The sequence below is a fragment of the Heloderma suspectum genome, chromosome 1 (genome assembly GCF_057233095.1).
Source record: "Heloderma suspectum isolate Gila_16-S chromosome 1, 16-S_ref, whole genome shotgun sequence".
Classification (NCBI taxonomy): domain Eukaryota; kingdom Metazoa; phylum Chordata; class Lepidosauria; order Squamata; family Helodermatidae; genus Heloderma; species Heloderma suspectum.
Genome location: NC_139458.1, coordinates 262,242,807 through 263,396,239, shown reverse-complemented (window position 1 = coordinate 263,396,239; position 1,153,433 = coordinate 262,242,807). Strand labels below are relative to the sequence as shown.

General features: G+C 42.8%; 6 protein-coding genes and 1 pseudogene across 24 annotated transcripts; 3 read left to right on the top strand and 4 right to left on the bottom strand.

Annotated features, from left to right (window-relative positions):
• Positions 1 to 122,861: 122,861 nt before the first annotated feature.
• On the bottom strand, positions 122,862 to 124,073 carry LOC146359062 (myosin-9-like; annotated as a pseudogene).
• A 176,502-nt stretch (positions 124,074 to 300,575) lies between these two features.
• On the top strand, positions 300,576 to 850,429 carry KLHL29 (kelch like family member 29). Of its 3 annotated transcripts, none has more exons than XM_084826507.1 (14): positions 300,576 to 301,171; positions 400,936 to 401,042; positions 529,204 to 529,514; positions 645,362 to 645,503; positions 646,260 to 646,802; positions 751,989 to 752,127; positions 767,569 to 767,768; positions 774,112 to 774,371; positions 803,304 to 803,502; positions 807,117 to 807,299; positions 810,066 to 810,246; positions 818,573 to 818,766; positions 832,414 to 832,558; positions 847,722 to 850,429. In XM_084826507.1, the coding sequence occupies exons 3-14, from the start codon at positions 529,254 to 529,256 to the stop codon at positions 847,903 to 847,905; spliced, it is 2,631 nt and encodes an 876-aa protein (XP_084682633.1). In that variant the 5' UTR covers positions 300,576 to 301,171; positions 400,936 to 401,042; positions 529,204 to 529,253; the 3' UTR covers positions 847,906 to 850,429. The 3 variants fall into 3 exon arrangements, with proteins under 3 accessions (XP_084682633.1, XP_084682632.1, XP_084682635.1); XM_084826506.1 differs by having other exon boundaries at positions 300,625 to 300,986; XM_084826509.1 differs by lacking the exon at positions 400,936 to 401,042 and having other exon boundaries at positions 300,629 to 300,986.
• Positions 850,430 to 858,050: 7,621 nt separating this feature from the next.
• On the bottom strand, positions 858,051 to 959,389 carry ATAD2B (ATPase family AAA domain containing 2B). 2 transcript variants are annotated; one of them, XM_084826504.1, is made up of 28 exons: positions 959,038 to 959,389; positions 948,385 to 948,539; positions 944,867 to 944,913; positions 943,383 to 943,536; positions 938,531 to 938,633; positions 935,130 to 935,238; positions 933,512 to 933,628; positions 930,666 to 930,741; positions 925,098 to 925,196; positions 923,961 to 924,072; positions 923,429 to 923,544; positions 921,150 to 921,324; positions 919,936 to 920,024; positions 917,657 to 917,816; positions 915,204 to 915,294; positions 905,467 to 905,778; positions 899,852 to 899,984; positions 897,396 to 897,582; positions 894,340 to 894,525; positions 888,419 to 888,554; positions 885,684 to 885,880; positions 878,398 to 878,557; positions 869,541 to 869,663; positions 868,414 to 868,551; positions 863,886 to 864,566; positions 863,047 to 863,150; positions 860,996 to 861,124; positions 858,051 to 859,822 (listed from the first exon to the last, which is right to left on the bottom strand). In XM_084826504.1, the coding sequence occupies exons 1-28, from the start codon at positions 959,209 to 959,211 to the stop codon at positions 859,781 to 859,783; spliced, it is 4,305 nt and encodes a 1,434-aa protein (XP_084682630.1). In that variant the 5' UTR covers positions 959,212 to 959,389; the 3' UTR covers positions 858,051 to 859,780. The 2 variants fall into 2 exon arrangements, with proteins under 2 accessions (XP_084682630.1, XP_084682631.1); XM_084826505.1 differs by having other exon boundaries at positions 885,699 to 885,880.
• An 18,630-nt stretch (positions 959,390 to 978,019) lies between these two features.
• Positions 978,020 to 1,009,092, top strand: UBXN2A (UBX domain protein 2A). Of its 6 annotated transcripts, none has more exons than XR_014786532.1 (9): positions 978,020 to 978,218; positions 983,055 to 983,158; positions 987,475 to 987,525; positions 991,800 to 991,938; positions 994,199 to 994,308; positions 996,020 to 996,157; positions 997,487 to 997,645; positions 1,002,745 to 1,003,075; positions 1,004,958 to 1,009,092. XR_014786532.1 is itself a non-coding variant. In XM_084826501.1 (8 exons), the coding sequence occupies exons 3-8, from the start codon at positions 987,485 to 987,487 to the stop codon at positions 1,002,932 to 1,002,934; spliced, it is 777 nt and encodes a 258-aa protein (XP_084682627.1). In that variant the 5' UTR covers positions 978,020 to 978,218; positions 983,055 to 983,158; positions 987,475 to 987,484; the 3' UTR covers positions 1,002,935 to 1,009,092. The 6 variants fall into 6 exon arrangements, 4 of the variants coding, with proteins under 4 accessions (XP_084682627.1, XP_084682626.1, XP_084682629.1 ...); XR_014786531.1 differs by having other exon boundaries at positions 983,052 to 983,158; XM_084826501.1 differs by having other exon boundaries at positions 1,002,745 to 1,009,092.
• A 1,134-nt stretch (positions 1,009,093 to 1,010,226) lies between these two features.
• MFSD2B (MFSD2 lysolipid transporter B, sphingolipid) lies at positions 1,010,227 to 1,073,342 on the top strand. Of its 9 annotated transcripts, none has more exons than XM_084826490.1 (14): positions 1,010,227 to 1,010,452; positions 1,022,506 to 1,022,631; positions 1,024,330 to 1,024,454; positions 1,032,330 to 1,032,453; positions 1,038,626 to 1,038,704; positions 1,041,457 to 1,041,620; positions 1,045,031 to 1,045,121; positions 1,045,243 to 1,045,364; positions 1,057,844 to 1,057,927; positions 1,060,032 to 1,060,112; positions 1,064,609 to 1,064,718; positions 1,067,237 to 1,067,380; positions 1,070,484 to 1,070,660; positions 1,073,154 to 1,073,342. In XM_084826490.1, the coding sequence occupies exons 1-14, from the start codon at positions 1,010,345 to 1,010,347 to the stop codon at positions 1,073,209 to 1,073,211; spliced, it is 1,593 nt and encodes a 530-aa protein (XP_084682616.1). In that variant the 5' UTR covers positions 1,010,227 to 1,010,344; the 3' UTR covers positions 1,073,212 to 1,073,342. The 9 variants fall into 9 exon arrangements, with proteins under 9 accessions (XP_084682616.1, XP_084682623.1, XP_084682620.1 ...); XM_084826499.1 differs by lacking the exon at positions 1,010,227 to 1,010,452 and adding an exon at positions 1,010,561 to 1,010,745; XM_084826493.1 differs by lacking the exon at positions 1,010,227 to 1,010,452 and adding an exon at positions 1,010,561 to 1,010,745 and having other exon boundaries at positions 1,024,305 to 1,024,454.
• Positions 1,073,343 to 1,074,796: 1,454 nt separating this feature from the next.
• On the bottom strand, positions 1,074,797 to 1,092,376 carry LOC146359057 (WD repeat and coiled-coil-containing protein-like). 3 transcript variants are annotated; one of them, XM_084826486.1, is made up of 4 exons: positions 1,092,139 to 1,092,376; positions 1,087,052 to 1,088,967; positions 1,085,075 to 1,085,192; positions 1,074,797 to 1,080,111 (listed from the first exon to the last, which is right to left on the bottom strand). In XM_084826486.1, exons 2-4 carry the CDS (start codon positions 1,088,942 to 1,088,944, stop codon positions 1,079,819 to 1,079,821), a joined length of 2,304 nt encoding a protein of 767 aa, XP_084682612.1. In that variant the 5' UTR covers positions 1,088,945 to 1,088,967; positions 1,092,139 to 1,092,376; the 3' UTR covers positions 1,074,797 to 1,079,818. The 3 variants fall into 3 exon arrangements, with proteins under 3 accessions (XP_084682612.1, XP_084682614.1, XP_084682613.1); XM_084826488.1 differs by having other exon boundaries at positions 1,074,797 to 1,080,043; positions 1,092,139 to 1,092,332; XM_084826487.1 differs by having other exon boundaries at positions 1,085,075 to 1,085,189; positions 1,092,139 to 1,092,332.
• Positions 1,092,377 to 1,099,175: 6,799 nt separating this feature from the next.
• On the bottom strand, positions 1,099,176 to 1,133,411 carry WDCP (WD repeat and coiled coil containing). Its single transcript, XM_084826489.1, has 3 exons — positions 1,131,504 to 1,133,411; positions 1,109,445 to 1,109,562; positions 1,099,176 to 1,100,102 (listed from the first exon to the last, which is right to left on the bottom strand). Exons 1-3 carry the CDS (start codon positions 1,133,409 to 1,133,411, stop codon positions 1,099,936 to 1,099,938), a joined length of 2,193 nt encoding a protein of 730 aa, XP_084682615.1. The 3' UTR covers positions 1,099,176 to 1,099,935.
• Positions 1,133,412 to 1,153,433: the final 20,022 nt, after the last annotated feature.

The following is a 1,153,433-nucleotide window of genomic DNA, read 5'->3' as shown; positions in this document are numbered from 1 at the left end:
TTGGAGCCTACTCAGTTGACATTACGTTGTTTTGGAGAGGGGTGGTCACCTTTTGGAGAGGGGTGGTCACCTTTGCCTCAGGATTCAGCCAAGCATGCTGATATCTCTCCGTTCTTTCCCAGTGGCCGAGTTAGGCTCTAATCCCTTTGGCACTCAACCACCTGCATTTGCTGTTAGAGGGAATAATAGTATACAGTCATATATTTACATATCATCCATTTCACAGCTGAAAATGCAGACATAGTTGTAATTTACTTATTCTTATTCCATCATTCACTATGAAAGGCCTTCCTACTCCGCCCCACCATCACTGCATGTTAAGGATGTTCAAGGAATCTGACTGTTGCAAATTCTGACATGAATGCACTGAATCACATTATTGACACAAGCGTGCAGATCAGAACATACATATCCATCAGATTTTTCACTACCCAAATGTGATGCTGTTCTTAGTGCAAAAAAAAAATTATAAAAAGCATTTAAAGTGCATATTTTTAAAAGAGAAAACATGTCTAAAATGTTTTATGTGTTTTATTGCTGTAGGCTGCCTTGGGAGAACTTCTGCCCGGGAAAGGAAGCCAAAAAATATTTTAAATGATAATAATTTAACAACAACAGCAACAACGATGATGATGCATATTTTGAGAGAAAATGTGTTCAATAATATATATTTAAATACATGTTTAAATGTGAATTTTCATGTGGACTAAAAAAAAACCAAACAGATTAGTGCAGCAGCGGATTTATCAGTGAGTACATGCAAACCTGACACAGACTGGAAATGGACTGATTGTCAGGAGCGCCCTAGCTACCTCTTGCAGTCCCCAACAATAGCCAAGTCAGGACACAGACGACGAGGATTCTTTCCGAGACTTTATTCCTTTATTACTTTATGACTCTTTCAGATACTAATCACTAGCGACATAGCAAGGAACAGCACTGGGGAAAGATAGCTGAGTAGCCTAAGCTCCAGGTAAGGCAGCTGGTCCTCGTTTGAAGGAGAACCATGGGAAGACCCTGAACTTATGGGCTAGGGAGAGATTCTCCCTTTTTCCCTTGGGTCCTCGGGACGCGACCATTGTTTGAGCGCCAAATGAGCGGTACGCCTCCTTTCCGCACCCTCCATCTGTCATCGCTCCCTGCATTGGTGCCGAGTGTCCAGCAAGCCCCCCTCCAGTGCTCTCTCGCTGCCAGGGTCACTATCTATCCCAGGAATGCTGGCTGGAGGAATCTCTGCCAGCTGCTGTGCTTGTGAGAGATGAGCGAGCTCCTCTCCCATGGATTGCTGTTCCTCCTCAGAATCAGAACTGCTCTGGGGCTCTATGGGCTCAGTTTCCACCCTGACACTGATCTCTCCATTCGATTTACAATGCAATTTCCCCTCACTGTTTTAAAAGTGAAAGGGTTGTTTGTTCTTTGGGAGAAAGGTATTCAAGAAAAAAACTTAATAGTTATACAGTGTGTTGGGACCATTCAAAATACACTTTGGCAGCTGCAGTGTGTGAAACAGGGATGCTCAAGGAATTTGTTTGCTCCACATTTTTAAGTGAACTGACCTGGTTTGCACTTCCTGGACTAATACATGGATTGGAACACAATTATCCTTTTGTTTTCACATTTCTCCAAATTTCATAGTCCAGTTCACGGCTCAAAATATGTACCAAAATGCCTGTAACATGCGTATTTTCAGATAAAATGCTTACAAAAATTCATATTTGGTGGGAAAAAGTAGGTTCATATTTAAATGCACATTTACATGCATTTTAAAACAATGCAGACTGAAGCAGAAGCAAGATAGAACAGACTTCTGATTGAACACATGCGTAACTGATACAAACTGGAAGTAGACTAATCTGTCTATCTCCACCGTGAAATGGCACCCTGTGCCTGTCACAGTGCCTTAGCATTCATGTGCATGCATTTTTACATGCATGTGCAAGAGAGACAGGATGTGTTGACTCCCCATGTGGATATTTAAGAGCCGGAAAACAGAAAGAAGCTGACCTCTCTAGAGCAAGTACTCTAGCAACACAATTTAATAAGGCATCCTAAAAAGTAAAGGGGGGGGGGGAATAGGGATGTCTGTCACTGGGAAACGCATCTCTCCTTCCACTCGACGGAGTTCTCAGCTTGCATTTGCAGGCCATGCCACAGGTTTTTTCTATACTCGGGAACCTTTTTCATTATTGGGAGGGGGGTGGCAGCTGTAATTTTGCTCAAATAGAGATGTGCACAAATTGCAGCTGAAATTTGCACAAATTTCTATTTGCGCAAATTACAGCTCACCACAAAGAAAATATGCAAAATCCGCAAACTGGCCTGACTTGATGCAGATCGAGACAGGCTCCATAGCAGAAAGTGGATCGAAGTCCAGGGGGCTGAACTAAGGGAAGCTCAGTGAGTTTCATCACCACCACCCCAGATGGATTCCTTTGACATCCCTAGAGGGAAATGGGCAGTATCCCATGCTGTCATTCCATGAGCCCTGCTGACTTGTCCCATGCTGGAAGTGGTAGTTTCAGCTAGTTTCCGATTGCACTAGCAGATGTTCTTGCTAGTGCAGTTGTAGCATCACATACTGCCCAGAAAAAGAAAATAGTGATGCATCAGGAACAAGGATCAGAAGGCTTTCACGGGTAAATAGGAACAGTTGGAACATATGTATTTATTATTTGTTATATGTCCATCCTGCCTTCATGACCCTCAAAGGAGCTTACATGGGTCTCCCAGGCAGTTCCCCATTCAGACATTAACCAGGGTGAAACTTGCTTAGATTAAACAAGATAACAACATCATGGTCCGTTTCTCTGGGTACCACAAAGTGTGCTGAGGTCACAGAGGTTCTTTCAACACTGCTGCCTGTAGGCAGGTAGGAGCATGGCTCATGATATATACATAGGTATTCTCTGGTTCAGCCAACACTATCTCCAGGCTTAAAGGATCTCTCCTTTTAGGGGATTTTACCTGAAACCAGGTCTGGAGCATGGGCCATCCTCTGTCCATTCCTGCGCTGGTCCATCCCCATGACTCATCTGAAAATCAAGCCAGAGTAACCTTTTCTGCAGCATTCTTGCTAGCAGTCACTGTTGGTAGCTCTGAAGGCCTAACTACAACCCACCTGGACCCAATGACTTAGATGTGAATCCCAGTGCCCTATCTGGGGATCCTTAGTTCAAGCAATTCAGACATCAAATCCCCTGTTTTCCTCCTTTCCTGGAGTGCGAGCTCTGTGCCCCAAACCCTAGACCTGGAAGTGAAGAATCTCAGCCAATATATCTCCCCCAAGCACCCTTTGATGTCACATTGTGGTTTTATGTCCTCTCTAGCATAACGAACAGTACAAGTGCCCTTTCTGAGTAAGCCAATGTCTGCTTGTGGCTTCCTTAACATTCTCGCATTCTTTTGTTCACTAGGAGGTTTATTTGGGGGCATTAGTTCCAGATGCTAAACTTCCATATGCAGGATTGACATTTCGATAGCTAGTCATCTGCAAATATCATTTATTTCAGGCATTTCTCATTTTTATTTTATTTTCTATTAGAAAATATCCTTAAAAATATTTCTAATGTATTCTGAAGGTCTTCTCACCATACGAAAGGTGTGTGTGCGTGTGGGGGGTAAAATGATCTTCAGTGACAGGCAATCCACCGGCTATCTGCTTCTAATTCATATGCTCTGCTTGATAACATTCATTTCAAATGCTTGGCAAACCACACGCCTGCCTTTTAAGAGGAAATGGTGGAGACGAAAGACAGGGGGGACGTTCCACTTCATTATGATATTGTAAATGAGCTACAACCAAGTAGTTAAACTAATAAATAGCTTTGAAAATCCAAGCAGTTGGGGGTTATTCTTTCGGTATGTAACCTAACGTTGCACAACAAAGTAGTTTTTTTTCTCTTCCTCTGAGCTTATGTTGTGTTGTAATGATGGAAACTTAAAGAGGAACCAGTTTTCTTGACTTGTTGCAGGTTTTGCTCAGTAATACACCGTCAGAGGAAGCTGGTAGAGAATTCTTCACTATAACAAACAAAATGTGGTTCAAATCCCACTTTCCTTGTTACACAAAACACACACGCACAAAGAGAGAGAGAGATCTTCTAAACACAGGCAATTCGAAACCATAATGGGTAGCAGAACTTGAGCAAGGGCGGGCCCAAAAGGTTCTGGGCCTGGCTCAACCACCCATCTTCTCTACTATTGACCTGCAGGTGGCTCTGATCTGGTTGAAATGTGTAGGACTTGCCCCAACCCACCCCACCCCAACTGGCATCAAGGGTAGAGATGGTTGGGTACCTGCAAAAGGACCACATCCCAGCAGAGCCCCACTGACAAGAGCCCCCTGGACTTGCTCCCCTTCTTCACCATTGCAACCGTGCTTGTTCACCTGCCTCTCACTTTAGCCCAGACTGTGGTGGGGAGAAGAACGAGCAGTAGTTGCCACTGCTTACTTGCTCACTGCCTCTCTGCCTCTCAAGCAATCTAATGGTAGCAATGATGAAAAAGAGGATGAGGAGCAATAGCAGCTGGTGACAATGGCAATGAGAAGGTAGACTCTCTGAGGAGAGGGCCCACTGAGGGTGTCTCACTCAAGGGCCCTCAAAAACCTGGAGGTGGCACTGGTGGTCAGGTGTCCTACTTTACAAAGGACAGTCCTCTGTTTAGGAGAGCTGGCAGGGGAGAGTCCTTTATCGGAAGAGGTGCCCAGTCCAAGTCTGGTTTAAAGTCAAAGGACCATAAGGAGAGAGATCAGGGGCCTGGAAGTTGCCCATCCACAGTTGGCACCTGCACAGCAGACTGAGCAGGCACACAGGTCACCTAGACAGTCTTCTCCAATATGGTGAAATGTATTGCATCTATTATAATCTATTATAATCTATTCAGATTATAGTTACTATTTGTAAATTTGCACCTATACATAAAAATGTGCATATGCAAATGTTATGCAAATTGGTGTGCTCTTTTACCCTCTTTTTTTCATGATGTGTAAGTAGCCATCCTACTTGCCTATGGTCCCCAATCTTCCATTAATGTTTCTGGGTAGCTTTTTATTTTTGACTGAGGGCCAAAAACAAATGTGACACAGAATACCCATGCTCAGATTTTCTGATCCCACATACATACACACACACACACCAGCTTGGCAGGGGGTGGGGGGCTCCAATTTGTTATTGGGGAGGAGGTTTTTAACTCTTTTCTGCTGCACTATCCTCCAACTGAAATTGCCTCCCCCTCAAAAGATGCTTTTAACCCACTAGGGGAGAAAGACAACAGGACTAATAGTGTGGGGAGGGAGGGTGATTGAAGAAACAGAGGAAGTTAAACACCCCCTCCCTCACATGTATCATGAGCTGTGATCCTACAATCCTCATCCTGCATGGATCTCTACATCTGCAAGAACAACCCTGCAAGTCCCCCTATGGCCCAATATGTGTCAGACTCATTGTTCTCCAAACAGTGCAATAATGGATTTCCCATCCAGAAAGTATATTGTTGTTGTTGTTGTTGTTGTTGTTGCTGCTGCCAAAGGTACCTGGGCAGGTTTAGAAAAGATTAAAACCTTAAAAATGCAATATGAACAATTTAAAACAATCAACAATAAAAATCCTAGGACCAGTTAAAACCTTCTCATATGCTGTCAAATGCCTGGGAGTAGAGGAATGTCTTAACCTGGCACCAAAAGGATGTAAGTGTTGGTGCCAGACAGACCTGGGGAGGGCATTCCATAATTGGGGGCCACCACTGAAAAAGCCCTCTTCGTTGCTGCCATCCTCCAAACCTCCCTTGAAATACTGAAAGAGAATGGATTGACTAAGGCAGTGTTGAGGAAGGTGTGGGCCTCCAGATCTTGTTGGACTACAATTTATCATGTGTCCTTTTCATGCTGAATCCATGTGATGTACATGTGCTGAGGACACAGCCAATCTTGGTTTCATAATATATGTGGATGTAGTGAACAGACATGTCTGCCACCATGATCACACGTAACTATCTACATATGGCTTTCACATATCTTCCTAAATGGAAGAGCTTTTCACATAGGCAAAATTTAATGTTTGGTGTGGGCCTCAGTCAAACTTAGCTCTGGATTTCTTTAGCTGCACATTTGCCCTACTACAGAGCAGCAGAGATAGGAGCTGATAAATTAAACTGAAGGAAGACATCCTGTCAACTTTCACCTCAGCCTTTTCACCTCCTGTGTCTTCTTCGAAGCAAGCAAGCATAATTGAGCAAGTTCTTTCCTTCAGTCCTGCTTTCTAGTCTTAATCTTCCAGTTCTTTCCCCCTCTGTTCAATTGACCAGCAGAGAAGCAGGCAGAGGGTGCCTTAATGAACCACAAATTTTGCTCAGATCATTAGCTGCCCCAGAAAGAAAGTTAATGAACCCTGTATATATAAAGACAAGAATCAAGTTTTCTTTTAATGGCCTCCATACCAAGAGTATCATTTTAGGTTAGTCTAATCCTTGGATGATTTACTTTTGAGACCCATCTTTCTTTTCTTTTTTGCAGTCAGTGGTGAAGAACATCTGTTCATTAAGTGTACACGGACAATGTTAGAAGACAGTGCAGAGGGATTGATGGCGAAAGCCTGGTGATAGAAAATAAGCCATCTATTTCAAAAAAGACTTGCAAGGCAGAAAAGGTGGATTTAGATTTCTTTCATTTTTTACAAGTATGAGAAAGGGATACCTCTTGGTGAACATTTTGCACCCCTGGGACAAGTTGGAGAACTAAAATTGAAAATCAGCAGTAGCCCATAATAATAGCCAAAGCAGACATTACTTTAAATGTGTGTCTAGCAGCAATGTCCTTTTTTTCAGTTTTATTCTAGAGTAGCTGCAGGGGTTTGATTTGGAACATAAAAGCCCCCTGTGCCTACTCTAGAGTAAAAATGAAAACGTCACAGCTGCTCGACACACATTCCAAGTAATGCCTGTTTAGGCCATGAGAATACCTTTGCATATGTTTCTATATGCTTCAGGAGCTGTGCTTAAACAGCATGGTGGAGGAGACACATGAGTCCTTTCTGTCCACCACACAGTAACCTGTTGCATAGACAAAGCCTCTACAGAAACACCAGATTATTTGGAGGCCCTGTTTGTATATTTTCTCCTCATTTCCCTTTATTGAGAAGGATCAGTTGTGCAAACAGATGGTTGTGTGGAGGTCTGAGCTCACATGGAAGATTATCTGCCTGGTGGATAATACTCCACATAAGACCATAAGAAGAGCCATACTGGACCAGACTAAAGACCTCTCTAGTTCAGCCTTCTGTCCCCCCACAGCGGCCAGTCAGATGCCCCAGTGAGAAGCCCACAAGTAAAACATGAGTGCAATAGCCCCCTTCTGCTTCTGTTCTCCAGCAGCTGGTATACAGGGGCATTCTGCCTCTGATACTGGAGGTACGATATAGCCATCTCAACTGGTAGCCATTGATAGCCTTATCCTCCATGGTGCTATTTCAGCATTGGTACCCAGAGCATGTATAAACTGGAAGCCTGAGTATCTGAAGGAATGTGTCGAATATGCAATGTGTCTAATATACAATAGCATGCTATTGTATATTAGCTTTATCTAATCCATCTTGAGCCCAACCTGCACCATTAGGATAGGGCAGGAGCTGCCAAACTCAGCTCCTGAGTCATTGGAAGAGAAAGATGAAGGTGAGGCAGAGGCAAAAGAAAAGGACAGCCTTTCATGGGGAAAATAAGAAGGTGTAAGAGCAATGGTGACAGTGGCAGTGCCACAGGGAGAGCACAGATGGGCAGACTTCCCCCCAGGAAACTGACTTCCCTGGTGTTTCCCCCTCCCCGGAGCTAGTGGTGGTACATAGATCGCTTGTGTCTGTTATATCTATTATGGAAGGGCTGTAGCTCAGTGGTAGAGTGCGTGCTTTGCATTTGCACTCATAAAAGGTTTCCGGTTCAATCTCTGGCATCTCCAGATAGAACTGGGAAAGACTGAACAACAAAGGCTGCCACTCAAATCCTGGAGAGCTGCTGTCAGTTAGGATAGATCAGGGGTGTTGAACCTCTTTCAGCCAGAGGGGCTGGATTCCATTTCAGAGAAGCTCTTGGGGGCTGCATTCCAGTGGTGGGCGGGGCTGTAGGCAAAGAGGGTGGGGCCAAAATACCAGCATATTTTAGCTTAAAGTTCTTACTGCCAGTAACTACCTTTTAGAATAAAAAAAAAAAAAACTGTGCTAAATCCAGGAAACCACCAAACAATTGGCAGGTGGGGAAGGTGGGCAGGGTGTGGGGAAGGGGCAAGGCCATGTGGGAAACCCAGGAGAGCTGGATTGGGGCTCCAGGTGGGCCGGATTTGGCCTGTAGGCCTGAGATTCAGCACCCCTGGTACAAACAATATTAAGCTAGATGGACCAATAATCTGGCTCAGTATAAAGTAGTTCCTTATGTTTAATTCTCAAGATACTTCTGACACAACTTGGAATCTGCAGTTAATACGTGCCACCCTTTTTTTGCCACCCTTTTAAAAGCTGCAAAACTGGCAGATGGCCAATGTGTTAAAACTTTCCATAGAGACAAGAGGCAACGTCTGACACAGAGCTTCCCCCACTCAAAATCCTCTTTGGCTCTTCCTCCTCTCCACCATCCTTTTTCTGTGCTGCCCCTGGGTGGTGGCGACAGCAGCAGTGGCGGCAGCCTTTGTTACCAGTGAGCAAGTTTGATCATAGCCCTCAGGTAGTAAGTAATACATGGCCCATCCTAATCTATTGCTGTTATTGTCAGCTTTCTTCCTGATATGCCTGTTGTTACCCCCCTTTGATCAACTTTCAATGGGAGTGCACAGGTTGTCCTGTTGTCTGACATCAGGCTCCACTTTCACTGCAGGCTACAATGGAACATAAATTAAAATAAGAAACTGTGAAGAGGTGGCTCTGTGTTACTCTTAGTTCAAAAGGAAAGGAAGGAATCTGATGTGGAAATAAAGAGCTACTCTGTTTATGAGAAATCTATGGCCTGCAAAACGAATGCAGAACCTTAGAAGTATCTTTCTATTAGCAAAATTTGCCTCGACTTACACTATATTGAATCTGATCAGCAGAAGCCATGATGACAGACACCATGTTGTTCCTTTCCAGCATGGCAACAGCATGATAAACACATGGGAAGTAATTGAATATTTTTCACCTTGTTAAACTACTTAACAAGCGACTTGATTGCATATTGTACCTTTAAAAGGCAGAAACCAAAGAGCAAGTTCCAAGAGTGACATTTCTCTGAGATGAGAAGACGGTAGGATGCTGGAGGCTGTGGAAAGAGGAGCAAAGCCGGCAACTTCGCAAGCTTTTAACGGTGATAAGTTTTCAGCACCTTCCAAAAGCCTAAACAGAATTTGGGTACTATTTATTTCAAAAAGAGAAGAAAAGAAACAGATCTTGGATGGTGTGATACAACAAATGTAGTCTCACTTCTTAAAGGCATATTATATTTTCACCATAGGGCTGTATCTAATGTTAGTCCTACTGAGAGTAGACCCATTGAAATAAATGGGGCATAAGTGATACTAACATTGTACACAATGCATCGGATACAACCTGTGATCTCCACAATCTACACTGTGATCAACCCAATGCCAGTTGGCCTTAACTACAGATTTGCTTCCAATAGGGAGATTTGCTTTCCTGTAGCAAGATCCGTGATCACATACCTCAGGGAGTTCAAGATCTGGGCTACAATGCAAAGCAGACATGCCAGGCAGTCAGGCCTATTGAAATCCACTGGATTTTAATCTAATGTTTAGGAATGTGCTGAAGCTCCCCCAGATTCACACATTGCTGGGGGTACCATGTGATTAAGCCCAACATTAGCACAGCTGCTCGAAAATCCACAGAAGCAAAGGGACAGCAACGCTGCCTTCACCCATGCAGTTATAAGCTAGAGGTGACTGCATCCCCCACATGACAAGCTTTTCTGTGGCTATCCCATGGCTCCTGTTTGTCGGATTCCTCTCTTAGGAACTAGCTTTCAGTGCTGGCTTTAGGCATTTGTGTACCCGCACAGTCAAAAGGACATACACACCCCTGCTCTGGAGTGGGTGCTTGAATCTTTTTTTATATAATGGAACGCCAAGCCCACAAGCCAAATTCACAATACAGTATTCATTTTCACATCCCAGTCTTAGCCTGAGCCCCTCTTGTGCTGCAAATCTCTCAGCTGCAGAGGTGCTCTACCTCTCGCAGCCTGAAGGCTGAATTCCATGTTGGAGAAGCTCTTGGGGACTGCGTTCCAGTGGTGAGCAAAAGGAACAGAGCCAGAATTCCAAAAATGCCAGCCTAGGTTAGTTTCAATCTCTTCCTGCCAGTAACTAAGCCTTATGAGAGGTATTTCAGCCTTCTAGAATGGGGAGAAACTGCACAAGAACAGGAAAACCACCCAGTGACAGGTGCTTGGGGGAAAGGGGGTAGGAGCAGGGGGCATGACCTTCTGGGGACCCCAAGAGGCCCAAGTTAAAACCCCTGCAGGGATAGATTTGGCCCCCAGGCCTGAGGTTTTACACAGCTGCTCTGCTGTACTCATTCAAAAGGCTGTTAGAACTCTTGGTTTGGTCTTTCAACAGATTTGCTGGAGGTGGGGGCATCCAGTGGCTGTTTCTATCCCCTTGTGATCCATGCACTGCTGCACTGCGTAAAAGATCAACAGCTTTCATGCTGTCATTTTCTATATCTGTGACCCTGGATCCCATCTTCTGCCTCAGCAATCATCCTTTCTCCCCCCGATGTGGCTGCTTCCTGCCATTAGCTAAACAGAAGTGATCAGGTCATGCTTCTGTTGATAATACAAGCTGTATTCTAACCTAGTCGTTTAGCCTCAGAATCTGAAACCCTGCTGGAAAACTTGCTTGCAACCCTAATAACCTAACACTCAACTTTAGACCCACCCTTCAGTAAGAATCCTTAACAGGGAGGCTTAACCTGGTTGAAATGGAGTTATGCCATGCAGGACGCTGAGTAGTGTGCAGCTTCAGTCAACAGAACTTGCCATCAAGCGTATGGCATATCCATCCATATCAAATTGTAAGAGCAAATTTAAAGCTAGAATATAAAAATCCACAAAAACATTCCTTGTCTGGGGAGCAGAAATAGTTTCCTTATATATGAACTACTATGTTTCTTTCTGAGACTCTTGCCCCCTACTTAAGGGTCTGAGTCACTTTTTATGGGAGTCACTTTTCCCCCTCCCCAATGTCAGAGAGATACAGGCTGTGGAGGATTCCACATGGCATGAGGGGAGGCATCCAAGGATCGAATTGGACCCAAGGAGAGCTGCATTTGGCCTTGTCAGGGTGGAAACGGAGCCCAGAGAGCCTCAGAGCAGTTCGGATTCTGAGGAGGAATAGCTATGCATGGGAGAGGGGCCAGCTCATCCCTCACAGGCTCAGCACCTGGCAGAGATTCCTCCTGCCAGCATTCCAGAGATAGAGAGCAACCCAGGTAGTGAGGGAATGTGGGAGGGGGGCTTCTTAGACACTCGACGCAGACGCAAACAGCGACGAGCGATGGAGGGCGCGGAAAGGAGGCGTAGCGCCCGTTTGGCGTGCAAGCAACGGTTGCCTCCCGTGGACCCAAGGGAAAGAGGGAGGATCTCTCCCTAGCCCATAAGTTCTGGGTCTTCAAGTGACTCTCTTTCAAACGGGGATCAACTGCCTGCCTGAAGCGTAGTCCACGCTGCTGTTTCTTTGCTTTAGCCGCTGGTGATTAGCACCTGAAAGAGTCATTAAGCTGTAATGGGATTAAAGCTTTGAAAAGAAATCCTTTCGTCTGTGTCTTGAGTTGGCTATTGGAATCTACTGGGAGAAGCCGCCAGAGCACTTCTGACAGGCCTGTAGCCCTGAGGTTCCCCACCCCTGTTCTAAACCTTGCCAATTCACACTGGCCAGGGCAGAAAATATTGACACTAATGGGAGGGGAAATCAGTGTTCCATCTCCAGGGCTAGTATACTTTTTCACCCTTTCTGGGGGCATGTCAGAGGAATGAGGGAGGCTTTGGATTCAGTGGATCCAAGGACTCCCCGAATACACCTTTTTACCCCCTTATAGAAACTGCTGGCAGTACATCAACACCAGTGGAGCTTTCTACTGCCATATCAGGGGTTCCTCTGGGAGCAGACAACCCATCCCACTAGCAGGGCATCACTTCTGTAGACTCCTACAGCTGGTTGATGGGCTGTAAGACTGCAGCCTTAGAATAGGCTTCTTCTTTTTCCTGAAGTATTTTCCACCACTTTAGAGAGTGCTGCAGTGTTTCACACTGGGCAGTCTTCCATGCAGAATTGGCTGCTTCCCTGTGTTTGAAGTATTGAAGGCACGGGCAAGAGCAAGAGTTTCACGGGACAGCCTTGCAGGTGTTGCAGGCTTGAGATTGGGCATCTCCAGCTCCATCATCCAAGAGAGGCAGCAGTGGGGAAGGCCTCTTCCTGGGACCTGGAAGAGCCTCGGCCAGCTGTGTACATTGTGCAGAGATCAACCAAGCATGCCTGCCCGATCGGTGCAGCCATATGTTACATGTCTTTGTAAAGCATATGTTTGTATACTTCCAGTTGGCCAAGAGTTTTCACCTTTGCTTGCAACGTAAAGCATCTTCTTGCTTTAACAACTCCATGGAAGCAGTTGCGATGGCTGGCAGGGCCCAGTTTGCACTTCCTGCGAAGGGTGGCTTGATAGACAGGAGGCGTGGATGCATTTAGGACAAGGTATATGCTCAGTCAAAATGGCGACCACATCCTTGGATTCCTGCATTGAGCAAGGGGTTGGACTCGATGGTCTGATAGGCCCCTTCCAGCCCTACTATTCTATGATTCCATGATTCCTAGGACCTAACAGCTGCAAAGCTGTACAAACTTACCTGGGCATAAGTTTCATTGAACTCAGTGCATCTTACTTCTGAGTAGACATGCTTAAGATTGCACTGTATGGCAACCAATAATTAAGCTGGGAGATGTGGAAAGATTTCCAGATGTCCAGTGAACTTGTCAGTAATTAATCCATTTTTCCTAGATTAATTACAAAACAGATATGAGGGTGTTCATCCTTCCTGAAGAAAATGCCACCAGAAGCAGCAACGACAACAACAACAACAAAACAGGGCCTGGAGAAATAGCAGAAGACTCAGGAGGCATTCTCCTGTTTTTCAGAAGCTGTTATTTATCTCAGAGCACTAAGGAAGACACTAGTCTACAAATCCAACATGGAAATACTGATAATGCAGTCTGGAGTGAGACTTTGTATTACATCAGTGTCTTTGTCATTATAATAGCAAAATATCTTATGTGTAGGAGCACAATACACTGCATTTTGCCAATGTATTACATTGGCCACTAATCTGTTGAGAAGGTCATGTACACATTTTCGATGAGCTTTTATTATTGCTTTCTGTATTGTATTGATAACCCAGTTTCTGACCCAGTCTCTTATTCACCATTCTTTCAGAATAGTAATTGAGGGTTGGTTTTTATATATAATCAAACCCTTTAAAAATATATTCTTAATGCTAATGAGTAGGATTTTACTTTCCTTTATGTCTAAGCAGGGTGATTTATTAGAAAGTATTTCCACCCCCTATCTCCTCCTGTCGGATCACGTATTGAAGCACTGCTGTATCATTTTCCTGGGCTTTTAATAATTGTTTGCAAAAAAATATTAAAAAACAGAACTAATCACAGTGCGTTGTAATTGTGCAAATGGCAGCAGGAGGCACACAGTCAGGAGAAATTACTACATCTTTAATTTAGAAAGCTGTCTGAAATTTAGGGCCCAATCCTGACCCACATTTGCCAGCTCAGAATGATTTACCATATCCTTTCCTAATAACACCATCTTGGGTAACATTTGTGGAAAGGAGGAATATAGATATTATAAATTAATGTCAGTTCTTCTGGTTGTTCCTCAGAAACCATGTTATGGAATGCAAAAACCAAGATACTTCTTGTGTCCTGCCTATCCTCCAGGAAACTAGGTGGCAGTGGCACACATTGGGTTATCTATGATGACGTAGATTAGACTGAAAGAGGGCGAGAAACAGGGGTGAGCAACTTATGGCCCTCCAGATGTTTTGGCCTACAACTCCGATCAGTCCTAGCCAACATAGATCATGGTGAGGGATGATGTAAGATATAGGCCAAAAAATACCTGGAAGGCCACAAGGGTTGCTTGTATGTCACGCTCTGACATACAATTTTGACAGCCTGTTTACTTGTTCAGTTGGGCATACTCCATGTTCTGTTGCGCAAACTCCCATACAATTGCAACCTGAGTCTGTGTTTTCCTCATCCAAACCCAAGACTCTAGCCACTGTAGAACACTTAGCAGTACCTCCATTAAACAATAGCCTGGTTCAGATGTACCACTAAATTAAATGAAGTTTATAGTTACACCTGAAGTGGACCAAACTGTGATTCATTTAAACTATGGTTTACTGAAATAAGCCAAGATCAAACCATGGTTTGTGAGCTAGGGTTGTTCCAATAACCTCAACTAACCACAGTTCCCAGTTTGACTGTAAAAATAAACTGCAGTTAGTTTAAACCAGGAAGTGAATGCTTCTAATCTCCTCCTCATGGCTATGGTGGGAGGAGAAGAGGACAAGGGAGCACTTGTGTACAATGCTTGAGCAAGCTTATTCATGTAATGCTAAAGGATGGTTTAATGTTCTGTCTGCATTAAGCCAATATCTAAGATGCTCCATCAGCATGTAATAGTCTGAACAATGCGGGTCTGATCTTGGAATATTTTCATTCAAGAAGTATGAATGGTCAAATTCAAAGGCATACAGGTCTTTTCTTCCAAAAAGGTTGCAGCCACATGGGACAGAACCATCAATATGTAACATTCCAGACCAAGCTTTAACACTTCATCAGTGTGGAAGAGTTCTACTCACATTCAAGTGAATGCAAGTAGAATTCCTGTGCAGCCCTTGCTGCTAAACACAGCAAGGTTGGAAATAAGGGGGTGGGGGCAGAGCATACTGGGACACAGGGGGCATGGCCAGTTTGTACAGTCCTGTACCCCTAGTCCCATGTTCCCCTACCCTATTAAGGCTTAACATCTGATCAGGGTTGAAGTGAAAATGATTATGCTGACTTACAGCGCAATCCTATACTAGTCTACTCAGAAGTTAGACTGAGTTCAATGGGTCTGAGAGCCAGTGTGGTCTGAGAGCCAGTGTGGTGTAGTGGTGAGAGTGTCGCACTGGGAACCAGGAGATCTGGGTTCTAATCTCCACTTGGGTGTGGAAGCTCACTGGGTGACTTTGGGCCAGTCACAGACTCTCAGCCCAACCCACAGGGTTGTTGTTGTGAGGATAAAATGGAGAGGAGGAGGATTATGTATGCCACTTTGGGTTCCTTGCAAGAGGAAAAAAGGCGGGATATAAATACAATAAATAAATAAATAAAAATGGGACTTAGTATAGGATTGCAGGCTTACATCCCAGTCCTCTACATATCTACTCAGAAGTAAGTTCCATTGACTTTAATGGGCTTACTTCCAGGTGAGTGCGTATAGGACAGCAGCCTCAAGTTTTCAAGGTTCAGCTTTATTTTTTTAAAAAACAAGCCTTGCCGACAGCGAAAAATTCTGTCACAAAAACTCAGGTATTTAGCCTGGTAGATGAAAGAAAGAAAGAAAGAAAGAAAGAAAGAAAGAAAGAAAGAAAGAAAGAAAACCTGGGCCATTTTTTTTCTTGTTAGCTGGCCACCCTAGAGTCAAATCTCAGACATATGACTGCTAAGAAGAAAGACTGCTTTGTGAATCAGCCCATATTGAATTATCTTTTCACAGACGAGGAAGATGAAGGGAAAAGGTTCCATGGGATAGTAATTATGCCCTAAATTATTGTCCCAATTTTTAAAAAGGAGGAGGAGAAGGAGGAGGAAGAGGACAAGGAAAGGGAATGGGTTTGTTGTGTATTTAATGAAAGCTGGGCAGGGTGGTGGGGAGAGACTTGCTCCATGTGAGACCCTGCATGCTCTCATTATGTTTTAACACATGCAAGTCAGTCTGAATAATCTGGCCTCTCATCCTCAAAGGAGAGCATTCCTATCCTGCCTGTGTTCATTATAGGCCTCTGTGCCCCACTGGAATAAAGTCATGTCTTTATTTCCACAGGATGACGTCCTGCTTAATCATTCAGTATAACAGGAATCGCAACGGACACACTTCATTGAAATGACTGGGAATTTCAGCATATGAGCTCCTTTCTTCTTACTATCGCTTTATCAGGAAGTCGCTCATTACTTGTTTGTTGGCACAGGGCTGGCACTGCCACCTGGCTTCCATGGCAGCTGCTAGGAGGCCCGGCCCTGGCAGAAGCCCCTGCTACTATCAGGTATTACAATCTGCATTTCCCATATGAGGCCACTTTCCCTATCCCATCCTCCCATCCATGAAAAGAGGACAGCACTGACCATATGCAGACAGGGTTTGCCTAACCACAAAATTTGCCTTAGCCAGTTCTCATCTTTTTGAGGTTTGGGGTATACTGTCATCAGGTTGCCATTCTACTGTGATTTTAATGTGTTTTTTTTAATATTTTATATTGTTTTACTGTGTGCTTTTTGGTTTTAATTTTTGTGAACTGCCCAGAGAGCTTTGGCTACTGGGTGGTATAGAAATGAAATGAAATGAAATGAAAGAATAAATAAATGTATGTTTTGGTTTTGTTTTGCTTGTTCTTTTTTCTGGTTGTATTTCTATGCTTTTAATAGCCCTACAAGAGACAACTGTGTGTGTGTGTGGGGGGGGGTCACATCTTGAATTTCTACCTGCCACACAACCTTTAAATAGTTCAGGAAGAGTTGAACTTCTATTATAAGTAAGCACTGATTCAATAGTGGCATTTGTGTGTACTGGTGCCTCATGATTCTCTGCATAATGGAACATATATAAATCTTATTCAGGTGTGAAGGAGATACATTTATTTCTTTAGTTATTAGGCATGCCTAAATACAAGACAACTTTCTTATTCAAGTTCACTGTAAGGAAAAACAATATTCCATCAAAGTGATCTAAGGCCACCTAAAAGGACTTCCCTTGCTGTTGCTTTAGCCACTAATCATCCAGAAACAATTCAGAGGGACAGAGACATCAGGAACCGGCTTATCACTGTTGGCAGAAAAAAGGTTATCATAATCCCCCCATGAAACCATTGGAAGAGAGGTTAAGTGGCTAAACAGATTTCACATCACACTCTCGGCAAACCTTCACCCCCCCATAGAGTATATACATCTCCAGGGGGACACACACACCCTGCAAAAGGGAGCCTGGATCATCGCTAGCCATTAACTTCAAAATGAGTGATTGGGCAACATGATGGTCTTTGTAGAAATTGCACCAAGAGGTATGGCAGAGCACCCGAAGATTAGCTAATGACTGGAAACGGCGGGAAACAGCTTTCAAGAGAGGAACGTACAATATTCAGCTTTTGATCATTGCTTTACGAACATAGCCTGCCTTCTTGTTAGGAACAGAAAAGCATATTTATGAGATCATCTACCAGGCAGCTCTGCGACAGAAGCTAAGCAGGGCTGGCGCCCAGCAGTGCTAGTGCCTCGATGGGAAACATCCTGGGAGCTATATGTGAACCATATAGTCAGAGCAGGGTACAGATATAACAAATTCAATGGGTTGGTTACCCTTTAACACACTTGTAACCTGTGCAGAAGGGGTATTGCCCACTGGTAGATGGGTACTGTTTTGCATGTGGAAATAGCCAGATTCAGTCTCAACCACCTCTGGTGAAAAGACACTCAAACAGCAGGTGATGGCAAAGACCTCTGCTTGAGGCTTTGGAGAGCCAGTGCCAATCAGAGTAGACAATACCCCTCTAAATGAACCAGTGGTCTGTCTCAGAAATAGGTGACTAGGGAGAATAGTCATGGTGAATAGCCCTGCCCCCTAATGATGGGGTGTGCACCAGCCACACACCCTGCTGGCTGTGTGTACAGCAGCCACATGAAGGGGCACTACATGCATATAAGGTTCTTCCGTGTGAGGAGGAATCCTAGATGTGCATGGAGACACTGCAATGGCCACCAAATGTGCAGCCAGTGAAGGGCATGGCCAATGCATGTGCGCTTTTGACACAAGATGTGATTCATGAGAATCGTCCCAGCATACAAACCCAGCATCAGTTTTGTAGTGGGGATGGTACCACTCCATTGCATGAACTGAAAGAGCACAAAGAGGGAACTGCAGGGCTGTGTTTACTAGTCCCGCCAGTGCCATGCACTATCTGCCCTGATGAACATCTGATGGATGTTCATGAGAAAGAGTTCCTCATGTGAGTGCTCCTCCACTTGAGGAGGGATAATGCCCAATCAGGATCCCTCCTCTTATAGGGATGTACGGATTCTGCACCATCCGTTCTGGTGGGGAATCCACCTGCGGGGGAGGCGATCCGTTCCTCCCCCCCAGAATCCTTCGGAGTGGCTCTGCTCTGCAAGGATTCCGCAGAGCCACTCAGCTTGAGGGCCACTTACCTGGTCCTGGACCCATTTGCCTCCACGCCAATCTCCATGTTGCTTTAAAAAATGGCGATCAGCAGGATGTGCCCATACACTTAGATGCAAAATAGAGCCGTGAATCTTGCATATAGGTCTATGTGTCCATAGACTTATATGCACGATTCATGGCTCTATTTTGCATCTCAGTCTATGGGCACATCCTGCCAATCGCCTTTTTTTTTTTTTAAAGGTGATTGGCAAGGAGGTGAATGGCTGCAGTTAAGCAAGTAGCCAAGAGCCGTTCCGTGCGGAATCCTCCTGGAGCGGTGGTAAGTGGAGCCATCTTGCTGCGGATTCCAGAGGCCAGATGCCAAAGAATCTGGCCTCATTTGAATCTGCAGTAGATTTCTCTAACATCCCTACTCCTCTAGTACAGCAGATCTGCATAGTGCTGTGCGAAAAATTTCTCCTACATTTTTTTCGACCATTCTCATTCAATTTGACAGGAGAGAAATGGCTTCCAAAAAGAAATTCAATGGTGGAGAAATTATGGAGAAATTGTCATGGGTTGGGTTGAGTTGGGTTGGGTTTTCTCGGGCTTACCTTGCTTAGGAGGTGGCCAAGGAGTGAGCACAAGCGTCCTGTCTTTCCCTGTACAGTCATCTCTTTTGCCACCTGTAGCCTCCTATACTTCGATTAAAGCCTAGTTTAAGGCACTGTGAGGTAATTCCTCCTATGGAGCTTTTTCAGATCAGGACATCCAGGCAGCCTGGGAGGCTAACTGTGATTAGGTAAGCTCAAAAACACCATAAAAATACATTATAAAATATCCTGAATGAGGCAGAACAATGGAAGCCCCTTTCGTGGGGGGAGAAAACTTTCAGGAAATTGGGAGGGCAGTTTTTGGCAGAGCACTATCTCCACTCCATCCCTGGAGCCAGACACCACACTGCCTCCACCTCCATTGCAGTGGATGCAAACTGGGGGTTAGCCTGCCAACAGACCTGATGCCATTGCAGCACCACCCCCCACCCTGCAAAAAACCTTTAGGAAAAAAGAAAGAAGCTGTGCTGCAAGCCCTGCCAATGGGGAGCCCTACCTAGGAGAAACTGTTGAGAATTTCTCCTTCCCTGGAGAAATTCAGTGGAATTGTCTCCCCTATTTCTCTACCAACAAGTAAAGTGGAGAATTTCAAGGTGCCATTTGCACACAGCTCTAGCTCTGCATGTGTACATCTATATGGACAAAGAACTCCTTCCAATAAAGGTTCAGCAGCAGAGTGGGGGAGGGTTCATACAATACCAGCAGTGGGTGAGGCTTGGGGACCCCAAGAATCCCTCTGTGCATTCTTTGAATGGATGGGGGGGGGAACCTTTCATGAAGCCCTCCTCCTCAACATCAGTAATACATAACTTCTGTCCAAATAATCAGGGTGGTAAAACAGGTGTGTTTGTTTTCAACCCTTTAGTTTTGTTTTATGTGTGCCATGTTAATTCAAATATATGCTTACGATGGCAGAACAGCACGTAGGAGGCAACAGTAACAGCATATTACTTAACCTGTAACTAAACAGTGCGCAGTCTTGTAGAATCTCCCCTTCAGGCCTCTGATCACCTCAATATATTTACCTGGACATAATAGATCTGTATAAGTATTATTACACCCTGATACTCAATACATGATTTCATAGAAGTATATGCCCTTGATTTCAGTGGAACTCACTTCCACATAATCTTTATATGATTAGGGTGTCTATGACTGAAGAAGTAATTGAAACAATTAAGCTAGTAGTATAATCCCATTATATTCACAAGCCACTTACATAGGTGTAGGATCATCAACATAGGAATACTAGTTAGAGAAATGTTTTGTGAACTGCATTTTCACAAAGACCAATCTAATCATGGGAAAGGCCAAAGGTCCTTTCTAAAACACTAAATTTGGACTATGACTTATGGGAAACCAATTGTATGGCCAAGGAAAGGATGAATCTGTCAATTTCAGTTTCTCATTTTTACAGTCTTAAATTCAGTTCATCCCAAACTTTGAGAATGTTTCCATTCTTAAGTTAGTTTGTCCTAAACTTTGAGAATTTTTTGAAAAGTCCATGTGAAAAATTGTACGTTTGTGTGCATTTTTCCAAATACATACATTTTTGTGTACCATTTACCTAATGTACACATTTTTGCAAGCAATTTCCCTAACAGAATGCATTTAATGCTGTTTTCACAATATATGTATTTTTGTGTGCACTTCCCCCTAATATATGCATTTTTGTATACATTGTTTGATTGGAAACTCCCACTGCAGAATTCGGAAAAGTACAAATTTCAAAGGATAACTGAGTTTCAGCTCATATTCTGGTTCAAAAGTAACAAATTAGGTAAGTTTGCATTAAAATGTGAAGTAAACACATTTCTCCGTCATCCCTAGTACAACCCGCGGGCCACCAAGCCCACTAGGATATGCGCTGAAAGCAGCAGAGTTATTCAAGTGTGATTTCCTCAGCAACCACCCCAGACTAAAGGAGGATCATTAGATATGTAGGGCTGGACGGTAGTGGGAGCATCCAGCACTATATAAACCGAAATGCCTAGATTTCTGGGACAATGAAAAATCCAAGGGCATTTCTTGACATCCAGGCAAGTACTGTATAAAATGTAAAAGACTGGATGTTTCTAGCTACTGTGCATTTTATTGATACTGTGCTATTTCCTCCAGCAAACTGCACTTTTAAAACTCTGAAGACTATATTGTCTGCGTAAGCAAGTTCAGAGCAGCTACCTACAGCAGCAATATGATGACAGTCCAAAGAAGTTGTACACAAAGAACCTTTGCTCTGGGTTGTTGTTTTTTTTCCTTCTTCATTCAGTCTAGAATAACAGACATCTGAAAGTACTTGCTTGTTGTATGTGAAAAGAAAGTCATCTAACTACCAGACTCCCTGTACCTTAATGTTGAGTCTCCATTAGTTCCTTTTCTCTGTGCTGTAGCAGTTATATCACATTCACAAGATCATACGCTTGCAGCACCATCCACTTTTCTTTCTTTCTTTCTTTCTTTCTTTCTTTCCCCAGGCATTTTAAATCCCGCTAGTGCCTTTCTGTTGCTTTACTGTGTGATTTTATTATACAGTTATTTTTGTTGTGTTTTTAGTTCATTGTAAACAGCCCTGGAACTGGGGTACATAGAAGGAGCCTCCTTGAAGATTGTTGAAATAATACAATTGGGTGTACCCTGGAAACGGTGAATTGCACCAGCTAATCCTTCTAACACCAGATCAAACCACAGCTAAGTGGAAGATGAACCCATCAAAACGGTCATTGTCACGACCAACACTGATGATGATTTCAATAAATATTGAGAGATTTTCTACTCATAAGAGTATTCTATTAGCAGACATGTGTAGGAAGCACAAATGTGATATACTTTTAGTCCAGGAAACACATCGGGGAATGACTAGTCATAGACCCAGAATTGCTGAAATGGAGGTGGCGATTGAGAGACCACATGACCAGTACGGGAGGGTAATTTTTACACGGCCTGGGCTTCATATAATATCAATGGCATTGACAGAAAGGAATAACATAGAAGTCCTTACCATTCGAACTCCCAAATTCTCAGTTACTTCGATATATAAGCCACCAGAAGCTACCTTTGTTTTTAATGAACCTGATAATTTTATGTATGATCAGATAAATTTTATTATGAGTGATTTCAATTGTCATAGTGAAGCATGGGGATATACCCAGACTAATGAAGACGAGGCGCAACTTGAAGCATGGGCAGATGCTAATGATTTTCAACTTATAAATGACCCGAAACTAGGGATGGCGGAGAATTTCTCCCTGAATCTTCGGGAGGCCGAATGCCAACGCATTTGGCCCCCCGAAATTGGTGGGGAAATTCTCCTCCAGCCCCCCGCCTCCCCGGGATGGGACTTACCGTGGCCGAATGTCCCTCTCAGCGGTGGGTCCCAGCGGCGGTTTGGCGGCATTTCGGTGGGGGCGGGGGCGGCAGCTGGTCTCCCGACCGGCTGGTGCCGCCGCCATTGCAAAAAAAAAAGTAAAGTAAAAAAAAAACACACACAGCCGTGATAGGCTACGTAACGATTTACGTAGCCTATCACGGCTAGATTTCCAAAGTCAGCCGTGATAGGCTACGTAAATCGTCATGTAGCCTATCACGGGTGACTTTGAGGAAAAAAAAAAAGCACGTACGCAAATGGCGGCGGCCCATGGGCGCCACCATTTGCGTTCCTTATTTTGGCACGTCTAGTCTACGTAAAGATTTACGTAGACTACGGCGAAAATAAGGAACGCTATTTGCGTTGCCCTTATTTTCGCCGTAGTCTACGTAAATCTTTATGTAGACTAGATGTGTCAAAAAAAGGAAAGCAAATGGCAGTCCCCATGGGAGCCACCACTTGCGTACGCACTTTTTTTTTTTCAAAGTCACCCGTGATAGGCTACGTGACGATTTACATAGCCTTTCACAGCTGACTTTGGAAATCTAGCCGTGATAGGCTACGTAAATCGTTACGTAGCCTATCACGGGTGTGTGTGTGAGTGTGTGTGTTTTATTTTTTTTTTCGCGGCCGGGTAGACGGGGCGCTTCTACCTGGCCTGAATTTCACCAGCGAGGGATGGGGCGCCTCCCCCCCGGCCTGAATTTCGGCCAGGCGAGGCGGGGTGCCTCCCCCCACTCGCCTGAACTTCGGGGGAGAACTGAAGCGCCTCCCCCCCACCGTGAAGTAAGCTTCGAGAACAGGTAAGGGACTTTCGTCCATCCCTACCCGAAACTGCCCACATCCTTCAATAGCGTTAGATGGAAGAGGGGATATAACCTGGATAACATCTTTGTGAGCAGGAAAATGGCAGCACAATGTATGAAATTTGTTGATGTCTCGATTCCTCGTACTCAGCATAGACCTATTGGGTGTGTGGTTAACACCGTAGTGAGACCACAAGCGGTCCCTTTTCGTAGACGATTCAATTTTAGGGAAGCTAACTGGATAAACTTCTGAGAACAACTGGACAAAGATGTAGGGAGAATACCCCCATGTCCAGAGAAGTACGATCAATTCATTGACCTTGTGAAACAAATCTCAAAGAAAAATTTCCCAAGAGGATGCTGTACCCATTATATCCTGGGCTTGACTAAGGAGACCAAGCCTCTGTTAGATAGATACCAGTCCTTAATTGACCAAGATCCATTTAGGGAGGATACAGTCAGGGCTGGGGAACAACTGATGGAAGCAATTGCTGAAGATAGGAGATTACGATGGTGTACGTTAGTAGAGAATCTGGATATGAAGCAGAATAGCAGATGTGCATAGAAACTGCTTAAAAACTTAGGTGGGGATCCAACCAAACCTCAACAAAACAAAACCAATGTAAAAGCAGACCAAATAGCTAGTCTACTCCTGAAAAATGGGAAAATTCAAGGGAAAAAAGAATGAGAACCGGCTATCAGAGTGGAAGAGCAAAATGATGGATTCCTTAGTGTCCCTTTTACAATACTTGAATTAGAAGCAGCCATAAATAGTCTGAAGCAAAACAAAGCCACGGGTATTGATTATTTAAAGGCGGAACAGATAAAACAGTTTGGACCTAATACCTTGGAGTGACTCCGGCAAATGATGACGACCTGTATTACTGAACTTAAGATTCCGAGGCTTTGGAGACAGGCTAGAGTGGTAGCCTTGTTGAAGCCAGGAAAGGAACTAAATGATCCAAAGAACTATCGACCAGTATCACTCCTCTGTCATCTTTACAAGGTGTTGGAGCAAATGATTCTTAATCGAGTGGCAGAGATTCTTGATCATAGACTCATAGAATAGTAGGGTTGGAAGGGGCCTACAAGGCCATTGAGTCCAACCCCCTGCTCAATGCAGGAATCCAATGCAGGATTCCTGCTCAATGCAGGAATTGATGAAAGATCATGAATGAGCAAGCTGGTTTTAGACCAGGAAGGTCATGTTGCAGACAAATATTGAATCTTATACAACACATAGAGGATGGATATGAAAGAAAACTAATCACTGGAGTGGTGTTCATTGACCTTACTGCAGCATATGATACGGTCAATCATAGAAAATTGCTGCGCAAGATAGACAACTTTACTGGAGACCATAAGCTCACCAGGGTTATAGGGAGTTTCCTTCAAAATAGAAGGTTCTATGTGACTCTGAATGATAAGAACAGTAGATGGAGGAAGCAAAAGAATGGATTACCACAAGGCAGCATACTCTCTCCGATTTTATACAATATATATACTAACGATCAACCCATCCCGGCCAATACATGAATGTTTATATATGCGGATGATACAGCAATGGCCATACAAGAACCGAGTTTCAATGAGTGTGCTGTAAAATTACCACGGGCTTTAGACAAACTGGAGCGATATTATGATAATAATCACTTAAATCCAAATCCAAGTAAAACTCAAGTATGTGCCTTTCATCTTTGTAAATTACTACTCGCCACGAATCTCAGGGAGGCCGAATGCCAGCGCACTTGGCCCCCTGAAATCGGTGGCAAAACGGTCTGCCACCCCCCCACCCCCCCGGGACGGGACTTACCTTGGGCGAATCTCCCTGGCGGCGGCGGCTCCGGCGGTGGTGCGACGGCGGTGTGGCGGTGCAGCAGCAGCGGCGGCCGGTCTTATGACCGGCCGCCACCGCCACCATTTCCAAATTTAAAAAAAAAAAAATGTGATAGGCTACGTAAAGATTTACGCAGCCTATCACAGCTAGATTTTTAAAAAATACCGTGATAGGCTATGTAAATGTTTACATAGCCTATCACGGCTGAGTTTTAAAAAAAAACACCACGCGTACGCAAATGGCAGCGCCCATGGGCGCCGCCATTTGCGTTCCTTATTTTGGCATGTCTAGTCTACGTAAACATTTACGTAGACTACAGCGAAAATAAGGGGAACACAAATAGCGTAGCGTCTACGCTATTTGCATTCCCCTTATTTTCACCGTAGTCTACGTAAATGTTTATGTAGACTAGACGTGCCAAAATAAGGAACGTAAATGGCGGTGCCCACGGGTGCCGCCATTTGCGTACATGCGGTTGTTTGTTTGTTTTTTAACTCAGCCATGATAGGCTACGTAAACATTTACGTAGCCTATCACGGCTGACTGCAGGGACGCAAACGGCGGCGGCTACGGCTGCTGCCATTTGCAGACCCAGCCGGCCAGGATTTGCGGCGGGAGGGACAGGGCACCTCCCCCCCGGCCAGAATTTCATGGGGGAGGGATGGGGCGCCTCCCCCCTGGCCAGAATTTCGGGGGGGAGGGATGGGACGCCTCCCCCCTGGCCAGAATTTCAGGGGGAGGGACAGAGCGCCTCCCCCCCACTGCAAATCAAATTTTGTAAAAGGTAAGTGACTTTCGTACATCCCTATTTGTAATCGAGATGCAAGAGTTGAACTGGATATTACGTGGAGAGGGAATAGATTACAACATTGCCCAACACCTAAATACTTGGGATAAAACGCTTTCTTTTAAGCAATATTGCCTGAATACTAAGGCTAAAGTATGTGCTAGGAATAACATTATCCGACGATTGACAAACTATACATGGGGAGCCCAGCCAGCTACATTACGAACATCAGCTATGGCTTTGAGTGTCTCTACTGCTGAATATGCAGCACCAGTATGGAACGCATCGGCACATGCGAAGCAAGTAGGTATTGCTGTGAATGAGGCAATGCGCATAGTGATGGGATGCCTCAAACCCGACTCCCATTAATAAACTACATCCTCTTTTTGGCATTGCTGCACCTAAAATTAGAAGGAAAGTAGAAGCAGATGCTAAAAGAACTAAGCAAGAGACTGACTCTCGTCACCCTTTGAGTGGTTATATTCCCCCAATTTCTTGACTTAGAGCTAAAAAGAGCTTTATGTCAGGAACTAATATCCTAGAGGGGACCAAAGAACAGAATCGGATAAATAAATGGAGGAATGAGCGTACCAACTTGAGTATTTTAATGAAAGAAGAAATGGCTGCTGGAAATACTCTCCCTTATATAGTTTGGAGGACAATGAATAAGATGAGGGTGGGGGTACCAAGGTGTAAGATGAATTTATTTAAGTGGGGGTTGCTGCTTGTCGACAATACATTATGTGAATGTGGAGAAACCCAAGACCCAGCGCATCTGATGGTGTGTTGATTACTGCCGGAGTCTTGTACTGTTGATGATCTAGAGCAAGCTAATGACAAAGCTGTGGCGGTGGCTACATTTTGGCAGAGCAAAGTTTGATCTGGACATGAAATAAATAAAGCCCTGGAATTTACAAGGGGAGTATGTTAATATTTCAGAGATTAGATAGATAGATAGATAGATAGATAGATAGATAGATAGATAGATAGATAGATAGGAGCCCCACTATGTACAATAAGATTTACTTCAGGGTAATTGTGCATAGGATTGCACCCTTAGACTCTGGGTTAATTTAACATGGAATAATGATCACCCCTCACTTCTGTTTTTACAATCACAAACAGAAATTAGAAGCCCCACACAGCACTGTATTGAAATACACTCAAAGAATATGCAACATCAGTCCTTTAGCCAGCTTAACTACAAGAAAGGGTGATTAAAGAGGTAATTAATATGTCTTATGCTGAGCCAATTATCTCCATTTTCCAGAGTCATCTGTCCCTTCTCCAACTAGGGTGGCCCCTTGTGAATCGCCCCAAAAGAGGATATGCATCATCAGAAAAAAGGACAAGAGGGGCCCAAACTGCCATAAAAATTGTGTATGCTAATTTATATGTATAGATGCAGGTTTAGCAATAATGATTATAATTTAAATAGAAATGCAGCACATCTCCCCATAGTGTGGAAGGTGGTGAGCAGGTGTGGCTTGCTCAGTCTGCTGTCCAGGTGCAGTTGATGGGCAGTCAAGACCCAGCCCTTCCTTCTGATGGTTCATTATCTTCAAACTAGGTGTGGAGTGGAAGGCTCTTCATATAGGGGGGGGCCTTCAAAATAGAGAATAGTCCTCTGGCAGCCCTTCAAAAATGAATTGTCCTCTGTAAAAGAAGTTATATGGTCACCCTACCTCCAACAGCCCAGTAGGCAGGGAGGGAAAGGTGGGGAGAGAGAAGGGGGTGTTGGAACCATGAGAGAGAAAGAGAAGAGGGTGACTGAAAGAGAGAGATAAAGAAAAGGGGTGACCCCACACACTGGTTCTTCCCACCTCTGCCTTCATCCCTGACCACCACTGGCATGTGCCCACAGACAGGTTACCTCTGAGGGAATGCAGCCCTCAACAGAAAAAAAAAGAGGTTCACCATGCCTGCTTTATATTGCATTGTTATGTAGGCAACACACGCAAGCAGGTGGTACCAGCCCTGTTCCAGCAACCAATGTGGGTAGACTGACCATGCAATCCTACATACGTCTACTCAAAAGTAAGCCCAATGAGTTCAATAGGACTTACATCCAGGAAAATGTGTATAGGATTATAGCCTGGACCTGCAGAAGAGTGGAAGGGGGAATCATAGCAGCAGCTTGCTCCCTGCTGTCCACGCATTTGCAGCCCCTCGTGCACAGGGCCTATATACAGACAAGCTGTGAATGTGTACCTTGTGCACACACAGTCTTGTTCCTCATCACACAGATACAGGCTATGCAAGTAAATCTTGTACACATGTAAACACTGTGAAGTATACACGGAGTACAGGGACATGTCCCGTCATTGCAATCCTGCTTCTCTGCCTGCCCCCATTCATTCAGTTCCACATTCAGCACTAATTTCTTCTCTTTTTCTCAGACTGAAACTAAACATAACCTTTAATACGGGGGTAGAGAAACTCAATCCCTGCCCACTTTGCCTTTGGGTCTGCCCCATTTTGCCCTCAGTCCCGCCCACCACTGGAATGTGCCCCCCCCCGTTGTATCCAATGCTAATCCTACATAGAGTAGACCTATTGAAATAAGACTTAAGCTAGTCAAGACTTACTTGTCCCATTCATTCCAATAGGTCTACTCTACATAGGACTAACATCGGATACTACCCCATGGTTTCATTTCTCTGAAACTGAATTCAGCCCTTGGGCTAAAAGAGGTTCAACACCCCTGCTTTCATACATAGCATGCAGATAAGTCTGTTCTTTGTAGTCTGGCTTTAAAAAAAATTCTTATGGTTTTTAAGGTTGTTTTTAAGATTTTACTATGTTTTTATTTGTTTGCAACTCTCGTTTTTTGTTTTGTTTTTGTAAAAACCTTGATCAGCTTTTCCATAAAGGCCATTTAGAAATGTCTTAAGTAGATACATTTATACATTTTTCTTTACTCAAAAGTGCAGAAGATCCAGTTTGGATTGGGAGGGACCCTAGTGGCGGAGGGGAGGTTAACATTTTGTCGTCGTCCCCCCACACTCTAGCCCCAGTCCAGACCAGGTTGCCCACACCTGCAATTTGCAAGGCAAAATAAGCCTTTAGAGTACGCTAATATTAATAAAACATGGTGGTCATTCTCTGGTCATAGTGATAGATTTCTTTTTTATGATTATGCTGATGGTGATAGCTATTGCTGCTACTAGGTATTTGTATTAAAATATATGCCCTGCCTTTCTAGGCAAAAAGCCTACTCAAGGCAACTTACAAAATCTTAAAATGAAAAATTAAGCTAAGGGCACAAACAGATAACGGTCTATGAAGGTCCTCTTGACAAACCTGTGCTTTTTACCTTCTTTTCTACTTTTATTTTCCATCTGCTGGCTCCAGTTCTCTTGATCTTATTACAGTATGATGTACTATGAGGGGACAATGGGAGTCTGATACTTCCAAGTGAGTTTTCCACCTGTCATTGGCTCAGCTGCTCTGATGTCCCAACTCAGCCTACTTTGATGTCCTGAAGTGCCATCCCTTGACATGGGCCTCATTTGACAGCTTAGGAGCAACGCAGAAATCCTGGACTGTAAACAATCAGGTTTATTAAGTATTTCCACTAAATTAGACGATCTAAAGTCAATGGGCTTTTAAACAAAACCTTGAGAGAGCACATCAACTATGCAGGTTTGGACTTCGGAGCCTTTCAAAGGACAAACCTACATGCTGCTTATTGTATGTGATTATGATCTCTCTTGAGCCAATTCAACAGAGAGCTCCCAGGCACTCAAGTCTGGACAGGGAAGTTAACTGAAAAATACTCTACATGTAATGGGCAGATTTCCTTATGTTTCAAATTGGTGTGAGCATGAGGCTATTAATAGCTACTAGTCCTGATGGCTATACACTACCCCTAATATCAGACGTAGTATGCGTATGTATACCAGTTGCTGGGAACATGACATGACTCATGTCCTGCTTGTCAGTTTCCCACAGGCATCTGATTGGCCACTGTGGGACCAGAATGCTGGACTAGATAGGCCTTTTGTCTGATCCAGCATGGCTGTTCTTATGTTCTTATGAAATAAAGCCTTTCATCTTCCTTTCCCAGATTCCTTTCTGTTCCTCATGTTTACAACTTTAAAGAGCAATAACAGTATTCTTCTTTTGTGTGGGTGACTCACTGGAGTGTTGAGTACCCAGAAATATAGTAGACTTTTATGTTCTTGGGGACTCAAGTATTACATTCCTACAGCCCATACATAAACAGTTGATTAGATGGGATTTCAGTGACAGAACGAGTAAAAGCAAAGACCTCGCCAGAGATGCATGTTCACTGTTTACCCTCCTTTCTCTCTTCTCTTCCATCCCACACTTCTCAATCCTTGACAAGGTTCAAAAAGTAGAGCAGGGCCAGAAATATGGGTCGCTTGGCTTCCAAGTTGGCTTTCACAAGCTATAGGGCAGCAGGAGAGCCAATCCTTCCTTATATTCCTAAAAGGACGTGATAAGCCCTTCTGTATTGAATGTGAGCACTCTACAGACAGGAAGATAGAAGCTTGGAAGTGAAATCCCTGCAGTGAGGGGATTTGAGGGATTTGGCAGAAAATCTGCATCAGGATACTGAGCTCTTTTTCACAAGGTTGAGGAAAGAAGCTCACCGACCCTCGCTGAAGAAAGACATAAACGATCTCCTGCTACTGCCACTCTGCCAGGGATGCGGGAGAGGCAAAAGAAACAAGTGCCTGTCAAAAAGAAGTTATCTGCTTCCCGCATCTGCCTCACACGGAAAATGCATGAGTACAGGTCTTACATGTCAAGATCCTGCAGCTTGTTGTCTTACACAGAATAGAAATCCTAAAGGCATTGGGCCTTTGCGGATAAGATGGCTACAAGCTGTAAATCCTGTTATTTGTTACACTATTTTGAGTGAACGTAGAAAGCTGCCTTATACTGAGTCAGTCCTTGGTCCATCTAGTCCTGTAGAGTGCTGCACTGCAACTTGATTCTGTTTAAAACACAAATAATAACAGCAGCATAGCAACATATCCTAAATCCTAGCTGAATTTAGAGACATATCAGAATGATTGCACTTTGGTGTTGACTCAAGTAACTTCTTTATTGGTTCTGCCCAATTTTAAAAAAAGTCTTAATGCTTCAAGAATGAATTGCACCATCTTTCCTGACACCAAGCCCTATTGATATTTACAACAGAGTTATTTAAAAGAAAATAGCTTCACCAGTAGCATCTCTCTGTATTGTTTGTGCAGAGTTTGATCTGATGTAAGTGGTACAGAAGGGGTTATCTCTCTTTTGATGAAGACCATGGAGTTCATCACACGGAGCTCTTATCCTGCTATTGAGATGGCTCAGTCACAGAAGTCTGCAGGCTCTTTAGATGATGCCGTGAACCTCCAGGGCGCCTCCCGCAATTTCCCCCAGCCTATCCCGTGTTTTCCCCAAACGCAATAAATGTGGTATTTTTTCCAGCCCACGGAACAGGAGCGTCATGACCTCCTCATGAAATTCTCCAATAGTGGGAGAAAGCACTCTGTCCGCTTGCCATGGGCATTTGTTTTCAGTTGCTGGGGGTGCACGCGGTCAGGATGAGGAAAGCATTGAGGATTGGAGCTGGGCATGCAGGAGCAGATTTGACAGGCCCAGGGGCACAAATTGCCTGTCAGTTGCAACTCATGCCTACGCTCAAGTCTTGACGAGGAAGGACTTTCCTCAGTTCTCAGGTGTCTGCCATGTAAATGCTTAATAGGCACATTTTTCAGTTGGAGGGAGAAGAGGGTAAAAGGCCTCCCTGCAATGAAGGAAGACACATCTGATCTGATCCCCAGCTCCACCAAGCTCAGAAGCAACGTCCTCTGTTGATTCAGAGCACCCCACTAAGTTCAATGGGGCTTCCTCCCAAGTAAGTGTGCTGAGGGTTGCAGATTTACATGGTGATCTTATGTCTACTCAGAAGTAAGTCAGAGGTTTCCTGGGGGCTGTGAGCTATGAAAACAAGACTCACCCCCCTCCTTTGCATACATGCCAATGAGGGAGGGAGGCACTCCCCCAGTTCATACCATGTGTCTGCCGTGTAAAGGAGCCCTTCCTAATCCCACAAAGAAACCAAAAGCAGGAAACTCCAGAAAAGATGTGGATTGGGGGGGGGGGGGTTGCTTAATGTAGAAACACCCCATGAGTGTGATCCCATAAGGAGTACTTCATTGGAAGTATGTCCTACTGGACTTGCCGGGACTATTTCCAAATGAATGCATTTAGAATGGAGAGGTCCCAGGTCAAGATCTCTTGTTCTCTTACTATATCCATAAGAATGACATATTGGACTGGATCGAGATTTATTCTGGATCAACACTGAGGGAAATGGACTTCCCTGCCTACTCCTTCCCATAGCAGCTCCTCCAGCCCCCCAAAAATTCAACACAGAGAGTCAGAAGATGCTGCTGAATGGGGTGAGCTATGTTGTGGGGGGAAGAAAGATCCTCCAAAATTGAGTAGAGGCAGCGGAGGCTAGTGGCTCAGATTTCAGTGGGGCTGTGAATCCATTCTCGGTTTCAGTCAGAACCAGCCAGAAATCTTAATGAGCTATCCAACGTGCTTAACCCTATCCCCAAAATAGTTTCAGCACCTTGGATAGCTCTTTTAGAATTCGGGCTGGTTCTGACTGAAGTGCAGAATGGATTCACAGCCCAACCAAAACCTGAGCTACCAGCCTTCACTGGGTAGAATGACTTTCCAGGAGAAGAACCTGTGCTGTCACAGAAGGCAGATTCTGGATACAACCCATTCTGTCTTTTTTGCCCTTCTTTCTCTAATAGTACTCATAGAATCATAGAATCATAGAATAGTAGGGTTGGAAGGGGTCTACAAGGCCTTCGAGTCCAACCCCCTGCTCAATGCAGGAATCCAAGTCAGAGCATCTCTGACAGATGGCTGTCCAGCCTCGTCTTGAAGGCCTCCAGTGTGGGAGAGCCCACCGCCTCCCTAGGGAATTGGTTCCATTGTCGTATTGCTCTAACAGTCAGGAAGTTTTTCCTGATGTTCAGCCGGAATCTGGCTTCCTGTCACTTGAGCCCATTATTCCATGTCCTGCACTCTGGGATGATCAAGAAGAGATCCTGGCCTTCCTCTCTGTGACAACCTCTCAAGTACTTGAAGAGCACTATCATATCCCCCCTCAGTCTTCTCTTCTCAAGGCTAAACATGCCCAGTTCTTTCAGTCTCTCTTCATAGGGCTTTGTTTCCAGTCCCCTGATCATCTTTGTTGACCTCCTCTGAACCCTCTCCAGCTTGTTTGCAACCTTCTTAAAGTGCGGTGCCCAGAACTGGACACAGTACTCCAGATGAGGCCTAACCAGTGCTGAGTAGAGGGGAACTAGTACTTCCCAGGATTTGGAAGCTATGCTTCTATTCATGCAGCCCAAAATAGCATTTGCCTTTTTTGCAGCCACATCACATTGTTGGCTCATATTCCGCTTCTGATCGACAACAATTCCAAGATCTTTCTCGTTTGTCATGTTGTTGAGCCACGTATCCCCCATCTTGTAACTGTGCATTTGGTTTCTTTTTCCTATGTGCAGAACTTTGCATGTATCCCTATTAAATGTCATTCTGTTGTTTTCTGCCCAGTGCTCCAGTCTATCCAGATCACTTTGAATTTTGTTTCTGTCTTCCAAAGTATTAGCTATCCCGCCCAATTTTGTGTCTTCTGCAAATTTGATCAGCATTCCCTGCACCTCCTCCTCCAAGTCATTAATAAAAATGTTGAAGAGCATTGGGCACAGGACTAGGGATGTATGAACCCCTTACCTGGCTCCGCACTGGGGCATCCGCGGTGGGGGGGGAGGCACTCCGTCCCTCCCCCCGAAATCCTCCCCAGCTGGCTCTGCTCCGCAGCGGCTCCACAGAGCCGCCAGCCGGGCTGCTGCGGCCGCAAATGGTGGCTGTCGTAGCGGCCACCATTTGCATCCTTGCAAGCAGCCGTGATAGGCTACATAAGTATTTATATAGCCTATCACGGCAAACAGCAGGGACACAAATGGTGGCTGCTATGCCATTTGCGCCCCTGCTCTTTGCCGTGATAGGCTACGTAAGTTTTTACATAGCCTATCACGGTAAAGGCAGCCATGCAAATGGAGTAGCGGCCGCCATTTGCGTGGCTGCCTTTACTGCGATAGGCTATGTAAATACTTACGTAGCCTATCATGGCAAAGAGCAGGGGCGCAAATGGCGTAGCGGCCACCATTTACATCCTGCTCTTTGCCGTGATAGGCTAAGTAAATACTTCAATAGCCTATCACAGCTGCAAGGCCACAAATGGTGGCCGCAGCAGCCCAGCCGCAGCCAGCCAGGACACCAACCGCCGCCACCGCTGCCGCCGGAGCCACCGCCGCCTCATCACCCCAGGTAAGTTCCGTACCAGGGGGATTCCATGGGGGGGCGGGGGGTGGGAGGCCATTCCGCCACAGATTCCAGGGGGGTGGATTCTAAAGAATCCGGCCTCACTGGAATCTGTGGCGGAATTCTCTGACATCCCTACCCAGGACTGAGCCCTGCGGTACCCCACTCGTTACCTCTCCCCAGTTTGAGACAGTCCCATTGATAAGCACTCTTTGAGTCCGTTTCTGTAGCTAACTATGGATCCACCGGATCGTTGTTTCATCTAACCCACTTTCAGCTAGTTTGCTCATCAGGATATCATGGGGCACTTTGTCAAAAGCTTTGCTGAAGTTGAGGTATATGATGTCTACAGCATTCCTACAGTCCACAAGGGAGGTTACTCGATCAAAAAATGAGATCAGATTCATCTGGCAGGACTTGTTTTTGACAAATCCATGTTGGCTTCGAGTAATCACTGCATTGTTTTCAAGGTGCTTCCAGATGGATTGCTTGATCATCTGCTCCAGAATTTTCCCAGGGATTGATGTCAGACTGACTGGTCTGTAGTTCCCAGGCTCCTCCTTTTTGCCCTTTCTGAAGATAGGGACAACATTAGCCCTCCTCCCAGTCATCTGGCACTTCCCCCATCCTCCATGATTTCCCAAAGAGAATAGACAGCGGTTCTGAGAGTTCTTCTGCCAGTTCCTTTATTACTCTAGGATGCAGTTCATCTGGTCCTGGAGATTTGAACTCATTCAAAGTAATTAGGTGTTCCTTGACCATATGCCTATCGATCTCAAGCTTAGGGGTGGACGAAAGTCCCTTACCTGTCCTTGAAGGATGTTCGCGGTGGGGGGGAGGCGCTTCGCTGCTCCCCCCGCGAAGTTCAGGCCGGGGGGGGAGGCTTCCCGCCTTGCCCCGGCCGAAATTCAGGCCGGGGAGGAGGCTTCCCGCCTCACCTGGCCGAAATTCAGGCCAGGGAGGAGGCTTCCCGCCTCGCCCGGTCGCGAACGCGAAAGTTTAAAAAAAAAAAACGCCCCCTGATAGGCTACGTGACGATTAACATAGCCTATCACGGCTGACTTTGCAAATCTAGCCGTGATAGGCTACGTTAATCGTCACGTAGCCTATCAGGGGGCGTTTTTTTTTTTTCTTTGATTGCAAAGAAAGACCGGTGGAAAGACCAGCTGCCGCTCCCGCCTTGCTCGAACAGCCGCCGAACCGCCGGCCGGACCCGCCGCCGGGAGGGACATTCAGCGAAGGTAAGTCCCGTCCTGGGGGGGGGCGGGGGCGGGGGGGCGGAGGATTTCTCCCCGAAACTTGTTCGGGGGGCCGAACACGTTGGCGCTCGGCCCCCCGAAGTTTCGGGGAGAAATTCTCTGCCATCCCTACTCAAGCTGCAATCCTGCCCCTTCAGCCTGTACTTTGCCTTTGCCAGGGGGGTCATAGACCGTCTTTTGGGAGAAGAATGAGCCAAAGTTGGAATTGAGCACTTCTGCCTTTTCTTTGTCATCTGTAGGGATGTGGGAGAATTTCTCCCCGAAACTTCAGGGGGCTGAGTGCCAACGCATTCGGTCCTCCAAAGGTTCGTAAATCTTTACGTAGACTACAGGGACCAAATAAGGAACGCGAATGGCAGCTCCCTATGGGGGCTGCCATTTGCGTACGCGCTTTTTTTTCTTTTTTTTTAAAGTCACCCGTGATAGGCTACGTGATGATTAACGTACCCTATCACGGCTGACTTTGCAGATCTAGCCGTGATAGGCTACGTAAATCGTTACATAGCCTATCACGGGGCTTTTTTTTTTTTTCTTTTGAAGTTCGCGGCCAGGGAGATGGGGCGCTTCTGGCGGGAAGCCTCCCCCCCGACCTGAACTTCAGGGGGAGAAGCGAAGCGCCTCCCCCCCACCGCGAAGCAAGCTGCGAGACCAGGTAAGTGACTTTCGTACATCCCTAGATCTGTTATCATTTTGGCATTCTTATTTAATAGCTGAACAACCATTTCTTTCCCCTGTCTTTTACTATGCACGTAGATGAAGAAAGCCTTTTTGTTGTTTTTAGCATCCCTCATTTACCTCAGCTTGTTCTCAGCTTTAGCCTTCCTGATGCCATCCCTGCCATTCTGTGCTACCTGCCTGTAGTCTTCCTTTGTTACTTGGCCTTCTTTCCACTTCCTATATGTGTCCTTTTTTGTTTTCAGGTCATCTCTAAACTTTTTGTGAAGCCTCATTGGCTTCTTCTGTTGTCTTCCACCTTTTCTTCTTGTTGGAATTGTTTGTAATTGTGCCTTGAGAATTTCCTTTTTTAAAAGCTCCCACCCATCTTGGACTCTTTTTCTCATTAGAGTCACTTGCCATGGGACCATACTGATCATTGTTCTGAGTTTATTAAAATCAGCTTTCTTAAATTAGGGTACACATTTGACTACACTCGGCTTTTGCTTCCCTTAGAACCAAGAACTCAAGTACAACATGGTTGCTTTCACCCAGAGTTCTTGTAACTGCTACTTTATCCACTAAGTCATCTCTGTTGGTTAGGATCAAGTCAAGGATAGCCAATCCTCTAGTTCCTTCCTCTACTTTCTGTAGGAGGAAGTTATCCTCCACACAAGTCAGGAATTTCCTGGAGGGGCCATGTTTTGCAGGATTTGTCTCCCAACAAATATCGGGGAAATTGAAGTCCCCCATTACTACTACATCATGCTTCATTGAAACACTGTCTATTTGCTTTTCAAACATTTCATCTTCGTCTTCTCCTTGATTGGGTGGCTGGTAGTAGACTCCTACCACCAAGTTCCTTTTATTCTTTGCTCCATTTATTTTGATCCAGATGCTCTCGATGGGGCTACTAAGCTCATCCTCCTGTATTTCTGTGCAGAGATATGTATTTTTAACATACAGTGCAACCCCACCTCCCTTTCTGTTCTGCCTGTTCTTTTTGAACAAGTTATATCCTTCAATTGCTGTATTCCAGTCATGAGGATCATCCCACCAAGTCTCATTTATACCTATCAAGTCATAATTTCCCTCCTGTATTAAGAGTTCAAGTTCGTTCTGTTTGTTTCCCATACTCTGGGCATTAGTATATAGACATCGAAGACCATGTGCTTCATAGTCTGGCTTTCTTCCTACATGTGTCTGAAGACTATTATTGGGCGCTATCAGAGCTGTTCTCTCCGTTGCAGTGCATGCGCCTACATCCATTGTTACCCCTAACTTTACATCTCCCTTCCCCGTAGGATTCAGTTTAAAGCCCTCCTGATGAAGTTCTTCATGCTGTGGCCAAACACATTCTTCCCATCCTTTGTGAGGTGCAACCCATCCCTTGCCAACAGCCCATCTTCCAGGAAGTATAGCCTATGGTCTCAGAATCCAAATCTCTCTCGTCAGCACCACCTTCATAGCCAGTCATTCATCCGGAGTATTTTTTGTTCCCTTTCTATCCCTCTTCTAACTACTGGAAGGATGGATGAGAAAACTATCTGGGCCCCAAAGTTCTTGAGTTTCCTTCCCAAAGCTTCAAAGGCTGATGTGATTTCTTCGTAGCTCCGCTTGGCGGTATCATTTGTTCCCACATGGATGAGAAGAAAGGGATACCTGTCAGTGGGCTTTATGAGTGCAGGCAACCTTTCAGTCATGTCTCTAATCTGTCCTCCCAGGAGACAACATACCTGGCAAGCCCACAGGTCTTCGCGACATACTTGGGTCTCAATCCCACACAGCAAGGAGTCTCCCACTACTCCCACTCTTCTCTTCTTCTTGTTGTAGGCCTAGGTTTCATCACCTCTGTTTGACTGACCTTCAGCCTCTTGCTCACTCTCCTGTAGGTTCCCCTGTGATTCTTCCTCTGCAGGCTGTCCTCCAGTCTCATCCGCAAGTACCTGGAATCGGTTCCACAGCTCCACTGCTTCCACTGGTGCAGAGTGGCGTCTAGTTCTTCTTCTCCTGTCACCCTTTTCCAAGGAGTATCCTCTACTCCATTTTTCTTCACCTCATCATTTCCCACTGCCTCATCTTGCTGTTGCTCTTCAAGCTTCTGGTCTTCCCTTTGCTGCTGTAGTTCCCTCATTCTGTCCAAGAACTCTTCATGTTCTTATTCCCCGGAGGGTCAACAGTCGCCGCTCCAGTCCACTTACTTTTTCTTCCAGCACAGCAGCGTGATCAACTTGCACTTATTGCAGGTGTAGGCCATGTTGTTCTCAGGCAAGAAAACAAACATTGCACACACCTTGCAGGTCACCACCACTGGAGAGTCTTGTCCTTCCATTGCCTCTTTTCCCTTTTTGTGTCTAGCTTTCTGATTGTTCTAGACTAGCCTGTGCCTGCTCCTCTACTCAGTAGAGGTTAAAAGCAGAGTCCCACTGGTGTGAAAGTGTGTGTTACAAGACAAATAAATGAAAAAAAGTTAGTTAAAAAATAATAAAAATAAAAAAACATGTTAAGGTCCTCCCCCTTGACCTCCCCTGCTGAACTCCCCTGGCCAACTCCTGTTTGCTCCCCCTGTCCACTCGCTCTGGTCACTCACTCTCTGGGAGCTTGCTTGCTTCTGTAGCCCCTGGACCAGCTGAAGTAGCTTGCTCTGCTCTGCTCTGCTCTGCTCAGCTGGGAGGCGGGAAACAGACTGAAGCTTCCCGCCCACTCAGCTGCTGGGAGTACTCAGGCCACACACACTCAGTTCAGTTGGAGCTCTCAGAAGCACCTGGTGAGCTCACAGCCACTCAGAAGGATAAAAGGCAGCCCCCTGGGCTTCCTGCAGCCCACTTACCTCTTAGCCTCTGTCTCCTTTGTCTCCTTTGTCTCTTCTACCACTGCAACTCCCCTGGACAACTCCTGTTTGCTCCCCCTGTCCGCTCGCTCTGGTCGCTCACTCTCTGGGAGCTTGCTTGCTTCTGTAGTCCCTGGACCAGCTGGACCAGCTTGCTCTGCTCTGCTCAGCTGGGAGGTGGGAAACAGACTGACCGCTACTTGGGTGTTTTTCATCTCAAATAAGTGTCACACTTTTGTTTTGAAAAAAATCTTCCCTCCTTATGGTTTTGTAAGAGTCCTGTCACATATGCCAGTCAACTTCCTGACAGTCAGAGTGAGGTCAGGGAATGTGGCCAACAGCTCCTCAAAGCCAGGGTCAAAATAAATGTGAGGTTCAATGTACCTTTGAATTTAACTTGCAGGTTTTAAACATGCAAATAGCATCAGTGGGGGGGGGGGCTGATCGTTGTCTGGATTCTCCCCCTTTCACCAGATTCTCCTCCCAATGCAAATAGTGGATTCAGAGGATGGGGTTTTCCTTGGGACCAAAACAGGGGAAAGAGTTAAATCCCCCTTCCCTGCCTGCTGTGATCCCAGTCATTGTTAACATGCACACCCAAGCCTGCTATTTGCATTCTAAAAATCCTGCACCTTCATTGCAAAGACACATTGAACTTCACACATCGAGGATTAAATCCAGACTTCCCCACCTTCTCCTGACCACAACAGCCGCTCCAGCCCCCTGAAAATGGTACCCAGCAAGCCAGGAAACCCTGCTGAATGGGGTGGAGTGAGCTGGGGTAAAGAGGGGAAGGGGGCTCCCTAAAAATCAGGCTCTCATGGAAGAGTTCCTTCCTGGATCCAAGCCCTAGTTCCACCCTGAGAGATACCTGAGAGCCAAATGACACGCTCAATTACACTAATTGCACAGCTCAGGCATGGGGAACCTCTTTCAGCGGACAAAATCACCTCCGCAGGTGCTCTCAGCAGCTGCATTCCAGTGGTTGGCAGGGAGGAAGGCAAAGGGGGTGGGGTCCCAAATCCCCTCCAAATCCCCAGCCTATTGTAGTTTAAAGCTCTTAACTGCCAGGAACTAAGTCTTAGGAGAGGCATTTCACCCTTTTAGAACGGGGGAAAAACTGCGCAAAAGCCAGAAAACTACCAAATGGCCAGCGTCTGGGGGAAATGGGGTGAGGCCTGGGGAAGGACACCTGGCTGTCTGGGGAACCCAGGAGGGCCAGATTTGGGCCCCAAACCTGAGGTTGCCCACCCTGGCATAGGATGTAGCTGAGGGTTAGCTGTGTATTTACTCCAGTGTAAGTGCACATAGCCTCAATTTGGATCAGAAACATTGCACCCTGGAAGAGGAGGATTAAACCTTTCCTCCACACAACTTTTTCCTGAAATCCCCCACACCACTTTTAATAAGTCTCTATTGGTGCCTATAGAGGCCTTTTTCTTTTTTCTCCTATGTGGGCGGGGGGAGAGATTTGGGAGGAAATGGTGGGGGAAAGGTTTAACCCTCCCATCCTAATGCAAGGTGGTCCTAATCTGAATTCGGGCTGCACGCGCTTACTCGAGTGTAAATAAAAAGCTAACCTTCAGCTACACGGTACGCAATTAGCGTTAGGTGTATGTTGGCTCTAAGAGGTTATGTTACGAGCATCTGTGGGTCACATAAAGTTTTCTAAACCATCATGGTACAGTTTTCTAAGGCTACATTTCAGTGCTACCCCATAAAAACACTTTACAGCTATGAATTCGTACCATACTCCCTCACATTTCCATCTGACTCATTTATGATATTATAATCTTCCTGAAACAATTTGTAAATTCCGAGTGATTCATGCATGGGAATTATTACATCCTACTAATGTGGGCAGAGTGCCCCCCTTTTAACTCAGTATGACATAGTGAAGTGACATTTCCAAACATTCCACATCAATGGATGTTAGCTGCAGAGTCTAAACTTTGCAGGCATCCTTACCTTCATGGTTACTGAAGTCCTCTTATGTGGCATGCAAAACGTTTCTCTTCAGCAGTGTGATGCAACTGCAAAAAAGGTAAATGCGACTTCAGGCTGCATTAATAGAACCATCGTTTCCAAGTCATGAGAAGTCATCATTCCACTTTATGAGAAGTCATCGTTCCACTGGTGAGACTTCATCTGGTCTGGAATACTGGGTCTAGGCCTGGGAGCCACACTTTAAGGAGGATGCAGACAACTTGGAAGAGGTTTGGAGGAAGGCCACAAAATGAAGGTGGTCAGGAATATGGAAAACAAGTCCTATGAGGAAAGGTTGAAGGAATTGGGTATGTTTTGCCTGGAGAAAAGAAGACTGGGGAAAGGGGGATGAGAATGCTCTTCAGCTTTAAGGCTTTCACATACAAGAGGTCAGAGACTTGCTCTCTGCTACTTGAAAGGGCAGAACTAGATCTAATGGACTTACTGTAAGTTACAGACAGGAGGGTAGATTTTGGTTGAATATTAGGAGTAACTTCTTAATGGTAAGAGCAGTTCAACAATGGAACCAAGTATCGGGGGTCTTTAAGCAGAGGCAGGTCTGTGTACCATTTTAGGACATGAATTCTGATGAGACTCTGAGATGTAGCTTCTGCTAGGGATCAGATCTTGAGCGGGGGTCAGGTTTCTCAGGAAACAAGGTAGAAAAAGATCAGCACCACAAAAAACTCCAAATGGTGCTGGAGCTGGAAGTCAGACAGGATGGTCTGCTGGTTGCTCCAACAAAGATCAGAGGCTAAATGGGAAGTTGCTGGCCTCTAGGCTGGTTCGCTCTGCCTCTGCATTCACTGAGACTTTGACCCTTAAAGGGGCCTGGTCTGTTTTAGCAGCCTCAAGCTGCAGTGATGTGGGAGTGGTTGTGGCATGCTAGTGCCTTCATGACCAGAGCCTTCAGAGTCTGAGGATGGTAATGGAGCCTCCTGGATGCAAGAGAGACCCTCTTGTGGTTCCTCTGAAGAACTAGAGCCTGGAGAGATAGAAGCCTCGCAATGCCTTCCCATGGCTGTGCCTTCTCCTATCTCTTCTGAGGATGAGAGGTCGGAATCCTCTGAGGGTCCTGGGCCATGAAAGCCAGTCATCTGTAGGGAGGGATGGACTCACCTCGGTCTATGCTGCTGCCCGTTCACTGAACCCCCCCGGCCGGCCCTGGTCATCGTGCTGCGCAATCTGCCACACAGTACTCAGGCGCGCAGTGGTTCCCAGCAACCACCCAGTGAGTGCCCAGTGGCCAGCTGTCCCCTCAACAAGCTACCTTTTTTTTTTCACAAAATGGCAGCTTGGGTTTTTCCATGAATGTAATGTGCGTAAATGGCATCTGTAAAGGGGCCATTTACACAATATTACAGGCATAAATGGACCATTTATGCCTGTACAGCCACCATTTATGTAACATTACATTTACAGACAGGGCTGCGGTGGCTTAATGGTTAAGACACTGAACTGAAGACCGGAAGGTCGGCAGGACAGCAGTTCGAGACCCAAGTGCCACGTGACGGAGTGAGCTCCCATCTTCAGTCCCAGCTCCTGCCAACCTAGCAGTTCGAAAGCAAGAAATTGCAAGTAGATAAATAGGTACCGCCTCGGCGGGAAAGGTAACAGCGTTCCGTGCACCTCGGTGTTCACTCATGCCGGCCACATGACCACAGAAGCGTCTTCGGACAGCGCTGGCTCTTCGGCTTAGAAACCGGGATGAGCACCGCACCCTAGAGTCGGACACAACTTTACCTCTTTTTTTTTTACATTTACAGAAAAACCCGAGCTTTTTTTTTTTTTTTTGCAAAATGGCAGCTCGCTGAAAGAATAAGCAGCCTGGACTGCTGCTGGACTGTGTGGCAGCTTGGCCAGTGGGACTGGTAAGCACAGCGGCTCACCAAGCAGGGTCCAGGAGGCCAAACGGGGGGGGGAGTCCACCGGACTCCACCCCCCGTTCAGACTCCCACAACATCCCTAGTCATCTGTTGGGGGTACTTTAGCTCTGGGTTTCCTGCATCGAGCAGGTGGCTGGACCATATGGCCTTCAAGGCCCCCTCCAGTTCTATGGTACCCCTAGCAAAGGGGTCGGTCATTATTTAGTATTGATGCCTCCTGTTAGAAAGGCAGCTAGCAGAGAAAAACAAAAGGCAGAAGAGAACGAATGTATACCAGTCCCATATGCACACAGAGCTAAAAAGGGCACCACACCCTCCTTTAGTGAACAAAGGTAAAAATGGTTTGCTCACAATATAATCTTGCACATAATATGCAGGTACAGCATACTGTTTCAAAAAAGGAGTTTGTTCAGTCCATTTTGTGTTCTGTAATACCGGCAGGAGCAAGAGAGCAAACGCTTGTGCTACCAGCAATGGAGAAGGTCAGATAGAGGGGGAGGGGAGGGAGGGGAGGAGGAAAAGGAACACATCACAGGAAGCCACACTGTAGGCTATAGTGATCCTGAGGCTAGCTGTGGTCAAAATTCCCATGAATCAACTAACTGCAACACTGCCCCTTGCAGTAACTCGCAGAAGGTAAGGTTGCAATATTCCCAACAGTCAGCAACCTTTTTGGGCCTGTGGGCACATCTGGCAATTTGAGAAACTCTCCTGGGTGCACTGCAGACGAAAGCCTCGGCCTGCAGCCACTGGCCATCTTCATTGCCTAAGAATGTCTCTGAGCCCCACATGTGGCCCAGAGGCATTTGGGGTGGGGTGGGGTGGGGAGATGGGGAAAGCTAGAGGCCCTCACTTTGCTTTAAAGCGATCCCAGTGGCCAATAAGAAAGTTTGCACACAAGGTAGGCCACCTCGGCGGGTGCCTAGTGGTGCAGTGCACTATATGTGGAAATTAAATTTAAATATCAACAAGACAATTAATGAATTCTAAAAATCGCCCTATTATTTGGATAAACAAAATGCTCCTTTCTGTAGCAGTTGTGAGATTTATTCTTTGGTTTCCACCACCTCCACCTCCCCTCCCCATTTACTGCCGCTACAAATGACAGACTCGTGCACTACTAAAATATGAAGAAAGAGAAAGAAAACTCTGATTATCTTCTCAGTGTACTGGCCTGGAGGTCTACAATGCTCCTAAAGTGAACATACCCTTTGGGAGCATGAGTCATACAGTGTTGCTGGGTTTCGATGCTTGTTTTTCTTTGGGGCTACATTTTTGATACTTAATGCATCATTCTCCCCTTAGTTTTCTTGGAAATGCTGCTGCAAAGCAAGGCACTTTTAACACCATAAAAATGTCCCCGAGGAACATGTCTGAAATCTCAACAATCCACTTTTTGGTAGTTCCTGAGAATCAAGAGAGTTCAGTGGGACGCTAAAGACCATCAGTATTATGCCATAATAACGGAATGACAGTAGCTATGATGGAAATAGCGAAAGGTCGTTTAAATGTAATTCCCTGCTCCATACAACAGGTCATCTCTGTGTGTCCTGAGCATAAGCAAGGTGCATACAGAAATCAACACAGATACCAAGGCATGGACAAAAAGAATTTCTAAAAGATGTTACTAGCTACAGCCAAAAGAAATATAGCTTGATGTACACAACAATATTTCCAGGCCTGCCCACACAGTGCCATGTTAAAGAAGTACGGTGCTTCCAGATGTGGTTTAATTCATTGAATAATTGCCTTGCCTCAAACACAGAATTTTAGGGGGGGGGGTCAGATAATGTTGGCTTCCATTTATTTTCCCTCTGCCTCTTCTGTCTTTTTCCTGCACACCAACACACACAACATCTATGAAGGAGGAAAAGATGGAATAGCTGCCCAGTGCCTTTTGATTGGTAGCCTTCCATCTGGAAGCATACCTTAAAAGGGTATTCTGCAGGGCTAGCATCAAGGGTAGTCATGGGATGAATCGACGCACAGCAGTTATACCGTTATCATAACATTATCATAACTATTGGTGCCCATTGGTGTCATGTGTACCAATAGTTATGATAGAGGTATAACTGCTATATGTGGATTCAGCCATGGTCAGGCACCTGCCAAGGGCCCACACCCCAGCAGGAGCCCACTGACAATAGTCTCCTGGCCTTGCTCCTCCTCTTCCTCATTGGAAATGGCTTGTTCACCTGTCCCTCGCTCTGGCCCAGGCAAAGGCGGCGAGGTAGACGACACTGCCTGCTTGCTCACTGCCTCTCTGCCTATCAAGAAAGCAAGTGGTAGCAATGATGGGGGGGGGAGCTACAGCAGTTGGTGACAATGGTGGGGAGAAGGTAGACTCACTGAGGGAGGGGACCCATTGAGGGTGTCTTGCCCGAGGGCCCTCAAAACCAGCACTGGTATTCTGGGTGTTGCTTTATCAAAATCAACCCCAGATTCCCTTACCTTGTTGCCTGAATCGACACTCATTTCACAATCTTCATTGAAAATGGAATTTCAGATGCGTTTGAAGCTCTTAAGTATCATTCTATTCAGCACATTTCAATCCTGATAGAAGCAAAGCTCAGTCTGGCCTTCAAGCACTATCATTTTACCTGACTGGCAATCATTCTGGTTTGTTTAAATGAACCAGCCATCTGCTCAGTATTTTTGACAGATGAATGGTTATTGCTCAGATAATTTCCTCTGACACATAAAACTTTTTTTTAACAGCCAATTCTTTGGGGCACATTCTGATGTACCATTTCATACTTATGCAATTAATTTTGAAAGTCATCCTGTGAATCCATACATGTGGTGAAGTTTTATGTTGGGGAGGGTTGTCTTACTTCACTTTTCCAGTGGTGATACAGCAAGGAGGATCTAAAAGGATTCTGCTTAAAGGACATGGGCACCTTGCAGATGAGTGATTATAAGAGATCAAATGAGTAACTTGGGGCTTATTGTTTCTTCTTATGGGTAAATTTTGCATCTGCCAGAATCTTCTATTCACCCATAGCTCCTATTCAAAAGGGGGGATTTTCTTAAAACCGGGAGTATAACTTGGCCCTGTTTTATACTTGCATGTTCACCACTTCCTCAGTATTACATCTACTGTCACTGACATCATTTTTATCACCTCATATTGCTTAAGAACATAAGAAGAACCCTGCTGGATCAGACCAAGGGTCCATCTCATCCAGCATTCTGTTCACACAGTGGCCAACCAGCTGTCTGTGGGAAACCCACAAGTAGGACATGAATGCAAGGGCACCTTCCCAGTCATGTTCCCCAGAAACTGGTGTACATGGGCTCACTGCCTCTGGTACTGGAGGTAGGACATAGCCATCAGGACTAGTAGCCATTGATAGCCTTTTCCTTTAGGAATTTGTCTAACCCCCTTTTAAAGCCCTTCAAACTGATGGCCATCACTACATCCTGTGGTAGATAATTACATAGTTTGACTATGCTCTGTGTAAAGAAGAACTTCCTGTTATCTGGCCTGAATCTCCCACCAATCAGCTTCATAGGATGACCCTGGGTTCTGGTATGATGAAAGAGGGAGAAAAATGTCTCCCTATCCACTTTCTCCACACCAGGCATAATTTTGCTTCTAGTGCAGTTCTTTTCAGTGGAGTCAGTTCACGCACATTCAGCTGAGAGCCATCAAGTGCCAAGGAACCAAGTGATAAGAAATCAAATGATGCCCATGCATGTGAGTCCTCATCCTTTGTTATACTTCGGTAACTGTTTTGCTTATCTTGAAGACTTCATTTACTTTTTCAATAGGACACAGGATTGGTTTGCTGAAGCACTGATCAGAAAGATAGTTGTTTGACATGTGGAAAGTTAAGATGATGGCACCATAGAATGCTTGTTTGTTTTGTTCGTTTTATTTTGAAGATCTACATGTCACCCTGCAGTATCAATATTATACAGGAAGACTCAGAAGACAGCAGATAAAAAAAGTGTAAAACAGCAGAGATAGTTGGTTTTGTTTGTTTGCTAAATTTATATTAATTTATATCCTCCCTAGGGAACTCCGCCATGCCCCCTCTTTAATGAGCTTCCACCGTGCATTAAAAACGTGGTTGTTCAGGCAGGCATTTGGGGTGGGTTAGGGTATTTTAGAAAACGTCTTTATTGTAGAATTTTATTGTTTTAAACTGTTTTATTATATGCTGTACATTGCCCAGAGTGGCTGGGTGACCAGCCAGATGGGCGATTAATAACGTTAATAAATAAATAAATAAAATATTCTGTTCCTTCAGCGCAGACAGATCCAAAGGCAACAAAACATATAAAAACAATACAATCCACCAATAATAATCAATAAAATGACAAAGATCAACAAAGAAAACTGAGCCAATATATAAAACAGGGGTGGCAACTTGTGGCTTTCTGGATGTTTTGGCCTACAACTCCCATCAGCCCTAGACAGCACCTCGAGTGGTGAGGGATCCTGGGAGTTGTAGGCCACAATTTGCCCAACCCTAATATAAATGAACAAACACATAAATAAATAAAGGAGGTTTTTAAAACAACAACAACAACAACAACAATGACGACTTTAAAAGATCTAGAATTTAAAAGATCTAAAAGGCCTGGGAGAATAAGGATGTCTTAGCCTGGTGCTGAAAAGATAGTAGCATGGGCACCAGTGGAGGCTGATGGCTCCAATCAATGTCAGTGGGCTGGAGAATTCCCTCCGGGTTTCAGTCAGAACTCTCAAGGGGTGAAAAACCTTGGATAGCTCCTTAAGTGTTCTAGCTGGTCCAGACTGAAACCCAGAGCAGATTCCCCACCCCATTGACATCAGAGCCACTAGCCTCCACTGCACATACCAGCAGATCATGTGCCTGTCTCTCTTACACATGCACATCCAAATCCTCAAAGGTCCACGACCATTCCTAACAAGGCTGGCCAACTGGCCAGAATACACATCTGTGGGCCCAAACAGACATTACTTTAAATCTGTGTCTAGCAGCAATATCTTTTTTTTTTTTTTTTTACTCTAGTATAGGCACACAGGGCCCTCTCTGGATCTTAAAAGCCGCTCTGCCCCTCAATCCAGATGAGGGGTCCTGTGCTTACTCTAGAGTAAAAATGAAAAAAGACATAGCTGTTAGACACAGATTTAAAGCAATGTCTGTTTCGGCCCTGAGTAAGGCGCCCGAGGAGGTCTTGAACCGGAACTCCTGGCAGCCAGGCTCCAGTGCCTGATGCGCCCAGCCCCGCCGGCTGCCAGTGCTCTATTCTTACCGCAAGCCTACTGGACTAAGCTCTCACTTCAAGGGCGCCCCCTAGGCTGCAGTACCAGTCTGCCTGAGTGTCCAGTCAGCTGACCCAAGGGCCAAACCCAGTGTGCCAGGCTCCATAAAGCCCGGGCGTCAACATTCGCTCCACTGTCTGACAGATTTGTTTCCAGTGTGAACACTTTGACTAGCTCCTGCTCCTTTTTCCTGATAGGTCATCTTTGATCTCTTGACCTCTGCTCATCTCCCCACACCCTCCTTCCCACGGTAGTCCCTCCAGACCCTGAACATGATACACAGAGAGTCAGGACACCCTACTGAATGGGGGTGAGCTGTGGTGTGGTGTGGCAAGGGGACCCCAACAATCGGGTGGAGGGACCTTTCACTTTCTACTTGTGCAAGGTCTCTTCCTCTTGAGAAAGGCAGATCCTATATCCAACCCATGGAATTCTGTTTTGAAATATAAAGTTAAAATTACAGGCAACAAAAAGGAAGGGCCCATATAGCAACACTACGAGATAACAGATGAAGGGGAAATGCAGATTACAGTTCTGGGCAGTGGAGGTGGGTGGCTCCGATTTCACTGGGGCTGTAAATCCATTCTGGGTTTCAGTCAAAAGCAGCCAGAAGACTAAAGGAGCTATCCAATATGCTGAACCATATCCCTGAAATGGGTTCAGCCCCTTGGATAGCTCCTTTAGAGTTCTGGCTGGTTCTGACTCAAACCCAGAAAGGAATCACAGCCCCACCGAAATCAGATCCCCCAGCCTCCACTGGTTCTCAATATATCTTGGCTACGTTTGTGGGACAATTAGAGTAAAACAGCTTAAGGAGAAGCTCACTGACTATTCAGAGAGTCTGCATGTGTAAGTTAAGTAGCCGGATCATAGTCGGAAAAATGTATATGCATCTGCATCAGATTGGAATGTGATCAGAAAGGCCTGGGGGGCAGGGATCAGAAAAACTAGGGAGGAAACTTTTTTTTTCCTCCAGGGGAAATCCACTCACTTATTTCAGGACCACTTGGATGGGCAACCAGTTCCTTGTGTCCTGGGACATGTTGGCCTAGCAGCAGCCCCGACAGAAGCCAACCTATGCAAGAGCCCCCATGCACCCTGGATTTGTTTCAGACAGATTTAGTGGTGCTACAGGCAGCCTAACCATGATAATAAACCCCATGCACAAAACGCACCAGGTTCCCCATGAACTGCACTGTGGGCAGTTGTCTCAGACCCTGCTCAATAAGAAAAACTACTCACATTTTTAAAGAAAAGTAATATTGACTTGAAAGTGTTCTAAGTATGTGTGAAAAGTTCTGTGCCACATTTCCATATCAGTTAACAGAACTTAAAATATCATAACAGCTACCACCCTAGAGAATTAAATATTCACATGCAGGTAACATATTAGCTGTGCCAGCAAGCAACATTAAATAATCATGTATAGGTGACAAATTAACTCAGCCATCGAGGAGCATTAAATAACCATATATGGGTGACAAATGAATTGTTCAAGCTAATAAATTTGAGAGCTAGCTTAAAAGCCAAGAATGTCCCCAGGAATAATTCCTCAGCTTTATAAAAGATTTTTAAAAGCACATTGAATACCAGTCTAGTTAGTTGATATTTGAATATTCCTGAAGAGTGGCTTTGAAGTCCATAAAAGCAAGAAGACAAAGAGTGGGATCCAAGGAATCGCACAATTCATTCCTGACGCAAGGGAGCTTTGGGCAAGCCCATCCTAAGACATTCTGCTGCCTGAGGCAAAAGACCCCCCTCACCAATTAAACATACAGAAGCTGACCAGCTGGGCAGTTGAAACTTACATTGAAGGAGCAATCTACATTACAACTTTAAACTGGTTTCAGACCTGTTTTTAGGGATTACAGCTACCAAATACAGGAATTTTGGGAATTGTAGCTCTAGGAAGAGGGGCCGCTTGGGCAGGGGACAGGGGTCTCTAGCAAAGAATTCTCAGTACCCTCATGAAACTGCAGGATCCCTTTAGATAAACTGGTTTGAAACCAGTTTAAAGTTGTAATGTAGATTGGCTAATATTTGCAATGGGACAGCATTCTCCACCACACTCAGGGGCAGGAGGCTAGCTTAGGAGATGCAGGGAAGGCCACATGGCACACAGCTCTGTTCTCCAGCACATCATTGCCACTGTCTGGCCCCCAGCATCCATCTGAGGCAGCCCTCTCCCACCGCCTAATGGTAGGGCTGGCCCTCTGTGTTCCCCAAGCAGAAACCCTCAGTGCTGCATGGCAAAACTCTTTGGAAACAGAGGGGAATTCCAAAAACAGTTTTAGATACAAAATGCGGAATCTCCTTTTCAAAGTAGGAGAAAGTCACAAATCACAAGGTTTTGCCAAAAATAATTCTTTGAATCTCTTTGAAGGGCTATGGTCTCTCACACAGTTCATCTGTATACATTCCATTAAAGTCAATGGTGTCTAAGCGGCCTAACTGTATTTGGGACTGGTTAAAAAAAAAAGGAAGTTGGGACAGCCTAAAGACTGATTCATTGTGCTTATTCATTAAACACAGAAGGGTTGGGGTTTTTTAATGCAGTTCCATTTCAGTTTATTTTCTTAACCAAAGGGATAGTGGGCACCAACTTGGCACCAACACTCCCCCTAACACAGTGCAGTCCCCAACGTCTGCAATGACATACATGGTACACAGATTAGAGTCAGTTCCAGGCTGATGCATATCCACTCCACAACTGAGATGCGGTGCGATGTTAATGCTGTGAGACAATTGTGCAACACAGCACACGCAATACTAATTTGTCCACAGCTTTGCAGGAATGCTGGCTTAAGACTAATAATTCACACATCCCCAAATGGCCTACAGAGAAATAGACAAATTTCTTGTAAACCCAGGACAGTATCCAACATTGGCACCAATCATGTTGTGCTAGTGGACATGACTGCTAACACAACAGGAGGCTCGCTCTCCATAGCACAACCCGGGAAGCTAGCTGAAACCAGCGCTTCTGGAACGGGACAAGCCAGCAGAGCTCCCTTCCGCAAGCTCTGCTGACATGTCCCATTCCAGAAGCGCTAATTTCAGCTAGTTTCCAGTTGCACTCTCAAACACTAGCTTTCTGTTGAACTAGCAGTCGTTCCCGCTAGTGAAAGGGCAGTGTTGGATACTGCCCCTGGGTTTCCCACTGTGGCATATTTGCTCATCTGGTGAGCTACAGGAAGCTTAGGGCACAATCCTAACTAGATAGGTGGCCGCCTCCAACCTCAGAGGTGGCTGCCTATCCAAAGCAAAGCAGGAGAGGCACGGGGGGATTGTTCCTCCGCACCTTTCCTGCCTTGCTATTTTTCGCTAGACAGATGTTTTCGGCTGTCTAGCAGCGGGGGCGGGGGGGGCCAGGAGAGGAAGCTGCCGTACAACGCATTGGATGTGTCATACATGCAGCTCTGCTCTCCCCGCCCCAGAACACCCCCCCAGCCCCAGCCCTTTTCATTCGCTCCATGCTTGTCTTCCAAGCGCAGAGGATGGGGCTTCTCCACGCTGCCTCTGAGGGCCACAGGATTGCTCTCTTAGTGTATTTGTAGAAGTTTTATAGTCGTTACTGACCTTTCCATACTGGATACTGGAAGATACTAGAAACAAATGTTCAGTCTTACATAAATTCACGGCCCTGGGATATGTGATTGCAAACTAAACCTATGAACAGAAGTGCTGCACAGACCTCCATGTGGAAGGAATGTGGGCTGCTTGAAAGATAACTCCTCTAGGGCTTCTACATATCTTTTCCCCAAGCTATGAGAGTTAGCTTCCCATTTACTTCAATGGAGGTCGAAGCTTCACATACACATACGTGCAAGGCAGCTTCACATACAGATCCATTTACAAACATAATCTGTTCCTTCCATTGAAGTGAATGGAGAAGCCTTCACATAGTGCTTGTGCCCTTCTGAGCTCCTGCACCCACAAGGACTCTTTGAATCAAAGTGCTTGTGTTTTTCAGGATTCATATCCATTCATTAATTTGCACCCCAAGGTAGGGACCAGCTTTTCTCAAATCACATTACATATAAAGTGATGTTACTTCCAGTAAGTTGGACTAGTACCAGTGTAGCACTGAACTGCTCAGATGAAGAGCCAACAGTATGCATGTTTTCCTCCCATCTCTTCCTCTCCGGAACAAATCCCCCCACCCGCACTGCCTTAACTATCATTAAGAGAAACATTGACACCAAACACAATGACAGTTAATGCTACCAGGGTTCCTATTTAACCAGGATCTGAAACAATGGTTTAAATTAGCAAAAATAACAAAGAGTCTCATGGAACCTTAAAGACTGACAAATTTATTCTGGCATAAGTTTTCATGGACTGTGTTTATGGAGTATGTTTTGTCTGCAATAGATTAACATGGTTTAAATTTGGAGTCAGATCCTGTCTTAAGAGGAAGCCTGGCTAGTGTTAAGCACAGCTAACTTCAGTGCCAACACTTCATTACACTGTGGTTAAAGCAGAAGGAGGAATTTGCTCCAGAGAGGCAAGGACAGAGTGTATGTTCTAAAGGCTAGCTCTTGATTTCACAACTACCTGTGCACTGGCCCGTTCCGTCTGTGCTACCTCTAGTGAAATGCCTCTAGCTACTACTTAACTGCAGTTAATGAACTTGCAAGAACTGAGAGATAAACACAGCAGTTACTAATTGATACAGCAACTGAGAGATAAGATGCAGTGTGTTTCAACAAACTCCTCAGATTACTGTCTTTGGCACGAGCAGTTGAGGTAACTGCGTGATTTCTGGCATGGCAACAATTAAGGCCACTGTGTTCTGTGGCAATGCCAATAAATAATCATCGTGGCTGCAGTCCTAAAACCACTTACACTGGAGTATTCCCACCTGTGTGCTCCAGAGTGAGTGGTTTCATCAACCCAGTTTATGACTGTCATTTATATAGTTTTCAAGGAAACAGGGGAAAGAAGCCAGCCACTTATACCAAGGCTGCCAGAGGCTGCAGAGGGAAAGGGAAAGGAGGACAGGCTCAAACTGGTCACTCGAGTCGCAACTAGTGTGGATTTGGGCTAATAAATCAAACAGTCCTCATTCGGACACAGGTTTCATTAGCGTTACACAGGTTTTACCAAAAAGGGCAACCCAAATGACCAAGGGGCTGGAGCAACTCCCCTATGAAGCTTCAGCTATTGGGCGGGATAAAAATGTAAGAAAGAAAGAAAGAAAGAAAGAAAGAAAGAAAGAAAGAAAGAAAGAAAGAAAGAAAGGTTACAACGTCTGGGGCTGTTTAGTTTAGAAAAAAAAGGTGGACACACACGCAATAGAAATACATAAAATTATGTATGGTGTAGAAAAAGTGGATAGAGAGATGTCTTTCTCCCTCTCTCAAAATATTGGAATCCAGGGTGATTCAATGGAGCTGAATGATGGAGGATTCAGGACAGAAACAAGGAAGCACTTCTTTGCTACCACAAGTTGTAGTGATGGCTACCAACTTGGATGGCTTTAAAATGTGATAAGGAGGAAAAGGCTATCAACAGATAGTCGTCATGATGACTATATTACCTCCAGCATCAGGGTCCTCTGAACACCAGCTGCTGGCAACATGAGCAGGAAGGTGCTACTGCACTCATGTTCTCCTTGTGGGTTTCCCGTACACATTTAGTTGTCCACAGTGTGATGCTGGACTAGACAGACTTTTGATCTGATCCAGCATGGCTCTTCTTAAACTGAGCACTTTAGGAAGGAAACTAATATAAACAAATACACTGCTTCTTTCCCCCCTCTCTGTCTAAATTCATATTTCTCAAGTGGGACCTGCAAGAAGATGTTGCAGTGTGGGGTGCTGCTTTTGAAGATACTACATTCCATTCCTCCCCCCTTGCAGTCTTTACCCCCCTCCCCCAGTCAGTTAGCATCCCATGGCCGCTGAGCATGCTCAGGGTCCCCACATGAAGCTTTTTGTCTGTAAAGACTACATCTGCAAACCTGGAGGTTTCCCCCTGCCTGCATGGATGGTGCTTTTCCACAAAGCATAGATGGTGCCTTTTTAGCAACAAAAGCAATGGCACTCACCTCTGAACATGGGAAATAGAGTGAATGACAAATATGTTGGCCATATTTGATATGAAGGGCTCAATCCTATTCAGATAGGCGGCTGCCTCCAAACTCGGAGGCGACCGCCTATCCAATGCAGGGGATAGGCGGATCATCCCCTCTGTGCTTATCCTGCCCCGCATTTTCGGCTAGACAGCCGATTGCAGCTGTCTAGCCGCAGGAGGGCTGAGAGGGGAAGGAGGCTGCTGTACGACACATAGGATGTGTCGTACACTGGATGTGTTGTACAGGCATTTCCACCCTCCCTGCCCTGGAACACCCCCCAAATGCCCCTTTTCACCCGCTCTGCACTCCTCTTGTGAGTGTGGAGGACGGGGCTCTTCCACACTGCCTGTGCTCCGAGGTCAGTTCCCAGAAAAGCAGATATCCTATGGCTGTCTAGCCACTGTCTAGCAGCCATAGGATTGCTTCCTAAGGCTTCCTTTATAAATAGTTCATCAGTGGATAATTCATTATTAATCAACTCTATAAACATATTACTGCATACACTGCAGATTATTAAAATCATCTTAGTAAAGTGACTTTAGCAATCCTGTCCATTCTGCATCCAGAAAAAAATGCAATCATTGTCTACATGCTATGAAGTTATGCCAGGGCTGCTAGTGCACCAATGCTCTGGTGAAAAGGCTGAGACTGAAGACACTGAGGGTAGCAAAATATCACAGAAACACCTTACTAACTCACAAACCATTTAGCTGTAGATATTCTTACCTCCTCCTTGGAAGCATCAAAGTAGCCAAGAGCTGAATGATCAAATTCTATCCAATTGCAAACCCGTGGACGTTTTAAACAGTCCTTAAACTAGTCCTTAAACTTAACAGTCTTTAAACTATGTACAGCGTCTAGCAAGGCTGTAATCTCCAGCATATTCCTGTCCACAGTGATACTTACTTCCAAGCATATATGCATAGGATTGTGATGCACAAATCACAAACAATACTAATAAAAAGGCATCCTGGACTGGGATGAACCTGAGCTAGAATAAGGTTTTATTTAACTGGCTTTGTTGGAAGAACCAAAAACAGTGGGCTCTTCACTAACCAGGTTGTTGCTAATGCTTCTCCAATCTCTTCAGGCTCATACTGGTTGGAACCAATTCCATTATGGGATAACAAATGGGACAGCCTGTTTCTGAATACAGTATAGGTCTGAGGGAATATAGTATAGCACCAATGGAAACGTATGCTCCAGGTAAGTTTCCATTCATGCTCCATGCATCTCTGAGTGACAAGCATAATATAGGGAGGGGCAATTCACTGAGGTTCTTGAGCACACATTTACAATGCGTTGTCAAATCCAAGTCTCCCATACATGACAGTGTTTGTCACATAGACAGGTACTTGGAAAACTAGGAATTCATCTTTTCCATAAGGTGTGATGCAAGTAGCCATGAGATGTGAAACTGAAGGACAAACATTTGAGAACATTGCCAAAACTGTGTGTCAATATTCACAGGTGATGCATACATCACAAAGATTTGTACCTACAGCCATGTTCCATCCTTCCTCTCTCTGCATTTTAAGAACATGAGTTTATTTAGTTCTGTTACTTTATTTCATAATATTTATGCCCTGCATTTCCACAGTTGCTCAAAGCAGCTCACACTGGAATGGTTTGCACAACTGGTGCAGCCCACCATGGCTTATTTAAGCCGTGGTGGCTTGCGGAGCATGCCAGGAGCCATTATGAATATTCAAGCCATGGCAGGCAGTCACCACAGCTTATAATTATGTCCAAACCCATCGAGTGTGGTTTTATTGCCATGGGCCTGCAGGAGAAGCCACCACCACCGGGGAAGAGGCGTGCTTGCCGCCGCTGGGCCTGCTGCTGCCGCCGCTGGGCCTGCTGCCGCCGCCGCTGCCACCACCACCAGGCCTTCCCTGTGGACTTCTGCCTCGCAGACTGCCAGTCCCTGCAGGACCAGGCCCCCAGGTACCGAGCCAGCTGTGCTGCTCCACCTGCCCCTCCCTGGAGGGGCTACATAAGCTGGCTGGCTGAGGTGGCCTGGGAGAGCCAGGGCATGCAGGAGAAGCCACCACCACTGGGGAAGAGGCGTGCTTGCCGCCGCCGCCACCGGGCCTGCGGCCGCCGGGCCTGCTGCCGCCGCCGCCGCCGGGCCTGCTGCCGCCGCCGCCACCACCGCCGGGCCTGCTGCTGCCGCCGCTGCCACCACCACCAGGCCTTCCTTGGGGACTTCTGCCTGGCAGACCGCCAGTCCCTGCAGGACCAGGCCCCCAGGTACTGAGCCAGCTGTGCTGCTCCACCTGCCCCTCCCTGGAGGGGCTACATAAGCTGGCTGGCTGAGGTGGCCTGGGAGAGCCAGGGCCTGCAGGAGAAGCCACCACCACCACCACCACCACCACCACCACCACCACCGGGGAAGAGGCGTGCTTGCTGCTGCTGGGCCTGCTGCCGCTGCCACCGCCACCAGGCGTTCCCTGAGGACTCCTGCCTGGCATTTTTAAGGGGATTTTAATTGTTTTGTTTGTTTGTTTTATTTTGTTGGGGGGGATTTTGTTGTGTTTTTACGGGTGGGTAGCCTGCCTGATAGGCGGGAGCGAGGGGGCATGTGTCCACCTGATGGAGGCAGTGGGGGGAGTGTTGGGGGCCAGAAGATACCGAGGCTGGGCAGCAGGCGCTGGCGGAGCGCTAGGGGCAGGCCATGCCAGGTAAGGGGAACAAGGGAGAGATGTGTAGTATTTGTCCCCTGCTCCGGGCCTGTCCAGAGCCAAAGGATGGCTGGGGGAGGCGTGACTCCATCTTCTGGCCTTCGTTTGCTGCTCTGCAATGCCAGGTCTGTTACCCAGAAAACCTCCCTCATCCATGACATGATCCTGGATGAGGGTGCAGACCTGGCATGTATTACGGAGACCTGGCTGGCCGAGGCTGCTGCCCCAACCCTTGCAGCCATGTGTCCAGCTGGATTTTCGTATGCACAGCAGCCGAGGGCTGGGGATCAGGGAGGGGGAGTGGCTGTTATCTACCGAGAGTCCTTGGTCTTCACCAAACCCCCTCTCCGGGAGACCAAGGTTGCTGAGTGCATGTACTGGAGGTTGGGCCCGAAGGGCAGTCTGGGGATTCTGCTTGTGTACCGTCCACCCCGCTGCACGACTGACTCCCTGGCCGAGGTGTTTGAGGTGGTCTCTGATGTGCATGTACAGTCCCCTAACTTACTGGTGTTGGGGGACTTCAACGTACATTCGGAGGCCATCCTCACAGGAGCACCTCGGGACTTCATGGAGACCATGGCCTCCTGGGAGCTGCACCATATTCTAACTGGGCCCACCCATGTAGCCGGTCATGCACTAGACCTTGTGTTTGTTTCTGGAGAAGTGGGGAGTGATCTGGAAGTCGGGGGTATATCCACCACCCCCTTGTGATGGTCAGATCACTATCTGGTGACGTTGGACTTCTCGGTTCCACAACCCCTCCGCAGGGGTGGAGGACCCATTAAAATGGTCCGCCCCAGGCGTCTTATGGATCCAAATGGATTCCTGAACGTGCTTGGGGATTCTCTGGGGCATGCCAACGGCCACTCGGTCGAGACCCTGGTGGGTGGCTGGAATGCCGCAATCGCTGGGGCATTAGATCGGGTGACTCCGAAACGCCCTCTCCCCCTGAACAGGGCTCGGACTGCACCATGGTTCAATCTGCGGTTATGAGCTCTGAAACAGGAGGTGAGACAGCTAGAGCGCCGGTGGCGGAAGTCTCGCTCCAAAGACGATCAGACACGGGCTAGAGCTATATCTTCAGCCTATCACGTGGCGGTGAAGGCAGCAAAAAAGGAATATTATGCTGCCTCCATCACGTCTGCAGAGTGCTGCCCCAGGAGGCTGTTCCAAGTGGTCCAGAGCCTGGTCGGTCCTGTGGCTCCGGAACCACTGGAGCATTCTAAGGCCTCCTGTGAGGCTTTGGCAAGGCACTTTGCAGATAAAATTGATCAGATTAGGTGTATTACTCTGCACACTGTGGATACAGTTAGTGAGCAAGAGGCGGCCTGTGGCAAACCGGTTTTGTGGGATCGGTTCCAGCTTCTTCCTCCTGATGAAGTGGACAAGGTGGTTTCATCTGTAAGGCCGACCACCTGCTTACTTGATCCTTGCCCATCTTGGCTCATTATGAGCTGCAGAGAGAGACTGGGTGAGGGGATCAAGGTGGTGGTGAATGCCTCCCTTGAGGAGGGAGTGATGCCATCAGCCCTCAAGGAGGCAGTGATAAGACCGCTCTTAAAGAAGCCCTCCTTGGATCCTCAAGTTCTGAACAACTTTCGCCCAGTCTCAAATCTGCCATTTTTGGGCAAGGTGATTGAGCGGGTGGTGGCGGTGCAGTTGAAGGCACACTTGGAAGAAACTAATTATCTAGACCCATTTCAGTCGGGCTTCAGGCCTGGGCATGGGACAGAAATGGCCTTGGTCGCCTTGGTGGATGATATGAGGAGGGCTCTGGATAGGGGTGAATGCTCCTTCCTTGTTCTCCTCGACCTCTCAGCAGCTTTTGATACCGTTGACCACGGTATCCTCCTGGACCGCCTGGAGGGGTTGGGCATTGGAGACACTGTATTGCGGTGGTTCCGGTCCTTCCTCTCCGGCAGGTACCAGAGGGTAGCACTGGGAGAGGAGGTTTCGGACCCGTGGCCACTTACTTGTGGGGTGCCACAGGGTTCCATCCTCTCCCCGATGCTATTTAACATCTATGTGAAGCCACTGGGGGCTATCATCAGGAGGTTTGGGGTGCAGTGTCATCAATATGTGGATGACACGCAGCTCTACTTCTCATTCAAATCTTCACCAAGGTTGGCCGTAGAATCCCTGTCCAAATGTCTGGAGACGGTGAGTGGCTGGATGGGGAGGAATAAGCTGAAGCTCAACCCTGACAAGACCGAGGTACTTTCGGTGAGAGACAAGAGGAGGCTGGGGGATGTTGACCTGGTGTTGAATGGGGTACGGCTGCCCTTGAAAGACCAGGTCCGCAGCCTGGGGGTCATTTTGGACTCCCAGCTGTCCATGGAGGCTCAGGTGTCAGCAGTGAGCCGGACAGCGCTGTATCAACTCCATCTGATACGGTGGCTGCGCCCCTTCCTTCCCGACCATCTGCTCCCATCGGTAGTACATGCCCTGGTCTCCTCTCGTTTAGACTACTGTAATGCGCTCTACGTGGGGTTACCCTTGAAGACAGTTCGGAAGCTGCAGCTGGTACAGAATGCGGCGGCTCGCCTGATTAAAGGCAGCCACCGGCGAGATCACATCACTCCAGTGCTGAAGGAGTTGCACTGGTTACCAGTTGTTTTCTGGGCCAAATTCAAGGTGTTGGTTTTGACCTTTAAAATCCTATATGGTTCCGGCCCAGCCTACCTTAAGGAGCGCCTCCAGCAACACCAGACAGGCCGCTTAACAAGATCAGCCTCAGATGGCCTTCTCTCTGTCCCATCAGCCAGGACAGCTAGACTGGTGGGGACGAGGGAGAGGGCCTTCTCTGTGGTGGCCCCCACTCTGTGGAACTCCCTCCCTAGGGAACTCTGTCATGCCCCCTCTTTAATGAGCTTCCGTCATGCATTAAAAACATGGTTGTTCAGGAAGGCATTTGGGGTGGGTTAGGGTATTTAAAAAAAAAAAATTATGGTAAAATTTTATTGTTTTAAATTGTTTTATGGTGGGTTGTACATCGCCCAGAGTGGCTGGGTGACCAGTCAGATGGGCGATTAATAAATTTAATAAATAAAAAATAAATAAAATAATGGGCTGTTTTGGGGCTGGGGGGGTGTTGTTAACCATGACAAACATGATAAGCCATGGTGACCACGCACCATGAATATTCATAATGGCAGCCAGCACACACCATAACCCACTGTGGTGTATTTAAATAGGCCGCCATGGGTTGTGGCAAGTGTGCAAACCAGGTCATTGTCACTTGAAACAATTCATAATGTGCAATGAAAGAAACTACAATAAACACTAAGCTTAATCAAATTAAAGCTTAAACCAGCAACAATGCCAGAAACCAAAGTATATTCCTCCCTCCATCTAACCCAGTCTTCCCAACCTGGTGCTCTCCAGCTTTGTTAGACTGCCAAGAAATCCCACCATCCATAACCTTCATAGTCAAGGGCCATGCTGCCTGCAGATGGTGGGAGTTGTACACCAACACAACTGGAAGGCTCCAGGATGTAGAAGGTGATCTAACCAAGGCCTTCTGAAACAGATGGGGCTTACAGGTGTGATGGGTGGAAACTGCAGGATAATCTTTTGGAGGAGATCATTCCATAAAACCAGGGCAGCCACTGAGAAAGCCCCGCGCCCTTCTTTAACTAAGCAAATGTGACAGCTGTCACAGATCTGAACCTGTGTCTGGAAGCTATGGCCAGGTGGATGCACTGGGTGGCTACCAAGCATCATGGCTCCCGCTTCAGGAAAAGGCTTGAACAAAGGAAGGGAGACTCTTTGTCCTATCTCAGTTCAAGGGTCCTTTCTGGACCATACAAACCAATTTTGGTTTGAAGATGCAGACAGAAGCTCCTGAAAAAGTAATCATATGACTTGGAGAGCTGTGGTGCATTGTGGGTAGGAGGGCTGGGGTAGCTATGTGTCCTACTTTACAAAGGGCAGTCCCCCATTTGAATAAAAAATTAGTGACTAAATAAATAGCTGAAGGGCTGTCCAATCCAAATCTTGTTTAAAGGTAAAGAAGTATTAGAAGGAAGAGCTGGGCCTTGAAGCTGCCCATCAACAGCACCTGGGCTGCAGATTGAACAGGCACACAGGTCAGCATGGTATTTCTATTTAAATTATACTAAATGATTTCTAAATTTGCATCTATACATATAAATTAGCATATGTACTGTTTATGCAAATCGGAGTCCTGTTTTGTCTGCTTTTTTTGGAAATGCATTTCCTCTTTTTTTGGCGATGCATAAGTAGCCACCATAGATGGGTTGGGGTCATGAAAAATTATATAGGTCCAGACTTAGCGACTGTTCAAGAAGGGTGACTGGACCAAGGAAGTTCCCAAAATGTGGCTCCCAAACTGCTTGTTAAACATGGCAACAAGGAGCCAAAAAGTTGTGACAACCATTCTCTCAGGACTGGGGCTGCTGGCAGAGCCAGCAACTGGTTTGAGGAGACCCTGAACAAAGTACCACTCTCCAGTGCCACCATTGTGGGTCCTCCCAAAGTAAGCTTATCAGGGTATACAGGGGCCAGGGGGTAGTGGGAACGAATGGGGGTTGCCACCATCTTCATTTTGCCAGAATGCCTCTGGGCTCTGAGGCATTGGAGATCATGCATATGGTGGCAGCTGTAGCCACCTGCTCTGACACTTCTCTTCACAGCAATCAGGCCCTAAAAATAAATTTAAAACAAAAAAAGGAAAGGGGTGCTGGCATCAGCAGCATTGGGCCTTCTAGGGTCCATAGTTCCCAGCATTTGATTCACCAAGCTGGGTGCTGATGCTGGGCCAGGCCCTTGGGATTTCTCCTTTCATGACTCCACAACACCACCACCACTCAGATAAAGAACTGGCCCTGTTTGAATCCTCAGCTCCAACCGAAGAGTACTCCTTTTTCTATCATATGGATGGTTCAACTCATATCCCAGTGATGCCTCGGGCATCAGGCGAAGGAGTTTGCAACAAACTGTCTAGTATTTAAAAAAAAATTAAAAAGAGCTAAAGCATTTTATATTGGACATGTCAAATGTTAGCCTAGAAGACAGAGATAATTCAGTCTCCTCCCAATAGAATCTGAGCCAAAAATGGCAGCTTCTTGATACCCACAAAAGCGTGCTTTAGCATGAACCGCCTGTTCACCTAAGAGTTCAACACATGTCTCATATACATTTAATTGGTCTTTTCAGTGAAACCCAATACCCAAAAGAGGTATGTGTATTGGGGGGGCTGCTAATTAGCATTAGTGATGCTCAAGGGCTTCGGTATGAAGACCCACCTGCCGCCAGTGGGCAAGCTTCATTATGTGAATGACAGATACTCCACTAACTAATTGGCGTTAAAAGTGCGGGCACACAGAGCCCCATGCCGTTGTGTCAACTTGCAACCAGTTAACTCCTGACTGAACTAGAGCAATTTGCCCCTGAAAGAAACTGCAAAGCAGTCCTCATCATGATGGGAACACTGGAACTTATAATTGGACTTTTTTAAAAAAATGCTATCTGCTTGTTATATTTTATTTTTTGCATGGTTAAAGTTGTTACTTGCTTCAGCAGCTTGCCTGCCTCATTTGTGGAGACTTGGAGAGACTGCTGCCTCAGCACTATTGAAGGCCAGAGTTAAAGTGGTCTTAAACTGTTTTGGACTATAGAAAACTATCTGGGCAATGAATCTGAAAATTGGACTCAAGTTTCTCAGCCATCTGTAAACACAGCTATCTATAGGTGTATGGGCTAGGCTTCAAAAAGTGCACTTCGATAAATAATGAATGGAAGTATTCACACTCCCGAAAACCCTGAAAAATGAAATACCAGCTCATGTGCATTGTTGCAGGGTTTTGTAATTTTAAAATAAACTATGAAGTCATGGCAAGTAATGTGCTTTTAGCAAGTGTGAATTACTTTATATGGATCTTGAGCCTCTGGGTGTTTACTCAGAAATAAGTGTCACTAAATTCAGTGGGGCTTACTCCCAGGTAAGTGTGCATATTATTGCAGCTTTAATTCTGAAATTTCAAGTCCTCTTCAGCTTATGTAAATCTGAAACAGAAACTATGCTTTTTGGTTTCATATCTTCTTTTTGTGGGGAGAGGAAGGGAGGTAGAGTCCCTTCCTCTCTCTTTTTTAAGTGTATTGATTTATATGTCTTTTTGTAAATTGGCTCTTTTTGTATTTAAAAGAAATACTTAAAATTCTCACTTAAAGATTGAGGCTACAATTCTATCTATATATGCTAACCTGGAAGTACCAGCTGAACTGTATGGGGCTTACTTCTGGGTAGATGTGCATAGGATTTCACTGTATGAAAGTGTGTGGTTATTGCCAGAATCAAGAGGTTGGGGACACGCAGGTGTTCAAAATGTTCTCCCCCAAATTCTTTGCAAAACCTGATGGTGAATGTTCTCTGCAGGTACAAATATTCAGCAAATGTTGTCTATGCAGCATCATAATTTGACGTCCAAAGATTCTGAAGTAGCAGTCGGCATTTGACAGTATCAGACACATAGCAGTTGGTATTTGACAACATTTGACAATGGACCTGCATTTGCGGTCAGGATTTGAACTGGCTTCTGACATGCAATAGCTGTTGGTATTTGACAATATCTGATGAGTACTGGTGAGTATTTGACAAGATTTGACAACTGGCATGGAGTCACGGTCAATATTTGACAGCACATGATATATACCAGTCAGCGTTTGACAAGATTTTTACATATGGTATGAAGTAGATGTCAACACAATCATACAACAAACTACTTTAGAAATTTCAAAGTTTTGCAGAATATAGTTTTACCTCTACCACAACACAGGGATGGGAAGATCTGTCAAGTGCATGCCATGGATTTTTTCCTTTTCCCGCCTCCAAGTCCATTCCATCCAAGGATTGGGGGGGTTATGGGGAAAAAAATCAATATGCATTTTTGTGCACATTTTTCAAATTGGATGCATTAATGGACACATTCCCCCATTGACTAAAGCAGGTTTATGCACATTTTAAAAATGTATGCAGGGGGCTTGTGCATTTTTTAATTCTGCATGTGCTGCTGAATGCATTTTTTTCTTGTTCAGGATGCATCACAAGCCCAGAAATGTAGGAGTTTCTGACCACAAATTGTGGTCATTCCCATGTTGGGTTCCAGGAGGTGCAGATTCGGTAAATCCATTAAAAAAGACTCAATTGAGCAAGATTCTCACTCACCCCTAGCCACATGTGGTTTGCCTCATCTCCACTCCCCTTCCACCATATTTGAGGAGGTGGGGCAAGGATCACCAAGATCAGGCACATCATGTGTACATTCATATGCTCATTCATCCAGGTCTCACATTACTGCCTGTGTGCGTTTGTGGGAGATTGGACTTCTGAAGCTTTGAGTCATGCTCCATCACACATAATGCAAAACTGGGTTTGACAACAGCATGAATTCAAAGCCAAATAGTGACCTAATGGATCCCACCACCACCATATCCAGCTGGAGGCTTTAATCACCCTTAGGCTTAGCCAAATTTAAATCTGCAATTATTGTCACTGACATATGCAGATGAGCAATGGGATGGGTCCTTGGCCACTTTGATAGGCAATACTCTTTCATCTTCCCAGTAAGACATAACACAGATTCCTGCTTCAGGACTACAGATATACCAGCCCTGACATTTTAAGCAAGACAGAGCTAGTCAAGCGCAAAATAGCTGAACCAATTTTCTTAACAGCTGAAAAACACTCGGCTAAGTAGAAAATAGCTGAACCAATTTTCGTCAAACTTTCCAGAGCAACACACCTCTGGGCGAACAGCAAAGCAACTAAACTTGAGCACCTGATAGAAGTTCCTTCTTTCAATGTTAACTGTATTTATTTATGCATTTATTTATGAGCTGCTTTTCTATTCAAAATACACAAAGAGTTGTAGATAAAATCAGCTACAAAAGAAAATGCAGTTTTATATTTTTTAAAAAACAATCCAAATTCAACAAAATAAATACATTGACAGCTGAATATCAGCCGCAGAGATGAAGACAAAGCCAGCCTAAGGTGTGCTCTCTCAAACAGCCAGTTTTCTGCATTTTTATGGCAGGAAGAGTATAGAGCCGCTGTGTATTGGGAGGTAGGCTTTTCTGAATGGGGAGTACCAGAGAGTCAGTGTTACTACAAAACAGGCCCTGGTCCAAGTCTCCATCAAGCCCAACTCCGAGAAGGAGAAATATGTGGGACTCCTTCAGGTAAACAGGGACAAGGTTACATAGGGCTTCAAAGTCATAACCAGCACCTTGAATTGCAGGGCCAGCCCTACCAGTAGGCAGAATGAGACAGCTGGATCTGACAGCAGATGCTGGGATTGGCAGTGTGGGGTTGAAAGACAGAGCTTTGTGTGTATGCCACGTGGCCTGACCAAACACCCCCTAAGGTAGCCTGCTGCCCTTAGGTGCCCATCACCAGTTTTGAAGATTCAACTGCCAGGCCTGTCAGCTTCTATATGTGGAGGGGGGGGGCATCTTATCCTTTGTCTCAGGCAGTAAAGTGCCTTGGGCCAGCCCTGTTAAACTGTGCCTGGAAGCTAAAAAGTGCCTGTGCAGATGACCTAGATTAGGTACAATATGTTCCTTGCAGTCCACTCTGAATAAAAGACTGTTGATGGAATTCTGCAACAGCTGCAGCTTCTGAAACATCTTCAAGGAAATGTATCACAGTAAGCCAAACTGGAGGTCACCAAACCATGTATGACAGTAGCAAGGTCTGAGTCCAATACATCATGGGGTCCTTCCCTTTAAATATTTGACAAGCTTTCTCTTTGTGCTACTTTAAGGAATTGTGTTTTGCTCTTTTCTTTCCTTCTTAATGTTCTTTTTCATTTCTCTGGTTCTTTTCCTTGTGTTAGTTATTGTACATGTTTTATTTGAATTCTTTTTGCTTCCTTTTTGTTTCATTCAGCAAGTGAAAAGTTTTCCCTCTCCCATTATCTCATGCTTTTCAGTTGTGAGGCTACTGAACAGCACCTAGTATTTTTTAGGGCCTTGTATAAGGAGGTACATTGAGCTTTCGCAAAAGACTGGGCCCATTTGAGGGTGAGCACAGAGATGCTCATGTACCCCTATCAAACTCCAAGCTCCCAACTGATATGGAGCAAGATAAACAACTAAAACCAATATTTCATTTCACAGCAGTATGATGAGGATAGCTGAGATCAGGACTGCACTTTGAACTCTACAAATATTTTAATCAACAACAACCACCAACATAGATCTGAATCAAAACTAAAGAACTTGGATAGGTTGATGACTAGTCTGAGTTCTCTTTGAAGCTGCATGGTTGTGATGGAATATCTGGGGTACTCTATAGCATGTGTGGGCAACTTGTGGCCCTCCAGATGTTTTGGCCTAAATGTCCCATCATGCCTCACTATTGGCTATGCTGGCTAGGGGTGATGAGAGCTGTACGCTGAAACATCTGGAAGGCCACAAGTTGCCCACCCCTTCTCTATGGGTTTTCTTTCAGCTGCAATCCTATACACCCTTACCTGGGAGTAAGTTCCTCTGAATGCAATGGCACTGAGTAGACACATATAAGATTGCATTGTTCTTCTACTTTTCTAAAAATGACAGCCACAGGGGAGAAAAAACATTCTATGTTTCCCTTACGGTCTTCTTTTGTGGAATGCACATTCTTTAAAAAAAATAAGTAATAAGGTTGTGTCTTATACAGTAAGTATTCATGTCCCTTTAATATTCACATAATTTGTTTTTTGCTTCCATCTACTTTTCCCCATGAGAAAAAGTCTGAGTTGTATTACATGAATTTACACAGTTTTCTCCTTTATTCTCCATAGCACCATAGAAAATGAGATTTAAATGCAAAATACAGAATTCCAAAATTGTAGCAATGTTAAAGGAAGGAACATTTTTACCTAAGACTGGTGACACCCTGACTGTACGCTTACGCCTCCATCTAAAAAACCTTTATTATGGCAGAAACTTCTCACCACCTGCTACATTCATGGACACAGAGCTCTTTCAGATGTTAATACAGACACATGGAACAGTCCTCCACAAAACCATGCTACGCCTAGAAGTACACATAGAGGGTTGCTTCTTTGAAACCACTCAATCATATAAAAATCAATCTTCATTGCATATGCACACCTAACCCAGTAATCTCCTTCTTCTGACACATTACCTTTCATATCCATTCTGGAGATGGTACAGCCTTATGAAGATTGTACGATGTGTCAGCATTCCTATTTAAACTAGTTCTTCTTACTACCATATTCAGGATTGATGGTATTTAGGATCAAGCTGTAAGAAAGGAAGGTCAAAAGATAAATTGTTTTCAGGGATTCGTTAACATGTCCAGAACATGATTCACCATGACTTCAAATATCTCCAGAAGATGAGCTGAATCAGGAAAAGTGATGAAACATACTCAGCAGAAGTTCAACATGCCAAAATCCACTGACAAGTGATTCCAACATGGAGGAAAAGTCACGTTCCCAGAGTCTATGGAAATGTGAAGTATATCTGAAAACAGATCTTGCACAGTGATAGCCAGTGCTAAATTCATTATAGGGTTGAAATGATTTGAAATTGCCAGTGCTTCTGGGGAAAGCAAAAAAGAATGGGGAAAGGGAATGAATGATTCAGTATATTATCTCTTCGGGATCTAATAAACGGAACTGCCAGTCTCATCTTTACAAGCACTTTAATTTCAAGAGACAAAGGTCTCATTTCTAATATTAGTATTCTATTCATTGAAAATTACATTTTAACCTAGTGAGCCCCACATGCCAACTGGTGTCAGCAGCAACCAATTTACACCTGGAAAGGAAATATTAGGAGTGTACAATTTGCTCTAGAAAGTAAAACCACTGGTCCATCTAAAATCAGCATGGTGTCTTGGTGTTGCTTAATAATTAATGCTCAATATGCAGGCTGAACCAATTAGACACACAACACAATAGCTTCTCATTTCAATAAGGTCTATTCGCTTCTATTTATGCTCTCCTATACACACATTAATTTGAAACTGAGACCATGATCGGAATGTTGCAGATTGGTTCAATACTGGATACAAAAATCTGCTATTGTTCTTCTACAGAAGCTTCCATTCTGATGCCAGGGCTTCATGAGTATCTGAAATCCACAAAGATTTGTTTCTTTGCGAAAAGCTCAGTCTTCCTTTGAGAAAACTCAGTCACTTTCTTTTAAAAGAAAAAAAAAACTCATTTTCTGCCCTCTCATTACTTCTCCATAATCCACGAATCCTGACCGGGTGATAGGAGTGAACTCTATAAAAGTCTTGCATTAAAACAAGTAATGCAGCATAAAACCCTCGCTGGTTTCTTATCCTAACTGAATTATAAAACACCATGTTTACATTTGATGCATTTGTGATAACGTGACTGAGCATAGCACAAGCAAAATGAGCTGACTGAGGGCAGCCGATTCATATTCAAGTTGTCTGAATTATTTATAACAAATAGCTGGGTGATATACACTAGCAATATGCATTCAAATCTCTTTGGGGCTGTGCTTTCTTCATGTTGGAGACTGACATGAAAATCTCTTCGCACATTCTGGAAACTGCTGTAAAAAATATACTGGTGTACATTATACAGCAAGAGCCAAAGGACCTTGCGTGGGCTTCTACATGTACACTGGGAGTTTTCAGGCCTCCCCTTCACACAGCTCCCAACCAAAAAAACACTTTGGATGTTGCAGAACATTCAAGAGTAGACCTGTGACACTGCCTCAACCCAAGTCAGGCCTTTGCTCTGTTTAGCCCAGTACTGTCTACTCCCAGACACACAACATTCCCAGCCTCGATCTCCGAAATCCTTTCCCTTGCAGATTTCTTTTAATTATTAAATAAATATCCCACTTTTGTTCCACGGAGATCAAGGCAGATTGTTTTATTTTTACAGCAATCCTTTGAAGTTGGATAAACTGTGAGATCCCTCCCTTCATGGATCGCTGCCTTGTTGTGGCGAAGGGGCTTGCGTAACTCAGTGAAGCCATAAGCTATGCCGTGCAGGGCCACCCAAGACGGACAGGTCATGGCAGAGAGTTCTGACAAAATGTGGTCCACTGGAGAAGGAAATGGCAACCCACTCCAGTATTCTTGCCAAGAAAACCCCATGGAACGTATCACAAGGCTAAAAGAGATGATGCCGGAAGATGAGCCCCTCAGGTTGGAAGGTGTCTATTGGGGAAGAGCAGAGGGTATTTCCAAGTAGCGCCAGAAAGAGTGAAGCGGCTGGGCCAAAGCCGAAAGGACACGCAGCTGTGGATTTGTCTGGTGGTGAAAAGAAAATCCAATGCTGTAAAGAACAATATTGTTTAGGAACCTGGAATGTAAGATCAATGAATCAAGGTAAGCTGGAGGTGGTCAAACATGAGATGGCAAGATTGAACATTGACATCTTTGGAATCAGTGAATTAAAATGGACAGGAATGGGCGAATTTAATTCAGGTGACCATCGTATCTACTACTGTGGGCAAGAATCCCTTAGAAGAAATGAAGTAGCACTCATAGTCAACAAAAGGGTGGGAAAAGCAGTACTGGGGTACAATCTTAAAAATGATAGAATGATCTCAGTACGAATCCAAGGCAAACCATTCAACATCACAGTAATTCAAGTCTATGCCCCAACCACTGATGCCGAAGAAGCTGAGGTGGATCCATTCTATGAAGACCTACAACACCTTCTAGAACTAACACCAAAAAAAGATGTCCTCTTCATCATAGGGGATTGGAATGCTAAAGTAGGAAGTCAAGAAATCACGGGATAACAGGCAGGCATGGCCTTGGTGTACAAAATGAAGCAGGACAAAAGCTAATAGTGTTCTGCCAAGAGAACACACTGATCATAGCAAACACTCTTTTCCAACAGGACAAGAGACGACTCTACACATGGACGTCACCAGATGGTCAATATCGAAATCAGATGGATTATGTCCTTTGCAGCCAAAGATGGAGAAGCTCTATACAGTCAGTAAAAACAAGACCTGGAGCTGACTGTGGCTCAGATTACGAGCTTCTTGTTGCAAAATTTCGGCTTAAATTGAAGAACGTTGGGAAAACCACTAAACCATTCAGGTATGACCTCAATCATATCCCTTATGAATATACAGTAGAGGTGAGGAATAGATTTCAGGGATTAGACCTGATAGACAGAGTGCCTGAGGAACTATGGATGGAGGTCCGTAACATTGTTCAGGAGGCAGCAACTCAATCCATCGCAAAGAAAAAGAAATGCAAGAAGCCAAGTGGCTGTCTGATGAGGTTTTACAAGTAGCTGAGGAAAGAAGGGAAGTGAAAAGCAAGGGAGAACAGGGAAGATATATCCAACTCAATGCAGAGTTCCAGAGAATAGCAAGGAGAGACAAGAAGGCCTTCTTAAATGAACAATGCAAAGAAATCGAGAAAAACAACAGAATAGGAAAGACTAGAGATCTCTTCAAGAAAATTGGAGATCTCAAGGGAACGTTTTGTGCAAAGACAGCCATGATAAAGGACAAAGAAGGCAGGGACCTAACAGAAGCAGATGAGATTAAGAAGAGGTGGAAAGAATACACAGAAGAACTAACTATACAGGAAAGATCTAAATGTCCCTGATAGCCATGAGAGTGAGGTCACTGAACTTGAGCCGGACATCCTAGAGAGTGAAGTCAAGTGGGCCTTAGGAAGCATTACTAACAACAAAGCTAGCGGAGATGACAGTATTCCAGCTGAGCTATTTAAAATCCTAAAAGATGATGCTGTGAAAGTGCTGCACTCAATATGCCAACAAATTTGGAACACTCAACAATGGCCACAAGACTGGAAAAGGTCAGTTTACATTCCAATTCCAAAGAAGGACAACACCAAAGAGTGTTCAAACTACCGCACAATTGCGCTCATTTCACATGCCAGCAAGGTGATGCTCAAAATCCTACAAGCTAGGCTTCAGCAGTATGCGAACCGAGAACTACCGGAAGTACAAGCTGGGTTTCGAAGAGGCAGAGGAACTAGAGATCAAATCGCCAACATTCGCTGGATCATGGAGAAAGCAAGAGAATTCCAGAAAAACGTCTATTTCTGCTTCATTGACTATGCTAAAACCTTTGATTGTGTGGATCACAACAAACTGTGGCAAACTCTTAAAGTGATGGGAGTACCAGACCACCCTACCTGTCTCCTGAGAAACCTGTCAAGAAGCAACAGTAAGAACCAGACATGGAACAACCGATTGGTTCAAAATTGGGAAAGGAGTACGACAAGGCTGCATATTGTCACCCTGCTTATTTAACTTATATGCAGAGTACATCATGAGAAATGCCGGGTTGGATGAATCACAGGTCGGAATTAAGATTGCTGGGAGAATTATCAGCAACCTCCGATATGCAGACGATACCACCCTAATGGCAGAAAGTGAAGAGGATCTAAAGAGCCTGTTGTTGAGGGTGAAAGAGGAGAGTGCAAAAGCTGATTTGAAACTCAACATTAAAAAAATGAAGATCATGGCATCTGGCCCCATCACTTCCTGGCATATAGAAGGGGAAGCAATGGAAGCAGTGACAGATTTTATTTTCTTGGGCTCCAAGATCACCGCAGACGGTGACTGTAGCCATGAAATTAAAAGACGCTTGCTCCTTGGGAGGAAAGCTATGGCAAACCTAGACAGCATAGTAAGACACCTTGCTGACAAAGGTTCGTATAATCAGAGGTATGGTTTTCCCAGTAGCAACGTATGGCTGTGAGAGTTGGCCTATAAGGAAGGCTGAGCGCCGAAGAATTGATGCTTTCGAACTGTGGTGCTGGAGAAGACTCTTACGAGTCCCCTGGACTGCAAGGAGGTCAAATCAGTCCATACTAAAGGAAATCAACCCTGAGTGTTTATTGGAAGGACAGATACTGAAGCTGAAGCTGAAATATTTTGGCCACCTAATGCGAAGAGAAAACTGTCTGGAAAAGACCCTGATGCTGGGAAAGACTGAAGGCAAAAGGAGAAGGGGACGGCAGAGGATGAGATGGCTAGATAGCATCACCGATGCAATGAATATGAACTTCAGCCCACTCCGGGAGAGAGCGCAGGACAGGAAGGCCTGGCGTGCTATGGTCCATGGGGCCACGAAGAGTCGGACACGACTGAACGACTGAACAACAACAAACTGTGAGATGATGACTGGCCACAGATCACCCTGTGATTATCATGGCTGAGTGGGGATATAAATCTCCCCAAACCTTGTCTAACCATTACACTGCACTGTCTTAATGCCAGAGGCTGAACCTAGGACCTTCTGTATGCAAAGCATATACTCTGTCCCTAAACAATTACCCTTTCCCAAACGGACAATAAGAAGGCCTGCAGAAGTAGTAAAAACCAAGGATATCTCCCTGGGTACATGGAAAAGCTTTAGATGCATGCACAGGGTTATTAGGATCCTAGCCATTATATGCAAAGCCACCCTTTTCAAGACCCTGGTGACCAAAGTAGAGATGGTTTATTTTATTTATTACTATATTTAAATGCCACCCCATAACAAAAGCTCTCTGAGCGGCTCACAAAACAAATACAGGATTATAATACAATATAAAACAAATGGCTAAATAGTTGTTTTATTCTTCAATTATACCTTTTAAACAACATAAACGCAGCTCTGCAATCACCATACATCAAAACGATTTTACAACTTATCAAAACAACATTTCAAGTCAAGTTTAAAACACACACATGGTAAGATTAGAATCTCTCATTCACAATCTCCAGTTTTACAAACGGAATTCACGCTTTCATCGCAAAAAAATTAAAATTTTCAGGTGAGCTGTTTGTGTTGTTCTTTCAGAGAGAAACCAAAATCATCTTCCATATCACCTCCAAATGTGTTGGTTTCTCTTCAAAAGAATGACATTGCAGATGCACCCAAGAAAGAGTTGCAATACACAAAACACATCAGGCAAGAAATTATCTTCTGTGCACCTCTGAGCTCTCTTCCCTTTCCGCTCTTGCATGTGGAGCCTCCCTTCTTTCCTTCGTTAAATAATAGTGTTAAGCACCAGAGAGGGGAAAACTTGCAGGGGCTTCAGCACTTATGCAGACTTCAGTTTCCTGGAAGGAGGGCGCTGGACACTTGTGGAGTTTCTTTTGCAAAGGCTTATTTACACTGTCCTCAGGGTGAAGGCGTGCAGTGTCACAACTCCAAGCCATCCCTGCTCCCTCTTGGTTGCCTAGGGATCTTCTTCTGCAAGACAAAAGCTGCTCTCCTTTTGTCTTAGATTCACACTTCCCCCAGATCCATTTCCTCCTACCCGCTCAGGCCTTGTAGAACAAAGGTTACCAATTCAACATAACCTTTGGGTAACTTGCCCAAAAGATTGCAGTGGGGGAAATCCCCAGTCTCTTTGTACTCAGCAGCACTGAATAGTAAGGTATCTCTGGAGGTAATATAGACTGTCCCCAAACACATAACACTAGGTAAAGCCCAACCCAGCCATATCAATATGCATCATCCAGTAACATGGGAAGCACCCTTGTACCAAGCTCAGTATTGTCTACACTGATGAGCAGTAGGTCTCCAAGGTTTCAGGCAGGAGCACATTTTCAGCTCCTACCTGGAGACAGCAGGCATTCAACTGGGGACCTTTTGCATGCAAAGCAGGAACTCTGTACTGAGCCACAGCTCCTCCACAGTTTATCCATGAGTCAACAAGTTCCTGCAAGGTGGAGAGGGGGGAATGTGATTTTTACAGATTCTCCCTTCCCTCTGCAGCCCCGAGCACCAGCTCCTACACTGGTCCCGAGTGTGACTTTTACAGGTTCTCACCTGCCCTCTAGAGCGGCTTTTTTGAAGGTGCAGGGGCTTCAGGGGAGGAGGAGGAACTCTGCTCATGTGATGCTCCCACTAGAGAAGCAGAGAGGTGAATTCCACAAATTCCTTCTTCCTCATGCACTCTCCCCCCCCCCATCATGAACTGGAGAGAAACCCCCAGAACCAGTGTGGGAGGCAGTGCAGAGGGCTGCAAGGGAAAGGGAGTTGGTGAAAATTGCCTCCCCTCTTCCTCTAGCGAGTGTCTTCTCTGGATCTCTCTCCCTTCGGTGAATGGAAGGAGCCCTTCCATTTGTGCAAGTGAAATTCTGGATCCAACCCATTACTATCAGCCCCCGCCCCCCCGCGCGCCCTACCCACAGGGTTTGTGAGCCATGTTATCACAGGATTAGAGTTTTGTAGGAACACAAAGCAGCACAAACCTAAATATAAGTAGTCTAATGTGTTTAACATTCAAATTTTAGTTGTTGTTGTTTTTTAAAAAAAATATTAAATACAACTGTGCAAGTGCTTCTTGATCATCCAGACACATCTAAAATAAACAAATCAATACATTATGTTATTTCCTTCTGGATCATGGCCATTATCTGAAAGGTAAAGTATGTATCATATTAATTAACATGTCAATGAGCAAACATAAACACTTTATTCTTTTTCTACTCTTTTCAGCTTTGCAAAATTCAATTTTCTGAAACACATTTGTGAAAAGAAAAGCTGCTTCCAAAGAATAAAGGATGTAAATCCAGGAAAATGGCCAATCTGATGTGGGAGTGTTTATGTGTTATACATTTCTGAGACAACCCACTGATTACTTTTTTCCTATTCAGTGCCACTTGCTATACTTCATGGCAGTTTCCTTCTATGGCATAGAATTCAAGTGAAGCTCTTTTATGAGTCTTTATGACCCAGCATCAACACCTGAGTTATCCCTGAAGTGCCATTTTTAATATTACTGTGACCAATATGACACTGACTTGTCTTTAGACCACCTTCCATTAGACTGTGGTCTTCTGGAGATCCTTTCATTCATACATACTACCATTATTTCTCATTCTAAGTAGGGACAAATCTCTCAAGTTCAATTGCTCATTTTTCCAGCAATAAGATCCCGCCATCCCATTTTGCATCAGTAAGGGATTTCCCCCCCTCTAAAAAGTCCACATGGAAATCCACACATATTTTTGTGTTTCTCAAAATGTATACATTTTTGCACACTTGTCTAAATATACACATTTTTACATGCACGTATACAAATATACGCATCTTTACCCCCAGGTGATTTCCCCTAATATAAGGTATTTTTGTGTGTACCTTTACATTTGCATTTTGTGCAATTTTTTTATTTGCAAACTGCATCGCAAAATTCTGAAAAGTGCAAATACCATTGTGTTCTGGTTCACAACACAATGAAGTGCAAATTTGCATTAAAATGCAAACCCAATAAATATCTCACCCATCCCTAATTGTAACCATTTGCAGAGACAGTATAGCACTGACTACAAGTTGCTGGAGACAATCCATGGGGCAGAATTGTTGGCTTCATGCTCTGCTTGTGGGTTTCCCTCAAATAGCTCACCATCTATTGATGGGAAAAGAAGACTGGGCTACAACGACACTAGGTCTGATTCTGAAAGGGGGGGTGCACATTTTTTTTCCTTTCTACACCACTTAATTAAAGAAAAATGATGCTAATTATACTCTACATTCCTGTCCTCAATTTCCAATATTCTTTGATGAGAGGAGGTGAGCAGGGTCACTTCCACAAATGTCATCTTTTCGTCAAGCTCTTTCTAACACAGAGCCTTGTTGCTAGATGCCAGAAATGTTGCATATTGATTATACAGCCTGGAGAACCTTTCACTGGTTCACTTGTGATGAATGTAAGAAATGTTCTTATCCAGCTCTGCCACATTGAAGGATAGATGGGGCAGCAGTCTGCTGTGACGTCACGTGTTTTCTTACTGTCAGGGATGATGTGTTGAGGAGCTGGGGGATTTGTCTCCCACTGAATTAGTAATGTGGCAGATTATAAAGGCGTTATGTTTGAGTGTATGCCTGGGCAGTTTGCCTAGCAGTCCATTAGGCATTCAGACCTTTGGCAGAAACTCATCTCACAGGAAAAATGGCCTCCGCCCAGACTGTACTTTGACAGATGTCATGCCAATGACGAAGCTTGCCTGTTTTTATTTACATTTTAAAAATTCTAATAAGTACTATGATTCATTTTTTTAGGCAAAACCATAACCGAGACTTTGTTTTTGCACCACATTTGGGGGCATGCCATGCAGATTCTAATGTATATCTTTCTTAAACGTAATTCAAACTGTTATGTAAAAATGCCATTCTCCCAAGATAATTCTATTTAGCACATTTTCTAGGTATTTTGTTACAGCCAAAGTCTCATTACCCAAGAAACCATGCAAAGAGGGGTAGAGAGGAACCATACTGCAATATATACAAACAATATATTGTAGAGGTACATTCACCGTAACTGAAACTCTTAACACAGACTGATTAAAAAGATAACTGTTAAAAGCAGAGCAACCCATGACTCTGCAAATAGCGTTCCCCTTATTTTCACCATAGTCTACGTAAATGTTTACGTAGACTACACGTGCCAAAATAAGGAACGCAAATGGCGGCACCCACAGGCGCCGCCATTTGCATACGCGCGGTGTTGTTGTTTTCACTCAGCCGTGATAGGCTACGTAAACATTTAGGTAGCCTATCACGGCTGACTGCAGGGACGCAAACGGCGGCGGCTACGGCTACTGCCATTTGCGTCCCGGCAGGACAGGATTCGCGGCAGGAGGGGTGGGGCGCCTCCCCCCCTGCCAGAATTTGGGGGGGGAGGGATGGGGCGCCTCCCCCCGCCGTGAATCAACTTTCAGGTTCAGGTAAGTGACTTTCATACATCCCTAATGTAGGCTTCTTCACAGGTTCAGTTGAAGTTGTGGAAGGTAGTACCTGTGGACATGATCTTGCCCTCCTCCATGCATTCATTTCTACACAGATGAATGTGTAAATGGTCCTGGAATATACTTGGCAGATACAGTTAGAGTGGCATCAGAAATTCTATGCAGTAAAATGATATCAGAACACCATGGAGTTGGGTTCAGTGCATTGATGTCGGAGGCATGGCTACCTGGCCTGGCACTGCACACATGATCACTGGATGCATGATGAGTACTTTGTGTGAGGAGCATGCACATTTCACCTAATCAAGTGATGAAGAACGAATAACATGCTGCAATCCTACATGCTCTTACCTGGAAGTACGTTCCCTTAAACTCAGTGGGCCAGTTGGTACAACATGACAGCCCACTGTGGGTTATCTAACCCACAGTGAGGTTGCGGTGTGTGCAGGGCACATGTGGCCACCACTGATCCTGATCTTTCAGAGGCTTTTGATATCGTTGACCACGGTATTCCTTTGGATTGTCTCAATTAGTTGGGAATTGGAGGCACTGTGTTACAGTGGTTCTGCTCCTATTTGTAGGGACGGGTTCAGAAAGTAGCATTGGGGGAATGTGCCTCTGCTAGTGATGGTGGAGAATTCTGCCACGGACTCCAATGAAGCCAGATTCTTAGAATCCGGCCCGCTGGAGTCCGTGGCGGAATGGACCACTCATGTCTGCCTCCCTGCAGGATCTGTCCAAGTCAGATCCCTGTCCACATCGAACCTGTGGAGCCGGCCGCCAGCTCCGCAGGTCTGGAGAAAAGTCGATACGGCTGGCAGCCCCCAGACGCAAATGGCGGAGTGGGCACCATTTGCGTCCCTGTTTTTGGCTGTGATAGGCTACACAAATATTTGCGTAGCCTATCACGTGAACAGGGATGCAAATGGCATACTGGATGCTATTTGCATCCCTATTCATGCGATAGGCTATGCAAATATTAGGCAAATATGCATAGGCCTAACTATGACCAGGTTACCTGGCAGATCACCTTCCCCAATACAGACCCGTGCAAGCATTATGATCATTGCAGGAGGTCTTGCTGGCTGTACTTCAACCTGCAGATTGCCACCTTGCAGCAACCAGGAAGCAAACCTCCTCCATGCAAGTGCCGAATGTATGGAGTGATCTCCCCCTGGTATTCAGGAGGTACCAACTATATCATGCTTTACATGCCAATTAAAGACCCATTTCTTTATCCAGGCCTTCCCTGAGTGAATGTGCTACCCAGTCTGTTTGTTGGTAATTATGGTGTTATATTGGTTTTAATTTATTTTAATGCTTTTATTTGTGTTTTATATAAAGTTCTGCCAATTGTATGCATTTTAATTGTATTTTAATGTATATTACATATATATTTTGTGAACCATGTAGAGATGTTTTTAAATATGTTCAGCAGTATATACATCTAATAAATAAATAAATAAATCTTGCCTATGCAACCACCTCTTGGGGATTGTCATGTCATGCTAACACAGCAAGCGTTAACAGACCACAGACCACAACAGACCCTGCATAACCCACTCTTGCTGGGTTCGCACAACATGACATCCCCCGAGGGTTGGATATGCAAAGTGGCAACCATGGGTGTCATGGCTCATCATGGCTCATCATAAACCACAATGAGCCTAGCCATGTTGTGCAAACCTGGTCAATATGGCTTAATTCTGAATAGACATGTACAGGATGCATTGTAAGTTATGAAGAAAATTAGATAATGAAACTGGGTATATCAAACTAATCAGTAAATTAGAGGATTAGGGAGCACTCCCGTGCATGTTTAGACAGAAAAACGTCCTATAGCTCCCAACATTCCCCAGCCAGCTGGCTAGGGAATGCTGAGAGTTGTAGGACTTTTTTCTGTCTAAACATGCATGGGATTGCACCCTCAACTATTCATTGTTTAAACCATTCAGTACTGCATTTTTCATATTGTGTGAGTCACAAACTCTATGGATAAAATATTAACTTGGGGTTATTCTCTGGAAGAAAGCAAACTTTTCCATCTAGAATAATTTCTTATCACATGATTTTCATTCTGGGGTTACAGAGGAGTGGGAAGAAAAGGAAACTGCCCCTAAACAATATCAGTATATTGCCCTTTGTTGGTACTGATGGTAATTCCTCCTTATGGTTTTTCATATTTGATTAACATTTTAATGGCTGTTACTTGATTTCAATCTGCCTCAATACATTACACGACTTGTTCTCTAACTTTATGTCTTGTGCTATCCACTAACGTCCTCTTGTCAGTGACCCATCAGTTTGTTACTATTGCTTCATTATTGGTTTTATGTATCATTATTATTCTACTAACCCAATTTTCCTTTCATGGAGAAATCATTGTCTCAATAAAAAATATTGGATTGGATCCAGAGTAATGCTTAGCAGAGTACTGCTCACGCTTGGAGGAAGGAGATGGGCAAGTGATCTACTAGGTCCCTCCTAATCCCTGTAGCCCCCTGTGCCTCCTGAAAAGCTGCTCTTGTGGGATGGGAGACCCTCCAGAGCAGCATGAGAAACAACACAGAGGCAAGGAGGAACTGGCGAAGATCGCCTTCCCTGCCCCTTCCTCCAGCAAGAAGCCTCTGCTGTATCTCAGTGTCTTTCCTGAACAGAAGAAGCCCTCCTGTTCATGGAACTGACTTCATAAAAGGGGAAGTCAATAATAACATTGCCAGTTCTTCAGGAACAAAATGGAGGATAGAATACTAAGTGCTTGGATCAACATAGCACCTGCCACATGATCAATTTCAAGCACATGACTATAGGCATGTCTATGTTCTTACACTGCCCTCAGAGCTACTGACACTAGGTCAAGCTCACTCTGTGTACTTCTGAGAGCTCTAAACTTAGAGGTAATTTAAGGCCTGAGGACAAGCTGACTGTTGCTACCTCACAAGGCACTGTTAATAAGCTGTTTCACCAAACCTGTGTTTCACCAAAGAAAATAGCCCAGGGTCAAAAGGTTTATATTCCTTTCAAATGACTATGTCTATACAGTAGGGTTATAATAAATGTAAGTGCAATTTCACTGAAGTTGAGGTGACATGACCACAGATCTCTTCCCCGCCCCCCATGCCCCTTTTGTGTGAATAAACCATTTGACAAAAGATAGAAATTAACAGCTTGGAAGTTGAAGACATTTGTTTACCCCAAGGACAACTAAGCAGCAAATGCTCTTCAGCAGTCTGCTCTTTTGTTAACAAGCCTCTGTCTTGTCGGCACAAACGCTATCAGGTAGACATTCTGCACCGATGGGCAATTATTGTAAAAAATAAAAATAAAAAGTTTTCCCCTTGTTATGTGCTCATTTTCAGCTGATAATTGAACTGAGGTCACTATTCTAATTCCAAATGCTTTCTAAAGAAAGTTCATACAAATTCATAATGACCTTTGGTCACTTCTTAGCTGAAATGAAGAATAAAATAGCAATGGGAGTTATTGCTGCAATCCTTATACACTTTCCTGGGAGGAAACCCCACTGAACTCAATGGGATTTATTTACTTACTTACTTACTTACAATATTTATATACCACTCCACATCAGAAGATTTCGGAGTGGTGAACAACACGGTAAAAGAATAAAACAGCAGGTTAAAAGAGTCAAAACATTTTTACTCTTGAGCTCAGTGGGGACATGTATAGCATTGTACAGCACATTTAGCAAAAACAAATGGAGTTGCATAATTAAACTACCAAATTCCACCTAAAACAGGATTCAGAATGATATCTTGGATTCCACTAGTATGGAACTGCATTAGAAATGATGAAAATTTTGTAAATTTTCACAGACATGTTCAATGCATATATTTAAAATTATCAGCAAAAATTTGTTTTGAGTTTTGAGCATTTGCCACACTGAGATTTTTTCTAAGGTCCTAATTTGATATTACATACAGCAGGGGACAAGTGTTTGATCCATAGAACAGCATGGGTCATTACACATGTAGAAGGAGAGAGGCAGGGGTGCTTGGAGTAGGGACTACTAACTATGCCAAATGTAGAAGTACCACCCTTTTACTTTTAGGAGCCCACCACCACAGCACCAATATGGCTAAGCAGATTTCCAGAATCCCCCTCTGTAGTTTTGTCCTTATATTAGTTTGAGCACCAGGCTTTAGGAAGCCAAACATGCAAGTTCTTGAAGCTTCCTCCTAGTTCCTCAAAATTAATAAACACAATCTTCACAAAAACTCACAAAGGGCTTGTTTCAAGGAAGTGAGAGAACAGACAAAAACAGATAACTGTTCAAAGTCCACTCCCTTCGAACAGGTATAATTCTGGCCTGTGATATTAACCCACTGGGACTTCCTTATCAGTGCTGGAGCCTCAAGCAACTAATGCTGTTTTCCACCGCAGTGTGTGTGTGTGTGTGTGTGTTTCTCATGTCCTTATTGCCTTCATTCTTTGAGTGCATTACTGGAAGCTACTGTAGTATAGTGGCTAAGAGACTGAGCTTTGAACTAAAAAGTCACTGGTTCAAATATTACCTCTGCTGTGAGCTCAGCAAGTTAACTTAGGCAAAAAACTCTCTGTCAGCATCAACTGCCCATACAGACTATGGGGAAAATAATATTTACCTACCTTAATTGTTCTGCACATGCCCACCCATGATATACTGAGGACTAGAATGGGTGAATTTCCTTTCCCTCTTAGTTAGGGGTCTTTTTGTATTATTATTCAGTGTTCTTCCTTCTTGTTGCCTCTATTTTCAACTGCAAAATAAAATTTCATGTCCAAAACAAAAAGGCTGCACCTGAGACAGACACCAGCTAGTGAGTTTATCACTGAGCATGAATCTGAAACTTATGTTTCTAGCACACTAACTGCTGGACAACACTGGCTCCACAAATGCTCTCTTGACTGCTAGATTAGATAATGGCCTAGATATAATTGTCTTAGAGAGCAATCCTATGGCTGCTAGATAGCCATAAGATATGCTGTTTTCTGGGCACCGACCTCGGAGCCCACGCTCCGAGTTTGGTTCCCAGAAAACCGACATCCCCCCACATCCGTGCTGCCTTGGAGGCAGTGCGGAGAAGCCCCGTCCTCCATGCTTGGAAGAGGAGCATGGAGAGGCTGAAAAGGGGTGTGGCTGGGGGTGTTCCGGCATGGGGAGAGCGGATCTGCGTGTACGACACATCCTATGTGTCGTACAGCAGCCTCCTCGCCGCTTGGCTCCCCCACGGCTAGAAAGCCGCAATTGGCTGTCTAGCAGAAATAGCAGGGCAAGAGACGCATGAAGGGAACAATCCCCCCATCCTTCTCCTGCCTTGCTTTGGATAGGCAGTCACCTGTGAGTTCAGAGGCGGCCGCCTATCTAGATACGATTGCGCCCTTAATATCCAAATATCAAACCGATTGATGTGTTACATGTAAAAATACTATGGGAAGTATCCAACATGGCCACTGCACTTATGCAACTGACATAGTACTGGCATAAGTGACCTCTAGTGCAACACTAATAGCAAAAGCCAGAGCAATGGGATTTCCAGGGAAACTCATCATGCCTGCTTATGCTATTGGCTTTGTGCTAGAGGTCACTTAACTCGCACTACGTCAATTGCATAAGTGCAGTAGTCCTGTTGGATACTGCCCTGTATAATCATTTCTTCTGTTTTCCTAAGAGTTTTCCCTTAGCTGGGATATTTTGTATATAAGCATGAACATGGCGTCCTTGTAATGGAGGGCTTGGTGTCCTCAGGTTGAGAGACTGGGCCGGTAATTATTATAATGATATAAGCATGGATGTAATCATGTCCTTTGAAGGACCCGAGGAGCAATTCAGTCCTACACCTTTCCACACAGAAATGTATAATAAATAAGAAACAGACATGACCACTTGAAACTGGAAAGTGACAAATAAATAAGGCAGAGCTCCCCAGCCAAACATACTGAAGTCTTGACCCTCTGACTAGCAACTGAACACCTCAGTCCCCAGAGGGGATGTTTCTTATTCAATACACAATGTATATGTGCTTAATGATATTCCGTAATACTAATTCCCACCTACATCAAGGGTGAGCAACCCATATCCTGCAGGCTGCATGTGGTCCTTGCCGTCCCCTGGTGCGGCCCTGCTAAACTACCAATATTTGCGGCGGCAAAAACAGCAGTTCACTATCACTACGGAAGTCTAAAATGGTCAAATTTCACTTGAAAACACCTGCCGAGCTATCAAAATTTGTGATGGCAAAAACATTGCTTCACCACTGCTATGGAAACCTAAATTGGCCAAATCGCACTTGAAAACAAGCAACATTTGGCTGCTGTAGGCTTCCTTAGCAGTTTGTTGCCAAAAATCAGTGGCAAACTGGTGGGGAGCCCTGGACCCCTTGAAGTTGCCCACCCTAGCCCTCCATCAACCGTCCAACTGCTGAACAGCACCAGCATTGGCACCTGGCAACCTTAGACAGCTGCCAGGGCTGCAGCATCCTGGCAAGACCCACTGTGATGTCCGTCTTGGGGCCCCTTTATTTATTTTTTCTAAGCAGAAGCAGCAGACTGGATCTCGCCATTGTTTCAAATTTCCCACAGTGCATCACTCTGGGCCACCGTGAGAAATGTCAAGGACAGCTAGACCCTATTTCCCAGTGCTGCTCAGAGCAGTGCCACTGCAGCTAGGTAAGTCCGACAGGGCCCACCAGAGGGTGCTTTGCCCAGGGCCTCCTCAAGTGTGGCGCTGGCACTGCCTCTAGATCCTCCAAATATTCCTCCAAATATTTCATAAGCCATCAGAGAAATTCCCAAGCAGATGGCCAACGAGTTTCAAGGAGAGGGCACACTTCTTTTTATCAAGAGGTTCATGATACAGTCTAGAGTTTTATTTTAATATGCCCAGAGAATTAATTTTCTGTCCCTTACATTCCAGCAGCCACCATATCTGTTTACAGTCCTGTGACACCAATGGTATAAGCCAGCAGCTTTCTAATTAAGCTCTCGTTACAGTTCTGTTGAGGACTCTAGTTAAATATAATGAAAGCAATCAATCTGCAAGTGTCAAGATGTATTTTATTTCCATTTCTGAACACAGGTATAATGCTACTGACCCTCACTGGTGGTAAAAGGATCAAGCATTACACTGATATGCACATCAAACAAGTCGTGAGCTGCAGATTAAAGCCATGAAGTGGCAGTCCAACTAAATTAAAGGATAGCTTCCAACTTACTAATTCTGGCATAAAAGTTTTCTTTCTATTAAACTTTTTTATACATGGTATCAAATCAGTGCAGGATATAAGTCTTTCTACCTGACTACCATCTAAGGTGTCAGTTTAGCACAAAATAGCTGAGTTGCTGCAATATATTCATATAAATTTTTAAAGAGATTCAAAACTGGATTTTTTAACAGTATGTATTAAGCTTGTTAATAAGAAGCTAGGTGTGGAAAAACTCAAATGTAAAAAATCTAGTGAGACTGGAAGATTCTTGAACACTTTCTTTAGATCCACCTTGGAATAATCTCTAGTGGTTAGCCTTAGGACTTGCTATCAATTCTAATAATTCATTCAGTGGAGGCTGGTAGCTCTGATTTCAGTGGGGCTGTGATTCGATTCTGGGTTTCAGTCTGACCCAGACAGAACTCAAAAGGAGCTATCTGGGCTCCTTTAGAGTTCTGGCTGGTTCTGACTGAAACCCAGAATAGATTCACATCTCCAGCAAAATAAGTACTGAACCAAGGTGCTATCCAAGGTGCTGAACCCTATCCCCAAAATAGGGTGACTACCTTGGATAGCTCCTTTAGGGTGTGATCCTATTCAGATAGGTGGCCGCCTCCAAACTCAGAGGGTGACCACCTATCCAATGCAGGGCAGGAGAAGCACAGAGGGGATTGTTGCCATCATGCTTCTCCTGCCCTGCATTTTCGGCTAGACAGCTGACTGAGGCTGTCTAGCTGTGGGAGGGCTGAGTGGACAAGGAGGCTGCTGTATGACACACTGGATGTGTCGTACAGGTATTTCCACCCTCCCCGCCCCAGAACACCTCCCGGAATCCCCTTTTTTGGCCACTCCATATTCCTCTTGCGAGCGTGGAGGACAGGGCTCTTCCACGCTGCCTCTGAGGCAGCGCAGAAGTTGGGGGAGGTCAGTTCCCGGAAAACCAGATATCCTGTGGCCATCTAGCTGCTGTCTAGCAGCCATAGGATTGCTCTCTCCGAGTTCTTACTGGTTCTCACTGATACCCAGAATGGATCCACAGCCCCACCAATATCAGAGCCACCACCCTCCACTGAATTCATTCTACGATCATGGCATCATAGAATTATGGAGTTGGATGGGACAATGAAGTTCATCTAGTGCAGTATCTGCAGTGCAGAAGGCAACTACACCATCTCTGGCAGATGATAATCCAGAGTCTGAAAATACCTCCAGTGAAAAGAGAGCCCACCCCCTCCCCAAGGCAGCCAAAATGTACTTACTTGACATTTCCACCCATTGGTCCTAGTCCTGTATAAAATACTAGATTCAGTGGAAATCTGGGAAAACACCATTGTAATATTTTAAAAAACAAACTCACAGCAAGCCCCTCAGCTGTGATGCAACTCTGATTTGCATTCAGCTTTGAAAATCGAGAAGACAAATGTGCATATCAGCAAACTGAGCACTGGGTCAGCCATCAGTTTTTTCCCTTTCCCCATGGCTTCAGACACATGTAGAGCTGTTCATGTATAGCTCTTCATGCACTGGAAAGGACGGATTCATCCTATTTTTCTCTGAGAATGTACAGAAGGCTGCAACAAGGAATCAATATATTGGTTACATTTATCAATTTAAACATCTTTGATCAACAAAAAGGCACTGCAGTTAAAAGGGCAGAAGTATTATAATTTTTAATACAGGTACTTATAAAAATTGCAGATGATGAGTGCTATCTTAGATAAGGCATTCTCCCTTCTCTCACACAGAATCATAAAGGTTCTCCTCAGATGATGCTCGATATGACACATGCATGCATCATGTAAAGACAGAAAAATAATTATTTTTGTTTCAGAACTATTGCATTTTCTCATTTGTAAATTTAGACCAATTTAATTAATCAATTAAAATTCATATGATTAATCAAGATTTCTTTAATAAGGTGGAATTTACACCAATTCTAATCTTTCAAATGCTAGATCAGAAATGGGTTTGAACTTTGAACGAGAACCAGAGAAGAGAAAAGAAAGTCAAATGGCTAAGAAGTGTTTGAACAGTACTCTTGCAAGCAGACTAGCCTCTGTTTTGGTGTTGCACATGCATTCAGTAAGTGGAAGTGTCTAGTATCGATGCTCAATATATGAAAGTGCCTAACATTGATTTTAGGAGATGGGGTTAATTACCAGAGTGGGGTGAAAATACTACGGACCAGAAATAGCTCCTTTGAAAATGGAATGCTATGTAGTGCAGCCACCTCACTTTTATGGAACAAATACATCCAAAAGAAGGCTACCTTCATAAAGTATGTGGGAAAAGTTGCCATCTTCTCCCATATACTTTATTTTTAGACACCACGAAGTTGGACTCTAGAGTCAATTTGAAGACATGAAGAAGTATGTTAAGGCAATCCTATACATTCTTCCATGGGAGTAAGCCCCATTGATCTCAGTGGGGCTTCTGAGTAGACATGCATAGGATTGCACTATAACAGAACTATTCAGAAGTAAGTCCTATTGAGTTCAGTGAGGCTTACTCCCAAGACAGTCGGCACAGAATTGCAGCCCAAGTTACCTTGCAAAATGCAAGGCTTAGAGTGCAATCCTATGGCTGCTAGTCAGAGGCTAGACAGCCATAGGATAGGTCAGTTCCTGGAGAACCAACCCCCACCCCCTCCTGTGCTGCTTCGTAGGCAGTGCAAACCAGCCCCACCCTCCATGCTCATAAAAGCAGTGCAGAGTGGCAAAAATGGGGCATTCCCAGTAGGGATGGACTGATTCCCTACCTTCCATTCCATCGTTGGGGTCCGCGGAGGGGCGGCAATCCGTTCCTCCCCCCCCCCCGGAATCCTCCAGAGCGGCTCCGCATCCGGAGGCTTTCAAGAAGCCGCACTTCAGCTCTGTAGTGTTTATGATATGGTAATGGCAACCGCCATTACCATATTCATGGGAGAAATACAGCCGCAAGTGGTGTAGTGGACGCCACTCGTGGCCGTAAAGCCCTGAGTTTAACCTAATTGCAGCCGTTTACAGCTCTATTTAGGTAAAAAAAACAGCGCTTTACAGCCACAAGTGGCGTCCACCACGCCATTTGCGGCTGTATTTCTCCCAGGAATACGGTAATGGCGGCCGCCATTACTGTATCACAAACACTACAGAGCCGGAGTGCCGGTCTGTGGAAAATCCTCCTGAGCTGGAGGTAAGTGGTTCCGTTCCACCATGGATTCCAGAGGCCGGATTCCACAGAATCCAGCCTCATTTGAGTCCGCAGCGGAATTCTCCAACATCCCTAATTCCCAGGGGCGGGCCAGGGCATGGAAGTTGGAAATCCAGTACGACACATCCTATGTGTCCTCTGGCCGCTGCTTCCCATGCTCCAAAATCTGCAGGGCAGGGGGAGCGAGGAGGATATCTGCTCCTCACCACTCCTCCCACCCTGCACTGGATAGGCGGTTGCCTCTGGGGTTGGAGGCAAGTGTTGATCCTGATAGGATTGCTCCCTTAGTTTCCAAATTTCAATAGTCTTAAGGAACAGGGTATTAATATAGTCTAAGCATTGCAAATATCAGCCAACCAATGAAAAAAACTTGCTAGATAGCAATCCTAGTACTTATCTACTTACTCTCAGTCTTTACATTTTCTCATCAACCAAATTTGGCAAGTAATTTCAGATATGGAGTATCTCTTTCTGCATCTGTGGATCTATGCCAGTTACTCTTAGTACAAATATTGAACTAAACATTATCTTCCTAGTATCGCCAAGTAGATGACATTTGTAAATCTATTATGTTATGATCAGTAGCATCCATAGGCTCACGCAGATGTATAGGGGTCCTTTAGTGATATCAATGTCTTAAAGAAGAAATGATGACAAACTCTTCTGACATTTTACTGCATCTAGCAAAAATATTTCTGTCACTTCATTATGTTTCCTGTTGCATTCCTGCAGGAAGTAACACAAAGAATATTTGCAAGTCTTCAGTAAATCATGTGTAACTATATTGAAAAGCTAGCATGGAAGAAAAAGTTCAGGGTAGATAAGAATTCAGTATTATATGGTACTGTTGATTCTAGCACATGTAAGTTACCAAACTTCTGTTCATCACATAGAGTAAATCAATTTCTTGACACCCAAGAGAGGAGAACACCATGAGGAAAATGGCCTTTCCATCCTGATGTGCAGTAAAACATTTAGACAGAGTTTCGGGGGGTGGGGGAAGTAGACAGAATCTCGTGGACAGCTGAAGGCAAATAGTTACTGAAGTTCAATGAGACAAAAACTAGAAATTGCACAGATACTTTTAGATTTCAGGTTCAGTGAGGGGGGAAAGACAATTCAGTCATTTAGAAAACTATTTCCATAATGTTTTGAATTTATGCAGCTAAAATTCAAGCATTTGAAGGATGAAAGGGTTAGAAAGAATGTGTAAAATGGTAAAAACATGCTTAGATTAGGTGCTCTGATGGCAAGATCCTATAAGAAAAGGTTGCCATTCAGTTTCAGACCTGGCCAGAAATTGCAATTACAGTTGAAAAAAGATTAAATCACACACACAGAACATCTCAAGACAAGAGTGAGGAGCTTCTTAGCTCTTTCCTTGGACTGGTTCACTTCATAATGCATGTTCACCATTTGATGACTGCAACAGTGAAGAGCAATGCAGAGGAAACAACAGGGTAGAGATAGGCCGAAGGAATGCTATTATTACTATCTGCCAGCAAGTCTATTTTTATTTTCCTTTTTGCTCTCTCTTTTTTGTTCAACAGCTTACAGCAACAGTTTTTATGACCTTCGCTCTACCCTTTTTAGCAGCCACACCAAATAAAGCTATTTGAGTGGTTACGTATCTAGAAGAAGTTAACACATTTGCTCAGCGAAAGTTCTATCAGACATTCCTCCCAACAAAGGTACAAGAAATCTTTTCCTGGGACCAGCATACAATTCACAGAAGAATATAAATCATACTCTCTATTTGTGGGGGCCCACATATACAAAGACACTGAAATATACGATCATTTGAATACTTCCCGACTAAATACGAAGAAGGCATAGTCTGGAAGCGTAATTTCATAAAGGCCTTCCTTAGCTCAAAATGAGTCAAGGAATTAAGCTAATGAGAGAAGAATTGTTCATCCTTATAATGATGGTACTACCTACTAAATCCTGTTTGTTGGATGGTTTCCAAATCTCTCTTAGCATCCTAGGAGTATAAGTGATCTCTAATGTTTGAACCAGCCCAAGAAAAGGATAATCAAGAGTTTTGCTCTTAAAAGCCTGTGTTGGAACCATGTTAGTGCTCAGTTAGGGTTGCCACCTCTTTTTACTTACAGGCTCCTCATCTCTACTCTAACAGTTACATGGCAGGCCAGTACATCAGAGCCCTCTCCATGCTGGGAACAGCTGAACCTGTTGAATTTGGCTGGTACAGATGGGTGAGAATTTCATTTCAGCTCAGTTTTTAATAAGAATTTACCATAACAGAAAGAACCTGAGATTTTTTTAAAAAATGCAAATGCAGGAAAAAAGGAAAATGGACAGATTTTGCCTAAGCCAAGGGCTGATGGATGGGAGGCTGTCAGAAAGCTCTGAAGGGCATTCTCACGAGCCAAACATTTCCCATCCTGGTCTGGAGAGTCAAATTCATTTACAGCTAAACAATGCTCTAGATTTGGGTTGAACCATAGGCCTGAATGGATATTGCACATTAATAATAACCTTTAGTTACTCCTAGAAACTCAGTGACTGCTTCAGATTTATAGATCACAAGTAGCAGAGTGGAGGAAGACCTTTGCCCCAAACTCTGGAGAACTATTGTAATAATTGGGCTAGTGGTATGATAATATATAAGATAATTTCTCATATCCTTATTAATACTTCTTAACACATTCATCATTGTTTTTCCTCAGAATGCAATAAACTTCCATTATTACATTTATAGAGGGGTAAGCTGGGGTCACTGGAAAGCTTGATTTTCAAGGTACAGTCCCCAGAAGACTTCATCCAGAAGTACAATATTGAGGAATATTCTAGAAAAGGTAGTTTCTCAGTTGCAGCCTCATAGTGAGCAGGAACATTTTGATGTGTACTTTCATTCAAGAAGGTTTATTTTTGGTTTTGTTGTTTAAAAATACATAATCTGGAAACAGAGTTAGCCATATCCTTTCCTTAAAGTTTCAATGGGCAATTTTCACAAATTTAGCTGTTTAGTGCATTAGTCACAACATTTTTTCACAACACAAAATATTTTGCCAGATACAAATATTTGTATCTAGCATATTGTGTCTAGCATTTGTATCTAGCATATTACCATCCATGCTATGCCCATATATAGTCACCAGAGGTAATTTATCTGAAGACTTTTACATTCTAAGAGAGTGGATTGATTTAAATCAAGGTGATTTAAATCAATGTTTTGAATCAGCAAGAAAAATAGTTGATTTAAATCACTGCTTTAAATCAAGTTTCCTCTGAAACTTTTGTATGTATTTCCTGAACAATGATACAAATCTGACCACTAAAGCCATCTTAATTTACAGCAAAATAGAGTATTATTTGCACAGTTTCATTCTTACAAGCAGGCTTTGCATCTCTTTGTCTCACTTTATATATTTTGCATGCTTTGCTTTCCTTTTACCTATAGAGAGAATGTCTTTAATATATTCCAATACAGGGACTTTCTTATGACCAGCACCCAACACAGTTTGAGGTTAGCAGCACAATCCTATATATGTCTCCTCAGAGATAAGTCCCATTGTGTTCAATGGGGCTTATTCCCAGGTAAATGGGTGCAGGATTGCAGCCGTAGTATATGAGTACAAGAAGATGCAGACTGGACAATTTTGTCTTCTCTGTTTCTGATTTTGCTCCTTTCTGTTTCTCTCTGACTTGGCCCAGCCTCGCCTCACAAAAAAACAAAGTAGCAAAAATAAAATGCCCATGACTGATAGGTCAAAACAAGGTTTGACAGTTACTGAGCTGAAAAACCCAATTGAAAAAAAAAAAAAAAAAAAAAAGCTGATTTGGGGGATTTTTTAAAACCATCATTGTTTATCCACCCTGCTATATTGTCTTTCTGTCTTAACTCCTCTGCCTTGCTTGGCCCAACTCCACCACCACATAAGCAAAGAGCAACAGTCCTATCTAGCCTGTGTTAGATAGGTGACTTGAGTGAGAAAAACTGAAAGCCCAGAACTTTCAAGATGCAAGAGGTGTTAGACTGGACAGATCCATTTTCATGAAATGTAAAGCTGCAATTAATACCCATATTTGATTGGTAGGTAACTTCATTTTTATGAGAATGTAAGTGTAGATTTAGGATGCAATCCTATGAGATGAGCCCTGGGTATTACTCATAAGCCTCTGAACTTGGAGACTTATGAGTAGCCATTGCAGAGTGGGAGGCGCGCCACACCTCCTGCTCTGCCTTTTAGCTAGACAGGCGATTTTGCAGGGGGAGAGGGAGGGAAGCATGGTTTCCTGGATCCGAGCTTGGATCCTTGTCTCCTAGATCAGAACCAGAAAACTGAAATATCCTGTGTCCCCCAGACACTGTCTAGGGGGCATGGGATTGCTCTCCCAAAATGCTTATGAGGAGGTTTAATTATAACTATGTTATTTTTAAGTTAGAGAGAAATTTAGTATCTTATTTATGACTGTTAAAAAAATCCAAAAAATCAGTTTAAATTTAAAAAATCAGATTTAAATTTTTAAAATCTGATTTTTTAAAAAAAATTAAAAAGCACTGATTTTTATCCACCCTGGAAACTAAAGGATTTCAAAATGTCATTATCTCACAATACACCCACCACCCTCCCACAATATATAATTAAATTAAGGCATTTGTTTTCATGGCTTTGTTTAATTTATTATATTTGTTCATCATTTTATGAAATATATTCTCTAAGAGATGTACAAAATGAAATGTAAAACCAAATTAAAACAATAAAATACAGCTATTAATAATAATCTCCAAATCCAACATAAAGGATAAAACAGATACCACCACCAGAAAAAGCCAATCACATAAATGAGTTAAAAAATTAAAATGCAGCCAGTAACCATCATCAGCATAATAAAATCATGTCAACATGGTGTTAAAAAGTTCTGAGAAAATAAAAATGTATTGTCTTTTTGGCAGCAAGCTATCTAAGAGGGTAGCAGGTGACCCTCTCTTGGGAGAGCATTTCACAAATGGGGGTACCACCAAAAAGCGTTCTCCCTTTCGGTCACCCCTGGAGTTCCGAGTGAGAGAAATGAAGGATCCTGCTAATGATCTTAAAACACTGGTAGATATATGTGATGTACTATCCTTCCCCCACCTGCGATTATGATAACATCACCACTCCTAATAAATATTTTTACAACACCAAGTACATATTTTAGCCCCAGAATTTCAGTACCTCTGTATTCTCTTAACTTCTTCTTTGAGGTAATACCTTAGAGTGAGAGTGTGTGGAAGGAATACATTGATGATAACCTAAGCAACCACTTTATTAGGATGCTGCCACCACCCTCCTCCTCCTGAGGAGAGACCCTTCAGTTTATCTCTCTGTGTGGGTAGACTTTGGCCTGTGCCTTTCACAGTTCCATTTAACTCTTTTACTGGTAACAAATGAAACTGAGAATGGCGTGGTTTGAAAGAACAAATTAAGAATGAAACTTTATTTACACGGTATAAGATGTTTCAATACAGTTTGAGTTTCATGTAGTAAAATTTGAGCTCTTATTCATTCCTTACATACTCTACCCTTTCTAATAATAAGACATCAAAATAATATACCTCCCAGGGGAATCGAACCACCCCCAGAGCTAGAGCCCAGTTCCCTAACCCTAGCCCTCAGAAAGCCAATCCCTATCTCCCTCTAAAGAAAAACCAAGTGCCTGTTATTCCGTCTCTCTCCCAACCGAAAAAGCAACAGCCAATCAGGAGACACCATTTAAATCTAAACATTCTAACTCCCCCCTCCCACCTACTTACCATAGCCTTTAGGAGAAAGGATATGTTAGAATATGTCAATCAAGCAAATAAACATTAAAATATACAATTAAACAACAAAACAAAATACCATTTCATCACTGCATACATGGGAAGAGGTGTTCTGTTAGGTACTGAGGTCCCAAGCTGTGTAGGGCTTTGTAGTTCAGTACTTTGAACTGAGCCTGGAAATGAACAGGAAGCCCGTTCAGGCGAGAATGGTTGGGTGTAATATATTCATAACACCTGGTCTCAGTTAACAATCTCACTGCCATAATCTGCACCAGCCAGAGTTTGTGAACTGTCTTCAAAGGCAGCCTACATACAATGCAGTACGTCATTCAGGCGGAAGCTTACAAGAGCATGGAAAGCAGGTTATCCACATCCGAATATGATTGTAGTTGAGATACCAGCCTTAACTGGTAAAAGGCAATCCATGCCGCCCTCTAATCACAGTTGTGGATCTGAGACTACCCACAACCTATGAGCCTGTAGTGGGAGTGTCTTTTCTGAACTGAGGATCAGTTTGTTAGCCCTCATCCAGTCCATTACAGCAGCCAACCGCTAATCTAGCACACTGATGACCTCATCCGGTTGAGACGAAAAAACAAAATACAGTGGCGAGAAAAAGTTAGTAAACCCCTTAGGATTGTCACATATTTCCAACCTAAAATGTTAGTAGATCTTAATCTGACCCCATAATCGTAGATAACTAACAATAGATAACCTGATTAAACAAATGACACACAAACATGATGCTTGTTCAAAATTTATTTATCCAATTCAATATCCATGTGTGAAAAAATATGTAAACCTTTACATTCATTACCTGGTGGCATCCCCTTCAGCAGCAATGACTTCAAGTAAGCATTTCCTGTAACTGTTGATCAGTCTCTCACATCTGTTTTGAGGAATTTTGGCCCATTCCTCCTTACAGAACTGCTTCGGCTCAGTGACATTTGAGGGCTTCTTTGCATGAACAGCTTGCTTCAGGTCCTGCTACAACATTTTGATGGGGTTTAGGTCCAGACTTTGACTAGGCCATTCTAAAACACCAAATATCTTCTTCGGCAGCCATTCTTTTGTAGATCTGCTTGTATGTTTAGGATCATTGTCTTGTTGCATGACTCACTTTCGATTCAGGTTCAGCTCACAAACAGATAGCCTGACAGTCTCCTTTAGAATCTTTTGATGCTCTGCAGAATTCATGGTTGGGTCAATGGTGACAAGCCATCCAGGTCCTGAAGCAGCAAAGCAGGTCCAAACCATCACATTCCTACCAACATGCTTGACAGTTGGGATGAGGTTCTTCTGTTCGAACTCAGTGTTTGGTTTTTGCCAAACATAAAGTTTCTCATTGAGGCCAAAAAGTTCTACCTTTGATTCATCTGTCAAGAGAAAATTGTTCCAGAAGTCTTGGGGATCATCTATGTGATCTTTAGTGAACTTCAGACAGGCAGCAATGTTATTTTTAGAGAGCTGGGGTTCCCTCCTGGCTATCCTCCCATGAACACCATTCTTGTTCAGTCTTCTTCTGATTGCTGAGTCATGAACACTCACATTAGTCAAGGCAAGAGTACCTGCAGATCCTTGGATGTTATTCTGGCGTTCTTTTTTACTTCCTGGATTATGCGCCAGTTTGTTCTTGGAGAGATTTAGGTAGAACAACTGCTCCTGGGTAGGGTGACTGTGGTCTTGAACATTCTCCATTTGTAGACTCTCTGACAGTGCATTGGTGGAGCCCCAAATCCTTAGAAATGGTCTTGTAACCCTTTCTAGACTGTTGAGCAGCAATAACTGCTTTTCTGAGGTCCTCAGAGATATCTTTTGATCATGGCATGACAATGTTTCCACACAACCATGCCGTGAAGACCAAACTCACAAAGTTTCTGATCCTTTTATAGTGTGGGGCCTCTCAAACTCACCCCTGAAGATCTACCTTATTACTTAAACACCTAATTCCAATTATTCCCTTTAATTGAGCTGATACTTTTGCACAAACCCTGACTCTGTTTGCCTAATTTATACATCATTTTATTTCACAAGACATGGAATTGGTTAATATAAATCCTATTGGATATTTGGAAAAGGACTTGTTCTGATTCATGAGGGCTATCATGGTAAAACTATGGAATTTCTGTAATTAGCATTAAGATTCATAAACTTTTCTCACCACTGTAGAGTTGTGTGTCATATTGCTGTCTTGCGATTTCAGACTCATTGATGCTAGGTTTCCCAGAATGCAGCTTTTCATCTATGGAAAACAACTAAGTTCTCCTTAATTATCTTCCCAGAAGGGATTTAAATTTTTTCTCATGATACTGATTATGCATTTGCCTGCCACATGTAATAATGCGCCCACTTCATTGTCTTTCTATTGGACCATTTGGTTGAATAGCCCATTTCTGGGAGTAGGCAATGCTAGAGGTGACAAATAAAATGTCATGGCACAGGGTATGAACAGAATGTTTCAGTCTCTGTAAATTCCTCCTAGGTTCCTGCCGACTAATGGTTAGGGCCACATTCAAAAAGGCAGTGCCCAACAACCTCAGTTAATAGTCACAAATGCTGAAACACAAGCTGTGGTTTTTCCCCTCCTTGATTTCGGCAGGCTAAAATCCCTGTGTGCAAAACACATTATTCATCCTTTATTAATTAGCGTTCATAAAATCCTAGTGAAGAAAATTCCTTTTTTAAAGAAAGGGAGCTCAGCAAGTGACAGCCTTGCCACCATCACACATCTCCTACCTCCTCTCTCTAAGATCCAGTCATACCAGTATATTACTACTACTACTATCATTATTATTACATATTGGTTGCTTCCCACTGCAAAAAGCAGTCTCAAAGCATCCTAGGGAGCATTCTTATGCATATTTAGACAGAAAAAAGAACTACATGCTGACTGGGGAATGCTGGGAGCTGCAGTCCTTTTTTCTATTTAACAGAAAAAATCTAAAATCAGTATAAACCATAATCAGCCCAATGCTACAAATAAAAACAAACACCATAAAACATAATCTAAAAACAATACAATATGAAAAAAGTTCATCCACAATACACAACATCTCCCCCACCCCCAGCCTAAAATGAATATCACAAAAGCAGCCTACAACAGTTGGGCCATAACTAATGTCCAAATGCCTGGGAAAGTAAGTATGTCTTTGCCTGACTGACACCAAAAAGATTGCAGGGGCGGTGCCAGATCAGTTTCCTTGGGGGAATGTATTCAAACCTATGTCTATATGTAAAGCCATGATGCCATCTTCTCTGCCTCCAAATAATCAGTTAAGATGTCACTTTCTAACCTAATATCAGAACAGTAATTATTTCCCCCAGAGTTCATTTTTTCTACCATTCTCATTTCTTTCAGTCTATACATGCTTGCCCACCCACTGAAATATTCACTTGAGGCTGTACATCTCGTTGCCATTGGAGATTCAGCTAGCCAAGAAATTATGGGGCGGGACCTTCTCAGCTGTGGTATCTGGCCAAGGGTGGGCAACTTGTGGTCCTCCATATGTTTCGGCCTACAACTCCCATCATTTTTCACCCTTAGTTATGCTGGCTAGGGTTGATGGGAATTGTAGACCAACACCTCTGGAGGGCCACAAGTTGTCCACCCTTCTATAATTAGGGCCAGTCAAATGTCATATGTTTCAGGGGATGGACAGAAACACCTTGTTACATATGCCTGTGATATTAATGTATGTGTTTGCACCGTTAAATGTGACCCAGGTGAGATAGGGTAATAGTGTTAGAGAGTGAAGGAAAGGTGGGAGGGGCTTGTATGTGGGTGTGAGGATTCTGAGGTTTTAAAAGGAGAGTGCTGACAGTAAGAAGTCAGATAGGGCCTTAGGGATGGAAGAAGCTACATCTAGTGAGTGGGGTTTTGGAACCAGGATTTAGAAGGTGTAGAGTAGATAGGTTAGAACCCACCAAGAATAGATGTATTAATAATAGTATATATAACTCTTTTGTGTTTAATAAATTGTATTTGTTTGTTTTTAATAAAAAAAAAATCCCATGTGTTTGTTTGGCTTATTGCACTACCATTAGAAAATCTATTTCCTTGTTCCTTCTCCTGTATTGGGTAGAGGGAACCAATTAGGCATACCGGGTGTCTCCTTTAAGCCAGAGAGTTAAAGGGCTGAAGCTTTGAGTGTCAGAGAGGACAACTGACCAAAGGGGAAATGGGCATGGGGGGCGGGGGGTTCTGCTCAGCTTCATCAAGTGGAAGCTGGGGAGAGTAGAACCCAGGGCAGGAATGTCACACGCCTCTTGAAGATTGGAGTAATCACTGAGATGAGATTTTGGGGGCGGAGGGGAGAGGTCTTCCCTTTAAAGGTGAGGCAGACAAAGTCTTGGGTTTATTAAAAAAAAAAAAACCCAGCTTCGCTGCCAGTTCAAATGGCAGCTTGGCAGCTCCCAGCAGCCCTGCCATGTTGCTGTGTTAAATGCATGAAACAGACAGTGGAGAATTAAGAGTTAATATTTGTAGGAGGGGGCATCCGCCTCCCAGAGGCAGGGTGAGAAGAAGAGCCCTTTGTTGTTGGATGTTGCTGTTAAGGTGGCTGATGGTAGTCAAGAAGCTCTAGGCCTCCACTGTCTCATACTAAAAAAAATAGTCGAAGTGCATTCCTTTGATATTGTATTATAATAGCTCCCAATGGCATTCTTGGCAGGGGAGACAACTGCCCCCACTGTGGCTGTGATAAAAGCAAACCACCCCTTTCCTTATAAACAATCCCTTGCCTGCCAGGGACTCTTTTCTTCCATCACAGCCAGGTGGTGGAGGCACACAGATCAAGAGGTGTTTGCATTAATGCACAAAAAGATATCCCCCTGCCCTCATCCCCGCTTCCTGAACACCATCTGGCAGGACATCAAGAGGGAATCCTGCCTGATTCACACTTACCCTTCCCTAGGGTATTCATCTTCCCTAAGGTGAAGGACATCTTAAACAACCATCTCCTGAGACACTCAGCTTATGAATGAACAGCTCACACTTCCTTCAGCACTTTTTGAATAGCTGGGTGGCCCCTATCTGTCAATCATGGCCCTTCCAGGAAGCACCATAAAGTGGAGAGGGGATGGGGTGATTTCTGAGTATATCTCCATCTCCTTTTGTCTGAGGCATATCTCAGGAATGGGTCCTGAGCCGCCTCTTCATCACTTATGTATGTTTTACTGAACAAAGGGCCGATCTACATTGTGCCCGCCACCACACTGAAGTCGGGGCCTTGTCGGGTTAAACACTCTCACATTATTACGTGATTATCCTCACTCACCCATTTTCCCCGCTCCACCCCCTCCGCGAACACGGGAGCTTGGTTCACACTCCGGCGCCTCGCAGTTCCCCAGCTCCAAAGCAGGCCGCCCTGATTGGAGGAGCGGCAACTCCTCCCACCTCCGCCAAAAAACTGCCTACCCTCATGTCCCCTCCCCTCCCTGTGTCCTTCCTCAGCCGTTCGCTGGAAACCTCACCGCGCCTGTGTCACCTCGCCCCATTGATCCCTGTTGCTCTTTCTGGACACATTGTATCTTGTTTTGGATCCAAATCCCGGTGGGAGCCATGGGTCCAGACTGGCAATGTTCTACAGGCTGCTGTTTGTCTCCGCAAATGCCCTGATATGTACTCTCCAGGCACTGATCGCCCTGGAGAGGCTGTTGTCCCAGTGGTGGAGGTCTCAGCTCCAGGTCCTGCGATGGTACCGCCATCACCGTCAGAGATTGTGTTCAAGGATGCTTCAAAACACGTTGACCGTGGTGCACAACGTGGCTCTTCTCCCCATGCCAAAGGTTTTCTGGAGGTATTGGGTGCGCCTGAGCAGCCAGGACTGGTGGGAGAGGCTTGTTCTGCAGGTGCAGAACAATGAGTGCTGGATCAAGCATTTCAGGATGCTTCATTGTACCTTCTTTCAGGTGGTGGGCGAGGTGGCCCTGCTCTTGGCCCAACACTCAACACAAATGTGGAGAGCGATCCTGTGGAGAAGAGAGTGGCCATCACCATTTGGAAGCTTGCCAATCATGCCTTGTACAAGAGTGCGGCAGAGCAGTTCGGGTTGGGGAAATCCACCATCGCAGGAATCTTTGTGGAGGTGTGCCTTGCCCTGGAACATGCTCTACTGCAGAGAATGGTGACCCTGGGTGACGTGGATGCAGTGAGTGCAGTTCGGGGCTGGTGGGGCAGTGCGTGCGGCTTTTGGGGGGTGAGGGAGCATCTTTGGAGAATTGGATCTTCGAAGAATTGAAGCCCCATCTAATGTAGTGGCTTAGAGGACAGGTTTGCGTCTTTGAGGAATCGAAGCTGCACTCACTGCAGTACTGTATAGGTGAGATTCATGTGGGGGGGAACTGTTCTGCATGGTTTTTGAGAGGTAGTTCCCCGTTCATGGTGATCGCCATCTTTCTGGACATGTGTGTGTGTGTCATGAGCACGTCACACAACCCTCACGGCGAGTGCTGTGTGCTTTGTGCTTGACGGGGCTTGTCTGGGCAAGTGTGTGGGGAGATGGGGGCATGAACAGGATGCATCTGATGCTTGGCAATGGCCAGTCACGCTTCACCTGCCTCCCAACAAATATGCTCTCTCCTCGCTCTCCAGGTGATGCTCAGCTTCTCTGCCCTTGGCTTTCCTGGGGCATTTGCGGCTTGCGACGGGACACATGTGTCGATCATATCCCTGATTAGACAGGGCAGTGAGTTTATCAATCGGAAGCACTACTGCTCAGTGCTTCTGCAAGGCACCACGGACCACGCTGGACGATTCATCAATGTGGAGATCGGGTGGAGTGGGCGAAACCATGACACCTATGTCTTCCAGAACTCCGCACTGTGCGAAGCGATGGATGCTGGGGCGTTTGTGCCTGGGAACCTGACGTGGAGAGCGGGCGGTGTGCTTATCCCACTGCTGATACTGGCCAACAGAGCTTACCCCGTGCAACGTTGGCTGATGCAGCCTTTTGGGGGACACCTCTCACCAGAGGAGGCTCATTCAACCAGCGCCTCAGCAGAGCTAGAAACATGGTGAAGCACGCCTTTGGCAGGCTGAAGAGCAGGTGGAGATGTCTCGCAGGACAACTGGACGTGGTGGAGGAAAACGTCCCATCAGTGATTTCTGCCTGTGTCATTCTCCACAACATCTGCGAGACTAACGGGGCTGCTTTGACAGAGGCATATGGGGACAGTAACCGCATTGTGTTGGACACCCTGGGGCTTGCCTACGTGAATGACGACCAGCTGCATAATGAGCAGGGGAACAAGGTCCAGAGGCTGCTGTGCGACTTCATGTGGGAGAACAGGGGAGGATTACGTTGAGGGGACATGTCCTGGGAAGCCCGTTGGGGCTGGTCATGTGTTGGAGGTGGGTTGGGTTGTGGTTTCTATGTCTGCCTTGTTTTTAGTTCATTCCTGATTACTTCCCTGTTTTTGTTCATGTTTTTTTTCCTCTGATTAAAAGTGTTCGAACAACCATAAGTGGCTCCCGCCCCTCTCTCCTTCGTGCGTGCGAGAGACGGCAGCCACCACCCGCACTTCTCTAACAGCTTCTTCAAAGAATCGGAGATTCAGAGCTTCATCAACAGGTGGCACTGCCGGGAGATAGGGGAGGAGGAATGCTCTATGGTGTTGTCAAAACTGCCCCACTGTCATTCTCCTGCCAGCAAAATGGCGCCAAGACGGCTTGTGTATTGGCAGGAGAGGGAGGTGGAGCTGATGCTCCAGATGCTGCTCCAGGGCCGTCATGCGGAGATGGTAATGAGGAGCTCCACACGAGGCAACGAGGTGGTCTACAGGTCAGTAGCGAGGGGGCTCTCGTAGGCAGGGTTCCCTTGCTCTTCCCTGCAGGCCCACACAAAGTTTAAGGCCTTGAAGGCCCGTTTCTTCGAGGCCCTGGAGCAGCACTCCGGGACACCTCCTCCTGCAGCGCAGCCTGCCTACTACTGTGAGCTGCACACACTCTGGGTGCGCGCTGGGCAGCCAAGCCCCACTGATAGGCGCAGTGCAGGTCAGCCATGGGGTGTTGCCGCAACTGTGTCTTTGGTGCTGTGCCTGTGAAATGCGTTGTGGGGGGGTGTCCTGGAACAGTGGTCCTCCCAGGGGAAGGAAGCAGGGCAATGATGCCCAGGTTTAAGCCCTGGTGGCGACTCCAGCCGGGCTTGGTGCTGGTATGGCCCCCTTGCCCACGTTTGCCACAGTGGTGCCCCCTGGCCTGTGCTGAGCATGCAGCACACCCCAATACACCACAGACCAGATGGGCCCCCCCGCTGCACGGTCCCCACTGGTAGGGGGGGGCTTTTTCCGGGGCTGCCTGGGCAAGCAGTGGGTGGGAGATGGGGTGTGGCCTGGGCATGCAAGAACAATACCTGGGATTGCCCCTCTCAATGGCCCCTCTGGACAGCACAGCACTCCTCACCTCAGTGCCATATTGCCAGGCAGATTTGGCGGCACAAGCTAAGGAAACCGTGCACTCACTCAAGCGTTGCGGAGCGCTGCAGGCCTTGCGCATGTGCATGTTCTCTCATGCGTGCACCTGTGGGGCGACTTGTGGGCAGATTGCTGCAGGACAGGTGGAAATGCCACCAGGCCTGCACATGAGGTCAGAGATGTCACCCCCCCAACCCCTGGGCCCGCTGTGGTCCTTACCCCAACCCTTTTTCTTCCAGCACTGCAGAGAGCACTGGCTGGGCAGCAAGTTACCCCTTCGGCAGGTCCAGGGGGGGTGCCCTCCACCTCATGTGGTGGAGGTGGACCTGGGAGCCACCCCCCCCACAGCAGCCACCGTGGGGCAGGTCGCATCCAGGAGGAGGACCGCAGGTGAGTCTGAAAAGAATGCAGTGGAAGCCCTTCCCGGCATGGCCTTGTCCTGGGGACACCGCTCCTGGAGAGGGGCCCGGCCCTGCATGCCCCACGGACAGTGTGGCATGGGTGGGGGAACAGCCAGCTGTCTGGGAGCAGCCCATTGCTGCACACCAAGGGAATGAGGGGAAAAGGTGAAAGGGTGCCTGGCCTGCCGCAGGGCGAGCCCGCCATCCTGTGGGCAGCCCTATGCTGTCTCCCTGCTCCACTCACACACCAAATTATGGCAAGAACAACCCAGTGACGTTGCATCACACCCTCCACGGGTGTCCAATCACTAGAGTCGTACTAATGCCACTTCCCCTTCTGCTACCACAGGTGCCGCCGCACCAGGGATGGTGGGGCAGCCCGCACCAGGCTCTGCAGGGGCTGCTGTTGTGGGGCCCAGTGGAGCAGCTTCGGGGCAGACAACCACCACCATCCTTGGAGCCGTCATCTGCCTGGAGGGCTCTGTGAAGAAGACCAGTGAGTATCTCAGTCCGGCGGCTTCTGTGTTTGGGAAGTGCGCTGATTGCTCTATGCGGGGGCCCTGATCAGGATCTCTCCCTTTTTTTCAGTGGGCAAGATGGAGAAGCTGCTCTCCCGCCTGGAGAGAGATGCATGCGAAGGAAAGAATAGGGGTGGACGAAAGTCACTTACCTGTCCTCGAAGCTTGTTCGCGGTGGGGGGGGAGGTGCTTCACTGCTCCCCCCACGAAGTTCAGGCCGGAGGGGAGGCTTCCCGCCTCGCCCGGCCAAAATTCAGGCCAAGGGGGAGGCTTCCCGCCTTGCCCGGCCGAAATTCAGGCCGGGGAAGAGGCGCCTCGCCTTGCCCAGCCGCGAACTCCAAAGTTTAAAAAAAAAAAAAAAAAGCCCCCGTGATAGGCTACGTGACGATTAACGTAGCCTATCACGGCTAGATCTGCAAAGTCAGCCGTGATAGGCTACGTTAATCGTCATGTAGCCTATCACGGGTGACTTTAAAGAAAGAAAATAAAAGCGCGTACGCAAATGGCGGCCCCCATAGGGAGCCGCCATTCACGTTCCTTATTTGGTCGCTGTAGTCTACGTAAAGATTTACGTAGACTACGGCGAAAATAAGGGCAACACTATTTGCGTTGCCCTTATTTTCGCCGTAGTCTACGTAAATCTTTACGTAGACTACAGCGACCAAATAAGGAACGCGAATGGCGGCTCCCTATGGGGGCCGCCATTATCCGTACATGCTTTTTTTTTTAAGTCACCCATGATAGGCTACGTGACGATTAACGTAGCCTATCACGGCTGACTTTGCAGATCTAGCTGTGATAGGCTACGTAAATCGACACGTAGCCTATCACAGGGGTGTTTTTTTTTTTCTTTTATTGGAATGGCGGGGGCAGCAGCCGGTCAAAAGACCGGCTGCCGCTCCTGCCCCGGACGAACACCCGCCGAACCGCCGGCCGGACCCGCCGCCGGGAGGGACATTTGGCAAAGGTAAGTCCCGCCCTGGGGGGGGTGCGGGGGGCGGGGGTGCGGAGAATTTCTCCCCGAAACTTGTTCGGGGGGCCGAACACATTGGGGCTCGGCCCCCCCAAAGTTTCGGGGAGAAATTCTCCGCCATCCCTAGGAAAGAAGAGCTGTCGGGAGAAGGCTTGGGGGAGGGGGGGAAGTGTTAAGCTGGGGTTGTTGGCATCAGGGGGGTGGGGTGGGCACTTTTCTTCTGTAAATAGCATTTATAAAGAACATGAGCACTTAAATTTTTTTTTTTATATAAACCCTCCTTTGTGGTGTCGCCCTGCTTTTGTCACGTCACACAACTTGTGGAAGAGACTTTTTTTCTTTCTATAGAACTTTACTATTGGGATGACAGGGGACACACAGGGGAGATACTGGAGCAGGGCCCCGCACAGCGGTGTGGGAGACTTTTCTTTGGGTGTCCGAGTCTCTCTGGGGCCTCTCTCCGGTGCACAGCCTCTCTCGCCATCCAAGATGCAATTCTGGCCAGCTCCAGACATGTTCTGTCCTGGTATCCCCCTGAACCCCAAAGAAAACATAACCACAACATGGGGGTGAAACATAGCCTTGGGCAAACAATGTTGGGGGACAGTACCAGGGCTCAGCAGCTGTGGCAATCACATGCTAAAATTTAAGGGCTCACTGAACAGAGGGGGGAAGCTGGGAACCTTCCCGGGGAGTCTCTCATGGGGAGAACTGTCTGGGGCATTTGTGCAGCCATGCAGGCCTTATCCAAGCACCCACAATGAGCCTTGGTGTGGATGTTTGGGGGGAAGGAACTTCCGTGTGACCCCGGAAGGAGGTTCCTGCGGTGGCCAACCCTGGGCTCAGTGGGCTCCTGTCATGTTCTTGGAACTCAGAGAGTCCCCGAGTGTGCAATCATGGAGCTGGTCCCGGATGTTCTGGGGTATATCTATGCTGCACCCCCTCCTCCCCTGGGGGCAAAGTTTCCCGCCCTGAGAAGTGATCAGGCATCTTTTCTAGCATTGCCCAGAGAATGTCAACATGGGCATCTATGGAGGTGATGAGTGCCCTCCTATCCCTGCTCGCAGCCTCCTCATCCAGAGCAGATCTTCTCATATATTCCCTAAACACCTCCACATCTCCTTCCATGACTGTGAGGGCACTATCATTATCCTCGGTAGCGTGACTCATGATGCATTCAGCAATCTCATTGGCCATTCTACGGCTCTTTCTATTTCTGATCTGTGACAGGTGCATAGCGGGGAATAATATGGCCTGCCTGTTGGTAGGGATGTCAGAGAATTCCACCACGGACTCCGGAATCTGTGGCAGAATGGTCTCCCCCCCCCCCGCCACCCTGCAGAATCCCCCTGGGACGGAGCTTACCTGGCGGCAGATGCAGTGGCGGCTCCGGCTGGTCTCCCGGCCAGTACCGGGCTGCTGCGGCCGCAAATGGCGGCTGTCGTAGTGGCCGCCATTTGCGTGGCTGCCTTTTGCTGTGATAGGCTATGTAAATACTTACGTCGCCTATCACAGCAAAGAGCAGGGGCGCAAATGGCGGCTGCTACGCCATTTGCACCCCTGCTCTTTGCCATAATATCACGGCAATACGGTAATATTACGGCAAATAAATTAAGTATTTACGTAGCCTATCACAGCAAAAGGCAGCCATGCAAATGGCGCAGAGGCTGCCATTTGTGGCTGCAGCAGCCCAGCCACAGCCGGAATTCCGGCTGTGGCCGTCCCCAGCCAGCGGCTCTGCAGAGTCGCCTCAGAGCAGAGCCGGCCAGGGAGGATTCCCGGGGGAGGGACGGAGCGCCTCCCTCCCAATGTGGATGCCCCAGAACGGATGGGTGAGTGGGATTCGTACATCCCTACCTGCTGGTTACTAGATGCTCTGTTAGAGAGAGTTGAAAGGGTTTAAGCATGTGGTGCAGTACAGCCTCTGGGGGCCAGCATAGAGCAGTAGCCACGCACAGGAGCTGCGTGTGAAAGTCTTCTCGCCCGAACCCACGGTTGTCCCCCACTAACAGCCATCCCTGCTCCAGGTAAAGCCCAGGTATGAGAGGTGTCACGGGTGGTGCTGCATTAGAATTTCTGGGCAGAGACCAGGGTGGAAGAATCTCTATGCTTTGGACCTCAGGCAGGTATAGATCCTTCCACCCACCACGATTACAGCTAGCTTCCCTCCCTACCCTGCAGTGAATGAACACCGCAATCAGCCCCCGGCGTTCTCCCTGAGGGTGTGTCGGGGGGATTGGGACATGGAGGGCTTCCTGATGCTGATTGGTGACCACCAGCAGCAGACCTTTGCCAGGGCTCAGACCTATGGGCGAGCCGGCTTGTCAGTCAGGGGGGGAATTGCCACGGAGGGGCAGTCTGAGGGGGCCCTGGCAGTACACACGTTGCATACCTGCTCTCAGATCTCCTTCCCCGGGACCCAACACATGGGTGTAGAGACGTACGAAAGTCACTTATCTTTTGACGAAATGTGATTCGAGGTGGGGGGGAGGCACCCCATCCCTCCCCCTGAAATTCTGGCCGGGGGGGAGGTGCCCCGTCCCTCCCCCCTGAAATTCTGGCCGGGGGGGAGGCGCCCCGTCCCTCCCGCCGCGAATCCTGGCCAGCCGGGTCTGCAAATGGCGGCAGCCATAGCCACCGCCGTTTGCGTCCCTGCAGTCAGCCGTGATAGGCTACGTAAATGTTTACGTAGCCTATCACGGCTGAGTTAAAAAAAAAACCACGCATACGCAAATGGCGGCGCCCATGGGCACCGCCATTTGCGTTCCTTATGTTGGCACGTCTAGTCTACGTAAACATTTACGTAGACTACAGCGAAAATAAGGGGAATGCAAATAGCGTAGACGCTACGCTATTTGCGTTCCTCTTATTTTCGCCGTAGTCTACGTAAATGTTTACGTAGACTAGACATGCCAAAATAAGGAATGCAAATGGCGGTGCCCATGGGCGCCGCCATTTGCATACGCGTGGTCTTTGGGGGGTTTTTTACTCAGCCGTGATAGGCTATGTAAACATTTACGTAGCCTATCATGGTATCTTTTAAAAATCTAGCCGTGATAGGCTACGTAAATCTTTACGTAGCCTATCACTTTTTTTGGTTTTGGGTTTTTTTACTGGAAATGGTGGCGGCGGCAGCCAGTCGGAAGACCAGCTGCCGCAGCTGCCGCCACCAAACCACCGCCGCCAGGGAGATTCGCCCAAGGTAAGTCCCATCCCGGGGGGGTGGGGGGGTGGCAGACCATTTCACCACCAATTTCAGGGGGCCAAATGTGCTGGCATTCGGCCTCCCCAAGATTTGTGGCGAAATTCTCTGACATCCCTACATGGGAGTATGCTAATCCCCTTGCTTACCTGTGTCATCCAGCTCCCCTGGAGCGCCCCCGCTTCCCTTATGAGCACGTGCGCTCCGCCCCTCACCTGGAAAAGCATGGAGGATATCAGCCAAGCAAAAGCAAAACCCACGTTTTTGAAACCTGTATTGTCCACCTCTCACCCGAGATCCACCCAGAAATTTTAACCCCCAGCGCAGGCAGGGTTTCGAGGTGGGGCTGTGATGCACCCAGATGGGGACACCAGAGCAACCCAGGCTGGTCATTACAGGAAGTTAGGGAACAGCTCATCTAGGTCCCCGAGCTGGCTAGGCACATCACACGGTGAGGGGCTTCAACATAGCGCCATGTGCCACGGTGGGAGGGCCCCCTGCTAACTCTGTGTGAACCGCTCGAGGCACCAGAGCAGCGGAGCGTGGCCACCGCTCCCTCCCCGCACAGTGACCAGCTGGTGCACGGAAAGGCTTTGGTGCACCCCCCATCTCACCGCTTCCATCATGGTGGCAGGCATCCTCTTCCTGGGAGGGCCCTTCACATTCCAGCTCCAGGCTGACCAGCCCTGTGAAAAGTGTGTCTCGTATTGGCCGCGGTGTCCTTGGGCATGTACTTGTTTCAGGAACCAGAGACACCCCCCTTCTTGTTCCCAGACCACTCCCCACACGCCCCCCGAAATCTCCCCAACACACAGTGAGGCAGTAATGTCAAGTATGCGGGTGGGCCCGGGCCTGTGTAGCTGATGGTGCAGCCTATGGTTGTAGGTGGCAGGGCTACATACATGGGGCTACCATGGGACCATGCGGAGCGGAGTATGTGGCCATGCCCCCGTAGGACAACCAGTGCACCACGCACACCACCCCAGACACCGAACCAGGCCCCAGCACCTACCCACGTCATGCACCTCCAAGAGAAGGCGATCCCCCTCTTCCTGTAATCCTTCGGATGTCTCCAATGGTGGTCCTTCCTGAGGTTCTGTCTCCAGGGTCTCTGTGCACATGGCGCCACGAGCAATCTGCAAACTTCTGGAGACACGCTTGGGGGGAATGGTGGCATCCCCCCGGAGAATGCTGTGGAGCTCCGCGTAATATGGACAGGTGGTGGCGTTGTTCCCTGACCTGGAGTTATGGTTAACCACCCTCCTGTACTCCTGGCGCATGGACTTGGCCTTTCCCCTGCACTCAGTGGTGCTACGGTGGTAGCCCTGCTCAGTCATCTGCCTGGAGATCTCCTCAAAGAAGTCCAGGTTCCTGTGGCTGCTATGAAGCTGCTCCTGGATCTTCTCCTCCCCCCAAATGTCCAGCAAGTCCACTATCTCTGCCCGCCTCCATGACACCCCTCTTCCCTTGCTACTTAATGCCATCCTCTGTTGATGTGGATGGTGGAAAGAAGGGGGGCACGATGCAGATCTTTCCGAGAATGACATGGGTCGGGATTTCAAGTGGCGGCAGTGGGATTTCCCCACCGTTGAGGCTCACTCAGAGCTCTGCACCATAAGAGCCTAAGAAAGGAACTCATGGAAGTAAATATCAGAGTGGGGACTGGCCCACATAGCTGTCACAGTCCGGGGGGGGGCATTGCAGGGCAGCCGCAAGTCATGGGCCGGATTTGGAGCACCTTCTGCGCAGGGTGCACACCACCCATGGTACTGGCTGGAGGCTCTCATGGTGGCCCGCGAAAGTGAGATACAGCACGGTGCCGAGGCAGGGGAAAAAATGACAGAGTAGCAGGTGGGCTTTGCAGGCTTTTCCAGGGTAGGAGAAGCAGGAGAAGCCACCCTGACTCACGCACCAGGACAAATGCCATCACCCAGCGCAGTGTGCCAAGACACGTTACGTGTCCCCCACAGGCTGATCGGCACTTCAGCACACAATCCTCATAATGCCATTCCAGCTGGGTCAGCCCGCATTGTTTTCAAAACAACAGGCGTTCCTCAACATTCGCAGGGAGGGGGGGACATACCTCTAGTGCAGAGGGAAATAACACCCACAAAACTCTGGGGAAGGTGGTGAGGGGGAGACAGGGCCACCTCATGCAGTAGACAGGGGCACTCTTGGAGAAGGGGTGGCATTTGTGGTGGTGAGAGCAGCGCGGAAGTCTCCCAAAGAAAAATCTATCCATGCTGCCACGGAGGGAGCAGCTCGAGGCACCGCGATACACGTCCAGCAGGGGGGGAAGCCAGGCGAGGAAGAGAGCAGTATCCAGACGAAGGGGGGGAGGGCACAGTGTGTGCCGAGCAATGGCAACACGGGGGAAGAACAGAGTAGGGCGGGACTACACAGGGCAGAATGCAACGTGGGCACAAAAGGTGGGAAGTGTTATTTAAGCACTTACCATAAGATCCCGGCAGACCGGGAGGCTGCAGCGATACCTCCAAGCCCCAAACTTCGATTCTTCGAAGATTTGAAGATTTCTCCTTGTTTTAAAAAAAAAAGGCCGCGTACAGGGGCGCAGGGGGGGCTACCTGTTTGCTCATGGATGCCAGCTGCTCTGGAAGAGACGTGATGGATAGCTGGAAGATGACCTGGGGGAGTGGTGCACACTGATTGGCCAGTGGGAAAATATAAACACCACCTTAAATGGGTGCTCAGGAGAGGTGACAACGACCATATATGGTGGCGAAGGTTGAAAATCGGAGTACATTAGGGGGAAATAACGGGATAACAGGGTGTTGAAAGCGGGAGCACGGACCCCAGCAACTCTGGGTCCAATTCGAGGCAGGTACTGCGTAGTGTGAAAGGTGGGTGGTGAAATCGAATTGGAAGTGAAAAAAGGCGGTAAGTGTAGATCAACCCAAAGTTAGAACTGTAATGGAGTGAACCTAAGCTAGAAGAATAACTGGTTCATTTTAATTTGATGCAACTTCCCTTTCCCTACTTGCTTTATTTTAAAACGTCTTTAATTAAAACTACTTAAATCGGAATACTGGAAGTGACTAAGTGCTTTGCAAACAGGATCTTTTTCACCTACTTGCCTTACCAATCATCCAAGCTCTAAATTGTTAAGAAGAATTAAAGACAACCTGCTAACAGGTCTGTCTCTTTCTCCAAAAGTAAACTGATCTGGATTCTTTGTGTCCAGATTTTGGAAAGTTAATGTGATGGTGGCAGCAAAAGTTTTAAGGATGCGTATACCAACCTGTTCTACTTTACAAGAAACATATGAGTACTCCGTCTGTTACACTGGCTAATTGTGGCACACGTTTTGTTGTAGTACCCCATTGGTGGAACTCCCTTCCTCCAGAGATTCAGTTGGTCCCCTCACTAATAGCTTTTTTGGCATTCTATTAAAACTTTTATATTTGGTTTGATATAGCTTTTTCTTCCTTGTGTGGGCATGTTTCCAGAACCAGATCCAGTTTTTAGGTGTTTTCATTTCATTGTTTATACTAAATTTTGTTTTCATGTGTGTTTGCGATCTGCCACGGAGGAGGGAGTATAAGGGGCCAAAAGACAGGTTCCAAATACATCAAGGTCTCTCTTTAAAACATTACAGCCCCTTTAAAATGTGCATGGCTTTATAACAGCTCAGATCAGTTTTAATGTGAATGAAAGAGGCCCCACTACAGACCACTGAATTGCATCCAGCCAGCTGCATGCAATCCAGATTTCCCCATGATGCTATCCTGAAAATCTTAACCATTTCACTCTTCATCATGCCAAACAGCCCTGCTTCAAGGGGCAGAATCTAAAAGGTTGCTGTGTTATGATGCAGCCCCTCCAAAACAAATTCAGTTTGAGGCATTTAAGCCATATGAAATTCCATATCTGAGAATGAAGGAAAGGTGGTCTTGTCTGTAAATGTTTCCTATCTATGGAAAATTCCCAGCAACAACTTTAATACATCTCACCTCTTTGGTTTTCTTCAATAGAGCTATTATGATACATAAACATAAAATTATTCCTTCTGGTTCATTTTTTCCTCCCTTCTTCTCAAGGTTATCTTTATGTGTGAGCCATATGTGTGCCCATGGAAAGTCCTAGAGGTACCTTTTTACATCTTTTATGGCTGAGGCTTGCTTATGAATCCTAAGAAGGAGAGTGTGCTATTCCAGATAGGCTGAACTTAACTTTCACTCCTCCTAGGACACCAGCTACCTACATGCATCTATCTACTGCAACTTTGACTACAGTAAAATTGTGCTCTTTTGCAACCAAAGCTGCTCTGCAACTCATGTCATTAACATTCATGATTCCAACTTTTGTGTCTTTCTCCTGACATTTGTTTACAATAGATTCCTGAGAGCTTAAAAAAAATTAAATTAAATTATCACTGCCAGATGTTTAAAATGTTATTATTTTGTCTCTTTGTTTCAGATTAATATGAAAAAGGGAAATCAAGAAATTGGAGCACATTGTGCTAAAACAAACATTTATTATTTTGACAAATCATGCAAGAAAACCTACTTATAACAACAAGTGACATTTAAATGGTGCCTTTCATCCAGTGGTCCCAGGACATTTGACAAACTTTACATACTGATTCTATTCCTCCCTGAGCTTTTGTGGAGAATTTAAATTGACTGCAGTGGGAGTTCTACATATGGTAGACTAGAAGCCAAATTAAAATGTACACAGCTGACTTCACTTACAGATGTGAAGATATCGCATATGCTTCAATTGTCCCTGTTTACCAAGGAAGGCCCCAATTTTCTGGTAACGGTCTTTGGTAAGTCACTGTCCCTGTTTGTTGCCTTTGCGGAATGCCTTGTAGAACTGTTGCGAATGTGAATTGCTCAAGACGTCATTCTTCAGGATTCAACTCTTCCCCAAGTGTCTCTAGAAGTTCAGTCTCAAGAAGAGGGGAGTGGATAATCTTGACTTTAATCAAGGCTGACTCAAGACATTTTGCTGCCTGAGACAAAAGACAATATGCCCCCCACCCCAGTGCTCAAGGTTTTTTGAGGGCCCACGAGCAAGGCACCTTCAATGGGCCCTCTCCCTCAACGAGTCTACCTTCTCACTGCCATTGTCACCAGCAACTATTGTGCCTCATCCCCTCTCTTATCATTGCCACCACTCCCTTGCTTGACAGGCAGAGAGCCGGGGAGCAAGTAGGCAATGGCGTCTACTGTTCCTCCTTACCACCACCATTGCCCGGGCCAGAGCAAGACATAGCTAAGCAAGCAGGTCACAACAGTGAAGAGGAGAAGCAAATCCAGAGAGCTCTTGTCAGTGGGCCCCTGCTGGGGTGTGGTCCCTCAGCAGGTGCCCAACCATGCCTACCTTTGATGCCAGCCCTGCTCCCCCCCAAATTCCATATACAGAAACTGACTGCACTGGCAGTGGCATCTTACTTCATCCCCAGTAATGAGAGAGCCTCTTGCACCACATCTAGCTTAGGAGGTGCAGGGCACGCTGCCTGGAATGCACAGCTCTGTCCTCCAACCCCTCACTGCTACCACCCGCCCCCCAGTATCCATCACCTGATGCGAGGGCTGACCCTGCCTAGTAAAAGCACGCACATGAACAGTAAGGCGCCACAAGTTCACTAAGGCACAGTCCGCCGCCGCAGCTGCTGAAGTTTGCTGGAGGACCCACCCATGGATGAAAAATAAGCAGCCAAATCACTGACTGCTGGCTCTAGTAACTTTGAATATGGAGGATTCTTAGAGCCCACAAACAAGAAGTCCCACGGTAAGACTGTTCCTGGACTATACAACTTTAGACTCCAGGTATGTTGTCAGGGAGGATTCACATCTTCTCCATACAAAATAAAATCATATACACAGAGAAACACATCGAGGTTATGTTAGAACCTCTCTCCCTGACATCTAGTTTCCTATGTATAGAGGGGGGGGAAAGGTGTGGAAACATTCAGTCCTGTTTCACCTGCTAATTTATTCAGGGCTGTATCCAGAAATGTTCTTTTGGTAGGACCCAAGAAATTCTTCTAAGGGCACAATCCTATGGCCGCTAGGCAGAGGCTAGATGGCCATAGGATTGTTCGGTTTCCAGGACCCGACCTCGGAGCCCGCACTTCCAGGTCGGTTCCCAGAAAACTGCCTCCATGCCCCCTCCCTCGCTGCCTTGTAGGCAGTGTGGATCGTCCCTGGGCTTCACGCTTGGAAGAGCAGCGTGGAGCAGGGCAAAAGGGGGCATTCCTGGGGGCGGGCAGTGCAGAAGGGCTGGTACAATGCTTCCTATGTTTCATCCGATCTCCCCCTCCCACCGCTCTGAAATCGGCCATCTAGCCACAAATGCAGGGCAGCCAGAGTGCAGAGGAGAAGATTCCCTCCACTACAGATGTGCAAACTGACTGGGGAGCCCGCCCAGCCCCTGATCCCACTCGCTGGTCTCCAGACTGCACTCAAGCCCCACCCATGCTCGCCAAGCAGCCCACACTCTCTCTGGCAGCTGCATCAATCTCTGCAGTCAACATTTTTAGAAAAATAAAACGGGGATTGCAAAAATGCGCATATTTGTGTACGCATATTTGTGTATGCGTGAAAATTCACTTTTTGTGAAAGCGCAGATTTGTGTATGTGCAAAAATGTGCATTTTTGCAAAAATGTGCATTTCTCACATAGGCAATCATGCACATTCGCATAAATGCACATTTTCCCACATATGCAAATACGCACATTTGGAAAAATGCGCATTTTCCCACATATGCAAATACGCGCATTTTTGCGATTGCCATTTTCTTTTTTTAAAAAATGGCAACTGCAGAGCTCAACAAGGCCACCAAGGTGAGTGTGGACCGCTCGCCGAGCGCAGGCAGGAGACAAGCAGGGGCAGAGCTTGGCAAGTGGGGCTCAGGGGTGTGGGCAGGGGGGTTCTGCCAGATTCCTGGACAGAATCGGGCACCCATGCCATCCCTACCCTCCGCACTCCATCTGCCCTGCATTGGATAGGTGGTTGCCTCTGAGTTCGGAGGTCACCACCTATCCCGATGGGATAGCTCTCTAAGGTTGGTTTTGGCATGTAATCATAATAGGCATGAATAACATGCACCACTACAACCCACTTATGCATTTTCTTTGCATGTGTGTGTGCATAAATTTTGTTGCTTAGAGTCATATTCCATGACATTTTGAGCCCTGCACTGAATGTAGGCATCTCCAGGGAGCATCTTTGGTAGGAGCAAGACAAATTTGAACGCTTGATCAGGATTTAGGTTTCTAGAAAAGCCTGGACTACTCTGCTTACTTTTTACATCATTCTCAGTCACTTTTTTTACATAATACAAATGTTGCATGACTTGAATTTTGAACTGCACAAGTGTTTTGGAATTGCACATATGTCTGGTTGCACATTTGAAAAAGCCCTGCTATACGGAGACTGGAGAAAACCTTTATTACGGTGTATAATTATTGCATGTGTTTATAAACCTTCCACAATACTAAACAATACCATCCACAAATATTATCAGGCCCTACAGATCAACATAACTCAGTCCAGACTATATCTGCACTTCACTCAGATAGCAGCAAACACCTACCCAAGCAGCAGAAGCCTCAAGAGCAACTGAGCCAAGCCACAGATCACAGGTCATGTCACACATGACATGCCTTATATAACTGAGGAATTACACATTTAGATTTCCTAGAAAATATATACCCACTTTAGAGATGGGGTGCATAAGACTTGATGTGTCACTTAGAGATTACAGCATACATAGCCTTATTTTTTCCTCATGAACACACAGGCAGCCATAACACACACCCTTCTCTTTCCCTTTCTCTGAACATCAAATGCTGTGGACAAACAGGAGAATGGTGTTGTCCTCATGCCCTGCTTTTTAAGGTTCCAGAGAAATACTTCAGGGATGGGCAGAAAACTCTATACATACAGGTACATGTATTAAAAGGGAGTTCTTCACTTCATACATGCCAGTAAAAGGCATAGCCTTATACAGCAGGGGTGCACAACCTTTTCAGCCCCGAGGACCACATCTGATGTCTGCTGGGGAGCTCTGGGCTACACTCAGCCTCCTGCCTGCCCCAGAGTCCCTGATATTAGCAGGAGTAAAGCATCCTCCAGGCTAGTTGCAGGGTAGGGAGGATGGTGCCATTAGCAGTGCACTGCTGCTTTTTTTTGGCAGTGCCGGTTTTCACAGCAGCAGCTGGGGGTCTTGGGGAGCCACACACTAGGGCTTGCAAGGGAGGCGGGCAGGTTGTGCACCCTTGTTATAAGCAATATAATCAACATTCCAAACAATTGGAGAGACAGAGTGTTAAAATTCTTCAAGCATACCAGGATAAACCAAAACACCCATTTTACGGAACACCAAGCAACTATACATGGGCCCAAAGAAGAACATGATACATAGTCAATGTGGCCAAAATCAAGAGCATCTCTTTAAATGCCTTATAGTGCAATCCTAAGCGTGTTTACTCAGATATAAATGCTACTGTATTAATAAGGCTCACTCCCAGGTAAGTGTAAGTCCAAGGCTGCAACACTGAGAATAGAATAGAATCATAGGGTTGGAAGGGGCCTACAAGACCATCGAGTCCAACCCCTGCTCAATGCAGGAAGCCTGATTCCCAGGAGGTCTCCCATCCAAGTACTAACCAGGGCTGACCCTGCTTAGCTTCCGAGATCAGACAAGATCAGGCGCATCCAGCCTTGGGAGTAAGCCCCCTTGAACGCAACAGGACTTGATAGATCTACATAGGCTTAATTGCTCTCGCTCTCTCTCATACATATGAATTTGTTCTTACCTGCTTAAGGGAGGAGAACCCCTAAGAGCTGGGCCTCTGGAGAAGGAGAAAGAGAAGAAAGAAAGAAAGAAAGAAAGAAAGAAAGAAAGAAAGAAAGAAAGAAAGAGAAAATGGAGTGTGGAGGAAGGCAAAAGAGGCACTGGGGAGGGAAAGCAAAGCTCATCCCTTCTCCTACTGGGGTGGAAAAGATCCTCTTATCTGGATGAGTCATGTGTAGGCCAAGCAGGAGAACAAGCAAGCAGAGGCAGCCCTTGTTTGTCTACCCACCGCACTATCAACCCCTTCTCCTCTTCTTCTTCCAAGCCAACAGGAAGTGAGGAATTTGTGGAGAAGCTTAAATTGCGGGCTGTGTGCCTGTGTCGGAGCACAATGTGGATGTAAGCAGCCGCTGCCATTGCAACTGCCTCTGGGAGAACTATACCCCCCACAAGTGACAGGGCAGGCTCCAGTCTGTAGCTCAGGCCAGTATGCCAAGAAGGAAGAGATGGAGCCGCCACACAGCTGATTAGCTGTCTGAGGCCTTGTGCTCTCTTCCCCACCCACCTTGCAGCCGCTTCACACAGCCCAGGAGCAGGGGCAGCTGGCAGGGAGGGGAACTGATCAGAGGCTTAGAGCCAGAGCACCACCCCAGACCTTTGCCCCGAGGTTTGTGGCTAGCGGGGTCAGTGCCCTAGCAATACCACTCAGCGCCACCTCATGAAATAGGCAGGAAAGGCGCCTCATAGGGCCAGAGACTAGTGGTCAGAGAACTACCAGTTCACGTGAATGATCATAGGAGCCCTGAGATTGTGAATAACCATCATCTAGATGTTTCTGCCCATAAGCTACACTCTGTTCTCTGCCCGTCACACAGAGGCCATACAGGTACACAGAGGAAGGCGCTACCCAAACGGAAGGCACAAAAGCAAGAGAGCGTCCAAAACGGACCCACGAATTAAAAAGAAAGGTCTCAAGATGCTGGAGCAAAGGTTGTGTTTGTTTAAAAAAATGCCCAACACGTTTCAGCCTATTTTTATTTCTTCAAGGGGTTATAAAAACGCCTGCAGAAAGAAAGTCCTGTAATGACTCCTACTAAATTAACCATCGCCAGTGAGTTTTAGTAGGAGACGTTATTACAGGAACTTCTGCAGACATTTTTGAAATCCCTTGAAGAAGACCTCAAAATAGAAATAGGCCAAAACATGTTGGGCTTTTTTACAAATACTATCCGAACTAGCCATTCCAGCTAACGGAACTCCTGGAATCTTTCTATGCTCAGCTAATGCAATTACTCTGTCCTATAATACGGCACAGCAGCAGAAAGCTCCCATGACTTTTCATACAACGCTGAATCCCTAGGCCTGACAACATGCCACATTGCCCCCTTTTCCCACATGGATGTAAGTAATTTACAGCTTTGCCCTTAATGAGGAACAGTTTAGCAAAGACAAAACCATTTATTTTTTGCTATTTCCCACTTCTTTATGGTTATACAGATGGTCTCATAAATCCTCCTAATTAATTCTTAAGGGTTTTTATTCATTTACTTCTTATTTACATTGCAAAATATCAGGTGGGCCTGACTACAATCTTTCTTTTGCTGAAGGACTTTAGCTAGGTATTCGGAGGCCTGAATGTCAACATCACAAAACACAGAAGCCTGTGTCCAGCAAAAGAAAATAATAACAATTGACAAGCCCAGTCAAATTACCAAATCAGTTCTGTATCTTGTGTTTAGTTTCCTTTGGAATACAGCTGGAGTTGAATTTGTAGACACCAAGAGTAAGAATTTCTTTCAGCAGCTGTAGCAAAAATGAAACAAAATGTTTTGTTTCCACTGCTATGGCACAGGTGAGATATACTCAAAGAACTCAATGTTTCATTATTGAAGTGTCTGGCATACACACACACACACACACACACATACAGCACAAATAATTATAAATGTCACCAAGTGAGTCACAGTTGAAGTGGAGACAGACAATACTTTAAGGGAATTGAATATGGCAGGAGACAGACAATACTTTAAGAGAATTGAATGTGACATGACATCACTTCCTATTTCTTTTCTCCCAGTATTGTCTCTAGTCACATAAGGATCGGGGGGGGGGGGGGGGCGTTGCTTGTTTTTGTTTCCATGTTATTGAAGCACTACAGAAATATGAAAAATGTAGACACTTGTTTATTTATAACATCGTGAAACTGCATTTCCAAACCATTTGGTCCCTTTAAAGCTATGCAGTCATGCTGTTAGGACAGGAATTTGGGGCAGAAGTCCAAGGTCCCACTTAACAGAATTAGCAGGAGGGCTCCCAAATGTTGTAGGGCTGAACTATCACAGTTTGAAGTAAGTGAAGCAATACACATAACTAAATTTTAGATTCTGAACAGAGGAACCATTTAAGACCATTAAGTCCAGAGTCTAAAATTACCAAATTGCACAATAAAAAGAAAAAGAAAAATGGCTTCATCCAAATTTACAACTTAAAATCTGCACATATGGAGATAATAATGGGATGGACATGTACACCCCACAGGCAATAATGTCTCAGCCATAGCATCTTCTCCCATTGAAAAAGGCTGTCATCTATCTTCATCCTTTGTCAAGTTTGAGTAATAAATTGCACATTCGCAAACATTGAATACACCACTGAAGAATACATGGGGTGCAAGTCACACCCCATAGATGTCAATAGCAAAACGCCCATTGATTTTAATGGTTCTTGACAGGGTCATTCTTGCCATGAAGCAATCACTTCAGGGGGCAACTTCCAAAGGCGGAAGAGGAGGCTTTTTTCCTGCCTCTAGCCTCCATCTCTATGTATAGTTTTAAAAAAATGAGTAGTGGAGAAGATGTCATTTTGACTTTTTGCTTCATGCACAAAAATACCAAAGGCCAGCTCTAGCTCGAGACTGCACTGATTATTGAACAGCATTGTTAGAATATAATAATAGTGAAGGAGGAAAATCCCTCTGATGTTTTCAGAGGCCACGCTGACAAGAAATTCGAACCATATGAATTCATGCAATTTGGCAAATTCAAATGAATGCTCATCTGCACCAGATGGTGTACACTTAAAAGCGTACGTGGTATCAGAATTTAGATCCTCGAAGGAATTCCTGAAAGCTAGCCAGCAAAAAGAGAGCACAGAGTTTTAACCACCAAATATTTAATATTTAATCAAACAGATTCACTTTTTGTTTTGTTTTTCAAAAAGTCAGAATACTTAGAGCCATGATGAGTATAAAGGGCCATCTAACTGCCCCAAAAATGACTGGGAAAGGGCACTTACAGCTAATGCACAGCATGACGAACAATTTGAAGGGACACCTGGCCAAATGGGATGACAAGGCTCAGCTTGAGATCCAATAATGGACAGAATAACTGTGCTAAGTAGCACTAAGTCAAGCCTTCCCTGGCACCATGAATCTGTCATTTCACCCATTTATGTATAAGTACCAGCCCTGGAGGGCTCACCAACTTGTAATATAAAATGGATCCATCTCCACCAGCAAAATGCAGTCTCTCCCTGCACACACATGCACGTACACACGCACGCACACACACACACACACACACACACATACAGAGTCCTTAATTCATTCTCAGGAGCTTATATGCCATGACTTACTGCAGTCAAGTGTTGCCAGGCCATAAAACTGTACAAAATTACAGAATAATAGTGCCTGACAAAGAGTACTAAGGTTAAAGATTTGTTAAGGCTATATTTGCTGGTATTTCAGAAGCTATGAATAAGTAATTCCCTATGGACAACACCCCAATTCTCCGAATACCCCACCATGCCCCAGCTCGTAAGATGCAGCATTGTCATTTTCTTGTCAATAGATTTTCATTTTGACCCAGTCTTAGTGATAAAATGTATGAAGTAGGCATTCATTTTTGGCTACTTCGAATCACAAGAGTGATAGTTCAGTGTTCTTTCTAATCACTGAATAGAATTCTTTGTTCCAAAAGAAGTTGTCTTCTGCCTGATCATGTGAATGGACTCCTAAGTATATCGTTGGAAGGACTAGAACTTCCAGATGTACTGAAAATGAACTCGGTGACTGAGAATGAACACACTGCATTTGAGAAGTTAATTAAGAGACTTCTGTGAAATTACAAGAAACAAAAAAGATATAAATGTAGCTAGCTTTAATTAATACCCAAGTTAAATCTAATGAAATTGTCATGATTGTGACATTTTTTGCTTTTAATGGTGTCATACAGTCTGCATACACATTTCCACACAAGTGCAAAGGGCTTTAACCCTCATCCCTCTAAAAATTACCCCCAGAAGACCCACCCAAACTCCTGACTCACAATTTCAATCCCTGGGGCAAACTTACTTTATTTATTTATTTATTTATTTATTTATTTAGAACATTTGTATCCCGCCCTATATCATTAAGATCTCAGGGTGGCGTACAGATAAAATCAATTTAAACAGTATAAAACAATAAATAATTTAAACACCTAAAACATATTAAACCATTAAACAAACTAATACCAATTAAAATCTAAAACAATAAAGCACTTAAAACAGTGTGCTACTTTAGGGAATTCATTTAGCCCTCAAAGGCTTTGGTAAAAAGCCATGTTTTTACTTGGCGCCGAAATGAAACCAACGTCTGCGCCAATCGGGCCTCCAAGGGGAGGGCCTTATTTTGCAGCTGTGGTTGAATGGGAATTTCTCTCTCCTTCAGCCTGTAATCAGATGGGAGGCCAAGCAGAGCCAGGCTCTCACCATTCTGACATCCACAGCCTGAGCAGGCCCAAACCATCCCCGCTCCCTCAGCCTGCCGTCAGATAAGAAACCAAGCAGAGCTAAGCTCTTAGGTCCCAGGCTTCCCACAACCGAACTGGGTTTTCAATCATCCTGGGCTACTTCTGAATAAGATTCTGATTCCAAAATTATAGGGCCCACAGTAGCACTTGGGCTAGGCCTGACAAATACTAGAAACCTGGGTTCACTCCATGAAGTTGAATGGTAGGAGGTTTCAGACAGATAAATGGAGATGCATCTTCCACAGCTAGCTTAAACTATAGTAGTTTAAGTAGTTGTGATGGCTACTAACTTAGATGAATTTAAAGGGGGTCTAGACAAATTCATGGAGGATAAGACTACCAAGGGCTACTAGTAACGATGGAGATATATTACCTCCAGTATCAGAAGTAGTATGCCTATGTTCACTAGTTGCTGGGGAACATGAGCAAGCAGTTGCTATTGTGCTCATGTCCTACCTGTGGGCTTCCCACAGGCAGCCGGTTGGCCACCATGTGTGAACAAAATGCTGAACTAGATAAGACTTTGTTCTGCTCCAGCATGACTATTCTTATGTTCTTAGGCCTATTTATGCACATGGATTTTTCTATAAAGCAAATGTCTATTTGTTGTCCTTTAATCCATATAAGTCTGGTTAACTTAGTCATTACAGTCATATCCCAGACTTTGTAAAAACAATTCTGAGAGATGTTTCCAGGAGAAAGATGTTGCCAACTTTGCTGCTGTCAGTAAGTTGCTTCTATTCTTATATCATCCTTCCTACTACTAGAAAAGCAAATTAACAGCAGGACACAGATTAAAACAGGAGTGTGTGTGTTTCTGTATAAGTAACCAATCTGTTCATAAATATTATTGTCTATGTTTGTGTGCCATATTCCTTATGTGTATATAAATAACTATTCCTTTTTCCCTTCCCACTCTAACACATCTTTGGTTTGTATTTATAATTTTAACGTGTTAATGGATTGTCATTATTACTCATTTTTCATTCTTATTATATATTTTTATATTATATTTTCTCTTATTATATTTTCTCATTTTAGAAGTGAGAAGGAGATCTACTCAAGGAGTTTAGATGTCATGTTTTTCAGCATTCTGAAGTTCCAGTTTCTGTAGCAACTCCAGCCCTAGATTCAGTTATTTCTGAGTCTTTCCACAAGTCGGATGAAGTGTGGCATTTCCTGCCCTGCTTTCAATTAAACTAGCCTATTACATTTTACCTCTCTGAATCATTTTCTGTCCATCAAGTATGCCACTGTAGTGTGCTGCTGGAGCTAGAACTGGAAATCCTTAGCTTTACTGATCTGAGCTTGTTCTCTGGTCTGACCCCTCAGCTCTGATGTCTGGATCTCACTAAACTTCTTTAGTGCTTAAATGAATGTAGTGTCTGCTACTTTTTATTCATCAGTGGAAAAACTCCAGGGGGACAGATCAGGGGATGAGCTATTGTGAACACTGACTGAGCACAATCACCTGTCCAAACAACAGCAGGTGATTGAATCTGGGGGATTCAGTTGATCAGGCTGCCCTTTAACATATATGCAGGACCTGCAACAAAATATTGCAGTGTGGAGTGCTGCTGTTCAGGATTCCACCCATTCTGTTCCATTCCACCTCACCCCTCTGGTTTTCCACATCCCCCCCCCCACACACACACACAGTCATTCAGCATTCTATGCCTACTGCGCATGCTCAGTGATCATTTGGCTATATATTGGAGGCTGTATCCCTCTGAATACTGGTTGGTGGGGAACATGAGCAGGAGGGTGCTATTGCATTCATGTTCTACTTGTGGGCTTCCCATAGGTACATGGTTTGCCATGGTAGGAGCAGAATGCTGGACTAAGAAGGCCTTTGGTCTGATTCAGCATGGCTCATCTTATGTTCTTATTACTATTTGGGGGTGAGTTTTCCACTAAATACTTCTAGTACTTTTCCAAATATCAGGGTCAATACCATACTAACACCTACTAACACTGAGCACACATATGGTGATGTCATTTTGGCTACATAAGGACCAGCAATTGGAGAACTGAGTCAATATTATAGAAGGGATTAGTTTAATAAGTACTCTCATAGAGCCTGAGATTTAGTTAACAGACATCTCTGTGCTAAAAGGGTATACTATGTACTTGGAGTATTCAGATTACACACAGGCTTCACTACTTGCTGCAATAGAACAGGCAGTTATACTTATCCCAATTTGTGCATTAAATCACACGTAGAACCTACACATGGATATGGGGATCAAAGCCACACCACTGACACCATAACTGCCACTGTGTCCCCCCTGCCACACCCCACACATTAGTGCCAAAAGTCTGCAAGGGGGTACCTACACCTACATCACACCTGTGTGATGTGTGGGGGGTATAACTAGGATGAGGAGGGGCAGGTTGCAATCCCTGCAGAGACAAACAAATCAATATTTAACAATATTTACTTAAGAAGGTTTGATGAATAATAACATTAAGAAAACAATTAACAGAACTATGAACCAAATATGTTCAACTCTGATTTCAAGCCACAGTTTACTGTAAAGAGCAGTGTTATCGTTGCTGGACCAACATCGGTCGCTTATCCCAGTTCTCTAGTCCTTGGTTACCCATTCCTGTGTGGAACCGCCCACTTCGTTGAGCTGCAGACTGTCTCATTCTCCACCATGCTGCTGGTTTCTCCATCCCTGTGCGGAGCTGCACTCTTCGTTGAGCTGCAGACTGTCTCTTTCTCCATCACACTGCTGGCTTCTCCATCCTTTTTTCTCCTCCTTCGCTCTCTTTCTGCATCCTCTTCCTCCCAGCCACCAACCGCCTTCTTCAAACCAACCTCTCCTCTCTCCATTCCATGTGCCTCCCACTTTACTCCCCCCACATTCCAAGGCCCTTAGAGACAGGCATTACATACTTCTCCCCCCTCTAATGATATATGTCCTCATGTATCCTGTATGGTAAACCAGAGATCTCATTATTTTCATCTGTGACCCACCCCCACTACATTGCTGAATCAACCTCTTGGGGAGAAACACACGTGTTGGACCTCATGGAGTGCCTCCAATTCAAAGTCGGCCAAGTTTACCCCTGCCCTCGTAGGTATCCCAAACACTGGTCCACAGGAATTCCACTTGGGATCACCTTATTAGCATTACAACTGTCATCCTCTCCTTGAAGGACAATGTCCTTCAGTTCCTTCTTCATATGTTACATATGTTTGCTGGTATTCTGGCAGTCTTTTGTCTCTGCATCCAGCTGTTCTTCCAGTTGTGCTATCTTTGCCTCCAAAGCAGTGCCAGAAGATTTGTATCCAGACTTCACACTACTCTCCGTTTCTTGCAGCTTGGCTTTGTTCCTTGTTCTGATGCTCAAGTTGCTAGCAAGCATGTTAGGTCTTCTGTGCATTGTTGCGCTCTGTATTCTGGTCCATGTTTATCTGGTCAATCTGAAGACTGCTTTCCTGAGGCAGTCATTCACCAGCTCTGTATTGCTCCGTTCTTCCTCCAGTTCTTCCTCCAGCAGAGCTATCTGAGCTTCCAAGCAGAGCTTTTCCTCTAAAGCCAGAGCTGCTATGCCACTCTGGTCGGCAATTTCAGCAGCAAATTCTTCCCACTCTTGCTGAGCCTGCTGCTTGGCAGGTTCAGCAGCTGCCAATTCCTCTTGCATTTGCACCATCTCTGCTTCCATATTCTTCAACTTCTTTTCATACTCTTTGGCCTGTGCCAGCATTTCTACTCTGAAGGCACATGCATCATCCAGCTCCCTTCATTTGAGCCTGCAACTTCTGGAATTGTTCACTGGCTTCATCACAATTCTTGTTAGAAGGGCTTATGTTGGCCTTCAGATCCTTTAGCTCCCTTTCAAGTTTCTTTCTGACAGCCACAGCAATGGAGCACTGCTTCTTCTCATCTTCCAGGGCCATTTCCATCTCTCGCAGCTGTCTCATCAGCTGCTTTCCCTTTCTTTCATTCTCTCCATCAAAAGCTCACAGTTCCCGCTCAAACTGTGCTTTCACAACTTGATAGTTCACTTCCAGATGCAACTCGGCACCATTTATTTCATTTCATTTCATTTCTTATATTTCTATACCGCCCCATAGCCAAAGCTCTCTGGGTGGTTCACAAAAATTAAAACCCATTAAAATACATTATATAAAGTGAAATGTTTTATGGCCTGCATATCATCCTCCCACTCTTCCAGCTGAATTTTCATCTCTTCCAACTGGTGTTCCAGAGCGTGTTTAGACTTTTCCAACTCATGAATATTCTTGCCAACATCACCCTTCTCTACCATACATCTTCTGGCAATGTGCCCTATATTTCTACATCTTCTGCAGATAGGCTTGCCATTCTCAGCAAACTTATCCTGTGACCAATAATCCCTTCCACCATGACTCCATCCTCTAGTCCTCATGAATTCTGGCTTTAAATCTACTTTTATCTTTTGCATCTCCTTCTGTACCTTTTCCAAAATTCTCTCACTGATTTCCCCCATCATTCTTCTCAAGTCTTGTCTAGTCTCTTTTTCATTCAAGGTCTTTGCCTTTATTCATCTTTCCACTTGTGCAGGATTAACATCACCCACCCCTGACTGTACAACACTTATGCAACCATTTTCCAGACTCATCTGTTCCACTGGACACCCATCTTGTCTAAGGCTACTAAGAAGCCTTAGAATCAAAGAATCATAGGGTTGGAAGGGGCCAATAAGACCATTGAGTTCAACACCCTGCTCAATGCAGGAATCCACGTTGGAGTATCCCTGACAGGTGGCTGTCCAGCCTCATCTTGAATGCCTCCAGTGTGGGAGAGCCCACTACCTCCCTAGGTAATTGGTTCCACTGTCGTATTGCTCTAACAGTCGGGAAGTTTTTCCTGATGTTCAGCCGGAATCTGGCTTCCTGTCACTTGAGCCCATTATGATCAAGAAGAGATCCTGGCCTTCCTCTCTCTGACAACCTTTCAAATACTTGAAAAGTGCTATTGTATCTCCTCTCAGTCTTCTCTTCTCAAGGTTAAACATGCCCAGTTCTTTCACTCTCTCCTCATAGGGCTTTGTTTCCAGTCCCCTGATCTTCGTTGCCCTCCACTGAACCTTTTCCAGTTTGTCTGCATCCTTCTTAAAGTGTGGTGCCCAGAGTTGGACACAGTACTCAAGATGAGGCCTAACCAGTGCTGAGTAGAGGGGAACTAGTACTTCCTGGGATTTGGAAGCTATACTTCTATTAATGCAGCCCCAAATAGCATTTGCCTTTTTTGCAGCCACATCACATTGTTGGCTCATATTCTACAACAATTCCAAGAGCCTTCTCACTTGGAGTATTGCTGAGCCAAATATTCCCCATCTTGTAACTCTGCATTTGGTTTCTTTTTCCTAGGTGCAGAACTTGGCATTTATGCCTATTAAATTTCATTCTGTTGTTTTCAGCCCAGTACTCCATCCTATCAGGATCATTTTGAAGTTTGTTTCTGTCTTCCAGGTATTAGCTATCACACCCAATTTTGTCTCTTCTGCAAATTTAATAAGCGTTCCCTACACCTCCTCATCCAAGTCATTAATAAAAATGTTGAACAGCACTGGGCCCAGGACTGAGCCCTGCGGTATCCCAATCACTACCTCTCCCCAGTTTGAGAAGCTCCCATTGATAAGCACACTTTGAGTCCAGTTCTGTAGCCAACTGAGGATCCACCTGATAGTTGTTTAATTTAGCCTACTTTTAACTAGTTTGCTAATCTAATCATGGGGCACTTTTTTGAAAGCTTGCTGAAGTCAAGATATATTATGTCCACAGCATTCCCACAGTCCACAAGGGAAGTTACCTGATCAAAAAATGAGATCAGATTTGTCTGGCAGGACTTGTTTTTGACAAATCCATGTTGGCTTCGAGTAATCACTGCATTGTTGTCAAGGTGCTTCCAGATGGATTGCTTTATGATCTGCTCCAGAATTTTCCCAGGGATTGATGTCAGCCTGACTGGCCTGTAGTTCCCAGGTTCCTCCTTTTTGCCCTTTTTGAAGATAGGGACAACATTAGCCCTCCTCCAGTCATCTGGCACTTCACCCATCCTCCATGGTTTCTCAAAGATAATAGACAGTGGTTCTTAGAGTTCTTCTGCCAGTTCCTTTGTTATTCTAGGATGCAGTTCATCTCGCCCTGGAGATTTGAACTCATTTAAAGTAATTTGGTGTTCCTTGTGTCAAGTTCCCTTGGCCCCCACCTTCCTCATGCACACACATAAGAAGAGAGGCTTCAGTCTCACATCTTTAATTCACTATCAACAGGTTCATTACAGATGCAAATCCCTGAAGACTCTCAGGCTACAAAGGAATAACAGCGGGGAATCCAAATGGAAACGACAATGTTGCTAGCAATTTGAACAGGGACTTGTTTGCTAGAATAACTTAGGGAGAGAAACCCAGTGATGCTCCTGTACGTCGACCCTCACGCATCGCCAACCGGGTCGACCATCTGAGCTCCGCCTCTAGCGTCCCTCAGGTCTCACACTCTCCTTCTCCTCCTGGATTTTCATGGAGGGGGGGGCTTCAGGCCCAGCCATCTGGGTGCTAGCATCCTGAGAAGCACACCTAATCATATTGGAACTGGCTGGGGAAGATACCTCCCTGGTTCTGGCTGTTCCCCGTCTGAATCTGAACTGCTAACAATCTCCATATGCTCAGAATCAATCCTGACACCTTGCCCATATGCCTATCAATCTCAAGCTGCAATCCTGGCCCTTCAGCCTGTACTTCACCTTTGCCAGGGGGGTCATTTGCCCTCTTTCGGGAGAAGACTGAGCCAAAGTAGGAATTGAGCACTTCTGCCTTTTCTTTGTCATCTGTTATCATTTTGCCATCCTCTTTAATAGTTGAACCACCATTTATTTTCTCTGTCTTTTACTATGCACGTATCTGAAGAAAGCCTTTTTGTTGTTTTTAGCATCCCTTGCTAACCTCAGCTTGTTCTCAGCTTTAGCCTTCCTGACGCCATCCCTGCAATTCTGTGCTACCTGCCTGTACTCTTCCTTTGTAGCTTGGCCTTCCTTCCACTTCCTATATGTGTCCTTTTTTGTTTTCAGGTCATTCCTAAGCTTTTTGTGAAGCCACATTGGCTTCTTCTGTTGTCATCCACCTTTTCTTCTTGTTGGAATTCTTTGTAATTGTGCCTTGAGAATTTCCTTTTTTAAAAGCTCCCACCCATCTTGGACTCCTTTTCTCATTAGAGTTTATTCCATGGGACCTTACTGATCATTGTTCTGACTTTCCTAAATCCAGGGTACATGTTTGGCTGCATTCAGTTTTTGCTTCCTTTAGAACCAAGAACTCAAGTATAACATAGTCACTTTCCCCCAGAGTTCCCATAACTGCTACTTTATCCACTAAGTCATCTCTATTGGTTAGGATCAAGTCAAGGATAGCCGATCCTCTAATTCCTTCCTCCACTTTTTGTAGGAGGAAGTTATCCGCAACACAAGTCAGAAATTTCTTTGAAGGGCCATGTTTTGCAGAATTTGTCTCCCAACAAATATTGGGGAAATTGAAGTCCCCCATAACTACTACATCATGCTTCCTTGAAACATTTGCTATTTGCTTTTCAAAAGTTTCATCCTCATCTTCTCCTTGATTGGGTGGCCAGTAGTAGACTCCGACCACCATGTTCCTTTTATTCTTTGCTCCATTTATTTTAACCCAGATGATCTCGATGGGGCTACCAAGCTCATCCTCCTGTATTTTTGTGCAGAGATTAGGGGTGTATGAAACCCCGCTTACCTGGCTCCGCCAGGTTCCGCTGGGGGGGAGAGGTGCTCCGTCCCTCTCCCTGGAATCCTGGCCGGCCAGCTCCGCTCCACGGGGATTCCGTGGAGCCGCCGGCCAGCTCCACCAGCAGCCAGACATCCGGCCGCTGGCTAGCAGGGACACAAATGGCGGCGGCCATAGCCGCCACCGTTTGTGTCCCTGAATTCAGCCATGATAGGCTACGCAAAGACTTATGTAGCCTATCACGTCTGGGTTAAAAAAAAAAACCGCGTACGCAAATGGTGGCTATGGCCGCCGCCATTTGCGTTCCTTATTTTTGGCCATCTTAGTCTACGTAAATATTTACGTAGACTAAGACGGCCAAAAATAAGGAACGCAAATGGCGGCGGCCGTAGCTGCTGCCATTTGCGTACGCATTTTTTTTTTTAACCCAGACGTGATAGGCTACATAAGTCTTTACGTAGCCTATCACGAATGGGGGGGGAAACAGACTGCAAATGGCGGTGGCAGCCAGTCGGAAGACCAGCCGCCACTGCCACCGCCACCGCTGAAGCCGCTGCTGGAGCTGCCGCCATCCGGAACATCCGCCCCAGGTAAGTCTCGTCCCGGGGGGGATCCGCGGGGGGGCGGGGGATGGCAGGCCATTCAGCCACGGAGTTCGGGGGGCATTCGGCCTCACCGAGATCCGTGGCGGAATTCTCTGACATCCCTATGTATTTTTCACTTATAGTGCAACTCCACCTCCCTTTAGAATTTCTGTTCCTTCTTTTCTTTTTGAACAAGTTATATCCTTCTATTGCTGTATTCCAGTCATGGGAGACATCCCACCAAGTTTCAGTTACACCTATCAAGTCGTAATTTCCCTCCTGTATTAAGAGTTCAAGTTTGTTCTGTTTGTTTCCTAAACCCTGGGCATATAGACATCGAAGGCCATGTGCTTTATAGTCTGGCTTTCTTCCTACCTGTTTTTGAAGACTATTATTGGGCACTATTAGAGCTCTTCTCTCCATTGTGGTGCATAAGCCTTCATCCATTGCTACCCCCAACTTTACATCTCCCTCCCCCGTAGGATTCAGTTTAAAGCCCTCCTGATGATGTTCTTCATGCTGTGGCCAAACACATTCTTCCCAGCCCTTGTGAGGTGCAACCCATCCCTTGCCAGCAGTCCATCTTCCAGGAAGTATAGCCCATGATCCCAAAATCCAAATCTCTTGCATTGGCACCACCTTCATAGCCACTCATTCACCCAGAGTATTTTTTTTTTTTTTGCCGCTATCCCTCTTCTAACTACTGGAAGGATGGATGAGAAAACTATCTGGGCCCCAAAGTTCTTGAGTTTCCTTCCCAAAGCTTCAAAGTCTGACATGATTTCTTCATAGCTCTGCTTGGCAGTATCATTTGTTCCCACATGGATGAGAAGAAAGGGATACCTGTCAGTGGGCTTTATGCTTTATGACATCTTCCTTAAAATCCAAGGAAGGTGTTTCCCCTTTTGCCAAAGAAACAGTTTTAATTGCCTCTGCATAGCATCATCATGCACGCCTTCCACAAATCACTCCTTAAGGAGGTGATCTGTGTCTTGGACCCCATTTGCTTCTAATTGTTGAACTGCTGCGAAATCCTCCTAAAGCCCCAGGGCATATTCCCTCAGGCTTTCAGCAGGCCCCAGGACTCTTGAATAAAACCTTCACTTCAATTCAGACAAGGTGTTAGTCTCAAACATACACTCCAACCTCTTAAAGATTTGTTCTACTGTCTCTTTCTATTTGATGGTAAAGCCAGCACCTTCCTTTTTGCCACTCCCTCCAGTTGGCCAATCAATATTTCTACTTTCTTCCTTTTGGGCAACTCATACAATCAAAACATAGACTGTAGAGTAGCTTTAAATTCCCCAAACAGTATACCATTTCTCTGCATATTTTCCCCTGAAACCTTAGGTAACTAGGGCAATCCAAAGAAGTAGAGTAGGGTTAATGGGACTTCACCGCAGATGACTGAATCTGTTCCCTGGCCATGTCATCAACAGCATTGTCACCAGTGGGTTCATGATGCCTCTCAGCTGATTGTCTTCTGCTTTAGAGTCCTCTATCCTGTTTGTGATACCAAATGTGACATTTCAGGTTTTTTATAACTAGGATGAGGAGGGGCAGGTTTGCAATCACCTCCGAGGCAAACAAATGAATATTTAACAATATTTACTTAAGAACGTTAAGTGAATAATAACATTAAGAAAACAATTAACAGAACTATGAGCTAAATAGGTCACAAGGCATGGCCTGAAGGCTCATGAAGGCGAAGCAGCCACCTTGCTGAAGCTAAGCAGGTCTGGGTCTGGATAGTGCTGGGAGGGGAGACCACCTGGGAACCACATGTAGCCACCTTGAGTTCCACGATGGAAGAAAGGTGGGATATAAATATAAGAAATTAACAAATAAATAATAAATATGTTCAATTCCGATTTCAAGCCACAGTTCACTGTGAAGAGCAGAGTTATCGATGCTAGACCAACAACAGTTGCTTATCCCAGTTCTCTAGTCCTTGGTTGCCTGTCCGTGCGTGGACGTGCACTCTTCATTGAGCTAAAGACTGTCTCCTTCTTCTCCACCATGCTGCTGGTTTCTCCGTCCTTTTTTCGCCTCCTTCACTCTCTTTCTGCCTCCTTTTCCTCCCGGCCACCAACCACCTTCTTCAATCTCTCCACCCTCCATTCCATGCCCCTTCCACTTTACTCAGCCCAGATTCCAAGGCCATAGAGACAAGCATTACATAAGCACTCCATGTGTATATTAGGATACAGTGAAGCGTGGAGTACATCACTGCTATTCTCAGCCACCCAACGCCAACTAGAGCTTTGCTGTTCTCTTCAGAATCCATTCATCAGGAGAGATGTCTATCATCTGCTAATATCTTTTCAGGAAAGATTAAAAACTGGTTCTAAGTAATGATGGACAAATCTGTCCATTGCAGTTTCTTTCAGTTTCTCATTTTTCCAGTCTTAAGTTTGGTTTGGCCCAAATTTTAAGATTTTTTTTTAAACTTCTCATGAACATCCATATGTATTTTTGTGTGCATTTCTCCAAATACATGCATCTTTGTACACAATTTTGCCTAATATACACATTTTTGTGAGCAGTTTTCCTGATGTAATGCATTTTCATATTACTTTCACTAATACTACTTTCAGTAAGGGCATTTTGTGTGCCCTTTTCCCTAATATGCATATTTTTGTATGCATATTTTGATTGGAGAACTCCACTGCAAAATCTCAAGGGATTACTGATCCTTGGCTTGCTTATTGGTCTGAAAGTGCAAAATTAGGTAATATCACATTAAAATATGAACTGAACGAATTTTCCCCCCATCCCTAATTCTGAGTGAAAATCTGCTTCAGTTTTTCCTCTTTGGTGCCTAGTTAAAAGTATTGTCCATCTTCAGCTGTCATGTCATAGCCAGCCTATTTCTTGCATCACCTCTGCATGGATCAATATATGGTACATGTAACAACCAACATTACTAGGAAGAAATTAAGGCTCTGAAATAATAATATTTTATTTATTTTTTGCTTGCTTCTCAAAATCTCTCATATTGAGTTTCTATTTTATCTAAGTTTTAGAGGACTCAAAATGTATGTGCAGTGTGGTGCTTTTAATGAACACCTTTTCCCCCCTTGCAAAAGGCACCTTCAGTAAGCAAGAGTGAAAGCATTCAAATATTCAAAGTGAGGGCAATTCTTCATGGTCTTACTCTGAATTGGCTTTGTGACGTTGTCACATGGCCAAATCTGATTTGGCTACATGGCGTATTGGTATAATCATGCTGACTACATCACTCCTCATTTGCTGGAATCATATGCAACAGGAAGATGATAAAAAAAGTGAGCATTGGTGAAACATTTTAAGCTCTGTGCAAGCCCCTCAGTTGCAGCAAAAAATGTTTGCTAATGAAAATTTAGTGCAACTAATCACTTTCCTCTTTTTAACCCACCAGTTACATGTGCCTATGCATCCACACCCATCTTCTATGCCATGTTCATCACACATACCATGCACTGAATGGTTATACTGTGAGCACTATAAGTGTTTCCACATTTGCTTGGACAGACATGGCATTTTCTTTCAACTGAAGTCATAGGTGCAACCTCCATTTTCTCTTCATGATTGGCATTTTCTGTGGTTTTTTTAATCATCAGGTTGTGTTCATTTACCTAGATTTCTCTTCTCTCTGTCCAAAAACTATTTCTAGATCTTCTTCTGTTTTTGTCTGTAATCCTTTTTTTCAATGTAAGTTTTATAGTAGCAGTGTATGAACCCCGCCCCCCACTGTCCAGTCTGGGGGGGGGGTCCATTGAGAGGCAATTAGAGCAGCTTGGGGCCCTGCAAAGTCCCCCTGGTGCCCTGGCATGTCTGCTGGAGTTGGCGGAGCAGATCTCTGGCTTCCTATAAAACATAATATGCTAATGATGGCTGCCATTAGCCTATCGTGGGAAAATTACAGCTGTAAATGGCGTATTTTATGCCATTTGCAGCCATAAAGCACTTACTTTTACCTAAATTGCCATTTTTTACAGCTGTATTTAGGTAAAAGTAAGTGCTTTACAGCCACAAATGGTGTACAATACGCTATTTACAGCTGTAACATTCCTGCGATAAGCTAATGGCAGCTGCTATTAGCTTATCGTGTTTTATAGGATGCCGGAGAGCTGCCTCACGGGAACTCCTCTAGACCTGGAGGTGAGTGTGGTCAGTCCACTGTGGACTCCGGAGCTCAGATTCTTTGGAATCTGGCCTCATTTGTTTTTTGTTTTGTTTTTTCCTTTTTATATATATACAGTGCTGACAACAGTACATAAAAATATACAACAAATAATAATACCAAATATTATCAACAATTTAAACAATATAGAATATAATCAAATTTATCAACAAAACCAGCAAATATCACAAAGTTCCCAATAACACAAAAGGCTGTACATTCTCTTGATTCTTGTTACACCAATACTTTACAAATAATGACCATTTCTCTATAAATCTATTATTTTGCTGTCTTCCCTCTCTAACCCTTACTATGTTAGTTAACTTAACCATATATATTATTTCCCATACTTTAATAATCCAGTCATCAACTGTAGGGGCTTTCGGTGTTTCCTAGTTTGCCAATATCAGCATTCTGGCAGCTGTTAATAAATGCACTATCCTCTCTATGTCATCAGATAGAACAACTTCCTTGACAGAACCAAAAAGAAAAAGTATTGGATCCGAAGGTAGTCTAAATCCTGATATAATTTCAATTTAATCTCTTCTCTTTAGCCAATAGTCCTTAATGACTGGGCAAAACCAAAAAACATGGGCCATATCTGTGTTAGGCATTTTAGGAATCTGGCCTCATTTGAGTCCGTGGCGGATTTCTCCAGCATCCCTAGTTTATAGTGCTAATTTCTGTTCACTTATGTTAAGCCAGTAGTCAGGTGAAATTATGCCTTGCATTTACCTTAATAAGTAACATATGTAAATCAGTTGGCTCTGTCACACACAATATGTAGCCAATACTAATTGAAACAGAAGCTTTCATCTGAAATATTCCCTTCTTTGGGGGGTAAGGAATTATTTTTCTCTCTCTCCCTCATTTCCATTTCTTTTGGCAGCTCTTCTGCAGCAGTTAACATCAGCGAACATCTGTCTAGCAGGCAAGTGATTATTGACTCCAACCAAGCATTAGCTTAAAGATTTGTAGGAGATAACTCCCTCGTCTTCTTTACTCTCTAAAGAATGTCCCTAATGCATAATATATTGGCTGAAAGGGGAAATCTGCAAGTCTGTTTCTTTTTAATTTCAGGAATTGTTGTGGAAGCTGATGAAACAGCATGGATGTCCAAATTTGCTGCCTTCTCAAAGTAAGTGGCGGGGGGGCGACACTCCACTTAAAGTCATTTAATAATCAGTTTGTTTGTTAAGGATTTATATCCCACCTTTCTATGGAAAATATTCAAGGTAGCAGACTCTACAACAAAATTAAAACAATATATCAGACATTAAACATTCATTACTAGTCCACTGCTGGCATTCCAGAGCAGACCCATCACATCATCAGAGAGCACGATTTCGGTAGCATGTTTTTCTACACAATGCTCTTTTGCTTAGAGCCAGGAGCTCGAGCTTTGGTCCATCTAACAGAGCCCAGCCTCCGCATGGCAGTGGGCTCTGTAGTTTACAGTCAGAAAATGATCAGAAGGGGTCCAGAAGGGTTTGGAACCCGGATCAGTAGTGAGAAGCCTGGGGCATAAGAGTTTGGCTCTGCCTAGTTACTCATGTAATGGCAAGAGGAAAAGGGAGGGGGCTGGTTTGGGCCTGCTCAGCCTGAAGTATGTCAGAATCAGTGCAAACTTATCTCTGTCCATTTTCTCAGAGGAAAGCAGGTGGAACTTAAATTGCTCCTGTCCAGCTGCTAGCTTCAACCTTGACAGGGAAGAAAGCTGGCAGGTTCTCACAGAGAACCTAACAGAAGGGCAGGGGGGTCAGAGGTGTCATACAGATTGAAGTGTCACCCCTGGAGGGCAGAATGGAGATGCCCTGTTTGGGCAGGGGCCTCGTTGGTGGACTAAAATCCCTTGTCAGTTAGATATTTTAAGAGGAGGGCTATTGCAGCCACACCTTCACTTTTAAGCCGATGCCCAGGCTGAGAGCCTTTGCTAGGAACATTCTCGTCTTCACTGCCCCAAATCCTCTTTGTCTGGACTTACTACTTCTGAGCCTCTTGAAGCACTCTGCACATGAACTCTCCATCCAGTTTGGACCCTTGTCTCTTCAAACTTTGTATTGTCAAGAACCTGCCATGGAAAGTATTGTTGAACCTTTCATAGGCCTTCCATTCTTGCTTGCTATAGATTGTGCATCTTCAGTGTAGATGAGCCCAGGTTTGGACTAATCCTGACTCTTAGACTTTTCTATGCCTGGACTCACGTAGTGTGGAGATAACCAAAGTGGAAGCTTTGTGCAATTAAATCTCTGCATGTGTGGGATTTCTCTGGACTTACTCTTGTACCTATGTCTTGATTTTTGGTTTTGATAGGCCTTGACCCATGAGGTGAGGAGGTTCCAATGAAAAATTCAAGGTTGAGCTAAATCTCTCATGTGTGGATTTGTTTAGGTCTTTTTCTAGAACTTTTGCCTTTGATCGCTTATGCCAGGAATCAGCCGAGCCCCTGCCCTGTATTTGGAAATGCTTGTCTTGGACTGACTGGGATGGATCGTGCCAGGAATCTTTTGAGCCCCTTGCCCTGTATTCTGAGCTGTAGAGACTACAACAGGGAAACCAAGTCGTATGGATCTCTGACAAGGTTACAGTTATTAGCTTTTGATAGTTTTGGAATGACTTATGGAGCCTTTAGCTAATTGTCTCCAGCAATATGATTTCTGAAGAACGTAACCATTAAGCTTTTGCTACAATAAAAGAGCCTCACTGATTTCAGCTGTCCTGTGTCAGAATGTCAGAGTGTTTGCCTGAAGGATCGGGCCCATGATACTACCATTCTGAGTAAGGGTCTAAGAAGAACAAGAGTTGCCATCCCTGCTTTCAGCCAAGTTACATTATGTAGTTATTTGCTTAGCAACAACAGATGTCCTGCTCACACAACCAATGTATGTACAAGGAACACATGGAAGGGAGGGAGGGAGGGAGGGAGGGAGGGAGGGAGGGAGGGAGGGAGGGAAGACCTCCAACCCCCACCCCACCCCTTTATCCCCTACACATCCTACTCCCAACCTCCACATGTTCATCCAGAGGACTAAACAGACCCTACACATCTACAAGATGTATGTGTGTAGTTTGTGTTCTGATCTCCAAATTCATGCCTGAATGTTTGGGGCAGAATCAGTTGTATACACACAGGGTCAGTATTTGGGCTGTGTTTTGCAAGAGCCCAGACCACAGCCTTTATCTGATCTGGCAACAATTATCCATGCCTTGGTAACATCACAGTTAAACTACTGCAATGCACTCTGCATGGGACTACCCTTGAAGAGTGTCCAGGACCTTCCACTGGTGCAAAAAGTGACAGCTCAACTGCTAACTGGTGCAAGGTATCATGATCACATCACCTGAAAGATCTGATGTGCTGAAAGATGTACTAAAAGATCCTCACTGGCTGAAAGTTGTTTTCAGGGCTCAATTCAAGGTGTGAGTCTTAACCTTTTAAATCTCTAAACAGCTTAGGGCCTGGCTATCTGACCTTGCTACGCCTTTGCTGATAATCAACCCTTGCCTGTTCCTGATGATGCCTTTGCCTCTGGCCCTGCAGCACCTTGCCAGTAGGGATGGACGAAAGTCACTTACCTGATCCCGAAGCTTGCTTCGTGGTGGGGGGGAGGTGCTCTGTCCCTCCCCCCGAAATTCTGGGCGGGGGAAGGCGCCCCGTCCCTCCCCGCCGAAATTCTGGGCGGGGGGGAGGCGCCCCGTCCCTCCCCGCCGAAATTCTGGCCAGGAGGGAGGCGCCCCATCCCTCCCCGCCGAAATTCTGGCCAGGGGGGAGCGCCCCATCTCTCCGGCCGTGAAACCCCTTCTCCTGCCGGGACGCTATTTGCGTTGCCCTTATTTTTGCCGTAGTCTACGTAAATCTTTGCGTAGACTACCCGGGCCCAAATAAGGAACCCAAATGACGGCGCCCATGGGCGCCACCATTTGCGTACGCGCTTTTTTTTTTTTTTTCAAAGTCACCTGTGATAGGCTACGTAACGATTTACGTAGCCTATCATGGCTGACTTTGGAAATCTAGCCATGATAGGCTACGTAAATCATTACATAGCCTATCACGGGTGTGTGTGTGTTTTTTTAAATTCACTTTTTTATTTCGCGGCCGGGGAGACGGGGCGCTTCTCCCCGGCCTTAATTTCGGCCGGGCGAGGCGGGGCGCCTCCCCCCCCGGCCTGAACTTCGGGGGGAGAACCGAAGCGCCTCCCCCCCACCGCAAAGCAAGCTGCGGGACCAGGTAAGTGACTTTCGTACATCCCTAGATTTGTATAGGGGCAGTATGATGTTGGCAGTTTCACTCTCAATTCCTTTTCTAATTATGCCTAACATGGTATTTGTGTTTTTTACAGCAGCTGCACACTGGGTTGACATCTTCATTGAGCTGTCCACCACAACCCCAAGATCTCTTTCCTGGTCGGTCACCGCTAGCTCAGATCCCCCATCAGGCTATACTTGAAGTCAGGATTTTTTGCCCCAACATGCATCACTTTACACTTGCTTACATTGAACCACATTTGCCATTTAGATGCCCATTCAAAGTTAGTATACAAATACCATAAATGCATAATTAATTAAATTAATTTCCAGCTGGACAGATTCTGAGTGGCACCAGGGCCTACAGCCAGTCCTGGAGCTTGGAAAACATTGCAGTTACTAGAGACTCCAACAGTCTTGGCCTCCCCGTCTTCTATCTGTTCCCTACATCCCAGTAACCATCAGCTCCCCTTGAATCAGTGTGACTGCACTGTGCTTTGTAAGCTCTCAGTTTCCCCCCATCCCCACCAATCTGTCTGTTTCCAGTTTAATATCACAACTGACTTATGCGTATCCATACTATAAATGCATGTTTATGTGATATTATACTGTGGTTCCGTTTTTTCCCTGGAGTTCATTCCTATATGCATCAATGGTCAAGAAGTAACTGCCTTTGTCAGTTTTGCTCCCCACATCCTTTCCAGTGTGTGCAGTGCAGCCTTCCCCAATCTGGCGCCCTCCAGATGTGTTGGATGACAAGCCAACATGGCCAATGGGGGGGTGATGGGGGTCGAAATCCAACACAACTGGAGAGGACCAGGTTGGGAATGGTTGGTGTAGTGGATAGAGCAGGGGTCCCCAACCTTTTTGGGCCTGTGGGCATGTTTGAGAATTTGAGAAACTGCTGTGGGCACCACCACAAAATGGCTCCCATTGAGGATGTGGCTAGTCACATAATGTCTGCTGTGGGGGCCTGACTAGTCAAAAGTGAGCTAAAGAAAAGAGGTGGGGGAGGAGGAGAAATGGCTGGGCTGGGAAAGAAGAAGAAATAGCAAGGCAAGGGGATAGAGGGGAGAGAAAGAGCAAGGCTAGAGGCTGGGTGGGGGAGAAACAGTGAGGTGAAGAGCTGAGGAGAGACATAGTGAGGCTAGAGGCTGAGAGGGGAAAAGAGCAAGGTAAAGGGGAGAGAAAGAACAAGGCTAGAGGCTAGAAAGGGAGAGAAAGAAGAAGGTTAGGGATGGGGAAGGGACAGAAAGGGCAAGGAAAGTGGTTGGGAGGATAAAAGAGGCAAGGCTAGAGACTGGGAGTGGGGACAGAGAAAACAAAATGGAAAGGTCTGTGTGGGTGGAAGATGGGCAGGGCCAGAAAGCAACTCTTTCCATCTCTGCCTGATCACCAGCAGCTGATCTGCAGCAAGTACAGAAACAGAAAGGAGAACCTGGTACCCTAATACTTTTCAAGGTTTGTATCAAAAATAAGTTTTTGAAGGGGACAGGGAGCGGAGAGCTTCATGGGTGCCGTTGGAGGTCTCTGTGGGCACCATGTCGCTCACAGGCATTGTGTTGAGGACCCCAGGACAGAGCATTGTACTTCATGTAGGAAGACCTAGGTCGAAAGCCACTAAGCTCAGTAAGCACACGGGGCCTGTCAGTATCTCTGTCTAGCCTACCTCAAAAGTTTGTTGTAAGGATAAAAATGGGGGAAAGATCCCTGTATACCACATGAAAGCTACTTGAAAGGAGGGTAAGAAACAAATTAAAATATTACAGATGAGCCTTTGCGGCCTGCTGACTAATAGGAGGGTTGTGGGGGTGTTAACTCAATTTGAGCCAAACACTAGGGGCTAAACTATACAATAACAATGATCTGGATTGGTGCCCCATGTGCTTACTTGTAAGTTAAAAAAACCCACAAAATACAGGCTAAGCTGCACACTGCATATTTAATTCATTGTGTACTTTGGCCCTAGCTGGAGCATTTGAAAGTTCACTTAGCACTATCCTAATAAGCCCTCTTCTCATTGGCTTTTCAATATAGTTTTCACTACAAAAGCTATTTTGACTCTTACCCTTTACAGGGAATATGTTAACATGATGATTACTCATGTAATCATGTAGTAAAGTCTGTCAACAACAGCCAAACTAGCTGACTTAATATGAGGTGAAGGCCATCTGATACCCAGTAGGTACAATCTCTTACCTACAAAATCCCCTACTTCTGCCCTTTCATTTTGGTGGCAGCAACAACTTGGGAGATTCAGTTTTTCAGCCTTCCAAAAAGAACGGCCAGCAAGAGCAGCCATTATCCCACCAGAGCACGTGAAACTATTTCTGAAAATAGACTAGCCTCTTCAGAAGCCTGGTCTTTCCTAGGAATTCAAGTGAATTCTGTGTACATAGGTATGGTTTAGAAAGTGTGGCAAACAGACTCAGATACATGCCTTCCTCTGAACAACATCTCCCTCGACTAAACAGAATGAAATCAGCATCCAGAACTGACTTGTGCAGGGGAAAAGGCTATGTTGCTCAAGTTACATAGTTCAGCTACACTGTTTTCCAGCTGGCATTTGTTTATAAGATTCTGGACAGTGTTCAGGTATTTGGCAAATGCTTCCACCTTTCCAGACTTATTCAGAATAGCTTTGTCAAGCGTCTTCCCACTGGACATGCATTTATACTTAAATGCATTTCATATTTATCATCCCCTCTAATAGCGAACTCAGGTGGCTGAGTCCTGACAGGATTGAAACCAAAACCAGGCCAGTGAGGGCCAAATGAGATGTGAGATTCTTCACATGGTTTGGCCTTGTGTGCATGGCTTTTAAGAAGTAAATAGTTGGTGCCAATGAGAACTTTCCTTCCATTGTGAATAGGCAGCATGGGGGAAGGTTGGAACCACAGTGGGGGCAAAGGGTTGAATCCTTCCTCCCCCTTCATGCCATGGTCCCAATCCAGCTTCCCCTTCCTTGCACCAGCTTTTTAAAAAAAATCTTGCACACAAAGCCAAACATGTGACAAAGGTCACATCTAGCTTGGCCTTGAGAAACAAGAGATAGGTATCAGCATGTTTGGGTGAACCCCAAGGTATCAAAAGTTGTTTTTTTAAAAAAAAAAATCTGTTTAAATTTCCCAAAGGGGCAAAACAAAACAAAACCATTAAAAACAGCCCAAAGGGGACTGAGCATGCCCAGTGGCTTCCAGGAACCACAGAATGTTGAATGAAATTGGGGGGAGGGGTATGCTTGAGCCCTTTAGAGCTTATAGCATCCTGAAGGAGGGTGTAGACAACTGGCTGAATAACAGCATTTTTTATAGTAAGGGGGTGTTGAAGAGGGCCCTCCAAAGGTGACCTCCAGCCCACACACACACCAGCATCACTCTGGCCCTCCAAAATAAGCTTTCCAGGGGGCAGAGGAATGGGCAGCAGAGGACAAGAGGTGGCGCTCAGCCTGGCACTGGAAGAGAAGCACTAGCTGAAGCAGCTGCAGGTGGTGCTATCTTTGTTTCCCCAGAATGCTTCTGGGCTCCAGTGTAGTGTACGTTGGGGGTACAGCCCAGAGGCACTGGGGTTGATGGAGACGGAAGTGGCTGCAGCTGTGAAGCATTTGTCTTCACAGCACCAGGTGCTAAAACAAGTTTTCTTAAAACAAAAATTACGTGACCAGCCATGGTGGGCCCTGGCATTTGCCCCACCACGCCGGGTGCTGAGGCCAGGCTGTATGGGATAACAATCCACTGCAACCTATTATTATTATTATTATTATTATTATTATTATTATTATTATTATTATTATTTTGCATGTCTTGCTGGTTTTATTCTATGAATAGGCCATCCCATTCCAAGGGCCTAAGGAAAGGAAAGGAAAGGAAAGGAAAGGAAAGGAAAGGAAAGGAAAGGTTCCTCCTGTGCAAGCACCGGGTCATTGCTGACTCCTAGAAGGACGCTGCTTTCGCTGGTGTTTTCATGGCAGACTATAGCGGGGTAGTTTGCCATTGCCTTCCCCAGTCGTGACTACCTTTCCCCCAGTAAGCTGGGTACTCATTTTACTGACCTCGGAAGGATGGAAGGCTGAGTTGACCTGAGCCGGCTACCTGGGACCCAGCTTCTGCTAGGATCGAACTCAGGTCATGGGGAGAGTTTCGGTTGCAATACTGTCGCCTACCACTCTGATTTTGTGAATATATTACTCACAAAGCTCCCAGTTAATTGCTTAAACCCCCACCTTACCATCTCCCACCCTCTTCCTGTCCACTCAAAGCCAATTTGAATTAAAGCAAAGGCAATCACTTCTGGAAGACGCTTAGATCTGGAAGGATGTTCCAGAATTATACTCCTGCACTCCTGATTTGGCAGATAGACAGATTCATGTCACATGCTGTTTGAGCCCTAGCCATTTCTGGGAAATTGAGGCTGCTGGTCCCAGACCCTAAGACAGGCAGCTGACATGAGAGTAAGGCTTGGAAAATTATACTGCCTTTTTCTATAATCTCTAGCAGGTAGAAGCCTAACAGTACATACTGCCCCAAGCAGATTTTTTGTGTGCTGATTAAGGGAGAGTGGTGTGTGTGTGTGTGTGTTCTGGGGTTGCTGGATTTTGTTTTGCTTTATTAATTGAAATCAAAATTATTTCACTCTGTACTTTAAATAAGAGCCACTGATTTTGTTCTGTTAGGGTCTGACAAAGAAAAATCTCTGTCAAAACACAAAGGTTGCTCACCTTTAAGTACAAGCAAAGGGCTAGTTGACCTCAGCCAAGTTGTTAATGAGAAGGAAGCTAGTGGGGGGAAATTGATCTCTTCATAATTTATCAAGTGAAATGGGGATGCTGCAAATGTGAAATCTCATTATTAACACAGTTTGGGGGAATAATAACAAAAAATCTGGAGAAGTCAAAGTTATTAGCTTCTTCCCAGGCAGAAACTTTTAGCAGCAGCAAAAAACAGAGTTGGCCTGTTTTAAATCAGCCCTGCATGCTGAGCGCTGTTTCCCTTCACTGGATAAAACCATCTGATGCTTTAATAAAGCTGTGCTCACGTACTAGCAGATTTGCCAACTCTCCCAGAAATCCACGGGGCTGGCGTAGGAGAAGTAGAAGATGGAGCAGAAAATCTGAGGGATGTGATCTTGGTTCTGGTTCAAATTTACCTGGCCTAGAATTTAGGGATGGCAGAGAATTCTGCCATGGATCTTGGTGAGGCCGAATGCCAGTGCATTCAGCCCCCCGAAAACTGTGGCGGAACAGCCTGCCACCCCCCCACGGATCCCCCCCGGGATGAGACTTACCTGGGGCGGATCTCCCGGGTGGCGGCGGCTCCAGCGGCGGGTTCGGCAGCGGCGGCGGCGGTGTCCGGTCTTCCGACCGGCTGCCACCGCCGCCATTTGCAGTCTTGTCGGGGGGTTGTGTTTTTTTTACAAGACGTGATAGGCTACGTAAAGACTTACATAACCTATCACGTCTGGCTTAAAAAAACAAAACAAAAACGTGCGTACGCAAATGGCGCCGGCTACGGCCGCCGCCATTTGCATTCCTTATTTTTGGCCGTCTTAGTCTACGTAAATATTTACGTAGACTAAGACGGCAAAAATAAGGGGAACGCAAATAGCATAGCGGACACTATTTGTGTTCCACCTTATTTTTGCTGTCTTAGTCTACGTAGCCACCGCTATTTGCGTACGCGCGTTTTTGTTTTGTTTTTTTAAGCCAGACATGATAGGCTACATAAGTCTTTATGTAGCCTATCACGGCTGACTACAGGGACACAAACGGCGGCGGCTACAGCCACCGCCATTTGCGTCCCTGCTAGCCAGCAGCCGGATGTCCAGCTGCTGGCGGAGCCGGCTGGAGGCTCCGCGGAATTCCCGCAGAGCGCAGCCAGCCGGCCAGGATTCCGGGGGGAGAGACAGAGCGCCTCCCCCCCCCCCCAGCGGAACCTGGCGGAGCCAGGCAAGAGGACTTTCGTACATCCCTACTAGAATTACACCTGGAACGAAACTTTGCAACAATGCAAGAATTCGGCAGCATTATGCATTTTGTACTGGACTCCACTTTACAGCGTTCACTATGATTCTGGGTAGAATAGCTTCAGACTGGAATCTTGAGAATGGACCGAAGCAGAGGGGTCCTGAATGGCTAAGTAGATTATGCTCTGAGAATGGAATCTTGGGTGGAAGAGCTTGTGGGCCTACCACTAAAAGAGGCACTACAACAGGAGAGGCACTTCTGTGAAATACCTTCATCGGTGGACTCTGTTTTTTGAATTATTCCAACTGTTATCATGTGATGCTGTATTGCTAGACAGTGTATGGCAGGGGTGGGCAACCTCTGGCATGCGGGCCTAATCTGGCCTGTGAACATTCCCCATCTGGCCTGACTCATCCATACATCCCTCTCTGCTCCAGGGCTTCAGTCCTGAATCCTGCCCAGAGAGGGAATGGTTGGGCCTCAAGATGCTTTGAAGTCTCAACAACAACAACAACAAGTAGGTATGGAAGTCTTAGGGTACGCAGTGGGTTGCATAGCTAAGCTTTCTACTGAATCTGTAAGATGATGATGATGATGATGATGAAGATGATGATGATCCTCCCAACAAGATTCCACAATTTGAATGGTGTTTTTGAAATACTGTTTTAGTAACACTGTTTGAATGGGGCCGCGGTGGCTTAGTGGTTAAGACACTGAACTGCAGACCGGAAGGTCGGCAGGTCAGCAGTTCGAGACCCGAGTGCCGCGTGACGGAGTGAGCTCCCGTCTTCAGTCCCAGCTTCTGCCAACCTAGCAGTTCGAAAGCAAGAAATTGCAAGTAGATAAATAGGTACCGCCTCGGCGGGAAAGGTAACAGCGTTCCGTGCACCTTGGTGTTTAGTCATGCCAGCCACATGACCACGGAAGCATCTTCAGACAGCGCTGGCTCTTCGGCTTAGAAACGGGGATGAGCACCGCACCCTAGAGTCGGATGCGACTGGTTGGGGACACCTTAACACTGTTTGAACACCAGCTCAAGGTTCGCTTAAAGTGCTTTTTATTCCTAAAAGTCACAGGCAAAGTCACACTTCCCCCTTCTAATTAAGGTGATGTATCGGACAAGGGGTTTCCTCATCTTACCTTTTTCTCAGGTTAGCTGTAAAACCATTCAGCCAAGTAGTGAGACAATGAGAGCTAATTAAAAGCACCAGTGTGGTAGTAGTAAAGTAGCACAGTATGCAGATAAGTTCCTGCTCTTCTAAGTGTTGAAATTTAAATATCTATGCCCTGAATTAGTGAGCTTACCTGTTTTTTACCTGTTTACTCAGGGAGGGAGGGAGGGAGACAGACAGACAGACATGATTATATATCAGGATTATACATATAAGGGTTGTATCCTAAATATATATAAATCCTATCTAGATCCAGCATGGTGTAGTGATGAGAGTGTTGGATGGGGAGCCGGGAGATCCGAGTTCTAGCCGCCACTCGGCCATGGAAGCTCACTGGGTGACTTTGGGCCAGTCACAGACTCTCAGTCCAACCCACCTCACAGGGTTGTTGTTGTGAGGATAAAATAGAGAGGAGGAGGATAATTTAAGCCACCTTGGTTTCCTTAAGGAGGAAAAAAGGTGGGATATAAATGCAATAAATAAATAAATCAGATATAGTTATATAGATATAGATAGGTCACATACATACACACACACACACTTCTTAAAATATAATGATCAATATTGTAGCTTTTCTTTTCATCATCTACAAGCAAAATTAAATGCTCAGAGATTCATTTAACCTCAGGTGACCAGTACATGGATAAAGCAAATTTTGTTGAGATAATTAATCAGCTTCAAGCAAAGCATGCATAAGGGCACCTTTATTCATTAGCTAGCTGGAAGGAGCCAATAAAGCATAAATTGATTACTTAGACTACATTATCTTTTCTAGTTGCTGCCAACTCTGCCTTCATTTTCCTTATATTTAGTACATTAAAAAGAATCATGATTTCTATTATTTAGGATGGAACAAGATAGAGAAATGAGACATGTTTTGAATTGATAGAAAAATCAATAGTAACCAAAGGGACTGACTAGCCCTTCTTTTCAAAAACATGACCATTAAATTCAGTAAACTCAAAAAGGGGACTCCTTGTTCACCTTAAAGACTAACAGATTTATTGTTGCATTAGCTTTTGTAGACTACAGCCCACTTCATCAGATGCTTAATAATGCCATCTTAGATAGCACAATAATATTTTTTGTTTTAGCTGTAATGAAGTAGCATGGCTGCATCTCCAGAATGAAATTTGCCATAAAACTGCCTTGTATAAAGAACATTAAAGATAGATTTGCATAAACAATACTCATGGGCTGCAATCTTGTGTGCAGTTAGGCTGCCTAAATCCAATTGATGTCAATGAAACTACAGTGATTTTCATCTCCAGCACTTATCCCATATTACATATAGGTAGACATATCTAATAAATGGATGGATATAATATTTGTCTTGGGCAGGCATCTGTGGCAACAACGCTTGAACTCTGGCCTCATCCCTGCCAGGCCTTTCTTTGCTCCAACAGCCGCATGACACCTTATAGCATGTCCACAAATTGCCAATGTCTAAGAAAGGGTTGATTCGTGTCCCAAATAAGAAAATGTATCTAAATTATAAACTATCACTACATCTTGGTGTCTGGGTTAGCATCTGAACTAGGCCTGGGTAAAACTGACAATACATTTTTACAGATGGTGATAACTGTGCCTCTTACATCAGGCAGAATGAGTTTGTGCTAATAGTGCTGTTATGAGAGGTGTAAACTCTCCAAAGTTTTCCAAAGATTTTACAGGAGAAGAATCATGTGGAGGTTAGATGCTGGTGCTGATGCTGATGATGCATCTGATGAAGTGGACCCCAGTCCACAAAAGCTTGTGCCGTTAGGGATGTCAGAGAATTCTGCCACAGATCTCAGTGAAGCCGAATGCCAGTGCATTTGGCCTCCCAAAATCCATGGCGGAACAAAGCCCCCTGCCCCACCACCCTGCGAAAGGCGTGCAAAATGGAGCACTTACCTGGTGCTGTTCGCTTCCCCATTTAGGCCGTGATAGGCTACGTAAATACTTACGTAGACTATCACGGCTAACGCAGGGATGCCATTTGCGTCCCAGCGGAGGGCATGATAAGCTACATAAGTATTTATGTAGCCTATCACGGCAAAAAAAAGGGGACGAAAATAGCGGCCGCCAGAGCTGCTGCCATTTGTGTTCCTGGTTTTTTTGCCATCATAGGCTATGTAAATATTTACATAGCCTATCACAGTAAAAAAAGAGCCATTTGTGGCCCTGTCTTTCACCATGATAGGCTATGCAAATATTTATGTAGCCTATCACGGCCATAAACAGGAACGCAAATGGCGGCCGCCATAGCCGCCTCCATTTGCATCCGCAGGCTCCAGACGCCTGCGAATGCACCCAGCCAGCGGCTCCGCGGAGTTACTGTGGAGCAGAGCCGGCCAGGTTAGGATTTCGGGGGGAGGTGCAGAGCGCCTCCCCCCCACCGCGAATCACCCCTACGAAAAGGTAAGTGACTTTCATACATCCCTATGTGCCGTAATAAATGTGTTGCTCTTTAAGCTGCTATAAAACTCTTTGATATTGTTGAACTTCTTGTTTGTTGTTCCCTCTTCCACTTTCATTTTTTGTCATCAAGCTGCATCTTAGCCCAGAAGTGATCATCTAAAGTGACTATGCCATTCTCATCAGCTTCCTGAATTATCAGTACCTAGTCAAGCAGGGCAGTAGAAACAGATCCCATATGCCAATTTTCCTCCCCTTGGTTACCGTTTTCTAATCACTAGGGGAAACAGCAAAGACCAATCTTTTTCTTGCATGATAGAAGTTAGTCATACTCAATAATTTAGCAGTTGTTCATGGCCAGTAGGTAGTCCAAGGAAATACAGGGAAGACACAATTCAGCATTAGTGTTACACTTGTTTGTCATCATACTGTTAAAACAACTATTTACAAGTTTCTTCCAAACTCTAAAAACAAAGAATTATAATCCCATACACTACAGAACAAATTCTTTTAATAATGGCTTCTTTTCCTACCATGTATGTTTACTACAAAAACTCATTCATACTGCAGATCAATAGGCATTTGCTAAGGTGAAAAAAAAAAGTTGGCTAAATACTGCTTATATTCTCCTTCTATTCTACTAGGTAAAGTGAATTCAAACCAGTGTGTTCAGTGGCTTGCTGGATATTAATACCATGAACTACACAGAGTGTTATCTGGAAAACTGTTGTTTCATCATGTATATCAGCAAATGAAGCTTCCACTCTCCCTTATGTAGTTACTTAACCTGTGGAGAAGCTCCTCTGGAAGATCTGGACCCAGAAAGTAAACCAATACACTGGGAGCTGACAGATATTGGAAGTCCAACCTAGCATTCCAGTACTGGGTGGGAAAGTACTCCTACACTCCAACCTGCTACTCATATTTCTGAGGATTATGGGTTCATACACCATGAATACTTAGCAATATTACCCTCAGATATTGTCCCATTGTCCTTTCAGGAGCATCTGAGTCTGACCACCACCCAGAAGTACAGCTGTGCTGCCACATCTTTATTGTCTGGAGGACTCTAGAAAGTAACCCTTAAGTTACTTTCCTTCCTGTTTCCAGTCTATGCTGATTGAGGAGCCTCGTGTGGCGCAGAGTGGTAGGTGGCAGTATTGCAACTGAAACTGTCCCCATGACCTGAGTTCGATCCCAGCGGAAGCTGGGTCCCAGCCAGGTAGCCAGCTCAGGTCAACTCAGCCTTCCATCCTTCTGAGGTCGGTAAAATGAGTGCCCAACCTTGCCAGGGGGAAAGGTAATCACGACTGAGGAAGGCAATGGCAAACCACCCCGCTATAGTCTGCCATGAAAATGCCAGCGTAAGCGGCGTCCCTCTAGGGGTCAGTGATGACCCAGTGCTTGAACAGGATGAACCTTTCCTTTCCTATGCTGATTGAGTTTGTCCTTCCCTCTTCCTTCCAGAATTTTGGGAGTCCAAGTAAGCTCCCACTGTGGGTTCTTCACAGCGGACAATTCTCTTCATCTGTTGTGTCAAATACTGGGGAATCAGCTTGGATTATACATGTGGGGATGAGAGGCAATGAATCAGGGCATCATAGCCTCCCTAAGGACCCCATGCAAATGTACCCTAAATATGAAAGCAAAAACCCAACTATTGAGTGTCCAACGTTTTGCAGATATAGAAGTTCTACTGCAATTTATTCTGTCAACTAGACCTCTCTGTGTAGTATGTGTGCAAACTGAAACTAAAACGCTGAGTTGGAATTCTTCACTGATGTACACAGGTGATAGCCTTTTAAAATCCATTTCACATGCTCTTTTAAGAGCAATAATTGACAGAGCAGTGAGGTGCAAAGCACTAAAGAATGAGGCTCAGTAGCAATGCTTAATTTGGTACAAGAGCTTGTCTTCTCAAGAGTGTTATCATTTAGACGCAGCTGTCTTCTGAATTCTAGATGCTAGTTTCTGAAACATGTTGACACCTTGAATCTACAACAGCATTAGAAAGCTCAAGAGGCTTAAATGGCTGAGTAAAAACAAAAGCTCTAGACCAGAGGGAAAGAGGAGTCTAGACTAGGAACAGGGAAATCTACCTTATACTAAGTCCAACTGTTGATCTATCTAGCTATATATTGTCTATACTGACTAGCTGTAGCTCTCCAAGTTTCAGACAGAAACCTTTCCCAGCTGTACCTGAAGATGCTGGGGGTTGAACCTGGACCTTCTGCATACAAAGCAGATGTTCTACAACTGAGCTGTGGCCCATTTTTCAAGCCACAATATTGCACCCATTTTATTCTAGAAAAATAATGTGCAAATTCACATTGTCTAGGGTAAGAAGTGTCACTACAACCAGTAACATAACATTGTCCATTCCCATCTTTGGGAAAGGAACATCCAATCAAGGGCAATTATATCAATATCAGGGCATGGAAACCCAGCAAGACACTGTTACAAATTGAAAACATTAGAGGAAAATGAAATGCTGTAGCTGCATAATACTATCAGATGAGTTGGCCAGGTGGGAAGGGAAAGGTAAGTCACTGTGGTGTGATGGGTGGTAATGGACATGGTTCAAGTAAACTTGGGTTCAATTCCCTACTTGGCTATGCAAGTACGGCACGAACTTCAGTCTGCCACTTATTTCCACAGTTTATACTTTGCAGGTTCCATTATAGATGCAAGGGCATCATCCAGTTCCATGCCAATGTTGCTAAAGATGAAAGACTGCTGCACCAAAATGACCCTCTATCTGTCAGCTAGTTTCTCCAAGAAAGTATGCCATAAATTTGAAGAGAGCCCTATGTGTCTCCAAAAGTGAAAGCAACCCAGGATTGATGACAAATGAACTCGAGTTGAACTCTCCGAGTGGCAACTCAGTGAGGAATAACAATGAGATATGCATGAGGATAATGGTGTGAAATAATTCTCTGGGACACAGGTGGCTGACCTAGTGTTCTGGTGTCAAGACAAACAAGGATCAAGTCTGACGTGCTAACCAACCTGTCTCCTTGGCAGCTTATATAAGGAAGAAATGATGTTCTCCATATGAGCCTCTTCTAATTTAATAACAAATGATCATATGCTTAAAATGCAGAGGGAACTTTCACAACTCACTTAGTGCTTCTAAATTACTGCTAATACTGTATACTAAAAATAAAACATGCCAGATGTTGATTCATGAATAAAACTTATAAGGCAGGTGAAGGCCTGCATAGCAATTCTCAGCACCTTTGACTTCAGATATCTTTCCCCTCACTCCCTGTGTTTTATTTTCAGGGCTACTTCTTAAAATATAATTTTGGAGCACTGAAATCTGCATGGACAAGAATCCCATGATCTTGATTTCTGGCATGGAATGTGAAATGTGGAATGGGATAGCTTCTTTAGAATCCAGGGAATCATGATTTTTATTGAACAGTCTGGTTATTTCCCATTTCCTGAGACATACTACACATGCCTGTCACCCCTGCAGTGACCTGTGTTCCACACCTCCTGCCCTCAATTACTACAAACATTCCAAATTTAGCAAAGGTCTCCGGCAGAAATTGTATACAACCAAAACTCTGTATACTATTAAGGTTATGCAAATCATGCCTGTGACCTATAATATAGTAGAATCACAGGATAAAGAATTCTAAACCACCCTGACGATCACATCTTTACGTTTTTCTTACTGTTTGCCTAAACTTTCACCCTTTCTCTTCAGCATGATGTCTCCAAAACATATGTTGAATTTCTTGCTTCAAGTGCACATCATATTATTATTTGGCCGGTAATCTTGGATTATCTACTATCTATCTATCTACTGCTTTTCAATGCTCTGCTTTAAACTCTATTCTGTTAGCAGCGGGTTTGCTTTCTATAAATCACGAAATAATTTAAGCAGGAGCCACTTTGAACTCCCTTGGGAAAGAAAAGTAGAGTACAAATATGAAATTAATACAATGTACATAGGTTCTGTAGCTGGAATCACATACAATCCAACCTACCTTTTTCAGCAGGTTTGGGATAATTAGGTCTTTTCCTAGAGACAACTAAATGTACATAGAGTTGTAGGGACCCAGCCTCCATTCGGGACAAAGAGCGTAGGCATTTGGGCCAATAGAGGTTTAAATCTCTGGAATTCTGAAGCTAAATAAAAATTATTTCAGTGTAAAGGAAGTAACAGAAAAGCTTAGCTTGGTCAAGCAAGAGAAAGAAACAAAGCCAGATAAGCTCAGTAACCAATATTCAAATTGTGCATATCAAGTGGCAAGAAGATTTGTATTAAAAATTTGTTTAAACAAAATATTCATGGAACAATTTCAGGCAACAACCAAATGTGTAAATATGGCCATCTGCTTGTGGGCCGATTAATACAAACAACAGCAACACATGCCACTGACATCATATGCCAACCATCACCTTGATCATCTTATGTTAGTTCCTGTCTCCGTCCTTTCCCTGAACTGTTGCATATGTATGTGCATAGAAAAATCACTCAGCACAGTTGGAGCCCAATCCTTACGGCAGCCTTAGGTGCTTCTCCAGCATACGTGATAACTAATCACAATAGTCAAACATTTCCAAACAAGAAGAGGAGCTACAGTCACCAAATGACTTATTTACTGCAAATCCAGCTCTAATTAGAACACAAGGGGTTGCCAGCTTTCCAGTGCCCTACATCTCAACCCTCACGACTAAACAACCTGATGCTCTGAACAAAGGAAAAGAAACACTGAAAGGTACTGGTATTATAAAATACACAGCGATGGTTGTCTGTTGTCCTCTGCAGCAACAACAACAACAAAAATTTTAATGAAATAACATGTTAATGTGATTATGAGCCACCTTCCTTCTAGAAAAACTAATGACTCATTGCTGAGAATAAAGTGAGCCAAAAATGCTTTTCTTCCTCCTCTTAACAATATAAGACAACCCAAATTTGCTTCCTCATTTTCTGAGTGCATCAGCTGAATTCGTTATGGCAACCCGTGCCAGTGGCTGTTCTGAATCGATGCCGGGGCACGGTAATGGACTACATGAGGGCCTATACTCTGAGACTCAGTCCAGACAAGACAGAGGTACTGTTAGTGGGTGGTTTGTCTGCCCAGCTAAGTGAGATTCAACCTGTTCTGGAGGGGGTTGCACTCCCCCTAAAGGATCAGGTTCATAATTTGGGGGTGCTCTTGGACCCAGAACTGTCACTTGAGGCACAGGTGGACTTGGTGGCACGGAGCACCTTTTATCAGCTTCAGCTGATATACCAACTACGCTCTTATCTGGATAGAAATAGCCTAGCTAGAGTTACCCATGCTCTGATAACTTCTCATCTGGATTACTGTAATGAGTTATATGTGGAGCTGCCTTCGAAAATGATCCAGAAACTTCAGCTGGTCCAAAACAGGGCACCGAGACTGGCCAACGTGATCATATTATGCCAGTACTTTTCCATCTGCACTGGCTGCCAGTCCGTGTCCAGGCCTGATTCAAAGTGCATTCAAAGCCTGGGGCCAGGTTATCTGAAGGATCATCTCCTCCCATATGTACTGGCTCAAACCCTAAGTTCATCTTCAGCGGTCCTTCTCCAGGAGCCCCTGCCAAAGGAAGTGAGGCGGGTGGCTACCAAGAAGTGGGCCTTTTCTGCTGTGGCACCCCACTTGTGGAATAAGCTTCCCAGAGAGGCTTGCCTGGCACTTACATTGTACTCTTTCTGGCACCAGGTGAAGACCTCTATTTTCCCAGGCAGTTTAGTCTTTTAGCTCTGTAGTTTTAAATCTGTTATTGTGTTTTAAATGTCTGCACTGCTGCTAGGTTTTATTTTGGTTTGTACTTTTATACTGTCATTTTAAACTTTTACATTTTATATTGCATTTTGTGATGTATTTTGTGGTTTCTATTGTTGTGAACTGCCTAGAATGCTGCAGCTATTAGAAATCTAAGAAATAAATAAATCCCCCACACAATCGCCTCAGGATTTATTTGAATGTGTGACCGTACTTTGAAGGGCACCGTTTAGATTTGAGGAAGCCAGGTTCAAAGAGATCAATAGGCAGTAGGAGAAAGAACACCTGCCAATACCAGTTCTTAATAAGGACTGTTTTATTTAAGGCCTATTGATGCCTCATCCCCGGACATTAAAGAACACAGAGAGTGTCTGGGATTTCTGCCGTGCCCACAGCTCACAACACTCAAACATTTGCGAGAACCTGCAGTGGCTTGTTTTTGAGTTGCTGTAGTCATCGAACCAGCAACAACCACGTGTGATGTTCTCACACAGAGGTACCAGTTCTCACAAATGCTGTCTCTGTATGAGTGCTACTAGGCTACTAGCTTGGGGGCATTCCCACATGCTCCTGAGCCATTTCACAATGAGAAGTGTCCAATGCTGCACTATCACTATCATAGATGACATTGCGCTAGCGCAGACTATGTCTAGCACAATGGCAATAGTGCTTGCTAGCACAGCAAGTTTCCCCAGAAACTCACTGCACCAGCAAGCGCACACCTTTTCCCTATCGTCACACTCTGTTTTCCAAGCATGGAGAGGTACTCAGCATGGTTCTCTCCACGAGAGAGGGAGAGCATGGCTATGAGGGGAGCATGGCTTCCTGGCTCTAAGACTGGAGCTCTGTCTCCAACCTCAGAGCCAGGAAACTGAACTATGCTATTCCCCCACCCCTGTCCCCCAGGCACCATCTGGGGGGCATAGGATTGCTCTCTTATTTTATTTAATTTATTTTATTATTTATTTACTTTCTTTACAACATTTGTATACCACTCCACAGCTAAATAGATTCCAGAGCGATGAACAACAAGAGATAAAATGAACAAAAGATAAAAAAGAAGAAACACGATATTAAGATTATTTTTTAAAAAACAGAGTGCCAATAAACCCAATGCTGGTTAACCAAGGAAGGCTTCCTGGAAAAGAGCTGTTTCCAGGAAATGTCGGAAACAACTCAGTGTTGGCATCTGCCTGACCTCCAGAGGCAGGGAGTTCCATAGGATGGGAGCCACAACACTGAAGGCTCTTGTCCTTTTTAGTCTCTGAAACAGGGCAATCTGAGGGTAGCAAAAGAACAGAAGTCTAATTGCACTCAGATTCATTTTTGACACAGTGAATTCAACACAACTTGCCCACCATTTTCACATGGCAGAGAATGGACTCCTACCTTGCTTTGAAAGTTTAATTTAGGAATTTCTAGGGCATGGTAAATCCAACAACTAGGAACACACTTCAATGAAACATTCCGCATTTGGATTATAAGTGCAATATTTTTAGTCATGTTTCCAGACAAATAGCCTAATTTTTAAAACAACAACCCCTGGCCCTTAAATACACTGTGTGGTGTGACTGTCATCTAAAGTTCGCTTGCATTCAGAACTGGGGGGGGGGGTAGATGGTGTTTATAATGACAATAAAATGGGACCATATTACCCTTTGTGGTGATGTTTTTTGGTCTGCGTAAAGCCTCAATCTGATGACCCCAGAAGCAGATAGTAAGCTGTGGGTGGTTGCTAGGGAACTAATGGTATGGTTTATCCAGTGAAAAAGTGAAAATAAGAACAAAAGAATTCCCTTGTTGGATAAGACCACAGTCTGTCATGTCCAGCATTCTGTTTCCAGAAGATGCCAGTCAGAAGCCACAGACAGGATAGGAAAGTGATGGCTCTCATCCCATGATGTCAAAACATTTGAGTTTCCCTGTCGTCACCAGCAACAGCCAATGATATGGAGTAGGGGTGGTAAAACACACAGTACGATGGCACCACATCACATGCTGAATGCATGTAAGGGGGAAGAAAGATAACTTGCCAGGAGGGTGCCATTTCCAGCAGCACACTGTACCAGGTATCACATGCACTCATACTCTCATTCTGTACTCTCCACAGTCAGATATGGCTGACAAGAGTTTCTGTGGGATGCAGTATTACTTCATGCAAATTGCATGTTTAAATATAAACAGGAATGTGAACAGGAATGCTGAGTGGACATGGAAATGCAGGTTATAAATTCAAGACATAAAATAAATATTCTGAAGTTAAATATTTAACACTGTATTCTTTTTTTAGGAGTTACACTATAATGGTAAGAATTCTAAGACATTAATCTGTATGAAATGTCACTGGACTGATTCAAAACTGGTTCAAAGTGTCTGAACTGGAACCAAACTGGAACCTGAGCTAGAACTGAACCCACATTTTTAATGCTTCAACTTCCTTGATTTCAGCCCTGTGTGTTGCTGGAGCTACTGAGAAACGGAATCCATTTACTTTGGAATGTAAATGCCAGGATCGTAACTAACTACCATAGCATTCTAAAGTTGACTTTTACTCCACAAAGCATTTTCAAATATGTTAAAATATGTCCTCAAACAATTCCTGCATCTTGGAACCTTACATCATTGTCACTTCAAAGCCAAATATTGTGAAGTGTGTTCCTGACTCACTAGGAGAAATCACTCACGGAACTAGCAGGCAAGATGCCATTGTACTGAGCAGGGAACACCGTGCTGTGCATGCTATAGAATAAAGGCAAACATCATGTGAAAGTTGTGGCATATGACGATGTGAAGTGCCTTTTCCATTTTCTGTCAGTGAGTGGTCTTTTCCTCCTCCTTCTCCTAAGGGCTAGATGAGATGCAGTGGTGGTGGCAGATTAATATATTTAATCACAGGCCTGCCCCAATCACACAAAAAGTGCAGTTGAGGGATCCAATTTTAACAGCAAAAGGGATATGCAGGTGAAGAGAGCAGAAGACTTTTCCTGCCTATGGTTGACCCACCCACAGCAAGCGCTAGGGTAGCCAAGTGCCCTACTTTGCAGAGGACAGTGTTCTGTTCGAAGGCCAGAGGGCAGTTCTTTCTCTGTTTAAAGGGCTGTCCAGTCCAAGTGTGGTTTAAGAATCCTCTTTCTTGGAGATGCATTCCTTCTTTTCTGATGATACGTAAGTGGCCATGTGAGCGGCTGCCCTACTGAGCAATGAGTTGACCAGGCTGAGGCAGGCAGTAGCACAGGATTGGCTCTCTAGAATCCCCTGGCTTCCGGTGCCCAGGAGGATACTGGGCTGTTGTAATAAAGTCCCACCTGCAGCTCTCATCTCTGACCAGTGGTCCAGTATCAATGCATGAGTCACAAGTCTGCCAGGTCAAGGCCCCCACCCCTCATTTGCCAGGAAGCCCAGCTCCAGCTGTATGTCACTCTCACCCTTACATTCTGTAGGCCATATCCTAGGCATATTTAAATCAACACTGTTCTATTGACTTCATCTTTGAAACTACACCAGCTGAGGATTCAGAGACATATGTTTTACACACACACCTGCCGAAGAAAGGATTATTCTTCGAAAAGGAGCTTAGCTTTTCTTTGAATTGAAGAGTTTGTGGGCTTCGGAAAGCTGCCATGGTTGCTGAATCCCAGAAGCACAGGCTCCTTTGTGGCATTATTGTTGTCGTTGTTGTTTTTTAAAAGGAAGATCTTTTCCTAAGCAGAATAAAAATGACTCGTCATGCTGAAGCATAATATCTATAGGTTGTTCTTTTATGAAAGCATCACCACACATTTGCACTATAAATGCACAATAATGCTTCTATACATTAATCTATATTCCCAGCTACATCTCTTCTCACTATATTCATATTGGAAGACAACTGATCTCAGAAAATGAGAACCTGACTTTAAAGAGTGAATTAGGGTGGGTGGGAGAGTAGCCAGCCCAAACAAATAGCATTACATTTTCCTAGGAAAGAGAACCTCATTTGCTTTAAAACTATTCAGAGATATTTTCTGTCGATACAGGCCAGAGAGATGGTCTGTGGATTCTGGGAAAGGAGATTTGAATACACTATTCAATACAAATCAGATAACTTAAAAATCAATTTTGTTCCAGGGAAAAAGTTCTCTCAAACCAGAAGAGACTCAACTAATTACATCAAGCAAGGAGATGTAATATAGTCTATATGCACTTCAATAGATTTTTGTCTACGTGCCAAACAGACAGCTAGAAAACTATGGCATCTTGGGCCAGACATGTTCAGAATGTTTAATCTGGTGCCTTTTGTGAAGAAATGGAGCACACACTATGAATGCCATGGTGATGGCACTGAAAATGGTCTGCTATGGAGGTCCCTTGCATAACACCACATGGATTGGGGCCATCATGTCACATGTCCCTGTGCTATTTCTAGCAGCAAGAACTCAACATGGGGGCAAGGAGACTTGCAATGTGGCATGGCCCTGATCCACATGCTGAGTACTTCTACATGGTTGTTTTTGTTGGCATCCCATGACAACCCATCCAATATGCATCCCATCTAAGAAACAACCATGCAATTCTTTTAGATACAGAGGGGAAACTGGAAGTCGTTGACCACTTGGTGGACACACCTAACAACATCTTATGGAATGGCATGATCTCCATCACACTTTCCACAAATCCTGGGAAAGTGTGGGGTGAGGGAATGTTTGATGATGATGATGATGATGATGATGATTGTTCTACTGTGAGCCACCTTGAGAGGGTTTTGCTCTGAAAACTTGAACGAAAGAATGAATGAAATTCTCAGCTCACCATGGAACTGGAGTTTATGGGCAAACTGCTCTTCACACAGTAAGAGTGCTGGGGTTAGATCCTGATTTATGCTGGATCAACTATCCAGATGGAAGTGGGCTTCCCTGCCACCTTTTTTCCCACAGCAGTCTCCTGAAAATGCTACACAAAGAGTCAGGAAAACCTGCTGAACAGGGTAAACTGTGGTTCACTTTTGGGAGGATTCCCAAAAATCGGGCAGAGGGACCTGAAACCAAAACAGACATCTTCATCTCCGCCTGAGGCAGTGTGGACTGTGCTACAGAGGTAGCTGCCGGATACCAAGTCAGATCATTGGTCCATCTAGTTCAGAGTTGTCTACACTAGGGATGGGTGAGAAATTTTCTCTCTTCAGGTTGTCTTACAGATTTACCCAGTTTGCGCTTCCTGAGACTTTCAGCAAGCCCAGGCAGAGTTATGTTCTGAAATCCACATTTTTGCAAGCTTCCCAACACAGCCTGTCTTGGGAAAAGCGCGCACACAAATGTTCATATGAGTGGGAACTACACGCAAAATGCATATATCTGAGAAAGGTGTACGTAAAACAGCACTTCAACAATGCAGAGTACTTGGGGGGAAGGGAATACGTAGGTTTAAAAATGAGCATTGAAATGCATACATTAATGTGCACATTATGAAAAATGCACACACAAAAGTACAAATTTCTGTGTGGATTTTTTTTTTTTTTAATTGCAAGCTCCTCTGGAAACTGGACAGCAAGACCAAGTCTGATAGATCCGTCCATCCCTATTCTACACTGACTGGCAGGGGCTCTCCAGGATTTCAAACAGGAGTCTTTCCCAACCCGACCTCGAGACTGAACCTGGGACTTTCTGCATGCAAAGCATATGCTTTGCCACCGAGCTAGAGCCCTTCCCATGCACCTGTGTCCTGCTCAGACTTTGAATTGCCACTGAGATATACATTCTTGCGTCAAGTTGTGCCCTTCCCCCTCCTTCCAAGGGCATGAATACAAGGCTGTTTATTAAATTGACTTTTTCATTCTCCTTGGATGGGGAGGGTTTGACTAAGAGGCAGACTGAGTGAAAAGAAAATATTCTGGACTGGTTCCAGATCGACTTAGGGTTTGGAGGTAGAAAGGTAATTTCAAACAGCTCACTAGGCCTGCACTTGCTAGAATCGGAGCAAATGACACTACATATATTGTCCTCTCTAAGGACAAAAGTAATCCCTGTGCCTTGCTTGCCTCTGAGGTAATCTTTCATACAACCTGCTTGAATATAAGTATGCCTTGGCTAAGCAAACAATAGCTTAGCATTTTCGTCAGCACCTAGGAAGGGAAAATGAAAGATTCACCAAGCTGGGTCTGTACCAGCCACAAAAACAAAATCATTTTACTTTTGAGCCATTTCACTCTTGTACAGTCTGGCTGAAGCAGGACTGGGATGGGGAGGAAGGCTTGTGGGAAAAATCCTTCCTCCTCAGCTAAATCACACTCCGGACAGCCCACCAAACAGCTGTTTGGTGGGCTGGCAGAAGTACAATTTATAAAGGGGGAAATTCAGCTGCAAGGGGTGAATTCCGCAGAGAGGGTGGCTTGGGCACCCAAGGGGCCACACCGAAGGCCTCTATGAGGCATGGGTTACCCACATGTGATGGAAAGGGTGCCTTCAGGCTCACTACTGGGCAGCACTCATGCACCGGCACTGATTGCTAGAATCAGTGCAAGTTCAACATTTTTTTTTTTTCTGAATGCCAAAGTGACAGAATATCTAGGTGTTATTTTGTTGGCATACCCCTAGCACCTTGTCTAATACATCTAACATGTCTTTGTTCTGGGAAAGACTATATGGGTAAGAGGTTCATGGGAGCTAGGAGCAAAAGCTTCCTGATGATAGCATGCTAGCTACCTGCTTCTATTATAATTGAACTTCTTGACCTATGTGTCCTCTACTGTATCTCAGTCAACAAGAGTTGCCCTCATGTGATTAGAACAACAATGAGAATAAGATAAATGCAACACTCTTTCTGATCTCTAAGTCACAACCCTAGTCAAGCAACCCACAAGGTAACCTGCATATAGGTCAATCTAAAGCCTTGGTAGGAAATATGATCCTGAAGTGTCCACACCTCAAATTAAATCACTAAGTTGAAGCACGTAGGTGTCTCTCGTGATCTCTTTTGTTCTAGGAACTTCTGCTTGTTTGTCCCATGGAAGTCTAGCTTTGGTCATGTTGAATCAGCTAGCCCAAACGCAACTTAAAAGCCAGGAATCTAAGGAAGGCTTCTATTCAGTCTCCAGAACCAAGCTACGAAACCTTTGTTTAGCCTCATTCTGAGTATGCCTAAAGTCGTTGCCTCTTTTGTGCTCTTAGCCTGAAATCTATAACTGCACTTGAGTCCAGAAGGCTTTGAAGAAATTGATGAGGCCTTTCACAGAACCAAACACACCTTGAATATCCGAACAGAGCTTCACACCATATTGTTGCATTTAGGCAATGGCTATATTTTACTGGTGCTGCCTAGTCCTGTGGGAACTCAGCCAACTTCCTGAGACCACTGCACTGCATACATGAGCACAACATTGGGGCCAGTCACTCAGGGCTCAGGGGGCCTGTGGGTCATAGTGGAAAGTCAGCAGTGTGACTGTTAAGGTGTAACCTTTAAGCTCAGTGGTTTACCCACCCTGGTCACCAAGCAAAGAGCCGAGGGCTTTCTGCAAGGATTTTGCAGGATCTTGAGCCTAGTGCATCCTAGTTAGCTTTATTATTATTAGTGTTTATTTACTGCCTCATCTGCTAAAAAGCTACCAAGGTAAAAAATATAAAACAATAAAACCTTGAAACAATAAACATGTGAAACATAACAAGAAGGACATTAAAAACAGTAAAACAAAATATTTAAAACTACACATTTGGAAAAGTTGAAAAGAAGCAACTTTACACCCTTAAGGCCAAGCGAGTCACAACTCCAAAGTCAGTGCATTCCAGAATTTGGGAGCCACACAGGAGAAAGCCCTTTCCCATGTGCCCAGCAAGTGGGCCTCTGCAAGCAGATGTGTCTTCAAAGGGGTCACTCCTGCAGTTCTCAGTACTTGGGCAGATTCATAGCAATAGATGCAATCCCTCAAATAGGCAGGTAGTAAGCCGTTTAGCTTTAAAGATTAAATCCAACACTTTTAATTGAGCAGGGAAAATAATTGGCAACCAGCCCAGGTCTTTCAGGACAAGTGTACTATGGTCCTGATACCATGCACCACTCAGCAGCCTAGCTGCTTCCCTCCCTTGCCTGGTTCCTCTCACTTCCCTTGCCTCTGTCCATGTTTGTTATTTTCCTTGGGTTAGTCAGGGACCCAGGAGAGGTATTACTTCACAGCCCTCCATTCCAAATTCTATTTCTGAACTGCATTCCACACTATGCAGGGCTCAGGGCTTCCTCATAATAGATCAGCCTTCCAAAGGTCCCTCAACATCATCCGTATCATCCTTAGTCTGCATGGGAAGGAAGGCCATTGTACACACACTAGTTTTCTCGCCTGTGTAGGTTTCCCAGTTGTACATGGAGAATTGGTATCCAAAAGCCCTGAGAAGCTGTGGGTTTCCAAATGACTGTGACCAACCAGTCAGTGAATCCCTTTATATACCCACTCTGATTTTATTTTTCTTTCATTCATTATCACTCAAAATCTATCCATTCTACCCCTTATGTGGCCCACCCTATGCCACTGAAACTTGAGGTAGCCCATTGCAGCTAGACCACTAAGTACTGCCTTGCCATTTCCCCCACACCCTCCCTGCTCCTTATGTAGTGAATCATTACTCCTAGACTACATCTTCTCTTGCTGTATCACTCTGTTACAGGGCTGGCCCTACCATGAGGCAAAGTGAAGCAGTTGCTTCAGGCAGCAGATGCTGCCACCAGGTGTTGGAGAAGAGAGGTGTGTGCCAAGCAGCCTGCCCTGTGCCCCCTAAGCTAGCCTGCTGCCTTTAGAAGCAGTGCAGGATGCTGTCCCATCACCTGTTTTGAAGAATTGGCTTTTGTATCCATATAGGAGAGGGTGCCATCCTGTTTTTTGCCTCAAGCACCAAATGTCTTGGGCCAGCCCTACTCTATTAGGAATAATCTGCCTGTCCAGTGTTAGGGAGTGATATACTAATTAATACTTTCTTTAAACATTCATGGTGCAATCATACGTCAGTGCTTTAATCTGAGTCGTTGTTGGTGAGCTTTCTCCACAGTGCATAAAATACCATGTGCATGCCGCACCTCTTCAAAAGTTCCTGATATTAGTGTGTCAGTCAAGTACATATTTTCATATACACATGCAAACACATGTGTTTGCACAGTAAAAAGATGTGTTTATTGTGCAAACACAGTAATATACTGTAACACACTGTAATATAGCCTAAACCTCCTCCTCTCTCAAATACATGGTAATTCAGGTAGTAAACATATTTCCTTGCTAATCACCCTGAATGAACTGTATTGCCTTCTGTCACTTTCTTTTTTATATATCTGTTTTACTTAAGAGTACAATTTACCTCCAAAGCCTTATGGAATGTGTGTTGTGTATATAGTGCGGAACCATGAGATGGAAATGAAAGAATTAACTCAAAAGCCATGGACCAAGTGGCTGTTTAAATCTATTCAGATGTCTATTAAAAGTTCATTTTAAATGTGCCTTCTTTACACCAAGACATTTTTCCACACAATTTATTTCCCAGACAAAAGCACTGTTTTGTTGGTTTTTTTAAAACTAGAAATGCCATGCTGATCTCTGGAGCAATGTAGCTTTTTTCTCTTTCAGTTATGGTTGCTTCTTAGCACTGTAATTAAGTTTGAATAATGCTGCCAAAGTAAATCATGCATTTTGCACAATTACTGTATGGCATGTAAGGGGAAAAATATGATGTGAGCTTTGTTAAACTTACAATACACTTGGCAATCACTTAACTTAATCAGCTCCTTTCTCATTCTGAAAAACTGCAAGGTTTTTTTATTTATTTATTTATTATTAAATTTATTAATCGCCCATCTGGCTGGTCACCCAGCCACTCTGGGCGATGTACAACATACAATAAAAACAGTTTAAAACAATAAAATTCTACAATAAAAACATTTTCTAAAATACCCTAGCCCACCCCAAATGCCTGCCTGAACAGCCACGTTTTTAATGCATGATGGAAGCTCATTAAAGAGGGGGCATGACGGAGTTCCCTAGGGAGGGAGTTCCACAGAGTGGGGGCCACCACAGAAAAGGCCCTCTCCCTCGTCCCCACCAGTCTAGCTGTCCTGGCTGATGGCACAGAGAGAAGGCCATCCGAGGCTGATCTTGTTAAGCAGCCTGTCTGGTGCTGCTGGAGGCGCTCCTTAAGATAGGCTGGGCCGGAACCATATAGGGTTTTAAAGGTCAAAACCAACACCTTGAATTTGGCCCGGAAAACAACTGGTAACCAGTGCAACTCCTTCAGCACTGGAGTGATGTGATCTCGCCGGCGGCTGCCTTTAATCAGGCGAGCCGCCGCATTCTGTACCAGCTGCAGCTTCCGAACCATCTTCAAGGGTAACCCCATGTACAGCGCATTACAGTAGTCTAAACGAGAGAAGACCAGGGCATGTACTACCGATGGGAGCAGATGGTCGGGAAGGAAGGGGCGCAGCCACCGTATCAGATGGAGTTGATACAGCGCTGTCCGGCTCACAGCTGACACCTGAGCCTCCATGGACAGCTGGGAGTCCAAAATGACCCCCAGGCTGCAGACCTGGTCTTTCAAGGGTAGCCGTACCCCATTCAACACCAGGTCAACATCCCCCAGCCTCCTCTTGTCTCCCACCAAAAGTACCTCGGTCTTGTCAGGGTTCAGCTTCAGCCTATTCCTCCCCATCCAGCCACTCACCGTCTCCAGACATTTGGACAGGGATTCTACGGCCAACCTTGGTGAAGATTTAAACGAGAGGCAGAGCTGCGTGTCATCCGCATATTGATGACACTGCACCCCAAACCTCCTGATGATAGCCCCCAGCAGCTTCACATAGATGTTAAATAGCATCGGGGAGAGGATGGAACCCTGTGGCACCCCACAAGTAAGTGGCCACGGGTCCGAAACCTCCTCTCCCAGTGCTACCCTCTGGTACCTGCCAGAGAGGAAGGACCGGAACCACCGCAATACAGTGTCCCCAGTGCCCAACCTCTCCAGGTGATCCAGGAGGATACCATGGTCAACGGTATCGAAAGCCGCTGAGAGGTCGAGGAGAACAAGGAAGAAGCATTCACCCCTATCCAGAGCCCTCCTCATATCATCTACCAAGGCGACCAAGGCTGTTTCTGTCCCATGCCCAGGCCTGAAGCCCGACTGAAATGGGTCTAGATAATCAGTTTCTTCCAAGTGTGCCTTCAACTGCACTGCCACCACCCGCTCAATCACCTTGCCCAAAAATGGCAGATTTGAGACTGGGCGAAAGTTGTTCAGAACTTGAGGATCCAAGGAGGGCTTCTTTAAGAGCGGTCTTATCACTGCCTCCTTGAGGGCTGATGGCATCACTCCCTCCTCAAGGGAGGCATTCACCACCGCCTTGATCCCCTCACCCAGTCTCTCTCTGCAGCTCATAATGAGCCAAGATGGGCAAGGATCAAGTAAGAAGGTGGTCGGCCATACCGATGAAAGCACCTTGTCCACTTCATCAGGAGGAAGAAGCTGGAACCGATCCCACAAAACCGGTTTGCCACAGGCCGCCTCTTGCTCACTAACTGTATCCACAGCGTGCAGAGTAACACACCTAATCTGATCAATTTTATCCGCAAAGTGCCTTGCCAAGGCCTCACAGGAGGCCTTAGAATGCTCCAGTGGTTCCGGAGCCACAGGACCGACCAGGCTCCGGACCACTTGGAACAGCCTCCTGGGACAGCACTCTGCAGACGCGATGGAGGCAGCATAATGTTCCTTTTTTGCTGCCTTCACCGCCACATGATAGGCTGAAGATACAGCTCTAGCCCGTGTCTGATCGTCTTTGGAGCAAGACGTCCGCCACCGGCGCTCTAGCCATCTCACCTCCTGTTTCAGAGCTCGTAACCGCGGATTGAACCATGGTGCAGTCCGAGCCCTGTTCAGGGGGAGAGGGCGTTTCGGAGCCACCTGATCTAATGCCCCAGTGATTGCGGCATTCCAGCCACCCACCAGGGTCTCGACCGAGTGGCCGTTGGCATGCCCCAGAGAATCCCCAAGCACGTTCAGGAATCCATTTGGATCCATAAGATGCCTGGGGCGGACCATTTTAATGGGTCCTCCACCCCTGCGGAGGGGTTGTGGAACCGAGAAGTCCAACGTCACCAGATAGTGATCTGACCATGACAAGGGGGTGGTGGATATACCCCCGACTTCCAGATCACTCCCCACTTCTCCAGAAACAAACACAAGGTCTAGTGCATGACTGGCTACATGGGTGGGCCCAGTTAGAATATGGTGCAGCTCCCAGGAGGCCATGGTCTCCATGAAGTCCCGAGGTGCTCCCATGAGGATGGCCTCCGAATGTACGTTGAAGTCCCCCAACACCAGTAAGTTAGGGGACTGTACATGCACATCAGAGACCACCTCAAGCACCTTGGCCAGGGAGTCAGTCGTGCAGCGGGGTGGACGGTACACGAGCAGAATCCCCAGACTGCCCTTCGGGCCCAACCTCCAGTACATGCACTCAGCAACCTTGGTCTCCCAGAGAGGGGGTTTGGTGAAGACCAAGGACTCTCGGTAGATAACAGCCACTCCCCCTCCCCGATCCCCAGCCCTCAGCTGCTGTGCATACGAAAATCCAGCTGGACACATGGCTGCAAGGGTTGGAGCAGCAGCCTCGGCCAGCCAGGTCTCCGTAATACATGCCAGGTCTGCACCCTCATCCAGGATCATGTCATGGATGAGGGAGGTTTTCTGGGTAACAGACCTGGCATTGCAGAGCAGCAAACGAAGGCCAGAAGATGGGGTCACGCCTCCCCCAGCCATCCTTTGGCTCTGGACAGGCCCGGAGCAGGGGACAGATACTACACATCTCTCCCTTGTTCCCCTTACCTGGCATGGCCTGCCCCTAGCACTCCGCCAGCGCCTGCCGCCCAGCCTCGGTATCTTCTGGCCCCCAACACTCCCCCCACTGCCTCCATCAGGTGGACACATGCCCCCTCGCTCCTGCCTATCAGGCAGGCTACCCACCCCTAAAACCACAACAAAATCCTCCAGGAAAAAGAAAACACACACACACACAAAACAATTAAAAATCCCCTTAAAAATAATGCCAGGCCGGAGTCCACAGGGAAGGCCAGGTGGTGGTGGTGGTGGTGGCGGCGGCGGCAGCAGCAGCAGCAGCAGCCACCGCTGCCGGCCCAGCAGCAGCAGGCGCGCCTCTTCCCCGGTGATGGTGGTGGCCTCTCCTGCAGGCCCTGGCTCTCCCAGGCCACCTCAGCCAGCCAGCTTATGTAGCCCCTCCAGGGAGGGCAGGTGGAGCAGCACAGCTGGCTCGGTACCTGGGGGCCTGGTCCTGCAGGGACTGGCGGTCTGCCAGGCAGAAGTCTCCAGGGAAGGCCTGGTGGTGGTGGCAGCGGCGGCAGCGGCAGCAGGGGCAGCAGCGGCAGCAGGCCCGGCGGCAGCAGGCCCGGCTCTTCCCCGGTGGTGGTGGTGGTGGCCTCTCCTGTAGGCGGCGGCGGCGGCAGCAGCGGCAGCAGCAGCAGGAGGAGGAGGCCTGCCTCTTCCCCAGTGATGGTGGTGACCTCTCCTGCAGGCCCTGGTTGTTAAAGCTTATGCCTTCCACTGCTCAAGAGTAAAATGCTGTTCTTCCAGGTCTGAATTGACGTACCCTGACCCATTAGCTGCCATTCCATTTTTTGCCAGATGTTTTTAGGAAAGAAGACACTCTGGAATTTTAACCAGGAGACATAGGTGTAGTTCCTGTTTGTGCCCCTAATGGACCACAAGACTCTGAACCCATCATTTTCTCTTTTGGGCGCACTTCACATGATACAACCCGAAGACATTAGACTCCAAATAGGAGAACACGGTGAGGAGAGATGAAGTAAATTGGGACCTCCTTTCTACATATCTTGCTATTAGCATGTTTTAACACAAATATTTGCAAGTATTATAGCTTACTTTTTTAGTGTGACCACTAAAAGAGTTGCAGAGGACTCATACTCCAGGGACAAAAGAAACCAAGCTGAATGCAAGAAGACTGGAAGGTGCATTGCCAAAGGTCTAGGATTAGCTGAAATAAATTGCTTTATTATCACCTGAATAGGAAAAAAGCCTACACAAGATTTAGATTGATGCATTTTTTAATGTTTGTATATTAGTATCATGGCGTATTTACCCTGATGGCTAACTGCTAACACTGTTTTTACCCCCCACCCCTGCTGGAAAAATTAATACAATAACTGTCTAATTAGTGTTTTTCAAAACTTTTAGTACCAACTAAATTTCATTTGGTTTAACCTTTGGCTGATGCCTTGATTCTCACCCCACATTTCACTGCCTTCCCATTCTACCCAGTATAAAAGGTTGGCCACGTGAGTAAGGAAGTCCATAGGTAACACCAAAATTATGGGGCTGTTTAGTGGAAGCATCCTGGAAAAATAAAATGTTCACTTGGTGCAAGCAGTGTGGACCACAGGAGTGGGAGGGCAAATAGGGGGTTTTGTTACTTGGTTTGCTTACCTTCCCTCCCTGTCATGGTACAGGCTACAGCCTGCACTATGACAGTCTCTTATTTCCGCTTCCTGTACCTGGTATCTGTGAGAAACAAACCAGAGGTGGCTGTAGGGAATTGCTCCTGGTTGACAAGGTCATAGATTGAGATACAAATGCTAAAATGTTCTCTGTGGATCAACAAAAACACTTGGAAGTGTATGTCCCAAACCATTACCCACCTGGACCAAGTGAGCTGTATGCCTCATAAACTATTGCCCATCTCAGGTACTTCATAGGTATAATAATGGAAAGTGATGAAAGGAGACAGATGGACAGACAGACAGACAGACAGACAACACAGTATTCAAAAAATATGTTAAGCTAAATATTTCACCCTCATCAGTAGCTGTGCTGTTAAATGGATATCAGGAGTGGCCTGAGGATGAGAGTTCCTTAGGAGAAAAAACAGAGATATGAGTGGTATAATGCTTATGAATTGTCCTCCAAATTAAGGCCATTGGGACTAAGAGTTTTCAGTCTATAGATAAAAAAAAAAATTCCCTTTTGTCAAGCATGTCATTGCCTTTTGTTTGTTCTGTTGGAAGCAACTGTAATCCAAGAGACAATGTGAAGGTGAGTTGAAATGTCTTGCAACAGGCTGCTCCAGTTTTTTGGTAAGACTTGCAGATTTGTGGTTACGGAATATTGCAAGTCCGTTGTAGTTTTCCCTACATACTGCATTCAACATCCAGTTTTTTTCCTTTCAATTAATTAAACCACAAAAGTAGAAGTGCATGTCAACTATTGTCTAACGTAATAAGTTTTGTTAGAAACTGTGCTTTTGAAAGAAGTGGTTTCTTGGAGGTAAATGCAGGTAATGCAACACATTGATTTACAATGGTATGATCCTGGGTTGCAAGTATCATGTTTAAGTGCAGCTTTAGGTAACAATTATGCAGATTGGGTAGTTTTCTGAATGCGATGCATGGTGGAGAATTAATGGCATCCATTAAACGATCACAATAGGATATAATAGGGTAACTATCTTTAATTATCTTGCAGTAATTAGGGGCAGCAGGATGGTAGTTCACAACAAATGAAATGTGATTTTCTTTCAAAGAGTCAGCCTTTGCTTCATAAAGAAGTGTGTATCCATGGATATTACTGATGCTTGATTGATGTTGTAGTCAATGATGTGACTAGGGTGTCCGCATCACTGGAGATGTTCTTTAAGTTCATTACAGCTTGAGAAGTTTTCTTTGTTATTACAAATGTGTTTTATCCTAACAGCCAAACTACACATAACATATTATTATGGGCCCAATTATCAGAACTGGCCCAGTATCATCTGAAATCTAGGTTCGTCAGCCTAGCTGGTGTATGCGCTAGAATAGCCTTCTGCAAGCTGGAGCTCTTCACATACTCCAGCTACGACCCCATCACCCCCAGCCATGGGATGATGGGAGTTGTAGACCAACACATATGGAAGGCACCAGCTTGACGAGGACTGTACCAGACTCAAATCTCTCATTTTTCCCACCTGTAATGATCCTTCTTATTTCTCTTCAGCCTACCATCTTCAAATACCCTGTCCAAACTTTAATCACTAGTTATTCTCCCAATTAGTTTGTAAGCATATTTGTCAACGGGAGAGAGTAAGAAAACTCTTTCAGAATGATTTTGCAGAGTTTGGACTGACACTCAAGCAGTTTTCCACACCTTTAATAACCAGTATTCCTGTTAACTCATCTAAACAATATGCATTTACTATAGCTATACATGGTCTCTGCTCACAATGGCCCAGTTCGCATGATCACAGCTGAAGAAACAAGCCACAGTGGCTTATTTCCTCTGCCATGCATGTTGGTCACATGCCAGGGGGAGTAGCATAATTATTCCCGCCAGTGTGGCTTGCTGTATCATGTGAACCTGGCCAGGGTGGCTTGTTACCCTACAACAGCCCATGGATTCTGGGTGGCTTGTTACCCACGGCAACAAGCCACCCTGGCCAGGTTCACACAACACAGCAAGTCATGCTGCCAAGGGTAATTATGCTAATCCCTCCAGTATGCAACTGGCACACATGGCAGGAGAAATAAGCCACTGTAGCTTATAACCACCACGTGATGATATGAACCACATCAATGTGGAAATGCCCACTTCCTGAAAGAGAAAGTGGAGGGGGGAAAGAGGGAGAGGGCAGGAGAAAGAAGAGAGTAGGGGGAAGAAAGAGAGAGACAGTAAGGGGAGAAAGAGGGAGAGAGAGAAAAGGGGGAAGAGAGGAGATGGATGTGTCTGTATGTCTGTGTGAATAAATGGGTGTGTGAATATGAAACAGAGACTGTGACATAGCTCTGGTCCTATCTGCTTTTGGTTCCAACCCACCCACTGCTGTCTTGTTGCCCCCAACAGCCTTCACCCAGGGGAATGTGGCCATGTTTCCCTACCCATGTCCTTGTTTGTCAAGAACAAATCCTGCCAGACTAATCTGATCTCATTTTTTGATCAGGTAACCACCCTTGTGGACTGTGGGAATGCTGTGGACATAATATGGGTGTTTCTACATTAAGCAACCCCCCCCCCAAAAAAAAAAACACATCCTTTCCAGAGCTTCCTGCTTTCGGTTTCTTTGCGGGATTAGGAAGGGTCCTTTACATGGCAGACACATGGTTTGAACTGGGGGAGTGCCTTCCTCCCTCCCTGGCATGTGTGCAAAGGAGCGGGGGGGGGTGTGTGTCTTGTTTTCTTAGCTTAACTTCTGCTGTATTGTTTTCTCGCAGCCCCCAGGAAACCTCTGACTTACTTCTGAGTAGACATAAAATGAAAGATTGTTCCATAAGACTGCAACCTTGGCACACTTACGTGGGAGTAAACACCATTGAACTCAATGGGACTTACTTCTGAGCAGACGTAAGTTCACCCTGTAAGTCTGCAAACCTCAGCACACTTACCTGGGAGTAAGCCCCATTGAACTTAATGGGGTGCTCTGAATCAACAAAGGACGTTGCTTCTGAGCTTGGTGGAACGGGGGATCAGATGTGTCTCCCTTGGTTGCAGGGAGGTATTTTACCCTCTTCTCCCTCCAACTGAGAAATGTGCTCAAGCATTTACATGGCAGACACCTGAGAATCGAGGAAAGTCCTTCCTCAGCAGCAGTTTCAATTGGCGGGCGATTCTTGCTGTTGCACCTGTAATATCTGCTCCTGCACACCCTGCAGCCCATCCTCAATGCCTTCTTTCCTGACCATGCCCCCAACAACTGAAAACAAACACCCACAGCAGGCAGACACAGTGGTTTCTTCCACTACTGAAGCATTTCACAGGGAGGTCATGGCGCTTCTGTTCCATGGACTGGAAAAAAAATACCACATGTTTTGCACTTGAGGAAAACACAGGATAGGCTGGGGGAAATTGTAGGAGATGCGCTGGAGGGTAACAGCATCATCTAAAGAGCCCGCAAACTTCCATGACAGAGCCATCTCAATAGCAGGATAAAAGCTCGGTGTGATGCTTTCAACAAAGTGCCCCATGAGATCCTGATTAGCAAACTACTAAAAGTGGGCTAGATGAAGCAAGGATCAGGTGGATCCACAGCTAGCTACAGAATCGGGCTCAAAGAGTGCTTATCAGTGGGATCTGCTCAAACTGGGGAGAGGTAACGAGCGGAGTGCCGCAGGTCTCAGTCCTGGACCCAGTGCTCTTCAACATTTTTATTAACAACTTGGAGGAAAAGGTGCAGGGAATGCTGATCAGATTTGCAGATGACACAAAATTGGGCGGGATAGCTAATACCCTGGAAGACAGAAACAAAATTCAAAGTGAACTTGAGAGGCTGGAACACTGGGCTGAAAACAACAGAGGATAAATGCCAAGTTCTGCATCCAGGAAAAAGAAACCAAATGCACTGTTACAAGATGGGGGATGCTTGGTTCAACAATACTACAAGTGAGAAGGATCTAGGAATTGTTGTAGATCACAAGCAGAATTTGAGCCAACAACATGATGTGGCTGCAAAAAAGGCAAATGCTATTTGGGGCTGCATTAATAGAAGTATAGCTTCCAAATCACACCAAGTACTAGTTCCCCTCTAGTCAGCACTGGGACACTCAGCTGTGGATGTGTCTGGTGGTGAAAAGAAAATCCGATGCTGTAAAGAACAGTATTGTTTAGGAACCTGGAATGTAAGATCAATGAATCAAGGTAAGCTGGAGGTGGTCAAACATGAGATGGCAAGATTGAACATCGACATTTTGGGAATCAGCAAACTAAAGTGGACAAGCATGGGCGAATTTAATTCAGGTGACCATCATATCTACTACTGTGGGCAAGAATCCCTTAGAAGAAATGGAGTAGCACTCATAGTCAATCAAAGGGAGGAAAAGCAGTACCGGGATACAATCTTAAAAACTACAGAATGATCTCAGTATGAATCCACCGCAAACCATTCAACATCACAGTAATTCAAGTCTATGCCCAACCACTGATGCCGAAGAAGCTGAGGTTGATCTGTTCTATGAAGACCTACAACACCTTCTAGAACTGACACCAAAAAAAGATGTCCTCTTCATCATAGGGGATTGGAATGCTAAAGTAGGAAATCAAGAAATCACCGGGATAATAGGCAAGCATGGCCTTGGTGTACAAAATGAAGCAGTTTTGTCAAGAGAATACGCTGATCATAGCAAACACTCTTTTCCAACAGCACAAGAGGCGACTCTACACATGGATATCACCAGATGGTCAATATCGAAATCAGATAGATTATGTCCTTTGCAGCCAAAGATGGAGAAGCTCTATACAGTCAGTAAAAACAAGACCTGGAGCTGACTGTGGCTCAGATCATGAGCTTCTTGTTGTTGCAACATTTCGGCTTAAATTGAAGAACATAGGGAAAACTACTAAACCATTCAGGTATGACCTAAATCATATCCCTTATGAATATACAGTGGAGGTGAGGAATAGATTTCAGGGATTAGACCTGATAGACAGAGTGCCTGAGGAACTATGGACAGAGGTCCGTAACAATGTTCAGGAGGTAGCAACTAAATCCATCCCAAAGAAAAAGAAATGCAAGAAAGCAAAGTGGCTGTCTGATGAGGCTTTACAAGTAGCTTAGGAAAGAAGGGAAGTGAAAAGCAAAGGAGAAAGGGGAAGATACATCCAACTGAATGCAGAGTTCCAGAGAATAACAAGGAGAGACAAGAAGGCCTTCTTAAATGAACAATGCAAAGAAATCTAGGAAAACAACAGAATGGGAAAGACTAGAGATCTCTTCAAGAAAATTGGAGATCTCAAGGGAACGTTTTGTGCAAAGACGGGCATGATAAAGGACAAAGAAGGCAGGGACCTAACTGAAGCAGATGAGATTAAGAAGAGGTGGAAACAATACACAGAAGAACTATACAGGAAAGATCTGAATGTCCCTGATAGCCATGATAGTGCGGTCACTGAACTTGAGCCTGACATCCTAGAGAGTGAAGTCAAGTGGGCCTTAGGAAGCATTAGTAACAACAAAGGTAGCAGAGATGACAGTCTTCCAGCTGAACTATTTAAGATCCTAAAAGATGATGCTGTGAAAGTGCTGCACTCAATATGCCAAGACATTTGGAACACTCAACAGTGGCCACAAGACTGGAAAAGGTCAGTTCACATTCCAATTCCAAAGAAGGGCAATGCCAAAGAGTGTTCAAACTACCGCACAATTGCGCTCATTTCACATGCCAGCAAGGTGATGCTCAAAATCCTACAAGCTAGGCTTCAGCAGTATGTGAACCGAGAACTACTGGAAGTACAAGCTGGGTTCCGAAGAGGCAGAGGAACTAGAGATCAAATCGCCAACATTCGCTGGATCATGGAGAAAGCAAGAGAATTCCAGAAAAACGTCTATTTCTGCTTCATTGACTATGCTAAAGCCTTTGATTGTGTGGATCACAACAAACACTGGAAAATTCTTAAAGAGATGGGAGTACCAGACCACCTTACCTGTCTCCTGAGAAACCTGTACGAGGGTCAAGAAGCAACAGTAAGAACCAGACATGGAACAACCAAGTGGTTCAAAATGGGGAAAGGAGAACGACAAGGCTGCATATTGTCACCCTGCTTATTTAACTTATATGCAGAGTACATCATGAGAAACGCCGGGCTGGATGAATCACAGGTCAGAATTAAGATTGCCGGGAGAATTATCAACAACCTCCGATATGCAGACAATACCACCCTAATGGCAGAAAGCGAAGAAGATCTAAAGAGCCTCTTGTTGAAAGTGAAAGTGGAGAGTGCAGAAGCTGGTTTGAAACTCAACACATGGCATCTGGCCCCATCACTTCCTGGCATATAGAAGGGGAAGAAATGGAAGCAGTGACAGATTTTATTTTCTCTGGCTCCAAGATCACTGCAGACGATGACTGTAGCCATGAAATTAAAAGACGCTTGCTCCTTGGGAGGAAAGCTATGGCAAACCTAGACAGCATAGTAAGAAGCAGAGACATCACCTTGCCGACAAAGGTCCGTCTAATCAAAGCTATGGTTTTCCTAGTAGTAATGTATGGCTGTGAGAGCTGGACTATAAGGAAGGCTGAGCGCCGAAGAATTGATGCTTTCGAACTGTGGTGCTGGAGAAGACTCTTACGAGTCCCCTGGACTGCAAGGAGGTGAAATCAGTCAATCCTAAAGGAAATCAACCCTGAGTGCTCGTTGGAAGGACAGATACTGAAGCTGAAGCTCAAATATTTTGGCCACCTAATGCGAAGAGAAAACTCCCTGGAAAAGACCCTGATGCTGGCAAAGATTGAAGGCAAAAGGAGAAGGGGACGGCAGAGGATGAGATGGCTAGATAGCATCACCAATGCAATGAATATGAACTTGAGCACACTCCGGGAGAGAGCGCAGGACAGGAAGCCCTGGCGTGCTTTGGTCCATGGGGTCACGAAGAGTCGGACACGACTTAACGACTGAACAACAACAACAGCAGCAGCAGCAGCACTGGTTAGGCCTCATGTTCAGTATTGTGTCCAGTTCTGGGCACTGTACTTTAAGAAGGATGCAGACAAGCTGGAGATGGTTCAGAGGAGAGCAATGAAGATGATCAGGGGACTAGAAACAAAGCCCTATGAGGAGAGACTGAAAGAACTGGGCATGTTTAGCCTTGAGAAGAGAAGACTGAGGGGAGATATGATAGCGCTCTTCAAGTACTTGAAAGATTCCTGCATTAAGCAGGGGGTTGAACTCTATAATCTTATAGGCCCCTTCCAACCCTACTATTCTATGATTCTGCAATTCTATGATTCTATGAAAGGTTGCCACAGAGAGGAAGGCCAGGATCTCTTCTCGATCATTCCAGAGTGCAGGACATGGAATAATGGGCTCAAGTTACAGGAAGCCAGATTCTGGCTGAACATCAAGAAAAACATCCTGACTGTTAGAGCAATATGACAATGGAACCAATGACCTAGGGAGGTGGTGGGCTCTCCCACACTGCAGGCATTCAAGATGAAGCTGGACAGCCATCTGTCAGGGATTCTTTGACTTGGATTCCTGCACTGAGCAGGGTGTTGGACTCGATGGTCTTATAGGCCCCTTGCAACTAGGGATGTACAGATTCCCCACCGTCAGTTCTGGCTCAAAATAGGGCTGTGAATCTTACGTATAAGTCTATGGACACATAGACTTATACACAAGATTCATGGCTCTAGTTTGCGTATAGGTCTAGATGCAGAGGCGAACGGGACGGGTCCAGGAGCAAGCAGCCGGAGCCGTTCCGCGCTGAATCCTCCTGGAACGGAGGTAAGTGGGGCTGTTGCGCCACGGAATCCGGCCTCACTTGAATCCGCGGTGGAATTCTCTAACATCCCTACTTGCAACCCTACTATTCTATGATTCTATGATTCCTAAATGGGTAGTACAGGCCAAAATCACAGGAAGAAATCTCTTTCCATCCCAAACTGGAACAGATACTCTTCTCAAGGAACTGGCAGCATCAGAAGGGAATTCAATGTAAGGAAGAAGGGAAGGATGAGAAGACAAGTGAGTTCAGGTTAATGTATATTTTGTCTTGCCAGAAAGTAAATCAATAGATACTTGCCTAGATCAATTTTCTGTCATATCTATGCAACACGCTCAGGAAATGCAACAATCATTTCCAGCCGCAGCAAGTAAGTGTAAAACTGGCATTTAGATAATCACCCAAGCTGCTGCTGCTACAGAGTTTTGAATGACTAGTATTTTTTGTTAAGGGAGGGAGGAGTTCATCGATAAGGCCGAAAACACATGTACCCAGACCCTATAATATGCCATGTCCCACCGACTGTTTATGTTCTCTTTCAGTGAAAAAATGTTGTGTCATCGGAATCTGAAGGTACCCCATAAACTTGCAGCAATCTATTTATGGGAGACACAATACCTGCAGAAGTTGTTTACTAAGGTCACTGATACAAAATGTATGGCAGAGGCAAAGACAGTTTATCATTACAACAGCAAGCATAAAAAATACTCCATGAAGCAGCTTGCCAAAAGCAATCGGCCTTTGGGTCTTAAAAGGTTGTTTTTAAAGCCAAGACAGCAGGACCTCCAGTAGGAAGCATAGGAAGCTCCCTTATATAAACTCAGACTGTTTGTCCAACTGCTTCCAGATTGTGTACTCCAGGGGTAGTCACCCTAGTGCCCTCCAGATATTTTGGACTACAACTCCCATAATTCCTGGCTGAGACTGATTAGAGTTGTAGTCTAAAACATCTGGAAGGCATCAGGTCTACTTTAACTCCTAGCAGCTTTCCAAAGCCTCAGGCAGAGATTTTCCCCATCTCCTGCAACCTGACCCTTTTACTTGGATATGGCAAGGGCAGTGGAGGCTGGTGGCTCCAATTTCAATGGGGCAGAGAATCCATTCTGGGTTTTAGTCAGAGCCAGCCAGGACTCTAAAGGAGTTATCCAAGGTAATGAACATATTTGGGGGATAGGATTCAGCACCTTGGATAGTTCCTTTGGAGTTCTGGCTGGTTCTGACTGAAATCCAGAATGGATTCACAGCCCCACCAAAATCAGACCCACCAGCCTCTGCTGGGCATGTACTCTGCCACTGAGCTATGGCCCCTCTCTTTGTTGCCTGATATTTCATATAGAGCTGCTAGCCTGGGTGGCCTGTTAAGCATTGTCTCAACCATTCCTACCAGTACAGCCAGTGTCAGCATCTAGTGTCCTTTGCAGACTCCCAGAGCCCTGGCAGGGCCAGCTGGTGATGCCTGCCCTGGCATATCTGGCCACTCTTTTAATTCCCCACCATGCCCACAACCTTGTGTTGCTCTGGGGCATGGTGGGAAATTAAAGGGGGTGGATAGACCCAGCCATCCAGTGCTGATCAGGGCACTGCCACTGCAGCCAGGTAAGAGGACCACAAGGGCCCACTGACCATCTCAGGTGTCTCTGCCTACTAGACTAAACTGGCCGTCAGTCACGCAGACATCTAAAGGGAATGGAAATCCATGTTCCGGACAGCCCTGGAATACTCTGTTTTCATGTCCAAGTTTGGGTATTAGTTCACTCAGCCCTCAGTGGGATACAATAGGGTATAGAGAAACTGTCCCAGGACCCTCTGAGAGCACATGCACAGATGTTCTAATGTGTGTCAGTGTGGCACTGTGTTAGGTTTGTACAATGGGGAGTCATGATGGGAAGAGAGAAAAACAGGCATTCCCGTAATCACAATCAGCAGCTACATCTGAGTCCCTTCCCCACACAGCAGCCATTTTAATTACCAACTACTCTACTGAGAAGGACAGGAAAATACGGACAGTTAACCTGCCATCACCACCATCACCAACTGATGTTGCTCTTCCCAGCTGAGACAGGCCCTCTCCCAACAGTCAGTGTGCATATGGATTTGTTGGGGACTGTTTGTTGAACTAGACAAACCCTCAGTCTGACCCAATATGGAAATCTTTCTTAAGGCCCAGATGTAACAGCCCATTAAAAATGTAAGGTTTGTGGAGGAGAACATGTATATATTCTTCTCTCCACCACCACCCACTTTTTTTTTAACTGTATGTGATTTGAAGAAGGGGGAAAGTTAAATATTTTTTTAAACCTTGAGCAAAGTGTGGGTCTGTGCATGTGTGTTCCTGTGTCTGTATATGGCCTACCACACCAGTGGTGACCTTATTAATCAATGTGCAGAAGGTGTGGGGGTTTGTGGTTAAATTAATCATTTATTTCAATGGTTTGTCTAAACATTTGAATGTAATATTTGCTCATCTTTCCCCTCATTCCACCCCTTCCCTGCCCTACCCCTGTCCCCCGGACAATAGGACAGAGAAAAGAAATAAGTATATAATTCGTAGAGATGTGTTGATACCACCGCATATATCCTGTCTGCTGTACACCATTCAGGCTCGTACAAAAATCATTTGATCCTTCCTCTAATATGTTTGCCTCTTAGCTTCTTCACATGTGTCTGTAAAAACAAATATTTGCCTTGCTGCATAAGCCAAGTTGCAAGATCACTTTGTGTGCTTGATTATGCAAATGCTTTGAACTCTGCAGTGTAGCAGTGATCAGTTTTAATTTATTAATTATGAATATTAATGAAATAAAAGATACTTGAATGGTTAGCCTTTTTCTTTTCCAAATATGATGATTGCTAAGTCATTCCAGGCAAATCACAGGAAAGAGGAACCACTGGAAGACATTTTCCCATTTTTGCTCACCTGTGTCATGTTTTATAAGTATCTTGTTTACTGAAAATGGAATTCAAATGGAAACAGGCCAAGAGACATGCCCAAAGCCAGGAATAAATCAATGGTAACATGAATCTGTAAATTTAAGGCTTCCAATTCACCTCTCTACAAGTGTTTCGTGTTCAGTTTTGATATATGGAAATGATTAGGATCCTGCTTCATCTCCATACAAAGCAAACTTAGCCCTGCTTTTTATATAAAGCAAATAGCCTGTGACCCTAAACATGTTCAATTACAAATTAGTTCCACAAAAAGAAATGTGTTTAATATTTGGTGGACAGGAACCCAAATAACTTAGGGAGCCAAGCAATAAGACCAAGGAGATACAGATCATATTTGTACTGTTTGGCTGCTTCATCGGATACATTTCTTTATTTATAGTGATCGTAAAGTTTGGCTTTGGCAGAAAACATATTAATAATGGAGCACCTCTGCATACGAAGGTCAGTGGCATTGGGAATAGGTTCCTAGTCCTGACATCTTATTAATTCATTAATTAATAGTGTAGTGGAAAATTGACTACCTAGCAATGTCATTAGAGCCACCATTCATATATAGTCAAAGGCAGCATATTGAAGCACATATATTTGGAGGAAAGTTGTAGCAAAATCAATGGAGCTTATTGAGATGGCTTTGTATCAGGGTGTTAGGCCTTATCAATCCCAATTAATATAGCACACATCCAATTTTATAATAAATAAGAGAGGATGTGTGTCTCTATGTCTGTCAGCACCACAGCTCGAAGACCATGAAACCTAGACATCTGAAATTTGGCATGCATACTAAGTTGATACTAGAATTGTTCACCTCATGGTTCTTTGGTTTTTAAAATGCATTCATTAATTTTAATAAGTTGAAATATGTTTGCATGTTTGAAGCATGCTGTACCAACTTTAGTCACTAGGTGAAAGACTTCCCTAACCTGTATATAGCTCTGCAGTCAATACAGTTTGACGCCAAAGGGAGTAGTCCAAACTACAGAGTTATACGGTTGTCCACTTCCCCTAGCGGTGGGCAGTCCCCCGCTCAGGGGAGTGGAGAGGGCAAACTTCTCCCTCAGGGGGCTATAGGGATGCATCATGGCAGGGGCCATGCCTAGGAATACCAGCAGGTGTCGCTTCATTCAGACAAGGTAGTTACAATGAAGCAGCTGTGTAACTTTGTTTGAAGGCTTTGTGTATCAAAACATGGGCTATTCCAACCCGTGCAAAGCTGGATACACTCACCAGTTATTGACCAATCTACAACGTATCCTTTTGGTATAAGGACACTGAGAAGCTGGTTGAGCCACAGTTTCAGTCATACCTGGTTGTTATCTATTTCTTGGATCCCAGCCAGCCTAATTTTTAACCCAGCCATAGTGCTGGGACTACAGATTACCTTGGTTGAGGATCTCTGCTTGGTTTTGTCAGGAGACATTGTACTCCGTTATTTTTATTATAAACTTTGGTGACACAGCTGAAAGGGCAGGCAGGGGTTCTGAGACCCTTCTTGAAAGGTTCCATGAATTCTTGTCTGAGAGAGTGGGGAAAGATGATGGCTCACCATTACTAGAAAGGACACCAAAGTCTAAAATGGAGCATGGGCTCCTAATGGAGAACATAACAGTTCACTGCTCCTAAGCTGATTATGAGCCAAGCCCAAATTCCACCAAAGAAGAGGCTCAATTCATAAAGAGCTCACCCTGGTGACATAATTTCCCATCACTGCACCCCTTCGCCTTTCCCTGGATCTTAGCTGTCAGTGGCTGTAGCAATGAGGAGGAGTTCCTAGGGCAAGCAACCATGAAATGCTGATGCCCCCAAAAGTAGCTATGTTAGGTGCCCTGGAAACTACTGTCCTTTCCCAGAAATTGGTATTCAGAGGCATACTGCTTCTAGAACTGGAGATGTAACTATGATGACTATAAGCTTTTGATAGATTTATCCTCCATAAATATAGCTCAGGGACTGGCCACCGCCACATGTCTGGCAGTGAATTCCATAAATTAGTTGTGCTGTGCATTGTGTCAAGATGTACTTTCTCTTATCTGTCCTGACTTTCCTGCCCCAAGTTCCAGTATCATGGAAGAGGGAGAAAAATGTCTCTATCCACTTTCTCCACATCGTACATAATTCTATAAACTTTTATTAAAATTCTATAAACATATATTGTTTTATAAACTTCTGTCATGTCATCTCTTAACTAAACTTTCTAAACTAAAAAGCTACAAACACTTTAGCCTTTTGTCGTCGGAAAGAGGCTCCAATTCCCCAGTCATTTTGGTTGCCCTTTTCTGTGCTTTTACCAGTATTTCAAACGTGGGAGACACCACAGATCTACCTAAGGCCATTACAATACTGGAAAGTTTGAACGTTCTATCTCTTTTTTAATAACCCCTAGCATGGAAATTGCCTTTTTCACAACTGCCAAACACTGAATTCATGACAGGCCAGAAAGGGATGGGGAAGCAACTCCAACTATAAAGGTGCTCATTTGGAAGCCTAGCCAGCACTGAAGCAACATCTAATCTTGTTGTGTTCCCTGTTGGACAGTTCTGATCTTTGCTATCCTGACCTTTGACTCACTAGAGACCTCCTGATATGTCAAGATTTGAGCCACATGGCAGGTGTTGCATGAATTAGACAAAAATATATAGGGAAGAGACCTTGCTTGACTTTTTGCAAAAGATCTACAAGAAATCACTGCTCAAGAAGCTGGAGATAGTTTTCTTTTATGAGGAACATTTTCTTATGAGGAAATTGCTATCATGCTGTGGGAATCCAAATGGGAGCAACTTAACACTGTTAACAACCACAAATGCTTTTATTTATTCATTAAACTGCCATTGTTCTCAGAGTAATAGCTCATACTGTTGTATATAAGTAAAGCAGGATTGGGCAGATTTTGACAAAACTAACAAACTAAACAATGAAATAAGTAAAAGTAAAACAACAGCAGCTGATATGTGTTGAAGTGGGCTTCCCACAGGCAGCTGGTTTGCCATTGTGTGAACAGAACACTGGACCAGCCAGACCTTTGGTCTGATTCAGCAGAGCTCTTCTTATGTTCTTATGTATGTGTGGCAGAGATCAAGGCTGAAGCTGGAGCATATGAAGTGTGCAGAATTAACAGGGTTTGAGCGGTATCAGAGTGCAACTTCTAGGGCTGTGACACTTGGACCCTGCCACGTCAGCTCTCAGATCTGCAGATGGTTTGGAGTGCTCTCCCCAAAGATAGCAATGCTGAACTACATCTGCCATTGTGAGGCTCCAGACGTGCCCAAAAGAACATCCTCTACACAAATGACATCAATCTTCTCTCTACACTTCTGGCTCGTTTTCTGGTGTAGTGACAAGCACACTATTCTCACAGTGTGATCTGCAAGTTCTAGATGTTCATCAAGGTCATGCAACTCCCCATGGAGCAGATGCACAAGCCACCACTTCAAACATCCCAGAAGCTTGGAAAGAGGATGCAGGAGTCATTTTTTGCTCATCTTCTTTTTTGGCTGCCCTTGGTTTCTTTGTTCTGCCACAAAACTGAAGGTTAAAGTCTGTGGTTTCTTGCTGAGTGCACTAAAGCAAGCTAGTTTCTGGGAACTGAATTCCACTGATGTTTCATCAGTTATGGGCAAGAATGTGAAGAATAATTAGCCAGAGAATTGGGGCAAAATGAGATCAGAAGTAGAAGTGCAGGACACAAAATATATGTGAAACAGAGATATTGCTAGAGAATGTGGAACAGAGGAAGCTTCCGGAGTCAGACCGCTGTCCATCAAGCTCAGGGGAAGGCAGAAGGTAGATCTCCAGGTAGTTTGGCTTCAACTCCCAGAAGCCCCTGCCAGCATGGCCAATGATTAGGAACGCTAGTTTAACTTAGTCCAAAGCACCTGAAGATCTTCTTTCTTCCCACCCCTGATATAGCCCAGTAATGTTGACAATGACAGGCAGTAGCTCTCCAAGGCTTCACACAGGGGTCTTTCTCAGCCCTACCTGGAGATGTCAGGGATTCAATCTGGGACCTTCTGCATGTGCCCTACCAATGAGTTATGGCTGCCCCCAAAGGGCTATAGCACAAAATAACTTCTAGGAATGATATTATCCCTATTAATGATGTGCAACTTTCCAGGCCCTCTAAAAGTAATGATGTATTTATTTGTAAGGATTAAGTTAACCTGATTAAAATTCATAGAAGCCTTAAAAGCTGTCCTCCAAAGTGGCTTGCTCTCCTCATGTCAGTGACAGAGCCATAGGGAAGCCTCTGGGACACCACATCTGGAGGGAGTGGTTGTGGAAAAATGAGCAGATCCTAACACTAGAAATATGTATTGCCTATTGTACATAGACTTGCTGTGATCACTGCACAAGAAGGAAAACAACTGTATTCTTTTAAACATCATAGAAGACGGAGTAGTTTTATTTTTATTTTAAGGCAAATACATGACAGTAAATTCATTTAGGGAAATGAAGTATATTTTCCTATGGTTTCCATACTCTATCCATGTTGGGTCATCGTGTTAGGTTCCCTGTGCCATTGAGAAAACATCCAAGATGTACTGTGTACATAGAGTTGAGGAGATGCCTTATGTTATGTACTATTTCATTTATAACATGAAATAGTACATAACTTGTAATTTATAACTTGTGGTAAGTTACCACTTGGTAAATGGTGCTGTTGCACTCAAGTCCTGCTTATGGGTTCCCCATGGGCAGCTGGTTGGCCACCATGGCCAAAACAGAATGCTGGACTAGATGGACCCTTGGTCTGATGTAGCATGGCTCTTCTTATATTCTTATCCCTTGAGTACTCACAGGTCCACAGGTATGGGAACAGAGTGATGTGGCCCTGTGCCACATGTCTCAATTTGTGAGTTATATTCATCTGATGCAACTTACACAGCAGTGAGTTGTGCTGTGCTGTGACTGACAAGGCCAGCTGCAATCCTGTCTTCAAACTTGCTTAGTCATGGGATGGGGGAGGAGGATCTGAGCATTGAGTATCTTAACCTGGTACTAAAAGGGTTAAATAATTTTTGCTAACAAAAGACTGAAGATGGCTAATTTGATCTGGAATGGTCAAATCACCTGAATGTGGGTTTTGGGGAGACCTACAAGAAGACCCCTAAAAGACCTCAGACTCATATTTAAGAAGACCTCAGACTTATGTTCCAGACCCCTGACCCATGGGCATGAAGACTTTGAAGTTTTGATGTTCTGCTAATTGATGTTGTGGCATTATAATACTTCTAACTGTAATACGTCTAGCAGGACTGGCTAGTATTAGAAGTATTAGTCCTTCGGCCTCGCCGAAGCAAGCTCAAGGTCACAAAGCCAATGTGTGAAATGAGAAGAACTGAGCATGCTCAGACACTTACTAGGAGGAGGAAAATACTGTTCCACATCTCATGGTGTACACCTGCAGATAAAAGAATGTCCTTACTTGACACTAATTGGGCAGGGAAAGCCGTAGTACTGAGCACGAGTGACACTTGGGAGGAGGTGTTCAGGCAGATATGACCAAATATGACTGAAGATGACTGTGAGTTCAAAAAAGATGTACCAAGGAGAAATACATCAATCAAGATAACATGCCCAGATGGCAGACTTTTAGCCATGTTTTAGTAAACTTCAAATTAACCTGTTAGTGGTAATGCCAGAGATGTTCCCAAAACCCGTGATATAAAACATGTGAGACTGTGGGAGATAAATAAGACACCTTACTTCTGATTGGTGAATGGGTGGTCTAATCACTCATGCACCCCATTTCTGATTGGAAGATGGTGTCATTACTCATTGGAGCCCGCACCTTTGGCTAGAACAACTATATAAAAGCACAGGTAGCAAGGGCTGCAGCTCACTTCGCTGCTTTGCTCTTTTGCCACTTCACCTCTGATCTTCTCTGGACCACCGGACCCAAGGATTTGGGTAACTATGGACCTCTTTAGACTCTTAGGCTTTAGAGCTTAGAATTATTTCTGAAGTTGGGCCTCAGAATTATTACTGAGCTTGAGACTTGGGAGTTATTCCTGAAGATGAGACTCAAAATTATGTCCAATTTCTTTGTTTTTTTCCTTTCACTCTAACTTCTACTTACTTAGTAATGCTTTAGCATAGTTTTTGTATTCAAGTAATGTGCAGGAGGGAGATAAGGGAGAGTTAACAATTATGTTTTAGTTTAGTTTAGATTTGTTTTAGTTTATCTTTAAAAATGACAAGTAGTAAGCAGGAGGATAGGAAAGAGGAGTCATAAGAATGTTAGAAGCTCAAGCCATTATCTCATTAGCAGATAATTCACAGTACCAGCTTTGGCGATTGCAATTTTTTAATTACTCTCCTATTTTTGTTGCATTCTCTTTCCCTGTAATCCCAGAGACAGTTTCTAACGCTGATATAACCACTATGCCATTAATTTTGTCATTTTTCTAAAATAAATAGATTTTAATTTACAGTTTTGTCCATAGTGATGTTTGTCTGTTTGGATTAGCTTGGTCACCCACGGGGGTGCTTCAGACCCATTTGGTGTCAGTTCTGAGCTTAAACAGAACCAAATTTACGGGGTACAGTGGCACGTGTTTTAATATTACTCATGTTGTCAGCATCAGCAAGAGTGGAATGATGGATAAGATGGAAACTAATTTGGCCACTGACCCCCCCTCTCCCCAACCATTCACCCAATTTACTCTGGTGCAATTTGGGTTGAGATAGACATAGAGCATAAAGCTGCGCATCGAATGAAACTTTCACACAGCTTTGCTAGCACCATGCAATGACTAGCTACATTATACCAGCATGAGAAATCTTGTGTGATCTTATTCCATTCCCATGCACAGGGTAGAATTAGCACAATTTTGTTGTTCACTCGTTCAGTCGTGTCCGACTCTTCGTGACCCCATGGACCATAGCACGCCAGGCCTTCCTGTCCTGTGCTCTCTCCCAGAGTGTGCTCAAGTCCATATTCATTGCATCAGTGATGCTATCTAGCCATCTCATCCTCTGCCATCCCCTTCTCCTTTTGCCTTCAGTCTTTCCTAGCATCAGGGTCTTTTCCAGAGAGTTTTCTCTTCGCATTAGGTGGCCAAAAGATTTGAGCTTCAGCTTCAGGATCTGTCCTTCCAATAAACACTCAGGGTTGATTTCCTTTAGGATTGACTGATTTGTCCTCCTTGCAGTCCAGGAGACTCGTAAGAGTCTTCTCCAGCACCACAGTTCGAAAGCATCAATTCTTCAGCGCTCAGCCTTCCTTATAGTCCAGCTCATAGCCATACGTTACTATTGGGAAAACGATAGCTTTGATTAGACAGACCTTTGTCGGCAAGGTGATGTCACTGCTTCTTACTATGCTGTCAAGGTTTGCCATAGCTTTCCTCCCAAGGAGCAAGCGTCTTTTAATTTCATGGCTACAGTCACCGTCTGCGGTGATCTTGGAGCCCAAGAAAATAAAATCTGTCACTGCTTCCATTTCTTCCCCTTCCATATGCCAGGAAGTGATGGGGCCAGATGCCATGATTTTAGTTTTTTTAATGTTGAATTTCAAACCAGCTTTTGCACTCTCCTCTTTCACTCTCAACAAGAGGCTCTTCAGATCCTCTTCGCTTTCTGCCACTAGGGTGGTATCATCAGCGTATCCGAGGTTGTTGATAATTCTCCCAGCAATCTTAATTCCGACCTGTGATTCATCCAACCCGGCGTTTCTCATGATGTACTCTGCATAGAAGTTAAATAAGTAGGGCGACAATATACAGCCTTGTCGTACTCCTTTCCCAATTTTGAACCAATCGGTTGTTCCATGTCTGGTTCTTACTGTTGCTTCTTGATCCTCGTACAGGTTTCTCAGGAGACAGGTAAGGTCGTCTGGTACCCCCATCACTTTCAGAATTTGCCACAGTTTGTTGTAATCCACACAATCAAAGGCTTTAGCATAGTCAATGAAGCAGAAATAGACATTTTTCTGGAATTCTCTTGCTTTCTCCATGATCCAGCGAAAGTTTGGATCATGATCTCTAGATTTGATCTCTAGTTCCTCTGCCTCTTTGAAACCCAGCTTGTACTTCCAGTAGTTCTCGGTTCGCATACTGCTGAAGCCTAGCTTGTAGGATTTTGAGCATAACCTTGCTAGCATGTGAAATGAGAACGATTGTACGGTAGTTTGAACACTCTTTGGCATTGCCCTTCTTTGGAACTGGCATGTAAACTGACCTTTTCCAGTCTTGTGGCCACTGTTGAGCGTTCCAAATGTCTTGGCATATTGAATGCAGCACTTTAACAGCATCATCTTTTAGGATTTTAAATAGCTCAGCTGGAAGACTGTCATCTCCGCTAGCTTTGTTGTTAGGAATGCTTCCTAAGGCCCACTTGACTTCACTCTCTAGGATGTCCGGCTCAAGTTCAGTGACCGCACTATCATGGCTATCAGGGACATTCAGATCTTTCCTGTATAGTTCTTCTGTGTATTCTTGCCACCTCTTCTTAATCTCATCTGCTTCTGTTAGGTCCCTGTCTTCTTTGTCCTTTATCATGCCCATCTTTGCACAAAACGTTCCCTTGAGATCTCCAATTTTCTTGAAGAGATCTCTAGTCTTTCCCATTCTGTTGTTTTCCTCGATTTCTTTGCATTGTTCATTTAAGAAGGCCTTCTTGTCTCTCCTTGCTATTCTCTGGAACTCTGCATTCAGTTGGCTATATCTTCCCCTTTCTCCCTTGCTTTTCGCTTCCCTTCTTTCCTCAGCTACTTGTAAAGCCTCATCAGACAGCCACTTGGCTTTCTTGCATTTCTTTTTCCTTTGGGATGGATTGAGTTGCTACCTCCTGAACAATGTTACGGACCTCCGTCCATAGTTCCTCAGGCACTCTGTCTATCAGGTCTAATCCCTTAAATCTATTCCTCACCTCTACTGTATATTCATAAGGGATATGATTTAGGTCATACCTGAATGGTTTAGTGGTTTTCCCTACATTCTTCAATTTAAGCCGAAATTTTGCAACAACAAGCTCATGATCTGAGCCACAGTCAGCTCCAGGTCTTGTTTTTACTGACTGTATAGAGCTTCTCCATCTTTGGCTGCAAAGGACATAATCCATCTGATTTCGATATTGACCATCTGGTGATGTCCATGTGTAGAGTCGCCTCTTGTGCTGTTGGAAAAGAGTGTTTGCTAGGGATGTCGGAGAATTTCTCCACGAATCTCCGGGAGGCTGAATGCCAACGCATTCGGCCCCCCGAAATTGGTGGAGAAACGGTCCCCCCCCCGGAATGGGACTTACCTTTGTCGAATGTCCCTGGCACTGGCGGCTCCCGGCGGCAGTTCGGCGGCAGCAGCCAGTCTTCTGACCAGCTGCCACCACCGCCATTTCCAAGGTGAAAAAAAACAACAACAACAAATGTAATAGGCTACGTAAAGATTTAGGTAGCCTATCATGGCTAGATTTTCAAAAAACACCGTGATAGGCTACGTAAATCCTTACGTAGCCTATCACGGCTGACTTTGAGGGGGGGGAAAACACGTACACAAATGGCGGCGCCCACGGGCGCTGCCATTTGCGTTCCTTATTTGGGCACGTGTAGTCTACGTAAACATTTACGTAGACTACGGCGAAAATAAGGACAACTCTATTTGCGTTGCCCTTATTTTTGCCGTAGTCTACATAAATGTTTATGTAGACTACACGTGCCCAAATAAGGAATGCAAATGGTGGCGCCCATGGGTGCCACCATTTGCATACGCGCTTTCCCCCCCCCCCAAGTCAGCCATGATAGGCTACATAAAGATTTACATAGCCTATCACGGCTGACTGCAGGAACACAAAGGGCGGCGGCTACGGCCACCGCCATTTGCTTCCCGGCAGGAGACGAGGTTCGCGGCCGGAGGGACAGGGCGCCTCCCCCCCAGCCAGAATTTTGGCTGGAGGGACGGGTCACCTCCCCCCCGGCCAGAATTTCGGCCGGAGGAATTGGGCGCCTCCCCCCCACCGCGAAGCAAGCTGTGGGATCAGGTAAGGGACTTTCGTCCATCCCTAGTGTTTGCTATGATCAGCGTGTTCTCTTGGCAAAATTCTATTAGCCTTTGTCCTGCTTCATTTTGTACACCAAGGCCATGCTTGCCTGTTATCCCGGTGATTTCTTGACTTCCTACTTTAGCATTCCAATCCCCTATGATGAAGGGGACATCTTTTTTTGGTGTTAGTTCTAGAAGGTGTTGTAGGTCTTCATAGAACCGATCAACCTCAGCTTCTTCGGCATCAGTGGTTGGGGCATAGACTTGAATTACTGTGATGTTGAATGGTTTGCCTTGGATTCGTACTGAGATCATTCTGTAGTTTTTGAGAATGTACCCCGGTACTGCTTTTCCCACCCTTTGATTGACTATGAGTGCTACTCCATTTCTTCTAAGGGATTCTTGCCCACAGTAGTAGATACGATGGTCACCTGAATTAAATTCGCCCACGCTTGTCCACTTTAGTTTGCTGATTCCCAAGATGTCGATGTTCAATCTTGCCATCTCATGTTTGACCACCTCCAGCTTACCTTGATTCATTGATCTTACATTCCAGGTTCCTAAACAATATTGTTCTTTACAGCATCAGATTTTCTTTTCACCACCAGACACATCCACTGCTGAGTGTCCTTTCGGCTTTGGCCCAGCCGCTTCACTCTTTCTGGCACTACTTGGAAATACCCTCTGCTCTTCCCCAGTAGTATATTGGACACCTTCCGACCTGAGGGGCTCATCTTCCGGCGTCATATCTTTTAGCCTTGTAATACGTTCCATGGGGTTTTCTTGGCAAGAATACTGGAGTGGGTTGCCATTTCCTTCCCCAGTGGACCACATTTTGTCAGAACTCTCTGCCATGAACTGTCCATCTTGGGTGGCCCTGCACAGCATAGATTATGGCTTCACTGAGTTACGCAAGCCCCTTCGCCACAACAAGGCAGTGATCCATGAAGGGGTAGCACAATTTACCAAGTGGTAATTTACCAAGTGGTAATTTGCCACAACATCCATAAACACATACCGTGAGAATTAACGATACCCCTTCAGGCTGCAGGGGGTGGGAGGCAAACGGGGAAATTGCCAATGTAGATGGCAAACAGCACTATGCAAGTGGGATCTGCAACAAAATGTTGTTGACTGGAATGCTCCTGTTCAGCCATACCTTCTGTTCAGCCACACCATTCCATTCTCCCTCTCTCTTCCTGGCTTTCCTTCCCCACCCCTTTCAGCATTCTCTGGCCACTGTACATGCTCAGTTCTTTCCGTCCTGTTTTTGGATCTTTCCCTCCTTAGGATTTCCTTCCCCCCCGCCCAAGATTTCTTGGTACTTCTGAAAACCTTGGGGTTCCCTCATGCCTGCAGATACCTCCCTCTTGTGTGGAGATGGTGCCATTTTGACTATATAAGGATCAGCACTTGGAGAATGAATTTGCTATTAGTGAACAGGATTTCACTCTTTGAAATGATCAAACGGAAAGGAGAGATCAAAGTGAGAATTTTAAAAATCGCCTGCAGATACCTGATTGTACAGATGTGTGGTCGAGTCCCCTGATCATATAGCCGGATGTTACAAATTGCCAACTCTCCCCATGGCTGTATGCTTGCTAGGGTAAGATGCCACTACTAGGCAAATGGTTATCTGTATTCACCCTCAATATCAACTACTGAAATATCCCATCCTTGAGCAAGGTGAGTAATAAATAACAGTATGTTCACATTTCTCAGTCTGCTCTTTCGGTGTATCAGTTCCATTCCATCATCCTATACTGGACATTTGAGCATCTTATAATACATTTTAAGGCTCAGCTAAATTAGGAAACAAAGTAAAGGAAATAGGAAAGAATGTGGTAATAAGTTCTTTAAAAAAAACTGGTTTCGAAGTTATAATTTGTTATATTAAATAAGATTGGGAGCAAAAGGAGGCCAGACTTTGGAATGTTTCCCCAGGCTAAGTATAAGCTTGCACATGTGATACAAATAATAACCCACTCACACATCTATCCAGCTTTTGTTACCACCTCCAACAGGATGAAAAGCATCCTGCTAGAGTTATCCCCCAATGCTGAAAGGCTGCACTTGCCACAACGTGAAAGCTGCAATTAACCAATATTATGGCAGCGACACAAACAAAATTATTTTGATGTGAAGACCGATGGCCTTTCTCTATTCTCCTTTGTTGGGGTTTTCTTTCCCACTGTGGCATGATGAGATAAAAAGACAGACCCACATTCTTCTCTGGATTAAATGACATGAAGCCCATCGAAACAGGTTGCTTTGGATGCAATTAGTTAAGGATTGAGCATCAGCCTGATGTCTGAATACCCTGGCTCCTGGCCAGCCTGAGTCAACCAACTAATGAGCGTAGAAGCAGAATTTTAAATATGTAATTCTAATAAAGACAACTCACAACCTCGGCAACTATTGATAACGTGTCATCTCTAAGGCAGACATGCCTTAGATTAGTGTAAACCAGGAATCTTAAGTTGTCTCTGTGTGTGCCTCTGTGTGTGAAGGATTCAGTTTCCTAACCTCTTCTCCTGTGGGGTCCCATCGTACAAAAAAGCGAAAAGCCTCATTACAAACTGGGCCAGTTCACACAGCATGACAGCAGGGCATGTGCAGCCACCATTTTGCATACCCAACCCCAACTTGGGGGTTGTCATGTCGTGTGAACCCAGCAAGGGTGGGTCATGAGAGGGTTGTTTAACCCTTGCTTGCTGGGTTCACATGACATGACAAGCCCCAAGCAAGGGTTGGATATGCAAAGTGGCACCTGTGGGTACTGTGGCTCACCGTGGGTATTGTGTGAACCAGGTCAACGTCTGTCAAATGAGACCTGCTCATCCATTTCCCCAGGACTAGACTGCCGTTACTGACTTACTACAGGTATGGCATGGTGTTTATAAAGGTAAGGGATATGAAGCTGAGGAAAATTAAAATCCCATCCCAAAGGCTATGAAGCTATAGAAAAAGAGTGGGTAACTTGAGAGTCAGTGTGTTGTAGTGGTTAGAGTGTAGGACTAGGGCTGGGGAGACCAAGGTTGTAGTCCTTACTCCCCATTAAGCTCACTGGGTGACTTTGGGCCAGTCACTGACTCTCAGCCTGGCCTACCTCGCAGGGTTGTTGTGAGGATAAAACGGAGAGGTTCATGTACACCATGGCCCTCCAGATTTTTTGGCCTACAACTCCCATGATCCCTTACTACTGAGTAGGATAGGGCTGATGGGAGTTGTAGGCCAGAACATCGGGAGGGCCACAACGTGCTCATCCCTGCCTTAGATGGTATCATTTGAACCAATATTTATGACTCCTGACTGCCAGGACTCATGTTTACACAATAGCAGAACCATGGTGGAATTCTAGTATCTCTGTTATAGACACTGTAATGTCTAAAAATTTCAAAAGAACCCACAAGCATGTATTTCAACAATGAGAAATTTTTCATTTTCATTATTTCAAATGTTGAAATCTCAAGGCCTGAAGAACTAAAAGAGAAGGCTAAGCTTTACAGTTTGAAATTGACTGCTGGATTCAAACCCCCTTCATTCAATATAGAGGGCCCATGATCAAGACTCTCTCTTTCTTTCTCTCTCTCTCTCTCTCTCTCTCTCTCTTTCTCTCTCTCTCTCTCTCTCTCACACACACACACCCCAATCTGGAGCTAGCATACCTAATTCCTCCTCCCCACTTTAGTTCTAGGTGTGGTAATAAAGTGAAAAGAATCATGACAGACAGGTAAATGGAAAACTGCAGCCCCACACACACCTAGCCTGGCTGGTATAAGCCAACAGGTCTTTGGAAGCAGCCAAGGATCCACTACTTCATATTTCCCGTCCTGCTGACCCCCTTAGGATTGCAACCAAACAGAGCGGTCTTCTACACATGTCCCATTGAACTTAATGAGGCTTACTTCTGAGTAGAAATACACAAGTGATCATTTTAAAGACAATCAGTTAATTTTTGTTTCTTGGATTGCTACTACTTTTCTTAACTGCTCTATTTTACATAAATAAAGTTTTCGCTTGGCCTCCTTCTGCAGTTCCATACATTTATGTTCTATGCCTGTAAGCATTAAAAGAAAATAACTAACAACTAAGAAAACTGCAAATATGCATAAAAAGTACACACAGCTGTTTATAACAGCATGCTGTAAAACAGCCCTGTATTTCAATAAAACTGAAGGCAATAATTAATTTCCTAAGATTTTGAAAAGGCTGTTTCCTTTGTTAGTCTAACGGACTGAATAGCTTCCCTCCCACTATAAATATAGGTTTTAAAAAGACATATCATGATTATTATTAGTATTCCAGCAACAAAGAGACCAAAGATCAGAACCTCATTGTGTCAAGAACTGTGTAAACAGAACAGCAAGGGAGGATTCCTACCCTAAAGAAAAGCCACACAATAGGCGGGACAAACAAATATCAACAGTGCAATCCTACAGATGACGTCTACTCAAAACTAAGCCTCACTAAGTTCAGTGGAACTTACTACCAGGAACTTACTCCTAGGTACTCCTCTGCCATACTGTTGTTGGACCTTATTACGTTGCCTTAAAATAGCCTTCCCCAATCTGGTAGCATCCATGTTGTCTGGATGACAACAATCTCAAGCAATTGGCCATGCCGGCTGGGGCTTACGGGTGTTGTAGTCCAAAACATCTCGATAGCAGCAGGTTGCCTACCCCTGCCTTAAAATGTTATCAATCTCTCTCTCTCTCTCTCTCTCCTTTTTTTCTGAGTGGGGGAGGTGTCCAAGCACTAACCTCAGCTCATTCTAAAACTAAGGCTGGATCTACACTTAACGCCTTTTTTTCGCTTCCAATGAGGTTTCACCGCCAGCCTTTCACACTACGCAGTAGCCGCCTCGAATTGGAACCGGCATTTCCTACTTCCGTGCTCCCACTTTCAATAGCCTAATATCCCGGTATTTCCCCTTAATGTGCTCTGATTTTCCACCTTCGCTACCATATCCAGTTGTATTCCCCTCCCCCACCTGTCCATATGCGGCGGTGTTTGTATTTCCCTCCTGTCCAAACACAGCTCTCAACGGCCCCATGTCTTCTTCCAGCTACTGATGGCATAGCTTCCTCAGCAGCCCCCATTTCCTCAACAACAAGCAAAGGGCTGGATGTGCGCGCACTTGTCTGAACTTGGAAGATAAGCGGGGTCGGTCCCGGTCAGTGCTTGGATGGGAGACTGCCTGGGAATCAGGCTTCCTGCACTGAGCAGAGGGTTGTTCTATCCCTTCAAATGAGACTAAGTTTTACCCCCTCCTATCCCCCGCTCCGGATGTGTGTTTTTTAAATTAAGGCGTTATCCTCGCAAAATCAAGGCTTCTTCACTATGTTTTTTTTTCTAATTGAGGCATGATCTTCGAAGCTTCGAAGTTGTGAAGCTTCACAACTTCGAGTCTTCGAAGATCATGCCTGAATTAGAAAAAAAACTAGGGATGTACGAAAGTGACTTACCTTTACCGAAATTTGATTTGAGGTGGGGGGGAGGCGCTCCATCCCTCCCCCAGAAATTCTGGCCGGGGGAAGGCGCTCCGTCCCTCCCCCCAGAAATTCTGGCAGTGGGGAGGCGCTCCGTCCCTCCCCCCCCGAGATTCTGGCGGGGGGGGGGAGGTGCTCCGTCCCTCCCCCCCGAATCTTGGCCGGCCGGGTGCGCAAATGGCGGTGGCTGTAGCCGCCGCCGTTTGCATCCCTGCAGTCAGCCGTGATAGGCTACATAAATGTTTACGTAGCCTATCATGGCTGATTTAAAAGAAAAAATGTGCGTACGCAAAATTTGCGTTCCTTATTTTGACACGTCTTAGTCTACGTAAACATTTACGTTGACTATGGCGAAAATAAGGGGAACGCAAATAGCGTAGCGTCTACGCTATTTGCGTTCCCCTTATTTTCGCTGTCTTAGTCTACGTAAATGTTTACGTAGACTAAGATGTGTCAAAATAAGGAATGCCCATGGGCGCCGCCATTTGCGTACGTGCATGTTTTTTTTTCCTTTAAATCAGCCCATGATAGGCTACGTAAACATTTACGTAGCCTATCATGGTATTTTTTAAAAATCTAGCTGTGATGAGCTACGTAAATCTTTACGTAGCCTATCACGTTTGTTTTTTGTTTTTTTACTGGAAATGGCGGCGGTGGCAGCCGGTCAGAAGACCGGCTGCCGCAGCTGCCGCCGCCACCAAACCGCTGCCAAACCGCCGCCGGAGCCGCCGCCGCCGCCAGGAGGATTCGCCCAAGGTAAGTCCCATCCCGGGGGGGGGCAGACCATTTTGCCACCGATTTCGGGGGGCCGAATGCGCTGGCATTTGGCTTCCCCGAGATTCGTGGCGAAATTCTCTGACATCCCTAAAAAAAACATCGCAGAGAAGCCCCAATTCTGCGAGGATAACGCCATAATTTTAAAAAAAAACATCCGGAGCAAGGGATAGGAGGGGGTAAAACTTAGTCTCATTTGAAGGGATAGAACAACCCCCTGCTCAATGCAGGAAGCCAGATTCCCAGGCGGTCGCCCATCCAACTACTGACTGGGGCCGACCCCGCTTAGCATCCGAGATCAGACAAGCGCGTGCAGGAAAACAGCAGGAAAACAGCACAGCGCTCAAGTGTGAACCAAGCTTACACAGTCGATGAAGCACTGCAATGGGGAAAATGGGTGAGTGTGAATAATCACATTTTAATACGAGAGCATTTAACCCGACGGGACACCGAATTCATTGCGATGGCGGGCGCAATGTAGATCGGCCCGAAAACTAAAATGCAAAATATGGTTTTGTCCTGTATGTAATATGGCTTTGACCTATACATAGCATGGCGATCCCCATTGCAGCAACAGTACCATTCTTCATTAGGGAAATTATACACCTGTTTGGGGCTAAATGCAAAGGTGGTTTAGTGGGTTCTTTATTAAGCTGGAAATCCCCTTTCAGTATATGATAACATAGATGAGGTGATGCCTTTATTGAATTGGTATCTATACATACTTTCATGTTCAACAGAACGCTCCATTATTAAAACTAGCCAAGAGGTTTGACTGGAAGAGAGGAATCAAGAGCGCCAATCTTTTCCTCAGCCCCATTCTCTTATTACTTCTCTCTCATTCCACATTCTCCCAGTCCTCACTGAGGCTATTAACTCAATTCAGAACAAGCAATTCCTACATTCCCACAAAGCTGCTGATCCTATATTCTCCCAAACTAAACGTGGCCTCTGGACCCTAAGCATGAGATAAGGAACACATCGCAGAAGGTGTATTTTGAGTGGAGGTGGGAAAAGAGACAATGCTACTAACTCTTTTGGGGGGGGCGACGCTGGGGAGTGCAGAAAATGTATTGCTCCAGCACACACCCTTGTAGCGGCCATTAGGAGAAGGAGGGGCATAAGGTCCCTCCCATAAGGTCTGTGTTAGTGGCAATCAGGCCACCTAGAGATGTTGCCCCCATGTGCACCAATTATATACAATACAAAGTCGATAAGTATTGTTAGTATTGTGGTAAGGTACAAATTTAAAAAATCAAAACATAAAAAAAAGCACAGACAAGGAGCAGGGAGACCAATAGCATAAGCTGGCGCAACAGGTTTCCCTGGAAAACTCATCACGCCAGCTTACGCTATTGCCATACCGCTAAGGGTTGCTTATCCTAGCGATACACCAACAGCATAAGCGGACCAGTAGCATTGGATACTGCCCTGGGATTACTGACAATGGAAAGTACTAGGAATGTAATGTTTGTACTGGTATATTCAACATGATCTTGAGTGTTAATTTCCAAGTTGATCTTTTAAAGTTATCATGGGGTGGCCTAAGAGGTGATTTATACTCCCAAAGGAAATAAACTCACACAGCGGCATCATTCTTCCCTAGCCCACCATTTAGGAGAAAGACTTTATTTCAGGACAAAAGCTGACAAGTTGTTCTGGTCTGCAGTTTGGCTGTAGCAAATCTTCTGTAGCACAATATGCTCCAAAACTGGATTTAAAGTTTACAGCTCTACACACTTTGAGTGTGAGCTGGGCAAAGTTAGACATTTTTTAGTCCCACTGACCTCAGTGGGAGAATTAAGCACATACTCAACATTCTCCCATTGGTGTTAACAGGACTTAAAAGTGCCTGTGTCCTGGGTCAATACTGATAGGTGTACCCAATCAGTATGTTCCAAGATCTGCCTAGCATGAGCTTGCTAGAAATAGGACAGTTCCAAAATTCTATGCATATTAATTGTTTACTTTTTAAAGCCTCTCTCTCTGAATGTTATCTTTCAAGCAGTCAGTGTTTAGCGCCCAGTGTAATCTGAAGGTGGGAGGGATGGGGAACCAGAGTAATTTAACTGCAGGAGTAGATAAAGAGTTTCTCTGCCTGCCCAGCATGTAAATTTGGAGAACTGCTTTATTATACTTGGCAGATTTGGTGGAGAAAAGGATGAAACTATCTCAATGAGATGACTGATAAAACTTGGAGGGCTGTTATGTCTGCCTGATGATTTGAGGTGGGGGTTTTTTAAAGCAGAGTAGATACAGATCTATATTATGCCAAAGTAATATACTGACAGGACATCCAGGTCTAATAAATACACTGAACTAGGAATGACGTGAGCAACATAAACAAGTCATTGTCCAGAGCGTTCTTTAGAAGTTTGTAATGCATATGCTAAATCAAATAACTTGTAAAAACTGCCAACAGACAAGGACTTCAAGAGCTAATTCAAAACATTACACCTCCTACCTGGAGGCTAAGCAGTGGGCTGCAATGTTCGTAAAGCTTCTTAAAGCATGCACTGCCTGGCGACGTAGAAAATCTCTGCTCCAGAAGCATGATATCCTAGGCAAATGTCTGCTCTGCAGAAGTGGTTTTTGATGAACTCCATACAGGAGCCGAAATGTATAAGTCAGCCATGCTGGCTGGGAATTATGGGACTTGCAGTTAACTCATCTGGAGTGTGCCAGGTTGTGGAAGGCTGGTATACATTTTCCTTAAGACCTCCTAAGCTCTGGAGGGAACTGACCACACAAGACAGGTAGCTCAGATGAATATTTAGCTTTCTCACTTGTTCAAAAGCCATTTCGGTAACTGCTTAAGAAGAAAAAGACACATGAGTAGAATGTCTGAACAGAGTGGGAGCGTTTCTAGTCCATTTAGTGCAATAAACGCACAATCGTTACTCATTTGTTACCGGAGATCCAGATGTCCTTTCTGTCAAGGCACTGCTCCTGCTGCAAGGTACTTACATTTTCCCAGCACTTAGTTAAAACTACAATATGGGTGCTTTCAGATGAGGCTTTTGTCATGCAATCACCCTGCCTCATTCAAGACATTTTATAGAGGTCCAGCTGACATCTTCAACATGTAACCTTCCCAGGCTGCCCCACTGCTTCTTCCATCCTTTTTCTTGGCACAAAAAATCTGTTAGGGTGCAATCCTATGCATGTTTAGACAGAAAAAGGTCCTACAATTCCCAGCATGCCCCAGCATTCTGCCCTTTCCAAAACATGGAATTCCATCCATTGGCAGTCAATTGTAACATATAGAAATACATTTCAAAAACATAAATTAACATCATATCAGAAAAGTCCAAAAAACAGAGATTAAATATGTCTAATACAGAAAACCAAGATTGCTTTAAGTCAATAATATTTTAGCTTATATTGCTTTTAGCAAAATAACAGACTCTTTTACCACATTGAAAAAAAATCACTGAAAAACAGGGCCAGGCATCCCTACCATTAGGTAGAGTGAAACAGCCACCTCAGGCAGCAGATTTTTGGTGTCATGAAAAGGCAGCAAATTTTGAGTTATTAATTTATTGAGTTGGATCCAGTCTGTCATACTTAAAATAGAGTAGACCCACTGATTTACTGCCAGGGAGGGGAGAAGTGCTTGTGGGATTGTTTGTCTGTTTATTTTTGCCTTAGGTGGCCAAGCTAATTTGATTGGCCTTCGGTTCTATGCACCTAACAGGAGAGGGGGCACTTTTTGTTGCTCCACCTCAGGCAGCAAAATGTCTTGGGCCAGCCCTGCTAAGAAACCTCTTAACTGTGGGATGTTTGGAGTTTTGATGTTAGTGATACACACCACTCTTGGGTATGAACAGTCTCTTAATACAAAAAAATGTGTGGGAGGGAGAGAGAGGGGAGCAACCCATTCCTTATACAAAGGCATTCTAAAACATTTGCAGTACAAAGGAAGGAATAGTGATTCCTACAAATAGCCCCAAACTTTGAAGATCAGAAAACAAATGTGAATTTGGAAGGGGAAAAAAAGATATAGTTAAAGTTCAAAATTTGTTATGTCTTTCCTCCTGAAAACCAGAGAGCTGACTTTTTCTTCAAATGAAATTACTGTCAACGCAGCGTACTCAGGTTGACAAAGGGGCTTGTTTAAAGTTTAGTCAATTAAAGATTCAAGTGAAAAGTACTTCAGACATCACTGACCCATTTTTTTTGAGAGGCATTTATATTCATATAAGAACAGGGATGGCCATGACCGCTTGCGAGGAAAATTCCCAGTACAGATGGTTAACTTGCCACTTTGCCCTTCGATAGTTAAAATGCCAGAAAGGTGACAAGAGTTTGATGTAGAGGGCTATTCCCTGAAACAAATGTAGGCTATTTTAATAATCATTAAGCTGCTGAGGAGGTTTCTTTAAGTTGAGGCCCAACTGGATTGTGCTCTCACTTAGATTCATTTTATAAACTAGTTAGAATTGAAATTGGATACTGGAGTGTCTGCGGTTCCTTTTCCATCTTCAAGCCGTGTATGGTTTCCAAATTCATCTGCAGTCAGCAAATTGGACTCATGTTCTATCCTTATTAGCATTTAGAGTCACTTCACCCTCTCAAATTACTCCACAGGATCCTATACATGTGGCAGGCATTTCAGTGATCACAAAATGGCGCCCTTGCATATATGTTTATTGCTCTCTTTTTTCCATGTAGTCATATATCTGCCCATATGCACAACAATCACATGAGAGAATTTGACACTGTCTACCAACCCGCTGGTCATTGTATTATTAAGCCCCTTGGCACTGACAGGAGTACACTGTGCTCCTTGCTTCAAAGAGCTCACGTTGAACACCCAAGATGTTCCTTTCTGCTCCACAGGATGGGCTGAACTCATTATCATGCACACAGCAGTAGCCTCAAGGAGTCCAAAGGAAGGCCAGGGAAAGCCGACACAAAGCTGTCCTGACACTCTCATAGTTAAGTGAATAATATATTTATATCCTAGTGCCCCAAGTGGGTTGGGGAAGGCCAAGAGATGAAATCTCAGTCAGGAGCACTCTTGGCTGGAACAGCATGCTCCAGTTAAAAGGGCTGCCTTTTGAGAAGCAGGGTCCTTTAAGGCTGGGTTTGCTCTCTGTCATGGTAAGGCAATAAAGCAGAAGGAAAAGTTATGAGAGACGGTATACCGCAGAATAAGTAAGAGCAGTGTGGCACAGGGCTGCCAAGCAATGACGCTCTGAGGGCATGCAGATTCCTGAAGCCTGATCACTCCATTGATTGTGCCTGTCTCCAGATCTGAAGCATAGCACTTGCTCAATGCTGAGTCATTGCCATATGCAAAAATGCTGGTGCAAACATCTTTTTTTCCCTTTCTAATTCTAGACAGAACTAACAAGGAAGGCACACATGTAAGTGTGGCAAAAATAAACCACAGTCTCCCGTGGAAAATCAAAAGAGCAATTGTTTGGGCCTAAAAAGAGCAAGTATTAGAAGTGGGCCGTTATAGTAGGTGCATTGCCAACTTTCCTATTGGCCCTGCTCCTGTGCCTTTAATAGCAACCTGGCTCTGTGTTAAATGGATGAAACATTTCACATCATTTCACCACCATGCTAGAAAAAGATTTACCTACTTTATTCCTGTGTGCCAGGTGTTAAGGTCATATCCAAGGCAGGTTAGGTTGAACAGTCAGAAATTTTATTAAAGCACATCACAGCTGAGGGAGAGACAGCTGACCCTGTGTCTCGCCAAATAAAAAGAAACAGGATGCATTTATACAGACTGAAAGTTGGAGAACAAATAAATACACCACGCACGCTCAAGAGCTAATTTAACTCAGCAACAGTCTTATCAGCACAGCTGCCTTTTTATCTTTAGGGATGAGCTTACTTTGGTGGATAGGAATTTCCTACTGTCTTGATCCCATCAGACACTTTGGTTGGTTGCTTGAACCAAACTACTCAAGAGGCCTAGTCAGACCTACCTTCATACAGGTTACTGTTAATTAAAGTCAGTCAAAAGGAACCCTAGGTGATGGCTACATCAAAATCTTTTAGAACAAAGGAAACTGGGAACAGACAGAATAGAAAGGGGACACATTTCAGTTTAATTACCTACAATGGGACTTACTTCTGAGTAGACATCTATAGGATTGTGTGCTAGTCTGTTTCCTAAAGCCAGATTCCAGCTTTGCTAATAGACGGCCTATCACATTTTTCTTTACTTTGTTCTTTGCCTTGCAAGTTACCCATAAGTTCTGACAGTGCTAAAGACATACTCAAATAACTGCTGGTTTTTGCATTTCTGAAGGAAGAACTGCTGTTATCCACTGTCCTGGCATGCCTCTATGTAATCTGAAATCTTTTTTACAAGGTGCAAGTCTAACAGATTTAGTATGCAAAAGAAAGCCTCCATTGCCATCTGAAGACTCAGACTGTTAACTCTGTTGTAATCGAGATTCAGTTGTGTTCTCTGGCTTCCACCAAGAAGAGATACAGCTGCTAACAAATGAACTTAAACTATCTAACTATGCTCAGCCATCTTAACAGTAACAACAACCCTAACTAAAGGTTCTTCTTCCCATGCTGCCTCTGGGAGGCAGATGGCCTCTGCTACAGGTATTGTCTTCCCTCACCACAGTACTGTTGCATGCACTTTACTTCTCATACACACACACACACACACACACACACACAAGATATCTTTTTCTCCCTTTTTAAAACAGAGGGGTCAGGGTTTTTTTAATTTGTATCAGTTTCAATGCATTAATTCATAGGTCCGTTCCATGACCCACCCTTCTTATGCATTAATCTCCATTTTAAAATTTTATCTATTTTAATACAGATTTCATAGTAAAATATGCATTACACACATTTTATGGAAAAATACACATTTTATACATATTTTGGCCTTTTTTTAAGCCAAAAACTGCATTGCAAAATTCAGACAAGTGCGGGATCCGAAGGATAACTGTTCTAATCCATACATTAGTTTGGGAGGTTTGAATCAGGTTGGTTTGGTTCCAAACACATATCAAATAAAATCCTAGCACATCCCTAATCCAGCCTAAGGAAGAGTTATTTGTATCTTGAAAGCTTGCAAGCATCAGTCTATATATCTTACATCAGCACAGGCTCTATTAACAATCTGGGAAGAACAACATGCAAAAGTGACATCTAAGGACTTCTATTCATGCTGATGGCAGCTTGTAGGGTAATAGCTAAAAGCTGGAAAACTGCAGAACTTCTGACACTGAAGTCTTGGTAAATGGAGCTGTGGCAAATAGCCATGGCAGAAAAATTGACTGAAATTAGCTAAAGACAAATGCAAAATTTCTGATTTTTTAAATAAAATATGGCATGATTTTATTGTATAAACACATCAGGGACATACGCAGCAATACCTGTCAAAGCCTTTCTTCGGATTATGGAAAAGAGACTAATTAAGGGTGCAATTCTATCTGCTGTGCCCTCGTTGGACGGAAGCCTCTGCTCTCTGAGTCATCTGAGTATTCGGTGCCCAACCCAGCTGCTACCAGCAGGGTAGGAGGCACAACAGAGGCGGTCTCCACCTCTCCTTCCTCCTTTGTTGTTGTTTTCTTCTAGATGGTCCTCTGAGCTAGGGATGTACGAAAGTTCTGCCACGGATCTCGGGCAGGCTGAATGCCAGCGCATTCGGCCCCCCGAAATCGGTGGCAGAACGGCCCACCACCACCCGCCACCCCCCCGGGACGGGACTTACCTGGGGCGGATCTTCCTGGCGGCAGCGGCTCCGGCGGCAGCTCCGGTGGCGGGGCGGCGGCGAATCGCTGCAGACCACAGCCGGCAGGCCAGGATTCCGGGGGGGGAGGAACGGAGCGCCTCCCCCTGGCGAGGATTCCGGGGAGAGGGACGGAGCGCTTCCCCCCCAACCATCAGCATAATCCCCGAAAGGTAAGTGATTTTCATATATCCCTACTCTGAGCCCATCTAGCGGAGGCACTGTGGCAGAGGCAGGACTGGAGCTGGAGAGGCCGTAGGATTATTTGTATCCTGACCTCTCCTCCCCTCCATGCCCACCACACTGCCCCCTTTCAGAATTCTCCAAGGTCCTCCAGGCCACTGTTGCAACCTCATAATGCAGCAAGTGCAGTTCTTTCCAGGGGAGGGGAGAGGGATCGGATTTTAGCGTTTCCGCCCCCCACCCTCTTGAGGTCATAGCAGTGTCTATGGCCTCAGAGTGGGGATTCCAAAGGACCCTATGGTCCCCAGGACACTCTCCAGGGACCATAGGATTGCTCTCTAAATATGATTTGTTATTATGAAGAACCATAATGAAAACCTCCAAGTAGTCAATGAATTGCAACTATATTTTAGTCTGTAAAGTAAAGTGTGGGGGGGAAACATTAAATGTATTACCCTCCGGCAACAATTAGATTTAAATCTGATGTATTTGCCTGTCATTATACTTTTTTTAAAAAAATGAAATGAAAGAAAGTGTGCATACCACTTTGTGCAACTTGGTGGGTTCCAATACAGATACATGGCTCTCATGTTCCCTGAGCATTGAGAAAGTTCAAGGTCATCCTCCTGGTTGATCTTGAAAGTGACCTTGGTCACTTCCCTCATGAGGAGACAGTTCACAAGAATTAATGGTGTTTTTAAAAAGAAGAAAGAACCTTGTGGCACCTTAAAGACTAACAAATTTATTCTGGCATTAGCTTTCGTGGACACTGTCTACTTCATCAGATGCATAAATTGTTAATGTCAAATGAGCAGATTTATATACACATGCTGCTGGTGTGGGGGTGATGTAAACTGTATTGTCAGAATGAATTTAAATGTAAACAATATAGACAGTAATGATTACCTTAACAGTTGCCATTCACAAAACAGTTGTTGGGTGATAACACAAATCTTATTGCAGTGGTGAGCCAATTAACATATGTAGTGTATTAATAATAATAATAAACCCTTCTTCCTCATTCAAACCACAGGAAATAGAGTTGAATCACCTGATGAACTGTACTTCAGCAATTTCACATTGATATCTGTCTTTGAAATTCCTTTGTTTGAGAGTGACTTAAAGGCCATTTAAGGTGTATTATCTGTTTATTTACAATAGACAAACTGTGATAGACGAACAATATCAGTCCCTGCCCCCCCCGGCCAGACAACAGCATTTGCTTGGAACCTTTTTCTTGGTTATTTTCAAGCTCCACAATTGTTTCCTTCGAGCAACATACACCAAAACAGAACTCTCATGCCACCCTCTCACCCTGGCTAATACATACATTCTGTAATCAGTAGCCACCAGCCATCAAAAGCATGTGAAGAAATGAAATACGATGCTTATGATTTTTTCATCCCTGTGCTATTTCTTATAATACACCAACACAACTGTCTAGGTTTTTTAAAAAATTATTTTGATCCTCTCCTCGCAGATACAAAGTGTGATGTGACAGAAGAAGGTGACTTGAATACACCCCTAGGCAGATCTAAATGGCTTGGCCCTGTTTGCCAAAACAGAATGCTACCTTAGTTGTTGCAGCACAAACCTCTACATGTTCTGCAATAGCAGAACACAGGATCAAGTTGCCTTATAGAGTTGTCCATCTGCTAGGCCACAAATACCATAATTCGTATTAATAGTCCAGTCCAGGTCCTTGACTTGGCTTGGTGCTATAAAGACATTGAAGAAAATTAAATCTCCTTCCTCCCCAGCTATCTCACAATAAACTGTAGATATCAAAGAGACAATGATGTGAGGTTTGCTGGTTATATCAAATCGTTGGAAAAGTTACAATGAAAGCAGCTCTATAAATGAGAAATGCCATCCTCAAAGAAAATCGACTCCTTTGTGGTTCCAAGGTGGCGGGGGAGAGCAAACAAAAATAAATACAGATCAGCATATAAAATTAAGAAAGTGGGAGGAAAAGCTTTGCCAAACAGACATCATCAAAGCAATTCTTCTGGAACCTGCCCCGCAAGAATTTGTGAGGTGGACATCAGTTCAATAGTTCAATTATACAATTTTAGATTCAAAGGGAACTTCAGCGCAGCAATTGCTGGGTGATTCTATTACTGAAACCTTGAAAGAATGAAATTGAGTTTGAATGGTATATACAGTCAGGGCCAGAAATATTGGAACAAGGATAACTGTTTTGGTAGTTAGCCTCTGAACACCACCACACTGAAGTTGAAAGTAAACACACCCAGATGGGAGCGAAGTCAGGACTTTCAGCTGTAATTTGAGGGGTTTGACAAAAGTGGGGCACTAACCATTCAGGAAGTACAGCCAGTGGCATACATACACACCCATCGTTGGTGGCTCATAAGTAATGGAACGAATGGCTGACAAGCAGCTGCATGGCCAGGTGTGGCCTGTTTCCTGGGCACCCCATGACCAATCAAGCAGATAAAAAGCCTGGAGGTGATTCTGAGTGTTACATTTGCATTTGGTAGCTGTTCACTGGAACTCCCAACATGAGGTCCAAAGAGGTGTCCATGAGAGTGAAGGAGGCCATCATTAGGCTGAGGAAACAAAATAAACCCATTAGAGAGAGGGCAAAAACAGTGGGAGTGGCCAACACAACAGTTTGGAACAACCTGAAAAAGAAGGAATTAACTGGAAAGCTCAGCAGCAGCAAAAGGCCTGGAAGACCACGGAAGACAACTAAAGTGGATGACCGCAGAATTCTGCTCATGATGAAGAGGAACCCTTTCACAACATCTAGCCAGGTCAAGAACGCTCTTGTGGAGGTAGGCATGTCATTGTCAACATCTACAGTCAAGAGACGGCTTTATGAATGTAAATGCTCAAGAACAGAAAGGCCAGATTAGCCTTCGCCAGAAAACACCTAAAAAAGCCTGCCTAGTTCTGGAATAAGATTCTTTGGACTGATGAAACCAAGATTAACTTGTACCAGAATGCTGGGAAGAGAAAAGTATGGAGAAAGAAAGGAACAGCTCATGATCCAAAGCATACCACATCATCTGTCAAACATGGTGGAGGCAGTGTTATGGCATGGGCATGTATGGCTGCCAATGGAACCGGGTCACTGGTGGTTATTGATGACCTGACTGCTGAGAAAAGCAGCAGGGTGAATTCTGAAGTGTATAGGGCTATACTTTCTGCTCAGATTCAGCCAAATGCTGCCAAACTGACAGGATGCTGCTTCATATTGCAGATGGATAATGACCCAAAACATACAGCAAAAGCTACCCAAGAGTTTCTCAAGGCAAAGAAGTGGGATGTTCTTCAATGGCCAAGTCAGTCACATGATCTCCACCCAATAGAGCATGCTTTTCACTTACTGAAGACAAGACTGAAGGCAGAAAGACTCACAAACAAGCAGCATCTGAAGGTAGCTGCAGTAAAGGCCTGGCAAAGCATCTCGAGGGAGGAAACTCAGCATTTGGTCATGTCCATGGGTTCCAGACTTCAGGCAGTCATTGACTGCAAAGGATTTTCATCCAGGTATTAAAGGAGATCCTTAAGTTTGAAATGATGTTGGTTTGTTCCAGTACTTATGAGCCACCAACGATGGGTGTGTGTGTGTATGCCACTGGCTGTCCTTCCTGAATCATTAGTGCCCCACTTTTGTCAAACCCCTTGAATTACAGCTGAAAGTCCTGACTTCGCTCCCATCTCAGTGTGTTTCCTTTCAACTTCAATGTGGTGGTGTACAGAGGCCAACTGCCAAAACAGTTATCCTTGTTCCAATATTTCTGGCCCTGACTGTAGGAGCAGTCATTGACTAGATGGAGTATTTGGGAGATATTAACCCCAGAAGTGCCAATGGTGCAGGGGCACACTGTGCCTTCACTGTGTTGCTCTGCTCCAAAGAGTTTGGACACATCACTGTGTTTATACTGCGTTTAATAGCACAAAACCAAGAGGAACTATACTTATACAGAGTAGTGCAGCTCCTGGTGCCCTCCAGATGTGTTGGACTACAACTCCCAAAATCCCCCAGCCACCTATGCTGGGATTGTGGGAGTTGTAGTTCTACAAAACTGGAAAGCACCAAGTAGGGGAAGGCTGGAGTAGTGCAAAAAAGATAAGGGGTTGGGAGACAACAGAAGAACAATTCAGCTTTGCACAAGCTGATGTTCCATAATGATCAACTTCTGCTTGTCAGTACTAGGCTGTAGCAACCATTATTTGGGGGTTCTCTCCAGGGATGTCAGAGAATTCCTCCATGAATCTCGGTGAGGCCGAATGCCAGTGCATTCGGCGGGATGGCCTGCCACCCCTGCGGATCCCCCCCGGGACGAGATTTACCTGGGGCGGATCTTCTGGGCGGCGGTGGCTCCGGCGGCGGCGGCTGGTCTTCCAACCGGCTGCCGCCGCCGCTATTTGTCTTGTAAAAAAACAAAAAACGACATGATAGGCTACGTAAAGATTTACGTAGCCTATAATGGCTGGGTTAAAAAACAAACAAACAAAACAACGTGATAGGTTACGTAAAGATTTATGTAGCCTATCATGGCTGGGTTAAAAATTAAAAAAAAAACACGTATGCAGATGGGCGGCAGCTATGGCCGCCACCATTTGCATTCCTTATTTTTGGCCATCTTAATCTGCGTAAATATTTACATAGACTATGACAGCAAAAATAAAGGGGAATGCAAATAGCGTAGCGGACGCTATTTGCATCCCTTTTTGATTCGCTGTTTTAGCCTACGTAAAGATTTACATAGGCTAAAATGGTGAATCAAAAAGGGACGCAAATAGCGCCAGCTACGCTATTTGCGTTCCCCTTTATTTTCACCGTCATAGTCTACGTAAATATTTATGTAGATTAAGACGGCCAAAAAGAAGGAATGCCAATGGCGGCGGCCGTAGCTGCCGCCATTTGCGTACGCGGGTTTGTTTGTTTGTTTTCCCCAGAGCCCCTCGCGGCTGGAAATCCGGCTGCAGACGGCTCTGGGCTGGGCTGGGCCTGGCCGGCTGCTCCGTGGAGCTGCCGCGGAGCACAGCCGGCCGTGGAGGATTCCGGGGGGGAGGAACGGATCGCCTCCCCCCCCCCCGTCGAGGATTCTGGGGGGAGGGACGGAACGCCTCTCCTCCCACCATCAGCATAATCCGCGGAAAGGTAAGTGACTTTCGTACATCCCTAGTTCTCTCGTGGCTGTTTTCACTATGTGCTGCTCCCCCTACTGGTCCTGAAAAGGGAAATCGGCCTTGAATATCCATTGCATTTGTGAACACCCTAAATGTGTCCAGAACCAGTGCTCTAAGATCTCACATTCCTGAATATTAAAATATGACCCTACAAAAATACAAAAGGCAACTCCTATGACTAAGCCTAGTCAAGAGGCTGTTATGCGTGACCTTTCAAAATCACATCATGGGATTGTGACATGCCATAATCTATCAAGCACTACTCCAGCGCAAACTTCATTCATGTCAATGAAGATTTCCTGAAAGCTTTGCTCAGTGCATCGTGCTGTTAAGTTGCAGCCCTCAAAGTAATTGCTTCAGTATGGTCCCACTGGCTTTTTTTTGGGGGGGGGATTCCAGAGTAAGTTGCTCAGTTGCTCTTACTACTTCATGGAAACCTGTGAAGGTTGTTCTGTGAAGAGCCTCCCTGGGTCTGTCGAGGGAGCATGGCAGAAGTAAAGCTCTTAATCTTGCTAGACAGCTGGGCTAAACATTTATATAGGAGACATTTTCAAAAGACTAGGCAGATTATAAAGGCAACAGGAGTCATGGAAATCTTGTTAAACATTGTTCACTGCATCACTTTAGATTTTAGTTGGAACTTGCACTGTCAGATAAATTCTATTTATCTCTTGAATGCCTTTTTCGGCGTGAGCATTTGTTGATCTGAATTCTCACCTTCAGCAAAGATTTACATTTCTGTCCTTGATCAAGTTAAAAGATAATGCTCAATTTCCACCTTTCTTAGGGGTTTGTTTTTTAAATTAAAAAGAAACAATTTTATGGTATCTTAGAGCCAGATCTGCAGTAACACAGTTTCCCCTTTTATTATGTTCATTTGTATGTCTGAGAATTGCATTCACTGATTTTTTAATACCTATCTTCTAGGATCTCTCCAGAAAGTTAGTAAGTGTGTGTGTGTGTGTGTGTGTGTGTGCGCCTTTAACTAAACTGAAATATATCAAATGGTTATGCAATGATAGATTACTTTGGGAGTGCATCCGTATTAGAGACAATAAATGCAAGATCAAAGAAACAGGAAAGCATCCTAGCTACTGCAGTGTTGGGGAGGGAACAGTTCTTTCTGGTAATTGAAAACTACTAAAAACTCAAATTGGTCACCTGCCTCAACTTGTTGATAGGCAAAAGGAGATATCAGTGAATGACACTGATCAGTCATTCATCTGATGAATGGGCCCAGTGCTCTTCAACATTTTTATTAATGACTTGGAGGAGGAGGTGCAGGGAATGCTGATAAAATTTGCAGATGACACAAAATTGGGCGGGATAGCTAATACTTTGGAAGACAGAAACAAAATTCAAAGTGATCTGGATAGACTGGAGCGCTGGGCAGAAAACAACAGAATGACATTTAATAGGGATACATGCCAAGTTCTGCACCTAAGAAAAAGAAACCAAATGCACAGTTACAAGATGGGGGATACGTGGCTCAACAACACTACAAGCGAGAAGGATCTTGGAATTGTTGTCGATCACAAGCTGCATATGAGCCAACAATGTGATGTGGCTGCAAAAAAGGCCAATGCTATTTTGGGCTGCATTAATAGAAGCATAGCTTCCAAATCCCGGGAAGTACTAGTTTCCCTCTACTCAGCACTGGTTAGGCCTCATCTGGACTACTGTGTCCAGTTCTGGGCACCACACTTGAAGAAGGATGCAGACAAGCTGGAGAGGGTTCAGAGGAGGGCAACAAAGATGATCAGGGGACTGGAAACAAATCCCTATGAAGAAAGACTGAAAGAACTGGGCATTAGAACTGGGTTTAGCCTTGAGAAGAGAAGACTGAGGGGAGATAGGATAGCGCTCTTCAAGTACTTGAAAGGTTGTCACAGAGAAGAAGGCCAGGATCTCCTCTTGATCATCCCAGAGTGCAGGACACGGAATAATGGGCTCAAGTTACAGGAAGCCAGATTCCGGCTGACCATCAGGAAAAACTTCCTGACTGTTAGAGCAATACGACAATGGAACCAATGACCTAGGGAGGTGGTGGGCTCTCCCACACTGGAGGCATTCGAGACGAGGCTGGACAGCCATTTGTCAGGGATGCTCTGACTTGGATTCCTGCATTGAGCAGGGGGTTGGACTCGATGGCCTTGTAGGCCCCTTCCAACCCTACTATTCTATGGTTCTATGATTCTATGACGCTAAGATTTTAAAGATCTCTAGCACTGTCACTAATGGGATGAGCACATGATAAGGCAGTCAAACTACTTTTCTTTATTAAATGCATTATTGCAGTGATTAAGATTCATAGTGATTACCTGTCATGTTGTTAACATCTTTCAGATAAACTGATTGTAGCTATATTAAGTGTCAAGCTAAACATATATTTGTGTCACAGATTGCCAATGCATAATTCCTATTTTGTTCACGGTCATCCCTTGTTATCCTTATCTCTCCCTTTCATCCCCTTCTCTCACTGTGCTGTCTATCTCAGATTCTGCACTTCTTGGGGTTGGGGCCCTTCTATTTTGTGATTGCTTTTAAGGTCAGGGAAACTTTTACCCTATGAAGTGCTGTGTACAATGATGGCAATGATTCTTTGTCATCATAGCAATAAGAAATTCAGCTTTTCACATACTACTCTTCTACCAGAAGAGAAGCGGTGGTGGAGTTAAGAGGAAAGGAAATCCCAAGCAGGGGGAAGGAGGAGGAAGAAATCCTAAGTGGGGGATGAAGGAGGAGAACCAAGATGAGTGCAGTGGTAGGCTGCAGAAGCGGGGAACTGGAGGGAGGGGATGGGGAGGAAATCCTGAGTTGAGAGAAAGAAAGTGGAAGAAATCTGAGGTGAGCACAGCAGTAGGCTGCAAAAGTGGGGGATAGGGATGGATGGGGAAGAAATCCCAAGTGGGGAGAAAGAAGGTGGAAGAAATCTGAGGTGAGCACAGCAGTAGCCTGCAAAGTGGGGGACAGGGGGATGGGGAGTAAATCCTGAGGAGGGGAGGAGGAGGAGGAGGAAACCCCAGGAAAGGGTTGGGAAAATTTTGCCCACCCCCATGGCAATTTGTGATGGCACCCATGGACACTTTTTCAAAAAATCAAATGTGGCCATGGGTCCTAAAACATTGACTACCCCTGCAGCAGAAGCCTTCCTAAATAATACGTGGGCATCATGGAAACACCTTTTGTCAGAACCAGATCATGACTGTTTACCCTCAGTGCTGGCTCCAGGGTTCTGTAGGCCCTAAGACACAACACCCTCACTGAGGGAGGGGGTCTCTAACCAAGAAGATGCAAGATATGCAAACAGAGACTTTTCTTAGGCTGCATTTGATCTTCATCCTCTGTGCAAACTGGAAATGGTAGTATTTGGACAGTGGGCATAATATCTGTTGCTTTTGTATGCATTTAGGTAAATCTCAGGAGATCCAAGCCTTTTGTAAGCATCATTTATTAAGATGGCCAATAGATAGAAGGCCTCAACAAACACTCTCAGGCCAGGACTACTAAGCACTGAGGGAGCATTTGCTAGTTTTACTTTCACATTAGTTGGATGACAATTTCCTACAATTCTCTTAAAGGAACAATACTAAGAACTATACTGGTCTTAGGGCCCTGGCAAATGCCCAACCTTGCTTATCCCCTCAACTATGAATGTCCATCACATTTGGATAAAGCCCGAAGCCCAAGCAGAATTGGGCCCCTTAAGACCATTTCTGGTGCTTCCCAAGGCAAAGCAAGCTTCCCTCAGAAGCCACCAGAACCGAAGCTGGGCCAGAACGAGGCTTCATTACCAAATCATGCTCAGAAGTCATTCTGTCTCCTCTCCAAGTAGGATCTTTTGGTTTTGTTTCTCTGAAACTTTGATGAGTGGGGTGTGAGGGAGTGCATGGAACATAGCAGGATAAGCATGTCTCCTTTGGGATACCTTCAAAATATCAAGTCTGCTCTTCCATGAAAACACTTGCACCTATTCATCTGAAACTTGACAGGCTCGACCCTCCAAGAAGGGGTGACAGTCTCTGCAAATTTCATCTAATTCTGCCCACAGATTAAAAAGTCATCAGCACATCCCTTTTTTAAAAAAATTAAAATTGAAAGGCTCATTGCCCAAAAACCCCTTGCACCTATTTTTTCTGACATTTAGAAGGTGTAATCCCCTTCTAAGGGGCTACTATGCCTACAAATACCAAATTTCTCACAAAGAATATTATAGCCATTTTTAAAATTTCCCATGATAATCAATGAGAGGTACAAAGCCTCAAATTTCCCAGTCCCAGGTCAGGTTTGGTACCTGAGTTGAAAGAGATGGCCTCCAAATCAGTATGAGCAGAATCAGGCCATTTCCCCGATGGCCCCATTTTCCAAAGTGCCAAATAAGGTTCCAAGTTGAATCTGGGGGTAGGTGCACACCTCTACCCTCAACCCAATGAGATTTTAGCCTTATTTCTGGGATTAGAAGGCTGAAAGGTTTGAAGAGCATTTGTAGAACTGATTGTACATTTTCTACTTGACAGGTGTTTTTCTTGATTGTTTTTTAATTTCTTTAGAGACTAAAGATTATGATGTGGTTGGCGGATAGTAACTGTAGAAAACAAGAAAATATGTATAGCTTAGTTTTGCCGTGTTTCATCCTCTCTAGGAGACATTTTCATACCCCCAGTTTTTAGACAACACTAATTTGCTCAGCTAAGTAGTCAGTATGGAATCTCCCATGAAGATAGTGTGCCTGTCTTTTGTGGGTTAGCAGGATTGCACTGACAGAAATGTTTAAATTAAGGGGAGAGGGACCTGAAAGATGGAAGAAATGTGTTTTGCTTCTCAAAACAATCAAACAGAAATTTTACATGATGCAGGATATGATACAGAAGAGCACAGAACATAGATATCCACTTTTTGAAAAGCTTAGTAGTGGCAAGCAAAAACATATTTCAAAAACTATCTAAAGATTCTAAAGAAGCATGTCCTTAAATCAAGAATCTTACCCAAATGATTTGTCTCAAGAAGGAAAAGAGAAATCAAGATGAGGACAGGTGATCTTGTCAAGAAACCTCTTTGTATTGAGCCTCATATTTATATGCTAAATTTGCATGAGCTTGCAAGTAATAGCTCATTTGGAAAGGGTCTTCTTGGGCACCATCTCTTGTTTGCTCAAGATTTCCAAACAATATATTTCCATAGTCACAATTTTGAATTACGGTGATGTTTGAGTTTCTATCCTTTGATTCCCAGGTTTCTCTGGCAATGGTGTAAGTGGTAAATTTCGAAATGCAGGTGTTCATCATGACAGCCCCTGTAGCCACACCAGCAAGGAAACTCCTAAAAATTAAGGCAGCTGTGTTGATCCATATCAACAAATTAGTTCCTTGAGTTTTATCTCTGCCAAGAGCAGACCTTTTGTAAAGCTAATGTGTTTTCATTGAACACTCAAGACCAAGCCAAAATACTTTACATTACAATAGGGAACAGTATATTGTGCTGGGAAAATTCATTTCCCCCCAGCTACTGTGAGGATTGCAACTAATCCCAGAGAGAACAGGGAATTCCGATGGGGGTGGCAGATAATGACAGCTTCTCTGGTAATAAAAAAATCCTGGAGCTGCATCCCCATGAACCCTGGCTCCACTACACAACTAATCTCTGGGCCAGTATTATTATGAATTGCTCTGAACTCTTTTTACTCCCCAAAACATTCCCTCTCATTTTCATTATTTCAACATCATAAACAGAAATACTAACAATATGATCTTTACCAGCTAATCAACCTTCCTCTGAATTCATTCTTACCAAAGCCATTGTTCTCTTTTCCGAGAGATAGGGAGATGCCCTGAGTTAACAGAAAATAACCTGGTTCACACTTCACAACAACCCATAGTATAGGTTGTTGAATTTTGGGTTGTCGTGATGTGTGAACGCAGCCGTGCTAACAAGCCATAGCTAAAAACAGTTGAAAAAGACAGAGACAAAAGACTGAATCTTAAGACTGAATCAAGCTTAAAATGAGAGTTAATCTAACTTGTATTTTATCTTATTTATTTATTATTTACAATATTTATATACCACTCCACATCAAAGATTTCGGAGCGGTGAACAACAAGATAAAAGGGGAAAAAAACACCATAATTAAAACAAGCATTTTAAAAGAACAGATTCTCAACTTACTAAACCACAGCTGGTCACTCAGGGAAGTATCTCGCAATAAAAATGTCTTCAGGAAGCGCCAAAAACAACACAACGTTGGTACCTGCCTGACCTCCAAAGGCAGGGAGTTCCACAGGAAGGGGGCCACCATGCTGAAGGCTCTTTTCCCGGTGGACTCCAACCGGACCATAGGTGCATGTGGAACCACCAGGAGCAAGCCTCCGATGGCCTCAGTGACCAGGCAGGTTGGTAAAGAAGAAGGAGTTCTCTCAGGTATCCTGGTCCCAAGTTGTCTCGGGCTTTGTACACTAGTACTAATACCTTAAATCTGGCCTGGTAACGAATAGGCAGCCAGTGTGGTTCCCTCAGCAAAGGAGTTACACGCTGGAAAGGGGCAGCTCCTGAAAACAGCCGAGCTGCTACATTCTGCACTAGCTCCAGCTTCCGGACCAACCTTAAGGGCAGCCTCACATAGAGCACATTGCAGTAATCCAGTCTTGAGGTTACTAATGCCTGTACCACTATCCCTGTCCAGGAGAGGCCACAGCTGATGAACCAGCCGAAGCTGGTAAAAGGCACTCTGAGCTGCAGCAGCCTCTTGGGCTTCCAGCAACAGTTATGGATGTAGGAATACCCCCAAACTACAAACCTGATCTTTCAGAGGGAGTGCAACCCCATCCAGAACAGGCAATGAGCCTATCTCCCAGACTCAGGAACCACTCACCTTCCGTCTTGCCAAGATTCACGTTCAGTTTATTGGCCTTCATATCCAGCCCATTACTGAGTCTAGGCACTGATTCAGGACTTGCACAGTGTCTCCTGATTCAGATGTCACAGGGAGATAGAGCTGTGTGTCACCAGCATACTGAGGGCACTTGGCTCCAAATCCCCTAATGACCTCTCCCAGCAGCTTCATGTAGATGTTAAACAACATTGGGGACAAGACTGTACCCTGCAGCAGCCCATAGCTCAATTGCCAAGAGGCTGAGGAATAGTCACCCAATGTTACTGTCTCAAATCTGCCCCATAAGTAGGACCGGAACCACTATAACAGAGTGCTTCCGATACCCATCCCACGGAGTCAATCCAGGAGGATGCCATGGTCAATGATATCAAAAGCTAATAGAGGTCAAGCAGAATTAAAAGGGTTGTACTCCCACTGTCCCTCTCTTGATAAAGGTCATGCATCAGGGCAACCAAGGCTGATTCAGTCCCGTAACCAGATCGAAACCCAGACTGGGTCTAGATAATCAGTATCCTCCAAAAGTTCCTGAAGTTGCTCTGCCACAACTCTCTCAAGTACCTTCCCTAAGAAAGGGGTATTTGTGACTGGGAGGTAGTTATCTAATACTGCTGGGTCCATAGTGGGCTTCTTCAGGAGTGGCCGCACTACTGCCTCCTTAAGGACAGCAGGGACCACCTCTTCCCACAGGGAAGCACCCAATCATACCTCCTTGGCTATCTTTTTTTAGCCAAGAGTGGCAAGGATCAAGAGGGCATGTGGTTGGTCGCATTGCTACAAGTACCTTGTCCACATCATCAGGCTGCAGTAGGAATGTCAGAGAATTCCGCCACGGATCTCGGTGAGGCCAAATGCCAGTGCATTCGGCCCCTCGAACTCCGTGGCAGAACGGCCTGCCCCCCCGCCCCCCCCCCCCGCGGATCCCCCCCGGGATGAGACTTACCTGGGGCGGATGTTCTGGATGGCGGCGGCTCTGGCAGCGGTGGCAGCAGCGGTGGCTGGTCTTCTGACCGGCTGCCGCTGCTGCCATTTGCAGTCTGTTTCCCCACTCCCATTCGTGATAGGCTATGTAAAGACTTATGTAGCCTATCACGTCTGGGTTAAAAAAAAAAAAAACGTGTACGCAAATGGCGGCAGCTACAGCCGCCGCCATTTGCGTTCCTTATTTTTGGCCGTCTTAGTCTACGTAAATATTTACGTAGACTAAGATGGCAAATATAAGGGGGAACGCAAATAGCATCCGCTACGCTATTTGCATTCCCCTTTCTTGTCTTCGTCTTAGTCTACGTAAATATTTACGTAGACTAAGACGGTGAAAATAAGGGGGAACGCAAATAGCGTCTGCTATGCTATTTGCGTTCCCCCTTATTTTCACTGTCTTAGTCTATGTAAATATTTACATAGACTAAGACGGCCAAAAATAAGGAACGCAAATGGCGGCGGCCACAGCCGCCGCCATTTGCATACGCGTTTTTTTGTGTGAGTTTTTAACCCAGACGTAATAGGCTACGTAAGTCTTTACGTCGTAGCCTATCACGGCTGAATTCAGGGACGCAAACGGCAGCAGCTACGGCCGCCGCCATTTGTGTCCCTGTTAGCCAGCGGCCGGATGTCCGTCTGCTGGCAGAGCCGGCCGGCGGCTCCGTGGAATACCTGCGGAGCGGAGCCGGCCGGCCAGGATTCCAGGGGGAGGGACGGAGCGCTTCCCCCCCCCAGCAGAACCCGGCGGAGCCAGGTAAGCGGGGTTTCATACACCCCTAGGCTGCAGGAATTGGAACTGATCCCACAAAATCAGGCAGATGGTGGCATCAGACACCTCAGCTGGAACTGTGATAACACTGTCAAGTTCGTTGCAGAGACAAGCGATTTTGTCCTCAAAGTGTGATGCAAAAAGGTCACAGCAGGTCCTCGACGGGGCCAGGGCCCCATTTGCTGGAGAGGGTGTTAACAACCCCTGGACCCACCTGGAAGGGTTCCATTGGACAGCTACTCGAGGACACAATGGAGGCAGCAAAATAAGCCTTCTTTGCTGCCCACACAGCCACACAATAGGCATGATGATGTGCTCTAGAGTGTGCTCAGTCAGCTTTGCTTTGAGTCTTACTCTAGCCGACGTCCAGCCTGTTTCATTGATGGCAGCTCCCCAGTATACCAAGGAGCAGAGCAGGCTCTACAGTGCTGGAGAGGACACTGCAGTGCAATCAAGTCGATGACCCTCCTCATCTCACAGTTCCACAGTGAGGTTAGGGCCTTGGCTGGATCACCAGCTCTCTCCACTGGAAAATCCCTAAGAGCATTCAGAAATCCATTGGATTCCATCAATCTCCTGGGGCGGACCATCCTAATGGGTCCCCCACCCCTGCAGGAGGGAAGTAACACGGTGAGTTCAAATCTCATCAGGAAATGGTCTGACCATGACAATGGGGCTACTTGGTAGGGGTGCACGAAAGCCACTTACCTGGTCTTGCAGCTTGCTTCGCGGTGGGGGGGAGGCGCTTCGTTGCTCCCCCCGAAGTTCAGGCCGGGGAGGAGGCGCCTCGCCTCGCCCGGCCGCGAAATAAAAAGTAAAAAAAAAAAAACGCCCCCGTGATAGGCTACGTGACAATTAATGTAGCCTATCACGGCTAGATCTGTAAAGTCAGCCATGATAGGCTACATAAATCGTCACGTAGCCTATCACGGGTGACTTTGAAAAAAAAAAAAAGCGTTTAGGCAAATGGCGGCCCCCATAGGGAGCCGCCATTCGCGTTCCTTATTTGGTCCCTGTAGTCTACGTAATCTTTACATAGACTACGGCGAAAATAAGGGCAACGCAAATAGAATTTCTCCCCGAAACTACTTCGGGGGGCCGAATACATTGGCACTCGGCCCCCCGAAGTTTCAGGGAGAAATTCTCCCCCATCCCTACTACTTGGACCCCCCAATCTTCAGACCACCCAACTCACAACTTGGAGCAAAAACCAAATCAAGGGTATGCCCTGCTTTATGTGTCGGGCCAATGATAAACTGAGACAGCCCCATGGTTGTCATGGAGGCCATGAAGTCCTGAGGTGGAACTCCAGAGACAGCCTCAGCATGAAAGTTGAAGTCACCCAGAACCACTCTCCTGGGTTCCTCCAACACCACACTTGAGACTGCCTCTACCAGCTCAGTCAGGGAGGATGCTGGGCAGCAGGGTGGGTGGTACAACAGCAGCATCCCCCATCTGTCTCTGTGTCTCAACAGCAGACGTAACCCCTCAAGGTGGAGTGGTTTCCTGGTGATGGAAATGGAGGTTTTATGAACCACAGCGACTCCCCCCCTCCCTGGCCCTCCAACCTGTGCTGGTGCTGCACTGAGTACCCAGGTGGGCAGGGCTGATTCAGGTCAATCCCACCCAGCTCACCCACCCAAGTCTCAGTAATGTACACCAGGTCAGCTTTCTCATCCACGATTATAATCTTAATATACTCTGCAGGATATAAGGCAAAAATCAACTTAAAGACATGAAGTAAGGATTATTAAGCAGGTTGTTTATAATTCAAGAATCATACAGAGTTCAAGAATGCCAGAATAAGAGTACCTTAAGGAAGAGTACAAATCTTGGCTGACCATCTCTAATATCTAATATATATTTAGCCTATCCCAGCTGGTGAAATCCTCCCAAGAAACAACTCAAATGTGAGAAGCTAAAGAACACATGAAAGTATTTTACTACAACAGAAACAACAGTTGAGGGATGGTATGTGCTCATATTGTGTGGAACTACATCACCCACAGTGCTTAGTAGGACAGCTCCATGACACAAAAGAGGCCAGAAAAAGGGTATTGCTGACCCAGACAGCAACTCAGGCAAGCAGCAACAGAGGCCCCCACAACAAAGGGTACAGCAAACTATTATAGAGCCCCCCGGAACAAATTTATGTATGTATTTATTTATACTACATTTTTATACCACCCCATAGCTGAAGTTGTCTGGGCAGTTCACAACAATTAAAACCATAAAATACCAGCCAATAAAATACAGATGATAAAACACAATATAAAAGTTTAAAACTACAATATAAAACTGTCAATGTCACCCCGAAGTCAAGAGAAGTGGCATGATGAGAGGCATGCTAGACACATGAGGCAACATTCCCACTCCAACACCACAATAACAGAGGCATCTTATTAGCTGTTCGCATGCGAGCGTTCCTCTCAATGCCAATAGCAACTTCAGAGGAATTATTTTCATCAGGACCATAGCAGAGGAGGAAAGGGTTAAACTCCCCCTCCCTGTTGAGATTCTGATAATTATCAGCTGAGCCCCAGCAGCTGCTGTTTACACATGTTAAAAATACAAGGCACATCAATACAAGACACATTTCATGTAATGCAGGGTGGGCAACATGAGGCCTGCAGACCGCATGTGCCCCCCCCCCCGGCCCATCCTCTTCGACTCTTGAAATTACCATCATTGCATTGTGTGGCGACAAAAAGATATCACCAGCTTACTGCCAAAATTCAATGGCAAACGGCTTACGGATCCTTGAGAAGGATAAATTTAGTTTACTTTTAAGCTAAATTTGTCCTTTTTAAGGATCTGTTGCAGTTTGCCTCTGAATTTTGGTGGCCAACCATAGCTTTTTGGGCGGGGTTGCCACCCCTTAATGCCCACCCCTGATATATTGTCTCATTTGCCCCTTAGCTGAGTTGTGTTCACTTGCCTAAAGAAAGGAACAGCCCTGTCCCATCAGAAAGTCTTACCTCACCACCCTATTGGCTTCAGCAGGCCAGGCATATCTCATTCCAATACATGATGCAAAATGACAAAATTGCAGCCAAACAAAGGAATACTATAAGTAAGATTCTGACACAGGAGAGCCAACTATTTATGCTTAATCCCACCAGAAAGTTAAGAACACAAAATTGTTTGTGTTTGGTTCAGTGGAGACCAAGGGCGTTGCTAGGTTCTTAAAAGATCCGGGGCACAGGCCCATAACACAAATGTGCATCTATCTATCTATCTATCTATCTATCTATCTATCTATCTATCATCTTCATAATATATCCGAGTCTAAGTGCACCTCTAATGTGTGTGTGTGTGTGTGTGTGTGTGTGTGGTGTGTGTGTGTGGTGTGTTTGCATGTGTGTATAGATTACATACATACATACATACATAAGAAGTGTGCACTGACCCCCCACCCCACTTCAACTCAGACCCCGATTCAGCATTTTGGAAAACATCCCACTTCTGCTCAGGCCGATTTGTAGTCGGACCATTTCAGCTCAGCACCAAACCTGAGTCAAGGTTTGGAAAAATGAATCTTTATGCTTCCTGTTGACTACCATTGGAAATTAAAAAAAAAACTGTAACTTTTTTCTCTTGGTCAGAAATGGATGATAATTTCAGGCATAGTAGCCCCCTATAAGGGGATTACACCTGCCCAATATCAGAAAAATAGGTGCAGGGTTTATATTTTGATTTTCTTTTAAAGGAAACTGCCAATAATTTTTTTATTACTTGGAAGAATAGGATAAAAATTTCAGGATTCATTGCCCCATCTGAGGAGATCATGTCTCCAAATTTCACAATGATAGCCACAAGGATTTTTGTGCAAGGGTGGCCTTGACATTTTGAGGCCTCCAAAAGAGGACATACTTCTGTCCTTATTTTCCTTGTGGACCATTGTTCTGAAAATTACAGACAGCCTACAGTTGTCTCTAAGTAAGAAACCAGCAATGTTTCAGAAGGATAAGTGCAGCAGTTCATGTGGAAGGGAGTTCTCCAATTTGGGGGAGGGAGTGATTTGCTTTCCCTTCACCCCTTCCCTAATCTTTTTTGGGGAAATTTGTATGAAAATGCATAGGTTATTAGAGGTGTCCCCCAGGCAAGAAACCTGCAAAGTTTCTGAAGGATATACGTGCGTGCAAATTTAGAATGACTAGAATTTATTTGCATTTCACCAATGTTAGCAGCAGGGGAACATGGGTGGGAAGGTGCTATTGCACTCATGTTCTACTTGTGGGTTTCCCATGGCCATCTGATTGGCCACTGTGTGACAGAATGCTGGACTAGATGGACCTTGATGCATCTAGCATCAAATCTAGATGGAGCATGGCTCTTCGTATGTTCTTAAATAGAAAGTGCCTCTGAGCATGTGCAGAATGTTTTTCTTTCACCACTGAGCACTTACATTCTCCCCCTACCAATTCTATTCCCCTCCATGCAACCATCCCTCCTCATCCTACTGTCCTCTAGCAACTCTTCATAAAAACAGATGTCTTGTTTGTGCAACCCTCCTCTACCTCCTCCTCGTTATGCACAAGCTCTCATTGTATCTTCCTCCCCATAACTTCATTTGTGCAAGACTTCACCAGGATTCAGCCAATGAGTCTGTTTTCAAAACTAGGGCTAAGTTATGGAGAAACTCTGAGCATGTACTAAGTGCCTTTCCCTCACCAATGAAACTAGAGTTCATGCAAAACAACAACAACCCCTAAACCCACAAATGACAAAACATGCATAGGACTGAGCTGAAAGAGTAGTCACTTCATTAGAATGGAATTGGGTAGGGACTGTATTAATCCTGCAATACCACACTCACAACTCAGGACTTATTTCTGAGTAAACATCCAGAACATCAAAGTGCCAACATCCCTGCAAAAGTAACTCATGATGGAATCCTATGCACACTTTCCTGAAGGTAAGCTTCATTAAACATAATGGGGCTTCTGAGTAGGCATACATAGGATTGTATAAATGAGCAGTATTTATCTCCCCTCCACTTAAAAAACAAACCAAAACCTTCTATTTTTATTCAAACTTTATGTTCATAGGAACATAGGAAGCTGCCTTATACTGAGTCAGACCCTGGGTCCATCTAGCCTGGTATTGTCGACACTGACTGGCAGCAGCAGCTCTCTAGGATTTTAGGCGGGATTCTTTCGTAGCCATACCTGGAGATGCTGGGGATTGAACCCGGGACCTTCTGCATGCCAAGCACGTGCTCTACCACTGAGCTACAGCCCTTCCTATTGCTGGATAATGGCAACTGACAAACAAAACAGCCCCAAGATTTGTTTCTCTGCAACCATGTGAACCCACTCTTCTCAAAGACTTGAGTGAGGAGGAGAAAATCCAACCTTCTTGTCTGTTTATATAAAGTCAAATACCGTTCAGAACTTCTCTTGCCCACCAAAGAGAATTCTCTTTAAGAATTCCCCAAGATATGCTCTGGGTGGAATAAAGAAGAGAAAGAAAGAACAGGATAAGGGAGGGGAGGGGAGGGGAGGGGAGGGGAGGGGAGGGGAGGGGAGGGAAGAAGAAAAGAAGAATGGTGACTGGAAATGAAGGGTGGGGGGTATAGAGAATTCCCTAAGCCAAGTGGCTCCTTTCAGAGAGGTAGTACTTCAGAGGAATTTAGGAGGCTGTGGAGGTTTTGTAAGGATTGCATGTACTTAAATGAACTTTATGAGGTGAGGTGGCTGAGGGCTTTTTCTAGCTTTTTTAAAACTGTAGAAACTGTTTAAAAGCCTTAGCAGTTCCTCAATCATGATGCCACATACTCCTAACCCTCCTTTTGAAATAATATGAGTCCTACAGCTATTTAGGAGAAATTAAAGTGGAGGGGGAGAAAGAAGTTTGTGGAGGCTGATTGGATCCTTGATGCTACTAAACTTCTGCAGAAGCCAAAGTTTCCAGTCTGGGGCAGTAAAATCAGGTGCTGTGTGAAATACCAGTATTTCACATGAAGCTCTTTCTTCCCTTCCTTCTCCCTCTTTAAAATTTCATTGCAAGCAAGCTCCCAACAGTGGGCATGTAAGAACAGAAAAGAAAAGTAGGGGAGAGAGGGTTTTTGCACCTCAAAAAACCCCTACACCAGAGATTAGGGATAGTGACCTCCTAATGGTCACCTTAAATACCTTCTGATTAGGATTTCTAATCCCCTGTGTAGCTTGGCAATTTTTACTTTTTGTTTTAGTCTTTGAGAAAAGGAAACTTTACACATGGCTAGCACAAAAGCACTGGACCTAACTGTCTGAAATTTGGCAGGTTCAGTCATCTCCATAGGGGCTGCCAAGTCCCCAAATTCCATGAACGTATGTGGAAGCACACAAAAAAAATATAGCTCTTTGGTTTGACAGATTTTCTTGAGAATAGCAAATCTACCTGTGACTAGCATAAAAGCCACTGGATCTAACTGCCTGAAATTTGGCAAGTTCAATCAGCTCCATGGGGACTGCCAGGTCCCCCAGTTCCATGCACTTGTGTGAAAGAACAAAAAGAATTATAGCTCTTTGCTTTGACACATTTTCTTGAAAAAATCAAATTTTATCTGTGGCTAGAACAAAAGCCACCAGTCCTAACTGTCTGAAATTTGGCAGATTCAGTCATCTATGTAGGGGCTGCCAGGTCTCCAAATGTCATGCATTTATCCTCTAAAAGAAAGAAGTTATGGCTGTTCCTGTTTTCCAATGCAAGTCAATGGGAAAATGTAAAAAAAAAGGCAATTAGGACAGCTCAAAAGATCTGGGGCACAGCTCAAAAAAGATCCAGGGCCCGTGCCCAGGTGAGCCGTTCTCTAACGACACCCCTGGTGGAGACAATAACTAAATCTGGGCATAATTCTGGAATGTGACTCAGTCTATAATGCAAGGGCAGGCCTGTAGCCAGGGGGTAAGGGGGTCCTGGCCCCCCTAATTTTTTTCTGTCCCCCTTCATTTTTTTTTGCCAACATGCAGTTTACAATTTTGTCTTTAAAGGGTCTGCACACCAGATGAACTGCCCCACCTACCTTTTTTGGTGGCCCCCTCAGACTTCTTAGGCTGGCCAAGGGCCTGTGCAGGGATGCTGAACCTCAGGCCTGGAGGCCAAATCTGGCTCTCCTGGGGTTTCCTGATGGCCCCATCCCTTTCCCCTGGCCCTGCCCCTTCCCCCCGATCACCAATCATTTTGTGGTTTCCTGATTTTTATGCAGTTCCCCCCCCCCAATTCTAAAAGACTGAAATGCCTCTTCTAAGGTATAGTTGCTGGCAGGAAGAGCTTTAACCTAAAATATGTTGGCATTTTGACTCCACCCCTTTTGCCTTTGGTCCCACCTACCACTAGGATGCGGCCCCCAAGAGCTTATCGAAAATGTATTACAGCCATCAGCCTGAAAGAGGTTCAACACCATGGCTAAAATGGGTGCAAATGGTATGATTCTTTGTTAAATTCTTGTTCCTCTGCTCAAATCGTGGTGCAGTGTGGGCTAAACACTTTAAACTGTCACTTGCCTTTCAGCACAAAGGATATTGCCATTCAGGAGAGAGAAGGTGGATAATGTTCTACTAGAGTGAGTTTGTGAAGTGCTCTGATTTCTTTTGGAGAGGAAAGTGCTATTTGGGGGGGGGGGAGGCAAGGTGCTACATTATGATTAAAGTGACTGGCCGAGGTACCATTAAAACTACAGGAGCAACTGACAGGGTGGACGTTTTTCTCTTTGTCAATTAGAAGAATTGTGTTCTCAAAGCCATATTCAGTCCTGAAATTGCTAGCCTCAGATGTCATGTATATAATACAGCCAAACAACCATGAAGATGCCACTAGCCTGCATCAGCTAGGGCAGCATAATATATGGGGTCTGATTGTCCCACGCTCAGGAAAGAACACTCCAGTTATATTCATCCTTGAGAGCATAGGGATATAGGATCAAAACACATAAATAATACCAAATATGAGAACCATTACGGAGCTCTGCAAGTCTGCCACCATTTCCCTCATGCCGAGGCTCAGAGCAAGAATTGTCTAATGAGATAAACTGAGCTCAGATAGGGGAGAAAAGGTTTAAAGTACTTAAAAGCAGCAGCTGAAAGAACCTCAAGTTGCACCATGATCTTGAGAGGCCAGAACAATTTAAACAATTGGAATAACAGGAGAAAGACAGCACTCAGCGACATGTAGAGAATGGCAAAATACTTCGGGCTTTCTTTATCCTAGTGATCTATAGGGGATTAGCGAGGACCTCATATAGCTGAAGGGAAGAAGATGTTAGCCTTTGATTGGGACACCAGACAAAGCTAGCACGGCTGGAGAAGTAAGAGTATTCACAGGCAGAATAAATCAAGTGCATAGTAGCACACTGGAGAAAAATAGAGCTGTGGGGTGGAGTAGGGAGGGGACGACAAAGACTATAGATAGAAGGACAAATGGAGGAGGAGGGATGTTAGACCCACAGGACCCTTGTAGCTGGACCTGTCACTGGTCTGGGAGTGCCTGTAGCCTCGGTGAAGCTAAGCAGCTATGAAATCAGATCAGTGCCTCTACAGGGCATCACAAGGAAAGCCCTGTAAGTCACTTTGAGCTTTCTAGAAAGAAACAGTGGGGCAAAAGGGCAATGGATAAATAATGGATGTTGGAGATCATGTAGCATACTAAGGCAGGACAGGAGTAGGCAGCCTGGCACCCTCCAGATATATTGGACTAGGACTCCCATAATCCCTGACCATTAGCTGTGCTAGCTGGGGTTAGCGGAGCTGCAGTCCAAAACATCTGGCAGGCACCAGGTTGCCTGAACCTGCACTAAGGGCTAGGAAGCTTAAAAAAACAGGAGATTTAGGTGAAGAAGGCTCCCCTAAGGAGGCACAGACAGTAGCTAGAGATGGTGCAATCTCCTCCTTGACTCCCCTGTCTTGTCTCCATTTTTGTGAAATTAGTAGACTAGGAGGTAATCCTAGGACACACCTGGTCAGAGCAACTTAAATAGGAACAGTTTTTAATGTGCTGTTTTCTTCATTGAACTCACCCTGGCTGAAATCAACTGCAGTTTCTCTCTCTCTCTCTCTCTCTCTCTCTCTCTCTGTCTGTCTGTCTGTCTGTCTGAAATCTGCCTCTTGCAAGAATCAGCCTTCTTCCTCTCCCCTAAAAAAAAACCCGTCCCTTCATTTCAACAAGCTTCATGCATGTCTTGTATTTGCATAAATAAAGCATACAGGCAGGCTTCCACACATCCATCCATCCATCCTTGGCTTTCTCCCCTGTGTACTCTTATCCATTCTAATGTGTTTCAATATCTCAGCTTTGTAATCTATTAGCCTTTGTTCAGAGTCCCTCCTTCTGGATGACACAGTTGGGTCTTTTCCTGACAGGTGATTAACCTGCAGTCACACTGCAAGTGGAAGAATCTGGCCTTTAGCACAGACTCCCATGCAAACATGAGATACCTGAGAATCTCAGTTTGATAAAGAAAAGCACATTTCAAAGACATTGATGAGGAAAGTTGAAAAAGATGAATGGAGCTTCTAATAACCATGAGGAGCAACTTCTTTATACTTGCCCACCAATATCCCAGGAGTGCCATCATCTTCCCCTCTACCATTCCATTGCTGTGCTGTTTTGGAATTAGAACATAGCACCTAATTTTAGCCCAGACAGGGCTTGTCTTGGCTGATACCACCTCTCCTGCGGTATAATAGACTGTGTGTCCACATTGAAATAACTGATTTGATTGGTCTGCCGTGTCAAACAAAAATGCAAATGGCAGCCTCCTTAATGTTGGATTTGCTCCCAAAGGAGCCCTACTAGATTTGTTCCCAGTGCTTTACAGAGTGGAGCTGATGAAAACATGGCTGTTCAGACTAGGGATGGGTGAGAAATTTGCTCCATAGTGAAATTTGCTCCGTCAAGGGTTTGTTGTTGTTGTTTTAATGGATTTTACCTGATCCTCCCTTTTGGGATTGAAGGCAAAAATGAACAGAATTTGCAGTCAGCAATACGTACATTTCCAGGCATGCAATACATTCCACAAAAGAAAACAAATGTGTTCAGCAACACGCACACATTTGAAAAATGCACAAAAAATACTGTACATTTTTAAAATGCATGCAAACACACCTCAGTCAATATTCAATAGGGCAGGGTGGGGGGGGGGAGTCATCCATTAGTGCATCCATTTGGGAAAAGTGCACAAAATATGTTCAGTCTTTCCCCGTTAAAAAATATGCATGAAACTGGGACAGAATGGACTTGAAGGTGGGCAAAAGAGGAAGTCCATGGAAAGACTTAACAAATCCACTCATCCCTACTTTAGACTATCTATGATAGTGTACTCCTAGTGACCAATGGTAATCGGTATATTGATTATTTTCTGAGAACATAAGATTATAACAGCTGTGCTGGATCAAACCAGAGGCCTACTTAGACCAGCATCCTGTTCCGACAGTGGCCATCCTATGGGAATCCCAAACCAGGACTTGAGTGCAGTGGCAACCTCCTGCACATGTTCCCCAGCAACTGTTATTGAGAGGCATGCTGCTTTCAATACTAAAGGTAACCCATAGCCATCATGATTAGTAGCCATTGAGTGGTTTATCCTCCTTGAATTTGTCTAACCCCTTTTTAAAGCCGTCCTAGTTGGTTCCATCTCTATGTTTTGTGGTAGCAAACTCCATAGTTTAGCTATGCACTGTGTTGCACTTTCCTGCATCTTTTCCAACTCAGCAGTATCCTTTTTGAAGTGACCAGAACGGTATGTAGTACTCCAAGTCTGGTTGCACCATACATTTGTATAATATAAAGGCATTGTGATATTGGCAAGTTTATTTTTGATTCCTTTCATAACAATCCCCAACATGGAATTTACCTTTTCTTTTTTACAGCAGCTGCACACTGCATTAACAACATTCTCCCTGAGCTATTCACTGCAGCTCCAATATCCCTTTCCTGATCAGTCTCTGCCAGCTCAGATCCCATCAACATATACATGAAGTTAGGGTGTATATGTTTTGTGTCATTGTGCATCACTATGGACTTGCTTACATGGATCTGCATTTGCCATTTTGATGCCCACTTCCCCGGTTTGGAGAGATCCTTTTGAAGCTCTTCATAATCCCTTTTTGTTCTACCCACCCTCAATCATTTGGTGTTGTGAGCAAACTTGGCCACATCACTGCTCATCCCTAACCCCAGATCAGATAGGGAGGTAGAAACATAGAAAGCTGTGTTATACCGGCTCAGACTAGTTGCCTATCTTAGTACTGTCTGTTGTGACTGGCAGGTGCTCTCTCAGCCCATTCCCATCACATGTTACCTGATCTAACTAGAGATGCCAGGGTTAAACCTGACATGCAAAGCATCTACTCTGCCACTGATCTATTGTTCTTCCTTTCACTTGTCCTCGTATGGTCAGTTTTAAATAATTTGTAAGCTGCCTTGAGCTACCTTTGAGTTGGAAGATGGGATATAAGCCTTGAATTAAATTTACTCTGGCTAAGATGTACCTGCAAACAGTGCCATCCTGTCCTCTACTTAAACCAGATGGACTATAGTAGCGACTAAGTCTTGTTGCAGGATACTGTGAATCCTAAAGATGCTTTGGCATCGCAGGACCATGGGCTTGCCTTGCCTGTTGGATTTGCTCACATGCAGAAGTTTGGCTATTCATTCCCATTGTCCTTATCCCAGTCAACTTTATACTTAATAATATCATGTTACATGGCCAAAACACTCTAGTAAAGAGAGACCTACTATATATCTCTTAACAATAACTTCAACTTTTCTTTATTCAGTATAAAGTATCAAGGATATACTTTTCCTTATTTTGTTTTTTTAAGAAGTTTCATGAGTCCCCTTCCAAAATTGTGGTCGTCACAATATAAAAGGTGCCTGACAGTACAGTCTTATGAAGGTTTACTCAGAAGTAAGTACCACTTTATTCCATAGGGCATACACCCAGGAAAAGGGGCACAGGTTTGTGGCCTCAGTCACCTTGACAGAAATCTGCACACTTGCCTTATACTTAATATCTTCATCGAAATAGCTATTTGAACTCATCTGTGTCCAGGTGGTCAATTACCCTTGTTTCTTTAATGTGAAATGGGTATGCCCAATGTTGCTAGCAATTAGGACCAGCTTTAGCCATAGGCAAAACAGGTTTGTGGCCCAGAGCAGCAGATTGCAGACTTTGATTTTTCTACTGCAGTCAAGGCCAGTTTTCTCTTTTGGATTGTACAGTGGCATTTCTGAGATGAGCATATTTTCATAGTTCTATATTTATCACAATGATGTCTGGTTTCAGGTGTTGGGTATTTGTTTTATACATTCTAATATTTCTTTGCTACCCAATATAGCTAATTTCTCCTTTTTCTTCATCCTTATACAGGTGTCTCTGCAGGCTACAATTCTAATTTGCCCACATTACAAATTATGCTTTCTATGTTAGTAACTTTTACACATTAGAAGATGACTCCACTACTCAACACCATTACCTCCTGACAGCTTGTGCGAACTGTGGTTTCTTGTCTCAATTTCCACTCATTTTTTGCAACCTTTCCTTGTAAGCACTCAAAAAAAAAATCTGGAATAATTTCAAGTGCTCACAAAAAGTGAATGAGTTAAGAAACCCTTCTTCCTCCATCTGTCCATGAACCCTTAGACACAACACCACCATTCCTCCCTTTCTCCCTAACTTGCACGGCAATGAGGCACAAGCAGCAACAACAGCAGAAAGATATCTCTCTCCCTCACACTCTCCCCTTCCCCATTGCTCCCTCCCGAGGCCTCGGCATCCCTTTCTCATTCAATCCCTCCCTCACCCAGTGCCTGGACTTAGTTTTTCAGGACTACCAGTTCAATAGTATGAGCTCAGGAGCCCCAGATAACTATGTTTCCCAGGTCTTTTGATCTCTGGGATTTGTTTTACTAAGTGCCTTGGTGGAGCAAGGAATGGACCTCCCAGCTATCACAGCTGCCCCTTCACCAAATACATTTGGGAGAAAGGAAGGGAAGAGGTGGCAGGAAAGGGAAGGAGGCACAAATGCAGGCTGGCTCAAGTTATTTTGCTGCCTGAGTCAAAGGACAAGATGCCCCCCCCCCCTCCATTTCATATACAGAAGCCAACCAGACTGGTAGTTAAATCTTAATTAAGCACTGGCAATGGCATAGCATTCTCCACCACACCTGATGGCAGCCAGGCTGGTTTAGGGGATGCAAGAAAGTCTGTGTGGTGCACACAAATCTGGCCTCCAAGAGTGGGGAATGCCCGAGGGAGGGGACTCAAGAGGAATGACATGGGGAGCTGCCACTGCTGCTCTCCCCACCCAGCATCTGCTGCCTGAGGCGGTTGCTTCGCTCTGCCTAATGGTAGGGCCGGCCCTGCAGAAATATCAAAGGGTCTTGGCTTTCCTCAGCTTGGGGTGAGGCTTTTTGATACTCCAAGCTTCTGCAACTTGGACTTCACAACCTTCGAACCCTACTACTCCATGATTCTATGATATTCCTTCACATAACCTTGAGATCATTATAATGCATAGTACATGTCAATGAACCTGACTTGATGAGGCAGTCTTTCCAAACATAGTTTCTTCTTCATCATTCTCTTCACTTAGGCTGCAATCTGATCCACACTCACTAGGGAGAAAGCCCCATTGAACTTGGTAGAATCTACTTCTGAGAAGCTATATGTAGGATTACCTTGTTAGTCATCCTCACAACATACTCTGTAAGATGGGTCACTACTCCACCCACAGACTTCTTCCTCAATCCACAGACTTCTTCCTCAAGGACACCCAGTAGTGGAGGAAACATATGAAAGCTAGATCCCTCAGGACTAGGGTGACCAGATGCAAAAGAGGATAAAGATCCTGCATCTTTAATCACTGGGGCTGTTTGCATGACATGACAAGCCACAAGTACTTATGGGCACCATCCTGAATATTCAGCCCTTGACTGTTGGTTGTCATGTCGTGTGGGCCATGGGTTATGCGAGGATTGTATAACTGCACCTGGCTAGTTTCACATCACGACAGACAACTCACGGCTGGGGGTTAAATATTCAGGATGGCGCCATGGCTAATTGGCTTAAATAAGCCATGATGAGCCACGGCATGTCGTGCAAACCCAGTCATTGTCTAGAAGAGGGAATTCTAGCAGAAGTGTCTTCTACACAATGATTAAAAGTGCAGGAGCCCTGTTCTTATTTGCATCTGGCTCTTCTACTCAGGTTCAAGTGCAATTAAAAGGGCTGAAGCCCTGCCCTATCATCTTTTCATCTGGCCATCCTATTGAGGTCCAAGCTCAGTTAATCTGTCCTCTGAGCACATTGCTCATAAAGAAATAGAAAAACAAAACCAGCACCACTGTTTCCTGAGAAAATAGGTCTGATTAGTATGTTCTTTGTAGAATTGTTCTGTTTTTAACCCTTATTCTGCAGGACGTAGATGTAGCTGCAACTAAAGAAAAAAACATTCAGTTAGGTATAACCACTTTGGATTCAGTAGATCCACACTGACCAAATCCTGTGAGGGAAGGTTGAAGGGCTTTGGTGTGTCTAGACTGGAGTAGAGTGATTAAAAGATAATATGATAGCCATCTTCAACTATTTGAAGGCCTGTCACATAGATAATAGAATAAATGTTTTCTTTTACTCCACTGGCCCCAAATCACAAGAAAAAGAATTTTGACTAAATATTAGGAAGAATGTCCTGATGGTACCAGCTGTTTGACAGTGGAACAGACTGCCACAGAAGGTGATGGACTTTCCTTCATTAGACGTTTTTAAGCAGAGGCTGGATGGCCATCTATCAGGGTTGCTGTATCAGCAGGGGTTTGGACTAGGTGACCTTTCAGGTCTCTTCCAACTCTATGATTCGTTGACATCCTAAGGATATACTTGTATGCTATTAATATGGAATAGCTATGAACATATATAGGATGTCAGCATCCTAGTTCAATCACTCCATGCATTGTCAGGATATTGAGGACTTTATTGAAGACTATATGCCTTGACTCAGCTTAAGTGACCTTCATTGTTACTTTCTCTCATTTCTTCAGCTACAAAATCATAAACTAGAGCAAGCAAATGAGTCCTTTGGTCCAAATCTAGCTCCTGAGGCATGCCACTTGTCCCCATGTGGGATCAACTGAGGAGTATGGAGGCAGTATAATCTCTGGCAATAGGATCTGTCAGAAAGCCATTTGAGAGACGTAAGATGGGGCAGTGCTTTGACATCATTTTCAAAGTAGCCCTCCATGAAATCTAGCTGTTCACTGCGCTCCTAAGTTCTTCAAGATGGTTGTCTCTCATAGGTTACACAAAAGGAAGGGAGTATTCACCAAGTGTAGATCCTCCAGAAGAGTGTGGAAGGTGGTTCTGGGTGCTGGAAATGGAAGGGAGTATTGGTGAAACTCACCATCCCCTCATTCATCCAGCAGGATCCTAACTCCACTGGATCCCAATTTCTTCCATGAATGGAAGGAGCCCTTCGGTGTGTGTGTGTGTGTGGGGGGGTATTTATTTACTTCACTTGTATCCCACACCTTCAACTTCCAAAGGTTAACAGGGCAGGTACCAATACAAAGCATAAAAACATAAAATGCAATCTCAATAAAATAAAACTACAAAAACTAAAAGAGCAGGAACATCTCCCCAACAGCTTCAAAGTTAAGAAAATGTAGAATTTCTAACAGTTCTTAAAACGCTTCGGAAAATTAAAATAAAAATCTTTACCTGGCACCTAAAGGACAGGAGCATAAGCACCAGGGTACACAGATCAAGTAAAATATTTTAATTGTTTGGCAGTCCTAATGATAATGCGTGAAAATAACCCTGGTCACAAGCAGTGAGACCACTTCTGCCCAACACCTCTTCACCTTCATTTTTATTGTCAAAGATGTTTGGAAAGCTTTTATACATTTTCCAGACACAGTGCACTGTACAGACACCTGCTCACGCTCTCTTTCCCTCTCTCTGACATATTGCACATGCTGTGCGCTAGATCACAAATATGCATTTACATGACGGAGATGCTGATAACAGATATGAAGCAAATAGAAAATCTCACATTCAACAAGAGAAGGCTTCATTCTTTCTTTCTTTTCATCAGCCTATATGTCTTGCTCTCAGATTCATTTCTTTCCACTGGATACAATCTAATACACCACGAGAGCAGCCCAGCTGCCTCTGTGGCGGTACCTGTTGAAATATACATGGCCACCACCTGGGGTGAGGATAAAACCTCAAAATGGAGAATAAATAACTTATTGTAAAGAACTAGGTATCCAGTTGTTATTCACAGTAATAGAAAAAGAACTCCTGCTTTATAATTTAGGGACTCCATCAGGTTCACATCTTTACAATGCACTGAAGTCATATATCACATAAAAGGGAGAATAAGCATTTACTTTTCCATTAGAAAAGGAAGGAAGAAAACAAGGCGGTTCAATATAGAAATGCTAGCTCTACCACGGCAGTAGCTGGGCAAGTCCTCTAGGGCTGAAAAAGCTGTGATTGGTATTGCACAAATGAATAGAGATTTAATTTAATGGGATCATGAGAATATATGAAAATCAGCTGAATGGGAGGAAGTGTTAAACAGGGGGAGATAAAGCTAGTAAAATAATCTACTAAAGCCTGAGGTCAAACAGGCACAAGACATCAACATGAGAACGGATTTGTGCTTCTGGCCCCAAGCCAGCTGGAGAATGAATTCTTAATGGAGGTGATGTCTTCTTCTTATTCCATGCAAGGTAGGATACCGGGTTACATTAATCATCGACAGTGCCCTAACAGCAAATCCATGGACCTGTAAGGTAGCTAGTGCTGAACTGAGCACCTCACACTCTTGGCAAGAAGAAAAATCAAATGCCACAACATCACAGCAAGTGGAAACAGGGAGGGGATGTTGGCAACAAAATGTCAACAACAACTACACAAGAATAAAATAAAATAAATATACAGGAAAGAGATTTGAAGATACCTGCAGTAAGCTGACATTTGGACATTGTGTTTCATTTTTTAGAACAGATGGCTATTATGTGAAAGGCATGAAATATGACATTTCCCACTAGCTAGCAGTGGAATTCTTGTTATATCTGTTACTGGCTCTCCATGTGAGAGTCAGAGAGAGAAAGACAGAGAAAGAGAGAAAGGGTATTTATTCCCTGAACCTTTGCCTTGCCAAAAGCAATCTCATTGCCTGAGACCTAACCTAGTTCTGAGATTCTCCTCCTCCCCTGTCTAGATTGGACTGGGATTTTCAAAGCTGCTGAAGGCTGTGCCTCGAGCACCTTCCACAGCTTCACCTGCGACATCGCAAGGAAGTTGAAGGAAGGTTCCCCAAGGTGCCTGGATCCTTGAAGAAAACAGGGATAGTGTGGCATGGGAACCCCCGACACAACTTTGCTTTGGACCTCATATAGATGCCAGCACAGCAACTGCAGAGTGGATCCCACAGTTCAGTTATTAATTAGCACAAAACTGCATTATGATGTCATTATGTAATCAATTTATCCACCATTTGATTATATATATAAAGGCATCTCAAAGCAATTTACAACATAATTATGTAAATAAAAAACATTAGGATTTGCAGCCTTGCAAACATAGCCTAAGATTGCACATCATATTTTCATTCATTTTAATGGTAATTATCTAGATATTAATACAGAGCACCAAATTTGTTCATTCTATTTCAACCCCTAAATATTATCTGATTGAGTTTGGAATGATCTCATATTAAAGCTGCCAATGCTTATATTTGCAGAAAAATAACTGAACCTCCAAAAATAAATTGACAGCTTCACAATTAATTGTTAAAATGTATAATAATTTGTATCACAGAGCCAAAGGGGTATTATCTGATCGAGTTCGGAACTGTCTCAAATTAAAGCTGCCAGTGCCTAGATTTGCAGAGAAATTATCACACCCCTGAAAATAAATTGACAGCTTTGCAATTAATTGCTCAAGTTTATAATAATTTGTATAGTGGAGCCAAACAGGTACGCAATACAGTTTAATACAAATTTTATACGAAGTTGTGAAATCTCGAGATTGGGTAAAACAGCTGATTAACGAAGTTACTAAATCACAAGTTGTACACACATAGTTACAAAAATTTTCACAACAGGTACAGCTAGTTAGACGTTAAATTTCAGAGACAATTTACCTCTGAGTACCAGGTGCTGGGAACAAGTAGTGGGGAAGACTATAACCTTCACAGCCTGCTTATGAGCTTCCAGAGACATTAGGCTGGACACTCTTGGAAACAGCATACTCAGCTAGATGAACAGTGCAATCCTATGCATTGGGGTGAGGAAGGTGTGGCCCTCCTGATGTTGTTAGACTACAACCCCCACTAGCTATAGTGGGTGGGGCTGATGAGAGTTGGAGTCCAACAACATCTAGAAGGCCACAACATCCCCAGCTCTTCTTTTACTGTCTATTCTTGACTTTCTTGGACAGATTGCAGCTCCTAAAGTTATCTCGAGCCTTACGTCTCTAAAATATTCAGAATCCTTTACAAATGAAAATTTTCTTCAGATTTTATAAAGGTGTAGATGGTTGGGATTCCTTACTGTGCAATCTTATACATCCCTATGGAGACATAAGCCCTATTGAATGTAGTGGGGCTTATCTCCAGGTAAGCAGGTATAGGTTTGCAAGCTTAATTAAGCAAATTCATCAGTCAATGCAGATTTTAACTGGCTTTCCTTTAGGACCATCTAAGAGTGTTTAAGGCCAATTACATGTTGTAAGCAACTTATGCACATCTCTCAGTTCTAGCAGCAAAATTTCAGCAAACTTAATTAGTGAAAATAAACTACTGACTTCATTATATCTTCTAAAAATATCACCGGTTCAGAGATATTGTAATTTTTTTTTATCTTAACGTGTGTTCAGTAGTTAAAATACAATCTGTACCATGAAAGCATCAGTCTAGAATGCAATTAGTGACTCACTTCCTACTTGGGGGTGGCAGGGAGGCAGTGTACTATAGGTGTTAGAGTGCCAGTCCAGAACTAGGATGACTCCATTAAGCTGTGAAATCCACAGACTGACTTTGGGCCAGTCACTTGCTTTCAAAGCCAAGCTACATATTACTCTGAAGATGTAGCTAGCAGTTACAGCTTTCTTTCTTATTTACTTACTCTAAAGTACGTGTAGGGTGGTGATCTGGCTTGAGGGCAAAGGGCTTTATCCTGATGTAATCTCAATCCATAACAAGCACTGTTAATTTTCAGTGCCTAAAAGAAATCCAGCAACTATGTATTCAAAGTAATGTGTAGTTTGGGTTTCAACTTAGCCTACATCATGGGGTCATTGTGAAGATAAATGGGAAGAAGCATGTACACAGCCATGAGCTCCTTAGAGGAGGGTGAGATAAAAATGTAACCGAGACATAGTAAGCTGGCTGCGTATTTCCTCTATGAGATCCCTATGAGTATTGTGTGACAAAACCTCTGTTTGAACCACATTATCTGCAAATACCATTTGCAGAGTCCCGCGTCTGTTTCTGTTATCATAATGGCACTTTCCTAGCTTCCATGAGCATGGATATGGCTTCCAGATGCTGGCTGTATCTTTCTACAGACCCTTTTCACCCCAAGGTTACTACGGAGACAAAGAGCAAGTTGCAAATGGGCAGCACCCATGCTGTCAGGAGCGCCCTAGCTGCCTCTTGCAATCCCCTCCAATAGCCAACTCAGGACACAGACGATGAGGATTCTTTCCAAAGCTTTATTCCTTTATTACTTTATGACTCTTACATATACTAATCACTAGCGACTAAGCAAGGAACTGCACTGGGAATAGATAGCAGAGTAGCCTAAGTTCCAGGTAAGGCAGTTGGTCCCCATTTGAAGAAGAACCGTGGGAAGACTCTGAACTTATGGGCTATGGAGAGATCCTCCCTCTTTCCCTTGGGTCCTTGGGACGCGACTGTTGTTTTAGCGCCAAACGAGCGGAGCGCCTCCTTTCGGTGCCCTCCATCTGTCGTCGCTCCCTGCATCTGCGCCGAGCATCCAGCAAGCCCCCTCCAGCGCTCTCTCACTGCCAGGGTCACTATCTGTCCCAGGAATGCTGGCAGGAGGAATCTCTGCCACCTGCTGTGCCTGTGAGAGATAAGCTGTCTCCCACGGATTGCTGTTCCTCCTCAGAATCAGAACTGCTCTGGGGCTCTATGGGCTCAATTTCCACCCTGACACATGCATCTTCCCGTAACTTGTAGCTTGGGCCTTAGTGTTAATCCTAACTCAGTGGGGAGATAACAAAAAACATCATATGACATTTAGAAACCACAGCTGTCCATTCTGTCTAGAAGCAACTTCAGCTGGAGAAAAACATACTAATTGCCTTAATGAACCATCCTAATTTGGCCATGGAGCAACTGCAGTGTGGACTGCTATACAGGTTTTCAGAAGCAGAGTATTGACAGAATTCCAAAAAGCATTTTGAGCTGGGTGAAAATGTGAGACATCTAGGGTCATACTGATAACAGGGGCAAGGTTGCTGCTCTTAGGGTGGGTCATATACCGCTACACATATATGTCAAACAAATGTGGACCTGCAAACATTTGCACACAGACTTTAAAACATGCTCTTCCCATGGGTGACTGTGGAGGGGGGAAGGTGGCACCAGTGGTGTAGTGGAGCCAGGGTTCAGAGGGACACACTTTTTTATTAGCAGGGATGCTGACTTCAGCTGCCACCCCCCTCAGATTTCCCTGTTCCCTCTGAGCTTAGCTGTACTTCTCACAGTAGATGGGGGGAAATGAATTTTCCGAGCAACAGTATATTGTTCCCTGTTGTATTTTTTCTTTTAATCTTTTTATTTGAAGCACAATGATAACAACAACAAACACACACACACACACACACCCCGAAAACATTCACATCATGAAGCATATCAATATGCAGGTAATCATTACCTATAGCAAAAAGGGTGGGGGAGAAAAATAAAAGAAAATACAAGTAGGGAAAGAAAAAAGATTAACATTCCCATGTCAAACATATGTTAATATAAGCAGTTCATATATCTAAATAAGCATCCATACAACTTTGACAGTTGTAGGAGATACTTTCAAACATAGCCAGAATTGTAAGATCTTCTGTCCATTGAGTGATGGCTGGTGGGTGTTTTTCCTTCCAGGCTTGAACTATAAGTCTCTTTGCAACTGTAATGGCTCTTAGCATACACTTTTGCTGTCCATCTGTTAATCCCCACATCACAGGGATATAATTTAGAAGTGCATGTACATCCGCTATTATCACAGATGTTTCAAGAACAAAATTTATATGAGCAGTGATTTCCAATCATAAAGAAGCCATGACTTGGCTGATAAGAAACATTTTCAGCAAACGCTGAAAACAAAGTAACACAGATGCACGCTTGATCTCAATTGATGCCTTGACTTAGATTCCTGCACTGAGCAGGGGGTTGGACTCAATGGTCTTACAGGCCCCTTGCAACTAGGGATGTCAGAGAATTCCACCATGGATCCCAGGGAGGCCGAATTCCAGTGAATTCAGCCCCCCGGAATCTGTGGCAGAATGAAGCAACCCCCCCCCCCGTCACCCTGCAAAATGGGCCCGGAATGGAGCCTACCTTGTGTTGGCCGTCCGGTGCTCCGCGAATGGCGGCCGCAACTGTGGCTGCCATTCGCATTCCGTCGAATGGCCGTCATAGGCTACATAAGTACTTATATACTTACGTAGCCTATCACAGCAAAATACAGGGGCGCAAATGGCGGCAGCTACGGCGGCTTCCATTTGCGTCCCTGCACAGCCCAGCGCCTGGATGTCCGACTGCGGGTGGCCCCAGCTGGCGGCTCCACAGAGTCGCCATGGAGCAGAGCCGGCCGGGGAGAATTTCGGGGGGAGGAACGGAGCACCTCCCCCCCACCATGAATGACCCCACGTTCTTACCCCATGTCCTTAAGGGATTCGTACATCCCTACTTGCAACTATACTATTCTATGGTTCCATGGTTCTATCACTGGACTTGCCCACATCATATGCCTCAATGCGGCATTGTCCTCATTACATAACCAACATCTGGCAAAGCTAGCCATCTTCTTCTTAATAAGCCTCTGTGGTGTCCAATATACACAAAACATCAATTTTTGTTGAATCAATCTCAATTTTACATCTACAAAAATAGTACTTATGGAAACTAAGGCAACTTTCCATTGATTAAATTGTATAGAGCATTCCACTTCCTTATTCCATTCAACTCTGGCCTTCTGAACATCTACTTTACTACATTCCAGAAGACTTTTATAGACAGCTATTGTGGACTTAACTTTCTGTAAGGAGCCAATTAATTCCTCCAACAGTGCAGGAGGCACTGAAGCACTCATCACTGATGGGTCATATATAGACTCTAACAAATGCTGAAGCTGAATATACTGCCAACTAGTACTAGATGATAAATGATATCTAATCCACAGTACTGAAAATGGTAGGAATTCATCTTCCAAACCTATTAGTGATCTAAAGTATAAATCCCATTGTCAGCCCAACTCCTCCACAAAAAAAAGGTTGTCTCTCTATTCAAACTGGATTCTCCCATAAGGTTAGTTTAGCATGAGAATATGGATCAAACTGCAGCTGTTGAACCATTGCATTCCAAACCTCACTTGCTGCTAAGATTGTGGGTGGAGCCATTTCTTTTAATGTACCTAGACCCTAATGCCATCCATCCAGAAAGGGGCATCAAATAATTTGACTCCAAAATAGCCCATGGAGGAGTATTAAAAGGAAAAGTATTTGAGGATGGCTTGGTCATGAATGGACAATTAAGACTCATTCACTTTACAAAAGGCCTGTTCCTGGTGGTAATGAAAACTACTAGAACTGGTTTGTTGATATGGATCAACACAGCTGCTTGGACTCTCCTTGGGGGCATAACTATGGGGACTGCCCTGATGAGTGTCTGCACTTCAAAATTCACCACTACACCACTGAGTAATGCAGCGCAGTTTGCACTCTCTTTGCCTCAGTCCACCTCTGAAATCAGAAGTAATAAGATGGTGACCCTGGAGCAGCAGAGACAGGCAAGCCATAACAATAGGAAGTGTTGGGAAAGGCTTAAACTGAGCACAGGTTCATTCTTTGAACATGAGAAATAATACAAGGAATGCCTCTGAGCATATGCAGTATGGATTTTATTCACAACTGAGTAATTCAAAATGACATCCCCAGACTCAAACTGGAGATCTAGGGTGTGGTGTGGTGTGGTATATGCAAAACATTCAGTCCTGGTATTTATCTATTTGGAAAATAACTGCTGGACCCAGGGAATCTATGCATGAGAGACAAGTAGAAGGGGCAGGGGAGAAAAGAAGAGAAAGGAGCAGCCCTCAGAGTGAAGCCAAGCACTGATAAGGGAGCTGCCATCCAGTCTCCTGCCCTCTAGGGGTGGGCATAATAATCAAGCTTGATCTTGTTGAGGTTCTAGCTTTTCTACCACCAAGCTTATTCCATCCTGGTTTCTCTATGGATTTTTCCCCACACAGAAATCTGCATATATTTTGTGCATATTTTTCAAATGTACATATTTTTTTTACATGTGCACACTTTGACTAAAGCCTGTTTATGTGCATTTTTGAAATGTATGGTTTTCTTTGCACATTTTCAAATGTGCACATGTTAACAAACCCTCTTTGTTGTTGTTGTTGTTGTTTCATGGAACACATTGCAAGCTCAGAACTGTACAGATTTCTGACCTCACATGGCGTTTGGGTCTGCATTTGTGTCTAGGAGGTACGAACTGAGTAAATCTGGAGGAAGAAGAAGAAGAAGAAGAAGAAGAAGAAGAAGAAGAAGAAGAAGAAGAAGAAGAAGAAGAAGAAAGGACACTATCCTATTTGACACTAGCGCTAATGTAAATAACATTGTGCTAGTGTACACGACCCCTAGCACAACACCAATAGTGTTTGCCGGCATGACAGAGATTTGCCCAAAACCTCAACAGAGTGAATTCCTCACCCATCCCTACTGCCCTCTACTTTCTAATGTTGGGAATTTATACCTGGAGTCAGCCCTGGAAGAAAATCACTATGGAATCTTATTGTCCCAGCTCCAGACCATGTGCCAGAACCCTTCGTTGAGAAATCCAAATGACAGCACTTGTTCCCAGCCAGTCTATTTGTGCGTGGAAATGCTGTTACTTCTTGGGTCAATGCAACAGCAGCAAGACCACTTCTAGGCCCAGGCTAAAGGCTGGATTCAATTTCTTTGTTGCATCTGTGGAATGGATACTGCTGGCAGAACAGGACTTCTGCATCCTCTACCCCTACACTCACATGTTTCCCACATGCCCCCTATATCTCCTCTGAAGGATTCCCCAACCCTGAAGAGCAGATTTGGAGGGTGTGCAGAGGGCTGCAGGAGACAGAAGAGGACATCAGCGGTATTCATTTCATGGAAGCAATGAAGAAACTGGATCCAACCCTAAATCAGATAGGTGTGTGTTGCATTTTGTTTGCATTTGGTGTGTTGCATTTTGGATAGAATTTTATGTGTTGCTATCACAACTTCTAGCAGGACTTAAACTCAACATCACCACCTCTGTCTCCAGTGAGAGATGACAGAAGTGGGAAACAGGCCTCACAAGTTATTCCTTGTTTAATAAGAGGAGGAGGGTGCCCCAGACTCAGTTCCACCACCCTCTCCTTCAGTATATTGACAGTATATCAATATACTGATATATATTATCAGTATAATTAGAGGCTTCTCATGTGCAAGCACCTTATGTGGACATGTACATTTTCTTGTAATTAGAATTCCAGCTTCTGCCGTTGGTTCATTCTTTTAAGCTGGTATCTGATATGATTATTGTTGTGTCAATGGTCACAGTCTGGCTCTCACAAAGACCTCAGTGACACCGATCTCTGACCCTGGTACCCATTTAACTGCATCTGAAGTGAACCTGGAAGGGCTGAGAAACCTATGGCAATAATTCAGATTTAAAAGTGATAAATAAAAAGGTCAGCTTGTATAAAATACAAGCATTCATTTTGTTTAGAATTGTGGCTTGAATGTTTCTAGCCAAAACCACTAGGGAAAAGCTTTAAATATATCTCAGCGGTAACCCCAGTACACAATAGGACCTGAACTGGCTGGCTGCATTCTACTAACTGGGCTTTGTCAAAAGCTGGATTTACTGATGTCTCTTGGAAAAGTCTCTTTCCAAAGGCCACCTAAGAAAGCCAGACAACACACCAATAAATTAAGGTGGGATCCAGACTTAGCCATGCTTAGAGTAGACCTACTGAAATCAATGAAACTTAAGACCAACTGAAGTCTCGTTGATTTCAATGGGTCTACTCTAAGCATGACAAAGTCTAGATCCAGCCCATTGACTATTCTGAGTTGGTAATACTTTCATAGTAGTCAGTAGTGTAGTGGCACATTCAGAAGTGCAGTGCCACTACACTACTGACTACTATGATTGTACAACCATACAATCTGTACTGACTTCTAAGATTGTACAACCTTGTAAGATATACAGCCTTCAACTGGGATCTAAAAACAGTGCAGCTGAGAGTAAGGCAGTGGTATTTCAACTGGATGTCTGAGGAAAAAATGCAGGGGTATTAATCTTTTTCACTCACTCAAACACAAACATTTTAGGTTTTCAAAATATGATACTCTGTGGAAGCTTCACTCTCTCAACTCAGCCCTCATGGACAGATCCCTTCTCATTTGAACAGCCCCCTGACACATTCCCTTAGCACCCCAACGTTACCCACTAGCCTTTACTAAGCTCCTTCATTATATCTCTCCCATCCTGCAACAGAAACGTCCACACACCCAGCTGGATTGAAACACACACACACACCCCTTCTTTCTCCCTTCCCCCCAACTTATTTTTTTCTGTTTCCCTTTCCTCCACCAGCGTTTGTTTGCTCAGGTACATGCCAACCTTGTACCAAAAAGTGTAGCTGACAGAGCAGGTTGCTGCAGTCCTATGCACACTTACCCAGGAGAAAGCCTAATTGGCAATTGAACATAGTGGGACCGACGTCTGAGTAAACATGCATAGGATGGTGTGATAAATCCTAAAAACTGGCACAAACCAGCCACCTGCCCTGCCCCATATGTAAATAATGGTTCCCAGTATTGCAGGAGACGGGGGCAGAAGCCAAGAGCTGAAGAGGAGAATGGGGAGGGGGCAGAGGAGGCTGCAGAGCTCCCTCAGGCTCCCTCTCCTGCTCACTCCCTTCCTCTGGCTGGCTCTGCATAGTAGACGAGAGGCAGCCAAGAGGCAGGCCCGCACTCCCTCTGCTCCCTTTGCCTTCCCTAGCAGACTGCGACCTGGCTGGGGGCTGGCTTCAAAAAAAGTGCCGGAGCAAAGCCCTGGCACAACCTGCCACCACTATACCACTGATAGTAGTAGATCGATACTGGATCTGTCTGTCAAGTCAAGATCAAATGCTAATGTGGTCCTGCTAGGTGTCCTCTAGCATACTTGGGGCTTTGCAGGGACAAGTTAAAGAGTTGAAGCTCAATTGAAGGGATTTTACTACCCAGCAGACCGATGGGTAGTTCTTCCCACACACATCTTTCTTCCCACAGTATAATATCTAATGAAAGCAGAAGCGTACATATTATTGAATAGTACATAAAGTGGGTTTTTTTATCCATTCTTTTTCCCCTTTTGACAGATAGCATAGTTCTACTTTCTCTCATTTATGAACATTTTTCTCAAATGAACTATGAATAATTAAGATCTAACTCAGTTTGGCCTTTTATTTTCCTTAATTGAAGAAATTAAAGATGTATGTGCTAAGGATGTATGCACTAAGACTTCAAGGACAGCGTACAAATATATATATACATTATTTTGTTCAGACAGCATGCTTTAACAGTGCAGTGCATTTTTAAAAACATAATTCTTTATCCAGCGTGGCAAATTAACCAAATAAAAGCAATTTTATCAAACTCGGTATGCCAAGCATTCAAGACAGGGCATACCAACAGCTACATCGACACAATCTTACAAAACTATCATTGTCTGGACGACCTACACATTTTTTACATACATTGGATTCAAAACGACACAAAAAGCTCTCTCATGTACAACAGCTTCTTCTTTCACCTCAGCGTAGAGGGCACCTCTCCATGCAAAAAGAGATGATGGCAAAGAGTTGCTACATCCATTGAAATAAATTAGTGCATAACTTGCATAAAAGCTCCTTGTGTGATTTAGAGCAGAGATGCACAACCTGTGGCCAGGGGCTGCATGCAGCCCCCTGAGGCCTTAAGTGCAGCCCTTCAAATACCCTGATAACACCCCACTGCCCATTTTCCCCTGATTGTACCATTGCTACAAACTATGCAAATTGCTCTTTCCAGTGAGGAAAGAGTGATCTGTATGAGGATCCCTGGGTGAGGCTCTCTGTTCCCACCTCCACTGATCCTCACACACATTATTTCTCTGCTTCTGCTAGCAGTGAAGAAAGAGTGACTTGTATGAGGATCGCTAGGATGTGTGCGCACGTGTGTGTGTGTGCGCGCGCGCGCGTGCACTCCTGGCCCCTGAGCCAGCATCACATGTAGCCCTCAGGGCTGAAAAGTGGTTTAAAGTGTTCATGGGCATGCCCATGGACTTGGGCAAATGTCCATGCCCATGGACTTGGGCAAATGCAATTTCAATACCCCAGCAACAATATATATGTTAAGGTCCAGAGCATTAGTTATGCCTCTCCCACATGCCCAGCCTTGTCTTGCTTCCCCCCTCCCCCTTATTTTAATACTCCCAAAATATTGTTGGGAAAAACTGATAGATATAAAAATCCGTATGAACACTCAAGTTTAGATTTGACATGGACGTTGGGCCCAGCTCTACTTCCTACAATGTTAATACCGCTTCACACATTACAGAACTTCAGTATGGTATGTACTTCCAAGAACAAATTAATGTAAAACTCACATGATAGGGTAACATTCAATGCCACACAGACAGTCTTCCCTTTGTGTCCTCCCCCACCCCCACATCCCCCAAGCCCTCTCTAAGTCTGGTGCAGAGAGTTCCTCAACCCTCTGGAGGAGATTTGGGGGGCTCAGATGGGAGGGGTAATCTGTTCAGCCAGCAGAGTCTATTCCACTGGCAGACAGACACAGTTGGATAGAACCCATGTCATCATCTTACATTTAAAGATTTCGTTGTGTGCTGGAAGCCTGTGATTGGTCATGGCTTTCTAGAATGTTTACACCATGTAAATGAGCAGCAAATCCACTTCAGATTTAAGATAGCCAGTTCTGGGCACCACACTTTAAGAAGGATGCAGACAAACTGGAGAGGGTTCAGAGGAGGGCAACAAAGATGATCGGGGGACTGGAAACAAAGCCCTATGAAGACAGACTGAAAGAACTGGGCATGTTTAGCCTTGAAAAGAGAAGACTGAGGGGAGATACAATAGCGCTCTTCAAGTACTTGAAAGGTTGTCACAGAGAGGAAGGCCAGGATCTCTTCCCGATCATCCCAGAGTGCAGGACACGGAATAATGGGCTCAAGTTACAGGAAGCCAGGTTCCGGCTGAACATCAGGAAAAACTTCCTGACTGTTAGAGTAATACGACAATGGAACCAATGACCTAGGGAGGTGGTGGGCTCTCCCACACTGGAGGCATTCAAGACGAGGCTGGACAGCCATTTGTCAGGGATGCTCTGACTTGGATTCCTGCATTGAGCAGGGGGTTGGACTCGATGGCTTTGTAGGCCCCTTCCAACCCTACTATTCTATGGTTCTATGATTCTATGACACTAAGATTTTAAAGATCTCTAGCACTGTCACTAATGGGATGGGCTCAAGTTACAGGAAGCCAGGTTCCGGCTGAACATCAGGAAAAACTTCCCGACTGTTAGAGCAATACAATGGAACCAATTACCTAGGGAGGTGGTGGGTTGTCCCACACTGGAGGCATTCGAGACGAGGCTGGACAGCCACTTGTCAGGGATGCTTTGACTTGGATTCCTGCATTGAGCAGGGGGTTGTACTCGATGGTGTTATAGGCCCCCTCCAACCCTACTATTCTGTGATTCTATGATATCGAAGGAACTGACAGTCTCGTTATGAACCCGTTTGTTATGAATCTGCAGTGGAGGCCCCCTTGAGGACACCATTATGCAAAGAGGGCCATTGGTTGGGCATGCGTAAAAGGACTTTCTCTTGTGTCACTCCCAAACTGTGGAATGCACTCCCTCAAAAACTATGACTGACTCCCATTCTCCTGGCTTTTAGAAAGGGTGCATAGACACATGCAGCTGTTTTAATGTTTTACTGCTTTTACTGTTTTTGTTTTTTATTGTGTTAAGGTTTCATTGTTTTACATTTTTGTACACCCCCTTGATGCCCTTTTATCAAACAAGGTGGTATATAAATGTTAATAAATAATAATGAATAAATATAGATTTTGTGTTAATTCCTACTCAAAAGTGATGAACATGTAGGAATTGCATTAAAATGTGACGCACCTTGGGTGATATATCTTACCTGTTCCAATTATGCTCTCACTGATCACAGTCATTCCAAATACAAGTGATACATCGCTTGTAGCCACTACATTTACTTTGACAGCTTTTCCAATATTGGTTGCAAAGCTCCTAGGGAAATATGAATTTGATTTCTGTGGTTAGCCATCACTCCTGTATATAACTGAACAGTATATACTAAAACATTTCTACAGTAAAACTACCTAGGACTTTGTTGTAAAAAATGCACTGAAGTTGCTAAGTGATGGCAATGTACTTGTCTGTTATGTGTCATTTCACAAAGTCAAGTGCATAAAAGCAAGAAAACCAATGGCTGAAAACATCATAAATCTTGCAGTGCTTACATGATGTACAAAGGCACATTATTGTTGCCAAATAGAATGGATTGTACATGCCTCTTACCCCAAATCTTACAATCTTTCTTAAAGTCCACCTTCAGAATCTCATCCTCTATTTGTTTGTGTTTTAAGAATTATAAAATGAATCATTACCGCATTGTAGCATTATGGACCTTTATTCCCTCTGCCATAAACATTATCTAATGCTTTTTCTTATGCCAGCTGCACATAGAAAAGAATGCTGAAACTTATTTTTTTCAGAATATGCATACAAAGTTTGCACCAAGCAAACTATGTAAGTCTACCTAATTGCTCTATTCTCTGATCCTGGTTTCTCCCTCCCACCCTTATTGTCTAGAATGTAACACTAACTTCTTTACAGGTTTTCAATATGCAAACCTACACTGATAGAAAACCCATTCCCAGAAACCTTAAAAGCCAAGAATCAAAGTTCACCCCAAGAGGTCATCCAGCCCAACCCCAAATCCCATAACAATATAGTAGGGCTCTGATGCACTGGAGTATTAAGAATAGAATTGATTTATTTCCATCTTCAAGCTGAGGAGAAATGCTACTTTATTTTCTTGGAAGAGGTTGTTGCTCTATACTGTGAGTTTTCTTACTTGTTCTATAGCACTGGAGCTAGTCATTCACTGCATTTATATTTTATTTATTTGTTTGTTTATTTATTTATTTCTATACCACCTAATAGCCAAAGCTCTCTAGGCAGTTCACAAAAATTAAAACAAAATGGCACACAATGAAACAATATAAAATATATAGAACATTAAAAACACAATATGACACTACAACCACAATAAAACCTAACAGCAGTGCAGGAATTTAAAATACAGATTTAAAACAGCAAAGCTAAAAGTCTAGAAAGCTAAAATGCCTAGGAAAATAAAAAGGTCTTCACCTGGCGCCGAAAGGAATACAATGTAGGTGCCAGGCGAACCTCACCAGGGAGCTCATTCCAGAGCCGGGGTGCCACAGCAGAAAAAGCCTTCCTCCTAGTAGCTACCCACCTCACTTCCTTTGCCAGGGGCTCACGGAGAAGAGTCGCTGAGGATGATCTTAAGGTCCGGGCAGGCACATATGGGAGGAGGCGATCCTTCAGATAACCTGGCCCCAAGCCATTAAGGGCTTTAAATGTTAATACCAGCACTTTGAATTGGGTCCAGAAATGGACTGGCAGCCAGTGCAGCTGAAAAAGTACTGGCGTAATATGAGCTCGCAGGCCAGTCCCTGTTAACAATCTTGCTGCCCTATTTTGGACCAGCTGAAGTTTCCGGAACGTTTTCAAAGGGAGCCCCACATATAATGCACTGCAGTAATCCAGACGAGAAGTTATCAGAGCATGGATAACTGTAGCTAGGCGATCTCTGTCCAGATAAGGGCGTAGTTGGAATACCAGCCTAAGCTGATAAAAAGTGCTCCGTGCCACTGAGTTCACCTGTGCCTCAAGTGACAGTTCTGGGTCCAAGAGCACCCCCAAACTACGAACGTGATCCTTTAGAGGGAGTGCAACCCCCTCCAGAACAGGTTGAGTATCACCTAGCCGGGCAGACGAACCATCCACTAACAGTACCTCCCTCTTGTCTGGATTGAGTTTCAGTTTATTGGCCCCATCCAGTCCATTACTGTGCCCAGGCACCCAGGCACCTCGGTTTGATGAGAAAGAGAGGTAGAGCTGGGTGTCATCCGCATATTGACGGCACCTCAGCCCACACCTCTGGATAACCTCCCCCAGCGGTTTCATGTGGATGTTAAACAGCATGTGGGATAAAACAGAGCCCTGCGGAACCCCATGGCACAATTGCCATGGCACAGAGCAATAATCCCTCAGCACCACCTTCTGGAATCGGCCATCCAAGTAGGAGTGGAACCACTGCAGTGCAGTGCCTCCAACTCCTAACCCAGACAACCTATCCATAACTATCCATAAGGATACCTATACATAACTATCCATAACAATAAGGATGGTATTGAAAGCCACTGAGAGGTCCAGGAGAATCAAGAGGGTCACACTCCCCCTGTCCCTCTCCCAGCAGAGGTCATCCCACAGGGCGACCAAGGCAGTTTCTGTTCCAAAACCATTCCTGAAGCCCAATTGAAATGGATCTAGATAATCCACTTCATTCAACAGTGCCTGGAGCCTGCAACCACCCGCTCAAGCACCTTGCCCAGGAAGGGGATGTTGGCCACTGGCCTATAATTGTTAACATCCTCCGGGTCCAGGTTAGGCTTTTTCAGGAGTGGTCTGATTACCGCCTCTTTTAAAGTGGTAGAAATGAAATGAAATAGAAAGAAAGAAAGAAAGAAAGAAAGAAAGAAAGAAAGAAAGAAAGAAAGAAAGAGGCTGGCACCACTCCCTCTCTCAAGGAGGAATTTACAGCCTCCTGAACCCAGCCGGACATCCCCTCCTTGTTTGATTTAATAAGCCATGAAGGGCAAGGGTCAAGCACACAAGTGGTCGATCGGACTTGGCCAAGCACCTTGTCCACATCCTCAGGCCTCAATAACTGAAACTCATCCAATAAAACTGGACCAGACGGTGCTTTGAACACCTCTACCAATGGAACTGCATTAATTGTGGTGTCCAATTCATGATGAACCTGAGTGACTTTATCTTCAAAGTGCCTTGCAAATTCATCACAGCATGCCACCGAGGGTTCCACCATCTCTCTCCCTGGCCCAGAATGGAACAGGCCACAAACCACTTGGAAAATCTCCGCTGGACGATACTGAGAAGATGCAATGCTGGTGGAAAAGAACTGTTTCTTTTCCACCCTCACTGCCACAAAGTAGGCTCGATAGTGAGCTCTTACCTGTGTTCGGTCAGCACGAGTTTTCCATCCCGCCTTTCTTCCATGGAACTGACGGTAGCATACATGGGTCTCCCAGGGGGGTGTCTTCCCAGGGCTGAGTCCAGGTTTTTGAGGGCCTTTGAGCAAGACAACCCTTAATGGGGCCCCTTCCTCAGCAAGTCTACCTTGTCGTCACCATGGTCACCAGCTGCTATTGCTGCTCCTCGTCTTTCTCATCATGGCTGCCACTTGCTTGCTTGACACGCAGAGAGCCACTGAGCAAGTAGGCTGTGGCATTTACTATTCCTCTTTTTCACCACTACCACTGGCTGGGCCGAGCAAGAGGCAGGTGCACAAGCAGGTTATAAAGATGAAGAGGAGTGAGTCCAGGGGGCCCTTGTCAGTGGGCTGAGGCAGGTGCCCAACCATGCTACCCTTGACGCAGGCTCTGGCCCTCCCATCCATGCACTCACCCAATCTAGTCTTGCTTAGCTTCAGCATCATGTGCATTCAGACTATACCTACCTCTTGTGCACTTTGAAATATTCTAACCATCTTCTGGCTTGTTTTTAGCTTTTTCCTTGCTGTACTATCATCATCACTGGTCATTTGGGTACAGTTCAGATGGCTCTTTGGCAGTGCTTTACTTCCATTTCTATGCCACCTTTCATACCCAGAGCTCAGGGTGATGTGCATATGGTGAGATATAGTTACTTTCCAAAGGCCATCCAGTGAATTTCATGGCTGGATGAGGACTTGAAATCAGATCTCCTCGGCCCAAGCCCAACTCAGCCACCACACCACACTAGCTATAAAGCTGACTATGACCCAGGCTGGTTATAAAGAGAGAAAGATTCCTCTCCTTTATTGCATAACCAGTGGGGTGAGGAATGATTGCATAGGGGTGGGGAAGTGGAAAAAGGCATCATTAGGTGGGACACATTGTTTTATTTATTTATTTATTGCATTTATATCCCGCCTTTTTCCTCTTGCAAGGAACCCAAGGCGGCTTACATTATCCTCCTCCTCTCCATTTTATCCTCACAACAACAACCCTGTGAGGTGGGTTGGGCTGAGAGTCTGTGACTGGCCCAGAGTCACCCAGTGAGCTTCCATGGCCGAGTGGGGACTAGAACCCGGCTCTCCCGGCTCCTAGTCCATCACTCTCACCACTACACTACACTGGCTCTATGAAAGGCTTAATGCTTGGGCTGGACAGAAGCCCAGGTTTGGGCTTTGAAGGCATCATGAGATTTCAGGTGAGAGTCAGCAAAGAGTCCTGTCCTACCTTGCACTGTGTCACTTGGACTAGGTGGGCAATGCAACCCTCCCAATCACCTGGTGGACTTTAGGGGTCTTTTGTGAAGACCACGAAGGACTGATGTCTGCCTTGGTTGGCCATTGGGTGGGGAAGTTTTTCATAGCCTTTAGGGGGCGTTCCTTCTCATCCTCATCATGATGCCTCTGAATACCAGCTCCTAGGCAGCAACACCGGGACAGAGCCATTGTGTTGAAGACAAGGCAATAGATGCATCTAGTTGGCCACTGTGGAAAGCAGGATGCTGGACTAGCTGGACCATCGGTCTGATCCAGCAAGACTCTTCTTATATTCTCACATTCTCTTATCTTCTTATGTTCTGGTGGATATGCTGTATATTTGGCGGACAGGTTAGGTTTAATGATTAATTGGATCATTGTATTTGTCACAGCTTTGGCAAGTGGACTCATGTGGATGTGGAGAAGGGCCCTAGATTGGGGAGCATGGGAAGGTGCCTGGAAGGTTCATTCCTATATTAGTAAAGTATGGATGGACACTCATTGGGCTGAGTGGTTCTGGAGTGGTGTTGCTGTCCTTGATGATGGAGGTATCACCCAACAGAGTATATAAAAGCTTCCCTGAACATAAGCTGTTTTGGAAATCAGCAAGAAACTGTGAAAAGAAAATTTCAAAGCAGGCCTGTATTGTCTTTAAAAAAAGAGAAAAGTGCCCACCCACCCCAAATGCCACATTATGGGTGCAATCCTATGCATGTTTAGACACGAAAAGTCCTACAAATCCCTACAACTACATGGCTGGCTGGGGCATGCTGGAAGCTGTAGAACTTTCTTCTGTCTAAACATGCATAGGATTCGCCCTAAGAACACTTTCTTCTTTATTTTTTAATCCTTTTTTCCAGCCAGTCTCTAGCACATTCAGGAACTTTGGTAGTGAAACTGATTAGACCAGAAGCTGCCTGTGATCCACTCCAGTCAATTTCACCCAACACCCTTGACTTGTAAAGGGCCAGGAAATAGCTGCAATTTGGAATGAGGGGAGATGAAAAAGCCCATTTCTCTGGCTGCAAGTCTTTTTGCCCACCCATTACTTTTGTACAGTACAGTTAAGCAGTAATGGAAAAGTTGTTCCCCTTAATCTACAGAAATGATTATCTGTATTCAACCTATTGGCCCCTGATGCAGCATTGTAAGCTAATTTTTAAACTCCTCTGAGTAATTTCAAAGGAGGATGCCATGCAATGCTTTCTATGGAAAAACTCAGAAGCCCCTCTGGAATACAGGAACCTCACATGATTATCCAGGTGGGGGCTTCTGACATTCTAATCCAAATAGGGACTAATCCATGTGGAAATATCCCTAGCTAGATGAAGAGCCCTGCATGCAAAACACACGGATTTATTTATTTCTCTCCTGCCTTTACACACACACGCGCACACGCACGCGAGCACACACAATGGCACTGTAGGCAGCCAATAATCCAGTTTAAAAAAACAAAATCTCAATTAAAACAGGGCATAAAAACAAATCAATTGAAAGCACAGAAACACACACACACACAAGAAATAAACAGTACCAACCAATTAAACCCCTCTTCTCCAACAGACCAGCTTATATGCCAAAGGCCTGCCTAAATAAAAATGGCTTTGCCTGCTGGTTGAAGGACAACACAGAGGGCGCTGAACTAGTCTCCCTTAGCAGGGAGTTCCAAAACCTGGGAGTGGCCACTGAAAAGGCCCTCTCTCAGATCACCACCAAACGTGCCTCTCTGATGGTGGTGGGACTGAGAGAATGCGCTCCTCTGAACCAGCCACCAGGGCAGCTCACATGTTGTCCTGATCAGATTAATCAATAATACTACAAAAATCTTGTTCAGGAGGAGAAGCAAGGCCCCAACCCTTCCCTGTCAAACAGCTGATCAGCACAATTGCTGGATATCTGCCTAGGGCTAGGGACATGGCATCCTGCCTTCTGTGTTCACATACCTGTGGACAGGGCCAATGTGAGAAGTAGCTGTGAAAACAAGAGCATCTACCTGTGATTAGAGTAAAATTAATCCTTGATGACTGAACAGAAATAAAATAAGCCAGGTGCTAAACCTATTTTGCTAATCGCTGGAATGAACGTGAGGGGAGGATGAGAAAACATTGCTGCAGATGAATCTTTCATTATATCTTCCATGTAGTAACCTATTGTGGAGCTGTTTCTCATTCATTCATGACTCTTTTTTTAGTGTTTTCTCTCAAAGTAAAACAAACCTACTATAAATGGGAATATGGCCTAAAGCACAAATGCTTGAGGAATTCCATCTTTGAGAATTTTGATACGAACTAATTTTGATAAGAGCTTCGGCTATTGGGCAGCATTCATTTCATACAGAAATAAATAAATAAATAAATAAATGAAATAATACATAAGCTAACTAGTGACAGGTGAACTTACCAAGTGAGTTTGTTATTTACCTAGAAAATAATGAACTCACCCATGTAGGCTTGGATGAGAGTTTTCCCTCAGTGCAAACTCTTGTTCCATGGAAACAAGCTTTTGCACATGTGCAGTATCAAAATGCATCTTCGGAGCTGTAGTTTGGAATCGCATAGGGCCTCCTTGGAGCCAGAGCTGTAGTGGTCATGGCAATGACCAAAGAAGCTGTTGAGGAGCCTGTAGAATGAATGACTAAGGATTTAGAAGGCTCCTCCCAAGCCCTCCTCCTTCTTGTGGAGCTAGAGTGGCAGCAGCGAGGAGGGAAGCAGCACTGGATTAGGCAAGGAAAGGGTTAATCCAACCAATGCAGTACATGAGAGCCAGTGTGGTGTAGTGGCTAGAGTGTTGGACTGGGAGCCGGGAGATCCAGGTTCTAGTCCCCACTCGGCCATGGAAGCTCACTGGGTGACTTTGGGCCAGTCACAGACTCTCAGCCCAACCCACCTCACAGGGTTGTTGTTGTGAGGATAAAATGGAGGAGGAGGATTATGTATGCCACCTTGGGTTCCTTAAGGAGGAAAAAAGGCGGAATATAAAGGTAATAAATAAATAAATGCATAGAAATGGTATTGTTTAGATACAGACTGAACATGCACAGAAGCTTACAATCACTTCTGAACTTAAAAGCAAATTCATAAATCCAGGCCGGTCCAGGCTCATTAAAAAGGTGAGCATTACAAACAGGTTTGCCCAGCGAGCGGCCTAATTATGAAATTCAGTGGCATCACTAGAACTAACCTTGTTCTGCACCTCCTGAACAATCGTACAGATTGGAACTTTGTTATCCAACTGACCTTTGCACTTCCGGAATGTGCCACTGTTCTTGGCTCGAGGACTGTATCGAAACAGGTCTTTAAGTGCATATTTTGGGAGAAAATATATTTAGAAATGTGTTTTTCCCTGAAATTACACACACACACACACACACACGGAAGGGGGGAGGTTAAAAAAAGGAAACAAGCTTCCATTGATTCCAGCAACTCAGTTGTTCAACGGACATGTGGAAGGGTAATTGCAATCAGAGCAGCAGACACCCGCTCCCCTTCCACACATCCAGTGCCACATGTTTTGTTGTTTATTCGTTCAGTCGCTTCCGACTCTTCGTGACTTCATGGACCAGCCCACGCCAGAGCTTCCTGTCGGCCGTCGCCACTCCCAGCTCCCCCAAGGTCGAGTCCGTCACCTCCAGAATATCATCCATCCATCTTGCCCTTGGTCGGCCCCTCTTCCTTTTGCCTTCCACTTTCCCTAGCATCAGCATCTTCTCCAGGGTATCCTGTCTTCTCATTATGTGGCCAAAGTACTTCAGTTTTGCCTTTAATATCATTCCCTTAAGTGAGCAGTCTGGCTTTATTGCCTGGAGTATGGACTGGTTTGATCTTCTTGCAGTCCAAGGCACTCTCAGAATTTTCCTCCAATACCACAGTTCAAAAGCATCTATCTTCCTTCGCTCAGCCTTCCTTATGGTCCAGCTCTCACAACCATAGGTTACTACAGGGAAGTGTGCTTTAACTATGCGGACCTTTATTGTCAGTGTGATGTCTCTGCTCTTCACTCTTTTATCAAGATTTGTCATTGCTCTTCTCCCAAGAAGTAAACGTCTTCTGATTTCCTGGTTGCAGTCAGAGACTGCAGTAATCTTTGCACCTAGAAATTCAAAGTCTGTCACTGCCTCCATGTTTTCTCCCTCTACTTCCCAGTTATCAATTCAGCTGGTTGCCACAGTCTTGGTGTTTGTTTTTTTTTTTTTTTGAGGTTTAACTGCAACCCAGCTTTTGCACTTTCTTCTTTCACCTTCGTCATGAGGTTCCTCAGCTCCTCCTCGCTTTCAGCCATCAAAGTGGTATCACCTGCATATCTGAGATTGTTAATGTTTCTTCCAGCAATTTTAACTCCAGCCTTGGATTCATCAAGCCCAGCGCGTTGCATGATGTGTTCTGCGTACAGGTTGAATAGGTAGGGTGAGAGTATACAACCATGCTGTTCTCCTTTCCCAATCTTAAACCAGTCTGTTGTTCCGTGGTCTGTTCTTACCATTGCTACTTGTACACAGATTCCTCAGGAGGCAGACAAGATGATTTGGTATCCCCATGCCACCAAGAACTTGCCACAATTTGTTATGATCCACACAGTCAAAGGCTTTAGAATAGTCAATAAAACAGAAATAGATGTTTTTCTGAAACTCCTTGGCTTTCTCCATTATCCAGCAGATATTGGCAATTTGGTCTCTAGTTCCTCTGCCTTTTCTAAACCCAGCTTGTACACCTAGCCTGAATGTCACCTATCTTAGAGTGTACAGATTGTACATGTAGGGCCCTCTGCAAATGTATGCCTGAACATTGAGAGAACAGAGGAGACAGGGCCTCCTGCCACAATCACAATCCTCCTCACTAAAAGACTAGGGATATCTGCAGAGGATGCTTAAAAGCTCCACATATATGTTTAAATTTTCCTATCCTAAAGAAATCTCATTAAGAAATGGAAAAACACACTCATATGCAAATCAGAACAGAGAGGATGGCTCTTAATGTATTGTTTGGATAGTAGGGACTGTGACAAGATAAGTCACATGATGCATAATTGTCCCTGTAATAGAATGTATACACTTTTATTAAAGTACAAGAAGAAAATTATTTTGTCAATCATTGCTAGAGAAAAAAGGGCCCTGGAGGAAGCATTAATTCATCTACTGTCACTTGGTGCCAATGTAGCCCTCTTTATGCAGAACTGCACTTTAAAAAAAATGTTGCTACTACACTTTGAATTTAACCCCACGCAGTGTGTGTGTAGATTAAAACAAAGTATGAACACAATCCAGTCAAAGCTGAGAGGTGTGCAGCCCAGTCCTATGAATATTACCTCTTCCCACCCCCCATCCTCCACCCTGCTTTGCTTAACATCCAGCCTGATTAAGAGTTCTGGAAAGCACAAAAGCTTGCATTCTATTTTGTGACATTTTAATTGGTCCTAATAAAGGTTTTGCCTGACGGTGAATTTTGCAACTACTGTGAAGAAGTAAAAGTGTTTATCCTGGCTGGATCATGCCTTACTTTTATTTATTTTAGTTTTGAAGTGGTATGCATAGATGTGAAGAATTTTTTTCTTCCTTCCTTCCTTCCTTTCTTTCTGCATTTCTAATGAGGCAACTGTGACCATGTTCCCAGCCTACATTTCTCTGTATATCTTTCTGATGTTCTTCCACCTGTTCAGAATTAAGCATAAAAAGACTGATCAAATTAAATAAAAATGCATTTCCTTATCTTTGTTCTTGCTTTTAGCATTATCAGGGTTAATTGGGTTCACATACCTCTAACAAATAGACCATCTCTAAAAGCAGAAAAAGAGGGAAAAGGCCTTCTTTCCTTAAGGACTTGTTCAATAATGGAGAAGAGTCAGACAAAATGAACCCTCGTTCAATGAAGGCGCATCCCAGATGTCTTCGTTCCATCTAGTCGACATTTTAAAAAGCAATTCCTTTCTGTTATTTCCATTCCTCCAATTTCATATATAAGCAATAGACAGAGAGTTACATGACAAGTACATTGGACATTCTCTATATTCCCTAGGGATTTCCTACAGAACTGAGATGTGTTGGGGCAAAGAAACACTCATAAACAGACACCAGGACTATATTCTTTGGCACTGCATCTTTACAGGCCAATTGCATGCCATAGTACATTTCAGTCCCATATGTTGCATGGAATCAGTGTGAAGGTGACCAGAGACCATCATGTGGTCAATAAAGCAGTATGTTTACAGGTATGAGAATTCTTTCATTGGGCTGTTCTGTAGCCCATTTCACAATGTATAAAAATATCTGAAATGGAGTAAAAGTAGCGGCATTTCTTATAGACAGTATAAAATGCCCAGGCATTGTGTGAACACAGTCATTCAATATTGTAGTATCTGTTTTTTAAAGCTTTACAATAACTAGACATTCTATATCTAATTCTATATTTTCCTCCACATTCCAGCTAACAGTTAAGTGTGTTTACATCCCACTTAAATTAATGGGGATTTCAATGAGCATAACAGTATACTAGATTGCAGCCTTTGCTTGTTAATGGTGCTGTATTGTTCATCTCTCTCTCTCTCTCAAACACACACACACACACACACACACACACTTCAAATTAACCAGGAGGAAGACATTTTGATTGTTTGCTTGGTGGGATCAGTTTTGTTTTAAAGGTAGCCAATATTCTTCTACCTTATTTAAGCTTAATTTAATTCAGACTCCCATCTGCCTCTGTTTGATTGTGTTTTGAAAGCCTAAATAAAAGCAATAACTCTTTCTGCCAATGGTACTTTGAGGGTGGGGTGATACCCTTAAATATACAGCTGGCAACTTTCTACCAAACAAAAGGAAAATGCCAGCCCTCCCCACTCCACCCCACCCTCCCCACTCCTGGCCTTTCAAAATGGCACCATATATTTGTAACAAACCATTTACCAATTTCATGTGTCTTCTTTATTGTTCTTCATAAACAGTCTGTTGGATCTTACTAGCTTCCAGTGTGAAAAATGAAAGAATTTCCTCCCATTCGTGCCTCTCTTATCTCATAATTGTTTTGTTCAGAGCAATAGGGAAAACCAATATAAATGTCTTGGCTGTTTTATTTGTCCTTTCCAAGCTCATTCATGCTTTTCTCTGGGGCATTTCCCCCCCCCCCTTCCATTCGACTTTTGTATCTGTTTACTGTTAGCGTCCGTGTAGCAAGCAAAATGGTTTGAGGTTTTACTGCTAAGTCTTATATAATGAAGGAGATATGAGGAGGAGGGTTGTGATATATTCAGTTCACTGAGCCTTGTAGCACTGGTAAAAGACAGAATAGTAACACATACCTAAGACCCTATCCTTGCACTTCACATTCATTAAGCTAATGAGATAAGGTGGATGACTACTAAGGAGATGGCCTTTTCAGTGCTGGCACCCCAGTTGTGGAGTGCCGCCCCCCCTCCTGCCCCAAGAAGCTCACTTGACACCTATGTTGTGGTCTTTTTAGCACCAAGTGAAGACCTTTTCACATTCCTAGGCTTTTTAAGTCCTTCAGTTTTAAAAATTATGTTAGTGCATTTTTATATCTTTGCCCTCCACTGGTTTTTAATTTGGTTTTTACATTGGTTTTATTCTTTTTTTTTTTAGCTTAGGGTTTTTATATTATGTTTTACTATGTTATATTTTATGGTTTTAAGTTTTGTTTTGTGAACTGCCCAGAAAGCAGTATATAAATGTAATAAATAACATTATTACTCTTCAACTGAATGGTCATAACCTAGAACTGGGTATCATAGAATCATCGAATAGTAGGGTTGGAAGGGGCCTATAAGACCATCGAGTCCAGCCGCAGCATGGGGTAAGGTGGGGTGTATGATGGAGACTATAATACAGACCTCTTCTTTCCAACAAACCATGTCCAAATACTTTTCAGTTACTCCCACTGCCATCCTTAACACCACTTTCACAAAGTGGAGGGGCCATAGCTCAGTGCCAGAGCACATGGTTGCACGCAGACAGTGCGAGGTGCAATTCCTGTCATCGCCAGTTTTAAAAGGATCAGGTGGCAAATGATAGGAAAGACCCCTACCAAAGTCCCTGGTGAGTACAGCTGGCCAGGACAGATAATACTGAGCTAGTTGGACAAAGCTTCCTATTTAAAATGTCCTTTGTTGTTGTTCATATTTTTTATATAGTGTCAACCTTGTATGTAGTACTTTACAAAGAATGAGAGGACAGGTTTCTGCCCCCAAGAGGCTTACAATTGAGAAAACAACTCAAGGGAGACCACAGGGGAAGGGGAGGGGAGAGAGATTGGGGGTTAACAGGGGAAGAATGTTATTTTAATTACATTGTATGATTCTTCAGGGACCCAGGAAAATGTAGAGAATTGGTGTAAGCAGGGGATTATTTTATTACAACTTTAGTATCAAACAAGTACTTAAACTGAGTCCTACCAAAGTCTTTCATGACTGCCTAAACAGTTCCAATATGTTGAGACAGAGAGAGCTTTGAGTAACAGAAAATGAGAAAAATAGAGCACATGTTTGAAGACAAGGAAACGTATACAGTAGCAACTTTGAAGTGAGCATTATAGGTTGGAGTTTAAAGTGGCCCCTGGCTGTAAATTAGGGATACTTGAAGAATTTGGTCTTTGCAAATTCTGAGGCAAAGTGACCTGATTCACACCTCTTGGACTAATGTGCAGATCAGAAAATAATTATCCTTTGGATTTTGCACTTCTCCAAATTTGCAGTGCAGTTCCCGGCTCAAAAAACATACAAAACTTTGTTTAAAAATATGCATTTTGGGATAAAGTAGTTTAGAAATGCAAAGTCTGAGATAAAAATGTTTTAAATGTGTATTTTGTGAGAAAACATGATAAAAATACATGTTTAAATACAAATGTTCATGCAGAACTTTTTAAAATTGCAAAGTAAGGCAGAATTGGGACAGAATGTGTTTATGAATAAACACATGTGAAATTGGCATAGACCAGAAACAGACTGATCTGTCCATCCCTACTCTGAGAAGTTGAAGACTATTTGTCCTAGAGCCAGGCTCACACATTTAGCTGGCTAAGCAACCAATACAGAGGGTGGAGAAATACCTATGTCTTCCCTTCCCCACCATGAATACAAGGCAATATAGTTTTTAAGCAAGTTGAAAGTGGTTTGAAAAAGGGATTGATTCACATGGTATACACACATGTTTTTCCCTTATGTCATTGTTGCTTCTCTTCATTTTTTTTTGTTTTGATACAATACCAAAGCCTGCCAAACGCAATAGGTAAAAGAGAGATGAATAATGCACACACCATGAGGAGCAATCCCTCTTTAAACAACCTTCCTCTCTCTCTCTCTCTCTCTCTCTCTCTCTTTCTCTCTCTCTCTCAATGAAAGAAAGAAAGAAAGAAAGAAAGAAAGAAAGAAAGAAAGAAAGACATCCCTTTAATCTATCTCCTGTCTGGGGGTTGGCAGGCAGGTCGGGGAGTGCTAGGATATTCTGTGGGAGTTACTTCCAAGTCAATATGCTCAGGATCAAAGTGTAAGGGCTATAGGTGATCCTGTCTCCCTATTGATCATTCTCCATGGGTATCATCAGGTACGTTGTGGAGGTATGGACTAGGAAAAGGGCTGCATTTGAAGGAACCAAGTCTGCATTTGTGTTCCTGAGTAATGTCAGGTAGAGAAACACGATTCAAGGCAGAAGCTAAAAAGATCTCCAACCCCGAGGCCTTCTTTTTGTTAAAATTCCCCACTGACACATCCTCAGTTTTTAATCCTGAAAACGGTGAAAGCTGAGGACCTTGTGAGCCTTTCACCATTTCAACTAGTACCATGCTGAGTGCACAGTCCCTGAAACAGAAATTCTGAAACGTCATGTTTTGTTCACATGTAAAGAACAAGGCAAAAAGGTAACACACTGGATTTATGACTAATATAGTAAAGTGGGATTTGTAGGGGGCCTTATTGAAGGGATGGCAAGCAAGATGTACCTTGAGGGAAACTTATTCCTAGCTGTTGAGAATTTGATTTGCAAAAGCACAAATGAATCAAATGGAAGGTGGTGGTGGTGGTGGTGTGTTTTCCCCCCTATTTTCTATTTTTTACTTATCTTTCACTGAAATGTCAAAGATCAAGTCTAGAAATAATTATATTTTGGGGGAGACAAGGAAGAGCACAAGATGTTTCATATACTCGGGGAGCTGCCATTGCACTTGAGAGATTATGAGGAACTTATTGGGCTGGAGGCAATCTGATGGGACATGGAAGAACAGCCACATACTCAAGATGGCGTGTATGTGTCCCACCTGAGTCATATGACTACTGGATTGCTGAGTCACTGCTCAATGTGGAGGACTGTGCATGTGCCCCTCTCCTCCATCAAATCACTGCAATTTCCCCCCTGGCCCCACCAGACCATTGTGCATATGGCAATGCACACAAAACCTTCTGCTTAATACAGGGGTAAGCAGCCTGATGCCCTGCAGTTCTTTTAGATTACAACCCCCATAATCCATGACCTTTGGCCATGCTGGCTGGGGCTTATGGGAGTTGTAGTCCAAAACAGCTGAAAGGCACCAGGCTGCCTACTCCTGGCTTAACACATTGTTCCAGGGGAGTGGGGTAGGGATAGGGGTGGAGGCGAGGGTATGAAATGCAAGCAAAACTAGCAATCAAAAACTATTTGCTTTGGGGTGATACATTGTAAAAATGCACTCATTATCAACAAACAGGCAGGAGTGTGATCATCACAGACAAATGCTGGAGTGGAAGTTGAATGTAAGACCTCATCCATCTGACTCCATGCTATCTATCCGGATTGGTAGCATCTCCCTAGGGCCTCAGGCAAAGGTGTTTCCCAGCACTGGTAACCTGAGATAGTTTACCTGGAGAGAGTACTGGCAATGGAATGCTGGTCCCTTTAGCTGCAGCTAAAATGGACTCAGGCTCTGATATTCAGAAATGCTGAATAACTTGCAAATGGTCTAAGAAACAGAACTGGACTGCAGTTGCTGGAATTGTGCCCATTACATTAGTCACAAGGGCATATTTACAATGCAGTCCTATACATATCTATTCAGAAGTAAATCCCATTGAGTTCAGTGGGGCTTACTCCCTGGTAACTGGATACAGGATAGTAGCCTTAATCTCTTTCCATTTTCTCTGTGAACAAGACACCACACAATATTTCTGGTAAAGGTCAGCAAATGTAGTATTTTCCAGAAAACTGGCAGTTTTAAAATACAGCATTTCCCCCTCATAATAGCCATAATAATGCTAATACACGGCACTTAAATGGTGCTTCACATCTCCAAAGCTCTGCAAAAACATTAGCTAATTTAACCCAAGCAGTCTCCTGTGAGGTCAGTAAGTAAGTATAATCTGCCATTCTCAAATGTACTTTCTGACTTTCTCCTTTTCCCTTGCTAAGTGTGCAGTTGAAATTACAAACAAGGTGAATAATGCAGCTGTGTGGTAACCATGGTAATCAGCTGTATTAACAATTTTAAATGACAGTGTATCTGCCAGGACTTCACAGAAGCAGACCAGCCCTTGAATCCGACTTCAGGATTTTTGCCTTTCAGCCTGATCACGGACACATTCCTTGGAAGTAAGTCCCATTGAGTTAATGCAAGCCGATGCCATGTAAGTGTTCTTTGGGTTGCAGCCATAGATACACTTGGGGAGGCTTGAAGAGTTTCATTTGGAATTAAGGGAGCTCACTATGAAAAAGATCTAAAAATCTATAATAACTTCATCCCCGCCCCCCTTTATCTTGGCCCTAATTTCCTTGCTTGCCAGTCTTTGTGCTGCCATTCTTTTATCCTACTGACTTTTTTTGTGTGATCAAGACATTTGGGAAAATGATACAGCTCTGCATGTGATGGTTTAAGGTGGGAAATGATGTCAAGGAAGGTTAATATAAGGATTGCCAAAACTCAACTTTCCCCTTCATGGATCACTGCCTTGTTGTGGCGAAGGGGCTTGCGTAACTCAGTGAAGCCATAAGCTATGCCGTGCAGGGCCACCCAAGACGGACAGGTCATGGCAGAGAGTTCTGACAAAATGTGGTCCACTGGAGAAGGAAATGGCAACCCACTCCAGTATTCTTGCCAAGAAAACCCCATGGAATGTATCACAAGGCTAAATGATATGACAAGGGAAGATGAGCCCCTCAGGTCGGAAGATGTCCAATATACTACTGGGGAAGAGCAGAGGGTATTTCCAAGTCGCACCAGAAAGAGTGAAGCAGCTGGGCCAAAGCCGAAAGGACACTCAGCTGTGGATGTGTCTGGTGGTGAAAATAAAGTCCGATGCTGTAAAGAACAATATTGTTTAGGAACCTGGAATGTCAGATCAATGAATCAAGGTAAGCTGGAGGTGGTCAAATATGAGATGGCAAGACTGAACATCGACATCTTGGGAATCAGCGAACTAAAATGGACAGACATGGGCGAATTTAATGCAGGTGACCATCATATCTACTACTGTGGGCAAGAATCCCTTAGAAGAAATGGAGTAGCACTCATAGTCAACAAAAGGGCAGGAAAAGCAGTACTGGGGTACAATCTGAAAAATGATAGAATGATCTCAGTACGAATCCAAGGCAAACCATTCAACATCACAGTAATTCAAGTCTATGCCCCAACCACTGATGCTGAAGAAGCTGAGGTTGATCGGTTCTATGAAGACCTACAACACTTTCTAGAACTAACACCAAAAAAAGATGTCCTCTTCATCATAGGGGATTGGAATGCTAAAGTAGGAAGTCAAGAAATCACCGGGATAACAGGCAAGCATGGCCTTGGTGTACAAAATGAAGCAGGAAAAAGGCTAATAGAGTTTTGCCAAGAGAATACGCTGATCATAGCAAACACTCTTTTCCAACAGCACAAGAGACGACTCTATACATGGACATCACCAGATGGTCAATATCGAAATCAGATTGATAATGTCCTTTGCAGCCAAAGATGGAGAAGCTCTATATAGTCAGTAAAAACAAGACCTGGAGCTGACTGTGGCTCAGATCATGAGCTTCTTGTTGCAAAATTTCGGCTTAAATTGAAGAATGTCGGGAAAACCACTAAACCATTCAGGTATGACCTAAATCATATCCCTTATGAATATACAGTGGAGGTGAGGAATAGATTTCAGGGATTAGACCTGATAGACAGAGTGCCTGAGGAACTATGGACAGAGGTCCGTAACAATGTTCAGGAGGTAGCAACTAAATCCATCCCAAAGAATAAGAAATGCAAGAAAGCAAAGTGGCTGTCTGATGAGGCTTTACAAGTAGCTTAGGAAAGAAGGGAAGTGAAAAGCAAAGGAGAAAGGGGAAGATACATCCAACTGAATGCAGAGTTCCAGAGAATAGCAAGGAGAGACAAGAAGGCCTTCTTAAATGAACAATGCAAAGAAATCGAGGAAAACAACAGAATGGGAAAGACTAGAGATCTCTTCAAGAAAATTGGAGATCTCAAGGGAACGTTTTGTGCAAAGACGGCCATGATAAAGGACAAAGAAGGCAGGGACCTAACAGAAGCAGATGAGATTAAGAAGAGGTGGCAAGAATACACAGAAGAACTATACAGGAAAGATCTGAATGTCCCTGATAGCCATGATAGTGCGGTCACTGAACTTGAGCCTGACATCCTCGAGAGTGAAGTCAAGTGGGCCTTAGGAAGCATTAGTAATAACAAAGCTAGTGGAGATGACAGTATTCCAGCTGAGCTATTTAAAATCCTAAAAGATGATGCTGTTAAAGTGCTGCACTCAATATGCCAACAAATTTGGAACACTCAACAATGGCCGCAAGACTGGAAAAGGTCAGTTTACATTCCAATTCCAAAGAAGGGCAACGCCAAAGAGTGTTCAAACTACCGCACAATTGCGCTCATTTCACATGCCAGCAAGGTTATGCTCAAAATCCTACAAGATAGGCTTCAGCAGTATGTGAACCAAGAAGTACCGGAAGTACAAGCTGGGTTCTGAAGAGGCAGGGGAACTAGAGATCAAATCGCCAACATTCACTGGATCATGGAGAAAGCAAGAGAATTCCAGAAAAACGTCTATTTCTGCTTCATTGACTACGCTAAAGCCTTTGATTGTGTGGATCACAACAAACTGTGGCAAATTCTGAAAGTGATGGGAGTACCAGACCACCTTACCTGTCTCCTGAGAAACCTGTACGAGGGTCAAGAAGCAACAGTAAGAACTAGACATGGAACAACCGAGTGGTTCAAAATTGGGAAAGGAGTACGACAAGGCTGCATATTGTCACCCTGCTTATTTAACTTATATGCAGAGTACATCATGAGAAACGCCGGGTTGGATGAATCACAGGTCGGAATTAAGATCGCCGGGAGAATTATCAACAACCTCCGATATGCAGACGATACCACCCTAATGGCAGAAAGCGAAGAGGATCTAAAGAGCCTCTTGTTGAGGGTGAAAGTGGAGAGTGCAAAAGCTGGTTTGAAACTCAACATTAAAAAAACTAAGATCATGGCATCTGGCCCCATCACTTCCTGGCATATAGAAGGGGAAGAAATGGAAGCAGTGACAGATTTTACTTTCTTGGGCTCCAAGATCACCGCAGACGGTGACTGTAGCCATGAAATTAAAAGACGCTTGCTCCTTGGGAGGAAGGCTATGGCAAACCTAGACAGCATAGTAAGAAGCAGAGACATCACCTTGCCGACAAAGGTTCATATAATCAAAGCTATGGTTTTCCCAGTAGTAATGTATGGCTGTGAGAGCTGGACTATAAGGAAGGCTGAGCGCCGAAGAATTGATGCTTTCGAACTGTGGTGCTGGAGAAGACTCTTACGTTTCCCCTGGACTTCAAGGAGGTCAAATCAGTCCATCCTAAAGGAAATCAACCCTGAGTGCTCATTGGAAGGACAGATATTGAAGGTGAAGCTCAAATATTTTGGCCACCTAATGCGAAGAGAAAACTCTCTGGAAAAGACCCTGATGCTGGGAAAGACTGAAGGCAAAAGGAGAAGGGGACGGCAGAGGATGAGATGGCTAGATAGCATCACCGATGCAATGAATATGAACTTGAGCACGCTCTGGGAGAGAGCACAGGACAGGAAGGCCTGGCGTGCTATGGTCCATGGGGTCACGAAGAGTCGGACACAACTGAACAACAACAACAAAACTCAACTTTAGGATAAGAAAGTTTTGTGAGCCAGCCCTGAGCAAAATAAATGTGCTGAGATATGAAGTTCAAATTAAAAATTAGACCTGAAGTACACATTGAGAAAATATCGTGTGGTACAGGTCCTACTAGTCTGTACCTCTTCAGACTAGAGATGGGGAAAATCACATGTTTGAATGTCATCACCCCCGTGTATAAAGCTCCTGCACTACCACACTGCCCGCCACAGACTTCAGGGTGGAAGTCTGGGGCTCCAGCTCAGCCTCTGTGCGGATAGGGTTCCACCACAGCCTCCAATCACTCATGGTGAGCCTCGGCAACATACTGTGCTTTCAAATGTAGCTGCTGCTGCTCCTTGCTCAACTTGGACATACTGATTGACAATGCACACTGCCACTGGTGCAAGTAGGCTGCAATAGCATCTAGTCGGATCAGAGGTAGCAGCAGCAGCTCTGCTCCGAGCGGCTGCCCTGCCCTGCCTTCTCATGCTCGTGCCAGTAGCGTTGTTGATCATTTGTAGCCATGTGAGCAGCAGCTACATTTGGAAGCAAATGTCCTCATGCCCCCTTCCCCAATAACATCCTTTCCTAGAAGCAACAAGATGACCTGAAATGTGAGCCTGCACCCCTTGGAATTGCTTGTAGTAGTTTTTGTAAGCCAGACTTACTACTGTGAAGGGGAAAGGGGGAAAGAACCAGAGGCAGCACAATCCTAGTGTATTCACTCAGAATTAATCTCCAATATAGTGTTCAGTGATACAAGCAAGTGTGCACAGGATTGCAGCCAGAAGCAGCATCGTAAGCTGATCAGCAAACCAAGCAGGAGTTCTTGCCCTGAAGAAGCAGGCAGACGGCAAACAGTCATCCTGTGGCCAGATATTCCACCACCACCCCAGCCCTTTCTCACAAGGCAGCCTTAATTCAGTGCAAATGACTCCTGAGTAAGCATGCATAGGGCCGGTTGCAGGGCAGCAATCCTATGCATACTTCCTGGTGGGTAAGTCCCACTTAAGTGGGAATAGCTATTAAGTAGTGTACATGTACAGACAGAATCAGTCTGCAAGGCAGCCACCCTCATTTGTGTGACTGCACCTTTAAATTCCCAGGGACACAGTTCGTTGCTTCCATGGATGGCTATGGAGGTGGGCATGGCTGGCAATGGCATGCGCCTCCAGTGCTGCATCATCCAAGGCTCCGAGCCTTGCAAACAGTGGCAAGTGATCTCACACCCACCTATCCCCATGTCCTCATCCCTCCTGCACCTGCCTCATTCCAAGGAGTACACCCATTGCATTGCATCTTGCAGTTGCACACCAGAGCCAGCCACCAGGTGGGCACATCTGCCCCTCCTCATCGTACTCGTTAGGCCTCCAACACCCAAAATCTAATGATAACACGCGTCTGAAAATAAATGGAATTTTAAAATCCTTGAGTTTGGCTTGGAGAGGTGGGCTGGGGAGGACAGAAATGCACCATTTGGGGATCAAAATGAGAGAAGATAAGCATATAAAATAAGGAAAGGGAGAAATAGCTTGTGTGGGAAGAACTCCCTTTAGTGCTGATACGCAAAATAAGAGTGCCTCTAAGCATGTATAGCATGTCATGCCTTCCCTCCAACATGGCTCTCTTGACTCTCAAAGCATGTTTAAGACATTAGATGAACAAATGCAAAGATTTATTGCATTGTTCCCATACTAAAGTATGGATCAAAACTTAGTTATGTTTTGCACCACTTTTGCGCTTCCTGAACATTTCAACACAGTTCTCAACTCAAAGGGATATCAAAATACATGTAGAAATGCATCTTTTGCTGGGAAAGACCTTTTAAAATACATACTTTAATGTATTCTTATGCAAACATCTTGCTCATTTTTTTTAAGAAAGTGCAGATTAATGTGGAAACGGTGCAGAACAGCATAAGAATAAGATTCATCCATCCCTACTCTAGCCTGTAAGCAATCTTTGCCTGCACATGTATTTATTAATGTAGGCAAGGAAGGTCTCCAAACCCTTGGGGTATTGTGATGGCAATTAACCGATCATACTTGGAATGAAAAAGTTCATAAGCTCTCTACTTTTTTGAGAAAGGTTTGAAAACCAGACATTTCTGGAAGTCTCTGGAACCAGCTCTTTCCTCTTATCATGACCTTGGTCTTTATCAGTTAATTGGAGCCATTCCACTATAACTTACTCTTCCTAGACAACATCTCATTATTTCAGGCAATTAGTTGCAATACCTGGTAATGGCAGCCTCATCTTTGAGGAAAAGTTATTTTCTCTTATAAAATGGCTTAACTTGTTTAATTTTTATTTTATTTTATTGCTTTCTTATACTGGGCTGAAACCAAGGTTCAGTCCTCTGCAAGCAGACTGAATAGCTGGCTAACGTTCATGATTTCCTAATAGCAAACTTAGCACCTACTGATAAAGGGAAACAGAATTTTACATTAGGACTAAATATGATGAACACTGATCTTCAGCTGTTGGCATCTACTTCTCTTCTAAAAGAAAATGGTTGAGTTAACCTTTGATGGAGTGCATCTAAAGTGCAACTTTTGAGCACTATCTTAGACAACCATTTTAATAATACTGAAAAGCATAATACCCAATCATTAATGTATGAAAAACGGGGGGGGGGGATCCCCATTACAAAAGTGCATTTCAAAAGACCTACACATAGGTTTACTTTTTAAAAACAATAAAGAGTCATTGCAGGAAGAATTTGAGACTACATCATGCCATCAACTTATTGAAGCTAAGCAGGTTTAGATCTGGTCAGTGCCTGGATGGGAGACCACCTGGGAACCCATGTACACCACCTTGCGTTCCATGAAGGAAGAAAAGTGGGATATGAATGTACTAAATAAATGCATACCTAGCAGGTTGACCTTACTCACACTGCTAGAAATAGTGGTGGTGGACATGCAACCTCTATACCCCAAATAAAGGACAAAGACATTACTGAATATACCCATGCACAATCACCGCAGCCCACTGTGGCTGATTTAAGCCATGGTGGGTTGCAGCACATGCCTATGGCCATTTTTAATATTCAGTCCCTGATGCAGGGTTCCCATGGTTTGTCATGATGTCCAAACCCAGGTGGCAGGGGTTGTTTGAAAGTTAAACCCTACCATAGGTTATTTGAGGGTTGTTTAACCCTCAAACAACCCCTGCCGCCTCGGTTCAGACCACACGATAAGCTGCACCAGGGCGGGTAATTAGGCTAATGGTGCCAGGTAGGCACTGGCATGTGCCACAATTCAAATGGTGATTGTGCAGTGATTGTGCAAACCAGTGCATTCGTTCAAAGGGTTCACCACTTAGTGTAATGGAGAAAAAGGAATTACAAGTAAAGATATTAATCACTAACCACTCAGGGTAAAATCCAACATAAATCCAATTTATGTCCCATTTATTTCAGTGGGTCTACTCTATGTAGGACTTATGTTGGAGTTTACTCTCAGAATTGTAAAATATATTTCTCTTATCTGATAATTAAAATATAACCAGAATAGTATATAATTTCCAAGGGAAAAAATGTTCTTATTATACTGTGTATGTGAGCACGCGCTACATTTGTACACCAGTTTTAAATTAAAAATGCCCAAGGTGGTTAATAACAATAAAATCCACAAGTATCTATCCAGTATGAGGGACAATATTTGCCAGGCTGCCATATGGCTGCCTTTCACTCTCTAAGATTATCTTTCCTGAACAAAATGTACAGCATTTACTTCCACACAGGAATGAATGGCAGCCATTCACTGATCTGAGAGAATATAAACAAGTGCAGTCAGGGACCTCACTGGGATGGGAACGATATCTGTCCCCTACTGGATTCTGTTGCATGGTTAAACTGAGAGAATGTTGGGAGAGTGGACAGAAAGATGGGGAACTGCCTTTTATATAATTCAATGATTTTTTAAAAACCAGGTTATTTAAGAGCAGAGTTAAAACTATCTCATGTTGGCTTAAGCTCCACAGAGAGTCCCCTCCCCACTTTACTTCCTTGTTTACTTGCTTTCTTACAGCAACTATACCCTATCCTTTAGCCAAAAAGACTCCAAGAGTGCCTTACAAAGATAAGTAGCGTAAGAGTCCCTGCTGTCAGGCATATGGAGAGAGAGAGAGAGAGAGAGAGAGAAAAGCCTACTTGAAGAAGTGATGAAGGTGACAGTTTACTTCTTCCTGTCCTGCTCACAGGGTAGTTGGTTGGAACTGGAGCCGCCCAGCCCCCTATAAGCCACCAAGATCCTGTAAGTCCTGGCACCTCACAGTTGCTTGTCAGACCATTGGCGGGAGGGGTGTTTCCTAACATTTTCTTTTTAATTTACAAACTTCTATCCTTTTGCATACCTAGGGAGGCCCCTGTGTATGTAATCACTTACTTTCTTTTGGGTGGCCTCATTTGTCTGCAAAACTGGGAATCCTCCAAGTTTGCTATTAGAGGGGCTGATAAAAGTCACTTACTGAGGGGATTTTAGAACCTTCCCTCTTTTCACATTGTTCTAGTGTGGGGCAGGAAATGAAGGAAGCAACTACAGATGGAGTTGCATTTTTATTTAAATTACCAATATGGAGAATTTGGAACCTTAAGATAGTTCAAACAACATGTAAGGGCTTCTCAGTTTACTGAAGAACCATTTATTTAGTGCCTATTATGTAAGTCTATTTTCTTTTGTGACAGAGAAGAGTAAAATTCATCTCCTCCTGGTGGCCAACATTATAAAGAGAAGACTTGACCTTCTGACCTAATGATAAATTCCAATTTACATAAAGATTGGCAAATTCCAAATAACACTCCACCATCTCTTATAGCTATAATTATGTGGTGCTGATTTGTTTCATTTGGCAAGCAGAAACTTTTTTTTTTAATGCCAAAAGGTGTTTCTGCTGTTGAGTTGTAGTATTGTAATTTTAGCCTGCTGCTGCTGCTGCTGAGATGCTGATTTAGTCTTTGCTACTTCAGCTTGCATTAGATGTTATTTATTGCATTTTATTTAAGTTTTTATTAATTGCATTGCATATTAGCTTCGTTTTAAAACTTTTGTACAGTGTTATGAGTGCCACTGCTAGCAAAGAATGTGGCTAAAATGTTTTAGAAATAACAAATTAATCGGGCTCTTTATATTTTTTAATGTTCGGGGGACTATATTAAGTCTCCTATCTGCATGCTTCTATAGAAAAATGACAAGTGTCCACTGAAGCTGCTACTTTAAACTTTATAATGTGCCTTTCTGTACATAAGTGACTCTGGTTAGATTTGTTTATTATTATTTTTAGTGTATTCCATGAATTAGATATGGCTGTCTCCACAAGACAGAGTAATACTGAAATCTTATTATCTGGGAGTAAGTCTCACTGATCATAGTGGGATTTACTTCTGGGTAAACAGCTATAGGATTGCACTGTAAGGAACCAAAGCGGAGATTCAGGAACAGCAATTGTAGCATCAAAGAAAACAAAGAATCAAGGCAACCTAATAATGCACCATTCAACAAAAACTAGCACAAAAGGAAGGATCTAAGGAGCAGTATGGAAGATGCCTTGATTCATCTGACTTTTACATTCTGAAATGCAAACACATGTAATTGTTCACAAAAGAGAAAAGGATGCCTCTGCCCAGAACAAAACAAGAAACAAAAATAAACAAGATTGGAGATCACTTGAATGAAAATCAAAAGGGAATATAGTTTCAGACAGAGAGAGAGAGAGAGAGAGAATATTTAATCTCCTCTGTCACAGTATTTCAGTTTTGTTTTTTAACCCTTGCAGTATAAATTTTTTCATGCATCATTACTAACTCACAGCTTGGATAAGACAAGATTAGCCTTCACTTTCAAAACTCTACACAAACTCCTCCATGCCTATGTTTAAAAACCTCGCCTTCTATTAAATTTAATAATTTCCCCCTGTGGGCTTAAATTGAGGGCATCTCCTGTTTAAATTCAATTACTTACCCATTTAGATTGTATGCTGATAATAGTAATAATAATAGTTTAACTTTGCATAAAAGTACCCTGTAAAAGTGAATCGGGAAAGTATGGCAATGGAACAGAGTGGCTACTAAACAATGATATATGAATTTATTAATAAAAAGAGAAACATTTATTGCTGCTTTTGTGAAGATTTAATATTCCCTTTCTATTAATAAAGGGAATGAACCATTGATCACCAGGGCAAGACACACTTGAATGCAACAGAGGTAAGGGGTCATTTTTTTCCCTCGGAAATCAATTATATTCCCTTAAGTGCATGCTGTTATATAAAATCAGTATATTATTGCTGAGGCTTATTTTATGGATTCCTGTTATAAGATTATTTCTGATTCCAGGAGAGGTGAAAATACATGAAACATGTTTCAATTAAGAAGAGGTCTAATGAAGGGTGTTTTTTGGAGGTTTGGGCACAGGAGGTTGTATCCAATGGTGTCCATTCACCAGTGAAATGGACATGGATGTCAGAATAGATTCCCCCACCCAGCAGACCCCCAGGTGCCTCCAAAACATCTTGAGAGGGTTGGGGGTGGGGGCTCCAGAGCAGATTTGGGGTCACAGAGGAGGTTATGAGGAGGAAAAGAAGGAGAAGTCCCATTGCACAAGTGGAAGACCACTCATGTAACACTGGATGGAGCCCAATGAAGGATACCAAAGTGTTTAAGCATCATTCAAAATATTCACTGTCTGCATCTCTGTTCAAAAATTCCACAAATTTATTTTAAACAGCATGTAGCTTCAAAACCATTCATAAGTTGAAAACAACTACCAGAGATGCCTACTATCTATGGCTGGGGTGGCAACTTGAGTCCCTCCATATGTTTTCACCTACAACTTCCATCAGTCTAACCAGCATAACCAATGGTGAGGGATCATGGGAGTTGTAGGCCAAAAATCTGGAAGGCCACAAGTTCTTCACCGCTGGTCTATGAGATTCTATAAAAGTTGTTCTGGACAAGAGGATATAGATATATAGATCCCTACACATGGCCATTGTGTCTCAATTGCCATTGGCATGGGCTCCAAACATCAGATTGTTTCTACCACTTAAGAAGCAGAAAATTCCACAAGTGTTAACATGACCAATAAAGAAAACCAATTATTGCAAAAGTGAAAACTGTTTCTTTCCACTGGTGATATTTAATTGTGTCCATTGAACTAAGGTAGTAAATTAACTTTATGACACATCTTAACTTGCAAACACTTGCCTTTTACAGAAATGAATGGGTGTTCTTTCCCCCTTTCTTTGAAGGCTATCTTTGAAGGGCCCAGACAGAATGTCCTAAATGGCTAACAGGGCTGGGCCATGGGCAGCCTGGAGTTAGTCAGGACCAAAAAGCCATCAGGATCAGAGGGCAAACCAGAAGGCAGAACCAGAGAACAAGCCAAGAGTCAAGACTGAAGACACACCAGAACTCAGGTAGATTTTGCTACTCAAGCAAAGTTCCACTGAGACAGATCCTCTTATACTACTTTCTGGCCTGAGCGAACTCAGTCTAGAACGTTCTTCACTAAGAAGCTGCAGTGACATGGCTTGCCACATGAGGCACTGGTCAGCAGTTTGTGCTTGTCATATAGAAAATTGCTCTGGGATGACTTTTCACATGCAAGACTAGGCCAACCAGATTTCATTCTGGGATCTAGCTTGCCTTTGTTTATAATGTGAATACCTTTGTTTACATCCATGCATACAAGAGTTCTTGGGGATCCAAAGACAGTCGGCTCATAGCAGTAAAATTGTGTACACTTTTCTTACTGAAATCAGGTGCTGTTACAAACGAACAATTGTCATTTTATATCAAGAGTAATGTGTTTCAAGCAAATGTGATTACCCTGAATTAGTAAAATGCCTCCATTATCAAAGAAGGAATGACTTTGAAATAAAGTGATGTCACACATCCATGTTGGGGAATAAACATTTTCTCTATAGCTAGAATTGATGACAAACCAAATTCCTGGTTTGTTATCCTGGTTTGTGAATAAACTGTAGTTTGAACAAACCACAGTTTCCCAAATTTGAATGAAACAGGAAGCTGTTTATCACAGTTAGCCACTGTCACCTCCCAAATAAATAGGATGGTGCAGACTGGACTTCAGTGGTGAATGTAAAACCTCTGTGACTGCTCTTTTTTTGGCAGGAAGGCAGGATATAACTAAAATAAACACATGTGAAATTCCTATACACATTTCAGGCACAAAGGACAGCAGAATCTGGGCAGTGCAACTTTCAACATATTAATATATAGAACAGACAGATCCATCTTTGAGGGGTAAAGGTTTACCTAATAAAATGAAAGGTGAGTCATAACCATTAGACACAAGTAGGGATAAGAGGTATATTAAGACTATCAGATAAATCAGTTTAATAAAATGTTTACGTAATTCCAAATCACATTTTAAAAAACCATTTTATATGTGGCATTACAACTATAGAAGGATGCCAACTACAGGATTATGTGCATAATATTATGTAAATCTATAACTGAATTATCTTACTGTATATGCATCATTAACACATCCACTGATGTGCTATTATTATGTTTATGCTTCAAGATGCATGTGCTGGAGATTTTTTTTTTCAAGGTATAAGCCAAATGTTTGGAATCTCCAAATCAAGTATTCTTTGAGTTGCATTGTCATCGCTTCTTGCTTTCCTAAAAGCTTGAACCTATGGATTAGTTCTTTGCCTCCAGAGCACACAGGGATTGTAATAAAAATCCCAACATTCAGTGCCAGTTCCAGGTTGTTGAGGACCCTCCGACAAGACACCTTCAATGGCCCCCCTCCTTCAGTGAGTCTACCTTCTCACTGCCATTGTCACCAGCTGCTATTGCTCCTCATCCACTTTCTCATCATTGCTACCACTTGCTTGCTTGACAGGCAGAGTGCCAGGGAGCAAGTAGGCAGTGGTATCTCATGCTCTTCCTTTTCACCACCACTGTTGGCTGAGCCAGAGCTACAAGCAGCTAAACAAGCAGGTTGCAACAGTGAAGAGCAGGAGTAATCCAGGGGACTCTTCAGTCAGCCCCTGCTGGGGTGTGGGCCCTTAGCAGGTGCCTGACCATGCCTACCCTTGATGCTGGCCCTGTGTGAGTCAACTGATTCCCTCTTGCCAGGGCTAGGACCCAACGTAGATCTTGATGAAGTTACACCAAGCCCTATTGCTTTTCCCTATCTAAGCCTGCTCCAGTGGTTCCATACAAACCCCAGTGAACCACTCTGGTGGGGGCAGAGCAAGGAGCAGGGATAAAAAAGCCCTTCCACCCACTTGTGTTACACACCATGGGCGTTTACCCCACAGGAGCTACAGAAACTAGTGCATGTATATATGAGTCATTCCTTGTAATGACAGAGGGGAGAGCTAAACAGAAGAGGAATTGGGCAGAACCAGCAGGTTCTATGTTTCTTACACCAGGGAAGGCAACTTGTGCCCCCCCCCAAGATGTGTTAGCCTACAACTCCCATTATCCCTCACCTGTGGTGCTGCCAGAGAGAAACCATGAGCAGCTATCTCACCCCTGCTCATTTGCTCCCTCTATCTAGGCGGTGAACACAAAGAGTGTGCAGGCACCTCTCCCTCACACACCAAAATTCTCCCTTCAGGTGGTGCAGTCAAGGCTGAAGGATCCAATCCTTCCCACCACATCACCCAGTGAGAGAGGATGAGTGAACAGGAAGAGGTTACAGCTGCTCCTCCAAGGAGCAGCAACTGCCTCCTTTTGCTTGCTTGCTTTGGGTGGTCCCCATTGGGGCCAATCCTCCCTTCTGCATCAGGATGGGCAACTGGGGGCCCTCCAGAAGTGTTGGCCTACAACTCCCATCATTCCTCAGCTGGCTAAGGCTGATGGGAGTTGCAGACCAAAAAGTCTGGAGCATCTCAAGTTGCCCACAACTCCCTTACACAAATCATCTTAAGTCAACCCTTCCAATCAATCCACTTAAAATTCTTCTTTCAAATCCTCTTAAATTAGATCAAGGGTAGAAAACTTGTGGCCTTCCAGTTGTTGAACACTAATTCCCATCAGCCCCAGCCAGCATGGGCAATGATCAGGGATGATGGGAGTTTTAGTCCAGCAACAGCTGGAGTGCCAGCTCTTCCCCAACCCTGGATTAGATGTTCACTATATGTGATAATAGCCACTAGCTTAGTTGTTGATTTTTTAAAAAACGATTAGACAAATTTGTGGGAGATAAGTCTGTCAATAGATATTAGCCATGACAAGCCAAATCCAAGATTAGGGGCAGAAAACACATGATTGAACAATGCTAGGGAGAAACAACTGGGGAATGGTTGATAATACATCTTGCCCTGACTATGAATTTCCCCTGGCATGCTGGAGACAGAGGGAGCTGGCGAGGTATACTGCAGTCTGATTCAGAAGGCAATTGTTAAATTTTTAGTTTCTCTTCTGTTATCAACAGACCCCAGGTTTTTTTCCATCAGCCAGACACCATGTACAAATAGTCAAAGTTATTGTGTCCATGACCAGGAAAGGCAGTTCCTTTAAAAAAAAATTTAAAAATGAGATGACGAGGACTGTCCCATAACAGAATCCATCCAAACATTAGCATTCAGCTTAACTTGGTGCTCCTCTGGTAAGCCAAGAGCAATGTTTACAAGGCGTTTTAAGAAGTTATACTAATTCTTACCTGCATCTCACGTTCCATAATAGCCAGAACATGACTTTCCAGGATGTGTTTTTAGGGCAATTACTACAATTCTCGGGTGGTCACTTTGCATTAGTTTTCAAGACTTATAAAACAACATGAGGTGTGTGATAATCACTCTGAAATATACAGTCTTTCATTTCCTATTGCCCAATTATAGAAGGTATTTCACAGTGCAGATACAATTACTAGACTGAGTTTTTCTTGTTGTTGCTGGGGGGGGGGGGGAATTAACTAAACAACAAAAAGAAAAACCTCACATTCAACTGGCAAAGACTACAAATGGATGTGTTTTATGAATTAGAAAGGAAATAAATGCATTAAACAATATAAGGGTAATATACCAATTTAGTGCACTGGTCTCCCTTCCTTGCATTCTGAACTACAATAGTTCTTCATACTAAGGACAGTGGATATTTGTCTGAGGCTTGAATCTTAATCCCACAATAGGTCTTTTGTCCTGCTTTATTATTGAGCACCAGATCTCTTTACAGATTCCAAGGTTCAGAGAATAGTCTGTCACATTAGTCCTGCCTTCTGCAACCTGATGCCCTCCAGTTGGTTGACTGCAAAGCCATCATCCACACCCAGTAAGAATGATGGGAATTGTAGTCCAACACATTTGGAAGGCACCACATTGAGGAAGGCTGCACTTATCCTTTCTGGGTGGTGATGTTCTCAGTTCTTTTACTGGTTCTTTTACCTCCAAAACCTATTGACTGCTTTTTAAGAGTGGAGTTTGTAATATAAGGTAGTATACGCTTGCATCTCCATCTGAAGGGGGGGGGGGAATGCTTGGAGTTTGAAAAGCAACAAAAATAAATCCCTCTGTAAACTTCCTCACACATTTAGACCCTAAATAAAAATATGCAGAGTGGAGAAAAGGATATCCAGAAATGACCAAATGTTTGTGTAATTATATATAAGGGGTTGGCTCCAGGTTTAGTCCTACTTAGAGTAGACCCATTTAAATCAATGAGAGTTCAGTTACCTATAACTAACCGGTCCCATTGATTTCAGTGGGTCTACTCCAAGTATGACAAAATCTGGAGTCAACTCAGTGTGTTTATATAGTGGGAAAACCACTAAGACCGCAATTCTATACCCACTTACCCGGTAGTAAGCCTTAATGAGCTTCTTTAATGAGCTTCCTCCATGCATTAAAAATGTGGTTGTTCAGGCAGGCATTTGAGGTGGGTTAGGGTATTTTAGAAAATGTTTTTATTGTAGAATTTTATTGTTTTAAACTGTTTTATTATATGTTGTACATCGCCCACAGTGGCTGGGTGACCAGCCAGATGGGCGATTAATAAATTTAATAATAATAATAATAATAATAATAATAATAATGAAATCAATGGGACTTATTCTGAGTGGAGAAGTATAGGATTGCAGCAGTGGGGGCTGGTGGCTCCGATTTCGGTGGGACTGTGATTCCATTCCATTCTAGTCAGAACCAGCCAGAACTCTAAAGGAGCTATCCAAGGTGCTGAACTATATCCCTGAAATGGGTTCAGAATGGAATCACAGCACCACCAAAATTGGAGTCACAAGCCTCTCCTGGATTGCAATGTAAGTTGCTTTTTCTCCTTTGGTAGACATCAGGATTGCACGGGCTAAAAATCTGCTGTACAACATCATTACATTCTTCAATTATACAGTAATAACAAAAGCAAGACGTGAAGCCCCCAGTGTTCTAATTACCCTTCCACGCATGAAATTCACATATACAGATAACCCTGACATGGGATTCGGCTACAATTTAGGATCCAGTAATGATTTTATGTAGTTACACCATAGGCATACTTCTAATGGGCTCCCATTGATAGGAAATAGCTTCGTCTGTACATAAAAATTAAGGTCTGTCGATTCAAATGAGTCAAGGAAAAGGGAGATTTTTCTTCTGTGTGATTGGTGTGCACTTCAGTAAATTGTCAGATAGATGACAATTTACCTCCAGCACAACCAGCACCATTACCTGATGCCTAAAGAGTCATCCAGGCAGCTCTTTCTCAGAGTGGATACCGAAGTAGTTATTGATCTGCAATCAACTCTGGCGAGACTGGACATTTCAAATGTTTGGTTGTTTGGGACACAGGCCAAACAAATGCAACATCTTTATCTCTTCCAGGGTAGATCTCTAACCGTGCAACCTTGTGCATGTTTACTCAGAAGGAAATCCCACTGTTTTCAGTGGAGCTTATTCCCAGGTAAGTATCCATTTATGTATGTAAGTACATACGTACGTACGTATTTCTGAATTTATATCCTGCCTTTCTGCCAAAAAATGGGACTCAAGATGGCTAGCCACAGTCTGATAATAAATGTATCAGACTACAGCCTTACACTGTCTTCTTTCTACCCATTCTATCAGAGATAGAGAACCTTTTTTTTTTTTTTTTTTGAAGGTTGTATTCCCTTGGGGATGATCTCTGTGTGTGTGGCGGGGGGGGGGGGGCTGCATAACAGCAGTGGGCGGGGCCATAAAAGTAAGAGAGGGCACTCCTCCTCCTCTCTCTCTCTCTCTCTCTTTACATCTCTGTCTCCACCTTCTTCCTCTCCCTCTCTCTTCCACCCTGTCCAATGGGCTGCTGGGAAGGGCAGATCACTTTTGTTGGAGGTCTGAACTAGTCGCTTGCAGAGGACATTTGGAATTAAGCCAGGGAGCACAGGTTGCCCAACCCTGCTTTCAGGGTTTGTAACACTGCAGATCCGGGATGCCAAACCTCTTTCAGCCTGAGAGCCAAATGTAATTTTGGAGACACTGCACTGTGGGGGGGAGGGGGGTGCATTCTAGTGGTGGGCGAGGCTGAAAGCAAGTGGTGGGGCCAAAGGCAAAAGTGGCTCCTGCCATTCTCTAAATGTGACTGACATTTCTCGTATTTGTACATGTAAAAACAAAAGCAAAAGTACATTGTGACCATTGTGATATGCTTCCTGTTTCTGAGCTGAATTGTGGCCAAAATAAGGGAAACGAGCAGAGAACAGCAGGGAGGTCTCACCCACCCTGAACCAGAGACTACATAAGAGCAGCTGTGCTGGATCCAGCCAAAGGCCTATCTAGTCCAGCATTCTGTTTGCACAGTGGACAACCAGATGCCCACAAGAAGCATTGGGCTGAGCCATCTCTGATTATTCCACCTATGCTGGTAGAGAAAATAACAAGATGGTGGAGGGTGGATGTACATATTGCATTGGAGACCCAGCAAGTTGGGTGTACGTTGCAACCAGCATCAGTCTGCTTACAGCAGAAGGAAATAGCAGAGGCCTGCTTCAGCTGGACTGTCCCCCCCACCCCACACACACACACACATACAGCCAGCTATCACCAGCTGGCCTTGGGAAGGGTCCTCAACAGGGAACACTCCACAACGCAGCATTCTTCTGCCAGTCCGATTTGTGAGTAAGACAGTGGCCCAGCATAAGGGGTTCCCTGGTCTCTAATTTGGCAGTGCACAATGTCAGCCATTTCTAGGTAATCTAGAAAAAGTAAGGGGACAGTTGTATGGCATTATGAACCACCCATAACAGCATATTATAACTTTCCCCAGCTGGGCTGTAGTCCAACACATTTGGAGGGAAATGAACTGCTAATATCCATCATGAACTATTACAAAATTTAGCTTGGGGACAAATGTGTACAGTGAATAGTGTATGAGAAAGGGGGCGGGGTGAGGGGAAGAGAGACAGACAGACACTGATAGACAGGAAAGAAAGGAAACCATGAGAAATAAAAACTTCTATATAGGACAAATGTCAGAGCAGGGGGCTTTTTTTTAATTAATTGTCCTTAGGCTGTCCCTTTAAGTTGGAAGTGCTGTGTGTCTGCAATCAACCTACATTCCTAAGAGCAGTTATAGCAGATAGTCTCTGAACCGAAATGGTAATTTATGCATATTAAAGTGGGTTTCTTTTTAAAGAAAGGAAAAACCAGCCTGAGAAGGCCTCTTTGTATATTTGAAACAAAGATGCTGAAAATAAGTGACAGAAGCATCTATCATCAGCTGTCCAGTAAATAACAGAATAATCTTTTCAGACAGGGAGCGCTGGTGATGCATCCATGAGTGTGGGACCAGAGACTGCTCCTCTTCAGGAAGGAAAAGGGATGGATGTTTGGAGCCTACAGTTCAGTTTAGAACAGCCTTCCCCAGCTTTCTGCCCTCCAGATGTGCTGTACTGTAACTCTCATCATCCCCAGCCAACATGGTCACTGGTATGTTGAGAGTTGCAATCCAACACATCTGGAGGGCACCAGGCTGGGGAAGATGGAGCCCTATCTCTCCTTGCCTATGAACTTTTGAAAGGAATGATGCTCATGTACCAACTCCCATCATCCCCAGCCAGCATGGCCAATGGGAGTTGTAGTCCAACACCTCTGGAGGGCATTGAGTACAGGAAGGCTGAGCTAACTCACTTTAGAATTTTTGCTTTAAAAAAAAGTGGGGGAAATGTGTGCATTCCAGGTGTAGCATGGATGGCTATGCTATATTCCACCATAGCATCATGGCTAAGGGGCTGAGCTACAAATCAGGATTGTCCCCAGTTTGAATCTTGTTCTGACAGGAACTGATTAGGTGGCCTTAATCAGGTGGCTAGCTGTCAGCCTCTGCCTCTCCCACCCTATCCCCAATATGGGGATAATAATGCAGACTCACCTTATAGGTTTGTTGGAAGGATGTACGCATTTTTTATTTAGTCATTACATTTCTATAGTGCCCAATAGCTGAAGCTCTCTGGGAGGTTCACAACAACTGAAACTCTAAAATACAACATGATAAAATGCAATATAAACCTTTAAAGGATTACAAACAAATATCTCTCAGTATAGGGGTGTTGAAACTCTTTCAGCCTGAAGGCTGAATTTCCTTATGAAGACGCTCTCAGGGGTCACAGACAGTCTAGTGGTAGGTGGGGCCGAAGGCTAAAAATGAAAAATACCAGCATAGTTTAGCTTGAAGCTCTGGCTTCCAGTAACTAAGCCTTAGGAGAGGCATTTCAACCTTTTAGAATGAGGTGGGGTACTGCACAGAAGCCGAGAAACCACCAAACAATTAGCAGCTGGAGGAAAGAGGGTGAGGCCATCAGGGGAACTCTGGAGGGCCAGATTGAAACCCCCGGGTGTGCCAGATTGGGACCCTGGGCCTGAGATTCTCCACCCCTGTGTTAATACTTTGAAAACTCTGAAGTGGTGTATATATACTAAGTATAATGAGTCGTTCCAAATCAAGCGTTAAATCAGTCTGACCAAAATACCAAAAATGTTGGTATTATCCTATACCATGTTAGGCAATTTTAATTTGCAGACAGGAGGCATGTTTGTATATAGGTTTTTCAGAGTACAGTATGATATCACAGGTTTTCCCTACCTTTCTTTGCCCTTACCCCACCCCAATAATCTATGTATATAATCTTTTCATAACTTACCCTTAGAGGTAGAAACTAGCCATTTTAAGAAGTGTGTATATGTATAAATAAAAAAGAGACAGAAGATTTGCCTGCACTCTGTCAAACTATCTTCCTCTTTCCCTTTAATTCCTTTCACAGAGTCATTTTTTCGCTACAAAGCTTTTCCTGGCCCATTATACCTTCCTTGCTTTTGGTTGGCGGTGCTCCCCTCACACACCTTTTGATATCCATGCTCAGCCAAAGGACTCTAAGAGCTTGGGATGTGGAGTATACTCTTATGATTCTCATTGTATGGGTGCTCTGCTTTCACCATTGTTCACATTTTTTGGCCATGGGAAAAATGTGAACCTGTCTTAGCGAAGATGAGCAAGATAGTAGTAGAGGTTTATTATTTACGGTCTGCCGACTACATACATACATACATAATAAAAGAAAATATAAAATACATACTGAAAAAATATGATACATAAGAGTTAAGAGCAGAATCAAGAAACAATCATAGAAGGACTGAGCCGGTTGGCTACATTTAGAAATTTAGCAACTTGCTCTGTAATTCAAATCTTAGAACCTTCAAGTAAAATAATCAGCAAAGATTCTAAGGACTGACCAGGGAAAAACTGCAAGGAAACAAGATATTATGTGAAATTTTCAAATCCTCACTCCTACATGTAATATTTAACAGAATTCACCCCCACCTCGATTTGGTCTCATATTGAAATGCTTCTGTAAAATACCACATAGGCTAGAAGCCATTTCAGTGGCAAAAGAACAATAGATTATGCATTTTTAACTCTTGGGTTTTTTTCAGATTTGTTTTGAAAATCAACATGTAGAAGCAGTGCTGGCTTCAGGGTTTGGGGGTTAGGACAAGATGCCCTGAGTGAGCCCTCCTCTTTGAGTGGGTCCACCTTCTCCTTGCCGCTGTCACAAGAGCAGCAGAGCCAGGAGGTTTCAGGAGTCGGCACAGGACCCCCTTGCAGGGGCATGAGCCTTGGCCGGTGCCTCATGATGCCAACCCCCAATAACAACCCTGTGTAGAACAATGCTTTCTCCTCTTTGTAAATAATCTTCTTTAAAGTATATAAGTCACTGAACATTAGTAACATATATAAACATGTTTCTCCGCTCCTTCTCCTAAAGAAGCTGACCCTGCACTCAGTTCCCCGCCGGAAGTTGCTTGAAACCTCCTGTAGATAAGCCATACCTTACTGTCTGAAATCAAGATGGGTGTTTACAAGTAAGCAATTTCTAGGGGGAAAATAACATAAGTAATGGGATTTTTTAAGTCCTTCTAGAAAATGACATATTATTAGTTAAGTGAAAAGATAGCACTACACTAAACACTATCTCTGAAGCAGCTAAATTGGCAGAAAACCACTTTTTAGAGGAAATTGCTCCAGACATAAAAATACTGCTGTGCCTCCAAAAATACCCAGCAGCCACAAAGTACAGAAATATTCTCCAGAAATATAATTGACTCTCATTTTCTGAACACTATGGAACGTACAGGGATGATGTCTCTCTGTAATGTTCTGTATACATTATATAAACATCACCCACTACTCAAGAGGTCAGCTCTGGTTGTATTTAAAACTTTACTTAAATGCATAGCCATGCTGAGACAGACCATCTTCTGCCACATTTATGACCACAAGAGTTACCAGGGGGCAAGGGACACTTTCTAAAGTTCACATAAATGTATTTCCCACTACTGTGTCTTTGCTCTTGATATAGCATCGATCACAACCACCTCCTGAGTAAAATACACAGGTGCCAGGAGGTCCAGGTCATTGTGTTGCTGTAGGCATCCAAGCTGACACTTTAAATGTAAGTAAAGGGATTGAGCTATAGTGTATTGCCAACAAGCTGCATGAAAACTCATTGCCTACGCTTCCTTCTCTGTATCCCTCCAACCACAGATGGTTTCTATCTATTCCTTGTTGGCTAAAGTGCCAGGGCCAATTATAGGTCCACACATTTGCCATTCGATTTATTATTTTGTTTTTTAACTGTATCTGTGAACTTTCCAAACACCTGTTGCTCAAAAAAGGTTACAATATAAAAGTATGGGTTTAAAATAAAAATGTTAAAATAAAATGCAGCCATAAAACATGATAACCTATACGGCAACCTTCCCCAACCTGCCCAATGGGTAGTCTAACAGATCAGGAGGGCACCAGGTTATGGAAGGCTACAATATGGCAATATAAGACTGTTTTCACTTCCTTCTTGAGCCCTAGATATGGGGTGCAGAGAAGCCCCTACCCTGACATGCCTAACCTGGTGAAGAGGTCTCAAATTCTCAAGACAGACATAATATAAAAAGAAGGCTCCCAGCATTGCAAGCCTGCCTCCACAACTTAACAGACAACTGGAGGTCCAAAGTAGATGTGATGCTCAAAGGTAGTTAAAGATATTTTGCTGCTGGAGGCAAAGGATAAGATGGTGTCCATCACACATTCCACATATAGAATCTGACTGGACTGGCAGTTGAATCTTACTTCAACACTAGTGATGGGACACTATCCTCCACTCTACCTAGTGAAATAAGGACCATTAAGCACCCTAATCTCTGACATATCGGAAACCATCATCAGTCTTTTGATTCTTATCCATTAAGAGAGAGAGAGACAGAGAGTCAAGTTGACTTCTATGAGCCTAGCTTTATTTTTACAGAATTTCCCTAGACGAGATCCAGGATAAATTTATGAGCCTCGCTTATTCATTCTTGATTAAACCTCTGCTATTCAATGTGATAGTTCAGGCTGCTATTCTAAATATACTTACTAAGGACTAAGCCTTCTTGAATGCAATGGGCCTTAATTCTCAGTGAACATGCATATAATTGGGCTGTCAGCACAGCAGCAATATTGGACAGTGCCCCAAATGCTGAATTTATTTCGTAAAAAGATTTCTGATGTCATTATGTATGAAAGGAGTTTGGAAAGGCAGATTTATAAGGGTTAAAGCAAAAAAAACCATCTAAATAAGATGCTTGTTTTATATTCTCAAAAGTGTGTTGTTTAGATATTAGAATATCTGTATCCAATGCGAGCCGTTTCCTTAATACAGCTCACAGAGAAGCGTTGAAAGTTGCTGACAAACTTCAGGAAAAGGTGCCCTTTCCTGTTTGCTGTCAAACTGAGGTGATTCTGTCAATTTCTCCCTGCCTGTAGTGGTTTTGTCATGTCTGAGGCTAGTTTTCAGCTTCTTAAACATGACTTGGGCTGTTCATGAAACGCAAAACAAACATCAACGATCAGCATCAACTTCAGCAAAGGAGCCTAGGGCGAAGGCATACTCAAAACTGTATTTTTTCCTCCCACAATGAAAAGGTGGGGGGCTATATTCAGCCATTACCTAAGGGCTTTCATAGCCTTGGGCACTAAAGGAATCCATATTTAGAGACTGCAGTCTAAACAGTTTCCCCTTCACTGTTTTCATCATTTGCTTCAGTGTCAGTCTTCCCTGGTGTAAATCACAGGTCCATTTTTAGGTTGAACATGAACAGGTCTGCTCTCCCTTCAGTGTACAGTAGATTTATGTAGCCAAAATTAGAGTCAAAATTATCACTGGCAGAACAGAAACTTATGTTTTTGCAGCAGTACAAAATATTGGTTGAGCTTGACAGCGACCTGGATCTATCAAAGCTCTAGTGTTCAGGTAAATGGACCATCTTTGAATTAGCTGTGTGGGTGACCCATTCTGATTAAGGGCAGCTTCATACTTTTATTTGGCAAATGTAATGGCTACATGTACACTTCATGTATTTACATGTACAGTGCAGACACCATAGACCCATGCACTTATATGGTTAAACACTCATGTATGTTACCAGACATATCAGTGTTTCAAAACACATGTACACAGGCCCATGACATCTAGACTTCACAAGTTCGCAGTAGGAAATATGCAGAAATGGAGTTTGCTGAGTGGGACTGCTGTATGTATCATCCTACACACTAATAGTGAACTCATGTGATGTGTTATGCCGCCTTGAATACCCTTTTTAGTAGCAAGACAGGGTACAAGTCAAAGAAAGGAAGGAAGGAAGGTATATAACCAAAACAGGGCTACTGAGAAACAAACAGGATGTATAAGCATGCTCAGGGGAAACCCAAGTGTTGCAGAAGTTACTGTATTTGAGGGCAGAAATGGCAGTTTATGGAACAGAGAGTTGCTATCTTTCTTCTGGGATAAAGATAGCAACAATGTGGAAGTCTCTGAGTGAACCATCTGTACAGTGCTGGTTGACCAAAATGTGGAACCTGTCTGTTTGTCTGTCTGTCTATCTATAGTATTTCTTGGCCACCTTTCAGGGCAGAAGCCCTCCCAAGGAGGCTTACAATGCCTAATGAGGTTGTAAGGGGTTGTCATGAGGTTGAACCTAATGAGGACTGAGCATGCTTTGTGGCCACATAAGACCTAGTGCCTGTTGCATATGTGGCAGGGGAAGGGGAGAACAGAAAACCTGAGAGGAGGCCCAATGGAATGGTATATCCGGAAAGAAGGCCTGGCTGACTGGAACACTGAACTGGAGCACTCCACACTGAAACCTTTTGTTGCACACTGAAACCTTTTGTTGTTCTCCTCTAGTGGGAGGAGAAGACTAGTCTGCCTGCTAAATGGTGGTTCAGTTCTCATCCTTTGAAAAAATGGAATGAGATTTATTCTGCTCAATGTAAGCAGACATGATAGAGTCACCATGAAGTGACTTTTCTCTTTACTATTCAGTAAAGTCATCTTGTGAAGGTGACCCTAATCATAAGATTGTAAGTGACAATGTCCTTTAAAATGTTTTCCTTTCTTCTTCTTTTCAGGATATAGAAATTTGTGAGGCTTCCAAGTGGGGATGTTTCTTCACTTCCAAAATTATCTTGTGAATAAGCTCTCATTCTGATTACATTGTTCTTCCTTGCAATGTTTTCAGATATACAGGTGACTTGTGGAAACACTTCTGTGTGCTTAACTCAGAACAATGTGAGCAACACACGTCAGATCAAAAATAATTACAACGCATTTGTACTTCTTAGAACTATTCCCTCAAAGCTGGTCACAAATGGTGCCTGTGATACTTGAAACTCCCTTAGGGTGCAATCCTATGCATGTTTAGGCAGAAAACAGTCCTACAACTTCCAGCATTCCCCAGCCAGCTTTAAGATTGTGCCCTTATTGTATTTCATTTTCCATGTTAGGTTTAGCTACCTTCCAAAGTAAAATACTAGAGCTGCAGTTCTATGCCCATTGATCTGGGAGTAAGCCCCATTGAATTCAATAGGACTTACTTCTGAATAAACATGCCTAGGATTGCACTAGGCTACTTTTTTTTCTGTACCTACTTACCATGAACCTGGAGGGCAAGGGTGATCATTTAACCTTAAAAACATCAAAGGCGAAGGAATAGCTTCCACCCCCATAGGCACTGGCATGTCACAGCCTCTCACCCTGGCCTACACTCCCAACTGTTAAACACTAACAAAATACATTATAATGGTGTGTGTGAGAGAGAAAGTCAATTAGGAAGACTTATATTTCGCAGGAACCCCTACAGCAAGAATGGGGAATGTGTGGCCCTCCAGATGTTGTTGGACTGCAACTCCCATCATCCCTCACCATTGGCTGTGCTGGATAGGGCTGAAGGGAGCTGCAGACCAACAACTTCTGGAGGAACATGCATTCCCCACCCCTGCCTAGACAGTCCAGCATGTTTCATCCATGCCTATGGGAGAAGGCAAAGGAATGCACTTGGGGACACCATTGAGGAACAGGCTAACCCTGTTCCTAGTTCCTGAGAAGCAAGCCTGCTCCTATCCACATAGCCCCCATACCAGGCTCTGTCTCATAAAGCTGCTTCCCATGTGGTCGTACAACTAGTCCTGACCCCAACATCAGCACAGAAGTAAGCTCTCATGCTTTAATTCCAAATTGAACCAAATCAAAAAATAAAATTGTTCCATGCAAACTGTATAATGTTATCATGTGAGTATTAGGGAAATAGTTGTTTATTATTGCAATGATGTACTACAGTAATGATGTAGTGGTATGCTTTTTTGTTTTTGTATTGCTGTTTTGTGAGGTGCTTTGGACAGTTTTTGTGAAAAAGCAGCATATAAATTAAATGATGATAATGAAATGATAAACTGTAACACAAAAGGTAAACACACACACACACCCAAAGCCAAGGCACAGGTAAGTAAGGCACAAAACTAAACCAGTTTATTTTTATAATATAGAAGGACCTGATGCAGAGGATTGTTTAAAAAATGAACTGCTATATTTTGAAGTCACAAAATATCCATATGAAAATCTCTGTTTCATTTGCTTTTTTTTTAAGGCCTTAGCTCAGTGGTAGAGTGCATGATTTGCATGCAGAAGGTCTCTGGTTCAATCCTGGCATCTCCAGGTATGCTGAGAAAGACTCCTGCCTGAAACCCTGGAGAGCTACTGCTCATCAGTGCAATAACACTGGACCAATGGGCTGACTCAGTTCCTATGTTCTTATACTTCCAAATAAGAAATCCTGCATCCAGTAGAGACCAAACTCAATAATGGTGAAGGGGTAGAACTAAGGCTTTTACCAAAGTTCAAAGATAATTACCATTTGCAATGTAAAAACTCATCTGTAGTAGAACAACCAGCCACCTGTTGTTGTTGTTGTTGTTGTTGTTTTGGTTACTTAAGAAAACTGTGTATTGTTGCTCCCAAGTTTGCAAAAAGGTTTTCTGTTAAAGATAGGGTTTATTTGTTACAGTGAAGTGTTATGTGTTCTTTTGAACTTTGAAGATTGCCCCTACTGGACGCCTTATATTCTACCCCTCTGCCTATAAGAATTATAGACTTCAAGGATGCAATCCTATGCAGATAGGCAGCCGCCTCCAAACTTGGAGGCGACCACCTATCCAATGCAGGGCAGGAGAAGCACAGAGGGGATCGTTACCAGAGGTACTGCTCTTGCCCTGCATTTTCAGCTAGACAGCCACTTTTGGCTGTTTAGCCGCGGGACAGCAGAGTGGGGGAGGAGGCTGCCGTACGACACACAGGATGTGTCATACTGGAATTTCTGCCTTCCCGCCCCGGAAGGCCCTCCAGAACGCCCCATTTCGGCCACTCCGAACTCCTCTTGTGAGCAAGGAGCACGGGGCTTCTCTGCACTAGGCGGGGGGGGGGGGTCAGTTCTCCAGGAACCAATCTCGGACCACAGTCTCCAAGGTTGGTTCCCCGAAAACAAGATATCCTATGGCCATCTAGCTGCTGATTAGCGGCCATTGGATTTCTCCCTAAGGGTGTGATATATTATCAGCATCAAAAAATTGTGAGACTTTTATTGCAATAGTTATTCTACTTGTTTACTTTTTTACCATGTGGAGGATTAATATGGGCTGCTGAAGTTCAGTTTAATTCAGCTCCTCATTAAGATTTTGTAGATTCAAATCCAGTGACTACCCATCAGCCGTTATTGACTTCATTTAATTTTGTACACTTCCAGGGCTGTCTGTAATTTTGCAATGTATCAGATCAGTCAGGGGTTTTCATAAGGACATTTTTTGACTTTGCAATATAGTCTCTAAGGGCGCAATCCTATGGCCGCTAGTCAGTGGCTAGACAGCCATAGGATAGGTCGGTTCCTAGAGAACCAACCCCCACCCCTCCCGCACCGCCTTGTAGGCAATGCGGATCGACTCCATGCTCCACGCTTGTAAGAGCAGTGTGGAGTGGCGAAAATAGGGTCCTCCCAGGGACAGGCTGGGACGGGGAAGTCGGAAATGCCAGTACGGTCTGGCCGCCACTTCCCGTGCTCAAAGGTCCCGCGGCTAGACAGCCAAAATCAGCTGTCTAGCTGCGAAAGCAGGGTGGAGGAGAGTGAGGAGGAGATCCACTGCTCACCACTCCTCCTGCCCTGCCCTGGATAGGCGGTTGCCCTGGGGTCAGAGGCAACCATCGATCCAGATAGGATTGCTCCCTTAATTTTTTAAAAGAATCTTTGTATCACATCCTTGTATCTTATAAAAACTTATTGTACTGCTCTTTCAGTTACCCTTTTCAAAAAGATTTTTTTTAAAGCTTGCTTAAAGAAACCATCCAAATTGGTTATTTCCTATTATGCCTCTCCTTTCCTCCCCCAAACTTCTTCTGCTATGTTAAAATATAATTTCTGAAACTCCTTGAGAGATATGTCAGTGAGGAAAATAAACTACACTAGTATGAGCTAAGGCTGCATTATTCATAGGTTACTATGAACCCTGCATAAAAGCATGGCATTTTTACAATTAATACATACCATGCACAAATTATCAATGCTGGTTTATATCATCAAAATGAAAACAGGAGAAAGAATGCCGTCCTTCTATTATTTCATAAGGAAGTCCGGAAACACTTGACAGGCTTCCCTGGATCCCAACGTTCTTTCTCCAAAGCAAGATCCCAGATAGATAATATTTAGGCCTGTTAATAATCACAAAACCAGTCTATCAACATATAAGCAGTACTGGAAATGTAGCATAAAGTTAATTCAAAAGAGGGCCAATTCCATGGTCACATATGCTGCAGGGGGGCAGGGGGGAGACTGTTTTCTTTTAGCACACCAAGACCTAAGCCAAGGGGGTTATTATTGCATGGCATATGGGGAACTGTTTGTGAAAATCTTGTTAAAATACCACAGCTTATCACTCTACTGAAACCTGTTTTGTGCTGCCAGTAGTTCATCTGGCTGCAGTGACATCAGGTGTTTTGAAGGCTCATAGAAAAACACAGCAAAAGAAAGTAGCGCTATATATCATCTAGTGCTCTGTCAAAATAAAGTCCTGCCATAATGATCCTTGGTTGGTACTGACTCTGATCGAACTGAAATTACTCACCGTATTTTGTGTTTGTTTTCATGAGTGAAATTGTCTGCACCCACCATATTAGTGATGTGCTTTCTGTTCCAATTTCCTTCTTTTTTTCTGTCATTATTTATTTATTGCAGTTATCCTCAAATGGAAGCATACATGGTCTTCTCCCTCCATTTTATCCTCACAACAACCTTCAGAAATAGGTTATGCTGAGAGTTAGTGGGTTGTATCCAATGTTAGTCTAACTTAATTGCCATTCATTTCAATAGATTTCAACTCCCATTCTATATAGGACAAATTGGATATAACATAGTGACTGGGCCAACATCACCCAGTGAACTTCATGGCTCAACAGGGATCTTATGTTTTCCAAAATGAAGGCACACAATCAAGGCCCCATCTACATGGAAATTTACTCTGAGCTACAGTGCCTTCGAGACCATCATGGCACATGATAATATGCCCCTCTCTGCAGCAAGTGTGTTTTTTCCTGCTGTAAAACCCACATTTTCGGAAAGACATTCTGTGTCAGATTTTCCCATCGCACCAGCTTCAGTGTGGTTTGGGAGTCTGTGTGACCTCGACTGACTTTGGCACAGGCTGGAGGGAGCAGCGCGGAAAGGTGGAAGGGAAAGCTGCATCATGAAAGGGTGGACATGAGGAGTCTACTTGGAAGTAACTTGTCTTCCACTGCACTTCACTGAGCACTGGGTGAGGAGAGGGGTGGGGATCAAGCCTGTCATTTCAAAACTCCACTCTTAATGGAAGTGCGAACAGCTACAGAACCTTAATGATTTTAAAAGCAGATCACCCCCAAATGACCACTATTCCTGCTGAGAAAGAGTGGACACAAGGAGAGGTGTTGGCTAAACATGGTTACTTGGAAGTAACTCATTTGCTTCCATTGCACTTCACTGAGCACAGGGTGAGGAGAGGGGCAGGGAGCAAGCTTCTGCTCATTCACCGCCCACACCTATGCAGTTGATGATGTTCAGTTCTACTCATGGGACTCCGCCCACCCAACCCCAAACTAATGTGGTTTCAAGTGTCATTTGCCCCATGAAAGCGGGTTTATTTTTAACGTATACACTGCTTTACTGGCTATGTTTTTCACTGGAGGAGCAAACCTGATCTCATGAAAATCTGGATTTAAGCAGAATCGCTGTATTTCCATGTAGATGGGGCCCAAGTCACACCCTCTCTATTTAACTTACCTTTTAGAGTTGTTGTGAAGTTATAATGCTGAGCTCCTTAGAGGAAGAATGGGACTCAGATGTAATAAACAGGCAGAGAGAGTAAAATCTTTTTCTGGAAAAAGTTGATTTAGTTGTATTATGATTTAAAGAACTACATAGGGTTGTGTTTTTTTTGGACTTTGTATATTCTGAGATGTTTAGTGCATGGCAGTCTTTTAAAAGGTTTTTTTAAACTGTCTTTTATGTATTAAAAATAATTTGAAGCCTTGCCTGCCTTAAAACAGATTGGGAATATTTATTTAATTTGAAATTTGGTGCACCCACTGGAAGTAGATGTCTTTTTGTTGACTGCAGCGTGTTCCTCTCTTACTGTGGGATAAAAACATTCCCCAATGGCCAGAGCACAAAACTGGCGCACACATACATATACATCACTTGATTATTCCAAACCATGGCATATATTAATTTTAACAAATGTGCCTGTTGTCTGATTAAGGCTTTCTTACACAAGCAAAATTTGTTGTTATTCTTTTAGCAGGGTGGGGTGGGAGTATTATTTCAAAGAGATCATGCTTGGATTCCCTACCACCAATTAACAATCTTGTTTCCAGCTATTATACTAAAACTAATATTGTGACCTCAAATGCCAATTTAACATGGCCAGGATTACAGGAAGCAGAGAGAAGTACCCCTTCAGGCTGCAAGACTGGGTCTGAGAGTGCAGTGCAGAATGCTCTACAGAGCTCTGAGAGTCCTTGTCCTGAAGCACTGAAGTGGTGAGAAGGTCTCCCCCTGGCTCTCCTAACAGCAGGAATGGGGAATGTGTGGCCTTCCAGATGTTGTTGGACTGTAACTCCCATCACCATTTACCATTGGGTATGGTGGCTAGGGCTGATAGGAGCTGCAATCCAACAATATTTGGAGGGCCACATGGCCCCCACCCCTGGTGTACATCCTGAGCATAATAGATGGGGAACCAGGAAGTAAGGGTGGTCCGGCTCATTTCTTGCAGTAGAAAGGCAATGCACATTCTTGTCTTAGTGGACTGGCACACTTTCCTTATCCATTGGATAATTATTTGATATATTCTGAATTCTGAATTTTGCTTTTTATATTGGGCATTTAAAATTACTGTAGTTTGCTTTAATTCTTTTATTTTGAATCATCAGTGTTATTGACTTACATATATGCTACTCTTAAGCATCTAAAGGTGCACTCTTATGCATGCTGGCTGGGGAATGCTTGGGGTTGTAGGACTTTTTTCTTTCTAAACATGCATAGGATTGCTCCCTAAGATGCCTAAGAAGATGCTGCTCTGCCAGTAACCCCAATCCCACCTGTATTGGAAGACCAAGGTGAAAAATGACTGTGATGAAGAAAGAGCCTGTGAAGAACCGTTCCTTGCTTTCTAATAGCTTCAGCTTTGGATTTAGTCCTGATCATGTGTATAAATCTAAGGAACAAGTCTGTCCTCTTTGATTAAGTATCCATGAGAAACAGTGCTTAAAAGCAAAGTTTGGAAATTAATCAGTTAGGCTCTATTGTGTTTTTCCCCAGAACAATCCATTCTATAGGTTGGATCACCATAATGTGGCTTGTGGGTCACCGCAATCCAGGCCGGGGCGCCTCTTGGGGTTCCTCCAGGGAGCAGGGCTTAGGCTCCAAGCCCCACCCCTGGAGAAATTCCCTCAGAGGGCATCTCCACTGCTATCTCCCATACAAGATAGGTGCTGGTGCGTGCCAGCAGCAGAACCCCCACTGTTATCTCCGATCTCATATTGGAAATAGCAGCAGGAATGCTGGGCAGCCTGGGCTCTCTCCATGCTGGAAGGAGGCACAGTTCCATGCCTCCTTCCAATGCAAAGAAAAAAGAGATGCTGTCAGGGGCGAGGCCACACCCTGTGATGTCATTCAGCTCATGGGGTGGGGGCAATCTGGCCCCCCATCCCAAAACACTTTTGTACCCCTGCTTTAATTAGTGCAGACTTTAGCTGCCAGAATTCTAACTGGTACAGCCAGGTTTGTTCATATCACACCAATTTTAAGAGAACTGCACTGGTTGCCTAATTTGTTTCCAGGTCCAATTCAAGATGCTGGTACTTAACTTGAAAGCCCTAAATGAGACCCAAATACCTGACAGTGATGTACAGAATTATGCATGGGGTGGAGAATGTGGATAGGGAGACATTTTTCTCCCTCTTTCAAAATACTAGAACCCGGGGTCATCCTATGCAGCTGACTGGTGGGAGATTCAGGACAGATAAAAGGAAGTACTTCTTCACACAGAGCATAGTCAAACTATGTAATTCCCTTCCACACGATGTAGTGATGGCCACCAATTTGGATGGCTTTAAAAGGGGATTAGGCAAATCCCTGGAAGAAAGGGCTATCAATGGCTACTAGTCCTGATGGCTGTGTGCTACCTCCAGTACCAGAGGCGGTGGGCCTGTATACACCAGTTACTGGGGAACATGGGTGGGAGGGTGCTGTTGCGCTCACATCCTGCTTGTGGGTTCCTGGTCAACAGCTGGTTGGCCACTGTGTGAACAGAATGCTGGATTAGATGGACCTTTGGTCTGATCCAGCAGGGCTCTTCTTATGTTTTTATGAAGGTGACTGCCTTTTTCCATTCCAGCCTGCCCATGCCTTAAGACCTTCTACTGAAGGCCTTTCTCTGAGTGCCTTCTTTAGGGGAAGTACATTGTGTATCTACAAAGAAGTGGGCTTTTTCTATGATGGCACCATGACTTTGGAACACCTTCCCAAGAGAAGTACACGTGGCATCAACATTACAGTTTTTCAGCATCAAGTTAAGACTATTTTTATTTGCCGAGGCATTTTAAAAAGTAAGGTTGCTTCTGCCTGCTTTATGGTTTTTATATCTGCCTTTTCTTTATTTTAATTGTGATTGATATTTTATTGTATTGTTCTGGTATGACTAATTTAATTCATGCCTTTATACGCAGCCCTGGAATCCATCTGGATGAAGGGCAGTTTAGCAAGATTTTAAATAAAGTAAATGAATAATGGCGTATATTTATATTTTTAGCTACAAGAAATAGGTGAGAACAGTAACTCTAAATTCCATAAAGTAGCATGAATTACAATACTTCAAGAAGATAGCCACTGATCATGATATTTGTCTTGTAGGAATTCCAACTTTCTTTTCTCAATAGTTATATACCAGCTTTCAACAACAAAAATTTTATCAAAGTGACTGATAAATATAGACAATTAAAACATCCTAAAACATCTTAATTTTTATTATTTATTCAATTTTATTCTTTATTCAAACCTTCCTATATACAAAATACTCTAGGCAGCGGAGAAAGTTAAAAACAATTTAACAAGAAACCCAACAACAAAAACAATACAGCATAAAACAGTACATAACAATCAACAAAGAGAAACAAGAGTTCTAAAAAGGGGAGGCCTGCCAGAATAACATACTCTTTAATTCCTGCTTAAAAATATTCAAAGATCTTCTACTGAAGGCGTATTTCAACCAGCAGGTCATTCCACAACTGAGGGATGGCAAAAGAAAAGGTCCTCTGGTATGCGGCTGCTAATCTCACATTAGGCAGCTGCAGCAGATAGCCTTCAGAGGACCTTAGGTGGCAGACTGGGACATGGGGGAGGGGGGAGGAACTCCTTAAGGTACTTTGGACCTAGACCATGCAAAGCTTTAAAGGTAAGAACCAGCACTTTATATTTTGCCCAGAAACAAATTGGCAGCCAGTGTAAAGATTTTAAAACTGGTGTAATATGGTCTACGCAGGATGTCCTTTCTCCTCCTTGCCAGAGTTTATCCCATGTTAACCAATGCTAAATTACACCTTTGTCACAACTTTATGTCTCCATCCCTTGATATGCAGTATACATTTATGTAAAATACTTTTATTCCACAGAATTGGATCTCCAGAAATGGTCTTGCTGTCCTCACCGTATCTATTAGACATAGATGCCCATTTACACATCGCCAAAAAGAGGACAAAAGAGAGCACAGATCTGCACAAAATGTACATATGCTCATGTATATGTATAGATGCAAATTTAAAAATAATAACTATAATTTAAATAGAAATGCAAGACATCTCACCATAGTGGGAAAGGCTGTGTGACCAGGCGAACTGCGTGTCTGCTGTCCAGGTGCTAACTGTTGATGGGCAACTTCAAGGCCCCTGTTTGCTTTCTTTTCTGATGGCTCTTTATCTTCATCTTTGACAAGACAGTCCTTCAAACAGAGGACACTTTCAAATAGGGGATTGTCCTCTGTAAAATAGAACATATGGCCACCTTAATTAGCAGGTTAAAAAAGTTGATTCTCTCATAGGTTAGACTGTATGTCCATTTAGTCCAGTATTGATTAAATACTGTTCATCTGACTGGCAGCAGTTTTCCAGGGTGTCATGCAGGGGACTTGCCTGTGATTTGCAACATGGGGTCCTTTTGGTGTTATTTGTTTGTTAGTAACTGGAGATGCCAAGAATTTACCCTGAAATCTTTTGCATGCAAAGCGTGCACGCTACCACTGAGCTACAATCTCTTCCCCTAGGTTGCATGACCTTATAAAATCCATTCTATGTTCAAACAGACTGGATTATTCTAACCCACAAAAGATAGTCTTTGGATGTGCCAGACAACTAGCCCTCCCCTAATTTAATCGAATCAAAGAGTTTCAGAATTGTGATGGTTACAACCAGGGGCGTCGTTATAAAAGGGCCCATTTGGGCACGGGCCATGGATCTTCTGAGCAGTCCTTATTGCCATTTGTTTTATATTTTCCCTTTGACTTGCATTGGAAAACAAAAACGACCATAACTTTTTTAGTTTGTAGGAGAAATACATAAAATATGGAGGCTTGGTAGCCCCCATGGTGCTAATTGAATATGCCAAATTTCAGGCAGTTAGATCCAGTGGCTTTTGTGCTAGTCACTGGTATAATTTGCTATTTTCAAGAAACTCTGTCAAAGTGAAGAGCTATAATTTTTTTGTGTGTGCTTCCACATATGTGCATGGAATTTGGGGACCTGGAAGCTCCCACAGAGCTGACTGAGCCTGCCAAATTTCAGACAGTTAGGTCCAATGGCTTTTGCACTAGCCATGTGTAAAGTTTCCTTTTCTCAAAGTCTAAAACAAAAAGTAAAAACTGTCAAGACACCCAGAGGATTAGAGATCCTAATCAGAAGGTGTTTAAGGTGGCCATTAGGAGGTCACTATCCCTGAGGTGCAAAAAACCTCTCTCTCCCTACTTTTCTTTTCTGCCCACTGTTGGGAGCTTGCCTGCAATGAAATTTTGAAGAGTGAGAAGGAAGGGAAGGAACAGCGCCATGTGAAATACTGGTATTTTGCTCAGCACCTGATTTTACTGCCCCAAAGTGGAACCTTTGGCTTCTGCAGAAGTTTAGTAGCTCCAGTACAGCAAAGGATCCAATCAGCCTCCACAAACTTCTTTCTCCCCCTTCCCCTTAATTTCTCCTAAATAGCTGTAGGACTCATATTATTCCAAAAGGAGGGTTAGGACTATGTGGCATCATGATTAAGGAACTCCTAAGGCTTTTAACAGGTTCTACAGTTTTTAAAAAGCTAGAAAAAGCCCTCTACCACCTCACCTCATAAAGTTAATTTAAGTACATGCAATCCTTGCAAACCCTGCACAGCCTCCTAAATTCCTCTGAAGGTACTACCTCTCTGAAAGGAGCCACTTGGCTAAGGGAATTCTCTCTACCCCCCCCACCCCGCATTTCCAGTCACCATTCTGTTCTTCTTCCTTCCCCTATCCTGTTCTTTCTTTCTCTTCTTTATTCCACCCAGAGTATATCCTGGGGAATTCTTAAAGGGAATTCTCTTTGGCGGGCAAGATAAGTACTGAATGGTATTTGACTTTATACAAACAGACAAGAGGGCTGGTTTTTCTCCTTCTCCTCACTCAAGTCTTTGAGAAGAGTGGGTTCACATGGTCACAGAGAAACAAATCTGGGGCTGTTTTGTTTGTCACTTGCCATTATCCAGCAATAGGAAGGGCTGTAGCTCAGTGGTAGAGCACGTGCTTGGCATGCAGAAGGTCCTGGGTTCAATCCCCAGCATTGCCACGTATGGCTATGAAAGAATCCTGCCTGAAACTCTGAAGAGCTGCTGTTGCCAGTCAGTGTCAACAATTCTAGATGGACTAGGGTCTGACTCAATATAAGGCAGCTTCCTAAGTTTCTATGAACAGAAAGCTTTAATTTTTAAGAAAGGAGTCTTTGGTTTGTTTTTTAAGTGGAGGGACGGGGTAAATCTTGCTAATTTATGCAATCTTATGTAAGCCTACTGAGAAGTCCCATTCTGTTTAATGAGGTTTATCCTCAGGAAAGTGTGCATAGGATTCTAGCACAAGTTACTTTTGCAGGGAGGTTTGCACCTTGATGTTCTGCATATTTACTCAGAAATAAGTCCTGAGTTGTGAGCATGGTACTGCAAGCTTAATACAGCGCTTACCCAATTCCTCCTAATGAATTGACTACCCTTTCAGCTCAGTCCTATGCATGTTTTGTCATTTGTGGGTTTGGGGTTTGTTTGTTTTTTGCATGAACTCTAGTTTCATTGGTGAGGGAAAGGCACTTAGTACATGCTCAGAGTTTCTCCATAACTTAGCCCTAGTTTTGAAAACAGACTACTTGACTGAATCCTGGTGAAGTCTTGGCACAAATGAAGTTATGGGGAGGAAGATACAATGAGAGCTTGTGCATAACAAGGAGGAGGCAGAGAGCAGTTGCACAAAGCAAGACATCTGTTTTTATGTAGAGTTGCTGGAGGACAGTAGGATGAGGAGGGATGGTTGCATGGAGGGGAATATAATTGGTAGGGGGAGAATGTAAGTGCTCGGTGGTGAAAGAAAAACATTCTGCACATGCTCAGAGGCACTTTCTATTTAAGAACATAAGAAGAGCCATGCTGCATCAGACCAAGGTCCATCTAGTCCAGCATTCTGTTCACACAGTGGCCAATCAGATGCCCATGGGAAACCTACAAGTAGAACATGAGTGCAATAGCACCTTCCCACCCATGTTCCCCTGCTGCTAATACTGGTGAAATGTAAATAAATCCTAGTCATTCTAAATTTGCATGTATGTACAGTATATCCTTCAGAAACTTTGCAGGTGGGGGACACCTCTAATGACCTGTGCATTTTCATACAAATTTACCGAAAAACTATCTGGGAAGGGGTGAATGGAAGGAAAAGCAAATAACTCCCTCCCCCAAATTGGAGAACTCCCCTTCCACATGAACTGCTGCACCTATCCTTCTGAAACTTTGCTGGTTTCTTACTTAGGGACACCTCTGGGCTGTCTGTAATTTTCAGAACAATGGTCCACAAGGAACATAGGGAGATAAGTATGTGCTCTTTTGGAGACCTCAAAATGTCAAGGCTACCCTTGCACAAAAAACCTTGTGGCTAGCATTCTGAAATTTGGCAGACATGATCTCCTCTGATGAGGCAATGAAATCTGAACTTTTTATCCAATTCTTCCAAGGAATTAAAATGTTATTGGCAGTTTCCTTTAAAAGAAAATCAAAATATAAACCCTGCACCTATTTTTCTGACATTGGGCAGGTGTAATCCCCTTCTAGGGGGCTACTATGCCTGAAATTATCATCCAGTTCTGACCAAGAGAAAAAAGTTACAGGGTTTTTTTTCTAATTTCCCATGGTAGTCAACAGGAAGCATAAAGACTCATTTTTCCAAACATTGACTCAGGTTTGGTGCTGAGCTGAAGTGGTCTGACTACAAATTGGCCAGAGCAGATGCGGGATGCTTCCAAAATGCTGAATCGGGGTCTGAGTTGAAGTGGGGTGGTATGTATGTACATACATACATTCTTATGTATGTATGTAATCTGTACACGCATGCAAGCACACTGCATGCACACATCACACACACACATATTAGACACGTGCTTAGACATACAGTATATGCACATTTGTGTTATGGACCTGTGCCCCGGATCTTTTAAGAAACTAGCAATGCCCCTGGTTGCAACTTAAAGTGGTGGAAAAATCAGGGCAGCAGAAAATGCTGCCCACTTTTATAGCACACAAATATCAAACAATCAGACTTCACAATTGCCTTGTATGGAGGCAAAGAGATTTTAAAAAGATAACATCTTTAAATATGCCTGTTTAATAGTATTGGAGTTTTTTTATTTTTGCTCTTTGTTTTTAGACAGTAAACAGAGCTGCTTGGTTTCTTTAGACCATATCATAAAGGCCAGGCAACAATAAGCCAACAATAATACAAGGGCTCTCAATGATCACACAGCCTTTGTATGACTGTATGCGCTTTCCAAAGAATTTTCACTCCATGCCCTCTACAGCCTTGAAGTCATTCTGTGAACATTTAAATGCCACAGAGAGACTGTGATGCTACTTATCAGGTCAACAGTCCCAGTGAGGTTTCTCATCAGATTCCAGGTCAAGTATGTGCAATCAGCCAATAACTTTTGACTAGGGCAAATTTTGTTTGACTGCTCTCCCTCTCTCTTTAAAAGGGCCTAAGGAAAATATGGCATGGAACTTAGGAAAGTGTTTTGTGCATGCGTGTGCGTGCGCGTGTGTGTCTATTACGTAATTCACATTTGAGCAAATCTGAACTCCTGATCCCACATATTACACGGTGGTATAGAAGTATGACAAGTTCACTGGTGAGACACTCAGTGTATCATCTACAGGAACCGATCACATTTCCCCATTTCAGATGGTGTGATATTCAGCCAAAATAATTTCAATTGTAATAGCAGTACTGGCAATGTATATGAGCAAGCGTGGATGGAAGAGAAATCATCACCTTTCCAATCTCCTTGTTACTTTCCAGCCATTAAAGTGTTTGTCCTTTATTAAAGCTCACTCGTTCGCTTTCATTACTCCTTTGTACAAGCTGCTGATTTCCATACTTCCCTTCCACTGCTCATCATTGCTCTGATTGCTATTATGACTATTACTTAGCGTGGCTCTCTTACTTTCAGAATGTTAGAGCACATCTGTCTGTCGAAGGCATTCAAGTGCGTGGATTGCACCTCACTTCTTCTCCAGTATGATTTGATAACATTTAAATCAAGGACGGTAATCTACAAATCACTTACTCTGGAGAAGGTGTATTGAAGTCAATAAATCAGCTCTTATACAAGATCCAAGTTCCACTATCTTAAAAATATTTGTTTTAGAGACTATAGTACATTTAGTGGGCTGGCATATGATAATACAGAAAACATCCTTGAGATAAACAGGAACCACAATCCAACACAAAGTTAAGTGTTCTTAAACTATTGTTTTTACACTCAACATCAGTGGTTCAAGTGCACTTAACTCTGGACTGTGGCCAGCATATGCACGTTTCAAATCTAATCTTCTATATAGAATATTTTACATTATGTGGATACATAGCTGGGTTCTTTAAAAAACAAAATAGCCTTTTCCCATCAGAATCAATAAAAGACACCCATCCACTGACTTTAACGTAATTCAGACCCCAGTCCATTGGGAAATAGCTATTTCTCTTTCGAAAGTTACTCGGGCTGCTAGCTGTCTTACGAAGACTTACTCAGGAGAGCAAGCCTTATTGAACACGGTGCTGGAGCGGCTTCGAGCGGAACCAAGATAGATAGGATCGGGCCGCGTCAGTGATCGCTGACACGATAGCGACACGATGACGTTGCTTTTCTGGATTATTTCGGGGCGTGAGCGAAGTTGAATTCTCAAGAGCGAGGCAACGGCGTAGCGATGCACGGCGGGGGTTGCGTTCCGCCCCGAGAGGAGTATATACGGAGGAAGTAATAGTAGTAGTAGCGATATAGTTCCATTAGAATCGCGAGTCGGGAACGTTCAGCCGCAAGTCACGGAAAACGCAGAAGAACCAGCTCTCCCCGGGAAGATGTGTACAGTAGCGCTTCGCGAGCGCTGCCGGATTAGAAAGTCCAGGGAAATACAGTACAGCGCAGCTATAAAAAGCATGCATGAGTCAGAGCGCCAGTGGCAGAGAGAAGCACGCTCAGTGTATCAGGTGGCTGTTTCGCGCTCCCCCCTCCCCGCCCCGGTAGCTGCTCTGCTTTTCCCTGCCTCTGTGCGTGTGTAACTTTACCAGAAGTGGAGCCATTGATCTCTTTCTCCTCCCGCTCCGCATCCTCCGTAGGGAGGAGAACAAACCTCCCTGCCTGCAGGCGCCGTTTCCCGCAGGATGGCACGGTGGGCTCGGTCGCCGGCTGCTTCGGAGGAGGAAGATCACGCTAGGCGGTTGGAGCAAAGGAGAGGGCGACCCGGGCAAACCCACCCAGCTGCTCGCTCCGGCGTGCGGATTGCCCGCGCCAAACCCCTCCCCGTGGGGGAAGCAGGGCTGGGCCGACACATCGGCGGAGAGAAGGATGGGGGGGGAGGAGGAGGAAAAGCGGCAGAAGCGGGAGCGCGGAGCCCGTCCCCGCCCCCCCGCGGCTTGTCCCGCCCCCCCGCGGCCGTGATTGGTTTCGCCCGCCCCTCGCTCGGGCTCCGAGGCCGCCTCCCTCGCCAGCTAAAGCGGCCAGTCTGCGAACAGGGAGCCAGAAGGGAGCATGGTATCGGCTCTGCACCAGCTGCCGCCGCCGCCGCCGCCTCCCGAAGTCGCCCCGCCGCGGCTCCCGCTCGGCGCCCCGGCGCCCCTCTCTCGCCGCTCGGAGGAGGTGCGCGGCAGCCCCGGCTGTGCGGGGCTCTGCGCTGGCGGGGGAGGGAAGAGCGGCTGCAATGCCTGAGCCGCCTCCTTCTCCTCCCCCCGCTGTTTCTGTGCATCCTCCTTCCCCGCCAGCCTGAAGACGGTGGAGGGAGGAAGGAGCCGCTGCCGCCCGCCAAGGACACGCGCACTCGCGCGCGTGTCGTCGCCGGCCCTCCCTGTGGGGAGAAGAAGGTGAGGACCGCGAGACGAGCGGCGGAAGGTGCGGGGAGGACCGGGAAGGGGGGCGGGGGGCGGGGGCGCCCGGAGCGCCGCCCTCGGAGAGGCTCTGGGGCGGCCCGAGGAGGAGGCGGGCCGGCGCACCTTCGGCGTGCCCCGCGGCTCGCTGTCGCTGCAGCCCAGCTCGCGCTTCGCCAAGAGTAAGTAACCTCGAGTGGATTGAACGGCGGGCTAATGAATCCCCTGCGCCTGCGCTCGCTGCCTGCGTGGAAAACTTCCTGCTTGGGTGTTTGTGTGAGGTGCAAGACCAGAAGCAGTAGCGCGGGGGTGCTCTGAGGTAGCAGGAGGGTTTCGCGGGGCGGGGGCGATGGGGAGAGACCTGTAAGGAGGCGCCCACCCTTCCTTTCTCTGCTCAATTCAGCCATCCCTCCCCAGTCGCTCGTGTTCTCTCTCTCTCTCTCTCTCTCTCTCTCTCTCTCCGTGCTCCACAAAACCTTCAACTTCCTTCTCGGTGCGGGCTCAAGACACCTTCTCACCCCACACATGCACGGGCTCAAAAGGCTGTCGACTTCTCTTTTAAACTGAAGAGGCATGGGATCAGAGAACGTCATCTTGTTGGTTGGGTCTGTCTCTATGTTTTAAAGGGCTCTGTTTTGTAGATGGTTGCCTCCTTTTTTTTAAAGCACACCACTGCAAAATCATCCATCATCACCAGAAGGCAGAGGCTATCTTTAATTAAAACTGTCTAGAAAGGAATAAAAAATGACAGTCTCCCACCTCAGAATTAAATTTGCCAAGTCTCTCTTTGTGCACGTCGGTCACTTCTCACTTACTTTCTTTGGATTATTTTAAAATGTATTTAGACTTATTTAAAAACACGGGTTGAGTAGACTTGGTAACTTCTAGGTATGTTAGTCTCTGCTGCTGCTTAACTCTCTCTCATCATGTCTCGGCTACATCATCAAGCTTCCCTCTTTCTTTCTCCCCCCCCCCCCCCCGCATCTTATTCTTCTTGAATAACAGCCTACCTCAGCCTGCTTCTCCGCAGATGCTTTGGACTACAGTTCCCAGCATTCCTGACAATTAGCCATGCTGGCTGGGTCTGATGAAGTTGAAAACATCTAGAAGGCAGCAGGTTGGGGAATGCTGCTGTCTAATGTAGATTATGAGTCTTCTGGGCAGTGACTGAATTGCTTGTGTTGTGTACAGTGCCTTGCAGACTTTGGGCAGTATGTAAATAAATAGCGTTATACCAAAAGGTGTGTCCAAGAATCACTTATTGTAAAACATGCATGGATTATAGAATAAGTTTTATTGTGCTTCATAGGTCTTAACTGAAAGTAAATATGTGTAGGTTTAGGCAGGACATCTCTGCTGACAGGACTTGGTTCTATGGCTTAGCTCTCCCTCACCCTCCAAAACTAATTCTTTGTGGAGCTTTGTTAATAATTTTCAAATTGTGTATGTTCTTGTGCTTATGATGGGGAGGGGTTCACTGTTTGTGTCATAGGGCTTGAATATGTATAAAGACATTAAATTCTGGGGTGACAATGATACACTCCAAGGGTTGTATCCAGTGTTAGCCCTACTTAAAGTAGATCAATTGAAATGAATGAGAATTAACTTAGACTAACATTACATACAGCCCACTGGATACAACCCTAAGCGTTTTTGTTGTATATTATAAAAGTGTGACCTCTAAAATCTACTGTTCTAATAATGTGACTAAGAAGATTAATAGATTTTAAATGAACACAAGCTGAAGCCTTTAATGTATAAAAATGAATGCATAAAGTTGATGAAAATATACCTTTAATAAAAGCTGTCTTATTTTTCTGGGATAGCAAGTGGTTCTTGAACAAATTTGTTTGAACATTCTTGCATTACTCTTCACCAGAGATAATTTTCAGGGTTTTTCAAAGCAATCTGTTGTGGCTTTAAGGTTACAAGAGACAGTAATGCTGGTATTTGCAATCTAGCAATTGGATGAAACTTTGAGTCCTCCTTCATAGATTATATGATTGTATGAGAGAAGCAATACCATGTTCTTTCTCTTCCTTTAAATAAGGTAGCCGTGGCTATCTTGTTATGACTGGATAAACTGGTAAAACCATTTACTTTATAAAGTGAAGTACAGCCATATTTTACTCTTATTCAACAGTTTGGGACTTTGGCTATGCACAGTGGGTTACCTACTCTTATTTGAATGAGTAACAAGGTTTTATTCTTCTCTTTATAACCGCCCCTCACTGTGGCTGTCTGTAGAAGGTTTTTTCCCAGCTTGCAATGAAACATGGCATTTCATATATTGGCTTATATAAGAGAAAAATAATTATCAGTACAGTCGTTACAACTATCTTTTAATGGGATTTTTTCAAATGCAAGTCTGTTTCTTTGGAGTGTAAACGTTTAAAAGATATAGAATTGAGTATTGCAGCCAACATAATAAACCTGGAAGGTGATGGTTTTAATACGACTTTCTAATACGATGATGGTAAGAAAAACAAGTTCTTACCAGCCACATCAGTGTATTAGACCCTTATTTGCAGAGTGCTTGCGTTAGCTTAAACTACATGATGGCCCCACGGTGAATTCAAATCCCTTGTTTGTATATTTGAAAGAACCAATGCACTTGAAAGTTTCCTACACTCCCAAGTTTTCGGTGGTAACTGGTCTTCTGAAGCTTAAAAAGCACGTTCACTGTATTTTGAGCTTCCTCTTGACAACAGAACCCGTGAACAAGCGTTCAGCGTGAATTATTGCTGGAACAGAATATTTTATGGTTGTCATGACTACAAATAGAGCAATGGTTGCTGGTTTTCACATAAATGCAGTGGTAAAAAAGGGGTAGAATTCAAGTTCTTTGTTACTTTTAATTATTTTTCTAATGAATGATAGCCAAACTTCAGTTGTCCAATACAGAAAGAACCGTGAATTTGGTTTGAGTAAAAATCCTTGCTGGAGCAAAACTGCAGAAGAAAAAGCTGCCTTCTCTGTTGCTAGATTTCTTCTGCAAATCATAAGATAATAGAATTGGAGGGAAACAGAAGGTCATCCAATCCACCCCTCTCTTAATGTGACATTTTGTATAACTTAGATGACAGTTGCAAGTTGTTAGAAGCCTCAAACAATACACATTACAGCGAGTTGCCTTTAAGGTGATAAGCTGCAAATAACACTAGCTGCAAGCTACTGGTAAGTCATGTGGAACCATGTATTATACTGTTTTATTAAGAGCAGTGTCATCTTTGAATCTTTAGAAATATATGTAGTTACGATGGCAGTCCCGCCCTTCCACTTTTTTCCAAGAAGTGTCTCTGTTACCTACGGTTTGGTACCATTCTGTTCATAAACATCTTCTTATAGTGAATCACTTATTTTTGTATTGTGTTTCCTGATCATCATTGACCTCCCTTAAGCTACTGGTTTCTTGTATGCCAAACCTCTTGGCCAGTGGCACCTGTCCTTGCATTTTGCATCTGTTTGGTCATTTGGAGTTCAGCCTTGGCCAGTTATTACTTTTTTTTCTTCCTTGTCCTTTAGGAAATAGGTTCCAGTTTTTGAGGAATACTAAGGAGACAGTTCTTCCTAACCAGACATTCTAAAGGAAGTACATGGAGCTGGAGTGATGATAAACGTGCAGCCCCATCCTATGCATATTTTCTTAGAAGTAGGGTCCCACTGAGTTTATTGGGATTTGAATAAATTTGCAGACAAATCTGATATGTTTTACAAGTGCTCTTAAGGTGAAACAAATCTAAGGAGTGAAAGAATAATCTCTCTCCTTGGGTTTTCCAGAAAATGTTGAACTGGAAAATTTTCTAGTGCAGATTAGGTTAATTTGCAAAGGGTCATCTACATTGGGGGAGTGGGGGGGGGTTGTGTAGGAAAATGTTCTGATGCCCTAAAAGTGGGCAACTTGTGTCCCTCCAAAAGTTTTGGCCTACAACTCCCATCATTTGTCACCATTGGCTATGCTGGCTAGAGCTCATGGGAGCCATAGGCCAAAACATCTGGAGGGCCACACATTGTCCATCCCTGCCCTAGAGAGATCTAACTTAGAATGTTTATTTTACTTGCAGTTACTAGATCAAGCTAAAAAAGGTACTTCATGTTATTTTATTTGTCCCAATACACCACAAGTACTTGACCTGAAATATTTGAAGGGAAGACGTAAATCACATTTAGGGTGCACTCTTATGCAGTGCTGGGAGTTGTTTAGACAGAAAAAAGTCCTACGTACAGTTGCACGCTTACTGTGATTTAAACATTATATTATGTAGAAAATTTTACTGGAATACTTGTAAAAATGTAAAGGCAAGCACATGAACTTCCCTTGCATTGTTTAAATTTGAGGGAAAAAACAGTTATGAAGAACTCGTGACACACTGGGGGCGCAATCCTGTGGCCGCTAGTCAGCGGCTAGATGGCCATAGTATAGGTCGGTTCCCTGAGGAACGACCTCCACCCCCTCCCACGCTGCCTCGTAGGCAGTGCAGATTGGCCCCACGCTTGGAAGAGATGTGCGGAGCAGCGAAAATAGGGCATTCCTGGGGGCGTGCTGAGGCGGGGAAGTCGGAAATCTGGTACGACGCATCCAGTGTGTCCAGCTGCTGCTTCCCATGCTCCGACGTCCTAAGGCGAGACAGCTGAAATTGGCTGTCTAGCCGCAAATGTAGGGCGGCTGAAGCGTGGAGGGGACGATCCCCTCCATGGTTCTCCTGCCGTGCCTTGGATAGGCAGAGTTAGTTGCCTCTGAGTTCGGAGGCAGCTGCCTATCCTGGTAGGATTGCTCCCTTACTCATTTTAGCAACCGGTAGAGCTGTGCATTATATGCTGACAACTACTCGTCTATTTCAACAGAGTGCAACTTTCAAAGGACAGGAGGATTAGAAATAACCCCAACTCTTGATTTGATGATCATATCGAATGTGATTCCATAGAGTTCTAGTAAATGCCTTGATGTATAATGATTTCAGCTGATTCTGGGTTTGCGTTCAAATATCTTGATTTGACTTGAAAGAAGAAAATATTTTACTGAAAAGTCTACTACCTATTAAGTATACCAAGCAAAAAGTAAAATAAAAAATGGTTAAAAGCTGAGCATGTCGGGAAAACATAACACACTTCATATAGTTGAGAAACTGGACTGGAAATAAGGGGAAATGTTACTCCATAGACTGAGGAGGCCAGTCTTTCAGATGTCTTTCTCCCCCCATATTTAGGTACTTACGTGTTGGACTGCTCCCATCATCTCCAGTCAGATTGAGTAATGGCAATACTATTTGGGGATATTGGGAGTTGTAGTACAGCACTTCTGGAAGGCACCAAGTTGAAGGCTGTTCCAGCTATCCAAAAGGTACCAACAGTTACAAGGCGGTCCCTGAGACAACCTCTCAGTAATGCTGCACTTACTGTCCAGATATGGAGCTTATATAGTACTGAGAAAGAGGGTGTGCTTTTCTTGCAGTGGACGCAGGAAAGAAAGTGGCCTCCTAGAAGGAACGTAAATGCCAAACCTTTTAGGAACAGAACAGTGAATTGTTTAATAAGGAACCAGTGTGGAAACTGGTGGAAAAACATTCTGGACACCCTGTCCACATCCAAAGTGGGCCACTACTTTCCATACTGTCTGAAGATGCTAAGAGATAAGCAAGGATGGTCCTGAACAAAGTGTTCTGTCAGTAAGTCATATGTATATGACTGCTACTGGGTCTGAATCTGACCAAAAAAAAGAAAGACGTTGCAATCTTTTCCAGAGGCAATTGATGAAAAAGTATTAATGCCTGCTATGCCAACATGACTTCCCAGGTTAGTGATGCATCCAAGAGCTTTCCAGGAAGTGAACCCGGGAAGGCAGTACAGTATAGTGATCCACATGGCTGAGTGACCATAACCGCCTAAGTCCTGACTGAGTTCTGTCAGTTAGCTTTCTTTCACTTGGTCCTCAGCCATGGCTGTGTTGATAGGCTTCAAAGCAACCTGGCTACAAGACCTGATTTGGATGAAAACACGGGGTAGAATTGTAGGTCACCAGCATCAGTGGGCCTATTGCCTTAAATCCAGTGAATTCCCAGTAGAACCCTGCAGGGCACAGAAAGCCTGCGGGAGTGATGAACAATACCTCCCACCAGGAATAAGCAGAGCCACTTGAATGGTCTTACTCAGGGGTGGGCAGAAGGTAGATCTCCAGATGTTTTGGTCTTCAACTCTCAGGAGCCCTGGTCAGCAGTGCTGGGAGTTGAAGTCCAGTACATCTGGAGATCTGCGCTCAGCCCATTCCTAGCCTTATGAAATTATTGGGCGTTGCAGACACATCTACCAGCTGTTTGTGGACAAGGATAATTGAAAGTGATGGGAGGAACCAATAGGTTGCAGTTGCCCCTGTTGATTTCTAGGCAGATCATCAGCCAAGGTCACAGGTGTAGTTTGGTCTGTGGCCAAGCCAAAAGCTAGAGTGGCAGTGGTCCAGAGCGTTTCATATGCCCCCCCCCCCCCCCGGTTGTACATTTGCAATAGTTATGGAATACACCTTTTGGATGCTGATCAGTCAGTGTGCAAACAAAAAACAACTGCAGATTAGTTGACATCCAGCATTTTGTTTTCTTTAGGAAAAAGCCTAATAAGCTTAACCAGGATGGGATCCACCCTCTTCTGACTAGCTTTTACCAAGCCAAAGTCCAGTTTGCTGGTAGCTGCCTCCTACTTCCAAGCACACACCCTTCCTTGGTGCAGGAGAGGCAATTTAAATAGGAAATGATTAAGGCTCCAAATTCTCACTGTGATGCAGCTTCTAGCCTCCAAGTGGAGCCAAATAAGAGTTGTTGGTTTTTTTTGTGTGTGTGTTTTTTCTTTATAAGAAAGAGGTGACATTTCTTACAGTGGGCAAAAGAGTTCAGTTTACAGATGGAAACAGCACAGATTTAATAGGGTATTCTCTAGCCAGAATAGCTCCCTTCAATGGTACTCTGCAGACATAATAGCAGAGAATAAAGGCTATTTCTGTCGCCACCACTGCAACATAATTTACAAAATGCTTATGCATCTGGTTTCAGCACACGTCAAGTGCCTCCTGCTACTCATTTTCCTCCCACTTTATCCTGCCTTGGAGCTTCTATTTGCCTGTGGTATCTCTGTTGACAAAAATGTGAGGCAAGACACTTAAGAGCAATATTTTCAATAGCCAAACCCATTCTTTTGTTTCCCCCCAGAAATCAACGGAAAAGCTGTCAAAATTGGCAGGGGTACCTCTCCACCCCTCACTGCCTTTTCTCTTCATTTTCTCCTTTAAGAATAAGTTTTCCTTTGTGCTTGGGGAAAACAAACAAGACGCATGCAGCTCAATTGGTCAGTGAAACAAACCTGAGTTTGGTATCTCCAGAGTTGTAACTGACTTGCAAGTGGGCCAATAAAAGCTTGGTACCTATCCCATGTCTCCTTTTGGAGACTTTTTCCCATATCCACCCCTCTTTCGCCTTAATCCCATGCTATTGACACAAGCTATAAGCCTGACATAATTGTGAAAGGGTGATCCTAATTTGGCCCTTCCACCTGGATATTGTCGTAACAGCAGCCACCCTTTTAAAGAGGGCTCTGAAGCCTTTAGGAACCATTGTTCAGGCAGGTGGGTTGATGTAGTAGAATACTCCAACCCCAAGCAGTATAGTTCCATGTGAAATAACTGTTCTTGACCTTCCTGAATCACTAGATTTCAAACATCTCTAGAGGAAAAAAATGGTGTTAGTGTCCATTTGTTGGCCTCTGATCTGCTGTTAAACAATCCAGTGTTGCAATATATTTATTGCCCAGCAAAAAACACAAAGTGAATAGAAGGGCCCAAATCAGTGGGGCGTGTGTTTTCAGATGACTGATTATATGCATTTAAATAAAATACACAGATTCTGAATGGTACGAGGGCCGCGGAGTATGAATTATTGATAATTTACTACAAGGATGTTGACTTTGTAGATTATTGTCCTGCCAATAGGTTTTATTCTAAATGTGAGTCAACTGTGAACAGCTCTGATACGCTATTGCTAAGGGGGAACCCCCCAAAATAGCCCAATAAGAACCAAGGTTGCTCATTGGGCATGGAATACTGATTTGAATGAGTGGGGGAGAATGGAAAACAAGGGGAGGGGGTATAGAATGGAATATCCCAGAACAGGGGTGATCAAAAAGTAGATCTCCAGATGTTTTGGATTTCAACTCCCAACATTCCTGAGCATTGGCCATGCTTGGTAGGGGCTTCTGGGTGTTGAAGACCAAAACATCTGGAGATCTACCTTTGCCCGCCCCTGTCATAGAAGAGGCTGGCTGCAATCCTGAGTGGGAGCATTCCACACTGCAACATTGTGTTGCAGGTCTTATACTTCCATACTTAAAAAAAGAAAAATGTTACTTCTGTTGCTATGGAGAATGTTTGAAATGTGTGAATAGTTTCTGCTAAAAGTTCAAATTAGGGATGGTATGTGCCTGGCTTTTCATGGGGCAGTACATAAAACGTGTTCTTCCCCTTGGCTCTTGAGTGCTTTCTCCTAGTCAATAAACTTATAGGGTTGATTATTTCCTGAGCTGCTGTAAATTTTTATCGAATGGACTTTTTGTGCTGTGCTTTTTGTTATTTGTAATGTTTGTAGCTTTTAGTTGTATACCGCCCTGGGAATGCCAATTCACTACTGAAGGCCAGATACACATTTTTAGAAACAAAATATTTCTGGGTGGAAAATCAAAATTTTATTTTAATGGAGAGTTCCCCCCCCCCACCTACTTGTTTCTTACATCATTACACCTTTGACATATGAATCTAGCTGCCACAACTTGCTTTCACAGGCTGTGGTTAATAAAACAAATAGCAAAGCATAAGGAGGCCTATAAATATGAAGGAAATAATAATATTTGTTTGTGGGGAAACTAAATCCCTTGGAGAAACTCAGATGCCTTTTTCAGCACTTAAGAATGCTGAAAAGGGGTGGGAGAGAAGGGTAGCTCCTATGTTGGATGGTTATGATGAGGAAAGACAATTGCCAGTCTGTTACTTTCCCTCCTCTAACCTGCACGTTAGGATAGCGCTTCATACATCTGAAGTGGACTAGGAAAGTTTATGCCTTTATATATTCATCTTTAAGGTGCCACAATACTCTTGGTAAATGAGTACCATAGCTATCTCTCTGGAAATTAGATATCTTTGGGTACTTTAACTGTCACCAAGCACAACCTGCATAAAAGAAATGGTCAATAAACTGTTGGGTATGAAATTTGTTTATATATTTGTTATAAATTATTCCAGCACTACTTCACCTCCCCTCCCCAACACATACTCTCCCTGTATGCAATGTCTGAAGTATTCCAGAGTTGGACCATGAAGTATTATTCAGCAAGTCAAGCTTACTTGCAGTGAAATGTAGGATGTTTTATGTTGAAAGTATTTTAAATGACAAGTCCATATCAGAAATATTAACAAGAAGTGTTGTCAAGTAACAGACAAACGTACAGCTTCTGGAGTGGAAGCGTTACAGATTCCAAGATATACCTAATTTTTTTGAACTGGACTTCAATCATATCTCTATTGATGGTTTTGAACCCTGCAAGAGACTTATTAACAGTGTTCGCTTGAACAAACACGATCTGCATCACAATGCAGAGAGTAAAAAGAAGTGCTTTGCTCTTGGGGTCTGTAGTGATGAGTAATTAACTGAGGAGTATGGTCTGACTTTCAAGGAAATACACCTTTTCACACCTTGTTATAAGATTTCATTTTGGGGCTGGGCTTGCTGCACCAGTGGATTTGAACATCACAGCATGCTATAAAAGCTGAAAGAAAAGCTTCTTTTCACTCCAATATTTCAACATGCTGGCTCCTTAATGACAGCAAATGCATAAAACGCAAATGCCATCATACTGTGTCTTAGCAGGCACATCTAAACTGCACATGAAAAGAAAGGGATGTTCCACAAAGGATTAATTGAATTTTTAGAAAAGCAGTTTCGCACCAACTTAAATGCTCACATGCTGAAACAAACACAGCCATACTTCACCGTGCAGGAAAAATGGACAGATATATTTAACAACTGGTATGTAAAAATAAAATGTGCAAAGTATCTATAAAATTCATTTTCAGCCAGTACTTCTATTCTTTCTTAAAGGAAAAATGCCAAGTTGGGATGTTCTCACAATCAGATGTTACAATATAATGTAAATATGAAGAAAGCAATTGCAATACTTTGCAGCATATTAGAAGATCTTGCCCTCCATATGCATTTACAAAATAGAAAACCAAGCATCAAGAATAAAATGATTCCAAAGGTCACTTTTTAATTCTTTAACTTTTTCAAGTGGCAACATATTTCTAGGGACTGACCTCAAGCTTAAATTCTCTACTTGGATGCATTTTCCCTTTGATTTTGAACCAGTGTAGCTCCACATGAATACTTGAGATCTGTGTTTAAGGTGAATTCACCAGACACTCTTGTTCAATGGGACAATCTCATTGAGATGATATAGGATATGCCACAGCAGTGTTTGGCAGACTGTCAGAGTGGTTGCTCAGCAATTTAGAGCTCAATCCTTCCACGTGTTTACAAGCATGTCTCATTGGGTTCAGTGGTGCTTACTCCCAGGTAAGTCTGCACAGGACTATAGCTGTACTGATTTATGAACATGTCCGTTGAATCAGATAGCAAGGATTGACTGATACGAGGAAGAGGACCGGGAATTACAGGCCTGCAGTTGTATTTTATACATACTGATTTGACAGTAAAAGCATTCACATATTACTTTCCTGCTGCATGGGGGTAACTTGATGTAGAGGAGAGCATGCACTTCATTGTCTTGCATGAAATATAATGCACAATTTTATTTTCCTAAAAGTCCACTGAACAGCTACTCAATTTGTTGAATATTCACAACAAGTAAATGTTTACTTAATATATTTACTGCATTTTTATCCCGCTTTTCAGACAAGTATTGTTTCCCAAAGTGGGTCATATCATAATTAAAAAAGAGAGACAGGCTCTGTCATCAGGCTTACAAACTAAAATGGCAAGACATGTAAGGGAAGGGAAGTGGAGGAGAAAGAAGAGGAGGGAGATCAGCTTTTCAAGGCCAGAACAAGGTGGTGAGCTATAAGCAGGCATTTTAGGGCACTCTGGGCCAGCCTGATCTTCCCTTGCTGGTGCTCTTGCTAGAATGAGGCTCTTGTTCCTCAAGCCAATGGATAGATCCAGAACGTTCTTTCCCCCTTACCTTCTGCAGTCCCAAGGCTACTGTCAGTTGGAGCTGAGTGTTCTTCTTGCAGGGAGGGGGAAAGCAAGCTCCTTGCAACTGCTGCTCTGGCTGATGGATGGCCAGACTTTGATGCTGTATGTTCATGCATAACTGTATAGATGCCTTTTGTCCCTACATGGATTTAGCTCTGTAGCTATTTCTACAGCTGGAAATAGCCTTTCAGTAGATCTTGGTCTCTAACTAAAACTAATCCAACTCACCACTTTTCATAACATCTGTTCCCGGGAAGATACAAATAGAAAAACCCAGAGCAAGAAGGGTAAGGCTAGTGACAATGTTGATCCCCCCTCCCCCTTGTGTGTGTGCATATGTGTTGGCAAAGGTGAAGGTGGCAACTACCAGTAAAGCTGATGAAATTAGAAGAAAGGAAGCAAGTGTGAAATATTTAGCATACTCATATGCACAACAGTGGGGAACAACATCTTCCTAGGAGATTTCTTGAGATTTCACGATGGGAGTTAAAAATGATAAACCTCAGGTTAGGATCAGCATGTTGGTCAAGTGACCAGTTGAAAAGACTGCCTATTTGACCATAATCAAATATTTCAAGAATGCCACTGTGTACATGGCAGCTTGTCTTTAATTTCATCACGGCGCCATTTGTTACCAAGGGCAGGAGTGTGGACACCTTGCCCCATAGCCCCGCAGCAGTCAGGGATAAACCTAGCAGCGTAGCAAAGCTTCTTCCATTGGTTCACCTGATATAACTGCAGTGATCTCCAAACAGGAACACAAGCAGTCCTCTGTGGCAAAGGCCACTGCATAGTGGGTAGAGTGTTGGTCCAAGATCAATTGCACTTGGGTTCAAATTATCACTTGGCCACAAAGCTCACTGGGTGGTGTGCCAGTCAGACATTTCCAACCTAGCCTACCTTAGAGGGTTGTTGTGATTATAATAATGTATACACCACCCCAAGCCTCTTAGGGAAGGGTAGAGTAAAAATCTAACTCTCTAATGAATCTCTTTATCTTCTTTAATGAATCTCTTTGCAATAATAGTTTAAGTATCAAACCTCTTGATCATCTTTGCTCTTAAAACGTTAATGCTTTAAACATATTCAAGCATTATTTGACCAGTCAGTTGACCAATCCTACGTTGCTACATGGTCTGAGATTCTGCGATGGATTATTTTGAAAATGCTCTTAGTGGTGCATCTTGATCTTGTGGGATGTTCCTATTTGATGAAAGGCAGGGGGAACTGATACGGATTCCTAACTTACTGATTTTGGTATCCTGTATCATTCTTCACTAACATGGTGCCCTCTGGAGGTAGGGTACTACAACTCCCAGCATCCCCATGCTGTCTGGGAATGCTCAGAGTTGTAGTCCAACATATCTGGGTGTCACCAGGTTGGGGAAGGCTGTCCTACATCTAGAACACTTACAAGATTATTGTGTAATCTATTCCTCTGTGCAAATCTGCATATATTATAAAAAAAGGTAAAGGTGTCCCCAACCAGTCGTGTCCGACTCTAGGGTGCTGTGCTCATCCCCGTTTCTAAGCCGAAGAGCCAGCGCTGTCCGAAGACGCTTCCGTGGTCATGTGGCTGGCATGACTGAACACCAAGGTGCACGGAACGCTGTTACCTTTCCCGCCGAGGCGGTACCTATTTATCTACTTGCAATTTCTTGCTTTAGAACTGCTAGGTTGGCAGAAGCTGGGACTGAAGACGGGAGCTCTCTCCGTCACGCAGCACTCGGGTCTCGAACTGCTGACCTGTCGACCTTCCAGTGTGCAGTTCAGCATCTTAACCACGAAGCCATGTTGTATAACTAGAGATTATGTGAAACACTATAGGACTTTAGGAGAGTGAAGAAGGAGGCATGAGAGGTTAACTTTTTTAGATCAGATCTGGCTTCTCACTTCCACCTCACAACCCCAAGGAAGTTTGTTTGTTCATCCAATCAATATATTTCTACATTGCCCAATAGCCAAAGCTCTTTGAGTAGTTTAGAAAGATTAAAAACTTAAAAATACAATATAATTGCATAATGTAAAGCCATTAACATATAAAATATAAAACATTTTTAAAACAACCAACAGTAAAAATCCCAGGACTTGTTAAAGCTTTATTATATGCTAGTAAATGCCTGGAGGTAGAGGAAGGTCTTCTTAACCTGGCACCAAAAAGCTAACAGCGTTGGCACCAGATAGACCTCACTGAGGAGAGTGTTCCACAGGTGGGGGCAGGGGCACTGCCAAGAAGGCCCTCTACCTTGTTGCCATCCTCTGAAACTCCCTTGGAGGAGGGCCTGCAGATGATGATCTTAGTGTATAGCAGGTATATAGTTTACAGTGTGAAAATCCTACAAACGTGCATTACATTTTTCATATGAAATGTTGGTTACGTAACCAGGTATGATGCTCAGCATTCCATTTGCAGAGAAATAAGAGTAAAGGCAGGCAATGCTTTAACAGAGCAATTCTGTGGATGTTTACTCAGAAGTAACTCACTGTGTTCTGTAGGGCTTACTCCTGAGAAATTCTGCATAGGATTGTGGCCTTAGGCTGAAATGCTATGCACACTGACTCCTCAGTAAACATGCACAGACTTTGTTTGAGCACACGTTTGTTGCCTTAAAAACATACTTGTTTTCAGGGCACTGAATTATATATATTCAAACCACTTCTACCACACTTTAAAAAGTTATGTCTGGCTTCTTCACCCTTAAGTGATCATACAGTTTCTCCTAGGAAAGAGAAAGCAGACACCATGTAGCTCACTTTAAAAGCTAAATATTTATGTACTGACTTCTAATACAGCTTGATTGGAATGCCAGACATCTTAAAATGCCATTGTTGCTGCTGCAATACTGTTCTTGGGGAAACTCAGCAGGCGATGAAATATGCAAGAATATATTGTCTGTCAGGCATTGCTTTAGTAGGTTAGGAACTCTGCTAAAATTGTTTCAGTCCCCAGACACTGATAGTAAACAAAACTGCCTCTGTGTAAAAAGCAACCCTTTTGGGAGGTCCCCCCCCCCCGCTCTCCCCTTAACAGAAATTTCAATCTAGAGTTCCACTCTGAATGTGTACAATTAGAACTGAGAATGGTATTTGACTTTAAAGAGCTTTAAATCAGCCTCTAAAAGGCTTAAGATTGGCTTTACGATATGGCTGTTGTGGAGAAGGTGAGCTGCACGGGTTCCTTTCTGCTTGGGAAGCTGCTTGTGGGGTTTGGGCTAGCAGGGAAGCAGCAAACAGGGAAAGATGTGAAATCCTGGTGCAGGTTTCCCTGACAGCGTCTTCAGAGCTCAGACTACTATTTCTATTCATAGAAAGGCAACATGGTTGCAGTTTTGAACCAATACTTGCCCCTTGTGCTCTCCCCACCCCCACCGCACCCCAGTGCAACACTTAAGATTTCTAAGACCTGTGAGCATGGTTAACTGATTTTGTGAATCCTTGGCTTTCAGCAATGGCTGAGAATTTTTATAACTGTCACTGAAATTACTGTTCTTGGAATAGATAGAAAATGGCTAATTCTACTACATGGAGGTTTCCACATATATTTTATCCAAATATGTTCTAGAATCAAATCTGTTGAAGTATATAGAGTTGTATTTGGTACTGTGTATTGGGTTAGATAATCTTAGAAAGCAGACCTTAGTATTTATCAAATTTCAAAAGTTGGTCTATTTCCTAGTACGTTTCCTGCCTTTCAAAATACAGGTTTATGATTAAATTTCTGGTTGGCAGTCAGAGTTTTGCAGTCTTATCTTCCACTGAACCAACCCCAAAAGAAGCTAACAGCTGATGAATGTCTGAACCGTTATTTTGCAGTGGGTGGAAAATGCTGGTATGTGAGGTAGGGACACAAAGGTGCTCTCCTGAAATGTGCAAAATACAGACCCACATCTTGGAGCTGTTGAAGCACTGCACATCAGAATCTAAGCTCTGGAAGTAGGCAGTGGTCCATTTTCCTGACATCAAATATTATTTGTCTGATACTCATCTCAATTAGATAAAAAGGAGCATTCTCTAAATGTTCTGTTTGTGCTGTTTTATAACTGCAAATGTGCTGTTTCTCTTTCTAAAGAGAAACAGCAACAAGCCTGCTGAAAATTGATTGTTACTTCTATATTTTAAAAATAAACCTGCAGCGGATTAGTCTCAGAAAGTCTCCATGCTCAAGGGACAGTCAAAGTTTGGATAATTAGTAGCTTAGCGGAAGAGCAGTTCTTGTTCCCTTATATTCCACATGGAGTTATACAGCATACAGCAAATTTTGGATAAAAATTTTAGAGGAGAGAGACTGGCAGTTTATTTAAGAATATGTATACGCTGCTTCCCATTTTAAAAATCCCCAAGCGGTTCACAACATATTACAGTTACATCATTAAAAGCACAGCAGCATTTAGATAAGTTAATGGTTGGGAAAAGCCAGGGTAAACACGTCAATTTTTAATAGTTGTCAAAAGCACATGATCGTCAGTGCCTGATGTATCGCAAAGGGGAGGTCATTCTGGAGTAGGTAAATTAATTCATATATAAACAAATTTAAAAGATTGGCCATTAGCTTGGATGGCTTAAATAATTTGTGGAGGTCAATTAATGGCTATTAACTATGATAGCAAACAAGAAGCAAGGGCAACACGAAATAAACCAAAGGCAGGAGCTGAACCTAAAACAGGTGCTGAAGTTTTATTACTATTAAAGCACCCAGCCCGTTTTGGCAAGTTCCACATTTGATGGGACTCATACACCCAGGGGGAATTTGAATGTGTCAGCAGCATAGAGGGATTAGTTCTTGCAAGCTGCTTCAGTGACCAAGCATCATCCTAAACTGTACTAATTGTGATTGCTACTCTTATCACAGAGCAACTGCTAATGTGTTGGTGGATGAACCTAGCAATTGGAAGAATGGGGCCCCATTTATGGAATGACCTCAAGGAGGTCTGCCTGGTGCCTGCACTGTTATTTTCTTGGTGCCAGGCAAAGAGCTTTCTTTTCTCCCAGGCATTTTAGATTTTATGGTGGTTCTGATATATTTTGTATTTTTCTTGTGCTGTTTGTTTTTTGTATTGTATTTTATTCTTTTAGCTTTATGTAATCCACCCAGAAAAACTTTTGTTTGCTATATTTTAAATCTGCCCAATATCAAGCCTGGCAATCAGAAAAAAATGGCACAATTTCCTATTATACAACAGCTTTCCCCAACCTGATGCCCTCCAGATGTGTTGGTCTACAACTCTCAGCATCCCCAGTCAGACATGGAGGACGCTGTTACGCAACAGCTGTCTTCTGTGGCACGATACTGGGTTTTCCTTGCAGCGGCTATCTCACCACAACAGACAACGAGGTTCAGTATCATTAGATACTTAATCATTAGGGTTGGGGAAGGAGATGCTGCTGGAAGAATGGGAGAGGGAACCAAGGTACTTAGGATTATGAGGTCAGGTAGTCATTGCACTGGTCGGGGTTCACATTATCCTGAGTAACTTGCTCCTGATGAACTTAACTACTGGTTCATCTCACATTTTTTTTGGATCTGGCTCAGGGTGGGGTGTTGATAGGTGTTAAGTATTATAAAGTGAAAAGGATTTTCAACCATGTTAATAGGGATGCAGAGATGATTATGAGGACAATGCCTTTTATGTAAGACTTTCGTTGTAAAACTCTAAATTTCTACTAGTATATCGTGAACAAAGTTGTCTTTGTTCAGCAAATGCATGTTACACACAGAACAAGTTATCTTTATTAATTGCACTTCTTGCTTAAATTGTCCCATGCAAAAGTGCAGGGGGGGCAATGGAGGTGAAAGAAACAGTGACATTGCAGCACCATAGAGCTGAACAGAGGCATTCTGAACCACATACTGTTCTTCAAGTAGAGGACTAATGCTGGTGGGTTTTTCCCCAGCATTGAACTAGGCACTCCTACTCCCCACAGGTGATACCTCTGCCAAAACTAAAACTGTTGCCATCATTTGTTCTGTGGGGAGATGGCCTTTGGTGTAGAGAAGTATACGTACAGCATATTGTTGTATGTGACATCCCTGGATCCAGTCCATAGTAAGCAAGGCAATGGAATGTTTGGAATGTATGCACTCAAGCCATGCACAATAAACTTAATCTTTACCTTAAGCAGCTTTTTAATTTGTGGAATTTGCCCAGTTATTTAAAAACAGGCTTAGAAGAAAGCTAAAATAACAAGGCTTAAAAATATGTTACGTTTTCTGTTTCTTGATTTGAGAATGAAAACTTTATTTGCTTATTTAATTGTGCTACAATTAATTATTTGTTAGTTGTGATAGCTCCCAGTAAATGCTGACCTAGTTACCATGATACTTGCCTTGGTAATCTCCAGTATGGACTACTATAACATGCTTAATGTAGGGCTGTATTCTGAACACTGTTCAATTGTTCAGAATGCAGCAGTCCCCTTAATAATAGTTGTTTTGGAGCATGTAAACTCTGTGCTAAGATATATTGACGTTGGCTTCTGAGAACTGCATTTAATCAGGAGATGAAAGCATTGAGTTTTTCATTGTTCAGTCTGCAGGATTATTATGGGCCCTTCTAATCACCTGCTGGAACTTGAATACACAGTGCTTTCTGCCAGGTTTCTGTTGTCATCATTTAATTCTTCCTTCAGATTGATACTGGATTACGGGAGGCTGCACTAAGGGGTGTAGTAGGTAAGGATGGCTGAAATGAAAAGGGTCCTCCTGAATCTCAGGACAGATTTTGTGTAGAACTCCTAGAGCTGTATATAGATCCTGTTGGAAGAGGTACACCAGAACCCAGAGGGCTTGCCTTTTGCATCATTAGGCCTTTTACATGGGGTTTCTCGGTGGTGGTATTGGCACATAGCAGTGCCTCTGCAAAGTCTTCATGCTCTAGATTGGGTTTTCTTTACTCTGTGATAGCATTTGGGAGCATTGGTGAGGTTCTGTTTGCACTGTGCAGGGCAAAGTTCTGCACAGAGGTTTTTTAATGAGTATGTGTAGTCCATTTAGGGTATTGTTCCCATTTATAGTAGTGATATCTATAATTCATCAAGTCTGAAAATATTATTTAGATGCTTCATGGAATACAAATCTGGGTATGAAATTTCCTAGCTTTTACTGAGGACTGTATTGCACCCCTTTTATATTAACCCCCCCCCCCGCCGCCAAATGCAGCATTATCTGTGGTTGCCACTGTCTGTGTCCCATTTCCAAGTTGTCTTGCGGCAAGTGTTGTGCACCTAGCTTTGCCCTGAATATTGAAAGGACGATGAGCAGCAGATTGAGAAGTCCAGTGCAAAGTGAAAAGACAATAAACCCCTCCTGAGTTCCCTGTGTTTTCCCCTCTAGACTTGGGTGGGAAATTTTGTCTTGCACCAAGGACAAGGTGAGATACTGTCTTCTGAATTTTTCCCTCCCCATGTATTATAGGTATCTGTGGACCTGTGTATATTGTACATGCATGCTTGTGGATCTGACACCACCATGTACTAGAGATTGGTGGTATCCAAATACTTGGTTATGACCAATTGGTGGGCTTCTGGTGCCCTCTAGAGTGCAGTGGGGTGAGTGGGCAGACACGAGACTCAAATTTTTAGTAAATGTAACTTTCTTATTATTCCTTGGATATAAAAGTGTTTAGTCTGACAGTCCTGCCCACAATTCTGGTATCTTCTAAATTACATGTTGTTTTGAAGTTAAGGTACTTCGTGTCACTGTATTCTATTTTAAAATATAAATAGTATTTCTAAAATAAAGAAATGTATATGCTGCCTTTCAGGGCAAAACTCTCCCAAGGTGGTTTACAAATAATAAAATTGTAAGACAATCCAATTTGAATGCTAAAAACAGCAGCAGTTTAAAGCCCAGAACAACATTTCCATTAAAATACAGATTACAGAAATACAAACTAAAAAAGAATTAAGATCTGTTTAGATGCTAACAAAGATGGGGACATAAATACTTCCTTTATGCCACGACTAAACAGTCCCTGTGTCTAGTGCCCACCAGTCTAAAGGACCTTGACAGCTTGCTTGTAAGTACAGCTCCTGAGGCTGAACTTAAGATGTAATACTTCTTTCAATCTTGTAATGCTACCACTATCTCTGAAAACTCTAAAGTATTTAGGAACCTGTTGGAAAGAAATCCAACTTCTAGGCAACCAACTGTCTAGACATCTTGAAGGACTTTGAGTAATATGAGCAGGACTTTGGGGAGTATGTGCTACCTATTTCTGTTACAGATTTTTCTCTCTGTATGCTTCTGTATTTTACTAAACTGTGTTTTGGGGGTGAGGGGAGGGACTTTTAATTCTAGTGTAGTATTCCATATTTACAATCCTAATTTAGATTTCATAATCTGTATAAGGCTAAAAAGAACATCAGATTCTTAAAGGCGACAGTGATGAGTATCATGAAAAGCTTATAGCTTCTAACCATCCTTATGTAACTTATTTCCTTTTCCATGTTTGCTGTGGTAAAGATCAGATATGTCAAGATGTATTTACCCTGTGTCACGGATTGATGGGCAACTAATACTGTATGTAGAGAGGCACTTTTTTTAAGTATTCCACTGCTGATGCGGTTATTAGTCATTGTGAGCTTGTATGTGCTGGAGGCATTTCAAAGCCCTCTGTCTAAGCTGTATGTGCCTCTTTAGTGCTCTGGAAGGAAGTCACCAGTTCAGGAACCTTGCTATAGAGGAGACTGGAATCTGCAGGAAAGCCACAGAATATTAAGGAAATACTTGGCAGTCATGGAGCACATATCTACCAGATAAATGTGACATCTTCTATTTGGTTGAAGTTAATGCTAGGGAATAAAGTGGAGCAGAAAATGAGCATGCTTTTCTTTTTCCTTTTCTTTTAAAGGAAACCTCTCCCCCGCCCCCAATGCCTGGTATGTTTTTACTCTCCTTGTAGGCCGGGATCCAAAGAACTGCGCAATGAGTTCTGCATGCCCTATGGAGTTTTGGGCACATGTTTCCTCAACTTCTGTTCAAGAAGTAGCACTGCTTTTGAAATGCTGAGATATAGCATGGGGGTGTGCTGTTCAAGGGGTGGGGATCAAATATCCCACTGGACTTGCCCACATCTTTGGGCATATCTAAAGTAGCTCTTCAGAGTCCAGCCATACAAATTTATTTTCACAAAATTGTATGGTGAAAAGCGTTCTCTGTATGTCCTCTTGTGGGCTCTTCTGGTAGAGGTGGAGTATGCCATAGCACCCACTTAATTAATTAGTGTGGGAATCTTGAGGGGAAAAACCCAGCACCTTTTAAACAAATAACTTTAGCATGGGCAAAGGAATAAATTGCTGTTGTCAACTTTCTATAAAAAGCAGCAAAACCAACAGTGATCTTTCTAGGACAGGGCTGAGAGCAGCTTGTCAAGTCAAAAACAGTAGATATTTTTTGTCAATAATAATTTTTGTCTCTGGGTAAGACAGTGAGCTGGTATTTTATTATTCTTATACAATTTCCTTTAAAGCAAAAAAGCCATATACCTTCATGGTATGTCAAACCTCTTTCTCATCTCCTTCCTAGCCCAACATTAAATTCAAATGCTCATTAGTGGTGCAGATTTGCATGGCTCTTGGTCTGTACTTTTCTATTTAGGTAGCTGCAATACTTGCATAATGGGTCTGTTAATGTATAATAAGGCTTCATCCTGGCTTCCTTAGAACCCACAGTTTCTCATTTTCAAGAGCATCATTGTAGCAGCCTAACCCTGAAAGTGTTGCATTGAAATAAAGCCCCATTGAAATGACTCTTGCTGATATGGATCAGACTTAAAGTAGTAGACCAGGGCTGCACAACATGTGGCCTCTTCCAGTGTGGCCCACAGAGCCATGGGGACCCCACCCAGAGCTTCCCTTGTTAGCATCATTGTGGAAAAGTCTGCTAGCATGAGTGAGGGAGACCCTTCCCTTACCTCTCCTGAGAGATCGGAGATAAGGATCTGTTTCCCTTGCTAGAGTTAGCAAAGGAAAGCCCTGACTTCAGTGGGGGGGAGTGAGAGTGAGTGTAGGTGATAGTGTGAATGAATGTGTGTGTTTGTATGCCTGTGCACACATGTATTACCCCTGGCACTCCGGCAGACACCCAATGCGGCCTTCATGGTAAAAAGCATTGTGCACCCCTGTAGTACTCATTGAAATCATTGGGACTTCAGTTAGTCATGACTAAAAGTCCACTGATTTCTGTTGGTTTACTCCAAGTATGACTAAGTCTGCATCCAGCCCATAGTCTTTAGGATACAGGTGAAAGATGAATAGCCAGGCTTTTCAATGTGCTCCCATGATGATTTCTGTTTGTACTATCTTGGAATAGATAAAATGATTGGAGGTGAAGAGAAGCAATAGGTGTGTGTGTATGTGTTTGGAGAGACTGCCACTGGGAAACAACAACCTAACAGTTTTTTTAAAATTACTGTGGAGTCACCAGCACTCCAATGTTAGTATTAGCAGCTAAGATTCATTTCAGACTATTGTGTTGTTCTTTCTAGGCTGTTCTGACAAAAGCATTTAATATTATAAAAAACTACTTATCACCTTTGTAAAGTTGTGGACTTCATTTCAATCTGATTTTAAATAATATTTTGGAATGCTTCTCAAAAACAACATCTGTAGCCAGACTGATTTTGTTTTTTCAAAAATAATTCTAAATAAAACCTTTGTTTTCATACTAAGCAGCTTCCTTGTACAGTTTTGTTTTTAAAAAAACCCAAACAACTAATTTCAGTGAGAAGTTGATTGCTTGTGACATTCTGAAATGCAGCTTCACAGTGAGTGACAACTGTTAATTTCAATCTGCATAAGGAAGCCATTTCCTACTGAAGTTTCCAAATGAAGGCTTTTGCAGCTTCCTCCTTTTCTGAAAATCTTTATGCATCTTTATTCCTCTCTTTCTCATGGGGACAATCAATATGTTGATGATGAAAGTGTGGAGTTGATTAGCTCCTTAATATCTCAAAATCATGATGATTTCTGTACTTCTGGAGATTTTCTTTTTAATGATTTAGAGGCCATAAATTACCTCTGAAAGGAGTAAACCAATAATACCCCTTTGCAGTAGAGTGGTTTCAGCTGACTTCAGATATTGGGATGCTTCAGGCTCATAACACTTGTTTTTAAATATAGTATCTAACAGTTTGAAGTGTGGGGAAGAAAAGCATTTGTTGCATTGTCAGAGCTCAGTTTTAATGTAAAGTTTCTTGCCTGGTTGTAACTTGGAGATCAAGCCTATGGTCCGTGGAGAGCATGTCGGGGTCCATAGGATTTGTTCCTCTCCTGAAGCTATAGACATTGCTACTACTTCTGGAAGAGGACTCCAAAATCTGATCCCTCCTCCTGCCCCCTCACAGCTGCTGCAGAAAGAACCATGGTTGCCTCCTTTCCAAGGTTGCAAAAGTAGCCTCTGAGAGCCTCGGAGAGCTCAGAAAGGGGGGTTCTGGTGGGAGGGGAGAGGGAGAGGCCAGATTACATTGAATCCTATGGCCTCTCCAGCCCCAGCCCCACCAATGCACCTCCTGTAGACAGAGCTCCATATAGAGGAAAAAGAAACAACAGGAGGACAGAGAGACGAAAATCACCTCCATTGCTCTTCCCACCCTTGCAGCAGCCTGGCAGGGCACTGGATACTTGGTATCCAATATATGCTTCTAACAGGGACACATCCCCAAAGACTGCAGCCTTAGGGTATTTCCCCCCCTCAGTTAAAAAGCCCCAGCTGCTGCTTAGGGAAGGTGCTCCATCCATCTGATCATTTACTGGCTTTGATATACTACCAGCAATGGGTTACTACAGCTGCACTCAGTATTCTAAAATCATAGATCTATATAATGGCATGATATCTGCTCTCTCTCTCTCTTACTTAATCATTCTTCCAGTATGGAATGTACCTTTTATTTTTATTGCTGCAGTACATAGAGTTCATTTCGGTAAGCTTTCTGTTACGACCCCAGGATCTGTTGCCTATGTAGTTACAGCTAGTTTAAGCCACAGTCCTATGCATGTTTATACAGAAAAAAGCCCTACAACTCCCAGCATTCCCTGGATGGGGTATGCTGGAGTTGTAGGACTTTTTTCTGTCTAAACATGCATAAGATTTCTCCCTGCATCAGTTTATTTTTGAAAATAGTTGGCAGGGCAGGGGTGTTATTTCTAATATATATTGCTGTATATGTTGCATATTTTTTGCTATTCTGTAGCACATTTGCCAGGTTCGGTCCTGATTAGTTATTTCACAATTAAGAACACAGGTCTTGATACATTTCAGTGAAGGACTCCACCATTTACTTCCCCAAACTGCAACAAATTTCAGTTTATTCCTGTTGTCTGCTTCCTGTGTTAACCAGATTTCGATCATAAAAAGGCCCATCCTTTTATCTCATGTTGTAATTTTCTTAGTTTTTGGGAAGAACTTCATATATTTTGACAATGTCTACTGGAATATCTCTGTTATGTATGTCCTAGAAATAAGACTCCAGGGGGTGCTGGTGGGTTAGGTTAGAGCTCCTGACTCCAAAGCAGCGACTTTATCAAAAATAGCATAATCTAAACAAAAACAAACAAAATAACAAAGAAAGCACAGGTCACATGAGATCCCCTCAAAACATCAAGAATGCAGCCCGGAATTGTGCTTTGGATCCAGAAATACCATCTTGAGTATGATCCAGTCATGTGACGAGGAGTGCTCAAACATAGTGCACATACCTAAAGTCAGCAAAAGAGAGCTGAGAGTTTCTGGCAGTCATATCAGGATAGATAAAAGAACTGAAATAGAAACTGAAGTCAAAATGGTTAGATGAAAACCCTCAGAGACCAAAATCTCAGACCTAACTGAACCCCGCCCCCTCAGGTGATAGCTGAGGCCATCATAACATCAAACACCAAACATCATAACAAAACTTAAGATGTCCAGAGTTGACATCAAAGTCCAAGTCTTAAAGACTCTATAGTAGGTGAAGAGTTAACTAAATTCCTACTAGAACTATTCTTTCAGATTTTCCCAGACCTAAGGAGAAATCCTATAGACGTAGTGTTTACATAGAGCCCTGATCTTTAAACTGCAAAATGGAGGACAAGCAAAGAGACATAATGTGGTACACCAGCAGCTGTCTGAAATATGAAGTTCTCCATGCTGATAGACAGCTTGAAACAATACAATATAAGAGAAACCGATATGTTTTTCCACAACCTATGTCCAGAATCCTTACAAAAATGAAAAGGCTACAGCTATTCTATTGAACAAAACAGAAAAGTGGGAATCACCTCCCATTGTGGATTCCCTTTTTAAGATAATCATCCATCAAGGCAACACAGCGTATATTACCAGCACTCAAACATAAAGCAATAAAATTGCTTGGTTTCCTTGATCTTGACCCAGCGAAGAAGTCACAGCAGATTAAAATGGCATTTCCATAGTGGAAAGCATGGAAACAATTCTAAGAATAGGCACAAATGGACACAAATAACAAGAAGAAAAGATTCCATTGCACAGGAGGCTCAACAACTTATGAACAACAAAGATTATTGTTGCCACTGTGACTCCCCATGTAAAGAAAAATAAAAAGCCATGAAAATGGCATCAGGTTTATTACATAATAAAACTATGAAAGTGCTAAGCTAATGTACTATCTTGCTTTAAAAAAGGGATCTGATACAAATGCTTAAAACAAGGTATTTGTTATAGAAATAGTTGCTGTTTGTTGAAGGTAGCCAAACTATATCACAATGCTGGATGGGGGAAGGGTGCCACATTCTCCAAAGTCACTTTTGCTGGAGCAAACATATTAAAAATGGTAGTATGGAGAGACAACTCTGGGGTTAAGATAGGGTCCCAGCCTATCTTAAGGAGCGCCTCCAGCAGCACCAGACAGGCCGCTTAACAAGATCAGCCTTGGATTGCCTTCTCTCTGTCCCATCAGCCAGGACAGCTAGAATGGAGGGGACGAGGGAGAGGGCCTTTTCTGTGGTGGTCCCCACTCTGTGGAACTCCCTCCCTAGGGAACTCCGCCATGCCCCCTCTTTAATGAGCTTCCGTCATGCATTAAAAATGTGGTTGTTCAGGCAGGCATTTGGGGTGGGTTAGGGTATTTTAGAAAATGTTTTTACTGTAGAATTTGATGTTTTAAACTGTTTTATTATACGCTGTACATCGCCCAGAATGGCTGGGTGACCAGCCAGATGGGCGATTAATAAATTTAATAATTATAATAAAAAAAAATCCAGGGAGTAAAAACTTATTGGGTTACATGGAAGTTTAAATCACAAAGAATAATACAAGGGGGAAAATGAGAGGCTTGAGCCAAAGAAGTGGCTATTCTAGATGCCAGACATTAATATGCCTATGTTAACATCAGACACGAAGTACTCTCTTTAATGTGTGTGGGCTGGGCGCACCAATTAAATGGAGGAGATAATCATAGTGTAATTCAAAAAGAAAAACCAGGTATACTTTTATTACAAGAGATCCACTATAGGAAAAAACAAAGAAATTATTATACATTTCATGGATTGGGAATTATTTCACAGTACCAGGAAACCTTACATCCTGTGGGTGCTGATTCTTTTGTCTCAGGAAACATCAATAATTTTTTAAAAAACAAAACATATACAAGCTACCTTTTGCATCGCATTGGGACACAATGAAGGCTGTGATGAGAGTATAGGCATTAGTTTCATTAGATGCCACCAAGGCTTTTGATAAATTGGAATGGCCATTTCTGATAGAACTCCAGTGGGTTGTATCCAAATAACTGTTCCAACTGTTAGAACAGCTTATGTCAGCGGAAGAGGGAAGAGGGCGATTCTCCCCCCTCCCCCAACAGCCCCTCACTTGCCCTCAAAATCTACTCCAGAGGATTTTGGGACCCTCCAGAGCAGATTTTTTGAGGCAAGCTGAGGAGAGGAGGGGAAAGTCCTTTTGTGTACTTCCATGACATTGGTTTCACCCACAGAGATGGCAATTTTCCCCAAATTTCCATTCTTCCCCCAAGGACTACAAAGTCATTGCTAAGCAAAGCACAGTGTACAGGAACATGATAAAACAAAGATGACTGGGCATCCCAAACCCTAAAATAATGCTATGCATCATACAGATTAAAACAAATAATGACAATAATACAATACAAAGAAAAAGCCTGGACATATATGGGATACACAAAATAAATAGAACACGCTATCCAAGGACTGCCGTTTTTAATCTACAAACCTAAAATACTAGCAGAGGAAAAAAATGTTAATATCAAATATTTAGAATATAGAAAAAATGCCATAAACTACTCCCTCAAATCTCATCCTTTTTCTACTGCACCCACTCTTCTATGATGTAGATTAAAATCATGGCAAGATGGTATGCAACTCCTATGACAATAAGCAAAATCAATAAGATTTACAACCTTTGATGCTGGAAATTTCAAAAATTGAGGTGATTTTTATTATATGTGGTGGACATGCCAACTTGCCAAAAAAAATGGAAAACCTAAACATAATTTAAAAAATACTAGGCTGTACAAGATTGGTACGATTACTTTTTATTTTGACTTATATAAATCCTCCTTCAGTCCATTCTGATTTATGGAGAGCTGAACTGGTTACAGTAACAATACAAACAATACAAACAGTTGCATATAAAATGATGTTAAATTATTGGTTAAAATTATCTTTAGTGAGCCTTTGTGTCTCCTTAGGATAGCCTTTGAGGAAATGAATATTCATTCTCCAAAGGGTTTGTTCCATCCTTAGTGGCTTTTCTGAAGTATATATAAAGAATTTATATTCTTTGTTCTTGGATTCCTGCATTGAGCAGGGGGTTGGACTCAATGGCCATGTAGGCCCCTTCCAACCCTACTATTCTATGATTCTATGAATTTGGGGATGGAGCTCGCCAAAAAGTTTGAGGCAAAGATTGACTGACGTATCTTTACAGACGGACAGAAGCATTGTATAAGAGTTTCCCTTACACTCCTTTTGTTCTATTTTGTTTCAAGGATTTGCAGACTTAGGGATGGCATTTATTAAATCTCACTTAAATCTGATGCCTACAAGGAAGGTACAGGAATAGGCCATATTCTAAGCACACCTGTCCTTGTGGCTTAAAACAGGTAGAAAATCTTGTACATATTTATGATACATTATCCTTTGAATAATGTGCTGAGGGAACAATATTTTGGTCAGATTTTAGAGAGATATTTGCAGAGCTCTGCCCATGCAACGTATTTGCGAAGACTGCATGTTTTCTGTCAATAGGAATTGATGGAGGGGAAATGCTTAAAGGAGAATGCTGTGCCTTTTCGGGGAGATTCAGAACTTAAAATTTCATGAGTTATTTTATATAATTTTATACAGGTTTGTGTACACTTTATTTGTTTTAGCTAGAGATCCAGAATTGTAAGTTTATTATGTTCTGCGTTGGTGTTAGTTTTACTGATGTAAATGTTATTCTCTTATTGGTATCTAGTATTTTTTGTTGAACATTTGTTTTTGTGATGGTCTGAAGGCTATATACAAATAAACAAATCTGAATCTGCCCTGTATAAAAGGTTATATATGTAAATAGTATCATGAACTGACCAGTATGATACTATTTATCATACTGGTCAAGAACTGATATGATAACAGCTGCTAGGTTGGTGTGAGATTTCAGATAAAAGAATGGATGGCAAAGCTATGAGTTTTTGCAGCAATGGCTAAGCTTACTTCATATGTAAGGATGCAACAAAACTGACACAAAGGTGATCATTTTAGTGCTAATTGGTTATTGTTCATTGAATGTTACAGGGCTAATTTAATACCTTATGTGCATCTGTGTTTTAAGGTGATTTGAGTAGATGAATTGTTATATCACTAAAAAACAAAACAAATAAAAACCATGGTATTGGGGAGGGGGTTAAGGGTCTCTGCCTGTACCTGGAGGACCTGCTTCTCCAGGTGCTAGCTGAGTCGCACAGCAGGGAAAGGGACTCAACCAATGCCTAGAAGAGCTACTGTGCCTTCCCTGACTGGGAAAGGCAAAGAAGGAATGAAATGGACTTGGCCACAGCTTCAAGGCCGAGGCTGAGTCCCTAGCTGGCTTTGCTGCCCACTCTCCTTTCTCAATTGGGGAATGGGATAGGGGAGCAAAGCCAACTGAGTCATGGCCTTGAAGGTGTGACTCACTTGCTCTACCAATCCCTTTCCCTCTGGAGGGGGGCTGGGCTTGGGGAAAGGCCTCACCTGAACTCCTGTGGGCTGAATTCAGCCCGAGGGCCAGAGGTTCCCAGTCCTTGCTCTAAAGTGCTGTAAAAATGCATAATCTGTTTGCACTGTGATTAAATTACCTCTTAAGTGTCTTCACTTGTAGTGTTGGAATGATCTCTGGTGGTAGTTTTACATATTCAGATAATGTTTACAGTTATATCTTGTGATATAATGTAAACACTCCATAATGCAAAAGCATTGGTAGTATGGACTGAATTGATCAATTCATGGACTAAATGTATTACTCCAGTATGCATGGCTTTGGCACCTTACCCAAGACATCCCTGCAATGGGGCTCCTGAGGTTGCCCACGTCTCTTGTGGGAGTGGGGTTTGCTCAGGAATCAAAATTTGCTCCTCTCCCCTGGGCTTGGCTGGCTGGGAGCCTGACCCATGCTGGCATCTTCATTTCTCCATAGAAACTCTAGGTGGCGCCACTTGGGCCCAGAGGCACTCTGGGGAAATCGAGATACCAGCTGTGATTGGAGCTTCACTCTGCTGCATTTCTGAACTCCTCTAAAAGCTGAAAGAAATAAAGGAAGAGGGAAAAGTGCTGCTGCCTGATAAAAGGGCGGGCAGGGAGGAGAGAAGAGGGGCAGGGGAGGGAGCAGACTAAAAGACAGAGCTTTGGGGAGAAATGGGGAATGGAGCACCCAGGAGTTTGTGTGTGTGTGCGGGCCCCCTCAACCTGATCAGTACCACTGGGTCATTCAGTATACCGGACTGTAACGTGAATATGTTACAGCACTCTTTTCCCCCAAAATATAACCATCTATTTGAAGTAATAGATGAAATTTGCTGATATTCATTCTGTGCTGAGTGGTGGTCTTAACCTTGTTGTTTTGGAATACCAAAATCTTTCACAGTTTTGTGGGGTATTAGGGATAGTAGTAAGTTTTACTCTTTTGGAATTTGACAGTGGGAAATTGGATGCTTATCTATTCTGGAACGGGACTTCCTACTTGTAAGAGAAGCCATTTTTCTCATTATTGCTCTCTCATAAAAACTGGGGCCCAGTCCTGCTGCTTGTAAACGCCTGTTCTTGGTAGGAAATATCTGCAGGTGTAATAACTATAAGTGCTGTGAAACTATGATGACTCCAATCAATTAAGCCTATACTGAGAGATTATAATGTAGAGGCCTTGTATATGTAACCATGCCCCCTCTAGTGGCTGGCTGTGGTGATTTGTTTTGTTGCTCAGATAGCTTCAGGCATCCTGCTGCTGTTGTATTGGTGGGCAGCAGACATAAAATCGCTGCAAGATGTCCCTTTGAGTCTACAAAGCTCCTGATAATGCCACAGCAGTACACAAAATCAAGCTATTTATAATCTTTAATAAGAGAAATGGAGAGTAAAACCTCTCCAGAAGTGCAGAAAAACAGGCATAAGCAGCAGATATAAGGCTGCATCTTCAGTATTTTCTGTTTGGGCATGAGGGCTCAACTTCTATAGTCTGAAAGCTGGTAGGCTTGGATTTTCACAAGCATTCTGCAGGCTCTATAAGAAGCCATCTTGAACCATGTTTGTGGGGAGCCTGGTAACTCCATTGGTCTACAACTTTTTAAGTTCTCAGGCTCAAAACAATTCAATAGGTGCTGCTTTTGCAAGGGGGAGAAACTGCTTTGCAGTTATCAGAGTAAGGATTACGTTGAGACTAGAGGTCAAGTAGTGCTATTCAAGACCCAAACTGGCAGTCCTACCACAGTCTAACTTTGTGTTAAAATGGTCTGGTAGCATGCAAAACAAAGTAAGCTAGGAAACCCACTGTCCTCTTTAGAATACATGATCTCTAAGAAGTACTGCATGAAGACTTCATGATCTAGGTTAGCGATAGACATTCTTTCCATATGCTAAATTTAATCTGATGGAAATTCCTAATGCTGACCACCCCTTTAGGTGAATTGCACTGACGCTAGCCGGCAAACTGTTTTTTTGTGTTTTTTTTTTAAAGTTTGGCTTTGATTTCTGCCTTTCACTTCAGGTCTTGGCAGATTATTCTGAGTCTGGGTTATGCTGACAGGACTGATTGAACAGAACATGTGCTAAGCAGTTGGATGGATTTTAATAAAAAGAAACCTTGTACAGCTCTGGGAAAATAGATTACATTAGAAAAATTACCTTGTGAAACAACAATATCTGAGCATTACCTAAAATTACATATAAATTCTCCCCCCACCCACCCCTGCCTACCCCACAGTAATAGAAAGAGGCTTAGCAATGCATGGCCGGTGGGCTGAATGCAACCTTCAGAGTAGTTCAGAGAATCTTGGTCCTTGGGGTTTGGGGAACAAAAATGAGAGCACAAGGGCAGTGTGAGCTGAAGCCTTAGTAGGCAAGTAAGCGGGCTGCTTAACAAACTTTGAGGCTCAATGCTGTGAGCACATAAGAATTTGCATCACTGGTGGGATACATATGATTGCTTTCTCTTTCCTTCAAAACTGGCCTCCACCATGTGGTCTTAGCATTTTGACCACCAACAGGATGATCGGATAGCATCTTTCTGACAGGAAAGGACTTTACAGAGCTGAATGTATAAAGCTATTCATTCTATAGCTATGTCACAGCATAGTCGCTCTTTATATTTGGGTAGAACTATGTATTGGCTTGGTAAACATGTGTTTCTAATCCTGTGTTTTCAGGTAATGCTAGTGACAGAGGGGTGTATAGGCATTCACAGAAGAGAATTGGCAGGTGAACAGGAGGGGCAAAAATCTTCTACAATCCTTCCTCCCGGGCACTTTGTCTCTCTCTCTGGCCTCAATAGTTGACTTCTGGTCTTTGGGCTTGGCTGAAAGGTGGGATGACAACCATTCACTGTAATTTTAAAAGGTCAGATTAGGATAGGTTTCACCAAATCGGAGTATTTTACAAACAATGTAATTCCAAGAATCTACTTCCTATGTAGAGTGTGTTGCAATAATCCAGCCCTGATGTAACAAAGGCATACATGATCATGGCTAGGTCCACCTTCACCAGAAATGGGTGCAGCTGATGCAGCAATCTCAACTGGGCAAATGCAGACCTGGTCATAATTGCCATTCTTTTCTACCTGGGCATCCAGGAGGGTACCCAGACTGAGAACCTGATTCTTAAAGGGTAGTGCAACCTTACCCAGAATATATTACATTCTTGTTGCTGGATTGGAAGACCTACTAATCAATAGCACTTCTGTCATTTCTGGATGAAACTTCTGATTCAGAACTTCTGTAGCCTTCTTGGATTTATATGTAAAGTTGCATGTCATCAGTGTGTTTGTGACAGCAATTTCTAAATTTCCAGATGGTCTCTCCCAGGGATTTCATGTGAAGACTGTCCAACAGATTTGTAGTTCACTTTTAGAGTTCAGGGATGAGGAGGGGAAGAACAGATATTCTATAACTGCCTAAAATCATTCCACAGAATAAACAGATCCTGACTTCTCCATCAGTTATTTATAAAGCACTGGATACGTGCTAGGTACTGTTCTGAAACAGAGCAAAACACAAGTCCCTACTTTATATGTTGATAAAATAGTTATACTTCCATTCTACAACAGTGTTTGGAAGTGTTAACATGTTAAAGAATCATATGAGGTAATCCAGGACATATTACTTTTTAAAAGAAATTCACACTTCAAGGAAGTCTTTTCAAAGCCCAAATTATAGTTTAAAGATATGGGGTTGGATTCATTGCCTCCCCCCAGCCAGCGGAATGGAAATAGTTGGTAGAATGGATTTCCCCCTTGTGCCACTTGACTCTCAGATCTGCTCTGGAGGATTGGGCGATTCTCTAGAGCAGACTTGGTCATGCAGGGGGCTGTAGTGGGGAGGAGAGAGGGAAAGTCCTATTGTGCAACTTTGGATTTAACCCATATGTTCCTATCTTTGGTTAAAAATAATCCAATTATTGTGTTTATTTAATTTATTATTTATCCCAAATGTCTGATAAACTTTGAAATAAGTACACACTTTTTATCAAGGAAGGTGTGTAATCTATCTATCATCTATCTATCAATCTTTGGGTGATCTTTAGAATTGATACAAAACCAATATTGTTTGTTTCTAACTTAAAACCGCGGTTGTCAGCTCATCACAAAATCCAGTTAGTTAACTTCACTCTTGTCAATTCCCAGTTTACTAATTTGCTGTGAGTCACTGAGTTGGATTCAATTTGTGTGTGTGTTAGTTCTTTCACTTCCCCTCACTTAATTTTTTTTTAAAAATTCATGCAAGCTTATAAATACTGTAATACGCATCTCTAAATTTAAAATAATAGATTAATGTGAGATGTCCTGTGAGATGTCCTTGACCCACTTTTTGTGGTGGTCTCCTTTCTTCTCACTATCCTGAGATGATATATAATATCTCTAGCTGTGCTTTTGTTCTGAAAATACAGTCCGGTTTATTGCTTCTTAACTTAGGTTTGTATTTGTCATAAATAATGTATGCTGGTATTGAGGGAGTGCGGGGGGAGAGAGAGAATCCATATTCTTTTTTTCTTTTTCTGTTCAGTCCTTTTTGGGTATTTGGGGAAGGATTCTTCTTTTTTCACTCCTCTGGCAAATCATATCAGTGCCTCCTTCTGACTGAACTCTTAGAAAAAGCTGATAGAATTCTTGCTAGCTTTTCCATAGTCTACAAAGTTGGGACCAGCAGCAGGGAAAACTGATCAGAATGATATCAGTCCTACCCTGCTGTTTGAAAAGCTAATAATGACTTTGGAAATGGGGAAGAAATTCTTGTGTATCTAAGAGGAAAGCATTGTATTGGATCACATACATGGTTGCTTCTATTTCTATAAACAACATTTTCTTTTTAATTGGAAGGTTTTGTTTTGTGTCTTCTTTTTTGTTTGTCTATTCCTGTACTCCATTTACCAGAGAAGATTTTCTGTTTGTTAATGGACATAAACATTTCCCATTATTGGCCATTGGTCCAAAGAGTCATGAAGACAGGGAAGCTATTGCCCATTATACCATCCAGGAAGTTGGGATCGTGTGTCTCCTGAATATGGGGAAAGAGATGCTACTCGATTGGGGTTCTTCACTTGTTTTGTACAAAGTTGAATTGGCTCCCTGGAAAATATCTGAGTTTTGTACACCCGTCCCCAATGGTAGGGAAGAGACTGAACTAGGATGTCCTTCGTTCATTTGAACATGGCATCTTCCTGACTACGCAGCTAAAAAGCCTCCTCCTTTTCAAGGACAGATTTGAGGTTGAAGAGATGTCACAGTCACACATATGCTGTAGAATGGAGTTCACATTTTGTATTCTTGCTACAGTGAGGATGAGACTGTGTCTAGAGACAGAGGCTAGTACCAGATGGAGATTTTCTTGTAAAAAGTAGGTGTTTCCCAAGCATATTTACTGGTATATAATCCCTGTTATCTCTTAGTGGCATGTGAAATCCATCCTGTTCAACCAAGCTTTTAAAGGCGCTTAAAATCCTTTTATCTAGCTTTTATCTGTTTTGTGTGCTAATGTGTGTTTAAATTCTTTGATACTGTTTTTACTGTTCCCCACTTTGAACATTCAGTTTGTTTCTTTTTTTAACAAAGGAAGGATACACACATCCTTAAATACATTAAACCAGGTCTTTTGTTTGTGACAAAAGCAAAACAGAGTAGTTCTGGAAAATGACACATTGTGGGTGCTAAAATCAGCAGTTCATAAGGTTTTAGCCCAGAGTTTTGCAAGGAGATGATCTGGTTGGATACCTACTGAGGCACATGGCCCCACAAAGGGGGTGCACCACCAACTGGAGATGTCAGGTATGGTCCTATTTTGTGCATAAACCCTCGTCCCTGCCCTGGAACTTTCTGAAGATTTCACTAGTTTAGAACCTGCCACATTGACTACAAATAGAATGAGATCATCTATTATAAAGCTCAGTTTGAGAGGGAAAGGGTGGGTCTGCAGCAACCAGCCTGTTCACAGTATGTGGCTCACCAAATGCTTATTGGAAAAGAAGTCACATGGGTTCTGAGGCTTGGTACTATAACCCTATAAGGGTTAAATGCTAACTTGAAGCATATAGTTCACCAAATATCCAGAAGCAGTGGGCAAAACTCTCTTCATCCCTTGAAAACTCTATCCATTTTCTAGCATGTTCTTAATGAATCTGACTATCTGGGTGGGTGGGTGTGTTTCATACTGGAGACTTCTAAACATATCTTTTTCTAAACATATTTTTTTCTAAAGATATTTGTCTGTTGTCAGAAGAAAATACATAGTGGCCCAAAAGTAGGTATACAGTATAGTTTATTTGCATTTTATTACATTGTTTATTACATTTACATTTGTTTAACACTATTTAATCTTGTAAGTGCACTAAATGTATTCCATCAACGTTGCAACATTCCTCGAACCTGTCCAGAACACTGTGACACACAGTACGACACAAATTCCGGTCCGCATCCATGTCCATAAATGCTTCTGAGATGAACTCTTCTAATTCGTCAACTGTCCAGGGATTCCTCTCAAAAACCTTATTCTTTACTACGCCCCCCAAAAAGAAGTACATTGGTGTTAAGTCGGGTGAACGTGGCGGCCATTCAATGCTGCCACGTTGTCCAATCCAATGCTGTGGGAAGGTGTTGTCAAGATAGTCCCTTACTACAAAAGCATAATGAGGAGGTGCCCCATCTTGTTGGAAGAGCAGTTCGGCGAAGTTAGCCCTGGTTCTGAGTTGTGGCACTACCATGTTGCGTAACATGTTTAGGTAGTTGTTACTATCCACAGTTGTATCGAAGAAAACTGGTCCTACAACACCTTCACTGGACAGTACACCACACACTGTGATGACGCCTGGCTGGTTCAGTTGAGATGTGATAGTCAAATGAGGATTTTCATCTGCCCAATACACACAATTATGCCTGTTCACGTGGCCTGACAACTTGAAAGAAGCCTCATTTGACCAGATGATCTTATCAAGAAGGTCTGGTTCATTACAGATTTGGTTATGCAGCATCTCACAGAATTGCAACCGACGGTCCGGGTCGTCCTCCAGAAGACCATGTAATAATTTTGGACGGTACGGCTTCAATTTCAATTTACGCATTAAGCGTTGCAAGGATGCTCTAGGTATGGATAGCTGCTTAGACGCACGTCATGTGGACTTTTTCGGACAGTTCACAAATGTCAGAGCGACTCTCATCTCATTTTCTTCTGTCATAGATGTCCAAGGATGTCCAGATTTCAGTGCATTAGCCACTGCACCAGTTGCTTCAAATTTATCTCTAAGACGATAAATTGTCAGATGTGTTGGTGGAGGAGTGTCAGATGCTTCTTGCCACACTGTGCGCACCCGCTTGACATTTTCAGTCTTCCAGTACTGCTTTAGAATCCACTTTCTTTGTTCTTGATTCAAGTTCGCTGCCATCATTCACAATATCAGTAAAAAAAAAAAAAAAACCTAAACAACTGTATACCTACTTAAGGGCCTCACTCCCCTCACTCTCTACACTTAACTGATTTAACTGTCACTCCCTGTCACTTACTCTTCCCAACTGTCATTCTGACTCTACCCACACATCTTCTACTCACACATTCTCTCCCCCTCCCATCAACATTCTAAACAACTGTGTACCTACTTTTGGGCCACCTGGTAGATGGTCTTCGTTTTTAAACCCAATCCTGACATATGCCTTCTTATGCCATGGTATTTGACAATTCTAACAAATTTATAGATGTGATTTAAGGTGCAATCCTATGGCTGCTAGTCAGCGACTAGATGGCTATAGGATAGGTCAGTTCCTAGAGAACCGCCCTTCACCCCCTCCCATGCTGTCTCATAGGCAGCGCGGATTGGCCCGCACTCTGCTTGTAAGAGCAGCGAAAATGGGGTGTTCCTGGAGGTGGGGCAGGGAGGGCAGAAGTGCCTTTCCGATGCTTCATATGCGTTGTCCAGCGTCCCATCCCCCCCGCCACTCCAACTTCCCGCAGCTGGACAGCTGAAATTGGCTGTCTAGCTGTGAATGTAGGGTGGCTCAAGCGTGGAGGGGATGATTCCCTCTGCGCGGCTCCTACCCTGCATTGGATAGGCGGTCACCTCCAAGTTTGGAGGCAGTCACCTATCCAAATAGGATTTTATCCTTCTTATTTAAAAGGGTAAAAAAAAAAAAAAAAACTTTTGGCAAAAAATTGGTCTGGAAAGTACCTTTTAGAATCAGTGCTAGACCAAAAAGGATGGTTGTAGTATGAAAAGATAAGGATTTCTAAAGAGCATGCTTCTGTTTTAAAGACCCAAGAAGGTAGTGTTACCACTATCAGAAGAATGATTTGTGTCTGTATGTCTCTATGTGTGTGGTAAGCAAAGTTCTGCGAAGCATCGTTCTCTATTGTAAGCATTAAGTAATTAATAGTACTTTATTACTGAGGTAGATCTTACCAGTTGTATTGGTCACTGATCGGTAAGAAACCACCTCTGCTTTAGAAACAAACACAAAATAGAATTCTGAATTGAGATGACAAGGAGGTCTGCTGACATTATCACAAAACAATGCTAGATCTTTGGAGCTGAAGGCCGCATACAGCTTCATGGCCACAGGCCAGGATAGATTTAAGGTGTCTTATAATATTTTGTCTCCAGCATTTTTTGTGGCTGAGGGAATGCATAAGGCAAAGGAAGGAAACAAACTCTTCTGAAGCTCTAGAAGGGCATGAAGGAGGATTAGGCTGAAGTTGAGTTAGGCATGGGAGTATAGGAAAGTCTGTCATGGTAGTCTCTCTGGCAGAAGGAGAGAAAGTAGCAGACCTTTATTTTTGCAAGGGAGGAACTATGTTTGAAAGGGGAAAGCATTCTGTTGAAGAGCTGTATAGGAGACTTTTCAGATCAGGAATGATGTCCCGATTGAGCACCTGATTAAGATGACACTACAGTGAAACATTATATTTCAAACTCCACAGCTCAACAATATTGTACAACTATCTTTCATTTTCTGATCAGAGGTGGAACACGTTGTTGTATATTAAGCCCACGAACCTTTACCTGTGTTTCACAATTGGGTATTAAATTCAGTCATTTACTGTTGTTTGATATATGTCACAGACAAACTGTTCACCAGAGTACCTTGGTTATGTTCACAACATCTTGACATATGTTGGTCTGATTTCTAATAGCAGGAACCCAATATGTTGTTTGGTTATACAGTTATACAGAGACGGTGTGGTGTAGTGGTTAGAGTGCTAGACTGGGACTTGGGAGCCCTGGGCTCTAGTTTGGCCATGAAGCTCACTGGGTGACTTTGGGCCAGTCACTGACTTTCAGCCTAACCTACCTCACAGGGTTGTTGTGAGGATAATATGGAGAGGAGGACTGTCCGACTTGGGTTCCTTGCAAGAGGAAAAAAGGGTGGAATATAAATATAATAAATAAAACAAAAATTTATTTAAGATGTTGATGTAGACTGCAAGTATCCATGGAGACATAAAAGAAGTTGCATGACAAGGGATGGAATGCATGATCCGGCTATGTAAGGAATTATTTAAAAAAGGTATCTCTATGGATTTTTGAAGCGATATATGAAAAGCTTGTATAATAAAACAAGAGCCATGAGGTGAAAGCAAGATGGACTGGAAGTGGTTCTAAGTAAATAGAGCTGTGGTCTGGTCACCATAACCAAGACTTAATGAGATTTCAGTCATGCAAATGTTATGTTGTCTAGTGTTTTCTAACTTATCCTGGATGTGTAGGCAAAGAAACTGGTGAGCAGACGCTACCATGAAGTGGCCATTAAGGGTGCTGAATTTCTATTACAATTTTTTTATTGCAGGGTTACCATCATGGAAACTCCTATTAGGGAGGGCAAGAAGGGTAGTTACACCTTATCCCAATGTTTAAGGCCATATTTGCCTCTATCATTGGGAAATGCACTAGTACTGCACACTGCAGGACGATTGTTTGTATAAATAATTAAATGTGCTTGTGTACTAGCCAATGCTGTTTTAGGTTGCATCAACAGGAGCTTTGTTTTCCCTAACGGAGGAAGGAAAAGTGACATCTGGTATTAATAAGACTTTGCCTGGAGTCCTGCATTCATAATCCAAACATCACCTCAACTAAATTGAAAGCATTTGTAGGAATGTTATGAGTAAGATAAAAGGGGTCTAGGTGGTGGTTCATTTGGGGAAAGGCAAAGGGATTGGGGATTTAAAGAAAATAACATTATATGAAGTAGTATGAGGACTGATTTTCAGACTTCACAAAGAATTTTGGGAGGAACTTTCTCCTGAGGATAGAGCAAGATATAGTTTATGCACGAGGGAAATCTAATCTTAAAAGTACTTCAGCAATGAAGATCTGGTACTAAGGTTGCAAATCCTTTCCTTGCAGGTGTTCTAGAAAATATCAGACAGGCATCTGCTGCAGAAACCATATTTCAGCTGTCATGTTTTGTGCAGGGGTTTACATTGGATAATACACTGCGTTGTTTCCTGCTGTGTACCATGCTATGAAAATCAACTTTAAACATAGTAGCCTAGCAAGAACCATGTATTCTTAAAGTGTCCCTTCCATGTTGATACTAGTTCCTTAGATCAGCCTTCCCCAACCTGATGTCATCCAGATGAGTTGGCCATACTGGCTGGGGATGATGGGAGCTGTGGTTCAAAACATCTGGAGGGCACCAGCTTGGGAAGGCTGCCTTGTTGTTGTTGTTGTTGTTCAGTTGTTCGGTCATGTCCAACTCTTCGTGACCCCATGGACCATAGCACGCCAGGCCTTTTTGTCCTGCGCTCTCTCCCGGAGTGTGCTCAAGTCCATATTCATTGCATCGGTGATGCTATCTAGCCATCTCATCCTCTGCCATCCCCTTCTCCTTTTGCCTTCAATCTTTGCCAGCATCAGGGTCTTTTCCAGGGAGCTTTCTCTTCGCGTTAGGTGGCCAAAATATTTGAGCTTCAGCTTCAGTATCTGTCCTTTCAATGAGCAGTCAGGGTTGATTTCCTTTAGGATTGACTGATTTGACCTCCTTGCAGTCCAGGGGAAACGTAGGAGTCTTCTCCAGCACCACAGTTCGAAAGCATCAATTCTTCGGCGCTCAGCCTTCCTTATAGTCCAGCTCTCACAGCCATACATTGCTACTGGGAAAACCATAGCTTTGATTACACGGACCTTTGTCAGCAAGGTGATGTCTCTGCTTCTTACTATGCTGTCTAGGTTTTCCATAGCTTTCCTCCCAAGGAGCAAGCGTCTTTTATGGCTATAAAAGCTACATGGAAAGTCACCGTCTGCGGTGATCTTGGAGCCCAAGAAAATAAAAAGGCTGCCTTAGATGTTAATAATTGAACTGTTGTTGTGCTTGCTTTATCTTCTGTTCCTGTTCCCTTTAAAATTCAGGTCAGCTACTTATTTCAATATGACAAGTTTGTTTTGCTCTGTCTCTGAAACCTGCGATCCTAACTTCATTTATCTGGGAATCAGCCCCATTGAACTTAGTGGGACTGATATCTGTGTAGACAAAGGATTGCATTGTAAAGGTGACAACTTCCTGCCTGATCTCTTTTTAAAAAAACCTTATTTGAAGGGCTGAGCATATTTAATTGGTCGACTAGATTAGATAGTTAAAAAAATTTCAATTAAACAGTTTATCTGGGCAGCAGATCTTAAAAATAAGCAACATATTAAGTCTCTCTCTCTTTTCTATGCAATGGAGAAATCCCTATTCTAGGCCTGCTGGAACAAGCACATATATCCTCCCTATTAAAAAAAATAGTATGCTGTTAGTTTCAAAACTATTATTTTGATTAAATTTGTATATTAATCTCCTAAAATGAATATTAATTGACAAAGATTTTTAAAAGTATGTGAGTCCTCTAATCTTTCACTCTTTGCTTCTTCTTCCCCCACCCCCCTCAGAATTTTCTAAGGTAATTCATGTAAATATTTAGATTATTACTGGTGGGGGTGGGGGAAATCTTATTTGTGGCAATAGAGAAATACTCTTATTTCAGATGCTATCACTTGGAAAGCCGTTCTTCCAACTTCTCAACAAGTTTGAGTGTATGTGTGAGATTTGGTTTTGGCAAATTTACAACTGCACTGAATTTTGGCATAATGTTTTCAGGGCTCTGGTTCTTAGACACAGGAATTGTGTTTAACTTGCCTTGCATAGTTAAACTATAGTGGTGGCAACCTTTCAAAAATAGCAAAAAAATGGGTAGCCAACATACATCTAAAATAGCAGTGCAAATCTGCAAGAATGTATACTAGTTCATCTTAACCAGTATTAATAATTTATTGCCACAGATACCCAGAAAGAGAAAGCAGACATACACTTTTTCAGTTTAGAACACATTTTCTGCCTAGTCATCTGAAGGAGATTCTCTTCTTAATACTTTCTTACAAGGCAAATGGGCATTTACAAGCCTGGTTTAAAAATGTAAAAGGATCCAGGTTCTAGATACTTGTTAAATCAATCTATTAGAAAAACATCAACCCACCTGTTTACTTAGAGCCTCTAGAGAAGGACACCACATATCCAGGAGCTCTAATGCACACATGATGCTCCCGGGTGCGCAAGGATTCTTCTGATCGTTGCAATATGAAGGACATCTCTCTGCATGCAGTCCTTGAATGCACAGGATTGCTCTCAAAGTGACAATAAGCAGGGAAAACCTATCCTTGCTGAAAGCCCTGCACACACTTGTACTTTGGGAATTTTGGATTGGGCTTGCAGTATCTAGACTTGATTTAAACCCTTTTTTGAGGCTAATGATAAAACCCATGAAAGTGGTACCACACTGCTATGCCGACAAAGTTCTGCAATAGTTCACAAAGCTATTAGGCCTAGAGTGCGTCCTCAGCAGTGTGGTGAATATAGGCCCCTTTGTATGTAGGATTGTTCAGGATCAGGGCAGATTTTTTTTTTAAAAAAAACAACACATGATGCCTTAATTTTCTGAGCAAGAATCTTTTTCTAGCAACCCTAAAAGGAAATCTGGATTTAATACATAAACCTATTCAAACCTACATTTATAATCCTTTAAAATTGAACCATGAACATAAAACATTACATTTAAAAGCTGTTTTGCTATATAAAAGAGAGAAATGTGTGGAGAAAATATCTCATTTTTAAGATTAGGTGTTACAAATGACACAAAATAATGTACTGTATATATTATTGTCTGGTTCCCATTGTATTTGAGGATTAGCACATCTACAGGCACTAGTATCCAGGAGATGCCATCCTGTATCTTACCAGGCTTATCCGTGAAGCCCATATGGATGATCTTGTACGCCTGTATACCGTCCAGCTGCTTGAGCTCTCAATAGTGTCAGTTCTCAAACTCTGCATATCTATGACATTACCAACCAAAGAGTATGGGCATCTGTTTTCCATCTTATGGGAACAAATGCTATTTGGTATGGTAACTGCCTTCCCCTGCTTCTGTAAAGTTCTGGATCCTTACTACAGCTTGAACCTAAGTATGCTTACTTAGAAGGAAGACCCACTTTGTTCAGTAGGACTTGTTTCCAAATACGTGTGCTTAGGATTGTATAGCTTTTCAGGTAACTGATCTTGCTTTGTATGTACAGAGAAAACCACACGGAAATCTCTTCCTTGTCTTTCAAGCAATGTGATTTAGCAGTACAAAAGCCACGTGGGCAGGGATGTTAGGAGGGACAGAGCCCTAGGTCTTCTGGCCCTGTCCCTGGCTCTGGCTGTGCCAGCAGCCACTGCGGTAGTGTGTGTGGCGGGGGGGGGAGGGGAGTTGAGCACTAGTGCCACTCCTCAGTTGTGTGGCAGGGCCACTTTTTCTTTTAAACTCTTAAAGGCAAAAATGGGCTGCTGAACTGAGCTGCTGTGCACTGAAAGCTATGTTGGAACAACCATTTATTTTTCCTTTGAACTGAATTAAGGGGAGAAATCATTAGCAATGTGCATTTTCTGGAAAGTTTTGAATTATGGTAATTTGGTTCTGGAAATTTTTAGATTGCAGTGGAAAAATTTCCAATCTCTTGAGAGTGATCTAATTGAGCATACTTATTTTTCTTATATTTAGACAACAAAGCTTTAAAAAAAAGTGCCCCAAGTTATTTCCCCACACACACACACCCATTCGCTACAAGTATTTGACCAGAAATATTTGAGGGGGGAAATTCAATAATTATATAATTTAATGTGAAAAATGTTATAGTATGTAGAACTTGTACTGGAATTCTTGTAAAAATCTAAAGATTATAGCATGTACTTCCCTCACATTGTTTAAATGTAAGGGGAAGAAACCCAATGGTACTGAAAACTGTTGACACACACGTTTCAGTAACCCAAAGAATTGTGCATGATATACTGACAACCTCTCATCTATTTCAATGTTTATAACTTGTACAGTAATTCAAGCCAGTACAATACATAATCATTCCTGATGAACACTTTGTTGTTTTTTAATCCTCCCACCCCCTGCTTACAAATCAGTGACATACATGTATTCTCTCACATACTTGCTAGGGATAATCATCTGAAAACCATTAATTACTATTTCAAAACTGACAAACTTGCTTAATACTGTGTTTGCAGTTGGCATCCATTCATTGTAACTAATGAACTTCTGAAAGGGAAAATTTTCCATGGAAAAATAAAGCACTGGGTTTTGGAAAATTTTCTGTCCCTCATCACTGGTAATGATGTGCTGATTAATGAGAGGGGGTAATGGAAAATAAATTGGTTCTGGATTAGGATCTGGATCACCTGAGTGGGAAATTAATTGGGTGTAACTAGTAAATGTAATTGAAATTATTTTGGTGTTCTGGAGGTGGAATTATTTGAGGTTACTTGGATGAGAAATTAATTGGCTTGCCTTCTGTGAAATATAATTTCCAGTAATTACTTCACAATTACAATTCATGCATATACATTTTACATATACATATGCATGTATGTACATTTTACGTCATTTTATGTCTGTGGGCCAGGAGTGCTGATCTTTCAGACACATAGCAACACCCCTTATGCGGGTGTGTACCCAAAACTTTTGGATAGTGCTGTTTGGTTATATAAAGGTTCTGTTTAGTTGCAATATGTCTGTATTAATCAGCAACCAGTTTAGTAAACATGCTTATTCAGGAAACACATGAATTTCAATATGGGAAGTATGATTTGCAGTAACTACTTTAATCAGTCTTTTTCTTTCTTTCTTGGTGATTTTAAATCACATTGATTTAAAATCCACCTTGCTCACAGCGTGTCAATTAGTGGACACCACACATGAGTTTGTCCTGTTTCTGCTCTTACTGTCTGATCTGAAACACGTTGATTCATCCTTTTTAAACTCAATCAGATCTACATGCCTAAGGATGGTATCCAATTAACTCCTCCTGCTGACAAAACACCTTCTGTCAGTAAAATGGGTAGAGTGATTTCCTCCTCTTGCATACCCTTAAAATCTTCTCTAGAGACTGGGGGTTTGTGGGGGAGGAAAGGAGTGGAAAGTGAATTGACTTCCTGTGAGTGAATTTGCCCCTAAGTAGCTAAGTATTCTATACTGCTGCCCCACCTCTTCTGTTTGTGTTGCTCACAGTTGACGAAGTGCTGAACTACCCTTTTGCACTTGTATTTACAGCATTGCAGGATTGCTAGCAATATCAGTGTAACTCAGTATGTTTTGTGTTTCTTCTCTGACACAGTGACCCACAGTGGTTGATGAGCTGCTTAAAAAAAAAAAAAAAAGTATCGCCTTTAAATGACTTGTAGCCTCTATAAGTAGGAGAGGTTGCTAAAATGTTCTCAGCCCAAGATGAATAGACCTGGCTTTTGATCTGGGCTGAGAATTTATCACCCACTCCTTGTATACTGATGCTGTCCTACAGCAAATCTTGAATTGGCGGTCAGTTCCAAGAAGCCGTCTCTTTTCCGCTAAATTAAAATCTAGAGCGTAGTTGTATCTTGGCTGTTAAATTATGCCTGTTACTTTATTGTATGCTGTAAAACCTGTATAAATTACTCTTCTAAAACTTGTTACTGCATTGATTATATAGCATCTAAATGTTGTATAGTAACAACATGTAACATTGCCTTGTTTTTTCTGTGTCTTCATCCCAGTTCCAAATAGTTATTACTCCAAGAAACTGCCTATGTTCATGGTGGAACATAGGAAGTTATTTTATATCAGACTATTTGTCCTTATACCAGACTATTGATCCTGTTGAACTGGGGAAGCATGGGCCTTCTGCACAGAAAGCATGTGTTCTACCACTGAGTGATGGCCCCTATCCATTATGAGCTTTCATATTCACAAGGAAAGAAGAGAGAAACAAAGGGAAGCCATTCTAAAGATTAAGAAATAACCTGAAGTGAATGCTATACTGCAAGTGTTGATAGGACAGATTTGATTAAGGAGGCTTGTGTCACTATAATACACGTTTTGTTCCCAAACAGTAGCATGCATATAAAGTCCCACTTCTTTGTGGCTAATCATGTTTGCATTGTAAAACATATCCATAGCACAGCAGTGTTCTCAGTGCTGCATTAGATTAGATTAGCAACACACTGTGTTGAATAAAAACATTTGAGTACCGAAGTGTCAAATGACACAGCCTGAAGAGAAAATGAAGTCTGCTCTCTCCCTCTGTCCAAAACCTGCAGGTTAAAACACTAGGGTTTTTATTCATTATTTTAACTGAGGGTTAACTGCTGAGAACTTAATCTGTGGGGAAAAGGGACCCTCCTTTTTTTCTTCTTGAATGAATAAATTAAAAGAAAATGATACACAACTAGGACCAAATGACTTCCCAGCCCCCACTTAAATTTTTAGCTGTAACTTAGCCATACTTGGCTATAGTCAGTCAGCCATCAGTCTGATCTCGGTACTGTATGTCCTTGTAGCAAAATGCGAGTTGCATGGTTTTGTAGGAAGAAAAATATTGGCAGCCCTTCAGGGCCTTTCAAAATGGTATATTTACATTTATTCAGGGTGGGGAAGGGTAGGGGGGGAAGAGCGAAACGTGTGTTTGAATCAGTCTTGCAATAATGCAGCTTCCTTGGTGGTGGAACTATGTTTCTGAATTTATTTTTACTGTGTATGATTACAGTTATATCATGCCTTTTTTCCTCTTGCAAGGAACCCAAGGCAGCTTACATGGCCCTCCTTCTCTCCATTTTATCCTCACAACAACCCTGTGAGGTCAGTTAGTCTGAGAGTCAGTGACTGGCCCAAAGTCACCCAGTGAGCTTCATGGATGAATGGGGACTGCAACCCAGGTCTCCTGTGTCCCACTCCAACACTCTAACCACTATGCCACACTGGCACATGTAGCAGCTGTGTGGGTGATGTCACATGACATGTGCACTGCCCCTTGCTCCCTAGTATAATCCAGCCGAAGCAGCTTCTGCCAATGCTTGACTTGGACCCCAAAACTCTTTGGGCATGATGATGTCACATGGTTGGAGCCAGATTTAGTTATACCTGGAGAAGACCCATTGAAATTAATAGGACTTAAGTTAGTTACGTCTAACTTAAACTCCATTGATTTTGATGGGTCTGCACTTAAGCATGACTAAATCTGGCTCCAGCCCATAGTACTGATTAGTCCTTTTTGGGGTGGGATACCTTTGCAGAGAGGAATTCCAGATCCTGAAAATTGTAATCCCTGAATGATCCACCCTGAACTTTGTGAAGTACCCTCTTTGTACTGGAAATCATGTTACTTATTGTACATGTGCAGTTCACCTTTCAACCAATGTTTACCTAGTTCCAGACAGAATCCTATTTAAGCCTCAATAAATTGCAAGAAATAATTGCCCCTCTCTTCATAACGCCAATATGGTAGTGGTTTATTTATGAACAGTGGATTATTTATCTTGAAAAATATCAATATAAGAAGTAGTATCTCTTATATTTCAGAGGGTATAAACAATGCTATCAATGTCTCTTTAAAAATCTGGAAAATAAAACATTGCTCTGCAAAACCAAGTTGAAATACATTAAACAGCTCTGACTGGGAACATGTTAATTTTCTTCTAAGATATTTCAAGCAGTGATCCCTTAGCTGCAGACAATTGTTCTAATTTAATGTCTGGACTATATTCCTTTTTTACTTGGGAAAAGATTTTCTCCCTCAAGCTATTCTCAGTGAACCAGTTACTAGACTTTTTTTTTATTGGAAAAGAGAATATTTAGGTCACATGAAGAATGCTGTTGGAAGCTTGATTTATATGTACTGTGAATATCATAGCAACAGTTTCAAAATGTGGAAAACTAAAGTGGCTTAGCTAAGCTGTTAGTTGAAATGTGCTAAGAGCCAAATACCACAGGCCATCTAGATAGCTTTTGAGATAGTGCTGGGGTGGAATCAGTGGTTGTGTTGGTACCAGTGATGTGGGGAAATGTAGTCATGAGGTCCTGGAAGCCAAATTTGGCTTGCTAGGTAGAAGTTTGAAATCCAAAACCACCATGGTAGCTTTTTCTGAAATGTTACCTGTTCCATGCACAGGGCCAACAAGGCAGGCAAAGCTGAGGAGTCTCAGTGTATGGATGAGACACAGGTGTAGGGAGGAAGAGTTCAGATTTGTTCGGCACCAGGAACATTTTGGGGCAAGCTGGGCCTGTGCAAGAGGGACGGGCTCCAGTTGAACCAAAATGGGGCCAAATTGCTGGCACAAAACATAAAAAGGTGGCAGAGCAGCTTTTAAACTGAACCCAGGGGAAAGCCTACAGGAGCTGGGAAGCCTCTGGTTCAGCATGCATCATCCTTAGGGGATGAAAATGTTTCCAATTGCCCAAATGTAGAGAGGGAGGAAATAGGCCATGACCATATGGTGAACATGATAGTCAGTCAGAGGCCTAAGTGCCATAGTAGAAGATGCACACGCCAGAGACATTTGAGGAGGGACACTGTGTATAGGTGTTTCTGTGCTAATGCTAGAAGCCTCTGAGCCATAATGGGAGAGTTGGAGTGCCTGGTCTTAAAGGGGAACCTAGATATAGTGGGCATTATGGAAACCAGGTGGAATGGAGAAATATGGTCAGTGGGATATGGTCATCTCTGGATATAAACTCTACAGGAAGAACAGGGAGGGGCATACTGGGGAAAATGTTGCTCAAAGAGAACATAGTGTTGAGCAGACTAGAACACCTAAAAGGGGTAGGCTGTTCCACAGAAGCACTGTGGGTGACAATAGCAGGCTGCAAAACTAATCTAGTACTAGGAACATGCTATCACCCCCCATACCAGAATGCCCAGGATGATCTTGAGATGGAAATGAAATCAGGGAGGCCTCTAAATGAGTAAGTGTAATAATGGGTGACTTCAATTACCCCCACATTGACTGGATAAATTCATGTTCCAGTCATGACAAAGAGGTTAAATTTCTCAGTGCCCTAAATGACTGTGCCCTAAAACAGTTGGTCATGGAACTGACCAGAGAGGAGGCAGTCCTGGATTTAATCCTAAGTGACGTCATCCATGACTCAGGACCTAGTACAAGATGTAAATGTTGTAGAACCAGTTGGAAACAGTGACCACAGTGCTATCAGATTGAATATATATTTAAGTAGGAAATTGCCCAGGAAGTCCAACACAGTCACATTTGACTTAGAGGAAAAGAGGAAACGTCTCTAAAATGAGGGAACTGGTAAAAAGGGAGTTGAAATGGGGAGTCAAGAGGGGTAAATCCCTTCAGAATGCTTGGAGGTTACACAAAACCACAATAGCAGAAGCTCAGCTAAAATGCATACTACAGATTCGGAAAGATAGCACCACATCCAGTAGGTCACTCCATATTCCCATACCACCTCTGAACCTATGAACCTGAAACAGCATTTTGTGCTGTTTTGTGCCACAACGTGCCCTGATACATCAAATAGGGATTGTTGATTACACAGAAAAAAACCTTACATTCTCATATTGCCTCCAAACCTGTGCCAAATTTGTGTGCTGTTTTCTGCAGCAAATCCCAAAATTTTGTGCTGCTGCTATTTACTTAAGTCTTGCTGAGTTCAGTGTGGCTTTCGCCCTCATGTATATGGGGAACGTTTCACCTTTTAAAATGTTTGCCTGCCAGTCTGCCTATTAAAGTCACAAGGATGCAGACAAGAAAAGCTATCCACCCTAAATGTGCCATATCAAAGTCCTCACCTTCCCATTTCTTTCAGTGTAGAAGAGTATTTTAAAGACTCATAATGGAACCAAGGCTACTGTTGAGATTCTCTTCGGGTCCACAAGTCAACCTCACGTATGAGTTTTGTAGCCCAATCATGTATATATCCCAGTCGTATGTATGTTTACCCATGTATGCTCCATTACATGTGAGTAGCTGTATGTGTGTGGAGTTAAGCAACCAGTGTACATTGCACCTAGACTGTACACAGAATGAAAGTTGTGTGTGCATATCTGTACTTGCGTCAGATCTCTCTGTGTACACATGTATAGACTGTACATCAGAAATAAGCAACCTTTGTGGCTCATGAGCATATTTGGATTTTTGAGGGATCTGGCAATCACATTGGGTCCAGGTGCCAAGTTGCCAACCCATGCTGTACATGAATTGAATGTAATGTGTAACCTAAACACCCCTTGTATGTACAATGCACAGAGATGGAAAACTTGTTTAATGTAATGTGATCACCCTGTTTGTCTTTCTCATCTGGCAATTAGAAAGTCAAAGTAACATAATGAACATATAACATAGGTTAGGAAAGGTAGCACCAAGTCCAACAGGTCATTAGCATGGTTAATGAACAATGTCAATGAAGCTATTAGAGAAAAGAAGTTTTCCTTCAAAAAATGGAAGTCTTGCCGAAATGAGGAGAAGAAAAGGAAACATAAACTTGCAGAAAGGGGATGCAAGCAGACAATAAGAAATGCAAAATGCATTTTGAGGAGCATATCGCTAGCAGTATCGAGGCCAAACAATTAAGAATTCTTTAAACGTATCAGAAGCAAGAAAGCAGCTGGGAGGCAGTTGGACCATTGGGTGACAGTGGAGTTAAAGGAGTACTAACGGAGGATAAAGCGATTATGGAGAAGCTGGATTTTTTCAGTCTGAGAAACTAAGATAAATAGTGGTGACAAAAGATGAATTTCCCAACTTTATTGACATATTGAAAATTAATAAATCACCAGGCCCAGAACTCAAACAACTCAAATATGAATTTGCTGATCTTCTAACACAAATATGTAGCATGTTCCTAAGATGGGCCTCTGTACCTGGGGACTGGAGAATGGCCAATATAACACCAGTTTTTAACAATAGCTCTGGGGGAATCTGGAAATTACAGGCCAGTTAGCTTAATGTGTGTTCTGGGTAATTGGTTGAAAGCATTATTAAAGACAAAATTAGTAAACATATAGAAGGATAAGCCCTGCTGAAGAACAATCAACATGGGTTCTGAAATGGTAAGTCCTATCTCACTAACCTTTTAGAGTTCTTTGAGGGTGTCAATAAACATACAGATAGGAATGATCCAGTAGACATTATGTACTTCGACTTCCAAAAGGCTTTTGACAAAGTCTCTCACCAAAGACTCCTGAGCAAACTTAGCAGTCATGGAATAAGAGGAGAGGTCCTCTTATGGATCAGTAACTGGTTTAAGAACAGAAAGCAGAGAGTAAGAATAAATGGTAAATTATCCCAATTTAGGGATGTAAACAGTGGGGTCACTTATTCACAAATGATCTGTAATTAGGACTGAGCCGTGAAGTGGCCAAAGTGGTCACTGACAACACCAAATTATTTTGTTGTTCTTCAGTCATTCAGTCGTGTCCATCTCTTCGTGACCCCATGGACCATAGCACGCCAGGCCTTCCTGTCCTGCGCTCTCTCCCGGAGCGTGCTCAAGTCCATATTCATTGCATCAGTGATGCTATCTAGCCATCTCATCCTCTGCCGTCCCCTTCTCCTTTTGCCTTCAGTCTTTCCCAGCATCAGGGTCTTTTCCAGAGAGTTTTCTCTTCGCATTAGGTGGCCAAAATATTTGAGCTTCAGTATCTGTCCTTCCAATGAGCACTCAGGGTTGATTTCCTTTAGGATTGACTGATTTGACCTCTTTGCAGTCCAGGGGACTCGTAAGAGTCTTCTCCAGCACCACAGTTCGAAAGCATCAATTCTTCAGTGCTCAGCCTTCCTTATAGTCCAGCTCTCACAGCCATACGTTACTACTGGGAAAACCATAGCTTTAATTAGACAGACCTTTGTCAGCAAGGTGATGTCTCTGCTTCTTACTATGCTTCTTACTATGGTTTGCCATAGCTTTCCTCCCAAGGAGCAAGCGTCTTTTAATTTCATGGCTACAGTCACCATCTGTGGTGATCTTGGAGCCCAAGAAAATAAAATCTGTCAGTGCTTCCATTTCTTCCCCTTCCATATGTCAGGAAGTGATGGGGCCAGATGCCATGATCTTCATTTTTTTAATGTTGAGTTTCAAACCAGCTTTTGCACTCTCCTCTTTCACCCTGAACAAGAGGCTCTTTAGATCCTCTTCGCTTTCTGCCATTAGGGTGGTATCATCTGCATATCGGAGGTTGTTGATAATTCTCCCGGCAATCTTAATTCCGACCTGTGATTCATCCAACCCCGCTTTTCTCATGATGTACTCTGCATATAAGTTAAATAAGCAGGGCGACAATATGCAGCCTTGTCGTACTCCTTTCCCACTTTTGAACCAATTGGTTGTTCTATGTCTGGTTCTTACTGTTGCTTCTTGACCCTCGTACAGGTTTCTCAGAAGACAGGTAAGGTGGTCTGGTACCCCCATCTCTTTCAGAATTTGCCGGAGTTTGTTGTGATCCACACAATCAAAGGCTTTAGCGTAGTCAATGAAGCAAAAATAGACGTTTTTCTGGAATTCTCCTAAATTATTTAGGATGGTTTAAAAAATTGGGATTGCGAGGGGCTCCAAAAGGATCTCTCCAAACTGGGTGAATGGCCAGCAAAATGGCAAATATGGTTCAATGTAAGCAAGTGCAAAGTGATGCACATTAGGGCAAAAAATCCCAACTTCAAGTATAAACTGATGGGATCAGAGCTAGCAGTGACTGACCAAGAAACAGCTCGTGCGGTTGTGGTGGACAGCTCAGTGAAAATGTCATCCTAGTGTACAGCTGCTGTGAAAAAACCAAATTCCATGTTAGGCATAATTAGGAAAAGAATCGAGAATAAAACTGACAAAATCATACTGCCCCTATACAAATCTATGGCGCGACCACACTTGGAATACTGTGTACAATTCAGATCGCTACACTAAAAAAAAATTGTACAGTTGGGAAAAGTGCAGAAAAGGACAACATATAATACTAGAACCCAGGTTCATCCCATGAAGCTTAATTGGTGAGAGATTCCGGACAGATGAAAGGAAGTACTTATTCACACAGTGCATAGTTAAACTATGGAATTCACTTCCACAAGAAGTAGTGATGGCCACCACTTTGCATGGCTTTAAAGGGGATTGGATAGAAGAGAGGTGGGCAACTTGTGGCCTACAACTCTCATAAGCTCAGACCACTGACTCTGCTGGCTAGGACTGAGGGGAGTTGTAGACCAAAACATCTGGAGAGCCACAAATTGCCCAGCTCTGTACTGAATCATTTATAGAGTTCTTCAGTAACTGTGATTATACTAACTTGGCTAAAATGAATAGGTAGAAAAGAAGAATACTGGTATGAAGGGAACCTAAATTCATTGGGTTGGATCCAAAGTTGTGCTAAGTGGAGTACTGGAGGAAGGAGACATGGTGGCAATTTTTGCTGATTCCTCCTTCCCTCCTGTGTTTCCTGAAAAGCTGCTCTGGAGGGTTGGGCCCCCCTCTTGGAACAGCATGGGCAGGTGTTGGGGGCTGCAGGGAGATGGAGGAATAAGCTAAAATTGCCACCTGCCTCCTCCAGCTGGAAGCCTCTGCTCGATCCTGGTTCCCTCTGAAAATGGAAGGAGGTGCAAGAGTCAAGTCTGGATCCAACCCATATTGTGTGTCCTGTAATTGCAGCATCTGCTTAGCTTATGGAATCTTCAGGACATTCTTCTGAGATGTGCTGGAAGCTTCCATAGGCATCTGTTACTAGAAGCCACCTTTGCAAGTGAGATGTAAGAAGGGGTTCTACCCAATTTCCTGAGTGGTCAAATGTTCCAGAACTCACTCTTTTAAGGCAAGACTGAATACTTTTATGGTGCCCATCATATCCTGTTTGTTTACAAATACAGTTTTAGCAGGTATCCAGCAACCAAGCATATGAGCAGGCAATGCTAGTCTCAGAGCAGTGGAAGCAGCAGCCCTAGAGGCTCTAAAAACTTAGGCCAGCAAGAAAAAAGCAGCTCTGACTCAAAACAGTTCTCCTTTTTCAGATGTCTTGGCTCACACCTACCCTCAGACTAGGGAACCACTTTTACAAGCTCTTCCTACTCTGCAGATGTATGTCAACAGACCATGCTTTAGATGGCCTGGGTGACCTGCTCTGTTTGCCCATTAATTAGCGCTCATCCGTAGTGGCAAAGTCATGCAAAAGTCAAAGGAAGCTTTAAATAAAAAGGGAAGCATAGTTCATAATTTGTATAAATTTTACTGTGGTACAGCCTTCTCCTTAGAATCATAGAATAGTAGGGTTGGAAGGGGCCTACAAGGCCATCGAGTCCAACCCCCTGCTCAATGCAGGAATCCAAGTCAGAGCATCCCTGACAGATGGCTGTCCAGCCTCGTCTTAAATGCCTCCAGTGTGGGAGAGCCCACCACCTCCCTAGGTTCCATTGTCATATTGCTCTAACAGTCAGGAAGTTTTTCCTGATGTTCAGCCGGAATCTGGCTTCCTGTCACTTGAGCCCATTATTCCGTGTCCTACACTCTGGGATAATCGAGAAGAGATCCTGGCCTTCCTCTCGGTGACAACCTCTCAAGTACTTGAAGAGCGCTATCCTATCTCCCCTCAGTCTTCTCTTCTCAAGGCTAAACATGCCCAGTTCTTTCAGTCTCTCTTCATAGGGCTTTGTTTCCAGTCCTCTGATCATCTTTGTTGCCCTCCTCTGAACCCTCTCCAGTTTGTCTTCATCCTTCTTAAAGTGTGGTGCTCAGAACTGGGCACAGTACTCCAGATGAGGCCTAACCAGTGCTGAGTAGAGGGGAACTAGTACTTCCCGGGATTTGGAAGCTATGCTTCTATGAATGCAGCCCAAAATAGCATTGGCCTTTTTTGCAGCCACATCACATTGTTGGTTCATATTCAGCTTGTGATCGACAACAATTCCAAGATCCTTCTCGCTTGTGGTGTTGTTGAGCCACGTATCCCCCATCTTGTAACTGTGCATTTGGTTTCTTGTTCCTAGGTGCAGAAGTTGGCATTTATCCCTATTAAATGTCATTCTGTTGTTTTCTGCCCAGCGCTCCAGTCTATCCAGATCACTTTGAATTTTGTTTCTGTCTTCCAAAGTATTAGCTATCCTGCCCAATTTTGTGTCAGCTGCAAATTTGATCAGCATTCCCTGCACCTCCTCCTCCAAGTCATTCATAAAAATGTTGAAGAGCACTGGGCCCAGGACTGAGCCCTGCGGTACCCCGCTCATTACCTCTCCCCAGTTTGAGAAGGTCCCATTGATAAGCACTCTTTGAGTCTGATTCTGTAGCCAACTGTGGATCCACTGGATCACTGTTTCATCTAGCCCACTTTTCACTAGTTTGCTCATCAGGATATCATGGAGTACTTTGTCGAAAGCTTTGCTGAAGTCGAGGTATGTTACGTCCACAGCATTCCCACGGTCTACAAGGGAGGTTACTTGATCAAAAAATGAGATCAGATTCATCTGGCAGGACTTGTTTTTGACAAAGCCCTTCCTGCTGCCCTCCAGATGTTTTGGACTTCAATTCCCATCAGCTGTAGGCAGCATGACCAATGGTCAGGAATGCTGGGAGTTGTAATACAAAATATCAGGCAGGTACTAGGTTGGGGAAGGCTGCTGTAGTATAATCTTCGATTTCTCATGCAGCCCAAAGTGGCTTACCGTTAAAATTCAGTACAATAATAACTCCTCTCTTAAAACATTTTGCTTCTTTTGAGACTTCTGTCATGTATTGGTTGTGTCTCTGATGGTATTTTCCAGAGTTCCAAGTGGTACTTGTCATATGTGTACTTCAGTGTACTCCCTCACTGTCTGTTTTGACTTTGGTTGAGTGTAAGTGCAAGCTAGTTTTTCTTCTCAATAGACTATAACATTTTTTGAGTTCTACATATATTGGATTTTTCATTCAGAATGTTTGTGTCCAACAAAGACAGGCCAATATCTTCCATTGTCTCAGAGCAAGTCATAGATGGGGCAAGGAGCATGTGCAGAGATGGGCCCCTCTTTGCAGCAGTATTCATCCCCCCCCACATGCTCGGAAGTGGGAAACATCTGGACAGCTGAAGGAAGGAATCTGTACTCCTTGGGCAGTATCCAACACTCTGGTCTGCTTACACTATTAGTGTACCAGTAGAGGTTGCTCGCTCTAGAGGTAGTCAGTAGCAAAAGCAGCCCAACGGTGATGGATACAGCCCATAGTAATAGCACGAAGATGTGGAATCTCTTTCTTTCTGGATAGTTTGGACTTCGTAGTCTAGTTAAAGCAAAGATAGAAGTCTGACAAAAAAGGAGTTATCTGCACTGATGGTATATCACATTCTTCTTACCTGATCATAGTCATTACCATTGGTATGCCAACGGTAATAACTACCATCAGTGTTTTTACTATCCTAATACTGGAGATTTTCAGCTACAGTGATATTTGTGTATTTGGGGTCCTTTCTCATAGTCTTTTGACTGTGTGTGGCTCAACCACATTTTTCCTTTTTCTCTTGATGTGTTTCCAGCTGTTGTAGGTAACTAGAATTGAAAACAAGACTTGTCAAACAGTCAGTTTCCTCTCAGAAATTGATTTTAGACTGCAGACAACAGATACATGATCATATCCATGACCACTACTTTCCTGTTTCCCCAACTTTGCATTAGTGTCCTTGAAAACCAAAATAGTGTAATAATATAACTGTTGTAACCAAAAGACAGCATAGTATTCTAGCACTTCCAACCTTTTTGGTATTATAGTACATAGATGCAACTGTGTCCCAGAACTAGGGGCTGGGCCCCCACCTTGTCTCTGCCCTCCACCCCCCACCCCCCAATATCTGTTGGAAGTTTTGCTATAAAAGGAGCTTAGGAAATAAAATATAGATGAGTTTAAGTATACTTTGAATAAGGAGGAGGTGAATCTAGAAACAATATGTATCTTCCACCCTCCCTCCCTCCCTCCCCAAACATATAGAAAATGATCAAATCAGGAAGATGATTGTGGTAGAGGAAAGATCATTTTGAAAAATAGAGCACTTATGTCACAGTAAAGCAATACATAGCTGCTGCTTACCTTTTCCATTCCAGCATTCTGCATGTGATGGAATTGTAAATGTCTTGTTCAGTACTAAAATCTATGCAAACCAAATTGTATAAAGCAATGATTTTTAAAACCGTCTTTCAACTCTGACAAGACAAGGAAATACTAAGAACATCTAAATTGTCTGAAAAGAGTGGTTTATCTTGATGGTGTTGCATCTCCAAGATTCTTGGATGAAGCTCATTATTTGCATCCTTGTCTGTCTGGGTTCAGGCCTCGGTTTGGAACGGAACCCACCTTGATATAACTTATGCTGGGAACTGGAGTGTGTGTTCCTGTTAGTTCTGCTGGACCTCTCAACAGCATCTTTCTCCATCAACCATGGTATCCTTCTGAGACATTTAGCCAATATGGGATGCGAGTCACCATTTTACGGTGGTTCTGGCCATATTTGGCTGGACTTTCCCAGCACTGCTGGCAAACTATTACTCAACCCCTTGGCTATCGGCCTGTGGGGTTTTTCCAGTGCACTGTTTTGTCCCCTGTGCTTTTTAACAGCTATATGAAGCTGCTGGGGGAGTTCATATGGCATTTGGGGGTTGGGAGCATTATGCTCATATGCATCTCTTTCTTTTTCAACGAATGCCACAAGATCTGTGGAAATCCGGAACCAGTGCCTGGATACAGTGAGGAATTGGATGTGGGTGAACATACTGAGTCTCAAACCAGACAAGATGGAAGTCCTGTTGGTCGTTAGGGCACTAGCCTGGGATTGGGAGTACAGTCCGTTCTGGATGGTGTAGCACTCCGCTGGGGGTGGGTGCTCTTGGATCCAGTGCTGGAAGGTCAGATGATGGCAGTGGTGCCAGGAGTGCGTTTGCCCAGCTTGTCTGGTATGCCAGTTATGCCCTTTTGGGGGGAAGGGAGGTTTGGCCAGAGTGCTTCATGGAACTCCCTCCCTAGCGAGGTTAGATCGGCCCCTTCTTTAGACTGGCAGTGAAGACTGCTCTGTTCCACCCAGCTTTCAACAGCTTTTAATGGTTTCTAATGCTGCTCTCCAATTAAACTGTGTGAATGTTTTGTGCCTGCGTGTGTCCTCACTTCTATGATGCGTGAATTTGTTTCTATTGATATTTAATTGTATATTGCCTTGTGTGCCTGGTCGGTAGAGGGGGCGATTCATAAATATGTTTATAAAATTTTAAAAATCAAATCCTGACTTTTTTTTTGCATCTGGCATGCATTAAAATGTTAAATTCTTCCTTTGGAGAACAGGTTTATTGAAATAGAAGGATCTCTTGGACAGCTTTTATAACTTGTTAAAAATTTTCACTGCAGTGCCAGACTCCTACCTTTTGTATGTACTCTCCCCCTACTACGTCATATCATTTTGAAGAAATATTTGCTCACTCCAGTACTTTCAATCATAGCAGTTGCTATGCATTAGGAATTGGGGTGTGTGCACATTTAATTAAGATATCCTCCACGTCCATTCAAGCCCCAATAAAATCACATTATCTCTTTGCAGAGCTTCTACAGAATTGGTGCTAATTATCACTAACAGTGTTTGAGCAAGTTGGATCTAGTATGTTTATAATGTATTTTGAAAATACCAGTAGGCCAAGGTAAGAGTATTACTAGTGCATTCTTGTTCATGCTGCTTCCTTCTCCCAGAAATGTTCTGATATGGTACTAAACAAACAAGAGATGGAATGTTTAAAATGGGCACGGCAGCGAAGTGGATTGTCTAATATTCTGCTTTAATACCTTACGCAGCTGTATTACCTTCCTGTGCACAACCTAACAATTCTTACGGCAGCTTTCCCCAGTCCTGGCACCCTCCAGATGCTTTTGCCTACAACTCCCATCATCTCTGATCTTTGGCCATGCTACCTGAGCCTGATGGGAGTTGTAGTCCAAAATATCTGGAGGGTACCACATTGGGGAAGGCTGCCATAGGGCAACATGTTTTCAATTACCGGTATTAATTCCTCGTTCTCCTTTAGATTTCCTTGCAGTTCCTCTGGTTGGACTTCTGCATACTTATCCTCTGTCAGGGTGGACACTGAGCCCATAGAATCCCAGAGTAGTTCTGATTCTGAGGAAGAGCAGTCGCTCCTGGGAGAGGAGCGCGCTCCTCTTTCCCAGGACCAACAGCTGACGGAGATTCCTCCCACCAGCATTCCTAGTTTAGTTAGCAGTCCAGGGAGTGACCAAGCACAGATAGCAGACTTGGTGGATGCGCGACGCAGACGCAGAGAGCGGCGCCAGATGGAGGGCGCGGAAAGGAGGCGAAGTGCCAGGTTGGCGTGCAGACAACGGCTGCGCCCAAAGGGGAGGGACTCTCCCTAGTCCTTAAATTCAGGGGTCTGCCAGTAATTCCCTTTCAAACGGGGACCAACTGTTCCAACTTAGGGCATAGGTACTGTGCTGCTCAGATCTAGTTGCAATCGGTATAGTTGTTAAGTTGTAAAAGAAGAATAAAGCTTTGAAAGGAATTCCTTTGTCTGTGTCTGGACTTGGCTACTGGTTTAGACAGAGAGAGACCTCCAAGGAGCCCTTGACATCCTCTGACAATTTGCTTACACCTTGACAGTATATCATGAATCTATTTTTGTCCATGCCTTTATAATACATTCAGTTTCACTCCCTTTCTGCTGTTTTGAAGTCTGAGCTCTGGTTGGCTGTTCAGATACCTCTGGTGTCTTTTGTCATCTCTTTCCTCCCTTTCCCCACCAGTTTTTACACTGGAGACTAAGGATACATTTGTCCTTTCTGGGCCCATCTGCTTCCATACTCAAAGGAGATTCGTGTGTTCCTCCCGCCTGCCCCTGGTGTGTATGTTGCCATGTTCTGTACTTGTTTCACCATCCAGTCAAATTTTGCATAACAATTTCTTACATGCATGCTTTTTAATTTTTTAATTTTCAGAAATTACCTAAGTCAGTGAGCAACACTTTTTTTTAGTGGTAGAAAATAATGTGTGCAGCGCAACTTCTGTCACTGTGGTGAGCCTGTTCAACTATCATTCTTTTGATGAAAACTACAGCTAAGCATCTTTTATCTGCTCCCAAGAGCTGATCAATTCTTACAGGATGTGTCATTCTTTTCACCTGGTGATGAAAATGTTTCTGGGCACATCAGCAGTGTCTCTTGGGCCTCATCAGATACCAGTCTTTAGTAGCCATTTCATGTTATGACCTTGCATAACTAGCATTCCTGGGTCTCTGTGAGCATTAGTCTTGTGCTTTCTGAAGATGCTGTAAACCATCAGGATTGATCTAAGGCACAATACCATGAAAGATCCTAAGGTAAGATAAACAGATCAAGCATGTATGGGTATTTATGATAAGAAAAGCAGTTGTTCTACACAAAGGATACTTTCTTCAGCACGAAGGCCTGCATGAGAAGACTGAACAGAATTTATTCTGTACTTTAGGCATCTCTTAACAGATGTCTTTCTAACAGCTTAAAGCTCCAGCAGTTGCCTTTCTGCAACTTGTACAGATGATCTTCACTGAATTGCTTACCTTGGATTCGAATACAGGATCCGTCATGCTCAGCACAGCCTTGGTATTGCCTTTGGAAAAACTTATCTTTGGTCAAGAAAGTAGAATAGAGAATAGAGCTGTCAGGGATCAGTCCCAGTCGTTTCAGATGTCTGACAGCTCCAATTCAGAGTCAGAGTTACAACTGCGAGATCAAAGCCTGGGGGAGGGACCCTCCCTAGAGCACCTAGACGCTGGGAGAGATTCCTCTGAAGGCCTTGACAAACAGATAGGCCAGGCTGAGTCGTTGCCCCCTCCTTCTACCATGGGAACTCAAGTTTCTGAGGAGGAGGAGGAAGAGGGGCCTGACTTGAGAGACGCTAGGGCACATTACAAAGCATAGCAGGAGAAGTTAGGAGCAGAGCTCAGATGCTCGGCCATGATAGCCAATCTTCGAAGCCAGTGTAGGAGGGAACCATCCCAAGGGAGGGGTGTCACTACAAAGCACATTTGGCCATGAGGTTCATACCCAAACTGTTGGCAACTTCACTACCCACTGGTTGTCTCCTCTGCTTAGAGATTGTTGATTACTTGTTTAAGGCCTGAGGCAGTCTGAGCCTGTTCCTTGAATCTGCATTTGTAGAGAGGCTAGTCTCTGGAAGAATAAAGTCCTATTAGCCTGAAGCTTTGTCTATTGTGGTGTTGATTGTGCAGGGGAAGGACAATCCATTTCTGACAAGAGCATAGCCAATTAAGTTTGATTTATAGATAGTTGGAAATAGTACACCAAGCTGTGGGATGTTTTGGTGGTAAAATGGGTTCCGGTGTGAAAAAGGGTGAAATGCCAGAGTTATGAACATAATTCTGGCATCTGCTTGTACACAGGTTGCACAACTACTGGGAAGGTAGAGCAGTCCAGATGGGTCAATCATGCTGACCTAAAGCTGTGTCTCTACTTTTAGCAGATCTAACTTTGGAAGACTTCCAGGATTTATGTCAGATAGATATGTAACTCAAACTTCTGCAGTGGCAGAAATACATTGATTTTGTTTGTTTGTTTAGAGAAGGGTCACAATTAGGGCATGATCCAGTTAAGTATTTTAATCCTATTCAGTTCAGATAGGATGTTAAGCATGTGCTTAATACACTCCCATTTAAATTAATGGGATTTAAAAGTACTGGATTGTGCCCTTAGGCCAATTAAAAACATACATTACAGGTTATGAAATGTTAATAATTAATGTTAGGGCAATATTAACTCTTTTACTTGCCATTAGTAGGGTATTCCCTTTTTTACATTTATGTATAAGATTATTTGAGTTGCCTTTTGGCTAATGGCAACAGAATTAATTTTTAATGCTGGGTGTGTGTGTGTGTGTGTCATAAAATGGACTTGCATGAAGTGCATTCATGCTCCATTGCAGAAACATGTTTTTTATTGGTGTAGAAAATCTTGTTTATGGTGTGTGTGTTGTGTGTTTTCTTTTTAAGGATTTATAACCTGCCCTTCAATAACCTTCCCACAGCAGCTTACATGGTAGTAATATAAGAAACAATAATATAAAAAACAGTTTAAAAACATAAAACAGCAATGTCAAAACACCATAAACAATATTTGAGATAAAACACTTACTCAAAATGCCTTGGAAAATAAAAAGGGGTTGCCTGGCACCAAAATGATAATTATGTAGGAGCCAGGCAAACTTGTCTAAGGAGAATATTGCATAATCAGGGTGGTGCCACTTAAAATTTTTCGTCTCTGGTTGCCGCCCGCTGTAATCTGTGACATTAGGAGCACCTGAAAAATACCCTCAGACAATTATCTTGGTGGATAGACAATCCTTCAAGGATTCATATTCCAAGCTTTAAAGGGGTTTAACAGTAAGCACGAGCACTTGGAATTGGGCCTGGTAACTGACCAGGAGTCAGCATGATTGTCCAGGCACAGGGGAAATACATTCTGAATGCCTTATCCCAGTTAGCGGTCTTGCTGTATTCTGACCTATATATGCAGTTTCCAGACTCCCTTTAAAAGCAGCAGCATGTATAGTGCGTGCATCACAGTAGTGTAACCTACAGGTTACCAGAACATTGATAACTGAATATCCCTGACCAGAAAGGGATGCGGTTGGTTTACCAGCTGAAGCTGGTGGAAGGCACTTGGTGCATAGAGGTCACTTGCACATCCTGTGACAAAGCTTTGTCATTGCAAACTTGTCCCATTAGGGGAGGGCAACCCCATCCAGAACAGGTTGGATTCCACCAGCCTGGGCAGACATATTGCCCATCAACAGCACCTCTGGCTTATCTGGATTGAGCTTATTTATTGGCCTTCCATCCTGTCAATTACCAAGTGCAAGTATTTGTACTCCCATCACCTGAATCAGATGAAAGGGGAAACTGGTTTTGGGCATCATCTGCATATTGGTGACACCTCACTCTAAATCTCCAGATGACTTCACTTAGCACAGGGATGGGGAACCTCCAGCCTGAGGGGGATTCCCATCTGGCTCTCCAGCTTCAGCCCCTGCAGTGTTGTGCACCCATTCCAAATCCAGATAGCCCATCCTGAAGGATACCATGGTAGATGACTCACCTGGACTTCTAGTAGCCTTCGATACCAACAAGGTCACACATACCCTGTATCTCTCCTGGCATAGGTCATTCATCAGGGCAATCAAGGCAGTATCTATGCCAAATCCAAGCCAAAAGCCTGATTGAAATGGATGTAGATCATTGGTGTCATCCATGAGTTGTTGGAGTTGCAGTACTCCACCAGTTCAACCACCTTGCCCAGGAAGGGAATATCAGCAACTGGCTCATTAGTTATTAGGATTTTCCAGGTCTAATGATGGTTTAAGGAGTAACTGCATAGCCCCCTCCTTAAAGGTAGCCCGAACTGCTTCCTCTCAAAGACGGTGTGCATATTCAGCCATTCCAGTCACACATTTTGAGTGCTCTTGGCTATTGCTTTTTCCTGTCTGTGTTCTCTCTGTCCTCCCAAAATAAGGCACCAGTAAACCCAGACGTGCCACAGAAACGAGCTCTATATATCATGGTACTTGATGTCCCACATTATATGCTTCACCATTGATTTTCGACATCCAGGCTCTGTTGTGAAGGCTTCCATTTATGAATTTTGCGAGTCAAGAGTGTCTCTTTACTTCTAAAGCTAGAAAGTATTGGAATTCCTTATCCAGCTTTCCCACTATCCCTGGCAGAACACTTCACCAGGTGTACAGTTAAGTGTCTGCCTTGGGCTATTTTGAATTAGATAAGCTTATTTCTAATGCACAATGAATTTTGTGAGCCACCCATGTTTGGTATGGTACCTTGAGTACTGAATGCTTGAACAGGGCTGCTATCTTCACGCTAATTCAGGCATTCAAGAGGAACCTGTGATAGAGTCCAGTAAGGCCTAGATTCTGCCTTCTTTCTCCCCTCCTAGGTGGGTATTCAAACCCTTTCAGTGTGGGTCCCTGCAAGAAAAGAAACAATTCAGTCCTGGATACTTTCATAGACAGGATCTATTTTAGATCTATTTTGGATTGTTGAATATGTTACTGTTTGTATGTTTTTATAAGTTTAACATCAGTTAAACTATATATTTTTAAAAAGATACAGCAGTATTTGAACATGCACTTCTGAATTTGAAGAACAAAAGACTTGTGTATTATGAATACTAAGTACTAATCCTCTGGACATATAACCCTAATCATCCCACACAGTGGGTAAAATCCAACATAAATCCTATTTAGAGTAGAGTATTTCTGCTTGACTGACTTTCAGTCTCTTGTTTGCTCTCACGTGGAGTCCCCTGTAATTCTTCCTCTGCAGGCTGTCCTCCAGTCTCATCCTCAAGTACCTGAAAACGGTTCTATAGTTCCACTGCTTCCACTGGTACAGACTGGCTTCTAGTTCTTTTGCCCCTAACTGTGACCCTTTTCCCCAGAGTATCCTCTACTTCATTTTTCCTCCCCTCAGCATTTTCCTTTTCTGCCTCAGCTTGCTCTTTATCTTCTAGCTTCTGTACTTGGTTTTGTTGCTGTAGTTCCATCGTTCTGTCCAAGAACTCTTCATCTTCTCTTATTCCCTGGTGGGTCGACACTTGCTGCTCCAGTCCTCTTACCTTTTCTTCCAGCAGAGTGATCAACTTGCACTTGTTGCAGGTGTAGTCCATGTTGATCTCGGGCAAGAAATCAAACATTGCACACACCTTGCAGGTAACCACCACTGGAGAGTCTTTTCCTTCCATAGTCTCTATTCCCTTTATGTTCCTAGCTTTCTGATGGTACTGGGATAGCCTGTGCTTTGTCCTCTGTTCACTGGGGGTTAACACTGGTATGGAAGTGTGTGTGTTAAAAGAAAAGAGATTGAAAACAAAATTTGTTAGGGACCTCCCCCTTGACCTCCTCTGCCAAACTCCTGTTTGCTCGCCCTGTTTGCTTGCTCTCTGGGAGCTTGCTTGCTTGTATAGCCCCCAGACCAGCTGGAGCAGCTTCCTCTGCTATGCTCAGCTAGGAGGTGGGAAACAGACTGGAAATAGTCAGACAGGAAACAGACCAGGGACACTCTAGGCAAGTTCCATACATCGCCCCTAGGGGGAGTCCTTTTCCTTAGGCCTGTGACACAAAATGGTGGATAGTGCATGAAATGGCTACTATGCTTCGGACGTCTGAATCGGTGCACAGGCCTGCTTTAGAGCTGCTGAGCTATGGGGGCTTTTTCTGCTCAGCATCAGTCAAGGAATCTTTCTTTTCTTCCTGCCATAAAGTCCAAGAAAGCGGAGATCTGTCTCCACCAGACAAAGCCTTCCCCTTGGTGTTCAGGAAGAGTTTCCCAAGGATGAGACTAATCTAATGCTGGGCCAAATGTTTTGACACAGATGAGTTCTGGATGTTTTGGAGATGTTTAGCAGCATGAAGTGAGGCAGATGTTTGGATGGGACACAATTTGTAAACTAACGAACAATTATGACGTGGTCTGAGGGCTTTTTTGTGTGTTGTAAAAGTAAGAGCCGCTCCAAGCGGCTAGAAAGAGCAGCTCCTGCCACATGCTTTGAAAACTGTTCCAGAAAAGGGAGCTCCTGCGGATGACATTACATGAATGACACTAAAGAGTTAGGTTTGTCACTTTTTACCCTTTCTGCCATTTGACATTGCCCTCTGGGTTCTCTCGTTTCCTTGGCAACTGGAACTAGCCAGCCGCCTGCTTTCCTTTCTCCTTGGGTTAACTTTTAGTTGGCCATTGCTCTCATAAGGTTCACTACAAGCAGTGGTGATGAATAAAATGTAGAACCGCCAAGGCTAAAGGCGGGCAGTTTATGTGCACACATGTATGTGATGAATATAGCTTTAAGGACGGTGACCTTTGCTAATCTACCACTTGAACTAAGCTGTACCCTTCCTAGGTCGTGTTAATAATCTAACTTGATAAAATACTTCAAGAATATTGTAAAAAATAAGGTATTAATTGAATGAAGACCATTACTTGGCTACCTTATTCAAGGAATCATTTGGCATTTTTACCTAAACCAAACCCCAAGCAGACCTGAAAAGAGGCATTAAAAATGTTTGCAACTGCTTTTGCAGCAGGGTTTTTTGTGGCGATAACTTCAACTTGCTGATGAGAGAATCAAATATTTTAATGTTCCTGCATGTTTCAGTTTGTGTTTGTGTTTCAACTCCTTGCCTGTGGAAATCTAGCATGTCTGGAGCAAAGACAGCCTGGAAATCCCCCCTGTCCCCAGTAGGCTATTTTTCTGCATGCAGTGGGGGAGATACATTTTCTGGACATTTTGTAGCCAGAAAAGATACAGGAGGAAAGGTGGTCTCTTTTGGGGGGTAGGTGGGGATAGGACTACATGGAACCATTATTTGCAAAAATTAAACTTTAGTGCTTTTCCTTAATGCATTTCTTAACTGCCTTTAGATATTATTTTATATATTTGAGGGAGAGAAACAAACTAGTTCATACTAAAACAATGATTACAAATGTACAGTACTGGACATAGGAGTTGCAAGCAATGCTGCCTGAAAAATTGTGCCTGAAAAAAACCAAGCCTTTTTGCACACTGATTAAATAAGAAAGTTGAATATGGAAGGTATCAACATTGTAATAAACAAAGGAAGGTTATGACATTTGCGTTTAGTAATGCTGCATAGAGCTTAAAACAGAAACAGAAGAAATGCATACTTCTAGAGAGAGAACTCAGAGGATCCCCATTATGCAATAGACATGATGAGTTTGTTGCAGACTTAGTCGTACTTGCAGTAAACCCATTGAAATCAGTGTGACTTAAGTCATGTCTAAGTCTCATTGATTGCAATAGGTTTACTCTTAAGTATGACCAAGTCTGGATCCAGCCCGGTGTCACTGATCATTCTGGAAGAAGAAATGCTTCATAGGACTTTTTGCAAGTCTGGGAAGGGGATAGAGCATTTCCTCTTGATTTTCGTTTTATTTTCTGGCCCTTCATATTTCTAGTGCAGGGAGTTCCTTATGTGAGAGAGCATTCAACCACACAATACCCAGGTTGAATTCTGAAATGGTAATGTTCTCCTAGTTTTTTTTCCTTGAGTGTGTAGATTGGCTTTAACTAACTATTAATGCCCACTTTGTTCATGCCCCAAGTGTACAGCATTAACAGTTTTCCCAACATCTGAAACCTTAAGTTATGTGAGACTTTAAAAATTACAGGGTTCAATTTACTAAATTAACTTGCTTATCCAAGAGATTAAATGCTGCTGTATGTTTTCCAGTAGAACTGGCTGCTGTAGTTTCTCCATCAAAGTTTACAAACAAGCAAAGTTTAGTTTTCTGGGTATGTGGGGAGGTGATTAGCTCACTCTTAAGTCCTCCCCTGCCACCTGCTGCTGGCGTGCTTTGTCCCATCAAGAGAAATTCTGGAAGAAAGTGATAATGGGAACTTAACCTTGATTAGATTGAACGTTACAGATATTTAGCTTGGCTGAAACAGAGGCATAAAGTTTTGTGGCGGTTTGTTATTAAAATTCAAAGTAGGTCACACTGCCTCTGCTGAATTCTTCTAACAGTATAACTCCCTCTCTTTCCAGAGTTTAATTACAGCAGTGGCTCCCATAGGGTGGGAGTTTCATGGTACAGTGTTAGACAGCTCTCTTGCTTCAAGTCATTTATACGGGCTCCAGGTATGTCTGTCATCCCACAAATGGCAATGAAAGAATGAAGAATGTTAATTTAACTGATGCTCTTTTTGCTGTTAATGGTAAGTACCACCAGCTGCAGATCATAAACATTGCTGTTCATCTGCCTCAGTTCTGTGTTATTCACTAAGGCCTAGTATGATTGATAGAGGCAGAATTGGAATGAAGGGCTGAGCGTAGCAACTTTTTCAGTAGCGCTACTTCTGATTGTGTTTTTATTGCAGGAGACAGTTCAGAATTTTTTAATTGCTTTTCAAACTAGCAAGTGCTGATTGTGTCAAATGCTGATAATTGGTTTATGACATAGAGGTGTACTATAAATTAAGCTGAGGTCAACACAGATAATTTGTGTTATTATCTAGTTTGGGGGAGGGCGTGGGGAGTTCTATTGAAATGACAACTAACCGCTAGGAGAACTTCACTTCTGTGCACTAAAGTGTCCATTACCTGTAAGGTACAGAGCTTCTTAAACAACATATTATATTAGGAAATGGACAGTCTAGAACAATACTAATGTGCAAAGTACCTTTATAATTGCTGAAGTTACTGAATAATGTAGAGCTTCATGAAGCACTTCTCTCCAGTATATTAAACATTCATGTTAACTTGAAAAATATAAGTATAGACCTCTCTTCATCCAGCAGAGATTAGATGCATTAAATATATATCTGTTTTTGTTCCATATTATCCCACTATATTGGCAGTGATTAGTGAAGCAGTTTAATATAGGACACCTGTGATTCTGAGGCCAACCTCAGCATTTTTAGGTACGTAGAATGTTCATCTTCAGTAAAGAAATGGAGAGCAGGACTTGAAACTGTATCTGGTTCAGAATTCCATCTCAGAGATGGATGCTTCCTAGACCTCATTTCCTCCTCATAAAATAGGAGTAATAACTTGGATCCTAATCACTGTGAGCAGAGTTCTGCTCATATAAATGGGTTTCTCCACCTTCTCCTTCTTGTTGCAACTCCCTGTTGTTGTTGTTCAGTCGTTAAGTCGTGTCCGACTCTACTTTGCAGTCAAAGATGGAGAAGCTGTATACAGTCAGTAAAAACAAGACCTGGAGCTGACTGTGGCAACTCCCTGTACCCACCAAAAAGCCACTTCTGATGGTCAGAGGAGACACTAATGATGTGGCATGGGGCTGAAGGTCGGTTTTGGTGAGAAGCCCTGCCTCCCTCCCTCCCAGAAATTCATGTCACATCACTGGGTACTAGTCATAGACTGAGTTCACGCGTAACAGCAATTTCTGGGTTGTTTAACACAGAAATTTCTGGGTTGCTGCCTCCTGTGTGCACATCACTTCTACTTTCTATTAACAACCCAGGAACACACCATTCCTGGGCTGTTACCATGATGCCTAAACCCAGAAATTGTACATTTTTTGAACCTGTAACACGTAACAGCAATTTCTGGTTTGTTTAACCCAGGAATTACCATGGGATAGAGAGAGAGCACTGTCTCCTGTTTGCTCGTTGCTTCCACTCTGTATAACTCAGCAATGCCCCATTCCTGGGTTGTTATCCTGATGTCCAAACCCAGAAATTGTGCATTTTTTGACCCTGAAAAATGGGCAGTTGTTGGATTAATTCTGGGTTGTTTAATCCCTAAACAACCCAGAGTTCCAGGTTCAGACATTATGATAACCTAGCAATGGCGTTCTTGGGTCATTAATTAAAAGTGGAAGCGATGAGCACGCAGATGGCAGCATACTTGTTGCTCTTACATCAGGGGTGGAGAACATGTGGCCTTCCAGATATTGGTGCACTGCAGTTCCTATCAGCCCTAGGCATAATAGCCAATTGTGAAGGATGATGGAGCTGCAGTTCAACATCTGGAAGGCCACATGTTCCCTATCCCTGTCTTACATAGTCAGAAAGCTGAGACAGTAAATGATTTTAGTTGTGAGTCTGAGTGAGGAATACCAGTTTGGATTGTGCATTGGTTCTGGGTACTATTCCCAAGTTGCCTCTGCTGTTCTTATTTACAAACTGGAAAATTTTGTTTTACAAGTATCAAAATGGAAACACCTTTCCTTTTGGTTTTTATAGCCCAAGAAAACTTGTATGCTTTTCCGGACACCCCAAGGAAGAGCTGGGCAATCCTAACTCTTTGTCAAGTATTCTGTGAAGGCCTCTTCTATGCTTTTATATGGCAACTTGTTTTTATTGCTTATTTCTTCTGGTTGGTTTCATAAACTAACCTTTACTGCCAGTAAAGCTACTATAGTGTGGCCATTTGAGCACTTTTATTAGATTCCCCCCCTTTAAAATAAAAGAAGTATGTTGCAAAAAGAGATCTAGCTCTTTAAACTCCTACTCATATATGAGATGCAATTATGAACTTGAGATGCCCTGCATAGATTGAACAAACAAACAGAACTCTTAACAACTCCATTAACACTGTGTTCATTTTCATCAGGCATGGATTCCACCTAATGTACCACTAACCATTATTTTCTCACCTAGTTTGCTCAGCAGTGACAGATAATAGATGAACCCATTACAAATATATTTGACACTGCATCCATGAAGATGTGAAAATTGGAGTCTCTCATCATGATTTAAAATGTGTGCTCACTCGCTCAAATGAGGTGGAAGAGGCTGCGATGGAAATAAAGCAAGCCAAATTGCCAGAAAGACTGTCTCAGTGTCATTCGGGTTAATGTACATGCATTGTGCCTTCATAGAGCCCATCCGAGCTTAGGATGAATCTTGTGCTTCATCAAGAGTTCTTATGACTACGCTTTTCTTGTGGTGTGAAACACTTAATCAATAAAGATGATTTATTCTCTTGCTGATGTAAGGCCAGATAGGAATGGCCACTAGACATCTTGTCTGTGACCTTGGGAGTGGAATCCCAATATAATCATGACCAAATCTATTAACTTCTTTCTGCATCACCTGTGTGTGTGTGTGTGAGGATGTATATGAACTCACCCAGGAATTTTATATAAATGGAGTACTCTGCAATTCAATACATGTGACCACAAAGCAGCAAGACATTGGTTGTTCTGCAGTACTGATAATGAGTGCCTGTCCACTTGGTCATGAAGCTATGGGGACAGTTTGAGCAAATCTATGCATATTTGCCTTAATTTACTTCCTGTAAGAGGGGCATGAAAGAGACTCCCCCCCACCCAATATTGTGGGAATGAATGGAATAGGAAACAGATTAGGTCTGGTCCCTTGGGAAACTGTGGATTTTTCATCTAAATAAAGTTCGAAGCAAAATTACTTTTACCAATTTCTCCTTGGAAGGCATCACTTTGCCAGTGTGAAAAGAATCAAGACTATATTTTTTGTTTTAAAACCAGCTCTTCCTTAGCGTGTTCTATTACTTGTCATGGTCTTGTTCTTATTTAGTTAAACTCTGTAGCTCAGATTTAGCTGATTGTTCCCATGTACCTTACTTATTTTGAATATCCTGGCACAGTTACTGCATTTGTTGGTTTGCTTCCTCACTTGTTAAAACTGCATGATTTTGCAGCTGTTTTGAACAGCATAACTGGTGCAACAATGCCATAAGGACAGACAAGGTTCTTGTCATTTGGTTAACCTTGCAAAAACTGACCACTGGTATACTGTCTATAAGCCAATGATTTTTGGGCCACAACTTGAGAAATTATGTAGTACTGACTCCTAGAGTTGCTAACATGTGAAAGGCAGAATACTGGTACTGTTCGTTAGGTAGGTGGCATCCAGACCAGTGCCTGATGCTAAAAGGGAAGAATGAACAGAAATTGTCTGTCTGTTCCCTGTCACCAAGAAGCATCATTCACATATGATACCAGGCCACCACAGATCATCCTAACATAATCCAGATGAGAACTGTGTCATAAGCACAAAGCAAGAAGCCATGATGTACAGCAGGTAAGCTCAGATGCAAACTACAAACCAGTTCAGAGGAATATTATTAGAAAACTAAGCATTTAGAAAATATTTGAGGAAACTATGGATAATAGCTAGGGTGAGTCTGGTCCCAAGGATTATCAATGAATACATGGTTTAAACAGGGGCATCATTAGAAGAGGCTTAGCTGGGCATGTGCCTGGGATCTTTTTTGAGCTGTGCCCCGGATCTTTTGACCTGTCCTAATCACCATTTTTTTACATTTTCCTATTGACTTGCATTGGAAAACAAAACAGAAACAGCCATAGATTTTTTAGTTTATATGATAAATAAATTAAATTTGGACACCGGATATCCCCCATGAAGCTTATTAAACCTGCCCAATTTCAGGCAGTTAGGTCTGGTGGCTTTTGTGCTAGCGACAGGTCAATTTGCTTTTTCCCCCGCAAGAAAATCTGTCAAAGTAAAGAGCTATACTTTTTTTGTGTGCTTCCATATGCATTCATGGAATTTGGGGACCTGGCAGCCCCTATGGAGATGACTGAAGCTACCAAATTTCAGACAGCTAGGTCCAGTGGCTTTTGTGCTAGCCATGCATAAAGTTTCCTTTTCTCAAAGAATAAAGCAAAAAGTAAAAACTGTCAAGCCATAGAGGGGATTAGAGATTCTAATCAGAAAGTGTTTAAGGTGAACATTAGGAAGTCACTATCCCTAATCTCCGGTGTAGGGTTTTTCTTGAGGTGCAAAAAATCTCCCCTACTTTTCTGCTGTTACATGCCCACTGTTGGGAGCTTGCCTGCAATGAAATTTTGAAGAGGGAGAAGGAAGGGAAGAAAGGGCTTCATGTGAAATACTGGTATTTCACACAGCACCTGATTTTACTGTCCCAAACTGGGACCTTTGGCTTCTGCAGAAGTTTAGTAGCTTCAGTACAGCAAAGGGTCCAGTCAGCCTCCACAAACTCTTTCTCCCCTTCCACTTTAATTTCTCCTAAATAGGACTCAAATTATTCCAAAAGGAGGGTTAGGACCATGTGGTATCATGATAGAGAAACTGCTGAGGCTTTCAAATAGGTTCTACAGTTTTAAAAACGCTAGAAAAAGCCCTCAGCCACCTCACCTCACCTCATAAAGTTAATTTAAGTACATGCAATTCTTACAAACCCTCCACAGCCTCCTAAATTCCTCTGAAGTACTGCCTCTCTGAAAGGAGCCACTTGGCTTAGGAAATCCACTTTTAAAAAACCCACCCCCATGCATTTCCAGTCACCATTCTCCTGCTTCCCTCCCCTATTCTGTTCTTCCTTTCTCTACTTTATTCCACCCAGAGCATATCTTGAGGAATTCTTAAAGATACTTTTCTTCATTGGGAAGAGAAGTTCTGAACTTTATTTGACTTTATACAAACAGACAAGAGGGTTGGTTTTTCTCCTTCTCACTCAAGTCTCACTCAAGAGAGCCAGTGTAGTGTAGTGGTGAAAGTGACGGACTGGGAACGGGGAGATCCGGGTTCTAGTCCCCACTTGGCCATGGAAGCTCACTGGGTGACTTTGGGCTAGTCACAGACTCTCAGCCCAACCAACCTCACAGGGTGGTTGTTGTGAGGATACAATGGAGAGGAGGAGGATAATGTAAGCTGCCTTGGATTCCTTGCAAGAGGAAAAAAGGCGGGATATAAATGCAATAATAAATAAATAAATAAAAATAAAGTCTTTGAGAAAAGTAGGTTCACATGGTTGCAGAGGAACAAATTGGGGCTGTTTTGTTTGCAGTTGTCATTATCCATCAATCAAATCATAGAATCATAGAATAGTAGGGTTGGAAGGGGCCTACAAGGCCATCGAATCCAACCCCCTGCGCAATGCAGGAATCCAAGTCAAAGCATCCCTGACAGATGGCTGTCCAGCTTCATCTTGAACGCCTCCAGTGAGGGAGAGCCCACTACCTCCCTAGGTAATTGGTTCCATTGTCGTATTGCTCTAACAGTCAGGAAGTTTTTCCTGATGTTCAGCCGGAATCTGGCATCCTGTAACTTGAGCCTGTTATTCCGTGTCCTTCATTCTGGGATGATCGAGAAGAGATCCTGGCCTTCTTCTCTGTAACAACCTTTCAAGTACTTGAAGAGCGTTATCCTATCTCCCCTCAGTCTTCTCTTCTCAAGGCTTAATATGCCCAGTTCTTTCAGTCTCTCTTCATAGGGTGTTGTTTCGAGTCCCCTGATCATCTTTGTTGCCCTCCTCTGAACCCTCTCCAGTTTGTCTGCATCCTTCTTAAAGTGGGGTGCCCAGAACTGGACACAGTACTCCAGATGAGGCCTAACCAGTGCTGAGTAGAGGGGAACTAGTACTTCATGTGATTTGGAAGCCATGCTTCTATTAATGCAACCCAAAATAGCATTTGCCTTTTTTGCAGCCAAATCACATTGTTGGCTCATGTTCAGCTTGTGATCTACAACAATTCCAAGATCCTTATCGCTTGTAGTATTGTTGAGCCAAATATCACCCACTGTCAGGAGCACCCTTGCTGCCTTCTGAAATCCTCAAGTAGCCCAGAATCAACATGAAGACAAAAGGGCTCTTTTCCAAGGCTTTATTTCCATTCAACCTAATGATGCTCACAGATGCTAATTGTCTTAGTCTAAGAGGAAAACTTAAGAGGGAGCAGCCTACCAGGGGATTCTAGCCTTAGGGAGTCAGTTGGTCTCCATTTGGAGGGGAAGGGCGGGAAGGCTCTGAACTTAAGGGCTAGGAGGAGAGAGTCCACCCCCTTCCCGTGGGGCACCGGGGCGCAGCTGTTGTCATCGTGCCAAGTGGGCTGAGTGCCTCCTCTCGGCGCCCACAACCTCTCTCTTGTCCCTGCGTCAGCGCCTCGCATCCAGAAGCTCCAGTTGTAACTCCCTCTCCCTGCCAGGGTCACTGTCACTCTCACGAATGTGAGCAGGGAGGGACTCTCCCTCCAGCTGCGCCTCTGAAGAGTGAGCGGGTTCTTCTCCCACAGTTTCTATCTCTTCCTCAGAATCAGAACTGCTTAGGGGCTGTATGGGCTCTGATCCAACCCTGACACCCATCTTGTTACTGTGCATTTGGTTTCTTTTTCCTGGGTGCAGAACTTGGCATTTATCCCTATTAAATTTTATTCTGTTGTTTTCTGCCCAGCACTCTAGCCTATCAAGATCACTTTGAATTCTGTTTCTGTCTTCCAGGGTGTTAACTATCACACCCAATTTTGTGTCATCTGCAAATTTGATAAGCATTCCTTGCACTTCCTCCTCCAAGTCATTAATAAAAATGTTGAAGAGCGCTGGGCCCAGGACTGAGCCCCGCGGTACCCCACTCGTTACCTCTCCCAGTTTGAGAAGATCCCATTGATAAGCACTCTTTGAGTCTGAATCTGTAGCAAACTGTGGATCCACCTGATCGTTGTTTCATCTAGCCCACTTTTCGCTAGTTTGCTCATCAGGATATCATAGGGCACTTCGTCGAAAGCTTTGCTGAAGTCGAGGTATATGATGTCCACAGTATTCCCACAGTCCACAAGGGAGGTTACCTGATCAAAAAATGAGATCAGATTTGTCTGGCAGGATTTGTTCTTGACAAATCCATGTTGGCTTCGAGTAATCACTGCATTGTTTTCAAGGTGCTTCCAGATGGATTGCTTTATAATCTGCTCCAGAATTTTCCCAGGGATTGATGTCAGCCTGACTGGTCTGTAGTTCCCAGGTTCCTCCTTTTTGCCCTTTTTGAAGATCTGGACAACATTCCTCCTCCAGTCATCTGGCACTTCCCCCGTCCTCCATGATTTCTCAAAGATAATAGACAGCAGTTCTGAGAGTTCTTCTGCCAGTTCCTTTATGACTCTAGGATGCAGTTCATCTGGTCCTGGAGTTTTGAACTCATTCAAAGTAATTAGGTGTTCCTTGACCTATTGATCTCAAGCTCTAATCCTGCCCCTTCAGCCTCTACTTCGCCTTTGCCGGGGGTGGGGTGGTCATAGACCCTCTTTCAGGAGAAGACTGAGTTGAAGTAGGAATTGAGCACGTCTACCTTTTCCTTGTCATCTGTTATCATTTTGCCATCCTTATTTAATAGTCAAACCACCATTTTACCAATAGGAAGGCTGTAACTCAGTGGTAGAGCACATGTTTGGTATGCAAACGGTCCCAGCTTCAATCCCCAGCATCTCCAGATAGGCTAGGAAAGAATCCTGACTGAAACTCTGGAGAGCTGCTGCCGCCAGTCAGTGTCAACAATACTGGGCTAGATGGACCCAGGGTTTGACTCAGTATAAGGCAGCTTCCTATTAACATAAAGTTTGAATAAAAATAAGAGGGTTTGGTTTGTTTTTTAAGTGGAGGGGAGATAAATACTGCTCATTTATACCAGCCTATGTATGCCTACTCAGAAGCCCCATTATGTTTAAGGAGGCTTACCCTCAGGAACGTGTGCATAGGGTTCCAGCATGAGTTACTTTTGCAGGGAGGTTTGCACCTTGATTTTCTGCATGTTTACTCAGAAATAAGTCCTGAATTGTGAGCACGGTACTGCAGGCGTAATACAGTGCCTGCCCAATTCCAGTCTAATGAATTGACTATCCTTTCAGCTCAGTCCTATGCATGCTTTGTCATTTGTGTTTTTTTCGGTTTGCATGAACTCTAGTTTCATTGGTGAGGAAAAGGCACTTAGTACATGCTCAGAGTTTCTCCATAACTTAGCCCTAGTTTTGAAGACAGACTCATTGGCTGAATCTTGATGAAATCTTGGCACAAATGAAGTTATGTGGTGGAAGATACAGCGGGAGCTTGTGCATAATAAGGAGGAGGTAGAGGAGGGTTGCCCCCTTCATGGATCACTGCCTTGTTGTGGCGAAGGGGCTTGCGTAACTCAGTGAAGCCATAAGCTATGCCGTGCAGGGCCACCCAAGACGGACAGGTCATGGCAGAGAGTTCTGACAAAATGTGGTCCACTGGAGAAGGAAATGGCAACCCACTCCAGTATTCTTTCTAAGAAAATCCCATGGAACGTATCACAAGGCTAAAAGATATGACGCCGGAAGATGAGCCCCTCAGGTCGGAAGGTGTCCAATATGCTACTGGGGAAGAGCAGAGGGTATTTCCAAGTAGCGCCAGAAAGAGTGAAGCGGCTGGGCCAAACCCGAAAGGACACTCAGCTGTGGATGTGTCTGGCGGTGAAAAGAAAATCCGATGCTGTAAAGAACAATATTGTTTAGGAACCTGGAATGTCAGATCACTGAATCAAGGTAAGCTGGAGGTGGTCAAATATGAGATGGCAAGATTGAACATCGACATCTTGGGAATCAGCGAACTAAAATGGACAGGAATGGGCGAATTTAATTCAGGTGACCATCATATCTACTATTGTGGGCAAGAATCCCTTAGAAGAAATGGAGTAGCACTCATAGTCAACAAAAGGGTGGGAAAAGCAGTACTGGGGTACAATCTTAAAAATGATAGAATGATCTCAGTACGAATCCAAGGCAAACCATTCAACATCACAGTAATTCAAGTCTATGCCCCAACCACTGAGGCCAAAGAAGCTGAGGTTGATCGGTTCTATGAAGACCTACAACACCTTCTAGAACTAACACCAAAAAAAGATGTCCTCTTCATCATAGGGGATTGGAATGCTAAAGTAGGAAGTCAAGAAATCACCGGGATAACAGGCAGGCATGGCCTTGGTGTACAAAATGAAGCAGGACAAAAGCTAATAGAGTTTTGCCAAGAGAACATGCTGATCATAGCAAACACTCTTTTCCAACAGCACAAGAGGCGACTCTACACATGGACATCACCAGATGGTCGATATCGAAATCAGATTGATTATGTCCTTTGCAGCCAAAGATGGAGAAGCTCCATACAGTCAGTAAAAACAAGACCTGGAGCTGACTGTGGCTCAGATCATGAGCTGCTTCTTGCAAAATTTCAGCTTAAATTGAAGAACGTTGGGAAAACCACTAAACCGTTCAGGTATGACCTAAATCATATCCGTGATGAATATACAGTGGAGGTGAGGAATAGATTTCAGGGATTAGACCTGATAGACAGAGTGCCTGAGAACTATGGACGGAGGTCTGTAACATTGTTCAGGAGGCAGCAACGAAATCCGTCCCAAAGAAAAAGAAATGCAAGAAAGCCAAGTGGCTGTCTGATGAGGCTTTACAAGTAGCTGAGGAAAGAAGGGAAGTGAAAAGCAAAGGAGAAAGGGGAAGATATATCCAACTGAATGCAGAGTTCCAGAGAATAGCAAGGAGAGACAAGAAGGCCTTCTTAAATGAACAATGCAAAGAAATCGAGGAAAACAACAGAATGGGAAAGACTAGAGATCTCTTCAAGAAAATTGGAGATCTCAAGGGAACGTTTTGTGCAAAGACGGGCATGATAAAGGACAAAGAAGGCAGGGACCTAACAGAAGCAGATGAGATTAAGAAGAGGTGGCAAGAATACACAGAAGAACTATACAGGAAAGATCTGAATGTCCCTGATAGCCATGATAGTGCGGTCACTGAACTTGAGCCGGACATCCTCGAGAGTGAAGTCAAGTGGGCCTTAGGAAGCATTAGTAACAACAAAGCTAGCGGAGATGACAGTATTCCAGCCGAGCTATTTAAAATCCTAAAAGATGATGCTGTTAAAGTGCTGCATTCAATATGCCAACAAATCTGGAACACTCAACAGTGGCCACAAGACTGGAAAAGGTCAGTTTACATTCCAATTCCAAAGAAGGGCAACGCCAAAGAGTGTTCAAACTACCGCACAATTGCGCTCATTTCACATGCCAGCAAGGTGATGCTCAAAATCCTACAAGCTAGGCTTCAGCAGTATGCGAATCGAGAACTACCGGAAGTACAAGCTGGGTTTCGAAGAGGCAGAGGAACTAGAGATCAAATCGCCAACATTCGCTGCATCATGGAGAAAGCAAGAGAATTCCAGAAAAACATCTATTTCTGCTTCATTGACTACGCTAAAGCCTTTGATTGTGTGGATCACAACAAACTGTGGCAAATTCTGAAAGTGATGGGAGTACCAGACCACCTTACCTGTCTCCTGAGAAACCTGTACGAGGGTCAAGAAGCAACAGTAAGAACCAGACATGGAACAACCGATTGGTTCAAAATTGGGAAAGGAGTACGACAAGGCTGCATATTGTCACCCTGCTTATTTAACTTATATGCAGAGTACATCATGAGAAATGCCAGGTTGGATGAATCAGAGGTCGGAATAAAGATTGCTGGGAGAATTATCAACAACCTCCGATATGCAGACGATACCACCCTAATGGCAGAAAGCGAAGAGGATCTCAAGAGCCTCTTGTTGAGGGTGAAAGAGGAGAGTGCAAAAGCTGGTTTGAAACTCAACATTAAAAAAACTAAGATCATGTCATCTGGCCCTATCACTTCCTGGCATATAGAAGGGGAAGAAATGGAAGCAGTGACAGATTTTACTTTCTTGGGCTCCAAGATCACCGCAGACGGTGACTGTAGCCATGAAATTAAAAGACGCTTGCTCCATGGGAGGAAAGCTATGGCAAACCTAGACAGCATAGTAAGAAGCAGAGACATCACCTTGCCGACAAAGGTCCGTCTAATCAAAGCTATGGTTTTCCCAGTAGTAATGTATGGCTGTGAGAGCTGGACTGTAAGGAAGGCTGAGCGCCGAAGAATTGATGCTTTCGAACTGTGGTGCTGGAGAAGACTCTTACGAGTCCCCTGGACTGCAAGGAGGTCAAATCAGTCCATCCTAAAGGAAATCAACCCTGAGTGCTCATTGGAAGGACAGATACTGAAGCTGAAGCTCCAATATTTTGGCCACCTAATGCGAAGAGAAAACTACCTGGAAAAGACCCTGATGCTGGGAAAGAGTGAAGGCAAAAGGAGAAGGGGACGGCAGAGGATGAGATGGCTAGATAGCATCACGGATGCAATGAATATGAACTTGAGCACGCTCCGGGAGAGAGCGCAGGACAGGAAGGCCTGGCGTGCTATGGTCCATGGGGTCACGAAGAGTCGGGAACGACTGAACAACAACAACAACAAGAAGAGGGTTGCACAAAACAAGACATCTGTTTTTATGAAGAGTTGCTGGAGGATGGTAGGGTGAGGAGGGATGGTTGCATGGAGGGGAATAGAATTGGTAGGGGGAGAATGTAAGTGCTCAGTGGTGAAAGAAAAGCATTCTGCGTATGCTCGGAGGCACTGTATATTTAAGAACATAAGAAGAGCTGTACTGCACCAGACCAAGGCCCATCCAGTCCAGCATTCTATTCACACAATGGCTAACCAGATGCCCACAGGAAACTCACAAGCAGGACATGAGTGCAATAGCGCCTTCCCACCCATGTTCCCCTGCTGCTAACATTGGTGAAATGCAAATAAATTCTAGTCATTCTAAATTTGCACGCACATATATCCTTCAGGAACTTTGCAGGTTTCTTGTTTGAGGGACACTTCTAATGAGCTGTGCATTTTCATACAAATTTACCCAAAAGTTATTGGGGTGGAGTGAAGGAAAGGGAAAGCAAATCCCTCCCTCCCCCAAATTGGAGAACTGCTGCATGATCTGCTGCACGTATCCTTCTGAAACTTTGCTGGTTTCTTACTTAGGGACACCTCTAGGCTGTCTGTAATTTTCAGAACATTGGTCCACAAGGAAAATAAGGAGATTAGTATGTGCTCTTTCAGAGACCTCAAAATGTCAAGGCCACCCTTGCACAAAAACCCCTGTGGCTATCATTCTGAAATTTGGAGACATGATCTCCTCTGATGGGGCAATGAATCCTGAAATTTTTATCCAATTCTTCCAAAGAATAAAAATGTTATTGGCAGTTCCCTTTAAAAGAAAATCAAAATATAAACCCTGCACTTATTTTTCTGACATTGGGCAGGTGTAATCCCCTTCTAGGGGGCTACTATGCCTGAAATGATCATCCAGTTCTGACCAAGAGAAAAAAGTAATAGCTTTTTTCCTAATTTCCCATGGTAGTCAACAGGAAACATAAAGACTCATTTTTCTAAACCTTGACTCAGGTTTGGTGCTGAGCTGAAGTGGTCTGACTACAAATTGGCCAAGCAGAAATGGGATGTTTTCCAAAACGCTGAATCGGGGTCTGAGTTGAAGTGGGGTTGGTGGTCAGTGTACACTTCTTATGTATGTATATAATCTATACACACATCACACGCACACAGCACACGCACAGATTGTATGTGTGTGTATTAGAGGTGGGCTTAGACTCATATATTTGCAAACATGTGTTATGGGCCTGTGCCCTGGATCTTTTAAGAACCTAGCAACTCCCCTGGGCTCAAAACTGAAAATGCAGACAGAGCATTTCAAGGAAGTGAAGTTGTTACAGATTAAGTCACAATATGCATTTCTGTGGTCAAGAAATGTTAAGCCTCTAAAAAACATTTATCCAGTACACACTTCTCATCTCTACTGGCTTACAGATATATAAATAAGATGCTGTCCCCACCTGCTTTCCTGTAAGCTGTGTTGGCAGCAAGACCACACTGCTCTCCTCCTTGCCAGTGGGTAGCTGGACTATTGGCAATGCCAAGCTCGAGTGAGTGGAGTAAGCTTTAGATCGCTAGGTCAGCACAGCTACTCTTCACCACCTGTCTCTCATCCTCTTACGATTTTGCTTGCAGCCTACAATGGTTGCAGCTCCAGAAATATCAGCTGCTGATTGCTATCTTTCTAGGGGTTAATTTGCAGGATTATGTTAGAGTTTGTGCAGTATGGTAAAATGGGGAGAAAACGGCATACAATATAAAACATTACACATTTAATGTTGGCAAACAGTCTACCTTTCAACTGTTTTTCTGTCTGGCTTTCTTTGAAAAAATTGGAAGGCCAATACAAAGCTTTAAAGCAATGGCCTTGCCAAGTTGGTGATCCCACCACATACAACTGAGGCCTACTGCTGTCATTGCTGCATATGGACTCCTCATCCCAAGAATGGGTAGGTGGAGAAATGCAGAGCATTGCTATGGAGAACTGGAAAAAATGACACAATCTGAATGCAGTGACAAAATGGGTGGACCAGGCTCATAATTTGCTGTTCAACTGTTCACCTTGGGGCAGTGGCTGCATCCCCCAAATAAGTGGCCAAAGAAAAAGTCCTTACACGAGCCTTCTCCAACCTGGTGCCCTCCAGATGTGTTGGACTACAACCCGCAGTCCCCAGTCAGTATGGCTAATGGTCATGTCTAGAGGGCATCAGGTTGTGAGAAGGCTGCCTTTGTTGTTGTTGTTGTTGTTGTTGTTGTTCAGTCGTTTAGTCGTGTCCGACTCTTCATGACCCCATGGACCATAGCACGCCAGGCCTTCCTGTCCTGCGCTCTCTCCTGGAGCATGCTCAAGTTCCAAAAGTATGTGTGTGTTTAAAAGGGTCTGTGGGTTTGTGTGTACCGCTTCTGCAAAGTTAACATCTTGCTACTGAAACTCTTCAATCCTTTGTTAGTTTTAGAGCCTCCCCCACCCCCCCGTCTCCCAGTTCTGATTTAACCACAGTCAATAAGCTTAAGATTCTTAAAAGTATATAGCTTGCAGTAATGTCAAAAGTGTTGGCAGCATCTTGAAAGCTCTGTGTGGTTTGAAACAACCCTACTTCCTAGTGTCTAATTTTCCATCTAAATATGTCACACTGACCTGTATTTTTATGTTTCACATCTATCACAACATCAGTTTTCACCCAGTGTGTACTGAAAAGTTTTAAGAAAAAAAATAAGAGCAGCTAATTTTTCTCCCTCTAATTTCACTGCAGTCATCCAAATCTATTTACCAGTACACCTTTTGAGAAAATAGTCTGAATAATGTGTTGTGTCACCACCAAAATGGGGAGAAATAACTCTCTGCCCTCTTATTAATATACAGTGCATATTAGAACCAAATGTGTTACGGTAGTACAAATAATCTATGAATGGTTTTGCCTGAATGACCCAGAGCAGAAGATTGTCACATGCTGATTTGAGAAGCAGCAATATACTTGAAGAATTGCCATTCTCAATTTAGCAGTATTAATAAGTTGACTTTAGCCTGTCTCTGGGCAGAGGAGGGAGAACTACATGTCAAACTTAAGAGATCAGTGGAGAGCATCCTACATGAGTTGACCTCCACTCACGCAACATGACTTCCTCTTCCTCTCCCTCTCCTCCACTGCAGTGCTCCACCCCCCCCCCCAAATCTGCTTTGGAGGGCCCACCAACATCCCAGAGTAGATTGAGGGAGGCATGGGGGACTGCATGGGGAGAGGGAATGCATTCTGCCACCAGTGTCTGTTCTGCTGGAAGACTGGCACAGTTGGATACAACCCAATATATTGCAGTGCATCGAAGTTGAGTATTGATAAGATGCACACTTAACTGAAATGATTTTCATATGTAATAAACCTCTCATTTTGTAAAGGTATGTGTTATTCTGTTTGTGCAATAAAGTTTCATTTATGATCAAATCATAGCATGTTTCTTCAGGGAGGGGGAATGTTTCTTTTAAATTCAGAAGTAGCATATGTGTGATTTTATGCCCCTTCTTTTTTAAAAGCTAGACTAATCCAGCTACCTATTTAAAGGAGAGTTTTTTGGTTGCTAACTTTAGATTTATCCTTTTCCTAACTTTTGTGAGATGTTTAAAAGGCCTAAGTAAAAAAACACATAAAACCTTGATATGTGCACTTGGGCTATATAATCCATTTAATATAAGGAATTAAGGTTGGATACAAGTGGAAAGAAAAATGAATTTGCACATTGCAATAAGTATGTACTATGGCAGTTATGCTTCTGCTCCTGCTCCTGCTCCTGCATCTGGCTCTGTTAACTACAACCCCCCCAAACTAGTATCTCCTCCAAATATATTCCAAAGTTTTATGCCAGTTTTGTTCTGTTATGTGCCATAAATCCTGAGGTTTATGCCACTACCCACAAGTGTGTACTGAGACACCAAGTGTGGGTTGTAATTAACCCAAACAAAAAAAACCCGCGCATTCTCACATCACCTCCAAACCTGTACCAAAATGTTGTCTAGTTCTGTGCCACCACCAAAACTATGAAAATGACATACCCTTAGATGGGTCCTGGCCAATGCTAAACAAAATGCATATTCTCATATCACCTCTGAACTATACCAAAGTTTTTTTGTGCCACAAGTCCTGAGTTTGTGCTATCACCTATGAGTATGTACTGAGACATCCAATGTGGGTTCATAGATAACATACAAAGCCCGACATTCTCATATCACCTCTGAACCTATGCCAACGTTTTGTGCTGTTTTGTGTTGCCAACCACAGTGTGTCCTGTCACATCAAATAGGAATTGTAGGTAACACAGAAAAAAACCCTTCTCATTATGCCTCCGAACCTGTGCCAAAATTTTATGCTGTTTTGCGCAGCAAATCCTGAATTTTGTGCTGCTATTTACTTAAGTCTTGCTGAGTTCAATGGGGCTTTCTCCCTCATGTGTAAGGGGAATGTTTCACCTTTTAAAATGTTTGCCTGCCAGTCTGCCTATTAAAGTCACAAGGATGCAGACAAGAAAAGCTATCCACCCTAAATGTGCCATATCAAAGTCCTCACCTTCCCATTTCTTTCAGTGTAGAAGAGTATTTTAAAGACTCATAATGGAACCAAGGCTACTGTTGAGATTCTCTTTGGGTCCACAAGTCAACCTCACGTATGAGTTTTGTAGCCCAATCATGTATATATCCCAGTCGTATGTATGTTTACCCATGTATGCTCCATTACATGTGAGTAGCTGTATGTGTGTGGAGTTAAGCAACCAGTGTACATTGCACCTAGACTGTACACAGACTGAAAGTTATGTGTGCATATCTGTACTTGAGTCAGATCTGTCTATGTATACATGTATAGACTGTACATCAGGAATAAGCAACCTTTGTGGCTCATGAGCATATTTGGATATTTGAGGGATCTGGCAATCACATTGGGGGGTCTTAGCAGGTGCAGGTGCGCTCATAGGTGCTAAGTTACCGACACATGTTGTACATGAATTGAATGTAATGTGTAAACTAAACACCCTTTGTATGTACAATGCACAGAAATGGTAAACTTGTGAGGAGCATATCGCTAACAATATGAAGGCAAATAATAAAGAATTCTTTAAATATATCAGAAACAGGAAACCAGATAGGCAAGCAGTTGGACCACTGGATGACAATGGAGTTAAAGGGGTACTGAAGTAGAAGGATGAGATTGCAGAGAAACTGAATCTGTCTTCACTGCACACCTGTACCTGAACTGAAGTTTTCAGGAGTCAGAGGAACTGAGGGAAGTAATAGTGACAAAAGATGAAGTTCTTGACCTTATTTACGAAAGCTAATAAACCACCAGCCCAGATTTTATCCCTCCTAGAGTTCTTACAGAAATCTAAGATCAGCATCAATAAACATACAGACAAGGATGTTCCAGTAAACACTGTGTTCTTGGACTTCCAAAAGGCTTTTGACAAAGTCCCTCACCAAACACTGAGCAAACGTAGCAGTCATGGAATAAGATGAGAACCCCTATTATGGATTGGCAACTAGTTAAAGAACAGAAAGCAGAGAGTAGGAATAAGTGGTAAATTCTCCCAATAGAGGGATGTAAACAGTGGGATTCCACAGGGATCTGTATTGGGATCAGTACTTTTCAGCTTGTTCATACATGATCTAGAATTAGAAGTGAGCAGTGAGGTGACCAAGTTTGTTGATTACACAAGCGTGGCTAAAACAAAAAGGGTGGAAAGAGCCCCAAAGGGTCTCTCCAAACTGGGAGAATGAGCATCAAAATGGCAAATGCAGTTTGGTGTAAGCAAGTGTAAAATGATGCAAGTTGGGGTAAAAAAATCCCATTTTCACATATATACTGATGGGATTTGAACTAGCAGTGTCCAAGAAAGAGATCTTGGGGTTGTGGTGGCTAGTTAAATGAAAATGTCAACTCAGTGTGCAACAGCTGTGAAAAAGGCAAATTCCTTGTTAGGGACAATTAGGAAAGGAATTGAAAATAAAACTGCCAAGATCACCCTGCCGTTATACAAACCTATGGTGCGACCATACTTGCAATACTGTGTACAGTTCTGGTCACCGCACCTGGAAAAGGATATTGTAAACTTGGAAAAAGTGCAGAAAAGGGCAACTAAAATGATCAAGGGGCTGGAGCATCTCCACTATGAGAGGAGGTTACAACAGCTGGGATTGTTTAGCTTGGAAAAAAGGAGGGTAAGGGGAAACATGATAGAGGTCTACAAAATTATGCAAGGTGTGGAGAATATGGGTAGGGAGACATTTTTCTCCCTTTCTCATAATAGTAGAACCTGGGGTTATCCCATGAAGCCGATTGGTGGGAGATTCAGGTCATATAAAAGAAAATACTTCACACAGTGCATAATTAAATTATGCCATTCAGAAGATGTAATGATGGCCACCTATTTGGATGGTTTTAAAAGGGGTTCAACAGATTTCTGGAGGATAATGCTACTAGTCCTAATGGCTATATCCTACCTCCAGTATCAGAGGTAGTATGCCTATGTATATCAGTTGGTGGAGAACACAAGCAGGAGAGTGCTATTGCACTCATGTCCTGCTTGTGACTTTCCCACAGGCAGCTGGTTGGCCACTGTTGTGAACAGAATGCTGGACTAGATGGACCTTCTTATGTTTTAGGTGGCTCTTATATTTTTATGTTAGTCTTCTCCTTTATACCATAACCTGGAAATGAGAGATCCTTTGTTATTGTCATAAGGTATCCCTAAAATTAATGCAGAAAGCTGCAGTATCCTTCATAATGTGCAGCTGCTACTCAAGTGAATTAGTATCTGTTCTTGAGGGTGAAGGAATGTACCTCAATGGGCAAAAGGCCAGAAAACCTTTGTATGAATACATATAAACTCCATTATATGTGAATAAATGTACAGGTATACAAATCCACAATCTTTGTACAGTGTTCATAGAGACTGATCAGAGACAGCTTAATCACTCTTTCACCTGCATTCTCAGGTTTGCAAGTGAGTGTGTGTGTGTGTGTGTGGTGGGGAGTCTTTTTCCAAATCTTCATTTGGTCTGGAGAAACTGTGAAAAGGGGGTTTCAGAGAACTTGGAATTTTAGCAGTATACATGTCAGAGGCTAGCCCTGGGAGCAGCACAAAACTTTGGCGTAGGTTTGGAGGTGATAGGAGAATGTGGGTTTTTTTTAGCATTCCCCATGACCCCATCTCTGGGTATGCCATTTTCACTCTTTGGTAGTGGCATGACATTCGGCATTTGTTGCACTAAACAGCACAAAACTAGCACAAAATATTGGCACAGGTTTGGAGGTATTATGGCAATGTTGAATTTTTAGCATTTGCCAGGCCCTGCCTAAGGATTATGCCATTTTCATGCTTTTGGTGGCAGCACAAAATTTGGGATTTGTGATACAAAACTTTGGCACAAGTTTCAAGGTGATATGACTGTGTTGGGTATTGTGTGTGTTAACTATGAACTTGCATTTGATGCGTCAGTACACATTTTTGGGTGGCAGCACAAAACTCGGGAATTGTGACCCAAAGCTTTGGCATGTATTTGGGGATATACTAGTTGCGGGGGCTGATAGTTAACAGAGCTTGTACATCTTTGTATTTTTGTACTATGCTCCATCATGAGGTGTAAGAGGGACGGGGGGAGTGCAACCCTGTTAATTCTGCTCGATCTCTCATCTGCTTTTGATACCACTGACCATGGTATCCTTCTGGATCGACTCTGTGGGATGAGTATTGGAAGCACTGTGTTACAGAGGCTCCAGTCCTGCCTGCAGGGCTGATTTCAGAGAGTAACGTTGGGTGACCGTTCCTCAGCCCCTTGGCAGTTGAGCTATGGGGTTCTGCAGGGTACAGTCTTGTCCCCAATGTTATGTAACAGTATGAAGCCACTGGGAGTGGTCATTAGGGGATTTGGAGCCAAGTGCCATCAGTATGCTGATGACACACATAGGAACATAGGAAGCAGCCTTATACTGAGTCAGACCATTGGCCATCTAGCCCAGTACTGTCAACACTGACTGGCAGCGGCTCTCAAGGGTTTCAGGCAGGAATCTTCCCTCACCCTACCTGGAGAAGCAGAGGATCGAACCCATGTTCTCTATCACACAGCTCTATCTCCCTGTGAAGGCTGCATATTGTCACCCTGCTTATTTAACTTCTGTGCAGAGTACATCATGAGAAACGCCGGGTTGGATGAATCACAGGTAAGAATTAAGATTGCCGGGAGAATTATCAACAACCTCCGATATGCAGACGATACCACCCTAATGGCAGAAAGCGAAGAGGATCTCAAGAGCCTCTTGTTGAGGGTGAAAGTGGAGAGTGCAAAAGCTGGTTTGAAACTCAACATTAAAAAAACTAAGATCATGGCATCTGGCCCCATCACTTCCTGGCATATGGAAGGGGAAGAAATGGAAGCGGTGACAGATTTTATTTTCTTGGGCTCCAAGATCACCGCAGACGGTGACTGTAGCCATGAAATTAAAAGACGCTTGCTCCTTGGGAGGAAAGCTATGGCAAACCTAGACAGCACAGTGAGAAGCAGAGACATCACCTTGCTGACAAAGGTCCGTCTAATCAGAGCTATGGTTTTCCCAGTAGCAACGTATGGCTATGAGAGCTGGACTATAAGGAAGGCTGAGCGCCGAAGAATTGATGCTTTCGAACTGTGGTGCTGGAGAAGACTCTTACGAGTCCCCTGGACTGCAAGGAGGTCAAATCAGTCAGTCCTAAAGGAAATCAACCCTGAGTGCTCATTGGAAGGACAGATACTGAAGCTAAAGCTCAAATATTTTGGCCACCTAATGCGAAGAGAAAACTCTCTGGAAAAGACCCTGATGCTGGGAAAGAGTGAAGGCAAAAGGAGAAGGGGACGGCAGAGGATGAGATGGCTAGATAGCATCACCGATGCAATGAATATGAACTTGAGCACGCTCTGGGAGAGAGCGCAGGACAGGAAGGCCTGGCGTGCTATGGTCCATGGGGTCACGAAGAGTCGGACACGACTGAACGACTGAACAACAAAATCTCCCTGTGACATCTGAATCAGGAGAGGCTGTGCAATTCCTGGACCAGGATCTGAACTCAGTAATGGCCTGGATGAGGGCCGATAGACTGAAACTGAATACTGGCAAGACAGAAGCCCTGTGGGTGAGTGGTTCCCGAGTTTGGGAGATAGGCTCATTGACTGTTCTGGATGGGCTTGCACTCCCTCTGCAAGATCAGGTCCATAGTTTGGGGATACCCCTACATCCATCATTGTTGCGGGAAATCCAAGTGGCCGCTGCGGCTTGGAGTGCCTTTTACCAGGTCTGGCTAGGTCACCAGTTATGGCCTCTCCTGGACAGGGATAGCTTGGGCACAGTGGTATAGGCGCTAGTAACCTCAAGAAGGGATTACTGCAATGTGCTCTATGTGAGGCTGCTCTGGAAGCTGGAGCTAGTGCAGAACGCAGCAACTCAGCTGTTGTACATGCCCCTTTCCAGCATGTAACTCCTTTGCTGAGGGAACTGTACTGGCTGCCTATTCAGTACCAAGCCAGGTTAAGGTTTTAGTACTGGTGTACAAAGCCCTAAACAACTGGGGACCAGGATACCTGAGAGAGCACCTTCTCCCTTACCAACCTGCCTGGTCCCTGAGGCCATTGGAGGGCATGTTCCTGGTGGTTCCACATGGGCCTATGGTCCACTTGGAGTCCATCAGGAGAAGAGCCTTCAGTGTGGCAGCCCCCTTTCTTTGGAACTCCCTGCCCCTGGAGGTTAGGCAAGCATCAACACTGCGTTGTTTCCAGTGAAACAACACTGTTCTGAAAACAGCACTGTTCCAGGAGGCATTCCTTAATTGAGCAGTTATGGTTTTTATTGAAATGGCGTTTTTAAACAAGTATAATTTTAATGTGGTTTTTTAATCTTTTTATACTTTTACTGTTTTATTTCTTGTGTTCACCACTCCAAAATCTGTTATAGATATGGAGCGGTATGTAAATATTGTAAATCAATAATAAATATATCAATCAATCAATCAATAAAACAACCCTTCAGTGAGCACTAGCAGTTTTCACATGGCATCCTTCCCCAATCCGGTATGTTCCTGGTAGTTCGGACTCCAACTCGTGTCATCCCTAGTCAGCATGATTAGAACAATGTGAGTTAGAGTCCAAAACAACTGGAGAGCGTCAGGTTGGAGAAGGCTGCCATGTGGAATGGGGGGGGGGGAATCAGACAAAGGAATGCATGCGATATCTGTGCTCCTGATGTCCATTTCTTCAGCTTAACATACACATAGGTCCTATGCTCACGCATAATGTCATGTGCATTGAACCCTGGAAAAGCATGATTTCTAATTATCTGGAAAGAGCATATGCACATAGGATCTATGCACATGTTAAACTGAACTCATGGAGGTCAGGGACAGTGTGCCTGAGCCCGCTGCTCCTTCCCCCTGCCCCAAATGTTCAGTGTAATGTGGGGAAATTGCTACCTTCTGCATGCTGAAGGAAATCCACCTACCCTGTTTGTAATAATCTTTACATCTTGTTTTTTGGGCTATAAGATAAAGAATTCTTTGTGTGTATTAAAATATAAATTCTGGGATATCTCTCTGGCTCATTTCTGTGGGAAATTTTCTGTTTTCTCTCTTGAGAGCCTTAAGAGAGAGGCATTTTTAATAATTCCTTTTTGAATAACTATTTCTTTTAACTGGCCATTAGATGTATAGTAAAGGTTTTCTCTTGTGTCTGCATATTCTCTTGCATGGGAACAGTGTATTTTCCACAAGTGCTGATGTTCCTGTTTTCATGTTCTCCAGGTACTTGTCAGGGTGGTATATTTCTATTGAAATTGGGCATTCAGCAATAATTTAATGTATCAGGGAGAAAAAAAGCTTATTCTCGGATGAGCCTCAGCCAATTAAACTCCAAGCTATTTCTTATACAAAAAACTCAAGTTCTAGACTGAAGTTATGCAGATTCCTCCCACCCTCTGCTGCCAACTTTGTACGCTTCATTCTATTATGCAGAATCATTTAGTCAGTCCTTGTGATACTACATGGGGAAGGAGATTGAAGGTTTAATATAACAAAACAAAAATATTGAGACCCTTGACCCATCGCAAATTAATCCTTTTCCAGTTAGATCTTGGGGGAAGTGGTACTGTAAGCAGATTGTGAAGTAACCACTTACAAGTGTTAGGGGATCTTCTGATCTTTGGTTTTCTGGGTGGGTATTTCTATTATGGAGGACCGCGGTGGCTTAGTGGTTAAGACGCTGAACTGCAGACTGGAAGGTCGGCAGGTCAGCAGTTCGAGACCCGAGTGCTGCGTGACGGAGTGAGCTCCCGTCTTCAGTCCCAGCTCCTGCCAACCTAGCAGTTCTAAAGCAAGAAATTGCAAGTAGATAAATAGGTACCGCCTCGGCGGGAAAGGTAACAGCGTTCCGTGCACCTCGGTGTTCAGTCATGCCGGCCACATGACCACGGAAGCGTCTTCGGACAGCGCTGGCTCTTCGGCTTAGAAACGGGGATGAGCACCGCACCCTAGAGTTGGATGCGACTGGTTGGGGACACCTTGACCTTGATTTCTATTATGACCGCCACTGACAAATGGAACTCTAGCCAGCAAAAGCTACTGCCACAATAAAGTTGCTGGCCTTTCAGGTGCCACAGCACACTGTTAGAAGAGATTAACATTTACACCTGTAGAAATTGCCTCAAAATTGGCTCTAAGTAATTTTTACCTGACTCCCACTCAGAGAGCAGTAGCAGCACCTTTTCAATCTGTTTTGTCTTTTAATTTCAATTAATTGGTTGCATAGTTGTATGTTGTATGAATATTAACAAAATGGAGATGACTAAGGGAACAAACCACTGTTATTAAGAAAAACATGTTCTGGGCAGCTTCATATGTTATCCTGTTTAGTATTTTCTACACACATACGAGGAAGAACATGAGACTGTTATATATGACAGTATTCCATGCTGCTTTGCAATGTGTATTGCTCACATGTATATTACTGCTTGAACACATACAGTGTAAGTGTGAAAACACCAGCTCCCAGCATGTGTTATGGTGAAAACACTTCACGTACAATTGTGCATGCGGATTTTGCTTTTCACTCCTATGCATGTAGGAAAAACATAACTGTGAAATGACCCTAAGTTTCTGGAACTAAACTATGGTAGCTCATTTACTATACTATAAGCTAGAGTAACTTATTTGCAAGGCTCTGTTCTCTTGTCTCTCTAAAATCTTTGTTACGCAGGGCCGAAATGCATTGTACTCAAAATACAAAATCGATATGTGGTGTTACATTCACTTTAAAAGAAAAAAATATATATTGATTCTGAGGTAGTAGCAGCAGTTCATTTTGCAGGAATACGTGCCACCTCCTGTCATAAGGATTGTTTTCACATTTATTACTTCTGAGATAGGGGTGCTTGTAAGATTGCCGGGAGAATTATCAACAACCTCAGATACACAGACGATACCATCCTAATGGCAGAAAGCAAAGAGGATCTAAAGAGCCTCTTTTTGAGGGTGAAAGTGGAGAGTGTAAAAGCTGGTTTGAAACTCAACATTAAAAAAAACTAAGATCATGGCATCTGGCCCCATCACTTCCTGGCATATAGAAGGGGAAGAAATGGAAGCAGTGACAGATTTTACTTTCTTGGGCTCCAAGATCACTGCAGACGGTGACTGTAGCCATGAAATTAAAAGACGCTTGCTCCTTGGGAGGAAAGCTATGGCAAACCTAGACAGCATAGTAAGAAGCAGAGACATCGCCTTGCTGACAAAGATTCATATAATCAAAGCTATGGTTTTCCCAGTAGCAACGTATGGCTGTGAGAGCTGGACTGTAAGGAAGGCTAAGCGCCGAAGAATTGATGCTTTCGAACTGTGGTGCTGCAGAAGACGCTTACGAGTCCTCTGGAGTGCAAAGAGGTCAAATCAGTCAATCCTAAAGGAAATCAACCCTGAGTGCTCATTGGAAGGACAGATACTGAAGCTGAAGCTCAAATATTTTGGCCACCTAATGCGAAGAGAAAACTCTCTGGAAAAGACCCTGATGCTGGGAAAGATTGAAGGCAAAAGGAGAAGGGGACGGCAGAGGATGAGATGGCTAGATAGCATCACCGATGCAATGAATATGAACTTGAGCACACTCCAGGACAGAGCGGAGGACAGGAGGCCTGGCATGCTGTGGTCCATGGGGTCACGAAGAGTCGGACACGACTTAATGACTGAACAACAACAGGGGTGATCGGATATAAGATTGTCTTGTTAGCTTATAACTTTTTTTCTGGGCACCAAAACAGGTGTGTGTGTATTCTAAAAATATTAAACTGAAGCTTGTGTTTACTGCTTGAGCATCCTTCTCTAAGATCAAATGTTTCTTTCGATAATTCTCTAGTTTCCCTCCATATTATATACAGTCAGGGCCAGAAATATTGGAACAAGGATAACTGTTCTGGCAGTTGACCTCTGTACACTACCACATTGAAACTAAAAGGAAACACACCGAGATGGGAGCGAAGTCAGGACTTTCAGCTGTAATTCAAGGGGTTTGACAAAAGTGGGGCACTAACCATTCAGGAAGGACAGCCAGTGGCATACGCACACACCCATCGTTGGTGGCACATAAGTACTGGAACAAACCAACATCATTTCAAACTTAAGGATCTCCTTTAATACCTGGATGAAAATCCTTTGCAGTCAATGACTGCCTGAAGTCTGGAACGCATGGACATGACCCAATGCTGAGTTTCCTCCCTCAAGATGCTTTGCCAGGCCTTTACTGCAGCTGCCTTCAGCCGCTGCTTGTTTGTGGGTCTTTCTGCCTTCAATCTTGTCTTCAGTAAGGGAAAAGCATGCTCTATTGAGTGGAGATCATGTGACTGACTTGGCCATTGAAGAACATCCTACTTCTTTGCCTTGAGAAACTCTTGGGTAGCTTTTGCTGTATGTTTTGGGTCATTATGCATCTGCCATACGAAGAGGCGTCCTATCAGTTTGGCAGCATTTTGCTGAATCTGAGCAGAAAGTATAGCCCTATACACTTCAGAATTCGTTCTGCTGCTTTTCTCAGCAGTCAGGTCATCAATAAACACCGGTGACCCGGTTCCATTGGCAGCCATACATTCCCATGCCATAACACTGCCTCCACCATGTTTGACAGATGATGTGGTATGCTTTGGATCATGAGCTGTTCCTTTCCTTCTCCAAACTTTTCTCTTCCCATCATTCTGGTACAAGTTAATCTTGGTTTCATCAGTCCAAAGAATCTTATTCCAGAACTGGGCAGGCTTTTTTAGGTGTTTTCTGGCGAAGGCTAATCTGGCCTTTCTGTTTTTGAGCGTTCCCAGTGGTTTGCACCTTGTTGTGACACCTCTGTATTTACATTCATAAATCCGTCACTTGACTGGTGCAGTTGTTAAGTCATGTCTGACTCTTCGTGACCCCGAAGTTTTCTCTTCGCATTAGGTGGCCAAAATATTTGAGCTTCAGCTTCAGTATCTGTCCTTCCAATGAGCACTCAGGGTTGATTTCCTTTAGGATTGACTGATTTGACCTCCTTGCAGTCCAGGGGACTCGTAAGAGTCTTCTCCAGCACCACAGTTCGAAAGCATCAATTCTTTGGCGTTCAGCCTTCCTTACAGTCCATCTCTCACAGCGATATGTTACTACTGGGAAAACCATAGCTTTAATTATACGGACCTTTGTCGGCAAGGTGATGTCTCTGCTTCTTACTATGCTGTCTAGGTTTGCCATAGCTTTCCTCCCAAGGAGCAAGCGTCTTTTAATTTCATGGCTACAGTCACCGTCTGCGGTGATCTTGGAGCCCAAGAAAGTAAAATCTGTCACTGCTTCCATTTCTTCCCCTTCTATATGCCAGGAAGTGATGGGGCCAGATGCCATGATCTTAGTTTTTTAATGTTGAGTTTCAAACCAGCTTTTGCTCTCTCAACTTTCACCCTCAACAAGAGGCTCTTTAGATCCTCTTCGCTTTCTGCCACTAGGGTGGCATCATCTGCATATCTGAAGTTGTTGATAATTCTCCGGCAATCTTAATTCCGACCTGTGATTCATCCAACCCGGCGTTTCTCATGATGCATTCTGCATATAAGTTAAATAAGCAGGGCGACAATATGCAGCCTTGTCGTACTCCTTTCCCAATTTTGAACCACTCGGTTGTTCCATGTCTGGTTCTTACTGTTGCTTCTTGACCCTCATACAGGTTTCTCAGGAGACAGGTAAGATGGTCTGGTAGTCCCATCTCTTTAAGAATTTGCCAGAGTTTGTTGTGATCCACACAATCAAAGGCTTTAGCGTAGTCAATGAAGCAGAAATAGACGTTTTTCTGGAATTCTCTTGCTTTCTCCATGATCCATCGAAAGTTGGCGATTTGATCTCTAGTTCCCCTGCCTCTTCGGAACCCAGCTTGTACTTCCGGTAGTTCTCGGTTCACATACTGCTGAAGCCTAGCTTGTAGGATTTTGAGCATAACCTTGCTGGCATGTGAAATGAGCGCAATTGTAGGGTAGTTTGAACACTCTTTGGCATTGCCCTTCTTGGAATTGGAATGTAAACTGAACTTTTCCAGTCTTGTGGCCACTGTTGAGTGTTCCAGATTTGTTGGCATATTGAATGCAGCACTTTAACAGCATCATCTTGTAGGATTTTAAATAGCTCAGCTAGAATACTGTCATCTCTGTTAGCTTTGTTGTTAGTAATGCTTCCTAAGGCCCACTTGACTTCACTCTCAAGGATGTCCGGCTCAAGTTCAGTGACTGCACTATCATGTCTATCAGGAACATTAAGATCTTTCCTGTATAGTTCTTCTGTGTATTCTTTCCACCTCTTCTTAATCTCATCTGCTTCTGTTAGGTCCCTGCCTTCTTTGCTCTTTATCATGCCCATCTTTGCACAAAATGTTCCCTTGAGATCTCCAATTTTCTTGAAAAGATCTCTAGTCTTTCCCATTCTATTGTTTTCCTCGATTTTTTTGCATTGTTCATTTAAGAAAGCCTTCTTGTCTCTCCTTGCTATTCTCTGGAACTCTGCATTCAGTTGGATATATCTTCCCATTCCTCCCTTGCTTTTCACTTCCCTTCTTTCCTCAGCTACTTGTAAAGCCTCATCAGACAGCCACTTTGCTTTCTTGCATTTCTTTTTCTTTGGGATGGATTGAGTTGCTACCTCCTGAACAATGTTACAGACCTCCGTCCATAGTTCCTCAGGCACTCTGTCTATCAGGTCTAATCCCTTAAATCTATTCCTCACCTCCACTGTATATTCATAAGGGATATGTTTTAGGTCATACCTGAATGGTTTAGTGGTTTTCCCTACATCCTCCAATTTAAGCCGAAATTTTGCAAGAAGCAGCTCATGATCTGAGCCACAGTCAGCTCCAGGTCTTGTTTTTACTGACTGTATAGAGCTTCTCCATCTTTGGCTGCAAAGGACATAATCTATCTGATTTCAATATTGACCATCTGGTGATGTCCGTGTGTAGAGTCGCCTCTTGTGCTGTTGGAAAAGCGTGTTTGCTATGATCTTCGTGTTCTCTTGGCAGAACTCTATTAGTCTTTGTCCTGCTTCGTTTTGTACACCAAGGCCATGCTTACCTGTTATCCCGGTGATTTCTTGACTTCCTACTTTAGCATTCCAATCCCCTATGATGAAGAGGACATCTTTTTTTGGTGTTAGTTCTAGAAGGTGTTATAGGTCTTCATAGAACCGATCAACCTCAGCTTCTTTGGCCTCAGTGGTTGGGGCATAGACTTGAATTACTGTGATGTTGAATGGTTTGCCTTGGATTCGTACTGAGATCATTCTATCATTTTTAAGATTGTACCCCAGTACTGCTTTTCCCACCCTTTTGTTGACTATGAGTGCTACTCCATTTCTTCTAAGGGATTCTTGCCCACAGTAGTAGATACGATGGTCACCTGAATTAAATTCGCCCACGCTTGTCCACTTTAGTTCGCTGATTCCCAAGATGTCGATGTTCAATCTTGCCATCTCATGTTTGACCACCTCCAGCTTACCTTGATTCATTGATCTTACATTCCAGGTTCCGAAACAATATTGTTCTTTACAGCATCGGATTTTCTTTTCACCACCAGACACATCCACAGCTGAGTGTCCTTTTGGCTTTGGCCCAGCCGCTTCGCTCCTTCTGGTGCTACTTGGAAAACCCTCTGCTCTTCCCCAGTAGTATATTGGACACCTTCTGACCTGAGGGGCTCATCTTCCGGCGTCATATCTTTTAGCCTTGTGATATGTTCCATGGGGTTTTCTTGGCAAGAATACTGGAGTGGGTTGCCATTTCCTTCTCCAGCGGACCACATTTTGTCAAAACTCTCTGCCATGACCTGTCCGTCTTGGGTGGCCCTGCACGGCATAGCTTATGGCTTCACTGTTACGCAAGCCCCTTCGCCACCACAAGGCAGTGATCCATGAAGGGGCTCTTGACTGTAAATGTTGACAATGACATGCCTACCTCCGCAAGAGCGTTCTTGACCTGGCTTGATTTTGTGAAAGGGTTCCTCGTCACCATGAGCAGCATTCTGCGGTCATCCACTTTAGTTTTCTTCCGTGGTCTTCCAGGCTTTTTGCTGTTGCTGAGCTTGCCAGTTAATTCCTTCTTTTCCAGGATGTTCCAAACTGTTGTGTTGGCCACCCCCACTGTTTTTGCTATCTCTCTGATGGGTTTATTTTGTTTCCTCAGCCTGATGATGGCCTCCTTCACTCGCACGGACACCTCTTTGGACCTCATGTCGGGAGTTCCAGTGAACAGCTACCAAATGCAAATGTAACACTCAGAACCACCTCCAGGCCTTTTATCTGCTTGATTGGTCATGGGGCCCCCAGGAAACAGGCCACACCTGGCCATGCAGCTGCTTGTCAGCCACTCATTCCATTACTTATGAGCCACCAACAATGAGTGTGTGTGTATGCCACTGGCTGTACTTCCTGAATGGTTAGTGCCCCACTTTTGTCAAACCCCTTGAATTACAGCTGGAAGTCCTGACTTCGCTCCCATCTGGCTGTGTTTCCTTTCAACTTCAGTGTGGTGGTGTACAGAGGCCAACTGCCAAAACAGTTATCCTTGTTCTGATATTTCTGGCCCTGACTGTATATAATCTCTCTCTTGCTTCTCTTCAGTACTGTGTCAAGTAATGTGTTTGCATATAATCTTTGACTTTAGGTGCTGTTTATAAGGGGCGTTTTTACATTTTTAGGAAGCTACTGTGCCTCCCATCCTGCTCAGAACCTGCCTGCCAACAACATCGAATTGTAAAGCTTATTTTTGTGGACTGTACTATTTCAGGCTGCAGGGGTGTGTATGTAGGCAGCTGTGTCTGAATATGCTCTCACTCACACATTTAACTCTGTGCACATGCATGTACATTTTCACAAAATGCATCAATGTAGGAAGCTAGTATGTCAGAAAACAAGCCTGAATTATTTTCCCCTGACATGCTAATTTTCTACATGCATATAAAGATGGATCCTTCATACATGCAGCTGCTCACCGAGTCTAAAGCCATACAATTTAGAAAAGTATTTGCTGTCCATTTCTCCTAAAAACATAAATAAGTTTCCATCCAGAGGTTAATAATAAGTACCACCCAGTGGCAAATACCACCTTTTGGGGCAAGGTGCTCAAGAAGGTGGTGGTGATTCAGCTACAGGCATTCTTGAAGAATACTGATTATATAAACCCATTTGAGCCTGGGTTCTGGCCCAGTTATGGAATGGAAATAGCCTTTGTTGCCCTGATAGATTATCTTTATTGGGAGAAGGATAGCGGAATTGTATCTCTGTAACTTGCTCTCACAGCAAGTTTTGATACCATTAATCATGGTAACCTCCTGGATCAGTTCTGTGGTTTGGGAGTTAGTGACACCATTTTGCAATTGCTATCGACAGATCAGGTTCTGGACAATAATATTTGGGGTCTATATATCAGCCCCCTGGCAGCCTTGCTGTGGGGTGCTTTAAGGTACCATCTTGTCTCCAATGCTATTTTTGTGAAGCAACTGGATAAGTCATTAGGGGATTGGTGGCGAAGTACCATCAGTATGCTGAGGACACCCAACTCTATTTCTCCATTACATCTGAATTAGGAGAGGCCATGCACAACCTAGAATGGTGCTTGAATGCACCAGTCTAGGTTGTGCTGGATAATGGCCAATAAGCTAAAGCTGAATCCTGATAGAAGCACTGTGGGTGAGAGATTCCTAGTTCTGGGAATTACCAGCTCTGGATAGGGTTGTAGTCCCCCTGAAGAAACAGGTTAGGAGTCTGGAAATGCTCCTGGATCCATCACTGTCATTGGAAGCCCAAATGACCTCCTTGGCTAGGTACTACAAGCTTAGGTTGGTATGCCAACCGTACCCGTTCCTGAACATGGATAGCCATGGCCAGCCACCCTGTGGAATGATTAGAAATGTAACATTTCTGGAAATATTGAAGCATTGGGGAAAAAACGGGGGGAGGGGATGGAAAATTTGGGATAGAAAATAGAAAAAATAAGCAATACTTAGGGTTTTTAGTGCTCCTTACAGATCTAAAGTCACTTTGTTGCTTTAGGACACCCTTCCCCAACCTGGTGCCCTCCAGATATTTTGGACTGCCTCAGGCAGCATGGCCAGTGGTCAGGAATGCTGGGCATTGTAGTCCAAAACATCTGGAGGGCACCAGGTTGTGGAGGACTGTTTTAAGACCATAAAGCAGCCTTCATGTTCCTAAAGTTATATTATGTATGATTTGGTTTGCTCATAAAATTATCATTATATTTAAAATCTTTCAAAAGTAAACTCAATTAGTAAATTTGTAACTATTGTCTGAATAAAGTATACTTTTAAAGTCAATATACTAAACATGAAAATTTATGAGCAAACGAAGATATACATAACATATTTTTAGGTTCCTATTTAATGTCTGACCAGAGGGAACGTCAGCAAGTAGTCCCTGAAACATCTTAAGAATCCTAGAGGCCAGAAGAAGCAGGAAGAACTGGAGGCAGAGGAAGACTGGTATACAGCATCTGTTCCTATTTGTGAGGAAGTTTAGAGAAATTCCTAAACCTATTCCCTAAGCTCCTGGGGTGGAGCTTAGGGAAATCTGATCTGAAGGAAAAGCTATCAAGATTTTATTTAGCTGGCAAAGACTCAGGTTAGGAATGATAAGCAACCATATTTAATTTAAGAACCTTTCAGCAATCTCAGCCTATTATTTGAAGAGTGAAATGTTATTCATTTTGTAAATATTTCTGTTAGTTAACATCTTATTTTTTTCATTTTGAAATGATGTCTCTAGTGGTAGTGTCAATCCCATGCCTACTGAGTTTCTTTTAGATAGAGAGGGTTGTGCCAGCAGTTAAAAGGTTTTATAGCAGAGGCAGTATTCCCTAGTGATGAGGTCTAATTGAGAACTTCATTAAAAACTGTGTCAGTGAATTCTATAGACCCAAGCCTCAAAATTAATTTAAAAAAAGAAAAGAAACATAGGTGGGATAACTCACATGCTGTTCCATCACATCTGGTGACAGTGGCGGGATAACCTTCAGTGTTTCCTCACATGTGGAGTTTTAGATTAGAACTACGTTGAGTGCTACAGCATCTAACTAGAACAAGCCCAGAAACATTTTATTCCGTATTTTGATATGGTGACTCTACTCACATGTTGGGAAACTGAGCATGACTTGGAGCATCCCTAAGTGTCTATCAGTAAAAGGTACATTAGATCAATACTTTTAATATGGAATGGAAGAAATAACAATGCTGGGAATCTTACAGAGAGGATTAAAAAATGTTTTCCCCATAGCTTCATTATTTTCAGACGTTTTACATCTCTAGTCTTTCTATAAAAGTGTTCTTACGGCTTTAATATACTGTGTGTGTGTGTGTGTACTTAAAGGCTTTTGTATACTGTATATATAAACAGTATATAAACACCTTGTCTTAAATTCTAGAAGAAAATATTTCCTTTATAAAAAATATTTCTTAATCCAAAGCTGTTCAATGTTTCCAATTTTTCAGAAAAAATGAAAATGTTCCTTGGGAAAAAAATGAGTTTTTTTCTGATTTTTTTCTGGGTCTTCATATTTCTAGGAATGATCTCCCCTCTGAGGTATGGCAGGCCTCAAGACTGACATGTTTGAAGTGTTTATTGAAAACGTATCTGTTTGCTTTGGCTTTCTCTCAGCCATGAGCTATCTTTGTACCAACCCCATGATACTCATGCGCGCATGTGTGCGTGTGTGTGATTTGTGTGTTTGCTTTCATTCCTTTGTAAACTGCTTCAGGATTTGTTTCAAATGAGAACTGGTATATAGGTATTGATAATAAATAAAAAATCCTTCTCAAAGCTTGTGTAAAACAATGCAATTACCAATATTTTAACATGATACAGGGTTGTAGTTAAAGGTGGCCTACAGTAGTAGTGGAGGCAACCAAAGAACCTACCATGCTCCTTGCATACAGATTTTTGTGTCTCTCATGTTGGAAACAAAGTTCCCCAAACTAATAAGCAGAATTTGAAACTTTTGCTACCATGGAATTATTTTTATTGTTGATCTGTGATTGTTAGAAAGACCTTCTTTCCTTCCTTCCTCCTCAGGTACAGTTTCATTGAAAATTTCATCTGTACAAACAAATGTACTTTTTTCATATTTTTCTAGGTGATCTGGTTTCACATAGACCCTCTGCTTTCAGTGTAAGGAGTTTGAAGTCTTGGGGCTACTTTTATTGCAAGAGATTGAAGTAAATACAGAATCTGGAAACTACGGTGAGTTTGGGGGCACTTAAAATGTGGAATGTACTATGTGTTGTCATTGGTGAGCCTATGAAGTGGTGTGAGCTTCTGAATTTGTGATTGTTGGACATCTGACCTGGGTTCACTGGGCTCTTTTGAGGCTTATGCACATGAGGCACATCTCAGGGGTGACTTGCAGTGGTTTAGAATAATGGATGAACGCATACACACACATGGCATTGCTAATCCATAGCAAGCCACTGTGCCTATTTCGTGGTGTGGTAATTCTTATTTCACTTTTACATTAGAGCAGTTTAAACCATTGTCCAAGTGGTGGTCTGTCATGTATTCTGGACTTCTGTTCGCTTTATTTTTTCATTAGAGCAGCCATTTTTGGATGGATCTAAAGTGCTAGGCATGCTGTGGTAAGTGGTTTTAGATTAGAATACTGGTATAGATACGTAAACTACTGCTTCTATAGAATTTAAAACTATGGTCAGTCCTTTTTGTGATGTTGTTTTTGGAGCTGCTTTTCTGTTCATCGCTGCAGTAGCCTAATCCTGTCAAAGTTTGGGGTTTCCCAGTGTTCATGTCAACTCTGCTTTGAGCCGTATTTTCACAGCAGGACAGTAACTTGCAAGAGCACTGCAGCCTGTGCAAACATGTCAAGTTGCTAATCTCTTCAGTTGTAACTCCATGAACATCTGATTTTGTGCACTGCATAGTAGTGCTTTCCAGCAGTTGACACAGATGCTGCTTCACTGAGAAAGAAAGGAAAATCTATTCTTGTTTATTCCTTCATTAATGGTGATTGTTGTTCTTGTTGTTGTTGCTCAGTCGTTAAGTCGTGTGTGACTCTTCGTGACCCCATGGGCCAGGCCTTCCTGTCCTCCGCTCTCTCACGGAGTGTGCTCAAATTCATATTCATTGCATCGGTGATGCTATCTAGCCATCTCATCCTCTGCCGTCCCCTTCTCCTTTTGCCTTCGATCTTTCCCAGCATCAGGGTCTTTTCCAGAGAGTTTTCTCTTCGCATTAGGTGGCCAAAATATTTGAGCTTCAGTATCTGTCCTTCCAATGAGCACTCAGGGTTGATTTCCTTTAGGATTGACTGATTTGACCTCCTTGCAGTCCAGAGGACTTGTAAGAGTCTTCTCCAGCACCACAGTTCAAAAGCATCAATTCTTCGGCGCTCAGCCTTCCTTACAGTCCAGCTCTCACAGCCATACGTTACTACTGGGAAAACCATAGCTTTGATTATACAGACCTTTGTCAGCAAGGTGATGTCTCTGCTTCTTACTATGCTGTCTAGGTTTGCCATAGCTTTCCTCCCAAGGAGCAAGCGTCTTTTAATTTCATGGCTACAGTCACTGTCTGCGGTGATCTTGGAGCCTAAGAAAGTAAAATCTGTCACTGCTTCCATTTCTTCCCCTTCTATATGCCAGGAAGTGATGGGGCCAGATGCCATGATCTTAGTTTTTTAATGTTGAGTTTCAAACCAGCTTTTACACTCTCCACTTTCACCCTCAACAAGAGGCTCTTTAGATCCTCTTCGCTTTCTGCCATTAGGGTGGTATCGTCTGCATATCGGAGGTTGTTGAACATTCTCCCGGCAATCTTAATTCCGACCTCTGATTCATCCAACCCGGCATTTCTCATGATGTACTCTGCAAATAAGTTAAATAAGCCGGGCGACAGTATACAGCCTTATCGTACTCCTTTCCCACTTTTGAACCACTCGGTTGTTCCATGTCTGGTTCTTACTGTTGCTTCTTGACCCTCATACAGGTTTCTCAGGAGACAGGTAAGGTGGTCTGGTACTCCCATCTCTTTAAGAATTTGCCACAGTTTGTTGTGATCCACACAATCAAAGGCTTTAGCGTAGTCAATGAAGCAGAAATAGATGTTTTTCTGGAATTCTCTTGCTTTCTCCATGATCCAGCGAATGTTGGCGATTTGATCTCTAGTTCCTCTGGCTCTTCGAAACCCCGCTTGTACTTCCGGTAGTTCTCGGTTCGCATACTGCTGAAGCCTAGCTTGTAGGATTTTGAGCATAACCTTGCTGGCATGTGAAATGAGCGCAATTGTAGGGTAGTTTGAACACTCTTTGGCATTGCCCTTCTTTGTAACTGGAACATAAACTGACCTTTTCCAGTTTTGTGGCCACTGTTGAGTGTTCCAAATTTGTTGGCATATTGAGTGTAGCACTTTAACAGCATCATCTTGTAGGATTTTAAATAGCTCAGCTGGAATACTGTCATCTCGGCTAACTTTGTTGTTAGTAATGCTTCCTAAGCCCCATTTGACTTTGCTCTCTAGGATGTCAGGCTCAAGTTGAGTGACCGCACTATCATGGCTATCCGGGACATTAAGATCTTCCCTGTATAGTTCTTCTGTGTATTCTTTCCACCTCTTCTTAATCTCATCTGCTTCTGTTAGGTCCCTGCCTTCTTTTTCCTTTATCATGCCCATCTTTGCACAAAATGTTCCCTTGATATCTCCGATTTTCTTGAAGAGATCTCTAGTCTTTCCCATTCTATTGTTTTCCTCGATTTCTTTGCATTGTTCATTTAAGAAAGCCTTCTTGTCTCTCCTTGCTATTCTCTGGAAATCTGCATTCAGTTGGGTGAACTTCCCCTTTCTCTCTTGCTTTTCACTTCCCTTCTTTCCTCAGCTACTTGTAAAGCCTCATCAGACAGCCACTTTGCTTTCTTGCATTTCTTTTTCTTTGTGATGGATTGAGTTGCTGCCTCCTGAACAATGTTACGGGCCTCCGTCCATAGTTCCTCAGGCACTCTGTCTATCAGGTCTAATCCCTTAAATCTATTCCTCACCTCCACTGTATATTCATAAGGGATATGTTTTAGGTCATACCTGAATGGTTTAGTGGTTTTCCCTACATCCTCCAATTTAAGCCGAAATTTTGCAAGAAGCAGCTCATGATCTGAGCCACAGTCAGCTCCAGGTCTTGTTTTTACTGACTGTATAGAGCTTCTCCATCTTTGGCTGCAAAGTACATAATCTATCTGATTTCGATATTGACCATCTGGTGATGTCCGTGCGTAGAGTCGCCTCTTGTGCTGTTGGAAAAGCGTGTTTGCTATGATCTTCGTGTTCTCTTGGCAGAACTCTATTAGTCCTGCTTCGTTTTGTACACCAAGGCCATGCTTACCTGTTATCCCGGTGATTTCTTGACTTCCTACTTTAGCATTCCAATCCCCTATGATGAAGAGGACATCTTTTTTTGGTGTTAGTTCTAGAAGGTGTTATAGGTCTTCATAGAACTGATCAACCTCAGCTTCTTTGGCATCAGTGGTTGGGGCATAGACTTGAATTACTGTGATGTTGAATGGTTTGCCTTGGATTCATACTGAGATCATTCTATCGTTTTTGAGATTGTACCCCAGTATTGCTTTTCCCATCCTTTGATTGACTATGAGTGCTACTCCATTTCTTCTAAGGGATTCTTGCCCACAGCAGTAGATATGATGGTCACCTGAATTAAATTCGCCCATGCTTGTCCATTTTAGTTTGCTGATTCCCAAGATGTCCATGTTCAATCTTGCCATCTCATGTTTGACCACCTCCAGCTTACCTTGATTCATTGATCTTACATTCCAGGTTCCGAAACAATATTGTTCTTTACAGCATCGGATTTTCTTTTCACCACCAAACACTTCCACAGCTGAGTGTCCTTTTGGCTTTGGCCCAGCCCCTTCACTCTTTCTGGCGCTACTTGGAAATTCCCTCTGCTCTTCCCCAGTAGTATATTGGACACCTTCCGACCTGAGGGGCTCATCTTCCGGCGTCATATCTTTTAGCCTTGTGATACGTTCCATGGGGTTTTCTTGGCAAGAATACTGGAGTGGGTTGCCATTTCCTTCTCCAGCGGACCACATTTTGTCAAAACTCTCTGCCATGACCTGTCCGTCTTGGGTGGCCCTGCCCGGCATAGCTTATGGCTTCACTGAGTTACGCAAGCCCCTTCGCCACAACAAGGCAGTGACCCACGAAGGGGTTAATGGTGATACCTTATGGAATATATGAGCCATGATTATCTCTGCTTGCCCCTTAGTGTAAATTGGAGTAGTAGAATGTGCCTGCTTTGATGTCTGCCTGTTATCCAAAACTCCTTTTAAGTTTTGGAGGGGGAGAGATTATTATTTTTTGTATATTTTCTTCTTTATATAAAACAAAAAGTGTATCTGTTTATGGCTCTGTGAAATCCTATTCATGGTGCAAAGTGTGTATACAGTGCAGTATAGAAAACAGATATTTGTTCCAGTAAAATAAATCAGAGAACAAAGGATAGTTTTAAAACTTTTATCTTTCTTCTCTTCCCCTCTGCCCTGGAGCAGACAGTTCCCATTGCAGTTAGCAATCTGCAGTCTGGAATAGGAACAAATATTAGAACGTAAGGCCATGATGCTGTTGTTTTTAATAACTTTAATTTTTACCTTGGGGACGTTATGGGTGGCCAGTGAGTAAACTAGAAGTGAAACTTCAGTTGGCCATATACTATTAGAGGTTTGTACATTGTACTAATGAATTAGTGTCGTTATTAGAAGTATATTGCAGGGGAATGGGTCCTTTTCATTGGGGCATTGTAGCTCAGCAAGCAAAAAACGTTGGGAAGGAAAAGTTGCTACAAGAAGGCCTCTAACTTTTATTTTCAAGGTGTCTGCTGCTATTACATTTCCATTCCAGGATTGTAACATGGTTCAAACAGAGCTCTTACTTGGTTGTTTGCTCATGTTATCTGTATCTGCTACGCTGCTTAAAAAAACCCAAACAGATTACAGAGCTTTTAATACCTTGCAACAAAATTAGATGCTTTTATCTAAATTACTCATAAAAATCCAGATTGCTACTTGAAAAACAGAGGTGAGATACAGATAGTAAGGCTGCTAAGATGCCTTGATCTTGTACAGTCAAGCTTTGGGACCAGAAATAGATCTTGGGAACAGATGCTAGGAACATGGCACTATTTACAAATGTAACTTTTTTCACAGAAGCCAGAGAGAATAATGATGAATGGAGCACAAACTTTCAAGAACTTAGTGTTGCTATGATATTGGATATTTTAAATAAAACCTTTAAAAATACTTTCCCTCTTCCCTGTAAAAGCTTTTAAGCCAATAAAAACATGTATAAATACTTTGTTTTTGAAGAAAATAACAGTTTGAAGTCCTTTGAAGTTCTTCTCCTCTAGTTGTAGTTTCTTTTCTAAAGGTATCATTCCTGCAACGTCTTCAGTTTACCTATGTTGCTAGACTAATAAGCTCACTTGACAGCTGCTTGCACAGGTATCTTGCCAAATTCTTTCCGTGTTTTATCTTGCTGCCTTTTTTTTTTTTTTAATGAACAGCCTCAGTAAATAATAAACTCTCTTTAACCAGGGTTCAATCTAGGAAGAAGACAGATGTACCAAAGCCCAACTGAACTTGATGACATTTAAAGAGTTTAACTCTAGACTTAAGTCCCACTGATCTCAAGAAGGATTGAGCACACCTGTCTTTCCTCCGTATGATATCAAAGGAACTAGAAGCCAAGCACGGGCTGTCCACACTTACACCTCCTGTGTGTTTGATTCATGCAGTCTTTCCCTTCTGCTTACAGTGGTGCTGGGACAGAATAGGGTCTAAAATGAAGCACCTGGGTCACCTGTTACTGTGAACATGGGAGGCCTCCACCCAGTCCATCATGACTCACTGACCACCCTTGGCCCACTGAAGTGCCCACTGAGGCTCGTGGGGTGGAGTACAGGGTCATGAGATGCAGAGTCAAGGGGGTCAGTGGAAGCAGGGCAGTCTTTGAATCCCCAATAACCAGCAGGTCATAACACAGAAAGCGAAAACTGAGGCACATGAACGTTAAGATCATACATGCAAAGGAGGGGTGGGCAGATCACACAGCCACACAAAAGCACTCCTTTTGAATCCATATTCTTTCTCTTGTTCTAGCAACAATTACACAGAGAATTTACCATTTATTTGCCATGTGTGTTTCTTTTTGTGTCTGTGTGCTGTATGCTGAAAAAGGGGAAGCTTGTGTTTGAATTTGAGTTCTCCACCATGGAAGAGATACTAGTGTTTTGCTTCCAGGAAAGCATGGAAAATGATTCCCACGAAAATATGTAGTGAAAAATGTTTTTGCATTATTATTGTACATTGTTGACTGTGTGTGTATGTATGCACAAATGTCATGTGTGACCTAAGTATTGAGAGTAGAGTAGGGGCTCAGTACAAATGACTACCTCCAGGGTGCATCATGGCCTTGCTGTGTGGCTCTAAGGATATCATCATAGGATATAATCATTAGCAGTGGCAGCATCATGATTTGTGTGATTGTGTAATTTCTCGCCCCCCTCCCCACTCAGCACTCATGATCTTGAAGTCACTTGATTCTCCCAATGGAGGGATGTAAACAGTGGGGTCTCACAGGGATCTGTATTGGGACCAATGCTTTTCAACTTGTTCATAAATGATATGGAATTAGGAGTGAGCAGTGAAGTGGCCAAGTTTGCCGATGACACCAAATTATTTATTGTGGTTAAAACAAAAAGAGATTATGAGGAGCTCCAAAAGGTTCTCTCCAAACTGGGAAAATGGATGTCTAAATGGCAAATGTGGTTCAATGTAAGCAAGTGTAAAGTGATGCATGTTGGGGCAAAAAATCCCAACTTCAAGTATAACCTGATGGGATCTGAGCTAGTACTGACCCACCAAGAAAGATATCTTGGGGTTGTGGTGTACAGCTTGATGAAAATGTCAGCCCAATTTACGGCTGCTATGAAAAAGGCCAATTCCATGTTAGGCATAATTAGGAAAAGAATTGAGAATAAATTAGCTTGGAAAAAAGAGGAGTAAGCGGTGACATGATAGAGGTGCACAAAATTATGCCTGGTGTGGAGACATTTTTCTCCCTCTTTCATAATACTAGAACCCCGGGGTATCCCATGAAGCTGATTGGTGGGAGGTTCAGGGCAGATGAAAGGAAGTAGTTCTTCACACAGTGCATTGTCAAACTATGGAATTCACTTCCACAAGACATAGTGATGGCCATCAATTTGGATGGCTTTAGAAGGGGGTTAGACAAATCCCTGGAGGTGAAGGCTGTCAATGGCTACTAGTCCTGATGTCTCTATGCTACCTCCAGTATCAGAAACAGTAAACCTATGTACACCAGTTGGTGGGGAACATGAGTGGGAGGGTGCTTTTGCGCTCATGTCCTGCTTGTGGGTTTCCTGTGCGCAGCTGGCTGGCCACTGTGTGAACAGAATGCTGGACTGGATGGACCCTTGGTCTGATCCAGCATGGCTCACTGACTCAGTCAGATACAACAGCCAAACAGCACACATGCATACACAGCCAGTGCTGTCCTGGGACATTTTGGTGCCTAAGGAGGACCAGCAAATGCCTCCCATTTCTCATTGGCTGATCTGGGCCAGTTACTACCTCTCAGCCTAACCTACATAGGACTGTTGTGAGGGTAAAAATGGGGAGATCTTTAATTGCTGGTAGAAAGGCAAAACATAAATATCATAAAATTAAGTAAAGAATTCTATACTAGAAAACATAAGTTTTACAATATGTTCATAACAAGCCGCCCTAACATGTAAAATGGCCATTTGTGCATTGCATTACTGTTTGCACTCATTTACATGCATGTGCAGTAGAGGTAAGATGCATCAATCACCCCACTTGGAAATTTATCTTATAGAGGCCTAGGGAAGGGAGCCTGAAGACTGACACCAATTCTTATAACTCATGTTAAACATTTGAAATTTGAAAAACATCCTCTTCCTTCTCATATGCCCCACCCATATCCTCCCATCTTGTGCATTGCACATCAACTCAAGTAAACTTTATTAACAGCAAAACAAAAAACAAAGTCTTGTTGCATCTTAAAGACTAACAAATTTATTCTGGCATAAGCTTTCGTGGACTATAGCCCACTTCATCGGATTCATGGAGTATCATGTGGATTTCAGGTTTAAATACAGTACATAGGGGGAGCGGGGGCACGGGCTTGTAAACAATGAAGTCAGAAGGAAATTAAATGTAGGAAGTACGTAATGAAGAGAAGTATCTTTCTTGTCATTTAATACTTCACAGCCCCCACTACACTGCATTTCCCTAAAAGCAAAAACATACCCCCCCCCCCACCACCACCCACAACAATTCTAACCCACTAGCAGGTTAGATAACAACTCTGGATTACACTGCAGTGATGTCATACATTACTCTCCCTCCCAGCAATATGGGTATAACTGCCACAGACTGCTTTGCACTACCGATGTAACCCATAGACAACCAGAGCTGCACATTCTCAAAACAACAACCAGAATCCATCTTTTTGCATGTTGTAACAACAACAACCTCAACTCACACAAAAGCACGTTTTTGGTGCCACATTGTTTTGTACCAGCATCAAACCACATTGCACAGAGAAGGAAACGGAATCAAGTATCGAGGTGCCAGGTGGGGGTAAGAATCACACAACGCAGCCCACACAGAAGCACTTCTTTGGACCCTATTTCCCTGCTCCAGCAGCAACTCCCATTGCACAGAGAATCAAATGACTTTAAGATCACGAGCATGGGGAGGGGGAAATCACACAGATCACACAAAAGCCCTGTTTTGGACCCACATTCTCCTGCTCCAGCAGCAACTCCCATTGCACAGAGACTCAAATGACTAAGATTACGTGTGTGTCGGGGGGGAAGAATCACACAGCCCACACAAAAGCCCTGTTTTGGACCCATATTCTCCTGCTCCAGCAGGCAACTGCCATTGCACAGAGAATTAAGTGACTTTAAGATCATGAGTGGGAGGGGAGAAACCACACAGCCACACATCATCATAAACGATGATGACGATATCATCATCATGAAGGAAAAGGAAGAGTATCACATAGGAATGCACTCCTCCTGTGTTCTATTAATGATTAATAAAATTACCCTCCTCATTCCTGAATATAATGATTTTCAGGCTTTTTTTTCCTTTTTAGACCCCCCCCTGCTCCTGCCCCCAGCCTTCTACCCTCCTCTGAGGCACTGAGCAGAGTGCAGGCTGTGCCGAGAGGGCTGCCAGCCAAGGGAGTTGCTGCCATGACCAGGAGGCCTGCTGGGCCCGAGAAGGGGGGGGGGAAAGGAAGACAGCCATGGCCCAGTGAGCAAGGATGGCAGAGAGACAACATTGGCAACCAACCCAGCGCCGGCACCAACCACTGTCCATGCCCCCCAGATGAAGGAGAAAGCAAGCAAGGGTGGCAGCTGTGGTGCAGTCCTCCCCCAACCCCTGTTTCATCCATCCATATTGCTGCTCTCTCCCACCATCCCATGTTGTGGCCAAAGCAAACTGAGACACTAACTCAGTTCACATGCATCCAGTCATCAGCAAAGACTCCTCCTTGCTACTGGCTACTTTTTCACCACACATGTCCAGCCCTTAAATTTTGAATAGAACTGCACTCATTGGCTTCAGGGTGCCTGTTCTTGTGCCCCAACTCCTCCTCCTCTGATATTATTTATATATAATCATTTATCTTCTGACCTAGCCTGCATCATGTAGACTAAACACAAACAGTTAATAAAGCTTGTTTAAAGATTCCAGTTCATGGGGTTGTAACAGGAATCTCATGCATTTTTACGTTCAACCATGCCTCCGCCATGTCATGATTTATAAACTTCTTCATCTGACCTTCAGACACGATACAAAGTGTAGCAAGATATTTTAAGTAATATTGTAAGTTCACTTGTTTTGCCATTTAAAACAAATTTGTGTCGAAGTTTCATTCGCTGCTATTCAGTCTTCTAGCTCGTTAATTCTTGTCTCCATTTTTTTGCCATGATGCATTAATTAAATTGACGGCTCCTTGCAAGGCGGTGATGGAATTTTGGATTAAATCCAGCCTTCTGGCTTGCTCTGTAAATTGCAAATATAAAGTCTTTATCAGAGTAACTAATTCCCCTATATCTTCTATTTTTGAAACTTTTGACACAGGAGGTACGGGGGGAGTTGGCAGTGAAGCCATCCCCTTTCTTCTCCTCGGTGCATTCATGTTTCTCTCAAACAGATCTTACAGGTCCTCAGATGTTCTCAGATGTTGTTAATATTTCTTAAATCATCCCACAGGAGTTGTTGATATTTCTTGAAGCATATATTATTATGGAACACGTCAGCCCTGTTTTCTCCTATGAAATAGGAGTCTCATCACAGCTTTTTGCGTTGGTAAAGCTCTGGGGAGATAATCCTGGAATCCAGTCCCCCCACAAAGCCTCAATTCCATCGAGGGGGGTATTTTTCTCCAAGATGTTGTCCAGATTCTGTCCCCTCTTTAATTCCAGGGGAGAGATGAAAAGGTTTTTCAACCTTTTAAAAAGCTGTTTGAGAAAGCTCCCATGGGACAACCCATGGGAAGCTGCCAGAGCGACATCGGTTCCAACCGGAAGTCAAAAAGATAGATTGTACTTCCATAGAAATACTTCCCTATATCTTATTTAGAGTGTTAAGACTTGCAACCTTAAAATCCCAGTCATAAATGATTTCCATTAAAACTAATATTTTAAGAAAATGTTATTGATGAATATGCTTTTTACTGTAACATATTTCTCCTCTTCCCCTAAGTGGAACTCAAAAGATTATTGCATGTTATTAGAAAATAAATTATAGTGTGAAAAGAGCATTGTTAAAGGTCAAAGTGCCTGCATGCTTTCTTTCTAACAATGGTAAGATTTTCCCCAAACTATCAGAATAACTGTTGTTGCAAACAAAACAAATTGAGACTTTAAAGTTAATAATAAAACATGAATTACTCTGAGGTAGCAGTGAGAACTATGCCTTCAGCTAGAAGGAATCAGAAATGAAATTTACTCTGTTCATATTACTAAACAGCCTATTATTCCCATGAGCTATTTCAGAAACTTTTTCTCTTGTTTTGGGATTAGAACTAATTTATACATATTCAGTACCACACACAGCACTGTTCTCACTGAGCTATTACTGGGATTTATGTGGGAACAGCACTTTGTGGCTTTTATCACTTTCTATCCATATACGTACACGCTGCATTGTATTTTAAGAAGACCTTTAAAGGGGGACAAATACAATTTCTCTTCAAGGAAAGCAATTTTAATGGACATATATAACTGCCTTATTGTCAAACTTGGGGACAAACTACATGTTACTGTAGCTTTGTAGTTCTGGCCTAGAGTGTAGGGATTATTTTTTTCAAAAATTGCCTCTGTGTGTGTGTGGAAGGGAGGGAGGCAGATCAAGATTGGGACCCTAGTAGGGAGAGTAGGGGGCTTTATATCTTTGCCCCCTGATGCAGTCCTGATCTGGATTAGAGGACCCATGCCTGCAATTTGTATTGCCAAAAATGCCCCATTTGTTTCCAAAAAAAATTGCAAATTTATTCACCCATCTGCTAATTCAGGATAACATTCTATGCACCTGAAAGTGGCACTGGTTCATGAAAGCTTATAAGAACATAAGAACATATGCCATAATACATTTGTAATTGATCTTTAAGGTGTCACGAGACTCTTTATTTTTGTTGCAGCAGACTAACACGGGTACCCTTCTGGAAATTATAACAAATGATTAGTCAGTGGAGGCTCCCCCTCCTTTTTTTTTTTTTTAACACCACCCTGCGGTCCTGATCCACATTGGGGCCATGCTTGCATCTTCTTCTTTTTTTAAATACTTTTTATTCTATTTTTTAACTTTATAAATTAAATAAACAATACCAACAACCTAATCAATAACTACAATTTCCCAACAATACAGTATTCTTAAGAGGACACAGCAATAACGGAAAAGAAAGAGAAAACAGAAGAGGGAGAAGGAGAAGGAAGAAAAAAAACATGAAAAAATATATATAAAGGATTATTTAAATAAATTAAATTTAAACTCCATTGCACAGAAACTTCAAATCCCATTCTGCATAAAAATTATACCTATGGCATTGGCAATATTACAATTCAGTACAGCATAAATAATCAACCTACCATTTCAGTATCATATCAGTCTTCTAGCAAGGAAGCAGGCCTACAATTCATTTCCAGTAACCATATATTGCCCTTCAGCTAACATATAGTAATAAAGCTTAACAATTTAACCAGCCAAAGATCTTACTAACCAGTAATAATGGTAATAATAATTAAAAAAGGAGATTTAAAAGGATACATAATAATAATAATAACAAATCACTAATAAATTTTATAATGTTATATAATAATAAAGCTTAAAATCAGCCTCACAACAATCACTAATATATTTTGTACTAGATATATAAATGAGTGTGCACATTGTACAGTATATCATGAAGGAATTAAAGAAAAGAGAAAAAGAGAAAAATAAGAAAGTGGGGTGGAATCATCTCTGGCCTAGCCTATATCTTCCAGACTAAACATAGTTAGCAAAACATGTTTGTAGATTCCAGTTCATGGTGCTGGAACAGAAATTTCACATGATTTTCCATTTAGCCACGCTTCCGCCATTTCATGATTTAGAAACTTCTTCATCTGACCTTCAGAAAAAAAAAGCAAAATGTAGCAGGATATTTTAAGTGATATTGTAAGTTCATTTGTTTTGCCATATTTTTCGCCTTGGTACAGCAATTTCTTTGATGTAATCTGGAAATAGCATAACTTTATCTTGTTTCCAAAAAAGGTTTCCAGCCTCTCTTGCCAAACGCAGTATATAATTTTTTATGGAGATTCTTGCAAATTGGACTATAATCGTATAACCAGTCCCTTTGGCATTTGACACACGGAATGCCTGCTCAATATCAAATGAATAATCAGATGGCACAGGGGGTATCTCATGCAGGAACTTATCCACAAAAGTAGACAGATTTACATCAGTAGGTAAATATTTAATACCAATAATATGTACATTTCTCCTGCGCGCTAACGCTTCCAGTTGAGAAATTCTGACAGAAAAATTGTTGAAATAAGCTTGTGATGTAGTTTCATTCCCTGCCGGCCGATCTTGCAACTTGTTAACCTTCGCCTCCATTTTTTGCCAAGAAGTGTTAATTAAATCCACAGTCCCTTGCAGGGCAGTGATGGAATTTTGGATGGTATCCAGCCTCTTAGCCTGTTCCACAAATTGCAAGGACAAAGTTTTTATCAAAGCAACTAACTCCTCTGTATCTCCACTTCTTGAAACCTTTGCCAAGGGAGGCGTGGGGGGTGGGGTGGGCAGAGATCCTTTTTTTCACCTTAGTGTAGTCATCCTTCTCTTCAAACAAATCTTGCAGGTCCTCAAATATTATTGATATTTCTTAATCCAGTCCTCAGATGTTGTTGGCATTCCTTAATCCAAAAACTACAATGGAGTACGTCAGCCCTAGTTTCTCCTAATTAATTAGGAGGTTCAAACAGCTTTGAGCATTGATTAAGCTCTGGCAGACTAGCCCTGGAGTACAGCCCCCCTGCTACCACGCCGAGAGAGCTGTTCTTCCAAAACGTCATCCAGAGCTGCTCCCACCTCCCCTTTTAATTCCAGGGGAGAGATAGAAAGGTTTTTCAACCTTTTAAAAAGCTGTTTGAGATAGCATCCCACGGAGACCCCGCAGGAAGCTGCAAGGGTGACATTGGCTCTGACTGGAAGTCGGGGCCATGCTTGCTTGAGAGTAAGTAAAGCTATCACACATAGTTACACTATGTGTGATTAGACAAACCTTTAGTTTGGACCCTAGTCTCAAAACCTGAAGTGTCATTCGTTTTTAAGTGAGGGCCAGTTTATTTTATTCTAATGAAATTGTCAAAAATCTCTCTTGGAAAGACTGTCTAATCCAAGGACCAAAGAAAGGAGCCTCACATAGTTTAATAAAGCAGTTCACAAAAAGATCAGGGGATTTCATAGAATCATAGAATAGTAGGGTTGGAAGGGGCCTATAAGACCGTCGAGTCCAACCTCCGGCTCAATGCAGGAATCCAAGTCAAAGCATCCCTGACAGATGGCTGTCCAGCTTCATCTTGAATGCCTCCATTGTGGGAGAGCCCACCATTTCAAAGCGTGAATCTTATCACATCAGTAGTATAACCAAAGGCCTCACCCCTATAGACACCCATGAATTTGGACTCCCACTGCTATAACTTTTCAGCCTGGCTGCATCCAGTCTGTGACCCAGTTTGCATGATATGACAACCCACAGTGGATGAATTTTAGCTGCAGAGGTTGTCGTTTTGTGCTGGGCACCCACGGGCGACGTTGCTTGTAATTTCACGTGAACTTGCCATTGTGGGTTGTTTGAGGGGATAAACAACCCTCAAATAACCCTAAAATAAGCTATTGGTTATTTTAGGTTGTCTACCCCCTCAAACAACCCGTGATGTCAGGTTTGCATTACTTGGCAAGCTATGAGCGTGCTGCTGCTTGCATATTCAAAAGGGTGCCTGGCATGCTCCGCTAAACCCCATGGGGAAATTAACCCAGGTGGCTTAGCATTATGTGTGGAAAGCCCCACTGTGTGTTACCTGGTGGCTTATTTGTGTTACCGTTTCCTCCTCTGTCCTTAGATTGTGAATTCTTTTACAGAAAGAGCTAATCTTTAAATATACGTCTTTAATACACACGCGTACTCATGTACAGCGCATAAGCACTAATGATTTGCTCCTTCATTTCTGTTGTGCTGAAGCACAGGCTGAACTTTTTGTCTGGCCTTTTGAGATGGAAGGACAAGTTGCTTTTTAGTGTTACTTTTAGAAACGTCTGTAGTATGGAAAGACTTTGTCACAAACTGAAGCACCAGTTTGACAACTTTGAAGGTTGTGCTATCCATCCTTTTGAGTGTAAAATTTACAAAAATACATCCTCTTGCTTGTATGCATCAATATACAATATAAAAATCAGAATCTTTTTGTGTGCAGAAGCAATTCTGTAAGAGAAAGCTGCAATTTACCAGCAGGAGATCCCTGGTAATGTGCCTACTTGGCCATAAGTTTTAAGATTAGGAACAGTTTCGACACATGATGAGGCATCTCAAAAGCTTCCCTACAAACACAGCTGCTCCTGTGTTTTCTATAAACCTTCTGTGACCAGCTCTTCTTTAGTGGAGTGTTTAAAATGCTGCTTGAATCAGCTAAATCAGACTTGCACTATGAATGAACTGTGGTGCATAGTTAGACGTGACTGTGAATACATGAATTATTAAAATGTAAATTGTTTTTAGTCACTTGTTTCTGTGGTCATGTACTGTGTGAAGAGGGATGAGTTGAAGGCTACTGTGAGAGACAGACTGTTCATAATGAATCTTGAGCTTCTTATCTACATTTGTTCTCAGTTCAAAAATCTATCTCACCTTGTCTGGAGTGAAACTTCCACTTGCATATGAAAAAGTTTTTCATGTTAGAATTATTTTAGCCACTACTTAAAAGAACTGTTTTATGAAAGGGAAGACATTGGCTCTAAGAACCGCAGTCAGTTTCTTCATACTGTTTTATAATGAATGTGATGAAGTGCTCTTTACAGTTCCTGAAATCATACATATAAAAGTATTTTGATCTCTTTCTTAAGCCCTTTAGCACCTTCCTCCCCACCACACACCCCTTTCCACACACGCAGTATAAATGAGAGAGGCAGATTTCTGTCCCCTTTTTGGAAGCATTATTCTTTATGTAGGAGTTTCTTAGCGAGATTAAAGTATGCCACTGCCTAGTCATAAGCCTACTCAGAATTGCTTTATACATCCGTATGAAGAGAAAATCTTCAAGATATTTGAATACTGGAATTGCCACTAATCTCCAACGTAAATACATGATTGGCTGTATATATAATTTATCAGTTTGGAATTGGGAAAGCGCATGTAGCCCATGATGGGATGTTTATGCTTATAACCTTCTAAGAGAAACCCTATCTAGTTCTAATACAGAATACAGTGTTTTAAGTAGCTGAAATGATGGGTTTATGCTATGGTAAAACAGTTAACTATCCTCACGGCTTTTGTTCAGTTTTGTGTGTAGCTGTGCAGTCTTTCTGTGTACCAACCTTAGAAGCCCACCGTGTAGTCTTCTTACAATCCACAGCAGAATTATTTAACATTGAATTGAAGGGAATATTGTGAGGTTTTGTTGTCTATTCCCAGTCAGATTATGCAGGAATTAGTTCATTTTTATTTATGTACAAGTACATACTCCAAATGTGTTACTGCGATTTCACCATTCTTTATTTCTTTTTGTTATAAAATGATTATCTTTTGCTACACTATGTTGCACATAAGCTTTGTGCCTCCTCAGTTTACCTCTTTCTGCAATAAGTAAGAGTGTCTCTGGCTGGGTGCTTTTTTCTATGGCTGCCTTCCAAATAAGGTACCCATAAAGATGTAATTTCATCTGAGCATTTGAAAAAGTTCTTAAACGTCAGATTCAATTTGGTTTAAAAAACCTTCTTGTGGTATGAAAGAGTGTTCCACGTGTCTGAATCTGTATGTGCTTTTTAAATTCTTCATGCTAATTCCCACCTAGTAATCCATATTTGTCTACCTACTGTTTCCGTCCCCCCCCCAAATCAAGGGTTTACCCCTGATCAGCTGTTGAAAGCATAACAGAAAATACTCCAGAGCTTTACCACATGGACTTGGTTCACATGACATGACAGCCCATCAAGGGTTCATTTACCCTCGAGGAGCTGTGGCACATGCTGGCCACCATTATGAATATGAAGCCCCCAAGCAGAGGTTATTTGATGGCTAAACAACCCTCACATAACCCATGGTCTGTTGTAGGGCTGTTTAATGTTTTTAATGCTAGAATTGTTTAATGTGAGGGTCGCATGACATAACAACTCCTGGTTGGGGATTGCATATTCCTAATGGTGGCCAGCACACCACAGCTCCTCAAGGATAAAATAAGCCTCGATGGGCTGTCATATCTTGTGAACTGGCCCTTGACAGCTTTTACCCATCCCATCATACTCAGACTTCTGAAGGGTTCATTATAGTCCATCCTTTTAGTGTGTAATAACTGGCAAAGTGGAGATTCTGATCTGTGATTATGGAACTATGGTGGGGTAGTTAGCCTGAACAGACTTGCTATTAAATGCAACAATCTGACCTACATTGCAGGCCATTTGGGCTTGTGAGATTAGAACACCAATTCTAAAACACTTGCAGTAGAATATGTGCCTGCAATGCCAAACATCATGAGATATGAGATCAAACCATTTGCAGGTGTCCTTAAATAATATTTTCCAGCTTTTCTGTAACACTAGAAATCAGGCATACCTCTAAAGGAAAAACCAAACCAAACCTGAATCCTCAGATTATCACCTGATGTTTCTAGAAGTTGATTTTATTTTACAGAACTTGATACAACATCTGGAATACACTTCATAAATTTGAGCCTGGCTTTTAGATAGTACTGTGTGTTCCATATAGGTGCTCAAATGCCTCATGGAATGGGTGTTTGCATTGTATCTAGAAGTGCTAGTTCAGATCATTTAAGAAATCTGGGGGCAAGTCTCTGTCTTGGTTCCAGTACCCTATCTGTAGCATGGAAATAATTTGCGTCCAATCTCTCAGGAAATCTTATCTGCCCTGAGTTTGGATAGCAGGCTATAAATGTAGAGTAGTCCGAAGGAGAAAGATGGTGTATCATGTTGTTCGATAATACTGAATAGTGACTCATGTTGTTGAGAGCCATCTACCATTAGGCAAATTTCCCAGTCGGGAGTTGTTATAAATAGCTTGTGTCAAAAAAGTCTAAAAGCTTCCTTCCAAAATTCTCCTTTGCAACCCAAACATTGTGTGAAAAACTGTATGCACCATCTGTTTAAAGGATAAAAACTATCCACCCCCCGCCCCTTTAATCATTCAAATAAAAGTTTGGGATATCGAATCTTTTAAACTTATTTTTAATTCAGCAAATAGTTGGCTCAAGGTAATAATATCAACTGCAAGTGATATGACTTCAGCTTTATTTAGTATGAAATGAGATGTGTAACATCCTTGTTTTTCATCTGCAGAGCCATTGTAACTTCTCAGGACTCTTATAATTGGATATCAGCCTAAAGTAGGAATGATGTAATAAATACACAGGGTACTGATTGGGCTGTATTTATCCAATGTCTTATCTTCTGATTAGTACTTTAGAGTGCAGTCTAAGGGGATGGCTGGAAGCTTCCAAACTCGGAGACTTATGGCCATCCAATGCAGAGTGGGAGGAGCAGCGGAGGCAAACTTCACCTCTGTGCTCCTCCCACTTTGCATTTCAGCTAGACAGTTTTTTTTGTCCATCTAGCTAGAGGCGTCAGGGAGGGGGAGGGAAGGAGGCTGGGGATTCCTCATAAGCCAGCCTTGCCAGTCCCCATCCATGGGAACGTCCCGTTTATCTTCACTCCGAGGTCACTTTTTCGACCTTGGAGAGGAAGCTGGCGCAGTTATCTCCACACCGGCTGCAAAGTGGAGGAGGTGGAGAGCTTGGATTCCTGGATCTGAGGTTGGAGTGCTATCTCTGACCTTGGATCCAGGAATCTGAGCTATCCTATGGCTCCCCATTCACTATTTAGGGGGCATAGGATTGCTCACTTTATTTGTCAAAGAATGACATTTCCCACCTTTGAAGAGCTGCCTAACCCTTTCCCCTCTAGCCTTGACTTCTTTCCCAGTCTGCATCCCCCCCCCCGCCCCCAACTATAGATCACAGGGCTCGCATCATTTTCCCTCATGAAGCGAAAAGCACGTAGGGGTTGATTTTGAGTTGACAAGGAGCCAGGGGGAAGAAGTTAAGTAGCCCCTTCCCATCTCTCCCGCCTCCACTGCTCAAATGGTCAGCTTCTCAAAGCTGCTGTTCACTTTAAAAAAAGACAGGGGTGGTGGGGGAGATAAGTCTAGTTTGGGCTTTAGACTGAGCCTGTAGGTAGGGTACGTTTTCTGATTTTTGTATTTATTGTACAACTACTAATGTACTTAGCTGCTCAACAAATAATATTTTAGAATTGGTGATAAGTGGCCGTTCTTCAGAGCAGAAAGTGTGTTCCTTGTATTTGTTTTGTACTCTAGTATATGCACTTGACTTCCAAAAGTAGTGTTCTTTTATCATCAGAGTGTTGTATTTTGTCTTGTCTTTCATTAAGTGAACGTCTCCCTAATGCACACCAAGCTTAATGGTTAAAACTGTTAAGGTTTGCTGGCCCACTTGATTTGTAATAATTACAAGTGCCATGGTTTTTATAATATTATACCATATATAGGTAATAAAATGTGCATCGTTGTTGATACTCAAGGTTTGTAAGGAATGTCACCACAATTTCTCAGATGCAAAAATCCAGCTACCAGCACCCTGCACTCTCTCTCTCTTTTTTGTTATCAAGAGTACATTAGATTTGTTTCATTTTCCAATACAGTACAGACAATAAACTCTCCCCCCACATTTCTCCCTGTTCCCTCCCCTTTAGGTTCCCTCCTTCTTCATCCTGTATTTAAAGAGTAAAAGGTTTCATGTCTATAAATAAAATCATTAACAAAAAATTGGATAAATTAATAGTTCCATAGAAAAAATAAAGTAAAAACCTAAAAAATAAATAAAATAAAAGAGCAGTGTCAATCACTTCTATTTGCTGGCCTAAACTGGTTTTGCACTGCATCCCCCCTCTCTCTCTTTAATAATTTCTTTGCACAGTTATCAGAAGTTGAGGCAAAGACTAAACCTGACTTCCCCTCAACCTGGTATCCTCCAGATGTTTTGGTCCACAGCCAACATCAACCCTAATCATTGGTCATGCTGGGGGCGTGCTGATGGACATTGTAGCTAGGGAAGTACGGATTGCATAAAATCCGTTCCATCTGTGTTTTGCAGATTGTCAGGCACCTTTCGTTCTGTCATCCACCCATTACAGAATCGGGGGGTGTGTGTGTTCCAAACTTGCGCAAATCTGCATGTGCAAAAATTCACAAATCCCCTTAAAATGTGCATTTTCACGCTTTAGTCTATGGGGAAAATGCGCATTTTGGCCGTTTTTTATTTTGCGTATTTCTCTATGGCGAAATTTGCACAAAATTTGGGAAAGTTACAAAACTGGTCTGCAAGTCTGCAGAATCCACCCAACAGGGGGAAGGCCGGTCCGCTGTGGAATCCACGGGTCAGATTCATGAAAATCCAAACTCATTTGGGTCAGTTGCATATTTCTCTGACATCCCTAGTTGTAGCCCACAATAACTGGAGGACACCAGGATGAGGAAGGCTGGATTAGAAGGTGTGGTGTTCCCCCCACCCCAAGGAGCCTCATCCAATCTTGGTGATCTGGGACAACTAAGTGGGAGATGTGGGTTCATCATTTTTTGGTGAAAGATGAACAGCTCCATGAAAGTTTTGCTTTCTGTAGCATGTGCTGCCTTTCCTTCTAGGTTCCAATGTTTACTGCCAACTTAACATAGTGCCTGTTGGCAAAGTTGTTGTAGGCAAGAGACAAGTTTTTATAAGGAATGAACATGCTGCACAATCGTATTCAGATGAACGTGATTTAGATACTGATTGTTGATATTGTGCTAATTATTTAATGCTGGGCATGTGAGATGTGCCATGGACTTCTGGGTCCACATGTATAAACTTCTAGACTTCTAGGTCCACAATAAAAAAAAAGAACTAAATTCTAAATCAAATTCTAAGGTTGCTCAAATGGGGTTTCAGTCACCTGGGTTTACCAGTCTACTAGACATTAATCTATGTATTCAAGGTGTGTGTTCAGAAGCGTAACTACATTCTTTCTTGCCATTTTTGATATCTGTCTTGGCTTTGAGCTCCCTAATTTTAGAGTAATTAATTCTTGGTACCATGTGTTAATACAAACTAAGTCTTTCTTTGCTACTTAGGGTACATTTGTTATATGAACGAACATCCTGTTACCATTAACGTGCATTACATTACCTTGAGAGTGGTAGGGTTTTTGGTGGTGGTGGTGGTACGGAACTTAATAAGCTTTGTGGCAACTGCTACTGCATTTTTTCACCTATGTCTGCTGCTGGCCAGTAACCCTAGCAGAAACACCGTAAGCTGTAAAAAAGGAAGTGCAGTCAATTCTAATCCTTCTAGCGGTCTCAAACCAGCATTACATTTTATCACTATGAACGTGTCATCTGTACACTCAGTACTGCAGCAATTCTGTCTCTCTCCCTCTGAAACCCACCCCACTCTGCATTTATGATGATTAGCATGTGTATATTAAGACTTCCTTTGTCTCACCCCCCCCCCCGCCCCCGCAACATATTGGTATTCCAGCCATGGACAAGTGGTTGGTTTGTTCAGGCTCAGTATAGTTTATTAAAAGTCCCATCTTGATGCAGCACTGCTTGAAGAAGATTTGTTGACTTTACTGAGACTTGTTCTGATAAAGCACTTTGACAGTTGGGCTGTGAGAAAGCCAATATAGTTGCTGGCATGCCAGGAGTTGTTTGGGCTTGACAGGCTTAGAGGAGGGAAACTTTGTTTGATTCTGCAAAAGGCATGCGAGTATACCCGTCACTGCACCAGTATATACGCTAGCACAGAGTGCCTTGCACCATCTAGATAAAGGATGGCCAAGTTGCACATTCCTAAGGGTTATCCGAGTCTCCCAAACAGCCATCTTGGGGCCAGATTTGTATTTTGCTTCACAAACTGATCTCATATGGTCAGATTACATATTAATGGCAAAGTGGTGCCATTTAAGAAGGAAGAACATCATTTACGCCAGTTCCAATGTGGTGTAGTGCCAGCATGGTGTAGTAGTGAGAGTGTTGGACTGGGAGCCAGGAGATCCGGGTTGTTGTGGTGAGGATAAAATGGAGAAGAGGATAATGTATGCTGCCTTGGGTTCCTTGCAAGAGAAAAAAAAGGCAGGATGTAAATGCAATTAAATAAATAAATACATTCCAAGGCTGGTGTAAATGTCCCTCAGTGTTAGGGGCACATCTGGGAAATGGGAGAACGTTGGATCTCCTCCCCCAATCTGCCTATGTCACGTCTCAATCCACCTCCAGTGTTGGGGAGGTAAGTCCTGGGGAAGTTTCTGTGGGGCTGGGAGAGGGTATTGAAAGGAGATTTGAACCCTCCTATGGCCCCTAGGACCCTCTCCTAAGGACCGTAGGATTGCAGCTTTAATACATGAAACAGGCATATCTTCTTAAACTTTATTTTGTAGTCATAGTGTACAGAATCTCTCTTTTTCTCTGGAAGCTAAACTTAGAGCAATTCTTTTTTTCTTTTCTTTTTTAAACAACTTAGAATTTGGTAGTTCCCTAGGGGCCAGAATAAAATAGATTTGGGATTGGACCTAGCCTGCAAGCAGCAAGTTACTTCTTGCTGATCTAGATTAATGAAACTGTGATTCCCCCGCTCCCCCAAGGATGATTATATTTCCATGGAAACTTGTAGCAATATCAGGTTGTATCCAATTGTATCCATCCACCAGCAGATTTGGGGAGCATGGGGAGGTGCAAGGGGGAGGAGAAGAAGGGGAAATCCTCTTGCACGAGCAGAAGTCTGTTGGCACTGGATGCCACCCCCACAAAACAATTATATAAATTACTTTCATCAAGTTGAGGAAACAATATGCTTTAGTAGACTCCCCAATTACACTCTTCGACTACATGTTCTGTATTGAGCAGCATTTGAAAGTACTTTAGTTACATCCAGGCTCAACATCTCCAATTTTTACAATTTATTTTTACATTTGTGAATCAAAACATTGTAAAAGCACAGAAAGCATTGGGTGGGGGAAAATAATAACATCTTAATCTCTATCTAGACTTTATTCCATTGAGAACACCAGTTGAATCACCAAAGCAACAAGAGATCATAAGAACTCGTTCTCAAACAATTCTTCTTTAAAATAATTTTAATTTAAGAATTGAAACTAATTCTTATGTCTAAGAAATAACTTCTTCCCTCATTGTTAAAATTACCTATTACTAAAAATGGAAACCAAATGTGTAACGCTTAAGGGATTTATGACAGACCTTTCAAAAATCCAATACGCTAGCATTAGTGCAAACTACTCCCAGTCATTATGGATATGATATATCTTGGATAGAGGCAGCATAGATACTACTTTGGTAGCGCTAGGAGACACTTGATCCTGATTACTGATGTCTTCACTGGTATGCTGTCAACAGCAATTCAAATCAAGGCAAAGGAGAGTGACAGCTGGGACTCACACAGAAAAAATGTAGAGAAATGTGATCAGTAACTACCTAAGGCAGGGTTGTTCTGTGTCTTGATAACCTGGGGCCAAAACTGTGTTTGGGTAGGTTTTGGAAAGGGTCTGTAGACGCTATTTGAGTCTTTCTGTTATTTTAACTGAGGTGTAAATGGGCCACATGTCAGTATTCAGTTTCACGAATGTACATCTTACAATTGTGAAAGGAAGAAAGGAATGGAGAAGAGGAGTATAGTGTTTTAGGGTGTATGCTCTTGCTATTTTAAGTATATTTCACTTAGGATAGCCCACAGTGTTTAGTATCTATAGTTATGCATGTCCATTCAAGACTGTTTTTTTTTTAAAATGGGAACATGCTTTTATAAATTAATAATTCTTACATTTCTAGTTCCTAATTGAATTAATGGCAATCATTATATAGGGTTGGATCCAAATGTTATGTAAGGAGAAGAGCATTTATGTCCCCTGAAAAGCTTCTCTAAGGTTCAGGGGCCTCCTGAACAGCATAGAGTATGTTGCAGGGGACTGCAGTGGGAAAGGGGAATTGTCCCAAACTGGCCAGAGAGAACTTGCAAGAGAGGCTTTTTGAGGGGTGTGCAGGGGGCAGCAGGGGGAAGATGGGGGTGGGAAATATGCTGGATCCATCAACTTTTGGATCCAACCCATAGGATTTAAATCTTCAGGGGGAAAAACAAGTTTAAACATGCTGCCCTCTGGGCTGGGAAAAAACGCTGTTTGGAGAAATATGTAAAGCAGGGATCGTCAACCTTTCTGGGCGACACATTTGGAACTTTGAGGAAGTGTTGTGGGAACTCTAACAAATAGCTGCCATGGGGGTGGGGGTGCTTGCCCATTCATAAAATGGCTCTCATGGTGAGCATGATCTTTCACAAAACATTTCCCAGAAGGCAAACTGTTGAGACTAAAAGAAAAGTAACTTGCCCCAGAACCTAAATACAAGGCAGTGGTGGAGTCTGAGCTCTAAAACACAAAACCACTCTTTTGAACCCACATAAAGGTGGTACTGGAGGGCAGCGCTTCACTTTGCAGCATGCCAGCTTCCCCGTTAAAAATGTTTTTTTAATAATTTTAAAAAACCCTTAAAATAAAAATCAGGAAGAACAGGGAGCCTGGGGGGGACCAAGAGAGGTGCCCAGGGACACACTGGTGCCACACAGGTAGTACGTTGGATTCTACCTGTGGTGGCGTACATAATCCTCCTCTCCATTTTATCCTCACAACAACCCTGTGAGGTGGGTTGGGCTGAGAGTCTGTAACTGGCCCAAATTCACCTAGTGAGCTTCCATGGCCGAGTGGAGACTAAAACCCAGAATTCCCAGCTCCCAGTCCAACACTCTAGCCACTATACCACACTGGCTCTCTATTTAGTCCCCTTAGGGTGCAAGCATATCTGCATTTTTGCCAAGATGGGTGCAGCTTGGGAGAGGGAAGGGGCCTGGAGACACAATAGGAAGCTGTGTAAAGCAGCTTCTGCAGTCTCCCCGGGACTGTCCCCTTTTACCTGGCTTGGCTCTCCGTTTCTGAGCACAGAGACGTAGACAGCACAGAGAGAACCACGCTGGCTACAAGGGGGAGAGGGCAGGGAGTGCAGTTTCTGGGGACCATGGTCAGAGCCCTGGCTCCGACCTCGGTTTCCAGAAACTGAATAATCCTATGGCCCTCTAGACAGTGTCTGGTGGCCATAGGATTGCTCCCTCTGGCATTGTATGTAAAACATTTTAAACTTGTTTAGCAAACATTTTTGCAAGAATGCTGTAATTTAAGGAAGCAAAAATTGTGCTACAAAATTGTGCTACAAATATGGTGCTTATAAATAAAGAAAACATAATACTTCGAATAGAAAAATAAGAGTTAGCAAAATTGGCCACTGAGTTCAGCTTTTGTCAAAGAAAAAAACAGTCTCTAAGTGATAGCAGTCCTGTGTTCTACATTTCTTGCTACACATTTGTGTTTTGCACTCCCTCCTACACCACCTCTTTCAGAGGTTGAGAGGTTTGGACTCCAGCAGCCAGAAAATCAGACTTCATAGCGAGATGCCTGCAGAGGAAAGCTTGCACACCTGTTAGGCTGTCTGTGCAGCTCCAGCAGGATTCTGAATTCAAGCACCTACAGCTTTGGGAAAGGAGGATGAAATGAGATCTGATCTAGAGAAATTCTAGAGATGATAATCCTGGTTCTAATTTTACATCTTGGGAAGGCTTGTTTATATGCTGCTCTGAACAGAACGGAGGTGGGGGAGGGGGAATTAGTTTAGTCATACATTTCATATTGGAAGAGTTGTGCTCAGAGTTTTGATGCTGAAGTTCAGGAGCTTCACCAGTGGCTGCTTCATATGTTAAGAATAGATTAAACTCATGGGAGTGCTCCTGTGTTGTTGTTTGCCTGTGACTGAAACATGTGGGACTTATTATCACTTACGTCTACCTTAGGAAGAAGACATGAGATCTGCCAAGCTGCTTCCAGATTATTTATATCTTGATCTGTAAAGCAGATGGTTTGAGCATCTTCCCCACTAAATTTTAAAGGAGACATAGGGCTAAGAGGCTGGTTCATTTGTAACAGTAAACAATGTTTTAATGTTGCAAAAACATAGGTGAGCAGTATGACTGCAAGGAGGAGCTTGGAAACGTTTGTTTCCATTTTTTTAAACCACAGCCTTTTGGGTCATCTGAACCTGAAAAACTGTAGTTAATCTTAACTATTGTTTGTTGAAACATGCCAGTTTTAAACTATAATGTACCAGAAAATTATTGTTAAGTTTAACCAAGATTTAGCATTTCTATATGACACTAAACTGTAGCTAATGTAAAATGGATGCAGAAGCTTTTGATCTCCTTGTGGCCATGCTAGCAGAGGAGAGGGTATCCCAAAGCTTGCTGAAGCACTCTTTGTAATGCTAAACCATGGGTTACTATTATGTGTGAACCCTCCCAGAGACATAAGAACATAAGGAGAACTATGCTGGATTAAACCAAAGGCCTATCTAATCCAGCATTTGGTTTGAACAGTGACTAAATACATGACTGCAGGGAGCCTACAGCAGAACATGAATGCAATAGCACCCTCCTGTTCATGTTCCCCAGCAACTGGTTTATAGAGGCATACTTCCTGTAGTACTAGAGATAATATATAGCCATAATGACTAGTAGCCACTGATAGTCCTAGCTTCCATGAATTTGTTTAATCCTCATTTATTCATTTATTTATCCCACTCCTTATAAAACTGCCAGGGCAGGTTGTAACAATATTAAAAATAACGTGCAATAAAATAAAGTTCTAATAAAACCAATAAATAGGAGAAAAAAAATAATCAACAATAAGTGATACCGTATTCATTGCAGGCTTACTCATTTATTTACCAGGCTCATGAATGCCCGGGTAAGTAAATGGGTCTTACCCTGGTGCTGAAATGTTAATAAAATTGGTGACAGGTGTATCTCCTTGGGGGATGGCATTCCAACATGAGGCGCCACATGGAGAAGGCCTTATCTTGTGTTACCACGTGATGGACTTCCCCCAGTGGTGGGACAATGAGATAATCTTCCCCCACAGATCCAAGAGTGCAGGCAGGCTGGTACATGAGGGTGTTCTTTCAGTTACCAAAGTTCTAGGAACTTTAAGACTTTGTAGGTCCACACCAGCACCTTGAAATCATCGTGGAAAAAGGTAGGCAACCAAAGCAGTTCTTTCAGGATTTGTGTTATATGATCCCTGACAGCTGTGCCTGTCGGCATCCTCCCAGTCACATTTTGCACCAACTATAATTTCTGGATCATCTTTAAGGGTGGCCCTACATAAAGCACATTACAATAATCCAAATAAGAGCATGTGTCACTGTGGCTATCCCTGTCCAGGAATGGCCATAGCTGGCATACCAGCCAAAGCTGGGCAAAGGCACTCCATACCACTGAGGTCACGTGGACCTCCAGTGACAAAGCTGGATCTAAGAGTGCCCCCAGACTACGCACCTGTTCTTTCAGGGGAATTGCAATCCTATCCAGAACAGGCCTCCTACCCAATTTCCAGACCCAAGAACTGTCCATCCAAAGGATCTCCATCTTGTCAGGATTCATTCGAACTTCCTTGACACTGTTTGTTAACTATGCTGGTGACCTCTTGCATTTTGCTAGCTTTCCTGACCCTGTGGTATACAGACTTAGGTCTGAATTGTTTCCAAAACATGACCAAACCCAGTACTAAATCCCCCAAAATGGGTGGTATAACTTGGAGACCATAGAAAGGACTTCAAGTTAGCAGGTGCCCTTTGTGGGGAGTTCAACCGCATCCATGACAGGTAAATTGCCCTACTTGTGCAAGGCCATACCTGATTTGGATGTAACAGAGAAATAGGGCTGGGTGTCATCCACATATGAATGACACCCAGCTCGCCCCAAATCCCCTAATGATCGCACCCAGTGGCTTCACCACACAGTACAATTTCCAAGAGACCAAGACACAATTCCCCAGTGCCACTCTGCAACTGATCCTGCAGGTAGGAATGGAACCAATGCAATACCGTGCCTCATATTCCAACCTCACAGAGCTAGTCCAGGAGAATACAATGGCTGACGGTATCAAAAGCCGCTGAGAGATCAAGGAGAAGTAACAAGGTCACACACCCTGTTCCTTTCTCTGGTCATAGGTGTACCTGCTTCTGTGACGTGCAAAAGTGCAATCTCTACTGGTAAGTGTACTACTTTCAGTATGTCTTGGACCTATTTTTTTTGTTGGTCTCCATATCAAAAGTTGGCTGATCTTTCCTTGTGATGCCATATCTGTACACTTGAGAAGTTGGAATAAATTTTCCATAAAGCTTCTCAAGGCTACTTAGGAGAGATTTTGCTCATAGGTACAGGTACCACAGTACAAAATACACATGTATATGTCAGTTTACAAAAGGCACATGCATGTAATCTCTCTCTCTCTCTCTCTCTCTCTCTCTCTCTCTCTCTCTCTCAATAACATGAAAGGAGACTCCAGCATCTTTCATTGTTACTGCTCATATGTACCTTGAAGGTCCACAGTTGTCACAAGAATGTATTATGCCGGCCCTTCCTCACCCTGGTGCTCTCTAGACATTGTGAACTTCATGAGACCCAGCCAGCATGGAAAATGGTCAGAAATGCTGAGAGTTGTCATCCAAAATATCTGGAGGGCACCAGGTTTGGGAAGGCTGATGTAATCTAATATCTGTATTGGAGTACAAAAGATCTGAAGAAGTCATCCACGGAGCAGGGCCATTTGCACTGTTGGTTCGGTGCTTTTCTTGTGACCACCAGACAGACTAACTACACTTGATCATCACAAACTGTAGCTACAACACTTTTTAAAAAGAGTTCTGCCTCTGACATTTTATTCTTGATGGGCCACGTAAGGCATTTGACCTCTGCGGTGAGAAGCATGAATGCTAGCCCATCTCTGAGGGCCTTTTTGTTCAGAAGACTTATTCATCATCCGGGATGACCTTAATTTCCAAGGAGGTCTCTGTGGGAAGAGGTGATCCTTTATGTACCCAGGTCCCAAGTCATTTTGAGTCCTAATATTGGGAGCAGGCTCTTGGACTCATACAGTGCCTTTTCCCTCACTGTAGAAAGAACCTTAAGTTTACATGCGTGTTAAACACAGGACCTCCCAGTCTTGCTAGTTAACTTCTAATTGTGGAGAGGGGAGAAGGAGAGTGAGCCCACAGGTTTGAGACCAGTTTTCAGTCTCATCCCAGGGATCAAGCAACATCTAAATAGGCCCTGTACCAGACCACCTTACCTGTCTCCTGAGAAACCTGTACGAGAGTCAAGAAGCAACAGTAAGAACCGGACATGGAACAACCGATTGGTTCAAAATTGGGAAAGGAGTACAACAAGGCTGTATATTGTCGCCCTGCTTATTTAACTTATATGCAGAGTACATCATGAGAAACGCCGGGTTGGATGAATCACAGGTTGGAATTAAGATTGCCGGGAGAATTATCAACAACCTCAGATACGCAGACGATACCACCCTAATGGCAGAAAGCGAAGAGGATCTAAAGAGCCTCTTGTTGAGAGTGAAAGTGGAGAGTGCAAAAGCTGGTTTGAAACTCAACATTAAAAAAACTAAGATCATGGCATCTGGCCCCATAACTTCCTGGCATACAGAAGAGGAAGAAATGGAAGCAGTGACAGATTTTACTTTCTTGGGCTCCACGATCACCGCAGACGGTGACTGTAGCCATGAAATTAAAAGACGCTTGCTCCTTTGGGAGGAAAGCTATGGCAAACCTGGACAGCATAGTAAGAAGCAGAGACATCACCTTGCCGACAAAGGTTCGTATAATCAAAGCTATGGTTTTCCCAGTAGCAATGTATGGCTGTGAGAGCTGGACTATAAGGAAGGCTGAGCGCCGAAGAATTGATGCTTTCGAACTGTGGTGCTGGAGAAGACGCTTACGAGTCCCCTGGAGGTCAAATCAGTCAATCCTAAAGGAAATGGACCCTGAGTGCTCATTGGAAGGACAGATACTGAAGTTGAAGCTCAAATATTTTGGCCACCTAATGCGAAGAGAAAACTCCCTGGAAAAGACCCTGATGCTGGGAAAGATTGAAGGCGAAAGGAGAAGGGGACGGCAGAGGATGAGATGGCTGGATAGCATCACCGATGCAATGAATATGAACTTGAGCACACTCTGGGAGAGAGCGCAGGACAGGAAGGCCTGGCGTGCTTTGGTCCATGGGGTCACGAAGAGTTGGACACGACTGAACGACTGAACAACAAATTCCCTTTCTTTGTAAGCATACCCTAGCAGCCGAAGGTAAATTCCACTCCTCAAATTGGCCATGTGGTTATTTTATTGGAATGCTGTTTCTAAGGCCTGCGACTTCCAGCAGTTTCTGAAACATGAAAGAAAAGCAAACTATTGAGTGCCTCTGTGCAGAAAATGTTGACTTTGTAAAGACAACTGTTGTACAAAGTTTATTTTTAACCCTCTTCCTTACGCACTGAGTGATTCATCTTCAAGGAGAGATGGGGGACAGTGGCAACAAGATTACTGGCAAAGTGCCATTGTAATTAACTGTAGACAATATCTGTCTGACAATATAATAATCCTAATAATTAAATTAATCAAAACAATAAACAAGGGGTAAATGTAAGTACTCTGAAAGAAAAATAACTGACATACTTACTTTCATGGAAGCTGAATAGTTGCACAGTAAGCCAATCTTCATTTGTGTTTTCCCATCTGCCCAAGTCTGAATGTTGGTGATATGAGCAGAATCTTTCATGGGGCGCTTTTTGCTTTTAATCTTTCTAAAGGAACAATTGCTGTGCTTTTCTAGCATTTGTAGTTATTTTAACTTCTCCATCTGTCATTGTTGCACAGAAGTGGTCAATAAGAAATGTGTGTTTTAATTCCCCCCCCCCCCCAATAATCCTTCGACTGGATTTGACATCTCACGTATAGGCCCAATTTTATACATAGCAGTTATTTAATTTCCATCATTGCTATTCGAAAATCAGTTTTTCATACCTGTTGCTGATTTTCCTTTAGGGAAAGGATGTCAGGGTCATGTTGTAAAATGATGGTCAGAGAACATAGCAAAATAATATGGACAGGCCACATAACAAAATATATGATGGAAAAAGTTTTGATGTCAGACTTATGCCATTGCAGGCAAATTCGCTGCATTTCCCTTACTTTATGGTATATTCCATCTTTACAGTATCCACTTTGGAATACTTTCTTCTAAGCATTTATAATGTTCTTCAGAAGATTGTTATTATTGTTTCTTCCTTCTAAGTTAACACAATCTAACTTTGTGTGTGTGTTTGGACAAGGGCATGTATTATTTTGTTGCTTGAGTCTGCTTTCATTTTTAATTACATTGAATTTGAAGCAAAATTACTTTAAAATGCTGCATTCTGTTTAATACCATACAAAATTAAGACAATTTACAGTTGTGAACATGATACATGGTAGAGATATGGCTCCCAAGGCACTGATTATATACATATATTTTTGCATTGTATGAAATTAGACCTTATTGGAATTTGATGTTCGTTTATATTGAGCAGGATAAGAGGATCCTCTTAGGATACATCTTAATTATTTGAAGGATTGTGTGGAAAAAGAGGATTTGGAATTGGTTATTAATCTCTTAACAGCAGCAAAAATCTCAATTGCTTCATTTGGGAGGAAGATAATTGCTCCTCTCTTGTCTGATTGTTTTTTTAGGATCAGGGATGTTGCAATAATGATGAAGTTAACTTATTATGTAAAAGTGAGAGAAGACCAAATGTTTGAAACAGGTTTATTGAGAGATGGAGTGTCTTTGTGATGGGGGGGGAGATGATAAATTTGGTGGTAATGTCCATCCGTATTCTTTCTTCTCTTTTATTTGAAGTTCTGTTGAAGGATAATGTGTATTTGATATCTGTGTTAACAAAGAGAGAGAAAGAGTAATCTAATTTCCATCAGGGCAAGAGCTGGTATAACTACCCCCCACCCCCCACACAATTGAGTTTGATGGGAGGGGGGAAACAGTGGCCAAAAACTGCTCCCATCCCTCTCCAGCCATGCCCACCCTTGGAATGAATTCCATTCATTCTCTGGAATGACAGATCCAGAGCTCTGGATGCAGCATAATTGGAGCCCAATTACTGAGTACACATACACAGCAGTATATAAACCCCCACATGGTCAGACCATAACTCAGATCACTGATCATGTGGTGTGGGGCTTTATTTCTTTCACCCATGTCATTCACACTTTCAGCTCACAAGGACAAACTCTGGTGATGGGTTTTAAGGAGAACTGCACTTTGCATAATGCAGACGAGCACTCTGCTCTCAAACACGGGACTTTGCAACACCACACAAGTGGGAGTCTATCTGCTCTGCTAACACCTCTTTGTTTAGAACCTACACATCAGCATATCCAGGGCCAGATCTACACAGGGCTTTTATGCCAGTCCTAGTGCAACCTGAAATTGATAGAGTCAGATGATGCACACCCTTCTCTGTAGCCAACGTGCTGTTTCTAGCTCTAAAATCTGGTGTTACTGAAGCTGCCTCTATGATGGATTATCCATCACGGTGCTTTCACGACACTTTCAGAGTCTGTGTGAGCTGAACTGGCCTTGTTGCGGGCTGCGGGAGCAGTGCTGATTGGCGTAGGGGAAAGGCGCGGGGGGTATGCATGGGAGAGCAGAGTCATGTCTACCCAGAAGCGACTTCAACTTGCACTTTGCTGAGCACAGGAGCAGAGGGGTTGGGAGAATTCTTCTTTCTGTTGTTAAAATATTCATTGAGCGCAGGAGTGGGGAGCAAGCCTCAAACCTGCCATTTAAAACTATGCATTCCTACTTGGAAGTAACTGATCCTCTTTTGCAGTTCACCTCCTGCAGTGCGGTGGGGGGGGGGAGTGGCAGAGAGCAAGCCTCAAACAGTGCGAGAGGGAGGGAGGGAAGGAGTTACCCTTCCTCTTCTCCCTATCTGCACACCTTCGAATATGAGTGGGGCCCGATTCTCCCCGTTCTCCCTTTTAATTTCTTTGCCTCAAGGAACACTGAGCAGGCTTGGATAACCATGTCTACTCAGAAGTAAATAACATTTTTTCAATGAGACTTACTCCTGAGAAAGTCAGCTGATTGCTTTTGAGTTTCCTTGGGGGGGGGGAATCTTGCAGCTACACTCATTCCTGCAGTGCCCTCCCCCTCCCCCTCTCTTCCTAATTCTCAAGTATGCAGAGCTTTATTGATTTTAAGAGCTGATGGCCCCCAAATCACCCTTGATCCAGCCAGGACCATTATTATTATTAGCACTGCTGCTGCTCAGTCATTCACAATATTGCTTTCAGGAGGAGCGTTGTTGCACACCTTTGCTGCCGCTTCCGGGGGGAGTGAGGAGGGCGGGAGGGAGGCTGTTTGCATGTCTACTCGGACAAGCGAGGGGAGGAAAGCCTGTTGATTCAAAGCTGCATGGGGTTGGGCGGAGGGAGCAGAGTGCTAAAAAATGGAGATGCACAGGTACACAGAGCTTTATTGAGTTTGAGCTGATCGTTCAAATGTATGCATATATGGGATCATCCCCAACCCCCTCTCATTCTTGTCCATTTCACTTGACTGAATGTGGAAAGGAGAGCAGGGGTAGAAGTAACTGGGTTCCTCTTATTGACTTAATGAAGCACCGGAGTCTGGAGGGGGGGGGAGCCTGTCTGTCAACACGTCCGTAGCAATTTAATTCAAGTACTTTAATTCACCACGACTTCCCCTGAGAGAGGGAGCACGCGAGGGGAGGTGTTCGCTAAATGCGAGTACTGGGAAGTAAGTCATGCAGCTCCATTGCACTTGACTGAGCAGGGAAAGGAGAGCGAGCCTCCGCTCATTCGCTGTGCCGCACCTACGCAATTCGTGAGGTTTTTCTACTTGCCCACCCAACCCCAAACTAATGTGGCTTCAGGTGCCCTTTGCCCAGTGCAAGCAGTTTTTTTTAAGCTATACATTGCTTTACTGGCTACCATGTGCCACTGGAGAGGCAAACCCGAATTGATGAAACTCCAGATTAAACCAGAAATGGATCAGGAAGCGCCTCCGTGTGGATGGGGCCCAGGACTGCAGCCATGAACAGATGAGCCCTGTTCGACACAGTGAGGTAGCCTCAGTGTCCACATCATGCTCCAACCCAAGAGAGGCACTCTGCACCTCCCACTCTGCTCTTGCCAGGCATCATCCAAGGCCAGGAACCATGCTGTAGGGAAGGCTTGACAACCATCCACTTGTTCAACTTTCCTACAGATGCCACATTATTTCCACTATTGCTCATCGAAGATCATTGATGTTTGACTCAGTACCATTGAACTCCATGTCATCTTTATTTGCAGTCAGAGCCTAGCAAGGGTGGAATTCCACAGATCATCCCTCCATTCTGGCCAGGGCTATCCATATCCAGCAGAGTTCTATGTCATAGGACCACTTTTTGCAGCACTGTGCACTCGAAGCATGGTCTTTGACACAATGAGGAATTTCCTCTCCCCACTACTGCTACCATCTATGGGGAAATGGCTCCTTTTAATGGGCAGCCCCACCTATGGGGTTTCTTATTTATAGCAAATGCTTATATTTCTGGGCCTAAGGAACTCTCTGTCACTGTAACACGGAGTTCAACAAGGTGACCCTCTCTCACTGCCACCAATTCTGTTAGAAACGCTGGAGACATGTTAAACAATTAAACAAGTGATTTTTTAAAGGGGTCTTTTGTACATTAATAATGTTTACCTGGGGTTTTTCAAAAGACTGCTTAGTGACAGTTCTGTAGGACTCAAGAGGCAGTGTTGCTGTTGCAAGCCTCTAAGGACTTCTTTTACCTCAGGCCAAATTACCTAAACCTCCATCCCAGCCAATACAGTTACAATGAGGTCCAGCTTTTGAGTAGTCTTCACCTGACACCCATTGTATTCTTCCTCCTGCTGTTGTGTTACTGGCTGATTGGACAGTTTATCTATTTTTTAATGCCTGCTTATATAACCTTCCTCTGGCAAGATTTTAGGGCAGCCTCTTGGCATAACACAGCCACCTGCTCCCTACTCCTGATCTTCACCAGCCACCTAAGATTATCCCACAAAGAACAGTTTAATATTCGGACCTTCACTTTCTCCTCGGCTTTGTCAGAACACCATTCTTCAATGAGATAGAAAGTGAATCACCATGTTGGTTATTAAATTCATAATTTGAGAACTGACCACATTGCAGTAGTTAACATAAAATAGAAATTTAGCACCATCCATGTGGGAACTTTGGGCAAACCTTCCCAAAGGGCAGCTCTCCCCACCCACTCAGTGAGTTGTTCATCTGTTTAGAATATTCTCTTTCCTTTCATCTGTTTTCAGTTGTGGGGACTTTCCTTCTTTTTGTGGGCCAGGCAGCTATGGCACAGTGGGTCTTCTTCAAATGTATGTTGTTAATTCTTTTGCAGTAAACACATAATTTAATATAAGAGTATTTTTTGTGTGTCATGTATTAAGTGTAATTTTTACTTAAAGTCAGCCTTAATTTTGTTTCAGTTTTCATTTTAAACCAACATCAACATTTCATTTTTAGAGACATCATATTTGAAATATTTACCTCAAAAACATTTTTAATACACCCTGTTTGAAATAAATGATACTCTTCTGTACCTAATAGTGGGGTAATATAAAATTTGTATTGTTAATTCTGTTTTATCATTTATTTTTCCCTGCAGCCCTCTTCAGTTCTTTGTGTCTGTTCTTTAAACTTACAGCGCCATTGTTGCCTTATTGTCCCAGCTCATGCATGTTCTTTTCACTTTTTTTCTTTTATGCATATACGTCATCGAATGTGATATTTAAATGTATTGGTAAGGCATTGAAAACAGAGGCAGATTACTGCTGTGAGTGTTTAATCACCTAGTGTGCTGGAGTTCCAATCTTTATTTGTGTCTGTAAATATGATCATACTACAGATAATGCCTGCTTATAAAAGACATTCTCTTGCTCTCTTAGGAATACAATTCTTTGTGGGGTCTCAAGAAATGAATTTGTGCTGGCAATCCATCAGAGAGAGAGAGAGAGAGAGAGAGAGATCATTCATAGATCTCTTGTTTTACTTCATAAAGTGGAAAATCTTAGGCTTCATATACATGACCATTTTAACATGAATATTAGTTCCTTTCAGTGTTGTATGTTCAAGTATTGCAATAATTACTGTCAGTAGATATAGCAGTTACTCTGATGCAAAGGGCGGGTTGGGTCTCAGTGCTACTGAATAGCTTCATATATGCAGTCAAATACCACTGGTGCTGTACCAACAATGCCCTTAAGCAAACCTGTTTGCAAACAGAGTTCTGGTGATTAATATTGCTGTGGTAGGTAGGGTGGAGTTGTGACCTCAAGCACAGAGGTATCAGTCCAGCAAAAAAGCAGTCCGAGGTAGGAGTCCATAAACAGGCAGTGGTCAAAGGCACAGTATTACCAGGCAGGAGGGAGAGTTCCAAGAGAGGAGTCTGAAGTGCAGACAAGGTCAAAGCACAGGTAAGCAGTCCAACAGAAACACAGTCCAAAGAGCAGAGTAAAGCATGGGTCCAAAGGTCAGCAGCAGAGGAAGAACCTAACAATAAGCTATGGGTTTTCAGGATGGCTTGTGCATGGTTAACAAATCATGCTGAGGAAACTGTTTCAGTTTCAGATGTCATGACAAGCTACCCTGAAACAAAGAAGGGTAGGTTGTTGTATCGTGCGAACCAGGTGTTTCCAGTAGTGCTCAAGTACTAACAGAGAGCTGATGTAGCCAGAGCCCCATTCAGAGGCTCAACTGCAAGTCTTCTGCACTTTAGTAAGAGTCTTACTTATGAGGACTACCCTTACTCCTGAATAGACCTTTACTCATGTTTTAGGACTTGAGATGCACACTTTGCCTCCGAGTAGCAACCTTTGCCTGCACTTTCTGGCACCAGCGCTCTCTTGGGCTGGACAGTTGCTCATCTCTTTCTCTGACACCACGGGTGAGGCACACTCCTCAGGGCCGATGTCCATGGGTTCGTCAGGGTCCACTACCATTGAAGGGCCCAATGTAGCTTTCCTACAGGTGCTGGAGGGGCCTGGGGTAGCACTAGCATCAAGGGTTCCCATGTTGTCTTCAGGATCTGCAATCTCAGGCTCTTCATCTGAAGAGTCATCCTGGCCTCGGTCTGAGTCAGGCATGACAGGCACAGAGAGAAACTTTGTTTTTAGGGCTTGGAGGTCCTTTGTATAAATTGTGTTAATACTTAACGATAGCAACAAAACAGTGTAAAAATGAACAATGAAACTATCATGGAAAGGTTTTCCACACTAGAAACAATTATGGGTATCATTTCTACAACAACTGATGTGCTTTTTCAAAACATTTGCTCTGATACTTGCAGCTAAGTGTGGAAACACCTGGCTTGTGTTACCGAAACCTGGTTGGATGAATGGGGAGGTGCCAGTCTCTCCCAAATGTGTCCGCCAGGATTTCTTGTGCAGCACCAAGCTCGACTATAGGGGCGAGGGGCAGGGATAGCCTTGGTCTATAGGGATTCTATCCCCTTGGTCAGATTCCCTATCCACAGGCAGCCAGTTTTGAGTGTCTGTACCTGGTGTTGGGTATCCAAGACAGGATAGGGATTCTGTTGGTGTACCGCCCACCCTGCTGCCCGATAATCTCCCTGCCTGAGTGACTGAGGTGGTCTTGAGCATGATGTTGAGGACCTCAAAGCTTATGGTCTTGGGGGACTTTAATATTCATGCTGAGGCTACTTTGTCAGGAGCAGCTGAGGATTTCATGGCTGCCATGTCAACCATGGGCCTGTCTCAAATAATAGCTTGCCCAACACATGTGGTAGGAAACACTTTGGACCTGGTTTTCTGTGCTGGATTGGGACAAAATTATCTGCAGGTGAGAGAGCCAGTGGTGACTCCTTTGGCATGGACAGATCATTATCTGATCAGTTTTGACCTTCAAGCCACCTTCAAGCCATCTGTAACTTCCACAGGGGTGGGGGACCAAATTTGATGGTCCTCCCCTGGAGACTGATGAATTCGGATGGATTTTTGAGGTCTCTTGGGGATTCTCCTGCAGGCTTAGCTGGCGGTTCTGCCAAGGTCCTGGTCACCGCTTGGAATGAGGAGATGACCCAGGCTATTGATATAATCATGCAATGAATATGGACTTGAGCACACTCTGGGAGACAGCGCAGGACAGGAAGGCCTGGCGTGGTATGGTCCATGGGGTCACGAAGAGTCGGACATGACTGAACATTGATATAATCGTTCCCAAACGTCTTCGACCTACTCGTAGAACTGTGTCAGCTCCTTGGTATTCTGAGGAGCTGAGGGCGATGAAATGATTGAGTCGACGATTAGAGCACAAATGGCAGAAGACTCGGAACGAATACGATCAAACACGGGTAAGAATCCATTTGCGATCTTATTCCATGGTGGTGATGGCAGTGAAGAAATCCTACTTTGCCACCATTGCATTTGCTCAGTGTCATCCAGCGGAGCTCTTTCATGTGGTTAAAGGCCTCTTGGGTATAGGTCTTGGAACACAAGAACTTGAACCCTCAAAGGCCCGCTGTGAACAATTTGCCAGACACTTTGCAGATAAAATTGCTAGTATTCATGCTGACTTGGATGCCATTGTTTTGACAGAGTCTGATATAGATGGGGCTGTTGCACCATCTAGTCATGTTATGGATACCTTTTGGCTTGTGCAACCTGAGGATGTGGACAAACTGCTTGGTGGACTAAGGCCTACTACTTGCCCTTTAGATCCTTGCCCATCCTAGCTTGTGAAATCTGCCAGAGCTGGGTTGGATATCTGGACCTCAGAGGTGGTAAATGCCTCCTTGAGGGACGACAAGGTCTCCGCAGCTTTGAAAGAAGTTGTGGTGAGGCCCTTGTTGAAGAAACCAAATTTAGATCCCATGGTTCCAGATAATTACCGCCCTATGTCAAATTTGCCATTCTTGGGCAAGGTGCTAGAGTGTGTGGTGGCCTCACAACTGCAAGCAGTTGTGGATGAAACTGATTATTTAGATCCATTCCAATCAGGTTTCAGGCCTGGTTAGGGGATGGAAATGGCCTTGGTCGCCCTGGTTGATGACTTACGCCAGGGACTGGATGGGGGGAGTGCTACCCTGTTGGTTCTTCTGGACCTCTCAGTGGCTTTCAGTACCACTGACCATGGTATTCTCCTGGATTGTTTATCTGGATTGGGTTTGGGAGGAACAGTTTTAAAGTGGTTCTGGTCCTTTCTGGAGGAGCAGTCTCAGAAGGTGGTGCTGGGGGACTTCTGTTCCACCCCATGGCCCTTAGCCTGTGCGGTGCTGCAAGGTTCTATCTTATCCCCCATGCTTTTTAACATCTACATGAAACTGCTGGGAGAAGTCATCAAGAGGTTTGGGCTGAAATGTCATCAGTATGCGGATGATACTCAGCTCTACCTCTCATTTCCATCTGCACATCCCAGGGAGGCTGTGGAACTCTTGAACCAGTGTCTGGAGGCTGTTTTGGGATGGATGAGGGTGAACAAGCTGAAACTTAATCCAGACAAGATGGAGGTACTGAGGGTTGGGAAACCAAGTATTTCAGGTGGAGGTTTACAACTGGTCTTAGATGAGGTTGCACTCCCTCTGAAAGACCAAGTGTGCAGTTTGGGAGTCCTCCTGGACTCTGAGCTAACTAGGGAAGCCAAGGTGGCTGCAGTGTCCAGGAGTGCTTTTTACCAGCTTAGGCTGGTACGCTAACTGCGGCCCTGTCTGGAGAGGACAGACCTTGCCTCAGTTATCCATGCGCTAGTCATGTTCAGGCTGGACTACTGTAATGCACTATGGGGCTGCCTTTGAAGATGGTTCAGAAACTCCAGCTTGTGCAGAATGTGGCTGCCTGAGTATTAGTGGGGGCAATTCGATTCGATCATATAACACCTGTACTGTGCCAGCTGCACTGGTTACCTTTGCGTTTCCGAGCCCAATTCAAAGTGCTGGTTTTGACCTTTAAAGCCTTAAATGGTTTGGGACCAAGTTACTTGAAGAACTGCCTACACCCATATCAGCCTGCCCGCACTTTAAGATCAGAAAGAGAAGCGCTTCTCATTTGCCCACCTGTGAGAGCAGTCAGGTGGGTGACCACACATGAGAGGGCCTTCTCTGCAGTGGCCCCACACCTTTAGAACAAGCTGCCATCAGAGGTCCGCTAAGCTCCGTCATTGCAGACTTTTAAGAAGGCCTTGAAAACATATTATTTTACCTTGGCCTTCTATTGATTGATATGATTGCTACTGTTGCTGCTGTTAGCATCATTGTTGGCTTTTATTGTTGGCTTTTATTGTTGGCTTTTATTGTTGGCTTTTATTATTTTTATGTTTTAACACTTTTAATATTTTAACTGTTTTTATGTATCTTATTGTTGTAAGCCACCGTGGGAGGGCTTCTGTCCTGAAAGACAGCCAAGGAATATTTTAAATAAATAAATAAACACCACCACATTATAAATAAGTGTGGCCCTTGTCACTGATGAGAAATTTGCTCTTCCTTATTATTGGCGATATTAAATTTTCCTAAATAGAAGTGGAGAGTAATTTGTTCCTAATGTCCTGAGATGCAAACAAAATAAATAATGGTCTAAAATATCCACCATCTTTTCAACACAAACACATGAACTTAATCTAGATCTAACCCAAAACCATGGGGTTACCAAGGGTGTGCACTCTCCTTTCCCCCTCAGCATAGACCACTACTCCATTTCATGTAGAGTAGTTGGCTAAGATGTCTAAACTGAACACACTTCTTTCAAATTATGGTTTTGAAATTAGGCACCATTAGATCAAATTTGAATGTCATGGCATACTATACTTCGTGAAAACTAGGAAGTGGAGGAGGGGACCCATAGGCTAGAGTGGGGAGTGCTAACCACTTTGGGAGGTGGGAGAGTATTCCATAATTTAGTGTTGCATCTGAATTGAGCCAGTTTCTTTTCTTGACTGCTAGTTACACATAGTAATAGTCCAACAGAATAGTTTCCACTCCTTTGGAAGTGCAAAGCAGAAAAAATTCCTCAAACAGTGGTTTGCAATGTGACTCTTCCAAACCAAGGCATTACTGGATGTCTTTGAGGCATGGAGAAAACCTAGAGTTACATACATCTGCTCACCAGTCGCATCCCTCCTATTTTTAATCTGAATTTTAGTTTCTTCATATCCCAACTTGGTTATAAATTTCAGAGAATCCATAGTGATTGATAGTATCACTGGAGTACCAAGTGTTTGCTTTTTAACAGGTCTTGCAGATTTATTTTAGAAGATGCATTTTATAGATATATAGATATATATATCAAGTTTTAAGAAAGAGACATTTCTCACACTTGTATCCCAACGTTTCTTCTAGAAACTCGGGATTATAAACACAGGATTCTCATTTTATCCTCATAAATCCATGCTATGAACTAAGGCTAGGCTATAAGACAGTGACCTGGTTTGCACATACCCCTAACCCATGGTTTAACCCATGGATTGTTGCCCTCCCCAAAGTTTGTCTGGCAGACGATCGAACAAACTGCAGTTTGTTTTCTCATTCTCTGAGTTGTTTCCCTCCTCCTTCACTTCCTCCCTTCCTGTATCCTAAATGCCCTTGTGGCATTGTAGTACTGGTGTGTAGAGCAGCTGGGGTTTCTCTTACTACTCTTTCCTAATGCCTCTGGAGCCTGGTGAAAGAACCCATAAACAACCCACAGTTCTGCGTTTGCACGTAATGACAGTCCATGGTTTAAACAAGTTAGACTTCACAACCCATAACTATGGGTTCTCTTCCTGGGTTGTTTGTGGTTAACAAACCATGGTTTGTTAGCATGGCTGGGTTCGCACATCACAATAACCCAGGATTCAATGACTCATATCATGGATTAGCATTATGTGCAAATTTAGCTAATGACCTGGTTCACATATCATGGAGTTTAACCCAGAAATTGCCAGGATGAGCTGAGCACCCATGTCACGTGTTGTCATTTCTGCTTTCAATTAAGAACCCAGGAACTCCTCATTATTTTGTGACATGTGAATCCAGAAACTCTGGGTTGTTTATGAGTTAAACAACCCAGAGTTAACCCAACAGTTGCCCTGGGCACATAACAAAACTGGAAGAATATGCTTTTTATGTTCTAAAAACAAAGGGTCCTGAAAGATGAAACTGATACCCTACCCTTTTTCCTTAAAACTTCAGAAGAATAGCCCTTTCCTTTTTTCTGCCATATGCCATAACTTGAGCTCTACTTTTTTTAAATAAAAGAAATATAAATTAACATTTAAATTAGAAGTTAATACATATGTAGTACATTCTTTGTGTCTGGTTAAGAAAGACACCATAGTTGTGTGTGGTGAATTGTTCTGACAATCAACTGTCAGAAGACTTATAGCCTAGATCTACTTGTATAACTATTATAGAAAAAACGAATAATCTTACAGGAGAAGTTCCATTTCCAAGAACTATTTGTACATTCTGACTCCACTCCGCATAATAGGATTACATATTTCTTATCACATCCACAAACTGGATGCATGCCAACTATATGTAGGAATGTGACTTGAGGCAATTTATTTCTGTCTCTCTCCTTGCCTCTTCCTTTTTCATCATATTCTTATTCATAGTAAAGAAAAAATATCAGCACATGTGACTATGTATTTATAAGTTATCACTTAAAACGTCAGTATGGATTGGCACACACAAGGAAAACCATTCAGCCTGCTGGAAACTCGCATTTTAGATAAAGACACAGTATTAGGTAAGGCAGAAAATCTCACAATGGAGAGTACAAATATTTAAATTTTAAATTTAGGAGCAGGGTGCCATTTAGGCTAATGTGATGTCAGGGCAAATAAATATGGTTTCTGAAAGCCCTTTACACACCTATAGTAAGCACCCTAGAAAGTACTGCATTGTCTTTTGCTCCACAGTAATATCCAGTTTTCACACTCTTTTTCATTCATAATTTCCACAAGTGGTTCAGTTCTAGTGTGTTAGATCTCTGAGAGACTGCATGACAACCACAAATCAGTACATGGTATCTAGTGTTCTAACCACTCTGCGTGTATATTGTTTTATGATAACAAGTTAAATGTAGCATTAGGTTGAGATTTTCACCTTCTGCCTCAGTTGCAAATGCATTATTTAAACAAGAAGTAAGTAATCCTATATGCTTCTAGATATGATTAGATTCAATGCTAATAGCTATTATGTTACGTTATTCTCCACACAAAACTAAGGTGTCTGTCTAACCAGATACAAGCGATTACTTCCTTACCAAAGTAAAGACTTTTTCTTCGTGGCTTCAAAAGATGATCATACCCCAATTTCTCTGCTGTCTTCTTTTATTGACCAAAAGGAAATAGTATTAAACATTTAGGTAGTGCATTGATTACTCTCAACCATAGATATAAAACACAAGTTATTATCCAGAGACAGGATTAGCTCATATTTAGATGACAGAGTGACATTCCTAATCAGGTATATTAAGAAGCTAATCTTCTGCATGCTCAGGTTTGGCCTACCACTTAAGACTTACGTTTACAGTCTGTGTTTGGTTAATTTGTGTACTGCGCTTTTAACTAAAGTTCTAATTGCTGCTTATTTATTGGATTTTATTTAATAAATAAATCTTATTTATTGGATTTTTTAATTGAATATTTATTTTTGATTATTTTGTATTTTAAGGAATGCTGTAATCTGCTTTGTGAGGGTTTTACTCTAAAACGTGAGCTATATATATTAAGCTAACAAATAAATATACAAGCTGTAATAAATCAAGGAAAACACTTCATAAATCAACGTTTAAGGAATAGCAGAGTTGGTGTCACTTAGGCCAAGAAAAGAATCTCCCCCACACAAGTGCAAAAAAACAAATGGGAATTTATAATTTTCTTTGTCACAACTCATAGCTTTTAAAGGTTATACAATTCTACTCCAGTGTTTGCTATGAATTCCCTTTTTAAATGGAATGGAAAGAAGGTATCCCAAGGAACAGTACATATAATCCCAAGTCAAGTATTGACCAAAAGCATTGTGTTTTGGGAAACTCCCCTTGAAGTTCTTTGGAAGCACAAAAGTAATATTAGTTTGCTCCTGAGACACAATTATAGCTACTTTTCCACTGTGTGCTGGAAAAAAAGGATCTCTGTTTGCTACAACTTCTAGTCTGAAAGACGTCAACAAGTTGATTTAGAATGCATCTGACTCAGTGTCAAAATAAGGAATAACTGTTACTTTATCCAGAAAATATGAGATGGCGAAGATCCAGCATGGCTAACGCCCAAGGTGAAACAACAGAATGGGAATGGATCTGTAAGTTAATTGTGAATTACTGAAGACTACATATGAAGACTAGCTACCTGTGCTGTGCTGAAGAATTATCAGTGAGTTCCACTTGCTTGAGTAGAATTGATTTCTATAGATCTTTATGGAAATTGTGGATCACTGAAGGAACTACACTAGCATATTCAGAATGAATGGAAATAAAGCAACTGAAAAGGAATGCATAGTTTTGGTAATGTTTCATTGATCTAACTATAGTCACGTGGAAATAGGAAAAAGATGGTGCATGTCCTTTGCCCAGAGTCATTTTTGCTGAAAAGAGAGACTCTCATTCAGTTCCATCCAGTCTTTTGGCTCCATGTAGGGACTCCCCCAAAGGAGCTAATTATTGTTATTATGTGGGCTTCTGGATATATTTCCATTGGGGATATGTAAAACATTTCATTTGGATCATAACTAGGGCTCTCAGTCTTGTCCTATAGGTCTGAGATACAGTATTTAACTGTTTGGTAAGCTATAGTACCAATTCCCTTTAAGTTACTCTGCCAGCTTTAGGATTTCTGTTTAATTTTTAATCTTGGTTTCCCTAAAGTGTCATCTCCTCATGAAAACTGGGTGAACAAGCCTCAGTGAAATATTGTCTGTCTTTATTTATTTTAAATAATTATTAATTATTAAATCTAACTCTATGAAACATAATTTTCCTAAGTGAACAAAAAGTTCACTTTAAAGTTCAGTCTTCATATATAGTTCCCCATTAGATTGGTTAGGTTATTCAGTTAATTGACTAAAAAGGTGCCTTGACTGATTAATTGAGCAAGACATCTAGAAGACATATTGGGTTGGATCCTGCCTTAGTCAAAGTAGAGCCACTAATAGGCTCTATTGACCACAGTAGGTATACTCTAAATGTGACTAAGGCTGCATCCAACCTAGTAATTTTAATACAAGTACTTATAAAAGCTACACAGTCCAAGTGCAATCTTAAGAGGCATTCCACTGTTTCTTCCATGTAGGAAAGGATGCCTCTTCTAAAATACCTGCTACAACACGTAATGCTTTATCTAAAAACAAAGTATGCTTCTTGCTTAAGAATTCTTTCTCTTATCCATATGTCAGTTGATCAACTAAAATAGTCACCTAAAACTCATCTGATTAACTGAACTAACATGTCTTTAATCGGGTTGCAGGCCTGCTCCCAATGTAACAGACAGACAGACAGAAAGAAAAAGAAAGGCTGTTGGTAAATGTTCAGAGGGCAGGAAGTGCTCTGACTTGTGGTGGGAATGTGGGAAAGTGAAGAAAATATGGGACTTTGTTTTTCTAGAAATTAGTAAAATAACAGGATAAAGCATATCAAAAGCACCGGAATTAGCATTACTGGGAATATTTCAAGGTAATAATGACTATTACATAAAACACTTATAAGATTTCTAATAACTGCAGCTAGATTGTTGAGAGCCAGCAAATGCAAATATCTAAAAGGAATCTCCCTTAAAGAATGGTACAACAGAGTATGGCAGATTGCATTATTAGACAAATTGACAGATAATATTAAATTAGCAGAAGGACAAAGAAAAAAGGACAGTTTTATGGAAGAATGGTACAATTTTATTGTTTATACAAATGCAGAGAAATGATGGAGTGTTCTCGCTTACAATAAAACTCTGTGGTTATCATAGAACACAAGAAGGATACATGATTAAAATAACAAATAAGAAGGTATATGTATTAACAAATTGTAATGCATGTTTTCAAACAGAAAAAATTGCAGTGAAAGTTTAATTTAGGTTATATGTTTGTTCCTAAGAATAAAATATATACATCTTATTAATAGCATGGATAACTTGTAAATTGTTGTACAATTAATTATGCGTTCGTTGAACAAAGTTGTACAGATAGATAACACACATGTATTGTAATGGAAATGAAATAAAGAACAGTTAAAATAAAATAAAAACGGAAGTGCTCTGACTCAGAACAACCCTTCTGCTTTCTTTGCCCTCAGAATAGTACAAGCCTGGCAGGAGCTCACCAAGGAATGAGAGATTACTTGCGATGCAAGAGGAATGGAAAAATATTCTCTTTCATTCCATGGCTTCATAGCTGTACTGTTTTAAACAAGACAAACAAGAAAGAACCCTGCTTTATTCCAAAATATTTTGAAGTGAACAGTATCAGTTACGGTAAAGTGATACTGAATTTATTAGTGTACTGCCAGGACCTACTTCACAGCTTTCATTCATAAACCCCCACCACAAGCAGTAAACTGACCTTTACTGTGTACTTAAGAACAACCAAGCTTTGCAAACACTTCTATAACTAGCCCACCTGAGTCTACTCCCAATAGGTCCTTCAGCTTCTACCCAAGAAGTGAACATTAATATTGTTCCAAAGAGATGCATTAAAAATAATGTAAGACACTCAGAATAAAGAACAGGCAAGTTTACTTTATGTATCTATGAAAGTCTCAGACTCCGTTCAGTGTCATTATAGATGCCTCACTACTTAGAAATCCTCTCACACACTGTACAAAGGAATGGAATTTTTCGTTGTCCAAAATGACAAGAGACTGTAATGCACAAAAACAATAAACACAGGTTCTGCTAGCAATCAGATAACATGCACTGTAATAAAGTTGTTTAAACCATTGTTTACATTTAAAGCGGGTTAGCGCTACTTTCTTAAAAGGATTTGGTTATTCTTTTTTAGCTGTTGACAGAGCTTCCAACTGCTAGTTGAGTTAGGCGTGTCACTAGAATAATTCTAAAGACGTCGATTTGAAACTGTTATCAAATGACATTATTCTAAAAGAGGGGTGTGAAGTGTTTGGGGAAATCTTCCACTGATCTCTGCAGCCTTGAGATTGTCCATAACACATGACTTCAGACCTTCTATAGCCCAGTTATTAAGTGTTAGTGTTCCTGCAGGCATGCTATGGTTGTGTCTATCAGGTGAGTGCAGCCAGCAATGCCTGAAGGGCAGTGTGTGGGCATATGTAACAATTATCCTGTGAATGCAGCAAGTGTTGACATTCTGGAGATCCACCAAGTAAGCCAAATTTGGAGCCCATCTAAATGTCCCACTCAGCCACTAGATACCTGTGTCCACTTTCTGTACCATATCAGTGTAACTCCCCTAAGTCTTTGTATTTAAAATGAAACTGTGGAGATCACTACAGCCTTAATTCTAGTTGTGAAATAACTTTGTAAATGTCTCATTTTGTTCTTTCAGAATTCACGGGAAGTTCAGGGTGTGTGTGTGTAAATTTTAAATATCTTAGCCAATAAGTCCAGCTCTGTTAAAACTACAAAACCATTCACATTATCATGAATATGTATAGTGCTGGAAGCCCAGGAGAGACAAAAGGCCTGCTGCATGGTAGACTCTCTGCCTGAGCTTGCAAATCTGGTTTCTGACGTGACACTGGGCTTGAAATACTGGAGGGTAAGGGCAGGAGGCAGGACACTGGCATTGAAACTTGGGAGCAGGAGGAGAAGAATGACATGTTCTCCTGGCCAGATCATTACCTTCTGAAGGAATAACCTTGAGCACTATTACTACTTTTTAAGATCCACCAAGAGCATCCCTAAAGTTTACTATCTCTGCACCAAGTTAGGACTACAAGGGGATACAGAGGTGCTGGATACTCTTCACCTGTGAAGTACTCTTCTCTTTAAAGCAGGGGAGGGCAACTTGTGGCCTTCCAGAAGTTTTGGCGTACAACTACCATCAGCCCTAGCCAGCAGAGCCAGTGGTGAGGCATGATGGGGGCTGTAGGCCAAACCATCTGGAGGACCATAAGTTCCCCACCCCTATTTTAATAGTTTCTGCAAGTTTGTGTGTGAACATTCTTCTAAACATGGCAGAAAACTTTTTTAAAAAAAGATCAGTTGATTTTTAGTGGCCAGAGTTAGGTAGATGTTCTTCTGGAATACAATTTACAGTAAGGTTGGAATTAGATGTTAAACACAGAGCATGTCTGGCTCTCATCAAAAACTTTGGGCAGAATCCAATGAAGCACGTATGCTTCTGCTGATTCCCTTATGTTTCACCACTTCCTATGCTCAAGCGGGACCCACCGCTTGCAGAAGGAAGATTTCTAGGGCAACTGGAAACAAGCAAAAACACTCATTTCTGGAATGAGGCAGGTCAGGGGAGCACATATAACGGAGCTCTGCCAACCTGCCCTAATCGAGAATCAAGCATTTCCACTCATTACAGGGTTTCTCCTGGAAAGCGCTAAATCACTGTTACACAAGCGGTGGGTCCCATTTGTGCAATGGAATTGAAGGGTCACCACTTGTGCAACAGAACCAATGGGGTGCTAGACAATCAGCAGAGGTATAAGTGCCCTGTTGGGTTCTGCCCAGTGGCTCCACATCTTCTCCCCCGTAACAGCTAATAGTAACAAAGCTGTGATATGATGTAATCATACTTCAGATTTCCCTCTAGTTCCACTTTCAGGGTCAGGAAAACCCAGAGCAATGGTGATGCCAATGCACACACTTTTTATTACCAGCTGTTACTGGTAGAGTAACAATTAAACTTATTTGCATATTAGATACTTGTATTTAGGTAGATCTACACTTTTTTTGTTATAAAACTTCATCTAATACAAAAATAATAAGATCTAAAACAAGCTAATGAAAAGTTCAGTCTGAAGATTTGAAGGTGCTAGCTAGAACACACAAATGATATAACTCACTATGATTATAACTCAGTCTTCCTTGGCAGATGAAAGTCTTTGTGTTTCAGTATTTGCTGAGAAATTTATTGCTTAATATATATGTAGTATGACAGAGTTACAGTTACTTGGGGAACTATAACTTTCAATTCTATGACTTTTAAGCATTTTTTTTGTACACTCCATTCCCCTTAGCTTAAAAATATGAGCATAAAGATAGTAGCTGATCATAATAATATGCTACAATAAATACCAATTAATCTTATTGAATTTCATAGTGGGACTTTGGTAACATCTACATTTACTCAAATCTCAGATGAACCTTTATCTTTAAAACCATGTGTCAAATGTACACACCTGTACAGATATTCAGAGTATGTGGATTTCATTATGGCTGTATGGGAGATAGCATATTACTCAATTGGACTGAGTATCCACTATGTGTGCATGCACGTGTGGTTCTGTATTTTGGGAAGTGGCCCAACACAATTGCCTAAAAACTATTGGTGTTTACTGGGAACTACATTTATAAGACAAGATTGGTTGTGAACTATAGTAAGAAGCCCTATAACTTTCTCAGCTGTGGACCTGTTTGTCTTGGTGATGGTCCCCAGGATTTGTTGTTGTCGCCACATGCAAGTAAATTTAATTTCTAAGCTTTAAAGGATAGTTTGTGGGGAGATCACATGAATGCTATTCATGTCATGGCTTTATCCTGCCTTCTCTAGGACATTCATTTCTCTGTCTCTGATTTCTACAATGCTGTATTTATTTTGTGGGTATGAGTCTCATTGTGCCACCTTATAGGAAATGCCAGTTAATAGTTGGTGCAGACCCAGTGCTTTCCATTTCTTGAGCATGGCTGAAGGGTAAGGAACGGTCTTCAGGATTGAGCATCTTGAACAGGTGCATGGCACAGAATGCGTGTAATTCTCGTGCCTAGCAAACTAGAGTAATTAAGGACGATCTGCAGTAAGGTGTTGTAGTTGAGAGTGCTTCTTTCTGAGTTCCAGCCAGCCATGCCCTTTTCCATGATACTCCATTCCATAACACACACGGCCTGCTCACAGTAGATTCTTAGTGTTCTATGCTCGGTCCTCATTGAGCTGTTTTTTGTACTTCAGAAAACATTGAGGTTCTGCCAAGCCCACTGATGTGCATGGATGGTGCATTTTGGGGTATATAAGGATCCACAGTTGGAGAATGAATTCCTGTTAGTATAGGATTGTGCCTTTTCATATCCGTGATAATGTCACTATTTTGACTAGGAACTACCAAAGTATTCTGGGCCAGTTGTTTACTGAGTAGTTAATATGTCTTAAACTCCCTCAAAGAGCACAGTTCAATTGGCTTTCACTCCTAAGAGCATTACCAGTGCATAATACTGATACTTCATAGGTACTCTCTCTGACCTATCATCATAGTATAGGCTTTAGCTGATGTAAACAACCCCTGGTATAGCATCCACAAACATCTTAAGAAAAGAATGCTATCAACATGGGAAGCTTATCTGCAGACATAAATGTGGGTGGCTAAGCAAAGGTTTCTATTGAGCTTTCAGTGGGTTCTGGGACACCTATTCATTGTCCCTTCGTAGAAATGAATGTGTGTTGAATTGTGGAGTTAAAGAACTGGGTTCAAATCCTATTCAGTTTTTAGTGAAGGCAAGTTACAGATCTGTAGATAATGCTCCTTATGTGTAACATTAGAATAGCAGCAACCTTTCTTTCAAAGTTGCTGTGGGGGCAAGCAAGAGGGATTGTGATTTAAGAATTACCTGATAGGTCACATTTCAATATGTTAAGACTTTGCAATATGAAGATAATTTTTATTTAGATACTTCATAGTGGAAGTGCGGGGAGGTAATGGTGAGTACAGATTCCGATGCATCCACAGCCTCCTTGCTTTAAACAAATAACTGGAGAGTGTTATTATATGTTACAAACATTTCTCAAGGGGAAAAAAGCATGTGGCTCTCTCCAGGCTATTATGCCACTCATGCTACTGAGAGAGGGCATGCTTTTTATTCTTTTCATCTGTGTTTTTATGTAACATTACCTTTCATCTTGTGCTGGCACCCTTAACCAGCTTCTGAATTGCCAGAAAGTATAAGGCTCTCTCAAATTTTATATATAGGCTTTTCTCCATGCTGTCACTATGCACTAATATCAGTTGAGTGAAACTGGCTAAGATCCTGATCTCTGGAGCACTGGCATAGAGTGCTTTAGAGATTAAGATTTAAGTGTATCATCCTCACCTGCTCCCAGAGCATAGCAGTGTGACAAGAAAACACAATAGCAAGCTCCAAAGGTTCTGGCCTGGAACCTTAGCTTTTAGTCCCCAGAGCTTTTCATTGAACATGTTTCATTATTGTTTGTCACCTTTTTGAGGCCATTTCCTAACAATAGGGTGGGAAGGGAGGAGATGTGTGCATCTTTTTGCTTTTGTTTGTCTCCTCTATGCTTTTCATTATTGTTAGGAAATATCCTACTCAAAGGTTACCTTCAAGTATTCTTTGAATAAACCATGTCCATTTGCCAGTTTTTAGTTTTCTGCTATTTTACTGTAATACTTTTTGCTTGTTCTGTCAGCCACTTCTTATGGTGTGGCATGTATACTCAAATACAAAACAGATGTGGATTGCTTCAGATATAAATGCCAGTGTGTGTTTTACTCCTTCCTTTGCCTTTCCAAATGCATGCATGTAGGACGGGAGGAAGATTCAGTGAAAGTTGCCACACACCCTTCCTCCAACAGGAAGTCTTCACTGCATAAGAACAAAAGAGGAAGCTGTGCTGGATCAGACCAAGGGTCCATCTAGTCCAGCTTTCTGTTCACACAGTGGCCAACAGCTGCCAACAAGGAACCCACAAGCAGGGCATGAGCGCAACAGCATCCTCCCACCCATGTTTCCCACCAACTAATGTACATAGGCTCACTGCCTCTGGTACTAGAGTTAGCACATAGCCTTCAAGACTAGTAGCCATTGATAGCCTTCTCCTCCAAGAATTTGTCCAACCCCCTTTTAAAGCCATCCAAACTGGTGGCCATCGCTATATCCTGTGGTAGTGAATTCCATAGTTTAACTATGTGCTGTGTGAAGAAGTACTTTCTTCTATATGTCCTGAACCTCCCACCAGTCAGCTTCATAGGGTGACCCTGGGTTCTAGTATTTTGAAAGAGGGAGAAAAATGTCTCCCTCTCCACATTCTCCATACCTTGCATAATTTTGTAGACCTCTCTCATGTTTCCCCTTACCCTCCTTTTTTCTAAACTAAACAATCCCAGCTGTTGTAACCTTCTCTCATAGGGGAGATGCTCCAGCCCCATGATAATTTTAGTTGCCTTTTTCTGCACTTTTTCCACCCCTACAACATCTTTGTTTTAGGTGTGGTGACCAGAACTGTACACAGTATTGCAAGTGTGGCTGCACCATTGATTTGTATAGGGGCAGTATGATATTGGCAGTTTTATTCTCAATTCTTTTTCTAATTATGCCTAACATGGAGTTTGCCTTTTTTACAGTGGCTGCACACTGGGTTGACATCTTCATTGAACTGTCCACCACAACCCCAAGATTGCTTTCCTGGTCAGTCACTGCTAGCTCAGGTCCCATCAGGCTATACTTGAAGTTTGGGACTTTTTACCCCAGCCCACATCACTTTAGACTTGCTTACACTGAACCTCATTTGTCATTTAGATGCCAATTCTCCCAGTTTGGAGAGATCCTTTTGGAGCTCTTCACAATCCCTTTGTCAGGAGGCCCTAGTCGACCTCTTTCAGTCTACTCCAGTATCCAACTCCAGACACAGACAAAGGATTCTTTTCAAGGCTTTATTCCTTTTACAACTTAATAACTCTATCACCAGCGACTAAGCTATGAACAGCAGAGTAATCTATGCCCCGGGTTGGAAACAGTTGGTCCCCTTTTGAACGAGAATCACTTGCAGACCCTGAACTTATGGGCTAGGGAGAGTCCCTCCCCTTTTCCTTTGGGTCCTCTGGACGCAACCGTTGCTTGTGCGCCAAACGGGTGCTATGCCTCCTTTCCGCGCCCTCCATAGCTCGTCGCTCTCTGTGTCTGCATCGAGTATCCAGCCAGTCCTCCTCCCATGCTCTGTCACTCCCAGGACTGCTATCTATGTCTGGAATGCTGGTAGGAGGAATCTGTGCCAGCTGCAGGGCCTAGGAGGGAAGAGCGCGCTCCTCTCCCATGGACGGCTATTCCTCCTCATAATCGGAACTGCTCTGAGGTTCTATGGGCTCAGTGTCCACCTTGACATCATCTCCGCTCCCATGAGGGCTCCCCCCTGGGCTTGTGGGGGTACAGCTGGTGGAAACGCCTCAGCAGCAACAGAGCATGTACCTATTCCGTGGGTTCCCAGGATTGCTCATATGGCCCGTACCCCTTCCAGTCCACCAGATATTGCAAGTGTCCGCGAGAAAGGCGAGAATCCAGAATCTCCGTGACCTCAAACTCCTCCTCCCCCTCCACCAGCACTGGCGGCAGGGGGGGGGAACGGGTCGAGTGATGAGGGTCGCCAGAAACCAGGGGGGACAGCAAGGACCGATGAAAAACAGGATAGATCTTCACGGAGGGGGGGAGAGCCAGGCGAAAAACAACAGGGTTAATCTGGGCAGTAATCTGGAAAGGCCCCATGTGACGAGGCACGAGCTTCCTTGCGGGTGAGTGAGAGGGGAGGTAGTGGGTGGACAACCAAACCCAGTCCCCCGGTTGCAGAGACGGACCTGGCTGGTGCTGTTGGTCCGCAGAGGCCTTGTAGGCTGTCTTGGCTTGCTCAAGGAGTCCCGTAAGAGGTGGTGTACCACTCTCAACTCCTCTAAAAAGTCATGGGCCGCCGGCACTGAAGAGGGAGCTAGGGTGGACGGGAAGGCCTTGGGGTGGTAACCAAAATTGGCAAAAAATGGAATTTGGTGGGTGGAAGCATGGCAGGCTTTGTTATAAGCAAATTCCGCGAGAGGCAGCAAGGAAAACCAGTCATCTTGCTGGTAATTGACATAACAGCGCAAATATTGCTCCAGAGTCGCATTGGTGCACTCGGTCGGACTGTCCATCTGTGGATGGTAGGCTGAGGAAAGACGGAGCATCACATGTAGAAGCCCAAGTAGCTCCCTCCAGAAATGGGCAGTGAATTGGGCCCCCCTATCCGAAATGAGACCCTCGGGCCATCTGTGGAGTCGGAAAACATGCGCCAAAAAACAGCTCTGCCGTCTCCCTGACTGTGGGCAGCCCAGAGCAGGGGATGAAATGGGCCATCTTAGAAAATAAACCCACCGCCACCAGAATGGTGGTCTTACCATGTGAGGGAGGCAAGTCAGTGATGAAGTCAAGGGAGAGCAGTTTCCAAGGTCCTGAGGGGGTAGGCAGGGGGTGAAGCAAGCCTGTGGGCCTGCCTGAGGGGGCCTTCGCCTGCTGGCAGGTTGGGCAGGAGGCGACATAGGACTTGACGTCCCGACACACACGAGGCCACCAAAAATCCCATGTCACTCCGTGCAGGGTCTTGGCGACGCCAAAATGCCCAGCTGTGCGGGAGTCATGGCACTGATGGAGGACCTTCTCACAGAGAGGTCTAGAAGGCACATAGACCCAGCCGAAATGGTAAAGCAGGCCACCTTGCAAAGGGGAAGGGGGGGACAGAGGCTAGCCCCAATTCCTCCACTTTTGTGCGAACAAAATCATCCTGAGCCTGTACAGAGTGAAGGAGCTCCTCCCAGAGCAAGGCACCTCAGCTGCCACCAGGCTCTGGGGGGGAAGAATCAGAGAGGGGGGGATTTCCCTCACCCCCTGGCTGGAGGTCGGGCTTACAAGAAAGGGCATCCGCTTGTAGGTTGTCGGAGGCCTTCACATGGCAAATCTTAAGGTGGAACCGGGGGCGGGGGGAAGCAACCACCTAATCTGCCTCTGGTTTAAGGCATGGGCTGTCTGAAGATGTTCGAGGTTGCGATGGTCAGTTCTAACTTCGACTGGGTGCTGTGCCCCCTCTAGAAGATGACGCCAGGTCTCCAAAGCGGACTTGGTGGCCAACAGTTTCACTTCAACTTCCTGGAGTGGTAGGCGCAGGGTTGCAACCCGCTGCCCACCCAATCTGGCTGAAAGAGCACCGCCCCCACCGCAAAGTCAGAGGCATCAGTTTGCACTACAAAAGGTCTCCTTGGGTCGGGATGTAACAGGATCAGCTCAGAACTGAAAAGCCTCTTAAGGTCCTCGAGCCTGTTGGGCAGATGCCGTCCAATGAAAAGGAGATTTCCTGCCCTTAAGGAGGTCCGTGAGAGGAGATGTCAGCCGAGCAAAGCTGGGCAGGAACTTTCTGTAAAAATTTGCAAAACCCAGAAAACGTTGCAAGTCCTTCTTGGTGAATGGAGCCTGCCAGGAGAGGACAGCCTGGACTTTGCAGGATCCATCCTGATTCCGTCAGCTGAGATAATGTAGTCAAGAAAGTCCAAAGAGGTTAGGTCTTTCTCCAGCTTGGCAGACAGATGGTTCTTGCGGAGGCGCTGGAGGACAGCGGAGACATGATGCTGATGGGCGTGGGGGTCCTCAGAAAATATAAGTAAATCATCGAGATATACAATGAGGAAAGTGTCCAAATAGTCCCGGAAGATGGCATTCATAAAATGCGAAAAAGTGGGGAGGGGGGCCGCAGGCGAGCCCAAATGGCATCACTAGGTATTCATATGCTCCATACCGGGTTCCGAAAGAGGTCTTCCACTCATCCTCCTCCCGGATGCGAATCAGATTGTAGGCGCCACACAGGTCCAAATTTGTGAAAATCTTGGCTCGCCCCAGGCGCTCCAGCATCTCAGGTATGAGGGGGAGGGGGTACTTGTCAGGGATGGAGACCGAATTGAGGTCTCTATAGTCGTGCACCGGGCGGAGTTCTCCAGATCATTTGGCAACAAGAAAGGTAGGGGCGCAGGCAGGGAAGGAGGAAGGATGAATGAAGCCACATTTGAGATTTGTGTCCAAAAACTCGCGCAGCGCCCCAAGTTCCAGCTCCGACATCGAATACAGCCGGCCAGCGGGGATGGTCGCCCCCAGAATGAGGTTAATGGCACAGTCAAAAGGGTGGTGGTGGGGGAGCTGGTTGGCCTCCTTCTTGTCAAAAACATCCCCAAAAGCTGCATACTTCTCTGGGAGGATGACGGTAGCTGAAGAACCGCCAGAAACAGACGAGGAGGGAGAGGAAAGGGTTAAGGCCTGGACTGGGACAGGTACCTCCTCCGGGAGGCAATGCTGCCGGCAGTAGGGAGACGCAAACTCCACTTGCTGAAGCCCCCAAGAAATCTGAGGGTTGTGCTTAGAGAGCCAGGAAACACCCAGCACGATTAGGTATAGGGGAACCTTGGCCAAGTGAAACTCTATCTGCTCAACGTGGGACTGGGCGCACAGAGTGAGTGGAATTGTAATACGGGTCACCGAGCTCGAAGAGAGAGGACCCCTCTCGATGGTCTCCACTGCCAAGGGGGCAGGAAGGGGCAGGGTAGGAATCTTGTGGAAGAGAGCAAACGTTTTGTCCATGAAACTGGTCGTAGCTCCAGAGTCCACTAAAGCCAGGGCTTCCACCCCACCCCACCCCACTGGGAGGTAGGGATGTACGAAAGTCACTTACCTTTCCACGGATTACGTTGATGGTGGGGGGGGCAGGCGTTCCGTCCCTCCCCCCGGAATCTTCAGCGGGGGGGAGGTGATCCATTCCTCCCCCCGGAATCCTCCATGGTTGGCTGTGCTCCACGGCAGCTCCGTGGACCAGCCGGCCAGGCCCAGGCCAGAGCCGTCCGCAGCCGGATTTCCGGCCGTGGAGAGCTCTGGGTAAAAAACAAAACACCGCGTACGCAAATGACGACGGCTGTGGCCGCCGCCATTTGCGTTCCTTATTTTTGGCCGTCTTAGTCTACGTAAATATTTACGTAGACTATGTTGGCAAAAATAAAGGGGAACGCAAATAGCATAGCGGGCGCTATTTGCGTCTCTTTTTGATTCACCGTTTTAGCCTACGTAAATATTTACGTAGGCTAAAACGGCAAATCAAACAGGGACGCAAATAGCACCCGCTACGCTATTTGCATTCCCCTTTATTTTTGCTGTCATAGTCTACGTAAATATTTACGTAGACTAAGATGGCCAAAAATAAGGAACGCAAATGGCGGCGGCTGTAGCCGCCGCCATTTGCATACGCAATTTTGTTTTTTGGGTTTTTTTACCCAGCCATGATAGGCTACACAAATCTTTACTTAGCCTATCACGTCTTGTAAAAAAAAAAAAATGACAAGACTGCAAATGGGCCGCCGGAGCTGCTGCCGCCCGGAAGATCCGCCCCAGGTGATTCTCGTCCCGGGGGGGATCCGCGGGGGGCAGGCCGTTCCGCCATGGAGTTCGGAGGGCCGAATGCACTGGCATTTGGCCTCACCGAGATCCGTGGCAGAATTCTCTGACATCCCTACTGGCAGGAGCGTAGGTGAACCGGCAATACCAGGTGGAAGGGTGGGGAGGGTTGCGGAAGGCACCCACCTGGTGGGGAACCGATCCCCACACTGGAGGCCCCCAACAGGCTTGGGGGGTAGTCTAGTCAGGCCTGGGGACGAGGAGGAGGGGGAGGCAGAGGAGCTGAGGATCTAACGCGGCAGGTCCTGGCGAAATGGCCCAGTTTTCCACACCGAAAGCAGTGGCACTCAGCTCGCCGGCGCTCAAACTCCGCTGGTGGCAGCGGGGCTCGGGTAGCTCCCAGCTGCATTGGGGTCTCCTCCGCCCCCACTGCACGGGTGGGGGGTGGGGGAGGGGGCAGGAAACGTGGGGGAATGGAAGGAGGGAAATCTCGGCCCCCGGCACCCTGCCGGGTCTGCCGGCGCCCCTCCAGCTGACTACCTATCTGGAGGCAGGTCTGGATGAGGTCCTCCAAAGTTGGCATGCTGGGCGTGCTTGCCAACTCGTCCAAGATCTCGTCGTTTAAACCATCCAAAAACTGAGCCATCAGCGTGGCATCATTCCGCTGTAAATCCTGCATCAGCAAGCAAAAAGTTGTCAACTGAGTCCTTGCCCTGCCTGAGGTGGCGAATCTCCCGAGAAGCTGTCTTCGTACGCAGGGGGTCTCTGAAAAAACTGGCTATTGCTGTCATGAAACCTTGATAGTCCCCGAGTAGGGGGTCGTTAGCGAGAAGGAGTCCCAAAGCCCATTTAGCAGCCACGCCAGAAAGTATGTTAATGATGAAACCCACACGAACCTGTTCCGTCAGGAAATCCTTAGGTCGAAAGTGCATGTACAGCTCCGATTGGGCCCTGAAAATCTGAAAAAGTCCCTTCTCCCGAGAAAACTTCTCTGGCGAGGCCACCGGCCACTTGCGGCGGGGGGGAATCGGAGGTGACGGGGGTTGAACCACAGCTTGTAGATTCTGTACGGCAGCCGGCAGTTGAGCCATTTGATCACGGAGAATCTGGTTCTCTTGCGCCTGAGCCTGCACCGTCGGGTCTCTGGCACCCTCCATTTGGCAGTAGGAGGAGAGCGAGAGAGAGAGAGAGAAAAAAAGAGGAACGGGGACCAAGCTGTCAGGGGGCCCTAGCCAGCCTCTTTCAGTCTACTCCAGTAGCCAACTCCAGACACAGACAAAGGATTCTTTTCAAGGCTTTATTCCTTTTACAACTTAATAACTCTATCACCAGCGACTAAGCTATGAACAGCAGAGTAATCTATGCCCCGGGTTGGAAACAGTTGGTCCCCGTTTGAACGGGAATCACTTGCAGACCCTGAACGTATAGGCTAGGGAGAGTCCCTCCCCTTTTCCCTTGGGTCCTCTGGACGCGACCGTTGCTTGCGCGCCAAACGGGCGCTACACCTCCTTTCCGCGCCCTCCATAGCTCGTCGCTCTCTGCGTCGAGCATCCAGCCAGTTCCTCCTCCCGCGCTTTTTCACTCCCAGGACTGCTATCTATGTCTGGAATGCCGGTAGGAGGAATCTGTGCCAGCTGCAGGGCCTGGGAGGGAAGAGCGTGCTCCTCTCCGACGGACGGCTGTTCCTCCTCAGAATCAGAACTGCTGAGGTTCTGTGGGCCTAGTGTCCACCCTGACATTCTTTTTGTTTTAATCACCCTAAATAATTTGGTGTCATCCACAAACTTGGCCACTTCACTCCTAATTACAGATCACTATTTACTTCCCTCCATTGGGAGAATTTACCATTTATTCCTACTGTCTGCTTTCTGTTCTTTAACCAGTTACTGATCCATAAGAGGACCTGTCCTCTTATTCCATGACTGCTAAGTTTGCTCAAGAGTCTTTGGTGAGGGACTTTGTCAAAAGCCTTTTGGAAGTCAAAGTAAACAGTGTCTACCAGATCACCGCTGTCTACATGTATACTGACACTCTCAAAGAACTCTAAAAGGTTAGTGCGACAGGACTTACCTTTGTGGAAGCCGTGTTGATTCTTTTTCAGCAGGGCTTGTCCTTCTATATGCTTACTAACTTTATCTTTAATAATGCCTTCAACCAATTTTCCTGGAACAGACGTTAAGCTAACGGGCCTGTAATTTCCCCAGATCCCTTTTTGAAAATTGGTGTTACATTGGCTATCTTCCAGTCCTCTGGTACAGAGGCTGATCTTAGGGTCATGTTACATATTTTGGTTAGAAGATGAGCAATTTCATATTTGAATTCTTTGAGAACTCCAGGATGGGTACCATCTAGGCCCAGTGATTTATTTGCTTTCCATTTATCAATAAGGTTGAGAACTTCATCTTTTGTCACCAAGGTTTGTCTCAGTTCCTCAGACTCTCTTCATGAAAACAGCAGTTCAGGCACAGGTATCTGCCCTATATCTTTTGCAGTGAAGACGGATGAAATGAATTCTTATTCTTATCCTCCTTCAGTCCTCCTTTAACTCCATTGTCATCCAGTGGTCCAACTGCCTCCCTAGCTGGTTTTCTGCTTCTGATATATTTAAAGAATTCTTTATTGTTGGCCTTGATGCTGTTATGATATGCTCTTCAAAATGCTTTTTTGCATCTCTTATTTTCTGATTGTGCTGCCGTTGTACAAGCTTGTGCTGCCTTTTGTTTTCCTCACTTGGCAAGACTTCCATTTTCTTCCTTTTTGCTCTAATAGCTCCCTTAACACTGCATGTTAACCATGCCAGTGACTTGATCCTGGTTCCCTCTGTGAATGGAAGGAGACCTTCTGTTCATGAAGGGCCAAATCTGAATCCAATGCAGTGTGTTGAGATGCCAAAGTGGTATATCATAGTGGCTAAAAGACATAAAATCAGGAAGTCCCTGGACCCTATCTCTCCTTTTTGCCATGGACTCCATTAGGGGCCCTTAGGTATGCCCCTCTTTTTCAGCCTTGGTCTGCAATATGGAGATAATACAGGCCCACATGACAGGGTTGATGTAAGGGTGATAAAATGATGAAGCACTCTGGACATTCTTAAATAGTGTCTAAGTACATTGTTATTAATAGTATTAGTATCAGGTGGCTGGGAAATGCTGGGAATTGTAGGCATTTTCTCTGTCTAAACATGCATCGGGTTGCGCCCTTGGGTCTCAATCCTATGGCCACTAGTCAGTGGCTAGAAGGCGATAGGATAGGTTGGTTCCCGGGAACCAACCTCGGAGCCTGCGCTCTGAGGTCGGTTCCTGGAGAACCAACCTCCACCCCCTCCTGCACCGCCTTGTAGTCAGCGTGGATCAGCCCTGTGCTTCAAATAGCAGTGCAGAGCAGGGGGGGGAGGGCGTTCCCCGGGGCAAGTCAGGGTGGGGAGGTCAGAAGTGCCAGTATGACACATCCCATGTGTTGTCCAGCCACCTCTCCCTGCGCTCTGAGGTCCTGTGGCTAGACAGCTGAAATTGGCTGTCTAGCCACAAAAGCAGGGCAGCAGGGGCAGGGAGGAGATCCACTCCTCACCACTCCTCCTGCCCTGCACTGGATAGGTGGGCTTGGAGGCGACCGTCGATCCACATAGGATTACTCCCTCCATGTTGTTGTTAGTAGTAGTAATATTAGTATTAATAATGTCCAACCAGAGACTTGGGCATTATTCCTGCCCAACCAGGATTACCAAAAGAAGTCTTGCAGCCATAGAAAACCCAGGATGTGAAGTAGGGACGGGTAGGAAGAGAAATACTGCTGCTGATGTGCTAAAGAAGTCAAGGGTTGTGAAAATCCAGTGCTAAATTATTATGTCTGCTCTGTATCCCTTAATGCCTCGAGCTAGCACAGCAGCTTTCTGTACCTAACAATATAGAAGGATTCTTTCCCCCCCTTCACATCCCAAACAAATGCCACATTACTTTTTTTCATTAATGAACATTTATAATCTAATATTGTAATATAGATATTTTGCAAATGTAAAAATGAATGTTCTCCTAAAGGTATTATTCAAAATTATTCTTAATAATGTTATTAAAAATAATATGAAACAACTGCATCTAAACTAATACCCAGTTGCATTAGATTCTTAAACAAATCTGTTTTGTAATATGCCTGATGTACATATTTTAATATTTTGATAGGAAGTATTAAAGTTGTGTGATACAAGCTGACTTTTAATAAAAGGCTGTCTGAATAAGTTTTTGGAGTAGTCTCTGTTAATAATCCTTTGTGTCTGGCTGTAATGTTGACTCTTTCACTTCTGAGACCTTTGGGGTTCTAGATAGAATTGTATAAGTTATTGATGATGCATTGTTAGTTAAATAATTTGCATTTAGATTCTTTTTTTTTAAAGTAATATCTTGTCACCCTAGCTGAGCATGAGAGCCTAGAAATCTTGGTTAAATCTATTGTACACAAGTACACAAGAGCTTCTCCTTGCTGTCCTCCCCCCGGAGCCCCTGCATACCCCCCAAATCTTCTCCAGAGGAAGGGGAATTCTGTTCCACCAGTGGTTTCCATTTTGCTGGTGGATGGCCAGCATTAGATACAATCCCTTGACTACAAACGTTAACATACAATGGTGAACTTTGAACGTTTGTTTTAAATGAAAAGAAAAATTCTAGCCCCCCTCCCAAAAAAATTCAAATGAAATTGGAAATATAAATGTTATTTATATACCACAGGTAATTTACCACAGGTAATTATCCAAGCTGACAAAGAATGTGACTGGCTTGCTCATTGGGTCTATAAATCCATCGTTAGAAGTCTTTTGAGATGGGGGCGGATCCCATTGAGTTTGTGTTTGCATAAGGCTACTACTACTAAGTGCTAGATCCTATTAATTTTGATAGCAGAGTGAGATTTTATCCTGAGCAGCCAGGGTAGCCATGGTCACAGAAAGGAAACGGGGTTCACGAGGGAACCTGTGTCCTGCGTTCGTTTCTGTGCCTGTCAAACTTGCAGCCATGTTTATCATCTCTCCATTTTCCAAATGGTTTCCAACAGGGGATGAAACCTGCCAACATTAAAAAAAACCCTGGAAATTACATGTCTGACTCAATAGAATCAGTTGGGGCAGGCTGTCTCCACGTATTGCTTAAAAATAGGGCTAGGTAGGGCTGGAGTAGGTTGGGATCTGGTGTGCTAGAATGCTATATCTGTTGATAGAATGAACTCTGGCAACTCTTTCTGCCAAGTTTCCTTCAGAAATATCTGTCTACAAAATCTTGAGTGAGTAATAATAGTTTTGTAAAACATAGAATGCAACATGGAAGTGAGAGTCTGTGGAATATCCATTGAGTAGCTCTGCCATTACTATTTTTCTTGCTATTTTATTTCATGTCCAGCTGAGCAAACTTCCTAGAATGTCCAATTGTCCAATAGACCAAGCCATCTATTTTGTAATTTCCTTTCAGATTTATCAAGGAAGTGGCCCTATTGTCTGGGAAATACTGAGAATCTTTACATTTGTAGAGTTGCATTTCAGTTACAATGTACGCATGGAAATCTGTTCAGAGATCTCTTATTTTATTGGCCAGAGTGTAACTTGTCCTTATCAGCTAGGAGGGCAGCCTGTGAGATTAGCTGGTTTCCCTACAAAGTTATGGATTTTAGAGTGTTAGTCCAATTCAGACATCACACAAAACCATGATGTGGTCTAACCATAGTTTAGGACCTACATTGAACTTCTAAATGTACAACAGGGAAATTATAGTTCAGAACTAATTGTCTGCTTCCACTTTCCATCTGTGCAGTGTTACAAGTTCACTTCTGTCTCCATTATGCAGCAGCTTCTTGAGGCAAACTGATGGCTATAACTATGGTTTGTTAATTCAAACACCATACCAAAGCTTCCTTAACCATGGTTTGGCAGGATGCCTGAATTGAGCCTGTTTGTCTTTGAGGCATTTCACACACCACGCAACCTGGATTTGCCACTAAATGTGCACTTGACATGGATCTGCAGTCATTCATGGCTGATTGTAGTTGTAAGATACATGTTTGCTGGATACCATAGTTTGTCATATTCGTGCATTACATTTTTCAGTGCACGCCTTAAAAGCATAATTTGTGAAAAGCTTGTTACGTCTCCTAGTTTACTTACATTCATATTTCTAATCTGAGTCCTCTCCTTTGGGAATTTTATCTAGAGCTTCTCCAAGTGTTTGCTTGCAAACAGTTTTGGTACAGAATTACCACACTTGGGCATGCCCCACTAGTCTCTGCCTTCCCAAATATTCTTTTGCTTTTGTTTGCAACCACTGTGTGCCCCTCCTTGCTGCTCCTTTGGTGCCATTATTACAGGGCTGTTACTTTCTCACTATGTGATTCCAGCCAATCAGGGATTACATAGTGAATGCAATGACATCACTTCGCAACATAGCCAATCAAATTTCACTAAGGGGAAATTAAGCCACTAAAGAGCAAAGGTAATGCTTCCTGAACTGTATTGCTTTCACTCTGAATAGGTGTTGGAGACGGGCATAGAATACAATAGTTGCCTGTAATTGTTTGGTCAGTGGGTGTTGGGGGATCCAAATGAGAGAGTTGAACCTCAAGCTGCTGAAGATTGATTTATTTGAATACACTGTTTTTTTGTGATGCCTCCCATGTTTTAAGCAATCACTGTTCATCAGAGCTAACTAAAAATAGTACAGAATGTAACTATTTAAATACATGGACAGAGCCAACCAGGTGAATATTTTTGGTTGCATCCAGCTGTGTTTGGCTGCCAGCAGGATTGACACCACTGGTGGACAAGATTCACCCTTCCCTTTGCAGCACCCCCCCAATATGCTCCCCAAAAATCTGCTCTGAAGAGTTGGAGGACCCTCTGGAGCAGATTTGATGGGTGCACAGAGGGATGTAAAAGGGGGAGGAGAGGAAGGGGAAGTCAGTTGCACAAGTGGAAGTCTGCTTGTGTGACATTAGATGGAACCGTTTTTTAATCTGGCAAAAGTGTTTAGGAAAAGCATCCCACTTCAGTCAAACCTTCGTTTTAATCTGTTGGAATCACTGGGGGACTGATACAAAAATAATGGGGTGAATACGCTTAAAAAAACCCTTTTGTTAATACATAAAACAACATGCAATGTATCATTATACTACAAAATATACATATTCAATTATATTAGTTACTCAACAAAAACACCCAGCATAGCACCACGTATAGACATCTAAGAATGATTTGAGTATGAAATAGATTAAATAGCTCATAACACCACATATAAATGACTAAGAATGAATTAAATATCAAATACTTTAATAGATTAAATAATACGCAAGATCAAGTTTTACATATCTTCCAACACCAATGATTTTAGACATAGCAAAACAAGAATATATATTAATTTCTGTGTCATGATTATGTTTCCAAAATTCATTAAAAGGTTTCCATTCCTCTGTAAATTTGGAAGTCCTTTGTCTACCATCTCTCAGTCTAACTACCTCACTTCTTCAATAATGGTGCAATTTGCCAAACTTTATTAAGCCATTCTTTACATGTGATTGGTTTTGTATTTTTCCAGTTCTTGGCAGTAGTCATTTTTGCTACTGTTAACAAAATAGGTATCATTGGCTGATTGGGACCTCAGATTGAAAAAGCACTAATAACACTGTTTTAGGGTTGAGGGATAAGTTATATCCTGTTATCCTATTTAGTTCCCTCTTAACTAGTTTCCAAAAAACCTTTTTGAAAAATGTTTTTGGAATTTGGATTTTTTTTGGAATCTGGCAAAACTATTTATGAAAAGCATCCCATTTCAGTCAAACCTTCTTCTAATCTGTTGGAATCTGGGGGGACTGATACAAGAACAATGGGATGAATACCCTTTTATAGGTGAAGTTGATTCTGCCTGCAGCATTCTGTTGGGCTAAATGGTCAAAACTTTGACAAATAGTGACAGTGGTTAAAGAGTTTAATCCCTCTTGCTGTTTCAAGTCAGGATGCATTGTAAATTTCTGTAAATTGGACTGGCAATCTTCAGATGCCATTACAAATGCATAGTAATGTCTGTGCATGCCTGCTTTTTAGGTACTGTGTTTGAATGCAGGTTTTCAGTGAAGTTTTATCTGATGTCCCTGTCTCTCTCTCTTTCTCTCTTGTGTGAGTAATAGTTATCATGTGTTATTGATTGATTGTTACCTAGTATACATTGTTTTTTAAAGTATGTTGTAAGCTGAATAAGATAGGCAGGATGTGTTTTATAAATAAATAAATAAGCAAGCAAGCAAGCATGTGGGGACAGGCAGAGTGCAATCTTGCAGCTCACTTATCCACCGAGTTAGCACATTTCACCAAATGTGTGAGATTGGCATTATCTAGATCAGTTGAGCTGCAAAATATAAATTGTCCTGTCTAATGTAAAAGGTAGACAATTAGAGCAAAAACAGATTGTTGGCTTCTGTGTAAAGGGTTAAGAAGTTTCCATTCAATATGAGCTGCTGTGTACAGTTGGCATGCGTTGTATAAATATTATCCAGTGTATGAAAGAAAATGTGAGGGGTTAAATATTCTCTGGCCTGGCCTTCTGTGTGAGATAAGATTTGTGTGTCTCTAGCTTAAACTTTCTGAGGAACACTTGTTCTGTCTCTGCTAAACTTGAACCAGTGAGAACCATTACTACTTTGATTTAAAGGTGGAGGAAAATAATGTTAGAGCTTGTTGTTGTGGTCGGGATGGGGGGGTGCGAGGTGCGACACTTTTGGTCTAAATTTTTGAGCTTTGCCTTTTTCTACAATTTAAAAGAAACATTCAGCTATTGTTGAAAGGAAAATGATAATTATATGGCAAAATTGTTTCTGTTCTCTTGAAAGACAAAAAAAAACCCTACTAGAAGAGATGGGATTTGGCAGACCTGTAGTATTCAAGAATAATTATTGTCCCCAATGCAAGGAACTATTTTGCTATAATTTCAGTGTGACTTTCCTTGCACACTTTCTGGAGCACAGTGCTTTTTGATAAGCTACTCTGCATTAAACTATACATTTTCTTGGCAAGATTAATCTCTCTCTCTCTCTCTCTCGCGCACACACACACACCCTGGTGTGCTCTCCCCCCCATGTTTTCACAGCAGAAGGCAATGTGTGTGTGTGACTAACTTTAACATCTATGTATGCCATGAATGTAGTTAGACTTGTAGGTGAACGTCAGTGGAATGACAAGCCTAACAACGTCCTACTGACATTAGACAGGTATTGTAATATCATTTTAAATGGTAATTTTAGTTAATGCATTTCCTGCTAGTTCAACCAATAAAATGTTGCAATAGCCAAGGAGTTGGTTGGACTTTGAAATTAAAACTGTAACTCAGAGTGGAGCAGGAATCCTGAGCTGAGGTAAGGGTATGTGTGTGTGTGTGTGTGTGTGTGTATGCGCATACATGTGGTGTGTATATTTATATAATATGTAAATACACACTTCTGTGAAGGTGGATTTGTTGAGGAATTTTTAATATTCCCTTCTTACCCCCTTCTAATCTATTCCTTTGATTTATTTTCTTATCTTCTGTAATAAGATAAAGAATATTGTACTTTATATAATTGACTGGTACATTTTTACAGCCAGGAGAGGAAACAATGGATATGCCTTTGTGTGTGTTCTTGATAGATGCAGATAATGGCTTCGAAGTTGTTTTGGTGTTTTCTTCATTTCTTTTTTCTTATAAATAGAGAATAGAGAATAAGGAAATATGTAAACAGAGAATAAAGAAATACGTTAAAAAAATCACTACCCAGGGAACTGGGTAGGCAATCTGGTACCTTCCAGATGTTTTGGACTACAACTCCCATAATCACTGCTCATTGCCCATGCTTGCTGGAGCTTATGGGAGCTGTAGACCAAAATATCTGGAGAGCACCAGGTTGCTGACCACTGACCTAGGTATGATTATTGGTAATAATGCTAAGCATTAATACAGCACTTTGGAGTATTCAAAGAATGCCTTGCATGTGTTATCTCAGTAATCCTTACAACAGCCCTGTAAGTGTTACCCCCATTTTTCAGGTGGAACTGAGGCTAAGACTGGTGTGCCTAAGTCTTAGGCCCTAAGACCACTTAGTCTGTTAATAGCTGATATGGAATTAGAACTGGGGACTTCCAGCTCACAGTCTGTCACTATGCTACACCACAGAAATCCCATTAACTTACATGCTTCAATCTTTGTATTTGATTTTGCTCATTCTAAATAAGTTCAGAAATAGTACAGATAGTAATATCTGCACAGGAATTACTCTATTATAACAATGTCTGACTTTAAGGCTGTGATTTGGGCCCCATCTACGTAGAGAGACATTATTGCTTGCCTCCTCCACGGCCTCTCCCAACCTGTTCTAAGTAATGCCTGCCTTTTAATCCACATGGATAGAAAATGGCTACATATCATTATCTCCAACCTGTGGTTGCACTTCTAGTTAAGTTATCCTAGTCAATCTTAAGCATTTCCAAACTGCCATCTGTCTGTCAGCAGAAAGGGTACAGCATAGTCCTAAGCATGTTTTGCTGAATTCAAGGGAATTTGCTTTATGATAAGTATGCTTGAGATTGCAGCCCTAGACTAGTTTTGATATTTTTCAAAATGGAAATGTAGGGCTCCTAGGAGTTTACTTGTTGACTACATATATGAATCGTTTCTTGGAAATAGTATGAGATAAGGCCTTTCTGGACTACACCATTTCAGAGTGGTTGTGAGGGCTGCATGTTTGAATGCTTCCCTATATATGTGTTTTTAAAAATATGTCCTTTGAACAGAAAAAGTAGCTAGCAATCCTCCCTGAAATACTAATTTTCCACATGTAGAAAGGGTACATGTGGAAAATTAGTCATAATCATATTTTAATCATATTAAAAGTGAATGTTCAGTCCCCCACCTGCATGTTGAAGTGGTCAAACCCAGGCTCAATTTACGACGTTTCAAGGCTCAATTTATTATTGATTTGTATAACCTTCCAAGACAATAAGGTCCATCAGATAAGCCACTGCTTATGAAGACTTTGAAAAATGCATGCTATCTACTCAGAGATAGCGTTATATATAGACTTTGTGTAAGATAATGTAGCCATTACTTCCTGGGAGAATATGTTAAAAATAATTACAGAATGTATTGGAGTAATAGTTAATTAATTTTAAAGGAGACCAATATTTTGTCCTCTTTCTTGTTAATGAGCACCATTCTATATCCTGCTTCTCTAGTTCAAATTCGAACCACTCAAGGGAGCTTACAAAATGTATTTAAAATCAACCAATACAATAACAGCAAATAAGCACGAACACGGGCAAATTATAACAAAGAAGAGAACCAGAAGAATTGTGTTCTTGTTTTGTTTTGTTTTGTTTTGTTTTGACTTGCTGGCTATCTGCCTAAATAAGAATATTTTCAGCAGGTGGCAATATACCATTATGGATGTCCTTGGGTGAAGAATTCCACAGAGTGTGCCCCACAACTAAGAGAAGTCAGATGTTCCTGCCAACCGCACCTTGGATATGGGTGACACCCATAAGTGGGGCTCTCCAGAATATAAATTCTGTTATCTAAGCCAAAGAACACACTTTGAGTATCGAGCAAACATACAGTCAGAAGGAGCCAGATCTGTTTAGATTAGCACATAATATATGTAGTAACGGAAGGAATGCCAAAACTGAGATTTAAGCAGCCTGGGGACAGTACTTGACAGATTTTGCTGGGCACATGACAGTACTGCACAACTGACTATTGTTCCATGATCCCCTGTGTTTGATGTTACGTACGTGTGTATGTGTGTGTTGGGGGAGCTTGTAGGAATAAACATGTAAACAGCAGCAGAAAGGCATCCGTCTCTCCATTAAAATATTTGTATTGTGACCAGTATATGAGGGATTGAGTTCTTCAACATTCATACTAGGGAGTAAGTCCCATTGAACTCTATTAGTTCTTAATAAACATGTTTAGAACTGTATTGTGGCTCAAATCACATATATTTTAGCAGAATGGGTTGTATCCAACTATATCTGTCAGCAAGTAGACAGGAGACAACTGGGGGAACAGAGTCTTCCCTCTCCTTGCAACCCCCATGGATTTCCAGAAATCAGATCTGCAGGTTGGGAGACCCACTGGAGCTTATTTGGAGGGCACAGAAAAGTACAGAGGGGAAGAAATCAAGGGGAAATCCCATTGTGTGAGCAGACCTTCACTTAACCCAATATGCTTAGTATAACAGCCTTATGGAGGGTTTTTATATGGTGATTGCAGTGATTGCTTGATAACTAGAACATGTCTGCCAGTATCATTCAGTATGTGCAAGTCAACATGAATCATTGCTCTTGTCTCTCTCAAGCTGAGGCAAATACTTCCACACAGGGGCCAAATTAATAATGGTGATAGGCTGTGATCTGTGGCTTACTTCACAGATGTTAGCAGTTGATGGGAAGTTTCTTATATTGTCATAATCAGCAACTCTGCTGCACCACACAGCTCTGAGGAACAAATCATTCCCCACAGCCCCAACAACACTGGGTCAGAAAGACTTGGCTGCCAGTGGTGACAGCCCATTGTTGAAATTGTAGGTAAGCATTCTTTAACCACCTGAACTAAACTTTCTGTAAGTCATCTGATGGAATAATATCAGTCACATCTAGAGAAAAAAACAAAAATTCAGGAAACAACTTTTTTCTGTCCCCCCACCCCCACCCCAGAGGACACTTTCTATTTTTTTCTGAAAAACTGGAAAAATTGAACAGCTTTGGTTTATGAAATATTTTCTTTTAGAATTTAAGACAAAGTATTTAGATACTGTTACCCAGACTTTACTCCTCCCAAAATGATTTCTAAAAACTATGTAGTAAGAGTGAGTACTTTTATAGAAAGACTAGAAATGTAAAATGTCTGGAAACAATGAAGCCATGGGGAAAATGTTTTTTTAATCCGCTCTGGAAGATTCCTAGGATAGTTATTTCTTTCATTCCTTATTAAAATTATTGATCTAAAGTATATTTTACTGATAGACATTTATGCTCAGTTTCCCAACATGCGAATAGAGTCACCATTGTGCATGCTGGACAGTAAATGGGTTGTGTTCTATAGAGTCCTGTGTTTCTGATGCTGTAGCAGTCATTTAATGTAGTTCTAATCTATTCAGACAATAATTACAAATCTACTAACTGAATTTACTTTTAAGTTTTAAAATATAATGATAGTTTTATGAGCAAACTAAGTTATACATAAAATAGCTTTAGGAATGGAAAGGCTGCTTCATGTTCCTAAAGCAGCCCTCCCTAACCTAGTGCCCTCTGGATGTTTTGGACTGGAGTGCCCAGCATTCCTTGGCCATGCTGCCTGAGGTTGATGGAAACTGAAGTCCAAAATATCGGGAGGGCACCCGGTCGGGGAAGGCTGTCTTAAAGCAGCAAAGTGACTTGAGATCTGTAAAGAGCGCTAAGAAAAAAAAAGTACTGCTTATTTTCCAGTTTTCCCCCAAATTTCCATTTTTTTTTTTTTTCGAAACCCCTCGGAAAGTTTTTTTCCGAAGGCCTCAGAATTTCTGGAAATTTTACATCTGTATACACATCACATAATAGTCTGGTTCTGTCCACTGGGCAGCTTGCCGGAGTGGGGACAGGACTACGAAGCTTGCTGGGCTACAAAGTAAGCAACAATAATCATCTGATTAATAATGCCTGACTTGCTCTGTAATGTACTGTAGCGAATGCCGTTTAAAAAAATATCTTCAGTCTTCTTTAACAAAACGTGAAAGAAGTGGAATGCCTATATTGTAAGATATTGTTGTATCTCCATTTCAAGAGATTATGTAGCGGTGCATTCAAAATAGATATTTCTTATTGTTGGATGTTGTGTTTGATTTTAGCCCAGAATAAATATAGACAGTGATGCTGTAAACCATCAAATGTCAGGGCTTAACGTCAGATTTTCAACTGTATATGGAAGATGTTACAAATATGTTAATCATTTGAAGCCTTTATTGTTGCAATATCTTTTTGTGTATTATGTATACTATTGCTTTTTCTTAAGCAGGGAGAGAGAGAGAGAGAGAGAGAGAGAGAGAAAAGAAGCCTTTGATAATTGCACTCTGCATTGGTGAATATGCCCTTTTTTCTGACAGTTGGATTCTAAATTGCTACTTAAAAACACTCAAATGATTTCCTACAGTGTTTCTCCATTGCAGTCACTTGATTTTAGAGTGTAGTTCTGTGTAAACGAGTGTGCTTCTGTCATTATATACTTAGCTTATACCCAGACTCTATATATAGGACATTAAGTGTGACTTCCTACATATCTATATGGGATCAGAGTACACAAGACAAGCTTTGCCAGTTTCTTCCTATCCTTGTTTCCACTGATTACTGAGATGGGATCTCTCTCTCCATCCACTCCACCCCCTGGTCTCTTAGATAAAACACCACAAGGCTTGCATAAACCACCCCACCAATTCTCCCTTTAGAATTTTAGCCATTCTGTCCAACTGTACCCAAATATTGTATTTTACACGGGAAGCATTAAAACCTACTTTCTATAAGGGTTAACTGTATTTAATAACGAATTACTCTAATGATCCTACAGAAGTGGTTGAGACCTGTTTCAGTAATGGTGTCAATTGCAGCCATCTGCATGATGAATGAAAGGAACCGTGGCCCAGCTGTAGAGTTGAAACATGTTGGCATTTTCCTGGGGGCAGCCATATGGTACTTCACGGAAACGAATTGTTCACACCGCAAACTGTTCTCCGCTCCTAATGAATGTTCACATTTTTGCCTGGGAAATATTTTTCCACAAATCGGTATTTTTAAAATGTCTATAAGTGCCAGGATATAAATGGAAAAGCCCTTTGGGGAATAGGCAGTGGGCTCAAGGTGGCAGCAGGAGCCTCATGTGGCGCAGAGTGGTAGGCGGCAGTATTGCAACCGAAACTCTCCCCATGACCTGAGTTCGATCCCAGCGGAAGCCGGGTCTCGGGTAGCCAGCTCAGGTCGACTCAGCCTTCCATCCTTCCGAGGTCGGTAAAATGAGGACCCAGCTTGCTGGGGGAAAGGTAGTCACGACTGGGGAAGGCAATGGCAAACCACCCCGCTACAGTCTGCCATGAAAACGCCAGCGCAAGCGGCGTCCCTCTAGGAGTCAGCAATGACTCGGTGCTTGCACAGGAGGAACCTTTCCTTTCCTCAAGGTGGCAGCTGTAGTGGGTGGGGAGTTTTCCTTTTTGCCTCCGGAGGTGTTTACCATGGCAATCTTATTTTTATCAGCACTGTCACTTTGTGCATATATTCACAAATGATAAGTGTATACTTTTTGGGACAGGAAGGTGATATTTACAAATGTAGCTCTCATTTGCCATAAATGTGCTCACACTTTAAAGTAACCTGAGTTAATAACAGCTTTCTTTCATATACATTTGCATACCCAACTGAGACAGCTGCCATCTTGATCATCACACCAGGGAGCTGAACCTGTAATACTAAATAGGCAAGTCTTTATAGCTGAAGCTGCAGGCCGTCCTCTAGTAGCACTTAGTTCTTTTCCAGCTGAGGTCTTCTGCAATATTCTGGGTGTTTTATATGACTGAATGTCTAATTTCACTATTTACCAAATGGCAAGTCCCATTCTTCTGGCTGATGAATTGCAGAAACAGCAGCTCAGATGGCCGGGGCACATACTATGGAAGCAACATCTGATTCCTCTTCAGTTGTTGGCAGTTTGTTCTCTGAAGCATGGCAAATGGGAACAAGGAGAGCCTATACAATTTGAATGCTCAGTATATCACCAAACTAATTAGTCCTGACCAGCTACCAATGCCTGAGGAAACTACAACTGGTGCTATATGAGGAGCGTTGGATAAATTGTGTTTTGCTTGCTTGTTACCACATAAAATTGTTATAAATGTGTAATCATTTCTAGAAGGTTATTAATGTGGGATTTGAAGTAGTCTTCCCTCCCAAACAAATATAACCTAAGGAGTTCATAAGAATAAAAAGACATTCTTAAGTAACAGTCTGTTAGAAAAGGACTAACATGAGGGGTGACATCTCAATGCATTGCTACATTTTATGACCTTGGCAAATCAGGGTGCTGCTTGAGTGTTACAGGCATATATGCTAGCACAAATATTGAGGGTAGGGGTGTTGATGAGCTACCTAGCTGTACTTTCCAAATCTATGTATTTATGTAGTTTTATTTAACAGATCCCCTTCATGGATCACTGCCTTGTTGTGGCGAAGGGGCTTGCGTAACTCAGTGAAGCCATAAGCTATGCCGTGCAGGGCCACCCAAGACGGACAGGTCATGGCAGAGAGTTCTGACAAAATGTGGTCCACTGGAGAAGGAAATGGCAACCCACTCCAGTATTCTTGCCAAGAAAACCCCATGGAACGTATCACAAGGCTAAAAGAGATGATGCTGGAAGATGAGCCCCTCAGGTCGGAAGGTGTCCAATATACTACTGGGGAAGAGCAGAGGGTATTTCCAAGTAGCGCCAGAAAGAGTGAAGCAGCTGGGCCAAAGCCGAAAGGACACTCAGCTGTGGATGTGTCTGGTGGTGAAAAGAAAATCCGATGCTGTAAAGAACAATATTGTTTAGGAACCTGGAATGTTAGATCAATGAATCAAGGTAAGCTGGAGGTGGTCAAACAAGAGATGGCAAGATTGAACATCGACATCTTGGGAATCAGCGAACTAAAATGGACAGGCATGGGCAAATTTAATTCAGGTGACCATCATATCTACTATTGTGGGCAAGAATCCCTTAGAAGAAATGGAGTAGCACTCATAGTCAACAAAAAGGTGGGAAAAGCAGTACTGGGGTACAATCTGAAAAATGATAGAATGATCTCAGTACGAATCCAAGGCAAACCATTCAACATCACAGTAATTCAAGTCTATGCCCCAACCACTGATGCCGAAGAAGCTGAGGTTGATCGGTTCTATGAAGACCTCCAACACCTTCTAGAACTAACACCAAAAAAAGATGTCCTCTTCATCATAGGGACTGGAATGCTAAAGTAGGAAGTCAAGAAATCACCGGGATAACAGGCAGGCATGGCCTTGGTGTACAAAATGAAGCAGGACAAAAGCTAATAGAGTTTTGCCAAGAGAACACGCTGATCATAGCAAACACTCTTTTCCAACAGCACAAGAGACGACTCTACACATGGACATCACCAGATGGTCAATATCGAAATCAGATTGATTATGTACTTTGCAGCCAAAGATGGAGAAGCTCCATACAGTCAGTCAAAACAAGACCTGGAGCTGACTGTGGCTCAGATCATGAGCTTCTTGTTGCAAAATTTCGGCTGAAATTGAAGAACGTAGGGAAAACCATTAAACCATTCAGGTATGACCTAAATCATATCCCTTATGAATATACAGTGGAGGTGAGGAATAGATTTCAGGGATTAGACCTGATAGACAGAGTGTCTGAGGAACTATGGACGGAGGTCCGTAACATTGTTCAGGAGGCAGCAACGAAATCCATCCCAAAGAAAAAGAAATGCAAGAAAGCCAAGTGGCTGTCTGATGAGGCTTTACAAGTAGTTGAGGAAAGAAGGGAAGCAAAAAGCAAGGGAGAAAGGGGAAGATATATCCAACTGAATGCAGAGTTCCAGAGAATAGCAAGGAGAGACAAGAAGGCCTTCTTAAATGAACAATGCAAAGAAATCGAGGAAAACAACAGAATGGGAAAGACTAGAGATCTCTTCAAGAAAATTGGAGACCTCAAGGGAACGTTTTGTGCAAAGACGGGCATGATAAAGGACAAAGAAGGCAGGGACCTCACAGAAGCAGATGAGATTAAGAAGAGGTGGCAAGAATACACAGAAGAACTATACAGGAAAGATCTTAATGTCCTTGATAGCCATGATAGTAATGTCCTTGATAGCCATGATAGTGCGGTCACTGAACTTGAGCCGGACATCCTCGAGAGTGAAGTCAAGTGGGCCTTAGGAAGCATTAGTAACAACAAAGCTAGTCGAGATGACAGTATTCCAGCTGAGCTATTTAAGATCCTAAAAGATGATGCTGTTAAAGTGCTGCATTCAATATGCCAACAAATTTGGAACACTCAACAATGGCCACAAGACTGGAAAAGGTCAGTTTACATTCCAATTCCAAAGAAGGGCAACGCCAAAGAGTGTTCAAACTACCGCACAATTGCGCTCATTTCACATGCCAGCAAGGTGATGCTCAAAATCCTACAAGCTAGGCTTCAGCAGCATGCGAACCGAGAACTACTGGAAGTACAAGCTGGGTTTCGAAGAGGCAGAGGAACTAGAGATCAAATCGCCAACATTCGCTGCATCATGGAGAAAGCAAGAGAATTCCAGAAAAACTTCTATTTCTGCTTCATTGACTATGCTAAAGCCTTTGATTGTGTGGATCACAACAAACTGTGGCAAATTCTTAAAGTGATGGGAGTACCAGACCACCTTACCTGTCTCCTGAGAAACCTGTACGAGGGTCAAGAAGCAACAGTAAGAACCGGACATGGAACAACCGAGTGGTTCAAAATTGGGAAAGGAGTACGACAAGGCTGCATATTGTCACCCTGCTTATTTAACTTATATGCAGAGTACATCATGAGAAATGCCGGGTTGGATGAATCAGAGGTCGGAATTAAGATTGCTGGGAGAATTATCAACAACCTCCGATATGCAGACGATACCACCCTAATGGCAGAAAGTGAAGAGGATCTAAAGAGCCTCTTGTTGAGGGTGAAAGTGGAGAGTGCAAAAGCTGGTTTGAAACTCAACATTAAAAAAACTAAGATTATGTCATCTGGCCCTATCACTTCCTGGCATATAGAAGGGGAAGAAATGGAAGCAGTGACAGATTTTACTTTCTTGGGCTCCAAGATCACCGCAGACGGTGACTGTAGCCATGAAATTAAAAGACGCTTGCTCCTTGGGAGGAAAGCTATGGCAAACCTAGACAGCATAGTAAGAAGCAGAGACATCACCTTGCCAACAAAGGTCCGTCTAATCAAAGCTATGGTTTTCCCAGTAGTAATGTATGGCTGTGAGAGCTGGACTATAAGGAAGGCTGAGCGCCGAAGAATTGATGCTTTCGAACTGTGGTGCTGGAGAAGACTCTTACGAGTCCCCTGGACTGCAAGGAGGTCAAATCAGTCCATCCTAAAGGAAATCAACCCTGACTGCTCATTGGAAGGGCAGATACTGAAGCTGAAGCTGAAATATTTTGGCCACCTAATGCGAAGAGAAAACTCTCTGGAAAAGACCCTGATGCTGGGAAAGACTGAAGGCAAAAGGAGAAGGGGACGGCAGAGGACGAGATGGCTAGATAGCATCACCGATGCAATGAATATGAACCTGAGCACACTCCGGGAGAGTGCGCAGGACAGGAAGGCCTGGCGTGCTATGGTCCATGGGTCACAAAGAGTCGGACACGACTGAACGACTGAACAACAACAAAAATTTAACAGATCGCAAAAGAATATAAAATATTTCTCAGGTAGTTATTAAAGTACAAAAATACAACAGAGATAAAAACAAAACTTCATATCTGTTCTCCATTTATATCCTATATTAAATATTGAACCACTCTTTTCTATATCACTCTGACAGTTTCACAATTCTACATATAAATTTTAAGTATTTATAGTTCCAGTTCATATCAGCTACTTGATTGTTTCTAATACAATACTGAAAATATTTCTCTAATTCATTTTTTCATCTTATGGTTTCTCCCTTCTCTAGCTTTCATCAAATATATCAATTTAGGGAGCAATACTATGGCCGCTAGACAGCAGCCAGACGGCCATAGGGTATGTTGTTTTCCAGGAAACGACCTTGGAGCCCACACTCCGAGGTCGGTTCCCGGAGAACCGACCTGCCCCTACTTCCGTGCTTTCTCCGAGGCAGCACGGAACAGCCCTGTTCTCTGCACTCGCAAAAGGAGTGTGGAGCGGACAGAAAGGTGCATGGCTGGGGGCATTCTGGGGTGGGGAAAGCGTAACTGCCTGTATTACACATCCTATGTATTGTACAGCAGCATCCTTTTCCACTCCGTCCTCCCATGGCTAGACAGCCGCAATCGGCTGTCTAGCCGAAAAAGCAGGGCAGAAGAAGCGCGGAGGGAACGGTCCCCTCCATGCTTCTCCTGCCCTGCTTTGGATAGGTGGTCACCTCTGACTTCGAAGGCGGCCGCCTATCTAGATAGGATTGCTCCCTTAATATATCTAATTAAGAAACAGCTCTTAAGTTCCCATTCAGTGACAGTTGTTTAAACCCTCGCATAACCTATGTTTGTCAGGTTCGCACAACATGACAACTCCTGAGTTGAATATGTCAAATAGTGGCTGCTTGCACCAAAGCCTCAGTGGCTTAAATAACCCACGGTGGTTTGTCCTGTAGTGCATACTGGCCCAGTGTATCTACAAAAACTGCAGCATTTCTTCCCAAGCTTTCCATATAAGAAAAATGCCAGGGAGGAGAGGAGGGAGTGTAATGTATGATTGACAGGTCCAACTTCTAACCACAGGGAATAATTTAAAAGGGATTTCCAATCACAATGTTTTGTGGGTGGGACATTGAACTTTAGTCTGTTTTGTGCTCTTTGCTAGTTTTCCCTCTTCTGAGCAGGAATGTGTCAGGAGCGCCCTAGCGGCCTCTTTCAGTAGACTCCAATAGCCAACTCAAGACACAGAAAGGATTCTTTTCAAGGCTTTAATCCTTTTACAACTTAATGACTCTTTCAGATGCTAATCACCAGCGACTAAGCAATGAACAGCAGAGTAGCCTATGCTCCGAATAGAGACACTTCCGAATGAAGGAGAGTCACTTGAAGACCCTGAACTTATGGGCTAGGGAGAGATCCTCCCTCTTTCCCTTGGGTCCATGGGAGGCAGCTGTTGCTTGCGCAACAGATGGGTGCTACGCCTCCTTTCTGCGCCCTCCATGGCTTGTTGCTCTCTGCGTCGAGTGTCCAGCAAGCCCCCCTCCCGCACTTTCTCACTGCTAGGATTACTATCTCAGGAATGCCGGCAGGAGGAATCTCTGCCAGCTGCTGTGCCTGTGAGGAGTGAGCTGGCTCCTCTCCAACGGATTGCTGATCCTCCTCAGAATCAGAACTGCTCTGGGGTTCTATCGGCTCAGTTTCCACCCTGACAGAATGTTTCATAAGGAGATATGGTTGAGTTTTGGAAGATTTTGGCTTGCGTTTCTCAACTAAACCAGTTTCCTACCTTATTTCAGCCAATCCTTTCCTTTCCAATCCAGTCCTATCCTAAAAACCTTATCTTTTCCTAAATTCATTTCCTATTAGGCCCTCCTTCAAGCACAGGTGATAAACCAGTCTCAAACAGCAGTGGAAATTAGGGTGGCCATGAAATACATGGTGCATATATGGATGGGCACCAACTCACCTGCAGTTGCATGGTGACAGATGGTGTGTGGAGGGGAGGGGGTTCCACCATGCTGAAGGCAGTGCATGATGGTGGGTTTGTGGGCATCTGCTGCAGCGCTTGCAAATTATTTCTCTGCCTGTCTTCTTGGTGCCAGATGGTGTAGCAGGCCGTGGTGATCATCATGCTGAATATGAAAAATCACAGACCTAAGGTTTACTTGTAGCTGCCATGCACACATACTGCTGCCTTCCTCTGCCTACCACCACTTCTGTTGGCCTGTCTACCTGTTTCAGTGCAATACCTCAACTCTGAACTTTAAACATGTTTTGGTGCTTCCTGCACAAGCACACAGAATTGTGCCCACCTGGTAAAGGTGTTTCAGTTACCCGTCTTGCCCACTAGCCTCCTCAGCAAATCTTGCATGCTACTCTGGGTCTGTGTGTAGTACCTTAACTCTGAATGTGAGACACTTTGCTGCTCTGACATGGTACCCTTTCAGTAGTACAAGGACTTATCAGGGAGTTCCTGCCCCTTGTACCTGGCCTTTTAAGTTTCATGCCAGAGAGGACTGGGAAGATGTAGCAATGGGTGCTTGTTTGGAAAATGCTCGACGTTCAAGTCATTCTGCCTCTGCCCCATGCACATATCTGCATCTTTCCTACCAGCTCTGTACTTTCTGCGACTTTGGTGTCAGTTGAGCAGGGAAAAAAACCCTCAAACTGTTTTTTATTCATCATAGCTCCCTAGCCGTTGCATCTATCCATCTGAAATATTATTGGGTAATTACTTAGGATCATCTCTCTGATGTATGTATACAAATTGCCCACAAAATATTGGGGAGAAGTGAATCCCTTTTTAATCATGCCCCAAATCAACCTTAAAGGTCTATAGAAAAAAAACCCATCTATCCTTCTGAAACAGCTTTATTCCCTAGTGGAACCTCCATGATGTATGTCAATTGCTCACAGAAAACTACAGTGAGGGTAAGCAAATCCTGTTTATGAACCCCCCAAAATGTTATGGCTATTCTTGTACAGACCTCCTGGTCCTATCTGACTGACACTTGGCATGGTTCATCCCCTCAGAAGAGGAAATAATTCCTGTAAATTTTATCCAATTCCACCAAGAAATAAAAGGCTATTAGCATTTGTCTTTTGTTTTTGTTTTTATAAAAGTCAAAATGTAAAGGCTACTTGCACCCCTGCCCCCAGTGCCTATTGGTCTGGCATTTGGGAGGATTCATCCCCTCAGAAGAGGCTACTGTGCCTGCAAATTTCATCTAATTTTGTCAAGAGGCAAAAAAAATTGATATCCATTTGTTGTTTTCCCAATAATAGTCAAAGGGGAAACATGAAACTCTGGATTTCCCAAAGCAAGATTATGATTCGGATCTGAGTTGAATCAGGAGACTTCCAAAGCAATCCAGACTGAATTGGACTGCTTTCCTAATTGCTGAAGTGGGGTCCAAACCAAACTTTGTGGTTGGTGCATACCTTTAATAAAAAGACTGCCATGGGGACATTTCAGACTTTATCTTACTTTAGAATGTATTTGGAGTTTTTAAGATGGATTTTATGACTTGATTCTTCACTTTGTGTCACTTTTTTCCCATTAAGCTTTGACCATGGTGACATGTTTTAAAACAAGATCAAATTCCTGTTTCTGAAGTAATAAGATTTTTCATCTGATTTAATCTATTGTAACATAACAGGGCAGCATAGTAATAATACATTAAAATAAGAAATGCTAATCTACAAAAAAAATCCCCACTAAAGAATTTTTTTTAGATAACTTTCAGTCATTCATTTCAGTATGAGACATTTCCATAGTTAGATTTTTTAAAAGAAAAAAGTAATTTTTGAATTTTTACAAAAGGAATTCACTCAAACCAATGTCAAAAATCTTTCTGTATTAGTTTAAGAAGTGCAACATATTATAAGAAAATTATTTGGGTCAGTTTAGGAGTTAATAATTTTCTGAGATACCTGATTAGTGTTGATATCCAGGAGCATCCAAACACGGCTTGTATGACTGTACATTGAAAATGTATTGTGCGGCTCCAGATCGGCATGGAAGGTTCTTGGGTTTAGAGTTCCAGCTTTCTTTTTAGGTTGCTCAGAATTCTTAAATATGTCTTTGTAAGTATATTTTCTTTTATCCTTTCTTTTTTGAAAATGCTTTTTATTCTATTTTTTTAATAAATAAAATAAACAGTACCAACAACCTAATCAGTAACTACAATTTCCCATCAATACAGTATTCTTAGGAGGACACAGCAATAAAAGAGAAAAAGAAAAAAAAGAAAAAAATCAGGAGAAGGAAGAAGAAAGCATGAAAAATATATATAAGAAGTTATTAAAAGGATTAAATTTAAACTCCATTACACAAAAACTTCAAATCCCATTCTACTTAAAGATTATACCTATAACATTGGCAATATTACAATTCAATACAATTGAATAAATAATCAACCTTACATTTCAATATCATCAGTCTTATAACAAGGAAGCAGGGCTACAATTCATTTCCAGTAACCATATATTGCCCTTCAGCTAACATATAATAGTAAAACTTAACAATTTAACCAGCCAAAAATCTAACTAACCAGTCTCGTAATAATGATAATAATAGTAATAAAAAAGAAGATTAAAAAGGATAAATAATAATAACAAATCACTAAAAAAAATTATGTTATATAATAATAAAGCTTAAAAGCAACCTTACAACAATCACTAATGTATTTTGTACTAGATATAGAAATGAGTGTGCACATCTCTATACACCCTCAAACAGTAAATTTAAGTACAGTATATCATACCCATTTTAAAAAGAAAGGATTTAAAGAGAGAAAGAAAGAAAGAAAAGAAGAAAAAAAGGACGGATATATATATGAGCCAACCATCTCTGGCCTAGCCTGACCCTTACAGACTAAACATAGCCAGTTAACAAAATATGTTTGTAGATTCCAGTTCATGGGGCTGGAACAGAAATCTCACGCGATTTTCCATTTAGCCATGCCTCTGCCATTTCGTGATTTAGAAACTTCTTGATCTGGCCTTCAGAAAAAATGCAAAATGTAACAGGATATTTTAAGTGATATTGTAAGTTCATTTGTTTTGCCAAATTTTTCACCTTGCTAAATTGCCATCTTTTATCAGCAACTTCTTTGGTGTAATCCAGAAATAGCATAACTTTATCTTGTTTCCAAAAAAGATTTCCGCCCTCTTTTGCCAAACGCAGTATATAATTTTTGTGGAGATTCTTGCAAATTGGACTATAATCGTATAGCCAGTCCCTTTGGCATTTGACACACGGAATGCCTGCTCAATATCAAATGAATAATCAGATGGCACAGGGGGTATCTCATACAGGAACTTATCTACAAAAGTAGACAAATTTACATCAGTAGGTAAATCTTTAATACCAATGATACATACATTTGCCCTGCATGCAAAAGCCTCCAGTTGAGAAATTCTAACAGAAAAATTATTGAAAAAAGTTTGTGACGTAGTCTAGTTCCCTGCCACCCAATCTTGCAGCTTGTTAATCTTCGCCTCCATTTTTTGCCAAGAAGTGTTGATTAAATCCACAGCCCCTTGCAGGGCAGTGATGGAATTTTGAATTGTATCCAACCTCTTAGCCTGCTCAGCAAATTGTGAAGACAAAGTTTTTATCAGAGCAAGTAACTCCCCTGTATCTTCGGTTCTCAAAGCCTTTGCCAAGGGAGGTATGGGGGGGAGAGGGTAGGCAGAGATCCTTTCTTTCGCCTTGATGTAGCCATCCTTCTCTTCAAACAGATCTTGCAGGTCCTCAGATATTGTTGATATTTCTTAATCCATTCCTCAAATATTGTTGGTATTTCTTAATCCATAAACTACAATGGAGCACGTCAGCCCTGATTTCTCCTAATTAGATTGGAGGTTCAAAACAACTTTGAGCGATGATTAAGCTCTGGCGGGCTAGTCTCGGAGTCCAGCCCCCCTGCTAATTAGCACAGAGGATTATCTTCCAAAACTTCATCCAGATGCTGCTCCTGCCTCCCCTTTTAATTCCAGGGGAGAGATGAAAAGGGTTTTCAACCTTTTAAAAAGCTGTTTGAGATAGCGTCCTGCAGAGGCTCCGCGGAATGCTGCCAGGGAGACATTGGCTCTGACCGGAAGTTGTAAGTATATTTTCTAATTCCAAATAATAATTTCCTTACCCACCCCCCAGTATAACTGCAGTTGGACAAAATAATGAAGGTACCTTTAGAGGTGCTTTTGATACAAGGGTCAAGTAAGAGACAAGTGAATTTAACATCTTGCAGGTAGTCATTGTATTTCTGAATAGCTTAGAAGCTTAATCCTTATTCCCTTGCACTGTTATATGGCATGTTTATAACAGTTGCATTATGCAGCAGTAAATGTTGTTCTATCCTGTTTTGTCAGGCATTCTCCAGTAGAAGAGGACTATTTGGAGAGTAAGAACCCATCTGTCTTGCATAGATTTAAAAAAAGCAAAAGAAAAGACTCTTCTGCAGAGGTGGAGTTCCTGACAGAGGTTAACAGTAAAGGGAGATGAGATTACTCTGCTTGCAATAGGATAAAAACTCAACATTTCATTCAAGGAACCTAGAACACTTACTGTAGTTCCCTTCAAACATCAGTAGTTAAGGAGTGTTTGTGCCATTGGAGCTGCTGCTTATATTGGCAGTATATGCATCATGCCATAATCTACCTCATCTTTGCCCAGGGCTTAATTCGCACGTTTTATTTATTTTTATTTATTAAATTTATTAATCGCTCATCTGGCTGGGTGATTTATGCTGTTGCATCCTCTCTTCAAAATTAAAGGAGAAAGGGCATTATGAAGGGGGCTTCGTAGGCCATGCATTTAAATTGCACTCTCCAACCTATGCATGTTAGCATTTCATTTAAAGCACTTGAGAGAGAAATCCATCGGCTTTGACCACTGCATAAATGGAGGCAAAACAAAGCCAGCATTTCCAAAAGTATACAGCAACAGTTGAATGCACTTAGTGAAATGGAGCACCATGGGATGTTTGAATTAGAGAAAATCTTGATAAGCACACTAATTCTCTAAAATGAATTTTGGCCAGGAGTAAAGGGCTAATGTCATCACGGGAAGCCAGGTATCAATTGTTATGCAGTATGTAATTAGCATCAGTTGTCTCATCTGCACAGGGCTATTACCATGAGGGAGGAAAGGAAGATTTGCCAGATGAAGCACCTGTGCTCTTTCCAGCAGAGTTTGCCTATTATTGCAGCCTAAGGCAAGGCAGCTGCCATAGATAAGCTAGAAGGAAGTATTGTGTAGTCCTCTGTAGACATTCTTGAGTGATGTGCATGCATTTAATGTGTGTCCCCTAGAACTTACCTCTATCCAGACTCATGTGTCTTAAGGTATGAAAACCAAGGATACAATTCCTTTTGAAGGGGGGAAGTTAGATACCCCTTTTTATGAGTAATGAGCAAACAGACCTGGCTTCACACAGGTTGGAATAGTTTGATACAGCAAAGCCTTCAAGCAAACTTACACAGCTGTCAGAGTTGGACACACTGTGCCCCTCTCTTTGAGTGAAGCCATGCCTGCTGGCACCCCTAGGCACAGCCCCTGCCATGGTATGTCCCTGTTGCCCCCGAGGGAGCAAGTCTGTCCACTCCTGTGCCTTGAGGAGGGTTGCCCCACAGGAGGGGGCAGGGAGCAGGCGTACAACTCTGTCTCTCAGCCTACTAATCTGGCTTCAAACTGTATGAACTTCAAAGTTATGTGCTGGTTAGGAAAGTCTGCCCTTAGTGGCTGAAGATATTACTGCAGGATTTAACCACATGGACACATTTAATTTAATCAAAATTAATTAATGCATTTTAAAAACAAAATAAACTTGAGGTGCATGCTCCTAGAGTTCCCTTAGTATGCATGCCAATTTTCAGGTGTCTGGGATTCATGGTCTGGGCATTATGGTGCAGGTGGGCAGACAGACGGGGACACGCATCTTTTATTATTATAGATTAGGGTGCTTTCAGATGGAGGGGTCCTAGTACTAACAATCGGAAGGCATAGTGAAGCTATTCCATCTTTTCTTAAAGGATTTTCCACAGTAAGAAAAAGACAGAAGTAGTGGTGAGTAAACATGGGAGGGCTATGAGTGGAAGAAGATTTTGTCTGGACCCCTCTAAAATTCTGTGAATGAGACAGGGCAAAGGCATGCTAAAAAGCCACATCTGGAAGTACTCTGTTGAAAAGAGAGAGAAAAAAAAAAGAACCACTAAAGAGAGATGGGTAACAACAGTACGTTTCACATCTGAAGTACACATGTAAAATTGAGGAACACATATTAGCAATCCTACCTGCAGGAGCTGCTAGCTTGAATAAAAACAGTGTGGTTAAAACACACTTGCACATGAGATAATCTTTCACTAGCATCTGTGTGGGTGTGTGAATGAGAAAAGTCCAAGTAGCATACACAGTGATCCAGGTTTTAGGATTACAGTCCTAATTTATCATCAACTGTGGAACTTTTAATTCCCTAAATAAGCTTCATCCGTTTGGTGTGAGACAGCCTTCCCCAATGTGGCATCTTTCAGATGCTTTGGACTACAACTCTGAGCATCCGTAATGGATTATGCTGTCTGGGAATGATGGGAGTTGGCCTCCAGATGCTCTGGACCACACCAGGTTTGGGAAGGCTGGCCTAAGAGATGTTGCTTAATATAAAATTATTCAAAAGATAATTTAAAATTCTGTTTTCAGCAGGTTGCCCCCCCCCCAAATACTGGGGGAGAATTCATATGGCGTAGGCTGCAATATAACTTTATTTTTGATGTGTTTTTGAGAGAGGGAAGAATAAATTAGACTATTCCATTAACTTATGTTTCCTTAATCCACTAGTCTTTTGCTTCTAGCTTCATAGTCTGCACTAGTCTGTCACCCTTGCTTAGCTTGGGTAGAGGGTCCCTACCTTTGCATTGAATGTGGATCAAACAAAACTGATCTGCAGCGGAGATGGCCGTCATTACAGCATCTGCGGGCTGCACTGTGTCTGAAGCACAGTTGCAACTGGATTGTCATGCATCCTTTCTGTTCTCGATGGTTCATCCCATGGCAGCTCCAAGAGCACCGCTCTTAGATGCCAAACTAGCCATGATTAATTTGCCTCTGAACTTCAGGGATTCCCTCATCTCATAATACATTGGTGTATAATTTAGTTAGCAAGTGCCAAGAGATACGGGGCGCTGAGGCTTTGCTATTACCCGGTGTCATTGGGGTGTAGAGTGGAGAGCTACTGCAGCCATTTGAACTGGGTGGTTAGGGCTGTGGTTTCTAGTTCTCCACTATGGCTGTTGGTTTGTTTTCTGTTCTGTTTTGTTTTTTTAATTAACTTCTGTAGGAAGCTAATCCAAATTCTCTGCCAAGAGAATCTGAATGGGACCTCTGAATGTTGTGCTAATTAAGCAAAAGTATGTACGTATTTACTTAAATTGCTTGATTTTATTCTGTTTCCCCTACTCATGAGAGGAGCACAAAGCTATGTAGGGCACCAAATCCATGATTCGAACGAGTAGAAATCTTACACGGTCCACTCACTACACCCCCAGATTCTGAGACGTCCCCCTCAGGCATTGTCTTACAGATTTTCAAACCTACCTTTAGTCACAAAAAACTTGTGGTACCTTGAATTTAGTACACATCTAAGCAAAAATAAAAACCAACAGTGCCTGATTGCGTGGCTCCTAAGTCAAACAGCCTTGATTCTGAAGAGTTGAATTCTACTCCTAGTACTAGCAACTCAAACAGCAGCTGTGGTTTTCCCTCAAACTGCAAGGAAGAAGGGGTTTAATATTTTTGTGTACAAAGCTACATCTCTGTGTTAATAGTTTCATATTTCATAGTTCCTCAGTTCCAGAAAACAATAACAATGCCAACTACTGAAAGCTGTCCTTGTTTTTCAGCAGTGGAACTGGTGAGCAAGTCTCCAAAGGTAAAACCAGGTTACTCAGATTTTCATGGCATGGTTTCACAGCTGAAATTCTTATAGGGGGTTTTCAACGTATATTGTATTGTGATGCCTTTTAAATGTACATTTTGATTAAATGTATAAAAACTATGTGATTTCCTCCCCATTTTTATTCTCTTGCACGAAATGGACACAAACATACAGCTGGAGTAAAAAGAGGGATGGGCAAATTATTTATATTTAAATAAAAATACATTTAAAAATGTGTGTGTACGTGTGCACATGCATGCCTAACATTGGGTATGTCCTCAGCCAGCTTTTCTTAGTCCCACTTCAGTCTGCAGGTGTGAAGTGAGGTAGTTACCTGAACTTTACAGATTTTTTTCCCCCCTGAATGGAAGTGCAGAGTTTTAAAAGGTGGGTGCGGTTAGAATATGAGCTTCAGTTTTGATGTCAAAGAGATCTGATAGAAGGGAGGTCCCAACTAGGATTTCAGTAAGAGGAAACCTAGAATAAACAGGGAGGATTTAATACAAAATCTTGAACAAAAAAGCCTGCTGCACAGTCATTTATTAGACACCCATGATGAAGTTGATGCAATGAAGTAGAGTCTGGTGCTGTGCAGAGCTTTCATTGCTGTGATGCAGCCTTAATGGGTGTGCTGTATTTACCTTCCACCAGCCCCACAACATGCCCCCCCAACCCCTCTGAGAGACTCAAATATTCCTAGATATCACTCATGCATAGTAAAATAGTAATCTCGTGTATTACACAGAGGGCGCAATCCTATGTGGATAGGCGGTCGCCTCTGAACTCAGAGGCAGCCACCTATCCAATGCAGGGTGGGAGGAGCGCAGAGGGGATCTTCTCCTCTGCGTTCCGGCTGCCCTGCATTACTGGCTAGACAGCTGATTTTGGCTGTCTAGCTGGAGCAGTCTGAGGCGGGGGGAGGATAGATGGTGCATAGGAAGCCTCGTAAGGAGGCTTCCGCCATCACTGCCTCTCTCCACCCCCGGGAACACCCCCTTTTGCCCCACTCTGTGCTGCTCTTATGAGCCCGGAGCCTGGGGACGAGCCATGCCACCTTCAAGGCAGCGGGGGACGGGGTAGGGAGATGGTTCTCTAGGAACTGACCATGGAGTGTGGGCTCTGAGGTTGGTTCCTGGAAACCCACCATTCCTATAGCTGTCTAGCCACTGTCTAGCAGCCATAGGATTGTGTCCTAAGTTGCCTTGTATAGCAGGGATGGCCAACAGGATTGCTGTGGGCTGCATGCCAGCCCTGAAGCAATTTATTATGCCCTGTGATAACCCTGCCAGAAATATTTGCAAGTTGAAAGAAACAGAAGTAAAATTCAAATGTAGAATCTCTCTGACTTCCTTTTGTCCTGCCTGCCTGACCACTCCTGTGAGTGGGTCAGCATTGCATCACAATACACTACTGGCCCCCAGGCTGAGCAGTCCCTGAAAGTACAGAGGTTGGCTGTCTGACTTGTATATGAAGACCTTTGTGTTGTACTTCAAGACTGACTCATGCTTGGGGCACCCAACCGCCTACAATGGTTGGAAAACTCAAACACACCCTGATAGTAGAAAAGTCTGAAAACATTTGATATATTTGTAAAGCCTCTTGCCTGCAGTGTGAGATGTAATGGAAGTATACTTCACAACAAGACAGCAAGCAAAGCTGCGTCTCTGATAGAATTCAGAGGATCGGGGTTGTCATCTTCTCACACTTAACAATCCTTCAGTTGTTGTGTACGTGGGTGGGAGGCATTTGTGGTAGGAGCCAGGAATGTGTTTATATTGACAGAATACAAAAGCTGTATTTCCTATTGTTAAAGTAGCAAATAATTTATTCTGAAAGCAGCTAACTACTGCAGATCTTTTTATTTCCCATAAAATGTGTTTTTCTTTCCCAGCTCCCTAAGAAAATCCGTTCCACCCCTTAAAACTACTATGAATTTTACTTCTGGCCTGTAGCATAACACTTTTCTTAGACACTGGAGATCTGTCACTATTCAATCAAATATACCATCTACATAATCCAATTTTTGTTGCTGATATTTAATACTAATATTTAGACTAGTTTTCTTAAAGTTGCCATCAAGGAAAGTAAGTGATAGATTGATGCCTTTAAATTCCCACAAGCCGGAGTTACCCTTGATCTTACGTCAGTCAGGAAAAACATTTGTCTGATTAGTATAGCTGAGTAATTCCTCTCTCTGTAATGTATCTGCAAAAAAGACAACTTATTTTCCCTGCTAAATCTTTATATCAACTGTTCTTCAGTAATGCCCTTTTCCATTTTCATTAATGGAAAGCTACATTGTTCTCCTATAGATAATCTGCCTAATGTCTACATTGTGAAATGCAGAGATTCTGAGCAGTATCCACTGCCAGCTTTCCATAAGCACTAAACACATTGTGCTAGCAGAAATGATTGCTAGAGCAATGGGGAGCTAGCACTTGCTAGTACAATCTCAGAAACATGCCCAACTTAGCACTTCTGGAATGAGACAAGTCAGTGGAGCTTCTGTGAGTTCAGCTTCTAGTTATGCTAGCATTCCTTTCCCCTAGCACAGTGGCAGTGCTGGATCCTGCCCTACACAAAGGAAGTGAACTTGGGCCTCTCCTAGCCACGTTTCATACTTCCATAGGAACCTGGATTTCCCAGTTCACCTTGTGACCAATGGATGTGATGACAGCAGAACCATCTGTTTAAACATACCTCAGTCATGTATAATGCAACTGGAGTCAGAGGGTTAAAGAACCCTCCTTGCATCTACTGCTAGCCTTCTTGTTGTCTTCCTCCTGCCCCAAACACTTTTCTCCTAGCTGGGTTCATTCCCGATACTAGTGTGATGTCAGAGGACAGACTGCAGGGAGGAGAGCTGCTGGCAGGAGCTGTGGATTCAGCACCCCTTTTTCTCTTCAAATCAAGACTCCCACCTTGTTTTATGCCTGGTGCCTAGTCTGGCCTTTACTTCTGCCTCTTCTGCACAGTTAACATTTTCAAATACACCTGTTAATTTCTTGACACGCAATTATTTATGCATACACACCTGTTCATTCGAATAAATTCTAACCTTTAGAACCTTTTTATTGTTCAGTACTTAATTATATAGCTACTGTTTTGAAATAATGTGATTGATTGCAATTTATAGTTTTGCAAAATCAAGGGATCCTAAATCAAAAATGTGTTGCATCCAGAATGATCCTAATGTGCATGGAAGACACTTAATTTCTGCCAAGTCCACTCTCCAACTGCAAGCAGCCCCTGTGCCACATCCCAATCCATTCCCAAGTGTGACCCTTAATCCAGAAGATTAGCTGTTTGGGTGCTTTAGGAGGCTTCATGGGGGGAAGGGGGAGTCAGGATAGCCCCTGTCTGCAAGTGGATTGAATCCAAGTCATTGGTGTTGATATTGAACACAAGCAATGTCTCCATCTTGAAGTACATTTATATAACTGTGAAGTCTGCTAGAATGTTTGGATATGATTACTTTAAGATAGTTGTGATTACATAAGCTACTATCTCAATTTTTGTGGCATTTTGAATTTAGGGAAATAATACACATCCTGTGTACATGTGAATGGTTTCTGTTTTTTTGCTCTTGCCTCCAAATATTGAATTATATTTTAATTGTTCAAGGGTTTTACCTATTGCCCCATTCCCCACCCAAACCTATAGATGTTAAAATCAAAATGAAAAGAGTACAAAGAACTTGTGTTTTGAGAAAACCACTTGAAGAAATTCAATAACTGAACTTCAAAGTGCTTCTTATTCTCTCTCTCATATCTAACAGAAATACAAGCCAATAAGTTATAATGTTTGTAGCTAGTTGAAGAAGGCATTCTTGGGGTCAAACTACACGTTACATTAATTTGTAATGTGTAGCTGAGAATTAATTCTCCCCTTCTGATGCATGGTGGTCCTGATCCAATTTGGGGCCATGTGCGCTTAATAACAACAGCAACAACAACAATTATCCTTAGCTGCATGCTATGTAATTAACAGAACGTGTAATATGACCTTTAAACCAACTAAAACCTTCCCAAACTATAATGAAGTACACAAATTAAATGGACACATTCCTGTAAATGGCATAATTTTATTCTGGTAACAGCATTTGAGGCAACAGAAAGTAGTGAGGTGTGCACGCGCACACACACACACACACACACTTTCACCTGCACTTAATTGACCTCAGACATAACCTGCCTTTATGCTTCATCACCAGAGAATGGCCAATCAACAGTGTATTTCATTGGGATCCAAGGTTTAATATGCACCTGGGCGTAGATCTGTGTTACAGTTGAAAAGGGGTGACCTGTTCTGCACTGTCTTGCATCTCCCCCCCAACCGATGTTTCCTGCTGACGAATAACCCAACAGAGCTGCAGTTTTGATATGCAGTAAACTAACCGTACCTCAATATGTGCACCGCATGGGTTGAGGCTGTGGAATCTCTTGTGCTGGTGAGCCTGGAACAAGTGGCCATTTCCTGCACTGTAAATCCTGAAGAGACGATTGGGGTTGTATCAAGTGTTAGTCTAACTTAAGTCAAATTCATTTCAATGGGTGTACTCCTAAGTAGAACTAATATTGGCTAGAACCTTAGTGAGTAAGACTGCAGTCTATTGTACAATGTATTCTCCCCCTTCCCCCCGCCCCACGCCATGTACCATGAATGTCTCCATTTGTTGTTAGCGTATTTCACACATTTTGTGAAATATTTTGAAAGTGGTTGCTTTAAAACCTATGAAATGGCAATAAAGATCTGACCTGAAAGGGTACAGAGAGATCATTCAGAGTTCAAAGCTGTTAGTTCATCCATAATTCAGACGGTGTTATCACAGGGTTGATAACTGAGGTGGTTTTTAAAGATCCTCTGGAGTCTTGGGGCAAAGTTGTAACTGACTTTAAGGATGCTAAGGGGGTGGAGCTGAAGATAGTGCTGGTGCTTTGATTCTAATGTATTACATTAATTTTTAATAGTAATTTTTAATAGTAACATGCGTACATGTTCCATCTATACATTATATATTCGTGTGCATAAAATATTTATTGGTTGAAGCATACATAGATGCATGATATTGATTGCTGTTCTGCATATGTAAATGTCCATTTTCCAAGAGGTTGTTTTTACAGTACTACCATCTGGAATAATTATGGGAAAGGACTTTCTGACAATAGAAGCACAAGGATGACAAAAACTTCAAAGAACTTATTCCATTATACTTTCTGCTTTATAATGATTGGGTCTAAGGCTGTCAGTCCCTCCTGCTGAGTCGCCTCCTCTCCCTCCCGCACACTCATCCTTTCTTCTTGCATTTTAATACTGCCATTTGAGCTGTCGACCCAGACGTCATTGCTGGAAAACTTGCAATGGATTGTTGCTTTTTTTCTTTCTTGGCAAGCATACCTTATATCTTTTGTTTGGGCCTGATTATATAAAATGGAGTTTAATGGATTGTCTTGGAAACCTGAACAATTAGAGGTCATGCAGTCTTAGAAAAGAAATGAATTTAAAGCTGGATAGGAAACACTTCCTAATTTTTTTTACTCTTCTGGATGAATATTGCTTTATTTATTTCTGGTTATTGACTGTTGTTAAGTCAGTACAGCATTTAGGTCAGGAGAATCTTGAAGAAGAATTGGAAGTTTCCAGGAATAATAATGATGATCTAAAAAGGAAACAACAGTATAGATCTAGAACTCCTTTCAAAGGGAATGTTTTCTCCCCCCTTTTTGTTAGTACTCTTTGCATTATAATGTCAAATAACTGGAAAAGGGTTGCCAACTAATGAGTCTTAATAGTACCAAACAGTGACTTAACTGGTCTTCACATCTCTGCAAGACACTCATTAAATTAATATGCATCATTATGTAGGTGGTTTGGAAGCAATGCCATGATCCCTCTTTGGTGTTGCAATAATAATAATATGCAGTAGATCGTGCTGCGGCCGTATTAAACAAAATCAACATTAGCAGTCTCAGGTAGCAAATCTGAAAATGTATTTTTTCATCGATTAGAGACTTGGAACAGACGCAAACGCCACATCTGAACAGTTGTGAGATAGGTTAGGATTTGAAATGCAAATTCATAGACACAGTTCTTCTTGAATATTCTCCTTTTCTATGCAAAGCCCCAAAGCAAAAGTCCCAAAGTGTGAACTGGTTGATAAGCACTAAGGTTTAAAGGATCCCACATATTCAGGTTCTTCCTTTTTCTTAAGCCAGCCTGCCTTATCGTACTTTCACTTGGCTAACACAGATGTATTGGTGTTTTTGCACATGTTTTTGTATCAGTGTCCTAGTAATGAGTGCAGATTGGTATGCTTGTGATTTCTGTTTTTCTCAACAGCATTCTTCTATTTGTTGGAACATTGTCAGTATATGCTCTTGTTGCCCAAGGGCTCACAGGAAGATGGAGACGGCTCTGCCCGCATTTTTCTCCTTGCCAGATTATAGATTCTGGGGAAAGGTAAAAGCATTGTTACACTGAGAACACCGTGCCTTTGGGAAGCCCACAAGCAAGAAACGAGGGTGGTAGTGCCTTCCCGCCTGTGTTCTTCAGCAGCTGGTATTCAGAGGCACATTGGAGGTAGCTACTGGTAGCCTTAACTTTAAAGTCATCCCAAGTTGGTAGCCATCGCTACATCTTGTGGTAGCATATTCCATAGCTTAATTAGTCATAATTAGTCATTAGTCATTGATTAGTCATTAATTAGTGACTAATTAGTGACTTAAATGAGTCACTTAAATTAGTGACTTAAATTAAATTAGTGACTTAAATTAAAATGACTTAATTAATTAAATTAGTGACTTAAATTAGTGACTTAATTAGTCATTAGTCATTGATAGCCTTAACTTTAAAGTCATCCCAAGTTGGTAGCCATCGCTACATCTTGTGGTAGCGTATTCCATAGCTTAATTAGTCATAATTAGTCATTAGTCATTGATTAGTCATTAATTAGTGACTAATTAGTGACTTAGATGAGTCACTTAAATTAGCAACTTAAATTAAATTAGCTTAAATTAAATTAAATTAAAATGATGTAATTAATTAATTTAGTGACTTGAATTAAATTAGTGACTTAAATTAAATTAAATTAGTGATTTAAATTAAAATGACAAATTAAAATGTCTTAAATTAAATTAAAGTAATTAATTAATTAAATTAGTGACTTAAATTACATTAGTGACTTAAATTAGTGACTTAAATTAGTGACTTAAATAGTCATTAGTCATTGATAGCCTTAACTTTAAAGTCATCTAATTAGTGACTTAAATGAGTCACTTAAATTAGTGACTTAAATTAAATTAGTGACTTAAATTAAAATGACTTAATTAATTAAATTAGTGACTTAAATTAGTGACTTAATTAGTCATTAGTCATTGATAGCCTTAACTTTAAAGTCATCCCAAGTTGGTAGCCATCGCTACATCTTGTGGTAGCGTATTCCATAGCTTAATTAGGCATAATTAGTCATTAGTCATTGATTAGTAATTAATTAGTGACTAATTCCCCTTCATGGATCACTGCCTTGTTGTGGCGAAGGGGCTTGCGTAACTCAGTGAAGCCATAAGCTATGCCGTGCAGGGCCACCCAAGACGGACAGGTCATGGCAGAGGGTTCTGACAAAATGTGGTCCACTGGAGAAGGAAATGGCAACCCACTCCAGTATTCTTGCCAAGAAAACCCCATGGAACGTATCACAAGGCTAAAAGATATGACGCCGGAAGATGAGCCCCTCAGGTCGGAAGGTGTCCAATATGCTACTGGGGAAGAGCAGAGGGTATTTCCAAGTAGCGCCAGAAAGAGTGAAGCGGCTGGGCCAAACCCGAAAGGACACTCAGCTGTGGATGTGTCTGGCGGTGAAAAGAAAATCCGATGCTGTAAAGAACAATATTGTTTAGGAACCTGGAATGTCAGATCAATGAATCAAGGTAAGCTGGAGGTGGTCAAACATGAGATGGCAAGATTGAACATCGACATCTTGGGAATCAGTGAACTAAAATGGACAGGCATGGGCGAATTTAATTCAGGTGACCATCATATCTACTATTGTGGGCAAGAATCCCTTAGAAGAAATGGAGTAGCACTCATAGTCAACAAAAGGGTGGGAAAAGCAGTACTGGGGTACAATCTGAAAAATGATAGAATGATCTCAGTACGAATCCAAGGCAAACCATTCAACATCACAGTAATTCAAGTCTATGCCCCAACCACTGAGGCCGAAGAAGCTGAGGTTGATCGGTTCTATGAAGGCCTACAACACCTTCTAGAACTAACACCAAAAAAAGATGTCCTCTTCATCATAGGGGATTGGAATGCTAAAGTAGGAAGTCAAGAAATCACCGGGATAACAGGCAGGCATGGCCTTGGTGTACAAAATGAAGCAGGACAAAAGCTAATAGAGTTTTGCCAAGAGAACATGCTGATCATAGCAAACACTCTTTTCCAACAGCACAAGAGGCGACTCTACACATGGACGTCACCAGATGGTCAATATCGAAATCAGATTGATTATGTCCTTTGCAGCCAAAGATGGAGAAGCTCCATACAGTCAGTAAAAACAAGACCTGGAGCTGACTGTGGCTCAGATCATGAGCTGCTTCTTGCAAAATTTCGGCTTAAATTGAAGAACGTCGGGAAAACCACTAAACCGTTCAGGTATGACCTCAGTCATATCCCTGATGAATATACAGTGGAGGTGAGGAATAGATTTCAGGGATTAGACCTGATAGACAGAGTGCCTGAGGAACTATGGACGGAGGTCCGTAACATTGTTCAGGAGGCAGCAACGAAATCCATCCCAAAGAAAAAGAAATGCAAGAAAGCCAAGTGGCTGTCTGATGAGGCTTTACAAGTAGCTGAGGAAAGAAGGGAAGCGAAAAGCAAGGGAGAAAGGGGAAGATATACCCAACTCAATGCAGAGTTCCAGAGAATAGCAAGGAGAGACAAGAAGGCCTTCTTAAATGAACAATGCAAAGAAATCGAGGAAAACAACAGAATGGGGAAGACTAGAGATCTCTTCAAGAAAATTGGAGATCTCAAGGGAACGTTTTGTGCAAAGACGGGCATGATAAAGGACAAAGAAGGCAGGGACCTCACAGAAGCAGATGAGATTAAGAAGAGGTGGCAAGAATACACAGAAGAACTATACAGGAAAGATCTGAATGTCCCTGATAGCCATGATAGTGCGGTCACTGAACTTGAGCCGGACATCCTCGAGAGTGAAGTCAAGTGGGCCTTAGGAAGCATTAGTAACAACAAAGCTAGCGGAGATGACAGTATTCCAGCCGAGCTATTTAAAATCCTAAAAGATGATGCTGTTAAAGTGCTGCATTCAATATGCCAACAAATCTGGAACACTCAACAGTGGCCACAAGACTGGAAAAGGTCAGTTTACATTCCAATTCCAAAGAAGGGCAACGCCAAAGAGTGTTCAAACTACCGCACCATTGCGCTCATTTCACATGCCAGCAAGGTGATGCTCAAAATCCTACAAGCTAGGCTTCAGCAGTATGCGAACCGAGAACTACCGGAAGTACAAGCTGGGTTTAGAAGAGGCAGAGGAACTAGAGATCAAATCGCCAACATTCGCTGCATCATGGAGAAAGCAAGAGAATTCCAGAAAAACGTCTATTTCTGCTTCATTGACTACGCTAAAGCCTTTGATTGTGTGGATCACAACAAACTGTGGCAAATTCTGAAAGTGATGGGAGTACCAGACCACCTTACCTGTCTCCTGAGAAACCTGTACGAGGGTCAAGAAGCAACAGTAAGAACCAGACATGGAACAACCGATTGGTTCAAAATTGGGAAAGGAGTACGACAAGGCTGCATATTGTCACCCTGCTTATTTAACTTATATGCAGAGTACATCATGAGAAATGCCGGGTTGGATGAATCACAGGTCGGAATTAAGATTGCCGGGAGAATTATCAACAACCTCCGATATGCAGACGATACCACCCTAATGGCAGAAAGCGAAGAGGATCTCAAGAGCCTCTTGTTGAGGGTGAAAGAGGAGAGTGCAAAAGCTGGTTTGAAACTCAACATTAAAAAAACAAGGATCATATCATCTGGCCCTATCACTTCCTGGCATATAGAAGGGGAAGAAATGGAAGCAGTGACAGATTTTACTTTCTTGGGCTCCAAGATCACCGCAGACGGTGACTGTAGCCATGAAATTAAAAGACACTTGCTCCTTGGGAGGAAAGCTATGGCAAACCTAGACAGCATAGTAAGAAGCAGAGACATCACCTTGCCGACAAAGGTCCGTCTAATCAAAGCTATGGTTTTCCCAGTAGTAATGTATGGCTGTGAGAGCTGGACTATAAGGAAGGCTGAGCGCCGAAGAATTGATGCTTTCGAACTGTGGTGCTGGAGAAGACTCTTACGAGTCCCCTGGACTGCAAGGAGGTCAAATCAGTCCATCCTAAAGGAAATCAACCCTGAGTGCTCATTGGAAGGACAGATACTGAAGCTGAAGCTCCAATATTTTGGCCACCTAATGCGAAGAGAAAACTCCCTGGAAAAGACCCTGATGCTGGGAAAGACTGAAGGCAAAAGGAGAAGGGGACGGCAGAGGATGAGATGGCTAGATAGCATCACGGATGCAATGAATATGAACTTGAGCACGCTCCGGGAGAGAGCGCAGGACAGGAAGGCCTGGCGTGCTATGGTCCATGGGGTCACGAAGAGTCGGACACGACTGAACGACTGAACAACAACAACAACAAGTGACTAATTAGTGACTTAGATGAGTCACTTAAATTAGCAACTTAAATTAAATTAGCGACTTAAATTAAAATGATGTAATTAATTAATTTAGTGACTTGAATTAAATTAGTGACTTAAATTAAATTAAATTAGTGATTTAAATTAAAATGACAAATTAAAATGTCTTAAATTAAATTAAAGTAATTAATTAAATTAGTGACTTAAATTACATTAGTGACTTAAATTAGTGACTTAAATTAGTGACTTAAATAGTCATTAGTCATTGATAGCCTTAACATCCCAAGTCGGTAGCCATCGCTACATTTTGTGGTAGCGTATTCCATAGCTTAATTAGGTGCTATTCGAAGAAATCCTTTCTTTTGTCTGTCATGGATCTCTCACCATTCAGCTTCACTGGAGGAGCCCAGGTTTTAGCATTACGAGAGATGGAGAAAAAATTTTTTCCTCTGTCTCCACTTTCTGCACACCATGCATAATTTTATACACCTCTATCATATACACCGTTACACTTCTTTTTTTTAAGCTAAAAAGCCCCATTCATTGAAATCTCTCCTCATAGAGGAGTTGCTTCAGCCCCTTGATCATTTTGGTTGCCTTTTTCTGCACCTTTTCCATCTCTTTTCCATCCTTTTTGAGGTGCAATGATCAGAACTGTATACAATATTCCAAGTGTGGTCACACCATAGATTTGTATGACGGCATTATGATACTGGCAATTTATTTTCGATTCCTTTCTTAATGGTCCCCAACATGGAATTTAGCTTTTTCCACAGGAACTGCACACTGGGTTGAAGTTTTCGTCAAACCATCGAGCACAAACCCAAGATCCCTTTCCTGGTCAGTCACTGCCAGCTCTGATGCCATCAGTGTATACGTGAAGTTAAGATTTTTCACTTCAAGAGATTTAACATATAGTGAGAGCAGAACTATTGCCTGTAATGGAACTTCAATCTCTGTGCTCCAGCTGTTTGTTTGTTTGTTTGTTTGTTTTTGGAGTGGTGGTTTAGAGTTTTACAAAAGAGCTGTCTTTTGACCTACTTGGCATTCTCCTTTTTTCTGCATCTGGCTAAGGAAGATCAGTCTATCACACATTATACTTTATATAGGGAGGTATTTTTCTAGTCTCCATATTCATAATGTCTAAGAAAAATCACCTTTACTGCTCTGTAGACAAGGGGAAAGTCAGGCTCAGTATGAGTAAAATAGTTCTGAATTGGGGTAGAAATGCTGTTTGTTATTCCTGAATGGGTCCCATTACATTGTGTATGAATAGAGAATAATAGGAAGGGGGAGTATTTTTATTGGGTGGAAGTGAGGACAAATCAAGCAGGAAGATACTTAATACTCTCTTTGTGGGGGAGGCAAATCTAGTAGGTAATAATGATGCAAATCCTCTGAACAATTTGTATAAAGGATGCGACACCTGCATTCACAGAGGAAATACAAACACTAATGAACAAAAATACATGGCTTAGCTAAAAATAAACAAAAAGGAAACAGAAATCTATGCTTAATTTTTCACACACAAGCTGTTCAAACAGCTAGGCATAATACTAGAATGCAGAGCGTGTCAACAAGAATAGCCTTGTTTTTTCATGGTTAGAACTTGGCAGTGGATTTAGTAGAATGAGTTGTAACGCTAACACGAAAAGGTTTCTAACCAAATAGAAGAAGGCAGTGGGGAAAAAGATCCATGCCCCCGCCCCCATATATGGACAAGTATCTCTTGACCTGAGAATGGCAGGTATCTATTCTAAGCTGATGTGATGAGGCTGTCCTTGAAGAAAGAAAAATCCATGATCACTGTGTTGGTTAACCATGGAACTTTGAAAGGTCAAAAGATAACTGCCCTCTTCCGGTTAAGTTCTGTTATGGTTGTTTTGTAGAAACAATAGGTTTTCAACAAGATCACTTTATGCAGTATCTTTCCTCCCCATCTCTCAAATCCCCATTTCCTTACACTTAACATAATGTTGTACAAGGGAAAATAATAGGACTTTCTTTTAAAAGGGAAAAAGGGCTGAAGTTATCCATGGTATAATCCTTCTAAATCCTGTGTTCCATGCCAAAGATGCTGGAACAGAACACTAGCAATAAATATTTCACATCACCCAAGATTAAACTACCCTGATACACTCTTGTAAATTGAAGTGGCTGCTGTTGGTGTTTAAGGTTGATTTTAAAACATGTTTTGGGCGGCATTGACATCTACTAGATACATTTTGCAACTGGCAAGACAAATGCTATGCATTTAATAGTGGAAGAAAGTAGCTCCTCTTTCCCTCTCAAGAAATTTATGTTCTCTACAGTTTCTAGCCATACAGAATGCTGTATACTCTGGCGTCATCTTTATTCTCATCGGAGCCCCAGCCAGAATTATCAACTGAATTTAAAAAATTGAATTAAAAGATAACAAATTGCAAGAGGGTTTGGGCAACAAACAGATAAAGCAGTCTTTCTTCTCTGAGACTTCAGTTTTTGAGAACAGCCTAGGGTAGTGAGCAAAATTGGTTTATTAGTTTCACTTTGGTCACTGGCTAACATCACTCCACATCCAAAAAATGTCACATTTAATTCTGCCTGATTTGGAATAATTGACTGATCAGAAGCAAGACCCATGAAGTGAGCTTTAAATTACATTGCACCCTTAAGAGAGTTGATTGGTTGAGAAGGGTGCTAGTGTAGGTAGAGTTGTATTACACCTCTCTCCACATTACATTCAGCCTGTCAAAATTATCATGGTATTCTAATGTAGAACTATGCATGTCAAAACTAGGTCAAGAGTTGTGCACTGCTGCTACTCAAGTTAAGTTGGGAGTAAATAAGCAACCTACACTGCACATATTCATCTGTGTATATTCAGCTCATTTGCTGTAACTGTATACATATTTCTCTTCATTGTATGCCATTGTTTGTTGCCAACTGCACTTTTTTATGTTACTGATTTAGGTGTAAAAATAATGCAGTTTTCTGGGGAAAGCAATTGCTACTGGTGTGCTTTGCTTTTCCATCTTCATTGCTAGTTGTGTGTTTTTTTTTAGTAATATGACTATTTTAAAAGATATGAGAGAAACCCTTTTCTTTGATAAATATACAAGACAGAAAATGAGTGCATTTTATAAATGTAGAAAGCTGACATTTATGATATGTAGGTTTAGTTCAGACATAAAGCCAGATCATGTTTTGTACGAATCATAGTCTAGAACCAAACCAGTTTTTAAATATGTCATAGTTCTAAACTTTTGGGTTAGAACTGCTTGTCTTGCATTTTGTATTCTGTCACCATTCACCAGGGGCGTTGCTAGGTTCTTAAAAGATCTGGGGCACAGGCCCATAGCACAAATTTGCATGTACGTCCAAGTCTAAGTATGCCTCTAATATATGCGTGTGTGTGTGTGTGTTGTGCATGTGGTGTGCTTGCATGTGTGTATGTGTGTGTATAGATTACATACATACATAAGACATTTGCATGACCCCACACCCCACTTCAACTCAGACCCTGATTCAGCGTTTTGGAAAGCATCCCGCTTCTGCTTGAGACAATTTATAGTCAGTCCACTTCAGCTCAGCACCAAACCTGAGACAAGGTTTGGAAAAATGAGTCTTTATGTTTCCTGTTGACTACCATGGGAAATTAGGAAAAAAGCTATTACTTTTTTCTCTTGGTCAGAACTGGATGATCATTTCAGGCATAGTAGCCCCCTAGAAGGGGATTACACCTGCCCAATGTCAGAAAAATAAGTGCAGGGTTTATATTTTGATTTTCTTTTAAAGGGAACTGCCAATAACATTTTTATTCTTTGGAAGAATTGGATAAACACTTCAGGATTCATTGCCCCATCAGAGGAGATCATGTCTCCAAATTTCAGAATGATAGCCACAGGGGTTTTTGTGCAAGGGTGGCCTTGACATTTTGAGGTCTCTGAAAGAGGACATACTTCTCTCTATGTTCCTTGTGGACCATTGTTCTGAAAATTACAGACAGCCCAGAGGTGTCCCTAAGTAAGAAACCAGCAAAGTTTCAGAAGAATAGGTGCAGCAGTTCACGTGGAAGGGGAGTTTTCCAATTTGGGGGAGGGAGTGATTTGCTTTCTTTTCCCTTCATTCCCCCCCCCCCCAGTAGTTTTTGGGTAAATTTGTATGAAAATGCACAGGTCATTAGAACTGTCCCTCAAACAAGAAACCCCGCAAAGTTCCTGAAGGATATACATGCATGCAAATTTAGAATGACTAGAATTTATTTACATTTCACCAATGTTAGCAGCAGGGAAACATGGGAGGAAAGGTGCTATTGCACTCATGTCCTGCTTGTGGGTTTTCCTGTGGGCATCTGGTAAGCCACTGTGTGAACAGAATGATGAACTGTATGGACCTTGGTCTGATGCAGCACAGCTCTTCTTATGTTCTTAAATATAGAGTGCCTCTGAGCATATGCAGAATGCTTTTCTTTCACCACTGAACACTTAAATTCTCCCCCTACCAATTCATTTCTCTCCATGCAACCATCCCTCCTCATCCTACCATCCTCCAGCAACTCTTCATAAAAACAAATGTCTTGTTTTGTGCAACTCTCCTCTACCTCCTCTTTATTATGCACAAGCTCTCACTGTATCTTCCGCCCCATAACGTCATTTGTGCCAAGACTTCACCAGGATTCAGCCAGTGAGTCTGTCTTCAAAATGAGGGCTAAGTTATGGAGAAGCTCTGAGCATGTACTAAGTGCCTTTCCCTCACCAGTGAAGCTAGAGTTCATGCAAACCGAAAAAAACACAAATGACAAAACATTTATTTATTTATTTATTGCATTTATATCCCGCCTCTTTTCCTCCAAGGAACTCAAGGCAGCGTACATGATCCTCCTCCTTCCTCCATTTTATCCTCACAACAACAACCCTATGAGGTAGGTTGGGCTGAGAGTCTGTGACTGGCCCAAAGTCACCCAGTGAGCTTCCATGGCCGAGTGTGGACTAGAACCCGGATCTCCCGACTCCCAGTCCAGCTCTCTAGCCACTACACCACACTGGCTCTATGCATGCAAAACATGCATAGGACTGAGCTGAAAGGGTAGTCAATTAATTAGACTGGAATTGGGCAGGCCCAGTTGTGAGCATGGTACTGTATTAAGCCTGCAGTAGCATGCTCACAATTCAGGACTTATTTCTGAGTAAACATGCAGAATATCAAGGTGCAAACCTCCCTGCAAAAGTAACTTGTGCTGGAACCCTATGCACATTTTCCTGAGGGTAAGTCTCCTTAAACATAATGGGGCTTCTGAGTAGGCATACGTAGGATTGTATAAATGAGCAGTATTTATCTCCCTCCATTTAAAAAAACAAACCAAAACCTCCTATTTTTATTCATACTTTCTGTTCATAGGAAGCTGCCTTATACTGAGTCAGACCCTGGATTCATCTAGCCCAGTATTGTTGACACTGACTGGCAGCAGCAGCTCTCCAGGGTTTCAAGCAGGATATTTTCCTAGCCCTACCTAGAGATGCTGGGAATTGAACTTGGGACTAGTCCCCACTCGGCCATGGAAGCTCACTGGGTGACTTTGGGCCAGTCACAGACTCTCAGCCCAACCCACCTCACAGGGTTGTTGTTGTTGTGAGGATAAAAATGGAGAAGAGGAGGATCATGTAAGCCGCCTTGGGTTCCTTGCAAGAGGAAAAAAGGTGGGATATACATGCAATTTAAAAAAAAAATGTGCTCTACCACTGAGCTACAGCCCTCCCGATTGCTGGATAATGGCAAACGACAAACAAAACAGCCCCAGATTTGTTTCTCTACAACCAAGTGAACCCACTTTTCTCAAATGCTTGAGTGAGGAGGAGGGAAAAAAAACAAACCCTCTTGTCTGTTTGTATAAAGTCAAATACAGTTCAGAACTTCTTTTGCCCCACTGAAGAGAATTCTCTTTAAGAATTCCTCAAGGTATGCTCTGGGTGGAATAAAGTAGAGAAAGAAAGAACAGGATAGGGGTGGGAAGAAGAAAAGGAGAATGATGATTGGAAATGCAAAGGGGAGGGTGTTAAAGTGTATTCCCTAAGCCAAGTGGCTCCTTTCAGAGAGGTAATACTTGAGAGGAATTTAGGAGGCTGTGGAGGGTTAGTAAGAATTGTGTGTACTTAAATTAAATTAAGTTAACTTTATGAGGTGAGATGGCTGACGGTTTTTTCTAGCTTTTTTTAACCATAGAATCTATTTAAAAGCCCCAGCAGTTTCTCGATCATGACACCACATAGTTCTAACCCTCCTTTTGGAATAATTTGAGACCTACAGCTATTTAGGACAAAATAAAGGGGCAGGAGAGAAAGAAATTTATGGAGGCTGATTGAGTCCTTTGCTGTACTGAAGCTACTAAACTTCTGTAGAAGCCAAAGGTTCCAGTTTAGGGCAGTAAAATCAGGTGCTGTGTGAAATACCAGTATTTCACATGGAGCTCTTTCTTTCCTTCCTTCCTTCCTTCCTTCCTTCCTTCCTTCCTTCCTTCCTTCTCCCTCTTCAAAATTTCATTGCAAGCAAGCTCCCAACAGTGGGCATTTAAGAACAGAAAAGTGGGGAGGGGGGAGAGAAAACACAATGAGCTGACTGTGGAAGGAAAGGTGGTGGTCTCCCCTCTAGTTGAAAAGGCTGGTGCATTCACACTGTAGTCCCTGTTGGTCTGCCAAGGGAGTGAGTCCTAAGGCCTCCTCGTAAACAGCAAGGCTACTGAGCTCAGAGGGAAGAAGCAGGTTTGTATTAAGTAGCGCTGTGCACTCCTTCGGATCTGGATCCAAATTCCGAACTGAAGAAGGGTGATTTGGACCAGATCTGTATGGATCTGAAGCTGGTCTGGATCAGTCAGAAGTGGGTTGGATGAATCTGAATTGATTTAAATTGCTTCAGACAATTTTGAAGCCCAGACAGCCTGTCTGGTAAACATAATAATTTCCTTAAGATTAGAAGGAGGAGTTGGAGGGGGAAACTAAGCCTTGGCAAGTAACATCTTGCTGCCATTAGGGTTGAACTTTTAACCCAGCAGTCTCCAATCACAGTGGGGTGATTGAGAGTGGGGTGCAATCACTACTCTATAAGGAAAGGCTTCAATGTTTGGGCTATTTAATTTAGAAGAAAGGCAAATAAGGGGGAGGTTTACAAAAATTATATGGAGTAGTGAAAGTTAAGCAGTGCAATAAATAAGCTGAGTTCAGTGTGATTTTTTCCCAGGTAATGTGTATTGCAGCCAAAAAGATATTTAACTTTTTTCTTCCCTTAATGAGGAGCCTCAGGTCATCCAGTGAAACTGAATAGTGGCAGATTCAGGACACACAAAAGGATAGTACTATTTGCACTTCAAAAAACCCTACACCAGAGATTAGGGATAGTGCCCTCCTAATGGTCACCTTAAACTCCTTCTGACTAGGATCTCTAATCCCCTGTGTGGCTTAACAGCTTTTACTTTTTGTTTTAATCTTTGAGAAAAGGAAAAATTATGTATGGCTAGCACAAAAGTCGCTGGACCTAACTGCCTGAAATGTGGCAGGTTCAACCAGCTCCATGGGGGCTTCCAGATTTCATGCATTTATCGTACGAATTTAAAAAGTTATGGCCATTTCTTTTTTCTAATGCAAGTCAATGGGAAAATGTAAAAAAAAAAAGCAATTGGGACAGCTCAAAAGATCTGGGGCATAGCTCATAAGATCCGGTACCCATGCCCAGGTGGGCTTGTCTTAACAATGCCCCTGCCATTCATGCCTTTCTCCATGGTATAGCAGCTTCTGGAGATGGAGTGAGGGCCATAACTAGTTTTATCAGTTTTATCAGTTTCATCAGACCAAACCATAGTTAATCATTGAAGAAAGCTTAAGGAAAAAGTGGGTGGCATAATACATGAATTGATTCAAGTTGTCTGGATGAAATGGATATATTGGTTTCCTAGAAATGTTAGGAATCCTGCCTCAGTACAGTCAACTTTAGTGCATGACCTTTTAAAGTTCTTTCCTATGCTACAAGCCTACCACTGAATTACAGGAACATGACTAGATGTGATAAGTCATAGTGTATAATATATATATACCACTGCAAGTTCTATTGAAGATGCTGGTGCTTATCTTTTTGAAGACCTACATAGCCTGGAACCTGGGTATTTCTCCTGTAGTAAGCCCCTGGATATCTAAGACTTCATCTGAGACACCTGCTCCTTCCAAAGTAAAGAAGATGGTGAAAAGGAGCAGAGCCTTCTCAGTGCTAGTAGATTTGTGTTGTGGAACCCGCTCCCTAGAAAAGCTCACTAGGTCAGTGTGCTTGTGGCATGCTGGCAATGACGTTTCCTTTTTAGGAAGACTGTTGGGGAGTGATTCTGGGTCTATGGTTCATAGAGTGTGTGTGTGTGTGTGTGTGTGTGTGTGTACAAACACACACAGAGTGTAAAAGTGAACTCAGGTGAGTAATGATATCTGTGTAGCCTAAATGAAGCTACTAAGAAACAAGAGGGAAAAGTATCAGCATGCTGGAGGGAACCCCAAGGTTTGCAGATGTAGAAAATCAAAGGGAAGCCAGATATGGCCCGTGGTACCTTTGGATCCAGTCTGCAGTGTCCCATCCTTTGCCCCACCAGCCGACCAGCAGTTGGGCAAAGAAAAGAGAGCTCCCATTCTCATCAGTGTGACCTGTAAGTCTAACTGTTGTGGGAGGAGGACCTTTGGTTAGGTAGCAGCTAGGGAAAGGAAGGGTTAATCCTCCACCACACATGTTGCCAACCCCTTAAAATCACCCACCACATGACAATTAGATTTCGGGGGGAAAGTCCCATTACCAAAATTTGACTTCTGTTGCATGTGGCAGGGCGTGGGAAGGGGAGTTGATGGGAAGGGGAGCAGATGAAAGAGATAGAAGGAGAGAAAGAGAAAAGAGGTGGCGAAGAAAGAAGAGGGGGCATGACAAAAATTGGTTGTCCCGCTGCTAGTTCTGGCTCCAGCAACCTCTGGTATGCAGCCCTCAAGAGATTTCTTCCAAGAAATGCAACCCTTGACAAAAACAACAAACAAAAACTTGACACAGTAAAAGCAGAACATCAATCTGTTTTGGTGATGTATATGATCTGTGTCCATGTCCTACTGGCCTTATTGAACCTTCTGTGCTTAGTTTAGCATACTTTTGCCATCTTGCTCAGCTGAATGCAGATTTCAATTGACTTAAACTCATGAATGATAAATACAATATTTCCAAACCTCGGATTTCTAGCTTGCAGCATTTTAGCTCCTAAACAAAGGTTAACTGTTCCATTAAAAGTCTGAATATCCTCAAATCAAAAGTAGATGAAAACAGATAGTTGCACGTATACTTGCAACTTTTACTTGCAAGTTTATAGATAAATGTTGTGAAGACCTAAGGCAACCAGGCTTTTAAAAGTTTAGTCAGATTTTATTTTTAAACAGTGCATATGCTAGTAAATATTTCAAAAAGAAAACTCAAGTTGTGTTGGCCTATTTAACGTAAAAAGAATAGTGTAGCAGGCATATGTGATTGCTTTCAGCAAACAGTGGAAGAGTGCTTTGGAGTCAGATGAAAAATGCTTAATTTTGCAATTAAGCCTGTGCTGTTAATTCATTAGGGTAGTTGGCATTGACCCTGTTGTTCTTCAGGCATGGTCTTTCAGGTAAAGGAAAAATAACTAGGAGATAAAATCAATACTATTTTTCTCTATATATTTGACTAAAAATAATAGGATAGGAAGATCAATGATCTGTGGTTGGATATGTACAGTTAACAACCAATTGCACATTGAGATAAAACTGATGACTATACATGTTAAAATGACACACTGCAATCTACTAAACAAAACCAAAACCCAGAAAAATCTGCTTGTTCATTCATTATATATAATAACTGTGTGTGTGTATGTGTATGAATATGAGGAAGGAAGGAAGTTTGCTTTATTATATATCATTAGATTATGCCCTTAAGCCAAACTCCTTTTATTTTTATATGTTCCATTTATTTCCTGCATTTCACTGTAGATTAGCTTTTGAAGAGTAAGCTAATACTGTCCTTTTCCTGTTAATAACTGCTGGTAGAATATAATGGACCCCCAAAGCTGCATTATATGTGAAAAACTAAAGCCTGTCTACAGTGATCCATGCTCTGATAACCTCCAAGTTGGGTTACTGTAATGCATCATGTGGAGCTGCCCTTGAAAACAGTATGGAAGCTCTGACTTGTACAGAATCTGGCTGCAGAATTGTACAGAATTCTCAACCAGAATTCTGGTTGATTTGCTACCAATTCAAGGTGCTAGTACTTTACCTTTAGAGCTCTAAATGGTTTGGGGCTCAAATATCTGAAGGAGTGCCTCCTTCCTATCAGTGTACCCATGCATTAAGATTATCAGGGGACACCCTTTTCGGTATTCCATCTATAAGAGAAGTATATTATTCATCTACAAAAGAATGGGTCTTCTCTGTGGTGATGCCTGACTTTGGAATGCTTGCCCATGAGAGGTACACCTGGCACTGCTATTGTATTCTTTTTTGGCACTAGGTTATTTGTTTTTTATTGTATCAAATATTTCATCTGTATACAGTCCTGAAATCCTTTTTTCTGGATGAGGGTGCGGTTTATACATTTAAAAAATAAATGAGTTATGGGATACAGTGATGTCCAAGGTGGTTGACACAATCATGCCTAAAAGTTTTCCCCTTCGGTGCAAAGGCCATGTAGCTCTTTGGTATACGTCTGGAATGAGGACAAGTGCAGCAACGGCTAGAACACAACTGGAGGGAGGCTCATGTCAGATCCAATTGAACAGAGGATGGAGCCCGTCACCGAGCGTATTCTGTGACATTGAGGGTGGCAAAGAAGGATTTCTTTTCCATCTGCAAGCAGACAATAAGGGATGAAAAAAGTATTTTGAAGAGCATATCACTAACAACATCAAGGCCAACAATAAAGAATTCTTTAAATATATCAGAAGCAGAAAACCAGCTAGGGAGGCAGTTGGACCACTGGATGACAATGGAGATAAAGGAGGACTGAAGGAGGACAAGGAGATTGCAGAGAAGCTGAATTAATTCTTTTCATCTGTCTTCACTGCAGAAGATATAGGACAGATACCAGTGCCTGAGCTGCTGTTTTCAGGAAGGGGGTCTGAGGAACTGAGGCAAATGGTGGCGACAAAAGATGAAGTTCTCAACCTTGTTGATAAATTGAAAGCAAATAAATCTCCGGGCCCAGATGGTACCCGTCCTAGAATTCTCAAAGAATTCAAATATGAAATTGCTCATCTTCTAACCAAAATATGCAACATGTCCCTAAGATCAGCGTCTATACCAGAGGACTGGAAGATGGCCAATGTAACACCAATTTTCAAAAAGGGATCTGGGGGGATCTGGGAAATTACAGGCCCATTAGCTTAATGTCTGTTCCAGATAAATTGGTTGAAGGCATTATTAAAGATAAAATTAATAAACATATTGAAGGACAAGCCCTGCTGAAAAAGAATCAACACAGCTTCTACAAACGCAAGTCTTGTCTCACTAACCTTTTAGAGTTCTTTGAGAGTGTCATTATACATGTAGACAGCGGTGATCTGGTAGACACTGTTTACTTCGACTTCCAAAAGGCTTTTGACAAAGTCCCTTACCAAAGACTCCTGAGCAAACTTAGCATTCATGGAATAAGAGGACAGGTCCTCTTATGGATCAGTAACTGGTTAAAGAACAGAAAGCAGAGAGTAGGAGTAAATGGTAAATTCTCCCAATGGAGAGAAGTAAATAGTGGGGCTCCACAGGGATCTCTGTTAGGACCAATGCTTTTCAACCTGTTCATAAATGATCTGGAATTAGGAGTGAGCAGTGAAGTGGCCAAGTTTGCGGATGACATTAAATTATTTAGGGTGGTTAAAACAAAAAGGATCGTGAAGAGTTCCAAAAAGATCTCCCCAAACTGGAAGAATGGGCATCTAAATGGCAAATGCGGTTTAATGTAAGCAAGTCTAAAGTGATGCAGGCTGGGGCAAAAAATCCCAAACTTCAAGTATAGCCTGATGGGATCTGAGCTAGCAGTGACTGACCAGGAAAGCGATCTTGGGCTTGTGGCGGACAGTTCAATGAAGATGTCAGCCCAGTGTGTGGCCACTGTAAACAAGGCAAACTCCATGTTAGACATAATTAGAAAAGGGATTGAGAATAAAACTGCCAATATCATACTGCCACTATACAAATCAATGGTGCGACCACACTTGCAATAGTGTGTCCAGTTCTGGTCACCACACCTAAAACAAAGATGTTGTAGAGGTGGAAAAAGTGCAGAAAAGGGCAACTAAAATGATCACAGGGCTGGAGCATCTCCCCTATGAGAGAAGGTTACAACAGCTGGGATTGTTTAGCTTAGAAAAAAGGAGGGTGAGGGGAAACATGAGAGAGGTCTACAAAAGTATGCATGGTGTGGAGAATGTGGATAGGGAGACATTTTTCTCCCTCTTTCAAAATACTAGAACCCGGGGTCACCCTATGAAGCTGACTGGTGGGAGGTTCAGGATATATAGAAGAAAGTACTTCTTCACACAGCACATAGTTAAACTATGGAATTCACTACCACAGGATATAGCGATGGCCACTAATTTAGATGGCTTTAAAAGGGGGTTGGACAAATTCCTGGAGGAAAAGGCTATCTGTCAGGGCCCAGCATCAGTTCTGCAGTGGGCCTTGTAGGTTATAGCCAGGATTTGGTTAGAAGTAGCCTGGAAGGGCTTGGGCCTATTCAGCCTCTGGAATGTCAGAGTCTGTGTTTGCTTATCTCTGTCAGTGTTCTCAGAGCAGAGGCAAGGGGAGTCACCCAACTCCCTGTCCCCCTGCTGGTCTGGCCTTGGCAGGCAGGGAGGCTGGAAGCTGTCCGTGAGAACCTGACAGAGGTGGGGTGGGGTTTGCAGAAGGGTCACCGTGGTTGAAGCGTCACTGCTGGAGGGCTGAGCAGTGATGCCCTGTTTAGAGAGGGGCCTTGCTGAAAGGCCAAAGTCCCTTGTCTGTCTGGAGGGGGTGTCCTACAGTCACGCCTTCCCTTTTAAGCTGATGCAAAGGCGTAGAGCCTTTGCTAGGAACATCTTGTCTTCATTGCCCAAAGCCTTCTCTGTTTGGATCCATCATTGTCTGGGCTTTTGGAGGCACTCTGCACATGGACTGGAACTTTGGATTGTTAAGGACTTGCCATGAAAAGTACTGTGAGGCTTTTCATAGACTTGAACTCACATTGATGCGGATTGTGTGTCTGTTTTTGTAGTCAGCTCAGTGTTCTGCAGGCTGGGTTTGATCCATGACTTTTGGACTTCCTTCTGCCAGAACTCATGCAGCGTGGAGTTGCCAATGCAAAAGCGGTGGCCTGAAACTCCTTGCGTGTGTGGGTATGCCCTTCCCTTGATCTTGATGGGCCTTGACCATGTAGCCTGGAGTTATCAACAAAAGATTCAAGGTTGGACAGTCTATGGTTGTGGGTTGTTTAGGCCTTTCAAGAAGTTATCCCTTGATTGCCTGATCAGTTCATTCCAGGAATCATTGCCTTTCCATGTCCGGGGTTGGAACCCTGTGAAAAGATTGTCTTAGGTACCCAGGAATCCAGAGTCCCTTCCCTTGTGTTCAGAACCGTGGAGATGGCAATGGAGAAACCACGTTGATGAGGATCACAGTAACAGTAGTAGTGTTTAGTTTTGGACTGTCCTAGAATTACATAGAGCCTATAGCTACTGACCATCAGCTATATGATTTCTGAAGAGTGTAACCATTAAGCTTTGGCCTTACAGAGATGACTTAGTGGATAAAGTAGCAGTTACAGGAACTCTGGAGGAAAGCGACCAAGTTGTACTTGAGTTCTTGGTTCTAAGGGAAGCAAAAGCCGACTGTAGTCAAGCGCGTACCCTGGATTTTAAGAAAGCTGATTTTAATAAACTCAGAACAATGATCAGTAAGGTCCCATGGCAAGCAACGCTAGCGAGAAAAGGAGTTCAAGATGGGTGGGAGCTTTTAAAAAAGGAAATTCTCAAGGCACAATTACAAACAATTCCAACAAGAAGAAAAGGTGGAAGACAACAGAAGAAGCCAATGTGGCTTCACAAAAAGCTTAGAGATGACCTGAAAACAAAAAAGGACACATATAGGAAGTGGAAAGAAGGCCAAGTAACAAAGGAAGAGTACAGGCAGATAGCACAGAATTGCAGGGATGGCGTCAGGAAGGCTAAAGCTGAGAATGAGCTGAGGTTAGCGAGGGATGTTAAAAACAACAAAAAGGCTTTCTTCAGCTACGTGCATAGTAAAAGGCAGAGGAAAGAAATGGTGGTTCAGCTATTAAATAAGGATGGCAAAACGATAACAGGTGACAAAGATAAGGCAGAGGAGCTCAATTCCTACTTTGGCTCAGTCTTCTCCCAAAAGAGGGTCTATGACCCCCCTGGCAAAAGCGAAGTACAGGCTGAAGGGGCAGGATTGCAGCTTGAGATCGATAGGCCTATGGTCAAGGAACACCTCATTACTTTGAATGAGTTCAAATCTCCAGGGCCAGATGAACTGCATCCTAGAGTCATAAAGGAACTGGCAGAAGAACTCTCAGAACCGCTGTCTATTCTCTTTGAGAAATCATGGAGGACGGGGGAAGTGCCAGATGACTGGAGGAGGGCTAATGTTGTCCCTATCTTCAAAAAGGGTAAAAAGGAGGAACCTGGGAACTACAGACCAGTCAGTCTGACATCAATCCCTGGGAAAATTCTGGAGCAGATGATCAAGCAATCCATCTGGAAGCACCTTGAAAACAATGCAGTGATTACTCAAAGCCAACATGGATTTGTCAGAAACAAGTCCTGCCAGACGAATCTGATCTCATTTTTTGATCGAGTAACCTCCCTTGTGGACTGTGGGAATGCTGTAGACATCATATACCTCGACTTCAGCAAAGCTTTCGACAAAGTGCCCCATGATATCCTGATGAGCAAACTAGCTCAAAGTGGGCTAGATGAAACATCGATCCAGTGGCTCCATAGTTGGCTACAGAATCGGACTCAAAGATTGCTTATCAATGGGACCTTCTCAAACTTAGGAGAGGTAACGAGTGGGGTACCGCAGGGCTCGGTCCTGGGCCCAGTGCTCTTCAACATTTTTGTTAATGACTTGGAGGAGAAGGTGCAGGGAATGCTGATCAGATTTGCAGATGACACAAAATTGGGAGGGATAGATAATACTTTGGAAGACAGAAACAAAATTCAAAGTGATCTGGATAGACTGGAGCTCTAGGCTGAAAACAACAGAATGACATTTAATAGGGACAAATGCCAAGTTCTGCACCTAGGAACAAGAAACCAAATGCACAGTTACAAGATGGGGGATACGTTGCTCAACAACACTACAAGCGAGAAGGATCTTGGAATTGTTGTCGATCACAAGCTGCATATGAGCCAACAATGTGATGTGGCTGTAAAAAAGGCCAATCCTATTTTGGGCTGCATTAATAGAAGCATAGCTTCCAAATCCTGGGAAGTACTACTTCCCCTCTACTCAGCACTGGTTAGGCCTCATCTGGAGTACTGTGTCCAGTTCTGGGCACCACACTTTAAGAAGGATGCAGACAAACTGGAGAGGGTTCAGAGGAGGGCAACAAAGATGATCAGGGGACTGGAAACAAATGCCTATGAAGAGAGGCTAAAAGAACTGGGCATGTTTAGCCTTGAGAAGAGAAGACTGAGGGGAGATATGATAGTGCTCTTCAAGTACTTGAGAGGTTGTCACCAAGAGGAAGGCCAGGATCTCCTCTTTATCATCCCAGAGTGCAGGATGATCTGCGCGGAATAATGGGCTCAAGTTACAGGAAGCCAGATTCTGGTTGACCATCAGGAAAAACTTCCTGACTGTTAGAGCAATACGACAATGGAACCAATTCCCTAGGGAGGTAGTGGGCTCTCCCACACTGGAGGCGTTCAAGACGAGGCTGGACAGCCATCTGTCGGGGATGCTCTGACTTGGATTCCTGCAGTGAGCAGGGGGTTGTACTCGATAGGCTTGTAGGCCCCTTCCAACCCTACTATTCTATGATTCTATGATTCTATGGCCATGGGATTCCCTGCAATAAAGAAATCTCACTGATCGGGGTGTCTGTTGTCAGATTGCCCGAGAGTGTGCGCTGGGAGGAAACCTGACACTATCAATGGCTACTAGTCCTGATGGCTGTGTGCTTCCTCCAGTACCAGAGGCAATGAGCCTATGTACACCAGCTGCTATGGGGTTCCACTGGCTGTATTTTATCCCGCATGCTTTCAACAACTACATGAAATTGCTGTGACAGGTTATTTGGGTATACTGTTTGTGGGTGGTTAGTGTGTCCAACTGAGTGTTGTTGTTCAGCCACTCTTCGAGGTGGTTTCACTCCACTAAAGAATCAGATGTATAGTTAGAGGGTGCTCTCGGATCCCACATTGTCACTACAGGCACAGATAGTCTTGGTGACTCAGAGTGGCTTTTATTAACTTAGGGTGATATACCAACAAGGACCATAACCGGACGGAGATCTCCTTTTGATGGTTATTCATGCTCTGGTAGCCTACCATTTCAATTACTGCAATGCATGAAATGTGGGACTGCCTTTGAAAACAGTCCAGAAACTTCAGCTAGTCCAAAATAGGGCAGCTAGATTGTTAATGGGGACTGGCTAGTTTGATCACATTGTGCTGTTACTTTGCCAACTTCATTGGCTGCCAATCTATTTCTGGGCCCAATTCAAAGTGCTGGTTTTAACTGTTAATGCTCCAAACGGCTCAGGGTCAGGTTACATGGAGGTGCATCTCATTCCGTATTTACTTATCATCTGAGGCACTATTTATTTATTTTTATTTATTATTTAAAATATTTATATACGGTCCACATCTAAACAGATTCTGGAGAAGTGAACAATAAGATAAAAGGAATAAAACACAATATTAAATGTTAAAAAAAGCAAAAACAGAATACCACTGAAAACCGTGGCTGGTCAATTGGGGAAGGCTTATTGAAATAAGAATGTCTTCAGCAGGTGCCGGAAACAAAACAATGTTGGTGCCTGCCTGACCTCCAAAGGCAGGGAGTTTCACTGAAAGGGAGCTACTATACTGAAGGCTCTTCTCCTGGTGGACCCCAACTGGTCCATACATAGGTCCATGCGGAACCACCAGGAGCATCTCATCTGATGATCTCAGTGACCTTGTAGGTTGATAAGGGAGAAGGCGCTCTATCAAGTATTCTAGTCCCAACTTGTTTAGGGCTTCATACACTAGTAACAAAACCTTAAACCTGGCCCAGCAATAGGCAGCAAATAGGCACCCGGTGCAGTTCCTTCAGCAAAAGAGTTGCATGCTGAAAAGGGGAAGCTCCTGACAACAGACGAGCTGCTGCATTTTGTACTAGCTGCAGCTTCTGGACCAGCCTTGAGGTTGCTAGTGCCTGCACCACTGTGGCCAAGCTATCCCTGTCCAGGAGAGGCTGTAGCTGTGTATCAGCTGAAGCTGGTAAAAGGCTTGTCTAGGTGTCCCCACCAAATGTGGTAATGCAGGTGGCTACAAGAAGGCCTTATTAGTGGTGGCACCTCATCTGTGGAATGCCCTCCCCAGAGAGGCACACCTGATGCCTCCATTGCTTTTCTCCTGAGGCATTTCTGGAACTGTTTTCAGTGATTTTAGATCTTCACACGGCTTTATCCCTGCTGCTGGTTTTACTTTTGGTTTTATTATGTGCTGCTGCTGGTGGTGGTTTTGTCTGAAGGACAAATAAAAATGTTTTCATCTGATGCTGAAAAGACCACAATGTAGGCACTAGGCAAGTTTCTCTGGGGAGGGCACTCCACAACTGGGGTGCCATCACTGAAAAAGCCCTCTCCTTAGTAGTCATCTGCCTCAGCTAATTTGGCAGGGGTATATGGAGGAGGACCTCTGAAGTTGGACTTAGGGTCTGGACAGGGGTGTGTGTGTGTGTGTGTATACACACACACACACACACACGGATTATATATGGATATATATATCCATGAAAGAGAGCTCTATCAAAGACCAAAGTAGCTAAATTGGAATTCCATTTTTAGAGGCAGTATACTTCTGAAAACCAATTGCTGGTGACCAGACAAAAGGGGAAGTCCACTGCCTTCATGCCCGGCTTTCAGTTTTCTTGGAAGCGTCTGGCTGGCTCCTGGTTCAAACCATAATGGTGGACTTGATAGACTTTTGATCTAACCCAGCAGGGCTTCCATGATGAATCTCATGAATCTTTACAAGGAAAGGCTAGATGTATTTGCTACTCTTTTTTTGATACCAAAGAGGAGCAGAAATGAGACAGATTCAGTTCCTTGAAGGGAAATAGTAAGGTTGTAATGCAAGTAAAATCTATAAAATAAAGACAAGGAAGAGCGTGTGTATGTTGGCAAGGGGGTTGGTGTTGGTGTGGTTTTGACTGAGTTGCTGGAAGTGTAGCTGAGTTATAGGACATATTGCTAGGGGCTTGAATGGCTTATTAAATCAATCAGTCGAGAGATAATATTTTAATTCACCATATTTTAGGATATGGAGAGATTCTGAGGGAGCTTTTCCTGGCTACATTTTTGGAGATTATGACATATGGCCTAATTTGTTTTAACAGGACACTGTCTGGGTAGATTTACTGGTCCCATGAGCAATTCCTTTCATCTTGAGTACAGTATAGTGTCAGACTGACACAGAGAAATCCCTAGCTTCTGTGTGTAACTCATTCTCTTTAAAGGCCTCTGGAAATGCTAGCCTAGGCCTTGGAAAGTTGCCAATAGAAACACTCAGGCCTCAGGCAATGCCAGCTGCCAAAGAAAGGGAGGAAAGACGAAAAAGAGGGAGTGCCCATTCTCATCAGCCCTTCAGTTTTTGAGAAAATTCCATGTATTTGCCCTGATTTGAGCCATACCTACATCATCTGGGCACTTTTGGGGCCCCGTTAAGAGGTTAATCTTGTTAGTAAGGCAAGTCAGCAAAAGGAAAGACAATTCAAGTGAGACTTGTTTTCTGTGTGGCCCTCAGCTGTTCAGTAGCTGAGGGCCACACAGCCCAAGTCCAACCTTCTCTGTTCTGGGAGAGTACCAGTGCCTTAGCTGCATTCTCTAGTTTGGCACTCCAGTTCTGTCTGCATCATTTGTGTATGTTTCAGGGTCAAACAGTTAAAGACAGCAAGGAACTCTGGTGGATAAATACATAGGATTGGCATGTTTCAGGATAGACATGGAGCCTAAGAGAGGGTAGGGGGGCAGGAAGGGTTCAGGAGGTCTTGCCATGTTGATGGATTGAGCCTGACTGGGGCTATTCATCATGTCTGGTATGTAGAGGAAAGAGATGGATGACTGAAGGGCAAGGTTAAGGTGTTTGTGTATGGGTGTGTGTGTGCGTGTGCGTGCGAGAGAGAGAGAGAGAGCTCAAAATAAAGGAATATGTTCCTTTATTTTGAGCAGAGCAAGCTGCTCCAGAGCAAGCTGCTCAGAGCAGAGCAGAGCAAGCTGCTCCAGCTGGTCCAGGGACTACAGAAGCAGGCAAGCTCCCAGAGAGCGAGTGAACAGGGGGAGCAAACAGGGGGAGCAAACAGGAGTTGGCCAGGGGAGTTGCAGTGGTTGAAGAGACAAAGGAGACAGAGGCTAAGAGGTAAGTGGGTTGCAGGAAGCCCAGGGGGCTGCCCTTTATCCTTCTGATTGGCTGTGAGCTCACCAGGTGCTTCTGAGAGCTCCAACTGAATTGGAGGGGTGTGGCCTGAGTACTCCCAGCAGCTGACTGGGCGGGAAGCTTCAGTCTGTTTCCCGCCTCCCAGCTGAGCAGAGCAGAGCAAGCTGCTCCAGCTGGTCCAGGGACTACAGAAGCAGGCAAGCTCCCAGACAGCGAGCAACCAAAGCGAACGAACAGGGGGAGCAAACAGGAGTTGGCCAGGGGAGTTTGGCAGGGGAGGTCAAGGGGGAGGCCCCTAACATTTTTTTTTAAATTATTTTTATTTTTTATTTTAACTAACTTTTTTCCATTTATTTGTCTTGTAACACACACTTTCACACCAGTGGGACTCTGCTTTTAACCTCTACTGAGTAGAGGAGCAGGCACAGGCTAGTCTAGAACAATCACAAAGCTAGACACAAAAAGGGAAAAGAGGCTATGGAAGGACAAGACTCTCCAGTGGTGGTGACCTGCAAGGTGTGTGCAATGTTTGTTTTCTTGCCTGAGAACAACATGGCCTACACCTGCAACAAGTGCAAGTTGATCACGCTGCTGGAGGAAAAAGTAAGTGGACTGGAGCGGCGACTGTCGACCCTCCGGGGAATAAGAGAACATGAAGAGTTCTTGGACAGAATGGGGGAACTACAGCAGCAAAGGGCAGACCAGAAGCTTGAAGAGCAACAGCAAGATGAGGCAGTGGGAAATGCTGAGGTGAAGAAAAATGGAATAGAGGATACTCCTTGGAAAAGGGTGACAGGAGAAGAAGAACTAGACGCCACTCTGCACCAGTGGAAGCAGTGGAGCTGTGGAACCGATTCCAGGTACTTGCGGATGAGACTGGAGGACAGCCTGCAGAGGAAGAATCACAGGGGAACCTGCATGAGAGTGAGCAAGAGGCTAAAGGTCAGTCAAACAGAGGCGATGAAACCCAGGCCTACAACAAGAAGAAGAGAAGAGTGGTAGTAGTGGGAGACTCCTTGCTGCGTGGGATCGAGACCCAAGTATGTCGCGAAGACCCATGGACTCGCCAGGTATGTTGTCTCCCGGGAGGACAGATTAGAGACGTGACTGAAAGGTTGCCTGCACTCATAAAGCCCACTGACAGGTATCCCTTTCTTCTCATCCATGTGGGAACAAATGATACCGCCAAGCGGAGCTACGAAGAGATCACGTCAGACTTTGAAGCTTTGGGAAGGAAACTCAAGAACTTTGGGGCCTAGATAGTTTTCCCATCCATCCTTCCAGTAGTTAGAAGAGGGATAGAAAGGGAACGAAAAATACTCCGGGTGAATGACTGGCTACGAAGGTGGTGCCGACGAGAGAGATTTGGATTCTGGGACCACGGGCTATACTTCCTGGAAGATGGGCTGTTGGCTAGGGATGGGTTGCACCTCACAAAGGCTGGGAAGACTGTGTTTGGCCACAGCATGAAGAACTTCATCAGGAGGGCTTTAAACTGAATCCTACGGGGAAGGCAGATGTAATGTTGGGGGTAACAATGGACATAGGCGCATGCACTGTAATGGAGAGAACAGCTCTGATAGCGCCCAATAATAGTCTTCAGACACATGTAGGAAGAAAGCCAGACTATGAAGCACATGGTCTTTGATGTCTATATACTAATGCCCAGAGTATGGGAAACAAACAGAACGAACTTGAACTCTTAATACAAGAGGGAAATTATGACCTGATAGGTATAACTGAGACTTGGTGGGATGACTCTCATGACTGGAATACAGCAATTGAAGGATATAACTTGTTCAAAAAGAACAGGAGGAACAGAAAGGGAGGTGGGGTTGCACTGTATGTGAAAAATACATATCTCTGCACAGAAATACAGGAGGAGGAGCTTGGTAGCCCCATCGAGAGCATCTGGGTTGAAATAAATGGAGCAAAGAATAAAAAGAACCTGGTGGTCGGAGTCTACTACCAGCCACCCAATCAAGGAGAAGACAAGGATGAAACTTTTGAAAAGCAAACAGCCAATGTTTTAAGGAAGCATGATGTAGTAGTAATGGGGGACTTCAATTTCCCCGATATTTGTTGGGAGACAAATTCTGCAAAACATGGCCCCTCCAGGAAATTCCTGACTTGTGTGGCGGATAACTTCCTCCTACAGAAAGTAGAGGAAGGAACTAGAGGATCGGCTATCCTTGACTTGATCCTAACCAACAGAGATGACTTAGTGGATAAAGTAGCAGTTACAGGAACTCTGGGGGAAAGCGACCATGTTGTACTTGAGTTCTTGGTTCTAAGGGAAGCAAAAGCCGAGTGTAGTCAAATGCGTACCCTGGATTTTAGGAAAGCTGATTTTCATAAACTCAGAACAATGATCAGTAAGGTCCCATGGCAAGCGATGCTAGCGAGAGAAGGAGTCCAAGATGGGTGGGAGCTTTTAAAAAAGGAAATTCTCAAGGCACAATTACAAGCAATTCCAACAAGAAGAAAAGGTGGAAGACAACAGAAGAAGCCAATGTGGCTTCACAAAAAGCTTAGGGATGACCTGAAAACAAAAAAGGACACATATAGGAAGTGGAAAGAAGGCCAAGTAACAAAGGAAGAGTACAGGCAGATAGCACAGAATTGGCCAGGATCTCTTCTTGATCATCCCAGAGTGCAGGACACGGAATAATGGGCTCAAGTTACAGGAAGCCAGATTCCGGCTGAACATCAGGAAAAACGTCCTGACTGTAAGAGCAATACGACAATGGAACCAATTACCTGGGGAGGTGGTGGGCTCTCCCACACTGGAGGCCTTCAAGATGAGGCTGGACAGCCATTTGTCAGGGATGCTCTGACTTGGATTCCTGCACTGAGCAGGGGGTTGGACTCGATGGCCTTGTAGGCCCCTTCCAACCCTACTATTCTATGATTCTATGTTAATTGAATTTTACAGGACCCCAAAGGACCTATAACAGCATAACATGAGAACCTATAAAAGCATAACATAGACCCTGTTCAGACATAATGGCAGTATACTGCAGTAATTTGTGGGTTAATTAGTTAACCCATGAATTGCAGGGATGTGTTCTGCTTGCGAGCCACTTCCCTGGAACAACCCACAAATGCAGCATTCATAGGTTGTTTCCATGACATTCAAACCCAGCACTTGGGGTTGTTCATGGGTTAAATAACCCCAAGTTAATACCTGGTTTGTTCTTGAGTGACCTATAAATTGCCACTGGATGCTGCCGTATGTCCAAACAGGGCCATATACTCTCTAACTGTTACTTGCACTGGGAAAAGTCAGGTTCAGATCCGCACTCATCCATGACTGACCTTGGGCCGGTCACAATCTCACAACCCAATCTACTAAATAGGGTTCTTGTGAGGATAAAATGAGAATGCTGTTGTGAGTGCATTGGAGGAAAGGTGAAATTTAAATGTAATTAATAATGAAAATGAAAAGAATGTAAGAAGAGTCCTAGTGGACCTGACAAAGTCCCACATCCTGTTTTCTGAAGTGGATGTTATAGACTTATCCTTCCTGATTATTATTATTTTATTTATTATTTATTAGATTTCTATGCTGCCTAATAGCCTAAGCTCTTTAGGCGGTTTACAAAGATTAAAAACATTAAAAATACAGTATACCAAGATTAAAAGCCATTTACATTAAAAACAAAACAAAACACAGACAATATACATAAGAGAACATGTATCTAAAACAACTTCAAACAAGCAATCTCAAGCAAACAGCCATAACCATAAGACAATCCAGGATCGACTAAAACTTATCATATGCTGCCAAATGCCTGAGAGAAGAGAAAGGTCTTAACCTGCCGCTAAAAGTTAACAATGTTGGTGCCAGGTGGGCCTCATCGGGGAGATGATTCTATAATTGGGGAGCCACCACCGAAAAGGCCCTCTCTCTTGTTGCTGTCCTCCGAGCTTCCCTCTGAGTAGGCAGCTGGAGGAGGACCTTAGATGTTGAGCGTAGCGTACAGGTAGGTTCGTGTCGGGAGAGGCACTCCATCAGATATTGGGGTCCCAAGCTGTGTAAAGCTTTATAGGTTAAAACCAGCACCTTGAATCGGCCTCAGAAACATACAAGCAGCCAGTGCAAGTAGGCCAGAGTCAGTCTTGTATCTTCTGGTCCGTATTATAAATCTGGCCACTGCATTTTGCATGAGCTGCAGCTTCTGAACCATCTTCAAAGGCAGCCCCACATAAAATGCATTGCAGTAATCTAATTTGGAGATTACCAGAGCATAGGCAACTGAAGCCAGGTTATCCCTGTCCAGATAGGGGCATAAGTAGACCACCACCCAAAGTTGGTAGAAGGCACTCAGTGCCAGTGAGGCCACCTGAGCCTCAAGTGACAAAGATGGCTCAAGGAGAACCCCCAAGCTATGTACCTGCTCCTTCAGGAGGAGTGCAACCCCATCCAGAACAGATTGAGCACCCTCCATCCAGTCAGAAGAACCACCAACTAACAGCATCTCAGTCTTGTCTGGATTGAGTTTCAGTTTATTAGCCCTCATCCAGTCCATTGTCGTAGCCAGGCACCGATTTACCACATTCACAGCCTCACCTGAAGAAGATGAAAAAGAGAAATAGAGCTGTGTGTCATCAGTGTACTGATGACAATGCGCTCCAAAAGTCTGGATGACAGCACTCAGTGGTTTCATATAGATGTTAAAAAGCATGGGGGACAAAAGCGACCCCTGTGGAACCCCATACCGGAGAATCCACGAGGCTGAGCAATATTCCCCAAGCACCACCTTCTGGAGCCGACCCTCCAAGTAGGAGCAAAAACGCTGCAGTGCAGTGCCTCCCACTCCCAGCTCAATCGTCTCAGAAGGATACCATGGTCGATGGCAGGAGAATCAACAAGGTCACACGCCCCCTGTCTCTCTCCTAACATAGGTTATCATACAGGGCAACCAAGGCTATTTCCATGCCAAAACCTGGCCTGAACCCTGACTGAAATGGCTCGAAATAATTGGTCTCATCCAAGAGTATCTGGATCTGGTTGGCAACCACCCGCTCAAGAACCTTGCCCAAGAAAGGGGCATTTGCCACTGGCCTAACATTATTAAGATTTTCTGGGCCCAGTGAGGGTTTCTTCAGGAGTGGTCTTTGAGGCGGCCTGAGATCGCTCCCTCTCTCCAGGAGGCATCAATCACCTCCCTGGCCTAGCTAGTTGTTCCTTCCCTGCCAGTTTTTATAATCCAAGAGGGGCAGGGATCCAGTACTGGAAGTGGTTGCACGAGCCTGTCCAAGCACCTTGTCAACATCCCTGAGATGTACCAACTGAAATTAGATTGTGTCTAATCTTCTTTTAAGGCCATCTAAGCAAGTGGCCATCACAACATCTTGCAGCAGCAAATTTTATCAATGAATTATGTTCAGAAGTGAAGAAGTGCTTCCTTTGGCCTGTCCTTACTCTCCCTAACCAATTTATCCACACCATGCATAATTTTATAAAGCTGTATCATGTCCTTCTTAGTCACCTCCTTTCTAAACAAAAGTGCCTGAATAATTGTAAATTTTCCTAATAGAGAAGGTGCTCCAGCCCCTGATTATTTTGATCAGTCTTTTCTGCACCTTTTCTAGTTCTACAGTATCCTTTTTGAGATGCATTAACCAGAACTGCACATAGTATTGCACCATATATTTGCATAGACCTGACAATTTTAGACCAGCATTCTATTTGCCCTAGAATATAACAAAAAAGATGAATAAATAGTTACATTTCAAAAATGTTGGCTCCATGTAGTATTTAAAGTTTATTTCATTACGTTGTTATGGTAGGAGTATGTATTTGTTTATACATATTTGATAATTTGTTAGGAATTTAGGAAGAAGGTTTTATTAAGATTTAAATGGTGAAACACAAGGCTCTTTATGATCTAGTTATCAGTTACATTTCATGTATTGATATTTATTGCTATGAACAATGTGTCTATTCTCTCTCTCTCCATTCAAAATTTTAAAAAAATCAAATTTCAAAAAACATTTGTTTTTGGAGTTTTGTAAAATTACGTTAGAAAAATTACAGACTTGATCTAATATAACATTCAGCATCTTGTTTTTGAGTTATAAAACCCTAAATAGCTTTGGTACTGCATACCAAGAAGCTGTTTTCTTCCCCAAATCCCATCCATTACAATTTTTACATTTGATGGAAAATTCTTGGATTTGTGACCATCTTACCTGTGTTCTAGGCAAGGAGCATAGGTCACGGGGATGAAGTCTTGATAGCTACTCTGTAGTTATGTGATTCTTGCTATGGTAGACTACACAAGAGCATAAGATTAATTGTATGATGTTCATGCTGGAATTTGCTTTTGGTGGAAAAAGGCTTGTGATACTTAGTCTCTCTTTTTGTTAGTAAACTGCTGTTTTTTCCTACAGACTTAAACTTTAAGCCTTCCATATTCTTTCTAGTACACCACTGATAGCACAGTCCTATGCGTGTTTACTCAGAATTTAGTCCTATTGTGTTTTAATGGGGCTTACTCCCTAGTAATGCATACAGGATTGTAGACTAAGGGCACAATCCTAACTAGATACGTGGCCGCCTCCATCATCGAAGGCGACCACCTATCCAAAGCAAGGCAGGAGAGGCACTAGGAGGGATCCAAAGCAAGGCAGGAGAGGCGCCTCTCCTGCCTTGCTATTTTTCGCTAGACAGCCATTTTTGGGGCGACCAGGAGAGGAAGCTGCTGTACGACACACTGGATGTGTCGTACGCACAGCTCCGCTCTCCCCGCCCTGGAACGTCCCCAGCCCTGCCCCTTTTCAGTCGCTCCATGCTCCTCTTCCGAGCACGGAGGATGGGGGCTTCTCTGTGCTGCCTCAGAAGCAGTGCAGATGAGGGGGGTGGTTGGTTTTCCCATAACTGACCTCAGAGCGTGGGCTCCGAGGTCAATTCCCAGAAATGAGCATATCCTATGGCCCTCTAGACAGTGTCTAGTGGCCATAGGATTGCTCCCTAAATGTTCTAACATCTCATTCACATGTTGGCCTGTGTTTATTATTACAGTTATACAGTAAACTGTGTCCATCCATCTCATTTACCCAATACATGAAATGCTTCCCTGGTAGAAATCCCATTAACATTAATAGATCTTACACTGGTGAAGCAGCCAAGGATTCCTGCTTTTAGATCATTAAAAATGTTCCAGTGAAAATGTCAGAAAAAACAAATGTGGGGTAATAACGTTTACACTGTGTTAGGGATTCACTTAGGAAAATGGTTTTGTGGTTTAGAAAGTAGTTTCCAAATACGAGGAATGCTTTGGCTTGGATAGAGTACAAAACAGTTACTAACACCTAGAAAAGCATGATGACAGCAGCATAACCAACTTTGATTTGGTTCAACAGAAACTCCTGTGTTTGGTGGTATGTAGCCCTTGTAAAACCTGAATATTTTGTTACTTAAGATAAAATCCATAACTCAGCACATATATAGTCATTTAACACTTCATAATATGTCTTTTTCATGTTTTTAAGAAAAGCCATGCTGATTTGGTTTTAATGTGCTGCTGTAGTCCTAGAATAAAAGTTTTTCCATGTGTCTAAATATTAGCACATTTGACGTGAACTGTAGTATCTTTGTCCTTAGTGTTGTGTTTCACGTTGCACTGGTATTCTCCAATAAAATCATATCCACCCTACTTTTTAATATCTCTCTGAAATGATGCTGGTATGAAGATTTTTTTTTTTCCCACAGTGATCAGATACAGTTCTTGGCATTAGATCTGATTACAGATAGGCTCTCACCTCCCGTTTTTGTAAAAAATTAAATCTCACTTGAGCTGTGAGCAAAGAAAATAGGACCTGTCTAAGTAACTGTTTGATAACTTTTAATGCAGTGTAGGTACTTATCTGTAAGTTTACTTGTGTGTGAGCGTGTGTGTCTGTCCCCTTGATAATGAAGCAGCTATTTCTGTAAAACTATTTGTGGTCATATGTGTTTGTGTTGTATTCTCATTTGCAAATAGAAACAGAAATCTAAACTTTCTAGGGGGGTTAATTTAATTAAAGCTGACATTTGATTTTGAGGTCACTTAATAAAGTTGAATCCCTGTTAGCATGAGAAATATGGTTCTTCAGTTCTAGACTGGCTGAAAGCCTATATTTACTTACATTTATAACTCCAAAGACAGAGACTTAAGAAGCTTGGAGAAAAAGTATTCAGTGACAGATCTAAAGGAAAATGAAGGGGAAATAGTACTCCTACAAGAGAGTAAGTCTGGGGGATTTGGTATGAGGAAGAAGATGGCTATGATAAATGTGCTGTACAAATAAAATATTAAGTGCTAAATTTTATTCCATTTGTTTTTAGTCATGTCATTCTTCATGCAATGCAATCCCAATTGCCTCTTATGTTGCCGTTGCATCTCAGAATATGTGTGCTAAGTGTAGCACCAGCTATTATGTCAGTTTATAAAAGGATACAAAATTGTTAGAGTAAGCATGGGGAGAGAACAATGACCTCAAACTAGAACTGGTCTGGAATTTATCTGCAAATCTTACCTATAGTAATGGTTTGTAAAGATGATCAGGTTTTTCTGGGAAATGGGAGCAGCATTCGCCTTTATGCATTGGCTACAGCCGACAGTCACAGTACAAATTGCTGCTCCTTTTCGGAACAGGGTGGAGAATGATTCAAGTTGATCTGTAATTAGCTCGCTCTTCAGTGAGAGAGGGCATCTAAAAGAAGAAAGGAAAGGAAAATAAAGTTGTTGATGGTGATTTATTTGTTGCAGACACATGTAGCTTTGTACTATTTTTCTTCTGAAAAGATTACAAGATTATAAAACATTTGCCACACTGAACAAGAGCTCTTCTATTACCAACTTAAAATAAACAAAAAACAACACTTTCAAAAATTGCCAGGCATGGAAGGATGGAATCTGTATTGCTTTGCTTGTCATTGGTGGTGTAATGGGTACTGTCACATGTGGACAGGAGAATCGACTATGCTCGATCTTGTCCAGGTTTTCAGCTTTCTACCGCTACCCAGTTTCTACCTTCCCAGTTCTGTACAATCCATTTTTTCCCTGCACAGAAATTCATACACATTTTTCAAATATATGCATTTTTGTATGCATGCATCCATTTACTAAAGCATGTTTGTGTGCATTTTAGAAATGTATGCATTTTTCCTTGCACATTTTTGAAAAGTGTGCATGTTGCCAAACACTTCCTTTTGTTTGCAAAACACATCACAAACTTGGAAATGTATGCATTTCTGACCGCAAATTGCATTCAGGTCCACGTTCAGTTCCAGCGAATTGGGTAATCTTGCATTAAATATGAAACAAACGTATTTCTCACCTATCCCTACTATATAGATGTCTGTGTCTGGAACAGAACAAAATCAAACAGTGCTGATTCTTTTGTCTGGGGATATTGCTTTTGGCAGTGACAAAATTGTGAAGAACAGGTTTGTGTCCACCCCACCCCGGAAAAAAGCTGGGGGAAATGTGTGCTGCTCTTGCAGCAGGAGGAAGGAAAGTGTACTACCACCTCTCTCAATGATACTATCTGTGCAGAGTCTAATATTTGGTGCTGTGGCACATAAGAAGAGGTCAGGTTGGGCTGTACCATTACCTATACTACATGCTGTGTGTCAATATTGTGAAGGGATGATGATGATGACATATGTTGGTTCCCCTATGGAGAACTGGGATGCCAGCCTATTAAAACTGGAAGGACTTTCTGTATTCAAAAGCCCATAAAACCCATGGCTTGGCTCCTAAGATAAGTGAATGGAAGTAAGTTCATGGAAAGAAAGTTGGCTATCCTCTCTTTATTTTATTTTATTTTATTTTATTTAAAATTATTTTTAGGCCACCTTTAAGGGGCCATTTGCATCCCCCCAAAAGATTATGCCAAGAGTTGAGGGGCTGTCCTGAACAATGTGGGATGGGATATGGGGAGACTAATGGGGATGTGGGAAATTTCACCAAATTGGGTAGATCTCCACCATATATCTTAGACACCACCAATATCTCTGTCCTGATACTGTGAGCATTCCATCAGGAATTATTGTATCATTCTGCTTTTCTTTAGGAAAAAAATTTGCTTCAGAAATAATAATACAAATGTTTTTGTTTTTGTTTAGTTTGAATGTTCTGTTTAACCTATGAATATGACTTCCAGATCAAAATGAATTGCATTTTAAAAAAAACCTATCACAGACTTGAACTAGATAACTGGAACACAATATTTTATTGGACTAAAATAAAGTCAGAATGAATGGGAGGTGGAGGGAGGGAGGGAGGGGCTTACAGAAAATTGATTCTCCTGAAAAGAAGGTGAGTTTTAGGAATTTTGAAGGGAAAAGCATTACCTGGGATTCTACATCAAATTATATTTGCTCATGACGTTCCAATAAGCCCATATATAAAAGAGTTTCCTCAAGCATTTAGTTCATAGATGCTGTCCTTTTGGATAAAGAACCACTCACATTTACAATACCCAATCCTAAAACCTTTATTGGAAGTAAATTATCTGGAAAAGGTAAACAAGATTAGGGTATTCCAGAAATATTACTTTAATGACTAGGTCATTTTGGAAGGCACTTAAATTTTAATGGGTATGACAATGTTATTTTGTTGATTATATAATTAAAAGCTTAAACGACAATGTTTAAAAAAAAAAGAAAAAAAAAGCCCCGTATATAAGACCAGTTTTCTTTTTCAGATACTGGTGACACAATTGCATGGGAAGCCAAATACATGTCAGTAATTTCTAAATGTAATGATCAGCAAGTTGTCGTTTTATTGTTGGTAGAAACTATATTAGAAGCAGGGACACAAAAATACTTTTGTCACAAGATTTACTATTTGATGGTAAGGCTTGTATTAACTATTTTAAATCCAGAGTATTTCTCTGCCATTTGTAATTCACTCGTAGTCATAAAGTGAATGTCACTGTCCCCATTCTGCTGTATGTGTGAGTGTGTAAAGCAAATGAATTGCCATAGTGAAGCACTTCTATGCATTATTCCTATGCACTGTTTCTCCCAAACACCATGGTTTTTTGCAATACAAGACCCAAATGGAGTATTTTTAGGAAGCTGCTAGAAATATAATCCTGCTGTCAGAAGCTAACGGTCCTCACTGAGAGTTCAAGTGGCAGATTACTTCAGGTGTGCTGTTTCATTGTCTGTAAACTGTCATCTGATATCTCAATGGGCAGTTTGGGGAACCTCCTTGGAGGACCACAGATCCATTCTGGTTTTGTTTTCTTTGCCTTGGATTTCTCATTAGAACTTCTTGAAATGCAGCTTGAAGCTGGCTGCAAAATAGAATTATTCTGCCCCTTTATTGGGCCCAAGAGTTAAAGCAGAGAAATGACCCTGATGGTTTAGCAGAACTTATTTCTTTGTTGAAGCATAATTTAACCACACCCTTTTGTTTCTCATCTTGGTTCTTCATAGGCAACCTCTGGAAATCCCTGTGAGAAGAGGGGAAGCCACCTTTGGCCGAGATGTCACGGCACCACAGCCGGTTTGAAAGAGATTATCGTACAGGATGGGACCGCCGGGAATGGAGCGCCAATGGGAATCATGCAAATAGCACTAATTGTAACAGCACAGTGAACAGCAATAGCAACAATAGACCAGGGCTTCTGCCTGTGCCAATTGTGCCCTCCCGACTACATGCTCCAGCCACAGTTGCTTGTACCACAGTGAACAGTGATGTGATAACCACCCTTGTGGCCAACTCTTCTGCAGCTTCAACAACCAAAGTAAGATTCACCTTCTGTGTGCTCTGTACTGATGACTAATTAAGGACAACCTCCTGAGAGTACCAACTTTTGCTTTCAGATAATGTTATCTCCTGATAAGTGCACTGGGATTTCGCTCTCGTAGATGCACCATAGGTGTTGATAAGGCTTCCTTAGCTCTTACTGCATTACACACATTCAACAATAATTTCAGAAACAAATTGAGTAAGCTTTTCTGTGCATTTCTAAGCTTAAATTATATAAGCATCTGAAATATTGGTCACTTTGGTTAAAATAGTCTTGAATATAAAAACAAAATATTTACCACCACCACCTCTCATTTTGCATGTGACCATTTTGTTTTTGTTTGTTTCCGGCACATACCTTTATGTTACAAGGTGATGTAAGCAGTACGAATGATTATCTGCTTGGCCCAGTTAGTGTGCAGTAAACTGTAAATCTTATCTGTTTCTCCACTTTATGATTACTACTTCCTAAAACTTCTTAGTAAAGTGTGTTATAAAAGATCAGCATATCACTCATGAGCACAAATCACCAACATTTCTTCCCAACAACTTCTCATCTTTGCACCCACAAGTACTTACAACTTTCTGTTGCTGTTGAAGACACTGGCCTAGCTCACACGTAATGACAACTCAGAGTATGGGTTGGGTATGGATTGAGTATGGGCTGTCACTGAATTGTGGGTTGTTGTTATGTGCGAATCATGTACTGTGGTTTAACTAATGGGTTGTTAAACTACCCAGGAAGAAAACGTATGGTTTGTTGTTGTGTTATGAGCTCTGGGTTGTTTGTGGTTAACAGCCCGTAGTTAAACTATAGTGCAGGGTTCACATGTAACGACAACCTACAGTTCAACAACAAGCAATGATTTAATGACAATCCATACTCAACTCATGCTCTGGGTTTTCATTACATGGGAAGTAGGTCAGTGTCATCTCCAGATATCTCAAGCATGAAACTTTGAAGCCACATTCACACCTCCATTTACTTCTGTACCCACTTTGTTGCTGTGTCCTATGACTTCATCCTATTCAACAACTCTGTTTCTTTCTGCACAGCCATGTTCTGATTATATCTCATGTAAAATTTTAACCATTTCCTTGTTGGCCCTAATCATTTCACAATCTATTTCCTCACTTGGTTCAGAATACCAGTGCTGCTAAACGACTGTTTTCTCCAAAATATTGTCATATTTTACAAATGTATACACTGAAGCAACTGCAGTGTGCCCTAAAAGGAAGGCACTGGGTTCTGTGAGGAATAGTCTTGTCGGTTAGAGGCTGTTTTCTATGAGATTTCTATATTTTAAGTTCAAGATATTTAGGTAGCTTGGGACAATTTTTGCCCATAGTTCTTAACTATGTTTTCCAGGATGCTCAGTTTCACATGTGCTCTGCCCTCACTGCCCTGTGGATTCCAGTGTAAAAACAGTTCAAGCCATGTGAACTGTTCCCTACAAACTTTATAGTCTTTTTGGTGATCTCAGAATACCACACATGGAGTCCTGGCTTGTGCAGATATCTGCAGAACTTTCTAGAGCTCTCCTCTCCTTGCGTAGAGTGATTTGTCCTCTCTTATCATTTCCCCACATGCCTACTGCAAATGCAGCATTGCTGAAGACATTCTCCAAGTGTTCAGCTTTTTATAGTTAGGTAGATTTCTGTAGCTCCAATATTTTGGCCACCTAATGCGAAGAGAAAACTCCCTGGAAAAGACCCCGATGCTGGGAAAGACTGAAGGCAAAAGGAGAAGGGAACGGCAGAGGATGAGATGGCTAGATAGCATCACCGATGCAATGAATATGGACTTGAGCACGCTCCGGGAGAGAGCGCAGGACAGGAAGGCCTGGTGTGCTATGGTCCATGGGGTCACGAAGAGTCAGACACGACTGAACGACTGAACAACAACAAAGATTTCTATAGTGTGGCCTCACCGCTGTGTGATTATTGTGGGAATAGTTTGGTATGGGGTAGTTTTCCTCCACTTGAGAACTTATGATGGAGTGGGTTACATTGATTGATTGATTGATTGATTGATTGTGTATTGACAGGAGGATGCATCCCTGGTTCTGACAGATATGGTCAGATAAGGTCTCCTTTTGTTTGGGAGAACAACACAGCATAGTGTTGTCCTCAATGTGAAGGATTAATGAAACAAGCTAGAAAGAATCATTCATGTCCATTTGTGTGTGTTTTTAAAAGTGCTTTTGTAGCAGCCTGTTCTAATATGATTTTGGCCGGTGACAGTATCAAGACTTCTTCTGAGCATCTAAGTCAACCTCAAAGCTGATACCTCCTAATACATTACCTTTCATCCCTAGTGTGTAATCAGCTTCTGAGGGATCGGCTCTAGCCTCTAAACATAAATGTGTATTCAACTCATTTATAAATATCTGAAAGGGGCTTAAAAAGATAGGACTGAGACTAAAGCACTTTCAGTTTGTCACAGGAGAAAAAATGGTGTTAAAGAGATGTTGATAAACATACTATCAGTGTCAGTATCAAGCCCTAGTTCAACTTTAACCTTGCCCTCCAAAGACCTTCAGAAGGTACATCCCAGGGTCTTTACCACAAGATCAGATCCAGCCTGAACCAGTGCTGCGGTATCTTAAACATCCTCCTCCCCTGCTGCGAACTCCATCTCTAGTTGTTAGTGTTGCCTCAGATGTCCAGGTTTGGATTCTGTGCTGGAAGGAAACATTGAAAAATTGACAACCCCATCAGCTGTGGGTCGTGCTCCGGTTGTTCCACTCTGCTGCACTTGAGGTAGAACCAATTTATGGTACAGAGTTCACAATTAACAACCCAATTGATTGCAACTCCACATTTGGAACTGTGAGCATGCCTTAGATTGGAAGCTACTAGATTGCTGGGACCACAAACGCTTCCTGGGACATGTGTAGATGGCATCCTACAATGCTGATGGGGATTAATAAAGTACTGATGGGGATTAATAAAGTAAATTAGTAAAGTACTGTGAGGGGAATTGGTGTATGTATCTTGATCAAGCTCAGTGTCTTGATCTCCTAGAGGGCTATCTATCAAACCAAGGCTTTAGGGAGGATTTCCCCTTTTACCTGGAAGACTGTTGCTTCACGTCTTGCTCTTGTGTATACTCGGCATCTACACAGACGTCTTAGTGTCACCTGCCTTCTGCTTCAGAAGCTGTCCCAGGAGTATCCAAAGCCACAGCGCTTCGTATGTCAGCTTCACTGTAGCAGCCTAAACTAGTTTCACAACCATGCACCGTCTTCTTTCTATACTGACACAGCACCACCTGCTGCTGCTGCCTCCTACAGTGTGCCATCTGCACTGTAGGAGATACCACCACCACCACCTCTGATATCAGTTTCCAGCTTTGGTACCAACACAACCTGTACTAAGCCAACCATCTTCGATACCTTCCATGATACTTCAGTTCCCCCACCAATCATGTAAAACGTCTTTGGGAGCCTTCAATCTGGGCTTGAAGAGGTTAGGCTCTTCTTTGGATGGCATGGACTGTGGCTCTGAACTCTCTCCAGACCATGAAGTGGGAGATGCTAAACCAGGCTCACTGATAGAAAGTCTCCAAGTCTGCTCAGAGCCAGTCTTTCAGGTTAAGTCCCTAGGGCTTGAGGTTCAACAAGTCCCCCCCCCCACCCACATACACACACCCATTAACAGTCAAGGCTTTCAGCTTGCCTCTTCAGACCCTGCAGAGTGACACTGCATTTGCTGGATTTGTGAAATAAACCATCTTCTACCCTACCTACATCGCAAAACTTAGAACATATATACAGAGTTCAAGACCAGGACTGTGTGTTCTTTCTTTACATCTGCCTCCAAATTCATTGGTAGTGGAGCATGTTGTAGGCAAGAAGCAATTAACCTCCATTCAGCTTCCACTAGCAAGAAGGGTAGAAAAATTTTGATGCTATGGTTAGGAAATTCCATTAATTATTCATCAGCTTTTTCAGCCCTATCTGTTTCCAGTTACCAGATGTGCATAGCCAGATACCATATTTTGTATGCTCTTCTGGATAGGAAGATATTGGCTCAGTTCTTCTAGGCTGAACCCTTTTGCTTGGCCAAGCAATGGATTTGACACTAAATGACAGATTATTCACATTGCTATCACACTGAAATCACAAGTCTAGTTTTGTTGCTCTTTATGCCTGGTGGGTTTTGTTTTCCATTGGGTGGGTTTTGTTTGGAAAGTCATAATGGCAAAGTCTACTGCCCGCTCTTTGGAGGTTACTTCGACTTCTTACACTACATATTACAAAGAAGTTCAACCCTCCATGCACCCACACTTTTCATTGGTCAGCAAAGATGCCCCACGTTGACCTGATCCTATATTGCCTTATTAAGCATCTAGCCTTACTGCTAGAAGAGGGCTACCTCTCTCTGTTTAACCTGTCCTGCCAAGTACTGATGTAAGCAAGAAACTCTCATGGGTCAACTCACAGGAGGATTCCTCTAGAAAAAGAGTAAGGCTCAGATGCTTCATAAGGCAACATAGGACCAGGACAAAATGGGGCATCTTTACTGGTCTCAGGCACTCCATCCTCCCCATCTGGATTTGGGACTGAATGAGTCAGGAAAACTGTGGGTGCATGGAGGGTAAGTTGTAAGTAAATACAATTGGTGACATTGCACAACATCATCACTGATCATGGGGCATGCCAGTTAAGGCATCAGCTTTAGTTTCCAGTTTCCTGGCTTTGTGGAGCTTGAGTCAACATGAGATAGCCTTAACTCTGGTCTTAAATTGGCAGGTTTTAAAAATCATTTAATAAATATATTTAATTAATGAACAGTTGTTCCTTTTTAACTTATAAAAATGGTTAGGAAAGAGAAATCATGTTGGAGAACAAAAGGAAAACTATCAGATTTTTAGGAGTGTTTGCGGCAATAGAATGGGAATCCAAATGCAGCTCTGGTTTTCACTTTATGATAGGAAAAAGGTTTTCCCAACTCTTTTTAATAACTGTAAGTGCCAAATAAAACAGATGCAGAAAAGGGAAAGAGAAACAATAAAGTTATTTTAAGAAAGTCAAGCTTAAATTTTTTACTGCATTTCCATATTACATTGGTCCCAGAAATAAGAAATAAGTTAGTACTGCAGAAAGAAAGTTACTTTGGCTAGATTTATAATACAAACATAATTTTAAAAATGACTACAGTGTAGAGAAATTATTTCCATTTGTTAACAGCCAAATTGAAGTACTGTTTCACTAAGCTTCGACATTATGTAGTTGCTGTTTGGATATGTTTAGTCTGGAGATCAGAAGTCAAGTTCCAAAGCCAGCACAGTGGTTTCATTCGTCTTGACCTCTGCTCCTGGATATTTTAAGTAAAGTCCATCTGTTGGCTGTTGATGAGCTGTCTCTCCTCCAGATGTTTAAGTCTGTTTGAAGCTGAGCTGTGATAATAAACTCTGCTCTTGTTTTTGAAAGGAATCAGTGATCTAAACAGTGATTCTTCAGACAAAAAAGTCGATGTGATACATTGTAATCTTGAAGGGAGTTTTTCATATAATATTTTGTCATCAGAATACTGTCATTAGCCTACTCACTCGGGAATAAAAATAAAATATTTTGAAAGAAGCAGATTATCATTTGTTTCTTGATGTTTCCGGATAAAATTTGTGTAGCTTCCTCCTCTGTTTACTGATCAAATCTTGGAATTCAATGCTTGTATTAGAAGAGGAAGGATATGGATAAATATTTGGACATCCGAATAGTTTCTTTTTTTTTCTTTTAAAGTGCATTTTGGGGCAACATCACTATGAAAGACATAGATGTCTTAAGTTATTGGTGTTGGTAGAGCTCTAGGCCTACAACTTTCCTGCTCTTCCCCTCCAATAAAGGGAGCTTGATTAGGTGTAAGGAGTTGGGTCTTCTTCATACCCACAACTTCTTCTACAAGTGATCTTTAGGATCTGCTCCTAATTGGGGCACTACCTTACATGATTTCACTCCTACCTTTGCTAATGTTAAAACCAACTCTCAGGCCACTCCCCTTGTGTCACGTAGAGTTTGGACTCTTCCCCCGTTCCCCGTTTTCATCAAGACATGAACAAGCTTCTTGAGCCCACTAAGCAGCATGGCAGAGAGGAGCATTTTGGCAGGAAGTGCCAAAATCCAACTTTGGCCTGCCGACCTCTTCTTAAAGGATGCAGTGTCCCACCCAAATGCTGTTTCTCTCATTTTTACAGCTAGAAGAAGGGTCAGAAAGCCACTATGTCAAGATGGTCTCATTCCCCCCACAACCAGTGTAGGGCTAGAGACCGTTTCCCATCAATCCAGGTTGCTTGTGAGGCCACTGTTGGCCCCTTCAGTATCTTCCCACCAAGGAAAGCTCAGTGTGATAGCTCCTCCTCCGCAAACTGCCAAGTTCAGCTTTCAGGGCACCTCTTCCCTTAAGAACTGACCATCTCTTTCTCCAGGATATTTTGTTGGGATTGATTCCTAAAAAAATTCCTGTCTGCTTTTCAAATGGGACTCCCCACAGTCAGCTGTAAGATCCTGCTCTGTCTCTTTCTGGGGCTCCAACAGAGAGGAAGGGAAAGGGAGGGGGAAAGGGGAGGGAAGGTTAATAAGTCCTTGAAACTACCTTAGGACAGACTCTTTCCATCGAAGCACTTTCTAACGCTGCTGGCTGAGGCCACTGGAATCCTCCAGCTGGTGCTCCTGCTCCCCAGAAAGATCCTCCAGCATCTCCATCCAGATCCTTCAAGCCAATAGGCATATACCTTGCCTTCTCATTGGCTCCCTTCAAGCATGTTGCTCCTTTTGGAACTTGGATGTTGCAATTACTGTCCTAACCTGAAGGCCATTCTTCCCATTGACATAGATGAAGTGCTAGCAGTCCAGAATGATCACAGAGCAGACATCACACCTGGCAGAAGTGTTAATGTTTTTGCAATAACAAGCCCTGGTTCTACTTGGGCATTTGTCTGTTTGTTTGTTTGTTTGTTTGTTTGTTTGTTTATTGTTGCCAAGAGCTACATTCATATGGACTAATGAATTGGCCATACTACTCAGTACTCTCAGATTGGTTAAGGACTGACTGCTGGCTTCCAACATTGTTACTGAGTACAGGTGGAGCGGATGTCTGTTCATAAGCCAACAATGAATGATGGATCCCTGGGAGTATTAAGAGACCTGATTCATCAGGGCTCTCCAACCTCATCTTTGGTTGTTGCATTTGACTGCCTGGAAATTTAGAGGCAGACCCTGCAAGTGTCCACCTAGGGTGGTAAAGGCATACATTGCTACATACAAATACAACACTTGGGAAGCCTTCCTGCTTTGATGTAGCTGTTTTGGAAAGCCCACCCAGGAAGCCACAGTTAACAACATCTTGCCACTTCCTTCAGGGATGGTTTGGATTCAGCTTTGCATCCAAGCACTGTTGGCTCTTTCAGGCATTTTAGGAGGCAAAAGTAGTCAGATTAGTTCTACACACCCTCTGCAGCTTTCTGGGAAAGTCTGTACCTCCCCAAAGAGATTTGTAGGGTGGCTACCTGGGCCTCAAGTCTTGGCTTCATGAGGTACTACAACATATAACCTTTGGCTATAAGGCCCTATCTAGGATTCCCAAGCCGTGATGTGATGCTCAGTAACCACCAGACCATTTAGGAGAGGGAGGTTTATTCCTCTCTGGGACATATTGCTTTTAAACATCATAATCTTAAATATCCTAATCTCTGGAGGGGAAGAAAAACAAGTTCTTATTTAGTAACTTCTTGTGATGTTTATAGACAGGAGTGCATTCTGCCATCTCAGTGTAATGACTCAAATCTTGATCTGTGGATGTTAATTTATATATTTATTTCTAGAAATTTCTATACTGTCCTTCAATTGCATTTTCCAGGGTAGTTTACATAAAAGGAAAATACCAAAAATAAAAGAATATATTAATGAAAACACAAAGACGAAAAAGAAGCAAGATCATAAAAGCCAGATAAAAACACACAGTAGTGCTAAATTAAGTTTAAAAGCCCTGGTGCTGAAAAGACAACAAAGAAGGAATGAGACGGTCTTCTCTGGGAAGAGCATTCCACAATTGGGATGCCACCACTGAGAAGACCCCCCTCTCTGATAGCCACCCCTTACCCCACTTTAGACAGGTGGGGCACCTGCAGAAGCCTCTCTACTGAACACCTTAACATATGGGTTGGTATATGCAGAAATAGGAAGTCTATTCCCATATTCCAGGGCTTTAAAGGTCAAAACCAGGACTTTGAATTGTTCCAGGAAATGGACTGGGAGAACCAATGCAACTGGTCTAGCATCAATCTAATACAATTACATTGTCCAGTCCCAGTTCATAATCTAGCCTCTGCTTTCTGAATTAAGTGCCATTTCCGAACCATCTTCAAAGGTAGAACGCATTACGGTAGTCTTACCCATATCATCTTTGTCAGCCCAAGTTTAGCATTGGTACATAAGGTAAAGTTTTTCATATGCTGCATTTTAGTCATAGTCCCCCCAAAATAGCATATGAACAATTAACATACAGATAAAACAATAGATCAAATTGCAACAATCACATTCAATAAACCCCAATGCATTAATAGATTACTAGCAGTACTGGAAGGCTGTATTCTCACCCATTTTGTTGTCTTTCGCAGATTTGGGCTAATTACTATGTTTTTGTAGCCAATCTTAGCCCCCTAGAGTTTCAGTTTGTGTAGATTTCTCTGTATATTTTTTTCAACTCTTACATTGCTTAGCCATTTTTAACCCTGTTTTCCTGTTCCTAGAAGAGTACCTAGTTGTCTATGGAATGCCTATGAGAAAAACAGAAAATCACGAAGAATTCCCTTTTCTCAGTTAATGCCTACTTTAGCATGGGTCAAGCTAGCTACAACAGTTATAGAATGTACTGTCTTACTTTTTATGCATTATAAGATACTTGCATAAGTGGAGAGGTTATAAATATGGGACTGCCTACTAGGAATACTTATTAAATGTAAACGAGGACATAATTGTTCAGGAGACTAGCTGTTTTGCCATGGGTTGCTAATGGTTCCTACAAATCAGTTGATGCTGTTATGGTCACTATCTCTACCTAAGGTTGCTGGTTTTCACGCACTAACAGATTTAACTGTATACATATTGTTCAAAGGATATATTTCATTGCTGTAGAACAAAAGCAAAAATATCGAAGAGACAAAACTAATAAAAATGCTGGTGCCAGCTTTTTAGAAATGTTGGTTGAAATTTTTGTTATGATTTCTGTGCCCTGGAAAATAAAATTGCTCCCCACAAATTGAAGGCAGGTCAGTTACTTTTGCCTGCCATGTTCACAGAGCTTATGCTAGAGACATTTGGATTGTGTTTTAGCTGTATATTTTACAGTACATAGTGTTTTATTAATTGTTTATAAGCCAGAAAGTCTGCTTAAAACACTTTTAAAGAGCAGATTAAAGAGAATATCCAGAACTTTGTGCTTCTTTTTGATAAATTAAACTTCCCCCACACCTCAGGTTATTTTGTTTAGATGATTAACTCAAAGAACCGATGTCTCAATCTATACAGTCAGCCCATACGAATACTTGTTTTATTGACTTGCAATGTGTTTATCATATGTTGAAAGAACTAAGAGGTCTGGCTAGACTCTACTCCTACCCCCATTTGAAGATGAAAGGCCCTGGTTTCAAGCACTAATTTACATCACGAAGCACTTAGAAGATCACACATATAACATGTTTTGGTATACAAAGAGGGTGTTTCCAGTCTTTGGCACCTCGATCAAAAAATATTTTGACTTCAGAAAGGGAAAACAGTCTGTAGTATCCAGCAAGCCAGTCAAAGTGAGTGTTAGTCAGGAGCTAGTTACTTTGAGTCTTCTACAATTTTTTCATTTTTCTTCCTGCATGTATCTTCAGTTTTTCTTTTAAGTTTACTTTAATCTATCTGTTGAATCAAGTGAAACAAGAAATCCCTTACATATAAAAGGCACTGCTGTCATCTACATTTATCTTATTTTAGAAATCTTTTTTTCTCCTGTATATGAAAAGGGAATTGCATTTGCAAAAAGCTTTAACTTTCCCCCCACTTCCCCACCTGCCCCAGTTTCGAAGTTCCTGTTTTGCAAGAGGGGCACTTATAAACACTTACAGTGCTTTCTGAAGCAGTACTGGAAAAAACAGTTGAATTTCCAGAGCATCCATTTAATGTTTTTAGGCAAGTAGATGTGCTGGTTATATCTTAGGCTTGAACTAAACAACTGGGACCAGCAAACAAAAGGAAGGATTTCTCCCCCTAGCAATACAAGTGACCTTTAGCATTCACTTTGACAGTGTGTGATATTGCCCAGTAATATAATGCAGTTCGGAAAATCTCTGAGCAAACCCATGACAGATCTTTTTTTGGTGCTTTCTATGTTCTCATAGGTAAATAAGAGTATTCTATCTTATGCTGTCTTAACACAGATATATACTTAAATCATTTTCTGTCATCATAGGAACCTAGCAAGTTGTCTTATACTAAGTCAGAACAATGGAACATCTAGCCCATTCTGGTGTATACTGACTGGGAGCAGATCTCTAGGGCTTCAGAGAGGAGTTTCTCCCAGCCCTACTTGGAGATGGCAGGGACTGAAACTGGGACCTTTTGCCTCCAACCCATGTGAGATCCCATGTATGACTGCATACCACAAACTTTTATTGCATTTCCAAATTAGGCTCCATCTGGACAGAAGTGTAATAGGTGGTAGGCTGGATTGATGTAAATCAAAGTAATTTAAATTATTAGGGGAGGGGGGAAGAGTTATTTAAATCAGTGAGTGAAAATGATTTTCTGTTTTACAGTTCTTATTCTTCCTGAACGTTCCTGAGCATCCATACTACCTGACTGCTATAACTGAATTGCTGGGTTGCAACTTGATAAGAGTATTTATGTAATCTAGCAGCATAATCCAAAACCTTGCTCAGATTGTCTACATGCAGTGCTTAGAGACCAAAGACGGATTTCTGTTTGGATTTGTCTCTACACATGCAAGAATGCTAAGAAAGATTCTAAAAGCTATAGCTGTAATCCTACAGATGGTTGTTGGGAAGTAAGTCCCATTGAAAAAAGTGAGATTTCCTTCTCAGTTAACATGCTTAGGGTCAGGCTATAATAAGCATCCAGAACTTTACAGGAGTGAGGGATGGCATTTACAAAGCAAAATAGTATTTTTCTGATGAGATGGAATAGATATCTGTGCCATTTCCATTTACAAAGCAAAATAGTATTTTTCTGATGAGATGGAATAGATATCCATGCCATTTGGTTGGTAGAGTCATGCATATTCTTAATTTGAGAAGTGAAAGCATTGATCAAAAAGCTGGGGGTTATAAAACAGGAGCACATGATCACCTGTTCGGGCTCCGTGGCTGATCCTGGTGTGATGCAGCATAGCATCCCCTGCGTTCTAGTACCTTGAAGACTTGCTATTCCTATTGTAGGGTAGCCTACAATAATAAATATATGACCTATTGTGTCATTTTGTAATTATCTGATGTAAAAATCAGATAATTTACCCCAAGGTATTCGTTCATACGCAGAAAAGCAACCTTTAACTCAATGACTGGGTTCACACAACACGACAACCCATACTCAACCTTGAGTGTGTGTTGTTGAACCATGCATTGTGGTGTTGTGTGAACCCAGCAGCACTAACAAACCAAGAACAACCCATCCTTCACAACCCAACAACAAACCATAGGTTCTCTTCATGGGTTGTTCATGGTTAACAAACCACAGTTCGTTACTGTGGCTGGGTTCATACAACAACCCACAGTTCAACAACATCTCATGGTTCAGCAACTCACTCTGAACCCATACTCCACCTTGAGTATGGGTTGTGGTGTTGTGTGAAGCCAGCCATTATTTGATAGGTGGTCATGGCGCACTTTTGAGAGATTATAAATGTAGGGTTTAATAGCTATTTTTGTAGTGTTTGTATGCAGAAAACATTACTTATTTTGGGGTGGCCTCCTTTTGCTTCCAAACCAAGGGGTACTCATTTGCTGTTAGAGGGCATGATTTTTAGGAGGTGTTGAGAGAATAGAATGTAGGCTTTTGGTTCAGTATTTGAAACCTTAATTTACATCTGGATTTGCTCTTCACCCCGATCGTGGCCATGTTTATCTCAGGGAAATGAGATGGCTTAGTGAAATTCTGTTTCCCCAGACCCAAAAATGCCCAGGGCTTGCCTAAACAATTATATATAGGAAGGGGCAGATAAGAGATAACCCAATGATAGCTGCTTCATGACTCTCTCTCATTTCACTAATTGCCATTCTTTTCCAACATCTCTCATCCCACCCCCATCCTACCCTGTTTCCTTAGATCAGTCAATATTGATTGCCCATTCCTGGACCAGTTTAACTGAAAACAATTAAATAACAAGTTCATAAGTAAACTTTTAAATGGTCATCTAATGATTTAAACTAATATATTCTGACACACACACATTCGTTCTTATGTAGGTCACTCTCTGTGAATCATTTACTGCTATAACACATGGCTTAAAAATAGAGCAAGTTTAAAAACAAGAAACCACAGTATGTGGAATTTGGGCTGAAAGGTGAATAATGAATCACTTTTGTTCCCTCCCTCCCCCCACCCCACTTGCTATGTATCTTTTTATCAATTTGTCCACTACTGCTGATCCTGATGCTATCTTTAGAGTGTGTAGGCATGACACTGAGCGACTGAAGTTTTGCATTATATTATAGTGGCGTGCTGAAACTGATCTGAACATATAAGCCAGGGATACATGGAAGGTAGATCCGGATCTTTTGGTAAATCTTAGGTGAGCTTCTGACTCCCAGTACTTTTAACGATAGCAATTAAAACCGCAAGTTTAAAAACGAACTCTTCCATGGCTGGCCTTGTGCTAATTGCTTATTGCTCAGCTTCAGTGTTTATCTGTAAAATAAGAGTATTAATTAGTTATCTTTGACCTGGTCTTGGAACATCTCTGTTAGCAATTTTGAGTTCTATGTTAAACTCAAATTTCTAGTAACTCAAATGTAGATTTATACTTGCATACACAAGTCATCACAGTGTGGCTCATCATGGGGTCCAATAGATAACTCCAGTAGGTGGAACTTGGGTTTCATGGGGGGTGGGGGGGATGAGGGGAAAGACCCCACCAGCCTGATATCTGCCTATCCCTTCTGTAAGGGATATTCTCATTATGCTGTTTTTATACTGTTGATTGAACAAGGGTAATTGATTTGGCATTGTAAGTACTATTGCAACCAGAAGAAGTTATGAGGTAATTTCCTCCTTAAATGTAACTTTAATAAGCCACTGGGTACAAACCAGCTGGTCAGTAACCATCATGGAACTGCATACCCTACCAGGTTTCACGTTTCTCAGCTTAGAGTTAAAACAGTGTGTGTGTCATTATAGGTTTTTGGATCCAGGGAATGAAATCTGTGGCACTGGAAATGAAGGAGCAAGTTGGCTATCAAATGAATGGTGACACATCCCTAACATTAAGGAGCATGTTATCCATGAAGTGTTGAAGCGGAACTGTCTCCCACTACCTGCACAATTGATTTTTCACTTAGCGGATTGTCTATTCGCTGTCTCTTCTGCTATAGCTTTGAATAAAAAAGCAACTCGTTTCTGTTTCCACTGCTGGCCCCCTCCATGTGCATCTATTAATTTGATCTCCAAGAGACAAATATGTATTTGTTTGCATTTACAGTGCACATATATGTATCATATTTTTATGTGATATAAGAACATAAGAGCCATGCTGTATCAGACTAAGGATCCATCTGGTCCAACATTCTGTTCACACAGTGGCCAACCAGCTGTCGACCAGGAACCCACAAGCAGGGCATGAGCGCAACAGCACTCTTGGCCCGCATTTGTGCGCTATGACATCAGTGACTCAGTAAGATTCCCCACACACACTTTCATCCTCTAATTTGAAATTTGATTTATTTTACCAGACCCATAGTATTTGTTTTATATAACTTTTAATTTCATGTTGTTACTACCTGTGTTCAGACAATAGCATTCTGCTATGATTGTTGCTCATTCTGGCAGCCAGCCAAAAGCAGAAAACTGGCTCTGCCTCTACAATTCTGTCCACCCACCAGCTCCATTCTTTCACACCACCCTGTGTTACAGAGTACATAATTTCCCTTAAATGAATATGAATCATCAGAACTGCAAAGTGAAAGGTAGCTTTGTGTCAGCAGGTCCTGAGGTTTTAAAGAAGATCATATGGGGGGGGGTGAGAGAGAGAGAGAGAGAGAGAGAGAGAGAGATGGTGTTGTCTGGTTGCCAAGGAACCACCCCAAACATTCTCTGCCACAACCAATAGGGGATGCTTTGGCAATTACTACATAAGAGTCTACATAAGCCTTCCCCAACCAGGTGGTGGACTTCAATTCCCATTAGCCCCAGCCAGCATCACCAATGGTCAGGAATGCTGCGAGTCTAAAACCTCTGGAGGGCATTAGGTTGGAGAAGGCTGGTCTACATAACCCCTCCTAGCTTTTTTCTACCTCTCATAATTAAGCATGAGGTGGTTGATCAACAGGAGGACTTAAATTCCTCCTCCTGCTACTGCCCGAATTTTCATACCTCATTCCTTGCTGGTACGAATCTGTTTGAAGCAGGAAGCGAGAAGGGGGTGAGGAGGATTAGGGAAATACTGGGACTAACAGCACATCTTTTCCCATAGGAATCTCCCACTTTCCTTCCATTATTAAAGTTTTAAAGCCCTGCTGGCCTGCAGCTAGCAGTAAGTTTATCTTATCTGCATCTTTAGAGTACATGTTTGTTACATGACTGCTGCCAAAGGTAGTGCAAAGATGTTCCCAAGATGCTCCCTCCCTGCAATGGATTAGTAGATCTCTATGTTGAGTAAAGTATTAAACGCATCTTCATTCAGTGCCCAGGATGTATTTGCGGCCCTTTTTAAAAATGAGGACTCAAGTGTTATAGTTGAGCTGATTGAACCAACTTGAAAGTGATGTGGGTGCTCAGTCTCTCTTTTCTTTTCTTTTTTAATTGATTACAAAACAGAATATACACATGTAAAGCAAAGATAAACTAAGAATAATATCAAAACAGACAAAGTGGGGGGGAATCTTTGTAGTTCAACAGTTTCACAGTAAACTTATAAATTACATTTTAAACCATTCTTTACACAGTTACGAAATAATTCAATATCATTGGATTAACTTAACCATGCCTTTTCAACTTGATGAACCTGCTCAGCCTTTTCTGAAACCCATCTCATTCTGCCACAAAACATTTTGCGGGGTCTTATGTATAGGGTAATGTAATAGACCCAATGGCAATCGTTACGTACTAAGATACTAGTTCAATCCAGTGTGCCACTTATGTTTTCCCAGAACAGTCCTGGTTTTCCTGGTCCTGCATGGACTCTGGTCCTTCTCTTCTTAAAACCAGTGTCAAGTGCCTAGCCTCTGGTCTCGTTTGTGGTGAGTCAGAGAAGCCAAGTGCAATAATAAAAGGGCTTTTATTATGCAAACCACAGTGCCTCAACAGTGCCTCAGGTTACATTTGGAATTTATGAACAGCAGTGAAGTCCTAAGTCTCTAGACAGCTTTGCATAATACAGGACCACGTAGGCTCCCTTTGGTTAGTGCACTATGTTAGATAGTTGCAATGAAAACTGGTGCCGGCCAGGGACCTTCCCTGGGCTGGCTAGCCTTTTGAAACAGCTCACAAGTTGACATTGCTCCTCTCGCCTAGCCCGACGTCTCACCATGGGATCTCATACTTTTAACTCCTCCAGCTCTGGCATTCCTATGGGTGAAGTGGGCCCTGGCTGGCCACTTTCCAACTGCTGAGTTTGCACTTGGACAACCTCTGGTCTAGGACTGTTAGTCTCCTGCAACCTTGGTGCTTCAACACGCTCCTCTGCCTCCTCTTCCCCCTCTTGATTCTGGATCAGCTCCCACGTCTTCTTTGGGTGCCTCTGCAGAGGTGCTGGGCCCAATCCCTACACCCAGGTTATCAGTGTAACCCCACTTTCCCTACCAGTAACTGTGGGGTGGTTGAAACTATGGGACCTGGGTTCGTACAGGAGTGGGATAGGTGTTTATTCTGTGGTAAGAAACTTGTAAAGGGTGCTGTAACCATTTCTCATTCCACACCGCAACCATTATGGTTCATTGTGAAGTTTAATCAGATTTTGATCTTAAACTGTGTGACTTTACATTCATAGGTGTTTCAAGGGTGGTGCTTTTTTCTTTTTCTTTTGTTGCTTTAATGTATAATTTGCATCATTTTTACTTAACGGTTCTGCTTGCTAAGCATTCAACAAGCATACTGAGTAGTTCTGATAATTAGGTAATTTGAATTCAGGCATGGATGCTGTATAATGCATCCTGGGATGGTAGCTGGTTTGCTGTAAAGGTGATGCATTCAGTCTTTAGTTGAGAGTGTAATGGCCTTTATATCATTGTTGCTTGCCTGCCTTCAAGCTGCTTTGAGTGCAAAAGCATGTGTGTGCTCTGTTTGCCCTCTTTCCCAGGAGAAGCAGCAGATGTTGACAGTGAATATAGTGTAGAGGGAATGGGTAAGATAATGAACTGAAGTAGTAGCTTAATGGGATTATTAATGGGATTTGAGTTCATATAATGAACAAGAACTAGTTCTATTAATATAGGTTTTACACACCTAAACCTGCACCAAAGTTTTATAAAATTCTCATCCTTCTCCAGCCAGGCATTTGTATGGTACAGCGTGCAAGCAGAATTCTTTGTTGTAATTCTTTTATTCTACCAGTAGTTCTCTTTCTACCAGTGTGAGATTCCTTTTGGAGTATAAATCAGTATACAATCATGTTAAGCGTTAATAGAGGTGCAAAGCAGAATGTGGATATTCAAATGTTAACAGCATAGCTGTTCTCTGCAATCTTCAAACTTTTTTGTGGGGGCGTCATCTTTTAACAATTTTATCTACACTTTCTAGCATTGTATTATGTGCATCAACAAAATGTGGCAAATTCTGAAAGAGATGGGGGTACCAGACCACCTTACCTGTCTCCTGAGAAACCTGTACGAGGGTCAAGAAGCAACAGTAAGAACCAGACATGGAACAACCGATTGGTTCAAAATTGGGAAAGGAGTACGACAAGGCTGCATATTGTCGCCCTGCTTATTTAACTTATATGCAGAGTACATCATGAGAAACGCCGGGTTGGATGAATTACAGGTCAGAATTAAGATTGCCGGGAGAATTATCAACAACCTCAGATACGCAGACGATACCACCCTAATGGCAGAAAGCGAAGAGGATCTCAAGAGCCTCTTGTTGAGGGTGAAAGAGGAGAGTGCAAAAGCTGGTTTGAAACTCAACATTAAAAAAACTAAAATCATGGCATCTGGCCCCATCACTTCCTGGCATATGGAAGGGGAAAAAAGGAAGCAGTGACAGATTTTATTTTCTTGGGCTCCAAGATCACCTCAGATGGTGACTGTAGCCATGAAATTAAAAGACGCTTGCTCCTTGGGAGGAAAGCTATGGCAAACCTAGACAGCATAGTAAGAAGCAGAGACATCACCTTGCCGACAAAGGTCTGTCTAATCAAAGCTATGGTTTTCCCAGTAGTAACGTATGGCTGTGAGAGCTGGACTATAAGGAAAGCTGAGCGCTGAAGAATTGATGCTTTCGAACTGTGGTGCTGGAGAAGACTCTTGAGAGTCCCCTGGACTGCAAGGAGGTCAAATCAGTCCATCCTAAAGGAAATCAACCCTGAGTGCTCATTGGAAGGACAGATACTGAAGCTGAAGCTCAAATATTTTGGCCACCTAATGCGAAGAGAAAACTCTCTGGAAAAGACCCTGATGCTGGGAAAGACTGAAGGTAAAAGGAGAAGGGGACGGCAGAGGATGAGATGGCTAGATAGCATCACCGATGCAATGAATATGGACTTGAGCACGCTCCGGGAGAGAGCGCAGGACAGGAAGGCCTGGCGTGCCATGGTCCATGGGGTCACGAAGAGTCGGACACGACTTAACGACTGAACAACAAATTATGTGCATATAAGACTGTCCTTTGTGGGCTTATTGTTGAACTCTCAGGATTCTCCAAATGTATCTTAGAAGACAGCATGCTCGAAGATATTGGGCAGTATCCAACGGTGTCATTTTGCAAATTGAAATACCACTAGCGGAGCTCCACCAAATCTTTCCATTGCTCAACTGGGTCTACAAGCACTTGCACAACAAGTTGTGCAAGCATAATGCACAACCGAATATGCAATCGTGCTTGTACAAATGTAATTTTAGTTGGATTCTCCTGTTGTGCGTAGTTTGGAACCTAGTTGCTAGTGCAGCACCATTTATGCTAACAGAATGACATCGTTGGATTCTGCCAATTAATTGAACGATGTCTTAGCTCAGAGTACTTTATTGTCATGGGGAAGAAGGGAATTTTCTCTCTCTCTTACACTTGGAATATAGAGAATATACCAACCCATGCAGAAATGATGTTGAAGCACAAGCAAAACATAATATTTAAGAATGAAAATTTTAAACATCTAGTTTAAAAAATTTGTTTAAAATGGTGGCCAGTGGTTCTTGAGAACTTAATTTTTACAACGAATAGATAATATTCTTGTTTTTTGTGTCCATTCAAGCTGAGTACTTGTTCCTTGAGAGCAGCCAGATAACATTATAGATCACACACTGTGCCAGGTCTTGACCATGCCTAAATTTTTAAGTTGGCATCATAAACCCATATATAGTTCCACAAGGATCAGTTAAACACTCTGCTTGTTAAAAGTAGGAATTTAATTACTTTGTTGAATAGGAATAGACCATGATATTTCAAATCTCACTGTGTGGCAGGGCTGATAAATTTGGCTTTGTCCATAGTTGTAACTTATTGTCTATTCTTGACATACATAAAGTCAAGATCAAGTGTACAGTATTGTCCATAAAGTCTGGTTTGTAATTGTTGAAGATGATTTCTATTTTGTAAATATGCTGACTCTTTGATATTTTATTGTGCATTTGTGCTTAGCCCAAGGTGAATGATACTGGGTAAAATATACTATACCTATAATTTGTATTAATGGAAATTCAGTAATAGCAATCTGTCATATACTGAGATTAGAAATGAGTGCAAATGTTATGCTATAAAGCATTAAAAAGCATTACAATTTAGGTTCTACCACACACAATATTTTGTTGCTTATAAATAATTTATAGCAAAGCTGGTTCTTGAAGTCTTTTGGATTGTCCATTTGTGGAAGCCCACCAGCAGTTACCCTCTGGACCTGACTGTGCACCAATGATCAGATTTATGGATTTCATAAATACCGTGGCCTTCTAATTTAATAAACTTATTCAGTCTATGTTTTTAAACAGTGAAGTACTTTGGGAGAACATTTCCTTCAAACTAAAATGGAATACTGTGGCGTGTAATCATCACACTGTAATATTTCGCTCTATTTTTTTCATGGAAACATACTATGCTTTCAAAATGTGGGTGAATGATTTTGTGTTGCTTTATCATGAATACCCATACTTTGTTTATGAGTATTATGAGCATTTAACAGCCTTTGTATGATTTCTTAAACCTTCTTGTTTATTCTATTTCTGTTGCTATCCTGCTCTCTCCTTGAGGCTTGGGGTGGCTGGCAACAATTTAAAACCATAAACCACTATGATATTAAAAAACAATGACAACCCAGCAACAGAACAAACACCAAATTAAAAGGAGTTTACATTAAAAATAAAAATGAACCTTTGGGATGGATCCAAAGGTGACCTTCCTCATGTTAAGAGCATCTTCCACTTATGGAAGAGCTGTTCTGTACCTGATACTGGCAAGGAGTGTTTTTTCTTAGTTTTGGCTGGTGCACCAGCTGCATCCTTTTCTGGAGAAGGATCTACCTGACACATGCCTTAGTCACCTCCCATTGAGATTACTGCAGCATGCTCTATGTGGGCTGTCCCTGAAGAGTCTTTGAAAATTGCAGCTGGGATAAAATGCAGCAGCCAGACAGTTGTCTGGTGTGCATTATGTGGACCATATTACATTGGCCTTACAATAACTGTACTGGCTGTCAAATTGTTTTCTGACTCAATTGAAGGTGCTGGCTCTTACCTATAAAGCCCCAAATGGCTTGGGACCAGGATATCTGAAGGACCATCTGCTTCCATATGAGCCTGCCTGTACCTTACAGTCATCATCTGAGGCCCTAGTCTGTGCCCCTCCCCCGTGAGGTTAGGATGCTGGGAACATGGGAAAAGGGCCTTTTCTGTGGTGGCATCTGTTTGTGGAATTCTCTTCCCAGAGGGAATAGAGTGGTTCCCTCAGTATTTACCTTTCGGCAAGCTGTGAAGACATTTTTTTTGGCTTAGCTTTCCATGATTGCTTGTGTTGATTAATTATCTTATTCCTGATTGTGGCATTTTGCTTTTAAACTTTTATGTTCAGTGGGTTGAAGTGTTTTAAATTATATCACCTTGGGAATCTTGGACCACAAGGCAGTATGGAAATCTATCTATCTATCTATCTATCTATCTATCAACAGATTGAGAGGGTATGCTCAGTTGATCTTTAGGATGGAACAAAGGAAACCTGTATAATATGTAATCCCATTTAGATATTTAAAAATCTAAACCATCCCTTACAACTGCACCCAGTTATTGGAGCAGTTATTGGAGCACTAATATAATATGCTATTCACAATTCATCCCTGTAAATAGGCAGCTAAATCTGCCACACACACACAAAAAATCAAGGGCAACTCAGCATAGAGTTATGGTACAGTAATCTCGCCTTGAGATTATGAAGGTATGAATATCATATACCAGATATGAATCTGTCATGACCTGTATCTTTGGTCAAAGGTGCTTCTTGTCACAAGCTGGGGTACCAGACATACAGTGATGAATTTAACAGACTACTGTGAACCTGAGTGACCAGGAGATGGAACACTATAATGGGTATCCTTATCCTCTCTCTAAGTCACAAGGCCTAGAGAGCTTTGGCTAATGGGCAGTTTGAAAATGTAAGAAAGAAAGAAAGAAAGAAAGAAAGAAAGAAAGAAAGAAAGGCCTGCTGGCCATCATTATTTCTGTCTTGCTTTGACACAAGTTTGATCACAATTAATAGGATTTTCTGCAGTGCACTGCATCAGTCCCCAGTACTTAAATCAGAATGCTCCTGTTTAGTAATTTATGAGCAGGAAGCACCTGTGGTATAGTTCAAACTCTGCTTTAGTTTTATCTGGGGCTCAGTGCAGAGCAGGAAAAAGCCCCATTGATTAATACTGTGTTTGTCAGGGTGTCCTGTAGCAAAGGTTTGACACAAAATCTGTACTTTATACTGATGCAGTATGGATTTTTTTCCTCCATGCATTGATGTACTATGAGTTATCACTGAAAAAGTAACTTGATCCTTGATCAAGTGCCAGGTTTCAATTGTTATCAAGACAAAGAAATGAATGTGACATTGGCTGTAATAATTATGTTCAGTTGAAAGAAATTTAGAGGGGGAAACCTTAGTCTCTTAAGCTGAAACTGCAAATAACAGAAAGTTTGGCAATTGCATATATCATTCTTCTAGTTTGTGCTTTTATTGCTCTTGACAGCCTTGCAAGGCATTAAGGTACATCACAGTTGAGTCTTTTGCATTGGGTTTGGCTAGAAATCTAAATGAGAAGAATAAAGTCCTCCATGGGATTACTGTAGATGGAAATACGAGGCCCAAGATATAATTTAGTACAGAAGATGTACAATCTCACCATCTCTCTCTCTCTCTCTCTCTCTCTCGCTCTCACTCTCTCCAGAACTATGGGAACGATCTTGAGATGGAGTGGGGGTGGGGGCGGAAATCTGGGAAGCAGCCAACAGAGAAAGTGTGATAATAATGGGCAGCTTTAATTATTGGGTAAATGCTCATTCAGCTTGCAACAAAGACAAAATTTCAGGCACAATAAAGGACTGGCTCGGAGCAGTTGTACATATAAGTGACTAGAGGGGAGGCAATCCTGAGTGATGCTCAGAGAACCTGGCGTGAGATGTAAGTGTTGCTGAACCAGCTGGTGACCTCTTTGAGCGATCAAATTCAACTTGTGTTAAGCGGAGAATCGCCCAGAAAATCAGACACAGTCACATTTAATTTCAAAAGAGGAAACTTTTCAGAAGTGAGTGGATTAATTAAAAGAAGGTTGAAAGTAATGATGGGCCAAATATTTCCTCTCCCCCTTTTTTTGTGAAACCATATGAAAGGAGGGATATTCTGCAACTTTAATGGGTGGTGGTGGTGCATGAAATTTTAAGACTTTTTCTGTTGCTGGGGGGTGAGGTGTTCTTTAATATGAGTGTTTTTTCATTTTTCATTTTTTTCCTTAAAAAAAGTGCCGCTGCTTTAAGGGGCAGCAGCCCAGCAGCATTCCAGGCTGGAACAGAATCCCCCATGGGAATGACACCACATCAGGTGCCAGAATCTCCGGGTCAAACTTAAGCATTCTGCCAAGTGTAGTGTAAGCACACGTGGAGCTGATTCATATAGAGACCAGGGCAATTCAGGAGGGGAAATTTAAGCTTCCTCCTTCCCATTTTCTGTCTGAAATTTCACCCCGGGGGGGGGGGGGAGGTTAAAAAAAGAAAAAAGACGCTTTTACTGCTATCCAAAATCCAATGGAGACATTTTTTTTCTTTTTTAACCCTCCCCCGCCCTGTGTGTTGCAGGGGTGGTATTTCAGGCCGAAAATGGGAGGGAAGACGCTTGTATCTCCCACCCCCCCGCATTGCCGTAGTCCCAATCCGAATTGGGCCTGTGCTCGCTTACCGTAAAGTAAATTAGGAGAATGTTTAGTTTGGTCATCGTTGCACTGAACACATGTCCAGGCCTTCTGCCTAGCAAGCACACAGTCATACATTGTGGCACTCAGTGCCAACATGTCCCCATAGCCCTGCTGGCTTTCCAGGTTCATTGCTTTTTTTTTTTTGTCTTTGGAGCTGATTTATGGTAATAAATTTGTTATTTGTTTGTCTTATAGCACTAATGGAAGGCATTTTGGTTTGTGAGTTTGATGTTTCTCCAGGGATAGGGAGCGCAATAAGAATGGGGCAGCCACATAGTGAACCTTCCTGCATGTCATGTCCTTGCTGCTTGAGTATTTATTTATTTATTTATTTATTATATTTCTATCCTGCCTTTCCACTAAAAATAGTGCTCAAAGTGTATGGATCTATGTAGCATGTGGATAGTACCATCAAGGGCATTCTTGGTTGTTTAGTTCTATTGGCTACTTGTTTTGTAAATCTAGGGTTTTGTCTTCTGTGGCTCATATAGATGATTTCCAAACCATAGCTTGAAGAACTGAAAATGAGCTACAGGTTTGCACGCTTCCACCTTCCCTCTCACATGCAGCTTATTTTCAGTTCGGTGCTGATAATTATTTGCAAATAATTGTCCAAATCAGGAAATTGTGGGTGGCACTTAACTTTCAAACCAGAATTGGAAAGAGCCATTGGTGGTAACCATACTTTTCTAATTCATATGCCATGACAAAGTATTATTAGTACTAAATTACAAATTGAAAATAAACTGTGTAGAAAAAGATGAAGGGAAGCACACAAGTCTGTGGCTCATTGCAAAAGGATTGTTTGAACTGAGTCTACATCTCATTTTGGCTACTCACTTTTATTTTCATTTCTGTGGCATATTCTCTCTCTCTTGGCATTGGACAGCCTCATCACATCCTGTATCTAAAAAGCGGCTTAGAAATTATCTCTCCCTTCCACCCCCACCAATAGGTCTCTCCTCTAGCCTTAATCCTTCTCGTGTTGTCATTCCATTCCATATTGATATGTCTTATAGTTAGATCATGAGCCTGTGGACAGGGCATGATCAGTTTTGTACTGTGCTTAGTTGCTGGTGCTATATAAATACTAATTATATTAATATCATTGTGGGTTTAACTTACATGATTCATATATAGACAGTCTCTAAACTGATGAATTATATGAGGGAAATTAATTTTTTTAACCCAAAATGGTAACTTTGGACATTTCTGGAACACCTTTGGCCTAAAACAAAATACAATTAGCATTTGATAAATGTATTTCTGCCCTACTTGATCAACGCCCAGCATATGCTGAGAGAAGATTGTTATAATGTTAATGATAATAATAGGGTAGCTGGACTTAGGTTAACTTTAAGAGATGGGCCTAGAAAACACAACCTTTAATGGGCGGGAACATAGGGCATGAAATATTCATAAGTACTTTTCCTAAACTACCACATCTTTGGAAGCTGTTTCTTATGACTAATTGGACTGATGGGAGTTTAGAGTTTAGAGAACCAGAATTTGCTAGATGATGTTAAGAAATGGAAAAACCTCAGGGGAACATTAAAATTGCTAGTGATAATCTAATAGTGATAATGTCTGCTTAGATGCTCAAAGGGTGTGATGGAAGCTTCATCGCTTTGAATTGTTAGAAATTATGAGGCAGTCGTTATCCATTATTTAATATGATGGGACTGAAGTGGGCTGTTAAGGAGTTTTTACATAATCATTTTATTAAAAAGAATCTAGTAGTTCTGCATATATTAGTCATGGATTTATGTAAGTGATGGTCGGGAAGAGCCCTTACAAAAAATCAACACAACTCCCAGGGCAAGTTACATTCACAGTAGTAAAGCCTCAGTTTGTTCAGTCTTGGCTTCTGCCAATCCAGCTTAGCATATCATTCTGTCCTGACTTCAGATACCCATTCTCTCACCTCTCACCTACATTGGACTGGAAATCATAGAGGTGTGACTTAAAAGAAACCAACATGGGTACCATGTTTTAGTGTTACATGTGACCTGGCCCAGTGTGTCTTTATCATGAAGCTGTATAGTGGTGCCCACTTCAAGCAAAATATTTTCATGCAGTTTGTGGCCTTTACACACTTTAGTTTTGTTATTTTTAAAGAAAAAAGGAGTTTGCTTTCTTCCCCTTGAAATGTCTACTCTCATGGTGTCAGTCTCCCCCAGGCAAGTTTTATTCTAGTTTTATCTTTTATGGCTTAATTCCTGCAATATAGCTGTCTTTTCCACAATAGTGCTTGCTTTATCTCTGAAGATCCAGTTATTTAAAGTCAGTGTAAAAAAATTATTGCTTGGAGAAATTTGTCAATCTGAAGGCATAAGGAGGAAAGGCTGACATCTTAAATGCCTCACTTGGTTGTCTATTATTGGGGTAAGAGGCTAGAAACGTTTCCTAGTTCCTGCCCTTTTTTTTTAGTTCCATTTACCATAGTTGACAGTGTTAACACTACTAAAGGCTTTTCCAGTAGTTTTCAAATATACATCAACTGTAATTAATGACAGTTTATTTGAATCCTCATCTAAAGTTTGTGAACCGGGCGCTGTATGTGAGGAAGGAAGAGCCGGGTTTGCAAACGTTTTACAGATATGCAAAGAAAAAGATTCATTATTAATTTTTGATAATGGAAATCTTGTTCCTTCCTCTTGAAAGGACTTGTGTACAACGTCATCCCTATCCTTCCTGTTTACTTCCTTATCTTTATCAAGGAAACCTTGGAGGTGGGGGGACGTTTTCAGTATACATTTCTGTGTTTTATTTATAGCCTGAACCCTGATAATGCCCTCTGAAGACAGTTTGGTTTCTTCCCCTTGTATCCTTTTTCAAAACCATTGCTTATTTGATATGTATTGGGTAGTTGATGTGTAAATAACGAGTAACTACTGTTTATTTAGTCTACTTTATATCCTGTCTTCTTCCATCAAGGAACACAAAGTGATGTACATGGGGTTCCCATATGGTCTCCCATTCAGGCACTGACAGGTGCAGACCTGCTTAGCTTCAGCAAAGTGGCTGCCTCATGTGCCCTATTGGTTAGTTGAACTATTGGTTAGCTGATGCTAGTTGAAGGGTGGGCTGTGGGGAGAGAGACTGAATGAGCAGTCTTGTGCTTTTCCTTCGCCTGCTTACTGTTTGTTTTGTGCCTTCACAGAGTTTGTTGCTTGGAAAGGTCAGCTGGAAAAGATGACCTTACTTGCTTGCCATTTGACACTCCACTGGTGTGTACTGCTAAGCAGTGTTTACAGTCTAGCGCTCACTCCTATGTTTCATAAATGTTTTAAAATATTTGCTGGTAGAACTTTTGCAGTACTTCAAATTCCCTATATTACATTCACACATGGACATTATATTATAATTGAAACAGGGATGCTATATGTGAAAAATAATATTTCTCCATTGGCCCACACACCCAGTTGATCAGCACCATCTTCGCTGGAGAATCAAAGGCAGAAACCTCAAATTGTTTTTTCAGAGATGGTCTCTGCAGAGATGGAAGAAATTAACTTTGAAATAGAAGTACATACTTAAGACTTTATTCTCTTGTGATATGGTCTCCTCTTCTTCCATTTAACAGAGCATCAGCTTCTTTTCAAATGGGTACAAAACTACCAATCTCTTGTGGAACTGTTAAAGTTTAATAAATCAATTGTGGCCTAAACTTCTGTGACTCAGAAGCATAAAAAAGTGTATGCCACAATAAATGTGTTCATCTTTAAGAAAGTCAGAAGAGTCTTTATTGTTTTACAGAGCAATCCCATGGTCCCTTGGATAGTGTCCCATAGAATCATAGAACAGTAGGGTTGGAAGGGGTCTATAAGACCATCAAGTCCAACCCCCTGCTCAATACAGGAATCCAAGTCCATATCCATAGGATATGTCAGGTTCCCCCTCCCAAGGCCGTAGACACTTCTACGACTTTGGGAGGGGAAACCTGATATTGGGCTGCCCCAGCCCGTCACAGCCACCATAGAAAGTACCACAGCAGTTGCTCCTCTGAGGCTGCAACAACAACCTCAGAGCAGCTCAGGGAGGGCAAAAAAGATGGCAGGATGGTAGAAATGGAGGGAAGAGGAGAGGCAGGATCCTGAGGATCCAATGGCCTTTCCATTATCACTGCCCACTGTCAGTAAGTCAGCTAGATGGGGTCAGAGGCCTTTCTAGCTGAAATTTGGGGAGGGGTAGGAGGAATGGGAGACGAAATCACTTCTGTCCTCCTCCCACCCTGTCTTGCTTTTGCTGGCTGGTCATGGACAGAAAGCTCTAACCCAGAAGTACTTCCAAGGTGTGGACCGGGTCTTTGTAAGGTAGTACAAGTCCCATCCAGAACAGGACATATCCACACTCACATTCAGCTTTCCTAAACTACATTGAAATTTACATTAGCTGTTAAGAATATGAAATCAGGATGGTAGTTATTCCAAATCAGTGAATGGGAACTGCGTTGATTTTGTGGTGTTGAGAATAGTCCCCTACCTAACAGACATGACAACGGTGATATCTCTTGATGTACTTGGCAGATGTTTCCAATACAATAACATCATCATTTTGCATTTATCTGCTGTGTGGCTGCCATGGAGTATAAAGTTATGTAATACAGTTGACATTGTCCATTAGGACACCTGTTGTTTTGTTAACTAGATCGGATTTGGCATGCGAAAGATATTTATGTAACTTTTCTGGAGTCCTTTCCCCAGTATTTTTCTTGCACTGTTCCATCTCTTCTCCATATACTAGCTTACTGGATGAGTTTTTATGTTAGTTTTGTTTTTCCCTGTACGGCTGCAAATATTATCCCTGCGATGCTCATTTCATTATTATTTATGGCCTGCCTCAGTAATGTTATTACGTTGATTACTCACAATAGGTTATTTCATCAAACTGTTTTCAGAAAGCTTGAGAAAAGAATAAGAGGTGAAATTCCATAATTAATGCAGCCAGCATGATTTGTAGTGTTGTGTGGTTGATGTCTTTTTTTCAGTATTCAGAAAGAAATAAACACTTGAATGCCTCTTGTTTGATTTCTAATGGCCTTGCTGTCAAAACAGTAACCCCTTTTTGAAGCCTTCTCTTTTTAGCCCCCAGTTAATAATTTGTAAGAAGCAAGCTAATTTCAATAAATGTAAGGAGCGTAAAGTATGTATTTATACTGTACATACATACAGCAGAGAGCTGCAGCAAAACCCAGCTCCCTGCCTATATGATATATATGTAAACATGGGGTGGGGGGTGGGTGCTCCCATTTCAGTTGTAGATGCAAACATTTGAAAATGCAATGTGTGACGGAAGTGACCCCTAAAACCTGTTCACACATGCATATAGATTACTTGACACCTGATGATTCACAGCTGAATGTGAGAACTGACTCCTTTGAGGTGGGTATGAAATAATATGAATGTTATCTCTTCCTGTTTGTTCTGAGTAGTTGATTGACCCATGTAAGATACTATCTGTGATGAATAGATTCAGATTTATCATATTATATGCAGTTCAAATTAATTCTTCTATTGTGCACTATGCTAAAGGTTTTTTTTTGGGGGGGGGGTTATTCTTGGTTTGTCCCCTCAAGATGTTTTTGTTTGGTTGGCTTTAGTCTGAAATTTCTATTGGGTTACTTAATACCTGCCAAGACCAAGGTTCAGATTCCTTTATTTTCTCAGCCATCACTGATGAATTACTGAAAATCTGACAAGAAAGTGGGAAGCTCAATACCTTACAAGGCCATCAGTTTTCATGATTTATCCACAACAGCAAGACAAAGGAACCAGAACTTTGAAGTCAGTGTTTGATAAATCAAGGAGGACCTTTGGTTCAAATATTTCTCCTAAGATTGTGTTTTCATTTAAGCCTTTAAATACTTCATAAATGTTCTTGAAATCCTTGTGATTTAAAGAAAACAATAAATTTTAGCTTTTCTATTTGGCTTTTATGATATACATTTATTATGAACATAAGAACAGCCATGCTGGATCACACAGTTGCCAACCAGCTGCCCGTGGGAAACCGACCAGCAGGACATGAGTACAATAGCACCCTCTCACCCATGTTCCCCAGCAACTGGTGTACATAGGCTCACTGCCTCTGATACTGGAGGTAGCACAGAGCCATCAGGACTAGTACCCATTGATAGCCTTATCCGGCATAAATTTGTCTAATTGCCTTTTAAAGCCATCCAAATTAGTGACCATCACTATATCTTGTGGTAGCAAACTTCACAGTTTAACTATGTGCTCTGTAAAGAAGTTCTTCCTGTTATGTGTCCTGAATCTCCCACCAATCAGCTTCATGGGATGACCCTGGGGTTCTAGTATTATGAGAGAGGGAAAAAATTGTCTCCCTATCCATTTTCTCCACACTATGCATAATTTTGTATATCTCTATCATGTCTCTCTTCCCTTGCTTTTTCTCTAAGCTAAACAGTCCCAGATGTTGTAACCTTTCCTCATAGGGGAGATGCTCCAGCCCCTTGATTATTTTAGTCACCCTTTTCTGCACTTTTTCCACCCTACAATATCCTTTCTTAGGTGTGGTGACCCGTACTGTACACAGTATGCCAAGTATGGTCACACCATAAATTTGTATAAGGGCAATATGATATTGGCAGTTTTATTTTTGATTCCTTACCTAATTATGCCTAACATGGAATTTACCTTTTTCACAGCAGCTGCACACTAGTTTGACATTTTAATTGAGCTGTCCATATTGTTCTATGAATCTTTCTATACATCAGAAACATCTGTTCAACTTGGTTAGGCAATTCGGTCAGCTTAATTTTCTAGCCATACATACATAAAAACTGCTACTCTGCAGGTAAACTGACTTGCTTACAGTTGCTATGTATTTAATTGTGTAAATTTCATTTTATTCAACAATGAAGGATATTACAATGAAGTTTAATTAACACATCTTTATGTTTCACATTTGTACAGTATAAAAGCATACATGTTTTAGGGATTTGCGTAGATGTCTATTTTGCATCTTTAGATAACGATATATTATTTGCTTCGGTCCTAATGGTCGGTCTTTCTTTCTTTCTTTCTTTCTTTCTTTCTTTCTTTCTTTCTTTCTTATAACACATGGCAGGTGTTCTCCGGAACCACGGTCCACCAAGTTACATGACTGAAGTTCACCCACATCTTAAGATCCTACAATAGTCTAGCTCTGCTGTGGGAAGTTGTTTTGAATGTCAGTGTGATTCCTGAGTGAATAAAAGTGAAGTTCAAAAGAAAAATCCACATTTTTTTTTTTTTTAAAGAAGCTTAGCGCTGTTTAAGTGTTCATCTCATGTGGTATGCAAGAGAGTGGGATGGATGCTTCAGTGTTGACAGTTAACTTGCATTTAGAACTACCCTATGCAACAGAGCTGTCAGCCAAAAATATACGTGAGCTAGGCAGAACCTTTAACAGTTTTACCCAGCTGAAGGGACGCAGGTCAGCCAAGGAAGACCTTGGTTTAAGAGTTTGAGGGATAAACAAAACCTGACTAGCAGATTCTCAACAACTGTAGTTGAATGTTGAGAAAGCTATTTATGAACCTTGTTTGCCAGCAAAATGAGATCGTCAGCCTTCTTATGTTTAGGGAGTAACTTTGTGTGGCATAGGTACTGATGAACTTCTGTGTGTTCACTCTGACACTGAGGAGGAAAAACAAAGGGTTCTTTCAGTGATGTAAGACCTAGTGTAAATTACATGCTATGTGAAGTCCCAACTGCTGCTTTTCTAAGATTACCTCAGAACAGGGTTCTGGCTTTAAGTAATAGCTGAAGAGAAGCAGAAAATACACTCTTTTCAGCTTTGGCTCTTTAGTTTTATTTATTTACAACATTTATATACCTCTCTACATGCAATAAAATATCCAAGCTGTGAACAATAAAAAAGGGAGAAGAAATAGCAGTAGCAGCAGCAGCAACAACAACAACAATACAGATTTAAAACCATTAAAATCAGATGGTACTTTGGAGGAATGGAATTGAGAGGCCACAAGTCTGTTTATCTCTGTGTGTGTCTTAGTGCAGCTAAGCTTTTTTTTTCTTCTGTATCTTATTTTAGGGTACAGTTTCTATGTGATATCACACTCTCCAGGATAGAATCTTAAACTAAAATTTCATAGGTGGAGAAGAAAAGTAGTAAAGCATTGGTACATCCTGGCATTATAGTTATGTATGATATAGCTGCTATCAAGGAAATTAGAGGCAGGAAATTGTTCTCATACAAATTTGAAATCAAATCCTGTGCCGGTATTTATTTTGTATTCACACTCTGTTTTTAGAAAGAATAGTCTTAAGATCATGTTTTATTCTTTTTATCTTCTTATCATTTTAACTCTTATTGTTCACCACTCCGAAATCTAGGTGTTGTAAATAAATAAATAAATATTGTATTTTATTATTTTACCTTTCATTGTTTTATATCGCATTTTGTTCTTTTAGTTCTTGTGATCCTCCAGAGAACTTCTGTTATTGGACAGATCAAAAATAAATAACTGAAGATCATTGCCGTGCTGAGAAAAAGTAATGATCTCTGTTAGCTGCAGAATATGGTTTCCAGAATTTTGACTGGGGCAGCCTTATTCACCTATATTACACCAATATTAAAAGGGCTTAATTCCTGCCTTTTTGCTTCTGGGCCTCATTCAGGGTTCTAATTTACCTTTAAACCCTTAAACACCTTTGGACCTGAATCCCCCAAAAAGCTCTTACTCCCATATCAGCCTGCTTGTTCTTTAAGATCATCTACCAAAGACCTTCTCTATGTACCTCTTCCACCAGTGGTACGAAGATCATTTGCATGAGAAAGGGGCTTTCTCAGCAGTTGCACTCCAATTATGGAATGCCCCCCCTAGAGAGGCTCGCCTGGCGCCAACATTGCTATCATTTATGTGCCAGGATTTTTAATAGATTTTATTGAGCAAGTGATCTTGTTGAGCAAGTGGTAGTTCGCTTAAACATTTACTTGCATTTTTTTTTTAGTTTTTGTGTCTTTGTTTTATGTTGTACACTGCACTGAAGTCTGATCTGATGGTCAGCATATAAATGTTTTAAATAAAATGTTTTAAATAAATACTAGCTTCTTTTCTTAGGTTTTGTGATTGTAACCATTCCAAACTACACTGATGTGACATAAGAATAGTACTGACATCATCTATCTATCTATCTATCTATCTATCTATCTATCTGCACACATTTGTATACTGTCCATCAGCAAGAAATCACTTGGATTTTTGGGATGTGGGGAGAGTGATAATGAAGAGAGTGAAAGCATTATTCATCATGATTGAATGCAGAAGTAGATTCAGCACAAGAATTGAAATGTAGTGAAGAACGTAAATGAATGGGTGTAGGCAGCATGCATCAATATATCTAATAGGGATTGTGTTTTGTTCCAAGCTCTGTTGCTGTTTGATTCTTTGCTCACTTACATAGTTTTTCCCTTTGAAGAAATGCCATACTTCAAATACAAAGGAGACAAATTCTGGGCGGACCACTTCTACTGGTGTAGTGGTGGTCACAGTCATTTGGAGCGAATGTTCCTGGATGGTAAACTTCAGATATGCTCTTTGCTCATTTCCTTTGGGAAAAGCACCATTGAAGTCAGTGGGGCTTACTTTTAAACAGACACACCTTGCATTGGGCAATTGGTCTAATCTTGAAAATGAATATGAGAAGTGATCTGTGCATAATATGCACACAGTTGTTTTTTCTACCAGAACAATATCCTCAAAACTTTCAAATGTATCACCTTGTTAAATAGTTTTGTAATTGTCCATTAAACATAACCCTTCCTCATTTTCTATTAATTTTGTACATTATGTCCTGGTTTCTCTTTTTATTTTATTTCTTGATTGATTTCATTGATTGATTTGAAACCCTGGCTTTCTACCACAAAATGTCACTCAGGGCAGCTAACAGGCATAACTAAAAGTGATTAAAACAATGCAGTTTGATGGATTAAATTGATTAAAACAACAGTTACAGAAAAAAATTAATGATTCCAATTCCATCTGGATTTTATCAGACTTTTTTTTATGAGGACTGCCAGTAGACAAAAAGTTTTTTCTTGATTAGATATAGTTATCTAATACCCTGGGATAACTTCTATCTGGTCCTAGAGATTTGTTACTTTTAAGTTTCTCTAGATTATTTCCCTTCTGCTTCATTGGCCCTTGAAATCAACTGGAATAGTGGTTAAAACACTAGCAGGTTTTTGAATAAAAGACATTTGGAATACATTGCAGTTTGATTTTTAGCGCTCTGGATTTCTCAAGTATCCAATTTTTGTGGTTTTAGTTCTCTTGTAATTGCTTAAAATAGCAAAAGCAATGACCTTCATTTGATTTTTTGCTGTAACATGTCTTGCTATCATTTCTGCAGATTTATGCACCTGGTGCACTTGAATACAATTTTTCAGCTAAATGTTGTGCAACACAAATTTATTACTGTTGAAACACATGGTTTTAATTACATGTGTGCTACTTATGCACCTCTCTGTAGCTTCAAGCTCCTCAACTTTTATGTTTTTTGTTGATACTATTATTAAGCATTGTTTGAACTACGTGAAGATTCACACTAGCTAAGCTGAGGAAATTAAAACAGCAATTCATAACAGGAATATAATTTTCCAGAAGGGTTTTCCAAAGTCTTTCTTTCCCACTGTAGCTTGCTAGTTTATTTTGTACATTTAAAAACTATTCATTCAAATCTCATCAGAACTATAAGCGTCGTTCCAGATGATGTCTTCTTGTTGTTGCTGATTTTCACCATCTTCTTGAATGTGAACTGTGAACAGCTCCTGACATTTTGTTGATAATTTAGACATTTTGATCTCCTGATCCATACACTGTCAGGGCTAATGCCCTGGAGGCAGGTAGATAGTTCAGCAAAGAAGGGAGGTGGCAGTTCAGTGGGGATTCTGTCTGTGAGCATCTCTGACTGAATTGCTGGGGCAAGTGGGTTGCAGAAGGTAGATCTCCAAATGCTTTGGACTTCAGGTAAGATCCAACTGTGCCCTACTGCTGGCAGTGAATACCACCGGTTCCTGGTGCACATGCGGCAAGCCCGCAAATGACCAGAAATTCAAGTTTCTGGAAGGCATGACCTACCCCTCCCAGAACACTGTGGTTCTGGTCGTTCGGAAGCTTGCCCCCAGAAGTGCTACATAGCTGCCACCAGTAGCAATGGCCATGCTCGCACTGGGAACCAGCAGTGCTCGCCACCAGTGGTATAGCACCATTGGATCCTACCCTTCAACTCCTAGAAGCCCCTAAAGCATAGGCAGTGGTGAAGAATGCTGGGAGTTGAAGTCCAAAACATCTGCAGATCTACTTTCTGCCTGCACCTTCTTTAGTAGCTCCTCATTTGACCTGATCACTGCTGAGCTGAAATTGTGATATGCCCCATAGCCATATGTAGAGCTAGTGCTGCAATGCAGCAGAGGTCAGGCCAGCAATTCCCTCTGTTTGCAAGCTTACCAGTGCATCAGTTACCAGCAAACATAGAAAGTAGCTACACATAAGAAGCAACCATGCTGGTTACGTAACACGTGTACTCTCTGTTTGAGTTGTCAGGACTGACTTTAAAGCTTCAGAGTGCAGGTGAAGGAATTGTTTGTTATGCTGCTCCACAGTCTAAAGGTCTGCTCCTCAGTGTAAAAATTTATCTGGAATAGCAAGCAAGCATTTCAGGGGAAGGGTTGGCTGGAACCTTTCACTGTCTTTAAACATATCGTCCCTCACCTGCTCCCTTTTGAAGTGGGCATAGTTCAAGACGGGGCAATCAGCTTGTTTTTGTTGCATTTGTTTTACAGTAGCGCAAAGAAAGAAAAACCTCTTCACAGTAACTGCTTTTTAATAATTTAAATACGATAACTTATTCAATATATATGAAGATCTGTTTTTTTAATCAACTGACACTGAGATGAGCATTAAACCCATCCAGACAGGTCTCATGTGTGTGACCCCTACCAGACAAATATGAGTTGCTAATGGGAGTGAACATGAGCCTATTCATGTTCATGGTAACACGTGTGTTCTTTTTAGATTATGATAACGTATCTGTTCCATATAGCTATGCTATGTTCAGTATCAGTGCTTCGTTCCAAGTTTTAATTTTGTAAGTACTTGTGCCCATTGCACAAGCAGACTTCTGTGTGTGTAACTCTGGATCCAAAACTGCAGGTAAAATGAATTTAAAGAGCAACATATTATACACCTAGCACTCACAGCATTTCAGGCATCATGTATAATTTTATGTCAAATAAACTCAATGTATATGTGGTTACTGGGGAAGCCTATGGGACTTGGAATCATTAATCTACTTTTTAAAAGATGCCTTCTTGTTGCCTATGGCAGTAGTCTAACAATACCCTGTGGGAGTATGTTTTTAAGGCAACAGAGTAAAAACTTTCAGAAAACTTGCTCTTATGACTCTAATGTGAGGATATTCAGCTAAGGAGCAGTGCTCTTAAAGAGTCGTATCAACTCTAATCCTTTAGAGTATAATCCTTTAAAATTATACTGACTTCAGCTTAACTTTGATCCTATGCTGTCCTCAGAATGTCTAGTATTAGAATCAATACAAGCTGTTGCTAAGAATGAATGTGCATCAGTCCTCAAACACATTAGAAAATAATTGTTGGAATTATGCTATTCATTTATTTAAGTTTTTAGCATTAGTTTGATTTGCTGAAGGGTGGGAGAAGGCTGGATTCTACTATATATTATTTTCCCCCTCAGTAAGTAATTCTTCTCCCAAAGCAGACTGCCAAACTCACACTGGGGTCAAAAACACCTTTTGGTCTTGGTAACTCCTGCTTTGTCAATTCAACGTGTTCTATGAATTAGTACAAAATTTATCACATCAGGAGGATATTTTTCTGTGGCAGGATGCACATTAAATTAACCAAATCATACAAAATTGTAAACCACATTAAAGATGCTAGAAAAGTGTGTATTACAGTGAAAGCCTTTCAAAACCTTTGACCAGCCTGTGTTGTCAATGTGAATGGTTTTGACATATGCTGAAACCCATACATGCCTTGCGTGTGAAATACTAACCTTAACTTGTCATGGTTTGAGGATTCCAGCTGCATCCTATCAATATCAACACAAGACTTGCAGGAGCAGGTTTTTTTGCAAGTCCTTTGAACTTTTTTTTTGCAAACTAAAGAAGCTGAATAGATAAGGGTATAGAAAATATCCTGAATGGGTTGCCCTACCAGTAATTAGCGTTTTCCGTCATATAAGCATAGTTGGTATCCGCTCAGCTAAAGTGTCAGTATCTCATTTAATATCAACAGTTTATCATTTTGAAAAGGAGAATAGAGGCCTGGTGTACAGAATGGGCGGTATCAAATTAATGTCTCTTGATGGCAACCCCTCCTCCTCCTCACAGTCTCCCACACACCCTCAAAATCTGCTCTGGATTGTTGGGTGAGCCTTCAAAACAGTTTTTATTGGGGGGCAGGGGGGCTGCAGTAGGAAAAAGAGGAAAGTCCTGTTGTGCAAAGAGCCTTGTGTGGCGCAGAGTGGTAGGCAGCAGTACCGCAACTGAAACTCTCCCCACGACCTGAGTTCAATCCCAGCGGAAGCCGGGTCTCGGGTAGCCGGCTCAGGTCGACTCAGCCCTCCATCCTTCCGAGGTCGGTAAAATGAGTACCCAGCTTGCTGGGGGAAAGGTAGCCACGACTGGGGAAGGCAATGGCAAACCACCCCACTATAGTCTGCAATGAAAACGCCAGCGCAAGCGGCGTCCCTCTAGGGGTCAGTAATGACCCAGTGCTTGCACAGGAGGAACCTTTCCTTTCCTTTTCCTGTTGTGCAAGCTGAAGTCCGTATGTTGGCTTCTCTGATTGCTGGCATTTCTCCTCCCCTCCTTGGGGTAAGTTCCCTCTTTGCAGTAAGTCGCCTCCTTGCTTCCCTTTCCCGTGTTACCGAAGGTTTTGCATTACATGTCCACTGACACAAATGGTGGTTTGTCATAAATCACCACTCATTTGAAGTAAATCTGCAAATTATCATCATGAGACAACCTGGTTAGCATTACCCATGGTTTGTTTCAATGCACATGTAGAACCAAACCCTGGCTAATGTTGGGAGGGGGAAAGTGTAGAAAATCAGTCCAGAGATGGAGGGTGCATGTGTTTTGAGGTTGCTTCCTGATTTGCAAAGTGTGGTTTTCTGGGAGTCAGCATTACATCTTAGGTCCGTAAATCAAGATATTCTTTGAGAGGTGTGCAGGCTTTCTTTAAAGTATGTACTTTATTAAATAGAAAACCAGACCTGTTTTTTAGTGATTCTTGTTATTGTTGCTTTCATTGTAAAAGTTATTCCTCTTCATTGTAATAGACTTCAGTAATATCTTACAATGAATCTAACTTCAGTACCAATGTAGGGTGTCTTTCTTCTTCTTCTTGTACACCATACTGAATAATTTCAAGTTATCTGACTTTTCTTATTGAATTCATGTCATTTAACCATTTTCTCCCATCCTAGCTCCTGTTCTCTAAAGAAGATAACCCTTTTGGCAATTTTCATTCTTCTGTTTCAACTCATTCATGAAGTATATAGACACCCTTTGAAGCATTGTTTTTGTTATGTCACAGCACCACTTAAAACCTGATTGATCCACAAGATTCCTATAATCTGTGTTTTTATCTTGGGCTGTATGGTATGAAGATATGATCTGTAGTGGTATAAAGATACCAGAAAGACCTTGCTACATCATTGCAAACTTGGGGACACATTAAATATTACCCTAAATTCTTGGGAGAAGCTTTTTGATAAGTGGTGCCTATACTAGCATAACATTTAAATAACCCATCCACATAGGGTAGGGTCTGATTGCATGGGTCCAGTGCCAGCTCAAGGTTTTGGAGGGCCCTTGAACATGACACACTCAATAGCTACCCTTCCCCAGTGAGTCTACCTTCTCACCACTATTGTCACCAGCTGCTATTGCTCATCTTCTTTCTTATCATTGCTACCACTTGCTTGCTTGACAGGCAGCCAGCCAGTGAGCAAGTAGGCAGTGACAGTGGAATCTGCAGCTGCTCCTTTTTACCATCACCGTTGTCTGGGCCAAGGCAAGAGGCAGATGAACAAGCAGGTTGCAATGGTGAAGAGGAGGAGAGACTTCAGGGGGCTCTGATCAGTGGGCCTCTGGTGGGGTGTGGCCCTTAGGCAGGTGCCTAACCATGCCTACTCTTGATGCCTTGCATGGGTCTGCAAATATCTCCTAGTGGGGCACCAGTATTGTAAATTAACTCTGCCCTCTGAGTAGGGCCGGGGAACTCTGCTGACTGTCTAAAAGTCAGGGCTTTCAGAGTTCTGCACATGCTGTTGGACAACATACAATTGCCTCCATTCAGGGCATTCCTGCTTAGAAACTGGTACAAGCCACAATACCACACAATTATGAGAAGTTTTCTTCAAAACCATAAGTAAGAGGTAGGCAGTAGACAAGTGAAGTGAGTGTGAAGTTGATTTTCATTACTTTAGAAATGTTATTAATTTAGATTCCGCTATTTTTTTCTCTATCACACACGCATGCAGAGTCTAAAATTAGAGGTGTAGGCTGTGTTCCATTTGGTTTCCAATGAGCTTGTGTATTTGTAAAATAGTGATGAAGAGCCCTAGTTTTCCCTTTCACCTCCCTCAGTACTTGAAAAAGGAGATGATGATGATGATGATGACGATGACGACGATGATTTCTGTCATTGTGTTAACTTAGAATTCTTTCATTTCTGGGCCTAACATCAATAAATGGCATTGGTTTCTATGCACCCACAGTGTCTGCCCCTTCCTACGCAGCTTCCACTAAGAGCTCCAGTAGTGTTTGCATACCAGATAGCATAGGATGGTGAAAAAAAATTATCTCTAGCATATGATCTCCAGTCCTGCAAGTCTCAAAATCTGATGATATAGGAAATAATTGAAAGTAAGTATTGCGGGGCTGTTGAAATACATTTTGACATAAAAATATAGGTTGGTTCATAGAAGGTGGTGGTGACAATAGGTTATAGTGACAGCTTTTCAACAACTGTGTAAGCCTCCACCAGATGGAAGGGAATTTGGCTTAATGAATTATAGGCATCCTAGGTAGCACAAGCTTCTTTATAAAAGCAAATCAGAAAGAAGAATAAAGTTACTCATACTGGCATGTGTTAAATAGCATCATTGGTACAAATATGAAGTGGGAAAATGGTGGAGAGAAAATGTTAAGGGCTTAAAAATTCTGTGCTAAAGTTGGAAGACCTTTGGGCCCTCCGCAGGGCATTGCTCAGTCATTGTTCCTTTTACTGTCTGATAATGTATGTTGTTGTCAGCAGACACTGGAGGCTGAATGCCTTCTTGTGTCAAGATGACAGTGTTACGGTCAGCCTGTTCCTTGGAGACCATTTATTCTAAACTGGATGGTGCTTCCAGAAAATCATTCCTCTACAGAGAGAGAGAGAGAGAGAGAGAGAGAGAGGGAAATGAATCACCAAAGTATTGTGTTTGGTTTTGCTTGATGTTTACCAGAATGGTGGTTGGGTGATGGGTGTTACAATGCAGATGAAGATTTAGGGGGGGGAGAGGTGGCAATAAAGAGGCAGGGTCGGGGGTTATCATGTAGTACACTAAGGTTTTTGTTTGGTTTTAATTTAGGCATTATCAAAGGCTGACTACATAAATAATGATTTAACAACAGGGGTAAGCAACTGGAGCGCCCTGGACCAAAACTTCCACCCTTATGTCTTCTGCTTGCCAGCCTAGAGCCAAAAGTGGCATTTGTGGCATCAGGAAACATTTAAGGGGATGGGGGTTGAGAAGGTGGACCACTATCCTTCATGTGCTTTTAAAACAGGATAACTAGTTACTGATTTCTGCTTTTCTACATTTCAAGTGAGGAATGAGTACTTAGATTTTTTTTAATTTGAGGAATGAAAAGTTACTATATATCATTTTTAATTACTTAATATTCTACATGGAGACTTAAACATCTTTTAAACATATAACTAAGAATAGTCTTGCCTGGAGAATGAGCACCTAATTATTAGGTCCTAATAGAACAAAGAAGTCTAAGGTATGTTTTGAAACTGTTGCCTACAATCTAATTTCCCCCTTTTTAAAGAAATAAAATACTGTCACATCTTTACCAAGGGAAATTAGCTATTGCAATTTAATCCCGTAAAATCTTCTGTATGCGGTGAGCTGAGTAAAGGATAGGATTTGCAGGTAGAATTAATCCAGAAGTTCTGATCCACTAGCTGTGTCTAATATATACTCTACTAAAACATAATAAAAGTAACAATAATAAGAGTTCTCTCTTGTGTTCCACATCACACAGGGTTGTATCCAATACTATTTGTCTGTCATCAGAGAAACACATTCCTCATCCGCCAATTCATACAAAATCTGATCCAGAGGTTAGAAGGGGCTGTGACAGGGGTGGGGGGGATGATGGGAAATTCCACTGTGTAAGCAGAAATCTGCTGCCACAACTTTGAATGTAACTCATGACTCTTCCTCTGCGATCCATAAGATACAATCCTGAAACTTGCTGCATTTCAAAGCTAGTGCCCTCTTTTTGTCTGGCACTAGATTGTATTCACCTCACCCCACCCCAAACAACTAGAAGCAAATATTGAGAGTGGAGAGAACTTGGTATCAACTACAGCAGGGAATTGGGCTGAATTCAATTTCGGAACCACTCTTGCATCCTGCATTCCAGTCATGGGCAGGGCCAAAGGCAAATGGGGCAGGGCAAAAGGGGTAGGACCAAAAATACAAGCAATACGAGCATATTACAGGATAAAGTTCTTAGCACCAGCAACCAAGTCTTAGGAGAGGCATTTTGACCTATTAGAATGTGGGGGGAAGGGGACTGCACAAAAACTGAGGAACCACCAAATGATTGGTGGCTGAGGGAGAGGGGGTGGGACTGGAGAAGGGGCGGAGCTATCTAGAGAACCCCAGAGGCCTAGATTTGGCCCCCAAGAGGGATAGATTTGGCCCCCAGGCCTGAGATTCCCTACCCCTGCACTACAGACTCTGTAGTGCACTACCCCTGTGTTGCCATCAAGGCAAATGTTATATAGGCAATGGTAATACAGTGACCAGAGTCCAGAGAGCAGCTTACATCTTTAGTTTCTTATGAAGCAGTGTTTTAAATCACTGGCTTTCTTTGGAATCTTCCTTTGGCTTATGTTATTCTAGCTCTTGATGTATCCTTTGCTTGAGGTTCTTAGCAGTATGTACAGCTGTGGCAGACCCTAACATTTAGGTAGGACTGATCAGAAGTCTGGGGGGGGGACGGACGACAAAAAAAAGTTGTATCTTCTTTCCTGAAAGTATTCACTTGGTTGAGTGCTGAACATTAGCCTTTCCCATGAAACATGTAGTATGATTGGGTCAGAACAAATTCTGAGAGAAACCTCTGGAGGTTTGGTACATATCTATCCATCTGAGGGCACTTCTTGCATGTTTGTTAAAAGTGTAGTTGTGAGTGTGTCCAGGTGACCTTGCCCAATCTGACAGAATACTGGAGGGTGGGGGTGGGAAGGAGGAGCTGTGTACAATTAATTACGGCTGAAAACACTCCTGATGAGCCAAGTCATCCAACGGAGTCTCAGTTGTGTTGATGCTAGCTGACCCAGAAACAACCTGGGCTAGCAGGAGCCCTTTAAACTTCAGTTATCTGATACCACAGTGGGGAGTCCTGTGTTCATTCAGCAATCCCATCACCCTGAGTCAAGTTGTGACTTGGATCTCTTGGTCCACGGTTGTGCTGCCACCTGTAACAACTTTTAGTTTGTCCTGTGGTGAATGTTAAAGATCGCGGCAAGCCCAGAAGTGAGCAAATTCAGCTGTGAAGAGGAAAAGCCCCTCCAGCCTGCCCTTTAAGGAGTGCAGAGGCTAAGTGGCCTGGGTGAACAAGTAATCCTTCAGGTTAGAACTAGTGCCCAGGAACCTATGGAGCAGCCTTTGCCTTCATCAACTTGGCAACCTCCAGATGGGTTGGACTACAAGCCCCAGCATCACCAGCCACAGCCATGCTGACTGGGGATGATGGGAGTTTTACCTCAATGCAACTGGAGAACACCAGGTTAGGGAAGGCTGGAGAGAAAGTAAACCATGTTAAAGAGAAAATGTTCTGCTTATATTAAGGATGAGCAGCTTTTCCTGGCTGTGTACCAGGATATCAACCCTATTTGCCTTCTTTTGTGACTTCCCCATAGCTTGTGTCGTGGACGTGTGAATTCATCCTTAGGTATCTTCATAGCATCTCAACACTGATTTGTTACTATTACTAATTTTCTACATTATATACTTGAACCACTTGCAGTCCACATAGGTGGGCTAAAGAGCAGAGTAGGGTAAAATCTGTTGTTTTTACTTCTTAAATCTTCTGAAGAACATTGAAACTCTGGGTTGATTTTGTGAGCGTGCCATCTTAACTAATACAAGGTTAAAGTAGGAAATGTTAGTACAGGAGTGTGGGAATGTTTTTTGTAGACAGGAAGTGAAAGGGTGTTTTATCTTTTAATCGCCTTGATTGTGTGAATAAATGGAAGGCTAAAGCATGCAAAGGATTAATGTGTTCAAGAGGTTGGCATGGGGATTTTAATCCACGCAAATGATTTGTGAGGATAATACCTGTGGTGGTGTTTTGGATTCGTTCATTCTGGGCAAAAGAATGGAATTTCATGAACTTTCAGTTTGCTTTTTAGACGCATTTAAGTAAATATTGGTTTATTTCAGTTTCTAAGTTAATTATTTTTCAAGCTAAATCTGAAGGGCAGTCTCTTACAGTCTTGCAAGTTCAACACAATACTGCCTTCCCCCTCCCCATGAAAAGTAATGGATGCTTGCCACAAATCAGGTGTTGTTGTTTAATTGCATTACTGTTGGACAGCTCACCCAAATTCCTGATTCATGTATTCAGACAATTTCATTGTGCTTTATAAATAATGGATTAGAATTTTAAGTGCATACTGTTGTGCATAGAAATGTATTGTAAAAATGTGAGTCTGGGAGCTCCAAGAGAGGCCCTTTTCTGATATTTGTTTTTGGATCATCTAGATATTGGCTTAAGTGACAGCACTGAATATGCAACCTTTTTAAAAAATTAGGAGTTAAACATTTACTCTTACAACTGGAGCCTTTGGAACATTTCAGAATAAAGAACTTCTGTGTGGTGGATACTGCTCTTTGTAGTATCAAGGAAGGATTTCACAGCACCAAATTTCCCCTCACATGTGTGTTTAATAGCATGACAGATTTTGCTGAAATAGTTTTTATTAGGGTTGCTTGACCTCTGTACAGAAGCACTCTATGTTTCAGTCCAAAGGCGAGCACAGAGATGGTGCCATTCTGCATTTGCTCACCAACCTGCACAAAAGGGGGCTGGTAAGAACCATGGCGGGCTCCATGGTGTCATTGTCAGGCTTTTCCTTGCTGCTAGGCATTTATGTCTCTACAAAGGGGTATTGTGCACCACTGAATGACAAGCAGTTCTATATTAAGTAAGACATGGAAATGCAGCTCATTTAGAAGCCATGGGGCCTGACTTGAACACATACTAAATGGCAGTGTACTGACAAGAGATGGTTGTTCTGTGTAGATAATCTGATTAGTAAATACTTATTTCATAAGAAAGGCTTTAAAAATATTTGGGATCCAAGTTCAGTTGACCAAATTAAGTGACCCCCTGCCACACTCCACTCCATCAGACCCACTTCAGCATTTTAAATTGCACACAGATGTTCTCTATAGCATCAATCAAAGCATTTTAAATTGCATGTTAGACATTCTCTGTAGCATCAACCAGATATGTAAAACAGGATGTGGGCCTTAGAGAACTAAGGAAAAGTGTCAAGTGCATTTGTGAAGCGACATCTCACCACACAGTGTGACTATTGCCTTGGTATAGTGAGTCTAGTTGCTCTGAATAGTTTAAAACCAACACAGATTTTGGGGAAAGGGTGTATGTTGAATGGATGTGAAAATAAATAATTAGTGAACTGATTTTTTATGCCTGCTGATGCTTTTTGAGTTGGTTCTTGGAAATCAATGATGCCTACCACATTCAGGCAGCGCAAAACATGCATTCTCTTTGGGGCTGTCCATGGAAAGTTTTGGGATTATGATAATGCTCTGTAGCCTGAAAAATAAATTGGGAATTGCCTGTACAGAATAAGAACAGTTCTTTATAAAGCTTTTAATTAACCAGTTTGAAGTCAGCTTCTAATTTCTGTATAGCTTAATCTGGCCTAGAGGCAAACAAGCGGTTGATTAGTGAAATCTGGTGTTGTCTTTTGAACTGATATAAGGAGTGAGGAGAACTGTGATCTTTTCTGTCAATGGGCTGGTATATTAGGCATACCAAACTGCAGATCAGATCGCTATTATAAATGCATATTGGTCAGCAGCTGCTATATTATCTTAATTAACTCTTCAGTTTAATGTACAAGGAGCTGCTGGAAATAGACGCTGTTTCTTTCTCTTCCCCTTGTCCAATGGGAATGATTCAGAGAAATGAATGGCTACTTAAGTATGGAAGTATAGTGCATTTGCTTTCTGTGGCTTTATCATTGAGTTCAGAAATCCTTTGTAGGACCTTAGAAATTCTAATTATGTTGTAACCCCCTTCTACCTCAGCCCAGCACACACTTCCTCAATTTGATATAGAATTGTGTGTGATTCATTACATTTCTTCCAGAGAATGGAGCTTATTACTTAGATGCTACAGGGACCCTGTTGATGTATAAAGATTTAAATTCTAAGGGGAAATAAATGTGGCACTCCACCTTATTATCAAGCAATATTGCAGAGACTCTGCAATATCTAGAAAATCATTCTTGCTGCCCCAATTTTCATTTTGGTTTTTCCACACACACCCCAAATTGCTTTCACTTTTTTCCCAGTCTCCTGGGCACTGACTTTAAGTGCTCATTATTATCAATATGGGTGATTATGTTAATTCATAGACATTACCAGATTAAATGTTAGGAAATCATTGATAACAAAGGAGAACAATTTAGTTTCTAAAAGCTTTTTCCTAGCTTCTCCCTGGCTTAGAATAGGATTGGTGCAGCCTGGTTCTGTTCCAGATGGTGGTCACAGTCAGATGGCGATTTCAGCCCAAGTGCAAGTTGCAGGAGGAGTTCAAGTTAGTACCCTGGACAGCTCCATGTGGAGCTTAGGCTGGAACCTCACACAAGCAGGCTCAAATATTGCTCAAATATAGGACTGAGACTTAAATGGGGCTGCGGCTCAAACTTGATGGCTTGCTCTGTCTCAGTTGGGAGAAACCTCTTGTAGGGCCCTTGCCCATTTTAGCAGCTGCTGGCTCTGACAGCGTTCAGGAGACTGGGGCTATGCTGTGATTTTTGGGTTGGAGTTCTCAAATTCTAAGGACAATAGTGTACCTCCCCATGTTGGGAGGTGATGACAAGACAGGTTCCTCGTGCACTGGTGCTTTTGGAGAAGTGGGTTTATCCAAGTAATTTCATCCCCTTCCCCATCACCTCGGACTCTGTGGCCTCCCCCACCCCTCAAGACAGAATCCATGTTCATGACAAGATGTAAAATCTTCCAGTTTCTATTGTGAGCACCCACAAGTGTGAGCCTCTTCATCCTCCCTTCCATGTCAATATTAACTATTGTGTAGCATTAAGTCTGCACTTAGGTTAATGCTAATGGTGGTTAACTTTAAACCAGAATATGAAACCAACTTCAAATGATGCTACATCACAGCTATCTCTAGGAAAGGAGGGCTGAATTTGTATGATTCAAATGGGGATAAGTTGGGGAGGGGGAAGAAGGGAGCACACAATGCTGGAAAGCTACCAGGTTCCACCATTGAGCATTGCTGCTTGCAGGAGGTGGACTTGACAATCTTACCAGAGTAGGTCACAACAGAGAGACATGGAGCTCTGGCCCTGACAGGGCATGGCTAATCACTCGGCATGGTGCTGCAGTTTTTAACCCCCATCTCACCACCTCACAGCACCCTCCAGTATGGATATCAGATCTGAGTGGTAGCAACAGTAAGCTTTGAACCTCAAGTCACATAAGCTGCCACTGATACTCATTGCACTTGAACACCTAATAGCTACTGGTTCTCTTACTACTTCAGGAATGATGGTAATTGCAATTTTCAGTTCCTTTGTTGAGCTGCATTCTCCTTTTAGCAGGTCAAGTGTTTCAATTATCTCAGACCTTCTCCATTAATTATTTGCTTTGCTTCCCAAGATCATATCCCTGACAGAATTAGAACAACAGAATTACTTACAGGAACAGGAAAAATAATGATGATAGCTTGAAGTACCAATATTGATTTTCAACACCTTTGTCTAGCCTGTTATATTTCCAATTATAACTCTTCCACATCTCTTGCTTTCTAGTTTTTATTTTTGCACAATAACTTTCCTTGTAGTCCACACATTTACCTTGTTGGTTTGTCAAAGGTTAAGGAGTTCTTAAAACCCAAGCATGGAATTTTGTTCTTTTCTTGTCAGTGGTATCTAGTACATGGAATATGATATCTCTCTCTTTCTATGATATCTCTCAGAAAACAACTGGTAACCAGTACAACTCCTTCAGCCCCAGAGTGATGTGATCATGCTAGCAGCTGCCTTTAATCAGGTGAGCCACTGCATTCTGTACCAGCTGCAGCTTCCGAACCGTCTTCGAGGGTAACCCCACGTAGAGCGCATTAAAGTAGTCTAGACGAGAGGAGACCAGGGCATGTACTACCGATGGGAGCAGATGGTCGGGAAATTAGGGGCGCAGCTGCCATGTCAGATGGAGTTGGTACAGCGCTGTCTGGCTCACAGCTGACACCTGAGCCTCCATGGACAGCTGGGAGTCCAAAATGATGCCCAGGCTGTGGACCTGGTCTTTCAAGGGTAGCTGTACCCCATTCAGCACCAGGTCAACATCCCCCGACCTCCTCTTGTCTCCCACCAAAAGTACCTCGGTCTTGTCAGGGTTCAGCTTCAGCTTGTTCCTCCCCATCCAGCCACTCACCATCTCCAGACATTTGGACAGGGATTCTACGGCCAACCTTGGTGAAGATTTGAATGAGAGGTAGAGCTGCGTGTCATCCGCATATTGATGACACCACACCCCAAACCTCCTGCTGATAGCCCCTAGCAGCTTCACACAGATGTTAACTAGCATCGGGGAGAAGATGGAACCCTGTGGCACCCCACAAATGAGCAGCCATGGGTCTGGAACCTCCTCTCCCAGTGCTACCCTCTGGTACCTGCAGGAGAGGAAGGACCGGAACCACCACAATACGGTGTCTCCAATGCCCAACCCCTCCAGGTGGTCCAGGAGGATACCGTGGTCCACTGTATCAAAAGCCTCTGAGAGGTCAAGGAGAACAAGGAAGGAGCATTCACCCCTATCCAAAGCCCTCCTCATATCATCCACCAAAGCGACCAAGGCCATTTCTGTCCCATGCCCAGGCCTGAAGCCCGATTGAAATGGATCTAGATAATCAGCTTTCCAAGCATGCCTTCAACTGCATCGCCACCACCCGCTCAATCACCTTGCCCCAAAATGGCAGATTCAAAACTGGGCGAAAGTTGTTCAAAACTTGGGGATCCAAGGAGGGCTTTTTAAAAGTGGTCTTATCACTGCCTCCTTGAGGCATCACTCCCTCCTCAAGGGAGGCGTTCACCACCGCCTTGATCCCCTCACCCAGTCTCTCTCTGCAGCCCATAATGAGCCAAGATGGGCAAGGATCAAGTAAGCAGGTGGTCGGCCTTACAGATGAAACCACCTTGTCCACTTCATCAGGAGGAAGAAGCTGGAACCGATCCCACAAAACCGGTTTGCCACAGGCCGCCTCTTGCTCACTAACTGTATCCACAGCGCATGGAGTAACACTCCTAACCCGATCAATTTTAACCGGAAAGTGCCTTGCCAAGGCCTCACAGGAGGCCTTAAAATGCTCCCGCGGTTCCTGAGCATAAATGTTTATTCATGATTTCTTCATGATGCAAATATTTTATAGGTATCTTAAGTTAAAAAAATAATTGTAATAGCACTGTCTTCTAGCTCAAGGCAGTCAAACCTGAGCCTGAGAAGTGCAGATGAGCCATTTGAGAGCATATAGAGGTTGGGCCCAGCACCTCTGCGGATGCACCCCAAGAAGACATGAGAACTGATCCTGAGTCAGACAGGGAAGGGGGGGTAGAAGGCATCATCAAGGTTGCAGAAGCAGGGGGCTGGCGAGAATGACTTGGACAGGGGGGATGACGCCCAGTGGCTGCTGATCATTTAGATGACAGCCAGGCCGACCTCTCTGAACCTGTAGGATTGCAGGCTCCTAATAAATAGAAAGAAGGGGTAGAAATAAGAGGCCCAAGAATTAGATGGAAAGGGAGGAGCAACACAAGATCATGAGGCACTCCAAGAGATTTGCAGCAAGGAAGGGAACCCCGTAGAATGACTCGCCTTGAGGTTGGGACTTGGTAGCCCACTCAGTTTGAGAAGGGGGTCTATAGACGCCAACAGCAGTTTAGGTAGCAACTCTAATTCTTGGTGCTTTATACTGGGAGCTACCTGAAGCCTACTGTTATTATGCAAAACCTGCTAAGAAAGGTTGTTGCTGATTGCTTCAGGAGGATACTGTCTGTAGCCTAAGGCAAGGCAAGGCCTGTTTGTTTGTAGTTGGCATAATAAAGAGAATTGCCTGAAAACACAACTTGTCAGCTTGGATGACAAAGAAAGCCAGGGACTGAGCACCTGACAGAGAGGCAGCCGATAGTAGGATAAATTGTTCTTGGACCTTCCTTCAGCCTAGTCACACCAAGACTGAGGGAGTTCCAGAGGTAATATGAGGAGGACTTGAGAGAAACTGAGGAAGTGGCAGCAGCCTCCTCTGCAGTGCCCAAAGGTAGAGGCCCCTGAGAATTATAGCCAGGAGGTGGTGGGATTGACAACACTGCAGGAGTGTGCAGAGCAGCAGGTTTCATTGTTATGCATCTATACCAGGCAGGACTGCAAACTCTAATCAATTTATTCAGCAGGATAATCTTGGTGTCGCCAAGTTTTAATTGGTGGGACTATGAGTTAAGGGTGCACTTTTTTGTTCTCTTGGAGGCTATTTTGTTTTTCATGTCTTATAATAAAAAATGAAAGAAAATATTAAGGGTGACCTTAATGATTAATGAAAGGTAATAGCTTTCTTTAAATAGTAAGTTGCCTTATACGTCAGTATCTCAAAGTGGCATACACTGGTTTTGGCAACATGCAAGTTTATTTAAATTTAGATTGATTTTAATCCATTAAACATTTAAAACTATTTTAATTGGTTGACAGCCCGAAAGGGACATGGCCCACATATGCAGCACATGGAAGTGAGGATTATCCTCTTGCAAATCTTTCAGCCCATGTATAACTGGATTTGTTCATAATGTTCTTATGTTCATAATGTTCTTATGAACATTACATATTATGAACATACAAAGAGCCCAGCTGGATCAGACCAAATGCCTATATAATCCAACATCCTGTTCTTTACTAGGCCCAACCAGATGCCTCTGGGAAGCCTACAAGCAAGACATGAGAATGGCCCTATCCCATTGTTGTTCCCCAACAACTGGTGCCTCTGATCCTGAAGGCTACATGTAACCACCAGTACTACTAGACATTGATAGCCCTATCCTGCATGTACTTGTTTATTATCTTTCTAAAGTTGGGGGCTGTCATCACAGCTTGTGGCAATTAATTCCATAGCGTAACTACATGCTGTGTGAAGAAGTCCTGAATTCCTCATCATTCAGCTTCATTAGATAAACCTGGGTTGTTGTGTTATGAGAGAGGGAGAAATACTCAACTCTGTCCACTTTCTCCACAATGTCCATAACTTTATACACCTCTGTCATGTCCACCACCCTTGCCTTTTTTCCTAGAAAGCCCGAAACATAACCTTTTCTTGTAGGGGAGGTACTCTCCTTCCTCTGTGACCAGCATAGAAACACAAAAGGCGGGCAAAGAAGAGACTGAGCCCTCTGTCCCTTCTCTGCCAGTCTACTGAGAATTGGGGGCCTTTGAATAATGTCATAAACCTTGAAGCCGCCACTCATGGGGTTGTTTAAGTGGAGCACTATGGTGCAGCCACATTTAGAATGCAGTCTACAGTTCTGGTCACCACGAGGGATGGCTGAGCATTCCAGTCTGCAACCTGAAAATGAATTGGGTCCCCTTGAGTCTCCAGCTGAAGCCCCCTCAAGTGGCATTACAATATTCCCAGTTTTATACGAGACATTTTCCCTAGCAGACTGCTTATAGATCACACAGCTGTCCATCTTTCTATGTTTTCTTAAAACACCCTTAATGTAGTTCAATAGTGCTGCTCGCATACGCATGGTTTAATTAATATGTTTTCCACTGCCCCTGTTAGTAGCTTCTTGCCCTCTCTTAGTAGGGATGGCATGGGCACCCAATTCAGTCCGGGAATCCGGCGGACCTGCTCTTGCTTGCACCCCCGAGTCCCGCTCGCTGAGCCCCTGCCCCTGCTCACCCCCTGGCTGCACTCGGCGAATGGCCTGCACTCACCCCAGCAGCCTTGTTGAACTTTACAGTCGTCATTTTCTGAATAACAAAATGGTGATAGCAAAAATGCGCAAATTTGCACACACGCAAAAATGTGCATTTTGCGGTTGCACATATTCGCACATGCGAAAATGCGCATTTTGCAAATGTGCATGTTTCCATATACATGGAAATGCATATTTTTACAAAAATGCACATTTTTGTACACACACTAATGTGTGCTTTCGCAAAAATGTGCATTTCACACATGAGAATATGCACAATCGCAAAAATGTGCATTTCGCGCATACAAAAACATGCACATTTTTGCGATCGCCATTTCATTTTTTTTAGAAATGGTGACTACAGAGCTCGACGAGGCTGCTGGGGTGAGTGCAGACTGCTCGCTGAGAGTGGGAGGGACTCGAGCGCATTCCGGGGACCAGCAAGCGGGGGCAGGGCCTGGGCAGGAGTCTGGAGAACCTGGAAGGGGGTGAGCTCGCACATCCCTATCTCTTCGTGAAGCATTTTGGCAAACTGAGTATCCAGTACAAATCTTCTGTTAAGAGTTGCATGTAGCAAGCCTAATGTGTTATTTTATTTTTTTCTTGTATGGAGTGTTTTGGACTGTTTCAAGGTTAAGATGCAAGATGACAGTAGTCACATAAATTTGAAGCTGCTTTAAATTTACGTCTATAATGCTAAAGAACAGTTTTATAAAAACTACCGATAGAGAATGTGTGTTTTGAAATAACTCCTGTACTGTGTGGTGATAGAGGAGATTGTGGTCTAAAAATATTAACTTGCAGCCAAGCTGCTGAACACACAAGGATAACTTCCTTTTATTTTTGGCAGAAAATCAATGTATAGCATCAAGACTGTATATTGACAACTTGATTATAAAGGACACCGAATAAGCTTAACCCTGAAATAACACTATTGTGGAATAGAAAAAGGTGTTTATTCAGCATCAACAATTCTAGAATCTATTAAATCTCCTCTTATTCCTTTCCACTATAGCTGATGGTGGCATTTTGTTGTGTTTCACCCTACTATCCACATCTCATAATGTAGCTGTTCAATTTCTGTATCTGCTCCATTTCTGAAATAAAGGCCACAGTCCTATATATGCTCACCTGGGTGTCAATCATACTGAACACAGTAGGGCTTACTTCTTAGTAGATATGTTTTGGATTGCACTGTGTCAGTGTGTTAGCTTTATAGTGGCAAGGAGGATGAAATGGCCTTCTAGTTACATAGCAAATATGTGTGTCAGATATGTGCCATCCAGAGATATAAACGACTAAAGCCACATTGTTGATTTACTCATTAGACAGAAGTTGAATTCTGTCTAATTGCCATGGCAGTCGTGGCTTGTCTATCACTTTAATCCTACTACACTCTGCAGGGAGCCAGTGTAGGCTCAATAGTTAGATGTTTCAGACATACCTATTCAGGGCAGGCACTTTCAGGGTGATGAGCACCAAGCACTTGTCCAGTATCCTGTGTTCTTCATAACGATCAAAGAACCTTTCACCACCATCTTTTCATTCAGTAAATACAGGTCCCAAGCGTCTTGGGGCTTGGAAGTCACTTCATTGCAAAATAGTATATGGATTAGCAGCAATCCAACATACAAGTACCCTTGACTGCAATTAGAGGCTTACTCATTGCTGGCTATAAAACAGCTCAGTCTTCTATTAACACTAATAGGAGCCAGTTGCATATACAATTCATTGGAAAACTGTTGATACCTATTTACTGAAATAGGCATTGAATGGAACATTATTCTCATAGGGCTTTACATTCTGCTGCTTCTGCTAGTGCTTGGTGGCCTAGCACTTCTACCACTAGGTAACAAAACTGATTTAAAACTGTTGTTGTTGTTCAGTCGTTAAGTCGTGTCCTACTCTTCGTGACCCCATAGACCATAGCAAGCCAGGGCTTCCTGTCCTCCACTCTCTCCCGGAGTGTGCTCAAGTTCATATTCATTGCATCGGTGATGCTATCTAGCCATCTCATCCTCTGCCGTCCCCTTCTCCTTTTGCCTTCAGGCTTTCCCAGCATCAGGGTCTTTTCCAGGGAGTTTTCTCTTCACATTAGGTGGCCAAAATATTTGAGCTTCAGCTTCAGTATCTGTCCTTCCAATGAGCACTCAGGGTTGATTTCCTTTAGGATTGACTGATTTGACCTCCTTGCAGTCCAGGGGACTCATAAGAGTCTTCTCCAGCACCACAGTTCGAAAACATCAATTCTTTGGCACTCAGTCTTCCTTATAGTCCAGCTCTCACAGCCATACGTTACTGTTGGGAAAACCATAGCTTTGATTATACGGACCTTTGTCGGCAAGGTGATGTCTCTGCTTCTTACTATTCTGTCTAGGTTTGCCATAGCTTTCCTCCCAAGGAGCAAGCGTCTTTTATTTATTTTATTTATTTATTAAATTTATTAATCGCCCATCTGGCGGGTCACCCAGCCATTCTGGGCTATGTACAGCAATAAAAACAGTTCATACAATAAAATTCAACATTAAAAACATCACATTTCTAAAATTACCCTAGCCCACCCCAAATGCCTTCCTGAACAACCACATTTTTAATGCGTGATAGAAGCTCATTAAAGAGGGGGCATGGGGGAGTTCCCTAGGGAGGGAGTTCCACAGAGCGGGGTCTACCACAGAGAAGGCCCTCTCCCTCGGCCTCACCAACTGTCCTGGCTGATGGGACAGAGAGAAGGCCATCCGAGGCTGATCTTGTTGAGCAGCCTATCTGGTGTTGCTGGAGGCGCTCCTTGAGATAGGCTGGGCTGGAAACATATAGGGTTTTAAAGGTCAGAACAACACCTTGAATTTGGCCCGGAAAACAACTGGTAGCCACTGCAGCTCCTTCAGCAAGTGATGTGATGTCGCCGGCGGCTGCCTTTAATCAGGCGAGCCGCCACATTCTGTACCAGCTGCAGCTTCCGAACCGTCTTCGAGGGTAACCCCACATAGAGTGCATTACAGTAGTCTAAACGAGAGGAGACCAGGGCATGTACTATCTAAGGGAGCAGATGGTCAGGAAGGTAGGGGCGCAGCCGCCGTATCAGATGGAGTTGGTACAGCGCTGTCTGGCTCACAGCTGACACCTGAGCCTCCATGGACAGCTGGGAGTCTAAGATGACCCCCAAGCTGCGGACCTGGTCTTTCAAGAGTAACTGTACCCCATTCAACACCAGGTCAACATCCCCCAACCTCCTCGTCTCCCACCAAAAGTACCTCGGTCTTGTCAGGGTTCAGCTTCAGCTTGTTCCTCCCCATCCAGCCACCCACTGTCTCCAGACATTTGGACAGAGATTCTACGGCCAACCTTGGTGAAGATTTGAACGAGAGGTAGAGCTGCATGTCATCTGCATACTGATGACACTGCACCCCAAACCTCCTGATGATAGCCCCCAGCGGCTTCACACAGATGTTAAATAGCATCGGGGAGAGGATGGAACCCTGTGGCACCCCACAAGTGAGCAGCCACGGGTCCGAAACTTCCTCCCCCAGTGCTACCCTCTAGTACCTGCTGGAGAGGAAGGACCGGAACCACCGTAATATGGTGTCTCCAGTGCCCAACCCCTCCAGGCGGTCCAGGAGGATACCATGGTCAATGGTATCAAAAGCCTCTGAGAGGTCGAGGAGAACAAGGAAGGAGCATTCGCCCCTATCCAGATCCCTCCTCATATCATCCACCAAAGCAACTAAGGCCATTTCTGTCCCATGCCCAGGCCTGAAGCCCGACTGAAATGGATCTAGATAATCAGCTTTCCAAGCATGCCTTCAACTGCATCGCCACCACCCGCTCAATCACCTTGCCCAAAAATGGCAGATTCGAGACTGGGCGAAACTTGTTCAGAACTTGGGGATCCAAGGAGGGCTTTTTTAAAAGTGGTCTTATCACTGCCTCCTTGAGGGCTGATGACATCACTCCTCCTCAAGGGAGGCGTTCACTACTGCCTTGATCCCCTCACCCAGCCTCTCTCTGCAGCTCATAATGAGCCAAGATGGGCAAGGAACAAGTAAGCAGGTGGTCGGCCTTACAGATGAAAGCACCTTGTCCACTTTTAATTTCATCGCTACAGTCACCGTCTGCAGTGATCTTGGAGCCCAAGAAAATAAAATCTGTCACTGCTTCCATTTCTTCCCCTTCTGTATGCCAGAAAGTGATGGGGCCAGATGCCATGATCTGAGTTTTTTTAATATTGAGTTTCAAATCAGCTTTTGTACTCTCCACTTTCACCCTCAACAGGAGGCTCTTTAGATCCTCTTCGCTTTCTGCCATTAGAGTGGTATCGTCTGCGTATCTGAGGTTGTGGATAATTCTCCCGGCAATCTTAATTCCGACCTGTGATTCATCCAGCTCGGCGTTTCTCATGATGTACTCTGTATATAAGTTAAATAAGCAGGGTGACAATATGCAGCTTTGTCGTACTCCTTCCCCAATTTTGAATCGGTTGTTCCATGTCCAGTTCTTACTGTTGCTTCTTGACCCTCGTACAGGTTTCTCAGGAGACAGGTAAGGTGGTCTGGTACTGCCATCTCTTTAAGAATTGGCCACAGTTTGTTGTGATCCACACAATCAAAGGCTTTAGCGTAGTTAATGAAGCAGAAATAGACGTTTTTCTGGAATTCTCTTGCTTTCTCCATGATCCAGCGAATGTTGGCGATTTGATCTCTAGTTCCCCTGCCTCTTCGAAACCCTGCTTGTACTTCCAGTAGTTCTCGGTTCACATACTGCTGAAGCCTATCTTGTAGGATTTTGAGCATCACCTTGCTGGCATGTGAAATAAGCGCAATTGTATGGTAGTTTGAGCACTCTTTGGTATTGCTCTTCTTTGGAATTGGAATGTAAACTGACCTTTTCCGGTCTTGTGGCCACTGTTGAGTGTTCCATATTTGTTGGCATATTGAGTGCAGCACTTTAACAGCTTGTAGGATTTTAAATAGCTCGGCTGGAATACTGTCATCTCCGCTAGCTTTGTTGTTAGTAATGCTTCCTAAGGCCCACTTGACTTCACTCTCTAGGATGTCCTGCTCAATTTCAGTGACCGCACTATCATGGCTATCAGGGACATTCAGATCTTTCCTGTATAGTTCTTCTGTGTATTCTTTCCACCTCTTTTTAATTGTGTCTGCTTCTGTTAGGTCCCTGCCTTCTTTGTCCTTTATCATGCCCGTCTTTGCACAAAACGTTCCCTTGATACCTCCGATTTTCTTGAAAAGATCTCTAGTCTTTCCCCTTCTATTGTTTTCCTCGATTTCTTTGCATTGTTCATTTAAGAAGGCCTTCTTGTCTCTCCTTGCTATTCTCTGGAACTCTGCATTGAGTTGGATATATCTTCCCCTTTCTCCCTTGCTTTTCGCTTCCCTTCTTTCCTCAGCTACTTGTAAAGCCTCATCAGACAGCAACTTTGCTTTCTTGCATTTCTTTTTCTTTGGGATGGATTTCGTTGCTGCCTCCTGAACAATGTTATGGACCTCCGTCCATAGTTCCTCAGGCACTCTGTCTGTCAGGTCTAATCCCTGAAATCTATTCCTCACCCCCACTGTATATTCATAAGGGATATGATTTAGGTCATACCTGAATGGTTTAGTGGTTTTCCCTACGTTCTTCAATTGAAGCTGAAATTTTGCAAGAAGCAGCTCATGATCTGAGCCACAGTCAGCTCCAGGTCTTGTTTTTACTGATTGTGTAGAGCTTCTCCATCTTTGGCTGCAAAGGACATAATCCATCTGATTTCGATATTGACCATCTGGTGATGTCCATGTGTAGAGTTGCCTCTTGTGCTGTTGGAAAAGAGTGTTTGCTATGATCAGCGTGTTCTCTCGGCAAAACTCTATTAGCCTTTGTCCTGCTTCATTTTGTACACCAAGGCCATGCTTGCCTGCAGTGATCCATGAAGGGGAATTAAAATTGTAATCAATGCTTAATTGAAATTATAATTTTGTGTTTTGAAAAATTAAGCATAACACAATGTGGTTTGGCCATAGCCTTTCCCTGCCTTATATAACTGAAGATTGAATAAGACATAAATCGAGTTTTTTGAGAGTATTCAGTTAGATCTAGAGTAAGCTAGTTTCACTTAGGTACCATTGAAATCAATGTGAAAAATTAGTCAGGACTAAGTGAGGTCCCACTGATTTCAGTCGGAAGTAGGTTCAGGTAACTTAGTCTGGATCCAACCCATTATCTACAGCACTGTTCCTAGAAAACTTAAAACCCATGCCATTCTCTTGTTGCTTAATCTGGAATTAAGCCAATTCAACGGGATTCTTTCTACTTATCCCCTGTATCTACCACAATATTTTTTTCCTCATGACCACTACCAATGTCTGTGTTTGCACCTTAGAACCCCTTCTCCCCTAACTATATTACATCCTCTAAAATTTAATGTTTAAATGGTCAAGTGGCAAGATAGTAGGCCTGGATATATAAAGCACACAGAAATAATTTTATATTTGGTCTGGACTCTTGGGCTGTTTGAACGCCTGCAGAAAGTGGTACTTTTGTACAGTAGTGGTCTACAGAATTTGTGTTTCAGAATCCCAAGGCTAATTCTGTCATTAGTTCTTCCGACAACACTCATAACAGGAAAAGCATTTGTTTTCTAATGTGAGAAAGGACATGTCTATCTTATTTTGCTCCCAAGATATAAGTTGAGGAGGTAAATCCACATATGCTTTATTTTCCCCACTGTTTAAGAATCAGCCATGTTTTTTGGAATAAACTAGATGTTGTAAGACAGAGCCAAACTAAACGTTCTCTCTAGCATTCTAGAGCTATGCACATGCATGCTAGATCTCTTCACCTTTGTGTAAGTATGCACAGCCCTATTTCAGATCAGAACTGTGATGCTTCATGAGAGGAGGCTTTAATTCTCCCCCCCCTCTGCATTTTCATTCCAAAATTCCACCCGATACCAGTGGTTAAACAAAGGCTCCACTGGATTCCAATGGAGCTAGTTTTTCATTTTTAACCCCCCTCCCATGCGGGGTGGTGGAATTTTACAACAAAAATGTGGGTGGTGGTGGTAAAGCCTCCTCTCCGGAAGTGCTGTAGTCCCGATTTGAATCGGGGTCACATGTGCTTACACAGATGTAAAGAGATGTATCACACATAGCTCCACAATGGCTTGCTAGAGAGAACATTTCATTTGGCTAAGAGAGAGCTTCGATTCTGTGCCTTCCTTTGATGATGGGTTGCCTTTGCTTTCTGTTCCACTGTCAATAAATTGAACTGTGGACTTTTATGAAAAGGGGAACCAGACTTGAAAAAGTTCTGACAAGAATGTATTCTGAGCTGTTTCAGTAAAAGTCTAAGCGTTGAAAATATAAGCATCAAATTTCACACATCACTGCAAGCTTGAGGGGGGGGGTGTCAGGGTGGAAACTGAGCCGATAGAACCTCAGAGCAGTTGTGATTCTGAGGAGGATCAGCAATCCATGGGAGAGGAGCCAGCTCATCCCTCACAGGCACAGCAGCTGGCAGAGATTCCTTCTGCCAGCATTCCTGAGATAGATAGTGACCCTGGCAGTGAGAAAGTGTGGGAGGGGGGCTTGCTAGAGGCTTGACGCAGACGCAGGGAGCGACGAGCGAGGGCGCAGAAAGGAGGCATAGCGCCCGTTGGCGCACAAGCAACGGCCGCCTCCCATGGACCCAAGGGAAAGTGGGAGGATCTCTCCCTAGCCCATAAGTTCAGGGTCTTCAAGTGAGTCTCCTTCGAACAGGGATCAACTGCCTACTCGGAGCATAAGCTACTCTGCTGTTCCTTGCTTAGTCGCTGGTGATTAGCATCTGAAAGAGTCATTAAGTTGTAAAAGGATTAAAGCCTTGAAAAGAATCCTTTCATCTGTGTCTTGAGTTGGCTATTGGAGTCTACTGAAAGAGGCCGCTAGGGCACTCCTGACAGGGGGCTTAAAAAATGGAATCATAATAATCCTGTGCAGTGTGGAGATCACAACAAGGTGACTATGGGTCTGGCAGTACAACATGGACACTCTCTTTATACACATTTGGGAATAATTGCACGGAGAGCCAGTGTGGTTTAGTGGTGAGAGTGACGGACTGGGAGCCGGGAGATCTGGGTTCTAGTCCCCACTCAGCCATGGAAGCTCACTGGGTGACTTTGAGCCAGTCATAGACTCTCAGCCCAACCTATCTTGCAGGTTTGTTGTTGTGAGGATAAAACGGAAAGGAGGAGGATAATGTAAGCCGCCTTGGGTTCCTTGCAAGAGGGAAAAAGGCAGGATATAAATGCAATAAATAAATTTCACCATTGCTAAGCATTTATGTTAAAGTACTAGTTCAGGAAATGTCCAGACACTAAAGCCCTATTCAGGCATTCTAAAAGAGATAACAGTTAAAGCATGAAGGGAAGGGAGCACTCTAGCCCCATCAAACTTCTTCCATCACATTTGTTACCCTCTACTCATGGAAGGTGACCTTCTGAAGAGGAGAGCCTCCTGTATCCATGGAGGTTTTCCACACAATCTAGAACACTGGAAAATGTTCCAAAACATTGTGATTTACAGCACTAGTGCGGGTTTTCTGTAAAGATAAGTGCTGTTTGATAAGCAGTGGCAACCGTATACTGAGAATTTGTACCTGCTAATGTTGTGTGGAGTGGTATTTTCAAGAGTTGATAATTTGAGTAAAACATGGCTCTGTCCCTAGAGCTGAGAGATCAGATGGCATTAAAAATGTGCACCTTTCCCTACAAAGAGTATGTAAGCAAAATAGAATTGGATACCAATTCTGTGGTGAGAATATGAGGATAAAATTGTCTACAGTACTGGCCTATATACACAACCTGGTTTATTCATTAGTTTACCTTATATTTTACTGTAGGGATGTGGATACATTAAGTGTTCAAAGTTAAGTTTAAAATTAAGTTATTTCAAAATTCACTCTTAGATGTTTGAATGCAATTATTTATGCTTAATACTTAGGATCAACATAAGTAGTATTTATTTCCACCATGCATATGGGCCAGCAACCTGAGTGGTTAAAAAGAAAAGGAAAGAGATGTATAATTTCTAACAGATATACTCTGTATATATGCATTTTTAGATGCTCTATCAGTAGTGAAAAAAATGTATTATATAACATTAGCTTTAAGATGGATTAATTTGGTTACTGCTTGTGTTTTGAAGCGTCATATATTGGCATTCAAAACACTAGATAGCAATATAGAAAGGAACTTAGCCAAACCAGTCATACTTCATCAGAAGAATAGCCAAGAGCTTTAAAGGAAATTAAAATGAGCCGTAACAATTGGAATTCACACAGGAGCATAAAGGATCTTTCTGAGATAAATAAAACATGCCTTATAAAGCACTGAGCAGAAAAGACTGTGATAATGGAAACTGTATCTCAAGGAAAACAACTGGAAAAATAAAAATAAGACTTCAGACATCAGGCCAGAACTTTGTGTCAGCGTGCTTACCAAAACAACTACTTCAAACACCATCTCCTGATTCTTTTCTTCCTGTAGTCTTATCTTCATGCAATGAAAGGGCTTATTTCTATGAAATGTCTACCTGCTGGGGTTATTTGGGTGCACAAATATGTAGGAAGCCCATGAACAGGTTCTCAAGTTCTGTTACTGTAAGATTCATAATGAGCAATCTTTAAAAACTAACTTTTCAAGTTTCTCCAAATAACTGTGGCAAAACAAGTGCATATGGTGTGCTGGGCAGTAATCAGTCCTGTGTCACAGAAATGTATCAAAAATAGTGACTGTAGTGAAGTAGAAATCCTACTAACATAGGAAACCTTATTGATCTGCAGCATTGATAATTGAAACAAGGTAAGTAACATTGCTTCCTTTGTTGCATTGCTAAGAACGTGGTAGGAGCAGGATTAGCACTCTGCCTCCTGGCCATGTCAAGGTACCTCTCTTTGTTGTTGTTGTTGTTCAGTCGTTCAGTCGTGTCCGACTCTTTGTGACCCCATGGACCATAGCATGCCAGGCCTTCCTGTCCTGCGCTCTCTCCCGGAGTGTGCTCAAGTTCATATTCATTGCATCGGTGATGCTATCTAGCCATCTCATCCTCTGCCGTCCCCTTCTCCTTTTGCCTTCAGGCTTTCCCAGCATCAGGGTCTTTTCCAGAGAGTTTTCTCTTCACATTAGGTGGCCAAAATATTTGAGCTTCAGCTTCAGTATCTGTCCTTCCAATGAGCAGTCAGGGTTGATTTCCTTTAGGATGGACTGATTTGACCTCCTTGCAGTCCAGGGAACTCGTAAGAGTCTTCTCCAGCACCACAGTTCAAAAGCATCAATTCTTCGGCACTCAGCCTTCCTTATAGTCCAGCTCTCTCAGCCATACATTACTACTGGGAAAACCATAGCTTTGATTAGACGGACCTTCGTCGGCAAGGTGATGTCTCTGCTTCTTACTATGCTGTCTAGGTTTGCCATAGCTTTCCTCCCAAGGAGCAAGTGTCTTTTAATTTCATGGCTACAGTCACCGTCTGCGGTGATCTTGGAGCCCAAGAAAGTAAAATCTGTCACTGCTTCCATTTCTTCCCCTTCTATATGCCAGGAAGTGATGGGGCCAGATGCCATGATCTTAGTTTTTTTAATGTTGAGTTTCAAACCAGCTTTTGCACTCTCCTCTTTCACCCTCAACAAGAAGCTCTTGAGATCCTCTTCGCTTTCTGCCATTAGGGTGGGATCGTCTGCATATCGGAGGTTGTTGATAATTCTCCCGGCAATCTTAATTCCGACCTGTGATTCATCCAACCCGGCGTTTCTCATGATGTACTCTGCATATAAGTTAAATAAGCAGGGTGACAATATGCAGCCTTGTCGTACTCCTTTCCCAAATTTGAACCACTCGGTTGTTCCATGTCTGGTTCTTACTGTTGCTTCTTGACCCTCGTACAGGTTTCTCAGGAGACAGGTAAGGTGGTCTGGTACTCCCATCACTTTAAGAATTTGCCACAGTTTGTTGTGATCCGCACAATCAAAGGCTTTAGCGTAGTCAATGAAGTAGAAATAGACATTTTTCTGAAATTCTCTTGCTTTCTCCATGATGCAGTGAATGTTGGCGATTTGATCTCTAGTTCTTCTGCCTCTTCGAAACCCAGCTTGTACTTCCGGTAGTTCTCGGTTCGCATACTGCTGAAGCCTAGCTTGTAGGATTTTGAGCATCACCTTGCTGGCATGTGAAATGAGTGCAATTGTGCGGTAGTTTGAACACTCTTTGGCATTGCCCTTCTTTGGAATTGGAATGTAAACTGACCTTTTCCAGTCTTGTGGCCACTGTTGAGTGTTCCAGATTTGTTGGCATGTTAAATGCAGCACTTTAACAGCATCATCTTTTAGGATTTTAAATAGCTCAGCTGGAATACTGTCATCTCCGCTAGCTTTGTTGTTAGTAATGCTTCCTAAGGCCCACTTGACTTCACTCTCGAGGATGTCCGGCTCAAGTTCAGTGACCGCACTATCATGGCTATCAGGGACATTCAGATCTTTCCTGTATAGTTCTTCTGTGTATTCTTGCCACCTCTTCTTAATCTCATCTGCTTCTGTTAGGTCCCTGCCTTCTTTGTCCTTTATCATGGCCGTCTTTGCACAAAACGTTCCCTTGAGATCTCCAATTTTCTTGAAAAGATCTCTAGTCTTTCCCATTCTGTTGTTTTCCTCGATTGGGGAGAAATTAGGATCAGTCTCATACCTAGCAACTATGTACACTTTCTTAAATGCTGCTACTTTGTGTTGGTGAGCAATTATTCTGTGGGTTAGAACACTTCGCTCAGTCAGAGCAGTACAATCTCTGCCTCCCCTGCCACCACCCAGCAGCAATAAGCATGTAGAAAGAGTGCATGGATATTTCAAAATGGCATTCAGTTCATACACAAACCCCCTGGGTGACTGGTGACACTGAATGTAAGAAGCATTTTCCTAAGCCAAAGAGCTTTGTGGTTAGAGTTTTCTTTTTAAGGAAAGTTTGTCTTCCCTGCTTTCTTGTCCATGAATTTCAGATTTCACACTTTCAAATGTTACTTATATACTTTCTTTATAAGGCATCTTAATTTTGTTTATTTCTCTGTTTATATATTTTTAAAATCAAGATGGGCATTTTTTTAAGACCAAGAAACTGTAGCCACAAATTTCTGTTACGCTTGTGTGTATGTTATGTGATGACGGGGGTGAAGGGGGGAGCATGTATATGCCATTAACCTTGTTTTCAACCTGTATCATTAATATGGGGGATGGGAACAAAAAAGGAACACAATATTAGGCAAAATCCACTCAACCCATGCATGTAGAGCATGTGCATGGATAATTCCAGGCATGGCCAACAGGAAGTTTTTTTAAAGCCAATTTTTTTCAAACTCATATTTGAAATGAATAATTTCCTGTCACCCCCACTCAAAAGACAGTAAAATGGTGTATTGAAAGCATTACAGTTCTTAAAACTAATGCAAATGTGATTATCAGTATGCACTCATTTTTAATACGGCTAGAACAAAATAATCTACTTTATAAACAAAAAGTCAAGAAATAGTGACAACAAAATGATACAGTAATGCATGGAGGGATCGCTAGAGACAACATTTTCACTTCATAGTGACAGAATGAGGTAGTATCAAATGGTGGATCAATACATGTGGAATGCTACCACACCAACCACAGCCTGTATTGAAGTAATTTGGCATATGACTTTAAGGAATACGCAAACTTTCCCACACTTGCTATGTGATCAGATGGTCAAATGTACTCAGTGAAAAGCCATAGTAGAGTAATACATTTTATTAGTACCAACTAAAATGTCACAAAATAGCGAACAAGGTTTCAAGCTCCAGAAATCTTCCTCAAGCTGGATGTAAAGCAAAAAAAAGAAGAAGCGGGGGTTTGTTTTTTTTCATCCAACGGGGTTATATAACCTCCACTACTTGCAAGGTTCTTTGGGGTTTTTTAATCCAATTAAGCACTGAAGACAGATCTGAATGACTGCTGCATTCACCCAATCTCTTTACAACTGCCACTATTTTATTTTAAAATTCTACAATAGTTGATGTATGGAAGATGCCACTGACATTGCTTTCACCCTCCATGTGGCAATGCAAAAGGGCTAATTTGTAAGAACTGAAGTCTTTGATGCCATAGGAACATAGGAAGCTGCCTTATCCTGAGTCAGGCCCTTGGTCCATCTAGCCCTTTTTATTCACCCAGGCATTTTAGCTTCCTAGTCGTTTAGCTTTGGTGTTTTAAATCTCCATTTTAAATCTCTGCATTGCTGCTAGGTTTTATGCTGGTTGTATTGTTATATTTTAGTTTTAAGGCTTTTATATTTTATATTGTTTTATAATGGTTTTTTTGTTTCAATTTTTGTGAACCGCCCAGAGAGCTTTGGCTGTTGGGTGGTACAGAAATGAAATGAAATGAAATGAATGAATGAATGAATGAATAAATAAGTGTCAGCACTAACTGGCAGCAGCTCTCCAGGGTTCCAGGCAGGAGTTCTTCTTGCCCTACCTGCACGTGTTGGGGATCGAACCTGGGACCTTCTGCATGCAAAGCAGGGGCTCTGCCACTGAGCCACAGCTCCTCCCCTACATTTCCCTTAGAGCTCAGATATTTTTCTGTTCATTTTGTGAACTTCTCATTGTATGTACCATGTGAAACCTCAGAGTTTCAGAATAAACCTGATTTAAAAACACACACACACACAACTCCTTATTCTGGCAAAATCCTAATTCTATTAATTCCTCTTTATCCAGAGTCTAAACCAAATGCACCCGAGAGGACAGTTCTTTAGTTTTCTTCTGACATTCCATGTTCAGCTATTTTATGCTCAACAATGGTTGGCTCTTTGGATGGATGGTACTCCTCCTGGCAGTTTTTGAGGCTTAAAAAACAAAAAAGACCAACTATTTCCTTTAAAAGAACTTGTACAAACCTCTGATGCTTCATAAACCTTGGATTAAAATCAATGCAACAGCAACAACAGAAGAAAACAATTACCAATACTGTGTACAGTCCATACATTTCTAAAACAAATGCTTTCTAGTCTTTTGTATGCTAAAAGGCTAGAGACAAGGGAGGGCTTTGACCTGATTCTCCAGGGATATTTTCTTGAGAATTTTTTTCTTTGATTCTTTCTTGTCAGGTTTTTATGTCATGCCCATCTTAGACTCAGACTTTTTTAAAAAGCACCACAAAACAAAGTGGAAGATAAAGAGAATAGGTTATAAAGAGAGACTAGGGTCTCAACAATGGTAATAGAGGATTGTAGGATAAACCAATTTCTGAGCAGTAGAAATTCAGACCGGGAGTCATGTATTATTCTCCTTTACGACCACCACCCCAGTCCTTTAAGACTGAAATCTAGTTGTGGATAAGAGTTCTAACGCCCTGCTCCCTGAAATGCTTGTGAATGGGGACTGGGGATTTTCTTCTGGTGGGAGAGCATCCATGCATGAGTCCCCAACTAATGATCTGAAATGATATGGTGCAAGAAAAGTTTTACCACATGATCTGCTGTTTATGTAGACAAGGCATAAGAGCCCTAATGTCAAGCAAACTATAGCTGAAATAAAGAACATATAATAAGATAACTTGAGTGTTGGTATATACCCTGTGGAAGTATTATGAGATCATTTTCCACCACTCAGTATAAATTCAGTCTACCTAGTTGTATCCAGTTTTTCAGCATTTGTTTTTGCTGCGAATGTAAGTTCCTGAGAGTCCTTTTACTGTTTTCAAAGATCTGATGCTAGAAAGTTGAAAGCTCCTTAATCTTTGAAATAAGAATGGGTTATCACCAAAGTATTGGTGATAATACCAGTCTTTTCAGCTTCTTGAAGTTGAAGAAGTTCTTTTCGACTTCTTTGACCTGTGTGATAGATGCCTGTTCATCTCTTCCCACCTGGTTGCCCTCCCTTTCATTCACTCAGTGTTTCTCACGTTATCTCATCCTTTTTCCTCCCTATGCACAGTTTGCCTGGATAAGCTCCATGCTTACCAAGCAAGCCAGAAATAGTAATTAAATAGCCAGATCCACTGAAACAACTTAGCCCTTCACCTATTCCTCTTTCTCCTCCTTTCCCCCCTCCCCAAATTTTAGAAGAAGTCCAGTTCAGTCTTGGGAGCTCAAAAATCATGAGATCCCAGACTTTTTCATTGTTGGATGCTTTGACAATGGATATGTAATACGATGCATCAACAGGAGAGATGCCCAGTTTTGTCATAACACAGTAAACATCTTGACTTACTTGAAGAGGTAGCCTTAATGCCATCTGTTAGTTTGTTCAAAGATGGAACTTGCATAATTGGGGGAAGGGGAGAGAATAAAATACATCCCCTCACAAGAATTATGCAGCTGTTGATTCCAACTCTGTGTATTTGTGGCAGAAAAAACCCATGGGCTGTACTACATATAAATGCCATGTGCATGTTTTGTTTTGTTTTCAAGACAGAAATGGTCTCCATCATGTATGAAATGTCTCTAGGGACATTTGAACAAATGTCAGTGTGTCTTTTTTTCTGTATGTTACTTGCTACATGTTTTGTAGTTTGAACTTGAGAATTTCCATTGTGTTGACTTGTTAGGTAGACAGAGTGTAAATTCTTTTCCAGCACACAAAATATTGAGGGCACAAAATGGGTTATGTTTGCACACCCTTATTGATTTTTCATACTTTTTTTGTGCCAAAATGGCAGCATATTTGGTCTACAGTCGAATAGCTGTAGCCTTTGTAATTTCATATGCCCAATTTGTCAGATCTCTCCCCCTCACACCACCGCTTTCTCCTCCCCCCCTTCCCCACCCCCCACCCCCAGTTGGTTAGGCTGCTTATGTTCAGTTATGAGAAGCTACTCTTCGTCTATTTCTTTGGCAAATAGGTACCATGCATCCATCTACTTCTGGCTGGAACTAGATATTTGGGGGCCAATGTTTATGTTCTCTGTTTCTTACAAAGAAAGTCTTCAGATTCTCCTAAGTGAGCTAAAGTGCCAATTCATTAGGTTGTTTTTAATGACCACAGAAGCATTTTAAGAATAAGGCAGGTTTTTTCCAGCTGCAACTTGTTAGTTAAATTTCATTTGCCTTATTATGAAGTAGTTGGTGAAAATTAAAAGTGGACTTTTCAGAATTGATGAAATCAATTGATTGGCTGTCAGGCTGCATTGTCGCACTTGATAAAGTAGCAACTTGTGGCTTGTTGATCATAAATATATGAGGCAATGATGTTCAGAGGTGTCATCCTGAAGTTGCAGCCCCTGTTAACAGGTACTAGGAATGTAAGAGGTTTTTTGACACATCTCCTTCCTTCCATGCCACTTAGGTTTTAAAACCTAGCAAGGAATTAATCCACTCCATGAACCTCTGCCAAGCACAAGTAATATTCTTGTTGTTTATGTAATCTCGGGATAAAATCAGGGATGAGTCAAGAGCAGTTAATCACAAGATTCATTTCAACTTACTTCATTCAGCATCTGAGTCCTAGAATGTATAAATAAATTGATGAGCAAAAAGAATTCAGGGGCTGTTGTACTTGGCCCTAGAGCAGTGGTAGGCAACTTGTTGTCTGTGGGCACCAATGCACCGTTCTTGGCACTCACCAAGGTGGCTTAACCCTCCCACTTTTTTTAATTAACACATTTTCTTATGAGCAGCTGGGATTGCTGGGAAATAGGTGCTGAAACCTGTGGGTTCAAAGGAATTGTTTAGTGTGGTGAGGCTCATACCCCCACCTCTGCCTTGTCCTAAGTGTTTTGGGCCGGTTACTTGTCCTTTGCCACACCTCCCGTGGGAACCATTTTGTGATGGTGCCCAGGATAGTTTCTCAAATTGTCAAATGTGCCTAAGGCCCAAAAAGGTTGCCTACCCCTGCCCTAGGGTAACTAATCATGCTAATAAGCAATGGCTGTGATCCTAAACACACTTGTATGAGAGTGTCATTGAAATCAATGGAACTGACTTCCACGTAATCTTTTAGCATGGGAGTATATATTTATCTAATTCTGTGTTGATCTTCCAGCTAGCTATAACCTTTTAGGATGGGAGCATATATTTAATTCTCTGTTGATCTTTCAGCTAGCTAATTTGCTTAAAGACAACAGAATGAATAAAAACTAAGCACCATACATTCTAATAAAATATTGGGCTTACCATAGTTGGCTTATGCTTGCTGTTTTGCACTTAATAAAGCTTGTTAATAAAGCCCCAGCAACCCATTAAAATCAGTTCTTAAACCAATGTTTAACCCCCAGCAATGGCTTAGTTCACTGGCTTAATGGTTAGGAACATTCAGGACAAGTGCTGGCCTCAGTCTTTTAGCATCTTTTCTCTAGTTTTTCTTCTTTAAGTAGCCACAGAACTCAACCCAATTATTTCCTTCTCCAGCTATAATTGCAAGTGACATTTATATTCAAGCAGTTGTTGGGGATTGTATTACTGCCGCTGCTCTTATTCAATGGTTGTTCATTTTATTTTAGTTATTTGTGGTCTCATTGTAACTTATGAGCATGTTATTGCTTATGTGGTATGATTATTTTATCAAAGTCAGGATATAAATTCTAGAAATAACGAAATAACATTGTCCATGGCGTCTTTCTTTCCAGAGTCAGAATATATGTTAATCTGTCTTGGATTCATCACAAAGGCACTTAAAGCCCATGGAGGAGTTATGAATGTCCCTTAGATGTTACTGAGGATCAGTAGGCCCATTGGGTTACGCTTGCTACTTATTCCTCATTTCAAAGACTGGTTCCTTTTTATTTTAAAATCTAGTATTACTAACAGTGCAGTCCGATGCATGTTTACTTCGAAGGATGTTCCACTGTGTTCAATGGAATTTATTTCCATGTAAGTATGAATGAGTTTGTATTCTGTATAAAGATCAATTCCTTGAAGTAAGGAGATGTCTGTGTTAGTTCATCTAGAGCCCTTATAGGCTAAGAACAAAAGATGGTATTGGACAGGAGAGTGTAACTATACTTCATCTCAATACTTATGACCACCGAGTTTTCCTAGGCTGTGTGGCATTTTAGCTAGGGGACTGCAAGCAGCCAGGTAACTGGGAAGAATAGGCTTTGATGATGGCTGCTTCTCATCACTGACTCCATGCTGCTTCTGTCTGCAGAATGTTATCTCAAACAATAGAACCAGGGGCCTTACAAATCTGAGTTGCTCACAGCCTGGGGCACTTCCTGAAGATGTCCGCATGAGCTTGCTGACCCTGGCTGCTTCCCAGTCATACTGCCCTACCACGGTCAACTTTGGCTTGCTCATGAGGCTTAACAAGCAGCATATTCTGCAGAGCAGATCAATATTTATATTTGCAAAGGGTAAGGTATTGCAGGGGTGCCATTATTTATTTATTTAAAATATTTATATATCCCCTTTCATCTTATTGTACCAGGGCAGTTTACAAAATGCAATTAAAAAATTAAAATTCTAATAAAACCACAACAAAGTGCAACAAAAAGGGGAGGTGATACAAGAAATATGGCCCTTTCGGTTGTCCATGAGGAAAAAAGTGGACCACATAAAGCGGGGGGGGGGGGCACGATCAGGCCCAGGAGCCAAATGTGCCCTCATGGAGTCCCAGTCTGGCCCTGCAGGGTTCCCCAGACAGCCCTATGCCTTCCCCTGTCTCCTCTCCCTTTCCCCCAACCACCAACTATTGGTTTCGTGGCTTTTGTGCAATTTTTTCCACATCCTAAAAGGTTGAAAGGCCTCTCTTAAGGTTTAGTTAGAGCTTTAAGCTAAAATATGTTGGTACTATTTGTATTTATGGCCTCACTACTTTTCCTTTCAGCCCCACACCTTTTGCTTTCATCCCCACCCACCACTGGAATGTGGCCCCTGAGAGCTTCTCCAAAATTGATTTTGGCCTTTGGGCTGAAAGAGGTTCCCTACCCCTAAAACAAAGGGCACTTTGACTCTTTTTTCCCTAAAGCATTATATATAATACTTTTTGATAGGTTCAGATAAGGTTTGGCTTAAGGGTATACTGTTCCAGTTCATGTCCAGGTTTATTTAAGGCTTGACTGTATAAAGTCTAGAGTTCTGTGGCTCAGCTTTGGCTTATCAAAACACTTCAGCACAATGATTTTAGCTTATGATTTATATCCTTCATGCAGTCAAGGTCAGAGCACTCTAAATGGGAACAGTCAATTCATTTGTTGTATACATTATATATTGATGCCAGAAAAGTATTTATAACTCTGTCTGGGCTCTTGGATGTACTTCCAAGTGCTCCTTTGAAGAGTATCTGGAAAAACAGGACTTGTATTTCTGCAAATGTTTCAGTATTCTCAGAGCTCTTAGGATGAGTTCAACTAGGCAGGTCCTTTGGTTTGTATGATTAAAAGACTGTGAATGTGCATATAATTCATACTTAAAGTTACAACATCATCATACCTGCCCTTAAGTATAGTTTGGTGTTACATCTGCAGATGCATTAACTATGGTTAACCCTAACTTGAGTTGACCACAAGATGTAATGCTGGCTACCAACTTGGTCAACTTTAAAAGATGGTTAGATAAATTCATGGAGAGTAAGGCTACCAGTGGTGACTAGTCTATATGGCTGTTTGCTACCTCCAGAATTAGAGGCAGCACACCTCTCAAAACCAATTGCTGGTGAACACAAGTGGGAGAGTGTTGTCGTTACATTCATTTCCTGCTATGGGCTTCCCTTAGGCATCGGGTTGGCCACTGTGGGAACTGTATTAGATAGGCCTTTGGTCTGATCCAGAACAACTCTTCTTGTCTTCTTAAGTTGAGTGCATTTGAAACCAGGAATGCATTATGTGTCTGTACTGGCTTTCCATATTACATCCTCCTGAGTTCAATGAGGATCTAGCAAAATCTGACCAACTATACTGGTTCATATATGGATGATGTGTATGATTTTTTTCTGTGGATTGACACATTCATATTATAGACCCTATATGAAAATGTGGAACATAAATTATGGAATATAGAACCATGTGGAATATGGTGAGAGTATTTTAAATGTTTACATGCTGTTCAACATTGACGTGAAACCACTGAGCAAAGTCGTGTGGACATTTGGAGTGAGTGTCATCGCTATGCAGATAATACCCAACTCTGCTTCTATAATGCCCAACTCTACATCAGACCCAGGTGAGGCAGTGGGGGTGCTAATCAGGACCTGGATATGGTAATGGACTAGATGAGGGAAAATAGACTGAATCTCAGTCCAGACAAGATTGTTGTACTGTTAGTAGTTTGCCTGTTCAAGTGAGTGGGGTTCAGTCTGTTCTAGAGGCGCATAGTCTGGGTGAGTCACTGATCCATCTTTGTCACTAGAGGTGCAAGTAGCTTCTGTGGCACAGACCTCCTTCTAGTAGCTTAAACTAGTAGACTGTGGATAGGGAGACATTTTTCTCCCTGCCTCAAAATAATGGAACCCAGGGTCATCCTATGAAGCTGTTGTTGTTGCTGTTGTTGTTGTTCAGTCGTTCAGTCGTGTCCGACTCTTCGTGACCCCATGGACCATAGCACGCCAGGCCTTCCTGTCCTGCGCTCTCTCCCGGAGCGTGCTCAAGTCCATATTCATTGCATAGGTGATGCTATCTAGCCATCTCATCCTCTGTCGTCCCCTTCTCCTTTTGCCTTCAGTCTTTCTCAGCATCAGGGTCTTTTCCAGAGAGTTTTCTCTTCGCATTAGGTGGCCAAAATATTTGAGCTTCAGCTTCAGTATCTGTCCTTCCAATGAGCACTCAGGGTTGATTTCCTTTAGGATTGACTGATTTGACCTCCTTGCAGTCCAGGGGACTCGTAAGAGTCTTCTCCAGCACCACAGTTCGAAAGCATCAATTCTTCGGCGCTCAGCCTTCCTTATAGTCCAGCTCTCACAGCCATACATTACTACTGGGAAAACCATAGCTTTGATTAGACGGACCTTTGTCAGCAAGGTGATGTCTCTGCTTCTTACTATGCTGTCTAGGTTTGCCATAGCTTTCCTCCCAAGGAGCAAGCGTCTTTTAATTTCATGGCTACAGTCACCATCTGTGGTGATCTTGGAGCCCAAGAAAGTAAAATCTGTCACTGCTCCTATGAAGCTGATTGGTGGGCTATTCAGGACAGATAACAGGAAGTACTTCACACAGCGCATAGTTAAACTATGGAATTTGTTACCACAGGATGTAGCAATAGCCACCAATTTGGATGGCCTTAAAAGGGGGTTGGACAAATTCCTGGAGGAAAAGGCTATCAATGGCTACTAGTCCTGATGGCTGTGTGCTACCTCCAGTACCAGAGGCAGTGAGCCTATGTACACGAATTGCTGGGGGACATGGGTGGGAAAGTGCTGTTGTGTTCATGCCCTGCTTGTGGGTTCCTGGTCAACGCCTGCTTGGCCACTGTGTGAACAGTCTGCTGGACAGTCTGTGTGAACAGTCTGCTGGACCCTTGGTCTGATCCAGCGTGTCTCTTCTTACGTTCTTATGTTTTATGTTTTTAAATTGATATGTCAGCTACAACTGTAACTAGGCAGAGATAGTCTTGCTTCAGTTATCCATGCCCCGGTAAACTCCTGCTTGGATTACTGTGTTGCATGTGAGGCTGCCTTTGGAAGTGGACTGGAAATTTCATTCAGAATATGTCTGTGAGATTGCGAACTGGGATTGGGCAATATAAACACATAATGCCAGTGGTTCATCATCTTCCAGTGGTTTTTGGTCCGTTTCCAGGCTAGCGTCAAAGTGCTGGTTTTGACTTTAAGCCCCTTCATGGTTTGGGGCCAGGATACCTGAAGGATCACCTCTTTCCATATCGCCCAGACCCTGAGAACTTCTTTCGAGGCCCTTCTCCAGGTGCCCCATCAGGTGAGTTCCGATGGGTGGCTATTTCTGAAAGAATATTATCATTCATGGCTCCCTGGTTGTAGACTGCCCTCCTCAGAGATGTTTAAGTGGCACCCACATTATTTTCTTTTCTGTACCAGGCAAAGACTTTAAAAAGATTCTCAAGCCTTTTAAATCTGTTCCATCTTTTAATTGTGTTTGACCCTTATTGTATTTTAGTTGACATTATTTTTTAGTTTTTATTTCACTGTAAATGAATTTGCAACTTTTTAGATCTTCTGCTGTAAGTCACCCGGAGAACATTTTGTTATGGGATAGCCTATAAAAGCTGTAAATAAATACATGAAATTTTAATTACTTTTATTTTGAAACTGAGAAAGACAGTGTGCAAACTAAGAATTGGGTGAAGATAAAAAGAGTTCCTTATCACATCACTTTGAGAGCAACGCTAAGTTAGAAATCATTTTATAGTCATGTGAGAGAATGTTTCCTCAGCTCCCAGGCCTGCACAACTTCGAGCATACCAAACTGAGCGCAGGCCAACAGCTGTGTATTATGGCCCGCTAGCAGTTTGACAACCACCTTGTTTCTTTATTTTTTTATTTTTTACAAACCCAGGCAGGCAGCAAACCCGGGTGGGTTATCAAACCTGTGGTGGGCTGCATTCTGCTTGGTGGGTTGCAAGTTGTGAAACTCTCTCAGGTGTTTTTATATTTGTTATACTTTCTAAAAAATTAACATAATATCTCTAATTTATTTTAATAATAAATAAATGTAATAAATAATAAAGCCCCTTGTTGTCTTTTCAGAATGTAACTTGGATCCTGATCACTCTTTACATTCTGGGAAGAAATCTTTGAATCTGAAGTACATATGTCTGAATCTCAGTACATGTATGTTCCTCCCCATTGGGAGAAATACCAAGTGAACCAGGCTAATTTATTTGAGTGTGGCATCTTCCTGGCCATCTTATCCATTCATAGAAAGAGAAGGTGCTTTTGATTGTATTGACAGGGTGATACCATATTCAAACAAATGCAGTACAGCAACTTCACTGATTACATTCCCCCGTAACTTCTATTGAGCTAAGATTTCTCCCTGTAACAAGTGAACATCAATTAGTTTGGGGAAGCTCATGTGAGATTTAGAAATGTAAGCATTTTGTTCTCTACGTTTATATTTTGGGGTTTGTGCCAGGTGAGGGTAAGATACCTTATTGTGACCCCTCTACATTCATTTAAAAATTTCTAATTGACATTTCACTTCAGACTGAGTAGACATATAATGGGTTGGATCTAGAGTTTGCATTCTGTGAACAGAAGGCTTTGATACAATGGAGGGATCCCACTGGCACAAAGGATGTGAGAAGGTGACTTTTGCCAATTCCTCCCCACCCCCACCCACCCCTCTCAGCCCCTCCAAAAATCTGCTCCAGAGAAACCCTCTGGAGCAGATTTTTAGAGAGTATAAGCAGCTGCAAAGGGGGGGGGGGAATCAGTGAAAGCCATCTCCCTCCTCTTCTGCCAATGGGAGTGTTCCCCTGAGTGGAACTTTGTTCAAGGGGTGTTCCTGCCGGTGGAAGCAAAGTCTGCATCCAAGGCAGTGTCAAGAGTTCTGTGCTTTAAATATATAACAAATGTTTATTCAAATAACAATATTGTATTATGAGCATTTGTACAAAGTTGTTATGAACAGTATGAAAGAAACATGGTAATTCATGTTACTTTTACGAATAGTTAATTTCAAGATGGCTACCACTTCACAGCTGATTAGGTTTATTAAGACGGTTACCCACACAACTTTTTCCTTAGGCTCAGAAATATGTTTTAAATATATTTTAGTTTATCTCTATAGTTTAAAAAAAATCAGAAGATGTTCCTTTGTCTTGAGCAGTTTTTATCATTTTTAGCTGGTTACATAAGAGTCTGCAAGTACAGACCTTTTCTAGTGCATTACAAAAATAAATATTGGTCCATAATAAGAAATCATAGAGAGCATGGATGATGGGACAGGGAATTCATTCCAGTTTAACCAAGGAATAGCTTTCTGGTGTCTTTAATAGCCTCCTTCAGCTTCCATTTCAGAGATTTTAATTCTCCCAAAATTGCCATATTGGAGTCTTAATTCCTTTCTATTACTGTGCTCTGAGACCTTTTATTATGATGAGCAAAATTAGTCTTTTTAGCAAGTAATTACTTAAATTACCTTAATTATCTAATAATGTAATGTCAGCAACAAAAATTTATATATACTCCAGCAGAATCATTATAATGCTGATTAAAGTAATTGTCAGATCCTAAATACAAGCTTCTCTTTTCCCAAAGCCAAGAATTTTTACAATTTCAGTGTGCCTTACTTGGTGCAATTTGGCTTGAGGTGTTTATCATAACAGTCAGTGATGGCCAGAAAGGTATTTGGAATAATTACTTAAGTGGTTCATAATTGCTGAAACATCTGTCTGAATTAATCCCAGCAAGGTAACAGTTTTATTGAACTAAAAATATTCTCATAATATATTTGGCCAAATTGCCCTCTTGGAATAAGTGGAAAGGCACATGGGAGAAATTCAGCTCACTGTCTCATTGCTTCTTTGTATGCTGTGTATGCCATAGCCTTTATTTCCTTATGTTTGGGGATGAAGCTTTTGGGCTACAATTTGGTCGCATCTTGTGGATCCTTGTAGTAAAACTAATTTATTGTCCTTCAGCTGCTTTGTTCACCTGAATAGCCTGGGCTGCTCATACTGGGCTTGGTATCAGCTGTAATGTTCTCTCCAGTTCAATTCACATCGTGTGGTCCTCCCTTGTTAGGGCTTCAATAAGGATTGAGAAGAATATGGTATCTATTTGATACCAGATTCTCTGACTTCTTAACAACACCTGTAACCATGCTTGCGTTGCTGAAGCAAGTAATTGTATCTAAGAACAAACCAAGGGCGGTATCCAACTGTGTCATTCTGTTAGTGCAAATAGCAGAAACTAGGTTCCAAACTGTGCACAAGAGCTAAAATTATGTTTGCACAAGTGGTTGTTCATTACACTTGTGCAGCCCATTGTGCAATTGGGTGCTCATCATGCTTGTGCAACCTATTATGCAACCTGGTGAGCATTATGCTTATGCAACCCTTTGTGCAACTGGGCACGCATTATGCTTTTGCAATCTATTGTGCAACTGGTTGCACAAACATAATGCACAACTACTGCACAACAGAAAAACTTGGCAGTTGAAGTTCGGCTAGCACTATTTGAGTTTATGGAATGACGCCGTTGGACACTACCCCAAGTTTCCTTTTTAAAATCAGGTATTTTTATAAATTGGCTAAAATAGAGTTATCCTTGATATTAAATCAATTTTGTATTTATGGTAAGGAGAAAATATGGTTGGTGGAATCTCACTTTTAAGCTGCTTTGAGTTTGATTTTATCATAGGAAATGAGGTTATAAATGCCCCAATAAAAAAAAATTATTGAGGAATCACAATTTGAGCCAGTGGCACAATTACCATTTCTGTGCTATAATCTGTTCCTTGCATTTTAAAATATAAGGGACAACCCTGAAGACAGAATGTGCTTATTACACCAGACTTGGTGTTGCCTAAGATTTTCCCCCCCATTTTGTAGCTCATTAATCATTTATCATCACCATTCCTGTTTTCTGATATCCAAATTCTTCCCAAGTTATTTGAGGAAATGAGACTGTACCTTTGCTGTAATTGGGATAAAAATACAACACATTTCAGCTCTAGTTTGCCTGTTAATTTGGGATTGTAGTTTAAAGTGACAAACTCTAACCTTAAATGTCAATTTAATGTCAAGCAGAAAATAGCTTTGCCCATGTAGTGAGATGTTCCTGTGCTCATACTGCAGGTTTGTGTGTGTGTGTTTTCTCTCCTCATATGCCACCGCAGACGTTCCAAAAGAGATTTGTGATGCCATAGGGACAATTGCACAACCTTATCATCATACAGTAAGGGCTACTATGTAGAAGAATTTTAAAAAGCATTTCTGGTCATAACATGTAAATGGGTCCAGAGAATGGTCTAGGGAAAAAAACATTCAAATAACCACACACAATGTGACTTGAAGTGCCATTCTCTGTTCAATGGAATTCAGCTTTGAGACTATGCTCACTGATGTGACTGGAAACAATATTGACATGGATGGCTTTAATGCAGCAAAATCCGGGTTTAGTACTTCTGGAATTGTTACATCAAAGAAGCAGTGATCATTCCTTTATGTGCGTGTTTAAATAAAGGAATGAAAGAAAGTGCCTTCTTCTCCACATACTCTGCCATTAGCTTTAAAATAGTAACCGATCCTCATAGAGATCTTCAAGCATGTGGATAAGGTTAGAGAGATTTCTGGCAGGCCATTGGTTTCTATACCACTTTCAAGAAATGCTGTAAGGTTATTTGTCAGGTTTGAATGGGGGGAAATTTTTTTTGATAGAAGTAGTATCAATGGTCTTCAAAGGAATATCGCAAGATATCTCTATTTAAGTGTAAGATGGCCTGTCTTTCTTTCTGCATCACAGGCATCATTGCAGAGGGAAACATCCATGTTCCTGAGCCATCTTCAGATGAATAAATGTGTGAAACGATCCTAAACATATATATATGTCTTTTTAAAATTTCAAAAAATGCTTAGGTTTTATTTTACTCTTGAGCTGATATTATTTCAAAGCCACTTTGAAATCTTAGCAATTTGTGATATATAAAACTCCTTTGGAAATAAGCAGAGAAGTTCCTTTAAAAATGGTAGAGATGTGTGCCATTATTAACCATCAGTTTTTCTTAGCATCTTCATCTCAGCTTTTCTTAAAAGATAACCTTTGTGAGCTTCCTGGTACTATATAGTATGATCCCCAAACAATTTTGCTGTAGCCAAGATTTAATCTGAAATACTGTATTAGGCATATGCAAATAAATATGAAAATATGAATGTTACCTTCTATATAGCATTTAAATTTATTCTAAAACACTTCAGCATTGCAAAGCATTTCCATTCAAGTTCCAAAATAATGCAAATTGTTATCTACATTTGCAGCAAGTCATCAAATGCTGTCCCCACTCCACACCACCTCGTTTGCAAGCACTCCAGAGGGTTTTTTTAGTAGTTGATAAATGATTTGTTCTGAATTCTAATTCTTTCTGTTTTCCATACTGCATTTCCAGATTAGTACTAATTAAGAGATTAGTAGAATAGTAAATATTGTGCAATCAGCAGAAATGTGTGTTGGAACTAGCAGAGTTAGATCAAAGAAAAATGGTTAAACAGATTCAAAATCCTTATTTGGATAGTGGTTACCAGAGGGAACTTAGAATGCTATATGCAGTTAGAGGTGTATCTTAAAATGGATACCCAACCATTTCCTTCTGCAGTATGACCCACCAAACCAAATGCAGCCAAGACACCATGTATTATAGCTTGGCAGCTGCTTGAGGACAGACTTGCGGATGTGCAGATATGTGTGCACACAGACACACCTTTTCTCAGATATGCAGGCAGACAACGAAGCCAACCAGTACTTCGCTGTTTGGCTTAATTGGCTTTGTGGATCACAAGCTGTGCAGGCCTGTTCTAGTGTAGATCAGCCTCCCCCAACCTGGTGCCCTCCAGATGTTTTGAACTCCCAACTCCCATGGTTCCTGTCCATTGCCCATGCTGGCTGGGGCTGATGAGATTTGAAGTCCAGAACATCTGGAGGACACCAGATTTGAGAAGATTGGTATAGACTAACGTTTAGTCTTGAATAACTTCACTCCACGGTGATGTGTTTCATTGCAGTCACTCTATAAATATGAACCAAAAAAGTAGGGGAATATCCCCCATTTTGTCATTCTGTTACCACCAAGAGTAGCTATTTCATGTTGTGATCTGAATGGTCTCTGAATATTAATTAAATCCTTCCAGAAATAGGGAACCAAAATTACCAGTATTTTAGGAGGAAAATGAATGCATTTGACACATAGCTGACTTTCAGTATAGAGATTAACAAGAAGAAAATGGCGTGTGGGCTTATATGCATTGGTAATTTAGCACAAATCAGCGTATCATCAACTAAATTCATTTAACATAAGTACATTGTCTGCATGGAAATTATTTGGAAATAGGTGTGGGTACATTAGAAAGCTCTTTCAGCACATTTGAATTCTGTGCCATTGTGAAGGACAGATTTTCCAGGTTCATCGTATTCTAATGTTTCTGGGCAGAAATTGCATGTTGACTGCTATCTTGATTTGTTCATGTAGGCCCATATCACTGATATCCTATCCCCACACTTCTGTTCCCCTTTTCTCCTGCCACATGAGGTGATGCTTTTACCCTAATGAACTAATTGTTCAACTGCGTTACACTCTTTATATTGTGAAGTCATATAATTTTGTAGCTTGATTTGTTACTACAGCTGCCTGGTTTCATAAGTCCAGGCACTCATGGATGAGACTTATTTTCTGGATCCATTTCATTCGGGGTTCAGAGCCAGTTTTGATACTGAGACTGCTTTGGTTGCCCGGTATGATGACCTGTATTGAGAGAGAGACAGGGGGAGTATGTGCCTGTTGATACTCGATCTCTCGGCAGTGTTCCATGCCATCAGTCATGGCGTCCTTCTGGAGCAGCTGTCTGAGTTGGGAGTTGGTGACACTGCTTTGCAGTGGTGCTGCTCCTACCTAGACAGTCATTTCAAGAGGGTAGTTCTTGGGGGTTATTGCTCAGCTCTGTGGCATTTCCACAGGGGGCAGTTTTACACCCAATGTTGTTTAACATCTACATGAAACTGCTGTATGGGCTCATTTGGACTTTTTGGGTGCTTTGTCATCAGTATGCTGATGACATGCAACTCTGCTTCTCCTTTTCATCTCAGGCAGGTGCGGCACTGGATGTGCTGAATTGGTGTCTAGCCTCAGTAATGGATTGGATGACAGCCAATAAGCTAAGGCTCAGTGTAGACAAAACTGAGGCTCTGGTGGTGGGTGGTTCCTCTGTCCAGATGGGGGAAGTGCAGCCAGCTCTGAATGGGGTCATACTCTGCCTGAAGGAGCGGGTGCACAGCTTTGAGGTAGTCCTGGATCCATCATTGTCACTGAAGGCTCAGGTGACCTCCATGGGACAAAATGCCTGACAAAAGTTCAGTACAGTGTCAGTACGGGAATGGACCTTTTTTTAGATAGCCCCATATTTATGGAACGCTCTCCCCAAGGACGCTTGTCTGGTGCCAACACTGTCATCTTTTCAGCATCAAAGACATACTTATTTTCACAGGTATTTGGACAGTAGTTATGGCCAAATTGTTGTTGGTTGTTTTTGTGGCGTTCATTCCAGGCTGTGAGCAGGGGGAAATTTTGTTTATTTGTGGATGAACACTTTTTATAGTGTATTGTTTTTATATTATGTTTTTATTATGTTTATTTGTTGTGGTTGTGGTTTATTTTGATTTTAAGTTTTTTGTTTCTTCCTCCTCCTCCTCCTCCTCTTCTTCTTCTTCTTCTTCTTCCAGTTATATTAATCACAGATTTCTGTATTGTGTGTGTGTCACTTCGAGACTGCTTTTTTCAGTGGGAAGTGATGCGTAAATTTTAATAATAATAATAATAATAATAATAATAATAATACATAGCCTGGACAATATTTTGTACATTTGGACCCAAAACTGATAGTGTTGCTATAAAAGGAATCTCATCTCTTTGTGCCACTGCCAAGACCCAGTTCCCAGGGTATATCCTGCTCAAGTTGTATTCCTTCCCTCCCCCTATGCACCACAGTTCTGCTGTGCAGTGTATTTACTTCGGATTTAGATAGGGCTGAGTTGGACTGTCCTTTGATCAGATCTTAGATCTGTGGGGAAGGCCCATCTCACTTCCCACCACTGTGGGAAGTATATCCAGTGGTGACAGGAGATAAGGCCTTCTCTGTGGTGGTGCCCTGACTTTGGAATACCCTCTCCCAACAGGTACACCCGGTGCCAGCCTTGCTAACATTTTGGAGTCAAGTTAAAACCTCTTTCTTCACTTAGACATTTGTGATTGGCCACCTTTGCTGTGGATTGATTGATTTATTGTGTGTGTGTCTATTAATCAGCCAGTTTTTGAACAGCCAGTTCACGTTTCCTTGCTTCGAAAACAAAGGGTTTGTGTGTTCCTAACATCTGTGCATAACATTCTTTTCCATGCAGGTGTTAGTGCTTTCCGCTTAAAAGTGCTTGCAGTGCTTCCTTTTAAGCTACTTCAACCTACCCATTAGCACTGGTCATTCACCCTTGAAATGTCTTCTATTAAACCTTGTATTTAGAATCCTGGGGAACCAGCCATACTTGGTATAAGATCTTGTAACTTCAATGGGTGCACAGCAGGGATTAATTTATCTTCAGCTGCACAGTTTGTTTGCTGGCAGGACTGAAATTATTTAGGGCCTATGGCTTCAAAACTGCAAATATTGCAAAAATAGAACTAATGAGCTTAGTGTATTTTGATTGGCTGAGGGCTGTGAATGCCCAAGCTAAATGGGACATTAATCACAGAACTAATTTTAAAATTTCTTACTTTTACGTTCTTCAGCTTGCATCGCCCAGCTTCTTCTTATGTTGCAAGGCCATGTTTATATTTACAGTGATAGCTCTGTAGTAGTGTAGAACAGTTTAGCAGAGATAACTCTTGCACCGTAACAATATGGCTAAATCAGTACATATGTTGTAGAAATGCAGGATAATGCTGCCCAGCCACCAAACACGGTCTGGAGTGCAGAATAATCTTGTGAGTAGAGGCTAGACTAACTCCAAACAAATTGAAGTGCTTTGCTGGATCCTTCTTCCAAAAGGATTATTTGGGCCGTTTAACAATAGAACGTCACTTCACATTTATAACTCTAATTTTTATATTATTTCATTTTGGTACCATAACACTTTAATTTTGAATGGGTAAAGTTATAATTTCAGGTCTTAGCAAGCAGGTAACAGTAGACTGTGATGGTGACTAATCCATCATTGCTAGATGCAGAAACACAATCTAACAGATTCCTGAGTAGAGTTTGCCTTGAAAGTGATAGCCGGATGGGAAAAAGTTTAGCAAAAAGTGGTAAGAGAAGATAAGTGATGGTTAAACCACTAAATACATAGAGCACAGCAGTGAGCTATTTAATTTGCAAAATGAGTATGGGAGTAGACTGAAGTACAGTAGTATTGATTTAAAGTTGCAAATGCCACCTTTGTTTGGGAACCTACCTGTCAATTGATTTAACATTACAGTAAAATTCCCATCCTGCGGAGTTGTTTTACAACTTGGCAAGTTGGCCCTTGAACGATCATTTTGGAATGGCTCTTTTAGACAATTTTTGAAGCCTGGCACAACTTTTCACAATGGTGCTAAGGTCCTCAGATCTGGACGATCCTACATTTATGGGAACCCAGGATCTCTGAGATCTTGTGAGATAGATTCTGCACCCATTACCTATTCCCTGTGGAAAGGGTAGAGTGGGAGGAGCAAGGTAAAAGAGCAGAAGCTGAGCTCTACTCACACTCTCTCCCCAGGTACATTGTCTCTGGGGCCAAGTGACAATGGTTTGTATTCAACGTTATTTGTCCCATTCATTTCAATGGGTCTACTCTATGTAGGGCTAACATTAGATACTATACAACCCAGTGGAACAGGCCTTACATTCTATACATAAATCATAAACTACTGGGTGTTCCATGCACTGGTAACGTCACGATTAGACTACTGTAAGGCACTCTAGGTGAGGCTGCCCTTGGAAGCTGCAGCTAGTGCAGAATGTAGCAGCTAGGGTGCTCACTGGCTACACCCAGCTATGTTCACATAACACATGTGTTAAAAGAACTGCACTGGCTATCTAATAGCTGCTGAGCCACGTTCAAGGTTATGTCGTTGTCATACAAAGCCCTAAACAACATGGGGCCAGGTTATCAAGCAGACCTCCTTCTCCTATATATGCCCAGCCAACCTTTAAGATCTTCAGAGGAGGCCTTGCTGGTTGTTCCGCAACCAACATAATGTTGCCATGTAATATCTCAAAGGTGGGCCATTATGGTGGCAGTACCTACCCTCTGGAAAACCCTCCCCCGTGCAATTCAGGAGGCAGAAAATGTGACACATTTCAAACATCTCCTGAAAACTCATGTTTACTCAGGCTTTCTCTGGATCACAATTACTTGCAATTAATCATATCCTGCTCCATCTTACTGCTTCTTGTATTGTTTTGTATTGCTATTGTAGTTGGAATTCTTTTAATAGTGTATTTTAAATTTGTGTTGTTACTGCAATTGAAATGGTTTTAGTAGCATGTTTTAAATGTGTTTTTTAATATTTATATGTGAACGGCTCAGAGATTTTATGATATTAAGTGGTATAGAAGTATTACTAATACATAAATAAATAATATTGAAGGCATGCATGGATGAAACTGTCTCTTACCCAAGTTTCCATTTTGGAGAAGGCAATTCCTGCCCTGGAGAATAGATACACTCGGTGCTTTTATTTAAGGCATTTACTAGATGTTTTTAATGGGGCTAGAAAAGGCTTGTAGGCAGTTGAGAGTAAAAGGAGCCTTCCATTCCTCTGATGTCCCAAACATCTTGTGTAATCCCCCTGCCTTGTCTTGATGTCTTTATAAGTTGATTTATCCTTGTTCATGTCTCCTTTTGTTCAGTCAACTCACTACTCGTTCCAAATATCCGTGTGTTTATTTAGGAAATCAAATGGAGTCTGAACATGTGTTTATTTTTAAAATGACAAGCGTTGATGTACCATTGCAATTTTAAATAATAAGCACCCTTTTTGGTAAATTGTTCCAGAAGCAATAAATTAACAGTAAAGTGACAGAGAAAGGTAAGCACAAATCATTTAAATCATAGTGAAACTTCTGGCATTCGAGCTGGAAGCTTCTCAATTTAACACATCGTTGCTTAGTATGATTAGACATTTTGCTGGCTTGTGAGGCATACTCTCTTTATGCTCTAAAATGGAAGTCCGTCTGCTCAAGAATACTACTGCAGTGGACCAGAGTCTTGTGCAGCTACTGATTAGTGTGCAGCAGTTGCTTCGCAAGCCTCTAGCGCCCTGCTCGACACAGCAGAGTAAGATTTTTCTCAACAGTACTTGCTTGCCTGTTTTATAGCTGGATATCAATCATGACATGGGAAGTCGGTGACTGGTAAATGTCACCTACTACTTCTCAAGTGGTGTAAATTTACTGTCTGGGTTGCATTTCATCACATTAATCCCCCTCCTCCCCATCTAAACATGGATAGAGGATTAGAGTCAAGAGTAAGTTGAATCACTGTGATGGCCGCTTAGTTTAGTAACACAAATTAAAGGAGAGAAATTGTTCTAATTAGTATTTAGCACACTGGAGATGCTCTGACCTCTGCATTTTATTCATGTGACCTATATTATCTGAAAACAGTTCAGGCATTTGCCTCCCACCCCATGAGATGCCAAAAAAAGATAAAAAGACTGCCTGCTGAGGAAATGAAAGCAATCTGAAAGTAATTTCCAAATTCCAGAGGTTTTAAAGTTGATAACCCCTGTTTGCTTCCAACAGTAAACTTGACTTTTTTGCTGGAAGGGCTAAAAAGGTATTGTATGCCTTGATAATACAACTGTTGGGTAGAATGAACACTTGTCCAAGGAACCATAACTAGACCCTTCATATCTGACACCTTTCATTAAAGACCCTTGTAACAGCAAAATTTTAATACAGGATACTGGGGTACTGTTATGCTCTGTGTATGTGGAGTGCCAGGAAGCTGAGTGATCTATGGAATGAGAGACATTCACTTGAGGCTTACAATTGGGAGCCCATGCAGGGCATACTTCCTTATAAGGTGTGAATCTAAGTTTCAATGGGTTACTAGGAGTACTTCCCATTTGCTGGCAGCAGCCAAAATTTGCTAAAGGGGGGTGGGAGGGGCAGAGCAGTTCTGTAATTCTGTGCTGTCCAGTAATGACTAGTTGCAGTTTCATTTCTTGTTGTTTCCTCCATCATTGGCTGACAGCCACCCCAAAGCAGATTCTACTTGCAAATATGAAAGAGGGCCATGCCACTTGAGCACAGTTCAGAAGTATCTTAGACCTGACCAATGTGCCCTTGAGTTCCAAGGAAGGAGCCTCCACAACCTTAAAGTTAGGTTATTCCATTGCTGAACAGAGTGACTTGGTTTGCACGACATGACAACCCACCATGGGTGACCACCAATGGTGGGTTGTCATGACGTTTGAACCTGCTGCAGTTTCCACAGGGTGGCTTACTTTTCATGAACAAGTCATCCTGACAACCCATGGCTTGTTGTTGGGTTGTTCAGGGGATTTTGTTTTCAGCGTGCCTTTTTGTGACAGCTGAAACTGGCAGGGCGACTTCATTGTGGATTGTTGGGAATGGCTAGAGAGTTGCCTGGCAAGAGTGACAAAAACCCCTGCCACTCCTCACAATCTCGCTAGTGCCACTGCCATCCTCCTTCGTCTCTTGTCAGTGCCCTCTGCCCCATGCTCCTAAAAATCGAGAAGAAAGAACACCAAAGAGTGTCCTGATGTAAGGCCCCAGGCCTGAACCAAACTATCAGTAGTTGTAGAGGGGCTTGGATGATCAATATTGCTCTCTGACTTTGGTTCAGAAGGCTACTGTTTTCCCCAACAGGGATTTACCAAGATGAGTCAAAGAGCAATAAGGCCAAGACAGCAGCCTCAGCGCATTCCATACTAACAAGCTAGAGGGTATTTTATCAAGATGTGCCTGGGAAGTGAGGCCTGTTTGTCTTAAAGCTGCAAGTGTCTGTAGTGGGAAAGCTCTGACTGTGTCCCTTCTGACCATGCACTGTTATGCCTATGCTAGGAATGAACGCTAGTGTCAAGGGCTCCTTGAGGGCTCTCTCAGTCTAATCTAGTAGCCAAGTCCAGACACGGACAAAGGGATTCTTTTCAAAGCTTTATTCTTCTTTTATAACTTAATAACTCTACAGGTAGCAACTAGATCTGAGCAGCAGCATCCCTATGCCCTAAGTTGGAACAGTTGGTCCCCATTTGAAAGGCAATTACTGGCAGACCCCTGAATATAAGGACTAGGGAGAATCCCTCCCCTTTTCCCTTGGATCCTCTTGGCGCAACCGTTCTTTGAGCGCGAAGCATTTGGCGCCGCTCTCTGCGTCTGCGCCGCGCATCCCCCCCAGTCTGCTATCTGTGCTGAGTCACTCCCTGGACTGCCTTCTAAACTAGGAATGTGGGTGGGAGGAATCTCCGTCAGCTGTTGGTCCTGGGAAAAAAGGAGCGCGCTCCTCTCCTGAAGGAGCGACTGCTCTTCCTCAGCATCAGAACTACTCTGGGATTCTATGGGCTCAGTGTCCACCCTGACATCTAGTGGCGCTTGCTAGTGTCGTGCTGCCTCATTGCTAACATGTATTAGTATAAGACCCATTTTACCCCATGGCTCTGGGTTCAGAGAAGCTGTGTGATCCAACCATTGGGTACCCCTGTGTGCTGATTGTACTCAAGAAAGTCATCTCCTTGTAAGTAAACCTGGGTCTGATTTATCACTATCTTGGCACCTCTAAATTAAGAGTTCGAAGCCTGTGGCTCGGGCAATACACCTGAACACATTTGCAACTTTTATTTTATTTTAATTTGGGGGGTCTTGCACAAGTGTGCACGTTCAGAAGTCCATGGCTATGAAATTTGCATAATTTCCCCTCCGCTTTACTGCTCTGCCATGAAATTTGGGTATATTTACCGATCCCAGTCACTGCTCTGCCTTGAAATTTGCGTATATTTACCAACCCCCCTCACTGCTCTGTAACCCATATGTGTATCTGACAGCTAACAACAGAGACCAGGGGAGGGAAGTGACAAGCATGAAGGGAGAGGGGAGCCAAAAGTGGCTGCAGGAGAAGAGAAGTGGCTGCAGAGCACCTGGGATACATGCCAAGAGCTGGAGGGAGGACTGAATGAGGAAACAAGCTATGGAAAGCCACAGAGTGCCTGACTGTCTGTCGGGTTGGTGAGCAAACAGACAACCCAAGGTGGCTTATTCTCAGTGTGGCTTAGCGTGATGTGAAAATTTGCCCAGTGTCTAGTGAAAACGTACATTGCATTTTGCAACACTTAATGTTTACACATCTCTTCTTCAGAAGAAAATCTTGATGGGAAATGCTTATCTGACATACACAGAGATGGGAAGAAAACAAATGCAATATATGGTGCCATTGTTCTAGCTAAATTGCTGCGCCTTATTACAGCAAACAATGGCTCACTCATTGTTCAAGATGGGCTGGAATGGGCATCTTTCAACCAGACTTTCAGTGCACATCTTTCAACAAGTCAGGAGGTATTTGTCAGGGTGGACACTGAGCCCATAGAATCCCAGAGTAGTTCTGATTCTGAGGAAGAGCAGTCGCTCCTGGGAGAGGAGCGCGCTCCACTTTCCCAGGGCCCACAGCTGACGGAGATTCCTCCCACCAGCATTCCTAGATTAGAAAGCAGTCCAGGGAGTGACCGAGCAGAGATAGCAGACTTGGTGGATGCGCGACGCAGACGCAGAGAGCGGCGCCAGATGGAGGGCGCGGAAAGGAGGCGAAGTGCCCGGTTGGCGCGCAAACAAAGGCTGCGCCCAGAGGCTCCAAGGGAAAAGGGGAGGGACTCTCCCTAGTCCTTAAGTTCAGGGGTCTGCCAGTAATTCCCTTTCGAACGGGGACCAACTGTTTCAACTTAGGGCATAGGTACTCTGCTGCTCAGATCTAGTTGCTACCTGTAGAGTTGTTAAGTTGTAAAAGAAGAATAAAGCTTTGAAAGGAATCCCTTTGTCTGTGTCTGGAGTTGGCTACTGGATTAGACTGAGAGAGGCCTCCAAGGAGCACTTGACAGCATTATTCCTTTGAGTAGTCCCAACATTATCCAGTGCTCAGGCTGAATCTTCACATTCAGCGGCCACGATTTTTCCAAAGCACAGCAGCATTGGCGGTGGTGAACTGCCTGTTGCTTCTACCCTGCAAGAGGAGGGGTGGTGATGGAAACACAACTCTGAAATTTTGGCTGGGGGAAAAGTCAGAGGGATGATCATGGAGAAGAAAGGGTTATGCAACTCTTCTCCCATCTCTCACCTGGGCCCTGTATAGTTCTCTGACACCACTTTGCTTCACTAAAGTGGTTGAGCTTCCCAGACACATGATGGTTGCCAAACACCTTCTTCCAGTCCAGACAATTCCCTATACATATAACGATGAAGGGCACCCCTTACAGCTATGATAGATGCATGTTTGGCTAACTACAGATAGCAATAATGGTCCCTATATGAGAACATATACTAAGATAAGGTGCACTAGAATGCTTTATGGGGCAATTATGCTCTATAGCACAACTACCCCAGATGTCATCTGTTTGTACAGAGGCAAAACTACACTCCAAACTGCCTGTATGGAAAAATGGCTTTTTATGCTTTTAATTAGTGCTGGTCGAACACTTTTAGTTGAATAATGTATTTGATGAATATAATAATGCTGTTGCCCATCAAATTAATTATTCAGTAAGATTATTTTTGTAGATGGTTGAAAGATATCCATTGAATAATATATTGGAATTATTCATAGCTAGGGTTTTGTGAATTCCACGTCTATGATGCAATGGATTTGACATCTAAAGAATCCAATATTTTCATTGATAATCAAACAGGTTTCTAGCACTCATGGTTGGAAGAAGAAGCTGAAAATGTTCCTTAGCATCTGGAGAATGCTAAGAAACCAGAAATGGATTAGACGGAGCTTCAGTGAACTGTGTGTTGCACTTTCAGTTCTCTAAATAACTCTGTTCCTTTTCCATAGGTAACACTTTCTAGCTCTCATAAATCTATTTGCTAACTTGCATGAAGCTTTCCCATCAGCTTCTGCCTTTTGCCCCACTAATTCTTGCAAACATATTCTAAATTCTTATAAAACCATATTTTTGGAAGCAGAATAACTTATGCAAAACAGGCAGATATATGCAGATTGACTTAATTTGCATAGATCTGGGCATAGAATGTTATTTTCCTGAGTAAAGAGTACACAGAGTACTGTTCAGAGTTTTTCCAAATGTGTTAGTGAATAAATAATTTCATTCTGTTCCCAGCCAAATTTGTTATTTTAATAAATGTGGCAGTTTTTTTCCTGAAGGTCATGATGTTGGATAGGTTAGATGACAGAGGGATTGGGAGAAAAACATTGTTTTTTTAAAAAAAATACAGTCTCCTTCCCATCTCTCCATATTTCAGTTAGAGGTTTTTTGTGTCTTTAAGTGTCCAGGAGCTAGGACAATTAATGGTGTGGAACTGTCTGTAGGTGAATGCCAGGTTAAATGCATCTGGCCCATAGTTAAAATGTAGACTCCTCTGCAGGAAAAGTTAATATACCACTGGCAAATTGCACAACAAACGGTTTAATGTTTCAAGAAGTAAGGGGGAGGAAATGGATTTAAATTTCTATTGTCATGGAAATATTGACCTGGTTCATACGACACTGTAGCCCATTGTGGGTTAATTACCCCTCGAGGTGCTGTGGTGCGTGCTGGCTGCCATTATGAATATGCAACCCCTAACCAGGGGTTGTCATGTTGTGCAAACCCAGGTAGTGGGGGTTATTTGAGGGCTAAACAATCCTTGCATAACCCATGGTCTGTTGTAGGGTTATGCGAAGGTTGTTTAGCTCTCAAATAACCCCTGCTGGCCAGATTTCCATGACCCAAGACCACCCAATTGGGGGTTGCATATTCATCATGGCAGCTGGCATGTGCCACAGCTCCTCAAGGGGTAATTAACCCACGATGGGCTGCCATGTCATATGAACTGGCCCAGTGTGTAACACTTAGTGCTCTGAAACAGTGTAGATCTTTATATATTGGTTTAGGGTCTGAAATATGAAAAAAGAGGCCAATAATGGCATTGGATCTGGGTCCCTTCTTATTCTAAGAGTGGGAAGTTTGCTAATATTTCCGCTAGATTGTCTTCTAGTAAGTCTGGATCACATTCATTCAATTTGCAATTAAAAAACAAAACAAATTAATGTATTCTTTTTTTTTTAAAGGGGAAATGAGACTCATGCCATTACATTTTTTCCCTATATTACACTGCCAGTTCGTAGAATAAAAGCATAATTTAAAGGTTTAGAGGTTCTCTGTGAAGTATGAAATAAGCCACAGGCACAGTAGTGGCTTGAAGCCTTGAATAATTGACAGTACTCCTGGGTTGAAGCCCATTAAGGTCATCAGTCTCCCCAAAATAAAGAGGGTGTTAATATCCAACATTTGTCCAAGGACAACTTTAAAAAAGGGAGGGGGCACTGGAATTCCTTCTAATCTGTATAATTCTCTGTTCTGCCTTGGGGGAAGTGCTTACAATAGCTGACTTCCTTGTTTTGGCTGTTTCTCCAACAATTGTGGATTGGCAAACTGACTAACTCAGCTGTATCTCCTTTGTATTAGCGTGGAAGATCCTCCAATGGTAAATTTAATTTAAGGCAAACTAAATCACGTCTAGACAAATATATCTGTTATGGAAACGCATGTAATGAATTCCTTGGGCACTAAATAACAGCTTTGATGTAGCATACTAATATAGAAATTATTTGTATAACTCTCAGTACAATAGTGATAATAAAATTAAAAATGAAGCCAAGGTTGGGAATTTACGTGTAAATTCTGGCAAACATGATTAATTTTATTGCAGATGTGACTGTGAGAGCAAAAACAGTAAACTAATGCTTACAGGGAGGGAAATAATTCCTGAAAACAAGGTTCAGTTTTCCAAACAGAGCTGAATGCAGTATGAAGGAATAATTTCAACTCAAAAGCAATTGAGTAATCTTACTGTTAACCCTTCCAGTTTGTGTTACTTCATGTACAGCTTCTGTTTTGATTAGATCTTTGATTAGATCTTTGTTCATGGAATTACTCTGAAATATTGTGTGAGCAGTGAATTTAAAAATAAATAGTGATTAAGAGCAAATACTGAAAGCTTTTGTTGAGCATAAGGTTATAATCATACACCCATTGTTAAGCACTTTCCACTAAATTTTTTAATGCATTTATTTGGAAGTTAGTATTACTGATTTAAATTAAGTAAGGGCACAATCCTAACCATATTTAGACACACACAAAAAAGCCCTACATTGTGCTGGTTGGAGCATGCTGGGAGTTGTAGGATTTTTTTTCTGTCTAAATATGCATCAGATTCCAAACCAAGTGTGTTAGAAAAAATGTGTAGCCCTGCATTCAGTTATACATGTTTACAACATTGATCAATCCTGTGTATTTATTAGTATTCCAAGATGGTCAGCAGAATTACTCTTGAATAAGAATTTGTGGACATAAGCTGCAATTACGATGTATATAAATCTCATTCAATCATTGGGAAAACTGCTTGGCTGAATCATCCCATATGAAAACAAATCCCAGCAAATAAATGCTTAGTATAGGGACCCATGGACCTCCAATGGTGCACACGAAACTCTCCCCTCCTTTCTCCCCTTCAAAAAAATAGTTTTAAGAAGAACCTTGGAAAATGTTACAGCAGTCTTCTTTCTCTCCCTTTCTAGCTTCTAACCTTGCTCTTTCCCTACCACTTTACCTTGCTATTTCCCCCTCCCGGCCTCTAGTATCGCTATTTCTCTTCCCACCACCACCACCTCTTTAGGTCACTTTTGACTAGCCAGGCCCCCAAAGCAGCTATTATGTGACTTGCCACATCCTCCATAAGTGCTCTTTTGTGGTGGTGCCCACAGCAGTTTCTCAAATTCCCAAATGTGCCCAGAGATCCAAAAAGGTTGAGGACCCATGGCTTAGTATATCAGGAAGACTGGTACTTTGAACCTGTCTCTTTGGTACGCTATTTTTCTCTTTGTAGAGTGCATGTGTGTGTGTGTGGTGGTGGGGGGGGGACGTTTAAACATGCAGTCTCCCACTGCTAGAAGTCTAAGAGGGTAGAGTCGCAGAGAAGTTACACCACATGATTTTACGGTGTGTTCAGATAGTATTGGGTTCAAGAGTGATGTGTGTGTTTTTAACAGATAGGGTCTTCTTTTGTTTCCTTGCAGACCCTTGACCTCCAGCTGTAGGTTTCTGCCCCTCCTTCATTGTGAATTGCTGAGAATAAGTTCTAACTGTGACTGCCTCATGGTTAGCTCTGAGAAATGGATGGGTTCAAGAACCAAAACACTTTCCTGCTTCCCACAGAGCTTTGTTCTTTTAAGAACTGTTCAATGCTCCTTCCTGTCCCAGCTCATATCCCCTGAGCAAAGAAATGCTTTTAGGACACAATGCTGGGCCAACATCATTGTGTAGTAGAATGGGGAAGGGGCAGATTGGAATGCCCAGGAGATCAATGTTGCTTTGTAACATATTCTTAAGGTTCGATATGGTTTGGGCCCTGAGTACGCAAAGGACCGCTCGCTTCCACATGAACATGCCCTAACACTAAGATCTTCTTTCAAGGCCCTTCCCCAGTGCCCCCACCTTCTGCAATTACTTACTGATTTTATTTATTTAAAATATTTATATACCACCTGTCATGTAAAATATATCCAGGTGGTATAAAACCATAATACAAAAATATACAATATACAATACTACTAAAATGTACTAAAACATAACCAGTGGCCATCAAAAAACAAACAGATAAAAAATGATAGGCATTACAAATCATCAAAAGCCAATGGAAATATATATTAAAAAAAGCCTTCAACGTGCACCTGAACTGCATCAGAGTTGGCACATGTTTTATTTCGAGGGAAAGGGTATTCCAGAGAGGGAGCACCACCACAAAGAAGGCCCTCTTCCTGGTTGTCGCCAGATGGAAATCTGCAGGATGTGGCACAACCAGGAGGCCTCTGAGGATGATTGCAGAAGCCGGGTAGGTCTGTATAATACATTAGGTTGGTAATGACTGGGAATTGGGGGGGTTTAATTGTATTTTTAATATTTCAAATGTCCTCGCCAGGGAGGTTCACCTTGGCACTGGCTCTTGTCTTTGCAGCAGCAGGTGAAGACCTTTTTTTATTTTCCCAGGCTTCTAGAAAATTTAACTTAATTTATTTGAAATTATTATTTCATTTATATTCTGCCTTTCCCCCAAGGAGCTTGAGGCTGAGTATGTGATTCTTCATTGCAATACCATTTTATTCTCTCAACACCCCTGTGGGGCAGGTGAAGCTGAGAGAGAGGAATGGACACAAGGTCACCCACCGAGCATCATGGCTGTGGGAATTTGAACCTGGGCCTCCTGAGCCACAATCCAACAGTCTAACCGCTACACTGTACTGGGGTGTTATGAGTTCAGGCAAGGGTGGGGGTTCAGACAGGAGAGAGTTAATGGGTCCAGAATTATTGCAAATGTTCCTTACTAGTTAGTGGCAAAGTTTCCAGCCACATCTTCTGTTAGTGAAATTATGGATCAATGGTCCAAGAAGGCTAGGAGATTATTGGAGAAGATGACTATTCCTACACACTTCAGCCAGAAAAGGGTTGCAAACTAAGCATGAGTGGAAAAACAAGAGAAATGTTTTGTGAGAGAGACCCCAATTTTTGAGTGAGACACAGAAAGAGAAGCCAGGAGAGAGCAAGCTCTGGAAAGTGCCTTTTGCAGCAGGTGTGTGTGCATGTTTGTGCTGAGATCTGATCTGGGGCAGTAGATTGGGCTGTCTATTGGAGCGTGAAGCCTCCTCATTTGCTCAACCTATATTTTTGCAATTTTTAGTCGATTATGGTTGGCTGCTGCTTTCTTGTTGTTTTGCTGATTTGTTGGTATCTTAAACTTTTGAATTTGTTAGCTAGCCCAAGAGCACTCGTGCTGAAGGGTGAGATAAAAAATTGCCAAACTAACGGGAAACCGCATCCACGCTTCGAGAGTTGCTCTCACCTAGCATTTAATTTCTGTTGTGAAAATAGTAGGATTATAGGTCAAACAATTAATCTGGATCCTTACACGGGTTTACTGGGTATTTATCGTGGCAAGTTAAAGGAGCAAATATCTCATAGCATCACTTCTCTGCACTGCCCAAATGGAAGTTGGTTAGCATTGGAAAGCTGCAAGACCACCATCTATTTACTGTTGAGATCAGTACACTGGAGATTATGTGTTTATGGAAGGAATAAATGCACTGGGAAAAACTAGCGTTGTGAAACCAGCAACTTTTTCCACCAAGTGGTTTCTTTCATCTCCATCTAATGAAGTCTTTAATAATTGGCCATCGTCAAAGTATGCATCCTTTTGCCCCAATTTAGTTACCATATAAGATGGTGATAATTCTTCTGTTTCTGTGTTTGTAACACCAACACTGACATGTATGTCTTAATCCCTCAGTAATAAATAATCTTTCTCTTGTACTACCACTACTACTAGTAGTAGTACGTTGCCCTTTTCTTCTTTTGTTACTATTTATAAAAACAAAGAAACAAACATGTAGTTCCTAGGCTCTGCAAGAACTTCGCTTCACAACTCTGAGATAATGGCCCTGTTCAGACATCACACTAAGCCATAATAGTTAGGAGTTTTGAGCTAACCATGTTGGCTTAGCATGATGTCTGAACAGGTGTCTGTCCCAACCATGGTGGTTTATTTACGGACTAACCACATTCACTCACCACTTGCTGCAAGATGGTTAGTGGGCTCTGCCATGGCTTAGCATGATGTCTGAACAGCTTCCGTGGTTAACTGATAGCTGCCATAGAGCTCCTCAGCAAGAGTGGCCAAAGAAGGAGTAGCCACCGAACACCAAAATGGCCAACAGCGCAAAGGCCACTTGGATGGATTGTGGGTTCCTGTGGGAGGGAGGGTGATTAGAGAATGGTTAGTCTAACCACATTGTGGAACATGGTTACCTGCACGTCTGGCAGTAGCACACACTAACCACCCTTCCCCAATGTACATCTGAACAGGGCCAACATCTTTAGTGACATTTCTTGTTGAAAAAGGGTTTGTTTTTTGGTCTAGTTCAGCTCTTCTTAGCTTATGAGATCCATAACGAAGTAGCCTCATCGGGTGTTATGTTCTGTCTTCCAGGTAATAATACGTTTTAATTCCAGCAATCTTTATTTCATGGAAACAAATATAATCTAAAGGGGTTCTTTAACTTCTTTTACATAAGGCTGTTCTTTAAATAGATACGTGCTTGTGAAAAACTTAACACAATCATGTTCTGATCTGTCGCAGGAGTTCTTAAGCACTTTTATAATTCATACATCACACTTCGGATAGAACAAGATTTGCATTCTGATCTGTTGTTATTTCTATTACATCTGACAAATGATTCAAGAACCTATACAAACTACCTATTTGTATTTTTGACACAGTTTGTTATCTCCTTGCAGTACTTCCTTTTCTTGAAAGAATTTACATGAAATGTATTTATCCATATGAATGAATTGATTGATTGATTTTGTCTAATTCTGAGCCCATTTGCACTTTGTGGGCACAGTCTCAGCTTTATCTAAGTAATTTCCCACATCCAGTTAGGAAATATTTTAGCAGAGGGAAGATTGGGTAAAATAATACAATGAAAAAGAAAACAGAGGAGAGGATGGATAAAAAGTAATACTGGCACGCATGGAGAAAAGAATAAAGAGGAAAAAGAATGAGATATACTAAAGGTGTTAAGACAGAGCAACATGCTTATCTGTAAAAAAGGAAAGGAGAGGAAAAGGATTCACGTAGCTTACGGTTCCAGTTCTTGAAGTGTCTGTATGGAGGAATGCCTGGTGCTGACACTTAAGAAAAATCATCATAAACCAAACTATTTGCAGTCTAAAAATTACATATTAAGCTGAATGACTAGAAATGCTTGCACAAATCAGAAGTATGGGCGGTCGGTTACATCATTATTAATTAGCATCTCATATTCAGAGGTGATACTACCTTATAAAAATCTTTTGATGTGTGATTACATGCTGGATTGTAATGGCTATTCAGTAGAATGGCAAAATCATGAAACTAAATGACTAAGACTGAAAGCCATTCCTTAGACCTTTGCACTCAGTGAGTTGAGGTCTTAACAGTAATAGTGTAACTGTATGAGATGATTCGTTCTTCAGTAATTCTACTGCTGTTAGCCTGTCAAGTAAAAGACCTTGGCCAGACATCTAGAATGGGAGCAGTTCTTAACATGCTATTTAGTTTTGATTTTAATGGCGCTGATGCACTCTTCTACACTCATTGTTGCAGACAAGGGACTGCTTTGTGTCTTTGCCTTTAAAATATCACAGTTGATTTCTGTTACCAATTTTCATAGAAGTTGAGGGTTGAACTCTGGCAGAAAATTAGGTTTGTCTTCTTAGCAAAGCTGGACACAACTTATCAGACACCTTTGACCATTGGGTGGCTTTGTTTTGTTACACCTTCTGGTCAACAACTGTCCAGTGTTCCTGGGTAAAATACATCTAAACCTTACTTCTGAAAATAATGGGTTGGATCCAAAAGTGCCCTTTCACTAGCAGAAAGGGCAGTTCCTGACCTGCCGGAAGAGCATTGTATGAGAAAAATGACCCCAAACCTCAGGTGTTTTTCAATTTGCAGAAGCTGTTATGTAAGACTTTGCAACAAGCCTCCACGATGGCTAATAATAAAGTAAAAATATAATAAGCAAAATACAGTAATAATAGTCAAACCTAAAAAGATATGTGAGAAATGATTCTAACTGTATCCACTGTACAAGTAGCAATCAACGATAGCCACTACTGCAAATACATCTACCCCCTTTTTCCAAAGACTTTTCTAAAAGGAATATCTTGACCTGCCTTTGGAAGGCAAGTTGTTTGTCATGATTCAAGCATGTATGCAGATATATAAATGAGCATAGTTTAACTGTTACTTTCATACTGTTGTTTAGTAATGTCTTCATGTTGTTCACAGATACTGTGGCTCAGATAACTTCGACTTTTTCCCTCATTGCTTAGGTATATGTTGTTGTTGTTGTTCAGTCGTTCAGTCGTGTCCGACTCTTCGTGACCCCATGGACCATAGCACGCCAGGCATTCCTGTCCTGCGCTCTCTCCCGGAGCGTGCTCAAGTTCATATTCATTGCATCCGTGATGCTATCTAGCCATCTCATCCTCTGCCGTCCCCTTCTCCTTTTGCCTTCAGTCTTTCCCAGCATCAGGGTCTTTTCCAGGGAGTTTTCTCTTCGCATTAGGTGGCCAAAATATTGGAGCTTCAGCTTCATTATCTGTCCTTCCAATGAGCACTCAGGGTTGATTTCCTTTAGGATGGACTGATTTGACCTCCTTGCAGTCCAGGGGACTCGTAAGAGTCTTCTCCAGCACCACAGTTCGAAAGCATCAATTCTTCGGCGCTCAGCCTTCCTTATAGTCCAGCTCTCACAGCCATACATTACTACTGGGAAAACCATAGCTTTGATTAGACGGACCTTTGTCGGCAAGGTGATGTCTCTGCTACTTACTATGCTGTCTAGGTTGGCCATAGCTTTCCTCCCAAGGAGCAAGCGTCTTTTAATTTCATGGCTACAGTCACCGTCTGCGGTGATCATGGAGCCCAAGAAAGTAAAATCTGTCACTGCTTCCATTTCTTCCCCTTCTATATGCCAGGAAGTGATAGGGCCAGATGCCATGATCTTAGTTTTTTTAATGTTGAGTTTCAAACCAGCTTTTGCACTCTCCTCTTTCACCCTCAACAAGAGGCTCTTGAGATCCTCTTCGCTTTCTGCCATTAGGGTGGTATCGTCTGCATATCGGAGGTTGTTGATAATTCTCCCAGCAATCTTAATTCCGACCTCTGATTCATCCAACCCGGCATTTCTCATGATGTACTCTGCATATAAGTTAAATAAGCAGGGTGACAATATGCAGCCTTGTCGTACTCCTTTCCCAATTTTGAACCAATTGGTTGTTCCATGTCTGGTTCTTACTGTTGCTTCTTGACCCTTGTACAGGTTTCTCAGGAGACAGGTAAGGTGGTCTGGTACTCCCATCACTTTAAGAATTTGCCACAGTTTGTTGTGATCCACACAATCAAAGGCTTTAGCGTAGTCAATGAAGCAGAAATAGACGTTTTTCTGGAATTCTCTTGCTTTCTCCATGATGCAGCGAATGTTGGCGATTTGATCTCTAGTTCCTCTGCCTCTTCTAAACCCAGCTTGTACTTCCGGTAGTTCTCGGTTCGCATACTGCTGAAGCCTAGCTTGTAGGATTTTGAGCATCACCTTGCTGGCATGTGAAATGAGCGCAATTGTGCGGTAGTTTGAACACTCTTTGGCGTTGCCCTTCTTTGGAATTGGAATGTAAACTGACCTTTTCCAGTCTTGTGGCCACTGTTGAGTGTTCCAGATTTGTTGGCATATTGAATGCAGCACTTTAACAGCATCAAGGTCATTTAACACAGATTACCTACCCATCAGTGCCAATTACACTTGCAGTGAAGGTAGCAAAAAAATTACAGTGGCTCTGTGTCCTACTTTACAGAGGACAGTCTTCTGTTTGAAGGCACTCTTTGTTTCATGGATGGGCAGACTTTTAGCGTGCAGGGTCTGCCTTTGTTTTTGTTTTTCCTTTTGCCAGTGTCTCAAGATTCTACCACCCACAGCCAGTCACAAAATGGCAGCGGGGGAGAGTTTGGCCTGCCATGTGGACGTGGTGGAGTGAGGCCTGCCCAAACAGCAGAGCCTGCGAAGGTTGGCAGTGGTCTCCATTTGCACACACCCCCGTCGAAGGAGAACAGGAGTAACATGGGAGGGTGAGTCCAGGAAACAGAGGGCTCTCTCCAGTTGGGGCTTGGCTGTAGTTCCAACCCACAGGGCCAACCCTCACCCCAGCTCTGGGCAGGGAAAAGGTTTATGCTGCAACCACTGCTGGGCCCAATGAGCAGTCCCACAGGAGTGCATCCAGAGAAAGGGCCCAACTCAAGCAGCATACCTGCTCATTCTTGCTCATCTAGCTACAGCTCCATGGACGACCAGCACAGCAGGTCACACTCTAAACAGGGATGCACCCCCTCCCCCAGGCCCACTCCAGGAGAAGCAGGCAGAAGGAGAGGGGGAGGAGAGATGTCTCGGGTGGATCCCAATCCACCACAGCCAGGGACCCTTCCAGGAGGAAGCGCACCAGATCCTCATTGTCCTCTAACTGTAAAAGAAGGCAAGGAGGTATGGAGAGGGGTGTGGAAGGGCAGATCCCCTTCCTCATCCCCCACCTGCTGCTCTGACTCCCAGAGCTCCAGATCCCCTTCCCCCAGAGCAAGCTCATCGGAATCTGATGAGGAGAGCCTTCAGAAGGAGGCACAAGGGAAAAGCCCCCCCCCCCCCCCGGCTGACTTTTCCCTTCGGAGGCCTTTACCAAGCTGATGTGCAAATGTCTCAACATCCTGGAGCTTACAGACTGCAATACCTTCCCTTCCAGGGCCAGGCAAAGAGGGCCGGGGCAGTGGCAGCCTTCCCTGCCCCCCACTAACCTGAATGTGCCACTCCCACTAAACCTGGAAGAAAGAAATACTGCTTAAGAAGTGGTCAAAGCCAACCAGGTCAAAGATGCTCCACCACCGCTGCAGAAAGTTCTACTACCTACAAGAGGGCACCATACAGGACCTGGTCACCCCGAGAGTAGACGAACCCATCGCAGCCCTCAATTCCAAGGCACTCCTGACCTCATAACATGACAAGCTCCCTTTGGACCAGCACAACCGAAGGGCTGGGGCAGCACTCCACAGAGGCTTCAAGGCCTCAACCACATCCAGCGTGCAGCACCCTGTCAAATATTGTCACTAGGGGCATCTTCATGATTACAAACAGACCACTCCACGACAGAGGCCTAGGGAAAGAGGCTTATAAAACCATACAAGATATAGCCACGGCAGCATCATTTCTGGATGACACTTCACTGGATTCCTTCTAGCTGGGAGCAAAAGCCACAGCAGCAAATGTCATGGCAAGAAGGAATATCTGGCTATCCACTTTGGGGTGGATACCAAAACTAAATCTAATCTGGCGAGCGTTCCCTTCTCAGGTAAGCTCCTGTTTGGGGAGGCCTTGGACAAGGTCCTAGTGGAGACAATGGATAAGAAGAAAGCTTTGCCAAACCCACTGAAGAAAGAAACAAAGTGCTTCCAGGCAAAGCCCAAGCCCTTTTGTCCCTTCAGGCCATCCTTCTCCTCCACCTACGTGCCCAGAGAGGGTAAGTCCAAGTGGCAGCAGGACGCCAGGGCCAAGCTGGGCACCCTCAGAGGACCGCCCCGGCAAGGCAAGAAACCCGGTACAGCATGACTTGCTATCTCCCCCAGTGGAAGGGCAACTGCAGGACTTCTCAGTTGCTTGGAGGCAGCTCTGTTCAGACAGCTGGGTACCGGAAACGGTGGAAGAAGGCTACTCCATAGAGCTCCAGAGGCCACCCAGGGAGTGCTTCCTCAGCTGTCCTGAGCAGAAGGACCGAGCCAAGCATTTGAGGACTCTCACAGTGATACAACACCTACGACACATCCGAGCCATCAAGAAGGAACCACAGAGACTGGGGGGACAGGGTGTACTCTCCGTCTTCACAGTCTTGAAGAGAAACGGGGGGACCGGGCCCATTATGAACTTAAAGAGACTCAATCACTGCTTGAGGAAACAGAAGTTCTGAATGGAGACGTTCAAGTCCATAAAGGAGAGCCTCCGAAGAGGGGACTTCTTAACATTGATGGATCTGTCAGAGGCCTACCTGCACATCCCCATCTGGCCATCTCACCTCAAGTTCCTGTGCTTCAGCTATGGAACAAAGCAATTCCCATTCATGGCTCTCCCTTTTGGCCTAGCCAAAGAGTGTTCTGAGAGTGTTCACAAAGGTCCTCCTGACCCTAGTAGCCCACCTGAGGTCAAAGGGAATCCAACTGCACTCCTATCTGGAAAATATCCTGATCCATTCCCCATCATGGGAGCAGTGCATTCAGGACCCTAGCAACACTCTTTCAACCCTACAGTCCCGGGGGTTCATCATCAATGAGAAGGAGTTCTCCCTGTCACCCTCACAATCTCTGCTCCACCTGGGAGTGACCCTGGGCACAACCAAAGACACTATGACTCTATCACCAGACAGGCAAGCAACAGTAAGCAGGCTGATGGCCTGGATCCAGACCAAGAAGAAGCCCTGCCTCAGAGAACTTCTGGGCATGATGGTTACATGCCAAGAGACTGTCCAGTGGGCAAGATTCTATGCAAGGCCTCTACAGTCATTCCTCCTGGCCTTCCAGATAGTAATAGCACGCAACCACAATCCAGCGTTGCCACTCCCAGTGGAAGCCTCTTGCTCCCTGTCCTGGTGGTCATACCCAACCAACCTTGCGGAGGGTGTTCTCATCCAGACTCCGACATTCACGCTAACCACAGACACTTGCCTCATGGGATGGGGCTCTGTCTACAAGGACCAACACACCCAGGACCTGTAGATCAAGGAGGAATTTCACCTCAGCATCAATTTACTGGAACTGAAGGCCATCCGTCTGGCACTGAGACATTTAGCCCCACAGCTAGAGTTGAAAGACATCCTAATCATAACAAACAGCGTGGTAGCAAAGGCCTATGTGAACAAACAAGGAGGAAGTCGGTCCAAATCCCTTCAGAAGGAGACCATGATACTATTCAAGTGGGCACAAAATCACCTCTGCTCCATCAAGGCAGATCACCTAAAAGGCATGTTGAACACCCAGGCCAACTGGCTCAGAAAGATGTCCCTAGACCCAGGGGAATGGTCCCTCCATCTGGACTCATTCAGATGGCTGATGAGCCAGTTGGGCCTGCCCTGCTTTGACCTCTTCACCTCTCAGCAGAATGCCAAGCTCCCCAGCTTAGCCACCCTCTACCTCATGAGAGGCGCCAAATTCACAGATGCCCTGACCAGCAGATGGCCCAGGGGTCTTCCTTAGGCCTTCCCCCCCTTGCTCTTCATCCCAAAGGTGATCCAGAAGTCAAGGGACCAGTGGGCAGAGCTAATCTTGGTAGCACCCAATTGGCCAAGGAGGCCGTGGTACGCCGACCTTATAAACCTATCTACGGATAAACCACTGATCCTCCCAGCCCAGCACAACCTACTGACCCAGGGCCGATCACACACAAAGACCTAGGCTTCCTGAAACTGACCACCTGGAGATTGAGCAGAAACTGCTCAGGGACTGGGGCTACTCATCAAAGGTGGTTTCCACCCTCCTGGCCTCCAGGAGATCCTCCACTAACAGGTCATATGAGCGCACCTGGAGGGTCTTCCTCAAATGGACTCAGAGAGGGACCCCTTAGCCACTAATATAGGCAATGTCCTGGAGTTCCTCCAGGAGGGCCTGTCAGCAGGACACAAAACAAACACCCTAAAAAGTCAGGTTTCTGCCTTGGGGTCCATACTAGGAGAGTTAGGCAGGGGGGCCCTAGGGATCCACCCCCACATTAAGATATTCCTCAAGGCGGCCTCACTGATCATTCCTCTCCTGGTGAGAAGATTCCCCATATGAAGCCTCAACACTACCCTCAAAGCACTGACAAAAGCTCCTGGGGGCAGCCACCCTTACCCTCAAAATGATTTTCCTTCTAGCCGTCACGTCTGCCAAAAGGGTCTCTGAGCTGGGAGTCCTTTTGGCAGAAAAGGAGCTTTGCATTTTTCACAGGGACAAAGTGGTCCTCCACCCATACCCTACCTTCATCCCCAAGATCAACTCAGGCTTCCATAGAGCCCAGGAGCTGGTCATCCCATCCTTCTGCCCTCACCCTTCCAACCCCCAGGAGAGGGAATGGCACACTCTGGATTCTAAATGGGCATTCAAGTTCTACCTAGATAGGACCAGGCCCCAGAGGCAACATAGTGCCCTATTGGTGTCCTTTAGACCATCCTCCATGGGCAAGAAGATGTCAGTAGCCTCTCTGGCATGTCGGCTATGTGAGTGCATCACACTCGGATACACCTCCAGCAGCCTAACAGTACCAGAGGAAATATTGGCCCACTCAGTGAGAGGGATGGCCATATCAGTGGCTTTCTGGGGGACAGCTCTGCTAGAGGAGATCTGCAAGGTGGCCATGTGGTCATCTGTACATACATTCACATGCTACTATAAGATCAACGTGTTTGCCTTTGTGGAGGGCATCCTCAGCAGGAGGGTCCTCCAGAGGGTCTTACAATCCCAGCAGGGGGCCAGCCTGAGAGTTTATTGGCCCACCCAGGGATGAACTGCTTTTTCCCCATCCCCATCCCATCTGGCCTCCTGAACTTGGTGGGAGAAATAGAAATTCTTTATTCACTGGTGAATTTCTGTTCTCATTGAGTGAAGGAGGCCAGCCAGGCCAGCCCAGGCTGGCCTCCTTCCAAGTGACTCATAGGCTAGACAGGCTTCACCACTGTTGCTTCCTCAGCCTGATCGACAGTCAAGGTACCCAATCGAGGGTCATCAGGCCCAGTGGGCTACGAGGCAATACAACAACTTGGAAGACTCAACTGGCAAGTTTCGGGGAGGCTCCGCCTCCTCCAGAAGATCCAGTTGGAGACTGCTTTCCCAGCCCTGGAGGCGGGGCCTTCCTCATACTGGCTGGCCTCCTTCACTCACTGAGAACAGAAATTCACATGTGAGTGAAGAAACCTATGATTCCAGGTTTGGACATCACAATAAACAACCCAGGGATTGAGCGTTCCTGGGTTGTTTAGCTCCATCCAGGTGCAGCGGGAACGATCAAGCAGCAAGAACTAGCATGTTCTCTTGTTCCCACTTCATTCTCAACATTCCTGTTTCATTCTCAGCATTCTTCATTTGTTAAACTGTGGGTTGTTGAGACATGTGAACCAGGTCATAGTATAGTGTTATTCTGCATAAGTTGTATATGTCCAGTGTATTATATTTGGGGATGCTTTCATTTCCAGTTTGAAAATGTCTGACATCTTTTTAATGAGAACATCAGGCATACAAGGAATTTAAAACTTGGTATAATTGAATTTTAAACTTGGGTTTGAAACTTGTAGTGCTGGATTTAGTGACCTTTTATTTGTTGGGTTAACTGTATGGTTTTATTCAAGCCAGTTCTTATTTGTTTATGTTCGTTTATTTTTGTCCCTTAAAAAAAAATTCTTATATAATGTTCATCTTCCCTGTTTTACATTGTGATGACCTAAGGTTATAAGCAATAAATCCAAACTGAACTGAAGTAAACATTTAAGTATATTATAATGATGACCATAGAACTAAATGTGAGAAATGTAATCTAGAAGCTTCATACTGTTGTGTGCATCTGGGAGTGCTTGTTCCTGCAAGATGCCAAGTACTGATGCAAGATGCCAAGATCCTTTACAAAAGATCTGATAGTCCAGATCCTTTGTAAATGGTATCTGCTAAACATAGTGTGCTGTTACCTTTCCCGCCGAGGCTGTACCTATTTATCTACTTGCAATTTCTTGCTTTCGAACCGCTAGGTTGGCAGAAGCTGGGACTGAAGACGGGAGCTCACTCCGTCACGCAGCACTTGGGTCTCGAACTGCTGACCTGCCAACCTTCCAGTCTGCAGTTCAGCGTCTTAACCACTAAGCCACCGCGGCTAAACCACTAAAGTTTAAACCACTACACCACTAGACCACTAAGCCACAGTTTTCCGTGTACCTCGGTGTTCAGTCATGCCAGCCACGTGACCACAGAAGCGTCTTCGGACAGCGCTGGCTCTTCGGCTTAGAAACAGGGATGAGCACCGCACCCTAGAGTCGGACACAACTGGTTGGGGACACCTTTTACCTTTAAACATAGTGTGCACTTCAGATTGAATAACTATGTGAGTAACTGCATGAGATTGCTGGTGGGGGCTCACATAATTTTTCTGTGTATAGGAGGATTAAGTTCTCTCCATGCAGGAAAACTAGTATGCACACCATTCTTCCCAACATGCTATTGGGGGCAGGGGGGATAATAGGCAAGGATTTTATTGTATGTAAGAGAATTCAGGCATGTGAGCCCCGCACCAACAATCTGAAGAGATACAGCCTATACAGTTTTGCCACCTCAGTGAGAACTAGATATAAAAGATGTGGTGTTGCAGATATTTCAGGTAATTACTCCGGCCTTTGCCAGAGTACAGAGAACAACAGTGTTGTTGTTGTTGTTGTTGTTGTTATCTGCATGTGGTTGATGTGAAAGTCAGATGAGAAGATTTTGTATAGGTCTCTTCAGTGAAAAACTGTAAAATGTACACAGGAGAATGTGTCCTATTTAGCATGTATGAGTTATAAATTTTCTCATGGTGGAGACAGAACCATTTGCAGAGATGGGGCAAGTCTTTTTTGCTGCAAAAGGAAGACTGCTACAAAGATGAAATGTGAAAACAACAGAAGCTATTTCAGGAAACCCTGCAGGAAACTATTATTTGAAACTTTCAACTTTAAGGGGCAAGTAATTATGTGTCATATTAAGTCTGTCAGCCAAGATCCATATCCAGTAAAGACAGACCATTGCTCTGAGGTACCTTGTCATTTCTTAGGTTGCTTGTCTGAGCCTAGCATGCACAACAGAGGCCTCTACTGGCTAGGCATGAAAGAGGCGTAAGAATCCTCCTTCCTTATTTAATAACACCCCTACAGAAATATTTTTAAAAAATCAACTTCTATAATTAGGGAGGTTCAAGTACATTGTTGGAGGATTTTGGAAAAGTGAGAGGATCATTCTGTCTCTTATCACTTGTCAACTGATCTGGTAGTCCAGTTATATGTTAAGCCTCTTGGATGGTTTCCTTGCAGATACAGGTTAGAGAGTGACATGAAGTTCACAGTTGAAGCTGTGGGAGCTGACTTGAAGAACATGGGCTCTGTATCCAGCCCCAGCCTTCTACCACATACACACACCATATAGCCAATACTCAAAACGTTGTGTTTTTTTTAAAGTCCAGGAACAAGAACAAATTATGGGTGCATTGTTGTTATTGCGGTAGAGGACTGTGACAGTACCACATCTCTTTGCTGCCCCTTCAGCTGGTCTCCACTCCTTGTCTTGTTTTCCCCCTGCATCTTTTCAGTAGCCAGATCAGTGCCACCTCAATTACCACTACTTCTTCCTGCTCACTGGTATTCCCCACCCATTTCAATTATTCAAGGAGCAGACCTGCATGTAGATGTTTCCACTTGGGTCCCAGCAAGGTTTAAAGACCTGCACTTGGAGACATTCGCAATTAAACAGCAAAAAAAAAAAAATGTTTTATAAGAGCCTTGTTATGGATGTCAGTCATTGCCACAGATTGATTCAGTCATGTTATGACACCTCCTGTTTGCATCTCTGATGTCAATCTCTCTCTCTCTCTCTCTCTCTCTCTCTCTCTCTCTCACACACACACACACACACACACACACACCACTATCATGTTCCCTCTACGGAATGAAAGAGTCACTTTTACGCCAAATGTTTACCATATATAAACAAGAAAAGAGTGCGGAAATATTATGTGCCACCAGGTGATGGAGCTGGAGGAGCTCCTGTGCTTTCAGTTCTCTTTCTTGACAAGGATTAGTATGTATTCTGAGGCTGAGGTAATTGGGTTTTATCCCCTGTCTCTTCCCCCATCTTCCCTTAATACTTGCTTCAGTCCTGGCAAAGATATTTTGCTCAGTCCAGGATAAAAATAAGTCAGTGAGCATATTGTAGTTCTAAAGTACCTGCCAGATGTCTTCTACCTCCAGGGTGCAACTCCACTCATTCCATCTTCCTGTTTCTTGTGCACATGGAGTGTCTCTCTAGAGGCGAGCCATTACCTCTCTCTTTTGTAGCATCCTTCTTTTCTCTTTTCTTTCCCCTCCCGGGAAGTTCAGTTTGAGCCACCAGGTCTATCATTTTTGTAACATTTGTGTGGCTTTTTTTAGAGTTCTGCTTGGTTTTTAGAGTGTATTTTTAAACAACTTATCAAAGTAATTAAATTATTGCTTAATTTTAAAGCAACAACCTCAATGTTTGCATGAGAAATGCACAAATGGAAGTGCTGCAAATAAGAAATCTGTATTCAGGACTGAATATTAGAATAGTGCACAACTTCTTATTCAGAAATGGCATTTGCAATGGTTCCTATTATATGTTACTAGCACACTATTATATACAGTTTCATGTTTATACATACAACAGAGCATTTGAAGCATTTTAATTCCTCTTTTGCTACGCTTGCTAGCTGACTTCTACATTCCAAATGCTAAGCTCAGGTAAATTAAAAATGTTCTCTAGGGTTTAGGGGAAAATTAGACTTGTAGGCAAAGGCTATTTTTAATTTTACCAAATTGCTTCATAAAATCTGTACATTTTCTCAACACTGTCAGTATACTCCCTGTTGAAAGCAAATACCATACCCCAAGGAGAACAAAATTTAAAGTGTCAACTGGGCATAAGTAGGCAGATGGGGTCGTAAATGGAGAGATATAATCTCACATGTGATGGAGAAGGGAAATAGTTCTTTATGCCTGGGGAAAAAAAACAAGTGTGAGATTTATATATTGACTTTACCGCACAGAAAGAGGAAACCACAGGAATCATTCTTTCCTCCTTCTGCTCCCTCCGTTCCTCCCATCCCAGGGAGCATTATTCAGTGATTTAACTTGGCTGATAGTCCAGCACTAAGAAGCATGTGTAATGTTTCAGACCTGCTTGACATAGCCACTGCATATTTTAAGTACCCAAACCAAACTCCATTTTGGAAGTCAGCAAAGCTAGTTTGTCTTACTTGGTATATGTATTGCTGTGTCTGTAACCTGGGCAACAACAGGAGGGAACTAGTCAGGCTTCCCCAAAGAGGTGTCAGGTAGAAATTATATCCACCTTGTTATAACTAACGATTCAATATGAGTGTCTGAATCAAATAATTCTTTATTAGCATTAGGGATGAATACCTCATGTTAGAATAAGCTTTTGTGATTAGCTTTTATAAGCCCTGCCTCTTGCTGTCTCTTAGGATGTTAATTGGTTCATATCATGACAAATAGGTAGACACCCTTTTCCTAGTGTTGAAGGGTTTCAATTTTAAAAGAGTGAGTTCAGAAACTCTCTCTGTCCTTAATGCGCATTCTTCCTGGTGCATAAGGGATACATAGACTTGGGAGCACAGAGATCTTGTGGTTGTAGCTATCTTAGATCCTTTGAAATGTTCTGAACAAAGTCTTTTAGAAACCATGTAATGGTGCTGTGTCTCTTTATACCAGGGATGCACAACCTTTTCACTCTGGAGAGCCACATCAGCTGTCTGCTGTCAGCTGTGGTAGGGACCGCACATACACTCACATACAACTCATGCTTCTCACATTCACTCACATGCAGACATCCTTCTCACACCCCAGCAGTATCAGATCTTGGCCTTACAGCAACAGAATCAAGGTACTGAAGTCCCCTCCTCATTCCAGCCACCCCAACATGATCATCAAAAAAAGAGAGAGAAAATGTTCTAGGAGTAGGCTGTATGGTTCTTGCCATTGAGTAGGAACCTCGTTCCTAGAACATCCTAGGAAATAGGCAGGAACCTTCAACCACTGCTCCTTGGGATGTTCTAGGAACAAAGTTCCAGCAGTATGGCGGGAACCATAAAGCCTGTTCATAGAGTCTTTCCCCCAATTTTTCTAGCAATGACAGATCCTGGGGATCTGGGAGATGATAGACAGAGCCTGGGGGGACTTTTTGCATCCCTGCTTTATACCAAAGATGGGCAGAAGGTAGACTGGGATCCACTGGTAGATCTCTGGGTGATTTGCAGTAGATTGACAAGGGTCTCCAACTCCCAGCTGTTTAACAATACCAATGTTTAGGTCTAAGTTAGACTGTAACTCAGATGTAGATTTGTATTTGTGTATGTGGGTCATCCCAGTATATGGCTCATTTGGTGTAGTAAGCAATTAATTCCACTGCCCCCTGGACCACCATTATGTATCTGGCTCCAGATGAGGCATCTTTTAGTAAAAACAATAGATCTTGCAAGCCTGAAGTCTGCCCTCCCTAGCATTATGCCATTATGGGATAAAGAAGCTGTATTTTAGCCATATTTAGAACTATATTATTCATTTCTGTGTTCTGAATTTCATTTGATTTGATTTACTAATAATAAAAAAACTATTTTCCTATTGCTGTAATCTGCCTCTAGATTTAATTCTGCTGTGAATACCTACTAAACACTCTGTAAATAGATTATTTTTGCTTTATTTGAGCAAAATTTTAATGGGTTAACCCAAATGCCCAGTGGGTTAACAGGACAGTTGGAAGAGCCATTTGGGATGTTGGCAAGAGGTAACTATCATTTTTATGGGACTTTTCTAATAGTAAAAACATTAATTGACTGAGGGTTCAAGTTTCTAGTAGTTTACTAAGTAAACATCTCTGCTTGACTCCCTGTCGTCCACAGCATGTCTCAGTAGCAATTTAACTTGAATGTTGAAGACAAAGTAGCAAACTTGTTTTCAAAACCATATGCTTATTTCTGTGAAGTGCTGTAGTCTATATAATGTTGGGCACAGTAGAGGAAGGGATGTAAGTAGCGGATTTCATGCAGTGCATACCCTAATGTTAATATGTGTTAATTGCAGGAGCAAGCAGGAGCAGAAACAGGCAGGGGCACAAAGCCCAGCACTCCAAAGTGAAACACGTGGTGAGATGGCTGCAGCTACCATCTTAATTTCTCCAGAATGCCCCTGGGCTCTAGGTTGGGGACCAGAGGCATTCTGGGCCATTAAGATGATGGTTGCATTTGCCTCATTTAGCTCTTTAGAATGCTGGACTGTAAAAAAAATAAAAGTAAAGTAAAACCAAAAAGGAGGCTAGCAGCAGCAGCAGGCCCTCCAGAGCCTGTGGCCCCTGGCGTTTTCCTCATCATGCCAGACTTGATTAATTATTTACTGGAAACTGCAGGCAACTCTAGAAGCCAAGTGGGCTTTCTTGAATCCAGCTTGGAGGGCAGGGGGAGAAGACTGAGTCCAGAATGCATTAGTGAGAGGAAGGATCCTGATCTCACTGTGTTGTAGCCCAGCTCCAGCACTGCAGTGGGCCTTAAAATTATAGCCAGGATCTGATCAGAAGTGTCAGGAAGGGTTGGGCCTATTCAGTCCGTGGAATGTGGGAATCAGTGTGAAATGATGATGATGATTAATTGCATTTCTATACCGCTCCATAATCAAAGCTCTCTGAGTGGTTTACAAAAGTTAAAACATTAAAATATAATATACAAAGTTTAAAAACTATTTACATAAAAACATACAGACAATATATACCAACTACATATAACTAAAAACATCTTTGAACTAAAACCATTTTTTTAAAAATCCAACAATAAAACACAACTTAAAACAACACTGCTTAAAAATAGTATACAAAAGTCAGCAAAAGAACAAGAGTTCTAAAAAGGGAAGGCCTGCCGGAATAATAGAGTCTTTAAGGTATATGATGGGACTGAAGTGGGCTGTTAAGAAGTTTTTACATAATCATTTTATTAAAAAGAATCTAGTAGTTCTGCATATATTAGTCATGGATTTATGTAAGTGATGGTCGGGAAGAGCCCTTACAAAAAATCAACACAACTCCCAGGGCAAGTTACATTCACAGTAGTAAAGCTTCAGTTTGTTCAGTCTTCTGCCAGTCCAGCTTAGCATATCATTCTGTCCTGACTTCAGATACCCATTCTCTCACCTCTCACCTACATTGGACTGGAAATAATAGAGGTGTGACTTAAAACAAACCAACATGGGTACCCCAGGCCAACATCTGTAAGGGATGCTCTGACTTGGATTCTTGCATTGAGCAGGGGGTTGGACTCGAGGGTCTTATAGGCCCCTTTCAACCCTACTATTCTATGATTCTATGATTCTATGTCTTGTTTGAAAACCTTCAACGAGGCCAGCAGGCGCATTTCAACCAGTAGGTCGTTCCACAGCTGAGGGGCAGCAAAGGAGAAGGTCCTCTTGCGTGTGACTGCCAGTCTCACATTAGGCAGCTGCAGCAGAGAGCCCTCAGGGGACCTTAGGTGGTGGACTGGGGCGTAAGGGAGAAGGCACTTCTCCCTTACACCCCAAATTGGAAACAAATGGCAGCCAGTGTAAAGATTTTAAAACCAGTGTAATATGGTCTCCACGGGGTGTCCCAGAGACCAACCTGGCTGCCATATTTTGTACCAGCTGAAGTTTCCGAACTAAATATAAAGGCAGCCCCAAGTACAGCACATCACAGAAATCAAGCCTAGAGGTTACCAGCGCGTGCACCACCGTTAACAGTCCATATGTTCCAGGAATGGGCGTATCTGGCGTATCAGCTGAAATCGATAACAGGCACTTCTCGCCGTTGCCTCCACCTGAGGTGCCAGGAGCAGGGTTGGGTCAAGAAGCACCCCCAAGCTACGAACTTCCTCCTTCAGGGAGAGTGCAACCCCATCCAGAATTGGTTGACATACCTTAATACCTGAATTAGGACCCTTCACAGTGAGCACCTCTGCCTTGCCTGGATTCAACTTCAGCTTGTTCTCCCTCATCCAGCCCATTTCTGACCTCAGGCAGTCATTCAGAGGAGTCATACCCTCCTTGGATAAAGATGATATAGAGAAATAGATGTGGGTGTCATCAGCATACTGATAACACTCTGCCCCAAACCTCCTGATGATCTCTCCCAGCGGTTTCATGTAGATATTGAACAGCATCAGGGATAGAATGGAGCCCTGAGGGACTCCACATAATAGTTCCTTTTTTGAGGAACAGCTATCCCCGAGCGACACCATCTGGAACCACCCTGAGAGAAAGGAGCGGAAACACTGCAGAGCGGTGCCCCCAACTCCCTCAGGTGATCAAGAAGGATACCATGGTCGATGGTATCGAATGCTGCTGAGAGATCCAAAAGAATCAACAGGGATGCACTTTCCCAGGTGAAAATCATCCACCAAGGCGACCATAGCAGTCTCAACTCCATATTCCTCTCTGAAGCTGGTTTGAAATGGGTCCAGGTAATCAGTTTCATCCAAGACTGCTTGGAGTTGAATGGACACTGCCTTCTCGATTACCTTGCCCCAAAATGGTAAATTACTTACTGGCCTGTAATTACTGAAGTCTAGCGGGTCAAGAGAAGGCTTCTTCAGAAGCGGTCTAACAATTGCTTCTTCAGACATGATGGAAAATTACCTTCCCTTAGGGAGGCATTAATAATATTCAGCAAAAGTTGCTTTACCATCTCTCTTCCCTGGACATTCCCAGGATGGGCAGGGATCGAGAGGGCAAGTTGTCTTTTTGACCAAACCAAGCAGCTTATCTCTGTCAGTGTCTCAGAGGAAAGCAGGCTCCCATCCAGCTACTAGCTTCAGTCTTGGCAAGGAAGGAAGCTCAGCAGTCTCTCTGCAAGAACCTTACAGAAAAAAAGGGGAGTTCCAGAAGTGTCACACGGATTACAATATCAGGTCAGGAGGTCAGAATGGAGGTGCCCTGTTTGGGCAGGGCCCCCGTTGATGGGCTAAAATCCTTTGCCAGTTAGTTATTCAGGAGGAAGGCTATTGCAGCCACACCGTCACTTTTAAGCGGATTCCCCAGCTGGGAGTCTTTGCTAGGAACATTCTTCTCTTCCCTGCCCCAAATCCTCTCTGTTTGAATTTACTACAGTCTGAGCCTCTTGAGGCATTCTTTACTTGGACTCGCCATCTGGTTTGGGCTCTTGTCTCTTTGAACTTTGTGTTGTTAAGAACTTGCCATGAAAAGTACTGCTATGCTTTTCATAGAGCTTGAAGCCTTGTTTGCTATGGATTATGTATGTACAGTGTCAATTAGCCAGAGCGCTTGCTGGCTTGGACTGATCCTGGCTCTTGGACTTTTCTGTACCCGGACCCATGTAGCTTGGAGATGCCAAAGTGAAAGCTATGGTTATTGAAATCTCTGCATGTGTGGGAATACTCTGGACTAACTCTTGAACCTGTCTTGACTCTTAGATTTGAAAGGGCTTGACCCATGGAAACCCTTCTCTTTGATTCCCTTGAATGACCCCAGGAGTCATTCAAGCCCCTTGTTTTGTATTCTGAGTTGTAGCGATTACAGTGGGGAAACCAAGTTGTCTGGATTTCTGACATGGTTATACTTATTAACTTTGGATTGTTTTAGAATTACTTATGGAGCCTATAACTAATTGTCATCAGCTATATGATTTCTGAAGTGTGTAACTATTAAGCTTTTGCCATGGGATTTGCTAAAATAAAAACGTCTCACAGATTTGGGCTGTCCTGTGTCAGAATGTCAGAGTGTTTTTGAAGGATTGGGCCCATGACATACTGGCATGTTTTGATCTCCTCTTCTCTAACTGTACACGTGGGAGGAAGAAAAGTCTACATTTTACCTGCGTCAGCAACCTTGTTGCCAGATCCCATTTTTAGACCAGTGGTTACTTTTATTAGGTTTGGGCATTTTCAACAATACAGAAATAACAGAAGAATATCATATAATATACTTAAAATATGATTACTTGAATGAAAGAAACAGGGAAAAGAGTAATGAGAGAATTATACATAAAGTGTGTGTGTGTGTGTGTGTTCAGTAACTTTATATTGATAGGGTGGAAGCTTTTTCTAGCAGAGGTCATGAAGTGCCAAGTAGCCAAAAAAAAAGAGAAAGGAAAAAAAGAGGTGCAAAGTAGCAAAACAAAGTAGCCATCTTTTTGCTACTTTAATTAGATTGGTTCCTTTTTCCGTTGCAAGATGCTCTCAGACTCACTTGTACCATGATGTCATTGCGTGCCTCGATTTTTATACCTGTATGTTACACTTTCCTGTCTGCCCCTCTCTGAAGTATGTGCTGTTGGAATAGCAGAGCCACAAGAAAAACCTTTGAGAAGCAAGCAAGTAGATGTTTGGTCTTTTTTCCTTTCCTTTTTTCTTTCTGAAATACATACCTGAGAGGGTATTTCAAGCAATTTATCCCTTTCATGTGTTCCTTTTTTAATTCAAACAAGTATCTGACATGAAAGCTAAAGAGAAAAGTACAGCATAATGCAATTAGTTTCTATGAAGTCTGCAGAATATTTTATGAAGCCCATCTCTTTACAGTGGCCAGTGAACATAACAGATAATGAAACCTAAAAGGGATGCTTCTATGTTCCTACATACACAGTGTTCCTTTTTTATAATGTTAAATAATTAAGCTTTGTGAATGTACAAAGCAGTATTTATAGTCAAGGCCGAAGATGGGTAATAGTTCTAAAAAAGCAATTTGTTTAGTAGCAGTAATAACCTAGGGTTTTGTATTTAAGCTGTACATATAATAAATAATCAGGAACATTATCAAATAGATTATTCCTTCTCCAGGTTGTATTGCCTGTATTGTGCTCCACCAATACTGGTGTTATGATTTTATTCTGACTTAATGTGTAGCTTCTTTCTGGTTGAACAAATACAAGCTTAGGAGTGCAGTTTGATCCTAATATGCTTGATGTGTGTGTTTAAATCTACTGAGCCATTAAGAACCAGGATTTGTGAGTGTATTCTTTGTAAATGTATGCTGAAATAAGAAGGAACGTTTGACTGATGCAGAATATCCTTGTTTCTTATTTACTAGTTCAGTAAATATGGATCATCAACTAGATGTTAAAATAGTTGTATAGGTGTGTTTCCTATTCCACATTCAGCACTTGTGGGCATGGTTCCTGTTGAAGATAGTTGTTGCTGTAAGCTCTGAAAGCGGATGCTACCTGTTTGGGCAGGGGAAATTAATGCAGATATGTCACATACACATACACCTGAAAGAAATGTGTCGTTCTGTTACAGCAGCACTTTTTCATCTCTCTCTCCCTCCCTCCCCTGAAGCCCTGGTTGGCGAATTCAGATTATTCAAGACCTTGCTCCATGTTTTAGTTCTGTAGTTTCCCACCCATTTTGTATAAACCCATGGGTCTTCTAGTGGGTTGCTCCTACAGTAGGAGGTGAGTCTCCCTACAGATGTATATCTTAAGGAAGGGGATAGGAGGGACAAGGCGAGCAAAGAATAAGGATAAGAAAATGTAGAGCCAAAATTACTGTTCAAGCTGGGGTGGGTTGAGGGGTTGCACACTGCTTTGGACACAGCCATGTGGTTCCTATATGTATAGTTCTGCATAACAGGAGCAGAATCACTCATGTCTAGGGTGACCCTGTGTACTGGAGTCTTCTATTTGAAGGGCTGTCAGAAGACAGTACTCTATTTGAAGGCATCCTCTATTTCAGGAGTGGGCAACATGTGGCCCTCCACATGTTTTGGCCTACAACTCTTATCATCCCTCATCATTGGCTATACCGGCTAAGGCTGATAGGAGGTGAAAACATCTGGAAGGACACATGTTGCCTACCTTTGCTATATTTGAAGAGCTTTCTAGTCCAATTACAGTTTAAGGATCAAGAACTATAAGAAGGAAGAACAGGAGCTTTGAAGTTGCCCATCAGCAGTACCTGGAACACAGTTTGAGCAGCAGGCACACAGGTCACTTGGTCACAGTCTTCCCCAGTATTGTGAGATGTAGTCTATTTCTATTTAAGCTGTAGTAATTATTTCTAAATTTTTATATATACATATAAATTGACAGGTGCAAATTTTATGCTGATCTGTGTCCTCTTTAGTCTGTTTTTGGGGGTGATGGGTAAGTGGCCACCTTATTCATGTCCAAGTAGTCAAATGTCCACAAAATGACTGTTGTTGTTGTTGTTGTTGTTGTTGTTGTTTTACAATTCTGAAAGCCTCTTTTTCCTCCTAGCAAAAACATAGGGAAGAACTGGGAAGTTCAGTGGTTTTCTTGTTCAACATTTAGCTTTGTGAGATTGTAAGTTGTCTTTCTGATTATACCCTCACTTCATGTGTAGTGACCCTTGCTCTTTTCAGCATGTAATCTACTGCTCTGAAATATTGCCAGCATAGGCTCTTTTGCAGTGAATTCTTAGGGGCTGTTGACATGACATGACAGCCCACCATGAGTTATTATTATTTAACCCATGGTGAGGCTGGGGCACACACAGCCACTATTTTGAATATGCAACACTTGGAGGTTGTTGTGTTGTGTGAACCTGGCAAATGTGGGTTACATGAGGGTTAAGCAACCCTTGCACAACCCATGCTCGCTGGGTTCACACATGACAGTCTCGAAGTGGGGGTTGCATATGCAACCTGTGGCTCACCATTGGTTAAATAACCCACGACTAGCCATGGAGTGTGGTGCTATTTTACTGGTTCAGTTTTAGGAATTATTGAACAATAAATACTAAGACTTCCTTTACAGTAATTGGTCCCGATCCACTTTTAAAGGAAATCCAAATGTGGTGGCTTTGGTGTTTGTTTGATTTTCCATTTTTAGGAATAGGATCAAGCAAAGCTTATGCCAGTATGAACATCTATAATCATGGCCCAAAGTTAATGGGAAGCACTTTTAAAAATAATGTCAGATGACAAAATGTTTTGTGCCAACAAATAGATATGTAGGTGTGAGGTGTGTTGATTTCTGTGCCCGACCAGTATCGCTAATATTACACTAACATTGTAGAGATTCTGTAGCTGCATTGTAAGCTGATAATGTTGAGACTGGAACTATGAAAAGCATTTTTGTGACTGTTCTTTTAAGGTGATGCTAGTGGTTGTGTAATGAATGATACATCTGATCAATTTTCCATATCTCAACTTGCGTAATGTACGTCTGGCTAAATGCAGTATGAAACTTTCTAAAAGCTGTTACCAAAACCTGCAAAGTGCTATGAGGATTCCATGTATATTAGTCTAAATTTGATATGTTTTGTCTCCTTCCCTGGCAGACACCTTGCATTTCCAAGACAGAGAATCAGCCGCAAGGATTAGCAACCAGCGTAAGGTGGGGACAAACCCCCATCAATCAGTCTACACCCTGGGACACAGATGAGCCACCATCTAAACAGATGAGGGAGACTGAAAACCCAGGTATACTTTCAGCTGTATTTGTAATTCTGATGGGGGAAATTGTTCAAAGCAAATTCAATATGCTCTCTCCAATTACCTCTCTAAATAAGACTTTATCATGAGTCCTTTTTTTGTAATACTACAGCTGGCTTTTCTTTCTAGTTGTAAAGACCCCTTCAGGTTACTCTATGTCAGTGCTAATATAAATGTATTAAGATGCTTGTAAGTTCATTAAAGCATTTTCTTTTCCCCTCTCTGTCTCTGCCAGGGTTAAAAAAAGAAAAGCACGACTGCATAATACTTTAAGACCTCTTTTTATGTCCAGAACCACCTGAAACGATTTCCAGCTTCCAGACACATATCATACATTGTGCAGCTATGCCAGACACCTAATTACAATCTCTTTGTAGTGGCTGGAACACAGTTATTATACGCGCCAAGTGTTTGTCAGGGAGCCATGAAAACACGTTGGGGAAAGAGGTTAATTTTCTTGGAAGCATATACTTAAACGGCACAAAGCTGAAAATGCATAAAATTGTAAACATGCTGCATTGCTAGGTGATCAGTGTTTTTAACATTTGCACTTTCCTGTCATGTCATAGCACTTTTAGGCATTTTCCAGTTGGGAATTGTTCCAAACCATCTACCTCTTTATGAGATGGAAGTGGGAGGGACTTGACAGAGATAACAGAATATTAGCAACGTTTACACAAAGAGAGTTTATGGGTTCTTCCATTTTGCCAAAATTGCTTTTATTGTTCACTTTCCTTTTTCCAGGTACAGCTCCATGGGTTACAACAGTGGCAGCAGGTAGCCAGCCAACTCTTATAACTCATTCTTATGGGATGACTCAACCTCCGACCTTCAGCCCAGCAGTGAACGTCCAAGCCCCTGTCATTGGAGTTACACCCTCACTCCCTCCACATGTTACCCCCCAGCTTCCATTAATGCCAGCTCATTACCAGCTTCAGCAGCAGCCTTCACAGCCTCTGAGTAACATGGTTGTGAACCTGCAAAGCCAGCCTTTGTACACTAACAGCCAGCCCATTACGATATCTTCTATGACTGGGGTTGGTCAGGTGACTCACCCAGGCCACAGTGCAGTAGGGAACGGTCATATGACTTGTCCTATCCTGCCTCCACCGCCACCTGCTTTGCCTTCAGCTGCCTTACCTAATAGTGTCCCAGCTACCAATGGGCAGGCTGCTCCTCAGCTTCCTCCTAACCAGACGGGCAGTCAAGACAACACAAATGGGATGCAGATGCTACGGACTGTTGGTGTGGGGAAGTACGAGTTCACAGACCCTTGGCATCCAAAAGGTAAGTCAGCCAAGAGCTCTTCACGTTTTTGATGCTCGGTACTTCAGGATCATGCACACTTTCGGGGATGTAATGGGTCATAATATTCAAGTTCTGCCAGCAACCTGCATAAGAGGCAGAGTTGCCAATTAAAGCATCCATACTGTTGACATTCATTTACCAGCAACTCCAGCATCAGTTTCCTGTCTTGTGTTCTGTGGTAGCTTTTCATGAATTAAAGATTACAAACTGGTTGCTCTGAGAAGATGACAGAGGAAAACTGTGCACTTGTTTTGGCACTGAATGACACTTTCCAGGATACCACAGATAAGCAGAGATTCACATCTCACAATGCATGAGACAGCTGTCGCTCTTTGCCTTAGAGTTTCTTTTATTTCTCTTGAGGACCACTTACTTATACGTCACACCACTGTCTTTCTGGCTTAAGCTGTAGTTTTTGAGTTACAGTGTTGTATCTGACACCTGAGAATTTCCTCCCATTCAGCGTTTAGGGAAGAACTGGGCTGACAGTCCACGCAGCTCTAGACATTGGATAGGGTTAGTCACCCTAACAGAGAGACTCTAAGGGTTTTTCCATACACAGACGGTATAGCAAAGTATGCTGAAATGAACCTGTCATGTGGTATTAACTCTTTAAGGGAATGTTAGCCAAGCAGCAGGTAGAGTAATATGCTCCAAAGAATTATGAGTGCATCTGATTTTGTTCAGATCCATATTGGAAAATTAGCAGGGCAATGAACCAGTAGATGGACAAGCACTACAATGAGTAATGGGTTGCATATGGCCTGCACTTCTTTGTGCATGCCCACAGTTTTCTTTGCCCTATATGGACAGTACAGTCTGTACATAGTCTTTTTCTCAAATCTGCCTCAGGGTCCAATACATTTATTTATTAAATGTATATCTCTCCTTTCTGCCAAAATTGGTGCTCAAGGCGGCCAATAATAATAAAATATGGGAGACCTGAATGGATGCTACATGGTGCTACGCACATACATTGCCAACAACCCACTGTCTGAACATTTATGTCAGGTTGCATGGTGAGTTACTTTTAGTTTGTTCCCTTTTTATGTTCTGGGAAGAACGCTCAACCTGGTATGAACACAGTACTCTCTGGTTTATTTTAACCCAATATCTCCCTGGCCATTCAGTTGAAAACTCTCACACTTTCTAAGGGAAGACCAGGTAGCAGGAAGATGCTACATACTTACAAAACAGAATAGCTCCTGTTACTTTGTCCCCATAGATATGACCACATGTAAGCCTGCAACTCATAAGAGGTTGAGTTTGCTCCTTGTAGCAAGCAAACAGGTACTTGGACTCACATTGCTTCTATGAACACAGTGATAATTCCTTTAACGTGTTACAACAGTTAGACACAATGGAGTGTTATAATTGGCATTTAGTCTCATACCAGATACTAGAATGCTATTTTAAATTAATCTATGTGTTCTATTTTATTGTTCAAGTTAGTGTGCCTCTCTTTGAAAAGTATTAATGTTCCCCATATGGAACCGAAATAGAATGGAGCTTAAGAAAAATCTATTAAATCAGCATAAAAGACCACAAAGGCTCTATTAAGTCTGCTAAGCCATTGGTACACATGAACAGGGCCCACGTTTAAATTATATAGTAAAGCCCATTGTGTAGCTTAGTATCAAAGAAACTCCATTATTATTAAATACCTTAAAAATGGTTGCTTCTCACACTAACATCTGAAGCAAAGTAGTTTGACTATTTTCCAGCTTTTACTCTGTAATGAATATGAGATGTCATTGGAAGGTGTTAGCCAGACATATATGCCTAATGTTTAAAAAAAATTCCAAGGAAATTAAGGTTGGCAAGTAGTTCCTCCCACTCCTGGTTTAAAAATTAAAGCTTAGTTTTCTAAATTAGTTTTATATATTACAAATTCTTATGTTGAGGAAAATACTTTTGTAGTCCAAATTGGATGAAAGCTTTGGATTTATTTGCAGGATGCCTCATCTTCTTTCTAGAATTAAAAAGCAACGGAATTATTAAGGATGACAAGCATATCAATAGTTATATGAGAGCACCCTCCAAATATTGAAGTGCCTTGCTGGAAATGACTCAAAACACTTGTCTAGCAATCATGAAAACTCCTTTTTTGAGCATCATAATAATTGCCATTGTGTCTTTCACTATAAACTTCTGAACATGAGATGAAGGAACAGTAGTTCTTCAAAGATTAAAAAGGACACCAAGGGCCAATTTGCATGTTATACGTCAGTGTTTACCACATGCTTTTATGGCATAGGGAGCTTACCCTAACTAGCCTATTTTTGATAACCTGTACTCACCATGCGGAACTATGCCCGGGATCCCCATACCATCTACCTGTGAGTTTTAATTCTATTTTTTAATTCCAGTTTTCTTATTTATTGTTCCAGAGTTGCTCATAAAAACAGGGTGATTTCACTGTTTTCTAGCATGACCCTGTTACAGAATTCTCAGTTCTTCCAGTCCAGACTTAGAATTGGAGAGGAACTTCATTCCTAGAATGCAAACATAACATGTAGAAAAGTGAAGTAGATATTAGCTTTGACTGATGACAGCTGTCAACGTATTAGCTTGACTATTTTTCATAAATTGTAGGGCAGGCAGCTGTTATCCTGTGAATTAGATTTTACTACCCTCTCTATTTACAGTCATCAGCATCTGATTTATTCCCCAACATTTAATGGTAAAGAGAGACAGTGAAGTATCCATGTATAAATGCCTGAAAAGGAAAGCTGGATATTTTTGGTGAAGTAATTTCTTCTTCTCATCTTTAAGAGCGTTTACTTTGAAGCTGTAATTGTGCTTGTCAGATCTAATGTAAAACAAGTGGATGTATAAGCCACTTAAATAAGAGATATACTCAGTTCCGCAACCAGGCCAAAAACTTTTGCCATATTTAGAATGAGATCCCTAATATAAACTATCTTCAGATTATAAAAAGAGTGTTTGTTTTAATTTCCCTCCTAGGTGTTCTGTATCTCTAGAGCCTGGCTAATTTCAAACCTATATATGACAGACAGCATACTCTCAAAGTAGGGAATTGGAAGATGATGTGGTGAGGTGATGTCAAATGGTTCAAACATACAGTCAGAGTTGCTTCTCTAACAGTTTTTTAAAATAAATTTTCTGCCTCATTTGGGGTGAACCTTGGCCACTGTTGCAAGAACATTCTGCTGCAGATGGCCTTTGACATCTTTTTTATTACATTTCCATCATTATCCCCCCACTCCCGCCCCACAATCACACACCACCCCCATTTTTATTATTCTACTTGACAATCTAGCCTGGTGCGGAGTAATTACTTCACAATTCCCCAAATGAAAAGAACATGTCTTGCCAGTCAAAATAAGGGATACTGATGTTTTTATACATCATTAGTGAACTGATTTAAAATTTCACATTTTGTTTTCCCTAATTATGTTTCATTTGGCTCAGCTGTATTCCTGCAGGGTCTGCACTAGAATGTACTCGCTCAAATGTTTCTTCGTAATAGCTTATTTCTATATAAACAGATACATAGCAAAAAATAATAATCTCAATCCAAAACAATCTTAGCCCAAAATGGTTATATGGATTATATTCCATTTGCAATGGGTCAATGGTATTTTTTGACATATGAGTGAAATTGTTCTTTATGTAATGTAATTAATATTTAAAGTGAAGTAATGTTTACATGTTATTTTATTATATTTTAGGGAACCAATCTTTTCAGTTTTGATTCCTCTATTACAATAAAACCATGTGCCAAATGAAGATTTAATTGCTCTCTTATAGCTGCTACTGCTGGCGGTGTTGGTGTTGGTAGTACAGAGGAGAGATGTTAAGAGATTTTTTAAGATAGTATTTTCAGATACTTTCAGTATTTAAAGGCACAAACCTATGTATGTTTAGACAGAAAAACGTCCTACAACTCCCAGCATTCCCCAGCCAGCCATGACTGGCTGGGGTATGCTGGGAGATGTAGGACTTTTTTCTGTCTAAGCATGCATAGGAATGTGTCTTTAAAGATCAATCTGCTATCATACCTTAATCATATTGAGTTCCTATTTGAAAGTTTTGGGAAACTGGTTATTGCAATAATGCAAAATATAAATACTATACGTAAGTAAATATTGCTTCCCTTTATTAAATGCACAATAGTTATTTCCGAACATGTTCAACAATTTTTTTGACATATGACAGCTCTAGCATTAGAAAATGCTACATGAAAGGTAAGGTCAGATTAATTAACATGGCCCAGAGTAATGCTTACCATTTGGTGCTTTTACCCATGAGTACAGAGAATTGTCTGCCACCTCTAGCCAACTTAGCTTTTAAGTGGCTACTTTGTGTCTCCATTTTAAATCTCATGTATATCTACACTAGAGTGCAATTCTGATAAAATTACAGATTTCATTCCCACTGCAATCAGCATAGACAGATGATTTAAATAGTTTTTAATCAATCAATAAATATATTTATATACTTCAGGAAGCATTTTCATGAAAATCTTGAAGAAATTGGATAGCTTAGGAATGTGATACTTACAACTGAATAATCAAATTCAAATTCCGTGACTCTTTGACGGACCAATTGGCCATCTAAGATTTTGCTTTTCATCAGGTTGGGGAAGAATGGCATCTTTCTTATGGAAGTAACATGTGGAAAATCAAATTTTGAAAGAGCAGAGGCCAGGAAATGGAATTTGTTTGCACCACTAATTGTGTTGTGGTCGCTCGTGGGATTAGAAGTTTTTCCAGATGGATTAGTTCTGTATCCTGAAGCTTTCATTTTTGTTGTGGGAGGAAAGTCATTTTCCCAGCACAGAAACCCCAGGCTAGGGTCCAGTGACCGATGCCTGGTATACTGTATATACCCGGGGGCTTTTCAGCCCCTCCCTTTTGGCAGTAGCTGAAAGGGAAAATCAGCACCACCACATTATATGTCTATGTGTAGATGTGGTTTTGCATGTGCTCATAGACCTCTTCAGGTCCCATCCAGAGTATTTTGTTGCTGGGGAAATGTAGTGATGGTGGTATTTATAGAAGGTATTTTTATATCACCTTTATGAAACCAACCCAAGGTAGTGTGCAAAGAATTCAGAAAATAAAACAAGTCAGCAAATTAAAACATAATAAAAGCAGCATTAAAGCCACGGTATATTACAGTGTTTCGTTCCTCAGCCTGTGCCATTAATAGGTTTAAACCATGTATAGTATATGTAATATATATATATATGTGTGTGTGTATATATATATATATATACACACACACACACACGCCTGCCCGCGCGCGCGCGCGTGTGTGTTGTTCTCACTATTTTTCTGTAGAGTTTGTGCATTCCCCCACTCTACCACAAGAGCATTCTGAAGCTGTCTGAAAAAAAGAAAGTGGCAAGGCTCATGAAGGCTGCCATCAAAGCTTTAGTTGATTTACCAGTTAAACTTGAAGTTCTAATTGAAATCAGTTGCATTCATGTTCACAGTGGGACCAGTAAACCCCATTGATTTTTAATGGGTTTTACGCATGTTTACATTTCTCTAGACTCTACTGAGTAGACTGATCCAAAGCTTTACTGTTCATTGCAGTGATGGGGAATTTTCACTCTGCTGAGAATAGGCCCATACAAAGCACTGTTTGCACACTAGACCTGTTGGATCAGGATGGGGTTTAGTGTTCAGGATGGAGTGTTCAGGATGGGGTTTACAGCTTCACAGTATTATAAGCATGTTTGCCAATCCAAATAACCTCCCCAAATACACATCCACAAAATAACATCCCCAAATACAGAGTTCTGCAGTCCACCTGTGTAGCTCAGTAGTTTTATTAAATGTTTCACTTCAGCAATCCCCACCAAACTAGAAACAATGTTTTAAATATGGGGCAGTTTAAAATGCTGGTTGATTGTGGGGAAAAGGTATTGCTGGAGTAAAACCTCTTATCACACCACCTCTAGCGTGTTTAGGTGTGGATTGCTGTTCTCCCTTCACTCACATTCTCTTAGCATAGTAGGCTCCAGGAAAATTAGAAATACTATTCAGAGGTGTGTAATTCAGTCAGTTTTTAGAGAAAATTGTGGTTTCAGTGTTCCAGCACAGTATTATTGCTTGTTGAAAGAGACTTTTATTATTGTTAGTTCTGGGCTAGTTCTACCATCCAATACTTAAGATCTTGATTAATTAGAGCAAGTCATGTTAATTAAGTATCCATTTTGGTAAAGTTACCCTGACATCTATTTTACATAACGAGCTACTTGGAACATTAAAGGACTTCCTTAAAACCCAAAAGAAATATTGGTAGGTATGGATCTGGTTTTAAAATAATAAAACCTTGGTGGCTGATCTAGAAACTTTGGATGCTGGAAACTAAAATGGGCAGAAACAGATCCATGTGTTCTGCACTTCCTGGGCATTTCTGGTGCTGGGAGCTGCCTCCCTTTTGTTCTTTCTCAAGTTTTACAGTTTGAAATAGATTTTCAGGTGCTAACTCGATTTTAAATGCTCTCTTAAAAGGAAAATGAACCCTACCAGGCTTGTTGTAGAGGAGAAGGCTATCAATGGCTACTAGTCCTGATGGCTATGTGCTACCTCCAGTATCAGAGGCAGTATGCCTATGTACACCAGTTGCTGGGGAACATGGATGGGAGGGTGCTGTTGCACTCATGTCCTGCTTGTGGGTTCTCGGTCAGCAGCTGGTTGGTCACTGTATAAGCAGAATCCTGGACTAGATGGACTCTTGGTCTGATCCAGCATGGTTCTTCTTATGTTCTTATGTCCTGAATCTTTCCCATATTTGAGGAAAGAGGTAAACACATAGGAATGTGATGTTGGAATGTAGTAGTAGGAGCTATTCTGTACCAGATTGTTCTGCCTTTCCACAAAGATATGTGTTAATTGGATGGTGCCATGACTCGTCCACACTGATTTATAAAAGAGAACATTTGTATCTGTAAAAGAATGGATCCATGTAAAGGTGGTTGAGCACCCCTCCAATTGATTCAGAACTGGTCTGTTGTTTACAAACTTTTTCAGAAAATTCCTGAATAAAAGTTCACCCTTTAAAAGTATACATTTAATGCCAGTTTCTTGGCTTGTCTCAGTGAAAACATGTTGTTATGTGATTAACAGTTATAGTTTTTTGTTTCACCTTAGGGTAATAAAATCAAGAAAATGGAGGGCTTACACGGACTGTATGAAGAAGTAGGTAGCTCTCCTGAACTTGGTCAGGCAACATCACAGATTACACCACTCCCTTGTTCCCAAGCCAGAACTATAAGACAGAGTTTGTCCTTATGATTCTAGCTTATTAGGAGGGCCAGGAATCCTGGTTTGACTGCCACAGTAAACAGACCATGGACACAGGGTCCCTGGTTTGTTTAACCGCTCCCACTGGCAGGAGAAGCGAAGCAGGAGTTATCAAGCAACGTGCACAAGCATCCTTGCTCATTCACAATAAGCCAGAATTCCCAACAGTTCTGGCTTATTATGACATGAGAACTGGCCCTACATAATGGAGTGTTTCCACATAGCACTGGATGTGTCAAGTCCTGATTTCTGTAATTCTTCAATCTCCTTTGTGAGGAGGAAGGGGAGTGAGAATTGGAAGTATGCCTGTATACTTTCTTTTGCACGTTGCAACACAGGCATTTTTGGAGGCATGACCACTGGCGTATTTTTAACTAGTTAATGTTTGAACTCGACCTAAGATTTAATTTTGCAATGATCTACTCTTGAGGCAGTCATGTTTCCTACTGCTCAATACTTAGGCTAACTTGCCCATTTGCTCCTTGTTAAGGAGTCATTCTTACATGAACAAGATGACATTTCAAGTCACATCTCAGAACTACTCCCTATGAGGAAGAAGTAAGTTGAGGGAGAGGGAGAGGAAGTTGATAAAACTTAGGGCATGGAAAATTGTTTGAAATTCTTTCAAATGCAACATTGAGAAATTAGAAAAATAGGTTGTTTACTGCAAGCTCTCCTCTTGTGATTTATAATTAGTCTTGGGAGAATACAGTGTTGTTGTTGTTTTTTAAAAAATAATATTGTTCCTTTCCAGTAATTATTTGGATGCTTTTTTCCCTTGGGGAAGGAAAAAGAATAGATTCCAACTGCTGCTGCTTTTCTAAATACAATGACTGTAAAAGTCCTGAGATATATAGATATATAGATATACAGCAGCAGCTATTGCCATAATGCTAATTTCTTGATATCTTGCTTCCAAGTATAATCAGACACTCAACTGAAATTGTAATGCCTTTCCTGATCTAATCTAGTTCTATATTTGTTACTCTTTGACCTCGCTATGAAAGGACATCTTGTTATGATCCACTAAGCATTACAAGTGCACAGCCCCTATCAATATCGGTAGAACTTGTGTGGGTCTCTTGCCTGAGTGCCACTGAAATAACAGAGCTGAGAAGCAGCTGTGCTGTATATTTTCCTATTAGCATTCCAGCAATAATATCAATGCTTATTTACATCAGCCTTCCCCAGTCTGGTGCCCTCCAGATGTTTTAGGCTACAATTCCCGGCAGGGCCAACCAGCATAGGCAGTGATCAAGAATGCTGGGGGTTGTAGTCCAACACATCTGGAGGGCACCAGGTGAAGGAAGGCTGGTTTACATTAAAGTTCTGATAAGAGACATTTGGACTTTCTGATCAACTGATTTTTGGGTCACATTAGCACTGTTCAGGCATCCACCCCTGACGCAATTAGAATCATGTGATCAGGAGAACAGGACTGCACTTTTTTTGCCCTACCTCCTCAGTCATATTTCCTTCACTTGACTCCACCATTCCAGATCTTGAGAAGTAACTTTCCCCACAGGGAGTCTGCTCTGCTCATGTAGGCTCCTTGTGCCATTTAGGGTTCTAAATCTCGCAGACAACCTATATGAATGGAGCAAACTCTCCACTGCAGAAATTACCCCTCCAGCGTGTGGAGGATGGCAGAGCCAAGCAGCAGAAACATGACAGAGGGGGCAGGACCAACAAGCAGTATCCCCCTCTCCCCCTCATGCAATTCTAATGGCATGGAGGGTCAAATGCCTGAACAGAGTTCTTGTTAAGCTAACGTTTCTGAGCCAAAATCATGGCATTCTCACACCTACAATGTTAATTTGTCTGAATAAATTGGTGCCAACAGTATAGGAGGTCACCCAAAGTATATGTTTCTTGACTGTATATGTTGACTGAAGTCTAGTCTTAAAAAAAACAAAAAACAGAGACAACTACAGATGGGAGAACCAGAGGTGTTTGAGCTCGCTGAAATTCTCCAAACTTCACCTCAAAGCTTATTCCCGTTTTCGTTTGCAACCTGTTTTGAACAGGGAAAGTGTGCATTTCGAATGGGGAAGGTGCACATTTTTTCTGAAGTGCGCACTTTCCCCCCCATTGACTAAAGCATGAAAATGTGGATTTTTTAAGCATGGATGTTTAAAATCGCTTTTTAAAATTTGAATGTCTTAATGTATACATTTTTAAAAGTGCACACTTTTCCCCCAGTGCATTTTAAAATGTGCATTTTAAAAAGTAAGCATTTTTTAAAGTGAACATTTTACGAACGAGAATACAAGTTCAGAATTTGCAAACATTTTCAGAGAACGCGCTCTTGCATTCAGGGTTGCAATTTTCGCCTGATTTCTGAACTGAAACGAAATTCTCATACTTCCCTATAGAAAACATAATCTCTTTAATCGCTGGTTTTTGCTGCTCTCTTTCTGCTGCAACCCAGCTGCATGCCATCTCTCTAGCTATAAACGGAGAGATAACACACCTACTCAACCCACCACCATATGGGAAGCAGGGGTGGTTTTGTCTACCTCGTATACTGGGGTGGGGTTTGGTTTGGTTTGGTTTGGTCACCAGCATCAGCATGAAAGAACTTGTTTGGCTGGCTTTGCCTTTCTTATCAGGTGCTGACTGTGCCATGAGAAACAAAGCTTAACTAAAGCCTGGAACAGCAGCAGCTCTCTGCAAGCGATGGCCCCTTCTGCTCATTTGCTGCCAAGCCATTTGTTCATGCTCAGGCCTGTACTGACTGCGTGCTCCTCCTCTTCTGTAACTCCTCTCCCCTCCCACAGTATGCGCACTAAGCACTCCTTTCTTTGCTGCTGCAAAAAACAGCAACAACCCTTTACAAACAAGCAAAGAAACACACAGGGGCAAAAGCTGTTCTGGCCAATTATGCCCTCATTTCGGCAGCTGAAAACGATCTGGAGTGGTGCTTCCCTGTGCTTTGGCATCCCTGCTCTAAATACTTACAACGCTAGAACCGCATACTTTAATCTAGCCACATTGACTTGTTAGGGCGAGTTTTATAATTGAGATATATTGGCTGGTAATCTAACTTCAGACCCCTTCCTTGTGTTTTAATCTCACAGTTTTAGAGTACAACTGTGCGCATTAAATGAGGATTATATAAAATGTAACTAATGATAATCTGAGAGAGAATATCTGTTACTTCATGGCTGCAGTGATCAACAGGACAGAAATACTGTTATTTTTAAAGTAATTCTCTGTGTTAGAAGTATTGCTTCCAAAGTCTACATTCTATTTCAGTTCCTCTATTCATTGACTACTCATGCGTCAAAAGAAGCAAGTTGAACGGGAAGAAATTTTACAAAAGGCCTGGAGTTCTGGATCATAATATATGGCTTACGCATTGAATAGGGGCTTGTCTGCAGTATCACAATTTTAGAAATTAACGAGGCGTTTGGGTTACCTGTATATAGGGTTCAGGCCAGATCTCCCTTGTCCCTTCATGGATCACTTCCTTGTTGTGGCGAAGGGGCTTGCGTAACTCAGTGAAGCCATAAGCTATGCCGTGCAGGGCCACCCAAGACGGACAGGTCATGGCAGAGAGTTCTGACAAAATGTGGTCCACTGGAGAAGGAAATGGCAACCCACTCCAGTATTCTTGCCAAGAAAACCCCATGGAACGTATCACAAGGCTAAAAGATATGACGCCGGAAGATGATCCCCTCAGGTCGGAAGCTGTCCAATATGCTACTGGGGAAGAGCAGAGGGTATTTCCAAGTAGCGCCAGAAAGAGTGAAGCGGCTGGGCCAAAGCCGAAAGGACACTCAGCTGTGGATGTGTCTGGTGGTGAAAAGAAAATCCGATGCTGTAAAGAACAATATTGTTTAGGAACCTGGAATGTCAGATCAATGAATCAAGGTAAGCTGGAGGTGGTCAAACATGAGATGGCAAGATTGAACATCAACATCTTGGGAATCAGCGAACTCAAATGGACAGGCATGGGCGAATTTAATTCAGGTGACCATCATATCTACTATTGTGGGCAAGAATCCCTTAGAAGAAATGGAGTAGCACTCATAGTCAACAAAAGGGTGGGAAAAGCAGTACTGGGGTACAATCTTAAAAATGATAGAATGATCTCAGTACGAATCCAAGGCAAACCATTCAACATCACAGTAATTCAAGTCTATGCCCCAACCACTGAGGCCGAAGAAGCTGAGGTTGATCGGTTCTATGAAGACCTACAACACCTTCTAGAACTAACACCAAAAAAAGATGTCCTCTTCATCATAGGGGATTGGAATGCTAAAGTAGGAAGTCAAGAAATCACCGGGATAACAGGCAGGCATGGCCTTGGTGTACAAAATGAAGCAGGACAAAAGCTAATAGAGTTTTGCCAAGAGAACATGCTGATCATAGCAAACACTCTTTTCCAACAGCACAAGAGGCGACTCTACACATGGACATCACCAGATGGTCAATATCGAAATCAGATTGATTATGTCCTTTGCAGCCAAAGATGGAGAAGCTCCATACAGTCAGTAAAAACAAGACCTGGAGCTGACTGTGGCTCAGATCATGAGCTGCTTCTTGCAAAATTTCGGCTTCAATTGAAGAACGTCGGGAAAACCACTAAACCGTTCTGGTATGACCTAAATCATATCCCTGATGAATATACAGTGGAGGTGAGGAATAGATTTCAGGGATTAGACCTGATAGACAGAGTGCCTGAGGAACTATGGACGGAGGTCCGTAACATTGTTCAGGAGGCAGCAACGAAATCCATCCCAAAGAAAAAGAAATGCAAGAAAGCAAAGTGGCTGTCTGATGAGGCTTTACAAGTAGCTGAGGAAAGAAGGGAAGTGAAAAGCAAGGGAGAAAGGGGAAGATATACCCAACTGAATGCAGAGTTCCAGAGAATAGCAAGGAGAGACAAGAAGGCCTTCTTAAATGAACAATGCAAAGAAATCGAGCAAAACAACAGAATGGGAAAGACTAGAGATCTCTTCAAGAAAATTGGAGATCTCAAGGGAACGTTTTGTGCAAAGACGGCCATGATAAAGGACAAAGAAGGCAGGGACCTCACAGAAGCAGATGAGATTAAGAAGAGGTGGCAAGAATACACAGAAGAACTATACAGGAAAGAGCTGAATGTCCCTGATAGCCATGATAGTGCGGTCACTGAACTTGAGCCGGACATCCTCGAGAGTGAAGTCAAGTGGGCCTTAGGAAGCATTAGTAACAACAAAGCTAGCGGAGATGACAGTATTCCAGCCGAGCTATTTAAAATCCTAAAAGATGATGCTGTTAAAGTGCTGCATTCAATATGCCAACAAATCTGGAACACTCAGCAGTGGCCACAAGACTGGAAAAGGTCAGTTTACATTCCAATTCCAAAGAAGGGGAACGTCAAAGAGTGTTCAAACTACCGCACCATTGCGCTCATTTCACATGCCAGCAAGGTGATGCTCAAAATCCTACAAGCTAGGCTTCAGCAGTATGCGAACCGAGAACTACCGGAAGTACAAGCTGGGTTTAGAAGAGGCAGAGGAACTAGAGATCAAATCGCCAACATTCGCTGCATCATGGAGAAAGCAAGAGAATTCCAGAAAAACGTCTATTTCTGCTTCATTGACTACGCTAAAGCCTTTGATTGTGTGATCACAACAAACTGTGGCAAATTCTTAAAGTGATGGGAGTACCAGACCACCTTACCTGTCTCCTGAGAAACCTGTACGAGGGTCAAGAAGCAACAGTAAGAACCAGACATGGAACAACCAATTGGTTCAAAATTGGGAAAGGAGTATGACAAGGCTGCATATTGTCACCCTGCTTATTTAACTTATATGCAGAGTACATCATGAGAAATGCCGGGTTGGATGAATCAGAGGTCGGAATTAAGATTGCTGGGAGAATTATCAACAACCTCCGATATGCAGACGATACCACCGTAATGGCAGAAAGCGAAGAGGATCTCAAGAGCCTCTTGTTGAGGGTGAAAGAGGAGAGTGCAAAAGCTGGTTTGAAACTCAACATTAAAAAAACTAAGATCATGGCATCTGGCCCCATCACTTCCTGGCATATAGAAGGGGAAGAAATGGAAGCAGTGACAGATTTTACTTTCTTGGGCTCCAAGATCACCGCAGACGGTGACTGTAGCCCTGAAATTAAAAGACGCTTGCTCCTTGGGAGGAAAGCTATGGCCAACCTAGACAGCATAGTAAGAAGCAGAGACATCACCTTGCCGACAAAGGTCCGTCTAATCAAAGCTATGGTTTTCCCAGTAGTAATGTATGGCTGTGAGAGCTGGACTATAAGGAAGGCTGAGTGCCGAAGAATTGATGCTTTTGAACTGTGGTGCTGGAGAAGACTCTTACGAGTTCCCTGGACTGCAAGGAGGTCAAATCAGTCCATCCTAAAGGAAATCAACCCTGAGTGCTCATTGGAAGGACAGATAATGAAGCTGAAGCTCCAATATTTTGGCCACCTAATGCGAAGAGAAAACTCCCTGGAAAAGACCCTGATGCTGGGAAAGACTGAAGGCAAAAGGAGAAGGGGACGGCAGAGGATGAGATGGCTAGATAGCATCACGGATGCAATGAATATGAACTTGAGCACACTCCGGGAGAGAGCGCAGGACAGGAAGGCCTGGCGTGCTATGGTCCATGGGGTCACGAAGAGTCGGACACGACTGAACGACTGAACAACAACAACCAGATCTCCATTGTTTTAATGAGTTCCAAGGCTACAGAGTTGAGACCTTCTTCATCCCTATAGCAATTTCATGACTGACTTATTCGTTTTTCCCCAGGCTCATAGCACTAAATAGCACTGACATAATCCATTGGAATGGTACTTAAAAATCAGAAAAATACAATACAAAAATTAAAATACATGGAAAAAATAAGACACAAAGGCCTTTAAGCTTTACAAAAGCTTGAGCTGCCTGGCTTTGTTCATCCCGTCCAGCTGCCTGCAAAGTGCTCCTCTTGCTACTGACCTGTGGCTAGGGGCTCTTGGTGCTAAAACTCACAAGCCAAATTTCAACTGGTTGTATAGCACCAAAAATTTGAGGGGATGAAGCTATTTTAGAATTATTTGCAAAAAGAAAAAGAAAAGGCCTGAATTCATAGGCCTGGCTCCAGTGGAGCTCTAGTGTGAAGAAAGGCAATTCTGCTTGCCCAAGGAGGGAGTCCTCTGATCCCTCCCCTCCTGCTGAAGCTCACCATACTGCATTGATGCCATTTTGGAGATCCCCAACCTTCAGAAGTAGGGGTGGTGCCATTGGCTTCAGGGAAAAGGGATCAAGAGAGCTTTGTTCAGCAAGTGGATCTCCACTGAATGGTTCTTAAGATACAAGCCATTGTTTTCTGTTTATAGAATAGCAATCAAGACATTGAGTTTCTGGGTTTAAATAAAAACCCAACACACTAAACTGATTCCCAGCTGGTAGATCTTAGAAGGATGAAGAACTGTCCAAAGTAGTTACCTGTTTTCTTGTGATGGAAGGGATGGTGAATGGTATTCTTACCAGATTCTTCCTATACAATAGCTTTTCTTTGTATTATCACTTGTAATTTGTAATATAAAAACTTAAAATAAAAAACATAGTAACAAAAAACCAAACACCCAACACTTCAGGTATATTGTTCTAAACAAGGAGACCACTCTATTACAAGTTATATTTTCAGGTATTTTTTCCCCTTGTTAATGCCACAGAAGCCTTTCGCATTGGGAATTCTGTTTATCCTACTGTGTTTTGGGATTACACAGTTCCTGTGGGTTACAGCAAGACTGGGATTTGAACAGCAGTCATTATTTATTTATTTGTTTGTTTGTTTACACACACACAATTTATATACCGCTCTACATCCATAAAATATTTGAGCGGCCAACAATAAAAGAAAATAACAGCAGCAGCAGCAACAATAATAATACAGAATTAAAACCTTTAATTTTAGGTTTTTTCCTGTGGAACCTTGTAGCTCACTTGCCAAAGGGCCAAGGAATAGTCACTGTCAGGACTCCCTTTTGTCCCCACTGAACTTCAAAAGCCAAATCAAAAACACAGACAAGAGGCTTCTATCCACGGCTCTTTAATCGTTTACTACAATGGGTCATACAGATGCAAATTGTCAGTAACTCACAGGCTACAAAGGAAAAGCCTTCAGGGAGTTCAAGGGGAAGCTACCCAGGTTGAAAGTTGCCCACTGTTTGAGAAAAGGCGGACAGGCTATCCTCACTTAAGAGGTGGGGGGGATCTCCCTCTATCTCTTGAGGTCTCTACGCGTAGCTGTTCCCGCCGGGCCAATCAGGCAGATTGCCTAAGCTCCGCCTCGCCATCTCTCTCTTCGCTGTATGTCTGCGCCTGGTGTCTAAGAATTCAGGCTGTCCAAGCCCCACTTCTCCCTGTTCTCTGTCTCTCACAGGGGTGTGTGAAGAGAGGCTCTCTCCATCCAACTGGACTATTGAAACCTGAGGAGTTTGTCTCTCCCTGTCTGGAAGAGTCTGGGAAAGTTCCTCCCCCACGTTTTGCGGTTCCTCTTCGGAATCTGAGCTCATCTGCCACTGCCTATGCTCAGAGGCACCCCTGACAGTCACCCAGTGTTATTCTCTGACATTGACGATGGAGGTAGAAGCAGAGCCACTGTAACACAGTGCCTCTAATACCCAACCCACAAAGCCAATCCAGGAGGATACCATGGTTAATGGTAACAAAAGCCAATGAGAGATCAAGTAGAATTAACAGGGTCACAGTCCCCCTGTCCCTCTCTCAATAAGAATCATCTATCAGGGCAACCAAGGTTGATTCAGGCCAAAACCCTGATTGAAATGAATCATCATCATCCTGTGGGATTACATCTTCAAAGCATTTTGTGGACTTCTTAAATTAGTTGGTTAGCAAAAGATAATTGGTCGGATTTGATCAAATAAATGGACAGGTGGACTCTTTTTTGAAGCTAGTGAAGGGACTTCATATTCGGAATAAAGTTATATTTTTCTTTTGCTAAACTGTGATGTTTTAGTGTGTCTGTGTGTTTGACATATCTTAAAATAAAACCCTGGATTGTATTCCTGGGATGCTCAATAAAATTAATTTTTCATATAGAATCTGAAATGCTTCACATAGCAGCAGTTTAAGAGGGCCTGTGAACGGGATGCATTTTCCCAGTGTATATTCTGTGTATAGTCAGAATATTGCTGCCAGGGCATCTTTATACCCTTGTTGTAGCCAGTATATATCTTCCAATATTTATTCTTCCAAGTGTGTTATTTATCTTTATTTTATTGATTACATGTCTGTACCGCCCAATAGCTGAAGCTCTCTTATTGTGCTAATGTATCTTGAGGAACTCAAGGTATCCATCCAAATTTTGTAATGTTTTCAGCAATAGAAAAGTTAAGATAAACTTGGTTTGGAAAAAAAAACACATTTTGATTATGAGTTAGACACTTTTATTTTTACACTAATAAAAATCCAAACCAAGCCTAAAATGAGGTCCAAGAAACGAAGACCATTCAAAGCTCTACCTCAGAATATAATAGCAATTCTCTGCCTTTTCTCTGGGGGGAAAGTACAGCTGGGCAAAGCACAGCCTGACAATGTGACTATTGGATATGCTGGCTTTGTAGTTTGCCACTGTCTGTCATAAAAAGCTCAAATCAAGCAGTTGTTGCCAGCCTGTTGTGGCGGTAACCTAACAACTGTGTAGAGGGAACACAGAAGCATAAATCAGTTCATGCATGCAGCCTTGCTGCAGAAAATCCTCCTTGTGAATGTCTTTGGGCTTGCGCTTGACTATCTTTGCAGTAGGGCCATAGCTCAGTGGAAGAGCACATGCTTTGCTTACAAAAGGTCCCAAGTTCGATCCCTGGCATCTCCAGGTAGGGCTGTTAAACATTATTAACTGAAACCATGGAGGGCCACTTCCAGCCACTGTGGACAATGCTGAGTTAAATAGAACAATGCTCTGACTTGTTTTACGTCCTGTGTGGAGGAAGTAGCATGTAAACTGGAGGTATGCAATCTGGTTACATGCAAATATAGAAATTCCTTTGATCATAGTAGTTCCAGTTGCATGTAACTAGGTATGCAGGCACTTACTGTTCACTTGCTACTTACAAGAATAACGTGGGCAGCCCCAGCCTGTTGGCATACAGAACTTTTAGCACTGAGGTTGTATGCATGAATCAGCCTTGTAAAAGACCATAGGTGCCTTGAAAGGGAGCACGAGGACAGATGGATGGGTTGGTAGCAAGGATACTGAAAGTATTTTTCCAAAGGGCAAAGTTGAGATGTCTAGATAAAGTATGGGTATACTAAATATATTTCTCACATGTATTTGTGTGGGCATGCAAGAATGTAGCACTCTGCTAGGTTATCTCTAAAGGTCTCTTCTACTGTATCTAATCGTTATATCCCTATCTGCTTTGATAAGTAGCTAAGGATTGTAGTATTTCCTACCGAACATAACGTTAGAGACAATATATACATCATTTTCCATAAAAACTTAGCTTCATTCTGTGACTCTTGACAGAAAGCCATTTAGTTCTTTTTGTACAGAATCATTATATTTCTTTCCTCCAAAGACTTCCTTTTTGACGTACCATGTACAGCAAAAAGAAGTGAACTCCTGGCATTATCCATCAAAGGTTTTTTTAATTCACCTTCACAATGATAAAGTGGTACAGAAGATGCCTCTTGACTTTTAGGAATGAAGTCAATTCAGAGTTTCATCAGAACCAGGAAAGCATTTAACCATGTGTTTGTTTTAATCAAACCCAAGTACTTGGAATAAAGAGAAAAATCTGAGATCAGTGGACATAAAAGAAGCCTTTTAACTATATATTTTTGCAGTAAGAAAAAATAACTTATTTTCTAGAATCATAGAATAGTAGGGTTGGAAGGGGCCTACAAGGCCATCGAGTCCAACCCCCTGCTCAGTGCAGGAATCCAAGTCAGAGCATCAATCCAAGTCAGAGCATCAATCCAAGCCAGAGCATCATTCTTTTGGTATTCTTCAACCCCCTTTGCACAAGTGGAAATCCACTAGTATCATGTTGGATTTCACTCACTATCACACCAACTAGAACAAATAGCCTTAGGAAAGGACTGTGAAAATAAAGGGAGGATAGATCTGTTGCAGCAAATAGCCATCCTGGTGTATCTCTAATTGTTTTGTGTTGGGCGGCTAACTGCGGTGATAGCTATTGTACACATGTCCAGGTTGTGAACTTCCAATACCATTTGGTTTGCCACTGTGGGTCTGACCCAGCATGACCATTCTTCTGTTCTTAGTTCATAAGTACGAATACCTAAGTATATGAATACACCACCACCTCCCTTTAATCATGGTTTTTATTTTATGAGTTTGAGTCACTTGTTTGTTAAAAAAATTCATTGCAACTTACAAAACATTGCAATTTTAAGCATGTTGGGATTGCATGTAAGCATACCTGGAGCCATTTTCTTGTTGTTGCTTCCATCATTGCTCCCATGTCATTCCAGAACCCTTCAAAAAGTTCTGTACTTGTGGTTTTGCATTATAGCATTTGCATGACATGTGATACCCACTCGCTTGGGAGTAGAGTTCCAAGTTGCTTATTTTGAAGATGTGTACCCCGCCTTTCAATCGAATTATTCTCAAGGCAGTTTACAACAGGTTGCAATAATAGCAACACACCCACCCACACAACGCACACGCACAGAGGACCGACGCACAACCCTTTGTCTGCCGAATGATGGATAGGGCCAGAGCGTGCTTCCCTTTTGCTCTGGAGCCCCAGGGCAGCTGCCAGTGGAAGCGGAATGTCCCTTCTGGCAGGAAGGGGGAAGCAAACTACCGGCAGCTGTTTCTTCACCTGCCGATATGATAAATACTCTTGAGAAGCACATCCATGAAGGCGCATTCCTGTGGCATCGATGGGAGCAACTACAGATGACGCAGTAACCACTTCGTTCCAGGTGCATGTAGTGGAGATACAGCTTGGAACTAAATCCCATTGAGATGGATGGAACTTCTGAATAATATTTCAGATCAGGTTGAAGAGAATAAGTGGAGCTATTATATATTTATTTTGATTGGGAAAAGACGAAAAATAATTTGACATGGCATAAATAAGTAGGGAGTTGAGAAAGGCCAGGCTGAATGTCTGGCTGATAGAAACAGGTATGGAGAAAGGAGTTACTGTATTTAAGCCTGTGGCAGAGTCAAAAACTCCTTAATGTGAAGGAGTAAGAGAAGCTATGGGGACAGATCATCTCCATTCCAGATTAAATTAGGATCTGATGCTTAAAATTGCTGGTATTATAGCAGGGATGTTTTAAAATGAATGGTTTAACAACATGCTGCTATCTGTGGTTTTGAAGATAGACAGGTATAGCTTTGCCTAACTAAGAAAAGGAATGAAAGTGAGCCAGGTAACTGCAAAGATATTTGCCAACTTCAAAAGGCATGTAACAGCTTAGAACAAATACTGAATGGGGAAAGGGCGTGTAAGAAAACTGCAAATACAAGGTAATGCATGATAGCAAAGGAAGATTGTGCCAGACTAATTTGATGTGCTTAAAAATAATGTGGCAATGTAAATTTGATCAGTTTTGCCTGATTTTAAAACAAAACAAAACAGTGAAGTTAAAGATACTTTATTTGACCCATTAAGACAAAGAAAACAGGACATGTGGCTAATTCAACATACAGAAACCAAGTAAAACCATGTCTGTCTGGTAGGATTTTATATGGGGCTGGTCTCCATACAACTGGTGCCAATCCATCCTCAGCTAAAGGCTGCAGCCATTGCGTAGAGCACTACTCTACCCACACAGAAACATTTTTTGTAGCCTCCACATTTCAGCCTGGGCAGACTAAAACTTTTGAATCAGCCCTTGGGATATATAGTCAGGGCCAGAAATATTGGAACAAGGATAACTGTTTTGGCAGTTGGCCTCTGTACACCACCACATTGAAGTTGAAAGGAAACACACCCAGATGGGAGCGAAGTCAGGATTTTCAGCTGTAATTCAAGGGGTTTGACAAAAGTGGGGCACTAACTATTCAGGAGGTACAGCCAAGGGCATACACACACACCTATCGTTGGTGGCTCATAAGTAATGGAACGAATGGCTGACAAGCAGCTGCATGGCCAGGTGTAGCCTGTTTCCTGGGTACCCCATGACCAATCAAGCAGATGAAAGGCCTGGAGGTGGTTCTGAGTGTTACATTTGCATTTGGTAGCTGTTCACTGAAACTCCCAACATGAAGTCCAAAGAGGTGTCCATGCCAATGAAGGAGGCCTTCATTAGACTGAGTAAACAAAATAAACCCATCAGAGAGAGAGCAAAAACATTGGGAGTGGCCAACACAACAGTTTGGAACATCCTGAAAAAGAAGGAAGTAACTGGCAAGCTCAGTAACAGCAAAAGGCCTGGACGACCACGGAAGACAACTAAAGTGGATGACTACAGAATTCTGCTTAGGGTGAAGAGGAACCCTTTCACAACATCTAGCCAGGTCAGGAACGCTCTTGTGGAGCTAGGCATGTCATTGTCAACATCTACAGTCAAGAGACGGCTTTATGAATGTGAATACAGAGGCTTCACAACAAGGTGCAAACCACTGGGAACGCTCAAGAATAGACAGACCAGATTAGCCTTTGCCAGCAAACACCTAAAAAGCCTGCCCAGTTCTGGAATAAGATTCTTTGGACTGATGAAACCAAGATTAACTTGTACCAGAATGATGGGAAGAAAAAAGTATGGAGAAGGAAAGGAACAGCTCATGATCCAAAGCAGACCACATCATCTGTCAAACATGGTGGAGGCAGTGTTATGGCATGGGCATGTATGGCTGCTAATGGAACCGGGTCACTGGTGGTTATTGATGACCTGACTGCTGAGAAAAGCAGCAGGATGAATTCTGAAGTGTATAGGGCTATACTTTCTGCTCAGATTCAGCTGAATGCTGCCAAACTGATAGGACACGGCTTCTTATTGCAGATGGATAATGACCCAAAACATACAGCAAAAGCTACCCAAAAGTTTCTGAAGGCAAAGAAGTGGGATGTTCTTCAATGACCAAGTCAGTCACATGATCTCAACCCAATAGAGCATGCTTTTCACTTCCTTAAGACAAGACTGAAGGCAGAAAGATTCACAAACAAGCAGCAGCTGAAGGCAGCTACAGTAAAGGCCTGGCAAAGCATCTCGAGGGAGGAAACTCAGCATTGGGTCATGTCCATGAGTTCCAGACTTCAGGCAGTCATTGACTGCAAAGGATTTTCATCCAGGTATTGAAGGCGATCCTTAAGTTTGAAATAATGTTGGTTTGTTCCAGTACTTATGAGCCACCAAAGATGGGGGGGGGTATGCCACTGGCTGTCCTTCCTGAATTGTTAGTGCCCCACTTTTGCCAAACCCCTTGAATTACAGCTGAAAGTCCTGACTTTGCTCCCATCTGGGTGTGTTTCCTTTCAACTTCAATGTGGTGGTGTACATAGGCCAACCGCCAGAACAGTTATCCTTGTTCCAATATTTCTGTCCCTGACTGTATATTATACCAACAGTACAGCAAGTGACAGGGGGTTATGTCGGTTGAAAGAGAACCCGTGTACATGTACAATTGGATATAAGCTGTCCATTAATAAAATAAGGGTGGAAATCTGCTTAGCATAGTTGTAGGACCAAAAAGCCTGATCTGGACACACATGGGCTATGTTCTGACATGATGATAACCCAAGGTGACTTAATAAGCTACTCACAGTAGCTAATTTTTTAAATAGTCCATGATGCCCCACCACACAACTGGGCTAATAAGCTACTGTGAGTAGCTTATTAAGCTACTGTGTGCAATTTGACTCACTTCGCTTCCCACCCCCTTCCCTGCTGCAATCCTTCCGCCCAAGTAGTAGCGCTATTTCACCTCTAAAGTGCTGGAAGTTCATGGGATCCAGACAAAACTTCATACACAGCCTCCCCCAGGCAAGAGGCACCTGATCCACCATCAAAACCCTGTACAATCACTCAACAAGCAGCGAAAATCCCAAGTGCAGCAAAAAGGGGGATGTGGTTATAAAGGGGGGTTTGCAGGATTGGGACCAAACTTTACACACAGCCTCTCCTACTAGTCGGGAGGCACCTGATCCACCATCGAACCCCTGCGCATTTGGGCCAAAGGAGCAGAAAAACTCCAGAGGAGCAACGACAGAAACTTCCTTGTTGTAGCCAGCAGTGTGTGAGGGGGGAGGGGATGCGCACGTTCCTTTTATCCCAAAGACACTTCTGTTCTGAATATCGTTAAAGTGCCATAGTGCTTTCATGATAAAATGGAAGCGCACATCCCCCACCCCGACATTGCTGGCTACGTGGGTTATCATGTCATCCAAACCCCATCGAAGAATTGTTGTATTGTGATTTGTTATTATTGGGTTGCTATAGCTTAGGTCAGAAAAGCACTTTCGGTTTAAGGGTTTGAATATGTGTTTGTCTTCATTGCTTCACAGTAAGGGAATTAAATACCCAAAGTCTTAAACAGAAAATACTCCCTGAACTAATTTTAGGACTGGCTCCAGATTTGAGGGGGCCCTTGTCAATGTGCCTTCATCAGGTCAGCCTTGCCTTATGACTGATATAATATCCAGTCCATGGTGGGGTAAACAAAATGGCAGCCACTACAAAAACCACCATAGTGACAAACACCAGAATTCAATTCTGCCCAGGCTGTATGTGTGTGTATTAATGGCAAGCAAGTATCAGGCCCCCATAGCTGCCCAGGGATGCCACATCTTGGGCCTGCCTATAAGCTATGGTAACCTAATAATCATTGGAGATAGTATAACACAGGAGACTGATGGTAAAGTGTTGGCAATCATTTCTCTATGGCTGTTCTTCCATACATACTCTCGATGACCTAAGCAGCTACCATATTAAAGGATTTTAAGGTCATGCTTAGGTCAGATTGGCTGGTAACCTGAGAGGTTTTATGGCAGTGGTTTTCAAACTGTGTCTCTGGAAGCTTATCAGACATTCCTTGATGGGTATAGTAATGGCAGACAAGATGCCTGAGAGACAGCTCACCTACTCCTACCCCCTGCAATGCTTGGGTGCAGGAGTGTTGGGCAAATCCTAGGGTGCATTCTGAGTTGGTGTAGGATAATGGTTTTGCCCAACAAGCCTCACCTGCACCCAATACAGGACTGAAAATGTATCCTGTAACATGCCACAGAATCCTCTGCAGTTTGGGGAAAGGGATTCTACAAGCGAAGTTCAAGACACAGTGAGTCAGTCAGTGTTCTGAGTCAGACACAGTGCAGAAAGAGTTCCCCTGAGGATAAGAGTTCCACATGGCATGGCTTACTTGCAGAAGTGGAGTGTACTAGATGGATTGGGGGTTTTCCCCTATGCATGTTTGTAGGCTATATTCTTTTTCTTTATGAGCTAATGAGCTTTATAGAAATCTTCGTTCCAGTGACATATCTTCATGCCTTTTAAATCTATCATCTTTAATGTGGAGTAAGTGGAACTGTTGTGGAGAAAGTGATATGATATCACAGGCTGGTAAAGAGATTGCTCAAAAGTAGGTCCTGTTCAAACCAACGAGATTTCTTTCCATGTGATGAGTTTTAAGATCAGCGTGTGAAAAAGATAGAACGTATTGATTACTGCATACAGTTGTATCAGGATATGAACAAGAACTAGGTATACAATTCGAACTAAAGAAAAAATGAATTAAAAATTCATTTTTCAGCATGCAACTTACTTGCTGAGGGAATTGCACTGGCTGCCTATTCGCTACTGGGCCAGGTTTAAGGTTTGGGTACTAGTGTACAAAGCCCTAAACAACTAGATACCAGGGTACCTGAGAGAGTGCCTTTTCCCTTACCAACCTCCCCGGTCACTGAGGTCATCAGAGGGCATGCTCCTGGTGGTTCCACATGGACCTATGGCCTGATTGGAGTCCACCCAGAGAAGAGCCTTCAGAGTGGCAGCCCCCTTTCTTCGGAACTCCCTGCCCCTGGAGGTAAGACAAGCGCCAACACTGTATTGCTTCCAGCACCTCCTGAAAACAGTTCTGTTCCAGGAGGCATTCCTTAAATGACCACAGTTTTTATTGGCATTCTGTTTTTAACCATTTCAATATGGTTTTTTAACTCTTTTACTACTGTACCATGTTCACCGCTCCGAAATCTGTTTTAGATGGGGAGCGGTATACAAACGTTGTAAATAAATAAAATAAAATAAACAAAACTGGCACATGGTCAGGACAATCAAAGTTTGTATTTTAAGCAACAAATAATGCTTTTCTAAAGGATGATTAATGAGATTCAGGTGATGTTATCTAATTTGAAACTTCATTTCATTTCATTTATTATATTTCTGTACCGCCTGTCGTGGTCAGCAGCTTAGCTGACCACACTAACACCGTCTGCACTTGCAAAAGCTTTATTCAAGACAGAGTATTGATTCTTTGCGATGGGTCAATCCTGACACCTGAGTGACACAGAACAGAATTTCCAGTCCTCTGATATACATCATCTTAAACAATGTACGCTAAACCACATTCCTGCGTGCTACCCCGTCCTGTATATGCTATTCATCGTTGCGGTTTCTCATATAAAGCAATAATGTGTTACACTTTTCTACTTAAAGCCTAGACGTAAACTCATAAAGGTTACGACAGATGACAGGAAAACACTAGCTTAACCACAAGCTCTTTAGGAAGCTACAGAAACCCACAAACTACATCCTGTTATTCTTCACTTCTGTATTAAGCTAAACTTTCAACAAGTGGCCTTGCCTTGCATTCTTGCCCTAATCTTATTATGGCCACTAACTTAAAATGGAGTCTCTTTGGCCAGAGCTGAACGTCCATTACAGCCGTGACACGCCCCATAGCCAAAGCTTTCTGGATGGTTCTTCACTTGGACTTATCCTGAGCTGTTACTTCTCTTTGATTCAAAGGTGGAAGGCACTAATGAATGACATGCAATCTGCCACAAACTTTTGGAGTTACTTTAAACCAAGGGAATCTTTAAAGCATCCTTCCCCAGCCTGCTGCTCTCCAGGTGTTTTTAACTACAACTTCCGGGATTCTTGACCATTCACCATGCTGGTGGGGCTGATGGGAGTTGAAGTCCAGAACATCTGGAGGGCACCAGGTTGGGGAAGGATGCTTTAAAGATTTTCTTCATTCTGGTGCTGCCCATTGAAGTTATTTATTTTAATGGCTATAGGGTGAGCGAAAGCACTACTTGCGCAAGTGTAACTTTCCAGTACAAGGTGTGTGCTCGTAGCTATTCACCTCCATTAGAAAGATATGCCTAATTTGAGCATGCAGGTCTAATGTTTAAATAAGTATGGCCCTACTGGCCATGACATACACATGGCCATGTAACAGATATGTGCTTTGTGCATTTATGCAGTTTGAAATACTGAACTTAGAAATGTGTAATTTCTGTTCCACTGCCAAGTTAATTCTTGCATGTGTGGCAGATTGATTTAGTAAGCTGTTTACATCATTGGGCTGAATGATCTTTTTAAAAGTCAGTTTTGTTCTCATTTGGGTTGTACTGATTTTTGGACCATATCCCAAGGGTTGCGAGAAGCTGTTAATGGAAAAGAATTAGCAAAGAGACTGTTCTTCCCACTCACTGAAGGAGCAAAATTGAAGGGAGCCAGGGAACCAGACTAACATGAATGTAATTCCCAATTTCAATCTTCTTTGTATTATGGGTCATTACCTGTTAATTGACTAAATGGCAGTTCTCTATGAATGAAAAGTTTTGTTTAGCTTTTATAATGAAGACAGATGATATAATTAGTATCATTTCTGTTTTGGAAATAATGAAAGCGTTGCATCTGTGAGATGCCGCTTCCAACTTGCATAATGTGAAGAAATAACCCTCTTTTAAAAAAGAAAAGAAAACCCCTAGCCACTTCCATATTGTATGTGTTCAATACAATGAAATAGCCTTAAAGCAATAATGACAGATTTTTGTAGTTCATTTTTTTCACTTCCTCTAGAGCAAGTAGTTTCAAACTTTCTGTCTTGAGGGAATACTTTCCACATCAACATGCCTGCTGAAGAACCTCTGAGCTGCTGCTATGGAATTTTTTGTGTTGTAGAAGATTTGGGGACATGTTATAGGCCTCAAGGTCACTTAGGAAGTATGAATAGAGTATTTCTGCATCTGCACATTGCAGCAGAAGATTAGTTGTGGTGAGTAAGCTGTCAGTTTCAAAGCCACTACTCTGGAATTCATAATAATGGCATATTGTAGCGAAATGAAAGTACAGCACAGGGTGAAGAAAACTAGAATGGCTGAAGCATGTCTGTAGATTAAAACCCTGAAAGCCATCTCAGTGGTGTTGGAGTCTTGTTTGTTTCTAAGATTATTTATATTCCACTTTTTGCATATAACAAGACCCCCCAAAACAGCTTACAATAAAAATCCAATTAAAATAATTTAAACCAATTAAAGTACAATAAAAACCAAGAGCAGAATAAAACAGCCACAGTTTAATCAACAGGAGAAACAAATATGTTGAGCCAAACTAAAAGCTAAGCAAAATAAGAAGGTCTTGAGAGGTGAAGGGGAGGGATGCCAACCAAACCCCTCCAGGGAGGGAGTTCTGCAGTCTAAGTGCCACAAGAGAAAAAGCCCTGTGTTTTCTGATAGGCAGAATAGTTACGCAGATATTGTGAGTAGGCAGCTTGTGTTCATAGCATAACATAATGTTTTTACTTTCACTTAAAGACATTTTGAGGGTGGAAAAAGCACTTTTAATTGGCTCCTGCTTTAACAAAATTCTCACCCATATTTGGAACTGATGATGTGAGACATTCCACTTAGAAAACAAAAAAAAACTTTATTTGGGAAAGTGGCTGTTGTAATGGACCCAGACCTAATTGCTACAATAACGTTGGATTCTTTTTATACTTTTTTTTAGCAAATATAATAAAGCTAATGGAGCCCTTCTTTCCAGGAAATGAAGATAATCAGGGAAATAAATTATATATAATAGACTAATGATCATGTTTATCCTTACGTATTAATACCAATTTTGCATGCTTTTGCAAACATACATTTAGCTGTAGAAAAATCATAAATATCTCATGACACCAAAGTCATATCTAAGTTTGTCAAATCCAGGGGGAAATTATTTCGCTACTTACCTATGCCACAGCCTTCAGCTCCCTTATGCCATAGCCTTCAGCTCCTAGCAACTTAGGAAAAGCTGAATGTTGAAGACTGAAACTTTATGGAACACCTAAATTAGATCCACAGTCTTAATGGCTGCAGTTTTGTGAAGCTCCACTTAAACCTAGTGGAGGCCTATGTGTACATAACTACACACAGGATTATGGTCATTCCATCTTTTAAAATCAGATTTTTTTTTAATATGGCAGCATATGCCTTAATAGATAGTCAAGCATTATCTATGTTGGCTGTTCCTTTTTAGCTATGTGATTTTACAGATATAGGGTGCATGATAAGGCCGATTAGGGTGAGCAGTTAACACCATGTGAATGAGTTAATAATATCTCACCATTGGTGAGTTTTCCTCCTTAGTGACAGCTTTTACCTACAAGAGATAAGGACAACCAGATGATTACATTATGATTTAATTGTATTTATTTGTTTATTTATTAAATTTATATACTGCCCATCTGGCATGGTGTTGAATCAGATTCACATGGCTACATGAGTCAGAATGTGATTACTTCTGTAGGCTTATACTTCAGTCTTATCCTGCTTTCACACATGTACAAGAACAGCTAAACATCTGGACTGGCAAAGAGGAATAGGAAGAAAGGTCCTATTCTTCACTAGCATAATCTCTGTATGGTTGCTTCCCTTTGCTGTGATCCCACTCTCTTGGGAGAGTGCATTGATATATTTGTTATATTGGATGGGGCTGATCCAGGGACTGTAGTTAGCCTTCCTGACCAGGTGGGGCAGCCATATTTCCACATGGAGCTAAAGAAAACAAAGGAAAGTCAGTTATTTACTCAGAATAATTATTTCCTCCAATCCCAATAGCCAACAGAAACTTCTGCATCCCCGTGAAGTGTTTATATCAATATTTAGTATCTATGTTATGGCTAACTGTCAAGCAAATAACATTTAGCTACTCACTTTAAGTGTCTCTGAATCCTTAGCATCAACAATGTATAAATTTAATGAAAACAATTATTTGTTAAGTTCAGAAGTTTTTACCTACATATAATGAACACCTTCCTTAAACTAATAAACTTGTTGGGTGAAAAGGATGGCTTTGCAGCTAAGCTTATTCATCTACATGTTACATGCTGAACTACATGTTATATGCAAACTTATGTAAGAACAGATCAGCAGCCCTTTTTCTGATTGAAAAGCCACCTCCGAAGAGAGAAATTGGGGAAGAGAAGTGGTGGTTGGGAAAAGGATTAAGAGCCCCCTCTCCATGGCTGCTGCCCTGCTCCCAACTCACCCACCCGCAGCTGCTGCTGCTGCCTTCCTCAGGTTTCTCTCCCAGGCCTGTTCCTGCAGCACAGTGCGATGAAGCCTCGCAGAGGCCTTGCAATAGTCTCTCTCGTTTCCTTTCATTTGCCACGACAGACTTGCTGTGTAAAAAGCATTGCCTGGCATGGTATCTTGGTGAGGTATCACTTGGTGAGCTATCACTTCTGATTGAGTGAGCATCCTAGGCAAAAAGACAGGAGCATTTGCACTGTGCTCTTTCAGGCGGTAGCAGCACATGTGACGCTTTGCAGGCCCCACTTCTCATCCAGCAAGCATCTCATGCAAAATGAAAGAATATTGCCAAAGCCCCCGGGGTACCGTCTCATTGAACCTCCAGGAAGGCACCTAGGCGGGAAGCAGCAGTGGGTTGGGGGACTCTGGGTGGAAAAATGGAGAGCAGCGGTGGCCTCCCAGGAAGATCAAATGGTGACTGTGGTAAGGAGTGCCTTTTGCACAGCTTCAGCTGGCATGCCAACAGCACCCATTCCTGGATAAAGACTTAGCCAAGGCCACACATGCCGTAATTAACTTATGGTTGAATGGCAATCTATACGGGGCTGCCTTTGAAGAATGTGCAGAAACCTCAGCTCGTGCAAAACTCTACAACTAGACTTTTCGCCAGGGCTAGTTATTCAGATCACGTTACTTTACTGTTATATCAACTTTGCCAAGCTCCCTCCCTCCCGGATATAGGAATGTTCCCATTTTAGAAGGCTTTTAAACTGTTTTATGTTTACTGTACTCCTATCTTAAATGGCTGCTGTTCTTACTGTATTGTTGATTTAACTGAATTTTTCTTGTTTTAAAAAATCATATTTATACCATTTTAATATTGTACACTGTTTTATTATAGCTGTGTGCTTTGAAAAGCTGGGTATAAGTAAGCATCTAAATTACCCATATAAATTAACTGGCTTCCCGTCTGTTTCCGAGCTTAATTCAAAATGCTGATGGTTACCTTTTAAAGTCCTAAGTAATTTACAATCAGGATACCTGAAGGACTGTTGGGGCAGTATCCAACTGTATCATTCCGTTAGCACAAATGACGTCGCACTAGTGAAAACAACTCAAGTTATGTTTGCACAAGCGTAGTTGCGCAAGCGGTTTTGCATAATTCTTGTGCAACACGTTGTGCATTCCTCTTGTGTAACCAGTTATGCAGCTGCCTGCACCCATTGTGCAACGTGTTGTGCAGCTCGTTGCACAAGTGTAATGGGCAACCGCTTGTGCAATGGAAAGATTCAGCAGAGCTCCGCTAGTGCTATTTGAGTTTGCAAAATGTCACAGTTGGATACTGCCCTTGCATCCCGCATGAGTCTTCCCAATCCCACAGTTAATCAGGGAGGGGTCTTAAGATGCAATCCTATGCATTTTTAGTCAGAAAAAAGTCTAAACAGCATTCCCTGTGCTGGCTGGAGAATGCTGGAGGACTTTTTTTCTGTTTAAACATGCATAGAATTGTGCCTTTAGTGTCTTGCTATCAGTAGAAGTTGTTGGTGGGTACCCAGGAGAGGATCCTCTCAATAGTGGCACCTAGACTTTGGAACTCCCTACCTCGGGACATCTACTTTGCTCCCTCTATTATGGCATTTTGTTGCCATGTAAAAACCACCTTATGAACTTGAGCACACTCCGGGAGAGAGCGGAGGACAGGTAGGCCTGGCGTGCTATGGTCCATAGGGTCACGAAGAGTCGCACACGACTTAACAACTGAACAAAAACAACAAAACATCTTATTTAAATTATCCTATGGGCTTAGCTGAGTTTTGTTGGAGATATGACCCCCAAAGTGTGAATTTTTGCTGCTGTCTGGGTTTATTCTTTTTATAAATTATATTGGTTTTATTATGTTAGTTGAAAGCTGCTTTGGGCATTGTTATGCAATGGAAAAGCAGGACACAAACACTTTTGAGTTGGAACAAAAGTTCTGAGGAAGGACTGGGAGAGGCTTGTAAACACCTTTGCTCCCTCAGTGCCCCTTGTGTCAGTCACCAGGAGCCAAAACTGCAAGAGCCAGCAGCAGCCGCAGCCCCAGTAAGGAAGCGCCACTATATGATGTACTAACATCTGGCAGCTACAGCAGTCATTTCCTCTGAGACCTCTTGTGGTCTACAGTTTCAGAAACAGATCAACAGCTGGAACATCTAAGGTCTTGGAGAAAACTTCGATACATGTTTGCCCCTCCTTAGCAACTTTTGTCTATTTTGTTGTATTTTAAAAATATTATAACTAGCCTTGAAAACATCGGTTAGTAGGTGTAGTGTAAATACTCCAAATAAATATATAAGGGTGATGAAAACCTGTCCTTAGCCACCATTGATATATTTTTTTTAAATTAAAAAAAGTTTCATTCTAGGTCATTCATTTGCAGTGGTTCCCAACTTTGGGTCTGCAGGTGGTAGTGGACTACCAGCTCCCATGTTCCCTAACCATTGGCCCTGCTGGCTGAGGATCACCACTGGGAACCATTGTGTTAATGAATACTATCATATCACAAAACTCTCAAAAACATGGTTATGTAGGATGAACCAGAGCTCCAGGTGTCACAGTGCATCCATTGGCACATCCTGGCTAAGTGGGTAAACTGCAGAGCAGTATATTATGCTAAATATACTATTTTATACTGCCTTATCTGGGAGCCAATGGGTAATGTGCAGTGTTGTGCATGTGCAGAAGGGTATTCTGCTCCCCTTCCCATCTCACCCCCTCATGCCTTCTGAATGAACTGTCACTCCTCAAGGTTGGGGGTCTTCTGTGGCAACATGCAAAATCAGTGACATCCCCAACCCCCTGTAGGACTCTTTGGGACCCAGCTATTACCTTGGAGAGTTCTGGTGTGTACAGGTCTGCATGCTGCCCCATAAAAAATTACTTGAGGTGACTGTCCACCCTGTCCTGTGACAGAACAACAACCGCTGGTGCAGAAATTAATAAACAAGTATCCTCCCCTCTTTTAGTGGCACAACGGTCTTTTTATACTGCAGCATAATTCAAACGTGGTGATGGTCAGAGGGTATTTGTATGCGTGTGCACAACTGTAATTTCTTAGAGAAGAAAGACATCCTGCAAGGGTTAAGATAATTCATTATCTCAGTTGAATTAAAAGCTTGCCATGGCTAGACTAGAACGCCAGAGAAGGGGAGGTCTTAAACTTACTTCAGGTATGAACTTTGGGAATCTTTTCCATGCACTTCCAATCACTTTATTTTCCTCCATCATATATATCAAGAGGACATTTAGCTGACAGTTATTGTACATTTTGGAGTCTACTGATTTCAGTTTTGCTCAGGAAGAAATGACACCCTATACCACTGCTACTCCAAAATTGTCACTAATGGATGTATTAAGGGTCCTGAAGTGCACACTAATGAAGCCATTATCTTCTCTGATAATTCGTGGATTGGAACTGTCCTTGGCAGATGCAGAACAGCATAGGGTTTCGGTGACATCTTTATCATTTATTCTCACATTACCACTTAAAAGTATCAAAGGAAATCTAAGACACAAACTGTTAAATATAACAGTGAAAGGCACACAGCAAATAGCAACAGCTGAGAATGCAACTTTGTATTCTTGTTAAAAAAAAAATGGGTTGTGAAAAGCTATGAAAAATGATACAACCATTGCAAACAAAACAAAAAATTGGCTGCATTTACAAAGAGGTTTGGGGGCTTAGAAAGCTTAAATTATTGCCATGCCTACACATCTGTTGTTCATCTTTGGGTGAGAAATAAGCTGTACATGTTTTCAAGAGTAAAAATTAGAACAGAATGTTGACTCAATTTAGAAGAGTATCCATCTGACCATTTTTATTTGAAGGCATGCTTTGATGCATCATTTCAGGTAATGGCTCAGAATAGAACACTTGAATTGACGATGCGAATGGCATCGGGGCAGAATCTCTTCTGGAAAATGTCAATGTTTGATCTCATTTCACTGAAATACTTCCTTTACTGTAGCGGTTTCCTGATATTCACTTCCTCTTACCACGTTAGTGTTTGCAAAGACCAGCTTCAGTTATTCAGGAACTCATTTTTTTCGCCTAACTCACATCAAATTTTTATTTCCTCATTGATTGTGTAAAGCAGCCCATGTCTAGACCAAATTAGGTGGTTTGTTGCCTCAGATTAAAGTCATTTTATAAATGAGGTCTAAGAAACCACGTAAGGATATATATTTTTAAATTTCCACAGGAAATAAGATTGCATTACCTTGATTTGGCAGCACAAAAATCCAAAACATGATCTTTCTCTTCAGTGCTTAAATGAGAACTCAACTTTGTGCTGCTTAATTCAAAACTTCCATTTTGTACAATTAAGTTTTTCTCATTAACAGAAATAGGTGAAGTAGGAAATAAAATTACAGTCAGGAGGATGAATCCCCATTTTGTTCTCCTACACTATAGTGAGTCTAGAACTATGATCTTTTCTGATGCTGTTCAGTAACATCAAATGGGATTGTAGGGATTTATATGTTAAAAGTCCAGAAGTATGAAAGTGAAATGGTCCAGGCAAACACAAACATGGGAAGCTAGGAAGATGTAGTGGCAGCTAAACCTCTGTCTGGCCGAGTGTTTGCTTGCTTTATTTGTGTGTTGCACTGGATGGCAGCACATTGAAAAATCACTTGTGGGTGCCTGGGCAGATGTGCTTCAGCTTCCAGTCTAGCCTGCAATGACATCTGGCTGTTATGCTCTGGTCTCACCCCACCAGTTCTCTTTCACGCAGGGCCAAGGCTGTTCATGCTGTCTTTGCCTGTCATGCTAGTTATGCTGATGATACCATGCAGCTTTAATTAATTCCAAAGCTGTTCGAGCTTGGAATCAATTAGACAGAAAGGAAAAATAGGAAGGCAAGAAACAGAACTAGGCAGCAGCAGAAAGGGGGGCCAGGACTAGCTCAAGGTTGTTGTTTTGCTGCCCGAGGCAAATTAAAAATGTGCTGTTCTGCTGTCACTGGAAATTTCCCGCTGCTACAATCTGAGGATGCTTCCAGTGTGTGAAGGTGGAACTCCCTCAGCCCAGGATATCCTGTACCTTACAACTGACCACTGTTATGAAGCAAACTTCGTGTACTGAATTTCAAGAGTGGAGGGAGAGAGTTCCTATTTTGGTTTTAAGGGAAGCCCTTTTATTGAGAGAGTGGATTGACTTGTGTTTTGTTCACCAGAACATAATCAAAAGGCATAATTTTCCCAAACTAGATTTTTGGTAATATTCATTTTCATTTATATGCATTTCATATATACATTCATTGCTATGGATATATACAAATTCATGTATGTATATTTTTTTTAAAACTCAAAAAATAAAAGAAGAAAAATATTCATGGGATGTCACTTTGAAAAATACATGAAGCCACGTCATTCCCAGTCTGAATTCTGTATGCCTCCCCTTTTAGAATATTCTGCTTCAAATTTCTTTTCGTAAAAGACAGACGTTTCAAAGTACCTTTTCCACCACCATCCTCCTGAGTTCGTCTTAATTTAGGTATAAGGTTAGATAGGTCAAGGTATTGTTCAGAAACCTGTAGAATTTTACTGCAGAAAGAGTGGTTGTAGGAAATGTATAACATTTGGGTCAATCTAAGGTTCTTGTTAGCGATTTTATAGTGGTTTCTGTCAAAAATCTATGTTTTTATACATATTTTTTGTCACTGCAGGAGGTTTGATGTATCTTATTTTAGGATGTAGTATGCATGTTTGCCAGGATCTCTGTCAGAGGCTGGCAATATATATCAGGGTTTCTTATATTTACAAGTTGTGAATAAACAGGCACTCCTGATGGCAATTCTTGTGATATTTTTAAACTGGTTATAGCTATATTATCATAATATATGGGACTAATCAGAGTAAATGGGTATGTTGTTTATATAGGAATTATTATATTTCATCTTTATCTTGCTCTTTCTCCGTGGAGCTCAGGGAGGCATATATAGTCACCATTCACACACAACTTTATCTTCATAACTAACCTGTGAGGTAGCCTGGGCTGAAGGATAGTTAGGAACATAGAAATATAGGAAGCTACGTTATATGGGTGAGACCATTGGTCCATCTAGCCCAGTTTTGTCACCACTAACTGGCAGCAGCAGCTCCCCAGGAATTCAGGCAGGAATTTTTCCAGCCCTACCTGAAGATGATGGGTATTGAACCTGGGACCTTCTGTATGCAAAGCAGAGGCTCTACACAGCCCTTAATTATAGACTGTTCCAAAGTCACAAGTGACTTTCTGGCAAAACTGAGATTTGAACCTAGGTCTCTGAGAGCTGAACACTCTGTGCACTACACCACATTTACAGTCAGGGCCAGAAATATTGGAACAAGGATAACTGTTTTGGCAGTTGGCCTCTGTACACCACCACATTGAAGTTGAAAGGAAACATACCCAGATGGGAGCGAAGTCAGGACTTTCAGCTGTAATTCAAGGGGTTTGGCAAAAGTGGGGCGCTAACCATTCAGGAAGGACAGCCAGTGGCATACACACACCCCCATCATTGGTGGCTCATAAGTAATGGAACGAATGGCTGACAAGCAGCTGCGTGGCCAGGTGTAGCCTGTTTCTTGGGTACCCCATGACCAATCAAACAGATGAAAGGCCTGGAGGTGGTTCTGGGTGTTACATTTGCATTTGGTAGCTGTTCACTGGAACTCCCAACATGAGGTCCAAAGAGGTGTCCATGCGAGTGAAGGAGGCCATCATTAGGCTGAAGAAACAAAATAAACCCATCAGAGAGAGAGCAAAAACAGTGGGAGTGGCCAACACAACAGTTTGGAACATCCTGAAAAGAAGGAAGTAACTGGCAAGCTCAGCAAAAGCAAAAGGCCTGGACGACCATGGAAGACAACTAAAGTGGATGACTACAGAATTCTGCTCAGGGTGAAGAGGAACCCTTTCACAACATCTAGCCAGGTCAAGAACGCTCTTGTGGAGGTAGGCATGTCATTGTCAACATCTACAGTCAAGAGACGGCTTTATGAATGTAAATACAGAGGCTTCACAACAAGGTGCAAACCACTGGTAACTCTCAAGAATAGACAGGCCAGATTAGCCTTTGCCAGCAAACACCTAAAAAAGCCTGTCCAGTTCTGGAATAAGATTCTTTGGACTGATGAAACCAAGATTAACTTGTACCAGAATGATGGGAAGAGAAAAGTATGGAGAAGGAAAGGAACAGCTCATGATCCAAAGCATACCACATCATCTGTCAAACATGGTGGAGGCAGTGTTATGGCATGGGCATGTATGGCTGCCAATGGAACCGGGTCACTGGTGGTTATTGATGACCTGACTGCTGAGAAAAGCAGCAGGATGAATTCTGAAGTGTATAGGGCTATACTTTCTGCTCAGATTCAGCCGAATGCTGCCAAACTGATAGGACGCCGCATGTATGCCATTGGCTGTCCTTCCTGAATGGTTAGTGCCCCACTTTTGCCAAACCCCTTGAATTACAGCTGAAAGTCCTGACTTCGCTCCCATCTGGATGTGTTTCCTTTCAACTTCAATGTGGTGGTGTGCAGAGGCCAACTGGCAAAACAGTTATCCTTGTTCCAATATTTCTGGCCCTGACTGTATGTGGTCAGATAATACGAACTCTACTGTATATAAGTTTTGCCATTTTTCTGTGCTAAAATTCAGAAGTAGTTATATCAGAAACTTTGAATAGGACGTATTCTGGTGTTGTCCCAAATTAACGTTGTTGTATTTATAATAATCTAATTTCCTTAGGGTGCAATCCTATGGGGATAGCTGGCTGCCTCTGAACTCAGAGGCAACCAACTATCCAATGCAGGGCTGGCTGAGCATGGAGGGGATCTTCTCCTCCGTGCTCCGGCTGCCCTACATTTGTGGCTAGTCAGCTGATTTTAGCTGTCTAGCTAGAGCGAGGGAGGCCAGACATCACATAGGAAGCATCTTACCGGTACTTCTGCCCTCCCCGCCCCTAGGAATGCCCCCTTTTCCCCCACTCCACACTGCTCTTCCAAATGTGGATCGAGAGATGAACCACACTGCCTACGAGGAGGCAGGGGAGGAAGCGGAAAGGTGGTTTTCTGGGAACCTACCTCAGAGCACTGGCTCCAAGGTTGGTTCCCGAAAACTGAAAAATCCTATGGCTGTCTAGCCACTGTCTAGTGGCCATAGGATTGTGCCCTTAGTTATTATCATCCAAACTAGCATTTATAGTCACAGGCCCTGATCCAATGACCCTATTTATTTATTTATTTATTTATTTCATTTCATTTCTATACCACCCAACAGCCGAAGCTCTCTGGGCGGTTCACAAAAATTAAAACCAAACGGCACACAATAAAACTATTTAAAATATATGGAACATTAAAACCACAATATAACAATACAACCACAATAAAACCTAGCAGCAGTGCAGAAATTTAAAATACAGATTTAAAACAGCAAAGCTAAAAGTCTAGAAAGCTAAAATGCTAAAATGCCTGGGAAAATAAAAAGGTCTTCACCTGACGCCGAAAGGAATGTACAGCATTGTTCTAAAGATCCTCATGTATAGACAGCTAATCACCTGTTTGTGGTGGGCTGGAACTGATTGTCCTTCCCTATGAATAATCAGCACTGTATTCACCCTACTTTTTTTATTTCTATACTGCCCAATAGTCTAAGCTCTCTCCTTTAGGAGCTGTGTGCATGGTTCTCATCCAGCAGAAGGAACTTTGCTGGTATCACTGGGTGCTGGATGTGGGGATCCATCAATGCATACTGCTCCCTTTCATTTGCACAGTTTTCGGTCCGGAAGTTTATCCACAAGACGATCATCGATACTGGAATATATTTAACCCATAGCCAAATTGCCATGGTTTCTATTACCTAACAATTCATCTTAACAGAATGCAGGACCCCTCTGGGCACTTGAGACAGTGGAATATTTTTGGAATTACTCCTAGCTGATCAAGAAACAGACACTTAAGTCACCATAATTTGCTTTGCTTTCTCAGCATGGTTTGGCTTTATCCTCAGTTCAGAGTCATCCCCAGGGCTGGTGCTAGTAACAGATAACATAACTGAAAGCCTAGGTTGGGATTTGGCATTACCAACTTACTGATGTCAACTGGATAATGCACAGAATTTGAAGTCTGCCCAGTTAATTAAAATTTGGAGCGATTGTTTAAAAATGTGGCAGGGTTTGTCTGAATGAACTCTGCACTTTGCATCATGGTTTGTGCTTAGGATGAAATAAGCATTTTTGGTATGTATATATGTGTGTGTGTGTGTATACACACACACACATTTATATACACACACACACACATATATATATATATATAAACCAAAAATGCTTATTTCATCCTAACAACCTCCATCTTTCTGGTGGAGTACTCTTATCCACATTTTCCTGCTTTTAAAAGTTCCATTCCAGCATCAAAATTTAAAAAAAGCTTTTAATTTAATCATCCTTTTGAATTGTTAAATCTCATTTGTGTGTGATATTCAACTTCATTATAAATCTTTATGACCTGCTGAAAACAACAGAACAGCCAGTACACTTCAGGATATTCACAATGCCTTCTAAAGGAAATCCTTAACATACATTACTGCTTGCTTTCTTGTAGATAACCTAATGCTTAATTTCAGCGAGGAACTAGTTAATACCATCTTTTTGTCTATCCTGTGCCACTCCAAAATAAAATACGCTATTTCACTCTACAGTCCTCACTAACTGGTACAATGCAAGGTCTAAAGAACAATCAGATGCATGTTTTTGGTTGTTGTTTTTAAATGGTTTAAATTGTTCTAAAAGAGAATATATAAACGTATAATGGAAAATGTAGTTTTCTCCTTGTCACATAAATCTGAGCCCTCTGCTGTTCTGTTCCCCGCTATCCTGTATTAATCTCCTGATCTCAATTTCAAAACATTTGATGTAAGAACATTTTATTAAACTTCATAAAAGTGGCTGTAAAATGTAACCTACTGGTGGATACAGACTCTTTGATACTTGCAAGACAATTAAAGGTCACTAAATAACAAACAGGTTTATTTCTTATTGATTTCTCCATAAGTGAAAGAGAAAAATATAGACAGGAACTGCCACTTAATTGCACAGCTTGTGCAACAAAAACTCATCCTTTGAAGGAATAATTGTAATCCAACGAGATCCCTCTCACTAACCTTGAACCCTGATCTCATTGTATAATAAGTGGAGCCATTGTGTTTGTAAAATACAAAAGACAACTGCAGTGTGTGTGTGTGTGTGTACACATACATATATATGTTAACCAAAAAAGTATTCAAAAACGGTTAATTGCTTGTACGTCCACTGTACTAAGATCCAAAAGATGGGGGGAAAGGGAAATTGACACTAGCAGTGTCATTTATTAAAGGTAAAGGTGTCCCCAACCAGTCGTGTCCGACTCTAGGGTGCGGTGGTCATCCCCGTTTCTAAGCCGAAGAGCCAGCGCTGTCCGAAGACGCTTCCGTGGTCATGTGGCCGGCATGACTGAACACCGAGGTGCACGGAACGCTGTTACCTTTCCCGCTGAGGCGGTACCTATTTATCTACTTGCAATTTCTTGCTTTCGAACTGCTAGGTTGGCAGGAGCTGGGACTGAAGACGGGAGCTCACTCCGTCACGCAGCACTCGGGTCTCGAACTGCTGTCCTGCTGTCCTTCCTGTCGAGTCACATAAATAGGTCGGATGCACTGGGCAGAAGAATAAAGAGTGCAAGATGGAATGCAGCCATATTAATTCTGGTAATGAGCCCCATATTACCCTGGATTAAATGGCTGAAGGTTGACTGGTCCTGCTGCTTCTTCTGTCAATCTCTTCACAGATTCTGTATTAAGAGAAAACAGCTGGGTACTTAGCATTCAGTGCAATGGCTAGTTCACATGACTATTTTGAGTGGGGGGAAAGTGTGAGCTTCTTTCTTGTTTTTTTTTTTAATAGTAGAGTTGTTTAGCAAAAGTGCTGACACATGATGCTAGGTTTATACCAACACATCATGACAATTGGCATGTTGGACATGGTGAGCATAGCACAGCGGGTGGTTGCATGAAAGGAGAAAATTCATCTCTTAATGAATTCTCAGCTTCAAGAATAATTAGGTGAACCACATTCAAGGCTGGCTCTCCCTTGAGGCAGGATCAGACCCTCACCTTAAGCAGTGGATCAGGAGTGGGTTGTGTGCGTGCTTCCCCCCACTGTCAAGGGGCTGCATGACCATTGCCAGCCAGGCCCAATGCATCACTCTGAGAAAAGACCCTCAATCCTAGGCATTGGGTGGGCACGCCTGAGAGCCTCGCCAGCCACCCTCTTGCTGCAGCAAATTCCACAGCAGGAAAAGGGCCGGTGCCCCACTCTGGGGTGGCTGGCCCAGTGCCTCATTCTGAGCGGTCTCTGCACAGTGCAAGCAGTCTCTGTGACCATCTTGCCCACAATGTCTCACTCTGAGGAAGGTGTTGTTGGAGGCAGTAAGACATCCCCCTCTCTGAGGTGGTGGGACATCTTGTGCACATTCACATAAGAATGAAGTGCTTTGGGGCAGTATTCAGCCCAGACTTTTTTTTTGTTAACTCTCATGGAGCGTGGCAAAAATTTCCCTTGAAGATAGCTTCCTCAGCTGAAATGAATGAGGAAGGCTATTTGTGCTGGAGCTTTACTTGTGCATCAAATACAGCTGGGATTTCACACTGAGAGCTGCATACATCCACCCAGGATCTCTGCAATATTTGTGGAGAAGGAGGTGGCTAATTTGATCCAAATGGCGGAAGTGTAAGAGGCGTTATCTCTTCTGGTTAAAGTTTTTTATTGACTAGGCAGAATAAACCATTATTCTTTTCCTTGAAGATGTTACATACTCTGATTTTTAACAATAATTTTCTATTGTTTGCTTATTGATAAGCATAGCTTGCTCCAGAAAGAGCTCTCTCCTATGTTCTGCTATCTGAAATGGGGTATTGTATAAAAGGGCAAAAGTGGTGAGAGTTTGTAGTAACACTGCAAGTTATAAGAGGAGGACACTTTTTTTATAGCCAAATCTCAATATAGAGAATTTTCTTGCCACGAGTTAGGTGGAGTTCATATATATTGAATTAAGATGGTCCGCCTCTGAAGGCTGATGGATCCATTGCACTTCCAAAATGCCTTGGGGAGTTTCTTGGCTGGTGTTGCTGCCGACCCTGTTGAGTCCCTGGTCTCTGTGTGGAATGAAGATCTGGCCAGGGTTATTGACACGGTTGCTCATAGAAGTCCTCTCCTACCCATTTCTAAACAAGCTCCATGGTTTACAGAAGAACTGAGGGAGCTGAAGTGGCAAGGACGATGACTAGAGTGCCGATGGAGGAAAACTAGACTTGAATCCGATAAGACACGGCATAGGGATCATTTGAAGACCTGTGAGGTGGCGATACGTGCAGTGAAGAGAACTTTCTACTCTGCACGTATCGTGTCCGCAAACCCGTGCCCAACTGAGCTGTTCAGTGTGGCTGGGGAGCACCCCACACACACTGAATCCAATCTTAGAGCCTTCGGTAGCTCACTGTGACGCCTTTAATGAGTTTTTCGCAGATAAAATCTCTCGGACATGAGCCAGCTTGGACACTGTCGTGGGGTCAGAAATCAACAGTGGGGTGTCCAGCAACTCTGCTTGCATGATTAAACTGGATCTTTTTCACCTTGTGACTCCTGACGATGTGGACAAGCTGCTTGGTTTGGTTAAAAGGACAACCTGCCCTCTTGATCCCTGCCCATCCTGGCTTATAGTCCAGGGAGAGGAGATGGTAAAGCAACTTCTGCTGAATATTATTAATGCCTCCCTAAGGGAAGGTAATTTTCCATCATGTCTGAAAGAAGCAATTGTTAGACCCCTCTTGAAGAAGCCTTCCCTTGACCCCCTATACTTTAATAATTATAGGCCAGGAAGTAGTCTACCATTTTGGGGCAAGGTAATCGAGAAGGCGGTGTCCGTTCAACTCCAAGAAGTCTTGGATGAAACTGATTACTTGGACCCATTTCAAACCAGCTTCAGAGTGGGATACGGAGTTGAGACTGCCATGGTTGCCTTGGTGGATGATCTTCGCCTGGGAATTGATAGGGGGAGTGCATCCGTGTTGATTCTTCTGGATCTCTCAGTGGTATTTGATACCATCAACCATGGTATCCTTCTGGATCGCCTGGGGGAGTTGGGGGTTGGGGGCACTGCTGTACAGTGGTTCCACTCCTTTCTCTCAGGATGGTTCCAGATGGTGTCACTTGGGGATAGCTGTTCCTCAAAAAAGGAACTATTATGTAGAGTCCCTCAGGGCTCCATTCTATCCCTAATGCTGTTCAATATCTATATGAAACCGCTGGGAGAGATCATCAGGAGGTTTGGGGCTGAGCATTATCAGTATGCTGATGACACCCACATCTATTTCTCCTTAACAATTTTATCCAAGGAAGGTATGACTCCTCTGAATGACTGCCTGTGGTCAGTAATGGGCTGGATGAGGGAGAACAAGCTGAAGTTGAATCTAGGCAAGACAGAGGTGCTCTTCGTGAAGAGTCCTAATTCAGATATTGAGGTATGTCAACCAGTTCTGGATGGGGTTGCACTCCCCCTGAAGGAACAAGTTTGTAGCTTGGGAGTGCTTCTTGACCCAACCCTGCTCCTGGCACCTCAGGTGGAGGCAACGGCGAGAAGTGCCTGTTATGAACTTCAGCTGATATGCCAGCTATGCCCATTCCTGGAACATGTGGACCTGGTAATCGTGGTGCACGCGCTGGTAACCTCTAGGCTTGATTTCTGCAATGTGCTTTGCTTGAGGCTGCCTTTATATTTAGTTCGGAAACTTCAGGTGGTACAAAATATGGCAGCCAGGTTGGTCTCTGGGAAACCCCGTGGAGACCATATTACACCGGTTTTAAAATCTTTACACTGGCTGCCAATTTGTTTCCGAGCAAAATATAAAGTGCTGGTTCCTACCTTTAAAGCCTTACGTGGTCTAGGTCCAAGGTGCCCTAGGGAGCGCCTTCTCCCTTACCCCCAAGTCCACCACCTAAGGTCCCCTGAGGGCTCTCTGCTGCAGCTGCCTAATGTGAGACTGGCAGCCACATGCAAGAGGACCTTCTCCTTTGCTGCCCCTCAGTTGTGGAACGACCTACCGGTCGAAATGCGCCTGCTGACCTCGTTGAAGATTTTCAAACACACATTAAAGACTGTTATTCCGGCAGGCCTTCCCTTTTTAGAACTCTTGTTCCTTTTTCTGATTTTTGTATACTGTTTTAAGCAGTGTTGTTTTAAGCTGTGTTTTATTGTTGGATTTTAAAAAAAAATGTTTCTGGTTGAAAGATGTTTTTAGTTATATGTTGTTGTATATATTGTCCGTATGTTTTTATGTAAATAGCTTTTAAACGTTGTATATTGTACTTTAATGTTTGAACTTTTGTGAACTGCCCAGAGAGCTTCAGCTATGGCATTGTATAGAAATAAAATAAACAAACAAACAAATCATTCATTCATTCATTCAGGAGGTAACAAAGAACGGTGGTTTAAATTAACCAGCATCACACACACAAGTCAGCATGCAAAGAGAAGAGACTATGGGAGGAGCAAAGGATCCTTTAATGCAGGGGCAAGCAGAATGTTCATCACAGTTTACTAGTAGCTCACAAGGCCAGTCCCAGTTGATTCTGAGGGTTGTGCCAGAGCCTGCACAATGCAGGGAGGCCGGAAAGAGGAGACAGACTGAGAGCAGCAGCAGCTAATGTGTTTGGAGAGAAGTAGCTTGATCTGTCTCTCTCAACAAAAAGCTTTTTTAAAACTGAGAACAACCAACAGGGGACCAGGAGAATGAGAGAAAAAGAAAGAAAGCAGAAGTTTGGAAATGTGTTTGAGAGAGAGACAGAGAGAGCTGAGAGGCGTGGAAGTTCTGGAGCTTATTACATCAGCCCCATCTAGTCTGCCATGGAGTTGTGTGTGACTCACATGTATGATTTTGCTCATTCAGAAGTTCCTGTTCCGGGCCGTTCCGTTCTGTTCCGGATATGTTCTGGGCATTATGGGGTTAATAATAATACAATATTGCAAGGGTTTTAGTCCTAAAATATTGTTCTCAAGTGTTTCTAACACATGCCACTATTTTTGGCATTCCTTTTTAATATAAAGGGGCCATTCCAGCCTGTTCCATTCCAGCTTTTACACCATCCCTCACTGTCTTTACTTCTGGCCCAGGGGAGCGTGGGCGCAAGGAGAGCGCAGAGCAACTGCCCAGCAGTAGCTGGGACTATGCAGCTGGGGGCGGGGCAGCAACAGGAGGACGGAAAGAGCAGGCTCTTGACAGGTCCATGGAAATGTGAGCTCAGCCCCCTCTGCCTGTGCAGGGTTGGGGTTCTTGGTCTGTTGGACAGTCTCTTCCAGTGGCATGAGCTGGGTGGGGAGGGGTAGTAGGGACCTTGGAGAGGAAACGATGGATCAGCTGAGGACCTTGGAGCATCTTGGCAGTACACTGAACACCAGTTTTCTCTATTTCTGTTATTTCCTCTCTGCAAATCCTTGCTCTTCCCCAGGGCATAGGAGTCATGAGGGGCTCAATAAAAGAGAGAGATGCACTGTGAGTCTGAGCTGCGCAACTGACAAGCAGGATGCCTCTCAGTCAACATTCAGCGGGGGAACGGAAGGTCTGACGTAAGCACTCCAGTAAAGACAGGAACAGTAAAGGCAAGGGCCAAGACAAAGTTAGAGTTGGGAACAAGTATGAAAGTTATGCAGATTTTCTGGGCTACAATATTTGTGGTAAGAGAGTGAAAGTGCATTATTGTGGCTTATGTAATATATGTTGGTCTGAAAATATTGCAAACTTGCAGGGAAAAAAATCCGTACAATAGTTCTGCATCCACTTCTATGTGAGCTTCATTTGCTTCCTTCAAGCTGAGAAATTTCTTTCATTCTTTTTTTCTTTTCCAATGCTAAAAATATATATCCCTTTGCTTGGACTAAATGTGGAGAGAATGGATATGAGAACAGGGGGTTGATGGGGATTTTGGACTTTTTTTATTTATTTCATTTCTATTTATTTATTTTGCACAGAAATGTAATGTTTTTGCACACAACAGTGTACATTTCATCACTCTGACTAAGTCTTTCTGTATTTCTTTCTAGAGTTTGCTGTTAGAATATCCAATATGTAGTGAACTGTGTATCACTTGATTCAGGCCACTCTGGTGTATCATGGGATGAAGCTTCCAAATTTGTGATGGGCTCCCCCACACACACACACACCATTTTGTGACTGGCTATGGGTGATAGATCGTGAGACCTTGACAAAAAAAAAAAGTAGTTCCTGCAAGCCAAAAGTCTTCCCACCTTTACTTTACTCTAATTTCTAAAGCAAGCGAGACTCCTTGCTTTTCATTCCTGGAATGACTTCTCCATTACAGGGTTAAAGTGTATTGTCTGTGTATGTTCACAGTCTAGCTTCCTATCCAGTCCCCTGAGGTGAGGATAGATACAGGCTTGGTAGTTTCCAATACAGTGTGGGTATATAACCTCTACAAGCAGCAATATTTACTCAAATTAAAAACAAAGCATAAAGCCTTTCCTTACTGGAAAGGAACTATAATACAAAGTAGCCAGTCATCCCCATTACATACCTGTGTCCCTTGGTGCTTTCCTTTTCATTATCACAGCTGTCTCTTTTTTGTTTAACATGGGAGCTGAATTATGAACTGCTCAGAAATTCTGGATCCAATACAGAAGTCTGCTGTGCAGAGGATTCTCTCCATTAGTTATTCAGCTTTAGCCTGTCCTCTACCCCATGGAACAGAATGTTGTTAAAAAGTCACTCTGCACTACATATGGCAGAAATTCAGCCTTTACATTAAAATGTGTGTGTTTCCATAACCTTTTTTATTATTATTTTTAAAAGCCATCTACTTGGAAAAGAATTAAGCTGTATGTGTTTCAGGAGGGGGAGACTTGTTTTGTTTTTGTTTTTGTAATTGCGTTCCTCTGTTACATTCTTTGGAAAAAAATAATTTAAAAAGCCATCTAAGCTAGCACCTATTGCTATATTATGGTAGTAAATTCCTTAGGGCTCAGTTTGGAGAACTGGAAATAAGTTGTGCTCTGTCTCCTTCCATCTTGCACATGGCTTCGCTTCTAGTTAGCAGCTACTGATAACCATCATTTGCTGTAATGTCTGAATCCACAAATTCTGGTTTGCCCTCCAAACCAGAAGCAGAAGCCATGGTTCTGAGGTGGATTTCTAATTCTGGTTTAGGAGTAAGGCGCTACGGTTTGTTGATTCAGATGTCAACACAAATAGAAAGTGCAGGAGGGCTCATTTCCAACTGGCTCATTTCCAGCTAAGCTCAGTTCCGATCATCTTGAGCCTACACACTGCATGAATTGGTCCCCATCCCCTTCAGCCCTATGATCTGCTAGGAACATAGGAAGCTTGCTTATACCAGGTCAGGCCATTGGTCCATCCAGATTAATACTGACTGGCAGAGGTTTGCCACGATTTCAGACAGAGGAGTTTTTCCCAGCCCTAGCTGGAGATGTCAGGGATTGAATCTAGGGCCTTATGCGTGCAGATCATGTTCTCCGCCATGGAATTACAGCCTTTCTTCAAGCCCCTTCTGAGAACCTTGCTGAACACAGAACGTGGCAGGGTAGAAAGGCATGACTCTTCTGCCATTACAGTTTTGCCAGGTTTTCTCTTCATTTTTTAACCTCAAGTGAATCAGACCAGGTGCCCGGCCTTGAAACTTTGGAATATAATGCGGGGTGTGCGTGTTATTATTTTGATTTTTACTATTAACGAATGCCATAATTCTACTCCTTTACTTGTTCATACAGATTTTTTCTCCTTTCATAACGCATTTATTTTCTTTATAAGATGATTTCACATTGGTATCCACCCTAGAATCTGCTTGTTTGTATCAAGTTAATTTCCTATGTAGCTCAGCACATTGTCTATCCTTTCTGAACATTTACAGCTGGTTTATTAGATAGCCTTTGTCTTAGAGTATTGCTGCTCAGGGGGTTAGCTGCTCATTTTATATTAGGCATGTGTGTTCATGTGGAAATATCCAGCCATACCCTTCAGCACAAATGTCTGTGTTTTAGATAGGGAGAAAATAATTTATTGCCAATGCAAGGTTAATACTTGTACCATATTATCCAGTGTAACTTTGTGATATTACCTCTTCCTAAGAGTCCCATATTCCTGATTAGAAAGTGCCAGAGGGGAGTGTATGCTATGCAGCCACTTATCTATCCAGAGTTTTCAATTTCACCTGCTACAGCATTCCATTTGAATTCCTCTTTAGAATTTTCCAGCTGAAGTGAAATACTTGCTTCCAGATTGAGCTGCCATTTAGAGACCAGGTACCTGAGAAATTATATCCCCCCACTTTTTTTGCATCACATCCTTTTCCTCTACAAAAACATGTTCCTTCATTGAAGTTACTTTGGCAAAATACTGATGAGCTGTAATGAAGATTTGTCAGCAAGGTAACTAGTTTTATGCAAGGTTGTTTTTTTCCTATGAGGCTCTTTGCGTCCTGCCTTCTAGTATTTTAGTGGTGTCTTTCTACAGTGACATTTATTTAGGTTTACATTAAATAAATGCCCTGTCTAGATGCGTTTTGAAAGAGGGTATGATGTGAAACATGTTTGCTTGAAATATTTCTATACCATATGACCTGTTAGAATACTTACCTGTGTCATACACCGATGGTAATGGTGAAGGCTGTAAGCACACTACCCGTAGTGCTGAAACAACTACAACAAAACTGGATTTGGAAGAAAAGTCTGAGGAATTGTTGGTCAGAAAGCCTGACTTGGGGCTTGGGATTATGGAAGGAGTTGCGCTTCCCCTGAAGGATCAGGTCCATAGCTTGGGAGTGCTCCTTGATCCTACACTGTCTCCGGATCTTCAGGTGGAAGCAGTGGCAAGGAGCGTGCTTGCTCAGTTATACTTGGTGCAGCACCTGCACCCTTCAGGAATCAGTCTGACTTGGCAACAGTTACCATGCCTTGCTTACACCATGTTTAAACTATAGCAATGCGCTCTACGTGGGGCTACCCTTGAAGAGTGTCCAGAAGCTTCAGTTGGTGCAAAATGCTGTAAAATGGTGCAAAAATTAGTAGCTAGGCTGCTAAACAGGGTACAGTATTGGGATTGTATTACACCTGTCTTGAAGGACGTATACTGGTTGGCAATTGCTTTCCAGCCACAATTCAAGGTGTTGGTGTTAACATTCAAAGACCTAAACAGCTTAGGACCTGGCTATCTAAGGGACCCGTCTGTCTTGCTATGAACATGCCCGAGTACTGATCTGCAGGAGAGGCCCCTTTGAGGGTGCCATTACCTCCAGAGGCCCATTTGTCAGGCTTGCATGAAAGGGCTTTCTCTTCTGTTACCCTCAAAGTATGGAATGCGCTCCCATAAGAACTACGATTGGCCCCCCCACTCTCTTGGCCTTTAATGGGTATAAAGATGCATCTTTTCAATTTAGCATTTCAAAATATATAGTTGCAATGTTTTTACCATCCTTATTTTTATTGTTGTATGGTTTATTGTTTTACACTGTTGTATGCCACCTTGATGGCTTTTTAGCATGTAAGGTGGTATGTAAATGTTAAGACATAAATAAAGTAAAACTTAGGAGAGGCATTTCAAACCTTGGGGGTTGAATGGTCCCCAAGGTTGAATGGGAACCATTCAACCTTGAATGGTTGAAAGGTCCCCATTCAAACCTTTTAGAATGGGGAAAATATCTGCATGAAAGCCAAGAAACCACCAAATGGTTGGTGATTGGGGGAGAGCAGGTGAGGCCTGGGGGAGAACAGGTGAGGCCTGGGAAACCCCAGAGGGTTGGATTTGGACTCCAGGTGGACTGGATTTCACCCCTGGGCCTGAGGTTCTATACCTCTGCCAGTAGAAAGCCAAATTTTGCTGCTCTTGTTGTAGTTCCAGGCTATTGCAAGGCTTCCTCCAGCCTCCCAGCTCCACATGCCAAACCAAACGTCTAAAAGGTGCACAGCCAAGTGTTTCTTCTCTTTGTGGCAGGAAGCCGGTACTATATATATATAAGGGAGGTGTTTGAAGGATGTGTGTGAGAGTGAAGCATGAAACTGGTATGGAAAAAGTACTTTTCAATACACATCCATGCACTCTCACACAAACCATTCTGCCCTTAAGGTGGCTTTTTTCCAGTCACAATGTTTGTTTATTTATTAAATTTCTATACCGCCCAAAAGCCAAAGCTCTCTGGGCAGTTCACAACAATTAAAACCATAAAATAGAAGACGATAAAATACAATTCAAAAGTTTAAAACTACAGTATAAAAAATAAAAGCAATAACCATTGGGAAGGTAGCAGCAGAGCAAAGATTTAATAAACAGTACCAGATTTAAAACAGGTATGTTGCAGTACCCATGTGGAATGTGCATCTTGTCCAACTGTATAAGATTTGGATTTTGAGCCACCAAGCAAACCTGGTTTGTGAGATTTGCTGCTGTGCCTGCTGCTGCCGCCACCACCAACACCAGTCCTTCCCTGTGGACTTCTGCCTGGCAGACTGCCAGTCCCTGCAGGACCAGGCCCCCAGGTACTGAGCCAGCTGTGCTGACTGCTTCCACCTGCCCCTTCCTGGAAGGGCTACATAAGCTGGCTGGCTGAGGTGGCCTGGGAGAGCCAGGGCCTGCAGGAGAAGCCACCACCACCTGGGAAAGAGGTGTGCCGCCGCCTCCTCCTCCTCCTCCTCCTCCTCCTCCTCCTCCTCCTCCTCCTGCTGCTGCGCCTGCTGCTGCCAACACCAACACCAACACCAGTCCTTCCCTGTGGACTTCTGCCTGTGGACTTCATGATCAGATCACTATCAGGTGATGTTAGACTTCTCAGTTCCACAACCCCTCCGCAGGGGTGGAGGACCCATTAAAATGGTCTGCCCCAGGCATCTTATGGATCCGAAGGGATTCCTGAATGCGCTTGGGGATTCTCTGGAGCAGGCCAACGGCCACTTGGTCAAGACCCTGGTGGGTGGGTGGAATGCCGCAATCCCTGGGACATTAGATCAGGTGGCTCCGAAACGCCCTCTCCCCCTGAACAGGGCTCGGACTGCACCATGGTTCAATCCTCGGTTACGAGCTCTGAAACAGGAGGTGACTAGAGCGCCGGTGGCGGAAGTCTCGCTCCAAAGACAATCAGACACGGGCTAGAGCTGTATCTTCAGCCTATCATGTGGCAGTGAAGGCAGCAAAAAAGGAATATTATGCTGCCTCTATCGCATCTGCAGAGTGCTGTCCCAGGAGGCTGCTCCAAGTGGTCCGTAGCCTGGTCGGTCCAGTTGCTCCAGAACCGCTGGAGCATTGTAAGGCCTCCTGTGAGGCCTTGGCAAGGCACTTTGCAGATAAAATTGATCGGATTAGGAGTGTTATTCCGTGCGCTATGGATACAGTTAGTGAGCAAGAGGCAGTCTGTGGGAAACTGTTTTTGTGGGATAGGTTCCAGCTTCTTCTTTCTGATGAAGTGGACAAGGTGCTTTCATGTGTAAGGCCGACCACCTGCTTACTTGATCCTTGCCCATCTTGGCTCATTATGAGCTGCAGAGAGAGGCTGGGTGAGGGGATCAGGGTGGTGGTGAACGCCTCCCTTGAGGCCGCTTTTAAAAAGTGATAAGACCGCTTTTAAAAAGCCCTCCTTAGATCCCCAAGTTCTGAACAACTTTCGCCCAGTCTTGAATCTGCCATTTTGGGGCAAGGTGATTGAGCGGGTGGTGGTGATGCAGTTGAAGGCACACTTGGAAGAAGCTGATTATCTAGATCCATTTCAGTTGGGCTTCAGGCTTGGGCATGGGACAGAAACGGCCTTGGTCGCCTTGGTAGATGATATGAGGAGGGCTCTGGATAGGGGCGAATGCGCCTTCCTTGTTCTCCTCGACCTCTCAGCGGCTTTTGATACCGTTGACCACAGTATCCTCCTGGACCGCCTGGAGGGGTTGGGCATTGGAGACATCGTATTACAGTGGTTCCGGTCCTTCCTCTCCGACAGGTACCAGAGGGTAGCACTGGGAGAGGAGGTTTCGGACCCGTGGTTGCTCACTTGTGGGGTGCCACAGGGTTCTATTCTCTCCCCGATGCTATTAACATCTATGTGAAGCTGCGGGGGGCTATCATCAGGAGGTTTGGGGTGCAGTGTCATCAGTATGCGGATGACATGCAGCTCTACCTCTCGTTTAAATCTTCACCAAGGTTGGCCATAGAATCCCTGTCCAAATGTCTGGAGACGGTGAGTGGCTGGATGAGAAGGAATAAGCTGAAGCTGAACCCTGACAAGACCGAGGTACTTTTGGTGGGAGACAAGAGGAGGCTGGGGGATGTTGACCTGGTGTTGAATGGGGTACAGCTACCCTTGAAAGACCAGGTCCGCAGCCTGGGGGTCATCTTAGACTCCCAGCTGTCCATGGAGGCTCAGGTGTCAGCTGTGAGCCGGACAGCGCTGTATCAACTCCATCTGATACGGTGGCTGTGCCCCTTCCTTCCCGACCATCTGCTCCCATCGGTAGTACATGCCCTGGTCTCCTCTCGTTTAGACTACTGTAATGCGCTGTACGTGGGATTACCCTTGAAGACGGTTCGGAAGCTGCAGCTGGTACAGAATGGGGCGGCTCGCCTAATTAAAGGCAGCCGCTGGAGTGATCACATCACTCCAGTGCTGAAGGAGCTGCACTGGCTACCAGTTGTTTTCTGGGCCAAATTCAAGGTGTTGGTTTTGACCTTTAAAACCCTATATTGTTCTGGCCCAGCCTATCTCACGGCACGCCTCCAACAACACCAGATAGGCCATTTAACAAGATCAGCCTCAGATGGCCTCTCTGTCCCATCAGCCAGGACAGCTAGGCTGGTGAGGATGAGGTAGAGGGCCTTCTCTGTGGTGGCCCCCACTCTGTGGAACTCCCTCCCCAGGGAACTCCGCCATGCCCCCTCTTTAATGAGCTTACGCCTCGCACTAAAACATGGTTGTTCAGGCAGGCATTTGGGGTGGGTTAGGGTAATTTTCGAAAGGTGATGTTTTTAATGTTGCATTTTATTGTTTTGAACTGCTTTTTATTCTTGTACATCACCCAGAGTGATGTACAAGATGTAAACAGAGTGATGTTTATTAATTAATAAATAAATAAATAATCATGTTACCGGCTTCCTGCAATTTGTTTCCCACACCACTGGAGGGAAAATATCTTGAAGTTGGGGGAAAGTGGTCATGTAAAGTTATCCATAAACTGCAGTTCTGCACTTTTTTTTTACTATTTTTCTCTCCCCTCACCCCAAGAATGATCCAGTTCTGAACTGGTACTGTTCTATATAATATATATAACTGGATAATTAAGGGAGCAATCCTACGGCCGCTATTCAGCAGCCAGACAGCCAAAGGATATCTGGTTTTCCGGGATCTGACCTCAGAGAACTGACCTCCCCCCTGAAAGCCCCATGCTCCGCGCTTGCAAGAGGAGTGTAGAGCGGCCAAAATGGGGCGTGCCAGGGCAGGGAGGGCGGAAATGCCTGTACGACACATCCAATATGTCATATAGCAGCCTCCTCTCCCGCTCAGCCCTCCCATGGCTAGACAGCCACAATCAGCTGCCTAGCTGAAAATGCAGGGCAGGAGGAGCACGGAGGGAACGATCCCCTCCGCGCTTCTCCTGCCTTACATTGGATGGGTGGTCGCCTCTGAGTTCAGAGGCGTCCGCCTCTCTGCATAGGATTGCACCCTAAAGGACCTAACCCCTTTAGGTAATTTTGAAATCCATTAGGTCCTTCAATTTGGTTCTGCAAAGGCATTTGTGCTTGGTTACCAGGCACTGGAGTCTCTGCAAGCATAAGTGACAGTCAGGTTATTGCATAGGAAAACGGCACTTCTATACCTTGTTTCACCTTTTATATATTTTAAATCTGGGCAAATACACAGGATGTTATCCAGCCAGAGATGAGCATATCTACAGTGCAGTCCTATCCACATCTGCTCAGACCTAAGCCCCACTGAGTTCAATGAGCCTTACTCCCAAGTATGTGTTTATAGGATTGCAGCCTTGAAGTCCTGTTGCTTTAAATAACAGACTTAAATACTGGACTCAGAAATGTGTAACTTGGGTGGGTGTTTAAATTTTGGGATGTTCCTTGTATCATGAAGACAGGAGACTTTTTCAAGGGAATGTTAAAAAGGACTTGAATTTTCTCTCCAAATAACATTAGAAAATAGGGGAGTCAAGCTTCCCTTGGTTGAGGAAATTATGGGAGTGCCCATGGCATACCTCAAACTAGAGCAGGTGCCATTCTCATAGATGTTCACAGATGGTAGCAACAGAATAATTTAATCCTGGTAGAACTGATAATAGGGGCAGTCATTAAAAAAGTTTTTATGGGGAGATTAAAACTGGGCCAGTTGTCTTTGTTTCAAATTGCCTCTAGCTTTGTCCGCCTTTCCTCCATCATGGGTTCAGTGCATGGATCAAAAAATTGTAGCAGTAAATACCTGCTCCAAAAAATAATGATAACAAGTCTGGCCTCCTGTCTCATTACGTTAAAAATAAGTCCTTGTACCTCAGAGTCTTGTAGCTGAACAGGTGCACCTTTAGGGCATGGCACCGTTCTTCCAGATCGGGTCAGCTGAGATCTCTTCAGTTTGATTTAATGTTCTAAAGTTTTCTTAGATGCCTAGAAACATTGTATTTCTGAATCTGTGAAATTTTAAGTAATTAATGTTATGTTGATCAGTTATTTAAGTGTTCGAACTGACTGTTAATGTTTAGCAAACTGCAACCAGATTCTTGTTCCCCACCCTACGTTTATGTGCCTTTGGGGAGGGGGTGGGATTCATGCAAATATTTCTCTTGTGCCAGTGACTGTGGGTGCTTCCAGATGGACGTCTCCTAGCGCTGCCAATCAGAAGGCATTGTGGAGCTATTCTGTTTCTTCCTTAATGGATTTTTTGTGGAAAGAAAAAAAAGAATGGAAGAAGTGGTGGGAAAATACAGGAGGGCTGAAAATGGAAGGCATCTGGAGTCCCTGTAAATTCTGTGAATGAGATAGGGTGATTACACAATTAAAAAACCTCATCTGGAAGCACCCTGTGAGCATGTCATGTGATCCATGATTTTAGAAAATGATTTTTGCATAGTTTATCTGTTTTGTCTGTTTAAACCCGCATATGGAATTCATACCATAGAACCACTTGTAGCATGTATCTTGTGCAACAACAATAATTTTATTGTTTTGTTTTTGGGTAAAACTGCATCTTTTTGAAGGGCTCATAGTGGCTATTTTCAGTTGCCTTTTGTCAAAATGTATATTTAATTTTTGGAGAGTCTTGTGATATTATTATATTGCTGTTAACTATTGACTGAATGATTGCTGTTGTGTCTAAAATGTGCTGATGCTGGACTTTTGTGATATATAAATATACCTCTACCGGTAGCATCATTATAATAGCCCAAGCAGCAGAAATGTATGGAAAGAACAGATTAAATGCTTAGACTTAAATTCTTCAATGTGCAACTCAGCTTAAATTGCTGCGTCTGAATTTTGGGTTGCTGAATCAGGTGGAAAAAATCAGACTGACACATCGCTTGTCTGTGCATTTTTACCATGATATATTACTAAAAGAAAAAGCTCAAAGCCTGTCATTGATAATCCTGGCTAAAAACTGGAACATAAATTATTAAGATATGTAGTCTCTTCTCACAATGGCCTGGGTGTTCGGTGCATATATCAGAGTGAAGAAATGTAACATCAGAATATACTTAGCATGGTAGCATAGGGCGTCCTTAGGTATGTAGTAAAGCATTTATTATACAACTGCTAGAAAACAACAGCTAGAAAGAGAAAATATAAGAGTTGTATTTCTTGAGCTCCTTAACATTTAACTTAACATGACTTTTACATTAAATAACACCCAGGATAACTTGAAATGTTTTATTATTCAAAGTGAGAAAACGGAATAAATAATTACAATCAAAGGGTATATTACTTGCATATGATTTCTGAATAAGCTCTCCCTAGTGTGGCTCTGTGGCTTGTAAATTTAAATGGCATAAAATCTGTATACACTGACTCACATTTTCAACAGTGTGCTTGGATGGTATTGCATGAATGTACTGACACAGCTTGATCTTTTGAGCACTACAGAAGCACATTGGCTCATAGAAACATCCCAGAAAGAGCACAAGGCCATCATGTTCTCTGTACTGGTATCAGTGGCCTGGTTCACACGATTGCCACAGCCCACCATGGATTATTTAAGCCACAGTGCGTTGCAGCACGTGCCAGTGGCCTGGCCATTGTGAATAAGCTGTGGTGGGCGGTCACCGCAGCTTATTGTGACATCCAAACCTCGCAAGGGTGGGCTGTTTAAGCACAGCAACAACCCACCCTGCTCCAGGTTCAGATGTTATGATAAACTGTGGTGACGGCCTCCTGTGGCTTGAATGTTCACAGTGGCCACTGGCACATGCCACAACTCACCGTGGCTTAATAAGCCATGGTGGGCTGCAGCAATCCTGCAAACCAGCCCAGTATCTTCCCCAGAGCTGATATGGCATTAGCCATCAATTCTGTGATGTAATGCTGCCAGGGATGGGGGCAAGGGCAGGGATGGTCCCTAGCAACCAAACTACTATGAAAGATATATCATACATATCATTTAAGTAGTGATATGGGTTTTCTGGAAATTTTTGAATAGGAAAATGTTCTGGAAATTTTCCCTATACAGACTAGGGTAATTTGCACAGGGTACTTTTCCTCAGAAAAATTTCAGTTGACACTGGAACATTTTCTGATAGCCTAGAGAGTGACCTAATTTAGCATGTTTATTTTACTTGTATTTCATAAACAAAAAAAGCTTTACAAAGTACCCCATGTTTATTTTTGTCCCAGTACTGCTGAAGTATATGAGCTGAAATATGTGAGAAAAATAATTAAAGTACACTTAATGTTAATTAAATGCTATAATATATAATTCTTTGTTGGAAGACTTGTATAAATTGAAAGACAATAGCTTGTACTTCCCTTACATTATTTAAATTTAAGAAGAAGAAGAAACAACGGTACTGAAAACACTTGACGCATTAATAAAGTTCTGCAGCTGGAAGAACTGTGCATGTTATGCTGGCAACCATTTATCTACCGCTTTGAAACTGCCATGCTTGCCTAATACTGTGTTTGCAATTGGCATCCATTGCTTGTTACTAATGAACTTATGAAACAGAAAATTTTTCAGGGAAAAATAAAGCACTGGAAAAATGTTCAGAATATGTTCTATTTTGAAAAATATTCTATTTCTATATTTTGCTCTATTTTGTCCACTCCACATCATTGCATTTAAGTCAGTTAAAATGCAATTTAAACTGAACTTCTAAAATATGTACATCTATGAAGGAAAAGGGGACGTTTCTTTCAAGCATGCAACAAAATTCAGTAAACAAAAGCTTCTAGCACATATTTAGGCTATCTTTCATGTTGCCTTTCTCATCAGATTTGGACATATGGAACATTACCAACTGCAATAACTCACCAGAACGAAAATGGCTTCAAAAGCCAACATGTTCAAGCTTCATTAGTACTGTGAAAGTAGCAGGTTTAAGAGAGCAGTCCTATGTCCCCTAGACAGCGTCTGGGGGAGATAGGATTTCTCGGTTTCCCAGCGCCAAGCTCGTAGACCCCGCTGCGGGCTCATAACTGGGAAACTCTGCTCCCCTCATAGCCAGGGCAGAGAGAACAGACAGGGTGAAAAGGGGGTGTTCCTGGGGGCGGGGAGGGGAGGAGACCATGAAAGCTGTTTTAAACAGCTTCCTGTGTGGTCTCTGGCCCTGTTCACGCCCCCTCCCTGAAACCGCACTTAGACACCCAAAATCAGACGTCTAAGGAAAATTGCAGGGCAGCCAGAGCACGGAAGGAATCCTCTCCTCCATGCCCTGCATTGGTTAGGCCTCTGACTTCAGAGGAAGTTGGAGATGACCGTCTATCTCAATAGGATTGCGCCCTAAGATATGTATTGACACTGATTTCAGCTGAGCACTCAGGGGCTCAGTTTCTTATTGGTAGTTTTGTCAAACAGGATAGTTTGCCTCTATCTCCTAGTATTGTTTCATCAAATCAGGCTGAGGAAGGAAGGAGATGGTACATCTGTGTTGCCTGAACAGTAACGGGTGCTTCAAAAATACAACATCCTAGAGCTCTGAGTTGTTTTCAAGTCCACCAATTAGTTGGGGGAGGGTAAGTTAACTTGGTTTTAAAATGTGTGCATGTTCATTTATACATAATTGTCCTTCAAATATTTGTTCATAGATCAGCTTACAACATTCACTTAAAATTACATCATAACATACAAACTGCATTGAAATAAAACAGCACATAATGCCAGATAAAACCAGTTAAGATTTAGGACTATTTTTTCTACGGCCTGGAAAAATTAAAAGGCCTTTGTTTGGCACCAAAGGATAATAAAGTAGACACCCTGTGAGCCTCTTCAGGGAGAATGTTCCACAGAGAGGGTGCTACCAGTGAGAAGGATCTGGTTGCCACCTGCAGCACCTCATTCAGGAGAGGCACCTTCAGTAGAGCCTCCAAGAATAACCTTAATATATGCACAGAGAGGTGGTCAGACTGGGCTGCCAGCTGGCCAAAACATAAATGGCTCAGACTATTCTTGTGCCTGTAACAGCAACTTGGTATGCAGAAATTAGCTTTTTCTACAGAAAGAAATGCTACCATATGCTAATGTCTGCAAGTCAAAGTGCTATAAAAGGCACAAGAGAGCAGGTTGGTTAAAACAAAGTTTAATCTGCAATTAAACCAGGGATAGCCTGACCATTGTAGTTCATGTATTGGTAATTTCACATTTAGATTTTATTTTATTTGTTTGTTTGTTTGTTTAGCACATTTTATACCACTGTAATGTGCACTATATGGGGCTACCCTTATGCTTGGTCTGGAAGCTGCAGCTGGTGCAGAATGCAGTGGCCAAGATGCTAGGTGGCATGCCTGGCCAAGCACACTGGCTACCTATTAGCTACCAAGACAAGTTCAGAGTCTTACTGATGGCATATAAAGCCCTGAACAGCTTAGGCCTAGTTATCTGAAAGACTGCCTTCCCTGATGTAGATTTGCCCGACCATCAGAGGAGGCCTCGTTAGTTGTACCGTCCGTGACCCCATGTAGGGATAAAGCTCATATACTTGCTCTTTTTATAAGGGAATGTTTACACTGGAGCAGGAAAGGCAAGTGGTGGGGGCGAGGGTTGGATGCCATTCGTGGGATGTGCTCAGAACACTCCTCATTGGCCCTTCCCTTAGGAAGGGCTGGCAGGGGGACTGGCTGCTCCTGATGGGAGTTACCTGGAGCAGACTTCAGCATGAGTTCCCAACTGGCCCATTTCCTTGCCAGCCCTTCCCCAGGGCCCAGATTAAATTAAGGCGGGGGGGGGGGAGCAGCATTCACCCTCAGGCTGGAGGTTTCCCATCTCTCTCCAACCAAAAAACTGTCTCCTTTTAACCCGCCAACTCAGAAGCATATTTGGGCCTATAAACCCAGACTGTCATACTGCAGGTGTCATGCCCTATCTGGAAAAGGATTCGTCTGAGGAAGAAGAGGAGCAGGAGAGCCAGCACAAGGTCCCCAACCACAGCTAAGCAGGGAACAGGAGGCCTTGGCTGACAGTCCATAAGGGTGGACTCATTCCAGGTCAAGACCTGGGCCAGCAAGCAGAAATCACTGGCATACTCAGTGACAGATTCCTTATCCTGGCAGAGTCACTAGATACATCGATTGGCAGTTTCTACTTTTTGGGGTCCTGCCAAACGGCCTGCATTGCCTCCAGAAAACCAGGGAGATCAGTCAGAAGAGAGCTATTCTGGAGGAGATAGGGCATAGCCCATTTGGCGGCTGGGCCAGTGAGCAGGATTATCAGAAAGGCTACTTTTACTTGGTCTGTTGGGAAGTCTTCTGGACAGAGCTGTATATACATCTGGCAGTGTGCCAAGAAGTGCAGGAACTGGTCAGGAATCCCATCACATTTTTCCGGGGGTGCTACTGGGCACTTATGTCTCATGGTGGGAGGCGGCGTAGCCTTCAGTTGAGCTAACTGAGTCTGCAGGTTGTTTACTGCAGAGCTGGGCTACTTGGTCTCTGAGGACCTGGTTCTCCTGCAGCACAGATTCCATTTGGTCAATTGGCAAAGGCTGCAAACAAACTGTCCTGTTTCAGTTCAGGCCAGGGCCTTGGCCAAGGCACAGATAGTCCCAGGAGCAGCAGTGAGTGAGCAACCAGTTCAGTCCGAAGTCATACACAGGAGTTCCAAGGAGGTTTTGTAGGTACAGGCAGAGGCGAGGTCAAAACAGCCCAAAGGTCAGTTCACCGGGGTCCGTTTTATGAAGCGTCAGGACCAGTCGGGGGAGTGTCTGAAAGCATTGTCAAGATGGGTAGCCAAAGGTATAGGAGCCTGTCAGTTCTGGTATCTTGGAATGCCAAAGCCGAGGTTAAGGTGCTGTTGTGCGCAGCAGAGAGTTGGCGTCTGCAGGGCTGGATTTATAATTGGTCTTTAATAAGCACAGCTGGCTTAGGTCAGCTTGTTTCTTTTAAGGGAGGCCCCACTCTGTGACTTCCTTTTGTTCTTTTGCTGTTCATGTCTGATTCTACACCGTTCAGAGGGATGGATCACCTCAGGTTCTGCTTCTAGCATTTGGGGAAATACAGGAACTGCTCGAGAGGGGCCAAGTTGCTTCTGTAATGTTTCCAGGGGAGGACTGTCAGCCAAGGCTTCCTGTTCCCTGCTTAGCTCTGGCTGGGGCCCATGGTGCTGGCTGTTCCCCTCCTCCTCTGACAAAGGCTGGGTACTTAAGTTAAGCTCCACCAATTTAAACAATCAGATCAATTTGCCTTTCTCATCAGTAAATGCAATGAGTGGAATTCATAATGTACCCTAAAAGAGAGAACTTTAGTGTAGATAAAGAAAAATATTATCCCAGCACTTAGGGAAACTGTAGATGATGGCTTTTGGTTCCTGACCATGCACTTGAAATAATTCGCAACTGGCTTATGCATCCAGAAAGCCTGCAAATGGCGATGCCACACAAAAATAATTATGATGTATTATTTATAACGTGCCAGCTGTGGGTTATAAAAGCAAGTAGTACACTGAAGGGAAACAAACAAGTTGTGAGTTTAGGGCCAGATTTGTGCAAGGCAGGGGTATGGTGCAACATTTTTCACCATCTAAAACTAAACTTGGCATCCCAGCAATTCATCTGTCGTCATATACAGCAGATGAAGATATGGATGAATGTTTACCAAGTGGAAACGTAACCTTGTGATGGAAATGTGTTAACCCACATTATTTAGCTGTAATATGCCCACAAAGTAATGAGAATTACCACTTCCTTTCTTCTCTGGTCTGGATGTAAGGTAAAATTATCCTCACTACTTGACTGGATGTTGCAGGTGATTGACTTGCCAATTGTCTATGAACACAGTGATAAATGTCTTCATCCTCCAAGTCTATTGGTTGCAGTTCTGGAGTCATCACCTACTGGGAAAAACCTTTGGGGTGCTGGGTATTACGAAGAGGATAGAGCCTATTTTTTTCAATGCACTCTGAAGTTGCATGCCAGAACTGATGGAGCTTTATTAGCATACTCTGCAGCTTACAACTGATGTCGCAGAATGTAGCAGTAAGTTCATTGCAGCAGTATGTAGAAGTAAGTTCATGGTGCTTGTGGAACAATATTAATGGAATAGTTCAACACTGTACTTGGCTTTAGTTATTTTAATTTTTTTATGAAGACGAAAGATGGTAGTATAAGGGTGACCTCTATTAATCTTATACCCCCATCCTGAACATGCTACATGCAAATTTAACCCATTCCTTTCTACATCACTTACTTCCAAGTGACCTACTTACTTGGTTGGATGGGGAGGAATAAGCTGAAGCCGAACCCTGACAAGACCGAGGTACTTTTGGTGGGAGACAAGAGGAGGTTGGGGGATATTGACCTGGTGTTGAATGGGGTACGACTACCCTTGAAAGACCAGGTCCACAGCCTGGGGATCATGTTAGACTCCCAGCTGTCCATGGAGGCTCAGGTGTCAGCTGTGAGCCGGACAGCGCTCTACCAACTCCATCTGATACGGCGGCTGCACCCCTACCTTCCCGACCATCTGCTCCCATCGGTAGTACATGCCCTGGTCTCCTCTCGCCGAGACTACTGTAATGCGCTCTACGTGGGGTTACCCTCGAAGACGGTTCGGAAGCTGCAGCTGGTACAGAATGCGGGAGCTCGCCTAATTAAAGGCAGCCGTCAGCATGATCACATCACTCCAGTGCTGAAGGAGTTGCACTGGCTACCAGTTGTTTTCCAGGCCAAATTCAAGGTTTTGGTTTTGACCTTTAAAACCCTATATGGTTCTGGCCCAGCCTACCTTAAGGAGCTCCTCCAGCAACACCAGACAGGCCACTTAACAAGATCAGCCTCGGATGGCCTTCTCTCTGTCCCATCAGCCAGGACAGCTAGGCTGGTGAGGACAAGGGAGAGGGCCTTCTCTGTGATGTCCCCCACTCTGTGGAACTCCCTCCCTAGGGAACTCCGCCCTGCCCCCTATTTAATGAGCTTCCGCCACTCATTAAAGACGTGGTTGTTCAGGCAGACATTTGGGGTAGGTTAGGGTATTTTTAGAAAGATGATGTTTTAAAGTAGAATGTTATTATTTTAAAATTGTATTGCTGTACATTGCCCAGAGTGGCCGGGTGACGGGCATTAAGGAATTCAATCAATCATCAATCAATCAATTATGGAGAGACACCATGACTCTCTCTCGCTCCTTTTGACATACATGCATGCATACAAAATACACAGAGATTCACACAATTGCAGGAAGTGACCAGCTACTTGACTATGGAGGACATTTCATGTAGAGTGGAAAACCCAACTTGAATTTGGCTGCTGGATTTCCACAGAATTTCAGAACCACCAGCTGGATTTCCCTGAAAACGTTAAATATATTGAGTGCTTCTAGATGGAGGGCTGCCAAACATTGCAGTTCCACTGAAAAAAGGTGGAGTTCCCACTGACTGTCCACACCAAAAATATACACTGGTTTTGCTCAGGAACCTAAACATTTGCTCCTTGTTCCATCTTGAGTAGGTGAAATATTGTCAGCCACTCCAGTTGTCACCAACTTTGCTAGCTAATTATTTGCATGTGTACAAGATTCCAAGTGGGAGGTAGGGAAAGCTAAACAACAACTGTCATGGAGTAGCAAAATGTCTTGCATTGAAAACTACAATCAAAGGATGACTTTGTAGTCATTTCAGGGTCTGAAAGCTGGTGAAAATGGGCTGGTAGAACCTGGTCCATTTTCCAGTGCTCTCAGAACAATTGGTGCTCTAGTAGCTCTGTCTTCTCAATACTTTCTAGTCTGATAATTTAAATAATATTTTTAAGGACTTGGCCTGATGAATGGTATGTGGCTGGGAATGGGTGGAAGGCTTACCTCCGGGTCCTGGGGGGGTGTCCACAGGGGGGAGGCGATCTGTCCCTCCCCCCCCCCGGAATCCTAGCTGGCCGGCTCCGCTCCGCGGCGATTCCACGGAGCCACCGGCCAGCTCTGGAGCACCAGCAATACGGCCGCCATTGATAGCTGTATCGCTGGCTGTGTGGATTGACTGCGGACGCAAATGGCGTCCACTACGCCATTTGTGTCCGCGGTCAACCCGCCCAGCCAGTGATATGGCAATGGCGGCCGTATCACTGGCGCTCCGGAGCTGGCCGGCAGGGAGGAACCAGCCAGCGAGGATTCCTCCTAGAGGTGGAGGTAAGTCTTCCAATCCTCCACAGATTCCGCAGAGCTGGATTCTCTTGAATCCGGCCTCACTGGGGTCCATGGAGGATTTATCTCCCATCCCTAGCTCCACACCCTATATATAAAGAGCAATTCCAGCATGACTTTTTTTCTGTTCCATTATCTGTGTTCTCCCAACAACTGAAGACATTCCTTTTTTTAAATTCTGTTGCTTAATTTTATTTATTGATTGTTGGTTTGGCCTCTTCTTTGATGCTCCTTTTAGTTTGATAATTAAGTTTCAACGTATGGTTATTTTTATTTCCACATTAAGCCACTTTGAGCAACTCCTTATTTGGAGGGGGAAAGTGGGGGTATAAATTCTTGGGGGTATAAATAATAAAGAATATCATACCTACTTTCCCCATATTTCCAGTTTTGTGCTAAGTGCAGAATGAGGAGTATGAGAAACTCCCATGCAGAGATGTCACTAGGAAGCTACAAGTTTAATAATGAAGATGCTTTATCATTTGAGTTGGAAATGAAGGGAAAAGAGAGGCAAAACTGCCTACAGAAAAGAAGCAGCCATATCCTCGTTTTAGGCTTCTATCCATCTGCTTCCCTCTGCTGTCTCCCATGCTCCCTCCCACCCAGTTTTCTAATTTTTGTGCCACTTTAATTATGATAAGCAGAGGCGCATGACAGGCGATCTCTTTGTTATGACAGGTGTGTTGGGTCCTTGGTTTTGGCATGCATACTTAATGTCTACATTCCTCCTGCTGCTCACAGCCAAGGAACACTGTTGAAAGAGACAGAGACAGAAAGAGGATGCAATCTCTGGAGGTCTTCTTTCCTCACCTGGATGACACTCAAAATCAGAAGGACAAGCATGTTTCCCCCCCACACACACATCTTCCAAACTCCGTCATCTGAGGTACTCTGAAGGGGAACTTTTAAACCTTGTTCTTATGTTAGCTTGAGTTGTTGGATGCTTTCATGTTGCTCAAAGGCTCCTAGGGTTGTTGAGATGTGGTGACAGTTTAGCTGTCTCCAGGATCAGAGTGCTGGGCATCTCTTGAGTCCTTTTGTATCTGCAGGGTCACTTGGCAAGGGAAATGCCAGATTGGAGCACTATTTTTCTATTCTCTATTCAAAAGAGGACCTTTTTGCATGAAACGTGAGCGATCTATGTCCCTAGAAGCAACCAGAAAATGTTTCCTGATAGCCAGTGAGCCAGCCAGTTCTTTAGATGACATTTTCATTTAGATCTGATGATGTGAAGTCTTTTTTCTAATGATTATAATGCTGCATTGTTTTCTAAAGGCCAGTCAGTGTATATGCTTGAGAGCACAGATGATTAAAGAGATACTTGAAAATGATGAAAAAAGCAAGAACAACAGAGCAGTATAATTATGCTGGGTGCATCCATTGCACCATTAGCCCAAATCTTTGCATTTGTTCTCCAAACTCGGAGAGCAAAACGGTTCTGCCAATGTTAACATAGTTTGATTAGATAACAGATGACTCTTTTGTGTCAACTGTCCACCAGTTTGAATTAAGGGATAGATAGTAGCCATTTCTTGTGCCAGCATGCAATGCATTTTAGAGAGAAGGAAGACTGTACCTGAGTAGTGAGTACCTGAACCTGAACAATCAATTTGTTTTCTTCAGAAGTTACTATAGCAAATTGGAATCATGCTGCACCATGAAACAGAAAGCTTTATAATGGAGGAGGAGCCAGAACTCTGAACAGACTGGGGATGTTGTGAGGTTGCACGGTCTCCCAAAGACTTTTTTTTTTATCTCACATCCTTAACAGGAAGGTCGAAGTCCTGACAAAAAGGCAGGAACTGTAGTAATTCACTTCCTGCACAGGATAGCTGTGTTAAAGTGTGAAGTCTAGTGCTCTCAAAAGGAGGGCCGATACAGGACCTGTTAGCATTGGCTTGTCTAGGCACTGGAGTATTTGTCTAAAGAGTCCTGAAAAAAGAGGCTAACTTTTGGTTCTGGATCAAATATTCTGCAATTCTTATGCTTCTCATGCTTGGTTTTTTGTTTGTTTTTGTTTTTGACCAGCTACAGCCTAAATTCGAGATGGCAGTGAGCTAAAATACAACCACTGTGGATAGCTTGAAGGCCCCCGTTCAGGCAGCATTCAGAGTTACCCTATTATTTCATTGGTTAACCATCTGTATGACTACTGCAGTTTCTTGCCATCCTTAAACATAGTTGTTTATAGTGGAGTCTTTGGCCCCCTTGCAATTTACTTACTATCGTAGCATGTATATGCCTTGGCCAGTACGTGTACTAGAGGAGGTTTGATTTTCCACATCCTTTCTTTTTTGTCCCATGCCTTCACACAGAATTTGGATTTGCCAGTAAGAGCACAAACCTATTGGGATAGGCGGCCACCTCCAAACTCGGAGGCGACTGCCTATCCAATGCAGGGCGGGAGAAGTGCAGAGGGGATCGTCCCCTCTGTGCTTCAGCCACCCTGCATTTACATCTAGACAGCTGATTTCGGCTGCCTAGCCATGGGACCTCAGAGCGCAGGAAGCGGCAGCTGGACAACACGTAGGATGTGTTGTACCTGCATTTCCATCCTCCCTGCCCCGACACAACCCCAGGAACGCCCCATTTTTGCACTCCGCGCTGCTCTTCCAAGCACAGAGCACAGGGCCATTCCCTGCTGCCTATGAGGCAGCTTGGGAGGGGGTGGAGGTCAGTTCTCAAGGAACCGACCTATCCTATGGCCATCTAGCCGCTGACTAGCAGCCATAGGATTGCCCCCTAAATATAGTTTAAAGTTATGAGTTGAACTGGAAATGTCTTGGGACATAGAGGACACACCTTTACTGGGGGTTTTCAGTATTTCACAGCATAACCATACTGATAACTTTTCACAGTAAAAACACGTCCATCAAGAAAAGAATATTAATCTTCCAGTCCTGAATAGAGGGCTAGGAGTAGTAGATTCCACACATTTGGTCTAAGTCCATCTTGTATTGTTTTCAATAGTAAGTTACAAAATTAGTGAAAGGAACAAATATTATTAAAACTGATAGTTCCTTATCAAGAAAACAGAAGTAACCCTTTCTCTCCCCCCCCCCCCAGTATGCACATGTTTTATGTTCAAGCTTACATAGACTGGAAAACTTTTGTGCAGTAATGTGTAAAATGTTTTTACTTCTATTTATGTGCTGTCTTGAAGTTGAGCATCTGCTGGCTCCAAAATAAACCATCTTGCAGCTGGCCCAGATCCCAAATTCCCTAAAGGGTTTGAATAGCACACAGGGGATCAATTGCAGAACACATTTACTTGGTCATGTGTGGTTCATTCTCTTTCATTTTCTTTGGGTATTTTAATTTGTGCATTATATATTGCAGTTATTCAGAACAGGAAGTTTCATTAGTATACTTTGAAAAGGACCCCTTTTTGAATGCAGATTCTCTAATCTTGCAGGGTAATGGTAAAATCTAAGACATTAGTCATGATAAACTATCAACTTGGTCCCCTCCAGATGTGTTGGACTACAACTCCCATTAACCTCAGCCAGCACCATGCTGGTTGGGGGAAGGCTGTTCTAGGGCTTATATCCTTGTCTGTTTTTCTGCTGGCTTTCATATTTTTGAAAGATATTTATTTCTCCTGCCCTTTGACTTGAAAACACCCCTGAAGGTAGTTCAGGTGGTATAAAGGAAACATTAAAAGAAGGTGGTGAGCACATCCAGCAGTTTTGCTTGTTTCCCATCTCCTTTATTTTTTTAATGTTCTCTAAATGGATCACAGAAGCAAAGAATAAAATACAGTATTTAAAGATACAATAATTAAAATGTAACAATAAAAACAATATAACGCAGCCCCAAACCTTTTCTTCTAGCAGAGAAGTATAAAGCCAAAAATAAGCAACTGAGAGTATATAATAGAATGCAACTCAACTGTTCAGAATCCAGATTTTTTTTCTCTTTAAAAGTAAATTATTTAAAAGGCCTGAGTGAATAAAAATGTCTTCATCTGGCATCAAAAAGAGTATAAGGAAGGTGCTAGGCAATGCTCTCTGGGAAGGCTGTTCTAGAATTGAGGTACCACCACCGAGAAGGCCCTCTGTCTAGTAGCCATCTGCCTCACCGCACTTGGCTATTTTTCAGAGAGAAGTGAGAGGATGAGCTGGCTGCATCAAAGGAATCCGTTCTGTGGAGCACTGGGGCCTTGGAGTGCTGCCCAGTTCGCACAATCTTAATTTTAGATTTTTGTACCAGTGCTGAAGCTGAAATGGTGTCTCACTCATTTTCAAATTTGGAAGATAATATGTAATAATAATGTGTAAGCTATGATGTGGGTACCTGAATGTACGATATTCCTTCTACCTGCTTTTCAAGGTGGACAAATTGAGAGAACTGAATGTATGCCCTAAGCATAATATATTTAGAGGATGGAAACACATACCTGCTTCTAGGAAACTAGTTCAGAAAGTTAACTTGTGTTAAATGGTTACCTTTACTCACACACCAAAGGCTATGTGAATGCCATGAATAAATTATTTCACTGTCAATGTTTTTGTCAGGGCTCTTAAACATTGAATGTATTCAGCCTGGTCATTTCAAGTGTTCCTCTTATCAGTATTGTGCTTTCTGCTTGGCATTCATTATCCTCTTATCTCACTGCTGTTTCTCTCTGTAGAGAGCTAAATGGATTGATTACTTTTACTGCTGTATTGGTCAGGATGTGCAATGAATTCTCTTCAGTTTTACAGCTCATTCATCATCTCACCCACCACAACACACACCTTAAACATTGTGTTCCCTTTGCATATGCTGGAAGTTATTAGCAGAGCTGGGAATCCAAGTGAAGTATCACACTGATCAAACATACAAGTTTTTGCTTTACATCTTTGCCAAAAGACTCTATTTTTAATCATTATTATGATGTAAAATAGGAATTCAGTGAATCTGAGGCTTTTATTTCTGCAGTGTGTTGTTTCTCATAGCAATTCATATTTTGAAATTGGACTAGTAACAGAAGGCCAAAAGCTGTAAGTCAAAGTTTCATTATGCCTTCAATCAAGTGAAAGGCGATTAAAGAGGCATGGGGTGGGAGGTGAACATATAGGTGGTCTTCCAGTAACACAAGGGTTGCTTCAAGCATATAGAGAAGAGTTGTTCATAGTTGTCACAGCCGTGAACATTACAACAAGTGGTGAGATGAAGCAGAAATTATTTGTACTACCTTTGTGGTACTTCCTGTGTAGCCAAGGAAATAATTATGCATGGAGCACAAAAACACAAGCACCTGCTTCATAGTGAGATGTGTGGATTCTGGGATAAATCCAATGTTATATGATCAGACTTCCCTTTCCCTTCTCCCCCAGACAGCCCCTCCCCCACACTCCCCATATCTGCTTCTGGAAGCTGCAGGGGGGAGGAGGAATGGCAAATGGACACCATTGTATACATCCCTATACATGCATCTGGGCCTTGTGCATTTCACCATTGGGAGATATATGAGTTTGGGCATTTACACAGGCAAGGCGAAAAGTGACTTGCACTTTTCAGTGGTTGGCCTCTGGTTGGCCACTGTGTGAACAGAGTGCTGGACTAGATGGAGCCTTTGTCTGATTCAGCATGGCTCTTCTTACGTCCTTATGCTGCCCCACATATTTCTCCCTATTCTGTGTAATGTCCAAAGTTGCTCTGAGAGATTTTGGTTCTAGGTTGATTTTTGACTGTACAAGAGTAGTCAGGCAATAGCAAAAAGCAATAAGGAACTTGAGGATTTGTTGCAGAGGCAACTGACAGGGAACCAGAATTAACCAAGTTATGGGAAGATAGACTAGGTGGTGGAACAGGCCACTGTGCAGTAATGGAGCATATGCCACACAGTCAGATTCCTGATGTCTCCACTATAAAGCATTTGTGGTAGCACAGGCTGGGAGAGAGTCCTATTTGATTGTTTTGAAACTTTTTCTCTCACCTTTCATCAAAATGTAAACAAATAAAGCACTATATAACCACAAAAGCCTAAAAGCAGCTGAGACTAAAACAATATAATCAAATCCTAGAGACCTACCATCATTAATGCTCAACAATATTAGACATGAACATAGTTCTGACTTGGTATAAGACTGCTCCTATTAGCCTTGTACTGAAACCTTGGCATCCCTTTTCTGTGATCTTTTAAAGATTATTTTCCATTAATAGCCCTTCACAATAAACATGTTACAAATGCCCCAAATTAAGATCTTGGACTTAATATCTTCCAATGCCAACATTTGGACACTGGTTTAATCCATTGACAAGATTCTACAGAATGCTAAAGTAAATAACCAGAGCAAGAGAGTGGTTATACCATAATAGGAAGGAGATATTAATTGTGACATATTTATTTTTAAGGAGAAAAACCAGATGTTGAGTATTTCTTGCATAGATTACATACTGTACCATGGTCAGTTCTGCAAACAGCATCTCTAATTTTTTTTTCTCCTGTACAGGATCTATTTTCTGATCAACCAGTTTAAAAGCTTAGTCTAGACAGACTAAAATCTTAGCTCCAGGGATGCATCAATGGATATGTGTGCATGTGCATATGTGTATAGAAGAGAGATGCCTTCAAGCTACAGACCCAAACATGATTTCCTTCAGCAAATGGCAGCCTAGAAGGACAGAAGCTGAAAGAAACTATAAACACTGGCTGGCCTAAGAATGCAAGCCATCTGCAAAAACTGAATAAACTTGGATGCTTCCAGTATCTAACTTATTTACCATGGTACATACAAACAATTGAAGAGGAAAAGGGATATCAGGATGTGATGCTCAGTTGGATTAGGCTGTAATCCTACACTTAACTGAATGTGCTTAAGTCTTATCCAAATCAATGAAACTCAGTCATGCACTTTGATATGTTACGTAGAAGCATAACCATAGGCAAAAAACAACAACAACTTTTTTCCCCTATATGCCCTTTGCACAGTCTTAAGAGTGGAGATGTTAAACAGAGCTGGCAGAACTGACTGTAGTCCCATTCACTATTTGAGGAGCCAGGAATAAATATCGTTGCTTCTAGGTACAAAACAATGGTGAGCATTTATTTGGTCATGGAAGACAGAGTATGTGGCTGTCACCACAATGTTTTCTGCTTGTTCTTGCCTAGGCATCTTCTCTATGCAAGGCATCAAGGAGCAAGAAGAGACATTGGTGTGTGAATTAATGTAGAGAATATACAATTTGAAGCAAATTGAATGTCCCAGAGAAGCAGCAGCTGTAGTTCAGTGATAGAACACATGATAAGGCCCCAGGTTCAGTCCCCAACAACTCCATGTAGGCCTGGGAAAGACGATTGTCTGAAAATCTGGAGAGATGCTCAGTGTAGACCAGCCTTACTCAACCTTGTGCCCTCCAGATATTTTGTACTACAACTCCCAAGATTTCTGACCCCTCTCCTGTCTAGGGCTGATGGGAGTTGAGGTCCATAACATCTGAAGTGCACAGTGTTGGGGAAGACAATACTGAGCTAGATGAACCAACGGTGTTCCTCAGTATAAGGCAGCTTGCAGTGCTCTTACTTAAGGAAAGGACTAGTGCTGGATTTAGCAACATCAGGGCAGGGGTGTTAACCTGTTTGAGGAGCAGGTTGTTTTCTGTTCAGCTACAGGCAGTGTTATTGTGATTCCCTCCTCGCTGTGCCTTAAGATCTTCAGGGGAGGCTCTTCTTCATATACCCCCATTAGGGGAGGTGCATTATGTGATCATGTGAGAAGGAGCCTTTTTTGCAGTGGGGACCAACTGTAGAATGCCCCTCTCATGGAAGTATGAGTAGCACTGACAATGCAAACTTTTTGGTGCCTGGGCAAATAAAAAAGCTTTGACCTGGATCTGTCATTTTAATTTAGGTATGCCTATCAGCCTGTTTTAATTTTGCTGATCTTCTTTGGTTATTATGATGATGTTGTTTATTGTCTTATTATTTATCTCATTTTGTTTGACTAATTTGGTCACTATTATTTAATTTTGAACAGCTAATTGGCCCTGCCTTTGTACACTGCCTTGGTATCCATGAGGATGAAGGGTAGTTTAGAAATATTTTAATAATAAGTAAATAAATAAATACATTTCTCTCTCTCTCTCTCTCTCTCCCCTCCCCCTCCCCCTCTCTCAAAGTGAGAGAGCAGGGTAAAGCAAGAGAAAGAGAGGAGAAAAAAAGAAACACAAACATATATGGTTAAAAAAGTGGATCCCATTTTGTAGGCTGGGGTTAAAGGTTGGTCCTTTTCCTGAAAAACAGGACAACCTCTAATAGGAAAAAAAAAACAAAAAACCAGTCCCTCTCTTTGGCCACAGCAATCTCTAAAGCTAAAGGAAAAGAAGGAAATGCATCATTGTGGAAGAGGGTAAATCTTTATTGGTCTCAAAGTGCCTCAGCTGAGGTGCAAGGTTAAAGTGAAATACCCTTCATAAATGTATCTAATTTAACATCTAGTTTCAATCATTTCAGGACAGCCAGTTCTTTACCAGGCAAGCAAAGGAGCCTGAACCTGGCAAGATAATAACAAAATGCTTTTGTTGCTACACTACCAGACATTCATTTTATCTCCTCTTCCTCTTTCTGTACAAACAGCCTGCACAAACACGAAGGAAAGCATTTTCAATTAGACCACAACCATGACAGGCATTATGAAACTTTTCATGGCCAGCAGAAACTATATATATATATATCCATATTTAATGTGTTAGTTTTAAGACCTGACAATATAAGTAACTGATGTGTGTGGCAGCAAAAGGCTGCATGGATCTGTCATTTGAATTAGAGCAATGCCCAAATGCCAATCTTAAAGTAGGTCTCTCCCATCTCATTGATCATGTATTAAAAAAAAATGATTATGAAACAGAAGTTTGACATTCTGTCATAGTTTGAAAACATTTTTCTCACATCAAATAAAAACACTTCATGACATAGATTGTGAGATTTAAAGCTATTATGTTTCTTTCTTCTGATGAAACCTACAGTATAAAGTATTTCTCCTAGACAGCAGTTTAAAAAAAAAAATGGTGTGGCTGTTTTTCTCTCAAGTTAGTGTTTCAGAGAAAACAGTGCTCTGATCTGAAGACAAAGGGGACCTTTTTAATAGTGAAAACAGCAAGAAATGTTTTGTAGTAGAATGCCAATTTTGAGTGGTTAGTAGTAATGGATTTGGGAGTATCTTATACCGCCCTGTACTAGCAGAACTGACTGCTAGCACAACAGGAACTAGCGGTTTATGAAACAACCAGAAAATAGCGATAGCAGCAATGCTTGTTTCCGGAATAGGGCTCACAGAAGGGAACTCCACTAACCTGCCCTCTTTTGGAAGCAAGCGTTTGCGCTCATTTCTGTGCTTATTTCAGGAATCCCCAGTTCCTGTTGCACTAGAGGTCTGTTCCATTAGTGCAACAGAATTAGTGGAAGTGCAGCAGCAGTATTGGATACTGCCCATTGTTTCCAGTGAAATCTCACGTGTTTCTGTAGTATTCACATGCTGCCCTTATTATTGCTGATGCTACAAGTTCATTGTTTAAATAGTTCTATGGGGTTATTTTTGAATACAGCCATTTAAATAAGAGCAACCACCAACTTTTGTGATGCATGACTACTGATAGAAAATGGCATACTTATTAGACATATCCACACAAGAAACATTCAGGCCATTTGGTCTGAAAAATTATTCCCCATTCCTAAAAGCCAACATTGAATTCTAGGACCCTGGGATATCCTAAATCCAGAGAGCTAGCTGTGAAAATTTAGATACTGCAACCCTAATCCTGTGCAAATTTTAAAAACATTTTTGTGACGAAAAGCTGATCACTGAGAAGGAGCATTCCATCAAATTGCTTCCCACAAATCCAGGTGTCTACAGTTCATGGTGTGGAGCTTTTCAAATGTTCAAATGAAGAAGTATTCAAATTAAATATTCAACATTCTCTTGGGGTGCAATTCAGTGTCTGAAACTTTTAGCAACTCTCCCTCTTTCATGCAATTGAGAAAATTCCAGCTTGGCACTACAATGCGATAGGGTCACTGGGACTGAGAATTGCCCTGCATTTGGAACTGCTAAAGGTGAGGAAAAATTGCCAGGAAACCAAGTACTATCATACAGAACAAATGACATTTCTGAAGAAAGCCAAGACCTTATTTTCTGACTCGGCATTTAATTCCGGTAGAAAGAAGCAGGGAGCAAAAGTGGAGGCATGGAGACTTTTGAAATGTCTTACAAAGTAGCAAGGAAGGAATCACACAGCATAAATGAATGAAGGCTAAGGAACTGACTTCTTCAGTGGCCACAGCATTCATTACCAACAATCCAGAAGGGTTAAAAAGTGCTTGCCAAATAGAACAGATCTATCAATGGTGATGAGCTACAAAAGCTAAAGGCAATCTCCATATACAAAAGAAAATACCTCTCTGATTACCAGATGGCAATTTCCATCTGACCACTAATGGAGGCAGGAGCAGATAGATTCTTGGTTTGATCCAGTACAGGCAGCCCTGATTAAGCTGCTTTAGAGTAAGTTTTGTTGTTCAGTCGTTAAGTCGTGTCCGACTCTTCGTGACCCCATGGACTATAGCATGCCAGGCCTTCCTGTCCTGCGCTCTCTCCCGGAATGTGCTCAAATTCATATTCATTGCATCGGTGATGCTATCTAGCCATCTCATCCTCTGCCGTCCCCTTCTCCTTTTGCCTTCAGTCTTTCCCAGCATCAGGGTCTTTTCCAGGGAGTTTCCTCTTTGCATTAGGTGGCCAAAATATTTGAGCTTCAGCTTCACTATCTGTCCTTCCAATGAGCACTCAGGGTTGATTTCCTTTAGGATTGACTGATCTGACCTCCTTGCAGTCCAGGGGACTCGTAAGAGTCTTCTCCAGCACCACAGTTCGAAAGCATCAATTCTTCAGCGCTCAGCCTTCCTTATAGTCCAGCTCTCACAGCAATATGTTACTACTGGGAAAACCATAGCTTTGATTAGACTGACCTTTGTCGGCAAGGTGATGTCTCTGCTTCTTACTATGCTGTCTAGGTTTGCCATAGCTTTCCTCCCAAGGAGCAAGCGCTTTTTAATTTCATGGCTACAGTCACCGTCCGTGGTGATCTTGGAGCCCAAGAAAATAAAATCTGTCACTGCTTCCATTTCTTCCCCTTCTATATGCCAGGAAGTGATGGGGCCAGATGTCATGATCTTAGTTTTTTTAATGTTGAGTTTCAAACCAGCTTTTGCACTCTCCACTTTCACCCTCAACAAGAGGCTCTTTAGAACCTCTTCACTTTCTGCCATTAGGATATTGTCTGCATATCGGAGGTTGTTGATAATTCTCCCGGCAATCTTAATTCCGACCTGTGATTCATCCAACCCGGCATTTCTCATGATGTACTCTGCATATAAGTTAAATAAGCAGGGTGACAATATACAGCCTTGTCATACTCCTTTCCCAATTTTGAACCAATCAGTTGTTCCATGTCCAGTTCTTACTGTTGCTTCCTGTCCCTTGTACAGGTTTCTCAGGAGACAGGTAAGGTGGTCTGGTACTCCCATCTCTTAAAGAATTTGCCACAGTTTGTTGTGATCCACACAATCAAAGGCTTTAGTGTAGTCAATGAAGCAGAAATAGACGTTTTTCTGGAATTCTCTTGCTTTCTCCATGATCCAGCGAATGTTGGCGATTTGATCTCTAGTTCCTCTGCCTCTTCGAAACCCATCTTGTACTTCCAGTAGTTCTCAGTTCACATGCTGCTGAAGCCTAGTTTGTAGGATTTTGAGCATCACCTTGTTGGCATGTGAAATGAGCGCAATTGTACGGTAGTTTGAACACTCTTTGGCATTGCCCTTCTTTGGAATTGGAATGTAAACTGACCTTTTCCAGTCTTGTGGCCACTGCTGAGTGTTCCAAATTTGTTGGCATATTGAGTGCAGCACTTTAACGGCATCATCTTGTAGGATTTTAAATAGCTCAGCTGGAATACTGTCATCTCCGCTAGCTTTGTTGTTAGTAATGCTTCCGAAGGCCCACTTGACTTCACTCTCTAGGATGTCCGGCTCAAGTTCAGTGACCACACTATCATGGCTATCAGGGACATTCAGATCTTTCCTGTATAGTTCTTCTGTGTATTCTTGCCACCTCTTCTTAATCTCATCTGCTTCTGTTAGGTCCCTGCCTTCTTTGTCCTTTATCATGGCCGTCTTTGCACAAAACGTTCCCTTGAGATCTCCAATTTTCTTGAAAAGATCTCTAGTCTTTCCCATTCTATTGTTTTCCTCAGTTTCTTTGCATTGTTCATTGAAGAAGGCCTTCTTGTCTCTCCTTGCTATTCTCTGGAACTCTGCATTCAGTTGGATATATCTTCCCCTTTCTCCCTTGCTTTTTGCTTCCCTTCTTTCTTCAGCTACTTGTAAAGCCTCATCAGACAGCCACTTGGCTTTCTTTCATTTCTTTTTCTTTGGGATGGATTGAGTTGCTGCCTCCTGAACAATGTTACGGACCTCTGTCCATAGTTCCTAAGGCACTCTGTCTATCAGGTCTAATCCCTTAAATTATTCCTCACTTCCACTGTATATTCATAAGGGATATGATTTAGGTCATACCTGAATGGTTTAGTGGTTTTCCCTATGTTCTTCAATTTAAGCTGAAATTTTGCAAGAAGCAGCTCATGATCTGAGCCACAGTCAGCTCCAGGTCTTGTTTTTACTGACTGTATGGAGCTTCTCCATCTTTGGCTGCAAAGGACATAATCCATCTGATTTCGATATTGACCATCTGGTGATGTCCATGTGTAGAGTTGCCTCTTGTGCTGTTGGAAAAGAGTGTTTGCTATGATCAGCGTGTTCTCTTGGCAAAACTCTATTAGCCTTTGTCTTGCTTCATTTTGTACACCAAGGCCATGCTTGCCTGTTATCCTGGTGATTTCTTGACTTCCTACTTTAGCATTCCAATCCGCTATGATGAAGAGGACATCTTTTTTTGGTGTTAGTTCTAGAAAGTGTTGTAGGTCTTCATAGAACCAGTCAACCTCAGCTTCTTCAGCCTCAGTGGTGGTGGCATAGACTTGAATTACTGTGATGTTGAATGGTTTGCCTTGGATTTGTACTGAGATCATTCTATCATTTTTGAGATTGTACCCCAGTACTGCTTTTCCCACCCTTTTGTTGACTATGAGTGCTACTCCATTTCTTCTACGGGATTCTTGCCCACAGTAGTAGATATGATGGTCACCTGAATTAAATTCGCCCATGCTTGTCCATTTTAGTTCGCTGATTCCCAAGATGTCGATGTTCAATCTTGCCATCTCAAGTTTGACCACCTCCAGCTTACATTGATTCATTGATCTTACACTTCAGGTTCCTAAACAATATTGTTCTTTACAGCATCGGACTTTCTTTTCACCACCAGACACATCCACAACTGAGTGTCCTTTCGGCTTTGGCCCAGCCGCTTCACTCTTTCTGGTGCTACTTGGAAATTCCCTCTGCTCTTACCCAGTAGTATATTGGACACCTTCCGACCTGAGAGGCTTATCTTCCGGCATCATATCTTTTAGCCTTGTGATACGTTCCATGGGGTTTTCTTGGCAAGAATACTGGAGTGGGTTGCCATTTCCTTCTCCAGTGGACCACATTTTGTCAGAACTCTCTGCCATGACCTGTCTGTCTTGGGTGACCCTGCACGGCATAGCTTATGGCTTCACTGAGTTACGCAAGCCCCTTCACCACAACAAGGCAGTGATCCATGAAGGAGTTAGAGTAAGGTACTAAGATATAAATGTGAGCCATTGTCCCACCTAACCCAGTATTGTCTCCTTTGACTGGTAACTGGAGATGCCAGAGATTAAATTGATGCCTTTTGTGCCTCATCATTGAGCTGTAGTCCTTTCCATCAACACTTGTGGATGTTGAGGACCAAGGTAATGCTGCATGTGACAGAAAAGGGGCAGAAGGATAAAACATGGGAGAACAGAATTTGATTTTAGTCCAAAATCAGATGAAACTGACAAGGGATTTCTTTTTTTTTAAAGGAAAAGAAAAATGATGCAAGACCTTGTCAAGGGGTGCTTTGAGAATTCCCAAGTGATTGGGAGAAATATGTTGTTCAGATATTCCCAGTACCAATGGATCTATCCCATGTAAGCCCCAACTTTGATGTCTCCACAGTTGGCATAACCCTCTTTATATCTGTCTGTGAACTTCAGGGTGCTTTCACAAATTCTGTTCCCTCCTCTTGCCCTCTCTCCCTTGCTCACTCCACTCTGTCTGAATACTATTTCACATTTGTGTGTGAAAATTTATGACTTGTATAGTTTATGACTTGTATGTAGTCCAAATTATTACTAACCTCTATTAACCATGCAACATTTTAGAGTGCTTAGTACGTTCTCATCTTACCTTTTTCATTTCATGGAACTCAAGGCAGTGTACATGGTCTTTCCTGGTAGCCTCTCATCCAGGCACTGGAACCTTAAATTCAGCAAGGTTGCTGCATCAGTGTATCCCAAGACCATATTTCTCTTGTTAGTCCATGCAAATAAACCTGAATGGAAAATCATAATGATTATTCTCATGCAACAAATGGGAAAGCAAGAACAGACTGAGAAACAGTGACTTGCCCAGTGAGTGTGTGCTCAGACAGGAATTTGAACTCAGGCTTCTGCAGCTTTCCATCACTTGGAACCCAGTGGCTTGCATTCCATGTTGAATTCTAGCATGTGTTTGGAAGCCAGTGGTAAATCCTTTCATTTAAGACATCCTAGGTGCCTATATAAACACAGAAGGAAAGGTCTTTATATATATTACAATGACTAATAGAGCAGATATACTAAATCCTTAAAACAAATTGAAATCCTTAAAGCAAATCCTTAAAGCAAATTGATTCAGATTCCGCCTTCTTTGGGTGCTGTGATTTCAATCAAAGGGTGTTGTAGCCACTGTGGCAGTGTCAGATTTCCCAATCCCCCCAGCGCACATGCTCAGGCATTCTGACACCGGACACCGAAATCAGTGAGATTTCTTTATTGCAGGAAATCCTACGGCAAAAGCATAATGGTTACACTTACCAGAAATCATATAGCTGATGATCAGTAGCTATAGGCTCTATGTAATTCCAGAACAGTCTAAAACTAAACACTACCACTGTGATTGAGATCCTAATAAATGTGGTTCCCCTGTTGCCATCTCCACGGCTATGAACACAAGGGAAGGGACTCGGGATTCCTGGCATAGCTAACCCAGGCAATCCATACACGGGGTTCCAAACCCCAGACAAAGAATGGGAATGATTTTTGGAATGATCCCTCAGGCTGGATAGCTTTGCCACTGGTTGTTCCAGTTTTTTCCCCCTCAAGATTGTGAATTTATTGTTTTTAAAACATGTTCATAGGTCAGTTGTTGGTTTACCTGTGTACTGAATGTGACATCCTGGGCATTTGCATTCATCCCTAAAGGCAGACTAAAAATAATTTTTAATAAGTGTGTGCATGCGTGTATATCCCACTTTATATTTCCACACACAGACAGAAGGCTCTTTGATACTAGCGGTGGCTTCTGCAAGTGGAAAAGGCAGGCAGGCAGTTTTCACAGATGCCCCCTTCCCTGTGCAGTCCCCTGCACCCCCTCCATTCTGCATGAGACGGATGGGGAATCCATTTGGGGTAGTGTGGGGAGGTGATAGGGGATTTCAGAAGAAAAGGGCAATTCACAGGGGGAAAAACTCCCCCCTTTCCTGTCATGGAGACTTCCACTGGAACAAGGAGCCCTCCATCGATGAAGAGACACAAATGATGCATCCCTGTATGTTTAAGGAGAGCTGGAAATCTCTCCCTCTCTCTCTCTCTCTCTCTCTCTCTCTCAGAAAGACGGAGACAGAGAAGTGATTTTAACCACTGCCATGTCAGAAGCTAAGCTCACACTATGGTGAAAATTTAAATAACTTATATGTATATCTTCCCTAAAATGTTTTTACAGCCTTTTTACTCATTTGTTATATGGTTCATGGGATTTTATTTAGAAAACCTGTCTATAATTGTTGTATTTATGGCACCCCAGTCAAAGGTCAAACTTGTAACTATCTAATTTTGGAAACACATTTTTTATTATATTTAGCAGATAAACTGTAGAAATCCCTTTGTTTTCATGCCTACCAATATTAAATACAAAACGTAGACAAACATTAATGACCTTTTATTTCCTCCTTTATGCCTCAGCCTTTGTTAAATCTGCTGGTTTACTTGTTAAGCAATCTTCCTTGTACTTCAAGATATTTTAAATAACATTTGGAAGAGATTTTCGTGGAGATTAGTCCCTAGCCAACAGCTAGCTTTTGTAGAAGACTGTTTGAGAGAGGAGAGGAGAGGAGAGGAGAGGAGAGGAGAGGAGAGGAGAGGAGAGGAGAGGGGTTGCTTGGTTATCCCCCAGATCCTTAAATGGCCTTTCAGCAAAGTCTTTTGTCACAGGCGTCACTTCTCCAGTAGCACAGATACCACTTCAGTGTAGTTGGCAACTGACAGGCCAGGCAGCATCTCTTTGGGGTCTAGACTTATCCCAACAGCCTCCAGTTGGTGAGCTTCTACTGACAGGCAGATGGGAGAAAAGTAAGCCTTAATTAGCACAGAGTCATACCCCATAGATTTTGTTTAGAACTCCTATATGCAGAACTCTGCCATGAAGCTTGCTGGGTGACCTTGGGCCAGCCATGCTTTCTCAGCCTAACCTACCTCACAGGGTTTGGGTGAGGTTAAAATGGAGGGAAAGGAGCCATGTTTGCTGTCTTGAGGTCCTTGGAGGAAAAGCAGATTATAAATGCAGTAAGCAAATAATGAAATATATATGGGATAGTAATCTCCATGTTGTAAGGTCTACCTGTGTGTCAATATAAAGGAAGGGTACATAAAGCCTGAACACAAACACACACACGTTGTGTTAAGCAGGCTTACTGCCTGATGCTTTATAAATATCAGCAGCTTACCTCAAGGATGAATTTTCATCACTGCTAAGCAAAGGTAATATGATAGCTCTCTGAATTAGCACCTCTGGATGTCAGACTTCTTGTTAATGTGTAGTGAGACTCTGTCTGTCATCATTACTATTATTACTTAGTGGGCTGAAGTAAGCTGATAAAACTAATAAGCTGATAAGTCTATGGAAGACTGTATATACCCTAATAAAAAGAATATTTCCAGGCAGTCCCCTTTGTTTTCTAAAACATTTCACATACAAAATACAGTTCTGAATGTGTCTGTGTTGAAGAGACTTGTGAACAAAAGATAAATTTGTTTGCTTTTCAAGCCCCACTGTGGCAGATGCAAATCACATTACACTAAAAGATTACTGAATACGGAGCCGATACTCTTAATATATTCATTTATTAACAACCAGAGTATGGTGTACACCGAAAAACCCATATTGTCCTTGCATGAGGCATTTAACACACAAATACTCCAGCTCTGTTTGGAATAACATGCACTTCGCCTTCCCAGGGAAATTCAACGGCACAAACAACCAAGTACCTCTGTTTTCATATAACATAGCCTGAATAATTGTCTTGTTGAAGTAGCTTGCGTCAAAATGTTTTCATCCCTGATGTTCCCTCCATACTGTTGCCTACCTACTGTCAACAAAGATTGTGCGGAATGTACTTGCCATGTAGATGTCAGGCATCATCAGGTGTGTGCGAATCACGTGTCTATGGACCACACTGGCTTTAGCACCATGTTCATGAGAGTGCAATCTCCATGATCATTCTCTGTTTCTTGATGTTAGTGGCAAAATTCCCAGTGATATGGGTTTCACTGTTTGTTCTCATCTTTAAAAAATAATTTATTTGGTCCTAAATATAAATAAGACACGTATTTTGTCTGACTCCTGCAAAAGCACTTTTGCACATTCGCTGATCAGCTATAATATGTTGGTTGCAATTAATGTGAGTTGACTGATGAACATGCATGAACACCAGTGAGAGTATACATTCACTTTTTTTATTAATTAATTTACTATTTTTATATATCGCTTCTCATTTGAAACAAATCTGTATTTTCATGTGAATGTACACTGTCATTGGTCTCTATACCATGGAGAATGTGTGCAGATAGATAGCATTAACAGGGGTTTCATACATTGTTCCGTCAATATTGCTAATCAGCCACTGATGCAGGATAATGTGAACTGATCAGATACTTTCAACATTTGACTGCTTTATATGCATAGTCTTGATGCCAGTTTTTGTACATTGCACAGCCAGTATTCATTAACCCTAAGTGGGGAATGCATACATTGGCTGGCCAAATGGGCATCCTACCTAGCTGTCATGTCAGCTTGTGCACATTCTCCAGCATCACTGGAAGACCATACCGGTTGACATATCAGTGTGTTAAATCCTGTTTTGAAGTTCTGTCTGTACATATTCTCCATGCCCTCATGTGAATGTGCACAGACACCAGAGATTGAGCTCATGCTGCATTCAAATTGCATTTACCACAATATATAGAAAGTTGTCTCAAAATGTCTTTCCCCCTTTTAAAAAAAATCTTTAAATTCAGAATAATCCATCTTTTAATTTACTCATAATGGCATTGCATGAGAAACAAAAACTTTTACTTTTGTTGTCCCCGAAGCCTGTGCTATTGTTTTCTAACACGCAGAGTGCTTAGTGCTTCATCATGGAAGGCCTGAGAGACACAAGCTCTTGCACTGAGCACATGAAATGCTAGTCACCCTGCTTGGAATGTGAACCGCCTTTTCATCTAAGGGGGAAGGGGAGGGCTCTGCCTGTCATTGTTTCATGAACCCGTTGCTTTGACTGATCTGTTCAAATATTAACGTGCCTAGTGGGGTAGCCCAGAATGTCCGCCAGGCCTCTCGATATATAAATATTCATACAGCAACATCTGCCACAGCTGCATATTTACTATTCTGTTTTTTTATAAGAAGAAATAGTCTCTTTGAGGAAGTTCCAAAGGAGCAGAGGGTTTTTCTCTCTCTATAGACCTGTCATTTAAGAAGCGCTATCAATATTGGGGCTAAAGACCTCTTTTCTTGCATGACGAAGATATTAACCTTTGCATCTCCCACATCCCATACGTAGCTTCACCTCAACTTCTTCACTCCATAAATTATCTCTTGACACATAAGGAACATTGTTCTGGCAAAACATGATCTCATCAAACTCCTAATAGAAGTTGTCTTATTTTTACTTGCCATCAAACAAGTTTTCATCTTCCAAAATGTTCTTACATCCCTAGTATCTGCTTAATTAATGCATGAATAAAATATTGCCTGTTTTGGGTTCCATAGTTTCCAAGGTAGAGGACAAAACATCCAGTATTTACCCTGAAATGAGAGATATCAGGGCTTAGGATTTTCTTGCTGTAGTTCAGAAGCTGTTTCACTAATTTCAGGTGGGTGGGAGTTGATTGTAGTTAATACAAGGGGGGCAGGGACATACGTACACTGCATATGCAGAAAAACATTTTTTTAATTGTTAGTTTGCTTGTCCCAAAACTGTGGTATTACACTGAAAACAGATTCAGACCCAGTGAATCCTGCAACAGTTAACAAAAGAGATGGTCTGGTTGTCTACATTTACTTCTGTCTGTTTCCTTGCAACATTATCTTACCTATTCTATCGATAAACCTCCTGCTGTGCCCCCTTCCACTATACTTCTGAGGGCCAAACTAGATGTTACATGTTTCATGTAGACTAGGGTTGTGCAGTTGTTTTTGTTTAACCAATAGCCACCATGGGGGGAACTATGGTGTGAGGGAGGGGCTTTAATCTATTGCCCTCTCCATGGTCCCAATAAGAATTTTGTATGCACACAAACCTGCTCTTTGCAATGGGAGGAAATGTCCAAATGGGACCTTGCCTCGTATTGAAAATAGCAGGTCTGGGAAACTTGATTCCAAACTGCAACATGGTGGGGTGGGGGAAAGTTAAGGCCCGCTCCCCTACAAGTTATGGTTCCAAATCCAGTTCAGCCCCCACTCCCACCCTGTGCTGGCAATTGTTTAAGAAAAATAGGGATGTAATACCAAACTACCTGACAAATATATTTAATTTGGCCTGGAATATTACCCTGTTTAAATAGATTACGTTTCTACCCACAATCCAGCTAAGGGAGTAATCCTATGGCCGCTAGTCAGCAGCTAGACGGCCATAGGATATATCAGTTTCTGGGAACCAGCCTTGGAGCCCGCACTCTGAGGTCAGTTCCCTGAGAACCAACCTTCCCCCCCTCCCAGCCCGCTGCCTCGCAAGCAGCTCGGAACGGCTCCACGCTCGGAAGAGGAGCATGGAGCAGCAAAAATGGGGCATTTCTGGGGGTGTTCCAGGGCGTGGCAGGCGGAAATGCTGCCACGCCCAGCAGCTGCTTCCTCTGCTCCACCTCCCCACGGCTAGACAGCCGAAATTGGATGTCTAGCCACAACTGCAGAGCGGGTGAAGCATGGAGGGGATGATCCCCTCCGCGCTTCTCCTGCCCTGCATTGGATAGGCGGTCACCTCCAAGTTTGGAGGCAGCCACCTATCCCGATAGGATTGCGCCCTCCACCAGATAGTTAAGCAAGCTTATTTCAGTGAGGCAAAACTAGCTTGAGACCAGTTTTAAGTTCTTAAGGGCACAATCCTATGCATGGTTAGACAGAAAAATGTCCTAAAACTCTCAGCATTCCACAGCCATACATGCTGGGAGTTGTAGGACTTTTTCTTTCTAAACATGCATAGGATTACACCCTAAACTGATGCATGCACCAGGTGATTAGAGCTCTAAAAGAATCAAGGAAGGAAGAGGGTTTTTTGTTGTTTTCTGAATCATGGTATCTCCATGCCCAATGCTTAAAAGAACGCTCAAGTTAAGTTATATCAAATCAGACCCCTGGTCAAACTTAAGAGGTCTTGAATTCTGACTGGCAGCTGCTCCCCGGATTCCTAAGCAGAAGACTTCCTTGGACTGCCACCTGTTCTTTTTCAAGCCAGTTGAGCTGTCTGCAAATTGGACCATGTGGGATTCCGCCCTTTTTATAAACTTGAACACAAATCAGATGTTGCTAGAAAATGTACCTGGTGAAAGTTTTGGATCTGACTAGTGACAGGAAGCCAGATTCCGGCTGAACATCAGGAAAAACTTCCTGACTGTTAGAGCAATACGACAATGGAACCCATTACCCAGGGAGGTGGTGAGCTCTCCCACACTGGAGGCATTCAAGACGAGGCTGGACAGCCATCTGTCAGGGATGCTCTGACTCAGATTCCTGCATTGGGCAGGGGGTTGGACTCGATGGCCTTGTAGGTCCCTTCCAACCCTACTATTCTATGATTCTATGATTCTATGTTCACCCAACCCATCATGAGCCCAAGGTGATCCAAAAGTCACTCAACCAGCATCTTGCCACACTGGTTTTGTGATGAGGTTCAGCTTTTATTCAGCACTTGTGATGTTTTGTTTCTGTTTAATCTCTCTCTCTGCCTATTCTCTTGCAGCCTTTAGCAATTTAATGTCATGAGGAATGTACCAGATGATCCTTATTGTGCTCTGATATGGATATTACTACTTTAAAAACAGTGAAGAGGAAATAACAAGCACACAAGTGGGAGTTGTGAAATAAAGATCTAACAGTTCTAGTGGGGGTGGGGTGGCGAGAGAAGGAGAGAAATTCCATATTTAGTTGACTTGAAAGTGCCAAAGTGCCTAAAAATAGCAGAAAAACAATGCTTTCCCCTTAATCTTGTTTTGATAACATTTCACGTCAACTTTGGCACGACTGTGCTTGAACATATTGCAGTAGCAAGAAGCCAAGCCCGTTCTCAGTTACACCTAGTGTGTACCTTTTGCGTCTTGCAAAATCTTAAGTGTCTGCGTTTGTTCCTGCACTCCCTGTAATCTGTCTGATTAACACTTTGTCTACACTGACGATCTGGTACTAGTTTCGCTAAAGGATTCCACAAAGGTTTGCCACCTCTTACTCTAGGGTGGGGGTGGAGACGAGGTTCCTCATATGCATATTTAAGCCATTTTGATAATATCTGAATTTTAAATTACCAGTTGACCAGGATTCAGACTAAAATAAAGCTAGCCTTACAGAGGAAAAATCATTATGCCGGTTCAAAACTACCATGTTTCCTGTACTGTACATGGAATTTTAAAATTATATGCATGTACACTTTAAATCCTGCTGTTTTAGTAGGTATACATCATGGACCTATACCATATGCTCATTAAAAGTGTCCCCTAGTCTCTCTCTAAAAGAAAGCCAACATATTGCTTGTGAAAGAAGTGCCTTGTGTGTTTGCATAGCAACCCCACAGTCTTCTCCTCTATCGCTTCTGGTTGGCGCGCTTTTCCCCATTTCTACACACCTGCCCTACAAACCAATACAATATCAGCTCAGAGTTTTAGCCTAAGCTAGCTCTTGAGTAACAGGGATCAATATCGCCTTAATGCAGGTCCTAATGCAGATTTTGGGATCATGGGTTCTCTTGTTGGTAATTAACTTGATTTGGGATTAATTTTACTAGTGACTTCCAGATTTGCTAAGATATTATGATCGTGCTTTAGGAACAGTCTTGTAGTACTTGATCCTGACCTTGGCTCAATTTTTCCTAGTTAAACCTTTGACAGAAGAACTTTGACATCTTCGTACAGCTCATATTGTAGCAATAAAATCTTGTGCTTTATTCCAGTCAGTAATGCTGTACATTTGGTTTACAGAAGAAGCATCACTGAATACTGTAGGACTAAAATCATAAACTACAAATACAAAGAGGTGAACATGTGAATCACATTATCTGAGGAGTGCATAAAACCTATGTCTGAGTTGTCTGGGTAGCAACACTTCAGAAGACATGCACAATCTGAATGGCCTGAAGAATTAAAAAGCCATCCTGCAAATAGAAGCTTGAACTGGAAATTGCCTATTGCCTCTTTTCTCTTTGTCATGCAGACATTTAAAAATCCCATTGCACTTCACGAACAGAATTGCCATTTTCTTTGGTGTCCACTGAGTTCTACGTATTAAGAGAGAGTGCTTACATTCACATTTATACACATGAGCTTCAGCTGGGTGCATAATGACAACTGCAATAACATTACTTTGAAAGCACTTATAGAAGCGAGCTCTACATATGATTTAGCCTGAATGAAGTAAGATATTTCAGGAATCCCGAAGAGATTTTGTAAAGCAGCAAGGCAGTTAGCTGTGAAAAAATACTGGAGGTGTTCTACCACAGGATGGAGAGAAAGTCTAGAATTAGTCTTGCTATGTGTTATATTGTGAAAAGACATCCTGTGGTGTTCCTCATAGATTCTAAGAAGTTAAATGAGAAATATCCGATGCTTGAATTGCTAACAAAATGGTACAACGAGATGCCATTATAAAAAGTACAAATACATTGAGACAATGCTTTTTTTTTCAATACGAGCTTATGACATAAGCAAACATAAAAGAGATGTGGGTTCCGGTTCCGGTCAGCACGAGCAGCAGCAGATTTCATGGCTCCTCGGTCTGTTTGTTTGTTTTAAATTTTAATTGTTTTAAATTGTCACAATGTGTTTTAAGTTTTAATTTGCCAGTTTAAACCTCTATTATTGTAGTGCATGCCAGGCAACTGTAATGTTTTGGCTGCCCTTAGGTTTAATCTGTTCAAGTTTTTACCAGCTGTGAGGAGGCAATGCGAGAGCTCTCAGTGTTTGGACTATGTTTTGAATTCTTCTGATAAAGTCCTTACATACACACACAAGCTGTAGAAGCATATGTGAACGCCTGCCTCATTGCTTTGCCAATTTTGCTGACTTCTGTAAGCATTTATCAAGTGGAGGAGCTTGCAGAGTGGTGCTACCTGATTTTTCTACCCTCTGTTTGCAATGTGTAGTACGAAAAAGAGGCAGAGAGACCAACTAGAGTCTCCAACTTTCCCTGTTTCAAAACAATCCAAAATTGATAGCTTCATGTTCGGAGGACTCCCAATCCTTACTACTAATTGATATTCAATCCTGGCCTCCCCTTTGGGGGAAAATGATGAGTCCCAGGAAGGAAAAATTGAGGAGTCCCAGGAATGGAGAAATGAGGAGAAGCAGGCAACTATCAGGCTGAAGCCTGAAGATGTGAACGTGGCAATTATTGATACCATGGCAGAACAGAGCTTGTTAATTTTTAAAACTCTAATTAATATTTTTGGGACAATCGGAGCTATAAATGATAAACTAACTCCTATCACTGGATATACAAAGCAACTTGATGAGATTATACAACTTCTCAAGGATCAGGATACCAGAACAAAACAAGACGTGAATCCAGAAGTAAATCAGAAAGACATGACACTTCCAGTTTTACAACCTATACAGGCTTTGGTTCCTTCAACTGTATCCCAGCATTCGAATTTCTTGAACCTTGCAGACTGTGGAGAACTTGTAGAACTGAAGATTTGGGACTTTAAGGGGAACTTAATTTTAGTCCCAGACCAAGTGGCCTTTGAAATATCACCATTATCAAATGGGGTTTTGCCTAGTTGGTGGGGGAAAAACCGAGTTGTGTATAATCTTAATGCATTGTTGAACTTAAGAATTCAATATAATAACTTTCAACTCACCAATGTTGGTTAAAGAAATCTTTGCTGCGAGACTCCAACTGAGTAAATATGGAGTAATGGCTAGAAGGGTCTTTAAAACTTCTTCATTAACACCACTATTTAAGCGGATATCCAGAAGGAAACCCATATATCAGTATGCCCCAGAAGCAAGTCAACTACATAATGTTCTAGAGCAGTCTAACACTGAAATGCTCATTGATTTTACAACTCAGGAGACAGATGTTGGGACCACTGATGTAGAGTCCGCTGATCAGGGCCTACAGAGAACAAACTTTAGGTCTTTATGTCCCTCTAGTCTCCCACTCAAAAATGATGTTTTGTTAGACACTGAAATTCTCTTAACCAATACTGCAATTAATTCTAATATTGACAACTTTCAGTTGATACCGCAAAAAAACCAGAAGACAGTGGTGGCTGAAATCAACATCAAAGTAGTCCCAATAGCAAATAATTCTCAAAGGAAACACATGATCCAGAACTCCACTTCCTGCTTAAATGGTGCCGCGCAGCTTGACCCCTCAGTAGATCAAGTTACATTAGATTGTTCCTCCTGACAAAATAAGGCTTTGGGGAGTTCACTTAAGTCTGTCTCCTGGAACATCTCTGGATGGTCTAATAAAAGGGCAGATGGTTCATTCAGAAGGTACCTTAGATCTTTTGATATCATATTCCTACAGGAAACATGGTGCATGGGGGAAATTCTTTTGAGTGATTACAAAATCTATGAAGTCCCTGCAAGCATCCCCAGAGGCATGGGACGCCCGTGGGGGGGATTAGCCTGTTGTATATCAACTTTATTGAAAGGCGAAAGCTATCTCATCAGTAATTTGCAGTCCTGGGCTTTGGCTATATTTTTCAAAATTAATTCAACATCATATATCATGGTAAATGTATATATTCCTCCTTGGAAATCAACTAATCACAGCAAAAATGTTTGGGAAAACCTTACAGATTACATACTTGGCCTGCAGACCCAACTATCAAAAGCTCATTTGATATTAGTTGGTGATTTTAATGCCTGGATTGGCCCAAACTGGAATGCAATAGAGCCAGTCTCCTATTTTTCCCTGGATGACTTCCCACTGACAGAGGATAGACAGTCAAAGGATCACACAATTAACACCCAAGGGAAGCTGTTTATTCAAATGATCTTTCAATCTGGACTTCTCATTCTGAATGGCTCTCTGTCCGAGGATTTGACAGGGGAATTTACCTTTATCAACCATCTTGGGGCTAGTGTAATTGATTATATTGCAGTCCCTCCAGCTGTGTTTGGGCTGATTACGCTCTTTAGAGTAGATTCATATCCATGTAGTGATCACCAACCACTGATTGTCCAGTTAGAATGTCTTAAAAATGCCCAGGCAAATCAAGAAAATAGGCTCCCAGTCCCAAGCACGAGGGTTGCAACATACCATCGTAAATGGGCAAATGTGAATTTAAATGCTTTGGAACGCTTATGGCATTCTGAGAATATACAACTCTTGCTGAATACCCTGTCCTCTTCCAAAGAGACGGAAGTAGTACTACAATGTTATGCCCAGATTATAGCAGCAGTCGAACCTCTCTTATTTTGGAAAGGCCAGTCAAAGAACCAGAGGCCAAAAGAGGGCAATCCATGGTTTGACATGGACTGTAGGAAACTTAAGCAGGAAATTAAAAGACAACATAAATTCCTAAGAGACAGAGGTATAGTCCCTTTACCACAGTCCTAATTTGGCACTGCGTAAATTATATAAAAATATAATTAAAGAAAAAAAGCAAGGGCATGCTAGGTTGCAATGGGTGGAACTAGCATCAGCACTCGAAAGAAATGATAGACCTAGATTTTGGCACCTTACTTCAGACTTTAGATACTCTGGGACTCCATCCATTGACTCTGTTATTATGTCACATGAATGGGAATGACACTTCCATTCCCTCTTTTATGATGAGATGGCCTGTCTTCCCCCATTGCAGGAGGAAGACCCAGAATCATCTAGTTGGCCCCCAGTCACCTGTGAGGAAATAGCTCTGCTGATACGGAAGTTGAAGCATGGAAAGGCCCCCAGAAGGAGTGGCATTTCACCAGATTTCTTGATAGATTATCCTCATTGGTGGATCCCAATGTTAGCAACCTTATTTACACTTATTGATAGAACTGGGAAATTTCCCCAAGATTGGGCAGTGGCTATTGTAGTGCCTATTTATAAAAAGGGCAATCGGTCAGACCCTAAGAATTATCGCCCTATAAGTCTACTGGATGTTATAAGTAAGTTGTATTCAAGACATCTTTTAGATAAGCTTGGAAAACTGGGTGCTCAGTGAGAGTCTCCTAGTTGAAGAACAAGCAGGCTTCCGATGTGGCAGATCTACAGTAGACCATTGTTTTCTACTAAAATATTTGGCTGGGAAATATACATCTCCCCCTTATCACTCACTTTTTGCTGCATTTGTAGACCTTTGAGCAGCCTTTGACTCTATACCTAGACCCCGCCTTTGGCAGAAGCTTACACTTTTAAATGTGGATCATAAATTGCTCAGGAGAATACAGGGGCTGTATGAGAATTCTATCTTGCATGTGAGAGAGTCTTCAGGTGATCTTTCAGACCCCATTATTGTTAACAAAGGAGTGCGCCAGGGATGTTTGCTTGCACCTCTTTTATTCAATCTATATCTTAATGATATGGCTCCCTACTTATCTAATCCAGACTTCTTCCCACCTCTTTTAAAGGACAGGAATATTTCAGTGTTATTATATGCAGATGACGCTGTTCTCCTGTCATACACCCAGGTGGGGATGCTTTTATGAGCCCTAAGCTCATATTGTGTGAGAGAAGCCCTTCAGGTCAACTACGAAAAAACTAAAACCTTAGTCTTTGGCAAAAGGAGGAAAAACTACCGATGGCAGCTGGATAACCACCTGCTTGATCAGGTCAACAAATATAAATACCTAGGAGTGACATTTCAAAGTTCATAATCTTGGTCGGAGCACTTGAAAGCAATAGCCCAGACAACTAATGCAACTAGTAATGCCATTTTTCGTTTTGCTGCTGGACCAGGTGGTAAGATGGTGGCCCCTTTAAAAGAGCTATACAAGGGCAAATTACTTCCCCAAATATTATATGGGGCACCTGCCTGGACCCATGCTGACATTGCTTCATTGGAGTCAGGGCAGCATAAATTTCTATCCAGAGTACTTGGGGTTCCCAGATCCACTTCTAAGGCCATTGTCCGACTAGAAACAGCTTGTCACTCAGTGGGAATGCTTGTCCAAAAAGCTGCCACTTTCTTCTGGTTAAAGATAGTGTTCCAACTGGCCTCCCCCTTGGTCTTATTAGCATATGAAGCTATGGGAAGGGGCTCATGGGCAGACAAGATAACCACATCTATCTCTGAGTTGGGCTTTTCACAATCATATTTGCTTGCAAGGGGCTATGATAGAGCTAGGGATGAGATTTCAAAGAGGTTACAGGATGTTGATATTCAAACAACAATGGCTGTTGCTGCTGAAAGTCGCTCTAACAAGATCTATAAAAGCATCATGACCTCTCCGGGGAAGGCTCCCCCGTATTTGATTTCCATCACCTCACATGAATTGAGATGGCTTATGACTAGGTGTAGACTGAACTCACTCCAATTGATGGAGGTGAAGGCACGTTATAGGACCCATCATGGCATGAGTGCAGATTGCCCAGCTGGTTGCCCCAAGATAGAGGACATGGTACACTTTCTAGCAGAATGCCCATTGTATATTGATTTGAGGAAGCAATACCTTGAGCCCCTATTAGCTGTGCTTGAGGATACTTCTGGTGCAAGCATAACTCGATTATTATTAGCTGGAACAGATCATTATACATCATATAGGACTGCTAAGTTTGTCAGTCGAGCCCTGGAGAGGCGAAAGTCATTGACTGTTATAAAAAAACTAAATACGTAAACATGGTAATAACATTCTGGCAGATATTGTTTTAGGATTTTAAAATGCTTTTAACTTGCTCTTGTTAGTTATTTTATTAATAATTTGTACTTCGGTCTCCCTTTTGGGTTGATGTGAAAATTCTATTTGTTTTGTGTGTGGATGGCCTGATTGGCTAAAAAGCAATAAACTGTATAGAAAAGAGATGTAGGGAACCTGCAGGCCGCATGAGGATTGCAGATTCTCTGGCAGCTCTTTCCCTTCAATTCCTGCCGGGGTGGGGAGGGGCACCCCTCTCCTTGCCCAGACAGGGAAGACAGAGTGCTTTCAAAAGGCATCAAATGACATATGAGCCAACAATGTGTTGTGGCTGCAAAAAAGGCAAATACTATTTGGGGCTGCATTAATAGAAGTGTAGCTTCCAAATCATGTGAAGTACTAGTTCCCCTCTACTCAGCACTGGTTAGGCCTCATCTGGAGTACTGTGTCCAGTTAGGGGCACCACACTTTAAGAAGGATGCAGACAAACCGGAGAGGGTTCAGAGGAGGGCAACAAAGATGATCAGGGGACTGGAAACAAAGACCTATGAGGAGAGACTGAAAGAACTGGGCATGTTTAGCCTTGAGAAGAGAAGACTGAGGGGAGACACGATAGCACTCTTCAAGTACTTGAAACGCTGTCAGAGAGAGGAAGGCCAGGATCTCTTCTCGATCATCCCAGAGTGCAGGACACAGAAGAATGGGCTCAAGTTACAGGAAGGCAAGTCCCGGCTGAACATCAGGAAAAACGTCCTGACTGTTAGAGCAATACAACAATGGAACCAATTACCTAGCGAGGCATTCAAGATGAAACTGGACAGCCATCTGTCAGGGATGCTTTGACTTGGATTCCTGCATTGAGCAGGGAGTTGGACTCAATGGTCTTATAGGCCTCTTCCAACCCTACTATTCTATGATTCTGTGACATCTCTTTTGTAGTATGGGTGGATGGATGGGTGGATGTGAGGAGAGGGGTGTGTGAATTCATTCTCATGTGCATACCCACACCCCACCCATCTATATTTCCTTCCTTCCTTCATGTGCATACCCACTCTCATCCATCTGTCTATCCATACACAGTGTGCTTGCGGGTGGATGGGCTTAGAGAGTTCTAGCTAGGTAACTAGAGAATCCTTGACTCAGAAGTAATATGGCAATGGCTTTAAAAGCCTCTTAAATTCCTTTACATAGAAAGTGCTGCCAGATGTTGTTTTCCCCAGCAGTGATAACAGCAAACTAGGAAGTGAAACAGAAAACACCTCACAAAAGAGGTACCTGTTTTTTCTATGTATTTAGTACATTTATATCCCACCTTTTTTCCATCACAGAACGCATAGGGTTCCCAGGTGGTCTCCCATCCAGACAATGACCAGACCCGGTGCAAGTTTGAAGCTGCTTCACAGCCTTTGCATTGTGGTTGCTTGTCTTCCTGTGCTGATCATTGCTAGTACATTTGTTCTAGCAGTGCTCAGCACAGATAGCACCTGACTTAGGAGTGTCTAGCATGATACAGGTTCTCATCTGTATATTGGAAGGGGTCCTCAACCTTTTTGGACCTATTTGACAATTTGGGAAACTGCTGTGGACATCACTACAAAATGGCTCCCTTGCAGGATGGGGTAATCGCATAATGGCTACCATGGGGGCCTGGCTAGTCAAAAGAAAGTCTCAAGATGTTGAAAAAATAGTTTTATTCATTAAGAAGCCAAAAAACAAGTTAAATTAAAGAAAATAAGTTCAATCAGAGGAAGGTTCTGAACTCCAAAGCCAACCCACATATTTGACCGCACAGAAGCACAACAAAATGCCTATTTAAGGTTGCAATCATATACATGCTTATATGGAATTCAGTGGGAATTACTTCTGAGTAGGCCTACATAGGATTGCTTTGCTCATGAAGTTCACACACATCCCTTTCCCCAACCCCAAAGGAAAGTAAAATGCTCCCAGCCCAAAAAGGAAAGGAAAACTTTTCCTTCCCTTGACCTCAGGCTTAGCTACTCCATTCCCCACTGTTTGTGCTTGTGTGTGCGCGTGTGTGTGTGTGTGTATATGTACACGTGCGTGAAGAATGAGAGAAGAGACTGGGAAGGGAGAGAAAAAGAGGAAGACTAGGGGCTGGGAGGAAGAAGAAATAATGAGAGAGAGATGGGGGTGAGAGGGAGAGAAGGAGCAAGGCTAGGGACTAGGAGGGGGAGACAGTGAAGTAAAGAGGTCACGGGAAGAAATAGCAAGGCTGGGAGTGGAGAGAAACAGTGAGAAAAAGCAGTGAGTGGGAGAGAGCAAGGCTAGGTACTAGGAAGGGGGAGAAAGAAGAAGGCTAGGGATGGGGCAGGAAGAGAAATAGCAAAGAAAGGGGTTGTGGGAGAGAAATAGCAAGGCTCGGAGTGGAGAGAGAGAGCAAAGGGGGAAGGTTTGTGTGGGTGGAAGAAGATTGGGTGGAGCCAGGAAGCAACCTTTACTTCTCTTCTTGCCTGCCGAACAGATGATCAGTGGCAGGTTCAGGAACAGGAAGGAGAACCTGGAGCCCTAGCGTTTTTCAAGGTTTTTATTAAAAATAAAATTTTGAAGGGAGCAGGGAGTGGAGAGCGTTATGGGCACCGTTGGAAGTTGCCACGTATTGTAACTATATAAAGCTGTCAGGGAAACCTTAAAACTACCTCAGCCAAAGGTGGTTATGGGCAGTGCAGAAATGTAAATGACATTTTATCACCTTCCACTTAGTTTGAGGGAGTCAGGTGGGTTCTTACCCATATCATAATCGTTTTACATTAAAAATGCCTCTTATTACTAAAAAAAAGAAGAAGCAGCTTTGTTTAATTCTGTGATTAATACTTTCCAGAAAGTAGGGTGTGTTCCAGAGAGCAAATGCACGGCTTTGTTTTAGTTCACCTGAATTGGTCAACGGTTAACTATTGCTGACATTTGGGAGGAAGCCCTGTTCAATTTCACACATGGGTGCTGCTTGTTCAAAGCTTTCACAACTCAAGAACATTTAGTTAATGTCTTATGCTACATGAAGAGATCAAAAAGGTCCAAAAAGTATCTGCTAGTTTCCTGCTAAAAGCCATTAGGATAAATCTGAATTCCTCCCAGATCATCCTGTAATAAATATTTTAGCCTTCCCTTAATCATCTCTTAGGTTTCTCAGACCTGTATTCTGGCAATAAAAACAATCAAAATTAGATTTCTGATTAAAATTGGACAGTGTAGCTGTCACCTCCCTCTGTCTTTCTCAGCACCTGATGATAAAAAATGTGATTTCCACAGAAAAAGCAAACATATTTAAATTCTTTTTGTTTGCCGAGTTCATTGCATGTGTTCTGTAACCCATACCCATGTAACATTAAGGAAGAAGTATATTCTCTTTCCCTGAACCTATCCAAATATATTGGGTGTTCTCTGAGCCATTCAGATAAAAATGTCTTGTATGAGTCAGTATTGCTTAGGAAAATGCTCCAGGAAAATATAGTAGTTAAATTTTAAAGCTCCAAATGGCTTGGGGCTCAAATATTTGAAAGAATGTCTCCTCCTGTACCAGCTTCCCTATGTATTGAGATCTTTAGAGGAGACCCTTCTTCATGTACTAACATTGGAAGAAGTACACAAGGCATCTACGAAAGAGAAGGTCTTTTCTGTGATGGCCCCCGAACTGTGGAATGCTGTCCTAAGGGAAATAATATTGGTGCCGACTCTGTATTATTTTCAGCATCAACTTAAAATATTCTCTATTTGCCCAGGCATCTTGAAGAGAATTTTTAAATACTATCTTAATATGTTTATTACTTTTTATTTGCTGGTTTTATGGTTTTTATGCCTCTATTTAAATTTTGTACTTATATTAATTTTTTATAATTTTTTACCTACAGTGCCATGGGATTGCTTTTGGTGATGGTGTGGTATAGAACATTTTAAAATAAATAATCTAGGACGTCTAGGTAGTTTAGGGCACCATGTGTTCGGCAGAGTTCCTTTAAGAAGACTGTATTCTGCATAATGTGTCATTGACTTTAGATTTAGATCATAGTACTGTGGATTAATTGTTGTATGCACTGGAGACATAGTTTTACACCCCTTCCCCACTTTTCTTTCTGTCCTTCCTGGCACCCCAGCATGAACCCAGATGGCTTTATCTATATAGGTTTTTATTCAGACACAATGGGGAATTCTAGGTAAACTACAGTAATCAATATGTAATCAATCAAAATACATAAAAACTGATCCATATGAAGAAATCCCTACAGAAGTTCTGTCAACACTCCAGTAACTTCCATCCCATTGATAACCTGAATGTCATCTCTTGAAATACAGCAGGTGAAACAGCCAGGATATTCAAAGCAGGAGGTTACGGAATATGAACTCATTAACAAATCTGATTGTATTTCTCAGAGCTTAAAGAGTATGGGTGATGACTATTTATAATGTGTAGGTGCATGTATTTACACAAAATTTATTTATTTATTTGTGGGGGGTAATATGGGTGGTTTTCTTATTACTAAAAGTAATCTATTCTAGTTTGTGATTTGCTGTATTGATTCTGTGGGCCGGTTCACACAATCAAACAGCCCACCATGTCTTATTTAAGCCATGGTGGGCTGTGGAGTTGATAGGTGGACAGTTTGAATATTCAGACCACAACTTGTCATGTCGTCCAAAACTGGACAGGAGGGGGTTTGTGTGAGGGCCTGTTCTAGGGTTATGTGACAGTTGTTTAATCCTCCCACATCCCCTGCAACCTGGGTTCAGATGACACGACAAGCCATGGGCATGGCTTGGATATTCAGAAATTGCCCAGCATGTGCCAGCACACACCACAGCCCACTGTGGCTTAAACAAGCTATGATGGACTGCAGTGATTGTGCAAACCAGGTCTGTGCTTAGTGTTGAATTAATTTCCTGTGGTTTCAGCATCCCAAGACACTGGGATGAGCATGTGTGGCAGTGCCAAGGACCTGAGTTCTTGCAGTAGCATTTTCTGGAAGATTTCCTCACAAGCTCTCCTTGTAAATTTAAACAACCTAGAGTTCACAACCAAAGAGCAAACCATGGGTTCTCTTTTTGGGTTGTTTGTGGTTAACAAACCCTGGTTTTTAGCCTGGCTGGGTTCACACATCACAACAACCCAAAATTCAACAGCCCATACCATGTGTTAGCTTCATGTGGAAAACCAGCATTAGTCACCTCAGGAGTGCAACATCAATGTGGAAATGCCAGTTAATGCAAATAGTGTTTTAGTAAGAGCTCAGCCTGTGTCTGAGCCCAGAAGCTGCTATATACTCTCCTAAGGTGGTCATGTGGGATTGGCAATGAGTCACTGCCATCCATGGAATATGGATGCCCATACTTATTTTTTCTCAGTTGTAATTATGTATAGCATAAATCTCTATAACATATTAACACACTTGCAATACTAGGACATCATGTCTTTGGTCTTTAATCGCTGCTTTTTTGAAAATTGCATGGTTAATTTATTGGCTTTAGGGCTTAGGGGTTTCTCCTAAAATTGACAAAAAAACCAGGCCTGTGCTTTCATCTTCCTGTTAGAATTATGCTAGCTGATGTTTGGCTGTCTATATACCAGATACAAACATGTGTATTATAGTAAACAACTTACTATCATACTAAGCTATGCCTTGACTGTGTGGTTCTGCTATTTTCCCTCTTTTTGTTTTTCTTCTTCTTTACTTTAATATTTACTGAGTATTAACTTTGTCTACAATCATACAGATACGTTAGGAATAACTTAAAAACCATGAAGAGGTAAATACTAAAGGGGCACCAGAGAGCCCCTTTAGTTAAAGTGAGTCGCAAAAAAAAAAAGGTTCCACCATTATAAGCCTCAAAATTCTACTTCTTATAAAAATGACATCCATTGAGCTAGTAACTTGAAACCTGACATACATAATCTACCTTGTGTTGTGCAAAATTTAAAACTGATCCAATACATATTTCTACAGATACAGCAAGTTAAAAAGTACTGAAAATTGAAACGTTTGTACTACTTACTCAAGCTGCTTACAAGTAACAAACAGGCATGGGTCAACTCACAGGAGGATTCCTTTAGCAATACAGTGAGGTTCATAAAGCTATACAGGACCAGGACAACGTGGGGTATCTTTGCTGGTCTCAGGCACTCCTTCTTGGATTTGGGCCTGAAAGACCGAGGAAAATGTGGATGCATGGAGGGTATGTTGTAAGCAAGCACAATTTGTAACATTACACAACATCATTTACTAATCACAGGGGCATGTCTGTTAAGACATCAGCCTAAGCTTCCAATTTCTTGGCTTTGTGGAGCTTGAGCCAACATGAGGTAGCCTTAACTCTGGTCTTAAACTAGAGCAGGTTTGTTGATAAATGAATACACATTAAAGATAGTGGTTCATTTTTTCAATCTTTCTAGTTAGGATATATTGAGTGAACTGCAAATCTAACCTAGCAAGGAACATTTTAAATCGTGGGATACACCTAGGCCATTACCCAGAATTTTGGAAGGAAACTTGCACATCTTGCAATATGTCCTTGCTTTCCTTCTCATTGTCTGTCTCATTCTGTTACCAACCTGTCTTCCACCTTCTTGCCCTCTTTCTTCTTATCCTCTCTCATAAATGACCAAAACCCATTTATTAAGCATGAGTAGCAAGTAAGAAAAAAAAAAAGGATTGTACAGACTGGCGTAAAAAGCTGATCATTGCAACATGTATGCCTGGTAAAGGGAAGTGACATTCACTTGTAAAAAGGGATAGTGGAATTTGTTATTATTGATATTGACTGAAGTAGATAGCTTAGCAACATTCAAAATATTGAAGATGTGAGTGAATGTCGTTAAATGTTTTGGAGGGGATAAGAAGCACCACTTGAGTTAGTGGTAGCTATGGAACTCCAGACTTTCTTGGGTGACAATGATTATCTGTATCTGTTTCACTGGTTTCTGACCTGGTTTTGGCACGAAAACAGCCTTGGTTTCCCCAAGGGATGACCTTTGCCAGAAACAGGGAGAATGTGACCCTGCTAATTCTCCTGGAGTTCTCAGCAGTGTCACATACCAAATATGGTGTGCATCTGGACTGTCTGTCTGGCTTGGGGATTGAAGACAGTGCATTCCAGTGATTCTGTTCTTACCTAGGTGGCCAGTTCCAGAAAGTGGTACTGGGAGGCTATTGCTCTGTTCTATGGTCCTATGTTTATAGCATTCCTTGGGTCTGTGCTTTGTATCCCAGGCTGGTTAACATCTACATGAAACCATTTGGTAAGGTCGTGAAAAGATTTGGTGCTATCAGTAGACTGATGACACCCATCTCTATTTTCCCATTTTATCAAATTTAGGTGAGGCTCTGTAAGTACTAAATCAGTATCTGATATAACTTTACTGAGTAGATGAGCACCACCAAACTGACCCGGAGAAGACAGAGGTATTGCTGTTGAGTGGTTTGTCCCTGGGAGACTATGTTCAACCTGTTGTAGATGAGGTTGCCCTCCTAAACATTCAGGTTTGTAGCATACAGATCTGCCTTGACATTGGATGCTCAAGTGACAGCTATGGCAGGAAGTACCTTCCACCAGCTTTACCTGGTGCACCACATTCTACATCCTCTTGAACAGATAGTCTGGCTACAATTATCTGTGAACCAGTGGCAGCTGCTGACTTCAGTTCCAGAGGGGCTGTGATTCCATTCAGGGTTTTAGGGATGTACGAAATCCCTTACCTTTCCACAGATTATGTTCATAGGGGGGAGGCGTTCTGTCCCTCCCCCCGGAATCCTCGACAGGGGGGAGGCGATCCGTTCCTCTCCCCCGGAATCCTCCATGGCCATCTGTGCTCTGCGGCGGCTCCACGGAGTAGCCGGCCAGGCCCAGGCCAGATCATTCCGCAGCTGGATTTCCGGCCGCAGAGGGCTCTGGGTAAAAAAACAACAACTGCGTACGCAAATGGCGGCGGCTACGTCCGCCGCCATTTGCGTTCCTTATTTTTGCGTTCCTTATTTTTGGCCATCTTAGTCTACATAAATATTTACGTAGACTATGACAGCGAAAATAAAGGGGAACGCAAATAGCGTAGCGGGCGCTATTTGCGTCCCTTTTTGATTCGCCGTTTTAGCGAATTATTTACGTAGACTAAGATGGCCAAAAATAAGGAACGCAAATGGCGGCGGCCGTAGCCACCGCCATTTGCATACATGTGTTGTTGTTTTTTAACCCAGCCGTATAGGCTATGTAAATCTTTATGTAGCCTATCATGTCTCTGTAAAAAAACAAAACAACAAAACAAAGACTGTAAATGGCGGCGGCGGCAGCCAGTCGGAAGACCAGCCGCCGCCGGAGCCGCCGCCACCCGGAACATCCGCCCCAGGTAAGTCTCATCCCGGGGGGGATCTGCGGGGGGCGGGGGGGTGGCAGGCCATTGCACCACAGATTTCAGCGGGCCGAATGCACTGGCATTCGGCCTCACCGAGATCCGTGGCGGAATTCTCTGACATCCCTAGTTTTAATTACTACCAGGTAAAACCTGGCGCTGTCTGAGGTGCTGAAAGGTGCTATCCAATGTGCTGAACCCATTCTGTGGATAGGGTTTGCTACTTTGGATAGCATTTTTCAGTACTGTGGGTAGCACCATTAGAGTTTTGGCTGGTGGTAACTAAAAACCTGAATGGAATCACAGCCCCTCCGGAACTGGAGTCAGCAGCCACCACTGCCATGAACTGGTAACATCCCATTTAGAATACAATTTTGTAATGTACATTGACCTGTCTTTGAACATTTCTCAAAAAGTGCCATTTCTCCAAAATGTGGTGGCTAGATTGTTGACTGGAATTGTATGGAATATACTTGCCAGTTCATAAACAACTGCACTGTCTGGTAACCTGTTTCCAAGCACAATTCAAAGTGTCCCCTTACCTTTAAAGTTCTAAATAGCATGTGACCCAGATACCTGAAGGAATGTTTTTTCACCATGAATTTGTTCGAAAATTAAGACAATCTCCAGAGGCCCTTGTCTAGGTGGCCCTGCTTTCATAGGTGATACAGGTGGCAGCCTTCTCAGTTGTGGCACCCCATCTGTGGAATGCTCTGTCCCCAGACAGACTCACCTATCATTGAGCCTTGTGTCTTTTTGATGAAAAGCATTTTAATGCCAGATTGTTGGCACCATATTGTTCTTTGTGCTCTACTTTTAACTCATATTTTACAAACTGTTGATGACACGCAACATCTGCTGGGTGCCATCTTCTGGCATCTGAAGTTGTTGGCTCACTCTTACTCATCATGGAGGATAAAACTATTAATGGCTACTAGTCAAGATGGTTATATATTACTTCCAGAATTGGAGGCAGTATGCCTCTGAATACCAGTTGTTGGGAAACATGAGCAACATTATGGTATTGTGCTTATGTCCTGCTTGTGGGCTTCCGAAAGACATCTTATTGGCCACTGTGGGAACGGTGTGCTGCACTAGATAGGCCTTTGATCTCATCCAGTAGGGCTCTTCTTATTTTCTTATATTCCTCATGGTAAGCCACTACCTCTCAGTTTGAAGATGAAAAGGGGGAAAGCTATTATGAACCTCTGAGATTTGGAAGTGAATACTTGAAATTACTCAAAACAAATAATATATTTGATTTTTGCTGTGGTATGCTCTACATGGGTCGGCCTTTGAGGACTCTCTGGAAATTACAGCTAATTGCTGCTCCCATCTCTTGTGACATATAAAGCCCTTAATGGTCTGAGCTCAGCATCTCTTCAAGAGCACCTTCACCCATATGAATCCTACAATTTATTGAAATCTGCACTGGAACTTGACACTAAATCCCACAAGATCCAATTGGCACAGACATATACCAGGGACTTCTCTGTTGCAGATTCTGTCCTGCAGGTATTCAAGATGCAGGTCAAAATATGTATTTTTTAAAAGATATATCAAGAATACAGGCTTCAGGCCTTTTTCTCTGTTACCCTCTACTCCTGCCTGAGGCAAAAATGATAGCGTAACGGATTCTAGGACAGATTCATTGTCTTAGACAAGAAGCTGCTAGCTACCTTTTGTAATTTTGAAATTGGTTTTCTATTTTTCCCAGCAATTTTACATAACAGCTTCCTGTAGTTATACCCAGTAGGATTCTTTGGCCGATATATTCCAAATGCTCATTATGTAGCAGATCCTGTGGTGGTTTTATTAAGCAAATGTCTCCTTTTAGCATTAACATTAATTACCATTTCTACAAATGGTGTAGGTAGGAGGCTGTGAACATGCTGTCACAACTGGTGTTTTCAAGAAGCAACTTTAAGCACTATCACCACTCCTGTTATGTTTGAAATGAAATCTCAGTTTGGACAACCATGGGTTGTTTCAGACATTTGAAATGCCCCCATCTGGTATGACATCCATGGATGCTGTGAAGGGCATAATATCTAACCTAGCATGTCTATTGTCCTCTTTCGCCCAGTGATTTGTGTGACTAAAAACTAGACCACTGTACTTGTCACCATAAAGTGGCACCTGTAGCAGTGGACATGCTGTATCAAAAGCTACTTCCTCCACATGGCTGCATCCAAACCTTGTCTCTGTGAGGGCATTCCTGATATCTGAACTGACCCTTTGAATAATGGTAGAATGACACATTCAGCAACAAACACGGTTTCCCAACCCCATGTTTCCTCACTTATAATAGGAATGTGGGGGTTAGAGAAGCGTTTTCAGAGGGTGCTTAACTTTTCCCCTACCTGCCACTTTTAACACTGCAACTCCTCCTCCCAGCTGTTGTTCCCCATCTGATGGATCATATAGAACCTGAGCAGGGGAAGCGTAAGATCAAGCACCCACCTCCTTCGTGTCCCCTTCAAATATCCTCCTCCCTTTACCACTTTGCACGTTGCTAGCAACCACATAATTGGGAATACCATGTATGCTGCCAAATACATAGTCCTGGCTTAGCCCAGAGTGGCTGTGTCAGAAAGCCTGATGAATTTCCCTTTCCTCTGCTGGATATACAAATGCAGAAATAAAGAGCTAAAAATTCCTGAAAGAATTATCTGTATGGGGTTTTCATGTTGGTTTCAAATTTCTTCCTGGGAAAGAATGCTGGCTGTGGTTATGTCAAAAGTTTGGTCATTGTGAACCACCCAGAGAGCTTCGGCTATGGGTTGGTATAGAAATATAATAAATGAAATGAAATGAAATTGTGTTTCCTAATATTTTGAGAGATTTGTGCTTTCCTATGTGACATGCTCTCAAGAGCTAACAGTCACGGAGTTCCTTGTGCATAGGCAGGAACAGCTGGTGGGAGGAACAAAGAACCGTAACAGAAGATAAAAAAAATAAAGCTTTAACATGAATTGATCTGCTTATAAAATGTTTGCAGCTGTGTTGGTACATTTGAGTTAAAAAAGAAAAGAAAAACCTTGACAGGATAATACCTTTATTGGGACTAACTAAAAAGTTACAAAATAGTCAGCAGGCTTTGTGTGATTCTTCTTCTGGCTGGATGTTATGGTAAACGAAAATAGCAAAAAAAGAAAAAAAGGGTGGCTATGGTAGAAAGGTCCAGTGTGAGCCATTATGTAATTTCAGAAGTGTAGAAAATGTAATTTTAGAATTAAAATAGACATTTTTCTTTCATGACTTACGGGGTGGGATTGTGGTATGTGTGCAGAAGATCCGCAAAGAATGATGCCTGAGCTTTGCTCTAGCTACTGCTTTAAAATGGCGTGTTCTGAGGCTATGTAATACAAAGTAAAATAGCTGAAATACACTGGAAGTGTGTCAATTTTATTTATTTATTTATTCATTTCATTTCTATACCGCCCAATAGCCGAAGCTCTCTGGGCGGTTCACAAAAATTAAAACCAAACAACACACAATAAAACAATTTAAAATATATAGAACATTAAAACCACAATATAACAATGCAACCACAATAAAACCTAGCAGCAGTACAGGAATTTAAAATACAGATTTAAAACAGCAAAGATAAAAATTTAGAAAGCTAAAAAGCCTGGGAAAATAAAAAGGTCTTTACCTGGTGCCGAAAGGAGTACAATGTAGGCGCCAGGCGAACCTCACTAGGGAGCTCATTCCAGAACCAGGGTGCCACAGCAGAAAAAGCTCTCCTCCTAGTAGCCACCCACCTCACTTCCTTTGGAATTTCTGGCATTCAGTGTATTTCTTTTTATTTTAAAATATTCTGTGTTCACTTGTTGGTTTTGCTATATCCCACTTGCTCTATGTGTCAACAAACTCCACCTCTCAGCACTGAGGGATGCCCATTGCTCAGTGAATAAATTGAGATGAATGCTAATACTTTGTATGGACCAGTTCACTTCTTTTGTTGTTCTTGTTGAAGGAAAGATTAGCCTTGTAAATTCTTCTGAGGAAGTTACCATGGGCTTTCAAAGCTTTCAAACCTCTGTTACACCATCTTTAAAGTTTGTGTATGTGTGAACCATGTTACTTCATTTTAGCTCAAATGGATGCTTTTAAAATAGCTCCTGATATAGCACCCAAAGGACACCATAGTTTATTTTCCTCTAATATAGATCTGACAAAGGTCTGCTGTTATTTCCATACCATCTCTAATGATCTGCTTGCTCTCCAGAGAACACTGACCCATTTCAGTGCAGAATAATTAGCCTTTCAGACAGCATTGTAATGCCATTAAACAAACATAGATGCGCAAGGTGACACTTTGTTGTTTAGACCTGAAAAAATATGTGTTACTTGTGTTGGCTTGGGTTGGATATCACTGAATATTATCAATATATAATTTCAGTGCTTGCAAGCTTGGGTTGCTGCCACTTTTAATTGCTGCTATTTTCTCCCAAATGACATCTGTTTGGCAAGGTATCATTTTGGGAGCAGCCATGATTGTGACTCTTTGGGCCTGATTTTCCATTTCCATTAACATGTGTGCAACAGGCCACCTTTCTAACTGTTAGAACAGTGTGAATGGGTTGAAGCTGAAGGAGTATTGTATCATTTAAGTTTCAAACATCTTCATGAGAATGGATCTATACAGGTGGCTGTGTGGCTGAGGAAAATGAAGCTCTTGACCTATTGCAAATGTAGAACAGTAGATGAAATACATTTTAAAATGCTAAACTGAATATAATGTTGTCAGTGCTTTAAATTACATTTTTACCAAAACGGTATGTTCCATCTGTCTTAGCCATTCTGATACATTAGTTTAGGAGGTGTTTCATCATGGAGTTGCTTACCACTTTCACAATGATATGTGGATTGTGGCATGTTGCTGGACAGGTGATTTGCTTTCTCAGTTAAAAGAGTTGAGAGCCAGGGGGCTTTATGCACGGTAAGTACGTCCGGCGGTGATTTTGTATTCTCTTGTGACAAAATAAAGTGGTACCATAAAGTACTAAAAACTCAGCTTAAGGTTGAATACTGAAAATTCATGGCAGAAATAGTATGACAGTCATTAATTATTTGTGTATAGTTTTTAATGAAACATTTAATGTCAGAAAATTTTGCCTGCTGCTTTGAGAACTTTCCAGTTATCATTGGTAGGCCTGATTTTAGGATAAACTTCTAGTTTAAAGCAATTGTATTTTGCTAAACATAAAGCACCAGCCTTTCTATAATATGCCTAAGATAAGGTATTTCGCAAGCTTTGTATTTTTCTTTGAAACATGTCAAATTCATACTGCATCATAAATGTCATGTTTTTATTCAGTATTAATTCCAGTACATTTAAAAGCCATTTGTGTTTGTAGATGATAAAGCAGTTGCTCTTGCATTCTGTTACAAGAAGTTATTTTTAACTGTTCTGTGGTAATGTTATTCTTTTTATTTCTGATTTATTGATGCAGGAAAACTTTTTCTCTTTGAAATGTAAGATTTTGAGTTATTTCTAGATATACTGTTTCTTGCTTTTATAAGTGTGTATATATATATATATATATATATGCATATATCTTTATAATATGTATTATGTTTGTGATTTCTTTGATTGTCAACGTTGAGCCAGTCTTGCCAACAAAGACTATGAAGCGTTTCCTATTTCTCTACTTTCCTTGTTTTTAATTTTGATTTTTAAAGAATCAATTTCTTTTTTTAAAAAAAACCTCTTAATGGGAATCCTGGCACTGTCTGTCTTCTCTGTTCTGCAGAAATGTTGAAGGAGTTGAACCAGCAACGCAGAGCGAAAGAGTTTACAGACCTGAAAATTATTGTTGAAGGCAAAGAGTTTGAAGTCCACCAAAATGTTCTAGCTTCCTGCAGCTTGTATTTCAAGGACCTGATTAAAAGGTTTGCCTTCCTTCCAGCTGTGATCTGGTCTGTTCTTTTGTAGGGCGCATTTGTGTCGCTTTTTTTCCTCCCCTCTCTTTCAGGTTTATGAAGATTTGACTTTCCTGTCACAGAGCCAGTAGCCATTCTTTCCACTTACTCTGAATGTATTTTTTTTAAACGAAAGACTCAGACCCATTTATTACACTGAACTGTATGATTCCTGATCTCACTAGTTGCACATTTTGGCTGAAGAGAAATGTTCTCTCATGGAGCATTTTAAAGTCAAATTCAAACAACTCTTGAAACAAAGCCGATCACAAAACACAACTGTTAGATCAGTAGTTTAACTCTTCCTTCAGGCTGCAAATAACCTGTATGCATATCACTGAAAGATACTAAAGAGGAATGAGTTATAAAGCATACATTTAACCCTTTCGTCTACGACGTTTTCGACACCTGATGATTTGGGCTCTTGGGAGCCAAAGAACGAACAGAGAAGAATACAAATATTAGAAGAAGCTTTTCTATGCAAGCATTCAGTTCACAACTTTTTAACAGGAAGACATGGAACTGAGGAAAGTATAGGTTTATAAAAATCCTGAATTCTCTCTGCTTCATAGAGTAAGTACTTTCCCCTCCCCCTGAGCAAATACAAATTTAGTTTAGAGCAGGGGGCTAAGATGTGTGTGTGTGTATATATATGTGTGTGTGTATGTGGTTTTTCCCCTTGGATCATGTTTCTATCTTGGCAATTTTCTCCCTCCATTTCCAGCCATTTGATTCTCAACATTGCATGATGGTCTTTTACTTTCCATTACATTAGGTTTTTTAAAAAATGTGTTTGCTTCATAGACTCAAGCAGAACTAAATTGCTATTTTTACATTATTAGTAAGTCAACATAGCAACATGGGGGGAAACCTACAAGAATAATATTCATATTTCTCTCAGTCATCAGCAAATTAATGTGGCTGCTGATTTTTGCCTTGCAGTATTTTCCTGAGCAAAGTGAACCTGAGCTGTGCAAAAAGAAAAAAAAAAGGGGGGGGGATACAGATCATCATGCTTGCTTTCAAATTGTGCATTTAAGTTTTGCCAACTAACACAATAGCGACTGTATTTTATTCCAGGGTGGCATGTTTGCTGGTATCTCCTTTTCTGTTTGTAATGTCCTCTTGCTTAAGCCTTGTTTTTCTAATTGTGGAGATATTACACAACTGTCATATAATTACACTGACTGATTTTCAATTATTCATAAAAAGTTGGCCTGCGAGCATGTTTTTCCCCCTCCATAAATCTAATGATAGCTAGCTTTAGCTGCTCTCTGTCTCTGCTCTCCTTTCTGCTCTTTATCACTTACTAGTTAAGGCTACGTTATATGCTTCTCACAGAGATGAGATATATATTCTACAGGGAAGGTAAATCTTAAGCTCCATTTATAGAAACCCAGTAAGTGACTGGCCATGCAGTGTCATTGAGCGTAACTGTGAAGCCTCTTGCTAGCTCATCAAGTCATCAGATGCTGTCTGCTTTGGAGAAAATCAGGGGTGGTAATTATTTATCTTAGATAGTTGTCAGATGGAGGTGAACTGCAGACTGATTACAACTTTAATAAAGCAATCATGGTGTATTTTAAGTCAAATAAGTGAGAACCTCTAAGTGACCTTCACTTTGCTGTTTTTGCTACTATCTTTCTATTTTTAACTTTTGAAAGTCACCTTGAACATTTTAACAGAAAGGTGAGCTATACAGGTTTTAAATAAATAATGCAATACATAAGCAAACAAACAATAAATAGAATGACACTAAAAAAGGACTGTAGGGCTCCATATTTATTGTATATAAGTGAGGAACTAAAGCAGGAGCAGAGGATCCCTGGATTGAACATAGGACCATCTGTATTCAAAGCATGTGCTCTGTCACTGATCTATGGGCTCTCCCAAATGTATGTATGGGTGAGGGTGAATACATATGGGTACAGATATGTTTTTTCCACCATTCTACTTAGAACTGAAATGTGCCCACACACAGGCTCATAAGATTTTTCTGATAATTTGTCGTTATTGTATTTATATGCCCTTCAAGCATGCCAGACTAGCAGCTGAAGTCACAAACCAATCAGAACTAAAGTTAGGTAACCAACATGGCCAACTGTAACAGTAGGAATTAACTAGAAGAAGTCACTGTGAAATGAAGGGGCTCTTGCATTTATGAGATGCTACATTCATGCAACGCTACGTTCATGTAAATACATGTGATTAAGCTCTGCTGCCTTTTTGAAAATGCAAAGCCATGTCACAAGAGCGTTGTTTTAGAACACAGAAGTGTGTGTGTGTGTGTGTGGAGGGGAGGGGAGGGGAGAAACAGGTGTGCTTAACTCTTTCCCTTCCCATCATTTCTATGTTCCAAATTGCAGCCCACAGCAGTCTCCTCTGCCCCCAGTCTGTTCATGGGGTTCCAAAACTGCGTGTGTTAGCGTAAAATATTTCTCTAACAATTTGGGAGGAAAAGATGCTTGGGGTGATTTTGAGAGGGAAAATAGTGTGTGGGGAAAGGGTTAAACACCAACCACTGCCACTTCAACAGTTGCTTTTAGGCCAGAGCTATTGCTACTGCTATACCTGCCCTGGATTTTTATGAACGGTGGGATGAAGAAAGAAAGAAAAAAAGAAAGATCAATTATACCAGCAAACACAGGCTCCCAAATACATGTTTCTTGAGTAATGGAAAGGTATATGTAGAAAAAGCATGTGTGAGAGAGAATATTGGCCAGGTGGAGATTCAATTAATCCTTTGCCTTTAGCTCCTCCCCATGTCTGTTTTCATTCAATCAGGCTTGGTTCTGGACTGGAGCCAAGCTGGAAGCTAGATGGGAACCAAACAGTTTGGGGGAAGCAGTGGGTGGAGTTAAGCACTGGCCTTACACCCACAACATCTCACTTGAAAGTGCCATCCCTGCCACATGCACAGGCTTGGGAATTCATATTTGCTGACACAGCATGTAGTTCCACTCTTAGTGCCATGTAAATTATCATACTATTTTAAGTACATATGAACAGAGCTTGAACACTTTTTTTCAGGTGGACCTATAACTTTCCTACTTCTTTTCGTGCTGATATAATTGAGTCTGGCCTAACTATCCCACTTTTTTCTCCCACTTTAGGCACTGCACATGAATAATAGTACAGGAGAGGCATTAGACTCAACCATCCATGTACATGTGTTGTATACATCCAAAGAGATTAGGGTTTGGGGCAAAATTGTTTTTGTAGAAGGGCATATTTGCAGATATGGTGAAAGTGCCTAAAATCTACTAGATACTGAATCTGCTAGGTATGTAAAATCATGCTGTAGGGCTTCATTTAACTCTAAAGCTGAGGACAGATCAGATATTCATTGGGACATAAGGAGATAAACAAGCATTGTGAAGGTCCTTCCATCACCCCATTCAAAAAGAGAAGAGAAATTGGATTATATGATGTCCATCTATGACCCAAGGTGCTCTTTGCAGCCAAAGGAATATTGTCAACAATATCTGTTAAACCAGTTATAAAACCTAGAGGATGATTTGATGGCTTGGTGGAAAGAACAAAGTGTACTTCTCCTTTTTCAGCTGGGAGGAGGTGCGAAGAATGCTTGGGATGCCTTTTCTTTTACCTAAGTCAGTGAAATATACTAGTATGGAAAATAGTTCTATGCTCTTATAGATGGCTTCCTTTTAGTGGGACTTATACTCTGTTTTTTTTTTAACAGTGGCATGTATCCCACCATAAAGTTTTAGCTGGCTGTTAGGGTTGATGTTGTGCAGCTGCCAGACTTCTGGAAAACATGTTTACACAGAGCACAACTTCATGGGATTCTGTATAAAATGCGTTGAGAGTTCCAAAAGTGTTTAACTCTTTCTGTGTTTAGAGCAAAAGGACAGAATGGAAGGCAATCTGTCTTGTATTGCATCTGCCTTGCAGTCTAGGACTGTAGAAGCATTAGTAGTATATAGGGTTTCAAATCTAACTTCGATTAAAGCTATGCACCCATAAAAGTGTTCAGTGCTGGCAGTAATTGAAAATCATGACCTCAGTTCAAAGTGTCATGGGTGCTACGACGCATTGGTATGATCCCCCATTTTATCAAAGTGAACAGAGAATTCCTTGCACATACAAGTGGTCTGTGGGCATGCTAGCGCTCCTTTGTATAAAAGGTGTGGCTGAATCTGGACACATCTGTGTATATCTCTTGATTCAGATGAGGCTTTTTTTTTACCATTAGCAACAAAATTGTCCGTTTTAACTTTGGACAGTGAAAATATTTAATATTTTCACAATAGCACGACATACTGAGATGGTGTCATATTTATTTTAATTGGTTACATTATAAATCCAGTCAGTTAAAACAAACCAGTTAATGGAGTATAATAACTTTTTAATTGGTTGACATTCCTGGCAGCAGTTATTAGATTTGTCAGATTTATACCAGGTACCTACTCTGAAATGCCAGAGGGGATAACATTAACCTGTTGAACAGACAAAATGTGGCAAATCAAAATAGACAGGACCATTCTCAAAACTCCCTGCCCATTTGAGTTGATACTAGACATCCATTTCATGAATACTATAGCTGTGGATGCAAAATGAACATTGCTCACCCTCCTTAGGAGCTTTATTGCTTATCATTAGGGCTTTCACTCACTCAAAATGGCACTGCAAATCTTATCCAAAAAATGACAGATTAATCACTGTTCTTGCTTTTGCTCTGGCTAGACAACAGTAAGCCACACTGCTGTCACATGGTGGTTTGCAAGGTGATTTGCACGACCCAGCTATATTTACTCACATCTCACAGCCCCTTGGTGCTTTGAGAACTTGATAGGTAAGGGCAAAGGGAAATGGTTATCTAAATGAGGGACACTTAGATCTAAATGGGTAGAGGGCAAAAGCAGCACAATAAAGAAACTCAAACACAATGTTCAAACGCTTTTGCCTGGAATCACTTGAAATGTCTTCAGAAGTATGCCGTGTTGGAACCAGAAGGTAACTGGGCAACGTAGGCTCCATAGTTTTAGTTGTTGCAGGGCTCAGACATGGCTTGTCCATGTGCACCTCTTTGTCAGCTCATTGTGCACAATATAATTTGAGAGTTTGTAAGTCTTTCTGTGTACTCTTAAATTGCCAGGTTAAGGCAGTCATTCTTTCTGGTCTTCCAGTTTTTCATCTCTATCAGCTTATATCTATTCTATCCCTTGCTATGGACCTTTGCATTGTCTTTGTTATGCTAATTTCACTGGCTTCCTCTTCCTTGGCACTTCCCCTTCAGATGTTTGCTTTTTATTTATAAGTGCTTACTTTCTCTTACCTTTTCTCTGTTGTAACTGCCTATGGCCCTCCTCAATCCCTTGTTCCGGCCATGAGGGCCTTTTGCTCTATCAACTTGCCTGTGATCTTTCTGTTATGCAATCCCCTTTCTATACTTTCTTCTGATCAGAATTTGTAGAGCTCCCTCTCTCCCAGTGGCTTAAAACATAATCTTAGCTGTCTTCCTCTTCTCACCTCCCCGTTCTCTCATGTCAGCTTCCTTTCTTTATTATTTGTGTTTTACATTGAAGGCCTGCAGATAAAACATACACATGTGTTTGCTTTTATTGCACCTATACAGTTGTAGGAACTATATAAATATTATTAGTATTTTTATTATTCCTAAAGAAAGAGCAGGTTAGACCAGAGGATCTTCAAGCTGCAATGGAAGTAGGAGGTCAGTGGCATACAAAAGATTAGTAGATGGATCAGCGGGATGGAACCAACAGGTAGATCCCACAAAAAGACAAAATTCTCATGGCGGAGCTCCTTCATAATGAGAGTGGAAACACTAGATCCAATTTAAGAGGGTATCTTGAAACTCTTATAGCACTTTCCATTACACAAAGTGCTGAAAAATTCTTCACTCACTTATCCTCACAAGAATCCAGGAGCACATATCCCAGGCAAGGAAGTGACTTATCTGAGCCTCTTCAGAGAGCCTCATGGCTCAGCAGCACTGTGAAATAAGTTCCCCAACATCCAAATAGAGCATTTCCTCCACTATATTACACTAGTGCTCAGATTTTTTAGCTGTATATGCTATGACAACCGCTCTGTGTTCCTTTTCCACTGGAAACATTATGTGAGCAAAGCTGGAAGCTGAACTGCCATTAAATCCAATAATTAAAATATTGGGCCCATTTTCTTTGAACTTGACATAGTTGTATTTTAATCATGTTTTGACTCTATTATGCATTATGTTGTGCTTCCTCCCTTCCCCCTACTCTGTGTGCATATATTTATGCTGATAGAGAAATATAAACCAACAAGCATTAGGATCCAGTGAATAGTCTGGGAGTTGAAGCTAAGCAAACGTAGACCTGATCTGTCCCTTGGAAGGGAGCAAGAACCCCATACGAGACAAGATATGAGTATCATAAATATTTAAAGGGGAAGAATACAAACATTTGAAAATGGTTTACACCCACCCTTGACAAATATTGAAAATTATATGTTTTAAATAAAGAGGCTATAAAATTCAGCCTGTTAACTGAACAAATACTTAACTATGCTGCAGTTAACTATGCTCCAGGAAATCTGGAGGCTTCCATGAATCTAGAATAAGAAATACTTCTGTACATTCAGCCATTCAAGTGAAACAAGTTGTATAACACCAGCTGTGTTCTGGGCTCCTGTTTTATTATGGTGCCGTAAATATGATTAAAAGAGATCAGGCCTGAATGAAGTAGAGAAAATGTTTAGTGTCTGGAGAGAGAACTCTATTCTCTCCTGATGTATTTTGTGTTCCATCATCTGCCATCCTTGGGCTCTTGGGAATATTTAGCTGTTTAATTTTTATGTAATTCTGTAGCCAACTGGGCCATTGTGTAGCATAGTAGGCAAGCTGACTTCTGGTAATGTTTTCATACATATTTGTGCCAACACTCTTCTCCAGAAACAGACCTTGAGGGAGTCTGTTCTAAATCTTCAGAAGAAGGGTAGCAGGTCAGGCAGTGTTACTGTTCCAAGGACAACTGACTCATTCTCTACCCCTTGTTTAAGCCATACTTTTGAAACTTGTTTCCTCCCCACTCCTCCTCCTCCCTGAAAACCTCAACAGGGAAGCAGATTTGTGATTCCATATGTGAGCTCAGCAACCATAGCATTATGCTTTCCTATGAAGCTAAGCTTGTCCCAACTGTCTTTTTATGACTGTGATGTCCAATCCTTTGAATGGTGTGACAAGCATATCTGAAAGTTGGCCCTATTGTTTCTGTTGACTTAGTTCTGGCCACATCTCTTGTGAATATAGCATTTGTTGTTAATCCCTTCTTGGCTTCTATTTATCACTGATGTGGCAATGACAATGGTGGGTAATAGACAGACAAAGAATATTGAATACCTGGATTTACACCAATCAAAGATTAATCTTCTTGAAGCTGAGCAGATGCAAATTTGGGCCAAAAGATTCACCATTCCTGTATATTAAACTAAACCTCCCAAATCCTCATCTCCTGGGGCAATAAATATATAAATCTGCAGCACAGAAAATGCTAGATAATTGCATTTGTTCCCCAGATGTATAGTTTATTGATAAATTCATGAGGCTATTACTAAATATAGTACTGAGTACAGAAAAAAGGACAACCTTTTGTCTACCAGATCATAAAGTGGTGTAAAGATAATACCTAGTATTTATTTTGAAAACAGTGTCTGTAATATAATTCTAAAAGAGTAGTAATAGCATCTGTTTTTTTAAAAAATACATTTTAATTGGACAGGCATGCTTTATGACATTCATATTACAATGATTTTGCTATAGAAGGGCTCTCATTTACTTGATTAATTACCTTGCAGCTGTAATCACTTTGCTATGTTATATGTTTAATACATATAATATTGTGTGTTGTGGAAACCCATTACTTTGTATGTGATGCATCTACCTTTATATGTATCCCATGAGCACATAAGGAAATGTAAATAAGGCTCATAGACATGAGGTGTTGTTTTCCATATAGAAAACAGTATCTGTTGTTCGTTGGGAGTAAGTTATAGATGGACCCTAGTTCTCTGTTGTTGATCCCATAATAAACATCTTTTCCATCCTGAAGATGGAAAATCAAATAATGGGAAGTTTAAAATTTACTTTGTTCTTTTATACTTACAATTTGAATTCCTTGAGGATCAGTGTTTTACTGTTAAAAAAAACAATAGCAATTCAGCTTACATTCTGTAAGACTTCAACAGAATGTTTCTAATATAACTGCATTAACTATCAGACCCATAGGCCTCATGAGGAGCTATAGTCCCCAGTGACCTGTACTTGCCAGCCAAAACAATTCTACAAAGCTTTAAACAACAACAAAAGCAGAATTTCATTTCCATTTAAGATCTGCAGCAGCATTTCCAAATCTTGTTTTCCCTGTTTCTCTTAGAGCCAGGCAAAACATCCAGAGAAGGAAACCAATTTGTTTGGTTGGTTTTTATTCCGTTGTTTAAGTAGGAAATCCTTTTTTTTCCCCCTTTTAAGTGGGCAGAAAACAGAGGTATTTATTCTTAAGATAATTATGTCCGTCACCACCAGGAGGCAGAGTCAATGACACCAGCACATCATAGTCTCCTTCAGGGGGTGGAGCAGATGTTTGGAATTTGAATGACCACCAGATATAAGCATGAAGAAAAATAGCATGCCTGAGAAGCCGTATAGTCTGTTAATGGAATCCACAGCAATAAATAACAGGATAAGGGGGCTTATACAGAGGCCCCTTACTTGGCGATGACACAGAATGTTATAACAAACAGTGACATTTGTACTAGAACCAGGATGCTCAACAACTTGGCAGAGGCATTATGTTATTAATGAAAATGTAAAAGGACATTGGATTAGTATACTTAGCCTGGTTCTGAAATTCTGACCATGACAGCCTGTAGTTCAGGCTTTTGAACAGCTGTTTGTCTAGCTACTTATGAATTTCCTCTGGGCAACCAGACAAGGATGTTTTTATCAATTGCAAAAGAGTTAGTACTTTGACAGTCTGAAAGCAGAAAATGACAGGTGAACTATTCAAAATGTTTGTGAACTAGTAACTTTTGTGGACTTATTTGCAAGATGGCTGTAGTTAATTTTCTGTGATATTGCGAACAGATATCTGTGAACAGAGTTCAACAGGTAACTGGACTGCAGCTTAAAATTCCCAACTAAAATAAAGCAAGCTCTCTGGAACATCCAGTCAAAGCAGAGTGTTAGACAGTATGTTCCCCTGTTGTTATTATTACAGTAATTTTACTTTGAGGTAGGGTTTGGGGTTACATTTGTGTGGATGTGCTGCTGTGTTCCACATGTATACCATACCCCTTACAGTGGTTTGTTACTATGGAATGATGTTGGGTCAACTGTTCTTAGTTACAGGGCTTTACATAACATATTTCACATAATTCATACTACTTCTTCTGGCAGATGGCTTCATTTTGAATTTCCTGAATTTGTTTTGACTTGTTAATGTAACTCAAGCATGTAACTAGAGAGCAGACAGCTGTCTATAATATGTATAGGTAGCTTTCCATATGTAATGTGAATCTGAGAAAGAATATGGCCAACCCTCAAGAGACAATCAGATGGTTAATCAGCCAAAATAAATATGGTTAACAGGTTTAATGAGGCCTATATAGCTTAGCCGTTGGTTATCACATCAGAAATTATAGTTAGAAGCAGCATGGAAATGTTGTCCATAAACTGATGGATAAATCAACTGCTCCTGCTTATAAAGTGGCTTTAGCCAGATTCCAAATGTGCCCTTGATCTTGAGGAGACTTTTATTATATAGAGCTCTAATGCTGCTTCAGATGAAAAGTTTCACAGATAGAATGTCTTGGAGAGAAAGTGTGTACCTGTACATACAGAGAGGCACAAAGTGACTTTTTTGTGGTGGTTTCTAAGGTATGATGTAGAAGACCGTTCTACATCCATCAATCATCAAAAAAGAATGTATGCCTGTGTTAGATGTCAAAAGCAATGTCAGACATAAACTAATGCCAAGAACTTGAGATTGTATGCAAAGACACTTTGCTAGATCCTTATCTAAATGGTCTCTTTTTTTCTCCTCTGAAACATTTTGTTCCTTTATCTTCAAATAAGCTGATAAACGCTAAAGGAGAAAAGTACAGCTGTTTGGAGTTATACAGTTTACATTTACAAATGACCCTTCCTTTGCAAAAGAAGGTTCTCTTGCATATTTTGTTTCTGTTTTATATGTTGCCATTATTTCAGTTTAACTAAGCGGACAAGTCATATTCAAGAGCATTTGCTTTTAGTCAAATTATGCGCGACATTATTTTAAAAATTATTTTCTTTATATAGTCAAATCTCTGCGCTACAGCAGGAATATATTGTAGTATTGCTTATCTGTTTCTTTCTAGTACTTCTCTGAATCTATCACCCACAGTAGGCTTCCTGTTTTCCCATTCTAAAAGAATTCCCTGACAGCCCCCATAAAATTAAGCTGTTTAGAAGTTATCCTCCTAGCTTGTATTAACACTGACCTATACAAACTGTGTTGCTGTTTAGCTCCTGATAAATCTTGAGTCCTGTTCTAAATCGCTTCCTAATTTTAATGAGCTTATCTATCAGGCTTCGCCAGTTTTTCACTGCAGCCATTCTCTAAGATTGCAAGGTTGATAAAGCAAAGACTAAAATTGTTTATTATTACACATTATTCTTTAGAAGCAAAACTTTATTTTCCCATGGGTTGTTGGAGAAGTTATTGATTTCCTGCCACAGTGTGAAATGTTTGACCTTTATAATGTGAGCAGTGATTACAAGGCCAATAAAATGACATCATTCTGTTTACACTTTTAGGGCAACAACTGATCAACTGTTCACATTTAAGTATCCACTGATTTCTAAAACATGCCTGAGGCAACATACAGAGACATGTAAAATTGTACAGTCACAAATTTCAGATTTTGACAGACAACTGTCACATTTAGTGATTTAGGAAAATATGGACTTATTCAGATGTATAAGACCACAGACTTTCAGTGGTTTTTTTTTCCTTCACAGTATATCACTTGGAAGGGTTTTTAGGCTAAATCAACTCCCTTGTATTTTATTGCTGTTTTATTTTAGAAATTTGCAAGCCACTTTTTTGACCCTAAATAGGCCTTTAAGGCAGCCAAACCACCACCGCTCCACACACACACACACACACACAGGAATTCTTAATCCCTAATAGGGTCCCCCCCCTTTAAATGTGATTGTTCTCAGTAGCTGCAGAAGGATCAGCCCAGGTGTTTTCCAGCTGCAGCCTCTGCCAATCACAGAGGGGGGGAGTGATCCAAGGAAGCTGCAGCTGCCCCTTGGGGGGGGGGGAAGTGGATTGTGAGGGAGCTGCAACTCCCAGGGGCAACAGCTTTTAAAGGGGCAGCACCCCTTTTAATCCCAGAGGATTCCCACTGGAAGAAGAGAGGGGTAAATCTTCCACAGTCACACTCTGAGCCTACTGAAGGCCCGTGTATGGGGGGGGGGGGGGGAGTAGCTTAGATGCTGTGAAAACTCACGGAGGAACAGCATATTATGTTTTGAATGTTAGGAAAGAGCTCTATCCTCACAACTATGTGCTAGTGGTAGAAGATATCTACATTCATTCCCCCTGCCCCCCAGACAAAATGCACTAGGTGGTCATGAGTTAACTGAATCCCATACGCTGGTGCTTCCTGTGCAGCCAGGGAATGTCTCTCTGTTGCTTAATTAAGTTGTGGCTCAGGCGCCTTTTAGAGTCCAGAATATCAAGCAAGGCCTTATTCTTCTCTGGCAGCAGGATAGTGACTTAGCAATAATTCTCTTTCAGGGTAGTCCCTACCATGAGGCAGAGTGAGGTGGCTGCCTCAGGCAGCTGTTTTGGGGTGTCATGAAAGGACAGCAAATGGTTAGTTATTTAATCTTTGTTGTATTTTTACAGTCAGTATTTTTACAGTCAGGAAGGGAGAGAGAGGCTCTTGTGGGGTTTTCTGCATCAGATGCCAAAGTAACCTGACCAGCCTTGGGTACTACGCACCTTGATTTGGGGAAGGGAAGGGGCACCATTTGCTGCTCTGCCTCAGGTTTCAGAACGACTTTGGCTGGCCCTCCTCTCTCTTGCTTGAGGTTCACACACTGCTCTTCAGAGGAGAACAGGTACATTTCCAATGGATTCATGTGAGGTCTGGGAACAGATTGTACCATATACAACTGAAGGCATTTTGAACCCATCTGTATGGTGCAGTTACATGTTTCTGATAAGAGAATAGTTAATCTCACACACACACACGGTTAATTCTGCTTACAAACTGTGGTTTAACTGAGTTGTGATGTGATGTTTCTCCAGTCATGGTAGTTTGTCGTGCACACACACAACCTCTCTGCTGCTTTTGAAAATACCTCGCTTATTTTAGCCAGTGGTCCACCTGGCTTCTGTTCTGAATTTATACAAGCTAGTCCATCATAATAGAAGCCATACTTTTCTGATTTTCATTTTTATTTTTTTAATATTGTGTTGTCTGAGCCTAGCCCTTTCTCAGTATCCAAATAATGAATCTAAATAGTGCCCATGATCTGTATGCTGCACGAACTTCCCAGTTGCAGCATCTTGCCAATTTCAAACTGTCACCAGAAGAAGAAAAGGATACAATTTTCTTTTCCATTTCTGGCAGGTTGTGTAACATCAATAATCTCTGCTGGGTATTATGCTCTCCATAAGAGGCTTTTGTGATTGATTAAACACCTTAGCTTTGTTTTGGTGTTTAATCAATTGCAGCAGCCGTTTATAGCTTGGTATATTACAAAGGAGGAGAGATTATCACTGAATTATTCTAAAGAGCAATAATGGGGTGGAGTTGTCTCTAATGTTGGTGCTTTCTTTATTCTAATGGTGGCTCAAGCTATTAACGGCTTTCTCACTGCTATTTTCTTCTGTTGTCCCCAGAGAACGCTTAATAAGGACAACCACTTGCAGAGCTGTATTAACACAGAGAACATGCATAAACGTTGAGGATGATCTAGTCTAATGGCTGGAGCATCAAGGGGGAAGATTTTGCCCCCAAATTCATGTTGCACCTTCCTGTGACATGTAGAAGTCATTATTCTCCCCCTTCCATGACTTCCCAGCCAACTGAAAACAAAGAATACTACCGACATTATAAAACAGATTTCCCAATTTGCAACCAACATCGTTATTATTATAATTACATCAATATACATCACCTGTGAGATAGAATGTGCAAAAGTACATCTTACAGATAAATATGAGTGAGGCAAAGTTAGGTACAGAGAACAGGGGATCCCCTATAGGTGATTCTCCATCCTTAAATTGAGCCAGTTCAGGACATTTTATTATGTGCTCATGTGGAGAAGATAATTTGAGCCAATTGTGAGAAATGTGCCATCTTTGAATACAAAGGTCAGGCACTGTGTTTTAATTTCTGCAAGCACTTCATAAACTTAAAACATTTCATAGAAATGTTCAATTTACTGGACAGTTGGTAACCTTACTGTAAAGATGCTGGAACAGCTGAGTGCATTTAAAGATTGAACTCAGTAAAGAATTTAACATTAGCCACTTCTGTTCCTCATAGCCAGCTGAAAAATGTGTAGCATCAGGGCACTGTTACCTAAGAAGTAACATTATATAGTATACAGATAGTCTGGTGCCTTGTTTGATGTAAATATAGTTATACATATAATTCTGTTCCTAAAATATGGCATAGCTCTCTATGTAAACTTGTATGACTATTAAACCATGTATGAGCTGGGAGATTTCAAAGGCTTGTGTGTTTGCTTAGCTTTACCAAGCAGTTGAAATTAACAAGTCTAATTGCATCACATGAGAGTCATTTTACATTTCTGCAGAATCAGTGGCTTAATTAGAGACTCTGTACGTTATAACAGGGTAGAAAGCATATACATAACTTATTTCCTGTCATTGTTCTGAATCAGGGGACAGGGAGACTAAAGCTATGGAAATTGGGAGGTAGGTAAGATGATATTGTTTGTATTGGAGGATTAATATTTCTTCATGCTTTGTTATCCTATCCCAATCTTAGGAAATAAGCTGGTAGAAGTTGCTGGGGAACATAGATAGACCTTGAAATCTGAGGCTCTTGTGAAGTTGCCACATACCATGCTTCTCTTTAAGGCTGACTGACTGGTCTTTCATGACCCTTTTATAGAGTTTACTGGGACACTGAGACGTAAAAGTTTGGTGTTAATTCTGACACAGGTTTCAGTGGCAGAGTAATCGGACTTGTACCTACATTGAGAGCAATGAAGGTGCTGATGGTTCTAACCATTTAAAAGGCATTTGCTTTCCTATGCTAACAGACTTTCCTCCCCTTTTCTTGACATTACCAAATGCATTTTATTTTATTTTTGTCTTTCAGGTATAACCCAACTTTAGTGTTTTGCAGCTATACCATGTGCCAGCCATTAGGAACTGGGCCCTTCCCACCCCCCACCCCCATGTATCTATTTTTTGTCTGATAGTTTCACAAACACTAATGCACACTTCAAATGCAGGCGATATTTTGATCACCAAATTGTTTAGCACTTTATGCAGGAAAAACCGGTAGGCCACAGTCATGAAACTTCGAGAGGATGGCTGCTGGCTTCCTGTGGCAGAGCTGGTTGATGTTCCACCCCCTTCCCTCCTTTGCTCTAACCATTTTGTCTGTCTATCTCGTCTTGTATTTAGTTTTCAAAGCAATGCCATGAGGGGTCTCCTTCCTTCCTTTCTTTTTTTTTTTAGTGCCTAAAAGGGAACAATATATTTTTAAGACAAACAAATATACATGCAGAATTAATTAATTATAAAAATTGTCTGCAACTTGAGAATGTCAAGCTAAAAACCATTTAAGCTCTGTTCCTGTATTACTTTGACTTGTGGAAATGTCCTTAAATGTATCCCTAAATACATTTTAAAATATCATTCCATGTACTATAAGAAGGAAGCAGTCATGGGCAGGGGGGAACCAGTTTACATTTTCTCTTGAAAAGATGGAGGTTCATTTTCTCTTGCTTTGTTTTACTATCCAAAGATGAAGAGAGGTGTAGAATGTAAACATGAAAATGTATTGCTTCCCTTTGAAAGTTAATCCTATTCCACATTTTCATTAATGTTGGCTCATCTTCTTCTTAATTTTTGTTTGGTTTGCAATTTTTTGCATGAATATGCCAAATAGCAATAAACTGGGTTTTGTTTTGTCTTGTTTTTTGGTGTGCAAGACTCTTCTCTTTCAGATCCAGTAATAAAGTCTTTTTAAGTTCATTAATTTTTTTAAGATACAGTATTTTTCAGTTCTTAAACAACAACAAAAATATGTGTCAATGAATTGTAATATGATTTTCTAGCCATCAATAACTGGCAACCCTTGGGGGGAAAGTTAATGTCCTGTAAGAATTTCGTTGTCTGCTGTTGCTAGGTCACCCCGGGACAGTTGCAGAAGCAGTGAGAAGCTGGAATTGGAATTATCAAATCTCACAGCGGACGTCCTAGAATTACTGCTGGAATTTGTTTATACAGGTTCCTTAGTAATAGATTCTGCCAATGCCAAAACTCTTCTGGAAGCTGCGAGCAAGTTCCAGTTTCATACATTCTGCAAAGTCTGTGTGTCTTTTCTGGGTAAGCATTCATGCTATTTCTTTCTGTTCTGCTTCTGAACGTCGGGATTTTCCACCCTGTAGCCGCTCTGCTATAAAATGTATGTTTAAATATGATTGGCAACACAGCAGATCCCCATTCTGTACTTAGGTGCAATTTAGTCGTGCTAAAATCAGCCTTCCTTGCTGACCAATGAAACATTGACATCTACCCAGGGCTGAGTTGGATGTCCCAAGTCTGCAGAAGTGCAGAAAAAGCACAGAATATGATACCAGACATAGAACTTGAATCCTTGGTGGAATCTAAACTAACCTATGAAATAAAAAGCCTTCACTAATATTGTTTAAATTTTATGGATGATGCTGGTGAAATTCCAGTGTCCAGAATGACTTCCTGAATGCAATTTACAGCAGTCAAAGAGTGGAGTTTCATAGACCTGCATAGCTCCTTATTCTGTCCTATGACTAGCAGGAGCAGAATACATTATGTGTGTTTTTAACTGCAGTATAAATTATGCTTAATGTACCAAGACAAATTCTGTGATCAGTATCAATGATGTAATTTATCAGATCACAGAATTTTTCTTGGTGCAGAATTTGCATTTATTTTATGTGGGGCTTTTCACATTTCCCTTTCCCTCTTACCTCACTTGTACCCTGGTAAACATTTGCGGGCAGGGTATGAGAGGGCAGCTGGTTAACTAGCTGAAGGAGAGTTTCTGTAACCAACCTGGTATATTGCCCTACAAAAAGGAGCAGCTTCTTTAATAACTAAGGAATCATAACCTCTATGTGCCTATTCAGACCTGTTGTAGCTGGTTAATCATGTTTCTGCAGGGCTCTCCAGTCTCGATCTGATTTCTGTAATAAAAGAACCCCTTTAAACTTGTTATAGTCTTTCTAGTCTGGAGAGCTTAGGTGTTTTCAGACAATGTGCTCTCTGAAAAAATCTGACATCCTAGAACTGGCTTCAGATAAAACAGAGATGGGACAGGGAATCACTGGTAGGGATGGGTGAACTCCCCTACCTCAGTTCACAGTTGGACTTGGTATTAAGCCCAGTTCTAAAATACAGCTCCCCCTTGCACTCTTGGTGGCATCACTAGGAATAAAATCGGATCAAAATGCCTCCCTGTTTTGCATCATTAATTGCAAGGCACTTCCTCTTCCTTTTCCTGATACATCTCTATCGCACCAAAGGGAACCTTTCGTATCTCCTATGCCAAAAAGTTGCTCAAGTTGTCTCTGCATCCTGAGCTGGTGTGTAACACCTTGGGGGATAATGCAGATGTTCCATTTCTGATGTGAGCACAAACCAGGAAAGCAGAGGCACTTGTGCTTCCTGTTTCTCTTACATCTGTCTCATCCAAATTGCAAACATATATTCTGAAACAGGACATCACATGGCATTTGCTATTCTGGTACAGATTTTCTTTAATAGCTGCCCTCCAGTGTGTTTTAAATTAATAGATTTTATGACTTTTATAATGATCCACAGATATATCCGTGCATATTATCTCTAAAGATTCAGCTACTATAAGAAAATACATTTATTTCCACTAAATCAATGTGAGATTTTCCTTTTCCAATACTTAATATTTGAATTCAGTGAACCGTGTTATGGTTATGCAATTGGGAGAGTTGGCTGTAAGTTTCATTATATATGAGGAACTAGAGGTTTGTATTCTCATTTAGAGAATTCATAAAGTATAATTGCTTATTTTTATTTATAGCTCTTACTGGATTGAGCTTCAGAGATAGTGGAGTATTTGCCATATGAAAAGTTTAGAGAAAAGCATTTTAGTTGGCCTCATTTTTCATTTTTGCATTCCATGAGCTAAGTGTCTCATAACTCAGAAGCACTATTTCTAGTGTTCTTCTCAGAGGCACCAATGAAAAAAACTGTTTTGTTCCTCTCAGTATGTCACAGAAGCAAATTGGCCCAGAGGATTTTTTTTTTTGTATTCAGCATATTCAACAACTCTTCTGTTCTCTCTTGGATGATTTTAAGGAACCTAAAAAGTCTAAAGGATAGCCAAAACAGATCTTCCTTCTCCTACAATCTTGTGATGACTTTAATAATTTTCTAAATTTTGCAAGAACAAAATTTTTAGGTGGGAAATTAAACCAACAATTTTCCAAATAATGAGCTATCCCATGAAAACTTGGAATATAAATGCAGTGAAAGATGGTGGCCCAAGGTCAGGGATGCTGTGGCTTGGATTCCTGCACTGAGCAGGGGGTTGGACTCCTACTATTCAATGATTCTGTGATTCTATGAAGGTTGATGAGAGGCAAGGAATAACATAATGTGAATAGTAAATGGTGCAGGCTGCACTAATAAATAATAAATATGCTATCAATAAATATGGCTGGTGGTGAGGAAAAAACTTTTAAAATTGGTATTGCTGACAATGGGCCAGTGCAAATATAATGCTCCTTGCCTCTTAATCATTGAAACCTCATTACTTTGTCTTACAAACACTTCAGCTGGTGCAGATGCATTGCTCCTGGTCTCTTAACCACGGTTAACAGATTGTAGATGAGTTCACACATCACCCTAGGCCACCCTGAAAATAAGCCACCATGGGTTGGTTGTTCACTCGCTAACCTGACAGATGATCAGGCGCTATGTGCTTTCCATGGCTTGTTTCCCCCCTCAGTCCTCCTGCCGGCTCCTGGCATCCCAGGTGCCTTTACAACATAAGAATGTAAGAAGAGCTCTGCTGGATCAGACCAAAGGTCCATCTAGTCCAGCATTCTCTTCACACAGTGGCCAACCAGCTGTCCACAAGAAACCCACAAGCAGAACATGAGTGCAAGAGCACCCTCCCACACATGTTCTCCAGCAAGTGGTGTACATAGACATACCACCTCTCGTACAGAGGTAGCACATAGACCTCAAGCCTAGTACCACTGATAGCCTTCTCCTCCAGAAAACTCCTCCAGGAATTTGTCTCCCCTTTTAAAGCCCTCCAAATTGGTGGCCATCACTACAGCTTATGGTAGCGAATTCCATAGTTTAACTATGTGCTGTGTGAAGATGTTATTCCTCTTATCTGTCCTGAATCTCCTACCAGTCAGCTTCATGGGATGACTCCAGGTTCTAGTATTATGAGAGAGGGAGAAAAATGTCTCCCTATCCACATTCTTCATCCCATGCATAATTTTGTATACCTCTATCATGCCTCCCCTTACTCTCCTTTTTCCAAGCTAAACAATCCCAGCTATTGTAACTTTCCCTCATAGGGGAGTTGCTCCAGCCCCTTGATTATTTTAGTTGCCCTTTTCTGCACTTTTCCAGCTGTACGATATCTTTTTTTTAGGTGTGGTAACCAGAACTGTACACAGTATTCCAAGTGTGGTCACAACATAGATTTATATAAGGGCAGTATGTTATTGGCAGTTTTATTCTCAGTACCTTTCCTAATTATGCCTACCATGGAGTTTGCCTTTTTCACTAAATTGATATTTTCATTGAGCTGTCCGCTACATCCCCAAGATCTCTTTCTTGATCAGTCACCACTAGCTCAGATCCCATCAGGTTATATTTGAAGTTGGGATTTTTTGCCCCAAGATGCATCACTTAACACTTGCTTACGTTGTACCGCATTTGCCATTTGATGCCGATTCTCCCAATTTGGAGAGATCCTTTTGGATCTGCCTTTGCGGCAGAACTCCTTGTTTCCTCAGTCCCTTGGTCAGCACCTTCTCACTGCAATGGGTTCGCTTGGATTGCCGGCTATTGACGGAAAATCCATACACAGAACTGCATCAGATCACTAAATGGAATTAATTTTCTAAGCCCTTATGAATGCGGTAACGCATTCACAAACTCTTTAATTTGTCTTTTAAAACGCTCTTGTCCACTCTTTGGCCCAGCAGAGATTCGCTGTTTGAAATACGTATGGGTTGCAGAGCAGTGACAGGATCAGTAAAGATATGCAGATTTCAAAGCAGAGCAAGGTGTGAGGGGGATCCGTAAAAATTTCAGGGTAAAGATATGCAAATTTCAAGGCACAGCTGTGAGTGAGATCAGTAAATATACACAAATTTTGTGGCAGAGCAGTAAAGCAGATGGGAAAATTATGCAAATTTCATAGTCATGGACTTTCAAATGTGTGTTCTTGTGGAAGACCAGTTTTAAAAAAGAAGTTGTGAATGCATTCGGGACATTCTATAGTGTCCTTTCTTCTCAGTTTTTAGGAGCACGGGGCAGAGGGCACTGACAAGGGATGAGGGAGGATGGCAGCGGCACTAGTGAGATTATGTAGAGTGGCAGGGGTTTTCACTGCTCTTGCCTAACCGTTCCTGACAACCGACGATGAAGTCGCCCTCCCAGCTTCAGACATCACAACAAGCCACCCTGAACAACCCAACAACAAGCCATGGGTTCTCAGGGTGGCTTGTTCATGAAAAATAAGGCATTCTGCAAAAACTGCCCCAATTTTGGATGTCACAACAACCCACCATATGTGACCACCCATGGTGGGTTGATGTGTTGTGAAAACCAGTTCTGTCTGTTGGTGAGCTGTGTGGGATCTCCTCCCAGCCTTTATCCACATACACAATTCCTCCCACCCATGTTTACCATGGTTAAGTGTTACATTGCTAAACTTAATTCCTATTCACACTAAATAAGTTCCCTCTCAGTCAGCTTCCAGGTTTCAAATTCCTGGTTAAGAGAATGTTTTCAAAAGCTGTTTATTGATTAGCATTAATTATAGTTAACAGTATTGATATAAAGCTTAACCATGTGGAAGGCTGTGCGGGTGGGGATTAAAGCCAAAAACAGGGACTAAGAGAGGATGTTTGTATAATTCCTCGGCCAATGGTTAACAGGTGTGGAGTAGTGCATCTGTACTTGCCCTTTAAAAGTTATTAAGAGGAGGTCATGAGAAATCAGTCTAATTAATATGAGTCATTTAGGTTTCAGATTTGTTTCCATAACATTTTCAACATTTTCTTGGCAACTATGAGGACTAGCAAGTTACTGTTTATTATTATGCCTGAGATTCCAGTTGAAGACCTTTTATGGGGTCACCGCTATTGAACATTCTTACAGAAAACAGTGCTTCACAAACTGAATATATTTTGCTACTATGACAGCAGAGCATTAGTACTCAAGCTATTTATGAGCGAATTGAATTCTTTACACTATTTGCTGCTAGTTTGACTGATGTGTCTGTCTTTTCATTTTGAGACTTTCTGTCTTGAATCTTAATCAAATATTCTATTATTAGTGCTGTCAAGTAGAGGGCAAGTCAGAATATCCAAGTCACCAAACCCCCTTAGGCATTTTCCATAGCTCTTTACTTCCAAAGAGATGATGCTAACTTTTAAAGTTGGGAACCAGCTTCAGGTTAGGGGTTGAGGAGAAAACCTTTATTAGCCCTGAGTCTCCCACTGGCATTGAAGCCCTACCCCTAACCACTGCGTATCTTACTCAACCAAGCCTTTGGCTTCTGAGATCATCACAGTCATAGGAGTTAGAAATTTGCTCTTTAAAAAAAATGCAATATGAGATTGTCAGGAAGCCGAATTCTGCACTAGATACCTACTTTTACACCTTTTCTGAGCTTCTTTCGAGTCACTGCATACACACAGCACTTAATGTTCACTTAATACAGGTAAAATTCATTCCCTCCTTTCTTTTATCGCTACCTCTACTCCTAGGTACATATGCCTTCTCTTTATAACCTTAATATCTTAAGAGTCTTGTGTTCATTTCATATTTAGACTATTATGTTTTCCTATTGTGCATTTTCCTGCAAACGCACTTCTTCACCCAGGCTTTTTGGGGGGATTCTAATGAATTTCAATTTATACAATAGTAGGGTTGGAAGGGGCCTATAAGGCGATCGAGTTCAACCCCAACTCCATCTTACTGTTCTTTGTATTGTTATTGTATTTGGAATTGTTTGTAATAGTGTTTTTTAAATGTGATTTGTATTGTTACTATAGTTGCATTTTTCTAATAATGTATTTAAATGTGATTTGTAATATTTATATGTGAACCGCTTCGAGATTTTATTATATTAAGCGGTACATAAGTATTACTAATAAATAACTAAATATAAATAAATATTTGGAGGAGCCTACAGTCATCTAACTCGAGACAGAATCCTTCTTACCCAAGTCCCATTTCATATTTTAGATGACAGTACAATATTCAAAAGCAGGAAACAAAGCAAGGCAGAGCTGTGTCTACAAGTAATCAGTTTAGTAAAACACAGCGATATGGCTGAAGCAAGTGAGCTATGGCACATGATAGCACCAGTCAAGCAAGCAAATTGACACTCTGGATTTTTACATTTCTTCTCTCCCTCCCACCCCCACCCTTCTGTTTTGTATGTTTCTTTTAGAAAAACAGTTGACTGCTAACAACTGCTTAGGGATATTAGCCATGGCTGAAGCAATGCAGTGCAGCGAGCTATACAATATGGCGAAGGCCTACGCACTGCAGATTTTTCCAGAGGTGGCAAATCAAGAAGAGATTCTTAATATTTCGAAGGATGACTTCATTTCCTATATGTCCAATGACAGCCTGAACACGAAAACAGAAGAGCTGGTTTATGAAACAGTGATAAAATGGATTAAAAAAGATGCTGCAATCAGAGCTCAGGTCAGTGTGTGTGTTGTAGCAGGGCGGGGATGACGACACTTTTTTTTATATACTTAGTCTTCCTTCCATTTCCATAGATAGCTCTTTAAAATAGAAGGCGGTTCTCTGCCATATTAAATTCTAAATCTAAAAGCAAAAGGATGGAGGAAATAGCAAAGGGAAAATCCAGGCTATGCAGAAACTTTAATTCATTTCATCATCTGATCCCCATGTCTGATTAGAATTAAAAGCTCACACTTGCTGCACGTTATCACGCTAAAAATAGCTCAGTCTAAGATAGCTCTTGAAGGATTAGTATTGTGTGATGATATACCTTCAGAAAATGGAACACAGGGTTGTTGTTATTTTTAAAGAAGTGATGTGCATTCAAGAAAGAAGCAAGAATCATCAGTAAAGCTCTAGGCATTGAATGTTAATTATGTGGCTGCCTTACAAACTCACTATCCTGAGAGAAGCTACACTATCTATGCTGGCTCTGTAGATGCCAGTAAATATTTATTGGGGCTGCCTTGTCTGCATAGTTACTCTGCTACGCAGTTGACCTTAACTGAGATAAGGATTCAGATAAGGGTTATAAATACTGTCTGATTTTGAGGACAGCGATAATAAAATTTTGTCCTTGGGCTAAAAAGAATTATAACAGTAGCACATAAATTTTCCAGTTGCCTTAGCTGATTAAGATTTGTAGTAGGCTACCTTCACACACTATCGACCCAAGACATAAGAATTGACTTAGTGATCAAGCAGCCTCCTCATTTGTTCCTGCTATCAGTTTGACTCCTCAATGAAGTTGTGGGTAATATTGTTATAGTGTTCGATGTTTATATGAGAAAATATATATGCCTGTATTGCGTGTACTCAGTTTGTACTCAGTCAGTACATCATCAGTTTGTACCCCTTCTTGTGTTATAGCATCTCACTTTCAAAAATGTGCTTTTCAAAGTGTAGCCCATGTAGTTGTAATAGCTTTTTCCTAAACATAATAATAGAATCAGGATTTTAGAATTAGAAGGGATCTTGGAGGCCATTTTTATTATTTAGGTTCTCTTTTTAAATTACAATGCTTAGCCATTCTTACTTCACTTACATAGTCAAGTGACAACAATTTGTGTCACAGTTTATAAGTGACTTTCAGAATGAGGCACATATGTAATACAGGAAACCTGCACAAAGTGTGATACCATTAGTTCTAGCTTGATAAGAAAATAGAGATGGTGATAGAGTATGCATGTGATATCCAGAATTTTAGTGAGGATTGTGGAGAGCCATGTGAAGGAAAAGAAGGGATGTTGACTAACTAGATATAGTTAGGAGTGGGGTAAAGAAATTTCAGATTTTAGGAATTTGAAATTGTCAAAATAGGTGTTCCTCTGTTTTATAACTGTGGGGTCCCTTTAGCAATCATGGCTGTACTAAAGTAAGTAGCTTGCAATAAACCCTATAAATTTTACAAAATTTAAAGCAGGGGGATTCTTCTTGTGTACACCCAGAATTAGGGAATACAGTTGTTTCATACACGCACACACACACACACACACACACACACAACTTTCACAAGTGTGTGTGTGTATGTATATACTACTTTCACAAAACATACTATTTTGAAATTAAAGTATCACTTGCACTTGCTCTAGAATAATAAGAATAATAATTCACTCACATTTCTCTTTTTAAACAAGCGAACTGAGAGTCAACTATTCTTTAAATGAGAATTGAGAGTTAAGCATTTTTCTAGAGCAAGTACAAATTATATTTTAATTTCAACATGGTGATTTGTGTAAAAGTAGTCTCCTCTCCTTGCTTTTGTCAAACCATGTTAGATTGCACTAGGAGTTGTTGTTGTTCAGTCGTGTCCGACTCTTCGTGACCCCATGGACCATAGCACGCCAGGCCTTCCTGTCCTGCGCTGTCTCCTGGAGTGTGCTCAAGTTCATATTCATTGCATCGGTGATGCTATCTAGCCATCCCTTCTCCTTTTGCCTTCAGTCTTTCCCAGCATCAGGGTCTTTTCCAGAGAGCTTTCTCTTCGCATTAGGTGGCCAAAATATTTGAGCTTCAGCTTCAGTATCTGTCCTTCCAATGAGCAGTCAGGGTTGATTTCCTTTAGGATTGACTGATTTGTCCTCCTTGCAGTCCAGGGGACTCGTAAGAGTCTTCTCCAGCACCACAGTTCGAAAGCATCAATTCTTCGGCGCTCAGCCTTCCTTATAGTCCAGGTCTCACAGCCATACATTACTACTGGGAAAACCATAGCTTTGATTAGATGGACCTTTGTCGGCAAGGTGATGTCTCTGCTTCTTACTATGCTGTCTAGGTGTGCCATAGCTTTCCTCCCAAGGAGCAAGCGTCTTTTAATTTCATGGCTACAGTCACCGTCTGCGGTGATCTTGGAGCCCAAGAAAGTAAAATCTGTCATTGCTTCCATTTCTTCCCCTTCTATATGCCAGGAAGTGATGGGGCCGGATGCCATGATCTTAGTTTTCTTAATGTTGAGTTTCAAACCAGCTTTTGCACTCTCCTCTTTCACCCTCAACAAGAGGCTCTTTAGATACTCTTCGATTTCTGCCATTAGGGTGGTATCGTCTGCATATCGGAGGTTGTTGATAGTTCTCCCAGCAATCTTAATTCCAACCTGTGATTCATCCAATCCGGCGTTTCTCATGATGTACTCTGCGTATAAGTTAAATAAGCAGGGTGACAATATGCAGCCTTGTCGTACTCCTTTCCCAATTTTGAACCACTCGGTTGTTCCGTGTCTGGTTCTTACTGTTGCTTCTTGACCTTCGTACAGGTTTCTCAGGAAACAGGTAAGGTGGTCTGGTACTCCCATCACTTTCAGAATTTGCCACAGTTTGTTGTGATCCACACAATCAAAGGCTTTAGCGTAGTCAATGAAGCAGAAATAGATGTTTTTCTGGAATTCTCTTGCTTTCTCCATGATGCAGTGAATGTTGGCGATTTGATCCCTAGTTCCTCTGCCTCTTCGGAACCCAGCTTGTACTTCCGGTACTTCTCGGTTCACATACTGCTGAAGCCTAGCTTGTAGGATTTTGAGCATCACCTTGCTGGCATGTGAAATGAGCGCAATTGTGCTGTAGTTCGAACACTCTTTGGCATTGCCCTTCTTTGGAATTGGAATGTAAACTGACCTTTTCCAGTCTTGCGGCCATTGTTGAGTGTTCCAAATTTGTTGGCATATTGAGTGCAGCACTTTAACAGCATCATCTTGTAGGATTTTAAATAGCTCAGCTGGAAAACTGTCATCTCCGCTAGCTTTGTTGTTAGTAATGCTTCCTAAGGCCCACTTGATTTCACTTTCTAGGATGTCCGGCTCAAGTTCAGTTACCGCACTATCATGGCTATCAGGGACATTCAGATCTTTCCTGTATAGTTCTTCTGTGTATTCTTGCCACCTCTTCTTAATCTCTTCTGCTTCTGTTAGGTCCCTGCCTTCTTTGTCCTTTATCATGGCCGTCTTTGCACAAAACGTTCCCTTGAGATCTCCGATTTTCTTGAAGAGATCTCTAGTCTTTCCCATTCTGTTGTTTTCCTCGATTTCTTTGCATTGTTTATTTAAGAAGGCCTTCTTGTCTCTCCTTGCTATTCTCTGGAACTCCGCATTGAGTTGGATATATCTTCCCCTTTCTCCCTTGCTTTTTGCTTCCCTTCTTTCCTCAGCTACTTGTAAAGCCTCATCAGTCAGCCACTTGGCTTTCTTGCATTTCTTTTTCTTTGGGATGGATTTTGTTGCTGCCTCCTGAACAATGTTATGGACCTCCGTCCATAGTTCCTCAGGCACTCTGTCTATCAGGTCTAATCCCTGAAATCGATTCCTCACCTCCACTGTATATTCATAAGGGATATGTTTTAGGTCATACCTGAATGGTTTAGTGGTTTTCCCTACGTTCTTCAATTTAAGCCGAAATTTTGCAACAAGAAGCTCATGATCTGAACCACAGTCAGCTCCAGGTCTTGTTTTTACTGACTATATAGAGCTTCTCCATCTTTGGCTGCAAAGGACATTATCAATCTGATTTCGATATTAACCATCTGGTGATGTCCATGTATAGAGTCGTCTCTTGTGCTGTTGGAAAAGAGTGTTTGCTATGATCAGCGTGTTCTCTTGGCAAAACTCTATTAGCTTTTGTCCTGCTTCATTTTGTACACCAAGGCCATGCCTGCCTGTTATCCCGGTGACTTCCTACTTTAGCATTCCAATCCGCTGTGATGAAGAGGACATCTTTTTTTGGTGTTAGTTCTAGAAAGTGTTGTAGGTCTTCATAGAACCGATCAACCTCAGCTTCTTCAGCATCAGTGGTTGGGGCATAGACTTGAATTACTGTGATGTTGAATGGTTTGCCTTGGATTCGTACTGAGATCATTCTATCATTTTTAAGATTGTACCCCAGTACTGCTTTTCCCACCCTTTTGTTGACTATGAGTGCTACTCCATTTCTTCTAAGGGATTCTTGCTCACAGTAGTAGATATGATGGTCACCTGAATTAAATTCGCCCATGCCCGTCCATTTTAGTTCGCTGATTCCCAAGATGTCGATGTTCAGTCTTGCCATCTCAAGTTTGACCACCTCCAGCTTACATTGATTCATTGATCTTACATTCCAGGTTCCTAAACAATATTGTTCTTTACAGCATCGGATTTTCTTTTCACCACCAGACACATCCACAGCTGAGTGTCCTTTCGGCTTTGGCCCAGCCGCTTCACTCTTTCTGGCGCTACTTGGAAATACCCTCTGCTCTTCTGCAGTAGTATATTGGACACCTTCCGACCTGAGGGGCTCATCTTCTGGCATCATATCTCATTCATATATATATATATATATATATATATATATATATCATATGCACTAGGAGAGGGGTGGGCAATAAGCACCCCTCAGGCTGCATGCAGCCCCCACTGCCCCCACATTGGGTAAAAACAATATTTGGGGGGGATAGTAGCAGCTACAGAGCTCCAAAAGGGTCAAAATTACCTTATTTGCAACCTAAGTTTGCCCCTTTTAGCACTTTGTAGCTGCCACAGAGCTCCCCAAAGTCAAAATTAACTTGCAAACAAGCTTATTTTGATCCTTTGGCACTCCATAGATGCTATGGGTGCTTTTTTAAATATATATTTTTTTAAAATTCATCATCGACTGAAACTCCAAGACATGTGGGAGAAGCGGCTCATCTGAGAGCTGAGGCATTGCTTGCTGGCATAGGAAGGAGTCAAGACCTGGGCTCTTCCCCCATCACCTGGGACTGCTGAGGCATCATAGATGCTGCCTTTATTCCAAGTCAGCCCATTGCCATTGGTCCATTTAGCACAATTACATTGACTAGCAGCAGCTCTCCAGAGTTTCAGATGGGAGTCTTTCTCTGTCCTACCTGGAGATGCCAAGGATTGAACCTAGGACCTTTTATGTGCAGAGCATGTGCTGTCCCACTAAGCTTCATCTTTTCTGATATTACAGCAGTGCTGAAAAAGATACACATTTTAGAAGCTCCCGTGGCACTGAGAGCCTAGCTGAATTCAATAGAATTAATATGTATGGGTGATAGTCCGAATGCTGGCAAAGAATGGAGGCAGGGCTGGCCCTAAGATAAAGAGCACCTTGGGTGAGGAATACCTTCTTGCCCCACCCCATGGTCAGTTTTGCAGTACTTTCCAGCTTATCCAGGATTGCAAAACCTAGTAATGTAACAGGCCCCCCTGCCTCTGTGCTTTCCCAGCAATGTCCATGAAAAGGGCTCAGAGCTACATTTCAGTAATTTGCTGTTTGCTGCCAGTGCTCTTCTCCAATTCTGGGATCCCACTGAAGTCTTCCAGGCCTTCCCCAAGGCAGCACTCTTCTGCAGGCAGAAGAGTGCTGTCAACAAAGATAAAGCCACTGAGCTCAACTCAGGACCAAGTATGAACACCCAACCTGCTCATCCATAAGGCCAGCCAAGAATGGCATGGCTGTTTATGATTTTGTCACAGAGTCTGTGTTCATGCATCATGTTAAATCATGGTTTAGCATGATGGGCATGAGCTGAAACAAAGCCTCAGACTCTCCCCCCTCTCCTCTCCTCTGGCCGGGAGGATTTGTGCACGTTTACTTCAATTTTCACTGAATCTCAGCTTATCATTGCATGTGAACCACAGATTGTGGTTTATAACAAACTCTGGTTAGTTTAAAAATCCAGATTCATAATCCATGGTTTGAAGTTGGCTCGTTTTAAAAATGACCAGAGTTTATTATAAACAGTGGTCTCTGTTTTGCACACAGTGACAAGGTGAGCTTAGGGGAAACGGAAAGTAAATGCTGCCAAAGCCCTTCTCCCAACCATGTAGGAAGAGGAGAGTTGAGGGCAGAGCACGTGAGCTGGGAGGATGACCTTGGCAGTGTTTATTTTCAGTTTCCCCTAATCTCAGCTTGTCATTGCAAACCAGGGATTGTAATGTACTCTTTTCAGTAAGTTTAGCATGCAAACTGAGCTAGCTAGTAGCACAGGCACTCTTATAGAAAAAAATCATTTCTGCATAGGAGTACATTGAGGCGGAGAGCCATTGTAGAGGTAGTGTTATATTTTCAAGACTGCTGATTTCCTACAGCTTCCTGCTGTGGTGATTTCATAAATTTAGGTGTTAAGAAGTGTTTTTCATTCTCTCCCCCACCCCCTTTGTCATTGCCACTGTCGCCTTTCCTACGCTGCCTTTCATGCTGTAGTGACTCTTTTTCAACATTGCTCCCCATTCTCTCCTCCTCCTGAAGTACCTTTTTAATGTGTGATGGCATCTTTATTTGTTTTGCCCATGTGTGTCTAGTTTCATACTTTCCTTTTTTTCTTTTTCTTTTTGGAGAAGCTTTTAATTTTTTTTAATGTGTTTCTGTGGAACGCAGTGTTTTGCAGTTAAATTGCTGGTAAAATATGGGTAGCTGGTTGCTTTCATGTGCTACAGAGAAATCAGCTTTCAAGGGTGACTGCTCTAACTGCCCCCCCTCCCTGTCACCTCTCTGTATCCTGCTGGTTTATAATAGGCTTCCTAGTCACACAGATGCTTATTTTCTAAACATAGAAGCTGCTCCTTTTCAGAATGCTTCCATGAAAACCCTGCCTTTAAAATTTCATAATGGCATCTTTTGGTTCTGGAACTCAGGAAGAAATTGTTGATGGGTGTGTGTGTAAAGTTCGGCTCAACCGCCTTGAAATGTGTGAATGACACTTCCGTATGGGCAGGAAATAGGATACAAATTATAGCACTGATATTTGTCAGATGATTCTGTACTCCTTTTGAACTCTGCATTCCAAACTCCTCAGACAGAGCTCAGTACCATCCAGAACTACACTCACCTTTTCTGTCTATTCCATGAAAATCTCTGGTAAAACTTGTTCTACTGTAGTGATAAGCAGCTTCTGGCTCTCCAGATGTTTCAGACTCTAACTCTCGTAAGCTCCAGTCAGCATGGATGTTGGGCGTTGTAATCCAGCTACATCTGGGGGACCACATACTGTCCATTGCTGCTGCTACTATAAATGAGTACATCACTTCTATTTAATGCCATAGATAGGATTATTCAGCCTGGTTTCTTTAACGCATAGTTTTAAGCTTATAACATAAGCATATTCTATCACAGTTTTGTTGTTTGTTTTTACATGAAATTCTCACCAAAAAGAGATAACGCCCCAGAGGTAAACACCATTTTTTCTTCTGTAGAATAAATACATAGTTGCAAAATAAAACAACCACAGTGAGCAAGCCGCACACCAGCCTTGCAAGTCACTTTACAAAGCTCCTGCAAACTCAACAGGTGTTGGGGGACATTGGGGTGCTTATATGTGAGGTGGAAGCTGTGAAAAAATGCTGAATGTTGATTAGCGTTTCCAACTCTCTTTGGCACCAACAGCAACCATTTTTGCCTTATATCATGCAAATCATGCAAATGATGAACATATTGAATACAGTATTGACTGGCATTGACCCTAAGCTTTAGAAAATACGAGAAGAAAGCCACAAAAATCTGTTTAGTTCACTGGGGAGCAGCATAGCATGGGGACACTAGTTATCATTGCTGCTACACCTGCTTTAAATCATCCTAAGTGGCAGTTAGTTATCTGTGGCAAGCTCTTTGTGTATAGTAGCTTATGGTACTGATGACCTTGCAGTGGTGTGGAGAACAATCACATGTACACTGGTGGTTCCCAAACTGTGTTCTGGGAGACCCAAGGGTTCCTCAGTGAGAAGGTCAATAATGACAAACTTTCCTGAATGACAGCTTGTCCACCATTACCAGTCTTACTGTGTGAAGCCACAGAAAAGTACTGAGTGTGTTCCAGGTCACAGGAACACTGGAACACTGTTAATGTTGAGGTCAAACAAGCCTGGCCACTGCTCTATATGCTCTAGAACCCTCTACAAAATACTGGAGTTGTGGGTATTGTGAATGTATAAAGGATTCTCGGCAGAGGAGTTTATGCAGTAATGGTTTGCTGAAAGTAGAAAGGCACCTGAATGATGCTCACATGAAGATAGCCTTCACCTATCAATCTGCCAGGATGGTTGCCCAGCCATAGTTGGATTTGTTCTGACCCATGGATTCTATGTTTGATGTCTATACTTTAAAAGAGAATCCTGTTTACATGAGTTGTTTTGGGCTATTTTAAGAGATACCTAATATATTATATAGCACAGCAGCTGAGACCTGCTTCGAAGAGAGAATGCTGCTTTTTTTCAAAGGTCATTCAATCTTCTTGCAGAAGAATAAATAAGAACTCAATATTTATTAAGCTAATGCTTTGTAAATAACTATATACTGATGCTTTGGAACTGAATACCAACTGCATGTAATAACATTTCTGGAGTAATCTGAGCACCCCTGATTATGCAGTTTTATTCTAAAAAAATAAAAGTTTAGAGGAAGCAGCCAGGTTTAGATGCTTTGTTCCTGGGTAATTAGGCAGGGTCATGTGACAGCAGAGACAGACTATTGGCTAGAGGCATTTCTTTTGATTACTTGACAAGCAGTGGGGAGCCTGTAGCTTCCAGGAAAATGGTATTTCTTGTTTTTCTCTAAGTCAGACATGTTTATACTGAGAGATCTCCCCTTGATAAGCTTATTGAAGTGGTGAGGAGATTGGGTGATAATTTATGTAAAGAAGTGTTAGCATTTGAAAAACAGCATGGATTAATTGTGTAGAATGGGGTGAAGCTTTGCGTCAAATTATACCACCTTTTCTTACTATGGGGTGAAGCTTTGCGTCAAATTATACCACGTTTTCTGAGATCACAAGCTGAAAAACAAAGAATGGACAAGGTAGTTTTTCTCAGGGTAGAACTACACATAGGCTTGCCACCCAAACTGACAGCCAGTGTCTACTTCCTCTCTCCCCTAGCTTAATACTTAGTTCTCCCTCCATGCCCTGACATTGTGTATGTATTCCCACCATACTTTACATCACAGGCTGCTGCTGCTGCTGAGATATGACATTGTGCATCATAATGATGTAAAGATCATTAGGGTAGAGCTACACACTACAAGACAATACTCAAGGTTCCAAATCCCGTGTTTGACTTGTAACACTAATTGGGGTGGGGGATTTGTAGGGGGGAATCAGTGAGTGGGAGGAGGTGCTTAACCCCTCCTCCAACCAACACTTCTCCCCTGCAAATGTCCTTCAGACTGTTTTCAAATCATTTTTCAGTTGGATTCCAAGACCAAAATTAAGCCTAGATTGGCAAGAAGGAGAATAACCTGGGGGAAGGGATTCACACTCCCCTATTTACATTGCCTCAGTGAATACATGGCTGGGAACACGTATTTCCTAAGGTACAGTGTAGTTGCACCCTTTGGCATCAGTGTTGAGGGAATCCATACTTTTGTGGATTTTAATGGTACTTGCTCTCAGTGACAGAAAGACAGACAGATAGTATTGAATATAAAGTGCTGAAACTGATTGTCAAGGAAGGAGGAAAGATCCCCACCACTGGGACCGGCCCCAACCTCCCTGTGAGGGAGGACCACCCAGGACCCGATCCTGGGATCTCATTCCCAAAAACAGGACTGGCCAAACCTGGCCTTTCAGTCCCCCAAAATACCCAGTAGCCACCCTCGTAAGCCAAGAAGCACTGAAATTAGCACTGAGGTTATGCAGAGAGACCACACCAACCAACTAAAAGTTGGGTAAAGGTTTATTAAGATCAAAATAAAGGGGTAGAGGGAAAGGGAAGAATAGAAATAGCAAGTTACACAGAAGGTACAAAGCTAAATCACTTAACTATATACAGAGAGCTTCCTGAATGCACACCCAAGCAAAATAATAAATCTACCTGGCCTATCCTTGCATACCTAAGTATGGATCTCCCTGGATAGCAGCCAGCCGTCTGCAGGTCCAGGACCACCAGGATGAAGGGAGACGCCATGCCTCAACCTCAGCCCTCTTTTAAAGCCCAGCCCTGGCAACCCAGGGCAGATTTTGCCTCAGCCAGTCACTGGCTCAGTCCCTGGGTGGACAGCCCTGGCCTCTGAGAGGCTGGAACTCCCCGCCACCTCCAGCTGTTGGCACTTTCTAGGTAGCAGGGGCTGCGTCTGGCCTTGGGGAAAGGGCTGAGGAGCCTCTAGATTACAAACAATTCCAGGTGGTTACATTCAACATGACAGCCTGACCCGATCTTATGGCGGAAAGCAGGCTGTTATCCTTGACACTGATCAATAGTCTTTCTTGCCATGTATTGTCATCTCCAGTTGCAAGTATGTCCTATCCTCTTGAATCTTAGGCAGAGGGCTTTCCCATCTCTGCTATGTGAGATCCCTTTACTAAAAACTGTGATAGGAATTGAACCTGGGTCCTCATAGCACACAGCATTTCCTCTGCTATGGAGCCATGACCCAAAATAACAGAACATCGACTAATGGAAAGAAATGTCAGGTGAGACCTTGTATCTGCTCCTGAATGGTATGCCATCATTAGAGCTATGTTGGTTGAGTTAAAGATTTGTATAATACACTGAAGAAATACATCTTCACATAAAGAGTAATGTATCTGGTTCATCTGCTCAGGTGAGTGGTGTCCAGCCTGTTCCGTAGGTGATTGCACTCCTAAAGGATCAGGTACGTAGTTTGGGGTTCTCCTTGATCTATCCTTGTCACTGGAGGCACAAGGTCTAGTTCGCCTCCGTGGTGTGAAGTGCCTTTCACCAGCTGAGCTGGTGTGCCAACTACAACCCACCTGAATAGGGATAGCTTGGCTTCAGTTATCCATGTCCTCATAACCTCCTGTTTGGGCTGCTGTAATGTGTTGTATATGGGGGGTGCCTTTGAACATGGCCTAGGGACTCCAGTTAGTTCAGAACAGAACCGCAAGATTGCTAACTGGGACCAAATAGTATGAGCTTATCATTCCTGTGCTTTGCCTGCTTTACGGCCTCCCAGTCCATTTCTGCACCCAATTCAAAATGGTGGTTGCCTTAAGATTTTCTTCTTTGGAGATGCAGCAGGTGGCTTACAGGGCCAGATATGGAATGCCCACCCCAGAGAGACTTACCTAGTGCCTACCTTGATCTCATTTTGTTGCCAGATGAAGACTTTATTTTCTCAAGCCTTTTAATCTGTTCCTGTTTTAAATTCCTTTTTTCTGGGACTTGGGGTTTCTATGTTGTTTGTATATGTTTTATTGATTAATCTATATACTTTTAATCTGATTTTAACTTTTTTTTGTAAGCTACCTGAGAACATGGTTATAGGGCAGCATTTTATAAAATAGATAAATTGAAAACTGCCATGCTAAAATTGCCCTTGTCTGTCTCATTTATGTGCACAGTTATGTTGGTCTTTTTAAAATACTGTGGAAAGTCAAAATGTCCATAAAATTGAATGGTTGCCTATAAAAAATATTAATAAACTTCCTATAAAACTCTACCTCCCAGAAAGCTCTGTCTGAACAGTAGCTTAATGGCACCTGAGAAACAAAGGGTTGCAGAGAAACTGGAGATGATTTACAGAACAGAAAAGTAATTGATACGAGATGATTTGAAAAAAAAGTATTCCAAAAACTGAACATGCATGGCATGGTAAAACAACAGATGAACAAGACATTGCTTATGTTAGAGACAGTGGGAGTATCATATGGTTAAAACTGAAGTGAAACTAATGTTGGAGTGAGACATGACAATCAATTTAAAGAACCCTCAACTAGTCAGTGTTTTATTGTCATACCACATTAGCCTGCATTGCCTTATCCTTCTGTGATGAAAAAAGACACATTTTAATTGTTCCTTTTGTTAAAAAGGAGTATCTTGTGGCCTGTTTCTCCCCTCTTCCACTGCTCGTAATTCTGAAGTTATTGGAGCCTTGATTCTCAATAATGCTAGTTTCCATAAAGCTTGCTCTTTACTATTACCTCCCCTCTCACTCTTCACGGCTTTCAAGGGTGCTTTTTAATCTCAGTGTTGTGTGCTAGTGTACATAAACTGCTAGCCACTACCAAAATTCAATGACCAAAATGCTGCAGATTTGCTGGCTTTCCACAGGTATGGCTTGTAGTAATATAAAATCTGAGATAATAGAAGTGTGCATGAAGCACCCTCTAGATTCAGGAAGTCTAAATGTTTCCAGGGCTTCAAAAGCAAACCAAGTGTTGTCATGGAATACTAGGCACAAAATATTGAGCTGCTGCAACCATTGCAAATAGTCCTGATTCTCAAGAAGCATCCTGTTTAAGGGACGCTTAAGCATCATCTTAACTTTCTCAGATCCTCTATGATTGTATATTAATATAAAGCTCTTTTTAGGAACATTTAAGTTCTCCTGCCTCTTGAAAAAAAAGTGGGGAGGGGAGACACCACTCAACTGTTTGTTTATGTGTTTATTTGTTTATTGCATTTATATCCTGCCTTTTTTCTTCCGAGTAACGCAAGGCAGTGTACATAATCCTCCTCCTCTCCATTTTATCCTCACAACAACAACCCTGTGAGGTAGGTTGGGCTGAGACTGGCCCAAAATCACCCAGTGAGCTTCATGGTCAAGTGAATGGGGACTACAGCCTAGGTCTCCCAAGTCCCAATCCAGCACTCGAACCACTACACCACACTGGCTCTTGTTTAATACCTCGTTTAATGCAGATTGCCCTGTGCAGGGGCAGTTTTTGTATGTACATATGTACGTGGGAGAGGTTTGGAATCATACCTGCTGACCCTACCTGCTCACCACTTCTGCACTCCACACACAGGCTCTGAACACGCAATCTGCAGCCTCCATTTTCTAGATTACGCATACGGAGTCTGCACACATTGGGTTGAGCAAGCGTTTGAGTGTACTTCTTGTAGCCCATTGTGCTGATGGGGCCTCCCAATGCATGAAGGTTGAGTGTGGCAGTGAGGGGCCACCAGGCATGATCCTGTGCACTACCACCACTTCACAAATTTGTATGTACAAAGACCATCTGCACAGAGTTAGAATGTTTCAAATTTAGTAATTACTGCTTCATGCTTAATCTCCCCCCCACACACACACACACACACTGTGACATTCAGATTAATTAAAGCATGGATGGCTTCTGTCCTAGCAGGATTTAAGAATATTGCTTTTTTTGTATATCTGACATGTCATTAGCTTGGCTTGCTATTATAAACAGCTAATTCCTGTCCAAATCTTTTCCAGTCCCTAGCAGCATTATTTGATGAATTCAGTAAGTGAGGAGCTTTTAAACCCTCTCTTTGTTTATGTTTCTTGAATAGATATCCTTTCTTCCTCTTCTTTTATAATCTCTTCAGTATTTTCCCACTCCTGGAATCATTTTAAATTACTGGATACACTTTTTATTATATAAATTACCTGTAGAGGAATAATATCATATATAAGTACATTTTATGCCCACATTCTCAAATGCCCTTTACAACTCTAAGGGCTTTAGGGTCTTTTGAAATGGCCAGGTTGTGGTGCTTTTTCAAGGCTACCCTAGCTTCATGGCACTGCGATTCTGTGAACTGTTTCCACACAGTTGGGATAACGTATAAATGACCCAACCATATTGATGGGGTCCAATCACATGGCTGTTTTTGATCACTTGGGCACTCCCACCTGGTTGAATGCCAATTCCATGGTGGGATCCATGTTAATCAGCCCTCTCCATGTATTTGGGTCACTTAAACTTTATACCAGGTGTATCCACGGAAAGACAAAATTCATGCAGGTAGTGTCATCATCACATCTATGTAGCTCCTCTAAGAATTACTATAATAAGTATTCCATACAGTTGTTTTCCCCCTTCATGGATCACTGCCTTGTTGTGGCGAAGGGGCTTGCGTAACTCAGTGAAGCCATAAGCTATGCCGTGCAGGGCCACCCAAGACGGACAGGTCATGGCAGAGGGTTCTGACAAAATGTGGTCCACTGGAGAAGGAAATGGCAACCCACTCCAGTATTCTTGCCAAGAAAACCCCATGGAACGTATCACAAGGCTAAAAGATATGACGCCGGAAGATGAGCCCCTCAGGTCGGAAGGTGTCCAATATGCTACTGGGGAAGAGCAGAGGGTATTTCCAAGTAGCGCCAGAAAGAGTGAAGCGGCTGGGCCAAACCCGAAAGGACACTCAGCTGTGGATGTGTCTGGCGGTGAAAAGAAAATCCGATGCTGTAAAGAACAATATGGAGAAGCTCCATACAGATGGAGAAGCTCCATACAGTCAGTAAAAACAAGACCTGGAGCTGACTGTGGCTCAGATCATGAGCTGCTTCTTGCAAAATTTCGGCTTAAATTGAAGAACGTCGGGAAAACCACTAAACCGTTCAGGTATGACCTCAGTCATATCCCTTCTGAATATACAGTGGAGGTGAGGAATAGATTTCAGGGATTAGACCTGATAGACAGAGTGCCTGAGGAACTATGGACGGAGGTCCGTAACATTGTTCAGGAGGCAGCAACGAAATCCGTCCCAAAGAAAAAGAAATGCAAGAAAGCCAAGTGGCTGTCTGATGAGGCTTTACAAGTAGCTCACAAAAGAAGGGAAGCGAAAAGCAAGGGAGAAAGGGGAAGATATACCCAACTGAATGCAGAGTTCCAGAGAATAGCAAGGAGAGACAAGAAGGCCTTCTTAAATGAACAATGCAAAGAAATCGAGGAAAACAACAGAATGGGGAAGACTAGAGATCTCTTCAAGAAAATTGGAGATCTCAAGGGAACGTTTTGTGCAAAGACGGGCATGATAAAGGACAAAGAAGGCAAGGACCTAACAGAAGCAGATGAGATTAAGAAGAGGTGGCAAGAATACACAGAAGAACTATACAGGAAAGATCTGAATGTCCCTGATAGCCATGATAGTGCGGTCACTGAACTTGAGCCGGACATCCTCGAGAGTGAAGTCAAGTGGGCCTTAGGAAGCATTAGTAACAACAAAGCTAGCGGAGATGACAGTATTCCAGCCGAGCTATTTAAAATCCTAAAAGATGATGCTGTTAAAGTGCTGCATTCAATATGCCAACAAATCTGGAACACTCAACAGTGGCCACAAGACTGGAAAAGGTCAGTTTACATTCCAATTCCAAAGAAGGGCAACGCCAAAGAGTGTTCAAACTACCGCACAATTGCGCTCATTTCACATGCCAGCAAGGTGATGCTCAAAATCCTACAAGCTAGGCTTCAGCAGTATGCGAACCGAGAACTACCAGAAGTACAAGCTGGGTTTCGAAGAGGCAGAGGAACTAGAGATCAAATCGCCAACATTCGCTGCATCATGGAGAAAGCAAGAGAATTCCAGAAAAACGTCTATTTCTGCTTCATTGACTACGCTAAAGCCTTTGATTGTGTGGATCACAACAAACTGTGGCAAATTCTGAAAGTGATGGGAGTACCAGACCACCTTACCTGTCTCCTGAGAAACCTGTACGAGGGTCAAGAAGCAACAGTAAGAACCAGACATGGAACAACCGATTGGTTCAAAATTGGGAAAGGAGTACGACAAGGCTGCATATTGTCACCCTGCTTATTTAACTTATATGCAGAGTACATCATGAGAAATGCCGGGTTGGATGAATCACAGGTCGGAATTAAGATTGCCGGGAGAATTATCAACAACCTCCGATATGCAGACGATACCACCCTAATGGCAGAAAGCGAAGAGGATCTCAAGAGCCTCTTGTTGAGGGTGAAAGAGGAGAGTGCAAAAGCTGGTTTGAAACTCAACGTTAAAAAAACTAAGATCATGGCATCTGGCCCTATCACTTCCTGGCATATAGAAGGGGAAGAAATGGAAGCAGTGACAGATTTTACTTTCTTGGGCTCCAAGATCACCGCAGACGGTGACTGTAGCCATGAAATTAAAAGACGCTTGCTCCTTGGGAGGAAAGCTATGGCCAACCTAGACAGCATAGTAAGAAGCAGAGACATCACCTTGCCGACAAAGGTCCGTCTAATCAAAGCTATGGTTTTCCCAGTAGTAATGTATGGCTGTGAGAGCTGGACTATAAGGAAGGCTGAGCGCCGAAGAATTGATGCTTTCGAACTGTGGTGCTGGAGAAGACTCTTACGAGTCCCCTGGACTGCAAGGAGGTCAAATCAGTCAATCCTAAAGGAAATCAACCCTGAGTGTTCATTGGAAGGACAGATACTGAAGCTGAAGCTCCAATATTTTGGCCACCTAATGCGAAGAGAAAACTCCCTGGAAAAGACCCTGATGCTGGGAAAGACTGAAGGCAAAAGGAGAAGGGGACGGCAGAGGATGAGATGGCTAGATAGCATCACGGATGCAATGAATATGAACTTGAGCACGCTCCGGGAGACAGCGCAGGACAGGAAGGCCTGGCGTGCTATGGTTCATGGGGTCACGAAGAGTCGGACACGACTGAACGACTGAACAACAACAACAACAACAACAGTTGTTTTCAAGCTGGTATCCAGCTTCAGTTGCCAGTGCAGCCACAGTACCCCCATAACCCATACAAGTCAATAGAGCACAGCGGGTGCATCAAAAGGTGCTTCTGAGGAGCAATGCTTTAGTAGTAGGGGTAGTTGTTGTCTACTATCGGAATGCTCAAAGTGTGTTAGGGAGAGCTTCAGCAGCTCACAGAAAATGGTTTGACTCTCCCTAAAACATAAAACTATTCTAGAGTAGTATGTAAAATCAAATGGGGAGGGTCATTCCCTTAATAATCACTTCAGCAGGTGAACCATCCTGAACCACCCTACAGCTGTAGAGAAAAGGAAAAAAATTGTTAACCAAAAATAAGTTATAACTGCAATAATACACATGGCCATCTAAAGGTGACCCCTTGCTAAGACCATTAGGTCCATTGTTTAAAATTACCTAGCTTTACCATTGATGGCTATAGAGCAGAAGTTTTATGAGTATAATCAGGCCATCTGAAATCATATTTATTGTAATTCCTGCTGCCCAAAGAACCTAGGCTACCATTTTCTAGTAAGGGGAACAAAAGAAAAGCAAGAGTACTCCGTCTCTAAGAGTCCTCTAGTCTAATATATCATCTACCTAAGAAAAGGAGAAGTATAAAGAATAATTTTTTTTCGGGGGGGGAGTTGCAAGGGAATGCAAAGATTTGGTTCTTAAACAGCCTACTATGAAAGGAAGTTGCTTGGTCTGGCTGATGGAATAATCTCAGCATACAGAGATGGTTATATTTTTCTTCCATCCAAATACACGCCTGTTCCTCTTTTGTCTACTACAGGTTCATTCCTTAATCAGCTCCATTCACCATACTACAGAGTTTGGTATTGAAATTCTCTTCTCTCTTTTACACCCCAAACAAGCAAACTGAGATTAAGTAGTGGGAGCATCACTTTTGCTGTTTTGCAGTGCCCTTCAGAAGATGTTAATCTACAGCTGACCTGCACAAGTTGTTACTTGCCCAACATGTTACTTACAAGTCAAATGCAGACTACCAGCTTTGTAATTTGGCCTCCCAGGTGCTTGACAAACTGCTGCCTTTACCTTCTCCAAGGCAGGCAGCAAAAGCAAGTGATTCATCAGTCCCCTGGTGGGCAGCCCTATATGGTTGCTGGGCTGCATTCAGCTCAGTGGGTCAAAACTGTGCAGGCCTGATCTGTACAGATAGCTTTGGTCTGACTGTCTTCTCCCTCTTTTCAAAAGCGACAAAGTTATAGGGTTTAATTTTAGGATATAGAAAGTCATTTGTATAGTGTGTACTTTGCTGCATAAGAAATTTAGACTCGGTTTAAAAAACAACAAAAGTGATGAGTCTACAAGGAAATGAAAGGAATACAGAAATAAAATACTTTCCCTATCAAGTTAGTACCAGAAATATATGCTCATGCACTGCTGTGGGGAGTGTCTGTAGATCAGAATAGCAGGAGAGCAGCTCCCTTTATATAAATACAGTATTTGGTCAGCTGTGCTGCTATTAGGATGTCATATTTTTGACTTCATTTGAGCAGGATGTGGTAGCTGTGCCTAAGATTTATTGGTGCACAACTGCCTTCTGTCCACTTAAGCCCAGGCGAGGCAAACATGACTTGATGCCAACTATTCATCTCATGATGTTACAGGCAGTGATGCCACTGAACAATGTGGTTCATTTCTTCATTTTGAGAAATCACTATGGAGGCCAGTACATAGTAAATAAATGTGAGGATACACATATAAATGGAAAGCAAATCTTTTGTTTGGTCTACTTCTAATACACAATCATATAGAAAGTCTGATCTGGAATGGATGATATCTATAAGGCAAGGTTAACTGAGATGGTTACCCTAATCAGCTGGCACCAGAGCCAGGCTAAAGTCAGGTATCCTGGGTGGCTTCTCTATGTGCCCATCTTTCATCTCTTGTCCCCCAAGGCTATCAATTCCAGCATCTTAACCCAGAAAAGAAAATCCTACGGCAAGCCATCCTGGTAGCATAGAACATCTATTGGCAAGCACCATCCATTCATCAGACCAAACAAGGATTGACAGCAGCTCCCTACTTTCCATGCAAACCTGTGTGTTGTTACATCAGTGTTTCCTGCAGCATGCATATTTCAAGTCCACCTTCTGTGCAGCTGTGGGCAAAGTGGGGTGGGGGACACACACACAAAGACAAGGCTGTAGTCAGATAGAGTATGTCTCCTGGATGCTCAAGCAAGTTTGTTCCTGATGCTTTTGTAGGGGGTCAGGGAGTTTACCTGGCCTGTTGGTGGAATCAATAGGCCAGGTGAACTGTTTTTTGCTGAGGTGGCTGACCTCCATGCAGTTCCTTCCTTTGGCTACAGCTGAGTGATGGCACACAGACTAACTTCTTGCTTGATATTCCCCAAGTCATCACTTCAACACCTGCTTTGTGCTTGAGTCCTTTGACCTTGGGTAAAACATCAGTTTACATGCAGCAATCAGGCTTTGTTGCCTAAAGGATGGTGCTGCCCTAGTGATCATGGTGGTGGTGGTGGTGGTGGTAGTGGTATTATTATTATTATTATTATTATAATAAAAAAATAAGAAGAGCCATGCTTGATCAGAGCAAGTGTCCATCTAACCTAGCCTTCTGTTCACACAGTAGCCAACCAGCTGTTGACAGGAGACCCACAAGCAGGACATGAGTGCAACAGCACCTTCCCACCCATATGAAATGTGGGCGGGAGGGTGCTATTGCCCGTGTGTCTTGCTTGTGTTTCCTGGTTGACAGCTGGTTGGTCACAATGTGAACAGAATGCTGGACTAGATGGACCCTTGGTCTGATCCAGCATGGCTCTTCTTATGTTATATTACCCAGCAATAGATATACATAGGCTTACTGCCTCTGATTTCTAGAGGTAGCATAGAGGCAACAGGACTAGTAGTCACTGATAGCCTTCTCCTCCAGGAATTTGTCTCTCCCCTTTTAAAGCCACCCAGATTGGTAACCATCACTGCATTTTATGGTAGCGAATTCCATAGTTTAACTATACACTGTGTGAAGAAGTTCTTCCTTTTATCTGCCCTGTATCTCCCACACCATGCATACTTTTGTACACCTCTATCATGTCTTCCCTTACTCCTTTTTTCTAAGCTAAACAACTCCATATAGGGGAGTTGCTCCAGCCCCATGATCATTTGAGTTGCCCTTTTCTGCACTTTTTCGAGCTCTACAGTAGGTTTTTAAGTGCAGTGACCAGAACTGTACACAGCATTCCAAGTGTGGTCGCACCATAGATTTATATAAGGGCAGTATGATATTGACAGTTTTATTCTCAGCTCTTTTCCTAATTATGCCTAACATGGAGTTTGCCTTTTTTACAGCAGCTGCACACTGGGTTGACATTTTCATTCACCACAACCCCAAGATCTCTTTCTCCTAATGGTCTCCATTTTTCTTCTGTTGCTGTGTCATTAGTGCTATTATTGACTACAGACCCACTTGGAACAAGCTAACACAACTTCAGTTTATGCTAAGATTGCTGCTTAAGATTTTTTTTAAAAAAAATTATCTTGTAAAATTGGAATGGTTTTAAATTTCAGTTTATATGAATGGACAAAGAAATCTTTTAAATGTATATTGTATTCATCATTTTTATATCGATGATGAATTGTGTGTATTCCTAGCACAGTTTACTTTTTGTTAACTGCCTCCTAATATTATGCATAAACAGCTGATGAGACAAGAGTGAAAACATATACATTTTAATACAATTTAGCTTTTCTTTTTCTTTTCTTTACTGCTAGTTAATGTTTACTTAGTCTAGCAGCACACAAAGGTCATTTTGTATGAAATAATAGTAACTATAGAAAAAGCAATGATATTTAAGACAACCGGGAAATATTTGACCTTTCTGAGCATTACTGCCAAAAGTGTCAAAAGCTTAATAGCTTTCCAGTATAATATTTAAACCATAGAAAATTTGATGCTGCAAAAAGTAAAGATTTTCTTTTTAACCCAAGTGGAAGCAGAATATCAGACCTAAATAGAGCACCTTTGGGCAGGGGTGGAATTGGAACGCTAAGGTTTGAATTTTGAAATGTGATGATGAAGAGAAGCTTGGAATGATGCATATCTAGCCAAACCGTAATTCTACAAATGTTCAGTAATGCCTATTTAAGTAGCTGCATGGCTCTTAAACAGACAAGAGAGGAATCCAAAATGTCCAATCCAATAAGGGTAAACCAAGAAAAGAGTAAGGAGATGTATACAGTGGTTGCTGCTGCCTTCAGATGGAGATGTGACTGTGCCTGATACTGGGATCTGAGGAAGACCCAGTAGCAGCTGTGTGACTGGATCTTTTATGTCCATATATGTCCCTTTGATATTCCTGTCCCGTCAAGACAGACATTGACAGGGAAATCGAACAATGCTCTCATTAACCTTAAAGGGAGGGAGCCTTTCTTAAAATAGCTTTAGGGAGTTGGACAGCTAGAACACTTGCACAAAAAGATAAACATCATATATCCCTACTGATGATTAAAAGCAGCAGTAGTTATGGATTTATGTCTATCATTGCCTCATGCCATTTCCCTCCCACTCAGGCTGGAGCCCTATGTTGCCTCAGTCTTTGTCATTCACAAGCTCTTTCTGGTTACTTGTAATAAAGTTGCAGTCTGTTCTTAACTGAGCTCTGAGTATACATAGCATTCTTTCTCCACCGTGGGCAGAAAAGATTGAGCAAGTTAGATAACTAGTGTTTGGAGTAGAATGTGACGTTTCCAAGCTTTTCAAAAAGCATTTTCTTTCCTGCAGCCAGTCTACATTGACCTTCAAATAGTATCTAACATTTTAGTAGCGCAGCACAACTTAGACAAGCTATGGAAACTGTAACTAGTGAGCATCTCATTAGGGCAATAAGCTGCCAGGGGGCTTCCTTTTAGATGAGTTCTAGGGTGGAGGTCCTGCTTCTATGCGATCATAATTATCTAACTGATTTAGAAGCATGCGCCACAGAAGAGGTGCTTTCCAGAGTTCCAGTGTTTTCCGGTGTTTACTGAAATTCCACAATGTGGTATGTGCTTTAAAAAGGGGGTAGGGGGGCAAAAAAAAAAAAAACACCCTGAAAGAAGATGTTTGCTTTTGTTTTGCCTTTCGTTACATCCCAAGACGTATGTTCACAGTATAATGGAGTAACCATAAAGGTATTGTGAAGTTGCTGCTCAGGATAAGGACAATGGTTCATATGGACTAGAACAGTAGTTGTCAACCCCTGGGCCAAATGCATATGCTTTGAAAGTTGCCAACAGGTTTCCCAGCGTACAACACAGACAAACAAGAGACGAGGGAAGAAAACAAGTAAAATGAGACTCCTTATCTTTTCTTTGTGTTCCCCCCCCCCATCCCCAGCAGCACTCAAGGACAGAGTTTTAGCTTACTAATTCACACTCAAAATTTCCCTGTAGTAAAGTCAGCCACTGACCCTTAGGCTTAGACTTCCGGCTAACATCTCACACTTCAGCAAAAGTGCAAAGTCAGTTTTGATAACAATAATGGCTACACCAGGGCTGGGTAACATGCGGCCCGTGGGACTAACACAATCCTAGCTAACAAAGCTAGAAAGCCGTCACAAGTCAGAATTAGATCCCAGTAGTAACGTAAGTAAAGTGGCTGTCTGATGAGGCTTTACAAGTAGCTGAGGAAAGAAGGGAAGCGAAAAGCAAGGGAGAAAGGGGAAGATATACCCAACTGAACGCAGAGTTCCAGAGAATAGCAAGGAGAGACAAGAAGGCCTTCTTAAATGAACAATGCAAAGAAATCAAGGAAAACAACAGAATGGGAAAGACTAGAGATCTCTTCAAGAAAATTGGAGATCTCAAGGGAACGTTTTGTGCAAAGACGGCCATGATAAAGGACAAAGAAGGCAGGGACCTAACAGAAGCAGATGAGATTAAGAAGAGGTGGCAAGAATACACAGAAGAACTATACAGGAAAGAGCTGAATGTCCCTGATAGCCATGATAGTGCGGTCACTGAACTTGAGCCGGACATCCTAGAGAGTGAAGTCAAGTGGGCCTTAGGAAGCATTAGTAACAACAAAGCTAGCGGGGATGACAGTATTCCAGCCGAACTATTTAAAATCCTAAAAGATGATGCTGTTAAAGTGCTGCATTCAATATGTCAACAAATCTGGAACACTCAACAGTGGCCACAAGACTGGAAAAGGTCAGTTTACATTCCAATTCCAAAGAAGGGCAACGCCAAAGAGTGTTCAAACTACCGCACAATTGCGCTCATTTCACATGCCAGCAAGGTGATGCTCAAAATCCTACAAGCTAGGCTTCAGCAGTATGCGAACCGAGAACTACCGGAAGTACAAGCTGGGTTTCGAAGAGGCAGAGGAACTAGAGATCAAATCGCCAACATTCGCTGCATCATGGAGAAAGCAAGAGAATTCCAGAAAAACGTCTATTTCTGCTTCATTGACTACGCTAAAGCCTTTGATTGTGTGGATCACAACAAACTGTGGCAAATTCTGAAAGTGATGGGAGTACCAGACCACCTTACCTGTCTCCTGAGAAACCTGTACGAGGGTCAAGAAGCAACAGTAAGAACCAGACATGGAACAACCGATTGGTTCAAAATTGGGAAAGGAGTACGACAAGGCTGCATATTGTCACCCTGCTTATTTAACTTATATGCAGAGTACATCATGAGAAATGCCGGGTTGGATGAATCAGAGGTCGGAATTAAGATTGCTGGGAGAATTATCAACAACCTCCGATATGCAGACGATACCACCCTAATGGCAGAAAGCGAAGAGGATCTCAAGAGCCTCTTGTTGAGGGTGAAAGAGGAGAGTGCAAAAGCTGGTTTGAAACTCAACATTAAAAAAACTAAGATCATGGCATCTGGCCCCATCACTTCCTGGCATATAGAAGGGGAAGAAATGGAAGCAGTGACAGATTTTACTTTCTTGGGCTCCAAGATCACCGCAGACGGTGACTGTAGCCATGAAATTAAAAGACGCTTGCTCCTTGGGAGGAAAGCTATGGCCAACCTAGACAGCATAGTCAGAAGCAGAGACATCACCTTGCCGACAAAGGTCCGTCTAATCAAAGCTATGGTTTTCCCAGTAGTAATGTATGGCTGTGAGAGCTGGACTATAAGGAAGGCTGAGCGCTGAAGAATTGATGCTTTCGAACTGTGGTGCTGGAGAAGACTCTTACGAGTCCACTGGACTGCAAGGAGGTCAAATCAGTCCATCCTAAAGGAAATCAACCCTGAGTGCTCATTGGAAGGACAGATACTGAAGCTGAAGCTCCAATATTTTGGCCACCTAATGCGAAGAGAAAACTCCCTGGAAAAGACCCTGATGCTGGGAAAGACTGAAGGCAAAAGGAGAAGGGGACGGCAGAGGATGAGATGGCTAGATAGCATCACGGATGCAATGAATATGAACTTGAGCACGCTCCGGGAGAGAGCGCAGGACAGGAAGGCCTGGCGTGCTATGGTCCATGGGGTCACGAAGAGTCGGACACGACTGAACGACTGAACAACAACAACAAGTAACGTATGGCTGTGAGAGCTGGACTATAAGGAAGGCTGAGCGCCGAAGAATTGATGCTTTCGAACTGTGGTGCTGGAGAAGACTCTTACAAGTCCCCTGGACTGCAAGGAGGTCAAATCAGTCAATCCTAAAGGAAATCAACCCTGAGTGCTCATTGGAAGGACAGATACTGAAGCTGAAGCTCAAATTTTCTGGCCACCTAATGCGAAGAGAAAACTCTCTGGAAAAGACCCTGATGCTGGGAAAGACTGAAGGCAAAAGGAGAAGGGGACGGCAGAAGATGAGATGGCTAGATAGCATCACCGATGCAATGACTATGGACTTGAGCACGCTCTGGGGGAGAGCTCAGGACAGGAAGGCCTGGCGTGCTGTGGTCCATGGGGTCACGAAGAGTCGGACACGACTGAATGACTGAACAACAAAGCTACAGAATGCCTTAATCACTCAAATGTACTTAAATCAGCAAAGCCAAATGAAATTTGTCTTCAGCTATATTGCTAAAAAGAGTACAACTAAACTGTTTTATAAAAAGCCTCTATTTTCTTCCAGGGACAGTGAGAGTGTGAGCGTGCGCGCGCGCGAATATGGCAAGGGCCAGGGGATATTAGAGAGAATGGTGCCATTAGCTTTTTTTGCTGGTAAGGGAGAGCAACCTGTCCTAATTATTATTGGTTTTCACAATGAGATGCAAGCTTACACAAAGAGAGGGAAACAGAATGACTTTCCCGCATTAATTTAATTAATGGAAGGTAGGTGAGCCTTTTGCTTCATTGCTGCAGTAAATATTACCAAAATTTAGCCCAAGCAACATGTGACCAGTACCACCGTTCTGTTTGATAAGAATTGGAGGAGATGGAGAACTTTCTTTGCAGACACTACACAACATTCATTGAAGGAGGGCTTTGTTCCACCTAGCCTGATGGAGGCTGTGGTAAGACTATTGTTAAAGCCATCCCTGGAGCCATACAAATTAGGGAAATATAGGCCTGTATCCAGTCTCTTTTTTCTAGCCAAAGTGGTGAGTGGGCCATGGTTGAGCAGCTCCCTGTCCTCCTCAGTGATATGGATTATCTAGCCCAATATCAATCTAATTTCTGGATAGGATTTGTGACTCAAACTGCCTTCACTTCCCTGACAACATGAAATTTGACCCTGTTGATATTCTTGGACCTCTCAACAACTTTTGATACCATTGGCTACAGCAGCCTTTAGGATCACCTGTCTGGGATGGAAGTCAGAGGTATTGTGCTTAAGTAGTAATTTTCCTATTTGGCAGGTTGATTCCAGAATGTAGTATAGGAGGACTAGCTACAGAACTATCACAGAAAAGATCCATCGCTGCACTGTCACCCCCTGAGCTTCTCTCAGAGGGGCACACAGAATAGGTATCCGATACTTTGCCATGCACTGCCGTTTGTCTGAGATGCTCCATCTCCCATTGTTACATAATAGTTCTTCAGTGCAGAATGTGGTAGCTAAATTGTTCAGTGGAGCTTTCTGTTGCACACGTATGACTCCTGTGCTGAAAGCTCTGCACTGGCTGCCAGTTAGCTACTGAGCTATATTCCGGCTGTTATTGTTGGTTTATAAGGCCCTAAACAGCTCAGAACCAGGTTGTCTAAGAGATTGTATAGGCCACCCCATATTTCACATTCTGAGGCCTTGCTTATTATAAAACTGCCTACTGATCTTCACTTGGTCATTGGGTGGAGGAGAGCCTTCACCATTGTGGCACCCATCTTTAGAATTACTTCTCCATTGAGATCAGGTGATCTCCTAGTGTGGAGTGTTTCCGCTCACAACTAAAGCGATACTTGCTTGTCCAGGCTTTTCCCTGATTGCTACCCTTGGTTATTTTAATGAGATATTTCATTGTTTTAGTGGCATCTTATTGTTTTGTTGATTGACTTTATTGTATTTTATTATGATTTTACTTTATGAACTAACTGCTTCGGGATTTTTTTAAATGAAAAGTGGTATAACGTTTTTCTGAAATTAAAAAAAAAACTATTAGCATTTTTTTAACACCCATTGGGCAATGTACAAAACAAATTTTAAACCATAAAATGTTAAAAAAAATCCAAATTAAAAATAAAATTAAAAACAAGTTTAAAAAGCATCAGAATAAAACCAGAGACAGTAAAGTGTTAGTATTTCTTTAACAACATTCATTAACATATGACTGGGATGGAGATGGGTGGAACACACTAACTTTTAGAATGGGTGGGGAACCTTTTTCAAACTGAGGACCAGATTTCATCTTGGAGAAGCTCTTGGGAGCCTGCATTCCAATGGGAGACAGAGCCAAGGCAAAAGTGGGCAGGACTGACAAATCCAGCCCCCCCACCTGAAATATGTAATTGTTACTGATTTATAGTGGGAAGCATGTTTACTCAAAAGCAGGCAGGACAGGCCTCTGCATGTCTACTGAGCAGGAAAGAATCAGGGGAAGAAGCTGCCAAACTGGATGGGGAGCCCTAATAGGCCTTTGCCATCCCTGTTTTAGAACCACTCTACCTTTTAATATTAATTTTACTAAAGGCACCAACAAGCAAGCCATTACACAAAAACACCTAGCCATCCTGTGACCCTGAGAAGTTAATTATATTTCCCCAGCCTCCACCCTTTATGAGATGAACATGAAAACATACCACCGCTTAAGGGTGTGTTTGCAATAATGTTCACATATGGCTCCAAGGCATAAAGCAGCCCTATAGCTGTTCTATAAGGAGGTAGTATCAACATTATTTAAACTACTGCTGGTATGTGCACACAGAAGTAGAATTTCATTTTGCCCCTTTTGCTACAGTGTTTCCTGCTATCAAATAGATGAGTAATTTTTAAATCTGAATACAAGATGGTCACTTCAACTGCTATGGTAAAAATCAAGTTACTCTCTGGCTATTTGCTTATTTCTCTCCTTTGCCTCTTCTCTCTTGTGGACCAATTCCTACTTTGTTGGTTAGACAGGTAAGATAATAATTATACTTAGATTTCAGAGGTTAATAATTATACCTCTGAAATCTAATTAACATAATTAATTGATGCACTAACAGACACTAACTTGCTGAGAAGAAGTCTTTAAAAACCCATGTTATTTTCATATTTGCCAGTTTATTAAATGAAGGGAGAGCTCTTTAAAAGGGCAACCATCTATCTTCTCTCTGTTTGACTGAGCCCATTAAATTAGCACACATTTTACTTAGTTTTTGATCAGATCGTTGGAGCTCTGGAGATGAAGAGGTTAATGTCCTGAAAGGAAGAATTCCAAATGATTTTTGAATATATTTGATTGATGGTGTTGATGGTGACAGCCCATAATCCACATAGTTACAGGACACTTCTTCCTAGTAGGTCCAAATTCTTAACCACTCTCTAGAGAACTAGAATTATGCATGTTTTAAGCATTGGGTACTAATGTGCACTCCTTGCAAGCCTTTCATCTTATTCTACTCTTAGCTGTCTTCATTCTTTCTCCATTGAAGCCAGCCTCTCTCTAAGTTGGCTAAGGAAGGAATTATGAATGATAATGAATGCTCACACTTGCCTAAGGATCACAGGTATTCATTCCGCAACTTTGAAGTCATTACACAATGTTTCTGTTTTCAGTGTATCAATGCATTGTCCTAGTGATATCCTTGAGCGTTCTTAATCAGCTTTCCTCCACTCTTTCTGCCTCTCCTCTGGCTACCAGCACATTCTCCAAATGTGTGTATTATTATTATTTTGCTCTGAGGCAGTCTGTGATATTTAGGAGAATGAACAGTTACCAAAAAAAATCGTTGCATGAATTCTTCATTTTATAACATGCAATTTTCTCTCCATTGTTCTTTTGCTTTCTGTTAAGCTTTGACTGATGATGGATGTTTTCAGCTATTTAAATGTCCTTTGCACTATAAAGTTTGTTATTTATGCAGAAAGATGGAACTATGCCATCTGCATTTGATTATTAACTCCTGGAGTTTGGCTTCTAGCAAAACCTAGAAGAACATATTTATTTTGCCAATGAACAAAACCCTATGGCTTTATCAAAACCAAAGTAATTATTCAACAATTCACCTTACATGTACTTTAAACATAATTTTTTGACATTTAAAATGCAACCAGAATAGCTATTTGAAGCTAAACAGCCAGTCTTAAATTTCAAAATTAACTGAGAAACTGGAAAGATAATAGCAGGCCTTGTGTGTGTACGGTGTGTAAATGCAGCATAAATTTGCACCGTCTGTTTTTAGTTTGAAACATTTGTGTACAAGAATGCAGAACAAGAGCTTCTATATTTTGAAGATCATTTTTTCCACTGTGAGACCTAAAAGGGCTTAGATAGATATTTTTTAAAGGATGCATTGACTTCATCAGAGCTGTAGTTCTCTTTTGAGAAGGGTGAGTATAGCAACAGAAAATATTCAGATTTTGTTACAGAAGGTGAAGATAGGGTATTTTAAATGTAATATTGTTCCAAGTAGGGCAAAGGGGAAGAAAGAAATGCAGAGTCCCTAAGAATCCCCAGTTTCCTAAAGCAGTTGCCATGTGTTATTTTGCAGTATGCTGCTGAGTTGCTGGCAGTGGTCCGCCTACCCTTCATCCATCCCAGTTATCTGCTAAACGTTGTTGACAATGAAGAGTTGATAAAGTCTTCAGAGGCCTGCCGGGATCTAGTGAATGAAGCAAAGCGTTATCACATGCTACCGCACGCCCGACAAGAGATGCAGACTCCAAGAACCCGGCCCAGGCTATCAGCAGGTAAACCACAGCTCACTTCAAAGCTGAAATTTTGGGATCTGTCATTTTTCTTCAGCTGTTGATAGGATGGTTCAAGCTGTTTACCGTCTGCATATGAATGCAAGATTAAATGGCTTCCTTTTCACTCTCTCAGTGGGACTTCCCAAGTTACAGTCAGAGTAGAACATTTGGAAATCGGGTCCCCTGTGGTTCTGCGTCAGGTTCTGGTACTGATTCCCCCCTCCCCGTGGCAAAAGTATTTAGAGAGAGAACATTCATCATCACAAATAAGGTGCTAAGTCTGCATCAGCTGGTTTTCTTTCACCAATAGGAATAGCTCAGCACAGTCAGGAGGTGAAAACTCTGTATATGTATTTTTTTTTAGATGACAAGAACCATTGGTATTGAATCCCTTTGAAATTCCCTATATCCTGGAATACATTAATATTGTCTTACACGGGGCAGTATAATCTTTACCTTATATAAAATCATTGTGTTGTACAATTTAAAAAATGTAAATCAAGATATTCTTAAGTAAATAAGCTTTCCTGACTAAAAACCCAGCCATAGTTTTATTAGTATAATTGCTATATTTTCAATATTTTTATGGTTTATATTTTGACATTGTTATTGTTGCTCACCGCTCAGGAATGTTTTAGATGTAGAACAGTCTATAAATAAATAAATGTGCCTGAATCTACACATGTAACACACAGACTGAGCCTATGCATATTTAGTCAGAAATAAGCTTCACTAAATTTAGGGGGAATTCTAAGTCAGCATACATAGAATTGCAATCCAAAACCTTTATAGGGCCAGTGCTATTTTCAGGAAGAGTGAGGCATCCACCTCAGGCAGCTGCAGCTAGGGGACAGTAGTCCCCCTTCCACATTACTCATGAGCTTCCCATGGCTCTCCCCATGTTCCTGAGCCATCGGCCCACTTGTTGCTGGCCTGGGCTGTCTGTCTGACCTCGCCTCACCTTGTCACCTTCTCGCAATGTGTCACAAACAGCACTGTTGAAAACTGCCCATCTAAGTGAGCAGGCCAGTGAGCAAGCCAAGCTACACACTTCACCAGGCATCACACATGCCTTGCTCTACTGATGTAATGCATACTGGTACCGCCACAGTTGCACTGAAGCATTTGTTTTGAGTGAACAGCAAGTGGTGCCAAGTAGAGTCGTGAGCAAGGGGTGATGGGGTATTGAAAAACTTGTGTGGCCTGCCTTGCTGCCCTCTGGTGTGATGGAAGGCACTGTCACATTGGCAATGTTGAAGTAAGTTTCAGCTGCTAGTCTGGTTGACTTCTGTACATGGAATGATTTATGATTTACTTGTATGAATTAACATACCACTGCAAATAAAAATACTACAGTGGCATACAAAGTTCAAACAGCAACAGTAACAAAAACAGAATAAAGATAAAACAGTCACATACTAAATAAAACCAATATACATAGCTGGGTCACACGACAAGGAAAGCACGAGTGAAGAGGTACATTTTAAGCAAGTGCTTAAAATGCAAAACTGTCGGCGCCAGCCTAATATTAAGGAGGTCTCAGGGTTGGGTGGTGGCACCACCTTGCCCTTTGCCTCAGACAGTAAAATGAAATGTTTCAAATGTCTCTTTTTGGTAAGGAAATTAGACTTTTCAGTGGACAGTTTTAGATATTGTTTTGAAAACTGGTTTCTGACTGCCGCTATTCTTATTCTGTTTTACCATTATTTACATTTTTATAATTTGTATAGATTATTTTAATTTTGCCCTTGTATATTTCCTGCCTTGGATATATTTTTATAAAAAGGCCAGCTAGAAATACTGAAAATAAATAAGTAGAGAATAGCATCAGGTACCATGCCTTAACTTACTGTCAGGGGAATACGAAAACATACAAGTCAGAATTTTTACCATTGCAGTCCTAAAACTTCTCTGTGCACCTATTATATTGGGAGATACTATGAATTCTTATATCAACTTTAGGTAGGCTTATATGTGGAAGGAATACAGAAAGCCTTTCGCAGTTGCTTCATCCCAGCTAGCAAAATAAAAAAGCCAAGAAATTGCTATGTCAAGTTGCATCCTGTTCAATTTGCAGATACACTGCCTAATCAGGGGACATATCAGAAAGATGAAACACATAGTTTTTTCAATAACAACCCACTCTCTAACTCTTTAGCTGGGGGTGGCTAATAGTTTATCGGTCAAAGGTATTTCTGAAAAGTGCCTATTTAATGTTTGCAGATAAAATTGTAGGTGTAATGCAAACCATTTTCAGAAGCTTGTTGATTAGGGAAAAGTAATTTTCCTGGGATAAGGAGAAGGGCATGATTATTCTTGTAGGTCGAAGTCCAATTATATGAAACTCTTCACATGAACTCACAAAGGGTCTTTAAATCTTTTGTAAATATTGCAGTATGTGCATTGCCCTCTTGAGGTCACTTATTATAATCACATTAGATCTGGCACAAGTGAGGGGGGTTTGCCATTTTTCGAAAAACAATACTCTTATTGCCAACACATTTTTACTTCAAATTGTGTAGTGTGTCACTTGTCGATACCATTTATATTTAAAAAAGAAGAACTTTTCAAGAGATGAAATACATAGGGAATATAGTGAACAGTCATTTCACTACCAAAGGATGTGTGATTACTGCAGCTTTTGAAAATGTTCCTAAACTATTTGTGTTCTCAGAAGGAGTATAGAAATGCAATGCAGGAGAGTAGCTGCTTTTTCAGTTTCTGAGAGAAAACACATATAGGACAAATTTTGTGAAGCAGAGCTTAAGAGGAGACATCCACATGCTATGTCATGCTGGCATCTAAAGATGTTCACTAGAAAATTTTGCATGGCTTAGTTGTCTATTAGAACACAGTTCATTCTTTTAGAGCACAATCCTGTGCATGTTTACTTGGAAGCAAGTCCCACTGCATTCAGTGGCGCTTACTCTCTAATACATTGGTTTAGGAATGCAGCATAAAGTTGCAGTCCTAAACACTCTTGCCAGGGAGTAAGCCCTGTTGAAAACAGTGAGACTTACTTCTGAGTAAATAAACATATGTTTGTTCTTTAAGTATGGAGTAATTATTCAAATCCTTATTATGGATGGTGAGAAGTGGAATGTCTATGTAGTATTAATTTTTGGAATATTTAACCTTGAATGTAAGAGTGTGATCATTTCAATATCTGCTTGATGTGACTGTTTTTTCTTTTAAAGTTAGCTGTAAGCTATTTTTGAAAAACAAAAAGGACATAACTGTCAGGGAAAGAGGAATGCTGAAAAGGAACTATCTTCCCCTTCTAACCTTATTCCTTATTTGTTCTCACGAAGTTCATTATTCTGGTTTAATTAGAAAAGGGTCCATGCATTATCTAGTGTTTAAACAGGAATACAGAAATATATTTGATCATGCTTTAACATGTACCCATGTTTAGCTTGTTCAAAGTTTAATAAGAATATAAATGTATTAAGTGTATAATAAAATTTAACAGAAGCATCCGTGCAAGTATCCTCTAAAAGAGGATTTGGGATTATGAATCCATGTGTGTTTGTGTGTATGTGTGTGTGTGTGAGAGAGAGAGAGAGAGAGAGAGGTAAAAATACATTTTTAAGAAATGTATGTTTGCATCCTAGGTGTGGCTGAAGTAATAGTCCTAGTTGGAGGCCGTCAGATGATTGGGATGAATCAACGAGCCTTGACAGCAGTAACGTGCTTCAACCCTCAAAGCAACAAATGGTACCCACTGGCCAGCTTACCCTTCTATGACCGGGAGTTTTTCAGTGTGGTGAGCGCTGGAGATAATGTCTACCTTTCAGGTGAACAGCAAGGATTGGAGAAAGGAAGAGCATTGTCTATTTGAAAACTGTTTGGTCTACAGGATGAATGTATGTCAGCTTGCCTGGGAAAGAGAGGCTTCCTTTTATCACTTTCCATTTCACTTCAGCTCAGATTTCCTCCCCAGTGCATTCAGCACTTGTAACGTGTAAAGGATAGGTTCAACACCCCATCAAGCGTGTGAAGAGCTTCCCCTTGCAATTGCAACACAGTGTAAAACATTGGATGGAGCTGGATCTAAATGACGGGTTTCTATATCTTGAGTCAGTTTGACTGAGCTGCTGCATACCTGACCTTTGTTGTTGTTCAGTCGTTCAGTTGTGTCCGACTCTTCGTGACCCCATGGATCATAGCACGCTAGGCCTTCCTGTCCTGCGCTGTCTCCCGGAGTGTGCTCAAGTTCATATTCATAGCATCGGTGATGCTATCTAACCATCTCATCCTCTGTTGTCCCCTTCTCCTTTTGCCTTCAGTCTTTCCCAGCATCAGGGTCTTTTCCAGAGAGTTTTCTCTTCGCATTAGGTGGCCAGAATATTTGAGCTTCAGCTTCAGTATCTGTCCTTCCAATGAGCACTCAGGGTTGATTTCCTTTAGGATGGACTGATTTGACCTCCTTGCAGTCCAGGGGACTCGTAAGAGTCTTCTCCAGCACCACAGTTCGAAAGCATCAATTCTTCGGCGCTCAGCCTTCCTTATAGTCCAGCTCTCACAGCCATACATTACTACTGGGAAAACCATAGCTTTGATTAGATGGACCTTTGTCGGCAAGGTGATGTCTCTGCTTCTTACTATGCTGTCTAGGTTGGCCATAGCTTTCCTCCCAAGGAGCAAGCGTCTTTTAATTTCATGGCTACAGTCACCGTCTGCGGTGATCTTGGAGCCCAAAAAAGTAAAATCTGTCACTGCTTCCATTTCTTCCCCTTCTATATGCCAGGAAGTGATGGGGCCAGATGCCATGATCTTAGTTTTTTTTATGTTGAGTTTCAAACCAGCTTTTGCACTCTCCTCTTTCACCCTCAACAAGAGGCTCTTGAGATCCTCTTCGCTTTCTGCCATTAGGGTGGTATCGTCTGCATATCGGAGGTTGTTGATCATTCTCCCGGCAATCTTAATTCCGACCTCTGATTCATCCAACCCGGCGTTTCTCATGATGTACTCTGCGTATAAGTTAAATAAGCAGGGCGACAATATGCAGCCTTGTCGTACTCCTTTCCCAATTTTGAACCACTCGGTTGTTCCATGTCTGGTTCTTACTGTTGCTTCTTGACCCTTGTACAGGTTTCTCAGGAGACAGGTAAGGTGGTCTGGTACTCCCATCACTTTAAGAATTTGCCACAGTTTGTTGTGATCCATATTTGCTTATAAGAAGGTTCACTCTTGTTCATTTTTTAAATCTCTTGTTGAAAATGAACTGTAACCCTCTTGTTAGTTCTAGTGAAACTGAATAAACTCTTCTCTCAGACTTTAAACTGGAGGAATACAGAAATGTCACTTCACTAATATCGTGCTTGACTTTTTTCTTTTAAATACATTTGTACAATACAACATATAAGTAGGGTCTTGGGTGGTGTGGTAGGATGTGACTCACAGGCAAATAATATCTTGCTACTACAACTAAAGAAGAATAATCAGTAGTAGTAGTTGTTGTTGTTATTGGCCATATCCAGTGGTTGTGTGAGCAGAAGGCAACTCAACCAATCTTTCTCTTACCCTCCTCCTTGTTGTAGCCCCCTGTATCCCCCCCAAACTCTTTCCAGAGGGTTGAGAAGGCCTCCTTAACTGTGAGGGCTATGTCATACAGGCTACAGTGTTAGGGGGCACATCACTTAAATCAGGGGGAAGGATCTTATGCCACCTGACACTCTGAAGAAGGAAGGGAAGAGAAAGATCAGTTGCATGACCTGCCTTCCACATGTACAACCATTGGATACAAACCAATAATAATGGTTGTTCTAGTAGTTGTAGTAGTAGTAGTAGTATATTAAAAGTTATCTCTATTTGTTCGTGTTTAACTTTGGGAATTCCTCCCATTTTATTTATGTCTAGATGTTCAGTTAGGGCTGCTCTATATATTACATAGCAACTAATCTGGGTTTGCTATCAAGTATATGCTTAATAGGTAGCTGCCGCCAATCACACGTCTCTGGACAAGTATGCTTGTCTGATCCATGGTTTCAAACACCTATTTGTTGCTTTTGCATGTTACAGCTGAAAGTACATATTTAAAAAATAATAATCTTACTTCTACACCTAAAACCTGTAATGTATGATGTGATTCTTCAAGGAAGTATTTAGTTATTGTATTTTGTGTCTAGAATCCCATCGATTTCAGGGGTATTTTCTTTTTATTAGCATCCATTGCCAAAGCAATGTGACACTTGTGATTTCCAACTAGAAGATGTCTAGGAAGCTGCTTAGTTGCTTCATACCAGTTGCATGTGTACCTGAATAGACTGCAGGCTATTTATGAATGCTGCCTGGGCATATTCCCATATGCAAATGTCCTGCCTAGTCTGACATCATGACAGCCTTAAAAAAAAAACCCTATGGGAAGCATGAATAAATGACACCAATCTGCATCATCGGAACAGATGCTTGCAACTGAGGGTGATTTATTTTAATTAGTCAAGTGTCATTTGGAAGAAGTTCTTATATTGCAACTGGCTTGCATTGCAAGATATACCAAGAGCTATATTTCCTCCAAGTCACGTTGATCTTTTTTTTCCCCTTCCAAATAATGAGGGCAGGTGGCATGGAATCTGGAGTCACCCTCTCTGATGTCTGGTGTTACATGTCGCTACTTGATAACTGGAATCTCGTTTCCCGAATGACGGTCCCAAGGTGTCGGCACAACAGCCTGGTATATGATGGGAAAATTTATACCATTGGAGGTCTTGGTGTAGCAGGCAACGTTGATCATGTGGAGAGGTAAAGTTGCTCTCTTCATACATGTCATCACATGCATTGTCTAAGAAAATAGTATCATTTAAAATTCTTTACATAGAATTCGTTTTTTAAGATGCTCATAGTTTTATGACACACATTAAAAAGCTACTTGGTAGAATGTCTGAGAATAAGGTGTCCCAGTAACGTGGACCAAACTCAGTAACTTCTGCTTGAGCTTGGTCCGGTCCTCCCCTTCCCCCCGCAATCCAAATGCAGCAGGGAGAATGAAGTCAGAATACAGTGCAGGCTGGTCAACGTTTGGGAGGTCACGGGTAGCCTTGGGTGGCAAGGCCAGCTGAAATACAGAGTTCCAAACAGAGTCTGAGACTAATCCTGAAAGGGCAGTCCAACCAGGAGTATGATCTGTTAGCAGGGTCTTTGAGTGAAACAAAGATTGGAGGAGAAAGCCAAGGGGCAAGCACGTCTCAGGAACAAAATAAAGCAGGTAGGTAGAAGTCAGAAACATGAGAGGTTCACCAGGCAGCTGGGTTACACAGAACATAGAACCTGTGTTGTTTCAGCTGTGGATGGATTAGAATTGAAAGCTTATATAGCCTGGTCTTTTATAGACCTACCCAGACCCAGTTGCAGTTAGCTCACCCCTTAGGGCTTCCTGTTCCTGAGGAGCCTTCCTATTTCTGAGAACCCCTTTTATTCCTCAGGAGCTTGGTTTCTTTGGGCCTTCAGGCATATGCTTCACCAATGGGAAGCCACCTGAGCCTGCACCTTTTGGCACTGACATTCTCCAGGATGGGTGGTTGCTTGGCCTCCTTCTCTCCATGGGCTAGTTAGATTCCTCAGGATCCCTGTCAGTGGATGCTTCAAGGACCACTGTTGCCAAAGGGCCTGGTGTAGCCACATTGAGGTGAGGGGGAGGGCCTACAGGAGTGATGAAGTCACGGGGTCTCATGGGGCTTTTGACCTTGGAATCTTCCTCAGAGGACGAGATTTCTTGTCCTGGGCCTAGACCAAGCATGACAAACTAATATAAATGCATATTTCGAAAATTCACTCTTAGCCCTACATTTCGTCAGGCAGAGTTAAGTCACACTGGAATGTTTATATTTTTGTTCATTTATATAGTGCTGTAGAATAGTCAAAGCACTTCAACTATATTATCTTGTTATAACCTTGACAACATCTCTATAAGGTAAGTCAGCGTTACAGTCCCCATATTTCAGATGAAAGGGAACTGAGGTTGTGAAAGAGTAACTTGCCTATGTCCTAGTGAGGTTGTGGCAAAGTGGACTTTATGTAGTGGACTTTACACAGAGTAGGCTGCTGAACCAGTTTGGGTCTAAGGGCTGGGTTGTGTACCTGCGGGCCAGATGACATTAGAGAGCAGGGTCCCATCCATGATAACAGGGGTAGGACGCCACCCCCGGATATCATCAGGTCCCTGGCTGAAGGGCTGGCTGGAACTCCTCTAGCCCGAGCCTTGGTTAGGGAGCCTCATTTTACTAGTGGCTGAGAAGGAGAAAGAGACGTTGACGCTGTTTGGTTGGCTGGTGGGAATACTCCTTGAATTCGACTTAAGGAAGTAAGGTACAGTGGTTAGAGCAACAGTGCTGTGTTAGCCTTGAGTCATGGGGAGCTATAAAAGGGGGGACCAATTCTGCTGCCACAAGAAAGTGCAGGCAGAAATCCAACTGGGAATGATGTTAGCACAGTGGAATAGTAACAAGGAACCTGTTGGAAGAAGGAACACAGCACGTAGTTAAACTATGGAATTCGCTACCACAGGATGTAGTGATGGCCACCCATTTGGATGGCTTTAAAAGGGGGTAGGACAAATTCATGGAGGAGAAGGCTTTCGATGGCTACTAGTCCTGATGGCTATGTGCTACTCCAGTACCAGAGGCAGTGAGCCTATGTACATCAGTTGCTGGGGGACATGGGGGTGGGGTGCTGTTGTGCTCATGCATTGCTTGTGGATTCCCAGTCGACAGCTGGTTGGCCACTGTGTGAACAGAATGCTGGACTAGATGGACCCTTCGTCTAATCCAGCAGGGCTCTTCTTAAGTTCTTAACTTGGCTGATCTGATTTCCCTCATCAGAACGTTTTAATTTTATCTCGCATGGGGCAAAAGTGAAATCAGAGAATAACATCTAAGATGTATATAGATTATTTCCTACTCATTTGTTATTTTGTGAGAATGTGTATGTGTGTGAGGGGACTAGGATCGTAAGCTTTGCAGCTATATATCTATGGGCATACAAGGACACTGCTATCCTGGAGCTAGTAATAGCTGAGAAAAGACTGTCAACAGCAAGCCATTCCTTGCCATGGCAACTAATAGAGGTTAATCCAGTTTCTGTCTTCCCACCAGTCTCCTCTCCTCCCCAGTTCCTGTTTGCTGTAAGGGAGGGAGGGAGGGAGAGGGGAGTTAAAAAGTAAAGACACCCCACTGTGCTTGCATGTTCTGCCTCCTTAGGGAGGATGTGGAGTTAAGGCTTGTGAACCTTTGCTCAAAATTTCCCTGCTTTTGGGTGCTTGAATGAAAACTCAGTAGTCTTAGCTCTTTTTTTGGTAAACTTTAGGTTTTTTGTTTATTGAATATAAACAAATATTTCAGCATCAAAGTATATCTCTGGCTCTTCTAATATAAAATTTGAGTTCAGTGAAAAACGGTTATGCATGCTTATCCATCAGGAAAATAGGTTTTTCCTATACTTTCATCACATCCCCCAACGCCTCTCCATGGATGGGTAAGTAGTTCTGATGGGTGTTTCTTCAACTCTGCTATAATTAATCTGCTGCTTCCTACAAAGTGACTTCTGAGAAGCAAGAATAGAAATAGGTGTATCTGTACTGGACTGAACACTCCTTTTTCGCTTTGATTGCTTCAGTTTATTATGTGTAATTAGACAGAAGCTTTCTCTCAACAATATTGTGGTGCCTTGATGTCTTCAAAAGAATTGTACATATAGCCTTAACCAGTAGTACTTCAGCCAGAAGATCCTTTGAAGAAGAAGAAAATATACAGGAAGGACAATCCAGCACAAAACTTCAAAAAAATATCAATATTCATGTGTGATATCTAAACAGAAGACCAGCCTGTTACAATACAACTTTATTTTTCCATGACTACTTTTCTGCAAACTGTACTTTGAATAATGGATAAGATAGCAAAGGTATGGTATATAAACACCAGATAATGATGGTGCAGAGCCTTTATAACAGAAATAAATTAAAGCATTCACTCATAAAGCTGCTAACCTAGACAGAGACAAATTAAGAGGACAAGGCTAGGCAAAATTGATGTGTGTTCAGATACAATTGGGAAAGAGGGAGAGAGTGATAACACAGAGAGCTTTTTCCATTCAGCATGAACTGCAGAGTAAAAAAGCAATCTGAAACAATAAGAAGATTGGGGAAAGGGAGAAACACAAAATAACTGGAACGAGGGAAAAGAGGTGTACACTATCATAACATCAATAATTTATTTTATTTTTGTTTATTTTGAAGACTTGTATGTTGCTTTTGAAGACTATAAATCTTACTGTTTTTAATAATAGTCTGCTAGTTAGGTCATTAACATATAGGCTTGGTTAGTGCATAACAACTACCCAAAGTATGGGTTGTCATTGAATTGTTATATGCGAACCCTGCAGTATGGTTTAACTATGGGTTGTGAACAACCCAGGAAGAGAACCCATGATTGGTTGATGGTTTGTGAACTATGAATTGTTCATGGTTAACAACCTGTAGTTAAACCATAGTGCAGGGTTCACACCTAACAACAAGCCATGATTCAACAACAACACATACTCAACCCATACTCAACCCATTTTCTGGGTTGTCACTACGTACAGGTCATATACTCATCATGATCTCAATTCTTCAAGTGCTGTTGCTTTTGTAGCCAAAATAGTACCATCCATGCTCAAGAGGGAGGTAGTAGCAGGCTTGGGGAAACTCCAAGGTTTGCAGAAGTACAGACAGTATTGGGGGGGGGGGACACCTTAAGGATGGGGAATCCCCAAAACAGCCCAATAAGGAGTGAGCATGTTTAGTAGCTATGCAATGCTGACTGACTGTCATGGAAAGAAAATGGAAATCCATCTGGGAGGTAGAATGGAATGGAGTATCTTGAGGAGGGCACTGAACAGGAACACTCCACACACTGCAACATTTTGTTGCAAAAATCCCACTTACGAATAGTGTTTGACATTTATATAGTGCATTTAGAATATTCAAAGCACTTCACATATGTTTGCTCAGTCATGCTCACAACAGGCTTGTGTGATAGGAGAGTATTATCTCCATATACAGATGAAGGACTTGGATTATAAAGGCTTGCCCAAACCAAACTAGTGAGTTTGTGGGTGAGGTAGGATTTGAGCTGGGGACTTCTCAGTTGGCAGCTGATGTTCATCATCCCTGTACTACTTGTTGCTCTGGCAGTTCTGAAGAATTTTGTAGACTTAATTTAGATCCTGTGTTTTCACACATTTGCTACATGAGATTATGCTTTTCAGTGTGATTCTGCTGATCCACAAGGACATTAGGGGCTAATGCCGAACCAGCCCTATTGACAGTGCACTCTACACGGCTCGCGTCCTGTGCTACTTGCACAGGCGCAGCACATCCAAAGGCGTTTTAGCTCTGAACCCTGTGCCATAAGGAACTGCCATCTAGTTGTATCCTTACATGACCTGTCTGCTCAACAAGGCACAGAGGAGAGTTATCACAAGGAAGAAATTGGGTTTGGTTTCTGGCACTTAAGGGTCAACTCAGGTCATTTATTCCACCATCACTAATAGGATAGTGTGTTACTCCTGGACCTGCACCAGCAAGTGGTATGTTCAGACCCGAAAATAAAGATTTGGAGAAAGTACAGAAACAGGATGGCCAGAAGCACTTTTGTCTGGGGAGAAATCCTTTGCTGTGGCTTCCGTCGATTTAATGCCATGCTTTGGAAGGAGATCAGAAAGGAGATATTGTGGGTCTGCTTCCAGACAGACTACCAAATAAGGTGGAATAATAATTGTAAAAGGATGAAGATGCAAACATAGATTCAGAAGCGGAAGGTGAATGCAACAAAACCACACTAAAGTGAAATGCCTATTGGATCAGTGCACCAGTTTTTGAAGCACTGCTTACAAAAAGAGGTTAAAGAGAAATGCCTTTCAAGTAGGCATCACTAGCATTTGACCAGGGTGGCCATATTTCATGTGGGACTAGGTTCTGTTCCATTGAGAGCTGTGCAACAGAGCAACATTTAGCAGTTGCCATTTTGTCCACTAACATAGTGGTGGGGGCAGCTGTGGGACTTCTGCAACGCTCTTAAAGAAATGGAAGCCCTGCCATGTTTGGAGTATGTGCAGCCTGCCTATGTTACTCTGCAGGCGAAGTGAGATTTCTGAGTAAAACAAAAAGAATTATGCTTCATGGGGAAGGGAGGGACTGAATGTAGCCTGTCCACCATTTGCTGTGCCAAACAGCTGATCCATGGAATTTTAACCTTGACAGGGCACTGTGTGCGCAGGACAGGTCTGGTCCATTAGCATTGCTAGCTACCCCTTGCTGTTTTAATGAGATATGTTATTTTATTGTTGTTTTATTGATTTGTTTTACGGTATTTTATCATGATTTAATCTTATGAACCACTTTGGGATGAAAAAGAAAAAGAAAAAAAAAAGAAAAGTGGTATGGAATCTTTCTAAATTAAAATAAATAACTGGTGGCAGGACCAGCAGGAATTGCAGGACAGGAAATGTACAAAGGTGGAGCTTTGCCAGCCATATCATCAGCTGGCTCACGGACCACTCGTCTCTGCTAGGTGAATCAGTAACTCTTTGTCTGTACATGAAAGACTGGCATTGCAGGAGCACAGCAAGGCAGAAGAACCCACACAAATCGAGGCAGAAGGATAGCAGGGAAAACGCTGGATCACAAATGCCTGGCAGCAACCTTAACTGGATTCTCCAGAAAAGCTGAGTGAGCAAAAGAAATCAATTCTGGAGAAAAGGGCTAGTGTGGAAGTGTCCGTTTCATTGTGGTATTGGTGTATCTGCCAGTGTTTGAACATTCTAAAGATGTAGATTTAGGATCTTCCCCTAAATCTAGAGATCTTGTTCCCGCTACGTACCAAACAGATTCTTGACCCATGCTGAAAGTAAAGCCAGTACACTAATTCAGGATCTTAATATTTGCATTAGTATTTTAGCACATTCTTCTGTTAAAAAAATCAAAATTGGTGAAGCATGTTTTGCAGCCAACTTTTTGTTGTTCTTAGTCTTAATCTGAACTGAAACTGAAGTGTTGTGCATTTTAAGGACACTTTGCACCCCACTGTATGTACATTTCTTGACTGTAAATAAACCCTGTTGGTTTCACAGGGGGACGGGGCGTGGAGGAGAGAATTATGTTTTCCGTATACCTGAGGCAAGCAGAGAAGTGTAAAGAAAGAAGCCAGAATTAAATTGTTTACCTGTTTGTGAAGCAAATAACCAGAGACAGTGGATTGGAAGGAAAATTTTATGAAGTGAACTCTGTGACCTATTCTGTTTTGGTTTAATTAAAAACTACAAAGCTCAACATCCCCAAGATTTAATGGAAGGATGTTGGGAACCTGAAAAGCTGCATCCGTTGAGGGTCAGACTGCACTCACCTCTTTAATCATCTATCTCACTCTCTCTGGGCGCTTTAGGATTAGAAGGTTACCTCACTCGCTGACGCACACCCATGCACGAAAGTACAGTTCCGTATTTGAGGAGAGGGCAATATTTCAGAAATTTCACAAGTCTCTGCTTGTCTTTGGACATATTTGAGGTGTAGATTTAGGCGATAAATTGTACATGTGAAAGTGTCTGAATGTCAATCTGGAAGCCCTATTCTGGAAACAAAACATTGTACAATGAATCCTGCCCTGGGAATGTGCCAATTAGCTAATTTCTGTTTCCCCCTTTGGTTCATTTTTTTCCTAAAAAGGCATTCTATCAGAGAGAATTTAGAAGAGATTGAACACCTTTAGAATGTGTCTTTCACATGTTCTTTCTTGTACATCACTTCCCTTATTTAATTACACATTTAATTCCATTATGGATATTCATGTTACTCTATTTTTAACTGCTTTTGAAATTAAGATCATGCAAATGTATTTACTACAGTTTAGAATATTAATAAGTTCTCCTTTGCCTTTTATCTTTCTCAGTTCCCCTCCCCACCTGCCTTTTTTTACTCTTAACAGTTAGAGGCACCATCTAAAATTTCATTAACAATAGAGAAGTCCATTGCAGAAAAAAAAAATCCCGAGTCAGAAATCATGAATGCAGACAATTTTCATGTTTGTTAACTGTAATTCCTCAGTGGCATTAGGTGATTGTGTGTGTGTGTGTGTGTGTGACAGAGAGAGGGAGAGAGAGAGAGAGAGTTGTAATTTATTCTTGTAATTTACTACTCCAGCTATTAGGTTTATGAATCTGCTATTTATCAGGATGTGTTGCAATTCCATGGAAATATTGAAGCCTAACAACCATTTTGTTTTTTACTCCCAGTCTCATTTTGCAGGTGTTATTTGGATCACTGCCATGTTAGCTTAAAAAAATAAGTCTCTGAACCGGTGACATTGTCTAAAATGAATCTTCATCTGTGGTTTATTAACTGTACATCTTTATGGTCAATGGCTTAATTAAATCTGATGCCAATGACCTTAGAACTAATTTAGCGCTCTAACACATGTTCTTATCTTCTGTGCTACATGGAAAAATGGATGCAGCAGTGAAATCTTATTCCTGCAGCACATTTTCCATTAGCATTTTCAGCATCCTGCAGTGAAGTGTGGTAGTTTTGCCCATGTGCTGAAAATTAAATAGAGGCAACTTGCACATCACCGACATCCACATTTAATGTCTAGTTAACTGAGGCAAAGAGAGCTATCATGTTGCATTATGTCTGAAGATCAGATGATCTTCAAGCTAAACAATTTAAGTGCATTAACACTTGCCTGTTTCCAGTTGCTGTTTGATATCACTCCACTGATTTGCAAGAATAATCTCATTCTATTCTAATTAACAGAAATTAATTAGTAAAAGTCATATTGACAAAGGTATCTTGGATTTTTTTTTAGCCTGGGAAATAATAAGACTTGAGAGGCATACATAGAGAATAGATTTCATTCCCCCAGCCCCTTCCCTCCCTGGACATTGTCTGCATTAAAAAGTGTAGAAGACATTGATAATGTTAACTATCTACTGCCTGCATTGTTATGGGTTAGAAGATTTATTTGCCAAGATGTTTTCCTGGCTAGCCATTGGTCTGTGCCAATCACTGTAGGCTTATTCATATGTCTTTGTGTTTTAGGTACGACACAATCACCAATCAATGGGAGACAGTCGCTCCTTTGCCAAAGGCTGTGCATTCTGCAGCTGCAACGGTTTGTGGGGGGAAAATCTATGTGTTTGGTGGAGTCAATGAGGCCGGCCGTGCTGCTGGAGTTCTGCAGTCATATGTCCCTCAGACTAATGCTTGGAGTTTTATAGAGTCACCCATGATAGGTAAACAGAGACCACATTTCAAAATATAAATTGGGGGGAGCAGGGTACAACAATGAATATCGTGCTGTTGAATTGCTGGAAAATGATATATTCAAAATTGTATGTACTGAAAACAATGATGAAAACATAATGAATTTTTGTAAGATTATTAATGCAGATTATTAGGCAGCCTAACAGATATGTGTATATGGTACCAATGTAGGTCGAGGACATTAATAGTGTGTATTAACCCACACTGCAGACCAGTTAGTGCAGTGATGACTCCTCCTGGTTATTCCCTAAAAATTGGTGGGTTCCTAGGGGAGAGTGGAAAAGGCCAACAGAGGCATGTATACCCCGTGATTATGATATCAGAAATTATCACCTCTGACCCTGTTCAAATGTTACGTCACCACCACCCCTCACTTTTAGATGCAATAATAGTAGGAGGTCACACACTCCATCCTCTCACTACCTATACAAGGTAATGCCCAAATCATGGGATCCTTATTTGAACATGACAGCGTCTATATAAAAAGCATACCCTTGCTTTTTAAAGAGTTTCCATTCAATGGTTTGTGATTTTTCTGTGCAGGTGGGATTCTACATGAAAGTTGATGTAAAGATCACATCATGGTGATTTTCTGCCCCTTAAAATGGTTGTATGAATCGGTCTTCAGAAAAGTCCACAAGCGTCCTCTCTTGCATTAAGCCAAAGTCCTGTAGCTTGTGGACCAGTATTTGTATTTTAGCTATTGTTATCCTTTCTTCGGACATTGTGGATGTGACACTTGTTTGTAGCATCAATTTGTGGGTGTAACATTTTCTTTCCTGTTCCTTGACTGCTCTTGGTGTTCAGCCTAACGTGACATGACGTGCATACGATATAGCTTGAATCACCCAGCAGGACAACGTTAACCACTGGCAGTCATGTTTATATATTACAGCAGTGCAAACAAACCCATTCCATAGCTCTTTCTGTCACATGCACACACTGCTGCAGTTCATATAATCCACTGAGTGACATTATGAGGTTTTCCTGTACTCTGAGCAGACTGCAAAGCTGAATGTATTATTTAAAAAAGTGTTCTTGCTCCTTACAAAAATAATAAAAGACCCGCAGAAGCAGCAGTTCATTCCCCAGACTCGTTATAGTGTCTAACAGTTGTCAACCCATACAGACTTGAAAAAATTATCCCCAACTATCCCGAAGTACAAATTTGCAAATAGATAGCTTTATGCCCTAACAAAAATATGTCAGATCTCCAGATAATGAAAGGATATTTATGCTTCCTTGGAATAAAAGTAACTAATTAGCTAATGTTTGTACAATACTCAGAAGGAGGAGAACATTACAGTAAAGCTACCATTTTGTGATTTTGCCCAAAGATAAATAATAGCAGTTAATTTGCTTTTTTAAAAAAGATATGGAATACACAGGTTCAGTTAAGATCTCCAAAAATTGATCAGACCCCTGTAAGGGAAAGAGTGAAGGGTTTCCTCTCCAGAAATTTGATTGTTGCCATTTTAAATAGAACCTAAGCTATGTGAGTATTTGTGTGGGGAAGCTATACGCTGAACTAAAATGCAAGTCCAGTGACATTTTGGTTTTGTTCACAAACTTTCCACAGCAGCTTTGAAAGTTTCTTGGAGTTTATCATGAGGCAGAAGTCCATCCTGTCTTTATGCCCGCCCCCAAGGTCATTTTGCCTGAAAGACATCCTATCTGTTTGTTGATTCTGTGCAATAAATGGGCAGCCGCTCACATTTTGACAGACTTTTTCCTTCCCTGCAATTTATATCTTGGAGAGATTAAAGCATTCGATAGGCCTGCCAAGCTCTCCTTCTTCCGCTTTTCCTTAGCTGTGCCTATATCCGAGCCCTGGGCCAGAATATTAAATCCACCTGAGCTGTCTAGTCTTCTTTACTCTTGAAATCAATCTGGCTCATGGTTTTGATGTGATGTGAAGTCACCTCAAGTTGATTTCACCATAGGGCGACCTAGTAATCTGATTCTTTCAACGTGTCTCCAAACTCAGTGTTCTTTCTTAGCTTATTCTTAGGACCCTTACGGCAATAAATTGTGAGTCACCATTTGGAGACATGTTGGAACACAATGAGAGTGAACTTCACCATGAGTGCAAGTGCTGTGTACTGGTTAGATTTTAAGGGCTGTTTTATGGACTGTTCAAAGTCCCTCCTCAGCCACAAAGTTCACTGGATGACCTTGAACTAATCACCTTTCTCTGCCTAACCAACCTATACTGTGTTGTTGTAAGGACTGAAATGGGAGAGTACGTACCCTAGCCCTTTGGAGAAAGGACAGCATTAAACTGAGAAAATTATTAATTAATCCTGTGTTGCACTTGGAGGGACTAGAAATATTGTATTCTGGCAAAGTTGGAGAACTGACCTCAAAGGCAGCTCTGTTGGTTGCATCAACAGTGGTTGTGCAAAAGTGACAAGGAGTCCTGTGGCACCTTAAAGTCTAATCATTTATATTTAGACTAACAATTTTAGGTTTTAAGGTGCCACAAGACTCTTCATTGTTTTTGCTGCAATGACCTAACATGGCCTCTCCTCTGGAAAGTGCAAAAATGATGACCGAGATCTTGGACTAACCCAGGGTAATCTGGAGCACGGAAAAGCCATATATCTCAGCAACCTGAGGTAGGAGCCAAGCTCTTTAGCTGAGAATTATAATGAACTGGAACACAAGTCTTTCTTTAGAACCAACCACTGCTGTGTCTCAGTTGTTGCTAGCTTGTAATTTATTCTTCTTCTCTGTTTAATCAATAATCTAATTTCTGAGGCATGTACCACTGGGTATGCTGGTAATATGAGCCAGTGGGGAACTCGGTTTCAAACCCCTATACATTTCAGAGATCTTACGCCACAAAAACGGTTAACAGTTCAGAACTGGCTATGATGAGTATAGACATGGAAATACACTGTCTATTAGTAAATTAGTGGTGTATACAACTACCATGATATCACAATGACGCTATCAGTTGGAAAGGGCCTTTGCTTTAAGCTTCTACAGCAGAAACACAGTTTCATTCTCCAGCTCTATGTTTAGTTTTATTTTTAAATGTTTTAGTCTATCTTTCCTCCTCCTCTTTTTTTTTTTTAAGGCGGGGGTGTGGGAGTAGAGAGTAGCTAACAAAATCCATGAAATATGTTTAAAATGCATTGTACATATGCAGTAAAAGTCAAATGAAACCCAGATGCTAAAAACAGTGAAACACAAAAACAGATAAATCAAGGCTACTTTTTCAAAAAAATTACCTGATGGCAGAGGGTTCCACGCCCTGGCAGGGCCATGCTCCCTGACACCATTTAGTCCCCAGCTGAAGTGCCGACTGGAGCTCCTCCAGTAGGCACTTTGTCTGAGGACCTGGTTTTGCTGCATGTGAGCTTTCCCCAGCCGGGGAACACCCCTGCACAGCACCTGGTGGATGATCCACCTGGACCTTGGCTTTGCCTCCCCCTTGCTTTCCCCATTGGGGAGGACGTGGGACAGGCACAGCCAAGTCAGCTCAGTCACCTTCACTCCGCAGAGTGGAGGAAACTGAGCCATCTTGGCTGCACTCCTCTGGGCTTGCCCTAGCCATAGAAAGCCTCAGTGAAGCAGTCCCCTTTATGCCCAGTTTTTCTGCATGTGGACTTTCCGCAGGTGGAGAAAGCAGTCACACACCATAGCCTCCCCAGCCAGTGCACCTGGTGGAGGATCACATTTCATGCTTGGAAGGTTATCTAGCACCTAGTTTCTCAGAACTTTTCCATCTCTACCTCATATAAGTGTCTTGGGGAAATCATCAGGCTGTTTATGTGCATGCTCACTATAAACACTCTGTCATGGCAAGATGAGAAGACTGCAGACACTCATTGCAATGTCTGTCCAGTTCTTCCTCATATTCCTAAGCTGCCTTATAAACAGTTCAATAGTCCCAATTATTTGCTTTTAAAAACTTGGGACCAATTTCAACAATGTTATATTCTTCTTCGTGGGCTCTGTGCATCACACATATGGGCTCTGTGCCTGCACGGAGCCTCAATTCGGGAAACTTCTAGCTGAGGATCATTTTTGGCGGGAGCCCTCCTCCCACTGTCCACTGCAGTCCTAGTGGGTTCTCAGCCGTTCCCTCAGTTCTCTTTCGACCACCATAGTGGTTACTTCAAAGGGAACTTCTTGCAATCAAATTGGTTGTTTTTCGCCTCAGTTGCTGAGGTTCTATTCTTTATTTTTTAGGTTTGTTCCTGCTGTTCTCTTCTTCCATCATTATTCTAACTTTATATTTGGTGTTTTTTGTTTCGTGGCTCGTGGTCTTTGATCGATATCCGCCTCAGGCGGATGGCCCTACATGCCCCTTTTCGAAAGTGCGTGTGTTGTGGGAGCAAGTTGCCCCCCCCTCCACGGACAGCCACTCTTTATGTTTATTCTGCCTAGGAGAAGCACACGTAGTTGAGGTGTATCAGTCCTTTTCCAAGCAGGCTTATGCAAGCCAGGCAGACAGGTTGAAGGCAGCACTGTGGAAAAAGGCTTTGGAAGCAGTAGATGCTCCCAAAGGGCAGAGGTCTCGCATTTTGGAGGTATCTGCTAAATCGTCAGGCATGGCTTCGCCATGATCTGCATCACCGAAGCAATCTACTTCAGCTAAGGAACTCTCAGAACTGCCAACTCCTGGATGGTCTTTGTCACTCCTATTCTGACTGTCATGGCTCCATCACCGGTGACGACTTGACATCAAGAGGAACTTCTCACAGCCATCATGACCCAACAGTCGGATGCTGAAGATTATGAGTTGGATTCAACTTCTTATTCTTCTGTGCTGCCCCTATGTCTTCCTCTGATGATGTTGTCGGTGAGCCAGAAAGAGCCTCACCATCGACAAATATGGGACATTTTACCAATCAAGTCCTTCATATGGCCCAATCCATATGAAGGACAGATAATCTCCGCGCAGATTATCAGGCTTTGTAATAAGAACAACAACAACTGTTCTGTGCTTTCTCTTGGATTTTGGTTAAGCAAGTAACGGGATCCCAAAGTATCCCTTCCTTGAGAGGTTTTGCATACTTTACGGATAAGAATTTGTTCTCATTTAAACTCTAAATTTAGGTATCCTTTGTTTCATGTCATTTTTCCTAGTAATGCTTCTATTTTTAACTTTAAGAGTTCAGTCTTAAGGGAGTGACACATGAGTGATAATTTTTTTAATATACTTAGTCTTGCCAATTCCATGATAATCCCAACAGCAATTTCATTATTATAAGATACACATAGAGTATTCCTCTGGATATGTACTGGTAGACAGAAGAGTGTTCTTCAAAAATTCTCCACAGAAAAATGGGGGTAGTCCAGATATTTAGAGTTTTAATTTGTACTTCCTGAATGAGGTGAAAATCCTAGCGATGAAGCATCACCTACCCCTGAGGCTGGATAGTGAGACCAGTAGTGTGGGATAGTGAGTGGCATGTTCTGGAGCCTTATGTTAATGCCCCTTATCTAAGGAAGCTTAGACCTTCAGAAAATTGTCTCCATCACCCCCTATTTGTGCTCTGCATTTTTTGAAAATCTCATTCCTTGAACCAGTCTTGAATTTTACCTTTAACAGTTATGTATAAACACTCCCGCTCCGAACAGGTTCCATTACCCCACGAGGCTTTCCCTTCTAGGACTTCCTTGTTCTGTTATTTTCTTCTGAATGCCCTTTTGCCTGCCTTGTATATATTTGTTCAGGGGTGGAGAGCAGTGTGGTTCAGGAAACAAAATATTCCAGGCAAAATTTGCAATAGTAAGCTCCCACATTCAAACCAAAACAAAAACATGCTCTGGCACACACATCATTAGAATGGAATGATGATAATTTGTTAGACTTACGATAGAGGGCTTCAGATGACTTTCTATTTATGGAAATAGCAGAATATTTGCTGTTCTGTGGAGGGAAGGTGAATGAACAAGTACTGGTTTAAAACAGTTCCCTTTCTTATGTGCACAGGCTCTCCTGTCCTTCTGTATTTTGTTGGTTGTTTATTTCTCCCTAGTGCTACGCATCACCTCCTGCTTGCATTGTTTGGGTCGATTGCTTTGTACAGCCATTGCTGGGGCATTCCTCCTATTTATCTGAAGCTGGGTGCTGACAGTGCTTGAGGTATAGAGCCTGTCTCGTAGACTCTTGGCTTCAAGGAGCAACAAGAGCCCTCGCCAGCTGCCTGAAATCCTAGAAGCACTTGCTAATCACCCTATTTGCAGCTCAGTCCTCTCTTAGCTATGCTAGGAATCAGACTGCAGCCCGTCACACACCAGGTAGCCAGTGTCCTGTTATCCCATTACTGTAAGTTGATTGGCTAGGCTAGTCTTAGGATTCTGCTCTGCCTTAGATATGCAGACAGATTTTCAGGCACTGGCTTTTGAAAGGAGATTTTGTTTCCATTAGCTAGTTTTCCATTTAGGGTGCAATCCGATGCATCTTGAGGCAGAAGAAAATCCGACAGCTCGCAGCATTATCCAGACAGCATGGCTGACTGGGGAATGCTGGGAGTTAGTTGTAGAACCTTTCTCTATCTAACATCCATAGGATTGCTCCCTTCGGTCTAACATGGATAGGATTGCTCCCTTTTACTAATGAATAGCTATGCATCTTACAAAGGGGCTCTTAGGTTTCTTTCATGTGATCATAACAATGACCCATCCCAGAATATCTTTGCCAGTTTGGATTTGACCATTTAGAGCAATTCCAACAATTTATGTAATATTTGCAATCATATTGAATTCCTGCAGTTGTTTCAAAACTCTTTGTAATATTGGTCAAGGGTTACAGTGAGATGGAATGGAATCCTCTGAGTTGCTGGAGGCATGGGAGGGCATTTAGCAGTCAGGGATTCTCTTTTAGATCATTTAGAGATACTGGGTGAGTTCTCATGACACGACAACCCACACACAGCATGGGTTGTCATCGGAACAACCCTTGGTGAGCCTGACAGCAGCTCGGGCTTACCGTGGGTTTTTGCCCCTCAGTCCTCCAGCCAGCTCTGCTCAGTCTTCCAGGGGACTTGGCGGCAGAACCTGTCTTGTCTGCCGTCAAGTCCCCCGCTTCCACTCCTATTGCAACCCCAAGGGTAAATCCCACACTTCAGAACTTAAGGATAAGTTTGTTAAGGGGCCAATCTGTTCCCCTTTCCTCTCCCCCCCTCCCCACCTGTCAGCTGTCAGAGACTGTCAAACTAGCGTATATGCGGCCTCATCTTGTCAGTTACCCTGTATGCTTCATACCTTGACAGCTAAAACATAGAAGGCAATGGGCACGGCAAGGCTATATATATTTGACAGTTGCAATTGCGCACCTCCACAATTGAGAAAACCCAACCAAAATTTTTAAAAATAAAAATGTACAAAGACATTTGCCTACATTCCCCGGGCCAAAAAAATTATAATAAAAAATAATCAGCCCCCATATGTGCAAATGTCAGAATGCAACGTTTTTTTTTTAAAGGGGGGGGTTCCTGAATGAGTGACAGCCACTCCAAACTGCCACTTAGGCACCAGTGGAGGGGCTGTCACTGTGACACGGGCAAGACCACTTGGCAAGAGCAGCAGGAGTTTCTGCTGCTTTTGCCGAGCGGCTTGCTCACCAATGCCTGCAACCCATGATGGGTTGGCACTTGGCAGTGCTGCGTTGGGACCAACCAACCCGTCATGGATAAAACCTCCTCAAACAAGCCATGGGTTGTTAGGATGGCTTGTTGCCCACGCACAAGCCATGCTGCCGGAATTGGTCTGGGTTCATACAACACAGCAACCCCTGTGACTTGTCACCCACTATGGGCTGTCATGTCATGTGAACCCAGTCACTATCAGGTTGTCTACATTTGTTATGGGAAATGTTCTTCTATATGCCTTATACTAGACTTGCAACCACCCATCTGTCCAAAATGTGCAAATACCACAGAAATTCCAGTGGGCAATATGGATGATCCTGACATGTATATATAAGGAAAGAAAATAGGAAGTCTTGCTTCTCCTTTAAAGTTGGTGTTTTCATTAAACCCCCATGCATGTACACATTCTCTGCCCTTAAAATCTCAACTGTTTCTGTGTGGACAATTTTATTTTAATATTTTTACAGCAGGAAATATCCAGCATCCAGTGAGCTATAACTTAATTTGAAGGAAAGAACACATATCTCTCCTTCAGCTATAAGCATTCTCCATGTAGAGATGCACCTACTGATTCTGCTTGTACCCTGTGCCCTTTTTCTGTCTTGATTTTTTAAAAGTACATTATGTGGAGAAGATTTGGAGGTTGTGCTGGGGATGCAAGGAGGAGGGGGAAACTGATCTGCCAGAGGAGTCTGTACCACTGGTGGAAGGACACCGTTGGATACAACCTTTCATTTTTATTCTTAGCAGCAAATCTTGAACAGTGTACCTTGATACATCAGCCTGCCTGGATGACAACATGCTTGTGGTTTTGAGCTCTATGTTTTTTTTTTATCAGTATCCTTATCTTTGTTCTATTTTTATTTCTAGGTTTCCAAAAAATGGCCTTGATGGAGAAAATCATGACATTTTTGTGTTCTATTGTGCAACACTACAGACAAAATAGGGCAGAACTGTCACCACCCAAAATTAAGGGTGCTTACTTATGGATACTGGAGGGGATAATCAGCATAACTTTGAAAACTATCCATTGGGAATGCCAGTATGGTACAGATTATTCATTTTAAAATATATATCCCATCTTTCTTAAAGATTAAAAGGTCATTGAGGGTCTGTGTTACACACAAAAGTCCAGATATAAATTAAAAATTATAAAATTAAGACTTCTTACAAAAATTTTAAAAAATGAATACATACCAAATATTCAAAAGAATCCATAATAAGAACAACAATAAGTAGTTACATATATTAGATAGATAGATAGATAGATAGATGTAATAAATATAGTGGGGCCAGTGCGGTATAGTGGTTAGAGTGTTTGGGACTCTGGAGACCCGAGTTCTAGTCCTCACTTGGCCCTGAAGCCCACTGGGTGACTTTGGGCCAGTCACTGACTCTCAGCCTAACCTACTTCACAGGTTTGTTGTGAGAATAAAACGGAGAGGAGGAGAACCATGTAAGTTGCCTTGGGTTTCTTATAGAGGAAAAAGCTGGGATATAAATGTAATAATAAATAAAATATAATAAATATATATATATATATATATATATGCGCATATGCCATCAAGAAATAACTTGTTGAAATGTCTTCACTTGGTTCCCAAAGATCAAAAGCAACTTGACACCAATGGGTTTCTACTGGGAAATATTATGTAGAGCTGAAGCTACCATTGTGAAGGCCTTGCTCCTTGACATTACAGTTACTTGATGAGGGTTAGGAATGTGAAGCAGAGCCCCAAACTAAAAATCTAAGATGACAGTTGGGCTAAATAAAGTGTCAACTCTTCTCATAGGAGTCCCAAATTGTATTTCAGTTCAGTTGCCCAGTATCTGTTAGCCATTTATTTTATGGCAAAACTAAAGATATGTTCTTTATTGTGAGGACAACCAAGATACATACTGCAAAGCATTTCCATATTAAAAATGTCTTAGAGTGCAGTCCTATATACGTATGTCTACTTAGACATAAGTCCCAATAGGTTCAATGGGGCTTACTGAATAGGCATGTATAGGATTGCACTGTTAACTTGGTAACTAAATGGAAAAATAATGAGGATATTCCCATCTTGGGCATCTGAGGGAATTCAGTGTAGACTACAATAACCAAGAAGTACATTGGCAGTCGTTCTCTCTGTCGTTCTGACCTCACTCATGTTTTTGCAATCTAAAAGCTAGTTGTTTGATATAATATTCTTCCTTCCAGAAACCAGCAAGTGAGGTCACATTCCTGCTTGCTCTTTTCTAAGAAATTTCTAGGAGAGCTTAAGTCAGAAAAAAGAAGCAGGCTGAATAGTTAAAGGACACCAAAAGCACCATAACACTAGCTCACTACAAAGGAATCTGAGAATCCATGCTAACTGCTTATAAGAAATAAAAGCAAAATTCTGCTATTAAGAAACCAAAGGGAGATGTTCTTTCTTTTGTACAACAAAGGAATATGAAGGCGGGGAATTAGCCTCCTGAGGAGTTACTGTTTCTGTCTTGAGGTAGCCCAGAATAATATCCCTGTGGGCTTTTGAGGTTAAATGTCAAGATCTCTTTCGTTAGATTAGGGCGCAATCCTATCTAGATAGGCGGCCGCCTCTGAACCCGGAGGCGACCACCTATCCAAAGCAGGGCAGGAGTCGTACGGAGGGGATTGTTCCTGCCACGCTTCTCCTGCCCTGCTTTTTTGGCTAGACAGCTGATTGCAGCTGTCTAGCTGCAGGAGCACGGAGCAGGGGTGGAGGCTGCTGTACAACACATTGGATGTGTCGTACAGGCAGCTATCATCTCCCCACCCCAGACCACCCCTAGCCACACCCCTTTCCAGCTGCTCCACGCTCCTCTTGCAAACGTGGGGCTGTTCCTCACTCCGCAGAAGTGGGGGGAGGTCAGTTTTCCAGTTCCCGGAAAACAGCATATCTTATGGCCACCTAGCTGCTGTCTAGCGGCCGTAGGATTGCTCCCTTAATGTGTCTTCCACAAAGTAAAGTTAGCTCAAAAGAGGCTGTGAAAATGTGATCAGCATATGTAGAGGGTTCACATATAAGTGAGCTTTTAGTGTCAATAACAAAAACAGACATGCAGAGTTTTGATGTTGCAAGCAGTAAAAGGAGGATAGGATACTCAGAAGGCTGTCAAATTATAATAATGGTATAGTAGAGAAAACGCAGGAAACTACTTGCTTTTTATCCTTTTGCTGAATCAGTTCCTACCTGTCTTTTTAAAGAATCACACAGATAAAATGGTCTGTTCTCATAGATATCTGGGGGGGGGGGGTTTACATGTTATACAGGTAATTTAGCTAGCTGTGGGATTTTGTCTTTTTAATTTTTCTTTTCATGTAATGCTCTCTGTGCTTTTTTTGGTATTCATGTTTGGGTGATACAGGAGAGATTATCATTCTCTCACTCACTCACACCTGAGATGTGATGTCATCTAGAGACTGAAATTTAATACTTGAAATCCCCAAGTCTATCTTTCCCAAACCATATGACTTATTACTAAAGACTAGATATGAGTAGTGCCTGTAATGTTCCCACATATACTTTGACTGGTGATTAGAAAACTGAAGTCTTAGACAAATAGTCCCTTGTGAGTATGTGTATGGCCCATGTGCTTAAGTATACTTCTTAACTGGGGCTCAGCAGCCTCTCACTTTCTACATAACTGGTCACACTTCACAAGAAGAGGATTTATGGTGGACCATAGCCAAGGAGAAATATTATCCTAAATTCATTGAATCAGTTTGCATGAAGAATACAGTAAAAAAAATACGGAGAATAACTGGTGCCAATGTGCACGCTGCTATAAACAGGGCAGTGTGTATTATATAGAATCTGAAATCTAATGTTAAGTTTGGTTTCTTGGGAATCAAAGTACTAAGTCTTAAGGTTTCAGGGTTACATCTGAAATTAGACAGTGTGTATTGTCTGGAAGAGGGCCTGTGCTGGAGTTCCAATGGACCAGGTTTTCTGTGCTCTGAGGTATTTCTTGTCCCACTGTTAGGCTTCGTTTCCTCGTTCCTTGTCCTTACAGCTCTACCCCTAACAGCTTGTGCTGCTGCTTCTTTCCTGCCACCTACCATTATAAACTTTGCCAAAATACTCTGAACAACCTAAATATTGGCAATCAGAGTAGATGATGCATATTGTTATTACGATGCATAGTTGCACAATTTGTGCTGTGCATGGGATTTAACTTTCCCTGGCCAAAACCATTCCCTGTTTGGCATTGGCAGTGGTAGTTTTTTTTTTCCTAATGTACACAGAAAAGATGCCAAATCGAATGCATAATGATCTGTGTGACCCCATGGAATGGCATCCTGCTCTTCCCTAATTGTGCTGCAAGCAAGGGAAAACCAGTTTCCAGCACATAACTGTACATATGTCACAACATTAACTGAATAAATTACTAGATAAATAGTTGGTAAACAGATAAATCCCTGTGTCCATTTACTCTTTTGATACATGTATGTGCTGTAAGAGCAGATCTTCTGACTAAGAAATAATTTAACATTATTGTTCTTAACTTGGAGAGATATCTCCTGGAAATTCTGAAATGGATGTCCTGGTATTAAAGTATTCATCCCCTAGAAATCTTAGCAGAACCATAACTATTATTATAACCCTAATTTCCCAAACCCATCCAAATGGAAATTTTAAACACGGCAAAAAGCAGGGCCCTTTATGCAAGCATCAAAGTAGACATGAATGTGTGGAGTAGGGAGTGGAGGTCGCCCAGAGGCCCCGCCCCGCCCCCCGATCTCCCTGGATTCACTTGAATTTGTAAACAGTTTTTGCTTGTACAGTGATCCTGCTCCCCCTCCGTGGATTCACTTCTACACAGATGAATGCATGAACAGTCCTGGTGTCTTTTGATCAACCAAAGATGTGTTAGCCACTGTATTTAAAATACATTTGCCTAAACAGATTATACTAAGGTTATTAGTTTAGGGATAGTTTGTAGGAGTGTTTAAGTGTGGTGGCCTGGGCAGTAATATTCAGTATGGTAATTACAGCCATAGAGATTCAAAGTGAATTACAAATAAATACATTTTTTTTTTAAATCCATAAAATATCCAATCTATACATGTGAAATAAATGTGTGTATAAAAGAACCAAGAGTAATGGTGGAAAATCTGTTTCCCCTGATGTGACCTATAATAACATAGGGTGCAATCCTATGAATGTTTAGACAGAAAAAAAATCCTACAAAAAGTCCTACTTGCTGGCTGGGAGTTGCAAGACTTTTCTCTGTCTAAACATGCATAGGATTCTGCCCTGAGTATCACTAAAACACATGAGCAGAAGCTGCTATGTGATGTATCTGTTGCTGGGCTGTTCCATTTCAGACTGGTTAGTTAAATGCTCCCCAACATAAATGCTACCTGTTTTGTATGGGCAGGAAGTATTCAAATACCGTCTCCTTTTCAAATGGTATAATGTATCATTTAGAGCTTCTGATCTGTTTTGCCTTCAAGCCAAGTGGCATGTGTATGTCTAGAGATAATGATAATGATAATGGGCTCAAAAATTTGTGCCAAGGGTGGGGCAGGGATGAGGGAGGAGATACAGACTCACCTAAAGGCAAATGGTAGAATCAGTACATACCAAGGAAAATGTCTGTATGAATCTGCTGCTTAGAAATTAATCATGTCGTATTGAAATGTGCTGCAAATTTGTATCAGAAACAATTTGACAGGTCGCTTCAGCGGCAAAGAAGTGCTTTCAGAGAGCTATGCTTGGCTTTCTGAGATAAGAATACATCACCTTAGATTGGATCACAGCCACTGTGGGCTAGGAACAGAGAGGACCAATGAACTTTTTAAAAGTGCCTTTCAGAAGTTTAGGAATGAAGAACAGAAACAGCAGTGGCAGCAAAAAGACTTCCTAATTTTTCTTTCTCTGGCCTTGGAGGTTTCAAGAAACGTGACTTATCTATAAATAAGGGGAATATATAAATAAAATCCTGGCTCTAGTACTGCACTTGGAAACTGATCTCAGTGTTGCTTTCCATTGACAGATAACAAATATGCTCCTGCAGTCACTCTCAATGGTTTCATCTTTATTCTTGGAGGAGCTTATGCACGAGCGACCACCATCTATGACCCAGAAAAAGGCAATATTAAAGCAGGCCCCAACATGAACCATTCCAGGCAGTTCTGCAGGTGAGACAACAAAAAATTATGATTGAATTACCAGCACCTCCAATATTTTTCTGCTGGAGAAAATTATTGCATTAGAGTGAGAAGCACAGTGGGAATTGAGTTGTATGCAGCATGCTTGCTTTCTCATTCTGTTAGTATATCTTTTTAAGGGTAAAGTATTCTCTGGGTTATACTAATTGAAACCTCAGATTGATTATCTGGCTTTGCATCATTGAAAATGTTGGTATCTAAGCATCAAGATCTTTCAGATGGGTCTAATTCTCTAATGTGCTCTTTGAGAATTGGGATGATCTTGAGCCCAGAATTGACTGTGCCTCAATTCTCTCCCAGTCTGAAACAAGACTGGTGACAGAAAAACATCCTGACTGTTAGAGCAATACGACAATGGAACCAATTACCTAGGGAGGTGGTGGGCTCTCCCACACTGGAGGCATTCAAGACGAGGCTGGACAGCCATCTGTCAGGGATGCTCTGACTTGGATTCCTGCATTGAGCAGGGGGTTGGACTCGGTGGCCTTGTAGGCCCCTTCCAATCTTACTATTCTATGGCACCCATTTTATAGGGGTTTGTGTAGGGTGGACATATGTTAACAATGTTCTCATAAAAATTGCTCTGTAGCCAATGTATTTAACATTAAATATTATCAAGGATATGCAACATAAGGCCCGTGGACCATTTCTAACCCACCAAGCTTTTCCCCAAAATGACCACAGGTGGACCTGGAAGTAGAGGAAGAGTGTGAAGGTTGAGCAGAAACCTTGATGAGCCATTTCTAGTTTTCTATAAATAGAAAATATAGCCTACCCATGCTATATACCTTTAAAACAAAACCACAAATAGCTTGGGGACATCCAAAAAGGTTTAGAAAATGAGACATATGCTGTTTAAATAACATTGTCACATGATTAATATGGGAAATACCTGTTGAAATCAGATGAACAAAGATTTGATTATACCTATTCTGCAATGTGTTATAATAGCAATGTTGTGATTCTGACTAAGGAAAAAGTGGTATTTTAAAAGCATTTGATGATAAAAACTGCTAGTGATTTAACATAAATGTTTTAGATATGAAGAAGACCAAATAAGTTGTTAAAACTTTGTGCCATGCTTGAGTCAATGTGAACTTTAATGTAAGCATAACACTGGTTTCATGGGTTGTTGTTGCAGAAATCTGGCACCCATGTTGTACCATAATAGGGAAAGAGACAGCTTCTTAGAAAAACTCAGAGCTGATTCACAGAGGATTAATTTCCCATATGAAAGTCCCAGGCTCTCTCCATTCACTTTTATCTCTTGTATATTTTCTGCTTTTTGGCCCCACTGTATAAAGCTTTTTTCTCCCTTTGTACCTATATATATTAAACCCAACGGTTTCAGTGGGCTCTACTTGACATAACCCTGTGCCGCAATACATTTGTTAATTGTTTTGATACATTTGCCATACGGAAGTGATTTATGTATAGGAAATTGTGTGAAACCAGTGAGTAGTGACTTTCATATAGTCAGCTTTGTGTTGCACAAACTGTCTCAACATTAGAGGGGAAACAACTGAGGGTCTGAAGCCACATTTAAATAGAATGCTAAACCATGTTTTAGCATTATAACAGTGCACCACAGGAAACATCAGGCTTGGACCCCCTCCCTCACACAACACATGCACACACACATCGTGACGGAACACAATTTAAAGCTTTTGTTTGTGGCATGTGACACTTTGTAGTTTCCCATTTTGGCTGAATATGGGAAAATGGTAACTATTGTTGTACAAACCACAAACCAGGATATCAAACCATGGTGTGATATTGGTTTGATATCCTGGCTTGTTATCCTGGCTTGTTAACTATTCAGCTGAAATGGAAAACTGTATTTTATTCCCAACTGTGACTGAAAGCTTCAAATTTCCTCCCCTCATGCACAAAGGAGGAAGGAAGGGGAGGTGGAAGCCCAACGCATAACATTAAACCATAGCGTAGCATTAAATCTGAATGAGATCTGACAGTGGACATGACAATATCCAAGATTTCTAAAGTTCAGAACTGAGGCAAAAGTTTAATGCATCTGTGGTTAATAGAACTTAAACTTTTTGAATGTTCCCATTCCCTTTTTACAGGTTATAGTATTTGAGTTAATAGTTGCTAGGGCAGAAGCAGCTGCCATATCAGAGGGTCTATAGTTATTTCCCATAGTAGGTTAGAGAGTGCAGAGGTGAGGGTACCAATAAGCAGCTTCAGGTTGAAGGGCTTGGCTCAGGTCTAGATGCTTTTCCTAAATCTTCAGCCCCAGTATTGCTCTCTACCTGAAAGAAATAATTAAGACAATGCTTAAGTAAAAGTCTCTTCCTCCTCCTCCTCCTCATTATTATTATCATTATCATTGTTGTAAGAGAAAATAAAACTAGGAAATATACATAAAACTAACAAAATTTATATCTTTGAATCTCCTTTTCTATTTAAAGAGTGCCCTCTCTTGGCTGACAAGAGAATTTGTTCTAGAGCTAACATTACATCACTTGCAAAAAAAATTACAGGCCAAACCCCAGCCAAAGCCACTGTGTTCCTGCTGCTTCTGTGCTAATTACAGATTTTCGTTGTTCCTCTGCGTTAACAAGAGTGAAATTGAATGTAGGAGAACCCTACTGTGTCCATGCAGTAGTTAATTATATTTTTTCTCTCAAGATTGTAAACCAGAAGCAAACAGTGTGGTACAACTGACATAACGTCCTCTGGTAATTCATTCCATTAATTATGTGGGCTTTTTTTTAAATGAGGGATGTTCTTTAGCCACATTAAAATTACTTTGATGTGAATGGCTGTTAATACAACAGTTCTTTGGTCAAGATCACTTGACAGACTGGAATCTGGCCATTAATGGGAGATTTTACAGCAGGTATGAGAGACAGTAGCTGGATTCACACAACATGCTAACCCACCATGGGTTATCATGTTGTCTGAATGCAGAGCGTTTTCCACAGAGTGGGTTAATGTGTTGTCTGAACGCAGTGTGTTTTCCGCAGGGTAGGTTATCATGTTGTCTGAACGCAGCACCTTTTCTCCAGGGTGGCTTGTTAACCATGCTGTGTGGTTTATTTTTCTCGAACAAGCCACCTTGAGAACCCGTGGCTTGTTGGGTTGTTCGGGGTAGTTAACAAGCCACGTTGCATGGTTAATGAGCCACCCTGTGGAAAACTCACTACATTCAGACAACACGATAACTACTCTGTGGAAAAAGCACTGCGTTCAGACAACACGACAACCCACACTGGGTGTGTTGTGTGAACCCAGCCAATATTACATTCACATCCTGTTGAAAATCTGCAGCAGTTGCGCAGCTAACTCCCCATTGCGCTGTTCAGAATAATCTTATATGCATATTCAGAATGGAGGGAATGAATACTTCCTATATATCAAGTAGAGTTTAAGTACAAAATGACTTAGATTTTACCTTTCAAAAAAAATCCATACAAATGTTTGCAGCATTTACCATTATGAACATTTTTGCTACATGTTTCCACACAGTAATAAGTTCAATTCATCTACAAAAATAACATATGCACTTTGCAAAGATATGTAAAAAAAAGGCAATGCAATAGTGAGATAAAGTTATACAAAATTAAGAAAGCAGCAGGCAGAACCCAACAACTAGAGAGGCATTTGGGGCCAGTACACTGATTCCAGTTAAAATCTCAAGGATTTCATTTTTAATTTTGGCAACTTTTTTAAAGCTTGCTCTGTTAGTAGTGGAGGTAGGATGGCCTCTTACAAATGCCAAAAAGGAGGAAATGCATCACCAAAGGAAAGGACAGGGCACAGATTTGCATAATATTTGCATATGCTAATTTCTGTGTCTAGATGCAAATTTGGAAAATAATAATGTAAATGGAAATAAGTCCATCTCACCATAGTGGGGAAGACGACAACCAAGCGACCTATGTGCCTGCTGAGTCTGCTGTCCAGGAGCTCCCTGCTGACGGGCCACTTCGAGGATCCTGCTGGTTCTCACTTCTTATGGTTCTTTATCCACACTTTAACCACACTTGGACTGGGCAGCCTTTCAAATAGAGGACTGTCCTCTGTAAAGTAGGACACATAGCTACACTATGTGGAGGTGTAAGAACAGCAGAGCAGCGTGCTTGAAATGGTTGTGCCTTGTGTTTGCTTTGCTATGTTAAGTGGCACTGCCTAGATTTTTATACTGTCACTCTCAAAAGACAAAAAGGGCCCCTGCTTGGTCCTTATCTCACCACTGGGTATTTTTTCCATCTTGGTACCCCTGGTGTTTCTCTGAACCAGAAGTCCACACCAGGTCTTGGCACACTGAATGTTGTTCATTTCCACTTTCTTGCCTTACAGAGCACCGCTATGAGGTTTTAGTTCATAAGGAAAAGAGCTTCTGCCATCTCCCATTTAGGTTCCACCATCAGCTTCCCATTAGGCTCCAACCGGGAGGCACATGATAGCTGCTTAAAAACAGTTTGAAATGGTAGCTGTATAGGAAGGCTGTGATCTGAAGCCTACATGGTTAAGCCCAGTGTGACATTTCTGTCCTGGGTTATACCTTCTTAAGCTTCCACCTGCTGAAACTGAAAAAGAAACCTGCTCAGGACGTCTGCCTCCACTCTGGTCAGTTGTTCTCACTGACACTCAAAGCTTCAGCCCTTTTACTCTGTGGGTTAAAGGAGACACCCAATATGCCTAATTGGTTCTGTCTACCCAATACAGGAGAAGGAACAAGGAAATAGATTTTCTAATGGTAGTGCAATAAGCCAAACAAACACATGAGATTTTGAATTAAAAACAAAAATATAAAATGAATTAAACACAGAAAGAGTTATATATACTATTATTAATAAATCTATACCTGGTTCTAACCTGCCTACTCTACCCCTTCTAAATCCTATTCCCAAAACCCCACTCACTAGATGTACACTCCTTCAATCCATAATCCCTATTTGACTGTTTAACTGTCAGTTCACCTATCTTTAAACTTCAGAATACTCTCACTCACAAGCTCCTCCCGCCTTTCACTCATGCTCATACACTCTTTTAACCTTAACTTACGTGGGTTACACTTAAAAACGCAAGCAAGCACACACATTACTCAGCATTGTCATCAACTTCCAAGAGGCTGCATATAAATGGGGCTTGGCAGCACTCCGGCCTTAACTACATGGAGGCTATAAAGCTTTACCTCCCCATACAGTAGAGGATCAAGGAGTAACTTTATATGAAGCTGAGCCTGAATAAAATTGGGAATTTTTAAGCCCATTCATGTAGACTCCTGCCCTCACCTAAATGTCAGAGTAAGAAGCTCCTGGCCCTGTTCCCAAGACTAAATTATTGTTTTCCAAATATCAAGGATGACCTCCTAAAATCTGTAACTGCCAGAAATTATGGAGTTGTGGGTTGATGGGACATCCTCCCCTTCCCCAGTTCATTTTTGAGCCAAAATAATTTAAAATGTGTGTTCTGCGCGTGAATTAAAAAGTGCATGTCCCCATTGGCTTAGAATTCAGGCAGCATGCAAACAGACCTGTGTAACAGAGATTATCCATGGGGTATCAGCAGCCACGCACCAGCACAAGGGATGATTCCAAAGAAGCTAATTTAGGACCGGCAATTCTCAACTGGCAGTGCCTTTTTCCTCCGACTGTTAGCCAGTCGGATTTGTTATCCAGACCTGCCAAATGGAAACCCTTAATAAAACCGAGGTCCAGGCTACACTGCAGAATAACAAAAGGGGGGAAATACATTTCTGTTTTCTTTAAAAAATAAAATAACTTTTGTTCCTGGACAGTGAAGCATGGTGACTGCTACTCCGCTTGACTAATAAGAGTTGCTAGCATGCAGCGTGGAACTGCTGATCCCCAGCCAATCATTTCCTTATTACAAAGTTAGGATAAAGCACAGGCACTGTAACAGGTTAAAGCAGACAGCAGGTCTGTGAGGGAAAAGAATTCCCATATGAATGACATACTATTCTATGATTCTATGGTATGCAGCTCTAATCCCAATCCTTTTGGTAAGTGAAAGAGAATGAGCAAAAAAGAAAACACACTGAGTGTTTTAACATATGTATGATTTTGGGGTAGATGAAAGCTCCATGCAACATGATAGTGATTGATCAGCATCCCTCCTTTTAAGTTCCTTTTGACTTCTTTAATTCTTCTCTTGCTCCTACATTAATTATCATATACTTTAAGCATCTCACAGCTAATGCAAATATTTCCCCTCTCCTCTTGTTTCATGTTTTTTTTTAGTTTGAACCTTTGGTCAGGGTCCTATTCCTTTTACTTTTGTACAGCGCCTAATGTATTTTAGTCAATTCTATTAATACTAACAGCAAAAATGTCTGCAGGCTGCATCCAGGTCCCCAGAGAGAAAGTCAGAATACAAAGCCAAGGCCACTTAAGATTGACATACACCATATGACTAACTTTATAGTCTTTTACTATCTCTTTTCCCAAATTCCCAAAGCAGTGTACAACTAAATTATTAGTTGTAAGTGAATAATTATAAAATTATTCAATAACATATCAAAATGGGGGGGAGAATGTAAAAACATTACATCAGAATAGACTTCCTAGTGCCCTCCAGATGTTTTGAACCACAATTCCCATCAGCCACAGCCAGCATGGCCAATGATAAGGGATTATGGGAGTTGTAGTTCAAAACATCTGGAGGGCATGAGGTTCCCTACCCCTGCACTATGCCAACAATCTAGTGTCATAAAATCTAGCTGCAGTTCAGCTCACTAGAACCTGTGTTGTTTTGCATGGCCAGTTTAACAAACTAATCCCATGTTCCACTTTCCCAGCAAGGAAGCATTTGGCATTGGGAACCAATGACTGCTGACCACGCAGTGCAGTGTCATCACCCATGAGATTGCACTTTACCATGGTGGTGTAGTGTGGGTAGACACTGTTAATGGCCACCATTGTGAGTTGTGCTGTGGTGGCACGCTGGCTAATCTCAAGTTCAGTCTTTAGCCCAGTAGTTCCCTACTGTGTGTCTCCAGATGTTGTTGGACTACAACTGCCATCATCCCTGGTGGGGTGATGGGAGTTGCAATCCAACATCTGGGGAACCATGACTGGGAACCACCGCTAATCTCTGGTTAAAGAATTTCAGGCAGCAGCAATTGGGAAGACCTCTGTGAACAGCCCCTGCCAGTCAGGATAAACAGTACTGGCCTAGATGGATCCGTGGTCTCTGTTTGTACCAAGTGCTTCCTTGTCTTCTGTACTTTGCTAGTAGATACAGAGAGAAAGGGGTAAATAGCAGAGAAATGAAAATAGACACTAGTCCATTGCTATGCTCCTATATAGCTGAGATCTGCTGTAATGGACACAGTCCAGCCAAAGTTGAGCACTTTCACATCCCATTTGTTCAATTGGTGAGATTTAAGCATAGGCTTTATGCTTCTGTTGAAATCAGTGATGAATCAGAATGCTAAATGTGACAATTGACAAGCAGCATGGGTGTGCAGGACAGACTTATTCCACTTACATAAAGTGTACTGCTGAAGTGCTAAGGCACAGGCTGTTTTTGTGTGACATGGTATCCATACATATCTGTAGTGCTGAGGCGTTGGCTATGCCAGTGAAGGAATGGAGTAGCCTGCCCCCTTTAACCATCTACTCCTAGAAGCAGATGTGTTATCACATAAATGTGAATATCACATTAGAGGTAAATCATGGGTGCTTGCCCCTCGCCACATCAGTACAAAATATTGAATGCTCTTGGGTGCTAAACATTTGCAAATAGGAGATTGGGAAACGCCTTGTGACTGACTTTCCCAGCCCCATTTACACAATAAAGGCCACTAGGAACAATATCCGTGTGGCTTCATAGAAATACCCTATAGGGGTCATTGTCTAGGATACTTGAATATTAGTCTTAAACACAGAAAGCAGTGGCATTTATTCTATGAAAAGAGAGGGAGTATTCCGAAATTCTGAAGCTTGAATGTTCTCTTCCTGTGCGGTCAGCCTTCACTGGAATGATATTTGTGGGTGGCTTTTTTCTTGTAAATACCACTAAAGGGAAAAGTTTTTAAAATGAACTCCCTGGCTTATTTTTAATGGCTCTTTGGAGCAGCTCCAGATAAATTAGTGTGTGTGTGGCTCTGTGCCCATCTTCAGTTACTAAAACTGGTAGTGAGAATTAGAAAGAATGTGATGCGTATGAACATGCTAATTTAGTCATTTAAATGTTGTTTTATAACCTCAAGGACAGCTAGGGAGGATATTTCTTTATTCAGATGTTGTATCTGGACAAGGATTAATGTTCATGGCCAAATCAAACCAAGATTGTAAAATGTCTCACAGCAATAAGTTTCTAAAGAAGCCATGGCTGTATAAGTATATTTGGTGCCAGTGCATGAGGGTCCCTTGAAACATAACAAGCCATAGCTTCTCCAGAGTAAACTGATATTGATGATTCAGCACCAAGCAAAATGCCTCACCAGATGTTAATGAGCCTTGTGCTGCTGGATGTGCTAGTTTAATCGCATCTGTTCTAAAAACAATCACTTTTGTTTGATTGTTTCAATCACTTTCAGTGGTCACTAATGAAAGACTTCGTAAGAATCCTCTTAAAACCCAGTATCCAAGCAGAACTGTCATATAGTAATTTATTGTCTGCCCAATTAAGCTCCAATATTCTTGCTTCCTCTGCCATTGCAACTTGAGTAGGCCATTGTTTAGTATGAACTGTGAAACATTCCTCATTGGGAAGGGCATGTTAACATCTGTTGAAGTCTCACCTAGATTTGAAACAGTGGAAGCATAAGGCAAGATTTAGTAAGGCTGGTGAACAATGGAGGTGCAGCTTCCAAATATGAAAGCAGATGCCAAGCATCCCAGCAATAAGGCACATTGGAGCATCATGCTTAGCTTCTTTGATCTAAGCACTTTGCACTGTCAAATTCTTCCTCTGGCCTCCCTGTCATATGATTTCAAATTATTCCATGGTACTGCGGTAGGGGATGTTGAATTGTTAAATAGAGCTTCGGCTATTGGGTGGTATAGAATTGAAATAAATAAATAGTTCATAAAGGCTGCAGATCAAAGAAGCCTGCAAAGAAGCACTCTTGTTCAATATTATAACCAGCGCACACAAAATATTTGTATTTTATTGAAGAAGAAGTGGGAGTAATGCTGTTTTTCACATAAGTAGCCTTTAGAGTGTCAAAAACCATTCCTAGCAAGCTGCACACTCAAAATCATACCATTAAATAGTGACATTTTGGAACAGAGGTATTGTACATCCTACCTCCAGCTTCTGGCTTGCAAAATATCCTACTCCTGTGGGTGCAAAATGCTTTGCACTGTTTACATTTCCAAAATACCCCAGTCATACATCCTGGATAAAACAAAAATGCTGATGAGACATTTCAGGGTGCCCCTTCATTATATCATATTTCCCTTAATTTTTTTTAATCACTTCTACCAAGAGACAGGTATTAAGCCTGTTGACCCATGTCTGTTTAAAAGTTTTGTTGTTGTTGTTGTTCAGTCGTTAAGTCGTGTCCAACTCTTCGTGACCCCATGGACCATAGCACGCCAGGCCTTCCTGTCCTCCGCTGTCTCCCGGAGTGTGCTCGAGTTCATATTCATTGCATCGGTGATGCTATCTAGCCATCTCATCCTCTGCCGTCCCCTTCTCCTTTTGCCTTCAGTCTTTCCCAGCATCAGGGTCTTTTCCAGAGAGTTTTCTCTTCGCATTAGGTGGCCAAAATATTTGAGCTTCAGTTTCAGTATCTGTCCTTCCAATGAGCAGTCAGGGTTGATTTCCTTTAGGAGTGTGAGTTCCTCTGTGAACACTGTTAAATAGTTGCACCTGCTTAATTAAATCAATAGAAATAGAGCACTTTTGTGTGCAAACAACGCCTCCCTCACAGGAGTTAGCATGTCAGTGAGCTGGTGTTCTTCTCAGCTTGAGAGCCCAATTCTATCTAGCTTGGCATTAGCTGTAGCAGGCAAACTGCGATTGCAACAAAGTAGGTGGCCATATGACCTCCTTGACAGAAGAGAGTTCTCTATTTAAGGGCTGTGCTGTGCAAGTCTGGTGTAAAGATAAACCATCAGGGAGAGCAGAGGCTTTGAAGTTGTCCATCAGCAGTTAGCACCTTCTTCTCCACCATGATGAGATGCACAGCATTGCTACATAAGTTTCAGTAATGGTTTTTAAATTCACATGTATGTATATAAATTACCATATGCAAAACCTATGCAGATCTGTACCTCTTGTGTCCTCCCTTTTTGTCAGTGCATGAGTGGCCACCCTAAACTAAAGTTACATCCAGCCATGCAGTTAAGGCAGAGCCAACTGTGCCCTCCTTGACAGGCAATTTCTCCCCAACCACCTACCTTCTTAATCTGTATGTCCAGAGTAGGCATTTGCCGATCTCCATTATTCTAATGCAGAGGTGGGCAACATGTCATCCACAAGCTGCCCCCGGCGGTGCCCCAGTTTCGTTGTTGTTATTTTTTAATGATGATGATTCAAACAGAATGGCGCTCCATAGTGGCTATGGCGTGCTGAGAGAGTCAATTGCAGCTTGAGAACAAGCTACATTTAACCCTTTTAGTGTTACTGAGCACTGTGGGGTAGTTTGCTGCAGCAGCTTTCAGGAGCAAAATGCCTATTGATTTATACTAGCTAGTACCACTTGTGGGGGTGGGGAGGGGCAACCTCTGGACCGCCCACAGGTGCCCACCTCTGTTCTGCTGGGAGTCTCTGTGAGTGAGCTGGCAGAGATGAGAGCTCCATTCACTCACTGCCCCTGCAAGGAGTGAGGATGGGCACAGCAATGTGCAGTGGCTGGGGTTCTTCCTTCGAATTCCTGCAGGACAGTGCTTCATATCATAACAGCTGGTAGCTGTAAAGGATTTGTCCTGAGCCCTCAAAAGTGTTTTATATAATTGTCTCTGTAATCCTGACAACAGCACTGTGAGGTTGGGCCAGTATTATCATCCCTGTATTATAGATAGAATGCTTATAGTGACTTGCTTCAAGTTCCTTGCTGCATTCAGGACTGTGCTAAAACATGGGTTGGGGGCTTTCCGGGTCACATTTGCAACCACTGTGCCATACCAGTTCATCTTTATGGGCCATGACAAAATTCCATTAATTGTGGCAAATAAACAGTTGCGTAGAGTTTAATATCAAGAGGTAGATGCCTGGGGTTCGTGTTACAGTGTTCACTGAAGACCTTTCAGTGTTGTGCCATCTGGTTTGTCAGAATCATTTATTCTTTTCTGCAAAGCTGAGCTAATTTAGACCTTTGGAAGATATTTGAATCTAACCAGGCGGAGGAAGATGGAGGAGAAAGGGATCTTTTCCAGGCTGTCCAGCATGTATTTGTGTTTTGTGGACTATTTTTTTTTTTACTGTAGCAATCATGGCAAGGCCAAGAAAAAGTATGGAAGGGTGGCAGTAAATAACAAGAAATAAATCAGTCACTTCTGGGACAGAGGAAAGAGATTGGGACAGCTACAGAGCAAGGTCTTCTGCCTCTTCTCCTGAAGAATTGTCAAAGATTGTGTCTAGTAATTTTCCAGGGGGAGAAAAATTACTTCAGTCCAATTTTTAAAAAGACACACACACACACACACACCCCTACCTTCAGTCCTTGCTCCCATTTTCCCAATTGTCTTCATAGCCTCCATCGGTTGGGGCCTCGTTGTGTTCCAGATGTCAAACAATAATTAGTTGTCTTGCCCCCTTTTTTCCTTAGGTTTTGATAGCATGTGCTAATGTTATCTCCTTGTATTAATGGAATTAAGTAACAATCCAGCACCCTTATTATTGTAATGATGTCAGCCCTCAGTAATGTCTTCTCAATGGATGACAAGTCAGAGGGCCAAAGTGTTGCTGTTTTAATGGAGAAACTGTTGAAGCAGCATGATCCTACTGGGACCTACCTGGGACCTTTTCTTCTCTGCACCCCCACCCCCCACCTTATAAATCAGTAGCACATGGGTTCTGATGAAGAGGCTTCCACTCTTGTCCTTCAGGCATGATTTCCAACTGCATTCCAGCTTTCTTCTCCTAACCCACCAACACCGATAGCAGAAAAAATGGCAGTGATTGGCCTACTGTAACAAGTTTAATAGCAACTGGAATATAGAAAGCTACTTAACATTTTAAAATACATAGTAGTTACTACTCCTTCCTGTTTGAACTCTAAGAAACCAGGTTAAGCCAAGGATGGGCAAGTTGTGGCCTTCCAGATGTTTTGGCCTATAACTGCTATCAGCCCTAGCCAGCATAGCTACCGATGAGAGATTTGTAGGGAGTTGTAGGCCAAAACATAAGGTGTTCACCCCTGGGCTAAACAGTGACAATGAAAAGACAGCTTACCCAAGTGAATCCACTGGAGAAGGGAGACCCGTGGATATGTGGCAGTGCCTGTGGACATTTTGTTACGTGTTGTTGCCATTAGAACAAGACCAATGTATGGCCTTGAGTCAGTAAGCTTAGCAGAACTTAATTCCAGCCCAGCCCAGCCCACCAATCCATGTTCTTTCCTTCATGCCCATTATGGTTCTGTAAGGCCCAGTCTTTCTCTGTGTGTGTGTGTGTGTGTGTGTGTGTGTATTATACAGTATACAGATTTCCCTTTTCCAGGAGACACATCTGCTGAAAAGGAAGGGGTGTTCAGATTCCAGAATTTTATTAGCCAAGTCTGCCCGATCTGTGAGCAGCTAGTTATTTTGAGTTGGATCCAATCCTCTCCCAAGCAGAAGTCCGTTTGCGCAAAAGGATTTTCCTGTTCTCTTCCCACCCCCCGCAACCCATTCTACACACATTCCAAATCTGTTCCAAATGGTCTCCCAATCCCAACCCCCCCCCCAGCATATTTAGGGGGATGCAGGGGGGAGGAGGAAGTCTGTTTCCCCAGCAGTTCTCTCCTTCTAGTGGAATGGCACAATTGGATACAACGCTTTGTCTATTTCCCTGTTGGAAAAGTGAGGATGAGTAAAAATGAGGTATACTGTACCAAGCAATCTGCAGCATTTGTCTGGGTGCTTTCTACTTAGTGAGGAATAGTCTGACCCCCATGTTATTTTACTTTGGAAGTTTTGTACTTCCCCAGACTTTCCTATTTTCCTCTGTAGGCTTCCTCACAAAGTTATTGCAAGCAAACATTAGAGGACGGTACATTATTTTTAGCCACCTGAAAACCAATTTACACATAATGAATACCTTGCTGCTTTCTACGTGTGTGGGTGGGGGAGGGGGTGCGCTCATTTCCACATGCCCCAGCTGCAAAGCAAGGGAGGCGAGCCTGCAAGCCCTGTGACTCTCTAAACCTTGGCACTAGTCGTGATGGCTGTGGAGTTCCTCCAGGATCACAGGCAGCATTCCTCTGACTATTAGTCGCTGGGGAACATGGGGTTGCTATTGCCCTCATGTCCTGCTTGTGGGCTTCCATAGGCAACTGGTTAGCCTCTGTGAGAGCAGGATGCTGGACTAGATAGGCCTTTGGTCTGATCCAGCCTGGCTCTCCGTAAGTTCTTATTCCACGTACAAATAAGCAACTGGTGCTACCCATTACCTCTGTAAATGTTTAGTAGTTATCAGCTAGCATGTTTGTTCTAACTTTTTTTCTCAAAGACCACCTTGCTACTTCCGCTGTTCAGCTCCTTAAAGAATCCAAAATTGCTGTGACTTAAAAATATCCGCGCATGCGTGTGCACACACACCCAGTGGCTCAATATATTCATTAGGAAATGCTATTGGAGTCTTTGGGCAATGTCACCTTTTGTGCTCACATGAATGCAGTAATCCAGTGTTTCAATTAATCTTTCATCATATTGCTAGTTTAACAACCTTCATAATTTCTTCCTCCTCTATACTTAAAATCCTTCCCTCTGAAGCTGAAGAATGCTCCTACAGATTGCTTGTAAAATTGTCCCCAAAAACGATTTTAATGCAAAACAGCAGTAAGAAATCCAGGATGACTATTAAGAAAAACCAGTTTTGGAACAGCATAGCATTTAAATGACTTGGCACTTTTCTCAGTGCCCTCTCTATTCATGACTCTTAACTACTTACTTATTTCTTCATAAATTCACGTTTTATTCACAAGTACCTGCAAAATTTATAAAATGGCAGGGAACATGTTTGTTCCCTCTGCCTTGCCCCAACCCAGGTCCACCACATGTCCACACACTGGAAATAATGTTTAAGTGGAGGTCCATGTGCTGGGATCAGGTCTGCTAGATTCTTATGCCACCGAAATCAGGGAATAGGTTGAAATCCAACTGGTGTTGCTCCACTAACAGAAGACTTCCACCCATGGAACAAGGAGGGGGTGATTCCCCCTCCACCCTACAGACCCCTGCCACACACACCCAAATCTGCTCCAGAGGATTGGGGGAGCCTTCAGAGCAAATTGGGGGGGGCTGCCAGAGGGAGGAGAGAAAGTGAAAGTTATGCTGTTGTGCAAGCAAACGTCCAGTCATGGGATGGAACCCGTATAATTTCTGCTGATTCAGTCTAAATGTGTTAGACCTCCTTTAACATGATATCCAGCAAATTGATACAAGATGAAGCATGTCAGGCCTGCCATGGGGTGGGTAGATGGGTCCCACTCATCGTCTGTGCATAGACTCTTCATGCTTTGGAGATGCCCGTCAACTCTTTGTACAAATGTCTTTACTTCTGCCCTTATGCTACACATTTAGGACCATGTATTTTATTATTTATAAGCAAGTAAGTCTACAAAAGCTGAGCATCAGCTGCCACGGCAGGAGTGGCTACGGCCAGCCCTCCACCTGCTGCCCTTGACAGAACTGGTTGCCCCACCAGAACATCAGTTGCCAGTGGCAAATACAGAATGACGTCCTTAATTTTCTGTGTTCATTTGTTTACATAGTGACATAAGTGTGAAGGCCTCTTAGTAACAAACACTGGCTATGCAATTTACTCCCTGTTGGGAGTCATCAGGGCCAGTTGCTGCCCCCAGATCTGAGAGGTTTTTTGAAGTGTGTAAGGCCTGGAAGAGCTGCTTACTATTGTCACTGGTTTCATAGCTAGAATGGAACTGGCACTTGAGCTTTTCTTCCAAACAACAGGTCTAGATGAATAAATGTAGCGAGTGCTTAGTGAAATATTACTAACTATATTTACCCTTTCTCTCTTTGTATAGTGCCGTGGTTCTTGATGGAAAAATTTATGCCACTGGTGGAATCGTCAGTAGTGAAGGCCCTGCTCTGGGAAACATGGAAGCCTATGACCCCAAGACAAACACGTGGACACTTCTACCCAATATGCCCTGTCCTGTGTTCCGACACGGCTGTGTAGTAATTAAAAAGTACATTCAGAGTGGTTGATGCCGACAAAAACTTGGATATCAAACTGGCTGTTGCCTGCTAAAAGCAGGCAAGGAAAAGAAACTGTACTGCAGAGAAAAATTGAGGAAATGCAACTTATGAACATCTTGTCTAAAATTATGAATAATCTCTACATTGAATGTAGAAAACCATCCTCACCATTTGGTGAACGAGGAGCAGAGAGCTCCCTGCTATGTACAATAGTGTGACTTAACACAAGATGCCACTAGATGTCATAGCGGCACTTGTTACAAGGCTTTTGGTCTACCCAGGTGCAATAGCATTTCCCATCTGTTGTTTAACTAAGGGGGGGGGGGAGGATCTGTGTTATACTCCTGGAGAGCAAGCTCAGTTATTGAAACAGCTGTGTTGATTAGGCTTTGCTACTGCACATTAAGCATCGGGGCGCTATGAAATGAAGGTCAAAGTGTCCTTACCACTTTGATTGCAATGTTTTTGTTTTTAAACCAGCGTATGCTTTTCAATACCAATGACCGAGAGAGAACTTCTGTGACAGACTGCATAGATTGGGGTCAGTCTTCCATCAGAGCAAATGTTTATTACAGCTCCTTAGACCAGATCTAATAAAGGATAGAAGTTTGTCTGTCTGTCTACTAGCATTCCATGTTCTTTTAATGAAAAGGTTTTCTGAAGTTGTATGTGAATGTGTGGTCATGAGGAGGGCTCGTTTCTGCCTTTCTACTGTTTTTCTACTGTATGAACAAAATGACAGCTAGGTTTCTGTAAAGCAAGGGACATCTAGGAGCTTTTATTAAACTTTTATTTATCTATTCAAAGTTTAGAATGAAAATTCTGTGTTGGATTTCCATAATTTGAGCCAGTTATTTAAGGCATTGCCTTGTGTGGGGGGTTGAGATCCCCACTGAGTGACAGTCTACTAGCCAGGATATATGCCAGTCTGTATTTTTGTCAGATGAATCTAAAAGATCCTATTTTTTCAGACTCTCTTCCTCTGCCCCTTCCCTTTCCCAAGTGTAGATGGGAGTCATAAGGAAACCCTCTCTCCTCAAAAGGCTTCAGTAGCTGCTTTTCTAAGAGTAATGCTTCTGCAGCTTTTCATTATACAGGTTTAACAACAACAATTGAAAATGCATTAAGTTATACCCTGGTTTAGAGAGAGTGTGAGTGTGGGGACAAAGGTTATTCTGTAGAATTGTAAGTATTACAATTACAGCAGGGCTATATTTTTATATGTATATTAAAATATTGTATATTCAGAGAAGAATTGTGATGTGAAAATTTCTTTATAAAATTGTAAATGCAGCAGATTAGATGAGAGAAAGCTGGGATAACAGGGTTGCAGGGTTAATAGCAAGTGTATCTTATAATTAACCCTGAGCCATGGAGCTAGTGCTGATTTTCTTTGCAGCAGCTAGGAGAACACAGTGGACACACCTGTCTTCGATCTTTCACTGAACTTCATCATGGTGATTAGAAAGACATCTTATTCCATCAGAGGTACAGTATGCCAGATTCTGTAGACACAGGGAAATCCTAACTTCATTAAAATCTTGGCCACTGAAATCAATGACATCAGCATGTCACTCACAAGGGATGTGATCTGTTAAGTCACTGGCAACGTAATGGGTGCAGCTGCTGTGCCCTCCATGGAGTTGCTGCCAAAAATCCCATTCCCTTGGTAACACTTGGGAAATTCTACACATGACACAGCATCATTTTGTACGCTTTCCCGCTCCAGGTAATTGGCTAATGTAGGTAGGGGCAAGGAAACTCACGATATGACAACACCTAAACACTACAGGGGTGAGATACTGTTTGCAGCAGCATCCCCATGGCACATGTAATATCTCGCTCTTACTCTAGTGCATAGTCACTTGGAAGCAAGTCTCATAGATTTCAATATCTCTCCTCCAAGTAAGTATGCTTAGAATCACAGCCTTACTCTGACTTTTAAGTAGCCAGAGAACTGCAGTCAATGGCTAGTTGATTTTGATATCAAGTAAGTTTTCTTTTTAAATTGGAAAGTTTTGGATAAACATACTACAGATGGCTGGCCAATCACATTAAAGTTATTTTGTTAAGAATAAATTTATACAAAGCAGATGTTAATATGAAATTTGTATCTTGCCATATTTCAAAAGAAATGTTCATTTAGGCAGCAATCAATAAAATAACTGAAATCTCTCACATGGACAGTAATGTTCAAACTTGTGCAGTTTTATCTTATTCTTGAAGGAAACAAGTCATGTGAAGTATTTTTGTCAACCATGGTGCAAGTGTGAACCCAAAAGATTGGTGCACCAGTACCTCACTGCCTGGGGAGGTTGAATTTTAGCACTGGTGTGTGTCTATCTCCAAAGGAGGTGCTAGCTTGAAAGCCTTGCTAAGCATTCAACATCTCCAAATTTATCTTATTTCTTCTTTACTCACACTGGAGCAAAACTGGCTATTTCTGTGAATACTTAAAAACACAGGGTTTTCTGTAATGATACTGTATATATGTTTACTGTTCTTGTTAAAATAAATCTATTTCTAGATCTAGTTTCAGCATTAATTGGACTATTTTTTAAACAAACAAGGAAGCTATACTATGCTGTTCGTAATCAGGCTACCTTCCAGCCATGGATGCCAAAATCTATATAGTTATTGGAAATTAACACACACTAGCTACTGGAACAGCTGCCGTTCTGCCATCGTTTTCCTTGAACGTCTAGGATGCACATTTTCCATCAACTATCACAGTGATCTTTGTCTTCACAGCAACACATCACAAAGTTTTTATTTGTGCAATCACAAATTTGTGCTGCCTTGATGTTTTAATATATGAGAATTGGAAGACTTTGGTAAAGTTACTTTAATTATCTGAGGAAAAATCCCATACGATTCTTGGGGAACATTAAAATACATGATTTGGACATCATGGGTTTGCTATAAATTTCTGGGTGGGGAATGAATGAGCCAAATACAATAAACTGGTCTCAAATGCCTCTCTAGTTGGATGGACTGTTTTCAGCAGTGGAACATTTCATACAGCAACTAGGTCTGGCTTGACTATAAAAGAAAATATAAGAGTTAGCTTTCAACCATGCACAACATTGCACACTCTTAAAGATTTTAACCTGCAGTCATTTAAACCATTTTTATTTCTGTGTAATAGCTCAGGCTGAACAGCAGCAAGTGACTATTTCTTTACAAATTCAGTTCCTGAAACAATCCAGGGTGAACTGAAGGAGCTTCCAACCTTATCAACATTGGAGGTCTTATTCAGCACAAGCCAATACTAGTTGGTAAGATGAGCAAGACAGAGGATATTTTGGTTTTGCTTGTATGTGCAAATTATTCTGGATTTCCTCTGGGAAGTTGGCAGAAAGCCTGTGATAAACGAATCACATGCATATATCTGCCAAGAGATACAGAAGTAGTTGCTCCTTAAAAGCTTTTAGAAATTCTAAACATAGGTTGGCTCATCCTTTCACCCCTTGTTGACACTATCCTTTCCTTCAATAGGGGGAATTGCACACTAGAGTTTCCACAAATGTTGTCACTGGTCATCTGGTAGGAAATCTAGAATGTTAAATCCCATTTGTCATCATAGTAGGCTGACAATGTTATTGCTCCACCTTTGCCAGTGTAGTACAAGTGGACAAGTCTAAATCGAACAGGAATTTTGCATCTTAAATATGCTTCTGGATGCTTCATCCGCCCATTTCACCAAGGAATTTGTAGCTGTTGACTCTATATCCAAGGATAACTTATACATGTGAATACTCTATGACAGCTACAACACTACAGACAGAGGGCTGGACCCAAAGGTCCAAGCAATATTCATCTCACTTCACATGCAATATTATAAGAAACACAATTCACCCATTCAGCTATCAATCATAAAAAAATACAAAAATCAAGTGCTGTACAGATGGATATGAGCCAGCCCTTAGTAATACCTGACAGTAGACTGAAGAGGGTTGTGTCACCTCCATGGAAGCGGAGGCTTCTGTACATGGAACGGGGCTGCTGATACCTCCTTCCCTTTCCAGCCCTCTGCCCCCACAAACCTTCTCCAGAAGGTATGGGGACCCTTTGCAACAGTGTCAGAGGTGCTGTAAAAAGGGGGCATTTGCAAAAGAAAATTGCTACCACCCACACCTTTCAGCTCATGAAAGCCTCTACGGGCTCAAAGAGCCTTTTAGCAGTGGGGAGACACGTTTTGATACAAACCATACAATATTTTATTTGTATTTATTTGTATCCTACTTCTTAAAAAACAACAACCTCAAATTGGCTTACAAAATAAGAACAGTAAATAAACTATGGGTTGGATCCAGAGTTACCCTGGCTCAATTGCACTGGCAGATAAGGACTACCCTGCCCCTTCTAGCCCTCTGAAAAAGCTACACAGAACGTCAGGAGAGCGTGCTGAATGGGGTGACAAGTGGTATGATCCCCAAAATTTGGGTGGAGGGACATCCCATAAGCGGAGCCCTTCCTCTTGCATAAGGCAGACCCTGGATCCAACTCAATTTAAATAATCATCTATTTGTTTATAGTAGAAGCATAAATGTCTAAAATATGTCATCAAAGCCATCACCCTTTATAAATCACGAGATAAATAACTGAACTCTCATCTGAGATTGCTTTTACACCTATTGCAAATATTTATTGTTACCATCCTTCAACTATATGCATTAGTACACTTTGCCACACTGTGGCTTTATGTACAACTAATCCTAGGTCAGCTTGGGAGTTGCCAGTTTCCTTATTGCATTCCAAGGAAGCTTACAATTCTGAGATGCAAAGGATGAATATATTAGGGCATCCATTTGGACCTTATGCACACTACAGCCACTTTTGGCTAATTAAAGCAGAAGTGACCGAGGCCTTGGCATACTTTTTATAGTACCTAATAGATTAAACTCTTCCGCTGTTCCCCCCCCCCCCCAAATACCATACTGCGCTGGAAGTACTACACATTATAATTGCCCATATTGGGAAAAACCTTCATCAGTTTCACTTCATTCTTGCTGGCTAAAGCCTTAAAATCCTGTAACTCTTCAAGATCAAGTACAGGCTGCGGAACTCGCACTTTAGCCATAGAGAGGAATCAAAGGGGCAGAGAAACGCAACTCAACAGCCTTTGATGTACTCCTGCATGTACATCCCCTGTGAGATTGGAAACCATGCCTGGAAAAGGCCACCTATCATGTTTGGTGTTTCGGGTTAAATGGCTACATCCAGCATTTCTGCCCTGACCATGGAGATGGAAGAGTGCCTTCAGCACTTAATATGCAGCCAACAGTGCACTGATTGCATCAGGGAATGAAGGAAGGGAATTTAATGTAGCTCTCCGGCACTATGAAGCCCTCAAAGCTCGACAGCACCTGTTTTCCTTGGAGGCCATATGCGTGCACACAGTTTACTTTACGCATACTGTTTTGGGGGCTTGTAAATGTAACCATGTGATGCTGACAACGTATATGTGACTTGTTTAACTTGGTTACTTGAGCCTTGACAAAAATACTTAAGTCCCTGCTCACATTATACCACATGAGGCAGAGATAAGTGAGAGCATCCCTCAGTTAGATGGACAGAGGACTTCCCAGGATATTAGTCTTGCGGCACTTTGAAGGATGATTGTTTTTATGGCAGATGCTTTTGTGACTAGAGTCCACCTCATCACACGCAGGAAGTGGACTCAGCTGGCAGGTATAGCTTATGCCATAAAAATATATTAAGGTGCCACTTTGGCTGCAACACACTAACTGTGCTTCCAGACTAGGCTTTTATAGTGCAATCCCACTGCCTCATTAATGAAATGTTACAGTAGTCCAGACAACATCTCCAATTTGTAACCCTCCCATGTTTTCCCATAGCTCCTTCCATCTTTTTTGTTAGCTGAAAAAATATGTTGAGGAAAGGATGGAGGAGCCACACGATGTCTTCCATCTGGAACCACCGTAATACAACTGCCTCTCTTAATTGAAATCCTCTTGAGGGTACTGACTGATTGAAATCCATGTATGCAACCATGTGTGCCAGCTGCCATCAAAACAGTTTGCTTTTTCAGCACATAGTTATCAAAGTTCCCCTGAAACCTGTACATGCTCACTTAGAATGCTTAGCTTTGGATAGGGGTGAATGCTCCTTCCTTGTTCTTGACCTCTCAGCGGCTTTTGATACCATTCACCATGGTATCCTCCTGGACCGCCTGGAGGGGTTGGGCATTGGAGACATTGTATTACTGTGGTTCCAGTCCTTCCTCTCCAGCAGGTCCCAGAGGGTAGCACTGGGAGAGGTGGTTTTGGGCCCTTGGCCGCTCACTTGTGGGGTGCCACAGAGTTCCATCCTCTCCCCGATGCCATTTAATATCTATGTGAAGCCGCTGGGGGCTGTCATCAGGAGGTTTGGGGTGCAATGTCATCAACACGCAGCTCTCTCGTTCAAATCTTCACCAAGGTTGGCCGTAGAATCCCTGTCCGAATGTCTAGCAACGGTGAGCGGCTGGATGGGGCGGAATAAGTTAAAGCTGAACCCTGACAAGACCGAGGTACTTTTGGTGGGAGACAAGAGGAGCTGGTGTTGAATGGGGTATGGCTAACCTTGAAAGACCAGGTCCGCAGCCTGGGGGTCATTTTAGACTCCTAGCTGTCCATGGAGGCTCAGGTGTCAGCTGTGAGCCAGACAGCACTCTACCAACTCTATCTGATACGGCTGCTGCGCCCCTACCTTCCCGACCATCTGCTCCCATCAGCAGTACATGCCCTGGTCTCCTCTCATTTAGACCACTGTAATGCACTCTACACGGGGTTACCCTTGAAGACAGTTCAGAAGCTGCAACATGTGCAGAACGCAGTGGCTCACCTGATTAAAGGCAGCCGCTGGAGTGATCACATCACTCCAGTGCTGAAGGAGTTGCACTGGCTACCAGTTGTTTTCCGGGCCAAATTCAAGGTGTTGGTTTTAATCTTTAAAACCCTATACGGTTCCAGCCCAGCCTATCTCAAGGAGCACCTCCAGCAACACCAGATAGGCCACTCAACAAGATCAGCCTTGGATGGGCTTCTCTCTGTCCCATCAGCCAGGACAGCTAGGCTGGCGAGGACGAGGGAGAGGGCCTTCTCTGTGGTGGCCCCCACTCTGTGGAACTCCCTCCCTAGGGAACTCCGCCATGACCCCTCTTTAACGAGCTTCTGACATGCATTGAAAATGTGGTTGTTCAGGCAGGCATTTGGGGTGGGTTAGGGTATTTTTCGAAATACGATGTTTTAATGTGGAATGTTATTAACGTGTTGTTTTAAACTGTACTGGGTACATCGCCTAGAGTGGCCGGGTGAGCAATTAAGGAAGGAAGGAAGGAAGGAAGGAAGGAAGGAAGGAAGGAAGGAAGGAAATAACTAACTAACAGGAGACAGTTCAAAGTCTTGCTTGATTAATGGCCAAACTTGGTTTCACCAGGGCCTACACTAGTCATAATTAGGTTTTCACATTGATTTCAAGGGGCCTAAGTGTGACTCATCTGCTCTGGATCCAAGCTAATACACTGATGGTCATTTTCACATTAACAATCCAAACACTTCTTTTAAAGCCCCATTCTTACATTTTATATTGCAGTTTTTATTTAATAACTTTTTTAAAATTGTGATTTCCATTTCTATTTTCATTCAATGTACAGTGTAATGATTAAAACAGCTCACTCTTTATAGTAACTCAGCTGCTACACACTAATAGAAAATCTGCTAAATTAGAATTTTGCATTTAGACAGTTCAACCAAATAGGAAGAGGAAAAGTCTATACATGAAATTATAGTCAACCCCTCATTATCTGAACTCTATTAATTTAAGCACTCCTCATCTAATGGTTTAGAAGTTGTCCTAAGTTTGTATCCTGCTCTACCTTCAAGGAACTCAGGGTAGCGTACACGGTTCTCTTCCTCACACCCCCAATTTTATTCTCACAGTAACCCTCTTACTTAGAATGTTCAATTAAGGAATTGTGCTATACATCCTTACTGCAGAACATGAAATTCAGCAGAGCACAGCACTTTTGACTGCACAGGTGATACTAAGCTTCTGCAGTTTCAGCCAGCCAGGGCTTTTCTTCATGAAGTTACTCAGCTGCTAATACATAACCACTTGGATCTAAAGAACAGCAAGATTAATTCTGCAGGACAAAGGGGGCTATTTCAAACAGCAGTCTCTGGTAAACTATAGAGAGCCTCTTCTGAAACCAAGGCAGGTTTCAAATCTAGTTTATAAGGGGGCGGGGGGAGAAAGTGGCAGTTCAAAATCCCAGTAAGTGCATCCAAGCCTTTCAGCATGCCTAAAGTAGCACTCTGGATCTTATCCAATGAAAACTCTCCACATGTTGTAATTAAAAGTTGACATTCTCTTCCCCAAACAAATGTAAACACGAATGATGCTGTCTAAACTGTTTAATCGCAAAGTAATAGTAGTCCTAAAATTAACATTTCATTAAAGTGCGAATATTAAGAAACTCAGGATTTTTACTTGTCATCTTTATTCAAGTATTTCACAGCAGTTATATTACAAATTACAGTAAGATGTTCAAAATATCCAGAAATTCAAAAAATTAAATAATTTACTTAACTAATGCAGAATGAAGTCAAGATGCAAAAACAAAACAAAAATCAAGTGAAACACAATTCTGAATACAACTTATAGAATCCAAAATTTATCATAGCTGATGAAGTAAGCTTACTTAATCAAAAAAGACACACATGAATGAAACCAAACAACAAGACATCCCCATTCCCTAAGTAAACCAATGTACAATATAGAAAAGAAGCAGGTACACACTGAAATTCAAGCTTATGTTGAATTTACACCAAAAAAAGAGAAATGATGACCAGCTACAGGACCTGCCATTCAAAATATCAAACAAAGCCAGAAATTACCCTCCAACTTAAAAAGGTATGGGAAGACAAGGTATTAGTGAAAACAAACAAAAACACCCAATAATCCTATAATAAATACATTGGCATATGAGAAAACTCAAGTAACAATATCGCAGACACAAAACATAAATTAATCACAGGTGAAATTCAAGCTTGCAAACACAATTAACTCCACAGCCATGGTCATCTCAGAGCAGTTCCATCATTAGCCCCACAGAAATTTAACCTCCATCTGGCCCTAGGATAAGGCCTTGCACAGGAGTTCATTGGTAATATTCTTAACAAGAAACAAGAACTGATTTGTACATATTATTGCCAGTTTTATGTGGCAAAATAATAATAACAGAAATACAGATAATAAACAACTTGACAACATGAAGAGATTAACAGGTTTAACTCTACAACCACTAAGCTATTGGTAAAGAAAAGCAATACATGTTTTAGTGTGTTTTTGGAGCCAAAAGGGTGAATATATAATTTTATTCATGTTGCCCACTAACACATTTATATATGCTAATTCGTCTGAAAAACCTATAACATTTAGAGGCAGTTCCTCCATTTCTCATCAACATTCAAAACTACTAAGATTTCCCCCCCTCAACTGACCAGTTGGAAGCATTTTTAATGCTGGACTTGAATTTAACATACTCTTTTCAAATTAATTGACAACTATATTTAAAGGATTTAAACTTGTACAAATTTAGCAACCTGTTAAAAATGTATGCAGTTTTTTTCTTTTCACAAGTGCTGCTGCTACTTGAACAAAAGCATCTTTGAACTACAGTTTTTAAAAATGCTGCAAGAACCTGAGACTTGCAAAAAATTATTTTACCAGAAACTTGCTACAAAAAATCTGCTACATTTCATTTTCATCAAATCTCAGTTTTGTAACAATTTCCATCAAAATACAAAATGCTAATGGATTTGACAGCAAAATATCCTAAACAGTTATAATGGCAATAAATACTAACAAAAAATGAGAAGTCCCCACAATCAAATTTCTAAAATGAATGAGATACTACTTTAAAAGGTTTTTGTTTTAATCGCACTTTCCCACCTAAAAATACAACATTTCTACAGAAGTTGTGTTTAGAATAGTGTGTGACTACGTGTGCAATCCCATGCATGTTTAGGCAGAAAAAAGGCCTCCAAATCCCAGCATGCAGCAGCCAGCCATGCTTGTTGGGGCATGCCGCAAGTTGTTGGCCTTTTTTCTGCCTAAACATGCATGGGATTGCACCTTAAATGCATATTAGGAATTAAACAAGTGGCATTTGGGGCGAGTCTGGGGAGGCTTGGCTACAATTAGAAGGCTTGTATGTAAAAGCTGAAAAGAAAAAAAAAGAAGGCAAGGGGAGAAAAAAGCACTTTGGATTACTGCAGTAGCCAAGGCCAGAGCCTGATTTTCAGCAGTGGCTGTTATATGCTACACACCTAGTGACAAGTACCTTAGCTTTAGCATGTGAACGGCAGCAGAGCGGATTACAGCCTTCCGTAAACACTTGTTGGTAACTAAAATATAAAAAGCTGAGGTAGCTGCGTATCTCTGCAGTAGTCCAAGACCGTTTTTGCTTCTTTAAAACAAAACGTACTGAGTTGCATATTTTGGAAAAGACACTCCTGCAGCTTCTGATCATGTTTTAAATTGATACTATCTCAAATGTGATGCTAATACCAGGAGCTCACTGGCCCACCTGATCTTCTACATGTTGGTTGGTCTAAAAGAAATCTGCGTGAGAGGCTGCTAAATACCAGGCCTGTAACAGGCTTCCTGCTGCCTGGCGTGTACTCCTCTTAATTTCCAAATGGAGAAAGAGTCTGAAAACTATTATCACATCATTCAGCTCTAGAGAACTACAAACTTCTCAGGCCAATTCAAAGGTCCAAAACAAAACAAAAAGAAAGGCCATTCAGTTATTTTCTAATTAATACTGCTCAGTATGAATTGTACTGAATGAGCTGGGTCTAATTCATACAAAGGCTAAAGGATTGCAGGACAAAATTGTCTTTTCTGTCTATGGCCACCCAGCAAGTCTTAGCTTCCAAAATAATGGAAGTTTAGAAAGAAACCTGTTTTTAAAAACTCTGAAGGAATAAAATGGAACATTTAAAAAACAAAAACACAACTATAGCCACCTTAAATATCCACTGTGAATTTTCACCATGTATTTTTTTTTCAAAACTAATATACTTTTGGAATAAATGCATTTTGTCATTTTGAGATAACGTGGTTATTTCCATAATTGAATTTCTGGAGAGCAACACAGACATGTTAAAACATAATACTGGCTGCCATTTGACAGTGTGGGAACCTGAAACTGTTCTTTGGGAACACAGGCTTTGAAAAGAACTTTCTAACTCTGTCATTGGCTACAATCCCAACCATTTTAACAGCCTTCTCCTCCTCCTCCTCCTCTGACTAAAAAGGCACATTGAAGGCAGCTCAAGTGAGCCTCATCTTCACATTATTGTATACCAAAGTTAATTCATTTTACCACAATTCTTCACTGCCAGCTTTAAAAACAGGCTTCTGTCCATTACCTCAGAGAATAAAAAAGAAAGAAAACAGTAACATTTTAGAAGCTGCCCACTTAAAGAAACAATCAGTTAGATCTGCTCTATCCAGTTTGTGGCTGTTTGTCAGCCTGCTCCATTTTACCTGAAGCTTCTCATAAGATAATGCATATAGGCAGCAGAAATGAAAGCAGTTTCTGTAGCACCAAAAATCTCCAAGTTGTGGCATTATATTCTTTATTTATATCAAGATACAAATATTATGAAGTTCCGTTTGGTTCTTGTAGGCTGGCTGGTTTCAGGTACCTGAGACAATAGCACCAAATTCATAACAGAAAGAGACAAAGAGCGAGCATGTTAAGACCAAGGCTCTGCACGTACTTGGTGCAACTGGAAATCGAATGGCTCAGAAGACTGCTCTCCCATGAGCAGCTTACGAAAAGATAAACCTGCACATCTTGAAGAGTTTACAGGAATGTTTCAAACATATGAACTGTTCTTTCCATCTCCTGGAAGGAAGATTGGAGTGTTGATTATTCATCACTATTCAGAGAAATGACTAATCTACAGAGGTCTCTGCAATTAATTTATAAGAACACAAATTCTCTTTGCAGGAGTGCAGACTTTGTACAAACAGGGGACTATCACAGTTCAAACTATAACCCAATTAAGCTTTACTCAGATTTCAGCCAATTACGAATATACTTGGCCTGGCTTAAATTCAACATCACTGATTTCATTAGTTTTTGAATCAGGTTATAATGTATCATCAGTACTAAAAATGAAAGCGGTAAGATATATAAACTCATTGGTAAAATGAAGGGACGTCTTTGAATTTTTCCCATAAGGACATGTGTACATTTAGAACTTTTCCATAATAGTCATTCAATTCTCACTTTCTGTGCAATGAAGTTTTTTGTTTAAATTTGAATATTCTCTTATTTTGCAAAGACATTTCACAGGAACATGTTTAAGCACTAAAAGTTCATCACATGTGACACCATTCCACATCGGAGAATGTGGAAGTCTTGGCATCAAACAACAATTGTGGATCTACCTTTAGCTGACTTAGGCCTCAATCCTATGCATATTTTGACAGAAAAAAGTCCCAGCATTCCCAGTCAGCCATGCTGGCTGGGGAATGCTGGGACTTTTCAGACTTCTTTCCTGTCTAAACATGCATAGGATTGCACCCCAAATATGAGTAAGTGATAGAATTAAAGGCTATGCTAATTTTGCTGCACAGGAAAATGTCAAAAATCAAAAGGCATTATATTGAGTATGCAAAGACTGATCAAAGTGGTTCTAATTACCAACAGTTAGATTGACCCTGCAGAGGATTTTTGGTTGATATTTATCTGTAAAAAATTGAATCTTGCCTTTCCAAATGGTGTTCAAGGCAGCTAACATGTGATAAAATACAAAGTAATATGTGATAAAATACAGAGAAACAAACATAAAAAGATAGGTAAAGCTGCAATAAAAACAACCAGTAAAAACAGCCTACAGGCCAAAGGCCTGTCTAAATAAAACTGTCTTTGCCTTCTAGTGGAAGTTACCAGAGTCGGGACTAGACAGACCTCCCTTGGCAATGAGCTCTAGAGCCTGGGAGCAGCTACCGATAAGATACTGAAGGAACAATCACCAAAGGAATGTGTTACTAAAGCATTGTGTAAACCTACCTCTACAAGCTGCGACTTGTCATAATCTTTACGGTGCCGATAAATGCATTGATTAAGCAGTGAGTACAGCCTCTCAAGCTGGTCAACAGTCAGGTTGTCACTTTTCATAACCAATAAATCAAGTAAATTCTATAAAGAGATGTTGGCATACATTTCAGGATGACGTTTGAAGGAAATCTAATTCATACTTTGATTACAAACAGTTAAGGGCTAGGATATTTAGAAAACAAATTACTACTAAAACTTTACTGACTGCCACTGGAGTGGATAGTGCTGGATAGAACATGGAATTGGCATGGGTTTTGCCTTCAGAGCTAACAAATATATGACTTACCACAATAAATTAGTAACACCATGGAACAATTTGCATTACTTGCTCACGTTTTAATATTTTAACTGATATTCTGTGTACATTCTATATTGACAGAAGTCATTTTTTACCAACTAGGTGTAACCAACACTCTTGTAAAATCAAGTATGTTCATTTGATGAATGTATCAGTGCACTAACAAAAGTTAATGTTTGGAATAGAGCTATGCTGAATGTTCAGAGGTGAACAATTTTCAGTGCAAAAAAGGGGCTCTGGGGGTCTAAAAGCTTTTTTAGCAATAGTTTGCTGCTGTCTACAGCCCCAAGTGCTTCAGCACCACCTTTTTCTTTGAAAGCAGTCCTGCTGACTAAGCTATGTGATGTCATCACAGGGTGAATGAATTTCATTCAGAGCCATGTCAATGCTGTCACTCTGAATTGGAATCATCTACCCTTGATTACATTATCACCTGGCCAAATCTGACTGTTCATGTGACAGACAACGTAATTGTTATTGAAAAGAAAACTATGTTTAAAAAATGGGGCTGCAAAGAGCTCTCTGTGGGGGGCCACTGCCTAAATGACAGGTTTCTTGAAGTGCTCTTCAACATTTTTATTAATGACTTGGAGGAGGAGGTGCAGGGAATGCTGATCAAATTTGCAGATGACACAAAATTGGGCGGGATAGCTAATACTTTAGAAGACAGAAACAAAATTCAAAGTGATCTGGATAGACTGGAGCGCTGGGCAGAAAACAACAGAATGACATTTAATAGGGATAAATGCCAAGTTCTGCACCTAAGAAAAAGAAACCAAATGCACAGTTACAAGATGGGGGATACGTGGCTCAACAACACTACAAGCGAGAAGGATCTTGGAATCGTTGTCGATCACCACACTTTAAGAAGGATGCAGACAAACTGGAGAGGGTTCAGAGGAGGGCAACAAAGAGAGGACTGGAAACAAAGCCCTATGAAGAGAGACTGAAAGAACTGAGCATGTTTAGCCTTGAGAAGAGAAGACTGAGGGGAGATATGATAGCACTCTTCAAGTTCTTGAAAGGTTGTCACAGAGAAGAAGGCCAGGATCTCTTCTTGATCATCCCAGAGTGCAGGACACAGAAGAATGGGCTCAAGTTACAGGAAGCCAGATTCTGGCTGAACATCAGGAAAAACGTCCTGACTGTTAGAGCAATACGACAATGGAACCATCTACCTAGGGAGGTGGTGGGCTCTCCCACACTGGAGGCATTCAAGACGACACTGGACAGCCATCTGTCAGGGATGCTCTGACTTGGATTCCTGCATTGAGCAGGGGGTTGGACTCAATGGCCTTGTAGGCCCCTTCCAACCCTACTATTCTATGATTCTATGATTCTTATAAGGGAAGAAAATGCTCAGTTAAACTGTAAACTAGGGTTAAGTGGAAAGGGGAGGACAGGATTTAACGTCTAGATGACAAGAGGTTTTTGTTTTTTATTTTTTTTACTGAGCAACAATACTAAGGTATCAATAATTTGGTTCTACTTTCAGCACATTAAATTTGCCAGAGCTGAGAGACCCACACTTCTTTCCAAAAGATAGCTAATCATGTGATTCTTGCCTTCCTGGGCAGTGAGAGGAGTATAACTTGTACCTTGGATACCTTCTTCACACCACCCAGAGAATTACTTGGGGAGAAGAGAGGCTGAAGAACAAAATATTGGTTTTAAGATTTAAGATTATATTGCCAACTACCCTTACCATTAATCTGTCATGATCAACCACTACAGGGGGTACAGGATCCAGCTGCTCCTCTGGAACCTGTGCCAAAGCAACTTTGCGAGGTTTTTTATTTTTCAATGTACCTGCAAGGTTAGGAAGCAAATATTAAACATCAGAAAACATGGGTGCCAATTATAATCTCACTGAATTCCAAGCTGTCTATGAATTATTTCAAAATCATAAGTACCTTCGCTCAGAACAATAGCACTGAAACCACATCTCAGATAAAACAGAGGGCGATCTCTAAACTTCTACAAGTAACATCTGTTCTTGGGGAAAAAAACTACCAAAATACGCAAAATTTAAATAGCTCTTGCCACCATCTCTTGCAGGGAGCTGTAGCAACGAGAGCATGGCTCTCATGTTCTTCACTCTCATTTTCATCATCCTGTCTCTTGTCTCATCATCATCGTAAAGGAGAGATAGTATGATATAGGGGAGGTATGACCTGCTGGGGGACCTGCGGCACTGCCAAATTTCCAATCAAGCTAACATAAAACTTTCTGTCCATAGTTTTACCCTGGTTTTGCCCATAACGCCCTAGCTGATTGCATATTCTGAGATTTCATTATATAGCCTGGCTACGCAGGGAGTCAGGTTGTGCAACAAAATACCCTTTTGTTTTGTTAATACACCATCATCTATCAGAAATTGGGTCTCACTTTTATCTCATAGATAGTGGGTTGCCCTTGGTTGAAGCATTTTGGACATAGAATACCTATCTACCAAAATGGGAACCAACTACTTCAAGGGAAATATTATAAATGTATTTTGACTATGAGAACAAAACAGGAAATATATGTGTATATATTGCATACCTTCTTTATCTGATTCAGTTTCTTTAGCCTCAGTATCTAGGCCTTGTGATTTCTTTTCATTATTGCTGCCTTGGGGTGTCTCACTGCCAGACTGTTTTATCTGTTCTGCTTCTGGGATATTGTTTGAACCATCTGATTTTTCCAATGGTTGGTCATCAACTGTTGCATTTTGTTTGGGAGTGGTCATGTCAGGGATACCAGAAGGTAAAACCGCATTCAGTGATTCACATTTACCATACTGACATACTAGAATAGGTGTCCCTTCAGAGGCCTCACCATTTAAACGATCCCTTTTGAACGAGGACTCCTCCTTGGATTCCTTCCCTGCATTCATAGTAACCTTGTTACTTACTAGCAGGGATTCATTTGAACTCTCTTCTGTGGATGGTATATTATTTTCTTTCCCATTATTAAGTCTTTGTTCTCCATGTATATCCATGATATCACAAGATGACTCATCATTTGTCAAAGAGAGATCACCCGTTTCCTCTCCATTCTCCTCAATGCAGTCTGTACTTCCCTCAAGTTCCCCATTCTCCAGCAACTTGCTGTCTTCCCCTTGGTTTTCATCATCTGCAAACTTGGCATCATCTTCATCTTTCTTCAAATTATTCACTTTTCTCTTTTTAATAATGCCTTTGCCCCACTGCGAACGTCGTCTTGATTTCCTCCTTAATCGAACTAAATCATGAAGAGATAAAGTAGCCCTTAGAGGTACAAACATTTTTTCAGTCTAAAGTCCATAGTAAGCAACAGATAAGGTATTAATAAAATCAATTAGATTTATTTGCAATTCAGTTAAATATTATAACCTGCCTTTCTGACAGAAAGATCATCCAAGGCAGCTAACTATGCTCATAAAAATTTAACACCACTAAACCATTATAAAATAATCAAACAGTCCAAACTAAGATAGATAGCACAGCAAAAAAGGAAATGACATCAAGAACAAATAGCAGCAGTAGGCTGAACAAAATAGCTTTGTGCTGCTCCCAAATGCCCTCTGAAAAAGCCCAGTTTTTACTGCTGAATGCAGTGATAGAGCCAGGAGGGCCTCCCTGGGGGGGGCATATAGTAACCATTAAGACTTTTAACTCATATTTATGGTCATCACACTTTAGAACTTCCACCAGATTTACAGAAAGTGAAATCTAGAGTTCAACTTATTTTTTTTTTAGCAAGTTTTCCTAATTATCATCTAACAACAACATCCACAAAACACAGAATTAAGATTTCAGGTTAATTGCCAAAAATGAAATATTGTAATTATTTTCAGGCTGTAGTATGATATACTGCCCTTATGATAATATTAAAGAATTCACCAGGGGCAGGGGGAGTAATTTGTAACTAAAGACTTCAGAAAAGTAGCAGTGTCAGTTTTTGCAGGGAAAAAAACTTCTGGAAATTGTTCCTATGCAAATTAGGCTATGCCTAATTTGGTAATTTGCATCAGAAAATTTTCTGAGGCCCTCCAGATGTTTTGGACTACAACTCCCAGAATTCCTGACCATTAACCCTGCTGGCTGGGGCTGATGGGAATTAAAGTCCAAAATATCTGGGGGTCAAAGGGTTGGGGAAGGGAGCCCTAGAGAGTGATCTAATTTAGCATGTTTATTTTACTTGTATTTAATAAATAAAGCTTTAAAAAGTACCCATATTAATTTCTGTCCCAATATACAAGTATTTGATCTGAAATATTTGAGGAAGTAAATTAAAGCACATTGAATGTGATTTAAATACTATGTTAAGTAGACATTTTTATTGGAATACTTGTAAATACTTAAAGATAATAGCATATACTTCCCTTACATTGTTTACATTTAAGAAAAAGCAAAGATACTGAAAACATTACACACTAATAAATTAACAACCCTAAGCACTGTGCCAACAACTTTGAAACTGACAAGCATGCCTAATACTGTATTTGCAATTGGCATCCATTCATTGCTAATAAAGAATTTATGAAATGGGGAAATTCCTATGGAAAATGTTGCATTTGGGGAAAATTTTCTGCTCTGCACCACAGCAGAAAAGTAATTCATGGGGATCAAATAAGCAAATAAATAATTTATGAATTCAGAAAGAACCTGGAGAGCTTGAAGACTTAGGTTATCTTGGAGCTATTCGCACAGAGTGACAGCCCACCATGAATTTTCCAAAATGGTGGCTGTACAAGCCGCATACATGCTGCAGCCTCACAATAACCCACTATGAGGCTACAGCATGTGCAGGGTACGTGCAGCATCCATTTTCAATATGCAACCCCCGCTCAGGGGTTGTCATGTCACAGAACCCAGCAAGCGTGAGTTATGTGAGTTATGCAAGGTTAAACAAACCTTGCATAGCCCATGGTCTGTTTTAGAGTTACACAAGAGTTGTTTAACCCTTGAATAACACACACCCCGTTGGGTTCGCACAACACCGAAACCCCAAGTGGGGGTTGCATATGCATGTCATCTGAAACCGGTCAATGAATCACCTAAAAATAGTTCTGAACACCATCACTTCAAAATTGTATTAGAAAGCAACCCTTATACCATGTCAGATCACTGGTCTATCTAGCTCAATATTGTCTACACTGACTGGCAGCAACTCTCCAGGATTGCAGACAGAATTATTTCCCTGCCCTACCTTGAGATGCCACGGACTCAACCTGGAACCTTCGGCACGCTCTGCTACTTGAGCCACAGCCCCTCATTAAAATCAACAGCACGTATATTAAGCACTGTTAGGATTGTGGCAAAAAGTAGAGATGTGTGTATTCCATTACTTTCCTGCCAGAAAGGCATCTAAAATAATTCTACATTTTGAGAATTACTTTCATTTTCAAAAGGAGAAAGCTTCTAACTTTATGACTCTGAAGAGAAACTTGTAAGTGGGCTGGCAGTGTAGAGAAAAAGGGGGAAACCAACAAATATTTCTAGTGTTTAGGGAGTAAGAACTTCAGTACTTTGCCCTTCCAGGTCTGTCAGACTGCCTAGCATCCAGGCAATCCAAATATTTGCAAAGTCTCAGTATACCAAGAGATCATTTATGGGGGACATTTCTTCCTAATACTATTCAGCCGTTTCTTAGTAATATTTGCTCCCTCTGGTTAGTCACTGTTCTCAAAGAGAGGAGCAAGCCTCCGTAAGGGGGAAAATTTGGGACGTATCTTATTTCTTGCAACACAATTCTCCAGGCCTTAACATAAGCAGAACAATATTTGGCCATTATGTTTCACCACTGTAATATAGCGCAACATGTTCAACAACCAATCTCTCCCAGAGACAGCAATTGAATATTGCTAATCTCTACTAAGTAACTAATTCAATGATGCAAAACAATGTGCTTTTGACACCATCTACTGGCAATAAGGAACAATCTAGGTTCCCTTAACTTGGCTAACACGCTTTTTAAAATACATTGCCAGTATGTTTTAGCCTCTAAGAACAAGAACAGATTTCTCAAACACATTCAGGTAATGCTGCATTCCTTGAGAATCAGCTTTGGTTCTCTAAAAGTTGCCCTTCCAGTCCTAGGCTTTTTACATTTTGATTTGTTATTCATGAATATAAATCTATATACCACCATGCAACAAACAAATCCATGGTAGCAAACCTATTTGGGATGGGCTAGTATAGTGCTTGAGGTGGCCAACATAACACTCACACACCTTTTGCTTTGTATTCAATGTGGCAGAAAGACAGAATGCTACAGGCATGTGTGCTACAGGGACACTGTCAATTGGTCCATTTCTTCACTACTGTGGTGAATTTATTACTAGATCATATCTTCACTACGGTGCACTTAAGCCACCTATATACCACCACCACCACCACTAAAACACTTCAGCCAGGAATAAGCAACTTCTTCAATATCACAGTAAGTACTTATCAGCTTCCAGGGCTTAAAACTCAGTCCTGGCCACTTGTCTGGGGAGGGAGGATAAGGAAAAGAGAAAAAAAGACGGTAGGCAATGCCTCTCTCACTCCAAACCTTTATACTGCTATTTTGATTACACAGTGTGCACCTCACAATCATCTTTTACCAAAACTCCTCTAGTCCTGATCCTCAAGTGTTGGATTCTGAATAAATGCAGCATAGAACTGGACAGTATTTTTTTCTCTAAAATATGCAAGTTATGGCTAAAGTGATACAAATAACACACCAAACTGAAATTATAAAGTTCCTGTCAGAGCAATTAAAGTATGCTCACTAAAATACTAATAAGTCTAATGTATAAAGTGTTCAGTGCAAAACCCTCCCTAATTCTTCCATGTTCTTAAGGGATTTCATGTAGTTGAAAATCTAAAACATGAAATCCTGAACACATGAAAACTATTTAGCTGTCATGCAGGGAAGGCATCTTATAAAAACTAACCAATACAGGTGGGTAGTAAGGTTACTTTATTTTGAGGAGGAGGATGCCAAGGAGAATATAACAACTACTGCTACTACAGCAACAATAGCAGGTATGCATCAGAAATATGCTTGTCTGGGCTACTGCTGCACTTATAGTCTGGATAAAATGATCTGAAATACTCACATGCACATTTATTTGCAGAGTTGCTCCAAACTGCCATTGCATTTTTTTGCCTGTTCTGGAATGCCTCTTCAACTCCAGTTTCTGTTTTCTGTACAGTGGAACCATGAGGATTTATTTGCTCTGCCGTTACTGATAAGCCTGCACACAGAAGATCAGCATACTTATTTAAATAATCCAAGGAGCATTAACCAACTGAGTTTTAAAAAGCAGTCTGGAATATAGTACTAATACCCACACAGTAATTAAATGAATTTAGATGAACACTACAAAAAAAGATTTACATCAAGAATATTTATTTTTTCCAACAAAGAGCCTTTGGATATAAAACCTGACAGCTGGAAAAAAACTCTTCTTGTTTTGAATAGTATCTAGCATTTATAAAGCGCTTTAGCGTCCAAAGCACTTCAAATTAATTATGTTGCATCCCTTACAACGAATCTGCAGAATGCACAGGGCACTATTACCCCCATCTTGCAGACACGGTGCTGGGACTGAGAAAGAGTGCTTTGCCTAAGGCCACCACCTACTTCCATGGTAAAGGCGAGAGTCAAACCAAAGGGCACCTCATTTGTATCTCAGCTGCTTAGGTTGCAATCCTAAGCAAATGTACTTTGGACTAGGTCCCATAGAAACCAGTAGGGCTGACTTCTGAGTAAACACAGATAGGATTGCACTGTTAGCTAATAAGCTACATGAGGTCCCCAACACACCCAATTTTAACGATGTCGACAACGGTTTAAGTTTCTATGGATTGGATCCAGACTGTTAGTCATCTTTTAGTCCAAGGGTGAGCAACTAAACTGAGGCAGGGGCCAGATGACTCCCCACCCAGCCCTTGGCAGGCTGAATGATACCAGGGGGCGCAGCCACACCTCTGATGTTCCCAGGCAAGAACAAGCCATGGGTTAGCTTGGGGCCACAGATACAGCATTTGAGGGATGTTAATGGAAATGGGAAGTGGCTTGGGTGCAGCATGCGTCCCCGCAATTTGTGGGTTAGTTAGCTCACAATTTGCCATGAGATGCCGCCACTACATTACTCTTTCTAATGATCAAGAATTGAATGTCATTTGTATATTTTCACTGCCACAGTAAATCTATGATGAATATATTTTAACAGAATAATACCTCTCTTTTTTCTTGCTTCCTTTATTTCTTCACACATTTTATTGAACTCTGGATCCAGCTCAGCAGCTATGATAGCATGCGCAGTGTCCTTCAGAGTACAGGCTCTGTGCCTAATTATTTTATCTACAAAATTAACATAACTCATTTTCACAATCAAAGGCATTTTTGTTTATTTTAAAATTTGTGAATCATCCTTTGTTACAGGAGTGCCCAAGGCAGTGGTATAAGTATCTGACAAACAGATGATCATTTAAATGAACCCATAATTAAAACTATACTATTAATCGGCATAAAAGAAATAATATCCACATAAGTAATCGAACAGCAAGCATTAATCATGCAAGTGCCTGACGGAACAAATATGTTTTAAACAATCTTCTAAAACTTAAAGATAATGTAACTTGGCAGACTCATTGATCTATATCAGGCCTGCACACAACTTGCACTCCAAGCTGAATATAGTCCATCTGCAGCTTGATAAACCTTTTGTTTTAGCTGTCTGGGACGGAAAGAACAGTTTTCTGAAAAACTGGCAGGGCACAATACATGGGTAGGGGAGGGCTGCCTTGAGATTGGAGGGTCTACTTAGGGAGCAGATCCTCCAGCTCAGCTTGTTTTTTTCAAATCTATTAAAGGAAATCCATACTTCAGGCTCCTACATTTTGGGAGAAACAGTCTTTAAGAGTAGTAGGATTTCAGTGATAAGTATTATCAGACACCATTCCACGGTCAAACATATAAATGGTTTAATTGAAGTTAGCTTTAATGACATTTCGATAGATTTGATAAGAAACTATAATTAGATATTATTTTTAAAGTACCTATGCCATCCATCAAAAAGTCATGAAGCTACATATTTGCAGCAAATGAATAATATACCAGTACCAACAGGATATTCCAATTCTGTTTCACAGAGAAAAAAGTGAGGGGGGGAAGGAAAATTCACCACTACCAGAGATCTGATATGTAGTGCTATACAAACAATAGTCTCCTTGAGTTCTTAAGCAATGGGAAGCTGGAGGGAGAGGGGGGCACTGCTAGAGAATGGATAAGTTGTAGGGGAAACCTTCACTCTGTCTTTTTTGCTTTGCAGTTTAAATCGGAGACATCTGCTTCACTTTTTAAAAATACGATGGCTTAGATCCAGGGATCCCGTGAGTGGAACTTCACTTACAGGATTCTCCCGCTGATGGAAGGGGGGAGGGGATGGTTATTTCTACCAATTCCTCCTTCATCCTGCAGTCCCTTGTGCCCCTGAAAATCTGCTCCGGAGGATCCAGGGGACCTCCAGAACACCAGGGCAGGGGACTGCAGGTGGTGGAGGGAATCAAAGAGCTTTCCTCTGCTGAATCAAAGAGTTTTCCATAGAACCTTTCAGACCTTGCTGGTTCAAAATGGAAAGGTCTGAACTGAAGGGGATGGGGCCAGCATGCCTGGAGACATAAGGGATGGGGCCAACATGCACAACACGAGGTATAGGTTTATGGGACAACTGATGGACATGGGTTAGAAAGGGTCAAGGTCTGGTTCATCTGACAATTTAATTGAGCAACACAGCCATAGGCCAAGAACTGAGGGATGACCAAGAATCACTATAAAAGCTGTCTATTATCGAGATCAAGACAATGTGCTTCAGAGAGCACTACAAAACATATGCATATTTGATCATCAGCGCCACAACACAAGCAATTTTTTAAGATGTGAGAAAAATTGCAACCATGTAAAGTTCTTAAAAATAGCTTATATCAGGTTTGTGCAGTAGAAAAAAAATACTGAAGCACTCCAACATGTTCGATAAGAAGCTATATTGAAACCTGCCTTCTTTCTGTACTTAAAATATAACCTGCCACAATAACCACAAACAAATATTTAATACCAGATATTAAGAACTTGCTAAATTAGAGTGAAAAGACCCCCAATGTGATTAAGCAGTCCAGTATTAATTTGTCAATGGATTTGTTGTTGTTGTTGTTCAGTCGTTCAGTCGTGTCCGACTCTTCATGACCCCATGGACCATAGCACGCCAGGCCTTCCTGTCCTGCGCTCTCTCCCGGAGCGTGCTCAAGTTCATATTCATTGCATCCGTGATGCTATCTAGCCATCTCATCCTCTGCCGTCCCCTTCTCCTTTTGCCTTCAGTCTTTCCCAGCATCAGGGTCTTTTCCAGGGACTTTTCTCTTCGCATTAGGTGGCCAAAATATTGGAGCTTCAGCTTCAGTATCTGTCCTTCCAATGAGCACTCTGGGTTGATTTCCTTTAGGATGGACTGATTTGACCTCCTTGCAGTCCAGGGGACTCGTAAGAGTCTTCTCCAGCACCACAGTTCGAAAGCATCAATTCTTCGGTGCTCAGCCTTCCTTATAGTCCAGCTCTCACAGCCATACATTACTACTGGGAAAACCATAGCTTTGATTAGACGGACCTTTGTCAGCAAGGTGATGTCTCTGCTTCTTACTATGCTGTCTAGGTTGGCCATAGCTTTCCTCCCAAGGAGCAAGCATCTTTTAATTTCATGGCTACAGTCACCGTCTGCAGTGATCTTGGAGCCCAAGAAAGTAAAATCTGTCACTGCTTCCATTTCTTCCCCTTCTATATGACAGGAAGTGATAGGGCCAGATGACATGATCTTAGTTTTTTTAATGTTGAGTTTCAAACCAGCTTTTGCACTCTCCTCTTTCACCCTCAACAAGAGGCTCTTGAGATCCTCTTCGCTTTCTGCCATTAGGGTGGTATCATCTGCATATCGGAGGTTGTTGATAATTCTCCCGGCAATCTTAATTCCGATCTCTGATTCATCCAACCCGGCATTTCTCATGATGTACTCTGCATATAAGTTAAATAAGCAGGGTGACAATATGCAGCCTTGTCGTACTCCTTTCCCAATTTTGAACCAATCGGTTGTTCCATGTCTGGTTCTTACTGTTGCTTCTTGACCCTCGTACAGGTTTCTCAGGAGACAGGTAAGGTGGTCTGGTACTCCCATCACTTTCAGAATTTGCCACAGTTTGTTGTCATCCACACAATCAAAGGCTTTAGCGTAGTCAATGAAGCAGAAATAGACGTTTTTCTGGAATTCTCTTGCTTTCTCCATGATGCAGCGAATGTTGGCGATTTGATCTCTAGTTCCTCTGCCTCTTCGAAACCCAGCTTGTACTTCCGGTAGTTCTCGGTTCGCATACTGCTGAAGCCTAGCTTGTAGGATTTTGAGCATCACCTTGCTGGCATGTGAAATGAGCGCAATTGTGAGGTAGTTTGAACACTCTTTGGTGTTGCCCTTCTTTGGAACTGGAATGTAAACTGACCTTTTCCAGTCTTGTGGCCACTGTTGAGTGTTCCAGATTTGTTGGCATATTGAATGCAGCACTTTAACAGCATCATCTTTTAGGATTTTAAATAGCTCAGCTGGAATACTGTAATCTCTGCTAGCTTTGTTGTTACTAATGCTTCCTAAGGCCCACTTGACTTCACTCTCGAGGATGTCCGGCTCAAGTTCAGTGACCGCACTATCATGGCTATCAGGGACATTCAAATCTTTCCTGTATAGTTCTTCTGTGTATTCTTGCCACCTCTTCTTAATCTCATCTGCTTCTGTTAGGTCCCTGCCTTCTTTGTCCTTTATCATGCCCGTCTTTGCACAAAACGTTCCCTTGAGATCTCCAATTTTCTTGAAGAGATCTCTAGTCTTTCCCATTCTGTTGTTTTCCTCGATTTCTTTGCATTGTTCATTTAAGAAGGCCTTCTTGTCTCTCCTTGCTATTCTCTGGAACTCTGCATTCAGTTGGGTATATCTTCCCCTTTCTCCCTTGCTTTTCGCTTCCCTTCTTTCGTGAGCTACTTGTAAAGCCTCATCAGACAGCCACTTGGCTTTCTTGCATTTCTTTTTCTTTGGGACGGATTTCGTTGCTGCCTCCTGAACAATGTTACGGACCTCCGTCCATAGTTCCTCAGGCACTCTGTCTATCAGGTCTAATCCCTGAAATCTATTCCTCACCTCCACTGTATATTCATCAGGGATATGATTTAGGTCATACCTGAATGCTTTAGTGGTTTTCCCTACGTTCTTCAATTTAAGCTGAAATTTTGCAACAAGAAGCTCATGATCTGAGCCACAGTCAGCTCCAGGTCTTGTTTTTACTGACTGTATGGAGCTTCTCCATCTTTGGCTGCAAAGGACGTAATCAATCTGATTTCGATATTGACCATCTGGTGACGTCCATGTGTAGAGTCGTCTCTTGTGCTGTTGGAAAAGAGTGTTTGCTATGATCAGCATGTTCTCTTGGCAAAACTCTATTAGCTTTTGTCCTGCTTCATTTTGTACACCAAGGCCATGCCTGCCTGTTATCCCGGTGATTTCTTGACTTCCTACTTTAGCATTCCAATCCCCTATGATGAAGAGGACATCTTTTTTTGGTGTTAGTTCTAGAAGGTGTTGTAGGTCTTCATAGAACCGATCAACCTCAGCTTCTTCGGCCTCAGTGGTTGGGGCATAGACTTCAATTACTGTGATGTTGAATGGTTTGCCTTGGATTCGTACTGAGATCATTCTATCATTTTTGAGATTGTACCCCAGTACTGCTTTTCCCACCCTTTTATTGACTATGAGTGCTACTCCATTTCTTCTAAGGGATTCTTGCCCACAATAGTAGAGATGAAGGTCACCTGAATTAAATTCGCCCATGCCTGTCCATTTGAGTTCGCTGATTCCCAAGATGTCGATGTTCAATCTTGCCATCTCATGTTTGACCACTTCCAGCTTACCTTGATTCATTGATCTGACATTCCAGGTTCCTAAACAATATTGTTCTTTACAGCATCGGATTTTCTTTTCACCACCAGACACATCCACAGCTGAGTGTCCTTTCGGGTTTGGCCCAGCCGCTTCACTCTTTCGGGCGCTACTTGGAAATTCCCTCTGCTCTTCCCCAGTAGCATATTGGACACCTTCCGACCTGAGGGGCTCATCTTCCGGCGTCATATCTTTTAGCCTTGTGATACGTTCCATGGGGTTTTCTTGGCAAGAATACTGGAGTGGGTTGCCATTTCCTTCTCCAGTGGACCACATTTTGTCAGAACGCTCTGCCATGACCTGTCCGTCTTGGGTGGCCCTGCACGGCATAGCTTATGGCTTCACTGAGTTACGCAAGCCCCTTCGCCACAACAAGGCAGTGATCCATGAAGGGGGTCAATGGATTACTACCCTATAATTTAACAAATACTCAAGACTTATTCAGAACAGTGTTATGCTAGTAATGGAATTCAAGGGATTCAACTTATTTACACTAACTTAATTTGTTACAAGGGGACGGCAGAGGATGAGATGGCTAGATAGCATCACCGATGCAATGAATATGAATTTGAGCACGCTCCGGGAGAGAGCGCAGGACAGGAAGGCCTGGCGTGCTATGGTCCATGGGGTCACGAAGAGTCGGACATGACTGAACGACTGAACAACAACAACAAATTTGTTACAAACAGTATTTAAGGCTGTAAAACCTCCACATCTTTTTGTTGAAGTAAATCCCAATGAAATCAATGAAACTGCTTTTGAGGAAATATGTGTGGGGGTCCAAAGAGCTATACTAGGCATTTTCAAGGGCTTAGGTAAATTTAATGGAATTTGCAACGTTTTTCCTTTGAACAGCAGGCCTCCATTGTTGTTGTTGTTCAGTCGTTCAGTCGTGTTCGACTCTTCGTGACCCCATGGACCATAGCACCCCAGGCCTTCCTGTCCTGCGCACTCTCCTGGAGTGTGCTCAGGTTCATATTCATTGCATCGGTGATGCTATCTAGCCATCTCATCCTTCTCCTTTTGCCTTCAGTCTTTCCCAGCATCAGGGTCTTTTCCAGAGAGTTTTCTCTTCGCATTAGTGGCCAAAATATTTGAGCTTCAGCTTCAGGATCTGTCCTTCCAATGAGCACTCAGGGTTGATTTCCTTTAGGATGGACTGATTTGACCTCCTTGCAGTCCAGGGGACTCGTAAGAGTCTTCTCCAGCACCACAGTTCGAAAGCATCAATTCTTCGGTGCTCAGCCTTCCTTATAGTCCAGCTCTCACAGCCATACATTACTACTGGGAAAACCATAGCTTTGATTAGACGGACCTTTGTCGGCAAGGTGATGTCTCTGCTTCTTACTATGCTGTCTAGGTTGGCCATAGCTTTCCTCCAAAGCAGCAAGCGTCTTTTAATTTCATGGCTACAGTCACCGTCTGCAGTGATCTTGGAGCCCAAGAAAGTAAAATCTGTCACTGCTTCCAATTCTTCCCCTTCTATATGACAGGAAGTGATGGGGCCAGATGCCATGATCTTAGTTTTTTTAATGTTGAGTTTCAAACCAGCTTTTGCACTCTCCTCTTTCACCCTCAACAAGAGGCTCTTGAGATCCTCTTCAATTTCTGCCATTAGGGTGGTATCGTCTGCATATCGGAGGTTGTTGATAATTCTCCCAGCAATCTTAATTCCGACCTGTGATTCATCCAACCCGGCATTTCTCATAATGTACTCTGCATATAAGTTAAATAAGCAGGATGACAATATGCAGCCTTGTCGTACTCCTTTCCCAATTTTGAACCACTCGGTTGTTCCATGTCCGGTTCTTACTGTTGCTTCTTGACCCTCGTACAGGTTTCTCAGGAGACAGGTAAGGTGGTCTGGTACTCCCATCACTTTAAGAATTTGCCACAGTTTGTTGTCATCCACACAATCAAAGGCTTTAGCGTAGTCAATGAAGCAGAAATAGACGTTTTTCTGGAATTCTCTTGCTTTCTCCATGATCTAGCGAATGTTGGCGATTTCATCTCTAGTTCCTCTGCCTCTTCGAAACCCAGCTTGTACTTCCGGTAGTTCTCGGTTCGCATACTGCTGAAGCCTAGCTTGTAGGATTTTGAGCATCACCTTGCTGGCATGTGAAATGAGCGCAATTGTGCGGTAGTTTGAACACTCTTTGGCGTTGCCCTTCTTTGGAATTGGAATGTAAACTGACCTTTTCCAGTCTTGCGGCCATTGCTGAGTGTTCCAAATTTGTTGGCATATTCAATGCAGCACTTTAACAGCATCATCTTTTAGGATTTTAAATAGCTCAGCTGGAATACTGTCATCTCCGCTAGCTTTGTTGTTACGAATGCTTCCTAAGGCCCACTTGACTTCACTCTCGAGGATGTCCGGCTCAAGTTCAGTGACCGCACTATCATGGCTATCAAGGGCATTACTATCATGGCTATCAGGGACATTAAGATCTTTCCTGTATAGTTCTTCTGTGTATTCTTTCCACCTCTTCTTAATCTCATCTGCTTCTGTGAGGTCCCTGCCTTCTTTGTCCTTTATCATGCCCGTCTTTGCACAAAACGTTCCCTTGAGATCTCCAATTTTCTTGAAGAGATCTCTAGTCTTTCCCATTCTGTTGTTTTCCTCGATTTCCTTGCATTGTTCATTTAAGAAGGCCTTCTTGTCTCTCCTTGCTATTCTCTGGAACTCTGCATTCAGTTGGATATATCTTCCCCTTTCTCCCTTGCTTTTTGCTTCCCTTCTTTCCTCAGCTACTTGTAAAGCCTCATCAGACAGCCACTTGGCTTTCTTGCATTTCTTTTTCTTTGGGATGGATTGAGTTGCTGCCTCCTGAACAATGTTACGGACCTCCGTCCATAGTTCCGCAGGCACTCTGTCTATCAGGTCTAATCCCTGAAATCTATTCCTCACCTCCACTGTATATTCATCAGGGATATGATTTAGGTCATACCTGAATGGTTTAGTGGTTTTCCCTACGTTCTTCAATTTCAGCCGAAATTTTGCAAGAAGCAGCTCATGATCTGAGCCACAGTCAGCTCCAGGTCTTGTTTTTACTGACTGTATGGAGCTTCTCCATCTTTGGCTGCAAAGGACATAATCAATCTGATTTCGATATTGACCATCTGGTGATGTCCATGTGTAGAGTCGTCTCTTGTGCTGTTGGAAAAGAGTGTTTGCTATGATCAGCGTGTTCTCTTGGCAAAACTCTATTAGCTTTTGTTCTGCTTCATTTTGTACACCAAGGCCATGCTTGCCTGTTATCCCGGTGATTTCTTGACTTCCTACTTTAGCATTCCAGTCCCCTATGATGAAGAGGACATCTTTTTTTGGTGTTAGTTCTAGAAGGTGTTGGAGGTCTTCATAGAACCGATCAACCTCAGCTTCTTCGGCATCAGTGGTTGGGGCATAGACTTGAATTACTGTGATGTTGAATGGTTTGCCTTGGATTCGTACTGAGATCATTCTATCATTTTTAAGATTGTACCCCAGTACTGCTTTTCCCACCCTTTTGTTGACTATGAGTGCTACTCCATTTCTTATAAGGGATTCTTGGCCACAATAGTAGATATGATGGTCACCTGAATTAAATTCGCCCATGCCTGTCCATTTGAGTTCGCTGATTCCCAAGATGTCGATGTTCAATCTTGCCATCTCATGTTTGACCACCTCCAGCTTACCTTGATTCATTGATCTAACATTCCAGGTTCCTAAACAATATTGTTCTTTACAGCATCAGATTTTCTTTTCACCAGGCCTCCATACTGTACCACAAACTGCTTTTGAAAGCCCCATCAGTTTTTAAAGGGGGTTGCTTTTTAGCATTTGGAGGGTAGCAACTGCTGTGAGAAACAAGCCCAACTAGCTATGTGGTTCTTTGAATCTCAGCCACAGTTAAGAAACAAAACACTTTGAGCCTGACCCTAACTAATTTTAAAAAATAGACCTAAGGAAAATTTAACTTCTCACCAATTTCCATTTATAGAAGCCAGCTTATATAGATTTTTGAATTTCAATTGGATAACAGTTAAATGTGCTTTAATGTTCGTGCTAAAGATGATAGAAGATTTTCTTACCCCCAGGGTCTTTGTCAGGATTATATTCCAATGCATTGCTGCAGATGAGATCTATATCTATTAGGAAATCCTTTGCCATTAAGTAGTTGTGTTTATCAATTTTACTTATTACAGTAGACAGGTCCATTGGCTCTTTGATAACTTCAAGATAATCTGAAACCTATAATCAACAGCACACTAAAGTGACACAGAGATTTATGCTAATGTTAACATATTCAGCATTATACTTGCATTTTCAGACATATTTACTTCAAAACATTTTGATCCATGAAAGATAAAACTACACCATTTCATTCACCCTGTGATTCATTACTCTGATTTTTAACAATTTCTAGAGAGGAATGAGCTCTAGTCCACAGAAGCTTATGTCATAATAAATTTAAGGAGCCACAACATTCTTTGTTTCTGATTTTTAAGATGCAAGGAAAACTCCTATGAGAGCCATCTCGTTCTGTATAGTTAAAGGATTTTAAACATGTTTTCATTTTTAAATATAAGGGAGGATGAAAAACACTGGACTCTTTTCTAAGGCTTCAAACACAATGTAAAAGAGCTTATTTACATGGCTCTTTCCAAACCACACACAAGTACCTATATAGCCAGCTGCAGACAGGTTCATAGGAGCTGAAAAGAAGAACCCAATATAGATTTTACACTTTATGGGGAGAGCCTGGGATGGAGAGGAAAGTGGGATTTCACCCCCATCCTTGCCTGATGTTCACATATTGGACATATTTGCAAGAAAAAAAAACCAATCCACACCACTGTACACTCCAATTCTGTGAGGCAAGAATTAGTCCTAACTGTGTAGATGCCAGTGCAAACATCAGAGACTCAATCTGAGTTCCTCATCAATATAATCACTCCCTATCAAATGTAATGTCTGCATAGAGCTAAGGTGCTCCACATATCAACCCAAAAGGTAACCAGAGTAACACTAAAACATAATTGAGAAGCGGAAACAATGCCTCATAGTCCAAACGTTCTAGAAAGACCCACTATTTGGCCTGAGGCTGCACAGATCCTGTATGTGGCGATGTACAGAAACTACAAAACAGAATCTACGTAATTAAAACTACAGTGTACACAAGTTTTTAAAAGATGTACTACACAAAACGATATGCATATGAACTCTAGAAACTAAAACAAGAATGCCACACTGTTTACTAAAGAACAGATGGGGAACCTCTAGCCCAGCAGTCTAATCCAGACCACTGGGATCCCCACTCTGGCCAAGAAAGCCACAACCCTTCCCAACATCAGCTAAGAGATGGGTGCGGGGTTTCCCTAGTTAGTGCTAGTACAGACAAGGAAAATCCTGCTCTTATTGGCAATCACTTGTCAGATATAAGCAGAGTTTCTCTTCTCAGTGCTACCTAGGGAACCCTTGCTCTTGTCTCTGATCAGTGATTGCAGATAAGAACAGGGTTTCCCTTGTCATCACTAGCTAGGAAAACACTGCTCATCTCTGAACACAGATAAGAGGTAAGAGTGGACTTCCCTTTCTCTAGCATTGACAAGGGAAAGGCACACACATCATCAGAGGTGGAGACCGCCCCCTGACATCATTCAGCCCCTGGTGGGTATCCTGGAAATCAATCCAATCCCTGGGACCAGAACAGTTCCCTACTCCTGTACTAAAGGGAAAGGGAAGTTTGATTTAGAGGAAGTTGCTTCCTGACACAAATTTGACTCCAGTGCAGAATAGAGCCCCATTCCCTCAATATTCTAAAAGGAAAATTACAGCGTAACACCATATTTCATCCTTCCTTTCAAAGGGGGAGGGGAAAATAAAAGACTTGGGTGGTAGAAAGACCATTCTGGTTAACCTTATCAAGCATTATGGTAACTTTTACTGTACAGTGTCTAGTAGCCATTTTAGAAATCTGAAAAAACAAAACTTGCTTATGACAATAACTCTCCATGAAAGGGTTTTAATGTATGCAAATGTAATGTTTATTACATTATTCTGTTAAATTCTCATCCCCCAAGTTATATTTGGTATAATGAGGTTAAGAAATAAACATCCTGAATCCTGTGGCCCTGAACCAACACACCAGAATAAGAATATAATTCTCTTGAATCAAACTTTATTGAAATTGGTGCGGTTTGTTCCCAATATAGTTCAGGAAACTATTCCACATCTCTTAACAGTTATCAGCTGCCTCCTGATCACCAAACTAAATACTGAATTTATATCCCTTATGCACTTTGTTGTTGTTGTTGTTGTTCAGTCGTGTTCGACTCTTCGTGACCCCATGGACCACAGCACGCCAGGCCCTCCTGTCCTGCGCTCTCTCCCGGAGCGTGCTCAAGTTCATATTCATTGCATCCGTGATGCTATCTAGCCATCTCATCCTCTGCCTTTTGCCTTCAGTCTTTCCCAGCATCAGGGTCTTTTCCAGAGAGTTTTCTCTTCGCATTAGGTGGCCAAAATATTTCAGCTTCAGTATCTGTCCTTCCAATGAGCACTCAGGGTTGATTTCCTTTAGGATGGACTGATTTGACCTCCTTGCAGTCCAGGGGACTCGTAAGAGTCTTCTCCAGCACCACAGTTCAAAAGCATCAATTCTTCGGTGCTCAGCCTTCCTTATAGTCCAGCTCTCACAGCCATACATTACTACTGGGAAAACCATAGCTTTGATTATACGGACCTTTGTTGGCAAGGTGATGTCTCTGCTTCTTACTATGCTGTCTAGGTTTGCCATAGCTTTCCTCCCAAGGAGCAAGCGTCTTTTAATATCATGGCTACAGTCACCGTCTGCAGTGATCTTGGAGCCCAAGAAAGTAAAATCTGTCACTGCTTCCATTTCTTCCCCTTCTATATGCCAGGAAGTGATGGGGCCAGATGCCATGATCTTAAGTTTTTTTAATGTTGAGTTTCAAACCAGCTTTTGCACTCTCCTCTTTCACCCTCAACAAGAGGCTCTTGAGATCCTCTTCGCTTTCTGCCATTAGGGTGGTATCGTCTGCATATCGGAGGTTGTTGGTAATTCTCCCAGCAATCTTAATTCCGACCTGTGATTCATCCAACCCGGCATTTCTCATAATGTACTCAGCATATAAGTTAAATAAGCAGGATGACAATATGCAGCCTTGTCGTACTCCTTTCCCAATTTTGAACCACTCAGTTGTTCCATGTCTAGTTCTTACTGTTGCTTCTTGACCCTCGTACAGGTTTCTCAGGAGACAGGTAAGGTGGTCTGGTACTCCCATCACTTTAAGAATTTGCCACAGTTTGTTGTCATCCACACAATCAAAGGCTTTAGCGTAGTCAATGAAGCAGAAATAGACGTTTTTCTGGAATTCTCTTGCTTTCTCCATGATCCAGCGAATGTTGGCGATTTCATCTCTAGTTCCTCTGCCTCTTCAAAACCCAGCTTGTACTTCCAGTAATTCTCGGTTCGCATACTGCTGAAGCCTAGCTTGTTGAGCATCACCTTGCTGGCATGTGAAATGAGCGCAATTGTGCGGTAGTTTGAGCACTCTTTGGCGTTGCCCTTCTTTGGAATTGGAATGTAAACTGACCTTTTCCAGTCTTGCGGCCATTGCTGAGTGTTCCAAATTTGTTGGCATATTCAATGCAGCACTTTAACAGCATCATCTTTTAGGATTTTAAATAGCTCAGCTGGAATACTGTCATCTCCGCTAGCTTTGTTGTTACTAATGCTTCCTAAGGCCCACTTGACTTCACTCTCGAGGATGTCCGGCTCAAGTTCAGTGACCGCACTATCATGGCTATCAAGGACATTAAGATCTTTCCTGTATAGTTCTTCTGTGTATTCTTTCCACCTCTTCTTAATCTCATCTGCTTCTGTGAGGTCCCTGCCTTCTTTGTCCTTTATCATGCCCGTCTTTGCACAAAACGTTCCCTTGAGATCTCCAATTTTCTTGAAGAGATCTCTAGTCTTTCCCATTCTGTTGTTTTCCTCGATTTCCTTGCATTGTTCATTTAAGAAGGCCTTCTTGTCTCTCCTTGCTATTCTCTGGAACTCTGCATTCAGTTGGATATATCTTCCCCTTTCTCCCTTGCTTTTTGCTTCCCTTCTTTCCTCAGCTACTTGTAAAGCCTCATCAGACAGCCACTTGGCTTTCTTGCATTTCTTTTTCTTTGGGATGGATTGAGTTGCTGCCTCCTGAACAATGTTACGGACCTCCGTCCATAGTTCCACAGGCACTCTGTCTATCAGGTCTAATCCCTGAAATCTATTCCTCACCTCCACTGTATATTCATCAGGGATATGATTTAGGTCATACCTGAATGGTTTAGTGGTTTTCCCTACGTTCTTCAATTTCAGCTGAAATTTTGCAACAAGAAGCTCATGATCTGAGCCACAGTCAGCTCCAGGTCTTGTTTTTACTGACTGTATGGAGCTTCTCCATCTTTGGTTGCAAAGGACATAATCAATCTGATTTCGATATTGACCATCTGGTGATGTCCATGTGTAGAGTCGTCTCTTGTGCTGTTGGAAAAGAGTGTTTGCTATGATCAGCGTGTTCTCTTGGCAAAACCCGATTAGCTTTTGTCCTACTTCATTTTGTACACCAAGGCCATGCCTGCCTGTTATCCCGGTGATTTCTTGACTTCCTACTTTAGCATTCCAGTCCCCTATGATGAAGAGGACATCTTTTTTTGGTGTTAGTTCTAGAAGGTGTTGGAGGTCTTCATAGAACCGATCAACCTCAGCTTCTTCGGCATCAGTGGTTGGGGCATAGACTTGAATTACTGTGATGGGGTTTTCTTGGCAAGAATACTGGAGTGGGTTGCCATTTCCTTCTCCAGTGGACCACATTTTGTCAGAATTCTCTGCCATGACCTGTCCGTCTTGGGTGGCCCTGCACGGCATAGCTTATGGCTTCACTGAGTTACGCAAGCCCCTTCGCCACAACAAGGCAGTGATCCATGAAGGGGCCCTTATGCACACAGTACTCTTAATCCAACCACTTCTCCACATCAGAAAACAATCCCATCCACTTTCAGCTATCTTTTCCTCCCTTGGTTGAAAAGGATGAAGTAATCTAGTCTACACACAAGTTTAATACGATCCTCACTTTATTGGAAATTCTCCTAACACATTAGAGGATAATATCTTTGTCACTTTGTGAGTTCAAGTCATTGTGATTAATCAGTTCTTTCCTACTCTATTTCCACATGATACCAAAAAAGACTAGTCTATCCCACCAGATCCCTAACACTGCCTCTTGATGTCATAACATTTTTATAGAAGCATGTTGCTATATAATTCTGCAAGATTGCAGAACAATATTGAACAGACCACTATGAATTCTTTGGAGAAGCACGGTAAGTGACTGGATACACAAGTAACCACCCAAAACGTATTGTCACCAGTGAGCTATCTCTCCACTGAGCCAGGAAAGAGCATGGTTTTGTCTCTGACTTCAGGCTGAGCTTCAAAGCCACTCAAACAGGAAGTCTCAATTGCTTAGGAATGCCTCTGAAGCTCACTGCAACAGCAAGGATGAACCTCTACCCTTCTCCCGCTGGAGGGAAGGGCAGGGGTTTGTTTCCGCAGCTGCACTGAGCTTTGGATATACTTCCAAAGCATCAATACTGCTTCATTCTGAATACCTCTCAAGCCTTACATATGATCAAAAAAAAAACTTGCCCATCTCTCACATTGAGCAGCTAGCACAAACATACCCACCAAAACAAGATATATGCTCATCACTACTGCTGAGCTGGCATGTATGTAGGTGGACCTCTGGATGGATTCAAGAAAAATATCCAATGAACTCTACTGGGCACTTCTTTTCAGCATGAATGTCTGCCTTTTAGCACACAACTGTCTTTCCTGGACCAATGTGTTGCCTATCTTTCAGCTTTAGCATTGATATTCCTTTATTTCCAGTGAAACTGTCATTTTATACTTTGTGCCATTTTAATCAAGTTAGTAAAGACATAGTAATGATTTTTTTTAAGAGTGACTTGCAGGAGCACTCAGGTGAACTTAAGAAGTGACTTGTGGCAAATAGCCCTACAAGAAAGAAACTTGGTTACATGTACAGAAGAAAATCTAATGGCTAAGGCAGCCTCTCCCAATCTGGTGTCCTCCAGATGTTTGGGACTACAACTCCCAGCATTTCCTATTATGGGCCATGATAGCGGTCTGATGGGAGTTGTAATCCAAAATATCTGGAGGGCACCAGGCTGGGGAAGGCTCAGCTAAGGTGTTGGCTAGGGCTTGATTTGAGCCAGGACTCAACATGGAAACCCATTTTCAATCCAAAGCTCAAGCCTTGGAACATTAGAAGTAGTATTTAAAAACAAAGTGCTTCTGAGAATGTGCAGAATGCATTTATCTCACCTATATCCACTGCTCATGGACTACTCATTTAGGATTGGGGCTGGGCTTTCATATTAAAGAGTATAGCTTTCCAGGGTGGATTAACCTCTGGCCCAGCTATGCATTTGCAAACTGTAGGAGATAATTTGTTTTTTTCTTTGTATTTCTCTATGACGTAAACCATACGAGAGCCCAAACACAAGCTACCCCTTTAACAATCGAGCCCCCAGATGCCAGCACAATGCAAATTACATTTTTCTAAGCATATCACATCACAACTTGCTATTTCTTGAGTAAGTTATCTGTGCAAAATTGAGTTCTGAAGTTGACCGAAAACAGGACAGATATCACAAACTGGCTCGTAAACATGATCTAAAAATGATTTTCTAGTATACAAATGACAGTTAAAGCAACTTTGCCTTTCTCTTTAGTTTCATACAGGGCATTTGAAAATGTTGTTTTTCTCTAAAGGCAAAGTCCAGCAAATTAAACAGCAATTCAAACTTGACTAGCCAAATTCAATCTGTTTTAATTTTTGTAAACAGCTACACAAATAGTCAGTAGGTCAAACAGTATAGTTAGAGCCTTACAATTTTCCATTGTTCTTTTTGACTAAAAACAGACAAGGGGACAGATAACTGTTTAATTTTTTTAAAAAAATTTTCCAGAGTACACATTACAATTCAATAAATTGGTTTTAAGACTTCCAATGGCCCAGTGCTGTTTCTCCAGGCATCTAATTCCTGTGAGGAAATAAAATTATCACCACAGAATGGAAGATTCAGCCTGAATAATACATGTTAGCACCATGGCCAAAAACATGTTAGCTGTGGCTTCAAATTTTAAAATTAAGCCACTATCCCTGTAAATATGCAAAATGGGTTAGATCATAGATATAATCTGCAATAATAACTAATCTATGTTTTTTGATTAATTGCTAATAAGGTCAACTTCATTGTTTGCACGTTACTGAAACAAGACCTCTTCAATATCCACCGGTTTGCTGAAGATGTTAAAGCGCTTGTCTGTGGCCAGCCTCTTGGTAACATCCCTGAGAAACAACCGCAGCTCTCTCAATGTGTTTTCTTCCTGGTCCTCCATTCGCTGCTTTTCAGTCTCTGACAGCTGGCGGGTAGGAGATGGCAGTGCAAGAGGAAGCACCTCCATATCAGAAAGAGCTAAAAGAGAATTGAGAAGTCAGGCAAAACAGGCTCTTCAGATTACATTCCCTGAAAATTTCACAACACCCAGTTAATTTCATACTTTTTACTCTTATCAGATTTTATAACACCAAGAATTCTGCACTCCTTATCTCAGTTTTGCAGGCCAAGCTAAAATCCCCATATTGTCAGGACACTTAAACTCTCATAAACAACTACTCTATCCTCAGCACCAGCAGCCTTTCCTTCAATGAAAGAGGAGTTGACAAAGGACCTGATGGGAGGAATCTCAAGAGCCTACATGACTCTGTAGCTGGAAAATTAAAGGTAGGAAGGGTTTTTTTTAAAAAAAATAAAAATTAAAAGATTTATATCCTCCCTTTTGCTTGAATGAACTGCAAGGTGGCTTACCTTTCAGTACCCTTGAATGTGGTGAAGTTGTAATGATTTTATTGTTTAGCCCATAAGACATAACAAAAACAAAAGGACATTCAGAGCTGAGCAACACAGTTAGCTCTCAATTTCCTGGCAACCAGTACAAATAAGGAAACACGCAAGGTAGCCTTTGAATGTGTTATATATCCCAAATCTTTCTTCTATGTGCTCCACCCACTAAGTGCAGTTGCAGCCACCCTCACTTACATATAGAAAGGCACACAAATAGGTCCCATGTGCAGGCTGGAGGGGAAGGGCAGATAGTTAAGTAGAGTAGATATTTTATGGTGTAGTGGAATCTAGGAAACTACCACCAGGAAACTAATAAAAATAATAACAATATAAGTCTACAGAAAGAAGAGTCTCTAACAGGGAAAAGTTAAAAAGTAATGGGCAGGAGCCGAGCCTGAACAAGTTTAACGCTAGCAATGGACTGCAGAAATTAGTATATGTAAATACCTAGAATTTAATGTCATTCAAGGCCAGTGAGACAGCAAACAGTTGTGCTGCAAACACAGATGATCCAGTTGGGAGGCTTCTTGATACAGTTTGATGCTTAAGGACACCTACAGCTTCAATATGCTCACAAGAACATAACAGCAGCCCAGCTGGATCCATCTAGTCCAGCATCCTGTTACCTACAGTGGCCACTCAGCAGCTTCTGAGGAGCCCATAAGCTGGGCATGAAGGCAAGAGCCCTCTCCCATGCTTGCTTCCCTGTAATGCCATTCAGTAGCATACTGCCAGGGCATCCAATAGCAATCTGGAGATGAAACCTTGCCACACAAAAAGAAGATAGCGGTTTCTACATACTGAGGTAACTCCTTAGGTATGCAGAAGTATATATATATCCTTGTAAATGAAAAGAAAAGTAAAACATTAAACCCTCCAAGAACAGCCTGACAAAGACTTACAAGCCTCCAAAATGTATGTGTTGAGGCAACAGTTGAGAGGAAAAAAGAAAACAGGAGCGGGCAGGAAGGAAGAAGGACTTGCCCTGGTCAAAACCTAAGACAACGTATAGTATACTGGAAAGGGAGGGGGAGATTAGAGTTGGGGGATTACATGCTATGAGCCTAAAAAAAACCCTCTCTACACAGAGGTATTTAAAGAGCAAGGAAAGGAAAAGGGACACCTTTTCTCTTTTCCACTCTCCAGAACCCCGCCCCCCACCTATAATTTGTCTAATCCCCCTATAAAGCCATCTAAACTAGTGGCGATCACTACATCTTAACAGCAGTGAATTCCATATACATGGAACTTTCTTTTGTCTGTTCTAGCTTTCCTTCTTATCAATTTCATGGATGACCTTGAGTACCAGTATTATAAGAAGAAGAGAAAAATGTCTCTACCACTTCCTTACCTCACCTGAAATTTGGAAAACCTCTATTACATCTTCCCTTAGTCATGTTTTGGTTGCCCTTTTCTGCAACTTTACAAATTCTATAATATCCTTTTGAGATGGGGTAATCAAAACTGTACAGAGTATTTAAAATATGGCCACAACATAGATTTGCCTAAGGGCATTACAATACTGGAATTCTTAATTTATCACTTTTAACAATCATGCTGCTTAGCATGAAATTTGCCTTTTTCACAGCTTCCATAGACTGAGTTCATACTTTCATTCAGCTATGACCCTAGGATACCTTTCTTCGTTAGTCACTGCTAGCTTCCCATCATTTTTGCCCCCAAATGCACGTCACTTATTTACACAGAATCACATTTGCCATTCTCCTGCCTATTCATTCAGTTTAGAACTATCCTTTTGGAGCTCTTCACGGTCCATGGGATTTCACTGTCCTGAACAATTTGGTGTCATCTGCAAACTTGGCCACCTCACCCTAAATTACACATCATTTATGAAGACTTGGTGGTTGTGAATGGGCCTTGGGTTTGCACACTCCCTCTCTCTTCTGCAGACCAACTCCATCTTTAAGTAGAGAGTGGTGATTCAGTGACACAAGTACATCCACTGGATATGTACATCTCACACAGGGTCCTAGCCAATGATTGCTATTTCTATTTTATTTAAAAACAAACAGTATGGTTTTCAGGTAAAAGATTACATATACGTACAATCTACATTTATGTTCTGGATTTTATAGAAAATTAACATACCTGTTTGTTTCCTCCTTGGAGGAGGCATTGATGCCTGATTGAGAACCAGCTCTTGGAAAAATTTACGCCTGTCTTCCTTGCTAGGTCTCTGAATATAAAAAACCTCTTCATACTGGATTTTAAAGATACACTTCACCTAAATGAAAACAGTGAGAAATTAGAGGGCTGAAAATATCTTCTAGTAACTTAATAATCAACGATACCATTAAATTCTAAGGACCAATTCTTCTAAAAGGAAAGCTAAGGGTTTTTTTTTTTCTTTTTTAAAGATTCTAGAGATACGATGGCCTTGTAGGCCCCTTCCAACCCTACTATTCTATGACTATTCTATGATTCCACATACAAGCTATGAAAAAGCCCTTAATTGTATCCTTGCTCTACTGTAATTTACCATGTATGTTGCCAGGGATATTTGAGTCCTGATGGACATACTTTGCACACAGTTGATTAATAGAGTAAAAAGCATTGACATGCTGGGAAAAGGCTTTTCAGTGGCATGTACATGGAAGCAGAAACAGCTGAACTGGTCGGGAATCACCCTTTCAAAAGAAGCTGACCTCACTTAAAGATATTTTCCAGAAAAGTCATTCAGAATCCCACAAAAGTCTTAATATGAGTTGCCAGAATGCTAGAGCCTAGTTAAAATGTAAAGGTGAGTATAGTAATCTGTCAATAGAACAAATATAGGCTTAGATATTTGTAAACTTTTAAATTTCAAACTGCAGGCCTTAATGCCATACCACTTTTTTTTCTCTTTTAGAGTCCTCACTCCCAAAAGCCACTTGCAATGGGGGGCTGCTTTATGAGAAACACAAGCCCATGCTCCTCCAGTGGCAGTTAAGAAAGAATTGAGTGGAAAGAGGCACACCCTTCCATCAAGGCATGCAGCACTCCACAGCGACTTCCCTCTTGAGGAAAAGGGCTAGGGTGCTTGCTCTAGCTTTTTCTAGCTCTAGAGCAGAGCTTTCCAAACTGTGTGCTGCGACACATCAGTGTGTAGGTGTGTCATGCGAAATGGAGAAAATTGTGAGGAAGGGCACTGTGGAGCTCCCTTACTCGCATTTGCTTCCCTTGGCCCCTCCCCTGGAACTTCCTAAAGCAACTGATGTTAAAGCAGCTAAGCCTTAGCAGCTAAGGCTTAGCTGCTTTAACATTAGCTGCTTTAGAATCATGTGGCGTCCTGACGTAGGACGCACGTGATTGGCGGTGTTGGAGTAGTACAGCGAGGTAGAGACGCGGGGCGAAGAGAGGGGAGGGAAGGCGCCACCCTGGGAGCAGAGCGTGGCCGACGCCAGCGCGGAGAAGTGGCAGCAGTCACCAGCCCTGTGAGGTTTTGAGCGTGCCCTTCACAGACTTCTGCACCGTGCTGCTGCGTAGCCAAGCCAGAGCAGCACGCGGGTGGAAACGCCGCCTGGGACTGCACCCAGCGGGCCGTCCACCATCTTGGCCAGTCGGAACGGAGCTCAGTGGAGGCCAGAAGCCTCAGAATCAGGGTGCTCCCAATCACCCGGGCGAGCGCAGCTGCAGGCTGTCACCCAGTCAACCACCTGCTGCTGGCTGAAGGGAGGCCACCCTCCCAAACCCAATGTGGCAAACAGCAAGCCACCCACCATGTGGCACTTATGATTTGATTTCTGCCATTTGTTTTTATTTTTACTCTGCTGTAATCATGGATTAACCATCCACTGGCAGTGTACCACCGGAAAGTGCTGGAACTGGACTCTGGACATAAGCATTACAAATATTTACAGCGATATAGCCTTGTAGCAAGACATATATATTTACACCATTTTTGCTGGACTTTTGCTTCTCTACTTCATGTGTTTTTGCAGCTGAGCTCCTACCTGGACCTATGTGTCCTAATATGTATTGTACATACTTTAGTTAATTTTGTTTATTTTTCACATTTTCTCCTGGTCCTGATTCCTATCTTTATCTCACTTTATCACTGTGGGAGTGGAGCGCAGGTGCTGTTATTTTCATAAGAAAAAACAGAGAAAGATAAGCGCTAAAAACAGTCCTGTTATTTTCATATTTAGTTAATGCTAAAACCTAGAAATAAATTCGCATAGACTTATTCATTAAATTGCAGTTGAATTACCCATAAAATGGATATGTTTCTAATTAAGAAAATGAAAGCTGGTGAAGATGACGTTTGCAATGAACAAAATGTAGCCGATACAGAGGAAACTATGCAAGAATCAACTGTTGAACGGTCTGTATTGGTACGTAAGAAGTGTAAAGGAAAAATTTCCAAGCCTTGTTTATACAGTAAAGATTATATGAAACTGGGGTTCACATTTTCTGGTAATGAAAACAATCCTTGTCCCCAGTGTTTAGTTTGTGGGGATATACTTGCAAATGAAAGTATGGTACTAAATAAATTAAAGCGTCACTTTACCTCAAAACACTGTCATTTGTCAGAAAAACCAGTAGAATACTTTATTGAGCTTTCAAAATCTCTAAAGAAGCAGTCTGCATCGTTCACAAAGAGAATGAAGACATAAGAGAAAGCTCAAAAGGCAAGTTACTTGGTTGCTCAAACAATTGCCAGAAACAAGGACCCACACGCTATTGCCAAAACCACCATAAAGGAATCTTGCTGTGCTATTGTTTGAACAATGTTTGGGCCTGAATTTGAGACAAACATTAATAAAATCCCTTTGGCAGATAACACAATCAGAAGACGTATTCAAGACCTGTCTGATGACATTAAGCAGCAAATGAAGGATATTTTTCAAGACGAGAATATGATCTTTACATTGCAATTAGATGAAGCAACAGATGTCAGTGGGTTAGCACAATTATCGGTTTTTATACATTTCATTCATACTGACAGAATTATTGAGCAATTCTTGTGTTGTCTAGAACTTCCAATGAGAACTAGAGGTGAAGATATATTTAAAACTTTAGATTGCTTCATGAAGGAAAATAATTTGCAATGGTTAAATTGTGTAGGAATATGCACAGATGGTGCACCCTTAATGGCTGGTTCAACAAAAGCTAGACAGCACAGTAAGAAGCAGAGACATCACCTTGCCGACAAAGGTCCGTCTAATCAAAGCTATGGTTTTCCCAGTAGTAATGTATGGCTGTGAGAGCTGGACTATAAGGAAGGCTGAGCGCCGAAGAATCGATGCTTTCGAACTGTGGTGCTGGAGAAGACTCTTACGAGTCCCCTGGACTGCAAGGAGGTCAAATCAGTCAATCCTAAAGGAAATCAACCCTGACTGCTCATTGGAAGGACAGATACTGAAACTGAAGCTCAAATATTTTGGCTACCTAATGCGAAGAGAAAACTCCCTGGAAAAGACCCTGATGCTGGGAAAGACTGAAGGCAAAAGGAGAAGGGGATGGCAGAGGATGAGATGGCTAGATAGCATCACCGATGCAATGAATATGGACTTGAGCACACTCCAGGAGAGAGCGCAGGACAGGAAGGCCTGGCGTGCTATGGTCCATGGGGTCACGAAGAGTCGGACACGACTTAACGACTGAACAACAACAACAACGAAGAAAGAGAATGAAAAAATTATAATTACTTTTTACATCACGAAGCACTAGTCACGCAAACCATTGGAAATGAATTAAGAAAAGTTTTGGACAAAGTCTTTCAAATGGTCAATTACATTAAAAGTAGACCTCTTCAATCAAGATTTGCTCATATTTGTGAAGACATGGGGGCAAAGTTTAAAAAGCTTCTACTGCACACAGAAGTTCGTTGGCTCTCAAGAGGTCGAGTGCTTTGTCGTCTATATGAATTGAGGGAAAGGATGCTTAAACTTTTTGAGCAAAATGAATTCTGCGATCTAATTCAAAGCAAACTTTGGTGCACAAAATTGGCATATCTTGCTGACATATTTAAACATTTAAATAAAATAAACACCAGTATGCAAGGAAAAGGAGAAAATATCTTAACAGCGGTAGATAAAATCTGTGCTATGAGAGACAAAATAGCAATTTTGAAAAAGAACGTGAAAGAAGGAAATTTTGAAATGTTTTCCAAAACTGCTGAGTGCCAGCTAAAATGTGATATCAGGTTGCTAATTGTTGACCATTTAACATTGCTTGGAGAGAAAGTTTATCATTACTTCCCAAATGTTGAAATCCAAGACTATGATTGGATCAGAAATCCATTTCTTTCAACTGCAATGAGGAACTTTTCACTTATTGAAGAAGAATTAGCTGACATAAAAAATGATCGAAATCTGTTAATGATGCATGAACAGGGTGACTTAGACAGCTTTTGGATTCGCATTTAAAAAATGCATCCAAACATAGCTAAAAAAGTGTTAAAAATTCTTCTACAGTTTTCTACTACATACATTTGTGAAGTATCCTTTTCAGCAATGGCAAACTTAAAGACACTGAAACGTGGAAGCTTAAAAATGCTTGATGACGAAATGCGAGTGTCTTTATCTAATATTCCACGAAATATTGAAAAGCTGTGTTCATCCCATCAACCTCATACATCCCATTAAAATGGTAAGTAGTTATTGGTGTTATTCAACTTTTTAAAATTCTTGCACATATTTACATACTGTTACTCATAAATGACAACGATGTATGTTATCTTACAAATCATATATTTTTAAAAATATAAATGAAAGGTTTTCATGAGGTATGTTGTATCCCCATACATTTCGTTATTACAATTTATGTATGTGTCTGTATCTCTTATAACGGGTTAGTTTAACCTCCGGTTTGCTAGTAAAACTGAATTACCATGTCACGAAATGATGCATGTCTAAAAAGTGTGTCACCAACATGAAAAGTTTGGAAAGCTCTGCTCTAGAGGTTTGAGATACTGCTCTATACCGACATAGGTCCCCATGTGTTCGCATGTACACAGACCACAAAGAACTAGCTGGGTAGTTCTTTGAATCCCAGTGATAAGTATAAAATAAGACTTTTTTTTCTAAACCAGTCTTAGAAAGCATTTCAGCTATAACTGTGGTACAGAGAAGGAAAACCGGAAACTGAGATGGAACTGAAAATTCTCTGTAGAGAATTTTCAGCTAAAAATTGGGGGGATTCAGAAAAGATGATGAATGGAGCCCCCAAATCATCCTCAGTCACTTCTTCATGGTTGCTACCAGTTTTGACATGATGGTAACCCTTTGGGAGGGGTGGGAGCATTTTTTCTTATCCATGAGTTCCTTAGAGTAAGCTGATTGGCTTCAGAATTATGCTAAACTTTCACATACACCCCACTTCGAAACATGCCAAAAGGATCCTACCCCAACTTCACCTGCAACCGGAGGGCCAAAATTGGGAAGGTCATTTCAGGTCAGCCCTAGCAGGAACTAGCAACTGGTTATGCCCATAGAAGGATCATGAGGAGGAAGAGCAGACAGAAGGGCCAAAGACAAGCCTCGGTGCTATTCAGTTAATTCAACACTAGTTTGGCAGTCAAAGAGCGAGGACTCAAGGCTGGTAGACCAAAAAAGCTAAGACATCAAAGGAGGAAGACTGACAGAAGGTGAAAAAGCTACCAACAGGAAACATGTTCTTGTTTCAGGCTCTTTTATTATTTATCAGAGAGCTCCGGCTATTGGGCAGTATAGAAATGAAATAAATTAAAAAAAATAAAATTATCATCGTTATCATCTAGATAGAATTAATCTTTCAATCTCAGCTTCAGATAGTTAAAATTAATTTAAAATCATTACCCCAATCTAAAGTTGCATGCAATGAAGGTTTTCCCCTGTTTTTCCCATCCTGCAATTGCCCATTATTATCATATTACAAGAGGGTTGTTAAATTCCCTCAATTATAAAGATGCATGTAATGCTGGTGGTGGTTTCCCTCAAAATCAGGAAAGCTGGGGAAAGTTTCTGCATTCACATAGTAGGGCTCTCTAGGTTCATTAGTCCTTAAATGATGCCTGTTTGCTTCTCAAGAAAGCACTTCATGCTCACCTCTTCAGGAAGTTCACTATACATGGTTTCAGAGGTAGAGAGTAGAAATATAGGTGAGAATGATGGTATGTCTTGCAGCAATGTTAGAAATGTAGCTCTCACAGTTTCACTGACAGCTTCCCACCAATCGCCAATATGAGGCATGTAAACAATACTTGGTAGTGTTCTTCTCGCTTCACGAAAGATCTAGTTAGAAACCAATAAGATGATAGTAAGCAAATTAAAATGGCTGGCACAATTAAAACTACAGCATATAACACTTGCAAAGTGTGACTTTTTAAATAGCATCTCCCTTATACACAGTTGGATTCAGAATCTATTGACCTTAGCTGCCTTTCTAGAGAGGCCCTTTTTTTGAGACCACCACCTTCAGAGGTGCGTTTGGTGGTGACCCAAGAGAGGGCCTTCTCGGTGGCCACACCCAGGCTGTGGAACTCCGTCCCAAGAGAAGCTAGGGTTGCTCCCTCTTTGTTGTCCTTCTGCTGGCAGGCAAAGACTACTTTATTCAAAAAGGCATTTGGTCTGAAAGTGGGTCTGTTGGGCTGGATGCTGGTTTTATTTTTTATTCTGTACTGTTATGTTTTATTGTATTTTAATGTTTTCTACAATTTGAAATTATGCCTGTAAGCTGCATTGAATGCCATTTTTTGGTAGAAATCTGAGGTACAAATCAAATCAAACAAACAAACAAATGAAAAGGTATAGTACACCAAATTACTAAAAGAAAATAAATTCCAATTAATATGCAGAAGTTTTCTTGAATTATATATAGAATGTGATTCACTGCAAAATCAGTGCTGACCAGCAGACATCCTTGACATAACCCGGTTATTTTACTTTATTTTGTTTATTTTGTTTATATTATTTTTATTTTTTTATTTATTTATTTTCTATGTATATTAATACACAGAAATCCAATTTTTGCTTAATGATTTTACTTATAGACATGAGACACTGACTCTTTAAATACAGGATGATATAAAGGAGGGAGGATGAATGGGGGCAGGAGAGTTTACTGTTGGTATTATATTGGAAAATGAAAAAATCTAATAAACTGTTAACTAAAAAAGTTAAATTTGAATATAAGCATTTTTTACATACTGTCTTTATTGCTTCAAAACATCCTTAGTTGTTGTATGGCAACATTGCTGTAATAACCTATCACAAAAATTGGTAACTTACACAAGGACATTAAATATCATTTCCCCACTTTTTCACCAGATAGAATTTTTCAAAATATGTGTGGCATTCTTTAAAATGGCCTCCCATTAATTTTGAAATATCACTCCTTATCTCAAAATACTGAAACTAATGAAGAGACACTTTACACCTCACCAATAATGTCCTGAAGAAATAACATGGTGGCACTTTCCCATAATATCAATACATTGCATCATCTTATGTGTTTTAAATAAATTTTAATTATTCCAAATAGAATCATGGCTTTAGAGCAGAACATGTCATAGTAAAGCATAATTGTAAACAACATTTGGAAAGGCCAGACTACCTTTTAAATAGGGTTTCTAACATGTTTTAGAAACTCTTCGTGGTTTTGGTCTTGTCATACAAAGCTAACTAGACGTTTCTGGAAAGTCTAATTTCAACAGGTAGGTTACAAAAAGACGTAGCCATCTGAAGGAGATGCTACCTAGGTCAGCCAGAAACTACAATAGCACAAAGGGCCCATCTGCTCTCAAGTCACACTTAAGAATCAGCAAAGAAGTTTCCTTCTGACTGAGGCTCCCACCGCCTTCGTCCTGAATGATCCTAAATCTCCCCATAGACACATCCTAGGAAATTGAACAGATGGCATCCCAGTCACAGTTGAAAATAATATTCATACCTCTAAAGCAGGGGTGGACAACTTGAGGCCTTCCAGATGTTTTGGCCTACAGCTCCCATAATCCATTACCACTGAGTATATTGTTAGGGCTGATGGGAACTGTAGGCCAAAACATCTAGTAGACCACAAGTTGTCCACCTCTTTTTAACTACAGAGCTTGGGGGTGATTGTTTTAAATTAATACTCTGAAGAATCCTTGTCTAAATCTACCTTATCTTATCTACCTTTCTAAAATGTCACTCTGTTCATCTCTATCCTTATGATGTCACTTATTTTCATCATACGTTACTATTGAACTAGAGACTGCTATGATGAACAAACAGTAAAGCAACTCCAAGGACCCAATGAGAGCCTTCCTAGGGGTGTACAGCTGTGTGCAATACAAAATATTTCTGTTCCAAATTATTGGGTTGGATCCAGACTTTCACTCAGTAGAGTTCTATTCAAGGCGTAAGAAGGGGGCAGGGAGGCAGTTTTCAATGATTCCTCCTTCCCCCTGCAGCCCCTGAAAAGATGCTCCAGAGGGTTGGGGGTCTCTTCACAACAGTGCAGGAAATTGCACTGGAGTCTGTGGGGGAAGGGGGGAAATCACCATTCTGCCCAGTTATCCCAGTGGGAAGCCTCCATTGGTTCATGGTTCCCTACACATCTACAGAGGGGCAAGTCTAGATCCAATCCATATGTGACAACCCTGTTGATAACCTGATTGACAGCTTACCATTCTTCAACCTGTCAGCCAGAAATCTGAATTATCAAAGTCAAGTGCTTTAGAAGTCCTAATTCTGCTTGGTAGCAGGTAGCTCAATGAGGCTTTCTGGCTATATTTCCTCCCAGTAGTGGTGCAAGTGGGACCTCCTGCACAGGACTAGCCAGAGAAGTCTGTTGTAGCACAAGTGTCTTGTGGCACTTTTTAAACTAATTGATATATTATTGTATAACTCTGTGAACTTAGCTTGGGGGAAGAAAGGGGGATCATACAGGATTCCCCATCTCCACCCCCAGGTTTTTTTTTTCAGTGTCTGACATTGCTTCTGTTTTACATAGTGGCCCTATCTGTAACACTAGGACTCCTAAACATGCAATCCTGCTGTTCTTGGAAAGGAAGTTTCAGTATTTAGATTTAAGTTACGCTGAAGGCCCTAGTACACAAGGGAGACTCTTGACATGCAGTATGTGGAATAAATGGTCAAAGGGGATATAAATGCAGACTAACCTGAGCACATGATTCTTCAGGGGTCTTGGCACTGACCGAATAAAGTGCTGGCAGATCTAATCTATGTACAGCAATTTTTTCAAGAGAGTGCAATACAGCTGGAGCAAGGTGTGAGGTCTGACCTGAATCCCTCTCTCCAGAAAGCAGTAACCTTGGCCTGTAAGAGGTGGGCTGGTGGTAAGCTGACCTGCAACAAAAGTAGCATTTTCTTTAGATCTAAAGTGTGCTGACCATATCTTTTCTATTTGTACTATACTGTTAACTACTGTAAGTGATTGATAGTGGGAGAGATAAATGGTGCTTTAACAAAACAACAGAGCCCAAGCAATAAATGTTTAGGAAATTAGTCTGGCACACTTGAACTGGGAAGGAACAGGAGAGCAAGGGAGGCAGGCAAAGACATCAAGGCCTGCTCCAGCCGGGCTGTTCCCAGCCCCACAGGGCCAACTGACACCAACAGCATTGAGGAAAGATCCTGATGAGTAAACTCTTAATATTATTTCATTGCAATTTTATTAAGCGTATTTTGATTTTTAATTGTAAGCCACCTTGGAAGGATTTGGATCATTAAATGCGTGATATAAGTAACAAACTGGTTCAGTTCTGGCTCACACGGGGAAATTTAAATATCTGGTACCTTCTCTATGGTCAGCATTTAGCTTGGACATTTCTTTGAACAAAAATGTGTCTTCTCTGTTTATGTCATGGTGTTAAGTCGCCATGTACATTGATGCCACTACAAAAAATTAGGTATAATTTGTATATGGCATAACGCAATTAAAATTATGGAGATATTGTATCCTAAACTATATTGTTATGTCTAGTAACGTACTACATGTACAGAAATTTGGGACATAGTTGGGAGGGAAATAGCGAAGACCGGTCATTCTGTAGCACTACTTGTTTTTTTAGAACCAGCTACCTACAGCAGGGGTAGGCACCCTTTCTGGGCTGTGGGGACATTTGATAATTTGATCAACTGTCCTGGGCACCACCACAAAATGGTTCCCATGGGAGATGGGAGACATGCTAAAGGACAAGTAACCTGCCCAAAAGACTGAGCGCAAGGCAGAGGTGGGGTCTGAACCTCAACACACTCCTTTGAACCCACAGTTTTCAGCACCAACAGAAACCTATTTCACAGCAATCCCACCAGCTTGTAAGAAAATGCATTAAACAAACTAGTGGGAGGGGTAGGGCACCTTGGTGAGTGCCAAGAAAGGTGTCCAGAGGCACAGTAGTGCCCACAGACACCCTGTTCCCTACCCCTGACCTAGAGAAATTTAGTGATAGTTCTAAAATGCAATTATAATTAAAACAAGCAATTAAACAGGCAGATTAATGCAAAAAATTAAAGGAAAACTCACCCCATGACCACCATGAATTCAACAGACTTGAAAGATGAATTCAATGATATCTGAGGGACCACCTTCTCCCATATAGGCTGCCTTGGCCTTTATGTTACTGTACCACAACCTACTGAAGATCACTTGGCTGTGGTACAGATGAGGCCCTTCTCCACTGTAGCACCCACCATGTGAAATGATCTCCCCAATGAGATCAGGTAGGCTGCCAGCAACTTCATAGGTTAATTTGCCTTGGTGTTCTCCTGACAGCTAGTACTGAGAGCTAACAGTGGTTATTGTGAATGAGCTATATTACTGTTGTATTATTTTACTGATTGGTTTTATTGTATTTTGTTACAATTCTATTTTGTGAACTGGTTTAGGATTTTTTAAAAAAAATGAAAAGCGCTATATAAATTTTATAAAATAAATGTCCAGTTATCAGTGTGAAACATTGACATCAATGAGTACTAATTCTGTTTAAGCACATTGGAGCTTTCTAGCAAGACTGGGATAAAAGCCAAGGACTCCAACTACTCCTGGTTGTTTAAAGATTACAAAACATTACTATCCTTATTTATCATTTACCTTCTTTGCCTTGTTAGTTTGACTTTAATATTTTAAGTGACAGCATTTTGAAAAAGAGGCAAATGAGCTAAACATTCATAATAAGAAATTGTTTAAATAATAACAGAGAGTTTAGGTACTTATCCTTAAAGCTTTACCATCAGAGCAGTCTCATTCCTGAAAAAACATACTCAGTTTCAACATGGAAGTCCTCGCCAACCCATCGCACGCATGCACACATACCCCCAAGCACTTCCTGATATAAACACAGGAGACTAGAATGAAGTTCATCAATATATTTTTCAGTGCTGTCAATGAGCATCAACCAATAATGTATAGAGTCAATGTTGCTTGGCTCTATACTTTTCATTCTCAAAGGCCCAACCCCAAGACGTGCTATGTGAACAAAGAAATGGTTAGGACAAGGCATATCAACTTATTTATGTATCAGAGCAGTGTCACAAATCATAAGCTTATGTTGGCAATGCAGCCAGATTTGCCTATATAAACCTTGATGATTAGGATATCAGAGCATGTACTTACATTGTAAAATGAAGGTAAGGTTTATGTACAGCAGCTGGTAATTGTTTCTTTGGTGATCCTAACTGGCAATTTGACTCAAATATTGATGAAGTATTTTCATCTTCACTATCATCCAGAATTAGATTTAGTGAATCTGTTCAATCAAAATCAAGAGTTTGTTAATGCATAAACAATGACTCCTCTTGAAAATATAAAAAACCTAATACTAAAAAAATTCTTCTAAATTTGAACTCAGAATAAATTATCCTCTCAGAAGGAAAAGTTTTTTTTCCAGGCATTTATTTTTCTTTCCCCTGCATGTATTATTTTTGTGATATAATATTGCATCAGGAGTAAACATTCTGAGTGTTTATGGAAGCAATGGGACAGAATTAGAGAAAACATTATGGCTTATGGTGCAGCACAGCATAAAAATTTACCAAATGCAAAGGGACACATTTACTTTTTCCTGAATAGTCTTGGTGATGACACAGTGCAGCCAGCTTTTGTTTCATATAGCAAATTGCATGACAATAATCTAAAGCTATATTAGAACATTCCTGAACGTGCTTGGGGATTCTCTGGAGCACGCAAACAGCCACTCGGTCGAGAGCTTGGTGGGTGGGTGGAATGTCGCAATCACCGGAGCATTAGATCGAGTGGCTCCGAAATGCCCTCTCCCCCTGAACAGGGCTCAGACTGCTCCACAGTTCAATCAGTTATGAGCTCTGAAACAGGAGGTGAGACGGCTAGAGTGCCGGTGGCGGAAGTCTCGCTCCAAAGATGATCAGACACAAGCTAAAGCTGTATCTTCAGCCTATCATGTAGCGGTGAAGGCAGCAAAAAAGGAATATTATGCTGCCTCTATCGCGTCTGCAGAGTGCTGTCCCAGGAGGCTGTTCCAAGTGCACCATGGATACAGTTAGTGAGCAAGAGGCAGCCTGTGGCAAACCAGTTTTGTGGGATGGGTTCCAGCTTCTTCCTTCTGATGAAGTGGACAAGGCACTCTCATCTGTAAAGCCAACCACCTGCTTACTGGATCCTTGCCCATCTTGGCTCATTATGAGCTGCAGAGAGAGGTTGGGTGAGGGGATCAGGGCGGTGGTGAATGCTTCTCTTGAGGAGGGAGTGATGCTATCACCTCTCAAGGAGGCAGTGATAGGACTGCTCTTTAAAAAAGCCCTCTTGGATCCCCAAGTTTTGAACAACTTTCACCAGTTTCGAATCTGCCATTTTGGGGCAAGGTGACTGAGCGCGTGGTGGCGATGCAGTTGAAGGTACACTTGGAAGAAGCCGATTATCTAGATCCATTTCAATTGGGTTTCAGGCCTGGGCATGGGACAGAAACAGCCTTGGTGGATGATATGAGGAGGGCTGTGGATAGGGGTGAATGCTCCTTCCTTATTATCCTCGACCTCTCAGCAGCTTTTGATACCGTTGACCACGGTATCCTCCTGGACCACCTGGAGGGGTTCGGCATTGGAGACACCGTATTACGGTGGTTCCGGTCCTTCCTCTCTGGCAGGTACTAGAGGGTAGCACTGGGAGAGGAGGTTTCGGACCCATGGCCACTCACTTGTAGGGTGCCATAGGGTTCCATCCTCTCCCCGATGCTATTTAACATCTATGTGAAGCCGCTGGGGGCTATCATCAGGAGGTTTGGGGTGAGGTGTCATCAATATGCAGATGACACGCAGCTCTACCTCCCGTTTAAATCTTCACCAAGGTTGGCCGCAGAATCCCTGTCCAAATGTCTGGAGACAGTGAGTGGCTGGATGGGGAGGAATAAGCTGAAGCTGAACCCTGACAAGACCAAAGTACTTTTGGTGGGAGACAAGAGGTTGGGGGATGTTGACCTGGTGTTGAATGGGGTACAGCTACCCTTGAAAGACCAGGTCTGCAGCCTAGGGGTCATTTTAAACTACCAGCTGTCCATGGGGCCTCAGATATCAGCTGTGAGCCGGACAGCGCTCTACCAACTCCATCTGATATGGCGGCTGCGCCCCTTCCTTCCCGACCATCTGCTCCCATCAGTAGTACATGCCCTGGTCTCCTCTTGTCTAGACTACTGTAATGCACTCTACGTGGGGTTACCCTTGAAGACGGTTCAGAAGCTGCAGCTGGTACAGAATGTGGCAGCTCACCTGATTAAAGGCAGCCACTGGAGTGATCACATCACTCCGGTGCTGAAGGAGTTGCATTGGTTACCAGTTGTTTTCCGGGCCAAATTCAAGGTGTTGGTTTAAAGGTCACAAGGTGTTGACCTTTAAAACCCTATATGGTTCTGGCCCAGCCTATCTTAACGAGCGCCTCCAGCAACACCACACAGGCCACTTAATAAGATCAGCCTCGGGTAGCCTACTCTCTGTCCCATCAGCCAGGACAGCTAGGCTGGTAAGGACGAGGGAGAGGGCCTTTTCTGTGGTGGCCCCCACTCTGTGGAACTCCCTCCCTAGGGAACTCCACCCTGCCCCCCTATTTAATGAGCTTCCGTCATGCATTAAAAATGTGGTTGTTCAGGCAAGCATTTGGGGTAGGTTAGGGTATTTTTAGAAATATGTCTTAAAGTAGAATTTTATTGTTTTAAAACTGTTGTATTGCTGTACATCGCCCAGAGTGGCTGGGTGACCAGCCAGATGGGCGAGTAACTCATTCAATAAATAAACAAACAAACAAACATCCTATTCTGTATGTCCTGGCACAATCAATAAGTTTAGAATTTATAGTAGGACTTCCCAAGTTGTTGCTTATTGCAGGGCACTTTTCTCTGAACCAGCAGATGGACAGACTCAATAAAAAGACATAACTGATTTAAGTTATTTATTCTAACATCCCCCACAATATGTGGTGTAAAACACTATACATAAAAGCAGATTTTGCTACTTTTCAGTGTTAATTCACTAGGATGTCAAGTGATAGTATCTAGGGTTCCCATAAGTAGAACTCCACCCACAGAACACTCCCACTGAAAGAAGAGGGGAGCCCCTGAAAAGCTGCAGTGGAGGGTTAAGGAACCTCCCAGAACAGTGTAGGAGGTAGCATAAAGGTGCAGGGAGAACAGGTGAAAACAGTCTTCCCCTCGCCCACTTATTTCAGCAGGAGCCTCCCCTGGATCCCAGTGCCTTCCATTTGTGGAAAGAACATTCTGGATCCAATCCAATGCTTTGGGGGGGGGGGCAACTGATAAAAATGAACCATCAAGAACTCAATAATGAAGCAAGCTTCAAAAGACTTTCAAAGAGCCAATCAATTTAAATCTGGCTATTTAATTTCCTTTCAACAAAATAAGCGACAGAACTTGTGTTCATGGCAAATAATGCAGTCTGATAGTAACTTTCACTCTGTCTGTAGTAGGGTGCAGAAAGGGTGACTGTAATTAAAAAGAAATAAAACATTTTGAATCATACACTCAGTAGGACTACCAATAGTCTTTGACCAAATATTACTTAATCACAGGTTCTGTAAATGTTCTAGGACCATCGTATACTGCACCACTGCTGAAACTGAGCATGTTTGGTGCAGATCAGAATATTGGATGTGAGACCACAGGGAACACCATTTAAGAGTAGAATTAAAACAATGTAAGTTACGTAGACACATGAGCTCTTCGATTTTTAAAGTGGTAAAAAAGTATTACTTCCAAAGACCAGCATGTCCCAGAGTCATGCAAGCAAACTTATTTCAGTGCCCTATCGCTACAGCTCAGAGGTATTTATTACAGAACAGATAAATGAAATATCTAGCATTTCTAAAGTACCATTTTTACCGAATCCTTTTAAAGACTCTATGACGATGGTTAGGTTGGGAGATACTGACTCTCCCAAGAAACCCCATGGCCTGTTATGGCCAGGAAGGGATTTAAACATGGTCCACCCAAACTCTTCACTGAATCAGTTTTACATAAGGAACTTTAAAATACATGTTAGTGGTTGACATATGTTCTCCAGTAAAATATATATTTCAAGCCCTCATTCAGATGGACTAAATACATCATCCCATGTTGTTTATCTGTTTGTTGAGAATAGATTATGCAAAGCAATGCAAGTCAAACAGAAATAATCAATAGCACCAGGAAATATGTAACAAATTAAAGCACTAAATACCTGTGACATTTATATCCCACTGGTAAACTTCCAAAAATTTAAAAATTATTAAAATATTTCATAGTATACTGCTCTAAAAGATTTATGCTATGGGCTGGATGCTCCTGTGGATAGAAGCGGCAATTTTTGTAGACTGTGCCTCTCCTGTACAGATATCTATACCTCTGACAATCTGCTTTGGAGCATGGGAGGTGGTTTTGGAAGCTGCAGTGGGAAGAGGAAAATCAGCAAAAGTTACCTCCCCACCTTTCTGCTCATAGGAGCATCTAGTGCACAGAGTGGGAACATCCACTGGATCGGATTCACTTCTGTAAATGGGAACATCCACAGAGCAGTATGTCTGGATCCAACACTATAAGTCTACAATGAATTTATTATAATAGCATATGCTATTATATTAGCATATGTAATTTAAATTATACAGTACTATAGCATATACAACTACAGTACATTACTACAGCAGTGTACTACTACAATAAAATTGTTTATACTATTATGACAGTGTACTAGCATGATAAAGCGCTATATAAAAGGTAGATAAATGTAGTAAATAAATGATCAAGGGAGCAATCCTATGGCCGCTAGTCAGCGGCTAGACAGCCATAGGATATCTGGTTTTCCAGGAACTGACCTCAGAGCCCACGCTCCGAGGTCAGTTCCCAGAGAACTGACTTTCCCCCACTTCCACACTGTCTCACAGGCAGCATGGAACGGCCCCATGCTCTGTGCAGAAGAAGAGTGTGGAGCAGCCAAAACGGGGCTTTCCGGGGGTGTTCCAGGTCGGGGAAAGCGGAAATGCCAGTACAACACATCCTATGTGCCGTCCAGCAGCCTCCTCCCCCGCTCTGCCTTCCCAGGCTAGACAGCTGGAATCAGCTGTCTAGCCGCAAATGCAGGGCAGGAGAAGTGCAGAGGGAACAATCCTCTCCATGCTTCTCCTGCCCTGCATTGGATAGGCGGTCACTTCGGAGGTCAGAGGTGGCTGCCTAGCCCCATAGGACTGCACACTAAATATTTTAAATGTATAAAGATATAGCTGATGACAACAGCTAATACAAGGTATCCGCTTGGGCACACACAGCTTTCAGCTCAGCTAAGTATGTTTTATGTTTAAGATTTTATTGTGGTTGTATTGTTATATTGTGGTTTTAATGTTCTATATATTTTAAATTGTTTTATTGTGTGTTTGGTTTTAATTTTTGTAAACCGCCCAGAGAGCTTCGGCTATTGGGCGGTATAGAAATTAAATAAATAAATAAATATGTAATTTTGAGCTGGAAGCCAAAGAGCTACTTTAGATAAGTCCAAAGGCTTGGACACACCAAGTAGGAACTGTGATTTCTCTTCAATCAGCAGACTTCTCAACTTTCAAAAATAGTTTGCTGTGTGTCACAGAAGGCTGTCTGAGGCACAGAAGCTATCCTAAGTGCACAGAAACAGTTGCATAGATCTAATGATCCTGGCCTTAGTTTGTAAGAGGAATGAGGTATTAAAGAAAACGTAGGATAGACTGAAGTGAAAATGTACAAGTACCTTCTCTTTTGTCACCCTGACTGAATTCAGCATGAGGAAACACTTTATGTAAAACTGCCAGAATATCATTGAAGGTTCTCTCCAGCAGCGGCCTTATGATGGGAGATAGTGCATGCCCTGACAACATCACAGCACGTTGAGAGGCAGGCACAATATTCTGCATTGCATGGTAAAAATCTTGTGCGCTGAGAACTATTGAAGAAACATCAAGCTGCAGTTTCTGACTGCTCACATAGATCTGAGGATAGCGCCGTCGCAGGGCAATCAAGGCAGCCTCAGTGCAAAGTGCTTTTATGTCAGCTCCACAATACCCTAGGGCACAAAAAGAAAACATACACAAGTTCCATAAAGTAGCGCAAATGTTGTGCATATGTCAAGCACACGCTGAAGCTGAGAACAGCCAGCAGCAGATTCATACTGCATTTAGCTGTATGTACAACTTTAGTATCAAACAACCCTGCAGCTGACATCTGAAGAAGCAAATGTTAAAACTCCCTGTTAAGTCAAAAATAACCGAGACCTTGAACAAATTCCCTGCAAAGGAAACTATGAGGAAAGTATAAATACATTACCATTCAATATTACCTGGGCCCATGTATATACCGCATATGCTAGATCACTATGTAAGCACAGAATCCAATCTTAGGTAGGTTGGAATTAGTAATAAAGCCTTCATTTAGTTAAAAAAAAATGCAAGTCCTGATGAAGTTTCAACTGTGTTGCTCTATCTCAGGGTTGCACAACTTGTAGCCCTCCATATGTTTTGGCCTATAACTCCCATAATCCCTCCCCACTGGCTATGCTAGCAAGGGCTAGTGGAAGTTCTAAGCCAAAAATCTGGAGGGTCACAAGTTGCCCACCACTGCTCTATCAGTTGCAGGTTCAGAAAATACACAGAGTGCTGGCCACAGCTTTCAGGGAAGAGGGCTTCAGTACCCTGCATGCTTCTTGCCTCTCTGTCCACAATATCTGTTTACTGACCATCACAATTCAGTTAATTGCGGAACAGCTCCTGTGCTGAAACCCAGGTTTCCCGCATCATTCTCTGAATGGATATAGCTAATATGATCCTATCTTACAGGCTCACAGTTAGACACGTTTTTAGAAGGCTCAAAATGCCCAATATGCTCTAGAACTGGGAGTGGATACCTTGCAAGTCTGTTTATGCCATCCTAGGAAGGCTTGAAGTGGGTTGGATCCTGACTTTGCTCCCGCTAGCACTCTAGCGTGATGTACAATGTTTATGTTCTGGCTTTTAGAAACAGGCATGCAAACCTGTGACCTACCTAATCAAATGCAGCCCAACACCCATGCACTGTGGCCTGCCAGGTCACAATGACAACCCTCTGCTTTCTGCAGTACCAGGCAGGCAGCAAAACAATTTATTGAGCCCCTGGTGGAATACAGAAAATGGCTACATTTACACATAATGCTAAATCATGGTGCAGTATTACGAGGACAAGCTTCAGCGAGCTTTGGGCTTGCATGCTGTCCCTCCCCAGCATAGTTGTGAGATCAGAAGCTTCTACTTCCATTTTAGATTAACCACAGTTTACCATTGGACCTGAACCCTCGTTGCCACAGATGTTTGGAATTGATTGGCTTAAAACAAACCTATGTCTGCACAGGGACTTTACCTAACACACTTAACAAGGTGCTTTCATGCCAAGGCTAATAACTGTGATGGGAGTTAAGAGATGACAATACAAGACCTTAATTGTAGTGCAACAGATTTTTTTTTACAATTAACATTACAAAGATTGAATTACAAACATTACAAATTAATGATTTGCATTAATCTTCCACAGTGAGAAGCACGCTTTTATAAAAACTACATAGAAAACAACATTTTGCATTAGATCAGTTCAATACGTGAGTCACTTTTATAGCATACTATTTGGTGTGCTTTGTGTTTTTGGACAAAGCATATTATTTAGTAAAAAGGAGAACCAGGTCTGGCAGCTGAGTCCCCAATCAACTTGTGATAAGACCAATCAACACTTCATATTTTAACTCAGAACATTACTTCCATTATTGATTCCATGTCTGTGTCCATCTCAGGAAACTAATCAAAAGCTATTATACATCAATAACAAATACTGCAAATATTCATAGAATCATAGAATAGTACGGTTGGAAGGGGCCTATAAGGCCATCGAGTCCAACCCCCTGCTCAATGCAGGAATCCAAGTCAGAGCATCCCTGACAGATGGCTGTCCAGCCTCGTCTTGAATGCCTCCAGTATGGGAGAGCCCACCACCTCCCTAGGTAATTGGTTCCATTGTCGTATTGCTCTAACAGTCAGGAAGTTTTTCCTGATGTTCAGCCGGAATCTGGCTTCCTGTAACTTGAGCCCATTCTTCCGTGTCCTGCACTCTGGGATGATCGAGAAGAGATCCTGGCCTTCTTCTCTGTGACAACCTTTCAAGTACTTGAAGCGTGCTATCATATCTCCCCTCAGTCTTCTCTTCTCAAGGCTAAACATGCCCAGTTCTTTCAGTCTCTCTTCATAGGGCTTTGTTTCCAGTCCCCTGATCATCTTTGTTGCCCTCCTCTGAACCCTCTCCAGTTTGTCTGCATCCTTCTTAAAGTGTGGTGCCCAGAACTGGACACAGTACTCCAGATGAGGCCTAACCAGTGCTGAGTAGAGGGGAACTAGTAATTCCAGTATCTCTCTTCAAAAGGAATCACTAAGTGCATGTCCTTTCACGGTTTTCTCCTATTAATGAATGCTTTGGTGAAGCTTGCACCTAATTTCTGCACCTTATTAATCACAGCTGCTAGTTCTCCATGGAATTTTAAGAACAAAGCATAGTAGGTTAGGGCTCATTTTCACAACTACTCAGGAGATCAGATATAAAATTAGTCTCAAACTCTCACATCTCACTTTTTGGAAGAAACTGAATTTTGACTTTTTCTTCCATCAGAGGAACTCCCTAAGTATACTGCAATTTCATCTAGGTTGTCTGACAAGGTGACTGCAAGCTTCTGAACAGAAATTAGAAACTTGTTTTATTGATAGGATAGGTGAGAGTATAATGGAACATGCTACACTTTTTTTACTGGTAGACCTAAAAAATGGCGCTATAACCAGTGACTTCTATGTCTGTGATATGATCCCTGCCCCTCCACACTGACACCTGGGTGACTTAATCGATGTGGAATTTTAAAGGTAAGTTCTCGGTACTGAAAATTACACAGATAGATTGTTGCTGCTCACAAAGTTTTAGGCTAAAAACATGGTGGCTTCTGCCATCCATTGTCACATGCCCCTAATTCTCTCTCTCTCTCTCTAACACGCATGCACGCGCACACACTCAGCAGCAATATTCTGTGGCTGAATATGCTTTACCATGTTAGGCTGTTGGCACAGAGTCATTCAGAAGCTGCAAGAGGGCACTTTGCCGAGACTATTGCCTTTGAGCACGCTAATACATGGTTTTTCAGATAGCATCCTGAAAGCATGCTTAATTGCTCCATACTTAAGAACACTTAGCATTTTTAGTGTCATCGATGACCTCTGATTTTGCACCTCATATAGGTTGTCCCCAAATGAGAGGCCCCTGAAGTTTCAATATAGTGATCTCCCCACTGAGGTCCACCTGACACCAACATTGTCATCTTTTCAGAACGAGGTTAAGATTGTCCTCTACTCCCAGACATTTGACGGCATATGATGGGGCTTTTAATGTCAGTTGTTTTTACCAGATCCCAGTATCTCACTGTAACTGGTTTCATTTGTTTAAATTGTTTTAAAATTTTGTATCTTAAAGTTTTTATATTACATTTTATAATTTTTGGGAACCACCCAGACAGCTCTGGCTATTGGGTGGTATAGAAATAAAATTAATTAATTAATAAAATAACAGAAGTGAATGGTATTTGGGCTAGTGCACAAACTTATGTTTGGTGCTATAATTTGATTTTTTCATATTAAAACATTGATAGTTATGTCTATTTTACTAAGCAAAACGCATTGACTACTTTTATTTTATTTTTATTTGTTTATTATTATTATTTTTGGCCACCTTTAAAGGGTAACCCATCTTGAAAAAGAATGAAGATATGTACCCCATTGTAATAGTCAGTAGCCTTAACATTATGAAGTAGAGTATGGAAATGTATTACCTATAAAATGTACTTAATTTGTTTGAAGACCAAAAAAGAAAGATTCAATTCAGCTTAGTGGAGTGCAAGATTTCACCACTGTTAATGAGAAAACTGGGCTAATTAACAATGCTCTTAAAAGGTTTCAGCAAAAGGCAGGAAATAGTTTCATATTTTTTAAAAAAAAAAATCACTTGCTAGTTTGAGGTCTTAATTTGAATTTATATGATTATGACTAAAAAATTACCAGACCGTTAGGCAAATTTTGGACACTTTGTCTGAAACTCAGCTGATATAATATCAATGTTGCATGCTATATGGCACTGGATGTCCAATAAAATGAAGGTCCAATAAATTGCTTGTTAAACTGCTGGTTCTGGTGCTGTAGCGTACAGTTGATTTGATAATGATTGAGAATAACCTCAGATTGCATGAACTAATTCACTTTTATTAAACTGGAAGGGTAGTAGCAGAACTAGAACCGCAACTGAGTCAGACATCCCGGGTGGTGGGGAGGGGGGGAGTTCCATAGTGAGAAGAGTTGGACAAGGAAGCAGATTCAGTGATGCTATGACAATCACAATGCTTGCCATGTGCAGTCTACATTAATGTTTATATGTGTTTGTTGTGTTAAAAAGAACCCAGGTAAGCTAGGTTTGTTTGGTGGTGAGTGAGTGAGTGAAAGGTGGGAGGGGCCTGTGTGTGTGTGTGCGCGCACGCGCACACACACACACACACGAGAGGAGACTGGGTTTATACAAGGAAGGAGCAGATAGCTGGTCAGATAGAGATAGGGTTTGGAGATAGGGCCTTAGGGGCTGATAAAGTTTCATCTAGATAGTGGGGTTGTAAGAACAGGAGTTAAAAGGATAGAGTAGGCAGAGACCAAGAACTGAGTGATTTATAAGATATAAACATCTCTTGTATTAAATAAACTTAAATCTGTTTTAAAATTATAAAATCCCACGTCTTGTTCACCTTTCTGCGCCACCAATAGTGTTTGTATTTCCTGAGTACTCCTCCTGGTTGGGTAAAGGGAACCAATTTGGTATACTGGGTGTCTCTTTTACCTCGTGAATTTAGGGGCTGAACCTTGTGGGGCAGTGTAGACAGCTGTCTCAAAGCGTAGGGAGATAGACCTGAGGGAGAGTTACGTTCACAGATGCCATTTAGGTTTCTGGTGAACAAAGATTTCAACAGGCAAAAGTGTGCTCTTCAAAATATTGAATTTTAAATTACAAAAAAGCAGTGCATTATAAGAGTATTTGTCATGGTAGTCACTTTTTTGTATCAACAACCAGAAACAAAGGAGTTCCAAGAGATGTAGTCTGAACATGGAGCAGGAGTACAATTGCTCCCCTGCAGCCTCCCTAAATGGCACTCTAAGACTAGAAACTGTATAAATTAGCAATGTGCATGCTATGTAGAAAATTTGCAGGCTTTTGGAAAAGGCATAATAAATAGAAAAGAAGCCTGCTTACAGAAGGGTATATAATGTAGAAAGAAATTTAAAGACTGCTAAATGTTAAGATGAAATTCAGTTTTGCACAGAGCATAAAGACAGCATACACAGTACAAAAGATCTACTAATCCCAACACTGAGATTAAAAACCATTGGATTATGACCAAATGCTGATTGACGCAGTTCAGATGCAATGCTCCAGTCCTCCAAACTATGGTACGGAGGATTCAGAACTTGCTGCAGGCATCTGCACTCGCCCTGCCATATTAATTGCCACCTCCACATCCTGTTTTCCTCGATCTTAAGCTTGCCAGGACATCCAACCATATTTGAAATCATGGATTCAGATTAGCACTAATCACATCAAGCAAATGTGATTAGTGATAATTTGAAACTATGGGTTGAAATGGTTTAGAGGTCATTCTCATTAATGCTAAACACATAGCCCAATTCAGATATCACAGCCAACTGTGACTTGGGAAGGAGGGAGTTGGCATGCTAGAACAAAAGATGAAGGGGCAGGTGGCACGTTTGTTATCCCCCAAATCATGTTTTGGAGGATAATCTGAATCTTTCTATGCTTCAGCATTTAATAATAATGGCACTGAACTCTATCGCTCTGAAAAAGTGGCCTGAAGTGACACAATACAGAAATGGAAGCTAAAGCATCTTGATGCACTCAAATCAGAGTAGGAACTATAATAATCCATCAAGAATCCCAAAAGACTTATGAACTGAGGATGACAGAAACGTTTTAAGAGAGGAATAAAAGCAATCTAGTTAGCTACAGAGCAGTTAGGATACCTTTAATGGCACATGATGCCCTAACCACCCAGAGAGTTTTAGCTATTGGGTGATATAGAAATGTAAGTAATAAATAAATAAATAAATGTAACAGATTCACATAAAATATATGTAAGCACATAGAAAATGGCAATGTGAGACAGCATGGATTCAAAGGTAGCCTGTACTGGAGTACTCTACTATCCTTTTTTGAGTAAAGAGCTTGCTAGGAAAATGACATGCAACAAATGTATTTGGGTTTTAGTAAAGCATTTGATGATATAGTAGCACTCAAACCACTACTGAAATTAGAAAAGATCATTACGACCATAAGCTGTAATACTAAAGAATGAGTTAAACAGAAGATCAAGTAAAAAATTCAAGTTGGTGAAAAGTAGGTGCTAAGTGAAAAGACAGAAATCCCCCCCAATAAATAAAATTCAGCTATTGGAATTCTGCAACCATTAACTCTCTGTTCTATTTAATTTCATATTTTCATGCATGATCTACAGGAGGAAAGGAGTAGTGTGAAATCAAGTTGGGACAAAGGACTGAAGTTTTAGATTACAGCAGTTCTATTATGTCTAACACCAAGATGCACAGTTAATACTGAAAAGTATGAGGAAGTTATATAAGATGATCCGAATGTTCTCGGAAACTGGACTAACCAATGTAAAATGAAACTAAGTGTTAAAAAGATTAACATTTTTGTTAATAGATGGAAATGACAGGGAAGGAAAAATATGGAATCTTAGTTCACATCACATGACCACACACTAAAAAATGAAGCTAAGCAGCAAATATGTCTGGGTTTGGTACCAAATTTAAGATAAATTCCAACAGAAGAGACTGCAAACTGGAGCAACCAGATTGATAAAAATAATAACCTATTTTAAGAGCAGGGATTAAGTGTGCCTCCCTGGTTAGTTAGAAAAAAATATAAGGGCTATTTGCACACAACAAAAACATCTGAAGGATACTACAATTGATTAGAGGAATGTTTTGGTTGAAGAAACCCATGGGTATGAAAAATAATGTTGCTGAATTAGCCATTCAATACACTGTAAGGGAGTTAGGAGATTTCTATCAGAATTATACAATTCTGAAATAGTATCTCCTGAACAGTTGGGTGAGTAAATAAATTCTCTGTTTTCAAGAGTCTGATACATATGACAGGTATTTTAAAAGTCTACTCTAATTAAACCTAAATTGTGAACCAAAATACACCTACATCCAGGGTGAAATTTCCCCTATGTCAAATTGGCTAGAAGCCCAAGAAGCTTTTATTAAACATTTCATAATGTGGCTTTACTCAGCTGCATGAGCCATCTACAGCTATGCCCTCTACAGGCCTTCTTCACACACTGGCTTATTTGGGCCTGGATTACATAGGATGAATTTATTGTAGCCCACTGAACTCGGATAATGCATTCTGCTCCCTCTCAACTACTTTCATAGGTCTGCAACAAAGTGATCCTCATATTACTTTTTTTTTTCTACAGGTGTTGGGTTTTTAAAGTGTTAAATGAAGAGTTGTATCTATTTTTTCTTAAATGCCACACAAATTCTGAAGTGCAATTTAAAAAAAATCTTGCCAAAGTAATTTAGCCTTAAGGAACCACAAACTAATGACTTTAAGACCTGCATTCAAATTCTCAAAACAAAATAAAGCATTAAGATATCTGAGCATCACAAATGATTGCTCCCAATCCATTAATGCAATGCAAAATTTCTTCTGCAAAATTCAGTCATTTTCTTCTTCCAGATCGATATACTTGTGGGTGGCAATTTAAAAGACAAGCAGGGTTTTGTCATTAAAATCCCCCACAAGGGATGAGTAATGGAGGGTGTTAAGCAGTTGCATCAAATACAGGGCTAAGCAAACAGGTATGCTTAAAATGGCCCTAATGCATTTTGAAAATGCTAAATAACAGGCTACACATTCCAAACTCTTCCACAAAAATGAGACAATCACTTTGTAAATGATGGGGTTTTTTTTTTTTTTTGCCTTTTTTTCCACTGCAGTTGCATATCTTACATCTAAAAACTGCACTGTGATTACAAGATTTAGAAATATGTATCTATGCTCAGAGGGAAAGTCAGAGCAAATGCTCTGGACATTTCCCCCCAGCTTAGTTTTTCCTTACAAAACCAACTGGTCACACCAAAGTATAGGGCACATTTTCTAATAAGATCTAAAAGAGATGTCCTTGCAAACTCAAAATATAGTTTTTCAATCTGAAATATGGTCAACAGGGGACCAAATTTGTATTTTGTATCATCTATCTCCCACTAAATGACTTTTGCAGAATCCCTAGAAGAATCTACATGAAATGGGATTTGGCACATGCTTTCTTACACCAGGCAAAGCTTAATTTGTCATTTGCTGGATATTTGTTTTCTTCTCACCAGAAGATGTTGGGGTCTTTGCAGATCAAAAGTGGAGGAATGCTGCTTCGAAGATAGATGTCCCTGTGGATGAAGAGGATAATTCGGATGTACAGAAGCTGACTGAATGGACTGTGTTCATTTTTAAATTTTACTGCTTTGATGTAGACCCAAATGATTTGATGCCGTCATTTTCCTAAAAATTGTTGACTAACACGAAATTGACAGAAGATGAAAATTGCTTTGAAGAGGCTGTGGTTATTTTTTAGGGTTTATTTACTGTGTCAAAGTATTTCACATATCAAGTTTTTTCTGACCTAATATTTTTAGTAAGCAACTACTATAGTTGCTAGTAAAGTAAGAATCATTTTTATTTTGAACAGCCAATCTACTATTCAGTATTTCATGTCTGGTGCTCCACAATGTTTCAGATATTCACAGTGCCCAACTTTAGAGACCGAAAAACCTATCCTGTGCCAGTCACTAGCATACTCTAGACCACATCTTAGAGTTTTGATGATTATTAGCCCAGGTGTCTTCTCAGTGCAAAACCATTTTAGTAAAAAAAGAAAAAGAAAAAAAAGATTGAATTTATTAGCATTCATATGTGTAGGAAAACATGTTGTTATCTCTATTTTATTTGTTGCTTTAAAAAGGCTGACAATTTTTCACTAGAAGAACAGTATCCCATGAGCTTTAGAGTAGCTTTCCATGTTTGGTCCTATAAAAGAATAACGGGTCATGCCAAGGTTTTCAACATAAAGGAATGCTTTACTAAAGATTCATGGTGGAGACAGGAAACATCAACGAAAATGGCATAATAATAAATTTGTTATTTATATTAAAATTTTCTAATGTGTATTAACTTACAAACTTTAAATGTATAATCAAACAACTGGACACAACTACAAAATTTAACAAACAAGCATTAAATACTCTTCCAAACTAAACAGAAAACCTTTCAAGAACAAAGACATCTAAAAGTGATATCACTCACCAACACATTTTTCAGCTAATTCGCCTAAAAAATGATCTGATAATTTGGGGTTCCAGTCCCTGGTATGAATTTGTAAGATGTGCTTCCTTGCCTTTTAAATAAACGAAAAAGTTAGTATTAAGAGCTGCATCACAATAAGATATATCAAACACATCATTCACACACAAAAATAATCAACCAGTTTTACTATACTTTATTTTTCAATATCATTGTAGATACAGAAGAATATACCAGTAAATCTATTAGGCAGTATCCAAGTAGACACAAGCACTAACGTAGATTACATTGCACTAGTATAAGGAACCTCTAGTACAAAGCTAGAGCATTAGATGCCACAATGGGATTCCCCAGAAAACTGCCCAGAGAGCTTCAGCTATTGGGCAATAAAGAAACATAACTGAATAAATAAAAACCCATTGCGCTAGCTAATGTAATTGACATTGCCCTGGTGGTCCCTTACGCTAGCATAATGTAATCTACATTAGAACTCTTGTCAAGTTGGATACTGCCCATAACCAGAAAACTTATAAATTGTCTAAATGGAGGACTGTTATTGGAATGTCTTGTGTTACATCATTTTAGGGATATCAGGATATCAAACTTCATCATAACAGATTTTTGCTCTAAAACCAACTGAAATATGGTATGTGAAATATTTGATTGTGTGTTGGATACTTTATGCCTCCAATAGTTTAATCTAAACTAATTATGTACCTACCTATTTAATCTTTAACAAGCAATTTACTACTGTAGATAAATACCACAAATACTATGCCAGCCTAATATAATATGATTATAATAGCTCAAAGGAGGATTTCAATAAAGCTATGTTAATGCAAAGAGATACAGTCAAACATAAGTCTGACAAAATAAGGAAATGCATGTTGCAACTCACACATCAGTATTTCAATTTGGAGCAAAACACCTGTTTATAGTTAATGAGTGTTTAACATGATTCTGTCTACTAAGTTCCACGTCTTTTCATTTTCATAACAAGATGAATTGAGTTATATTTAGTCTCAGACAAAAGCTGACATTTCCACTGAGAATGCTAAAGTGGAGGAAGCCTTGCATTTGTATTTATATGATTTACCTACAGACAGTTTTCTGAAAATCTAAGATAACAAAGCCTGGTCTAGCACTACTAAGTTCAAAAATTAGCTTACATATTTATGAAAGCAGAAGAAAGTATATATACCTCCTGAAGAAGCCTCTGAAATAGAATTGGGGACAGGGAAAGCTGCTGCTAAAATTGCATGTTTAATTAAAAATAAATGCCACAATCCAGCAAAGGGTTGCAGGGCCAGACCACACCATTTTGCTGCATGACGCGAAGGACAAGATGCTACCCCCTAGTCCCAATTTCACGTCCAGAAGCTGACCAGGACTGACAGTTGAATCTTACTTCACCACTGGCAACGAAACAGCATCCACCACCACACCTAAGATTCGCTTAGGAGGCACAGGGCAGACTAGCTTAGGAGGCACAGGGCAGGTCCCATGACACTCACAGCTCTGTACTCTAACTAGGGATGTACGAATCCCTTACCTTGTTCCGATGTGGGGCTTCCATGGTGGGGGGGAGGCGCTCTGTCCCTCCCCCCAGAATCCTCCCTGGCCAGCTCTGCTCCGCAGTGGCTCCGCAGAGCTGCTGGCAAGGGCCATCCGCAGCCGGAGTTCCGGCCATGGTCGGGCTGCTGCGGACGCAAATGGCGGCCGCCGTAGCAGCCAACAGCCAGGCTGCCGTGATAGGCTACGTAAGTATTTACGTAGCCTATCACGGTAAAGCCAGCCACGCAAATAGCATAGTGGCCACCATTTGCGTGGCTGCCTTTACCGTGACAGGCTACGTAAATACTTACGTAGCCTATCACAGAAAGAGCAGCGGCGCAAATGGCGTAGCAGCCGCCGTTTGCATCCCTGCTCTTTGCCGTGATAGGCTATGTAAATACTTGTGTAGCCTATCACGGCAGCTTGGCAGGATGTAAATGGCGGCTGTAGCAGCTGGCCGAAAGACCAGCCGCCGCTGGAGCCGCCGCCGGAGCCCCAGGTAAGTTTCGTTCCAGGGGATTCCGCAGGGTGGCAGGGGGTGGCAGGCCATTCCGCCACGGATTTCGGGGGGCTGAATGCCAGTGTATTCGGCCTCACTGAAATCCATGGCGGAATTCTCCGCCATCCCTAACTCTAACACTTCAACACTGCTTCCCACCCCACAGTATCTGCTGCCTGAGGCAGCCACCTCACTCTGCCTAATGGTAGGGCCAGCCCTGCAGGACTGTAAAAAATGGGCTTATGTATTCTTGTTGGATTCCAGACGAACTGTCTCAGTTTTTCAAATTAACTGTGCTGAGGGGTGTATTATTACTACACTGTTCATTTTAATGCCAGGTCTCAGCAACTGCTGTTTTTGTATCACTTTAGAAATAATTAAAATATAACTTTTATACTCTTACCTTTTGATCAGGCAAACTAAAAAGAAATTCCCTGTCAAAACGACCAGGTCTCCTGAGTGCTGGATCTATAGAATCAAGTCTGTTTGTAGCACCAATGACAACTATTTCTCCTCTGTTGTCCAGTCCATCCATGAGAGCAAGTAGAGTAGACACTATAGAACTAAAACACAAAGCCTCCTTTTGTTTAGGCAAACTACTTAAAATAGGCAAATAGTTAATTCAAAAATGTTTTCAAATGTACTAAAGCATTTAAGTACATTGATAGCCGCAACAGAAGTTAATAACTCTACACTTAAACCCCATAAGCACTTGAAATGAATTATCCCTTTAGATTAAATTAACCATGACCATTCCATTCCAAATACAGTCCAAAAGGAGTAACTATTCTAAATCAGTATTCTAATCCTCAGAAAGTTGTGTTGTCTCCCATCTTTGAACAAGGCAAGAGTATCATTTAAGCCCTGAAGAAACTCAACAGAAGAAACTCAACAAGATACAATACAGCACAATTCTTCACTTACTACTGCTAGTTTCCCTCCCACCTACATAAAGTTTTAAGACCCATAAGACCGTATTTTTTTCTCTGGCTAGCTGAGTCTCTCCTAAATAAAGGAGAAAGGGAAGCTTTCCCTTTAATGTCATGGCTGAAGAGAACATCAGGTACACTCTGCCAGTCATTGTTGCTGTATCTGCCTAGGACATCAGAATAATTTCTGATATAAATTGAGAATGTCCTATGCAGATTAACCTAATTTGCACTGGAAAAATTTCCAGAAATTCAAAACTGATTAAAAATGATTAAAATGAAGCCTATCTTGTGGAAAGGGTAACAGGAGAAAAAGGTAACAAAATCTACTCAGAATATATAACATTTTCTCCTGAGTATTAATGACAATATGCTTACTAATAGCTTTAATGCCAAGCTTTATTTATCATATGCAAGAAACCTTCAGTAACCCATACAGAATAGAAACAATCTTTATGGAGTTAATATGATCCATAACAACAACAGGTTGGATCCACAGTTGTGCTAGTGGAAGTATTTCTTAACTAATAATAATTTCTTATTACTAACCTAATAATAATAATAATAATAATAATAATAATAATAATAATAATACATGTTCTAATCATAGTATGAATTAAACATGTAAAGGGTTGATTCAGTCACCTACGGAGAATTTGAAAACATCCCTTCCCCTTACTTCTTGCTTCACAGTGGTCCAAATGGTTGGGTGCTTTCTTCAAAGAACTAGAAGCTGGGGCTGAACCAGGGGAACAATTATTGGGGGGGAACTTGCGGGGGGCATACGTGGGGCTGACTTTGGAAACAGTCCAGAAACTTCAGCTAGTCCAAAATAGGGCAGCAAGGTTGTTAACTGGGACTGGACAATGAGGTCACATTTGGTGTTGTTGTTCAGTCGTTAAGTCACGTCCAACTCTTCGTGACCCCATGGACCATAGCACGCCAGGCCTTCCTGTCCTCCACTCTCTCCCAGAGTGTGCTCAAGTTCATATTCATTGCATCAGTGATGCTATCTAGCCATCTCACCCTCTGCCGTCCCCTTCTCCTTTTGCCTTCAATCCTTCCCATCATCAGTGACTTTTTCAGTGACTTTTCTCTTCGCATTTGGTGGCCAAAATATTTGAGTTTCAGCTTCAGTATCTGTCCTTCCAATGAGCAGTCAGGGTTGATTTCATTACACCAGTATTTTTCCAGCTGCACTGGCTGCCAGTCCATTTCCAGGCCTCATTCAAAGTGCTGGTATTAACATTCAAAGCCCTAAACAGCTTGGGGCCAGATTATCTGAAGGATCGCCTCCTCCCATATATGCCTGCCCGGACCTTAAGATCATCCTCAGCGGTTCTTCTCCATGAGCCCCTACCAAAGGAAGTGAGGTGGGTGGCTACCAGGAGGAGGGCCTTTTCTGCTGTGGCACTCCAGCTGTGGATTGAGCTGCCTAGAGAGGTTCACCTGGCACCTACATCATACTCCTTCTGGCGCCAGGTGAAGACCTTTTTATTCTCTCAGGCATTTTAGCTTCATAGTCTTTAAGCTTTGGTGTTTTAAATCTGTATTTTAAATCTCTGCATAGCTGTTAGGTTTTATTCTGGTTGTATTGTTATATTGCGGTTTTAATGCTTTTATATTTTATATTGTTTTATCCTGTGCTTTTTGTTTTTAATTTTCGTGAACCGCCCAGAGGGTTTCGGCTACTGGGTGGTATAGAAATGAAATAAATATATATATATATTCAGAAGTAATACACAAACATTACCTGTGAATCTGGTCTTGTCTGCTAGAACGGACTGGGGCCAAGCCATCTATTTCATCAAAAAAGATTATGGATGGCCTCATCAGGTAAGCCTGGTGAGGAAAAACAAGTATTAGTTAGAATTGTGAAAGGCATTTTTTTTACACTTCCCAAGGACTAGGCCAACTTGTGTCTTCTAATGATTGCATTGAACAGACTTCCCCAATGCAGTGCCCTCCAGATATTTCAGACTACAATTCCTATCAGCCCTAACCAACATAGTATGCTGGGAGCTGCAGTCCAAAACATCTGAAGGGTGCGAGGCTGGGGAAGGCTGGCACTGAATTTGAACTGCTGGGCTTCTGGATAAATGCATTCTAGTCATAAACCTCCTGTAAGTTTACCAACCAAACGTGTTCACTGAGGAATGAGTCTTATAATCAAATGCATTTTCCTTAAAAGTGGTTTTTACTGTGAATGGGAGCTCTGAAAATGGGATGGACCCTAGATCACCATAAAAATGAATTGGGGGAGCCTCGGGGAGGCGGGTGGAATAGAAGGGGAAACCCCCAAGGGTAAGTTCCACTCTTCAAAATTTAAGGATAACTGTGCTAAGGGGCTGATCTGATCCCCTTTCCAAAACCTGTCAGTTGGTAATTGTGCACACTGACAGCTGTTAAATTGATGGAAGGCGATCAGATCTCACCCTTAGCAACCTGATCACCAGGGTTTGAAATGTTGCCCTGACACTTGGGGTTCCCCCCTTCCATTCCACCCCTCCCCAAGTAGTTTTAAGGGTGATCTAGGGTCTGAAAATATAATAATTTTAAAAAAATCGGCCTCGTTTGCAGAAATGTCGGGGCACAAATAATTTAAAAAGCGGGGAACATGACCAGGGTCGTGTTTGGAGCAGGTAGGGGACTTGGCAGCAAGCAAGACAGTTTCTGCCACCAAGTTCCCTAGGATATGTGCTGGAGCCGGCTGGAGGACTAAGAGAGAAGGAGAGGGAGAACAGTCCACTGTAAGCCCGATCATCTGTCAGGCTCAATATGGGTTGTCCTGTGGACAGCCCATAGTACATGGCTTATTCGCCAGGGTGGGTCATCGTGACATATGAACCCAGCCATTGCCTTCCCAAATTACAGAGATGTGCTTTTCCCATCACTGAGAGTGTTCATGAGAAGCACCCCCACCTTGTTTTGTCTGAATTTAGCAAATATATAACACTGCATACTAACTTGATCAAAGAGGAGTCGAAGCTGTCGTTCTGATTCACCAACCCACTTGCTGAGACAGTCTGCTCCTTTCCTCATAAAAAAAGCAACTTTTCTCTCCCCTTGGGTGCATTCATTGGCCAGAGCTCTAGCGACCAAGGTTTTACCTGTTCCAGGAGGACCATAAAACAAACAGCCCCTGAAGACAAATGGACAAACATAGTAATCACTATTTCTTTATTTCTTGTATGATCAAGGCAATATTTATTACCCACATGGCATGAATTACAATGAAGTGCCCAGCAATTTTTCCAGGATGCCCAAGAAAATGCTTGTTACTACAAATTAAAAACAAACTGAAACAAAAACGGGAGAAGTAACATGTGCAACAACTGACTGACCCAGCAACTGACATATTAGCAAGAATTGAAAGACTTGCATTTGTTTTCTGTTCAAATGGAGGTATCATGTTTTTCTAAAATGATTTGGAGTAAAGAGAAAAATTGCAGCGCCTCCTCCTGGTTGACAGACAGAGCCTCCAGCAAGAAGCGACACCAAGGGGAGAGGCTTCCCCTTAGTTCCCAAACCAAGCCTGGAAGAAAGCCCCTCAGCCCTAACAAGTGAAAAGTACATATAAAAACACAAGAAAAACCATTCAACAGTATAATTACACTAAGCAGCACGTGCACTGAAGTAAAGGAAACATTAGGAGATCCCACTGGACTCAGAATATCAGAACATTCTGGATGTATCATAATATATTATTTTGGATGTTTGACAATTTAAACATCGAAAAATAACAAACCAGAAGCCACTAACTCATGCTTCTGCTGCTGATTTTCAGACTCATTCTTCTTCTCTCTTTTTAAATTTTAAATAAAAGGAACATATGCAACAACCAGTTGACCAGACATCTGACATATTATCTAGAACTGAAAGACTCGCATTTGTTTTGTGTTCAAATGGAGGAACTGTATTTTTCTAAGATGATTTGAAGTAAAGGGAATAATTGTAATATTTTAATCTATGATGATTAGCGATGGTTTTCTGAATACTGTTTGCAGTGAAGTAAAATTATACCAGCTTAACTACAATTCAAATATGAAGCTCTCAAGTTCTCCCTTTCTTAGGAAATCTACCCAAAATTAGTTGTGCTAAAATGGGGGAAGGGACAGAGAAAGGAATGGTGATTCTATGGATGAAATTGAATCTCTTTTCCTTCTGTTAGAAAAGCTCTGTGCCTCAGCTACCTCCAAATATACAAATTGGTCATGTGACAAAACATTTAGTATTTTTTAATCTACTTGGTGTAGGTTCAGAGTAAGGCTCTGAATGACAGTGTTCTCATTTCTACTGGCATCCTTCCATCAGTCTTTAAAAATTCAATAGTTTCTTTCACAGGTCAAACACAATCCAAAATACTTTTAAATCATATCTAAAAACTCATCTGCCTTACCCTTCACAAACTGACTGATGTACACAAGTGAGCAAAGCAGGCTCGTTTCAGTTCTGCAGACTGTCACAAGCTACATAGGTCCTAACAACAATCCAGTAAGATGCCTTAAGTATGTTGAAGAGCTTTGGCATACCCAGTAGGACTTTAACTTCTTTTCTTTAAGCGTAAGTCCCATATTCCTCAAACTACTTTTGAAATGCGTACACAGACAAACTTTCCAAAATAGTGGCTAGAGTGTTGGACTAGGAGTCGGGCGATCCGGGTTCTAGTCCCCACTCAGCCATGGAAGCTCACTGGGTGACTTCGGGTCAGTCACAGACTCTCAGCCCAACCTACCTCACAGGGTTGTTGTTGTGAGGCTAAAATGGAGAGGAGGAGGATTATGTACACCGCCTTGAGTTCCTTAAAGAGGAAAAAAGGCGGGATATAAATGTAATAAATAAATAAAAATGCTGAGCAAATAAAGTTGCATAGTTCTCTGAATTGTTATTGCATAGGTTTTTTTAATTGTAGAGATTGGTATCCATCAATTTAATCTGAATTGTACAACATTACAGAGAAACTAGTTGCCAAATCCCTTCTCTACATGCAGAGTATCACAGCAATATGGGTTCAATCCAATATCACCAAAGTGGGCTTCCATTCACACAACAGGAGTTCCCCCTCCTCTCCTCCCTGCTGCATCCTCCTCTGCTCTTGAGGATTCCCCAACCCTCCAGAGTAGATTTGGGGACATTGGGCGGGGGGGATCCATTCTACTAGCAGTGTTCTTTCTGCTCATAGACACATTGCAATACAACCCTATATTGTCAGATATACATTATGTACGATGAAAAAATCTACCTACCTTGGTGGCTGAATTTTGAATTTTTCAAATATTTCAGGGTAAAGAAGTGGAAATATAACCATTTCCTTAAGTGCGTGAATGTGATTGCTCAATCCACCTATGCTATCAAAGCGCACCTAACAGAGGGATAAAAAATAACTTTTCACTATTGGTTTCATGTATAATCAGCATACATTTAGAGAATGCACTCAAAACTAGGTTTATTAACATTTAACATTTCTTTTGTTACGAATGTTAAATGTTAACATAATAACATTTCTTTTTAACATTTGGAAGTGTACCTTAATTTATAATATGCCTATTTTATTTAGATGAGCCACTGACATACCTCAAAACTACTAACGTAAATGTTATTCAATACGGTCAACTCCTAGTGTATGAAACGCAAGTTGCAAGTGCTGATCTAACTAGCTGACTCAAATCTATTGCATATTTATTTCAATTTCGATGCTACAAAGCTTCAGATTAGAGATGGTGATTATTTTCTTTTAGCGTAGATGTGTAGTTATAGAGACAAAGAGATGGAGCACACCGATTTGTCAAGAATCATTGGATCTACATCAGCCAAGCTTGCACCAACTTTCACTCGTTCACGCAGGATTCCACTGGCCAAGTCTTCTGCTCTGAAGTTCATAGGCAGACATCTGTTTGACACAAAAGCCAAACACATAAGATTCAGTTTCACGCTGAGCAAGGTTACGATCTGATGAACTTACATATATGCAGAAGGGATAAACATTTGTTTTTTCACATGTTTCAATTTGTCCCACCATAACAGTGGGAACTGTCACCATGGGAAAAAATGTAAGTGAAAGGTCAGCAACAGGTTATGCATAAAAAACTAAAGGCAAATGCACTAAAAGAAACATGAGTCTGAACACCACCGGACATTCGCCAGGTTCGGATGACATGCTGCAGGCTGTCGTGGGTTATTTAACCAACAATGAACTGCAGTGCCCATGGGTGCCAGGTTGTATATGAAACCCCCATTTGGGGGTTGAGTAGTGCGAACCCAGCAAGCATTGGTTATGCAAGCATTAAATGATCCTCGCATAATCCACGCTCCCTGGGCTTGCATGACACAATAACACCTAGTGGGGGATTCATATTCAAAATGGTGGTCGCATGAGCCCCACACACACCACAGCCTCACCACAGGTTAAATAACCCACAGTGGGTTGTCATGTCGTGTGAACAGCCCCTACATAAACCTCGACTGAGTTGCATTCAATAGAATTCCACTCACACTGGAGAAACTGGGTGGGGCAGGTATTTGTCAATTCCTTCTTTCGCTTGCCCCCTGAAATGCTGTTTCAGAGGGCTGGGCAACCCTCCAGAACAATGGGGGAGGTAGCAGTGGGGACTGCTGGAGAAGGAGGAATCAACAAAAATCAATACTCCACCCCCTTCCTCCAGCAGACAGCCTCCACTGGATCATGGTGCCCTTCCATATGCTGAGGGGCAAGTCTGGATCCAGCCCATAGTACGCAGAATGAAAATCTCTTAAATTCTATGGGATAATCCCATAGCACAGACTGAAATGACTAGCATGAATAAGGCCCAAGGTTCCATCCCAAAATTTTTAGTTAGAGGAAGGCATTTTCACATATCTGGCAAAATTCACCAGGCCAAGCATTTTGAATCAAGCTGAATAACAAAAGAAAATTACCGGTTTCTTGCTCTTGCCATGCTCTTAGATTTTCTTCTTTCAAAGCGTTCTTCATCCGAAGAGGTTGTATCACTACTATGAATGGCATGCTTCTTTCTCCTATGGAAGCAATGAAACAGCTGTGTGGGCAGGAAGCTTCAGTCTGTTTCCCGCCTCCCAGCTGAGCAGAGCAGAGCAAGCTGCTCCAGCTGGTCCAGGGACTACAGAAGCAAGAAAGCCGCCAGAGAGCAAGCGAACGGGGGAGCAAACAGGAGTTGGCCAGCGGAGTTGCAGTGGTAGAAGAAACAAAGGAGACAGAGGCTAAGAGGTAAGTGGGCTGCAGGAAGCCCAGGGGGCTACCCTTTATCCTTCTGAGTGGCTGTGAGCTCACCAGGTGCTTCTGAGAGCTCCAACTGAATTGGGGGTGTGTGGCTCAGTGGCTCCAACTGAGTGTGTGTGCCTCCAACTGAGTACTCCCAGCAGCTGTGTGGGCAGGAAGCTTCAGTCTGTTTCCTGCCTCCCAGCTGAGCAGAGCAAGCTGCTCCAGCTGGTCCAGGGACTACAGAAGCAAGCAAGCTCCCAGAGAGCGAGCGACCAGAGCGAGTGGACAGGGGGAGCAAACAGGAGTTGGCCAGGGGAGTTCGGCAGGGGAGGTCAAGGGGGAGGCCCCTAACTTTTTTTTTCTTTTTTAACAAACTTTTTTTTTTCATTTATTTGTCTTGTAACACACACTTCCAAACCAGTGGGACTCTGCTTTTAATCTCTACTGAGCAGAGGAGCAGGCACAGGCTAGTCTAGAACAATCAGAAAGCTAGACACAAAAACGGAATAGAGGCTATGGAAGGACAAGACTCTCCAGTGGTGGTGCCCTGCAAGGTGTGTGCAATGTTTGTTTTCGTGCCTGAGAACAACATAGCCTACACCTGCAACAAGAGCAAGTTGATCACGCTGCTGGAAGAAAAAGTAAGTGGACTGGAGTGGCGACTGTCGACCCTCCGGGGAATAAGAGAACACGAAGAGTTCTTGGACAGAATGGGGGAACTACAGCATCAAAGTGAAGACCAGAAGCTTGAAGAGCAACAGCAAGATGAGGCAGAAGTGGGAAATGCTGAGGTGAGGAAAAATGGAGTAGAGGATACTCCTTGGAAAAGGGTGACAGTTAGGAGGAGAAGAACTAGACGCCACTCTGCACCAGTGGAAGCTGTGGAACAGATTCCAGGTACTTGCGGATGAGACTGGAGGACAGCCTGCAGAGGAAGAATCACAGGGGAACCTACATGAGAGTGAGCAAGAGGATGAAGGTCAGTCAAGCAGAGGCGATGAAACCCAGGCCTACAACAAGAAGAGAAGAATAGTAGTAGTGGGAGACTCCTTGCTGCGTGGGATCAAGACCCAAGTATGTCACGAAGATCCGTGAACTCATCAGGTATGTTGTCTCCCGGGAGGACGGATTAGAGACGTGACTGAAAGGTTGCCTGCACTCATAAAGCCCACTGACAGGTATCCCTTTCTTCTCATCCATGTGGGAACAAATGATACCGCCAAGCGGAGCTACGAAGAAATCATGTCAGACTTCGAAGCTTTGGGAAGGAAACTCAAGAACTTTGGGGCCCAGATAGTTTTCTCATCCATCCTTCCAGTAGTCAGAAGAGGGCTCGAAAGGGAAAGAAAAATACTCCAGGTGAATGACTGGCTACGAAGGTGGTGCCGACGAGAGAGATTTGGATTCTGGGACCACAGGCTATACCTCCTGGAAGATGGGCCGTTGGCAAGGGACAGGTTGCACCTCACAAAGGCTGGGAAGAATGTGTTTGGCCACAGCATGAAGAACTTCATCAGGAGGGCTTTAAACTGAATCCTACAGGGAAGGGAGATGTAAAGTTGGGGGTAACAATGGACGAACGCTCATGCACCGCAATGGAGAGAACAGCTCTAATGGCGCCCAATAATAGTCTTCAGACACATGTAGGAAGAAAGCCAGACTATGAAGCACATGGTCTTCGATGTCTATATACTAATGCCCAGAGTATGGGAAACAAACAGAACAAACTTGAACTCTTAATACAAGAGGGAAATTATGACTTGATAGGTGTAACTGAGACTTGGTGGGATGACTCTCATGACTGGAATACAGCAATTGAAGGATATAACTTGTTCAAAAAGAACAGGAAGAACAGAAAGGGAGGTGGGGTTGCACTGTATGTGAAAAATACATATCTCTGCACAGAAATACAGGAGGATGAGCTTGGTAGCCCCATCAAGAGCATCTGGATCAAAATAAACAGAGCAAAGAATAAAAGGAACCTGGTGGTCACAGTCTACTATGGGCCACCCAATCAAGGAGAAGACGAGGATGAAACTTTTGAAAAGCAAATAGCCAATGTTTTAAGGAAGCATGATGTAGTAGTAATGGGGGACTTCAATTTCCCTGGTATTTGTTGGGAGACAAATTCTGCAAAACATGGCCCCTCCAGGAAATTCCTGACTTGTGTGGCGGATAACTTCCTCCTACAGAAAGTAGAGGAAGGAACTAAAGGATCGGCTATCCTTGACTTGATCCTAACTAACAGAGATGACTTAGTGGATAAAGTAGCAGTTACAGGAACTCTGGGGGAAAGTGGCCATGTTGTACTTCAGTTCTTGGTTCTAAGGGAAGCAAAAGCCGAGTGTAGTCAAATGCATACCCTGGATTTTAGGAAAGCTGATTTTAATAAACTCAGAACAATGATCAGTAAGGTCCCATGGCAAGCGACTCTAACGAGAAAAGGAGTTCAAGATGGGCGGGAGCTTTTAAAAGAGGAAATTCTCGAGGCACAATTACAAACAATTCCAACAAGGAGAAAAGGTGGAAGACAACAGAAGAAGCCAGTGTGGCTTCACAAAAAGCTTAAAGATGACCTGAAAACAAAAAAGGACACACATAGGAAGTGGAAAGAAGGCCACGCAACAAAGGCAGGCAGGTAGCACAGAATTGCAAGGATGGCATCAGGAAGGCTAAAGCTGAGAACGAGCTGATGTTAGCAAGGGATGCTAAATGCAACAAAAAGGCTTTCTTCAGCTACGTGCATAGTAAAAGACAGAGGAAAGGAATGGTGGTTCAGCTATTAAATAAGGATGGCAAAATGATAACAGAGGACAAAGAAAAGACAGAGGTGCTCAATTTCTACTTTGGCTCAGTCTTCTCCCAGAAGAGGGTCTATGACCCCCCTGGCAAAGGCAAAGTACAGGCTGAAGGGGCAGGATTGCAGCTGGAGGTCGATAGGCATATGGTCAAGGAACACCTAATTTGAATGAGTTCAAATCTCCAGGGCCAGATGAACTGCATCCTAGAGTAATAAAGGAACTGGCAGAAGAACTCTCAGAACCACTGTCTATTCTCTTTTGAGAAATCATGGAGGACGGGTGAACTGCCAGATGACTGGAGGAGGGCTAATGTTGTCCCTATCTTCAAAAAGGGTAAAAAGGAGGAACCTGGGAACTACAGACCAGTCAGTCTGACATCAATCCTTGGGAAAATTCTGGAGCAGATGATCAAGCAATCCATCTGGAAGCACCTTGAAAACAATGCCGTGATTACTCAAAGCCAACATGGATTTGTCAAGAACAAATCTTGCCAGACAAACCTGATCTCATTTTTTGATCAAGTAACCTCCCTTGTGGACCGTGGGAATGCTGTAGACATAATATACCTCGACTTCAGCAAAGCTTTCGACAAAGTGCCCCATGATATCCTGATGAGCAAACTAGCTCAAGGTAGGCTAGATGAAACAACGATCCGGTGGATCCACAGTTGGCTACAGAATCGGACTTAAAGAGTGCTTATCAATGGGACCTTCTCAAACCGGGGAGAGGTAATGAGCAGGGTACCGCAGGGATCAGTCCTGGGCCCAGTGCTCTTCAACATTTTTATTAATGACTTGGAGGAGGAGGTGCAGGGAATGCTGATCAGATTTGCAGATGACACAGAATTGGGCGGGATAGCGAATACTTTGGAAGACAGAAACAAAATTCAAAGTCATCTTGATAGACTGGAGTGCTGGGCAGAAAACAACAGAATGACATTTAATAGAGATAAATGCCAAGTTCTGCACCTAGGAAAAAGAAACCAAATGCACAGTTACAAGATGGGGGATATGTGGCTCAACAACACTACAAGCGAGAAAGATCTTGGAATTGTTGTCGATCACAAGCTGCATATGAGCCAGCAATGTGATGTGGCTGCAAAAAAGGCAAATGCTATTTTGGGCTGCATTAATAGAAGCATAGCTTCCAAATCCAGGGAAGTACTAGTTCCTCTCTGCTCATCACTGGTTAGGCCTCATCAGGAGTACTGTGTCCAGTTCTGGGCACTGCACTTTAAGAAGGATGCAGACAAACTGGAGAGGGTTCAGAGGAGGGCAACAAAGATGCTCAGGGGACTGGAAACAAAGCCCTACGAGGAGAGACTGAAAGATCTGGGCATATTTAGCCTTGAGAAGAGAAGACTGAGGGGAGATAGGATAGCACTCTTCAAGTACTTGAAAGGTTGCCACAGAGAGGAAGGCCAGCATCCCTTCTCGATCATCCCAGAGCGCAGGACACGGAAGAATGGGCTCAAGTTACAGGAAGCCAGATTCCGGCTGAACATCAGGAAAAACGTCCTGACTGTTAGAGCAATACGACAATGGAACCAATTACCTAGGGAGGTAGTGGGCTCTCCCACACTGGAGGCATTCAAGACGAGGCTGGACAGCCATCTGTCAGGGATGCTCTGACTTGGATTCCTGCATTGAGCAGGGGGTTGGACTCAATGGCCTTGTAGGCCCCTTCCAATCCTACTATTCTATGATTCTATGAAACTATTTCACTGAAAAGCATTTACTGAACTGTCCAGTGTTAACAATAAATTACATTAAAGACACTCAAAACATAATGTCTCCAGTTTCATAAATAGCATATAGCAAGCAGCTCTGCTTCATAAACTGAGCTGGTTCGGACCATGGTTTATTGGGAAATGAAGATGAAGCAAGCCTCAGCCTCTCATACTCCTCCTCTCCTCCAGCACAGCCAGCAAACTGTGGTTTAATCTGGCTACACCCAAAATATGAAATCAAAACATGATTCTGGCTTCTATTTAGAGATTAAGCTACTGTTTCCCAGTTCGGATGTTACAGAAAACTATGGTCTAACAAAACTGGAAGTCTTGCATTATGGTGCGAGAGAGATGGGAGGAAGGATGGGGAGGAGAGACTGTATGGGCACAACGCTTGTTCTGTCTAACAAACCATGATTTATTAGACTGAGATTGTTATATCTGAACCAGGCCTGTTTTTCAAAGAGATCAATTACCAATCTAAAAATTATGTATGTGCGAGAAAAATACAGTGTTCAAAGAGTTGTAGGAAAAAAGCAAAAAAAATATAAAAGACTGAGCAAAACCGCCATACAATAACACTGTGACCCACCTGAATTGCAGTTAATAGAGTAAAAGTGCACCTATCTTTTTCCTTTATACATTCACTTATCTTAGCACTTTCTCCAAAAAACTATTTCTAAAAGTCAACATACTAACAAAATATGAATGGGAAATATTCCAGCAGTATCATTTACCTTATATGGCTTCTTCTTGCAGGAGACCTATGAATGTCAAATAATGCATTTTCCCTTTTCTTCTGGTGAGCTGGCACTGGATAAGACAAACCAATTGGTAAAACAGAAAGCTGTGCAGTCGAATTTTCTTACAGATTTACACAAACTTCTACACCCTTACTGTTAGGTATCCTGGTACAGCTCACTAGTCAGAGATTTATGCAAAGAAGATATGCTGCAGCATCCTCTTCTTCCCTCCAAACCTGTTTCCTCGAATCTCCTGATTTCTACAAGACCTAAGTGACTGGGTTCAGACTACACAATAACCCACAATGGGTTAAATAAGAGACAATGGCTTAACGTCTGTCAGGAATTCTTTTAATCCACAATGGCTAAAATAACCCATAACCCACGGTCTGCAGTAGGGGATATTTAACCCACTATGGGTTATCATGTCATCTGTCGGGCACTGTAGGTTATTTTGCTCACCTACAAAGTCATGTGGCAAGAGCAATTCAGTTTGCTGCTGTCATTCTGCTTTTCATGAGAGTTCTCTGTGTAATGGAAACTCCCTGAGGGTTTGCTGGGATGGGGGGCAAAAAGTGGGCATTTCGCCCATTCCACAGTTGCCTCTGTTCCTCTTTAAAAAAAAAAAATCCTTTGCACTTTTGCGAATTTTCACAATTGCAGTATTAGGAACACGTTAAAGCTTCTATGCCCGTAATGTCAATGGGGAGAAATGTGCAATTCTGCTTTAGCACTTCAGCAAATGAGCAAAAGAGTGCTACAGCTCTGTGTGAGGTTTGGTCCTGATCCTGCAAACCATCAAGGTTTTATAGCCACCACAGCTATAAAACCTTGGTGCACTCAGGATTTTCATTCCTCTTGGGTAATTGCACAGGGATTTGATGGTGGATCAGGTGCCTCTCGACTAGGAAAGGCTGCGTGTGAAGTTTGGTCCTGATCCTCCAAACCCCTTAGGTTTTATAGCCATCACTCCCTTTTTGGTGCACACAGGATTTTACTCCTTGGTGGGTGATCATGAAGGGTTTTGATGGTGCATCAGGTTCCTCCTCACTAGGGGAGGCCCTTTTGGTGCACCCAGGATTTTCACTCCTTTGTGAGTCACCTGGAATTTTTGCTCCTTTGTCAATGGGTGAAACAACGCCACTGGCGGGACAGAGACAGGGGGACAGGAGACAGGGGATGGTTCAGATTACACACAATAGCTTAATAAACTACTCACAGTAGCTTATTAGCCTGCTTGTGTGGTGGGGCATCATAGATTATTTAAAAAATAAGCTATATGAGTAACTTATTAAGCCACCATGGCTTAAGGTGAAGTCCAAACGCAGCCAGTATGTATGATGGCCACTAGATTGCACTCAAAATATTTTGCATAGTAAAATAATCTAGCTTTAGAACACTACTGATGAACGTAAAGGGTAAATAAAAGGTAAAAGCCACAAGAAAGCAGATTTCATATTGCGGGCTCAGATAATATCCCACATTTAAATCTATGTTAAGCCACTAGGGTGTATGGGACAATGCAGGATGCACACTCAAATATGGAGAGTGAGCTGCCATTCTGCATGTAGGAAGAGAAAACACTGGGAGGCATTCAAAGCCCAGTGCTGGGCAGCACCCCCTGACTAGAAAAAGCAGGTTCTTTCCCAAATCTGCTACAAGCGTTTTTCTCACTGGGACCTAAATCTGGGAATGCTTGGACTTAGATTCCTGCATTGAGAAGGTGGGTTGGACTCGATGGTCTTATAGGTCCCTTCCAACCCTACTATTCTATGATTCTATGATCTCCTAGCTCTTCACACAATGGGAGGACAGAAAGAAGATGAGGCACACAAACCTAAGACCTGCTCCTAATCTCACCATGCCTAAAGGTTGCAGAATTGTTCTATTAGAGCCACAGTCAAAATTGTACATAATCCTTCTTTCACTAAACAAGTCAAAGGGTCAGTTCACACAACATAACAGCCTATTACGGGTTAATTTACCTGTGAGGAGCTGAGGTGACTTCCAGACGCCATTATGAATACGCAAGCCCCAGCCAGGGGTTGCTGTGGCTTGTCACATTGTCCAAACCCAGGTGGCAGGGGTTATCTGAGGGTTAAACAACTCTCGCATAACCCTAAAACCCTCGCATAACCCTGGCACATGTCGCTGCGCCCCAAGGGTTAATTAACCCATGGTGGGCTGTCGTGTCATCCAAACCAGGTCACACAGTGAAAAATACAACGCAAGTAAAATGATACCTTAAACAGACTAATGTTCTCCCTTCATGCTGGATGTTCAAGAAACAAAAAGGAGGGAAGAAGAGATCATGCATTATATTTTTTCCACCCCTCCTCAAAGGAGCTCAGGGTGGCATACATAGTTCTTTCTCCTCCCACTTTATCCTAACAACTCTGTGAGGTAGGTTAGGCTGAAAGATGAATGGCCCAAGGTCACCTACTAAGCCTCATGGTTGAGGGGGGAATGGACACTCTAACCAAGATGAGATGTTGCCAAACCAAGTCATGTCAATTCCCCCAAGGTTCTCATGGCTTCAGGATGGAGCAAGGGGAGAGTTACTTGGATTATCAAGCAAACATTTTTATCTTTCAAATTACACAAATGGTGCTTTGGAGTCAGAGCAGTAAATGAAAATTATATTTTCACTGTGGTGACATCACATTGTATCTTGTTATGAACGTATAGTGCGAAAAGCAAGGGACTTCTGGATCCATCATTTTGAAAATTAGTTGGTCCAGTAATTTGGCATCATTTATCTTGCTGTATCAAGTCTGATCAGATTAAGTCAAGTGGTTTTAGCAAGTTACTAAAATTAAGTTAATCCTTTTCTGTCTTACCTATAGGAGGTGCTTGGTATCTTTCCACTGTTTTTCTCTGTCTCAGATTATATGGACGATCATTTTCTTCTCCCTCTGCCTCTTCTGCTTCAATATCTCCATCTTCTTCTTGAGATTCTAGAAAGACGCAGCAAATGAAAACATATACAACTTCATCACAAACTCTTTCATAACATCTTTTGGGTTCCTTCATCACACACTCTTCTGTAACATCTTTTGGCTTCCTGTTAATTGGCAAATTAACAAGAAGGCAAATTTCTTTTGTAAAATGTATAACTGGGTCAAGGTATTTTTGCAATATCCCAGGATGAATGCCCTTATGGGCAATACAGAATGTAATTTATTTAAAAGATTTTTAACCTGCCTTTCAAGGTGCACTGCCTTCACAAGGTAGCTTACAAGATTCAAAACACATTAAAATAATACAATTTACATGTTTAAACAACATGATTTTAAAAAACCGCCAGCAACCAGATTTTTTTCCCCAAGTACAGCACATTCAACCCCAAACACAGAGTGGAATAAATGTGTCTCCAGAAGTTTTTCTTTTTTTAAATAGCAGTGATGAGGCCATCTTGCTCTCCTTGGAGAGTAAGTACCAAAGTTGTGTGGCCACTACTGAGGAAGTCCTACCCCTAGTATCCACCAGCCTAATGGCTCTCATCAGCAGGCCAGAGAGCAGGGCCTCTAACATTGACCTTAGTACATGGGAAGGATCATAGAGGTGTAGGCAGTCCTTCAGATAATGCAATCCTTTAGATAACATGGACCCAAACTACTTATGCGTTTAAAGGCCAAAACCAACACCTTGAATTGGGTCCAGAAAGGAATAGGCAGCTAATATTACTGATACCAGATAGGTATAATATCATCTGACCACCTAGCTCCCACAAGCATTCTACTTCCACATTACGTACTAGTTGCCATTTCTGAACTATCTTCAACGGCAGCCCCACATAGAATACATTACAGTAATCTAACCTGCACAAAAGCAAGGGATGCATCAGTCACAAAGTCAGTTTTCTCTAGATAGGACCACAACTGTCAAAATCAGCCTAAACAGGTAAAAAGCATTACCAGCTACCAATGCTACCTCCACCTCCATAGACAGCACCAAGTCCAGGTGTGCTCCCAGACTGCACAGCAGGCTCTTTAGGAGGAGTGTGACCCCATTCTGAGTCAGATCTAAACCTCCATCCAGATGAGCAGATTTCCCAACCCACAGCATTTTCAACTTTTTGAGATGGCTTCTTGGCCCTCATCCATCCCAATGCTTCCCCTGGATTCAACTGCCTCCCTGGAATTAGATGGTGGAAAAGATAGGTAGAACTGTGTGTCATCCACATATTAATGATACCTTAAGCCCAAACCTCCAGCAATTTCATGTAGATAAGGAAAAGAATTTAAAATCAACGGAGACAACCCAAGGATAGATTTAGTAAATTATTTGAATATTTATGCAGCAGAGGGTATTTTGGTCCATGAGATATAACTGATCATGTTTGGGGATATCAGCAACTGTATGATCATATAACCTTGTAGCCATATACTGGCTTCTTTACACAATCATTTTCAACAATATCTATCAATATAGCTAGCTAACTTCTGCCATCAATACCTTCTTCTTCTCCTTCTGTGGAAACTTCATGGTGGTTCTGGATTCCATAGCTATTTCTCCTCAATGATTTCCTCCTTCTCTTCACACGTGAATACATATCCATGTTTTCCTAGAATAAAGGTAATTTCAAAGTAACCTGAACTGTAAATAGCAAAATGCACACCATGTTTAACTGTATAGATCCCAATTATTCAGAGGTGAATGGTTGAGAGAGAGAGAGAGAGAGAGAGAGAGAGAGAGAGAGAGAGACTGGGTTCACATGACATGATAAGCTACAATGGGTTGTGAGCCTTGTTAGTTTCAGAGTTGCTAACTGTGACGTGCGAACCCAGCGCAGATGATTCAGTGTAGATTGCTAATCATGCACAAGCCACCCTGGCCAGGTTCGGATAATCAGCAGCAAAAAGAAGTGACTGTGGCTTCTTTTCTCCGCCCCATACATGCTGCCTGGACGCACACCATTTCCCAGATTACAGCACGAGTTCTTGTGCCATCGGAACCTAGAAAGGTGCGTAGCAGGGATGGCTTTCAAACCACCCTGCAACCCATGGCTTGTTGTGTTACAACATAGTTTGGAAGCCATCCCTTCCATGCACCTTGCCGGGTTTGGAGGACGTGACAACCCACAAAGCAGCATGGATAATTAGGGAAATTGCAGGTGCACAAGAAGCATATGCAGGCCAGGGAAAAGACGCCACGGTGGCTTCTTCTCCTCTGATGATCGTCCAAACCCAGCTCAAGAACCCATGGCTTGTAGTAGGGTTGTTGAGGGTAGCTTGTTCTTGAGGTGGCTTGTTGTGACATCCAAACCCAGCACCATAGTTTGTCTCAAGCAACTACAGAGTTGCCTGGCAAGAGCAGCAAAAAAGTCCATGCCACTCTTCACAATCCTGCCAGTGCCAGGCCCAGCCTCCCTCGCCAGTGATGTCTGTCCCCTCCCTGCTCTGATCGCTGCCCCTTTTCGGAGCATTTACTTCATTCGCCACCTTTTGGGGGGCATCTTTTGGGGCAGGGGAGTTGAAAGAAGGTGCTCCATTTTACTGCCTTGCCATGAGATTTGCGCAAATTTATCCCATGTTTAGCCCAACAGAGCCATATCCCCATATTGTTAATATACTGATCTATTTCATCCTCCACTTTTGGCTTCCTTCCACTGTTAGCTGCCACCGCCATTCTCCCTCATCCCATCAGTGCCCTCAGCCCCCTGCTCCAAGCCTTTAAAATTGCGCAACTCTCCCCTCCATTTACTGCTCACACCAACAATAATTACACCCGGTTAGCTGCCCCAATGGGGCCCCATCTGCTCTGTGCCCTTCAGCTGCCTAAGAGTTTTCGGAGGTTTTAACTGTCGGGGAGATTTGTGCAAATTCGCTGAAGTGCAGTAACCCCAGCAGTAATTGCTCTGAAAAGAAGCCATGATTGGGGGGGGAGCTTCAAAAACTCCCATTTGTTGACTTCATTGTGACTTGGGGAAGTGTTGAAAGTAGGGAGGACACTGACAAACGTCAATTCAAGCCATAATAGCAAGAGAATGACTTCAGTGCTCCTTTTTGCAGCAATTACTTCTCTTAATTTTTTTTCTTTTTTGATGCTTCTGAACTGTGCAAATAGGTTCATACTTTCTCTTAGTATTATTTTTTCCCCTGTCCTTCACAAGCGTGCACAGATTAGCCTATGTGCAGTCTCGCCTTGCCGATTTTCTAGTATATTACCTACTGCACTTGGGTAGTAAGTATTTTTTCCCCTGTCCTTCCCTCCCGTTGGGTATTTTTTTCCCCTGTCCTTCACAAGCGTGAGCAGATTAGCCTATGTGCAGTCTCGCCTTGCCAATTTTCTAGTATATTACCTACTGCACTTGGGCTGTCCCTTGACAGTGGTAACATATAAGGAAATTGACAAGGTGAGACTACACATAGCAAACAGGTGAATCTGCGCTCTTGTGAAAGACTGCGGAGGATAATTTTAAAAATTACGATCCCATTTGTATTCTTTCAAAGCACCAGAAAATAAGAAGGAGCAAACGAAGAAATGCTCTGAAAAGAGGTAGCGATCAGAGCGAGGAGGGGAGCTGGGGAGGTTTCCCACCATAGGAATGAGGATATGACACAGGGTGCAATCCAAAGGACACTGGAATACATGCAGGGAGTGGGCTGGAAAACTGAGGGGAAAAGAAGCCATGCCAAGCCACTGCGCACCCAATCGTCTGTTGTGAGTAACGTGACTGGGCAAGCAAACAACCAACCGACAGTTTATTCTCCAGGGTGGCTTAGCATGAAGTGCGAACCAGCCCAGAGAGAGAGAGAGAGAGAGAGAGAGAGAGAGAGAGAGAGAGAAGTGCTGCTAAGAACACAGGCAAAATAAATGCAACTATCTTCACTGTTGCTCAGTGATCAGAGTACTGAATGTTCCAAGCTTCCTTCCTTGTCTTTAAGGGCTACAGCAAAACACAGGGGCAGTCAACAAAACAATATAGTTACTGTATCAGTCCATATACACAAGTTTATAGCATACAAAAATATATGATTTCACAACAGTGGCACACCTACTCTTGAGCAAGTGTCCACATAAAGCATATTCAGCATTGTGGAACTCACAGTAGCAAGGCAACCCTGACTGGAGTGTTCAAATTCTCTGGCCTTGCCAGCAAGTGGCAGTGTGATACACAAGATATTGCTGTCCTAGAGTTGGGAGCCATAGAGGTAAACCAGAGGCTCAGGAATTCCACCACTCAGAGCCACAACTTCCCTGCAGCCAATAGGGTTGCTGGGAGGGGCAGGGCTGTTGCACCCTAGCCAGCTCATAAAAGGGGAAGCCTTATTGCCTCATCAGGTGGCTTCCATTTAACCACCCATTTGCCACTGTATTTAAATAGTTGTGCAAGCCTCCTGAGTCGCAGCAGATAAGACAGGGAAAGTGGTTTTCTAGTTCCCATGACTGGCTGTTAGATGTGGGTTTCTACTGCTTGAGGGATGCTTCCTTCTTTAAGAGACCAGGCACAATATAATTTATGGAACACATTAATACAGAAGAAATTCACAGCTGGGCTGTTCTATGTTAACTTGCAACAGCAGAGATGGGAAAGCCTAATACAAGTTATGCTAGAACCTATTCCCATTTTAACCAAATAGTATATTGCTGCTGGTAGTAATGTTTTTTTCCCCAATATAAGTTGACACCAATTTTTACCCTAGTCTGCTGTGTCAACTATTCCCGCCCTCTGCTCAACTGCTGTCACAATGACCCATAAATGAATAAAATACGGTAATGTATATTAGAAATTAACTAAAGTCAATATATTATTAATCTGTGTTTTAGGTGTTGTACAGAAACAACATATCCAAAGCTTAAACAAAATGCGCGGGGGGGGGGGGGTAATTTTTGGGCAAGAGACTTAAACTTACAAATTCTGTATCTGTCCACATGCGCAACCGTTCCACTTCACCGGAACGCCTATTCCGTCTGATGTTAATATTGTCCATTTCCTGAAGAACAGCTTCAGCAGTACTAAAGTATATAAATATTAATATGAAATTTAACATCATATTTGCAATAACCAACTTGTCAGATTTTATGTAGACACAATGGGTTGGATTCTAATCTGTACAGAGGGGGCTTTTGATACAGCTGAAGATCCCACTGGAAGGAATAGGGAGGCCATTTTAACAGATTTTCACTGCAACTTTCTCACTCCCTTTTGGAGGGATCTCCAACTGCCAAAGCAGATTTTTGGAGGGCACAAAGGCCTGAAGGAGTAGGGGGCAATCAGTGAAAACTTCCCACTCCCACAAAGAGCAACATCAACATTATACCTCTTGCCAAGAATGCACAAGGTTCAGAGATTAAATATAAATTGGCAGAAAAAGGATAAAGAGCTATCCCGACAGTCCACAAAACTCCCTCATTGAAGTTAACTGCCACAGCTGGCTTCATTTATTAAAATGAGCACATGGCAGTTCAGAGCATTCCTACTTGAAACAAACCCATAGTATTCCAGAACTGTGGGCAGAATCCAACAGGGCGCTTATGCCTCCGCCAATTCTCTTATGCCCCACCAATTCCCATCCCCAAGTGGCACCCCACCACTTGCAGAACAAAGATTTAGTGCTTCTGGGGCAACCGGAAACAAGCGAAAACAGTCATTTCTGGAATGGGGCAGACTGGCCAAGCTCACATAAGGGAGCTCTGACAACTTGTCCCAATCAAGAAACAAGTGTTTCCACTCATTCCGGGGCTTCCTCTGGGAGGCTCTAAATCTCTGTTGCACAAGTGGTGGGTCCCACTCACGCACCTGAATCAGCAGGACCCACAGCTTGCACAACAAAATCGGCAGGATGCAACAGAACTGGCATGGGCATAAGCACCCCACTGGATTCCACCCAAGGAGAAGGATAAAGAAGTGAAGTGGAACACCACAGTATTGCCAACTGAGACTATTGGTTAATAGCCAGGATACACTGAGCACAGCTGAGGCCCAAAGAGCTGAGGCCTCAAAGCAGCTGTCACCAAAAATTGCTCAGCATAATCCACTACCAGCTTCCAAGCCCACAAAGTGGACTGAAAAGTGCAAAAAGAGGGGAAAAGATAGAACACCTGCCAGGCTTGTAGCCAGGAGCATCAGCAGCTGATACCAGCTAACCTAGCAGACAACCTGAAAACAGTAGGGTACTCCAAGCCTCAAAATCTTGGAGAGGACTGCCCTGCAAATCTAGAAACTACTAGGGCCCATCGTTCCCTTAAAATAACCTAAGTGTTGCTCAACACCCTTTAGAAATGTGTGGATTAGCAAGAGGGGCTCCCTTAGAAATCTACCTAGAACTATGCTCATCAAGGAGTATGATATACCCCCATAGCACCCTTCCTAAACCTGATGCCCTCCAGATGTTTTGGACTACAATTCCCACCATTCCTGACCATGGGCCATGCTGGCTGGGGTTGATGACAGTTATAGTCTGAAACATCTGGAGGGCACCAGACTGGGGAAAGCTGCCCTATGAAATCTATAACCCACTTCCTCTGAAAGACCTGGAAGAGGCAAAGTAAAATTTGGAAACCTTACAGGGAGCCTTTTCACTGGTGTTGCTCTCTAAACCCCCACAGACATAGTGATCTTTCATAGCTTTCAACAGTATACTGTAAGCTATAAGAACATAAGAGCAGCCATGCTGGATCAGACCAATGGATCACTTAGTCCAGCATTCTGTTCACACAGTGGCCAACCAGCTGTCGACCAGGAACCCACAAGCAGGACATGAGTGCAACAGCACCCTCCCACCCATGTTCCCCAGCAACTGGTGTACATAGGCTCACTGCCTCTGGTACTGGAGGTAGCATATAGCCATCAGGACTAGTAACCATTCATAGCCTTCTCCTCCAGGAATTTGTCTAACCCTTTTTAAAGCCATCCAAATTGGTGGTCATCACTACATCTTGTTGTAGCGAATTCAATAGCTTAACTATATGCTGTGTGAAGTACTTTTTTTTATCTATCTTGAATCTCCCACCAATCAGCTTCATGAGATGATCCCAGGTTCTATAATATGAGAGAGGGAGAAAAATGTCTCCCTATCCACTTTCTCCACACCATGCATAATTTTGTACACCTCTATCATGTCTCCCCCTATCCTCCTTTCTTCCAAGCTAAACAATCTCAGCTGTTGTAACTTTCCCTTACAGGGGAGATGCTCCAGTCCCTTGATAATTTTAGTTGCCCTTTTCTCCACTTTTTCCAACTGTACAATATCTTTTTTTAGGTGTAACTGTATCCCACTGGTTCTCTCCATTCCACCAGGTTTCTGTAATGCCCACTATATCCAGGTTCTCCTTTAAAACCAAGCACTCCAACTTTCCCATTTTGGCTCGGAGGCTTCTGGCATTTGCATAGAAATGCTGATACACAGTGTCCCTCCCCAGATATCTCTGGTATGTGCATCTTTTGTTATGGATCTTAGGCCTCTTTGATTGGCTATTATGTTTTACTATACACTCATGGCCTATTTCCTCTCCTTCTACATTTGGGCAATTGAAAACATTTTCATCTTCATCCCTTTGGAATGATTTAACCTGAACCAGATGCTTCCTACTCCTGCTGGCTTTCCTCCAGGATTTAGTTTAAAAGCTACTCTACCATCTTTTTTATGTTTAGCGCCAGGAGCCTGGTTCCATTTTGGCTTAAGTGGAGCCCATCCCTCTTGTACAGGTCCAGCTTGTCCCAAAACGTTTCCCAATGACTAACAAATCTGAACCCCTCCCCCCTGCACCACCGTCTCAACCACGCATTGAGGCTCCTCAGCTTTACCCGTCTAGCTGGCCCTGCACGTGGAACAGGTAGCATTCAGAGAAAACCACCTTGGTGGTCCTCCTACCTAGCAACCTAAATTTGGCTTCCAGGACCTCACGACTACATTTCCCCACATCATTGGTACCAACATGGAGCACGACTACTGACTCCTCTCCAGCACCATCTTGTAGGCTATCTAGATGGCATGTGGTATCAGCAACCTTCGCATCAGGCAGGCGTTTCACCATGCAGTCTACACGCCCATCACAAACCCAGTTGTCTATGTGTCTAATGATCAAATCTCCCACTACCACAAGCCCCCTTCCCCCAGAGTCACATCCTCAGTGCAAAAGGATATTTGCTCATCTTCTGAGGAATGGGTCCCTTCTAAGGGATCATTTCCCTCTTCCTCAAAATGATACCTTCCTTCCCCAAGAACTGTCTTCTCCGTGACCACAGAGGAGCTGTCACCCAAGGAGTGGGACACCGCTATTAGGTCCCTGAAGGTCTCATCCACCAACCTCTCTGCCTCTTAGCTTCTCCAGGTCAGCAACCTTGTCTTCAAGGAAACGAACATGTTCCCTGAAAGCCAGGAGCTCGTTACACGGAGCAAACACCCATGACTTCTGTCCAGGAGGCAGATAGTTGTACATGTGGCACTCTGTGCAATACCCTGGATAGCCCCCGCACCCCTGCTGGCTTTCTACCTTCATAACTAGTTTTTTGTGTGTGTTTTACCTGGAAAACTTAGTTGTTACTACGACAAAGTGCGGAATTTAATTATAGTTATTTATTTACAGTTATTTACTCTGAGTAAGGACGGAAGAGTTTACTACCCTGGCTTCCTCACCCTGTTATTAATGTCGCACAGGTGCTTAACTCGCTTGCTTTCTGACGCTTTGTCACTGGGGCTGAGATGCTTCATCACTATGACTCCTCTCACTCAGAGAGCTGAATCCCTTGCAAGCATGACTCCTTGTATAGATAGGCCCAATGCTACTGCAGTGAATCTGACTGGAGGGCCTCGTTTGAAAAGCAAGGGAGGCTGTGTGTGAACTCCTGATCAGCACTAGTTTCCAGTGGCTGGGTATGTAGGTCAATTAGCCCCCCAGGGACTGGAGATTCCTATTTAAGAAGGACTACAGAGAGTAGTGAATGGGAGACCTATTTAGGGGAGATCCTCTATTCAAGGGGTCGTTGGAGGGGACAGCAGATAGGTGGTTTGGGAAGGATGTGGTTTGCAGGGACTGAGTCTTTTTTTCAAAAAACTAAATAAGCGGAACTATTAAACTTGCTTTATTTAATAAACTTTTCTCTTTGAGGCCTAAAACCTGAACCTAAACTGAGCCCAAAACTGAAGCTAGCCTGCCCTTTTTCTGCTTATAAGCACACTCTTCCACTAGTTAGTTCTGTATAGTAGCTCTTGCCTTTAAAGGGTGGGATTTTGTACAACAAAACTTACAAAGATTATTAGTCCTTTGTTTATAAGTTATAAATAGAATGAAAACTACCTGCCCAACAGTTACACTAAAATTAATAATCATGATAAAAACTGAAGTATAATAATGTCAAAGTATGAAATTTAAAGACAGTTGGCTAACAGAATATAGCTTCAACAGCTTTGCAACAGCCAGAGGATGTTGGAGGCAAAAGGCCTCAAAATCCCTGTTAAACAAGGCCAGATTAAAATACTTCAGAAAGAAAACAAGATGTATGCACTATTGCGTAGTGATTAAACAAACTTGAATATGCTTACGGATAGTACTGCACTAGGATATATATTTACTAATGATAATATGACAAGCTTTATGTGCCACAATTAGAACCAGAAAATCACTATTTAGCAGTTCAGAAATTAGATATTCAAGGTGGGGAGACATCTTTTTCTGAAGATTGCTTTCTCATAGTCTGAAACACCACAATTTTAACAAATGCATTAAATTGAACATCACTGTTACTGGAATATTCCAACGTACCTATTTACTAGCTGATCAAATAGTAAACTCTGATTCAAACTTTCAAATCTGTTTTTTCTGGATCGACAACTTTTTCTGATTTCTCTGCCTCCATTTATGCAAGCATGGTCCCCTTCTCCTTTTTTTTCTCCTCGAAGGGAACAGCTTTTGAGAGCTGAAAGATTAAGTTATTATTTTAATCTGCAGAAGAACACCTGAGGAAGAATTCTAGGGCATGGCTACTTAACAAGGATGACATTAAAATTTGTAAGATTTAAGTACTACAAGGAAACAAGTATGCACCCTTTCTTTCCTTGTAGGATCATTTCTATTACTTTGGAACAGCCTTCTTCAACCTGGTGCCATCCAGATGTTTTAGACTACAACTCCCACCATCCATAATCATAGGCCATGCTGGCTGGGGCTGATGGGAGTTGAAGTCCAACACACTTGGAGTCTACCAAATTGGGGAAGGCTGTATTAGAACGTAACAGGTCAGTAATGTGCCTAAATTCAGATATAATTGTTTATTATTCCTACTTTCTCTGTAATGTCTTCCACTTATTTGTTTAGTCCTAGTACATCCTAAGCTGCTTTTCAAGTTTCTTAAAAAACAAAAGTTACCCAGAAAATCCTGCTACAACTTCATAACAGAAAACATTCACAAAGCAAACATTTCATTTTCCGTTTATTTTGTACTTCTACTATTGGGAAGAAGTGAAGATCGTAAGAGTGGAAGTCTACTTGCACAATGGGATTTTCTCCCTCCCCTGTAGTCCCCCAGCCCATTCCAGAGAAGATTTGGTAGGCATGCAGGGGAAGGGGAAGGGGACTCCCCCCCCACACACCATTCTGCTGAGAAAACCAGTTCTGTCAGGAGAAAATCCTCACTGGATTTCACCCATTGACTTTTATATTTACTCTTCTTTCTTCAGACTAACAATCCATTTTAGACAGTGACTGATTTGCACAATCGTGGGGGTCGAATAAGCCATCGTGGCTTCTCCCCTTGCTCTCGTGCGTGCTGCATGCATGCCAGTTTGTTTATAAAATTACCTGTGCTGCAGCACAGATTGGCATGTCATCTGAACACAGCGTGCAGCATGGCAGGGTTGACCCACCCTACAACCTCTACTGCATGTCATGGGTTGTAGGGTAGAAATAAAGCCACCCCTACTGCGCCGCATGCCGGGTCTGGACAACACACCAACCAGTGTGTAACTATGTAAACAACCAGAACATGTGCAGCACATGCAGGAGAAGAAGCCACAACAACTTCTTTTACCCCTGCAATGGGGTGACCCCAATGTTAATATAATGTATAGAAATTGTGATAAGAAAAGCATAGCAAAGGATGTTATGTGGGAACCCATAGATAACATTTGTTTGTCTGGCAAAAAATATTGCAGATATCAAAAGATAAAAAGAAGCAGGGGAATCATCAGAAATTTCAAAATGTTTATGGGTAGAGAACCTTGGCAAAACAACGAAAATGAAATACTTACATAAGCTACGCCCATTTGGTAAGGTAGCACCAGACTGAGAAGTTAACCTAAGAAATAATTAAATTTGCAAAATACATTAGCTTGTTGCATGAAAGCTAAAATTCACTTCTGCAGCAATTATTCTTAAATGTTATGGACATTACTATAATTTCATATAACACTAGCAAGCTGAAAAGTAGTTTACTATCCATCTGCCATCTCTCATGATAACTGAGAGAGGTGGGTCACTATTTTTCAGCTTGCACAGCTGGGGAAATGAGGCAGAGTTAGCAATTTGACCCAGGCCACCAAGTGAGACAACACAGAAATGAGAATTGAACTTTGGCCTCCCAGACCCAAGTCTGGCTCCTTATCCACTAAACAACATTGACTCTCTCAAATGTTTATACATATTCATATAAAGCATTACTACTAGTGAGATTTATCCGAGTATATATTATTTAATTCATTCTTCTAAAGCATTCATTTGGGCTGATGGTAGAGACAAACTTCACAATTATGTGTAGCTAAACAATGTCAGGTTTCCAGAATTATAAATAGCTGTATGCCCAGAAGAATTTTAAGAGATGTTTTTTCATCTTTGCCCTACTGTTGAAAAACCCTCCACCTGTGGAACTAAGTAAAAGAAAATGAGTTCTGCCTAAGGTGGAAGCTAGAAAACCTATATTTAGGCAATGTGAAATTGTTGAAGTTGTACTAAGAATCTTGTGGTATCTCAGACTAACACAGCTACCCTATGGAAATTAGTTACAACTTAGAATAATTTAATAAGCCATGAAGAGAGAATCAGTTGAACTGTGATTTTAAAACATATATTACATTAATTTACAGTGACTGTATTATTAAATGAAATGTATTCAATATACAGACATTCTAATACCTCCACTAGGAATTAGCTGTTGCAAAAGCAAAGCTTACTGTAGCAATTTAGCTCAAGACCTTATAGGTTCAAGTATTTTTGAACCTGTAATTTTCTGTGTAAAAAAAATCAGAAGAGCTTTCAAACTGCAAGTACTTTTTAACAGAAACTAGCCAAATCAAAGAAGAGTGATAGCTCAGCAGCAGAGGACACACAAAAGGTTCAATCCTTGGCGTCACCAGGTCTGCTTGGAAAGGCCTGTCTGAATACCTAGAGAACTGCTGCCAATCAGTGTAGACAATATACTGTACACTACAGTGTAGACCACTGCTCTGACTTGGTATAAGGCTAGCTTCCTAGGGAGCGTACACATCTTTTAAATAAATAAATTCCTATGTTCTTAAACAATATAAGGCAGAAACTGCTCCGCTTTAGCTAAATGGCAAGAGTAATGAAAGTTACATTCTCTCAGGAAGCTTCCCATATGCAATATGGGGATACCACTGACTTGACTTAGAGGGATGTTGGAAGGATTACTGAGATAATATATATCAGATATATTGAAATATGCTATATAAATGCTAATACCAAAAAACAACTCAGACACAATGTGGCATGGGCTTGCTACAAACTGTGGCTACGATGTGATGCAGGGACGGCAATGTGATACTCAGCATCTTGCCATTTCCCTCCATTTTGCCATTCCATTACCACTCCAACAATATACCACTTGTGATTAGTACACATAGGAAGCTGTGACTTGTCTCTACTGCAACTACTGCTGCATTCAGAACAGTGAAGGCGTGAAGCTTGCTGAAAGGTGACAACAGGCTTCCTTGCCACAGGGGCAAGGAAAAACAAATCCAATACACCTGTTTTGTTCTTCTTAAAGGTTACATATAAATAAAATGAATATTTAAAACTTGAAAATATACCGGATTATGAACTCTTGGTATAGAAACACAATTTGCTTTTTTGGAAAACTGTTTTAAGTTCAATTACACAATTTGAGAAAATGAAGTGAGTACAGAAGAACTTTGGTGAGTCTGCTTGATAAGGCTATTAGCAGAAAAACTGAGAGCGCTGTTGACAGAAAGTTGACTGAAGCATTCACCCTATTTTTGTGCAGGAAGTAACTGGCAAGGTAATTAGGCATTCAATTTTAGAAGAGTACTCCAAAAAGCAAACTGAGTTTGTATAACAAGAGCTCTCAATATTTTCTCATTTCAAGGCTTAAGTATCTGTTGTATTTATAGAAGTATCCATAAAGAACATGGCTCAAAATACATGCACCCTGGATTTTTAAAAATGCAATGAATTTGTTATTTCTTATATCTGTGGACTGGATTTTCCCTGTGTGTGTGTGTGTGTGTGTGTGTGTGTCTGCCTTTTGGTGGTGTGCTGCCCACTTTTTCCTTTCAGCTGATTCTCTCGCAATGGAAGGGCAAAATACAAGGATGTTTAGATGTTGGCTCCAACTAGCATAAACAGTGTAGAGGGTTATTTATCAGAATAAATAACAGTGTACATTAGTTGTGTAGTTTTCAGAAACCTGAGTGCCTTGCACTTATGATTTCCCACAATTAATGTTTAAAATGAGACTCACAAATATCACAGGCTGAAAGATCCATCAAGCATGGAGGTTACCTGAGGCGAGACCCACAAGTCTCATTTCAACTTTAATTGCAGGAAATCAAAAGTGATAGCACCCATTTCTGCAATTCTGGAAACGTCATAGGAGAATAGAGGTGCCAGCACTTCATATACCACCTCTGTACAGTGGTTTTTCTATGTCAATAAACCCATGAAAGTTTGTTTCTTCTGTTAATTGCAGAATAAATGACACTTCACGTAACACATGCTGAAGACAAACACAAGTCATATTTGGTTAAATCAGCTTCTAAATGCACTATACCCGTTTCAAGTTGTTGAAGCTGGGCTCCTGTCATGGATCAGTTTCAGAGTTAAAAATGGGATTTATAAGCAGGTTGGCATGTAGCAAATAGACACAAAGATTTCCTAATATGCTTTCTATTGTTTGGATAGAGATCTTTAAACTAGTTAAACTTACTGGATACAGTATTCATGGAGCACACAAATTTGCACTGAGATCATGAGAAATTCCAGATGTTTTAATGTAAGCAACAGATGGAGTTCCTCTTTTCCTTTTCCACAAACAAAACTTTGTCATTTGAAATGAAGTGGTGTGGGGAGAGCAAAGGAACAAGCTGCGCCTCATGCACTTATGCATAAAGTCAGAACCTTTGGCTAAAGTCAGTGACTAATAGAGGAATTACAGATAACAAACATGGGGCTACCACAAAAAGCATCCTCGACACTCCCCATCCACATGTATAATCCATTTTCCCAACCCATCATTGGCTGTCAAGTGGTGCACAACGTGCACCATTTGACATCAGGACACAGGATAAATTTTACAAGAAATTATGGTAGAGGATAACGCATGCTGCTTTAAGCAGCAGATACACATTTCTTGTAACATATTTCATTGCAAAAGGAGATTCAACTTTTTATCAGCAGTTTTATAGAATTTTGCAAAATGATCAGAACCTTCTATTAAACAAAGTATCTGAACTTTTTATTTTTTATTTTTAAATAAATAAAAAATAAAGTATCTGAATATTTTTAATAATCTTACCGGGACTGTCCAGTTGAGACGCTCCATTCCTCTCGCTGCCCAGTACCGCGAGATTTTGATTTGTCTTTGCACACAGAATCAGCATGTTTCAAGGTACGTTTGGCTGGAGGAGATATGTGGCTATCACTCAAGCTACCATCGCTACCATCATCTCTCTAGAGAAAGAAAGCAAACAGTTGATTGTGTCATTTTATGCCATCTGCCACAGATAAAGAAATATTCTGCTTCTAATCCATAGGCGGAAAAACCCAATTTGTCTTCAGACAACCATGTATTCAACCCCTGGGAATTTAACCAAATACATAAAATATGCAAGCCAAAATCTGGAAATTTAATCCTACAAAAAAGGTCTGGGGGAAATCTTAGGAGTTGCATTATATCTTTTTCCAGAGGCTGTATCAGCTTTCCATGCATCCCATCAACTGTCAGGAAAAACATGGGTTGTTCAGCGAGCAACAAACCCACCATGGCTTATTCTCAGGGTGGCTTAGTATGATGTGTGAACTGGCCAAACTTTTCCTTGGACCAGGCTGCAGAGATCACATGATGCAACTAAACTATCAACATGTGATTAAATCTGCAGGTTGACAGAATATCCCTCCTACAGAGGATTTAAAAAACAAACAAAAACATCCTCTTCCTCAATACCACTGCAACCTCAAACAGCATTCCTTAATTCCTAAGAATTCTTCCTGACAACTAAGAAACTTTTTTCCAGCTCTGCCCAATAATGAATTAAAACAATTAAACACATTAAAGAGAGACACTTTGAAGACCTCAAATCCAATTAAAATTCATAACTATCAAACCTTTTTCTAACCTCAGGGAATCCTTTCCATGTGGATCCATCTACTGTGAAGCCCCTGCATATCTAGCATGGAGCTATTCAATGTTGCACAGGATAATGGAGTATATTCTAAAACATACTCTCACTGGCACCAGTGGAGACTTCTTAAGTAGCTCCATGGGGAGATTATCAGCAAAATCACAGCTGGGAGAGGATTAAACCTCCCCTCCCTGCACAGGGGAGTCCCAATAAAAATCAGTCCCCCCACAACTGTGAAAAAAGAAAAAGGGGAAAAAAGCAGCTGCTAGCTACATCTTTAACACAATGTGTAGTTTGACCATCAGTTCTTGCTGGGCAGCAGAAAGGCCTTCACCCTATGAGAACCAAGGAAGTGCCCTACAATACTACAGGTGCATGTTGCAAGTAAAAATCAGTAGTGGTAAACATGCTGTCTTATAGGCACATTTCTATTGCCAATCATCTTGTATCAGAGCCTCTGGATTCCTCAGAATACAGCTGGAACAACACTACTTCTAATGCTTCTGAATGGTCTAGATGAAACAAGTATGTATGGAACTGTAAAATAAATGTATATAAAAGATATTCTGCAGTAACTAATTTGGGGGGGACTTCAACTCAACCCCCCTATATACTTAACATATTAAACAGTAAACTACCAAACCACAGCCATGTTCGTACATGATGTGTGAACTATCCAAAGGTGTGCCTGTACTATTAATTAAATACACCAAGGACACAATCCTTTATTAAACAGTCTGAGTAATTCTGTTCTAAGTAGAAACTGAAGCTACACAACTGGTTTGAAACCTGTTTGAGTGGTGTGGGAAAGCACAACAAGATAAAGCAGACAAGGCAGAAAAGCTGCTGCATCATTACCAGAAGACATTAAGCACTCAGTGCAGCGCAATTAAAATAAATTGTTAAATACAAAGCATTTAAAAAATAGGCCACAATCTCTTCTCTATTGACTGCCTTAAGAAAACTTAAGACAACTATTTGTCGGCATTCATCCTTCCTCTTTTCTCTGAAGAGCTCCACAAAATAATCTGACAGAAACTGGGCATGAAACTGTCAGGCTCAATTTAAATAAATGAATTAGCTTAAACTGGTTTGGTGAAGACATTGCACAAAACTCATGATATCTCTCTAGGGCACTAACGTGAAAGGTTATAGTCTGCAAAATAATATTAACTTTAATCATTGTGCAAGTATTTCTAATTTATACAAAATGCATTATTTAAGACTTGGACCATAACTAGTAGAAACAAAGGGTAGTATACAACTTTTGCACTGGCAGAAGGGAGTTTGCATCCCTTTCTTCCTCTAGCAGTTCCCAGAGCCACCACAAAAGCCTTTTTGGGTACGGAAATCTCCTGAACCCAGTGGTCTGTGGAGCAGGGGGCTGAGGGAGAAGGAGATCGTAAAAAAATTGGGTGGAGACACCTTCTGTGGATGCAGTTCACTCACAGAAGGGGCATCTGGCTGATTTTGGGGGACCATCTTCAGCAGATTTGGAGAACATGCTGAGGAGAGACCAGGGAGGGTTAGTCCATTTGTGCAACACTGGATGCTGCCCCTAGTCTTTAAGGTGCCACAGGACTCTTTATGTTCTCAAAAGTACAAGCTAACATAGTAGCACTTCTAGAATTAACTTAACTGGCCATCCAAACAACACACAGATTGCTACTTGACACAGCATGCATCAATCACTTCCAAAAAAGTAATAGATTTCTCATTCCTGACTCACTTATTCACAAAATGTTTTGAGCCTCAGCAGAAAGCATTCTACTTGTCCAGTCTTCTTTTGAGTTTCATGCTGAGAGTGAATACATACTTTCACTTTACTCTGACTCCCTCTCTAAGAAGCTAATCACTGAAGCCTGCACTCTGAAAAGGCTGCTAGTTTGCCTCCCACAACTGCCAAGTACTTGATCTTGTTTATAAACATGCAAGGCAAACCAGTGGTATGTCTGTCGGTCTGTATTTATGACATTTCTATACTGCCCAATGGCCGAAGCTCTCTGGCAGTTCACAACAATGTAGAATTGAGCTGGAAGGCAAGGGAGAACACACTGGAAAGGAAAGAGAAACAAGAAAAGTACAAAAAGTTTGTAAAAATACAAACATATGGCTTTGTATGTTGAGCCTGGAAAGTTGGATATTGTGTGTGTGTGTGTGTGTGTGTGTGTGTGAGGTCTTGCTCTCCCAAACCAGTTAGGGCCAAAGACTGAGGTGGCCAAGATACCTGCTGCTACCATTTCCAAACAATTTTCAAATGAACCCAGCTCCCTACAATTGTCAGGCTAATACATACTGACCCAGTTTGCACATCACAGTGGCAAATTGTGGGTTATTTAACCCACAACTTCAGAGGAAACACACCGCCTGCAAGCCATCTCTGGTTTCTGTTAACAATCTTTGATAAGCACAGAGGTTGTCAGTGTGATGTGTGAACCTAGACCAATGGGTTGTTTAGGGACTAAACAACCCAGGAGTAAACCCATGGGTTAACTGCTAGGTTGTTTAGCCCCTAAAAAACCCATCAGTGCGGGTTTGCACAGCAAGTACTGATCACACCAATTATGGAAGTGACTTGCATGCAGTGCACGGCCCCCAAATCATGGGTTAATTAACACATGATTTGCCGCCAAATGATGCTGTGACGTGCAAACAACCCCAATGTAAGTTAGTGAATTTCTGTAATGTAAAAGGATGAAATAAACTTCCAATCACGTAGTGACATGAAATGATTGCACAACAAAAAAACAGACCAATGAACTGTACTTTAGGGCTAAACTCAAGTGAACATTTACTGGAAGAAACATTTATATTCAAACGGTTCTCAAAGGATAAAGATCAGCCCTCAACTCAGGTATCGGTAAAAAGTATACAACTGTAAGCATCCGAGGATAGGAGCAAACCACACATTTGGAGTGACAAATTTGTCAAGTGTCACCCCACACAGAGCCAGAAGCTATGAGATCCCTCAAGCCTGGAAACAGAGGCTTCAGCCATTCAGAACACCAATTCATTTTTGTATGCTGATTAACAGTAAGAAGAAACAAGTGCAACTTAAAAATGGAAGTTCTACTAATAGTACAGCAACTTTATAGATCCTTTGAGTGTAATCCTATTGATACACTAAATCAAGATGCCTTAGCTGTAAGACCCCCTGATCTCAATGGACTTTCTTCATAATCCTAGTGCATCAGAGTGACAGTGGCTACTTTGCTGATCTAAGTAGTCATTGTACTACTCATGTATTAGCTAATAAGTTATAAGTGGAACATTTTGAATGGCTGCATTGATTTTGTATACTGCTTTGACAACACTCAGCTTACAATTACAATAAACCTAATTATGTCTAATATACAATGGTTTCTGTGCCTTTTAATAGTAATTTGATTGTTTTGATTTTATTCTGGCTTCTTAAAGGCAAACATGGTATACCTTCCAGGCTTACAGTGTTCTTGAACTACAACAGCATTTTCAAGCATCTTCATAGTACCTCTTGTGTAAATCTATGAATACGTTTAAGCTCATTTAGTGAAAGCCAAGAACTTGTTCACACAACCTTGTATACAAAATCAAAACTGGGGAAACAAGTCTAGACATGTCATCGACTAAAATACAGGTTGGTTGTATAGCATAATTGTCAACAAATGTTTTCCTTTCTTATACCAAAGCCTTTCTTACACAGGATATACTTAATGGTGGACAGCTACCAAAAAACTACAGCAGCTGCGGTTGGTGTGCTGATAGTATACTTATTTATATATTGCCAAAACCAAAAGTGAGCACTTTACAAAAGATTAAAAAACAAAAATCCACCCAAAGCAGATTGGTCTTTCAGAATGCTCCATCAGAACACATTCAGTATGTGAATACAACTGAGTGAAAGGAGGTGAATTTTTTTTTTCTAGAATGCAGTTAAAGAGCATCCTTCTTAGCTCTTCATTTCTATTTTATATTTATTGTCATTTTGGTTTTTCTAGTCACTTGCTCCTACTTATCTGTTTAGCTTTTCTGACATAATATAAAATTGAAGGAAGGTATCATTCAGCTGAAACAACAATGCTTTCACCTTATTAGCAAGTTTCCCTTTTTGTAAGAATCAAGGACAGACTATATAGCTTACCTTGATTTATTTCACGGAGTCCCTCAATTACAGCATTAATAAAAAGGAAGGATGAGATATTCCTAATGTCTTAATTGGTTATATTATCCAAATGGATATTATGCTTTGTTCTAGTTAGCTTGTGAACTAGGCCCATTACAATGCCCAAATCATATAAATATTAGGTGGACCACTTTTTTAAAGCCAATTTATACCTATTTATGTAAAGAAACAAAATTACATGGGACTCCCCATTTCTACTCTTCATACATATTAATCTTAGAGAACAAAATTAAATATTACTGCATTTTGCATTAAAAATTACACAACAGAAGGAAAAAACTTTTTCATGCTTATTAAAAATAGTTATTTTGCACTATTCTGTATCCTTTTTATGCCACAAAGATAAAACTTTATTGGACTAAACTAGACATTCTATGGTGTGAACTATTTCCTCCCTTTTTTATTGCTGAAAAGCAGCACAGAGGCTGTGATCAGGAACGAGAGCTTCCTGTCATCTGCAGTCAGCATGGAAATTCAGTTACTAGCCTCTTAGCAGGCTAGTTATTTTTTTTTTAATAGGCTAGTAACTTTTGTGGGCTTATTTATAAAGCTGATTACACCTTCAAGGTTCCATACAGGCATGTGCAGTATATAGTGCCATCTTAGAGACATCATTCCTGACGATCTGAAATGAACATCACATCTAATTTGAATGTTTTATTTAAAAATAATATTTATTATTAAATTAAATTTGTTAATCGCCCATCTGGCTGGTCACCCAGCCACTCTGAGCGATGAACAACATACAATAGAACAGTTTAAAACAATAAAATTCTACAATAAAAACATTTCCTAAAATACCCTAACCCACCCCAAATGCCTGCCTGAACAACCACGTTTTTAATGCACGACAGAAGCTCATTAAAGAGGGGGCATGACGGAGTTCCCTAGGGAGGGAGTTCCACACAGTGGGGGCCACCACAGAAAAGGCCCTCTCCCTTGTCCCCACCAGTCTAGCTGTCCTGGCTGATGGGACAGAGAGAAGGCCATCCGAGGCTGATCTTGTTAAGCGGCCTGTCTGGTGCTGCTGGAGGCGCTCCTTAAGATAGGCTGGGCCAGAACCATATAGGGTTTTAAAGGTCAAAACCAACACCTTGAATTTGGCCCGGAAAACAACTGGTAACCAGTGCAACTCCTTCAGCACTGGAGTGATGTGATCTCGCCGGCGGCTGCCTTTAATCAGGCGAGCCGCCGCGTTCTGTACCAGCTGTAATTTCCGAACAGTCTTCAAGGGTAACCCCACATAGAGTGCATTACAGTAGTCTAAACGAGAGGAGACCAGGGCATGTACTACCGATGGGAGCAGATGGTCGGGAAGGAAGGGGCGCAGCCGCCATATCAGATGGAGTTGATACAGCGCTGTCCGGCTCACAGCTGACACCTGAGCCTCCCTGGACAGCTGGGAGTCCAAAATGACCCCCAGGCTGTGGACCTGGTCTTTCAAGGGTAGCCATACCCCATTCAACACCAGCTCCTCTTGTCTCCCACCAAAAGTACCTCGGTCTTGTCAGGGTTCAGCTTCAGCTTATTCCTCCCCATCCAGCCACTCACCGTCTCCAGACGTTTGGACAGGGATTCTATGGCCAACCTTGGTGAAGATTTGAACGAGAGGTAGAGCTGCGTGTCATCTGCATATTGATGACACTGCACCCCAAACCTCCTGATGATAGCCCCCAGCGGCTTCACATAGATGTTAAATAGCATCGGGGAGAAGATGGAACCCTGTGGCACCCCACAAGTAAGTGGCCACGGGTCTGAAACCTCCTCTCCCAGTACTACCCTCTGGTACCTGCCGGAGAGGAAGGACCGGAACCACCGCAATACGGTGTCTCCAATGCCGAACCCCTCCAGGCGGTCCAGGAGGATACCGTGGTCAACGGTATCAAAAGCCGCTGAGAGGTCGAGGAGAACAAGGAAGGAGCATTCACCCCTATCCACAGCCCTCCTCATATCATCTACCAAGGCGACCAAGGCCGTTTCTGTCCCATGGCCAAGCCTGAAGCCCGACTGAAATGGGTCTAGATAATCCTGTTGTGCATCCTGATAAGTCTCAAGCATCTCACAATAATAACAATCATTTACATAATCTGTCAAGAACTAAAATATATTAACTAATTAACAAGTTAAAAACCACAGAGACTTAGCAGCAGCACAAATCTCTAATGTGAAAAACTCATACGTATAGTGTCATTGAAAACCAGAAAGAACACATGTAGAAACGCAGACATACAGTACACTGCCTTATGTTAAGCAAAATTCCACTAAGTACACTGCCTTATGTTAAGCAAAATTCCACTACACTGTCAAATCTGTTTCCTAACACTGTTAATCTGAACTGCATTTGTGCAATCCCTTCTGCCATGGTTCTTACAAAACACTGTACGTTCGAGACTGCTAGTTGTGGCACATCGATCTCATGCCCCTGAGATTTCCAGACTTGCTTTGCAGCTGCAACAAATCAGAGTGCAGGACACGGAATAATGGGCTCCAGTTACAGGAAGCCAAATTCCGGCTGAACATCAGGAAAAACGTCCTGACTGTTAGAGCAATACAACAATGGAACCAGTTACCTAGGCTCTCCCGCACTGGAGGCGTTCAAGATGAGGCTGGACAGCCATCTGTCAGGGATGCTCTGACTTGGATTCCTGCATTGAGCAGGGGGTTGGACTCGATGGCCTGGTAGGCCCCTTCCAGCCCTACTAGTCTATGATTCTATGATTCCATGTTCACTGAGATGGCTGGCGCAGGGCTCAAATCATTATTATTTTTTCCTTGTTGATTTATATTTTTCAACCCCAGAATGTAGTGCCTAATGTTCCCCATATGCCGCACTTTAAACCTGTATGGAGAAATTGGTAATAGGCAACCTGTAACAGTGTGAGCAAAAAAGATAACTTTGCATCCCTCCACAATTACGGTTTCTTTCATGACTGTATGGATCTTTCAATGGAACATTGCAGACTGCATCACAATGGGCTGTATCCAATGGTATCCTTCCACCAGCGGATTGGACTGAATTTCTCATCTCCTCTGCAGCCCCCACCCAGGTACCCTACAGATCTTGTTCAGAAGGATGGGGCTGCAGGGGGGAGAAGGGGAAGGGAAACTTCCTTGTGCAATCAAAAGTCCGCTCTCGTGACATTGGTTTTCCAGTTTTTAATATTTTTCATTCTCTGTTATAATCATTCACCAGAAACAAAACAGCCTAACAAAATAAAGCAATGTGAACTTAATGCATAGCCCCATTGAGTACAACTGGCTCTCATTAACCAATTTACCTAGTAGTAAATCTGTAAACTAGCTTATAGATCATATCAGGCATAAACGCCACAGTAAGCATTGCACATCTTTCCCATTACAGTATACCTGTTTTAATGATTAAGTAATCAAATGGGAGAAATTATGAAGATTAAATAAAAATAGAGAAATAATAATGTGGGAGAAACATGAATATGAAAGTACAAATGTTTCAAGCCTGAGGATTACAAAAGATGCATATAAAAGGCACCAAGAGTGTCTTCTACCACAAGAAAACATTTACTGAGCATTCAGTACACCAATCCATGGCAGAAAATACATTTGTGCAATCCTTCATATATTACAAGACACATGCTTTTTCCAGCACAGAGATCAATGTCTTTTTTCTAAAAAAATCACCCTAGCACTCCTTTAGAATTCTTGTAAAAACAAAAACCTGTTTTATTTATGATTTCACTTGTTTATTTTACAAATTACATTTTCTTCTGCTGTGTAAGTAATTTTTTTAAATGTACTTCTGTGTCCACGACTATCAGACAGCATCACTTATTTAATGCTTCACTGCACGTTTTAAGTGTTGAAATAATTGGAACAGTTTAATATATAACAGCCTTTAGCCATCTGCCATGGGAAAGTAACATTTCCTTCTAGGGTAGTACCTTTTGAGACTCATTGCTCAGGCTACCTTGTGATTTTACAGAGAAGAAAGAAACAACACTGTTTGTTTGTTTTTCTTTACTACATATCTACATCTGTCTGTGTAGGAGGCACAGACAGACTGGCAGACTGTAATGCCAGGCAGCAGACTGGGAAGCTTTTATGTTCTCACACTGATCTGCAAGGCTGATACACATTATTTGGATGTGTATCCAAATAATTATTTGGATTATTGGATTATATGTATTATTTGGATTATTGGATTATATGTATTATTTGGATTATTGGATTATATGTATTATTTGGAGGCACCCTGAAAATAGTTAACATCCCCCACATGCACTTTCAGGAGTGATTATTTTTAAAAGTCTATGAAGTAATTACCAGTTTGTTATTTTTTCACCATCTAGGTCAGGGGTGGGCATCTTGTAGCCTACGAGATGTTTTAGCCTACAACTCCTGTCATCCCTCACCATTGCCTATGCCACTTAGGTCTGATGGTAGTTGTAAGCCAAAACATCTGGAGAGCCACACGTTTCCCAACCCTGATCTAAGTACAGAAATGAGAGATGCCTCCAGAAATATGCAACTTCCAATTAAAATACATCAAATGGCAATTTCAAACATTAGACTGTTCCATTCATATTGAAAAAGCTTTCCGATTGCCCAAAGCCAGAATTACATCACTATTGAAACGGTATCCCAGAAAATAAGTTTAAAAAGGAGCCCCCCCCACCCCACTAAAAAAACCCACTTGAACCAGTCTCGGGGGGGGGGGGGGACCCGACACTATTCCCCTTTGCAAGATTGTGCAAAGTCAGCGCAGCTGTAAATCTTAACTTTTTCCGTGTTGTCTTTTTAAATGCAGTCCCAGATTCAGCCAGCGGGGGAGCCTCGCTCTACCTCAGCCTGCCGCCTGGCACAACAGCCACACAGAAAAATGTATAAGGAAAAACACAGAAGCAATTCTCTTTTTTTCTGCCCTGTCAGTTGTTCTCATCCACAGCTAACCCGCTTCTTTGCCCAAGCCCTTTCCCTCCGCAACTGCCTCGCGTCCTCTCCTGTCGGGGACAGCCACCTCGCTCCCCGCCAGCTTTTCATTGCACCCAACGTCCTCTTCAGTTGCAAGCTCGGAGCCATCCTACCTCAAATGACCTCCCTTAGATCGCGCTGCAAATCCCAGCCCGAGCGCCCCCTCCCTGCTCCCTCGCTCACGTCTCCCTCTTGCAACATCGCCGGCTGCCCAGCCTCAACAACGATGCTCCCCATCCCCCGCCACAGGCACAGCGCCCCAGTTCTCCGGCCCTTTCCCCCCAAGTACAGACCCCCTTCCCTCTGCACCCCTTCCTCGCGCCGGCCCTCGGTCCCACCTCCAACGCTTCACATGCCCCACCACCACCACGACCGCCGCCACATCGGCAGCAACAGAGACCCCGGAACACCCCGCACAGGCTCACTCCGGAGTTTGCCTGCGCCCCCTCCCCTCCTGCCGTGCCGTGCCGCCCGGTGACACCCCAGCCTCGACAACGGCGCGGGCACAACAAGGCGCCCCCTTACCCTTCCCCAGCCCCGCACACACCACCCGTCAGATGCGAGGCGCCCCAACAACGGGCAGCCGCCACACGCGGGGGAGGGCTAGGCTGTCCCGGCTCTTCTCCAGCCGGGCGACAGCACAGCCTCCCCCACACCTCCTCCTCCGTCTCGCCGGGCCCACCCTCTCGCCCCCTCTCCTCTCCGTCCGCCGCCTCACCCGGGCCGACTCCTCATCCTGCCCGGCTGCCGCTGCCGCCGCCGCCGCCGCTTTGGCGCTGGTCCTAGACAAGCGGGTCCTGGAGGAGATGAAATGGCTGCCGGGCCCCGGGACCGCCGCCGCCGCTTTGCCGGAGAGACGCTGGGACTGGGAGCTCTTTCGGGTGTTCACCATGGCCCCGCTGCGGGGCCCCCGGGAAGGGAGGCGCTGCCGCGGGCTCCGCCGCCTCTGCTTTGCGTTGCGGCGGCGCTGCCGGGCGAAGAATAGGGGCCCGAAGGCGCGGAGTCCTCCTCCTACTCCTCTGCTCAGTCACACACACGAACTGGCCGCCATTACTTGCTCCCTCTTCCCTTTCTCTCCTCGGTCACGGCGAAGCCCGCCGCTTCCGCTGGGCGGCGCTGCGCCGCCGCCGCCGCCGTTCATAGGGCAGCCTCTTCTTCCACCTCCTCCCTACACCTGGCAACATAGAGATGGGAAAAGTTGAGAGCGTGACACGCAGCCTGAACTTCCGGTGGACGTTGGGAGCCGTCGCGGGCCGTGATTCTCTGTGGGGTTCAGGGTGGCGTCACTCTGCCCTGGCGCGTCTCTGTGGTGAGGGCTCTATGTACTCTGCCTTGGAAGCCACAGCGGAGAACCTGTTCAGGGTTAGGCTGCCAGGGCCGATGAGGATGGCTGTGGCATATGACTGCAACGTTTCTTAGATGCCCACCAAGCTCTGGCGACACTCTCCCGCAGCGCCCCCTCTGGCCTCTTCGGACCGGGCGGGGGACGCACAGCGGGGCGAAGGTCGCAGTCCCGTGCACCCTTTGCTTGGGAGCAAGCCCCCTTGGACCGAATGAAACTGCCTTCTGGGTAAACAGGCAGAGGATCGGGCCTGTGGGGGTCCTGGGCTGTGCGGGGGAAGGCCCAGGGTGATTGCCTGACACGCTTCTATACGCGTTTCTTCTCGCGACAGGCAGTCTGTTGTACGCTGTAAGTGAGGGAAATAATTTACACGCCCAAGACCTATTTCTCCTCATTTATTCCTCCCTCTCTAGGGAGATCTACCCCAGGAGAGAATTAAAGGCAACACATGCAACATCCCACACTCGTTGTTGTCCAGTCGTTCAGTCGTGTCCGACTCTTCGTGACCCCATGGACCATAGCACGCCAGGCCTTCCTGTCCTGCGCTCTCTCCCGGAGCGTGCTCAAGTCCACATTCATTGCATCGGTGATGCTATCTAGCCATCTCATCCTCTGCCGTCCCCTTCTCCTTTTGCCTTCAATCTTTCCCAGCATCAGGGTCTTTTCCAGGGAGTTTTCTCTTCGCATTAGGTGGCCAAAATATTTGAGCTTCAGCTTCAGGATCTGTCCTTCCAATGAGCAGTCAGGGTTGATTTCCTTTAGGATGGACTGATTTGACCTCCTTGCAGTCCAGGGGACTCGTAAGAGTTCTCCAGCACCACAGTTCGAAAGCATCGATTCTTCGGCGCTCAGCCTTCCTTATAGTCCAGCTCTCACAGCCATACATTACTACTGGGAAAACCATAGCTTTGATTAGACGGACCTTTGTCGGCAAGGTGATGTCTCTGCTTCTTACTGTGCTGTCTAGGTTTGCCATACCTTTACTCCAAAGGAGCAAGTGTCTTTTAACTTCATGGCTACAGTCACCGTCTGCGGTGATCTTGGAGCAAAGAAAATAAAATCTGTCACTGCTTCCATTTCTTCCCCTTCCATATGCCAGGAAGTGATGGGGCCAGATGCCATGATCTTCGTTTTTTAAATGTTGAGTTTCAAACCAGCTTTTGCACTCTCCACTTTCACCCTCAACAAGAGGCTCTTTAGATCCTCTTCGCTTTCTGCCATTAGGGTGGTATCGTCTCCATATCTGAGGTTGTTGATAATTCTCCCGGCAATCTTAATTCCGACCTGTGATTCATCCAACCTGGCGTTTCTCATGATCTACTCTGCATATAAGTTAAATAAGCAGGGCGACAATAAACAGCCTTGTCATACTCCTTTCCCAATTTTGAACCAATCGGTTGTTCCATGTCCAGTTCTTACTGTTGCCTCTTGACCCTCGTACAGGTTTCTCAGGAGACAGTTAAGGTGGTCTGGTACAGACTTCATTTAAATGCATGGTGGTGGAAGAAATTCACCCTTTTCCATTTAAACAGATGCCACATGTAAAATATCCATGTATTTGTATTCTTAATTAACTGGAACCAATATACGACCTTGTAACTTACATCCCAATTATATGCATGTTTACTCAGAATCCAGTGAGGTTTCTTACCAAATTAAGGTGGCAGTCCTATGCAGTTTTACAGTAAATCCCTTTGAACTTTATGCAAGACTTATTTTGAACTAACTATACTGTTGTAGCACTGAATGACCCCTCAGGATTCCTTCCAACTCAATTATCTTAAAATTTCTATGAATGGATTTTATGTCAATGTAGGTTGCTTAACGCATACTTGGTCAGAGTAACAGATGTTTTAATACTCTGGCAAAGTTGTCCAGTGCCTTCCCTTTGTTTGCGAGATTAGCTCATGGCTCTCAATAGTTGGCCTTTTGAGCAAGGAGAAATATCCAGGGACTTTGGAAGGGGACTTACCTTCCCCCTCCCTTGGCTGAGGATGATGTCATCAAGGTGTGTGTGTGTGTGTGTGTGAAGAAAAGGCAGTTTGGAGAAAGGCAGAGTAAAAAGACAGAGTAAAAAGGCAGCTGAGTTAGCTCTGGAAGCATCTTATGGTGCTGCTCCTGCCCCAACATCTGATGCTGGAGCAATGGACTTTGGGATATCTGCTAGAGTCTGTAATGCTATACCTCCACCTGTTCTCAGCCTATATATATTTGCAAATAAACAGAACTATTACAAAATGCTACAAAATTTCCAGTGAACTAATTCCAAAGGAAGCCAAACCCAGGTGAGTGTTACACCTCTGAATTTCCTCACTGCTGAGATGCCGATAAGACATAGGATGGGGTTGCCTAGGATTAAAGCCTGACTGAGATGGCTAGACCGAGGAGACAGTTTGGTCTGCAAATAGGTGAAAGTTCCAGATAGTGAGGTGTTGGAGGAGTAGATCCAGCCACTTTGACAAAGGGAAGTAATGCTTCCCCTCCTTTTGTGAACTTTTAATTTTCAGCGTTACGTTTTTGTAAGTGGTTTGCTTTCCCTGTCCTGCACTGGAGTTTATAACTAGCCAGCTTTTTAAAAAGGCTTCTATAGCATATGCCTGTTATTATAATGTATGTGCTTATATTGTTTTATGTAACCCAGGAAAGTGAGTGTTAACTCTGTGGGTGGATGGGAGGGAGGGGGAGGAGAGGCAGGTTGCACAGGGAATGAAGTGATAGTTAGAGGTCAGATAGGGATTTGGGGATTGTGAAAGCAACGTCTAGTTAGTAGGGGGGGGGGGTGTACAGGATTTTAGAAGGAGTAGAATAGGTAGGTTAGGACCAAGCATAGATTAATGAATAATAACATAATTCTTCATGTTACAAATACATCTTGTATTTGTTTTTTTTTAATACAGACTCCCATGTGTTGATGGAATTGTTATGCTACCATTATTGAATAGATTTCCTTGTTACTTCTCCTCTAGTGGGTTGAGAGAACAAATTGAGCATACTGAGTTTCTGTGGAGCCCAGAGAGAGTAAAAGGGCTGAACCTTGGGTATCAGTGGGAACAACTGATCCAGGTGAAAGCAGGCATTTCCTGAGGGGTTGTTTCTCAGTTTTAGGGATGGAGGCTGGGGAAAAGGTGGAACTGAGGCGGGAACTTCACAGGTTGAATATCAGCATTCAGTTGATACCTATCTATTTTACATATGGATATCACACTGTTGTGTGACTGAAAACAAATGTCGGTGAGAAAAAAGTAGTGCACAAAGGATGAAAGAAATAGTTAGGAAATGCTTTCACTCTGTAAAAAGATGCTTGGCTTTTTACCTCCTGTATAATTCACTTGTTTTGAGGGATTCACACAGACCTGGCCTGGGCTTAGTACACTGAAGGCACAATCCTATGCATGTTTAGACAGAAAAAAGTCCTACAACTGACTGGGGGAATGCTGGGACAGCTTTTTTCTGTCTAAACATGCATAGGATTGCACCCTTCATCTCTGGGTGTCCCAAAGGTACTTGAGAGGCAATTTTCCTCCTTAATCGTCCTTCACGTATCTATGAATCATCGTATCTATGAATCATCTGTGAGTGTCACAAGCTTACCTGAAAACAATGGAGCCACACACATAGTTCCTTGGGGTTGCCAGAGTAACCCAACAAAAGGTAGTATCTGAACAAGGCCATACACTCTTTCTATTTATTATTAGGGTCTATTGTATGGAGAAAAGTCAGATGCAGATAACAAGAGGAGTGATGCTCTAATCTTGTGCTCTGGAATGGGGTAAGTATGGGGGTTGTTTGTTTCTATGTGTTGATGCTTCTGTTTTTTTACTGTGATATTTTTAAGGTTTTGCATTTACTGAGTTGATTAGTTTGTGCTCCTAGAAAGTCCTTCTGCTTATGTAAGGCCCCAGAGTTTCACCAATCACCCCTATCTATTGCAGCCAGCTGAGATGTATTATATACTGTTCTGGAGGGCCTTCAATTCTCTGGGGCAGCTGGTGAGGGGGGCTGCAGCAGGTAGAGGGGAATCAGCAAAATCTGGCTGCCCTGCCTTGTGCAAGCAGAACAGCTTTCCAAAACAACCAGTGGATACAACCCACTGTATCGTATTGCATTTTATTTTGGGGGCGTTTACTCAAAGTGACTTACAATCTAATAGATAGATAACTAAAATGGATGCACAAATAAATAAATCTTGATATTGGACAATCAATAGAATATTTATTAGAAAGGATACAATTTAATTTCATTCTGCTATGTTCAATCTCTATTGAATAAAACAAATAATTGCAAAATGTTAAGAGAAACCACATTATCCTTTCCAGAGATAATTTATTTATAGGCCCTTGCATGCTTCCCCACTGTTAGCCTGGGCAGTAACTCACCATCATTATTTCAGTGTGATGATCAAAGAAAAAGAGTTCATGGGATTTCATTCTTACAAACCTGTCAGGAGCTGTCAAGGTGAAGGAGGATCCCAGCTGCTGGGACTGGCCCCAACCTCCCTGCGAGAGAGGACTGCCCAGGACCCAATCCCGGGATCACCTTCCCAAAAACAGGGCAGGCCAAACCCAGCCTTTCAGTCCCCCAAAATACCCAGTAGCCACCCTTGTAAGCCAAGAGGCACTGAAATTAGCACTGAGGTTATGCAGAGTGATCACACCAACTAAAGGTTGGATAAAGGTTTATTAAGATCAAAATAAAAGGGTAGAGGGAAAGGGAAGAATGGAAGTAGCAAGTTACACAGAGGGTACAAAGTTAAATAATTTAACTATAAACAGAGGGCTTCATGAACGCACACCCAAGCCAAAATAATAAATCTACCTGGCCTATCCTTGCATACCTAAGTATGGATCTCCCTGGATAGCAACCAGCTGTGTGCAGATCCAGGACCACCAGGATGAAGGGAGACCCCATGCCTCGACCTCAACCCACTTTTAAGGCCCAGCCCTGGCAACCCAGGGAAGAATTTCCTTGGACCACCCTGGCCTCAGAGAGGCTGGAACTCCCCACTGCCTCCAGCTGTTGGCACTTTCTAGTTAGCAGGGGCTGCATCTGGCCTTGGGCAAAGGGCCAAGGAGCCTCTAGATTACAAACAATTCCAGGTGGTTACAACCAGCAGGCAGTTATCCTTAACAGGAGCATTTCTGCATCATGTGATCAGGCCACCTCTTTTATCTCCTGTGCTTTCATGGGTGTAGAAGAGAGTGATGTGAGTCTATGCCATGTTTCCTGATGTGCATGCTATGTTCTCTTGCTGCATTTTAGGTGGGCTTGTAGCTGTGATTTCACTGGGCAAATGTCAACCTTATGCCCAGGCAAGAAGCTGACTGTTGGAGGTGTTTTGCATGGATGTGTTATGTAGTTATTTACCATGAGCTCTTTGATGGAGTGATTGGCCATGTTATTTTGCATGTTTAATTAAAAAATAGTTCTTATTTACACTGTTGTAAAGCGGGGGCCTGCTCCTGGCAAAATAAATAATGTCACTACTCTCCTGTTCTGTCTGCCTCCCAACAGGCCCCTTCTCTGCCCATTTCTCAGCTGTGCAAGTCCTTGATGGGGCAGCATTTGGGTAATCACACTGGTGCAACCATGCTGCTTAAGCCCTTTCTGCCACATTGCAAGGTCAGTACCCCTTAGGATGCATCAGTGTAAGGTGGTGACTGACTGGCCCAGCCTTCCCCAACCTGGTGCATTCCAAATGTCTTGGACTTCAACTCCCATCTGCCCCAGACATATGGCCAATGGTCAGGAATTCTGGAAGTTCTTGTCTAAAACATCTGGAGGATACCAGGTAGGAGAAGGCTGGACTACCAATTTTATATCCGTGAAGCATAGTTCACCTACGGTGCAATCCTGTGCATGTCTACTCAGAAATAAGTCCTATTGAATTCAAGGGTCTTACTCCCAGGTAAGCATGCATAGGATTATAGCAGTTTTAAGCATAGTTCTGCCATGGCAGAAGATACAATTGGAGCTTAGGTTTACATTATCTTTTTTAAAACTTTATTCAGATGAAACACACTAACATATGTATTCCAAATTCTCAAGCAAGCAGTATACATTGGAACAGTGCCCAGAGGCCTTTTCAGGATTGCAATCTCTCTATTAGAGCACTAGAAACATATGGGGGGGCGGGGTAGAGGGAAGAATCATTTTCTAAGCAGTCTGAAATCTAGCTGAAAGGGTCAGACTGAAGTGATTTCATAAAGTGACCTGGTAATCACAACTCAGAGTACACATTGACTATGGGTGATGTTTAAATTGTGGATTGTCATTGAATTGTGGGTTGCCATTATGTGTGAACCCTCCACTATGATTTAACTATGGGTTGTTAATCATGAACAACCCAGAGTTCACAACCCAACAACAAACTATGGGTTCTCTTGGTTGTTTGTGGTTAACAATCTATTGTTGTTGTTGTTCAGTCGTGTCCGACTCTTCGTGACCCCATAAACCTTAGTGCAAGGTTCACAAGTAATGACAACCCATGGTTCAGTGCCAACCCACGGTTCTACCCCAACCCATACTCAACCCATATTCTGGGGAGCAGTTACATATGAACCAGGCCACAGATTGTTAGAATAAACTTTTGCTATTACTGGTTCTACTTGACTCCAGTCCTCATTTTGTTCAAAAATAAATGCCTCTTTAAAATGCAGGTTGGATCATTCTTTCCCTTTACCAGTTTAAAAAAATCTCATTTTTTTTCTAATGCAATAAACAAAAAAGTAGCTAAAGTATGAACCTTTGTAATTTGGTGTAATTGTTTAGATATTAGTGGTCTCATAGATTTGTACAAAATCCTAGTGTGTCCCCCACCCCCTCAAGTTCTACCAGGCTCCTATGTTGACCAACATGGAGACTGGAATTGTAAAGTTGGGAGGGGTTTGTTCCGGAGAGGATTAATGGAGCCAGAAGTACTGCTGGAGACTCCCTTAGTCCTAGCAAAGTTGCCAAGTACCTCTTTTGTTAGGGGGACTGGCTGATTTCTCTCAATAGGTGGATCTTAAGTCTTCTGAATGGCTAGGAGATACCTGAAAGAAGCCTTTCTTCCCACACTCCTAGCTAAGGATGATGTAATCTAGGCCTGCATGAAACAAAGCAATCAAGCTGGGGAGTAAAACAACCTGAGAGATATAAAGAGATAAAAGTTTTGGTCTCTGTAATCTAACAGCATTTGGATTGCTGGCTGTCTATCAATAGAGATGTGATATGGGGCTGTGGAATTTGCTGCTGGATTGTTTAAGCTGTGTGCCTTCACTTATGCTCAAGTTGCATATTTGTAAATAAACTAAAATATTACAAAACACCTTCAGCTTCCAGTAGCCTCCTTCCAATGGAAATCAACCCTGGCTAAGCACTGGGCGCCAGGAACGTCTCAGCACTCAGAGAAGTGGAGTGAGCATAAAAGTATAGTCACTATATCACTAATAGGTTTGAGGTGCACTGGCTCTGTAGGAGCAAGTAGCTGGGTGCATAGGTTGAGGCATGCGTGCGCGCACACCATCCATTCCAACTGAACATGAATAGGTAGTTGTTTTTCTCCGCAGTTCTCCTGGCCAGGCAGACCAACAGACTTGTGAAGTGGGTTGACACATCTATTTGTAGCAACATGTCTCCATGTAACGTGGAAATACAGCACATTGATAAAATAATTAATATCCTGCTTTAAAGATGCACCTCCCTTGCGTGATGGGAAGCTCCAGTCAGAGACATAAGAAGCCCAAAACTGGCCATGCAAACCACTCTTATGCGATGGCCTAATAGTTAAGTGATGGTCCTGCATTCGTAAGTGGTTTCATTTCTTTGCTATATAATATACCACTTTTATCAAAGTGAAATTTGATACATATTGCAAATTTCCAGGTTGCTGTGATTCCTTTTGTTCCTATTTGCCTCTTGTGTTTCTTTTTTGACTTGTTTATGGTTTTCTGTGTTTATCTAAGGACCTGCCCCCAAAGATCTTCCTAGTGGAAGGCAGGTTTTATTTTACAAAGATGTGTTATAATGGTGAGGATTAAACACAGCATCAGCCACAAGTAGCTAGTCTTACCAGTACTATAAAGTCCAGACTATTGTGATTTGGTATAAGTAGTAATGATCTAATTAGTGTTTTAATGAGCCTGCCTATTTTGTGAAAGCAGTGAGCAGAATAACTTAAGGCAATTTTACCATTAAAGCCTGCCTTTCCATTTAGAAATGTGAAGAAGTAGCATCAAGAACATGATTTCAGGCAAGATTATGTTTTCCTGCCTCCAACACTCTCTGGTTACATTTTCACATCACTTAAACTCCGGAATCATGGCTTATTCAATCACAATGCAAACAACTTGCATGCTAGTACATGCCCCCGCTTTGATCCTCCTGTTTGCATGAGAAGGTAAGCAAAACAGACATGGATAGCTTAGTGTTATGTTTAAACCAGGGTTTGTTGTTGCCTCTCAAATCCTGGCTGGTTATTCCTGGCAGAACAAACTATAATCCTAGGTTCATACAAAACTCTAAACCAGGGCTGGACAACTTGTGGTCTCCAGATGTTTTGGTCTACATTTCCCAGCATTTCTCACCATTGGCTATGCTGGCTTGGGCTGATAGGAGGTGCAGGTCAAAGCATTGGGAGGGCCACAAGTTGCCCACCCCTGCACTAAACTGTTCATGCCTGGTTTGTTTAGCCAGTTGAGCAAGTGGGAGGAGTGAAGCAAGAATAAACAAACTGCATGCACCAGCTCATGCTCATTTCAGTTTAATAAGACGGGGTCCCTGGCTTAAAGCGACATGTGTTTTGCTTTTCACTAGTTTGCTGAGAGGAGGGGCTTCCTGTCATCTGCAGTCAGCATGGAAATTCAGTTACTAGCCTCTTAGCAGGCTAGTGATTTTTTTTTTATAGGCTAGTAACTTTTGTGGGCTTATTTATAAAGCTGATGTGATTACACCTTCAAGGTTCCATACAGGTATGTGCAGTATATGGTGCCATCTTAGAGACATCATTCCTGACAATCTGAAACGAACATCACATTTAATTTGAATGTTTTATTTAAAAAGAATATCCTGTTGTGCATCCTGATAAGTCTCAAGCATCTCACAATAATACCAATCATTTACATAATCTGTCAAGAACTAAAATATATTAACTAATTAACAAGTTAAAAACCACAGAGACTTAGCAGCAGCACAAATCTCTAATGTGAAAAACTCATACGTATAGTGTCATTGAAAACCAGAAAGAACACATGTAGAAACGCAGACATACAGTACACTGCCTTATGTTAAGCAAAATTCCACTACACTGTCAAATCTGTTTCCTAACACTGTTAATCTGAACTGCATTTGTGCAATCTCGTCTGCCATGGTTCTTACAAAACACTGTACGTTCGAGACTGCTAGTTGTGGCGCATCGATCTCATGCCCCTGAGATTTCCAGACTTGCTTTGCAGCTGCAACAAATCAGAGTGCAGGACACGGAATAATGGGCTCCAGTTACAGGAAGCCAAATTCCGGCTGAACATCAGGAAAAACGTCCTGACTGTTAGAGCAGTACAACAATGGAACCAGTTACCTAGGCTCTCCCGCACTGGAGGCGTTCAAGATGAGGCTGGACAGCCATCTGTCAGGGATGCTCTGACTTGGATTCCTGCATTGAGCAGGGGGTTGGTCTGGATGGCCTGGTAGGCCCCTTCCAGCCCTACTAGTCTATGATTCTATGATTCCATGTTCACTGAGATGGCTGGCGCAGGGCTCAAATCATTATTATTTTTTCCTTGTTGATTTATATTTTTCAACCCCAGAATGTAGTGCCTAATGTTCTCCATATGCCGCACTTTAAACCTGTATGGAGAAATTGGTAATAGGCAACCTGTAACAGTGTGAGCAAAAAAGATAACTTTGCATCCCTCCACAATTACGGTTTCTTTCATGACTGTATGGATCTTTCAATGGAACATTGCAGACTGCATCACAATGGGCTGTATCCAATGGTATCCTTCCGCCAGCGGATTGGACTGAATTTCTCATCTCCTCTGCAGCCCCCACCCAGGTACCCTACAGATCTTGTTCAGAAGGTTGGGGGCTGCAGGGGGGAGAAAGGGAAGGGAAACTTCCTTGTGCAATCAAAAGTCCGCTCTCGTGACATTGGTTTTCCAGTTTTTAATATTTTTCATTCTCTGTTATAATCATTCACCAGAAACAAAACAGCCTAACAAAATAAAGCAATGTGAACTTAATGCATAGCCCCATTGACTACAACTGGCTCTCATTAACCAATTTACCTAGTAGTAAATCCCACTAAGCAAGTCCCCGTTTAGGCCTGGTCTACACAGGTAGTAGAATTAGATTAGAATGGGATGGGAAGAGTTTTGAGGTGTAAGTGGGGTTCATGTTTTATTAGCAGTTCCTTTGTAAGCAAACACAAAAAAGCAGGCTGGACTAGAAACTTTGTCCCTGCTATGCTATTTTAATTTTAAAGTTTCCATGCATGGAGTTCTTTTTATACAGGAAGGCATGTTTAAAAAACAGCACCCTCCAGCTACTATCGGAAGTAGAACACTCTATTTTGCCACCTCAACATTCTATCACCTCATCTTGCTGCATGTGTACATGTCAAACGTCACATCTAGTTTGGCCTCTAAGCTTAGTCTACATATGCAGTGAGCAGACTAAGACGGTAGAATCCAAATGTGGAAGAGTGGACTGCTCTACTTCAGCCTGCAGATGGGGAAATCAGATTTGAATTCTTCCCCATGTTAAAGACTCCCTGCAAATTTGCACAGCAGGCAGAGGCCTAAACTATAATCTTTCTCCCCAATGTGTTGGCTTTCTACTTGCAGAGAGTTTTTTAATGAGGGGTGGGATGGAACATTCAGAAGTGGTAAGTCTTACCTATAGGATGACATAATACAGTCCATTCCACCAACTCAGCCCCGCTCCTATGACTTTATTTCCATCTCATTCCTCTGAATAAGTAAGTCTTTCTCAAGTCTAGTCTGGTTTGCTTTTGCGTAGATGATTGTTTAAAGACATAGCCAGCAGGCTAGGGGAGCCAGATTGGGTTTGTGGCATGGGGTGGGAAGTCTTAACCCTTTGCCCTCACCACTTGGAATCATCTGTCTAGGACCGGCCCTACCATTAGGCTGAGTGAAGCAGCCATCTCAGGCAGCAGAGGCTGGGAGGCAGCAGAAAGATGTTAGAGGAGAGACCTGTGTGCCCTAAGTTAGCCTCCTTCCTTAAGGTTCAAGAGAGGATGCTGCCTCATCAATGTTGAAGACCGCCAGTAGAGTAGACTTTTGTACATGGAATAGGAGGGGGCACCATCTTGTTCTTTACCTTAGGCAGCAAAATGTTTTGGGCTGGCCTTGTCTCTATCAACTGAGTTTTCCTCCCATTGCAAATAGCAGGCATTGGGGGGAACTCAAATCAGGACCATGGTAGAAGCAAAGGCTTAAAGCACCTCTCCTCCCATGGCATGGTCCTGATCCAACTTGGGGCCTTCTGTGCCAGCTATTAAAAAAAATAATCAGCCACACGAGGGCAAACTGTGTGACAAATGTCACATCTAGTTTGGCCATCAATGAGGCTTACTTCTGAGAAAACATGCATAGATAGTTGAGGCTGCAAATCTTTAGCCAATAAATCTACTGATTAAATCAAAAAGAACCAGCAATTACATAATCATTGTGCATACTAAAATGTTAGCTGATGAAGGAAATGTTATATCAAGAACTGAAAACCATGCGACATAACTTTATTTATTTATTTATTTATTTATTTATTTATTTATTTCTATACAGCCCAATAGCCGAAACTCTCTGGGCGGTTCACAAACATTAAAACCAACAAGCACACAGTAAAACAATATAAAATATAAAAACATTAAAACTACAATATAACAATACAACCAGAATAAAACCACCATAAAACCTAGCAGCAATGCAAAGATTTAAAATACAGATTTAAAACACTAAAGCTAAAAGTCTAGAAAGTTAAAATGCCTGGGAAAATTAAAAGTTCTTCACCTGACGCCGAAAGGAATACAATGTAGGCGCCAGGCGAACCTCACTAGGGAGCTCATTCCACAGCAGAAAAGGCCCTCCTCCTAGTAGCCACCCGCCTCACTTCCTTTGGCAGGGGCTCACAGAGGAGGGCCGCTGAGGATGATCTTAAGGTCCAGGCAGGCACATATGGGAGGAGGCGATCCTTCAGGTAACCTGGCCCCAAGCCATTTAGGGCTTTGAATGTTAATACCAACACTTTAAATCGGGCCCGGAAATGGACTGGCAGCCAGTGCAGCTGGAAAAGTACTGGCGTAATATAAGCTCATTGGCTAGTCCCTGTTAACAATCTTGCTTCCCTGTTTTGGAATAGTTGAAGTTTCCAGACCATTTTCAAAGGCAGCCCCACGTATAACGTATTGCAGTAATCCAGACGAGAAGTTATCAGAGCATGGATAACTGTAGCTAGGCCATCTCTGTCCAGATAAGGGCGTAGTTGGTATACCAGCCTAAGCTGATAAAAAGTGTTCCATGCCACTGAGTTCACCTGTGCCTCAAGTGACAGTTCTGAGTCCAAGAGCACCCCCAAACTACGAACCTGATCCTTTAGGGGGAGTGCAACCCCCTCTAGAACGGGTTGAATATCACCTAGCCGGGCAGACGAACCACCCACTAACAGTACCTCCGTCTTGTCTGGATTGAGTTTCAGTTTATTGACCCCATCCAGTCCATTACTGTGCCCAGGCACTGATTCAGAACAGCCACTGCCTCTCCTGGGTTTGATGTGAAAGAGAGGTAGAGCTGGGTGTCATCCGCATATTGACGGCACCTCAGCCCACACCTCCGGATAACCTCCCCCAGCGGTTTTATGTAGATGTTAAACAGCATGGGGGATAAAACAGAGCCCTGCGGAACCCCATGGCACAATTGCCATGGCACAGAGCAATAATCCCCCAGCACCACCTTCTGGAATCGGCCATCCAAGTAGGAGTGAAACCACTGCAGTGCAGTGCCTCCAACTCCCAACCCAGACAACCTATCCAGAAGAATACCATGGTCGATGGTATCGAAAGCCGCTGAGAGGTCCAGGAGAATCAACAGGGTCGCACTCCCCCTGTCCCTCTCCCGGCAAAGGTCATCCCACAGGGCGACCAAGGCAGTTTCCATTCCAAAACCAGGCCTGAACCCCGATTGAAATGGATCTAGATTATCTGTTCCATTCAAGAGTGCCTGGAGCTGTCCTGCAACCACCCGCTAAGGCACCTTGCCCGGGAAGGGGATGTTGGCCACTGGCCTATAATTGTTAACATCCTCCGGGTCCAGGTTAGGCTTTTTCAGGAGTGGTCTGATTACCTCCTCTTTTAAAGAGGCCAGCACCACTCCCTCTCTTAAGGAGGAATTTACAACCTCCTGGGCCCAGCCAGACATCCCCTCCTTGTTTGATTTAATAAGCCATGAAGGGCAAGGGTCAAGCACACAAGTGGTCAGTTGGACTTGGCCAAATGCTTTGTCCGCATCCTCAGGCCTCAATAACTGAAACTCATCCAATAATACCGGAAGAGACGGTGCTCTGAATGCGTCTACCCATGGAACTGCGTTAATCGTGGTGTTCAGTTCATGACGAATCTGAGCAACTTTATCTTCAAAGTGCTGTGCAAACTTGTCACAGCATGCATCTGAGGGTTCCACAGTCTCTCTCCCTGGCCCAGAATGTAACAGGCCATGAACCACTTGGAAAAGCTCTGCTGGACAACACTGAGAAGATGCAATGCTGGTGGAAAAGAACTGTCTCTTTGCCACCCTCACCGCCACAGAGTAGGCTCGATAATGAGCTCTAACCTGTGTTCAGTCAGACTCAGCACGAGTTTTCCTCCACCTGCGGTCTAGCCATCTCCCCTCTTGCTTCATTGCCCTCAGCTCGGGTGTATACCAAGGAGCTGGCTGGGCTCTGCTCAGAGGGAGAAGGTGCTTGGGCGCAATCATGTCAGCCGCCCGAGTCATCTCTGCATTCCACAGAGCGACCTGGGCTTCGACAGGAGCACCAGCCATACCAGGAGGAAACCCCCCCCAGAGCCCTCTGGAATCCATCAGAATCCATTAGCCCCCCAGGGAGGACCATTTTAATAGGTCCCCCAGCCTTGCAGAGGGGAAAGGCTGCCAAGAGTCTAAACCTCAACAGGAAGTGATCTGACCATGACAAAGGGACAGATGTTAATTCCTCCACTTTCAGATCACCATCCTCCTGCCAAGTTGAGAAAACCAGATCAAGCGTGTGTCCTTCTACATGTGTTGGGCCAATGACATGGGACAGCCCATGGTTGTCATGGTGGCCATGAAGTCCTGAGCTGCCCTGGATGCAGCCGCCTTGACATGGAAGTTGAGATCCCCCAGAACCATCATCCTAGAGGTCCTCAACACCAGGTCCAAGTCCAGCTCCGTCAGCTCAGGCGGGGAGTCTGATGGGCAGTGGGGTGGGCCCGCAGAATCCCTAATCTGTCCCAGGTACCCAACACAAGGTACAAACACTCAAGATCTGCACTCGAATGAGCAGGAAGCCTAGAGAGAGGGATCAAATTCCTATAGACCATGGCAACCCCCCCTCCCTGACCCTCAGGTCGGTGTTGGTGCTGCACTGAGTACCCAGGAGGGCACAGCTGGGAGAGAGTATTCCCTTCCAGTTCCCCCACCCAGGTCTCAGCAATACATACCAGGTCAGCCCCCTCATCCACAATTAAATCATGTATGAGGGAGATTTTATTTTGGACCTACCTGGCGATATTCAAACTTGGCATGGCTATTTAGCTATTTCTTCTGTTTCTTGTGTGTGCGTTTTTACATCCCCATATAAACAAATTAGTTCTTGAGTGATCAGCTATTATCCTGAAATCACATAATGCACATATCTTCCTTTGGAATATGGTACATAGGGATGTCAGAGAATTCCGTCACGGACTCCAGTGAGGCTGGATCCTTTAGAATCTGGGCCCCCCGGAATCCGTGGTGGAACAGCCTCCCTCCACCCCCGCCCCCGTGGAATCCTCCCGGGACGAAGCTTACCTGGATGCGGCAGCGGCGGCTCTGGTGGCGGATGCGTCAGCTCTGGCTGGTCTCCCGGGCTGCTGCTGCCGGGCTGCTGCGGCCGTAAATGGCCACGCAAAGGCAAATTTGCGTGGCTGCCTTTACCGTGATAGGCTACGTCAATACTTACGTAGCCTATCACAGCAAAGAGCAGGGGCGCAAATGGCATAGCGGCCGCCATTTGTGTCCCTGCTCTTTGCCGTGATAGGCTACGTAAATACTTACGTAGCCTATCACGGCTGACTGCAAGTACGCAAATGGTGGCTGCTACATCGGCCGTCATTTGTGGCCGCAGCAGCCCGGCCGTGGCCCGAACTCTGCATCTGGAGCCGCCGCAGAGCGGAGCCGGTCCGAGGAGGATTCTGGGGGGAGGGACAGAGCACCTCCCTCCCACCGCCGATGCCCCGGAATGAATGGGTGAGTAGGATTCGTAAATCCCTAATGGTACATCATTGACTGTCCCACCCCCTTTTTTGTACCCTCCACTCCCATCCCTAGCAGTTTGGAGTGCAAACACTGGACTGTTGTATATAAAGATTAGAAGGATAATTTTTCCTTTGAGTTATGTCAACATGAGGCATTCATTGGTCCTTCCGCATAAATGACAGGCATTCATTTTCCCAAAGGGCTCCACATCTTATTACCCCTTACAACTCAAACATTCTGAATGAAATTAAAGGAATTTAACATTTCAGTCCATATTGATTAAATGGAGTATAAAATGTATTGTGGTAATCAACCAACAGAGGATGTTGTTAGCTGTGAGGGAAACTACGTTGCTTTAACTAAAAGGTGAGAAATAGAAAGGAATAATACTTGCTCCAAGCACATAAATACTGGGGTCCTTCCCCAATCTCATGCCCTCCAGATGTATTGGACTAGAAGACCCATCATCCCCAGGAAGCACGGATGTTGTAGCCCAGCGCATCCAGAGGGCACCAGGCTGGAGAAGGCTGCTTTAAACTCCAAGGGCACAATCCTATGGGGAAAGTCGGCCGCCTCCAAACTCAGAGGCGACCGAATATCCAGTGCAGGGCAGGTGGAGCCCAGAGGGGACCTTCTCCTCCACACTCTGGCTGCCCTGCATTTGTTGCTAGATGGCCAATTTCAGCTGTCTAGCCAGGGCACCTCAGAGTGGGGCAGGGAAGCTGGACGGAGCAGAGGAAGCATCATAACTGCTTCTGCTGTCCCTTCCCCTCCCTGCCCTGAGGAACACCCCCTTTTCGGCCACTCCATGCTGCTCTTCTGAGCACACAGCTGGGGAGGCGACAGGGAGTCAGTTTTCTGGGAACCAGCCTCTGGAGCGCTGGCTCTAAGGTTGGTTCCCAGAAAATGAAAAATCCTATGGCCATCTAGACATTGTCTAGTGGCCATAGGATTGTGCCCTAAGTACATCGTTGCAGATGGCCGGGGCAAACTTTGAAGAAAAGGTATCTTGGATTCTTTTGCATGTTGGCTGGTGGCTCCAAAGGGGGGGAGGGGGAGAGATTGCTGAGCAGATGATAAATCTATAAAAAAATAAATTTAATTTTACTGTGTTAGGTTCGTAATATATGTTTTAATATGTTGTTGTACTCACCGGCTGCACCCAGATGGGGCAGGCTCAAATTCCAGTAAGTTAAGAAATCACAATTGATTTTGCCTATATAATTTTGAAGTGTGTTTAACTTACTCCATATATGTTGCTTTCGTTTTTGTTGAGCTGCTCATAAAAATTAAAATAAAGTCTTTCTTTCTTGAAAGTACAGTCTGTTTCATAAAGTGAAAAAGTATTTCTAAGCAAATTTGTAATATCTCAGTATATGGAAATTTAAAATCTATTAATATTCACATTAGCAAGTATATTCTAGTCTGAGCTGCTTCCAGATAAGATTTTATGGTGCCATTTCACAAGGTAGGGTGATAGCACCCTTTGAGTACATAATAATACATAAGTGACCCAAATACTTCATACACATGAGGAACATAGGAAGTTGCCTTGCACTGAACCAGACCACTGGTCCACTAGTTTAGCATTTTTTTCCGGAGGGTAGCTGTGTTAGTCTATTGTAGCAAAATCAACGAGGTCTTGTGCCACCTTTAAAGACAAATTTATTTTGGCATAAGCTTCTGTGGACTATGACCCACAATCCACAACAATTTATGCCAAGATGCATGTATTAGTTTTTCAGATGTCACAAGAGGCTTCGTTGTTCAAGCTTAGCAGTGGACACACTGGCTGGCAGAATGTCTTCCAGGGTTTCAAGCGAGCCTTTCGCAGCCCTGGCTTGGAAATATCAGGGATTGACCCTGGGAGGGATCTTTTGTGCATAGAAAGCATGTGTTCTACCACTGACCAACAGACCTTTGCCAACGTGATCTCAGTAATGTTACCACACCAAACTTTTAAGTTAGGCTGCTATTACTATCCCCATATTACAGATAACAGTGCAGTAGGCAGTGGTCTACTCAGAGGTAAATCTCATTGAGCTCAATGGGGCTTACTCCCAGGCGAGTATAGGATTGCAAACCGGACTGAAATCCGTGGGATCTTACTTCGGTAGAAACATAAAAAGCACCCAGCTCCACGAGGCAGTGGCTTGCCTTGTTCAGCGGGCTTTCTGGCTCACAGCTCATGGTTTTAACTACAACGGTGTGTGTGTTTGTGTGACTAAGTGCATTCGTTTTATGAACGCAGACCGGAAATTACAAAAAACGTTCCGCATGCCCAGGACGCTCTTTAAAAACAATCCTAAACCATTTGTCTTTATTCAGTAAGTCCTACTGAAATCGGTGGGATTCATCAACACTCGGAAAGGATCTCCACGGGATCAGCTATTACACTGCTGCTCAGATGTTCGCACGTTTGAGCATTTTTGCAGCCCGATCCCGTGCATGTTTACTTAGAAGCCAGTCCCACCGTGCTCCACGGGGATTGCTCCCGGAAAAGACCCTGATGCTGGGAAGGATCGAAGGCAAAAGGAGAAGGGGACGGCAGAGGACGAGATGGCTAGATAGCATCACGGATGCAATGAATATGGACTTGAGCACACCCCGGGAGAGAGCGGAGGACAGGAAGGCCTGGCGTGCTATGGTCCATGGGGTCACGAAGAGTCGGACACGACTGAACGACTGAACAACAATCGCGTTTAGGACGGCAGGCAGCTTCCTGCAGGAGCAGCCCGCCCCCGTCGCGGCCAAACCCCTGCCGGGGTAGTCTCAGTTGACAAGGGCAATGATAGATCACGTGTCTAGGAGCCTCGGGCATCGTCTAGCCCGCTCCTCTCTCACGTTCAACCGCCATCAAGGTCCTCCCCTTTGTGGGCGGAAAACGCACTTGCATTGAGTTGCGGCGTGGCCGCTGCCGCCGGACCTAGCTTCCTCCTTGCAACCGGAGGGAACGAATGGTGGGCCTTTGCAGGCGGTGGACGAAAAGTGGCGGCGGGGGGCCGTTCCTTGCGGGTTGGACTGGAGCTCCGGAGGATCTCTGATCTTGCAGCGAACGCACAGCCCGCAGCGGTAAGTAATTTGGTGCCTGCAGGAGCGAGCGGGCGGCTGGAGGGCAGCGTGACTTGGCACTTCGATAGCAGTCGATCGGTTTCTTTTGGGGGGGGCGGGAGGGGGGGTTAGGAAGGGGGCGCCCCATTTCCTGGTGGGAAGGATCGATATCCGAGGCTTGCTCGACCGGGGAGCGCCCTTGTTTCCGGAGGTGGAGAAAGAGAACCTGGCAGTTTGTGCGCTCAGATAGATTACAGGAGGCCGTCGGGAGTTCGTGTAATTTGTGCAGGGAACAAAGGGCTGTTTCTTCTGGTGTCTGCCACGACGTAGTTGGGATATAGGTTTTCGTGCTCTAGCGTCCGGCTGAAGTTCTTTAAAGTTTAGCGCCTGCTAAATTCTGCAAGGAACGGACTCTCTGGCCCCCCGCCGCACCCCGAATGTGCAGATGGATTAAACTTCAGACCTGATCCGAAGATTTCTGGACTCAGAAGCAAGCCCCACAGAGTTCAGTGAGTCGGTAAATGTGTTTTAAGACTGCAGCCTTATAGCCCCATCTCACCTATGTTTGCTCAAAAGAAGTAGGTACCGTCGAGTTCGATGGTGTTTTCCCTAAGGCATAGCATTCCAGCCCTAAATCTTCTGACCAGGCTGTAAATGATAGAATTCGGACCCAATCCTATGCATGTTTAGACGGAGAAAAGGCCTACAACTCCCAGCTTTGCTGGCTAGGGAATGCTGGGAGTTGTAGGCCTTTTCTCCGTCTAAACATGCATAGGATTGCGCCCTTAGAGCGGACTGAAGCACAAATGTACACTGTTTAACTGAACCAACTAGATCGTCCTTCAGTAGGTCAAGAGGCAGTTTGGCTCTGCTGAGTTTTCAAAGGATTCTTCTCATCTTGTTTCTGCTCCCTTTTTGATGCATAGATAAAGCACCAGCTTCCTTCCTGCTCTCAGTTTGTTTTATTTTTGGCAAGTGAACCTTGTGTGGCTCCTTTCTGCAAAAAAAACTTTTTTGCACGTTTGTTTCTCATGAGTTGTGGACAGCTCCACTGTTTGTCCTCGAAGTTGCCCTTCAGTTGTAGGTCTATCTCATTTTGCAAGTGCTCAAAGAATTGGATATTCCCCCAATATATAGCACATTAATTATTTAACTGTCACTAATTTGTGAGGAGCAGTATAAGTCCTGCTTTTCATACCAGCGCCATTTAATGACTTTTTAAGAGGCTATGTGCTGTTCAACACTGTTCAACACTTAATGTAAGAGTGCACCACTAGAAAATTATGTTTATTATTGAAAACAACTATTAGTTCCTTTTCAGCAGTAGCTTCCAGTTTACAAAATAAAAAGATAAAAGGCAATAAATCTAACAGACCAATCTGGCACTCGGTGTAAAAGCCCAGCATCAAAAGAGGCCCAGAGACAGTAAAAGGCCTGGGCAAATAAAAACATTTTTTTCAGTTGGTGACAAAAATAGAATAAAGATGGCACCAGGCCTTTCTGGAGAGGGAGTTCCATGAATGAGGTGGTACAACTGAAAAGACCCTGTCTGTTGTCACCACCGTTGTCACTCTGTCTCCACTAGAAGGCAGAGGGAGATGGGGCAAGGCTGTTGAGGCTGATCTTAATGGACTGGGCAGGTTCATGCGGGAGAAGGTGATCCTTCAAATATGCTGTTCTTAAGCCATTTAAGGCTTCATATCAGGGATGGGCAACTTGTGGCTCCCTCCAGATGTTTTGCCCTACTACTTCCATGATCTCTCGCCATTGGCTATGCTGGCTGGGGCTGATGGGAGTCGTAGGCCAAAACATCTGGAGGGCCACAAGTTATGAACCCCTGCTTTATAGGTTACAACCAGCACTTTGAATTGAATCATAGAATCATAGGGTTGGAAGGGGCCTACAAGACCATCGAGTCCAATCCCCTGCTCAATGCAGGAAGCCTGATTCTCAGGCAGTCCCCTATCCAAGTACTAACCAGGGCTGACCCTGCTTAGCTTCCGAGATCAGACAAGGGAATGGACTATCACCCAGTGCAGCTGTTTCAAACATGCCATATTATATTGTACACAAGCAGAACACAGTATTTATCCTATCCATGTTTTCTCAGGTGTAAGTCCTATTGAATTCAGTGGGACTTACTTCTAGGTAAGTTTGCATATAGGACTGCAGCTGTGAACCAGGAGACCTCCGGTTCAGATCCTGAGCTCAGGAGTTGGCAATTTGGGCTTCCTTACAGAGTTATTGTAAGGATTACTATAGAACATTTCAAGTGGCAGTGAACAGCCTGGTTGATCCTAACAGGAATGCTCTGCTTTTCTTGGAATCTTTCATTAAACTATTGTCTTTATTATATATTTTTAATTTCACCAGAGCATGGAAGGGCTGCAGTGTAGTGGAAGAGCACCTGTTTTGTATGCAAAAGGCCCTGGGTTCAGCCCCCAGGCATCTGTACATAGGGTGGGAAAGGCCCCTATCTGAAACCCTGGGGAGTTGCTGCCAGTCAGTGTAGCAGACAATATTGAACTATTTTATTATTTGCTTATTTGATTTGTAGCCCACCTTTCCACCAACAAAATGGTGCTCGAGGCAAGGAACAAATCAAATATATAGCTACATAGAGCAATGGTTTCACTCAGTATAAGACAGCCTGCTATGTTCCTACGCTCCTTCTGTACTTTGTTGGGGTGTACATAAAGCCACATCTTCAAATTTGGTGGTGGTGGTGAGCTAGATAACAGCCCCTTGCAGCAAGGGTATTTGTCATGTATTGATGGGAAATAGTACCATCAGCATCGCAAAAAGATTTTCAAAGAGTGTCTCACAAACATGAAAATGAGGTTATGGCATGCTTTAATTGATTGTATGAAAATACGCTTAACTTGTAAGAGAATTGTGACAACACTTTGCTTTCCCCTTCTCTGTTTGTTGTTGTTTTGCATGATGATTCAGTGTTGTCAGGGTAGCTGCAAGTATGACAAGATATGGAGTTGTTTAGCAGTTTGGTCATGCTGTGGCTTGCATTCTGGCAAAGTGATTCTTTACCGTGATTTTTTTTTAAGTCAAAAAGTAACACTTTATTTGCTGCATGCCACTTTCAGGAAGCCAAGTGACGTTGGCTGCACATCTTCAAATGTGATGTGTACACTGTCGTCCACACATCCATGTGATGTTTGCATAGGCCTGTGCCAGCCTTCCCCAAACTTGTTGTCCAACACATTGGGGAGTGGGGCACAAATCCTATCATCAGCCAGCCAACATGGCCATTGGTCCTGTCAGGTGAGGGTGATGGGAGTTGTAGTCCCATACATCTGGAGGGCACCAGGTTGGGGAAGGCTAGCATAGGCCAACAGGTCAGTCTGTATGCAAGAGGCTACATGGGCTCAAACTGGACACGAAAGGGTAACGCTCAGAAAGCAGCATGGGGGAGCATGTCCAATCTCTCAGGACATTTTCTTTGGGGCATTCCAAAATAAAACAACAAATTTTTCAAAGGGAGGCTCCGATGTGAAGCCACCAAACTGGAATTTAGTAGCAAATTTGACTCTGAGGAAATGGGTTGCAACAAATGTAGAAAATGACTAGCTCACCAAAGACAGCTGGATCTTTCTCTTATTTGATTCAGTTTTGCCTACACGTGTGCTCTGCATAGCACTGTAACACAGTTACTGCTATCTTGTATTGCTTGGCTTTCGGGGCTCACTTTGTAAATAAATAAATAAAATAAAAAATTCCCCCTTCTCTTGTACTCAGGGTGTATTTATCTACCAACTTAAGGGACTACTTCATGTATCTGTAGAAGTCAGCTCTGGCCCAAAGAAGCATGTGACACAATAAGTTTGCTAGTCTTTAAGGTGCCACAAGACTTTGTTGGTGGTTTAAGGGCCTGTTAAACCTGCCTGTGGTAAAGCTCATTGGAGCTGATGTGATGTTGTGACTGAGCAATGAATCTGGAAGATCCTGGTTCAGATCTGGAGTCCACCATGAACTCACCACATGGCCTTTTAGACGTGCTACATCTCCCTCCTGACCATCTGCAATACGGGGATAATAATACTGACCTACCTTACAGGATTATTATTGGAAGGATTACACCAGGATAATGTATGAGAAGCACTTTGAATGCTATGAAGTGCTATATTAATGCTAGCTCGTGGCATTATCAGTTTCATATATTGATAGCGCTTTCCAAATTATGTAAAGTTGTCAGAAGTCCTAAGCTGAATTCATTAAGTTATCTAGCAGCACAATGGCTACAAAGAAGTAGTCTGCAGTTCTATACACACTTTCCCAGGAGTACATCCCATTAGATTCAATGGGGCTTACTTCTGAGTAGACATGTGTAGTATTACCCTGTAAAGGAAGAAAATTGATAGTCTTTTAATTTTCTTAGGTTACCAAGGCTGTAATCCTGTACTCACTTACCTGGAAGTAAGCCTCACTGAATGAGTTGACTTCTGAGTATCCATAGGATGGCACTGTAAGTATCTTAAGGGTGCAATCCTATGCATGTTTAAACAGAAAAAAGCCCTACAACTGGGAGTTGTATGATTTTTTTTTCTGTCTAAACATGCATAGGATTACATCCTTAGTTATAAAAAATTTTCTTCATACATGTGCACATGTATGCACACACACACCCACCCACACATATATACACACACTATACTTAAAACAATATAACTTACTTCCAAGTAAACAGCTTACAAACGGTGCTTCCAGATGAGGCTTTTATACTACCATCGCCCTGCCCTGCCTCATTCACAGGATTTTATGGGGAGCCCAGGCAGTGGCAGCTTCCACTTGTAACCTTCCAGTGTTCTCCCACAACTTCTCCTGTCTTTTTTCTTACAGCAGAAAATCCATTAAGGAAAAAAAAAAAAAAGACGGCATTACTGCACAATGTCTTCTGATTGCTAGCGCTAGGACCCCTCCATCTGGAAGCACCCAAAATCCAGTAGGTGAGTAGATGGTGCATATGGTTGTATTGTGAGAGCTTATCAAAATCCTTGAATAGCAAGTTCCAAGTCCTGACATATTTCGAATTGAGGACATTAAGAGCAACGGCAGAAAGAAAGTTTGTCTCCACGGTACTCAAGCTTCCACAGTCGGTAGCGGCTGTGACGTGGTTTTTGTAGTTAAGGTTGTTTCAAATCAGTTGTGTTTAACACAGTTCTCTAGCAGAGTGCTTCAATACACGCTAGAGGGGTAGCTGTGTTAGTCTGTGGCAGCAAAAACAACAAAGAGCCTTGTGGCATCTTAAAGACCAACAAGAATAAATACATTTGTTAGTCTTTAAAGTGCCATAAGACTCTAGTTTTTTTTTTTCCAGTACTTGGGCTTCTTGCAACAGAGAGCAAACCTATAGTAGGTTTTTATACTCAAGTTTTCATAGAATCATAGGGTTGGAGGGGCCTGGAAGACCATCGAGTCCAACCCCGTACTCCATGCAGGAAGCCTAATTCCCAGGCAGTCTCCCATCCAAGTACTAACCAGGACTGACCCTACTTAGCTGTCGTATTTGACTTGGAACTGTTAAAAGTGTTGTGATACCCACATACTGGACTTTACTGTCCTTTGCCTTCAAAGTATACCACTTGCTGTTGAGCAAATCTTCATAATGCTTCTTCAGGCACCAAGGAGTGGTGTGTCTATAAGAGAGGAAATTAGCTTGTGTTACAGTTGCGGCATGCTGCTAAACCATTCTAGCAGCAAAACAACAAATATACATTTGGATGGGTGAATACAGTTGTAGTTGGGGTGGAGAGGGAATGGAGGGGAGGATGGGTGAGAAGGAAAGAAAACCCAGAGAATGTGCGTGCATGCATGTGTGTGTGTGTGTGTGTGTGTATAAATAAATAAAAGGTTGGTGTCTGTAAATGTAGAATATTTTTGTTCTGCTGCTTTGTTTTGTTTTTAAGGTCTTGGGTTCCAGAGCTTATTGTTAAGAGCTTTCAGCCCTCCAGAGAGCAAGGATAGCAAGCTGATGTAGGTCAGACACAGGCAGAAATTGGCCTTGTTGTCTGTCCGTACTGCGCATTTACATTGATGTATCTGCCTACAAAACTTCATGCTTTCGTTAGATGCTTGTTAGTCTGCTGTAGAAAAGAGCCGAGACAGTCCTGTGGCCCACTAATCTTCTGGCATATCTGGAAAGGGGGCTGTTTGGCTTCTGGCATATCTGGAAAGGGGGCTGTTTGGCTTCTGGCATATATGGAAAGGGGGCTGTTTGGCTTCAAATCATGCTTTCTTCTGTGGACCGATAACATTGTGGTGGCTCAGGGTGTGATATGTAAGCAGAGATGTCCTGATTTGGTCTCACTTCTCCCTCTGCGGTGAAATCACTAGGACTGGAGGTGCTTGAGGAATTCGTCATTTGCGCATTCTGGTACGAATGCCCTGATCCATACTGCCCAGACTGATGTGCGCCTGTCAGAACACAGTTATCCTTTCGATTTCGCACATCTCCGAATTTTACAATGTAGTTCTCAGCTCTAAGAAATGTATCAATAAAATGTGTATTTTAGGATAAAATAAATTTAGAAATGCATACTTTGAGAGAAAGTAAACTTAGAAATGCATATTTTGTGAGAAAATACATTCAAAAATGTGTATTTCAATATTTTTTTCATTTAAAAAATCACAAATGAATGTGGAAATAGGACAGAACCCATTTGTGACTGAACACACGCAAAGCTGACACTAACCAAAAATAGAGTGATCCATTAATCCCTTCAAGGCACCCTCGAGGCAATTCACAGTGTCTCATCCCCAACTCACCAGTTGCAAAATGGGGATAATAATATTTACCTACCAATGTAGTTGTTGTAAGGCAGGGATTCAGAACTGTTTTGGGGTGGGGTGGGGCCACATTGCCTTCCACCACATCAGCCAGATGACATCAGGGAGCATGGTCCCGCCCTCTGATGTCACACCCTTTTTTCCCTTCGCGCTGAAAGGAGGCATGGAACTGTACTTCCTCCCAGCACGGAGAAAGCCCAGGCTGCCGTGCACCACCAAGAGCAGCAGGGATGTGGAGCAGCCTGGGCATTTGGACTCACCTGCGCAGGGAAGAGCAGCTGATCTTCCTGGTCCTGGATAGTCGTGCTGTGCTGCCCCCCACTCCCGCTGCTACCTGTGATTTCAGATTGGAGATAGCAGCAAGAATGATGGGCATTGGGACTTGCCCACGTGGGGAAGAGCAGCCTCTCTCCCCAGCACAGGTGAGTCAGGCCCAGGCTGCACAGCATCGCTGCTGCTATCTCTGATTTCAGATTGGAGGTAACGGGAGTTCCACTGGTGGTGCGTGCCAGCAGAGGAATCCTCGGTATTTATTCTCAGTTCTCAGATCTGCGATAGCAGGGATGCCTCCGAGGGGATTACTCCAGAGGGTGGAGCTTAGAGCTTAAGCCCCGCCCTCTGGAAGAACTCCAAGAGGTGGAGTGGGCTAGATTGAGTTGTCCTGTAGGCTGGAGATTTCTGTTCCCCTGTTGTAAGGGCTACTGAGGTAATTATATTTAATTCTCTGACTGCTCTAAAGCAAGGCTAGGTGACATGGTGCCCTCCAGATGTTTTGGACTAAAATTCTCATCATCCCATTGTCTGATGGATGCTGTAATCCAAAACATCTGGAGGGCATCAGGTTGCGCACCCATGCTCTAAAGCATTTTTTTATTATTTAAAGTGTGGGGGGACAACTTGTGACCCTCCAGGCTAGGCTGGAGGATAGGTGGGAAAACCATTTCTTCCTGAGATGATTGTGGATTCCATCCAGCTACTTGTGCAACAGGGCTTCCCTTTCCTCTCTTACACCCTGCACCCCCCCCACACACACACACCATCCCTGTCTCTGCTCCAGAGAGTCCCCAACCCCCTAGAGGAGATTGTGGGGTGTGCGGACGGCCTGGCAAGGGGAGAGGGGGAATCCATTCTGCCAACAGTTTCCGTTCCTTTGGTTGAATGGACACTGTTGGATTTCACCCTGTGGGCGTAAACAATTCCAATTACACTTTGAGGTGATTTGAGTTCACTTCTGTGAGGTGTTCAGAAGCACCTTTCCCGTGTATTCCATTGAAAAACACTGTTCTAGATTAGCTTGGACTTTGCTTTGCTTTGCTGCGATTAATTTGTAAAATCTGAAGTGGTGCTGCTGCTTAGGCTCTCCTGGCTTACAGTGCCTTTTGGCATAAAGCACTGGAAAGCATAGCAAGCGCAACATGAACCCCTATTAGTGAATTGGCTCAGCAATAGATTATTTTTATAGTGTTGGAGTACTCAGAATGTTCTTCCCTGCTATGTGAATACCAATAAAAGGAAACGTAGGCTGGTTTTGGCCCATTCTGTGTTTATTTGGAGAAGGAAGACAAAGTTGAGACATACCACGTTGTTTTCTTGTCCTGATTAAACTGTAGATTGCTGTTCACAGTTGGGGGTTGCAGAGGGTATCAGGTTGGGGGTTGGAGAGCTGACCATATTGTCCTGGGAACTTTGTCTCTGGTTACTTCTGCCTAGCTGTGTTTAGGATGCAGTGTTTAATGCCCATAACAGTGAGTGCTTATGCTTACCATTTCCTTGCTGGATGCATGTTGGCAGCGTACTGGAGGGCTGTCGCCTATACAGGATCCCTTTGATGGATAGTGTAGACTTGCCAGGTGTGGAAGCTAGTTCTGTTACTGATTATATGGGAGATAATTGTCTGGCACCCTCCTGTGCTACCCAATTTATACATGTTGAATGAAGGCACTATGTAGAGATGTGAAGGCCCATAGATGGGGGCGGAGGTAGAAAAATGCAGTGGGGGCAGGATTTCTCCCATTTTTTTCCCAGGACAAAAAAGTCCTTGAGGGAAAAACGATTTTTTTTCCTGGATTTTTCAGTTTTTTCTCTCGGGCCCTCACAGTTCTAACACTATATACCAATTTGTGTCCAAATGCTCAGCTATGTTTGGGAGTGCTTTTTGGAGGGACTAATATTTATGCACATTGTGGTTTATAAATGTGACTCAATAACAATCAGAGATGTACCAGTTCATGGAGCATTAAGTGGACTCCTATTCCATGTAAACAGTGCATGGCAGAGGTTAGGATCACACAGTTCGTAGGCCAGTTGGGTAGAAATTAACCGTCTATCAAATTACATGGGGGTTGGAGACCTTCCGGGTAAAGCTATATGTACTGCAAACAAATTACTTTGAGGGTTTAAAAGTGCTATTTGTTAAATGCATGATACTTGGCTGTAGAGTAATACAATTTTATTTTTATTTTTTTTGGAATATTAGGTGGAGCAGGATGCAAGAAGTCAACAACACTGAAACTTTGAAACAAGAATGGTAGGTGTGTGTAGCTACGTTTCCTTTTTGCTTCTTTTGACTTGTATACAATGGATTCATACATTTAAAATATTAGGGTGATACTAGGCTAACTAAAATGTCACCAAAAACTCTGAAAGCTTTTGAGATCTCCAGATCTCTTCAGCAGGCAAGATACTACAAAAAGCAGGTGGGTGAGGGGAAGAGGAGGGAAGAAAAGGGCTGAAATCTGCGCGGTGTTAAGATAACCTACAAATTGAACGTCAGTTGGCAGACATTCAGATTGAGCTCTGCCAGGTGCTGTGATGAATTCAGGTTGCACCTAGGATTGTTGGGATGGAGAACAGCAGTCCTAGGGACAGTCCTAGATGCAACATATAACTAAAACAGCACCTGGTGGAGCCTAATTTAAATGTTTGCAACCTCCTCCCACATTCCATCTTAAAACTCTTACCATGCAAACTTCAACATGGTCAGACTTTTTTTCCCGCCTCTTCCTCTCCTGCAACCTGATTTTCACTGCACAGGTGAGGTGGAACCTGCAACTGTCCACCATGCATACAACGTGATTAAGGCTTGAGAGTTTCCATGGCAGGTGCCTGGGAGAGTAGGGAGATAAATGTTGGGTCTGCTTAGCAGGAGGCTTGTGAATAATTGTAAGAGGAAAGGGGAAGTTGTTGGGGTCTGTGAGAGGGTCACATTGGGTGTCTGGACAAGAGGTGAGATTTGTGGTCTAGTGGACAAATACAGGGGTGACACAATAGGCCCAGAAGTTATGTCCATCTGAACTGCCTGCTGACATAGAGATACTTGGCCGAAGGAAACATTGATATTAGAATGACTCGACTGCCCTACTTAACTGCCATCAAATGTGTGACTTTTCTGATTATGAGTTGGTCACAAGCCATCCTTGCTGAAGGAAGGCCTTAATCATTGCTTCTTGGGTAGATCCATTTTTTAAAATCCTTTGTTCAGCAAAGCCTTAAATGCTTTTTCAGCCTGGTATGTTTTCTGTTCACCGTTTCCTCTATTCTTGAAGGACACAGCTGCTGCAGGCTAGAGGCAGGGTTATGGCTTCTGTTGTACCACATCATTAAGTTTTCTCCTTTATAATAAAGTACTCAGCTATGCTTACTATTAAAGAACAAACTGCTCTTTGCTGAAAATCTTTTCTTCCCCAAAAAACAATACATTAAAAAAAACATAATTCTGTGTGTAGAGCCAGGTGAATGTGTACAATAATTGTGGCTCTCTCTCTCTCAACACACACACACACACACACACACACACTCTCTGGAAGCAGCAAATGTTTTCTTAGTGTTTGTATGTCTACACATATGCTTGCAAGTATACCTAAAAGATTGTTTGCTCTTCTTCCCCACTCACCGTTTTTTTCCCTTGTCCCCTTTCCCCCCTTTTCCACTTATTGGAAGCTTTATATTTGGGATGAGTTTAGCTATGGTTCTTTTTAAAGTAAACTAAAGATGCAGTCCTTTCCCTTTTTTTGATTTTAAAAAGTCCTACAACTTTCAGCATTCCCCAGCCAGCTGGCTGGGGAATGCTGGAAGTTGTAGGACTTTTTTCTGTCTAAACAGGGATATGATTGTGCCTTAAGGTGGTTGCTTAAGTGCTATATTGACCCCTTCTTTTGAGTGAATACACTGATCCTAAAGGTGTACTAGACAGTCTGAAATCCTGAATGATTAGCAGAGAAATCCTATAGTTCCATTATGCTGGGACTGGAGATATGTCACTGCTACACTGGTGGAACAGCCATCTTATCAAAAGAGTGCCAGAAAATACAAAAACAGCATAAAGGTGACAGTCACCTACAATATCCTTGGAAAAATCTCTAGTGGCAACCATTCAGGGACAGTACCAGCAACAATCCCCCACCCATGACACTGACACATAAAGGTAGCCAATGAACTCACAACTACAGGGGCATGCTCCCAGCACACCCTCTGCATCACTACATGTGCAATGCACAAGAAACTCCACAGCCCCCCCCTCCCACTCTATCAGCTTCAGTGGCACAGCCAACAGTGATCCTGATCCTGCCAGTCCCCAGGCATCCCTACAAACAAGGGTTCGAATCCCCTTACGCTCTCCTCACAACCACTGTTTTACGAGCACCACACACAAAAGGGAGGAAGGAGAGCCCACGCGACACAGAACCCATGTTACTCCCTGGGCACAATGCCTGCAAAGAGCACACACAGCTTTCCTGGGGCAAGGATTCAAGACCCACCCAGGGAGGGAAAGACTCTTTTGCCAAAGAACAATATTTAAGGTGCTCTAGCTTTTTTTTGTAAATATCTCTGTAGTCCTTGGTAATACACAAGTATTTGGTTAGGTCTGTTCCTAAACTAGTGGTAAAAGGGTGTTACTAGAAAGTTGGCAGTGGATGCAGTCTGTACTTGCTAATGTTGCTGCCCTGAGATCAGTTTTCTACTGAAGGGTAGGGTACATATTTTATAGATGAAATCAGTGCAAAGATAATGTAGCAAGAATGACGTTGTCCTTGTACAGTATTAATTTCTATTACCTTCGTATTTTATTTAGTATTTATTTGTTACATCTCTATACTGCCCAATAGCGGTTTATTAAATTCAGAATTTGTTTCTTTTAAAATGTTTTAATTGTTTTAACATGATGTTTTATTCTTTTATCTCTGCTGTTCACCGCTCCCAAATCTTTTGATGTGGAGCAGTATATAAATATTGTAAATAAAATAAATAACCGAAGCTGTCTGGGTGCTTCACAAAACAAGACTTAAATTCATAAAATATAACATAATAAAACATAGTATAAAAACATAATGTTTAAAATAGAACAAAACTAGAGTAAAAAACCAAAGTAAAAGCCAGCAGCAGTGCAAGGACCTTAAACACACTAAGGGAGCAATCCTATGGCTGCTAGTCAGCAGCTAGACAGCCATAGGATATGTGGTTTTCTGGGAACCAACCTCGGAGCCTGCTCTCTGAGGTTGGTTCCCGGAGAACCGATGTTCCCCCCCCTTCAGCACTGTCTCGCAGGTAGCGCAGAATGGCCTCACACTCTGCACTTGGAAGAGGAGCATGGAGCGACTAAAACGGGGCATTCTGGGGGGTGTTCCTAGGCAGGGAAGGCAGAAATGCCAGTTCGACATATCCTATGTGTCATCCAGCAGCCTCCTCCCCCGCTCCACCTTCCCGCAGCTAGACAGCTGAAATCAGCTGTCTAGCCGCAAATGCAGGACAGGAGAAGCGCAGAGGGAATGATCCCCTCCGTGCTTCTCCTGCCCTGCACTGGATAGGTGGTCACCTCCAAGTTCAGAGGTGGCCGCCTATCCCCATTGAATTTCACCCTTACACATTTGTTTTAAAAAGCTGAAAGACTAAAATGCCTGGCAAAATGAAAAGGTCACATGGCTCCGAAAAGACAATAATGAAGTCATCAGATGAGCCTCTCTGCGGGGGGCATTTGCCATTTATATAAATCATCTTTGATATAATGCCTTTCCCACATTACTTGTCTTCCTTGAACTGAAGACAAGCAGCTCATAAAGTTGTTATTAAATATAATGCCTTCACTCCTGAGACAGCCACCTCTATCCCCCCTCAAAAAACCCGCCTGTCTGGAGGGTCGGGGACTCTCCTGTGTGGGATGGGACACAGCAGGTTGCAGTCTGAAAGAGGAATCGCCCAAAATTGGGCAGACACACCTTGCGCAAGCCCCATCACACACCAGGGATGGGGGAGGTAATGGGTAAGTCCCGTTCCATAAACTTTCTACCATTCACAAATCTCAGGATCCGAGTCATAGACTTCCTTCAAACTTATCAGGTCAGTTAGCACAATCAAAATAAGGTGGCTTATTTAAATGGTTTATTTAAATCATGGCATGTGCCAGGCGCAATTTCCATAATCAGCACCCAGGTGTAGCATGTCATGTCATCCAAACCCAGGCAACATGGATTGTTTGAGGGGGAAACAGCCCTCCAATGACCTGTGGGCTGTGAGTTAACCCATGGGCTGTGATTTAAGTAAGCCACAGTGGCTTATTTTGATCCTGCAAACCAGGTCATCAACTGAGCTGCAAGCATAGGAGAGTAAACTGTGGCACAGGCAGGACCAGAGGGCAGGAAATTGACAAGAAAACATACATTTTTCCAAGGAAGTAGCACGTACAATATTTTATATGGGTGTGTTTCAGTTAAAAACAGCAGGCAGCTGTAGGTGTTTTTGTTGCATGTGGTTTAGCTCAAACAATGAGTTTCATGTGCAGCTTTAGTTTTTTATTTTATTTTACAGGGTTTGCGAACCAAAAACTGGTGGCCAAATTCGGAATGGTACAGACCAGAAAGGTTGTGATATTTTTGTTGATAGCCTTTTTGAAGAAGCTCAGAAAGTTGGAGGAGTATGCACGCAGCAGGCTAAAGTAAAAGATAAAGTAAGTGGATTCAGTTTTCTAAAATGTAGTCACTTAAAATTTTGTTTAAAGCTTTATCATTATGTTTTTATTTGAACAATAAGTTCGAAGCATACGTTCAAAGCAAACCACCCCTTCAAATCTCCAACCACTAACCCAGAACCCAACTAAGAGAGGAAAAGGGAGTGCTTCAGACAAGCACATTCAAACAAGCAGCAGGATTTATGATTCAAAGAGTTCCAGCAATCAGACCGGATACTATTAAATATAGGACTTGAACACACCTGTTTAATGCTGTACTTCGACTGTCAATTCTAGAAGATCCTTGGTTAAATTCTCTGTTTGGTGGGCTTGATGCTCTTAAAACAGTTCATTTATTCTTTAGTGTTGGGAAGCAACTGTGGATGCTGATGTGCCAAGTAAATGGCAAAATAATTGGCAAAATAATACCTACGCAATCTATCTATTTGAGTGATGGCAAGCTGCAGATCCCACTCTTGCGAAATAATTCAAAAGCTTGTAGCATGTTACGTTGGTAACCATCATTGTAAGACATTGTCCCCTTGATTGTAATGTTGAACACAATCCTATGCATGTCTACTCAGAAGTAATTTTCTTTGAGTTCAATGGCGCTTACTCTCACATAAGCATGTGTGTGATTGCAGCCTTAGTGTTTATGATGGGTAGGTATTTCACTTCAACTTCATCTGATCCAACTTAAGAGATCAGCACAGGGAAGCAACCTTGCAGCACCTGATAGAGCCCACCACTGACTGGGGCCCTCAGTAAAAAAAAAAAAAGCCTATGTTTTGGTGCTCCAAATACTACTGGGCAGCTGGATGTAGCTGCCATTTTAACTTTCCCCAGTGTAGCAACGCTCTGGGGCATTGTGGGAAATTAAAATGGCAACCAACCAGCACTTCTACTGCCCACCAGGTAAGCCTTCCAGGGCCTACCAATGAGGACCCACTAGAATGCACTTTTCTCAGGGCTCCCTCAGACATAGAGCTGGCCCTACAACCTTGGTATCCCTGGTGTATTCTTATAAATTATCTAGAACGTCTGAAGGGAGTCATGTCCTAGAATGAAAGCCTTCTAGATTTATAGATCGAATCCAGTAAGCCCTAGTTATATCCTCATGGACTTGAATTGCATCCAGCTTAAATTATGCAGTGCAGGGACAGGAGTTTCTGACCTTTCTTCGTTATATTTCCGGTGCATCTTTTGATACTGAACACATTGTCCCCTGTTGATCTAGTTTCTATTTTCATGAGGTTATCCTTAGATTTATACTTAGCCTATTTCCCCAAAATCCTTCTGTTCTCCATAAAGACTACTCCCAATGCAAGTCTTTCAAAATGTTCACTGTGTTTATATATCCCTCATATGCATATATTACCATACACATATATTACCATACACATATAAGCATATCTTTATTTTTATATCAGAAAGCTGGTGTCCATTTAGCGTCTTGCGTATATAAACATCCCCAAAGCGCTTTATTAAGCAAGACTTGAGTTGTGAGATAGTACATATGGCAAAATGCAAGTGGTTTGCCCAAGGATAAACAGAGTTCAGCAAGACATGGTTCACAGCCGCGTGAAAGGAGCGGGGTAGGTGGGACAACAACGTAATTAATGGTGCAAAAAGCTGCAGTGTAAACTTTGCAGCTGCTAAATCTTCTGGTGTAGAATCATAGAATAATCATAGAATAGTAGGGTTGGAAGGGGCCTACAAGGCCATCGAGTCCAACCCCCTAGTGTATGTAATGTATGAGCGTGGAGTGCTCAGCTGTGAGACAAAGGAGGACATTGTATTTTTGCAACCTGCTCAACGTCATTCACTTTTACTCTGCAGATGTTCTAGGTGTAATGTTCTAGCCTTGATGCCAAAAAGGTGTTGGCACAGGAATGCAACGCATTCCTTTTGCTGACAGCACTTGTAAAGATGGACCTAGGTCCAGTTACTGCAGAGCCAGCGTGATGAATGGATGCTTCACCAGGCTCAGTGGTAGAATACCTGCTTTGCATGCAACGTGTCCTCAGTTCAATCCCTGACATTTCTTGGTAAGGCTGGAGAAGACCTCTGAAACCGAGGAGAGCTGCCGCTGGTCAGTCTGATTCAGTGTGTGGTCTGATTCAGTGTGTGGTCTGATTCAGTGTGTGGTCTGATTCAGTGTGTGGTAGCGTACTCTATTCCAGTCTCCTGCATTCTTTACGAACAGTGTGAGATCTACTCTTGCTGTGAGCTAATACTCATTGGTGTTTTCACTTCACAGGTGGATACAACTATCAAATTATGGAAAAATGGGTTCACAGTGAATGATGGTGAACTCCGAAGCTACACGGATGTTGCAAGCCAGCACTTCTTGGACTCAGTTAAAAAAAGGCAAGTCAGCTTGATGTACTGTGCCAGATTGTACTAATGCAGCTTGTGGATTGCTTTGCTTCTGCTCTGTGACTATACAGACTTTTGATTTGGCTCAGGTTTGCTTGTATCCACATGTACTGTGAGCGCTTTGAGCTGATATCACAGTTGCCATGTTAAGATTCCAACCCTGTTGTAACAGAAGAGTGAGTGGAGGTAATGACTGATCACTGGGGATGCCTTTTGTTGGGAATATACCTATCTTCAATTCGACCCAAACCAGATGACAGGTATTAAAAACAAAAGAAAACACATATTTATTTAACTGCTCAACATTCGGAACAAAAAATAACTGATAAATAATCATAACAACGTTCTAAAAACCTAACTCCACATATCTGCTTTCAGGACCTTCTCGTCCCCCACATATCTGCTTTCAGGACCTTCTCTTCTCTTTCATACTCTGCCTCTTATTCTCCTCACTAATTAATTAACCTAACTACCTCTGCCCCCTAATTCCTCTATCTCTGTCCATCCTAACTTGACTCCCTCCTTCCTTGACCTCTCCCAAACTGTCCCTGTGTTCCTTTTAACTGACTTTCTCCAACTGTTGCTAGCTCTACCCAACATTCCATTGTGGTCTCAGCTGCCAATAAGGATGACGGAGAAATCCTTTTGGGGCATGGAGTTTGACAAGTTTTCCTAGGCTCAGCCCCCCGGACTTCACTTTGGTTCCTGCCTGACTCAAGCTGTATCGAGTTGGGCCAGTTTTTCTGGAGATTTTGCACGGTGTGTGTGTTCTGCAATTTGTGCAAATTTCTGAGCAATCTGCACAAATTATAGCTGAATGTGTGCAAATTATGGTCAAATTTGCATGAATTGCACAAGTTATGGCAGAATTTGTGTAATTTGCACAAATCTGGCTGTAATTTGCACAAATTACTCAGAAATTGCACAAATTGCAGAACCTTCCAAAAAAAATGTCCAGAAACGTTTCTGGAGTTTGGGGAGCAGCCTGCAGTTCAGCTCACAGATGTAAAGCAAGTCATACGTGCCATGGAATTCCAAAAGAGCCAAAAAAGAACCAACTTTAATAAGAAGGGAATGGTGTGTCCTTTAACTCTGTCTGTTTTATTTGTTTTAAAATACCTGCTTCCATGTGGATAGTATCCCAAGCATATATAAGTCTCTCATAGGCTTTTTACTAACACCACCAAAATCTCAATTAGCATATTGCTGGGAATGTAGTCATCCGTCCTCCATAAAGGGATGTTTTGATAAAGTGTAGGAATTAATAGTTACAGATAAAATATCTATTCAGATTAACGTCTGTATACGTCCACATTTTAATGATGATTGCGGGGGGAGGGGGGATAGTTCCAGTTTTTCATATACTAACAAAAGGAAAAAAATACATGCAGACAGCCAGAGAAATGGACATTTCATATTTATTTTGTGATGTATTCGTTTGGGGTAGAGGTGTTCAGTGGCCAAGGTGTGATGCAGATGCTGGGATGCTGTCATTGCCCAGCATAAGTATAGATGCTTCATCATTTATATACTGGAGAAAGAAAAGGAGAGAAAATGATGAAAACAAAATGTTATGGTATTCGTCAGTATAGAGTTGTTCTTAAGGAATTGAAATTGTTGTGCTTTCTTGTTGTTTTCAAATGAAACTAAAAAAAAACAGTTACCATCAGCATAAGAACTTTTTCTAATTTTGTTTTTAAAGGGAGTTGCCTCTTGAGTTACAGAAGATTTGTAATAAAGAGGAGGTGGATGTGAAGGTGGATGATAAGAAGGATGAGTTGTATCCTTTGAGGAAGCCAGCATTTCATCCTTTCTCTGGACAAGGATATAGATTGGGAAGGTGAGGAGCCTGATGATTCCAGTGATTAAAGTAGATAGTAGTTCTTTATGTTCCTAAAGCAGCCTTCCCCAGCCTGGAGCCCTTCAGGTGTTTTGGACTACAATGCGCAGCATTCCTGACCATTGGCCATGCTGCTTGATGCTGGTGGAACTGAACTCCAAAATATCTGGAGGACAGCAAATTGGGGAAGTCTGTCCTAAAGCAACAAAGTGATTTTAGATCTGTAAAGCGCACTTAAAAAATAACGCTTGCTTATTTTTCAATTTTCCCAAAATTTCCACACACCCCCCCACGTTTTTTCTATGGCTTCAAAATTTCCAGGAAAATTATACATTTCTACAGCTCCTTCACCAATCACTGCCACTCCTGGCCAAATGCCCTTGCAGCTGTGCAGGGTACTTGCTCATTACCTTATCAGTCTTATTGAACTGAAAATATTTAACTAGTGGAGGTGCCAGCCAAAAATCCTGTGCACATAGTAGGGGATCGCCCCCTCTCACTGCACATACAAGGTGAGCTGGAGTGTATATGTGTACACCTGTCCCCCACTATCCTTTGAAAATAAACTGTGTGTGAGGTCATAGTGGAGACTGTAATGTGAGGAAAAACCTACTGCTAGGAGCCCTTTTGCATTTGAGATGGCATGGATCCAAGCAGTTTATAAAGCATTTTCTTATTAATGTAAGGGTATTAAAACAATATGCAAGATCTCAGTTTTGGATATCAAGGTTTGGGGAGGTATGTATGGGAAACCTAAGTATTCTTTTGCATTGATGTAATAAGCTATATTGTTATCTTCCCATTCATAACTGAGCCATTCAGATTTCATTTATACGCATTTATTTTAGTTCAAATATTTATATCCAGTCTTTCCATTTAAAAGTGTCCAGTGTGAAACAGCAATCAGACAATAAGCCTACAAAAAAGCAAATAATAAAACATCATTCCCTCTAAAAGGGAACTTGAGTAGTCATGCACCTATCTGTTTAGAAGCGAAACAGGGCCACCCAAAAATAAGGTAGTGGTTTTTACATACTGAGTATTGCGTTTCTCTGCCAGCCTTAAATGCATTGTTACATTACGAAATAGAATTTTTGCTGCCTATCTGCTAATCAGATTTCAGTCCTCCTAAATGTGTTTGATATAAACATTCTATAAGCGTGTTGTGCAAAAGCTACTGTTTAAACTATTTGTAAACAGGATTTAGAGTGACATGGCCCTATAAGCATTTTGGATTCATCGGAAAAGAAAGAGTAGCTAGTTTGTCCTGTGATATAACATGAAGAGCCATTATAATCTTGTTTGATTCCAACTTATTTTACTTTCCAGTGCCACACCAAAAATAATTTCTAAAGTAGAAAGAGATGCTGAAGAAATGGAAAAGAGAAAACCAACAGTGGTGTTAAATACTTCAGAACCCATCACTAGAGTCCAGATCTGGTTTGCAGATGGAACGAGGATAGTACAGAAATTTAATATTTCTCATAGGTAAGACAAACAATATTATACACCATTACATTCGCAGTGCAATCCTATACATGTCTACTCAGAAGTAAGCCCCATTGAGTCCAGTGGAATCCAGATGAGTGTGGTTTGCAACCCAAGAGCCCAGTCCTAAGCATGTTTACTCAGATGTAAGTCAGTGTATTTAGTAGGGCGCACCTCAGGTAACTGCATAGGACTGCAACCTAAGTGTCTGAAACACTAATCTCTTTAGATTAGTGGAATGAGAAATATTTTACCTTCTCATCAACTTTAGCCTTGGTTAGAACTGAAATAAGTATTTTAGAAGTGTGAACCTTACAAATAATAAATGAAAATGGCACAATGCAGAATTGTTTGTAATGCATGAAAGAAAACCAACATTGTTACACATTTTGATCAGTTGGTATCCTAGGCTTTGAATTTCAGATTTTTTTTCCAGTTTGAATTTTAGGTTCTTTGAGAAGACGCTCAGGTTTAATATCCCATCTGAGTTTTGCATATGAAATCAGAATCAAACCATCAGGACCAGACTTTTTGACCATGTTTGGATGATCTTATCTCAACAAGCTGAAATATGAACAGGCTCTTTTCCCACGTGCACAGTGCCTTCACTCTTCCCTTTGTGCAAGCCAGAAAACAAACCAGGAAGTCTTGAATACACAACAGTTTCCAGTTTTGTCCAAATGGGGAAACTGTGATTAACAGTTCTGGAACAAACCAGAATATTAAACCCAGTTGCCAGTATACGATCATCCAAATTTTCCCCTTGTCTTGAGTCAGCGATTTGCCTAAGTTCCAAACTTGATAGTTTCTAAAAGTGAATTTGTATTGAATTCTTGGTTTGCTCTGTCCAGTTAAATCAAAAATCTTTGGATTTGTGTCAGTTTAGTCCAAATGGAATTGTGTGTTTTTTTCAGTGCTTGGTTCTGATTGGGTTTTATCCAGTATTACATACTCTGCTGCTTTCTTAGTATCGTTTCTCCGTCTACTCTAGAACAGTGGTCTCCAAAGTGGGGTGCGCAGACCCCAGGGGTGCATAAGATGATGCACTGGGGTGTGCGAGCTGCCACACGCTGCTCTTACAAGGAGCAAGGAGGATGGTGGCAGTGGTAGCAGCGGCTGAAGGAAAACAGGAAGGAGATTAATCCTACCCACTCAGCAAAGCGGGAAGGAGATTAATGCTTCCCACTCTCCTTTGGCAGAATGAAGCCCAGAAGGAAGTGGGCACTTCCCTCTCAGCTGCCATTCTGCCAAAGGAGAGCAGGAAGGAAATCAGTCCTTTCCACTCCCCTTTCGAAGCTGAGAAGGAAGTGGGCACTTTCCATCCCAGCTTCCATCCTGCCAAAGGAGAGCAGGAAGGGTTAACAGCCCAGGCCAAGCCACCAGTTGGCCAAGGAGTGGGGACTCTGCGCAGGGTGTGGGGCTGGTGAGCAGGACTCCTGGCTGAGGCGCAGGCAGGAGCCTGACCAAGCATGCCTTTCTCCTCCTTGCAAGGAGACCTTTCCCCTCCTTGCAAGTTGACAGCAGCGCCCTTGTTTGATCATCAGCGTATAGCAACAACATGCGCACAGTTAAGTGGCTTTACTGATTATATTAATAATAATTGTTTTAAGTGAGAGCAAAAAGCGTTTTTGTACCAGTAATAATAATTAAAAAATATGTTTAAAATATTGTTTATTTCATCTTTATCTCATCCTGTTAATTTTTATTTTTTGTGTATGTTTTATAATGTGCATAATATATTAGTACAGTAGTACATGTATATAATTTATAAATATACATATATTGGGGGTGCATGCTCAATTTTTTTTCACCGATAGGGAAGCACAATCAAAAAAGTTTGGAGACCACTGCTCTGGAAGTCACAAAGAACTTGTTCTTGCATTGTTCAGACTACCACTACACCCTTTGTTGTCATTGTACAGATATTGCAGGATAAGAGCAGAGGGTGATGCTACTAGAAAGTATCTCTCGGCATGCACACTTGGAGCTAGAAAGCAGATGAGGGAGAAATGGTGCTGGATGGGCCAAATACTCTTCTTCACCATGCACAGAATATTCTCCTTCCCTCTTGTTTTTTTATCAACTTTCGTATGCAGTCCTGTGTGTGCATACTTAAGTGTAAATCCTGTTGAATTCACTGTGGTGGATTTCTGAATAAACATGCATAGCACAAGACTCTTAAAAATGTTTGCAGGGACTTCCAACAAGAGCACTTTGCCTCCTTTGTGTTAAGCAGATCAGATCAGTGAACAAAAGCAAAGATCAACTGAGCCAACTCTTTTGTAAAACTACAACTGCTAAAAGTAGGAACATGGGCCAAGTCTCCTTAAATTAGATCACTCATTGTAGTGACAAAAGCCTAATATACAGATTCTGGAATGTTAAATGAAAAGGCAAGGCAAGTCTTACACAGGCCTCTAAACAAGGCATTTTGGGGGCAGGGAGGAGGCAGCCTTAGATCCTCCATATCCAAAGCTCCTCTCTTCACTTGAAGAAATCCCTCAGGATAAGACCCTTCACATATGCCAGCCCGGAGCAGGAATATTTGCTCACACTGTAACCAAGCAGACAACCCCACATTCCCAAGGAAAACGCCACACATCCTGTTCTTTGCCCTGGCTGCTGTAAGCCAACAGGGCTTTGGTTGAGACCATAAAGCCACCACTCTGGATCAACTGTGAGTTCTTAGAAGATCTCTTTTCCAAAACTGATTCTGTAACTTTCCATAACAAATGACTATATAGGTAGGGGATTCAGTGACATGGTTCACACGACATGACAATCCACAGTGAGTTGTCAGCCTTGTTTATTTCAGGGTGGCTTGCTGTAACATGCAAACCCAGCACAGTTTCCTACTAACTGTGGTCTGTTAACAACACGCAAGCCACCCTGAGAACCCATGGCTTATTGCTGGGTTGTTCAGGGTGGGTTGTTTTCAGAGTGGCTTGTGATGTGTGAACCCAGCACGATGGCTTGTGTGTGGCTTGTTGGAAAGAGCAACAGAGCTGCCTGGCAAGAGCGGTGAAAAACCTGGTCACTCCTCACAATCTTGCTGACAATATTCCCTCTCTATTTTGTCTTGAAATGACACTAGTCAGTTTTTTCCTCCACTTCATCTCCCTAGACAGGAACACCTTTTTCCACCTTCGGGGAGATTTGCATGTATTAACCTTACTTTTTTTTCACCTTTGAGGAGATTTGTGCCAATTTATCTTTTCCCCACCATTGGAGAAATTTGCACATATTTAACATTTTTTGATGGTAGTTACCGAGCTTTAGCAAATTTGTGCAAATCTTCCTGAAAGCTTTAAAAAAATAAGTTACATCTGCGCAAATCTCCCCAAAGGTAAAAAAAAGAATTATACACAATAAACTCTACTCTGCTAATGAGCGCATTTGCATTAATTAGCGAAGCAGGCTGCTGAGGTTGTGTCGCAAAGGCCCATGGGATATGTGCTGGGAGTGGGGAGGAGTACTAAGGGGAAACAAGCCATGACAAGCCGCAAACCACCTGATCGTCTGTCAGGAGTCACATGGGTTAGTGAGCGAATAACCAACCCACTAGCTTATTTTCAGGGTGGCTTATCGTGATGTGTGAACTGGCCCAATATCTCAAGGGCTTAAAAATGTCATGTAATTGGTTCCACTAAAGTTTCCAGTTGAATAACATCTGTAGGCTTATTCAGATGGCAATATTTTCAGTGGTTTACATCATGTTTGCTGTGTCCTGATACTCCTTCAGGGTTGTTCTCAACCCCTAATTGTCGGTGTGCCACCACTTTTATGTATGTTTGTATATCTTTTTAAAATATTTTCATCTCGCCTTTCCATCATACTCTCTACAAGGCAGCTAATATAAATATTTAATAACTTTTAAAGATAAAATATAAAACACATTAAAGCTGCAATCCTGTGCATACTTACCTCAAAGTAAGCCCCAGATGAGTACACATGCATAGGATTATGCAGTCAAGAGTGCAATCCTGTACTGAAGTTCTGCCGGCCCAGGAGTTTTAGGATTTGGCAGAAGCCCCACGATGCTGAGGATTTGATGGCTGTTCTGCTGGCGTAGCAGCAGCCTATGTCCGGTCCTAGCGTAATATGAGTATACAGTAAGATTGCTCTGTAAAGCTGCAGTCCTATACACCAACCTTCTCCAACCTGCTACTCTCCAGATGATTTGGATTAAAGCTCCCATCAGCCCCAGCCAATGGTTAGGGATGATGGTAGTTGTAGTCCAAAACATCTAGAGGGCACCAAGTTGGGGAAGGCTCCTGTATACACTTACCTGGGAGTAAGTCCCACTGAACTCAATGGGGTTTAGTCAAATAACAAGAATACCAACGTATGTTTGCTCCTCCATTACTCTTCAGTTGTAAGGACATCCATAGGGTAAGGGCGCCATATCTTGTGCAGGAGACCTGGCTTAGGTAGGGATTTGAAGAGTGTCAATACAAACACATGGAATATGGAAGGGAGAACCATTACTGCAGGTTACTCCTTGTTCTCTAGGATGATAATATATAGATCAAATGACAAAACTGGCTGTGTGTGAAGGGTAACCCATATATCATTCAGGCTATATAGAAAAAGCACAGCAAAGAATGATCCTGTTTGTTTTCAGCAGTTGGCTAAGTAGTTAAAATTCTCAAAGAGCAACATTGGCAGCTCCCTAGTTTAAAAAAAAAAAATCATTGGTGGGGATGCTTGTTAATTTGGATATTCTGTTTGAGAATCCTTATAAGCAAATGATCCAGTAACTGATTCTGCCTTCACTTGAACCCTACTAGCAAATTGTTAGTGGATTTATTCTCACTTTCCCAAGTGTTGCATTTGCACATTTACCATGCTGTGAAGTAGGGTGAGTTGAGATAAACCAGTTTCCAAGGGGCAAACCTGTATGGCACCATACTGCTTGAAAACAAGGAGTTCACAGCCGGTACTTATTGTAACATGTATACAGTATTGTACACAGTAACATGTATCGTGATTTGTTCTGCCCGAAACCTGTTTCCTTGAACTGCCCCCACAATATTTGTTTTTTAAAGTTTTGCTGTAAGCTACCAGACTTACTTTTCCCCGTTTGTTTTTCTTCTTAGAATAAGCCATGTCAGAGACTTCATAACAAGTTACGAAGGACAAGGAAGAAGTCCCTTCACGCTGACCACATCACTTCCTTTTCGGGAGTTGCTGAATGAATCTCTCACGCTGGAGCAAGCTAATTTAAAAAATGCTGTTGTTGTCCAGAGACTTAAAATAGATTCTGAGCCTTTCAGGAGTTTGTCCTAGCATCCTCCATCAAGATCACCTAAGATACATCATGATAAGCATTTCTGCAGAGGAGTCTTAGAGATGACGTAGACAATCTCCACCAAACAGCTGCCCACTTGAGTTTGTTTCACCATGACCACTGGCGATCCATTAGTTGAGGTACTTCTGTCAAAACCAAAAAGAAATTAAAAAGCAGTATCTGCAGTGTGTTGTGAAACATCTACAGCGCTGTTCTGACAGAGCATATAGAATGTGCTGTACGAGTCTACTCCAATACGCTAGTTCTTTTTCAGTTATACAGCCTGGCTAGAATGTAATCGGCAAGCTATCTTAAGCTGTGAGTTCCATCACTAGATAGATGTGCTAGGCTAGTAAAGAGACATTCTTTGGAAAATCTTAGGCTTTTGTTTGCACCTTACATGGAAAAAATTGCACTTTACTTTGGAAAGTACTACTACTTGATTTCATTCTTTCTTTGTACTATAGTCCCAAAATGCTTTGTTCTCTTATTGTCACAGTTCAAAATTATGATACCACTGTTTAAACCTAAAAACTATTTTCATTAGAGTTAACCTATTATTTGTTGTTGGTTAACTCTGGGTTGTTTAATCCATAGACAACCCAGAGTGTTAGGGTTTAAACATCATGCTAACAACCTACGAATGGGGGCATTTGTTAGTTGTTTACTCAAACTGGAAATGGCTTGCATGCCCTGCCCATTAATTAACCCATGATTTGCTGCTGCGGCGTGTGAACTGCCCCCATGAGATTAGCAAAAAGTAGAATTTCGGTGGATCTCCCCCACCCACCCACCCCAGCCTTGTTCTCACATAATGCTAACCCATGATATGGTTTGTTGAACTCTGGGTTGCCATGATGTTTGCATGCAGCCACGGTAACAACCCACAAACAATCCAAAAAGAGAAACCATGGTTTGTTGTTGGATTGTAAACTGTGGGTTGTTTAAACCATGGGCTGTCATTATGTGTGAACCCAGAACTGTGGGGTTTTCATAGGTTGTTTCCTCAAGCTACAGAGGTGTTGGGCAAGAATGGTAAAAAAAAATAAAAAAAAAATCCAGCTGCTCAGCATACCAGTACTACAGCACCACAAAGGCATTTTAGATACAGGGAGGGAGAGGGCAAAGGAGGTGGGAACCCAACAACCCAGGGACTGAGACAACCCAACAACCCAGGGACTGAGACAACCCAACAACCCAGGGACTGAGACAACCCAACAACCCAGGGATTGAGACAACCCAACTATTGGAACATCCTTCCCCTTCGCAATCAACACCATAAAGAGACAAGGCTTCAGGCTAATATGACTTCATTTGCTAGAGACTAACCTTTCTACAAATGCAGATTCAAGGAAGCTATCAGGCTGCCTCGGGTCCTAAACAACTAATCTGCGATCTTTAATCAGAGGAGACAAACCGGAGAGTAGTGAAGTTGCTGACAGTTTGCCCGTGAACCTCATGGCCAAACCTGCTTCGCAGTGATGCCCCTCCCTTAGGGTGACTCCCTCCTACATTGGCTTCCAAGAGTGGATATCCTGGTGAAGCCTCTGAGCGCTGTCCCTAAGTTTTCCCACTTTGCGACGCACCCTAGCGTTTCTCAAGTCATGCCCCTCTTCCTCAGAAACTTGAGTTCACACAGTGAAGTGAGGGGGCAACAACTCAGCCTGGGCCATCCGTTTGTGAAGGCAGAATCTCTCCCAGCATCTTGGAGCTCTAGGGAAGGTCCCTTCCCCAGGCTCTAATCTAGCTGTTCCAAGTCTGATTCAGAATTGGAGCTGTCAGACATCTCAAGGGGCTTGGACCTATCCTTAACACATGGTTTGTTTGACTGTCTGCCAGACAAACCCTGGGTAGGGCAACAAACCCTTGGTTAAATAAACCATGGGATAGCGTTATGTGCGAACCAGGCCTCTTTCCTTCCAATTTTAGATCGGGCTAATGGAGGGGGCGGGAGTTGAATTATGCAACTAGGGGCAATTTTTCTTTTATATCAAAAATAAAAACTCCTTTCCTGTCTTCCAGCCCCACCCCTGCTGCAGGAAAGGCACTGCACAAGGAGCTGTCATGCTAGTCCCCATCTTCTAGTTATCTGAACACTGGTCAGAAACAGGAAGAATACCATCCTCAGGATACACTACTACTCTGCATCTCAGTAGTCAAGACTGTCCCACCCAGTTACCAATGGAGCATGGGAAACTTGGCTGTAACTGTGAATTTCCATACTTGGTGTGGCAGCTTGCCAAAGTGTTTTTAAGAAAGCATGTAATGTTTTCTCCATGACTGTTGGGTATGGGGGGGGTGTTGTTTGCCAGTTAGATACAGTACTGTGGGATTGCCTTCTGTGTTCCATAGTCTTCATATTTAATCTTTTTTGACATGTTAAAAGTTTTGCTGATCTAGTGTAGTATATACTGCTGTGTTGATGATCTGCCAGTTGCAGTGGGAGTTGTCTAACAGCTGATAGGTTTCTCTAGATCCTATGCTTGGTCAAAGACTCTTTCCCCTTGGAGTCATCTGCAAATTGCCTTTGCCTGGTGACCAAGAGAAGGAGCTATCACAGTAGTCAAGGGTGCCTCACGTTAGCATCACTGAAAATGGGAATGTACAGGGAAGCCCAAATTTCTCTTTTACTTGCTGAAGGACTTACATGAAGACTGCTTGTTGTCTTAATTGTGAAGCCTGTAATGCCACAGGCAGCTAAGATCAGATTCATACATTTTATAAAGATGATGGCCACAGAATATCTGTGGCCAGGCTTGCAGTGGTAACATAAGCCAGCCCCAGGGACAGTAATAGTGTGTGAAATTACTCACACAAATGCAGTAGCTACTGGTGTAATGCTGAATCCATCTGTGGTGAGACAGTTTTACAGCAACTAGCATGCCTCAGTAGCATATGAATCGAACCTCAGTGTTACGTAGGCTGCAGCCATGCATGTTATACAGTATGCTTTCTAGAATCCTTAAGGAAATATACATTATAAAAATGTTCTCTTTGAACATATTTGGGACTGGCTTCTTTATACAGAGGTAAGTAATACAGTTTAAAATTCAGTTGCCAAGCATCCATTAAATGACCCAAAAATGTTCAAATGGAAATATTCTATTTTGGTGTATTTTCAAACTCAAAATGATGTTTCTTTCCAGATTAAGAGTATATTTAACCAAATGCATTGTCCCTAAGTTTCCACTGAGCTGCTTACATTGCAATTTAGAACCAGTGCTCCGAGCATTAGGATGTGTTCAAAAGGTTATGCTGCAGTTTAACCAGGCCTTTGCTCAAAGCATGTCCCTTCGCGTCATATTTTTCCAGATTATGTATTTGAGAGATTTCTATAGTTTTCCCACAACCCAGGGCAGCTTGCCTAAAAATATTTACCCATAAAACAGCAATGCACAATAATTAACCATTCAATTTCATCAAAACTTTAACAAAATTTTATACCTTCCAATTAAAAGCTATTTCTTGTGGCCATTTAATTGCAAAGGCCCTGCTCAATTGATTAACTTTGCAGCCCTCTAGAATGTCATCAGAGATGTGCAGCTTCTGGCCCTTCACGGAAGTCCTTCCAGCTTCTTGGGGTGATAGTAATTAAAACTCTATTGACTGTTCCAGTTCCTGTAATGGGAGAATATGGAGCAGGACAAACAGTCAGCATAGGGTTTGTATGGGGGAAAGTGCTTGCATTTTAGGCTAGGTAACCTGGAAGGCTGTAAAAACCATGAATACAGATTTATATTGCCTGTATATTTTAAACACTCTTGAAGAGTGGGCTATTTATATATTTACACATGAACATATACATACACCAAATCTTGTGTTTTTTAATGGATAAATGCATTGAGATACAGCTAACTGACATTATGTGATGTTAACACTCACATCCTCCTTTTATAGAAATCAATCTTAACTGTATTTGTCTACACTTCTGTTGAAGAATGATTTATCTTCCCTGTGTAAACACAAAAATTCATAGGTTTTACCGATGTGAATCAATGGTGAGCTCTTGCCTGTATGCCACACAGTGAAATAGTTGTGTGCAGTCATTTCACCTGACAAAATAATACACCAGATATGCACTTTCCTACTTCCATGTAGGACATTTTGTCTTGCGTGAATTAAACCTTGTGCATGCAGACAATTCATTTGTCTTTAGTACAGCAAAATGAAATATGCATGAAGCCACTAGAAAGCAGTGTGCTGACCTGTGTGTGTGTGTTGATTATTGAATGCACACACACTTAACTGTGCATGTGCATTCAACAATCATACCATATGTTGACTGTAAAGTATCATTTCTACCATTTAAAACTGCATATTTTCTTAATAAAAAAACATAACTATCTAATCTAACACTGTCAGCAGTTAGGAAATCTTGCTGGTTTTTCTCGGTTCTTGGCTCTAGACTATATGCATTTCTCAAAGCAACTGTTCATTGTGTCATATTTGCTGTAGATCCGTAGGAAAAAAGTGCCCGCTAATTTTGCAAGTTTTCACATGAGGAGGACTGCTTTTTTAAGTATGAAAAGAACAAGACGGGATTGTTTCTGTAAAAAGTAGGTATTGATATCATTGATATCAATTTATGTACAACTGAATCTGTTACCTAGCTCATTATGTACCTATGCATTGATTTAACCTAGGACACGCAATCTAGTAATAACATCAACTTCATCTACGGTCAAACCCACACATACAGTGTCTGTTTCATAATGTACCAGTGTAATACTTCTTTGAATTTAGTGCCTTAATATACTACCATACAACAAAGTCAAAGTGGCCTAGTGAAAAAGATTTAGAATGGTGGTTCTTTCTAGGAGCTAGACATTCAGCTTAGATTAAAATGTGTATTGTGCATTCCTTAAAAGTGCAAAATGTATTTCTTGAAAGTGGTTGAAAAGCAGCTTGACTTAACGTTATCAAGGAGCTTGATAGCTGTCAAGGGCTCCTTGGAGGGCTCTCAGTCTAATCCAGTAGCCAAGTCGAGACACAGACAAAGGGACTCTTTTCAAAGCTTTATTCTTCTTTTACAACTTAACAGCGCTACAGGTAGCAACTAGATCTGAGCAGCAGCATCCCTATGCCCCAAGTTAGAACAGTTGGTCCCCGTTTGAAAAGCAATTACTGGCAGACCCCTGAATATAAGGACTAGGGAGAATCCCTCCCCTTTTCCCTTGGATCCTCTGGGCGCAACCGTTCTTTGAGCGCCAACCGGGCGCTACGCCTCCTTTCCACGCTCTCCATTTGGCGCCGCTCTCTGCGTCTGCGCTGTGCATCCAACCAGTCTGCTATCGGTGCTGGGTCACTCCCTGGACTGCTTTCTAATCTAGGAATGTGGGTGGGAGGAATCTCTGTCAGCTGCGGGCCCTGGGAAAAAGGGGCGCGCTCCTCTCCCAGGAGCGACTGCTCTTCCTCCGAATCAGAACTACTCTGGGATTCTATGGGCTCAGTGTCCACCCTGACAATAACCTCTGTGTCACAGCTCTAAGAAAGTGGCAGGAATCATTACAAATGCTTTAACTTGCTGAGATCAGAAAATGATTGGCGGCACCCTCTGGGTGTACACAATGCAGGCATTCCTCTACAACCATATTTCAGTTTTGGAGGAAACTGTGCTTTTAGCGTTTTATATCTGCCCCACTATATGCTAACTATACATAATTAGTGCAAACAACGACTGAACAACAACAGTTTGCAGACCCACTTCTGACCAATGTTAGAACTTCCCAACTAGAAGTTGGGAGGAACAAAGTTCCTGTTTAAAATTGTGTACGTTTGCAATCAAGGAAAGCAATGTGCAGTGCAATCCTCTACATGTCTACTGAGAAGCCAGCCCCATTGAGTTCAAATGGGATTTAGAAGTGAGTGAGTTTAGGACTGCAATCTTAGACAACCATGACATCTAGGTATTAGAAGACTCTGTAATGGGGTTTATTATCAGAAGTAATAGTACTCAAAATTATGTTTGGACTGGATACGGTTAACGACAAACAGAACTGTTCATGATTTTAAGCACAAGGTTATGTTTTATAAGTATTTTCAGTACAATACTGAATTAGAAAGATGAGGCACAATGTTAAAAAGAGACTATTTGTAGGACTATTTGTATTTATCCAAGTTGAAGTTTGGAGAAAACATTAAAAGCACTGTTTGAAGACTGAATTTTCTTCTAGTGTTTTTCCCCCCTCCCCTCAACTTTAGTAGAAGTTTATATTTCAAATATGGTTTTAAAATCTGAAATGTGCTTTTGTTTTCGACTAATTTGCGCCACAATGCTGCCAACACGGGTCCAATTCTTTTCTCCATGCGTGAGAAATGTGTATCTGTCGTGGAGGAGAAGAGAGCGAGAGGGATGTTGGTGGAATACGGTTACCTGCCCCCGATCCCATAACAACTGCCATCAACTTTGCAGCCCGGCCGCTTTGCGTCAGCGTCTCGTCTGGTTTAGTGCTGTACACGCATGCTTGGCAGTAATCCTATTGAACGCAGTAGGGCTTGCCAGTAAATATGCATATGTTCGTTGACTTCGTTTTCTGCTGTTATCCGTGGGTTTTGATTCATACGATAATAAAACGCGGGGGTTCTTGCCTTGTTGCAACTGCAAAATGGATGCTACGCTGGTAAAAGCAGGAGACACGCGTCTGCGGGCGGAGTTCTGCTCAACGGGGTCGAAAAACGCGCACAGCGAAGCCATTCCATCCTTCAGTTCTAAGCGCAGTTGCTAGGAATTTTAAACGCCATTCAAATAATCGCAACACTCAGCTCGATCCTATGGGTCTTTATTCGCGATGTTGGCCCATTGTGTTCAATGGGGCTTAATCCCAGGTAGGTGTGCGGAGGACTGCTCTCTTAAGAGTACAATTCCCTACTTGGAAATAAGTCCTCAATGTGTTTGACTAGGGATTTACTCCCTAGTAATCCGTTTTAGGAATAAAGTCTGAGTTGCGTGTAAGTACAGGCTTGGGAGACTTTGAGGAACGTAGGCTGCCCCCGTTCCTCAGCCCCAGGTTGCATCGTGCCAACGATCCTGTTTGGGGAGAGTTCACGGGATCTGACTGTAAACCCGCGGCGTAGGAAATCATCGTGGGAAGGCAGTGCAAAATCCTATAAACACCTACCTAGGAGCAAACCCCACTGAGCTCAGGGGGACCTACTTCCGAGCAGACGTGCCCGGCGTTGCGCTGTTAGGCGCGCAGACAGGAGAGCTGGTCCTGATGGCTCCGGGGCAGAACGCCCAAGTTTCCGATGCCGCCGTGGGCGACGAGAGGGCCAAGCAGCTGCTCGCCCGGGCAGCTTCCCGCTCCCTCCGGGGGAGAGCTTCGTGAAGGCTCCGCGCAGCTCGGATCGGTCCCGCCCCCAGGAAAGCCCGCGGCAAGTAACTTGGGGGCCGCTCTGGAAAGCTGTCTGTGATGGTTGGAGGCCAAGGAAGGGGCGCAGAGCGGCACGGGGAGCAGCGTCCAAACCCACGGCTGGAGCCCCCTGCCCCCTTGCACGCCGCGGAGGGGCCCGCAGGAGCGGTGAGTCCGGCTGTCGCCCCTCGTCTTGGACTGTCCCCCGAGCTCCCTCTCGCTAGGGCCGTGTGGTGTTGCGAGTTGACCCCAGCACGCCGGTGAAGTGGGCGTCGCCTCACTTGAAAAGCAGTTCGTATTGTAGGCTCACTGGAACGGGTTCAGAGAAGGGGCAAGGAAGGAGGTCAGCGTGATGGAAACAAGCCCTATGGGGACAGGATGAGGGAAGGGGGTAGGCTGAGCTTAGAGAAGAGAAGCCACGGCGGGGACGTGATGCCACTCTTCAGATACTCAAAGGGCTGGTACGTAAAAGAGGACAAAGGCTGGCGCTTTGTTGCCCCAAAGGGCAGGATTAGATTCATGGGGCTTTAGCTACGGGAGGGTAGATTTTGGCTGAACATTAGGAGAAACCTCTTAATGGTAAGGGGAGTTTGGTAGAAGAAGCAATTATCAAGGGGTGGTGGGTTCTGTTTTGCTGGAAGCCTACAAGCAGAGGCAGGACGGCCATCACTTGTGGGTGCTCTAGCTCTGGTTTTCTGCATCGAGCAGGGGGTCCGACAAGATGGCCCACAAGCCCCCCTTCAGTTCATTGAATAAGGAGGTGATCCTACTGAATCCATCATAGAAGTGGCCCAGGGTGCTCCCCCTTAGGGTGGTCAAACTAGATGTTACTTTAAAGGTATGTTTGAGTCCCATGCTTAGGATTCCCCACATTTTCTATACAAAAATCAGCTGTGTGTCATACCAAAGATCACAGTCTCATTCTCTAAATTAATCCAGAGCAACTGCCGTCCTGATTAGGTACACAGAATAGCTAGGAAGCTCTGCTACTCTCATAAACCATGTAGCGGAAGAGCAAACCAAAAAAAAAAAGCCCTGTTACCATCATTTTGCCACTGTGTGAACATAAAGAGTGATTTCTGAAGAGATGGCCAAGTGATGCTGAGTAGGCTGCATTAACGTTTTCTGAGTATAGAGAACCATTCTAGGAGTGAAAGAAACAAAAAAACATTATTTGGAGCATGCAAACACTCCAGTGTATCTCCAAATATTGTGTACTGCAATTCCAAATAGGATTATTTACAAAATATGATAGATAGACTGGTTTGTTTTTAATTTAGAACTTGTTTTTAATTCCTATTACAGTACAATATGCAAGCTTATGGCAGTACGCATCTTGTTGGGATATCTTCCCTATCACCTCCCATGATCCAAACCCAGCACACTAAGAGAGCAGGGAAAAGATGAAGGGCAAGGGGAGGAGAGCTAGAAGAGATAACTGGAAGTGGGTGGTGGGAGAGACTGTTTTTTAAAATGTTTTATTCAGTGAGTGAGTGAGAGTATGAAGAATTACTTCAAAGCTTGCAATTCATGCACAGTGGTGTTCTAAACATGTTTACCTAGACGTATGTTTCAATTAGTTCAGCATGACAGGTTGCTATCCTATGCCCGCTTAACTAGGAGTAAGCCTAAATGAAATTAATGAGATTTACGATTGCGCTGTTAATTCCAGATGCACAGGAGTGCAGATTTTAAAATGCTATGTTAACTCTTGGGGGGGGGGGAAGCATTGGAATTTTGTTTAAAGATTAGTGCTCTTCAAATGTATCACTTTCCAACAAGTGTTCTATTCTAATTTTTCTTGCAGAGTATTTATATTTTATTTCTATCCTACCTTTTGATCCAAAAGAATCCCCAAGGTAGCTTAGAGTAAAAAGCAAACACAGTTGCATTACTTCTATTCCCTCTGACACCTTGTGTTGAACTGGGATAGTATATCCTTCCCCATGCCTCAAAACCCCAGTTTGCATTTGGGCATTGTGGTTATTCCCGTTGACTTTCCTCCAGTTGCACTCCCCTGCACTTGGTTGTTCCATTACATGTTTGTGTGTTTTTTACTCCTTTTCCCTAGGACAACAGGTCTTTCAATATCTAAGCCTCTAGGGCGGACAGCGTACATACAATGTGACCAATTTGCCTTAGACTATGTTAGAATTTTCTTGGGGCATTGGTTACACCACTGTAGCACGGTGTAACAAATGTGCGACTAGATATTTTGGTGAAGTTCTACCACTCTGTCAAAAGGGTATTCCCTCTTTTCTAGAAAGCCTTACTGAAACCAGTATCTATTGACTGCCATACAAAATGTTCATAAAAACAAAGCACTAGATAGAATAGTATGCATGGCAAAATGTGAATTAATGCAGTTGGTAATGTTAACAGGTTCTAGCTTTAGGGTGCAATCCTATGTATGGCTGGCTGGAGTATGCTGGGAGTTGTAGGAGTTTTTCTGTTTAAACATGCATAGGATTGCACCCTTAAAGTTTTAAATCTTTTTTTTAAATTCCAATATTTTATTGTGAATTTTAACAAACCAAACCAAAACCATAACAAAACCATAATAATAGTAATAGTAATAATAAAAAATACAACAACATATTCTACAATCCTCAGTTTCAAATATTATAAGAAAAAGAAAAAATAGGTTACACATAAACTTCACTGAAAGCAGACCTAATATCCACATATAAGTCCATCTAAAAGTTACGCCTATATACCACTCTTTCAAATGTTGTTAGTGTTGCTAAATCTTCAGTCCATTGTGTTATAGGTGGTGAGCTTTTATCCTTCCAATAATATCAGTCTTTTAGCAACCAAAAGGGCATGAAAAATCCATTTACGCTGACCATGTGTTACATTCCAAGAAGCAGGTAAGTAATTTAAAAGAGCATTTACATCAGTAAATATTAAAGACCTTTCCAATACAAAATTTATCCATATACTAACTTCCTCCCAAAAGGCGGCAACCATTAGGAATTTCCAAATCATATGAATAAGAGAAGCATTGACTGCATTACACCTCCAACAATTAGCTGAATTTGACAAGCCTTTATTAAAAAGACGTTGTGGCATCCAATAGACCTGAAACAAACATTTTTGCTGAATAAGGCATAACTGAAGATCCATTGGAATATTTGATACAGATGCCAAGGCAGCCGTCCATCGATTAAACAAAATAGGATGTTCCAATTCCCTGTTTCATTCTTGCTGTAAACCACTTGTATCATATTTATTCATTGATAATAAATGTTTGTAGACATGAATTGTAGATCAATATATCTGATCAGCTTCAATATGTATTTCCAATAGCGAAGGAGCCGCCAAAGCAATAAAAGCAGCAGGACTGAATCTAGATATCAACAAATGTTTCAATTGCAAGTAGTGCCATTCCGCTGTAGCAGACAAATCAAATTGATCTCGCAAAGTTGAAAATAACAAAAACTCATCATCAACCCCCATTAACTGATACAGGGTAAAAATTTAAAGTTTTAAATCTGATGAAGCAGACAGTGTTCACGAAAACTTATGCCAGAATAAATTTGTTATTCTTTAAGAGTCCACAAGACTCTTTGTAGGTTTAAATTGAGTTCTGCAGATTGTAATAAAGCTACTGCTGTTGATACCTGAATAGCTGTGCTGAGATGATCCCCAAATTTCTGAACCATTTTATTAAAATAAATACTCGTCGTTTGGTTGTATAGGTCAGTACCAATTTAATTACTGAAATTCCAGACTGAGGCTACAGTGGGAGTTATGTATGTGCAGATGTACACAGGTTCGTTCTGTTGGTGTATCATAGAAATGTCTGCTCTTCCATACTCCAAATTATTTGTAGTTAGAACAAATAATTCCATACATTTTAGAGAAATTAAGTAGGACTTGTTCTGAGGAGAAAATGAAAGAGAATCTGGCTGGTTAAAACTGTGCTGTAAGACAAAGTACTTATTTATTTCTTTACTGCATTTATACACAGATTTTCTGACAAGCCAGGGGCAGCCCATCCATATAGGCAAACTAGGTGATTGCCTAGGCAACCAAGTTAAGTGGGGTGCCAATCATAAGGGAAAAAATACAAATTTTAAAAAATGAAGATGTCATTATTTCAGTTCCTGTGTGCATACAGAGGGAATATAACCAAGGCTGTGGAGGTGAGTGAGAGACCAACTGGGGATGGTGAGGCTAAGTCAGGCCGCCCACCCACTCGCCCACCTTTGGGACCAGTCCCCTCTCAGGCGACGTGGGATATCCTGCTCCGCTGCTGTTCCCAGTTGGAGGCAGGGAGAGCCCCCACCCCACCCTCGAGCAGCCACTTCCTTTGCTCTCGGAGGGCTGGGCCTAGGAGCTGGCGATGCCTTGTTGGCCATGTCACCCCAAAGATGCAACCTGGACCCTTCTTCCAGGGACCCTTCTTCCAGGGACCCTTCTTCCAGGGCTGTGCTAATCTCCTTTGTTGTTTTTGTCAGACCTTCTGTGATGATACAGTGCTTAGTGTAAAAAAAGCAAACAAACCATTTTGGGGTGTGTTTTATTATAAATTATCATATTTCTGCCTCCAAAGATGTGCCAGGGGGAGGGGGGTTGCCTCTTCATTAAATGGAAAATAGGGGCAAAATGTTTCCCAGTTTATTAAAAACATCATCCTAGATCTGCCCTTGAGGTTGGGAGTGGAGGAGCTGATTGCATGGTTCACTTAGGGCGCCTGTTGCTGGCAGCTAGTCTAGGGCCACCCCTGCTGACAAGGCACTCAACCCAGTTCACAACTTAAATCACTAAAACAAATAATAATACAACAGACAAAACAATAAAACAGAATTTTCTGAGGCTGTTGGTGGTCTTTTCAATAGCACCCCTTCAGGATGTACAGGTCTTTGTAGCCGTTGAGAAGGTAGGAGAGGTGCTTTCCCAACTGACTTTAAGCTATTGATGCTCTTTCCTCAGGAGCAGATAACATGAATTTCCTCCTCTGGGTGGCGGCTTCTCCTCCTCCTCCTCCTCCTTTACAGTGGTGTTAAGCACTGGGGTGAAGATCATTCTAGAAATTAAATAAAACATACTCCCCCTTCCCTTGAATAATCTGTGATGTTCAAAATCTTAAAGGAGAGAAAAAAAATACCCTTCAGAGGATTAAATATGGTCTATTATGGATTTTAAAGTCCACTCATTACAGAAGTATCAGTATTTTTGTAACTGCATTTTAAGTGGAAATTAAAATAGGCACCAGTAAAATGTAGTGTCTGTGGTTAATCAGTGGACAAGTTAATCTATGGTTAATGTATGAATTAGGGACTGAAATAAAGGTGTGGAGAGAGTATAGGAGGTCCAAAGTTATTATTTATTATTTATTAAATTTATTAATCGCCCATCTGGCTGGTCACCCAGCCACTCTGGGCGATGTACAACAACAAAACAGTTTAAACAATACAATTCTACATTAAAAACATCATAAAAAATACCCTAACCCACCCTGAATGCCTGCCTGAACAACCACGTTTTTAATGCGTGGTGGAAGTTCATTAAGGAGGGGGCATGGTGGAGTTCCCTAGGGAGAGAGTTCCACAGAGTGGGGGCCACCACAGAGAAGGCTCTCTCCCTCGTCTTCACCAGCCTAGCTGTCCTGGCTGATGGGACAGAGAGAAGGCCATCCGAGGCTGATCTTGTTGAGCGGCCTTGTCTGGTGTTGCTGGAGGTGCTCCTTAAGATAGGCTGGGCCAGAACCATATAGGGTTTTAAAGGTCAAAACCAACACCTTGAATTTGGCCCGGAAAACAACTGGTAACCAGTGCAACTCCTTCAGCACTGGGGTGATGTGATCTCGCTGGTGGCTGCCTGTAATCAGGCAAGCTGCCGCGTTCTGTACCAGCTGCAGCTTCTGAACTTTCTTCAAGGGTAACACCACATAGAGTGCATTACAGTAGTCTAAATGAGAGGAGACCAGGGCATGTACTACCGATGGGAGCAGATGGTCGGGAAGGAAGGGGCGCAGCCGCCATATCAGATGGAGTTGGTAGAGCGCTGTCCGGCTCACAGCTGACACCTGAGCCTCCATGGACAACTGGGAGTCAAAAATGACCCCCAGGCTGCGGACCTGGTCTTTCAAGGGTAGCCGTACCCCATTCAACACCAGGTCAACATCCCCCAACCTCCTCTTGTCTCCCACCAAAAGTACCTCGGTCTTGTCAGGGTTCAGCTTCAGCTTATTCCTCCCCATCCAGCCACTCTCCAGACATTTGGACTGGGATTCTACGTTGGTGAAGATTTGAATGAGAGATAGAGCTGTGTGTCATCCGCATATTGATGACACCGCACCCCAAACCTCCTGATGATAGCCCCCAGCGGCTTCACATAGATGTTAAATAGCATCGGGGAGAGGATGGAACCCTGTGGCACCCCACAAATGAGCAGCCACGGGTCTGAAACCTCCTCTCCCAGTACTAGCCTCTGGTACCTGCCGGAGAGGAAGGACCGGAACCACCATAATACGGTGTCTGCAATGCCCAACCCCTCCAGGCGGTCCAGGAGGATACCGTGGTCAACGGTATCAAAAGCTGCTGAGAGGTCGAGGAGAACAAGGAAGGAGCATTCGCCCCTATCCAGAGCTATGTGGATTTCAGTGAGAGGATGCAAAGGGAACTGAAAATGGTTGAATTTGAAAAGGTAGGAACACATGAAACCTACTTGTGTTTACTCATCAGTTATGTCAAGGAGTTCTGTCAGAATTGCCAACTATAATTTTGCATGTGCAAATTAAGTTTGAAACTGCCATGTAAAATCATATAATGGCCCCCTTTTTGGTGAAAGGTTTCCTGAGGTTTAAATGGAAGAAAGTTACTAGAAAGAATGTGCAGAATTACCAGAAGGAAAAGACTGTAGAATCAGGGGAGGGGCGGGGTGGGGGGGACAGGTGTGCATACACGCAAAGATGAATGTGGAATTCCAAAACAGAATGTGAAATGTAAACAACAAGATGCAGTTAGTTTGGGAAAACACTGGACAAAAAACACCAATAAGATAAGTCCAAAATCTGAAGCAAGGGTTGTATAATTCAGGAATTTTACCAACAGGTGAAGTAACAATCCCAGCTTCAAAGGAAAAGGTGATGATGTCCTTTAACACTGGAAAGGGTAATTTCCAAAAGAGATAAGATGAGCCCAATTAATGTACAACCAGGATACATTGTCAAAGGACATGTGTCTTGTACAAAGATTTTGGAAAGAGAGCATATACAGTACACCAAAATCAGCAGAACGCTGAGGAAGATACGGATACCAGAGAAGCAGATGTGCACACCATATCTTCTGCTTCAGAGTATACAACCTGGGTTGGCCATGAGGTTCCATTGCTCCAACATTGGTAGCTATTTGAGTGAATGTGACAAGTGTGAATGGATTGAAGCTAACTGTATTTTATCTAAATAAAAGTGTTCTAGAAATTGCATTCAGGTTTTGGAGACTCAGTCTGTATCTCATCCCAGGATCCCAGCAGATTGTAACAAAGCCCTTTCTCTTGAGGAATGTAAATTCACTTTGCATAGTTCACTTTGTGTGGTATTTAGGACAACTGGGTTTTTTTGTTGTTTTTTTTACTACTGTTGGTTCATCTTTGTCTTGATGATAAGGCTACTGTGGAGTTTTATCTGAGAGTCCTGTGTTCTGTAGTTCCTTCCCATTCCTTTCAAACTACTGCTGTTTTGATCCTGGTCCTTTCTGATAATAATATGTATTTTTAAAAACATGTGAATGGGTGGATATTTGACTGAGAACTTTTGAAATTCAGTCCTGTAGCTGAAAAGATATTTTATATTATTCTGAGTATGTTTTCGTGTTAATATTCAGTTTTAAAATTCACAAACGGAAACGTATGCATTAGGGTTTACAAGAAAATAGCCGCTATTTTAGAACATTGTTTTATTGTCCAGCCGTCTGTTAGCTGGACAGTGAAATGTATGCAATATAATTTTCCATTTCCCCTTAATGAGGAGCTCTGTTAATGTAAAATTGCCCATTCCTGCCTGGGTTTGAGTGAGATAGTCCTTCTCATGCTGTAAATCCTGTGCTATGTCTACCTTCTAATGCAGAAGTCCTTAAATCTTGCCTGTAGAAAATACATTTGAGAAGGCGTAAAGTTTAATGGAGTCAAAGCAGAGATGAATCTGTAGTCAGTTATGCCTTAGGCATAGGATCTGGTGGATCATTGAAAGGAATGAAGCAGGTCCATCGAATGCTTTGAAACCTCCAAAGGACACATGCCAACAAGAAAGAGAATCCTGCAAAAGCATGGAATTGCGTAATTACTTTTCAAAACCATCAGTCAACACAACTGGTGGGGGGCAGACATCTAGTTCTGTTTTACAGAGAATGGGAATATGGGTCGGAAATGTTAAGATCAGTAATGCAGAAGAGTTTGGGCCCCAATCAGGTGGTTTAGCCCAGGTTTTAAGAACCCATGCTGTAATAATATGCTATCCTTTATTAATCAATTAATCAATTAAAATATTTATATACCACCCTTCATTATCAAATCACAAGGTGGTGTACAGAATGCATTAAAAATCGCATTAATGGAAAGATAAAAACAACAACAAAGAAAATATTTCAGTCTAGGTATTAAAATCAGCAAATGCCGGCGTATACACCTAGGTTTTCAGCAGGCACCTAAGCACAGTCAAGGATGGTGCCTGGTGACTGCAGAAGGGAGGGAATTTCAGGGGCGGGATGGCACAACAGAAAAGGCCCTTCCTCAGGTTGCCATCAGATGTACCTGTGCAGGTGACAGGACAACCCGGAGGCTCTGATCTGTAGATCTCAGCGAACTGGCAGGCTGATATGGGAAATGGCGTTCCCTCAAGTCTCCTGGTTCCAAATTGTTTAGGACCTTATATATCAATAACAGCACCTTGAGCTGGCCTGGTAATATATCAGCAGCCAGTGCAGTTCTCTGAACAAAGGTGTGTAATGATTGTGGTAGGCTACCCCACTCAGCAATGTAACTGTCGAATTCTGCACTAGTTGCAGTTTCTGGACCAGTCTATATACCAGGGGTATATACTAGTGGGACCCCAAGACATCATTTTTGCACCCACCAAGGTGCCCTACCCCTCCCACTTGTTTTATAATTAACATATTTTCCTACTGGCAGCCTCGATTGCTGTGAAATACTTTTATGCTGGTGCTGAACACTGTGGGTTCAAAGGAGTTGTTTAGTGTGCTGGGGCTCAGACTCTACCTCTGCCTTGTACTCAGTCATTTGGGCAGCTTGTCCTTTGCTATGCCTCCCATGGCAGCCATTTTGTGGTGGTGCCCAGGACATTTTCTCAAATTGCCAAATGTGTCCACGGCCCAAAAAAGTTGCCTACCCCTGTATATCCATTTTTTTAAGGGTGGGGAAAATTATTCAGGATTGCCCAGGACATTTCAGTGCTTGAGGTAGAAAAGCTGAATGTGTCCTCACCACTAAAAATGAAATAAAATACTTTAATAACCACAATTTGCTACCCTTTCATACTGCCCCAAATCTGGTGCCTGAAATGGCCTGACTCACTTAGCCCAATGGTTAAGTCTGGCTTTGGGTGTGCCTAGGATAGTTTGAAATTTGAAGTTGATTGAAAATAACAATTTGAAAGTTTGAAAGAACAATATGAAGTGTTGAATTGAGGTTGGCCTTTTCAGGACATTTTCTGTTCTTAATAGTTCTGTTCTGGTCATGTTGGGTGTTGTCAGCATATATAAGTCCCTATAGTTTCCCATCAAAACTTCCAGCAAAGGAATTATTCTTGTATTAAAAGTGACCAAAGATTTATCTAGTATTGTATATTTCTTTGGTATTTCAGGAACTATTTTTTAAATTTAGAAAATGGAATAATGCAATTCCTGCATCTCATGAAATTTATGGAGACTGTGTTTGCCTTTTGTTATGTTCACAAAACTAGGCAGATACAGTAATTTTGAATGATACAACGACAAACATACAGATAGTTGTTCATACTGTACCTTAAAAGCAGAACACCTGCATTACTTAGTAAATAATACTAAAGAAGTTATATTGTAATTATGAAGTTACATAGCTGCAGCAGATAAAGGCTTTGTATATACATATATACCTGAAGGCAGAACATCCTTGATTGATTCATTAATTAACAGTACAACCCTATACATGTCTAGTCTGAGCTAAGTCCCAGTGGGCTTACTCCCAGGTAAGTGAGAATAGGATTCCAGCCACATTGTATTCTAGTAAATAGAGGAGTGAAGCGAGAATGTGTCTTGGCTCATTTCTTGTTTTACATTTCATATAAATGATTTATAGTGCACTCCTAACTCTCAGAACTGCTGGCGGGAGGGGGTTGGGATGGAGCAGAGGACCTCTACCAGCAGGGGGCCACCTCCACCCTGGGTTGCCCAGTTACTCCCATGGAAAACTCCCTGGATGTAAATCTACCACCAATGGGGTTCCCTCTGGCAGGAGGCCCCAAAACAAGCCATTCCAAGTGCAGCCTGGGATCCCTTGGATCCAAGGCCCCTCAGTTCCCCCATGTGGCCTCAGGATTGTGCCTGTATTTTCCCTTCTGTTAGAATCAACAGGAGGGAAACGTTTTTTAAAAAAAAAATCCAGAGATGGGAGAAAAAGGTAAGTCCGTCCTGTGCTTAGTCACCAGAATTGAATTCTTGGTAGCCGTGGCAACCATATTTGTGGATTCCTGCTTAAAGCTGATTCAGACCTATTGTTTTTCTGTCATGACCTAAGTAAATTTCCGCTGAGGGGGGAAAAAAAGCACTTAATGCGCTCAGCTGTTCTAAACGGGAGGTTTAGGAAAGTTCTCTATAGTTCATGTCATTATATTTCTGAGTTCTTTAGTTGCTCTACGTGTTTGTTAATGCTGATAAAAGGATAGCACAGTAAGTTGTTGCTGTTTTTGCAGTTGCAGCAACAAACTGCACCTACTATGGCTAGTTCAACAGTTAAAGCTCTGTGTTCTTGAACCATGAAAATAACTATTTTAATTGTGAATTAATAGTAAATGTTTCTGTGTTTTGCTACTTTGTCTGTAGTCAAATAAATAAACAACCCATTAACTATCTGTATTACTACTTATCCAGTGTGGCAAATTCTGTTCCTGTTTGAGGAACTTTAAAGAAATTGAATAATACAGTTCTTTTATCTCATTAGTTTTCTATGGAGTTGCCCTTCTCACCACTCTTTTGCTGCCTATGACATTCTCCTTTACTGCAGCATCACTGCTTGGGTTGCTGTTTCATTGAGCAAGTCAGCTAAACACAACCAGGCTTCTTCTCATGTGATGCAGGTCCAATGGAGTAACTTGGGGAAAGAGCAGCTTTTATGTATTGTGTGTTTGGGCTGGTGCCGCTGCACACAGCCTCTTCTGAGCCATCCCCTAGTGACTAGGTCCTAGTGGCGTCATTACCCGTGCATGTAAAATGTACACGTGTGCAAAAGAAGCATTAAAAAAATGGGAACAGGAAAACTTGATGTGGGCAGCAAAATTGGCTTTCCCTTCTTTTGGTCAGCACCAAGGGGTGGGTGGGTTCGAACCACTCCAAAACTGGCTGAGACAGCTTTTTTCTGATCTGTCGGAAACCCCAACCTGAGCTCTAATAATGATATAAATGGAATTTTAATATTCAGAATAGCAAAATGTTTTTTACGTTGGCACTGTTTTACTTCTCTGTAATTTCTTTCATACACGAAGGAATGGAAATAATACTGAATGGCAGTCCTATGAGAACTAGGATTATCCACTTCCCATTTAGATAAATAGAAGAGATTTCAGTGGGAGTGTGATGTGTGTGTGTGTGTGTATGAGAGAGAGAGAGAGAATATTAGTGTGTCTGTGTCTGTATAGATAGAGATATATATGCCAGTGATAAATATGGTGTAGCAACAACAATAATGCCTTAAAACAAAGTAAGCCATGTTGGTCCATAAGAAAAATGGCAAAAACCACAATCAGACAATACCTTTTATTGGGACCAACCAAAAATGCACAAAATGATGGGCAACCTTTCAAGATCTCTTCATCAGACTAGATGTTACATAAAGCTCAGAGGGCAGGGAAGAGGAGGGGAAACTGACCTGAGGTTGAAGTCATAAAGTCTGCATGTTGTCAGAGTCTTAAGATGGAATGTAGGAGGAGACACAGATTTTATACTTGATCCTGACCTGCACTTTTTCCAGAAAATTCTCTCTTTGGGTTTTGTTCACCTTTTCAGCTCAAAGATGAAGACAAACTCTCAGTGTGCAGCAGATTGTGCTACGGCATTGGAGGTGCCCCAAACCAGATTGCTGGCAGTGCCACCTCATTCTATTTGCAAATCTTTCTGTTGGATATAGCTCATGTAAGTAGTCTGGGAAACTTAAATTACCTTGAACTCCAGATGCAAGTTATAGAACGTCATCCTTGGTAATGTCGTATTTGTTAACTTTGTATTTGGATAACTCAGCTTATAAACATTTCTCTTCTTTCTTATGCATCTTCAGTTAGGCTAAACCAAGGAAACACTTAGTGAACTTATTAGTAATTTTGTTTACTTTTAACAAGTGAGAGCCAGTGAGAAATTGTTGGGCGAGAGGAAGTGTTATAGGGCTTCTTTAACCTCACCTCCCACAAAGAATTGATCATTAAAGGGGGAGGGATTAGGCTCAGAGAAAATTTTTCCGATGAGCCCCTCCCCCACATCACTTAGGCAGCAAAGGGAGGTTGAACCTGTCCAGCTCCCTTCCATACCCCCAATAATCATATGGTTGCACTTTCTTGGCAGCCAAACCTGATAATCACTTCAGGATCCTCAAAGCAGTTTCCAGAGTGCAGATAGGGATTAAATAATGACAATACCGAACTGTGAAAATTTGCAAGCATAGGTTTGGGTTTGTTTTTTTAAAAATCCTCTCTGAGTACCAGTGAACAGATTACAACCTCTCTGTGGAGGTTTCTTTAAAACGGGTGCACAACCTTTTGTGCTCTGAGGGCTGAATCCAGTGTTGGCAGGGGGCCTGGGTCGCCATGCATGTGTGCATGCATACACACTTGCACACATACATGGGTGGGGTGGAGGCTTTAACCTGGCCCCCCATCCCAGAGATCCTGTACAAGGTGAATCTGATTCCCCCACCCTGTGACAGTACAGACCTTTGGACAAATTTGGGATAAAATGGTCAATTGATTGACTGACGTGCACTCCTGGGAGTTTGTCAGTTGCCTGACTCACTTGATTGCTGCCTGCCAATGTTGCCAGGGTAGCATGGGAAGCAACTCTCACACTGTTCAGGTGGGGTCTGTATCAGACCTCAAATACTGTATAGCAGTGATTTGTTATAGAGTAAACCAATACTCTGGTTTACTTGTCTTTTATATACCATCATAATTTGGTACTTTAGATAGAAAGCTGCCTGAAAGGCTTCTGAATTGGAACTCAAGTTATTTCTGCTTTTCAGTGAAGTGAAGCGGTGCATTCCAACCAAATAGGTGAAGGACAAGGGTTTTGAACAGAAATTTCTCGACTGACAAAATTTCATTGACAGAGTATGCACAAATCTAGCACCTTCTCACTACCTAGTAACAAGAGCTAGGTTTTAGTTCAACATTTGTCATTCTTTATTCTAGAAAGGCATTAATTTTCCTCTTTAGTTGTCATTTCACATGCCATCTGAAAGTTCTCCGTGGAGAGCCATTTAAGAATCACTATGCTATTTCATTGACTGTAAACATAGTGCTAGTTTGTTCCTCTCTGGTGACAGGGAGTTATCGATTTGATAACCTTCAGTAGCAACTAGCATGTTGTGTGGTATGCATATTTATTTAAACACTTATCTTACCTTTCTTTAAATACAAATGAGGCAGCTTTCAAACAAGTGAAGTGGTGCAAAAACGTACCATAGAACCAATTAGCAACAAAAGAAAGCAGTACTCAATAATAAAAATCTTACCATGTTTTATATAATGCCTTGCAGTGTGTTTTGGGGAAGTTATTTTGTACTGTTTGATTCTTTTGGTAAATATGCCTCCCTTAAGGTGGCTGTGCTTTTTGGGCTTTCAGATTACTCCATTTCATGCCTCTTTGGTGCAATTCATTGGCAAAGCAATGGGAGCAGTTGCGGATCCTGTTGGAGGCTTTTTTATTAGTAAAAGCAAATGGACCAGAATTGGCCGACTCATGCCTTGGTAAGCATGCTAGCAGTTTGCTTTATTTTCTTCATGGCTGATTGCTTATAACATGTATTATCTTTTGTATTCTACTTGTACGTCTGGTCCTTGGACAGGATGGATTTTAAGTAACATGTTGTTGTTTAAAAGTTCCCATTTTCAATCATAAATAGAATTTTGCAGTTATAAATAAAATGTACCTATGTAAAGAACATTTCTTTGGTCATTGGGGCGACAGATTAATGAGATCTGAATCCAATACAGAGATAGGAGCAAACTTATACACCTTGCTTTTAAGTCAGTTTAAACTACTATTTATTATTATTTATTTACTATTCTGACTATTCTCATTAATACATACCCTTTTCACCATAGGAATTTCTTTGAACACTGTATAGTGTTCAGATGGGAAAAGCTAGTAGTGGGATTTAGCGTGTTCTTGTTGAGACCATGGGAAGAACGTATAAAGACCTTACATAAGACAAAAATTCTTCTAGTGGTTCTGAGGTAACAAAAGAAAAACATGGCACAATAGGCAACAGATGAAGTTCTCTCTTTATAAAATAGTTCAATAACTTGCCCTTATTTTATGTGCTTTAACTACAGTACCTGGTTTTAAATATATCAAATATTAATATTTAAGGTTTCAACAGGGATTTTGGAATGTGAATCAGAAAACCTAGATGGGAAATGGTCACTAATCATATCTAATCTATATACCAGCCTTCCCCCAACCTGGTGCCCTCCAGATGTTTTGGATTACAACTCCCAACATTTCTGACCACTGGACATTCTAGCTGGGGTTAATGAGAGCTGAAGTCCAAAAATCTGGAGGAAACCTGGTTGGGGAAGGCTGCTGAATATGTTATTTGAAAGGAACTGGCTACAGTTTTGTTAGAAGTGAGGAGGGGTGGGCCCCGAAGCCCAGTGAACAAGGGTCATGACTGATGCAGGTCAGATAATTGTAATATTAGATTTGCAGGAGCCTCACTTGACCTGCACGTAACTGGAAGGCATGGGGCAGAAATAGAGGGTATAGAAATATAACCTCTTGAATTATACCCCCTTTTAAAGATACAACATGCCCATTCTCAAATTCATTGATGTTCATGCTTATTTATTGATTTATACTTAGTTATATTTGTTGTCCCAGCCTTCCTCCAAGGAGCCAAGGATGGTATACTTTCAGTTATCCTACATTCTCTTCACAAGAAAGTTATCCTTGTTTTAGGCTGAGGGGATCTTTACACCTCAAGTTTATTGCACGTTCATGGTTGCTCACTCACTGAATTGTGCGGGTCCATTACATGACATCGTCGTTGACGATCATTATTCCACTATTTCCTCCCACCTATCCTGTGTTTTCCTCAAATGGAAAAAATTGGGTATTTTTCCGGATACGTGCAAATGGAGCGCCATGTCCTCCCCGTGTATTTCTCCCCTAGTGTGAATGAAGCACTGAGTGTGGTTGTTGGGGGCGTGGTCATGATGTCGAAGGTGGTGACAAAGGTCTGATGGGCATTCAGCCTTCCCGCGCCTGAGCCAATTTGGCTCCTCGCCATTTTCAGCCTGCCTGTTCAAAACAGAGCAGAGGAGCAGCAGAGAGGCTGAGTGGGATTGGCCAAAAGCATGGAAGAGGGAGGCAGGGCCCGGGGAGATTCGCAGGGGGGCGGGCTGTCTGCGTCTCAGTCCCCATCCACCACTAATGAGCAAGGGGAGGGAAAGGGGAAGGAACCCAGGAGCAAGTATTGCTGAACCTGGAGCATGTGTAATGCCTCTTCATGGAAACATAACGCTATGGGAACAGCCATCTACAGAGAAGGAAGCCCATGTAAAGGGAATCAGTTGTAATCCTGCATTTAAAACGGAAGCAGAAAGCCCCGTTTTAAATGCAGGATTTTAGGCTGGTGTAGAAATCCCCTGAGACAGTGACCTACTTGACATCAAATGATGGCATCACAATAGAAAGCACTCTCCTTGTCTCAGAAAGAAGCCAACACACATTTCCTGTTGCACTGTTCCCATGTGACAGCATGATCTACAGCTGGATGATCTACACTGGCAAAGGGAGAAAATACGCTCCACAGCAATATGGTGGTCAGATCTGTGTTATCCTTGACAAAGATTAGCATTAGAGTACTTTTATCTTGGCTGTGCAGTCTTATCAGCCCCTTGCAGAGCAAACTAACTCTTGTATCATTCCATTTTTCCCCTGAGAAATTGTAGCCAGTGGTGGTGGTTGTTTCTTAAATATGCATTTTCAAACATCCTGTTATATTCTGAAAGCATTGTGTATTTAAAATAAAACTATCCAACTCTAACCCAAGGGAGAAAAAACAACAGATTAAAACAGTTTTCTTACTGGATTTCAAACTCTGAACAAGCATGTTAAAAGATGGAGGAGTAAGAACACAATAGGAGGCCTGCTGGATCAGATCAAGGGTCCATCTAGTCCAGCATTCTGTTTACGCAGTGGCCAACCAGCTGTCGACCAGGAACCCACATTCAGGACATGAGCACAACAGCACCCCCCCCACCCATGTTCCCCAGCAATTGGTGTACATAGGCTCACTGCCTCTGGTACTGAACTCATACATCAATAGCATCTCTGGGGATGGGACTTTGCCGGGACAAAACATTTACCAAAGATAGATGTGTTCAGTTTATCCCAGCATGGATAAATTGACAAGTTTTTACAAGGCTCTGGTAGGAAATAGGTTCTAGTAGACTGCTAGTTTTCTAACGTACTCAGAGGGCATCTCTACACCAGCCTAAAATCCTGCATTTAAAATGGGGCTTTCTGCTTCCGTTTTAAATGCAGGATCACAACAGTTCCCTTTTTCACATGCTTCCTTTCCCCCCACCCCCTAGGGGTGGCGGAGAAATCCACCACGAATTCGAATCCGGCCCCCTGGAGTCCGTGGCGGAATGGATCATTCCCCCCTGCCACCCTGCGAACTTCGTCCCAGACGGACCCTACCTGGTGCCAGCCAGGTCTGGGTCTGTCGGCTGAGTCCTTGCATCTGCTGCCGGTGTGTGGATGCAAATGGCGTCCGGCGTAGCGGACGCCATTTGCATCCCTGGTCTTTTCGTGATAGGCTACGTAGATATTTTTATATCATGGAAGTCCGGCTGCGGTTGGGCCCGGCTGGTGGCTCCACGGACATGCCATGGAGCAGAGCCAGCCAGGGAGGATTCTGGGGGGAGGAATGGATCACCTCCACCCCCACAGACCCCCCAGGCGGATCGGTGAGCGGGGTTCGTACACCCCTACCACCCTCTTCCATTATCTTTCATTGATCTCTCTCCTCTTCTTGCTGCTTTTACTCTTTTCATGGAGGAAACAGAAGTGGAACACAACGGGGTAATTTGATAGCTCATTATCTGCAATCTGTTTAAAAATGGAACAAAGGGCATTAGTGCAGAAGACACCTTGAATGATCACGGTGTCATGTAAAAAGCCCGCAAACTTCTGCAAAGGAGCAATCTCAATCGCAGGATAAAAGCTCAGTGTGAAGGAGCCCACAGGTTAGGGAGGGATATGGGAGGAACTTGTTTCTTCTTGGGTTAACCGCCTGGATTTCTGTGGGAATCCTTTCTTGTGCAGAATAAAACATATCTCAAATTGTACAAAATGTCACATATAACCATTATAAAGGAACAGCAGCTTCTTAAGCATTAACTTCTGCAACATTTATTTGTTGTTTCTGGACTATAAAGAGTTGATTTAGCCTTTCTAGTCTATATTATTTCAAGTTGTAGGTGGTGAACCATATGTTTGAATTCTCACCTATGTCAATAAGATCCCCATGTGTGGAAAATGAGGGAGAAGACTTCTAGCTTAGCATGTAATAGCTTTCTGTGTGAAAATGTTGTTTCTATAAAATTTTCCAACTGCCCTCTGAAGAGATACAGTCCAGGAAGCCCTGTGTCATGTAGTAAGCTCTGCACCTGCAGTTCAGCTCTATGAAAGAAGAAACTAAGTTATAGAACAGAAACATGTTTTCTTGATCTCCCATTACATAGTAGATGGAACTTATTAGTTCCACATTTGTTCTATTAGTTCCAACTCAATTCAAAGTGCCGGTTTTGACCAAAGCCTTAATTGGCTTGTTGGAACCTGGGTACTTTAAGAACCATCTTATTCTGTATGTTCCTCCCCACTTGCTTCACTCAGTGAGCAGGTTTGGACAACACACCCAGGCTTGTTGTGGGTTATTTAAACCACAATGAGCCACGGTGCCCACAGGTGCCAGGTTCCATATGCAAGCCCCGCTTGGGGTTTGTCATGTCATGTGAACACGGCAACCATGGGTTATGATGTGAGGGTTAAACAACCCTTGCGTAAACAACCCTCACATAACGCTAAAACAGACCATGGGTTATGCTAGGGTTGTTTAACCCTCACATAATTCATGTTCACCAGGTTCACACAATATGACAAACCCTGAGTGGGGGTTGCATATTCAAAATGGCAGCTGCACACACCCCACACATGCTACAGCCTCACCGCGGGTTAAATAACCCACAGTGGGCTGGCATGTTGTATCTGAGACCCCAGTATCTGAGGTCTTGCTCCAGAAAGCATTGATGAATGATGTACAATAGATAACCACAGGGAGCAGGACCTTTTCAGCAGTGACACCACTCTGCAGAATGTTCTCTATAAGGACCCCAACACCGTATTCTTTTTAGACTTTTGGTGAAAACTGTTTTAGAAGGCTTTTTAGGTTATCAGCTTAGACTTGGCAATTTTATTGTTGCAGCTTCCATGATTGATGTTGCTCTGTTATTGGTAGTTTGATTTTTGCAATTTTATAGTGGATTTCTGTTCAAATAGCACATTAAATATGATAGAAGCAAGGAAGTTCAATACATACCCTGTAAAATGTATGGCCTATCCCATGAATTGCTGTGCAGGAAAATCTAGGATGAGAGGGATACAGTAATGCCATGCTACCACAGTAGGGTGGTTGACATGAAACTCCCCTGCATTGAAAGAATATGCAAGTGTGGCCATGCAGGCTAGTCTTTACCCTCACTGGGTACCTTGGGCACACACTCTGGCACTGATGCCCACAGTTGAAGTTTTTCATTGCCTTCCATGCATTTGGACAGAATGGGAAAGGGCTCTCTACACATAGTGATGTGTGCGCATATAACTCCTCCATGCAAGGAAGGACCCTGATTGGATTAGGAATTCTATGCATGTGGGTGTGGCAGAGCTAACCTATGCAGTCTTGCAACGCCCCTTGCATGCTTTTTCAACGGGGGGGCGGGGGGGTTCATGTAAACTTGTCACAACTGGCTCTATTTTGGTAGATGAATGGGACCATGGCCTATTAGCCTCCGATACCCAAAATATCATTTTGGAGGGATCTAATTAAATGGGGTGTTCTAAGAACATTCTACTGTTAATGTAACCCTAATAAGAATGGGAACGTGGTTTCTTTTTATATTATTTGTTTGAATAGCTGACCATAAATGCATTTGTTGACTAAAATGATCCACACTCACCTTACAGAGTCAGTCAGTGCACTACTCTAGAGGCAGCCAACGTTGCTGGACATGTCATTGTACAAAGCTGAATATAACATGCAGCACAAAAAAAGAGCTTGTATGCCTATGTCCAGTATACTCTTCTAAAGACTGACCTACACATTCATTCAAAAAGAGCTGAACCTGCTGAACAAGATCATTTCACAATTTCAGGGACAAAACTGAAAAGACATTTACATAAAAATATACAAAAATACACCAGAGCTTATTTTAATACTTCAGTACAGTTAAGATATGCAGACCGTTGCCTTATCTAAGTATAAGTTTTTCCCAGTCTTGGAATGCTCTTTCATCATCCATCCGTTTTCTTTAAATCTTGACCCTGTATGTGTTTTATGAATTGTGACCAATAAATGTTGCGGGACCAGAATATGCCCATTTTCCTTGCAGTCCTTCATACCCAGCATCTAATACCACTTTTCATCCCCTAGAGCGGGATGGAAGAGTTATTGTACTAAACTAATGTTCTCTTGTATTATACCCCCTTTTTCCTTTCAATCCTCAGCTGCAAATAACCAGCTGACAGGTACATTATAAACATGAATGGGGAGGGTGTGTTTGAAAATACTGTGCAAATAGCATTGTTCTGATGGGATTAATCTGTGTTGTCTGTTCATTGAGGTTTTTGTTAATAGCATCTATGGTCATCTAATTATATTGTGTAGTGGCTGCTGTACAAGAACACTGGAGAATTCTGCTGTAACTAGAGGTCACGCTCTGGGGAATTAATTGCATCTGCTCATCACAGACAGATAACAAAGCTAGAATATACTCGATTCTGTCTCCCAGCGTTACACCAGCTTGACTAACATGCAGTTTATCAGCCCCAAGTGTCATTTTAGGGTTTGTTTCGAACCATGTTTACTCATTGAAGAGCTAATCTGTCCTTCCTTGGAGTCATTGCCATCAAAATAAATGGAAGCAGAATCAGTTCCAGTATCATAAAACACAGGGATGACTAAAGAGGGAACATTTTTAGGTGACAGCGATAAATAGGCTTTCACCACTTGTACATCTGAAAATGTAGCAAAACTGAGAACTTACCATGTCTTTGGCTGAATGAAGTTGTAATAATAATCTTATTATGGTGCAATCCTATGCATGTTTGGACAGAAGAAAGTTCTACAACTCCCAGCAGTCCCCAGTTAGCAGTGCTGGTTGGGGAATGGGAGTTGTAGGACTTTTTTCTGTCTAAACATGCATAGGATTGTGCCTTTAAGCATCTAAATGTGTTAGGCACTGTACAAAATATATTAAAACAAACAAAAATAACTCTTGCCCACAGGGTTAGAATATAATAAGTATAGGAAGTGTGAGGTGGTATAGTAGATATGGGTCCACAGTTCTACTCAGGGGAGGCTTTAATTGTGTAATCGCCTGTCTCATTCGTAGGATTTTACAGGGATCCCAGACGATGTTGTCTTCCATTTGTAACCCTTTAATGCTTTCCTACTGCTTTTATCTTTTTTTCTTACCGCATAAAATCCTTCAGGAGGGAAAGACAGAATAGCTGCACAATGTCGTTTGACTTGTAGAGCTAAGAGCCCTCTGTCTGGAAGCTCCCATTGACATGAAGCTCACTAAGTGACTTTGGGCCAGTCATCTCTCAGGCTATCCTACCTCACAGGTTTCTAGTGAAGATAAAAATGGGAAACGCCCATGGACAATACCCTATGCTCCTTGAAGAAAGTACAGGATATAAATAGAACAGAATACATTAAGAATTAATCTGCAAATGGGAATGAAAGCAGAATGGAATGTGCTTATGAAGTAGATATAGATTCTCATAGGACAACAAGATGGTGATTTTGGCAGTTGCTTCATCTCTGTATCTGAAATATCCATGAGGATTGAAAAGTAGCTTCACTGTTATATTGTGACTAAAGGTGCTTTCCATACTAGCCTCTCCCCCCACGACTTAATATGACACCACCAACTGACTCATTTGTTGTGGAGAATCCATCAGCTATCACTTGAGTTAGGTCTCAGCTGACAGTTGTATCATCTAGTTTGTAGGTGTGGTTTGTGACATATAAGTGCTGGCATGGAAATCTGCTCTCTCCGTTACTTGCTCCTCCATCCTTACCTGCTCCAAGATGCTGATCCTCTTCCAGGCTCAACATCCAAAAGCCAGAATTGGCCTTTTGGAACTCAGATTCAGTGAAGGTGGTGTTTTGTGTTTTTGTTTATACATGCAGCCTTAAATACTGAATAGAGAGTGGATTAGTAGTACTACCTAAAATTAACTGGATAGATTATATCCCCTTATTTCGTTTTTAGGAATCAAAATGCTCTGTATGTATATTTGATTGTGCCATATTGTTTTTATTCCAGGTTGGTGTGTTGTACGCCTTTCATCACTGTATCCTATGTGTTGATGTGGTACTTACCATCCTTCTTAGCTGAAAGAGTTATATGGTATCTGACTTTCTATTGCTTCTTCCAAGTACTTTATACAGTAAGTTGATCAATGCTGAAATCTTTTTTCTCTGCAATGCTGTATGAATGCTGTATGCTTCTGAACATCACCTTACTAGATAAGAACTACCTCTAAATTAAAATGAGACACTTGATCACTAATACAGGGAAGGAGGTGAAGAACTGTACCTCTCTGGTGTAACGATGAATTCAGCAGTTCAGAGAGATTTAACCAAACCACTTCATGAAATATGCTGATCATAACCTTTTGAAGACTGTAAATCTAGTATCACATTGCAAAGGCTTTGAGGTTGTTTGGAAAGATACCATGGTACTTAAAGCTAGCCAGATCCTGTTGGGTCAATGGGACAACATTCATGCTCATAGACTAATTTGTCACAAAGATTAAAAATGGTTTAGCTGGGAGCTTTTTGAGCCGCTTGGCTGACATTTTTCTGAGCTAATGCCTGTTAAAGGCTCTGTAAGATTCTCAGGCCTTTATACTGTGTAATAATGGGCTTTTAGAAGTTCAAGATGAGTTTGTGTTTCTTTGTTCTGCTGAAATACTTAACTCGGTTCTTTTGCTACAGTCTGTATGGAAACATGTCAACAAACAATGCCTTCCATTAGAGTGACTTTTTTCTTCTTATTCTGTGAACGTGCACTCCACCCTTGTGAAATGCTATTCATTACTTAGTACAAATATGGCTCAAAGCTGATTATACATTCTGTGCATTCTACATACATTTATGCACACTCCGTTAATGCTCCCCACCTATTCAAGTTCAAAGACTTTGTTCTTTAACACATGTATGCTACTGCCCAACTACAATCCTAGGTGGGCCCCTGTGATTTTGCACTGAGCCTTTTAACCTCAGCAGTTCTCTCATTCAAGATAGTTCAAAGGATCAAATGCACACAACCATTGTGTTTTTGGCTAATCTGCTTCAAGTCTTCTTGTTTTCATATATTGTTTCAAATTGTGCTATAACATGATAATACAAGAATGCTGTTTGTTTTAACTCTTTCCAGTTGTTTATGGCATTATGGCATTATAGTGCTATACCACTGTTTCAGGTTTTTTTTAAATCTAGCCATAGTCATAGCAAGTGTGTGCTGAGCTTCAAGTGGCCCACCCACAGGCACTATGTCACATCTATTGGTGTGGATGGAACATAGCAGGATGTACACATAAAGTACAATACTCCCAATAGTGTAGAAATACGATTTGCAATTCTCTGTGTAGTTTACAGTGGAAGAGCAATATTGGGTAGTGCTGGGAACCACCTGTCTGGGACCAGGCCTACTCTCTCTGGTGCTCCCATTAAAGTTGCTTTGCATGATCACAAACATCTCCTACGTCCTCTCCAAAGCTGATTCCAGGCTCTTTAGGTTGCTAGCAAAGCCAGGTAACTCTGGCCTAGTTGTTTTTGAGAACAGATGAGGTAGTAAAACCCTTGTTTGAACTGCATAATTCAAGACTGCAAGTGGAGGCTCACATGATGGCATGCTCTTCCATGAGTAAATATTCCTACCTGTAGGAACCTGTCATGGAGAAGGATAGACTCCCCATTTCATGGTTTCCCTCCTCTCATGTTCAAGCATCACTCCCATACAGAGTCTGAAGTGCCTTCCCTCCTAGTGAACCCGACATGCCAGAAATGAAGAAGAAATGAAGAAGAAATTTCACACCTACATACCTGGACTGTTGGGAGGTGTTAATATCTTATTTCCACAAGGGTTTCCTACCTACATGTAAAAAAAGCCAGTCTGTTTAGAGTAATCCAAAGACTCATCCAATATGACAATACTTACTCCCGATTGGAGGAGTCTCTTCTCCCCCGCTCCCCAGATCCCAAGGGATAAAAATAAGCTCTACTTCCCAATTATTTCCTTTGGATAAGCATTTGCCATCTCAGAAATTCATGGGTGAACTTCTCTTTAGGGGCCATTTAGTGTACATATTCAGAGAACAGGACATTCTGTTTATTTTGGTATTGTTTGGCACAGCATCTAATTGTGTCCATGCAGCGGGTGAAACGAACAAACCAGAGACACCAACTTAAATGGGTTATTAAATTGGTCACAACTTTATTAATGGCTTGAATAGGATTGGCGGAGGCATGAGACATAGATCCCGCCATTGGCAGCCTGGCTGCTGCTCAGTTTTCCTTCCTGGCCTGCCAGACAGGAGCACTGGTGGTGGATGGCAGGGTCAGAGGCCCACCACGGTGCAGACCATTAATGTGAACTGCTTTCACTCCACCCTGAATGTGGCAAGCTCGCCGCCGCTGTGCCAGCCTGCTCTTCGTGCTGCATCCCCCAGATGCCTTAAGAGGATCCCAAGACAGAGGAGCAGAACACCCAATTCCCCTCCCAAATTGATGCAGCCCAATGCCAATCCCGCCCCCACAAAGTTGTGACTTAAACAATACAATTCAACCAAGACGGCTCATGTAGACATAGATCAACTTCTTTAAACAAGGACTAATCTTGCAATGAGGAAGGCAAACCCCCGCCCCCTGCTTGCCAGTTGGATGGCAGGTAAAATTCCTTCCAAGCCCCATAAAAAGGTAAAGGTGTCCCCAACCAGTCGTGTCCGACTCTAGGATGCGGTGCTCATCCCCGTTTCTAAGCCGAAGAGCCAGCGCTGTCCGAAGACGCTTCCGTGGTCATGTGGCCGGTATGACTGAACACCGAGGTGCACGGAACGCTGTTACCTTTCCCGCCGAGGCGGTACCTATTTACTTGCAATTTCTTGCTTTCGAACTGCTAGGTTGGCAGAAGCTGGGACTGAAGACGGAAGCTCACTCCGTCACGCAGCACTCGGGTCTTGAACTGCTGACCTGCCGACCTTCCAGTCTGCAGTTCAGCGTCTTAACCACTAAGCCACCGCGGCCCCTTCCAAGCCCCATAACCTACAACTAATTTCTGTCTACTGCAAGATCTATTATTATCAGGTGTGGATGGGTGGGGATGTAGGTGACAGAAATACTCCACCCATCACAGGAGGCCCAGACTGGAGTGGGAACTGCCTGCAGCAGTTCCCACCCTGGTTCACCTCCCCCCGGCCCCACCCCCGCCAAGCCATTCGGCGTTCCAATTGGCTTGGTGCAGTTGGGCCTTTAGGAAGTGCAGCTGCTGCCACACAGGTTCCAGACCCTGCTGGCTCCCTTCCTTTTTCCCACCACTGGACTCATGTGCACCTACAATGGCAGGTCCCCAGTAAGCAGGAAACTTGGTTTCTATCTTCTGATTTTTTCTCTGTACCCATAATCCATAATCTTAATATAGCTTTTCAAATCACAACCATGGGTTGATTGTGTGTATTGACAGCCCAAGGAGACTTTCCCCCACATGCCAGTTGCTTGTTCAAACTGCATGATTGGTTAAAGGGGTAGCAAAGAGACAACAGATTGGACCCTGCCCATGGTGACTAGGAAAAGTTTGCTAAGAGCCATGTCCAGATAATTCACCTATATATCATGGGATTGTCTCACTCCAAGGCTTGGGAAGTAGAAAATGGTGGCAGAGAGCCTTTAAATAAGTTGAAGCAGAGTGTTGCAGCTTGGTCCCGCCTCACTGGGTTGGTTGGTGCTCTGATCTCCACACGCTCGTGTGTCAGGGAGAATGGTTCTGGTCTAAGTCATGAGGACCAAAGATATTAGGATTTTAAAACAGGCACGGTATCCCCATGTTGTCTTCACAGAAAGTTCTCCCCATAACCGCATACACATGTTCAGAGAATACATGAGAGGGGTCCCCACCACCACTAAATGCATGTTTGTGTTAATGAGAAAGGACCCCACCCCCCTGCATGCAGCTGTACCTGTGCAGGGCTCTTCTTCACATTTGGGAGCTCTGGGTCAGTGAGGAGTCCCAGTTATGAAATAAAGCTCTTCACAGGAGTTCATCAAGACTGGAGGGCACACTCAGCAGATGCAATCTGCTCCCGCTTCACACTTGCACTGAACACATGAGCAAGGGAGTCCTATGAACACGCCTCTAGATTTCTATTAGGATGGGAATTTCATATATATATATATATATGAAACAACAATATATGCAGCAACAAGAGGAGCGAGATCCATGAAAGATAATGGAAGACTCAGATACGGGGAGAAGGAGGGAGAAGGGGGTGGGGGAGAAGGAAGCACGTGAAAAAGGGAGCCATTGTGATCCTTCATTTAAAAAGGAAGCAGAAAGCCCCGTTTTAAATGCAGGATTTTAGGCTGGTGTAGAGATGCCCTAAATGATACACTCTCTCTCTCTCTCTCTCTCTCTCTCTCTCTCTCTATATATATATATATATATATATATATGGAGTATCATATATATATATGGAGTATCATTTAGGGCATCTCTACACCAACCTAAAATCCTGCATTTAAAACGAGGCTTTTTATATATATAGAATATAAAATCCTGCATTTAAAACGGGGCTATCTATCTATCTATCTCTCTCTCTCTCTCTATATATATATATATCTATCTCTATCTATCTATAGAGATGGTGTAGAGATGCCCTAAATGATACTCCATATATATATATATATATATATATATGGAGTATCATTTAGGGCATCTCTCTCTATATATAGAGAGATATATAGGGAGAGAGAGAGAGAGATGGAGTATCATTTAGGGCATCTCTACACCAGCCTAAAATCCTGCATTTAAAACGGGGCTTTTTATATATATAGAATATAAAATCCTGCATTTAAAACGGGGCTATCTATCTATCTATCTCTATATCTCTATCTCTATCTATCTATAGAGATGGTGTAGAGATGCCCTAAATGATACTCTATATATATATATATATATATATATATATGGAGTATCATTTAGGGCATCTCTCTCTATATATAGAGAGAGATATAGGGAGAGAGAGAGAGAGAGAGATGGAGTATCATTTAGGGCATCTCTACACCAGCCTAAAATCCTGCATTTAAAACGGGGCTTTCTGCTTCCTTTTTAAATGAAGGATCACAATGGCTCCCTTTTTCACGTGCTTCCTTTTCCCCCACCCCCTTCTCCCTCCTTCTCCCCGTATCTGAGTCTTCCATTATCTTTCATGGATCTCGCTCCTCTTGTTGCTGCTTTTACTCTTTTCACTGAGGAAACTCAAGCGCAACGCGGGGTAATTTGATAGCTCATTATCTGCTATCTATTTAAAAATGGAACAAAGGGCATTTGTCATGTAAAGAGCCCGCAAACTTCTGTGAAGGAGCAGTCTCAATCTCAGGATAAAAGCTCAGTGTGAAGAAAGCCTTAGTCATGTGAGCCTGCACTGGTTCAGCAGCAGCCCCATGCCACCCCATTCCTTCAGGCCAGCAGGCCAGCTTGTTACTTGCATTGCATGAGATGCTGTGGGGCATCTGCACTTCTCTCAGCATTTAAGTGCATGTTTGAGTCAGATTCATGCGAGATAGAAAGGGGAAGAGTGATAACTGAATGTATACCTTCTGCCTAGTGCAGGTTTTATATTGCAATTTCAGATGCAGCAGAAAACCCTTCTAGTGGCATATTTGAAAATGCACATTTCCTCCTGAACAATTATTAGCAGTTTGTTTACTTACTGTCAGAGTTTGCTTTAAAAGAAAGAATGAGCACTGTTGCCTTCCTTGTAGGTTATGTTGTAGTTTTAAGGAGAGAGTTATTAGTTCTTCTTTTTGGTCTCTGTGCTGTCATACCATGCCTTCACAAAGCAGCATTTCAGAAAGGTCTTGCAGTCCCTGCCCTTGAGCTGGGAAACCTGTGTGCTACAGCATGCCTCCAAGGCATAGCCAAGCCTCTGTCCTCAGATCACTTTTGAGTTATTGTGCATTGGAAGATTGAGGGAGAAAGGTACAATACACCTGGTTAAAGAACAACAGTAACAGGATTCCTCTCCCCAACTACAGAGGTAGTCTTCTGATTACCATGAAAAAGAGCATGTGGAAGTGAAATATTTAGTATTTATTTTATTGATTTTTATTAAAATATTTTATTAAAACACCTTTCAAGACATAATACTGCCCCCATGGTAGTGTACAGATGCAAGATAAAACATCATAACATAAAATGATCCACTTTTAAAACACATATGCCTCTTAAATTAATCCAAAGCATGGCCATTAATAAAATGCAGATTGAAATAAAATGTGTTAAGAGTGGGGGGGGGGGCTTGTAGTGAAGAAGCTATGTATTTATATGTACTTTTGCTACAGTTATTCCAGGTACCATATTCTGCTCTTACTATGTTTCTCAGCACAGACCAAAAGCAACGAGATTCAGCAGTAGCATACCGTGAGTCTTAAAGAAGCGTTGCTTCTGTCTTTGCAAACACAACAATGTATTTTCATTTATTCCATTTAAGCGGAGGCCAGTCAAATATCAGTCTCTGATCTAACCAGATTAGATTAATTGGCAAACATCTTTATTTTGTTAAGAGACAAGGCTGTTAGTAAGAACTTAATTTAAAAAAAGAGACAAGGTGGCTAATCAGATCTAAATGTTTCAAACCTCTGACTGACAAAAATGAAGAATGCAAGCTGAGGTATCATTTGATTACACTGCAAACCACTCTGTGGTTTAGATCTAAAGAAAAAAAGAAGACTGTGTGTGGACACAGAATGCTTTTTGCACACAGAGAGGAGAACATATTTTGCCATCCAGCACAGGGCTTTTCTACATGAGGCTTTTGACCCACATCTTTACCAAGGCTTCTGCTTCCTGGTTCTTTGCGGGATTACGATCGGTGTCAGGGGTGCCTCTGAGCATAGGCAGTGGCAGAGTAGCTCAGATTCCAAAGAGGAACTGCAAAACATGGGGGAGGAACTTTCCCAGACTCTTCCAGACAGGGAGAGACAAACTCCTCCGGTTTCAATAGTCCAGTTGGACGGAGAGATAGTGAACAGGGAGAGGTGGGGCTTGGACAGCCTGAATTCTTAGACACCAGGCGCAGACGTAGGGCCAAGAGAGAGATGGCGGGGTGGAGCTTAGGTGATCTGCCTTATTGGCCCGGCGGGAACAGCTACGTGTAGATACCTCAGGAGACAGAGGGAGATCCCCCCCACCCCTTAAGTTAGGAAAGTGTGCCCGCCTTTTCTCAAACAGTAGGCAACTTTCAACCCTGGTTTCCCTTTGAACTCCCTGAAGGCATTTCCTTTGTAGACTGTGAGTTACTGACAATTAGCATCTGTATGACCCATTGAAGTAAAAGGATTAAAGAGTCATGGATAGAAGCCTCTTGTCTGTGTTTTGATTTGGCTATTGAAGTTTGATTTGGCTATTGAAGTTCAGTAGGGACAAAAGGGATACCTGACAATCGGCTCCTTTACATGTTTTTTTTTCTGGGGTGGGGGTGGGTCTCTTCCTTTCTATATGTTCCATTGCACAACCCCTAGGCAATGCTGTGGTATAGCAGCCTTGCACAATTACAGTAGGTTTCCATATGGCATTCAGAAAATATACTACTTTTTGCTTATTAGGAAAAAAAATGCTATAATGGTTGGAAAGCACGGGAGAGGCCCTGGAGGATGACAGTGTCATGTAAAGGACCTGCAAACTACTGTGAGTGAGGAATCACGAGCACACAATGAAAGCCACGTGTAGAAAGGATCACAGCCTTTCATGTTACATGGCACATTGCCCTGGAGGGTTCCCTGATCTTTGGTGTGGGGAAAGCATTGTTGCAAAAAGGGGAACTAGTCTTGAAAAATATAAAAATGCTTTATCTGGTTCACATGTAAAACCAAACTATGTTTTCGTGTTGCATATTTGAACCTTAGGCACTCCATTGCCCCATGACTTCCTCCGCTTGTACACTCTGATTCCCTCCCTGCCTTATGGTGTTAGGCAAACCATAAGCTTTACTAGTCAAGACTTTTATTGTGCTAGCTACTCCTCACTCATGGTAGTGTCTGGGTGCTTTAGATGTCATTGTCATCCTCCAGGGCCTCTCCTGTGCTTTCCAAGCATTTTTGCACAGGCGGGGGTTGGCGGGCGTGGGTTGACTGAGGAAAATCCAGCATTTGGGGGAATGGTGGAATGAAACACTAGCGTAGCTGCACAATTCCACTGTAGCACAGTGCCAGCTAGAGATTATGTAGCTGATAGTAAAGAAAGGCAGAGAAGGAACAAACTTGTTTGTACAGATCCAGTCGTAATACTGTAAAGAAGAATCCAGAAGCAGAAACAGTGGTAAAGTGGCAGGTTAAAAGCCTCATCTAGAAATGCTCCATATGTTGCCACTGCATCTGAATCAGCAAACTATTGTTCATATGTGTCCTCCAAACTAGAATCAGAAAGGATGATATGAAGCTGGTTTCAGTTCTGGTTTGGAGGGCATTTACATTTGCTGATTCAGATGCAGAGTCCCAGTTATGCTCCTTGACGTGCGAATCTGGAAGTCTTGGTTGTTGATGAAGAAACAACCCAAAGATAATCTGGGTTATCCGAGCACTGGGTTTGCACAATATGGAGCACAACACAGGAATGATTTTGTTTTCTAAACTGGAAACAAAATGGGAGGCAGGTAGGAGTCAGCACACCTGCTCGCATGCAGCCCAACTAGCCATGGGTTAAACAGCCCGTGGTTTGTCATTACATGTGTTGGCCACCAATCAGGGAGGGAATTGAAGCATGCACGGGGAGGGAAAGAGGAGGAGAAAACACGTGAGTTTAAGGCTCACTCATGTAATGGCATACCATGATTTGGGCATCAACATGTGAACTGCCTCCATATATCCTCTACTACCCTAGTTTGAATTATGTTGGAAGATAATGCACCCAGAAAGTCTACCCATTCCTATGACAGCTCATGCTAAAATAAGACAAATAGTCTTTATGGTGTCCTAGCATTTTTGTTTAAAAAATAAATTTCATTTTTAAGTAAACCTTTATTGCCTAGTATGGTGTTTTTCCCTCTTATATTAGTACTTCGTGGCATCCCATGCAATGTGCAAATTAATAGATAGTATTATAAGCTACTTCTGTGCCTCAGCAGTTGTTATCCACAGTCCTAGGTTTGCAGAAGTGGTTTGTTTTCCTACTTTAGGAATGGCATGTGAAGTTCTTGGAACGTTGATTGGAGCTACAGTCCATGGGCAAATAGTTGCCAGTGCTCACAGTTCGGATCACTGTAGCCAGAATCATACTCTAGAAGTTTTGTACTCTTCCACCGCACAACAAAACTTTTCCAGCACGGACCTGCTTCATGGAGTAAGTTGAAAAATGTTTGGAAGGGTTTTTTGGGTATTGCATCTCATCATCCTATTACGTAAATATGACTGATATTGATCACCTTGACAATGATGACATTAGAATAAAGGCAACAACTTTATTAAAATTAACTGTACTCCTAAATGCTTTTTAAGCAATTTCCACAGAGCTCAATAGAACTTATTTTTTTCTAAGTATGTTTAGTATTTCAGCCATTGACTGGGTCCGCATGACATACCGTGGCTTAAGTGAGCCACAACAAGCTGTGGCACCTGCAGGCTCCATCTTGAATATTCAACCCCTGACTCTGGGTTGTTGTGTTGTGCGAACCCAGATGGCAGGGGTTATGCAAGGGTTAAACAACCCTCTCATAACCCATTGTTCTAGACTTCTAGCTAGGTTGTTGAGCCATGGCATGGCATACGAACAGCCCCAGCCTTATCTCTTCAGTACAGCTGGCAAGTGATGTATGCCCGGGGGTTGTCAAAAGATGACCAGACACAATGGCTAGTAAGAGGATGTGAGGTAGTCCTGTGGTAGTGTTGTCTTGAAAAAGAAAACAGAAAATGGGCAAAATGCTACAGCAGCAGCAGCACTCTCTGCATGAGAGTGAGGATACATTTTCAAACAAAATTGAGTTGGAAAGGCCAATTTTTATACTCATAATAAGGTCAGTGGGAGTTACGCTTTAACAATCTTGTGCTATTTTGAACATTTATAACATTTATCCTTCTTACTGTTCAGCAGCCATGAACCTTTTGGCTTTCTAGTGAGCAAGTGCATGCAGCTCTATAGCCAGAGTCTGTTTTCTTTTTAATCTCAGTTTCTGTCCTTTTGTCTCTTTGGTTTTTTAAAAAAAAAATCTGTGTAAATTCTGGGTCACATACTTAACAAACACACTGGACCAGTTCTGAAAACTCCTTGTTCTGCCTGTCTGTAAACATTATGCAAGTACTACTGGAACCCTCACTCCCCAACAATAACTCAGCTATTTATGATTTATGTCCCCAGTATTTGAGGTTTAACATATCTCACTGGCTTGATCCTGATGAGTAAATTATTACTGGCATATTTAGAAATTCCAGATGTTCACTGCTGATTTAGGGCAACGGTCCCCAGACCTTGCTAGAGGTTCTTCCACAACTAAATTCTGACTTGAGGTTACTCTTAATGAAGCTAGGGAGTATGCAAGACTCCCAGGCTGTTATAGCCAACTTCCCCCTGCCCCCCAAGGATTTATTTATTTACAGAATTTGTAAGCAGCTCTACATCTAAAAAAAAGATTCTTGCGCAGTGAGGAGGGGAAAGTCAAAATACAAAAGAATAAACATATTTAAAACCAAATTATACCAATAAAACGGTGGCTGGTCTTTTTCTCAGGAAAGGCTTCTTTGAATAAAAACGTCTTTAGCAGATGGCAAAAACAGAGAAACATTGGGGCCTGTCTGACATCAACTGGCAGAGAATTCCACAGAGTGGGAGCCAGCTCTACTCTGAGTGGACTCTGAACAGACCTCAGGCCCATGCAGAACTCCTGGGAGCATCCAAAAAGGGAAAAGGCACACTCTCAGGTATTCTGGGCCCAAGTTATTTAGGGCTTTAAACAGCAGTTGCAAAATTTTAACTTTCCCCGTAGCAAATAGTCAACTAGTGAAATGCCCTCAGCAAAGGTATTGCATGCTGAGAAGGGGCAGCCCCTGACAACAGCCAAGCTGCTGTGTTTTGCAATAGCTGCAGCTTCCAAACTAACCTTAAGGGCAACTCCACGTAGAACATGTTACAGGAATCAAATCTTGAGGTTGCTAATGCCTGTACCACTATGGCCAAGCTATCTCTTTCCAGGAGAGGCTGTAGCTGGCATACCAGCCATCTAGTAGAAGGCACTTCTGTGGCTACTTGGGCCTCCCGTGAGAGAGGTGGATCCAGGAGCACCTCCAGACTCTGTAGCTCAGTTTGTTAATGGCTGTTGGAGATGGGAATTGTGTTCTGTAGTATCTATAGTTCTTTCTTACTATTTAGGCTTTCATTTGTAAATGAAGAACCAATTTGATCATTTCTCAAATATGAGTATTTACCTACTAAACATAAGCATTGCATTTCCAGCTGATGAAACTGAACTGCTCTAGCCTCCTGAGTGACCATCAGGCCTTCAGTCACCTTATCAATCATGGGCATTTCATTTTTTTCATGTGGGAGGGGATGGGCCAAGGCAGATGGAAGCAGAAAAGAGCAGCACTGGAAAGAAGAGCAAATACATTGTGTTTGGAGATTAAATATCTGGATTTATTGAGATCTACCTGAGATTTTGTTTTAAGTATGGTTACACATTCCCCACTTGCCCAAGCAGTGGTACGTTCCAGGTGCCTCAGTCCCTTGGGTCTGATTTCCTTTGGAAGTAAGGATCACTGGAGAGTTGTTGCATTTTTTTTTATAACATTTTGGTTTATTTTACAAATATACAACAAGTTCAACACAGGAAGTGGCAAATGGCATAGCACTTGTAAAAACAGCAAATTAACTGTCTCCCATGAGATCCCCAGAGGGGCAGTCTAGCACCCCTACATTGTTTCAGTTTACAGCTCATCGGTGTGTGTGTGTGTGTTCTGTGTGTCTCAGGGCCAGTCCATATGACATGAAGTACATGCCAGCCGTCATAATGATTATGCAATACCAGACTGGGGGTTACCTTGGCTTGTGTCATGCGAATCTGGCCGGTGGGGGTTATCTGAGGATTAAACAACCCTCGCATAACCATAAAACAGACTGTGGATTATTCTAGTCAGGTTTCTCATTTGTTATGCAGTTTCTCTTTTGTTCCTTTTCACAGATGCACACAGATCTTCATCAGCCCTTCCTCTTAGTCAGGGGGGCTCCAGAAAGGTGTGTCACCCCAGAGAGATCTGGGGTGTCTCTTTCACTTGAGAAGGTGTCAAACACCCATCAAGAACAATTAGCCAACAATATCCCTAACAAAAAGAAAACATGACCAGGAATGGCTGGCCATAACATTTCTAGCCTGGTAGCCAAATGTGACTAGGGATGGCATGCAGGTGAATGAGTGGGCTGACAGAGGAAGGATGGCATGCCCCATCCCTCCTCTTTGCCCAGCACAAAAAGCATGAAAGCTGCTAGAGAAAGAAAGCCCTCCTCTGCATTCAGCAGAGAAATGCAGCTCTTTTCCTCCTACGCCAGCCCCCAGCAGGCTAGTAAAAAGCTTTGCAGGCTAGTAAGTTTTGTGGGCTTATTTATAACGCTGCTATTCAGTACATCTGTTGTCTCCTCCCCTCCCCCATGGCTGTTTGTTCTTTTATTTTGGTTCGCATTGAGCTATGATATAAGGACGTTTTTTTCACTTGCATCATTTGATTGAAATATCGTTCTCACTCCTCATCACCACTTTTTTTTTAAAGAAAGAAGTCTACATGATTTCAGCAGGAGTAATAGGAGGAACATATCTTGTTGGCATTGCTGCCCTTTTCTTTGGAGTAAAAGAAAAAATTGGTGAGTGTATTTAATCCTTATAAACATTTCAATACATTTATTTCCTACTTTTAAAATACAATATCATTGTTGTTGTTGTGCAGTCGTTAAGTCGTATACATATATATTCCACTCCTTACAGACCCTTACACCTTAAAGTCGGACAGAGAAATTCCTTTCTTTAAGGGACACGGGCTCACAATGAAGGATGGACCATATTTGACACTTACAGCATCATTTCTCTTGATCTCAACAGCAGTTCAGGTAATTGTAGTCCATAAAAGAACTTGCATCTGCCTAGCTTATACCAATCCTACATCAGCTGTGATATGGAAAGATGGTCATATGCATGTAACCCCACTTTCCCTACCAACAACCCTTTGTTGGGGAGGGAACTATAAAACCTGGGTTTAAACTGCAGTGGGATTGATGATAGGGAAAAGATACCAGTACCTAAAATAATGAACTGTGACTCCTGCCCACTAGCCCAAGATTTCCTGAAAGGATGTAGTGGAAACAACCAGTGGGCAACTTATTAGAACAGGAAAAAAAGCCAAGAGGGCTAGAATTTATTTAACAGGGAGTCAGGAAAAGGGGAGGAAGCAAGAGGAACAACTCAGGTGGGTATACAATGTAAAGCAAGTCTCTAAGAAACAGTGGCTGGAGTCCAGTAATGGAGTTAGACTGGGGCAGTGTCCAGTCCTGGCCATCTGTGTGTGGGATCCACCACCACTTCTGTTCCGCATGTGGCCAGCCCCACCAGTTCTGCTGCTCAAGCTGCCCCTGCTGCTTGCACAGTGGTGAACTGGTGCTCCCAGGTGCAATTCCCAAAACGAGTGGAAACACTTGTTCCTGTAAGGGGGCAGGTCAGCGGAGCTCCTTTATGCGAGCTCCAATGACCTGCCCACTTCCAGAAATAAGTGTTTCCTCTCATTTTGGGTTGCCCCCCAGAACTGCTAAATTGTTGTTGTGCAAGTAGTGGGTCTACTTGCACAATGGAATTGGTGGGGTGCAAAAGAATTGGCAGGGGCATAAGCACCCAGTTGGATACTGCCCTAGTGGTTCACAGAATCCTAGAATCATAGAACAGTAGGGTTGGAAGGGGCCTACGAGGCCACCAAGTCCAACCCCCTGCTCAATGCAGGAATCCAAGTCAGAGTATCCCCAACAGAAGGCTGTCCAGCCTCGTCCTGAATGCCTCCAGTGTGGGAGAGCCCACCACCTCCCTAGGTAATTGGTTCCATTGTCGTATTGCTCTAACAGTTAGGATGTTTTTCCTGATGTTCAGCCAGAATCTGGCTTCCTGTAACTTGAGCCCATTATCCCGTGTCCTGCATTCTGGGATGATCGAGAAGAGATCTTGGCCTTTCTGTCTGTGACAACCTTTGAAGTACTTGAAGAGCGCTATCCTATCTCCCCTCAGTCTTCTCTTCTCAAGGCTAAACAGGCCCAGTTCTTTCAGTCTCTCTTCAAAGGGCTTTGTTTTCAGTCCCCTGATCATCTTTGTTGCCCTCCTCTGAACCCTCTCCAGTTTGTCTGCATCCTTCTTAAAATGTGGTGCCAGAACTGGACACAGTGCTCCAGATGAGGCCTAACCAGTGCTGAGTAGAGGGGAACTAGTACTTCCCAGGATTTGGAAGCTATGCTTCTATTAATGCAGCCCAAAAGAGCATTGGCTTTTTTTGCAGCCACATCACATTGTTGGTTCATATTCAGCTTGTGATCGACAACAATTCCAAGATCCCTTTCGCTTGTAGTGTTGTTGAGCCACATATCCCCCATCTTGTAACTGTGCATTTGGTTTCTTTTTCCTAGGTGCAGAACTTGACATTTATCCCTATTAAATGTCATTCTGTTGCTTTCTGCCCAGCGCTCCAGTCTATCAAGATGACTTTGAATTTTGTTTCTGTCTTCCAAAGTATTAGCTATCCTGCCCAATTTTGTGTCATCTGCAAATTTGATCAGCATTCCCTGCACCTCCTCCTCCAAGTCATTCATAAAAATGTTGAAGAGCACTGGGCCCAGGACTGAGCCCTGTGTTACCCCGCTCATTACCTCTCCCCAGTTTGAGAAGGTCCCATTGATAAGCACTCTTTGAGTCCGATTCTGTAGCCAACTGTGGATCACCGGATCATTGTTTCATCTAGCCCACCTTGAGCTAGTTTGCTCATCAGGAGATCATGGGGCACTTCATCGAAAGCTTTGCTAAGGTCGAGGTATATGATGTCTACAGCATTCCCACAGTCCACAAGGGAGGTTACTTGATTAAAAAATGAGATCAGATTTGTCTGGCAAGATTTGTTCTTGACAAATCTATGTTGGCTTTGAGTAATCACTGCATTGTTTTCAAGGTGCTTCCAGATGGATTGTTTGATCATCTGCTCCATAATTTTCCCAGGAATTGATGTCAGACTGACTGGTCTGTAGTTCCCAGGTTCCTCCTTTTTACCCTTTTTGAAGATAGGGACAACATTAGCCCTCCTCCAGTCATCTGGCACTTCCCCCGTCCTCCATGATTTCTCAAAGAGAATAGACAGTGGTTCTGAGAGTTCTTCTGCCAGTTCCTTTATTACTCTAGGATGCAGTTCATCTGGCCCTGGAGATTTGAACTCATTCAAAGTAATTAGGTGTTCCTTGACCATATGCCTATTGTTCTCAAGCTGCAATCCTGTTCCTTCAGCCTGTACTTTCCTTTTGCCAGGGGGGTCATAGACCCTCTTCTGGGAGAAGACTGAGCCAAAGTAGGAATTGAGCACCTCTGCCTTTTCTTTGTCCTCTGTTATCGTTTTGCCATCCTTATTTATTAGCTGAACCACCATTTATTTCCTCTGACTTTTACCATGCACGTAGCTGAAGAAATTTTTGTTGCTTTTACCATCCCTCACTGTCAGGGTGGACACTGAGCCCATAGAATCCCAGAGTATTTCTGATTCCGAGGAAGAGCAGTCGCTCCTGGGAGAGGAGCGCGCTCCTCTTTCCCAGGGCCAACAGCTGATGGAGATTCCTCCCACCAGCATTCCTAGCTTAGATAGCAGTCCTGGGAGTGACAGAGTGCGGGAAGCAGACTTGATGGACGTGCGACGCCGACGCAGAGAGCAGCGCCAAATGGAGGGCACAGAAAGGAGGCGTAGTGCCCAGTTGGCGCGCAAACAACGGCTGCGCCCAGAGGATCCAAGGGAAAAGTGGAGGGACTCTCCCTAGTCCTTAAGTTCAGGGGTCTGCCAGTAATTCCCTTTCAAATGGGGACCAACTGTTCCAACTTAGGGCATAGGTATTCTGCTCATATCTAGTTGCTAACGGTAGAGTTGTTAAGTTGTAAAAGAGGAATAAAGCTTTGAAAAGAATCCCTTTGTCTGTGTCTGGACTTGGCTACTGGATTAGACTGAGAGAGGCCTCCAAGGAGCCCTTGACAGCTTGGTCCCCGTTCCTCTTTTTTTTTTCTCTCCTCTCTCTCTCTCTTCTCCTATTGCCTTATGGAGGGTGCCGGGGACCCAGCGGTGCAAGCTCTGGAGCAAGAGAACCAGATGCTCCGTGATCAGATGTCTCAACTGACAGCTGCCGTGCAGAATCTACAGGCTGCAGTTCAACCCCCTCCACCTCCGATTCCCCCCCGCCGCAAGTGCCCGGTGGCTTTGCCAGAGAAGTTTTCTGGTGAGAAAGGACTTTTTCAGATTTACAGGGCCCAGTCAGAGCTGTACATGCGTCTTAGGCCTGAGGATTTCCAGACGGAACAGGTTCGTGTGGGTTTCATCATTAACCTACTGTCAGGCATGGCAGCTAGATGGGCTTCAGGGCTCCTGCTCGCTAATGACCCCCTGCTCGGGGACTATCAAGGTTTCATGACAGCCATGGCCCGTTTTTTCGGTGACCCCCTGCGCACGCAGATGGCTTCTCAGGAGATTCGCCGCCTCCAGCAGGGCAAGGACTCAGTTTTCCAGCTACGTGACAACCTTTTGCTTGCTGATGCAGGATTTACAGTGGAATGATGCCGCGCTAGTGGCTCAGTTTTTGGATGGTTTGAATGACGAGATTTTAGATGAGTTGGCGCGCACACCCAGCCCACCTACTTTGGAGGAGCTCATCCAGACCTGCCTTCAGATAGATAGTTGGGTGGAGGGGCGCCGGCAGACCTGGTGGGGCACCGGGGGTCGGGATTTCCCTCCTCCCATTCCCCCACATTTCCTGCCTCCTCCCCCACCCCCTGCTCCGGCGCTGGGGGTGGAGGAGACCCCAATGCAGCTGGGAGCTACCCGAGCCTCACTGCTGCCAGAGGAACTTGAGCGCTGGCGTGCTGAGCACCGATGTTTTTGATGTGGAAAGCTGGGGCATTTCGCCAAGACCTGCCGAGTTAAACCCACAGCTCCACTGCCTCTTCCTCCTCTCCTTCCCCCTCCTCCTCCTCCTCATCCCCAGGCCTGACTAGACTGCTCCCCAAGCTTGTTGGGGGCCTCCAGTGTGGGGGTCAGTTCCCCACCCGGTGGGTGCTTTCCCCACCCCCCCACCCTCCCATCTGCTGTTGCATGTTCACCTCCACTCCTCCCAGTGGGGTGGGGTGGAGGCCCTAGCTTTAGTGGACTCGGGGGCTACGACCAGTTTCATGGATGAGACCTTCGCCCTTTTCCACAAGATTCCTACCCTGCCCCTTCCTGCCCCCTTGGCAGTGGAGACCATTGATGGGCGTCCTCTCTCTTCGGGCGCGGTGACCCATATTACAGTTGCGCTCACTCTGCACACCCAGTCCCACGTTGAGCAGATTCAGTTTCACTTGGCCAAGGTTCCCCAATACCCAATCGTGCTGGGTGTTTCCTGGCTCTCTAAGCACAACCCCCAGATTTCTTGGGGGCTTCAGCAAGTGGAGTTTGCGTCTCCCTACTGCCGGGAGCATTGCCTCCTGGAGGAGGCGCCAGTCCCAGCCCAGGCCTTAACCCTTTCCTCCCCCTCCTTGTCTGCTTCTGACAGTCCTTCAGCTACCGTCATCCTCCCAGAGAAGTATGCAGCTTTTCAGGATGTTTTTGACAAGAAGGAGGCTGACCGGCTTCCCCACCACCGCCCTTTTGACTGTGCCATTAACCTCATTCCGGGGGCGACCATCCCCGCTGGCCGGCTGTATTCGATGTCGGAGCCGGAACTTTGAGCTCTGCGGGAGTTTTTGGACACAAATCTCAAACGCGGCTTCATTCGCCCCTCCTCCTCCCCCGCCTGCGCTCCTACCTTCTTTGTGGCCAAGAGATCTGGAGAGCTCCGCCCGGTTCACGATTTCAGAAATCTAAATTCGGTCTCCATCCCTGACAAGTACCCCCTCCCCCTCTTACCTGAGATGCTGGAGCGCCTGGGGCGAGCCAAGATTTTCACAAAGTTGGACCTGCGTAACGCATACAATCTCATTCGCATCCGGGAGGGGGATGAGTGGAAGACCTGTTTCGGGACCCGGTACAGAGCGTATGAATACCTAGTAATGCCTTTTGGGCTCGCCTGCGCCCCTCCCACTTTTTTGCGTTTTATGAATGCCATCTTCCGGGACTATTTGGACACTTTCCTCATTGTATATCTCGATGATTTACTTATATTTTCTGAGGACACCCACGCCCATCAGCTTCATGTCTCCGCCGTCCTCCAGCGCCTCCGCGAGAACCATCTTTATGCCAAGCTGGACAAATGTGCGTTTGACCTAACCTCTTTGGACTTTCTTGGCTACATTATTTCGCCTGATGGTATCAGGATGGATCCTGCAAAGGTCCAGGCTGTTCTCTCCTGGCAGGCTCCATCCACCAAGAAGGACTTGCAACGTTTTCTGGGTTTTGCTAATTTTTACAGAAAGTTCTTGCCCAGTTTTGCTCGGCTGACTTCTCCTCTCACGGACCTCCTTAAGGGCAAGAAATCTCCTTTTCGTTGGACGGCATCTGCCCAACAGGCTTTCGAGGAACTTAAGAGGCTTTTCAGTTCTGAGTTGATCCTGTTACATCCCGACCCGAGGAAACCTTTTGTAGTGCAGACCGATGCCTCTGACTTTGTGGTGGGGGCGGTGCTCTTTCAGCCAGATCGGGCGGGCGGCGGGCTGCAACCCTGCGCCTACTACTCCAGGAAGCTGACCATGTCTGAGAGGAATTATACCATCTGGGAGAAGGAACTGTTGGCCATCAAATCCGCTTTGGAGACCTGGCGTCATCTCCTGGAGGGGGCGCAGCACCCAGTTGAAGTTAGAACTGACCATCGCAACCTCAAACATCTTCAGACAGCCTGTGCCTTAAACCAGCGGCAGATTAGGTGGTCGCTTTTTTTTTCTCGGTTCCACTTTAAGATTTGCCATGTGAAAGCCTCAGACAACCTACAAGCGGATGCTCTTTCTCGTAAGCCTGACCTCCAGCCAGGGAGTAAGGAAAATTCCCCCCCTCTGATTCTTCCCCCCCAAGCCCTGGCGGCAGCTGCGATGCCTCATTCTTGGGAGGAGCTCCTTTTCTCTGCACAGGCTCAGGATGCTTTTGTTCGCACAAAGGTGGAGGAATTGGGGCTAGCCTCTGCCCCCCCCCACTCTACCCCCTTCTCTTTGTGAGGTGGGCTGCTTTACCATTCCGGCCAGGTCTATGTGCCTTCTGGACCCCTCTGCGAGAAGGTCTTCCATCAGTGCCATGACTCCCCCACAGCTGGGCATTTTGGCGTCGCCAAGACCCTGCACGGAGTGACGAGGGATTTTTGGTGGCCTCGTGTGTGTCAGGATGTCAAGTCCTATGTCGCCTCCTGCCCAACCTGCCAGCGGGCGAAGGCCCCCTCAGGCAAGCCCACAGGCTTGCTTCACCCCCTGCCTACCCCCTCAGGACCTTGGAAACTGCTCTCCCTTGACTTCATCACTGACTTGCCTCGCTCACACGGTAAGACCACTATTCTGGTGGTGGTGGATTTGTTTTCTAAGATGGCCCATTTCATCCCCTGCTCTGGGTTGCCCACAGCCAGGGAGATGGCAGAGCTGTTCGTGGCGCATGTTTTCCGCCTCCACGGATGGCCCGAGGGTCTCATTTCGGATAGGGGGGCCCAATCACTGCCCATTTCTGGAGGGAGCTACTTGCATTGCTCCATGTGACGCTCCGTCTTTTCTCCGCCCACCATCCACAGACGGACGGTCAGACGGAGCGCACCAATGTGACTCTGGAGCGATATCTGCGCTGTTATGTAAATTACCAGCAAGATGACTGGTTTTCCTTGCTGCCTCTCGCAGAATTTGCTTATAACAATGCCTGCCATGCTTCCACCCGCCAAACTCCATTTTTTGCCAATTTTGGTTACCACCCCAGGGCCTTCCCGTTCACCCTAGCTCCCTCTTTGGTGCCAGCGGCCCAGGACTTTTTAGAGGAGTTGCGAGCGGTACACCACCTCTTACGGGACTCCCTCGAGCAAGCCAAGACAGCCTACAAGGCCTCTGCAGACCGGCGGCGCCAGCCGGGTCTGTCTCTGCAACCGGGGGACTGGGTCTGGTTGTCCACCCAATACATCCCCTCTCAATTGCCCGCAAGGAAGCTCGCGCCTCGCCGCACAGGGCCTTTCCAGATTATGGCCCAGATTAACCCTGTTGCTTTTCGCCTGGCTCTCCCCCCCTCCATGAAGATCCATCCTGTTTTTCATCGGTCCTTGCTGTCCCCCCTGGTTTCTGGCGACCCTCATCGCTCAGTCTGCTCCCCGCCGCTGCCAGTGCTGGTGGAGGGGGAGGAGGAGTTTGAGGTTGCGGAGATTCTGGACTCCCGCCTTTCTCGCAGCCGCTTGCAATATCTGGTGGACTAGAAGGGGTATGGGCCTGATGAGCGATCCTGGGAGCCCACAGAAAATGTGCATGCTCCGTTGCTGCTCAGGCGCTTCCACCAGCTGTACCCCCACAAACCCGGGGCCCCAGGGGAGGAGCACGAGGGGGGGCCTCATGGGAGCGGGGATGATGTCAGGGTGGACACTGAGCCCATGGAATCCCAGAGTAGTTCTGATTCCGAGGAAGAGCAGTCGCTCCTGGGAGAGGAGCGCGCTCCTTTTTCCCAGGGCCAACAGCTGATGGAGATTCCTCCCACCAGCATTCCTAGCTTAGATAGCAGTCCTGGGAGTGACAGAGCACGGGAAGCAGACTTGATGGACGCGCGATGCCGACGCAGAGAGCGGCGCCAAATGGAGGGCGCAGAAAGGAGGCGTAGTGCCCAGTTGGCGCACAAACAACAGCTGCGCCCAGAGGATCCAAGGGAAAAGGGGAGGGACTCTCCCTAGTCCTTAAGTTCAGGGGTCTGCCAGTAATTCCCTTTCAAACGGGGAACAACTGTTCCAACTTAGGGCATAGGTATTCTGCTGCTCATATCTAGTTGCTAACGGTAGAGTTGTTAAGTTGTAAAAGAGGAATAAAGCTTTGAAAAGAATCCCTTTGTCTGTGTCTGGACTTGGCTACTGGATTAGACTGAGAGAGGCCTCCAAGGAGCCCTTGACACTCGCTAACCTAAGCTCCTTCTCAGCTTTAGTCTTCCTGACTCCATTCTTGCAATTCTGTGCTACCTGCCTGTACTCTTCCTTTGTTGCTTGGCCTTCTTTCCACTTCCTATATGTGTCCTTTTTTGTTTTCAGGTCATCTCTAAGCTTTTTGTGAAGCCACATTGGCTTCTTCTGTTGTCTTCAACCTTTTCTCCTTGTTGGAATTGTTTGTAAATGTGCCTTGAGAATTTCCTTTTTTAAAAGCTCCCACCCATCTTGGACTCCTTTTCTCGTTAGAGTCGCTTGCCATGGGACCTTACTTATCATTGTTCTGAGTTTATTAAAATCAGCTTTCCTAAAGTCCAGGGTATGCGTTTGACTACACATGGCTTTTGCTTCCCTTAGAACCAAGAACTCAAGTATAACATAGTCGCTTTCCCCAAGAGTTACTGTAACAGCTACTTGATCCACTAAGTCATCCCTGTTGGTTAGGATCAAGTCAAGGATAGCCGATCCTCTAGTTCCTTCCTCTACTTTCTGTAGGAGGAAGTTATCTGCCACACAAGTCAAGAATTTCCTGGAGGGGCCATGTTTTGCAGAATTTGTCTCCCAACAAATATCGGGGAAATTGAAGTCCCCCATTACTACTACATCATGCTTCCTTGAAACATTGGCTATTTGCTTTTCAAAAGTTTCATCCTCGTCTTCTCCTTGATTGGGTGGCCGGTAGTAGACTGTGACCACCAGGTTCCTTTTATTCTTTGCTCCATTTATTTTGATCCGGATGCTCTCAATGGGCCTACCAAGCTCCTCCTCCTGTATTTCTGTGCAGAGATATTTATTTTTCACATACAGTGCAAGCCCACCTCCCTTTCTGCTTCCACTGGTGCAGAGTGGTGTCTAGTTCTTCCTCTCCTGTCACCCTTTTCCAAGGAGTATCCTCTACTGCATTTTTCCTCACCTCAGTATTTCCCACTTCTGCCTCAGCTTGCTGTTGCTCTTCAAGCTTCTGATCTTCATTTTGCTCCTGTAGTTCCACCATTCTGTCCAAGAACTCTTCGTGTTTTCTTATTCCCCGGAGGGTCGACAGTCGCTGCTCCAGTCCTCTTACTTCTACTTCCAGCAGCATGATCAACTTGCACTTGTTGCAGGTGTAGGCCATGTTGTTCTCAGGCAAGAAAACAAACATTGCGCACACCTTGCAGGTCACCACCACTGGAGAGTCTTGTCCTTCCATAGCCTCTTTTCCCTTTTTGTGTCTAGCTTTCTGATGGTTCTAGACTAGCCTGTGCCTGGTCCTCTACTCACTAGAGGTTAAAAGCAAAGTCCCACTGGTGTGGAAGTGTGTGTTACAAGAAAAATATATTTTTAAAGGTTCTTAACCTTAAATTCACCACTGTCCACCAGATATGCAACATTATCAGTGAACACCCCCCAAGCCACAAGAAAAATATTCAGACATAAAAGCAGCAGTCAAGGCAACTTCTGTGATATACAGGTGTATATTTATGATATATGCATACAGTACACATATCTCAGGCCTGCATTCGGTGAGATCATTATGCCTGGTGACCATCAGCTAACTTAATGTCTGTGGTAGAGCATATGCTTTGCATGCAGAAAGTACCAGGTTCAATCCTTGACATTTCCAGGTAGGGCAGGAAGCCCTGAAGAGCTGCCTGAAGCCCTGGAGAGCTTCAAGTAGCTCCATCTGAAGCCCTTTGAGAGCTGCTGCCAGTCAGTGTTGACAGTACTGGGCTAGATGGACCAGTGCCCTGACTCAGTATAGCTCCCTATGTTGTTTGGTGATCCTTAGAATTTAATGATCCTTGGCAGTATGGAAAGATCATAACCTTGAGAGATATTATCAAATAATACACACAAGGGAGACTTTTCCATACCAAAATCTATATAAGAATACATTAATGTAATGCTCATTACTAGAGATCTACCAGACTGAGTTTCCTTTTTTAAAAAACAAACAAACCTGAAGCTTGAGCAGTGTAGATGTGTAGAAAAATGTGAAACTTCAAAAAAGTTAAAATCTCAAGCTTTAATAGCAAAACAGTATGTTCATTTGCTCTGCACCAGTCTCCTGTTGCTCCACAGTTTCGTGGTAGCAATATTTGTGTATTTGGGTTTGTGTATTTGTGGGGGGGGGGCAGTAGGCGGGATGACGTGGCAGGAGTGGGCGTGGTGCAAGACCGGCACCATATTAGATCGTTCCAGCTCAGGACAGGTGAGAAAAAGGTGGCATTTTTTCTTTTCTTCCCCCCCCATCTCCCCCTTTGTTTTTCAGGCTCAGGTGAAGGTGGGGGTGGGAGTGAGCCTTCTTAAGTGGGGGCTTGGAACACCCCCTTGCCCTGCAACAGAAGAAGGGTGGGTCTGTCTAAGCTTTCCTGTAATGGGAGGGGGTTCTTTTTGGAAGGAGGGAGGCTAATTGTGTGGGTGAATGAAAGGGAGTGAGGTGGGTTGGAAGACCCCCTTTGCTATAGTAGGTGGAAGCTTGCTTTAATGTAGTGGGAAGAGATCATATTATTGGGGTGCTCATTGAAGGGAAGCTGATGTGGGACATAACTGGAAAGTTGAGAGAGGAAGAGGGAGGGAAAGAAGGAAATGCCCCCTGAAAGCTGTTAAAGTTGCAAGGGAAATGGCCAAACATATTTTCATCCAACCATTCTCAGACTACTAGCGCCCATGGCAACATGGGCTTTACATTAGTATATGCAATAATCTGAAAGGAGAATAACCTTTTTGGTTTGAGTATTTTGGGTATGTATGTTGCACATTTTTTATAAAGTGGGTTGGAATTAGAAATCTATATGGGGAATCGGTTCAAAATAAAATGGGGGAAGCAATTATCTGATGAACAGTGGAAGTCTATTTTTATCTCAGCCATAGCTGAAATCCTTGTAAAGAAAAGCCTTGTAAAAGTCTATTTCAATGCTACTTGTCTGAGTGTACAAATCACATACCCTGTTCCGCTGGGGCCATCCGTGCTGTGGGGGAGGCGCTCCATCCCTCCCCCCAGAATCCTCCCTGGCCGGCTGTGCTCCACGGTGACTCCGCAGAGCCACTGGCCGGGGCCGGACGCAGCTGGACTTCCAGATGCAGCTGGGCTGAGGCTGCAAATGGCAGCCGCTATGCCGGACGCCATTTGCATCCCTGCCAAGCCGTAGATACGTAGCCTATTACGGCAAAGACCAGGGATGCAAATGGCGTAGCGGCCACCATTTGCATCCCTGCCTTTTGTCGTGATAGGCTATGTAGATACTTACATAGCCTATCATGGCTTGGCAGGGACACAAATGGCGGCTGGTGTAGCGGCTGCCATTTGCAGCTGCAGCCCAGCTGCGGCCGGAATACAACCCAGAGCCGCCGCCAGGTAGGTCTGTTCTGGCGGGGATTTCGGGGGGGGCGTAGTCCGTTCTGCCACGGACTCTGGGGGCGGATTCTAAAGAATCAGGCCTCACTGGAGTCGGTGGCGGAATTCTCCAACATCCCTACTTGACTGGAGATAAGATACAAAGAGGATATGTAAGATGCTCAAAATGTTGGAAATGTGAAATGGATGTTAAATTTATATAGTGGAACTATTTGTATAAGAAATATTGAATACAAGTTGTATTCAGATTCATAAAGCATATTAGAAGATGTGAAATTCTTTTAAATCCAGAAACTATATTATTGGATAATATAAAATAAAGTGTAGATGCATCAAATATGCAAGTAATTGGTGCTGTGTTGTCACCAGGAAAAATCTTCGTAGCCACTAATTCTGTTAATGTGCTCTCAATAACAGAGTGGCTTAATATAGTATACAATCAAATTAGTAAAATATGATTTTGTTAGATTTTGGATACCCGAGTGTAAGTTGGGTAAGATGGAGATTTATCTGATACGATGATTATTTGCTTGAGTGCACCCTTTTTTCCAGTGGGCATTTTTGTTCTTGATTGTTTCAAAGGTTCTTATTTGCTTTCATTGTATTAGTTCACACTAGATGTTGTACCTGTACATGCCACATGAACAAGTTTTGTTGCTTTTAATGTATTCAAAAAGCAGATATAATTGCATAGTGCAAAATGCATGCATGACTAGAGATTTTGATTATGCTCCTAGGTAGTAAAAGCTTAATTTTCTTGCAAACCAACATGTTTTAATTGTTATAGCAACCAATTAGTATGCACTCATATTCAGGAAATGTTTGAATTGTAAATGGGAAACCTGATTTAAATCACCTTGATTAGTTACAACATTTGAATTGTAACTAATCTGTTCCCATTTTTGTTTTTTTGTCTTCAACTCACCAGATTGAACAAGGCAACTTTGTCCTCTTTTGTACTCACGCAGCCGGTCTTCGCAGCCACTTTCAGAATTTAGTGCTGATCATCTTGGTAAGCATGAGGACAAAGCAGAGCCTCCTTGCAAAGTATGTTGCTCTTATCGTTTTGTTTCCATGGGTGCTTCTAGATGGAAGGCTCTTAGCACTAACAATCAAAACCCATTGTGCAGCTATTTTGTCTTTTTGTCCTTAACATATTTTTTCTGATAAGTTAAAAAAGATAGAATAAATGGTGGGAAAAACACAGGAGGGCTACAAACTGAAGATGATGCTTGGACCCCCTGTAAAATTCTGTGAATGAGGCAGTGCAAATACACAATAAAAGCATCATCTCAAAGCACCCATAACATGCTGTTGATATTTGCATGGAGGTTTTATTTGCATGTATTTTTAAAGAAGGGCAATTTACAGTGCAAGCCTATGCATACTTACTTGGAAGTGAGTCCCACTGTAACCCAGCAATGGTGGGGTTGTTGGGGTGGTGAACAAGCCACTCACAACCCTAAAACAGCCCATACGTTTCTGGGTGGCTTGTCAACCACCCCAACAAGCCACCCCCTCCAGGTTCGCATTTAGCAACAAGCTATGGTGTGCCCCCACTGCAGCTCAAATATTCAAAATGGCAGTGGCGCCACAAGAAACCCCACAGGGAAATTCACCCGTGGTGGCTTCTCATTACGTGCAAACTAGGCCATGTGTTTTAGGATTGCAGCCTTATAATCCAAAAAGACAAACTCTCATCTCTGTTCTTCCATAGGTCCAAGGATAACAATGTCTCCCCTCTGGACTTTGTGTAATATATCATCTTCACTGTGCTTACTATTTCCCTAACTTTCAACAGCCACATTTTAATTGTCAACATCTACATCTATGTACCTTCCCCCCAAAATGTTATATTTTGAATAGGTGGCAACAGTTATATTTCAAAACCTACATAAGTCTCACTTGCATAATTGATGGAGACTGGGCAGTATTCGATGTGGCTGCTGTGCTCCTGTTGTGCCAGTGGAACCCACCGCTAGAACAACAGGAAGCTAGTGCTTTATAGAGCGACCCCAGAAAGGAGCAGAAACGCTGGTTTCTGAAATGAGGCAAGTCAGCAGAGCCTGCTTCTGCAAGATCTGCTGACCTGCTCCGTTCCAGGACCAAGCATTTCAGCTTGTTTCTATTTGCTTCAGGATCCGCTTGCTTCTTGTTGAGTTTGTGGTGAGCCCCACTAGCATGCAGGCAATGTTGGATACTGCCCTGTGACCATTAAAAGGGTGTAGGGCTGCCTTCTTTCCCCAACAATGAGTCTTTAATGACACTGTGTCACAAAGTAGTATTTTTCTAAGTGAGGCATTATGGGGGAGTATGGCAGCCCAGTGGACCGTTGTGGTGGCCAAACTATATGTTAAAAATGAAGAAGAAAAATGTGTTTGTGGTAAGCATAAAGCAAGGATAGTGTTTTCCCACACTATAGCTAGTAAAAAGTTAATTCTGTTCAACCTTTAAACCCTGATTCTACAGAATTTTGTTTATCGAATTATGGAAACTGTATTACTACTTAGGAATTGTTAGTTACTGTGTAATAGGACAAATCAGCAGCACATGTTTAAGTGTTTGTTTGAGTTAGACATCGCTACTTTTTGCAGGTACTTATGAAGGCTAGTTCTGCTTTAGAAGCAAGGTGGACTAGTATGTCATTCATATCTGGATGGGAATTCTTGATGACTTCATCACAAGGTTTTTATGCAGTATATATGCTTTTCATACTGTATTTTTGCATGCAATTATTTTGACCCTGGACCATGCCAAACCATGGGACTTCAGAGGCCAATTTCATGTCATCAGATGACCAATCTGGATTATGGCTGGGAAACTGGATAAAGTGTGAAATTCACTAATTTTGATTTGCTTGTCAAAAAATACTATTTGCTGGCTCTCTGATCACCTTTTTGACCCATGTCTATTGAATACACATGAGATCTGCTTGGGGTGATCCCATATAGTCCAGTTTGTGCCCTCCCCCTTTTTGTGATGTCTGAAACTATTCATATTGTATCTAGTGCTGGTAATTTTTAACCTGCTTTCCTAATCCTCCTGAGCACTACAAACCATGTTCCCCATCCCCCATCCCATCCCTCTGTTGACATGATCTTTCTCATCACTCATAGGTCTCAGCAGTACTGAGCATTCCATTGTGGCAATGGTTTCTGAAGCATTTTGGCAAAAAGAGTGCAGCATGTGGGATATCTGTAAGTAGGCCATTGAGGCACAGCATGCAGCCTGGCATGTTTCCATCAGCTATTTGTCAGAATGTGCCAAATATCTTTAGCAAGTCCCAGATGAATTTTGAAATTGTGAGATCCTCCCCTTCAGGCTTTTGTTCTTCTTATCCCAGCCAGGCCAATTTTAGGTACCACTGCTCCCAACTTCTGCTTGATACCCAGACTTGTCTCCTGTTTGCAGTCCTTCTACTTCAGGTTGGCTCAGTTGCTCCCTCACACTATGGGTGGGTTATACTCTACTCAGACCAGTAGGGGGAAGATTGTGTAACCAATGGTTGATTAGAGACTGCCGCCCTCTGGGAGCACCACACCCCATCCTGCCACTTTCCATAATCTAACCAGTGTTTCCTTTAAACCTGTATTTTAAACTCTAACCATGACTTCAGATCCCTGGTTTAAAGGACCCCTTAGCCTTAACCACAGTTAATGTTGGCAATGGCAAACTGCTTGGTTTGAGTTGGTGTAGTATAAACAATTATTAAAACATTCCTAAATAGTCAACTTGTACTTTGCCTTTCTGCAGTTAACAACATGGTCCTTATACGTTTTATTTTCCTTAAAGCAGAGAGCCTCCTGTTCCTCCTAAGGGCTTGCTCTGTGGTCCTTAACCAGAGTTCTCCCTCCCCACACTTTGTTGTTAGGCATACCGTGTAACTGCTTGCCCAAGTAAGGGAATTATAAAATATGAGAGTTTCTGTGTTGGTCAGGAAGATTCTTTAAAAGTGCAGATTGTCTATCATAATTAATGGGAAGACTAAAAGCAATGACTACCTAAAATCATTTGTCTGCAACAAAATACTTATAGGAGCTGTGAGTTTCTTTCCTGTCTTCTCTACTTAGGCTAGTAGAGCTGCTAAGAATATTAATCTGAGCCTGTTGGGTCATATTCCTTCTTTACTAGAAAATCCCATTTTGTGGTGATACTGGTTAATTCATTTCTGGGTGCTTTGGTCTGCAAGTGGGTAGACATTACTGTTGTGCTTAATCTGCTCAGTGGCAGTGGCTGTGGCACATTATAATCTTGCATTGTTGGAGTGCTCTCTTGTGGTGAAACAATGATGCTGAACATTACAGACTAATTCAACTATTGTGTGTGCTCTGTGTTTCACATCCACGGTTCTGTTGCTCGCTGCCTCTTTTGTGTTTAACAGAAATGCTGATTCCATAGTCAGTCATTTATTTGCAGGCCAATGGCCATTAATAAAACCTATACAACATTACAAAGTGTAAAACAGAAATAAAACAATAGGATAATTAAACAGTTAAAAAGAGAGCTTACTGAATCTGAACTAAAATACGTAGACCTTTACACCAAAGAATCATATTAATAGTTAACTGCAGTGTACTGCAGTTAACTACACTTACAGCTTTAGCATGAATTTTTGAAGCTGCTAAGCCAGGGGTGGGCAACACAGCACATTCACCAAGACACCTCCCCCCCCCCAGTGTGCCTGTGAGGCCTCTTGCGCTTCTTTTGACTCACCTCTACTGCCCCTTCATCTCCTGATTGGCATGCTTTTCCTTACCTCAATTCAAGTTAATGGAGCAATATCACTCCATTGACTTTAACAGAGAAGGGGAAAAGGGTGCACTGCCAGAAAACAACTTGAGGGGGTAGAAGTCCACCCCCTACAAAAGTCCCCTGCCAAAGAACAGCTGAGGGAGGGCAAGTAAAGTAAGAATCCAAAGAGGGGTGCTTATGGAGGATAAGGCTGTCAATGGCTACTAGTCCTGGTGGCTGTGTGCTACCTCCAATATCAGAGGCAGTATGCCTATGTCCACCAGTTGGTGGAAAACATCACTAGGAAGGTGCTGTTGCACTCATGTCCTAATTGTGGGTTTCCCACAGGCAGCTGGTTGGCCGCTGTGACAGCAAAATGCTGGATTAGATGGACCTTAGTCTGATCCAGCATAGCTCTTCTTATGTTCCTATTGGGGCAAGAAAAGTGAGAATCCAGGGGCAGGGGCGCTCACTACATTTTACCACCCACAGCAATTTGTGGTGGTGTCCAGGACACCTTTTCAAAATGTCAAAGTGCCCACCAGCCCAAAAGGGTTGTCTACCTGTGCTAAGGCAAAAAGTGCAACCTGCTTGGTCACTTGACTATCTTGATCAGGCAGCAGATAGCATGTATTTCTTTAAGGTACATTCAAGTTGCAGTCCAGATATAATATGCCCAAGAAATTTTGAAAGTGGTAATGCATATAGATTACACACCAATAGATATTTTATCACATCTTCGATTTCTGAGGATCCATAAATACAGAGTTACTGGTCGTAAGGCATATGATGGTATCTGCCGTCAAATACTGCTATTGGCATGATTTGAAACTGTAAAATGATAAAAGCTTATCTAAGTCTGGGAAAGGACAGATCTACCAAATACGAGGCTCTCAAATGGTTACATTTATACAATCCATAAAAACTCAAAAATTTAGAAGACAGAATGGTCTGCCAAGCCAACATAGTGTTTTGATTAAAAATCCATTTCCACAGCGCTCTTAGAAAACAAAACAAAGAGTTCCTCAGAAATGCAGTATGATTGAAGGAGATCATTATATCTGGAGACAGAGAGCTGTCCAGGGGGGTGTCTCCACCAGCGATTTACTCCAAGCTGGCTACGTGTTGAGTTCATTAGGGATACATGACATTGTGGTCATCCAGCAGCCACCCCAGAGCTTATCAGGGAAAAACTGGATTTCCTGAGACCGCTTACAGTCCGATTCTTTTTCTTAAGTCAGATTCTCCTCGGTATACATGCTGTGTGCTATACAACCCCCGCATTGACCTCAGGTATGCTAGCCCTGCCCAGGGGTGTGCCTTTCACCATTACCCCGGTCAAGGGGTGCTTCCTGTGTGTTTCTCGTTCCTGCACAAACCAGTTAGTGTCTCTTCAGAAGTAACTCCCATTGTACTGAATGAGGCTTGCCCTCTGAATGCCCACATCAGAACTTACAGAGATCCCCCTCAATTGACATAGCACAGTTGAAAGCCCAATTCCCTAAGTGTGGTAAAGCGCAATCTCGAGGCTCTGCTTCTCCTTTTTTTGGTTTATTGCCTTAGGAAGTAACTACTTCAACAATTCGTTATAGAGATCCTGCAAATTAAAATCTCTATAACAATTCGTTATAGAGATCCTGCAAATTAAAATGGGGGCTGGTTTCCCGTCTTCGTGTTCTCCCCCCCCCCTTTACCAGCACAAGCATATGTGTGTCTACTTGGAAGTAACTCCCATTGTGCTCAATGAGGCTTGCTCCTGAAATACAGGTACATCTGGACTTTCAGGGGAAAGCAGAAAGGGGGGAGGGGGGAAGCCTCTCTTACTGGTTGAGCAGCCCCTGCCTGTCAGATGCTGTTCACTCCAACCCCCAGCCCCACCAGGAAGTAAGTTCTGTGAAGTGATTTTTACTGGTGTGGAGAACCTGCTCATGGAGCCCTGCATGGACCAAAGTGCAGCAAAGCTGATTCCTTTTTAAAAATCCAGTACTCCTCCATTCGCTTCCATTGTCGTGGAAACATAGCCCAGCTGATCTGCTTCTTGAATGGTTAGATGTTCTAGGCAGGTTTATTTATTTAATTATTTGAACAGGCTTCTGTTGAAGTACATTTTAGCCTGCTAAGGCCTGAGTAATATGGGAACATGAATCTAAAATGGATGGCCATGCTTACCTGTAAGAAATTCTTAAATCAGGAAAGTTTGGTCATGCAATGTTAACATGATTGGCAGATTCTGTCCTAGTAGGGCACTGATGTGTGTCTGTCCTATGCTGTTGTGGATAATGAGTCATGGGGTGAACACCATATAAAGCAGATACTGGAGTTTCTTTCAGCAAACATATACACATAGCATGCTGTGAACATACCCGCTTCTTTAATACCTGTGTATGTACTCCTGGGTGTCTATATGTTATGTGCAGGAATCACTAGTATATGTCTGCTGCTTAGAAACGTATAGCTGGCATGAGAGGGAAGATTTAAGGACAGAGAAAGGCTCTTGACTGTGGCAGGAGTTCCTCATCCAATTCTCCCCTGGGAAGAAAACATCTGACAACTGATGTTTAGCCATCTTAGCAGTCAGCTGAAGTTGTAAAATTAAAAGTTAAAGAATTCCATTGCTCTCCTCTAGACATACAGTCCACCTTATACTGCCTCCTTATATTTGTGTTTAGCATCTACATCAAATAATAAATTAAGAATTTGTTTAAGCCTTGGCTATTACATGGAAAATCAAACCCATTACTTTGTCCCTTTTTGTTGTAAATGTTACATTTTCGTGGGTGGACTACCACTACCAGAACTGACCGATTTTCAAAAGTCTCAGTTTGACAAATAGAAATCTTCCAATGTAATGTAACCTTACCAAATATTGTATCAGTGTACTGTATTACAAAGACCTTCTGTTTTTATGTTCAGCACTAGATATGATTGATTAATATGTTCTCCCTGATTTCCTTTTTTCTAGTGGATGATTCCTTTTGTAATAATGCTGGTGACCATCCCAAATCTTCTCCTTGCCTACCTGGTAGCTTTTGTATCTGGGCTGAGCATTGCAGCGTCTATGCTGTTGCCATGGTGAGAACTGTAGATGGGTATGTGCATATGTACCAGATGGAAATGAGCATTTCTCAACATTTAAGGGAAATATTTGTCACATGGTGGGATGTGTGGGACATCAGAGTCTTTGTCATATCTATAATAGGTGAGCTTGCCCAAATCAGTCGTAAGACAGCAATCATGTGGGAGATGTATCGCCTCCTCAGGCTAAGGCAAAATATTCAGAATAGCTGATCTGTAATATAAAAGCTTTGCTGGCCCAAAAAGTTCAAACTTGCAATTCTGATGCTATAACATGTGAAAACTGTGTGTGTTAGCTATATATGCAAGTTTTCATTATTTAATGGTGTTGAAAACACTAAGCGTAAACCTGAGATCATAAGAGAGCAATCCCATGGCTGCTACAGTGTCTAGATGGTCAGGATTTTTCCGTTCCCAGAAACCGCGCTGCATGCCCCCTCCCCTGCCCCTCGTAGGTGGCCCGTTACTTCCCCATTTTTGCGCTCCTAACCGCAGCACGGAGTGGGTGGAAAGGGGGTGTTCCCAGGGGAAGAGACAGCGGAAGTGTCGTCCCAATGCTTCCTATACATGTGCGGCCTCCCACCCACCCACCCCACTCCAGCATCCCCAAAATCAGCTGTCTAGCCACAAAGGCAGGACAACCAGAGTGCAGAGAAGAGGATCCCCTCTGTGCTCTTCCCACCCTGCATAGGATAGTCGGTAGCCTCCAAATTTGGAGGCAGCTGACTATCCTGATAGGATTGTGCCCTGAAGCTTGCATTCTGCAATTTGCATTTAATTTTAGACCAGCTGCCTTCGACTTTCTGACCTTAACAAGAATGATAGGCTTGCATAAGAGAAAAGTTTAAAGTCATGTTTAGTGTTGTGCAAAAACAACACACACACCAGTTAATGCAGATTTTATACAATTTTCCTGTTGTTTTCGTTATATTTGTGTTTTGCAGAATGGGATATATTTTATTATTTTATGCTTTTGCATGGAGCAGAATGATGGAAACTAAGAGAGGCTAGAGACAGTATGGGTTTAAAGATATGGACTAGAAGCCATGGGAACAGAGCCAGCCCATGACATCTCACTGCCCAAGGCAAAGGACAAGATGGCACCTCCCTCTATTGCATGTACAAAAGCCAATCAGGCTGGCTGTTGAATCTTCCTTCAACACTGACAATGGGACAGTGTCCTCCCCTACGCCCGAGGTTCGCATAGGAGGTGCAGGGTAGGCCGCGTGGCACACCCAGCTTTGTATGTTCCCCACCCCTCAGCATCCTCTACCACTCTGACTAATGGTAGGGCCAGCCCTGCGTGGGAAGTAGCTGGGAACTTCGTAAGAGCACCAGTGACTGCTAGAATTTCTGCTCAAGGTCAGCCTTTGCTTTCTGCATCATGAAAATATACAGCCAATTTATTTTAAAGCTTTTCTCTACAATCATGAGATACTCTTTTTTAAAGAAATGGAGTAAGACGTGCAGTTCAGCTTGTAGTTACTTGGCAAATCTTGTCGAAGTCCAGTCGCAGTGTGTTTCCGGCCATTGGGTTTGCATGGTTACGCTATGCTAATGTCCATAGTGTGTGGTATGAAAAGGAGTGATGTGGCTAATACTGCAGTCAGCGGCCTTTTGACTTCCGCAGCATGCTGATCCAGGGCTTTTTGGCTACATGCACCAGGTGAAGAACCATGTGTCATGCCATTTTTTTCTGGCATGCAGTGGGGTGGGGGATGTGTAAAAGGGAATGTGGGAATGGCCGTTTCCCTCTCAATTCCTCGCATATCAGGAAGTCTCTGCCATACTAATACTTTTGTTAAAATGTGAAGCAGCCCTAAGAAAGAGTTGGATGTACATCCTATAGAAAACGTCGGGCACTGTTGCATCTGTAAAAAGATTATGGTAATAACATAATAAGCATGTATGTAGCCATTAGTTTTGGGCGAAAGCAGATTGAAGAGCTATTCAAATGGAGGAAGGAATTTTCTTTAGACGCACACTTGTGCTTGTGTTCTAAGCCATCAGAATACCTGCAGGTCCTTTGAGAAACTGCAATCTTGTTAGGTGTATAGATATTTGGGGATTCTCTTTCTGAAGTAAAGTTTGAACGGTTTTACAAATTTCTATTATTGCTGCTTGTTACATAGTCCTCCTGAGGAATATGGTACACTCATTAAGTTATATTATCGGTTGCTCTCACATATCAGCAGAAATAATTAATGTTGATGTTAATCAAGAATGCAATCCCAGTCTCCCTCACCCATGCCTATACCTGAATTGCAAAGCTCTACCAGTGCTAGTCTCTGCCCGCTAACCTGAGGGAGATCATTGATTGCTTCAGGATTCCTTTCCAACCTGACCTAATTAGTTTGCAAAACTTTCATGTTTTATTTCAACCTAGTAAGTAGTATAGTATTTATTAATCATACCATTAAAGGTGAAACTGTGTAAAAATGTATGTGAATAATTAAATGCCATGACCTTTCCCAGAAATATAATGTATATTTTTTGTTGTTGCTGTTGGTTAAAGGTCCATGTTGCCCGATGTAGTTGACCGCTTCCGAGTGCAGCATCCTCGTTCATCAGGGCATGAAACCATCTTCTATTCTTCATACGTCTTTTTTAATAAGATATCAGCTGGCATTGGACTGGGAATTTCTTCCTTCAGTCTGGAGTGAGTGTTTTCTTATATTAATTTAATCAGCTAGTTGCTCCAGATATTTGGCATACATGTAATCTTTAAACGCTGAAAAATGCTGGTAGTTTTGTAGAGAACCAATGTCATTAATGACTAAGACTGGAGATACAGGGCTTGAAATTCCACATCGGCCCTGAGAAAATGTCAAATAATTGGTAACTTCTTCATAAAGTTGATGTGAGGATGAATGGGACGATGATTATAAAGCATTTTAGTGTACTAAGTGGTAAATAAATACAAAAATTAGTATCAAGTAATAAATAAATGATGTAGCCACTAACCATGATTGTGAGTGTAGCATTAGTATAGTACCTGTCTAACTCTCTCTCTTTGTCTGGATTCAGACAAGATGATAACCCACATTTAAGAGTTAGCGTTGAACCGTGGGTTGTTGTTGAAACATGGGTTATCGTATTGTCTGAACCCAGTTGCAATAACAAACCATGGTTTGTTAACCATGAACAACCCACAGTTCACAACCCAACAGCTATCCTTGGATTCCCTTCATGGGTTGTTCGTGGTTAATGAACCATGGTTTGTTAGCATGGCTGGGTTCAGACAACATGATAACCCACATTTCGACAACCCACGCTCAACTTTTTATCATCCTGTTATCATCTTGTCTGATCCATTCACTGTGTTCTTTGTTGTGTGTGGTGTAACTGATGCTGGTGCACACGTGCGCGCGCGCACACACTCACTTATACAGAGTGAGTGTTACAGTGTGCAATGTACACCAAGCACTGTATCGGTGCACACTTTCATATATGTTCAATAAAGTGTCATCCATCCACTCCATCTGCCGGCCTGCTGGAAAAGGTGCATGCATTGCTCTTTCTCTGCTCATCTCCTCTTATATCAGGACTGGGAGGGAGCCAGGGGTTTAGCACTTAGCAGTTGCAGAGCTCTTCAGAGGTGCTCAGATGACCTTGGAAGCCTAGCACAGCTATCAGATTGATTTCCTGCCCCTCTGTCCAGTTCCAGGCATACAGATGATGGAGGGGAGGATGGGATTGTCCTTAATCTCAGAGTCTATCTGAGACACAGCATGAGCCATGAGGTCAGGGACAAGACCCAGTTTCTTGGAGGAGGGAGAGGTTCCCAGTGACCACAAACTTCTATTTGGCTACCATGGTCTTCCGAAAAATGTAGACTACTGTGCATCTGCATAGCAACCTTTATCAGAGCCCCATTGAACTGTTTGAGCGTGTATTTTGACATGGATGGGTATCCCCAACTGGCCCAATGGTTGTTGCATATAATTCCTTTTTCTTGAGGGGAGCTGGGATAGGGTTGCTACAGGTAAATCAATTTGTCAAATGATCCAATGGGTGTTAAGAAAAAGTTAAGAAAATTCAGTCAGTGTTTGAGTGACCATGCAATGTTCAGTGTAGCGCACTGGTCAATCTAAAATTGAGTGTTGCCCATCCAGTCCAGTGACTATCTCCCACTTCTGTTTTAGTAGTGGCTACAAACAGAGAACTTATAGTTAACAGAATTTCTAGCAGATGGTTTGCTGTGCTGCACTTTGGTTAAAGATTCCAACAAGTGTAACTGGATATAAAAATTTATGTTCAAGGGCACAATCCTATGCATGTTGCGATGGTTTGCTGTGCTGCACTTTGGTTAAAGATTCCAACAAGTGTAACTGGATATAAAAATTTATGTTCAAGGGCACAATCCTATGCATGTTGAGAAAGAAAAACTCCTATAGGAGTTGTAGGACTTTTTCAGTGTAAACGTGTATAAGATTTCACCCTAAAATGTGTTTATATACAGGATGAAACAGATTAATTCCAGAAAGTGAAGCTGGTTTGCCAAGGATTTTAGCTGCAGAATACAGATATTGATGAGCAGGATTGAAGGAACCAGCCAATATTGATAGAGATCAAGACACTATTCTCTTCCTGAGCCATTTAGCAGTCCTTGCACAATGCTTTCTTCTGCAAGTCCTTAATGTCTGCATTGCTCAGATCTGGGGGGTGTCTCCACGGGCGATTTGCTGCAAGCTGGCTGTGTTTGGAGATTGTTCGGGGCACATGCAAGCTGGCATCTCACAGCCACCCTGAAGCTTTTCGCGGAAAAACAGATTTCCTGAGACGACTTAAAAGTCAGATGCTTTTCCTTAAGTCAGGTTCTCCGCACTATGGTTGTTGTGTGCCCCAACCCCCACATTTATTTTGGGCACGCTAGCCCTGCCCAGGGCTGTGCCTTTCACTGTGACCCAGGTCAAGGGGTTTTCCTGTCCCCGTGTTTCCTGTCCCTGTGTTTCCCAGCACAAATATATGTGTGTGTATTCAGAAGTAACTCCCATTGTGGTCAATGAGGCTTGTTCCCAAAATGTGCACTCCCCAAATTACTGAGATTTCCGTGAATCAAAACAATGCATTCAGGAGCCCTAAAGCTATGTCGAAGCTGCGTGTCTTTGATGTCTGCTTCCTTGCGTTTTGGAAGTAATTAATTTGCAGCTTCGCTATTTTGTAGCATCAGGAACTTCAGGGGAATGGAGAAAGGGGGATGGTTGGAGCCACAGTGCTTCAAGTAGTCAGAAAGTTAACTCTCCTAAAGGCTGTGAAGCACTCTGTCAAGGCTGTGTGTGTTTGATGTCTGCTTCCTTGCTTTTCAGAAGTAATTATTTCGCAGCTTCGCTCCTTGGCAGCATTGGGAGCTTCAGGGGAGGGAGAAGGCTGCAGCTGTGTTGGGGAAAGCTTCTTGCATTGGCTGTTCAACCTCTGCCAGTCTGATGATGTTCACCCCAACCCCCCACCCTGCCCAGACGTATGTTACTGTAAAGTGACCTAGAATGGTATGGTGCATTCATTCGTGGAGCCCCGTGCAGACCAAAGCCAATTCCCTGAAAAATCTGGGTAATCCTACATTCGCTTCTCCTCCCGTTGTTGTGGAGATCTCCCCCCGCCCCCCGGAATGACATGTATTTGAGTGTTGATTGGTCTCTGGGGAAGGAACCAGTAAAATACTAGGAAGAAATGAGGGCGAACTTCAAATTGGGAGGGAGGAGCTTTATCTGTCCATGACAGTATGAAGATATGACAGTATCAGCTATGTGAATTTTTCATAGACTTGCAGGTTTCGAATCAGGGGTGTGCAAACAGCCCAAGAGTGTTGCTACCGTGCTGAAAATCTTGATTGGTGCAGTCCCGCCCATTCTCATACTCATAGGCTTATTCATACTCGTGTTCTACCCAATCACTGAGAAGAGTCGAAAGGAAACTAAATATGCCCTTGAAAAGCTAAGGTAAGTTTGTACCAACAACAGCTTCTCCTAATATTTGCTACATGTTCTCTAGGATAAATGAGGCGTGCTATTTTTAATGCAAAAGTGAAAAACCACTCTGTTGCCCAAATATATTATGCTAAATATAGAGAACCCCTATATTGATCTAGAAATCAAGGCCTTATACTTTGAATGTCACATGTCAGATCCCTTGAATACCAGCATTTATTATGTATATATATTTTTTACATGTTGTACTCCGTAACAACTCCAGGCAGCTTGTATCATCCATGAAACAAGAAGTTCTGTTTGATTATTAAAACTGTCAGGTCAATTCTCGAAGAGCTCAACCAACTGAACATATGAAACTATCTTATACTGTGTCAGACCCCTAGTTCATCTTAGCCTAGTAGTTGTATGGTCTGGCACTACGTTTCCACAGTTTCAAGCAAGTGAAGGTCTTTCCCGTCTCTGCTATCTGTGATCATTGCTGACTGGAAAAGCCAGAGATTGAACCTGGGGCTTCCTGTATGCTAAGCATGTGCTCTGTCACTGGACTAAGGAGGTCTAGACAAAACAGTCTTGTATTCCTGCCTAGGGATCTGTAAGGGAGCAGCTGGCTCCAAAGTGTTGGAGCCATTTTCTTGTGGAGATTAAAGGGTAGTTAGGCCCCTGCAAAAGAAGGCACTCCCTGATTTATGATGGGTTCTGGCTGCTTAAAGTTTTATAAGTGAGAGTCAACATTTTGCATTGGATTCGGAAACTATTAACCTGGGAATAATACGGGGCTGTGTCTCCAATGTTAGTCCTACTAAGAGCAGACCCATTGAAATGAATGGGACTTAAGTTAGACCAGTGTTGGATACAACCCATTGACCAGGATTGGATGACATGCCATGGCTTGTTGTGGGTTATTTAACTCAACATGAGCTGCTGCATATCCAACTCCCACTCAGGGTTGCCATATCATGCGAACCCAGCAAGCGTGGGGTATGCAAGGGTTAAACAGCCCTCACATAACCCTAAAGCAGACCGTGGATTATGCGAGGGTTGTTTAACCCTCACATAACCCATGCTTGCCAGGTTCGCTTGACACAACAACCCCTAAGTGAGGGTTGTATAATCAAAATAGCCATACAGTGCCTTGCATAAGTATTCACTCCCTTTGACTTTTCCACATGTTGTTATGTTGCAACCTGGAATTAAAATGGATGTGATTTACATTTTTACCATTTTACACAACATACTTAACACTTGGAAGGCGCAAAATATTTTTACCGTGGCACAAAAGTTAATTAAACAAAAACAAACTGGCATTTGTTGTTGCATAAGTATCCACTGAGTCAATACTTGGTAGAAGCACCTTTGGCAGCAATTACAGCTGTGAGTCCTTGGGGGCAAATCTCTACTAGGTTTGTGCATCTTGATCCTGCAATTTTTGCCCATTCTTCTTGGCAAAATTGCTCCAGCTCTGTCAGGTTGGATGGGGACCACTGGTGAACAGCAATTTTCAAGTCTTGCCACAGATTCTCAATTAGATTGAGGTCTTGGCTTTGACTGGGCCATTCTAAGCCATTCGGGTTCTTGTTTTCAAACCACTCTAATGTAACTCTGGATGCGTGCTTAGGGTGATTGTCCTGCTGGAAGGTGAACCTCCGCCCTAGTCCCAGGTCCCTTGCAGACTGAATCATGTTTTCCTCTAGAATTGCCCTGTATTTGGCTCCATCCATCTTGCCCTCAGTCCTGTCCAGTTTCCCAGTCCCTGCTGATGAAACGCATCCCCTCATCATGATGCTACCACCACTATGCTTCACCAAGGGGATGGTGTTGCCAAGGGAAAGGCAGTTGGTTGCACCAGAGCTTATTTAGGGGTGTCACAGCAAAGGGGGTGAATACTTATGCAATCCAGACTTTTCAGTTTTTTATCTGTAAATCATTTTGTAAAATATGTAGATTTTTCCCTACTTCAACATTATGGGCTATTTTGTGTAGTTCAGTGACAAGAAATCCCAACTAAATCCATTTTAATTCTGGGTTGTAACACCACAAAATGTGGAAAAGTCAACGGGGCGTGTGTGAATACTTATGCAAGGCACTATATGCGCCCCGCACATGCCGCAGCCTCGCCATGGTGGGCTGTCGCGTTGTGCAAACAGCCCTGTCTGAAAAGCAGCAGAACACGTCAACACTTCCCTGTTCCTTTAACAGGTGAGCAGTCATATTCTACACCAGCTGACACTTGAAACGCTACTCAGGGGCTAGGCCATGTGAAGCACATGGCAGTAGTCAGGTCTAAAGGTTACGAAAGCATGGGACAGTGGCTGCCAGGCCCCTGACTCCTCAGGAAAGTTGTCAGGTGATACGTAACTGAAAGTTAGCCCTTTCGGACACACAGCATCAGAAAGTCTGGGGCCAGACATTGTAGATGTCATTTCCTTCACATCTTTATTACTGTGCCAGGCACAGAAACAACGTTTCCTCATGTTCAATTTCATTGCATTTTTTTTTAAATAGGAAGAAACATCCAAGGAGCACAAATCGCCGTCAGAATGAAGAAACCACCTCCTTTTGAAATCTTGAATGGCTTGTGGGAACTGAAACCTAACCGGGTAGAAGCAGCACTTAGTGGGATAGAAGGTTGTTGCCTTGTCCCGATGAAGCCTTTGTCTCAGAGACAGTACAAGCATCTGTGCATCACAACAACATTGATTCAGAACATGATAATTTGGAGCATAGTTTGGAGAGGAGTGCTTAGAATTTGTATGCATATAACACTATTGTATTGGAAGCTCCAGAACTGCCTGTGAGGTGCAATAGATGGCACTCTGCTCTTTCCTCTGATCCACAGCTACTCACTGCTACAGTATTCTATTGAGAAGGATTGTACATTCCTAAAAACATGATGCTTTGCAGGAGATACAAGGCTAAGGGTGCAATCCTTGCATGTTTAGACAGAAAAACTACTCCAACTCTCAGCATTCCCCAGCCAGCCATATTCATGCTGGCTGGGGGATGCTAGGAGTTGTAGGAGTTTTTCTGTCTAAACATGCATTAGGATTGTGCCACAAGTCTTTTAAGTGTTACCCCATGGTCTGTCACCAAGAAAGTAGATAGTACTCCGTTAAAAAAAAAAAAATGACCACATTTGAACTATAGGGAATAATGTTCTCCAAATCTATAATGTCTGTTGGTCACAGAATTCCCCTTCACTTGTTCATGTGATAACTGATTAGAACCATATAAAATATTTTGAAAAATTATTATTTTCCCTACCCGCTCCTGGAAGTGCCAGTTTTTCATATTTTTAAAATGTGGTCTTCGTGGCTTCATCATATCCGAGAATGGGACACACTTCCTAAAATAAATACTTTACTATCTGTATCACGCTCATGGTTATGTCCTGTTAAAGGTGGCATGTGCAAAAATGCATTGCCAGATATTAATGGAATTAACAACTCACTTTCCATTTGCTTTTTAATTTAAAAAATTAAATTAAATTAAAAAGGAAGCCTATCTAAACTTCCAAGTTAAAACCATGAACAAAGCAATGGGATTTGTCATCCATCAACATTTGGCCTTGATGGTCTGAAAATTCAAAGCTCTGAGTGCAAGGCCGTGTTCCTGTAAAATGCTGGAAACTTGTTACTCCAAGTGAACAGCTCCATGATTAATTTACCTGGGTATAATATTGTTGAGTGTGACTACTCAGAAGTAGAGGGTTCAGACTATTGCCACTTCATTGCATAACTACATACAGTACACACTAGCCCTAAGCAGGTGTTTTTTCTTTCTGTGATTAAGATCGTGCATGGAGAGGAAACTTGAATGAGCACTGGGTTTCCAGGGTTCTAGGTTACATGGTGAGCCTACGCAAGTCGAGCAGGTTTCCTGCTGCAGACAGTTGCCCTCTGACTTGTCAAGGGTGATGGAGACAGCGCTGGAGGGGGTGGGGCAAGTGTGCTCATTCCCACTTCCTCTCTGCAATCTTACTCGTGTGAAGAAATGCCTGCATAGGGCTACTGGGAGGTAGGTTCCTGAACAAAGGCTAATGGAGCCAAAAATAGTATTATTCCAGGTACACCGTTGTTGCAGTAATCCACCTTTGATTGATTTGAAGGAACAGAAATAAAGCATCCTGCAAGTCAGACTTTCAGATGTTATTGCATGAATCGTTTGGGCCATTTAACACTATCAAGCAGGACTCAGGTGAGTACTGCAGGAGTGCACAGGGCTACCACTGATTTTGTAGCCAGAAGATGTTCACACGGAGCCATTGGTTCCGTAAACCGGCACTTACATTTTGGGTGCTGGGCATGCAATGAGCACACTTTCTGTAAGTGCAGCAGCCCCTTTGTGAGCCACTGTGACCACAAATTGCAGCAGCTGTGTGTACAGCCTCCAGACGGAGGCACACGTCCATAGAAAAGACTCCACATGAATACCTCCCACCCAAGAGGTCAGTGACAGCTGTGTGTGCTCCTGAGGAATTTCACAGAAACTGCCAGATAATGTAAATTAGCCCTTTGTATGGCATTGGGATAGGAATGATTATTCACTGGCTTGTGTCTATCTATGCAGATGGTATATTGGCCATACTGTCTCTCCTAATGTAGTAATCTTGTCACCTGATGTGCCTCCAACTTCCATTCAGTGTGGTTTTACACATTTACACCAGATATAATATTTTGGTTCTGTTTTGTGAGTACAGGTTATCGAAACTATCAAGTTGGGGTCAGTCCTTACATGGAAATTGGTACAAAACAAGAGCAAGTTGCTCATGTGTCATCTTTCCCTGCTTGTAGATACATAAACTGACTCTCCAGTTAAATGCTTAATGACTTAAAAAGATTACATGCAGTGTATAGTGTAACTAAGAAATCTAGGGGGGGGGGGAGGACGTGGCAAACTATCTGCCCATGCTGGCCTGAAGTGATGAGGTCTAAAACTGCACCAACTCCTTCTGCTGCTTGCAGAAAAAAATGTGTTTTTTTTAAATAAGGGAGAGCAGGTTCTCTCAGACTGACCTATATAAGGGTATCTTAAACCCTAAAGTGGAAATTCTTACAGCTAAAATGTATTGAGTATATTTGAAAATGGGGAAGAGTTTATTTTTGTTATTGAACTGAAATATATTTTATAAAGTTTAAGTTTAAAAGCACTCATGGGGCTGGGAGAAATTGTTAAGGCTTAGCATTGGTACATTTAAGTTATTTGGTACAAAGCTCATTGGGAACAGCTCCTTTACTAGGCCAAATGAAATGAATGGAAATTGTGCAGGAACCAAGCAGTGTTCTTATTGTGATTTTTGTTTATTTTCAGTAGGAGTTATACAAAAGATATTCCTGGTGGATTGTGCCATAAATAGTCATTTAAAAATATACAGACGTACCCATTCCCATGATGCAAGTTTATCGAATATGTTACAGAATTACTCAATGTGTCATTTATCCATAATAAGTGTTTACTACAATCACAATGTTAATTTAGAAAGATTGTTTCTGATTGCAGAGTTAGAAGCAAATCTGCTAGAATAGGGGGTTGTACAATTAAAGCAGCAGTCAGCAGGTGTTAAATTTCATCTTACAGAGAACTCTTTAACATCCCTCATCTTTCCTAGCTTTGTAGTGGATACTGGGACCACTACAGAGGCCTTGCCCAAAGATTTAATGTTTAGATGCAATCCCAGTTGCCCTTCTGAATCCCTTGGCAGAAGGGGAAAGATACAGTATCTGTAAATTGGATTCAGACCTTGTATTTTATATGAAGTACTTGCTTTTTAAAAAGAATTACATTGCTGTACTTGATGTTACATTTTCATCTTAAATTTGCCCCTCATCCTGGATTAAAATATATTGCAAATAATTTGATAATACACAGTATTTGCTACATGCTTACCTCATGCCTATTATAGATAAACCAACAAAATAAATAAATTAAATCAGAGGTGTCTCTTGCCTTCAGTCCTTTTTCCTAGAATGGTCTTTTGTTAAATGAATCTGGAGAACACTGTCAAGCGGTTTCATTTGAGGGCGTAGTAAAGCACATCTTCAGCAATATAGATTGCTGTGTGTGTAACATATACATTATAAAAATATACACACTAGCACAGTTACCCTCTGGGAAATATAAATTGTAATGTGAAGTATCAATTTTCAATAGTAAACAAAAGTACAGAACTATTTTAACACCAAATAATCAGCACATTTTGTAATGAATTATATAGCAAGGATGCTGGAAGCTCAATTAGTCACACCACACTTCATATAAAAACCTAGATTAAGCATTTTATGATGGCACTGCATGTACTGATCTTAAAAGCAAAGTAGCCACTTAGGAAAGGTTTAGCTATATTTCATTTATGATTCATGCAACAGCCAGTGCAGCCTGCCTGCCCTTCTCAGGATGTCAAGGAATTGCATTTGTGAACTATGCTATTTCTCATTTCTTGTGGACATATTTCTCCGGGAAGGAGATAGATTAAAACCCAATATGGAATACTTCGGTGAGACATATATGGGACAGAATGAAGGGGGCAGGGAAGCTAAAACATTTCTCATACAGCTTTGTGGAGATGTAATTCTATCAAATACATGATTAATTGTACATCTTGAGGAGCCTCAAAGATGACGCTGTAAAGGTAACCCTAGGGATTTTCAAACTTCCTACTTCGTTGCAGGGAATTCTAGGGCAGGCTTAAAGTACATTATCTGTTTTCACTGCATGACATCCAAGCCTATTGGGACTGTTAGAACTGAGAGCACAACCGAGAATGTGCCCAGTGCTCCCCTGGGTGTGTGCACTGAAGGTGGTCAGTGATGACAGTTGAACTGTGTTTCAGGCACCTTGCCAACCCATTGCCAAACTTCTCATCTCAAAACTGCTGCTAAGACTTCGTTACACAGAGCACTGTAAACGGCTGCCACAACAGATCATTCTGCTGTGCTCCAGTCCTAATGGAACCCAAGATGTCTAGCTCATCAGCCCTGGGAAGACAGCAGGAATTGCTTCTTCACAGAGCTAAACTAGTAAGTATGGATTTATGCCTAGTATTTGTAACTTCAGGGAGCAACCCTATGGCGGCTAGACGGCCATAGGATATGCTGTTTTCCGGGAACCGACCTCGGAGCTGGTGCTCCGAGGTCAGTTCACAGAGAACTGACCTCCCCCCACTTCCGCGCTGCCTTGGAGGCAGGGCGGAACAGCCCGTTCCTCCACGCTCGCAAGAGGCGCCCAGAGAAGCTGGAAAGGGGCGTGGCTGGGGGCGTTCCAGGGCAGGGAGGGTGTAGCTGCATGTACAACACATCCTATGTGTCGTACAGCAGCCTCCTCCCCCACTCTGACCTCCGTCCCACGGCTAGACAGCCACAATCAGCTGTCTAGCCGAAAAAGCAGGGCAGGAGGAGCACGGAGGGAACGATCTCCTCCATGCTTCTCCTGCCCTGCTTTGGGTAGGTGGTCGCCTCCGAGTTCAGAGGTGGCCGCCTATTTCGATAGGATTGTGATCTGTTTTTAATTTTGAAATTGACTTAAGTGGCATGAAAGGCCTGGTGTATTTAAGATAATATCTGGAAAGTCGAGTGAAAATGTACAATGGTAACAAATATTCATTGTGTCCAATTTAAAAGCTTCATTTTATTTTAACTGATGCAAACCCCCCCCCCCCCGTCCTCTCTCTTACACCATATATGTCCATGAAAGCCTGCAACTGGAATATGTGTGGTTGATTTTGAAAACTGAACTTTGAACGTTGGGGTTTGTTCAGTTCTGTACTGTTTTGACTGAATACATCTGAAACAAAACAAAATGGCAGAAAAAAGAAAATATGACACTTCATTTTATAATGTACAATTTTATCATCCATTTCTCACCTAAGTTAGGGTGTCAGTTGGAGGGTGGGGAAGGAGGGCAGAGGAGAGGAGATAGCCCGCTCAGATTCCTAAGAGCTTATACCAAGTACCCTGTAATGGGGGGGGGGGGTGCATGACATGAGCTTAAACCACACCCCTACTATAAAGGGATGTTGCAGAAGGCACTGAAAAAAAAGGACAACTTTCACATTTCCTGCTCTCCAGAACTGCACACACACCCTTCTGCTATATAACTAAAAAATGCAGACTGGGGTCTGACAGCCCTCTAGAGCACAAAAGCAGAATGGTTGGTTGAGAAAATAAAAATGTATCTTTTTTTCTCCCTACTGCTGCCAAGAGGCCTAAACAGCATTACAAGGCTGGTATAGATATAGTGTAACATTGAGGTCCCACCTGAAAAAAATTATTATATTTCCACCTTTTTTTTCCTCTTGCAAGGAGCCCACTTGTACTGAAAAATCAGCTCAGAACCTCACCCACTAGGGTGTGATGACTGTAATGACCATGTCAGAATTGTCAGCAAATGGCCTTCACAGCTGTTATGAATGAAATAAATTTATTATTTTGATTATAGCTTAGAGCTATTTCTGTGCATGCATGCTGTAAACATGTCACTTGGACCCTTCTGAAGGAAGACTAGGTTGAGATGTGTTAAGTTGAGATGCAGGTTCTCTCATCATCTGAAGGACTTTGGTATTAATTAGTAATTCTGAAAATTGATCTAAACAAATTGTTCAAGTGCATAGCATTCTCAACAGGCACAGGTAAAATACAAATTTGCATTAGTACAATGATGCAGAAACTGCAGCTGCAGGACTTTGTTGTATGACACAGTAATAAATATGATCCAGTTGTTTTCTACTTCTAGAATCACTAGAAACAACATCCATCTATTCATGCCACTGAGACTCTGCCTGCTTAAATCCTAAGGCTAACCCCCCCCCCCCCTTTATGCTTTGGCTAATATTGAACTTTGTGTTTAGTAGAGAAACATGGTTGGTGATATAATCTAAAAACATACATTTGTTGAGTCAACTTAATACACAGGCTTGAAGAGACTGAGTAAACATGCAAACTTCGTTTGCAAACTGTACCAGATGAATAATTTAAATACTGTTGCTTGCTGAAATGATCTGCAGTTTGCACGGAGTGGTAAACTGTGAAAAACAAGCAGGCAATACATGGCAACATTTACAGCACAGTGAAATATCATACAATGCACGACATACAGTGAAAACGCAACTTTAATTATGCACAGTGAAAGGTTTCAGTCCCAAGTGACAACTAACAAACCATCCGGGCTGAACCACTTTAGCTTGGTTGTGAAGAGGTGCTGTTTTTGCCTGAAGAATTGGTGCTCCCTACTAGGCTATGGGAAGAATGCTCTCTCAGTACTTCAGTAGAACTGGTAGCAAGATCTAGACTTTGGGAGGAGAGCTTCCTGTATCCACCTGTAGAACTGACAGCGTCCAGCGTTTTGGAAGAATTAGTGCTGCTGTCATTAGAGTTGGCGTTGGCATCTCTTATGACTATCTCCTGCAGAGCATCAAATGTTAATGGAATAAAACCTTCATTGTCTGCACTGAGAACAATCCAGGATAAATCTATTGGAAGAGATCAGATACAGTTTTTCACGGAACATAATAGAAAATGAGTGATTCTGAATACATTTTTGCATGAGACAAGATGATGCTCCTTCCCATGTTCAAGGTTAAGTTTAGAAATACCAGGATAAACAGCGATATATTGTACAAGAGCTGGAACTGTATACCCCTTTCTCTAGTCATTTTTAGCTTAATTTTGCCTGTAAAAAATTGGTAATAAATACTCCTTGACATAACTTTAGATAACAGGTGATGTTTATACTGAGTTTATATCAAAATTACATTAACAAGATTTCTTAGCAACATGCATTTCAGTCAAGCTAAATCCCTGCATAGTATCTACCTGTCTTGCACATTCTTGTACAAACAGTGCTATCACAATACAGCCAGTATAGCCTCTGAATTAATATAGCTAGTACATGTGGGTCACCAGTGGGCATTAAGGTCCAAATTCACTCGGAAGCAGAGAAAAAAAGCAGTACTGGGAAACCAATCATTAACTGAGTACTGTCTAGTCACCAACAGCCAGGCTGGTTTTGGCTCTAGTCCACAGAGCCGAGGGGCAAGCAGTAGTGCGGCACTGGTGATGTAAGCAGGTACAGAGGTTGGAGTCTATGCCATAGCCAGACCCATGGTTCCTCCTGCTGTCTGAGAGATGCCATGAATTCCCACTGTTTATGCTGCAGTTTGGCTGCCCATAACTTAAAAAATTCTTGCAGAAATCTAAAGTTCTTGAACCATTGCTTAAGCTGGTATATAAACACCAAAGAGGAAACATGTTGATCTGAGAGAGAAATCATTTGTGTTCTTAAGGAGGTTCAGCTACTGGGCGGTATAGAAATGAATTGTTTTTTTAAAAGACAATCTTTCACAGAGGAGATTAGCAACTGCTAGTCAAATGCCGCTCAAATGGTAGGAATGTGTATGTGGCAACAAAGACGGCCGATAGCTGAGCAGCCTTTGGCCCCACCTTTTCACTCTTCACCCTCCTTCTCTCCTTGCCTTCTGCTCCGGGCCCTCTTCCCTGTATCCCTGTTCAGGTGCAACCCACTGATGTGGCAATGTTAGTGAGATGCCTAAACAGGGGAGGGGGAGGATCAGAGTGTGACTGAAACATATCATAGAGATGAGCAAGTCCTCACATAAAGGTAATTGGTCTGTTCCTGCTTCCCTAAGTTCTGCTCTGTCATTCGGTTGTGCTTCCAAACAGCAGTTGTGTTGCTTTGCTGCTCACACAGGAATGCTCACATTCCTCTCTCCCTCTTTGCCTGCGTGCCTGTTAGGCAATCTTCAGCTCTTTTCTTGGTGCACTTCTGTTAGGGATGGGGCTGCTAATCATGCAGATACATCTAAGATGAATGTGGGGATTGGTGGAATAACAGCTGATGTCACAGCAACACTGATGATTCCCCAAAGCAGTAACAGCAGCAATTTCCCCTTATGCCGTTCCAAAGGGGAAGAGGCATTTGGGGGCTCTCCCTCTCTCAAATGAAAGCTCATAGGCTTCACAAGCATGACACTGCTCAGCTTTCCAATAGTGCCTCTGTTGCACTGCAAGAATAAAGTGGGTGGGGTGGGGTGGGGGAGGAGAACCGTGTGTGCCACTCTTGAGCTTTCCTTGGAGGGAGGATGGGGATATACATGTAATGCCCACCCCAGCAAAGCAGTTCAAGAGGAATAGGGAGGCAGACATAGGGGGCATCATTATAGAAGTTGCCAGTACATAAGAATATAAAAGACACAAAAGACCTATGAGAAGCTCACAAGCAGGACATGAGCGCAACAGCACCCTCCCACTCATGATCTGCAGAAACTGGTATTCAGAGGCATATTGCCTCTGATACTGAAGGTGGCATACACAGCCATCATGCCTAGTAGCAATTGATAGCCTAGTTCTCCATGAATTTCTCTAATTCCCTTTTAAAGCCATCCACATTGGCAGCCCTCATTACATCTTGTAGCAGAAAGTTCCACAGTTTAATTATGCACTGTGTGAAGGACAGTAAACAGCTTTTCCTAACCACCTCCTACAGAAAGGTATATTTTAATGGGGATAAAATGGGCAGGTCCAAATCTCTGGTTCTTCATGCTGTTGGTATTTCAAAAGGAGCATACTTTCAAAACTATTATTGGCTTGGCCAGGTAGCAGTTGTTAGCAGTCATGCAGTACTTATATTTTACATCAAAGCTGTGGCTTCAGGCATTACAAGTCATTTTTGGATCGGCTAGCAATGCCATTCTTACTAATGGTTCCATTTAGTGGTTATGTAACGCTGTGTTGCAAATGACATCACGACAAGATTGCAGCTTACAATCATCTGAACCTTTAATCTTTCCACTTAATGCCTTATTTGAACTCACCTTAATGCCACTAAATACCATGCAAGACTTTCAAAAGATCTCTTTGAGCAAAGCAAACAAGCCTGTATATATCACATCTTCTATATACAAAGTAACAAGTCACACTAAAATTATGCAAACAAGATTAGGCCAAGTAGTAATTTACAAGATATATTTTCATATTTGAATAATGTGGAATAAATCTGAAAACAACTATTTATAGCAATAATATAACTGCCTATTGGAATAGAGTGGTGAAACATTTTCTTAAAGTTATTCCTTTATTATTTATTTCTTAAAGTTAAAGGTCATTCACTAGTTTCCAACAAATGGGGCATGTTTCACTTTAAACCATGAGGACAGGCTGGATGTTGTGGAATATGACGTACTTTATTTCCTCTTCTGTATACTGATGCACTGTTAAATTGCCTAGGTCTGCATTTATTGATTTTCTAAAGGATGTGAAAATAACGCTTGTCCCAATCATGAGGACTGCATGAGTAGAAGCTTGTGAGGATAACAATTAGCCCGCAGAGAAACAGGAACTTGTGCACACGGTGCCAAATGGGAAACTCTCTGGAGATTACTCCATTGTTAGAAACAGTCTTTCCCCTCAACAGCAGATCTATTTTTCATTAGCTGGGTTGGGAAGACTGTATATGATGGTATATCATTGCCACATCACCAAATCAGATCCCCTGCATTAATTAATTTGCAACAATGCACACAGACTCTTACTTCCATATCCAAATTAGGAATGCATATTCAGACTTGCCCATAAATATCTACTACTGGAAAGCTGAGGAGCGTGGTGAAATCCACCAGTTTGCAACTTCTTAGCCACACTTATTTTGAGGAGTGATTTACATGTGACAACATCATCTAGTACTACTGAAATCCCTTAGCTACAACATGCTTCATGTAGCTACCATGATGTTTAAATTTGTCTACAACCCCTTCACGTGCACTTAAGATTCTACTACATAACTTGAATTTAGGCATATGTAAATGAGGATTATAGCCTTTGCCTAGAGCAATGAAAAACATTGTAATATCTTGTGGAATTTTAAAATAACTAATGTATAATAAAAAATACTATAACAAATTCCTCAATATGTCACAATGGTGGGAATGAGAGCTACTGTGGAATGGTAGCTACAGTGCTGGACCAGTTTCAAATCGCCACTAAGCCATGAAACTCACTGGATTACCTTGGACAATCACTATCTTTCAGCCTAACTTACCTCACAGGTTGTTGTGGAGTTAAAATGGGTGGTAGTGGATAAAAAGCTGTTTTGACTATGGAACAGACTGCCTCAGGATATGGTGGGTTGTCTTTTGCTGAAGGCATCTAAGAAAGGCTAAGCATCCATCAGGGAAGCTGTTGTTGCAAGATTCCTGCACTGAGCAGGGAGTGGACTAGATGACCTCAAAGGTATCTTCCAACTCTGTGATTCTGTAATCAACTATTTTTAGCATTGCAGTAACCAGAAAAGGAATACTTGTGTGTTCTGTGTAGTCTGTGTCCTCTGTGCCATTTATCACTGCATAGTCTTTATACTTAGTATTATTTTTATACTGGCAGGGTATAGAAGACACATTTTTGAGCATTAGCTCCAGTTTTCCATTTGACACACTCTGTATGTTCCTGTTTCTAATGTTCAGTCTGCTGGAGAATATACACTGGAAGAAGTGTATTTGATGGAGTGTGGCCTAGCCCATCAAAGCTAATGGCAAAATACATTGGTTAGTCTTTACACAGGACTATTTGTCAGTGTTAAATGTATTTTTCAATCTACCACCTTGCTGGGTTTTCCATGCTAAAAATAGTTGATTACAGAATCACAGAGTTGGAAGATACCTTTGAGGTCATCTAGTCCACCCCCCCCCCCCGCTCAGTGCAGGAATCTTGCAACAACAGCTTCCCTGATGGATGCTTAGCCTTCCTTAGATGCCTTCAGCAAAAGACAACCCACCATATCCTGAGGCAGTCTGTTCCACAGTCAAAACAGCTCTTACCAGAAGGAAGCGTCTCCAAACATTTAGCTGAAATCTGCTCCCCTGCAGTTTCCACCCATTGGTTCTAGTCCTGCCCCCTGGATCAACAGAGAACAAGTCTGCTCCATATTCTGCATGACAGCCTTTCCAATATTTGAAGACTACTATCATGTTTCCCCTTCATCTTCTCTCCTCCAGGCTAAACATACCCAGCTCTTTCCACCGTTCCTCCTAGGACTTGATTTCCACAGCCCTCACCTTCCTGGTAGCCCTGCTCTCGTGTCCATAACTGGACACAGTACTCCAGATGCAGCTTGACCAGTGCAGAATAGAGCAGAATGATTACTTCCCATCATCTTCATGTTGTTTGCACTAAAACAGCAATACAAATGACTACACCTAATATACAGTACCCAAACATTTTTCTGAAAAGCAGAAACTCTAGCTAGAAATAAAATTAAGGTTTCTGGCACCCGCACTTCTTATAAACAAAAATATGAGGAAATATCTGGAAATGCCAGATCTTAATTTTGATAGAAATCAACTTTAACACTGGCATACTGACTTATTTAAGATAAATTTAATATTTTCAGTAAATACTGTAGTTCTGACAAATAGAACTTACCATGCTGCATTTCAACAAGACACAAATTGAAAATCTGCTGGATTACACTTAGACGAAGTTTACCGTCACAGAGCATAACAGCTCGCTTCTCAGGTGTAACCGTTCCAGAAGAATCCTTCTGTTAATTAAGAAGAAACATTTTCGAACTAACGTGTTCATGGCGGTTTAATTTCATTCCTTGCTCATATGTACCCACCTCCAACGAGGCTGATCTGCATGGATATAATATTGCTTGGATGGTTTTGCTTATGTAAGGGTGCTATGTGGAGTTAAAACAAAAACCTTATATCCAGCACTCAGGGCTACATGCATGGGGATACTTGTAGGATGAACTCTGGATAAGTCACCCCCTACCAGGCCATCACTATGGTCAGCTCAGTCTGTGCTGGCAAGGGGTGGGGAAATTGAATCCAGGCCACCTCTTTGTTTCACTGCCCTTAACAGATGACTAGCACAGTCAGTCCAATTTGACAGCAACTGCCATCAAACACAGGGATGAGAAGACTTCATTTATTTACCACAAGCCCAAGATCCACCAACCAAACTGTGGTACAAAAGACACACACTTAGAATTTAAAGATTTATTTGGCATAACAGAGTTGAATGGATGTCATGGTCCTTCAACAAATAGCCACTCCTGGCTTTCTTCATTTCAGCAGTATACTTTACGGCTGGGCAGGGAAGTCATTGACCTGGTTTGTATGTAAAAGGCATGTTCCTGGGTTGTTTTGTGACATGCAAACCCAAAGTTAACCCAGCAACAAACCACGGGCAATTGTTAGATTAACTCGGGGTTGTTTAATCCATCATTTTTGGGTTCACACATCATGAAATAACACAGGAACCTGAGTTGTTAATTGGAATCGGAAATGGCTTGCTCTTGGCACTCATCCTTGGCAATTCCTGGGTTAAACAAGAGAACTGTTCTGATGGGGTTTTTTTGTTTTTGTTTTTTCATAATGTTTGTTTCAGTATTTAAAAACTGTAAACTGCCTTGGGTGACTTGGCAGAAAGGCAGTGTAGAAATGCATTAAATAAATAATAAATACAATAAATGCATATCTACCTTCTTCTCACCCCTGATCAAAAAAGTTGCACATACTCTGTGACTTGTGAACAGGTATCTGCTGGTCAGTGCAAGAGGTGCTGCATACAGATATAGTCCTGTTTACCAGGTATATAGATATTTTCATTTTTATCCTGTCCTTACTCCAAGGAGCTCAGGCTGGCATACATGGTTCTTCTCCCCACCCTCCCTCATTTTATCCTCACAACAACCCTGTGAGGTTGGTTAGGCTGAGAGATAATGACTGGCCCAAGGTCACACAGCGAGCGTTATGGCTGTGAGGATTTGAACCTTGGTTTCCCTAGTTTTAGTCTGCCACCCTAACCACTACATCACGCTCACTCTTAATTAGCATTTCTGGAGCTCCCAGGGAAACGTCCAACCTCTTCTGGACTACATTTTAGACATTTTAGACTTTGTTGCATGGCCAGCCCTTTTGTTTGTATACATGCTCAGTGTGATAGAGCACATGCTTTGCATGCAGAAGGTCCCAAGTTCGATTCCCAGCTTCTCCAGTTAGGGTGAGGAAAGATTCCTGCCTGAAACCTTGTAGAGCTGCTGCCAGTCAGTGTTGACAATATTGGGCTAGATGGACCAAGGGTCTGACTCAGTTTAAGGCAGCTTCCTATGTTCCTATGAAGATTCCAAAAAAGCTCCCAATGACATTGATGCCTCCCCAGTGAGGGATTTCTAGAGGCCTGCATCTCCCCTGTCTTCCTAGGTCTTTCTGTGAGAACAGCTTCACAATGCTAGATTTTGGTAGGAAAATTATTTGCCTCCCTTCAGTGATTTATGGAGACAAAATTCCAGTACAAAGGTACACTTTTCTCAGAAGAAACATGACCAGTATTTTAAGCATAGCTGGTAACCATGAAATTCATGAATGCATATACCTTTTGTCTGAAGGTTACCTGGTAAATGACGTTCACAAAAGAGGGTTCACGAGAAGATGGGTATCGTGGCAGAGGTTTTTTCCCAGACTTCAGGAGTTCAGTTACTTCAAAAAGCTGCTGTTGCAGTTCTGAAAAGCTGCTACACAGTCTTTCTAGATTTTTAGAAATGTAACTGGCTTCTTTTTCACTTCGCAATAAGTTAGTTTTTGAAGAATTTGAACTTTCACGAGAATTATGCATCTCCTTGTTTGGTGAAACTGTCACATTTGACAATCCTGAAGAGGTCTCAAGTTCTTGAAGAACCAGCGAACGATTTGTTGGCTCAACATCCAAAATTTCCAGGACCTGAGTGAAATCCTTGGAAACCTTTTTCTCTTTGGAGTCAACCACACTCGTCAACAGGCTTTGCTCATTACCAGGGCTCTTAATTTCTTCTATGAGTTTTCTTCCATTTCGAGGAGACTGAATAATGGTGCAACCTGGGAGCAGCAATCCATCACTCAGTGGGTGAGTTTCTGAAGAATGAGTTTCTATGGTCTCTCTTTTAACAGGTACGTTTGTAAAGCAAACCTGGGTAGCCCCTAAAAGTGCAGAACCTTCTTTGCCTACAATTTCTTTGATCATTAAACGGAGAATGTACTTGTCTGAACGTGAAGATGGAAGAAAAGCGGGGTCTGTTAATTTCTGTTTCCCAACCAATATCAGCAATAGTTTATCTGTAAGGAAGCACAGTCCCTTTGGCCTCTCACTTTTCTCCAGTTGAATCTGTTGAATGTTAGGCAAGTGAGATGAAGTTAAAGAGTAAGCTAAGATTATATTACAGGTGTTGGAGGCTATGGCCACAATTTGAGTTTTAGAGTCAAAAGTCATTATATCTGGGACCAGAATGCCAGGGATGCTGACCTTTTTGGTAGCAGTCACTTTTCTTTCAAAAGTCACCAAGATCAGGTGTGAAGCATCTTGGCCACTTCCTGTTAGGTAATCCTTGGGTCTCAGATGAATGAGAGGACTGTTATCCGATCGCTGTTTGCTGGAAGGGACATGGGTCAGATCCACGGGTGAAGAAGCTGAATTTACAACAGGCCTAAATTTGTCTTGGTCTGACAGCTTTTTCCCACCATCAACAGAGAGCTCTTCTTCACAGCCCAGTGAAGTAGTTTGCGAGGGAGCAGAGCTTCCAACAACCTCAGGTGGGATTTCAAACGAAATGCCTGCGTTTAAGCTACATATCTTATCTAGTGGGAGCTCAGTAGCAACGGCCACTTGAGAACTCAACGTTGCTTCAATTGAACAGATGTAGCCACCCACATCAAATACTGGGCAAAACGAGCATGCATGTAAAGTTTTCTGTTCATCATCCCAAATATAGGAATGGAGGGCACTGCCTATCCCAACCACCAAACGGTCACCTTCCTCAGTCCAACAAGCACAGTGGATGAGACCAGTGCCTTTAATATCCGCTTTTATCCTGGAGTTGTTGAGGCGAACTGAGTGCAGTACAGAAGTGTCCCGCGTAGTAAGCACGGCCAGGATTTCTTTTTTGGGATGCCACACACAGCCCTGAGGGAGTATGGGAAACAGCTCACTAATTTCACTAATTTGGTAAACCATTAGTTTGTTTCTTTCAGAAATGCTGTAACACAGTTGCCACATGGTGATGTGTTTTTTATGCTGAATAGCAAGGAGTGCAGGAACATCTGGAGTGCATGATGGACCCCAGTAAAGTCCATGGACGTGTTCAAACTGACCAACAACATTTGAGTTGCCAAATTTAGGTTCTCCGTTATGTAGGTATAAAGAAGTCAGTATCACTTGCTTTCCATCTGTCCAGGCAATCCCATGCACAGGATGGATGGCCTGGTATAAGGCATTGAGGCCAGTTCTCAGCAATTTACCTTTCCCCAGCTCCATCTTTAAGTTCTAACAGAACACATCTGTAAAGAAAACAAACATTGTTTTAAACTTTCTTTGCTAAGTTGCCTTTCTGCCATATACTGATATAAAATACAAAAGGCCAAACAAAAATGCATCATACACAGCAGATATGAGCAACGCACAGTTCTTCTGTTTTGTCTATTACTGTGAGCTTCCCAAATGCATTTTGCTTGCCACCGTTGAGATCAGAATATTGGGCTTGATGGATCTTTGACCTGACCCAGCAAGGCTACTGTTATGTCCTTTTCTGAAGTACTCACCTTTGAAAGCCTAATTCTGAATAGTTAACGCTAACATCACATTGGTCATTAAAAACAGCCAGTTAAAAGAGAAGAATTGGTCTTCCACAAACTGCCTAGTGTACATACTGTTCATACAAATATCAATAACGTACAAATGGAAAATCAAACGTGGCCCTTGGTTACACAATACATAACAAATATATTAAAGCATAGCAGACAATATTTAGAGCATAACAGACGATATGCCATTCATTAACAACCTTTCGTTCTTTTTCTAGAAATCAACAAAAAAGTCAAACTAAAAAAAGATTCGGTACCACATTCTCCTGCTCTCTACAAATAATTCCAAAAAATATGCTGTATTGATTGGTTAGTCTATTCTGGCCTTTGCTTGTTGTTTTAATTGGGTTGTTGTTGTTCATCTTGGCCTGTATTAAGACGAGGTATAAGTATTTTAAATAAATAACTTTATCAAGTGAGATAACATTTGACAGCCACATTTCAGTGGATGCGGGAGAAACAGTTAATCAGCACTTCTCCATTATTTCTTGACCAAGAGAAGTGATAAGGATTTTCTGAGAGAAATTCCAAATAAGGGCCACTTCCAGCACTTATGAGATGGGGTTGCACCTATGCATGGAACTGGAGAACTTTTCTATGCCTAAATGTGACTAGCCTGCTTTCCCTTCTGCCTCAGAAGGTTTTGGTAAATATCATGCCCTGGTCAGTATGAGGCCCTCTTCACACATTATGTTTTTAAGTATACCCTTAGAATATCTTAGATGTACACCTAAAAATGTAAATCGTGTATCTGACAAACATGTGTCTGCAAACGTTGGTGTCATTCAGATAATCTCAACACAGAGGCAGGATTATCAGCTACTCCCTGCTGAGGGAGGGTACGCTGGGGGTCAAACCCAAGCTTGCCTTGCATGGTATGTGAAATAGCTCAAGCATAAGAAGCTGAGGAGGAGAGAGGGCACTTTGAAGCTACCACCTAACTCCAAAATATCCAGCCCTGTTGGTTTGGGAGCATCTACATGCATGCATATTGGGTCTGGGAAGGCCCAAGCAAATACAGAAGCAATTTAAACAACTGCCACAAAACATGCTTGACTGTTGTCTTCTGGCCTGGATCTCCTCACTGCATGTGGTAGTGAGGAGAAGTTTGGCTGGCTGCCTTGCACACTGCTCAGGGATCACTGAGGAACTGGAGGAGGACAGGCAAGCAGAAGCAGCAAAGAGAAACCAAGGTGACCTGCCTGAGGTGGCTCATTCCACTCAGCCATGCCCTGGTACCATTTCCAGTTCCGCTACTTAGCAAGGACAAGTGTCAGCAGCTGCTGAGTCAATACAGCTCAGACAGGGCAGCAACAGAATAGAAGTGAGAGGTATGCAGTAGCAGCACCCAAGGTCTGAGGGAAGACGCAGCAAACCTATGTGCACGCTACAGAAAGCAAGTCAAAGTGTGTGTTTTGGTAAGCAGTATAGAAATGAGTGAGGGTTTTGTGTGTGTGACCAGGTAGGCATGATCGAGGAAGGAAAATAAGCCACCATAGCTTATTCTCCTGCCCGTGTGCCAGTCACGTGTCACGTAATTGCCATCATTACCCTCATCATGGCTTGTTCTAAGGTTGTAGAGTGGTTTGTAAACTGCGCCCAGCGAGGGTAATTATGCAGTGCACAGCCAGCACATGCAGGGTAGGAAAAAAAGCTAGTGTCTTGTTTTCCTTCCCTGATCGTGCGAATCTGGTCACTGTGCCATGCTTGGACGAAAGGGTGGGAAAGAGACAGAGCGTATAGGGGGTGGGAGAAATGTGCAATGCATACATGTTTTCTAAATGTTTAATTTCTTGCCTATATAAGGTGGACTATGACTTTCCTGTCTGTGGATTCGCACACTTTGAGTGACCTGCTTTGCATGTGTTTTGAATGCTCTGCCATGGACCTTCACTTGTCTTTGTCAGCCAGTGTTCCCATCATGAAATGGGTAAATGTTTTCTGGAATGCCTTCTGAATACACCCTTTCCTAGTAACATAGTGCATATACAAAGAGTAACACATTTATTGTGGTATAAGTTCTGATGGGTCAGAGGCCACTTTATCACATGCGGGACAACTAGGATTGCCCCTCCTGTAGAATGCTGCAAATTCTTGTGTGACTTGATGTGTAGCCAGCCTCAGTTGCTCAGCTTTTTCTGCTGTGTACGCACTTTGTTCTTGCTTTGTACTTGTGTTAGGTTAATTTGCGTTAGCCTGGTACCTTGTGTAGAGTTGTAATGCTTGGCGGAAGGGGATTTCCAAGCACATGCAAAAGGTGAACACACCATCTTCTGAACAGAATGAAAAGGGCTTTTTGTGTGTGTAGGCCCCACCGAGATACCAGAATTTGTATTTTTCAAGATCTGCCAACCTTCCTTCTTACTAAGAAAGGGTTATTTATTTATTTATTTATTTATTACATTTCTACACTGGCTTCTGATAGTATTTCCACACCTACTTCTTCACCATCTGCTAAATGCCAACCGGGATGTCTCTGGTATTTGCACCACGCCTTGATTCCCTGGCCCAACCTTAGGTCCCGAAATGCTGTTGGACTGTAACTCCCATCAACCCCAGATAGCATGGCCAATGGTTAGGGATGGTAGGAGCTGCACTCCAGCGGCATCTGGGGACGCGAGGCTGCGAGAGGGATTGGACTGAAAAGAAAAGGGGGCTGAACTAGAGGAGAGGTCAGTGGGTTTGTTGCTTTCTCTGAGCGGACAAGTGCCCTCCTCCCTTGACGACCCGTGACCGGAGCACCTCGGTTTCTTCTGGGGCCCGCCCGTACCAAATAATCCCTCCTCCACCCACCTGAGCCGCCTCGGCGCTTCGGCCCCGCCTCCTCCTCCATTCTTGCCCATTCGGGTCTGCCCGCTCCTCCATTACCTCGACAGGGGCGCGCTCCGGCTGTCCTTCGGTCCGGCGACATCGGCCTCTTCTTGCGCCCCCTCGGTGCTCAACACGCTCCCGGGGGCGCAGGCGCTCGGCTTGAGGAAGAGCTGCTTGGCACCATGCCGTTGCCCCGAGCCGCCGGAAGGGGCGCTGATCTTCGGAGGCTTTTCGGAAGGAGGCGGCCCTCGATGGGGGAGGACGTAAAGGGGGCGGGATCCCAGCCCAAGCGCTCGCGTCACTCTTCCGCCTATGATCATTCGTCACCGGCGCTCTGCCCACCGATTGGTCTATACCTGATCTCACAAACGCCCCCTTGCGACAAAGACGAAACAAAAGCCTCGCACGCCTACCGCAACTCCCACCATGCCGTTGGGCGGTTGCCTACGCGTGGGCGGGGGGCCGCGCGCGCGAGTTCTGCGGGGCGGGGCGAAGAGGATCTTCGCGCATTTAAGGCGCTTGCGGCCGTTGTGAGGCGGCCGCGCGGTCTTCGCGAAGACGCGCTCGAGTTTGAGTGGCTCAAATTCCCCACAGCTGGTTGCTTTATTGCTATTTATCCCGCCTTCCCGCAGTTACGCGCGCAATGCAGGTAACGATAATAAAAAATAAGTATGAAATGTAATATACATTATTTCCTCAAATATGCTAACTTCCTGAGGGGCTCTTACATTCAGGCCGCAATCCTGAACGTACGTGGGAGTAAATCCCATTAATAGAACTTCTGAGTAGACGCGTATTAGGATTGCGCCGTAAACCCCATTGAATGCGATGGGGCTTTCGGCCGAGTAAGCCACGGAAGCTGTTGGGGAGGGGGTTTAGCTCGGGAGAACACGTATTCTGCGCCCCCGTTGCTCGCACGGAGGGTCAGTCCCCCTCCCGGTTCGAATGGGGGGGCGACGTTAGATTGGGCTGCCTCCAGTTTCACCTCCGCTCCCATCGGCCTGTTTTCCCATCCTCCATGCAATGGCTCACCTCACTTCATTCTGACCGGGATCCGGTGACACGCCGCAGCTCGTCAGGGTAATTGATCCAAAATGAGCCACAGCGCTAGTGGGAGCCATTTTACAAATCCAAACACTGCTCGGGGTTGCACACGACAACCCCTGTGTGGGGGTTGCGTATTCAAAATGAGGGCTACGTGCACCCTGCATTTGCCACAGCCTCACCATGGGTTAAATAACGCCTTCATAGCTGCCCAGCAGGGTCAGTGCATTGCTGTTGCCACAGTTCCATAAGAACCAGCATAGTGATTAAGGGAGCAATCCTATGGGCCCTAGTCAGCGGCTAGATGGCCATAGGATATGTGGTGTTCCAGGAACCGACCTCAGAGCCCGTGCTCTGAGGTGGGATCCCGGAGAACTGACTCCCCCCCCCCTTTCTGCGCTGGCTCAGAGGCAGCACGGAATAGCCCCATGCTCAGAAGAGGAGCGCCAAGTGTCCAAAACAGGGCGTTCCGGGGCAGGGAAGGCGGAAATGCCGGTACAACACATCCTATGTCGTTTGGCAGCCTCCTCCCGCGCTCCACCTTTCCGCACCTAGACAGCCGAAATCGTCTGTCTAGCCACCCTTGCAGGGCAGGAGAAGTGTGGAGGGAACGATCCCCTCTGTGCTTCTCCTGCCCTCCATTGGATAGGCAGTCGCCTCCGAGTTCGGAGGCGGCCACCTATCCCCATAGGATTACGCCCTAAGAGTGTTGGACTAGGAATTGGGAGACCCAGATACAAATCCCCCCTTAGCCATTAAACTCCCTGGGTGACATTAGGCAGTTGCTCTCTTTTAGCCTAACCTACTTCACAGGATTGTTGTGAGGAAAGGGGGTGGGAAACTATGTATACCACCCTGAGCTCTCTAGAACAGAGCTTTCCAAACTTTTCATATTGGTGACACACTTTTTAGACATGCATCATTTCGTAACACGGTAATTCAGTTTTACTAGCAAACCAGAGATACGGACACATACATAAATTGTAATAAAGAAATGTATGGGGATAGAACATATCTCATGAAAACCTTTCATTTATATTTTTAAAAATATATGATTTGTAAGATAACATACATTGTTGTCATTTATGAGTAACAGTATGTAAATATGTGCAAGAAAATGTGAAAAATAAACAAAATTAAAGTATTTACAATATATATTAGGACACATTGGCCCAGGTAGGAGCTCAGCTGCAAAAACACATGAAGTAGAGAAGCAAAAGTCAAACAAAAATGATGTAAATATATAAGTCTCACTACAAGGCTATATTGCTATAAATATTTGCAATGTCTATGTCCAGAGCCCAGTTTCAGCACTCTCCGGTGGTACACTGCTGGTGGGTGGTTAATCCACAATTACAGCAGAGTAAAAACAAAAATAAATGGCAGAAATCAAATCATAAGTGCCACGTGGTGGGTGGCTTGCTGTTTGCCACATTGGGTTTGGGAGGGTGGCCTCCCTTCAGCCAGCAGCAGGTGGTTGACTGGGTGACAGCCTGCAGCTGCACTCGCCCGGGTGATTGGGAGCACCCTGATTCTGAGGCTTCTGGCCTCCACTGAGCTCCGTTCCGACTGGCCAAGATGGCGGATGGCCCGCTTGGTGCAGTCCCAGGCGGCGTTTCCACCCGCGCGCTACTCTGGCCTGGCCACACAGGAGCACGGTGCAGAAGTCCGTGAAGGGCGCACTCGAAATCTCGCAGGGCTGGTGGCCGCTGCCACTTCTCTGCGCCGGCGTCAGCCAAGCTCTGCTCCCAGGGCGGCGCCTCCCCTCCCCTCTCTTCGCTCTGCGCCTCTACCTCGCCATACTGCTCCAACACCGCCAATCACGTGCGTCCTACATCAAGACGCCACATGATCCTAAAGCAGCTAGTGTTAAAGCAGCTAAGCCTTAGCTGCTTTAGGAAGTTCCGGGGGAGGGGCCAAAGGAAGCAAACGCGAGTAAGGGAGCTCCGTGGTGCCCTTCCGCACAATTTTCTGCATTTCGTGCGACACACCTACACACTGCCGCCGACACACTAATGTGTCGCGGCACACAGTTCGGAAAGCTCTGCTCTAGAAGAAAGGTAGGATATAACTATAATAAATAAGTGAATGTGGGCAGCACATATGTGCAGTCATCAGTCTGTGGGTGGCTTGGGAGGGTGTGCGTATATTTAAATACAATTTTTCAGCCTACTGAGGAAACTCTCTCCCAGCGTCTGTTTGAGCACCTTCTTGATCTGCACTACTAGGATTCCTCCCTGACGCTTTTGCAATTATAGGAGTGACTGATTTCAGTTTAATTTACTTTCATGTGTGCTTATGACAGCCACAGAGTGATTATGAAAATTGTATAAGGAGGATTAAATCCTGTAAAGTAGTTTGGACACCTGCATACTGTGTAAAGAATGTATGTTTGTGAACCGTCTTGAATCAAGGATGGCCTTCCACATCCTTAGTTCTCTGGTCTCTGTTTCACAGGGATGAATTCAAGAGCAGTATCCCCACTTCCACTACTTTGTTCTTCTGTACTTACTTAAGAATTAAAACAATCACAGCAATCAATTCATATCTATCACAGTGTGAGTTATATAGCTCATTTCACAATCAGGCACAGTTTGTCACAGAAATCAGGGCTTTTTTGAGTGACTTCATTACGCTGGAATTCCACCCCTAGAGTTTGCAGGAAAGTGTAAGTGCCCTCATATGTGTCAACTCTTTAATAGAATAAAGAGATGGCCTGACCCACCCAAAGAAACACAGCCATGAGTGTTATGACCAGCTGTAATAGACAAGAGTGAAGCCATATTGAGGCCCAGCAAAGGTTGGGCCTAGGTATCTTTGCTGTGGAACTTTTGAATGTGTACATGACCACCCCACACTCTCTCTCCAAAAAATGCAAGGTCTGAAAAGCAGTTTGCCTAACCAGCAAAAGTTTCTATATGTGAACAAGCCAAATAAGGAGCCAAATAGGAATAGGGTATGTCACCATTCTCCAGACAGGCCAGCCAACAGTTTAAGAACTTGTGGTTAAACTAGGGTTCATTTTTAGTCAACAAGCATTCTGCTCCTGATCAGGTGGCTGTGTAATCAATTTTCTAATAAAAAGCTAGTGGTGTCTAGCATGGAGCGAGGAGTTTATTTCTCTGTGCAGAGAGTGAACTCTTCCTGCTGCAATGTTTTCTCTCTATCCAATAAAGGTGTGTTGTTACCTGAAAGTGTCTTTGATCGTTGGACCAGGACACTAGCCATGTATAACAATCCACCAGAGGCTTGATAAGCCTATGTTTGTACCTGCCCTAGACCATCAAAACAGGATTATTGCCAACATCTTGAGAGGCTAGAATACCTGGCTGATAGTCCCAAGCTGTGCAAGCCTGTTTAGAGAAAAAATCAAAAAGCTACAGTAGAGCTTTATTAGGACCAATTAAAATGTCAAAAAGCAGTGAGTAAGCTTTCGAGTTCTCCAGAAGTTGAAGAGTTTGGTTACTATAGAATTCAAATAGCTTGTTTGCTATTTTGTGACTGAATATTTTGCTATTCAGAGATAGATCTGAATAACTGCTAGATTTTATATCTTCACGATATGGGGGAACAGTCATTTTTGTTTCTTTGTTGCAGCAGCCTTTGGCGCAACCTGAAATCTGTTTTGCACATAGCAGAGAGTAATCTAATTAAGTATGCCTAACACCAATTTAAGACTGTTATAAACTGCAGACTTTTGGTTCCAACATGTTGCCCAGCTTTTTCTTTCCCTTGTTTTGCTTACCATTCTCTCCTTGTTTTGCTTAACATTCTGTCTTAAGAAGAGTTCTGGAGAGCTCAGAATGCTTGCTCAATGCTTTCTGACATTTTAGTTAGTTCTAATAAAGGTATTACTCTACTGTAGGTTTGGACTAGATGATCTCTAGGGTAACTTCCAACTCTATGATTTCAACAATATTAGGAATATCAAATCAAGCGTAAAATTAAACTTTGGGGGTTTTGAGTTTGGTGTTTTGTGAAAAGTCTCATTATATTGAAGGCTATTCAAGGCTTGCTACAGAGCAAAGAGGTGGTAGCAGTATGGAGTATAGATTACAGAGAAGTCTTAGAGCAAAGGTTAAACAAGCTACAGTGAGGAAGATGAGATTGGGGCAAGAAACAGTTAAAATGACAGCACTGGGAAATTATTTAGAAAAGGAGCATAATTCTGTGGCATCAATAGATGCATTTAATAATTTGAATGTTTGTTGATACGACTCCATGTTTATAAAAATACAGTTACTGGCACAGTTTGTAGAATTGTTTCTTGAGGATTGTTTTTTAACTATAAAATATAATACAGGTAAAGAGAAAAGATAGATACTAGAGACTGTTGCAATTTCATAGTGTATTTAAAGTTCCTAATGAGTAAATTATGGCAGTTCATTCATATTCAGGGCTGGTGGCACCTTTGTGCCCCATCTTCAATAATCAAGAACTAGCTTCCTTCATGTCAAATGTCCAGAAATAGAAGCTTAGGGGGCAGGGGAATAATCTGTTTCAAGTTTCACAGAATTCTGTTTTTGCAGAATAAATTATATGTACAAATGAACTGGTTAGTTGTGTTTAGCTGTCATGATTTTCATTGTAGAACCTGGGAAGGGTATCACTAGGAGGGCACAGTTGTTCTATGAGAAAGAGCCTTCAAACATCACAGAACTATAATTCCCAGTGTTCTGTGGAGGGAGGCCATGACAGTAAAACCAATTTTAAATACTGAACTTTGGGGGAAATATTAAGTCTGACCCTGGGTTAGGACCTCAGTAATGACCATCAGTGTTTGGGCCATTGTAAACTTAGAAGAGAACTGCTGCTACATATTAAAGCCGAACTAGATGTGATGTGGGTTATCTTTTTAATGTATTTCCTACTTTTGCCTTCCTCTCCTCTCCTCTCTTTTTTTAATTAAAAGCAGTCATGATGTCACCCTCACCCCAATTTGGATAGTGACCTTGCTTTAAAAAAAAAAAATTTTTTCGCTGTACCATTGTCTCAATTTAAGTAAATTCCCCAAAGCTTCTATTTGCTTCACATGGCAAAACATACCATTTGCGTGGGGGTGGGGGAATGACCAGATTTGATTCATAGAAGGTTATGGGCAAAACCTAACACTGCCCAGCCGCTAGCAGAGCTGCTAGGTCGATGGACCTGGCCCCTTCCAGAAACAAGTGTTTCTGTTCATTTGCGGGCTTGCCTCCTGAAGCGCCAAATCATGGTTCACAAGCAGTAGAGGCCGCTTGCGGATCAGAAGTGGCAGGGCTGACTGTGCGCGGACCAGAATCAGCATCCAGCTCTGCTAGCAGCTGGGCAGTGTTGGGTTCTGCCCTATAGCTGGTTAAAGATCTCCTACCTAATCAAGGTCCTGATCCAGATTTCCCCCTACACCCGTCTCTGCTTACTTACAATTGCTAATTGTGGTAAAAATGTAACATAAAGCCATTGTGTATGCCTTAAACCACACGTAGCACCTCGAGAACTGCGCATGTCTTAGAATGAATGAATTATAGTAGCCCATATAAGGTAGTTAGGCAAGCTTGTAGTTACCAATCAGAAACTGACACACCACTAAGGAATGTGAGCTGAAACAATAAAGCTGTAACTTGAGCGTTGTCCTTCATCAACTTTGCTTTGAGCACTGAGCTCCTCTGTCGATCTGCTTTGCAAAGTAATAAAATGGAGTTGGACCCAGCCTGAAGTGTGACTCTCCTCTTTGGGGCGAATTGGACTAGCCTCCAGGGGACGAAACTAGCAATTTGTGCAACATAATTGCACGAATGGCATCTCATTTAGTTTTATTGTGCGTTTAGTTACTGGAAAAGAGCTTAGGAGATGGAATGATGGCTATTGGGCAGTACAGAAATATAATAAATAAATTAAAAAAATGATACATGTGCTTTTTCTGTTTTGATAGTAATAAACATGATTGTTAAAGTTCCCAGAATACCGTCCATCCTGTTCCCAGGAAATACCTGCGTGAATATTTGCTTTAGAAATGGGAACACTGGCTTGTATCTTGAGTAGCTTTCCTTTCTTTGAGTAGCTTTCAGAAGGGCTCCTTCTGTTCACAGAAGGGACTCTGATCCAATTGAAGCTTCCACTGGTGGACTAAAGGAGAGAAAGTTTTCACCCATTCCCCTTTCTCCTTGCAGCCAACAGCATCACCTCCCATTCTGTTGTGGAGGGTCCTGCAACCCTCCAGAGCACACAGAGAGCTGCAAGGGAAGGGGAATTAGGGAAAATGCCTGGCCTCCCTCCCGCTTCCACCAGCAAGACTATCCTTTCCACTCACAGGAAAATAGGATTCAAACCATTGTATTTTTGTTCAAAGTGTTGTTAATATATTTTCCTCTAGGGAAGAGTCATGCCACATAATTAATGGAGACAGACTAAACAACTATTCCTCATCATGTCAATGTAATATAGTTTCAAAAACAATGTCCACAGAACCCTTAGGACCTATCAAGCCTGCAGTTCCTTTAGCAGAAATGTACGTCATGAATGCTAGCTTTTCATGAACAGAATATATACCAGATCTGAAAATGGCAATATTTACCCATTGTCATGACATTACTTTTAGCTTGGTATTCTCCATCTTAGTGCCAGAAATCCCAGTCTGTAGCCACAGGTGATACAGACATGATGTACTAGATCTGATCCTGTAGAATGAATCACTGTGAGGAGGACTAGCTATTGTACAACACAAGCCACATGAGTTATAGTTAAAATGCAGTCAAAAACCCTGCACGTTATTTTCCACTCATGAAGATCTTTAAGTTGAAGAACATGTTGTTGTTTTTTATGGTTGCCTCATTACGTCGCACTGCTTGGTGGTTGAGAAGAAATGTTTCTTTTGAAGGAGTTACTTCCACAAGCTTCCAAACTATCACTTCCCTCCCTTATGATTATCTCTTGCTTTGCTTTAAATGTTAATGGAATAAAACCTTCACCATCTGCAGTAAGAACAATCCAAGAAGAACCTAGAGGGAAATGGAAACAAAACATCAGGATGTATATGTGTATAAGCATTATTAAGTTGTGTGCATCCTAAAATAATACTTGGTTCTTGTCTTTTCCCCCACCAGCAGGTTCTTACTGCAGTGCCACAAAACTTAAATGGTTACAGTACTGATGTAGGTTTGGAATCAAGAAGGACAACATAGTTTTCAGGATAGTGCTTCCATTCTGGTTCTTACAAATGGCTCCACTGGTTCTGGTTTGGATCCTGAAAATCTTAACTTTTATTAAAGAAGAAGAGGAGGAGGTGGAGCATCAGCTGTTGTTTCTAACCCTCATGTTACAGAGGTAAGGTGCTGGGGAGGGGAAGTGACACACACATAACCCTGTTTACATACATACATATCCTTAGATGGATCGGGATAATTTCTTTCAGAAGTAAGATATCAGCTCAATACACATTTTTATTGAGTTTGCCCAGTACTCATGCTTTGAGTTCTGATGCTGTTGAGCACCACAGAATGTCACATTTTAATTTTTAATTTAATTAGCTAGATCTATATTCTAATTCCTCATACCACAGTAATCTATATCAGAATATTGTGGTTGGGATCCCAAAATCTACACAACTAGTTGCGGGTGTCCAAGGCAGTGCTGGAATTGCATTTCTTAAGTAGCAGTTTTCATGCCTCATGAGCAATGGCACTTCGCTATGAAACTGAGGCCCCTTCATGGATCACTGCCTTGTTGTGGCGAAGGGGCTTGCGTAACTCAGTGAAGCCATAAGCTATGCCGTGCAGGGCCACCCAAGACGGACAGGTCATGGCAGAGAGTTCTGACAAAATGTGGTCCACTGGAGAAGGAAATGGCAACCCACTCCAGTATTCTTGCCAAGAAAACCCCATGGAACGTATCACAAGGCTAAAAGAGATGACGCCGGAAGATGAGCCCCCCAGGTCGGAAGGTGTCCAATATGCTACTGGGGAAGAGCAGAGGGTATTTCCAAGTAGCGCCAGAAAGAGTGAAGCGGCTGGGCCAAAGCCGAAAGGACACTCAGCTGTGGATGTGTCTGGTGGTGAAAAGAAAATCCGATGCTGTAAAGAACAATATTGTTTAGGAACCTGGAATGTCAGATCAAGGAATCAAGGTAAGCTGGAGGTGGTCAAACATGAGATGGCAAGATTGAACATCGACATCTTGGGAATCAGCGAACTCAAATGGACAGGCATGGGCGAATTTAATTCAGGTGACCATCATATCTACTATTGTGGGCAAGAATCCCTTAGAAGAAATGGAGTAGCACTCATAGTCAACAATTGGGTGGGAAAAGCAGTATTGGGGTACAATCTTAAAAATGATAGAATGATCTCAGTACGAATCCAAGGCAAACCATTCAACATCACAGGAATTCAAGTCTATGCCCCAACCACTGATGCCGAAGAAGCTGAGGTTGATCGGTTCTATGAAGACCTCCAACACCTTCTAGAACTAACACCAAAAAAAGATGTCCTCTTCATCATAGGGGATTGGAATGCTAAAGTAGGAAGTCAAGAAATCACCGGGATAACAGGCAGGCATGGCCTTGGTGTACAAAATGAAGCAGGACAAAAGCTAATAGAGTTTTGCCAAGAGAACATGCTGATCATAGCAAACACTCTTTTTCAACAGCACAAGAGGCGACTCTACACATGGACGTCACCAGATGGTCAATATCGAAATCAGATTGATTATGTCCTTTGCAGCCAAAGATGGAGAAGCTCCATACAGTCAGTAAAAACAAGACCTGGAGCTGACTGTGGCTCAGATCATGAGCTGCTTCTTGCAAAATTTCGGCTGAAATTGAAGAACGTCGGGAAAACCACTAAACCGTTCAGGTATGACCTAAATCATATCCCTGATGAATATACAGTGGAGGTGAGGAATAGATTTCAGGGATTAGACCTGATAGACAGAGTGCCTGAGGAACTATGGACGGAGGTCCGTAACATTGTTCAGGAGGCAGCAACGAAATCCATCCCAAAGAAAAAGAAGTGCAAGAAAGCAAAGTGGCTGTCTGATGAGGCTTTACAAGTAGCTCACGAAAGAAGGGAAGCGAAAAGCAAGGGAGAAAGGGGAAGATATAGCCAACTGAATGCAGAGTTCCAGAGAATAGCAAGGAGAGACAAGAAGGCCTTCTTAAATGAACAATGCAAAGAAATCGAGGAAAACAACAGAATGGGAAAGACTAGAGATCTCTTCAAGAAAATTGGAGAAGGGAACGTTTTGTGCAAAGACGGGCATGATAAAGGACAAAAAAGGCAGGGACCTAACAGAAGCAGATGAGATTAAGAAGAGGTGGCAAGAATACACAGAAGAACTATACAGGAAAGATCTGAATGTCCCTGATAGCCATGATAGTGCGGTCACTGAACTTGAGCCGGACATCCTAGAGAGTGAAGTCAAGTGGGCCTTAGGAAGCATTAGTAACAACAAAGCTAGCGGAGATGACAGTATTCCAGCCGAGCTATTTAAAATCCTAAAAGATGATGCTGTTAAAGTGCTGCATTCAATATGCCAACAAATCTGGAACACTCAAAAGTGGCCACAAGACTGGAAAAGGTCAGTTTACATTCCAATTCCAAAGAAGGGCAACGCCAAAGAGTGTTCAAACTACCGCACCATTGCGCTCATTTCACATGCCAGCAAGGTGATGCTCAAAATCCTACAAGCTAGGCTTCAGCAGTATGTGAACCGAGAACTACCGGAAGTACAAGCTGGGTTTAGAAGAGGCAGAGGAACTAGAGATCAAATCGCCAACATTCGCTGCATCATGGAGAAAGCAAGAGAATTCCAGAAAAACGTCTATTTCTGCTTCATTGACTACGCTAAAGCCTTTGATTGTGTGGATCACAACAAACTGTGGCAAATTCTTAAAGTGATGGGAGTACCAGACCACCTTACCTGTCTCCTGAGAAACCTGTACGAGGGTCAAGAAGCAACAGTCAGAACCAGACATGGAACAACCGATTGGTTCAAAATTGGGAAAGGAGTACGACAAGGCTGCATATTGTCACCCTGCTTATTTAACTTATATGCAGAGTACATCATGAGAAATGCCGGGTTGGATGAATCAGAGGTCGGAATTAAGATTGCTGGGAGAATTATCAACAACCTCCGATATGCAGACGATACCACCCTAATGGCAGAAAGCGAAGAGGATCTCAAGAGCCTCTTGTTGAGGGTGAAAGAGGAGAGTGCAAAAGCTGGTTTGAAACTCAACATTAAAAAAACTAAGATCATGGCATCTGGCCCCATCACTTCCTGGCATATGGAAGGGGAAGAAATGGAAGCAGTGACAGATTTTACTTTCTTGGGCTCCAAGATCACCACAGACGGTGACTGTAGCCATGAAATTAAAAGACGCTTGCTCCTTGGGAGGAAAGCTATGGCAAACCTAGACAGCATAGTAAGAAGCAGAGACATCACCTTGCCGACAAAGGTCCGTCTAATCAAAGCTATGGTTTTCCCAGTAGTAAGGTATGGCTGTGAGAGCTGGACTATAAGGAAGGCTGAGCGCCGAAGAATTGATGCTTTCGAATTGTGGTGCTGGAGAAGACTCTTACGAGTCCCCTGGACTGCAAGGAGGTCAAATCAGTCCATCCTAAAGGAAATCAACCCTGAGTGCTCATTGGAAGGACAGATAATGAAGCTGAAGCTCCAATATTTTGGCCACCTAATGCGAAGAGAAAACTCCCTGGAAAAGACCCTGATGCTGGGAAAGACTGAAGGCAAAAGGAGAAGGGGACGGCAGAGGATGAGATGGTTAGATAGCATCACGAATGCAATGAATATGAACTTGAGCACGCTCCGGGAGAGAGCGCAGGACAGGAAGGCCTGGCGTGCTGTGGTACATGGGGTCACGAAGAGTCGGACACGACTGAACAACAACAACAACATGAAACTGAGGGCCGTTTCAAAGCACTTTGTAATATGGCATGGGGATCTTCTATACAAAGAAGCTTTAAAAAAATCCCATTGGGAGCACAAAAAAACTCTTGGGCATCTACCTAAAATAGCTCTTCGGATCCCAGCATATATATATATCCTAGAAAAATGTTGGTGGCTAGTTTATATTTATATTCCTTGGCCGGGATCAAAATAACTTTATAACTAGTTCTAGATGCTCAAGGAGACTTTAGTCTATTGAAGGTGCTTTCAGACTTTTATTGTGCAATCACCCTGCCATATTAAATGTCTTTTGATTGATAGTACTAGGAGCCAGGGCCTGTGCTACCATGACACTCAGTGAGCCTCTTGTCTTGGGGGGCAGATTGAGAGGGTCAGCAAAAAATGCATACTCCCTCCACCCCCACCTGTCCAAGCTCCCTCAGTGCCACCACCACTGCTACCATCCTACTTTTGGATACAAGTTCCCACTCAGCTCTGGAGCTGAGCAGGAATTTGGCTTCTGCTTTAAAATGACACCACTTCCAAAGACACTTCCCAGGAAGGAGGAGGGTGTGACTGACTGACTGACTGACTGGTGGCTGTGGCACACAGGCAGGTGGGGGCAATGGGGGGGGGGGCAGCCTGATTGCATGTGTGTGCATGTGGCCCATCTGATGCGCTTGCCCTGCTAGGAGCTGGCAAACCATTTTGAAACAAGGAAGTCTAAGAGCTGTTTGCACTATGCCATCGGGTCTGGTGTGGGTGGGGGAGGAAGTAAATTTGTACTGGATGTGATCAAAGCAGCTTTTTGGATTTTGGCCATTGAATTTAGTATGATAGTAGTTTCCAGCTTTTGGGGAGAAATAAGTTGCAATTTCAAATATTAAAAAGGGTTGTAGTGGTATTCTTTGTCAGTTTAATTGGTAATTTAATCTAGTGGCAAGTCATTTACCTTAGCCATATTACAAAATGTTCCAATGCTATATTATTCAGATCTTCTCAATCTACAAAGTTAATTTCTGAATCTGAAAGAGAGGAATGGGCAATTACCTTTCAGAACTAGCTTTAATTTTAATTTCTGCCAGAAGCAGTTTGTTACTGTGCATGCCTATATTCAGAACAGCTACCTTTTATAGATTGATAGGATGAACCAAAGAAGAGGTGATAGGAAAATAATAATAAATAGTGTTCTCCTGTTGCTCTCAAGAAAATTAAAACAAAACAAACATGTATATGTTTTTTACACTGTATATGAAACAAAGCTTTTTTTGTTTGTTAGATCTGTTAATTAAGCACACGATACGCTGCCTCGCTCTTTCATGTTGCCTGTCATGTCATAAGAAGATTGCTGTTACCAACCATGACCTTTTAATCTTTTCCAGTTAATGCCTTCTTTCTAATTCTGGGCAGACTTTGGGTTCTATAAAGTACTTTGTGTTTGCATGTGATGTGAGTGGGTGCATGTAAACCTACACAATTACATTGTCAACCATATCTGTAAAAACAAACTAAAGTTAAAACAAGAAAAACACTTCCAAAATCATATATTTAACATTAAAATGCACAAGGCTACATTCATTCTTGATGTGGTTCTTTCTCTTCACTTAGTTGGAAGTGTTATACTATTTTAGCCTGTGTCAAATCAGAGATTGCAACTAGTGGTATACAATATCATGTTAACCACAGGATGAAAGAGGAATGCAACATGCATGTGTGTGAAAGAGGAGGAAGTGAGAGAAAGATAGCATGCATAGTTTTCATCCCTTCAGATATGTAGATATTCTTAATGCTTGAACACAAGTATTTTGGGGTGCTTCCAGATGGAGGTCTCCAAGTGCTACTAGTCAAAAGGCACTGTGCAGCTATTCCATCTTTTCTTCCTTAACAGCTTTTTTCTGGAAAGAAAAAAGCCAGTGATAGTGCTGGGAAAACATGGGAGGGCTACAAATTGAAGACAATGACATCTGGACCTGCTATAAAGCTTTGTGAATGAGGCAATATGATTGCACAATAAAAGCCTTGTCTGGAAGCACCACAGTTCTCTCTCACATACATGCAGAGAAATGCTATGCATGTCTAATCAGATGTAAGCCCCATAAAGTTTAGTGGGACTTATTTCCAGGTGAGTGTGTATAGGGTAGCAGCCTTAACTTACTAGAGAAAAAATAATAACTAAGGCTGCAATTCTGTATACACTTTCCTGGTATTAAACCCCATTGCAATTACTGGAGCTCACTTCTGAGTAGATCTATATAGGATTGTGCTAGTGGGAAAGCATTTAACAAATTGGGTTTATGAGAGGGAAGTGTATCTGTGAGAGAATCTGACTGAGAGATGTTGGTCCAATAAAAATATAATCTCACCAGTTCTAAAGTTCTTATTTCAGAATGGAACCAAAGAGTTACATGTATTACTTCTCAAGGTTGGACTGAAGCTGTGCCTTTTGCCATTTTTCTCATGTGTGGGCCATTCCCCCCTCCCCCAGTAGACCATGCCCCATCCCACATTTTTCATGACAGGCCTCTCGTCCTCCAGAGAGGCTTTCCTTGGAGCACAGGTGACTGAAGTGGGGAGGAGGGCACAGGAAACTCTCCTTCTGTGAACTTCCTTAAGTTAATATATCTTGGAAAGAAAAGGATGGATGATTATGCTCACACAGTGGCTTTCTTCACACAGAGCTTTTATCCTGCGATTGAGATTGCTCCTTCATAGAGTTTGAAGACTCCATGAAGGAGCATCTTCTGCACTAAATGCCCTTTGTTGTGTTTTTAAATAGATTGCAGATAATGAGTTATGGAATTAGCCCATTGTGTTCTGCTTGAGTTCCCTCTGTGAAAAGAGGAGAAGAGGCAAGGAGAAGAGCGAGATCAATGAAAGATAATGGAAGACTCAGATATGGAGAGAAGGAGGGGGGAAAGGAAGCAGGTAAAAAAGGGAGTTGTGATCCTGCATTTAAAACAGAAGCAGAAAGCCCCATTTTAAATGCAGGGTTTTAGGCTGGTGTAGAGATGTCCCCAGTCACACCTGATACAGAGTCAGGGCTGGTGCTTTGATCTTCGTTTTATTCCGTGCTGTTTTTATTTTTTTGTTTGAATGTTATGTTTTTAATGTATTCTACACTTCGCAGAGAACTTTGGTTACTGGGAGGTTTAAAAGTCCAGTAAATAAATAAATAAAAGAACACATTGTGCAGCTATTCTGCCTTTCCGTCCTTAACAGATTTTCTGTGATAAGAAGAAAGACAGAAGCAGCTGTGGTAAAACATGGGAGGGATACAAATGGAAGATGACCTATGGATCTCCCATAAAATGCCATTAATGATGCCGGGCAATTGCACAATAAAAGCCTCACCTGGAAGCCCCCCTACTAATCTATGAGAATGCCTTAAGCTCAAACAAGGCAATTTTTAAAAGAATTGTTTTGATGACAATTTTCATTTTAAAGCTCTTAAGAGTCTAACTATAGTGATGTTACCACCTCCCCATGCAAGAATGCCCCACCATTTAGTTACCCCTTTCCCTCCTTTCTTTTTTCTCTTAGTCTTCTTTCTTCCCCCTCACTAAATTGCAAGATACATGGGCTTTTTTTTTTAAATCGCCACCAAAGCGATTGTTGCTATGCTCATTCATATGGCTATCACCCCTGCAGCAAGGCTACCCCTATTTTAATTACATAGGATGGATAATTACGCCATTGTTGTTAGTTTGAGGCTAGTATGAATGAACCAGTGACCTGGTTCACTTACAATGACAATTCATGGTTTAAACAACTCATGGGTTGTCATGCACGAGAGAGCAGGCATGCTGCCTGCTGCCGCCTGCCCACCACTTGCGTTTTTAAATAACAACCTACAAACAGGTCATTTGTAAGTTGTTAGTGTGACATTTAAACCCAAACACTTTAACTCATGCTTTGTTCTTCGGTTAACTTTGGGTTGTTTAATCCATGAATAACCCAAAGTGTCTGGGTTTGGACGTTACACTAACTAACTATAAATGGGGTGTCTGTAGGTTGTTTACAGAAAATGGAAATGGCTCCCATACAGCTCACAGCCCTGCAAATCATGGGTTAATTAATTAACCCACAATTTCCCCTTACACGCTGTGGATGCATTCACATTTCCCTTCCCCAGAATAATTCCAAGGACTTCTATTACTGTGTTAACTTCGGTAGTAGCTCTGGTTTCCTCTGTAGTTGCTTCTGCATCCTCTATAGCTGCTCCTAAGTGGTCACTCTGCTTCATATTACAGTCTCTCAGTTCTGACAGTTCATGTTAATTAACCCATAATTTGCTGCTGAACACCGCCACTATGTGCAAATAGGCCCACTGAAGGTTTTACTGAGTTCTTTAACCATCTGAAAGTCCCTGTATTAATATATCATATATACTTCTATAAAATAGAAACCAAAAGTATCACAAGTGTTTGTTATGAATATATTGTATATCTATATGCAGAATATGATCAAACTACTTGCAAAAAAACATGATCAAAAAGGCTGGGGCTAAGCATAGTTGACCTGCTGTTGCAGGTATTAAATACTTAAATATATATAGACATGAATTAAGGATCCGTGTAAAAGAAAGATGTTTCCTTCCCTGACTGCTCCCTACCTTCACAAGTAAATCAAAGGTGGGAGGTAAAGACAGGAATTTGGAAAATTAGATTAGTGAGCTCCTTCTGTTCTCAGTCTAGATTAAACTAATCCAAGGCATTGGAAACATAACTATTTGAAAGACTGTTGTCTGTATCACTGCACGTTTGATGTTTTTTTCTGATAGAGAAAGGCGTGAAGTTGTTAGAAAAGCTATTACGACATATTTCCAATGAGTTAATATTTCCAGTTACTTAATCCAGTTAGCGGTGTAGTAATCAGATTGCTTTGGTTATGCTGTACAGCCATGCTAAAGAGCAAGTCTTTATATAGCCAGTCATTTCCTAAGAGCAATAAGAGCAGCTTGCTACCATAGCAGTAGACCTGACTGAGCACTAGCAACTTAATTGGAGTGCTGTGCTGCAAGAGGGGAGGCCTATTAATCTCTATCCTATTTCTGGACATAGTTAATCAATTTATAGATAACTGAGTACAGAAATGGGGCAGAGCAAGAAAGTGGTAGAGACACCTTGGTGAAAAGAAGTGGAGATTAAACTGACCTTCCATTTATCCCCAAACCCTTTTCTGAATCAACATATCCACAAATAGGGTATGGGCCTGCTAGACGTATAGGCTGTATTACCAATGGGCCAACTGGGGAGGGCTACAAATGTGCACTTAGGAGAATAAACTTGACAGTCCAGGCTCCAGCCCAGGGTTCAGGGATGGAGGTCAGTTAAACTTATTTCATGCTGGAGGATGTACATGTAAACGAGCCCTTGGCAGTATAATGCATATTCCCCAATCTAAAAGAAAGGGGGGGGGGAGTAATAAAGAGAACTTACCATGCCTCATTTCAACAATAAGGAGATCAAAAAGTTGCTGGACTAAACTTAGATGAACTTTGCCATCGCATAGGAGAACAGTTCTTGTTTCTTCAGCTACAGCTCCATTTGAAAAATGCTTCAGGCACATAAACATAAAGAAATAAACATCTTGTTAGAATATTGGTGACATTCCTTCCCTGTTAATTATTACTAATTATCCCCACAAGTCAATCCCTCCAGTGTTTCATTTATTCTGCTCTGTATTTTTACATGCACAAAAATGTATGGGTGGGACGGTGGGTGGGGCATTAACAATTGTACATGAGAGGTCAAACAGGCAAAGCTCAGGATTTCCCAAAGCATGGTTTTCAACCCTACTAGAAACATTGAAAGGGAGGTGTGAGTCCCTGACAGTGCTTTTCTCCGAAGTAAGTCCTCTTGAGTTTAATAGGGCTTATTCCCAGGTAAGTGGGCATAGGTATAGGATTGCATCTTGAGTGCTATAGGCCCAATCATCTCAGACTAGAGATCAAGTGACACTCAGAGTAGTGGGAAGGGGCATGCTAGATTGGTGTGGAAGTGGTACTGGGATTGTAGGGCACCATGGAGATGAAGGAGCTGAGCAGATGGGAAAGAATAGCGAGGGAGCATTTGAGGCTGAACATGCATAGCAAGTAAGTTTTCATGGGAGAGGTATGAAATAGTACAAATGGCTGGGAAAGAGAAGAACAGCAGAGCTCTGTCAGGCAAGAAAAAAGTAGGATGCCGTTGCTCATATGGACCTAACTGATAGACAGACAGACAAGACAGACAGACAGACAGAAACAAAAATGGCCTTTTTTGCACTGCCCTGAACAGCTAGGTCCTACTTTGCTCAGAAAATTCTTGAGACTTATGCTTGGAGACTTTGCTGGGAAACTACTTTAAGTTATTCCTTACCTACCATAGCACTCCTCTGATCTCTGGGCCATGTGATTAGGGACAGTATTCAGCAACTATTTCATCCTTATCCCTCTCTGGCTGCAAACTTAAGCATGTTTACTCTGAAATAACTAGCACTTAGTTCAATGAATCTTGATTAGAACAGTAGCCTTCTCCTGGGACTGAAAGTAAGGGAGAGCAGGAAATAAAGAAATTGAAAGAGAAAACAATGGATGATCCTGGAAGGACAGGGGGAGTTGAGGTTTTGTCAGCAAAACTTTCATGTATTCCTCCAGCATATATACAAAAATACAGAATATAATTGGTCTGAGAAATTATTCCTATAAGAAACCTCGGTCTGATGAGGATTTTATTTACTATTTTTTAGTTCTATCTTAATTAGCATAAATACAAAAGCTAACTTTCAACTAACTCAAAGCTTCACACAACCACAACTCATAATGGCTAGCTGGCTGAAGCAGGTTTAGGTGAACATCCATCTTCCCATCTAGTAAACAGCCCTCTTTTCACTGTGTCTGGAAGTTGTTAGACATTTGTCCTATATTTGAAGTTTTCAACCCCCTCCATATGTTCAACCTGTGTGTTGAGAGCATGAATGTGGCCAAGAAAGGCTGTTGATCCTCATGCATAGAATAAACAACTGTCTGAAACAGCTTTTAAGGAACCTTCATCCAAATAACTGCATCAAGGTTAGGAGTCTGAATTGAGCTGTGGAGGAGGGTATTTAGCCTAATGCTAACCTCGTCCTGCAGAAGAAACAATGAGTTTGGTGACACGTAATAAATCTAAAGCTGCCGTTCTGTGGTCTTCAGGAACTCATTTCTCTCCATATTGTTTCACATTTCTGTGTGTACATCCATCTCTCTGCCTCCTGATTTACTTTGTCTTCCTGAAAGCATAATGAAACAGACTGGCAGGTAATGCACTGTTTGGGGGAAATCTGTGACATTTTACCCAGAAAAATTTCCCTACCTCAAGAGCCTCCCCCACCGCCCAATTTAATTCTTTGGAGCACCACAGCAAGGCTGACTGAGAAGGTAGGCTTGAGTGCTATTGTGACAGCAGAAGCAGGTAAACCGTCACTTTCTCCCTACTCCCAGTTATATGGGAGAATCTTTATATGGCTGAATCTTTCATACAGCTAAATCCTTCATGCAAAAAATATCCTGCGTGCACATAGAAAACTAGATGTCAAGAAGCCTATCCTTCTCCTTGGCATGGTAGTTTCCTATTTGTAGGACTCTTCTCCCCGCCCCCCCTCCATCATATTACTCTCACCTGCAGACTTAAGTGGTACAGTTGAGTTACAGGTTTACTACTTCAGTTTGAAAGCCAGACTAGTGTTTTTGCTTCTGCTAACAAACAGAATCCAATTATTTCCTAATAGTGCAAGTGGAAGCCTTTCTGTGAGAAGAATTGGCAGCTAATAAGCATTAGCTTAGCACAGATTCTCATTTTTCTTATGTGAGGGACTGTGCATTTCAAAGAGGAAAAACCCAGAGTATTGTGCATAGGCAGTTTTAACATGAAAAATATGCCATTTGCTAATATATTGTACTTTGTACCATGCTATTATGTAAGCAAGGGATGGGAAACATGTGGCCCTCCAAATGTTCTTGAATTGCAATTCCCAGCATCCCTAGCCAGAATAGCCAATGGTGAGGGCTGATGGGAGTTGCTATCCAACAACATCTGGAAGACCACACATTTGCCATCCCTGATATAAGCTATCAAAAGCTCCTGGTCTTTGTACCATCAGTGATTGCAACTTACCAGAAAGTAACCCCTACTGAACACAGTGGGGTCTACTTCTGAGTAAAAATACATAGAATGATGCTGTGAATGTGTGTCTGTGTGTTTGGGCAAGGGAAATCAATAATCAACATGCAATACATTGCATAGACTTCTTTTGCTTTTTAATACTTTTAATGCATTTTTTAAAATTATCCAAAATAAAGCAAGTGTATGAAATTCACAATAAAGAGGGACCCAGTGAATGGTCTGAGAGCATCCGAGGCTGAAGCTAAGCAGATGTAGACATCCTCATCCCAGTAGGAAACCTCCTTGACTAAGCCACAAGTAAGAGCAGTATATAAATATAATAATTTTAAAACTTTACAGTAAAGAAAGAATTGTGATTTGTATTCTATCTATAGCTCCAAAACAGAATAAACAAAATAAATGATACAAAATAAGCAACATTAATTTGGGTAATAAGTTATTCTAACCTTTTTTTAGCTATTCATCAATGAATTGGTGATTTGTTTCTCTTCCAGTCTTTTATTAACTTCAGTCTAGCTCCCTCAGTCATGCTCAATATAAGATCTGCCATCCCTGTCAGAACCAGACCCCTTGTTGTACCCACTAAAACAATTATGTAAATAAAACAATTACGTAAATAAAACAATTATGTATAGTAAAAACAGAAATGTTTATCAGTCTCCATTCTTAGTAATATTACTAACATAACTAAAGAATGTCTGAGGCTACAATCCTAAACACACAAAGAAGTAAGTTCCATTGAACTTAGTGGAATTTACTTCTGACTAAACATGCATAGGATTGCTCTGTCAATCACTGTATAATCTCTTGAGAAGTTCTTTTATAACATGCTATTAATAATGTTTAGTTTGAAGCAAGCAAATATTTATTTCTGTCTTGAATTAGTCAGCCTGCCCTCTTGTCATTGTTTCTTTCTTTGTTATCTTGCACCTTTTTCTTCAGCTCCACATACACTCTTTACATATTAAGACAATGGTTTGAATACAGATTTAGTCAAGTATGATTTAATCAGGATCCAGCCCAGTATCTGTACATTCAAAGCCTCCCATGATTAAGCACTGAACAAATTAGAAGTGGGACAGTCAGTGAGGGACAGATATCCCCACTCACATTTACAGTGCAATCCTATGCATCTTTACTCAGAAGTCTTACTGTTTGTGGGTGCATAGGGGGGGGAGAAATGACGAGACAACACAAATAGAGTTGGGATAAAACGAGGCCACATTTATTGACATATTACAATCTGCGAAGGAAGCACCGGCGGGCACATAGAAAACAAGTAATCATGACAGGTATAGAGTGAGGCATTCGTCATCTGAGGCATGGCATCTACAGCAGCCACCCTGCAGATCAAGCCACCCAATTCTGGGCTGGGAGACCTTCCCCTGTCACCACCCCTTGAGCCACAGAACCCGAGTGGGTGAGGAGGGTCAGCCTCAAAGGTAAGCCTTATCTCCCAACTCGGGGCCACAAAACCCGGAGCCAAGAGCCTCGGGCCTTACCAGTCACCTGAAACGGTGCCCAAGAATGCTCACCTGTCCTCTCCCCCAGTGGAGTGCCCACCCGAAACTGCCACAGGAGGGCGACAAGCCTCTGCTTAGTCACCCTCCGCCCAACCTACGCAGCAAAACACTCCATGATGCCCCTTCGCAGATACTCCTACAAGAAAACATTGTCTAGGTAAGAGATGACCACCATCTTCAGGGATCCCAACCGTCATTCCATGCCCCTCTCGGCAGCAGGATGGACCCAATGATGGCAATTCTGGGCCAGTGACACTGAATCAGCTGTAAATCTCAGGCTTGAAGAATCAGGGCCTTGCCCTTCAGCAGGCATAAATCGTTCCCCCCATGTGCAGAACCAGAATCTGCGGGGGAACCTTCACCAGCCCTTGCTGGAAGAACGTGGACAGGAGGCGCACCAACACATGCCACGTCTGCACAACCACTGGATGGTGGCACACCGGCTGAGCCCCAGCTAGGCTCCGCCACTTGAGGAGGGACTCTGACTAGCCCAGAGAACCATGCTGTGCCCCCAGATGAGCACGCATACCAGTTCCAACGCACCCGGACATCTGAAAGAACAAGAGACAAACATGTGAACCCAGTGTCCTCATGTCTGAAAAGGCCCAGCAGGGGCCTTGCGGAGGCCCAATACGCCTTGGAGCTCCACCTGCCGCCAGCCTGCACTTTGTCTGATGTGAGCCCCAGAGACACGGCGCAAGCCCAACACCTTCAAGGCCACAGAGTGACTACCCAGAATTGATGTTTGGTCAGGGGAGAGGAGTCACTAAGGCAGAAGAAAGGGCTGGGGAGACTCCTCCAGATCTAGAGAAAAGGCCCCCAGGGTGATGACCGGACAAAGGTCCAGCACCATGGCTGGGAACAGCGACGCGCTAACCCCACTCCCGACCTAGTCGGTTTTGGATTTCCTCAGCGGGATAAAGACCACCTGCTGGGGAAATTGCACATCACTAAACTGCCAAGGCTCGTGTGGTGAGGTAACCAAAGGCCACAGAGCCCGTAAACCCAGCAATATGTCTGGCAGCAGAAGGGGTCTGGAGGTGCCAGGGATCCCCGAGACCAACCCTGGAGCACCTGCCAGACCAGGAAGTCAGTAGTGTTGTCGGCCACACACTTCATCTTTAGCCCAGAAGGCCAGTGCAGCAAGCCTGCCCCAATAGTCTGGGCAGTCCCTTTCATAGGCTTTTAAAAATTGATCGTAGTCCTGAATCAGTTCCAGCTGAACAGGATGCTGAGGCCTTTGCTTGGGAAGAAGCTGAAGCCAAAACTATAGTTACTCTAGCAGGATACCCTATGGGTAGGGTAAGAGAACAGCAAAAGAGCCTAGACTAGATCTTACTTAAAGGCCAGGATTGGACACATCTCCTGTACTGCCATAGCACTGGGCATAGTACAGGAAGCTGAATAATAAGAAAACTCCTGCTATACATATAGGCCCAAACAGCTCCCATCAACTGCCACAGAGAAAATCTTAACAATTTGTCATCTACTCTCCAAGACTGTCTCCATCCAAAGTCACCAGGGGGAGCAATGTGAGGTAAGATAGAAGCCGCACAATGAAACACAAAATGAATATTAGGAGCTGTGTGTAGCACTCTAAATGTTTGTTAACCATTCTGCTACTTAATGCTGAAGCATAGCACAGCAAACCTCTAAGTTTTTAAAAGAAGCAGTTTTATTTTCTGATTAACACACAGGCTTATAAATATCCAATTCAAAGATCAGGGGAAAAAATTAACAACAGGAATTAGCTGCTGGGTACAGCTAAAACTGGAAGACATCAGCTTTTGCCACCCTCGAGGTGATGCCACCCTGGCTTCAACACTGGCACACCAAGTTGGTGTTCTGAGCTTTCCCTGGCCTGTCCACCTTGAAGGTGGACTGAGGGGCCTGTGATTGTTCCACCCATTGCCCCTGGTCAGCAACCAGTGAGGCAAATTCTGCTAACCACACCCTCTGAAGCTGGCAATGATATAAGTTGGGTTAGCAACCCATTGCCTTCTAGGAGGTGCTCCAAACGCATGCTGCATCTGCCAACCACTGAATTGTGGCATACCGGCTAAGCCCAAGTTGGGATCCACTGCTTGAGGAGGCCCTCCGACGGGCACAGAAAACCATGCTGCGCTCACAGACGAACACCCGCACCGGTTCACAAACACTCCGGCCATCTAGCCAAGCGCATTCCTCCAGTAAAGTTGAGGAAGCAAGCTGGACCGATGATCATTATAGCTGGCAAATTGTGCCGCATGATCTGGGAAAGGTCCTTGCCTTTCCCACCAACACAGGTTGTTCCCTCCTAGATGCAGCACTGGAACCTGCAGGGGAACACGCACCAACCCATAATGGAACGGAGTGGGAAGAAAGCACTCTCGCTACAAGCTGCGCCTGTCAATCCACGAACACATGCACCATGGAACAGGCTGCTCCGGGAGCTGCAGCCTGACGTATATGCGCTACGGCCAGCTCGAAACAACAAGCTGTGTCCGGACATGAGAACGCGTGCGCACGGGTTGATGTCCAATACATTGATCAAAGAAAAATAAATAAATAACTGTAAGGACAAGAAAAGAGATGCCGAGCAGTAAAGTCCACACTTTAGGATTGGACACAAGACTATAACTGTAAACTACCGGGAGGGCTACAACTGTTGCAGCTGAATGAGAGAGCAACACCCCAGGGCTCCCTGTCAACCCAGGTACAGAAGGCCCTTGTTATGTGAGACATGAAGTGCAGCATGGCTTACACTACTTAAATATACAACACTCAGCGAGAGCCTCTTAGCGTGGTTTCTGGAATTTCCAGCGTCCAGGTATTAGATGAAACATTGGCACTGGTGCTCAGCCTGCCGTTTGTATGCCTCGTGATAAAAACAGGCGTTACGCAGGAGGTATTGCAAATTCAATACTATTACCCGATCCATAAGGATCGGATTGCGGGAGGACTGTGGTTTAATAACCTGAATGGAGGCCTGCCCCTCACACACAAGGAATTTAAGAATGGATGTAAAGCCTTGAATCAGCCTGCATGGGCAATGCTGTGTATAAGAGAATTTTGAAAAACGGGATTTCAAGAGATCATAGGGCAGCCCTTGGGCGTGTCACTACGCACCAGATGATCCTATACATTGACCCTAACAGGGTAGTGTTTCATACCTCCCGTGTTACTGCACAGTTGTAACCTTAATAAATTTAACCAGTTAGCTGAATTGGCACAGACTCCTGCCACTGACTGTGGAGTAAACAAAAAAGGTGGGGGGGGGCAACCTTGTTTAGCTTCAGCAAAGCAGAAGCTACCTGTTCCTCCTGAGCATGCCTTTGGAGTGAATGCTAAAGCCGCTGCCTTGCAATATGAACAAAGAACAACCCTTACAATCATCAACCCAGTGAGGCGGGTTACACAGAGAGCCAGGGATTGGCCTAAAGTCACACAGTGAGCTTTACGGCCAAGTGGGGACTAGAACCCATATTTCCAAGTCCCATTATGGTACTTTAACCACTGCACCAAGCTGGTACTCTAAGCTGCCAGGGAGGTGTGAAAACAGGAGAACCCCAAACCCACATAGCTACCAGTCTCCCCTCACGGGGGTTGGCAATGGCTCTACCAGAGGCGTGAGTCAAGATTCTCACCACGCCCTACCCAGGGAAGCTGGGTATCAAGCCCCAGACTTTGTTAACAATAAGGGGGCTCTGTGATATGCTCAAAGGCCCGAGTCTGAAACTTGGGCAAGGCGGAGGGCCTTCCCCCTTCCCCCCTGCTCACTTTTCTTCTCATTTCCTTTTGTCCCTTTTCCTCCCCGTCTATGGACCTTGCACTCCGACCTGAAAAATTAAGACCACAATTCGAAGCTGCCTCCCTGCGGAAAGGAGACCTTCTATGTGGGGTGGGAATGGATGGAAACAACGCTTTGAATTGTAGAGGGGGATCTATGTCTTCACCTCCCCACCCAAACACAACTTCCCCTGCAGCAATGGGGCCACATGCACATGTCCCAATTCCTTCCTATGAGGGTGAGAAAGGAAGAAATCTGCTCACAGTGCATAGCCCTGATGCTATGTATTCATTTGGCCAAATAAAAGAAAGCCCTTATCTCTTCTTCCAGAGATCGCCTAAAAGATCTCTCTGGAAGAGAGGGAGAGACTAATAACAAACAAAATACGTGCACTTCCCATGCAGAAAATAAGGCCACCAAAAATCATAGAATCATAGGGTTGGAAAGGGCCTACAAGACCATTGGGACCAGCCCCCTGCTAAATGTGGGAAGCCTGATTCCAGGCGGTCACCCAGCCAAGTACAAACCTGGGCTGACCCCGCTTAGCTTCTGAGATCAGACAAGATCGGGCACATCCAGCCCTTTGACTGATTGCTTGGAGGTGTGGGGAAAGAACTCCGCCGCATTATTATTATTATTACTACTACTGCACTGCAGGCCGTTCAGGAGGCATGGGCGAACCCCCCCCCCCCCCGGTCTGGGCTGGCAAGGCCGCTCTGCTGCCACCCACAGCAAAAGACAATTCAGGCTGCTTCGTAGCACTGAAAACTCCCCTTCCCTCTGCAGGGGCAGCAAGGCCACTTAGCTGCTGCCCACTGAAATCCCCAGCCCTAAGGGCCTCACTGGAGGTGCAGGAAGCGCCCATAGCGCAGCAAGGCCATGCTACTCAGGGGTGATCGCTAGCTGGTAGGCTGACCTCCTATATTGGCCAAACAGGCCACACTACCCGCAAAATGGGAAGAACCCTCAGGGAATGAACCCCCGTTGGCTGCAGCCACTCCAGGGTGCGGGAACACTCCCCTACCTCCCTGAGACAAAAAGGCCACGCCGCCGCCCTCAGCCAAACGGGCCGCTCTGGGGAGGAGGAAAATGACCAAGAGGCAATTCATGCACCGCAAATGGCAGCGAAATGGGCCACTGTGGGGCATGGGAAAAAATCCCCCCAAGAAAGGCAGCAATACAGGGGCCTCAGTCAGCGTCAAATGGGCTGCTCTGAGGCGCAGGAAAAAGCCCGCGAAAAGGCGGCAATTTGGGCGAGGCGGGAGAAAACTCCCCCCTCCTCCAGTTGGAGCGGGAGGCCGTCGCTGCCACTGAGAAAGGTGGCAATTCCAGGCTGCTCGGGGCGAGGGAAAACTCCCTCGTTGGGCAAAATGGGGCTCCACAGAAGGCGCAGGAAGCCCGGAGGGAGCAAGCTTGGTGAAAATCCCACTGCTGGGCCGGCAAGGCAGCGCTGCAGCCTCCCGCTGCAAAGCGCAGCAGAATCCGGGCCATACGGGGCATGGGAAACTCCCCCCCCCTCGATAGGCACGGCAGGGCCTGCAGGGTCAGCCGCTGCAGTCAGCAGCCCTAGGGGCAAGCGGGGGGGATGCAGGGAACTACTCCCTCCCCCCACTCGAGAGTGATGGCCCCACGAGGTCCGGGGAAAAAACAAACCAACAAACAAAAACAGCTTGCCACAAGAGTGGCTGGCACCCTCCTGTGGCTCACTGGCGCCGTAGCTGCCGAGCGCCATCGCCTCCTCCTCAACGCTCACCGCCTCCTCCTCGAGGCTGCTGCTGCTGAGCCAGCCAAAAAAAGCCAGAATGAATCCAGGCCGGCTGGCCGTCATGCTCGCGCTCACTCGAGCGCTAATAAGCGGCGGCAGTGGCACACGGACAGAAGAGAGTCTAGACAGAGCAGCACAGAAGGCGAGCCAGGGGCCCGTGCGCGTGAAGTCAGCCCTTGCTCTCCTCGCCCCCATCCTGAGGCGCATGCGCTCTTCGCTCCGCTCTCCTCAGCCAGAAGAGCCAGAATGAATGAGGAAAGGGGGCGGGGAGGCCTAAATATCGGCTGGCTCAGCCCCCACCCCACCTGGACGACAGGAGCGAGGGTGAATGGCCCTCGATCTTGTCCCGCCCTCCCCCCCCACCCACAACATCCCCCCCCACGGCCAGGCAAGCCGGACGTGGGGTGAGGGGACTTTTAATGGATCTTACTGTCTGTAGTGTGTGTATTTAGGATTGCAGTCTTAATTATCATATCTCATGTTTCATCTTGATTGTAATGGGGTTGCCCCTTGTGTAACATATAATTCAGTCACAGTAGGATTGCCAAAATTAATTTTTAAATCATATTTGTTCCTCACTTTTCTTCCAAGGAGTTCTGGGAGCTTTCCCCCATTTATTTTCACAGGAGCCCAAAGCTTAGACTGACAGGCAGAGATTGGTAAAGTGGCCAGATGCAAAATAGGATAGGGTTCCCGCACCATTAATAGTTGCTGAAATTCCTTCTTCTCTCCGCAACTATTAAAGGTGCAGAAGCTTTGCCCTCTTTTGCATGTCCCCCACCCCAAGCTTGGCTGGTTGTCACCTGTTGAACATTATAGCTGAGTCGGGGATTGGACCCAGGTCTCAAAAATCCAACACTGACTCCACTAGACCACACTAGTTCTCATGGAAATGAGAACTAAATAAATATATATTTCATACATTTCTCAGTCATTTTCTAAGAAAATGGAACATTAACCCCAGGTGCTAGTACTGCAGGAGGCACTAAGCAGCCCAGCTTCAGGTGCTGCTCCTTTCGCTTGTGCCTGCTTGCCATTTGGGCATGTCAGGAGAGGTTGCTGTGCTGCAGTGATGAAGAAGGAAAGGAAGAGTCTTACTCAAGTGAGGTGTTATGACCTATCCGTTCCCACCAAAACTACAGATCTTTTTAAAAAATCAGGACTACCTCTAAATACATCACACTGAACCAGAGGTCTGCCCACACAGAGTTGTGTTGCAATAAATTAGTCTATGGATGCATTCCGATGTCACTTTAAGCCATGGTGGCTTAATAAGCTACTCACAGTAGCTTATTTTTTAAATAGTCCACGATGCCCTGCCACATGACTGGGCTAATAAGCTACTCTGTGTAGTTTATTAAGCTGCTGTGCCTAATCTGACTCATCCCCCCACCCCTTGTCCCACTGCAGTCCTTCTGCCCAAGCAGTGGTGCTGTTTCACTCCTTTGCACTTTTGCGCATTTCCAAATGTTAACATTTTCAGAATTGCGAACAGGGATCTTTTCTTTTACTTTTTCTTTTACTCAAATGCACAAATGTGCATTTGCACATTTTCACACTAGTGATCAGGGAAGTCTGTGATTGTGTAACTTTGCTGTAGCAGGATTGCACGATCTGGGAAGGCTGGCATTCTCTGCAGGGGAGGCTGTAATTGTGTTACTTTGCAGCTGCAGGATCACACAATCAGGGAAGGCTGGCCAGAAAAGGAAAAAGGGAGTGGGAGCTCTAGCCCCTTGACAGGTTGCTGGAATGATGTGAAATTGCACAGGTGGGGTGTGCTTATGGGGAGGCTTCAGATGCTGTAGTAATTATGCAATTTTGGTTCTTCGTGGAAAAATGTGCATAACAGGAAAAAGGGGGGTGGATGCTATAATTTCCTGACAGTTTGCTGGAATGGGGCAAAATTGCACATGTGGGGTGCCTTCATGGGGAGCCTCCATTGGATAACTGTGGAACTGTACTTCTTCATGGAAAAGCGATGGTTCTTTCCCTATTTCCCCATTTTCTCCTATTTCCCAAGTTGTGTAGTTTCAAAGTAGCTATCAGGAAAGCCTGTCATTGTGTAACTTTGCTGTAACGGGGTAGCATGATAGCATGAGGCTGTCACTGTACTAGGAGAAAGCTGTCATTTTGTTACTGTAGCACGGTATCAGGGAAGGCTGTGTTGTTTGGCCGTGGTTTTCCTTGGGCTGCTTGTCAGATCTCGGAAAAAGGGCTCTGCAGACTGGAGCAGAGTAGCTGCAGCGGTTTTGGCTGCTCTTGCCAGCCGACTCTGTAGGCAATTGGAATAAGCTACAGTGAGCGCCAGATGACACGATAACCCACAGTGGGTTAAATAACCTTTACTGCCAACCGTGGGATATCAGAGTGGGTTATTTCAGCCAAATAAGCCATTGTGGATTAAAAACTCCCAACACACGACATGATAACCGATGATGGGTTAAATAAGCCATTGTGGATTTAACCCATCATGGGTTATTGTGACGTCCGAACCCAGTCTCTGAGGTAAAACAAGATTATTTGTCTTCTTTGCTGCACTAGACTAACATAGCTGCTCTTTGGCAGTCCCTCCTTTTCTTGCCCAATGAAAGTCACAATTATCTTGATCTCATGAAATGCTTCCTTTCAGAGCTGCCTGGCTGTAAAGGAAGGTAAGGCAATCTGCATCATGCAGTACCTTGAGGGGATCTGAACTGGTGTCTGAAAGGTGCAGCAAGACTTGTTGGCCAGGACAGGGCACCATTTGGGCTCCACTTTGGCAATACAACGTCTTGGGTTGGCTCTGCTTCCCTTGGTCTCCGCCCAGCCTCACTTATTCATGTGGTGCCTCCTAATGCCAACTTTGCTACCTTCACTGTAAATTACTCACTTCACTGCCATACCTTTCAGCATAAATATTAACATGATATATTTGATAGTGGAAAGTGAATAGGATACCTCAGAAATGAAATGTTAGATAACCTACTATAAATTTCACAAATGACATGCTATCATTAAAACCACCATCTCCTCCTAAACTCGCTGGTACAAGTACTTTTAATGCACTGCTAGATGTTTTGTTTTGTTTGTTCAGGTGGTAGCATTGACTTCTCTCATTTGTCTTACTGCACCTTCTGGCTTTATATACTCGCTCTTAAATAATAATAAAAAACTGCATAATCTTTTGAAGAGCAGGAAAAGGAGGTACAAATTACTTTTTCAGAGTTAACTTGTGAGAAAGTTTGTCCCATTTTATCCTGTCCTATCCTGAGGATATGAACTTGAGCATGCTCTGGGAGAGAGCACAGGACAGGAAGGCCTGGCGTGTTACGGTCCATGGGGTCACGAAGAGTCGGACACGACTGAACGACTGAACAACAACAAAATCCTGAGGATTCGGTGTTCATGACATATATTGTTCCTCTTATTTCCTCTAAACAAATACCTTAGTACTACTGTAAATTAAACGCAACTTCTTGATAGATAACTTACTCTCAGATCTTCAACCTAATCTGCCCACTGTAAGATGCTTTAGAGATCTTTCCTGACTCCTGCTTCAAGGGCAAGACTGTCTCTCTCTCCTTTGCAAATGCAAACTATTAAAGCCATATCCATAAATCACAGTAACAAAGATCTTTACCAAACACAGCACTATCCATCATCCCCTCAAGAGAACCTGATTAAATTATTATTCAGGTTACTAACCACAGAGGAATGTTTATAGAACATTGAATTAGTAACATCCTCATCTCGGTAGATATCTTCTGTGCCTCATATGTTTCTAAATCCACTAGTGTTTGCCTTAATTCAAAAGTTTTGTTTGTATCTGTTCAGCCTTGTCAGAGCATGATCAGAATATGCCCTTTCTTTACCTTGTTTCCTCTTGGGCTTTAACTTGTCCATGCAGTAATCACCTCCTGTTTTGTCTACTGCATTTCCACCTCTTAATAGTCTTTTTAAATCTTGGCCTTCAAAACTGTCTGACTTTTCTATCACCCTATAAAGCAGAGCTATCACCCTCATCTTTCATCAGTTTTCATGACTTCTTTTATGTTTTCATTCCAGTTCAAAATTGCTTTCCTGATTATAAATATGGTTTGTGGATTTATTAAAGATGACCTCTATGAACTATGATGATCCACCTCCTTCTTGGCCCAGTCAGTTGGCTTTTCCAGTTTCCTCTCTATCCTGCTCTTTTAGTCACAAATTTATCTCTGTCTTTCCCAACTTTGTTGACATTTATCTTGCTTTACTGAATTGACCTTCCAATCCCTTTTAATTTATTTTTGATATTGAGAACAAGTTATCAGTTTATAATCATTGAAAGAAGGATTCTGCGCTACATATTGCATTTCTTCATTTCCTTAGGGCATAATCCTATGCATGTTCAGACAGAAAATCCTATAACTCACAGCATTCCCCAGTCAGCATGTTGTAGGACTATTTTCTGTCTAATCATGCATAGGATTGCACCCTTGCTATCTTTTGAGGAAGAAGTAATAGTAGTATATATCAAAAGTATTCTTCCTTCCTGACTTTGTAATGGATATTATTACAATAACTACATTCAATTGACTGAAAATATGAGTGCAATGATGTTCCAACTTCAAAGCAAGTCCTTTTCTTCTAAGGGAGCGATCCTATGGTCACTAGTCAGCAGCTAGACAGCCATAGGATACGTTGGTTTCTGGGAACCGACCTCGGAGCTCGCGCTCTGAGGTCGGTTCCCTGAGAACTGACTGTCAGGGTGGAAACTGAGCCAATAGAGCCCCAGAGCAATTCTGATTCTGAGGAGGATCAGCAATCTGGGAGAGGAGCCAGCTCATCCCTCATAGGCACAGCAGCTGGCAGAGATTCCTCCTGCAGGCATTCCTGAGATAGATAGTGATCCTAGCAGTAGGAAAGTGTGGGAGGGGGGCTTGCTGGACGCTCGATGCAGACGCAAAGAGCGATGAGCGATGGAGGACGCGGAAAGGAGGCGTAGCGCCCGTTTGGCGTGCAAGCAACGGCCGCCTCCCGTGGACCCAAGGGAAAGAGGGAGGATCTCTCCCTAGCCCATAAGTTCAGGATCTTCAAGTGACTCTCCTTCAAACGGGGATCAACTGCCTACTCAGCGCATAGGCCACTCTGCTGTTCCTTGCGTAGTCTCTGGTGATTAGCATCTGAAAGAGTCATTAAGTTGTAAAAGGATTAAAGTCTTGAAAAGAATCCTTTTGTCTGTGTCTTGAGTTGGCTATTGGAGTCTACTGAAAGAGGCCGCTAGGGTGCTCCTGACACTGACCTTCCCCTCTCCCACACTGCCTCACAGGCAGCTCAGAATGGCCCCGTACTCCACGCTCCTCAGAGGAGGAGCACAGAGCAGCCAAAACGGGGTGTTCTGGGACGGGGAAGGCGGAAATGCTGGTACAACACATCCAACATGTTGTCCAGCAGCCGCTTCTCCTGCTCCACCTTCCCACGGCTGGACAGCCGAAATCGGCTGTCTAGCCGCAAATGCAGGGCGGCTGAAGCACAGAAGGGATGATCCCCTCCACACTTCTCCTGCCCTGCATTGGATAGGCGATTGCCTCTGAGTTCGGAGGCAGATGCCTATCCCGATAGGATTGCTCCCTAAGTTACTTCTCACGCACATTGATCCACGTTTGATTCACTAACAAAAGCCTGGAACCCTGTGAGGCACTGTAAAGCAACTGGGGTGCAGTGGCAAGGGAAGGGTTAAGCACCCATCCCCCTCCTACAGCTTCTTTTCTGCAAATCAGACAGGTGGTTCCTAGCACTAATAATCATTGCTCTTCTGCTGCAAGTTGCATTGTAAGTACAGAAGAACCACCTTGATGGGGTAGACCAAAGGCCTATCTAGTCCAGCATCCTGTTTCTCACATCAGCTAACCAAATGCCTCTGGGAAGCCCACAAGGAGGACCTGAGGGCACTAGCCCTCTCCTGCTGTTGTTCTACAGTGACTGGTTTTCAAAGGCATCAAAGTTGCTGTGGGTGGGGAAGGGGAATGTCCAATCCACCTGAGTGGCCATTTAAAAAAAAAATTCAGCATGATCCTTAAAAGAATTAAAAATCAACTATTCAAGTGGTATTAAGCACTCATTAATTTAAGTGTGCCCATTACTACCCATGAAATGTCAAAAACAAAGTGTTTAACGTTTGTTTTGGATTAGATGTATAGATTGGAAGTGTTTAATTAGAAAAACCACACTGCCAAAATGGCAGTTGCCAAAAATGGTTTTCCCTCTCATCATTTTTAAAATTAGTGTTATTGCTATAGCACTATAAAAATAATTTCATTAAAAATATATCTGACTATTTTAATATTTTGGAAATTATACCCAGAAAAGTGTTTTAAATTCTAATTAAAAGATCAATTAAAAATTAATGAGATTAAAATGGCACCCACTGCAAAGGTTGTAGTAACTGTGTGCTGAGCTATGATTGGTTCATCTGTTCAACATGTCACTGCCCACATCAAAATGCCACCCTTTAAAAAAGTTAACTTAACTTTGTTAACCACCCAGAGAGCTTTGGCTGTTGGGCAGTGCAGAAATGTAATACATAATAAAAATAGAAGCACCTGGAGTATACAGAAGAGAAGAGCCAGCCACCACTACAACTACCCATCTTGTTTCTGGACTCCATGCTAACTCCAAGTTAACTCCAAGATCAAACTTTGTGGTGGGCAGTGGGTTTTCATTTATTTGGCTTTAGAAGGTAAAGATGCAGGGGTGGAGAAATTGTGAGAAGTTATAAGTAACCAAGCATAATGGGTGAGGGTGCTATTTACAGGATGAGGTTAGAGAAGACAAATAATGATTTGGTAAATCAGTCATAGTATCCCAGTGTTGGAGTAACACAAACTAGTAGGGAATGCTGGTTTCTTTTGAGAAACAAAGGAACAGGAGTGAATAGGAATGGCTCAGGAAAGGGCACAGAATTCCCAACATCCAGTAGTATCACTTTTGCTTGTGGTGGGGACCCCAGTCTAGAGAATCAGATGTGTAGTGTCAGTAGACTACACTCAGAAAATCCCCCCACCCACAACTGTGGAAGGATATAGTCCTGTCCTCCCTTCCCCTGTTGATCATGTCTTTAATGGACAAAGGATGGAGAATCCATGAACGCTACTGAGATTGCAGAACTATAGATTAGAGCAATTACCTCTTGCCCATCACAGTTGATAGGCTTATTACTAGTCAATAATAAGTAACTTCCCTTCCTCCCCAATTTCCCCACTTCTTCCCCAATTCATTAATCTTCTTTCAATGCCTTTCCTATTTCTGTAAAATATAAAAACTTCTCTTTAATAATTAAAAAATGTAGATTATATCAACACAAATGCTCATAAAGTATGGGCTCCTGAAAGTGGAAGTCAGCTAGTCACACAAACTAACCAAAAGATGTCTCCCCACCCCCACCTTGAAGGGCAAATAGCAGCTTCAGGGTGAGGGGTGATACTAACAGGGAAAAAGTTAAATAGCCTCCCCATCCTGTGCTATAGTCCCAATCTGATTCATGGGCCCTAGTGGCCGTGGTTAACTTTTTAATAAACTGCAGGTGATCCCAATCACAAATCTCCCACAATATGCACTCAAAGAAATGGTTAGAACGAATTGGTAGAAATCTGGACTGCAAGTGGGCAAGTTATAGTTTTATTTTGTTATTTTTATTTTGATATTTTGTTCTTATCCACCCACTCAGCAATCCCTATCAACATACACCTTGTTCGTGCCTGTGCGTGTGTGTGTGTGTGTGTGTGTGAGAGAGAGAGAGAGAGAGAGAGAGATTGACCAATTTTATGCAATCATGATTCTCTAGAGGTGTCTGAAGGCCTTTCTTTTTTTCATACCAACCAAGTAATAATTTGTGTTGGAGTACACATCTGTCTGTGATGGTATAAAGTGTCTTTTCTTTTTTAGCTACCCAAGCCAAACAGCATCCCATAACCGAAAAGATGACGCAAATTTGTACTCAGGGGTGTAGTGGTGGCAGGTCATGCCGAGGCTTTGCTCCTGCACTTTTATTGAAGCCAGCCCCCAGCCAGGTCACAGTCTGCTAGGGGAGGAGGAGGGAGCAGAGGAAGGGAGTGCGGGTGGCTGGCGGATGCCTCTTGTTTACCACACAGAGCTGGCCAGACAAAGGGGGCGAGAGGGAGCCTGAGTGAGCTCTGCAGCCTCCTCTCAGCGCCCCCATTCTCCTCCTCAGCTCTCGGCTTCTCTGCATGTCCCTGCGTGCCTAGCACAGCCCTCGTCCTGCAGCGTGGAAGAGTAAACAATCCTGTGATTGTTTACTTGTGGGGCAGGGCAGGCAGCTGGAAGAGCCCTAGAGCAGTTGCTGCTGCTGCTATTGCTTGCAGCAGCTAGTCCTGATGGTCTTTAAATACATTTGTTAAGTAAAGCAGCTTTTCTTTTGTTCTCCCCCGCCCGCATTTCTTCCATATATTTGCTTTGCACTTACTTGAGAGTAAGCCCCACGGTCATGAGGCTTTATTCTATCCATATGATAGGGTTACTATTTTATCTGAGGTAGGAAAAAAAAATCATTGTTGTCCATATCTGATGTATTATTTATTTAATTAATTGATGGGATGTATAGTCTACTTCATCCCAAAGGCTCAGGGCTGGTAATAATATGCTAATCAATCTACTTTATCTTTCCCTGTTGCTGGTCACTAAAAACCAGTTTGAATAAAACATGTCTTCAGCTGCTTCCAGAAGATGCACAGACTTTCATTTTTACAATATATGTGGTACTTTACAGAGAATCATAAGCAAAAAAATCAGGTCTCTGCTCATAGAAGCTTACAATCTAAATTTAAATGTAATTTGTAATCTAAAGTTACATAGCTGCTTGAAACTTAATTTTTGATTATACAAGCTATTATTATTATCATTATTATGTTCTCTTTTTTCCTCACACCATTTAGATATAATGTGCATTTAGGAAGTAAGGGTGTGGAGATGTGAATGGCCTAGACCCTTGTCCTCCTCTTCAAAATATACTCCCATTGTTTTGTACCTTTTATTTAAAAACACACATAAAGCTGATTTACATACCCTTAAATCGGGGGGGGGGGCTCATTACTGCATCACCCTTAAAACTCCTGATGCTTAAACTTGTTCTTGGCAGTTCTCCAAACTATACCCCAGTACCAGCAGCCAGAGCCAGCTAGAGCACCATTTTATCCCGCTCCCACAATTCCAGGGCAGGAAAGAAGAACAGGGCCACAGCTATATGCCAGCTCCCTCAGTAAGTGTGTTTAGGATTGGTGCCTTTTTGTACTTTACAGTGGGGGTGGGGGATGGAGAAATTGTATGGAAAAGTTTCTTTCACATTGTGATGAACATGAAAAAGATAGAGGCAGATGGGTGGTGCAAATGAGAAGCAAAATGATGTCTTGTTCACCTATTGAATTATTAATATTCTTTGTAAGAGTTAGTTTGTGCCAGTTTTTAGGATTTATCACACCATCCTATGCACGTTTACTCAGAAGTCAGTCCCACTATGTTCAATTGCCAACTGGGCTTTCTCCAGTTGAAAGCAGGTAAGCGTGCATAGGACTGCAGCTTTAGCTGCCTTCCCAAGATCTCTGTAAATTTAATTCAAAATAAACACACATTGGATTGCACTGTTAATTCTTGAACATTAATTTCTACAGTAAGTGGAATTGCCAAATGCAACCTGCTCTGTCAGCTACAATTTTTGGTACAAGGTAGGCACGTACCTGGGCAAACAAACGCTGGTGGAGGGAAGGGAAACAGAAAAAAAATCAGTTGGGGGGAGGGGAGAAAGAAGGTGTGTGTGTGTGTGTGTGTGTGTGTGTGTATGTGTGTTTCAATCCAGCTGGGTGTGTGGACGTTTCTGTTGGAGGAGGGGAGAGATGTAATGAAGGAGCTTAGGGAAGGGATCTGTCCATGAAGGCTGAGGTGAGAGGGTGAAGCTTCCATAGAGTATCATATTTTGAAAACCTAAAATGTTTGTGTTTGAATGAGTGAGTGAGTGAGTGAGTGAAAAAGATTTTAACACCCCTGCATGTTTTCTCAGATGTCCAGTTGAAATACCATTGCCTTACTCTCAGCTGCACTGTTTTTGGATCCCAGGTGAAGGCTGTATATCTTACACAGTTGTACAGTCTTAGAAGGGGGCATGGCTGAGAGGGGGCGTGGCTGTGACTGTCATGAAGGGACACTGCACTTCCGAATTTGCCACTACACTGCTGTTTGTACTGCTAACATGCAAAAAGCAGCACAAGGATAATGAAAATAAAAGCTAAAACACAACAAACTACATCAAACAGCCATTGGTGCAGACCTGCTGTACATAAACTAAGCTACTACTTATTATCATCCATCCCTTGTTCAAGGCTGATCCTGGGTCTTGGAAGAGACCTCAGTTCCTCACAGATCAGGCCTCTTTGGCTCATTCCAACTCTACTTGTGCCCCCCTTCTCTTCCTCCCTTCACTATCCCACCACCACAGCTACTGTTTGAGCATGCTGCTGTCATAACAGCCGCTATACTTAGCTGTTGTCAAAGTGACTAGTCAAGCCCTGAAAAATACAGCCCTGGAGGGTGTAGGGAGGAAGGGGGAGGCATAGAAAAGTGACAGTAATGCATTAGAAGAGCCAGTGACACCAACAGGAGTAACTGCTACTGTACCCAGAGAACATGTCCCATTTGTCCTATGGGTGGACTGGCTCAGATAAAATTAACTCACATCAATACATCTAGTGTAAAAGAAGTACACTCTGCTATTCTATCTCCAATCAAAAAGCAACAGAAACAAAAAGGCCACACTATAGTTTTCTGCCTGGTCATCCTGGGAGTCCAGAGTCCAGGTCTTTTTTTTAAGTTGCATCATAATGAGGCAATCTACATTACAACTTTAAACTGGTTCAAACCGGTTTATCTAAAGGGATCCTGCAGTTTCATGAGGGTACTGAGAATTCTTTGCTAGAGTCCCCTGCCCAAGCGGCCCCTCTTCCTAGAGCTACAATTCCCAGAATTCCTGTATTTGGTAGCCGTAATCACTAAAAACAGGTTTAAAGGTAAAGGTAAAGGTGTCCCCAACCAGTCGTGTCCGACTCTAGGGTGCGGTGCTCATCCCCGTTTCTAAGCCGAAGAGCCAGCGCTGTCCGAAGACGCTTCCATGGTCATGTGGCCGGCATGACTGAACACTGAGGTGCACGGAACGCTGTTACCTTTCCCGCCGAAGCGGTACCTATTTATCTACTTGCAATTTCTTGCTTTCGAACTGCTAGGTTGGCAGAAGCTGGGACTGAAGACGGGAGCTCACCCCGTCACGCGGCACTCGGGTCTCGAACTGCTGTCCTGCCGACCTTCCGGTCTGCAGTTCAGCGTCTTAACCACTAAGCCACCGCGGCCCCTAAAAACAGGTTTAAAACCAGTTTAAAGTTGTAATGTAGATTGCCCCTAAGAACCACAAAATCTGTTAGGAAAGTATCAACAGCAACTTAACAGAAGAGGCTTCTTGGAAGATAGTGAGAAGGAGAAGAAAAGATATCTGCCTTCCCCTGTACAGTGTATTTTATTTCATTTTGGGGTGAAAGTAACTCTGAATTATTCAAAATAGAAATAATAACCTTTTATGCTCCAGTTTGTTTAATGTCGCATAGCTAAATTATTGACTAAGCAATACAGGGGAAAGCTCTTTTGTTGTCATCAATAGTTGTGTGTACTGGAAAACACTAAAATGTCAGCTAACAATTAAGCAACAACAAAAACTTGGCAAAAATTGAAACATTGTTTTCCTGAAGAATATGTAGGAAAGTTTTTTATATCATGAAAAAGCAAGGAAAGAGACAGGAATCCCTGTGAAGGAAACAAACCAAGGATCCATTGTACATTCCTTCATTACATAATCAAATATTAATATCTTCTATTTCCTTAATGCTTTTATCCTGTAAGGTCCATTAATCTTTGAAGCTTATATATTCTTACCAACAGATGCTAGTCCAATAATTTGTCTTCCAAAAGATTCAGATCATTTAAAAAGCCACATATGCTGCCAAGTATCTGTTACAGTAAATAATGCCTTCAGGCTTGAATGCACCTATGGGTTTGTTTGTTTTAGCAAAGGCACATATATAATACATTAATGGCAATTAAGCTGAGCAGTAAACGATGAGCAAGTTTCATTTTTTTGATCAGGAATATCAGACACAACAACATGGTTCACCGGGACAATAATTTCACCATTTAAATCAAGCACAGAGTGGTGCTCGTGTGAAACTTGCTAATTAAGATGCAGAGCTTTAAAGAACAAATTACCTCGGATAATTTCATATAGTTACCTGGTAGGTGATGTGAACAAAAGGTGGTTCTTGAGAAGATGGGTAAACTAGAGATAATCTCTTCCCATTTTTAGTGAATTCTGTTAGTTCAAGAAGTCGCAGTTGTAAGTCACTGAAGCTGCTACACAGTTGTTCCAGATTTCTGGATATTTGACTCGCTCCTTTTTCACTAGCCAATTTGTTATTTTTAGGAGAATTTAAAACTTCTTGCATCACTTTAGGAGAAACTGATTGACTGGAAAATCTAGTAGGTGTTCCAAGACTGAACAGAGCCACTGAACGATTACTCAGTTCAGCATCCAAAGTTTCTAGAGCAATGGATGGGTCTCCTAAGACTCTCTTCTCATCAAAATCACTCACACTGGATGATGAACTTTGCTCATAACTGGAACTCTTCACTTCTTCCAACATGTGTCTCCTTCTGCTAGGAGACTGAATAACTGTGCTACCTGGTATTAAAAGCTCCCTCCCTACAATGTGATCCTGTGATACAAGATTCTCAAAATATTTTCTTTTCCCAGGAAGGTTCACAGAGGACTCAAAACTAAATGGCAGACTTTGAGTGATTTCAGATTTTGCTGAGGATTCTCCTTCAAATATCAATTCTTTGATCATCAGCCGGATAATATATCTATCTGAATTAGATGATGGAATAAGTGTAGGATCGGTGAACTTCTGCTTGCCAATCAAAACTAATAAGAGTTTATCTGTCAAAAAGGATAGACCTTTAGGTCGTTCACTTTTCTCTAGTTGGATCTGTTGAATGTTGGGCATACAGGATGAGGTTACTGAGTAGACCAAAACGATGTTACAAGTGTTAGAAGCTATTGCCACAATTTGAGCTCTAAGGTCAAAGGCAATTATATCAGGGACCAAAATGCCAGGAATGCTGACTTTTCTGGTTGTGGTTACCTTTCCTTCAAAAGTCACTAGGATCAAGTATGAAGAATCTTGGCCAGTTCCTGAAGGGTAATCCTTCCTTCTCAAAGGAATGAGAGGACTGGGATCAGATCTACGGTGGTTTGCAAGGATGTGGGTTAAAACAACCAGGCCTGGTGAAGATGAAGTGACTGAATCAACTGCTACTGATCTGTCTGAATCTATAGATTTCCTTCTCAGATCCATAGAGCATTCCTCATCTCCAAGCACCAGTGTAGACTGTGAAGTTAGAGAACCTGTTTCAGTACCTACTGGCAATTCAAATGTGATACCTGCATTTAAGCCACATATCTTATCAAGAGGAAGTTCAGTAGCCACAGCAATTTGGAAATCCAGAGTGGCTTCAATTGCACAGATATAGCCTCCAACATCAAATATTGGGCAAAATGAACAAGCAATTAATGTTTTCTGAGCATCATCCCATATATAGGAATGAAGAGCACTGCTTATAGCGACGACTAAGCGATTGCCATCCTTAGTCCAGCAGGCACAGTGGATGAGACCACTGCTTTTGAGATCCACTTTAACCCTGGAGTTGTCTGAACGAACAGCATATAAAACCGAAGCATCTCGTTTGGTAAGTACAGACAAAATGTCCCTCTTTGGGTGCCACACACAGCCCTGGGGAAGCAATTGGAATGGCTCCCCAATTTCACAGGTCTGAGAAACCAGGAGCTTATTCTTTTCAGAGACACTATAGCTCAGCTGCCAAACACTAACATGCTTTTTATGCTGAACAGCGAGAAGAGCTGGTGTGTCGGCACAACACGGGCTCCAGGAAAGTCCATGGACATGTTCAAACTGACCAATAACAGTTGAATCACCAAACTTCAGTTCTTTGTTATGAAATTGCAACACAGTCAGTGACACTTGCCTGCCATCCGTCCACGCGATCCCATGCACAGGATGGATGGCCTGGTATAAAGCATTAAGACCAATTCTCAGAAGTTTAGCTTTTCCTAGCTCCATCCTTGAAACCTCCTCATGAATGCCGTTTGCTCCAAAGTAGAAACTCCATAGGATTCACCAGAACTGCTTGACTAAGCAAACGCTGCTTGATTGAAGACTCGTTTGCTTGATGGCAATAGCCTTTCTTTTACGCACACAGCCTCTTCTCCTTTGTAACCTCACTGCTGTTCTAAGTATAGAACTACATCAAGACTGCTTTTACTATACCCTTTTCCTAGGAGGAGCCTTCTGTCTCATGTGACATGAGGTTTAACTAATTACTGTTCTCTTCAATGACGTTTTCTTGGAAGCCTATTTTTAACTCTTAAGGGCCAGGCCTATTTAAAAATAGCGCTCTAATACCTTCAGTGAATGACGGTCTCTTCGTCATCAAGCGGAGGAAAGCTTCTACACACTGGAGAGTAATTTCAGCTGCAGCACAAAATAATGACTTAACACTTCTGCTTTGACCACTGTTGAAGACAAGACTAAGAAGATGTAATCATATCCTTGAAGAATAAGGAAAGGCCAGTAATACTCAGCTTTGGCAGCAGTTCCGAACAAATGATGGCAATGACAGGGAAACAATATAAACAGGGTGCTGATTTCTGTGGGTGACAGATTGATTTGAGACTTTTCTTCTTCTGCACATATTGTCTTCTTACTTTATCCTGTAGTTCAAACTGAGAGGGATATTTAAGTATGTCACTGTACATTTCTTGAAAGCAAAAATCTGGGCTTCAGGCTTGCCCGGGAGTCATACTATGTTGACGCACTGACCTCTAGTCCAAGATGTATGTGGGCTACATACGATTACTCTGTGGTGCATGGAAGATGTTCTTCCCATGCTCAGAAGTAATCTTAACTTAATTCTTTTCATTTCACTCATGTGAGAGCTGAACCCTGGCATTTGAAACAAATCCTCGGACTGAGAAAATAACAGATGTTCACAGTATTATTAAAATATATGGGTTGAGAGATTTTACAATGTATTTCTCATACTTCTGTGAGGAAATAATAGAGTGTTGATGTGAACTTAAACCATTTCTAAACCAACTTAAAAGAGTATAATCTATAATTTGTCCATTTACTCCTTTGCCTCCTCAAGTTCCTCCTGCCTCATTGGTCCTCTTGCCCTTCTACTTCCTGGACCTCAGCCTGCCAAACTGCCCCTCCAAAAGACTTTCCTTTTCCCAGGATACATGTGAGGGTTTCCCCTCAGCCAAATGGACCTTTAGCTTCCCTCACAGCAGCTCCAACTGATCCTTCAAGAGCATTTGTTATTAACATTCTATGACATTACAGCCATTAAGCCAAAGAAGGCATTTGAACATAATATGACATTGTATATATTTGTTTTTTTTCAGGAACTTTTATCCCACTTTTAAAAATTTGAATCAAAATTTACAAAGTGGTTAAAAATAAATATTCATAACACAAACCACTTTAAAATATAGCAATTAATAAAAGCCAAATCATGTAGCAGGAAACTAGAAGGGTATTTCACTACAGAGGTCTCCTAGGGTGACTCCACATTAAGCAACTCCCCCCCCCCACCTGCAAAATTCCACATCCTTTCCAGAGCTTCCTGCATTCGGTTCCTTTGCGGGATTAGGAAGGGCTCCATTATATGGCAGACACGTGGTTTGAACTGAGGAGGTGCCTTCCTCCCTCCCTGCCATGTGTGTAAAGGAGTGGGGGTGGTTCTTGTTTTCGTAGCTTAACTTCTGTACGGATTTCTCGCAGCCCCTGGGAAACCTCTGACTTGCTTCTGAGGAGACATAAAATGTAAGATTGTGCCGTAAATCTGCAACCCTCGGCACACTTACGTGGGAGTAAACCCCACTGAACTTAATGGGGTGCTCTGAATCAACAGGGGATGTTGCTTCTGAGCTTGGTGGGGTGGGGGATCAGATGTGTCTCCTTTCGTTGCAGGGAGGCATTTTACCCTCTTCTCCCTCCAGCTGAGAAATGTGCTCAAGCATTTACGTGGCAGACACCTGGGAACTGAGGGAAGTCTTTCCTCCGCAAGACTTGAGTGGAGGCAGGAGTTGCAACTGGTGGGTGATGCCTGACCTCGCGCTTGTCAAATCTGCTCCTGCATGCCCTTTAGCCCATCCTCAATGCCTTCTTTCCTGACCATACCTCCCACAACTGAAAACAAACATCCACAGCAGGCAGACACAGCGGTTTCTTCTGCTGTTGAAGAATTCCACGGAGAGGTCATGGTGCTCCTGTTCCGTGGGCTGGAAAAAACACCACATTTTGCGTTTGGAGAAAACACAGGGTAGGCTGGGGGAAATTGTGGGAGGCGCCCTGGAGGATAACGGCATCATATAAGAGCCTGCAAACTTCTGTGACAGAGCCATCTCAATAGCAGGATAAAAACTCCATGTGATGAACCCCCTAGTGCTGCCAATCAAAAGGCTATTCCATTTCCCCCTCAACGAATTTTTTGCAGAAAGAAAAAAGATGGAGTTAGCAGTGGGAGGGTTACAAGTGGAAGAGAATAAGTGTGATCGTATGGCACACTAACCCATGATGGGTGACTAGCCATGCACTGTGAGTTGTTTTGCCAGCAACCCACAGTGTGTGGTTTGTGTGCCCGACAAGACAATCAGGCACACCACACAGCACGTGGCTTGTTTCCTCCAGCCTTCCCCCTTGGTCCTCCTGCCAGTTTCGCCCAGTATCCTAGAGGATTTGGCAGCAGAACCTGTCTTGTCTGCCGCCAAGCCCCCGTCCCTGCTCTGACCATGATCCTGATCCCGGTTGGAGCCTTTAATTTATTTTTTTTTCACAGAAATGGGGTTGGGAATTTCCCTACACACACACATTTTATGTTTTATGTGTGCAAATGTCCCCTTACTTTTTTTAATTTTAAAAAAACCAATTATTCGCAGTTGCACACTTCCGTAATTGGGGGGATCCAAAATACAGGGGCTTGCCTTGGCTTCTCCCTTGTATGTTAGACATATAAGGTAACAGTCAAGGCTACACTGTAGCAAGGCTGTTTCAACAGCCTTGCACAGTTGACAGGTGGGGAAACGGAGTGTTGATCACCCCCGTAGCAAGGGTATCCCCAGGTTTCAGTGCGTTGCCCTGAACCTTGGGGGTGCCCTGCTAGGAATCCCCACTTACCCAAGTCCCCAGCAACTGTTTTAAAGGATGCCTAAGAGCCACCCTCTTTTTCTCCACAGATTGCTATAACCGCTTTTGTCTTGACAGCTGTCAGACTAGAAGCAGTTTCTCCCTTTGGGAGAGAAAAAAGGGGTGGCATGCACTTTTATATGAAAATGGGGTGCTGCAGACTCAGGGAAGGGCGGACTAGAAGGGGACACCCCCAGGGTTTGGGGCAAGACTTTATATCCTGGGGAGCACTCCACTAACTGGGTGATCTTGAGCAACGATGGGTTCTTTTGCCCCTGGGATTGTCTGAACCCAGTCAGTGTCTGGATTCCCTATCAAATTCCATGAATGGAGCAGCGCGATTGCACAAGAAGAGACTTGTCGGAAAGGACCCTAAAAGAATATGAAAGAATAAAAGCAGCATCAACAATAAAATTTTAAAAGCAATTAAAATAAAGACAAGAGTTCACAACAGATCACTGTTGTCACTGATACGATATCCTTGCAGAAAAAGCACAATAAGGCTGCAGTCTTGTACATATTTACCTGGGAGTAAGTCTAATTGAATTCAGTTTGGCTTAGTTCTGAGTTGACATGTTGACATGTATAGTATTGCAATATGAGGCTTTGGGGATTTCTTTTTGGTAGGGGGAAAAGCCGTTTCTCACCCATAGAACAGAGCAGAAGGAACTCCAAATGAAATGCCCTCCCTCTCTTAACATGATGTTATGGCTTGTATAACCACCAAACTGCACCTTTGAGCTAAGGATTACATTGGTTTACAAAGGTAAAGCCAGCCACCAGGTGGTGCCTCTCCTAATTGCATAGGCACAATTCTGGAACTAATTAAAGCATACTTGCAGGTAAGTCTGCAAATGGTACCACTCACAAAATATTTGAATAGCTAGCCCATCCACAGAGACCTATTTTAGTTATTTGTGGCACACACTGATGACTTGAAAGAAAGGGAGAGGGGAGAAATCTGTTTTCCTCCAGTTTACAAAAAAGTAAGTGGCCTGGCTCAAATCTCATAAATATTGTTGTGGGCTTCTTCACAAGGAGCTCTTATCCTGCTATTGAGATTGGTCACTCCTGGAAGTTTGTAGGCTCTTTAGATGACGTCGTTAACCTCTAGGGCATCTCCTGTACTAAATGACCTTTATTCTGTTTTTTTAAAAGATTGGAGATATGAGCTATCAAATTATAGCATTTGAGTTCTGCTTGAGTTCCATCATGAAAAAGGAAAAGCCGCAATAAGAGAAGCTAGACCACAGTGCCATCTAGTGGCTGTATAATGAAACATATGCAAGACTCAGATAAGGGGAGAAAGGAGGGGGAAACGGGGGGGGGGAAGGAAGCGCATGTAAAGGGAGTCCATCATGATCCTGCATTTAAAACGGAAGTGACAAAGCTAGAAAGATGGTTCACACGTGCATGTTCATGGCTTGCTGAATGTAAAATGAATTTATGTCTCGCATAGATAAATAAGCCATCACTGATTAATCACTACAGGCAGACTTTTCAAAGGGATGTCTGAACGTGCTTGCTGTGGATGTTTTGTGACTCACTGCATCCCCCCATGTAGTTATGTGTAACTGGTGAGTTTGGTTGATTTGGCTCACTTGGAAGTTGCCTTTCCAGGTCTTTTTTCCTTTGGACTATTGCCTGGAATGGCTACTGATATGTGGTTTGTGTGGACATTTTGTTGCTTATTTTATCAATCCCATCTAGTCATGTGTGACTGGTGAATTTGGTGGTTTGGCTCTCTTGGAAGCTGCTGTTCCAAGCAATTTTTCAGAATACAGACTATTGCCCGGAGCGGGTATCAGAACATGGTTTCTGTGGAAGTTTTGTGTCTCATTGCATCCCTCCCATGTAGTTAGGTCTGACTGGTTAATTTGGTTGATTTGGCTTACTTGGAAGTTGCTGTTCCAGACCACTTTGCAGAATATGGCCTACTGCCTGGAATGGCAACTGAAATATGATTTCTGTGGAAGTTTTGTAGCTTATTATATCAGTCTCATGTAGCTATGTGTGACTAGTGAATTGGCTTGGCTTGGCTTACTTGGAAGTTGTTGTTCCAGGCCATTCCATTCTGTTCCAGATGGGTTCTGGGCATTATGGGCTTAATAATAATATAATATTGCAAGGGTTTCAGTCCTAAAATATTGTTCTCAAGTGTCTCTAACACATGCCATTGTTTTTGGTATGTTTCTTTCAAATAAAGTGGCCATTCCAGCCTGTTCAATTACATTCCTGCTTTTATGCCATCTCGAATTACTGCATGCACAGACTACATCTGAGAATTCTCCTCTGCAGTTCCTCCTTGCTCTAGGATCAAGCAGAATGATAGATTGCTTCATTTTTTTTCTTACATGTTGTGCTTCTCCTGAGTACCTCCTCCAAATTCTAAACCCCTTCTGACAGAGCTTCTTTCTGCTTCCTAGGGCTCAGTCTCACAGGTCTTCTGGTTATGGCCTGCTGCTGGTCTTGTCCACTACTCAGAAAGGAGGGAAAGATTCCTCCCTTAAAGCCTGGCCTCACACCACTCCTATGCCTATCCCTGTGGTAACTGCCACAGAAAATTACTCTCCAGTGGTACCTTGCCTGGAAATCTTTAGTAGCACTCACTCACTCACTCACTCTTTGAGCTCTTTCCCTGGTGGGCCTGGAGTTCTTTCTGTGAAAAAACACAAGCTGCTAGCTCTGCCACAGAATCCCTCTTTAATGCCTTCCCTGTTTCTTTTCAACTTACAACAAACTCTGTAACTGGGGCCTGGGCCAAAAATAAGCCAGCCTGACCAGTCTTATCTCTATTGCTGCACAGACATAAAGAGTTTATCTTCCCATAACTGGTTTAGATTCCCTTACATTTGGGCTGCAGCTCTAACTAATAAGCAGGGCCTCCAGCCTCCCAAGGATGCGTTCTACAGCCAGCAAAAGCCTCAAATTACCATCAATTCTATTTCATACACAACTACATAAAATATTAGTAGTAAAGGAGGGGGGCCTGCATCAAACTCTAAACCATACCCCATTTTCGAAGGTGACAGTTGTGCCACCCCCCGTTGAGACGGGAAGTCCCGCCCTAGCCGGAAGCCCCACAGATGCGATCAGCTGACCCGGTCATATGACCTTCAGGGACACCTGACGGGGGTCATGTGACCCCTCTACGAACTCGCCAGGCCACCGTGGACCCATAGGAATTGGTTTTAGAGCCCTAGCGGGTACGGGCGTGGAAATGGCCCATGGGGCAATTTCCAAGCCACACCCCGGATTGGTCCTGCGGGGTCATGTGACACCTCTACAAACTCGCCAAGCCACCATGACCCAATAGGAAGAGGTCTTAGAGCCTAGCCCTGTAAGGTCACACCCTGCAACCCTATTGACCAATAGGGACAGCCTTGCCCCCAGAAAAACAGCCTTTTATCATGCCCAGACACGTTTTCTGCACAGAGAACGTGGCGCAGCCAAGAGTGACTGAGGGACCTATGGGTTTTACTCATCTCCCAGTACCCTTGTGCATTCAGCCAGAAAGATGGAAACTGCACCTATGAAACTTGGAGTCATAAACAGTAAACCAGGGAAGGGAGCTGATGTCACAGCGACTGTAACAGACAGCTTACCTTTAGCTGTATTTCCCATGGGCAAAGAACTTTTCCTGAAACTGAGTTACATGCCGCTTGGAGTATGGATAGTACTGAGGTGAAGCCTGTTGAAACATGGATGGCGGGGTGCTTATGAAAATAGCCACCTCGCCTTTAGAGAAAATGGAGCTGGAGGATCCTGACACAACCTGGTCTACTTTCTGCACATCCCTTGAGGATCTGGAAGAGGAGATGGAATTTGTGGCAGAGAAAGGAGGCACACCAGTAAGTGTTTATTTCTGAGATTTGTTCTTAATAGTATTTAGAGAGCAATTCCGGGGGTGGCGGTACATGCTGCTGACTCTAAGCTTTTCATTATTTTACACAGGGACATGGAATGTATGGTGATATCGAGAACCTGAACATCGAGAGTTCACCAACAGTCAACATTTCCTGCCTGTCATGTATTTCCCCAGACACGGTCATAGAAAGGTAATGTTTTCTGTGGTGGTTGTTTCTTTTGCACCAATAAAAATGCTTTGTAGTAACTCTACGCGTCCATTCTTGCATTAACCTACAAAATGTCAGAGCATGAAGAAATCCTAAAGAAGATTTATTATACCCCCGGTGAAGTTGGGAGTTTGGGTGGAGTGAACCCCTTATTTCAGGAGGCAAAGAAACAGAGCAAAACGCTGGTCAGAAGAGAGGTTACCAAGTGGCTCTCAGATCAGGAGGCTTACACACTGCATAAACCAGCCAGGATCCATTTTAAACGAAATAGGACCATAGTGTCTGAAGTGGATGCACAATGGCAAGCCAATTTAGTCGACATGAAGCAATTTTCTCAATACAACAATGGTTACAAGTATATTTTAACAGTGATAGACATTCTGTCTAAATATGCCTGGGCTTGCGCTCTAAAAGGCAAAACGGGCAGGGAAGTGTTTGGAGCTTTTAAAGCGGTTTTCACACAAGATGGAAGGCAGCCTGTCAAAATACAGATGGACAAAGGAACGGAGTTCCTAAACAAGGATGTGGGTCGTCTATTCAAAAAACATGGGGTACACCATTTTGTTTCCAATACTGAGGTAAAAGCAGGGGTTGTTGAGAGGTTCAACAGGACTTTAAAAACAAAAATGTGGCGGTATTTCACAGCCAACAATACCTTCACTTATATAGACATGCTACTGCAATTCCTAAAAAGTTATAACCATAGCTTTCACAGAACCATCAAAGCTAGGCCTGTGAATGTTAATCAGTCTAATTCCCTGGCCATTTGGAAAGTAGTCTATGGGAGCTTTGAAGAAGGAAATGGCAACCCACTCCAGTATTCTTGCCAAGAAAACCCCATGGAACGTATCACAAGGCTAAAAGATATGACACTGGAAGATGAGCCCCTCAGGTCTGAAGATGTCCGATATACTACTGGGGAAGAGCAGACGGTATTTCCAAGTAGCGCCAGAAAGAGTGAAGCGGCTGGGCCAAAGCCGAAAGGACACTCAGCTGTGGATGTGTCTGGTGTGAAAAGAAAATCTGATGCTGTAAATAACAATATCGTTTAGGAACCTGGAATGTAAGATCAATGAATCAAGGTAAGCTGGAGGTGGTCAAACATGAAATGGCAAGACTGAACATCGACATCTTGGGAATTAGCGAACTAAAATGGACAGGCATGGGCAAATTTAATTCAGGTGACCATCATATCTACTACTGTGGGCAAGAATCCCTTAGAAGAAATGGAGTAGCACTCATAGTCAACAAAAGGGTGGGAAAAGCAGTTGTTCAGTCGTTCAGTCATGTCCGACTCTTCGTGACCCCATGGACCATAGCACGCCAGGCCTTCCTGTCCTGCGCTCTCTCCCGGAGCGTGCTCAAGTTCATATTCATTGCATCCGTGATGCTATCTAGCCATCTCATCCTCTGCCATCCCCTTCTCCTTTTGCCTTCAGTCTTTCCCAGCATCAGGGTCTTTTCCAGAGAGTTTTCTCTTCGCATTAGGTGGCCAAAATATTTGAGCTTCAGCTTCAGTATCTGTCCTTCCAATGAGCACTCAGGGTTGATTTCCTTTAGGATGGACTGATTTGACCTCCTTGCAGTCCAGGGGACTCGTAACAGTCTTCTCCAGCACCACAATTCGAAAGCATCAATTCTTCGGCGCTCAGCCTTCCTTATAGTCCAGCTCTCACAGCCATACCTTACTACTGGGAAAACCATAGCTTTGATTAGATGGACCTTTGTCGGCAAGGTGATGTCTCTGCTTCTTACTATGCTGTCTAGGTTTGCCATAGCTTTCCTCCCAAGGAGCAAGCGTCTTTTAATTTCATGGCTACAGTCACCGTCTGTGGTGATCTTGGAGCCCAAGAAAGTAAAATCTGTCACTGCTTCCATTTCTTCCCCTTCTACATGCCAGGAAGTGATAGGGCCAGATGCCATGATCTTAGTTTTTTTAATGTTGAGTTTCAAACCAGCTTTTGCACTCTCCTCTTTCACCCTCAACAAGAGGCTCTTGAGATCCTCTTCGCTTTCTGCCATTAGGGTGGTATCGTCTGCATATTGGAGGTTATTGATAATTCTCCCAGCAATCTTAATTCTGAGCTGTGATTCATCCAAGCCGGCATTTCTCATGATGTACTCTGCATATAAGTTAAATAAGCAGGGTGACAATATGCAGCCTTGTCGTACTCCTTTCCCAATTTTGAACCACTCGGTTGTTCCATGTCTGGTTCTTACTGTTGCTTCTTGACCCTCGTACAGGTTTCTCAGGAGACAGGTAAGGTGGTCTGGTACTCCCATCACTTTAAGAATTTGCCACAGTTTGTTGTGATCCACACAATCAAAGGCTTTAGCATAGTCAATGAAGCAGAAATAGACGTTTTTCTGGAATTCTCTTCCTTTCTCCATGATGCAGCGAATGTTGGCGATTTGATCTCTAGTTTTCTAGTTCCTGAAAAGCAGTTCCCCTTTTGAGAAGAGGCTTGGACATCATCAAACCCCACGCAAAGACTGCTGCATGTAATATTGCTAAAGATGTAGCTGGTCACGTTACTCAGACAGTTATGAATTGCGTGAACAATCCACTTTCTCAAGAGGGGTCAGGCCTAATGTATATTAAAAGGAAAAGGAGCCGAAAAAGAAAAGCATCACGGGTGAGATTGATTGGACCACCCCACCCCATTAAAAGAAAAGTTGTGAGAGGAAAGAGATGTCAGAAGCGACGTGTTGTAAGAAAGAAGAGACGTCCAGCTGCGTCAAAAAGAGATATATTTTAGACTCAATCATGGCTTTTATCCACTGCGGCTCTGAAGAATGCACTAAATCTGAATTGGATCTATTCTGCATTGGTCCTATGCAGACCAGTATTAAGAGAAGTTTATTTATTGAAGTACCCCCCTTGTCAGCTCTGACAGAATCTGCACCCCTAGACTTCTTCATCACAGAAAATGGTGAAGATTATATGGATCTAAATAACACCTTGCTCTATATGTGCTGCAAAATTGTCAATGAAGATGGGAGCAACATTGCTGCAGATGCAGCAGTAGGCCTGGTGAATTACCCCATAGCATCCATCTTTAGTCAACTGGATGTAACGGTGGGGGATCGACTTATAAGTCAGAGTAATAATTCTTACCCTTATCATGCTTTCGTTGAATCTGTGCTGAACTATAGTGAGGATACTCTAGCAACACAATTTTCAGCAGGCCTATTTTACAAAGATACAGCCGGGGAACACGAATCTGCGGGTCTGGACGGAAACAATCGAGGCTTCATTAAAAAAGCAAACCTAACAGCTCAAAGCTGAAAAATAGAGCTATTGGGACATCTTCATACTGATCTGTTTTTTCAGGAAAAACTGCTGTTAAATGGAGTTGATGTGAAAATTAAACTTACACGCACCAAAGATGCTTTCTGCTTAATGACAGAAAGTGCAGCAAGACGTTACAGACTGCAAATTTTGTCAGCCTCCCTTTTTGTGAAAAAAGTGAGGGTGGCCCCTGGTGTTCGCTTAGGCCATGCAGAGGTTCTGTTGACAGCCAGCACCAAATACCCCGTGGATCATGTGAGTATGAAAGTGTTTAGCATTCCCAGAGGAAGCCGCGTTGCCAATCAGGAAAACCTGTTTTTGGGGCAACTGCCTAAACAGGTCATTATAGGCCTAGTGGATAATGATTCCTTCAGTGGAGCTTTCAATAAAAATCCATTTAATTTTCAGCATTATGATATTAATTTCGCAGCTCTTTACCTGGATGGAGAGCAAATCCCCACGAAGCCACTCCAACCCAATTTTGAAGATGGAAACTGTGTAAGAGAATACACAAGTCTGGTACAAACAGCCGGCAAACATATGAAAGATAGGGCCCTTTTAATTAACCGTGAGGAATATGCGAACAGTTAAACACTTTTTGCATTCAACCTGACGCCGGACCAAGAATGCGGAGATCACTATTCTTTGATTAAAACTGGGAACCTGAGAGCAGAATTCCGTTTTGCTAAAGCCCTGGCTGCCACGGTCAACATGATTGTTTATGGTGTTTTTGACAATGTGATAGAAATAAATCACAGGAGAAATGTCCTGTCTGACTATATGTAACATGGACAGCGTGCAGCTAACTCGTGTGCTATCATCAAGCTCCTGCACCAGAAAGATTTTCTACGGCGTGTCTCCTTGTGACATGCTTCCCAGTGGGAGGGTACACCAAAGGCCTGTGGGGTTAGTAGTCAATACCCACCCCCACAACCTACCTGGAGAACACTGGCTGGCCATCTACTTGACAGAGGATAAAAGTGGAGAGTTTTTTTATTCCTACGGGCGCCCGCCCAACCACCGCCTCTTCCCTAAAACCATCATGAATTTTTTAAGAAAAAATGCCAGGAAGACTGTGTTTCAACCCAGGCAACTCCAAGCCCATGAGTCCGTGGTTTGTGACTACCATTGTGTATTTTTGCTGCAGCAGCGTTGCAAAGGCCTAACATTTAAACAGATTCAAGAACTGTATTCTCACAATTTAGAAAGAATCAAATGATAGATCATTTTGTAAAAAACAAGAACATGCCCAGGCATGCCTTAGACAAGTTCCAACCTGCCCAGGCATGCCTTAGACAAGTTCCAACCTGCCCAGGCATGCCTTAGACATGCTCCAACCTGCCCAGGCATGCCTTAGACATGCTCCAACCTGCCCAGGCATGATTCAAACTGCCTAAGCATGCCTTAGACATGCTCCAACCTGCCCAGGCATGCCTTAGACAAGTTCTAACCTGCCCAACGCTGTAGATCATACCGTGATTTTCATAGCCGCATTTCCCAATAAAGCATCCTCTATTGAGGTTTTTTAAAACAAAGAATTTCTTGTCTGTATGTTTTCTAAGTATTTACCCTTAAAGTAGACAGGCACAGCACAGATTACTTTAAGTAAGTTTTTTTTATAAATACTAATTTATTTTTAGTCCTGATAAAACAAAAAACACAAAAGGTTACTTCATAAGCTGAACCAGGTAGGAGCTTCAGAACACTTTTGTTTTTTAGCACTCATAGAGGTGTGCAACAACATTGGTGTCGCGCCTTTGGGATTCTTTAGGTAGTCCAAGGTTTCTCTATGGGTAGGATTACCCACTACAGATGCTGGGACATTTAGTTCAGCCAGAGCACTCATAAAAACATCCCATCCTTTTGGGGTACGCTTGGTTTTCAGGGTCTGTGTGATCCCCTTCACCAAATCCAGAATATTGGAACCAGGTACAGCCACCCCCTTGTACACAAAGGCTCCTTTCTCATCCCATGAAGAAACATCTCTGTTTTGCTGCATTTTGATCCATAGGAGCCTGCATTGTTCTTATATCTAGCAGGAAGACTGTCCAGTACTTCTTGGAAGACATTGTCAGAGATTACTGATGCTTCCATAGAGGCTTGTTGTGGCTGAGGTAGAAACAGGTTTAGGTTTTCTTTCTCTGCCTCCCTCTGTCTTACATGGGTCAGATATTTTTGAAGCAAAGAAGCATAATGTTTAACATTTTCATGTTCTGTTAAGTCGCTTCTATGGAGAATTCCCTGCATCTCAGTATCTAGTGAGCTGATTGCTGCAGTTCTGATGTTTTCCTCCTTAGGAGGTGGCCCCTTTAATTTTTCCAGCTGGTGGCTAGGGACCAAATACATCTTTTCAGTATACTCCATCACTGATTGGCTAAAAACCCGGTGAGCAGGGGGACTGCAAAACTTAGTAACGGTCCAAGAAACGCACCAGATTGTCTCACCAGATGCTTCTTTCTTCTCAGAGCGACTTCCTTGTTACTCAGGCTTTTAATAAGGTTACGTTTCTTTCTTAATGTACGTACCTGTTGGGGAGATAGAGGAATGTTGCCTTTGAGTGTTGAGTGCTATTTCTGAGATGGCCTCAATCAGATCATCAGATGCTGCACATAAAATGGCTTTCCTCTGGCATGGCAGTGCCTTAATAAGAATTTTTAAGAGTGCCAAATTTCTTTTTACACAGTTAGACATGTTGCCTTGCAGAGGAGCTGGGCATCAATAGATGGGCTAGCACTAAAGGCGAAGCCTTTTGTAACCAGCTGGAGCTTTTTTCATGGTGTACACTACAGGCCAGTCTGGCAGAAAAAGACCTGTTCTTAACCTGTAAGTTTCTGGGGTAGATGCATTTAAATCTACCACCAGATAACCATAAGGTTTGCTTGTAGAATCTGCAAACGCCTCCATGAAGAATTGACTGTTTTGTGGGTACATTTGATGAGCTAAAATCACCATTTGTAATTTATCCCTGGGGTTTTTGAATAGCACCATATATTTTGCATTTAGGCTGATGGTGTGGTTGCTTTTTCCCTTGCAGAAAATATTCTGCATGATGAAAAAAATACTCAAGTTCCTGTGGTGTACATACTGAGTAAAGGCCTTTTCGACTTCACAGCTCTCAGACGCCGACAACATCAGGTCGTCTATCACCAAAAAATTTACTTTATTGAGGGGTAACAAAGCATTATCATCAAATTTTACAGGCGAACCCTCCACAAACTGAATAAATGGGTATTTACATAGCAGATCTTTGTACAGAGGCTGCCAACAACCATAACACCACACAACATTTTCAGGTACAACCGAGAACACACTGTGAGCATTGTCCAGCATATTTTTGATGAAAAAGCTTTTCCCACAGTTGCTAGGCCCCACTAGAATGGCTGAAAAGGGGTGTTGCCAGCATGTATTCATAGTCAAAATCCGTAAGGCAGTATGTTAAACCCTTCAGTAATAACTCTTTTATCATATACCACCTTTTGAGTTTTCCTGAGAGTCTTAGTTTCCAGAGTCCAATGGCTTTTGTTCCTTACAATACCTAGCTGCTGTACAACAATCTCACAAGGCGGTCTGCGCTCCCTGTCTGAGACGTAGGCAAAAACTAAGTCTTTGAGACTGTTGAAATTAATTTTTTCACAGTTAGTGGTGTTCAATGTAATGCTTTTGACCTTCAAAAAACTTTCCCTTCTCCTGAAAGTTTAAAACCATAGGACTTAGGACCAGCCGACACAAACTCTGTGATAAATTCATCTGCAGGGATTTCACCTGTGAGGTCTCCTAAGTAATCACCGAGAGGGGGTATCCACTGCCCCTCCCTACTCACAAATATCACCGAATCTGTATTGTGATATAAACATCGATCTTGAAGGCCATCTAGCAAAGTGTAGAGCTTCAGCCGAGCATATGCTGTTGTAAAGGCAGCTATGAACACATTCTTCCTACCTAGAGTTATCATGGGGACTTCAGAATGTTTCCAGGACACGGATGCGGCATCAGTATCAATAAATTAGGGATGTCAGAGAATTTTGCTACGAATCTCGGGGAGGCCGAATGCCAGCGCATTCGGTCCCCCGAAATTGGTGGCAAAACGGTCTGCCCCCCTGCCCCCCCCCGGGACGGGACTTACCTTGTGCGAATGTCCCTGGCAGCAGCGGCGGCGGCTCCGGCGGTGGCTCCGGCGGCGGTTCAGCAGCAGCGGCTGTGGCGGCCAATCTTCCGACTGGCTGCCGCTGCCGCCATTTCCAGTAAAAAAAAAAAAAAGTGATAGGCTACGTAAACATTTACGTAGCCTATCACAGCTAGATTTTTAAAAAATACCGTGATAGGCTACGTAAATGTTTACGTAGCCTATCACGGCTGAGTGGAAAAAAAAAAGAAAAACTGCGCGTACGCAAATGGCGGCGCCCATGGGCGCCGCCATTTGTGTTCCTTATTTTGGTACGTGTAGTCTACGTAAACATTTAGGTAGACTACGGCGAAAATAAGGGGAACGCAAATAGCACCAGCAAGAAAACTCTTGAGGCCCTCATCTGCTTTTAACATATGCCTCCACTTGTGTTCCCATATAGTCCTGACTTCAAACCCCATCAGTTTCAGTTCAGCAGCCCTTTTTTGTGTGAAGTTGTACAGGAATTCATATGTTTTACCCTGCAGGGGTTTTACCCTGCAGGGGGTTCTTTTCTTCCGGAGAATAACACACTAAACACCCATGCTAAAAGCAGCCATGAAATTCAAAGGCTGTCTTCTTATTATCTATGACCGCATAGCCATCTAGAAAATAAGGGCCAGCTTTGAATTCCCCACCCTTTAAGGCGTGCTGAATCTGAATGTTTTCTTTATGCTCTGTGTAACTCAACCACCGAATTGCAGGGGTGGAAAACCGTTTACACTGCCGGTGATAATTATCTGGTGGGGGTATGGCAATGGTGTATTCCATTAGAAATACATTGCAAAAGATGTACTAGCCAGAGTGGGGTATTGGAATGGATCTATTGCTAACCTTTTGTTCACATACTTCTTACCATTCCAAAACGTTCTCACTGTCTGTGTCAGTTCCATGATTTCATGTCGGTACTTGGTGCATGCCTGCTCCAAAATATTAACATCTTGCCTGCAGTAAAACATCAACTCCTTCTGCATTTCAAAAGATTTTGACTTGTTCTCATCATACCACGCTAAAAAAGCCTCTCTCTCTCCAGGCATCATGTATTGGGCACCATAGTCCTCTGCTTTAGGCAGCGGGCCCACATAGTCCCGAAGCAGAGAGCTTCGGCTATTGGGCGGTATAGAAATGAAATAAATAAATAAATAATAAAATAGTCCCAATTCTCAGGTTTGTTAAAATAATGTGGGAAGTAGCCCTTGGTGCTGGTAAAACCCAAGGCTTTTGGTAGCTTTGAGAGGGCCATGGGTAGATGACAGAGTGAATCGATAAATTTTATATCTTGCCCCTTCACGGTGATACACAGCAATTTTCCCCCTTGAGTAATAAGATCTACAGTAAGTTTCTCTTTTATCAGCTGGCTGAGAATAAAGTAACCATCATACCCCTTTGAGTTATGGGCTATAAAAGTGCACCCTTTGAACTGCACACTGTCTGTGAAGGTCTTGATAAAATCAGAGAGACAGGAATCACCCTTAAACTCCCACGTTTTGCCAGCCATGACCCACGGGTTTACATCCCCATGCGCTTTCACACGCCGCTTTCTATTCTTCTTACCCTTACCTGCTTTAACCTTAAAGTTTTCTACAGTTTCACCCACAAACGCTTTTGCAAAACAGAAATTAGGAACATGAAATCCTGAAGACTGGTGCGCTTCAAAGTCATAAAACACATATTTCACAGACACTTTAGGCTTCTTAACATTTTACTTTACCCTCTAAGGCCATTTCTCTATATCTATTTAAGCAGGCGCTGGATCTGCAGTTCATCCGACAACGTCTGCACCTCTTCATTTTACCTACATTTACAGCACAATCTGCACTCAAGCAGAGCCTGCACATATATAGACAACTGTGACTGTGGCTAAAGATTGTACTGCATATTTCACAATAGTTTTGAGCTCCAAAAACTGCCTTTACACTACGCACACCATAATAATGATTGTCGTGTAGCATTATAGTATAGGTTTTGGGGTACCTAGGCCCTGGTACTTTAAATAGCCCCCAACTAGGGATGTCAGAGAAATCCGTTCGAAAGTCAAATGGGACAGAATTCAGACACATCCGGTCCGCGGAATCCTCCCCTGGGACAGGGCGCCCCGGTCTACTCGAACCGGAGCTCACGCGGTACTTTTTTTTTCTCCGCAGAAAATTTTACGAAGGTATTTACAAAGGAAACTTCGCAAATCAGGACAAAAGATGGCGAAAGGGATTTTACGAAACTATTTAATAAATATGCAGTTTCCTGCTATGACGCAGCTTTCTTTCGCTGGGAGGGACGGGGTCACGAAGTGCACGTAGCCTGCCTGAGGCTGAGTCATGAACTGCATGTAGCCTCATGTTTTTTTTTTATTGTCTTTGTGTGAAGGTGAGGTCAGGTTCAGGTCAGGTGAGCGAGATCCCTCCAGGCCACCCCCCACCCCCCCAGGAAGATAATGTCATTGACGGGAGGGAACTCATCGACCATTTATCCCGCCTTCACATAGGACGGCAGTGTGTCCAGCAGCCTCAGTTGCTCCAGTCCAGACTCCAGACTAGAGACCAGAGGCGCCGCTTCTGCAGACAGAGTGTCCGTCTCCAGCAGCTGCAAGGAGTGTGTTTCTGTGTCGCCCTGTTCTACGGCACTGCAGTTCAACCTTTATTACAGTGAAGGTATGTTCTTTCATATGTTTACTTTACCTGAATATGCCCCTATGCTTAGTGATTTTGGGGTGGGTTGGAGGAGCAGGGGGAACTGGGAAGGCATCCTCCAGCAGCCTTTGTTTAGGTCTTCTGGGAAGGACTCCATCCTCCATCCTCCTGGGCTTTCCAGGATTAATCCACGTGCTTTTCAACTCCATGTGTCCCTATGTACTTAGTGTTTCTGAGTGGGTTGGGGCGGGGGAAATGGGAAGGCACCTCCAGCAGCCTTTGTTAGGCCTGCCGGGAAGGACTCCATCCATCCTCCATCCTCCTGGGCTTTCCAGGATTAATCCATGTGCTTTTCAACTCCATGTGCCCCTATGTACTTAGTGTTTCTGAGTGGGTTGGGGCGGGGGAAATGGGAAGGCATCCTCCAGCAGCCTTTGTTAGGCCTGCCGGGAAAGACTCCATCCATCCTCCATCCTCCTGAGCTTTCCAGGATTAATCCATGTGCTTTTCAACTCCATGTGCCCCTATGTACTTAGTGTTTCTGAGTGGGTTGGGGCGGGGGGAACTGGGGAGGCATCCTCCAGCAGCCTTTGGAGGCTCCTCAGCCAGCTTGTTGTCCTCTGGTATGGTGGAAGAGGCTCTCCCATTGTCACTGTTCAAGTAAGATTCAGCTATCGCTCTATGTAGGATGGAGGGGTGCCATTTTATCCCTTGCCTCAGGTCAGGAAGCAAAACACTTTGGGCCAGCCCTGTAGGTGCTGAGTCCCACACAGTGGTATAATAGAGCTGATGCAAAGGAGTGGACCTTGCAAGGGAGCCAGATATCTCCTCCCCCATGCTTTTCAGACTTTCACCAGTGAGGGCACGTTTAGATAACTCTCGTTGAGTTTCGAAGTCTGTACAGTACATTTTTTTTGCATGTGTCATGTGTTTTCACAGTGCTAGCTACTGCAGTTGTAGCTTACATCTGCACCTTGTGTCATGTTGATTGATCGCAATTCCAAGCTATGTTTCATAGATTTCTACAACTACACAGTTTTATTCTCTTGGCTATTACTCATGTGTAAAAGTTGCATTTCTCATGAAACTCTGCTTCTATCTATTTTGAATCTTTACAGAGACGCCCACAGCCATCCTCCCTGCATCAGACAGCGGAAGTGGGACAGGTGAACCAGGTCCACAGCTGCCTGCTGATAATCACCTCGTGGGCGGCGGCTCATGTGATTTTGAAAAAAAGGCCAGAGGACTTAGTGTCATCAGTGATCCGGACAGTGAAGATGATGAGGAGCCCTTCTGTATCAATGATGTCCCTGCTGAGATTGGGTCTGACTCTGTTTTCCACTTCCAGCCTTCTGGGTTCTTTGGGAGCAATCCCAAACCTCAGGAACAAACATCCCCTGCTAAGCACTGGTCAGCGCCATCAACAACACCAACAACAACACCATCCACAGATGAGCGGAAACGTGCAGCTCCCGATGCCACCTCATCTGGAACCGATACCCACATTCCCCAAAGAAGAAATGGTGGTGGCAGGGTGAGCTCCTATGTGTGGCGCTTCTTCAAATATGCAGAGAACGACCACTATGTCGTGCTTTGTGATATTTGTAGAAGCCGTGTGCGGCTAGGAAAAGAAGGGGGCTGTGGACGAGTGGGCAGGTCTGCCATGAGGCGACACATGGAGGTGCATCATGCGCTTCATGTGCCCAAAGATAGCAACGGGAAGCCACAACCATCCAAAAAGAACAGTACCGCCTTCTTTGCCTCATCTTCCAAAGACCTCACGCAAAGTGGTCCGGGATGAGAAGGGCACAGAAGGCAGCTTCACTAAGAGGCAGGCATCAATGGAGAAATGCCTCACACTGACACAGAAATTCCCCTCTGACAGCGTCTAGGCACGAAGGTTGAATCAGGACCTGACAGTGCTCATTGCAAAACGTATGCTTCCCTTCTCCCTGGTGGAAGATGAAGACTCTGTGCACTTCATGAAGAGATTGTGCCCTCGGTGGGATGTCCCCTCTCGTCACTACATTAGTGGCATAGCCATTCCAGCCCTGGCTTCTGAAATCAGAAGGGTACTCGAACAGGATTTGAAATGTGCAGTTGGAGGAAGTGTACATTTAACGAGTGACACATGGACAAGTAACCAAACAAAGTCTTATCTGTGTGTCACCGCGCAATGGGTATCCATCAGTGCGAGCAGCCGACTGACTCATAGAACAGCGACATTGGCCCTCACAATGCTCTCAGGGACACACACAGCAAAAAACATCAGCAGTAGCATCAGTGGTGTTGTTCAGTCCTGGTTGGCCCCCTTAAATCTAACAGTGGGCTGTGTAGCAACAGACAATGCTTCCAACTACCTAAAAGCAGCCCGCATCGCACGGCTAAACCACGTTCAGTGCATTGCGCACTGTTTGAACCTTGTACGTTCCGGATTGAGCAACGCATCTCCTAAAATAGGCAAGCTACTTAAGGTGGCCCGATCCATTTGCACCCACTTCAGGCAGTCCTGCTCAGCAATGGAGGCAATCGGCTCCATCCAACGTAGCCGTGGCCTTCCAGAACACAAATTCATTTTGGATGTGTGCACACACTGGAACAGCACATTGCATATGCTTCAGAGACTCTGTGAGCACAGATCAGCTATAAACAACTACATTACTGAGAAACAACACCACTCCAAATTTTTTGTCACAACACATCAGTGGCTCTGGATTAGGGATGTACGAAAGGGAC

Bases quoted from the DNA above. Each gene is read 5' to 3' on its own strand.
- ATAD2B (XM_084826504.1), bottom strand. From the start codon at position 959,211: ATGGTGAACACCCGAAAGAGCTCCCAGTCCCAGCGTCTCTCCGGCAAA. The intron at 935,239-938,530 runs GTAAGTTTAAGT...CCTTTATTCTAG, and splicing joins TGTGGACAGATACAGAATTT to GAAAACATGGATATGTATTC. The intron at 859,823-860,995 runs GTAGGTTTACAC...TCTTCCTTCCAG, and splicing joins ACAAGTCGCAGCTTGTAGAG to GAGATGGAAAGAACAGTTCA.
- UBXN2A (XM_084826503.1), top strand. From the start codon at position 987,485: ATGCAAGAAGTCAACAACACTGAAACTTTGAAACAAGAATG. The intron at 987,526-991,799 runs GTAGGTGTGTGT...TTTATTTTACAG, and splicing joins GAAACTTTGAAACAAGAATG to GGTTTGCGAACCAAAAACTG. The intron at 991,939-994,198 runs GTAAGTGGATTC...TTCACTTCACAG, and splicing joins AGGCTAAAGTAAAAGATAAA to GTGGATACAACTATCAAATT.
- LOC146359057 (XM_084826486.1), bottom strand. From the start codon at position 1,088,944: ATGGAGCTGGGGAAAGGTAAATTGCTGAGAACTGGCCTCAATGCCTTA. The intron at 1,085,193-1,087,051 runs GTAACCTTCAGA...CTTAATTAACAG, and splicing joins TTGTGAACGTCATTTACCAG to AAGGATTCTTCTGGAACGGT. The intron at 1,080,112-1,085,074 runs GTAAGTTCTATT...CTCTTCCAATAG, and splicing joins TCTTGTTGAAATGCAGCATG to ATTTATCCTGGATTGTTCTC.
- MFSD2B (XM_084826490.1), top strand. From the start codon at position 1,010,345: ATGGTTGGAGGCCAAGGAAGGGGCGCAGAGCGGCACGGGGAGCAGCGT. The intron at 1,038,705-1,041,456 runs GTGAGTCTTAAA...TTCCTACTTTAG, and splicing joins AGATTCAGCAGTAGCATACC to GAATGGCATGTGAAGTTCTT. The intron at 1,057,928-1,060,031 runs GTAAGCATGAGG...CATCACTCATAG, and splicing joins ATTTAGTGCTGATCATCTTG to GTCTCAGCAGTACTGAGCAT.
- KLHL29 (XM_084826507.1), top strand. From the start codon at position 529,254: ATGTCACGGCACCACAGCCGGTTTGAAAGAGATTATCGTACAGGATGG. The intron at 807,300-810,065 runs GTGAACAGCAAG...TAATGAGGGCAG, and splicing joins AGATAATGTCTACCTTTCAG to GTGGCATGGAATCTGGAGTC. The intron at 818,767-832,413 runs GTAAACAGAGAC...TTCCATTGACAG, and splicing joins TATAGAGTCACCCATGATAG to ATAACAAATATGCTCCTGCA.
- WDCP (XM_084826489.1), bottom strand. From the start codon at position 1,133,411: ATGGAGCTAGGAAAAGCTAAACTTCTGAGAATTGGTCTTAATGCTTTA. The intron at 1,109,563-1,131,503 runs GTAACTATATGA...ATGTGCCTGAAG, and splicing joins TTGTTCACATCACCTACCAG to CATTTTTCAAATGGAGCTGT. The intron at 1,100,103-1,109,444 runs GTAAGTTCTCTT...ATTTCCCTCTAG, and splicing joins TATTGTTGAAATGAGGCATG to GTTCTTCTTGGATTGTTCTT.